Source organism: Musca autumnalis, unplaced genomic scaffold (assembly GCF_047663935.1).
Source record: "Musca autumnalis isolate F117 unplaced genomic scaffold, ASM4766393v1 scaffold_2, whole genome shotgun sequence".
Lineage (NCBI taxonomy): Eukaryota > Metazoa > Arthropoda > Insecta > Diptera > Muscidae > Musca > Musca autumnalis.
In genome coordinates this window covers 62,785,848-63,939,280 of record NW_027411755.1, presented here as the reverse complement: position 1 = coordinate 63,939,280, position 1,153,433 = coordinate 62,785,848, and the positions used below count along the sequence as shown (strand labels likewise).

The 1,153,433-nt window shown below is 34.2% G+C and overlaps 5 protein-coding genes and 16 non-coding genes across 31 annotated transcripts; 10 read left to right on the top strand and 11 right to left on the bottom strand.

The window, feature by feature from the left end:
* Nucleotides 1-187,353: 187,353 nt before the first annotated feature.
* Nucleotides 187,354-885,742, top strand: LOC141394003 (uncharacterized). 7 transcript variants are annotated; one of them, XR_012410231.1, is made up of 9 exons: nucleotides 187,354-188,999; nucleotides 245,236-245,433; nucleotides 386,275-386,381; nucleotides 395,687-395,783; nucleotides 429,832-429,969; nucleotides 433,761-434,400; nucleotides 434,473-435,147; nucleotides 436,555-436,628; nucleotides 885,732-885,742. XR_012410231.1 is itself a non-coding variant. In XM_073967715.1 (8 exons), exons 1-8 carry the CDS (start codon nucleotides 188,553-188,555, stop codon nucleotides 436,857-436,859), a joined length of 2,424 nt encoding a protein of 807 aa, XP_073823816.1. In that variant the 5' UTR covers nucleotides 187,354-188,552; the 3' UTR covers nucleotides 436,860-437,015. The 7 variants fall into 7 exon arrangements, 6 of the variants coding, with proteins under 6 accessions (XP_073823816.1, XP_073823818.1, XP_073823817.1 ...); XM_073967715.1 differs by lacking the exons at nucleotides 436,555-436,628; nucleotides 885,732-885,742 and adding an exon at nucleotides 436,738-437,015; XM_073967717.1 differs by lacking the exon at nucleotides 885,732-885,742 and having other exon boundaries at nucleotides 436,558-437,015.
* Nucleotides 459,062-466,922, top strand: LOC141392800 (uncharacterized). 2 transcript variants are annotated; one of them, XM_073965765.1, is made up of 4 exons: nucleotides 459,062-459,304; nucleotides 459,364-459,483; nucleotides 464,971-465,582; nucleotides 465,637-466,922. In XM_073965765.1, the coding sequence occupies exons 3-4, from the start codon at nucleotides 464,980-464,982 to the stop codon at nucleotides 466,087-466,089; spliced, it is 1,056 nt and encodes a 351-aa protein (XP_073821866.1). In that variant the 5' UTR covers nucleotides 459,062-459,304; nucleotides 459,364-459,483; nucleotides 464,971-464,979; the 3' UTR covers nucleotides 466,090-466,922. The 2 variants fall into 2 exon arrangements, with proteins under 2 accessions (XP_073821866.1, XP_073821865.1); XM_073965764.1 differs by having other exon boundaries at nucleotides 459,062-459,483.
* Nucleotides 489,932-500,061, bottom strand: LOC141392799 (coiled-coil domain-containing protein 43). The gene is made up of 3 exons (XM_073965763.1): nucleotides 499,704-500,061; nucleotides 499,428-499,646; nucleotides 489,932-490,423 (listed from the first exon to the last, which is right to left on the bottom strand). The coding sequence occupies exons 1-3, from the start codon at nucleotides 499,860-499,862 to the stop codon at nucleotides 490,151-490,153; spliced, it is 651 nt and encodes a 216-aa protein (XP_073821864.1). The 5' UTR covers nucleotides 499,863-500,061; the 3' UTR covers nucleotides 489,932-490,150.
* Nucleotides 713,171-1,073,798, top strand: tai (basic helix-loop-helix family member taiman). Of its 4 annotated transcripts, none has more exons than XM_073967714.1 (14): nucleotides 713,171-713,285; nucleotides 714,841-715,514; nucleotides 797,271-797,569; nucleotides 1,030,318-1,031,401; nucleotides 1,034,816-1,034,977; nucleotides 1,061,327-1,062,233; nucleotides 1,062,293-1,063,872; nucleotides 1,063,998-1,064,156; nucleotides 1,064,223-1,065,681; nucleotides 1,065,746-1,065,928; nucleotides 1,065,991-1,066,277; nucleotides 1,066,345-1,066,672; nucleotides 1,071,206-1,071,628; nucleotides 1,073,125-1,073,798. In XM_073967714.1, the coding sequence occupies exons 3-14, from the start codon at nucleotides 797,541-797,543 to the stop codon at nucleotides 1,073,154-1,073,156; spliced, it is 6,633 nt and encodes a 2,210-aa protein (XP_073823815.1). In that variant the 5' UTR covers nucleotides 713,171-713,285; nucleotides 714,841-715,514; nucleotides 797,271-797,540; the 3' UTR covers nucleotides 1,073,157-1,073,798. The 4 variants fall into 4 exon arrangements, with proteins under 4 accessions (XP_073823815.1, XP_073823812.1, XP_073823813.1 ...); XM_073967711.1 differs by having other exon boundaries at nucleotides 1,062,293-1,063,887; XM_073967712.1 differs by having other exon boundaries at nucleotides 713,263-713,739; nucleotides 1,062,293-1,063,887.
* Nucleotides 1,035,958-1,036,031, bottom strand: TRNAT-AGU (transfer RNA threonine (anticodon AGU)). Its single transcript has one exon. It is a non-coding gene; the product is annotated as a tRNA-Thr (tRNA).
* TRNAT-AGU (transfer RNA threonine (anticodon AGU)) lies at nucleotides 1,036,234-1,036,307 on the bottom strand. Its single transcript has one exon. It is a non-coding gene; the product is annotated as a tRNA-Thr (tRNA).
* Nucleotides 1,037,045-1,037,118, top strand: TRNAT-AGU (transfer RNA threonine (anticodon AGU)). Its single transcript has one exon. It is a non-coding gene; the product is annotated as a tRNA-Thr (tRNA).
* On the bottom strand, nucleotides 1,037,847-1,037,920 carry TRNAT-AGU (transfer RNA threonine (anticodon AGU)). The gene has a single exon. It is a non-coding gene; the product is annotated as a tRNA-Thr (tRNA).
* On the top strand, nucleotides 1,038,531-1,038,604 carry TRNAT-AGU (transfer RNA threonine (anticodon AGU)). The gene has a single exon. It is a non-coding gene; the product is annotated as a tRNA-Thr (tRNA).
* On the top strand, nucleotides 1,039,308-1,039,381 carry TRNAT-AGU (transfer RNA threonine (anticodon AGU)). The gene has a single exon. It is a non-coding gene; the product is annotated as a tRNA-Thr (tRNA).
* TRNAT-AGU (transfer RNA threonine (anticodon AGU)) lies at nucleotides 1,040,112-1,040,185 on the bottom strand. Its single transcript has one exon. It is a non-coding gene; the product is annotated as a tRNA-Thr (tRNA).
* TRNAT-AGU (transfer RNA threonine (anticodon AGU)) lies at nucleotides 1,041,387-1,041,460 on the bottom strand. The gene has a single exon. It is a non-coding gene; the product is annotated as a tRNA-Thr (tRNA).
* Nucleotides 1,041,752-1,041,825, bottom strand: TRNAT-AGU (transfer RNA threonine (anticodon AGU)). Its single transcript has one exon. It is a non-coding gene; the product is annotated as a tRNA-Thr (tRNA).
* TRNAT-AGU (transfer RNA threonine (anticodon AGU)) lies at nucleotides 1,042,196-1,042,269 on the bottom strand. Its single transcript has one exon. It is a non-coding gene; the product is annotated as a tRNA-Thr (tRNA).
* TRNAT-AGU (transfer RNA threonine (anticodon AGU)) lies at nucleotides 1,042,494-1,042,567 on the top strand. Its single transcript has one exon. It is a non-coding gene; the product is annotated as a tRNA-Thr (tRNA).
* TRNAT-AGU (transfer RNA threonine (anticodon AGU)) lies at nucleotides 1,043,313-1,043,386 on the bottom strand. Its single transcript has one exon. It is a non-coding gene; the product is annotated as a tRNA-Thr (tRNA).
* On the top strand, nucleotides 1,043,734-1,043,807 carry TRNAT-AGU (transfer RNA threonine (anticodon AGU)). Its single transcript has one exon. It is a non-coding gene; the product is annotated as a tRNA-Thr (tRNA).
* Nucleotides 1,045,211-1,045,284, top strand: TRNAT-AGU (transfer RNA threonine (anticodon AGU)). Its single transcript has one exon. It is a non-coding gene; the product is annotated as a tRNA-Thr (tRNA).
* TRNAT-AGU (transfer RNA threonine (anticodon AGU)) lies at nucleotides 1,046,939-1,047,012 on the bottom strand. Its single transcript has one exon. It is a non-coding gene; the product is annotated as a tRNA-Thr (tRNA).
* On the top strand, nucleotides 1,066,751-1,069,120 carry LOC141394004 (uncharacterized). The gene has a single exon (XM_073967721.1). The coding sequence runs from the start codon at nucleotides 1,068,608-1,068,610 to the stop codon at nucleotides 1,068,962-1,068,964; it is 357 nt and encodes a 118-aa protein (XP_073823822.1). The 5' UTR covers nucleotides 1,066,751-1,068,607; the 3' UTR covers nucleotides 1,068,965-1,069,120.
* A 16,915-nt stretch (nucleotides 1,073,799-1,090,713) lies between the features above and the next one.
* TRNAT-AGU (transfer RNA threonine (anticodon AGU)) lies at nucleotides 1,090,714-1,090,787 on the bottom strand. Its single transcript has one exon. It is a non-coding gene; the product is annotated as a tRNA-Thr (tRNA).
* Between the last annotated feature and the right edge of the window lie 62,646 nt (nucleotides 1,090,788-1,153,433).

Genomic DNA, 1,153,433 nt, shown 5'->3' with positions numbered 1-1,153,433 from the left:
AGCATGTGTTCTTAAGGGAAATTTCATGCAGGAAGCAATGTAATGGTAACTGGCGCTAATGCATGTTTTGAAGTAATAAAAATCAAATATTTCTTAGATGGCGAATAAACTTTACATATTTATAATGTTCACTTAAGTTAGGTGAGTGTATGAAGGTTTTCACATTAAATATTTATTCAAAATTTTAATATAAAACAAGTAAGCTAAGACTATAGTCGGTCGGAGCCGACCATGTGATACCCTACACCACTACCCCAGGGAATTAGCTTTCAGCAAATGGAAATTCTTTTTGGAACAAATAAACTTATTGTAATAAATAACTTTGTGGATTCTGCCACCGGTGCCACCGTGGTGCAATGGTATGCACGCCCGCCTTGCACGCAGAAGGTCGGGGTTTCGATTCCCCGGCCAAGCAACATCAAACATTTTTCAACGGTGACAAAATACCCCTCAGTAATGTTGGCGACATTTCCTGACTTTTTCAGCCTTGAAAAACTTCTCCATAAGTGGTGTCTTAAGACACGCCGTTCGGACTCGGCGATAAACAGTAGGTCCCATATCATTGAGCTAAATATGAGTCGGGGTGCACTCATTGATATGAGAGAAGTCTCCCTTGTCCCGTATGGGATGTTGTGGAACAATGTTTGTTTTGTTGGATTCTGCCACCTTATCACATCAAGCTTAAATAATAATAAAATAATTGCTCTAGAAACATCCCAGAAGGGACAGGGATTGCACCCCGATTCATATTAGCTTAAAGATATGGGACCTACTGTTTATCGGGAAGTCCTAACGGCGTGTCCTAAGACACTACCTGCAAAGAAGTTTTACATGACTAATATATTTATTAACCAACATTGCTGAGGGGTATTTTGCCACCGTTGAAAATTTGATGTGTAGAAAATCCAGGTCAGGCCACATCAAATTTTCAACGGTGGCAAATACCCTCTGATGTCTTGGCGACATTTCCTGAGTATTTCACCCATGTAATTCTTCTCTAAAGGTGGTGTCTTAGGATACGCCGTTCGAATTCGGTGATAAACAATAGGTTGCATGAATCGGGGTGCACTCATTGATATGAGAGAAGTTTTCTTTGAATATCAAGTTTCGAGTACATTTTGAAAAAAAGCGGCGATTCCAATCCAATTGGACAATTAATACGCTAATTTGGATTGTAGAGACAATTTGTAGAATGATAGGAAGTTGTGGTTATCTGCACAAAACCCATTATACATATGTATATTAGACAGTTCACGCAAAGAAAAAATATTTTTTTAACTGGTGGTGGGCAACATTTTATTTTGTCTGGCACCAAATAATTTTTGTGGCGCACATATTATTTTAAAGGAGATAATGTGTATTGCAACAACAAATCACAAAATTTCCAACCACAATTTGCTTAACTTGACATATGAAGAGTCAAAAACTAGGAAGTGTGCCGATGCACCACAGCAGCTGTTCACGGCAAATGTTCTCTCATTAGCCGTTCTGCCGCTGAGCAAAAATGTTGTAAATTTTGTTTAATTTCCATTTAAATGAATGGTATAAAATTAGTAAAAACAGCATTCCAAACAAAGAATGAAATAGTTCGAGTATTTTTGACGGTATTAATGACTACAATTTATTTGTGAATGAAGATATGAAAATTTGTAGAAAGAAAACTGAACAAGTGGAAAAAGCGTTAAGTTCGGTCGGGCCGAACTTTTTATACCCTCCACCACAAATTACAGCCATTTCGGTGGATTAATGTGGCCACAACCTTCAAAATACCGAAAATCGGAACTTACCGTTCTATGGGGGCTATATGATGGCGCGGACCTATACCAACAAATTTCTGGGGGGGGGGAAGTTTTATACCCCCAACGAAGACTAAATAACAAATTTCAGCCATCTCGGTGGGATAATGAGGCCAAAACCTTCAAAATACCGAAAATCGGGAGATATCGTCCTATGGGGCTATATCAAAACGTGGACCTATATAAACATTTTATGGTAGAAATGTTTCTTAGCCTCTGGAAACACAAAATACAAAGTTGCAACCGATTCTGTTGTCAAATGGGACTAATACATTCAAAATATATTAAAATGACGCGTACTTTATATGGGGCGTTATATGGGGGCTATACCAAAACATGGACCTATATAAACCAACTTTGGTAGTAATGTTTTTTGGCCTCTGGAGACACAAAATACCAAATTACAACCAATCCGGTGGTAAAATGGGACAAATATCTTAAAAATTCCTTAAAACGACGACGCGTCACGCGTCATTTTGTATGGGGGCTATACGAAAGCGTGGACCTACATAGCCCGCTTTCAATACCAAAAGTCCTACGTACAAATAATAGATTTTCCCAAAATTTCATCCACCTACTTCAATCCGTTCGGACTCTAGAGTGATTTCCACAGACGGACGGACATGGCTATATCGATGTAGAATTGCACGCCGATCAAGAATATATATAGTTTGTGGGGTCTACAATGATAATTTCGAGTAGTTACAAACGTAGTGACAAACTTAATATACCCCCATCCTATGGTGGAGGGTATAAAAAGTGACAAAAAGATATCAGTGCCTGAGTGGTTTTTCATTTTTTTAAGTAACAAACACTTCTCAAAACAAGTGAGCAAAGGCTATAGTCGGGACGGGGCCGACCATGTGATACCCTACACAACTACCCCTGTGTATAAGGTTTTAACTGGCAAACACTTCTTTTAGGGAACATAATCCGACTACCACCAAACATATGCCTCTTTCTCTCTGGGACCACCATAAGCAACCAACATTTCGTTACCATCCGATCAAAATGTTGACCTGTAGCGTAATTGCAAAAAATGGAGGAATTGGATGCATTACCGACTATTGTGGTATCTCCCTTGTTTGACCACCTTCGGCAACTTACTTTACACCAATGCACAGTGTTCGATTTTCGAAAAAACCTGGCCAAAACTCTAAAAATGCATGGATCTCGGCCAAACCTTGGGTTTTTATGTTTTTCGGCTCGCTGGTTTCATTTTTCATATCATTTAACCCTCAAGTGGTCATTTAAGGGGTCATTTTGGTCCCTCCTCCTATAAAATTTGATCTTATCGGATCAAAATATTCTACAAATTTGTTCGCCATCAATTTTTAGTATAGGTCATAGAATACACCAAAAGTCTATATCTTACCTTTGCTCCAGAAATATGAAAATTAGAAAAACATTTTAGGGTTAATGTCGCACTTCATCAAAGTTTTGGCCAAATTGTCACACAAAACATGAGTATAGCAGAATGGTGTCAAAGACAAAAATTTCTCCCGCTAAATTTCATTATGAGTCATCAATGAAATGAAATTTGTAAGGTACTAAATAATTAAGAAAACAATTTTTTTTTAAAATTTTACAACCAAATTTTCAAATATTTTTTCATATTATTTTGATCATGAATTTTACCCAAAATAGATGAAGAACTCCGACCTATTTTTCCTATATTTTCGTCAACTAACTCAAAAACTAAATTGGAAAATATATTTTTTCTTTTTTTAAATTTGCCCAATACGGTTTTTGTTTTTGCTATAATATGCGAACCGCTAAACAGATTTGAACAATTTTGGTTCCATTTGAATCTTCGCGATTTATAAATTACGCTCATATTTTTTAAATATTTTAAGGATGCATGAACAGGTTGAATTTTATTAAAACAAGTTGCAAACTAAACTTTTTTTATTCTTTCTGATTTTCCGCGAAATTTACAATTTTTTTTACTAAAGTTATGACACCTCAGTAATCATATAGTACGTAGGAAGCCATTAGTTAACACTGTTTCTCAATATACTGAGTAGCGTTCTTTTAAGATTTTTTTCTTATTATCAGAATTGAAACCGCCATAACTTTTGCGCGCAATAACCGAAATTAGTATCTCGAACATATTTGAGAAAGGGAATGTTTTCTCAATCCATGTACCAAATATTTTTCATGTAGCTTAAAAAAAAAATTTAAATTTTTTTTCGATGGAAAACTAAAAAATTTTGTCTTTTCTTCATGTACCTGAAAGACAAAATCTTAAATATTAAAAAAAACAAGTAAGAAAAGTCTATAGTCGGGCGGAGCCGACCCTGGGATACCCTATACCACTATCCCTGGACAATCGCTCTCCGCGGAACTTCTTTTCAATAATTGTGAAAATTAAATTATCAAATATCAGAGATGTAATGTATAATACTGGGGTGCCACCGTGGTGCAATGGTATGCACACCCGCCTTGCATACATAAGGTCGTGGGTTCGATTCCCCGGCCAGGCAACATCAAAACACTTTTCAACGGTGGCAAAATACCCCTCAGTAATGTTGGCGACATTTCCTGAGTATTTCAGCCATGTAAAACTTCTCTACAAAAGTGGTGTCTTAGACACGCCGTTCGGACTCGGCGATAAACTGTAGGTCCCATATCATTGAGCTGATATGAATCGGGGTGCACCCATTGATATGAGAGAAGTCTCCCTTGTCCCTATGGGATGTTGTGGAACAATTATTATATATATAATGTATAATACTTATGACCAAAACCAAAAAGTTATCTAGCATGACAAAGGCATTTTTGTGGCAGGAAAGGAAAATTTAGTTCACACAAACTAAAATGTAATGAAACCCACTTATGTAGTACTACTACTACTTCCGTTGTTCAACCGCTGCGTTATTGAAATTTTTACCACCCAGCAAAATGTTCGATGCCAAAGATGACATTCAATCATGGGTGCAAGTGATCTAGCATGTCATCTTTTTAGCATCTTCATCGATGAATTTTATATGAGCGTGGACCCCAAAAGATGACGTTCTTTTCTGGATCCTAAGCATGTCATTTTAACCAATGCGTTGACATGTCATTTCCACCAATGCTTTGGCATGTCATTTCCACCAATGATTTGACATGTCATTTTCACCAATGCTTTGACACGTCATTTTCACCCATGCTTTGACATGTCATTTTAACCAATGCTTTGGCATGTCATTTTCACCAACCCCTTGGCATGAAATTTTCATGTCTTGTTTGGAAAATGGAAATGCTGTATTGAAATATGGTTTTCATGAAAAACAAAACTCTTTATTAATTCAAACGAATTCATGAAATAACTACAATTAATTTATCAGTTTAGTTTTTCAAAAGTTTACATCCAAAATTGCAATGTAATCACCACCGCTGCAACGCAAAAGATTACTTCCTCCGTTCTCCGCAACTGATATTCTTTCATCTTACAAAAGTTTTTTTCAATTATCTTCCCATCACCAGTTCAGATTTCGACATGGACTCCAAATGCACTCCTTTAAGTATTTTTATTTCGTAAATTACTTTTATTTTATAATTTTGTTATTTTATAACAACATTTTGGTAATTTATACTCTTTTGTTTAGTGACGGAAATATGTAGGGATCTACAACCCGGCTTGCTTTAGGGATCTCTAAGAACAAAATGTAACGAACGGGGAGGAGAGACTTTTTATGGAAAATACCATTTATGCTTAATTAATTTATTTTTAATTGTTTCTTTCCAAAAGTAGTTTCTTCTTTATTTTCAGATTCTTGTCCCTTTTCGTTTCGGACTTTTTTTCAAATTCCAAGAAGCGAGATTTGATTGATTTCATTCTATGTCAGATTTAGAACAGACAAGGGAACTTTTAAAATAGCAATGTGTGCAGTCCGATTCTATTTTTAGCTCGATGGTTGGGACTTCATATAATACCAATTGTTTAGAAGTTTTAGTTGTTTTATATGCAGGAAATGTAAGACAACATCACGACGACAGTTCTAACAACTTTGGTCTGTTCCAGAAACTGCAAGAATCTACTTATTTTTACTACGATAACAATTTTTCCTTTATGTTATCGGAAAAAATAGTAAAAATTAGTACATTTTTGCAGTACTGGAACATACCAAAATGAAAATAAACAGGTGTGTAAATAAAAACACAAACATCATCTCTATTCGATCGATGGAATGGGTACAAATGCTGATGAAAAGATCGGATCTTTCACGACTTCCTTTGAACCAATGCAAAAGATGACATGAAATCACGTCATCGCAAAGAACCCCTTCCGTCAAATTTTGCTGGGCAATTTCACACAAGATTTCAGTCCATTTAACCCGCTAAGTATTTTCTGATCTTCACGTTGGTTTGTACGCTTCTTCTTCATCATAAACTCTACCTTTGTTTAACATTTTGCGGGTTATTATTTTGACCTACAGAGCCGCTACAAAATTGGTTAAAATTTTGTTTTTGGTCCATTTCATCCCCTGAACATTTCACGATCATCTACAAAAACTAATCATTTCTAATATGGCCCGAACCCAACCTCCTTAAAAAAATTGTTACAATCGGTCCGTAATTGCGGCCTTAAGCTTGCTTACAATTTTTAATGGACGGACGCACATCGCTAAATCGCTTTATCTCGTCGAGATATGAATTTAGGCATACCAAATAAGGGGTCTAGGACGAATATTTCGTGGTGTTACATGAACTTTTGGAGAGACAATATGTAGCATGGGATAAAAATGTGGTTCTCTACACAGAACCCATTATATATTAGGCAGTAGGCCCGTTATCTAGCAAACACTTTATTGCAATTTACATCAGAGGAAAGATCAGTATTTTTTTTCCATATGTAGGCTACTTTGCGAAATATATATGTCCTCAAGGAATTAAAATATCGACCAAAAATATAATTTTTATATTTTTCATACAAAAGTAATGTCCCATTTCACCCGCTAAAGAATATCAGATCATCATTCAAAATTGTAGGCATCTTTTTCGACCTATACTCTTACCCGGTGCAAAATTTCGTGACTATTGATGTATAATTGCGACTTCCACCGAGTTTATTATTACACTACAAACAAATAACGGGATATATTAGGCTGTAACTCTGTTATCTGATCATGCACACCAACATAATTGGCATCAATTGAAAGGTCAAGCGTTCCACTTTCAAGTATATCTCACTTGTCCGGAATGTCACTTCCAGGAATTAAGATATAAGCTGTATATTAAAAATTTTCACAATTTTCACACAAAAGTTTTGGTCCATTTAACCCTCTAAATATTATCCGATCGCCATCTCAAATTGCAAGCTTCTCCTTTGTGATATACTCTTACCTTATTTAAAATTACGCGTTGATCGGACTATTATTGAGACCTACACAGCTGCTAGAAAATTGGATAAATATTATGTTTTTGGTCCATTTCACCCGCTAAACATTTCACGATCATCACCAATAAGAATAGGGATCTATTCTGATCTGAACCCGACCTCCATACAAAATTTCGTGACGATCGGTCCATAATTGCGGCCTGGAGCGTGTTTACAATTTATAATGGACAGACGGACGGACTGACGGACGGACACACATCGAGATATGAAGAATGGTATACCACATTGGGGGTCTCCGACGAATATTTCGCGGTGTTACATGAATTTTTACCAAAACAAACTTATAATACCCTTTTCCACATTGTGGTATAGGGTATAAAAATTCCAAATAGGGTCACTTTGACCTGGTTTTATACCCACTTATTAAACAAGAAATGTATATATTTTTTTATAACTACACGCACTGGGATCCTATTAACAATATCTGACCCTTTTTAGTGTAAATTGATAAAAAAATTTTTTCGATTTTTGGCCAGGTTTTTTCGAAAATCGAACACTGGTAATATTTTCTTCTTCCATTGACAGGCTTTGCCGTTGAAATACCGCTACTATATTCACAATGAATAAAACTTTGAATTTGTCTCCATATGAGTTTTTCTCCATTTCCCATACGATTATCACCAACCGATATCTCGGTTGTTTGCTAACTTACGCCAGCAAACTTTGCATCAATATAAAGGAGATCTGTTCTTCTTCCATTGACGTGCTTTCCTTTTGGAATACTCTTACCAAAAGCGGAGATATTCGCATAAGAAAAAAACGTTGAATTTTCTCCACATAAGCATTTTGCTTATTCTGACTCCTGAATATTATCCAACCATCACCAGACTTAATAGGCTTCTTCCTCTGTGGGACCCGCAACAACAAAACAAAAAATCGGAAAATGGGATGCATTACCGACTATTGCGATATCTCTGTTGTTTGATCACCTACGACAGCCTACTTTACATCGTTGTAAAGGCGATATTTTCTACTTTCCTTGCCAGGTTTTGCTTTTGATATACCTCTTAAAGAAACAGAGATGATATTGGCTTTGAAATAAAACGTTGACCTTTTCTCCAAATAAGTTTTTACCCATTCCGATCCCTGAATATTATCCGACCATCATCAAAATCAATAGGCTCCTTCCGCTGTGCGATCCCCATTAACTCCCAAAATTTCGTGACGATCCGATCAAAATTGCGACCTGTAGCGCGATTTTGAAAGAAATTGAAAAATGGTATAGTATATCTCCGTTATTTGGCCAGCAACGCCAAACTACTTTGCAATTGTAAAGGTGGGATATTCTACATACTTTCATAGTCATGCTTTGCTTTTGGAAGGTCCCCAACCAAAGCTGCGATATTCGTCATTATTAATAAAATCGCAAAAATGAAAAGTTGGGTTGTATTAGCGACTATTGCGATATCTTCGTTCTTTGACTACCTACGACATCGTTGTACAGGTGATGTTTTCTACTTTCATTTGCAGGTTTTGCTTTTGATATACCCATTATACATGCGGAGATATTCGCTTTGAAATAAAACGTTGAATTTTTCCCCAAATAAGTTTTTTGCCCATTCCGACTCCTGAATATTATCCGACCATCACCAAAATCAATAGGCTTCTTCCCCTCCGGGACCCTCATCAACACCCAAAATTTGGTGACAATCCGATCAAAATTGCGACCTGTAGCGTGATTACAAGTTTTAGATGAACAGACGGACGGACACACATAGCCAGATCGACTCAGCTCGTCGAGACATTCATTTTGGTATATATAAGTATGGGTCTACGACCATTATTTCGATGCGTTACAAACTTTTTGGCCACAACTAACTTATAATACCCTCCCCACATAGTGGTGTAGGGTATAAAAAAAGAATCTCCGAATATTTCGTGCAAATTTTGCGTATTATTTCGTTTTGTCAATGACCCCACATTTAATAATTAATAGAAATCCTATGCAAGTGATCGAAATAACAAACAAAAGAATGTATGTATGTACATATAACCTAAACATCTGTTGTTGTTTCATAATGTTCTCCAACATAAACATGTGATCGGTTTAGGTATGGACCAAACGAAGAGACAACAGAGAGAACTGAATGGGGTTTATTGTTATAAAGTATAAGTGTATTCTATATTACACATCTTTATTCTATTATATATATTATATGTTCTTAAATAAATAAAAATTTTATTTACAATATATTGAAAAATCTTTTAATGAGCAATTAATCACAAAGGTACAGTATAATTCCAATAAAAATACTAATTATTAGAGACAACCACAACATGTTTCTCCTGCTACCACAACATTTTAAAATATTTCAAAAATTTTATTATTAGAATATGATAGAGGTTACCATATATTTATAATATATATTTTTCTTTTTAAATATAGTGGCATGAATCATATTTTTTCTCTGCGTGTAGGCCCGTTTTCTAGCAGACACATTATTGCTATTTGCATCAGGGGTAAGGTCAGTAGTTCTTTTTCCATATAAAGGCTACTTTGCCGGTATATGCCCTCCAAGAATTAAAATATGGACAAAAAATAAAATGTTTATATTTTTCATACAAAAGTAATAGTCCGTTTCAACCGAATATCATCCAAAATTGTGGGCATCTTCTTCGACCTAAACTATTACCTCGTGCAAAATTTCATGACTATTGAGCTATAATTGCGACCACAAGCGTGCTTATTATTACACTACAAACAAATAACTGGATATTTTAGGCTGTAACTCTGTTATCTGACAATGTAGACCAACACAATTGACATCAATAGGAACGTCAAGAGTTCATTTTCCCAGTATAGCATACTTGCCCGGAATGTATTTTCCAGTAATAAAGATTAACGCTGTATATTAAAAATTTTCACAATTTTCACACAAAAGTGGTCCATTTAACCCTCTAAATATTATCTGATCGCCATCTCAAATTTATCTTCTTTGTCATATAATCTTACCTTATTTAAAATTTCCGGTTGATCGGACTATTTTTGTGTCCTACAAAGCCGCTACAAAATTGAAAAAATATTATGTTTTTGATCCATTTCACCAGCTAAATATTTCACGATCATCACCAATCAAAATAGCGATCTATTCTGGTCTGAACCCGACCACCATAAAACATTTCGTGCCGATCGGGCCATAATTGCGGCCTGGAGTTTGATTACAATTTATAATGGACAGACGGACGAACGGACGGACACACATCTCACAATCGCTTTATCTCGTCGAGATATGAAGATTGGTATACCACATTCGGGATCTCCGACGAATATTTCGTGGTGTTACATGAATTTTTACCAAAACAAACTTGCAATACCCTTTCCACATAATGGTGTAGGGTATACAAATTTTAAATTTTGTGTTATAATTTTTAAACCCTATACTACAATGTGGAAAAGGGTATTATAAGTTTGTTTTGGTAAAAATTCATGTAACGCCGCGAAATATTCGTCGGAGGCCCCCAATGTGGTATACCAATCTTCATATCTTGACGAGATAAAGCGATTTTGAGATGTGTGTCCGCCCGTCCGTCTATCCATTATAAATTGTAAACACGCTCCAGGCCGCAATTATGGACCGATCGGCACGAAATGTTGTATGTAGGTCGGGTTCAGATCAGAACAGATCCCTATTCTTATTGGTGATGATCGTGAAATATTTAGCGGGTGAAATGGACCAAAAACATTATATTTATCCAATTTTCTAGCGGCTCTGTAGGTCTCAATAATAGTCCAATCAACGCGTAATTTTAAATAAGGTAAGAGTATATCACAAAGCAGAAGCTTGCAGTTTGAGATGGCGATCGGATAATATTTAGAGGGTTAAATGGACCAAAACTTTTGTGTGAAAATTGTGAAAATTTTTAATAAACAGCTTATATCTTAATTCCTGGAAGTGACATTCCGGACAAGTGGCATATACTTGAAAGTGGAACGCTTGACCTTTCAATTGATGCCAATTATGTTGGTGTGCATGATCAGATAACAGAGTTACAGCCTAATATATTCCGTTATTTGTTTGTAGTGTAATAATAAATTCGCTAGAAGTCGCAATTATACATCAATAGTCACGAAATTTTGCACCGGGTAAGGTCGAAAAAGATACCTACAATTTTGAATGATGATCTGATATTCTTTAGCGGGTGAAATGGACCATTACTTTTGTATGAAAAATATAAAAATTTTATTTTTGGTCGATATTTTAATTCCTTGAGGACATATATTTTTCGCAAAGTAGCCTACATATGGAAAAAACTACTGACCTTTCCTATGATGTAAATTGCAATAAAGTGTTTGCTAGATAACGGGCCTACTGCCCAATATATAATGGGTTCTGTGTAGAGAACCACATTTTTATCCCATGCTACATATTGTCTCTCCAAAAGTGTATGTAACACCACGACATATTCGTCCTAGACCCGTTATCTGGTATGCCAAAATTCATATCTCGGCGAGATAAAGCGATTTAGCGATGTGTGTCCGTCCATTAAAAATTGTAAACAAGCTTAAGGCCGCAATTATGGACCGATTGTAACGAATTTTTTAAGGAGGTTGGGTTCGGGCCAGAATAGAAATGATTAGTTTTTGGTGATGATCGTGAAATATTCAAGGTATGAAATGGGCCAAAAACAAAATTTTAACCAATTTTGTAGCGGCTCTGTAGGTCAAAATAATAACCAGCAAAATTTTAAACAAAGTATGAGTTTATGATGAAGAAGAAGCGTACAAACCAACGTGAAGATCAGATAATACTTAGCGGGTTAAATGGACTGAAACTTTTGTGTGAAATTGGTAAAAATTTCAATAACGTAGCGGTTAAACAACGGAAGTAGTAGTACTACATAAGTGGGTTTCATTACATTTTAGTTTGTGTGAAGAAATCCACTCATTATCAGGAGTGGTTTTTACAGTTGTAATAGGGACAGTTGAAATAGGGACAAGCTTCTCCATTTTATAGAAAAATGTTGAACTTTTGTGGGGAGGTACCAGAAAGAGTGGACCGATATGGCTACGATGACCAACCGTATTCTATTAAAGAGTAGAGTACTTTATTTTAGGTGTCCGTACTCTGTCTTTTAATGTTCTCTAAGTGTACTCTATTTTCATTGCACGTACTCGATGTTCTCTATTTTTTAATTGTTTTACAAATACATGTAATTACATAGGTAATCCAATGAAATCAGAGAACTCTTAGCAGCTATTAGACCATAAATTGTCTTGGATTAAATGAAATCAATGGTTTGAAATCACTGTTTTTTCTGTTGATTTTAAAACTTTGGAATGTAAATATTTTGTTAAAATTTCCGCCCTCTTTTTAGTCTGCAACTTTTCATCAATTATTACGAAGGCTGCTATATAAGTTTCTGGCCTAATATTTATAATCTTAAATAGTGTTATTGTTTTCTATGTTTTTCTGCAAGCGCTCAAACCAATTGTTGAAGCACTTTTTCCACTACCATTGAAACCATGCTTTGGAGGTGGGTTTTGAACGTTTCTGGCGATTGATGTTTTGTTTCGGACATTTAAAGGTCTTTTGAAGCATCGCGATTTTTTCTGAATTTTCTCTCATCGATCGACACGGAATCCGCCGATAACAAACCTTTTTTATGGCCAGGTGTTCATGCAATATCGAATGTAAGATGGTGGAAGAAATGTCCAATAATGTATCTATCATGGCGATCTTGCATTATCAGTTCCCGTTTCAATGTTTTCTAGCACAAAGGAAGTTGTTCGACGACCTTCAATTCCTTCGTCGTGGAGGAGACTGGATAAATTATTATATTTTTATTTGAGTTATTAATAATAGAACATATTTGCAAAAATGTAGAGGGATATCTGTTGGAATATAATAGTTATAGAGAATTTTATAAAAATATATTTTTTGTCGATTTGTTCCATATCCACACTTATAACACAAATGCAAATTTTGTAAATCACATGGAACAAAATATTTTGCCATTTTTGCCTCAATAAATTCAAAACTTCGAAAATTATTGTTCTGATTTTTGAAATGTGTTTTTAAACTTGCAACCACCTATATCTCAAAGTGTCAAAAATTGGGTATGGAGGACCTAAGCATGACACCGACGATATGTTGATAATTTCGTTTCGTGACTGCAGGGGACCTCACATGGCAAATAACAGTTTGTAGCTAAAATCATCAAAATACCGAAAATCGGGAGGTAGCGTAATATGTGGCGCTATACCAAAACATGGACCTATATTGTTGTTTTTGTTGATGGTTCTCACGATAACAAGTACTGCAACAAAAGCATGCCATTGTGTTGCTGTACAGAAAAAATGTTTGTCTTCTCATGTAAATGGTCAACTGAGAAAATGAGCTGCAGTTCTCAGAACAGGTTTGAATATTTTCCATTGCGTTGCACTTATATTCGGAGACCATACTGGCACGGAATAGCCAACCACAGACCGTCATATCGCGTTATACGTGGTCAATAAGATTTCTTTATGTGTACCCCAAGGGACTCGAGGACGTTCTTTCTACATCGCAGCTTGTCGCAGATAGCTGTGGCATGATCGGACAACATGAATATGCATGTGACCCCTCGAATTTTGTGACGATAGGTGACGATCTCAATGCCGTTTGGAGGGGGCGAAATACCGGAGAGGTAGACGTTAAACAGTTCCGGAGATATTTCCTGCCTTGGGAAACTCCCAATTTCACTCCACGGGGCTTGGACTTCTTATTCCTGAATTACACGTACGACTGTATACATATAATTGATTACACTGTGTGTAATTTTTTGTGTCATGGAAAATTAACCATATTCTGACACCGCAGTGTGATAGAAGACGAAAAATAAGAAGACACGTGTCTCGGCGTTTTTCCCTGTTACTTCGAATTTCGCGGTTATGGGCCCCCAAAGACCTGAGGCCTTGACGTCAAAAAGGACCATTTTGTCAGGCTCATATCTTCTAAACCGCTAAGAATTTTGGTTTACTCGTGGAGGCAAAGTTGTTGCTCTCATCTTAAAGAATAATAATTGTGAAGACATAAAATCCATTCGACCTTATCTTCAAGGTCAAAGTCGTTAAGGTCAAGTTTCCGTTATAATTTTTTCTCAGATTTTGGCCTACAGATATCAAACCGATCAAAATTGAATCAAACAACCAACTACAAAAATGTACCTTAGATATCAATAAACAACTTTCTAGAACATACGAACCCTGTAGAAATGGTTCTTAAAGGTCAAAATAGCAAAACAAATGCAATTTTTATTTTCTTTTTTCGGCTTTTGCTCCATAGAAATTAAACCATTCAAAATTCAAGAAAACATTCAACCACAATAATGTAGCGAATATATCAGTATATAACTTTGTGGAACATCAGAGCTCTCTATGAACTGTTCTTAAAGGTCAAAATAGCAAAAAACTTTAGAAAATATTCGATTTTTATACTTTTTTCTCCGATTCTGGTCCATAGATACCGAACCGTTCAAAATTCAAGAGTACAAGCAACTACAAAAATGTACCTAAGATCTCAGTTAACAACTTTCTAGAACTTACAAACATTTTATGAGCGGCCCTTTAAACTCAAAATTCCATTAGTTTTACCCATTCTTTCCTGATCAGGTCCGTAAATAACAAACCTTTCAAATTTTCTAGAGTGTTGAACAGTTTGTTATTTCCAGACCTGAGCATTAAACATAATATAATTGTTAGTGAATTTTGAACCTGAAGGACCGTTCCTAGAATGTTCATATGTTCTAGGAAGTTGTTAACTGAGATCTTAGGTACATTTTTGTAGTTGCTTGTATTCTTGAATTTTGAACGGTTCGGTATCTATGGACCAGAATCGGAGAAAAAAGTATAAAAATCTAATATTTTCTAAAGTTTTTTGCTATTTGACCTTTAAGAACAGTTCGTGGAGAGCTCTGATGTTCCACAAAGTTATATACTGATATATTCGCTACATTATTGTGGTTGAATGTTTTCTTGAATTTTGAATGGTTTAATTTCTATGGAGCAAAAACCGAAAAAAGAAAATAAAAATTGCATTTGTTTTGCTATTTTGGCCTTTAAGAACGATTTCTACAGGGTTCGTATGTTCTAGAAAGTTGTTTATTGAGATCTAAGGTACATTTTTGTAGTTAGTTGTTTGATTCAATTTTGATCGGTTTTATATCTGTAGGCCAAAATCTGAGAAAAAATTATAACGGAAACTTGACCTTAGCGATTTTGACCTTGAAGATAAGTTCGAATGGATTTTATGTCTTCACAATTATTATTCTTTAAGATGAGAGCTACAACTTTGCCTCCACGAGTAAACCAAATTCTTAGCGGTTTAGAAGATATGAGCCTGACAAAATGGTCCTTTCTGACGTCAAGGCCTCAGGTCTTTGGGGGCCCATAACCGCGAAATTCGAAGTAACAGGGAAAAACGCCGAGACACGTGTCTTTTTATTTTTCGTCTCCTATCACACTGCGGTGTCAGAATGTGGTTAATTTTTTTCGTGTCGCACAGTGTTATCCAACGGTTCAAATTCGCCTGGAAGAGATTTAATGTGATGTAGTACTCTTCTCTTCGCCCTGTCTCTCCCGGGGTGTTTGACAAAATATCGACTGAAATAACATGCGCACCTCCTCAGATCAGTCAACGCAACGTCGCCAAACATGAACGAGGTCCCGTCTTCCTTCTTTCTAGGATTCGAGAGTGCCTTAAACTCTGCAAATCTTCAGATAATATAACTACTTGAATTTTACCCTGGTCAAGAATATATATACTTTACTAGCAAATGCCCGCTACTTCGTTAGCGGAGAATTCACACGAATATAAAGGAGGATAAAAAATAAATTAATTAAAATGCAGAGTATAGTTTCACCCTTCCTATTTACAAATTATTTAACCAGTAAAGTACGACAGTTTAAGGTATTACCACATATTCTTTCGGTAATTACCGAAATTATAAGCATTTAATTTTACCGACACTTGGTGGATAGAATATACGGAATCGGGAGCTATATCCAAATCTCAACCTATTCTCGTCAAAAGCAATGGCTATAGTCCTTTGGTCAAATTGCGACCATCATAACTTTTAACCCGGATAGGATAATAAATGCGACAAAAGTGCATTAACGGATGGACGGGCACGTATAAATGGACTCAGAATGTGATGCTATGTAGATCATCGAAAGGAACCATTGACCTATTTCGTTTCCTTTTGCATGTTACATACAAATTCACAAATTGATAATACCCCTTAAGCTACTTTGCTTCATCAAAAAAGTCATCCCAATGAGCAGTGGGAAAACAAATATGATCGGGAACTTTGTTTCGCAACTATTTCTTAAACTGGGAAAGAAAAGGCAATTCAAAACATATTGCACGATTCATCAGTCTTCGAATCTAAACAAAACCAAATGATAAATTTGCTGATCTCTACAATTTTATCGTAGTTTGCGTTCGATCACCACAAAAAATATTTTAACTGATATTTTTCCTCATAAACCACTGTTTTGTTTTGAAACATTGTGTGCGCAATGTAAAAATAAAGTGGACTTCAATAAGAGCGCTGTTGAAAGATATTGTTTTTTAATTCGTTATAGGGACGTTATTTTGTGTGGGGAATATAACTTGTGCTTAAAAAAACTTCTTTATAGAGAAGTATTCGTTATAGGGAAGTTCGTTATATAGAGGTTAAAATAGGTGAGCATGGACTGAAAAACTGTGTTTTCAATATTTCTTCGTTATAGAGAAAAATTCGTTATTGGGAAGTTCGTTATAGAGAAGTTCGCGCCATACTTTTTGGGTCCCCTCGTAATAATACAACATAATGTTCGTCTCATTAGAAAATATAACGTCATCAAAGTACTTTAAAGGGCTTGAAATCTTCTCTGTAGAAAATTCGTTTCCCTATATTTTACGGTGAGAGCAGTGGTTTTTCCTATCCCTTCGTGATAATGCTTTTCTGACTTTTTCACGTAACGCACATATTCCAAAATCGTTTTCAATTACAAAACCAAAATTTGATTCTGGTTTGTGGTCTATTATTGATTTCCTAAATTATTTAGTGACGAAAAGTTATAGACTCTACATTTCTATATACCAAGAACGCCATAATAATTCTTAATTGCAAACAGAACAACTCAATTAATAACACAATTTTTAAAACATCTTCTTCTAACAAAAACTGTATGGGGTTAGTTTTTGACGGAATCGACATCCTCAGATGTAAAAGAAAATCTTGCAATTTTTCTCAAAAATCGACTTCGAAAAATGTTGAGTATTTTGGTTTGAGTCTGTTGACAGCACTCAACATGAGTAATCCTTTGTCTATACACTTCATTTGTCTATGCCCTTACCATAACTTACAGTTCTCCGAACTTTACAGTATGTATTGCATTTTTATTTTCCAGGGCTGTGAGAGGGTTGCGCCATATTTTTTGGATTCCGTCGTAATAGTGCAACATAATTTTCATGTCATCAGAAAATATAACGTCATCAAAGTACTTTAACGGGCTTGAAATCTTCTTAGTAGCAAATCTGATTCGTTCCTTTATATTTTGCGGGGAGAGAACTTTTTCCTACCAACATTATTTATTGAAAGAATTTTTGTTTTAATTTTAAATTGAAAATCAACATTTTTACAAATGCATCGTTTGTAATCATTTTTTCTAACTGGACTTTAACGAATGAAAATCTGTTGTGCGACACCTGTTATGTGAAAACAAAATCAGGATCAGTTTGTCTTTGTCATTCTATTATTTAGTGGTTTACGATAAAATAAGTGCGCCTAGAAGTAAACTACAAAATTTGAAATTATGTGTGATCGTTTACGGTATCAAGAAGTTATAGCATTGTTAATTTGACACATGTCTTGCAGAGGGCCAACTAAGTGAATAAGTACGTAATAATAATGAAAAATAAGGATTTTTGTTGTTGTTATTTTTTGTGGTTCCTGGACGTATTTTCTAAAACCCGGCCTTATCTCGCACATTTGCATCAACAGTGACCCACTGGTAAAATTTCAAGCTCCTAGCTTTAGCCGTTTTGGCTGGGCGTTGATGATGAGTCAGTCAGTCAATCACTTATCACCAAGCTCATTTATATATATAGATAGGGTCGCAAGTGATTATGTAAATGAGCTGCAATCGAAAAACAACAAGTTGTAAAAACAAGTTGTAAGCACTTTCGCCTTTCACTCAGGTCTGTGGTTCAATCGCTGAAAAGAACATCAACATTTTCCGTGGCAAATCCCCTCTGATTAATGTTGGTTTACATTTCCTAACTATTTCAGCAATGAAAAACTTCTCTTCAGGTGATGTCGCAAGACACGCCTATATCATTGACAAATAAGTAAGAAAGCATCAGTCTGTTGTGCCGACAGAGATATACCCTCAGCCTCGGAACTTAAAGAAAAGAAGTAAACACAATACTTCTGACGTCTACAGGTGTTTTTGGAGTTTGTGGGCAAAATTCTCAGGAAGTAGGGCCTCGAAACAAATTTTACCGTAGTAACTAGGGCCGCAAACACAACATGTTGCCAAAAATTTGTAAACGATCCCAGTCGAGTCCTTAAACTGCACTCTTTCCAAAAGTTGTGAGGGAGGTACCCAATAGAGTGGTCTGATGTAATCTATATTTGGACATAGTCTGAGCCTGTAAGAAATAATACAATATACAACATTTGGACCAAAGCGGTTTCTCTCTTTGAGGGTTATCTTACATACTTCCCAGTTTAGTTGGTGCCGACAGGGTTTTTTAAGCTTTTGGGCCATTATGTCAAGTAAAATTGCGCCGTCGTAGCAGGGCCCGCAAGAAGAAAAAATCAAAACTATATGAGACGACCTGTAAATTTTACTTTTTCCAAATTTTTTGTGGAAGGTACGCGGAGGAGTACACCGATATAGTCCATATTCAAACCTTATTTTTGCCTGGAAGTAATATTAGCATATGCAAAGTTCTGACCAATTGGATTACTCACTTCGAGAGCTATCGTGGGCATCATTTCAGTGAAATGTTTTGAACGTTTGTGGAGATTGTACCGCAAGGAGTGAGCCGATATGGGCTAAATTTCCACAAAATATCGTTGGTGTCTTGCTTAAGTGTTCCATACACAATTTTTGACATATTGCGATATAGGTGGTTTCTTGGGTTTTCGCTTATGCTCTTTCTGAATTTTTGATCGGCTTATTGCTATCTGCTCTAGTTTTCGAGATATCCACGTTTCCGCCCGAAATCCTATGTTATTTTCAGGTATGAAATTAATATTTCAATAACTTACAAATTTAAAAAACACATTTAAAAAATCAAAACTTTATTTTCGATTTAGAAGGTTTGAATTTTTTGAGGCAAAGAGGGAAAACTATTTTGCCACTTTGTTCCATGTGATTTACTAAAGTTTGCATTTGTGTCATAAGTGTGGGTATGGAATAACTCAACAAAAATTCTATTTAAAAAAAAATCCCTAACTTTTATATTGCAACAGATATTCTTCTAACTTTTGGCAAAGATGTTCTATATACTATTACTAATAAACCTAGTCAAAAATATAAATATTTTCTTCAGTCAATTTCAAACAATGTTGACGCAAACATTAAAATGCGATCATCTCAAAGCGGGAAAATGGCGTATGGAGTGTCGATATAACGACACCCAAATTTGAACCAAATCAATTGATCCTTTCGAGAGCTATCGTGCGCAGCCAGGGGGAAGGACATGTCTAAATGAACTTCAAATTGTCTGCAACGGATTTCGTACAAACTTACTTGGATCTAAAACCATTACACACAATTTTGGTCGAATCAAAGTGCTTATGTCCTCTTTAGCCCAAAGGCTGAGGCTATAATCGGCGTGCACTCATTGGTATGGGGGAAGTCTCCCTTGTTCTTTCGGGGATGTTGCGGTAACACATGTATGTAATACAAACAGCACCATATTCACATTACTGTGTCATATATACAATCTTCGGCAAGTCCGGCCACAAAAACGCTGTCAAGCATTTCAAGTTTTGGTATTGGAAAACCCTTTGGTAAATGTTGAGTATATTTTCCACTATGATTGACACGACTTTCTGATTAATTAGTGGAAACACCTTCAAAGATACTTCTGATTTTCTCCCATTCTTATCTATTTATCGTTTTAATTACCAGTTCATCCATATCTGATCCCTTCATTAAAAAAGAACAGAGTTCGCACCTTCATTCTAAAACCATTTTCATTAATTGCATTTGAAATTTTTATTGTAATTTTTTCTAAACTATTCCACCCACAGCCAGAAACTAAATGAACAATAACTATGCATTTTAAGTGTTGTCGGTGTGATTTTAATGGTCAGGACGTGTTTAAGCAGTTGTCTAGACGTGATGAGAGACCAAAACCAACCAACAAAAAACCCAATAGCAAAAGTTAACAAAAATACTCAGCATCACACAAAGGGCTACCACAAAACTACAAATATATTTTACAGAGTCTGATGGTATTGTGGAAATAAGACAGCATTTTATATATTCTCCAATGGCAAATAATATGCATGCAATATAAGTTGAAGCAATAAAAGAAATCCTAAAGCAATTTTCAACATCATTAACTAAGAGAAAGTTTGGAATTTAGAAAAAAACTAAATGTTTTGTAAAAAGTCACGAGTTCCAAAGCGTTAAAAATAGACAAAGAAAAACTTTTTGGGAAAATGTTTTCAAATAAATCAAAAATGTTTCATCCCTGCCACAAACAATAACTTTTAATTATTTGTTAAAGAAACCCTAGGGCATGAACAAGTAAAAAATCAAATCATTATTAGCCATTAAGTTTGAAAGTTCTATTGGAAAACTGAAAAGAAAATAAAGAAAGGAGAAGAGCTAAAGTGATGACATCATCTAAGAACGATATGATGAAAAGGAACTCGGAAGATGTATAGAAGAACTCTTTGAAAGTAAAGTGTTGTATATTGTACAATACGAGTAGTGCGTATTAGTAATAAATAAGTGTTGTCAAATTCGTCTTATACACTCATACCTCTATTTGCGTTAATAATTGGTTCCGACAAACTTCAACGCAATGCGAAACAACGCAAATCGAAACACGTGTTTCCACGTGTTTGTGTGAAGAATTTGTTAATTGGTTCCAAAATTGTTTTTAGAAGAGTAAATTTGGCACTAAAAATTCAATCGAATGTGGTTGTTAACATTTAATGGTACAAATGCTATATCAATTATTATTATTAGTTTGTAAAGAATATCAAAATCAGTCTTTTTACGAAAAACTTAACTAAAATATAAAAAAGCACCCCTATAAAATTATTTATTCAATAAACAATCGTCACATTATGCGAATGATTTATAATATTTTATTTATCTGAGAAAAGCTGTTTTAATTTTGGTCGAATAAATTTTTTGGTAAGAATATTGATTGCATCTCCCATAGCCAATTTTGGATTACAGCTACTATTTTCTGAATTGTTGTCCACAAACATTTCAATTGCTTTGGTTATAATTTGATTAGCTTCTGATATTTGAAAAAATTTCAAAAATATTTTCTGCGGTAGTTAGACGCTAGTGATTGTCCCTCTAATGCATGTTCCGAGGCAATGTAAATTAAAAAATCTTTTCTAATTGTTTTATCGTGTGACGTTAAGAACCCATGAATGTCCACTTCACTATATTCAAAGCCAAATATATTATTTTTTATATAACGCAAATCGAATCTGTAACGCAAATCGAAACAAAATCTATAATTTGTTGGTTAACGCAAATCGAAACAACGCAAATCGAGGCAACGCAAATCGAGGTATTAGTGTATTTATACTTACTCATCCTTCTAAGTTACTGAGAAATACAATTGATAGAGAAAATATATGCAGATCATGAATATGCCGTAAGTAATACTCGTGTAAATAAAACCTAAGTGGCAAGAAATTATTTTAAAATAAAAGAAAAATTTATGTCTTAGGGCTTAAGTTCTTTTTAAACTCACAAAATACCACATATATTAACAATTTTTGTGCCACAAACGCGAAAACAATTTTCGAATAAAAATCTTATATGTATGTGTTTGTTTTAAGCTAGGTCATATTTCGCAAATTTCATCTTAATTTGACAGACTATGTTATTTGATGCATCTTATAAATCGGATAAGTTTGTATTCCAGAAGAAAATCGGCCAATAAATGCGATCTAATGATTGATATACATATGTTCATACAAATGCCAGAGAGAAGCTTTTTTCCTATAAAAACATATTTGTACTTTTTGCATATAACAAAAAAATGCCACAAACATGAGCATAATATGCAATACCGCTGTGTAGAGCCCGCCTTGGACGCCTTCTTTGCGTTGGTTAGAAGTAGTATTTTACTTATCAAAAATCTGTATCTTTGAACGTTTAGAAATATTTTCATAATTTTTGTTGTTCGACAGGTAGCATCTTCAGATTTTCCTACAAATTTCATTTCAACAAGATCGGTGCAAAAGTTGCAGAGGAGAATGAATTTAGCTTCCTAATACCGTTTGTATACCCTCCATCATAATATGGTGGTTATAATTAAATTTGTCATTCCGTTTGTACCACATCGAAATATTAGTCGGAGACCCTATAAAGTATATATATTCTTGATCAGCATAAGATTCTAAGTCGATGTAACCATGTCCGTCCGTCTGTCTGTTGAAATCAATCAAGTTCGTCTGTTGAAATCAATCAAGTTCGTAATATTTAAGATAGAGCTTTATAATTTGGTACAGAAGTTCCGATTGCTCCTAGGATGTATTGAAAATGAGATATATCGGTCCACGTTCTCATATAGCCGTCATAAAACGGCACCTGCCTATCTTCGGTATTTTAAATGTTTTAGCCTCGTTATTCAACAGAAGAAGCTGAAATTTATCCCAAATATAGCCCCACCCGATTTCGGACGGTGCCGTTTTATGGGGACTATAACAAAACGTGGCCCTATGTCTACGATTTTTGGTGGAGAAGTTTGCTGATCATGAGGAATCCTAAATTCCAAATTATAGCTAAAACGGTCTGAACCTGTTCTCAAAAACTTCAAAATATCTGAAATCGGGCGGTGCCGTTATATGGGGGCTATACCAAAACATGGAAGAAACGGCCTCTCTAACATATTTTGCAGCAAATATACATATACTAGCAAAATGCCCGCTCCTTCGTAAGCGGAAAAGGAATAATATACAAATAAACAATATTTAATAATGAGAACACTGAAAATTTTGATGTGCTGATACCTATTTGAATTGATATTTAATTTCTTTCAAGTACTGCTCGTATACGTTTTATTCGAATTTCAAAAAAAGACCTCTACACTTCAACAGCGGCCTACATTTTAATTTCCAGTCCATGTTTTATTAGAACGACCGAATTTTGGAATTTGTGATATCAAAATGTAGAAAACCATTATTCAGAAGATGTTACCCTATATAACAGTTAATTTTTGAGACATTTTATTTTAGGCCTTTTTCCTCAGGATGTAAAAACCTTCTTGTAAAACATTAGCCGCATAGATCTACCTTTTCAAATGAACTTACAATAACGTTTAGAATAGACAATAAAGATAAAAATAATTTTGTTGAAAAGGTACGTTTGACTTTTTGATTTCAGTACATTAGTTAGAAACCGTTAACCTAGAAAAAATAGTACATTTTTCAGTACAATTTTTTAAAATCCAGGACCTTAGCTCAAATGTTACAATTTTAGCTCTACTTGTTCACCCAATGTCAATGGTATTACATGTAGAAACCTTTCCTACACTCCAAAAGTAATTAAATTCCAAATTTCGGGATTCCAGCTCTATTCGTTCACCCAAATCCAATTTGTACCAAATTTAGTACTTTTCGTACCCATAAGTATGAATTTCCAAAACTACCTCAATCCTACACTCCAACAGTAACCTTAATTCGAAATTTCAGGATTCCAACTCTATCCGTTCATCCAAATATAAATTGTACCAAATTTAGTACTTTCCGTACCCATAAGTATGAATTTCCAAAACTACCTCAATCATACACTCCATCAGAAATCTTAATTCTAAATTTTAGGATTCCAACTCTATCCGTTCACCCAAATATAAATTGTACCAAACTTAGTACATGTTGTACTTTCCGTACCCATAAGTATGAATTTCCAAAACTACATCAATCCTACACTCCATCAGTAACCTTAATTCGAAATTTCAGGATTTCAACTCTATCCGTTCAACTAAATTTAAATTGTACCAAATTTAGTACTTTCCGTACCCATAAGTACGAATTTCCAAGACTAACTTAATCCTACACTCCAAAAGTAATTAAATTTAAAATTTCAGGATTCCAGCTCTATCCGTTCACCCAAATCCAATTTGTACCAAATTTAGTACCGTTTATTACTTTTCGTACCCATAAGTAAGAATTTACAAAACAACCTCAATCCTTCACTCCATCAGTAATATTAATTCCAAATTTCAGGTTTCCATGTCTATCTAAATCCAAATTGTACCAAATTTGGTACCATTTAGTACTTTTCGTACGCATAAGTATGAATTTCCAAAACTACCCCCATATCTCAATCGTACACTTCAACGGTAATCTAAATTCCAAATTTCAGGTTTTCAGCTCTATCCGTTCACCCAAATCCAAATTGTACCAAATTTAGTACCATTTAGTACTACTCGTACACATAAGTACGAACTTCCAAATTCATTTCCTTATATCCACACCACTTCCCAACCTTAATTCACATACCAAATATGAAGATTGTAGCTGTATCCACTCAAAATATACAATTGGTACCAAATTTAGTAACATTTCGTAAACTTATAGGTCGAATTTCCAAAAACCCTTTGGTACATCTTTCTAACTCTCCATCAGTTACCCTCATTCCAAACTTCAGAATTCTAGCTCTTCCCGTTTGCCTAATACAAAGGGTACCATATTTAGTACCTTTTAGTACTTTTCGTACCCTTCTAGGTCGAATTTCCAAAAGCCCAGCCTTATCTCACCACTACACACCGACAGCATCCTACAGTCAAAATTTCAGCTTTTTAGCTTCAGCGGTTTCGTCTGGGCGATGATATGTCAGTCAGTCACTCACTCACTCACTGAACTCTTTTATATATATAGATTATTTATTATTATTTATTATTACTTCCTTTTATAAACACCACTTCCCAGCCTTCATTTACAACCCAAATCCAAGTTGTACTAAATATAGTACTTTTCGTTCACATAATTTACGAATTTCCAAACCTATCTCAATTCTACACTCCAACAGTAATCTTAATTTCAAATTTCAGGTGTCGAATTTTATCCGTTCACCCAAATCCAAGTTGTACTAAATTTAGTACTTTTCGTACACATAAGTTCGAATTTCCAAAACTACCCCCATATCTCAATCCTATACTCCGTCAGTAATCTTAATTCCAAATTACAGGTTTCCAGCTATTTCCGTTAACCCAAATCCAAGTTGTACTAAATATCGTACCATTTAGTACTTTTCGTTCACATAATTTACGAATTTCCAAACCTATCTCAATTCTACACTCCAACAGTAATCTTAATTCCAAATTTCAGGTGTCGAACTTTATCCGTTCACCCAAATCCAAGTTGTAGTAATTTTAGTACCATTTAGTACTTTTCGTACACATACATAAGTACGACTTTCCAAAACTACCCCCATATCTCAATCCTATACTCCGTCAGTAATCTTAATTCCAAATTTCAGGTTTCCAGCTCTATCTTTTCACCCAAATCCAAATTGTACTAAATTTAGTACCATTTAGTACTTTTCGTACACATGAGTATGAATGTCCTAAACCATTTCCTTTTACAAACACCACTTCCCAACCTTCATTTACATACCAAATTCAAAGTTTCTAGCTAAATCCGTTCAAAATATACAACTGGTACTAAATTTTGTAACTTTTAGACATTTTCATACACTTAGAGGTCGAATTTCCAAAAACCCTTTGGTACATCTTTCTAACTCTCCATCAGTTACCCTCATTCCAAATTTCAGAATTCTAGCTCTTCCCGTTTGCCTAATACAAAGGGTACCATATTTAGTACCTTTTAGTACTTTTCGTACCCTTCTAGGTCGAATTTCCAAAAACCTAGCCTTATCTCACGCCTACACACCAACAGCAACGCACAGTCAAAATTTCAGCTTTCTAGCTTCAGCGGTTTCGTCTGGACGATGATATGCCAGTCAGTCACTCACTCACTCAGTCATCACTAAGCTCTTTTATATATATAGATAATGATAAATATGTACTCTTAGCTTCAAAAATACAGGAAATACAAATTTTGGACAAAGGTATTAAGGAAAATTGCATTGACAAATTTTAAAAAATTCAGAAAAAATAGTAATCGTCCGAACCCCATTACCGCATAAAACTTAAAATTTTTGTAATTGAACGTAGTTTAATAAAAAAAAAATTAAAGAAAATCGAAGAGGTCGAACATCTTTAAAAATTGATTTTAAATATTAAATAGCGAAAATAGCATCCAAGCCCACTGTGCAGTTTTTTTTTTGCTAGTTTTGTACCCTCCACCATATGGAGGGTATAATTAAATTTGTCATCCCATTTGTAACACATCGAAATATTTGTCGGAGACCCTATAAAGTATATATATTATTGATCAGCATAAAATTCTATGTCGATTTGACCATGTCCGTCTGTCCGTCCGTCCGTCTGTCTGTCTGTCTGTCTGTCTGTTGAAATCAAGATACAGCTCGCAATTTTAAAGATAGAGAGTCAAAATTTGGTACCGAAGTTTTTATTACTTGCAGGATGGTTGGTATTGAAAATGGTATATATCGGTCCACGTTTTGATATAGCCCCCATAGAACGGTACCTCCCGATTTTCGGTATTTTGAAGGTTTTAGCTTCATTATCCTACCAAAATGGCTGAAATTTGGTACGTAATCTTCTTTATGGGTATAAAACTTTCCCCCGGAATTTTGTCGGTATCGGTCTACACCTTCATATAGCCCCCATAGAACGGTACCTCCCGATTTTCGGTATTTTGAAGGTTTTAGCTTCATTATCCTACCAAAATGGCTGAAATTTGGTACGTAGTCTTCTTTAGGGGTATAAAACTTCCCCCATGAATTTTGTCGGTATCGGTCCACACCTTCATATAGCCCCCATAGAACGGTACCTCCCGATGTTCGGTATTTTGAATGTTTTAGCTTCATTATCCTACCAAAATGGCTGAAATTTGGTACGTAATCTTCTTTAGGGGTATAAAACTTTCCCCCAGAATTTTGTCGGTATCGGTCCACACCTTCATATAGCCCCCATAGAACGGTACCTACCAAAATGGCTGAAATTTGGTACGTAGTCTTCTTTAGGGGTATAAAACTTTCCCCCAGAATTTTGTCGGTATCGGTCCACACTTTCATATAGCCCCTATACAACGGTAAACTTCTCCTTTAAATTTGTCGGTATCGGTTCTCACCTTCATATAGCCCCGATACAACGGTACCTCCCGATTTTCGGTATTTTGAAGATTTTAGCTTCATTATCACACCGACATGGCTGAAATTTGGTATTTAGTCTTCAATGTGATATAAAACTGTTCGCCAGAAATATGTCTGTACAGGTCCACGCTTTCATATTGCCCCATTTCTGACTAAAATTCGTCGGTATAGGTCCACGTTTCGATATAGCCCCCATAGAACGGTACCTCCCGATTTTCGTAATACTAAAGATTTTGACTTCACTATCCAACCGAAATGGCTGAAATTCGTTATTTCGTCTTCCAAGAGTTATAAAATATTCCAAAAGAGTATTATCAGTATAGGTCCACGTCTTCCTATATCCCCATAGAAGCGTACTTCTTGATTTTCGGTATTTTTTAAGTTTTAGCCACATTCTCTTACCGAAATATAGGAAATTTGGTATTTAGTCTTCTTTGAGCCTAAAAACTTTCCATCAGAAATTTGTCGGTATAGATCGACGTTTTGAAATAGCTCCCATAGAATGGTGCCTCACATTGTTTTACCGAAATTGCTGAAATCTAGTATTAAGTCTTCTTCATACTAGAAATGAAACTAATTATTCAATTTTACTTCAACACAACTTGTTGTGTAGGGCATAACAAGTTCGGCCCGGCCGAACTTAACGCCATTCTTGCTTGTTTATTTAATAGCTGATAAAACAACAAAACACACAAAAAAGATTTTCTTCAAATTGGACCAATATTAAAGAAGTTATGAGTATTTCTTTGCATGTAGTTTTTACAGAATTTGACTTTTTCAAGGCGCGATATCTCTGGAACCGTTAGTCAAAAAAATCTTAAAGTATACTACAATGTTTTGCTTTTTGCTTTACCACAGCAAAAAATAAAGGAAATCAAAAACCTCATCTTGAAAAAGTCTCCGATTTCACTCAGATATATATCTTCTATATATATATAAAAAAGGATGATGTTAGTTACTACGCTTATAACTCAAGAACGGCTGAACAGTTTTTGACAATTCGCACCAATTCGGAATGGTCTCATGGCAGAAAAGGATAAAACCTAACAAAATCGCGAAAATTTGCGAAAAATTTGCAAAAATATTTTTTCAAGAAAGTCAATTTTCCACAAATTTCTGTCGAGCTTCGCGTTTGGAGTATACTTTGACACTTATTTGGACAGTTTTTGGAGAAAATTGTATACGCACCAACTGTGAGGGTACATTGTACGCCTCTGTTTTGTCAATTTTTGAAAGTTGTACAGAATTTTTTATTCACAATCAAATCAATTTTCAAGCGTCTTTTTGGGAAATTAACAGCGAAAAATGGTTAAAAAGAGAGGGCTTTCTTTTGAGTTTGTAAAGATTAGTGGTGGTTTCGGTCAGATTCCGATTAAAAGGTGAAGATGATAACGCCGAAAGTGGTTTCCATAATTTTGAGGAAAAAGGAAATCGACAAAATTTGTGGGTTATTTGAAAAATCACGAGCTCCGAGGTAATTTCATTGGAAGTGAGGTTGTGGCATATATGTATACGTTTAAACTGTAAGTAAAAACGTCTTCGAAAGATCAACTTCTGATTTATGCGGTATAAAATTTAAGCTGTAACAGATATATATTTATACTGTTCAGATCCTGTCATGATACTAAAAAATCATGTCCCCACTGAAAAGGAGTATGAATTCAATCAGTTTAGTTCCCGCAGAGCTAGAAGACAATTACAAATGGCCACGTACATACAAATGTATACTGGTACTGTCGGTTCACTGCATGTATGTACATCGAAAAAGGATGATATTCAAAATTGGAATGGAGGCACTGGAGATTTTTTTGGTCCAATTATCTGACAAATGTTCTTTATCGGGTGACATAAGTAGGTAAATACTTATTAAACTTTAATTAGTTTGTGATATTAATTTGATTATGTTACTTACGTCGAAATTAAATATAGGGTGACCAAGTAATCTACAACAGTCACGTGTAAGTGTGACAAGACTTCAAGCATCCGAAACACACAAAGAACGGCAACTAATAGAATAGCTCTGCTAACAAGGATCAATATACCAAGTACTGGATTGTACAGTCTCAGTCAAAATTCAATTACCGCATTTGTCCGTGTTACCAGAGCCATTGCATTCTAATTGCAATGCACGTAGAATTCGGGAGATCACGTTAAACAGAGAAGTCAGAAAAAAGGGAGACGAAGGTGGTTACGTGATAACGATCGGATCCCTCTGCTCAAAATAGGCTAATTGATTAAAACTCAAATTTACATAAGCACTATATTCAGCATTAAATTCAAATTCCTACGATCGCATTCCTTTTTCGTATTAAATTGCTGGAGTGAAATGTCGTGTTCAGTGTTGAAAACAAGAATTGCAGAAAATTTTTCGCGGCTATTGTCAGTTTATAGGAGAGACAGTCGAGGAAAATAGAAACACGTCGCCTGTCAGTACCTTCTCTCTTCGTCAAACTGACAATTGTCGAAAGCACAATTGTCTTCAAAGATAGTCCTAAATAGTTAAAAACAAAGAAATATTGGCCATTGAACAGGGTGATAGCAATAATAGTATTATAGGTTTGAACCAAAGCCACCAAGTTCTCTACCTAACAAACTGCGAGACGAAGTTCGCCGGGTCCCCTAGTGTTCTAACATAAAAATATATGTTATAACATAAAATATGTTTGGATCCAAACATATTTTATGTTTGCATCCAAACACATATGTTTGCTGAATTTTTTTCTGAGTGTAGTTCAACTAATCGACCGTTCTCACCCGAAAACATCAACAGCGAAACAGGGCACATAATTCGCCTGTCCTTTTTCACTTCAACGAGAAATTAATTAATATTAATATTAAAATGATCTTTGCCCTAATAGGCATAATTTTCAAATATTAAAATTGGAATAGCTTAGCGCCTTTGCCCTGAATGTCTTCATTAATACAGGTCAATTTTGTTTAAACGCATTTAAGTGCATCGTCAGTACAACTTAAATAAAAAATGGAAAAGTGGGATGTACGCCAACCATCAATAGGCTTCCTTCTCTGTGAGCCCCCATCAACCCCCAAAATTTCGTGAGGATCCGATCAAAATTGCGACCTGCTGTGTGATTGCACAAAAAAAAAGAAAAAGGGATGCATTACCGACTATTGCGATATCTCTGTTGTTTGACCACCTATGACAACCTACTTCATATCGGTGATATTTTTTACTTTCCTTGACAGGTTTTTCTTTCGATATACCTCTTACAGAAGAGAGATATTTGCTTTGAAATAAAACGTTGCCCTTTTCTCCAAATAAGATTTTTTCCCACTCCGACCCCTGAATATTATCCGACCACCACCAAAAGCGATAGGCTTCTACCTCTGTAGGACCCCCATCTTTCTCTGTGATCAAAATTGCGACATGTAGCGTGATTAAAAAAAATTAAAAATGGGATGTATTACCGTCTATTGCGATATCTCCGTTATTTGGCCACGTACGCCAACCTACTTTGCACCATTGTATATATTGGATTTTCTAATTTCATAGCCAGACTTTGTTTTTGGAAGGTCCCCAACCATAGCTGTGATATTCGTCATTATTATTAAAATCGCAAAAATGAAAAGTTGGGTCCTATTAGCGGCTATTGCGATATCTTCGTTGTTTGACCTACGACATTGCAAAGGTGATATTTTCTACTTTCATTAGCAGGTTTTGCTTTTGATATACCCCATATAGAAGCGGAGATATTCGATTTGAAATAAAATGTTGGCTTTTTCTCCAAATAAGTTCTTTGCCCATTCCGACCCCTGAATATTATCCGGTCATCACCAAAATCAATAGGCTTCATCCCCTCCGGGACATTCATCAACACCCAAAATATGGTGACGATCGGATTAAACTTGTAGCGTGATGGTAGGGCGACAGACGGACGGACACACATAGCCAAATCGACTCAGCTCGTAGAGACATTCATTTTGGTATATATGTATATATGGTCGTAGACCCGACCATTATTTCGATGCGTTACAAACTTTTTGTTCAAAACAACCTTATAATACCCTCCCCACATAGTGGTGTAGGGTATAAAAAACAATTTTTTTGAAAAGATTCTTCACATTTGACTATTTGATCTCAGCAAGTTACTGAGAAAACGCATTCGCGTTCACATAAAACCAGTGGTATAATATTTAATACATTTTTTTCAAATCCAGGACCTTATCTCAAATTTTACAGTTTTAGCCCCACTGGTTCACCCAATACATGTGGTATTAAATGAAGAAACATGTCATACATTTTTAGAGTCATTTTCATAGCCATTCTGACCTAATTCCAATAGTGATCCTCATAACAAATTTGGTTTTACCAGTTCATTTAATATCAACGCTTTAGGACGTTTATGTACTTCTAGTACACGTTTTGTTTATTAACCTTTAGAAGTTATATTACACTAATATTAAAATCCCAAATTATATAATTTCAGCTTTATTCCCACACGCAATACCAATATGGTACCAAATTTAGTACATTTCGTACAAAAATACCTTCTTATATCAGCAATATATACCAATCGTCATTTCCAGCTCTCTGTTCCCCTAAAAACAATTATGACACTATTTAGTACTTTTCATATACATAAGTAAGAATTTAAACAGCCTCCTCCTAATATTTCAAAATTCTAGCTCATCCCCTTTGCCCATAACAAATTATATCATATTCTGTACCATTTAGTACAGTTCTAAAACTATATCTTCCCTAATTCCAAATTTCAGTATTCCAGCTCTATCCGTTCTTCCAAATCCAAATTGTACCATTTAATACACATAATTACGAATTTCCAAAACCTCCTCCTTATTCCCACACTGTACACCAACTGTACCAACCGCTTTATCGTGATTCCATAGGTAAGCCACACACCTCCACCACCTATATATATCCAATACCAAATTTTAGAATTCCAGCGCTATTCCTACACCAAATACTAAATTTAGAAGGATTTAGTACTTTTCGTATATTTATGGTACTTACATATTTCCTACACCACCTCCATTTACCAACGCTACACTCCATCTCCACACCCAATAACAATTTGAGTACAATTTAGTACTTTTCATATACTTATGGTACGTGTTTCCACAGCCATACCTCAATCATACACACTAACAAATATCAAATTTAGTACAATTTACTACTTTTTGCGCACATAAGCAATAATTTGCAAGATCTCTCTTTTATCTCTATTCTACACACCAACAATTTTCCATATTTTAGCAAATACCAAACAGTTCCAAATCTAATTCCAACTTTAGTTCCACTTGTCACTTTTCGTACACATAAGTACGAATTTCCGAAACTACCTCCATATCTCAACCATATCTCAAATTCCAGCTCTATCCGTTAACACATATCCAAAATGTACCATATTTAGTACCATTTAGTGCACCATTTAGTACTTTTCGTACCCATGACTACGAATTTCCAAAACTACCTCAGTGCTTCACTCCAATAGTAATATTTATTCCAAATTTCAGTATTCCAGCTGTCTATTGTATCAAATTTAGTAATATCTAGTACTTTTCGTACACAGAAGTAGGAATTCTCAAAACTTTATCCATATATCAATTCTACACTTCAACAGTAACCTTAATTCAAAATTGCAGGTTTCCAGCTTTATCCGTTCACCCAAATCAAAATTGTATCAAAATTAGTACCATTTGTACCATTTAGTACTTTTCGAATAAGTACGAATTTTTAAAACTACCTCAATCCTATACTCGAACAGTAATCCTAAATTTCAAATTTCAGGATTCCGGATCTATTCGTTCTTCCACATCCAAATAGTACCAAATTCAGTATTGTTTAGTACTTTTTGTACACTAAGTATGAATTTCCAAAACTACCTTCACATGTCAATCCAACACTCCAACAGTAACCTTAATTGCAAATTTCAGTATTTCACCTCTATCCATTCACCCAAATCCAAATTTGATACAAAATTTAGTCCCATTTTGAACTTTTCATACACATAAACACGATTTTCCTAAACTATCTCAATCTTATAATCCAACTGTAATCAATATTCCAAATTTACGGTTTCCTGTTCTATCCGTTCACCTAAATCCAAATAGTACCAAATTTAGTACATTTTGTACACATCCGATTATTGAAACTACCTCAATCCTATACTCCAACAGTAATCTGTCTGTACTAAATTCATTTGCAAAACTACATCCATATCTCAATTCGACACTTCATCAGTAGCCTTAAGTCCAAATTTCAGGATAGTCAATTTCAATACAATATTGAGGTTGAAATAGTTTTGGACATAAAATTCGGATTTGGGACCATAGTGGAATACCATGAATATTCATACAAAACATTGTCTTCATCTTTCTAGTTGTGTCAAGCATAACAACCCCTTTTGCTTACTGACAGGAAAACCAGACATAAGTCTGACATAGTGTCTACATTACTTTTAAGTAAAAAAAAACAAAAATAGAAGAAAGTTAAAGCAATATGCAGTCATCATCTGGTTTGAAAGTTGTAACGTCTACATAAAATGGCATATTTTAGGACTTGTCGGTATGCCAAAGCTAGATAGCAATGTGATGAAGGACTTTTACTAGATTATGGTGGAATGTGTATAAAAATATTTATTTTGCATTGCAAATCATCTGGTTCATCATTGTCTACTACTTCGCACTTTTTGTCTGTAAGAGTAACTAGTGTGAGTGAAACCGAAAAACTAGGCAAAAGCGGCTCATCTTCTTTTTTGGACACATCAGTGATGACAGGCTATTAACCCTTCGTTGGACACATACGAGTATATTATTTGTCGCATTTGTTACACATGAGTCTGGCCAGACTCACATAATAATTTATATTTTTGTAGTAAATTTTAATAATAGCCTAGACAGACGCAGACTTAATTTGCATTAACAACCTTAATTCACATTAATTTGAACATTATCATATCAAATCAAAATAAATTTGTACTGCATTTAGCAATTTCAATATGACAATGCTGTTGAAAATCAATTGTCTTTTGTTTATGAAAATAAAAAAGTAACAAACAGCAATTTTCACGTTTCTTTAAAGGCTAGCCAACCATTCTTTCTACCACCATTTAGTACATTTATTACGTCACTATCAGATAATATATTTGTGTTGAAATTGTGATATCGGATGTTGTTATAAATAGGGCACCTTCATATAAAATGCTGCTTGTTTTCCAATTCTCGAAGATTGCATATGGAACAGAGACCAAGTTGTTCCGATCTATAGCTGTTAGAATTTAATCCAAGCAGTCCAGATATCGTTTTCATTATACTCGTTATTTGTGATTGGTTATATTTGTTGTTGCAATCTGTTGCTCCAATCCTTGGATTGAGGTATTTGTAAATTCCATGTTCGCTTTCTTGTGCCAGTTGCATGTTACGATAATAGTTATTATTCTTAATTTCAAATATTAATTGTTGGCAAGTATTAAAACATTGTTCTTTGGACATAGAAACATTTTGATTATCAATATTGTAGTAATTCAATTGATCTACATAATCTTTGTACCACGATCTATTGTTTTCAACTATTTTCTTTGCAAGGATATGAGGAAGTCTGTTAGATCAACAAAAGTGCTTTTGAAACATATTTCAAATGGAGTGTATAAGTGTACCCTGGTTAATAACCAGTCTCTAAAGTTAAGATGTAGTTGGGAGTGTTACTTGTCAACTTCAGAATACGCTTGATAAAGTATCTGTATAACTTTTCAACATCCTCAAAATAGTAATTCCCCCACACTTGTGATCCATAACTTTGTATAGAGCGACATAACGCCATAAACATTTTCCACTTAGCGTCCAAAGAGATGTTTGGTTTTCGTATAAAATTCTTCCATGCAGCATTTATGCAAGCCTTTGTTGCTTCATTTTTCTTTGCTATGTGCTTTGCAAATGACAGTTTAGGAGTTAATAAGATGCCAAGGTATTTATATTCATTTACAATTCTTAGATATTCTCCATTATACATCCATTTTTCTTCTGATTTGATTCTGCCTTCTTTGCGAAAAATCATTATTTCACATTTTAATTGATTAACTTCCATTCCCCATTTGTCACAATACACAGCCAGATTGTCGATCATTTTTTGTAATACAAGTGCATTATCGGCAAGAATAACTACATATGTATGTCATCTGCATATATTAATACCCTGATGTTCCTTTCATCTATATACAGACCACCATCTAGTGCATCATGCAGGTCATTGAGATATAAAGCAAATAATGTAGGGGATAATAAACCAATACGCAGGGGGGAAGGGGGGGCCCAGGGGGCCGGGCCCCCCCCGAAATGGTTTGGTCGACTAAAATTTGTTGAGCTGCAGTAACAAATTACTACCTTTTTTCTCATTTTCTGATATCTCTTTTGAAAATTTTAAATGAAATCTTATATTTTTCTGAAGTATTTGGACTAAAAAATGTACTTCATTAACACGTTTTGTAAGAAATATTTTAAAATTTTTTGCTTGAATACCTTTTTGAGAGAGACTGCCAGTAAAATCTGAATTACTTTTTTATGTCATTATATTCCATTTCCAAATAATAAAGGAACGCGGAATTCTCCATATTTGATACGCTATTTCGATCTGTATAGAGGTCTCGAGTCTTTATACTTATCTTTCATCCAAAAGAATACTAGTTTAGTATTGTGTGAGTGGAAGTGCATAAAACGAAATGTCTATTGGACAAAATGTACCATATATCGTTTTTTCGTGGAGTATATATCGAAAATTAATTAGAAATTTGTTTCACTGCCTTCGCCAAAATATTAAACTGTAGGAGAATTCCGTTTCAGACAATTTGGTGTAATTAAGCCTTATACACCCTTCTATCTATCTGATCTGAGCGAATTAACCGATTTGGTAAAAATATTGGATTTCGAAATATTATGTCCAATTTTCTTTTAAATCGATATTCTATTTTTCCAAGTGAAGTCCATGCTTCCTGACATAATGGTAAAAAATATACGGTGACCAACTACATAAAATGGCTGGTGGACGTTATAACTATTGAAAGGAAAGGCTCTTAAAATAAAATCCATTTACAAAATGGATATGTCGGTCCCTTCATTCAGGTACCTTCTCCCAAAAGTCAAATCAAATTGTTTAACAAAACGTAAGTATTTATTCGGAACGTTCACAATCACAAATATAAATTCCCAAAAAGTTTGGGAAGTTGGGAATTCTGAAAACTCCTTAAATGCATAATTTTTGAGGATCTGTCATAGATAAAAGTACCATTTCATACACAGGCTGAGAGTATATTTGTCGGCAAAGCCGACTGATATTTTTTTTACTCGTTTTCTAGAAAATAAAAGTCATGAATTTTCATGAGTTTGCTTTCAAGCGTATACAAGTTATGACAAATTAAAAAAGCTTTTGGGCTAAACTGATTAATCCGTGTGGGCAGAGTCTTTGTCGAAATATTTGTTTATTGACATACATATGTATATCAAAACTATCTAACTTTTATTTTTAACAAGTAAAAAGCGTTAAGGCGGTCCTATTAATACCCTACACCATGAAATATTCTAAAAAAATTAGTTTTCTGAATTAATTCTCCTTTGAGTTGAGCTGTGGTTAAGTCCGATGATCATCAGGCATATTAGAATGTTATTTTATTTGGGGAACGAACCTTGGAAACTAGCATTATACGTACATCATTCGAAAATTTAATATACGAAATAATGTCAGTTATTTAATTCCAAACTTCTCCAATAGTTCGAATTGGCTGGATACCCTATCTTTCAATGTTTTATTACAAATACTATGGCAGCTTGGTCTTCTGTATTATAAGATTTGATAACCAGAATTTGTCATCGAAAGCTTTGGCAAGTTGATAGTGGCTTAGAAAGCTGAGACGACTGTAACCGTCCGGTTGTCGGAGACCCAGGCCACATCCTTGCTTATGCTGATTATTTTGTTTTGCTTTATTAAGGTGACGGCCATTTCATAGTGAAATTTTAAATAATTACCGGGGAACCCCAAATACCTAATTTTAGCTAATTGGGTCAGCAAAAAAACTTGAAAACACCTGAAATCGGGCGATATCGTTAATTGGTGGATATTGCAAAACGTGGACCTATCTCCATAATTTTGGGTGGTGATGTTTCTTGTCTATCGGAACCCAAATGCAATATTATAGCTAGTTAAAAACGTCAAACTACCAGAAATCGTGCGGTACTGTTACATGGAATATATATGAAAACGAGGACCGATACAGCCCATCTTCAAATTGCGGAGTCATTTCTCAATTTTTGTGGATGCTAGAGTGATTACCTCACACGGAGGAACGCACGGACATGCATGGATCGACTCAGAAATTTATCCTGATCAAGAATATATATACTTTATATTGTCGCAAATGATTATTTCAATGCGTTACAAACGGAAGAACAATCTTAATTTACCCTCCACACTCTGATGGAGGGTAGAAAATTGTGCGAATTGTTTTTGGAATAAATAGCAAAAACGGTGCCCTCCAAAGTTTTTAATGTCTTTGAGTCCAAAAACTCGTAGAATTAAGAAAATAATACAACTTCTTCTGTAACATTATACCAAAATTAGTGAATGATGACTGAACAAAAATCATGGAGTTTTTTAACATGTAGAATTTTGTCGGGACTTAGAAAAAAAGTATCTGAAAGTTGGTTTCTGACATTATTTTCTGAGATGTTTGAGATGTTTCTGGTAAAATAGCAATGCTTTTATACTGTGAAGACATAAAATAGTATTATTGTCATATATTTTAGACACAAAATCTGGATTAGAAATATTCGACAAACAGTCCAATCTGCATTCGCGGATTAGAACTATTCATCTTTTTGGAGGTATCTAATTCAAAGAAGTCGTTTTGGTTGCACTCAGGAGTTAACGAAAACCATGCAGATTCTATTCAGATAAATATTATAAAAGTAGTTTATAGAGGAAACATTCTGAGTTAAAAAATATCATGTCAGATTACTGTATACCAAATACCATTAAAATGTTTATAAGATGGTAATATGGGTTAAATGTGATAGATTTGTGATAACGGGATATGAACTTTAAAGAAGAAAAACAAATGTTATGTTCGGATCGCACTTTTTATAGCCTCAACGACTTTAAACCCCTTCGTAACTCTATTCGACATATTCGCGAATGAAATTATCTGGGATTGAGATTCTGCAAACCAAAATGAATCCCAGAATCCATATCATAGCCCCGGTCCACACTAGTGTGAATTTCATTAAAAAATTGCATGAGATTAGGCGTTTCTAGATCGAATTTCCCACTACAACAATTTCGTGATTTTTCTCTAGTATTGAACTCGATCTAGAAACGCCTAATTTCATGCAATTGTTTAATGAAATTCACGCTAGTATGGACCTAGACATAGCCGATGTTCTTATAAAATATGTTAAGGTCTTCGAAATACTCAAGATCTTGCGATATCGAAAACAATGTCAGTTAGCTGCGGAGATTAGAACATACAAGTAAAAAGTCGTTAAGTTCGGCCGGGCCGAACTTTTTATACCCTCCACCATAAAATAGTCTTAATTAAAATGGAATAATTAGGGTCCTTTCACAATTTTAGGTGGAACAACTTTTCGACAATGGATAAATTCCTACTGCCTCCCACTATTGCTTAATTTACACTGTGAACACAAATGTTGGGGCAGGGATAATTCCTTTTGGAAATGAAAGCCCTTGGTGTGTGTACAGTAAAAACCCGTGATAAAATTTTTGATAGAGACCCTGTGGGCCATCAGGAATTAGCGTTATATCTTTGTTCACTGTTGCTTAAGTGCTCTACAAAAACAACAAACAAAGATATAATGCTAATTCATGATGGCTTACAGGGTCTCTTGCAAAAATTTCATCACGCCATAACGCGGAAGTTCGACTCACGGCGCATCTGTCCTTCGCGGTTCATAACATACTCACCAAGGCCTTTCTTCCCCAAGAGGAATTTTCCGTGCCCCAGACTTTTACCTCCATTTTGTTGCACAGTGTTATCTAATCTAAAAAATGTGTTCAGCTAGGTGAAAGGTACCACCATTGGGGCTATATCAAAGAGTCAACCTATCTTTAAATTTTTTGGCGGAAAAGTTGCATAGCTGCAGGGAACTTCAAGAGTCAAATTGAGGGTAGTTTCATCAAAACAATGTAGACCCTCAAAAATGGACCCATATTGACGAATTTTAGTGAAGAAATTTCGTGACCACTGAAAATTCCCGAAAATCGGGAGGTACAGTTATATGGGGGGATATACCAAAACATGGACCTATATTGACGATTATTTTTGAATAGAATTGACGATTATTTTTGAATACCGATCATTACAGCTAGTTCGGTTAAAAATTGTAGCTAAAATTCTCAAAATACCGAAAATCGGGAGATACCGATATATGGGGGCTATACCAAAACATGCACCTATGTTGACGATGTTTCGTTGGAGATGTTTTATGACCACTGAGAACTTCAAATGTCAAATTACAACTATTTCGATTTAAAATTTTAGCTAAAATTCTCAAAATACCGAAAATCGGGAGGTACCGATATATGGGGGCTATACCAAAACATGGACCTATGTTGACGATGTTTCGTGGAGATGTTTCATGACCACTGAGAACCTCAAATGTCAAATTACAGCTAGTTCGGTTAAAAATTGTAACTAAAATGCTCAAAATACCGAAAATCGGGAGGTACGGTTATAAGGGGGCCATACCAAAACATTGACCTATGTTGACGATGTTTAGTGGAGATGTTTCATGACCACTGAGTACCTGAAATGACAAATTACAGCTAGTTCGGTTAAAAATTGTAGCTAAAATTTTCAAAATACCGAAAATCGGGAGGTACCGTTATATGGGGACTATACCAAAACATGGACCTAAGCCCATATCCTTTGGGGTATAAGTTTGTTGATCACTAGGAATCCCAAGTGCCAAATTAAAGCTAATTCGGTCTGCAAATGTGGCGAAGAACGTCAAAATACCTCAAATCCGGAGGTACCGTTATATGGGGGCTATACCAAATAGTGGACCGATATAGCCCATCTTCGAACTTGACCTGCCTATGGAAAAAAGACTCTTGGGTGCAAAATTTCAGCACTCTATCTCAATTATTGCGGATGCTAGAGTGATTACAACAGACGGACAGACAGACGGACAGACGGACATGGCTAGATCGTCTTAGAATTTTATCCTGATCAAGAATATATATATACTTTATAGGGTCGCAAATGATTAGTTCGATGTGTTACAAACGGAATGACAAACTTAATATACCCTCCATACTATGGTGGAGGGTATAAAAATGCCTATTAAGAGCAAATGTGATCAATAATTTTTGGGATATATGTTTCAAACCGAGAACATATGTGGTTAATAGTTTCATGGTTAATAGTTTCAAATGTTCGGTATCATTTTCTGTTGAATTTATATACATTGTGTCAATAATTCATAAAAAATCAACTAACTACACCTTAAAGTTGCTTTACGTAACGCTACACAACATTTTTAAATTTCATGATTTTTGGTCAAGTTGGGCCCCCCCCGAAATGAAATCATGCGTACGTCCCTGTAATAAACATCCTTGTTTTACTCCAGATTTTGTCTCAAAAAAACTCGGAAGGTTTTCTCCGGACAATACTGCTGATTTTGTATTTGTGTAGACTAGAGAAAGTCTAAAGTTCAATACTTTATTTGATAGTCCACTATTATATAACTTATATATAAATAGTCCACAAAAAAATGCGTACACCATTTTATTTATATATAGTCTTTCTCATGGTGGAATCTCTCAAATAAAATGCTTTTAAAAACATTGTTGCGTGTTTTTTTTTTCAATTTTGTTTTTTCAAAATAGTCTGGCTTAATCCCATTGTTGTTGTTTTAATATTTTAAAACAACTAGTTTAGTTTAGTTTAGTTTAGTTTGGCATTGTTCGCCAAGGGGTAAGGCAGGTAATACTATAGTTTCGATTCTCGCCACAGAATCTCATCAGCTCCCTTGTTTTTGGTTTGTGGATATTCTCCGCCGAAAGTGTCTGCGAAAACAATTCAAACCTTTTCCACTAGTATGTGTCGTCGAATTTCGACGAATCTACACACCAAAATTTGGTTGGTCTGCTTTACAGCAAAAACAACACATGTCGTGCCAGTGTCTTCAATTATACTTCGAGCTGACGATTGATGTTTAGGTATAACAAGTTTTTTGTTGAAAAAGTTATTGAAAAAAATAACTTCGGTGGAGAATTTCCACAAACAAAAAACAAGGGAACTGATGAGATTCTGTGGCGAGAATCGAAACTATAGTATTGGCGAACAATGCCAAATCTTTTCCACTAATAAACTAGTTGTTTTAAAATATTAAAACAACAACAATGGGATTAAGCCAGACTATTTTGAAAAAACAAAATTAAAATGCTTGTATTTAAATTATAAATGGTGTCGAAATTAAACGACAAGCGTTTTATTTGAGAGATTCCATCATGAAAAAGAATATACTTATTGATGCTAAGCGACAAATTATTGTCTAGTTTAAAGTGCATTTATAAATAAAACACTGCAACTTAATTTTTTTAAAATAATTTTTTTATATGATAACGATATATTTTAGCCGTCGGGTCATACATACATAAGTTTACACGACCACATACCAGAGATATAAGATGTTTTTTTTTTCTTATTTTATAATGGACAGACAGTTTTGGCTAAAGAGACATACGTTTACCTTCAAATAATAACAAAGTAACCTTAGAAATAGCGTTCGGTGATTTTTACCGAATGGACCAATGAAAAAGGGCAATATTTAGAGATATTACATTACGGTTGACCAAACAAGCCACAAACAACCTTGTAATTTGCATCAAATCAAAAAACTCGGAATTTTTCTATCATGATTTGAAAACTTCTCGTGGAAAATTTTGTCAGTATTGAACTATAACTACTACCTCTAGCGTGGTTATGGTTACTTTACACACAATTAAAACTGTGGGATTCTTGTATATACTAGGATGCGACTCCGTTATCTAAACACGTACATTAACAAGATGAGCATCAACGGAAAGGTCTAGAGTTCTTTTCCCAAACATATCTTATGTTGGTGGAATGTGGTTTCAGGAATAAAGATATAGTCATTATATTAACAATTTTCACACAAAAGTTTTGGTCCATTTGACAAGCTAAATATTATCTGATCTTTATCTTAAATTGCAACCATATTCCTTATCGTAACCCCCAACCTTATTCAAAATTTCACGCCGATCAGACTATATTTGCGACCTACAGATCCGCTACAAAATCGGATAAAAATTTTGTGTTTGGTCCATTTCATCCCCTGAAACTCAAAAACTTATTCGAACCCGACCTCCAGATAAAATATCGTGACGATTGTTCCACAATTGTGGCCTGTAGTTTGATTTTTTTGGACGGGCAGACGGACGGACGAACTCATCTGAAAATCGGTTTATATCGTCGAGATATTAATTTTGGTATACCATGAGGGATATTTCGCGGTGTTACATGAATTTTCAGAAAAACTAACTTACAATACCCATTCTACATGGTGTAGGGTATACAAATTAGAAAGTTAAAATTTTATTATCCATTCTTCGGGATTATTCTAACATGTCCGTAATATTACGTGATAATAAAAATATGGGAATACTCAAAAATATATACAAATAAGAAGTAAATCGGCTTTAAGTTTCGCCGGACCGAACTTTTTACACTCTTCACCACAAAATAAATTTAAAATAGATTTCAACAATTTCAGTTGAATAGTGTGGCTGAAAATACCGAAAATCGACCGGTACTGTTCTATGGATGAGATCTGAAAACTTAGCACTTACCAACAATTCTCTGCTGGAATATTTTATACGCCGAATCGAAGATAATGTGGTAAAATTTTCAAAATTCCCAAAATCGGGCGGTACGGTTCCATAAGGGCTATATCAAAACGTGAACCTATACCGAAAATTCTATGTCTCAATACCAAATTTAAGCGATTTCTATTCCGACCATTATCTACGGGAATATTTAATCCCTCGGCGAATACCTAATATCAAATTTCAGCTATTTCCGCTGGATACTGGATACTTCAAATATACCAAAAAATCGGGAGGTACCGTTCCATAGGGGCTATATAAAAACGTGGACCGTTGCCCATTTTCAATACCAAACATCCAAGGAGTAATAGAAACTTCTGTATCAAATTATTAATATTTCAAGAGCTGGACCTATACCGACAAATTTCAGGTAGAAAGTTTTATACCCCCGACGAGTACTAAATACTAAATTTCAGCCATTTCGGTGTGATAATGGGACTTAAACCTTCAAAATACCGAAAATCAGCGGTTACCGTTTTATGGGGACCAAACATCCTAGGAGTAATAGAAACATCTTTAGGAGGCCTTCGAGAATTACGAATAATTGGTCCTGTTTCGCATGCATTGCAGTTTGTTGATCCCAACTAACAACGGAACTCGAGGTATAAGTGTATTATCTTAAATTGGTCTCATCCTAAAAATATGCTATGTAAAAAGAAGTAAGCAAATTCTATAGTCGGACGGAGCCGACCATTTGATACCCTACATTATAACCTCTAGGAATTAGCTATGTGCAACCGCCTAGCACGCTGAATGTCCGAGTTTGTGGAACAATTATATAATTTATACATTTCTAAAAAATATTCGAAAATTGGAAAATTCACATTGATTAGCCTTTCCTGCTACATCCTTAAATTGTCTTTGAACATCAGATTCCGTTTTGGAATAACATTTGAGTAAGTTAACTTCTGATTTTTGAAAAAAGTTTGAGAATTATTTTTGGGATTTGTAATTTTATTTAGAGCCGGCAGGGGTTTTTACCCCGCAAACATTGTACAGCTGCAATAGGGATCGTGAAAAGAACATCCTTCAAAAAAATCAAATAGATCCGATATAGCCCCCAAACTGCCAAATTTTGTGTGGGAGGTACTCGAAGCACGGGACCGATATAGTCCACATTTCAACCTGATACATGACTGGATGAAATAATAGGATGTGCTAAGTTTTTACCAATCAGCAAATCCCCTTGAGAGTTATCTTGCGGATTTGCCATTTTATTTAGGTTTCTTGTTATACCCTACACCACAATGTGGAAAAGGTATTATAAGTTTGTTTTGGTAAAAATTCATGTAACACCTCGAAATATTCGTCGGAGATCCCCAATGTGGTATACCAATCTTCATATCTCGACGACATAAAGCGATTTTGAGATGTGTGTCCGTCCGTCCGTCTGTCCATTATAAATTGTAAACAGGCTCCAGGCCGCAATTATGGACCGATCGTCACGAAATTTTGTATGGAGGTCGGGTTCAGGCCAGAATAGAGCCCTATTTTTGTTGGAGATGATCGTGAAATATTTAGCGGGTGAAATGGACCAAAAACATAATATTTATTCAATTTTCTAACGGCTCTGTAGGTTGCAATAATAGTAATAATAATAGTTCCTGGAAGATACATTCCGGACAAGTAAGCTATCCTTGGAAATGGAACGCTTGACCTTTCAATTGATGCCAGTTGTGTTGGTGTGCATGATCAGATAACAGAGTTACATCCCAATATTTTCAGTTATTCGTATATAGTGTAATCATAAACTCGTTAGAGGTCGCAATTTTACCCCAATAGTCACGAAAATTTTCACCGGGTAAGAATTCATGTAACACCGCGAAATATTCGTCGGAGACCCCCAATGTGGTATACCAATCTTCATATCTCGACGAGATAAAGCGATTTTGAGATGTGTGTCCGTCCGTCCGTTCCTCTGTCCGTCTGTCCATTATAAATTGTAATCAAACTCCAGGCCACAATTATCGACCGATCGTCACCAAATTTTGCATGGAGGTCGGGTTCAGACCAGAATAGATCCCTATTTTTGTTGGAGATGGTCGTGAAATATTTAGCGGGTGAAATGTACCAAAAACATATTATTTATCCAATTTTGTAGCGGCTCTGTAGGTCACAATAAAAGTCCGATCAACGCGAAATTTCAAATATGGTAAGAGTATATGACAAAGAAGTAGCTTGCAATTTGAGATGCCGATCAGATAATACTTAGAGTGTTAAATGGACTAGAACTTTTGTGTGAAAATTGGTAAACAATTTAATATAGAGCTTATATCTTTGTTCCTGAGTTATATTTGGAAGACGGTCTCTTGACCTTTGCACTGATGTCGATTACGTTGGTGTACGTGATCAGATAACAGAGCTACAGCCTAATATATCCAGTTTTTTGTTTGTAGTGTAGTAATTAACACTCTAGAGGTCGCAATTATAGCTCAATAGTCACGAAATTTTGCACGAGGTAAGAGTTTAGGTAGAAGGAAATGCCTTTAATTTTGCATGATCATCTGATATTATTTAGCGGGTGACATAGACCATTACTTTTGTATGAAAAATATACAAATTTTAATTCTTGGAGCGAATATACCGGCAAAGTAGCCTATATATGGAATAATAATTACTGATCTATCTCCTGATGCAAATTGCAATAATGTGTCTGCTAGATAACGGGCTTACTGCCTAATATATAATGGGTTTTGTGTAGAGAACCACAATTTCCTCCCATGCTACAAATTGTCTCTATCATGAGAGAGAAATTTTCAGTTCAGTTGTCTCCTTTGGTGTGAATTTTCCAATTTTCGAATATTTTTTAGAAATGTTTAATTTATATATTTTCCACAAACATCCCAGTAAGGACAATGGAGGCTTTTCTTATATCAATGGATTCATATTAAGTTATTGATATGTGACCTAGTTTTTATCGCCGAGTCCGAACGGCGTGTCCTAAGGTGCCACTTGCAGAGACGTTTTTCATGGCTGAAATACTCAGGAAATATTGAAAACATCACTAAGGGTATTTTGGCACCATAGACAATTTGATGGGAATCAGCGTGCAAGCCGGTTGCACATAGCTAATTCCTACAGGTTGTGGTGTAGGATATCACATAGTCGGCCCCGTCCGACTATAGCCTTTGCTTACTTGTTTGTTTTTCAGGATTTCTTGGAGCTTTTCGGTCATAATCTCTGGAAGTATAGACTTGCTATTGCAATTGTACCGTCGTAAAGGGGACCGCAAGGACAATCTGCTGAACAAAAAAATCAGTTATCGTTCCCACAATTTTTCGAAAAAAATAGTGTTGAACTTTAGTTGGGGAGGTGTGGACCTATATAGCCTATATTCGAACATAAATTAAGTTTGGGCAAAATATTACGAAGTATAAAATTTGGTTTGAATCGGTAGATCCGTTCGTGAGTTATCGTGCGCACCTGCCAGCTAGGCAGTAAGAGAGACAGATGAACGGACAGGGCTAAATCGACTCAAAATTGTCTGAAACGAATTTCCTCCAAACATACTTGGGGTCTAAAACCATTATTTCGATGACTGTAAATCCTGAGGCATAAAATAGCTGGCGAGGCGACCCCATGCTGTAGTATTTGTATCAACATCCAAGTGAACAACTGAACTAAAAATTTCTCTGTCATGATAGAGACAATTTGTAGCATGGGAGGAAATTGTGGTTCTCTACAAAAAACCCATTATATATTAGGCAGTAAGCCCGTTATCTAGCAGACACATTATTGCAATTTGCATCAGGGGAAAGGTCAGTAGTTATTTTTCCATATGTAGGCTACTTTGCCGGTATATGCCCTCCAAGAATTTTAATATGGACCAAAAATAAAATTTATATATCTTTCATACAAAAGTAATGGTCTACTTCACCCGCTAAATAATATTAGATCATCATGCAATGTTATAGGCATTTTCTTTAACCTAAACTCTTACTTCGTGGAAAATTTCGTGACTATTGAGCTATAATCGCGGCCTCTAGCGTGTTCATGAGTACACTACAAGCAAAAAAACTGTATATATTAGGCTGTAACTCTGTTATCTGATCACGTGCATCTACATAATTGACAACAATGGAAAGGTCAAGAGATCGTCTTCCAAATAGAACTTACGAGAGAGGAATGTGACTTTCAGGAACAAAGATACATATAAGCTGTATACTAAAAATTTTCACACAAAAGTTTTGTTCCATTTAATCCTCTAAATATTAACTGATCGCCATCTCAAATTGCTAGCTTCTTATTTGTCACATACTCTCACCGTATTTAAAATTACGCCATGATCGGATTATTATTGCGACCTACAGAGCCGCTATAAAATTGGATAAATAATATGTTTTTGGTCCATTTCCCCCGCTAAATATTTCACCACCGTCAAAAATGAAAATAGGGATCTATTCTGTTCTGATCCCGACATCCATACAAATTTTAACGGTTGAGGGGTTTGTAGAATTTTAATAGAAACCATTTGTTCAAATAAATCTTCTTGAAAATTATGTTTTTATTTTTAGTGTGAGTTGTCAATTAATTTAAGAAATTATACTTTTTTACCAATCTTCTTCATCGAAAAAATATTTTTTCAATCACTCGGAAAGAAATGCACTAAATATGAATCACCACAAATCGGGTTGAATGAATTCTCAGACAAATAGTTAGTATAGTATTTCATAAAGCATTGCATATCTTCAGGCGAATGATGAATTTTTGATCCATTTTCTACCATGGTTGCGTTTTCCCACCACTAATTTTATTAATACCCACCACGGTAGTAAGATCACTAATGAATCGTATAGACAAAGAGATTGTAGTGTGCTTCTTTTCCTGTAGGTGTCGCCCTTACGGAAACTGCTTAATCGTTTCACTCAATTGCACAATGTTTTGGGATAAATTGCAATATTTTGTTGAATTTGTTTATATGAGGATGTATATCTGGCCAACGATTATCCACATGTTGTCTTTTATCAAAATAAATAGTTTACAATCTATAGTAACTATAAATAAAACTACTAACACCATCTACCAATTTTCGAAAATTCGAAAATAAATCTTGAGAGCAAATCTATGTCTATACGATTCATTAGTCCATGGTAAGATGATATGTATAATAATTTTGTTTTTGTTTTTGCTTTAAACCACAAACTCTATAAATAATGAAGTGTATATTTATTTCAGTGGACTATGGCGACGGCTTTGTAAGTAACATCAGCCTTTGACTGTACAAAAAAATATCTCAAAATTTTCTGAACCGGATTTTTGTCAAAGTGAATATGAATAAATGATAAAATGTTTATATCGAAAGTAACGTGAATATCATATTCATAAACGTTTTTTTCCTGTTTGTCCATTTATTCCATTTTTAGCTAATTAAATATATCAGTGATGATAAACATTTACACCATCCCACCCCCATTTTTTGCACAACCAGCACAAAAGTGTAGTATCAAAAACATCAAAACAATCAAAACATTCCTAAAGCATAACAAAAAGTTGTCAAACTTTTTTCCCTTTATTCTTTTGTAGAATTGTTGTTGGCATATTCTTTAACTCCTTAAAGCAACTCCTCCAAAATTGATTCTATTTATCCATCTCCAAGGAATACTTTGGCATAACTAACTATAGACAGGCCAAGAAAGTTTTACATGATGGCATCAGGATAAAAATAAGAAATTGTTATTTCTTCCTTTCATTTCGTTTCGTTTGTTGAAAATTCCATGGAGATTTCTTATCTCTCGAAAAGCTCAACGGATTGTCATGTCAAGTAACTCTGAATGAATGAGTGAGTGACTGACTGCTTGTTTCAAGTTTTGGCACAAATGAGGAAAATGTCATGTAACTGTGAGACAGTAAAATGACAAAAATCGACGAAGGAGTGAGAGCAAGAGCTTAACACGTCCTTATCGTGACAAGGATAATGATTTGCAGAATATGTTAAGGAAGTTAGACAACGTGTAAATGGGGAATACAATAAAAAAGGACGGAAATACATAAAGGAAAGGTCGTGCTACTGAGAAAAAAGTTTGAAAAGCCATTTAGAAACCATTATCTCTTTTTTTGAAATGAAATTGAATTTTTCTTATCCACCATACAGCAGATATGTATATGGAGGTATTTTTGGTAGACGTTACAAAAAAAAAATGAAAGTCATTGATTTAAACGAAGTTAGAAACGCTTTAGAAAATACATTATAGAAAACGTGTAATGTCATTGTAATAAAGGACAGGATATTAATTAGACCGTGGCCTTTACACATTTCTATTTGTCACTGTATTATCCAGGATTTCTGTGTTCAGCAATTAGTCAGTCATTTAAATACTGGCACTCACATTGAGAGAGATTGAAATAAAATATGAGATAATCTATTACAATTCTTTTCGAAATGGACTTATATCAATAAACAAATAATACACATTCTCATTATTTTTCGGATTTTTTCGTTGCTATTTAAATTCCGGATGACTTATGAGGTCATATCATCTTGCATACTCGTAGTTATATACATCATCTTATCGCAAAAGTTATGTTTCAATTCTGATTATTAGAAAAAATCTTATAAAAAGGCTATTCATTATATTGAGAAACTTTGTTAATTTGTGGCTTCCTACATACTATATTTTTACTGAGGTCCCATAAAGTTGAAAAAGTTGTAAATTTTAGCGGAAATTAGGAAATAATTCAAAACAACTTGTTCTAAAAAAAAAATCAAGCTGCTTATGCATCCGAAAAATATATAAAAATATGTACGTAATCTAAACATCGCTGAGATTCAAATGAAAATGAAACTATATCTGTTTAGCGGTTTGCATATTATAGCAAAAACAAAAAATATATTGAGGAAATTTACACAATTTTTGTAAGAGAAAATAATAAATTAGTTGTTTTAAATTAAACACCTGCATGGATACAACTGAATATATCAGTTCCGACATTTTTCAACATTGAGTGAGTATGGATATGTAGAATGTAGTTTCAGTTACAAGTTGATACTGATACTTTTTCAAACAGGTATGATATGAGTTGGTATAGACAGAATAAAAGGAACATATTTGTTTATATCTGGTTTGTACAAACTGATATAAATGGATATTGGTGTGATACAATAGGTATTTATTGAATGTAGCCCAAACAAAATAGGAATTGAAATAGAAAAATTCCCACAGAGCTGAATTTTGGTGGATATGTAGGATTTGTCATTACAAATGAGGTCCTAAAAATCTCTGTTGATCCCATGCGTGCAAAGAAACTTATTCATGGTCATAGGTCATATTTTTGGGTTTTTTATATATCTCAAAAAACTGTGAGCCTTACCAAAAAGTGACTAAAGCAAAAGACAACGACCGTAAAATTCTCTATAAGATATCGCGTTTCTAAAGTCACATAATAATGATGTGCACATATAAAGCACCTATAACTTATTTGACCCGAAAGTCAGGATACAAAATCTGGTTAGACATGGTGCTACTTGACCGAGTACTACAAACCAAATCAAAAATGTGAATTTTGAATTTCTTCAGAATCATTCCATGGACCAATAACAAATTCTGCATTATGAAAACCATTAGGAATAACAAATTCGTTTAATTTGTTATGGAGGGTATATTATGTTTGTCATTCTTTTTGTAACTCCTCGAAATAATAATTTAAGGTCATATAAAATTTATATGTTCTTTATCAGCCTGCTTCTACACCGATATAGCCACATGGCTGTACTTCTGTGGAAATGACTTTCATGTCCGAAGTAAGTAGGTGGATAATACTTCGGTAAATGTATTGAAGGTCTATTCAGCTTGGAACAACCCCTACCTTACAAAATGACGCGTCATTTTAAGGGATTTTGAAGGTATTATTCTCTTAAAGTCAATCCCCGACCAGAACAACAACATTTACTTCGGTAAATGTATTGAAGGTCTATTCAGCTTGGAACAACCCCTACCTTACAAAATGACGCGTCATTTTAAGGGATTTTGAAGGTATTATTCTCTTAAAGTCAATCCCCGACCAGAACAACAACATTTTCGGCGGTGGTGGCCTGAGTATTTCAGCCATGAAAACTTATTTACAAGTTGTGTCGTAAGATACTCCGTTCGGGCTCGGACTTGATATGGAAGAAGTATCCCTTTTCCCTTCCATGAAAACTTATTTACAAGTTGTGTCGTAAGATATGGAAGAAGTATGCCTTCTCCCTACCGGGATGTTGTAGGAACATGTAATATGTAAGTATTTGTTTAAACTAACCATAGGAAAGCAAATATGTTACTCTCTCTATCTCCCTCTCTTTTTAATCAGTACCACACCAACCACACCACATCATAAATATCCATAGTACAATAAATAAAAAAATTATAATAATATTAATAGTTAATTAATAAATACAAAAAAAAAAATAATTCCGAAAAAATTGGTTGTCATTTTTTGTACCTCTCTGATTTTTTTGCGTCCGCGAACGTGTTAAAAAGGTAACAAGCTAACACTTGCCTGCGGAAAATAAATTGGTTTAAAGGTATTTTAAACCTAGTTTTGAAATAACCACAAAAAACGCTTCAATATAACAAAACTATTTGAAATCAATATTTGGAATATAATAAAACTATTTTTGATAAATATTCGCGTTTTCATTATTAGGTCAGAAACTTTTCTAGTAGCCCTCGTACATTCCACTCACTGAACCCAGAAAAACATTCGAATTGATGCGTTCAGTTATAACAGTTCATGTCTTTAATATGGGTGACGTAGGGGATGAATGATACCAAGCAACGGTCTTGACCGGCTTTAACATGGCAAAGCCCAGGATTTATCTTGGTCCCTCTTTCATCTCAAGTGGACACTGACCTCCCCGTGGTGTCACCTGGGGAACTGCCTTTAACACCCGTTAAAGGTAGTGAGCTAACATGTGCCGCGCGTTCACCCATAAGAACGTTAAAAACTTGGGTTTGGGCGTCGGGTTAGTAACCCTCCCCTTGAAAAAACATCCTACTATGAAAAAACGAAAGAAAAGAAAAACAAACCCCTCTAAAGTTGACGAACCCCGCATACGTTTTAAGGACCATGATCTGCGAATCTGCACCTGGAATGTTCGCACTCTTTATAGAGAAGGTGCAGTCTTCGCATTGGCAGACGTACTTGAAAAGTACAAGGCCGATATTACTGCCATACAGGAAATACGATGGATTGGGAAAGGCGTCACAACAACACCTAAAGGTACCGCACTGTATTATAGCTGCCATGACGTAAAGCATGAGTTTGGTTGCGGATTCGTAGTTAGTCGGATACTAAAACATCTGGTATCCAGCTTCACCCCAGTGAATGAAAACTTGCTGTAATTAGAATAAAAGCTAAATTCTTCAACATCAGCTTTATTTGCGCTCATGCTCCCACTGAAGAAAAGGACGAACAGACCAAAGATATATTTTACGAGCGCTTAGAAGAAACATATGACTGTTGCCCTGCCCATGACATTAAAATCATTCTAGGCGATTTTAATGCCAAAATTGGAAAGGAGAATATCTTTGGCCCAAAAGTCGGGAAATTCAGTCTCCACAGTGAAACATCTGACAATGGTATGAGGCTGATAGACTTTGCAGCTGCAAAAAACATGGTAGTTAACAGTACCAGATTTAATCATCTCGATATTCATAAGGGCACCTGGCTGTCTCCAGATCAAAGAACAAGTAATCAAATTGATCATGTTGTAATAGATGGAAGACATTGTTGGATGTACGATCGTTCCGAGGCGCAAACATTGATTCGGACCACTACCTTGTTGCAGCAAAGGTACGTACCCGTCTAAACGTTGCAAATAAAGCACGAACAGACACAACGCGGAAGTTGGACATCGATAGGCTGCAAACACAACAGATAGCCACAGCATATTCCACTCAACTAGCCCAATTGCTTAACGCGAGCACTCTTTGTCCTGATAACATAACAACACAATGGCAACATATTGCCCACTCCATGCAAACAGCCGCAAAATCCATACTTGGATTCCAGAGACCTTCACAAAGGAATTCATGGTATGACCAGGAGTGTCGAAGAGAAAATGCCGCATTTTTTTTTCTAGAGCTACTTTACAATCAGTAGCAACGCGTACGCACGAGAGAGATATCGGGAGAAAAGGAGAGAAGAGAAACGTCTTTTCCGCAAGAAAAAGAGAGAAATGGAAAAGCGGGAGTGTGAAAAAATCGAGATGTACAGGAGCCAGAATGAAGTCCGAAAATTCTACCAAAGAGTGAAACATCAAACAGATGGCTTTGGTACAGGCACATCCTCCTGTAGAGACCAGCAAGGTAATCTGGTAACAGATACAGATAGCGTGCTCAGGATATGGAAGGAACATTTCTCCAATCTGCTGGTATCCAATAGTAGCGAAGACGATGATAACACAGATCCAATCCCAGAAGATAGTACAGAATGTATACCGCCCGGCCAAGATGAGGTAAAAACAGCAATCAACCGGCTGAAGAATAATAAAGCAGCAGGAGCTGATGGCTTACCAGCCGAGCTGTTTAAAACCGGAGGCGACTCGCTGATAAGGTGTATGCATCAGCTAGTTAGCACCATCTGGCAACAAGAACGCATACCCGACGATTGGAACCTGAGCATCCTATGTCCCGTCCACAAGAAAGGAGATTAGACTGTATGCTCCAACTATAGGGGCATAAGTCTTCTCCCTATTGCCTATAAGATAGTGTCAGGGATATTGTGCGAACGACTAAAGCCAATGGTCAACGAAATAATTGGACCATACCAATGTGGCTTTAGACCTGGCAAGTCCACCATTGACCAGATATTTACCCTGCGGCAACTCCTGGAGAAGACCCAAGAGATGCAGATCGACACATTTCACCTTTTTGTCGATTATAAAGCAGCATTCGACAGTCCCCTCCGATCAAAGGTATTCCACGCAATGTCTGAATTTGGTATCCCCGCAAAGCTCATCCGGCTTTGTAAGATGACTTTAACTGATACTAGGTCCTCAGTTAAGATTGGAAAGAACCTCTCCGAAGAATTTTGTACCAAAAGAGGTTTCAGACAAGGAGACAGCCTTTCGTGTGACCTATTCAACATTTAGCTGGAAGAGATGCAAATATCAAAAGAAATGGCACAATTTACACCAATAGCCACATGTTACTTGCCTATGCTGATGACATAGACATCATGGGACGATCAGTAAAGGAAGTAACTGATACCTTTAGGAAGGTCGAAGCAGAATCTGCGAAAGTGGGTCTGGGGGTAAACGGCGAAAAGACCAAATTGATGGTGTCGACGCGCAAAGCGTCCATAGAGCTCGGACCAACTGTGGAAGTTGGTACCTACAATTTTGAGGTAGTTAAAGACTTCGTCTACCTTTGCACTGCCATAAACACAACAAACAACATCAGTTGTGAAATAAGAAGAAGAATTGTATTGACCAACAGATGCTACTATGGTCTAAGTAAGCAATTTAAAAACAAAGCCACATCTCGTCAAACAAAAATAACACTATACAAAACGCTGATATTACCCGTGCTAATGTATGGCTCCGAAGCATGGGTACTTGCGCAAGCAGATAAGGCAGTGCTTGGTGTGTTTGAGAGGAAAATTCTTCGAAAGATCTACGGGCCGATTTGCGTTGACGGTAAATATCGACGTCGTATGAACCACGAGCTATATAAGCTATACAAAGACATGCATATAGTTAAACGTATCGAGATGCAACGATTGCGTTGGCTAGGCCATCATGAGAATGAGCGATGATGAACCCGCTAAAAAGGCGTATGAATACATGCCACATGGCGGTGCACGCAGAATCGGCAGGACTAAGCTTCGATGGAGCATACAAGTGGATGAAGAAATGAAAAGGCGCGGTATTCCAAAAAGTCAAGCGAAAAACAGAGATGAATGGAGATCTTTTCTTAGTTCGGTCTATGGAACAAATGTTCTGTAATGGGCCAACTAAGTAAGTAAGTAAGTCTTTAATATTTATTTATCTCCTAAATAATAAAAATGTTCAAAAATGTTATTTTTTATGAAATTTTCCTTAGAAGTTATTCACACAAGCCTGTTACACCTATAGTATCTGTTGGTATCTGTAGTATTTGAAAAATATCTGTTGTGCAACAGATACTTGAGAACGAAAAAACAAATAAAGTTCTCACTCGTTCATATACAACACAGAACTGTTTCTAACAGTTATGTTATTGTGAGTATACACCACCCAAACAATATCATAACTGTTACACTCATTCCCACATTTATATCATATTTGGTCTGTTCCAGAACTGCAAGATTCTACTAATTTTTAATATTTTTCCCGATAACATAAAGGAAAAAATGTTATCGTAGTAAAAAATAGTAGCTTCTTGCAGGTTCTGGAACAGAGCAATTATATCTGTTATGTATATGATATATCTGTTTTGTTGATATAAACAGTTATACCATTGCACGTGTTTATTTTAAATATTAAAACTTCAACAATGGGACTATTTTGAAAAATCAAAATTAGAAAATATTTATTTCAAATTTATTTTGTGAGTTGGTTGAAGAAATTGTAAGAAAAATAGGTCGGAGTTATTCTTCTATTTTAGTTGAATTTCACGCAAAAAATATTTTATATTAAGTTTGTTTTTCTGTTTGTAACACATCGAACTAATCATTTTCGACCACATAAAGTATATATATTCTTGATCAGTATAAAATTCTAAGACGATCTAGCCATGTCCGTCTGTCCCTCTGTTGTAATCACTCTAGCGTTCGCAATAATTGAGCTAGAGCGCTATATTTTTGCCCGAGTGTCTTTTTTCCATAGGCAGGTCAAGTTCGAAGATGGGCTATATCGGACCACTTTTTGGTATAGCCCCCATATAACGGTACCTCCCGATTTTCGGTATTTTGGGGATTTTAGCTACATTTTTTAACCAAACTACCTGTAATTTCACGTTTGGGGTTCCCAGTGGTCACAAAATATCTCCATTAAACACCGTCAACATAGGATCATGTTTTGGTACAGCCCCCATATAACGGCACCTCCCGATTTTCGGTATTTTGAAGATTTTAGCTACATTTTTTAACCAATCTACCTGTAATTTCACGTTTGGGGTTCCTAGCAATCACAAAACATCTCCACCTAAAACTGTCAACATATGTCCATGTTTTGGTGTAGCCCCCATATAACGGTACCTCTCGATTTTTGGTATTTTGAGGATTTTAGCTAAAAATGTTCACCGAACTACCTGTAATATCACTTTTGGAGTTCACAGTGGTCACAAAATATCTCCACTAAAAACCGTCAACATAGGTCCATGTTTTGGTATAGCCACCATATAACGGTACCTCCCGATTTTCGGTATTTTGAAGATTTTAGCTACATTTTTTAACCAATCTACCTGTAATTTCACGTTTGGGGTTCCTAGCAATCACAAAACATCTCCACCTAAAACTGTCAACATATGCCCATGTTTTGGTGTAGCCCCCATATAACGGTACCTCCCGATTTTCGGTATTTTGAGGAGTTTAGCTAAATTTTTTCACCGAGGTTCCTAGAGCAGAGTTCTACGTGTTGGAATAGCCCCCATATAACGCTACCTCCCGATTTTCGGTATTTTGAGGATTGTAGCTACATTTTGCAACCGAACTACCTGTAATTTGCCGCTTGAGGCCCCCGGTGGTCACAAAACATCTCAACCAAAAACTGTCAATATAGGTCCATGTTTTGGTATAGCCCTCATGGAACGGTACCTCCCAATTTTCGGTTTTTGAAGATTTTAGCAACAAATTTTGACTGAAATTTTTTGTAAGTCGACATTTGAAGTCTCCAGTGGTCACACAACATCTCCACCAAAAACTGTCAGCATAGGTCCATGTTTTGTATAGCCACCCCCTTTTTCAAATTGTCAACCTAGGTCCATGTTTTGGTATAGCCCCCATATAACGGGGCCTCCCCATTTTCGGTATTTTTGACCCAACTATCTGTAATTCAAAAAACTGTCCGCATAGATACATGTGTTGGTACAGCGCCAATATAACGGTATCTGCCTATTTTCGGTTTTTTGGATTTCAGCTACTTTTTTGATCCAAGTATCTGCAATTCGACATTTAACTTTCCCAGTGGTCACAAAACTTCTCCACCAAAAACATTGGTCCATAGTTTGATTTAGCCCCATATAAGGTTCCCGTTCGATTGAATACATTTTTTATGATTTTTTTAACCTTATTTAGGTATAAGTGGTCACGGAATATCTCCTCCTAAAATTGCGGACAGGAAAGAAAATAATTATTCCGTTTTACTTCAGAATATTTTATGGTGGAGGGTATAAAAAGTTCGGCCCGGCCGAACTTAACACGTTGTTACTTGTTTTTTTTTTATTCTAATCACTTCTCGAATACACGCCAACATCTAGCGGAAGATATGTAGAACGTTCAAATATATTTTGGGTTCCTTTAAATGGGGTATAATCTTGAAATAAAACTATATCGAGTAATGTTCATTTTGAAAATCGTGTAAATTGTGAAATCCTCAGAATCACTTGATGCGCATTCGATTTCCCGATTCAACGAATGGTTTTCTTTTCATTTGTAAACATTTGACAAGATTTACTTTGGCGGCTGCGATGTAGCATCGTATACAGTTTAGTGTGCAAAAAACTGTATAACGCTTATAATTTGCACAAAGTGCATATACTTTTTATGCGCATCCGATTTTACTATCAACAATGAAAAAAAACATCGATCTAAACCTAGTTCGATAAAATCCATCAAGAACCGTGAATGTAGCATCACACACTATTTTTGAGATAAATCGCATGCAGCTCCTTTGTCACTTAATTTTTTAAACTGCGATTAAATCCGCGATATTAAAAAAAATCGCACATTTTTCTGTTTTTGCAGTTGCCGTTTCCATCGTTCTAGAGTATGGATTTTCACGATCTATGATTTATATGATCCGTGCCGTGCAACAACTAAAATGTCTTGGGGGCACAGCACAATCAAAAGGATATTGTAAATACTGTACCTAAAAAATAGGTTTATTAGAAAAAATATCGCACAAATTGTTGGCCTTTGGCAGTAGATTACTGTGATGCTGTATAGACTACATAGTCAATCGAGAGCGTAATCGCGAGTTCTTTAATCCTACTATTGGTTTTTTGAAATACCCTAATCCTCGCCGTATTTAGATAAAAAAAACACCTAAAATCTGGCTTTAAAATGTCAGTATCCATAAAAGGTGGATGCAGTGGAGATTTTGAAAAGTGATACATAAGAAGTGTAATCTTCATTTTATTTTCTTCTACTTCTACCTTTGGCAGATATCAGTAATTTAAACGGTTTAACTAGAAATCGAATAGCAACGTAAAAAACTCGTTTGCTTCAACATTTTTTTTTCTATTTTTATTCATTTACGCAAATTAACTCGTTTAGCCACATTTTTGAGCTTAATTTGGTCAAACTATGGTCGTATTTCGTGGTACCCTGTAATATTTCGCGTATAATGATAGTGCAAACTTTGGCTTCATCAATATTAATTTTTGTTTTTATTTTTACTCATATCCATTAAGAAAAAAATATTAAAATACATAACACGCCTTAATATATAATGCTAAGAACATATGCAACTGAAATAAATCCCATGTAAAAATCTTCATTTGTTTTACTGTTTTTGGAAGTTTAAAAGTGAATAAAATTTTAAAATTGATATCAGTTTTAAAGTAAATAAAATCAGGTAAAAAAGAATCAGTGTTTAGAGTGCATTTATATCGTTTACTAGTAAAAGTCAAGTGTTTTTGGGTCTCGAAAAACATATGATCGTAGGGATTGGGCCCTTATAAGAATGGTTAATACTGATATATTGAAATTACAACAGACGTTATCATTGGGAATTCGGGATTATGTACACTTTATATCAGATGATTTTAGGTGGAAAGTTGTATACCCCCAACGAATACTAATGGCCTGTTTCACTAAGACGATTCGAATTCACATTCGTTGGAATTACTAAAAAACTCCAAAAAATTCGTAAAATATTTTTCAAAAAACAGAAGTTTGATAGTAGTTCGAACGAATTTGAATTGAAATCGCCTTAGTGAAACCGGCCATTAATATCAAATTTTAAGCTATTTGGGTGGCTATTGGGCCAAAAACTGAAAATCGGTAGGTACCGTTCTATGGGGCTATATGAAGACGTGGACGGAAAAATTTAAGATGAAAAGTTTTATACCCCCAATAAAAACTAAATACCACAACCTACGAAATGCCGAAAACTGGGGATACAGTTCAATGGGGGCTTTATAAATACCGAAAATCGGGGGTACCCCTGTATGGAGCTATACCGAAAAATGTGAGGTAGAATGTTCAATACCCCAAACGAAGACTAAATACCAAATTTTAGCCAATTCGTTGGAATATTGAGGCCACAACCTTCAAAATGCCGCAAATCGGGGGTACCACTGTATGGAAGTATATGAAGGCGAGGACCTATACCGACAAATTTGAGATAGAATGTTCAATACCCCAAACGAAGACTAAATACCAAATTTTAGCCATTTCGTTGGAATATTGAGGCCACTACCTTCAAAACACCGCAAATCTGGAGGTACCGTTCTATGGGACCTGTGTGAAGGCGTGGACCCATACCGACAAATTTCAGGTGGAGTATTTTATACCACCAACTTAGTCTTCGTTGTTGCTATTTCGGCAACAAAATACCGAAAATCGGGAGGTACAGGTCTATGAGGGCTATATGCAGGTGTGGGTGGGCCTATACTGATAAATTTCAGGTGGAAATTTTAGTACCCCCAACGAAGACTAAATACCAAATTTCAGCCTTCAAAATACCGAAAATAGGGAGGTTACGTTATATACCCAGCAAAATTTGACGGAAGGGGTTCTTTGCGATGACGTGATTTCATTTCATCTTTTGCATTGGTTCAAAGGAAGTCGTGAAAGATCCGATCTTTTCATTAGGATTTGAACCAATGCTAAGGAAGTCGTGAAAGATCCGATCTTTTCATTAGCATTTGTACCCATTCCATCGATCCAATAGAGATGATGTTTGTGTTTTTATTTACACACCTGTTTATTTTCATTTTGGTATGTTCCAGTACTGCAAAAATCTACTAATTTTTACTATTTTTTCCGATAACATAAAGGAAAAATTGTTATCGTAGTAAAAATAAGTAGATTCTTGCAGTTTCTGGAACAGACCAAAGTTGTTAGAACTGTCGTCGTGATGTTGTCTTACATTTCCTGCATATCAAACAACTAAAATTTCTAAACAATTGGTATTATATGAAGTCCCAACCATCGAGCTAAAAATAGAATCGGACTGCACACATTGCTATTTTAAAAGTTCCCTTGTCTGTTCTAAATCTGACATAGAATGAAATCAATCAAATCTCGCTTCTTGGAATTTGAAAAAAAGTCCGAAACGAAAAGGAACAAGAATCTGAAAATAAAGAAGAAACTACTTTTGGAAACATGGTGTAAGAAAGAAGGTGATACAATAATAGCAACCTATGTCTTCATTTGCTGTCAAAACATATTTTTAATCAAAAATAAATAACAAATATTTCGCTTCTATAAAAAATATCTGTGTACAACATCTTTGTTTAAGCTTCGCGAATAGTATTTTAACGTTTTCTTCCAACTTTTGTGGATATTTCGCGCAAAAAAAAATTGACAGCAAATGAAGACTACAACCTAACGTCAACTATTGGATCACCTTGTTAAATTCGCCTTGTTTGGAAAGAAACAATTAAAAATAAATTAATTAAGCATAAATGGTATTTTCCATAAAAAGTCTCTCCTCCCCGTTCGTTACATTTTGTTCTTAGCGATCCCTAAAGCAAGCCGGGTTGTAGATCCCTACATATTTTCGTCACTAAACAAAAGAGTATAAATTACCAAAATGTTGTTATAAAATAACAAAATTATAAAATAAAAGTAATTTACGAAATAAAAATACTTAAAGGAGTGCATTTGGACTCCATGTTGAAATCTGAACTGGTGATGGGAAGATAATTGAAAAAACCTTTTGTAAGATGAAAGAATATCAGTTGCGGAGAACGGAGGAAGTAATCTTTTGCGTTGCAGCGGTGGTGATTTCATTGCAATTTTGGATGTAAACTTTTGAAAAACTAAACTGATAAATTAATTGTAGCTATTTCATGAATTCGTTTGAATTAATAAAGAGTTTTGTTTTTCATGAAAACCATACATATTTCAATACAGCATTTCCATTTTCCAAACAAGACTTGAAAATTTCATGCCAAGGGGTTGGTGAAAATGACATGCCAAAGCATTGGTTAAAATGACATGTCAAAGCATGGGTGAAAATGACGTGTCAAAGCATTGGTGAAAATGACATGTCAAATCATTGGTGGAAATGACATGCCAAAGCATTGGTGGAAATGACATGTCAACGCATTGGTTAAAATGACATGCTTAGGATCCAGAAAAGAACGTCATCTTTTGGGGTCCACGCTCATATAAAATTCATCGATGAAGATGCTAAAAAGATGACATGCTAGATCACTTGCACCCATGATTGAATGTCATCTTTGGCATCGAACATTTTGCTGGGTAGGAGCTATATCAGAACATGGACCGATATAGACTATTTTCAATACCAAACATCCTAGGATGAATAGAAACTTCTATACCAAATTACAAAACTCTATCTTAAAAATTGCGAGCTGTATATTGATTTCAACAGACGGACAGATAGACATGGTTATATCGACTTAGAATTTTATGCTGATCAAGAATATATGTATATACTTTATAGGGTCTCCGAGGAATATTTCGATGTGTTACAAACGGAATGACAATTTTAATTATACCCTCCATATTAGTTTAAAAGTTTTAATAACATAAATTCATACTTATGTACAATGTATCAAAATTCATAACTAAAAGTACCCAAAATCACTAACGATGAAGCAATAACATGAAATAGAACACTTTAAGACGATTAATTCAAAGACTAAATTACGGTAATCATCTTTAATATTATAAAACGACACTTTTATTGCAGACCAACGTCATCAACAGAATAACATTCAGGTGCTTGCTGTGAAGTCTTAAATGCAAACAGAATAAATAAGGGAGACGACCAACCGACAACACCACATAATAAGCCAACGACATTAAAACCTCTTCAAAAATTAAGAACAGGTAAGTTTAAGTTTGGGATATTTGGTATACAACAGGATAATTGTGTCACTCAAAGGAGTTACATTTCCCCAGTAAAATGTTGTTATGGTGGTGCTAAGTATGCGGATAGAGGAATATAAAAAATTCTAAATTAAAACATTTTATGAAGTCTTATCCATTTGGAGAACAAGTGAGAATAGCACTATATTCCATCGTTTTGGTACTACTAAGATTAAGTGCAATTTGTACCTCTAGTACTAAATTCGTTGTAGTTTAAGCAATGGTGTCAACTCCCCTATTTCTGATACTTTGATCTAACAGTAAATTATTCACCTACTACCTACCTGCTAAGTAGGTTGCATATATGAAAATTTTACATAATTGCTGAAATTCTGGTCAGTATCAGCTAAACTATTGGGAGTTGAACCAAGTAGCCTTTTGCAAAAATCTTCCAAATAAAGTTCTCAACAATTCTTTAGAACATTCTGAAACTCTAAAATACTACTTACTTCATGTTGTTTCAGCGGTATTTTGCATCATATCTTTTGCAACACGCATTTCAACACAGTTCACACCAACAGGTTATTCTCGCATTTCGGATTTCTCTACATTATTGACATTTTTATTAAATCGTCGTTGAAAAATGTACTGAAAACAACGGCAGAGAGGCATTTTACAACAATGACATGTTCTGAAGAGTTGTGTACTACATTCCAGGGAATATTTTTTCAAAAGAAAATATTCAGAAAAAATTAACGGTTTTGGAGATAAAAATTGTGGAATTTTTGCATATATTTTGAAATTTGAGGCAATAAATGTAGTTTTTCGAGTTTATTATTTCTCCAAATATTTTATTCTTGTCCTTATCTACAAATTGGCTTCAGAGGCATTGGTTTCAGAGATATAGCCCCGAATTTCTTTAAAAAACTCAATATTTAACCATTTTTAGATGGGGCCATAATAACTGAGCTGGATCTGACACAACAAAACCCAACTAAGGTTTCTTGTCGTTTGGGTCTGTACTTTCAAAAAATCCTCAGTTCGAATTGTTTGCACAAGATCACCTTAAAAATGTTGCACAGTGTTATTCAAACAAAGCAAATTTAAATTTTTAAATGGAAAAAATATTAAACGGGCTTTAGTAATCTCAGTCGGTGCGGAAACTTTTTCACCGAATCGAACTTAAACACGGGTTTTCGTTACCAGGACAATATTCCGCACATGGTAATGGCGTGGTATTTTTTGGTTATAGCCCTTGTACATTAGAGCTAAATTTGTGAAAATTCGAAGTACAAAGGTAAAATATTGATTTTAGATAAGCTTCAGTCCAATTTCCATTTTTGTCATCTACGATGGACTATTTTATTGTTGTTTTTAAGTACTTTTTTCACCCTCAGCCTTTAGGCTATCGACTTTCATACGACTAAAACGTGTCTTATCGAAATAATGGTTTTAAACTCCATGTATTTTTGGACGAAATCCGTTTCAGACAATTTGGAGTCGATTTTTCCCTGTCAATCCGTCTGTCTGTCTGACTCGATTGCACGATACGTATTAAACGATTCGACCCAAAATTTGGTCCTTCTTATACATATTTTGTCCAAAATTAGATCAAGTTTGAAAATGTACCATATCGATCCGCTCCTACGGATTCCTCCCCCACCAAGATAACCTTCAAAGGGAGTAACCAATTACATCATTCTCGAATATGTAATATGTATATCCTCCTTCGAGTACCTTCTCACAAAATTTTATTTGCAAAAGTGTTTTGAAATATTTCGCAATAGTTTACTACGGTACAAGTCCTTTTAATAAGCACATCCATACTTCCTGAAAAAGAGCTCGAAAGCCTAAGGGCCACCATCGCGAGTTCATATTAACTGTGGCCAAAAATAGAATGAGTTATCCTAGGTGGATCAATTTTGGTACATGTACTTATTGTTGGTTTACAATCTCGAGGACAAAAAACTGGGATGTTCGATATAGCCCCCATAGAACCGTACCTCCCGGTTTTCGGTATTTTGAAAGTTTTAGTCACAATACAATCTCGAGGACAAAAAACTGGGATGTTCGATATAGCCCCCATAGAACCGTACCTCCCGGTTTTCGGTATTTTGAAAGTTTTAGTCACAATAACCAACCGAAATGATAAAAATTTGGTGTTTAGTATCGGCAGAGGTACGAAAAATTCCAACAGAGAATTTTGGGTGTAAGTCAACGTTTTAATATAGCCCCCGTATAACGGTACCTCCTGATTTTCGGTATTTTGAAGATTTTAGCCTCATTATCACACCGAAATGGCTGAAAATTGGCATTTAGTCTCCGTTGGGGGTATATAACTCTCCACCTGAAATCTTTCAGTGTAGGTCCTCGCCTTCACATAGCCCCCATGGAACCGTACCTACCTATTTTCGGTAATTTGAGGGTATCCACCCGAAATGTCTGAATATTGGTGTTCAGTCTTCATATTTTTATGGGCTTATTGAATACATATAACTCTTGTCTTCAAAAATTAAAATTTTTCTTTAAAAACGTTTTTTTTTTTGACCGATTAGTAGTGAAAAACGGCCAATTTTTTGTAAAAAATCTAATGTTCACATTGGATGTTCACCATTAAAAAAAAAAAAAAACAAGTAAAAAAGTATCAATCAAGGCTATGCCGACAGTGATATACCCTCAACCTATGTGAATTGAAACTTTTATATACGGTACGATCGAATGTATTTAGGGTCTTTTATGTATATGGATTAGGATTAAAGTTCAAAAGTGTTGCAGAGGAGGCACTTAAAGGAATGAACCGACATAGTCCATTATGGAAGTGGATCTTATTTTGGGAGACATATCTTTTCGATAGATATCGCGCCCACTAGTCATTTCATTGGGTCATCGTATAACTTTTGAACCAGTAGGCCAGGAAGTATGTACATGTCCACGGAAAACATTATATCGCTGTAAACAGGACCACAACGAACAGCATCGGATCTTCGAACAGACCATAAACTGCACTTAGAGAAAAATGTTGAACTTTTTTGGAGGAAGTACCCTAAAGTACCTCCATTTTAGAAGTTAAACTAAATTTGAACAAAATATTAGGAGATCCAAAGTTGGGACCAAATTTATTCAATAGATATTGTGCATACCATTTAAATGACATTTTTTAAATATTTGGGGGAAGACCGGAAGTTGTGGACCGGTTTTGTGTATCTGAACTGAAACTATGACAACTTATGACGAAGGCCAAATTTTGGACCAAATCGGTTGATCAGTTCGAGAGTAATGGTGCTCTCCAACCAACACACTTGGTGTCATAGGGTTTTTTTTGCAACATCTGATTATTTTCTCAGGAAGTATTGGCTTGCCCCTGATGAAACTTGTACTGCCGTAATGGGGGCAGCAAATACAAGTTGTTACAACAAAAATCGAAGAGATCCGAGAGCAGCTCCTAAACTGAATTTTTCTGAAATTTTGTGTGATAGGTACACGAAGGAGTGGGCCGAAGTCTGGTAGGAATTTCACGATGTGCAAAGTATGGACCAAATCGGTTATTCCCTTCAAGAGTTATCGTGCGCACATATTCTCCGAACATTTTCGAACTTTTGTGGGGAGGTACCGGAAGGAGTGGACCGATATAACCCATCTTCGAACTTAAACTAAGTTTGGACAAAATATTTCGAAAGCCAAATTTTGGACCAAATCGGTTCATCAGTTCGAGAGTTATCGTGCGCACCAGCGAGCCAGACAGACGGACGTACATTGCTAAATCGACTCCAAATTGTCTAAAACACATTTCGTCCAAACATAATTGGGGTCTAAAACCATTATTTCGATTAGGCATATTTTGCCCGTATGAAAGTGTATATGGGCAATATTATTGAAAATTTAACATCGTTGAAGCCAAGGTTTACCCCCCGCGAATAGTGGTTGTATATTGTACAATTTAAATGCTTTTGGATAAAATAAAATGTTTTTAGACTTGGCAAAAAATATTGGCCTTCAAAGTTGATTTGCGTGGAAGCTGTGGCTATATTTATGTTAAAAAATGGGTAAAAAAGGGTTGAAGCCAACGTGACTTTTTTTGTTTTCTCTCGATTTGTGATTAAACCACATTTTTCCCGATTTTCCTGTCAAAGTGAAAGTAGAAGCCAACTAAATAAGGATCATCCCACCAATGTATAACTTTTCAAAATTTGATCTGCGTCTACCATTAAATGATGCTGACATTTTGAAGCCAGATTTTAAGTGTTTTTTGAAATTTTCTTATAATTTCGTTCCGCAAACAAGTTTTTCAAAAACTCATATATAGGAATGAAGAACTCACGATTCTCATTTATTTGATATATGTGTCGTGAATGTAGCCTACACTGCTTCAGAGAAATCTGTATCCAAATACGAAAATTTTGTGCGATCAAATTTCTAAAAATCATATATTTCGGGTCTAATTTGTACAATTGGCCTTCGACTTACTCGTGCATGATTGCAAATTTTGGATTTTTACGTTGCGGATCTAATAAATCATTACTCGTTAAAATCCATCTACTAAAACGCGAGATACGAGAAATTCCAAGGTAGGAAAATCACCTAATATTGTTTTTGATAATATCGCGCATTTTATCGCGTATTCTGTCGGCCGCTTGCACTGCTATGAAAAAACTAGTGCAGCATCTTCCTTTTTGCGGAAACAGAGATTTAAAAACTTCACTGATAAGGGAACTACATTCATTTTATCCCAAAAATAGTGTGTGATGCTACATCCACGGTTCTTGACTGATTGCCTTGAAATATGTATATATCGATGCAGATTTTCATGGTGACACTAAAACCGGATGCGGAACGAAATTGTATGAACTTTGCGCAAATTAGCGATGTTTTATAGGTTTTTTAATGCTAAGATGCAGCCGATGCTACATCTTTGTGTCCAAATTATATTTCGAAAAATATATACAAATTAAAAGATATGGTCTTGCTGTACATGAAAATCACATGCGGACGAAATGATTTTGATAATTACGCGATTTACACGTATTTTAAAATACATATAAATTAAAATGGGTTATGTGACCTCTATTTCCATTTTAGAAGCCTTGAGATATATCCTCAGCAATCCAATTATCTTCCTCAATAGGAAATATTTTATATGAATGTCTATAAAGCAAAATCCGTATATTTTAATGGGAGATTTAAGCAAAATAAAGGAAGTATTCCTATACATTTTTCCAAAATTTTGTACTACATAATGAATGTGAAAAATAATTTTTTCAAACAAAGAATTATTTTTTTAACCAAAATATGTGTTTATTTTGGCTGCGACATCGAAACTATAATACTAATCTGTATGATTTTAGTCTCATTTGATTCGCCGTGAAGTTTTGCTTCCATACGATTTTTTCGTAATTTTATAGCGGGTAAATGGACCTTTATTTTGAAAAAAGTTGACTTACATTCAATAATTTATCAATTTATTATATATTCCGCGAATACTGAGTAACATTTACCAAATAATATGCATTCTTAAACTCAAGTCACCTCGAGATACATTTCTAGTGAGATTTGCGCGCGTTAATGTAATTAGCATTTTTATAATAATTTTTTCTTAAAAGCAGAAGTAAAACCGCGATAACTTTTGTCCGCAACAACCAAAAATTTGCTCGCGAGCGGATTTGTACAGGGGAATTTTTTCTTAACCTATGTACCAAAAATCGTTGATGTAGCGCGAAAAGAAAAAAATCAATTTTTTGGAAATGGAATATGAAATAATTGGCAGTTTTGCCCATATACACTATGTGGGGAGCATATTATAAGTTGGTTTTGGCCAAAAAGTTTGTAACGCATCGAAATAATGGTCGTAGACCATTGATTGTCTCGACGAGCTGAGTTGATCTGGCTATGTGTGTCCGTCCGTCTGTCCATCTAAACTTTGTAATCACGCTACAGATCGCAATTATGATCGCCTTTATATTGATACAAAGTACAATATTTATTTTTTTTTTTGTAATCACGCTACATCTAGCAATTTTTATAGGATCGTCACGAAATTTTGGTGCCCTAAGCAAGAGGGTCCCAGAGAGGAAGAAGCATATTGAATTTGGTGATAGTTGCATAATATTACCTAAAATAAGTGTTTAGCAGTGAAAAGCGTATAGTCGGCCCGTCCCGACTATAGCCTTTGCTCACTTGTTTTAGATTACATGGGTTGTTGGTGTTGGTGTTTCACTTTTTTTTAAGCTAAAACATGCAAAATATATTAAAAAAACTCAAAACTTCAACTCTGACCTTGAATTCCTCTACAACTACTGGACCGAATTCGAATGTTTTTAATGCTTCGGAAAGATGATTATGTTATCTGTCGAACAAAATATCTCTATCCGTTCAAAAGTTACAGAGTTTTGACCAGGAAAAAATGATGCTGAACAACTGCGCATCGGTCGTGATGCCCTTTTGGCGTCCCTTTCTTCACACGTTAACAAATTTGAACACATTGTTCGTTTTTTTTTCTCAAAGGACATATCAAACTCAGATATAAGTTATATAACATGTGCTGCCACAGTATCAGCAGTGGTAGGGAAAGAATATTTTCCACTGCCGTCTTGTCGTTCATTTAACTCTGTTATTTACAGTCACATTTATACGAACCATTCTTCAATTCCCCACAAATAAATGATTGTGGGTCAAGTAAGTCATCATCATTTAACTAAATAACAAATGAATGTCTTCAAAAATCTTCAACCTTTATATTAAAATACACAAAACCTCCACCCACTGTCTAGACTAAGGCCGTTGAAAGAGAATTATTCCCCCTGCTCCCCCTTAAAAGACCGAATATAAAAAAGAAAATCAAATATTTACACATGTACCTTATTTTGAGTCTATTTTTCTTCCAAGTCTATTTATTGAATTTGACTTTTTATAAGTATTCAATTTTATATCCTCAAAAAGTTGACAACAAATACTTTGGGTTTTATTAAAGCAATGGAATGTTTATTTTCTCATACCACACCAAACCGACCCCAATGGACAGTTTGTGATAAACCAAGTAAGGACACCAAAGTCATTATCTTGGCTTTTGTGTTTGCAGTCGTAAATAGTTGTGGGGGCTGATAGAGATAAAGTGTCGGATAAAAGAAAGGAAGAAGAATGCCAATCAATATTACAAACCAACAATAAGAATAAATATCTCCAGTTTATTTAACAAAGTCAAGTGGCACAGTTTATGGATATTACTATAGAAAGTAATTTCTTTAAGGCTGGTACTGAAGATTAAGAAAAAAACGGAAGGACATTTGGGTAATTGCGGAGAGAAAACCAACAACAACATTATTACTCACTGTTAGTTAATATCAATGGTATGCTATATTTTCTACCTTTTTCCGTAATCTAACTTTAACAAAACCTCATAAAATACTTAGATTCCATAAGGAAGAAAAGTTAAAGCGAGTAAGGAATGAAGAACAAGAAAAACGAGAAAATAAGAATATATGAGGTCACCATTAGCATAATAAAGCAGTTCTTTGTTGGCCGAGTAAAATATTTGTTTTTGGCTTAATTGTAATTTATATTTGAAACGCTTACGCACACAATTATCCCTATTTAATTATAAATCAGCCCCATTTGCAGACCTCAATAATAAATTTTTCATCTTTTTTAACAAAAATGTTTTCTTAAAGGGAATTGCTTTTGTTGAAAAATCTATGTAGATAAAAACAAAATGCGTTCGCTACCCAGTAAAATCTTCGATGAAAAATCATGAGTTGAATCATGGGTGCAAGTGATCTGGCATGTCATCTTTTTGTCATTTTCACTCATGAATTTTATATGAGCGTGACCCCCAAAAGATGACGTTCTTTTTTGGATCCTAAGCATGTCATTTTAACCAATGCATTGACATGTCATTTTCACCCATGCTTTGACATGTCATTTTAACCAATGCTTTGACATGTCATTTTAACCAATGCTTTGGCATGTCATTTTCACCAACCCCTTGGCATGAAATTTTCATGTCTTGTTTGGAAAATGGAAATGCTGTATTGAAATATGGTTTTCATGAAAAACAAAACTCTTTATTAATTCAAACGAATTCATGAAATAACTACAATTAATTTATCAGCAAAAAGTTTACATCCAAAATTGCAATGTAATCACCACCGCTGCAACGCAAAAGATTACTTCCTCCGTTCTCCGCAACTGATATTCTTTCATCTTACAAAACTTTTTTTCAATTATCTTCCCATCACCAGTTCAGATTTCGACATAGACTCCAAATGCACTCATTTAAGTATTTTTATTTCCTAAATTACTTTTATTTTATAATTTTGTTATTTTATAACAACATTTTGGTAATTTATACTCTTTTGTTTAGTGACGAAAATATGTAGGGATCTACAACCCGGCTTGCTTTAGGGATCTCTAAGAACAAAATGTAACGAACGGGGAGGAGAGACATTTTATGGAAAATACCATTTATGCCTTATTAATTTATTTTTAATTATTTCTTTCCAAAAGTCGTTTCTTCTTTATTTTCAGATTCTTGTCCCTTTTCGTTTCGGACTTTTTTTTCAAAGTCCAAGAAGCGAGATTTGATTGATTTCATTCCATGTCAGATTTAGAACAGACAAGGGAACTTTTAAATTAGCAATGTGTGCTGTCCGATTCTATTTTTAGCTCGATGATTGGGACTTCATTTTTATTGCAGACATTTCGAGCTTCATATAATACCAATTGTTTAGAAGTTTTAGTTGTCTGATATGCAGGAAATGTAAGACAACATCACGACGACAGTTCTAACAACTTTGGTCTGTTCCATAAACTGCAAGAATATACTTATTTTTACTACGATAACAATTTTACCTTTATGTTATCGGAAAAAAATAGTAAAAATTAGTAGATTTTTGCAGTACTGGAACATACCAAAATGAAAATAAACAGATGTGTAAATAAAAACACAAACATCATCTCTATTGGATCGATGGAATGGGTACAAATGCTGATGAAAAGATCGGATCTTTCACGACTTCCTTTGCATTGGTTCAAATCCTAATGAAAAGATCGGATCTTTCACGACTTCCTTTGAACCAATGCAAAAGATGATTGATTTTGGTGATGCTCGGGTAATTTTTAGATATCGGAATGGGTAAACAGCTTATGTGGAGAAAATTGAAAGTTTTATTCATATGCGAATATCTCCTTTTCTAGTTGGGTATTCTAAAAGAAAAGCTCGTCAATGGAAGAAGAAAAATTCTCCTTTACATTGATGCAAACTAGGTTGGCGTAGGTGGAGATATCGCAAAAGATGGAGATATCGCAAAAGTCAATAATAAATGTACAAAAATTCAAAGTTTTTTTTTTAACATTGGTGGCGTCGTTTTTTATTGGGATAGCTTATACAATTTTTTTTTTTCAAAATACACTGGCTTGATCCCATTGTTGTTGTTTTATTATTTTAAAACAGTGTTAATCACCCACCACTGAGCTCGCGAGCCGTGTCTGTGTGAACACACACAATCTCAATTGTGGTGAGTTTGAACGTTACTCTCACCACCGATCATCTTCTTTGTTTTAGCAATGAATCAACGCACACGCTGTTTATCGAGAGACCCTGCAAACATTTCTCAAAATTGTGGAAGATTGTTCGCTCAGATTAATCTTCTGTGATTCCAAACGGCGATCATTGGACGATTGTTTACATTTTTTCTTAGATTTTTCAAATGATCGCCCTAGAGAATCACAGAAGACTCTTCTGGAAGAGCAACAGATGATTGTTACTAACATTTTTGATTTTGTTGCATATAATTCTCATATACACTTTCTACAGAACTTTGTTATAAATAGCACGTATAATATTATGAGTATTGACAAACCACACATGTCCAGGTTTTGCCAAGTTTAACCAAAGGACAACATAGTGACTGAGGAAACAGTTACTGAGTATACACAGTGCCTATAACAAATAACCACCACAACATAAAGGAATAATTAAAAACCATAACAAAGCAGAAAACAAAACAAAAAGAGAAAGCTAAACAACAAATGAAAGAAACAGAAAACAATTGTTCTTTTCTTTTTTAATTTTTCTTTACATGTTGATCTTCTGAAGATCTTCCATATGATGATTAATCTGCGATTCTTCCTGGGGATTCGCTTCCCAGACACAGTTACTTTATGCTGGGGATTCGCAGAAGATTGTTAGGTGCGCTCTTCCGCGATTGAATTGATCATCCCGCGAATCTCACAAGATTATTAAGCGATCAATATTTTGGAAAAATGTTTGCAGGGGAGCGAGAAATAATCTCGTGTGTGTGCCCAATACAAATTCAGTCGCTGCGTTTGTGTTGGGCACACACATGAGATTATTTAAAACAGCCCTGCAAACCATTGGAAGATTTTTGGACGATTTTTCGACCAGATTTTTCTTCAACGCTTCTTTCCGCCGATCTTTTAGCGAATTTTTATATAAAATTCACCAATGCGAGTAATTTGCCATTCGTAGACGATTCTCAAAAATGATTTTTTATAATCAATCGCTACGACAAATTACCTGTTATGCTTCTCGGCGATCTTTCCGCGAAATTGTGTTATGTTCCGCTATTGTTAGAGCAGACGAATAATATATTATTCTTCCGAACCCCGATCACGCGATTGTTACTAAATTTTTTGATTTGGTTGATTATAATTCTCATATACACATTCTGCATAACTTTGGTATAAATGGCACGTATTATATTATGAATATTGACAATCATAGTACATGTCTGGGTTTTGCCAAGGCCCGAGAAGCAGTATAAACCACTATGTCATAAGGAATGATAAAAAATTATAACAAATCAGAAAATAAAACAAAAAGTATAAAAATCAAAGACAGGAAATGTCGGCAACATTCTGAGGGGTATTTTGCCACCGTTGAAAATGTTTGATGTTGCCTGGCCGGGGAATCGAAACCACGATCTTCAGCGTGCAAGGCGGGTGTGCATATCATTGCACCGCGGTGACACCCAAGATTTTTAAGGAAAGAAAAATTGACCACGCCCACTTTTAGGTCCACTTTTTTAATACGTTACATCTACAAAACCACTGAACCGATTTTCTGAAATTTTCAGGGAATGTACAGGATTGACACCCCCTTTTGTATATTTACTATATATATTGTTGAATTTCGGAGGAGGCGGGGTACCTCCCATGCCCCATTTAAAAAAACGCTATATTTGCAAAAGTTTATCGGTTTGAATATTAAGCTTCCAGACAATGGTTGTTGTGCCTCCGGCCTTACGCATTTATTTGGGGCCTAAAGACCCTACCACGCCCACTGTTTAAATATGTTATATCTAAATCTACTAGACCGATTTTCATGAAATATCCAGACAATGTTCAAAGTTCTACCATGGTGAAAATATAAAATATACTTTGATGAATTTCGGAGGGGGAGTGGGGTACTTTCACAGTGCCCTATTTATACCCATCACCACACTGTGATAAGAGGTATTATGTCTTTGCGCATTTTTCGTAACATGCAAAGGGAAACGAGATAGACCCATAGTTATACCCTACACCACTATGTGGAAAGGGTACTATAAGTTTGTTTTGGTAAAAATTCATGTAACACCGCGAAATATTCGTCGGAGACCCCCAATGTGGTATATCAATATTTATATCTCAACGAGATGTGTGTCCGTCCGTAATCAAACTTCAGGCCGCAATTATGGACCGATCGTCACGAAATTTTGTATGGAGGTCGGGTTCATACCAGAATATATCCCTATTTTTATTGGTGATGATCGTGAAATATTTAGCGGGTGAAATGGACCAAAAACATAATATTTATGTTTTTGGAGCGGCACTGTAGGTCGTAATAATATTCCGATCAACGCGAAATTTTAAATAAGGTAAGAGTATATGACAAAGAAAAAGCTTGCAATTTGAGATGGCGACCAGATAATATTTAAATGTTGAAAGAGATGTTACATTTATTCTTGAATATGCTAAGATAAATAAGCTTGTAGTCAATCCAAATAAAACAAAGTTCACTATGTTAACAGCGAGAGAACTTGTAAAATAAACGTTGGTGGTATCGAAATCACTCTGGAATCATATGTAAAATATCTGGGAGTTCATATACAGTTAAATTTAAATTGGAAATATCATATTGATTACCTAAAAGCAAAAATATCGCCGGTCATAGGTATTTTGTATAAAATGAAGAACAAACTCAACATTAGAAGTAAAACCATGATATTTGAATCCCTGATCCAAAGTAATCTTAATTACATGGCAATTATATATGGATACAAGCCGAAACTAGAACTGAAATCCCTACAAATTCTACAAAATAGAGCATTGAAAATAATCCATAATTTACCTTTAAGATTCTCAACTGTTTCATTGTACAGAGACTTTGGAAAACATATTCTGCCGATATACGGCATTTACAAGATGCAGTTACTTCAATATATGTACAAAGTCTTACATAATATCGGCCATCACACCATAATGCTTTGATATTTACAACATTCCTACTATACACGGAACCATGCAAATCTTCTTACAGCAAGATGTCGTTTGGAGCTAACCAAGCAGAGAATAGAACACATTGGTTGTCTTTAGTATAATAATTTACCAATGTCAATAAAAGAAACAAATTCCTTTTCACTCTTTAAAAGAAGACCTAAAGAGTATTTAATACAAAACATCGAAATGCTTCTCGTATAATAAACAGAAAATAATATTTCCTAAATAATATATGAAACTTTTTAATTTAAAATTATTTATAACACTGTGACACAAAATGGAACTTAAAGTCTAGGGGGTGGAATATTTCTTTTGGAGATGAAAGCCCTTGATTAGTATACTAAGAACCCAAAAGGAAATTTTCGCCATAGGTCAAGTTTCTGAGATATCGCGCGATGAAGTTTTTGATTTTTTCCCTATAATACTTGGGAAAATAGCTCCATATCTCTGTTTGGCGTTGTTGTAGCATCGTTTTGAGGTTACATGTCTTCAGTCAAATCGAATGGCAAATCTTTTTGTAGAACTTTTCATTCTTCTAACTCGATGCCTTTCATGTTCTTTTCGTCCTTTATTTCTTGAACCGTAGTGAAAGTACCACAAGATGAGATTTTTCAGCATCCAAATATTCTACAAAAATGTTGCTCAGAAGATTTTATGTACGGTTCTCTTTGACAACTAATCGATTTTGTCCCGTTTTCATTGTCATTTTTGACATTTATTCGGACTTGGTTCAGAATTAAACTATGTTTTGTTTTTCTGTATATTCGTTATTGGTTATGTATAGGTATGTAGACATAACAATTGGTTATTGCTTATGCAGACATCTGGGGTGCTTCTGAAATATTTACCACAAATAGCTCTTGTATTGATGAACATGTAAATAACAAATTTTCTTGGAGGATAGATCCGGTTATCTCAGTTTTTGAACCGGATATTCCGACATTAAAACCGATTTTTAAACCGGTTTTAAGTAACCGATTTAACTTATATGCATACCATTAAAAAGCTTATAGATTTGTCAACCAAATTAAATTATTTCGCTTATGAAAACTTTGCTGGTTGCAGTTCTAGAACAAAAAATCCGTTTTCTTATATCGTTTTAAAGGAAAAATATCAGTACGCGCAAATATGGAGATCAAAGGCTGTGGGGTGAAAAATTCTTTTTGGCGATGAATGTCGATGAAGATGGTGTGATGAACCCGGAAGGACAGTTCCGCCGTAGGTCAAACTTCTGAGTATACTTTCCCAAGTATCATCGCGCGATATCTCAGAAACCTGACCTATGGCGAAAATTTCCTTTTGGGTTCTTAGTATACTCATCAAGGGCTTTCATCTCCATATGAAATTTTCCACCCCCCAAAAATGCTGCTGCACAGTGTAATTAATATTGTTATACATTGTTAATTTTGTTACCAGATAACCTCAATAATGCCCTTGTGGCGCTGAGGTACATATTCTATTGTATAAATTTTGAATTGTATACACAACAAAGATTACAAAAAAAATGAACCACAACTTTTGTGTGAAAATTTGGAAAATTTTTAATATACAGCTTATATCTTTATTCCTGGAACATACATTTTGGGTAAGTAGGCTATACTTGGAAGAGGAACGCTTGACCTTTCTTCCTAATATATAATGGGTTTTGTGTAGAGAACCACATTTTCCCATACCCAGTTTTTGCATTATTGCAAATTACCTGGTGCCCCAGCGTATTAATTGTCTAATTGGATTTGTGTACATACATTGCAGCATGGGTCGCTTTGCCACCTTTTTCAAACCAGGCAACATCAAATTTTCAACGGTGGCAAAATACCCTTCCGTAATTTTGGCGACATTTGCTGAGCATTTCAGGCATGTAAAACTTCTCTATAAGTGGTGTCTTAGGACACGCCGTTCGGACTCGTAGATAAGCTGTGGGTCCCACATCATTGAGCAAATATGAATAGGGGTACTCTCACTCATTGATATGAGAGAAGTCTCCATTGTCCCTTCTGGGATGTTTGTGAAACAATTATTATATTATTATTTAAGCTTGGTGTGATACGGTGCCAGAATCCAGAAAGTTATTTCTTACAATAAGTTAATTTGTTCCATAAAGAAATTTTGATTTATGGAAAGCTAATTCCCAGGGGTAGTGCTGTTGGGTATCACATGGTAGGCCCCGTCCTACTAAATCCATGGCTTACTTGTTCCTTTTAGGAATATCACTATCTGAGTCGATTTACGCATGTCCGTCTGTCTGTCCATGTATTTTTGTAATCATAGTACGGGTCGCGTTTATTGTCCGATTCAAATAAAAATTGAGGAAGATAATTTTTTGGCCAAAGGACGAACGATATTTATTTTCGTAAAAATCGGTTCAGATTTGGTTATAGCTCAGATACATATTTTTGTCCGATTTGAGGTATTTGGCGCACCAAACACGCAAATTTTGTCCGATTTCTATGAAATTTGAATTTGAAAAATACGACGGAATTTGGTCTAGAAATAAGTTTGCCAAATTATAATAAAATCGGTTCAGATTTGGATATAGCTCTCATATATATTTTCACCCGATTTGAGGTTTTTGGTTGACCAAACACGCTAATTATGTCCGATTTTGATGAAATATGGAACATGTGACGGAATATGATCAAGAAATAAGTTTGCCAAATTATATTGATACATAGGATATCATATAGTCGGCCCGTGGTGTAGGGTATCATATAATCATTTGATTCCAGATACCGATTTCCGTTGATGTATGACTTCAATTTTGAGAAGAATGTGTTTTATTTCGCAACTAACGGGAAGCGTTCAAAATAATTCTATATTTTATTATTACAGTCGAAACAACAAAAAACAAGAATGGAGTAACTAAAACGACGAAATGCATAATATGAGACAATTGGAACCAAAAGAATATTTTTAAATAGTACTCATGTAATTAATAATAGGGAGTTATAAATTGCTTTATTTTTTCGGAATATTTTTCTACAGATATAAATTCTTAATTTTATTTCATTTATTTCCTTGTATGTACCTATGCGTCTGTTGTTGCTTTTGTGTTTGGTATTTCGATGCATTTTAATAAAAGAAAAACCACCCCCATTTATAAATGTGTGAGTATATGTATCTTTTTGTGGCTTTTTGTGTTTGTATTTATATTTCATTCAAAGAAATATTTGTTTGCACCCAATCATATATTTGTTTGTACCAAAACAAATACTTGTTTTCTCCCAAACATATATTTGTTTTTAGGACTCAAACTAACATATGTTTTGTTAGGGACCGTTGCAAACATATATGTATATGTTTGCTGCAAAATATGTTTGAGATATATGTTTTTTCCTCCGTGTACCAAATTATAGCCGCATACCTCAATTAGTTGAGTGCACCGATTGCACGTAAGTTCTCCATTAAACGCGGGAGGAAACGATATAAACCCATTGTTCATTTTAGGGATATACATAGAATCACTTTCTGAGTCTATTTATGCATGTCTGTCCATGTATTTTTGTTCGCAAAGTGCAGGTCGCATTTATTGTCAGATTCAGCAGTCAATTGGGGAAGATAATTTTTTAGCCATAGGGAGAACGCTATAGCTTTTGGTGAGAATCAGTTCAGATTTGGATATAGTACCCATATGTATTTGTGGCCAATTATATGTATTTGATGCACCAAGAACGCTATATATGTCCAATTGCAACAAAATTTCGAATATGTGCCTGAATTTGGTCTAGAAAAAGTTTGCCAAATTATAGTAAAATTCGTTCAGATTTCGATATAGCTCTTGTATATATGTACGTTCGTCCGATTTTATGCACCAAACACGAAAATTATGTTCACTTTTGATGAATTTGGAAAATGTCACCGAATTCAGACTAGAAATATGTTTGGCCATTTAACACATTTTGAACATTTTTCCCCGAAATGCGTTCGGGTACACCAAAAAAGTTGCAAAATGTTCACTTCTCTTTGAACAAAAATAGCGCTGAATGGCTCTCTCTTTAGAAACTTTTTACACGACAAATTTGAGCCAGCAAAAATGTGCAACATGTTTGCAGGCTTCCGATTGGCTGACACGCCGACTTTGACATTTGTTCCAGTTTTTTGACGTTTATGCCATTTTTCCGTTCCCGGACATTTTGGAAAAATGTGTGTGTTGGACTCATTTTCAACAGATTGCTCTTTTGGCACTTTTATCATTAAACAAGTACTGGAACTAAGCTTATATTGAAATAGGTTCAGCTCCCATATATAAGCTTCGTTCCAGTACTTTTTTAATGATAAAACTGTCAAAGGAGGAGGAAATGGCAGAAACGTCAAAAAATCTGGAACAAATGTCAAAGTCGGCGTGTCAGCGAATCGGAAGCCGGCAAACATGTTGCACATTTTTGCTCGCTCAAATTTGTCGTGTAAAAAGTTTCTAAAGAGAAAGCCATTCAGCTCCATTTTTGTTCAAAGAGAAGTGAACGTTTTGCAACTTTTTTGGTGTACGGAAACGCATTTCGGGGAAAATTTTTCAAAATGTGTAAAAACTTTTTAGTTCTGGAACGAAGCTATATTTTCATGTGTTTGAATCACAATCCACACAATTGGACAGTCATTTTAATGAAATTTGGAAAATGTGACGCAATTTATTTTAGAAAAAAAATCTGACCGAAATGTTGATACAAAAATTTTATTCGGAAATTTGTTAAGACAGGCAATGTTTATGTAGGATTACCGTGGCGGAGGAGCTTAGTACTTTCATAAATTAAATGAAACTAATTATTCTATTCTGCTTCAATATAAAGCACGTTTGGTGATATCCGTACAATTTTCCACTGTTGGCTATCATATTAGTGTTCCATATATGAGTATGGGTCTAATAACACCATTTTAGTTTTAAGGCAACAACGGCTTCCAAGCATATTGCAAGATGTGTAGTAAGAACGGATTTTTATGGGCATGATATCCCATGTTAGTATTTGTTGTGATCTGATAGGGGTATTTCTTGACCTCGTAATCGTGGTAGATTTCGGATTCCTTATTTGGGGTTTTTAGTAAATAGGCCTATGCCAGTTTTCCTGCGTTCTCCATGTGATCAAGTTTGCTTAGGACTTCGTTAATAGCAAGAAGCTAAAGCAGTGGCGAAAGCACACCACACTGTGGAGTTTCTCGATATACCTTTGCTTTGATAGTATGATATTTCCTAGTGTGGAATTAATGACTCTACTTTGCAGTAGAGTTGGGCAATCTCGTTCAATTGAACGATCCGGATCACTGTCCTTGTTCAAAGACGAATGAGTAACATCATAAAAACCAACGTGTGAAATTAAGTATACGCAGTTTTGTCAAAGAAATTACCGGTGTCCATTGAACGAAATAGTGATCCGGATCGTTCAATTGAACGAGATTGCCCAACTCTACTTTGCAGCATGGTGGTTATCTAGCTAGTAATGAATGGTTCCATTTCGAACTTATACAACGGATGTTCTATTGCTAAGATACTAACTTTGTTTAAGCCGCGTTATATATCCAGGAAGGCGGTTAAAGTGTATTTTTGGTGCTCGAAGGACTTATCAATAGTCCTAGGGTCTAAACTCGTTAGCATAATCGTGACTACGTACGTGTTCGTTCCTTGGGTATGAACACAACATTTACATGTCTCCTACTCATTGCTACGTAGCTAAAGGATATACATCTATTATCGATGTTTACTAGCCAAGAATTAGTATGGATTATTATTATAACAAAATTTAATAAATAAAGCATTTAAGTAAATCCGTTTGTTTAACAGGTCACAAAAGGACATTAAACCCAGTTATTATATTCTCTTTAAATAGCTTATTTTGCGTATCTACTTAAGGGGTTACCCCTGCTTATTATTAGCTTATTTTGAATAAAAGGCAGTATAGAGGATGCCGCAAAAGTTTTCAAGTCGATCGGAGCAAAATTGACTGAGATATGACCACTCGAAATGTGTTTTGCGTGTGGAGCCGCAACATAAAACGCGTTTTTCTCGAAGTGACATTTTTGAAGTCGGTGCCAACGATAGCGGATGGACCGATCTTCATACATTTCGGTCAGCTTATTAAATACATTAAAATCTAGTCTTTAAGCGAGACAGATTTAAAAAAAATTAACCAAGTTTTTGGACCAGAAACGGTAATTTTTTTTGTTAAGATCGAAGTTTTTGACAGTTCACATTTTTTAAATAGATTTTTAAAATTCTGGTTCGCTTAGAGACGAGATTAATACGGTTTTTTTATAACGCCCACAAAAATTTACGTAGATAGGACTATTCGTTTTCGAGCTATCGTTGGCACCGCAAAGAAAAAAAAAACATTGTTCCACAGCATCCCATACATGACAAGGGAGACTTCTCTCATATCAATGAGTGCACCCCGATTCACATTAGCTCAATGATATGGGACCTACAGTTTATCGCCGAGTCCGAACGGCGTGTCATACGACACCACTTGTAGAGAAGTTTTACATGGCTGAAATACTCAGGAAATGTCGCCAACATTACTGAGGGGTATTTTGCCACCGTTGAAAATTTGATGTTGCCTAGTCGGGGAATCGAACCCACGACCTTCTGCGTGCAAGGCGGGTGTGCATACCATTGCACCACGGTGGCACCGCAAAGCGCTTTTACAAAAAAGTATTTAGCAATTAGCCATTTACCACAAAACTATGCAAGATTTTTCAACAACAAAAATTCCTAAAGTAGTAAAAGACGTGCTCTTTCAGATGAAAGAAAGAACTACTCAAAAATATCGGTAGTTTCTTTAAAAACAAAATTATGAAAAATGAGTTTTTGGTTTCCACATCTAGGGATATCCCTTTAGGAATTTTGATAGTATTACTCCCATTTGACCACCGAATTGGTTGCAATTTGTGAAAAAGAATATAGAATGTATAGTTAAAGCCCATCAATATCATCTGTTGTGTTGCTATATTAAGGGGTTTGTCGAAATACGTAGACATTTAAAATTGTTAGAACTTTTTTATTTCTCTTTTTACAGTATTTTTAACAATCAATGTGTAAGAAAACAAGAAATGGAATTTGACGCCAAAGTCAGTTTCCGTAATTAACTGCCCCAATACGTTTGTGTGAAAAATGTATTGACTTTACAGATTATTAAAACAAAAGCAGCAGCATTTCTCATTCTAGCTATAAAACATGGTAAGGGAATAGGTCAGAAATATATTGGGTTATACCTTTGAAATCACAAAACACTTTAGTTCATGTAGAAAACTCAACCGTAGAGCATTGTTGAGTTATGATTTACCTTGGTTACAAAAGGAAATATTTTATGGTTATTTCATTTTGCTCTACTATGGAATGATTAATTTGAACCTTCGGCTGTATCATAAAAGGCAATGCTTGTAAAATTAATCTAGCCAATGACAAATTTATTTGCATAAATATAAAAATTTTAAGTATTTCTTAATTCTTCAATTTGGACATAAATTGCATTTCTATTTAGCAACACGCAGAGAAAAAAATATGTTTGATCCAACAATATTCCAAGAGCAAAATATGTATTGTTAACATATTGTTGGATTCCTCATGTAGTATTGTAAATCCAAAAATAGTTTGTGTCAACTGAACAATATTTCTCTCTTTTCTTCGAAAATTTGTTTCTCTTCTCTCGCTATTCGATGCCGTGTTGAAAAAACAATTTTGGTGAGTTGTGGTGTGTTTGTATGACATGCTGCCTTTACCTTTGTTTTTGTGTGTATGTACTTGTGAGACTCTTGTTTTTATTTGTTTCTGGTTTGTTTCATTCTTCTTTCCTTTTCATGTTTGTTATGGTGTTTAATTATTCCTTATGTTGTGGTGGGTTCTTGTGGCTTTTTGTTTGTCTTTGTTGTCAGCCAATGCAGCAAACCATGTATTGTGTTCATCAATGATTGCAATATTATACGCGACATTTATATCCAAGTTATGCGAAAAGTGTATATGAGAAGTATATGCACTCAAATCAAAAATTTCTGGGCTGGTTTTCTGTATTGACAATACTTTTTGTAAACAAAATTAGATTATGATAGTTCCTACAATCGGTATTGTTAACGATTTTAACAATATTGCGGAAATTCGAAAGTTGTTTTTGTTTTCTATGTTTGGAACAAAAGATGGTATTTTTGGATTTGGATTACAATGTTTGAACAAAACAAATACATTTTTGGAACCAAAACATATATTTTTGTTCCAACAAAAGAGAAAAATATTTTTTCTCTGCGTGAAGCTTAAAGGTGGCAAAGAACATTATGTAAAGTTTTTCGTTGTTTTCTGCAGAATCGAATAGAAATCAGCAGCTAGACAGACCACAACAAATGTTGCCGCTATCATCACTGTGTATGTAAGTCCTTTAGAGCTGAAGAAAAAATGCAAAATTTCAGGGTAAATTACATTTGCATATCAATGCGTATCATTTTCGAAATATTCGTACATACACACACACATATAACATAAACTAGACCAGGGTACGGCATACAACAACACATAATTGAGAAAATGCTGTTATCATTGTGTGAGTGGAGAAAGAAACTTTCTTTGCTTGAAAAATTGCTGAACTGGATATACTCTGATGCTAAACATTGAAATAATGCTAAATATTGAATTAAATACATGAGAGGAATAAACTGTATGATGAGATTTTTTGACATATTGTAGAAAAATGTTGTTCAAAATATTATATGTAGGGTCCTCAAAGGCAATAAGGACCACTCAGTCTAATATTCCTTCTTGAGGATGGGGCATGTGCTGCTCAAGGGGTACGCGTTCCTCCTCCAAGATGGTGCTAAATAGCTAATGCATACGCACTATAAGGGTGTCGCCTCCATTCATGAACTGGTCGGCTAATAAAGCATCGGCTTCTGCGCGCTTATTATTCATAAATCTGTTTTTTCTGGGATTGGATCTGTGACATCTTCATCGTCTTAGTTAGCACGGGATACCAACAGTTTGAAAAAATGCTTTTTTCATAATCTGAATGTATATCCGAATTGCAGCAAGTCTTTCATCCAGCGCACGATGGGGCCAATGACAGGTTTTGAGTTATATTCTTAACACTTTCAAACCTCCAAAACCACAAAAAAACAATCGGGCAACGGCCCACGGCGACATACCAAGGGGGGATATACTTAACTCTGAACTGAATATAACAACAATTGACCGACTCTACTCTTGGCTGATTTCGACCAGAAGTACCGAATTTAATACGGGTTGGACTTATTTTACGAATTTACTGGCAAACTTTTTTATTGTCCGAATTCCGCGACATTTCCCAATTTACATCAAAATTAGACATTATTTGCGTATTTGGTGCACCGAATACCTTACATCGGGCAAATATATATGGGAGCTATATCCACATCTGAACCGATATCAGTATAATTTGGCAAATTTTTTTCTAGTGCAAATTCCGTCACACATTCCAAATTTCATCAAAATTGGACAGACATAGCGTGATTGGTGCACCAAATACCTAAATCGGGCGAATATATATATATATGGGAGCTATATCCAATTGTGAACTGATTTCAATATAACTTGGTAAACTTAGTTATAGTCAGAATTCGGTAGCATTTTCCAAATTTCATCATAATTGGACAAAATTTGCGTGTTTGATCCATCAATTACTTGAAATCAGGCGAAAGAGCTATATCTATATATGAACCGATTTCAACCAAATTTGTCAGATTCCGATTATAAACAGCTGCAAGAAATTTTGAAGATCTAGCTTGCCCCTGTGATTTTTTGCCTCAAAACCCTGACTTTGACCCCACTGTGCAGCAGGGTGAAACTGAAGACCAGATGTTTTGACCTAAGACTAACTACAAATCCGAAACTAAACTGGTTGTCATTGTGAAGTTTTTTTTTAATCCATCGTATTTTATTGGCTTCCACCGTGGTGCAATAGTATGCACACCCGTCTTGCGCCCTGAAGGTCGTGGGCTTAATTTCTCGACCAGGCAACATCAAAAATTTTAATGGTGGTAAAATACCCCTCAGTAATATGGGCCACATTTCCTGAGTATTTACAGCCATGTAAAACGTCTCTACAAGTGGTGTATTAAGACACGCCGCACAGTGGTTCAGAATCGTTTTTTCCTGGTCAAAATTCTGTAACTTTTGAACGGATAGATTTATATTCATAATTCTTTTTTTTTTAGACAGATAACACAATCAGCTTTCAGACGAATTATAAGCGGTCAAGTTCGATCTTATACACGCAGAGAAAAAAATATGTTTGATCCAACAATATTCCAAGAGCAAAATATGTATTGTTAACATATTGTTGGATTCCTCATGTAGTATTGTAAATCCAAAAATAGTTTGTGTCAACTGAACAATATTTCTCTCTTTTCTTCGAAAATTTGTTTCTCTTCTCTCGCTATTCGATGCCGTGTTGAAAAAACAATTTTGGTGAGTTGTGGTGTGTTTGTATGACATGCTGCCTTTACCTTTGTTTTTGTGTGTATGTACTTGTGAGACTCTTGTTTTTATTTGTTTCTGGTTTGTTTCATTCTTCTTTCCTTTTCATGTTTGTTATGGTGTTTAATTATTCCTTATGTTGTGGTGGGTTCTTGTGGCTTTTTGTTTGTCTTTGTTGTCAGCCAATGCAGCAAACCATGTATTGTGTTCATCAATGATTGCAATATTATACGCGACATTTATATCCAAGTTATGCGAAAAGTGTATATGAGAAGTATATGCACTCAAATCAAAAATTTCTGGGCTGGTTTTCTGTATTGACAATACTTTTTGTAAACAAAATTAGATTATGATAGTTCCTACAATCGGTATTGTTAACGATTTTAACAATATTGCGGAAATTCGAAAGTTGTTTTTGTTTTCTATGTTTGGAACAAAAGATGGTATTTTTGGATTTGGATTACAATGTTTGAACAAAACAAATACATTTTTGGAACCAAAACATATATTTTTGTTCCAACAAAAGAGAAAAATATTTTTTCTCTGCGTGTAATTGCAGAGAAATTCAAGGTCAAAGTTAAACTTTTGAGTTTTTTAACTATTTGTCATCAAAATATGAGTGTTTTTGTGGTTTTTATATCTTCCTATGTATTAAAGACGGTCAAACGCCAACAAATAAACAAAATAATTACCAAAAAAAAAAACTAAAAAAATCGAAAAAATTTCGAAAAAAAAATTTTTCAAAAATTTGTAAAAAAATTTTTACAAAAAAAAATTTTTACAAAAAAAATTTTAATTTTTTCAAAAATTAAAAAAATTCTCCTTGGGTTTTAATAAAACTTATATAACTCGTATAAAAACTCATATACTCAAAAAAGTTGTAATTTGTGTCAAAAACTGTAATTCATATGGAAACAGTATAGAAAAACACATATTTTTACACATGTAATTTTAATAAATTGAAAAAAAGTGTTAAACGGACGGAACGGGACGGGTACAAAAGTATATATGGGCAGGAAGAGGAGACTTTCGGGCATCTTTCTGTGAAAAAAGAACTTTGTTCCATGTTGTTCCACAAAAGTTCTAGTCCACTAAATTTAGAATTTCATACAATTTAGTACCCGAGGAAAAATAAAATAGATCATGTTGCGTAAACGCTACGGTAATTTACTAAAACGATTTTTAAAGGCCACAATCCTACCTACCTTACAAAAAACAATGAACACAATATCTGTTATAGTTTCAGAGAAATAGCTTCGTCTTTCTCCAGAAATTTGCAAAACTGACGTATTTCCCAAAAATGGGGAAAATACTCGTCTTTAGGGGCACGCCACGCCCACACCTTCCAATATTTGGGCCTAATTTTTTGGTTTCCTTAGTTTCAATATGTTTACGATCGAATCCCATATAGAAATTAAATATCTTTGACAAAACAAAATTTTGATTTTTGGCCAGGTAAATCGATTCCTGTACCATTGTGCGCCGTTCAAACACGGCGAAAAGTAGGACCCTTATAATTGAACTAATATGAATCGACGTGCACTCATTGATATGAGAGATGTCTCCCCATGTGCCTTCGGGGATGTGTATGGGACCGACCATAAGTATTAAATATTTTGTTCAAACATAGCTAGAGTTCGATGATGGACAAATTCAGTCCACAAAAGATTTTTCATTTATTTTCGCTAAAGAGATTAACTGAGTTGGGTCAAATTTTGACATCGTCGACTAGTACTTGCCTGTACATATTATCATTATCTGTTGTGAACACAAGTCGTAGAAACCAGATCCGCAACAATATTTCAAACAAATCTCCTTGAACCTATGTCGTTATGTGACCATCTACACGACGACTTCCAGGATGCATCAAAAACGATGAATGAATGACTGAACTACCCGTAAATGGACATCTCAGGTTCCCTGCAGTCAAAAAACTTCTCCATTAAAAATTGTCTACATAGGTGTATGTTTACGTATAGGCCCCATAGCGGTACTCCCGATTTTCGGGGTTTTGAGGATTTTAGCTAGTTTTTTTTTTAAACGAACTACCCGTAAATGGACATCTCAGGTTCTCTGCAATCACGAAACTTCTACACCAAAAATTGTTAACATAGGTCCATTTCGGTATTTTCAGGATTTTAACTAAAAATTTTAAACCAACTAGGTACATGTTTTGGTATAGCCCCATATTTTGAAGATTTTAGCTACAGTTTTTTGACTCCCAGTCACTTGACATTTGAGAGTCCCAGTGGTCACAAAACTTCTCCACCAAAAATTGTAAACATTGGTCCAAGTTTCAGTATAGCCCCCATATAACGGTACCTCCCGATTTTCGGTATTTTCAGGATTTTAACTAAAAATTTTATCCGAACTATCTGTAATTCGCCATTTGAGGTTCACTGCAGTCACGAAACTTCAAAACTAAAAATTTTCAACATAGGTACATGTTTTGGTATAACCCCCATATGAAGTGTGTATACGTCAAATAAATCCTCATAAAGAAGGTTATCCCGAAAAAAAACTATAATATAAACAGGCTATTAATTAATCTCTTAAAACTATATTTGTATTAGTTTTGTTTAAAAGTTCACACCTAGTCGTGCAGCTCAAAAAATTTAATTTTTTCCAAGAAAAGTACCAGTCTTTTTTAACGGACACGTTAATCTACCTTCGGTAATTTTTTGTTGAAAAATATTGCATAATTTTTTGTGGAAAATGGCCATCTACGAGACACTGTTTTTAAAAAAGCGTCTTGCGGTGTCCCCTCTATCTCGAAAACGACTGGACGGATCATCAAATATGTATCTATTGGCTTATTAAGTACCTAATAATCTTGTGTTTAGACGACGGAATTTAAGAAATATTAATTTTTAAAAAACTGTGGACTGTCAAATTCGAACATTGTTAAAAAAATTGGGTAGTTTTTGGCCAAAAATGTTAAAAATTAAAAAAAAAACGCATCTTTAAACAAGTGAGCCAAGGCTATAGTCGGGTCGGGGCCGACTATGTGATACCCTACACCACTACCCCTGTTCATAAGCTTTTGACTAATAAAATTCAAAATATTAAAATTGGGATAGCTTAGCACCTTTGCTCTGAATGTCTACATTAACACAGGTCAATTTTTTTGAAACGCATTCAAGTGCATCGACAGTACAACCCAAATAAAAAATGGAAAAGTGGGATGTATGCCAACCATCAATAGGCTTCTTTCTGTGTTAGACCCCCATCAACCCCCAAAATTTCGTGAGAATCCGATCAAAATTTCGTAGTGTGATTGCACAAAAATGGAAAAAGGGATGCATTACCAACTATTGCGATATCTCTGTTGTTTGACCACCTATGACAACCTACTTTACATCGTTGTAAAGGTTATATTTTCTACTTTCCTTGCCAGGTTTTGCTTTCGATATACCTCCTACAGAAGGAAGATATTAACTTTGAAATAAAACGTTGGCCTCTTTTCCAAATATTTTTGTTTGTCACATTCCGACCCCTGAATAATATCCGACCATTATCAAAAATCAAAAGGTTTTTTCCTCTGTGGGACCCCCAATAACACCCAAAATTTCGTGACGATCCAATTAAAATTGCGACCTGTAGCGTGATTTCCAAAAAAATGGTATGTATTACCAACTATTGCGATATCTCCGTTATTTGGATATCTACGCCAACCTGCTTTACATCATTGTAATGATGGGATTTTTTACTTCCATTGCCAGACTTTGCTTTTGGAAGGTCCCGAACCGAATATCGTCATTATTATTAAAATCGCAAAAATGAAAAGTTGTGTTCTATTTGCGGCTTTTGCGATATCTTCGTTGTTTTACCACCTACGACAACCTAAGTAACATCGTTTTCTACTTTCATTAGCAGGTTTTGCTTTTGATATACCCCTTTTAGAAGCGGAGATATTCGCTTTGAAATAAAACGTCGACTTTTTCTCCAAATAAGTTTTTTGCCCATTCCGACCCGTGAATATTATTATATGATCATCACCAAAATCAATAGGCTTCTTTCTCTGTAGGATCCCCATTAGCCCCCAAAATTTCGTGACGATCCGATTAAAATTGCGACCTGTAGCGTGATTACAAAAAAATGAAAAAATGGGATGTATTGCCGACTATTGTGATATCTCCGTTATGTGGCCACCTACGCCAACCTACTTTGCATCACTGTAAAGATGGGATTTTCTACTTTCATAGTCGGACTTTGTTTTTGGAAGATCCCCAACCGAAGCTGTGATATTCGTCATCTATATATATAAAAGAGTAGTGAGGTGAGTGACTGACTGACTGACTGACTGATTGACTGACTGATTCATCAACGCCCAGACGAAACCGCTGAAGCTAGAAAGTTGAAATTTTGGGTGTAGGTTGCTGTTGGTGTGTAGGGGTGAGATAAGGCTGGGTTTTTGGAAATTCGACCTAGAAGTGTACGAAAAGTACTAAAAGGTACTAAATATGGTACCCTTTGTATTAGGCAAACGGTAAGAGCTAGAATTCTGAAATTTGGAATGAGGGTAACTGATGGAGAGCTAGAAAGATGTACCAACGGGTTTTTGGAAATTCGAACAACGAGGGTACGAAAAGTACTAAATGGTACTAAATTTAGTACAATTTGGATTTGTGTGAACGGATAGAGCTGGAATCCTGAAATTTGAAATTAGGGTAACTTGTGGAGAGTAGCAAAGAAAGGTTTTTGGAAATTCGAACTATAAGTGCACGAATAGTACTAAATGGTACTAAATTTAGTACAATTTGGATTTGGGTGAACGGATAGAGCTGGAATACAGGCATTTGGAATGAGGGTCACTGATGAAGAGTAATAATGAAAGGTTTTTGGAAATTCGAATTTTAAGGGTACGAAAAGTACTAAATGGTACTAAATTTAGTACAATTTTGATTAGGGTGAACGGATTGAGCTGGAATACAGACATTTGGAATGAGGGTCACTGATGAAGAGTAACAATGAAAGTTTTTTGTAAATTCGAACTATAAAGGTACGAAAAGTACTAAATGGTACTAAATTTAGTACAATTTGGGTTTGGGTGAACGAATAGAGCTGGAATCCTGAAATTTGGAATGAAGGTCACTGATGGAGAGTAAAAAAGAAAGGTTTTTGGAAATTCGAACCATAAGTGCACGCAAAGTATTAAATGGTACTAAATTTAGTACAATTCGGATTTGGTTGAACGGATAGAGCTAGAATCCTGAAATTTGGAATGAGGATCACTGGTGAAGAGTAAAAATGAAAGATTTTTGAAAATTCGAACTATAAGTGCACGAATAGTACTAAATGGTACTAAATTTAGTACAATTTGGATTTGGGTGAACGGATAGAGCTGGAATACAGGCATTTGGAATGAGGGTCACTGATGAAGAGTAATAATGAAAGGTTTTTGGAAATTCGAACTGTAAGGGTACGAAAAGTACTAAATGGTACTAAATTTAGTACAATTTTGATTTGGGTGAACGGATTGAGCTGGAATACAGACATTTGGAATGAGGGTCACTGATGAAGAGTAACAATGAAAGGTTTTTGGAAATTCGAACTATAAGGGTACGAAAAGTACTAAATGGTACTAAATTTAGTACAATTTGGATTTGGGTGAACGGACGGAGCTAGAATCCTGAAATTTTAAATTAGGGTCACTGGTGGAAAGTAAGAAAGAAAGGTTTTTGGAAATTCGAATTATAAGTGCACGAAAAGTTCTAAATGGTACTAAATTTAGTACAATTTGGATTTCGGTGAACGGATTGAGCTGGAATCCTGAAATTTGTAATGAGGGTCACTGATGGAGAGTAACAAAGAAAGGTATTTAGAAATTAGAAGTAAAAGTGCACGAAAAGTACTAAATGGTAGTAAATTTAGTACAATTTGGATTTGGGTGAACGGATAGAGCTGGAATCCTGAAATTTGGAATGAGGATCACTTATGAAGAGTAAAAATGAAAGGTTTTTGAAATTCGAACTATAAGTGCACGAAAAGTAATAAATGGTAGTAAATTTAGTACAATTTGGGTTTGGGTGAACGGATAGAGCTGGAATCTTGAAATTTGGAATGAAGGTCACTGATGGAGAGTAAAAAAGAAAGGTTTTTTGGAAATTCGAATTAAAATTATACGAAAAATACTAAATGGTACTAAATATAGTACAATTTGGGTATGGGTTAACGAATAGGGCCGGAATCCTGACATTTGGAATGGGGGTCACTGATGAAGAGTAAAAAAAGTTGTACCAAAGGTCGAAAAGTCCTAAATGGTAGTGAGTTTAGTATGATTTGGATTTGAAGAGCTGGAATCCTGAAATTTGGAATTAAGTTTACTGTTGGAATATAGAATTGAGATATGGAGGTAGCTTTGGAAAATCTTACTAATGTGCACGAAGTAGTACTAAATGGTACGAAATTCGCTATAATTTGTATTTGCGTGAACAGATTATTGTTGGAGTGTAGGATTGAGGTAGTTTTGGAAATTCGTACTTATGGAAAAGTGCTAAATTGAACTACATTGGCTATAATTTGGGTTTAGGTGAACGGATAGAGTTGAGATATGAAAGTACATTTTCGTGTACGAAAAGTGCATAAATGGTACAAAATTTGGTACCTTTTGGTATTTGCTATATGGTATATAATTTTGTACAATTTATGATTTTGTAAAGGGTAGAACTGGAATTTTGAAATTCGGTATTAGATTAGCAATTGGTGTTTAGAGTGGAGGTAGGGAGGAGGTTTATACAAAAACTACTAAATAGTCCTCAAATGGGTTTTAGGGGAACTGGTAAAACTGGAAAATTGAATTGGGGTTAGGATATATGTTGAATATAAGGAAGTAATTTTTGAAACGTTTACCTATGTGTAGGAAAAGTTGGGTAACATGTTGATACCAAAACCATTTTAAATAGTTAAGGTACTAAATTTGGTGTTGTGTGATATTAAAAAATCCTAAATTGAAATGCCTTCAAAAAATTTTCCGTTACATACGGTTGTAAAGAAGTTTTCTAACCTTTCATGCCACAAATTCCGAATTTCGGTTAGAAAATGTGCAGAAGATCTTCAAAATACTCTAAATCTTCAAAATATCTCTTCTAATAAACGTGGATTGAAGTGGAGATTTTTTAAATTAAACTTCTATATCCTCTGAGTATTCAAGATCCAAATTTAAAGAAAATTGGACAATATACATTTGTTCTTCTTTAAAAATACACTAAGTCGAGAGGTACCGTTATATGGGGATATACGAAAACGTGGCCGAAAATTTAACGGACCTATTCGGGTTCTGGGCGAAACTGCTAAAGCTAGAACCTTGAAAGCTAGAACCGTGATTGTAGTTGTGAAGGGGTGAGATAAAGTTTAGTGTTTGGAAATTCGTACTGGAAGAGAATGCTGTGTTAGTGAAAGGGTTAAACCAGGAGTCAAATCTGAAATTTGCAATATGATACGTAGTTTTGGAAATTCGAAATAAAAAAATATGGTAGCTGTTTAGGGATGCGATACGGCAATTTTTTTTTAAATTCTGACTTCTTCTTCTTTATTTGCATATCCGTTGTTCGGATGTTAAGCGATCATACATTTTGTTACATTCTTATTGGAAATATTTATTTTATGTGGAAAGCGATAGTTGTCTGTTTTTAGCTGCTGTAAGAAGACTGAGTTCATCACGGTATCCGGTCCAGTCTTGAATATTTTTTAGCCAGGACAGTTCTCTTCGACCTCTACAACGTCTTCCTTCAACTTGGGATTTGAGAATTATCTGCAGTATCTTATATTTATTGTTCCTCATCAAATGTCCCAAATAAGAAATTTTTCGGGTTTTTTTGATTCTGACTACAATCGAAAATAAAATAAAAATAGGTCTTAGTACAACAGAATCTCCAGTATTCACCATTCCCGTATTAAATATTGTTTATATATATTTCGTTTCCTTTCCGCATACGAAGTAGCGGGCATTTGCTAGTTATTATTAAAATCGCAAAAATAAAAAGTTGGGTTCTATTAGCGGCTATTGCGATATATTCGTTGTTTGATCACCTACGAGAACCTACTTTACATCATTAGAAAGGCGATATTTTCTACTTTCATGGCCAGGTTCTGCTTTTGGTATACCCCATATTGAAGCTGAGATATTCGCTTTGGAAAAAAACGTTGTCTTTTTCTCCAAATAAGTTTTTTGCCCATTACGACCCCTAATATTATCCGACCATCACCAAAATCAATCTGTGTGACCCCCATTAACCCTCAAAATTTCGTGGCGATCCGATCAAAATTGAGACCTGTAGCGTGATTTCCAAAAAAGTGGAAAAATGGTATGTATTACCTACTATTGCGATATCTCCGTTATTTAGTCACCTACACGCAGAGAAAAAAATATGTTTGATCCAACAATATTCCAAGAGCAAAATATGTATTGTTAACATATTGTTGGATTCCTCATGTAGTATTGTAAATCCAAAAATAGTTTGTGTCAACTGAACAATATTTCTCTCTTTTCTTCGAAAATTTGTTTCTCTTCTCTCGCTATTCGATGCCGTGTTGAAAAAACAATTTTGGTGAGTTGTGGTGTGTTTGTATGACATGCTGCCTTTACCTTTGTTTTTGTGTGTATGTACTTGTGAAACTCTTGTTTTTATTTGTTTCTGGTTTGTTTCATTCTTCTTTCCTTTTCATGTTTGTTATGGTGTTTAATTATTCCTTATGTTGTGGTGGGTTCTTGTGGCTTTTTGTTTGTCTTTGTTGTCAGCCAATGCAGCAAACCATGTATTGTGTTCATCAATGATTGCAATATTATACGCGACATTTATATCCAAGTTATGCGAAAAGTGTATATGAGAAGTATATGCACTCAAATCAAAAATTTCTGGGCTGGTTTTCTGTATTGACAATACTTTTTGTAAACAAAATTAGATTATGATAGTTCCTACAATCGGTATTGTTAACGATTTTAACAATATTGCGGAAATTCGAAAGTTGTTTTTGTTTTCTATGTTTGGAACAAAAGATGGTATTTTTGGATTTGGATTACAATGTTTGAACAAAACATATACATTTTTGGAACCAAAACATATATTTTTGTTCCAACAAAAGAGAAAAATATTTTTTCTCTGCGTGTACGCCGACCTAGTTTACATCATTGTAAAGATGGGATCTTCTACTTTCACAGCCAGGCTTTGCTTTTGGAAAGTCCCCAACCAAAGCTGTGATATTCGTCATTATAATTAAAATTGCAAAAATGAAAATTTGGGTTTTATTTGCGACTATTGTGATATCCTCGTTGTTTGATCACCTACGAGAACCTACTTTACTTCATTAGAAAGGCGAGATTTTCTACTTTTATTGTCAGGTTTTTCTTTTGGTATACCCCGTATAGAAGCTGAGATATTCGCTTTGGAAAAAAACGTTGTCTTTTTATCCACATAAGTTTTTTGCCCATTCCGACCCCTAAATATTATCCGACCATCACCAAAATCAATAGGCTTCTTCCCCTCCGGGACCCCCATCAACATCGAAAATTTCGTGACGATCCGATTAAAATTGCGACCTGTAGCGTGATTACAAGGTTTAGATGGACAGACGGACAGACGGACGGACGGACACACATAGCCAGATCGACTCAGCTCGTCGAGACATTAATTTTGGTATATATAAGTATGGGTCTACGACCATTATTTCGATGCGTTACAAACTTTTTGGCCAAAACCAACTTATAATATCCTCCCCACATAGTGGTGTAGGGTATAAAAATAGATGTTAATGTACTTAATAATATAGTAGTTCCACAAGCATCCCAGAAGCGGCAAAAATATATGATGATCGGCACAGTCTTCAACGACCTATAGTGAACACCGCTTTTTTATAAAGCATTATTTCGTACACGCAGAGAAAAAAAATATGTTTGATCCAACAATATTCCAAGAGCAAAATATGTATTGTTAACATATTGTTGGATTCCTCATGTAGTATTGTAAATCCAAAAATAGTTTGTGTCAACTGAACAATATTTCTCTCTTTTCTTCGAAAATTTGTTTCTCTTCTCTCGCTATTCGATGCCGTGTTGAAAAAACAATTTTGGTGAGTTGTGGTGTGTTTGTATGACATGCTGCCTTTACCTTTGTTTTTGTGTGTATGTACTTGTGAGACTCTTGTTTTTATTTGTTTCTGGTTTGTTTCATTCTTCTTTCCTTTTCATGTTTGTTATGGTGTTTAATTATTCCTTATGTTGTGGTGGGTTCTTGTGGCATTTTGTTTGTCTTTGTTGTCAGCCAATGCAGCAAACCATGTATTGTGTTCATCAATGATTGCAATATTATACGCGACATTTATATCCAAGTTATGCGAAAAGTGTATATGAGAAGTATATGCACTCAAATCAAAAATTTCTGGGCTGGTTTTCTGTATTGACAATACTTTTTGTAAACAAAATTAGATTATGATAGTTCCTACAATCGGTATTGTTAACGATTTTAACAATATTGCGGAAATTCGAAAGTTGTTTTTGTTTTCTATGTTTGGAACAAAAGATGGTATTTTTGGATTTGGATTACAATGTTTGAACAAAACAAATACATTTTTGGAACCAAAACATATATTTTTGTTCCAACAAAAGAGAAAAATATTTTTTCTCTGCGTGTAGGTGGTCATTTGTAGCCAAACTGTTTTGTTTTATGAATTGGTAATTGTTTTCTGTACTTAACATTATATTTTTTAACTTATATAGTAATAATTTGAACCGAAGTACATGTTATTGTATTTGCCGATATTTTGAAGATTTGAAATACTACTTTGCCGATTTGATTTTGGCTCGATAATTTGATTTTGGCTCCCGAAAATTGACCATTTTCGACCGAACTTATCTGGCATCACTGCTCCATCAAAAGCCAAAGAATGATAAAAAGAAGAAACAAATAAAAACACGAATCTCATGGTGTACATTACGGCGGTCCAAAAAACGACAAAATTGTTTTTTGAAACGCCTACCCCATAGATTTTTTCCATTTGATCGAAAAATCTTATATATGAAGTTTTATGCCGATCGCTTAACGTTAACCAGTGCCACCAGAAGGATCATTGTTTCCATAGTAATTTGTATGGGATTCTAAAGGCCGCATTTATGATCCAACCGATGAAAAAGCTTTACCAGTTCATTATTGCTAAAAAACGATGGCTTCAAAAATTTATGATGATCGGTTAATGATCTTTATATCCTTAATACCTTGCATAGGGACCAAAAGCGAATTTTCAGGAATTTGCTCTACAGACAACAATTATGTATTTTCCAATTGATGACAAAACTTTACCAGTTCATTAAAAAAATTGTGAAAATCAGGTAAAACTCCATAGAAGCTTTAGATTGATTATTGAAGGATTTAAGAAGCAATTCAGGTTTAGATTACAGAAAACACTACCAGTTATACTACTATTCCAAATAAATGCATGCCTCAAGTCATCAATTCTTTAGCGGTATGTTAAAATTGCATATCGACACCAACATTTCTAAAGATTTTTTATTTATAGTCACTTGCAGATTCCGACTAATTAACGATGTAAGAAAAATTTAATTAAATTAAGAAAAGGTAACATAAAACTGTTTCAAGGGCCAGCAATGTAGACCGGGTCGGCTAGTATTAATATAAGTTTAAAATCAAATTTTAACAAAAACCACGATTCAATCCCCCAAAGCTGTTTCCTCTACTCAATTCAACAGAGACATTTTTCTAGCTCCCCAATCGCAATTTTCTTTACCGTTTAGCGAATATTGGAAAGCAACACGCTGTTGTTGATGGTGTTTTTGTTCGTATAGTAGTTCTTTCAACAGAAAGGAGGCGAACCGCACCGACTTCGTGTGCTAACGAAGCAGTGGAAACAAGTATTTATGCGAATAAAATGTGAAAAAAGTAAATGCGAACTATAAGCAATAGAAATAATTGCAATTGTTTTTATGGTTGGTTCCAAACATATACTAGTGCCCTCATTGAAAGTGATTCCACCACAAGTTGTGTGGGGAAATACTTGTGCTTGCATGTATGTATAAAGAGACTCAGTGTGTGGTGATGCATTATTCCATGTGTGCTCGTTTAATGGGTTTAAAAAACGGGGTATGACAGCAATGAAGGGAACTATTAAACAAAATTCCCAGCAAACACAATGTCGGACGTCCGACGCGTCTGCTCAAAGTTGCAAGTTTTTTCCGATGCGTCTGACCGACTTCGGTCCGAACTCTGTCCAGTCTGACGAACTTTTTCCCGTCCTCTCTCTTCCTCTCTGAAGGGAATTTTTCTATTTTCTCTTGTGCTGCTTTTGCATGTTTCGCTCGCACATTGTAAAAGTTTAATTGTTGATGTGCCGACGTTGATGCAGTACGAACGAAAAATTGAGTGCTCGGGTTTTAATTTCTGTATCGGAGAACAAATATGGTTTATTGTTGTTATGTGTGTCGATGCATGATAGTGTTTAAATGTTATGCATAGAGATCGGTTGCATACATTTTTCTTTATTTTTATGAAGTTAATGAAAGTAACGATTTTCTTCGTCAAACTTCAACACTATTCCGTGAAAAGTCATATGTTTTATATATGTATATGGCCAAAGTTAAGTTTCTTAACTTTTATGTGTATCAAAATTTTTCGCATGTGAAGTATGTATTTTTTCATATATTAATAACAATTTTTTACATATTTTACAGATCGTGTTGACGAATTTGTTGTTCTCCACAGTTTGTTTTTCCACCAAGTCGCGCATTTAACAAAGCATAAGATGATATTAAAACCTTTAATATGTTTATAGTAGATAAACGTTTATAGGATTTGGATATTTCATCCGACTTTCGGACCGAATTCTGATGTTTCTTCCGATTTTGGTTTGCTGGGTTGTCATGTGGTGAGTGCATATACAAGAGGGAATGACTGTGTTCGTTTTTAATCAGTGAATGTTTTCATACAGTGGCATATGGAAGAGGAGAAAAATGGTGAATGCTTTAAATTAGGGGTGAGGGGTGCTACCATAAAATAATTATTTTCATCCTAATCGCGTAATAAAAATTACCTACGACAGTTTTGCATGCTTTATGTTTACATCTTGACCTACGGCAGTTCTGAACGCTTTATACATACATATTTACATTTTATTCAAATTTTTTCTATTTTAGAGGATTTTCAAAATGTATTTATGTTTTTTTTTTTTATTAAGTCTATAGATTATATAATCCTTACAGACTAAGTTACAACTAAATATTTACAACAAATATATGTATGTTTCATTAGGTATTTAAATGTAATATAATTTTTCTTTTTACTGTATTGCGATTATCAGAAATATCGAAAAGATCGTATAATTTATTAAAATCAACAAAAATTCGACGTAGCGGGTCGTTATTTGCATAGTTTGATCTAAAATAATTTATTTGCAATAGCTGGTAGCTTCGTGATGGTCTGAAAGGGACATTTATAAAGATTTTGTTTAAGATAAAATCCGAAATTATTTTTCCTTGTAGAATATTTAAAAGGAATGTTACATTCAGCATAACACGGCGACGCTTTAGTGTAGGTATTTTAATTGGAATTGGATTGGTGGATTCCTACCTTGACCTTTGAGGCAAAATAGAAGGAATTGCTTCTGTACTGATTCAATTGCATTTGAATTAATGATATAGGGTGGGTCCCATATAATCGATCCATACTCTAAAGTACAACGTACAAACGATATATATAATTGCTTTGTTACTAAAGGGCCGGCGAATTCCTTGCTATATCGCTTAATAAATCCCAAAATTTTAAAAGCTTTGTTAGTAATTAAAGAGATATGATCTCTAAAATCCAATCGGTGATCTAGATGTATTCCCAAATCGTTAAAAGACTCTACATATTGAACTTTACGATCATGTAGGTAATAAGTTGTGTTTATCTTTTTTAGCCTATAGTATGACATATGTTTGCATTTCAGTAAGTTTAATTCTAATAAATTAGTTTGACACCATTCATAAAATCTGTTTAAGTCAGATTGTAGGAAAATGTGGCTTGTAGAATTATTAAACGAATAATAAATGTTGACATCATCTGCATACATTAAAATATTTGAATGATTTATAACACTTGGTAAATCGTTTATGAATAACGTGAATAAGACAGGCCCTAGATGGCTTCCCTGCGGAACTCCGGATTGTACAGAAATTTTGTGGGAAATAGCATTTCCAAATTTAACCATTTGAACTCTCCCTTATAGGTAAGATTTTATCCACTTCACAAATATATTGGAAAATCCCATGAGATGTATCTTTTGGAGTAATAAATTGTGGTTAACTTTATCGAAAGCCTTACTAAAGTCAGTATATATTAAATCTGTCTGATAGCGACATCTGAAAGCTTCGTTTACAGTGGTAGTAAGTTCCAAAAGGTTTGTGACAGTAGATCGATTCTTTCGGAAACCGTGCTGATAATTTGACAAAATAGATGAAACCTGAAAAGATAGTGAATCTGTTACTATTTTTTTCAAATAATTTTGGAATCGCATTCAACTTGGCTATGCCTCTGTAATTAGATACTTCTGATCTATTTCCTGATTTGAATAATGGAACAATAAAAGATTCCTTCCAGATTGGAGGGAAGTGTCCTGTTGACATAGATTTATTAAATAGTATGTATAATGGAAAAGCAGGATTATCTGCACAGTATTTTAGAATGCATGCAGGGACTCCATCCGGTCCAGGGGTAGTATTATTTTTAAAACTTTCTATGTTTTTTAGTATTGTTTTGACGTTTAATAAAGGAAGGCTTATTGAAGAAGACTCAGGTATTGTATATGGGTATTGGAAATCATAAATATGCGTCTTATCAGAATAAGTTGATTTAAAAAATGATGCAAATGCGTTTGAGATACCAATATCATCATCGGCAGAAACCGAACCGTATTTTAAAATCTGGGGGAACACTTTAGACCGACGCTTGTCGTTAATGAAACTATAAAATGATTTGGGATTAGATATCAATTGATTTTTTTTTATTTATATGCATATTATATAGCTGTCTGTTTAAGGTAGTGTATTTTGATCTTGCAATGGAGTAATTTGCAAAATCTGAAAGATTAACACTTCTTTTGAACTTTTTATATAGTTTGTTCTTTTTGTTTTTTTGCTTTTGATAATGAAGCAGCATTTATTACTATTTTTCTTTTGGGAACAGATTGTGATAAACCACTTTCTAAGGTAGAATACAACTTTTTTAACATTTCGTCTAAGGAATTTAATGATTGTAGTGAAGTCCAGTCGACAGAGCTCAGATATGAATTTAGCTTTTTATAGTCTGTACGGGAGAAGCAGTAGTTATTATTTTTTTTTGTATTAACGGATGTGGATTTATTACAGTGAAACGGCAAGGGAAATTGTAAAGTTAATGTGGGATGATATTTATCTTCGGGGCAGACAAGAGGATTACATTGGAAGAGTAAGATATCGGAGGGATGGCTCACAAATACTAGATCAAGCAATTTACCGTAGTTATTGTAAACATTATTAATTTGTGATAGACCAATGCTGAGTAAAGGGTTAATGCTTTGGTTTATACGTTCGCAAGTTGTATGTGAGAGAAGTTCATTACTACCATAACTTTGAGACCACTTTATTTCAGGCAAATTAAAATCTCCAAGAGTTACAAAAACATCATTTGGTTTGGCTGTTTGAAAAGCATGAATAATAGATGAAGTATGCTTCAAATATACATCAACAAAATGATGGATTAATAATTGTTTCATATACATCCTCAGGAACTATAATTAGGAATGAAGTCTTGCGTCTCCTTTGAGCGTATTTAAATTTAACGACATTAATTTCAATGTTAGCTTTTAGTTTGGCCATAATATAAGCACTTATATCTTCAGTAGTCGTTTCAGCAGAAAATCGAGCAGCGAAAATAGCACATGGATTTGGAAATGGCGTGCTTAAATTGTGTGGAGATTTTGGTGTTGCTTGCGGTGAAAAGAATGCTTTTGAGCCAGAGGGAGTGGACAAGGTTTTATTTTCTGCTGGAAAATGGGAAGATATGCCTTTAGATGGCGTATCATTGATTAAAATCGACGGAATAGATTGTGCGGAAGCTTCATTCTTCGAATTATCATTCGTAATGGAGGAAGGTTTTTTTTTCCTTTTACGGATAGAATCAAGTGGAGATTCAAGAAAGTGGTCTAAGGATGATGCTTTATCGAAAAATTCCTTGTATGTATTTTAAAAACTTGTCCAATAAAGAGTCCAATTCTAGGCTCATTTCATTAAATGCAGTTCGTGTTGTTTTAAAAAATGAATAAAACTCAGCATCATAAATTCGACAGTTAATGCAGCTCCATCGTAAACCCTTATCTTCTCTGAGATTATCGGCAGTTTTTGCAGCTAATTCCACACATTTGATATGATAGGCATCAAGGCAAAGCCAACATGATACCATTATTTGATGTATGTATATCAAATGAGAACATTTTTGGAACGACCCTATTATTCAATATTTATCTTTGACGATTAATGTTCAATAACAACAATGTTGTTTTTGTAAATTTGTTGGTTGTTGTAATTCATTCATATACCCTATATAAATTTACGTTGCACAGTGTCCGATTTTCCGAAAAACCTGGCCAAAACTCTAAAAATGAATAGATTTTGACCTATCCTTTGGTTCTAATGTTTTTCCGGCCGTTGATTACATTTTTGATATTACTTAACCCTTAGGCGGTCATTTAAGAGGTCTTTTTGGTCCCTCCTCCTATAAAATGTGATCTTATCAGATCAAAATATTCTACAAATTTGTTCGCCATCAATTTTTACTATGGGTCCTACAATACACCAAAACTCTATACCTTACGTAAACTCCAGAAATATGCAAAATTATAAACTCATTTTAGGGTTAAGGGCGTACTTCATGTGAGTTTTGGCAAAATTGTCATACAAAGCATCATTTTAGAAGAACGCCGTCAAAGGCAAAAATGTTCTCTGCTAAATTTCACTATAAGTTACCAAAGAAAATAAATCTTTATTTGCATTACATACCAAGAAAATATCGGTATCCATTTTGCCAAAAAAACCAAGAAAATAAAATAGGGTTGCAAGCTTCTACCATTTCTACAGTTTTGGAAATATTTGAGTTAAGATCACTTGGATTCCTTGCACTTTAGGTGGATAATGTCTTTGGTAACTATACTGACAAGAATGCGAGGAATATTTTTCTTAAAAAAATTAACCCTCGTGCGAGTCATAAAAGAGGTCCTTTTGGTCCCTTTTTCCACAAATCTTTAAAATCTCCTATAAAATGTGATCGGATCAGACCAAAATATTCTAGAAATTTGTTCGCCATAAAATGTTACTATAGGTCTTAGAATCAGCGTGACCGCTGGATATTTTCAAAAAGTGTCACAAAAAGTATCATTTCTAGAAAAAAGTGGCACATGTGTTTCGAAAAAGTAGCACAAAAAGTGGCACACATTTTTCTTGTTATTAAAAACGAAAAACAATTGTTCTATTCCAGAACCTGCAAGAAGCTACTATTTTTTACTAAGATAAAATTATTTTCTTTATTTTTGGAAAAAAAAAATAGTAAAACAAAGATTCTTGCAGTTCTGGAACAGACCTTAACAGCAACAATTAGTATATAAATAGTAAGTCCCAATCCACATTAAGCAAGTTTACTTGCGGCAAGTCTCTGTTTGTAGGAGGAGGGGATAGGAAAAGGAAAAAATGACCGTACTGGCAATTATCAGGATATTTTTTTATATTTTTCGTTATTTACATTGTTTGCCGGAACATAATTGCTTGTATAAGAGGCAAGTTTAAAAGGAAACGAGTAAAATGACGCAAGGAAAATTGCCTAATGTAAATCGAGACTAATTAATATACAATATATTAAATACATTTTAAAAACATTCTTTGAACTGCTAAGGACTACTAACCCAAAAATAATATTGAATCACAGTTATTTTTTTTAATTACTTGCAAAATATTGGTTATTTTCCCTCTAATAAGGAATCCACACAACTTTTTTTCTTATTGTACTGAATGAATTATCCGTAGAAATTCCCACAAAATTATTCCACGGAAGGTAATGACACTATAATGTAGATAGGATAACATTGCAAATATCTTCACTTGATAAGAAGTGTCTTGAGTGTACCCGTTATGCTGATCAAACTGCCTGACTACCATTACCAAACATTTTTGTTTGCCGCATGTTGCTTCAACTCCTTAATTCCAAATCGTTTAGTTCGACGCTTTTCCTACACTCCCTTGGGATTAAAGTTGAGATTACATTACAATAGATCTAATTTAAAAAATAGTGGCACAAGGTATGAAAAAGTGTCACCAATTTTCAAAAAGTGGCACATTTGGTATCAACGTAAAAAAGTGGCACAGAAGTATCAATGCCGAAAAAAGTGTCAAAATTGATACTTTAGTGGCACAACGGTCACACTGCTTAGAATATACCAAAACTCCAAATTATAACCAAACGCCAGAAGATACTATATTCTGACATTCTGAATGAAAGAAAATCGGTACATACATGCAAGACAAAATATCACATAAAAACAAAAAGTGCAAATATGTGCAGGATGTTTCGATGGAATTTGGTAAAAAACACTTCCTTTTTTATGAAATGATAAATTACACGGCCCAACTCGATCTTACTCACAACTATTTTCATAATTCATTGTGATAATTGATCTTGAAAAAAATTAACAAGTACGGACATCAATTATTAAAGAACACACAATTCATTGGCGACACTGAACATCTTAAATACGTTTCACATACCTTTCATTACAATTACAAAAAGAAAATATTTAAAAACCGTTGTTTATTTTGCATATTATCATAGATTTATAAACAACTTAAATATTGAAAAGAAAAAAAAAATCCAAATAGGGTAACTTCGACCTGCTTTTATACCCACTTATTAAAAAAGAAATGTATATATTTTTTCATAACTACACGCACTGGGATCCTATAAACAATATCTGACCCTTTTTAGTGTAAATTGATATTTTTTTTTTTGATTTTTGGCCAGGTTTTTTGAAAAATCGAACACTGTGCGTTGGTTGATATTAGAAGTAAAGGGTTGATATTAGAGTGATTTCTCGCTACTCCCGCTTATAATACCAGATGACCCTAGTGGTTGAACTGAAATAAGTAATAGCCCGTTTCCACGGTACGTCGTTCGTTCTCTATTCGTTGTTCGACCCTCAAATACGAATAAATTACTTGATTCCCCATACAAAATTCTGAGAACGAACGACGATTTTTCTACGTAAATTACCAATGGCGAACAACGTACTTCAAACGCTCGTAAATTAACAATGACGAACAACGTACTTCAAACGCTCGTGTGAGCATGACATACATACATAGGTACATACATATATAAAGTATGCAAAGTTCATATCCGTACACGTTATTTATTCAGCATTTTTATGCAAATATGAAACAATTGATGGGAGTTACTATAAAAAGGAAAGATTTAAAAATATAGAAACGTTTTTTTTATATATTTCGTCAATTAGGTATAGATGGCGCCTATGTGTGTGGCAAAGTTCGTATTCGTACACCTAGAAGCACTATATATTTGTGGTATTTAAGGATTCTTTAAGCGAAATTCCACTATTTATTGCTATTTTCGTCTTTTAGAATGCTTGCTCTGTAGAAAAATTTAAAAATCACGATATTTTTATTGCATAAATAAAATTCGGACAAAAATTCGAAATACTTAAGAAAAATGTGATTGATATGATTAACTATGGCAATTTATTCCCGAATTTTTGACGAAAATAGCTACTAGCAGTCCTTCTGCAACAATATTCGAGGTCTTATATGTAAATAAATGACACCAGAGCTTGGAAATGCAACGAATTGTAATCCGGGCTAAGGCAACGTAGATACATTTTTGGTTTCTACGTCGTAAAAATCACAAGTTTCGTTCTATATTTGGTCTAAAATTTATTGTAATTTTAGAATACAGTTTTGAAAATCATTTTATGTCAAGACATATCGAAAATAACGGGGAATAATAGATTATTAAGAACGAACATTTTCTCGAAAATAAAGCTTTCAATAAGTACCAAGTTGATGTCGACAGTAGTCAAATATAAAATTAAGCAATAATTATTTTGGTTCAGTTCGCCTTAAGTCATTTGGTATAAAAGCCAGATAGGTGAAAACTTTATTATCTCCCTAAAATATGTAAATGTTTAGGAGTGAAAAGCTTATACACAGGGGTAGTGGTGCAGGGTATCACATAGTCGGCCCTGCCCCGACTATAGCCTTTGCTCACTTGTTAAATCTTTAAAAGGGACCCAATACACCATCAATCTGCAAAAATATTTGCATTTCGAATCCACAAACTACCTCAGAACTATATAAAATATGAACTAGTCATTCCAGTTGAAAATGTTTTGAACACCACTGTATGTATATATGTTTAGATTTTCATTACTGATGGATTTTCATTACGCTTTGTGCACCGTTGAACCTCACCATGTAAGGCAATTTGTAAATACATCGTTGTTTTTTTAATAGGGGAAATACCGTGTCACCTTCGAAACTCACGCCTACGTATACCACGGCACATTTCAGAAAGTGTCATGAACATCAGTTCGTTAGTTTTCCAAATAAAACATATTTAAAACGTGGTCCGAAGTTCGAGCCCCAGCTAAGAAAAGTTGATCGGGGGCACAACTATCGTTGCCTCATAAATTTATTTGCAAGCCGATACGTTCATAAGTTTAGCAGATATTGCTGTTTTAAAACAATGCGGTGTCCGAAATTCAACAAATATATAGCATATTTTTATCACGGGACATTCCTGAACATTTTCTGAAAATTTTATATATATTAGGTTCAGTAGTTTTAGAGAAATAATGTATTGATATAAGAGATAAAATATACCATATTTAAAAAGTGGGCGTGGTCCAGTATTTTGGCTCCAAATATGTACCTACTGTCGGAGACACAACCCCATTGTTTACCAAAATTTATGCTGAAACCGATATCATACATATAGCGTGGGGAAGGTACCCTTGCAAATTTCATGGAAATCTGTTCAGTAGTTTTGGAGTTATAACATATTTAAAATAGTAGGCCATGTCGGGTCTTTAGGCCCCACAGAAGTACCAAGATTGTAGATTAATTTGCAAATTTTCAAACCGATATATTCGTAATTTTTGAAAATATAGCGTGTTTTAAAATAAGGCATATTGGAGGTACAACGCTCCCTCTGAAATTCAACAAAATATGCAGTCTATTTTCAACGGGGGCCATCCCTGTACATTCCCTGAAAATTTCAAAATCGGTTCAGTAGTTATAAAACATTTTAAAAAGTGGGCGTGGTCAATTTTTCTTTCCATAAAAACCTAAGTAGGGCTATGACGAAAACTACATATCCAAATCGGTCCCACTGTTCTCAACTGATGCAATTACCAACCGACGACCTTTAATTTTTATTATAAAGATTAAAAATTTTTTAATAAAATAAGACCATTATAAAATTACAGTTTTTATTATAAAACAAAATGTTTTCAAAAAGTTCGACTCCATTCTCGTTTTCTTCTACTCAATTCAACAGAGACATTTTTTCTAGCTCCCCAATCGCAATTTTCTTTACTGTTTAGCGAATATGTGGAAAGCAACATTGCTGCTGTTGGTTTGTGCTTTTTATCGTATAGTAGTTCTTTCAACAGAAAGGAGACAAACCGAACCGTCAATGTGTAGTAACCCGGTAGTGGAAACAAGTATTTATTCGAATAAAATGTGAAAAAGTAAATGCGAACTATAAGCAATGAAAATAATGACAATTGTTTTTATGCCAACATTGAAAGTGATTCCACCACAAGTTTTGTGGGGAAATACTTGTGCTTGCATGTATGTATGTATACGACAATGTTAACCACCACTGGGCTCGCGCGAGCCGTGTCTGTGTGAACAGACACAATCACAATTCTGTGTGTGTTCACCACTAGATTTCCACCACCATGGTACTTGGATGTCTTGTTGAAGCAAACTAGAAATGTAGTCTCGTCAGACCAGTCGAGGGGAGGGGTTGTGTTACGCTTTTTTGTTAAATGTTCATGTGCGTACACTCAACGTAATGACTGAACAATACCAAGATAAATTTTGGTTTGACGAAAATTATTTCGGTAATTACGAATGTTTGGTATGCCAGCATACGATGTCATGCTCAAAACTATTTAATATGAAAAGACATTTTCTTACATGTCATAAAGATTATGCAAATCTATGTGACGATGAAAGAATAAAATTAATCGTACAATTAAAAAAATATTTCTATGAAAGGTATATTAAAGATGATGAAGAGAACAAATTAACGCAAAATGTATTAAATGGTCGCAATTTCATTCTGCAGAGAAAAGCATCATATATAGTGGCTGTAGCATTGGCCAAACAATGCCGTCCATTAACTGATGGTGCTTTTTTCAAAAAACTATGTTTAGAGGTTTTGAACACTTTTGGAGAAAAAGCTGCAGAATCAAGCAAGTTAATAGCTTCAGTTCCACTGTCAGCCTCGTCTATAACTAGGAGAACTGAAACTACATATAAGCAATTTTATTTATTTTAATTTATTAGAGAGAATAAGAAAATGTATGTACTTCTCCATCTGTCTAGATGAGACGACTGACATATGCGACATATGTAGCTCAATTATTAATATGTGTTAGATGCGTTAGCGAAGACTTCAGAGCGATGAAGAAATTTTGAAACTGGTTCCCATGCATGGTCATGTCAAGGGTTTAACAATTTTTGAAGCAGTAAAATTTGAGATAAAGACAAGTTTGTTTCAAAATGTACAGACGGATCAAACGTCATGATTGGTCGAACAGAGGGTTTTATGGGACAATTGCTAAAAAATTGATATAATGTTCTCAACTTCCATTTCATCATTCACCAACAAGCATTGTTTGCCAAAAATATTAATGTTTCAAACACTACCCAGCAAAAATTTGGTAGACACATGTCATTACTTTCTGCATTACCAGGTAATGAGTACTCATTACCCTCCGCATTATCAGACAGTGCATATATAACAGTTAACACATAACTAGTTACATCCTTACTTACTACTTACTTACTAAGTAATGTGTATGGTGGCACAGTGTTAGTGTGTCCGACTACAAATTCTAGAGTTGTGTGTTCAAAGCTCAGCGTCGGCATGGGTGTTTTTTGTTTACAAAATTACAAAAACATTTTGATGTACATGGATGAGTTAAACCAACCCTTGTTGTTCGTGCGAGTGGCCTAGTGTGTAGTGTCTTTGGCTACAAATCAGAAGTTCGTGTGTTCAAAACTAGCAAGTATCGAATGAAAAAGAAAAAAACAAAAATGTGTAGTGTTGAATTTGAATATAATTTCACCTCAATTTTTTCTAAAAATAGAACTATTCTTTTTACCTTCTTTTCGACTGTTGGTATGTGGTTAAATATGTACTTAAAAAACATATTTAAGGAAGTACTTCCTTCCTATGACATCCCCATGTAAAAATAATGACTTTTACGGTATATTTGTAAGTAGTTACTACTGCTAAATTTAACAGAATAAAGTCATTACTTAGTAATGACTTTTTTTGCTGGGTATGGATATAGTTGTAAAAATCGTCAATAAAATTCGTGGAGGACATAATGCTTTGAACCACAGAAAATTAAAAGTCTTATTAGATGAGGTGAATGCAGAATATGCCGACTTACTAATGCATAGGGAAATAAGGTGGCTTAGTAAAGGCCGATGTCTACAAAGGCTTTTTAGTTTACGTGAGCATATTCTGTCCTTCTTAGAATTGGATCGTAAGGAAAACCAGTTGGAGTTGAGTTACTTAAAGGACTCCACCTTTAATTTAGACTTTGCGTTTATGACAGATTTAATGGAATACTTAAACAATTTGAACCTTCAACTACAGGGAAAAATAAATTAATTTTTCACTTAGTACAGCATATAAATAATTTTTTACGAACACTAGAATTGCTTTTACGTCAACTGGAGAACAAAGATTTAAGCAGTTTCGTGAGAACGAGAGAAGATTTCAAGGCAGAAATGGGTGCAAAACTTTGTGATTACGCCAATGTAATCAGATTTTTGCTAAACAGCTGCCACGAGCGTTTCGGTGATTTTTTAAAAATAGATAACTTAATTAGTCTTCACAACGATCCTTTTTCTTGTGAAATTTTAAAACAATATTCAGAAATTCACGAAGAGTTGATTAGATTACGATTAGATCCCACGCTGCCATTAAGCTGTGGTTCAGATTTTTGGAAAAATCTGGATTCCGAAAAGTATCCAAAAATGAAGAAGGAAATTGCAAAGTTGTATTCAATGTTTGGATCTACTTACCTCTGTGAGTCGCCATTCTCATACTTAAAAATTATTAAAAGTAAAATTAGAAACTTGCTCACAGATATACACACAGAGAATTTACTAAGAATTAAATGCTGCCCATATGAAATCAACGTAGAAGAAATAATAGATCAATCACAAGTTTATGCAAACGCACCTAACCGAATTTAAAATTTTTTAGGATAATTATATTTTTGAGACTTTTTAAGCATTTTGTAATAAATAAAATTTTTCTCTAAAACGTATAATTTTCCTGCAATCGTGCCTTACAAATCCCTGAATGTAAGAGTGTAACATTTATGATTAATTTTTTATCGTATACATAATTAAATTTTTTCATCTAAAGTCCAAAATTACACAAAAGTCGATTTTTCTTTTTTCTAAGAAAGCCCGATTGCAGGAAAACTATAGGTTTTTCAGGAAAAAGTTTTTTATTAAAAAATGTTTAACAAGTCTCAAAAATATAATTTTCATAAAAATTTTAAGTTTTTACGCAAAAAAAATTATTTAATAATATTCAAATATTTAATTATCTTCCTTTTTGAAATTTAATTTCTAAGATTTTTAAAATCAGAAACAACTAAAATTCGACAGAGCTTTTTCAATTGCATTATGTATAAATCTAATTTTTTAATCTTTTTACATTTCTTTAACTTTTACTAAAGAAAAAAAAAATATCTTTTTATCATCATTTTATCAGTAAATTGCTTTATTTATTTAATTTTCTTCCGTTTTGAAATAAATTTTCCAAGATTTTTAAAATTAATGCAATTAAAAAAGGCATTACGCATTATGTACAAATGTAATTAATTTTTATTTAATTTTTAATTAACTTAAAATGAACAAAACTTATTTTATTTCCATTGGGCAGATATTCATTAACAAACTTGTACCTTATAACGCGTTAAAAAGTAAATAATTTAAGAATATAATATTGTTTTTTTATTACTTTAAAAAATAAAAGCATTTCTTATTAAGATCTTCATCACCAAGCCTATTTTTAAAAGTCTTTTCCATTTTCTAAGTTCTAGTAATCTCAAACACAACGCTACATTACAAAAAAATAAAAAAAAATATATCTCTGTTTTAACTAAACTGGAACGCACAAACAATTTCTCACTGTTTATAACAAGAGCGAAATTATTTCACCACACTCTGTGTCTGTGTCACAGAACAATCAAGACCGTCGGCTCTGTATTTGTTGGTGAACACTGCTTTACACTGATTGACTGACTGATTTTCATCAACGCCCAGACGAAACGGCTGAAGCTAAAATCTTGAAATTTTGGGTGTTGATCGCTCTTGGTCCGAAGGGGTCAGGTAAGGCTGGGTTTTTGGAAATTCAAACTAGAATGGTACGAAAAGTACTAAAAGGTACTAAGTATGGTACCATTTGTATTAGGCAAACGGGAAGAGCTAGAATTCTGAAATTTGGAACGAGAGTCACTAATGGAGTGCAGGATAGACGTACCAGAGGGTTTTAGAAATTCGAACTATTAGTGTACGAAAAGAACTAAAATGTACTAAATTTGGTACCACTTGGTATTAATTAAAGCTACAAGTTTGGAATGGGAATCAAGGTTAAGAGGTAGGGAGGTGTTTTTGAAAATATGTATTCATGTGTACGGAAAGTACTAAATGGTACTAAATTTGGTGCAATTTGTTTGTGGGTGAACCGATAGAGCTGGAATCCTGAAATTTAGAATTAAGATTACTGTTGGAATGTAGGATTGAGATATGGAGGTCGTTTTTGAAACTCGAACGTATGTGTACGAAAAGTACTAAATGGTACAATTTGGTTTTGAGTGAACCGATAGAGCTAGAATACTGAAATTTGTATTTAAGATTACTATTGGAGTGTAGGATTGAGATATGAAGGTAGTTTCAAAAATTCGAACTTATGTGCACAAAACGTACTAAATAGCACTAAATTTGGTACAATTTGGTTTTGGGTGAACCGATAGAGCTGGAATCCTGAAATTTGGATTTAAGATTACTGTTGGCGTGTAAGATTGAGATGTGTAGGCAGTTTTGAAAATTCCAACGCATGTGCACGAAAAGTACTAAGTGGTACTAAATTGGGTACAATTTGGTTTTGAGGAAATTCGAACATATGTGTACGAAAGAAACTTAATGGTACTAAAGTTGGTTTTGAGTGAATTAACAGAGCTGCAATCCTAAATACTAATGCTTGGTTTACATTTACGAAATCCGCTCGATTTCAAATGTCAATTTGAACAGTACTAAATTTTGTACAAGTTTGATATTTGTTAGGAATACAGATAGATATATGTAAATTTGTCTATATTGTACACTCAATACAAAAGGGTATACGGAAAAATATAGAATTTTGGTATTAGGGTCATTGTTGGTGTGTAGGATTGAGATGTTGAAGCTGTTTTGGAAATACATACCGTATGTATACGAAATACAAAAAAAAAAACACACTCTAAACGTACGGAAATAATAAATTGTATAAAATTTCGTATTGAGTCTTTTTGGAATTCCGAAATTGCGTACAAAGGTCTGTTACCTTGATGTGTAGGATTGAGATAAGAAGGTTGCCTTAGAAATGCCTACTATAAGTGTAGCAAAAGTACTTAATGCTACTAAATTTAGAATAATTTTGGTATTGAATGAAGGGATAGAACTGGAATCCTAAAATCTGGTATAATGGTCATTGTTGATGGTGGATTTCATTTGTCCAGAATTGATGTTCTTTATGACAAGAGCTACAACTTTGCCTCCATGAGCAAATTACAATTTTTCGCGGTTTAGGAGATATGCGCCTGCCAAAATGCTAATTTTTGACTTAGTTTTTCAAGGATATTTTTGATGTCCTTTTTATCCTGGAATGCAATAATTTATAATTATTATAGAACCCATTATATATTAGGCAGTAAGCCCGTTATCTAGCAAACACCTTATTGCAATTTACATCAGAGGAAAGGTCAGTAGTTTATTTTTCAATATGTAGGCTACTTTGCGAAATATATATGTCCTCAAGGAATTAAAATATCGACCAAAAATAAAATGTTTATATTTTTTTTGAAGTGAATATTGTTTGCCTTGTTTGAAAGTTTGTGTTTTAGGTATTGTTCGGCTACAGGCTTTTTTTTTTTTTAATAAATAAAACTAGTTGTTTATTTTAATTTTGTTTTATTATCCAATATTTCAATCATCCTCAGGGAACTACAAATAATAATTATGTTAATGGATGTAATTACAATCTTATTGGCAGATAAATTACTTGAAAGAGAGTTTGGTTCAATTGCTTCCAAGGGCTTTCTTCAACTGAAGTTTGTCTCGTTTGTATTTGTTTACCGTGTGTCTATACATTTGAGCACAATTGTCTGTGTCCGCTTTGTAGTTCATTCTAATATCATTTGGAGTGTTTATGATGTGCAACATCTCCAGAGTGTAACGTTTGTTATAATTTGCCTCTTGAGCTAATATTTTAATATTGTTTAAATCAGGTGTGTGGTCTGTTACGGCACAGTGGGCTGCTAATGCAGTTTTTTGTTCCAGGGGTTCCCGATACTCTGGTCTTAAGCTTACTTTTGGTGGTGCCAACATATACTTTCTGGCATACATTGGACTTGTCCCCTTTACAGTTAATTTGGTATACTATATTGGATTTATCCTCGTTCTTAATTTCATCCTTTAATTTACTGAAAACATTATGGAGGGTGTTATGGGATTTAAATGCTAGTTCATATGTAGAATCGTCATATATATTAGATGTTTTTATTCTTTCCGAGAAACCCCTTGTGTATGTCATAGTTTTATAGATTTTTGGCTCCTTCTCTGTGGCTTGCGTTCTGTCTCTTTTTATTGCACGTGAAATCAAGTCGTCAATGGTTTTTATGGGAAAATTGTTTTTCTTTAGAATAGTTTTAATTATTTTGATGTTCTCGATGTGGAAGTCTTTGTCGCTGATATCTAGTACTCTCGTTATAAAATTCGTTGCTGTATTAATAATGGTTTTCCTAGGGTGTTTTGAGGTAAAGTTAATTAATCTACCCGATGCTGTGGGCTTTTGGTACCAGTTCACTTTAAGTTCATCACCATCTCTTATTACTATTGCGTCTAGGTAAGGCAGTCTGTTATCTACCTCAGTTTCCATCGTGAATTGGATTTGCGTGTTGAATGCATTTAGGGTGTCCAGGGTTGCCGTTATGTCATTTTTCTTTATTATAGCGAAGATGTCGTCGACGTATTTTGTCAAAATTCGTGGCTTCGTCTCCATCTTTAGTATTGATGAGTCCAATAACTTTTCCATCACGATGTCTGCCAATACTGGTGAAGCAGGAGAACCCATTGGCATGCCTTTGTTTTGTTTATATACCTTGTCGTCATAGCTGAAGTATCGTGTATCCTTTATACACAGTGTCAATATTTCAATAAAAAGTTCCTTTGGTATCTCTGTGTGAGTCCGTATAATATCCCATTTGTCTTCTATAGCGTTTAAAGCTATATTTATCGGAATACTGGGGAACAAAGATACCACGTCAAATGATATTAGGACTTCGTCCGAGTTGATCTTAATGTTCTTGATTTTGTTCTTAAAGTCCTTTGCATCCTTTACGTTGTATGTTGAATTAATTGTTAGGTGTTTTAAAATATTGACAATATATTTACATAATCCTATTACTGGGGAGTTCACTTTTGAGCATATAGGTCTAAGTGGAATTCCGGCTTTGTGAATCTTGGGCAACCCATACAATCGTGGTGCCACTGCAGTTTTTGTTGTTTATATTTTTCATACAAAAGTAATGGTCCATTTCACCCGCTAAAGAATATCAGACCATCATTCAAAATTGTAGGCATCTTTTTCGACCTATACTCTTACCCGGTGCAAAATTTCGTGACTATTGATGTATAATTGCGACTTCTAGCGAGTTTATTATTACACTACAAACAAATAACGGAATATATTACGCTGTAACTCTGTTATCTGATCATGCACACCAGCATAATTGGCATCAATTGAAAGGTCAAGCGTTCCACTTTCAAGTATATCTCACTTGTCCGGAATGTCACTTCCGGGAATTAAGATATAAACTGTATATTAAAAATTTGCACAATTTTCACACAAAAGTTTTGGTCCATTTAACGCTCTAAATATTATCCGATCGCCATCTCAAATTGCAAGCTTCTCCTTTGTGATATACTCTTACCTTATTTAAAATTACGCGTTGATCGGACTATTATTGAGACCTACAGAGCCGCTAGAAAATTGGATAAATATTAAGTTTTTGGTCCATTTCACTCGCTAAATATTTCACGATCATCACCAATAAGAATAGGGATCTATTCTGATCTGAACCCAACCTCCATACAATTTCGTGACGATCGGTCCATAATTGCGGCCTGGAGCGTGTTTACAATTTATAATGGACAGACGGACGGACAGACACACATCTCAAAATCGCTTTATCTCGTCGAGATATGAAGATTGGTATACCACATTGGGGGTCTCCGACGAATATTTCGCGGTGTTACATGAATTTTTACCAAAACAAACTTATAATACCCTTTTCCACATTGTGGTATAGGGTATAATTAGGTTTCAGTGTTTTATTTATTACTGTACTTAAAACTAGAAAATAATTTGTCGCTTAGCCTCAATAAGTATATTCTTAAATTAAAAATGGTAGCAAAATTAAACGGTTTAGTGACATTTTTTAAATATTGGGGGGAAAGTACCGGAAGTTGTTGCCTATCTTCGAACTGAAACAAAGTTTGGACAAAATATGACGAAGGCCGAATTTTGGATCAAATCGATGATCAGTTCGAGAGTTATCGTGCTATCCACCCACTACATATGGTGATATGGGGGTTTTTTATATCTTTTGGGCTGTTTTCTCAAGAAGTATGGACTTGCCCCAGAATAAAACTTTTACCGTTGTAATTGTGGCAGCGAAGCAACTTGCTTCAACAAACTCAAAGTGAGTCGAAAGCAGGTTTTAATGTGAACTTATCCGAAATGTTGTGTGGGAGGTACCCGAAGGAGAGGACAAATATAGTCCATATTCGAACCTGATCTATATCTGGTAGATATATTAGGATGTGTAAAGTTTGGACCAAATCGGTCACTCCCATTAAGAGTTATCGTGCGCCCAATTTTTCCGAACATTTTCGAACTTTTGTGAGGGAGGTACCTAAAGTAGTGGACCGATATGGCTTATCTTCGAACTTAAACTTAGTTTAGACAAAATATTACGAACTCCACATTTTAGACCGAATCGGCAGATGTCATAGGGTTTTTTGCAACTTTCAGGCTATTTTCTCAGGAAGTATAGACTTGCCTCTGATGAAACTTGTACCGTCGTATGAGGGGCAGTGAATACAAGTTTTTACAACAAAAATCAAAGCGATTCGAATGTCTCCAAATTTTGGATGTGTGAAGGAATTTGGTCTAGAAATAAATTTACCAAATCAAATTGAAATCGGTTCCGATTTGGATATAGGTCCCATATATATTTTCGGCCGATTTCACGTATTTTATGCATTAAACACGCTATATATACCCGATTTTAATGAAAGTTGGAATGTGTGACGAAAATTGGTCTACAAAAAAAATGTGTCAAAATATATTTTACGCGCACCGGGTTCAGCTAGTAATATACATATACATTTGAATGTAATGTATTTTTTTACGAATATATTACACGCAGACTTGGGCTTTTTTCTGAGGCTCATAGTGAGATTTTGTGTCAATTTTTTCTTCTTTTGACACTTTTCATCTAGAACCAAGTTCCATGTATTTACTCGAAAAAAAAACAATAAATAAGTAAGAAAAGCGTTAAGTTCGGTCGGGCCGAACTTTTTATACCGTCCACTACAAATTTCAGCCATTTCGGTGGATTAATGTGGCCACAACCTTCAAAATACCGAAATTCGGAAGGTACCGCTCTATGGAGGCTATATGATGGCGTGGACCTATACCTACAAATTTCTGGGGGAAAGTTTTATACGCCTAAAGGAGACTAAATAACAAATTGCAGCTATCTCGGTGTGATAATGAGGCTAAAACGTTCAAAATATCGAAAATCGGGAGATATTGTATTATGGGGGCTATATAAACATTATATGGTAGAAATGTTTCTTAGCCTCTGGAAACACAAAATACAAAGTTACAACCGATTCTTTGGTCAAATGGGTCTAATACATTCAAAATATATTAAAATGACGCGTAGTTTATAAGGGGCCTTATGTGGGGGCTATACCAAAACGTGGACCTATATAACCCAACTTTGGTAGAAATGTTTTCTGGCCTGTAAAGACACAAAATACCAAATTACAACCAATTCTGTGGTCAAATCGGTCTAATACATTCAAAATATATTAAAACAAGTGAGCCAAGGCTATAGTCGGGTCGGGGCCGACTATGTGATACCCTACACCACTACCCCTGTTCATAAGCTTTTGACTAATAAAATTCAAAATATTAAAATTGGGATAGCTTAGCGCCTTCGCTCTGAATGTCTTCATTAACACAGGTCAATTTTTTGAAACGCATTTAAGTGCATCGACAGTACAATCCAAATAAAAAATGGAAAAGTGGGATGTATGCCAACCATCAATAGGCTTCTTTGATTGCACAAAAATGGAAAAAGGGAAGCATTACCGACTATTGCGATATCTCTGTTCTTTGACCACCTATGACAACCTACTTCACATCGTTGTAAACGTAATATTTTCTACTTTCCTTGCCAGGTTTTGCTTTCGATATACCTCCTACAGAAGGGAGATATTAACTTTGAAATAAAACGTTGGTCTTTTTTCCAAATATTTCGTTTGTCACATTCCGACCCCTGAATAATATCCGACCATTATCAAGAATCAAAAGGTTTTTTCCTCGGTGGGACCCCCAATAACACCCAAAATTTCGCGACGATCCATTTAAAATTGCGACCTGTAGCATGATTTCCAAAAAAGTGGAAAAATGGGATGTATTACTGACTATTGCGATATCTCCGTTATTTGGATATCTACGCCAACCTGCTTTACATCATTGTAATGATGGGGTTTTTTACTTTCATTGTCAGACTTTGCTTTTGGAAGGTCCCGAACCAAAGCTGTGATATTTGTCATTATTATTAAAATCGCAAAAATGAAAAGTTGCGTTCTATTAGCGGGTTTTGCGATATCTTCGTGGTTTTACCACCTACAACAACCTACGTAACATCCTTGCAAAGGTGATATTTTCTACTTTCATTAGCAGGTTTTGCTTTTGATATACCCCTTTTAGAAGTGGAGATATTCGCTTTGAAATAAAACGTTGACTTTTTCTCCAAATAAGTTTTTTGCACATTCCGACCCCTGAATATTATCCGACCATCACCAAAATCAATAGGCTTCTTTCTCTGTAGGATCCCCATTAGCCCCCAAAATTTCGTGACGATCCGATCAAAATTGGGACCTGTAGCGTGATTACAAAAAAATGAAAAAATGGGATGTATTGACGACTATTGTGATATCTCCGTTATGTGGCCACCTACGCCAACCTACTTTGCATCACTGTAAAGATGGGATTTTTTACTTTCACAGTCAGACTTTGTGTTTGGAAGATCCCCAACCGAAGCTGTGATATTCGTCATTATTATTAAAATCGCAAAAATAAAAAGTTGGGTTCTATTAGCGGCTATTGCGATATATTCGTTGTTTCATCACCTACGAGAATCTGCTTTACATCATTAGAAAGGCGATATTTTCTACTTTAATGGCCAGGTTCCGCTTTTAGTATACCCCACATTGAAGCTGAGATATTCGCTTAGGAAAAAAACGTTGTCTTTTTCTCCAAATAAGTTTTTTGACCATTACGGCCCCTAAATATTATCCGACCATCACCAAAATCAATAGACTTCTTCATCTGTGTGACCCCCATTAACCCTCAAAATTTCGTGACGATCCGATCAAAATTGAGACCTGTAGCGTGATTTCCAAAAAAGTGGAAAAATGGGATGTATTACCGACTATTGCGATATCTCCGTTATTTGGTCACCTACGCCGACCTAGTTTACATCATTGTAAAGATGGGATCTTCTACTTTCATAGCCAGGCTTTGCTTTTGGAAAGTCCCCAACCAAAGCTTTGACATTCGTCATTATAATTAAAATCGCAAAAATTAAAATTTGAGTTTTATTTGCGACTATTGTGATATCTTCGTTGTTTAATCACCTACGAGAACCTACTTTACATCGTTAGAAAGGTGATATTTTCTACTTTTATTGTCAGGTTTTGCTTTAGGTATACCCGATATAGAAGCTGAGATATTAGCTTTGGAAAAAAACGTTGTCTTTTTATCCACATAAGTTTTTTGCCCATTCCGACCCCTAAATATTATCCGACCATCACCAAAATCAATAGGCTTCTTCCCCTCCGGGACCCCCATCAACATCCAAAATTTCGTGACGATCCTATCAAAATTGCGACCTGTAGCGTGATTACAAGTTTTAGATGGACAGACGGACAGACGGACTGACGGATGGACACACATAGCCAGATCGACTCAGCTCGTCGAGACATTCATTTTGGTATATATAAGTATGGGTCTTCGACCATTATTTCGATGCGTTACAAACTTTTTGGCCAAAACCAACTTATAATACCCTCCCCACATAGTGGTGTAGGGTATAATGACGCGTACTATATATGGGGCCTTATATGGTGGCCTCTGTAGACACAAAGTACCAAATTACAACCAATTCGGTGGTAAAATGGGCCAAATATCTTAAAAATTCCTTAAAACGACGACGCGTCACGCGTCATTTTGTATGGGGGCTATACGAAAGCGGGGACCTACATAGCCCGCTTTCAATACTAAAAGTCCTACGTAAATGTAACATATTTTCCTAAAATTTCATCAACCTACGTCAATCCGTTGGGACGCTAGAGTGATTTCCACAGACGGACAGACGGACGGACATGGCTATATCGATGTAGAATTGCACGCTGATCAAGAATATATATACTTTGTGGGATCTACAATGATTATTTCGAGTAGTTACAAACGTAGTGACAAACTTAATATACCCCCATCCTATGGTGGAGGGTATAAAAAAATTTCATCAACAAATTGGAAAATATTTTCGTGTTTCTTGTTTTTTTTTTTTGCAAAAAATTCTTCTGATATGATATATTTCTTTGGTGTCATATAGTGAAATTTTACGAAGATTACTTTTGTCTTTGACTTTGTCCCTCTAAAATTAAGTTTTTTAGGACAAGTTTGAATAAAGTAGGATAAGGTACCAATTTAACCATTGCCTATTTGACAAATTTTTTGCATAGTTTTTTATTCTGAGAAAATTAAAAATTTTGTAGAATTTAATGACGAACAATTTTGTAAAATATTTTGAACTAATAGGATTTTAAAAGATTTTGAAAAAAGGGGCCGAACCGCTGAGCATTTATTTTTGTAACAAAAATATTCCCCACATTCTTCTCAGTAAAGTTTCCAAGGACACTTGATACCTACAATGTAAGATTTTCAAGGTGTCTTAACTCAAATATTTCGAAGAAAAAACTAGAAATGGGCCGAATTTGTCCCGCCTACTTAGGTTGCTTCCCGACGTAAGCTTTACAAACACCGATACACGTGCCTTATATTTTAAGCTCTACCTTCATAATATAATCGGTTTTCCCATCATTTTGAAAAACAAAAACTTGAGGTTTATTGCACATTCCAATCTATCTTACAAAAATTCTTTAAAAATTTGCAATTTTATCGCACAATAGAAAACACAATACGTTGGCCAAAAAGGATCATCTAGATCCAATACAGATATAGTCAAAAACAACAAACAATGAAATACTATTTGTACAACTTACGGGAACTTTTCTGAACAGTTCAGAAATATAATATTCCTTGTCAACAAATTCTTATATTTATTTAGCAACAAATTAAATATTATAAATATTAGTTTACGTAGTTTCTTAAAAACTGCGGTTACTATGTAAAGTGTGTATTTAAATAGATATAACCCAATAGTACATTTTAAAAATGTATTTATGAATATCTACGTATTCAACAAAGTAATAGGGCAATGAATATTATTTAGATTTTTAGTTCTACATTAAAATATGTCTTTCATAAATTTGGTAGGGATCAGTGAATATTTAAATTCAAAACCATGCCTTAATTTTTGAAGGAAACAATGATTCTATATTTTCCACAAATGTATGTCTCTGTGAATATGTGTGCTTTCAAAGACTTAGTATCATAACACAACCACTTATAGCTGAACCTTTACATACCTACATACATAAAATGAATCCATTTGCATATATTACCACCGATAGCAATCGAAAATTGCCTGATAATTTATGCATTATTGAAATAACCGAAGGCAAGATAGAGAGAATTTTTCATTTATTTTACTTGTGGTAAACTCTTAAATATTGATTTAACTTTTATCAGATAAATGTTTCCATATAGAAATTCTATGTGTGAGTGCATGAGTATATGTGGTTTTCTTTAAATAAACTTTTGTTTAAAGGACAACAATGCCTTGGAGTTTAAATCCTTCATCGAACACACACAATAGATAGATAATGCCTTCCTTAAGTGTAGTGGTAGTCGTATCTAGGTTATCACATACATAAATCTGTTAAATTGTAGAGTGGTCAGAATTTATGTTGCAATTTCAGGCAACATTTGCCGTTGCAAAATGCAACTAAGTATCAAGGATATAAGATTTTGAGATATGGATTTTCATGTGTGTAGGATGAACGTGGGAGTAAGGATAGCAGTCTACAATGAAAGAATTGTTTGCTTTTGCAACGAATGTGGGAAGAAATTTCTAGCAAAAGGCTATAACTGTCGCAGAGATGGGAAGTTCTCATTGGAAAACTTGTAATAATAGACTGAAAATAACTTTACTTGACAATTAGTGATTTGATACATCAGACTTCTTCAGGTAATTTTTTCAAATTTATCAATTGAAGCAAAATGTAGCGGATTCTATACTGCAATTACCTTAGAAATTGTAAAATCATTTTTATTCAAAATAAATAAATAAAATAACTTCCATACATAGCTTTAACATAACAAAGCCCAGGACTTATCTTGGCCCCTCTATCATGACACTGACCTACCATTGTCTCACCTGCGGAAATGCCTTTAACGGCCGATAAATTTATTGCGCTGACATGTGCCACGCGTTCAAGTATAACAAGTAAAAAATTCGGCCGAGTCGAACTATTTATAACCTCCACCATAAAATATTCTTAATAAATATGGAATAATTAGTTTCCTTTCTTGTCCACAATTTTAGGTGCAAAACTTTTTCGACCACATATGCCCCAAATGCCTAAATTATCTAATGTAATCTAAACAAGTAAAAAAGCGTTAAGTTCGGCCGGGCCGAACTTTTCATACCCTCCACCATAAAATATTCTGAACTAAAATAAAATAATTAGTTTTCATTCCTGTCCCCAACATAAAAATGTCAGATAATGTACATACAATTTTTCATTCGATAGGCCCTTTTTTATGGTGCCTATATCTAACTATGTATGTTGACAATTTTTGGTGGGCTAGAAATTGGGAGGTACCGTTATATAGGGGTTATAATAAAACATGGACCTATGTTGACAGTTTTTGATGGGAGCCTTTAATGTCAAATAGCTCCTAATTCGGTTAAAAACTGTAGCTAGAATCCTCAAAATACCGAAAATCGATACATAACGTGGGAACTTCAAATGTCATTAACAGCTAGTTCGGAGGTATGTGGGCTATACGAAAATATGAACTTAAATGAACAATTTTTGTTGGCTTTTAAATTTCAAATTACAGAAAGTTCGTCCAAAAAATAAAGCTAAGGTACGGAAAATCGGGAAGTTTGTTTTGGGGCTATACCAAAACATGGACCTACGTTCGGTTAAACATTTTATGTAAAATCCTCAAAGTACCGAAAATCGGGAAGTATCGTTATATTGGGGCTATGTTAAAAATTGTTGATGCAGATGTGTGGTGACCACTACAACCTTCAAATGTCAAATTACAGTTAGTTCGGTTAAAATTTTTAGCTAAAATTGCCAATTACTGAAAATTGGGAGGTACCGTTATATGGGAGCTATATCCGAACATGGACCTATGTTGACAATTTTTTATGGAGAGGTGTTGAAGAATTCCAAATGTCAAATTGCTGCTAGTTCGGTTTAATATTGTAGTTAAAATCATCAAATTACTGAAAATCGGGAGGTACTTTTATACGGGAGCTTTATCATTACATCGACTTTTCTTGACAATTTTTGGTGGAGAGGTGTGGTGACCACTAAGAATTTAAAATGTCAAATGTTCAAATTACAGATAATTCGGTTAAAACTTGTAGGTAAAATTCTCAAAATACCGAAAATCCGTTATATGGGGATACCGAAATCCGTTATACCGAGGTACCGTTATATGGGGCTATACCAAAACATGGACCTACGTTTATAATTATTTCGAATATAAGTTTTTTGGTCACTAAGAACCTTAAATATCTAATTATAGCTAATTCGGTCTAGAAATGTGAATTTAAACGTCAAAATACCTGAAATCGGGAGGTAACGTTATATGGGGGCTATTCCAAAACATGGACCTATGTCCACTAGTTATATAAGTTTATTGACATTTAAGAACCCTAAATGTCAATTTATAGCTAAATCGGTCTGTAAATGTAACTAAAAACGTCAAAATGCCATAAATCGGGGGTACCGTTACATGGGGGCTATACCAAAACGGGGACCTATGTCCACAACGTTTGTTATATAAGTTTATTTACACTTAAGAAACCTATATGTCATAATATAGCTTAATCGACCTGAAAATGTAGCTAAAAACTTCAAAATACCGTAAAAAGGGGGGGGGGGGGGGGGTACCGTTATATGGGGGCTATACCAAAACGTGGACCTATGTCCACAAGTTTTGTTGTATAAGTTAAGTGACGCTTAAGAGCCCTAAATGTCAAATTAGAGCTACATGGGTCTGAAAATGTTGCTAAAACGTCAAAATACCGTAAATCGGGGGTACCGTTTTATGGGGGCTATACCAAAACCTAAACCTATGTCCACAACTTTTGTTATATAAGTTTATTTACACTTTAGAACCCTAAATGACAAATTATAGCTAAATCGGTCTGATAATGTAGATAAAAACGTCAAAATGCCGTAAATCGCGGGGGTACCATTATATGGGGGCTATACCAAAACGTGGACCCATGTCCAAAACTTTTGTTATATAAGTTTATTGACAATTAAGAACCCTAAATGTCAAATTATAGCTACATCGGTCTGAAAATGTAGCTAAAAACGTCAAAATATCGTAAATCGGGGGGTTCCGTTATATGGGGGCTACACCACAACGTGGACCTATGTCCACAAGTTTTGTTATATAAGTTTATTGACACTTGAGAACCCTAAATGTCAAATTATAGCTAAATCGGTCTGAAAATGTAGCTAAAAACGTCAAAATACCGTAAATCGGGGGGTACCGTTATATGGGGCCTATACCAAAACATAGACCCATGTCCACAACTTTTGTTATATAAGTTTATTGACACTTAAGAACCCTAAATGTCAAATTATAGCTAAATCGGTCTGAAAATGTAGCTAAAAACGTCAAAATACCGTAAATCGGGGGGTACCGTTATATGGGGGCTATACCAAAACGTAGACCGATATTTCCCATCATCGAACTTGACCTGCCTGCAAACAAAATACGCATTTTCCCAAAAATTCAGCGTCATATCTCTTTTTTTGTGGATGCTAGAGTGATTACCACAGACGGACGGACGGACGGACGTGCACAGATCGACTCACAATTTTACCCTGATCAAGAATATATATACTTTATAGGGTCGCAAATGAGTATTTCAATGCGTTACAAACGGAAAAACAAACTTAATATACACTTCATACTATGGTGGAGGGTATAAAAATGTGTTCAATCAGGTGGTACATTTATATGGGGGCCACATCAAAGTGTGGAAGTATATTGAAAATTTTTGGTGGAAAAGTTTTGTGAATGCAGGGAACATCGAAAGACAAATATGAAGCTAATAACGAAAATGGTAGGTACCGTTGTATGGGGCCTTCACCAAAACATGGAACTATTTTGACGATTTTTGGCGGAAAGGTTTCGCGACCACTGACAACCTCAAATGTCAAATTACAGCTAGTTCGGTTAAACATTTTACATAAAATCCTCAAACTATTGAAATCGGCAGGAATGGTTATATGATGCCTATACCAAAACATTGACCTATTTAAAAAAAATTAAATTGTAGCTAAAATTCTCAAAATACCGAAAATCGGAAGGTCTCGTAATATGGGGGCTATAGCAAAACATTGACCTTACTTACTTAGATGTCTTTTATACTAAACAGAACGTCTTGTTCCATAAACCGAACTAAGAATAGATTTCCAAACGCACCGATCTTTTGCCTTACTTCTCCAATTTTGGACGCCATGTTTTGTGATATCTTCTTCAACTTGGTCTTTCGATCGGAGTTTTGGCCTTCCCTTGGGGCGTATACCGTCGAGTGGCTCGTATTCAAATGCCTTTTTGACGGGGGCATCCTTATCCATCCTGCTGACATGGCCAAGCCAACGCAATCGTTGTAGTTCGATATGTTTTACTATATCGATGTCGGTCGGCGCGTATAGCACGTGGTTCATACGACGTCGGTATTCACCTTCAACGCATATTGGTCCATAAATCTTTCGAAGAATTTTTCTCTCAAACACACCAAGTTCAGCCTCATCTGCTTTCGCAAGCACCCATGCTTCAGATCCATACATAAGAGCGGGTAGTATCAGTGTCCGGTAAAGTGTATGTTTTGTTTGACGAGAGGTGGGTTTGCTTTTAAACTGTTTATTTAGACCAAAGTAGCATCTGTTGGCCAATATTATTCTTCTCTTTATTTCAAGGCTTATATTGTTGGTTTTATTTATGGCGGTGCCGAGGTAGATAAAGTCATTTACTATCTCAAATTTATAATTATCAACATCCACAGTTGGTCCGAGCCTACTGGACGACTTGCGTGCTGATAGCATCAACTTCGTCTTATAGCCGTTGACTGCCAGACCCACTTTGGCAGACTCTTTTTCAATTTTTGCAAAGGTGGCTGTTACGGCTCGCGCTGATCTACCTATTATGTCTATGTCATCTGCTTATGCAAGCAACATTACATCTTTATTGTATATCGTGCTGTTTTTGTCTCTGGCGGTATATATATTCGCATCTCGTATGACCTTTTCCAGTAGGATATTAAATAGGTCACACGATAGACTGTCACCTTGTCTGAAACCTCGTTTTGTGTTGAAAGGCTTGGAGAGGTTCATTCCTATTTTAACCGCTGATCTTGTGTCAGCCAATGTCATCCTGCATAGTCGAATTAGTTTTGCAGGGATGCCAAACTCAGACATGGCTTGAAACACATTTTCTCTAATTGGGCTGTTGAACGCGGCCTTATAGTCAACGAATAGGTGGTATGTGTCGATCTGTCTTTCGTGGGTCTACTCCAATATTTGGCGCAGTGCGAAGATTTGGTCAATTGTCGACTTACCAGGTCTAAAACCGCATTGATATGACCCGATTATTTCATTGACTATGGATTCTAACCGTTCACACAGTATGCTCGACAACACTTCGGTAATTTGCACAAACCGTTTTGTCTCCTTTCTTATGTACGGGACATAGTAGGCTGAGGTTCCAATCGTTGGATATGCTTTCTTCCTGCTAAATTTCGCAAATTAGCTGATGCATACTCCTTACCAGCATTTCGCTACCGGTCTTGAACAATTCGGCGGGAAGTCCATCAGCTCCTGCTGCCTTATTATTTTTCAGCCGATTAATGGCTGTCGTAACCTCGCTTTGGCTAGGTGGTAGACATTCAACATTGCCATTTACGATTGGTTCTGGGGTATCTTCATCGCCATCCATATTCGATACAAAAAGCTTCACAAAGTGCTCCTTCCAGATCCTCAGTACGCTATCTGTATCAGTTACCAGATTCCCTTGGGCATCTTTGCAGGAGAATGTGCCTGCACAATCTCCTTCAGTATGGTGTTTTACACTATGGTAAAATTTTCGGACTTCATTCTGGCTATTGAAAATCTCGAGTTTCTCACGCTCACGATTTTCTTGCTCCTTCTTTTTTTCTCCTGAAAATACGCTTTTCCTCTCTCCTCTTCTGCCGATAAGTTTCTTTCGTTCTTCGTGTTGCTACTGAATGCAGTGTAGCTCTATATGCCGAGTTCTTTTCTTCTGTAGCTTTACGACACTCCTGATCGTACCATAAATTTTTAGGTGGAGGTTTTTGGTACCCAAGTATGGTTTTTGCGGCAGTCTGAAACGAGTGGGCTATTCTTTGCCAACGTGCTTCTACATTATGGGGACAAGGAGTGCTGTTTTCCAGCATGCGAGTCAGTTGAGCGGAGTAGGCTTGTGCTGTCTGTTGTGTTTGCAGCTTCTCGACATCCAGCTTCCGTCCTGTGTTAGATCGCACTTTTGCCGCAACATTAAGACGAGTGCGTACCTTGGCTGCTACAAGGAAATGGTCCGAATCGATCGGACATCTAACACACTGGACGAGTGTCTTCCATCTATCACAACATGATCAATCTGATTGTTTTCCCATCCGGGGATATCCACGTAGCCTTGTGTATGTCGGGGTGTGGGAATCTGTTGCTGCTCACTACCATGTTCTTTGCCGCTTCAAAATCAATCAGCCTCATTCCGTTGTCGGATGTTACCTCATGAAGGCTAAATTTGCCGACCGTGGGACCGAATATATTTTCCCTTCCAATTTTAGCATTAAAATCTCCTAGAACAATCTTAATGTCATGACCGGGGCAGCGATCATATACTCTCTCTAGGCGCTCGTAGTCTTGGTCTGTTCGTCTTTCTCTTCGTTCGGAGCATGGGTGCAGATGAGACTGATGTTAAAAAACGTTGCTTTTATACGGATTGTGGCAATTCTCTCATCAACCGGAGTAAAACTGGATATAAGATTTTTAAGCCTCCGGTTTACCATGAATCCAACACCTAGCTCATGCTTCGTTTCATGGCAGCTATAATACATTGCGTAATCGTTTGTGATTTTTACGTCTGCCCGATTCCATCGCACTTCCTGTAAGGCGATAATATCAGCATTGTACTTGTCAAGTACATCCGCCAATGCGTAAACTGCACCTACTCTGTAAAGAGTCCTGACATTCCAGGTGCAGGGTCGCAGATCATGGTCCCTAATACGCTTGCGGGGGTCGTCAACTTTAGAGGGGTTTGTTTTTCTTCTTTTTCTTTGTTTTTTCATAGTTAGCTGTTTTGACGGGGCGAGTTACTAGCTCAACGCCCAACCCAAGTTTTTATCGTTCTTATGGGTGAACGCGCGGCGCATGTTAGCTCACTACCTTTAACGGGCGTTAAAAGCAGCTCCCCAGGTGACGCCACGGGGAGGTAAGTGTCCACTTGAGATGAATGAGGGAACAAGATAAGTCCTGGGCTTTGCCATGTTAAAGCCGGTCAAGACCGTTCCTTGGTATCATTCATCCAAAACATTGACCTATGTTGACAATTTTTTGGTGGAGAACTTTCGTAGCCACTGATAACCTCAAATGTCAAATTACAGCAAAATCGCTTGAAAGTTGTAGCTAAAATAATCAAAATGACGAAAATCGGGAGGTACCGTTAAATGGCGGCTATATGTAAACATGTATCTATGGTGACAATTTTTGATGGAGAAATGTCAAATTACAGCCAGTTCGGTTAAAAATTGTAGCGAAAATCGGCAGGACCATGATCTGCAAATCTACGCCAAGAATTGTCGGTGCTGTTTTACTACTGACTGATATAATTGCCAAGGTCGATATTACTGCCATAAATAAATACGATGGATTTAGAAAGGCTTCACAATGAGCACGAGTTTAGTTTCGGATTTGTAGTTAGTCGGAGGTCAAAACATCTTGTCTTCAGTTTCACCTCGCTGGATGAAAGACTTGCTACGATTCGGATATTCATTCAGGTTATGCAAAAGGGCATTTTTCCAAACTGTTGTTCTCCCGTACTGGGTGCCGCCGTGGTGCAATGGTATGCACACCCACCTTGCACGCAGATGGTCGTGGGTTCGATTCACCGACTAGGCAACATCGAATTTTCAACGGTAGCAAAATACCCCTCAGTAATGTTGGCGACATTTCCTGAGTATTTCAGCCATGTAAAACTTCTCTACAAGTGATGTCGTAGGATACGCCGTTCGGACACGGCGATAAACTGTAGGTCCCATATCATTGAGCTAATATGAATCGGGGTGCACTCATTGATATGAGAGAAGTCGCCCTTGTCCCGTATGGGATGTTGTGGAACAATGTTGTTTTTTATGTTATCCCGTACTAAGACGATGACTCCCAGCAACAAGCAGACTGAAGAATAGTAAGCCCGAAGCAACCGATGCTTTATTAGCCGACCTGCTCAAGAATGGAGGCGATACCCTTATAATGTGTATGAATTAGCTATTTAGCACCATCTAGCAGGAGGAACGAGCACCCGATGATTGAAACGTGAGCATCATATGTCCCGTCCCCAAGAACAGATATAAGACTGTGTACGCCTTATTACCTCTGAGGACCCTACGTATAATATTTTGAGCAACATTTTTCTAGAATATGCAAATGTCTAAAAATCTCATCAAGAGGTTTACGGTTTAAGATTTTTTTATATTCCATGCATTTATTCCTCTCAAGTTGTTAATTCACTGTTTAAGGGAATGGGTTTCAACGATATTCTACAGCAGGAACAACATTACGCAGAGTACCTATGTCTAGTTCAGCAATCAGCATCCCCTATACTGGCGAGCAAGCAAGGAGAGTTTCTCTCTCCAACTTACACAATTTAACTCATTGAAAAACCATGCACACACACAATGACAACAGTATTTGTTCAAATGTTTGTTGTTGTATGCCGAATCCTATTCTAGTTTATGTTATATGTGTGTGTGTGTGTGTGTTCGAATATTTCGCAAAATGATACGCATTGATATGCAAATGTAATTTACCCTGAAATTTTGCATTTTTCCTTCAGCTCTAAAGGACTTACATAGTGATGATAGCGTCAACATTTGTTGTGGTCTGTCTAGCTGCTGATTGCTATTCGTTTATGCAGAAAAGAACAAAAAAAATATACACAATGATGTCCTTTGCCGCTTTCAAGTTTCTGAAGAGCAATTCAATTTATGTCCAAATCGAAAAATTAAAAAATACTTAATTTTTTATATTTAGGCAAATAAATTTTTCATTGACTAGATTAATATAGTACATGCTTTGCCTTTTATGATACAGCCAAAGGTTCAAATTAATCATTGCATAGTAGAGCAAAATTAAATAACCATAAAATATTTCCTTTTTCTAACCAAGGTAAATCATATCTCAACAATGCTCTAGGGGTTGAGGTTTCTAAATGTACTAAAATGTGTTTTATGTTTCCAAAGGTATAACCTAATATATTTCTAACCCATTCCATTGCCATGTTTTATAACTATGAACAGAAATGTTGTTGCTTTTGTTTTGATGATTTGTAAAGTCAATAGATTTTTCACACAAACGTATTGGGACGGGCTATTACGGAAACTTACCTTGGCGTCAAATTCCATTCCTTGTTTTCTTATTCATTGACTTGTTAAAATATACATTAAAGAAATTCTCACAACTTAACCTGTGTACGTATTCCGACAATGACGGTTTATGCAGAGGCGCAAAGCACATATGGGTTTTATGTCCTTTTATACAAATAACTTTATATAAACACAATATGTTTAAAAGGGATTTGTACAGACAGTTTCTATTAAAATTTTAGGGCAGTTTACCATCCCTACCACAATACATAGACGTCGATTTGAAACGTGTCATCCCTACCACAATACAAGGAAATCGATTTGAAACTTGTTTAGTAATTTAATTCGTTCAATATAATATCTCGGTGGTGCAGCAACAAAATCATTACCAAATAATAATGTTTCAAAGTACTTTTTGGTAGTCGCAACTACTTACAAAACTGAATAAGTTCGCATGATCAAATCCAGCAGGGAACAACATAAAATTGTATTTATTTTTTGTTTTGCTTATTAAGGCGAAGGTAATTTTTGGAGTAATATTTGAATTAATTCTCTTTCGTGTTGCCCTGTTATGACCTAAGAGTTACATTAACAAATTAGGAATGCACCGAAGCCCCACACATTAAACCAGACATGACCAAAAAGAGAACGGAGAAAATGTGAATGTATTCAAAATATTGGCAACTTATAACAGTGTGTTAGTAAGTTTGTATTCACGCAAGCTATAAAACAATAACAAATCAAAACATTTGTTCTCTTTTGTACGCTCTTTCTGTGCATTCGGGTCGTGTGTGTGTTAATTGCCGAAAATCATCGACACCGCCGTGCCAAAGAAGAACACATTTGCATTAAACCATTATGATACGTTTCACGGGTGGTTAGGCCGATCATCAGGCATATTAGAAAGTTATTTTAGTGGGTGGGCGAAGGCTAAGCTTGGAAACTAGTATTTATACTACAAATCATTCGAAAGTTGTATATTCTTATTATTCGGGTATGTTCTGAGACACACTTCACCTATCACTTCACACCTCAAGCATTTTGTAAACGGGGTGATTACGTTTATTTTTCGAGTATTTTATGGACGGACTGGGGTGTACTCTTCTTTTTAAATACCCTAATGCATTTTAGCCCCAAGAAATTCGGAATGAATATAAGTAAATGAGGTGAACAAAATGGCTGATGCGTGAAGTGAGAGGTGAAGTGTGTCTCAGAACCCCATTAATTATTATTTATTTTATTTGATCATGCGAACTTCTGATTTGTATTCGATCACACTACACATTGTTCCACGCGTACGTGTCGCCGAGGATAACTAGGACGCGTTTATGTTGAAACAGTTTATTAAAGACTGTAATTCAGAACAATGAAAGTATTTGACAAGAAGACATACAATATAAATTCAGTTTACTATGATGTTGGACTACTATGATATAAATTATAAAATGAATACAAGTGTAGTTTGGTAAAGTGTAATACAGTTGACTTCAACAGCACGAACATTAAGGGTTGTTTAAACGCTTACATGTGCACCACCAACTGTTTTTTATTTTGTTAACAAAAAAACTCGCGTACCGAAGGTGAGCGTTGAACACAAAGCCTTAGGATTTGTAGTCGGACTCACGCGCTCTGACCCTGTACTCATTATGTACTTAGTAAGTAATGAACTAGAGTAGTGAACGCTCTCTACCTGTACTCGCTATGTTCTTAGTAAGTAGTGAACTAAGTAGTTTTAACTTGTTACATTACTTTGTAATGGGTTACATAATGGCTAACGGATCAAAATTTTTGCTGGGTATCAAAATATGCACTTATAAAGATAAGTTTCTACCCTTTTAAAAACCAACGATATTTTCTAAACTCTGGGGACACCAAATGCCAATTTGCAGCAAATTCGGTTGAAAAGTATGCCTAAAACCTCAATAATAATTTCAACCGGGCAGTACAATCATATTATACTTCAAATGAGCATTTTTGGGGAGTTAAAGTCCCTCAATGATTAATTAATTGTATTATCTTACTTCCCCGTAACCTTACACTTATGCCAAATATCAGTAAGAGTTTTGGATATTTTAGATAATAATCTAAAATTCGGTCACAGACATGTACGTAAGTGGCATTAATAGAAGGTTAATAATTACTCTTCCATATAAAGTCTCTTCATCGAAATGTATAAAAGTTTATATATTTCCCAGAAAAAATACTCATTACAAAACCTCTTAATAACACATTATTTTAACAAGGACATGTCGCACGAAATAAGTGATTATTTTACTTACTTAGATGGCTTTTATACTAAACAAAACGTCTTGTTCCATAAGCCGAAGTAAGAATAGATTTTCAAACGCACCGATCTTCTGCTTTTCTTTTTTAATTTTGAATGCCATGTTTTGCGATATTATTTCAACATGGTATTTCCATCGGAGTTTTGGCATTCCCTAGGGGGAAATATCGTCGAGTGGATAGTATTCATATGCCTTTCTGGCGGGGGCATTTTTATCCGTCCTGCTGACATGGTCCAGCCCACGCAATCGTTCTAACTCGATACGTTTTACTATATCGATGTCGGTCGGGTCGTGGTTCATACGACGTTGGTATTCAGCGTCAACGCGTATTGGTCCATAAATCTGTAGAAGAAATTTTCTCTTAAGCACACCAAGTTCTGCCTCAATTTCTTCCGCAAGAACGCATGCCTCAGATCCATACATAAGAACATCCGAATCGACGTTCGCTCCTCTAATCGAGCGGACATCTAAAAAGCTTGAAGAGTGCCTTCCGAGCTCGTGCACATCGATGTGTTGGAACCTGATGGTTCTCACTACCATGTTTTTGCCATTGCAAAGTCTATCAGCCTCATTCTGTTGATGAATGTTATCTCCTGAAGGCACTAATGTCTTAAAAATTTGCGGTGATTAACTTTATAGAGGTTTGTTGTTCTAATTTTTCTTTGTTTTTATATCCTCCATCATAGTATGGAGGGTATATTAAAATTGTTTTTTTTTCGTTTGTAACGCATTGAAATAATTATTTGCGACTATATAAAGTATATATGTTCTTGATCAGCAAAAAAACTGAGTTCGTCTGCTGTAATCTAGTGTCTGCAATAATTGAGTGTCTTTTCTCCATATGCAGGGCTTTATCGGTCCATATTTTGGTATAGCCCCCATAAAACGGGGCCGTATAGCCTTCAAAACCCGATTTTCGGTATTTTGAGGGTTTTAGCTACATTCTTTGATCAAACTACCTGTAATTTAACATTTGAGGTTCCCAGTGGTCACAAAATATCTCCACCAAAAATTAACTTTATTTTCGGTATTTTGAGGATTTTAGCTATATTTTTGGTATAGCCTCCATATAAATTTCACACCGATTTTCGTTATTTTGAGGATTTTAGCCACATTTTTTAACCAGAATTGCCGTAGTTTGTCATTTGAGGTTCCTGGGGTCACAACAACCCTCCACTGAAATTCGTCCGAATTTGAAATGTGACCGAACTACCTTTTATTTGACATTTATGGACCAAAGTGGTCACAAAATTCCTTCACCAAAAATTGTCAATTGTCAGGAGTTTAGCTACACGTGTTGACTCCCCTATCGGTCAGCTCCCCAGATGACACCAAGATAAGCCCTGGGTTTGCCATGTTGAAGCTGGTCTGAACCCTTGATTGGTATCTAAAAAAATAGTTTCACTTAACGAAGTAGCGGTCATTATTTGTCCACAATAAATATTTTCTTGATCAGGATTAAGTATATAATTCAGAAAGGAGTTTCTAGATGCATTTTCCATGGCTTGATATTTTTTACTTTCATCCATAATTTAATTTATTTAAAATCCCATTTTACGCAATATTGTTTATGTTCCTTATTTGATTTTTTTTTTATTTATATATTTCTACAATTTTTTCTGAGCAATAATAACAATGATAATCGCATTTAAACTTCATTTGTTTTTTGCTTTGCCTTTTGGCTTGACATTGTAAAGTGGTTCTCTAGAGTGTGATTGCAAGTTTAGTATCGCGGGACTGGAATATCGTTGTTGAATTGTTTGGTTGGTCGACGATAAAAAACATAGCATCTCAACCAGAATCTAAATGGAAATTCACAATAATAATAAAAACAAAATACGCTTAAGTCGTGTGGCATGTGATGACAAAGAAATGGGAGCTTGATTCTACTTTTTAGTGATATGAGTTCTTGGGGATAAAATATATGGGACATCACATGGACAATAAGATTTCATGTGGAAGAAAAAATGGTTCAAATTAGGGGCACAAGGTCCCTTGAAGGATCTTTTCAAGTGGACTTTGAGATGGATCGGTCTAAAAATTGTATAAACCGTGCACTGGCAACAGAATTTCATAAATAGGAATATTTTTCTTCCATCCAAATTTTCATCGAGACAATGAAGACCACATTGACAGAAAAAATTAATTAAGCAACATTATTTTTTGCAGTTGTTCCCTCAAGGAAGCAATGGTTAAACATTGAGACAAGAACAACACAATTACTGATCTCAAAAGAATTTGGCAAAATCCATACGATTAAGTGTGGAATGACCCATATATATGTTAGCCAAAGTGAAATAATAAATATTTACATATATGCATAAACTATTGTCATTCTATAGTTTCATATACGAGTATAGCTTGTCATGGAGTTCTTTCCTTTTAAAGGGGATTGCGTATTGTTTTGTTTTTATATCCACTTTTGTTAAACTGCAGTTGAATAATCTGCTCATTCAAAACAAAAAACGAGACCTTTCATTGTATATATGTTTGTACGTTTTGTGTATATTATCAAATATGTCTGGCAGTTCATATGATGCTGACAAAGGCATGCGAAATCTTTTTCGCATTCAATCCGACATTTGTTGTCGTTCTGTCCCCTCAAGTGTCATCTTTGTAGTTTTTGCTGCATCAATTTTGTGCTATAAAAAAGAGATAAGAACACATTTTATTGTTTTAAAATTTTTTTTTATTTTATTTTATTCAATAATAGGAAAAGAAAAAAATAATATAAAGTCGTTTTCCTATTAACTTTTGTCTACAAACGATACTGAAGAATGATGGAAAGGGTGTAAGCCGCTAAAGTGATGGGAAGTTATAAGACAGAAACTGAGAATTAAATTATGTGATTTTTCAGGAAAGCAATCATTCTTAAAGGTAAAGAAGTATTTTTCAATGGAAGAGCTGGGGATCAGTATGCAAATATTACCAAAATTCAGAACAAAATTTAAAATATGCGTATGTACATTAGCAGCATGTTGCAATCGGTAAGTCTAAGCAGCAGTTTTATTCATTAATCAATCGTCTTGAGCCAAGCCAAACCAATAACTCAATCCCCTCTCAAGCTGACCACTTTTTCCTGTTGCATATTTTTCTTTTTGTTGCGCTCCTCCCTCATAAAACGCATTATTTACATACGTTTCATTCTTCCTTTCGCTGCGATTAATCAATTTATGACTGTTGCAAAATGTCAATAGAGTGAATCATATTTTTTATGCATTCGAATCACGCTGCAAATATGCAAATAACCGGCATCACTATTTTTATTCTTGTGCCTAACATTGAAAACCACTCGAAAAGGAAACATAAAAACAAAAAAACGACAAGTTTTTGGAAGACAAAAAAAAAGTTCGCAACTATTTTTGCACAATTTTACGCTAAAAGAAGTAAAAAAGTTTACACATAGTAAAAAATTCAATTCGGATTACAAATGAAATTTTTTCGTCAATAATGTAAATGTTTCATGGTTTTTAGATGTTGTTGAAAACCGAAAAAAATCTTTTCTGACAGCTTCACATACTCGTATGCTAATCCCTAATCCTATGACTGGCTAAAGACAAACAACGAATATCAGGAGTGGTATAGTAGAGTAAAACAGAAGCAGCATTTTAGTAGGTGACAGCAAAGGTTTTAAAGATGACGATTAAGAAAATTATTATTGGGAAAATTATTTTTCTATTATTTTAGATATATTCCCTTTGATACGATCAAAAATGTGCCTAATCGAAATAATGGTTTTGTACCCAATGTGGAAAATGTTTAGCTCTCTCCATTTGTCGGTCTGGCTTAAGCGCACGTTAACTCTCGAAAGGATAATGTATTTTGACGGTTTCAGCGAAGTTTTACAATTGGAAATTGTATACTATTTTTAACCGAATTGTCACTAATTCGGCTATGGATAGGCAATATCCATGTCGAATTTATTGGCAAAAATCTACATTTATTCGGAACGCCCACAATCGTTAAGAAAAACACAACTTTAGTGCGATTCTCTAACTCATTTTTTGAGTTACCGACAAAAATCGGTAAAATTAAAACGCAAAACTATGAATGAAAAGTTTAAATAAAAGTTGACAGTACTCTCGTTATCGGTAGAACTTTACGACTACTTTTTATTGGTTTTCTAACTTACCGAAAATATCGTCAATTACCGCAATTACAAGCAACAAGTAAAAAAGCATCAGTCGGCTTTGCCGACAGAGATATACCCTCTGTCTATGTGAATTGAAACTTTAATCTACGAATATATCGAATGTATTTAGGATTTTTTCAGAATTTTGTGGATTAGGATTAAAGTTCAAAGGTGTTCGGAGGAGTTATTTGAAGGAATGGACCGACATAGTCCATTACGGAAGTGGATCTTATTTTGGGAGTCACATATTTTCTATAGATATCGCACCCACTAGTCATTTCAGTGGGTAATAGTATAACTTTTGATCCAGTATGCCAGAAAGGATGGACTTGTCGACGGAAAAAATAATATCGTTGTAAAAAGGACCACACCAAACAGCATCGGTATACATTTCCAAAGGATTTTCGAACTGACACTAAATTGCACTTAGACACAAATGTTGAACTTTTGTGGGGGAGGTTCCCTAAGGAGAGGACCCACATGGGCTATTTTAGAAGTTAAACTAAATTTGACAAAATATTAAGAGATTCAATGTTTGGACCAAATTGTTTGCTCCGTTCAAGGGATATCTTGCATCCTATTTTAATGAAATTTTTAAATATAGGGGGGGAAGTACCTGAAGTTGCTACATGTCGACAATTTTGTTTTGGTTTTTTCTTAATTTTATTTAATTCTTGCACATATCTGTGGTTTTCCTACATAACGACATAAGTCTAAAAATCAACATTTTCAGGAGAGCGAAAACAAATTTTTTTTGTAATATTTTCTACATGTCGATGATTTTGTTTTAGCTTTTTCTTATGTACGGATAGAGCATGCCAAAAACAATCGTTATGAATAAAAAAATTTAATTTTTTTTATAAATGTACTTTTTATTAATTTTTTTTAAGAACTTATCTTTGCGTGTGCGTCTTATTTTTTTCACAAAATGACATATTTATACTTATGTTGTATTCTATGAAAAAGAGCGGAGGAAAATGGATAACACATGTACAATTGTGTTGTTTTTCCGTGAATATTTTTTTACAAATTATTACCCAATCTTAATACAAATAAAAAACATTTTTTTTTAAAAAAAATTTGAATTAAAAAATTTATTTCAAAGTGACCGAAAAAACTAAAATAAACCCAAAAAATTCTTCATATTTTAGAAATGGATCGTTATTATAAGTTATTAATTATCGACATATAGTACGCTTTTAGCGTTTGGTGATACTTTAAGACTTTTATAGAAATATATACATATAGAAATTATACATCGGGGAGAAGTGGCAGTAAATCCATCAAATCTTTCTTTTTTCAGGCGAAAATGAAATTCTTCATTATTTTTCTGCTCTGGATTGTAATCCATTGCGGTGTTATATGTGATTTTACTATTTTAACAGGTAAATGAATGACCAGTCTAATGAATGACCTTTCTTGCTGTGAGGCTTGCATCTCTGTTTCATTAAAGCTGTGTTCCAGAACTAAAAAGTTTTTACAATTTTTACGACTTTTACACATTTTACTCGAAAAAGCGTTCCCGTACACAGAAAAGTTGTAAAATGTTCACTTCTCTTTAAACAAAAATGGCGCTGAATGCCGCTCTCTTTAAAAACTTTTTACTCGACAAATTTGAGCGTGTAAAAAATAGTAACATGGATGCCGGCGTCTGATTGGCTGGTATGCCGACTTTGACATTTATTCCAGCTTTTTTGGCGTTTTTTCCATTTTTTTTTTGTTACAACAATTTTTTTGTGTTACAACAATTTTTCTCTATTTCTCTCTTTTACGAGTTTTACTATTAAAAAGTATGCGAACAAAGCTTACATCTACGCAAATTATGTTTGAGAGTAAACGACATAAAAAACAGAAAATGAAGATAAAAGAGCATGAAAAAGAGCACATTCAGTTTTACGTGGTTTTCTCTTGAAAGAGAATCAACAAATATTTTAATTTTTTTTTTACATACAAAACGACCTAAGTCACCTTGTGCTCTTTTTATACCCTCCACCATAGGATGGGGGTATATTAAGTTTGTCACTACGTTTGTAACTACTCGAAATAATCATTGTAGACCCCACAAAGTATATATATTCTTGATCAGCGTGCAATTCTACATCGATATAGCCATGTCCGTCCGTCTGTCCGTCTGTGGAAATCACTCTAGCGTCCGAACGGATTGACGTAGGTTGATGAAATTTTGGGAAAATATGTTATATTTACGTAGGACTTTTGGTATTGAAAGCGGGCTATGTGGGTCCACGCTTTCGTATAGCCCCCATACAAAATGACGCGTGACGCGTCGTCGTTTTAAGGAATTTTTAAGATATTTGTCCCATTTTACCACCGAAGTGGTTGTAATTTGGTACTTTGTGTCTCCAGAGGCCAAAAAAGATTCCTACCAAAGTTGGGTTATATAGGTTCACGTTTTGGTATAGCCCCCATATAAGGCCCCATATAAAGTACGCGTCATTTTAATATATTTTGAATGTATTAGACCCATTTGACCACAGAATTGGTTGTAATTTGGTATTTTGTGTCTTCAGAGGCCAGAAAACATTCCTACCAAAGTTGGGTTATATAGGTCCACGTTTGGTATAGCCCCCACATAAGGCCCCTTATAAAGTACGCGTCATTTTAATATATTTTGAATGTATTAGACCCATTTGACCAAAGAATCGGTTGTAACTTTGTATTTTGTGTTTGCAGAGGCTAAGAAACATTTCTACCATAAAATGTTTATATAGGTCCACGTGTTGATATAGCTCCCATAATACAATATCTCCCGATTTTCGATATTTTGAACGTTTTAGCCTCATTATCACACCGAGATGGCTGAAATTTGGTATTTAGTCTTCTTTAGGCGTATAAAACTTTCCCCCAGAAATTTGTAGGTGTAGGTCCACGCCATCATATAGCCCCCATAGAACGGTACCTTCCGAATTTCGGTATTTTGAAGGTTGTGGTCACATTAATCCACCGAAATGGCTGAAATTTGTGGTGGAGGGTATAAAAAGTTCGGCCCGACCGAACTTAACGCTTTTCTTACTTGTTTATGAATATGTTTGCGATATACTGCAGCAAATGTCGATATAACAAGTTTATTATGACAATTATTTTGTAAAAAGGCCCACTTACGTAGTTTTGCTTTCTGAGAGCTTTCATTATCACTACTCCGTATTCGAAAAACATGTACCGTTTCTGATGGTACATGTTTTTCGAATACGGAGTAGTGATAATGAAAGCTCTCAGAAAGTACAACTACGTGGTGCCAATAACTCAAAATTTACATAACTCAACTTATGTCGTTATGTAGGAAAACCACAGATATTTATACTTATGTTGTTTTCTATAAAAAAAGAAGGAGGAAATGGAAAACACATGTACAATTGTGTTGCTTTTCGGTTACAAATTTTACAAATTATTGCTCAATCTACATAGAAATAAAAAAAAACATTTGATAAAAATGTATTTCAAAAATTTTATCAGTTTTTGTAGGCGACTGTCAAATAATGAGCGAATACGAAAATGAACTAAAAGAAAATCAAAATTTTCTTCATAAAAATATTATTTAGAAATAGTCTGCGGTATTATAAACTATTCATTATAGATATCCCAGCAAAATGTTCGATGCAAAAGAAGCTATTCAAGAATGGGTGCAAGTGAAATGGAATGTAATTTTTTTAGCATCTTCACTCATTCTTTTTACAAGAGCGTGGCCCCCAAAAGATGCAATTCCTTTTCAGATCCTAAGCATGTCATCTTCGCTAAATCGGTGGAATGACATCTTCAACAATTCTTTGGCATGGCATCTAAATCGATTCCCTAGAATAGCATTTTCACTAATCTTTGGCATGTCATTTTCACCAACCCTTTGGCATGAAATTTTCACGTCTTGTTCTGAAAATGGAAAATGCTGTATTAAAATATGATTTTAATATTTTTTATTAATTCAAAGGAATTTATGAAATAACTATAATTATCATCAAAAAGTTTACATCCATAATTGCAGTTTGTTGTTGATGTTTATATGTACATATGTTCATTTTCCTGTGATCTGAATTCTGCTACCATCGATCAAGACATTCAACTCTATTGTTCTCAACTCTGCCGCCCAGGCTGATATTTGTATATTCCTCGCGTGGAAAAAGGTGGTTAGATCAGACAAAAAGGAGTTCAGCCTTTCACAAATGTCATCAGGGTACATCGTACAATCATCCGCATTCGTTACAATCACAATGCCGTCTGCAGCTGTTGGAATTCTGGAGAGGTATAGATTAGACAGTACCGGCAATATCACCCCACCTTGGACAACTGATCATAAATTCTACGTAAGACTGGCGTCCACACATATACTTTATTACACTGTGCAACATTTTTAAGGTGATCTTGTGCAAACAATTCGAACTGAGGATTTTTTGAAAGTACAGACCCAAACGACAAGAAACCCTAGTTGGGTTTTGTTGTGTCAGATCCAGCTCGGATTTTATGGCCCCATCTAAACATGGTTAAATATTGAGTTTTTAAAGAAATCCGGGGCTATATCTCTGAAACCAATGCGAATCTTCTTCTGACCTCTGAAGCAAATTTGTAGATAAGGACAATAATAAAATATTTGGAGAAACAATGAACTCGAAAAACTGCATTTATTGCCTCAAATTTCAAAATATATTGTTACGGAATTAGATTTAACTAATGTCCGTGTAGACGTTGTTTTATTCCCCGATACGATTTGTACCAAATAAAACAGGGTTCGTTTTAGATTACGTTTCTACAATGCTTTATTTACTTTATTACACTTCTTCGTAACCGACTTTAATTACTAAGCACGCAGCTTGTCTCTAGTTAGCACGCAGCTATTCTTTAACCGATCTGTTCAGTTCAACGCTTAAAACACAACTACTCCATGTTGCCATTCGTAACTCTATTTATACCCAAAATCTCCTTGGTCTAGAAATATCTAGAACATATGGCAACCTCTCGAATCTGTGCAACACACAGACGCACATTCGCACTAAGCGAACAACCATACTCACATACATACAAGTAGACAAGCACAGTAATGACGTAATTACAACAACAAACAACTACACGAAATACAAGAAGTAGGAACTAAACGATAATTACATTATTATGGCAAAACAAACAAAAGAACATTAACAAAAGGTAATGTAACGACTAGAATGATGAAGAGAGTTCTACATGGTAGTTGTTGTTGCTTAAATAAAGTAACTGCGTAATACAAACTTTACGTTATAATTCAAATTTTTAAATTAACGGAAATTAAACTAAACTAACTTAAACCTATCAGTTACATTCGTAACAATATGCAAAAATTCCACAATTTTATACATTTGCACCGTATCTCCAAAACTGTTTTTCTGAATACTTTCTTTTGGTAAAATATACCCTGGAATGTAATACACAACTCTTCAGAACATGTCAGTGTTGTAAAATGCCTCTATGTCATTGTTTTCTGTAAATTTTTCAATTGAAATACGTGTTGTAAAAGATATGATGCAAAATACCGCTGAAACAACATGAAGTAAGCATTTTAGAGTTTCAGAATGTTCTAAAGAATTGTTGAGAACTTCATTTGGAAGATTTTTGCAAATGGTTACTTGGTTCAACTCCCAATAGTTTAGCCGATACTGACCAGAATTTCAGCAATTATGTAAAATTTTCTATATTTTATAGATTTTGATGCCCTAGATGGAGTTTTTCTTATGTGGTTTTTTCAAAAGATAAGTTCTACTAGTTTAGGGCTACAATATTGCAAGGCCAAATTCCTATTCGTTTCTGAGATAAAGGCCTGATAAATGCAAAAAAGTGTAGATTTAGCCCGGTTTAGATGAGGCCATAAAATCCGAACTGGAACTGACAGGATAAACCCCTACTAGGGTTTTTGTAGTCTAAATATGTACTTTCAAAAAATAGATAGTAAAAGTTGTTTCCATTTTCAGTGTTGCATAGTGTTATCCAACGTTTCAAACTGATCGATGACCTCAAACAGCATGGAGTGCTTGACAGTATCGAAGGGGTTTGATAAATCAAGCGCCACTATCACTGTTCTATCGCAAGGCTTGCTCTGATTGAGTCATCGACTAATATGTGTAGAGATGGCGTGCAGTGCTGTTGTCGTGCTGTGCTGCTTACGGATCTTATGTTATTGATCGGCACCTGGACTGTTAATTCTTATGCTGGAGAGGACTAAAGCCCCAAAGGACTTTTCTACGGGCGATAAAAGCGAAATCGGTCTGAACGATTCACCTTCGCTGGCATCCTTGCCAGGCTTCAGTAGCTGGGATATTTTCCAGACTCCAACTACAAATGACTATTGCGTGTTGCGTGTGTGTTCAAAAATACAAAAACAAAATACATGTATTTCAATTTGAAAAGAGTTATAGGTTTGGCAGAGTTATAGGTTTGGCCTCTACAATATTTTGGAAATGTATACTATTTTGTTTTGTAGGGATCTACAAATCGACTTGTTTTTAAGGTTCTGTAGAGCAGGGTTCTCTAGACCAGGCAAGGAAACTTTTATAATTCCTAAGAGTTCAGTCCGACTCTATTTTTATACCCTCCACCATAGGATGGGGGTATATTAAGTTTGTCACTACGTTTGTAACTACTCGAAATAATCATTGTAGACCCCACAAAGTATATATATTCTTGATCAGCATGCAATTCTACATCGATATAGCCATGTCCGTCCGTCTGTCCGTCTGTCTGTCTGTCCGTCTGTGGAAATCACTCTAGCGTCCGAACGGATTGACGTAGGTTGATGAAATTTTGGGAAAATATGTTATATTTACGTAGGACTTTTGGTATTGAAAGCGGGCAATGTAGGTCCACGCTTTCGTATAGCCCCCATACAAAATGACGCGTGACGCGTCGTCGTTTTAAGGAATTTTTAAGATATTTGGCCCATTTTACCACCGAATTGGTTGTAATTTGGTACTTTGTGTCTCCAGAGGCCAAAAAAATATTCCTACCAAAGTTGGGTTATATAGGTCCACGTTTTGGTATAGGCCCCATATAAGGCCCCATATAAAGTACGCGTCATTTTAATATATTTTGAATGTATTAGACCCATTTGACCAAAGAATCGGTTGTAACTTTGTATTTTGTGTTTCCAGAGGCTAAGAAACATTTTTACCATAAAATGTTTATATAGGTCCACGTGTTGATATAGCCCCCATAATACAATATCTCCCGATTTTCGATATTTTGAACGTTTTAGCCTTCACACCGATATGGCTGAAATTTGGTATTTAGTCTTCTTTAGGCGTATAAAACTTTCCCCCAGAAATTTGTAGGTATAGGTCCACGCCATCATATAGCCCCCATAGAACGGTACCTTCCGAATTTCGGTATTTTGAAGGTTGTGGCCACATTAATCCACCAAAATGGCTGAAATTTGTGGTGGAGGGTATAAAAAGTTCGGCCCGACCGAACTTAACGCTTTTCTTACTTGTTAATTCAATGATTGGAACTTCCTAGCGCAATAAATCTTATATAGCATTGTACGTATTCAGATAAATAAAAGAAAATATATATGTGTATAAATAAAAACACATAATTCGTCTCTATTTGATCGATGGAATGGGTTTAAATGCTAATGAAAAGATCGGATCTATCACGACTTCCTTTGAATGGGTTCAAATGCTGATGAAAAGATCGGATCTATCAGGACTTTCTTTGAATGGGTTCAAATGCTGATTAAAAGATCGGGTTTTTCACGACTTCCTTTGAATGGGTTCAAATGCAGATGAAAAGATCGGATCTTTCACGACTTCATTTGAAGCAATGCAAAAGATCCAGTGAAATCATGGCATCTCATGGAACCACTTCCATAAAATGTTGCTGGGTGCATAACTCGCTTTTATAATATGATGAATTTGTATTTATTTATACATACATACATATATGGTCTGTTCCAGTACTGCAAGAATCTACTAATTTTTATTATTTTTTTCGATAACATAAAGGATAAATTGTTATCGTAGTAAAAAGTAGTAGCTTCTTGCAGGTTCTGGAACACAGCAATAATGTCATATAATGTTCATATAATCTACAAATTTCTGCTACGATAACAATTTTTCCTTTATGTTATCGAAGAAAATAGTAAAAATTAGTAGGTTCTTGTAGTTCTGGAACAGACCAATTGTTGTACTGCGATTACATGACGATTATGTACTTTAGTAGTTCTTGCTTTTTCTGAGCCATTGATTTGTTGTTTCATAAAAATTACGCAACGAGATCTGTGTTAGGGAGTAAACTACATACGACGGCTGAACGATAACTATCTGGCCTAACAATGAAATCGCCAATATTTACCATCAAAAAAGATTTTATTGTTTTCTTAAGTAGTCTCCAGCCTGATGTATATGCTTTTTCATGCGCTCAAACCAATTGTTTAATCCCCTTTTCCACTCCGATTTAGACACCTCCAAAACATGGTTTTAAACACTTTTACAGCACCTTCAGGCTACAAAAGTCATTGGATCCCCAGTCAGGGTTGCACGGCGGATGACCCATCAATTCCACGTTTTGTCCTGCCAAACAGCCGCTGGTTTGAATCGATGTGTGAGAGCTTGCATTGTCTTCTCTTGTTCGTTTTTCGAATTTTTCGGGAGTCGACAAACAAATTGTTGTGTACCACTCAGAATTAACCGCCATACATTTCTGAAGCCGTATAGTAGCCACACGGTCAGTTTTGCCGATGAAGCAACCATTTGCTTCGAAGTACTTCTTACATGAACAAATTTCGTTGGATTTGCCTAGCTTTCGAAGACATAAACGGTCGATTCCTATTTTCGGGCTCCTAAGCATACATATATCCAAGATTCGTCGTCTGTGACGATCTTATAAACGTCACAACTTTCGAACCTATTGTCGGCCACGATTGAATTCATTAAACCAGTTTTTCATTGTGCTATAAGATGGCCCTTCATCAATATACAAAGAATTAATTTGATCAATGCACTCTTGCCGTGATTATCTACGTCGAAAGTTGTGAAAATTTATCGGACGGAAATGTTCACAAGTAAATTCCATTTTTGCAAAGTGATTTTTTCAAGTCACTGTAAACAACACAACACAAGGTCGTATGACAAACTGTCCTGAGTACGTATAGGCTAAAAACTGTCAAACTGTCCAAAATATTGAAATGGCGCCTGGCAACACGCGGTGGCTAGGCTATTTTTTTTTATCCAAAATGACTTAAATTAGATGATAAGTTTATTATGAAAATTATTTTATAAAAAGGCCCACTTACGTAGTTTTGCCAGAACATATATCAGTAGACATCGGATTTTGCATATTTGCATATTTTTTAATAATAAAGATACGAAGATTCTGATTGGACCAAAATTCGTTTCAAAGAAAACTGAATTTAATGACAGGGTCATATTTTGTATATATTTTGCATATGCACAAAATATGCAAAAAATATGCAAAATATGCCAAAAAATATGTAAAATATGCAAAAAAATATGCAAAATATGCAAAAAATATGCAAACAGATTTTGGCCGAAAATCGTCATTAAAGTCGTAAAATTGTCATTTAAAGTTGGAAAACCCATCGAAAAATACTTATAGTGTTCTAAACTAAGACTGTTGATTGTTTAAAGTCGATATTTTCAGCAGATTATTACGTTATTGAGACCGTTTACGACAGGGTGGAGTAGGGTATAAAAATATGGTATCGTAATACCATTTTTTTTATTATTAAACTATGGAAAAATATAAAAATTGATCAAATATGAAACGTTTTTGTAAAATTCAATATTTTCTTTGTCTTAATTTGTAGCATTGGGCTGGTTTTAACTCAAAGGAACAAATCGATCTCGGCTTTTTAAGCCGGGGAACCGCCTAAACCTTTTAGTATTGTTAGATATTACTATTGCCAAAGTTTGAGCACAATTGGTATATGTTAACACGTGCTACGTGGGCCTCGAAGTTATGAAAATCTCGATTTTTTGCTATTTGGAAACTTCGACGACCCATATATGTGCTATTTGTCAGTATTATGCATTCAATTAAAGGCCATTCTGTTCTTAACATTTCTTGCTGAACAATAAAGTACGTAGGTGTTACTGAATTCTAGATAATAAAGCAAATGTCCCGAAAATACCTTAGGGCAAAAATGGAGTCTATTGTAAAACAAGTAAAAAGTCGTTAAGTTCGGCCGGGCCGAACTTTTTATACCCTCCACCATAAAATAGTCTTAATTAAAATGGAATAATTAGGGTCGTTTTACAATTTTAGGTGGAACAACTTTTCGACAATGGTTAGACTCCTACTGCCTCCCACTATTGCTTAAATAACACTGTGAACACAAATGTTGGGGCAGAGATAATTCCTTTTGGAGATGAAAGCCCTTGGTGTGTGTATATTAAAAACCCCGAAGGACAGATGCGCCGTGAATCGAACTTCCGCGTTATGGCGTGAGGAAATTTTTGCAAGAGACCCTGTAAGCCATCATGAATTAGCATTATATCTTTGTTTGTTGTTTTTGTAGAGCACTTAAGCAACAGTGAACAAAGATATAACGCTAATTCCTGATGGCTCACAGGGTCTCTAACAAAAATTTCATCACGCCATAACGCGGAAGTTCGACTCACGGCGGATCTGTCCTTCGGGGTTCATAATATACTCACCAAGGCCTTTCTTCCCCAAGAGGAATTTTCCGTGCCCCAGACTTTCACCTCCATTTTGTTGCACAGTGTTATCTGATCTAATCTAAAAAAATGTGTTCAGCTAGGTGAAAGGTACCACCTACGGGGCTATATCAAAGAGTCAACCTATCTTTAAATTTTTTGGCGGAAAAGTTCTATAGCTGCAGGGAACTTCAAGTGTCAAATTGAGGTTAGTTTCATCAAAACAATGTAGACCCTCAAAAATGGACCCATGTAGACGAATTTTAGTGAAGAAATTTCGTGACCACTGAAAATTCCCGAAAATCGGGAGGTACGGTTATATGGGGGGATATATCAAAACATCGACCTATATTGACGATTATTTTTGAATAGACAAAATTGTAGCTAAAATTCTCAAAATACCGATCATTACAGCTAGTTCGGTTAAAAATTGCAGCAAAAATTCTCAAAATACCGAAAATTGGGAGGTACCGTTATATGGGGGCTATACCAAAACATGGACCTATGTTGACGATGCTTGGTGGAGATATTTCATGACCACTGAGAACCTCAAATGGCAAATTACAGCTAGTTCGGTTAAAAATTGTAGCTAAAATTCTCAAAATACCGAAAATCGGGAGGTACCGTTATATGGGGGCTATACCAAAACATGGACCTATGTTGACGATGTTTTGTGGAGATGTTTCATGACCACTGAGAACCTCAAATGTCAAATTGCAGATAGTTTGGTTAAAAATTGTGGCTAAAATTCTCAAAATACCGAAAATCGGGAGGTACCGTTATATGGGGACTATACCAAAACGTTGACCTATGCCCATATCCTTTGGTATATAAGTTTGTTGATCACTAGGAACCCTAAGTGCCAAATTATAGCTAATTCGGTCTGCAAATGTGGCGAAGAACGTCAAAATACCTTAAATCCGGAGGTACCGTTATATGGGGGCTATACCAAAAAGTGGACCGATATAGCCCATCTTCGAACTTGACCTTCGAACTTCAGCACTCTATCTGAATTATTGCGGACGCTAGAGTGATTACAACAGACGGACATGGCTAGATCGTCTTAGAATTTTATCCTGATCAAGAATATATATACTTTATAGGGTCGCAAATGATTAGTTCGATGTGTTACAAACAGAATGACAAACTTAATATACCCTCCATACTATGGTGGAGGGTATAAAAAACATTTTTCTTCCTATACTCGTATTAACTGTCAAGTGCAAGAAATTTTGATGCATCAGATTTTAACAAATTTGTAGCTAAAACCCTGATTTCATATTTGTTTAATTGTTTAATAAATTCGTAATTCGTAGCTTATTTGGTCGGAAAATATAGACAATATCCTAACAATACCGAATATTGGGGGGTACCGTTATATGAGGACAATATCAAAACGTAGACCTATGTCCACAATTTATGGTGGAGAATGTTTGTGTCTACCCGGAACCTCAAATACCAAATTACACCTAATTTGGCCGAAAAATGTAGCTTTAAACCCCCAAAATACTGAAAATCGGGAGGTACGTTAAAAGTGCCTATACCCAAACGTGGACCTATGTCCACAATTTTTGGTGGCAAGGTTTAGTGATCACTAGAAACCCTAGGTACCAAATTACAACTAATTTCGAATGAAAGGATGGCTTAAATCCTCAAAATACCGAATATCAGGAGGTACCGTTATATGGGGGCTATACCAAAATATTAGCCGATGTTGTTCATATTTAGCACATTATTACCAACGGACACAGACTGAGTTTATGCAAAAATTTCAGAAAGATATCTCCATTCGTTTCCACGTTATTAATTTCGCGCCGCTAGATCAGTGATTTCGACTATTGTGCAACGGTGCAAAACACCGTAAAGAGCCAAAAGGCGACAAAAATTTTAACAAAGCAAAGATGGAAATTTCTTCAGAAATATTCGATCCAAACTTCCAAAATAACAACTGCCGAAATTCCTAGATAAAGGTCTGGCATAATTAAATGTGGGACTTCTTGTTGTTCAAAAGGTTAAACATTAACTCTGAATTTCCAGGAGGCGCAAAAGATTGTAAACATCTTGAAAGTTGCGAACTACATAGCAGAGCGTTCTTTAAGTAGTCCGCTGTACTCAGATAGCTCCAAAACCACATGATGTCTGACGCTTGAATAAATTTAAATTAGAACAAAATGTACAAGACATTTGTTTTAATTCCAAAAATTGATAAAAAGGAAGAAAACGGTTCTTTTAAATGGACTCCATTTTCGCCCTAAGTCGCAAGAAATGTTAAGAACAGAATAGCCTTTAATTTAATGCTTAATATGGACAAAAGCTTTAACCACTACAGAGAAATGGGTTGCCGAAGTCGCTAAAAAGCCAAAAAATCGAGATTTTCATAACTTCGAGGCTCCAGTGGCACGTATTAACTTTGACAGTCTTAAAATCTAACAACCCAAACACTTTATGTGGGTGCCACCTAAAAAAATCAGACAACGATTTGAACAAAAACCAACCCACTGCTACAAATTATGACAAAGAAAATATTGAATTTTACATAGAACGTTTGATATTTTACCAAATTTTATATTATTGCATAGTTTAATAATAAACAAGTAAGAAAAGTCTATAGTCGGACGGAGCCGACCATGGGATACCCTATACCACTATCCCTGGACAATAGTTCTCCACGGAACTTCTTTTCAATGATTGTGAAAATTTAATTATCAAATATCAGAGATATAATGTTTAATACGTATGACTAAAACCAAAAAGTTATCTAGCATGACAAAGACATTTTTGTAGCAGGAAAGGAAAATTTAGTTCACACAAACTAAAATGTAATGAAACCCACTTATGTAGTACTACTTCCGTTGTTTAACCGCTACGTTATTGAACTTTTTACAAATTTCACACAAAAGTTTCAGTCCATTTAACCCGCTTACTCGTAGTATTATCTGATCTTCACGTTGGTTTGTACGCTTCTTCTTCATCATAAATCATTTCTATTCTGGCCCGAACCCAACCTCCTTAAAAAATTCGTTACAATCGGTCCATAATTGCGGCCTTCAGCTTGTTTACAATTTTCAATGGACGAACACACATCGCTAAATCGCTTTATTTCGTCGAGATATGAATTATGGCATACCAAATAAGGGGTCTAGGACGAATATTTCGTGGTGTTACATAAACTTTTGGAGAGACAATATGTAGCATGGGATAAAAATGTGGTTCTCTACACAGAACCCAATATATGTATATTAGGCAGTAGGCCAGTTATCTAGCAAACACTTTATTGCAATTTACATCAGAGGAAAGGTCAGTAGTTTTTTTTTCATATGTAGGCTACTTTGCGAAATATATATGTCCTCAAGGAATTAAAATATCGACCAAAAATAAAATTTTTATATTTTTCATACAAAAGTAATGGTCCATTTCACCCGCTAAAGAATATCAGATCATCATTCAAAAATGGAAGCATCTTTTTCGACCTATACTCTTACCCGGTGCAAAATTTCGTGACTATTGATGTATAATTGCGACTTCTAGCGAGTTTATTATTACACTACAAACAAATAACGGAATATATTAGGCTGTAACTCTGTTATCTGATCATGCACACCAGCATAATTGGCATCAATTGAAAGGTCAAGCGTTCCACTTTCAAGTATATCTCACTTGTCCGGAATGTCACTTCCGGGAATTAAGATATAAACTGTATATTAAAAATTTGCACAATTTTCACACAAAAGTTTTGGTCCATTTAACGCTCTAAATATTATCCGATCGCCATCTCAAATTGCAAGCTTCTCCTTTGTGATATACTCTTACCTTATTTAAAATTACGCGTTGATCGGACTATTATTGAGACCTACAGAGCCGCTAGAAAATTGGATAAATATTAAGTTTTTGGTCCATTTCACTCGCTAAATATTTCACGATCATCACCAATAAGAATAGGGATCTATTCTGATCTGAACCCGACTTCCATACAAAATTTCGTGACGATCGGTCCATAATTGCGGCCTGGAGCGTGTTTACAATTTATAATGGACAGACGGACGGACGGACGGACTGACGGACGGACACACATCTCAAAATCGCTTTATCTCGTCGAGATATGAAGATTGGTATACCACATTGGGGGTCTCCGATGAATAGTTCGCGGTGTTACATGAATTTTTACCAAAACAAACTTATAATACCCTTTTCCACATTGTGGTATAGGGTATAAAAATGATATTACAATACAATTATAACCTACAGCACACTTTCGTAAGAGGTCTCGATAACATAATAATCTGCTGAAAAAATCGACTTTAAACGATCAACAGTCTTAGTTTAGAATACTTTAAGTATTTTTTGATGGTTCTTCCAACTTTAAATGACAATTTTACGACTTTATTGACGATTTTCGGCCAAAATCTGTTTGCATATTTTGCATATTTTTTGCATATTCTGCATATTTTGCATATATTTTTTGCATATTATTTGGCATATTTTTTGCATATATTTTGCATATTTTTGCATGTTTTTGATATGACCCCAAATATCGAAAAATTGACCCTTAAAACGCCTAAATACAAAATTTGAGTCCAATCGGATAAGAAATAAAAAACATGCAAAAATCCGATGTCTATATATCAGTAACGGAACATTTTTTTCAAAAACTGAAAAGTGACTTGGAAAGCTCTCAAAAAGTACAACTACGTGTAGTACTCAAAATTTACTTGAGTTGACTTATGTCGTTTTGTTTGAAACCCACACACAGAGAAGAGATATTGTTGGAACAATCATATTCTAAGAACAAAATAGTGTATTTTAGAAATCTGAAAATATATATTGTTGTTTCAACCATATATTTTTTATTGGGGAACATGAGGACACAAAATATATTGTTGCGCCAACAATACATATTTTAAGAATTTTAAAATACACTATTTTGTTCTTAGAATATGATTGTTCCAACAATATTTTTTCTCTGCGTGCACAGATATAGTTGTCGGCAAGCTCATACTTCCTGAATAAGTTCAAAAAATTCTGAAAATAAGTAATATAATTTAAATAAATAATTTTTGGAGGAAAATGGTTTAGGTTTTGGTGTAGCCGGTATTCGATCTGTCCACTGTGATTTAAGGATCCAATTTCAACGAAATGCAATGATGAATAAGTCTTCATTGAAAAATACTGTCATCACGAAAAGAAAACATATGATCATGTTTTTATATTGTCTGAATGCAATTCCGATATTCATTTTTTAAATAACTTTGTTAAAAATGATACTTGTACCATATGTAACAGGCATCGACGAACAAAAAAAGGTCAGGTTCCAAAGGTTTACGTATATAACATGCAACTATAATTAATACAGTAGCTCCATTCAGAGGCCAAATGTCCCTTGTGCTCATAAGTAGAAGAGAAAAAAGTAGAATGGAGGAATGGTGTACAAGCAAGCTAAAGGGCAAACAGCTTAGATATGATAACATAGGCTTCGAGATGAAGCTGACAGTTAAACTGCAATTAGTTTAAAGCTTAGACTTTTTGACTTCGACTTTTTGAAAAATTCAATGACTTTCTTGGTCCAGCTTGACAGATATGGGACAGACGAGATATGATAGTTACCGAATAGTTCCGTGTATATTGTTATTTAACATTGGACACTGACATAGTAAGTAGTCGATGGTCTTTGTCACCTCCTCGTCCTCACATAGCCTGTAGTAATGGGTATTGTTTTCATCCATAAAAAGTTCTGGATCTTAAATAGACGTGTGTCAAGTGATGACATCTACAGCAATTTTCACCATAAGCCTGGAGACCATGTAACCATTCTCGAACGGCTAGATTTATGCTGAAGTTATTGAGTTTGTTAATGTAGTGACATAGTGGGGGATGTACCGATTCCTCAGTTGTAATATTAGTAGACTTGTTAGATCATCTGCAAACTCGTGGTCGACAATAGCACAGTGTCGTGGTTCCCAATAAACAGAGTGTTCTTTATGTAGCCTTTCTTACAGATCTCTACTTACACATGTTAACATCCTTCGAAATCCTTCAATATATTGTTTATTGCTGAGAGTCAAAGCAGTAGTGAAAGTACTTCCCCTGAGCCGTTCCCCTAGTAACGGATTTTCTAATGTAATTCTCCCCTAACCGCGAATAAATGATTCTGCTATCAAGCGTTCCATCAAGCAACTCAGTGAAGATAGAGGACACACCAAAGTCTTCTAAGGCGTTGGTAATTTAACAGAGCTTTAAGTCATTGTGTTCCCGTGTTGTTTTGTGAACTTTCTGTAAAATTTCTGTAAAATGTAATGCAAATTTCACTTTTAACTGCCAATCCTATAACTGCGAATTGTATTTAACTACCAATAATATTTGGAAAGAATAACCCAATTTCATTGAGAATTTTGTATTTACCAGCCAAAAACTATATCACGTGATACGACAACTGCCAAACACAAACATAGATTTTTTACGAAGCCGAAGAAAGCTGGTTTCGTTACTCGTGATAATTTTTACACAATCGGTAATATTATGAGTCGGAGCTCTTTCTACGAACTTAGCTCGCCTGAATTCCTTGAGTAAATTCCTCATTAGAACAATAACAAGATTTTGAACACATCGTTTAGTTTACTTCTGCAGGTTGCTGCAAAAACACAAAGAAAAGTTAACAATCTTTTCTTTCAAAGAGAAATTGAATTAAAGATGTGGAAGCAAATGTTAATAATTGTAAATTAATTAATTTTTTTATGAATTGATGCAAGACTTTTTTGAGGTAAATCTGATTATCACATTTAAGAGTCAATTCCTTGGTGGGTTAAGAGGATATCTGCCACTTTTTGACAGCTAAAAATACTAAATATAAGTGCGAAATTCGTTTTGCTGCAACAAAGTGTGTGCAAAACTACTGTACTATGCATGTTTCTCCTCTTCCACATCCTACTGTTATACAGAATATCAAGCATTTATTTATTAAGAATGAAAACATTCATTTCCTCTTGTATATTCTCTCACCACTTTGCAGTTTTGTTCGATAGTTCCCTTCATGGCTGTCATACCCCCTTTTACAAACCCATTAAACAAACACACATGATCATGGTATGTCCCTGCAAACATTTGGAAGATTGTTGGACGATTTTTTATCAGTAGTGCGATTCTGTAACTTTTTTTTAACAACGAACCGACATCGCACAGTGTCACGACCGTGGCCAAAAATGGTAAAAACTAAATACTTCGTTGAACAAATTTAATGATGGGGAGTGATAGAAAACATATTAATTAAGAAGAATCTGAATTTTGGTACTAATACGTGAAGTATTTTTTGCTATATGAGGATTTAAATCCGACAATTTTAGTTAATACGTATTTTTGTGTTTTTTTTTCTAAAGTTAATAAATTATATTATGCGTTAATATTTAAAATTTAAAAGTAACGATCGCTGCAAAAATGGTTCCTAAGTTCTTCTGGGATGTAATAAACTTGGCTATACTTTTGTTTGCATGTAAATATTAATCATATGGTGTTTACATTTACCCAAACATTTAGTACTAAGTTTATTAATTTTCTGAAGCAAATTTAAAATTGAGTGGAGTGGGAAAAAAATTGTATAAAAGTGTATATCGATATTTTTTGCTGTATGAGTAGTAAAAAGTGAGTACTTTAAATATATAAAGGTCCCAGCTGCAGAGGTTTGCAGACGAATGTGTCATTTCTCTTTTTCAGCGACCACCTCACTGAGAGGATACCCCCTTTTTAACAAATCGTTTTGCGGTGTTGGGTATAGCGCGAAAACGAATGAACCGACCATCATCTATTTCTGTGGGCTTATTAGGTACCTAATAATCATGCTTTCAAACGAGAGAATTAAAAAAAAAAACAATTTTTTAAAAAATTGTGAGCATCGAATATCAAAATTCGAATTTTTACAAAAAATTTACCGTTTTTTGACCACTAATCGGTCAAAAATTTTTACTAAAGGAAATATCTCATATATAAAGATAAGAGTTTGATATATTCAATATGCTCACAAACAATATGAAGACTAAACACCAAATTTCAGTCATATCGGGTGGATATTGAGGCCAAAACACTCAAAATACCGAAAATGAGGAGGCACGGTTCTATGGGGGCTATTGGAAGACGAGGACCTATACCGACATATTTCTGGTGGAAGGTTATAAGTCCCCCAACGGAGACTTAATACCAATTTTCAGCCATTTCGGTGTGATAATCAGACTAAAACCTCCAAAATACCGAAAATCGGGAGGTACCGTCCTATGGGGGCTATATGAAGGCGTGGACCTATGCAGACAAATTTCAAGGTGAAGGTATAATGCCCACTACGAAGACTAAATACCAAATTTCAACAATTTCGGTGTAATAATGAGGCTAAAATCTTCAAAATACCGATAATCGGGAGGTACCGTTGTATGGGGGCTATATCAAAACGTGGACCTAAGCCCACAATTCTCTGTTGGAATGTTTGATACCTCTGCCGAAGGCTAACCACAAAATTTGAATACTTTCGATTGGTCATTGTGTCTAAAAAATTCAAAATACCGAAAATCGGGAGGTACGGTTCTATGGGGGCTATATCAAAACGTGGACCGACCAACCCAATTTTTTGTCCGGAAGATTGCAAGTCAATAATAGGTACGTGTACCAAAATTGATGCACCTACGACAACTCCTTCTATTTTTGGCCACAGTTAATATGAACTCGCGACATTGTGCATCGGTAGTTAACGAAAATATTCGGTTGAGTTAACGAATGTGCTATTCTGTAACATTATGTTACCGATTGTAGAAATCGTTAACTCATACCGACGAATATCGATGGGAAGGAAATGTCAAATATTATATTTTAATATTAATTAAAATATGTATATTTTGAAGCTGAAAACATTATTTCGTCGCGAGTACAAAACATAAAGCGTTTAAGAAAGAAACAATTCAGATTTTTGAAGGAATGTGGATCAAATGTGTTTCTTTTGGATGACTGCGGATGCCAATAAAGAAGCATTTCTTAAGATGTTTTTATTGTGTGATTTAAAAGTAATAAAAGTGATAAAACCATCATTAATCTTTTTGAAAGCGCAGTTGTATTTTTTTAATTAAAAGTTGGGATCATATTTTGGGTTGTGGCGCTCTGTATGGAAATTCAGCTTTGATATTTGACATGACCTAAGCCCCTTCAGTGATCGTGGATCCCCGTTACCGTCATTTGAGCGTATATATTCACATATTCAATTCACGCCCACATTAACTGAAATTTCTTATGGGGGAGAGTATGAAAAGTTCGAAAATGCAAGCTTATACGCCATTTTTAGCATTCTGATTGTTAGTGATGCTGAGTTTAAATCTATAAGATTATTACAGACCAATGTAGATTATAGTAATAATATTCACGTGTTAGCCTCAATGCTAAATTCCGCCAATAAGGCGGAATTTACCTTGTGTAAATGTTCATATAAAACGGCGTTGTAAAAAAAATCATCGAAATATTGTAATAATGTACTGTCGTTAAGACGTAACGACTACTTTTTTTTTGGTTGTTAACTTAACAATCTTTTTCGGTACTTTACGACAAAATTTACCGACAAAATCGTTAAAATAGGTATACAGAATAGCACTTACCGAAAATTGTCGTTAACTACCGACATTTGTCGTTAATTCTGTCGTTAAGGAGTTACAGAATCGCACTACAGATTATTCTTCTGTGCTCCTTTCTAGCGATATTTTTATGTAATTATCACCCACGCGAGCAATATGGCTTTCTTAGACGATTCTTAAAAATTATTGTTTATAATCAAACGCTACGACGAATTTTCTGCTATGCTGCTCGGCGATCCTTCTGCGACTTTGTATTATGTTTCGCTGTTGTTAGTACAGGCGAATAATAGAATATTCTTCAGAACCCTAATCACGCGATTGTTACTGAAATTTTTGATTTGATTGTATATAATTCTCATATGCACTTTCCACATAACTTTGATATATCGACGCCTCCAAGCAACAGTATGCTAAGTCGACTTAGCATGTTTTCAAGTTCTTTACATTTTTATATTTAACGTCCTTTAACTTAAATTCTGTCAAATTTTGGTAATGATCGGACAATCCGAACAGAAGTTATAAACAAATATTTACTTAGCATAGTACTGAAGGTCAAAGAAATTTCCAAACTTTTAGAGCTTGTCCTGCAAAACTCGCTCTTCAGAATTTGCAAACTATTATTTGGATCTGTCGAACGTCCTTTAACTTAAATTCTGTCTTATTTTGGTAATGATCGGTCAATCCGAACAGAAGTTATAAACAAATATTGACTTAGCATAGTACTGAAGTTCAAAAAAATTTCCAAACTTTGAGAGCTTCTCCTGCAAAACTCACTTTTTAGACTTAGCATACTATTATTTGGAGGTGTCGATATGTAAATATCAAGTATAATATTATGAGTATTGGACAAACACAACACATGCCCAAGTTTTGCCAATTGAAATGAAGAAAATGAATGAAAAACCAGGATACTAACAACTACCCACCATTGAATATGTTCAATACCATATCTTCTAAACCGCTAAGAATTTTGGTTTACTCGTGGAGGCAAAGTTGTAGCTCTCATCTTAAAGAATAATAAATATGAAGGCATAAAATCCATTCAACCTTATCTTCAACGTCAAAATCGTTAAGGTCAAGTTTCCGTTATAATTTTTTCTCAGATTTTGGCCTACAGATATCAAACCGATCAAAATTGAATCAAACAACCAACTACAAAAATGTACCTTAGATCTCAATAAACAACTTTCTAGAACATACGAAATGGTTCTTAAAGGTCAAAATAGCAAAACAAATGCAATTTTTATTTTCTTTTTTCGGTTTCTGCTCCATAGAAATTAAACCATTCAAAATTCAAGAAAACATTCAACCACAATAATGTTGCGAATATATCAGTATATAACTTTGTGGAACATCAGAGCCCACTACGAACTGTTCTTAAAGGTCAAAATAGCAAAAAACTTTAGAAAATATTCGATTTTTATACTTTTTTCTCCGATTCTGGTCCATAGATACCGAACCGTCCAAAATTCAAGAATACAAGCAAAATTTACCTAAGATCTCAGTTAACAACTTTCTAGAACATATGAACATTATAGGAGCGGCCCTTTAAGCTCAAAATTCCATTAGTTTTACCCATTCTTTCCTGGTCAGGTCCGTAAATAACAAACCTTTCAAATTTTCTAGAGTGTTGAACAGTTTGTTATTTCCAGACCTGAGCATTAACCATAATATAATTGTTAGTGAATTTTGAACATGAAGGACCGTTCTTAGAATGTTCGTATGTTCTAGGAAGTTGTTAACTGAGATCTTAGGTATATTTTTGTAGTTCATTTTATTCTTGAATTTTGAACGGTTCGGTATCTATGGACCAGAATCGGAGAAAAAAGTATAAAAATCGAATATTTTCTAAAGTTTTTTTGCTATTTTGACCTTTAAGAACAGTTCATAGAGAGCTCTGTTGTTCCACAAAGTTGTAAAGTGATATATTCACTACATTATTTTGGTTGAATGTTTTCTTGAATTTTGAATGGTTTAATTTCTATGGAGCAGAAACCGAAAGAAGAAAATAAAAATTGCATTTGTTTTGCAATTTTGACCTTTAAGAACCATTTCTACACGGTTCGTATGTTCTAGAAAGTTGTTTATTGAGATCGAAGGTACATTTTTGTAGTTGGTTGTTTGATTCAATTTTGATCGGTTTGATATCTGTAGGCCAAAATCTGAGAAAAAATTATAACGGAAACTTGACCTTAACGATTTTGACCTTGAAGATAAGGTTGAATGGATTTTATGCCTTCACATTTACTATTCTTTAAGATGAGAGCTACAACTTTGCCTCCACGAGTAAACCAAAATTCTTAGCGGTTTAGAAGATATGAGCCTGACAAAATGGTCCTTTTTGACATCAAGGCCTCAGGTCTTTGGGGGCCCATAACCGCGAAATTCGAAGTAACAGGAAAAAACTCCGAGACACGTGTCTTCTTATTTTTCGTCTCCTATCACGCTGCGGTGTCAGAATGTGGTTAATTTTTTTCGTGTCGCACAGTGTAATTAAAAATCATGACAAAATAGAAAATAAAACAAAAGGGGTAAAAAAACTCAACAAAACAAATAAGATCGAAAAATAAATTTCATTTAATTTTTTCTTTAAATTTTCTTCTTCTTGAGATGTTCAATATAATACGTCTGCGACTCTTGGTGGTGATTCGCTTTGAATAAACACTTACTTTGGGTTGGTAATACGCGGAAGATGTTTAGGCGCGCTCTACCGCGATTCAGTTAATCTTCCTGGAGCATCGGGAATTGTCTTTCCGCGATGGAAAATGTTTGCAGGGGTATAATGCATCGCCACAACATTGAGTATTAATACATGCAAGCACATGTATTTCCCCACCAGACTTGTGGTGGAATCACTTTCAATGTGGGCAGTAGTATATCTTTGGAACCAGTCAACCAAACAATTGCAATTATTTTCATTGCTTATAGTTCGCATTTACTTTTTTCACATTTTGTACGCATAAATACTTGTTTCCACTGGCTCGTTAGCACACGAAGTCGGTGCGGTTCGTCTCCTTTCTGTTGAAAGAACTACTATACGAAAAAAGATACCATCAACAGCAGCAGTGTTGCTTTCCAATATTCGCTAAAAAGTAAAGAAAATTGCGATTGGGGAGCTAGAAAAATGTCTCTGTTGAATTGAGTAGAGGAAACAGCCTTGGGGAATTGAATCGTACTTTTTGTTAAAATTTAATTTTATACTTATATTAATACTAGCCGACCCGGTCTACATTGCTGGCCCTTGAAACAGTTTTATGTTACCTTTTCTTAAGTTAATTAAATTTTTCTTACATCGCTAATTAGTTGGAATCTACAAGTGACTATAAATAAAAATCTTTAGAAATGTTGGTGTCGATATGTAATTTTAACATACCGCTAAAGAATTGATGACTTGAGGCATGCATTTATTTCATCTGCTGGAATAGTATAACTGGAAGTGTTTGTCTGAAATCTAAACTAGAGTTGTATAGTTCATGAACGAACTAGTTCAATTGAACGATTCATTGAAAAGAGCGTATGAACTAGATCAGTCGATATAGTTCATTATAGTTCAATAGTTCACTGAACTATAATCAGTCGGTGACCGTACGATCAACGAACGATTCACAATCTAGTTCAACATGTCGTTCACAAATATATAAAGTGACGGCGTCGTCTATGTTAAGGGATGCCTTTGTAATTGGTCTGTTCCTTTACTTTTAAAAATGGTAACAGTGGCAAAAAATGGTAAAAGTGGTAAACTTGTCTCATATAAATTGCATGCTTTTTAAAGTAAAGGAACACGTTGCAGGTTAAAAATGGTAAGAAATGGTAACCTCAGGCACGTAAAGGAACAGAGCAAATGTGATCAGTTTGTTTATGTTTTGGATCAAGGTACATGGAATAGCTGTCCGAAAATGAAGATTTCTACAAAAACATACGAGACATAACATATTACAATATGTCGAATCCAGATTCAATCTGCCTTTTTGGATAGAAAAAAGGGAAAAAATAAAAAGAAACACACACACACAAATCTTTTTTGCAATGACAATTTCTACACACACACAACATAAGATTTTTTGCCAGCCACTTAAATGAAGGATGCTTTTTCTAAAATTAATTAATCTTTCTTAAAGAATGCAATAAAACTATGCAAATGTAATATTTTTGTTATGGAGTAGTTAAATTATAATAGTCTTGTTTGTTTGTATTTGGTGTACGTATGCGTTTTCATCAAACGACCGATTAAGAGCCGGCGAACGAGTTTGATCCGAATGATTGAACTGGACAGTGAACTATGAACTAGATTATTGACCTAGTTCAGTTTAAAGAGCTGAGCTATTGAACTAGATCTTTCAAATGAACTAGATTGTACAACTCTAATCTAAACCTGAATTGCTTCTTAAATCCTTCAATAATCAATCTAAAGCTTCTATGGAATTATACCCGATTTTCACAATTTTTTTTATTGGACTGTTAAAGTTTTTTCATCGATTGGAAAATAATTGTGCCCTGTAGGGTGAATTCCTGAAAATTCGACTTTGGTCCCTATACAAGGTATTATGGATATAAAGATCGGTTATCGGGTTATCATTAACCGATCATCATAAATTTTTGTAGACATCGTTTTTTAGCCACAATAATGAACTGGTAAAGTTTTTTCATCGGTTGTATCGTACAGTGACACAGAAAAGTATACATACACCCTACACAAATGCAGTTTTGGCTAAATCGTTGGGTTTTTTACAGCAACAACTGCACTGTGTGGCTCCTTGGTGACATAATAACCATAATTACACAAATTTATTTCAATCTAATACGTATATTTAATACAATTAAAGAAATTCAATTTTCACAACACAGAAAAGTATACATACACACCAAGTAAATACGAGTATTATCGTACAATTTATGGAATTAGTAGCAAATTTTATACATTTTTTAGTTTTGGCGAATGTCTCTGGGTGTCTGAGATATATTTTAGAGAAAAGAAAATAATTTTTGGGGGTCAAATTCCGTTATTTAGGGTCAAATTTCTTATATACCTCGTTAAAGCTGACCCTTGCTTATTTTTTTGCGTTTTAGGTATTGTACTTTATAAAAAGCACAAAATTCGTATCAGATGGCAAATCTTGAGACCCTAGTCAGTCAATCAGTGAATCACTCACCTCAGTGCTCTTTATACCCTACACCACTATGGGGAAAGGGTATTTATTATAAGTTTGTTTTGTTAAAAATTCATGTAACACCGCGAAATATTCGTCGGAGACCCCTAATGTGGTATACCAATATTCATATCTCGACGAGATAAAGCGGTTTTGCGATGTGTGTCCGTCCGTCCGTCTGTCCATTATAAATGTTAATCAAACTCCAGGCCGCAATTATGAACCGATCGTCACGAAATTTTGCATGGAGGTCGGGTTCAGACCAGAATAGATCCCTATTTTTGTTGGAGATGATCGTGAAATATGTAGCGGGTAAAATGGACCAAAAACATAATTTTTATTCAATTTTGTAGCGGCTCTGTAGGCCGCAATAATAGTCCGATCAACGCGAAATTTTAAATATGGTAAGAGTATATGACAAAGAAGAAGTTGCAATTTGAGATGCCGATCAGATAATATTTAGAAATTTAAATGAGCCAGAACTTTTATGTGAAATTGTGAAAAAATTTAATATACAGCTTATATCTTTGTTCCTGAAAGACACATTCTTCCCTCGTGAGTTATATTTGGAAGACGATCTCTTGACATTTGCACTGATGTCGAGTACGTTGATGTACGTGATCAGATAACAGAGCTACAGCCTAATATATCCAGTTTTTTGTTTGTAGTGTACTAATAAACACTCTAGAGGTCGCAATTATAGCTCAATAGTCACGAAATTTTGCACGAGGTAAGAGTTTAGATTGAAGAAAATGCCTATAATTTTGCATGGTGATCTGATATTATTTAGCGCGTGACATAGACCATTACTTTTGTATGAAAAATATACAAATTTTATTTTTGTTCCATATTGTAATTCCTGGAGGCATATACCGGCAAAGTAGTCTACATATAGAAAATAACTGTGTCTGCTAGATAACGGGCCTACTGCCTAATACATATATAATGGGTTTTGTGTAGAGAACCACAATTTCCTACCTTGCAACAAATTGTCTATCAATTACAAAATTTTTGGACGATAGATTATATTGTATATATCAGGAAAAATTTCTAAAATTGTCTTTTCAATTTCAAAAAAAAAAAGAAAAAATTGTTGATACTACATCAATGATTTTTGGTGCATATATTAAGAAAAAAATCAGCATTCCAAATCTGTTTTCGTTACTAACTTTGATCGTTGCGCGCAAAAGATATGACCGTTTTAATTGTGATAAATAGAAAAAATTCTAAAAAAATCGCGGCTTAATATAGTTAGCTGTTATATCCTATTATCGTAAACTGAATTCGTAACCTTTGCGATGATGCAAAAAATAATCGCAACGTCTCAATGGATTCGCGAAAAATCAAATTTGTTAAATAATTTCACGTATTTACAAACATATTTTTGAAACAATAGCGCTCATACTTACGAAAAATATATAAAAAAAATCATAACAGCATCCAGACATTTTGAGGAATAAAATGAAACCTAAGTTGTGAAGGTTGGAGCTGTAGTATTCATGTTATTTGCAAAAATACGAAGAAAATATTACGAAAAAATTAAAATCATATTATTCTAATTTTATTTTTTCATGGTTTTATAGGAAAAGTTGGAGAAAAAATGTTTGAGTTCTTCGGCATTTTCGTAAAAATTTTACGCAATAATGATGATATTCCGTTGTAAAAAATGTTTCGCTTATAGTTTTCCTATTGGATAATATTATTAGAACCTTATATTAAATCACAAGGAATTCCAATTGTGGCATAACGTTAAAATAATGTTATATTGAATATTACAACATTTGAGACGCATACAAACCGCGTAATTATAAAAATGACATGATGCGCATCCGATTTTCCAACACAGCGAATCAATCCCATTTATTTGATGTACAGTTTGTCAAATTGTATTTGGCGGCCACGATGTAGCATCTGCTGCATTTTAAGGTGCAAAATACAGTAAAATGGTCATAATTTCCGCGAAGTTCATTTACATTTTATGCGCATCCGATTTCCATAATCACCATTAAAAAATACATCATTCTATGCCGTTTCAATGCGATCCATCAAGAACCGTGGATGTAGCATCGCACTCAATTTTTAGAAAAAATCTAGTATATCTCTGGATTTACGAGTTTTTAAATATCTGTTTTCGCGCAGTTTAAACACGCGTATCGATCTATTTATTTAAGTAGAACTGACACATCCAAAACGCGTTTTAATATGCGATATTTTCAAAATAATTTTTTGCAAATTTTCGAAATTTGAGGGGTATCATATCCGCCGATCTAGTGGGTGGATTTTTACGCGCCGTGGCTTGTTAGATTCAGAACGTAAAAAAAATAAATTTACGCGGGTTTCCACGGAAATCGAATTACGTTTGTAAATTTTTAACCAAAAAAATAGGATTTTGAGAAAAATTTACGCACAAAAATTTTGTGTTTGGGCGCAGATTACTGTGATCCTGTGAGGGCTACACCCTCATGTTATACATTAAAAATTGCGAAATCGCGAGTACTACAATCAAGTAATAAGCTTTTAGGGAAATCCAACTGCGCGTCCCGATTAGAGCAAAAATTCAAAAAACCCCATTTTTCTGGTTTCAAAATGTCAGCATCCGTTTGAGGTAGATACAGTGGATATATTAAAAAATCATACATTGCAAACTTCAACTCTGAAGTGTACTCTTTAACTTCTCCTTTGAACATTAAGCTCTACATTGTGTTGTAAAACCACTAATTGGAAAATAACATAATGAAACTCGTTTCTTTCAACGATTTTTATACCCTTAGCATTTATGCTAACGAGGGTATATACACTTTCATACGGGCAAAATGTGCCTCATCGAAATAATGGTTTTAGACCCCAAGTATGTTTGGACGAAATGTGTTTCAGACAATTGGGAGTCGTTTGAGCAATGTCCGTCCGTCTGTCTGCCTGTCTGGCTGGCTGGAGCGCACGATAACTCTCGAACGGATAAACCTATTCGGTCCAAAGTTTGGCCTTCGTAATATTTTGTCCAAACTTAGTTTAAGTTCGAAGATGGGTTATATCGGTCCACTCCTTCGGGTACCTCCCCCACAAAAGTTCGAAAATGTTCGGATATTTTGTACGTACGATAACTCTTGAAGAAAGTAACCGATTTGGTCCATAATTTGCAACTCGTGAAATGTCTACGAGACTTAGATGAGGTTCCAATATGGACTCAATCGTTCCACTCCTTCGGGTACCTCCCACACAAAATTTCGGATAAGTTCAGTTTAGGACCTGTTCTCGAATCGCTTTGATTTTTGTTTTAGCAACTTGTATTCACTGTCCCCCATACGACGGTACAAGTTTCATCAGGGGCAAGTCCATACTTCCTGAGAAAATAGCCTGAATGTTGCACAAAACCCCTATGACACTGTGTGAGGTGGTTGGAGCGCAACGGATCTGCCGATTCGGTCCAAAATTTGGCCTTAGTAATATTTTGTCCAAACATAGGTCCACTCCTTCAGGTACCTCCCCCACAAAATTTCAAAAATGTTCGGAAAAATTTTTCGTACGGTAACTTTTGAAGGGTGTGGCCGAATTGGTCCATACTTTACACATCCTAATATATCTACCAGATATAGATCAGGTTCAAATATGTACTATATTTGTCCACTTCATCCAGTACCTCCCAAACAAAATTTAGGATAAGTTTACTTTAAGACCTGCTATCGAATCACTTTGATTTTCGTTGAAGCAACTTGCATTCGCTGCCTCAATTACGATGGTAAAAGTTTCTTCAGGGGCAAATCCACACTTCTTGGACAACCAGCCCGAAGGGTGTAAAAATCCCCTATGGCACCATATGTAGTGGCTGGAGATCCACTTCCATAATGGTCAATGTCGATCTATTCCTTTAAGTATTTCCTCCGCAAAACTTTTGCTCTTTAAACCTAATCAACATTTTTGTTGTTTCATACGCCCAAAATTTTTAAAACCCTCTAAATACATAAGTTTTTTGGGAAAAAATTGTTTCAATATACACAGGCTGAGGGTATATCTCTGTCGGCCAAGCCGACTGATACTTTTTTACTTGTTTCCGATTTTTTTACATTAGTACGACCACAGCTTCAGCTCAAATTATTATTTTAAGAAACCCATCGGTGAATCTGGCTAAAACAGTTTATTTTACCAAAATGCGGTTATGGTATAGTAAAACTGATCGCGAGTTACAATACCCTGTACCTCAGTTTCAACATAAGTTAATTTTCTACAAAAAGCTTGATATATTTATTAATTTTAGGTTATTCCAAAAAGGAACCTGATATTCAAAGAGAATTTGAAGATGTAGCAGGAGGGGCTAATCAATGTGAATTTTCCAATTTTCGAATATCTTTAGAAATGTGTAATTTATGTAATTGTTCCACAAATATCCCAGTAGGGACAAGGGAGGCTTCTCTTATATAAATGGATTCATATTAAATTACTGATATGAGACCTAGTTATTATCGCCGAGTCCGAACGGCGTGTCCTAAGTTTCCACTTGTAGAGAAGTTTTTTTGACTGAAATACTCGGGGAAATATCGCCAACATTACTAAAGGGCATTTTGCCACCTTTGAAAATTTGATGTGACCAGGCCTGGGAATCGAACCCGGACATTCAGCGTGCAAGGCGGTTGCACATAGCTAATTCCTAGAGATTGTGGTGTAGGGTATCACATGGTCAGCCCCGTCCGACTATAGCCTTTGCTTACTTGTTTTTTGTTTTCCTTGTGTCTCAGAACATGAATATGCTCTCTCCCTCATATGAATATGGGCTCTCTTCCACGGTACAATGCCGACATTACTGCCATACGGGAAATACGATGGAAGGAGAAAGCCTTCACAACAACACCTAAAGGTGACGCGCTGTATTACAGCTGCCATGACATAATGAATGATATTGGTTGCGGATTTGTAGTTGTTTGGAGGTTAAAACATCTGGTCACCAGCTTCACCCCAATGACAATTCGATTAAAAGCTAAATTCTTGAACATCAGCTTTATTTGCGCTCATGCTCCCACTAAAGACCAGGACGAACAGAACAAAGATATATTTTACGAGCGCTTAGAAGAAACTTATGACCGTTGCCTTGCTCATGACATTAACATTATACTAGGCGATTTTAATGCCAGGTCAGGCAATGTGCGCTTGCTGAGAGTAAGTGAGCATACATTTCAATGCATTTTACATTGAAGTTTTCGCTCACTTGCTCTCAGCAAGCGCACATTGCCTGACCTGTTTTTAATACCAAAATTGGAAATTTAATGAAAAATTGGAAAGGAGAATATCTTTGGCCCAACAGTCGGGAAATTCAGTCTCCACAATGAAACATCTGACAATGGTATGAGGCTGACGAAGTCGACGAAGATACCACAGATCCAATCCCAGAAGATGGTATTGCATGTATACCACCCAGCCAAGATGAGGTAAAGACAGCAATAAACCGGCTGAAGAATGATAAGGCAGCAGGAGCTGATGGCCTACCAGCCGATCTGTTTCAAACCGGAGGCGACACGCTGATAAGGTGTATGCATCAGCTAGTTAGCTCCATCTGGCAGGAAGAACGTGTACCCGACGATTGGAACCTGAGCATCCTGTGCCCCGGCCATAAGAAAGGAGATAAGACTTTATGCTCCAACTATAGGGGTATAAGTCATCTCCCTATCGCCTACAAGATGGTGTCAGGGATATTGTGCAAACGACTAAAGCCCATGGTCATCGAAATAATTGGACCATACCAATGCGGCTTTAGACCTGGCAAGTTGACCATTGACCAGATATTTACCCTGCGGCAAATCCTGGAGAAGACCCAAGAGATGCAGATCGACACATACCACCTTTTTGTCGATTATAAAGCAGCCTTCGACAGCCCGCTACGTTCAAAGGTATTCCAAGCAATGTCTGAATTTGGTATCCCCGCAAAGCTCATTCGGCTTTGTAAAATGACTCTAACTGACACAAGATCTTCAGCTAAAATAGGAAAGAACCTCTCCGAAGAGTTTTGTACCAAAAGAGGTTTCAGGCAAGGAGACAGCCGTTCGTGTGATCTTTTCAACATCCTGCTAGAAAAGGTTATACGAGAGACAAACGTCAAAAGAAGTGGCACAATCTACACCAATAGCCACATGTTACTTGTTTATGCTGATGATATAGACATCATGGGACGATCAGTAAAAGAAGTAACCGATACCTTTATGAAGGTCGAAGGAGAATCTGCTAAAGTAGGTCTGGCGGTAAACGGCGAGAAGACCAATATGATGGTGTCGATGCGCACACAACAACAACATCAGTTGTGAAATAAAAAGATGAATTGTATTGGCCAACAGATGCTACTTTGGCTTAAGTAAGCACTTTAAAAACAAAGCCACAACTCGTCAAACAAAAATAACGCTTTACAAAACACTGATACTACACGTGCTGATGTATGGTTCCGAAGCCTGGGTACTTGCGCAAGCAGATAAGGCAGTGCTTGGCGTGTTTGAGAGAAAAATTCTTCGAAAGATCTACGGACCGATCTGCGTTGACGGTGAATATCTACGTCGTATGAACCACGACCTATATCTGCTATAGAACGACATCAATATAATTAAACGATTGCGTTGGCTAAGCCATATAATAAGAATGAGCGATGATGAAGCCGCTAAAAAGGCGTATAAATTCGAGCCACATGGCGGTGCACGCAGAATTGGCAGGCCAAAGAGTTGATGGCGCAAACAAGTGGATGAAGAGATGACAAGGCGCGGTATTCCAAAAAGCGAAGCACGAAACAGAAAGAATTGGAGATATTTTCTTAGTTCGGTCTATGGAACAAATGTTCTGTAATGGGTCAGCTAAGTAAGTAAGTAAGTAACTACCCAGCAAAATTTGAAGGAAGGAGTTCCATGCGATGACGTGATTTCATGGCATCTTTTGCATTGGTTCCAACGAAGTCGTGAAAGACCCGATCTTTTCATTAGGATTTGAACCAATGCAAAGGAAGTCGTGAAAGGTCGGATCTTTTCATCAGCAATTGAACCCATGCAAAGGAAGTCGTGACAGATCCGATCTTTTCATCCGCATTTGAACCCATTCCATCGATCCAATAGAGATGAATTTTGTGTTTTTATTTATAAACATTTTTCTAAATATATAAGATTAATTATTTACAATAGGCTTTATGTTGTCGGCGACTCGATAAATCACAACCAACGTTGTTAAAACTCTCGCCGTAATGATAATGTCATTGCCAAGGGTTGGTGAAAATGACATGCCAAAGCATTGGTGAAAATGACATGTCAGAGCATTGGTGTAAATGACATGCTTTGGATCCAAAAATGAATAGCATCTTTTGGGGTCCACGTTCATATAAAATTCATCGATGAAGATGCTAAAAAGATGACATGCCAGATCACTTGCACCCATGATTGAATGTCATCTTTGGCATCGAACATTTTGCTGGGTACATTATTAGATAACTTATACCTTATTCTTACACAAGTCTAACTAATCGTCGTCCGCTACAGATTTCAATAGAAAGTGAAAATGACTAATTCACATTTCTCCTTACGTTTCGTTTCGTTTTATTTTTTGCAATATCGTGTCAAACTTATCGTCTGTGCTAAGTGTTAACTTCCCCTATTGCTCTAACGATCAGCGGCTATCATCACCATAACAGCCGTTTATATAGTTTCCCAAGTAGCCGCCATTTAGTCTGGTCAAACAATAGCGGCATTTCGATCGGCATTTCTGGATTCGTCATTGTGCGACTAATGGCTCGCTCTGGCAGTTTTTTAAACGTTGATATTAAATGCAAAAAACAACAACAAGTATTGTTGTTGTTGCTATTATCACTCAACAATGCTTTGAGTAGATTTATTTATTTATATTGTTTTGTTTATACAAATGGGAGCGGAAGTCTAATGCTTAGATAAGACTTGTTGCCTGACTTTCAATAGACAATCACAGACACGGGTAACTGACTGACTGGCCGTCATGAAAACGATTGGCAATCTTCAATTGCATGGACAAAAAGGAAAATAAATTAAAATAAATTTTGATTTGAAATTAAGTGGGATTTCTTATAAAGTAATTAAAGAAGATATAAAGTTATCAAAAAATAGAGAGAAAACTTTACTTGAAATTATCTAACAAGCCATTAAACTTTCTACAGAAACTGGTGGTGTTTGGTTAATTATTTAATTACATCATTAAGACCTAACTAATAAACCACTCCGATTTTTATTCTCTAGCTTAAACTAACTACATTAAAATCTTTTTCCAAATAACGAACATTGTTTCTGTTTTTTTTGGTTCATTTCCAAAATTTACCTGAGGACATTAACCTTGACGCACCATCTAGCTCATCGTGGATATGTTTGTTTGTTGTTGATGAATGGCATTGCCGGTAAGAAACCAAAATTGCATAACATCCATAAGAAAACGAAAACAATGACTACATAAGAATGTACATAATTGGTGTGTACATACATACATATAAGCAGACAAAATAAATCTCCTGGCTGAACCACCACTCATCCCCAAGCATCTCCAATTTCTTACGAAAACAAGCACAGAGCAAGTGACCAGAATGTGTGAAAGAACAAAAACTGACCCAAAATGAAATATTTTCTTCTTTGAATATTCAAGAACACAAATTGTAGCATCTCTCCCAAGCATAATCAACAATAACCGGTGTAGACAACAACAATTGATGTAATAGCCATTGGAACAACAACAACATGTGTGAATGTTGCATGTATGTTTGTCCGTATAAAAAATTGCCGGCATATCGGTCATTTATCAAGAGTGAATTGTAATGGAGAGGGAAATTAAACATTTATAACAGTGGTCTCGGCTTTATTCTTGGAATGTTTTTCCAAAATTTATGGCTACAGCCATATATTAAATAGGCATAAAATTGAAAAAAAACCTTAACTTCGACTGGACCAAAAAAGTTCGACCAACAAAATAACCAAAATCGGGTTCTAGAGTTTCATGAGGTCCATCATATAAATATCTTCGTAAACAACTCTATACTTTCTAACATAATGACCAGAGAGCTCTTAAAATCGTATGGTAACTAAATAAAATCGCTGGTGAAAAGAAGTGATTGACATTGGTCCAAACTTTGCACTATTTGATGTCAAACTTAAATTAAGTTCGATACTGGAATATTTCAGACAGTACCATCGATTCCAAACTTTCACATAAGTGCAGTGGATATTCGTGGATCGATTTGAAATTTTTACCGAAGATTGTTTTTGTGTTTCTATTTACAACAATATATCGGCTTTCCTGACATTAAATCCCGAATGCTCTAAACAATTACGGGGCCCAAACATTCGTACATATGTAGATCAAATTCTAACATAGGCTATAGATAGATACATCCTCAGCAAAAGTTCAAAACTTTTTATAATTTAATAGCAGACCTGAGTCTGCATTGCTGGCACGTCGTTTTGTTTTTTAATGGGAACTTTTGTGGGCTTTTTCGGGTCCATTATCAAACCGAGTTATTCATTGAGTGTTTTAAATTTATCAACCGATTTTATCTCAAATTTTTATACCCTCCACCATAGGATGGGGGTATATTAAGTTTGTCACTACGTTTGTAACTACTCGAAATAATCATTGATCAGCGTGAAATTCTACATCGATATAGCCATGTCCGTCCGTCTGTGGAAATCACTCTAGCGTCCGAACGGATTGACGTAGGTTGATGACATTTTGGGAAAATATGTTATATTTACGTAGGACTTTTGGTATTGGAAGCGGGCTATGTAGGTCCACGCTTTCGTATAGCCCCCATACAAAATGACGCGTGACAGTGTTGCCTCGTGGACAAAAATCAAAAATTGTGATGTTAACTTTTACATATGTTCATGATTTTTTCTTACAGTAAACACGTCCCATACAACGAATCTGAAAGAATTTGGTCGCTATGTGCATCCATAATGAAGTTATAGCCCTTGAAATATGAAAAATATTTCCCAGGTAATCTAAAGCGGCAATCATATGAAAATTAGACAATTTTTAAAATAACATTTTCTGAACGAGGAAAGGAAAAAAAAATTTGATAAAATTAAAAGTTTTGGATGGGGATTTGATGGGTGGGCTATAAATATAAAATTTTAGTAAAAAAGTTGACATCAACTGCATGTGGGCAATGAACCGTTATCAAGAAATCAAAATTTAAATTTGATAAAAAAAATTCAAATTCTTATTATTTAGTAGAGCAGATCTTTTGATTGCCACATATTGCCACCTCGGTTCTTGTTTTCCGTTAATTGGACATTTCTTCCAAATAAAAATGTGCAAAAACTTTCTGCCCATCCCTGCAACCTTCTGAGATATATCGGTCCAGATTTTATATAACCCCCATATATATCTGTTCCCGATTTAGCTACAACTTGTTCAATTTTGATAGGATAGCCTTCAAATTTAGTACGTGTTATTTTCTTAGGCCCCTGAATAGCTATACCGATTTTCACAAAAATCGGTTCAGATTTGGATATAGCCCCCATATATATCTATCACCGATTTTGCTATAACTCGGTCAATTTTAATCGAATAGACTTCAAATTTTATGTGCGATATTTTCTTAGGCCCCTGAATAGATCGGTTCGTAAAAATCGGTTCAGATTTGCATATAGCTCCCATATATATCTTCCCACGATTTTGCTATAATTCGCTCAATTTTTGATGAATAGCCTTCAAATGTAATCATGGGATGTTCCTCAGGCCCCTGTTCAGTTTTACCTTTGACCTAGGTTGATAAATGTTTGCACAAGTACTTATGAGGGCACAGGAAAGGAAAAAAAATTTGGTCCATAGCGGTTTCGGTTTGAACATGGCTTCGATATATAATTTCGCCCGATGTCACTCAAATACGGATAATTACGTCATATTTTCTTATTTAACCAATATCTCACATACATTGCGTGTTTAGTGAAAATATATATGAGAGCTATATCCAAATCTAAACCGATTTTTGTCAAAATCGGTGAAACTGAAAAAGGCCTTAAGAAAACATCCCATGTTAAATTTGAAGGCTATATTTCAAAAATTGATCGGTTTATAGCAAAATCGGTGAAAGATATATATAGAACCTATATCCTACTCTGTACCGGTTTTTGGGAAATCAAATCAAAATCGGTAAAACTGAACAGTGGCCTGAGGAAACATACCATGTTAAATTTGAAGGCTATTCATCAAAAATTGAGGGATTTATAGCAAAATCGGGGAAAAATATATATGAACCGATTTTTACGAAAATCGGTGAAACTACTCAGGGACATAAGAAAATATCACATTGATATTGAAGGCTATCCGATTAAAATTGACCGAGTTATAGCAAAATCGGGGAAAGATATATATGGGGACTATATCCAAATCTGATGCGATTTTTGTGAGAATTTGTAGAGCTACTCATGGGAATGAAAATATTACATATTAAATTTGAAGGCAATTCGATCAAAATTGACCGAGTTATAGCAAAATCGGGGAAAGATATATATGGGGGCTATATCCAAATCTGAACCGATATGGACCAAAATTGAAAATTCTCATTCCTATGCCCTTATAAGTGCTTGTGCAAAAATTCATCAACCTAGGTCAACTCCTTTTATTTTTGTTCACTTTTGTATGGAAGCGGCAACACTGTGCGTCGTCGTTTTAAGGAATTTTTAAGATATTTGGCCCATTTTACCACCGAATTGGTTGTAATTCGGTACTTTGTGTCTCCAGAGGCCAAAAAATATTCCTACCAAAGTTGGGTTATATAGGTCCACGTTTTGGTATAGCCCCCATATAAGGCCCCATATAAAGTACGCGTCATTTTAATATATTTTGAATGTATTAGACCCATTTGACCACAGAATTGGTTATAATTTGGTATTTTGTGTCTTCAGAGGCCAGAAAACATTCCTACCAAAGTTGGGTTATATAGGTCCACGTTTTGGTATAGCCCCACATAAGGCCCCTTATAAAGTACGCGTCATTTTAATATATTTTGAATGTATTAGACCCATTTGACCAAAGAATCGGTTGTAACTTTGTATTTTGTGTTTCCAGAGGCTAAGAAACATTTCTACCATAAAATGTTTATATAGGTCCACGTGTTGATATAGCCGCCATACCGAGATGGCTGAAATTTGGTATTTAGTCTTCGTTGGGGATATAAAACTCCCCCCCCCCAGAAATTTGTAGGTATAGGTCCGCGCCATCATATAGCCCCCATAGAACGGTAACTTCCGATTTTCGGTATTTTGAATGTTGTGGCCACATTAGTCCACCGAAATGGCTGAAATTTGTGGTGGAGGGTATAAAAAGTTCGGCCCGACCGAACTTAACGCTTTTCCCACTTGTTTTAACTTACTTTTCAACTTCTAGTGGCCACAGAATAACTAGTTATTCTAGTGGTCATAAAATAACTACAAACTGAGTGTGACATACCCTTGTAAAATAATGGGGAAGAAATGGGGTTTGCGAGTAGTTACGGCTGCCAAAAATCCCTTACAAACCCATGATTTTGGGAGGACTATTTTTGCTGGGAAGCGTACTCTGGACGGTTTGACCATTTGTTGTGTTGTTTATAGTGACTTGAACAAATCACTGCAAAAATGGAATTTACTTGTGAACATTTTCGTTGTATAATTGTTCACAAATTTCGACATGGATAATCAGGGCGAGAGTCCATCAATCAAATTAAATCTGTGTATGTCGATTAAGAGCTATCCTATATCACTATGAAAAACTGGTTTAATTAATTCAATCGTGGTCGGAACTCGCAAAAAACGAAAGTCGTGAGGGCAGCCCAAAATCGGTCGTTGTGCCAGAAAAAAATTAAGCCGTGCGTGAACGGATGTTATATGCCGTGTTATATGCCGTGAGATAGAGGCATCCTTGGTCATTTCTTCCACCAATTAAGATTTGATATTGCATGAACACCTGGCCGCAAAATGGAGTTTTCTCGCTAGATCTAGCAAAATTGGTCAATCGTACAAAAAGGCTCTTGTGGATTTGTGCAAAAAATTGTGTATAAAAACGACCGCGGTGCTTCAAACGACATTTATAAAATCGTCACAGACGACGGATCTATGCTTAGGAGCCCAAAACAGGAATGGACCATTTGGGTCCTCGAAAGCAAGCCCAATCCAACGAAAGTTGTTCATGTTCAAAGAAAATGGTCCCCTGTTTCTTCGGCAAAACTGACCGTATAGCGACTATACGGCTTAGGAAATGTAAGACGGTTTATTCTGAGTGTTACACGACAATTTCTTTGCCTGAATTCTTCTGAGAAATCCGAAAAACGAACAAGAGAAATCGATTAGTTCTGTATCATGACAATGCGAGCTCTCACACATCGATTCAAACCAGTGCCTGTTTGACCGGAAAAAACTTGGAATTGATGGGTCTTGTGCCTTACAGCCCTGACTGGGAATCCAATTACTTCATTTGATTGCAGCACATCAAGAAAAAGGCGTATCAACGATTTTCCCTAGCAAAAATTGAAGGAAGGGGTTCCATGCGATGACGTGATTTCATGGCATCTTTTGCTTTGGTTCAAACGAAGTCGTGAAAGATCCGATCTGTTCATTAGCATTTGAACCAATGCAAAGGAAGTCGTGAAAGATCCGATCTTTTCATAAGCATTTGAACCCATGCAAAGGAAGTCGTGAAAGATCCGATCTTTTCATCAGCATTCCATCGATCCAATAGAGATGAATTTTGTGTTTTTATTTATACACATTTTTCTAAATATATAAGACTAATTATTTACAAATGCTTTGATTTTGTCGGATACTCGAAATCACAATCAACGTTGTAATGATAATGTCATTGCAAAGGGCTGGTGAAAATGACATCCCAAAGCATTGATGGAAATGTCATGCCAAAGCATTGGTAAAAATGACATGTCAAAGCATTGGTGTAAATGACATGCTTTGGATCCAAAAATGAATAGCATCTTTTGGGGTCCACGCTCATATAAAATTCATCGATGAAGATGCTAAAAAGATGACATGCCAGATTACTTGCACCCATGATTGAATGGCATCTTTGGCAGCTAACACTTTGCTGGCTCGTAGCCAGAAGATGCTGTAAAAGCGTCCAAAACCCATGTTTTGGAAGTGTCTCAATCAAGCCACTGAAAACACCCCAACACATGGTCGCATGTTAAACTGTCCTACGAAAGCTTAGGCTAAATACTGTCAAACTTTCCAAAAAAGTCATGTCATGCCTGGCGACACTGCGTGTTGCCGAGGTCAGAAGGTATTCTAGTACCCCTCGTATGCCCTTCATGAATTAAAATATAGTCCAAATTAAATTTTTATATCTTTCATACAAAAGTAATGGTCCATTCCACGCGCTAAATAATATCAGATAATCGTCCAAAATGTAGGCAGTTTCTTCGGCCTAAACTCTTAGCTCCTGCAAAATTTCGTGACTATAGCGCGACCTCTACCGTGTTTATGATTACACTACAAACAGATAACTGGATATATTAGGCCGTAACTCTATTATCTAACCTCGTACATCAACATAATTGGCATCAATGGAAAGGTCGGGAGATCGTCTTCGAATTATAACTCTCGCGGGCGGAATGTGCCTTGCAGAAATAAAGATTTAAGCTGTATATTAAAAATGTTCACACAAAATTGTGGTCCATTTTGCCCTCTAAATATTATATGATCATCGTCTCAATTTGCAAGCTTCTTCATTGTATATACTCTTACCTTATTTAAAATTTCGAGGCAATCGGACTATTATTGTGACCTACAGAGCCGCTACAAAATTGGATAAAAATTAAGTTTTTGGTCCATTTTACACGCTAAAATAACAATAACAATAGGTGTATATTCCGGTCTGAACCCGACCTCCATGTAAAATTCGTGACAATCGGTCTATAATTGCGGCGTGGAGTTTGATTACAATTCATAATGGACAGACGGACGGACGAACGGACACATACATATCTCAAAATCGCTTTACCTCGTCAAGATATTTTTGCCAAAATAAACTTATAATACCCTTTCCACATATCCACTTATCCAAGTCGATCCAGTCGTTCTGAACTGATGCAATTACTAACGAACGACATTTTCAATTTCAATTTATTTATTAAAAACACAGTACCTAGCACACAGGTCCAAAATGTTCCAAATACAACAAAAGAAGATTTGAGTTTGAATACAAAAATGACCGACTATTGGTACTGGTTGGCTAGTAGAGGCCTTTACCCTACTTCGTCTTCGGACTTGATGTAAATTTGAAAGAACTATTAAGATGTGCAAACTTTGGATCAAATAGCGAACTTCCTTCGAGAGTTATCTTGCGCAGTAGCCATTAGATAATTGCTTCAGGAAGTGCGGACTTGACCTCGAAAAAATATAACGTCGTAATACGGAACGTGACACTGCGGTGGCATTTACATGGGATGGTGTGATGAAAATACTTCTAGATAACACTGGTCAACAGGACTTTTGTTTCAACCGAAGTTGCAGTTGTTTCTAGATGAAATCGGCGAGTTATTTTCAAATCCGGTCCCGGGTTTTCTCCATCAGCTCTTGTTTTTAAGTTATAGCTCAAAATCGGTTTTTACGAGTTTAACCCAGACTTTCGTTATTTTCGGATACAAACAAATATTTTTTGTGGGTTTTTCGACATTAATATATTATGGAGATGTTGTACGCTCGATACAAATCGTTTTTGAAATAGTTATGGTGAGTATATATCACAAAAATATAGAAAATATACGAAGGACCTTGTAAAAATTGCATATTGTGAGTACTTTAAGCTGTAATTACGTCATCGGGGGAAGTCATAGGATCTTCATATGGTACTCCAGATATGCTTAGGGTGTCTACTATATAATCCAGTATTCAAATGTATAATATAAAGTTCATAGCCCCCATGATTCGGCCATAACCTAAAAATCGCCATGAAGACTGCTAAAGGGAAATAATTTACCAGTGATATCATGACCACATAAGCCATTTACTTTTCAATGGCAGTCTTCATGATGAATTTAGGGTATGGACAAATCATGGGGGCTATGAACTTTATATTATATATTTGAATACTGGACTATATAGTAGACACCCTAAGCATATCCGCATTGCCATATGAAGATTCTATGACTTCCCCCGATGACGTAATTACAGCTTAAAGTACTCAAAATAAGCAATTTTTACAAGGTCCGTCGTACATTTTCTATATTTTTTGATATATACTCACCATAACTATTTCAAAAACGATTTGTATCGAGCGTACAACATCTCCTTAATATATTAATGTCGAAAAACCCACAAAAAAATATTTGTTTGTATCCGAAAATAACGAAAGTCTGGGTTAAACTCGTAATAACCGATTTTGAGCTATATCTGAAAAACAAGAGCTGATGGAGAAAAACCGGGACCGGATTTGAAAATACCTCGCCGATTTCATCTAGAAACAACTGCAACGTCGTCTGAAACATTCAACTTTTTCAATTTTGTTGAGCAGTGTAATATATCGAACTAAAACTTTTATCAATGGGTCCTAGTGGCCTAAAACCACTCTTCCAACAATAGTGCAGTCCTAGGTCCAAGTTTCCGCGTGGTTTCCTTATAACGAATCATGTATACTGCCTAATGATTTATAGTTCGATTTAATTCGTGGATGTTAACCAAATATTCATACCGAATAGGTTTAATAATTAACTCAGTTCAGAACAGTTCAGAACACCACCTTTTAAAGAAATGTAATATCGTTCCACGTTTGGCCACAGCCTCCACGTTTATAAGATTAAATCACCTTTTCTGCAGAATTACCAGTAATAATGTATTTTTGGTACTCAGTGCGGGAAAAATGCTCCAAGATTAGAGTGCCCAAATTTTTTCCAGTAAAAGTGGATACCCCAAAACTTTTTCTATCACAAGTTTTCACAGCGGATCCATGTTAACATGAAAATAAAAATCGTTAATAGCACCAAAGATAGTATACATATTGAACATACATAGAGGAAAGGATAATAAAATTACTTAAAATATTCCAAAAAATATAAATAAATTCAGGACCTAAAAACCGAGTTAAAATTTGGATAGCTGTCCAAACCGTAGCTGTCCACAAAAAGTGTAAATAAATTATGTAAATATAAATTGTGTACATTCATGACCATGATCATTCTAAGTCGATTTAATCATGTCCGTCTGATACAGCTCGCAAATTTTAGACAGAGCTTTGTAGTTTGGTATAGAAGTTTCTACTACTCCTAGGATTTATTGTGGATATAAGAATATAAAATGTTACACGAAGTATAATGGTTCGCCGTCCACGGGTTATTAGATGGGCTCACTGGATTCGGGATACGAGACCTGGATAAGTACTCGTGGTAGTGCAATGGGGAAGCCGGGGGGTTGATTTAACAGAGACCTGGATAAGTACTCTTGGTGGTGGAATGGGAAAGCCGGGGGTTGATTTAACAGAGACCTGAATGAGTACTCTACGGTTCTCCGGGGATTCTGGGATGGCTCTTTCGGGTACCTAATGAGATTTCGCTACTAATAGGGCGGAGGTGCGATACTCAAACACTACTACAAGCATGTAAATCAGGTTAAGGATTGCGAGATACCTTAATAAGTACTCAAGCACTACTGGGCTATGGGTTGCAAGAGACCTTAATAAGTATTCAAGCACTACTTAAATGACATGCAAGGTTAGAGATTGCGGGAGCCCTTAATAAGTACTCAGGCACTACTGGATTATGGGTTGCAAGAGACCTTAATAAGTACTCAAGCACTACTTTGAGGATAATCAAGGATAATCACAGGGCGGGAAGGACTTACCAAGGATGTTCGAGGATTCTTCAACGAAGTATAACGGATACTCAAGGATGTCGGCAGGATACTCAGGAATGTCGGCAGGATACTCAAGGATGTCGGCAGGATACTCAAGGATGTCGGTAGGATACTCAAGGATGGCGGCAGGATCCTAAAGGATGCCGGCAGGATATTCCAGGCTGCCCAAGGATTTTATCGGAGATTCTATTACTTACCGAGGTCGATGTTGCTGCTTCGCTGGTCTGTTGCTGACTGCCCTCGTTCTAAGTTAGGTCGCCTTTTACATACACTCAGGTTCATCTGAATAGAACCAGCCAATATTTGTCTACAGATACCGTTATATCAGACGAAAGGAGAGGAATTGTAAATTATAATTTTGTGGACATGTAGAGTATACAGTAGCCGATATTTTCAATACCTAACATGTTTCACATATGCGTCATAACGGTACTTTTTACTCGTTTTATGAAAAAAATGTCAAAATATTAGCATTTTTAATGGTTCACCAGGATAGAACCACCCTAAGAATTTACACAAATCCTTTGTTAGATGTGGTAAACTTTAACAAAAAACTTTTTATAATTATAAATAAATGCCGTGAGTGTTAATTGCTATGAAATATGGTGCAAACATTTATATTAGGGTCTTGAAATTTGATGAAATCGGTAGAAACAATTTATAAAGACAAAATTTTATACTGAATTATGTTCAAAATGTTCTATACTACAATGGAATTACAAAAAAGTCACATTTGATAGGTTTAAGAGTCCGAAACAGAGGAAATATGGTAAAGATAACTCAAATTTCTACCTTTCCAATCCAAAATTTGATATCTTATCTCAGGAAAGTGAATGCAAATCGATGGGTTCCACCCAGTTGCGTTGGCTGTGGACATCTACAGGTCCAAAAATAAAGAAAATTCCATCGCCGAACGCTCCATGTTAACATCTAGGGCTTTGATTTAGAAGATATCGCATGACATGGAAAGCACAGAAACATAGGCGCTCTTTTTTTATAATAACGGATCAGAAATATTTTTTCGGTACTTATACTATGAGGAAAAGATGTGTGAACATCATAACCACCAACATTAAACTCTTTCCTTTCGAAAAAATTAACGTCTGCCTTCCCCTATCGCTAAGCTCTTTCTTCACATCAAATGTCTTAGAACCTTTTGAAATTCCAAGGACTTGATGGTGACATGGAGCGTTCGACGGTGGAATTTTTATTTATTTTTTGGACCTGTAGATGTCCACAGCCAACGAAACTGGGTGGATCCCATCGATTTGCATTCACTTTCCTGAGATAAAATATCAAATTTTGGATTGGAAAGGTAGAAATTTGAGCTGTCTTTACCATATTTCCTCTGTTTCGGACTCTTAAACCACTCAAATGTGACTTTTTTTGTAATTTCATTGTAGTATATAACATTTTGAACATAATTCAGTACAAAATTTTGTCTTTATAAATTGTTTCTACCGATTTCTTCATAAAAATATTTTTTGGAGCTCTAAGCATCGATTTTCATCAAATTTCAAGACCCTAATACAAATTTTTGCACAATATTTGATATCAATTAACACTCACGGCATTTATTTATAATTATAAATCGTTTTTTTGTTAAAGTTTACCACATTAAACAAAGGATTTGTGTAAATTCTTAGGGTGGTTCTATCCTGGTGAACCATTAAAAATGCTAATATTTTGACATTTTTTCATAAAGCGAGTAAAAAGTACCGTTATGACGCATATGTGAAACATGTTAGGTATTGAAAATATTGGCTACTATATACTTTACATGTCCACAAAATTATAATTTACAATTCCTCTCCATTCGTCAGATATAACGGTATTTGTAGACAAATATTGGATGGTTCTATTCAGATGAACCCGAGTGTATATTGGGATCCAACCACGTGTTCTGTGGTGGATTAACGGGACCTTATTTACCACTCCACAAAGTGTTTGTAATGGAGCAATGGGACCTTGTTTACCATAATTGAACATCCCAACAACACAGCCAGTGATCATCACCAGGTAGTAGTGATGACTGCTGCCTCGTTGTTTTTGGGAGATAACGGCGGATCTCTCTCTTAATCTGTAATGTGGCCTCAGAACACAAAAGTCGCTCACATAGGTTAAGATTAAATTGACTTATTTAGTATATCCCATGGTTTAATAAGAAAGGTTAGCCAAAGCTTTATGTCAATTTAATTTTTTTCATTCGAGTATGCCTGAAACTTCAAAACAATATAAACAAACTGTGTATGTGTGTGTGGTGTTTGAATAATATGCCAAACAATTTTAAAAACAATCGAATTCAATGATTTTTAAAATTGTTTTTAGACCATTTGTATGGAAGGAATTGGTGAGATTTGCATTGAAACAATCAGTTTATCATATTCACAACTCGATTATGTGGAGAAAACTTAACTCTTCATTCATTTTTCGCGTTTTTTATAAAATGCTCAAAAAATGCATTATAAACAAACTCACTTGTTGCTTTTATTTTGAAGTTTTAGGAATTCAAGAAAAACAAGGGTTCTATAGATTTTTTTCATTTAAATCTACCTCTTTACTTATACCATGGTATATCCAAAAAAAAAAAAAAAAAATTCAATATGAAAACTTCACTGGGTGTGGGCAAAAATGAACCCAGGTGATTTTTGGTCGTCACAATTGTGACGGTTGTGGCCACAATAATCCACCGATATGGCTGAAATTTGTTATTTAGTCTTCGTTGGGGGTACGAAACATTCCCTCAGAATTTTTTTGGTACAGGCCCACGCCTTCATATAGCACCCATAAAACGGTACCTCCCGATTTTCGGTATTTTTAAGGTTGTTGCCACAACAACCCACCGAAATGGCTGATATTTGGCATTTAGTCGACGTTGGAAGTAAATCCCTTTCCGACTGAATTTCGTCGGTATAGGTCTACGTTTTCGGTATTTTTAAGATTTGAGCTTCATTATCACATCGAAATGGCTGAAATTTTGGTACTTAGTCTTCCTTCGGGATATAAAACTTTCCCCCAGTATTCTGCTGGTATGGATCCACGCCTTTATATAGCCCCCAACGAACGGTAACTCCCGATTTCCGCTATTTTGAAGGTTGTGACCTCAATATTCCTTCGAAATTGCTGAAATTCGGTATTTAGTCCTCATTTGAGGTATAAAACTTTCCATATGAAATTCGTCGGTATATGTGCACGCCTTCATATAGCCCCCATAAAACGGTACCTCCCGATTTTCGGTATTTTGAAGGTTCTGGCCACAACAACCCACCGAAATGGCTGATATTTGGCATTTAGTCTGCGTTGGAAGTAAAACCCTTTCCGACTGAATTTCGTCGGTATAGGTCTACGTTTCGATATAGCCCCCATAGAACGGTACCTTCCGATTTTCATAATTGAGGAAGATGTGACGTCAATATCCCACCGCCATGACTGAAATTTGTTATTGAGTCTTTCATTGGGTTATAAAATGTTCCAGAAAAGAATTATCAGTATAGAAGCGTACCTCTTGATTTTAGGTTTTAACCACATTATCTACTGAAATATCGAAATTTGGTATTTAGTCTTCTTTGAATCTAAAAATTTTACGCCAGAAATTTGTCGGTATAGATTGACGTTTTGATATAGCCCCCATAGAACGGTACCTCCCAAATTTCGGTATTTTGAAGGCGACATTGTATTACCGAATTTGCTGAAATTTGGTATTAAATCTTCTTCATAACACTGTGCGACACCAAAAAAATGACATGAAAAATCGAGTAGATTATGAAAGTAGAGCTAAAAATATGAGACATGTGTATCGGCGTTTTTAAAGTTTACGTCGGAAAGTAACCAAAGTAGGAGGGGCAAGTTCCGCCCATTTTTAAATTTTTCCAAATATTCGAGTTTAGATATCTTGGAATCCTGGCATTTCAGGTATATAGTGTCTTTGGCAACTTTACTTCATCATAGGGGTCTTTTTTGTCCTTTTTTCGAAAATCTTTCAAAAACTCATTAAAAATGTGATCATATCAAATCCGAATATTCTACAAAATTGTTCGCCATAAAATTTTACTATATGTCTCAGAATACACCAAATCTGTAACTCTTGTCTAATCGCCAGGAATCTCTAAAACTAAAAACACGTTTTAGGGTTAAAGTCGGACTTCATCTGAGTTTATTCAAAATTGTCCCACAAAACATAATTTTAGAGAGATAATGTCAGAGACAAAAATATTCTTCGTCAAATTTCACCATAGGTCACCAAAGAAATGAAATGTCTGTTTACATTCTATAGCATGAAAATATCAGTATCAATTTTACTGAAAAAACATTAAAGGATTTCCCAATTTTTTTGTTGAAAATTTTTTCCTTCTTTTTTCTAGTTGATACATAAGTAATATAAAACTTGGTTATAGGTGAAAAGTGTCAAAGGATAAAAAAATTCTGCACAAAATTTCACTATGAGTTTCAAAATAAACCATAAATCTATGTACACTGTTTCCTTAAAAAATTAGATTACAAATTTATATATATTAGGATGAAATTATATGTTTTAATTTTGGACTGTTAATTTTACATAATTCCATACTGGATCAAAATGTAGCAAAATCCTTTACTTTTTGGGAATATTGTTAAAGAAAGAAATGTTCGAAATGAAATTTCATTATGAGTCTCTGAAAAAAATAAATCTATAACCATAACATATAACATTCTTAGCAACACTTGTTTTTGATATATAGGTTTTGGAACCATATCTTCCAATTTTCATACAGATTGTCGGTGTGTTTAAAAAATATAAATATCTTATTGATGGTTTTTAGTTATATATTCATACAGAAGATGTTGTGCGTTCAATTTAAACAGCTTTAAAAACATTTGTGGTGAGTATATTTTTTGAAAATATAAAAAAAACTCAGATCGGACCTGCCAAAATTGCGTATTTTTAATACTTTCAACTTAAATTCCGTAGTTAGGATAAGCCATTGGTTACTTATATCGCATGCGAAAATACACTAGAGGTCTACGGCTATGGTCCAGAGAAAATATAGGTGTCATATAGGCTCTCGCATGTACAATTTCGTGTGGTCCAAAAAAACTACAATGATGGGACTCACTTCTACTTTGGTGGCATTTACGGAATTAACCCTAGCAATTGACATAAATAGCTGTATCATGAATGACCATAACGAACCCAGTTAGCATGAGGGTTAAAATTTTTAACAAAAATATTGCCCACGTACTCCTCTGTAAAGTTGCCAAAGACATTATATACCTGAAATGCAAGGATTCAAAGATATCTTAACTCGAATATTTCGAAAAATTTTAAAATGGGCGGAACTTGCCCCCCTAATTTGGTTACTTTCCGACGTAAACTTTAAAAACGCCGATACGCGTGTCTCATATTTTTAGCTCTACTTCATAATCTAATCGGGTTTTCCCATCATTTTGAAAAAAATTTAATTTTGTTGCATAGTGTAATCGAAAGGAAACTCATTGTTCCATTTTACTTAAATACCACTCGTGGTCGAAATTAAAGCCGTTCTTACTTGTTTTAGATACTTTTTGTATACATATCGTCGGTGTCATGCTTAAGTGTTCCATACGCCATTTGCCCGTTTTGAGATAATCGCATTTTAATGTTTTGCGTCACAACTGTGTGGAGCTGGCTAAAGCAAATATATATAATTTTTACTTGAAATATTAATAATAGTATATAGAACATATTTGTAAAAATTTAGAGGAATATGTATTGGAATATAAAAGTTATAGGGATTTTTTTAAAAAAAGAATTTTTGTCGATTTGTTCCATATCCGCACTTATGACACAAATGTGAAATATTGTAAATCACATGGAACAAATTGACAAAAAAATTTTCTGTCTTTGCCTCAATAAATTAAATACTTCTATACTTAAATACTGTGTTTTTAAACTTGTAAGTTTTTAAAATATTAATTTCATAACTGAAAAAAAGTTTATGCTTTCCCGTCGAGGTGTGGATATCTCGGAAACTAGAGCAGATAGGAGAAAGCCGACTAGAAATTCAGAAAGAGCATACCGGAAAACCCTACAAACTACCTGTATCTCAAAAAGTAAAAAATGGCGTATGTAACACTTAAGCATGACACCGACGATATGTTATTTGCAAAAATTCAAATTTTATCCAGGTTGTTGTAGGTTTGGATCCACGTTTTAATATAGCCTCCATTGAACAGTATTTCCCGATTTTGGAATTTTTAAATTCCAAAAACTGACATTTGGTATTAAGTCTTCGTTGGGAAAGTAAAACATTCCCGCAGAGAATGGTCGGAACAGGGCCACTATTTGAACGGTAACGTCACATTTTCGATATTTTTCGGTTTTAGCTACAATATTTAACCAAAATGGGCTAACATTTTGTATTTAGTCTCCATGGGACCTATCAAATATTTCTGCACCGAATTGTCTGCCTAAGTCTGCGTTTTGATATGGTTCCTATATAACGGTTTCGCCCCAATAGAAATTGGATGAAATCTGTTTTCATTATAGGTAATTTATGGCGAAGATTTTATAGTTCGGCCCGCCCGAACTTAACGCTCTATTCACTTGTTTTATTTATTATCATATGTTGGGGCATATAAGTGACGACTATACCGACTAGTTCTTATTTACTTGTTTAATTTTATTTATTTCTATTTTTATATATTTTTTTTTTTTGAAAATATAACAATAATTATCTAAACACTTCATTATATTGGCCACCTTACTGTAATTACTTTACAACGTGTTTATTATCTCCGCAAACTGATACCTGCTAACCACTTGCATTTCAAACTTTTGGTAGCAAAACAAAAACAACCATCCTCCACTTATACAAAAATCCCATAACAATGGAAATATGGGGAAATATCCAACAACGACATTCAATCAAATGAGACCAATAAGACCAATCAACCAACCAACATGTTTGATTGCAACACGTTCGGGTAAAATAATGGGAACTTTTCTCTGCCATAAAACGTGTTTGTTTACTTTTGGTTTGAGAGAGAGCGGCGGGTTGGCTACATGTGCGTGTGTTTTGTATCTCAAAGATTGTTTTGTTGTTTGGCGTTCTCTTCACTTACATTCCGATACACAATCTTTTGGATTGTTTTTCTGTGGGTGTATCTGTGTTTTAGTTGTTGTTGTTGCGGTATTTCATTGGGGTTTGAGTTGTGTGCATTGTGTTGCTGCGGCTGTTCCAAACAGAAACCTGTTTTCGCAAAATGTACGCTCCAACTAGCGGCCTCTGGCAACTGCTTTAGTTTACTACGGACAGCACGCGAAAACGGTCGTTATAATACGAATTTTTTCAATCCAATTGGGAGGAGAGTAGACTTGTGTTTTTTATTGGGATTTTTCAATAAGACCACAAATTAAAAGTTTATTTGCCCCTCTTGTATGTGCGTTTGAGTGTGTGTATTTGTGTGTGCGATTCAAACATGTTCTTCTGCAATATGAAATATACAATGATGTGATGAAAAACTGAGAAAAAATCCATCAACGGACTTTGGAATTTTCAATCGGAAAATTTAATTGAATGCGAAAGCACGTTTTAAAGCGTGAATGCGTAAGCGGCGACGACGACGAAGACGGCGACAAATTCGTCTTTTATTGGGCATTGGAAAATAAATCCAAAATACCGAAACTGAATTTGGATTATTGTGCTTAGTTTTATTAAAAATAATTAAACATAAAATTCTAATTGAAAAAATCTTATGGGGATTTTTATGATATGAAAATAATTATATGGAAATTCAAAGAAAAGCTTAAAAATAATTGAAAAAACAGTGCTTAGTGTTGAAAAATTTCTTAAACTAAAATAAAAATATTTAAAAATATTGAAAAAAAAAATCCAACAAATCCCCAAATTGTCTTTTCTTACACCAAAAGCTAAACCACGTTTGGAATTTTTACCAGCTTCATCATAAAAACTTCAAGCTGCCTGCTTTTTTTCATCCGGCAACGAACGAAATACCAAAATAAAAAGCCCAAAAATACAAAATAATTACAAAGAAAGGCTCGATAAGAAGTGGCCCTGAAATAGCCAGACCAGTGTTTAAATATAATTTTTGAAAAAAAATTTGAAACCCCCTTTTTAAAAAATCAAGCAAATTGCAGTGCTTCTAAACCGGCAAACTATAATTTTGAAACAAAGCTTAAACCGATAACAACAACAACAATAAACCGGAATTAAAAAAAAAACAAAAAAATACCTTTCAATCCAAACTCGTATTGAGAGTGAGTTGAAAAATACGGCCTTAAATGCCAAAACAAAAGAGGCTGTATTGTAAGCTAAGGAGGGCCGACGAAATACATAAAAAACAAAGTGATTTATTATAGGCTGCAACAACCACAACAATAACCAAGCAAGCGATCGCCTAACTAAAAGAAGAAAACTAAAAAAAAACAAAAAATCTAATTTCCAAACAAAATTTGTCTTAATTTGTCTTTCAATCAAAATGTTGGTCAATTCCACTACAACCGCATCAACACCCACCCCGGGTTCTAGTTCTTCAACCAACAATACTTTGGAACCCCAACACAGTATATCAACAAATTCTTCATCATCACAGCTGCATCAACATTTGCAACAAAGTCAACAGCACCATCAACAACAACATTACCGGGAAAGTCATGCATCCTCATCATCGGTTTCGGCTTCCTCGTCGTCACAATCCTATACACAAGTTCAGCAACAACACTTGTCCGCTAATTTAAATTCACGTCCACCCTCACGTGCTCCTTCAATTTTGGATAGTCCAACATTGGCACGTGTAGAACGTGCCCGTCTTCGTTTGGAAGCATCCGCTCAACAGCAGTCAGGAAATTTAAATGGCAGTTGTGGCAGCAACATAAACACACTGAATCGCGAGGATAGTTTGGAGAGATCAATATTGGATCCAAAGGTAAAGAAGAAGTGATTTTTTGAAACCAAACTATATATAAGATGTAAAATATTAGATATTAAGGAAAGTGTCCCAGCAAAATGTTCGATGCCAAAGATGACATTCAATCATGGGTGCAAGTGATCTAGCATGTCATCTTTTTAGCTCTTCATCGATGAATTTTATATGAGCGTGGACCCCAAAAGATGACGTTCTTTTCTGGATCCTAAGCATGTCATTTTAACCAATGCGTTGACATGTCATTTCCACCAATGCTTTGGCATGTCATTTCCACCAATGATTTGACATGTCATTTTCACCAATGCTTTGACACGTCATTTTCACCCATGCTTTGACATGTCATTTTCACCAACCCCTTGACATGAAATTTTCATGTCTTGTTTGGAAAATGGAAATGCTGTATTGAAATATGGTTTTCATGAAAAACAAAACTCTTTATTAATTTAAACGAATTTATGAAATAGCTACAATTAATTTATCAGTTTAGTTTTTCAAAAGTTTACATCCAAAATTGCAATGTAATCACCACCGCTGCAACGCAAAAGATTACTTCCTCCGTTCTCCGCAACTCATATTCTTTATCTTACAAAAGGTTTTTTCAATTATCTTTCCATCACCAGTTCAGATTTCAACATGGACTCCAAATGCACTCCTTTAAGTATTTTTATTTCGTAAATTACTTTTATTTTATAATTTTGTTATTTTATAACAACATTTTGGTAATTTATACTCTTTTGTTTAGTGACGGAAATATGTAGGGATCTACAACCCGGCTTGCTTTAGGGATCTCTAAGAACAAAATGTAACGAACGGGGAGGAGAGACTTTTTATGGAAAATACCATTTATGCTTAATTAATTTATTTTTATATGTTTCTTTCCAAAAGTAGTTTCTTCTTTATTTTCAGATTGTTGTTCCTTTTCGTTTCGGACTTTTTTTTCAAATTCCAAGAAGCGAGATTTGATTGATTTCATTCTATGTCAGATTTAGAACAGACAAGGGAACTTTTAAAATAGCAATGTGTGCAGTCCGATTCTATTTTTAGCTCGATGGTTGGGACTTCATATAATACCAATTGTTTAGAAGTTTTAGTTGTTTGATATGCAGGAAATGTAATGCCTGATTTAGACTATGCTGGATTTAGCAAATCCAGTGGATTTAAGTTGCCATTTTCATACAACATGTGTCAAATAAAGCCAGATAATTGCTAAATCCAGCGTAGTCTAAATGAACATTAAGACAACATCACGACGACAGTTCTAACAACTTTGGTCTGTTCCAGAAACTGCAAGAATCTACTTATTTTTACTACGATAACAATTTTTCCTTTATGTTATCGGAAAAAATAGTAAAAATTAGTAGATTTTTGCAGGTGTGTAAATAAAAACACAAACATCATCTCTATTGGATCGATGGAATGGGTACAAATGCTGATGAAAAGATCGGATCTTTCACGACTTCCTTTGCATTGGTTCAAATCCTAATGAAAAGATCGGATCTTTCACGACTTCCTTTGGACCAATGCAAAAGATGACATGAAATCACGTCATCGCAAAGAACCCCTTCCGTCAAATTTTGCTGGGGTAGGTTGGAATTCGTGTTACAGTGTAATCGAATGTTATCAAGTGTTGAGAAACCGAGGAAGGAAATTCATAAATATCTGCTCTCTTCCAGAACCTGAAAGAAGCTACTATTTTTACTACGATAACATTTTTTCCTTTATGTTATGGAAAAAAATAGTAAAAATTAGTAGATTCTTGCAGTACTGGAACAAACCAAATGTGAACTAAAAATACTGAAAAAGTTCTTTAATTTAAGGGAATTGTGCATAACCCTCTTATACTTTTATGCAAAATAATGGAAGCTGAAGGTAGAACTGACAAAGTATCCAAAGCCAGACTATCATTTTGATCGCTGGCATAAATCTCGGCTTACATGTATATGTCTTCAAATCTATTATTATTTAAATAATTCGTGACAGACAACCCAAGAAACATGTTTTGGTGTTCGGCGTAAACTTTGTTTTCCGATAATAATCAAAACGATAGTCAAACTATCGAAAGTTTGCCAGCTCTAGCTGAGGGCATATGAAATAAATCTGACAAACTATCGTTAGTACAACTATCATTTCAATAGTTGTCGAGAAACCAAGTTTATGTCGGCCACCAAAACATGTTTTTTCAGTCGCGAATTATTTAAAAAACAAGTGAGAAAAGGTTATAGTCGGTACGGGGCCGACTATGTGATACCCTACACCACTACCCCTGTGCATAATCTTTTCACTCGAAAATATTTCTTTTACGGAGATACGAAAGTTTTCACCTATCTGGTTTTTTTCACCAAATGACTTCAGGCGAACTGAACCAAAATAATTTATCAATAGGCTTCTATCTCTGTGAGAAAATTTCGTGATTATCCGATCAAAATTCCGACCTGTAGTGTGAGGGGTGTATTACCGACTATTGCGATATCTCTATTATTTGACCACCTACGCCAACCTAATTTGCATAATGTTAAAGGTGGGATTTTCTACTTTCTTAGTCAGGTTTTGCTTTTAAAAGGTCCCCAACCAAAGGTGTGATATCCGTCATTATTATTAAAATCGCAAAAATTAAAAGTTGGGTTCTATTAGCGACTATTGTGATATCTTCGTTGTGTGACCACATAGGACAACCTACGTTACATCGTTTCAAAGGTGATATTTTCTACTTTCATTGCCAAGTTTTGCTTTTTATATACCCCTTATAGACGCTGAGATATTTGCTTTGGAATAAAATGTAGACTTTTTCTCCAAATAACTTTTTTGCTCATTCCGACCCCTAATTATTATCCGACCATCACCAAAATCAATAAGCTTCTTCCCCTCCGGGACCCCCATCAACACCCAAAATTTCGTGACGATCCGATCAAAATTGCGACCTGTAGCGTGATTTCCAAAAAAATTGAAAAATGGGATGTTTTACCGGCTATTGCGATATCTCCGTTAGTTTGTCACCTACGCCGACTTGGTTGCATCATTGTAAAGATGTGATCTTCTACTTTCATAGTCAGGCTTTGCTTTTGGAAAGTCCCCAACCAAAGCTGTGATATTCGTCATTATAATTAAATTGGAAGAATAAAAATTTGGGTTTTATTTGCGACTATTGTAATATCTTCTTTGTATGATCACCTACGAGAACTTACTTTACACCATTAGAAAGGTGATATTTTTTACTTTTATTGTCAGGCCTTGCTTTTGGTATACCCCATATAGAATGACGGATATCACATACGTTTTTTGCACATTCCGACCCCTGAATGTTATCCGATCATCACCAAAATTAATAGGCTTCTTCCCCTCCGGTACCCTCATCAACACCCACAATTTCGTGACGATCCGATCAAAATTGCGACCTGTAGCGTGATTACAAGGTTTAGATGGACAGACGGACGGACACACATAGCCAGATCGACTCAGCTCGTCGAGACATTCATTTCGGTATATATAAGTATGGGTCTACGACCATTATTTCGATGTGTTACAAACTTTTTGGGCAAAACCAACTTATAATACCCTCCCCACATACTCGTAGTGGTGTAGGGTATAAAAATATTGTTTTAAGGTTCGATCGATATAAGAAAGCTAATTATCGATAATTTCTCAGATATAATAAAAAAAATTAACATCAAGAAGACTGTGACAGAAGATTTGTTCTTAAAGGAAATAAACTCCCGAGCATTATATCAACTGACACCATTTTTTAAGGTGATCTCCTTTGGGAATCTTTTATCAAAGGCAAAAGTCGACTTTTATATTTTTGATTTTTCATGTTAAAATCAAATTCGCGATAAATTGTGAATTGTTTAAAAGCAAAATCCAATTTTTTATAGAATATATGCTCTTAAAGCCAACTTAGGAAAAACTCCCAAGCGTTATTTCAACTGAAACTAATTTCGAAGGTGATCTACAAGGTGGCGCAAAAGTAAACTTCCCATGTTTTTTGGCTGTAATTAAAAAAAAAAAGAAAAACTTTGATTCTTCTTGTGGATTATTTGTATTTGGTCTTTTAAGTCGAGAATATGATGTCAGATAAATGGCCGCCGCCAAAGTTTATTGTCATTTGAGCCCTTTTTATGGCATTTTCCATCACTTTGGCCAAAACTTTCGGCGATAGGTCCTCACATTTTTGACGGATATTGTCTTTAAGAGCTGAAAGAGTCTGAGGCTTCTTCACATAAACCCGCGACTTCAAAAAGTCCCACAAAAAGAAGTCTGGAGCGGTCAAATCAGGCGATCAGCGACGAAATTTACGTTGTGCCAAAGTCACTGACCGATTATTGGTCACCAATATTCCGCGTTCTGGAATATTAACGTGTATTTAGCATGTGTTTACTACACAAATGTCAAAACAGAACTGACATTAGGGGCCAATCGCAAAATTTATAGCATTTTCTGATAGGGGGATTACTTTTGCGCCACCTTGTACTTTAAGAATCTGTTATCGAAGACAAAACCCGTATTTTCTATGACAAATAAACTCTCATTTTATATATTTGTTTTCATACTAAAATCAACTCCGTGAGCTACAGCAGAACATCATAGTACTTTTAGGAGAAAATTCCTCCATATAATCGAATATTTGCTCCTGAAAATGTCCACCTTTAGGAATATGTAATCGTAGGCAAAACCCCGACGTTTGTACTTTCGATTATGACAAATAAACAGCTACTCAATCCATTTCATATGCTAAAATCAAATACGTTATCGATTTTGGAGCATCATAGCTTTTTAAAGAGGAAATATATAATTATATATTTTTTCTTAAAGCCGACTTAATATAAACCCCAGAAAGATACTTCAGCTTCAAAGCCAAAGTCGAATTTTGTGCTTTCGATTTTTTCATATAAACTGACAATCGGTCGATTTTGTTCGTGCTAAAATCAACGTCGTGATCGATTATAGAGTTTTTTTGCTATACTCTGTTGTCGAAAGATGACGCTATTTCAAATAATTTCACATTAGAAATCGCCAGTAAGTAAAAGTCGACATTTGGAGCCTTTTCCATAATTAAACAAGTAAGCCAAGGCTACCCTACACCACTATCCCTGGGAATTAGGTTTTCACAAATCAAAATTTCTTTATTGAACAAATAAACTTATTGTAAGAAATAACTTTGTGGATTCTTGCACAGTATCACACCAAGCTTAACTCATAATATAATAATTATTTCAAAAACATTCCAAAAGGGGCAAGGGTGAATTTTCTCTTATCAATGAGTGAGTGTACCACGATTTATATTTGCTCAATGATGTGGAATCCACAGCTTATCTCCGCGTCCGAACAGCGTGTCCTAAGACACCACTTGTAGAGAAGTTTTACATGGCTGCAATACACAGAAAATTTCGCCAACATTACTGAAGGGTATTTTGCCACCGTTGACAATTTTATGTTGCCTGTCTGGGGAATCATTTTGAAAAAAGTTGACATAGCGATCCATGCAATGTATGTATAAAAATCTAATTGAACAATTAGTACGCTACGGCACCATTTAATTTGCAATAATGCAAAAACTGGGAAACACAAAACCCATTACATATTAGGGAGTAGGCCCGTTATCTAATAGACACGTTATTGCAATTTGCATCAGGGGGAAAGGTCAGTAGTTGTTTTTCCATATGGAAATAAAATACAGACCAAAAATATTTTTTTATTTTTCGTACAAAAGTAATGGTCCATTTCATTCGCTAAATAATATCAGATCATCTTACAAAATTGTAGGCATCTTCTTCTGCCTAAACTCTTACCTCGTTCAAAATTTAGTGATCTATAATTGCGACCTTTAGCGTGTTTATGATTACACTACAAACAAATAACTGGGTGTATTAGGCTGTAACTCTGTTATCGTGTACACCAACACAATTGACATCAATAGAAAGGTCAAGCGTTCATTTTCCAAGTATACCTAACTTGCACGAAATGTCTCTTCCAGGAATAGAGATATATGCTGTATATTAAAAATTTTCAAATTTTTCACACAAAAGTTGTCGTCTATTTAACCCTCTAAATATTATCTGATCGCCATCTCCAATTGCAAGCATTTTCGTTGTCATATACTCTTACCTTATTTAAAATTTCGCGTTTATCGGACTATTATTGCGACCTACAGAGCCGCTAAAAATTGAATAAATATTATGTTTTTGGTCCATTTCACCCGCTAAATATTTCACGATCATCACCAATAAAGATAGATCCCTATATTCTGGTCTGAACTCGACCTCCATACAAAATTTCGTGACGATCCGTAAATAATTGCAGGCTGCAGTTTGATTACAATTTACAATGGACAGACGGACGGACGGAAACACATCTCAAAATCGCTTAATCACGTCGAGATATGAAGATTGGGATACCACATTGGGGGTCTCCGACGAATATTTCGCGGTGTTACATGAATTTTTACCAAAACAGATACCCTTTCCATTCTAGAATTTTCAGTAAAACATCGACTAAGCTATAGTCGATTTGCATTCTTCTTCACTTAATTTTTCCTTTGAAGTTATAGCCTTCCATTTTTACGCGAAGCACGTTCGGATTGTTACAGGTCTCCTATGGCGCCCAGTGATCCTTATCGGTTATTAGAGGCTAAATTTTTTTCTGTCTGAACATATATGTATATTTTAATAAGAAATATCCTCAGTCATTAGTTTTGCGAAAACCACCCCTAATCAAAGTGTATTTTTTTGGCAAATCTATAAGGAAAAATTTGTTAAAATTTCAAAAATAGTAATCCATTGCTGTTTTTGGAACAGATCATATTACTTTAGTCAGGAGCGGTACGTATTATTTTTTTAGTTTTTCGACAGTCAAAATGTCGTAAACATTTTAAGATTGTCATATTCAAAAGAGAGCGTCTCAAGTTGGCGGAAACGTCGAAAAGACATTAAATGAAAAACTCTACGCACCGAGAAGGGAGTCTTCTTGGTATAGAGCCTTTAGGTGGCCTCGTTAGGAGGTGTTTACCTATACGAAAAATATGAACCGCCAAATGATGCGGCATTTATGTTTTTGGATGTGAGATTCCTGGGAGTACTCGTATTATACTACCAGATTCCAAATAAACACCGTTTTCCGGGTTACTGAGTAATCAGCACTGTCGAGCACCCACATAATATTCAGTTTCCCCAATACTTCGGACCTTAAAGATGTAGTCATGAACACACCTTTTTAGGCGATTGCTCTGAAAACATTGGTGTATTAGATAAACGAAAGCCGCCAACATGTTGGTTTTGTATTGTTAGAGATCTTCCCGACCTTAAACGAACCCTGGGGCTCACGGCTTTCATATTTCTTTTGTCCAAAACATATTAGTATTGGATAGGTTTGCATCGGAAAGTATGTTATATTCGTCACACTTTCTAATATCAATTTGACTTTGATACCACCAAAACCCAGCCACATCGAAATAATGGTTTGACGCAAATCAGTTTCATGAAATTTTGAGTTGATTTATCCCTGTCAGTCCGTCCATTCATATCTCTGCCTGACAGGTGAGCACGATAACTCTGAAACGGATTTTGTCCATACTTTCCACCTCGTAATACATATTTAGTGCAAATTTTGATCAAGTACGGAGATGGGCCATATCCGAGCACTCCATCGGATACCTCCACCACAAAAGTTAAATTTTGAATGGAGTAACCGTTTTGGTCCATACATTGCATATCGTTATATTTCCTCGAGACATCCGGTTCGAATGTGGTCGACACCTTGGGTGGGTACCTCCCACACAAAATCTTAGATTTATAGCAAAAGTGCAGTTTATTACCGGCTCTCCGATTGTTTTGAATTTTTTAAAACCTTACGGTTACCAACTGAAAAAGCTAGTGCTTAAGATAACTCCCGAAAGGATCAACCTATTTGGTCCAGAATTCTTCGAATATGGTCTATATCGTTCCACTACCTCGGATACCTTCCATTACGACGGTACAATATATGTATGTAGCTGTAAATACCCCTACCGCCACCAACTAAAATGTTTGATGAGCACGATAACTTAAGAATTGTGTATCCGATTTTGCCAAAACATTGCAGAACATTCCAAAAAGGTCTTATCGACAACACCATCAGGTACCTCTCGATATAATAACGGTATATTTTTTTCGTAGGAAGTCAATGCCTCCTGGCATAATGACCCAAAAAAAATCCTACGGTGCCCAACTAAAATGACCGATTGGTACGAAATGTACCGAGAGAAATAACTTCTAGAATTAGATCTGGTTCCAAGTTGGGGTGCAGCCCCTTACAACGGTACATCCTGATTTCAAGTATTTCGAAGGTATTTGTGTCACTTACAAATAAGTCAGTTGTAATTTAGCATTTATCGTTCGCAGCAAAAATTCCCATCTCGTCAAACAAATGGTTCGGAAGAGGTGCAAAAGAATTAATGGGCTGAAGGAGGACATTCTCAAAATGTAAAAATCGCCTTGGCCTCTGGGAATTCTGAATTTTAATTTTAAAATGGGAGAAAAGACTTGTAAACAACGTTGGAATAAATTATCTAAGAAAACACTTGTAAATAACGTTGCAATAAATGATGTGGTTTCCTCAAAAGAACTATTCTACCTAACCAACAACTAAAAATGTACCCGATGTCCACAATACCTTCCGAGATATAAGTATACCATAATGCATTGTTTTCTAAAATAATAAAAAATGATTGCTTTCAGGACCACGCCAAGTTAAAATATTTGGACCTATTTTTATACCCTCCACCGTAGTATGGAGGGTAATTAAGTTTGTTCCTGACCCTCCATATTTTCAGTAATTTGAGGATTTTAACTACAATTTTCAACCGACATTTAAAGTTCCCCGCAGCAATGAAACTTCACAAAAAATTATAATCTTAAGTCAGATAACAGTCCCTTTTGATTTTCGCTGCTTTGAGGATTTTAGCTACAATTTTTAACCGAACCGAAATTCCCTGCAGTCACGATATTTGTCCAGCAAAAATTGTTAACGTAGGTCAACGTTTTGGTACATTTTACTGAATAATCGTGGATATTTTAAGAAATATTTTCTGAGGATTAGTTTAGGTTAGGAATACTTTTTCAGGGATAATCGATGAGAATTTTTTGAGGGATAATCGTGGATATTTTGAGGGATAGCCGTAGATATTTTAACGAATATTTTTTTGGGGAGTAATGGTGGATATTTAATGAAATATTTTTTGTGGGATAATCGTGGATATTTTAGGGAATATTTTTGGATGGAGTGAATATTTTAGATATTTAAGAGAATCAATTTGTCTAAATTTCCGTTAACAAATATTGACGATAAAATCTTCTGATACAGAAGGACAATTACAAAAAAGAACGAAAAAAACTGCCATTGTATTTGTGATAAGCATTGAAAAATATGGTTACCAGCCAAATCGGACTATAAGAAAGTTTTAGAATTAAATAACTGACATTAATTCGTATATACAATTTTCTATGAGTTCGTAGATATCCCCCGTGTAATTTCAATCCATAGGTAACGTTACCAGGTCGAAAACGGCCGTGTTACTTACACCAAGGATTTTCCTGGTTGATCGTTGCCAATGTGTTAAAAATTGTTGTTTTCAAAATTTACACGCCTCGGTAAATGGCACGTAGAAATGACCAAACGCGTAGGTAAAGATAACTAATAGGTAGCTACCTACCTGGTTACCTAGGGCTAGAAATTACGGGCATAATATGCCTGATGATCGGACTTAACCACTTGTGATACGTAGCATAATGATTGAATGTGTGGGACTTCGGTGGTTTCATAGCTTTTCAATGGACCTTATAGGTCATAACAGCTCAACTCGGAAGAGAATTAATTCAAATATCATCATTAAATGACCTTCGCCTTAATAAGATAAAAATAGAATAATCGTGGAAATTTATGGGATTTTTTGATGTATAATCGGGTTTATTTTAGGGTTTTTTGATAATATAATGGATATTTTAAATTTTTCTAAGGATAATCAAGCAAGGTTTTTTAAAACATACCTCTACCCATCCCTTACGTTTGTGTTTAAGTTTTTCCTCGACTTAATAAAATTGAAACTTCTAGCACCCACGTTTATCTGCCTCACTTTAATCATACTTGCATTTCACGGTGCTCTTGAAACAATTTTAAATGGAAGGTGCTTACACCTCGGAAGTTTTTGCGGATTCTGAAACTACAATGTTTATAGATGAAAAAAATCAAAAAACAAAAAAAATCGCCGGAGCGCTTTTTGCATAAATCGCGATTTAATTTGACATTTTTAGGGCTTGTTTAGGTTTTCACGATTTTTCTAACAAACCGCAATTCCTATCAAAATGGGACTAAAGAAAATGTTGTAGCTACGAAAATTCTCTACAAAACTGACCTTTATGGTGTTCTCGTCGGTTTTACCGTTTTTGAGATATAGAAGTTCAAATTGGGACAATTCAAATTCAATTTAATTCTGTATCGCCCCCTTATAAAACAATGTCATGGCTGCAAATTCCCTACTTAAACTTATATATCTAAAAAAATTTTACAACTTAGGATAAGTTACTTAAGCCAGTCTTGTAGAGAATTTTCACAGCTTTAAGATTTTCTCAGGTCCCATATCGATAAGACTTACCGTGTTCAAGCAAAATCGCGAAACCCTAACAAAAAAGCCTAAAAATGTAAACTGAGCTTCTTTATCTCAAAAATGGTACAGACTGGGAACAAATGATAAACGTCAATCCTCTAGAGAATTTTCACAGCTACAACATTTTCTTTAGCCCCATTTCGATTGGACTTGCGGTTTCCAAGCAAAATCGTGAAAACCAAAAAAACGCCTAAAAATGTGTATTTTGACCGCGATTTATTTAAAAATCCCTACAGCGATTTTTTCTTGTTTTTGGATTTTTCTCATCTATAAAAACTGCTGTTTCAGAATTCACAAAAACTTTCCCTGTGTAAGCGGTTTTCATCAAAAGTTAGTTAAGGCGCACCCTTCATGACATTGTTTTATAAGGGGGCGATACAGAATTGAATTGAATTTGAATTGTCCCAATTTGAACTTCTATATCTCAAAAACGGTAAAACCGACGAGAACACCATAAAGATCAGTTTTGTAGAGAATTTTCGTAGCTACAACATTTTCTTTAGTCCCATTTTGATAGGAATTGCGGTTTGTTAGAAAAATCGTGAAAACCTAAACAAGCCCTAAAAATGTCAAATTAAATCGCGATTTACGTAAAAAGCGCTCCGGCGATTTTTTTTGTTTTTTGATTTTTTTCATCTATAAACATTGTAGTTTCAGAATCCGAAAAAACTTCCGAGGTGTAGGCACCTTCCATTTAAAATTGTTTCAAGAGCACCGTGATTTTTCTTTCTCTCCCACAAAAAAATATTCTAAATTTTTGAACACTTGTGTCAGAAAAAAATTGTGCAATAACAATGATGACACTATAAACTTTATGCCATCATATATGATTCACATACATATGTGGCAATGCGAACGTGTAGGAAATGACATTGAAAAAAAAAACTTCTGAATCAAATTCTAAAAAATGTTCACAATTCAACTGTGGCATTTCGTTATTGCAAAAGTGTGACCATAAATTCTTGGGTGACTTTGGTTGGTGGTCGGTCGCTCGTTGGTCATCTGGACAACACATTTTGCAATGGTATTTAGGGGGCAAAAGAGTTGTTGAAATGGAATTGTGTTTTTTGCCTTGACTTACATGGGCTGTCCTCTGCGGTTTCAGCAGAAGCCTGGCAGTTAGGTCAATATGATTGTTTGGCCACCATTCCATTTGAGAAAGCGGAAATGATATATAGTTTTGTTGTTGCCCTTCTTAACTTCTGCTATAGGGCACTAGCAACAAAACATCAGTAGATAGTCAGTCCACTAGCCTAAACCTTTTGCTTTAATATGACTTCATTTTAGAGCTTTATATTTCTTTCTACATCACCACGGCTGTTGGTATTTCTGCTCTAAATATTTGCCATAAAAATGCCGCAATATATCTCATTTTGTTGTTGGTGTTGGTGTTGCTGTTGTTATTATTTTTCTAGAAACGTGCATTCACTTTTTGTTTGTTTTGTATCTGTTTCTTTGGTGTTTGTAGTATATTTTGCTGTTGTTATTTTCTTTCTTGGTGTCTTAGTTTTCTTGTGAAATTTCTTACTGGGCTTCAGTTTTTTGTGGAGCATTTCTTTGCTGGATGGCGTATTTTGTACTTTCGGAATTTCTTACGTTACGTTTCTTCTGCTTCTTCTTTTTTTACAAGGTGCCAAAATGAATGGTATAAAGCTTTACATAGCTATGCTGGGCTTGGCCTGGCTCAAAGAGAGTGTTTTTTATGCCTTAACTGTGCAACCATGCTGAACAATTGTAACATCAGCGGAATGGAAGTGTGGACTTTATGGACAGTGGAACTAAAAGAGAGGTTTGGCATTAATCAGGGATATTTTGACCATATTTTTGAGGGGAAATGGTAACTGGGCTGAATATCACATATAACCATGGATCACAATTTAATGTAATTTACCCACTTCTTTGAACCAACACGTCTCTTGAGGTTTATTTTTTAAGTCCCACTGTCATTGCTCTCTCAAAAGCAAAGTACCGCATTTGCCTCATTAAATTAAAACAAAACGTGGAATTAAAAGAAATTATTTTTTTTTGTAAACAAAAAACTGAGAAAAAAACTCAAACAACAACACACACCTAGCCAACAAAAACTACAACAATTTAACACCGAAAGACATACTCTAAAAAGAAACACAATGACGACAAAAAGAATTGTTACAAATTGTTTATGGGTTAAATCGAGTTTAGACCATAGTGAGTAGTAAAATGATACCTACCGGCAAAGATACCAGTCAAAGATAGTGAGCTTAACAATAACAGCAGTAAATACAACAGAAACTACTACCACTACAACAATAATAATAACACTAAGAAATGCAATTAAAAGCACTTGGTTGTTGTCGTCTCAACCTAATAACCATCATAAGTCCGAAGTACCGTAGAGAAAATATTAAAAATTACGGAACATTACCTAAATTTTTGAGACACTTTTTATGTGTCATTTCTTTATTAGTTTTGTTGTTTGTTTCTCTTTTGACATTATTTTTTGGTAATAATAAACAGCTTTAGCTATACATAAATAGTTAAAAGAAATTGTTAGTAGTTAAATTAAATTGATTGTGATTATGATAAAATGTTTAGGTTAATTTGAAGAAAATAGTGATTATTCCGCAACATGCCATTGAATATTATAAGGTCTGTACGATAACCCAAAATTGTTTACAAATTTCTACTGAATGCTGTTCGATAAAAAAAATTGTCCAGCAAAAGATAGCGAGTTGAGAGAGACTTTATGATACTTCTTGCAAATTTTTACTGGGAAAATTGCTTCCGTAAAAATTTGTAGGTTTGGCCAGCTGACGTTTGATCAGCTGTTCAATGTAAACAACTTGAAATGTTTACATTTTTGACCAAGAAAATTTCACAATTTCACATTGTTTTTAGATTCTAAAGCGCTTTGAATAGGATTATTGTGGAAAATGTTTCTAAAGGTGTTTTCAATTTTTAAATTAAAGATCAGGTGGTATTTAATAGCCATGTTAATCTATTGACTTAAACCACGTCAAACAGTTGCATCGTGAATTTTTTAAGGAATATTTTGAGTAATAATCATGAAACATATTTTGAGGGCAAGACAATAATAGCAATAATGGTGAATTGTATTAAGAATATTTTTAAGGGTCAAACCGGGCAATAATCTTAGAATTTTTTAAGAATATTTTGAGAGATATTCATGGCAAAAATCATGGATTTATTAAGAAATATTTTGAAGGACAATAATGGAATATTTTTTAGGGTCCACCAGGGCAATAAGAGTGAACTTTCGAGGGTCCTTTTTGGGGATGAAATTATTTCATGCTTAAATTTAAAAAAAGAAGTAAAAATTTCATCGAAAATTGAGAGATATTTTCATGTTTTTTTCGGCAAAATTGATACTGATAATTTTGTGATATAAAAATGATCCGGAGCATGTCATTGAACTGCGCTTGTCAGAACATTTTAGAACATTTTTTGAAAACTAAAAGATGGACTTCTTCTGGAAGAAATTGCCATTTTCTAGTTTGTTTCGTCTTAGTTCTTGCGTTATAGATCATCGCCAGGTTTTTCTTGATTGACCTCGATGTCGTGATCCTTGAGGATTACATTTAAGAGTCGCATGTTTATGTTAAGAGTATGTGCGGTCAGTACAATCTTACATTTAATTTGCTTTTGTATGGTTTTTTGGCTCGTTAAATTCCATAGCTCTATATTACTTATAGTGCTAGGCCAGAATATCCTGAGGCATTTGTTTGTGAATATTTGTAGCTTTTTTGTAATGGTGTTAGATACAAGCCAAGGCAGATTTCACTGCCGTACAGGGTTAAATCAACTACAAATTGTCTGAAACGGCTTTCATCCAAACTACTACTACTATTATAACCCCGTTAGCATAAAGGCGAAGTACAAAGCGTGGACTAAATGAAAGGCATTGCATCCAAACATACTTCCGTTATAATACCCTCGTTAGTCTTAAATCTGAAGGTATAATTAACAAGTAGGAAAAGCGTTAAGTTCGGTCGGGCCAAACTTTTTATACCCTCCACCACAAATTTCAGCCATTTCGGTGGATTTATGTGGCCACAACCTTAAAAATACCGAAAATCGGAAGGTACCGTTCTATAGGGACTATGTGATGGCGTGGACCTATACCTACAAATTTCTGGGGGAAAATTTTATACCCCAACGAAGACTAAATACCAAGTGTCAGCCATCTCAGTGTGATAATGAGGTTAAAACCTTCAAAATACCGAAAATCGTGAGATCTCGTCCTATGGGGGCTATATCAAAACGTGGACCTATATAAAAATATTATGGTAGATATTTTTTTTAGCCTCTGGAAACACAAAATACAAAGTTTCAGCCGATTTTGTTGTCAAATGGGACTAATACATTCAAAATATATTAAAATGACGCGTACTTTATATGGGGCGTTATATGGGGGCTATACCAAAACGTGGACCTATATAAACCAACTTTGGTAGGAATGTTTTTTGGCCTCTGGAAACACAAAATACCAAATTACAACCAATTCGGTGTTAAAATGGGACAAATATCTTAAAAATTCCTTAAAACGACGACGCGTCACGAGTCATTTCGTATGGGGACTATACGAAGGCGTGGACCTACATAGCCCGCTTTCAATACCAAAAGTCCTACGTGCAAATAATAGATTTTCCCAAAATCTCATTCACCTACGTCAATCCGTTCGGACGCTAGAGTGATTTTCACAGACGGACAGACGGACGGACATGGCTATGTATATCGATGTAGAATTGCACGCTGATCAAGAATATATATAGTTTGTGGGGTCTACAATGATTATTTCGAGTAGTTACAAACGTAGTGACAAACTTAATATACCCCCATCCTATGGTGGAAAAATACCCCTCAGTAATGTTGGTAACATTTCCTGAGCATTTCAGCCATGTAAAACTTCTCTACAAGTGAGAAACCGTTCGGACTCGGCGATAAACAGTTGGGACCTATCTCATGGAGCTAATATGAATCGGGGTGCACCCACAGATATGAGAGAAGTCTTCCTTGTCCCCTCTGGGATGTTTGTGGAACAATTAGACTTATAAATCGGGAAGAACCGTTATAAGGGAGGGAATGTGCCCAAAATGTTTCTTTCAGAATTTTCTTTGCTCCCTAAAAAGCCGTGTTCGAAGGACCAATTTTTGTTGAATTTGAAGCGGATCTCAACATGTTACCAGGTAAAAAAATAATTATTAAAAATTAAGCACTTTTGGCCAGTAAGAAATTATTTTGAATCACCGAGCTTATCTACTGTTCGTTTTTTGGAACTATTAGACAAATACGATTGCATTGCAAATGTTCGTATCAATGGGCATTTCCAAAATCGGCAGTTTTTAATTTCGCATCCATCCATCCGGGTGGACATAGAGCCTCCCAAAAAAATATTAAATAATACAATGTATGAATCTGCCAGTAAACAGTGGTGGCACTTACATGGGAATGTGTGACAATAATACTTCTAGATAATATATCGAACTGAATTTGTTGTCAATGGGTCCTAGTGGCCTAAAAACACTCAAAAATATTATAGTCCTAGGTCCAAGTTTTTAAGTGGTTCCCTTGTAACGAATAATCCTGAATTGAAGTATTTTACTGTTACCAACACATTGTTCAATGGAATTTGCTGTAATCCGGTAAAAGTTGTCAGTATTGGTCCATGATTTGGTTGGTATACTCCCATATGATTTATATCTCCATTTATTTCGGCAGATGTTAACCAAATATTGAAACCCAATGGGTTTTAACGATGAACTCAGAGTTCAGAAAAACCACCGCAGGGATTGATGCCACAGTGGCAGGTGTTAACATATTCCCATTGACAATCTTGAAATTCAACAAAACTAATAATGTTAGGTGGGTGCCGCCTAAAAAATCCGACATTGATTTTTCCCTTTGAGTTAAGACTATGTATGTCAACTTATGTATGTATGGCCGAACGCAAAGATATGTCACAGTCATATAAAAAATTCAGGGTTAGTGGTGTAGGGTATCACATGGCCTATAGCCCTCTTTTACTTGTTTTTCTTTCAATTATAGCTGTGTCGAGATAGATGAAGTCATTAACGCCCTCATAGTTGTAGTTGGTCTGAGTTCTGTGGACGCATTGCTCGTCGATACCATCAACTTGCTTTTGTTTGCTTAAGTCGATTCCCCTTCGACCTTCTTAAAGCTATCGGTAACATCTTTTCTATTTTAACTGAGCACCGGGTATCAGTTAATGTCATCTTACAAAGCCGAATGAGCTTTTCAGGAATACCAAATTCAGACATTAGGCTTAGAATAACTTTTCTGTATATCGGTCTGTTGGCGGCTGCTTATAATCGACAAAAAGATGCTAAGTGCCGATCTGTATTTCTAGGGCCTTTTGTAGGATTTGCCGCAAGGTCAATATCCGATCTGTAGTAGATTTAGTTGGACTTTAGACTTTAGTCGATCAATAACCCTGACAGTGTCTTATTAGCAATAGGGATCAGACTTTTTCCCATATAGATAGTTAGAGCAAACAGTCTTATTTCCTCTCTTAGCCGATAGCCTTAGATGCTGGTGCTATTTTTTATATAAATTTATTGTAATTTTTTATTATAATAAAAATTTTCAATAAATATAATGTCCTCTCATTAAAATTACCTAGAGTGCTACCTTGGTGCAATGGTATTCACACCCGCCTTGGACGCAGAAGGTCGTGGGTTCGATTCCCCGGCTAGGCAACATCAAACTTTCAACGGTGGCAAAATACCCCTCAGTAATGTTGGCGATATTTCTCTGAGTATTTCAGCGATAAACTGTATATGATGATATTAGAAAATGTTGCTTTTTTCCGAATTGTAGGAAGTCTTTAATTCACCGGGGTAAAGCTAGAGACCAGATGTTTTACCCACCGACTAACTACATATTCGAAACCAAACTCAAGCTTTATGCAATGGCAGCTATAATACAGTTTTTAGGTGTTGTTGTGACGTCTTTCCCAATCCATCGTATTTTCTGTGTCGGCCTTACATCTGTCAGTCATCTGTCATCTGTCAGTACGTAAAGGTCCGATTCTCTATAGAGAGTCCGTGGACCCTTAAACCCTTGCGGGGGTCGTCAACTTTAACGGGGTTTGTTTTTTATTATTTTTTAATAGTACGATGCTTACTAGACCAACGTCCAACCCAAGTTTTATCGTTCTTATGGCTCAACCGCGGCACATGTTACCTCATTACCTTTAAGAGGTGCTAAAGGCAGATCCCTAGGTGACACCACGGGGAAGTCAGTGTCCTCTTGTGATGAAAGAGGAACCAAGATAGATCCTGGGCTTCATCTCATCCCCTACGCCACCCTGAAACAGTTTATTTATCCGAAATCTGTAAAATGTGAAGATTATTTCAAAATTCTATGTGAAAAATGTTTAGCACTTAATGAAACGCACCCACTTACTGGCAGGTGCTTTTGGATATTGATTAATGCGAAAGACGCACCCACGCAGTTTTTCAGATTTGTGATGCTAGAAGTGAGAAACTTTTAGAAAAAGAATTATGAAAGTCATTCCTCTCTTCCTCCACTTATCCACTTATCATTATCATAAAAATTGAAAGCTGAAGTCTTTGAATTTTCCATAGAAGTGTTGTCCAGTTGCAATTGGCTTTTTTAATGACGTGGTGGCCATTATAGACATTTAAAGGATTTTTATAATAAAATTTAGAGAAGTTATTTTTAATTTTTGTTCTACGGAGAAGAAATACCAAGGAGAAGATTTCTAATCTTTTCGATGTGTTTGGCCAGTTTTCACGCATATGTTTTGCAATAGAACTCCGGACCTTTAAAAAGTTTTGATAACAATATTTCATGTATGACCTTTGGTATATTTCCTTCTCCGAAGAAAAAATGCCCTGAAGGTTTTTTGGATGTTTTTACAAATTTTATGCAAAAATTTCTGTGGAATATTTTTGTGCTCAAATTTCTTTGCAGCCACTGTTAAATGTGTTTCTTCTTCCTCACCTCTGTGACATGTATTGACTTCCGTTTTGTAAACATTTATCATGCCCCTTTAGCAGTTTACCCTTTTTTCATATGAGAGGAACAAAATTATATGCTGTTGTACCAGCTGGTGCGGGGTTACCATGTTGATGATGTTGATGACCATTAAGACCTGTTTTGCCTATGTAGTGTCTGCCTGCCTGCCGAATATTGTGGTGAACTTTGAACATGCCAAAGATATGACACAATTTGTTGTGTGTATGTGCAATTTTTCGGTGTATGTACTTATAGCTTCTTTTTCTTGTTGTTCCTTTTTTTCATTGCTACTTTGTAAAGCGCAATAATTTTAATATTTTGTGGCAACCATTAAAAGTAGCAGTAGTAGTAGCTGGTGCTGGTTTCATGTTACAGCATTTTGGTTTGGTTGCTACTTGTGGGAAGTTGCATTGTTGACGCGTATGATGACTATCTGTGAAGGGGGTGTATTGTGTTTGCTTTTCGGGACAGACCATGTTAAGTTTTTTGTGCATTGCATACTTAGCTCCTCAATGCAATTTACGGCACATGGGGCATTTGCGAATGGGGTTGGTTACTGGAATCATGATGATGTGAGTGCCACTACGGTGTTACTACTGATGATGACGACGAAGAAGATGATGATGGTGTGTTTTTCTTTTTTTTATTATTGTATTTATGGACAGACATGTAGCATGAGTGTACGTGGCTGATCTGTTTTGCGGAATATATGATATCTTCATTAACCAAATGACACTTTGACCTATTTCATTTTGTGTTCCATCATCATGATGTGTCGGAATATGGATAGAGAGATGGAGAGTTAAGCAAGTCAGCCAGCCAGCGAGTCACTCACTCACTGTTTGCCAGCATTCAACTGGCTTAGATTCGTTAGTTTTATTGTTATTTTTACATCGAGGTTGTCGCCATGGTCATGTACACAGAGCATTCCATAAGCGTTATGGGTTTTGTGGATGATTTTCTAAATTAAATTTCCTTTTTAATTAACCTCAAAGTTTTTTTGTTGTTTTACGTTTAAAACAAATTTTCAATATTTTCCATTAGTCAACAGTTCATGAAAGTCCATTAGGAATTTTTAGCAGCAAATTTTAAAGCTATTGCAAAAAATGTAATTTTTAGAAACTAAGAAAGAAATAAAAAAATAGATATCGCATTAAATTAATAAAAATTGAATTTACTAAAAAAATATTTCAAATTATATTCCTGAACTTTGTCTTAGTTCTGAGCCAAAGAATTTTTCTATATTTTCTAAATAAAAGTTTCTTTTGCCAAACTCCTTAAAAACTTCACAAATATAAGAGATTGCTACTCCAATAACCAAAAAAATCTTAGATTCTCTACGAATACCCTCTCCAGGAAACACTTTTCCTTCCCCAAATAACAAAAGAAAATCTCCAAGAAACCCCTTCCCAACTAAAAACTTATTATTTCGCCATTATTTTGTTGTCAATAATTTAGAAATTCTATCGATTTCCTGTCGTCTGTCGTATTGCAGATTTTCTACAATTTGTCTGTTTCCTATCCTTCCCCTTACTCATTTTTACTCCTTTTGTCCCCAACAAAACAGAAAGGAGCAGAAAAATGTTTTGCAAAGAAAGACAAATCCGTGAACAAGTTGTTATATAACTGGTGCAAACAAGAAGGTTACAACACACCTTCATGGTATCACATTTAGACAGGCAGACAGACAGATAGACAACGACAGTCTGACAACATTGCCAGACATGGAATGTCCTTGCGCTGCAGAAGTTTTCATATATATTTTCTTCTTGTGTTCCTTTAGTTATTCCTTAATTTTAAAAATATTTGTCCTTGCTGCTGTTGTTGGTATATCGATTATGCAGCAAAATGTCAGGATAAAGAGAGATTTATAAGAATTCATAGATGAGGGAAGGATGAAAATGAAAGAAAAGTTCGTGTTTTTATACCCTCAGCATCCAGGCTAACGAGGGTAAATACAAATATATGGCTCGACGAAAAAATGGTTTTAGATTTCAAGTATGTTTGGACGAAATCCTGTAGATGTTTAGAAACATGATGTATTTGGCTATAGATGATCGATGATGATTGTTTACTATACATGTATATGGAACAGTAGTCTGAAGTCCCTTTAGAACAGAAACACGAAGTCCCTGTGGAACAGCGACACGATATTCCCGTGGGACAGTGATATCGAGCCCTTGTCATACTGCTAACCCAAAGACCCAGTGAAACAGTGACACACAGTCCCAGAGGAACTGGTGACCTGAAGCTCCAGTTTATGTATCGACCACCACAACTCAATGGGTAGCCCTTAAAAAGATTTCCCTACGTAATGACACCGATGTGTACATTGGTGCATTTAGATCAACTTTTGTCCCAATCCGTGTAGCTAACACAGCATCCATTACTTAAGACATAAAGTGAATGAGAATCGTTTGTCATAAGTAGTAACTGTTGTAAATTACACTGAAATGCAATATTCCTTTGTCCAAAATGCTATCTCAATGAATGCTTTATTGAAAGGCTGTTCCCGTATGACTGTAAACGTCGTCGCGCATCTTAAAATTTCTTCAAAACATACATAAACTTCTAAGCTGGGCCATATCCAACAACTCCACCCGGTACCTCCACCACAAAACTTCTCAATTTTCTCTTAAGTTCCGATTAAGGGCTGCTCGAGTACTGACTTGATATGTTCATTAAATGTACACCTTGTAGTCTAGCTTACAGCAATATAGTGTTTTATGCTAACGAGGGTATATACACTTTCATACGGGCAAAATGTGCCTCATCGAAATAATGGTTTTAGACCCCAAGTATGTTTGGACGAAATGTGTTTCAGACAATTTGGAGTCGATTGAGCAATGTCCGTCCGTCTGTCTGTCTGGCTGCAGCGCACGATAACTCTCGAACGGATAAACCGATTCGGTTCAAATTTTGGCTTTCGTAATATTTTGCCCAAACTTAGTTTAAGTTCGAAGATGGGCTATATCGCTTCACTCCTTCCGGTACCTCCCACACAAAAGTTTGAAAATGTTCGGAAAATTTGTGCGCACGATAACTATTGAAGCCGATTTGGTCCATACTTTTCACATCTTGAAATGTGTACCAGACTCAGATAAGGTTTCAATATGGACTCAATCGGTTTAATCCTTCGGGTACCTCCCACACAACATTTCGGAAAAGTTCACTTTAGGGCCATGGCTCGAATCGCTTTGATTTTTGTTTTAGCAACTTGTATTCACTGCCCCCCATACGACCGTACAAGTTTCATTAGGGGCAATAGCATGAAAGTTTCAAAAAACCCCTATGACACCGCGTGAGGTGGTTGGAGCGCAAGATAACTCTAGAACGGATCTGCCGATTCTGTCCAACATTTCGCCTTAGTAATATTTTGTACAAACATAGTTTAAATTCGAAGATATGCCATATATGCCCACTCCTTCAGGTACCTCACCCACAAAAGTTCAAAAATGTACGGAAAAATTGTTCGTACGGTAACTCTTGAAGGGAGTGGCCGAATTGGTCCATACTTTACACATCGTAATATATCTACCAGATGTAGATCAGGTTCAAATATGGACTATATTTGTCCACTCCATCCCGTACCTCCCACACAAAATTTCGGATAAGTTCACTTTAAGACCTGATATCGAATCACTTTGATTTTTGTTGAAGCAACTTGCATTCGCTGCCTCAATTACGATGGTAAAAGTTTTTTTCAGGGGCAAGTCCATACTTCTTAAGCAAACAGCCCGAAGGGTGTAAAAACCCATAGGCACCATATGTAGTCGCTGGAGATCCACTTCTATATGGTCAATGTCGATCCATTCCTTTTGTATCTTCTCTGCAAAACTTTTTATCTTTAATTTTAATCAACATTTTTGTCGGTTCAAGCGCCCAAAATTTTTAAAACCCGTTAATACATTTTTTTGGGGAAAAATTTGTTTCAATATACACAGGCTGAGGGTATATCTCTGTCGGCAAAGCCGACTGATACTTTTTTACTTGTTCATGGTGATGTTAATGTTTCTTGAATTGATGGTCCAAAAGATCTGAAAATCTTACGATGACCAACCAACGAATATCAAAAGGAGTGAATTACATTGATCCAACATTAATATTTCTCTCAAATTTAAACAAGTTATATGATGGACTATAAAGGACAACTCCTTTCAGTTTTCTTTTGTATAGAAGGCTCCTGCGGAGATCTTTAATTCTATAGGGGCCTGCTGCGACTGCTTTTTATATTATAGTAGCCTCCTGCGGAGGTATTTAATTCTATAGAGGTCTTATATTCTATAGAAGACTTCAACGAAGGTTTTCTATAGGAGCCTCCAACGGAGGTCTACTTTTCTATAGGAGCCTCCAACGAAGGTCTGCTATTCTACAGAAGCCTCCAACGGAGGTCTTCTATTCTATAGAAGCCTCCAATGGAGGTCTTCTATTCTATAGAAGCCTCCAACGGAGGTCTTCTATTCTATAGAAGCCTCCAACGGAGGTCTTCTATTCTATAGAAGCCTCCAACGGAGGTCTTCTATTCTATAGAAGCCTTCAACGGAGGTCTTCTATTCTATAGAAGCCTCCAACGGAGGTCTTCTATTCTATAGAAGCCTCCAACGGAGGTCTTCTATTCTATAGAAGCCTCCAACGGAGGTCTTCTATTCTATAGAAGCCTCCAACGGAGGTCTTCTATTCTATAGAAGCCTCCAACGGAGGTCTTCTATTCTATAGAAGCCTCCAACGGAGGTCTTCTATTCTATAGAAGCCTCCAACGGAGGTCTTCTATTCTATAGAAGCCTCCAACGGAGGTCTTCTATTCTATAGAAGCCTCCAACGGAGGTCTTCTATTCTATAGAAGCCTCCAACGGAGGTCTTCTATTCTATAGAAGCCTCCAACGGAGGTCTTCTATTCTATAGAAACCTCCAACGGAGGTCTTCTATTCTATAGAAACCTCCAACGGAGGTCTTCTATTCTATAGAAACCTCCAACGGAGGTCTTCTATTCTATAGAAACCTCCTACGGAGGTATTCTATTCTATAGAAACCTCCTACGGAGGTATTCTATTCTATAGAAACCTCCTACGGAGGTATTCTATTCTATAGAAACCTCCTACGGAGGTATTCTATTCTATAGAAACCTCCTACGGAGGTATTCTATTCTATAGAAACCTCCTACGGAGGTATTCTATTCTATAGAAACCTCCTACGGAGGTATTCTATTCTATAGAAACCTCCTACGGAGGTATTCTATTCTATAGAAACCTCCTACGGAGGTCTTCTATTCTATAGAAACCTCCTACGGAGGTCTTCTATTCTATAGAAACCTCCTACGGAGGTCTTCTATTCTATAGAAACCTCCTACGGAGGTCTTCTATTCTATAGAAACCTCCTACGGAGGTCTTCTATTCTATAGAAACCTCCTACGGAGGTCTTCTATTCTATAGAAACCTCCTACGGAGGTCTTCTATTCTATAGAAACCTCCTACGGAGGTCTTCTATTCTATAGAAACCTCCTACGGAGGTCTTCTATTCTATAGAAACCTCCTACGGAGGTCTTCTATTCTATAGAAACCTCCTACGGAGGTCTTCTATTCTATAGAAACCTCCTACGGAGGTCTTCTATTCTATAGGAACCTCCTACGGAGGTCTTCTATTCTATAGGAACCTCCTACGGAGGTCTTCTATTCTATAGAAACCTCCTTCGGAGGTCTTCTATTCTATAGAAACCTCCTTCGGAGGTCTTCTATTCTATAGAAACCTCCTACGGAGGTTTGTCTCTGTAACATAGATAAATAATCCACGTTGTCTCTGTAACATAGTTAAATTATCCACATTGTCTCTGTAAGATAAATTATCAACGTTTTATCTGTCCCATAGATAAATTATCTCTCTAAAATAGATAAATCTGTAAATGTCTCTGCAACATAGATAAATTATCTACATTGTTTCTGTGCCATAGATAAATTATTAAATTAAATTATCTCTCTATTATAGATTAATCGGATAAATACCTCTATAACATATATACATTATTCACACTATCTTCGTATAAAATATAACTTATCCACGCTGTCTTTGTAACGGAGATAAATTTTCCACATTGTCTCTGTAACATAAGGGAATTTTCCACGTTGTCTCTATTATGCAGATAAATTTTCCACTCTGTCTCTGTAACATAGATACATTATCCATGGCGTTTCTCTACATAGATAAATTATCCAATTTGTCTCTGTGATATATATATTATCTCTGTGCGATATATAAATTATTCGCGTTATCTCGGCAACATCAATCAATTATCCACGTTATCTTTGTAACATATGGTCTGTTCCAGAACTGCAAGAATCTACTAATTTTTACTATTTTTTCCGATAACATAAAGGAAAAAATGTTATCGTAGTAAAAAATAGTAGCTTCTTGCAGGTTCTGGAACAGAGCAATAGATAAATTATCCACATTGCCTTTGTAACATAGATAAATTATCCACATTGTCTCTGCAACATTGAAAAATTGATTGTTCTTCCCGAAATTTCATCTCTTCCCTCTTCCCTTCCGTCCTTTGATTTGAAAAGGGTTCGTTTTAATATCTTTAATATTCTGAAATATTTGTATATTTCGTGAGGGTCATCAATATTAGGCAGATTAGTTTGTGTTCATCTTTTTTTAAGTATGATTTCATTCCAAGGATGGGTTAATATTTGGACGATTTAGCCTAAGTTTTTGTCATTATTATGGGACGACACGAAACATGTGAGATCACTGCTTTTTACGGGTAGTAGATTCATAGGTGTTGTCACGAGGATATAAGTGTCCACCATAGAGCATAAATCCTGAGCTTTCTCACGTTAAAGTCATTTTTGTTGTTGTTTGACACCGATCACCCTCTACATACTTCAAATGCTTTCTTGTCACCTGCTGCAGGTGGGTGGGTGGCTGATTTTTTTTTGTTCTTTTGAAACACTTAAAATAAAAGCATCCTCCTCAGATATATTACCTTGTAACCCAAATATATTTTCCACATTCTCTCGAATTTCCACATAGCAAACAAAAATTTGGAATCATACTTTATGATCTCATTTCATTCCTAAAATATTACAAATTTTTCTTAGCATTTATCAAAATTAAAGTTCCTGTGGCCTTAATAAAGAAACATTTTTCCCTCCAAACAACTTAACACTTATGTTGAGACATATGACATTTATGTTCACACATGTACTTATGCCATAATATCACTCTAACATAGAATAGCTGGAGCGAATGAAGAATGGTCTCTCTCCATTCCCTCAGTTGCCACAATCAATTTGCGTTAATGCCTTTTAATAAGACACAGGCAGGCAGGCAGTCGGTGGGGCAGTGTCAAGTCAGCCCCTAGTATTGTGGTTGTGGTATCTTATCAAACATGTGCGTGCGTCTCAAGATAGCCAGAGCTATGTATGCATGAAGTTATTGAAGTCTTTTTCGGTGTAAACGACCACCAGCTAAAAGAAATCTAAACGAATGAATATGACCCGTTTAATGCGTTTCTTTTGTGGGGGACCTTAATGGTCTGTTTTTGTTGTTGTTTTACATGTAGTTTTGTTGTTGGGGTTAGTTGTGTGGGCTATTTTTTTGTCGAATATTCCTCCTAAGTAGCCAGTCACACTTTTATTTTTAGCAAATGTGGTTTTTCTTTTGTTATTTATGTAGGCTTTCTGTGTTTTGTGTGTTACTTGGAAAATACGATTGTCTGTCACTCACCGATTGACTGACTGCAAGCTGCTGAACAATATAACCTTTTATCACGCACAAAAGACGTTATATCTATCAAGTTCTCCAGCAATGATTAGTAGTTCTTTCTTGTCTATTCTCTTTTTTTTATTTAATTTTGTGTTGATGATAAACCTAATAGCCTATTTTTAGGATTATACCGCCTTAATTTCCAAGAGGTTTATGCGGCATTAAATACTTGACCAAAAGAAAAAACAATAAATATCTTAGAGATTTGTCATAAAGATTAAGGTGGAGTTAAAGGAGGTCACCAATATAAATAAGAAAGAAAATATGATAGACGAAGTAATATCTACCTACTTAACTAAGAAACGTATTTCTATAACAAAGCAAGGAAAACTGTGATAAGCTATTAAAGCCGAGTCAGAACAACAAAAGTTCAACTAATAGATTTTTTTTTATAGTTTTTCTTAGTTCGGCTGGTAACATTCTAAAGTTCTCTATAGACGCCTACTATGGAGGCCTGTAAAAGCTTCCTAAGGAAGCATTCGATTCTATGGAAGCTGCCTACGTAGATCTTCTTTTCTATAGAAGCCTCTAACGGAAGTTTTCTTCCTATAGGAACCTCCTACGGAGGTCTTAAATTCAATAAGTGCTTCTTACGTAGGTCTTCTATTATATAGAAAACTCCTACGGAGGTCTTCTATTATATAGAAAACTCCTACGGAGGTCTTCTATTCTATAGAAGCATCCTACGGAGGTATTCTATTCTGTAGAAGCCTGCTACGGAGGTCTTCTATTCTATAGAAGCCTCCTACGGAGGTCTTCTATTCTATAGAAACCCCCTACGGAGGTCTTCTATTCTATAGAAACCCCCTACGGAGGTCTTTTATTCTATAGAAGCCCCCTACGGAGGTCTTCTATTCCATAGAAGCCTCCTACGGAGGTCTTCTATTCTATAGAAGCCTCCTACGGAGATCTGCTATTCTATAGAAGCCTCCTACGGAGATCTGCTATTCTATAGAAGCCTCCTACGGAGGTCTTCTATTCTATAGAAGCCTCCTACGGAGATCTTCTATTCTATGGAAGCCTCCTACGGAAGTCTTCTATCCTATAAAAGCCTCCTACGGAGGTCTTCTATCCTATAGAAGCCTTCTACGGAGGTCTTCTTTCCTATAGAAGCCTCCTACGGAGGTTTATATACTATACTATTCTATTCCGTAGAAGCCTTCTACGGAGGTCTTCTATTCTATAGAAGCCTGCTACGGAGGTCTTCTATTCTATAGAAGCCTGCTACGGAGGTCTTCTATTCTATAGAAGCCTGCTACGGAGGTCTTCTATCCTATAGAAGCCTTCTACGGAGGTCTTCTTTCCTATGGAAGCCTCCTACGGAGGTTTATATACTATAAAAGCCTCCTACGGAGGCCGTCTATTCCGTAGAACCCTTCTACGGAGGTCTTCTATTCTATAGAAGCCTGCTACGGAGGTCTTCTATTCTATAGAAGCCTGCTACGGAGGTCTTCTATTCTATAGAAGCCTGCTACGGAGGTCTTCTATTCTATAGAAGCCTCCTACGAAGGTCTTCTGTTCTATAGAAGCCTCCTACTAAGGTCTTCTATTCTATAGAAGCCTCCTACGAAGGTCTTCTGTTCTATAGAATCCTCCTACTAAGGTCTTCTATTCTATAGAAGCCTCCTACGGAGATCTTCTATTCTATAGAAGCCTACAACGGAGGTCTTCTATTCTATAGAAGCCTCCTACGGAGCTCTTCTATCCTATAGAAGCCTCCTACGGAGCTCTTCTATCCTATAGAAGCCTCCTACGGAGCTCTTCTATCCTATAGAAGCCTCCTACGGAGCTCTTCTATCCTATAGAAGCCTCCTACGGAGCTCTTCTATCCTATAGAAGCCTCCTACGGAGCTCTTCTATCCTATAGAAGCCTCATACGGAGGTCTTCTATTCTATAGAAGCCTCCTAAGGAGGTTTTCTATTCGACAGAAGCCTCCTACGGAGGTCTTCAATTCTATAGAAGCCTCCTACGGAGATCTTCTATTCTATAGAAGCCCACAACGGAGGTCTTCTATTCTATAGAAGCCTCCTACGGAGCTCTTCTATTCTATAGAAGCCTCCTACGGAGGTCTTCTATTCTATAGAAGCCTCCTACGGAGGTCTTCTATTCTATAGAAGCCTCATACGGAGGTCTTCTATTCTATAGAAGCCTCATACGGAGGTCTTCTATTCTATAGAAGCCTCATACGGAGGTCTTCTATTCTATAGAAGCCTCATACGGAGGTCTTCTATTCTATAGAAGCATCCTAAGGAGGTTTTCTATTCGACAGAAGCCTCCTACGGAGGTCTTCAATTCTATAGAAGCCTCCTACGGAGGTCTTCTATTCTATAGAAGCCTACAACGGAGGTCTTCTATTCTATAGAAGCCTCCTACGGAGGTCTTCTATTCTATAGAAGCCTCATACGGAGGTCTTCTATTCTATAGAAGCCTCATACGGAGGTCTTCTATTCTATAGAAGCCTCCTACGGAGGTCTTCTATTCTATAGAAGCCTGCTACGGAGGTCTTCTATTCTATAGAAGCCTGCTACGGAGGTCTTCTATTCTATAGAAGCCTGCTACGGAGGTCTTCTATTCTATAGAAGCCTCCGACGAAGATCTTATATTCTGCAGAAGCCTCAGACGGATGTCTTCTAATCTATAGAAGCCTCCTTCGGAGGTCTTCCATTCTATAGAAGCCTCCTACGAAGGTCTTCTATTCTATAGAAGCCTCCGACGAAGATCTTATATTCTATAGAAGCCTCCGACGAAGATCTTATATTCTACAGAAGCCTCAGACGGATGTCTTCTAATCTATAGAAGCCTCCTACGGAGGTCTTCTATTCTATAGAAGCCTCCTACGGAAGTCTTCAATTCCATAGAAGCCTCCGACGAAGATCTTATATTCTATAGAAGCCTCAGACGGATGTCTTCTAATCTATAGAATCCTACGACGGAGGTCTTATATTATATAGAAGCCCCCGACAGATGTCGTCTATTCTTTAGAAGCCTCCTACGGAGGTCTTCTATTCTATAGACGACTCCAATGGAGTCCTTTAAATGCATAGAATCCTCCAAGGCCTCCCTATAAAAACCTTCTGTGGAACCATTCTATTCTACAGGAGAGTCCAATGGAGGTCTCCTTTCTATTAGAGCCTCCCACGGGGTTCTTTTATTCTATAGAAGCCACCAACGGAGTTCTTCTATTCTGTAGAGCTTCCTCCTATGGAGGCTTTCTATTTTAAATAAATTATCTGTGTTGCTTCTGTAACAGAGATAAATTATCTACGTTGTCTCTGTAGCATAGATGAATTATCCTCCTACGGAGGTCTTCTATTACATAGAAGACTCCTACGGAGGTCTTTTATTCTATAGAAGCCTCCTACGGAGGTCTTCTATTCTATAGAAGCCTCCTACGGAGGTCTTCTATTCTATAGAAGCCTCCTACGGAGGTCTTCTATTCTATAGAAGCCTCCTACGGAGGTCTTCTATTCTATAGAAGCCTCCTACGGAGGTCTTCTATTCTATAGAAGCCTCCTACGGAGGTCTTCTATTCTATTCTATAGAAGCCTCCTACGGAAGTCTTCAATTTTATAGAAGCCTATGTCTCTGTATCATAGATAATTTATCCAGATTGTCCCTGTAACATAGATAAGCTATCCACGTTGTCTCTGTAACATAGATAAGTTTTCCACATTGTCTCTGTAACAAAAATGCATTATCCTCGTTGTCTCGGTAACATAGATAAATTATCCACGTTGTCTCTGTAACATAGATAAGTGTATCAAAGACAAATTATTCAGGTTGTCCCTGTAACATAGATAAGTTATCCGTGTTGTCTCTGTAACATAGATAAATTATACACATTGTCTCTGTATCTTAGATAAATTATCCACGTTGTATCTGTAACATAGATCATTTATTCACATTGTCTCTGTAAGATGGATAATTCATCAACTTTGTCTCGGCAACATAGATAAATCATCCACATTTCTGTGTAATATAGATAAATTATCTACGTTGTCTCTATAGCAATGAAAAATATCCACATTGTCTCAGTAACGTAGCTAAGATATCCACGTTCTGTCTGTAACATAGATTATTCATCCACTTTGTCTCTATAACATAGATAAATTTTACACGCTCTGTCTGTAACATAGATAATTTATCCACTTTGTCTCTGTAACATAGATAAATCATCCACCTTGCCTGTGTAACATAGATAAATTATCCACGTTGTCTCTATGACAATGACAAATTATGCACATTGTCTCAGAAACATAGCTAAATTATCCACATTGTATCTATAACATAGATAATTCATCCACTTTGTCTCTGTAACATAGATAAATTATCCACATTGTCTCATTATCATAGCTAAATTATCCACTTTGTCTCTGTAACATAAATAAATTACCACGTTATATCTGTAACATAGATAATTTATCCACTTTGTCTCTGTAACATAGATAATTTATCCACTTTGTCTCTGTAACATAGATAAATTATCCAAGTTGTCTCTGTAGCATAGATAAATTATCCAAGTTGTCCCTGTAGCAAAGATACGTTATACACGTTGTATCTGTAACATAGATAAATTATCCACCTTGTCTCTCTAACATAGATAAATTATCTACTTTGCCTCTATAGCAGTGTTCACCAGCAACAACAAATTCAACCGCTGCGTTTGTGTTGGGCACACACACGAGATTATCTATCCCTCTCTAGATAAACATCGTGTGCGTTAATTCATTGCTAAAACAAAGAAGATGATCGGTGGTGAGAGTAACGTTCAAACTCACCACAATTGAGATTGTGTGTGTTCACACAGACACGGCTCGCGAGCCCAGTGGTGATTAACACTGCTCTATAGCATAGATAAATTACCCACGTTGTCTCTCTATCGTAGATCAATTGTCCTCCTTGTTTCGGTAACATAGATAAATTATCCAAGATGTCCCAATAACATAGATAAATTACCCCCTATAGAAGTAATGTAGCCAACATTACCCTGTGTGGTGTTACCACATCTGAATTCATGCTCCCTGTCTCTGACAGGGTTTCTAACCCCCGACCTTTTGAGGGTGGAAATGTTTAATCACTGCACCATGGTAGCAAATCTTATACACGAAAAGTGCCCCTGATCACAGAAAAATTTTGAATATTCTTTAACACAATGTTTTCCCCCGCTCTCTTTTTCCCCTCAAGGAGAGTAGAAACATGAAACCAACATTTTCCCAAATATAACACATTTCATGGAAATTTGTGTTTATCTTGCATTTCGCCTTGCCCTAACAAACTTCTTAGAACATTTTTATCAAAAGAATAACATTGGGACCCCTACAGCTTTCCATCTTCCCCATTCTCAAGTATCGTTTCTCTTAATGATGATAATGCCTTGAACTGCCGCTAGCAAACAACACAGCATGTAATGTAAATGGCATTTGCTTTGCAAAAATAAACTGCATTGCTCATCTTGGATAAGTAGTTGCATTTCTAGAGGAGGGCATCAAGAGGACTAGAAGCTTAATCTTCTCTAACATAGAAACACAACATGAATTTAAGAAATCTTCCAGCACAGTCTATTGGAGATGAAGAGGCATATCATGCAAAAAAAAAAACTACTCTAAACTACTACGTATAACAACAACAATAACAGCAATTTATGCATGTAAAAAAGAACAACAAATAAATTTTGTTGTTAGTGCTTGTATGCCCGAGTCAGACGGTCTGACTGACTGTCTGTTTGCAGCTTGTTGTTTGCTTTTTTTTGCCAGAAAAAAGGGCATTGAGCCATAAGATATTCATATTCATAAAACTTCTAAGCTGGAAAAGGGAGAGGGGAAGAGTGTGAGCCACAATAGTTAGTGGTACTATGTGGAAAACTGCAAAAATCCATGGTAACTATCTGTGTAACAGTTATAATTTTTTTTCTACACATTATTACAGGGAAAATATGGAAACAAATATTCACTGCACTCATAAGCGCTTGAGTGGTAAGCAACAAAAAAAAAAAAACTTTCATTTGAAACTAACCAGAAAGTGGATGGAGGGGTCTAAGAGATAGAAGAAGAATTTCAAGCATTTATGTTTTTGCTACAATATTCAGCTGCACACAGAAATGTGTGAAAAAAATGTACAAAACTATGTTGTGAATGTAACTGACCTCAGGCAAAAAGATACAAAGATGATGATGGGTCTTAATTTGGCGATGTGGGAATTACGAGCATGCTGATAGGAAATGTGGGAAATTTAAAGAAAACATTTCAAGCATGTCATGAAAACAGATAAACGGGTCACAGAATGGTGGAAGTAAAATCCAAATGCTTGGGGTTTAATCCAAGTAAATCAAGAACTCAACAGGGTCTTTTTCCCCGCTAATTATTTCAAGTCCGTTACCTAGTTTGTGGTTTCGATAGATAGATAGTAGATAAGGACAGTAGGAATCTCGTTAATTCTTGATTGCAAGGCAAAGGCATTACATACATAAATTTACAATTTAAATTGACGTGATTTTTAAGATTGTTCAGGATCAATAGACTTTTCTGATGTAAAACCATCCAACCATATCATCGGTCCATTTTTACAATCATGGCTTCTACTGCATTGGAGGTGAATTTTAAGATTCTGCCACTATAAGTTCTATCCGTACTATTCTATCAAGAAAATCTTACAATCCCAGAGAGAGGCAACTATCTATCAGCCACTTCACTTTCATGAATCATAAACCCGTTTATTGAAACAACTTTTTGCGGGTGTGTTACACTATTGTTTGCTATGATGGATTATTTTCTCCAACTCCCTGCCTTCCACCCCTGCTCCCTCGCTCCCCTCACTTGTCTTCATACACAAATTCAACAGTGTTTAATTGTTATTTCCGTTTAATGAGTTGTGTTTACAGTTGGATTATTGTTGAACAAAAAAAAAACTTCATTCAACATTTTTTATGATTGTTTGTTGTTGTTTTTGCTAGTGTTATTGTTGTTTTTGGTTTATGCATGGGTCGGTTTTTTATCATACAATTCTTTTGTGTGCTCATTTCAATGGTGTGCTCTATGGTGGGTAACTGCAGCAGTTATTGTTGTTGCCATGACTGCTGCTGTTGCAGCTCAAACACACATGAAAACTGCAGCAAGTGCTATTTGTTGTTATTGGTGTTTTTTTCGGTGGGGTAAATGTGTCGATATGTATTTGATTTTGCCTCAACAAATCCATCATTTAGTTCCAATATTGTTGTTGTTGTTTTCTTATTGTGGAATAGTTTGTTGGTTGCAGACGACTGTCACAAAAACAGTAACCACAAGAGCCACAAGAAAAATATTACTTGTGTTTGTTACAATTGACAGTGGCGCAAACTGAGGCAAACGAAACAACAAACACTACATAAGAAACCACTAAAGGCTTTTTTCGGTTGTCGCCGTTAATGACGACGCCAGACAGACAAAATTGCATCAAGAATAGCCCAAGATATGGACTATTCTCCGAGCAATAACAACAACGGCAAATAGAGTTGCCGTTTCGAATTTCACTTCCTTTCCGTGAATATGTACTTGAAAAACTAGCTCTATTCACCACAAAACCTATTCTTTATTCAGGAAAATTCTTTAAAAAAAAACCCGATCGTTATTTACCAGTTCTTATATGAAAAAAAGGCTATTAATCCTTAAAAGAATTCAAAAAAAATCCACGATTACTTTATGGATGATTATAAAAATTGCAGGAAGCATGGGCTTGGCCACGAAAACAATATACAATAAATCGCAAGGACTACTTTTGATGAAGATTTCAGAAAAAATATCAAACAGCGCTTAAAATCCACATAAGCGAAAATTTGGAACTTTTGTGAGGCAGGTGTCGGTAGAAGTTGTCTGTCGCACATAAGGTCCATCTTTGAACTTGATTAATTTTTGAGAGAAATATTACGATGGGCAAAGGTTGTACTAATAATGCCAGTCATTTCTGTCAATTATTATCGTGTCCAATAGCCATTTAAGTAGGTCACCGTTGGATTTTTTAGAACTTTTGAACCACTAATGTCAGGAAACACTTGCACACGAGAAATGTTGTGTGGGAGGGACCCGAAGGAGTGTACCGATATGCAACATCTTCTAAAATATATGCTTCTTGGGCGTTCAAAAAATAGTTGTTTCATACAGGGCTGCGGAGTCGGAGTCTGGAGTCGGAGTCTAGCAAATTTTGCTGGAGTCGGAGTCTGGAGTCGTGAAAAAAGCTCGACTCCGACTCCGGGCAAAATGGTTTTTTCTACATTTATCAAAAGAGTTTTTATTTTTGTATGATAGTGAGATTAACTTTATTAACATTTTGATAAATCGTTTATTCATTTTATAGGAAATCTATGAGTAAACTTGTAAGCAAAGGATTTATTATATTTAGTAATGTTCCATGACAAAAGAATTATAATTGCATCTTTCAATATGAATCGATTTCTTAATATACCATCACATTTATGACAAAACTTATATACACTCTGGAATACTAGTTTTAGATCTCACATATTTATACTTCACAATATAATGTGGAAAAATTATTATAAGTTTATTTTGTCCACAATTAAGGGGTTATGGTCACTAATTGTGCACGAAAAATGAAATTTTTCATGAATTTTTACAAGTAATCTACCAATTTTTTCCAAAAGATATTGTTTTCATCTGATTTATAATACCTTGAGCTACTTTCAAATTTATTTATTTTTTTTTTTTTGAAAAATATTGCACAGTTTTCTGACAAATGGCCACCCACGAAACACTGTTTTTACTAAAGCAGTTTGCGGTGACCACAGAAGCTCGAAAACGAATAAACCGATCAGCATATGTTTTTGTGGGATCATTAAGAACATAATAATCGTGTATTTAAGCGAAACGAATTAAAAAATATGCATTTAAAAAAGGGTAACTGTAGAAGTCAAAATTTCGCTTTCGTAAATTCTTTAAGTAACAAATTACTGTTGGCATACCCATCTTCATATTTCGACAAAATAAAACGAAAAAGATATGTGACCCTCCCACAGAGGGGAAATTTGTGTTAAAAGTTGATCAAAAGTCCTAGAAAGCTCATTTATACTTCGATTGATATAATATTTTGCACAAAGCATATCTTCTGCACAAGGATTAATCCTATAGAAAATAATGAAAATCGCTCCAGATTTGGATGCAGCTTCCATATATATTCGCATCTGATGTGAGATAAAAATGCACCAAAATCACTGAAATTTGACACATGCAACCTGAACTAGCCTTAAAAAACATTGAGCTAATTTTCAAACAAATCAGTACAGATGTATATATAGTCCCATATACATATATTTCATTCCAAATCTTATTTTTTGAAATTTACTTAAATAAAATTTTTCTCAATTCACATGAGAAAAGCCGTGAATGTTTCTGAATAATGCAAACATATTTGATAGGTGTTGGTTTAGTTTGATAAATTAGAGCCCCTATTATAACGCGGAGCAAAATTTAGTGTGAGTAAACCTTTCAATTCCATATACAAATATTTCATATTTTAGTTGAGAAAAATTAGATTTTTTCGGAATGGCGCAAATATGCGCAATTTTTTATGATTGAATCTGATATTTGAGGCTCAATCGCATAAAACATTAGAAGAAACTATGGTCGGAAAAGGACGGGGAAATAGACTTTTTCACTATTGAAATTGTAGTAATCTTAAAAATGATCATAAACAATTTTCATAAAGAGGATATGTATTACCATTATTAAAGAGCAAAGATGTAAAATCAATCTGAAAATTTTAAATTCTAATCTTGTTCGGAGACTATACAAAAACAATAAATCTTGAAAAATATTAGTTTTCGCGAAAATAATGTCATTTTAATGTTCACCTAATTTAGTTAGTTTTCGAAAATTTACTTTTTGTTTTCAGTAAGGCTGAGTTCAATCGACTGCTGCATTGGATTGGTTAATCTGACAAAGTCGAGGATGGTTATAGCAAATGTAGAAAAGAGTCTGGTTGCCGTTTATCAACATTTTTTCATAAAAAAACGATTTTCATATTTTGAGTTTTGAGCAACTTTAGGCCTATGTTTACCCTCTGTGCGTCCGTACAAAAAAATTTAATCAAACTCGTCAGTTCTACTTGTTTTTGTTTTAAATTGATAATCGGAGGGTATACTCGTACATATATTTCGGCAAAATCTACTGAAACTTTCTAAATTCTTTCTGTTGTTGTTCTTCTTTTTGATATAAGATACAGCAGATTCAATACGGAACATCAATTTTACATCGCATTGCATTACAAATTGTCTTAGAGAAAAGAACACATAAGCATATAGGGTCCTAGTATAGGAAAAGTTGAAAAATTTAGCAAATTTTATTAATTTTTAGTGGTATAGGAAATTACCCTCGGAGTCGACTCCGGAGTCGGAGTCGTGACAAAAAACTGGCCTGGAGTCGGAGTCGGAGTCGAAGGAAAAATGGCTCGACTCCGAAACCCTGGTTTCATAAAACCCACTCTTTTTGGTCCTTCAAAAAATTTTGTATCTTAGAAACCACGTTTTTTGGTCCTTCAAAAATATTTGTTTCTTAAGAACACACGCTTTTTTTCTTAAAATGCACGCTTAACATTGTTTCTCAAATCAACGCTTTTTTAGCCTTCAGAAAATTTTGTACATTAGAATCCACGCTGTTTGGTCCTTCAAAAAATATTTGTTTCTTAAAATCCATGCGTTTTGGGCCTCCAATAAATATTTGTTTCCAAAATCATTGCTTTTTGTTTCATAAAATCCACGTTTTTTGGAACTTCGAAAAATATATTTTGAAAAAACACACGTGTTTTTTACCTTCGAAAAATATTTAAAAAACGAGCTTTTTGCCATTAAACGTTTTTTTAACAAATCCAAACTTCAAAACATATTTTTTTAAATTTAATAGCATTAAATTTTTTAAATGTTTAAACATCGCTTTTTGGTATTTTTAATAATCCACGCTTTTAAACATTAAAAAAACATTAAATCCACGCATTTAAACATTTCAAAGAATATTGTTTTATGCTCCTTCAAAAAATATTTTTTTCTTAAATCCAAACTTTTTGTCCTTTCAAAAATATATTTTTTAAACCCTTTAAAAAATCCATGTTTTTCACTTCAAAATGTAAGTCCTTCAAATATTTTCTTTAACCCACGTACTCCAAAAAAAATATTTTGTTTGAAATTCACTTCGATAAAAACAAATATTTTTTTTAATCCACGTTCTCTCAAAAATATTTTTTTTAAATCCACGTCTTAAAAAAAAATATTTTTTTAGAATTTTCAAGTGTACCAAAAAATATTTTTTTTAAATTTCACGTCTTAAAAAATAATTTTTAAAAATTTCACGTCTTCCAAAAAATATTTTGGTTAAATCCACGTCCTCCAGATTTTTTTAAATACAGTCCTCCAGAAAATCCAGTCCTTCAAAAATTTTATTCTATTAAGCTCCAGAAAATATTTTTTTTTTAAATCCACTTCCTCCAGAAAAATATTATTTTTAAATCCACGTCTTCCAAAACAATATTTGTTTAAACCCACGTCCTCCAGAAAAATATTTTTTTTAAATTCACGTCTTTCAAAATATTTTTTTTTTAATTCACGTCTTTCAAAAATGACATGAATAAGTCTTCCAAAAATATTTTTTTAAGTCCAAATTCACCCCCTCCAGAAAAATACTTTTTAAATACACGTATTCGAAAGCAATATTTTGTTAAAAAATATTTTTTTAAATCCAAGTCTTTCAAAATATTTTTTTTTTTAAATTCACGTCTTTCAAATATTAATTTTTTAATCCACGTCTTTCAAAATTTGTTTTTTTTTTAATCCACATCCTCCAAATTATTTTTTTAATCCACGACTTTAAAAAAATATTTTTTTTTAAATCAAAGTCTTTCAAAAAACACTTTTTTTAAATCTACGTCTTTCAAAAAATCCACATTCTCCAGAAAAATATATATTTTTTAATCCACGTCCTACAAAAAATTTCTTTTTTAAATCCACTTCCTTCAAAATATTTATTTTTAAATCCACGTCCTTCAAAATATTTTTTTAACTCATGTCTTTCAAAATATTTTTTAAGAAATCCACGTCTGTCAAATATTACTTTTTTAATTCACGCCTTTCAAAAACTATTTTTTAATCCACGTCCTTCAAAATATTTTTTAAATAATCCATGTCTTTCAAATATTATCATTATTTTTAATCCACGACCTTCAAAAATATTTTTTAAATCAAAGTCCTTCAAAAAATATTTTTTAAAAAATCCTCGTATTTGTTAAAATATTCATTCAGTCATTTACGGTGCCATCGTGGTGCAATGGTACGCACACCCGCTTTGCACACATAAGGCGTGGGTTCGATTCCCCGGCCAGGAAACATCAAAACACTTTTCAACGGTGGCAAAATACCCCTCAGTAATGTTGGCGACATTTCCTGAGTATTTCAGCCATGTAAAACTTCTCTACAAAAGTGGTGTCTTAGACACGCCGTTCGGACTCGGCAATAAACTGTAGGTCCCATATCATATTTTTTTGATAATTTTTTTAATTTCAATTATTTCGGTCAAAAAATATTATTTCTTACAAATCTACGTCCTTTAAAAAATTTTAGCTTAAATCTACGACCATCAAAAATATTTTTGTCCACGTCCTTCAAAAAATGTATTTTTTTTAAAAACATGTCCTACCGTCCGTCTTTTAAAAAATTTTTAATAAAATCCAAGTTCTTCAAGAAATGTCTTCTAAAAAAAATTCACGTCTTTTAAAAAATACAAACTCAACATTCTTCAAGATTTTTTTTTAAATACACGTACTTAAAGAAATTTTTACAAAGTTCCGTTTTTAAAAAAATATTTTTTTAAAAATTCAAGTTTTTTAAGAAATGTTTTTTTTAAATTCACGTTTTTCAAAAACCATTTTTAAATCAGTGTTCTTCAATAAATATTTTTGTAAAAAAAAATTCAAGTCCATAAAGATTTTTTTGAAATTCCACTTTCTTCAAGAAATAGTTTTTAAAAAATCCATAAGAACTTGAAAAAAACAGGTTTATTGGACCTTCAAAAATGTCACGACTATAGTTTGGTGGATGGTCCTTAAAAAAGATTCTTTAACAATTCTACGACTGCCTGAATTAAAAGAATCCACGATTAACAAACTTTAAAACGATTACTGCAAAGAATATCGCTAGAAATGTAATTAAAAAATTACGTTTATGAAAAATTACGCTGTAATTGACCCTCATCACGATTGTTGACTCACATTAAATATACATTAAATATATGTATATAATATAAATATTATATATTCTATATAATTTAAATTTTTAATACCCATATTAGGCTTTAAAATATTCCATAAAATATTGATAGCAATGGTCACAATTAGCCCTTGAAAAAATATTTAGAATATTCTTTAAGAAATCTACAATTATTTGTGCTAACAAATGTTCATAAAAATCCACTATTTTAGGCGAGTTAAGCCTTTTCAAAGATTCTTTGAAATATGCACAATAATTGTCCCATCTTGGAAAAATCCAGGATTATTGCCCCGATTACCTGTTGAAACATTCTTTTAAAATCCAAATCCCTGATGGACCCTTCATTTTTATTTTAAAAATCCATGAATGTTGCTCTGATTGCCTCTTTTATACACATTAAGAAATCTGCGATTATTGCCCTGATTGAACCTTACAAATATTCTTTAAAAATCCATGGTTATATTAGAAAAATCTACGACTATTGCGCTATTTGGCCCTTTAAAATATTCTGTCACATTTATTGTCTCTAGTGACCCTTAAAAATTTGCTTTGTTGGCTATTAACAATATTCATGAAAAATCCACGACTACTGGCCGGTTCTTCCGATTGGTCTTTAGATAAAATCACCATTATTAGTCTAATAGTATCCACAATCATTGATCTACTTTTCCCTTAGAAAATGTTTTCCATTTTTACTGCCCTTCCAAAAACATTATTACTGGCAACCCTTGGAAATGGTAACCCTGTCCGCAAATAGATAAATCTCTGCTTAAACACCCATTCTGTGTCATATTGGTGTTTATTTGCTCAAAATATTATTACTGCTTCTATGAATATTGTTGTAATATTATGCACTTCCGTTCGTTCCGACGCCATCGCCAGCCACTGTAGCCAGTGAGTGCAGGCAATAGTGCCTTATAAAACGGTCGGTCGCCGTCTACCCTATTTCCCGCACCCACAAACACCAAAAAAGCAACACCAAACATAAAAGAAAAACCTTTGAATTGCACATGGTAAGGGGACACTGACTGACTGTGAGCCCCATATGTCTATGCCTATCTATGCGTGTGTTTGTGGTTTATGCATTTTCGTTGTTGTTTTGATTACTTTTTGTTGTTGTTTATTTATTTGAAGTCTACCATGGGTGTGAGTCAAGTGTTCGTTATAAATAATGAGAGTGAGTGCATGTGCCGTTCTTTTGAAAACAAAAAACACGAGAGGGGTTTTTGGTTGCCTTTTTTTGTGGAAAAACGGCCTTTTATGTTGCCACACTCAATTTGCATTTACACACATACACATGCATACATATTCTCTTTGTATACAATCACAGCTAGTATACGGCACAAGTCTATAACGGATTTGCATAACTTCACGTGTTTTTCTATGTCCGTCTGTCCGTTTGTCTGCATGTCGGTCTCTCGTTTTTCGGTGGTTTACTTAATTAATGAATGAATGAAAAGGCCATTTAATTTGTCCATACTTCCTTCCTTTCCTCTCCAAATTATCAACCCGGCGTGAATGCATTCATTATTTGCCCCCTTTTTAAAAAGGGGGAACAGCATGTGTGGTATTGTGGCCACCATCATCAACAGATATTTCAGGGTTATTGCCAATGATAATTGTGGTTAAATAAGTAATATTTTGTATTCAGTTTGATATAATGAACGGAAGAGAAGAGATTATTGACCTTATGCCATGCCCTTTCAAAAATTCTATGCAAAACAAGTGGTTGAATTCGATGAAAAAAGAGAACACAAAAGAAACGGATGTTAATTTGGAAGGGAATTCCGATTTTTTGCCACATATCATGCGCTTGGTAGAGATTGTGGGAACAGTATTAAAGGAAATGGAAAAAAATTGCGAATATTTTTTTTAAGGAAATATTTCAATTCGCAGCATTTCTTCTAAAAAATGTATTGGTGGAAAAATAAATAAAATATTTCGCCAGTAATATTTTCTCATGTAAAGCATTTCTTCGGCATATTTTCTCATAGAAAATATTTCTTCGTCAATATTTTCTTATAGAAAATATTTACCCAGCAATATTTTATCATCGAAAATATTTCCCCAACAATATTTGCTCATAGATAATATTTTGCCAGCAATATTTTCTCATAGAAAAAATTTCCCAACAATATGTTCATAGAAAAATGTTCCCAACAATATCAAAGACATAAATACAACAAGATAAGACATTTCTTTTGCTATCATTCTTCAGTGAATGGCTTTTGAATTTAACATAATGTTATGTTACGATATGGTGATATAACATTTTTTTCTTTTATACATTTTTACGTATTTAACCGAATTTACCGATCCAATTGACATGGAATTATTCTTGAATAGATCCTTGAATATATAAATTTCGTTTCTGATACCATTACATGAAATGTTCCTCCTTGGTTGCGATTTTGAATTAACTGCAACCTGTTAAGGGTAATGTTTCTATACAAAGTATCGAAAACATTTTTTTGTTGCATGCATTTTGTCAGGTCTTTATTACTTTATGTCTTTGACAATATTTTACAAGCATAGAAAATATTTCCAGCCATATTTTTTCATAGAAAATATTTCCCCAGCAATATTTTCTCATAGATTTTTCCCCAGCATAGAAAATATTTCCCCAGCATAGAAAATATTTCCCAGCAATATTTTCTCATGAAAATATGTTTATATAAAATATTTCCCTAGTATAGAAAATATTTCCCAGCTATATTTTCTCGTGAAAAATATTTCCCCAGCAATAATTTCTCATAGAAAATATTTTCCAGCAATATTTTCTCATAGAAAACATTTTCCAACAATATTTTCTCATAGAAAACTTTTCCCCCGCAATATTTTCTCATAGAAAATATTTTCCAGCAATATTTTCTTATAGAAAATCTTTGCCAGCAATATTTTCTCATAGAAAATATTCCCCGAAAATTTTTGTCATAGAAAATATTTCCCCAGCAAGTTTTTCTCATAGTAAATTATTCCCCAGCAATGATTTCTCACAGAAATTACTTCCACGGCAAATTTTACAACAGAAAATATTTTTAACGTCAATATTTTGTCTTAGAAAATATTTTTATCGTCAATATTTTGTCTTACAAAATATTTTTAATGTCAATATTTTCTCATAGAACATATTTCAACGGCAAGATTTTCTCATAGAAAATGTTTTATCGGCAATATTTTCTGATAAAAAATATTTCCCCAGCAATATTATCTCACAGAAAATATTTTTAACGTCAATATTTGCTCATAGAAAGGTTTTCCCCGGCAATATTTTCTCATAGAAAATATTTCGCCAGCAATATTTTCTCACAGAAAATATTCCCCAGCAATATTTTGTCTTAGAAGGTATTTCCCCAGCAACCTGTTTCCTCAGATTTTTTTTTCTCATAGAAAATATTTCCTATGCCGTATTTTCTCATAGAAAATATTTCCCCGACAATATTTTCTCATAGGAAATATTTCCCTAAAAATATATTTTTATAGAAAATATTTCACCCGCAACATTTCCTCACAGAAAATATTTCACTCGCAACATTTTACCATAGAAAATATTTTACCCGCAACATTTCCTCATAGAAAATATTTCTCCCGCAACATTTCCTCATAGAAAAAAATTCACCTACAACATTTTCGCATAAAAAATATGTTATTCGCAACATTTTCTCATGAAAAATATGTCATTCGCAACATAGTGCATTATGTATCAGCAACATTGTTGTATCCGCAAAATTTTTCAGGTATGTATGTCCTATCCACAACAGAGTCTCTTAGGGCATGTTGTATCAGAAGCATTGTCTCATAGAGTGTATGGAAGTCGCAACATTTCCTCATAGAAAACTTGGTATCCACAAAACAACATATCGTCACCATAAATGCCCGAAGTCGTATCTCCAAAAAAGTCAAAATCAGTTTTTTGATTGAATCTAATACATAAGACTTAAATACATGCACTTGCAAAATTTCAAGCTTCTACGTTGAAAGATAATCTATCCTATTCAAGAAAAGGCATTTAGAAAAAATGGTATAACATTGCAGATTTTGTTGTAATGACGGATCCCAAAACCAAGCGTTTCCGCTGTTTTGGTTTCATTACTTACTCCCATTCGTATATGATTGATAATATCCCATACACTCGCCTACATAAGATTAATATTCCATAAAACAGTTTTTATACCCTCCACCATAGTATGGAGGGTATATTAAGTTTGTCATTCCGTTTGTAACACATCGAACTAATCATTGGCGACCCTATAAAGTATATATATATTCTTGATCAGGATAAAATTCTAAGACGATCTAGCCCGTCTGTCCGTCTGTTGTAATCACTCTAGCGTCCGCAATAATTGAGATAGAGTGCTGAAATTTTGCACCCGAGGGTCTTTTTCCATAGGCAGGTCAAGTTCCAAGATGGGCTATATCGGTCCACTCTTTGGTATAGCCCCCATATAACGGTACCTCCGGATTTGAGGTATTTTGACGTTATTCGCCACATTTGCAGACCGAACTAGCTATAATTTGGCACTTAGGGTTCCTAGTGATCAACAAACTTATATCCCAAAGGATATGGGCATAGGTCCATGTTTTGGTATAGTCCCCATATAACGGTACCTCCCGATTTTCGGTATTTTGAGAATTTTAGCCACAATTTTTAACCGAACTATCTGCAATTTGACATTTGAGGTTCTCAGTGGTCATGAAATATCTCCATCGTCAACATAGGTCCATGTTTTGGTATAGCCCCCATATATCGGTACCTCCCGATTTTCGGTGTTTTGAGAATTTTAGCTACAATTTTTAACCGAGCTAGCCGTAATTAGCCATTTGAGGTTCTCAGTGGTCATGAAATATCTCCACCAAACATCGTCAACATAGGTCCATGTTTTGGTATAGCCCCCATATATCGGTACCTTCCGATTTTCAGTATTTTGAGAATTATAGCCACAATTTGTAACCGAACTATCTGCAAGTTGACATTTGAGGTTCTCAGTGGTCATGAAACATCTCTACCAAACATCGTCAACATAGGTCCATGTTTTGGTATGGGCCTCCTTATAACCGTACCTCCCGATTTTCGGTATTTTGAGCATTGTAGTTACAATTTTTAACCGAACTAGCTGTAATTTGACATTTGAGGTTCTCAGTGGTCATGAAACATCTCCACGAAACATCGTCAACATAGGTCCAAGTTTTGGTATAGCCCCCATATAGCGATACCTCCCGATTTTCGGTATTTTGAGAATTTTAGCTACAGTTTTTTAGCGAAATAGCTGTAATTTGACATTTGAAGTTCTCAGTGGTCATAAAACATCTCCAACGAAACATCGTCAATATAGGTCCATGTTTTGGTATAGCATTTGAGAATTTTAGCTGTAATTTTTAACCGAACTAGCTGTAATGATCGGTATTTTGAGAATTTTAGCTACAATTTTGTCCATGTTTTTGGTATATCCCCCCATATAACTGTACCTCCCGATTTTCGGGAATTTTCAGTGGTCACGAAATTTCTTCACTAAAATTCGTCAACATGGGTCCATTTTTGAGGGTCTACATTGTTTTGATGAAACTACCCTCAATTTGACTCTTGAAGTTCCCTGCAGCTATAAAACTTTTCCGCCAATAAATTCAAAGATCGTAGGTGGTACCTTTCACCTAGCTGAACCCATTTTTTTAGATTAGATAACACTGTGCAGCAAAATTGAGGTGAAAGTCTGGGGCACGGAAAATTCCTCTTGGGGAACAAAGGCCTTGGTGAGTATATTATAAACCCCGAAGGACAGATGCGCCGTGAGTCGAACTTCCGCGTTATGGCGTGATGAAATTTTTGTTAGAGACCCTGTGGGCCATCAGGAATTAGCGTTATATGTTTTTTCAGTGTTGCTTAAGTGCTCTACAAAAACAACAAACAAAGATATAATGCTAATTCATGATGGCTTACTGGGTCTCTTGCAAAAACTTCATCACGCCATAACGCGGAAGTTCGACTCACGGCGCATCTGTCCTTCGGGGTTTTATCTCTGCCCCAACATTTGTGTTCACAGTGTTATTTAAGCAATATTGGGAGGCAGTAGGAGTCTATCCAATGTCGAAAAGTTGTTCCACATAAAATTGTGAAAGGACCCTAATTATTCCATTTTAATTAAGACTATTTTATGGTGTAGGGTATAAAAAGTTCGGCCCAGCCGAACTTAACGACTTTTTGCTTGTTCATTTTATAACGTTTTTTTGCTTCTCCTGTAAAATTATTATTTTGTTAGTTACGACTTTTGGCATTTATGGTGACGATATTCTTTATAAAAATGTTTTATTAAAACTATTTCTCTCCAACAATTTTTATCCGCTATATACACAAATATTCTGTATTTCTAGAATAATGACAACTCTTAAAACTATTATATAATATATTTGTATATATCATTGTGAACAAAAGACTCAACAATATCAGCTCTATCACCCTCTCTCTGATGTATGAAAAACTATGTCTTACATAAAATTTCCCAGGATTCCCTGGCAACTCAGTTTTACTTACATCTGTATCTCAAATGAGCAAAAACTCATCACCGTCATTATCATTAAAATGGATGTTTTCTTATAAAATCTCCTCCTCTGCCTCCTTGTTTATGATTCCCAACATTGGATCTTTTGGGTGAAAAAAAAACAAAACAGCTGATAAAAAAACTCACATTATGGATTTTCTTTTGTATTGTCCTTATCTCGACGCTCAACAATGTGTTTATTGTTACTGTTGTGTACTTATGGCCAATGTTAAGCGCAGTGGAAAGGGTGAGATAGTGGAGGAAGAAAAAAATGAATCGAAATATCTATCATGTAAAAAAAAACATTACATTTAACAGCCAGCATCCACGACAACTACATGCACAATGTAAACGCTGCTGCACTGATATCACATAAATGACCTCGTTTTAACGCTTCTGTGGTTGTTGCACCAGCAGCAGCAGACTATGTATGGTTGGTTTTAGGGTGCAAGTGTGTTTATGTGCTAGTTTGTGGCATGGTTCATAAAATCCAATCTCAAATAACGAACGGATGCCATTTCATAGTTTTTCTTTAGCATCCTCCAATTCACATCTGTGTGTATATTCCGGCCGGGCCTTTTGTAATTTCCTGTTGCAGTTTTACTATAGTTTTTGCAAAGGTGCAGGAAAAGGGCAGCTGTGTAGCAATGGCCTGAATTGTATACATTTAATTTTTTTGACAAATATGTTGGCAGGTGTAAATACATGAAAAAATGTATATAAATTAAATTTCTAGATTTAAAATTGCACATTTAATTACAATTTCCCAGAGAGATTAGGGAGAGAATACACAAATGGAATATTTTCTGAGTTAGGTACGTTATACTCGTATATATACAGTCCCTGGTATAATTTTTTAACAAAATCTACATTTGTCTTAAAATACATATAATTATTGTCAGTATTTATTAAACGGGATATTATCAGCTTAATTATTTTCTTTGTCAGTATTTATTAAACGGGATATTAACAGCTTAAGTATTTTCTTTGACCTCTCATCTGAATAAAAATTAATAGGCCAAAGAAATTCCATCTTCATTTCTGATTACATAAATTTGTTTTTTTTTTAAGGCGAAATTAGAATAAGCTTTCAAATGTCTCTGTCTGATTAAAGTCCGGATTTACATTAGAAAATATTCTTTGCCGTAATTATTATCTTGATGCCAAGAGAGATAAAGCGTATGGCAATCCTTTGCCTATCAACATCCTTACTCTCACCGTCAAACTGAAGTTGCCGTAAAGGAAATTACCTATCCTAAATATGGGTAAAGTCAATTTATATCGTGTTTAAGTATCTCTAATCATAAAACGTAACACTTTCAACGAAAAAACTTGTCATATATCTGACATCATCAGCTAAGTTTTATAACTGAAACTGTTTCACTACTAATCACTTTAGTTACCAGCCCCACCAAACATCTGTCATAAAATTTCAAGCGAACTTGATTCATAAATTTTATAAAATTCTTATCAGTTGTCTGATAAGAAACATTTAAATTTTTCATTGAGTATTTCACGTGCGAAAATAAAAATACACATTTTTGCCTCATTTTAAATGTTAAAATTTTCTTATCACTATTAATTTTTCACATGGCACAACACAGTGTTACGGGTTTAACAAATTAAGCATTTTTTTCAATGTGGTCTTTTTTCCGAATTCTTGGTGCTCTTCTATAAAAAGATCTGTTGGCCATCCGTGAGCGTAGCAATTCATGTCCTCCTTAAGATTTTTAAAAAATCAAATTTGCTGTTGTATCTGTTTGAGACACTTTCTCATGGAATATATTTTTTCAGCAACATTTTCCGCACCATTTCCTCTAGAAAAATGTTTTTGCAACATTTTCTCATAAAAATTATGTTTCCGCAACATTGTAGCCAAAAATATTTTCCACATCATTTTATCATCGAACATTTTTCTGCAACATTTTCACATAGAAAAAATATTAGGCAAAATTTTTACATATAAATTATTTTTCTACACAACATATTCCCATAGAAAATATTTTCCGCAGCATTTTCTTTCACAAAATATTTTTTCAGCATTGAAAATATTATCTTAAAATTTTTTAAGAGAAACAGTTTCACCTGCAACATTCATTCATATAAAATTTATTTCCAAAACATTTTGTCATAGCAAATATTTTTCGGCAACATTTTGCCACATACAGTTTTTCTGACAATGTTTATTTTTTCTCAACATATACTCAGAGCAAATATATATCCCGGAACAGTTTACCATATAATTTTTATTTCAGAAACATTTCTAATAGAAAAAAAAATACAATCGAAAACAGTTTTCCGCCACATTTTGCAATAGAAATTGTTTTTTGCAACATATCTCATAGAAAATGTATTTTTCACAAAATTTACGCATATAAAATAGTTTGTCAGCAATATTAAATCACATTTTCTCCCAGAAATAATTTTTCCGAAAATTAGAATAAGCTTTCAAATGTCTCTGTCTGATTAAAGTCCGGATTTACATTAGAAAATATTCTTTGCCGTAATTATTATCTTGATGCCAAGAGAGATAAAGCGTATGGCAATCCTTTGCCTATCAACATCCTTACTCTCACCGTCAAACTGAAGTTGCCGTAAAGGAAATTACCTATCCTAAATATGGGTAAAGTCAATTTATATCGTGTTTAAGTATCTCTAATCATAAAACGTAACACTTTCAACGAAAAAAGTTGTCATATATCTGACATCATCAGCTAAGTTTTACAACTGAAACTGTTTCACTACTAATCACTTTAGTTACCAGCCCCACCAAACATCTGTCATAAAATTTCAAACGAACTTGATTCATAAATTTTATAAAATTCTTATCAGTTGTCTGATAAGAAACATTTTAATTTTTTATTGAATATTTCACGTGCGAAAATAAAAATACACATTTTTGCCTCATTTTAAATGTTAAAATTTTCTTATCACTATTAATTTTTCACATGGCACAACACAGTGTTACGGGTTTAACGAATTAATCATTTTTATACCCTCCAACATATGGAGGGTATAATTAAATTTGTCATTCCGTTTGTAACACATCGAAATATTTGTCGGAGACCCTATAAAGTATATATATTATTGATCAGCATAAGTCGAACTAACCATGTTCGTCTGTCCGTCCGTCCGTCTACCCGTCTGTTGAAATCAGGATACAGCTCGCAATTTTTAAGATAGAGTGTCAAAATTTGGTACTGAAGTTTTTATTACTTCCAGGATGGTTGGTATTGAAAATGGGATATATCGGTCCACGTTTTGATATAGCCCTCATAGAAGGATACCTCCCGATTTTCGGTATTTTTGATATTTTAGCTCCACCAAAATGGCTAAAATTTGGTATTTAGTCATCGTTGGATGTATAAAACTTTCCACCTGAAATTTGTTGGTATAGATCCACGCCTTCACATAGCCCCCATAGAACGGTACCTCCCGATTTTCGGTATTTTGAAGGTAGTGGCCACAATGATCCACCGAAATGGCGGAAATTTGGTACTTAGTCTTGGTTGCGGGTATAGAACTTTCCCCAAGAAATTTGCGGGTATACGTCCACGCCTTCATATAGCCCCCATAGAACGGTACCTCCCGATTTTCGGTATTTTAAAGGTTGTGGCCACAATAATCCACCGATATGGCTAAAATTTGGTGCTTAGACTTCATTGGTGGTATTAAACTTTCCTCCAGAAATTTGTCGGTACAGGTTCATGTCTTAGTATAGCCTCCATAGGGCGGTACTTCCCGAATGTGGTTATTGTGAAAATTAGCCACATTTTTTACCGAAATTTCTGAAATTTGGAATTTTGTCTTCTTCATACACGAAGGGAAATTGTTCCATTTTACTTAAATACAAATCGTGGTGGAGGGTATAACAAATTCGGCCCGACCGAACTTAACGCCGTTCTTACTTGTTTTTAATGTGATCTATTTCCGAATTCTTGGTGCTCTTCTATAAAAAGATCTGTTGGCCATCCGTGAGAGTAGCAATTCATGTCCTCCTTAAGATTTTAAAAAATCAAATTTGCTGTTGTGTCTGTTTGCGACACTTTCTCATAGAAAATATGTTTTCAGCAACATTTACTCAGAAACTATTTTTTCCACACCATTTTCTCTAAAAAAATATTTTTCGCAACATTTTCTCATAAAAAATATTGTTTACGCAACATTGTAGCCCAAAAATATTTTCTACAACATTTTATCATCGAAAATATTATTCTGCAACATTTTCACATAGAAAAATATTAGGCAAATTTTTCAAATATAAATTATTTTTCTACACAACATATTCCCATAGAAAATATTTTTCCGCAACATTTTCTTTCACAAAATATTTTTTCAGGATTGAAAATATTATCTTAACATTTTCTAAGAGAAAATGTTTCACCAGCAGCATTCATTCATATAAAATTTATTTTCAAAATCTTTTGTCATATCAAATATTTTTCCGCAACAATGTTTTATCCTCACAATGTTTATTTTTTTGCAACATATATGTACTCAGAGCAAATATATATGCCGGAACAGTTTCTTATATAAACTATATTTCAGAAAAATTTTCTAATGGAAAAAAATACAACAGAAAATAGTTTCCCGCCACATTTTCCAATAGAAATTATTTTTGCAACATATAACATGGCAAATGTCTTTTCCACAACAGTTACGCACATAAAATAGTTTGTCCGCAGTATTAACTCTCATTTTCTCTGAGAAATTATTTTTCCGAAATATTTTTAATTTTTCCACAAAATATTCGAATTGAAAATATTTTTTGCAACATTTTCTCAAAGAGAATTTTTTTTGCGCCACAACATCATCTAATAAAAAATAGGTATGTCTTTTTACTTACTAAATGTTTCTGAAACATATTTTTCAGCAAATTTTCCTTTATACAACTGTCAAAATTTGAAGCATTTGTAATAATTATTACAAATTATCGAGTACGCAGACCCACTTAATAATTAACCCGCAACATGTTTCCACTGAAAATATTTTTTTGTGACATTTTCTCATAGAAAATATTAGACACATAAAATTTTCTTATATAAAATCTTTTGTTATAGAAAATATTTGACCCGCAATATATTCTAATAGAAAATATTTGACCTACAACATTTTCTAATAGAAAATATTTGAACAGAAACATTTTCTAATAGAAAATCTTTGAACAGCAACATTTCCTGATTTCCTGAAAATCATTGAATCGCAAGATTTTGCAAAATAAAATATTTTACTCGAAGCATTTTACCATAGAAGATATTTGTTCCTCAATATATTCCTATAGAAAATATTTGACCCGTAAAATTTCCTCAAAGAATTTTTTTTCCTGGACATATTTCCGTTTTTGCATAGAAAATATTTTGCCACAACATTTTTGGGTAGAAAAAATTTAACCTGAAACAGTTTCTCATAAAAAATTTTTGACCTGCAACATTTTTTATAAAAACACTATGCAACACTGAAAATGCAAACAACTTCTAATATTAATTTTTTGAAAGTACATATTTAGACTACAAAAATCCTAGTTGGGTTTTGTCCTGTCAGATCCAGTTCGGATTTTATGGCCTCATCTAAACCGGGCTAAATCTACACTTTTTTGCATTTATCAGGCCTATATCTCAGGAACGAATAGGAATTTGGCCTTGCTGTCTTTAGCAATATTGTAGCCATAAACTAGTAGAACTTATCTTTTGAAAAAACCACATAAGAAAAACTCCATCTAGGGCATCCAAATCTATAAAATATAGAAAATTTTACATAATTGCTGAAATTCTGGTCAGTATCGGCTAAACTATTGGTAGTTGAACCAAGTAACCTCTTGCAAAAATCTTCCAAATAAAGTTCTCAACAATTCTTCAGAACATTCTGAAACTCTAAAATGCTTACTTCGTGTTGTTTCAGCGGTATTTTGCATCATATCTTTTACAACAAGTATTTTAAACACAGTTCACACCAACAGTTTATTCTCGCATTTCGGATTTCACTACATTATTGACATTTTTATTAAATCGTCGTTGAGAAATGTACTGAAAACAACGGGACAGAGGCATTTTACAACAATGACATGTTCTGAAGAGTTGTGTATTACATTCCATGGAATATTTTTCCAAAAGAAAATATTCAGAAAAAATTAACGGTTTTGGAGATGCGGTGCGAAATGTATAAAAATTGTGGTATTTTTGCATATATTTTGAAATTTGAGGCAATAAATGTAGTTTTTCGAGTTCATTATTTCTCCAAATATTGTTTTTTTTGTCCTTATCTACAAATTTGCTTCAGAAGTCAGAAGAAGATTCGCATTGGTTTCAGAGATATAGCCCCGAATTTCTGTAAAAACTCAATATTTTACCATGTTTACATGGGGCCATAAAATCCGAGCTGGATCTGACACAACAAAACCCAACTAGGGTTTCTTGGCGTATGGTCTGTACTTTCAAAAAATCTTCAGTTCGAATTGTTTGCACAAGATCACCTTAAAAATTTTGCACAGTGAAATTGATCCGCAACATTTTCTCATAACAATATGTAACCGCAACATTTTCTAATAGAAAATATTTTCTCCTCACCATAGTCCCATAGAAAATATTTTTCCACAACATTTCTCATTGAAAACACTTTTCTGCAAATTTGCTCATTAAAAATATACGTTGCGCAACAGTTTGTCATAGAAAACATTTGACCCGAAACAGTTTCTAATAGATAACAATTGACGCCGCATTGACACACATTATCTTCACATTAAAAATTTCACCCGCAGCATTTTGTAATAGAAAATATTATTTTCACAACATATTCCCTTAGAAAATATTTTTTCAAGAACATATCTTCCGCAATTATTTTTTACAACATTGTTTTTAAAAAATAATTTCTACAACATTCTATTTTTTCTGCAACATATATGACCAACAACATTTTCTCATAGAAAATACTTGACCCACAACATGTTTCCTTAGAAAAATATTGGACGGCACATATTTTCCTAGAAAATATTTTTCCGTAAAACTTTCTGATAGGAAATATTTTTTTGGCAACATATTTTATTTAAACCTATTTTTTCAGCAACATTTTCTCGCAGGAAATAGTTCTTTCGCAACATATTGAATCGAGAATATTTTCCCCAACATTTTCTCATAGAATACATTTTTCTTCAAAAATTTTTGCATTCATTTTTCAGCAACATTATCTCTGAAAAATATTTTCCGCAACATTTATTTACTGAAAATATTTTTTTATTTCTTCATAAAAAATATTCTTCTACAAGAAGACCTAATGGTCTTCTACGAGAGTACCTATTGGGCCCTCCATAAAATTCTTAAAAAAAAAAACAGGTATATTCTTGCAAAATTTTTTAAAAAAAAATCCTTATTTATTGTTGTTTTTAATTTCTGCTGAAGTTCTTTAAAAAAATATGCGTTTATTGTTGCAAAAAATCCAACTTTATTGTTGCCTTTAATTTCTGCTGAAATTCTTTAAAAATTCCATGTTTATTGTTGCCTTTAATTTCTGCTGAAATTCTTTAAAAAATCCATGTTTATTGTTGCCATTAATTTCTGCTGAAATTCTTTAAAAAATCCATGTTTATTGTTGCCTTTAATTTCCGCTGAATTTCCTTAAAAATCCATGTTTATTGTTACCTTTAATTTCTGCTGAAATTCTTTAAAAAATCCATGTTCATTGTTGCCTTTAATTTCTGCTGAAATTCTTTAAAAGATCCATGATTATTGTTGCCTTTAATTTCTGCTGAAATTCTTTAAAAAATCCATGTTTATTGTTGCCTTTAATTTCTGCTGAAATTCTTTAAAAATTCCATGTTTATTGTTGCCATTAATTTCTGCTGAAATTCTTTAAAAATCCATGTTTATTGTTGCCTTTAATTTCTGCTGAATTTCCTTAAAAATCCATGTTTATTGTTACCTTTAATTTCTGCTGAAATTCCTTAAAAAATCCATGTTTATTGTTGCCTTTAATTTCTGCTGAAATTCCTTAAAAAATCCAACTTTATTGTTGCCTTTAATTTTTGCTGAAATTCTTTTAAAATTCCATGTTTATTGTTGCCTTTAATTTCTGCTGAATTTCCTTAAAAAATCCATGTTTATTGTTGCCTTTAATTTCTGCTGAATTTCCTTAAAAAATCCATGTTTATTGTTGCCTTTAATTTCTGCTGAAATTCTTTAAAAAATCCATGTTTATTGTTGCCTTTAATTTCTGCTGAAATTCTTTAAAAAATCCATGTTTATTGTTGCCTTTTATTGCTGTAAAAATTCTTTAAAAATTCCACGTTTATTGTTGTCTTTTATTGGCTGCAAAAATTCTTTAAAAAATCCATGTTTATTGTTGCCTTTAATTTCTGCTGAAATTCTTTAACAAATCCATGTTTATTGTTGCCTTCAATTTCTGCTGAAATTCTTTAAAAAATCCATGTTTATTGATGCCTTTAATTTCTGCTGAAATTCTTTACAAAAATCCATATTTATTGTTGCCTTTAATTTCTGCTGAAATTCTTTAAAAAATCCATGTTTATTGTTGCCTTCAATTTCTGCTGAAATTCTTTAAAAAATCCATGTTTATTGTTACCTTTAATTTCTGCTGAAATTCTTTAAAAAATCCATGATTATTGTTGCCTTTAATTTCTGCTGAAATTCTTTAAAAGATCCATGATTATTGTTGCCTTTAATTTCTGCTGAAATTCTTTAAAAAATCCATGTTTATTGTTGCCTTTAATTTCTGCTGAAATTCTTTAACAAATCCATGTTCATTGTTGCCTTTAATTTCTGCTGAAATTCTTTAAAAGATCCATGATTATTGTTGCCTTTAATTTCTGCTGAAATTCTTTAAAAAATCCATGTTTATTGTTGCCTTTAATTTCTGCTGAAATTCTTTAAAAAATCCATGTTTATTGTTGCCTTTAATTTCTGCTGAAATTCTTTAAAAAATCCATGTTTATTGTTGCCTTTTATTGCTGTAAAAATTCTTTAAAAATTCCACGTTTATTGTTGTCTTTTATTGGCTGCAAAAATTCTTTAAAAAATCCATGTTTATTGTTGCCTTTAAATTCTGCTGAAATTCTTTAACAAATCCATGTTTATTGTTGCCTTTAATTTCTGCTGAAATTCTTTAAAAAAATCCATATTTATTGTTGCCTTTAATTTCTGCTGAAATTCTTTAAAAAATCCATGTTTATTGTTGCCTTCAATTTCTGCTGAAATTCTTTAAAAAATCCATGTTTATTGATGCCTTTAATTTCTGCTGAAATTCTTTTAAAAAATCCACGTTTATTGTTGCCTTTTATTGCTGTAAAAATTCTTTAAAAAATCCACGTTTATTGTTGTCTTTTATTGGCTGCAAAAATTCTTTAAAAAAATCCACGTTTATTGTTGTCTTTTATTGCTGCAAAAATTATTAAAAAACGTGTTTATTGTTGCATTTCATTGCTCCTAAAATTCTTTAAAAAATTCACATTTATCGTTACCTTTGGGCCTTTAGAATTTAAAATTGTTTTCAAACTCTTTCCACTGTATTTCAATTAATAAACGTAATTTTCCAAAAATAATTCAATTACTTAATACCAATGAACTGTCAAGTGTAATAAATTAGAGGATTTCGACGACAACAACAACGATAACAATTTAATGAAAGCACAAGTCCGGCAAACAACATATTGTTTGACAAATTCATTTAAACATAAAAATAAACAGTATTTAGGTTAATGACATCATTAAAATACCATGGAATGGAGGAAGGAATTCCATTCAACAGAAATTGTTATTAGCGATAAGAACAATAAGTGAGTGAGTGGTCTACAAAAAACACATACCCACCTTTATCTCTAAATTGTTAAGGCTTATTAATTTTTAAGTTTCCAAAAATTGTTAAATAAAAAAACTATCTACCTAAACCAAAATAAAATTGGCTATTATTATTAAATTGTTTTCCATTTTAATAAAAATTTATTTTTATTATTTTTATTTTTCTCTCTCTTTTTACCCCCTAAAAACACAACATCAATGACAACCAACCATCCTACCACCGACCGTTATATGTAATTCTGAACGTTTCTCCAATAATACTCTAAACAGCAAAAAGATGTACCCTGGCATCAGGTATGGACACATATGAAACGTTTGTCTCACGCCTCCAAAGTTAATTCGACAACAACGTTGTGTGCCCAGAAAACTGATATCACATCGACGGGCAAATCCATAATTTTTCCCGATAGAACAGCCTCCCTTAAAGATTCGTTGTGTGCGCAGCAGGTGTTTTCACGGCCAGATATGGTAGGCACAACAACAACTACTATTATCCTACTCTAGTATTCGATTATCCTATTTTGTTGGTCTTGTGGAAAATTGGACGAAATTTTTTATTTAAATTGGAATGGTTCTTCTTTTTTTGGTTTGTTTTGATTATCATATTGTAGATTAGTATGTACGCTATTCCACCTTTTGCTTCCTTGATTTTTTTTGGATTATTGAATTGGAAATTTAAAATTTTTGTAGTTATGGTTATGGTAATGGCTTCATTTTCATTTCTTTGGTTTTGGTTTTTATATTAAATTTTGTTTTTAATTTATTCAAGGTTAAGTGAATGAATTTTATTAAGAAGATTTTTTGAGATTTGATTTTTTGTAACGATTTTTATTTGATAATGTTTTTGGAATGCAATTCACTTGTTTGACATCAACTGCACATTCAATAATGAGAAAAGAATGACTGGTCTGCAAGGAATAAAGAAGTCTTGTCAGAAACCCATTAGAATCATATATAAAAAATATTTTTATTTTTTGTATATATTTTTATATTCTATGAGAATTTGTCTTCTTTGAAAAGACCTATTGGTCTTCTATGAGAAGACCACTTGATTTTCATTGAGAGAACCTAATGATCTTCTATGTGAAGACCACATAGTCTCATTGAAAGTATTTTACCCGGCAACATAAAATACTTCCTTCGCAACATTTTTTATGGAAAATATTTTACCCGCTATATATTCTAATGGAATATAATATTTCGGCAACATTTTCTAAACGAAAATATTTAATAGAAAATATTTGACCCACAACATTTTCTCATAGAATATATTTGACCCGCAACATTTACTCATCGAAAATATTTGACTCGCAATATTTTCTTATAGAAAATACTTCACCTGCAATATTTTCTAATAGAATATATCCTTTCTGAAACATTTTCGGATAGCAAATATTTAACCCCCATCACTATCTAATAGAAAATATGTGACCCGCAACATGGAATATAATGTTTCCGCAACATTTTCTCAAAAGAAAATATTTAATAGAAAATCTTTGAACCACAACATTTTCTCATAGAATATATTTGACCCGCAACATTTCCTCATCGAAAATATTTGACTCGCAATATTCTCTTATAGAAAATACTTCACCTGCAATATTTTCTAGTAGAATATATCTTTTCTGAAACATTTACTGAAAGCAAATATTTAACACCCATCACTTTCTAATAGAAAATATGTGACCCGCAACATTTTCTAATAGACAATATTTTACCCGCAACATTTTCTAATAGAAAATATGTGACCCGAAACATTTTCTAATAGAAACTATTTGACCTGCAACATTTCTACTATTCTTTGAGAAGACCCCTTGGTATTCTGTGAGAAGTCTTTTGGACCTCTATGGAAATAACTTTTGGTCTTCTATGCGAAGACTTTTGGTATTATATTAAAAGAACTTTTGGTCTTCTATTAGAAGACGTTTTGGTCTTCTGTAAGAAGACGTTTTGGTCTTCTGTAAGAAGACCTTTCGATCCTCTATGAGAAGAATTGTGGTCTTCTGTAAGAAGACCTTTTAGTGTTCTGTGAGAAGATTTATTGCTCTTCTGTGTGAAGACTTTTTGGTCTTCTATGTGACGACCTTTTGGTTTTCTATTAAAATACCTCTAGTCTTCTTTGAGTGGACTTTTTGGTTTTCTCTGAGAAGATTTGTTGGTCCTCTGTGAGATGGCTTTATTTGTCTTTTTACCCTTTTGGGCATGTATGAGAAGACATTTGACCCGCAAACATTTTCCAATAGAAAGTATTCGACCCTCAACATTAGAAAATAGTTTACCTGCAACATTTTCTCACAGAAACTATTTGACCTGCAACATTTTCTATGAGACGACCTATTGCTCTACTATTAGAACTTTTTTGGTATTCTATGAGCTGACCTTTCGGCCTTCTATTTGGAGACCTTTTGTTCTTACATTAGAAGGCCCTTAGTTCTTCCATAAGAAGACCTTTTAGTCTTCTTTAAGAGGACCCTTCGGTCTTCAGTGAGAAGATTTTTGGTTCTATATGAAAAGAATTTTTGGTCTTCTATGAGAAGACTTTTTGGTCTTCTATAAGAAGATATTTTGTTCTTCTATAAGCAGACCTTTTAGTTTACATGAGAAGATGTTTTGATCCTCTATGAGAAGATGTTTGGTCTTCTATAAGACTAAATTTTGGTCTTCTATAAGAAGACCCTTTGGTCTTTTATGAGAAAACTTTTTCCTCTTCCATGAGAAGACCTCTTGATCTTCTACGATAATTTTTTTTCTTCTTCTATGTGAAGAGCTTTTGGTCTTCTCTGAGAACACCTTTTGTTATCTATGAGGAGACATTTTTCTTCTCTACGAGAAGACCTGTTTCTATATGAGAAGACCATTTGGTCTTCCATGATAAGACCTTTTGGTCCTCTATGAGAAGACCATTTGGTCTTCAATTAAACTACTTTTCGGTCTCCTATGAGAAGATTTTCTTGTCTTCTATGAGAAGATCTTTTGGTCTTCAACGAGAAGGCCTTTTGGTTTTTTATGAGAAGGCCTATTGGTCTTCTACGAGAAGACCTTTTGGTTTTCTTTGAGAAGATCTTCTGGCCTTCCGTGAGGGACCTAATAGTCTTCTTTGAGAAGACCTAATGGTCTTCTATAAGAAGGAATATTGGTCTTCTATACTTTCTGGTCTTCTAATAGAAGACTTTTTGTCGCCTGTGAGACCCCCTTTGATCTTTTATAAAAAAATCTTTAGATCTTCTTTGAGAATAAATTTTGGTCTTCTATGAGAAGGCCTTTTGGATCTCTATGTGAAACCCTTTCGGTTATCTATGAGAAGTCCTTTGTTGTTGTAGCAACGCAAATATGTTCCTTCGAGGGGAGGAGCAGTGCCTCTAGTATCTTTGCTACTGGCGACAGGATGGAAATCGGCCCATACGATTCACCTCTGCTGGCATCGTTGCTTGTCTTCAGTAGCAGGCCACCCTGCCAAGTTTCCAGACATCTGGTACACTATGGGTGGCTAACGATATATTGAGGACACTTGTTATATACTTAACTCCGGGTTTATATTATTGCCTAATTTTTGCCATTGACATTCCGTGTGAATCCAACGCTTTGGATGATTTCGCGTTTCGGATGACGTCTGCAACTTCGGCCATCGTAAATTGTGGTGGTACCTCCTCGGCTGGGAGTGCTTTTCGTAGACGGCTTAGCGTAGCTCCCTTCGCCCTATCACTCTCAGGGTGCTTTATAAACTGACGGTTAATATAACAGGCGCACCTATACGAGTCAGTTACTGTAACGTTTTTGGAAGTAACAGCCGTTATATCATCCTATTTTCCCCGATTCGAGAGTGATTTAAGCAACAAATTTATTTAATCATGTACCAATGTTGCAGTGCTTGAGGTGGTCTTGTCAGTATTTCCGCTACAGTTCGCCTAATAGCCTGTTGACTTAAAGAGTAAGTTCTCCAACTCTTGGGTCTTCAGGGTTCATACGAAGAAGCTCATAACGCTCATTTGCCACACCTGAGAAATTTGGTCTGATTTCGGGTATTCGACCAGCAGATATGTAGCGAACGGTTGCTGCAGTGATGATGTTCCAAAAAGTTCCCTCAGTTACCCGAGAATCTGATGGAATGGATAGCTCTCTGAAGCGGTGATTGGTAAATTCTCTGAACTCTTGCCAATCAGCTTACCCATCGTTTAGGCAAGTAAGGCTTTTAGAGGTTATGAACCAGGGTGGTCAATTTGCGGAGACGATGATAGAAAGGTGGTCTGGGCCAAGGGAAATGGTGGGTTGCCAGGATACATCATTTATCAATTGGATTGCAGGAACGTAGGTGTCTCGTATTCCGACGACGACGAAGTTGGCAAAATGCTGGGATATGTTATTGCACAGCTAGCAGCAACATAACAGCCATCGCCGTAATCCTGGAGGCGAACAGCCTTAGAACAGCCTCGGAAGTGCCCCCATTCCCTACATACATTACATATGTACATCTCACCGATATTGATATGTGGTGGATTGCAAACGGAACAGATCCATGACTCGGGGTTTATCTCTAGCCCAACACAGATCGAAACAAGCTCGGAGCAGGCATTCCGGGATATATTGCCATCTCCATGTTAAAAACACACTAATTGTTAAGGTAACGACCCCAGATCGAAGATTCCTCCGAGTCCATCCGGTAAATAGAACCATCAGCCGTGGGATTGTATGATAAGCCTTAGTGGTTCATGTTGTCATCCACTTTACATGTTACCATGATATTTAAGTAACCACGTGCGCCCCTGTTAAAAAAAATAATGCAAAGCCCTCCTATATGACGTTCAAGAAATAAAATTAATTTCAAAGAATATTCTCTTAGCATTTTCCATAACCCTGATCTAGATTTTCCCTCGTTTCTTTAGCAGTACGTTCATATTTACTGCTATTTAAGTTTTGTTGTTATTTTTTACAGTCTTTTTCTTTTGAGTTATACTTTTTCAAGCCCATTAATAATTACTTATATAACATGGTTATTTACATGCCCATACACATAATTTATAACTTGATATGTGGAATAAAACCTACCTGTCTACCTACTCAGGCTCTCAAGTAAAACAAAAAAAAAAACTTTAACACACAAACTCGAAAAGGGAGGGAAACCGTAACAAACATTTACTCTCTTGGCAAACTGTAAAGAAAACCTCCTCACAGAATGAATACTCATATTTGCTGAATGCCAAGATAGTCGTTTTTTTTTTGTAGAAGTGAAATCCGTTTTCCGTTCTTCTTCCTCTATGGTTCCACACTACACTTAGTTGAAGAATAACATTTGTCTAAATTACAATTACATCTATTATTTCTCTTGAGCATTTTTCTTTTATTCCTTCGTTTTTTTTGCAACCATTAGCTGTTGATTTTCTTTTGAATTTAAATGTAGGTTTTTCGTTCTTTGTAAGTGATGTTCCATTTCTTTTCCGTTTTCAGTTTCTTTGTGTTATTCATGAATGGATAGAAGAGATTTTCCGAGGTGGGGTAAAATCTGGACTAGATGGATGGTAGGAAAGAGACTAATAAAGTTAGAGTTTTTGAGTTACAAAGACAATAAGAAGACAGTTACATAAGTAAAGATGAGATAGGGATTTTATAATGTTTACAAATGTCCTTATTTTGTTGTAGTAAGGAGGGCGTCTAGTTTAAATTGTGTGGCCACTCCATGCCATTTAGAGTACAAAGACAAAATAATCCCAGGACAGCATGTAACTCAAGAAGTCATCAAAACTTATTGCCAATGGGACTGGGAACCCCTGTCCCCCAAATGTACAATATTATTTCCCCACCCCCCGTTCTTATCTCTGCAAAACCATAGTTGAAACTATTTTTCCCCACGAGAATGTGCACCAACGCTTTGTGAAAAATTTCTTTTGTTCCCATTCATGTTTATTTAGAATCCAAATGTTCATTCAGTTGGTTTTTTGTTGTTGTACTGGCGCTATTTGATAATTACCGCTAACGTCAGTTATTCTTTTTCTCTTCAAAGCTTAATTCGCCAACTTGCCACTAGCACACATTAGCTAAGTTTGTTTGCTACTGTTTTGTTGCTGCAAAACAATGGCAAAATCCCTTACATACCATTTTCGCTTTGTTTTTTTTTTGTGGGCACTTTTTGTGAGTGAGTTTTTAAAATATTTTAATTGTATTCTTAAAACAAACATTGTATTTTTTGTGTTTGTTAATGGTTTCAATTCGTAAAATACAATAGAAATGGAAGTTTTTATTTGTAATGTTACGTAGGGAGTCAGTCATTAAATATTATTCTTTCCTTAATTGCCTTGAACTAAGCAAATGGGAAAATAGAATGGATGACGGAAGCAAAGCTTGGAGCTTTGCAAATCTCCCATAATTATCAGGTTTTCAGTTACAATAATTCAGGGTTAAATTTCTTAAAAATAAAAGAATACACGATTTTTAGACGACCATGATGTTTTCACACGGAAAACCATTATATATTTTCAAAGATGTCACTGAAGTTCATGAAGTCGTATCAGAATGTGTCCCTCTTATATAAGAAGCCATAAGTTTTTCTTCTCTAGCATAAGCGGTCTATGTGGTTAAAACATTCCAAGTACTCCTCAATCAACTACAAACAGCAATGGTCGTCTGTACAATCTGGCGGACACGCACACATTGTGTCTCGGTAACTTATTATTGTGTAATGTGTTATATAATTGGTTTTGCCTTGCAAATTAAAAACAGTACTTCCTTATTATATTTTAAATACTGGAATGTTGCTTATTTGCATCACATTGTAATGAGAATATTGATGATTGAATGGTCTAAACCTAAAAAGGAAACTACCGGAACGAAGCATTGAGCGTTGAAAATTGTTATGCAAATTTCTGGCACCATGGACTGATATCAGCTACATTAGGGGCGAGTTTTCGTCAAGTTCATATTCATAAAATTCCACGAAAGAGGGAACGAAGGTACATGCTTAGCTCTTAAAGGACACTGTACCAGATAAATGGTATGAGGGCTGAACGATAACTATCTGGCCTGACAATGAAAACGCGAATATTTACCATCAAGAACGGTTTTATTGTTTTCTTAAGTAGTTTCCAGCTTGATTTATACACTTTTTTGTGTTCTCAAACCTGAAGTACTTTTTCCACTCCGATTGAGACACCTCCAAAACATGGTTTTTGAACGCTTTTACAGCATCTTTAGGTAACAAAAATCGTTGACCCCGCCTTTTTTCTTGATGTTGTGGAATGAAATGAAGTCATTGGATCCCCAGTCAGGGCTGCACGGCGGATGACCCATCAATTCCACGTTATGTCTGGTCAAACAGGCGCTGGTTTGAATTGATGTGTGAGAGCCCACATTGTCATGATGCAGAATGATTTGTCTTTTCCTGTTCGTTTTTCTAAGTTCTCAGGAGACTTCAGGCAAACAAATTATAGTGTACCACTCAGAATTAAACGTCCTATATTTCAGTTTTTCTGAAGAAACAGGCAACCTTTTTCTTCGAAGTGCTTCTTACATAAACAACTTTCGTTTGATTTGGTTCACTTTCGAAGACCCAAACGGCCGATTCCTGCTTTGTTTCAGATTCGTCGTCTGTGACACAATTTCTTTGAACCAATTCACAGGTGCCCTTTTTTGACCGATTGTCCAATTTTGCTGAATCTAACGAGAAAAATAAATTTTTGCGGACAGGTGTTTATGCAATATAAAATGTTAATTGGTGGAAGAAATTACCAAGGATGCCTCTATCTCACGGTATTAAGCCTGGCGATCTCGCATTATCCGTTCATGCCCGGCATATTTTTTCCTAGCACAACGATCGATTTTGGGTGACCCTCATGACCTTCGTTTTTGGCGAGTGCCGACCCCGGTTGAATTCACTAAAGCAGTTTTTCATAGTCCTATAGGATGGTCCTTTATCGACATACAAAGATTTGATTTGATCGATTCACTCTTGCGGTGATTAACTACGTAAAATTTTTGAAAAATTGTTGGACGAAAATGGTCACAAGTAACATGGTCGTACGACAAACTGTCTCGAGTGAGCATAGGCTAAAAACTGTCAAACCATCAAAAAAATTCAAATATGAATCGAGGTGCAATAAATATTGTGAGAGAAGTATCCCTTGCCCCTTTGGAAATGTTTGCGAGAACATTGTGAATGATTTGAAAGAGTCTCAATCAGCATTTTCTATTTGTTTTTTTTATGGGCCCCTAAAAACTTGAGACCTTGGTGTCAAAAAGGATAATTTTGTTAGGCTATGACTCAAAAAAATTACACACAGTGATACAGACAGCCAGACAACCTTACAATTATTCAGCTGATACTTACGTGTTCCTATTGGTAAACTGGTCACTTAAGCTTAAATAAAATACAGATTTATTAAGCGGCAGCAAAAGCAAGGTCTTCAAAGATTTACAGATGATTGAATAGATATAGGTTGGATTACTTCAATCAATTAGCTTTTTGACACATAAATAGACACCGATTAATTAGGTGGTCGATAAAAGCTTGCGATTGTCTCCAAAACTCGATACACTTAGAGGTGAATAATTGAATTTACTCGCCTGCAAAACCGGTTTAAGATCAATGAGTACAACACTTAGACGAACACAATCATCTGGGTACGCAAATATCTCAATCCCTTCAGTATCCCTTCACCCCTCATTGGGGAAATCCTTGCTTTAGTCGATTTGTTAGTTATTTTTGAATTCCACATATATCACCTCTATGATTCACTCTATCGGATTTGGACTTTTTATTTCTGAATTTCACGTATGACTGGACATATATTTGATGACCCAACGTTTCAAACAACATGGGAGGGTACTTATTTCTATGTCCTCTTATAGTGTGGCACGGTCGAACGTATCAAATGCTTTTGATAGGCTCAAGTCTAATATAACTGTTGTTTAAAATGGTCTGTTCTGGTTGAGATCTCGACTAATATGTGTGAAAATTACGGCCTGGACTGTTGTGGTTTTGTTTGCATTGCTTCCGGAACCCATGTTGACAATGCGCAACTGGATCACACTCTCTAATGCTTAGAAGGAAGAAAGGTGAGATCGGCCTGTATGACCCATCCTTGCTGGCATCTTTACCTGGTGTCAATAGAGGGATCACACTGCCTATATTCCTAGGATTCAGGGCTTATTAGGGGGGCTAACGACAAGTTGAAGAATTTGGAAGATTGTGCGCTTCGATTACATCCACAACATCGGTGTAACTCCTCCTCATAAAGATATTGCATACGCCTTAATATCCTTATCTTTGCACTGTGGATATTGGTGTGCACAATAAATTGTCGAGAAAAATAACCTGCGCGCTTCTTTGGATCTGTCACGTCCAAGCCCCTAAACGTAACAGAAGTCCGAGTTCAGAGTTCTATAGCGCCTTAGCCGTTGTCCACAGTTTATAACCATCGGTTTTATTGTTTCTGCACTTCAAATGCATTACACATTGTTTCGATGTGTACACCAACCAGCGTATTATCTAATCTTGTCAGCTCTCTTGGGAAATTAGTTATTTTGTCAGTAATCGGTACAGTTACGTGGTTCAGAGGTTATGAAGTCGTGTGGTTAGAAAATTCAGGAAAAAATCAGAATAAAAAATCTTTAAGAAAATATTCAACTTCCCTTCGCACAACTCCTACCAACTTTCTGACCAAACATTATATGGTTGAAATATTTTCTGTGTAAATGTTTTATAAAGCTTCATATTTTTGCGAGCTTCGGGCTGAATTCTGCCCGAAGTCTGAATGAAATTCAGTAGAAAATTCTTACTTTCCCTTCCCATTGAAAATACTGAAATTTGGTCTTTATTTGTCTAGGATATATAACGTTTTTTCCAGAAAATGCCCTCATAGAACGGTAGCACCCGTTGTTTGTATTTCAAAGGCTTTAACCGAACTTGCTGAAATTATACCCTGACCAACAGAAATAATTGGTGGCCGCGATTTCTATGGAAAGGAATGACACTCAAACATGATTTACTTCCAAAATGGACTATGTCGGTCCATTCCTTCTGGTACCGCAACGCTTTAATCAAAATCCAATTTTTAGGGAAAAGGATATTGGTTTTGTAGACGGCTAAGGGCATATCTCTGTCTGCAAAGCCTACTGATACCTTTTTACTTTCTCTAAAAACCCCTACGGTGACCAACACTTTAGCGCCTTTTTATGGCATTTCTCGGATCGTGGTGTTTGTGTTCATGACTACAACATTATATTTTTTTGCTAGGGAAGCAAATGCATTCCTCTGTATGGACCCGAAATATCCCAATGTGTTTGAAGACCTCTCACATTACAATTTTTTTATGGGAACCCAAGACTTTTCACACTAAAGTGTAAAAAAAACTAATCTACCAAAAAGTGTAGACATAGGCCCATGTTTTGGTATAGCCCCGTATAACGGCACCGTCCGATTTCGATTAATGCTACCCTGACTTTGCAAAAACATTATACACTGTGCTATAGATAAACATGTTGTCATTGCATAAAAATACTTTACACGACCACAGCAAAAAGGAGAAGGGGAGAATTCTCCCTCATCAATGAGACAATCCCAATTCTACATTTTTTTTGGGCATGCTAACCATTTCATATAGCCCCATATAATTGTACTGCCCGAATTTAAGTGAATTTAAAGTTTTGGTCCAATGTTTATTAGGACGCTTTTCTATATGTTTTTCTCCTTTCCACCATATATAATCATATTTTATCTTCTTTTATTCAAAACATTTTCCAACCAAAGTTGTCATTTGTTATTATTATTTTTTGGTGTTTGTCATGTTTCTGAGCTGTCTGTCATATTGAGTTTTTGTCTCGCCACATTTTATGTACCATCGTGGCTGATGTTGTAATACTGACATATTATTGACAAATGCTAATAAACTGTCACTGAGTGGTGTCTACAACACAATTTTGATGTGAATTTTATGTGACAGCTTTAAAGTACTGTTTTGCGATGATAAATTTAAATATTTAACAAGTAAAAAGTCGTTAAGTTCGGCCGGGCCGAACTTTTTATACCCTCCACCATAAAATAGTCTTAATTAAAATGGAATAATTAGGGTCCTTTTACAATTTTAGTTGGAACAACTTTTCGACAATGGTTAGACATCTACTGCATCCCACTATTGCTTAAATTACACTGTGAACACAAATGTTGGGGCAGAGATAATTCCTTTTGGAGATGAAAGCCCTTCGGGGTTCATATTATACTCACCAAGGCCTTTCTTCCCCAAGAGGAATTTTCCGTGCCTCAGACTTTCACCTCCATTTTGTTGCACAGTGTTATCTAATCTAATCTAAAAAATGTGTTCAGCTAGGTGAAAGGTACCACCTACGGGACTATATCAAAGAGTCAACCTATCTTTAAATTTTTTGGCGGAAAAGTTTTATAGCTGCAGGGAACTTCAAGAGTCAAATTGAGGGTAGTTTCATCAATACAATGTAGACCCTCAAAAATGGACCCATGTTGACGAATTTTAGTGAAGAAATTTCGTGACCACTGAAAATTCCCGAAAATCGGGAGGTACAGTTGTATGGGGGGATATAGCAAAACATAAACCTATATTGACGATTATTTTTGAATAGACAAAATTGTAGCTAAAATTCTCAAAATACCGATCATTACAGCTAGTTCGGTTAAAAATTTCAGCTATAATTCTTAAAATACCGAAAATCGGGGCTATACCAAAACATGGACCTATGTTGACGATGTTTCGTTAGAGATGTTTTATGACCACTGAGAACTTCAAATGTCAAATTATAGCTATTTCGGTTAAAAACTGTAGCTAAAATTCTGAAAATACCGAAAATTGGGAGGTACCGTTATATGGGGGCTATACCAAAACATGGACCTATGTTGACGATGTTTGGTGGGGATGTTTCATGACCACTGACAACCTCAAACGTCAAATTGCAGAAAGTTCGGTTACAAATTGTGGCTAAAATTCTCAAAATACCGAAAATCGGGAGGTACCTCAAATGGCAAATTACAGCTAGTTCGGTTAAAAATTGTAACTAAAATGCTCAAAATACCGAAAATCGGGAGGTACCGTTATATGGGGGCTATACCAAAACATGGACCTATGTTGGAGATGTTTGGTCGAGATGTTTCACGACCACTGACAACCTCAAATGTCAAATTGCAGAAAGTTCGGTTACAAATTGTGGCTAAAATTCTCAAAATACCGAAAATCGGGAGGTACCGTTATGTGGGGGCTATACCAAAACATGGACCTATGTTGAGGATGCTTGGTGGAGATATTTCATGACCACTGAGAACCTCAAATGGCAGATTACAGCTAGTTCGGTTAAAAATTGTAGCTAAAATTCTCAAAACACCGAAAATCGGGAGGTACCGTTATATGGGGGCTATACCAAAACATGGACCTATGTTGACGATGTTTCGTGGAAATATTTCATGACCACTGAGAACCTCAAATGCAAAATTGCAGATAGTTCGGTTAAAAATTGTGGCTAAAATTCTCAAAATACCGAAAATCGGGAGGTACCGTTATATGGGGACTATACCAAAACATGGACCTGTGTTGACGATGTTTCTGTGGAGATGTTTTATGACCACTGAGAACTTCAAATGTCAAATTACAGCTATTTCGGTTAAAAACTGTAGCTAAAATTCTCAAAATACCGAAAATTGGGAGGTACCGTTATGTAGGGTCTATACCAAAACATGGACCTATGTTGACGATGTTTGGTGAGGATGTTTCGTGACCACTTAGAACCTCAAATGGCAAATTACAGCTAGTTCGGTTAAAAATTGTAACTAAAATGCTCAAAATACCGAAAATCGGGAGGTACCGTTATATGGGGGCTATACCAAAACATGGACCTATGTTGACGATGTTTGGTGGATATGTTTCATGAGCACTGAGAACCTCAAATGTCAAATTGCAGATAGTTCGGTTACAAATTGTGGCTAAAATTCTCAAAATACCGAAAATCAGGAGGTACCGTTATATGGGGACTATACCAAAACATGGACCTATGCACATATCCTTTGGGATATAGGTTTGTTGATCACTAGGAACCCTATGTGCCAAATTATAGCTAATTCGGTCGGCAAATGTGGAGAAGAACGTCAAAATACCTCAAATCCGGATGTACCGTAATATGGGGGCTATACCAAAAAGTGGACCGATATAGCCCATCTTCGAACTTGACCTGCCTATGGAAAAAATACCCTCGGGTGCAAAATTTCAGCACTCTATCTCAATTATTGCGGACGCTAGAGTGATTACAACAGACGGACAGACGGACATGGCTAGATCGTCTTAGAATTTTATCCTGATCAAGAATATATATACTTTATAGGGTCGCAAATGATTAGTTCGATGTGTTATAAACAGAATGACAAACTTAATATACCCTCCATACTATGGTGGAGGGTATAAAAACAAGCTGTCATTATTAGTTAAATTGGAATTTTACAAAAAAAAAAAAAAAAAAAGAAATAAATAAAATTCAATCGCCAATCAATTAAAGAATTAAGTGAGTGTGGAAAAAGATTGTGTTAAAATAGCGACAGAAATGATTGAGATGAATAGAACTTTGAATATAAATATTTTATGTATGTATGGAACAAGGGCATTGATTAGAGGGTCTAATTTGTCTTTATTAGGGGTGATGATTTTCTCGAAGAACAACATCGTCATTGAGGCCTACTCTTACCTGTCTAAATCATTCATCCAAAGAGATTATTAATTTACACCAATCCATTCAACCGTAGATTAAACTATAAATTTGTTCCAGAAATTACAACACGAAACGGTTGAATTTATTATAATTTGTGTCCCATTTTGTTTCTTTTTTTTTCAATACAATTTCCAAACAAATGTTGCTCCCATTTAATAAAAATGTCAGCAGCTGACATTTAAGCAACCCAAATTTTCATTCTAAACTAATGAGATAGGCTGTGGTAGCACCTTTTTGTATAAAACTGTTACAAAGTTTGGCATGGGGACATTTACAAAAACTCATTTAAACTTTGTTTAGAACCACAAGAAACAAAGATTCATTGATTAACTTTTAATGATGAAAAATTTACAAAAACGAGAAAAAACTCCATTGATTGCCTATAAAGGTGATTTGCATAAAAAACGACTTCTTTCTTCCTCCAAAGAATTGGCGGGCATAGGAAGTTGTTATTTTTGTAATATAATAGCAGCATCCAAAAAGAGACAACAATGGCCATCATTTAAGAATGATAATGGCTTAAGGCCTCATTTTTTATTCTTTTTTTGTTTTTGGTAAAGAAACTAGTTTTCGTGCCTACCATATACTCGAGCAACCTTTAAAGGTTTTTTTTTGTTTTTATGAGCGCGGCACACGTTGTGGTTGTTTACAAAAAAATATCAATGGCCAAGAAAATACATTTTTAACCGGTTTCCACAAAAAAAACATGCAAACAAACGGCCCAGCTATTGTAAAGATCTTAACTTCAAACTGGAAAATTAAAAGAAACAAAAAACGTTCTCAGTTTCAGTTGAACAGAACTCCCGCTCTTTTTCCATGAATGCATGCTATGTAGCTTAAAGCACTCAGCAGCTAAAAACCTCATGCAACTTTGGTTTTTTTCTTCATCTTTTAACGATTCTAGAATTTTGTTTCTCACAAGAATCTCAACTCATAGACATGCATACCTGCATACATTTATCTTTGTGCCAAGAAGTTTTATGCTGTAATTAATTTGTTGCCATAACAAATTTTTTTCCTCCGTGTAACACCAACATGAGATAATTGCCTCCAACACAAAAAAATTATATTCATCTGCTTGCAACATAAACTTGTTGGTTAGAATATCTCGTCGTCGTAATATCTGCCTCACACTTTAAAATACCTGCCTCACATTTTGTTGCCAACGATTTACAAGCCTGGTTTTACATATGTTTTTGCCGCTTTGTCCCGCAGACATGCTAAAGTGTCATTAATTAACATGCAATGCGACTTGTTCACGACGCAGCCGAACACTTGAACGAACAACAAGAACAGCAGAATTTAGTCATTTCATGTTTTGTGTTTGCATTCTATAGATAAATTAAAAATTAAATGAAGCGGAAATTTTAAATTAAAAAAAAAACATGAAAAATTGCAATAGCTGGCCCGAGCGACCAGTTGATGCCCTATCAGAAATTAAATTATTTATAGAATAAATAATGAAAAAATGTTAGGTTGAAGGTGGTGTAACTGGGTCTAATCAGTTACACCACGGAACGGAATAACTGATTCGACTCAAATGTTGCACAGCCTATATATATTTTGAATGTTTAAGCCACATTTTCCAGGCGAATTACCTGTAATTTCCAACCGAATTGGTAGAAATTCGAATTCTCGATTTATCTGTGGTTCACATTTACTCAGAATGTCCAGAATTGTCAAGTAAAAGACCTCAATTACCATGGGAACGGCCCGCTTTTGATCATAATTCAAGAAAATATTCCCAAGCCCACAAAATTATTAATTAAGAAAAATTGGATTTCGATTTTGTAGTCGGTATTTGATATGTCCATACCCAGCAAACCAATCGTACCGACATCGTAACGAAATCGGAACAAAATTCGGACGATACATCCGAAATCTGATCCGAAATCGTAACGATATCTTAACGAAAGTTGTATGCAGTGGTTGACATAATTTCGGAACGAAATGTCGGAGCGACATCGGATCGATTTCGGTCCGATTTCGTAACGAAATCTGAAGAAAATCCTTGGGAAATTCGGAAAGGAAATTTCTTTCCGACATTCGTTCCGAAATCGGAACGAAATCTGTACAAAATCTGAACTATTTCCTGTCCGAAAAATCGTTTAGAAATCGTAACGAAATCTGAACGACTTTGCTTCCGAAATTGTTCAGACTTGTCGGACATCAGACATTTGGTTTGCTGGGTAGATAAAAGTCTCAATTTCTGGCCGAAGGTTTGCGAAACTGAGATTTCAGGGTTAAACTTCGGCTTTACTATGGCTTTGCTAGGATTTATATATTAATATCTCCTTAGTCCGTTCATAAAAAGGTAGTTGGTTCAGATGGGCTGCAGTGAGATTGTCTTAGATGTCTATTGGTCAAATATAAAGACGTTTTCAGATCGCCTATAAAGACCCCTTACTGATCTCCTATAAAACTCCAAACGCCCTCTAAAAGCTACCTTCTAGAAGTCCAAAAATACCCCCTTCAGGTGTTTATAAAGGCTTACTTCTGGTAATCTATAAAGACTCCCTGTTGGTTGTCTATAAAGATTTCATTCAGGTCGTTTGTAAATACTTTCTTCTGATCGTCTATAAAGACCACCTTCTGGTCGTTTACAGAGATTCCCTTTTGGTTGTTTATAAATACTCCGTTCCTGTAGTCCATTAAGCTTCATTCTGGTCGTCTACAAATAAAGATGCTCTCTTTGACGCTTATGTATAAGACTACCTTATAGGTATCTATAAAGGCTCCCTTATGGTCAAGTACTAAACCTCCTTCTGGTCGTCAAAAAAGGCACAGTTTTGGTTATCTATAAAAGCTACCGTTTCGAAGTCTAAAAATACTCCCATATCGCTATGGCAGTCCGTCAAGACTCCATTTGGTCGCTTATAAAAACTTCATTGTGGTCGAATATAAAAATTCCCCTTTGGTCATTTATAAAAACTCCGTTCCGGCATACTACAAGACTCCCTTCGGGTCAACTATAAAGTCTCCCTTTTGGTCGTTCATAAAGGTTTCCTTCTGGTCGCTTATAAATAATCCTTCTGGTCGTTTATAAGGACTGCTTTCTGGTAAATACCATAAAGGCTACTTTATGTAGGTCGTTTATAAAAGCTCTCTCTGGTAGTCTATAAAGGCTACCTTCTGGTCCCTTATAAAGATTTCGTCTAGCCATCTATATTATCTCCCTATTCGTAGTCTATAAATGCTCCCTTCAGGTCAAATACTAAGACCTCCTTCTGGTCGCCAATAAAGGTACCGCTCTGGTTATCTATAAAAACAGCCTTTTCGAAGTCCTTAAATACTCCCTTATCGCTTATAAAAGAATCCCTTCTGGTCGTCTATAATGAATTCTTTCTTTTTTGCTTATAATACTCCCCTTCGGACGACCTATAAAGACTCCCTTCAGGAAATCTAGAAATACACCCTCCGGTAGTCGATCAAGACTCTATTCTGGCTCCATATAAAGACTTCAATCTGGTCGTCTATGAAGACTCCCTTCTGGCAGTCTACAAAGAAACCCTTCTATAGTTGTCTATAAAGACTCCCATGTGGTCGTCTATAAAAACTCCCTTCTTTTCGCTTATAAAGACTACCTTTGGTATCTATGGCAGTCTATTAAGACTCCATTTGGCTGCTTCTGGACGCCTACAAAGACTTCATGTATGTAGGTGATTTATAAAAGCTCTTTTTGGTAGTCTATAAAAACTTCCATGTGGACGACTATAAAAATTCCCTTTTGGTCGTTTATGAAAACTCCATTCCGCCCTACTACAAGACTCCCTTCGGGTCAATTATAAAGTCTACCTTTGGGAATTTATAAAGGTTTCCTTCTGGTCGCTTATAAAGAATCCTTCTGGTCGTTTATAAGGACTGATTTCTGGTCGTTCGTAAAGACTCTCTCGTCTTCCATAAAGGCTGCTTCTGGACGCTTACAAAGAAAAAAAGCTCTTTTTGGTAGTCTATAAAGGCTACCGTCCTTTGCCATTAAACAAAAAAATATTCTTTCTGTGGCAGCGGTGCTAACTGGAATACCATCAAAACTAAAACATATCGCTCATGTACTCAAAGAATGGCATAACTCAAAAATGCGTTTTCTCAGATGGCAATTTCTTTTGTATACCTTCAGCATTTATGCTAACGAGGGTATATACACTTTCATACGGGCAAAAGTACCTCATCGATATAATGGTTTTATTAGACCCCAAGTATGTTTGGACGAAATCCGTTTCAGACAATTTGGAGTTGATTTAGCAATGTCCGTCCGGCAGTCTGACTGGCTGGAGCGCACGATAACTCTCGAATGTATCAACCGATTCGGTCCAAAATTTGGCTTTCTTAATATTTTGCCCAAACTTAGTTTATTCCGGTCCACTCCTTCCGGTACCTCCCCCACAAAAAGTTCGAAAATGTTCGGAAAATTTGTGCGCACGATAACTCTTAAAGGAAGTAACCGATTTGATCCATACTTTCCAATATGGTTAATCAATAGGTCCACTCCTTCGGGTACCTCCCACACAAAATTTCGGATAAGTTCAGATTAGGACCTGCTCTCGAATCGCTTTGATTTTTGCAACAACTTGTATTCACTGCCCCCCATACGATGGTACTAATTTCATCAGGGGCAAGTCCATACTTCTTGAGAAAATAGCCTAAAATGTGCAAAAACCCCTTTGACAACGTGTGTAGTGGTTGGAGCGCAAGATAACTCTGGAACGCATCTGCCGATTCGGTCCAAAATTTGGCCTTCGTAATATTTTGTCCAAACATAGTTTTAATTCGAAGATAAGCCATATCGGTTCACTCCTTCAGGTACCTCCCCCACAAAAGTTCAAAGATGTTCGGAAAAATTGTGCTCACGATAACTCTTGAAGGGAGTGACTGATGTAATCCATACTTTGCACATCCTAAAATATCTACCAGATATAGAAAAGGATAGTCTATATTTGTCTACTTATTCTGGTATCTCTCACTCAAAATTTCGGATAAATTCACTTTAAGACCTGCTCTCGAATCACTTTGATTTTTGTTGAAGCGATTTGCATTCGCTACCTCCATTACGACGGTAAAAGTTTTTTAAGGGCAAGTCCATATTTCTTAGGAAAACAGCCCGAAAGGTGTAAAAAAAACCCCTATATGTGGCGGTCAGAGAGCACGATAACTCTCGAACTGTTTAACCGATTTGGTCCAACATTAGGTCTTCGTGATATTATATCCAAACTTAGTCTTATGGGGCAATACCGGTCCACAACATCCGGTACTTCTCCCCAATATTTAAAAAAATGTCACTAAAATTTGGTCCAAACTTTGGATCTCCTTATATTTTGTCATTTGTGTCTTAGTGCAGTTAATTCCTAATCCAGATTTTTGTCGGCAAGTTCAAATGTCCAAAAAGGGCTGCAAAATTCTGATGAGACCTTAAATACATTCGATCTGTCCGTAGGTGAAAGTTTCACTTCACATTGGCTGAGGGTATAACTACATATATCGGGCGACATGCCCTTCTTAAAATAATGGGTTTATAGGGGTTTTGTAATGAGTATTTTTGTGTGAGAGAGAAAAGCAAATGATCCAACAGCACTCAGTGGACATTAAAAAAAAAAACACACACTTACCTGCTCTGAAGTTTGGGCCAGTCTTCCTTCCTTACAGTTGTCGACGTACTGTGAGTTTGTAGCATTACCTTCGACTGCAAGTGCCAAGTATACCTGGTATCCATACCCGTAGAAAGCTGTTGCTCACGATCGCTGGATGACAATAAAGTGCTATTCGCCAGTAGCTCTCGCCGCAAAGTGGTTCAGAAATCAATTTTCCTGGCCAAAACCCCCATTTTTTGTTGTCACCGATTGTTAATTTCTTTATGGGATTCGATAGAAAACATATTGCTCCTAAAGACGAAAAATGTTTTCCAATTTTGGAAAATACGCAATTTTTGAAAATTTCTGGAGAAAGAAACAGATACTTTTCAGAAACTATAACAGATATTCTGTTTTTTTTTTTTTGTTAATTAGGTAGGATTGTTGCCTTTAAGACAGTAGCGTTTACACGAAGTAAGCTGTTTTATTTTTCCTCAGGTACTAAATTTTAGTGAAATTTCAAGTTCAGTGGGCTACAACTTTTAGGGAATAGCTTGGAACAGCGTCCTGTATTTACCGATGATGTCTTAGAGTGTCCTCTTTCAGCGCATATATACTTTTGTACACTTTCAGTTCCGTCCGTTTAACACTTTTTGGTTTTCTTTTAAATTACATGGGTAAAAATGTGCTTTTTTTATACCGTTTCCCGCATATGCTCATTGTTTTTATACCCTACACCACTATGTGGGGAGGGTATTATAAGTTGGTTTTGGCCAAAAAGTTTGTAACGCATCGAAATAATGGTCGTAGACCCATACTTATATATATCAAAATGAATGTCTCGACGAGCTGAGTCGATCTGGCTATGTGTGTCCGTCCGTCAGTCCGTCCGTCCGTCCGTCCGTCCGTCTGTCCGTCTGTCCATCTAAACCTTGTAATCACGCTACAGGCCGCAATTTTGATCGGATCGTCACGAAATTATGGATGTTGATGAGGGTCCCGGAGGGGAAGAAGCCTATTGATTTTGGTCATGGTCGGATAATTTTTAGGGGTCGGAAAGGGCAAAAAACTTAAGTGGATAAAAAGACAACGTTTTTTTCCAAAGCCAATATCTCAGCTTCTATATGGGGTATACCAAAAGCAAAACCTGACAATGAAAGCAGAAAATATCACCTTTCTAATGATGTAAAGTAGGTGCTCGTAGGTGATCAAACAACGAAGATATCGCAATAGTAGCAATTAAAACCCCAATTTTCATTTTTGCGATTTTAATTATATTGACGAATATCACAGCTTTGGTTGAAAATTTTCCAAAAGCAAAGCCTGACTATGAAAGTAGAAGATCCCGTCTTTACAATGATGCAAACTAGGTGGGCGTAGGTAACCAAATAACGGAGATATCGCAATAGTCGGTAATACATCCCATTTTTCTATTTTTTTAGAAATCACGCTACAGGTCACAATATTGATCGGATCGTCACGAAAATTTCAGGGTTAATGGGGGTCCCACAGAGGAAGAAGCCTACTGATTTTAATGATGGTCGAATAATATTCAAGGGTCGGAATGGGCAAAAACTTATTTGGAGAAAAGGTCTACGTTTTATTTCAAAGCCAAAATCTCTGTTTCTTTAAGAGGTATATCAAAAGCAAAACCTGGCAAGGAAAGTAGAAAATATCACCTTTACAACGATGTAAAGTAGGTTGTCGTAGCTGCTCAAACAACAGAGATATCGCAATAGTCGGTAATGCATCCCATTTTCCGATTTGTTTGTAATCACGCTACAGGTCGCAATTTTAATCGGATCGTCACGAATTTTTTGGGAGTTGATGCGGGTCCCACATAGGAAGAAGCCTATTGATTTTGGTGATAGCCGGATAATATTTAGGGGTCGGAATGGGGAAAAACTCATTTGGAGACAAATTCAAAGTTTTATTCTTTGTGAATATATTGGCTTCTAGTAGGGGTATTCCAACGACAAAGCCTGTCAATGGAAGAAGAAAATATTACCTTTACATTGGTGTAAAGCAGTTGGCGAAGGTGGTCAAACAAGGGAGATACCACAATAGTCGGTAATGCATCCAATTCTTCCATTTTTTTGCAATCAAGCTACAGGTCGTAATTTTGATCGGATGGTCACGAAATGTTGGTTGCTTATGGGGGTCCCAGAGACAAAGAGGCATATTATTTTTGGTGGTAGTCGGTTTATATTTCCTAAAAGAAATGTTTACCAGTGAAAAGCTTATGCACAGGGGTAGTGGTGTAGGGTATCACATGGTCGGCCCCGTCCCGACTATAGCCTTTGCTCACTTGTTTAATATATGAGTTTTTATAAGAGTTATAAAAGTTTTATGAAAAACCGAAAAAAATTTAAATTGTTTAAAAATTTTTTTTAAAAATATTTTTCCAATTTTTTTGTATTTTTATGGCTTGTTTATTGAGGTTTGACCTTTTTTAAATAGTGAGAACATATGAAAAACTCAAAAACACTCATATTTTGATGCAAAATATGAAAAATACTAAAATTTTTAATTTTCACCTTGAATTCCTCTTCAACCACTGGACTGAATTTAGTGACTTTTGATGTGTCGGAAAGCAGAAAGCATTATCTGTCGAACAAAAAAAAAAAAAAAAAAAAAAATATGAAAATATCTCTATCTGTTCAAAAGTTACAGAGCTTGACCAGGAAAAAAAGATTCTGAACCACTGTGCGTCGGTAGTGGGTTATTTAGGTCATGTACCTTAAGTATGTTCATGGCTTTATGTCGACAATTGACCTTTGAGGGATGTTTTTTGGAAAAAGTTTTTACTTTCAAGTTAACATTATGTAATAGCTTCCTCCTTTTCAAGCGGATTTTGTTTAAGGGAATACATGCATATAATAGACGATAAAAAGAAGGTCCCATATCATTGGGCTAAATGTAGAATTGGACTGCACTCATTGATATAAAAAAGTCGCCATTTTCCCTAATGTTATATTCCGGAGAAATGGGTTTTTAACCGTCTTTTTGTTATTTTTTCGTTTTTAAGAATGTGTGGCTGTTTGATCTTGAGAAGCATTGAAGTTTTATCTTTCAAACTGACCATTGTGATTTCCAAAAGTAATGAAAAATCTCTTTGTGGAAATTCTGTATTGTTGAAGCATATCCCTTAGCTGTATTTTCTATGATTTCCAATAATCCAATTAATCTCTACAGGAAATCCAATTCCACAATTCAAACTATCCATCCTATTGAGTGTTAATTAACCACAATTTCTTAGACTATTGGTTTTTGTCAATGGGAGATAGGGGAAATATTTATTCTCCTCATTCCCTTTGGGAATGATGGTGACTGCCCATCACGTCGAGAGACAGAGAGAAAAAAAGAAATCATACCATAATTTGATGGCCTTCATGATCTTGTAATTCTAAAGAACAACGTTTATGTCTATCTTCCGCCATGTCATATCATAAACAATTCATTTTATAAAATTTACAATTCTTTGTTTTATCATCGGAATTTTACTATAAACAAAAAATCGAAAGAAAGAAAAATAACAATCACAAAAAAAGAAATTCAAAAATAAAACAGAAAAAATAATTAACCACCCGGACAACAAAGACTTTGATTTATAATTAAACGCATGATATAAAATGCGTTATATGGGTGAGTATAGCACGTAATAGTGTCGAGGAAGAGGGAGAAGGGCAATTGCTTGGTGTTGATCATTTCATCATAACATGCAGTAGCTGCTGATAAACTGCTTTCATTTTGGTGATGCTGTCTGTCCGTCCGTTGTTGTTACATGTTTTTATTCAACTCAAATAAACTAGAAGAAATAAGACTTTGAGGGTCATCGACAAAAAGAAAAGTCACACAGCTCAAGACCACTGTTGAAAGTTCTTTCATCTTCAAAAAAAGAAGAAAAAAACGTTATGTTGCTTTTAATATTATTGATTATAAAAAATTATATTTAATTGCCTTACTATCACAATTAAATAGCATTTTTGTAAAAAAAACCGAAATAGAAATCCACTTGAATTTTTTTATTTGTTCGATATTTATTTATTTCAAATGCATTTTGTTTTTAATTTTTTTCTTTCAAAAAGATAATAACATTTGTCATGCAATCACCAAATTAGATATGGAGCAGAAAGAAAAATCAAAAGTTGAATTTTTTGGTGGAGAAAAAGTGGTAACTAAAAGCGGAATAAAAAATAAGAACGGAAATTTAAAATTGTTTAATTTTAAGATATTGAATGGCATTGATAGAAAGAGAACATAAATTTGATATTAATTACCCACAACAATGGGTTTATTATATATGAACAAATATTGAGTGTATTTCAGATTATCATTCGGAAGATGACCTGGTTATTTTCTCTACAATAAATCCATTGTTAATATGCACATTGATATCAATCAGTGCAGCATGTTCGGATTTTTAAATCAATGATTTGGGATTTCTTCTTAACCCACAATTGGAATGACGTACAGGACATTGTTATAGAGCATTTTAATACAGACAAAGTACCATGGCTATTGGCACAATGCGTCCATGATTTGGTGTAAAAGTAGTAAATAATTACTAAATGTCAAAGTGGCAAATATACTTACCAAAAGTCAAATTTCACCAAATGTTATATTGTCTTATCACGTTTTTAAGTTGCGAGTAACACAATGAGGCAAGCAAAACTGAATTTTCATTGGGCATAAACAATTATACCGTTACATGACAACCTATTAAATGAGCATTATTGAAGAGTATCATCAACGAAATATATTTACGTGTAAACGTTCAAATTTCAAACTTTAAAATCGAATTATAAATAAACGTAACGAATTTATAAGCCGTCGATATTTTGTTATCGAAAAAATGGCCTACATAATTTCCTGTAAATATTTAATGGTTATTACTTACAATTGACCACTGAAAATTCATTTTTTATTATATAAGTTTTTGAGAGATGACAACAACGCTTGCTAAATGAATTGAAATGAAAATTGAACAATTGCTGATAAATTGTGCCGAATGAAAAAATGTAGGTCTCTTCGCGGTTTCATGTTTCATGTGCAGACATATTTTCCAAAATATTGATTTATTATCCATACAATTCATATAGATGACTATCCAGTCTTTCAAGTAGGCCACCAGTAGAGAATATTTGTAGACAACTAAAGAAGAGGCTTAATAGACGATCTAGATCAGATGGAAGTCTTTAAAGTCGACCTGAAAGAAGTATTTTAGTTGACCTGAAAAAAAGCCTTCATAAGCGACTGGAAGGTAATTGTACTGGAAGGAGTCTCTATACACGACCAGAAGGCAGTCTTTATAGGCGGCCAGAAGGGAATATTTATAGACGACTAGAAGGAAATTTTTATAGACGATCAGAACGAGTGCTCATAGACGACCAGAAAGAAGGCCATATTTATATTAGGCAATTTTCCTTGCGACAATTGTCAGTTTGAAGGAGAGAGAGGTGAGGCATATGGTAAGCCTTTGCCTTTCTCATCGACGAACTGACAATTGCCGCAAGGAAAATTGCCCAATATAATTATGGACGAAGTTTTTATAGACGACAAGTTAGGAGTATTTATAAGCAATCAGAAGGCGATATTTATACACGACTTTAAAGGATTCTTTATATACAGCCATGCACGTCTTTACCTAAAAGTTAACTACAACTCTCTTTCTCATACAAAAACCCAAAATAGCATTCTCTTCTTGTGCACCATTGTTTATAGATAATCGGAATGAAATTTGTATAGGCGACCCGAAGAGAGTCGTTATGGACGACTAGAAGGGTGTCTCTTAGACGACCAGAATGAGTCTTTATAGACCCTAAATGGAGTCTTTATGGACTACCTAAATAGAGTATTTATAGACCACCTAATAAGAGTTTTTAGAGACTACCTTTATAGGTGATCAGAAGGAAGTCGTTATAAGTAACCAAAATGGAATCTTTATAAACGACATTTGGATAACCTTTACAGACGACCAAAATGGAGCCTTTATAAATGATCACATGGGAGTCTTTCCATATGACCAAGTAAGTCTTTCTAAAAGACAAAAAGGGAATATTTACAGGCGACTACGATGACTTTTTAGAAGCAACCAGAGGTTTGTAATGAGGATTTTTGCTGGGTATAGACGACCATAAGGGAGTCCTTATAGACGACCAAAAGGGAGTCGTTATGGACGACCAGAAGGGAGTCCTAATGGACGACCAGAAGGGAGTCCTTATGGACGACCAGAAAGGAGTCTTTATAGGCCACCAGTAGAGAATATTTATAGGCGACCAGAAAAGATGCTTTATCGATGACCAGGCGGCTATAAGGAGATATTTATAGACCACCAAAAGAGAGTCTTTATAAACGACCAGAAGGAAATCTATATTAGAGCTGGCAAACCATCGATGGGAATATCGATATTATCGATACTAAATTTTTTACGCCAATATGAATAGTTTTTTATATCGATACTATCGAAAATTTTGTCATCACTATAGCTCTATTCCTTTAGCTTCAAGAATCTTCAAGTTTTACGACTTTTTACTCCAAAAGCGTTCCTTTACTTCAGACACAAAACAATTCATATAGGAGCGTTTTACAAATTTTACTACTTTTACCAGTTTTATAATTTTCAGTATACCATAAATAGGAAATAGTATACCATAAATAAGAACCGTAGAAGCAATAGCCACAATTTTTTAAGCAAATTGTTAGGTCCCCGTCCGCACTGGAGTGCACTTGAGTGATTTAATAGAAAATAATTCATCAAATTATGCGTCCCTAGATCAAGTTCCATGGTCCCGGTCCACACTAGAGTGATTTAATTGAAAAAACTCATGAAATTATGCGTTTCTAGATCGAGTTCCATAGTACATAGAGTAAAATCATGAAATTGCTGCAGTGAGGAATTCGGTCTAAGAACGCCTAATTTCATAAAATTGTTGGACCGTGGACCGGGACTAACAGATGCGATTGATTCTACAAGCTTTTTGAGTAAACGAATAAAACGATTTCATGAAGATTTGTAGAAGTTTAAGGAGAATGGCGTGGATGGAATGGTGGGATAGGAACGAACTTGACCACCACCACCAACATCAGCCAAAACACCAGGAGGTTGATGAAGAAGTTAGCTTGGAATTTAGCGGCCATCATTTCTGCAGCATGATAGGAATGTTCGAGGTGTAGGCCAACTTGATAACGGGCAGATCAAACTCGGATACCTAGGAAGTAGATGACAATGGCAAAGGCGACTAACAAGTTCATCGAGTTGGCCGCATTTTGACTGAAGATGGGTTCACGCAAAGCACGAACTTTATAGTACTTTCTGCGTTAGGGTTTGGCTATTTCTGGCAGTATACTGCAAAATGACGTTATGACTTCGAGGAATTTAATTGGCATCATTAACTTTTGTTTTGTATTAAAATCGGAAACTCGTCGATTCTCTAGTTACACTTTAGACCCATCACAGTGCAATCAACTGTAAACATTTACAAGGCGATGTCTGCGAAAGAAACCAATTGACTCTCTATGCATTACCCGTAGATGGTACTGTACTAGTTCCAAGTTTTCAGTTTCCAGTTTATATACCACAACTCCCTTCTGTTTTTTAAAAAATTGTGGACTTAATTTGAGAGTAAATAGTCGTTTACTTGATGATATAAAGGTTTCAGTTAGTACCCTTTGCATTTTAGGGGTCATTAGTGTACTAGTATCGCTTAGAACTAGAACTGGACTAATTAAATTGCGACAATTGAAATTTTCACTGCTAGCGGGTAACAATAGAAAGAAATAATATTATTCTCCAAAATGATTTCTTGAAATTGGTCTGGAACAAATCTTTTCAAAGTCCACTTCGAGGGCAGGAAAACTTAACGTACCGACGATTTAAATTTGAATTTTACAACGGTATTTTAAAGACATACGAAATGTAAACAAAACACGTTTGTTGGTCATTTTGGACATTTCGGATCCGTTAGTCATTAGGTAACCCAATACAAAGTAATGTAAACAAGTTTCTTTTCGCATTACAAGTAATCTGAAAAGTAATGGGCTACTTCTTAGAAAATGTACAAGGCAAACCTACTTACTTTACTCCTCACTAAGTAATGAGGACGATGGTACAGTGTGTGTGTCCGACTATAAATCCTAGGGTTGTGTGTTCAACGCTCGCCGTTGGCACGCGAGTTTTTGTTAATTAAAAAATAACAGTTCGTGGTGCACATGTGCACTGCACATTTAAGTTCTTAAGCATTCCTTAATATTCGTGTGCGTGGCACAGTGTGTAGTGTCTTTGGCTAGAAATCAGAGGGTTCGTGGGTTCAATTCGGGCAGACAGCGAAATAAAATAAAGTAAAATAAAAGTAAGAAGTGTGATGAACTGTTCTAAAAATAGAATTTTTTCACCTTACTTTTCAACTTCTAGTGGCCACAGAATAACTAGTTATTCTAGTGGTCATAAAATCACTAGAAACTGAGTGCGACATGCCCTTGTAAAAATAATGGGGAAGAAAGGGGGTTCGTGAGTAGTTACGGCTGCCAAAAATCCCTTATAAAACCCATGATCTTGGGTGGATTTTTTTACTGGGATATAATTATAGACTACCGGGCGGAAATTTCTATAGACGACTTACAAGAAGTCTTAATAAACGATCTGAAAAAAGTTCTTAGAGGGGACTAAAAGGCAGTCGTTCAGAATGAAGTTTTTACAGAAGGCGATGCATCAAAGTTTGCCGGATGGGATAGAAACAAGGCTAGACACATGCATGCTCCTATGTCGTCAAAGATGTTCCAAGCCATGACCATGTTTCCATTTTCAATTGAACAGATACAGCTTGACAAAAAAATCCCCATTGCTGTTGTAAAAAACAAAACAAAATGCATTTGAAAGAAGAAAATTTCGAGGAAAAGCCGCTTCACATCCTATATGTCTGAAGAGCCTCTACTGAAGGCGAAACATGCATGTCACATAGTGGTGGGTGTGTGGGTTCGAATCGTCGGCTTTCCTTTTTCAGATGCATTATTGATCATAAAGCTCGATTCCCAAGAGAAATTAATTTAAAAAAATCATATTATCGTGAAATATTATCCGGTCAGGAGGTGAAGTGGAAACGAACGACAACATTTTCTACTTGCTTCGAAAGGACGAAAGGTCGAGTCGCAGTCTAGTTATAACCTCAGCTTTTCGGGTATATAATCTTTAATACAATTAAAGTTGTGTCCCTCCGAAATAATGGTTGTAGACTCCCGCAATTGTTTGTCCGAAATTAAATCAATTCGAAGATCGATCATATCGTACCACTCTCTAGGTACCTCTCCCACAAAAGTTAAACATTTTGCGCCAAAATGGGTCGCACAGTTACTCTAGAAGGGGTTAATATTTCTTACAGTTATATTTCAGGTTTGCATATGGATTATATATATATATATATATATAAATATATCCCCTGCCACACAAATTTTAAAAATTTTTCGCAATAATGCAGTTTAAGGCCATGTTTCGCACAGGTTGGCATCGCGGGCCGTTTGAAGATGCTATTTTTTAGGGACACGCTCTAAAATCCCTGCAGATTCCATTAAAAAGTTTGTGAATTGAATATCCGATTTGGCCGCAATTTTGAACATCTTCTAAACGTACATAATGTTCCAAGAAGGTCTATATATATGGTACCTCCCTTACTAAATTTCTAAATTTTCGTTTAAGTGCAGTTTGAAGGGTGTATCGTTTTCCAAAAGCTCTAGAAACCTACAGGCAACAATTGAAGTGATTGATTAGCATGATAGCTCGCGAATTAAGTATCTGATTGCACATTATAAAATTTCTTCATGTTCCAAGAAGGTCTATATTGGACAGTACCTTTTGGTACATACCTCCAAAGGATACAAATTTTCGCTTTAGTGCAGTTTTTGTTCTTTTCGAGATCGTTTTTTTACCGACGCCTTGTGATACGGTTTAAAACGGTTTAATGTTTCCGTAGGCAAGACCATGTATCCTGACATAAGGGTGCGAAAGCCCTAAAAATCCTACGGTGGCGAACTAAAATGCCTTGTGGGCACGACATTGATTCAACCTTTGCACATGGTAATATTTCTCTCATATACAAATCAAGTTCCAAGATGGACTATATCGTAAAACTTCCTCCTGTAATATCTTTAAAAAATTTCGTTCAAGTGCATCTTAATAGATGTTCGAGGATTGTTTTGAAATTTCCATCGAAAGTAGTTCTTGTGATTCTTATTTCAACGGCATATTTTCTAACATTATTTATTGACACTATAACTATCGAAGGAAGTGATTCCCAAAATTAAAAGAAGTCCCAACATGGTCTATGTAGATAAATTCCTTCTGTTACCTCCTCCGCAAACTTTTCGTTTTAACCCAGTTTAAGTCCACTTCTTGGATCTTGTTGTAATTTAAATAGTCGGTAGAGGAATACAATTAATCCGTAGGTATAGAACCACAAATTTCCCAATATTTAGGGCCACTCCCTCATACACTTAAAGTTTTTGGAATTCTGTTCTTAATCTCTCTCTTGTACACAAACACCACAATTCATAAATAAATTTTTGAAGAAATAAATCTTTTGCGGTTCGGTATTCCCATCGTTTTTATAGTAATGTATTACACTATGCAACACTGAAAATGCAAACAACTTCTAGTACGCATTTTTTGAAAGTACATATTTAGACTACAAAAACCCTAGTAGGGTTATATCCTGTCAGATCCAGTTCGAATTTTATAGCCTCATCTAAACCGGGCTAAATCTACACTTTTTTGTATTTATCAGGCCTTTATCTCAGAAACGAATAGGAATTTGGCCTTGCTGTCTTCAGCAATATTATAGCCCTAAACTAGTAGAACTTATCTATTGAAAAAATCACATAAGAAAAACTCAATCTAGGGCATCAAAATCTATAAAATATAGAAAATTTTACATAATTGCTGAAATTCTGGTCAGTATCAGCTAAATTGTTGGGAGTTGAACCAAGTAACCTTTTGCAAAAATCTTCCAAATAAAGTTCTCAACAATTCTTTAGAACATTCTGAAACTCTAAAATGCTTACTTCATGTTGTTTCAGTGGTATTTTGCATCATATCTTTTACAACACGCATTTCAAACACAGTTCACACCAACAGTTTATTCTCGCATTTCGGATTTCACTACATTATTGACATTTTTATTAAATCGTAGTTTAAAAATGTACTGAAAACAACGGGATTGAGGCATTTTACAACATTACATTCCAGGGAATATTTTTCCAAAAGAAAATATTCGGAAAAAATTAACGGTTTTGGAGATACGGTGCGAAAATATATAAAAATTGTGTTATTTTTTAATATATTTTGAAATTTGAGGCAATAAATGTAGTTTTTCGAGTTCATTATTTCTCCAAATATTCTATTCTTGTCCTTATTTACAAATTTGCTTCAGAGGTCAGAAGAAGATTCGCCTTGGTTTCAGAGATATAGCCCCGAATTTCTTTAAAAACTCAACATTTAAACATGTTTAGATGGGGCCATAAAATCCGAGCTGGATCTGACACAACTAAACCCAACTAGGGTTTCTTGTCGTTTGGGTCTGTACTTTCAAAAAATACTCAGTTCGAATTGTTTGCACAAGATCACCTTACAAATGTTGCACAGTGTTATTCATTCATTGCTTTCTTGCTCAACTTCATGTCCACATGCTAATGACTCTAATGAAGTTCCTAATGTAAATTTTCAAAATCTATTGTTTGTCTTTCGGTTGTAGACATTAACAATAACAACATTACCACAACCAATCACTGTCAATCATTTTTGGAAAACATGTCTATAATTGTTCTAAATGTTCGTTCCTGGGTTAACAAGTTTTTGTTTCCTTCTGTGATTTCTTCTTCTTCTTTATTCTTAATTATGATTGCAGGTCAATGATCTTTGATAGTTGAAATATAACATTTGAAAGGAAATTCATTTATATATTTATGTATATGAATATGCATATGAATGATATCGTATGCCACACATCAATGGCAATGGTCAACAATGGTCAACCATCGTCATCATCATCACCATTGTCGTCATGGAATAATGCACTTGAAGTTGTTACAAATTGTCGGGGCGAAAGATGTAAGAAGGAATTGAAAGCAAAAACAAAAAAACGACAATTTCTGTCATTTATTTATCGTTTATATTCACAACGCCGCCGCCGCCACTGTAGTGTCATTTATAATGTGATAATTATACAATTTATCAAGTGTTTTATCAGATCAGAAAATTCAAGAGAATATTGGAATATGCGTCTTTTTGAATGAAATGAAATACATATAATAAAATAGAGAATGGATTTTTGAAAAAGATTGAAGTCAAGTGTTAAATGGAAATATTGTGTTTGAATAGCAATATAGCTTAATATTTATAAACAAAAGATGCTGAAGATGGAAAGAGTAGGAAAAAGTTGTCAGCAATCATTTGATTTTTTCCGCCTTTTATGATAATTTCAAATATAAACTATTAAGAAGGAAAAATGATTTTAAATACAAATATTATTCCATTTTTTTTTTAATTTAAATATGAAATAATAATTTTTTTTTTTAAATTAAATATAAAATTTAAATTTTTTGTATAATCTTAATATAAAATTTTAAATATAAAATTATTCAAATTTTTAATTTTTTAATATTTAGAATTTAAATTAAAGTTTTTTGTTCTCAAAATTAATCAAATGTGTTCAATCAACTCCACCATATTTTCATTGAACAAATCAATATCAAAAATTCTATCAAAATAATTTTCAAAATGAAAATCACCAAACCGGAATAATGCAAACACATTTTGCCCTCAAATCGGAAAATCCCCTCTCTAATTTAATTAAAAAACAACAACGAAACAATGTAAATATGGTTCAAGAACACTCACATGAGATCACGTTAAACTAAATAATAATAAAAATTTTAAAATGAAAAAAATCCATACGAAAAATAATAAATAATTGTTTAGTTTATATGGAAAATTTGAATATGATGGTGGTTGGCATGCATGTGTGGCGGCAGTAAAAGCGCTTTAAAATTATTGTTATTTCTGTAAATTTAGGTGTGTGTCTGTGTTTTCAATTTTGTAAACAAATTAAAAAGCGCAAACATAAATAACGCCAGTAAGTCCGTTTGGGCTTGGGCTGCGCAAAATATAATAAATCGTAAAAATATTAAACAGCGAAAAATGAATTTTACGCTTTGGTGTTGTTTACAAAATATTTTTGCTGGCTCTGCAAAACACCAACGCCATGGCACCACACCATCGTCATCATCATCATCCAACATTTAGACACAGAACACCATTACACCCGGTGATGGTGTCATGGTACCATGGAAAATGAATGATGGATTTCATTTAATTAATTTACCTTTTGTTGTTGTTGGTCTTGTTGTCATTCCATTAATGTGTAGTTTGTTTTTATGTGTGTGGCTTGACATTGAAATGTAAAAAGTTTAAACAATAAAATAACAGCATTGCGACGGACGACCCATGTAGATAGATATATTTGCTGTTTTTTTTTGTTTAAGATATCAAACAACCTAAAGCAAATAATCAACCTACAAAAAACTGAAATAATGACGCCTCTTATATGGCCAAACCCATGTCATTCTTTTTATTAGCCCAAATTACAACATGTTGAAAAAGTACACACACTCACACATCTACAAAACAATGCACAATGAAACACATTATTTTTTATCACCCTAATATTGGCCACAATCTTATCATAACTTTTTTCCTTTCTAACTAACAAGAAGTCTGAAGTAATTTTATTTTCTTTCTTTTTGTGTGTAACCAACAATAAAATTAAATTTTTAATTATTTTTAAAATTTTTTTATCTTTGCAGGTGAGTTTTTTGGAACAAAAAATCAATTAGAAATTTCTGAAGAATTGGGTAAGAATGGGTAAATTTTAAAAGAATATTGGAAATTTTACTTGGGTTAGGACTGTTACTAAATTAGCTGGAAATAGGTGATAATCTGGGCAACATTCTACAGTCTTCTAAAACTGTTGATTACCCAGATTACGAAATATAGAGGTTTAAGAAGACCTTACTAAGTATAAAGTAGATGCTACACATCGGTGACCTAACAGTTTCATCAATTGGTAAATCAATCGACATAGATCCAACCGAGCCTGTACATCAGGAAAATCGTTTCCCATTAACGTACTATGTTCTGGAACGCAGCAAAGTTTAACGATATATCCTATATTATACAGAACCTTTTTCTACAATCAAGGATAGCATGAGAGCCTTGGGTTTTCGCAGTAGACACCGGCAGTCCTTGATCTAGACCATTCGAGAGGTCATCAGTCATTCCATGTGGTTCCGGCAGGGTTTTTTTAGAGCTTTTGAACCATTGTTTCAGGATGTATGGAATTTCCCCCGAAATACAGACAAACGGCTCCAAATTGTAGTTAGCTTAAATGCTGAGGGTATAATAATAAGTAAAAAATGAAATTGGAAATTTGTGGGTCCTGGAAAAATTCTTTAAAAAATCCAAAAACGGTTTAAAAAAATCCAGTTTTTGGGTCCGAAAAATTCTTTAGCTTTTGAATCATTGTTTCAGGATGTATGGAATTTTCCCCGAAATACAGACAGACGAATGGACAGGACTAAATCGACTCCAAATTGTAGTTAGCTTAAATGCTGAGGGTATAAAAATGAGTAAAAAATGAAATTGGAAATTTGTGGGTATTTGAAAAATTCTTTAAAAAATCCAGCCTTTTTGTGTCCCAAACAATTGTTTAAAAAAATCCAGGTTTATGGGTCCCAAAAAATCTTTAAAAATTCCTGTCTCCCAATTTTTTTATAAACTACGCGATTTTAGGGTCCTAAAAATTGTAAAAAGCAACGGTTTCAAAAAATCAAAAATGCCACAAAACGTTAATTCCTATAAAGATCTCAAAAATGCCTCAAATCATGAATTTTAAACATGAAGTTTTTAAAGAAATTTTGGAAAGATTCAAAATGCCAACGTCGTATTTTTAAAGCAATTTTGAAGGACTCAAAAATGCCACAAAATATGGATTTTTAAACGTTTTAAAACCCATAAATAGAGAGTTTAAAAAAATATTGGGAACCAAAACACATGGCTTTTTTTAAATACTTTTTGGGGCCCAAAAATTTTAATTTTTTATAGAAAGTTTGGGACGCAAAAACGTGTTTTATTAAGGATTTTTTGGTACGTGGAATTCTCAAATAAATAAAAAGTGTGACCCATAAAAAACGTGGACTTTTTAAATAATTTAGGACAAAAATGTGGATTTAACAATATATTTGTGACCCAAAAAAGTGTATTTTTTGGAAAACTCAAAAATGACACAAAACTATTTTTAATGAACTTTTCAAGACACAAATAATGTCACAAAACTTGGATTTTTTAAAGAAATTTTGGAGAACACAAAAACCCACATAACGCTTATTTTTTAAAGAATTTTTGGAGGAATCAAAAATGCCACAAAACGTGGATCTTTAAATAATTTTTGAAGACTCGAAAATATCACAATAGTGTCCCAAAACGTGGATTTAAAAAAAATTGTAGATGACTCGAAAATATCACAATAGTGTCCCAAAACGTGGATTTAAAAAAAATTGTAGATGACTCAAAAAGGCTACAAAACGTGGATTTTTAAGCAATTTTAGAGAACTCAAAAATGTCCCAAAACTTGGATTTTTAAAAAATGTTGAACGACTCAAAAATGCCCAAAACGGCGATTTTTAAAGAAATTTTGGAGGACTCGAAACTGTCCCAAAACCTGGATTTAAAAAAGACTCAAAAATGCCACAAGTCGTGGATTTTTAAAGAAATTTTGGAGGACTCAAAAATGCAACATAACTCAGATTTTTAAGAAATTTTTTAGGGCTCAAGAATGTCCCCAAAATGAATTTTTAAAGAAATTTTGGAGCACTCAAAAATGCCACATAACGAGGATTTTTAAGCAATTGTTTAGGGCTCAAGAATGTCCCAAAATGTGGATTTTTGAAGAAATTTTGGAGGACTCAAAAATGCCACATAATGTGAATTTTTAAGAATTTTTTAGGGCTCAAAAATGCCACAAAACTTAGATTTCTAAGAATTTTTTAAGGGCTTAAAAATGCCATAAAACGTGGATTTTTTTAAAGAAATTTTAGGAGGCAACTCAATAATGCATTTCTGAAGACTCAAAAATGCAATAGAGTCCTCCAAAACTTCGTAAAAAAATCACGTTTTGTGGCATTTTTGAGTCATCCAAAAAATTCTTTAAAAAATCAACGTTTGGTGGCGTTTTTGAGTCATTCAAAAATTCTTTAAAAAATCAACGTTTGGTGACAGTTTTTAGACTTCAAAAAATTCTTTCAAAGGTCAAGATTTGTGGCGTTTTTGAGACTTTAAACAATTCTTCAAAAATACTAAGCACTGTGGCACTTCTAAGTCTTAAAAAAAATTTAAAAAGTCCAAGCTCTTTGGCTTTTTAAGTTTTCAACAAATTTCTTAAAAAACCCATGCTTTGTGACATTTTTGAATCCTCCAAAAATTCTTTGAAAAATCCACATTTGTGAAATTTTTGAGTACTCCAAAAATTCTTTAAAAATCTACGCATGGTGGCATTTTTAATTAATTCTTAAAACTTAATTCTTTAAAAATCAAAGGTTAGTGAATTTATTAGTCTTCAAAAATTTTTTTAAAAAAATTAAGATTTGTGACGTTTTTAAGTCTTTAAAAAATAATACGCTGTGTGGGACTTCTAAGTCTTAAAGAATTCTTTAAAAAATCAATGCTCTTTGGCTTCTTGAGTCTTCAAAAAAATTCTTAAAAAATCCATGCTTTGTGGCATTTTTGAGCCCTCCAAAAGTTCTTTACAAAATTCAAATTTTGTGACATTTTTGAGCAGTCCAAAAATTCTTTAAAAATCTACGCTTGGTAGCATTTTTAATTAATTCTTAAAAATTAAGTCTTTAAAAAGTCAACATTTGGTGGCATTTTTGAGTCATCCAAAAAATTCTTTAAAAACCAACGTTTAGTGGCATTTTTTAGTCTTCAAAAAATTCTTTAAAAAATAAAAGACTTGTGGTGTTTTTGAGTCTTTAAAAAATTCTTCAAAAATTCTACGCTCTTAAAAAATCCACGCTTTGTGGCATTTTTGAGTCCTCCAAAAATTCTTTAAAAAAAATCCGAGTTTTGTGACATTTTTGAGTAGTCCAAAAATTGTTTAAAAATCTTCGCTTGTTGGCATTTTTTAGTATCCCAGAAAAAATCTTTAAAAACTCATGTTTTGTCTTCCAAAAAATTTCTTAAAAAAATCCAAGTTTAGTGGCATTCTTGTGTCTTTCAAAAAATTCTTTAAAAATCCTCGCTTTGTGACATTTTTGAGTCCTGCAAAAAATCTTTAAAAAATCCAAGTTTTGTGACATTTTTCAGTAGCCCAAAAATTTTTTATAAATCCAAGTTTTGTGGCATTTTGAGTCTTTCAAAAAATTCTTTAAAAAATCCACGCTTTGTGGCTTTTTTGAGTTTACCAAAAATTCTTTAAAAATTTAATAATTTCCTCTTGTATAGAAATGTCTTACTGGCCAATGAAAAGTTGTTTTTGAATACCTATTTCATCATATTATAAATCACCCTACCATTTGCCACATATTTTCTGGAAAATTTGTGAATAGTACATGTAACTTCAATGATGATAACCATCATCTTCATGAATTTCTTTCCTATCAATAGCACACTATGTTTTTTTTTTCTCTTGCGGGTAATTCCACAATACGCAGAATTTATTCATTCATTTTGTTTTACAAAAAAAAAAATAAGACAGAAAAGTTCAACGTCTTAAGCTTGTTACTTGGCTGTCATAAATTAAATACATTTGTCATGTTGTTGTTGTTTTTACATTACACCTTTCAGGCTTTCTTTCTTTTGCGGTGTTGTTGCTGTTTTGTGTTGTTGTTTTTTTAGTTCATTTTTAACAAGCCAAGACCTCAATTGAATGACAACAAAACAAAGCAATAAATACCCGCTCAAGCCGGCATTGCAAAAGTTTACTGACCATTCATTACTAACTGACACCGCTACTTTTTACCGGTTCTTCTTTATTCGAAACTTTTTTGTATACGTCATTTAATTTCCACGTTACATTACATTAATAATGACGATGACGTTCTTGGATATGGGAATACGCCCTTTTTGTGCTTCGCGCTATGATGTGACAATGCTTGACTTGGTTGTGTGTGTTTCTTTAGGCGCTTCTTCTTGAGTCGTTGTTGCCTCATTGCTTGTCTTCAGAATGCCAAAGTTTCGAATTACCAAAGTTTTGCATTTAAATGCAAAGCACAATAGACGAAGAAGAAGAAGGAAAACATAACTATATGCATTGGCAAACATATTTAATAATGTAGAATTACAATAAGCGGCTACGTAATATTGCCAATGATTCAGAATCAGTTTGCCATACAATGATGACATAGTAGTTGAGTTGTCATTGTGTTGTTGGATTTTCCTACTTCCAACTTCTTTTGTTAAAATAAAGTCATTGAATTTCTAGTGGAGAATAGAAATAGAACTGTGTTGGATGATTGGATGATGACAGGGATGGGAAGATATTTTTTAAGAACGAAAAAATGCCGCAAAACGTGGATTTTTTAATGAATTTTTGGAAGACCCAAAATGCATTAAAACGTGGATTTTTTAATGAATTTTTGGAAGACCCAAAATGCATTAAAACGTGGATTTTTTAAAGAATTTTTGTCATAAAACGTGAATTTTCGAAAGAATTTTTGGAAGACCCAAAATGTCATAAAACATGGATTTTTTGAAGAATTTTTGGATGACCTAAAGCTGCTACAGAACGTTAAGTTTTTAAAGAATTTTTGGAGGACTCAAAAATCCCACAAAACGTGGACTTTTTAAAGAATTTTTCGGAAGACTCAAAAATCCCACAAAACGTGGACTTTTTAAAGAATTTTTCGGAAGACTCAAAAATGCCTCAAAACGTGGATTTTTTAAAGAATTTTTCGGAAGACTCAAAAATCCCTCAAAACGTGGACTTTTTAAAGAATTTTTGTAAGATTCGCTAATACCACAAAACGTGGATTTTTTAAAGAATTTTTGTAAGATTCGCTTATACCACAAAACGTGGATTTTTTTAAGAATTTTTGTAAGATTCGCTAATACCAAAAAATGTGGATTTTTTAAAGAATTTTTGTAAGATTCGCTAATACCTCAAAACGTGGATTTTTTAAAGAATTTTTGTAAGATTCGCTAATAACTCAAAACGTGGATTTTTTAAAGAATTTTTGTAAGATTCGCTAATACCTCAAAACGTGGATTTTTTAAAGAATTTTTGTAAGATTCGCTAATACCTCAAAACGTGGATTTTTTAAAGAATTTTTGTAAGATTCGCTAATACCTCAAAACGTGGATTTTTTAAAGAATTTTTGTAAGATTCGCTAATACCTCAAAACGTGGATTTTTTAAAGAATTTTTGTAAGATTCGCTAATACCTCAAAACGTGGATTTTTTTAACAAAACGTTGGAGGACTCAAAAAATGCCACAAACGTGGATTTTTAAAGAAATTTTGGAGGACTCGCAAATGCCACAAAACGTGGATTTTTTAAAGAAATTTTGGAGGACTCGCAAATGCCACAAAACGTGGATTTTTTAAAGAAATTTTGGAGGACTCGCAAATGCCACAAAACGTGGATTTTTTAAAGAAATTTTGGAGGACTCGCAAATGCCACAAAACGTGGATTTTTTAAAGAAATTTTGGAGGACTCGCAAATGCCACAAAACGTGGATTTTTTAAGAAATTTTGGAGGAATCGTAAAAAATAAAATTTTTAAAGAAAACATGGACTTTTTAAAGAATTTTTTGGAAGACTCAAAAATACCACAAGACCTGGATTTTTAAAGAATTTTTTTGGAAGACTAAAAATGACACAAAAGATAAAGATTTTTAAGATTTTTTGGAAGACTGAAAAATTACTCAAAACTTGAATTTTTTAAAGAAAAAAATCTTTTAAAAATCTACGTTTGGTGGCTTTTTTTGAGCTCTCTAAAAATTCTTTTAAAAATCTACGTTTGGTGGCTTTTTTTTAACTCTCTAAAAATTCTTTTAAAAATCTACGTTTGGTGGCTTTTTTTGAGCTCTCTAAAAATTCTCTTAAAAATCCACGTTTGGTACATTTTTGGGTTCTCTAAAAATTCTTTTAAAAATACACGTTTGGTACATTTTTGGGTTATCTAAAAATTCTTTTAAAAATCCACGTTTGGTGGCATTTTTGGGTTCTCTAAAAATTCTTTTATAAATCCAGGTTTTTGGGCACTTTTGGGTTATCTAAAAATTCTTTTAAAAATCCACGTTTGGTAGCATTTTTGGGTTCTCTAAAAATTCTTTTAAAAATCCACGTTTGGTAGCATTTTTGGGTTCTCTAAAAATTCTTTTAAAAATCCACGTTTTTGGGCACTTTCGGGTTATCTAAAGATTCTTTTAAAAATCCACGTTTTATGGCCTTTGTGAATCCTCCAATTTTCTTTGAAAAATCCACGCTTTGTGGCATTTATGAGTCCTCCAAAATTTCTATAAAAAATCCACGTTTTGTGCCATTTATGAGTTCTCCAAAATTTCTTTAAAAATTCACGTTTTTGGCATTTGCGAGTCCTCAAAAATATCTTTAGAAAATCCAAGTTTTGTGGCATTTATGAGTCCTCCAAAATGTTTTTAAAAAATCCACGTTTTGTGGCATTTGCGAGTCTCCCAAAATTTCTTTAAAAAATCTACGTCTTGTGGCATTTGTGAGCCTTTCAAAAATTCTTTAAAAAATCCACGTTTTGTGGCAAAAATTTCATTCAAGAATCCACGTGAATCCTCCAAAATTTCTTTAAAAAATCCAAGTTTTGTGGCATTTGTGTGTCCTCGAACAATTTCTTTTAAAAAGTCCACGTTTTGTAGGATTTTTGAGTCTTCCAAATACTTCTTTAAAAAAGTCCACGTTTTGTAGGATTTTTGAGTCTTCCAAAAACTTCTTTAAAAAATCCACGTTTTGTGGCATTTGTGAGTCCTCCAAAATTTCTTTATAATATCCGCGATTTGTGGCATTTGTGAGTCCTCCAAAAATTTCTTTAAAAAATCCACGTTTTGTGGCATTTCTTTAAAAAATCCACGTTTTGTGACATTTTAGGTTCCTACAGAAATTCTTTACGTAATCCTCGTTTGGTGGAATTTTCGGGTCATCCAATTTTTTTTTTACAAATTTCCACCCCTGCAACACACTTTATGCCAATAAGTACATCTGCTATAATAGTTGCCACTCTTTTTATTTGTGTTTCAGTGTTTGCAACTTCGTCATGTACTTTGCGTAATTTATCGTCAATTGTGTTTGCCTACAATACTCAATGAATTGGCAGTTGTTGTTGCTTTTGAAACTCGGGTTAACTTGAAGTGTATTTGCTTGCGAATCTAAAATTGAGTGCAAATATTACCACTCATTGGCAATAGTAGGTAGCGGCAATTTTCACTATTGTGTGGTTAAATTTGAAGCTGTAGTATTATTATTTGACTAACGAACTAAACAAACACACTCGCTCAGCTGCTTGCTATTGATGATATTGCTGCTGCTGATGATGGTTGTTGTTGTGGTAATAATGTTCATGATGATGTTGATTGAAGTTGATGTGTAAAGTACTTGTGCAAACATTAGACATTATTGCCATTCTATATATAACCAACGCCGTCATCAACATGAACATGCATACATACCAATCATGCAAGCAATAATTTTTCTCTTGACCAAATTAACTGGCAAATATTCTTCACTGGTTTTGCTGGCCTCTCTACCAAGTAGTTTATAGCTCCCTCCACCCACAACAAATGATTGTTCATTTAATCCAAGTTGATTTGAAATTCATAATGAAACATAGTATGCGGGTTTCTCATTAGAATTTTTATATTTCAACAGCAATTCATTGTGTTGCGAAGCCGTCCTCAGTATTGACACAACTTGATTGGCTAATTGAAAACAATGAACTTCTGTTTATTACACGGAATTAAGAAAATTTTGAATGCAGGCAACTTGTGATTGCAACATGATTGAAAAAGGGGTTAATTTTCAAATTAATAAAGAAGTTGTCAAATTTAGGTTTATGAAGATTGTGAGGGTGTTTTAATATGTTAATGTTTTATAGTTTAATGTTCAAGATTGATTAACGAACACTATGGGTACATGATTTGTTTACTTTAATTTTAAATCCAAGTTTTTTTAAGTTCAAGTTTTGTGTCATCTAAAAAATCCACTCTTTGTGCTAATTTTGATATCCTCAAAAAAACAAATCTTTAAAATTTAAGTTTTGTGACATTTTTGGGTGCTCCAATTTTTTTTTAAATCCACGTTTTGTATCAGTTTTGTGTGCTCCAAAAAAATTCTTTAAATTTCAAGATTTGTGGCATTTTTGGGAGCTCCAAAAAATTCCTCAAAAATCCACGTTTTGTGACATTTTTGAATGCTTCAACAATTATTTTAAAAATCCACATTTTGTGGCATTTATGGGTGTTCCAAAAAGTCTTTTAAAAATCCACTTTTTGTGGCATTCATGGGTGTTCCAAAAAGTCTTTTAAAAATCCACGATTTGTAGCATTTTGGGGTGCTCAAAAAACTCTCTTAAAAATCCACGTTTGGTGGAATTTTTGATGCCTCAAAAATTCTTTAAAATCCACATTTTGTGGCATTTTTGGGTGCTCCAAAAATTCCTTAAGAAAACCGCATTTTGTGCCATTTTTAGATGCTCAAAAAATTCTTTTAAAAATCCACGTTTTGTGGCATTTTTGAGTGCTCCAACAATTCTTTTAAAAATCCACGTTTTGATGCATTTTTGGGTGCTCCAAAAAATCTTTTAAAAAGCCACGTTTTGTGGCATTTTGATGCTCCAAAAATTCTTTTAAAAATCCACGTTCTGTGGCATTTTGATGCTCCAAAAATTCTTTTAAAAATCCACGTTCTGTGGCATTTTGATGCTCCAAAAATTCTTTTAAAAATCCACGTTTTGTGGCATTTTATGGGGCTCCAAAAATTCTTTTAAAAATCCACGTTTTGTGGCATTTTATGGGGCTCCAAAAATTCTTTTAAAAATCCACGTTTTGTGGCATTTTATGGGGCTCCAAAAATTCTTTTAAAAATCCACGTTTTGTGGCATATATGGGTGCTCCAAAAATTCTTTTAAAAATCCACGTTTTGTGGCATATATGGGTGCTCCAAAAATTCTTTTAAAAATCCACGTTTTGTGGCATATATGGGTGCTCCAAAAATTCTTTTAAAAATCCACGTTTTGTGGCATATATGGGTGCTCCAAAAATTCTTTTAAAAATCCACGTTTTGTGGCATATATGGGTGCTCCAAAAATTCTTTTAAAAATCCACGTTTTGTGGCATATATGGGTGCTCCAAAAATTCTTTTAAAAATCCACGTTTTGTGGCATATATGGGTGCTCCAAAAATTCTTTTAAAAATCCACGTTTTGTGGCATATATGGGTGCTCCAAAAATTCTTTTAAAAATCCACGTTTTGTGGCATATATGGGTGCTCCAAAAATTCTTTTAAAAATCCACGTTTTGTGGCATATATGGGTGCTCCAAAAATTCTTTTAAAAATCCACGTTTTGTGGCATATATGGGTGCTCCAAAAATTCTTTTAAAAATCCACGTTTTGTGGCATATATGGGTGCTCCAAAAATTCTTTTAAAAATCCACGTTTTGTGGCATATATGGGTGCTCCAAAAATTCTTTTAAAAATCCACGTTTTGTGGCATATATGGGTGCTCCAAAAATTCTTTTAAAAATCCACGTTTTGTGGCATATATGGGTGCTCCAAAAATTCTTTTAAAAATCCACGTTTTGTGGCATATATGGGTGCTCCAAAAATTCTTTTAAAAATCCACGTTTTGTGGCATATATGGGTGCTCCAAAAATTCTTTTAAAAATCCACGTTTTGTGGCATATATGGGTGCTCCAAAAATTCTTTTAAAAATCCACGTTTTGTGGCATATATGGGTGCTCCAAAAATTCTTTTAAAAATCCACGTTTTGTGGCATATATGGGTGCTCCAAAAATTCTTTTAAAAATCCACGTTTTGTGGCATATATGGGTGCAACAAAAATTCTTTTAAAAATCCACGTTTATGGCATTTTTGAATGCTCCAAAAATTCTTTAAAAAATCCACGTTTATGGCATTTTTGAATGCTCCAAAAATTCTTAAAAAATCCACGTTTATGGCATTTTTGGGAGCTCCAAAAACTCTTTTAAAAATCCACGTTTTGTGGCATTTTTGGGTGCTCCAAAAATTCCTTTAAAAATCCACGTTTTGTGGCACTTTTGGTGCTCCAAAATTTCTTTTAAAAATCCACGTTTCTGGCATTTTTGGGCGCTCCAAAAATTCTTTTAAAAGTCCACGTTTTTGGCATTTTTGGTGCTCCAAAAATTCTTTTGAAAATCCACGTTTTGTGGCATTTTGGGTACTCCAAAAATTCCTTAAGAAAACCACATTTTATGCCATTTTTGGATGTTTTTTTTTTAAATCCACGTTTTGTGGCATTTTGGGGGTTCCAAAAATTCTTTTAAAAATCGACATTTTGTGGCATTTTTTGGTGCTCCAAAAATTCTTTTAAAAATGCAAGTTTTGTGGCATTTTTGGGTCCTCCAAAAATTCTTTTGAAAATCCACGTTTTGTGGCATTTTTGGTGCTCCAAAATTTTTTTTAAAAATCCAAGTTTTGTGGCATTTTTGGGTGTTCCAAAAATTCATTTAAAAATCCACGTTTTGTGGCATTTTTGGGGCTCCAAAAAATTCTTTAAAAATCAACGTTTAGAGGCATTTTTGGGTGCTCCCAAAAATTCTTTAAAAATTCAGGATTTCTGGTACTTTTGGGTGCTCCAAAAAATTCTTTAAAACTCCACGTTTTGTGGCATTTTTTGGTGCTCCAAAAAATCTTTATATCCTCACGTTTTGTGGCATTTTTGGGTACTCCAAAAATTCCTTAAGAAAATCATGTTTTGTGCCATTTTTGGATGCTTCAAAAATTCTTTTAAAAATCCACGTTTGGTGGCATTTTTGAGTGCTCCAAAAATTTTTTTAAAAATTTAAGTTTTGTGACATTTTTGGGTTCTCCAAAAAATTGTTTAAAAAATCCACGTTTTGTGGCATTTTTTGGTGCATCAAAAAATTCTTTAAAAATCCACGTTTTGTGACATTTTTGAAAGCTCCATAAATTCTTTTAAAAATCGAAGATTTGAGGCACTTTTTGTGCTCAAAAAACTCTTTTAAAAATCCACGTTTTGTGGAATTTTTGATGCTCCAAAAATTCTTTTAAAAATCAACGTTTTGTGGAATTTTTGGTGTTCCAAAAATTCTTTTGAAAATCCACGTTTTGTGGCATTTTTGGGTGCTCCAATTTTTTTTTAAATCGAGGTTTGGTGCATTTTTGAGTGCTCCAAAAATTCTTTTAAAAAGCCATGTTTTGTGGAATTTTTGGGTGCTCCAAAAATTCCTTAAGAAATCCACGTTTTGTGGCATTTACAGTGCTCCAAAAATTCTTTTAAAAATACACGTTTAGTGCTCCAAAAATTCTTTTACAAATCCATGTTTTGTGGCATTTTTTGGGTGCTCCAAAAATTCTTTTAAAAATCCACGTTTTGTGGCATTTTGTGGGGCTCCAAAAAATTATTTAAAAATCTACGTTTTGTGGCATTTTTGGGTGCTCCAAAAATTATTTTAAAAATCGAAGTTTTGTGGCATTTTTGATGCTCCAAAAATTCTTTTTAAAATCCACATTTTGTGGCATTTTGGGGGGCTCCAAAAATTCTTTTAAAAATCGACGTTTTGTGTCTTTTTTGGGTGCTCCAAAAATTCTTTTAAAAATCGAGGTTTTGTGGCATTTTTGGGGCTCCCAAAAATTCTTTAAAAATCCACGTTTTGTGGCATTATGGGTGCTCCCAAAAATTCTTTAAAAATTCACGTTTTCTGGCACTTTTGGGTGCTCCAAAAATTCTTTTAAAAATACAAGTTTTGTGGGAGTTTTGGTTCCTTTAAAAATTTAAAATTTTGTGGTATATTTGGATCAGCTAAGAATTTCTTAAAAATTCATGTTGTGTGGCATTTTTGTATCCCTTCAAAATTTTCCTAAAGGTGGGAGTAAAGTTCGAGTTAGCAATATTATTGACACCTATGACAACCACATTATTTGACATTTTTCTTTACATTTCTAAACATGTCCTCAATGAACCCTTGATAAACATCAAAAGTTAATTTAAAACTTTACCCTTTTTTCCAAACTTATAACAGACCACCACACATAACCATTAACAATCCTAAAATCTGACATAGCAGCACATGAGTATATATGTAACTTCAAATACAGTTGCTGTTGCAAAGTAAAGTTCAATGGCTGTTAAAAGACATAAGGGATAACAAGAAAGAAATACTCTATTTGATGATTGGCTATGTGTCATAAGCGGATAAAGTTCTGATGAAAGACCACAAGAACCACATCTTTATCAAGTTACCAGCAGCATCAACACTAACTAACTAAACCGGCTAGAAGCAAAAACAGCAAAAGAAAGAAAATCTTCATCATCATCGTCATCACTTGTTCAAAGAAGACAAAAGAGTCACAGGTGAATTTTGAGGTTATGCCCCCCACCCTATATTGAATGTGTCACATATGATGTTATTATGTGGTGCTAGAAATGGGTGGCCAAATGGAATGTTTTATCAGCAATTTATCACACAGTGGTATAATAGGGTGATGGCTCTTCTCTTTAATGACATATGTACAAATGTGTATGTATTATTGTGTTGCCTGATGAAGTCGTGGAGTTGGAGTTGGGGCAACAGCACATCAAAACCCTCACTTACACACATGACTTGTCAAATGTCATTCCCAATTTTTCCGGTTCATCTCTTCCATTTGTTGTTTACTCTAAATATGATAGATTACGCATAATTTGCTTTTCTGTGCTCTACGAATTTGATGATGTTGTGGAAGATTTACAAAGAACGATAGCTCCATCATCATCATTTATATATCTGACTCTGTGTTAAATTCTTTTTTCGAGTTTTACATTGTGATGATAATTGACACTTACAGAGCAGCAGAGACTGTGTCCAAACCGATCCAATTCAATGTCTATTAAAAATATGACAAATTAGATGTCATTCAGTGGTGTTATTGTTGTGAAGAAACTGATTGGATTAAAGATTAAATGGAAAAGATAAGCGGAGGATATTAAGGGCTAAGGGTTGTGGTTAAATGAATGTTGTGGTTTTATGAAAAACAAACACTTGAAGTTTTAACAAAATATCTTAGAAGAAATTGGGTTTGAAATAATAAAATTTTCTTGGTGAAAAAATTTTACAAAATATTTTGAAAAAAAAAACTTAAAAAACTTCCTATTGCATTATATAACACTAGGTTATACTACCTCCTAAAACAATGGAATATTAATTTTTTAGGTTTTATTTCAAAAAGTTCCGGTTGGATCTTAATAGTCAGTTTGATTTTTTTGAACATGTGGGTTAGGCCTTTCTGGCGCTGAGCGCCTCATTTACAAGGAAGTTTGTCAGGATTGAAAATTTAAAAAAATTTAGGATTTTAACAACCGCTGAAATTTTTATATTTTGTGGCCGCAGATTTGAGCCCTACAATCTGAAATTGTTTACAATTGAAAAATGTTTTCACTTACAAAATTTGTTTGCCCATTTCAAAATTCCTTTGAATTATTGTGTGCCCTGATAAAAATAATTCAAAGAAACTCTTTGTCTTGTTTTCCAAATGTTTACAAAGTTGTTGCTCCATCTTTCACTTAATTACCACAAAGATAAACAAAACAACATTTCTCTCTACGATTGCTACTGAAATTTCTTTAATTTTTTTTTTTGTTTTCAAGTGTTACTTTGACCCGCAGCAGTGGCTCAAGTCATCATGCCACGACCGACACCACCACCACCACCATTATTATTAGCATCCCAACTAACACCAAACTAACAGCTTTCAACCATGCCACTGATTTAGCACCTAACTGCTTGTCGTTGCCTGCCATCCCATCCACCAGCATATCAGATTTGCCATAACTAACTGACACCGACTGAGTGAATAAAAGCGTGTTAATTACTGTTACTCTTACTTTTCTCTTGTCTTGTTTTCATTTAGTTTTCTCTCGCTTTTAACATGGAAATTGCTATTTCTGTAGCAAACAAATTTAAGCCATAAAACGCGTTATTTTGTTTTACCAAATCCCGCTGTGTTGGGTGGGGAAGTTTTAATCTCATTGCTGGAGATTTTTCTTATTATAACGGAAGGGGGTTATCAAGAAAGACAGCTTTTAAGATTTCTAATTTTTAAGTTGCAATGAAAGTTTGAACTAAGTGTTCTACGAAAAGAGGTTGTTAATATGGGGGATTTTTATACAGAACAGTTAGTTTTGTTATGGCCAAATGTAATTAAACAAATATATTGTTAGTTACTGAGTTAGCTATAGCATTACTACAGTTTTTAACATCAAGATTTCCATCGAAATTCTGGGTGAACAGTTATCAATTTCGTTTTGAAATTACGTTTTCCCACCATTATCATTATTCTCCATTAATTTTGATCCCATAGATCTTTCAATCTATTAATATTATCTATCACAAAGATATTATCAGTATTCTCTGTTTGGATCTAGGGTTCAACCAAATCTTTCAATCATTAATATTCAGAATTTAAGATTTCAATGTTTGGTCAAACTCTTCTGACACTCATAGTTCATTGAATTAATATGTATATTAAAGCCAAATCTATTTCAGACCACTGGGTGTCGATTGAGTCATATCCGTCCGTATGTCTGGCTGGTACGCAGATAACTCTTAAAGGTTGCATTTGATTCGGTTCAAGGTTTACATTGCATTTTATTTCTTCCTCCGACAAAATGTGTTCTTAAGTAATATTAAAGATACTTCTGGGATAATTTTGAAATATATTGAGGGAATAATAGTCAAGTGCCACCGTGGTGCAATGGTATGCACACCCGCCTTGCACGCTGAAGGTCGTGGGTTCCATTCCCCGGCCTGTCAACATCAAACATTTCTCAACGGTGGCAAAATACCACTCAATAATGTTGGCGACATTTCCTGAGTATTTCAGCCTTGTAAGACTTCTCTACAAGTGGCGTCTTGGTGTCGGACTCGGCGATAAACAGTAGGTCCCATATCATTGAGCTAATATGAATCGGGGTGCTTTCATTGATATGAGAGAAGTCTCCCCTGTCCCTTCTGGGATATTTGTGGAACAATTATATATATGAAAAAAAAACAATAGTCACCAAGTGAAATAGCCAATAAAGGGACTGCTCTGTCCTTAATAATCTCTTTCCGAACATAGGTGAAGCTCATAAATGGAAAATATCGGGTACCTCACCCACAAACTTAAACGTTTTAATTCCTAGTACAGTTTAAAAGTATCTCTTCGATAAATTTGCAATTTCTAACAGCTGATAGTACTTGGACGCTTATTGCAACGAAGTATGATGGTTCACTTTAGTTAACGAATGCTAATAATAAGCGAACGAACAAAAATTTTTTTAGGCTGCCTTCATTGTAATTCTACGACAACAGTAGAGAGGGCTTGTCTTGTGTTGTAAACACTTCCTTTTGAGGTTATATCGCTCATATACTCAAAGAGTGACTTAACTCAACTCTACGACTTCTACTTTATCTTGTGGCAAACTTTCATGCTGATATCTCTAAAACTCGACGATCTACAGCTCATTTACTACCAGTTTCGCATAATTCAACACAAAAGTTTTTTGAGTTTATGAAGCACTGAAACACTTCAATCATGCTTGATCATGCACAGAAATTTAGCGCTGATATCTGGCTATCTGGTTGCAAAATATTGTCCAAGTAGTTATTTTAGTTTTAGTGTAATAATCTTTTTAAGTTGGGAAGTTAAATTTCAATCGCCAACTTAAAACGCGTTTTTCTCGAAACTTGATTTTTCGAGATGTGTCATTCTTTGAGTAAATGAGCGATATGAGGTTGACTAAGAAAAACTTCCCATTGACGTTTTTTTCTTTGGTCACTCTTATATTTCGAGCCGACGATTGATGTTTGGGTGTAAACAGTTTTTTGTTGAAGAAGTTATTGAAAAAAAACTTCGGTGGAGAATATCCACAAACAAGAAACAACTGAACTGACGAGATCCTGTGGCGAGGATCGAAACTAGTCTTCCCAGCCTTACCCCTTTCTCTACTAATAAATTAGTAGTTTTAAAATATTTAACTATTTTAAAAAACAAAATTGCAATAGCTATCCTAAAAAACAACGCCACCAATGTACGAAATCTAATTTAATCCAAAACGTAAATGGAAATAACTCCAAAATGTATTGTGTCTACAGTATTTTGAAGAAGACCTCATATTAAGTCATACAGTTTGTGGAAGGCCTCGTTTTACATCTCATCACTGTTCCCAAAACTTAAAACACATTGCATTTTTTTTTTAATTTTCGACTACGGCTCCCTAGTTTTTGCTTACTGGGTATCAAATTCAGTCTTATAGTTGATAAAAACGTATGAGTCTTCCACATTATTTGACGTAAGATAAATGTCTTGGCAATGTTGGTTTGGTAATTTGCCAGGTCAAATTCCGCAATCCATTAATTAAATGGACATTGACTTTAATCGATTGATATGATTTTCTAAGCGATCGGGGAGGAGGGGAGATTTGTTGTAAATGGTACATATGACAGTTCCACTCCTCGAGTAAACTTTTATTTAGCAGATGTGCACACTTTATGGGCCTACAGCTTTCTACAACTATTCGGCTGATAAACGACCAGCTTCAATTGCCTTTTTATACACTCCACCATAATATTGAGGGTATAATTAAAACAAGAAACAAATGAACTGACGAGATCCTGTGGCGAGGATCGAAACTAGTCTTCCCTGCCTTACCCCTTTCTCCACTAATAAATTAGTTGTTTTAAAATATTTAACTATTTCGAAAAACAAAATTGCAATAGCTATCCTAAAAAAACAACGCCACGTTTTTATAGCATCTTTTTGGCGATGGCTGATATTTTTCGGGCTCATGCGCATAGTTCCATGATTCGTGTCCATGGAATATCAAATGTTAGTTGGTGGAATAAATACCCAAGGATGCCTCTATCTCGCTATATATAACATGGCAATCTTGCATTATCCGTTCATACACGGCTTAATCGTTGTCTGGCGCAACGGCCGTTTTTGAACGACCCATACGATCTTCGCTTCTTTAGCGAGTGTCTGCCACGATTGAATTCACTAAACCAGTTCTTCATAGAGCTATAGGATGGTCCTTTATCGACATACAAATATTTAATTTTTCGACATACAAATTTAAAAAACTTTCAACATGAAATTTGTCGCTATAGCTCCACGATTCCGATCTTCCCAATTTTCGGTATTTTGCACTTTGTGGCCTCAATATGCCTCCGATATGGCTAAAATTTGGTATTTAGTCTTCGTTGGGGGTATAAAACTTACCATCTGAAATGTCTTTATGTTAGCCCCGATTTTCGATATTTTGAAAGTTTCAGCCACATTATTCAACCGTGAAATCCGAAATTTCGTATTTAGTTTTCATTTTGAAGATTGGCGATTTTAACCATATTTTTGTACCAAATTGGTTGTTAATTGGAATTTTGTGTTTCCAGAAACGTACTCGCGAAAAAACTGTCTATATACATACATATCCAAGTCTATTACCCAATTATACGTATTTTGAGGTTTGTCCTTGACAAATTTACGAACCAACGTTACTGAAATTTAATATTGTATGTTGTCCGAGGATACAAAACCTCAATTAAGAAAATTTCGTTCTAAAATATATAAATTTGTAATCTAATTTTCTTAAGGAAATAGTATACCTAGATATATGGTTTATTCTGAAACTCATAGTAAAATTAGACCCCTATAGTATTTGGCGATGATCGTGAAATATTTAGGGTGTGAAATGGACCAAAATAAAATGATTGTCCATTTCTTGTACCGGCTATGTAGGCCGCAATGGTAGTCTGATCGGCCCGAAATTTTATGTAAGGTTTGGGTTTACGACAGAAAGTAGCTTGCAATTTAACGTGATGATCAGATAATATTTAGCGGGTTAAATTGACCAGAACTTTTGTGTGAAAGTTGGTAATATTGTTAGTGAAATGACTTATCACGTATATATGTAAGTTATAATAAGAAGTGGAACGCTAATTATGTTGATGGATAAAATTGACAGAATTAACCCTAGAAACTGACATACATGCGTGTATCATGAATTATCTTAACAAATTTAGTTAGGATTCAAGGGTTAATTCAGTCAATTTTATCAGAGCAGGAGTAGCTGCCATCATTAGAGTATTTAGGACCATGCCAAAACCATGGATGTTAGGACTCGTATGTCAGATATATATTCACTGGGCAATAGCGACTATCCCATCATTTTCACATACAATATACAATATCAGGAACCTGTAACTTGTCGTAATGACGTTATTTTAGTTATAGTACTAAAATACGTAATATCACAAAGTCCGATCTGGGTTATCAATATTTTCCCTATATATATTCACCATATATATTTCAAAAACAGTTTGGATCGAGCACACATAATCTTCTGAAAGAATTTGTTATGAAAAACATTAATCTATATATATAAAAATGGTGTAAAAAATGTATAGTAATTCATAAAATGAGAACGGCTGGGCCGATTTCTGTAAAATTTGTTGTCAGTTATTCGTATTTTCGAGGAGAAGGTCTTTACGGAAGAAAATTTTGGAAAATCTCTCTGGAAAAGTCGGAAAATTGGAAAAATCGAAAATTGAGTTTTTGTATGAAATTTTATTCCTTAACATCGAGACGAAGTTCGCCGGGTCCGCTAGTAAAATATATTTTGTGACTGCAGATAACGAAAATGTGAATAAAAACAGATGTTAAATATTATAGCTACAAATTTCTTTTGTTCACAGACTCATAATGAAATTTGATTTGGAACAATTCTTCTTTTGATAGAATCCCCAAAAAGTGATGTATTTTAGGAGATTTTGGCTCAGTATGGAATAAATTTTAATTAAGAGTCTAAAAGTTTAACAAATAATTTCTACCTATAATATCTAATTTTGTAACGTCATTTCCTTAACAAAGTATTTTACTTAGATACCTAGTGTGTTCTTGGTCTTACAGTGAAATTTTGTGTAGAATATTTCTTCTTTTAACACCTTTCGTCTAAAACTAAATTTCATGTTACTTTCATTCATCAACTCGAAAAAAGAACAAAACAAATTTATTCAAAAAGTAGTTGGGTGTGTTGTTGGCAAATTTGATGTATATATTTTCTTGATATATATTGTAAATACACATTTCACTTATTCGGCGACTTATATTGAAATTTGATGGAGAATATTTTTGTCTTTGACGTCTTCTATCTAGAATGAATTTTTGTGGGACAAAACTTAATAAACTCAGATAAAGTACAACATTAACCCTAAAATGTGATTTAACTTTTGTCAGATTCCTGGCGTTTAGGTACAATTTAGAGTTTTGGGGTATTCAGGGACCTATAGTAAAATTTTATGACAAATAATTTTGTAGAATATTTTGATCTGATACGATCATATTTTAAAGGAGTTTTTACTACGCATTTCTGTCAGTAATATTGCCGAAGACACTTTATACCTAAATGCAAGGATTCCAAGGAATCTGATGTCGAATATTTCAGAACCTGGCCGAATTATCTTGTAATTATTTCTTGTGTTGTACAGTGTAATTGTTGATAATGATAATGATAGCTTGTAAAATTTACCATAACTTTTGCGGGAAAAATATCCAAATTTAATTTTTAATAAGTTATTTAAATTCTGGGAACATATTCGGGCAACTTACGAAAACTAAACTTGAAAACCAACTCTTGACTTCTCACTTGATGCAAATTATATCAATGTAGCAGTTAGATAAAGGAACTACGGTGCGCCTGAAACAATTTTAAATGGAAGATGCTTACACTGGGAAGTTTTTGCGGATTGTGAAACTATAATGTTCATAGATGAGAAAAAACCAAAAAAAAAATCGCCGAAGCGGTTGTTGAATTAATAGCGATCAAAGTTCACATTTTTAGGGTTTTTAGATTTTTCCGATTTTGCTTGGAAACCTAAAGTTCTATTAGAGAAAATGTTTTAGCTGTGAACATTTTCTACAAGATTGACCTTTATAATATTTTCGTAGGTTTTACCATTTTTGAGATATAGATCGAACGATTTCCGTCTACACAGAAAAAACAAAAGTATGAATTTTTTACTAATTCCGTTCGTAATTTTTTGTCGATAATTTGAACGCACCTCTTTTAAAGTGAATTGAAAAATTTGTGTATTCATGTACACAATACTATTTTAGCAAAAGTATGAATGCTTTTCTAAAATACAAAAATAAATTGTCTTGTTTCCCTTACATTCACCATTATTTTTTTTTTTCTGGAAAAAATGGGTTTTGTGCTTTGCCTATAAAGTTGTTGTGATTTTGCTTTTATTCCTCCCCTCCATCGTATCTACATGCACATTGTCAACAAAGCACAACAGCCTAAACAACCACCACTACCACACTAACAAACCAAACATTTATAGATTTCGTTTGTTGTCAGAAATCACTCACTATATCAATAACATTATTTCGCATGTACAATTTTTTCGTTTGTTTTGTTTTAGTCGAAAAGTGAGCATCATTCTCATTAACATGAGAATACTCGATGCTTAAAGAGTTCAGGTTTTCACTAAAAAATCATCATTTAAAAAACTGAAAAGCCAATTGATAATTCCCTTCTCTGGGATGAAATCATGATATTGGTAGCGATCAGTAAATTTTGCAGGCTGTCAGTGCGTTTTGTAAACATTACTCTCAGAGGTAATGATGAAGTTAAGCCAATGGGGGGATACTCCAGACTTAAGCAATCATTTTTAAATTTTCTTTAATATAAATGCAACATCTAATAACTCAAGCTAGTGCTGACGGACTCAATATGTATGTACATATAATTCACATTGTTCTGATTTTCAAGATACATCAATCAATTAGAAGAGAAACGTTTAAAGAACAATAACCACAAAATTAAATAAAAAACTAATTTCAAAATAAAACAAAAAAATTAATTTCAAAATAAATTAAAAACAAAATTTGTATAGAAAAAATAAATTTATAAAAAATATAAACACAGTTTTGAATATAAGTAACTTTTTCTTGCTTTAAAGAAGATTATATTGAAATGAATGAATAGGTTCATATTTTGCAAAAACAAAAAAAAAATAAAAATAGACATATATTCAATGTTTATGTTTCATTCTAAAAAGAAACCAGTATTTATTGCTTTATGAACTAGGTTTATACAATGTAAAAATCTGGAAACAATTTTTGAACACAATTCATTAATTGAATTAATTTTTTTTTCTGTGTACTTACAGAGAATTCGACGTTAAAGTTGATTATATGGTCAAGTAGACAACCTGGCATTTGAGTGAAAATCTTACTTACTTTTATAAACCCCAAAAAATTGGGCATTATGTCCTATTTAATTTGGGTTTTATGACCATCATAGGGGGCTCAAAGTGAAATTGGGTCTCATTACTGCGATCTGAATAGTCAAAATGATTTTAGGGCCTTATGTCAGGTCGCCTCAGGGTGATGTCAATCCTTAACATACATAGTATTCACTTAACTCTCCCATTTTTCCCCTTATATTATTTCCTTAAAATTAAAATGTTTCGAGGAATAAAAAACTTACGGTTTTCCAAGAAAAAAACTTTCTTCACTAATGACTGATTTCACGGAAACAGTTGAAATACTTTTTCCGTTTAAATTATATTATTTTTATATCCGAATGTTTAATCAGTTGTTGTCATAACACATGTTCATCATTCTATATATTTCGCACTTTTCCTTATAGAAGTGACTCATAGCATTTTATTTTAAATTATTCAAGAGTAAATATGCAAAAAATAATAATAAAAAAACAAAAGCAAAAACGGCATCAACAACATTTGATTACCATGCAAAGAAGAATTTTACGAACGCAACAATTTGTTATTGGGCGGGCAATGGATGGATGGATTGTTCGCAATAAAATGACTCATCCTCCTACTACTATATTGAAATGGAATCAATCTAAGGAATGACATAATAGGAGATGGGTGCAAGTTTGTGACAAATTGTCTATTAAATCTAATGTTAATTTTTGTATATTTGTTTAAATTATTATTCTAAAATGTAGAAAAATATTTCCATTGTTTTGCCACCATTGGAAGATGATAGATATGTATATAAAAGTTCTGTTGTTGTAATTAAAATTTTTTATTTAAATAGAATATGTATTGAATATCTGCTAGCTGTTTTTCTACTTGTTTGTCACCCATATTAGGTTTTTATTTTTTCTATATTTTTCTAATAAATTAACCTAGAGGAGAGGGTAGTCGTCAGCCACCGGTTTAAGAGTAGGCGTTCTAAACACAAGTGAATAAGTGTGGCGTATGAATGAAATTTGTGGTGAGCGGTTTTCGATTTGTTGTTTTTTTTCATCTAAGGTCAACAAGACCACAATTCAAATTAACATTTCAAAAAATGACAATAAAAACGACAGTATTCACAACAACAACTAGCAACAAAAATAACAACATTAGAGGCAATAAAAATTATTTGTAACCTAAGAAGTTCCATATCTAAAACCAGTCTGGTAATGGGATTTTTTCTAAAACTTTTCTATTTTTTTAGAAATTCAGATCAGTCATGTTAAGAGTGTAAGCTTTTTAGTTATATATTTTTGTTGAACATTTTTTGTGGCTGTTTTTTATTTTATTTGTTTAAATTAAAATTAATTGCTCTATAACAAAAAAAAAAACGGAATGGAAATCAGCAAGTAGAGTAAATACATATGAAAGTCATCCACTGATGGACCACTCACTTTATTGGTAAAACAAAATATGATGACAGTATCATCTTCAATAATAATAACAACAACATCTTTATCATCATCTCCATCACGATTGTAGCTGTTGTTGAACAAATGTCTTGTTTTAGTTAATGACAGACGTTGGCGGGCTATCACGAAGCCGCAAATTGTGTGTGCGTTTCACAGTGATCGGAATCGTGTTTTACTTGCCAAAAAGTCTGTTACTTTTGAACGGAAAAACATATTTTATTATTAGCTTTGTTCCTTTACTTTTTAATGGCAAAAGTGGTAAAAGAGAAAACTATCAAAATTGCTCACTCATGACCAGTTTTATCAGAAAATTAAAGGAACGAAAAATGGTAGATCGGGTATCAAAGTCAAAAAGAAACTCAAAAATTCACTATTCTTCCTTTTTCACAGTTTTAAATTTTGTTTTGTCAGCGTTCGCTTTTTTCTTCTGTTTTTGTTAATTTTTTTCTTTTTTGTCAAATAATCGTCAAACAAATGTCGAAAAATCAGATCTACCATTTTTTCCCCGAAGAAATTTGTCTGGTAGCCTGTGGTAGAAGAGAAAGGCATTCCTGAACACTCTTCCCTCCCTCTCTCTTAAAAATTTCTTCCAGTTTTACCCCTTTTTGGGGTTAAGGAACGCTTTGGTTAAAAATTGTAACAAATGGTAATCTCACGTAAGTAAAGGAACACAACTATTGTTATTAAAATGTCATAAAATTGTTGTTGTTGTTGTTGCAACGAAAATATGTTCGATCGTGTATCATTTCAGTTATCAGGTTCTGATTCCTCTGTATCCAGACTCAAAAATTCTGCAACTTAGACAGGTCGCGTCTATAAAGACAGGTGATTGGGGTTAGCTGGGCTTCTTTAGCTGCAGCATGTCGTGTGGTCCCAATCCACATGTCGGGCCCGATACGAATTGAGGCGGCTGCATCGTTCGGATCTTATCTGCGCCAAAACCACTCCTGTTTGCCTTGGCAGCTGGAGTTCTTCAGCTACGATGAATGGGGTGGTCCCCAAGTATGGCATTCACAATGTATCTCTTTACTGTCTGCTCAACCGTGTCAGTGTGAATGCTATACAAGTCTGCCTGATAGACCTCTCTATCAAGATCATGAAGTGCTCTCCTCACGTGTCTGGGCTCCGGAAGCCTGTCCATAAAAACCTGATAGGGATGCTCACTGCGATAACACCCAAGCAGGTACTGCATCGACATCATCTTGTTGTGTAGGTGAGTGTTGGAGTTCCTCAGCTGCGATGGATGGGGTGGTCCCCAATTATGGCATTCACAATGTATCTTTTTACTGTCTGCTCAACCGTGTCACTGTGGATGCTATACAAGTCTGCCTGATAGTCCTCTCTATCAAGATCATGAAGACCTCTCCTGACGTGTCTGGGTTTGGGAAGCCTGTCCATAAAATCCTGACAGGGATGCTCTCTGCTATAATACCCAAGCAGGTACTGCATCGACAACATGTGGTTGTGTTGGTGCACCGATAAAACCTCCGTCTCCTCATGATGACGTCCACTGCTGTCATGCGAAAGCACCCTGATGCCGGCCTCAAAGCGGCATTCCAGCAGGTTTGAATATTCTTCCACAGCGTAGCGCTAACATTTGAAACCACGTTGGCGCCGCAAAGCTTACCACAGACCGGCCTATTTAGCCGCGGATATTTTCATATTCCTCAGATGGGAAAACTGCACTAGGTCAGCTATGTAGACATTTAACCTATAACTTATGTTATCGACGATAGAACGCGACGCCAAGACCGTAAAATCATTCGCGTAAATTTAGAGATCGTAATGTCGTCTGGAGAGTGTGGGATTTCAGAAAGGTAGAGGTTAAACAGTTCCAGGGATATCACCCTGCCTTGGGAAACTCCCTGTTTCACTCTGCGAGTTGTGGACTTCGACAAACGACTTTCCCATGGTACAGAAAAGTACGGCGTTCAGAGGTTATGAAGTCGGATGGTCTATTTACGAAAACGATGATAGGTGGTAGTCTGAGCCAAGGGAAATGACGGGTTGCCATGGTACGTCATTTATCAGACCTGGTTGCACAATGGTGATATCTGGCGAACTGTGGCAATCTCCTCTAATCCTCGTAGGAGCGTCTTCATTCACGGTGCAAAATGTGGAACTATCAATTTGCTCGACCATCGCTGTACCCCTCCGTTCATTACCTAGGACGGAAAACCAAAGCTCATGATGGGCATTAAAGTCCCCCAACACCAAACGCTTATTGTCCTCTAAAAGCGAACAAATATCGGGCATATAACGCAGGGCACATCTATTCATCGTCACATTACTCAGCTCACATTAATCAGCTCTACCTCTGCAGTACCACACAATTTATGTATGGGTCACTAGAGTCAAGCTCCAGCGGGATATGTCTTTACAGGACAGACTGGTGTATTAGGAAGGCAAATCCTCCTCCAGCGCTTCTTGTGCGATCCTTTCGCAGAACGTTGTAACCATCGCATTGTTATGAGCTATAGGTGGCGGTGAGCTTTGTTGCCTTGATCACGGCGACCATGATGTTTTTTTCGACTCATAAAGTCCACAATTTCGCTGAACTTATTGTGGAGACCGCAGCAATTGATTTGCACAAATGATGCATTTCCGGGTCCTTGAACAACAACTTTTGGTGTTAGATGCTGCGTTTGTTGTTAGGGAGACTGCAGGGGCGTCTCACCTTCCGTCAACGACGAAGAATCGGACGAAGAAGTGGGAGACACACTGGGATATGTTCTGGCGCAACAAGTATCAACATACCTATTGCAGTAATCCTGGGTGCGACTAAAGCCAGAACTAACTCGGAATTGCACCCATGCCCTACATCCGTTACATCTCACCATTGTTGACATGTGGTGGATGCGGAACTGGCAGACGGAACATATCCATATTGACCATATTGGCCAGGATTTTATCTCTATCTCGGCAAGGGCCACAATAGCTCGGAGCAGATTTTCCATGATACGAACACAACACACATAATTGTTGAGATGGCTGCCCCTGGTAGAAGATGCCTTCAAATCAATGCCTGACGCCGTGGGATCATTGCATTCATCGGATACATCAAATTATATGTAGTTGTTGCGATGTTGTATGGAATTTGATTATAATTAAACTGCGGAACTTGCATATTTTGTTTTTAAAATTCAAATATAAAAACTCTGATATTCTTACATGATTCACACTTTATGCGGAGATATGACAAACAATATTCAAAATTATCCAGCAACATTATTTATTTTTATTTTTCCACTTCTGGCAATGCAAAAGGCTGCACCTTTACATAACTTTGTAATGCGTTATTCAGCTCCAGTGGCTCCCAAATTTTCGCTGAATTTTTACGCTTGGAAACACCGTGACAAATTGTCGTTGTTGATTACTCCGTTAAGAGATGAGTAATTAAAATAGCCGCGTGTGTATGTATGTATTTAATAATGTAGCGTGTATGCCGTTGCTTTATTTTTTAACTACAATAATTTGAAATTAATTTAAATAAAGATGCCATTTACACATTAACAATGTTGTCTCCAGAAACATTTGTCTACTCAGCTTTTATTGCTGCTGATTAATCAGACTGGCTAGACGACAAGTATAATGGCGCTTACAAAATTTGCCGTTACAGGAAGTGTAATGAATGTTGGCTGCTCCATTATGCTAAAATATGCGGAAAATATTAACAACAGACCTCCAATTGAAACGCATTTCCCTCTCCCAAAATTTCTAAAAATAGCCCCCAAATAATATCAGCCTAATTATCATTTATGTGGTAACAAGTTTTAACCACAACACATCGAAACAGGTCAGCGTCAATGTTAGCTAATAGAATATCTAAACAATTTTCGAAATAAACAATATAACAAGATGTTAAAATATTTAAATTCACACACTCACGCGAACAAGTGTTGCTTGGTTGACATTACCAAAAACCACCAGTGGATGGTCTGCCACAATTTTGGTGAGAATTTTTTGTTTCGCTGTGGAATTCATTCTGACAGTCGGAGACTTGCACAAAAAATTTATATTTTTAAATATGTTCTGTTTCATTTATTTTGTATATTTTATTCTAGGTAGACAAACAAGATTTTGTCTATGACAAATATTTTTTAAACAAACAGAAAAACAAACAAAATACTGACCATGAGTTGTGTGGTATTTGACATAATTTTTTTTTCTCATGTCCATACCATAAATGAAGACTATAGCTTTTTTTCTGCTAGTTTTGGTCATAGATTAACCAAATATGAACAAAATTGATACGCCCACCACAAACATTAGTTATCATTTTATGGCAATACATTTCGGAACAGTTACAAAAAGCAAAGATAATAAAAAATATGTTTATTTTTATACTTTTTGGTGAATGGCATTTAAATGACAAGTTTTAAATTTGGAACTTTGAATAAAAACAGTTAAAAATAGTAATAATGTGATGGATATTTGTTTATATTGGAAAGAGATAATAACAAGTGAAACAGCACTACTCGGCTTTGACGAAGGTTATAAAAATTCAGCCTATGGCGTTAAAACGAATAAATACCAATAGAAGGGAAGCTGCTAGTTTTATTAACAGATCCTACATTGGGGATGCGAATAAAATACTCTTTTTTTCCTTTCAAAGGATTGCTAATTTTCAAATTTAATTTTGAATTTAAAGTTGATTATAATGACTCAAGGAGATTCCATTCAACTGTCCAAGAGTAAAAGTCTCAAATTTTGGTTGAAGGCAGGCAAAGTGAAATTGCGCCTTATGACAGCGGTCTGATCGGACATAACGCCAATGCATATTTTGGGGCCTTAAGACTGTTGAGTTACAGCATGGTATGCACACCGACTTGCCCGCTAAATGTCCGGTCACCAGGCCAAACAACATCTCATATAAGACTGGGAAGGCTTCTCATAAAAGACTTGAAAGTCTTCTCTTAGAAGACGTTAAAATCTTCTAATAGAACCCATCGAAGAATTTTTAAAAAAGAATTAATGGTCTTTTGACAGAAGATTTGTTGATCTTCTCATAGAAAACTTTTTATAGAAGACCTGAAGCTTTTCTCAGAGAGTACTTGAAAGACTTCTCCTCATTCACATTGAAGACTTGAAGGTCTTCTCACAGAAGACTTAAAAGCCTTCTCATAGAAGGCTTTGAAGTCTCCTCATAGACGGCTTTACGGTGTTTCTATTGAAGACTTTACGGTCTTCTTAAAGAAGACTGCAAGGTCTAATAGACGACTTCAAGGCCTTCTACTTAAATGTCCTCTCTAGAAGATTTGAAGGTCTTCTAATAGATGATTAGAAGTTTGAAGAATTGAAAGACATAAATTCATCTCAGAGAAGACTTAAAAGTCTCCTCAAAGTCGACTTGAAAGTCTTGTCACAGAAGGCTTGAAAGAAACTCTTTTCACAAAAAAATTTTAGTTCTTCTCCCAGAACATTGAAGATTCTTTTATAGATGACTTGAAAGTCGTCTAATAGAAGATTTGCAGGTATTTCAGTAGACGTATTGAAGTCTACTTTAAAGTCCTCACTAGAAGACTTGAAGGTCTTCTCTAGAAGACTTTAAGTTGTTCTCATAGAAGATTTTAAGGTATTCTCATAGAAGACTACAGGTAATTCTCATACGACTCGATCATTTGAGATCCCATGATATTAGCAATTTCACGCACTTTTATTCGTCGATCATTTAATACCATATCATGTACTTTGGCTACAATTTCTGTTGTTGTTGCTGTTCTTGGACGTCCACTACGTGGTTCATCTTCAATGCTTGTACGACCACGTTTAAATTCAGCAACCCAATTTTTTACTGTTGCATATGAAGGAGCACTTTCATCATATCATTATGAATTTCTTGTCCCGATAAACCTTTTTTATGCACGCATTTCTAATTTTTCCATTGTAAAAAAATTGCGGATGCGTCTTTTTTGAACACCTGTTTCTATATGAAGAAGTTGCCAGATCAAAACAAAATTTAACATGTGTTCATAACAGAGATGGAAGTTTCCAAAACACTTAACTTTTTTCTGTTTATACCGCGCTTTTTGTGCTAGGCTAAGAAGTTTCCGAGCTGCCCTCGTAGACGTCTTGACGGTCTTCTCATTGAAGACTTCAAGACTTCTCATAGAAAATTTAAAGGTCTTTTTATATAAGAGTTGAGGATTTTTTTCATAGAAAAACGTAGGTAGTCTGATAAAATATATTAAAACCCCTAAGAAGTCTCAAAGACTTCTGATGAAAATATTTTCATAGAATTGAAAATATTCTCAACAAGTAAAAAAGTATCAGTCGGCTTGGCCAACAGAGATATACACTCAGCCTCGGACCTAAAGAATAGAAGTAATACACAATACTTCTGACGTCTATATAATACGATTTAAAACGTTTGGACCAAATCGGTTTCTCCCTTCGAGGGTTATCTTACGTACTACCCAGTTTAGTTGGTGCCGGCAGGCTTTTTGAAGCTTTTGGACCATTACCTCAAGAAATAAGGACATGCCCCTGAAAAACATGTACCGTCTTAATGGGGAAAGCGAATACAAGTCGTTACAACAAAAACCAAAGGGATACGAAGTCCAAATTTTGGACCTATTCGGCAGATCCCTTCGAGAGTTATCGTGCGCTCCAGCCACTACACATGGTGCCATAGTGGTACTTTAAACCTTACAGACTATTTTCTAAGGAAGTATGGACTTTCCCCTGAAAAAAACGTGCACTGTCGTAATGGAGGCAGCGAATAAAAGTAGTGTGGCCTTAAACTGCACTCCCTACAAATTTTGTGTGGGAAATATTTTAAGGAGTCGACCTATGTAGTCCATATTCGAATCTGATATATGTCCCGTAGAGATATTACGATACGAAAAGTATGGACCAAATCGGTTACTGCCTTCAAGAATTATTGTGCGCACAATTTTTACGAACATTTTCAAACTTTTGTGGGAGAGGTACATGAAGTAGTGAACCGATATGATCTATCTTCGAACTTCTACTAAGTTTGGACAAAATATTAGGAACGCCAAATTTTAGACCTAATCGGCTGATCCGTTGGAGAGCTTTCGTGCGCTCCAACCACTACACGTGGTGCCATAGGGGTTTTTAATGATTTCGGACAATTTCCTCAGGAAGTATGAACATGTCCCTGATAAAACTTGTACCGTCGTAATGGGGGCAGCGAATACAAGTTGTTACAACAAAAATCTAAGCGATTAGTGAGCAGGTCCTAAATTGAACTTTTCCGAAATTTTGTGTGGGAGGTACCCAAAGGAGTGGACCGATAGAGTCCATATTAGAATCTCATCTGTGTCTTCTAGAAATTTTACGATGTGCAAAGTATGGACCAAATCGGTTACTTGCTTCAAGAGTTATCGTACGCACAATTTTATCGAACATTTTCGATCTTTTGTGGGGGAGGTATCTGAAGGAGTGGACCGATATGGTTCATTTTCGAACTTAAACTAAGTTTGAATAAAATATTCCTAAGGCCAAATTTTGGACCAAATCGGTTCATCCGTTCGATAGTTACCGGACAGACATGGTTAAATCGACTCCAAATTGTCTGAAACGTATTTCGCCCAAACATATTAAAGGTCTAAAACCATTATTCTGATGAGGCACATTTTGCCTCGTTAGCATAAATGCTGAGGATATAAAGAGGACTCGCTTTGAAAATTTTATCATCATAGGAGGAACTTTCATGAAGATCTGAAGGTCCCCTTATAGAAGATTTGAAGTTCATCCATATATTTTTTCCAAATTTAGGTCAAGTTCGAAGATGGGAGATAACCGTAACTTGTTTCGGGTACCTCCCCCACAAAACGTCACTTTTCTCTAAAGTAGTGCGCACGAAACCTATCGAAGGGATTAAAGGAATTTTTACACACTTTGCACATGGTAATATTTCTTGCAGGCATATATAAGGTTCAAATATGAAATCTCGGCCCACTGCTTCTGGTAAAATTCAAAAGTTGTCGCCCAAACGGAGTTTGGACACATGTGTCAGATAGTTTTGATTTTTTTTTTTTTGCCTATCCTTATACTGGACTTGTGCGAAAAAATCGTTTTACCGAAGATACTTCTTGTTATACTGCCATGTGTTGGGTATTTTATGGGCAAGTCCATAATGGCACAAAACGGTGACCAACCAAATATTACGATGTTCCACTAGGGTCTATTTCAAACAAAACCATCGGGTAACTCCCTCATAAAATTTAAAACTGTTCGCTTAGGTGAAGTGTAAGGGCTATTCGAAAATAGTTTTGCAATTGTTACCGAGTATTTTTCGTGCACAAGTCCATGATACCTGACATAATGGTACAAAGCCTCTAAAAATCCTAAAATGGCTGGTACGCACGTTAAGTATCGAAAGGAATGGATCCCAAAAAGTAGATCCAGTTCCAAAATGGATTATGTCGGTCTATACCTTCAGCAGCTTAAGAAAATTTCTCAGCTCGTTTTATTTTTCTTTTTTGTTCTGAAGAGCTCTAAAAAATCTTGCGGTGACCAACTAAAATTAGCAAGACAGGAATGTGAACCGTATATATTCCTTCAGGTACCTCCTCCATAAAAGTTCAAAATTTTTACGCCTTACTCCAGTTGCGGGCAGCCAGTTGAATAGATGCTGGTTGTCATGCAGTTTTTGTGGCAGGAGTAGTACTTAAATATATAACAGGAAACTATATGTTCACTGTAGAAGAAAAATACTGTAGCGGGATCTTTGGTGCGCCAGTACAGAACGACTATACTTTGGAAGAAGCCGTTGACTATACGAAATTGATGGAGGATGTCGATTTAGGATTTTGATGCACGGCGTTCCGGGATGTCGGTATCAACAGACGGTTGGCGTCCGAAGACTTCTTGGATGTTCTTACGATAGCACCTCAAGTCTGTCATAATGGATGCATTTAGGTCAATCACAAGGTGAGGGTTAGGGTGATTCGGCTGATAACACGCAAGCAGGAACTTTATAGTCACCAATAAATTATGTTGCCTGACTAACGGTATCCTGGTCTCCTCTTGAAGGTGATACACATTTGTCATCTGAATACAACCCGCAGTAAATCGGAGGGCATTATTTTGGTACGTTTGCAGGATTCTCCACGGGATGTCGCCCTTGGAGGTGCCAGCTTATAATTTTGACTTTATAATAGTAGGGATCCGCCTGCCATTTTAATATTATCAAACCGTTTGTCGAGTTCTCTTGTCCATGAAGAGCGTAGGGATGAAGTAGACTTTGCCGGAGATAACTTTATATAACGTTCTCGGAAAAAAGTTGTAATGGTGGCTAAATAGTTTGCAATTTAACGTGGTCTGTGAAGTTATTGTGCACTCATCTGCATACGAGACCATCGAAATATCTGCTTGTGGAGGATGGAGAAATGCACGAAAGATGCTAGATAAAATTAGACTTTTAGCCTCGCATATCTTCCATTTAGGTAGAAAGTTTATCATGATTAGGAAGAAAGGAGTTCAAGATGTCATAACGGATGGTCGATCGTATCAAGACAGATCAAGTCCTGCCACAAGAGTCTGTTCTGGTGGTCATTGTGATGTAGACCATTCGCAATATTTGTAGTTAACTCTTGCACATCTGTGGTGGTGCTAAGAGTTTCCCTTAATGTAAAGTAAAGTGGTGGAAATCATGTTTTAGTAATGTAAGCAATAGAGCTTTTAAAACTTTTGCCACCTTTGTCCTAGGTAGCTGTCATCTTATATAGTGTTGTTTCTTTGTTGGTGTGAGTCTCTTTTGAAATGCGAGTAGCTTGTCGAACCTATAATTATCCTTAAAAAGCCACTTTGTATGCCCCCAATCCTACATAATGTCAATATCATTATTACATTAAATTCTCTAACTTAATTAGGAACTTACATGTTTTTCTATACATATACAGTTTTCCTATTTTTGCTCTTAAATAAACACGTTTTGACAATTTACAAAAAACACGAAAAGTAGAAACAAAAAAGGCAAAATGTTAGCCTTCATACATTGGCAGCCAATTTCGTTCTTTTTTTGTAATAGGGAGCTGACAGAAAAGTCTCTTTCTCTTAAGAAGGCGTATTTCATTCACAACACAGAACCGAATTACCTATGAAGTGCGTGCGTGAGTGGTGTACGTGTAGACCGTACTTTATAATGTTTACTAGTCGTACAAAATGACAACTTTCATTCCTGCTGTTTTATTCTGAAACGAGAAAGTTGATGGCGATAGTGCGGCGGCGACTGATGCCAATGATGGTGGGGGACTAAGTAGGGGGCATGCTGTTTAATGGGAAAGTGCGTGACTTTTTAGGTTCTTTTGAAGAAACATGCCAAAAAAATATATTTTCATGGAGAGTGGGGCCCCATTCATCCAAACCATTGTGTAAGAGTGTTCACTTTTAGAACTACAATCCAATGACGATGATGGTGATGATGATGATGTTGATGACGACGATGGCAATGAAGTCGTTGTTTATAATAATGACAACATCATACCAACAGCAACAACAACATTTGTGAATGACACGTAATATTAAAGTGTTCTTTTAGTTGGTTATTGTGTTCTAAACTACAAATGGAAAACTTTCTAAAATTTTTATTTTTCTTATTATTTATGTAAGCAAGTGTACGTGAATTTTTGCCAAAAATTCCTTGAAACAACAAACAAAACTTTGTCATATAACAACAATCTTCAATTTGCTGCAAAACTTAGTTGGCACTTTTCTGGTTATGACATTCAATACAAAAAGGAGTAAAAGGATTGTTACCATTCAGTATTCTAAAGGATTAAATGTTTCTTATCTGGAAGAAACATTTCAAAACTGTTCAAGTATTACCTTTTAATTTTGCAGGTTGTTAAGATAAACATGTTTTGTGAAGAAGCTGCATTTCTTACATCACACACCTGTACCTTAAAAATCAAACTTTTTCACAAAGACCGAAGAAAGTTAGTTTTCCTGAAAATTACCAAGTAAAAGGAAATCAGCCAGCGTTTGACTGTGCAAAGAACATGGTAACAGGAGAGGTGTACATAAATGTCTTATAAGCATATCCCTAATTTAAAAGGGAAATACAATTTTCTTAGGTGACAAACGAAGTTTTAAAAGATGCTGCGTTCATTGTAAGGCGTGGATAGGCATCATGAACAGACCCAATCTACACAGTCTACACCAAAAAATAAATAAATTCATATTGCAAAAAATACCACTGGGACTACTAAAAACTTAAAGCGAAAGATGTGTGAAGGAGTAGCCTTAAATATTGGTACATTTAGGGCCAATAGTTCGGGAAGTAAGACTGAAAAGTCTTCTCCAAGAACACGTAAAAGACTTCTCATAGAAGACATGGAGCGCCTAAACTAACTTTAAATGAGAGATGCTTATAGTAGAGCTAGTAAACTATCGATAGTCGGACTATCGGTTTGATAGCTATCGTGAGGCTTTGTTTATATCGGACTCAGAAGCAATTGTGTTTTAAATAATTCGGGACAGATAATCCAAATATCTTGTTTTGGTGGCCGACGTAACCTTTGATTAACGACAGCAACTAAAATGATAGTTGGACTTTCGATAGTTTGCCAGCTCTAGCTTATACCTGGGAATTTTTGCGGATTCTAAAACTACAATATTCAAAGATGAGAAAAAACAAAAAATCGCCGGAGGGGTGTTTAAATAAATCGCAGTCCAAAGTTCGAATTTTTAGGGTTTTTTTTTTTTTGGTTTTCACTATTTTACTTATAAACCGCAAATCCTATGGAAATTGGACTAAGGAAAATATTGTAGCAGTGAAAATTCTGTAAAAAGTTCGACCCTTATGATATTTTCGTAGGTTCTACCACTTTTATACCCTCAGCACTTATGCTAATGAGGGTATATACACTTTCATATGGGCAAAATGTGCCTCATCGAAATAATGGTTTTAGACCCCAAGAATGTTTGGATAAAATCCATTTCAGACAATTCGGTGTTGATTTAACCATATCCGTTTGGCTGGCTGGAGGGCACGATAACTCTCGAACGGATCAACAGATTCGGTCCGAAATTTGCCTTTCGTAATATTTTGTCCAAACTTAGTTTAAGTTCGAAGATGGTTTATATCGATACACTCCTTCCGGTATATCCCCCAAAAATTCGAAAATGTTTGGAAAATTTGTGCGCACGATAACTCTTGGATAGAGTAACAGATTTGGTTCATACTTGCACATTGTGAAATTTCTACCAGTCTTAGATAAGCTTCTAATATAGACTCTATCGGTTCACTCCCACAGAAAATTTTGGAAGAGTTCAGCTAAGGGCCTGCTCTCGAGTCGCTTTTATTTTTGTTGAAGCAACTAGAATTCACAGCCCGAAAGGTGTAAAAACGCATATGGCACCTTATGTTGTGGCTGGAGGGCACGATAACTCTCGAACGGATCAACCGATTTGGTCTAAAATTTGGCATTAGGCATATTCTGTCCAAACTTAGATTCAGTTCGAAGATGGGCAATACCGATCCACAACTTCCGGTGCAACCTACTTGGTCCAAATTTTGGATTTTCTAATATTTAGTCCAACTTTAGTTCAACTTCTAAAGTGGCTCATATCGGTCCTCTCCGACTTCCCCCACAAATGTTTAACATTTGTGTCTTAGTGCAGTTTAGGGTCTGTTCGAAATGTATACCGATGCTGTTCGTTGTGGTTCTGTTATGGTTGTGTTTTCCGTGGACAAGTCCATGCTTCCTGGCATACTGGTCCAAAAGTTATACGATGATCCACTGAAATGACTATCGAAAATATATGACTCCCAAAATAAGATCCACTTCCTTAATGGACCAAGACGGAACCTCCGCCGCAACACTTTAATCTTAATCCACAATTTTGTCGGCAAGTTCAAATGTCCAAAAAGGGCCACAATATTCTGAAAAGCCCCTAAATACATTCGATCTGTCCGTAGATGATATATTTTGATATATTTTTACTTGTTGAGATATAGAAGTTCAAATTGGGACATTGCACTAACTCCCTCACCTGCTTATAAAAACTAACTTTAAATGAAAAGTAATTACACCTGGGAAGTTTTTGCGGATTGTGAAACAACAATGTACATAGATGAGAAAAATCTAAAAAAAAATATCGCCGGATAATGTCAAAGTTCACATTTTTAGGGTTTTTTAGGTTTTCACGATTTTTGCTTGAAAACGGCAGGTCCTGTTGAAATGGTGCTTTAGAAAACTTTGCAGATGTGAAAATTCTCCACACCATTTTTTTGTTCCTGGTTTTACCATTTTTGAGATATAGAAGTTCAGGTCACATTTTGAGAGTTTTTTTTTTTTGTTTTCACGATTTTGTTTGAAAACAGCAATTCCTATCGAAATGATACTAGAGAAAATCATATAGCTGTGAAAATTCTCCACAAGATTGGCTTTAATGGTTTCTTCCTATTTTTGAGACACATAAGTTTAAATTGGGTCATTGCACTGACTGTCATTGTTTTATGGGCGGACGATGAAGTTAGTTCAATGTCCCAGTTTCAAAAATGGTCTCAAAAATGGTACAACCTAGGAAAAAATATAAATGCCAACCTTGTAGAGAGTTTTCGCAGATATAAGATTTTGTCCAGTTCCATTTCAATAAGACTTGCCGTTTTCAAACAAAATACTGAAAACCTAAAAAACCCCTACACGTGTCAACATGCGATTTTTTATACCCTCCACCATAGTATGGAGGGTATATTAAGTTTGTTTTTCCGTTTGTAACGCATTGAAATACTCATTTGCGACCCTATAAAGTATATATATTCTTGATCAGGGTAAAATTCTAAGTCGATCTGAGCACGTCCGTCCGTCCGTCCGTCCGTCTGTGGTAATCACTCTAGCATCCACAAAAATAGAGATAGGACGCTGAAATTTTGGGAAAATGCGTCTTTTGTTTGCAGGCAGTTCATGTTCGATGATGGGCTATATCGGTCCACGTTTTGGTATAGCCCCCATATAACGGTACCCCCGATTTACGGTATTTTGACGTTTTTAGCTACATTTTCAGACCGATTTGGCTATAATTTGACATTTAGGGTTCTTAAGTGTCAACAAACATATATAACAAAACTTGTGGACATAGGTCCACGTTTTGGTATAGCCCCCATATAACGGTACCCCCTGATTTGCGGTATTTTGACGTTTTTAGCTACATTTTTAGACCGATTTAGCTATAATTTGAAATTTAGGGTTCTTAAGTATCAATAAACTTATATAACAAAAGTTGTGGACATAGGTCCACGTTTTTGTATAGCCCCCATATAACGGTACCCCCGATATACGGTATTTTGACGTTTTTAGCTACATTATCAGACCGATGTAGCTATAATTTGACATTTAGGGTTCTTAAGTGTTAATAAACTTATAAATTAGAAGTTGTGGAGATAGGTCCACGTTTTGGTATAGCCCCCATATAACGGTACCCCCCGATTTACGGTATTTTGACGTTTTTAGCTGCATTTTCAGACCGATTTGGCTATAATTTGACATTTAGGGTTCTTAAGTGTCAACAAACATATATAGCAAAACTTGTGGACATAGGTCCACGTTTTGGTATAGCCCCCATATAACGGTACCCCCGATTTGCGGTATTTTGACGTTTTTAGCTACATTTTTAGACCGATTTAGCTATAATTTGAAATTTAGGGTTCTTAAGTATCAATAAACTTATATAACAAAAGTTGTGGACATAGGTCCACGTTTTGGTATAGCCCCCATATAACGGTACCCCCCGATTTACGGTATTTTGACGGGTTTAGCTACATTTTCAGACCGATTTAGCTATAATTTGACATTTAGGGTTCTTAAAAGTCAGTAAACTTATATAACAAAAGTTGTGGACATAGGTCCACGTTTTGGTATAGCCCCCATATAACGGTACCCCCCGATTTACGGTATTTTGACGGGTTTAGCTACATTTTCAGACCGATTTAGCTATAATTTGACATTTGAAGTTCTTAAATGTCAATAAACTTATGTGACAAAACTTGTGGACAAAGGTCCACGTTTTGGTATAGTCCCCATAGAACTGTACCCCCCGATTTACGGGATTTTGACGTTTTTAGCTACATTTTCAGACCGATATAGCTATAATTTGACATTTAGGGTTCTTAAGTGTAACTAAACTTATATAACAAAAGTTGTGGACCTAGGTCCAAGTTTTGGTATAGCCCCCTTATAACGGTACCCCCGATTTACGGCATTTTGACGTTTTTATCTACATTTTCCGACCGATTTAGCTATCAATTAGGGTTCTTAAATGTCAATAAACTTATATAACTAGTGGACATAGGTCCATGTTTTGGAATAGCCCCCATATAACGTTACCGCCCGATTTCAGGTATTTTGAGAATTTTACCAACAAGTTTTAACCGAATTATCTGTAATTTGAACATTTGACATTTGAAATTCTTAGTGGTCACCACACCTCTCCACCAAAAATTGTCAAGAAAGCCCCCATATAACGTTACCTTCCGTCAGTAATTTGATGATTTTAGCTATAATATTAAACCGAACAAGCAGTAATTTGACATTTGAAGTTCTTAGTGGTCACAACATCTCTCCATCAAAAATTGTCAACATAGGTCCATGTTCGGATATAGCTCTCATGTAACGGTACCTCCCAATTTTCAGTAATTTGGCAATTTTAGCTACAATTTTTAACAGAACTAACTGTAATTTGACATTTGAAGGTTGTAGTGGTCACCACACATCTGCATCAACAATTTTCAACGTAGCCCCAACATAATGATACTTCCCTATTTTCGGTACTTTGAGGATTTTACTTAAAATGTTTAACCGAACGTAGGTCCATGTTTTTGTATAGCCCCAAAACAAACCTCCCGATTTTCCGTACCTTAGCTTTATTTTTTGGACGAACTTTCTGTAATTTGAAATTTAAAAGCCAACAAAAATTGTTCATTTAAGTTCATATTTTCGTATAGCCCAGATACCTCCGAACTAGCTGTTAATGACATTTGAAGTTCCCACGTTATGTACCGATTTTCGAAATTTTGAGGATTCTAGCTAAATTTTTTAACCGAATTAGGAGTTATTTGACATTAAAGGCTCCCATCAAAAACTGTCAACATAGGCCCATGTTTTATTATAACCCCTATATAACAGTACCTCCCAATTTCTAGCCCACCAAAAATTGTCAACAGTTAGATATAGGCACCATAAAAAAGGGCCTCCCGAATGAAGCATTTTATGTACATTATCTGACATTTTAACGTACTCACTTAAATTTGGGGACAGGAATGAATATTTTATGGTGGAGGGTATGAAAAGTTCGGCCCGGCCGAACTTAATGCTTTTTTACTTGTTGTTGTTGTTTTTATTTTTCTCATCTATGAACTAGGGTTATGACTTTTGACATTTTTTCTCAAAAATGATTTCCTGTAGCAGGGATGAATAAACTTTTGCCTAATAATCACTACGCTATCGTTTATTCCATTGAAATATAAAAAAAAAGTTCACGCACAAATCGATTTTAAAAATATAATTTTTTGAAAAAATTTATGAAATGAAAAATTTTTTTTTTCAAGAATTATTTTTTTTTGCACGAATAAATAAATATAAGCTTACTAATAACTATAATAATGTTTATTTCATTCAAATATTGAAAAAGGCCATGCACAAGCCACTTTGAGAACATTTTAATTTTTTTGTTTTTTGTTAAAAAATTATATCTTTAAATAAAAGCGTTTACGACATTTTTACGATTCTCAGAATTGAAGAAAATTAGTGAGAAATAAATGTTATGTCAGTTTAATTATCTTATGTGACTCTAAAGTTTATTTTCAATTGTATATCTGCTTACAGTGAATTCCAAAAATTGTCCATAATTTTGATAAATTCAAATTTTAAAATCATTTTGTGCATGTGGGTTTTTCACCGAATCACCTTATAATTATGATTTAATGTAATCTTATGGCAAAACTCATCACGCTATGATACAGGGATATGAGGTTGTAAAAAAGTCATAACCCTAATGAACATTGTAGTTTCAGAATCGGCAAAAACTTCCCAGGCGTAAGCATCTTTCATTTAAAGTTAGTTCAGGTGTACCGTGAACTTTTATTTGCTTTGACTGCAACCTTACTTTCATTAAGGTTGTTAACGGTAGCTGGTATCGAGTTAGCATTAAGATAGTTCAGACACTATGTAGACGCCCAGATCAAGGCAAACGAAGAGATTTCTCTCTTTGGTCTCTGTCCCTTTCTCCCCGTTTTTGTAACGTCAGTTTCCCGTTGGCATTTGTGGCAGAGTCCCGTCGAACCACGAGTCTCTGTCAGGAATGTTTCACATGAGGCACGTACAATTTTTTTCTCCCGTAGTTACCCGCAATATTTCTTGACGATATCACTTATCCGTCGAAATAAACAATAGCCTATACTGTCCTAGTTGGCATCTCTGTAAAATTTTAATATTGAATTTTTTAACCACAGTTACCCACCAGGCTATTGATGCGACTCTTAGAATGGGTCTAATTACGCTTTTGAATAGCCAGTATGTCATCTTAAAAATGAAAACCCAATTTTGTTTCAGTTTTGTTCAGGAAAACTGTGCCACTGGGGGCTCAATGTTTCCATAGTAATTTGTATGGGGCCAAAGGCGAATTTTCACAAAATCGCTCTACAGACCACATTTATTGTCCAATCGATGAACACATTTTACCAGTTCATTTCTGTGGGTAAACAAGTAATCTTACAAACAATTTTGAAAATCGGACCAGATTTTTATTTTAGCTATATATAGGGCCCATGGAAACTTTGAGGCCCCAGTGGCACGTCTTAACATATTCCGATTGTACCCAAACCTTGACAATCTTAAAATCTAACAAAACCAATCACATAAAAAATCTACATCGATTTTTTAAAACCACCCTAGTGTATACATTAGGGTTATGACTTTTTGACCTTTTTTCTCAAAAATGATTTCATGTTGCGAGAATGAATGAACTTTTGCCTATAAATGCCAAAAACAACGTTCATTCCATTTAATTATTAAAAAAGGTCACATGGAATAAAGTTATATATGATATAAAATGGTGTTTATGTCGTGTGGCTTTAAAGCTTGTTTTGAATTATATATGTGCTTAAAGTGACTCCAAAAAAATTCAAAAAAAGTTCATATATAAAAACTTTAAATGCTTTTTGTGTGTGAGCTTTCTTTGTTGAATCACCTGATAATGAAGATTTTATCTAATCTTAGGTAAAAGCTCATCTAAATATGATACAGAGATACGAGGTTGTAAACACATCTTCATACATCTTCTTATCGATAGAACCCTTGATCTGGTGTACCACCGCATGTAATGCAGTTTACACTTATCTGACTTTGACATGTTTCTTGGAATGATTACTGGCTTTAAAGTAGAAATGATGTTTAAATATATTTGGGTAAATACCCCTATATTCCTCATTCACTTCCCGCGAAGAAACTGTAAAACTTGGTTCCCTTAATTGTCTTCAATCAAGCATATCGACAAATTAAATCATTGTTATGCTTAATTATATGGCATCATAAAGCCAGCCAGCCAGCCAACTAACCCATCCACCCGCTTTCTTTTCTTCCACTTTGCACTACGATCGTTTATTGTGTGTACGAGCTAGCAATTCTATTTAAATTGTTAATGCCTGGGAAGGAAAGCAGGTGTTTGCCCCTTTTTCAAGTTCTTTTATTTTTGTTGTACTATTTGCACAAGAAGGCAATCAACCAGCCAGGCAGGCATTCAAGCAGCCAGCCAGCCTGGCAGTCAAAATGTCTTGCTCTTGCTCTCTGTGTCTGGTAGTATTGAAGAACCCTCACAAATGTAATGTTTAATGTTCAAAAGAATTTCTGTGTTCATGTTTTCCGTACGTTTATTTGCTTGTTTCGTTTTCTTTTTCTTCTACTTTTCGCAAACTACTTCTTGTTTGCAATTATATTGTAATCAAGTTAAAAGCAATGAGAATTTGTACAGGCTACAGGCGGGTGGTTTCTTTCGGTGCGGCTCGGTTGGTCCCTTAACATTAACAACGCTAGCGATTGCTTGGTCGATTAACAAACAAGCGGCATTTGCTCAGGTATTTGGCAAATAAAAGCAGTTCAACTTGAGTGTGTACAAGCAAATCGACAAAAATAACAAAAACTACAACAAGAATTCAGGTCTATGGAAAAATGCAGGCACAGATTTCCTACCTACCAACCATTTGCTAAGTACTTGAATTTCCCAAGAAAATTTCTTTCTTCCTCCTTGAAAAGTACACAGAAGAAGATATTAACAGGCATTTGCAAATTTGTTTATACACGAGTACATGTAGTAGTGTGTGTATATCCATCTCTTCTTCTTCCATTTTTAGTTCGTTGTCCTGACGATGAAATCATTAATGAAATTTGCTTCTGCTGCAACTGCTTCCTTGTTAAATATGTAGAGTAAAGAAAAGCAAGACAAGATTTTGTAGCAGGTAAAAGGAATAATATACACCTGACCAAATGCCAAGTTATGCAGGTAGACACACACCAAAGTTGTAATCCCGATTTGAATAGCTTGACACTTGAGCGAAAAGAACCACCAAAGAACTGGTGTGCAAATTCTTAATGATAATTGTCATGTTGTAAATTGCGAGAGAGAACGGGAGATCATGGGCAAGATAATTAAGGAAAATCTAGCCTGCATCGTAAAAAGATTAAACAAATGAGTTTACATGTTGCAGTGGATAAACAGAGGAAGTAAGGATCAGGTGTGGTGTAATATACACTTTTTAAGGAAATCACCTGCATAATGACAAACATAAAACCAAAATGTAATATGAGATCATTTGTAAATAATCAGTGATAAATAAATACAGGTGATTTATATTTTAGACAAATATATTTAGACACGTGGAAATACAGGGTTTATAACATGAGAGATTGCTGGCAGTTATCATAAATGTATTTAATAAGAAGATCTTCAAATACGCTCAATGAGATTATTACCATATAGCCATCTATGAGAAATCATTAATTTCTTCTATGAGAAAAACCTTCATTTCTGCTGTGAATTTATCTTCATATCTTCTATGTGAAGACCTTCAAGTCATGCAGTGATAAGATTAAGTAGTTCACACTGTAAGTTCCATCGTGTCATTAGTGAAATAGAAAGAGAGGCTTACATCTCTCCGGTATGAACACATTTTCTTGAATACTTGTTTCTGTAAGCTACCTAGAATGCTTTACTGCTTGAATATCCAGGTGGTACCGCGCTTAAGGAATTTTTGTAAATCGACACCTCCAAATAATAGTATGCTAAGTCTAAAAAGTGAGTTTTGCAGGAGAAGCTCTCAAAGTTTGGAAATTTTTTTGAACTTCAGTACTATGCTAAGTCAATATTTGTTTATAACTTCTGTTCGGATTGACCGATCATTACCAAAATTAGACAGAATTTAAGTTAAAGGACGTTCGACACCTTCAAATAATAGTTTGCTAATTCTGAAAAGCGAGTTTTGCAGGGCAAGCTCTAAAAGTTTGGAAATTTCTTTGACCTTCAGTACTATGCTAACTAAATATTTCTTTATAACTTCTGTTCGGATTGTCCGATCATTACCAAAATTTGACAGAATTTAAGTTAAAGGACGTTAAATATAAAAATGCAAAGAACTTGAAAACATGCTAAGTCGACTTAGCATACTATTGTTTGGAGGCGTCGAAATGTGCATGGGATGTTTTCCTCATGCAATTAGATATTCTGCTGAGGTATGTTGTGTTTACACACGCAGAAAAATATATATTAGAAATATGTTTGGATCCAAACAAATATTTGTTTGGTACTGGTTGCAAACAAATATATGTTTGCATCCAAACATAATTAGTTTGCGTCCAAACAAATATATGTTTGCAACATTTTGCAACATATCTCAATTTTATTAATTTGGGTACCAACATATTTTTTATGTTAGAACATATTTTTTGTGGGTGGGGAGAGGATTTTTGTCAAAGAGAGTAACAACAGGGCTCTAGCGGCTTCGGCTTGCTGTTTTATAATAAAGAGCTGTGTGTATCGTGTAATAGGAGTCGCAGAAGCTTTGGTGGTGTGTATGTGGCCAAACACGTGTGTTTCGTGCTTTGTTGTTGCTAACTAACGTAGCAAGCGAATAGGAACAGAAAAAATTAATTTAATTATGTTGTTCTTTTTTCTTCAGTTTTCTAAATACAATCGTTGCGTAAAGACGATAAAGTGAGTGAATAAATCACACAGTGTGCCTTAACCAACTTTAAATGGAAGGTGCTTACACCTGGGAAGTTTTTGCAGATTCTGAAACTACAATGCTCATAGATGAGAAATATCAAGAAACAAAAAAATCGCCGGAGGGATTTTCAAATAAATCGCGATTTAAGTTCACATTTTTAGGGGTTGTTTAGGTTTCCACGAAACCGCGAGTCCTATGTAAATGGGCCTAAAGAAAATGTTGTAGCTGTGAAAATTCTCCACAACATTGACCTTTATGATATTTTCGTAGGTTTTACCGTTTTTGAGATATAGAAGTTCAAATTGAGATAATGCACTGACTGTATCGCCTCCTTATAAAACAATATCATGCTCAGTGCGCCTTAACTAACTTTTGATGAAAACCGCTTACACATGGGAAGATTTCGCGGATTCTGAAACAGCAATGTTCATAGATAAGAAAAATAAAATAAACAGAAAAAATCGCCGGAGGGTTTTTAAATAAATCGCGATCAAAATTCACAATTTTAGGGTTTTTTTAGGTTTTCACTATTTTGTTTGGAAACCGCAAGCCGTATCGAAATGAGTCTAAAGAAAATGTTGTAGCTGTGAAAATTTTCTACAAGACTGACCTTCAGGTTTTTACCATTTTTGAGATATAGAGGTTCAGTTCAAATTTTTAGGTTTTTATCTTAAGTCTTCAAGATTTTGCTTGGAAACCGCAAGTCCTATGTAAATGGGCCTAAAGAAATTGTTGAAGCTGTGAAAAATCTCCACAAGATTGGATGATTTATCTTTTCCTAGGTTGTACCATTTTCAAGATATATAAGTTTAATTTGGGAAATTGCAGTAATGACATTCTTTTATAATGAGGCGATACAGTCAGTGCATTGTCTCAATTTGAACTCCTATATCTCAAAATCGGTAAAACCTACGAAAATATCATAATGGTCAACTTGTGAAGAATTTTCACAGCTACAACATTTTCTTTAGGCCCATTTACATAGGACTCGCGGCTTCCAAGCAAAATCGTGAAAACCTACAGAACCCCTAAAAATGTGAACTTAAATCGCGATTTATTTGAAAATCCCTCCGGCGATTTTTTTTCTTTCGTGATATTTCTCATCTATGAGCATTGTGGTTTCAGAGTTTGCAAAAACTTCCCAGGTGTAAGCACCTTCCATTTAAAATTATTTAAAGCGCACCGTGATCAGTGTTTTGTCTTTTCTTAAAGAAATTGTGATTTTTATTACAGTGTTTTATTTAACTTGCTTTGGTGTGTGTTTAGTTCAAATCTGGTAACTCATTTTTAACACAGTTGCAGTTTACCAATCGAACTAAAACTTTGCACACTTTTCAGATGTGAATGACAATACATGAATATGAAATCAAAACCAATATTGGTCCATTTTTACACTGTTTTACAGTGTTTTATCTAATTTGCTTTTCAAATCTGGTAACTCATCTTGCACATAGTTGCGGTTGACCAATCGAACTTAAAATTTGCACACTTTTTAGATTTGGATGACAATACATGAATGTGAAATCAAAACTAATATTGGTCCATTCTTACAGTGTTTTTACAGTGTCTAACTTGACCCCCTTTTCAAATCTGGTAACTGATTTTTAACACGGTTTCAGTTGACCAATCGAACTAAAACTTTGCACACTTTTCAGATTTAGATGACAATACATGAATATAAAACCAAAACCAATATGGGTCCATTGTTTCCTATAGCCCCCATATAACGGTACCACCCGATTTCCGGTATTTTGCTTTTCAAATCTGGTAACTCATTTTTCACATAGTTGCGGTTGACCAATCGTACTTAAACATTGCACACTTTTCATATTTGGATGACAATACATGAATGTGAAATCAAAACTAATATTGTTTCATTCTTACAGTGTTTTTACGGTGTCTAACTTGACCCCCTTTTAAAATCTGGTAACTGATTTTTAGCACGGTTGCAGTTGACCAATCGAACTAAAACTTTGCACATTTTTCAGATTTAGATGACAATACATGAATATGAAACCAAATCCAATATGGGTCCATTTTTTTCCTATAGCCCCCATATAACGGTACCACCGACTTCTAGTGTTTTGAGGATTTTGTCTTCATTTTTAGCCCGAATTTGCTGTAACTTGGCATTTGGGATTCTCAATAGTCCAGGAAATTCTCCAATAAAAATTGTGGACGTAGGTCAATGTTTAATATAGCCTCCATATAACGTTATCACCCAATTTCAAGCATTTTAATCTACATTTTCTGCTCAAATGGACTGTAATTCGGCATTTGGGGTTCTCAGTGGTCAAAAAATGTATTTACTAAAAAGTTAAAAATAAAAAATAATTTAAAAAAAAAATAAGTTTCAGTGTTTTATTTAGAAATGCACTTAAAACTAGAAAATAATTTGTCGCTTAGCCTCAATAAATATATTCTTTCTCATGATGGAATCTCTCAAATAAAACGCTTGCCGTTTAATTTTGCCACTATTCATAATTTAAATGCAAGCGTTTTATTTGAGAGATTCCATCATGAGAAAGAATATATTTATTGAGGCTAAGCGACAAATTATTTTCTAGTTTTAAGTGCATTTCTAAATAAAACACTGAAACTTATTTTTTTTAAATTATTTTTTATTAGTAAATTAAATGCCCAATACATTTTATAAAAGGCATTTAATATTGGTAATTACATCAATACATTTTTCATACACATACATACATATGTATGTATATTTGAAATATGGATGTACCTATTTATTACATTATATAATCATCTAGAATGCCGATTTCCGCTGATGATTTCAACGTTGAGGAAAATGTAGTTTATTTCACAACTAAGGAGAAGCGTTCAACGATGTTTCTATATAATTTTTTTCTTTTTAAAAGTGTGACTTTTTATAGATTATTTCATTCAGTTTTTCTTTTATTAAAGTCTGTTATGTATTTCTTTGTTTTTTTTTTATGTACCTATGTGTCTGTTGTTGCTTTTGTGTTTGGTATGTCTGCACCCACTCAATGAAAACCCAGTTATTCCCGGTGCTGCCAACGAACATTCTTATTGGCCCTGAAGTCCATCAGATACATTCCGTTAATGGGTGTTTCATGGTGGAGACGAAATTTGGCAAAATATATTCATTTCCAATTTCCGAGATGGTGTATGGAACTTAGTTGGTCTTGCTTCAGGAAAGCAATAATGTGTGTGTTCAGTTTCTGTTGTAACACATTCCCCGTTACCTCGCATTTAAAACGACACAAACTCCGCCTTCTCAATTCAAATTCCGGTCATTATGGGTGCAGATTTGCAGATATTGGTCCTATAAACGTTTGCGGAGATTTTCAACATTAAGAGCTTTCCTTCGTCCTGTTATTAGAAGTTGATTATACCCTCCACCATAATATGGAGGGTGTAATTAAATTTGTCATTCTGTTTGTAACACATCCAAATATTCATCGGAGACCCTATAAAGTATTTATATATATTAAATATATTAAAATTCGATATAACCATGCCCGTCTGTCCGTCCGTCTGTTGAAATCAAGATACAGCTCGCAATTTTTAAGATAGAGCTTTGTAATTTGGTATAGAAGTTTCTATTACCCCTAGGATGTTGGGTATTGCAAACGGGCTATATCCGTCCACGTTTTGATATAGCCCCTATAGAACGGTACCACTCGATTTTCAGTATTTTGAAGGTTTTAGCTTCATTATTACAACGAAATGGCTGAAATTTGGTACTTACTCTTCTTTGGGGTATACAACTTACCCTCAGAATTTTGTCGGTATAGGTCCACGCCTTCATATATCCCCCATAGAACGGTACCTCCCGATTTTCGGTATTTTGAAGGTTGTGGCCACAATAATCCACTGAAATGGCTGAAATTTGGTATTTAGTCTTCATTTGGGGTATAAAATATTCCATACGAAATTTGTCGGTATAGGTTCACGCGCTCATATAGCCTCCATAGGACGGCACCTCCCGATTTCCGGTATTTTCAAGGTTGTGGCCTCAATATTCCACCGAAATGGCTGAAATTTGATATTTAGTCTTCATTTGTGGTATAAAATGTCCATATGAAATTTGTCGGTATATGTCCACGCCTTCATATATCCTCCATAGAACGGTACCTCCCGATTTTCGGTATTTTGAAGGTTGTAGCCTCAATAATCCATCGAAATGGCTGAAATGGCTGAAAGAAAAGTCCTATGGTTCTTCTAAGAGGAGACCTTAGGGTATTCAAAGAGAAGACCTTAGAGTTCTGAAAGAGAAGACTTCTATATATTCCTTAAGAGATGACTTTAGGATCTTTCAAGAGTAGGCAATAGGGTATACTCAGAGAAGACCTTTAGCCTTCCCAGAAGAGACCTAGGGGTCTTCTTAGAGAAGACCTTAAGGTCATTTAGTATACGACCTTAGGATCATCCAAAGATGATCTTAGGATCTTGTAAGGAGAGACCTATGGATCTTTTTAGAGAAGACCTTAGAGTCTCCTAACTTAGGTTTCTTCTAAGAGAAGATCTTAGGGTCTTTAAAGTAATGCTTTTCTAAGAGACGATCTAGGGGTCTTCTATCAGAAAACTTTAGAGTCCTGTAAGAGATGATCTCTGGGTCTTCTATGACAGACCTTAGAATATTAGGACGACCTTAGGATCTTCCAGGAAAAAACTATAGGATCTTTTAAGATAGGACCTTACCGGTCTTCTAAGAGAAGACGTTAGGGTCTTCTGACAAAAGACGTTAGTAGCCTTCTGACAAAAGTCCTAAGGGTCTTTTTGAAATAGTCGCTGGGGTTTATAAGAAAAGATGTTAAGAACTTCTATGAGAACACCTAAGAGTCTTCTAAGAAAAGACATTAGGATTAGGATGTAGACTTTTTAAGAGAAGACCTTAGGGGCTTCTAAGTGAAGACCTTGGGGGATTCTAGGAGAAGACCCTAAGGACTCCTTTGAGAATACCTTAGGATAATTTTGCAGTAGTCCCTGGGTTCTTATAAGAGAAAATCTTACGGACTTCTATGAGAACAACTTAGGGCCCTTTTAGAGAAGATCAATGGTCTTCTATGTGAAGTCTTTAGGGCATGCCTGTTCAACACGGTGTTTTTTTTTTTCACGCGAAAAAGCATAAAATGCCATTTAATAGAAATTGGGAAAGAACGATTTTTTGAAGATTCTGTTGACGTTTCATCCATTTTTCCCACTTCAGTATCCTCAAAAACGAAGACCTTAGGGTCTTCTATGATAAGATCTTAGAGTCTTCTATGTGAAGGCTTTAAGGCCTTCTATGTAAAGACTTTAAAGTCTTCTATGAGAAGACTTTAGAGTCCTCCATGTGAAGACTTTAGAGTCTTCCATGTGAAGACCTTAGGGTCTACTATGTGAAGACCTTAGGGTCTTCTATGCAGAGACCTTAGGGTTTTCTATGTGAGAACCTTAGGGTCTTCTATGTGAAGACTTTTGGGTCTTCTATGTTAAGGAATTATGTCTTCTATGTGAAGACTTAAGGGTTTCTATTTAAAGACTTTCGGGTATTCGATTCGTAGACCTTAGGATCTTTCAAGTGAAGGCCTTAGAGTATTATAAGTGAAGACCTATGTGTCTTTTTGAACTGGACCCTGGGGTCTTATAAGTGAAGATATTTGGGTCTTCTGAAATGAGACCGTAGGGCTTTTTTGGAGTAGTACCTGAGGTCTTATATGCCTTCTGTGTGAAGACCTAACGAAAAAGTGCTATTCTGTAAGAAGTACTATTGGTCTTTTTTAGAAGACTTTAGCGTGAGTATGTGCTTAAAATAAATATTTTAATGGTATTCTGTGGGAGACCTTCTATAAAAAGTTCTAAAGGTCTTCATTGATGAATAGATTTATTGGTCCGAAAACCAGACTGTCGAGTATAAGAAGACCTGGAGTTGCACTACTGTTTTCCATGAGGCGACTTGATGGTTTTCGGTGAAAATACGATCTTAAGAGTTTTATGGCACGGAACCATGGTATTTGACACCTATATTTCTTTATTGATCGGCAATTGCTATTGTATTCATGAAGATATAGGATTATATCTTTCGTTTCTTAAAATATTACTCAAGATTGTTATCGCCTTCAGGTTTTTAACTTCTACCCAAAACATTTCCACATTTAAAGGATTTTCATTTAAATATTTATTGGTTTTCTCAAAAGAAAGTCGCATCAATTTGACATTTTTCATATCACTTTCGTATGCTACCAGTCACTCAGTAATCACGTATGCAGATGTTACATGTTTTATTTGAAATATTTGAAAATGTTTCCATCATCTTCGCAGCAAAAATATGTTCTCATATTTCCCGCATTTTCCATAATAAATCAAAGTAGAGCCAGTCAGTCAGTCAGTGGCAATAGCACGCAAATCCTATACAGGATATGACAACGGCAACAGCAATGAAGCCGACGATGATAATGATGATTATGGTGCTAAGTCTCTGTAGGTTTGTTTTTTACACAGTGACACATATGTGGAGTGACAAGGCGGACGAACGAATACTTGTTGTCTTGACTGACATAACCATAGATGTACATGACTGACTTTCTGAAAACGCCTAAACGAGAAGGCTGGTCTGTCTGTCTATATTTCAAATGCAATTTCAAACGCAGTGATGGAAAGAGAGAAACATTTTACAACCTGGGTGGTAGTGAGGATTCCTTAAATGGCATCGAGGAAGGCAAAGATGCTGTAGAAGACGACGATAAAAATGATGCTGCTGATGATGATGAAACAGATGGGTGTTTATAACACAACACTGAAATGAGAGCCATAAATACCAACCAAGCAACACCTTAAAGGAAAAACTTGTTTTTTGAAATCAAGTAAAAAAAAACGAATAGAAAATTGCGCTTTAAATTGTCACTTCAAATGACACGATGACGATGAATCGTGGCGTGTTAAGACAGTTTCTTTGGAGAGCTTATTTCCACAGATTTCTAATAATGATGATTTAGCAGGTCTTGTGAAAACAAACAGCAGACACAAAACACGCACTCTTCACCAATGTGGTTAACAACAAAAAGGCCTCAGCTGAAAACCTGACTTTTCTTTGCCAGGAGTTGCTTTAAGCCTATCATCCTCTCCAATGAATAAAGTGGCGGCGGCGGTCTCTCCACTTTCAATTGGAGTTGAATTTCAAAATGTAATTACTTGTGGCTGGCAGGCTGGTTGTTTGGTTTGTGGCAAACTGTCAGTCAGTAAGCCACCACGTTGAACTTGTTTACAAGGTATGACAAAAAAAAACAAAACGAGAAAAAAGCCAGTAAAGCGCAATTTTTACTTTCTACGCATGAAGCGCCGCACTGTAAAAGATAGCAAGACCGACAACATTTCTATGATCCATGTTTATGGCGACCATAAATTGTATGTTAGTTTGTTTGTTGTTGGTGTCATTATTGCCATGCACTAACGTCTTATGTCCACACACATTATATGCGTATGAATGGATGTTGTCTGTTTGTGATGGCATTTAAAACATCATTAAATTGAAATGAAAAGTTGCATTTGTTGGACGAAAGTTGATAATACTCGCTCTAACACTGTGGAGCAAATGTTAAGAAAGGCTGAATAGAAGTTTTCCTATGGAAACCCCTATTCAGCCTGGCTGAATAGAAGTTTTCCTATGGAAACCCCTATTCAGCCTGGCTGAATAGAAGTTTTCCTATGGAAACTCCTATTCAGCCAGGCTGAATAGAAGTTTTCCTATGGAAACTCCTATTCAGCCAGGCTGAATAGAAGTTTTCCTATGGAAACTCCTATTCAGCCAGGCTGAATAGAAGTTTTCCTATGGAAACTCCTATTCAGCCAGGCTGAATAGAAGTTTTCCTATGGAAACTCCTATTCAGCCAGGCTGAATAGAAGTTTTCCTATGGAAACTCCTATTCAGCCAGGCTGAATAGAAGTTTTCCTATGGAAACTCCTATTCAGCCAGGCTGAATAGAAGTTTTCCTATGGAAACTCCTATTCAGCCAGGCTGAATAGAAGTTTTCCTATGGAAACTCCTATTCAGCCAGGCTGAATAGAAGTTTTCCTATGGAAACTCCTATTCAGCCAGGCTGAATAGAAGTTTTCCTATGGAAACTCCTATTCAGCCAGGCTGAATAGAAGTTTTCCTATGGAAACTCCTATTCAGCCAGGCTGAATAGAAGTTTTCCTATGGAAACTCCTATTCAGCCAGGCTGAATAGAAGTTTTCCTATGGAAACTCCTATTCAGCCAGGCTGAATAGAAGTTTTCCTATGGAAATTCCTATTCAGCCAGGCTGAATAGAAGTTTTCCTATGGAAACTCCTATTCAGCCAGGCTGAATAGAAGTTTTCCTATGGAAACTCCTATTCAGCCAGGCTGAATAGAAGTTTTCCTATGGAAACTCCTATTCAGCCAGGCTGAATAGAAGTTTTCCTATGGAAACTCCTATTCAGCCAGGCTGAATAGAAGTTTTCCTATGGAAACTCCTATTCAGCCAGGCTGAATAGAAGTTTTCCTATGGAAACTCCTATTCAGCCAGGCTGAATAGAAGTTTTCCTATGGAAACTCCTATTCAGCCAGGCTGAATAGAAGTTTTCCTATGGAAACTCCTATTCAGCCAGGCTGAATAGAAGTTTTCCTATGGAAACTCCTATTCAGCCAGGCTGAATAGAAGTTTTCCTATGGAAACTCCTATTCAGCCAGGCTGAATAGAAGTTTTCCTATGGAAACTCCTATTCAGCCAGGCTGAATAGAAGTTTTCCTATGGAAACTCCTATTCAGCCAGGCTGAATAGAAGTTTTCCTATGGAAACTCCTATTCAGCCAGGCTGAATAGAAGTTTTCCTATGGAAACTCCTATTCAACCAGGCTGAATAGAAGTTTTCCTATGGAAACTCCTATTCAGCCAGGCTGAATAGAAGTTTTCCTATGGAAACTCCTATTCAGCCAGGCTGAATAGAAGTTTTCCTATGGAAACTCCTATTCAGCCAGACTGAATAGAAGTTTTCCTATGGAAACTCCTATTCAGCCAGGCTGAATAGAAGTTTTCCTATGGAAACTCCTATTCAGCCAGGCTGAATAGAAGTTTTCCTATGGAAACTCCTATTCAGCCAGGCTGAATAGAAGTTTTCCTATGGAAACTCCTATTCAGCCAGGCTGAATAGAAGTTTTCCTATGGAAACTCCTATTCAGCCAGGCTGAATAGAAGTTTTCCTATGGAAAATCCTATTCAGCCAGGCTGAATAGAAGTTTTCCTATGGAAACTCCTATTCAGCCAGGCTGAATAGAAGTTTTCCTATGGAAACTCCTATTCAGCCAGGCTGAATAGAAGTTTTCCTATGGAAACTCCTATTCAGCCAGGCTGAATAGAAGTTTTCCTATGGAAACTCCTATTCAGCCAGGCTGAATAGAAGTTTTCCTATGGAAACTCCTATTCAGCCAGGCTGAATAGAAGTTTTCCTATGGAAACTCCTATTCAGCCAGGCTGAATAGAAGTTTTCCTATGGAAACTCCTATTCAGCCAGGCTGAATAGAAGTTTTCCTATGGAAACTCCTATTCAGCCAGGCTGAATAGAAGTTTTCCTATGGAAACTCCTATTCAGCCAGGCTGAATAGAAGTTTTCCTATGGAAACTCCTATTCAGCCAGGCTGAATAGAAGTTTTCCTATGGAAACTCCTATTCAGCCAGGCTGAATAGAAGTTTTCCTATGGAAACTCCTATTCAGCCAGGCTGAATAGAAGTTTTCCTATGGAAACTCCTATTCAGCCAGGCTGAATAGAAGTTTTCCTATGGAAACTCCTATTCAGCCAGGCTGAATAGAAGTTTTCCTATGGAAACTCCTATTCAGCCAGGTTGAATAGAAGTTTTCCTTTTCTTATGGAAAACCATATTCGTACAGGTTGAATAAAAGTCCCATTGTCCCACTGTTTGCAATCCATCCTCAAATCATCCCATACATATATAGTATTTTTTTGCAATTAAAAATCTAACAATTACACACAGAGATATAACGGCTTACATAGGTGGCTTAATGAAAAATGCCAAGAAACTAACAAATAAAATTGTTTAATGATTTTGTATTACTTTACGCGTTGTTTTAATGAATATTTTTCTACAAAAAAACTAATGAGGCGCCTCAATTAACGCAAAGCAGCATAATAGGCCAGCCAAGCAACCAACAAGCCAACCGGCATGGACATAGGAAACAAATGTAAGCCATCGTAATATGGCGATTTTCCTTCACAAATCAATGTTATACAACATAACATCTTGAAGTTGGCTGGCTGGCGGGCTACCTAGTGGTTGATTTTCCATCTCCTTATTTTACATTAACATTTCTTTTGAAATTTCGTTTTCATTTTCATCTAAATACTCATATGAAGAAATTATATAAAACACTTGAAAAAGGAAAACAGAAACGTAAATGTAATAAATGTTGCAACTCCCCTAGTTAACACCTTCCGAACAGACAACAAAAAAAGGAACGCAAATGCATAACAAGTAGTTGAGAAAATACATTTATCTTCGTTTTTCCTTTTAGGCGTATTTAAGTACCGGACGGGCAACATATGCTGCGGACTCTTATCTTAGAGGATATACGTCTTCAGAAATAGTTTTTGTTGTTACATGATTTTGTATTGTTTAACATTTTCTTGTGGCTGCTTCTTATGTGGGTGTTTACATTTTGTGATAATCATTTAGTTTTAAAACACAGTTATAATGGGTTTCAAATTTCCATGGATAAGATCATAATCCTAATCTTTAATTAGGAAAAACGATGACATTGTTTTTCTTTTCTTCCCAACCACAACGCACCGCTAATGAGTTAAATAAACATCTTGAAGACAGGCCACTGTGTGCGCTTGAAAGAAATCTGTGGGAATTAAATTAAAAAATTTTGTATGGATTGTCAACAAATACCGTGCGTAATAACGGTGTGTTTATTTGAAATGTATTCTCACAGTAATGGGTTGAATATTGGAAATTTGTTAACAAAAATTTTGTTTATAAATAATCTCTAAGTTTTTTTAATAATTCAAATTTTAATAATAAAAATTTATAATTTAAGCTTTAATAATAAAATTATTAATTACGAATCTCTTTTCTTTTTTAGGTATGTTTTCAATATTCCTTAATAAGACAAATTGTTCTACATATATCAATATCTAAGTAAGTAGTTGGTAAGATAATCCAAATAAATAGACTGGCAATTTTTAATACCAAAATTTTATCATTTCTGGAGTTCCATACATAAAAATCTGGTTCGGCAATTTGGTGGATGTTATTCATTGTTTTGTAAAGGTCCGTTTCCAGGTCTCGCTGTCGCAGAAAACGATCAACAAATTCACCCACTAGCACAACACAATTAACTACCTTGCAAAAACGAATAACTACCTAGAAAAAACTCCCATAACGCTCTTAAATAGTACGTTTCGGTAGCCGTAACTACACCACACGTCAGTAGAATAGAACACCTAAGTTTTTGTCAATGTTAGCTTATTTATCCCAAAAGGAATGAATCTACGTTTTTAGTCTTGAAGGGATTTAAAGTCTATGGTGTTCCGTATCTAACACATAAAAAAATGATGTTTCTAGCTCTTCGCATAATGATTTTCTGATCAATTTTCCGATAGTACTATGAAAAATAGGCATTTATTTTTGGTCATCAAGATAGAACAGTCAATTTATTTTCGCGAAATTTTGAGATATTAACGCCGAATTTTCTTTCAGTCGATGAGGCAAGGCTTTCTTATCATTTTACTAAAGAAAACCTATAAATTATTCCGCGGACATGGAAAAAACAGCGTAAAAGGGTTTAAATTGACAAATAATTGATACATCTCGGAATATGTCGCGGTTATGTCATATTTCTTCACAATAAGACAGAATATGACACAGACAACCTCGACGGATACAATCGATTGCTTCGGATGCTGGTAACATGGAACATTTTCAAAATAATTATGAAAAACCTCAGAATTTCTTATAAAAACCTAGATGTTTTGTTAAATTTTTCCGCGAACAAGTCGACCGTTTAAAGTTTGGAAATATGCTCCGCATTTAAAAGAATATAATCTGAAATGAAAACATTCGATATTTTAACAAGGGCATGTCACCCGAAATAAGCAATTATTTTATGGCCACTAAAACTCGACAAAAAAGCTTAAAGATATATGATCTATTTTTAGAACTGTTGATTTGAATTTGTGTTCACACTCCACATTTTTATTTTGTCGGGATTGAACATGCGAACTTCTTATTTGTTGCTAAACACAGTACAGTCTGTGCCACGCTTACGGACACCAACTTTTCGTATTTTTTTTATCAAACTTGAATTTGCATACTGAAAATATAGTTCTCTTCATTAGAAAAAAGTCAAGTTCACGAGAAAGGCACTACCCGCATGCACCTAGACGCATATTGGACAAAATCTTTAAAAATGTAGCATTACACGAAGACGACAAGCAAAAAAGTGGAGATCAGGAAATCTGCTGCTCAGAGTAATGTGGTGAAATCTAATGTCAGAAGTTTTTGTAATGCTTTCGAAGATGAGAGCTTCGAAATTCGGAAGGCAGCAGATTTGATAAAATGTATGCATGCAAAGATCTTTGAACCGGTGGCGATCTTTGTTGATAGTATGGGAACTCTTTAAGCAATTAAATTTATTAATATCAAGTCTGAAGTAGTCCTGAGGCTCAATTCTTGTTCATTGAAAATTTAAAATGAAAACTTTTATAAAGGAAATAAATGTCAAATGAAATAAATCTTATTATATAAAAGAGCTTAGTGATAAGTGAGTGAGAGACTGACTGACATATCATCATCCAGACGAAACCGCTGGACCTAGAAAGTTCAAATTTTGTCTGTGGACTGGGTTTTTAGAAATTCGTCCTAGAAGGGTACGGAAAGTACTAAATATGGTACCCTTTGTATTCGGCAAACGGGAAGAGCTAGAATTCTGAAATTTGGAATGAGGGTCACTGATGGAGAGTTAGAAAGATGTACCAAAGGATTCTTGGAAATTCGACCTACAAGTGTACGAAAAGTACCAAAAGTTACTAAATTTGGTACCAATTACATATCTTGAAATTTGACATGACAATCAAGGTTGGGAGGTGGTGTTGACATATGGAAATGGTTTTGAAAATTTGTACTATGTGTATGAAAAGTACTAAATGATACTAAATTTAGTACAACTTGGATTTGGGTGAACGGATAGAGGAAAAAACCTGAAATTTGAAATTAAGATTACGTAGGGTTGAGATATGGGGTAGTTTTTGGAAATTCGTACTTATGGTACTAAATTAAATGGAACTAAATTCTGTACAACTTGGATTTGGGTGAACGGAGCTTGAGACCTGAAATTTGGAATTAAAATTACTTTTGGAGTGTAGGATTCAGATATGAGGGTAGTTTTGGAAATGAGTACATATCGCTCATTTACTCAAAGAATGACACATTCCAAAAAAAAAAAAAAAACAGTTTCGAGAAAAACGCGTTTTAAGTTGGCGATTGAAATTTGACTTCCCAACTTAAAAAGATTATTACGCAAAAACTAAAATAACAACTTGGGCCATATTTTGCAAACAGCTAGCCAGATATCAGTGCTAAATTTCTATGCAAGGTCAAACATGACTCAAAAAACGTTTGTATTGAATTATGCGAAACTCGTAGTAAACGAGCTATAACTCGTCGAGTTTTAGAGATATCAGCATGAAAATTTGACACAAGATAAAGCAGAAGTCGTAGAAAAAATAGAAATTGCTAACTCAGAAAACGCATTTTTTGAGTTATGCCACTCTTTGAGTAAATGAGCGATATGTGTACGAAAAGGACTTAATGGTACTAAATTTGATACAATTTGGATTTGGGTGAACGGCTAGAGTTGGAATCCAAAAATTTGAAATTAAAATTACAGTTGAAGTGTTGGATTGAGATATGGGGGTAGTTTTTGAAATTCGTACTTATGTTTACGAAAAGTACTAAATGGTACTAAATTTTGTACAACTGGCATTTGGGTAAACGGATGGAGCTGGAAACCTGAAATTTGGAATTAAGATTACTGTTGGTGTGTAGGCTTGAGATATGGGGGTAGTTTTGGAAATTCGTACTTATGTGTACGAAAAGTACTAAATGGCCCTACATTTGGGTTTGGGTGAATACATCTGGAAACATAAAATTTGGAATTAAGATCACTGTTGGAGTGTAGGATTAAGATATGGGGTTAGTTTTGGAAATTCGTTCTTATGGGTACGGAAAGTAAGCTTTGGAAATGCATACTATGATAAGTCCTAAATCTACAGACTTTTGTACAATTTCTTATTGTGTAAAGGGGTTAGCAGGAATGATATATTGGGAGGAGGTTTCAGAAATTCGTACTTATGTGTTTATATGTAAAGTACTATTATTGGTTTTGGGGGAACTGATAGAGTTGGAAATAAGAATCGCGGTTTGTATATTGCGTTGATATAACAAGGTAAGTTCTTGACGGTTATACCCAGGTGTATGAAAAGTACTAAATTTGGTATAATTTTGGTATTGCATAAACGACAATACAAGAAGTTTTTTGTTGAAATGCGTACAAATTCTGAGATATTTTATGAGGGTCGCTGATAAAGCTACGAAAATGTGCCAATTGGTACTAAAATTGGTCCTGGGTGTATTTTTTAGAAGAATGTTTTACCTTCTGAAGACATAAATCCCTTAATAAAAATAAGATACGGCTGATTTTTTAAAAAATCGGACTAAATAAATATAAATATTAATTAAAATTGGTATTAGTACAACAAAATTTTCAGTGTACCATTTACACATTAAGTATTGTTTACATGTCTTTTATATCCTTTCCGCATAACAATGTTAACGCTATGAGCAAGCGTGTTACCTTTTATTTTCCAATTTAAAAAATTGTCTATCGTATCACTAAAAATACGAGTTGAATCTCCTCTACCGTTGTTAAAACAATACGCTATAGTTTTAAGTACGTCCAATAATGTTTGTATTTTGCTTTAATGACTCGTAAAAAGACTCAATAAATTCCAACTTCAAATTCCTTTCCGCATAAGAAGTAGCGGGCACTTTGCTAGTTACATACATATAAAGAAAACATTTTTCATTTCAAATTTTCATAGAACAAGAATCCGGCCCCTGGTGTATTGAACAGCCTTTGAAAATATTCTTCTTCTTGCCTGAGATCTCTTTTGATATTAAACGATTCGAGAGCATCTTAGACATTTGTTACTGTTCCTCACAAAAGTTTATAGTTCGGTGCATTCGAACTTAAGACCTTTTATCTATCTACAATATTTCTTCCTGAAAATTGTATATGATTTTTACAAATTTGTTGTTTATTGTTGCGTTGGAATATACAAATGTCTCTGAGCCTTTTGGAGAATAAAGACTTTTTTAAAAAAGAATTCCGAAATGTTAGTTTTATATCACCAAACTATATTAAAGACAACCAAGACAGCTCATAAAACAAAAGTTTCATGTAAATCACAACAAATAATTTATCCAAAAATGAGATACTTATTTGCCAAATATGGTTTAAACATCCCAAACTGGCTTTCTGATCCACACGTCCGGACGTCTAGTTAACTTTATTTATAATTTATTAGTATTTTTTATATCATTTTGAACAAAATGTTGATATTATGTTGGCAGATCAGGTATTGTTGGAAAAATATCATCTCGTTGTTGAATTTCATGTCAAGTTACAACAAGTCATTGGCCATTTATGGTTAAAACAACTTTACAGTATTACACCCAACTATTTAATGAATGTTATTAAAAAACAAAAAACAAAAGAATGAAAAAAAAATAAAACTAATCTGAAAGTAAATTGTTTTACAACAGAGAATATTTTCTGTTAATAAAAAGATACATGGAAAGACAAAGACGACTATGGGATACCCTTTAATAAAAATAAGCAGGTTTGAGTAACGAGGAAACTTGGACATACATACATATGTATTTATGCCCTGCGGTGGAAACTTAGATGGCAAGGTTCAACAGAATACTTTCAGGCAGGATGTCGTAATGACATCTTTAGGAATTAATCCAATGAACAGTAGTAAAATTATATTAAATAATAATTTAAAGATCACTACCATACTGGCATAGGGAGGTACACTCAATGGCATAAAATTAAGTAGATCATATATGGTTGTAATCAAGACCACAAGTACTACCTTTAGCAAGAATTTCAAAAATTGAGTGAATATTTGGAACTTTTGTTTAAAATATATTTTTCTCCAAAATATGTAAGTCGGTGACGATAATAACCTTTAGTTTTACTTTTGGCGACATTTCCTGAGTCAGCCAGGCACAAAACAATTTCTTATGATACACCTTTCGGCCTTGGCGATAAAAAGTGTGTCCCACATCATTGAGCTAATATGAATAAGCTTGCACTAATTGATATGACTAACCCAGGCCCTATGTTCCACAGGGAGTGGAGGATAACAGAAGAAGAATTGATATGAGAGAAATCTACCTTGTCCCTTTTGAGCATAGATGAACAAGATGAGCACTCGCCTTTACGTTTTCGTACGATTCACCATACAAATGCTCTCTTTGTGTTTGTTTATCGTTGTTCTGAGATACCCATAAAATATGTGCGGCCTGGTGTAGCCATGTTGTGCCTAGCCTTCAAGGTGTTACAAACTTTTCGATCAATCTCAACATCCACTAATCTTAATGTAGACTAAAATCATGAATTTAACCTGAGCACAAAACAAAGAATCACAACTGGATATTCGTGCACCTACCTCCTCTACTAAATATGATAAATAAATTGCATATAAAGGCTGCTGGTTATGCCGGTGTTCTTGGCTAGCTGCAAGTCGCCTAGTAGTTGACATTTTACTTTTAAATATCATTGAATTTTGTTTTCAACATTAATCGTTTGCTTTACATACACCGACAATTGACAATGTAAGCCAGTGCAAAAGCTTAACAGAAAATTGCTTCATAACCCGCACCATGCACATGCTGATGAGGTAATTCTATAGAATATTAAGCTACACCTCCAGTAGCCAGCCAGCCATGTTATAATTACAATAACAGCAAACATACCAACACCCAGTTGGCAAACCACAACCAGAGTCAAGTAGCCACCAGAGGTCCGCAAAATGCCACTCGCTTTTAATGCATATTCGCGATTTCGTGCTTTTTTCATTGCTTGCTATTGCCATCTCTGTTTAATGCTATTGCTTGCTTTGCCTTTACTTTCATGAGTGCGTGCCAATTGCACACACACAACACACTACAAGAGCTCGTTGCCTTTTTTTTGCACGCTGCCTTCGAAAAAGCACGTTGCATTACAAAAAGCAGTAGATATTTCTGGTCAAATTTACATGTTAATAAACATAAAAAATTAATGTTGAGACAATAAAAACAATTACTAGTTTAGTTTATCCTATTATTAAAGAAACTCAAAGAAAAAGCGAAATTTGGCAAATGTATTCATTTATTCAAACAGAAGATGGTACGATACTGTGTGGTGGTATGCAGTATTGTGCATACTGCATTTGCGAATCGTGTGAATACAAATGTAAAAGCAAGCAAGCATGCACTAAAGCAGTGAATCATTTTTTGGGGTGAATCTGCTTTTTGCACATTCATATTTTTTATATGCAAGGCACTGCACTATTCGCTTTTGGGAAAAGGCAATAGAGTGTGCCTTTTATATGCATTTTGCGGACCTCTGGTAGCCACTAAATACCAAGACAGCAGCATCTCAACGCCAGTCTGTCTCCTCTACAAAGTCTACATAGTATTTCAAATTACCTAATCTCGTAATAATAAAAAAAAACATTTTTAGTTGGCAAAACAAGTTGCATTTTTTCGTTTTGCTTTTCTTCTTATTGTCTATTATTTTTGTTTTTATTGTTCTGGTGTTATTTTAAAAATTTGAAAAATAAAAATTTTATTACCACTTAGTCAGAGTCAGCTAGTCAAATGGACGCCAGTAGACAGACATTGGCTGGATGGTTGCATTACAAAATGCAAAATACATTTGAGACTTTATTTCATTTTCATTTACCACCATAAAAAGTGATATAACTTCCGTTTATGATTGTAATAATTTTGTTTATTTGGTAAATGATGCACGGACCTTTCGGCAGACGACCCTACCATAACGACTGTTATGCTTAGGTAAAATTATCGAAATCTCTCATTTCTTTGCATTGTGCCATGAAGTTAGGAGGGCAAGGCCAGCCAACCAGATCCACACACAATTATTTTTGGTGCAGCTCCCATTGCAATATTTCCCAATTGGCCTACATGTGTTGCATGCCTAATGATTTTACTCGAATTTCCCCACACAAAGTCTTATTGTCGGGAATTTTTTTGAAATAATGAGGATTCTCAGCTAATCCTTTTAGTCATAGTGCGGCGTTAATAAAAGGACGGCAATTCTTATTGCTGTGACGATATGCAAATGAGAAAAGGCATTATCCAGTCCGTCTAGCATCATTATAACGGAAAACATTCTTAGTAAATCCTGGTAATGTCCGTAATTTCAATTTTGAATTTTTAACGACATAGTTAAAACGACATGGATTAGAGAACCTAAAATTATTACTTTATGGTATTAAAAAGGAAACACACAAAAAACCAGCATACAAGCATCTCAAGGGATACATAACAGAGAGTTAAAGTCAACTTAGTTAAGTATACAAAAGTAATGATATTTCGTTCAATACCACCATAGAGGGTTTGTTCTGAGGTTAATTTCCGTTGCCGCTAATGCTGAATACCAATAGCACGCAGAAGACTGCTTCCCTACCCTTAGTATATGGAAGGATTCTTTTTACTCTCTTAGTTTCTTAGTTGGCCCTCCACAGGATATTTCTCATATAAGCAGTAATAAGAATATATTTAAACTCCGCTCTATTTGCTACTTTTCTTTCTTTCTTGGCCTTCCCGTTGTAAGTGTACCGCCATTCGACCACTATTTATACACTGTAACTCGATACGTTTAACTATGCCCATGTCGTTGTATAACCGGTAGAATTGGTGGTTTACACAATGTCGATATTCATCATCTACGTAGAGGAGAGGTTATTTCCTATTTTAACTGAGAACCTGGTATCAGTTAATGTACGCGTTGCGTCTTAACCAATTTTAAATAAATAGAGCTTACAATGTTCATAGATGAGAAAAATCAAAAAAATAAATAAATCGCAGTCAATGTTAACACTTTTGCGTTTTTTTTAGGTTTTCACGATTTTGCTTGGAAACCGCATGTCCTATGGAAATAGGACTAAAGAAAATGTTGTAGCAGTGAAAATTATCTACAGGATTAACTTTTATGATACTTTTTGGTATGTTTTACTGTTTTTGAGATTTAGAGGTTCAAATTGGGACAATACACTGACTGTACAGCCTCCTTATAAAACAATTCCATGACTACAATTTTCAACTTAAACTTATATATCTCAAGAATGGTACAACCTAGGAACAAATTCAATCTAGAATTTTCTTAAGCTACATTTCGTTAAAATTTGGTGTTTTAAAGCCAAATCGTGAAAACCTATCAAAAAAACGTAAAAATGTGACCTAAACTTCTATATCTCAAAAATGGTCAAACCTACGAACAAATCATAAAGGTCGATCCTCTAGAGAATTTTCACAGCTACAATATTTTCTTAAGGCACATTTCGATAGGACTTCCGCTTTTAAGCAAAATACTGAAAACCTAAAAAAGCTTTAAAAATATGAATTTGACCGCGATTTATTTAAAATCCCTTCAGCGATTTTTTCTTGTTTTTTGTATTTTTGTCTTCTAGAAATATCGCTGTTTCAGAATCCTCAAAAACTTTCCAGTTATAAGCGGTTTTCATATAAAGTTAGGCGCACGTTACATGACATTGTCTTATACGGAGGCGATACAGTCAGTACATTGTCCCAATTTGAACTTCTATATCTGAAAAACGGTAAAACCTACGAAAATATCATATGAGTCAATCTTGTAGAGAATTTTCACTGCTACAACATTTTCTTTAGTTCCATTTCCATATGACTTGCGGTTTTCTAGCACTTCACTTCAAATCATGTTTGATCTTGCAAAGAAATTTAGCACTGTTATCTGGCTGGCTGCTTGCAAAATAGGGTCCAAGTAGTTATTAAAATTTTTGTGTAATAATCTTTTCAAATTGGGAAGTCAAATTTTAATCACCAACTTAAAACGAGTTTTTCTCGAAATTTTGCTCTCTGCTGGATTTGAACATGCAAACTTCTGATTTGTAGCCAAACACACTATACACTATGCCACGCGTACGAACATTACTTGTGTTTTTAACGCTTAAATGTGCACTACCAACTCTTCGTAATTTTGTTAACATAAAAATTGTTGAGCGTGAGCGTTGAACACAACTCTCGGTTTTGAAGTCGAACAAACACGCTCTGTGGCACCATACTCATTACTTAGTAAGCAGTAAAGTATATAGTTTTGCCTTGTAACTTTTAAAGCAATAATCCATTATATTTCATCCTACTGGTTGTCCAGAAAGTAGCTTATTTACGTTACTTTGTAATGGGATATTTGGCTCATGTAGCTCTCAAATGTTTGCTGGGTTGGAATACCTTTGAACGTAGGGTTACTTTTTTATCGAAATAATATAAAAAATGTAGAACTGCATCTATTGGATCTCTTCCAGGATTTGTCGTAAGGTTAATATCTGGTCAATGATGGCTTTGCCAGGTCTGAAACCACATGGATATGGCCCAATTCACAGTGGTTCCACTTGTATGGAAAAGAGTGCCAAAAATAGTTCTAATCGAGCTACCTCCTCCAAATTTTAAACGTAGGTTTAATACAAGCCAAAAAGAAAGAAAACCATTTTTAGTGGATTTAGGTCCATATTTGGGTATAGCTCCCATAGAAAGGTACCGCCCGATTTGTGGCATTTTGACGATTTTGGCCAAATTAACCAACCGATTTGGATGTTATTGTGCATTTTGAGTTCTGAGTGAATAACCTACCTCCTTGCAAAAAATATTCAATATAGGTCCACGTTTAGGTATAGCCGCCATATAAATGTACCCTCAGATTTTCGGTATTTTGACAATTTTAGCGAAATTGTCCAACTGATTTAGCTGTAATTTGGCATTTTAAGTTCTGAGTGAACCAAATACCTCCATGCAAAAAATGGTCAATATCGGTCTAGGTTTAGGTATAGCCCCCATATAAACGTACCCCCCGATTTTCGAAATTTTGATGATTTTACCCACATCTTCCAACCGATATGGCTGTAATTTTGCATTTTGAGTTCTGAGTGAGCAATATACCTCCTTGCCAAAAATGTTCAGTATAGGTCCAAGTTTAGGTATAGCTCCCATATAAACGTACCTCCCGATTTTCGGAATTTTAACGATTTTACGGGCGTGGTGTAAGAGGAATAACTTATCGGGTGGCAGATGGGGGCAGCTGGACTTTTTTTAATCGTAAACTAGAGACTTTCCCCTGCATTCTAAAAAAAATTTCGAGACTCACAAATGCTCACAACATTAGTAAAACTCAACATAAATTAATTGTTATTATATTAAAAATAGCAGAAAAAGTCATTTATTAAGAATTTATTTTTAAAGAAGTTAGAAAACGAATTATGAATCTGTTTTTTCGTAAAAACATTGCCAATGCCATCACCTATAAGTTTCATTTTGAAAATTGCACATCCACTTCTCCAATTTTATATAATTTTACTCATAACCTACGAATGCTTTGCGGATGTATTTTTCGTTTTTAAGGCCTCACATACAAATCACAACTTCTTCGACTTAACTTGGTTTATAACCGCTGTAAATTTACAAAAATAAGGCTGGATATTAAAAATATGATATGTTTAGAGAATATTTATTTCAACCGCAATAAAATTTGTCGCCATCAATTTTTCGATTTTTGTCCACGGGCGGAACCACTGTGCAATTGTTTAGTTGACCATAGGACTTTAGTCGTTCGCCAGACTTATGCCCCTATAGTTTGAGCACACAGTCGTATCTCCTTTCTTGTGGACGGATCTTATGATGTTCACTTTCCAATCATCGTTCCTCCTGCCAGATGGTGCTAACTAGCTGAAATTCACCTCATCAGTATATCCTTCTTAGTCTTGAACAGCTCTGCTGTGAAACCATCGGCTCTTGCGGCGTTATTATTATTGCTTGTCTTGACCTCACTATGGCTATGTGGCAAACACTTTATGCCTTCTTTTGGGATTGGTTCTGGGATATCGTCACCGACTGCCATATTCAATACCAAAAGCTTGATTAAATGCTTCTTCTAGATCTTTAGTACGTTATCTGCATCATTTACCAGGTTCCCTTCATCGTCTTTGTAGAAGAATATGCCTGCACTATACCCTTCAGTCTGGTGCTTTACATTCTGCTAAAATGTTCGGACTTCATTCTGACACCTGAACAACTCGAGTTTCTCCCGCTCACGTTTTTTCTACTCTTTCTTTTTCTTCTGAAAAAAACGCGCATCCTTTCTCATTTTCTCATTATATTTTTCTTTTCTACTGTCTGCAGGATTACTCTGTATGCCGCGTTCTTTTCTTCAGTAGCCTTACGGCACTCCTAATAGTAATAGGCATATCTAGGTGGTGGTTTTTTGGACCGAAGTATAGGTTTTAAGGTAGTTTGAAGAGAATGGGCTATTCTTTGCCACTGCGCTTCCACATTATCGGCAAGTTGTACCGTCTGATTCAGTTGAGCTGAATAGGTGTGTTTGCAGCTTCCCGACATCCAGCTTCTGTCCTATGTTAGATTGTACTTTTGCCGCAAAATTAAGACGAGTTCATACTTTGACTGCTAAGAGCAAATGGTCCGAATCAATCGATCGGACATCTAACACACTGGAATAGTGCGTTCCGTCTATCACAACATAATCGATCTGGTTTCTGGCGGCTTTGTTCATTTCGATTTTTGAAACTTTTTGCTGCTAACTACCATCTTTTTTGCTGCAGTAAAATCTATCGTCCTGATTCCGTTGTCGGCTGTTACCTCATGAAAGCTGAACTTGCCGACCTTGTGACCAAAGATATTTTTCGTCAAAATTCTCGCATTTAAATCTCCTAAACAATTTTAATGTCGTGGCCATGGCAATGGTCATATGGTCTTTCTAGGCGCTCGTAGAATATATCCTTGGCCTGTTCATCTTTCCCTTCGGTCGGTGCGTGGGCACAAATGAAACTGATGTTAAAAAATTTTGCGCCAAAGCGGAAACTGCACTTACTCTGTAAGCAGTCCGAGGGGTTTGTGTTTTTCTTTTCTTTGTTTTTTTTTTTTTTTTTCACAGTAAGATGTTTTTTATGGTTTACTAGCCTGACTCCCAACTTAAGTTTTATGCTTCTTATGAGCGACGCGCATACTACATAGGGGAACTACCTTTAATCGGTGTCTAGTGACACCACGTATAAGTCCCGGTCTTTGTCATTTAAAAACCTGTCAGGACCTTACCTTGGTATCTTTTGTCCCCTACGTCTTTTTTGCTGAGAATTCAAAATGTAAAATTCAGCCACGTAAGTTCGCAAATATGGACAAAGCGCTTAAGGCCTCGGTACATAAGAAGCCTCGCAGCCTGGCTTCCTTACTCTGCTTCATTTCTGACATAATAAAAATATTAGAATTAAAAAACAAATGAAAAAGTATCAGTCGGCTTTGCCGATAGAGATATAGCCTCAGCCTATGTGAATTGAAACTTTCATCTAGATACAGTTCGAATGTATTGAAGGTATTTTCAGAATTTTGTGGCCCTTTTTGGACATTTGAACTTGCCGACAAAAATGTGGATTACGGTTAAAGTTTAAAAGTGTTGCGGAGGAGGTACTTGAAGGAATTGGCCGACAAAGTCCATTATGGGATTGGATCTTATTTTGGGAGTCATAACTTTTCGATAAATATCGCGCCCATTAGTCATTTCAGTGGGTCATCGTATAACTTTTAGACCGATACACAATGAAGCATGGATTTGTGCACGGAAAACATAATGCCGATTTAAACAGGACAACAACGAACAGCATCGGTCTACATTTCCAAAGGATCTTGAACTTTTGTGGTGGAGGTACCCTAAGAAGAGGACCGATATGGGCAATTTTAGAAGTTAAACTAAATTTGGACAACATATTAGAGGCAAATCGTGCATACCATTTTAGTAACTTTTTTTACATATTCGGGCGAAGTGCCGGAGTTTGTGGACCGTTATTGCCTATCTTCGAACTGATACTAAGTATGGACATAATATGACAATGGCCAAATTTTGGACCAAATCGGTTGATCATTTCGAGAGTTATTGTGCTCTCCAGCAATACATATGGTGCCATATGGGTTTTTAAACCATTCGGGCTGTTTTCTCAAGAAGTATGGACTTGTCGCTGATGCTTCAACCAAAATCAAAGTGATTCGAGAGCAGGTCTTAAAGTGAATTTATCAGAAATTTTGTGTGGGAGGTACCCGAAGGAGTGACAAATATAGTCAATATTCGAACCTGATCTATATCTGGTATTTATATTAGGATGTGTAAAGCAGGGACCAAATCGATCACTCACTTCAAGAGTAATAGTGCGCACAATTTTTCCGAACATTTTTGAACTTTTGTGGGGGGAGGTAACTAAAGTAGTGTACCTATATGGCTTATTTTCTAACAAAAAATTTGGACAAAATATTAGGAAGCCTAAATTTTTGATCGAATCGGCAGATCCGTTCGAGAGTTATCTTGCGCTCCAAACACTACATTCGGTGTCATAGGGGATTTTTGCACCTTTTGGGAAGTATGGACTTGCCCCTGCTGACACATGCACGGTCGTATAGGGGACAGTAAACACAATTGGTTACAACAAAAATTAAATCGATTCCAGAGCAGATCCTAAACTGAACTTTTCCAAAATTTTGTGTGGGAGGTACCCGAAGGAGTAGACCGATTGAGTCCATACTGGAACCTCATCTAAGTATTGACGAAATCGGTTACTCCCTTCAAGAGTTATCGTGCGCACAAATTTTCCGAACACTTTCGACCTTTTGTGGGGGAGGTACCGGAAGGAATGGACCAATATTGCCCATCTTCGAACTTAAACTAAGTTTGAACAAAATATTATTAAAGCCAAATTTTGGACCAAATCTGTTGATCCGTTCGAGAGTTATCGTGCGCTCCAGCCAGACAGACAGACGGACGGACATGGTTAAGTCAACTACAAATTGTCTGAAACGGATTTCGTCCAAACATACTTGGGTCTAAAACCATTATTTCGATGAGGCACATTTTGCCCGTATGAAAGTGTATATACCCCCGTTACCATAAATGCTGAAGGTATAAAAATGGACAACATTTGCTAAAAGAATTTGACACCGACCTAAAATGTGTTCTTCTGGAATGACTGCTACACATAGACTCGCGGTATCGTACTATTCGGACTTGATAATAATAACAGACATCAAGTTTGAAGATTGTCTACATCCGTCCACTCCTTCTGGTACCTCCCACACAAAAGTTTGAAAATTTAGCATTTTTAAACTTCTTGGGTAGTATTATGTGTGTCCTCGGCAAGACCCCTGCGCCCGTGTCTGCTTCACAAATCACAAACTGACAAATCCCATTTCTAGCTGTCCAATATGGTGGCAACTACAAAGTCTTATTTTCAATTTGAGTTTGAAATCTATAAGCCTGTTTCCCTTATTCCTGGTAATTAAAATGTTGTCCTAGAACATTCCTTCAGTAATACATACATATGTATGTATATAGGAAGCCTGGGGAATATATGTATAACCTAAAATGTGTTCTTCTGGAATGACTGCTACACATAGACTCGCGGTATCGTACTATTCGGACTTGATAATAATAACAGACATCAAGTTTGAAGATTGTCTACATCCGTCCACTCCTTCTGGTACCTCCCACACAAAAGTTTGAAAATTTAGCATTTTTAAACTTCTTGGGTAGTATTATGTGTGTCCTCGGCAAGACCCCTGCGCCCTTGTCTGCTTCACAAATCACAAACTGACAAATCCCATTTCTAGCTGTCCAATATGGTGGCAACTACAAAGTCTTATTTTCAATTTGAGTTTGAAATCTATAAGCCTGTTTCCCTTATTCCTGGTAATTAAAATGTTGTCCTAGAACATTCCTTCAGTAATACATACATATGTATGTATATAGGAAGCCTGGGGAATATATGTATAACCTACCATTAGTTAGTACATGAATTGGATGGGAAAATATAGATTTCAGATACTGGTCTGCTAAAGCCCACGGTCAAGCGCAGCAAATGAAAAAATAAAGGGCATGGGAAAATATAGAGAATGCAAGAATTATTCAATCTGTTTCGGTCAATTAAAAAATTAATTTAATTTTGCCTTCTTATTCTTTTCTCTGGTCTCCTTCATCAAACCCTTCTCGCATTTGACAACAATTGCTATTATAATTACCAACATCAATTTCGAAAATAAAACCAACACCAGCATTTTGGACATCATCATCTATCCCATTACTTTTGTTAGAACCGACCGACAATTTGGACATTTTCAAAACATTTTTGATTGAATACTATTTTTCCATATTTTGTTGTTATTCCTCCAGCTGAAATATAATCTTTCCTCTCTATCACTCTCTCATTATGGAGTTTTCATACTCACTGAGATTTTAGCCACACAATTGTATGTGTAGGGGTATATCTGTCCGTCCATCGATCGGCTGCTATTCGATCGGTTGTTGTTGTTATTTCTTTATAAGGTGTCACGCTTTTGATTTCAAATATTCTAAACATTTTGTTTCTTTAAATGCTTGTTTCATTGAATAGAATTTTTGTGTGGATTTTTGGTTTTTGGTAAGAAAAACAAAGATTCTCAAAGCGCACACATACACGCTCACGCATTTTTAGTATCAAACCAAACTAAAAATGTACAATAATTCTATTGATCTGTTGTGTCGGATCGGAGCATTGATTTGCCTACCCGCGCTCACCAGTTGTTTGGTGTACTTCTTTTATGATTATGATGATGTAGTTGTTGTTGCTGCTCGTTAGAGGCGAGCCTTTTTTATGTTTTAGGTGCTGGTGGCTGTCTGCGTGCCTGCCTGCCTGCCTGCTCGGCCGCCTTAACATTTAGCTGGTGTATTGTTATGGATGGATGGCATGTTTCAATATTCTTTTTCCAAAAAAAGACAGATTTCAACTTCAGTTCTATTGGTTAACTGCAAACGAAAACATGTAGCACGACGTGATTACGGAAAAAAAGAAACGAGTTTTGAAAAACAAAAATGATTTAAAGATATAGAAATGGAATTTATTTGAAAACGAAATAGAATCAAAAAAGAAGAAAATGTGAAAAGAAAAGTGATTTTTGAAAAAGGTTAAGATTGTGATAAAAATTTATAAAAAATATTTTAAAATAAAATTTAAACGAATTGAAGAAATGAAAGTGAATGAATGTGTGGTGTATAGTTAAAAAAATAAAGAAAATATCACAAAGATAAAATTCTAAATAAAATGTGACCAATTGAAGGAGAACAAATGTGAATTATTGCCACAATGAAACAAAATTGAATGTGAATGTGCCTACAACAACAACACATGTTCCAACGGATTATTGTCCCAAATAAAAAACGAACTCCTCAAAGATTTTTACTTTCCACGTGTATGGACTGAATAAATTTGTGATGCCTAAACAATTACATACATAAAATTTGATATTGGATATGGTGCAACAACTATGTGGATTATATAGCCTCCTTTGGGAATCTGAGGACCAAAGATGAATAAATAAAAAAAATAAATAAAATGTGCCATAACTTGCAGTTTGTACCATGAGGATTACAATAAAATAAATATCAGTTCTCTAGCTTGCTACAGGGCCAGGGCTGAAAAGTTCCGGATTTGGGACTTTAAGGGCGAAGACTGAAAAGTTCCGGCCCTCAAAAATACAAAAAAGCGTCATAAATTGGCATTACAATGAAGATTATAGTGAAATAAATTTCAGCTCTCTAGCTTTCAAAAAGGCCAGGGTTGAAAAGTCCCGGTGAAAACAAAATTGATATTAAATGGATAAATTTATCAACTATAGCTATTTCAGTTTTGATATAGATAAAGAGCTATGGATAAAGAATATCAATTATGGGGACTTTATAGCATTTTAAGGACATTTGCAATAAATATTTGCAAACTTTGCTATGAAGGGCTGAAAAGTGCCTAATTTGCCAGAACTTTTCGATGTTTGTGACAATGTGGCAAAAATCGAAATTCATCAAAATAATATATGCTACAGTCATCTGCGGGAAATGAAAAAGTGAATTTAATATCTATATGAAGCTTCAACTTTGTGGATTATGCTGCAGTCTTTTTGGATATTAACGCCGAAGGCTGCAAAGTTTCGGACCACAAAAATATTCAAACAATGTCTAATAAATTCACTGCTCAAGCTATAACGAACATTGTGAAACAAATCTCAGGTCTCTAGGTTAGATCAATGTCAGGGTTGAAAAGTTCCGGACCAAAAAAAGAAATAAAATAAAAAAATTGCAATTTCAATTTCCTTGCAAATAAAAAATCACCAGTTTTTGTTTGACTTTTAGGTCATTAAAGCTCCGGGATTTGTCAGCACTTTCCACAATTTTACATGGAAAATAAAGTCAATATTTTAAATGGATATGGAGCTCCAATTTTGTGGATTATGAAATAGACGCATCCTATCCAATCCTACCATAGGTATACCCTGGTACCTTGATCACAACGATATATAGTTTTTCTGGGCTAAAATCCATTATTCTCGAGGTATTTGTATTGACTTTTCGAAAATAACTTACTTTAACGCCATTTCATATCGGATTGCAATTTTTAGCAAAGGTATTCCTTCACTACAATATTAAGTTTTCCACATTAACTTCATACTTCCCGAGATATACATAGGTCCTAACTTTTCGGAATTGTCTTACTCTAACATTCTTATGTTGCTTAGGGGCACATCGACACTAAGGTGGGCACAACGCCCTTCGTTTTAAAGCTTTTGGAGTGTACTACACCTATCCATAGGAGAAAGTGTTAAATCTCCTGCGGAAGACCTACTACTTAAAGAAAACTTACTTAGCCGTATATTGAAACAAACACTCCACGGCTGAACGGTGCGGGACCAAACAAATCTTTATATAATTTTCGTTCACTAAGGGTTCAGAACTTTTTAGCTAAGGCGTAGATTTTTTTAAAAATTATTTTTTTTTATCCCAGCCGCAAGGCGTAGATTTTTTAAAAAATATTTTTTTCTCCCAGCCGCAAGACGTAGATTTTTTAAAAAATATTTTTTTCTCTTAACCAGAAAGGGTAGATTTTTTAAAAAATATTTTTCTCCTAGCCAGAAGGCGTAGATTTTTTAAAAAATATTTTTTTTCTCCTAGCCAGAAGGCGTAGATTTTTTAAAAAAATATTTTTTCTCCTAGCCAGAAGGCGTCGATTTTGTAAAAAATATTTTTTTTCTCCTAGCCAGAAGGCGTAGATTTTTTAAAAAATATTTTTTTTCTCCTAGCCAGAAGGCGTAGATTTTTTAAAAAATATTTTTTTTTTGCGCCTAGCAAGAAGGCTTAGATTTTTTAAAAAATATTTTTTTTTGCTCCTAGCCAGAAGACGTAGATTTTTTTTTAATATTTTTTTCTCCTAGCCAGAAGGCGTAAATTTTTTAAAAAATATTTTTTTCTCATAGCCGCAAGTCGTTGATCTTTTAAAAATTATTTTTTTATCCCAGCCGCAATCCGTAGATTTTTTAAAAAATATTTTTTTTCTCTTAGCCGCAAGGCGTAGTTTTTTTTTAAAAAATTATATTTTTATCCCATCCGCAAGGCGTAGATTTTTTATAAAATATTTTTTTTCTCCTAGCCAGAAGGCTTAGATTTTTCAAAAAAATATTTTTTGTTCTACTAGCCAGAAGGCGTAGATTTTTTAAAAAATATTTTTTTCTCCTAGCCAGAAGGCTTAGATTTTTTAAAAAATATTTTTTGTTCTACTAGCCAGAAGGCGTAGATTTTTTAAAAAAAATGTTTTTCCCCAGCCGCATGCCGTAGATTTTAAATAAAAAATGTTTTCCCCCAGCCGCAAGGCGCAGATTTTCTATATTTTTTTCTCCTAGCCAGAAGGCGTAGATTTTTTAAAAAATATTTTTTTTTTGTCCTAGCCAGAAGGCGTAGATTTTTTAAAAAATATTTTTTTTCTCCTAGCCAGAAGGCTTAGATTTTTTAAAAAATATTTTTTGTTCTACTAGCCAGAAGGCGTAGATTTTTTAAAAAATATTTTTTTTTCTCCTAGCCAGAAGGCTTAGATTTTTTAAAAAATATTTTTTGTTCTACTAGCCAGAAGGCGTAGATTTTTTAAAAAATATTTTTTTCTCCTAGCCAGAAGGTGTAGATTTTTTAGATATTTTAAGAAATATTTTTTTTCTCCTAGCCAGAAGGCGTAGATTTTGTAAAAAATATTTTTTTTCTCCTAGCCAGAAGGCGTAGATTTTTTAAAAAATATTTTTTTTTTTGCGCCTAGCAAGAAGGCTTAGATTTTTTAAAAAGTATTTTTTTTTGCTCCTAGCCAGAAGGCGTAGATTTTTTTTTAAATATTTTTTTCTCCTAGCCAGAAGGCGTAAATTTTTTAAAAAATATTTTTTTCTCATAGCCGCAAGTCGTTGATCTTTTAAAAATTATTTTTTTATCCCAGCCGCAATCCGTAGATTTTTTAAAAAATATTTTTTTCTCTTAGCCGCAAGGCGTAGTTTTTTTTTAAAATTATATTTTTATCCCATCCGCAAGGCGTAGATTTTTTATAAAATATTTTTTTTCTCCTAGCCAGAAGGCTTAGATTTTTCAAAAAAATATTTTTTGTTCTACTAGCCAGAAGGCGTAGATTTTTTAAAAAATATTTTTTTCTCCTAGCCAGAAGGCTTAGATTTTTTAAAAAATATTTTTTGTTCTACTAGCCAGAAGGCGTAGATTTTTTAAAAAAAATGTTTTTCCCCAGCCGCATGCCGTAGATTTTAAATAAAAAATGTTTTCCCCCAGCCGCAAGGCGCAGATTTTCTATATTTTTTTCTCCTAGCCAGAAGGCGTAGATTTTTTAAAAAATATTTTTTTTTCCTAGCCAGAAGGCGTAGATTTTTTAAAAAATATTTTTTTTCTCCTAGCCAGAAGGCTTAGATTTTTTAAAAAATATTTTTTGTTCTACTAGCCAGAAGGCGTAGATTTTTTAAAAAATATTTTTTTTTCTCCTAGCCAGAAGGCTTAGATTTTTTAAAAAATATTTTTTGTTCTACTAGCCAGAAGGCGTAGATTTTTTAAAAAATATTTTTTTCTCCTAGCCAGAAGGTGTAGATTTTTTAGATTTTTTAAGAAATATTTTTTTTCTCCTAGCCAGAAGGCGTAGATTTTTTTAAAAAAAAATATTTTTTTCTCCTAGCCAGAAGGCGCAGTTTTTTTAAAAATATTTTTTTTCTCCTAGCAAGAAGGCGTAGATTTCTTAAAATTTTTTTTTTTCTCCTAAATTAAAAAACCAGGACTGTTCAGTCACTGTAACTATGTATGCAAATTTGAGAGTTTGAAATCTGTATTGATATTCTATATACATTTTAGAAAGTTAAAATTGTTGTTATTTTTTGTAAGGTTCCCCTGAATTTGAAGGTTTGTTGCAAAAACACCAACGCTGAAAATTCCCTAAACAAAAATTCATAAACACGTATAATTGACTAAAAAGAGACTTAAAAACCCCGGACTTTTCGGTATCTGTATTGAATTTCAATTTTAACTTTGTATTGATTTGTTACATTCATTTTGGAAATATGAAAACTTTTCACCGGTTTCTTCTTCACTTTTCCCACAGAACATTGATTTTTTGAATATTTTCCCTAGAATTCCCCTGAATTCAAAGATTTGAGATTTCTATAAAGGGAAAAAACTATTTCCCAAGGTCACCCAAATTCCATAGTTAATGGAAAGTCAAACACCCCTCTTGAATATCTTCTTCTTTTCCATTTTCTGTTCAGTTTCTACCTGTTATCAGCCATCTCTCTTTTCGAAAATCCCATCTACCTAGTACAAAAACAACAATAAGAAAATGTTACCCTAGATTGGGTTTCTTTTCATAATTGACATTGTCGATTTTATCTGCAACATTTTGTAACACCTGTCACCGTAACCGATTGTGCACTTATTTGTGGGATTTTCCCAAATGTTTCGTTAACACAATTTTTTGTTCATTTCCAAGAAATACATCCTTAATGTGAATGTTGAGGTTAGAAGAAAGATTTTTTGTCCATGGGTAATGTATTTCGGAAAATCTTTTTATATTACCACTCAAAGAAAAGTCAATCATTGATTTTGTAAGTCCGGCAAATGTAGTGCGCAATATTGTTAGGTACTCAGGTTTCTGGCTTAAATGCTAACAGAATATTTACCAGATGTACAGATGCGTTTTAACCTGGACGCAGAAAAAATTGAAGTTTTAAAAACAATGAACACAAATGTTAGTTGATACCTCTCTAAAACCTCTACTTCGAAAGGCATTTAAAATACCTACGAAATATTTTGGAATCCTCAAATCATCTACACATCAAGTCTGTGGAAGCCAAGACGGCTCAAGTCTTATTCTCATAACACTGTAGAAAACTACTGGGATATGAGTATAAGACTTGAGCCCTGGGCCCCTCTTCCTTGTACCTGTTGGGATGTTCGTGAGAAATAGTAAAAATATTAATGACTGCTAGACTGACTACCTTTCCTTGTCACCATAGATGTTCGTAAAAATAGCAGAGTAAATTTTTACAATGTTTGCCTTTCAGCTCCACCTTAGCATGACTTCACGAATCAATCGTGTTTCAAACACCTACCACCTGTTACTCTGCTGCATACAAAAACTAAAAATATGGAATATAAATATGTAAAAAAAACCAATAACATTGAAAGTGCTTACCTCAGACAATCCAATCAAATATCTGTATGTGTTTTTGTTCCGAAACAAATCAAATTATTCAGATTTAAACCTTACCAATGTATTTATGTGTGTCTCAAATTTTAGTTAACAAATAAATACTACACCAACAAAAATTCCATTTGGAATCTAAGAATAAGCATTTTTATGGAAATATGACTAAAAATTGCATAAATTCTTAAAGAAATAACCCAAAAACAACAACTACAACAATAAAGAGATTGTGGTTAGCAATAAGAAAAAGTGTAAAAAAATCAACACAACAAAAATTGGAGACGTGCAAACAACAAAAATTGTGATTATTTTGCAATGGGCAAAAAACTTCAACAATTATTCTCCAATCGTACAACCACCGAGGAGACCGGCTGGACAATGCAACAATTGCCAGAACAACACCATCACGATGTAAGTTGAGAATTGTTATTTGTTTTGTTTGGATTTATTTTTAAGTAGATAAAAAGTGATAATTTTAACAGCGAATTTAAAAAAGTATTTTATTTTTTTAATGTACTTGGATAAAAAAAAATATTTTTCGAATATGTTGATATTTAACAGAAAATTTTTTTTAAATACATGGATTTTTTGGAAAATAATTTTTTGAAATATTTGGATTTTTTTATTTATTATTGTCTTTTTAGGACGAAGATCATTATTTATGAAGTTTTTAATTAATTAATTGGATTAATCGAGCTAACATGGCCTAAGGAGTTTTGTATTGACAAATGAATTTTTTATAAATAATTTTTTGAAATATTTGTATTTCTTGAAAAATATTTTTTTGAAATACGTATATTTAAAATAACTGGATTTTGAAATAAGTGTTTCGATTAAAAAAATGAAATATTTTTAATATACAGTTTGTCGAGTAACTGTTTCACACTAAGAAAACAAACATTTTTATGTATTAATGAGTGTAAAATAACGAATAGATGTGATATGTGTTTAAGACCAGATTAAATTTATAAATAAAACAATAATAACCAAAACTAATAATTTACGTGTAATTCAAGTTGTCATATAAAAGTTTTCATAATGTAATTAAGTTTCAAAAACTCTATGTTTTCGGTAAATACTTAAAAATCATGACATTTTATGAATTTTTATACTAACAAGTTTCATCAATATTATTTATGGAATGCCCATAAAGTTGCTGATTTTTTGATATTTTTTAAGTTCCCCTGAATTTTAAGGTTTGTTGAAAAAACAAAAACGCTGAAAATCCCTAAACAAAAATTCTATAACACGTATAATTGACTAATAGGAGATTAAAAACCTGGAATTTTCAGTCTCTGTTTTGAGTTTCAATTTTAACTTTGTATTGATTTTTTACATTCTTTTTGGACCAAGGGGGTACAAGATCATATTACCTGTTATCAATGTCCTATAGGTCTCGGGAATATCATGAATACATGAATTTTAAGAAGAATAGTTTTTGAAATACATGAATTTTTAACAAAAAAAATTAAATTAGAGGATTTGTAAAAAATGAAAATACGTGGGTTTTCATAAGAAAATATTTTTTGATATTTTTTTTTAGTAGTCAAATAATTGTTCGAAACATTTTTCAATTGTCAAATAATTTAATATAATAATTTTATTTGTAAATGTGTTATTTAATTAGTATAGTTTTTCATATATTTTTACAATAGTCAGTAGGGTTTTGGGTAGGGAAATCCCGCACCGGGAATTCCCGGGAATTCTCCGTTTTTTGCTTACAGGATTTTCCCCGGAAACAAAATCATATTTCCCGGGAAATCGGGAAATATCTTTTTACATTTATCACAACTAATATTGAATTAATGAATAAACTATGCCCGTCAATTTTATACCATAGAATCAGAAATTGATTAGATTTTACAGAATCAATAAATTACAAAATATTTGGAAATAACTTTAATCTACAAAAGTGTTTTCAGGGAAAAAGTTATAAGAGCCACACCAAAGTGCGAAAGAATATTTTTTATTTTAAAGCCCCATTTTTATACCCTGAGACATTGGGCTAAAGAGGGCTGTTTGGAGCGCACGATAACTTTCGAACGAAGCCACCGATCAGGTCAAAAAATTGGCATTCGAGATTTTTTCAAACTTAGTTTTAAGTTCGAAGATGGGCCATATCGGTGGTCCACTACTTCCGGTACCTTCCCCACAAAAGTTCAACAATTATCGCTATAATGGTGCGCACGATAACTCTTGAAGGGAATAACCGAATCGGTCATAATTTTGGGTATGGTAATATTAGTTCTAGGCGTAGAACGGGCTCCACACAAAATTCGGAAAAAGTGAAGTTTTAGAGCTTTTCTCGGGTCGATTTGAAAATTTTCAGCATTTTGTCTTTACGGCCCTCTTTACGACAGTACAAATTTTGTCGGGAGCAAGTCCATACTTCCTGAGATAATGTCTTAAAAGCTCCAAGAAACCTTGACAGGAAGTTTCTGATTGGTCAAAACTTTGCATATCGTATTATTTCATCTAGCCATGTATTAGGTTGGAATATGGACTATATCGGTCCAGCCCTTCGGGTACCTCCAACACAAAATTTAGGAAAAGTGCAGTTTAACAGTTCATCTCGAATCGTTTTGAAATTCTTTCCAAAAAGTTCTACTTGAAGGCTCTGTTACGACTGCGCAACTTTTGTTGCGCTTCCTGAGGTAAAAAAAAAATCTGCCGATACAAACAACATTGCGTAGTACGTAAAATAGCCGTCGAAGGGAGAAATCTCCCACACTCACCCCTTTAAATGTTTGGCAACATGTTTTGTGGGCGACCCTAGTTAAAACGGTAACATTTTTTAGGGGCAAATCCATACTTCCTAAGAAATTGGTTCAAAAACTCAAAAAGTCCCTAGAAACGTCAGAAGTATTGTGTTTGATTCTTTTCTTTAGGTCCTAGGCTGGGGGTATCTCAGTCGGCACAGCTGACAGCTGAAGCAATCTTAAGCTTAAAAAAATAAGATTTTCGAGGTCCATAAAATTGGAATTTCTCATCAATAACTTCATTGTTTGAGCGAAATCACTTTTCCTAGAGCAATTTCATTTGCTGTAAATAATGGAAATGGCCAGTGTGGGCAAAATCCGGGCAACATGGTGCATTTTTCCATATTTTTCCGTTTTTAATCGATAGAGCGAAAACGTGTCATCCATGTTTGAGCCCGCAACTCTTTGAAAATATTGTATTTCATATAAGTTACTATGAGAAGATAAAAAATCAGGGAAATATTGATCCACACTATTATTTTAAAATTTCCCGGAAAATCTCGGATTCCCGGGAATGGCGTTTTTTTGATTCTCGTTTCCCGGGAATGATAAAAACCGAGAAAACCCAAAATCCTAATAGTCAGTCATATAAATTTTTGAATTTTTTTTCAATGGCCAAATAATTTTTTTAAATATTTTTTGAAAGCCATAGTCACTAAATTTTTAAAATATTTTTTAATAGTCAAATAACTTATTGAAATATATTTTTGCGATAGTAATATAATGTTTTGAAATATTTTTTAATAGTCAATAATAATTGAAATATTTTTCCAATAGTCAAATCATTTTTTTGAAATATTTTTTGCGATAGTCATAGTCATTGTCAAATTATTTTTCGAAAAAATTGTCCAATAGTTAAATAATTTTTTTTAAATATTTTCAGTAGTCAAAGAATTTTTTGAAATGTTTTCTCAACTAAATTTTTTAAATATTTGTCAATAGTCAAAGTTGTTTTAAATATTTTTTCTATAGTAAAATAATTGTTTGAAATGTGTTTTAACAGTTTACACAAAATAATATACTTATAAATAAAATTCTAATGTTCTTCTTTAATTTTCTCAAATTTTCTTTATTTATTTTAAATTTATTTAATGGTCAACAATTTTTTAAATATTATTTAATAGTCAAACCGCAGGTCCTATGTAAATGGGCCTAAAGAAAATGTTGTAGCTCCACAAGATTGACCTTTATGATATTTTCGCAGGTTTTACCGTTTTTGAGATATAGAAGTTCAAATTGAGACAATGTACGGACTGTATCGCCTCCTTATAAAACAATGCCATTACTGCAATTTCCCAAATTAAACTTATATATCTTGAAAATGGTACAACTAGGAAAAGATAGGAAAAAATAAATCATCCAATCTTGTAGAGAATTTTCACAGCTTCAACATTTTCTTTAGTCCCATTTTGATATGACTTGCGGTTTCCAAGCAAAATCTTGACGACTTAAGATAAAAACCTAAAAATTTGAATTGAACCTCTATATCTCAGAAATGTTAAAACCTACGAAAAAACTAAAGGTTAGTCTTATAGAGAATTTTCACAGCTATAACATTTTCTTTAGACTCATTGAGTGGATATTTTAGCAAATATTTTTTCATCGTGGACTTAATAACAAATATTTTTTCACCTAGCCACAATGCGTGGATTTTTTAGCAAATATTTTTTCACCGTGGACTTTATAACACATATTTTGTCACCTAGCCACAATGCGCTGATTTTGTAACAAATATCCTTTCACCTAACCACAACCTAAACACAATGCATGGATTTTTAACAAATACTTTTTACCTAGCTACAATGAGTGGATTTTTTAACAAATATGTTTTAACCTAAACTTAATGCGTGGATTTTTAATAAACATTTTTTACCTTGCCACAATGCGTGGATTTTTTAACAAATATTTTTTTACCTAGCCACAATGCGTGGATTTTAACAAATATTTTTTACCTAGCCACAATGCGTGGATTTTAACAAATATTTTTTACCTAGCCACGTTGATTTTTCACCTATTTTTTCACTTAACCACAATGCGTGGATTTTTTCACATAACCACAATGCGTGGATTTAAAAAAAATATTTTTACAGATTACCACAATTTGTGAATTTTTTAAAACTCGTGGATTTGTTTAAAAATTATTTTTTAAAACTCTGCCCTCTTTATAAAACACTCCCCACGTCACTCCTTTTCAAGATTTTTGCTTTCATCTTCACATGATATATGGAGGAATAAATTTTCTAATTTATTGATTTTTTTTTGTTCCAAAAAATTCGATTCCAATAGCACATTCCTTTTCGTTAAAGTTATTATACACGTTTTCGAGTGACACATGCCATAATTTATAGCAATGAAATCATCACTTTAAACCCTCATTATTATCATCAATGTAATTAACATGAAAAAATAATAATAATGTTGATTATGATGTCTTCAAATCACGTTCCGAAATCTTTGCTGGAATGTTGTCAAACTTATTTATTCCCTTTTACGGATTCTAGGCATGTAAAAATTACCAAATTAATAAATCTTTTCAATCTAAATTGGGGGCAATAAATTTGTGAACCACACTTTTTTTGTTCGAGTTGATGGTGGAGTGGCAGAGAGGGAATTCTTTAGTTAGCATGGTGAAGAGATTTTGTGTGGACATATTTTGACAATTTATAATATTAACTGTATTTTAGGGATCTCACTTAATTGGGGGATTAGAATATTTGAAGCCATTTTTTTTATTTTTGTCAATAATTCTTAAGGAATTTTATTCTTAAGGAATTTTTTAAAATTATTTTTATAATTTTTGTTGTATATTCAAATTTCTTTTGCATAATTTGCTTGAAATCAACGTGACAAAATTTCTTAATTACTTTAAAGTGGCTGAAATGTTTTTTTCCTTTATAGTTTCTAAATATATGACCATTCTCCTCTCCGCTTGTCGCTTCCATAGGCATGGTTTTGACTATTTTTGGATTTATAAAGATAAATTAAATATGTTATCAGCAACTTCATTTGGTTACGCTGTCCATAATCCCAACACCCAACATCGTTAACAATGCCCTCTCTTTTTAATTGAATATTTTTCTTTCTCTCTCTCCTTCTCTATAAAGGGCAAGTTTGTTTGGCTGAATGACTTACTGACTAACCAACCGGCTCCGCACCATTACCATATTGCCGGTATTAAAATTGGAAGTTGTATCGTTAACTACAACAACAAGCGTCAATTCTAATTTAAAGTATATTGAACTTTTGCATAAAATGTTTTGTTGACATTATGTAAATTAAATACCTTAAAAGGTGTTTACACTGTGTGTGAACAGGAAATACTGGTCTGGGTTTCTGTGCCATGGGAAATCGGTTTTGTTGAATGTGGTCGTGGCGGATTAATTAATCGATAAGTCAGGGATTTTGTGGGTTAATCCCTCTTTTACAATGGGGAAGTGAATTTTTGCATAAAACATTTACATATGGAATAGAAAATGTATTAAAATGCTAATCAAGATTTAATTAATCTTTATAAATGGTTTGAGTTGTAAAAACGTTTGACATTTAGAGTAAGTTGTAACTGGCATTGTAACAGGAAGGAAATCATTAGTCATATGTCTTTCGAATCATTTTGTTCTTTTATATTTATCTCAATATTCCACTTGTCATTAAGGTACCGACGTTGGGCGCCACTTTATAAAATTTTCATCAAGAATGTCTATACTGATTGCCAAAGTTGGGAGCCACTTTGTCAAAGTCACTTAACAGAACACGAAATAATTCATATCTAAAAATATTCACCAATATAATTCTTTATTGTCCATTTCTTTTTTTTTTTTGTAATTTTTATTTTAATGATATCCTGGAGACAACAAAGTTGGGCGCCACTTTTATATGTTTTAGCCGTCCCTTAAGACAACATTCGCAAAAATACTCATGCCTACTTTCATAACCCATTTCACTTCCTTGTCAGAATTGAGTATTGGTCAAGTAACTTCCTCGACATTCTGTGCCATAGTTGGGCGCCACTTTGTCAAAGTCGCCTAACAGAACACGAAATAACTCATATTTAAAAATATCCACCAAAATAATTCATTATTGTCTATTTCTTTTTGTTTTTTTTTTTTTTTTTTTTGTCTTGTCGTTTATTTTAACGATATCCTTGAGATAAAAAAGTTGGGCGCCACTTTCTTCGAAACCACCTAACAATGCATGAAATAATTAAAACAATAACAGTTTTTTATCAAGTATTTCATATTTCCTGCCATTTCAACTTTCTTATGTCTCTCGAATTATTTGCTTATTGATTTAACTTTTAATATTTTGCTTTTGTCGGTCATAGGTAGGTACATCCAACGTTGGGCGCCACTTTAAAACATTGAATTTTCCTTAACATTTTAATTTCTTTTCCCACTTTTATTAAACTTTTACCATTTTGTTCTTTTTTATTTATTTCAATGTTCCACTTGTCATTAAGGTACCGACGTTGGGCGCCACTTTATAAAGTTTTCATCAAGAATGTCAATAATGATTGTTTTAACCTCTGACAAACCATTAACCCTAGTCTTATTTCCGCAATGTTATTGCTGATCTTTAACACACGGGGGCTAATAGGGAGACGATATGTTTTAGCCTTCCCTTTGGACAACATTCGCAAAAAAACTCATGTCTACTTTCATAACCCATTTCACTTCCTTGTCAGAATTGAGTATTGGTGAAGTAATTTCCTCGACATTTTGATATATTTCCGAACATTATGTTTGCAGATTATATTGTGCCAAAGTTGGGCGCCACTTTGTCAAAGTCACCTAACAGAACACGAAATAGTTCCTATCTAAATATATCCACCTAAATAATTCCTTATTGTCCATTTCTTTTTTGTCCTTACTTACTTACTTAGCTGGCCTTTTACAGAACATTTGTTCCATAAGCCGAACTAAGAAAAAATCTTTTTTGTCCTGGTCGTTTATTTTAACGATATCCTTGAGTTCCTTGAGATAACAAAGTTGGGCGCCACTTTCTTAAAAATCACCTAACAAAGCATGAAATAATTAAAACAATAACAGTTTTTATCAAGTTTTTCATATTTCCTGCCATTCCATCTTTCACTGGACTTTAGCAAATTGTTTTTTTTATCCAACCATTGAACTGTAGCACCACCTTGTAATTCAAAAGGTTGGGCGCCACTTTATAAAAAAGGTCAACGCTGCAATTTATTTGTCACATTATGATTTGTTCGTTGATGTTCATATTTCCGCCATTCTACTTTTAATGACCTTTTAGCTACATTAATCTAAAGATGGCCAAGTGTTTGGTTCGCTGGCTCTTTCTTTCAGTCGCAGTCTAGAATTTTGCTAAAACGAAATTTATTACATAGCGTTTTAACTTTGTTTTTGTGTAATTTTTCTTATCTTTGAGTCTTTATCTCTCTTTGTGATGATTTTTTTTTTGTTTTTATGGTAAATATTTAAACTTCACTAATTAGTAAAAGAATGAATGAATGAATGAATGAAAAGAGAAAACAACAAAGCAACTTAAGGAAATGTACTTCAAGATAACACAACTAACAATATGGGTGGATGGCAACAAGAAGAAAAAGAAAATATGTTCTTTCTTTTTACAAAATGGACGGAATGAAGAGAAAAAAATCATAAAAAAATATAAAACAAAAAGACACACTGCAACAAAACAAAACTTATATTACATGTCAACATTAACCCGCCACCATCTCGCCGTATAACTCTTATGGGATATGATCTCTACAAATGACAGGCCATCTAGCTGTTTGCTTGAGGAAAAAAGCAGACCCTGAAAGTTTTGAACAAAGCAAAGAAATAATAAACATTGAAAACATTAAGTAAACAATTTGTAAATAAAAATAAAAATTCATAAAACAAAATGGAGACTGGAAATAAAGTTTTCTTTTTAATTTTCCAACGCAGACACACACGGGAGATATTTTCAAATGTGACGGCGGAGACCAACGGACAGAAGTGTTAAATTAAATCCAACAAAGGGCTGGTGAGGAGGAACTGGACAAGGACGGAAATTTAGTTTAGTGAACCATGTGTTGGACCATTTGTCACTTGACCGAGGTGTTGTTATATCCGAAATATGTTCTTGAAATCTTATTTCGGAGAGTCCATGCCTCTTTTCTTTGGCTTTTTTCATAATAGTGTGTAACCCAACACCCATTAATCCACTATTTCTAACTTCCGCCGCAGTATTGAATGCTATAGGGGTCAAAAGATTTGCTCCGTTAACCCCAGCATCATATACACTATGATACTTACTCCGATAATCTCCCCCCCCCCCCAGATCCGTCGGATTGTCACCAACTGTTTACTTAATTCGCAACCACCCACAATTTGAAAATTGTAGACACATCTGCTGGTATTCAGCTAAAAATCGCCAATGACCGTAGCCCTTAAATGTCCATCAGACATTATTGGATTGTCAATAGTTACAATACAATACTTACATATTTATATGTGTGTATGTTATGTATGGAGGTATGTTTCTTGTTGTCTTTGCTGTCATAATTTGATAAAAATTTTAATTGCAATGTCACATTGTGTGCAACAGATTTTTATCACATAATTACATGTATGCAATTATTGGCACGATGAGTATATAAAACAGATTAAAATCTTATTTTAATTTATGTGACTTCAAAACCAAATAAGCTCATATTGACACAATAACCACACAACATTATCGGCAAATAAACAAACGCCAAAAAGGATGACACATAACAACGCTGGGCAAATATAAAGAAGGATAATTTCTAGATTCATAATAGAAGGATAATTTCTAAATTTAAATAAATGCTCGTAGAAAACTTTTCGGCACATAACGACTGCCGCAGAAGCTCAATCCTGATAGAATAACGCAGATATTCTACATATTGACATGTGGGGTTTATATACAGACCTGTGGACTTCTATATTAAGAACTGTGGTCTTCTAGATGAAAACGTGATTTCTTCGATGTGCTTCACCCTATGATGACCCGTAGTCTTCTATATTATGACTTGTGGCCTTCTATATGAAGACTAAAGGCATTCTATATGAAGACCAAAAATCTTCTATATGAAGGCCAAATGTCTTCTATATGAAGTCCAAAGAAATTCTATATGAAGGCCTCGGGTCTTCTGTATGAAGACCATAGGTCTTCTATATGAATACCAAAGGTCTTCTTTTAAAAGACCAAAGGTCTTCTTTATAAAGACCAAAGGACTTCTTTATAAAGACCAAAGGTCTTCAATATGAAAAGACAAAGGTCTTCTATATGACGACCAAAGGTCTTCCATATGAAGATCAAATTTATTCTATATGAAGACCAAAACTCTTCTATATGAAGACCAAAGGTTTTCTATATATAGTCGAAAAGTCGTCTATATGAAGACTAAAAGTCTTCTATATGAAGACCAAAGGTATTCTCTATGAAGACCAACAGTCTTCCGTATGGAGACCAAAGTTATTCTAAATGAAGACCAACGGTCTTCTATATGAATACCAACAGACCGCAGGTCTTCATATAGAAGATCACAGTTCTTCATATAGACGACCACAGGTCTTCATATAGAAGACCACAGGTCTTCATATAGAAGATCACAGGTCTTCATATAGAAGACCACAGGTCTTCATATAGAAGACCACAGGTCTTCATATAGAAGACCACAGGTCTTCATATAGAAGACCACAGGTCTTCATATAGAATACCACAGGTCTTCATATAGAATACCACAGGTCTTCATATAGAAGGCCACAGGTCTTCATATAGAAGACCACAGGTCTTCATATAGACGACCACAGGTCTTCATGTAGACGACCACAGGTCTTCATGTAGACGACCGCAGGTCTTCGTTTAGAAGACCACAGGTCTTCATGTAGACGACCACAGGTCTTCATGTAGAAGACCACAGGTCTTCATATAGAAGACCACAGGTCTTCATATAGACGACCACAGGTTTTCATATAGAAGACATCATGTCTTCATATAGAAGACACCATGTCTTCATATAGAAGACATCATGTCTTCATATAGAAGACCACAGGTCTTCATATAGAAGACCACAGGTCTTCTATAGAAGACCACAGGTCTTCATATAGAAGACCACAGGTCTTCATATAGAAGGCCACAGGTCTTCATATAGAAGGCCACAGGTCTTCATATAGAAGACCACGGGTCTTCATATAGAAGACCCTGACCATATAGATTCATATAGAAGACCACAGGTCTTCATATAGAAGACAACAGGTCACAGGTCTTCATATAGAAGACCACAGGTCACAGGTCTTCATATAGAAGACCACGGGTCTTCATATAGAAGACCACAGGTCTTCATATAGAAGACCACAGGTCTTCATATAGAAGACCACAGGTCTTCATATAGAAGACCACAGGTCTTCATATAGAAGACCACAGGTCTTCATATAGAAGACCATAGGTCTTCACATAGAAGACCACAGGTCTTCATATAGAAGACCACAGGTCTTCATATAGAAGACCACAGGTCTTCATATAGAAGACCACAGGTCTTCATATAGAAGACCACAGGTCTTCATATAGAAGATCACAGGTCTTCATATAGAAGATCACAGGTCTTCATATAGAAGACCACAGGTCTTCATATAGAAGACCACAGGTCTTCATATAGAAGACCACAGGTCTTCAAATAGAAGACCACAGGTCTTCATATAGAAGACCACAGGTCTTCATATAGAAGACCACAGGTCTTCATATAGAAGACCACAGGTCTTCATATAGAAGACCACAGGTCTTCATATAGACGACCACAGGTCTTCATGTAGACGACCACAGGTCTTCATGTAGACGACCACAGGTCTTCATGTAGACGACCGCAGGTCTTCATTTAGAAGACCACAGGTCTTCATTTAGAAGACCACAGGTCTTCATGTAGACGACCACAGGTCTTCATGTAGAAGACCACAGGTCTTCATATAGAAGACCACAGGTCTTCATATAGACGACCACAGGTCTTCATATAGAAGACATCATGTCTTCATATAGAAGACACCATGTCTTCATATAGAAAACAGGTCTTCATATAGAAGACCACAGGTCTTCATATAGAAGACCACAGGTCTTCATATAGAAGACCACAGGTCTTCATATAGAAGACCACAGGTCTTCATATAGAAGACAACAGGTCTTCATATAGAAGACCACAGGTCTTCATATAGAAGACCACAGTTCTTCATATAGAAGACCACAGGTCTTCATATAGAAGGCCACAGGTCTTCATATAGAAGACCACGGGTCTTCATATAGAAAAGACCACAGGTCTTCATATAGAAGACCACAGGTCTTCATATAGAAGACCACAGATCTTCATATAGAAGACCACAGTTCTTCATATAGAAGACCACAGGTCTTCATATAGAAGACCACAGGTCTTCATATAGAAGGCCACAGGTCTTCATATAGAAGACCACGGGTCTTCATATAGAAAAGACCACAGGTCTGCATATAGAAGACCACAGGTCTTCATATAGAAGACCACAGGTCTTCATATAGAGGACCACAGGTCTTCATATAGAAGACCACAGGACTTCATATAGAAGACCACAGGTCTTTATATAGAAGACCATAGGTATTCATGTAAAAGAATTGAGATTCTAAAGTATAAGATCAGAAGCCTTCGTATTACAACGTTATAATGAGGACGGCCCCTAAACTTCACTTAACCGACATTTTTTCCACTTTTGTGGGAGAAATGACTGAATTGGTGACCGATATAACTCATCTTCGAATTTTACTATGTTCAGAAGAAATATTACGATGTGCAAGCTTTAAAAAAATCGCTATTGTGGGCAGCAGGAAGTGTGGACTTGCCCACGGACTAGCTTCTGTGAAAATTTCAAAACAGGACTTATACTACATATATGGGAAAATTTTGAACTTTTTTGGGTGATAGTACCTAAGGGCGGGCCGCTAATCCATCTTCCGAAGATATATGATTTTATGTTTTAAACAATGAACCCCAATAGACTTTAATTCGCTTTGCCCAAACGTGCAATTAATTACGAGTAATAATTTTCCCATTATGGCGCCCAACGTAACGTAAATAATTTCATAAAAATTTCTTTGAAACTCTAAAAAATCTTGTAATTTTTTCTGTTAATTATTTCTTATAATATTAATAACAAAATACCAGTAATTTTTTCTGTTTATTAACCATAAATATAAAAAAAATATTTTTTCTCATGAAATTAAATTCCTGGCATTTCTGGCCAACGGCAAAAAATAGCCAGGCAGCTAGCCAAGTTTGTTTTTGCAATAATAAAGCGCTAAATTTTATTGCGAAGAATAACAAATTCGTTATGAATACCGCTATTCAACTTCACAAAACAAATCTGAGGAAAAAATGTTGTTTAGCCTGTTTTAAGTTATATTTGTGCAACAACAAAATAAATTGAAATCAACAGAGGCAGTTAAGAGTCTGGGCACCAGTTAGACAAATGTGATCTTTGGTTTTGGTCTTTGTTGACTTTTTGTTTTAGCACATTGCTGGTGTTGTTTATACTTCATTATTGATCAGTTTTTTTTTGTTTTGTTTTATTATTTACTTTTGTTTTTTTTCTGTCTCTCTTAACTTAAGTGAAGGTATGGCGTTCACAGAAAATTCCCATTGAACCATAAGACAAATGATAACAGAGAGAAAAAATTTTTAAAGGAAACAACGACAAGTGGTCGTTGATGATGGGAAAAAATGTCATGATAGTATTGCTCTGTTGCCATATTTGTGTGAATTTTGTAAATGAAATGTTAATTTGCCAATACTTTTTGCAAAAAATACTTATTACTAAACTCTATTGCTTTTAATTTGTGCCATATTTAGGTGAAGTAATTTCAAAATACAGTGAAATGGTTTGTTTGGAAAACCATCCATCATTTTTTGCTGCTGGCTGTCACTTTTAAATGCCTAGTTTTACTATAAATAAACATTATGGTTATTAATGGTGTTGAGCTTTTTATTTATTTCTGTTAATAGTATCAAGATTTTGAAAGTATGTTTGTTTTTCAAATTTGAAATGTGGTATTAAAAAGCGAGGAGATAATGCCAATCGTTGACGGATATTTCAGTCATAATTAGTTAATTTTTCACATATTTACTATTTATGTAGTATAATGAGGAAATACATATCATCTTAACGTTGGGCGCCACTTTGTAATGCTTTTGAACGAAATACAAAATTCAAAAATAATGGAAAAATAGATCTTTGGATCAAGATGAAGAGGTTCAATTTTTGTAAAGGATATAAATAAGATAAAATAAGAGATGAAATACGGAATATCTTAAAGTTGGGCGCCATTTTTGAAGATTTTCGAGCGACATTCAAGCTTTGTATACTATCGGTTTAGGATATTTCTGTCATAATCCGTTTATTTTTCACCTATTTACTATTTATGTCGTATAAGATTTACCTTAACGTTGGGCGCCACTTTTGAAAGCTTTCCAGCGAAATACAAAAAAAATCGAAATAACGAAAAATTCCATCTGTTGGATAAATCTGACAGTTCAATTTTGGTAAAGGATATAAATAAGATAAAATAAGAGATGAAATACGGTATATCTCAACGTTGGGCGCCACTTTTGAAGATTTTCGAGCGACATTCAAGCTTTGTAACTATCGGTTTAGGATATTTCTGTCATAATCCGTTTATTTTTCACCTATTTCTATTTATGTAGCATAAGGAGAAAATACAGATTATCTTATCGTTGGGCGCCACTTTTGAAGGCTGAATACAAAAATATCGAAATGACGAAAATTTTCGTATTTTGATTCAAACGGACAATTCAATTTTGGCAGAGAGTATAAAAAAGAGATGAACTACTGATTATTTTAACATTGGGCGCCACTTTTGAAGGTTTTCGATCGTTATACAAATTTTTTATACAATCGTTTGAGGATATCTCTGTCATAATCAGTTAATTTCCACCTATTAACTATTCAGGTAGTGTAAGGAGGAAATACAGATTATCTTAACGTTGGGCGCCAATTTTTGAAGGCTTTCGACCGAATTAAAAATATCAGAATAACGAGAAATTCCATCTGTTGGATCAATCTGACAGTTCAATTTAGGTAAGGGGCATAAAAAAGATAAAATAAGAGAGTAACTACTGATTATATTATCGTTATGATGGCTGTCGTAAAACAAATTTTACGTCGGCTACCAAAACAAGCTATTTGGGTTATCTGTCGCAAACTATTTAAAAAAAATTTATTCTGAGTCCGATATAAACAACGCTTTACGACAGTGATCAAAACGATAGTCCGGCTATCGATAGCTTACCAGCTCTATTTTAAAGGCTTTCGAGGGAAATACAAAAATGTCGAAATAACGAAAAATTACATCAAACTGACAATTCAATAAAAAATATCAAAAAGAGAGTAATGCAGATTATTTTAACGTTGGGCGCCACTTTAAAAGGTTTTCGAACGATATTCAAACATTGTATCCAAATTTCGGGAATTTACATCTTCTGGATCAAGCCGACAGGCAGTTCGAGTTTTATAAGAAATAAATAAGAGATACAAGAAGGATGCAAATTCAGATTATCTTTACGTTGGGCGCCACTTTAGAAGGTTTTCGACCGATATGTAAATGTTCTATCCAAATGTCGGGAAATCACATCTTTTGGGTCTCGCTGGAAATAAAAATTAGATACATGGCATCTTTACTTTTAGGACTGTCTTTACCCAGGCCAATATCGAACTTATTTATAATTTCAGTTGACTTTTTAATACAGAAAAATTGAGACTCATATCAGAATCGTTCTAATTATATGTACAAACATCCGTATTTCCTCTTTTCCCACGGCATTTCTCTTCTCGTCCAAATTCCAAATCACTTAGACAAATGAATTGATTTCATTGAAAATTATATGACACACAGGAGAGTAGTAATTTTCTAAACTAGAAACACCAAAAACGGAAAAGGTGGTGAAGATGGTTTAATGGCAAGTCAACCAAATGCATGCTGATTACTGCTGCCGATGTCGATGACGATAGCAATGAGGAGGAGTTGACACCAGTTAGACAGACATTCAATCAATCCGACACTCACTCACATGATGATAATTTGTTAAACCAACATTACCGCTCAAGCAGAATATTATCAACCTCAACAAAATTTTGCGCCAGCAGTCATATCATCATCATCACCATCATCCCAGACATTACCATACAACACAGTTTTGCCCATTATTTTGTATGAATGTGGAAATTGTTTGGCTAAAACGAGACGCATACACGTCAATGGATGGATCACTGAGTATGTGTGTGCAAGTGATTTTAAGCCATCCAAACATTCACTACTGATGATTATAAAGGCTGAGGGGCCAAATTGTCAGCTAGGCTTACTTATAAGGTTGGTGATGAATCTGCTGGCGTTGTGTGGCAGGCGGTTTTAAACAATTTTGCATTTACCACTTAATAATGACTCACACACTTGTATCAGACCTACCAGCCATACAGCCCACCCTCACACACAGACCATAAACGTTGCAGTGGTTTTACTGGCAATAGCGTTTTGAAAATATGAATTTTTTTCGTGTTGGGCCATGCAAATTCAAATGCCGATGATGGAAAACCAATGACGCAGATATGATGTGAATATTTTATTATGCGTAAATTGCACAAAAATATCATCATACGAAAATTGCATTCGCCAGGCGACTGGGGGAGAATCATAAAAATTAAGTTGTGTAATGTAATTCAATTTTGCATATCGTTATCATCATCACCAGCCAGCATCACCATTAACATTTCAATCAATCTTCAAAATCACTGCATTGGAAAAATATATGTATTTGTATATGTAAATATTTTTTTGCCAAATGCCTAAGCAGCCAAGAGATTTGAAAGTACTTTAGATATCGTTGTAATGAAATTAAATTGAAAATATTTTCACAAATTACTAAAATCCATTAGATGAGGTGATGAGGAGAGGAGAGAGGGGGATTTAGATTGGCTGGGGAATATTATTCAGAGCAAAGTAAATTGTTTTGTGGTATTTATCGATTAGTTGGGAATTTGTGACAGACTAATGGAAATATTTGTGGATTTTTCTTTGATGATTTTAAATGATTACATTTTGTTGAAAACTAGTAGAAGAAAAATATGGCGCCCAATGCGGGGTAAAATAAGATAATGGAAAATTTTATGGATCAACAAATTCTAAAAAGCCCAAAAAGAGTTTTTAAAGATGATCGCATATTTGATACTATAATTAATTTATGCATAGCAAAATATAAAATGTGGCGCCCAACGTGGGAAATAATTTGAAAAAATGAATTTTAAAGGATTTAGTATTTACTATGTAGCCGAAGGTTGATTTTAAAGAGGATCGCTAATTTGATTATAAAATGTATTAACATAAGATAGAATTTCACTAAAATGTAACCTGAGCATAAATAAAAAACACACTTTGTGTAAACGCTACGGTAATTTATTAAAACGTGTCTCGCAGACAACAACTCTACCTACCTAACAAAACACAATATCTGTTATTCTTTGCAAGAAATACCAATTTTTACAGAAATTTTCAAAAAATTACGTATTTTTCAAAATGGGGAAAATTCATTTTTCTGGTAATAACTGCGTTCTGCTAGCAATCCAATTAATTAATTACATACTTATTTTTTCTATTAATATAAAACTATTCATATACGATTTACCATATAACAACAATAAGTTTGAGGGTACTTTCCGATTGCTAACTTCAAGTTGATGCTTTACATCTTACTCAACTATGTCCATGCGCTTTGTAGCACTCGAATCAAAGTAATCCCCTTTAAAGGGCTTAAGAGGAAAATTCAATTAAGCTCATTACTTAGTTTTCCACATCCCCTACTAAACACTTACCGTTGTTACCAGTTTTCCTGTTTTATTTGCTTTGAAATCCAAGTGATTTCCATGCAAGTACAAAAAATAGTCCAGTGGAAAATAAAATCTGCATTAACAGCAGTTATTGTGGAGTACAAACCAAACTACTAGTCCTATAACATTTTTTTACATAATGGCATAATGTTCCCTTACTCAAAAAAAAAATACAAATTGCTAACTCCCTAACATCTAGCAATTCCCGCCTCCATTCCCCATCATCGTGTAAACAATCAAAGTTGTTACAATCTTCTTGGTTTTTTTTTCTGTATTTCCCAAGTTCCATGCTTGGTTGCTTTTTGGCAATTTCATCAACGTAATCATAATGCCAACAAGATGTTTGCTCCAGAATAACCATGTTGATGATGTGAATCTAAGTACTTACCACTCATACTCTAGCGCCCCTCCTACTGCTATATCACATCGTAGTATTAAGTATTATAGGGCTACTAAAGTTGGCAGCTTTCCCGCCATGGATTTCCTCATAGAATTATTATTCTTTGCCAGGCATATTATTATTGCCATTATGACTAGAGGAGCTCAGTACGGGTTTTTTTTCAAGCGACTTTTTAATATAAGTCTAAATGTATATAACCACTTGCAGCCTGTATGTATGAAACATGAAATAAGAAAATAAAATATGAAAAAAAACTCTGGGAACTCTGTTGTCTGCTGCTTTTAGATATTATTTTATCCATTTATTACCATGTTGCAATATAGGCCTATACTTTTTTGTTCCTACAATGGGAATGAGTTTTAGACTAAAGTAGACAACAACCAATAACAACAACAAAAATAGCAAAAACAGCAAACAACAACATGGTAGTCAACAAAATCATAAAACTCAACTCTGATCATTCTCCTCTTCATATGAATGGGATTTTTATGGCTTTTGTGTTAAGTCCAGATGATGTGTAGAGCCGCAAATACCAACATGTAGCATAAAACCGATGTTGAGGGAAAAATATACATATGTGTGTGAGCAACTTGATAAACAAACGAAAAAAAAGAAACATTAAAAGCAAGGTATGAATGAATGATACATTGCATATTAATTAATAAACACTTAACAAGAATGTAGCTGGGAAGAGACAGTGTAAAAAATGGTCGATTGCCATAAATCATATATGTATATTTAAAAAATAATAAAAAAGATAAAAAACCCGAAGTGAATGACTTCATTCAACTTCTGTTAGTTAAATATATTCATACACACATATCTGCGGGTTTAGATAGGAATAGCAAGAATTTTATTATCCACCTTCTCAATATCCCCACATGACTCTAACTGGAAAATTATTCACATTCATCCTTTTAAATGGCTCAAATCGTCCACTTAAGCTTCTTGAAAATCCAAAATTGTTCTCATCTATTAATTATATTTATTATTTTATAATTCGGAATGACAATTTTCCGAAAAATACTGACCTGACAGAAGTTTTTCTGTATGGCCTGGATCATTAATTCGCATCCAGTAAATGGAGGCTTCTTGTAAGCCTCTGCGCCAATCCCTTTCCTAAGCAATTGGAACCCATCGCTATCATCTTAGCCTGCGCATATTTTTATCTATTCAAGTTTTAAACAAGACGGCTTACGAGACCTTTCCCCAATGCTTTTAATGATCAGACCATTGAGAAATTCTGTCTGGTCTAACCACAAAATGAGAAATTCACAAATTAGTTCAATTGGATGATTCACTGAAAAGAGCTAATGAACTCGGCCTTTGTCTTGATTTTCTAGATTCGAGAAATATATCACTTAAGCCATAGTATATCGGATTCTTATTTTTTTCCTAGCACTGGCCGTGGAGAAATTATCTAGACACAACAGATTACCAGAGTTTATTAATTTGTAATTCCAGAACTAATCAGTTCAATTGCACGATTCACTGAAATGAGCGACTGAACTTGTGCATTTGACCCAAAAGATATATTGCTCTTAATCTATGTCAGCATAGCCACGAAGAGATTGTCTTGGTCAATCACGAATCTTCCAGTAGTCTATGCTTCACAAAAGAGTAGGTCAAAAGCACGACTCACTAACTTTTATTTGCTCGCAATCTATTGTCGTTGTCTTTTAACATTTTTTTATCGCGAATGTAATCTTTTTCACAATTGCAAAGGCAAACCTTTGAGAAATGTCGTCTAAACCAGCGTCGTCCATAATATTTCCATCAATATTACAGCATATGTGTATGCATGGGTGAAAAAAACAACAACCACATGATGTTCATCGTTTGTTTATGTACACGTACACTGTACGTGAGAGAGAGAGAGAAGCAAATGCAAAAACAACTCAGTGGACGCCCTCACTATACTTCTTTGCAAAGACAGCGCGTTCCTGGTCTAGACTAACCTCAAACTGAGATGTTCACAAATTAGTTCAATTGGAAGATTCACTGAAAGGAGCGAATGGGTTGAAACTTTTACTTGCTTGTCTTGGTTGATCTGTGGTTTTCAACTTTGTGAAATATTTAATTAAAGCTATAAAATATCACAAACTTAGATTTTGCTTCGCTCTGCACATAGAAAAATCGTTTAGTGTAGTTCCAAAACTAATCAGTTCAATTCTACGGTTCATTGAAAAGAGACATTGAACCCAGATTTTATTTAGAATTCAACATGTGAGCTATAAGATATCATGCTCCTAGTCTTTATCAGCATAACCATGCATGGGAGATTTCCAAAGAGAGAGAGGCCAATCACGAATATTCCAGTAGCGTGTACTTCACAAAAGAGCTAGTTCAACTGAACGATCCACTTAAAAAAATGATTGAACTATTTCTTTATATTTTAATTTTTCCAAATGGCTCATTTGAAGAATAGAATGCAAAAACCAAAATTGTTGTCGCGTTAAACAGAGGCAATATCCTCAGTGCTAATTATGAGTTTAATTTAATGAATCACTCAAAGGAGCGACTGAAAAAGGCGTTTGAAGTTAGTTTTTTACCCGAATTTTATGACCTGACCCGGCGTTTACAAATGCCAGTATTGGCAAGACAATAGCAAAAATACAAACCTTTTTCACAAATATATTTATAATTTTTTTAAATATGTATAGAGAAAAGTATGAATGTATTGGTGAAAATGGTTTGCAACTTTGTTATTGTCTTGCTAATACTGCCTGTGTGTAAACGCCTAGTTAGTCGTTGCCAGACTCACCATAGAAATTAGTGTGTAGGTCACAAGCAAGCTAGTTCAATTAAACGATTCAATAAAAAGAGCGACTTAACTATGTTTTTATTTGATCGACATTGTCTGTCGTTGTCTTTCAACTTTGGAAAAGACATCATTTGAGGAAATTTCGGTAACACTGGCCTGTTGGAAGATGGTCTAGACCAACTAGACGTAGATAAAAATGCTCTTGTTCGATTAGATACTTCACGAACCAATTTACGAGTGAGCTAGTTAAATTTATAAATTTACGGAAAACATTGACTGACTAGCTCTATTATCACGGCATCGGTTGGCACTGCCTTTCAACTTCATAAAAACATCAGCCGAGGCATAGAATAGAGATGGCCTAGGCCAACTACAAGCAGAGAATAATGTCCTAGAGTTTATTAGATAGTTCACCAATCAGTTACTTCAATTAAATGATTCATTGAAAAGAGCAACAAAACTTACAACCTTGAAAAGGACATCATCAATCGCTAAGAATTCAAAAAACAAAATTATTGCCACACTGGATCGTTGAGAGATCGTTGAGAGATCGTCTAGGCCATTTAGAAGCAGGGCATAATTCTTTAGTGCTCTTGGATTTTGTCAAACTAACCATGGAATGTGAGTGTAGTTTACGGACAAGCTAGTTCATCTTAGGGATTTTCTCATACGGGCGACTGAGCAAGTCTTTCAATTTAAAAAAAAGACATAACACAAGGAATGGGATATAAGAATGTAGATTCTAGTCACATTGGACTGTTGAGAGAATCTAGGAGAAAGAAATTATCTATAGTTGATCATGTAGTTCACGAGTGAGCTAGTTCAATTTAACGATGTACCGAAAAGAACCAATGAAAATTTCTTTTCAATATTCTGGTTATCGAAAATCGTTGCAGATGTATTAAAAAATTTAATCTAGTTCAATCATAGTAGTGTAGAGTTCACGAAAGAACTCGTTTAATAGAATGGTTCACCAAAAACAATATACGAATGTCTTCGGTTTCATAACCTCTCTTTCCCTTTGCAATTGTAAAAAAGGTTACATTCTCGATTTAGAAAACAATTTTAATGGAGTGACAAATAATATATCTTCAAAGCCAATTATTATTGTCTCGTATAGTGTAGTTCCTATACGAATTAGTTCATTTGCACGATTCACTGAACAGAACAACTGTAGATCTGTAAAAGTCAATACTTTTAGTCCTGTAAAACAGTTTTATTATGAACTGAAGGAGAACATTTTTGATTTACTGGCAAAGAATAGAACCAATCACAATTCGAGTATCATCATCTTGTATAGTGTAGTTCACATACGGATTAGTTCAACTGAACGATTCACCGAACAGAACAACGGAACTAGATCTGTAAAAGTCGTTATTTTTAGTCCCACAAAAAAGTTTTACTATTTCAACTGAACGATTCACCGAACAGAACAACGGAACTAGATCTGTAAAAGTCGTTATTTTTAGTCCCACAAAAAAGTTTTACTATTTCAACTGAACGATTCACCGAACAGAACAACGGAACTAGATCTGTAAAAGTCGTTATTTTTAGTCCCACAAAAAAGTTTTACTATGAACTCTAGAGTTGGGAAATATAGTTCCTGGAGCGGATCGATCTTTCTAGTTCCTTTTGCCAAAGAAGTCTTCTATAGCACAATTAGTTCGTTCCGGAACTACACAACTCTAATGAACTCAAGGAGTGAACAAAGGACCAATGGATACACAATTTATTGAGTCATACTGAAACATGAACGATTGAACTGAAACATCAAACTATTTCATTCAAATGAACTAAACCAAAATGAGCACTTTGCAAAATGAACTAAGATGTGTTAGGATGACTTCTTCTATGCTATAATATACTTCTTAACGTGTATTCTATGCTATAAAAAACCTCTTAAGGCGTCTTAAATGCTATAGAAGACCTCTTACGGATTTTTCAATGCTACAGAAGACATTGTAAGACATCAACTGGGCTATTGGAGACTTGTTAAGGCTTTTCCGATGGTATAGAACACATTTTAAGGCGCATTTTGTGCTATAGAAGACTTCTTAAAGCATCTTCTTTGTTATAGAACGCCTCTTAAGGCATCGTCTATGCTACAGAGTAAAAACTTCGTAAGCCGTATTCTGACAACGAGTCAGTAGGCCGTCTTCTACTGGGCTATTGGAGACTTGTTAAGGCTTTTCCGATGGTATAGAACACATTTTAAGGCGCATTTTGTGCTATAGAAGACTTCTTAAAGCATCTTCTTTGTTATAGAACGCCTCTTAAGGCATCGTCTATGCTACAGAAGGCCATACAAGACGACTTCTATTCTGTAAAAACTTCGTAAGCCGTATTCTGACAACGAGTCAGTAGGCCGTATTCTACAGGAAACCTCAACGTCTTTCAAATTACAGAATACACCTTAAATATCTTCTATCCTTAGAAATGACCACTTATTCTGAAGAAGTTATTTAAGGTGCTTTCTTTGCTATAAAATACCACTAAAGACATCTTCTATGTTACATAATAAGTCTTAAGGCTTATTCTATGTTATAGAAGACCCCTTAAGGGATATTTTATGCTACATAAGACATGGTAAACTTATTCTATCCTACATAATATTTCCTAAGGCAATTTCTGTACTACAGAAGACGTCTTAAAGCGTCTTCTTTGCTATAGAAAAACTCTTAAGGCGTCTGCTATGCTACAAAAAGCCACAATTTTCCACAAAAGCAAAATCCATTGGTACTGCAGGAGATTCAGCTGCTGAACTTCATTTAGCTTGCTCACAATAGGTTCATCGGTTAATGATACATAATTTACGTGAGAGAGGGAATAATTCGGGAGCGAAGTTTTCTTTTTTATTCTCGTTACTCAGGATTTTCAGGACGGCTGTAATTGTTTTTCCATCGGATTCTATCTATGAATGCTGGATCAATTGTATTGTGATGGTCAATATGTTGTTTCCCAAAATACCCCACCGGGAGTTTTTTGAGAATTACCAAACTTCACATAAGGTCGGGCTCACCTTATTAATTTTTGATCATTCGTCATTCCCTCCCGCAAGACTTGTCTTTGGTTTCTTTAAAAAATCCACTTTTATTGTTGACACCTGTTTGCCTAACGGGGTTCCACTCTATGCAGTATAACTTGACTGTTACCGACGTTGCATTAATTAATTACTTATTTAACGTCATAGCCACCCATGTTAGGCAAACACTCCAAGTTTAATATAAATGAAAAAAAAAACAAATAAAAAACTTTTTATGAATTCATAAATTTTATTAGTAAACGTAAATTCCACAACATTCTGTTCAACTTGAATTGAATTGCAGTAGCAGCAGCAGTTACTTTTTATTTTAGTTTATTTTTAATTTTTTTAAATTTTTTTCTCTACACTGGTCATAAGAGGATATCATCGTATGAGTGTTGCTCTTTAATACCCCAAACTAGCCTGGTTAATAAAATAATTGTTATTACAGCAATATCATTCAAGTGTTTTTTATATATATCACTTGAAATTAAATATATCGGTACATATAACTGTATTTTGCTGCAATTGTTTTTAATTAAAATATCATTGAATGTAATGTGAAAAAACGTAACTTTTGCAATGGTCACTGACATGAAAATGTTTTAATCAACAACAGCATTGCAACAAAAGTGTTATTAAATTACTGCAACATGATTCGTTAAAGTTGGTGTTCGGATTTTTTTTTTTTTTTTTTTGGGAATAAGAGAGAGATTGAGCTCTTGGGAAATGTTTCAACACAAATTGTTAAATGTTATTAAATTTATTGGGATAAAAATGGTAAATGAAAATATGGCATTTGTAGATTGGGTTGCAAGGGAGACTTCTCTCATATCAATAAGTGCACCCCGATTCATATTGCCTCAATAACATGGGACCTACTGTTTATCGCCGAGTCCGAACGGCGGTCTTACTACACCACTTCCAGAGATGTTTTACACTGCTGAAATACACAGGAAATGTCGCCAACATCACTGGTTGCATATTTTTCATTGAAAATAATAGATTGGAATATTTTCAATATTCGTAAACTTAAAAATTTGTGCCAATGAAACATAGTGGAATTGAAACATTTGCTGTAGTTTTTATATTTTTATGTCATTCTGCAAACTATTAAAATTAATTTATTTAATCTAAATTAGTTTTCTTATAGTTATTTCTTATGAAACACCATGGAAATGGAACAAGTTTTTTCTAGTAAATAAAAAACCATTTAAATTTGCTAAACATTAATTTGTTATACCTCACTTCACTGCAATTCATTAACAAATGTCTTAAATTAAGTCATACAACAAACCATAAAATTACCAACCCACTTTTCATTTGGTCGCTGTTTCTTCCTTCCTGGCTGGCTGGCACAACAACCATTATTTATAACCATTACATGTTTTGTAACATTTTATTTTGCTTTTTACACACTGTTGTTTCGTTCCTTTCTTTCTTTGTGTGGTGATAGGCTAGTGCTGGCAGGCTGGTAACAAATGCGTAAATGCGTGTTGTTTGTTATACGAACAGATAAAATTATTACCTTATTTAAGTGAAATATTTCTTTAATATTTTTACGTTATATTTTCCATAGGCCACCACAACAGGCATTTTTTCATATTTTACGTTTCCATATCCCATGTGTTATGTTTTATGGAAATATTGCACATATATTTTATTGCTCACTCTCTCTCAACAAAGGTCTTTTAATGAGCTGCTATTATTTAAAAATATTTTTGCGCAAAACAGAACATTGACGTAGGTCGAGTGAAGGGACCAGGGAGACTTCTCTCAATTTACCTCAGAGAATATTTGCTGAAAGCTTGACCTACAAGTGTCCCTTATTCATGGGAGTCTTAGTCTTATACATAGGAACACTACGCCACTATAGGGACTATCAAAGCCTCATTCGTAGCAGTCTTAATTATCCCCTAAAGAACACTATGTATGGCACTAATGGAACTATCACTGTCAAGGCTAGGCTATATGTGTTCTTCATTTCACTGCAACCTTTATGCCTTCGCTATCATGTGCCTTGCGCAATGCCTCCCTACGCCACTGCCATCATTCCCACCACAAGCAAGGATATAAATTCTTCCTTTCTCTCAGCTTTACTTCTATTAAAAAATATTTTTATTAAAGATTTAATGTTTTGGCTTGGTTGAAGTATTTTATTTTCTCCGTAATTAATGTCTTTGGAGAATTGTGGTAACGTTTATTAAAGGGGAGTAATCTTAAACCCAACTGAATACCGCATAATGAGCCTGATGTTGTTTACAAGGCAAATGATTAATGTTTTTGTTGCTCCTCCGAAGGCATGTGGTCGACCGCCTAAGAGAAAAATTATGTTAAGTAAGGAAAGGCGAATGGAGAGCAATATTTAAGTGAGTTAGAATTTTTATAGAAGAAATTTAATATGGAACGTTAACATGTTTATTAATGTTTCATTTTCATTTTGTTACCAAGTAATAGCAGGCAGGATAAACCTTGCAGAAAAATTAATTTCACAACATGCAATTCACAATGTTAATTTGGTCAAAAAAATATCATTTTTATTTTGTTACCAAGTAATAGCAGGCTGGTTAAACCTTGCAGAAAAATTTATTATAACATGAATTGAATCATAAACTGATATTAACACTGTATGTTTCAGTACCATTTCGTTCCAAATTCATTATTGACGTGATAATTTGTTTTTTTTTTTTTTTTGATTTATTTGTCGGTTAATTAATCATAATCGTGGTTCTTCTAAGTGAAATTCAACAAATGTGGTTCGATTCCATTTTACTCCACATCAGTTTTAGGAACAATGATTGCATTTCATAACACATTCTTAGTAAAGAAGTTGTTATCTTTTCAAACGAGACCAATTTTACCATAAATCGTTATAACTAGCATTACAATGTTTATGAATGACAAACAGCACGTTTCATTACCATGTCGTTCCAAGTTAATTTTTGAACAGTTAATTGCATTTTTGATAAAAACGCACACATAGATGAATATGGGCTTTCAAAGTGAACTTAAAAAATAGTGTTTCAATTCCATTTTATTCCACATACATTTTTGGAACAATAATTGCATTTCATAATAAATTCGTATCAAAAAAGTTTTTTTATTGTGTATAAATTAAATTACGTAAATCATAAACTGGCAAGTTTCGACATATTATGTTTCATTCCCATTTCGTTCCAAGTTCATTATTGAACAGATAATCAACATTTTTAATTAATATCAACATATAAATATGATTTCTCTAGTGAAATTAAACGAAATGTGTTTCAATTCCAATTCACTCCACACGAGTTTTTGAAACAATAGTTGCATTTCATAATAAATTCGTATTAAAAAATGTATATAGATGATATAAGTGCAAAGTTGTAAATTTGTACCAATTCCATTTCATTCTATTCGGAAAAAAATAAATCGATTGGAAGATAAACAAATTTGAACATAAATTACTACAAATAACATTACAATTTTTAGTGGATAAAACTAATTTTACAATAAAATTCAAATCCATTTGTTCCAAAATTAATTCATACCACAGAAATATTTTTTTATTAATTTGAATATAGTTTACTGTGACTGAAATAAATGAAGTTTCTAATTAAACAAATCAATTTCCTTATTAAGGCAAAAAATTATGTTAAAAACAATTCACATAAAAATTTTTTGATATGAATCAAATAAATGAAATTTAATACATTTTTATACCCTCACCATAGGATGGGGGTATATTAAGATCGTCACTACGATTGTAACTACTCGAAATAATCATTGTAGACCCCACAAACTATATATATTCTTGATCAGCGTGCAATTCTACATCGATATAGCCATGTCCGTCCGTCTGTCCGTCTGTGGAAATCACTCTACCTTCCGAACGGAATGACGTAGGTGGATGACATTTTGGGAAAATCTATTATTTGTACGTAGGAATTATGGTATTGAAAGCGGGCAATGTAGGTCCACGCTTTCGTATAGCCCCCATACAGAATGACGAGTGACGCGTCGTCTTTTTAAGGAATTTTTAAGATATTTGTACCCTTTTTACCACCGAATTGGTTGTAATTTGGTATTTTGTGTCTCCAGAGGCCAAAAAACATTCCTACTGAAGTTGGTTTATATAGGTCCACGTTTTGGTATAGCCCCCATATAAGGTCCCATATAAAGTACGCGTCATTTTAATATATTTTGAATGTATTAGTCCCATTTGACAACAGAATCGGTTGCAACTTTGTATTTTGTGTTTCCAGAGGCGTAGAAACATTTCTACCATAAAATGTTTATATAGGTCCACGTTTTGATATAGCCCCCATAGGACGATATCTCCCGATTTTCGGTATTTTGAAGGTTTTGGCCTCATTATCACACCGACATGTCCGAAATTTGGTATTTAGTCTTCGTTGGGGGTATAAAACTTCCCCCCAGAAATTTGTAGGTATAGGTCCGCGCCATCATGTAGCCCCCATAGAACGGTAACTTCCGATTTTCGGTATTTTGAAGGTTGTGGCCACATTAAGCCACCGAAATGGCGGAAATTTGTGGTGGAGGGTATAAAAAGTTCGGCCCGACCGAACTTAACGCTTTTCCCACTTGTTTCTAATTTGATTTTATTTCTAAATCCGTAAGTTGTTGGGATTGTATTATTTTGTCCTTATGCTTGCAAGAACTCAAAGTATGCGATTTTAATTCATCATAGAATATTCGTAAAATTTTTAAAGTCATCGTAAAATATATAGAGACGTACATAATAATTTGAAATTGTTTCAATTCCATTCCGTTCCAAACTGATTCTTAATTCATTAGTAATTTTGTTAAATTAATTTCATAAAAATTAATGCTTCTTGGCTGACATGAATAAACTACAAATTCCAATTTCTGTTCATTCCAAATTCATTTTTAAAGGAAGAAGAATGATGTTAAGATCAATTCACGTAAAGACTAATAATTAAAAAAATAATATTAATAAATATTTTCCCAATTTCATTTCATTTCAAATTGTTGAAGATGAAGAGTCAATCTTTTTCATGACCTCGAAATATTTATAAAGTTTTTAAATTCCACAAAAAAATACTTCAATTCCACTTCCTTTCAAAACTAATTTTGTGAAAATAACTGAAATTTCAGATTCCATAAGATGGAGGGTGCATTAATTGTGACATTCTAGAAATAATATATATATATTTTTTAATATCCATACACAATTTCAATATTCAACTAAAAACTGTTAGAATTCCACTTCGTTCAACAACCAATTCTTAGTATGGTACTATTTTTTAAACAATTTATATAATAATTTTAATTTGAAAATTCCGCTGAAATTTTTTTCAAGTCAAATTAGTTCCAAAACTAGTGCGTAAAAGGGTAATATTAATTTTGAATTTAGTTTCTAATTTTAAAATCATTTCTATTTCACTTTCTTTCAAATTCTTTAATATATAAATTCATATAACAAACTATTTTATAAGGGTAAACCAAGTGAAAGATATAAATGTGTTTCAATTCCATTGCTTTTCGAAAATAATAATGAAATATACTGATGATAATATTTTAAAATTTCTCATAAACAGCTTAATTCCATATCGTTCCAAACTCATTCATAACACAGTGATTGACAGCGGTGCCAAGTTGGTGGTTTTCCCGCAACTTTTGGTGATTTTTGACGTACAAAAAACACTGTTTAAGCAGAAATGTCAACTGTTTTAAAGTAAAAATAGCTACAGACCTATGGTGCGTATGTGGCTGTATCGATCTTTACCTCGGAACAGTTGGCATCCCTGGAGATTGATGTTTATAATATATCACTTTACCATTTAGATCAATGTTCCTAAAATGACTAAAATTTCAACAATCTGTTCCGAATTAAATTAACTCGTAGAGCAATTTTTTTTGTGCTTAAAGTTGTGTTGTTCCCTTGGGGCTTCTTGTAGAGCAACTATTAAAATGTAGAATATGTTCATATAACAAATACGTTAATATGAACACAAAAGTGAAATTTTAAAATTTTTTCCAACTTCTGTTTCTACATTATTCTACATTGTAGTAAATAATAGATTGAGATTTTAAATATTGATTTAATTTAAAAAATTCCTAAATCGTTGATAAGGAAATAATTGATTTTAAAACGAATTCCTAGAACAATTAGGGCCATTATTATATGTGTTCTTTTATTATCTGATGGATTTGAAAACGCAAAATAAACCCATTTGGAGGCATTAAAAACATAATTTTTACATTGAAAGTTAATGCCAAGAAGCTCCTCCTTGAAATTCAATCATCACTTTTAACTTTAAGTTAAGCGGAACGCTCTAAATCTGTTCGGTAAATCCAAAATATATCAAAAGAAAACTTGTTATAATGGGAGTTAATTTTATAAGTAACTTATCTAAAATTTTTTTCAATGTCATTCTGTTCAAATTCATCATTAAGTAAAAAATATTGTAAGTGAATTCCATTTATTTTTAAAGGGGATGCGGAATTGTTTATAATTTGTTCTGATTTATTTGTTCTGATTTATTGTTTATGATTTTGTTCTGAAAATACAATGATTAAATGTATTATAAACACCAGCAACAAATAACTGTATTTAAATTTTATTTCAATATTACTTTGTTCCTATAATTTTACAATAAAACATTACTGATATTAGGACAGATTATTATTTCCTGTAGGTCCTCTAAAATCTTTCAAAAATATTCTCCTTTAAGTTTCTGCATTGGCCTCTGGCTAAAACAAAGATGATAATCAAACTCTTGCCTAGTTCTAAGAAATAATGCATTTGGTAAAGCAACCCAGGGGGCACTCGTTTATAGTCAATCAAGACTATTGCTTGTTACACTTTTAACCCCACGAAATTGACATTACAGCGAAAAAACTTCCCCACTATTATTTCATTTATTACTTAAAACTATAAATTCGCATTTTAAGTTCTACTTAAACTCCATTATCATAGCAACCAACCAACGAACCATTCGTTGAATATTTTATGAATAAAAAATTAATTTGCCATTTTGCTAGCCTTTTAGGCCGACCCGAACGACCGGCCATGTTATTCATAACATAAAATTGCCCTCAATTTAAGTATATTTATAATCAAATTTATTCATTTTTCTCTCCCCTTTTGTTTCTATTTACAGCAATCACTGTTGGCAGGACGTATACCGGTAGCCTCAATGACGGGTCCAATTAAACGCGGCCTTTTATGGCAGCAACGTGATCGTTTGTTTTCACGTTGGAAAGAAAGGTAAGTCCATGATGGCATTGTAAATAATTATAATCGGACAACAGAGTGAATAAAATTTTTTTAAAATAAAAATGTAAGGTAGTGGCGAATGGAAAGATGACTTTATACACCCACAAGCAGGGAAGTCAGTAGGCTGAATGCAAAAATCCATGGGAGGACCAATGCGTGCTGCAGTGTTTATTTGCCATACTAGCTGGCCGGTATTTTTTCATTTTTCCATGCATTCTAAGGGGAAAGTAGAGGGGGTGGGGTTGTGTTGTTGGTAGGTTTTTTTTCATTTACTCTACCTGAGTATGTCCTGAATATATTGTGTATTTTTTCAAACTTTAGTATTTTAATTGGTGACAAATAATTGACAGGTCAACTACATGGCTTTAGTCTGTATAGCCACACATACAAACATATCCTTGCATGGATGTGTATATGTCTCTCTATGCATGTCCTCAATGGCCCCGTACATTTGACCTCGTATCAGCCAAATGTTGAGAGACACGTGTGTTCAAGGATTCTTTTTTGTTTTCGTGTGTGCCTATGTGTGTGTTGGATATGTGAATCCATTTCACTACAGGACATTTCCATTGTCTGACTTCATTGTTGCCGTGTCTCGCATTCTCTCGTTGGTTTTTTTACTCTTTGTCGAGTTTTAAGTGAATTATTTTAAATAATTAATGAATACATGCTAAAAATTGTTTCATCCACATCATGTCCTCTTCTCCGCTCGTTGCTGACACTTGCCGCCATCACACTAAATTGTTTTTTTTTTTTTTTGGTAAACTGAACACAAAAAGTTCATTTGCAAAATTGATATAAATGGAAATTGTAATTGATTTGCCTGTCTTCGTTTGTTTTGAGTTGCATCGTCATCAAACAAATGGGGTTAATGGTTTTTGGTGTTGATTTTGTTGCGAAAAATTGTTTCAAACTTGTGGGAATTCACAACAATAGTTAATAATGTTATTTTGCAAATTAAAATATTGGATGATGCCTAATTGTGAAACTGAGAGAGATTGTTGAAAGATTGAAATGTTCGAAAAAGTTGTTAAAACGTCGATGATGAATGGTATGCAAATTAATGTCAATGCAATGTGTTGGTTTGGCGCCTAAATGTAGGCAATACACATTGAAGATCCCTAAATATTTGAATATATTACTAAATAAAATATAAAACATCTAACAATAAAAAAATTAAATATATTTAATAAATTAAAAAATAAATAAATAGGAAAATAAATAAACAGATAAATAAATAAATAAATAAATAAATAAATAAATAAATAAATAAATAACATAAAATAAAATAAAATAAAATAAAATAAAATAAAATAAAATAAAATAAAAAATAAAAAAATAAGATAAAATAAAATAAAAATTAATAAAATAAAATAAAATAATATAAAAAATAAAAAATAAGATAAAATAAAATAAAATAAAAATTAATAAAATAAACAAATTAGTAAATAAATAAATTAACAAATAAATAAATATTATGTATGTATACATGCCTAAAGTGTGTGCAATAGTGTGCTCAGCCGCCTTGTATGCTGAATGTCCGACTTCGACTAGGCCAAACAACATCACAGTTTTAATGGTAGCTAAATTAACCATTAGCCTAATATAGGCGACGACGTATCAGCCATGAAAAACTTCTCTATAAGAGTCGTCTTAAGACCCGTCTTAAAACCCGTCATTCTGACTCTGATCCCAAAAATTTGTTAGGTAGATAAGCTGAACAAAAACAATCTCTCACACAAGATCACTTGACAGGTAAGAGAGGCAACCTTGCGATTTAACCCATACCCTTACGAAAAAATTCAATAAAATTTGATTTCCGCCGTAATAATTTCGATGATGTTGCAATACCCTGCACCACCTTAAATTCCATTCGCCTGACCAATTACACAATACGCACCTCTTCTTCGGTTTTGAGGTTCACTGACATTGTAAAGTCATATTTCATACATTTGCAATGATGATATGTTGTCTGAGCGCCATAGCTTCCATGTGCCGGAATCTCCCCAACATAAATGACAAACAACACTTGGCTCTTTGTAAAGATATTTTTTATAGTTGTCGCCTTTAGACATGTTTCATTTCCATTGCATCCCAAAACTCATTGTAGTTTTCAGACTGCCCCAACTGTCTGTTTGTCTGTCTGCCTCCCTTTGTTGACTAAGTGTTTTTAGCCATTTTAGAATCATTGACTTTTGAAAGAGTTTGGCATGTCATTTATTCTTTGGAAAACAAAAAAACAGAAATGAAGCAGATTAAAAAACACAATACAGACAGAGAGACAGGCAGAAATGGCCTGAAGGCACTTAACCAAACATGGTAGAGAAGGGAAACAGCAGACCAAATAAATTTGGTTTAAACTTTAATGAAAACCACAATGGAACGAAGATTTGGGCAGTTTAACAGTCTAACACATGGCGAATAACATAAAAATGTGTGTTAACACCCCCAAAAAATATGGCAAGATTAATTATTTTGGCCAAGAACAGGGCCCGTTGAAAAGATTAAACGAAACATGGTTTTCGTGACTTAAGAAGCTACTGTTTAAATTTTAAAGGAATTTTTAAATAATAACTTATGCATCGAAAAACTGCTTCATAATTGCCTACAAAACTCTTGAAGGGATACATTAATTTGAAATTCTTGTAGAACAAAAAAAAGGAAACTGACCACAAAAACTTGACAGGTCAAGGAAATACAAAAAATAAAATCACATTGTCTGGACTATTTTTTTAGCTTTTAGTCCAGCTCCTTGTTTTTTCTCTCTGTTTCCCCTTTGTATTCCAATTTTCAAGGATAAATTCCTTGCCTGCCACATTGCCACATGATGTGGAAGACGAACGATGTTAACATTTCAGTAGCACATAATAGAATAGAATATTAAAAAAACGAACGAAAAGCAGCAAGCAGATAATGAAGCATAATTGAAAGTAACAATCAACGAGACCACAAAGAGGCTATTAAATGAATGCCAATGATATCAAAAAAGGAAATAATAAGAGATTGCCTCAAAGGACTGGAATGAATGTATGGAAAAGTGAAAAAAAGAATATAACCAAATTTAATGAATTTAAAACAGGCGAGGACTCTATAATTTTCTTTGCATACTTTAGGGAGCTATAAATGCCTGAGTGCATGGTTTTTCAATTATATGAGTTGTGTGTTTCTCTGAGAGCTCGGGTGCGTCCTTTTGCTTATCGCTGGTTTAAAGCTAGAAGTGCTATTTGGGAACTATAACATTGCCTACATTTAGGAGCTTTTCTTTAATATTTCAATATGTGATTATGAATTATAGTTTATCCAACATTTTGGACACAAGGCGTATGTTATATTTTAAGTAATAAAATATGACAGTCTTTAAAATCAATTCTGCTTAAAGTTATAGTATACATTTAGGTGTTTTACGATAACATCTGCTTGTGAGTGCATGGTTCTTCAATTATTTAAATTGTGTGGGTGTGGAGAGAGAAAGGAGAGAACACGTGTGTAAAATTTGTCGATATCAGCACTAAATCGAAATTAAATTCCTTCTAAATTTTAGTAAGTTAGGCATTAGTATCTACTATTAATAATATTAATATTCTTGCTTAAATTTAGGCGCTTATATAAAAACACTGGATTTAAATTTGGTAGAAAATGGACAACATACATATATATATTTTAAAGAATAGATGTAAGAATTGAATTACATATTTTAAAATTTGAAGCCTCTGTAAAGATTTAGCAATTGAAATTTATTAGTCCTGACGCCTATAAAATGTATATAATATAAATCATGGGGTTTCTGATAATTCCATTATTTTTGCGAGGTTTTCGGAAGTTAGTTGAGCTAAAGTAAATTTAGTTTAGGTAAAGTAAATTTAAGTAAATTTAGTTGAATTTGCGTTAATTTAAACATTTGAATTTTAAAGCGAATTTATATTAAGCATTTACTTTATTTGAATCAATTTTACAACAACAACTATCGCATAAAATTCTCTCAATACTTTACATGTTTATTTTGCCATTGTTTTTGTTGTACTCTACTCTCTCATATTTGTTTTGATAATTCAGTTTTAGTTTAATTATTTTTCTACATTGGTACGTCATTCATTATAACCTCTTCTTCTCTCTCGTGGTTATTACCCAGCAAACCATTCGTACCGACATCGTAACGAAATCGGAACAAAATTCGGACGATACGTCCGATGTCTGATCCGAATTCGTAACGATATCTTAACGAAAGTTGTATGAAGTGGTTGACATAATTTCGGAACGAAATGTCGGAGCGACATCGTATCGATTTCGATCCGATTTCTTAACGAAATCTGAAGAAAATCCTTGGGAAATTCGGAAAGGAAATTTCTTTCCGACATTCGTTCCGAAATCGGAACGAAATCGGTACAAAATCTGAACTATTTCCGCTCCGAAAAATCGTTTAGAAATCGGAACGAAAACTGAACGACGTTGCTTCCGAAATTGTTCAGACGTGTCGGACATCCGACATTTGGTTTGCTGGGTACCTATGCCCGATTTTCTTGTTTACATCCACCCGTCTGTTTGTATGTGTGTTTGCGAATCGATTGATATTTCGCTTGATCATTTTAGAACATCCTAGATTGAGGTTCCTAGCATAGCGAGGTTCCTCGAGCGAGTATAAATGCGGAAGAATAGTAGTTAGTTGAATTAATTGTAAATCAGACCGCGGAATAACAACGTCAGTTGATAAAGAAGTGCAACGTAACCTAAGTTCCGTAATGCGTTGTACTTAGTGGTGTTAAGCTGAATGCTTAGTAAAGTCTTGTGTGAATATGTGAAGTAACATTAATAAAATATTATACAATCGTAATCTAAAGAATCCTAGTGTTATTTGGTACAAATTGTGCCGGGAAGTGTTATTGGAGTTATACACCAAAATTGATATTTCAATTATTCGAATTGGAATTATTACATCAGGGAGGATATTTCAACCAAGGAACTTTTTAGGTGTCTTTCTGCACTTCTTGTGTCTTCCTGAAACCCCCTTGTGGCATCATGAAATATTCATATAAATACGGGAAATTTTCAGAGATCTTGCAGACAGTATTCTTCGATTCGCCTTGTCGAAAATATTCTTAAAAAGCCCTCGAACTTTTTCTGACAAATATTCTTGAAAATCCACGAACGTTGTGGTTAAAATTTTTAAATCTTATTTTGTTCTTTTGTATATCTACGAGACTTTGTAGGAACTAATTTGGAAAATATTGTTACAAATCCACGAGACTTTTTGTTGAATATACTTAAAAATCGTCGAAACATATCAGCAGTGAGATTCTCTAACACATTTTTTGAGTTACCGAGAAAAATCGGTAAAATTAATATGCTTATAATTGCAGTAATTAACGATATTTGTCGGTAAGTTTGCGACGAATAAACAGTAGTCGTAAAGTTCTACCGATAGCAAGAGTGCTGTCAACATTTATTTGACTTTTTCATTCATGATTTTGCGTTTTAATGTTAATGATTTTTGTCGGTAACTCCAAAAATTGGTTAGAGAATCGCACTACAGGACTATCTCTGATTTTGTTTTGAAAAATCTTGTTTTTTCAAAATCTTCTTTCAGCTTTGTGAGGAATCTCTCAGAAACTTCTTTTAGAAAATATTCTTAAAAATCCACGAGCCTTGTTGGGAATATTTAGGAATCTTTTTCTGGAAAATATTACTAAAAATCAATGGTACTTGTGTGATACGAGAGCTTTTGCAGAAATATTTCTGAATATTCTTCCGGAAAATATTCTTAAAAATCCACGAGCCCTCCTAAAAATCAACGAGCCTTTCTGAACGTTCTTCTGGAAATATTCTTAAAAATCCACAAACCTTGTGAGAAAAATTCCTGTATCTTCTTCTGGAAAATATTACTAAAAATCCAAGAACCTTTGTAGGAATATTTCTGCATCTTGGTCAGTAAATTATTCCTAGAATCCAAGACTATTGGACTATTTTTGAATCTCGTTTGAAAAATATTCTTTAGGAGGCACTCAAAACCCGCCTGTTGTAGATATTCTAAAAAATCCAATTCACATCGCGCATAATCTTCTTCTAACTAGGTTTAAAAAATCACACGTTACGATTTGTGAACCCTTCAGATAGATTTCTTTCCTTTCCGGGGATACCAAGTTCAGACATGACTTAGAGCACCGTTCAAACTGATGGTAAGAATCAATCTGTTCCCCTTGGGCCTTCTCTACGAGATTGTCAATGATAGACCTCTCAATCCCAAACCAAATATCCCTGTTTTCATTGAACATAGGCTTCAGTTATTTACTCATCACCGCTGGTAATCCATCGACATAAAATGCATTTTCCAATCTTATTCTTTTACACTGGCATATCTATTCCATAATTTACAAGCAACCTTATTTTTTCTTTCACATTAAAACGACTGCCTGAAAATATGCTACATAAAATACATGAATTCTAAGAATAAAATACTTTTTCTTAGACCAAAAACCAACAGTTCTCATGTCAATTGTGAATTATAGATGACGCGCCTTATTTGAAGCAGCGTCAGGCACCATACTTTTTTATTGCATACTTTACGGGGTGTCATTGTGTAAGTACATGCTTTTTCAATGGGTTGAATTGTGTGTGTGGAGAGGGCAACGTTAAATGAGCGCACGTGGACCCTCTCTCGCCTGACGCGGATTTAAAGACATGACAGGCCATCTCGAAGAAGACATTTTGATACAGTCCACCATAGCTTGAAGGGTATATTAAGGTTACTATAATTTGTTTATGTAAATACTTCTTACAATTTTAAATTATAATAAAATTATAGGTAGAAATAGTTTGTTTTCTCGTTTGTTACATATCGCAATAATCATAAAATTTTTTTTTTACAAAATATTATGGACTTAGGCCCACGTTTTATTATAGCTATAAAGGTGCCTCCCGATTTTTTGTATTTTGAAGGTGTTATGTACATTTGTCTACCGAATTAGCCGTAATATAACATTCCCAAGAATCCTAATAGTACACTATTTTTTCTCAGACAACTACCCACACTGCTTTAGGTCAAAAATATACAATGGTAAAGATTGGACATCATGCACAATCGAGTTAATTTTAATATTCAAATATAGAGGGCGTTTATGTATAACAGACAATTAACAGAAACAAAAGCGTACACCAATGTGAACTATGTTAAATGTAACATAATTCATGTCACCATATTGTAACATCACATTATGTTAGACCACCAGCGCCATCTGCCGATATATACTAGCAATGGAAATGTCCATTCTTCTTGTATTATATATCTTTGTTTAGGTTAATTATGAATTATAGATGGCGCACTTTATAAAAGACATTGTGAGTTATCTGATTGCTAATATTTTGATTTTTTCCACCATAGCATTATGGGTATATTAAATTTGTTTTTCCGTCGGATAAAATTCATAACCATAGGATAAAATCCTGAGTCATTCTAGCCATGTTCATTCGCCCGTCTTTAATGAATATACATACAAAATTCCCCGAAGGTACGGATTACTTTTCTATCATATCAATTATTATGCAGCAGAGTTACAATTATCTTGACCTCCTACGAACTAAGTCCTCCTTCGACAACCAGGATGATGCTGCATATCATGATCCTATTTTGTAGAATGTTCGACCTTCATTCTCTATTTTTCACACTTTTGTTGTTTCATACTTCTCTTTTTCTCAAAAAGGGGTATAACCATCCTTCTGCTCTTCTATGCTTCACCAAAGGAAGTTTTAGTACTGCCATAGAAAAATTCTCCTATTACATATTATTTAATACCAAACTTGGCACAGCTTATTGCTCTGGGTCATTTCAAAACCTAAACAAACTACAAACAAAATGAATTCGTCATCATTAGGAACATTTCTCAAAAGCAAAAATCCAATGGTTGCCTACATGACTAAAATTGCAAACTGAATTATATTTCGGTTATTTGTTTAGTATGACAGCAATATGATACCCGCCATCTCCTTCTACATATGAACACAAATACAAAATGTTATAATTGCTTCCTGTTTGCCAAAAACAGAACTGAAAATAAATTATTCAGAAAATTTGTTACAAACGAACACATGTTTCGCTTTGTTCGTAGCCCATCATCCATGTAGTTGGTCATCACATATATGTACATATATTGTAGATTTTGGCTACCAGCAAAACCCCATCGCAATCTTTATAGTATTTATAAGATTGACATTAATAGCAGGCGATACAAAATATTGTTTAACAATTCATAAAACGATTTGAAAGAAATAAAAAAAAAACGAGCAAAAGAAGAATTATTGCTTTGGGCTGAAAAAATTATTACTACGTCTTTATTATGATGGCGTTTTTTGGCACACATATTTGATGTGGTTTATGATACATATCTACATACATATGTACATATGTGTGTTTTATGGCCTTATGGGTGGGTGGTTATGGATGGGTGATGTGATTTTGATTTATAAAAATAATTAATATTTTTTAATATAATATAAAACATCTTTATTAATATTTTGTTTTAAATGTTTTATTAATATATTTTTTATTTCAAGTCACCCACGGTAAGGCTTCAAAATGCCAAAACTTGTATTAAAATTGTAATCTTAGTTTCCCCTACCGTGCTTCTATGCTGTAACATTTACAATAAATTGTTCACATGGGGTATATTGCCCTAATTGCCTTTGTTCTGTAATTCAAAATAAAGCCTACATTTAGGTGCATATAAGAAATGTGTGGGTTTCTGGTGACTATATGTAGGCATTCAACTTTTTTTATTTCCTAAATCAATGAAACAAATTCAATTAATAACAAACAATATTAAACATATAAAATTAAATTATTACAGAAAAATACAGTAAAATTTTAATTCCCTAAATCTCCAAAACTTTTTCGACGTTAAAAAAATCCTCAAATATTGTAAAACAATATTAAAAGTATAATTGAATCCTGTGCTGCAAAACTGGATTTTCCCACCGTATTTCTGTGTTGTAACATTCAAAATAAAGCCTACTTTTAGGTGTAAAAAATTGTGTGGGCTTATGGTGTATACATTTAGGCACAGTAAATTTTGTATTTCTTATCTCAAATAAACAAAATTCAATTATTGTAAAATATTATTAATTTGAACAACCAATTCCTTAACAGGCAAATAAAAAGTTTTGAATTCCCCAAACCTGCAAAAATTCTTCTAAATTTGATTACAGCTTTCTTTGGCATAATCTCATAAATATTTTCACACGAAACAAACTTTACCTTTATCCTAGTTATTCATGCGTTGTTTTCTCTTTCTTCTACCTTTTTTTTGCAGATATTTTGTTTTGACACGTGACTATCTGCATTGTTTTAAAAGAGCATCAGGTTCAGCCAATGAACGTGCCTCTGACATGGGACAATTTATATTTAAGGTAAGTTTATGTTTTTAACTTTTTTCTTTAAGCTCGCATACCATATTCAAAGTGAAAATTCTTAAGGGAACATTGACTTTTGCAAACATGAAGAAGTTTTTTTTTTTTGTGAAAAGAAACCAAGAAGAAAATAAAACCTATACTGCAAAAAAGTTAACTAGAAAACCTTAAAAGATGATTATCACTTCAGTATAACGTGATTAATCTCGAAATGAAAAAGAAATGCATCGAAATACAGTTAAACTCGTTAAATCTCTAGGGGTTGGCGTTGAAAACGAAGAACGTCATGGAAAATAAAAATTACATCAACGGCATGTCTTCCCACCAAAGAAGTAAAGAAACTCAATTCTCTGTTCGTTGGAAATCATTGAAATCAGCAATGTGCATTGAAATGATTTACGATTGTGTAACATTTACTTACTACTGACTTCTGCGTGTTTTAGTGCAACATTTTTTCTGCCACAAGATTTTCATCATCACCAGCATAGCATCATCGATGGCTGGCTGGCTGTCTGTCCAACCATTCTCATCGCCATATAAAGCTCCATAATCTGGGAAATAACAACACCGCCACCACCATTAAATTACAATTCATTCACCTTTTGACTCTTTCTTAAGCTGATTTTTTGTTCATTCCCTCTGGTGATCTGTATTTCTTCGTATCTGTCTGGTGTTTTAATTCTGCCGCTTTTTTTTCTCCTTAGTTTTTGCTTTTCGGTATTAAAGTCAGTAAGTCACTGACAGGTTTAATATAAGGCAAATGTAGCAGTGGAAAACTGTTGGCATTTGTAAGTTTTTTTTCATTCATTCGTTCATTTGTTATGAATATTGTTTTTTGAATATATTTTTTGTGAACAAGAATTCGGTTTTTTGGCACTTCACATTTGCGTGTTTCTTGTGTACGATGATGATGATGAAGGTGATTACAATGAAATCAACACCTTTTTCTAAGTAAAAAATCATGTCGGATTTATTAAATTACGAATCATTTTTTTGCACAATTCCAAGTTGATTTCTTTGTTTAGTTTCACATGGATTAGTTAATTTATACTTTGTGGATATGAGGAAATTGAAAGGAATTCACAATTGGGTAATGTTAAGTAATTTACCATTTTTTATTAAAACCGTCTATAGACCATTACTACATGCATTCAATGGTAAATGTTGGATAATATCAGGTATGTAGGACAATTTTCGTTCAAATTCTTCTACTTGAAGCAAATTTTTTTAATACAATTTGACAATTCTGGGAAATAACTGGACATCCCAGAATTATCAAATTGTGTTAAAATTGTAATTGTTGCCTGAAAATATGCTACAGAAAATACAAGAATCCCAGTAGTCAAATATTTTTCTCAGGAAACTACCCATCACTTCCTACGACAATTTTGAATTACAGATGGCACGAACCTAAAAGACATAAAAAGCCATCTGGATGTAAATATGTGTTACCCCAAAGACATATAATACAATAAGATGGGACATTTCCATTGCTACTATACATCGGTAGATGGGGCTGGTGGTCTAACATAATGTGATGTTACAATATTGTGACATGAATTATTTTATATTTAACATAGTTCACATTGGTGTACGCTTTTGTTTCTGTTAATTGTCTGTTATTCACAAATACCATCTATGGTTTAATAGTAAAATTGAACTGCATTATGCACTATGTTCAATCTTTACAGTTTTATGTCTTTGGTTCTCTCCACAATAGCATAGGGGATTTATTACATGTCCTTCTCCTAACAAATCATAATCATAGGATAAAATCTGGAGTCGTTTGCACAGACGTAACATTTGTTTGATGACAGGTCAACTGAATATTCATCTTAGCGGTGCACTTTTGATTATAGCCTAATTGCCTACAAAATATGATGGACTTAGTCACACGTTTTAGTATGCCTTCCAATTTTATACATGTTGAAGATTTTATCAAGTAGCTGTAACATAACGAAGTAGCTGTAATATAACATTCCTAAGAATAGTAAAATATTGTTTCCCAGATAACTACCATCACTATACATGTCAATTACGAATTATAGATGGCGCGCATTATGAAAAAACATTGAAAAAATCTAATCATAATCCTGAGTTGATCTAGCCACGTCTATCCTTCCGTCTTTTTATATTTTTGATTGTTTTATCCACTATTGTTTTCCGAATTACCTGTATTTTACAATTTCCTAAGAATCCTAATGGTCACATACTTTTTCTCAGACAACAACCCATAACTAGTATGGCTTTTGTGAATTATATATATTATAATGGCGAGCCTTATAAAAGTCATAGCTGGCCATCTGGAGGCAAATATTTTGATATCCGCCGCCATAGCAGGGATGGTAAATTAAGATTAAATTAATACATTATGTAGAAAAAAAATCCCTCAAAATTTTATGGACTTAGGCCCACCACGTTTTATTATACGAGTAGCTTTAAAAGTGCCGTCCAAATAGAATTAGCTGGAATATAACATATCAAAGAATCCTAATACTAAAATACTTGTTCCCAGACAAAACCCCATAATTATTATGGCAATTGTGAATTATAGATGGCGCACGTTATAAAAATATGTTTTCCGTTTGTAACGCTTCGGAAAAACCATTGACAATGAATAAAACCCTGAGTTAATCAATCAATGTCCATCGATTCGTCTTTGTAATCACTTTACATTTCTTTTAGACATAGATCAGGTTCGAATATGGACTATGCTCAACACTTTCGGAAACCTCTCATACAAAACTAGATTTGCCCAATCCTAATACGAACCATTTGACTTGTACGCCCCAAGCAAAGGCCAAAACTCCTATTGAAAGTCTTCAAGGTGGCATTCAAAATGGGGGAAGTGAAGAAAAGCATCGGTGCATGTGGAAATATATTTGCCAGTTCGGTCTATGAAACAAAACGTTGCGAAATACTGAAAGCCATCCAATTAAAGTACGATTTTTCTCGGAAGAGCAAGTTCATACCACCTGGGATAATGGGTTAAAAGCCTTATAACGGACATATTCGGGTACCACCATTAAAAATGTTCAAAAAAATCTATCAAAATTCGGCCTATGTATTGACATACGGATACTGCTCTTAACCCTGTATGTGAAAGTTTCATTAAGAAACTTAACATACAGATGGCCTAAAAAGCGAAATGAAATTAGGTTTCAGATCATAAAGTGGAGCCACAGGGTCAATCATCAAAATCATTGATTTCTCACAACGCCATCTACATATAATATTTTATAATATCAAAGATATATAATACAATAAGATGGGACATTTCCATTGCTACTATACATCGGCAGATGGCGGCGGTGGTGATGTTGCCATATTGTGACATGGAATTATGTTATATTTAACATTGTTCACATTGGTGTACGCTTTCGTTTGTGTTGTCTATTATACATAAGCGCCCTCTATGCTTGAATATTAAAATTTAACTCCATTATGCATGATGTCCAATCTTTACCATTGTATGTCTTTGATAATATTTGGCTTCATTTGAATATATGTATGTATACAGACAAATCATGAATAAGAATTCCGTGCGGAACTTGTTCCCTTTCCCCAATTTCACAATTTTTTATTTCCCTATTTATACCCAAAAAGGGGAATATTTTTGTTGATCAGGCGACAATATTCCATAACTAGGTGATCCTAGTGATTTTCCACGTTTTAAAATATAGATTCTTAAAGAATTTCAACCCTTTAAATTATTTCCTGTGCAAACAAATTCCGAAGGCAATATTCATGATTGCCCTGATAGAAGATGCGAGATAAGGTAGTTGATTTGAAAGTTTGTGGATGTCAGAAATGTTGTATTATTAATATTAACTCAATACCACTGTTCCAGAATTGAGTATTTTTTACCCACAAATTTTAACAAATTTTTAAGTCTTAGGATCAGGAAATGAGACAGAAGGGTAACTTTTGAAAATAAGAGCAATAGATCCGAATTTTCTTTGTAGAAGGATTCGAAATGTCGAACAAAATCCGTGATATCTTATTAGGTACTAAGTATAGAATCACAAAGTATCAGCAAGCGAATTGAAGCTTCGTTTAGACATATGGAATAGGCGAGTTAAGGTAGTTTATTAGAAAGTCAGTGGATTTTAGAATGGTTTAATAGTCGACGGACTGATCATGATCAGCTTTCTATGTGGAATATTTGTTACTTTGAGGCCATACTCATAAAATTAAATACTGTTAGAGATTTTGACATTATTCTGAAATAACCGCTCATTTTTTACAGAACCAACATAGATTCTAGCTTCAGTTTAAGTACTAATATTTAAAATATAAATTTCCTAGACAAGCACCAGTCCCTGTACCACAATTGCGACGTACAGATGGCGCTCGTCATAATACAAAACGAGAGCATTGGAATTTTTGGAATCTTGTAACTTGATGATTTTATCGCAAGGTTTTTTAAATTTACTCTAGTGTCAACTTGGATATAGATTCAAGTCCCGATTTACATTAGGGGAGTTTACTTGCGGCAATTTTTCTCGTTCCTTTTTAAACTTGTCTCTTGCGCTTATAAAAGGCAATTCCGTTCCGACAAGTTTTGTTTTCAAAACAATGAAAATAATGTCAAATACGAAAAATATAAAAGGAATTGCCTGAAAATTGCCGGTATGAGAAATTTGTTTCCATATCCATTCCCCTTACGTATCTCTCCTACAAACAGGGACTTGCCGCAAGTAAACTTCCCTAATCTAAATTGGGACTAATTTCAGTCTATACACTCATAATATTTATAGTATACATTTCCCAGACACGCACCCATTATCTATTTGATAAGTATGAATTATAGATGGAGACATAATACGGAACGCGATAACTAGAATCATTTGTAAAGTTTCGTACCCATTCGGGTCGAATTTGTTGATAACAATAAACATTGTTGCAATTTTAGGATAGGAGATGACCACAGCCCGCAATTTTTTTCTAATTTCTGTATATTATTTATTAGTTTTCTTTGTTTATATTGGACACCATCGCCTGCGAAATGCTAAAACTAATTCGTTCACTTAAAATTTGATTTCAACTAGCCTATCGCCTTCTAACGTAAATAAATTTCAGCTTCATAATTAAATCTGATCATCCTTAACCTCTTTAAAGACTTCCTTTTTCCAGCAATAATATCATCTACATATTTCAGTCATTATTTATTTGCAATAAATATTTTAATGCATTATTGGCTACAGACATAACACCCAACATCCGGCTAGTCAACCGGCCAAACCTCTTGTCTCTCCATCATCAGCATCCACATGATCTTCAATATATCTTAAAATTCATCAAATCAAATTCTCACAATATATACAATTGGCATTTAGCCAATATAAATCTTTTGAATGAATGAAATGCTTAATGCCAATATGGGTGGGGTGTTGTGGTGTGGTGGTACCCAATTCTGGTTTAACAACAAAAAAACAAAATAAGAACTACGAAAACTTGGCAAAATATAACATTTTTTGTTTTGTTCATAATAAATCTCAAATTGCTCAGAAACAAGAAATTGCTAACAAAATTCAAAACATTTTAACATAAAATTGAGTGAATCAAAAACAAATGTGTTAAATTTCTTGCAAAACCACCCAAAATAATCACTTTGTGATCTCGAAAACAAATTTGTTGAAATCTTTTTTTTAAACCATTTTTATTTGAAAAGAGGACAAAATATTTAAAACATTGTTGATAGAAGACAAATTTGATAGATGACACTGTGGTTGGAGGTGTGGTCTGCATATAATAAAAAGTGGTTAATTGTTGTCATGTTATCGTGGCCAATAAAACATTATTATAGAATATTTGATAATGTATATGATATAATATTTATTCTAGTTATTATGAGTGACTGAATCTAGTTATGATAAGTAGACATCGGATTTTTGCATGTTTTTTATTTCTCATTCGATTGGACTCAAATCTTGGATCTAGGCGTTTTAAGGGTAAATTTTTCGATATTTGGGGTCATATCAAAAACATGCAAAAAATATGCAAAAAATATGCAAAATATATGCAAAAAATATGCAAAAAATATGCCAAAAAATATGCAAAATATGCAAAAAATATGCAAAATATGCAAAAAATATGCAAAATATGCAAAAAATTTGCAGAATATGCAAAAAATATGCAAAATATGCAAACAGATTTTGGCCGAAAATCGTCATAAAAGTCGTAAAATTTTCATTTAATGTTGGAAAAACCATCAAAAATACATAACAGTGTTCTAAATTAAGACAACACCCGCATAAAGTTTTTAGTTTGGTCAGATTTTAAGACTGTCAAAGTTTGAGCACAATTGGAATATGTTAACACGTGCCACTGGGCCTCGAAGTTATGAAAATCTCGATTTTTTGGCTAGTTTCGGCGAGCCATTTCTCTGGAATGGTTAAAACTTTAAGTCCCTATTAAGCATTAAATAAAAGGCCATTCTGTTCTTAACATTTCTTGCTGAACAACAAACTAGTTAAGTATTACTGAATTCGAGATAATAAAGCCAATGCACAGTGGATCCACCCATTGGCCAAAACTAAAAAAATTAATGTCAAATTTTGGTATAACATCTGGCAACTCCGACATCTATTACATGGACCTTTTTAAAAATATTTTAGTTTTTGCTTCATTTGAACGCGATCTTCTTAAGAATAGCTTCAAACGTCGGAACATTTGACTAATATTTTTTGTTGTGAGTGCAACCAATATTTTAAGTGCAAGTAAATATGTATATTAAAAATATCACGAAACTAATGTATTGCAAAATATTACAGTGGATTTTGAAGGAGGAGGTAATAGCTTAATTTTCATTAAAAATAGTGTTTTAGCGTTTTGTGGAATTCTAGTTAGCTGCATATTTTCTTAGTGTATTTTGTAGTGCCAATTCGATCATATACTTAAATTTGGCCTAAGGTTTTAGTCATGATTCCCACCAGTGCCCACCTCGGGAATAATTTTCCAAAGTAGGTCATGGGTTTAAGATTATTCTGCCATCTAGTGCCAGACTATAAATGGTGGGTCGCTGACTAAAGCTGCCTTAGAATAAGGTTTCAATAGATATATTAGCGTATAACTCTGTTATCTGATAACGTACATAAACGTAATTGGCATCAGTGACAAGATGAAGAAATCTTCTTCCGAATAGTCTTGCGTTGGCGGTACGTGCCTTCCAGGAAGAACGCTACAAGATCTATATTAAAAATTTTAGCAATTTTCAGACAAAAATATTGATTTTTTTTTAATCCGCTAAATTGGTTGGATCTTATGTTGTTGGGGAGATTGTTTTGTTTCCCCAAGCCTATTGTTGCATCATAAGATAATCTGGACCTTTCTTCTTGTCATTTTGTATTAATAGCATAAAACAATTCTTACCGTATACCCCCTCCAGAGGGGAAAGGGGGAGAATGCCACGCTCGTGGTTTCTTAAAACACTCTTCGCAGCAGCACAAAGCTGTAACCGGCACAATGGCTTGATTTTTACACTCTAAATATTTTCGGCCATTTTCTTCATGCAAGTGGATCCACTGTGCAATGTCCCGAAAAACGTGACTATGTACGCCTTGTGTGAAAATGGAGTCTATTAAAATTTTCTTCCTTTTTATCAATTTTTGGAATGAAAACATTACATTTTGTTTTAATTTAAATTTATTCAAGAGTCAGACATCATGTGGTTTTGGAGCTATCTGGGTACAGCTGACTACTTGAAGAACGCTCTGCTATGTAGTTCGCAATTTTCAATTTGTTTACCATCCTTTGCGCCTCCTGGAAATTCGGAGTTAATGTTTAATCTCTTGAACAACAAGAATTATGGCACACTTTTTTCTAGGAAATTTGGCAGTAGCTCTTTTGGAAGTTTGGATCGAATATTTCTGAAGAAATTGGAATCTTTGTTTTGTTAAGATTTTGTCGCCTTTTGGCTCTTTATGGCGTTTTGCACCGTTGGATCAAACAATGCCAGCTCAGCAAGTTCAGGACTAAGATACCACAGACTATTAATCATGTTGTTATTTCCTTTTTCTGAAATTTGTGTGTCAATGTTTTCATATTTCAATACATTTTCAATGAGGTCTAGGTCTTGTTTTGATGCTAAACGTATCGTAGAGTCTGAAGAACCATTTGTTATTGGTGCTGAACCCCTGTAAGGTGTACAGGAACGTTACTAGTATCATTTTGGCAACAGTAGAAGCTATCGGAGAGGATCCTACAAATATAAGATCTCTATAAGCTTCATCCGTGAACAGCGGAGAATAAACCGTGAAAAATACATTCAACAACTTCAAGGAACGAGGCTATTTGCGTGCACTGGCATGGAAAACTATTTCCAGATATTCTCAAAACAGAGAAGAAAAAACCGGTTGCTGTTCTGGTATCACATGGAGGTAAAGAACAACTCCTAGGCGTTCCTGAAACTGACAGTAGCTCATGGGAGAAACAAGAACTAGCAGTGTACAGATGTCTAGAATAATGGGGTCTCAACTGCTCAAGCAGATATTAGGTCGAGAACTTCTGTACCACTGTACAAACTTGTTAGAAAAATTGTTGAGAGGGAAGCACATTGCGTTTAAATCGTTCGAGACTGGTTTAATGTCCCTATCATGTTATTTCTATTTTATTTATTTATTTGGTATCCCACACGACAACAACTGAGTGCTATAAGTGAGAGTTTGGGTTATTGATTTTACTAAACGTATAATGAACAAGATAATGTTTATATAGATATAATATAGGTTATATTGGGTAAACATTATCAATAGGTTGAAATGAAATAGAGACAATAGATTGAGTTTAATACAAAAAATAATAAAAACAATATTCAGTATATTCAAACCGCATTGAAGATTTACTTAATACGAAAGGCATTCACAAACAAATATCAGAAAAAGAAATAATAAATGATAAATCATATGTGGTACCTTAGTCCTGAACTTATTGGCCTGGCATTGTTTGATCTGCAAAACACCGTAAAGATCCAAAAGATGACAAAAATTTTAACAAAGCAAAGATAGAAATTTCTCCAGAAATATTTGAACCAAACTTACAAAAATCAACTGCCGAAAATCCATAATTACAAGTGAGACATAATTGTTGTTTAAGAGATTAAACTTTAAGTCCAAATTTCTTGAAAAAGATACTGCAACTTGACCACAGAACATCAATTACCAGGAGGGGTAAAAGATGGTAAACAACTTGAAAATTGTGAGCGACATAGCAAGGAGTCGAGTTCATCACCAAGTTGTCATCTGTACCCAGATGGCTCCAAACCCACATTATGTCAGTCCCTTATGTAATTTTAAATATGTATGAAAAAAATGTAAGCGTTTGTCATTGAGGCCATACAATGAATGTACAAATGTCCATCTTTGTAAAAACAAAATTGCATTTGAAAAAGGAAATGTTTGATGGAGAGCGAAGCCATTCCACGGCCAATATGTCTGATGAGTCTCTACAAAAGGCGAAACATGGTGGTTGTGTGGGTTCGAATCTTCGGCTTTCCTTTTTCACTTGCAAACATCACCGGTCATTAAGCTCGACTCCAACGTGAAATAAATTAAAATTAAAATAGATCTTCGCCCAACATTTTCAAATTAAGTAAAATATATTCGTTTTCATTTCCAAAAATTGATAATATAGGAAGAATTTTTTTTAATAGACTCCATTTTTGCCCTAAGGCCTTTTTCGGGACATTGGCTTTATTATCTCGAATTCAGAACACTTACGTACTTTGTTGTTCAGCAAGAAATGTTAAGAACAGAATGACCTTTAATTGAACGCATAATACGGGCAAATAGCTTTAACCGTTCCACATATATGGGTCGTCGAAGTCGCCAAATAGCAAAATAATTGGATTTTCATAACTTCGAGGCCCCAGTAGCACGTTTTAACATATTCCAATTGTGCTCAAAATTAGACAATCTTAAAATCTAACAATACTAAAGGTTAAGGCGGCTCCCCGGCTAAAAAATCCGAGATCGATTTGATCCTTTGAGTTAAAACCAGCCCAATGCTACAAATGAAGACAAAGAAAATATTGAATTTTACATAAAACGTTTGATATTTTATCAAATTTTATGTTTTTACATGGTATTACGATACCATATTTTTATACCCTACTCCACACTGTCGTAAATGGTCTCAATAACATAATAATCTGCTGAAAAAATCGACGTTAAACGGTTAACAGTCTTAGTTTAGAACACTGTTATGTATTTTTTGATGGTTTTTCCAACTTTAAATGACAATTTTACAACTTTTATGACGATTTCCGATCAAAATCTGTTTGCATATTTTGCATATTTTTTGCATATTCTGCATATTTTTTGCATATTTTGCATATTTTTTGCATATTTTGCATATTTTTTGCATATTTTGCATATTTTGTGCATATGCAAAATATGCAAATATGCAAAATAAATACGAAATATGACCCTGCCATTGAATTTAGATTTCTTTGAAACGAATTTTGGTCCAACCAGAATCTTCGTATCTTTAATATTAAAAAATATGCAAATATGCAAAATCCGATGTCTAATGATAAGTTATGCCATCTATATATCAAAATTATGAATAACAAAGATATATAACATAACAAGATAGGACATTTCCATTGGTATTATACATCGGCAGATAGCGTTGGAGGTCTAACATAATGTTATGTTACAATATTGTGACATAAAATTATGTCATATTTAAGGTTTCGTTTCTGTTGTGCTCTGTTAATTGTCTGTTATACACAGACTGATTGCCAGATCATTAAACCTTTGACAGATGGCTGAGGCTAGGCTGAAGCTATATTGCATTATTACACGAAAATGCAAAATAAGTCTTACATTTTGGGCAAAAATCTCCTTAGAAAAGTAAAAATTTTCCATAAAGATCCTTGATATCTTATGACGCCATCTATACATCAAATTTGATATTAATGAGGCAGCTATAATAGATAGACATGCAAGCGTGTAAATATATTTTTAGGCGGGATTTTTAGGCATTGTAAGCAATCGAACTTCATCTTGGTTTAGAAACAGCTAAAACATAATCATATAGATCAAAAGGTACAAAAAGACGCACTAGATTAATAATTTTGTTACCAGAACAAAATCCGTGATATCTTATAATGCCATCTATACATCAAATATAATATTATTGTAATAAACACTATAAGCGTATAAGTACATGAGCCTATTTTGGGGCGAATCTTTTGTATATTAAAAATAAAATTGACAATTTTCTTCCAATCGGGTCTAGATAATATTACTTTTTTCAGGTCAAATAGACTTAAACTCACACAACACAAACAAACCAACTAATTTTTGTTTCTTTTTTATTACTTTTTTTAATATTTGTAAAAAAATCTACACAAAATGTCAGCATTACCATAAACTTTTTGTTCAATAAAAAACGAAGACCTTTACTGAGACCCCCATCCAAACGCAACAACACAAAAACAGTTAATTATTACGGCACACAATTAACCTTTTTCACACTTTAAACAATACAAAAACAACCATCATCCCACAATAATTTCATATTGCTGCTCTCTCACCCTCTGTCATTTCATTTAAAACGCTTTGACTTCGACGTGGCTTACTAAAATACGCCACTACATAGAAATAATAAAGAAAATAATTTAACATTGAAACGTTTTTAGTGTTTTTTTAACAAAATGTTACCATTTAACAAAAAGAAAAATTTTTTAAATTAAAACTCATCGGAAACAACAACAAAAACATCAACGCCAATAAATACAAACATAAGCTTCAAATCATATTCCATGAGCAAAATAAGAAAGATGCTGCAAATCCCCCTAGTCATATTCCGCAATGACAATCATTAAAATATCATTACAACAATAGCTAAGAAAACGTTACAAATGATTACGAAGACGGACTGACCTTAGCCAAGCTGCTGTTGTCGATACAGCAGCTCAGATTGTTGGTATTAAGTTTCAATGAAGATGCTTGAAATGATTCATTTGATTGGTTTGAGCGGGGAGAATTTAGCTTTAGGGGATTTTATGTTTGTGATTACAGAGAGCATCAATATTGATTTATGTTTTTATTTTATGTTTGTCTTTTGTCATTGTAAGCAAAGGGATTTTAGGAGCAGTAACGTAGATAAGCCTTTCTATGGTGGGGAGGTTAAATGGAAAAAAACACATAAAAGAATCATTGTCTTGTCGTTGTTTTTCCTGAAATGTAAGCCAATAAAGGGTTATACTTCCATTACGACATATTAATAAATTTTGAAGAATAATAAATTATTGATTACTTTGACAAGCAGGTCCCATGCCATTGAGCTTTTCAGGGATATTTATGTGGATGTTCCCTTTTACTACTCCAATAAAATTAATGCCACATTTTAGGAGTACTTAAGCCATTTGAAACATCTCTTCACAATAAATCATCATTAGAACTCTGTAATAAAAAAGAGGTTTCATATCAAGGAATAAAAATAAAATCGGGTTTCACTCATTGATATGAAAAATTTCTACAAATAGTATTTCTGCGATATCCGGGATCTTATTTCGTCTCTTATAAGCCTAGTTTTGTGTAATTGTTTCTGCAATTCCTCCGCATTCTCCCAAAAATCGCCTAAAAGTATGCAAACTAATTTTCTTTTTCAGACAACTAAGCAAAAAATAATTTTTAATTTGAAATATAGATAGCCTTAGCTCACCAATAAGGTCATGTTTAATACTTTCTTTCGTATGTTTTGTGGAGGAATTTTCCAAAACCGCATTCAGTCTGATTGTAATCCTTCAGTAATTTGAACTCTAAGAGAATGCCCAGTATTTATCTTTCTCAGACAATTACGCCAATAAAAATGTTAAATTTGAATATATATGGTTAGATGTATTAGCAATTTGCATATGTTTGTGGAGGGAATTAAAAACAATCATGTATCCATTTCCCAACAGGTATGCTTGATTGTTGGTGAACAGTCAATAGACCGGTCTCTCATCAACTAATTCTTTTATCTATATTCGAGATAGAACTCGCCTAAGGATACTTAAAACAGACAATTACGCCAGTAATAATAATATAATCGTACTAATTTTACCCCGAAGAAACGAAAACCTTAATAGCTTGTAATAACTTGCCTCCTCCAGAACTCGCCTAAAAGTATGCACATCTGACAACTATTGCAATAATAGTTTTTAATTTGGCATGTAGTTGGCTTTAACACACCATGAAGGCTACGTTTGCATTTTTCCAATTTCTAAAAAACACCAGTCACAATTTCTAGGATTATAACCCCAGTTTTTACGCCTGATTGATAATGATTAGTCAATGGAGTAATCATTTTTTATATGTTCCCAAACACTTCACCGAAGGAACTCGGAAGACTTATAATAATTTTCACCTCGAAAAATATGAATATCTCGACAATTTTTACTTAACTGTCTATCCCCAGATTCGGCCTCCATTGCATTTTAACCCCGATAATTCGAAAAAACGGTCCCTTGTGTAATGAATTATGGATTATAAATTAGTGATACTAATAAGTGTTGACGTATAGATGGTGTTTGAATAATAATTCGAATACATGGTCCCTTAGATAATGAATTATGGATTATAAATGTGTGATACTAATAAGTTTTGACGTATAGACGGCGTTTGAATAACAAACAAAAAAATATTTTTACACCTCGAGTACGAAATATGAACAGTCCAGAACACTCTCCCAAAATTGCACATATTAAAATTGTTAATTTCTTAGACAAGCCCCCATTCTCTGTGCGACAAATTTGACTTTTAAATGTTATATCAGGTCATCTGTGTGTGAATATTTTTTCAATACCAGTGAGTAAAGCCTGACCACCTGGTCTATTAGACCAAGGCGGCTTCCATTAATTTATTATTTATATTAATTTATTCAATCCCGAAAAAGTGTGATGTGTTGTAAATTTATTAATTTAATATTCCTCCAAGAAGATATGCTCATCAATTTGTCTATCTCTGGCAATTTGTCGCACAAATAAAACATTTAAGGTATAGGTGGCGTTAGTTCGAAATTCATTGAAGTTTTCGTATCATTCTAAAACAAATTTCTTCCTGTGAGCAAAATAATAACCACTGGATCGTAGTGATTCACATTTTACATAAATTTATTTAATATTTTTGACATACCAATCAATTCTCAGGTTATTCCTACAAAAAAAGGAATAAGATTAATTTTCAAATAAAGGTGGTGTTAGTATGAAAATGGATTTTTTTGTATAAAGAATTTGCAAAAACTCAGACATGTTTGCACAACAAAATTCCAACGTTCATACTCTTAACCAGTTGATAACTCTAACTCCCATCTGTAACTAGAAGAGCATGCCAACCTTTGGACAAAGATGAATCCCATTGTAAATTAATTAATTTAATATTCCGCCTTGCAAATATGCTCACAATTTGTCTATTTCTGGCAATACATCGCAAAATAATAATATAAAATTTAAGTATAGATGGTGTTTGTAAGAAACGAATCAAACTAATTTCCATACACGGTGTCGTATCTTGAGTATTTGAGCAATTCATGACTCAAAAAGTATATATGTCATTTGATATGACAAGTAGATGGCGTTACAGTACCAATACTGGTTTGAATCGCAAACAGATGGAGTTATAATACCAATACTGACTTGTTGTGACACAGTAACCCAGCTGATGTTTTTTCTTGCTGTAAAACAATACCAAATATTTCCTTAATGACAATAATAAAAGTTTATAAAGGTTTAATTTAAAATTTGGAAACATATTTGATCGTTTTCTTTTTGTTGATGGATTTCATGCAGCAAAACACCAAGAGAAGATTACGATAATAAATTCGTGATAAGTTCGTTTTCTTCAGATCATTTCAATGGATGGCAATTATTTTATACACATTTCAAAAAGTGATGGTGATCAATGCAAAGACATACAATAGTAAAGATTCGACATAATGTCTTATGCAGTTTAATTTCACTTTTAAACCATAGACGGCGTTTGTGTATTACAGACAATTAACAGAACACAACAGAGGCAAAAACTTATATAAACATTTGAACTAAGATAAATATAACGATAAGTTCATGTCACAATATTGTAACGTAACGTTATGTTAGAATCTAGTGCTATCTGCCTATGTATAACAGCAATGTCAAAGATGTATAACATAACAATATAGGACATAGACATTGCTACTATGCATCGGCAGATGGCGCCGATGGTCTAACATAATGTGATGTTACAATATTGTGACATGAATTATGTTATATTTAACATAGTTCACATTGGTGTACGCTTTTGTTTCTGTTAATTGTCTGTTATACATAAACGCACTCTATGCTTGAATATTTAAATTGAACTCCATTGTGAATGATGTCCAATCTTTACCAATTTATGTCTTTGGCAATGGCAAAGATATATAACATAACAAGATGGGACATTTCCATTGCTACTATACATCGGCAGATGGCATTGGGGGTCTAACATAATCTTAATTTGCAATATGGTGACATGAAGTTATGTTATACTTGTTTTTGTTGCCGTCGTGTTCTGTTAGTTGTCTGTTATACACAAACACCCTCTATGGTTTAATAGTAAAATTGAACTGCATATGCAATATGTCCAATCTTTACCATTGTATGTCTTTGGCAATGGAAATGTCCCATCTTATTGTATTATAGGTTTTTGATCAATGGCGATATGACGGCAGACGACAGACAATTAACAGAACACAACGGTAACAAAAACAAATATAACATAATTTCACAATATTGTAACATAACATAAACCAGCACCATATGCCAATGTATAGTTGCAATGTAAATGCCCAATCTTATTATTTTATATACATTTGCCTTAGTTGTCTGTGAGAAATAGATGGCGTTATGTCTGAAGACCATTCAGGTATCCAGATCTTCCTGACGGAAGGTACAGATCGAAGGTATATAATCCATTTCGAATCTTATCGAAAAGAAATTTTTAAAATTCCTAAGGATCAAACCTTTAAACATCTCATCAACTAAAACTAAAGATTTTAGCTACGTCTTCACAAGTTGTGTGTGTCAAAACCTCTCTAGAAAAAAACAGACCCTAAATGTCTAAAGACCATTTATTTTTTCTAGCGATCTTTTAATTTCTCCCATTGAAAGTTGTTGTCATCCTCTTGAAAAAATAGCTACGTTTATGTCCATGCCTCAAGGTTGCTTCGAACCACGTTTGTCATCATTACATTAATGATGCCTTAACGTTAGTTGTTTTGTTTGTTTGTTATTAACAATGTTTTTTGTTGTTGCCAATTGAACAAACAACAATAACTACGAAAAAATAATGAAGCAAATCGTTTTTCCATCATTGGTTTCTAAATCTGGGTGGTATTGAGACATAAAAAAATATAATTTGTTCTCGAAATCTTTTGTCATTAAGGAAATGACAAGAAATAAAAAAGAAAGAAAAAATTAGTTTTGGAGAAGGAGTTAGTTATCCTTGGAATAGTTGTGAAATAAAGTGGAATAAGTACGAAAATGGAATACATAAACCAATGGCATAATTATTTTCTTTCATCACAAGAAAACATTGAAAAGAAGGAGAGAAACGAATACGACGGCAGGAAATCTATTTGTTCTTTTATTGTCAGAAAATTGGACTACAGAAAAACTCGTAGTTAGAACGACATTCAGTCAGATCATAGACTAATTAATGTATAGACGAAGAAATCCTCTCAGTCAAATTATCTTACTCATGAGAATTGAGTAAATTTTTACAATGCCAATAACTATACATTTTTAAATTATTTATGATGGCCGGATCTATACCCTCATATAAAAAAATCAACAAAATCTTGCAATTTACCCCAAAACAAAATGCAATTGAGTGAACACACAGCATATTGAGTGTAAGGGCAATCCCTAAAAAAACAAACACATTACAATTTCTCTGTATATACATTCATTAGTTTATGGTCAGATATTTTGTCTAAAGATGACTCAGTTTCACAATATAGAAGGGTTGTCGCCTGAGAGAAGAATCCTACTATAAAATGCTGCAAGAGTAGCCTATAGGCAGAGAATTTATTCTTTAAACAGAAGAAAGTATATACGGGATACAACGTATACTTGCCACGGGTCATCCAATTAATTATCATAACTCTCATATTCGTCAATAAGGGAAAATAGCATAGGGCGCATAACTGTTGTCGTTACTTATACGTCGTATAAAAAAAGACACATAAAATGGGACGGATTTTAAAATAAAAGGTGAAGTGGATATAGTGCGTAGAATCAAAGTGAAACTAATTGCTATACTAATTCTCCATGTAATATTTAATTTTCTAATTATTCTAAAAACATTCCCCTATGACCTTTTCATTCTCGTCATTATCATTATAGTTTTGAATTCTTTCTTCTTATTTATTTGTTTATTCTTTTTTTTGCAATCAAAATCCCATATTTTTTGGCCAACAGCCAATAATTTTGGGCCAAGTTCCGAGTGTAGTAACTATGAAATATGTTCATATGTATGTTTTATTGTTATTATCATTGTTGTTGTTGCTGTTTTTGTAAACACAATTTGGCAAGATTACAAATCGCGTGTCAGCTAAACTTGACATCATTTGAGGTGGGCAAATATTACCAAAGCAGCCAAAATGCTTGCTGGCTGGCTGCTAACTCATGTCCACATGCTGTTGGCACAGATTTTGAAATCTAAATATTTATCTAATGTCTTATCATTTATTTTTTATTATTAAAAATTAAGAATTCTTAAAATATTGCTTGTGTTTTATTTTCTCTAGGTCATAAAGCAAAAGACAAGATTACAATGAAAAAAGAACAGCCATAAAACTATGTCAACAAATTAAATTATCTAAAAGTGATAAGCTAATTGCTTTATAAGCAAAAAAATTCAACAAAAAAAAATATAGAAAAACATTATATTCTAAGTGGGTTTTGCAGGCATGGTGCCATAGTAACATAATAATGTTTTTTTTTTCATACACATCCATATGTATGTGGCCAGTTAATGCTTTGTGGGCTAAAGAATAAGCCCACTTAATGGTCTTCCAAACAAAAGTTTTACAAACTTTTTTCTGTTGTTTTTGGTCAAACTATAGTTTGGTATATTGTTTCTTTTTTGGCCTGGGAACTTTTTTTTCTAGTTGCATGGCAAAAAAAAACAAACCTAATGGCCTAATGATTATTACTTTATTTCAACTTCTTTTCCAAAGAGTCATTATTTCCAAACCCTAAATGCCATTGGTAAACAATCTTCATTTCTTTTTTTGTTCGCACAAGTTTAACTATCTCAGCTTTTTTGTTGGTCAAGAAAAGTTTGTTGTATGCTTTGAAAGTTGGTAAAGGTCAATTGCCTGGCCGATTATTTTGTGGTCATTATGAGAAAGATGCTGAAACAAAAAATTCTCTTGAGGTAAAAGAAAATTACCATAAAGTCTTTAAAGGCACAGAAAATAACCTTAAAGAGAGGACAGCTAATAGAAGTTCAAAGGTCATCTTATAGATGACCAAGGGGTCGTCTTATATATGTGAGGAAGGCTTCTCATTGAACACTAGATGGTCTTTTAAGGAAGTCCAAAGGTCTTCTAGTGCAATACAAAAGGTCTTCTTATGGAAGACCATAGGTCATTTATAGAAGCACAAATGTCTTCATAAAGAAGGCCAGACGTATTTCTTATAGAAGACCAAAGGTTCATGTTATCGAATACCAGAGGTCTTCTTATAGATGAACAGATTATAAAAACTCCAGAGGTCTTCTTATTGAAGATCAGAGGTCTTCTAATAGATGATCAGATGTCATCTTATAGAAGACCAGATATCTTTAATAGAAGACCAGATATATTTTATATAAGGTCAGAGGTCTTCTTATAAAATGTTAGAGGTCTTTTTATAGAAGACCACATGTCCTCTTATAAAGAAGAAGAGGTCTTCTTATAGAAGACCAGCGGCCTTCTTATAGAAAACCACAGTTCTTCATATAGTAGAACACAGGTCTTCTTATAGAAGAACACATGTCTTCTTATAGAAGAGAAGTGGTCTTCTTATAAAAAACCAGAGGTAGCAGTTAAAAGTCTTTTTATGGATGATCAAAGGTCTTCTCGTAAAATATCCGCGGCTGTCTCACAGGAGATCTTCTAAGACCACCGGTAATCTTAGAAGAGAAGACCAGAGATCTTGTAATGGAAGGCAAAATGATTTCTTATAGAAGATCAGACCTATTATTATAGAATATCAGAGGTCTTCTAAAAGAAGATCAAAGGTCTTCTAAAAGAAGATCAGAGGTAATCTAAAAGAAGGTCAGAGGTCTTCTAAAAGAAGATCAGAGGTCTTCTGTAGAAGACCAGAGGACTTTTTATATAAGATCAGTGGTCTTCCAGTAGAAGACCAGTGGCATTTTTATAGAAGACCAAAGGTCTTTCTTGTAGAAGATCAAATGTCTTCCTAAAGAAGATCAGAGGTATTTTTGAGGATGATCAGATATCTACTTATAGAAGACAAGACATCTTTTATAGAAAAGCCGAGGTCTTCTTATAAAAAACCAGAGATCTTCTTATAGAAGATCAGAGCTTTTCTTATAGAAGATCAGAGGTCTTCATAAAGAAGATCAGAGGTCTTCATAAAGAAGATCAGAGGTCTTCTAAAAGAAGATCAGAGGTCTTCATAAAGAAGATCAGAGGTTTTCATAAAGAAGATCAGAGGTTTTCATAAAGAAGATCAGAGGTCTTCTTAAAGAAGATCAGAGGTCTTCTAAAAGAAGATCAAAGGTCTTCTAAAAGAAGATCAGGGGTAATCTAAAAGAAGATCAGAGGTCTTCTAAAAGAAGATCAGAGATCTTCTGTACAAGACCAGAGGACTTTTTATTTAAGGTCAGTGGTCTTCCAGTAGAAGACCAGTGGCATTTTTTTAGAAGACCAAAGGTCTTTCTTGTAGAAGATCAAAGGTTTTCCTAAAGAAGATCAGAGGTCTTCCTAAAGATCAGAGGTCTTCCTAAAGAAGATCAGAGGTATTTTTGAAGAAGATCAGACATCTACTTATAGAAGACCGGACATCTTTTATAGAAGAGCCGAGGTCTTCTTATAAAAAACCAGAGATCTTCTTATAGAAGATCAGAGATTTTCTTATAGAAGATCAGAGGTCTTCATAAAGAAGATCAGAGGTCTTCTAAAAGAAGATCAGAGGTCTTCTAAATAAAGATCAATAAAGATCAGAGGTCTTCTTAAAGACGATCAGAGGTCTTCTAAAAGAAGATCAAAGGACTTCTAAAAGAAGATCAGGGGTAATCTAAAAGAAGATCAGAGGTCTTCTAAAAGAAGATCAGAGGTCTTCTGTAGAAGACCAGAGGACTTTTTATATAAGATCAGTGGTCTTCCAGTAGAAGACCAGAGGACTTTTTATATAAGATCAGTGGTCTTCCAGTAGAAGACCAGTGGCATTTTTATAGAAGACCAAAGGTCTTTCTTGTAGAAGATCAAATGTCTTCCTAAAGAAGATCAGAGGTCTTCCTAAAGAAGATCAGAGGTATTTTTAAAGAAGATCAGACATCTACTTTTAGAAGACCAGACATCTTTTATAGAAGAGCCGAGGTCTTCTTATAAAAAATCAGAGATCTTCTTATAGAAGATCAGAGCTTTTCTTATAGAAGATCAGAGGTCTTCATAAAGAAGATCAGAGGTCTTCTAAAAGTAGATCAGAGGTCCTCTAAAAGAAGATCAGAGGTCTTCTACATAAAGATCAGAGGTCTTCTAAAAGAAGATCAGAGGTCTTCTAAAAGAAGATCAGAGGTAATCTAAAAGAAGATCAGAATGCCTTTTTATATAAGAACAAAGCAGTTCTTATAGAAGACCAAAATACCAAAGCCCTTCGTATCGAAGACCAAAGGTCTTATTATAGGAAACCAAAGTTCTTCTTATGGAAGACCAAAGGCCTTCAAATGGAAGAGCATTGGTCATCCGTAAGAAAAGTTTGGTCTTTATATGGAAGACCAAAGTCCTCTTACGGATGATCAAAGTCTTCTTACGGATGAGCAATGGTATTCTTATGGAAGTCCAAAGGTCTTCTTACGGATGACCAAAGTTCTTCTTACAGATGGCCAATGCTCTTCTTATGGAAGACGAAAGATCTTCTTTGGGAAGGCCAAAAGTCTTCTTATATAAGACTAGAGGTCTTATAGAAGACCACACGGACTTCCTGTGGAAAACCGCTTCATAGTCTTCTTATTGAAGACCATTAGGCCTTCATATACAAGACCGTCAAGTCTTCTTATAGAAAACCCCGAAAATTTTATTCTAGATCTTCTGTTAGAAGACTACAACTTATTCTGGAAGATTGCAAGGACTTCTTATCAAAGACCAGAAGGTATTCTCGGAGAACAGCACAAAAAAGACTACCTGGCTTCTTATTGGAGACCGCAACGTCTGCATATAGAAGACCACATCATCTCTTTATAGAAGACCTCTTGTTCTTCTTATAGAAGAATTCTAGGCCTTCTTGTAGAAGACTTCTAGGCCTGTTTATAGAAGGCTTCCAGGTCTTCGTATAGAAGACCTGTAGGTCTTCTTATAGAAGACCTGTATGTCTTCTTATAGAAGACCTGTATGTCTTCTTATAGAAGACCTGTAGGTCTTCTTATAGAAGACCTGTATGTCTTCTTATAGAAGACCTGTATGTCTTCTTATAGAAGACCTGTATGTCTTCTTATAGAAGACCTCTAGGTCTTCTTATAGAAGACCTCTAGGTCTTCTTATAGAAGACCTCTAGGTCTTCTATAAGAAGACATACAGGTCTTCTTGTAGAAGACCTCTAGGCCTTCTTGTAGAAGACTTCTAGGCCTGTTTATAGAAGGCTTCCAGGTCTTCTTATAGAAGACCTCTAGGCCCTCTTATAGAAGACCTCTAGGCCTTCTTATAGAAGGCCTCTAGGTATTTTTGTAGAAGACCTCTAGGTCTTTTTATGGAAGACATCTTGTTCTTCTTATAGCAGACCTCTTGCTCTTCCTTTAGAATAACTCTTGGTCTTCTTATAGAAGACTTCTAGGTCTTCTTATAGAAGACCTCTTCTTGTAGAGGACCTCTAGGCCTTCTTATTGAAGACCTCTAGGTCTTCTTATTGAAGACCTCTAGATCTTCTTATAGAGGACCTCTAGGCCATCTTATAGAAGACCTCTATGTCTTCTTAGAGAAGACATCTATGTCTTCTTAGAGAAGACCTCTAGGTCTACTTATAGAAGACCTCCAGGTCTTCTTATAGACGAACTCTAGGTCTTGTTATAGAAGACCTCTAGGTCTTCTTATAGAAGACCTCTAGGTCTGCTTATAGAAGGCCTCTAGGTCTTCTTATAGTATAGCTCTAGGTCTTCCTTTAGAAGACCTCTGTATCTTACTATAGAAGACCTCTAGGTCTTCTTATAAAAGACCTCTAGGTCTTATAGATATTCTTATCTGACCTTCTTCTTGCATAAGACCACAAGTACTTCTTGAACATCATTTATTTCTTCTTATAGAAGAGCACCAGGTCTTCTCATAGAAGGCCATCATATCTTCCTGAATGAATTTCTTTTAATTTCTTCTCTCACTTCCTCCCACAAATTTCATGAATCACATGAAAAATACCTTAACGGGTTATTTTTTGTTTATTTGAAAACAATTAACAAAACACAAAATTTCAAATAAATAAATACAACAATTAGAAGTTAACAACCTGGGGGCAGAAAGAAGACGAAGAAGCAGACCACATACATGCATGCCGCAAAAATGTGCTTCCGTTTTTGTGGGGATACAGAACACATGCTGCTTAACGAATGACTGTTATAGACGTTGAGTGAAATGTTTGGCAATTTTCACAAAATGAATGAAATCATAGCAAAAGCCAAAGTCAAGGGTATTCAGCAGTGGCAGCAACAACGGCAGTAGTCAGCAATTACAATCAGCAGCATCATGCGGAGCCATGAACATGAACAACAATGAATCTAAATTGTAGTTGTGAGTACACACATCACGTCGTCAACATTTCCTTTGCCAACATTGGTCATTCATTGTTAGTTGGGGCGATAAAGAAGATATTTAAAGTCACTCATGTGTTATGACTTGGCTTTAAGATAAAAATAATACTTTTGTTTATACAGTCAAAACTCAATGCAAGAAATTTGAAAAGATAATTTTGTTGGACCTTAATTTTAATATTTAATTTTTTATTTAATTTAAATTGTTTCCAAGATTTTTCGCTTGAAAATTTTTATTTAATTAATTTTTTAAATTGTAGGACCTTAATTTTAAAATTTAATTTAAATTCTTGGAAATAATTTAATTGCCATGAATTAATTTAATTTTTTTTTTTTTTTTTTTTGAAAAATTTTTAATTATTTTTTTTCTTATTTTATTCCCAAGTTCCTAATACCCCTGTTCACCTGTATTATGTGCGTGAAAGCCACCACAAAAAAAGAACACTTAAGGCAACACTGCCGCCACCATCAAACCATATTGACATCAATTGTTTGTTAAATGATTATTTTGATGGTGATGATGATGATGATGGCGATGGTGTCTCATTGTTCATAATCAGTATACCTCTGGGTATTATTATTGTTGTCGCTTATTTTTGATTTGATTTCGAAATGGATGGCTCATTTTCAAAAAGCAAAAAATATTTATAAGACATGAAGAAAAGAAGAAACCCATAATAATAATTGCCAGTCCAAGATTTCACAAAGTTTAAGCACGTACAAAATGATTCACAGTGACAGCCAGCAAAAGAGTACTTGAAAAAATACATGTTTTGTAGTATTTTGAATATTGTGACGGAAAGATGAATGGATTTTGTGCGATTTGAGCTTATGGATTTTAAGAAGGAAACAAAAAATGCTCGAAGAAAGTTTGTGAAATTGCATGCTTTTGAAGTGAAATAATTAACCGTTAATGTTGTGTTATTAATCAAAAATTTTCTGCAAAATTAAAGGTGAATCATGAGATGATGAGGGTGTTTTCTGTAAAATCTGTCATAATGTAGCTAAAGCTAAGGGTATACTTAAAGAAATTGTTTCTTAGAGCAGATGAAAAATTTTTTTCATTTAGAGGAGCAGAAGATCTTCTTTGAAAGGAGGAAAAGTTTCGCTCAAAGAGTATTAGAAATTCAGGTTATAAAATATTCAAGATATTCTAATATTAATCTTCTAATATTCTTAATTTGAGCTTTTTAAAAACATAACAACATAACAACGGGGGTCAAATGCCACATACTTACTGCAGATAACATTATATGCTGCATTTATATTTCGATATGGAAATATCAACTTAACTAAGGTAATATAAATGCGTCCAATTATTGTGAATGTTCCAAATATCGTGTGAGTAGTATCATTAGTTATACGCAATGAAGTATTTCATTCATAATGAAAGCTTAGAACGTTTTACTAATTTTAAAGAGTGGCGAACAGCAAAAAAATCAAAGTTTTCCTTAAGAATACATTTTTGCAAACTTTTAATTTAAACAAGGAACAGCACACTACTCCTCAAACAAAAAATCTTCCTCATAGGCAGAGATTTATTTCTGAAAAAAACCCATAATAGAGCGAATATCAAAAATTAATATCTCAAGAAGTATACAGCGGCCTCCAATATTTATTATATTTTTAATAATAGGCCGCGAGGACTTCTGCTGTAAAAATATATGGACCACATTTGTGGTCTAAACACAAAAGTTATGATACTCGGTTTACGATAACCCGTGCCGCCTAGTGTATATATCTTGATTAAGCTGAGGATATAAATAAAAATGCATTGCTGATTGAAAATATTCTCAAAAATCCAACCTCAGACCTTGAAGCAATATTCTTAGAAGCCCATGAATTGTATTTAAAACATACACTTTCAAAAATAGTCTTGAAGTTTATAAACAGTATTCATATTCGTATTAAATATTTATATTCTCAAAAGTCTTTCTTAGACCCTTAAAAATATTTTCCAAAAACCACAAATTTTTCTTGAAAAAAATTCTTAAAATCGTAATTTTAAAACTCAAAAAGAATATACATATACTATTGAAATTATTTTATTATTTTTTAATTAAAAACACAAAAAAACATAGGCCTTAAAAATGCTCTTAGATGGCCATAAATACCTTCAATAATATTCCTAGAAGTTTGTAATAAGGGCATAATAAGGGCACATGATTGGAGCTTGAAACATATTCTGAAATGGATCTACTTAAGACCCACAATTGGTCCTCCAGAACGTTTTAAGGTCCCATGAAAAATATTTTTCGTTCAATAATTAAATTTAAAAAGCCTATGGTTGGCAATGCAGAAAAATATTCTTGAACTTTTTATTTGCCTCCAGGCTTAGCCATTCAAAGTACAGTCGAAATCGCTTATAACGTCGGTCAAGGGACCGACGAAATTCGTCGCTATAACCGATATGTCGTTATAAGCGATAGGGCTATAAAGGGCCCCAGAGATTTGGGACTTTTGGATATGGTCGTTATAACTGATATGACGTTATAAACGACGACGTTATAAGCGATTTCGACTGTATTCTTAAAAATCCATGATATTTTTTTTTTCAAAATAATAGTTAATATCATTTAATCATCTGGCTTAGAAATGTTTAATATTATGAAAAAAAATCTACGAGTGGCCATTTTAAATATCTCTTTAAATTCAGGCTTAGACCGACGATTAGTCCCACGAAAATATTTTAAATTGATTGAGAATTTGAAGAAATATTAAAAAACACTAATATTTTTTAGGAGTATATTAAAAAATCTGCCCGATATATCGCTTCAGAATTATCCTTAAAGCTGCAGACTTCAGTAAAAATTATACTATTAGTCGGACATTTCTAATATTCTGAAAAGTCTGTGAGTGACACACGATTACTCTTACGAAAATATTCTAAACCAAAAAAAAAACATTTTTAAAATCTGAAGAAAATCTATTCGAAATATCCTTTGGATAGGAATATATTAAAACCCGCACGATAAACCGCTAAAAAATAATGTTCAAGGGTACAGACTTCAACAAAAACATAAGATATCTATTGGGATCGGTGGTGTATACATACCGACGCCAGTTATACGATTTTTTTATTGCATACATTATCGCAGAAGTCTTGAGTACTTAAAAAATCCTAAATTAATCCTGCTAATACTGCTCAAAAACTATATTCCTAAAATTTCCCAATCAATATCTCTTAAGGTACCTGGAATAAAATTTTGAAAATAGGCCGATAAATCGCTCCACAATAATTAAATTTTTCGTTTGTATCGCCTATAAAACAATATTGTCGTAATTGTCTAGCTCAAGATTATAGCTCAGGGGATAAATCAATAATATCTAGTTATCAATTATTGAAGAAATCTTCGAAAACAAATCAAGTTCAGTATTTTTATACCCTCAGCCTTTAGGCTAAAGAGGGTATTTACACTTTGATACGACCAAAAATGTGCCTCATCGAAATAATGGTTTTAGACCCAAGTATGTTTGTACGATATCCGTTTCAGACAATTTTGAGTAGATCTAGCAATGTCCGTCCGTCTGTCCGTCTGTCTGTCTGTCTGTCCGTCTGTCTGGCTGGTGCGCACGATAACTCTCGAGCGGATCAATCGATTCGGTTCAAATTTTGGGTATCGAAATATTTTGTCCAGATTTGGTTTAAGTTCGAAGATGGGTTATATCGGTCCACTCCTTCCGGTACCCCCCCCCCCCCCCCCCCCCCCCCACAAAAGTTCGAAAATGTTCGGAAAAATTGTTCGTACGGTAACTCTTGAAGGGAGTGGCCGAATTGGTGCATACTTTACACATCCTAATATATCTACCAGACATAGATCAGTTTCAAATACGAACTATATTTGTCCTCTCCATCCGGTACCTCCCACACAAAATTTCGGATAAGTTTACTTTAAGACCTGATATCGAATCACTGAAGTGAAATAATTAACCGTTAATGTTGTGTTATTAATCAAAAATTTTCTGCAAAATTAAAGGTGAATCATGAGATGATGAGGGTGTTTTCTGTAAAATCTGTCATAATGTAGCTAAAGCTAAGGGTATACTTAAAGAAATTGTTTCTTAGAGCAGATGAAAAATTTTTTTCATTTAGAGGAGCAGAAGATCTTCTTTGAAAGGAGGAAAAGTTTCGCTCAAAGAGTATTAGAAATTCAGGTTATAAAATATTCAAGTTATTCTAATATTAATCTTCTAATATTCTTAATTTGAGCTTTTTAAAAACATAACAACATAACAACGGGGGTCAAATGCCACATACTTACTGCAGATAACATTATATGCTGCATTTATATTTCGATATGGAAATATCAACTTAACTAAGGTAATATAAATGCGTCCAATTATTGTGAATGTTCCAAATATCGTGTGAGTAGTATCATTAGTTATACGCAATGAAGTATTTCATTCATAATGAAAGCTTAGAACGTTTTACTAATTTTAAAGAGTGGCGAACAGCAAAAAAATCAAAGTTTTCCTTAAGAATACATTTTTGCAAACTTTTAATTTAAACAAGGAACAGCACACTACTCCTCAAACAAAAAATCTTCCTCATAGGCAGAGATTTATTTCTGAAAAAAACCCATAATAGAGCGAATATCAAAAATTAATATCTCAAGAAGTATACAGCGGCCTCCAATATTTATTATATTTTTAATAATAGGCCGCGAGGACTTCTGCTGTAAAAATATATGGACCACATTTGTGGTCTAAACACAAAAGTTATGATACTCGGTTTACGATAACCCGTGCCGCCTAGTGTATATATCTTGATTAAGCTGAGGATATAAATAAAAATGCATTGCTGATTGAAAATATTCTCAAAAATCCAACCTCAGACCTTGAAGCAATATTCTTAGAAGCCCATGAATTGTATTTAAAACATACACTTTCAAAAATAGTCTTGAAGTTTATAAACAGTATTCATATTCGTATTAAATATTTATATTCTCAAAAGTCTTTCTTAGACCCTTAAAAATATTTTCCAAAAACCACAAATTTTTCTTGAAAAAAATTCTTAAAATCGTAATTTTAAAACTCAAAAAGAATATACATATACTATTGAAATTATTTTATTATTTTTTAATTAAAAACACAAAAAAACATAGGCCTTAAAAATGCTCTTAGATGGCCATAAATACCTTCAATAATATTCCTAGAAGTTTGTAATAAGGGCATAATAAGGGCACATGATTGGAGCTTGAAACATATTCTGAAATGGATCTACTTAAGACCCACAATTGGTCCTCCAGAACGTTTTAAGGTCCCATGAAAAATATTTTTCGTTCAATAATTAAATTTAAAAAGCCTATGGTTGGCAATGCAGAAAAATATTCTTGAACTTTTTATTTGCCTCCAGGCTTAGCCATTCAAAGTACAGTCGAAATCGCTTATAACGTCGGTCAAGGGACCGACGAAATTCGTCGCTATAACCGATATGTCGTTATAAGCGATAGGGCTATAAAGGGCCCCAGAGATTTGGGACTTTTGGATATGGTCGTTATAACTGATATGACGTTATAAACGACGACGTTATAAGCGATTTCGACTGTATTCTTAAAAATCCATGATATTTTTTTTTTTCAAAATAATAGTTAATATCATTTAATCATCTGGCTTAGAAATGTTTAATATTATGAAAAAAAATCTACGAGTGGCCATTTTAAATATCTCTTTAAATTCAGGCTTAGACCGACGATTAGTCCCACGAAAATATTTTAAATTGATTGAGAATTTGAAGAAATATTAAAAAACACTAATATTTTTTAGGAGTATATTAAAAAATCTGCCCGATATATCGCTTCAGAATTATCCTTAAAGCTGCAGACTTCAGTAAAAATTATACTATTAGTCGGACATTTCTAATATTCTGAAAAGTCTGTGAGTGACACACGATTACTCTTACGAAAATATTCTAAACCAAAAAAAAAACATTTTTAAAATCTGAAGAAAATCTATTCGAAATATCCTTTGGATAGGAATATATTAAAACCCGCACGATAAACCGCTAAAAAATAATGTTCAAGGGTACAGACTTCAACAAAAACATAAGATATCTATTGGGATCGGTGGTGTATACATACCGACGCCAGTTATACGATTTTTTATTGCATACATTATCGCAGAAGTCTTGAGTACTTAAAAAATCCTAAATTAATCCTGCTAATACTGCTCAAAAACTATATTCCTAAAATTTCCCAATCAATATCTCTTAAGGTACCTGGAATAAAATTTTGAAAATAGGCCGATAAATCGCTCCACAATAATTAAATTTTTCGTTTGTATCGCCTATAAAACAATATTGTCGTAATTGTCTAGCTCAAGATTATAGCTCAGGGGATAAATCAATAATATCTAGTTATCAATTATTGAAGAAATCTTCGAAAACAAATCAAGTTCAGTATTTTTATACCCTCAGCCTTTAGGCTAAAGAGGGTATTTACACTTTGATACGACCAAAAATGTGCCTCATCGAAATAATGGTTTTAGACCCAAGTATGTTTGTACGATATCCGTTTCAGACAATTTTGAGTAGATCTAGCAATGTCCGTCCGTCTGTCCGTCTGTCTGTCTGTCTGTCTGTCCGTCTGTCTGGCTGGTGCGCACGATAACTCTCGAGCGGATCAATCGATTCGGTTCAAATTTTGGGTATCGAAATATTTTGTCCAGATTTGGTTTAAGTTCGAAGATGGGTTATATCGGTCCACTCCTTCCGGTACCCCCCCCCCCCCCCCCCACAAAAGTTCGAAAATGTTCGGAAAAATTGTTCGTACGGTAACTCTTGAAGGGAGTGGCCGAATTGGTGCATACTTTACACATCCTAATATATCTACCAGACATAGATCAGTTTCAAATATGAACTATATTTGTCCTCTCCATCCGGTACCTCCCACACAAAATTTCGGATAAGTTTACTTTAAGACCTGATATCGAATCACTTTGATTTTTGTTGAAGCAACTTGCATTCGCTGCCTCAATTACGATGGTAAACGTTTTTTTAAGGGGCAATTCCATACTTCTTGAGCAAACTGCCTGAATGGTGTAAAAACCCCATATGCACCATATGTAGTGCCTGGAGATCCACTTCCATAATGGTCAATGTCGATCAATTCCTTTTAGTATCTCCTCCGCAAAACTTTTGTTCTTTAATCCTATCAACATTTTTGTCGCTTCAAACACCCAAAATTTTTAAATCCCCCTAAATACATACATTTTTTGGAAAATAATTGTTTCAATATACACAGGCTGAGGGTATATCTCTGTCGGCAAAGCCGTCTGATACTTTTTTACTTGTTAAATGACGTATAAATAACGACACTAGTTATACGCCCCCTAGTTATTGAGGTAATTATTATAGATTGCGTAGTTTACAGTTTATTGATAATTTACATCAATCAACAAGATCAACTTCAAGGTGATTTTGAATCCTTCAAAAATATTCCTAAACCCCCAAGATTTTGTCTTGGGAACTTAAAAACCATGTTTCTCCTGCTATTATCGCTCAAAAAAAAAAAACACAGTTCACACCAACAGTTTATTCTCACATTTCGGATTTCACTACATTATTGACATTTTTATTAAATGGTTGTCGAAAAATGTACTGAAAATAGAGGCATAGAGGCATTTTACAACAATGACATGTTCTGAAGAGTTGTGTATTACATTCCAGGGAATATTTTTGCAAAAGAAAAAATTCAGAAAAAATTAACGGTTTTGGAGATACGGTGTGAAATGTATACAAAGTGTGGAATTTTTGCATATATTTTGAAATTTGAGGCAATAAATGTAGTTTTTCGAGTTCATTATTTCTCCAAACCTTTTATTCTTGCTCTTATCTACAAATTTGCTTCAGAGGTCAGAAGAAGATTCGCATTGGTTTCAGAGATATAGCCCTGAATTTTTTTCAAAACTCAATATTTAACCAGGTTTAGATTGGGCCATAAAATCCGAGCTGGATCTGACACAGCAAAACCCAACTAGGGTTTCTTGTCGTTTGGGTCTGTACTTTCAAAAAATCCTCAGTTCGAATTGTTTGCACAAGATCACCTTAAAAATGTTGCACAGTGTTATTGGCGTTTAAGTATCGACATTAGTTATACGGTCCGTCGTCATTTCAATAATTAGGAAAAATAATTAATTAAAGATGAAAATAGTCAGCAAAGCTTTCTTTAACCATCAATATACTAATTTCAGTTAATTTGCATTACCTCACAACACTATAAATAAATTTAAAAATATTAAGAGTAATTCCCACGTTTACAGCAATTTTACTTCTTTTATTTTTTTATTTCTTAAATAAATAAAAAATATAGCAACTCTTATTCCCTAATCAACCAAACAGTGATCATGGGCGTATAAGTAACGACGTCAATTATCCGCTCTGTGGCCATTACATTAATTAGGAAAGAAAAGAAATAATATAACTGGTTGCAAATGAAAACTTTAGCTTCCAGAAATAGCTTATTGCCGTTAATTTTGATTGCTAAACAACATTATATTACACTATAATTAAATTAATAATATATTTAAAATAATTCTCACGCTTCCAGTAATTTTGTATTTCTCCTATCTCCCTACCTTTCTCGTCTTCTTTCCCCTCTAATCATTTGTGCTAATAGCTTTTCAATTATCAATTAAGTTGGCCGCCAAACCAAACGACCAATCAACCATTCAAGCAAACTAATTAAAAAGCTCCCAATGGTAGGTTTACAACGCACACACACAAGCACTAAGCATTGTAATTATGAAAGGGTAAAACATCAAACCAAACCCTTTCCCTCCTACCACACGTCAATTGATGGAATTTGATAACAAAATTCCAATGAATTTGAAATCAAATTGCAATACAATCAACTTTCATTGATTTTGAAATTTAGCAAAAAATCCCTAAACACCCAGAAATCAATTTAAATAATTGTGCAAACAAGGACGAAGGCATAGTTATGGTGCTCTCTTCCTTCTATCTTACCCAGCTGGCAATGGGTTTGACTTTGTGTGTGTGTGTGTGTGAAAATTACTAAACAGCATAATAATTATGTTAATGATAATCAATGATAACTATTATCAAAGGCAACGGCATTCGGCCAACTAGACAAATTACCAGCAAACAGTTGCCAAGCATAACAAACCGTCGGGGATTTGTGCACACCAGAAAGGGTTATGGTTAGAGTGTGCAAAGGAGAGGCAGGAGGAAAATTAATATTGAGCTTAGCACACTCGCACACATAACGTTAAGTGAATAATTATAAAATGTCTCCAAGGAGAATTTTCTAAATAGTGCTCTTAATGAGATACAATTTTTCACAAACGAAATTACACTTGTTTTGCCTTTAAGGCAACAGCTTTGAATTTAAAGCGTTAGAATTGAGAGTAGAAGCATGTGGTGCGTATGATTTATATTAAGTAATGGAGGCATATGGAAAATTCTATATAATTTAGATATTAAATAAAATATGGGAAAGTAATTTCGGGGAATTATAATCAAAGGATTTAAGGCCTTAAATTAAAATAACATTTTTGCCTATATAAAATTATTTAATGCCTGTTATTTATAGACTTCTTTTGAAAGGACAGAAATGAAAGCAGATAAATTGGGATTACTTCATGGCATATGATTAATATTTATTTCAATAATGACTTCGAACCCTCTCTGTGTTATAACTTCTTTAAAACTGCGGTTTATTTTCGCCAAAGAAAACTGATTTAAAAGGATTTTGAATACATGACCTAGGATGCGTATAATTTATATACATTATTGGGTATTGATGGAAATTGCAGCATAACTACGGCATTAATCAGGATATGTAAGGGTATCTTAAGTGTATTATTTTCAAAACACTTCTATCTATAAGGCCTAACAATGTGTTTTTTATAGAAACATTGCTGATTAACATTTATTGTCAAAAACAATAAATCTAAGGATGCCATCCTATAAAATCTTTACATAAATCTGAATTAAAGAGATATATAAAATAAATTTCTATTGCCTTTTAAAAAAATCGACTTTCTTTCTTTTAGAGAAAATTGATTTAAATGGGGGTTTTAAATAAACAGCCTAGGTTGCGTATAATTTATATTAATTAATGGGTATTGAGGGAAATATCAACATAACAAAGACATTAATCAGGCTATAGCAGGATATTTTAAACAAATTATGTTCACAACACTTCTATCTACAAGACTTAATATTATTTTTTTCATAGAAACATAGCTGATAAATATATTTCATATACTTCTTTGTTGAAAACAATATATCTATGGATGCTATCTACGGAACATATAATTTAAAATTGTTTTTACAATACCAACAACCAAATCCTTTAGAATCTTTACATAAATCTGAATTTAAATTTGCCATAAGCCTTCTTTATAAAATATACGGCTTATTTTCCGCAAAGAAACATGATTTAAATGGATTTTGAATAAATAACCTAGGGTGCGTATAATTTATATTAATTATTGGATTCTGAGAGAAATCTCAACACAACTAAGACATTCATCAGGCCATAAAAGGATATTTTAAGTGAATTATGTTCAAAAGACTTCTATCTACAAGGCCTAATATCTTTTCTTCAAATAAACATAGCTGATGACTATATTTTACACACTCCTTTGCCGAAAACAATAAATCTAAGAATGAAATTTTTTAATTAAAATTAATTTGTTTTACAATACCACCAACAAAATCCTTTAGAATCTTTACATAAATCTGAATTAAAGCGAAATTTAAAATTAATTTCTATTGCCAATACAAATTAAGCTCTTTGTATAAGGAAAATCTTTAAACAAACTCAAGCTGTGAAGCATGACAAAGGCAAAGTTTCTAGCACACATCAACAATAGCATTGTCTGATGTGATTAGCCGCCACCAGCCAAGCATCTAGCTAGTCAGCCAGTCATCCAAGCAGCAGCAGCAGCCGCCACCAATCCAGTCAAGCAGACATTTCCAAACCAAACTTGATGGACAAACTCTTTTGCTTTTTCATTTCATTTTTTGTACAATACTTTTTTTTGCTTTGTTTAACTAAAACCCATTTTCATTTTATTTTCTTCTTCCTCTTCTTTTGTTCCAGGTCAAATTGGTAGATGTTGAAAAAGTGGAATGGTTAAATCGTCGCTCCTACAGTGCTATTGGTTTACTTTTGGGACGTGAGGGTAGAGTTTTATTACGATGTGATGAAGGCCTCGAAGATTGGTTCGAACTGTTGGAGGTAAGTGAACAAAAAAAAACCAACACAAATTCCCAGTGAAAGAGATACCCTCCTACCATCATTATGGCCCCTACCATTGTGGGGTTTCTTCTACATACATACAAATATGTGTTTGTGCAACATTTTAGGCCTTTTGTTTGAGTATGAGATAGTCAGTCAGTCAGTCAGTCTTTTGTTTCGCACACGCCTTTTGGGGCTTGCTTCAATGGTTCTCGATTGTGGGACAATGAACTTGTTAAAACTTGAAGGCTTACTGTTAAAGCCACCATGAAAAGCCATTAAATTGCATCGCCACAGCGGCAGCAGCATAGGGTGGCTATAATGAAAATTTGTGGTCTATTCCAAGTAGTCTGTCTAACAGAACCGTTTTCGCCAAGAAAACGTTAGAAGATAATAACATTAAAACGTGGGAAGTTCAATGAAAAACTTAAAATTGCAAACTGGCAATTGTCAACATTGTCTGTGGGGAGTCTAAAAACGGTTTCGTAAAAAACATTATATTGTTTGTGGCTGTATTAAATTCTAACTAAAAGTTAAGTGAAATGGCGGAACAAAGAAACAGTTCTTTAAAAACAAATTCTCATTAAGATTGCAATTGTAATATATGGCGTATACATAGCGTCAACAATTATACATAGCGGAGTACCCAGCTATTATTTTTACAGGAAGCCTTCGAGCAGTCTTCTCCAAATGCCGGATTAAGGCACTATTAATCCTTTAAATGGTGCCACCGTGGTGCAATGGTACGCACACCCGCCTTGCACACATATGGTCGTGGGTTCGATTCCCCGGCCAGGCAACATCAAAACACTTCTCAACGGTGGCAAAATACCCCCCAGTAATGTTGGCGACATTTCCTGAGTATTTCAGCCATGTAAAACTTCTCTACAAAAGTGGTGTCTTAGACACGCCGTTCGGACTCGGCGATAAACTGTAGGTCCCATATCATTGAGCTAGTATGAATCGGGGAGCACTCATTGATATGAGAGAATTCTCCCTTGTCCCTATGGGATGTTGTGGAACAATTATATATATAATCCTTTAAATATTCAAAATAAGTCCTTAATAAATATTCATAAATACAAATTCTCATTAAGAATGCAATTGTGACTTATGGCGTATACATAGCGTCAACAATTATACGTAGCGGCGTACACAACTATTGGTTTCTTATGAAGCCTTCAAGAAGTCTTCTTTAAAATCGGAACTAAGGTACCATAATCTTTAACTTTTGTTATATGTCAAAAATCAGTCCTTGAAAAATATCCTTAAAAAACAATTTTCATTAAGAGGGAAATTGTGAATTATGGCTTATATATAGCGTCAACAATTATTATTTTCTTATGAAGTCTTCGAGGAATCCCAGCAAAAATACTCATTAAAAATTGGCCTACTTTCTGATTATTTTAACAAGGGCATGTCATAGGAAATCATTACTTATGTTTGGCCACTAAAAAGTAGATAAATAGGGAGGTCAATAAGTAGTTACAACTTGAAGTAACCAGAGAGTAACTACTTATTTGTCCACTTATTTGTATTTTTGCTAGGATCTTCCTCAAAGTCAGAATTAAAGTAGCATTGATCCTTTAATAAGTGTTCTTATATGTCCAAAATAAGCCCTTGAAGAATATTCGTACATACAAATTAGCCTTTAAATTCTCCATATCCCACCCAAAATATTCTTAAAGATCCGCATATGCTATTTATTACCTCACAAATATTCTTAAAAAAATCAACGTTTGTTATCCTGTTAGTCTCTCCAAAAATATTCTTAAAAAGACTGCAATATTTTCAAAACTCCTATGCAAAAGAGCTGAAGTGAAATAAATAGGGCGACGAATACGTAGAGTCAGTGATTATACGTTCTGGAGCACTTACAAAAACTTGGCTTTTGTTTTCAATTGAAATCATATTGAGATGAACGTTTGAAACGCCTTCAAAAATAAGTAAATCGAAATAAATAGGGTGACGTATACGTAGTGTCAGTAATTATATGATAGGGCGAACTCACAAAAATTCGCTTTCATTTCAAGTAAACTCGTAAATTGAAAACAGGCGAAATGAACTAATGAAGCTTATGGTATAAGCCTTAAAAATGCCATTGATAAGTTCGTGATTAAGAATTTAAAATATTTGTCTTGAAGCCAGAACAAGACCTTTGAAAATACAGTGGCGGAGGCCCAAGCAATATTCTTTAAAAGTCCACATTTGCTTCGCAAAAATATTCAGAACACGTCAAATCCTGTTGAGCAGATTATTCCTCAAAAAAATGAATAAAGTCCACGTTTTGTGTATTTTCAGCCCTTCAAAAATATTTATAAAAAAGTCCATATTTTTGTGCCGATAGTGGCTCAAAATATTTCTGAAAAATCCACTATTAAGCTCCAGGCAGTTTAAACTCAGATTGTGCTGTAAATTGGAATCAGTAGGGTTGCGTATACGTAGCGACAGTACTTATACGCACTGGTGAACTCAAACACTTAAAAGGGTGATTTTCAAGATCATTCGCAGCGAATATTTACAACTCTTTCAGCAAACCTTTTAAATTATATTTTAAGAACTATTGTGGCATATGAAATCGACAAGACCAATAATTTTTGTTTCTCAGTCCCTCAAATATATTTATTAAAGTTCACACTAATGTTCCGAAGGTCGCTCAAAAATATTTTGAAAATTCCACTATTGTGCCCTTGACAAAAATATTCTTCCAAACTACCCGATTAAAACTAATATATTACTGTAAAGTGAAATGAGTAGGGTGACACATACGTAGCGTCAGTAATTATACCCTCCTCTAAACTCATACCTTTAAAAGGTCAACTTTCAGAATCGTTCAGAGCTAATCTTTAAAACAATCCCTCAAAAATATATATTTTACAGGCGAAATAAGGCTTATGAAACTAGCATGATCGAGGGTCCCAACACATTCTAAAAAGTACAATATTTTCGCCCCATCATTCCCTTCGAGAATATTCATACAAGAATCCAGGACTTTTGTACCTGTTCTGATAAATCTTCAAAAAATCGTCTGTCCTTACAGTTCCTAAAAATTATTTTCTAAAATCCACGCTAGTTATTTTCAAAACCAAAAAAATAAAAATTAATAAAAAACTTGTTGTCCTTACAGCCCTCAATATTGTTCTCAAAAACCCACCTTTAGTATTCATATAGGACCTCACAAATATTCCTAAAAAATCCAAAATTTTCCCTCGAAATTCCTCAAAAAATATTCTTGAAAGTTCACACACACATGGGAGTAGCGTGTCGTAACGAACAGTAAACTGTGGGGCAGCACTTATACGCTTCGAAACCCGTTTTTACATAAAAGGGGAAACTGTTGCGAAACTTTTGAAGAATGTATATTTTTACAGGCCTGCTTCTAACATATTCACAAATATTCTTACAGGACACTGCGTTCATACATGTTTTCCTCACAGATCCTAAAAAATATTTTCGGAAATATACGCCAGTTTAGCTGATTTTAAAAAATAATAATAAACAAATTGTTGTGCTTACAATATTCAGATAGACCCACAAACATATTCCTAAAAAATCCACATTTTTGTCCTGGAAATTTTTTCAAAAAATATTCTCGAAAGTCCACAATTATACCTCAGACTATACTCAAATGAAAGTGAAATGAGTTGGGTGGCGTATACGTGGTAACAGCACTTATACGCTCCGAAACCCTTTTAAACACAAAAAGGTAGTTTTAATTGTGAAACTTATTTAATACAGCCTTCTATGAAACCAAATATTTAGCTCCATACTAAATCCTTTATTTTTTCCAGGAATGCACCATTACCTCCAAGGAACGTCGCCGTGCCTTGAAAATTGCCCAAGGTCCACGGTCGAGAGCCTCATTGGCTGCCCCCGTTTCACATGCTTCGCTGCAATCGAATCACTTCGGTTTGGGTGGTACCTATTCGAGTGCCCTAGACGATTGGCTGATGACCAATGGCAGTGGTATGGGTATTGGTCGAGGTCAAAAGCTAGTTACCAACAGTATGTGCGGCTATGGTGGTAACAATCCATTTTTATTCTCTGATTCTGTACCCGATTTAAGTGCGTTAAATAATGAAAATCATAATCACATTAGTGGTATGTCGACAAATCATTCGACACCACAAAAAATACCCTATTCGGCAGCGGCTGCCGCGAGTGCCAATAACAGTCGCTATTCGAATGGTTATTCATCGCAGAATTCTTCGTTTTCTAATGGCTGTAATGGGTTGTATGGTTCACCTAGGCGCATCTTCATCAATAGCAGTTTTGGATCGACCCACATTGTCGACGAAGAGGCTGAGGATGGTGAAGTTGAGCTAAGACGTCCACGCATTTTCCGCCATTTGAGTACGGAAAATGGTAACGAATTGGATCGTGATTGGTTGTATCGCAAGCCAAGGGCACCCACAGATATGAGACATTCAGGTAAGTTTTTATTTTTGAGGGAGTAATATTTAAATTGATGATTCATTTTATGATTTTGTTTTTGTTTTGCAGTCCAACCCATGTTGCCTACCCACAATAATTCGACCACCAATAGCAGTAAATTGATTACCACAGATTTGGATTATTCCGCCCATGATAGTGGCCTTGATACCCCACCCTCTACCCATCGTCCGTCCAGTTATCGTGAAGCCCCCAACAACCAACAACAGCAACAACAACACCAGCCCTCTCCACGTGACTCCACAGAGACCTCGGTGAGTTCTTCACGTGGCACCATGCTTAACTCACCCGGTGGCAGTTTTCGTGCCAAACATTTACAGCAGGTCAGCAATTTGAATCAGGTCAACGCATTGCACGGCTCACGTTACAGTGTCCAGGAACGTATCCTGAAAATCCGCAACGAAGAAGATCGTTGTGCCTCCATCAAGTCAGGTGGTAATCGTGCTAATTTGACTAATGAAATGTATGATCCAAATCAAAATCGTTATTACAAAAATGGTAACCAGTCACCGGTGACTTCATTGACACCCCAGCATACGCCAGTTAAGATGCAACATCTGCATGCCCAAATGAATTGTAATGGCAACAGCCATGGCGGCAGCAGCAGCAATAATAATGGAACTTTGAATGGTAATATGCCAAATGGTTCGGCCATTTTCCGTGAACGTTATCAACATCCAGCTTTGGCGGCCATTATAAATGAGGCTCAGGGTATGAAGTTCAGAGGTAGGTTGAATGCAAATTAATATTAATTTGGTGATTAATGGTTTATGAAAATTATTTTCGATTTTATGTTTGGTTTGGGAATGTTTGCATGAAAATGTTTCGTTTTCTGTTTTTTTATGAGACTTAAGGGGTTGTGGAAGAAGGATGGGCATATAAATAGTAAATAATACATTTCAAAGAAATTGCATGAAAATAAAATAGAATATAAAAAACCTTAGGGCGTGGCGGTAATGGCAATACTCGTACGCTCTACAATGCATCAAAAGTAATAAAAGTAAGGGAAAAGGGACCAGGTAGTGTATATTTGTCGTCAGCACTTATACGCCTCCGACTAGACCTCAATAAAAAATCAATTAACAATTTATAGATGTCCTAAGGAAGGGGATAATTAACAAACATGGAAAGCCACCGTGGTGCAGTGGTAAACATTCCCGCCTTGCACTCAGAAGATCTGCGATTTAATCCCCTAAAAGAACATTAATATTTTCGGTGTAATGTTGGCGACATTTCCCGAGTATTTCTGACATGAAACACTTCTCTACAAGTGGTGTCTTATGACACCACTCGGCATCCGTTAGAACTCGGCAATAAAAAGTAGGTCCCATATTGAGCCAATAGGTATCGGAGTGCACTCATTGATATGAGAGAAGTCTCCCTTGTCCCTTCACGGATGTTGTGGGAAGGGATAACAAAAGAGTTTGTTATAGTGCTTTAAAAGCTCATATCAGTGTTTTTAAATAATTAAATAGGTTGTACCTTTTGGCGTATAAGTGCTGTCGCTACTCATACGCCATGTAGCATCATACAAAACTTTATGTATGAAATTAATATAAGAACGATTGCTGGCCTTCTTATCAGGACAATTGATGACTAGGTTTCGAATTTTATTATGGCGTTTTTTAAAAAATCATAACAGATTTTTTAAAATAATTTAGCCAGGTAATACCTCTTGGCGTATGAGTATTGTCGCCACTCAATCGCCTTCTGGTCACATACAAAATCCCCTTTAGGAAAATATGCAACATAGTTTTTTTATTAACCATTGACTGATAATTTTTTATTCCGACTTATATCCAAAACCCTGTTGACCCTTTTATCAGGACAGTGATTGACTAAATAATTAATATTTTTTTAAAAAGACTCTTCTTGAAGTCTCTTACAAAATTGTAACTAATAAAATATTTTTTCTTTTTTTTTTACTTTTTTCCTTATATATTTTATGATTGAATAAACAAATTAACCGCATGCCTGCACATCACAAAATCTAAAATGACAATAAATCTTTAAAAAAATGTCAAAAAAATCCACACCCATAATCCAAAACAACCAACAAAATTTGCACTTTACACTACTCCTGCATCCACAAACAACAACAACAAATAAAACAATCAAATTCACAATGCATAGCAGAAGCATGAATCATGAAAATGGAAACCCAAGAGAATGATTAAAACTTAACAACAACAATGTACACCAAAAAACCTACAAGCAACCACAACAACAATTACTAAAAAACTGGCGAAAAAATACTAAATGAAATCCAACATTTTTTTCATTTCAATCCACCCCCCAACTCTTCTTCATCTACAGATCGTTCATATTCCGATTGCCAACAAATGCCACCAAGGCGCAATGTCAACAATAATCCATCACCACTGACCACCAGACGTAATCATGTTAATCCAATATTTGGTACACCAACTCGGGTATAGCGCCTAAAGATCTAAAAGTAAAAGGCAGGTGGGAGAAAGCAAGTGGACGACGAGTGGATGAACTGCCTACATGGAGAGAGATGTGAGAATTTGAATGATGAAACACGATTTGTTAAAAACAGAAATAAAGGAAATAAATTTAATTTAAACAAAAAATGGGAATAAAACAGGTTTAGTAAAATATTCGAAAAAAAACTATACTTTATAACATAATTTACAAACAATTAAAAAAAATTAATTAAACAAACACTTATGCTGCTGATATTGATAAAAAAAACATGAACTTAACTATAACTGTAACATTTTAGTATACATCTATGAACAATATACGTAAATAACCTGCTTTTTGATACATACATACTTAGAACAACTCAAAATTTATAGCAAAAACAAAAAAAAACTAAAAATGCAAAGTGCTACAAACAAAAAAAAAATTAAAAATTTTAATTGAGAAAGTCCACAATGTAGGCAATTATTCAGTTCGAAAATTGAAACTAAATCCAATAGTCGCACGTCCACTAAGTCATGTGAAAGAATTTAAAGCGCAAAATTATGTGAACCATGTAAAATTTGAGTATTTAAAACCTCATTTAGGACACAAAATGGTTTTGGAAAATTTTCTTATAATTTTTCTTTTTTGTGGAGAAAGAAGAAAAATACAGATCTGTCTCCCGGAGTATGAAGTTAAATTTTGAATTAAAAAAATAATAAAAAATTGGTTTTTTATAATAAAATGTTGCATCGAAAAATTCTAAAAAAAAATATGTTAACGTATAAGTGGTGCCAATACTCAGACGTCACCAATACAAATAATTAAAAAAGTGGCTTTTAGTCTCATACTTTGGCTAATGCAAGCAATGTTGGGGTCACTCAAAAGTATGGACTTAAAAGTAGTCAAGAAATAAGGCAAAAGCCAAGAGAAAAAGTGGCCCTTATTAAATCGACATCAGTGATCAGTCCCTCCGAGTGAAAATACTTTAACGTATAAGTGATGACAATGATCATACGTCACCATTAACAACCTGTTTCTGTATGTCGAAAGAAAAATGTGTGCGAAAGAAACACGTCTAAAATCTTGTGTTTCTTGTGTTTCTTCTTTCGACATACAGAAACTGGCTGTAAAATATCATTAAAATATGTCTTTGAGGCTCATAGTCAGTCTAATTTGGTAAATTATGGAATCATTTAAAATGAAAATTTTCAATTTCCAATTCAAAAACTTATAAAACCTATAAAAATTGAACTTTTAGTGAAAAATATTAAACAATTTGTCAACGAATAAGTAATGACAATACTTATACGCTACCAATACAAATCTTGAAAAAATTGTCCTTGAGGCTCCTACTCAGCCTTATTAAGCAGATATGTGGTCATTTAAAAGCAAAGATTTCAAAAAGACATGTTTTACAAATAAATAACCTATTGAAAATCCATTTCTAGGGCTAAACTCTCAGAAATATAGATAATACGATTATAAAAATCAATTTTACGAAATCAGGATTTCAAGAGTCTTTCTGGAAGATTCTACGAAATCATGAACAGAAAGCCATACTGAGAATAAGTTCCAGCTAACAAAAAAAAATAGTAAGTTGGCAGTCATTTAATTGAAAAACACATACCCCCATTATTACAAGACTTCTTTTGTTATAGTTTGGATTTACCGAACAGATTTATAGTGTTCCGGTTAACTAAAACTTAAAAGTGATGACTGAATTTCAAGGAGGAGCTTCTTAACATTAACTTTCAATGTAAAAATTATATTTTTAATGCCTCCAAATTGGTTTATTTTGCGTTTTGAAATCCATCAGATAGTAAAAGAACACATGTAATAATGGCCCATAGGCGTATAAGTAACGACAATGCTTATACCACCCCTATTCAAATGTTATACCAAAGTGCTTTTGATGGACATATTTAGGTATCTTTGTGGGTCTATACAAATTGAAATATTTTGGTATGACCCCGATCACGGAGTTTGTTGCTGAAATTTCATACTGGGACTTCTTTTCGAGGAAAATAATATTAAAGAAAATCAATTAATATTGACTGAAATGATAATTTAAACAAACGGAAATAAAAGTAAGACCCAAAACGAAGTAAGGTAAAGAATTCTTGGAAATTTCTAAAAAGTTCAACTCAACTGCCTTATTCGGAATTTTGAAAATAAAAATTACCCCTCTTTAAGTTGAAACCAAAAACCCATAGACGTATATGTAATGACAATACTTATACGATCGGGCTTCTAATTGGATACACAAGTGTTTTTTGATGGACAATTGTGAAATCTTCTCGTTCATACTTAGATTTTTATTCGGCAAACGAGGAAAAAAACTACAAAGAAAATTAGTCAACTACAAAGTAAAAGATAATTCAAAACAGAAAAATAAAAATGAGACCTAGAATGAATTATCAGGGGTAAAGTTCAATTCACATTCAATTAATATGTTTAATTGGAAGGTAAATAATCAAAAATAGATAATCTTAAAATATAAGTCTAAAAACCCTTAAGGGGTTACCCCTAGTTGTGCAGGCCAAAAAAATTTTTTCAAAGAAACTACCAATAATTTTATGTAGATATTTTTTGCACCTGAAAGAGCACATCTTGAACTACTTCTGGAATTTTTGTTATTGAAAAATATTGCTTAGTCAAATGGTAAATGGCTTCCTGCGAAACCCTTTTTTATAAAAGCGTTTTGCGGCGCCAACGATAGCTCGAAAACGGTTGGACCGATCTTCGTATATTTTTGTGGGCTTTTTAAGAACCTAATAATCTTGTCTTTAATAAAAAAAATTTAAAAAATCGATTAAAAAAAATTTGTGAGCTGTCAAAGTCAAAATTTCGAATTTTAACGAAAAAAATTTACAGTTTTTTGTCCACAATTCGGGCAAAAATATTTTATAAAAAAAATCTGCCTCGCTTAAAGACAAGCTTTTTATGTATATAATAAGCTCACCAAACCATATGAAGATCGGTCAATTCGTTTTCGAGCTATCGTTGGCACCGGCTTCAAAAATGCCATTTCGAGAAACACGCGTTTAAAGTTTCCACGCTACATACAAATCGCAATAATTTGTTCCCTTTCAATTCTCATATCTCAGGCAATTTTGCTCCGATCGTGTTGAAATTTTTTGCGACATACTCTATACTACCTGTACTTCAAAATAAGCCCATAATATTTTTTTCGATTTTTTGAAAGTGACAAGTAGAGGTAACCCCTTAAGCGTATAAGTGATGAAAGTACTCATACGATCCTTGTTCAAATTTCAATTTCAGATGTTTATTTCGATCCTCCATGAAAATAATTTCGAATTAAAATATATTTTCTTTTAGGGGTGACGTTTTTATTCTTCTTAAGACCCTTTGTCTACTACAAGAACACACTTTGTCTTGTAAAAGCTAAAATTGTGGAGGAGGAATGGAACACCAAGGGGAGGGAAATAAAAAAGAGACCCAGAATTAATTCTCCTAAATAATTTTTGTAAATTCAAAAAATATCAATTCCCTCTGTGTTTTATAGGAAAATTGTTAAGACAACTTCTTCGCAAAAAAAAGTTGAAAAACTGTCCATAGGAAGGGAAGTACAAATAAGTCCCACATCCAATTCTACTGAATAAAGAATTCCTGAAAGATTAAAAAAATACATTTTGCATTATTAAAAAGTTGACGTATAAGTTATGACAGTATGTATACGCTCCCTTTGCAAATGTAAGATAAAGTTTTTGAAGGCTCTCTTTAAACAATTTCTTATAATCGTTCTACAAACATCCCAGATGGGACAAGGGAGACTTCTCTCATATCAATGAGTGCATCCCGATTCATATTAGCTCAACGATATGGGACCTACTGTTTATTGCCGAGTCCGAGCGGCGTGTCCTAAGACACCCCTTGTAGAAAAGTTTTACATGGCTGATATACTCAGGAAATGTCGCCAACACCACTGATGGGTATTTTGCCACCGTTGAATATTTGATGTTGCCTGGCTTGGGAATAGAACCCACGACCTTTAGCGTGCAAGGCAGGTGTGCATACAATTGCACCACGATGGCACCCAATTTCTTACTTACTCAAATTAGTTTTGTCTGTCCATGAGGATGACACCCACACTTTCCAATATTTTGACCTAAACTTTCTGCTTCCCTAGTTTCAATATGTTTACTATTCAATGCCATATATAAATTAGAAATCAGTGATGACAAAACATTGGGATTTTGGAAAATCAAATTCTGCATCACTGTGCGGAGCATATGTATTGAGAAAATGTATACATCCTTTACCTTAATTTCTCGCAAGTAAGATTTTGGACAAATTTCTTTTGGAAATTCAAAATTTATTTTGCACTAACTCATAGACTTCTGCCGCAACTAATACTACAGCTCTTCAGTGGGAATCAATTTTGTCTTCATTTATAAGCTATCAAAATTGATGCACAATAATGTCGTTAAGGGTACTGAAGACGTATACTTGTTGTCAACACTTATACGGTCTATTTGATCTGAATCGCTAGCGCTTCCAGATCTAAAGTAATTAAGTCGTAGACTTCTGCGGCAACTAATACTATAGCTTTTCACTGGGAATCAATTGGGTCTTCATTTAGAAGCTATCAGAATTGGTGCGCAATTATGTTGTTTAGGTCAATGAAGGCGTATACTTGTTGTCAACACTTATACGGCCTATTTGATCTGAATCGCTAGCGTTTCCAGATCTGAAGTAATTAAGTAGTAGACTTCTGCCGCAACTAACACTACAGCTCTTCAGTGGGAATCAATTTTGTTTTCATTTAGAAGCTATCAAAATTGATGCACAATAATGTTCTTAAGAGTATTGAAGACGTATACTTCTTGTCAACACTTATACGTCCTATTTGATCTGAATCTCTAGCGTTTCCAGATCTGAAGTATTTAAGTCGTAGACTTCTGCCGCAACTAATACTACAGCTCTTCAGAGGGAATCAATTGGGTCTTCATTTAGAAGCTATCAAAATTAATGCACAACAATGTTGTTAAGGCTAATGAAGACGTATACTTGTTGTCAACACTTATACGGCCTATTTGATCTGAATCTCTAGCGTTTCCAGATCTGAAGTATTTAAATCGTAGACTTCTGCCGCAACTAATATGTACTACAGCTTTTCAGTGGGAATCAATTGGGTCTTCATTTAGATGCTACCAAAATTGATGCACAATAATGTTGTTAAGGGTAACGTGGCCGTATAATTGTTGTCAACACTTATACGGCCTATTGGATCTGAATCTAGCGTTTCCAGATCTGAAGTATTTAAGCTTTATTGACATACTGAGCAAAGTGTTAAAATGGGTCCAGTGAGAATCAATGGAATATGTAGGGACAGTATTATATTTTATGCAGCGAGCCTTCGCAGAATGTTATGGAAAATATCGACGTATTCGTATTGTCAACTCTCGCAAGACCCCTTTACAAGAATCTCTAGTATTGGCAGATCTCAAATATATATGGCACAACTGGCTACAGAACAAAGTTCTATAGAAATGTTACATGGAAAGCTCCAAATCTATTAAGAGGATTATAGGAACCATCAGATCTTACGGTATGGAGAATGTGGCCGTATACGTATTGTCAACACTTATACGACCACTTTACAAGAATCTCTATCTGAAATAGCCAAGGTCCACGGGACAAAAGCTATATAGGACTGTTATAACAAATCATTTTAGCAACAAACTATTTTCAAAATCAATTATTATAATGTTGCCAAAGATTATCGCTATATTGGGACTTATTCCTCTTGGAAGTACATTATTGAATTATTTTTTGTTAGCGGTAATGAAGACGTATACGTTTTGTCAGCACTTATACGACCTGAATGGGTGCCATCGTGGTGCAATGGTATGCACACCCGCCTTGCACACATAAGGTCGTGGGTTCGATTCCCCGGCCAGGCAACATCAAAACACTTTTCAACGGTGGCAAAATTCCCCTCAGTAATGTTGGCGTAATTTTCTGAGTATTTCAGCCTTGAAAAGCTTCTCTACAAAAGTGGTGTCTTAGACACGCCGTTCGGACTCGGCGATAAACTGTAGGCCCCATATCAGTGAGCTAATATGAATCGGGGTGCACTCATTGATATCAGAGAAGTCTCCCTTGTCCTTTATGGAATGTTTGTGGAACAATTAAAATTAATTAATTATATACGACCTGAATATTGAAATATATTTAACGAAAATGTATTTGAATTATATGGGACATTACTAACTGAAAGATGCAGAATTAAAGGAATGACAGCACTTATAAGTCCCTATTTACACCAAAATGAATTACTATAATTCTGCCATGCTTCCTCTTGAAAGTACAATTTTCTCAGTTTTAAGAACTACATTTTGGACCAAATTTCTTGAGGAACAAAAACAATATTTATTTTGATTTGTAGCACTGCCCCTTTGGCACCCATACCACTACTATGCCTATCACACACTACTATAAGCATCACCACAATTTACTAAAAATCTAGCAACTATATAACGAAATGTAGTAGTCATATGAACAAAAAAAAATTAAAACAAAAAACAACAACAACGCAAACAAACAACTGTGAACTTTCTATAGGAGATATTCTACTTAGGCATTATTATTTTCATATTAATATTAATTACTATTTTGTTTAAATTAGAAAAAAATAATTTCAAATTTAAATATATAGATAAAATAACTATTATGCAAAAGTTAAAAGAAAAAAACTAAAATAAATCTATTTGTTTTTATCTAAAGAAAATTAAATTAGATATTTTTTCGAGTAAAATAAAATTATTATACTTTCATTTAATTAACAAGAAAAAATACTCCAATTTCTTTGAAATAAAAAAAACTCTATTAAAAATTACAACACCAATAATTTAGTAAATTAAAAAACACAAATATTAAGAAACACCAAATATTATTGTTTAAATATGAATAGAAAAACCAACAACAACTAAAACTCTATTATATAACAATACAAAAAAAAACAACATTAACTAACAAATCTAAAACTTACAAAACCAACTTAAGTTCTTTATTTTTTGTAACCTTAGAGCTTCCCCAAACAATTGTTTTCCCATATATATTTTTATAAAAAATATTATTATTATTTTTATTATTTTGTTTCTTTATCAAAATACTTTTGAAAAATAATTTCCGAAAACATTGTAGTTTTGTTACTTTATTTTTGTGGTCTACCACATTTTACAACCACCATTGTCAGCTGTTATTTTATTCTATGTTTTTATTATTATTTTTTTTTTTATTATTACAATGACATCTACATGCATACATATGTTGTGGTTTAGTGGTTAACAACAACAAAATAACAAAAAAAAACAAAATATTAACTAAATATGTAGTTGAACAATAAAACAACAACACTTAGTATTCTTTAGTAATAATCACATAATAATAATTATAATTATTATTAAGATAATGAATAAAGAAAATTGGAGCATTTGATGTATTTGATAATGAAGTCAACAAATAAAGTGAAATCGCAAATATAACAAAAATGTATTTTATTTTTTGGAAAATATATGGAAATTGTTTAAAGGTAAGTACTAACAACCTAATGAAAACAAGTAAAAAAGTATCAGTCGCCTTTGCCGACAGAGATATACCCTCAGCCTGTGCAAATTGAAACACTTTTTCACAAAAAACTTATGTATTTAGGGGGTTTCAAAATTTTAGTCGTATGAACCGACAAAAATGTAGACTAGGATTAAAGTTCAAAAATTTTGCGGAAAACGTACTTAAAGGAATGGACGGTCATATACCATGAGGGTGCCATAGGGGGTTTTTACACCATTCGGGCTGTTTTCTGAAGAAGTATGGACTTGCCCCTGAAACAATTTTTACCATCGTAATTGAGGCAGCGAATGTAAGTTGCTTCAACAAAAATCAAAGTGATTCAATAGCAGGTCTTAAAGTGAACATATCCAAAATTTTGTGTGGGAGGTACGGGATGGAGTGGACAAATATAGTCCATATTCGAACCTTATCTATATCTGGTAGATGTTATGACAATGTGTAAAGTATGGACCAAATCGGTCACTCCCATCAAGAGTTATCGTGCGCACAATTTTTCCGAATATTTTTGAACTTTTGTGGGGTAGGTACCTGAAGGAGTGGACCGATATGGCTTATCTTCGAACTCAAAGTAACTTAGGAAACAATATTACGAAGGCCAAATGTTGGCCGGAATCGGCATTTCCGTTCGAGAATTATATTGCGCTTCCACCCATAAACATGGTGTCATAGGGTTTGTTTTTCAACTTTCAGACTATTTTTTCAGGAAGTATGGACTTGCCCTTGAGGAAACTTGTACCTTCGTATAGGGGACAGTGAATACAAGATGTTACAACAAAAACCAATGCGATTCGAGAGCAGGTCCTAAACTGAACTCTTCCGAAATTTTGTGTGGGAGGTACTCGAAGGAGTTTACCGATTGAGTCCATATTGGAATCTCATCTAAGTCTGGTAGAAGTTTCATAATGTGCAAAGTATGGACCAAATCGGTTACTTCCTTCAAGAGTTATCGTTCGCACAAATTTTCCGAACATTTTCGAACTTTTGTGGGGGAGGTACCGGAAGTAGTGGACCGATATAATCCATCTTTGAACTTGAACTAAGTTTGGACAAAATATTACGAAAGCCAAATTTTGGACCGAATCGGCAGATCCGTTCGAGAGTTATCTTGCGCTCCAACCACTACACACGGTGTCATAGGGTTTTTTTGTAACTTTCAGGCGATTTTCTCAGGAAGTATGGACTTGCCCCTAATGAAACTTACAGCGTCGTATAGAGGACAGCGAATACAACTTGCGTAAACAAAAATCAAAGAGATTCGAGACCAGGTCCTAAACCGAACTTTTCCGAAATTTTGTGTGGGAGGTACCCGAAGGAGTGGAACGATTGAGTCCATATTGGAACCTCATCTAAGTTTGCTAGAAATTACACGATGTGCAAAGTATGGACCAAATCGGTTATTCCCTACAAGAGTTATCGTGCGCACAAGTTTTGCGACAATTTTTGAACATTTGTGGGGGAGGTACCTGAAGGAGTGGACCTATATGGCCCATCTTCGAACTTAAATCGAATCTGGACAAAATATTTCGATGCCAAAATTTGAACCGAATCCATTGATCCGTTCGAGAGTTATCGTGCGCACGAGCCAGCCAGACAGACAGACGGACAGACAGACAGACAGACGGACGGACATTGCTAGATCTACTCAAAATTGTCTGAAACGGATATCGTACAAACATACTTGGGGTCTAAAACTATTATTTCGATGAGGCACATTTTTGGTCGTATCAAAGTGTAAATACCCTCTTTAGCCTAAAGGCTGAGGGTATAACAAGTAAAATGTCGTTAAGTTCAGCCGGGCCGAACTTTTTATACCCTCCACCATAAAATAGTCTTAATTAAAATGGAATAATTAGGGTTCTTTCACAATTTTAGGTGGAACAACTTTTCGACAATGCCTCCCACTATTGCTAATTTAAGCAACACAAATGTGTACCACCGTGGTGCAATGGTATGCACACCCGCCTTGTACGCAGAAGGTCGTTGGTTCGATTACCCGGCCAGGCAACATCAAAATTTTCAACGGTGGCAAAATACCCCTCAGTAATGTTGGCGACATTTCGTGAGTATTTCAGCCATGTAAAACTTCTCTATAAAGTAGTGTCGTAAGACACGCCGTTCGGACTCGGCAATAAACAGTAGGTCCCATATCATTGAGCTAATATGAATCGGGGTGCACTCATTGATATGAGAGAAGTCTCCCCTGTCCCGTCTGGGATGTTTGTGGAACAATTATATATATACACAAATGTTGGGGCAGAGATAATTCCTTTTGGAGATGAAAGCCTTTGGTGTGTGTATGTTAAAACCCCCGAAGGACAGATGCGCCGTGAGTCGAACTTCCGCGTTATGGCGTGATGAAGTTTTTTCAAGAGACCCTGTAAGCCATCATGAATTAGCATTATATCTTTGTTTGTTGTTTTTGTAGAGCACTTAAGCAACAGTGAACAAAGATACAACGCTAATTCTCACGCCATAACGCGGAAGTTCGACTCACGACGGATCTGTCCTTCGGGGTTCATAATATACTCACCAAGGCCTTTCTTCCCCAAGAGGAATTTTCCGGGCCCCAGACTTTCACCTCCATTTTGTTGAACAATGTTATCTAATCTAATCTAAAAAATGTGTTCAGCTAGGTGAAAGGTACCACCTACGGGGCTATATCAAAGAGTCAACTTATCTTTAAATTTTTAAGCGGAAAAGCTGCAGGGAACTTCAAGAGTCAAATTGAGGGTAGTTTCATCAAAACAATGTAGACCCTCAAAAATGGACCCATGTTGAAGAATTTTAGTGAAGAAATTTCGTGACCACTGAAAATTCCCGAAAATCGGGGGGATATACCAAAACATGGACCTATATTGACGATGTTTCGTTGGAGATGTTTTATGGCCACTGAGAACTTCAAATGTCAAATTACAGCTATTTCGGTTAAAAAATGTAGATAAAATTCTCAAAATACCGAAAATTGGGAGGTACGGTTATAAGGGGGCCATACCAAAGCATGGACCTATGTTGACGATGTTTGGTGGAGATGTTTCATGACCACTGAGAGCCTCAAATGTCAAATTGCAGATAGTTCGGTTACAAATTGTTAAAGTTCGGTTAAAAACTGTAGCTAAAATTCTCAAAATACCGAAAATCGGGAGATACCGTTATATGGGGGCTATACCAAAACATGGACCTATGTTGACGATGTTTGGTGGAGATGTTTCATGACCACTGAGAACCTCAAATGGCAAATTACAGCTAGTTCGGTTAAATATTGTAACCAAAATGCTCAAAATACCGAAAATCGGGAGGCACGGTTATAAGGGGGCCATACCAAAGCATGGACCTATGTTGACGATGTTTGGTGGAGATGTTTCATGACCACTGAGAACCTCAAATGTCAAATTGCAGATAGTTCGGTTACAAACTGTAGCTAAAATTCTCAAAATACCGAAAATCGGGAGATACCGTTATATGGGGGCTATACCAAAACATGGACCTATGTTGACGATGTTTGGTGGAGATGTTTCATGACCACTGAGAACCTCAAATGGCAAATTACAGCTAGTTCGGTTAAATATTGTAACCAAAATGCTCAAAATACCGAAAATCGGGAGGCACGGTTATAAGGGGGGCCATACCAAAACATGGACCTATGTTGACGATATTTGGTGGAGATGTTTCATGACCACTGAGAACCTCAAATGTCAAATTGCAGATAGTTCGGTTACAAATTGTGGCTAAAATTCTTAAAATACCGAAAATCGGGAGGTACCGTTATATGGGGGCTATACCAAAACATGGACCTATGTTTATGATGTTTGGTGGAGATATTTCATGATCACTGAGAACCTCAAATGGCAAATTACAGCTAGTTCGGTTAAAAGTTGTAGCTAAAATTCTCAAAATACCGAAAATCGGGAGGTACCGATATATGGGAGCTATACCAAAACATGGACCTATGTTGACGATGTTTCGTGGAGATGTTTCATGACCACTGAGAACCTCAAATGTCAAATTGCAGGTATTTCGGTTTAAAATTGTGTCTAAAATTCTCAAAATACCGAAAATCGGGAGGTACCGTTATATGGGGACTATACCAAAACATGGACCTATGCCTATATCCTTCGGGATATAAGTTTGTTGATCACTAGGAACCCTAAGTGCCAAATTATAGCTAATTCGGTCTGCAAATGTGGCGAAGAACGTCAAAATACCTCAAATCCGGAGGTACCGTTATATGGGGGCTATACCACAGAGTGGACCGATATAGCCCATCTCCGAACTTGACCTGCCTATGGAAAAAAGACTCTCCGGTGCAAAATTTCAGCACTCTATCTCAATTATTGCGGACGCTAGAGTGATTACAACAGACGGACAGACGGACAGACGGACATGGCTAGATCGTCTTAGAATTTTATCCTGATCAAGAATATATATACTTTATAGGGTCGCAAATGATTAATTCGATGTGTTACAAACGGAATGACAAACTTAATATACCCTCCATACTATGGTGGAGGGTATAAAAATTGTCTATCAGTAAACTCGGCGTGTACGTGTTGTCAACACTCATACGTTCATACGGGTATTTTTTCAGTTGTACCGCGAATCCAGAACAACTTCATAGTCGACAAAATAATGGTTAGAACATATCTGATAGTCTTGAATCTTCTTCAATCTCTCATCAAAGGTGATGATTTAATCGTGCTCAATTACTGACCATAGGCATCAGGGATGGAAAATTAAAAACTGCAAAAAGTACTAAAATAGTATTTTTTCAACAAAAAGGTACTTTTTACGCCCTCCACCATAGTATGGGGGCATATAAACGTTGTTTTCCGTTTGTAATGCATTAGAATAATCATTGGCGATCCTACAAAGTATGTAATCTTGATCAGCGTAAAATTCTGAGTTGATATATGCATTTCCATCCGTCTGTGCTAATCATTGAAGCATCTAGACAAAATGAGCTATATCGGCCAACTTTTTTTTTTTTTGTAATAGTCCTCATAAGCGGTACCACTCGATTTCGATGGTCGCCAACAAAACCGATTCAGGGTTTTCTATGTTTTATATACATTTCGGAAAAAATTGATGCCTTTTGGCGTTAATGGTTCCCAGTGGTTATAAACTTCTCCATTAAAAACAGGTAAGAGAGTGTTATTGTCGGACAGGACCGACCATGTGATACCCTACTCCACTACACCTGGGCACTATTTTCCAAGGAATTTCTTTTATAAAATTGCGACATATCTTAGCCGTCCGTCATACATACATAAGTTGATATACATACATGGTAACATACCAGAGATATAGAACATAAACACATATATATGTATAGGCCATCATTACTGGAAACGTATGGTATTATTTTCCGTAGTTTATAATGACCAATCGGGGCTTTTTCGTTACATATTATTAAAGCAATTTAGAAAGTATCAGTCAGCTGTGCCGATACAGATACACCCTCAGCCTCGGACACAAAGAACATAAGTAAACTCAGTACTTATAAAGTCTCTATGTTTTTATACCCTCTACCATAGTATGGAGGGTATATTAAGTTTATATTAAGTTTGTCATTCCATTTGTAACACATCGAACTAATCATTTGCGACCCTATAAAGTATAAATATTCTTGATCAGGATAAAATTCTAAGACGATCTAGCCATGTCCGTCTGTCCGTCTGTTGTAATCACTCTAGCGTCCGCAATAATTGAGATAGAGTGCTGAAATTTTGCACTCGAGGGTCTTTTTTCCATAGGCAGGTCAAGTTCGAAGATGGGCTATATCGGTCCACTCCCCCATATGACGGTACCTCCGGATTTGAGGTATTTTGATGTTATTCGCCACATTTACAGACCGAATTAGCTATAATTTGGCACTTAGGGTTCCTAGTGATCAAGAAACTTATATCCCAAAGGATATGGGCATAGGTCCATGTTTTGGTATAGTCCCCATATAACGGTACCTCCGGATTTTCGGTATTTTGAGAATTTTAGCCACAATTTTTAACCGAACTATCTACAATTTGACATTTGAGGTTCTCAGTGGTCATGAAACATCTCCACGAAACATCGTCAAAACAGGTCCATGTTTTGGTATAGGCCCCATATATCGGTACCTCCCGATTTTCGGTATTTTGAGAATTTTAGCCACAATTTTTAACCGAACTATCTACAATTTGACATTTGAGGTTCTCAGTGGTCATAAAACATCTCCACGAAACATCGTCAACATAGGTCCATGTTTTGGTATAGTCCCCATATATCGGTACCTCCCGATTTTCGGTATTTTGAGAATTTTAGCTACAATTTTTAACCGAACTAGATGTAACTTGCCATTTGAGGTTCTCAGTTGTCATGATATATCTCCACCAAACATCGTCAACATAGGTCCATGTTTTGGTATAGCCCCCATATAACGGTACCTCCCGATTTTCGGTATTTTAAGAATTATAGCCACAATTTGTAACCGAACTAGCTGTAATTTGACATTTGAGGTTCTCAGTGGTCATGAAACATCTCCACGAAACATCTCCACCGAACATCGTGAACATAGATCCATGTTTTGGTATAGCCCCCATATAACGGTACCTCCCAATTTTCGGTATTTTGAGAATTTTAGCTACTGTTTTTAACCGAAATAGCTGTAATTTTAAATTTAAGTTCTCAGTGGTCATACAACATCTCCAACGAAACATCGTCTACATAGGTCCATGTTTTGGTATAGCCCCCATATAACGGTATCTCCCGATTTTCGGTATTTTGAGAATTTTAGCTGCAATTTTTAACCGAACTAGCTGTAATGATCGGTATTTTGAGAATTTTAGCTACGATTTTGTCTAATCAAAAATAATCGTCAATATAGGTCCATGTTTTGGTATATCCCCCCATATAACTGTACCTCCCGATTTTCGGGAATTTTCAGTGGTCACGAAATTTCTTCACTAAAATTCGTCAACATGGGTCCATTTTTGAGGGTCTACATTGTTTTGATGATGATAAAACTTTTCCGCCAAAAAATTTAAAGATAGGTTGACTCTTTGATATAGCCCCGTAGGTGGTACCTTTCACCTAGCTGAACACATTTTTTTAGATTAGATAACACTGTGCAACATGGAGGTGAAAGTCTGGGGCACGGAAAATTCCTCTTGAGGAAGAAAGACCTTGGTGAGTATATTATGAACCCCGAAGGACAGATCCGCCGTGAGTGAAATTTTTGTTAGAGACCTTGTGGACCATCAGGAATTAGCGTTATATCTTTCTTCACTTTTGCTTAAGTGCTCTACAAAAACAACAAACAAAGATATAATGCTAATTCATGATGGCTTACAGGGTCTTTTGCAAAAACTTCATCACGCCATAACGCGGAAGTTCGACTCACGGCGCATCTGTCCTTCGGGGATTTTAATACACACACCAAGGGCTTTCATCTCCAAAAGGAATTATCTCTGCCCCAACGTTTGTGTTCACAGTGTATCGTAATTTTAGCAATAGTGGGAGGCAGTAGGAGTCTATCCACTCTCGAAAAGTTGTTCCACCTAAAATTGTGAAAGGACCCTAATTATTCCATTTTAATTAAGGCTATTTTATGGTGGAGGGTATAAAAAGTTCGGCCCGGCCGAACTTAACGACTTTTTACTTGTTTTTTTTAATTTGGGCCAATTTCCCAAAAATAATGGACTTTGACCCCAAAAAAATTGTGTCATCGTAACAGGGGCCACAAAGACAAAAAAATGCAAAAAAAAATGAAACAATCCGAGGGCACTTTCCAATATTTGTGTGGGAGGCACCCGAATGAGTGTTCCGATGTAGTATATATTCGAACGTATTCCAAGTCCCTTCGAGGGTTATTTTAGGTACTAGTCACTTTAGTTGGCATGGTCTTAGGAAGTATGGACTTACCCCAAAAAATTGCATCGTGGTAAAACGGGCCGCAAGGCGACCAAGTTTCAAACAAATTCAAAACGGTTCGAGAAGATTTGTTATTCTATACTTTTTCTAAAGGAGTGGGCCGATGGAACTAATATTTCATCCCTGGGCTGGAACAATTCTGTTAGTCCCTTTTGGAACGAACTATCGTGCGAATAATCTTAGCGACAAATTTTGAACTTTTGTGGGGGTAATTAACGGAAGGGGTAGACCGATATGGTCCATCTTCAAACTTAAAGTTTAGACCAAATTTAAGAGACCTAACATTTTAACTAAATAGGATTATCGTACGCACCAGCCAGCAAGACAGACGGACGGACATGGGTAAATAGACTTCAAATTGTCTTAAATGGATTTCGTCTAAAGATACTTGGGGTTTAAAATCATTATTTCGATAATCTCGTTGACCTAAATGTTCAGAGTATAAAAGAATATTAAAAGAATTTTTGAAATAGTTTTCAGTGATTTTTATCGTACCGATCAAAGACCAATATTTCGAGGTACTATTACAAGTAAGAACGGCGTTAAGTTCGGCCGGGCCGAACTTGTTATACCCTCCACCACAAGTTGTATTGAAGTAAAATGTAATAATTAGTTTCCTTTCGTGTATGAAGAAGACTTAATACTAAATTTCAGCAATTTCGGTAAAACAATGTGAGCCACCATTCTATGGGGGCTATTTCAAAACGTCGATCTATACCGACAAATTTCTGACGAAAAGTTTTTAGGCTCAAAGAAGACTAAATACCGAATTTCCTATATTTCGGTAAGAGAATGTGGCTAAAACTAAAAAATACCGAAAATCAAGAAGTAAGCTTCTATGGGGATATAGGAAGACGTGTACCTATACTGATAATACTCTTCTGGAATATTTAATAACTCTTGGAAGACGAAATAACGAATTTCAGCCATTTCGGTTGGATATTGACGTCACAATCTTCAGTATTACGAAAATCCGGAGGTATCGTTCTATGGGGGCTATATCGAAACGTGGAGCTATAACGACGAATTTTAGTCAGAAATGGGGCAATATGAAAGTGTGGACCTGTACAGACATATTTCTGGCGAACAGTTTCACATTGAAGACTAAATACCAAACTTCAGACATTTTGGTGGAATATTGGAGACACAACCAAAATACGAAAAATCAGGAGGTACCTTTCCATGGGGGCTATATGAAGGCGTGGACCTATACGGACAAATTTAAAGGGGAAGTTTAAGTACCCCCAACGAAGTCTTAATACCAAATTTCAGACATTTCGGTGGAATATTGAGGCCACAACGCTCAAAATACCGAAAATCGGGAGGTACCGTTCTATGGGGGCTATATGAAGGTATGGACAGATACCGACAAAGTTCTGGGGGAAAGTTTTATACCACCAACGTAGACTAAGTACCAAATTTCAGCCATTTCGGTGTGATAATGAAGCTAAAACCTTTAAAATACCGAAAATCGGGAGGTACCGTTCTATGGGGGCTATATGAAGGTGTGGACCGATCCCGACAAAATTCTGGGGGAAAGTTTTATACCCCTAAAGAAGACTACGTACCAAATTTCAGCCATTTTGGTAGGATAATTAAGCTAAAACCTTCAAAATACCGAATATCGGTAGGTACCGTTATATAGGGGTTATATGAAGGTGTGAACCGATACCGACAAAATTCTGGGAGAAAGTTTTATATCCCTTAAAAAGACTACGTACCAAATTTCAGCCATTTTGGTAGGATAATGAAGCTAAAACCTTAAAAATACCGAAAATCGGGAGGTACCGTTCTATGGGGGCTATATGAAGGTGTGGACCGATACCGACAAAATTCTGGGGGAAAATTGTGTACCCCTAAAGAAGACTACGTACCAAATTTCAGCCATTTTGGTAGGATAATGAAGCTAAAACCTCAAAAATACCGAAAATCGGGAGGTACCGTTCTATGGGGGCTATATCAAGACGTGGACCGATATATCCCATTTTCAATACTAACCATCTTGCAAGTAATAAAAACTTCTGTACCATTTTGACTCTCTATCTTTAAAATTGCGAGCTGTATCTTGATTTCAACAGACAGACGGACAGACAGACGAACATGGTCAAATCGACATAGAATTTTATGCTGATCAATAATATATATATTTTATAGGGTCTCCGACGAATATTTCGATGTGTTACAAACGGAATGACAAATTTAATTATACCCTCCAAGGTCGAGAGTCAAAAATAAATCACGTGGGCGGAATGTGTCTACCAGGAATAAAGATATAAGATATACATTATATTTTTTGTCAAATTTTCACACAAAAGTTTCGGTCCATTTCACCCGCTAAAGACTATCTTATCATCATGTAAAATTGAGAACTTATTTTCTGTCCTAAGCTCACACCTTATTCGCTCTGATTGGACTATGATTGCGACCTACAGAGTAGATACAAATTCGGAAAAAAATTTTGTTATTGGTCCATTTCACCCCCTAAATATTTCACGATCATCACCAATAACAATAGCGATCTATTCTGATGTGTCCATAATTGCGGCCTGGAGTTTGATTACAATTTATAATGGACAGACGGACGGACGGACGGACGGACACACATCACTATATCGCTTTATCTCGTCGAGATATGAAAAATGGTATATAACATTGGGGGTCTACGAATATTTCGCGGAGTTACATGAGTTTTTAGCAAAAAAACTAATAATACCCTTCCCACATTGTAGAGTAGGGTATAATTATGGCTGGCCATAGGGTCACGCCCTATTGCAAGCATTTTCAAGTTTTTACTTTGAGTATACAGTCTGGACGGGCTCCAGAATTGGTTTCTACAAATCTTATATCCTCATGCTAAGTGTTGCCAACAAGCTGCCCCTTCGACTCCTCCTGCCTTCATATTTTTTAAGGGAATTCACACTACTTGTTCTTGGAATCGACACACGATTTCAAATATTTCCATAAGGCAATTTTTATACCCACCATAATATCGATGCCTTACTTCCTCAACCTCTTATCTTAAAAATAACATTTTTGAAGAGAGATAAAAAATGATAATGTTTTGATACATCGGGATTTTAGAAAAAGTTTAATTGCAATTATTAATGAATTAGATTTACCCAACATTCTAATAATTGTGTTAAAACTTTTTCTTATCTCTCCTCAAAATTTCATTTTTAAGATATAAGGTTGAGGAAGTAAGGCACCGATATAGAACGTAAAATTAAATTTGTCATTCCGTTTCTCATCGAAATATTCGTCGGAGACCCTATAAAGTACATATATATTCTTGATCAGCATAAAGTTCTAAGTCGAAATAGTCATGTCCGTCTATTCGTCCGTCTGTTGATTTCGCAATTTTTAAGATAAGGCTTTATAATTTGGTATTGAAGTCTATATTACTCCTAGAATATTTGGTATTGCAAATGAACTATATCGGACCACGTTTTGATATAGCCCTCATAGAACAGTACCTCCCTATTTTCGGTATTTTGAAGTTTCTAGCCTCATTATCCCACCGAAATGGCTGAAATTTGGTGCTTAGACTTCGTTTGGGGGTATACTTTCCACCTGAAATTTGTCGGTACAGATCCACATCTTCATATAGCCCCCACCTGAAATTTGTCGGTACAGATCCACGTCTTCATATAGGCCCCATAGAACGGTACCTCCCGATTTTCGTTATTTCAAAGGTTTGAGCCTCATTTTACCACAGAAATGGATAAAAGTTAGTATTTAGCCTTCGTTGGTGATATAAAACTTCCAACCTGAGTTTTGTCGGTATAGTTCCACGTCTTCATATATCCCCGATATAACGGTACCTCCTACTTTTCGGTTTTTGAAGGTTGTGACCTCAACATCCCACCGAAACGACTGGCATTTGGTATTCGGTCTTCGTTGGGGTATACAACTTTCCACCTGAATTTTGTCGGTATCGGTCCACACCTTCATATAGCCCCCATTGAACGTTATCTCCCGATTTTTAGTATTTTCAAGGTTTTAGCTTCAATATACCACCGATAGGCTGAAATTGGTGTTTAGTTTTCGTTGGGGGTATAAAACTTTCCACCTGGAATTTTTCGGTACATGTCAACGTCTTCATATAGCCCCCATAGAACGGTACCTGCCAATTTTCGCTATATGGAAGATGGTGACCTCAATATCCCCCCGAAATGCCTGAAATTTGGTATTTGGTCTTCGTTGGGGGGTATACAACTTCCCACCTGAAATTTGTCTGTATAGGTCCACGTCTTCAATTTTCGGTCTTTTAAGGGTGTGACCTCAACATCCCACCGAAATGGCTGAAATTTGGTGCTTACACTTCGTTGGGGGTATACAACTTCCCACCTGGAATTTGTCGGTATAGGTCTACGCCCTCATAGAGCGGTACCTCCCGGTTTTCGGAATTTTTAAGGTTGTGACCTCAACGTCCCGAACTCTGTTATGCTCAAAGCTGCTCGAGTTAGTTGAATAGGTTTGACAGGACAGGTGAAAGGATACAGTGTATGGTGCGGGCTTGTCTCGCTTGCTGGTAGATGTTTTGCACGGTGTCATCAATCCTTGTTCTATAGGAGTTTCGACGGCTACATCATCCCGAACGTAATTGAGCCAAAACTAGTTTGGTCTGTCAAACAATAGTTGTTTATGGCAGCTGCGGCTGCCTCTGGAAGAATGCTATTCGAACTAAACACCTGCACAGATACAACTGAATATATCAGTTCCGACATTTTCTAACATTGAGTGAGTATAGATATGTTGAATGTAGTTTCAGTTACAAGCTGTTATTGATAATTTTTCAAACAGGTATGATATGAGTTGGTATAGACAAAAAAGGCGCATATTTGTTTACATCTGGTTTGCACAAACTGATATAAAGGGATATTGGAGTCCATACAATAAGTACTTATCGTATGTAGCCCAAATCAAAAAGACATTGACATTCGCACAGAGCTGAATTTTGGTGGAGTGTAGGATTACAAATAAGGTCCTAAAATTCTCGGTCGATCCCATGCGTGCAAAGAAACTTATTCATGGTCAAAGGTCATATTTTTATTTTTGTTTTGTGATATATCTCAAAAACGGTGAGCCTTACATAAAAGTGACTAAGGCAAAAACAAAGACCATAAAATTCTCTATAAGATATCGCATTCCTAAAAGTCACATAAAAATGATATGCACATATGAAGCACATATAACATATTTGACCCAAAAGTCAGGATACAAAATCTGGTTAGACTTGGTTCTACTGGACCGATTTCTGCAAATCAAATCAAAAATGCGAATTTCGAATTTCTTCAGAATCATTCCATGGAACAATAACAAATTTTGCATGATGACAACCATTAGGAATAACAAAATCGTTAAATTTGTAATGGAGGGTATATTAAGTTTGTCATTCTGATTGTAACTCCTCGAAATAATAATTTAAGATCGTATAAAGTGTATATATCTGATTTCACAGAAAGAAAAAAATAATACGTTGAATTTATTAACATTTGTTTTTATACCCACAGCCATAATATGGATGGTATAATTAAATTTGTCATTCCGTTTGTAACACGTCGAACTATTTATCGGAGACCCTATGAAGTACATATATTCTTGATCAGGGTAAAATTCAAATTCGATATAACCGTCCGTTCGTCTGTTGAAATCAAGATGCAGCCCGCAATTTTTAAGATAGAGCTTTGTAATTTTGTTTAGAAAAAAGATTTTTTTCAAATTGGATCAATATTAAAGAAGGTATGAGTATTTCATTGCATATAGTTGTTACAGAATTTGACTTTTTCAAGGTGCAATATCTCTGGAACCGTTAGTCAAAAAAAAAAATCTAAAAATATACTAAAATGTGTTGCCGATGAGCAGCATCACCACAGCAAAAAATAAAGAAAATGAAAAACCTCATTCTGAAAAAGTGTCCGATTTCACTCGAAATCCTCATATCCATTTTTTTTTTCTCTAAATGCCCTTTTTGATTTTTCGATTTCGTTACTTTTGTGTTTTGTTGGAGACTTTATAAAAGCTTTAAAATACAATGTGGCAACGCCAATGATAACAACACGTTAGGTTTGGGTCTAAAATAAGTTTTTCGTTAAAGCTTTTAGCAAAATACACCGCAAATACCCATGGAATAAGATAACCACACAACGACACATTCACATTGGAAAATGCTTGGAAAAGCCGGTCAAAAGAAAATCACAAAACAAATAAGAAGAAGCAAGGAAAACAGGAAACACATTAAAAGCCAAAATTGTAAACAAATCTCCAAAGAAGGAAACATATCCCAGTCATAGCCACACTGCACAGGGAGGATACACAGCTTTGCGCCTTTTCTTCGGTAATGTTTACGCATCATCCCCCACAACGGGGCATCCATCCACCGCACAAATCAAATTGCAGGCAAATAATGAAAAAAACATAGAACTCAAATTCAAAAATGGGATACAGACACAGAGTGTACCTCAGCCGAATAGTGATGGTATGCAACAGAATTCCTATAAAGCCAACAAACAGCAGGCGAATGGGGTCGGGAAAAGAGTGCCGCTGAGCAAAAGAGAATGGAAAATTGTTGCCAAACAAATTTTCGGCTATTTCAAATATAACGTAGAAGGGGATGTATTCGCATAAGCTGTGCATCCTGCCACCAAAAGATGAAGTGAATAAGGAAGAAACACGAAATGTCAAGTACATTCTAGGGGGTAGTGAGTGTGTGTACATAAATCGAAAAAGAAGCAAAGAAGCATATTGATGGTAGGATGTCAGTGCAGAAAAAACCAGCAGCGGTACCACATCAAATGGGACGAGACATAAAAGCATTAAGACACCCCTCACACAACACATAATCACACACATACGCAAAGTTGTAACTGCACCAGCCCAATAGACAGATATCAAATTCACAGGATACAAAACTGATGAGCCACAGTAGTACTACTTCTCAGAGAAAAACAGAGACGTAAAGTGAAAATAAGTGGAAAATTTAAGAATAAATCTAAGAAAATTTATTTTCACCAGTAACAAATTCGCTAAGGTTGTCAAAGGAAAGAAAAAGTGAAGCAAACAAAGTGAAATTGTAGACAAAACAATCAAATAATACATAAATTTTAAATAGAAACCAGCAACAAACTGGAAAAAGTAAGAAAAAATGAAAAACTAAAAACAGCATTGATGCCGATTGCAATTAAAGACTTTTTGGGAAAACACCCAGCAATAAATTTATTAATTATTAAAACAATAAAATGGAATAAAATTAGAATATGTATAAACTAATGCATATTGCAAAATTAAGCTTTTTAAGTATTAAGAATTTCCATAGACAATTTTTGGATTTACAAAAATTTAATGGGTGTGTGTGTGTGTGAAGCGAGCACTTATTGTGATTTCAAGGAAATGATTTTCGTTTTATACCTGCGGACATATATTACTTTATATTTTATCAAAAGAGTAAAACAATAATTTTTGGTAAGGCCTTATATTTCTAATACATTGGAATATAAACTGGCCCAGATGCACTTAACACAGATCTGAATCGGAATGTTGCCTCTGCTGACATCGTATAGTCCCTGGTTAAAGGAATGTTCCCGCTGAAATAGATTTGGTGGCATAAAATTTAATTATTCTACTATGTTCAGAGGACTTGTCGTAGCAGATTTGAGAAAGAAATCGAAATACACAAGTTCGTTGGTTACATGCTTAGAAATTTATCGTGGGAATGGACAGAATTAAGTCACATCAGTTGGCTTTAACTACAAATTTGTATGCTTCAGATTCATGGGGATGGGTGGAAAGTTACATAGATGCTGGATAAGGCGAGGGCTTCGGTGATGTGGAGGACATGAAGCACCAGGAGTAATAATTTTTCTCTGGGAGTTGAAAATATAACTGTAACCGTGTGGAACTATGTTGCATCTATAGTCATTAAGATATCGGAAGTCATGACTAGACAGCGGAATCCTATGCAAATTCATATATGGTTGGGATGGTCGTAGAGAAAATCTGATTAAACAGAAACTCGTTTTATTACAAAATAAAACGAATTAGGCCCAGGAATTTTTGCATATTCAGCATATCGTGCATATTTTGACATATTCTTACTTATCTGCATAAAATTAGCATATGCAAAAATATTTTCAAGGATTTGTAGTCTAAATATCCCACCGAAATTTGGCTGACATTTGGTATTAAGTCTTCGTTAGGGGTATGCAACTTTACAACTGAAGTCTGTCCGCATAGGTCCACGTCTTCATATAGCCCCCATAGAACGGTACCTAGCGATATTCGGTATTTTGAAAGTTGAAGCCTCCCACCGAAATTACTGAAAATTGGTATTTAGTCTTCGTTGGGGGTTTTATACCCTGAATACCACCTGAAATTTGTCGGCATAGGTCCACGTCTTCATATAGCCGCCGTAGAATGGGACCTTCGAATTTCTGGTATTTTGAAGGTTCTGGCCTCAATATCCCACAGAAATGACTGAAATTTGGCATTTTGTCTTCGTTGTGGGTATACAATTTTCCACCTTAAATTTGTCGGCATAGGTCCACGTCTTCATATAGCCGCCGTAGAATGGGACCTTCGAATTTCTGGTATTTTGAAGGTTCTGGCCTCAATATCCCACAGAAATGACTGAAATTTGGCATTTTATCTTCGTTGTGGGTATACAATTTTCCACCTTAAATTTGTCGGTATAGGTCAACGTCTTCATATAGCCCCCATAGAACGGTACCTTCGGATTTCTGGTATTTTGAAGGTTGTGCCCTCAATATCCCTCCGAAATGGCTGAAATTTGGCATTAAGTCTTCGTTGTGGGTATAAAACTATCCACCTGAAATTTATCGGTATAAGAATTGTACCTCCCGATTTTCGGTATTTTGAAGGTTGTGGCCTCAATATCCCACCGAAAGGACTGAAATTTGGCATTTTGTCTTCGCTGTGGGTATAAAACTTTCCACCTTAAATTTGTCGGTATAGGTCCACGTCTTCATATAGCCCACATAGAACGGTACCTGCGGATTTCTGGTATTTTGAAGGTTGTGCCCTCAATATCCCTCCGAAATGGCTGAAATTTGGTATTAAGTCTTCCTTGGGGGTAAAAAACTTTCCACCTAAAATTACATTTTCCATATGCAAAAACTTATGCATTTTGCATATGTCAAAATATGTCCAGTTCCAAAATTTGACATGAATCGGACCAAAAATAGGGGTTGCATAAAATTCCGCTGTCTATTGATAACTTAGTTAGTTGAGAAATTCGGCCTTTCTTCGCCAAGACCAAAGACGGCAATGTTTGTTTGCATGCTGGGCAAATTGGAACACCATCCTGTCCTCTTTTAATTGAATAAATTCCCTGCATTAGATGATACAAAATGTTGTTGTTTCCTTAATGACTGGAATATGGTCTTTGGGTAGCTTGCCGCGGAACCTCTACACCTCTTTCAGATGTAATTCGAAACATTTTAGTTGTAATTCGTAACATTTCATTTGTAATTCGAGAATTCCATTCGAATTATTCTATTTACAAATTACAACTGGAATAATTCGAATTACAAATAGAATAATTCGAATTAGAAATGTAATAATTTGAATTACAAATGGAACAATTCGAATTACAAATGAAAAGTTACGAATTACAAATAAAATTCTCGAATACATACATACGTTCCCACAACATTCCCGAAGGGACAAGGGAGACTTCTCTCATATCAATGAGTGCACGCCGATTCATATTGGCTCAATGATATGGGACCTACTTTTTATTGCCGAGTCAGAACGGCGTGTCTTACGACACCACTTGTAGGGAAGTTTTTCATGGCTTAAATACTCAGGAAATGTCGCCAGCATTACTAAGGGGGAATTTTGCCACCGTTGAAAATTTGATGTTGCTTGGCCTGGGATTCGAACCGCAGACCTTCTGAGTGCAAGGCGGACGTGCTAACCATTGCACCACGGTGGCCCCCAAAAAAATTCTCGAATTACAATAAAAATAATTCGAATTACATCTAAACAAGTAAAAAAGTATCAGTCGGCTTTGCCGAAAGAGATATACCCTCAGCCTATGTGAATTTCATCTTTCATCTAGGAACAGATCGAATGTATTTAGGGTCTTTCAGAATTTTGTTGCCCTTTTTGTGCATTTTAGCTTGCCGACAAAAATGTGGATTAGGATTAAAGTTCAAAGGTGTTGCGGAGCAGGCACTTAAAAGAATGGACCGACTGGGTCCATTATGGAAGTGGATATCGATAGTCATTTCAGTGGGTCATCGTATAACTTTTGGACCAGTATGCCAGGAAGCATGGACTTGTCCCTGAAAAAACATTATATCGCTTTAAGAAGGACCGCACCGAACACCATCTGTATACATTTCCAAAGGATCTTCGAACAGATCCTAAACTGAACTTTTTTATGGGAGATACCCTAAGAAGAGAACCGATATGGGCCATTTTAGAAGTTATAGTTTGGACCAAATCTGTTGCCCCGTTCAAGGGATATCGTTCTTACAATTTTAGGGAAATTTTTTTTAAATATTGGGGGTAAGTACATGAAGTTGTAAACCGGTATTGCCCATCTTCGAACTGAAACCAAGTTTGTATAAAATATGACGAAGGCAAATCGGTTGATAATATAGTGCCATGGCGGTTTTTTACACCTTTTCTTGTTTTCTCAGGATGATGGACTTGCCCCCGAAAAAACTTTTACCGTCGTAATTGAGGCAGCGAACTCAAGTTGCTTCAACAAAATCAAAGTGATTCGAGAGCAGGTCTTAAAGTGAACTTATCCGAAATTTTGTGTGATAGGTACCCGAAGGAGTGGATAAACATAGACCATACTCGAACCTGATCTATATCTGGTAGATATATTAGGATGTGTAAAGTATGGACCAAAACGGTCACTCCCTTCAAGAGTTATGTGCAAACAATTTTTCCGGACATTTTTAAACTTTTGTGGGGGAGGTACCTGAAGGAGTGGACCGATATGGCTTATGTTCGAACTTAATCTATGTTTGGACAAAATATTACGAAGACTTAATTTTGGACCGAATCGCCAGATCCGTTCGAGAGTTATCTTGCGCTCCAACCACTTCACACGGTGTCATAGGGGTTTTTTGCAACTTTCAGGTTATTTTCTCAGGAAGTATGGATTTGCCCCTGATAGAACTTGTACCATCGTATAGGGGACAGTCAATACAAGTTGTTACAACAAAAATCAAAGCGATTCGAAAGCAGGTCTTAAACTGAACTTTTCCAAAATTTTGTGTGTGAGGTACCCGAAGGAGTGGACCGATTGAATCCATATTGGAACCTCGTCTAAGTCTGGTAGAAATTTTATGATTTGCAAAGTATGGACGAAATAGGTTAGCTCCATAGAGAGTTATCGTGCGCACAAATTTTCCGAACATTTTCGAACTTTTGTGGGGGAGGCACCGGAAGGAGTGGACCGATATAACCCATCTTCGAACTTAAACTAAGTTTGGACAAAATATTACGAAAGTCAAATTTTGGACCGAATCGTTTGATCAGTTCGAGAGTTATCGTGCGCTCCAGCCAGCCAGATAGGACCGAATCGGTTGATCCGTTCGAGAGTTATCATGCGCTCCAGCCAGTCAGATAGACAGACCGAGGGTTAAACAAGGGAAACCTAAGAGTTACGAACATTACTTAGGGTTAAACGAAATGGTTATGTGGTCACCCCAAGGTTAATGAAGGTAAACCTAAAAGCTACGGACACCCTAGGGTTGCCGAAGGGAAACCTAAATGTTACGGATACTATTTAGGGTTAGACGAAATGGTCTTGTGGTCTCCCGAGGGTAAACAAGGGCAACCTAAGACTTACGGACCCTACATAGGGTTAACGTGACGGTAATATAATCTCCCGAGGGTTAAGCAAGTGCAAACTGAGAGTAACGGACACTACTTAGTATTAACGTGACGATAGGAAAATCTAAGAGTTACAGACACAACATAGGATTAAACGAGTCTAATGGTCTCCCGTATTTGAACCCTATCTATGTCTTGAAGAAATATTAAGGTTTTGGAAGTATTAATGTTCGTGCGAACATTTACCAGGAGGTACCAGAAGGAGTGGACCGATGTGGCACATCTTCCAACTTGACCTATTTTTGGACAAAATAATATTATTTAACCAAAGCTGATGGAGCACATCAGCCATCCAGACAGACGTAGAGGCAGGGCTAAATCGACTCTAACTAGTCTGAAACGAATTTCGTCCAACATACTTGGGGTCTAAAACCATTATTTAGATGATTCAGGTATTTTTTTTAATTTTTATCTACGTTTTTGGTCTAAATTGGTAGCATATATCCACGTCTTAATATAGCCCCCATAACCAATACCGCCCGTTGTTAGTTATATTGAAGTTTTTATCTACGTATTCGGTCTAAATTGGCTGTAATTTAGCATTAAGTTTTCAAAAAACTTCTGCACAAAAATTGTGAACATACATAGGTCCACATTTTGGTATAGCCCCCATATAGCAGTGCCGCCAGATTTCAGGTGTAACTAATGATGGTGGAGGGTATAAACTTAACGCTATTTACATGTTAAATTTAAAAACTCAGTTTACAATTTTTAATTAATTTCTTTCTTCCACTTTCTTTCGAATAGTCCGATAAAATGCGCAGTCGTACCGAAATGGTTACAACGACTTTTGTCGATTCCGAAGAGGATTACAGTGATGACGATGACTCCGAGGAGGATTGGCGTCCATCGGCGTCAAATAAAAATGGCAAGAAACAAAGGCAACAAAAATCAACTGGCGGGGGATCGAAAAAGGGGAGAAAACGTAAAGGTGGTCCGGCAGGTGCAGGGGCAAATGCCAAGGGAGCTAACAAACGTAAAACCGCCAATTATGCTGAAAGTGATGATGATGAAGAAGATGATGTGGATAACAGTGATGAAGATTATGATGATGAAGATCTAGAACCAGCAGCAGCCGTAGCAACAACAGCTTCAACAACCAAAACAAAACCAGCCACAAGTTTACCGCCCAAGAAACAATTTTCGGAAAAGAATAACAGCTCTTCATCGGGTAATGGTACCGGCAATAGCAGTGAAGAGGAAGCTATTAAATTGCTGGTCTATATAAAGGATCTTGTGGGGGATTATGGTAAAAATAATCGCTTGTGTTTGTGGCGCAAGGATAGTAATAATTTATTGCAAAAATACATCAGAGTAAAGACCACACCGGAGGAGTTTTTGTTTACATCCAGTTCGGTGGTAAGTTGTGGGAGGTTTGATGTGTAAGAAAGGTGACTAATTGTGGGTTTTTAGTATTCCAGTTTTGATGACAAACGTATTAGCGATTTTTATGAGATCAATGTCAAGTCCTTGGATTCCAGCAATCGCCGTGTAAAAATTTCCAACACTTCGGATTTAAAGAAAATCATCATCGAGGCGGGTAAAAAGAAAAGGGAACAGGCTAAACTGGCTGCCGCCGATGATGAGGAGGATGATGGTGATTTAAGTGATGATGACATCAGCGAATCGGAATTGGAGAAGAGTGAAAAGGCCAGTGAAAATAAGGAAAATGTCAAGAAAAAGAATTTGAAAATGAAGTTACTGCAAAAGCGTAAAAAAGCTGGAGAGGATGATGATGATGACGACGATGAGGAAGAGGTTGAGGAAGAAAATGATGAAGAAGAAGATGAGGGTGATTTAGAGGAAGATGATGACGATGACCCTGAAGAAGATATTGAAGAAGATGATGAAGGGGATGATGATTAAGTTGTGAGTGAGGAGAGATCTCTTATTTTCTGAAGGGAGAAGAGGTTTTTTTCATAAAAAATAGAACCCAAGAAAAAGAGTGATTTAATCAAAATAATTTTAAAATCAACGAAAGATAAAGTGAATTAAAATAAAATTGAATGCCAAAGTTTAGATTGTGGAGAAATTAAATTAATTAAAGTTTTTAGAAGTTGATCGAGTCTTTGACTGTGTCAAAATTAAAGAGAGAAAAAAGATAAAGGATTTTTTAAGAAAGCGACTTGAAAGGGAAACTTAACGACTTCACTCGGACTTCAATGGATCTGTGTAGACGACTTGTCCACTCTTTTGTGTAGAGGACTTGTCCAGTAGTGTGTTTATGAAGACTTGAAAAGGAGTATATGTAGACGATTTGACTTGGAGTCTGAATGGACGAGCCAGGTGTTCCAGAGACGTTAGACAAAAGAAGCCTGTTTATAGATCTCTGTAGAGCCTGAAATGCCTCTCTACACTATTATTTACTTTTTCCTACAGTCAAACTTTGGCAATTCATATAAAGTAACCATATGAGTTTAAACATAAATCAATGTACTGATTATAAACTATTTTAAATTTTTATTAGAATTTTTGATAAAAATCTGAATATTTTCTCAAAAAAATATTCTCATACATAAATAAATCATTAAAAAAATATATCAAGCAACTCAATGTATATTCCGAAGAGCAAAAAATATTAAAAATTAAAATTTTTGGCAGAAAAAAAAAATATTTACAAAATTTATTAAAATGTTTTGAAAAAAAAAATAATGAAAAAAAAAACTGGTTGCACATATAAAACAATTAAGAAACAAAAATAGATTTAGCTGAAATCTCAGATAAATGCCAAATTATTTATAAAATTTAAACTTTTTAACAAACACAAAAACAATTGCTCTAAAAACACACACATAAGAATATCATTAATTTTGAATCGTAACATTTAACTATTAAACTTAAGATGATCATAGAATACAACAATAAATTTTAATTGAAATAAACGTCTTCTGAAAAAAAATCATAAGAAATAAATATGCAGTTTATAAAAATGTCCAAAATAAAAAAATGTAAAATTGTTCTTTAAATCGTACATAATTCACACGATCAAATATGTCCCCATCGAAATAATGGATTTCATAAATAATGGTCCATACCTGACATAATGGCCCATAAACTCTAGAATGTCGCAAATCTTGACAGAAGTCTATCTTTCTTCTTTCCAGGCTGCGAGAGTGACTTAACCGTTGCCCACAATTTCCTCATTCCGGCTATCAATCTGCTCAGCCAGCACTATACCCCTTTGATCATTTCCGAGGACCGACTTCATGCCTTACCTGCTCCAAACAAATTATCCGAATATATGTTCGCTCCTCAAATAGATCTAGATGCCCGATCTATTTGAGGAGCGAACATACTGGAAGAGTGTCTTCCGTCTATTCCGTCCATTTGGGGACATCCAATTAGCCTTGTGTATGGCGAGGTGTTGTAACATTGTCCAGTAGGAAGGTGCTTACACCTGGGATTTGCGGATTCTGAAACTGCAATGCTCATAAATGAGAAAGATAAAAAAACAAGAAAAAAATTGCCGGAGCGCTTTTTAAATAAATTGCGATTCAAGTTGACATTTTAAGGTGTTTTTTAGGTTTTTACGATTTTGCTTGGAAACCGCAAGTCGTATCGAAATGGAATTAAAGAAAATGTCGTAGCTATGAAAATTGTCTACATGATTGACTTTTATGATATCTTCATAGTATTTACGGTTATTGAGATATAGAAGTTAAAATTAGGACAGTGGATTGACTGTATCGCCTCCTTACATTACAAAGTTATGCACAGTTCACCTTAACTAACTTTAAATGGAAACAGCTTACACCAGGGAGGTTTTTTGCGGATTCTGAAACAGCAATGCTTATAGATGAGAAAAATCCAAAAACAAGAAAAAATCGCTGGATGAATTTTTTAATAAATCGCGATAAAAGTTCTCATTTTTAGGTTTTCCCGATTTTGCTTGAAAACTGCAAATCCTACCTCAATGGGACTAAAGAAAATGTTGTGGCAGTGAAAATTCTGTACATGATTGGCTGATTGATATTTTCCCAGGTTTTACCATTTTGAGATATAGAGGTTCAGATGAAACTTTCAGATTTTTATCTTAGGTCTTACGCCTTTTCAGCGGTTTCATCATCGCTCATTCTTATGATATGGCCTAGCCAACGCAATCGTTGCATCTCGATACGTTTATCTATACTGATGTCGTTGTATAGCAGATACAGCTCGTGGTTCATACGACGTCGATATTCACCGCCAACGTAGATTGGTCCATAGATCTTTCGAAGAATTTCTCTCTCAAACACACCAAGCACCGCCTTGTCTGCTTGCGCAAGTACCCATGTTTGTAAAGCGTTGTTTTTGTTTGACGAGATGTGTCTTTATTCCTAAACTGCTTACTCAGACCGAAGTAGTATCTGTTGGCCAACACTATCCTTCTTCGTATTTCACAACAGATGTTGTTGGTTATGTTTATGAGGAAGTCCTTTACTACCTTAAAATTATAGGAGCCAACGTCAATAGTTGGCTCGATCTCTATGGACGAATTGCGCGTCGACACCATCAACTTGGTCTTCTCGCAGTTTACCGCCAGACCCACCCACAATGTCGTCGGCATAAGCAAGTAACATATGGCTGTTCATGTATATTGTTCCACTTCTTCTGACCTTCGCGTCTCGTATGACCCTCTCCAGCAGGATGTTGAAAAGATCACACGACAGGCCGTCTCTCACACAATATGCCAGATATTGGATGGAAGGTGTCAATCTGCATTTCTTGGGTCTTTTCCAGGGTTTGTCTCAAGGTAAATATCTGGTCAATGGTGGATTTGCCCGGTCTAAATCCGCACTGACAGAGTCCAATAATTTCATTGACCATATGCTTTAGTCTCTGACACAATACGCCAGATATTATCTTATATGCAATAGGGAACAGACTTATGCCCCTGTAATTGGAGCACACAGTCTTATCTCCTTTCTTGTGGACTGGACATAGGATGCTCACGTTCTAATCGTCGGGTACGCGTTCTTCCTGCCAGATGGTGCTAACTAGCTGATGCATACACCTTATCAGCGTGTCGCCTCCGGTTTTGAACATCTCGGCTGGCAAGCCATCGGCTCCTGCTGCCTTATTATTCTTCAGCCGGTTTATTGCTGTTTTTACCTCATCCTGGCTGAGCGGTATACATTCAATACCATCTTCTGGGATTGGAACTGTGGTATCTTCGCTTCTATCGGATACCAATAGCTTGGAAAAATATTCTTCCATAACCTGAGCACACTATCTATATCAGTTACCAAATTACCTTGCTGGTCTCTACAGGAGGATGCGCCTATACCAAAGCCATCAGTTTGATGTTTTACTCTTTGGTAGAACTTTTGGACTTCATTCTGGCATCATCTCGATTTTTTCACACTCCCGCCTTTCCATTTCTCTCTTTTTCCTGCGGAAAAGACGTTTCTCCTCCCCCCTTTTCTCCCGATGCATCTCTCGTGCGCTACGCGTTGCTACTGATTGTAGAGTAGCCCTAGCTACTCTTCGATAGCAGCACGACACTCCTGGTCATACCATGGATTCCTTGGTGGAGGTCTCTGCTATCCAAGTATGGATTTTGCGGCTGTTTGCATGGAGTGGGCAATATTTTGCCATTGTGCTGATATGTTATCGGGACGAGGAGTGCTTTCACTCTTTGAATATCGTGATGCTTAAATCTGGTACTGCTAACTACCATGTTTTTTGCAGCTGCAAAGTCTATCAGCCTCATACCATTGTCAGATGTTTCACAGTGGAGACTGAATTTCCCCACTGTTGGGCCAGGGCAACGGTCATAAGTTTCTTTTAAGCTCTCGTTAATATATATCGTTGGTCTGTTCGTCCTTGTCTTCAGTGGAAGCATGAGCGCAAATAAAGTTGATGTTGAAGAATTTTGCTTTTAAACCAATTGCAGCAAGTCTTTCATTCACTAGGTTGAAGCTGGAGAGCAGATGTTTTAATCTCCGACCAACTACAAATCCGCAACCAAACTCACGCTTTGTGCAATGACAGTGCGTTACCTGAAGTGTTGTAGTGACGCCTTTCCCAATCCATCTTATTTCCTGTATGGCAGTAATGTCGGCCTTGTACTTTTCAAGTACATCTTCCAATGCGTAAACTGCACCTTCTCTATAAAGAGTGAGAACATTCCAGGTGCAGATTTGCTGATCATGGTCCTTAAAACGTTTGTGGGGTTCGTCAACTTTAGATGTGTTTGTTTTTCTTTTCTTTAGTTTTTTCATAGTAGGCTGCTTTTTCTAGGAGAGGGTTACTAACCCCAAACCAAAGTTTTTAACGTTATAGGTGAACGCGCGTGGCTTGGTATTTCCATCCCCTACGTCACCCAAACACTTTAGATAATTTCCAATTTACTTCTATCGATTTATTTTCAGTTTTTGTTTAAAGTAAGACCCATAAAATGAATGAATTCTGTCTATGATGGCAGAATGTTAAAAGGTCAGGTGAGTTTCATCATCTCTGAAACATCTTTTGGCACATAAAGCCTCAAAAATATTTTTTTTTCTATTTAACTATTGATATTGTACCATTTAATTTTGGAGTTTGGCCTTAAACCTTTGTTTGATCTTTTTTGGCTGTAGAAGGTGACGGGATATAAAAGGCAGACATTTCAATCCAAATTTTACCGATCAGCTAATTCATGCCTTATCAGGATTTCACCATAAATCTTATAGAGTTTGTCTGATATGACATTAGCTTCTGTTGCTTTATTATAATACCTCAGCCGATTAATTTCTTACTTGACCTCATGGCTATATTATCTTAAAATGGTTCTGAAAGCTGCTATTTTTTTTTTTTTTGTACAAAAACGTATTAAATGATCCTTGACTTGAAAATAGGGTTGTTTGTGGAAAATAATTTTTTGCAGGTCATTCCAAATGCAAAAATGCGCTAACTATTGCAAAATTTTTTGATGTTTTTTAATGGAATAATTTTTCTATTTTTATTACAAATTATTGCCAATTTTTAACAATCTACAGGTTGACCTTCACCTTCAAAACAATTAACTTTTCATCGAAAATCGTACATCTGTGGTGACATTGCACAACAACTGCTGGTAATTGTATTGTTTGTCATTTTTCAGTACCCAACATGTTATATTTGATAAGAGCTGCGAATTAAATTTTTGTGACTTTCACCTGTTCACACAGTGCGGATATTAACCTTAGTTTTGTTCAACATGAAAATTGGCAGTATTGTGTTATTTTTATGTCTCTTTCGCGAAATATCCCTAGAACGGCCATATAAAATAGACGATGCGCAACTATATCAACCGGTATGTTCAAAGTTGCAAAAAAGAAAAAAAAAGAAAATAATACAATTTTTATTAAAAAGTTATATTTTTTATAGAAAAGGAGTAACTGTTTTAACCTGGGCTCTTCGTGCTTTGTTGCTCACTCTTGCTGTTCTCAACGTTGTAATATTTATACTCATAAATGTGTAATATAAAAAATGACGAAGAATGTTTATAATGGATTTAAACTGTTTCTACATGATCAACTAAACTTTTATAAAAAATATATACCGAATTTTTTTTATACTTAAGGTCATACGAGTGGCACCTAATCATTGGGCCATGGTGGCCCTGTCGACAGAATATATTCAAAGACCATGTCACACCACATTGGTTGGATCTATACGAAACTTCGCTATATTCAAAGAAATATTTTGAATCCCTATGAGAGACATACCATGACATTTACATTTACATAATCAATTACAATAATTTTACCAACAGAATAACTGAATCCGAATGGTAGTCAGATGGAATAAAAAGTATCACTAGTGCGATGCTCTAGCTCATTTTTGAAGTTACCGACAAAAACCGGTAAAATAAAAATGCTTATACTTTCGGTAATTAACGATATTATTCGTTTATATAGCAACCAAAAAATAAGTCATAAAGTTATACAAATAGCAACAGTGCACATAGGTTTCAATCAGGAAATTTTTGGCCAAAACCCTATTTTTGAAGTTTCGAAATTTTAATTTGTTTTTGCACAGAATAATAAAAAACACATCAAGTCATCTGAAAAGAATTAGTTTTTGTAAATATCGTTAGTATTCGTTGATTGGCGCAGTACCAAAGTTGACACTTTTTTACGTAAAAATAAAACAGACTTTGTCCTGTAAAATATACAATTTTTGTTGTAATGCGTCGCTGCATAAATATACAGAAGTGAGACCAAAGTTATTATGAATCGGGAAGCTGTTAATGAGTACTTTCATAATATTTACAAAAAGAACGATGAAATTTGTAAAATTAGCGTAATAAAATCAATGTTTTTATATATATTGAAAATTATTTTTTACAAATATTTTTTAAATATATTTAAACTTTTAAAAAAATGTCCAAATTTGTCCACCTCCAAATCGAATTTGGAAGATAGCAAGGGGTCTGTACTAATAAATTCAGAAGTAAAATCGTGCTCAAATTTGCCACAGTTAAAACAAAGTGGATTTTTCTATTTTAAGATGGGAGAATTTTTTGTAAATACCTGTTGTGACTGTACGTAGTATCCAATTGAAATAGAACTGTAATACGCACATCTATCAACCGAGTTCCCTTAAAATTCATATTTAAGGGTTTCAGAGTGTAGAAAACAAGTATGTATAATTTTTTTGAAAATAGGTCAATTTTTTGTCGTAGCCCCCACATAAAATTACTGTCCGATTTTAGAAATTTGTGGATTTTGGCGACACTTTATGACCGATTCGGCTGAAAATTGTGACTTTGACCTCTTGGAAGATATGAATCCTTCGTACCAAAAATTATTAACATAGGTCAATGTTTTGGTTTAGACCCCACACAACGGGACCACCCTGTTCAAAACATTTTGGCAGTTTTTGGTCATTTTGGTCGTTAAAACGTAAGAATTGCTGTTTGTGCACATTTATTATAAATAATAATTAATTTCAATACAAAATGGACGTTGAAATAGTTTTGGCCAGAAAATTTGGATTTGGGACCATTGTGCAGTGTAGTCAACTTTTATTTAAACTTTTCATTCATAAATTTGCGTTTTAATATTACAAATTTTTTTCGTTAACCCAAAAAATGAGTTAGAGAATCGCACTACAGGTCATTTTAATAGTAAGCAAGGCCACCAGGCTACCGAAGCTTTTTTTTGAAGCATTGTGGCGTTTTTATACCCTACACCACTATGTGGGGAGGGTATTATAAGTTGGTTTTGGCCAAAAAGTTTGTAACGCATCGAAATAATGGTCGTAGACCCATACTTCTACATACCAAAATGAGTGTCTCGACGAGCTGAGTCGATCTGGCTATGTGTGTCCGTCCGTCAGTCCGTCCGTCCGTCCGTCTGTCCATCTAAACCTTGTAATCACGCTACAGGTCGCAATTTTGATCGGATCGTCAGGAAATTTTGGATGTTGATGGGGGTCCCGGAGGGGAAGAAGCCTATTGATTTTGGTAATGGTCGGATAATATTTAGGGGTCGAAAAGGGTAAAAAACTTAGGTGGATAAAAAGACAACGTTTTTTTCCAAAGCGAATATGTCAGCTTCTATATGGGGTATACCAAAACCAAAACCTGACAATGAAAGCAGAAAATATCACCTTTCGAATGATGTAAAGTAGGTGCTCGTAGGTGATCAAACAACGAAGATATCACAATAGTAGCAAATAAAACCCCAATTTTAATTTTTGCGATTTTAATTATATTGACGAATATCACAGCGTTGGTTAAAAATTTGCCAAAATCAAAGCCTGACTATATAAGTAGAAGATCCCGTCTTTACAATAATGCAAACTAGGTTGGCGTAGGTAACCAAATAACGGAGATATCGCAATAGTCGGCAATACATCCCATTTTTCTATTTTTTGGAAATCACGCTACAGGTCGCAATTTTGGTCGGATCGTCACGAAATTTTGGGGGTTAATGGGGGTCCCAAAGGGAAAGAAGCCTATAGATTTTGATGATGGTCGGATAATATTCAAGGGTCGGAATGGGCAAACACTTATTTGGAGAAAGGTCAACGTTTTATTTCAAAACCCAAAATATATCTGTTTCTTTAAGAGGTATATCAAAAGCAAAACCTGGCAAGGAAAGTAGAAAATATCACCTTTCCAGCGATGTAAATTAGTTTGTCGTAGGTGGTCAAATAGCAGAGATATGGCAATAGTCGATAATGCATTACATTCCGATTATTTTGTAATCACGCCACAGGTTGCAATTTTGATCGGATCGTCACGAAATTTTAGGGGTTAATGGGGTCCCACAGAGGAAGAAGCCTACTGATTTTAATGATGGTCGGATAATATTTAGGGGTCGGAATGGGCAAAAACTCATTTGGAGACAAATTCAAAGTTTTATTCTTTGTCAATATATTGGCTTTTAGTAGGAGTATTCCAACGGCAAAACCTGTCAATGGAAGAAGAAAATATTACCTTTACATTGGCGTAAAGCAGTTTGGCAAAGGTGGTCAAACAAGGGAGATACCACAATAGTCGGTAATGCATCCAATTCTTCCATTTTTTGCAATCAAGCTACAGGTCGTAATTTTGATCGGATGGTCACGAAAGTTTGGTTGCTTATGGGGGTCCCAGACAGAAAGAGGCATATTATTTTTGGTGGTAGTCGGATTATATTCCCTAAAAGAAATGTTTACCAGTGAAAACCTTATGCACAGGGGTAGTGGTGTAGGTTATCACATGGTCGGCCCCGTCGCGACTATAACCTTTGCTCACTTGTTTTATTTGCATTTTTGTTTTTTCAAAATAGTCTGGCTTAATCCCATTGTTGTTGTTTTAATATTTTAAAACAACTATTTTATTAGTGGAAAAGATTTGGCATTGTTCGCCAAGGGGTAAGGCAGGGAATACTATAGTTTCGATCCACGCCACTGGATCTCATCAGTCTCCTACTGACTCCGAAACATAAACAATTACAAATCCGAAGAAAAGAAAAGTAAGACAAACTGATTTTTTGATGACGAACCCTGCATGCCCACGGATAAGATTCGCAACATGGAACGTAAACTCTTTATTCCAAACAGGCAAAGTTGCACTGTTAACGGCAGAATGTAACAGACTAAATATCCCCATAGTCGGAATTAGCGAAATGCGCTGGAATGGCAGCGGCGACTTTACAAGTTCACAAGGAGACCGGTTCCTATACTCCGGATGCAATGAAGGAGAGCCTCATACACACGGCGTTGGTATTTTCATTAATAGAAATTGAAAGACTCCGTACTATCTTGGTCAGCTATCTCAGAACGGATAATAACGATTCAGCTGAATATCAACATCGGCAAAATTACTATAATTCAATGCTACGCCCCGACGGAAATCTCAGATCTCCAAATGAAAGAAAATTTTACGATGATCTAAATCGAACTTTAAGCAAATTCGATCAAAAAGATATACTTATTTTGATGTGAAACCTAAACGCACCTATTGGAAATAACAATTCCGGATTCACGAACATAATGGGAAGGCACAGCCCTAGCGAAAAAAATGCCAATGGAGAATTGTTTCTTGAAATATTCTCAAAATACGACCTCGACCTCCTACCTTCTCCACAAAACTTGTCACAAAATAACATGGCGATCACGAAATATACGTATCCCTGCAGAGAGTCAAATAAATCATTTTTGCATTGTCAAAAAGAGTTTTAGAATGCTTCAAGACGTAAGAGTGCTAAGTAGTGCCGACATCGCCTCAGGTCGCTTTCTCCTAATAGAAGAAACAAGCCAGAAACGATAAAACGCAGTTTTATAAATTGTATGGCTGCCGAAGCTGAGGCAGCAGCAAGTCGAGGATAGGGATACGTAAAATCGATTTCGGTTAATCGATTAATCGGTTATTAGCCGTAATATTTCCAAAAGTCGTAGTCGACTATTGAATGTGCGAAAACCGGATAATCGATTATTCTTAATCGACTTTCGGAAGACGGAGTCAACTATTATTCGTAGTCAACCATTAGTCGTAGTCTATTATTATTCGTAGTCGACTATTAATCGTGGTCGACTATTAGTCGTAGTTGACTATTGGGCGTGCTAAAACCGCGTAATCAATGGTACTTTTTAATACATACATATGTCACGGATCCCATCAACGAAAGTGGTCGATTATATTCGATTATAATCGGTTTTCGGCGGTTAACGATTAATCGAAAGTCGACTTTTTGAACACTCTCAAATAATCGACTAACCGAAAATCGAGTTTTAAGTTTTTCACAAAAACCGAATGATCGAAAAACCGATTATAGCATTTCACTGCGTATCCCTAGTCGAGGAGTGTTAAAAACATTACGAGAAAACTCTCGGGGAAAAGGCAAAATTCAAATATACCGATTAAAGGCAAACACGAAATTATTCTCACAGACTCAGACGCCCAACTCAAAAGATGGAAGGAACACACTAGGGAAGTGATGCTGATATAAGAAAGTCGATGGTCAGACTAGCACGATTTCAACATGGCGACGTCAAGTTTATAGGCGAGGGGTATGAAGTAGTGAAACCCATGTACATGGTTTTCTGTGTTTGTTGTGTTGCCTCTTCTTGTTGTTCGTTGCAAGATTTTTTCTTCCATTTTCTTTCATTGTTATTTTCTCAAGCAAACGTTAAGACCAAAGCAAGCATAAAAAGATTTAATAAAAACATTAAATTAATGAAATAGTGAAAATTTAACTATGTATTAATATTAATTTAATTATAAATGTTAATTATTTTGTGCTGTTTTTAGTTTATTTATGTTTGTTTTGTTTTTATTGGTATGAGAAACACAACAAACGCGAATGGTAAAATAAAGAGGACACGAAAAAATCTTAAATTTCACGTTAACGTGTGTGGACACTAACGAAACTTGAAAAGAAATTTTAACGAAATTGGTTTCAAGAAACCTTGCTAGTCTGACCATCGACAAAATGGTTTTGGAAATTCGTACTTATGTGTGCGAAAAGTGCTAATTAGTACTAAATTTGGTACAATGAAAGCAGAAAATATCACCTTTCGAATGATGTAAAGTAGGTGCTCGTAGGTGATCAAACAACGAAGATATCACAATAGTAGCAAATAAAACCCCAATTTTAATTTTTGCGATTTTAATTATATTGACGAATATCACAGCGTTGGTTAAAAATTTGCCAAAATCAAAGCCTGACTATATAAGTAGAAGATCCCGTCTTTACAATAATGCAAACTAGGTTGGCGTAGGTAACCAAATAACGGAGATATCGCAATAGTCGGCAATACATCCCATTTTTCTATTTTTTGGAAATCACGCTACAGGTCGCAATTTTGGTCGGATCGTCACGAAATTTTGGGGGTTAATGGGGGTCCCAAAGGGAAAGAAGCCTATAGATTTTGATGATGGTCGGATAATATTCAAGGGTCGGAATGGGCAAACACTTATTTGGAGAAAGGTCAACGTTTTATTTCAAAACCCAAAATATATCTGTTTCTTTAAGAGGTATATCAAAAGCAAAACCTGGCAAGGAAAGTAGAAAATATCACCTTTCCAGCGATGTAAATTAGTTTGTCGTAGGTGGTCAAATAGCAGAGATATGGCAATAGTCGATAATGCATTACATTCCGATTATTTTGTAATCACGCCACAGGTTGCAATTTTGATCGGATCGTCACGAAATTTTAGGGGTTAATGGGGTCCCACAGAGGAAGAAGCCTACTGATTTTAATGATGGTCGGATAATATTTAGGGGTCGGAATGGGCAAAAACTCATTTGGAGACAAATTCAAAGTTTTATTCTTTGTCAATATATTGGCTTTTAGTAGGAGTATTCCAACGGCAAAACCTGTCAATGGAAGAAGAAAATATTACCTTTACATTGGCGTAAAGCAGTTTGGCAAAGGTGGTCAAACAAGGGAGATACCACAATAGTCGGTAATGCATCCAATTCTTCCATTTTTTGCAATCAAGCTACAGGTCGTAATTTTGATCGGATGGTCACGAAAGTTTGGTTGCTTATGGGGGTCCCAGACAGAAAGAGGCATATTATTTTTGGTGGTAGTCGGATTATATTCCCTAAAAGAAATGTTTACCAGTGAAAACCTTATGCACAGGGGTAGTGGTGTAGGTTATCACATGGTCGGCCCCGTCGCGACTATAACCTTTGCTCACTTGTTTTATTTGCATTTTTGTTTTTTTCAAAATAGTCTGGCTTAATCCCATTGTTGTTGTTTTAATATTTTAAAACAACTATTTTATTAGTGGAAAAGATTTGGCATTGTTCGCCAAGGGGTAAGGCAGGGAATACTATAGTTTCGATCCACGCCACTGGATCTCATCAGTCTCCTACTGACTCCGAAACATAAACAATTACAAATCCGAAGAAAAGAAAAGTAAGACAAACTGATTTTTTGATGACGAACCCTGCATGCCCACGGATAAGATTCGCAACATGGAACGTAAACTCTTTATTCCAAACAGGCAAAGTTGCACTGTTAACGGCAGAATGTAACAGACTAAATATCCCCATAGTCGGAATTAGCGAAATGCGCTGGAATGGCAGCGGCGACTTTACAAGTTCACAAGGAGACCGGTTCCTATACTCCGGATGCAATGAAGGAGAGCCTCATACACACGGCGTTGGTATTTTCATTAATAGAAATTGAAAGACTCCGTACTATCTTGGTCAGCTATCTCAGAACGGATAATAACGATTCAGCTGAATATCAACATCGGCAAAATTACTATAATTCAATGCTACGCCCCGACGGAAATCTCAGATCTCCAAATGAAAGAAAATTTTACGATGATCTAAATCGAACTTTAAGCAAATTCGATCAAAAAGATATACTTATTTTGATGTGAAACCTAAACGCACCTATTGGAAATAACAATTCCGGATTCACGAACATAATGGGAAGGCACAGCCCTAGCGAAAAAAATGCCAATGGAGAATTGTTTCTTGAAATATTCTCAAAATACGACCTCGACCTCCTACCTTCTCCACAAAACTTGTCACAAAATAACATGGCGATCACGAAATATACGTATCCCTGCAGAGAGTCAAATAAATCATTTTTGCATTGTCAAAAAGAGTTTTAGAATGCTTCAAGACGTAAGAGTGCTAAGTAGTGCCGACATCGCCTCAGGTCGCTTTCTCCTAATAGAAGAAACAAGCCAGAAACGATAAAACGCAGTTTTATAAATTGTATGGCTGCCGAAGCTGAGGCAGCAGCAAGTCGAGGAGTGTTAAAAACATTACGAGAAAACTCTCGGGGAAAAGGCAAAATTCAAATATACCGATTAAAGGCAAACACGAAATTATTCTCACAGACTCAGACGCCCAACTCAAAAGATGGAAGGAACACACTAGGGAAGTGATGCTGATATAAGAAAGTCGATGGTCAGACTAGCACGATTTCAACATGGCGACGTCAAGTTTATAGGCGAGGGGTATGAAGTAGTGAAACCCATGTACATGGTTTTCTGTGTTTGTTGTGTTGCCTCTTCTTGTTGTTCGTTGCAAGATTTTTTCTTCCATTTTCTTTCATTGTTATTTTCTCAAGCAAACGTTAAGACCAAAGCAAGCATAAAAAGATTTAATAAAAACATTAAATTAATGAAATAGTGAAAATTTAACTATGTATTAATATTAATTTAATTATAAATGTTAATTATTTTGTGCTGTTTTTAGTTTATTTATGTTTGTTTTGTTTTTATTGGTATGAGAAACACAACAAACGCGAATGGTAAAATAAAGAGGACACGAAAAAATCTTAAATTTCACGTTAACGTGTGTGGACACTAACGAAACTTGAAAAGAAATTTTAACGAAATTGGTTTCAAGAAACCTTGCTAGTCTGACCATCGACAAAATGGTTTTGGAAATTCGTACTTATGTGTGCGAAAAGTGCTAATTAGTACTAAATTTGGTACAATTTTGATTCGGATGAACGGATAGAGCTATAAACCTGAAATTTGAATCTAAGATTACTGTTGGAGTGTAAGATTGAGACATGAAGGCATTTTTGAAAATTCGTACACATGTGTACGAAAAGTACTAAGTAGTACAAAATTTGGTACAATGTGGATTTGGGTGAACGGATAGAGCTGGGAAACTGAAATTTGAATTTAAGATTACTGTTGGAGTGTAGGATTGAGATATGGACGTAGTTTTGAAAATTCGTACTTATATGTACAGAAGTACTTATTTGTACTACATTTGGTATTACTTCAACTGATACAGCTAAACGCTTGACATTTGGAATGAAAATCAAGCTTGAGGAGTTAACACAAGGAGGAGGACTTATGTGTACGAAAAGTACTAAATGGTACTAAATTTGGTACAATTAGGATTTGGGATAACCGGTAGAGTTGGGATCCTGAAATTTGGACATAAGATTACTATTAGAGTGTCGGTTCGAGATATGGAAGCAGTTTTGGGAATTTGTACATATGGATAAGAAAAGTGCTAAATGGTACAAAATTTGGTACAATTTGGATTTGTGTGAACGAAGAGAGCTGGAATCCTGAGATTTGGAATTACTATTACTGTTGGAGTGTAGAACTGAGGTAGTTATGGAAATTCGTACTTATGGGTACAAAAAGTACTAAATGGTACCATATTTGGTACAAATTGGATTTGCGTAAAGGAATAGAGCTGGAAACCATGGGATTTTGTATTAGAATACTGTTGGAGTGTGGGATAGAAGTAGTTTTAGAAATTCATTCTTTTGGGTACAAAGTGTACTAAATGGCACTACATTTGGTACAATTTGAAACCCTAAAATTTGGAACTAAGACTGCTGTTGGAGTGGAGGATTAAGATAGTTTTGGAAATTCGTACTTATGGGTACGGTAGTAAATGGCAGGAAATTCGGTACAACATGTATTTGTGTGAACGGATGCAGCTGGAATCCTGACATTCGGAATTAAGATTACTGTTAGAGTGTATGATTAAGGTACTTTGGGGAAATTCGTACTTATGTGGACTAAATGATACTAAATTTGGTGCAATATGTATTAGGGTGAACGGAAAGAACTGGAATCCTGAGATTTAGAATTAGGACTACTGTTGGATTGAGGTAGTTTCAAAATTCGTACTTATTTGTACGAATTGAGATAACTGTTGGAGGGTAGGATTGGGGAAGTTTTGGAAATTCATACTTATGTGTATGAAAAGCACTAAATGGTACTAAATTTGGTACAATGGGGATTTGGGTGAACATATAGAGTTGGAATCTCGAAATATGAAATTACTGGTGGAGTGTAGGATTGAGGTAGTTTTGGAAATTCGAACTTATGGGTACGAAAAGTACTAAATGGTACAAAAATTGGTTCGATGGGGATTTGGGTGAACTGATAGAGCCGGGATTCTGAATTCGTAATTGAGATTACAGTTGAAGTGTAGGATTGGGGTAGTTTTGGAGCCGGGATCCTGAATTCGTAACTGAGATTACTGTAGAGGTATACTTATGTGTACGAAAAGTACTAAATGGTACTAAATTTAGTACAATTTGGAATTGGGTGACCGGATAGAGCTGGAATCCTGAAATTGAGAATTGACATTACTGTTGGTGAGTAGGACTAAGGTAGTTTGAATTAAGGTTTTGGAATTAAGGTTAATGTTGAAGTGACGGATTGAGGTAGTTTTGGAAAATCGTATTTATGGGTACGAAGAGTACATAATGGCACTCAATTTGTTGTTGTGTGTATGGACAGTGCTGGAATCTGTATTTTTTTTTAATTTAAGGTGAGTATTGGTGTGCAACGTTGGTCTCGCTGTTAATATAACGGTGAGATACGGCTGATCTTTTTGAAAAGCAAGCTAAAATAACAATAAACATTGATTAAAATTGTTATTAGTGCAATAACATTTTCAGTGATCGCCAATTTCATATTATATATTGTTTATTTGTTTTTTTTTTATCCTTTCCGCATACGAAGCAGCGGGCACTTTGCTAGTCACAAAATAAAACGAATTAGGCCCAGGAATTTTTCCATATTTTGCATATCGTGCATTTTTTGACATATTTGCATAAAATGAGCATATGCAAAAATATATACAAGAAATGTGCCCAAAGGTTCGAGACACAGGATCACATTCAGAGCAGCATGAGGAATGCTTTTGATTGCTCTTGTCCAAGGCTACACTACAGATCACTCGAGACCAATCGTCGCGCAGTGGTTCAGAATCGTTTTTTTTTCCTGGTCAAAATTCTGTAACTTTTGAACGGATACAGATATTTTCATAATTCTTCTTTTGTTAGACAGATGACACAATCAGCTTTCATATTAATTATAAGCGGTTAAGTTCGGCCAGGTAGTTGCAGAGAAATTCAAGGTCAATGTAAAACTTTTGACTTTTTTAATTATTTTTCATCAAAATATGAGCGTTTTTTATATCTTCCTATATATTAAAGAAGGTCAAACACCAATAAATAAACTAAAAACTTAACAAAAAACTAAAAAAAAATCGAAAATATTTTTTTTCAAAAATTTTTAAAAAAATAATATTACAAAAAATTAATTTTTTTCAAAAGTTAAAAAATACCCTTGGGTTTTCATAAAACTTATATAAATCGTATAAAAACTCATATACTCAAAAAATGGCAATTTGTTTAAAAAAGCTGTAATTCATATGGGAAACGGTATGGAAAAATGCACATTTTTACCCATGTAATTTCAATAAATTTAAAAAAAGTGTTAAACGGACGGAAGGGGACGGGTACAAAAGTATATATGGGCTGAAAGAGGAGACTCTCGGGCATCTTTCTGTGAAAACAGATCATTGTTCCATGTTGTTCCACAAAAGTTTTAGTCCACTGAATTTGGAATTCCATAAAATTTAGTACCTGAGGAAAAGAAAATAGCTCATGTTGTGTAAACGCTACTGTAATTTATTAAAACGATTTTTACACAATCCTACCTACCTTACAAAATAACAGTGAACCCAATATCTGTTATAGTTTCCGAGAAATAGGTACTTCTTTCTCCAGAAATTGGCAAAAATTACGTATTTCTAAAAAATGTGGAAAATGTTCGTCTTTAGGGGCCCCCTTCCAACCTTCCAATATTTTGACCTAATTTTTTGGTTTCCTTAGTTTCAATATGTTTACTATCGAATCCCATATAGAAACTGAATATCTTTGACAAAACAATATTTTGATTTTTGGCTAGGAAAATCCATTTCTGAACCACCGTGCGTCGCAATGTTTTTCATCATCGTTGGGATTAGACAAAAAAGTTTCTGTGAAGAGATTAACTTTCCACCAACATTTCTTGCTTTCGCAGACATATGTACAAGGTTGCTACGACGATGTACTAACATAAGGTATTTTAAATTTAAATTATCCCAAAAGTTGTCCGGGAAGGACTAAGATAAACCGTGTCATAGCTCCCTTAACACGTCGGGACATAACAGCTAAGCCTGCTTCTCGTTGAGGCGACCAGGTATCAACTAGGGTGTCCAAAACCGAAACCGGTTAACCGGTTACCCGGTTTTGAGTTACAAAACCGAAACCGGTTTTCGCCAAAAACTTCATTTTCGGTTAACCGAAAAAACCGGTTATTTGTGTCGGTTAACCGGTTTTAAAAAAATAGTAATATTTTTAATATTTCATTACAATTGTATTCTTGAAGGTAAACTAAACTTAACTAACACAAGGTACGGCAAATTATTAAATATCAGATACCTTTAAATTTGAAAAATATTTTGTGTAAAATTTAGAGTTGTGCCAATTTAGTTCACTACGCAGTTCCAATGGTACACACCATTTGTATGAAAAATCTGCGTATACGTGATATCACACATTAGTTTGTATGAAGTTCTCATATATTTTGGAACTAATACACTGAACTAGAAACTAAAGCTATATTAGCTACAATTTAAAACGAATGTTTGGTACAACTTAATCATTATTCAAGTGACCGCCTAATTGTCAGGCATTTCACGATAATTTGAGGTTGGCAAAGCAACACGAATAATCCGAACTTAATAAAATGTAAACTTAATTCTTTTGGTACTCAATTTTATATTTGTAAGGACTTTTACTATTCTTAGGACAGAATTTCGGTCTTAATTTTGCTGTCGCCACTTCGAGGTTGAATGTCAAATAACAAGGTTATTACGAGATAATTATATAATAACGAAGTCGTTATACTTAATTTACCCCTTCCCGCACATTTTTAATCAAATATATATCAATTATGAGCAAATTTGTAGCTATTTAACAAAACCGGTTTAAACCGGTTAACCGGTTTTGAAAATTTTTGAAAACCGAAAACCGGTTTTTGAAAAAATTAAGAATTTCGGTTAACCGAAAACCGTTTTGTTTGGAAAAACCGGTTTTTTGGACACCCTAGTATCAACAAGACACCCTTCAAACACATTTGTAGCCAACTGCAAACCATGAAAAACACCGATAGATACACGAACCCTTAAATACCCAGCGTTTAGGGATCCCTTTTTAGGTAGGAGGTCCATTACCTGGGTAACCTTTGTTTCATTCAAGACAATGCATTTGAAATACATTGCATTGAATAAAGCAAATTGCGACTTTACGCCGTCACATCGCCTCAAGATTTTTATCCCTGGCGAGGGACCGTCGAAGGTTTATTGTTTGTTTTTATACCCTCAGCATTTATGCTAACGAGGGTATATACACTTTCATACGGTCAAAATGTGCCTCATCGAAATAATGGTTTTAGACCACAAGTATGTTTGGACGAAATGTGTTTCAGACAATTTGGAGTCGATTTAGCAATGTCCGTCCATCTGTCTGTCTGGCTGGCTGGTGCGCACGATAACTCTCGAACGGATGAACCGATTTGGTCCATAATTTGGCTTTCACAATATTTCGTCCAAACTAAGTTTAAGTTCGAAGATGGGTTATATCGATCCACTCCTTCCGGTACCTCCTCCACAAAAGTTCGAAAATGGTCGAAAAATTTGTGCGCACGATAACTCATGAAGGGAGTAACCGATTTGGTCCAAAGTTTGCACATCGTGACATTTCTACCAAACTTAGATGAAGTTCTAATATGGACTCCATCGTTCCACGCCTTCGGGTACCTCCCATACAAAATTTCGGATAAGTTCAGAATAGGACCTGCTCTCGAATCGCTTCGATTTTTGTTGCAACAACTTGTATTCACTTCCCTCCTTACGACGGTACAAATTTCATCAGGGGCAAGTCCATACTTCCTGAGAAAATAGCCTGAAAGATGCAAAAAGCCCCTATGACACCGTGTGTAGTGGTTGGAGCGTAAGATAATTCTCGAAGGTATCTGCCGTTTCGGTCCAACATTTGGCCTTCATAATGGTTTGTCAAAACATAGTTTAAATTCGAAGATATGCCATATCGGTCCACTCCTTCAGGTACCTCCCCCACAAAAGTTCAAAAAAGTTCGGAAAACTTGTGCGCACGATAACTCTTGAAGGGAGTGACCGATGTAATCCATACTTTGCACATCCTAATATATCTGCCAGATATAGATTAGGTTCGAATATGGACAACATTTGTCACCTCCTTCTGGTACCTCTCACACAAAATTACGGATAAGTTCACTTTAGGACCTGCTCTCGAATCACTTTGATTTTTGTTGAAGTGATTTGCATTCGCTACCTCCAATACGGCGGTAAAAGTTTTCCATATTTCTTGGGAAAACAGCCCGAAAGGATTAAAAAAAACCCCTATGTCATTATATGTGGCGGTCGGAAAGCACGATAACTCTCGAACTGTTCAACCAATTTGGTCCAACATTGGATCTTCGTCTTATTACATCCAAACTTAGTTTCATGGGACAATACCGGTCCACAACTTTCCATACGACGGTACAAGTTTCATTAGGGACAAGTCCATACTTCCTGAGAAAATAACCTGAAAGTTGCAAAAACCACCTATGACACCCTGTGAGGTGGTTGGAGCGCAAGATAACTCTAGAACGGATCTGCCGATTCGGTCCAATATATGGCCTTAGTAAAATTTTTCCCAAACATAGTCTAAGTTTGAAGATAAGCCATACAGGTCCACTCCTTCAGGTACCTTCCCCCAAAAGTTCAAACTTGTTCGGAAAATTTGTTCATACGGTAACTCTTGAAGGGAGTGGCCGAATTGGTCCATACTTTACACATCCTAATATATCTACCAGATATAGATCAGGTTTAAATATGGACTATATTTGTAAAATCCATCCGGTAACTCTCACACAAAATTTCGGATAAGTTCACTTTAAGACCTGCTATCGAATCACTTTAATTTTTGTTGAAGCAATTACGACAGTAAAATTTTTTCAGGGGCAAGTCCATACTTCTTGAGCAAACATGGTCAATGTCGATCCATTCCTTTAAGTATTTCCTCCGCAAATCTTTTGCTCTTCAAAATATTTAAAAACTCCTAAATACATACGTTTTTTTGGGAAAAATTGTTTCAATATATACAGGCTGAGGGTATATCTCTGTCGGCAAAGCCAACAGATACTTTTTTACTTGTTAATAAAAGTTTGTATACCCATGAGAAACAGATTATATGGATTCTAAGATTTTACGTATTCTCACCACCTTTGGTCATTACCCAACTCCACTATCAGTCCCTTGGGGATTTGCGGGGTTACTTTGAACATAGTTAAAAAAACAAATCCCCTTTTCCAACTATAATACTTCAATATTTGAATTAATTTAAAATTTGAATTAATAAAAAATTAATTTAAAATCAACAATTTATTTCTACAATATGAAGATTTTATTTTATGTCACACATTTCTTAGCATAAAAATGGCAGCGTTTGGTACAGCAAACATCGTGGGAATAACATTTGTTACCATTGGCTAGGCATTCGGGTAGAACTTCATTGTCGGTAACTGATAGTATGGGCGATTTTTCCTCCACAAGTGCTAATTCTATTGGCAAAGGATCTTCTTTCTCTTCAATGAGAGGTTGTGCCTGACTAAATTGCTGGAAACTGCAAATTATCAAGGCAATCAAAGCGAAAATGTAGAAAAATTTCATGATGATCGATTGGTGCTTTTAAAGTTGTTAACTCTTTTACGATTGCAAGCTCACTGTTGCTGCAGTTACATTTTTGCCAACTATTTATATATAAATTGGGTATTTTCTTCCAACATTCTGTACCTCAGTTGAGCTGGTTTGTCGGTGTCGTTCTGAGATAAATATGTATATAAATATTAAAATAAATATATAAATATAAATATTAAAAATAATTATGGAATTGTATTTTATTAACCCAGAATAAATTGTCAACTGTTGATATATGGTTAAAGACTTTTGATGACATTGGTTATTTGCAAAAGCCTTGGAATGTTTTCGCTTAATGTTTGCTAATGGAATTTAAAATGAGAATATTTATTGTGGATCGAAAATAACGCATCGGAGGATGCGTCTAAAATAAACTGAAAGGTATCGGAGAGTGTTCCTTCTCAGACCACAGGACGATTACATTTTCAAGTTTCGTATGAATGTAAAAAGCAACCGCCTCATAGTAACCATAGAAGAACCACCTAGAAGAAATTCAACTCATTAGCTTCACAACGGCTGGGTCAAATCCATAAAATTCACACAGCTAGGGAAATTGATAAGCAGATGAATAACCTCACTAGTGTTCTCAGGTTGCTATGAGATCTCTTATCCATTAACATATCCTGTTGGAGAGCTCAGTTAGTGTAGTGTGACCTAAAACTAGCAAACCCAGGAAGGTTAGCACGAGGGTGTGTAAGAAATTCAGAAGGACTAAACATTGGGAATTTTATAAGGATAATTTCAGTAAGTATAAGACTGCTTCTTCCTTAAAAAGCCGCAAAAATCTGACATGGCGAACCTAGATGCAAGGTATCGAAGTCAATTTGGTCGGTAATCTCAGAACGCAGAACAGCGCTCTACTCTCACTTACAAAGTCAGAGATCAAAATTGTTGTAGGGGTCATCACTGGGCACTGTCGCACAAAATCTATGACCAGCAAGGGAAATGAAAGGATAACAATATTGGGTACTGTGAAGTCGAGGAAGAAAACGAAACGGTCGAACACCCTCCCTTGGTCCCATTGTCTTATAAACAAAAGGCACAGGATTTTTAGTGACCATGAGATTTGGAAATTTATCAAACTTTAAAAAAATACAGTCAAATGTGTTTTAATACTATAAATTCGCATATTATTCAAATGCTTTTTCTGATTATTTACAACAAATTTGAACTCTTTTAGATACGTCTCAAAGATTCCCACTTAAACTCCCATTAGCCAACATTAAAAAGAAACATTCCAAGGCCTTTGCAAACAATCAATGTCATCAAAAGTCTTTAACCCTATATCAACAGTTGACAATTCATTCTGGGTTAGTAAAATACATTTCCATAATTATTTTTGTTTAATATTTATGTATCTGACATACATTTCTTATCTCAAAAACGACACCGACAAACAAGCTGAGTTGAGGGAGGGAAAATAGCCTATTTACTGCCTATTGCAGAGGTTGTTATGATTGTCTGCAAATATCTGTCATGGCTTTTACTATTTAAATAGCTGGCAAAAATATATTTGCAACAACATTGAGTTTGCAATTGTCAAAGAGTTAACAACTTTAAAAGTATCAACCAGCAACCATTATGAAATTTTTCTACATTTTCGCTTTGATTGCCTTGCTAGTTTGCAGTTTCCAGCAATACAGCCAGGCACAACCTCTCATTGAGGAGAAAGAAGATCCATTGTCAAGTGAACTAGAACTTGTAGAGGAGATATCACCGTTAGCGCCAGTTACCGATAATGAAGTTTTACCACAATGCCTAGCCAATGGTAGTAAATGTTATTCCCATGATGTTTGCTGCACCAAACGCTGTCATAATTATGCCAAGAAATGTGTAACATAAAACAATAAAATCTAACTGTTGAAATAAATTATTGATTTTTAATTACTTATTCTTGAAATTAATTTAGGTCTTAAATATTTAAGTCTAAAGTTAGCATTGGATGTTGGATTCGTTTTTTTTTTTTTTTTTTTTTTTTTGTTTTATTCAAAGAAACCCCGTCACCCCACTGGATTCATAGTGAACCAAATGTGTTGGAAATACGAAAATGGAGCGAGTAAAATATAGGAAATTTATTGTTTACATAATTCCTGCGCATTAGCCGTTCGCTGATTTTGATATATAGCAATTAAGCTAAAGATCCAGTTTGGACACACAGCAGAACGTGAATAAAAAGTTGGTGGAATAAACTGCACCAAGTAATAAATTGCATCATAGTTTTGAGGTCACGTCACTATACTTTCGTAGTCTTTCCACTCGGAGGTTATAAGTCCTTTGTGCTAGAGTCGGAGGAGAAAAGAGGACTTAAAAAAGAAGTCGGTGATGACTTTCAGAAAGTTAGATTTGAAGGCTCTCTGAGAGCTATTTTAGCCTTTTTGGAAAATATTTAAAATAATAACTTCAGTTGAAGTTCTCCCCTCGGTCTTCCGATGAGCAATTTGCTTTGTGCAAATAAATTAGCATCACTGCAAAGCAGCAGCAGCAGAACTTCTACTTGCCCTCTCGTCCTCAGATGTCCAGGAATTTAACTATAAAATTTAAGGCGACAAACTTACGTTAACGGGCAAATAGTGTTCCAACGCTGACAGGAATAACAAATCTCACTTTACACGTCATAGATGATGCAATGTCCAGTCATAACAAGGACATCATAACACTCATGACGGATTATTGGTATCATTGGTAGTTTTAGTAACAATTTATTGAGTTCAAAAAATGATTGCTTTCCTTTCCACTTCGTGTTTCAGTTGAATGCATGCTTATAGTTCTTGCATATTGCTTCACTTAATGTAACACATCAATAATTTATTAAAAATATTAGTTTTTTTTTTTTGTTTCTTGAAGAAAGAGTTTAGTTTTTATCATAATTGTTTTTTCTTTTCTTGTTTTACATAAATTCTTAATACAATCTACCAAATGTGAATGGAGAATAGAGTTGGTATAAAAGAAGCGTTGTTTCAAATACCTTATGCGCCCACATGCTACCGTCTACGTTCACCTTTAACAGTTTTTCTTTTCTCCTTTTTCTCTTCACGCATTTGTTTTTGTTTTTCACGATCTTCTTTATCTTTTTGTTTCTTTGCCGCTGCCTCTAGCCGGGATTGTTCACGTTTCTCTTTGATGAGATTTTGTACATCCTGGGCATTTGTATTGCGTTCGATGCCAGTTAAGCCGCCGCCACCACCTCCGCCGCCATGTTTATCGCCCTCTTCATCGGATTGAGCAGGTTCATAGTCATCATCGGAGACTTCAGTCTATGGAGAAGAAATAAATAGAAAACGTTTATACTAAATAAGAAACAATGTATAAGGGTATCCTGCAAGTAGTGTTCAATAATTTTTAATTGTATGTCAATTTTGTCAAGTTGACTTAAAACGACTTTTAAATAGGGATAGGAGGTATGATTTAAGACCAACGAAATTAATTTTCTTCACTGGGGACTTTGGTATGGAGGTCACCATATTGCTATTTCGCAATTTCGAATAGTACAATTCCTCCACCAGAAGTTCATTATTATTAGGCATGTAAGGATTCTTTGTCATCGATGGTATTAGAAAATGGATAAAGATTTGTGTTCTTATTTCCTCTTTTAGCATAGAAAGCGAATTTTTTCTTGGTATCGAAGTAAGACGTAAAGTGGAATTCGAATTAGCAATTTCGACTTCGGTCCTATCTATTCACCTTGATCTACAAACACATCTATTGGCAGTAGGCGTGACGATATCAAGATTTAGTTAAACCAGATGACATTAAAAATGTGCATATAAGTTTTGTCTCAACTCCGATTTATTATATCTGGGTATCTAAATAGCCATCTCTCCCTTCTTAAACGTGATTTTTCAGATGTATTTGTTAAGTATGGTCCGATAATGCATCGGAGATATTGATCCCATATCTGGAAAAAAATTTATCACTCATTTCGGTTCTATGTACGTCACAGAGACGTACATCACCAAAGCGATGTATTCAAAACCTTATAAAGGCGGCTGGACCTTGGAATTAGGACCAGGCTTTCAAATACTGTTAAAAGCGCGACCCAACATGCCTACATCAAATCTGTGGTAACTGCACTGAATGCGGTCATAGGTTTTATCGAGAGGAATATGGAAGGCCTGAACTATACGCTATCAGCCTTTCGTTGTTGTTATTGTAACAGTGTTTATTATTAGACATCGGATTTTTGCATTTTTTTTTAACTTTCAACCAATAGTGACTACGTAATTATATAGAATATCGTTCCAATGATAGAAGTTCGATGTCATATTGAAAATAATCAATAATACGTACAAAGCTCCAGCTTCTATTGTTTAATAAAAGAATTATTTGCATTACAATTTTCAAAAATATGAAAAAAATCCGATGTCTAATTATTATGTTTGTATTTTGATTCTTCTGTTCAATCTGGTAAATATTTCTGTTCGATATATTATCCAAAAGTATTCTTGTCATACCTTTCCTTGTAAGGGCCACCACTGTGAAAAGGGAAAAGAGATGATATTGCTGACAACTGCAGGTTATGTGAAGATGAAGAAGAAACAGAGGCAATCGAGCTTTTATTATGTCACTGTGCAGTTCTCACGACCCGGAGACTGCAAGTCAGTTTCTCCATGCCAAGGTTCTGAAATGGCTGCAGAGAGAATGAACTACTGCACCATAAAACATGGCAAACTCTCTTAACGCTTTAACTCTCCAATGTCTTTTTAAAATGTCTGTTATACATTCTCTTTTCCAAAATGTATATTTTTCTATAACTACTAGCTGTTTACTTCGACAGCTACGCTTTCTTTAACCTAACCACATAACCTAAAGGGTGGTCAATCATCGAACATTAATCCTATTCGCTTTTTGTCTGCTAACCCAACAGATCTCGCACCTGAATCTCTCGCTCTAACTGGATTGGACAGCAAACATTTCTGTAAATATTTACAGATAAATCCAAGATGTTCGATATTGATATTCGACATCAAGAAAAAAAAACAAACCAAGACGTTTCTACAATAACAAAAGCAGAATACTGTGTATAGTTCGATGACCGGATTGACCTGAGAACAAGGTTTTTTTTTAATTTTTGTTTTTTTTTTTTTTTTTAATTTGAGAGGAAGTCGTCCATATTTCAATAAACTACAACAATAGTGCATTGGAATGCTTAGATGATACCACATCCGCGTTCCACATACAGTCGACCTCCCGACTTTATTCATTGCCTTTGATCGCCGAACTATTGTCAACTTTAAGAAAGCCAACTGGCAAGAATTCCATTCCATGGCTAAGAGGCTACGCTTGCTGGGAAGCATTTTCGAGGTATATGTATTTGGCCGCAGTAATCACAATGGAGAGACCTAACTTTCTCCGCACCAACCCTGGTGGTCCCAGAGTCAGCCAACTAGTGTTTGAAACGATGAGGTTGATAGGAGAACAATCGCGAAAAAATGGATATGACAGAAATCCAAAGAGGCGCATTTTTAAACATTGGAGTCAAAAACCCGTAAGTTGAAACCAAAAGTTCACCAAGATGAGGTGATATATACGAACTTTTCAATCTCCATATATCTCGACTTCCAGAAGGAAAAAATTTATATAGACAATCCTAGAAATAATATAAACTTTTGTATCAAATTGTATATAACAAATTTCAGATATTTTAACATTTTGAAAATCGGGTGTTCTGAAAAAATATTTTTTTATAACCATAAGCCGTCTTATTACCAAATTATAGCTATTAAGGTTGGATAATGGGGCTAGAATCTTCAAAATAGCGAAAATCGGGAGTTACAGTTTTATGGGGGCTATATCAAAACGTGAACCTGAACCTCTGCTCGAATATTTAATACCCCCATCGAAATCAAATTTTAGTCACATCGCACAAATTAATAGCGGTGGACTTATGGGCTTTTTATACATTTTTAATCTTATACGAGTATATAAAAGGCAATGTTTGTTTGTATGTTCCATATAGACTCTAAAACGGCTGAACCGATATTCTGAAAATTTCAGAGAACGTACAGATATCACCCGTGGTGAAAATAGGCTATATATTTTGTTTAATTTTGGAGTGGGAGGAATAACTTCCCGTATGCCCTATTTTTTAAAAACGCAATTTTAGCACGCCCTCTTTTTTAAATAAATTTTAGAGAACGTACAGGGAAGACTTGTGGTGAAAATAGGCTATATATTTTGTTGAATTTCGGAGGGGGCGGGGTACCTTCCCAATGCCCTATTTTTTTAAAAACGCTATTTTAGCCAAACTAACGAACAATAGTTGAGCAGTAGTTGTTATATCTCCGACCCTAGGTACTCATTTTGGGCCCGACCACTTTTTTAAAATGTTATATCTTTGAAACTACTGAGCCGATTTTCATAAAAATTTCAGAGAATGTACTGGGATAATCCTGGTGAAAAAGGCTGCATTCATATCCCCTGATTAAAACAAACGATATATTTTGTGGAATTTCGGCGGAGCGGAGTTTTAAAATTAATTCGATAGACAGTGGTGGTTGTGTCCAGAGGCACTTATTTTGGGGTTAAGACACACGACCATGACCACTTTTTTTAAATATTTTATATCTCCAAAAATACTAAACCGATTTCCATGTAATTTTCAGATGATGTACTGGGATGGCATGATTAAATTAGAAGGCAACATATCGATAGATATAGTTTCATCACTGAACATTCATCTGAATGAACGGCACACATGCAATATTAAATAGAAGTTATCATCTGAAACGAATGTACGATGGCACAAAAAATTTCCTAGAAGCTTTAGATCGATTCTTGAAGGATTTAAGAAGCAAATCACGTTTATATTTCAGACAAACACTTCCAGTTATACTATTGCAGCAGATGAAATAAATGTATCCCTCAAGTCATCAGTTTTTGGCGGTGTGTTAAAACTGCATATCGGCAACAACATTTCTAAAGATTTTTTATTTATAGTCACTAATTTCCTATGCAAGAAAAATATAATTGATGATTTAATAAAAGGTAACATAAAACAAGGGCCAGCAACGCGGACCGGGTCGGCTAGTGCTTTATATGCAAAACTAAGCTAAAACGAAGAATTACACAGTAGAATTCGAATCTAGTGAAAATCGGTTATAAGAAACTAAGCTTATAAGGAACAAAGTTTTTTTGTTCCCAAAGATTTTTTCTTAATATTTGTTCACACATTCAACTTCTTAAAATGACCACGATTATACCGAACAACAATTGTCACCCCGCGAGTGGAATTTCTTATAATTTGTTAGGATTTACAGGCCCGATTTTAAGCAAAAGCGGATAGCGGCGACGAATTTAAGCACTGTTTCAAAAATTTTAATATATAATGTTTACATGTAAGCTTTAATAAGAATATTACAGACAAACACGGTTTTAACGAACTGCGGATATTCCTACCTATTTTATTCATTCCAACACAATGAACGCGGTCAAAACAAAAAGGTTATAATGAACTAAAACATGGGTCCGCCAAAAGAGTTTTACATGTTGATATGGTTAATATATTGATTCGCGAGGAGATCTTTATAAACATTATGATCCCTAGGTAGAATCCTGATCCCTAGTTAGAACGTATTACAGATATAATTAACAAAAATGTTGACCACGACACACAATGTTGCCTCAGTGGACAAAAATTGATAAATGTGTTGTCGACTTTTTATAATTTTTTGGTTATATTGTATTCAGAATACTTCAAATAGGACAATCGTGAAAGATCGACATATAGTGTTACTATAAAGTTATAGCTTCTCAAACATAGACATTTTTTTGTAGGAAGCTTATATTGAAATTTATATAAAAAAGGACCACATGTTCAAGAAACTGAATTTAAACAATTTATTAAAAATATTAAAACTTTTGAATTGGGAATTAAAGAGTGACCAATAGACTTCCTTTTTGTGAACAAAAATTTATACACAAAATGTTTATACATAAAGTACCGTTATGTTGATTGAAGCAATAGCATGTTATACATTACTCACGAATTTCGCTTTCGCTGGTACATGAAACAGACATCCCTTTCGAATAGAATTATGCAAAAATTATACCCGACAAAATCCGATTCTTTGAGACACACCTACATCTTCATAAACAGTGTGTACAAAAAATGCAAGTTTCCTGATTATGCTTCAGTTTATCAATTCACTTTATTTGACTGCTTCCTGTTATTTTTGTTACAGTTAAAAAATCAAGAATCTGAAATAATTTTGCCGATAGTTAATGCCACTTTTTTGATAGGAGTGGGATATTGTTGTTATATGTATGATAAATTCAACCTTTTGAGTTGGGAATTAAAGAGTGGCCATTGGCCTTTAAAAAAGTTTACATTGTAATAATAATGACTCTATCTTGATTTAGTTTGCATTTGTTTTCAGAAATTTCACGTTAAAAGCATCGTTACCAGCATCGTACGACGAGTACAAGTATTTTAAATATTTTTTTGAAAAATTTGTTTGACCTCTAAAAGGTCCAAACGATGAGAAAACGAAAAATTAAAAATACCATTATACTCCATTTTTCCTATACTTTCAAACGTATATAGTCCGGTTCAAGTGTAACAAAATTTTTTGAAAATTGTCGGACGGTGATATCATATCAATGTATTTGATTATTGCCTTCGAAATTTTGACTTTGACTTCGAATTATACCGCGAATTTTGAACATTTTTGAAAACAAATTGTATATCCCTATAATTTGACATGTTCTTCAAATCTCGCGTTATTACAAGTGCAAAAATCGACTTTTTGCCTAAGAACCTGTCCAAATTACCTATAGTGTATCGATAGGATAATGCGAATAAAATCTGGAAAATACCGAAAATCGGTAACGAAAATCCGGGGGTACAGAAAATGTTTGAAGTTTTAAATTTGAGAAAAATCTTACAATGTTCAAAATTTGGACCAATTTCGATAGTTGTCGTTTCAAACAACACTTTTAGTTGGTCATTGAAGGACTTTTAGAGCATTTGGGTCATTTTGTCAGGAATCCTGGACTTTCTTACGAAAATCAATATAAACAGGAACACAAGGAATATATGGTAAAGCAAAAAGTAGACTTAAGAAACAGAAACATTTGCACTTTTGTCAAGAAGGTATGAAAGTGTTGTCTAACATAATAGACCTTCTTGGAATTTGATGTACGTTTAGAAGAAATAGTATGATGTGCAAAGTTTAGGCCAATTCGGATACTTAATTCGTAAGCTGCTTGGTGCCGACAGGCAATTTTAGGGCTAATGTGCCATGATCTCAACAAGGGCGGTCTTGTCCCGAATAAAATTGTGCTGCCGTAATAGATGCTGTGAGAATTCGATGCAAAAATGTTCAAAATATCCGGCAAATTTAGTGCGTGAGATGCCCGAAGGAGTGAACCAATATAGTTAATATACCACCAAACTGATATAAGCCTGGAAAAATATCATGACGTACAAAGTTTTGATCGAATTGCTTTTCGAGAGTCTTAGTGCACACCTTCTCAATGGATCGATATGGCCCATCTTCGAACTTGATCTATGTTTGTACAAAATACTACTAGACGAAAAGTTCAGAACGAATCGCTTAATTCGTTCGAGAGTTATCGCTCGTACCAGGCAGACAGATGGATAGGCTAAATCGACACTGATAGTAAGTTCGTCCAAACATATTTGAGGTCCAAAACCATTGCTTCCATATATTAATGTCGTACTACTTTTACCTCAGCCTGATTACAGTACTCAGTACTGAATCCAGCGATATACTTTTTTTCTGGGAAATATATACTTCCCGAGATATGGATCTTAAGAGTTCCGCAAATACCCATAATTACCTTCAAACTAATAAATATTTTCAACATATGCGGACTTTGGCCGCTTTTTTATGACATTATCCTTTGGACATCGGGTACATTTTCATTTAAATTGTAAATCTTTCTCTAAAAAGCAGGCATCCGTTACTCGTTATCTGACATCCAAGTGTTCAACACAGCCATTACCAAATCAATCTTTGACTGAAGAACTGATAAATATTTGACCTCACCAACAAAAAGCAAATTTATATCGTCCGCATACGCAAACGATACAAATCCCTGAGCTTGGATAGCAATAACGCATGATCGACACGGTCAAAAGCTTTCTCCAGATCAAGAGCAACCAAGACAGAGAGTTTCGGACCTCCGAAATTGGCCCGTACACGGTCCGTTAAACCAAGCAGGAGAGACGCTGAAAATCTATTTTTACGAAAGCCACATTGTGCATCGTGAAGGGAAGAATTAGTATCCAAGAAGGCAGATATCTGAAATTTGAAACAGTATTCCACAATTTTGGAGAAACTGGCAATATAGAGATAGGTCGAAAATTGTTAAGGTCATGAACAGCTCCCTTCTTTACAATAGGAACAATCTTAGATACTTTCCATGCCCTTAGGAAAGTTGAAGTCGTTAGAATGGCATTAATAAAATGAAGCAAATGCCCCGAGATCGCAGTATAAATACGCTTCCAAAACTTCAATGATAAACCATCAAGGCCAGCCGCATTAGACTTAATAGACATAAAAGCTTTATGCATTTCTAAAGAGTCAATTCAACGAAATGAGAATAAACCATAGTCCGGATGAGGGTTATATTGAAAAGTCGAGTTAATATTAATTTGTTTACCAATGAAGATACCATTAAGTTCATCAGGGCTCACATCGCAATCATAACATTTATCAGCAGCTACGCCATTAGACTTCAGTAATCTCCAAAATTCTTTACTACTTCTTGCTCCATCAAATAGCATGGAATGAGCTTTTCTTTTTCCTTACGGACAACTGATTTTGCCTTGTTGAGGGCCTTACAAAAAATTTTCCAATTTGCACTACTTTTGTTTCTCGCATACTCCCAAAAAGCAATATCACACATGGAGTTGAAATAATCAATCACCCTTGATTTTTACCAGTCATTATTCCGTCGAAATTTAGGTATCCTTTTAACAGGAAAAATACTGTGAATCTCACTAATACAAGATTCAAAACTACTCCATAGCATATCGACATCAAGAAAATTATATAGTGCAGAAAAATCGACAGAAGAAATATTATCATATAGTATGTCCTGGTTTACTGCACCATAACCAACATATTCCTGAGCGGAGTTTACTATTCTATTAAAAGATACAAAAATAAAAGAGTAGTCAGATATGCCAGGACATATAAATTGATCAGATGCCAAAACAGCCTCGGGGTTACTAACAAGAAAGAAATCTAAAAGCGAATCAAACAAGCATTTCGAACAATTGTTGACGTATCGATGTCAAAAAGATTATTATTGAAATCGCCCATTATTACATAATCAGAATAGCCCACTAAACAATCAGAGATCTCAAGCTCAAAATCAGAAAAATTGTCATGAGGCAAATAAACTACTCCAACTTATTGCAAATTTGAAGTTGTGAAGCATTTTTGAAGCCTTTTTACTATCAAGTCAGCCTAGTGTCTGTGGTTTTCCTAGTATCCTTCTTAATTTCACACACATATACAATCGAAGATTTTTTTTCTTCATGAATTGTAATGCCTTCCAGTTCAGAAGTTTGATAGAGTGGGAGTGGTTTAGAACGCTAAGACCTCGACAACAATTAAATAAAAATTTATAGCATGAGCGATATATTATTTTCTTGTGGGAAATGTATACTTCCCTAGATATGGTTCTTAAGAGTTCCATAAATACCCACAATTGTCTTCAAAATATGTTTTTCAACACAGGCGGACTTTGGCTGCTTTTTTAATACTCTATCCAGTGGACAGGTACAAGTGTCGGTTACGGGAACAAAATTTTCATTTAAATTGTAAATCTTTCTCTAAATAGCAGGCCATCGGCCGGGGATGGAAGACTTTCTCCAATGTACCGGCGCAAATCTCGTAAACAAATTATCTTTTAAATTGTAAATTTTTAATAGCATCGTCGAAATAAGTACAAAAAAACGCAACTTGTGGAAAAACGTTCAAATTTTTCTGAGGTGTGAACAAAGGAAAGATAAGCTTATCTTACTTCAGAAGTCTTTGAAGTTGGCAGACCTACAGCCAGGAATGTATAACTTTTGCCTCTGAACACCGGTTATGCTATATTGTCTTCTAAAAAATTAGATGAAATCAAGAGCACTTACGAAAATGTGAAAACCTATATTTCGAAAAACGATGGATTTTCCTAATATGCAACTGCTTATCGGCTAATTTAGGTAAAACATTTGTTATCAACCTTTCTTAGAAGAACGCTATCATAGTTTTTAACCTGTTTTTTATATCGTCTTACCTGTGAATATTGTGCCAATATTTGTTCACGTATTCTTTTCTCTTCTTCAGTGTATTGTCTCTCCTTAACAACAGCTTGAACTTTTGTTGATTCCAGCAGCTTAACCAGTTGTTCATCAACATCTATTTTCGGTGCTTTGTTTTTCTCCTCATCTTGGGCATTTGTGCAAGCTTTCCATTTGTCCAGGATTGTATCGATTAGCTCTGCTATGTTATCAGTCTAAATGAAGAGACCACATTATAATTGCTTTTTTTTAACAATATTCCACTTTCTTACCAATATTTCACTTAAAATACCCTCCAAAGCTTCCTTTTTCTCATCCAGACTATCATCATCTTCCAAAATACCTGTTATATAGCTACCAAATACATTTTCATCTGTATTCAATTCCCGTAGTTTTTTATTTAGCCATGTGGCAAATTCCTTCGTGGCCATTTATTGAAGATGTTTGGACAATTGTTGTTGTGATTAAGCAACAAATTGTTTATTTTTGTTTAATTATATTTAGAAATAATTTATTTAATCTGTATCACTTCGTTGTGTGTGCGTTTTCTATTTTCCAATTCTTTTCAACAAAATGATTCTATTTTTGGTATTTTTTGTGACACTTCAGAATTGTTTTGACATTTCAGAATTGTTTTGACATTTCAGAAATGTCAAAAGATTGTAAACAGCTGTTTTGCTACGTTTCTCAGTTCTCTTTCTTACATAGCTAATTGTTAGAAGGTTTATATAGATGGCGCCTAAATGAAATATGTGTTGTTGAGTCCAGTGTTGGTAAACGAGGAAATAATTTTCACAAATTGCCTTTTAACCCTTAAACATGTAAAGGAAAACAAGTAAAAAAGCATTAAGTTCGGCCGGGCCGAACTTTTCATACCCTCCACCATAAAATATTCATTCCTGTCCCCAACTTTAAGTGAGTACGTTAAAATGTCAGATAATGTACATAAAATGCTTCATTCGGGAGGCCCTTTTTTATGGTGCCTATATCTAACTGTTGACAATTTTTGGTGGGCTAGAAATTGGGAGGTACTGTTATATAGGGGTTATAATAAAACATGGGCCTATGTTGACAGTTTTTGATGAGGCCTTTAATGTCAAATAACTCCTAATTCGGTTAAAAAATTTAGCTAGAATCCTCAAAATATCGAAAATCGGTACATAACGTGGGAACTTCAAATGTCATTAACAGCTAGTTCGGAGGTATCTGGACTATACGAAAATATGAACTTAAATGAACAATTTTTGTTGCAGAATTTTTGTTGACTTTTGAATTTCAAATTACAGAAAGTTCGTCCAAAAAATAAAGCTAAGGTACGGAAAATCGGGAGGTTTGTTTTGGGGCTATACAAAAACATGGACCTACGTTCGGTTAAACATTTTAAGTAAAATCCTCAAAGTACCGAAAATAGGGAAGTATCGTTATATTGGGGCTATGTTGAAAATTGTTGATGCAGATGTGTGGTGACCACTACAACCTTCAAATGTCAAATTACAGTTAGTTCTGTTAAAAATTGTAGCTAAAATTGCCAATTTACTGAAAATTGGGAGGTACCGTTACATGGGAGCTATATCCGAACATGGACCTATGTTGACAATTTTTGATGGAGAGGTGTTGTGACCACTAAGAACTTCAAATGTTAAATTACTGCTTGTTCGGTTTAATATTGTAGCTAAAATCATCAAATTACTGAAAATCGGGAGGTACCGTTATATGGGGGCTTTCTTGACAATTTTTGGTGGAGAGGTGTGGTGACCACTAAGAATTTCAAATGTCAAATCTTCAAATTACAGATAATTCGGTTAATACTTGTTGGTAAAATTCTCAAAATACCTGAAATCGGGCGGTAACGTTATATGGCGCTATTCCAAAACATGGACCTACGTCCACTAGTTATATAAGTTTGTTGACACTTAAGAACCCTAAATGTCAAATTATAGCCAAATCGGACTGAAAATGTAGCTAAAATACAAAATACCGTAAATCGGGGGGTACCGTTATATGGGGGCTATACCAAAACGTGGACCTATGTCCACAAGTTTTGTCACATAAGTTTATTGACATTTAAGAACCCTAAATGTCAAATTATAACTAAATCGGTCTGAAAATGTAACTAAACCCGTAAAAATACCGTAAATCGGGGGGTACCGTTATATGGGGGCTATACCAATACGTGGACCTATGTCCACAACTTTTGTTATATAAGTTTATTGACTTTTAAAAACCCCAAATGTCAAATTATAGCTACATCGGTCTGAAAAGGTAGCTAAAAACGTCAAAATACCGCCAATCGGGGGGTACCGTTATATGGGGGCTATACCAAAACGTGGACCTATGTCCACAACTTCTAATTTATAAGTTTATTAACACTTAAGAACCCTAAATGTCAAATTATAGCTACATCGGTCTGATAATGTAGCTAAAAACGTCAAAATACCGTATATCGGGGGGTACCGTTATATGGGGGCTATACCAAAACGTGGACCTATGTCCACAACTTTTGTTATATAAGTTTAAGAACCCTAAATTTCAAATTATAGCTAAATCGGTCTTAAAGTGTAGCTAAAAACGTCAAAATACCGCAAATCGGGGGGTACCGTTATATGGGGGCTATACCAAAACGTGGACCTATGTCCACAAGTTTTGTTATATATGTTTGTTGACACTTAAGAACCCTAAATGTCAAATTATAGCCAAATCGGTCTGAAAACGTAGCTAAAAACGTCAAAATACCGTAAATCGGGGGGTACCGTTATATGGGGGCTATACCAAAACGTGGACCGATATAGCCCATCATCGAACTTGACCTGCCTGCAAACAAAAGACGCATTTTCCCAAAATTTCAGCGTCCTATCTCTATTTTTGTGGATGCTAGAGTGATTACCACAGACGGACGGACGGACGGACGGACGTGCTCAGATCGACTTAGAATTTTACCCTGATCAAGAATATATATACTTTATAGGGTCGCAAATGAGTATTTCAATGCGTTACAAACGGAAAAACAAACTTAATATACCCTCCATACTATGGTGGAGGGTATAATAATATACCCTCCATACTATGGTGGAGGGTATAAAAATAGTTCTTATATTTCGATTGAAATCGAGATTTCTTTTCTGAAGTAATGCCTGATTTAGACTATGCTGGAGATTCCATCAGGGCCCAACGCTTTGGATGATTTAGCGTTCCTTATGACATTCGCAACATGAAACATTGTAAATTGTGGTGGTTCATCCTCGGCAGGAAGAGATCAAATGCAACGTAGGTTAGGTTAGGGGATGTGCAGCCACTAACTTGTGACTGCGTCACTCGAAGACCTTCCGGTCCATTGTGATCATCCAGTAGAAAAAAGAAGTGCAAGAAAAGAGGAGATAAAAAAAGAGAGGATAGGGGGAAAATATAAAAAGAGGAAGTTGTTAGAAAAATAAAGAACGAATAAATTACAAGAAAGTTTAAGAGGGGAGGAATAGTTTATTTTTAATGGTAGGCAGAATAGTTGAATTAGTTTACGCGTTCAGGTTGCGCTATCCCAGCCACTTCAGATTTTTTATGATGTTGTAGATCACAGCAGGTTCCACAGTTGAGTAGAAAGTTAGACACGGTGGAAAGTGGGCACCTACTAACCTACTATGCCGTCTACGAGCCAGGGCTGCACAACGACACAGGATGTGCTCGATCGTCTCTAACTCCTCCTCATCCTCACAGAGTCTGCAGTATTCAGTAACATCCTCATCCCATTTGATGATATGGGCCCTGATATAGCAGTGTCCAGTAATGACTCCCGTCGTTACTCTAACTTCCTCTTTACTCAGGTTCAACAGAGAATTCGTTCTTTTGACTGACAGAGACGGCCATATGGATCTTGCCACAATGCACCTAGGTTCATTATGCCACAATTCACTGGCTCTTTCGTCAGAGAACGTTTCAATTTTTTGAAAGAAATGACAAATGGGTGGTTTGATAGAGTCAGCGATAGCTAGATCTGTAGACTGCGATCCTCGTCTAGCTAATTCGTTTGCTCTTTCATTACCCATATAGTCGCGGTGTCCTGGTACCCAGCGTAGCCGGAAGCCGTTAGTTAGCGTTTCCAAGGCTGATCTACACTTAAGGACGGCATCGGATTTGATGGCTTTAAGAGACGCTTGACTATCCACAAAGATAGTCACCGGTTCAAAGATTTCTGCATCCAAACTTTTTATCAATTCCCCTGCCTTCCAAATCGCGAAGATTTCAGCATGGAAGACACTACAGTTGCTGTCTAGCCTGTAGGTGTACTCAAGAGATAGCCTTTCACAGTAGACGCCAGCCCCGGTACCTTCCTCCATCTTGGAACCATCTGAATAAAAATCTAGACCTTCCAGAGGGGGGTTACGGCGGTTCCAGTCGTCTCTACTAGGTATAACGACGTCTATATCGTCAAATCTCAGGACTGGTGATATATAGTCGCTCAGTTTTCCGCGTTGGTTCACATTTATGCCTGATTCGTTCGGGATACATCCATGGCCATAGGTACAACCGCGCCAGAGATCCTGTTCATGCAGCCGTAGGGCACTGAGAGCTGCCTGACACTTAATGCTGAGACTCAGTGGTTTTAAGTTCAGCATTGCGTTCAGAGCAGCCTGTGGTGTGCTTCTGGTGGCTCCAGTCATGAGAATCGAGGCAGCTCTTTGTACCTTGTCAAGTCTACCGGATGTCGATTTTTGGCGCAATGAGTGCCACCAAACAAGAGAACCATAGGATAAGATGGGTCTTACCACGGTGTTATACAACCAGTGTATAATCGATGGGTTTAGAACCCAACTTTTCCCAATAGAATTCTTACATGAATAAAGTGCAATCAATCCTCTCTTCGCCCTTTCCTCAGCATTCCTGTTCCATCGCAATTGACAGTCCAGGATTGTGCCAAGGTACTTTGCCTCGGGCGAGAGCTGAAGCTGCACTCCATCCAGTGTTGGTGGTACAAATACGCCGAGCTTACGCTTTCTCGTGAACATTACCAGTTCTGTCTTGGTTGGGTTTACTCCAAGGCCATTGGCCTTAGCCCAGCGCGACAGCGTCGATAATGCTCCTTGCATAAGCTCCGAAATGGTTGACGGAAACTTACCGGAAATCAGTAGTACAACGTCGTCCGCATAGGCAACAACTTTTATACCTTGATTATCCAGATCAGTCAAAATATTGTTTATAACAAGTAGCCACAGTAACGGTGAGAGCACCCCTCCTTGGGGGGTGCCTCTAGTTACTGTTTTCCTAATTTTTGTCTCCCCAATGCTGGAGTTTATAATTCTGCTTTCTAGCATATTATTTATCCAGCAAGTTAGAGGTTCAGGTGTGTTAACTTTCTTAAGTGAGAGTTTTATGGACTCAAGTTCTACGTTGTTAAAAGCTCCTTCTATGTCCAGAAAGGCAGGAAAGGTAAAGTTTGAGTTCTCCATATTCCTCTCAGTGAAGCCAACCACCTCATGCAAGGCACACTCCACAGATTTGCCTTTAATATAGGCGTGTTGTGAGTTGCTTATAGAGGCGGTATCTACATGGCTCCTTATCTCCAGATCGATCAGTCTTTCGAGAGTCTTAAGGAGAAAGGATGATAAACTGATGGGTCTGTAGTCCTTTGGTACAGAGTGACTAGGTTTTCCCGCTTTGGGAATGTAAGTAACCTTTACCTCTCTCCACAGACCCGGTACATATGAGAGAGTCAAACATGCCCTATAGATCTCCTCCAGGATTTGATATAAACGTGGCGGTGCAAATTTAAGCATCGCCGGCGTTATACCATCCGGTCCAGGTGACTTATATAGCTTGAAAGTGTTGACAGCCCATCTTATCTTATTTATGTTAACCACCTTATCAATGAGATCCGAATCCATAGGCTTTTGAATTTGGAGGTCGTCACATTCATTATTGACAGTGTCCGCATCCTTACAGCCTGGGAAGTGGGTCTCTGCCAAGAGGTTAAGAGTCTCGGTAGCAGAGTCTATCCACGCACCATCTTGCTTCTTGATACTTCCGATGGATTTAGGGTCCTTGGAAAGTAGATTTCGAAACCTAGCTGCATCATTGACTCCTTCTACTGACTCACAGAAATTAACCCAGGATTTTTTCTTAGCTCGCTTGATCTCACTCTTGTATTTATTGAAACTCACCTTGTAGGAGTCCCAATCAATGTCGAGTTTAGTCTCGTGCGGCCTGTTATACAGTCGCCTGGTGGTTTTTCTAAGCTCGCCAAGTTCCTTGTTCCACCACACAGGCTGAGATTTCTTCCCAGGATAGGTTAGTGGACAGGATTCCTTATGGCAACGGAGAAGAACGTCTGTAAGATTTTTTACGGTCCCATTAAGATCCTCAACTGTTTCTACATTAATATTAAGAGCCAGTTGAGAACTCGTTAGTTCCGTGTACTTATCCCAGTTTGTTCTTCGCGGGTTCCTATAAGGAATTTGGCGACCTCCGCCCAAAAAGACATCAAAGGATATCTTCATATGATCCGAGAAGGAACATTCTTTAGATACCCTCCAATTCCTTAGGACGGAGTCATCTAGATTAGAGAGGGTTAGGTCGATGACCTCCTCCCTATCCCTAATTTTGAAGGTTGGATCATTATCCCTGTTACATATTCGTAAATTATATGATAAAATAAAATCGAATATCGACTCACCCCTTTTGTTGGTGTCCTTGCTGCCCCATTGGAAATGGTGAGCGTTTGCGTCGCATCCCAGGATCACGTTGCCGTTACCCATCATATCACCGAGCAACCGTCGGACATCCAGGTTTGGTGGGTCTGGGGCCTCAAAAGGCATGTATACTGATGAGCAGTAGGAGGGGGAATCCATGCTGAAAGAATCTTCCTGGACGGAATATCGGATAGGAAGACCGCCGCAAGATCAGCTCCTTCCCACAGAGTGCCAAAGCCCTCAACTGTCCGAACAAGAAAATCTCGTGACTTCTTGTTCAGACAGTTAATAACTTTGACACCCTTTCGCAAGAAGGCGCTGCCAAATTGTCGGTCTTCCTGATCTTCCGGTACAGAAACTATGGCTGACCGAAGACCAGTTTCAAAAAGCAACCAGTGATGTCGCTGATTCTACCATTTGGGTCAGCTCTGTCGATGATTGCCAAATGAAGGTCTTTATCATCTGCCACTGCGACCGGTCTGCTGTATGGCTTCTTGCGTCCTTGACCGTGCGCCTTGGGGTTAACTTTTCCAGAGGAGGTGGATGCCTTCTCTGTACTCAGTTGCTTCCCCTTGGTTGTACGCTCAACAGCCGCCGCATACGAGGTTGATGGTTCAGCTGAGAAGTCATTGTCTTCTTTGGTGAAGACTGTGGACCCTCGGAGGAGCGAACGCGCTTCACAGATTTATGCTGCGGGGCATTGTTCGTTCCTCCAGAAGACAATGTTTCCTCAGCTGACCTAACCATCTTCCTATTGAGACCAGCATTTCCAGCCGCTTCACCCTTGCCTTTCGGAGCAGAATAAGGCATTGAGGCAGAGTCCTTTACCGGTCGGCCATCACTAGGGGTGCCTGTAGGTTTGGGGGTGCACTCATTAGCCTTTTCCTTTACCTGTCGGTTCGGGTTAAGCTTCTGAATAGGCTTCGGCACAGCACATTTGCCAGAGGCAGTAGGCTTAGCCGGCTCCACTACTTTATCCGGGAGGAAGATCCTTTCCACCTGGAGCTCGCGATGAAATTCACGCGGGTAAGTTCTCCCGAACTTCTTTATGAACTTCAGCTTACCCCTGATGAGGTGGACCTCCCTCGCCGAATGCAAGTTCGCATCTCTCCCTACGAACTTGCGGAGATAGGATACAGCACGTTTGTAGTGCTTTGTATCCGATGCTTCTCGTGCAGATGCAACTTTCGAGTCGTTGCCCATTGTCGGGGTCTCGTTAGATTCCCCGTCGTCGGACATCGTTTCAGTTGCAGTCTGCCTTTGAAGCCTATTGTCGGCAAGTGCCGACACAGGACCAGTCGGAATCAGACTTGCATCCGGTTGGGTATCAGGGTTCGCACTCCCTTTGTTAGTGTCACAGCAAACTTCCTGTGTAGACTTGGCCGGGATCACCGTGGTGTCCAGCTCATCGTCAGTCAGGGTCAGATTGTGTAACAATTCCTCCGGGAGTGTGTCCTCACAATGCTCATCCGGTACAAGCCTATCCAGCTGGTCGAGGAGTTCCCTACTTTGTCTCTCTAAACTGTCATGTATAGTTCTGAGGGTCCCGTGAAGGTCGTCCCCGCCCACAACTGCTGTCCTGTCTGCCGTAGACTGGCTTTCACCAGCATTGGCCAAATCATGTTCCGTTTGAATTGCCGGGTCGTCATCTATTCTGGGGGTTGGAATTGATGCACTTGTAACAGGTACAGCTGTAGGTGCCAAGGCATCCACACCTAACAAAGCCGGATCACAATCTCTTGATTTCGACGACACATGGCTTGTGGTCACACCAACGCTTGCCGCCGGTACTGGGTTATTAACTCCCTGCACCGCACAGAGGGGAAACATAGGCCTAAAGTTGCTCAAAACTCAAAATATGAAAATCGTTTTTTATGAAAAAAAATGTAAGCGGCAACCAGACTCTTTTCTACATTTGCTATAACCATCCTCGACTTTGTAAGGTTAACTAAACCAATGCAGCAGTTGATTGAACTCAGCCATACTGAAAACAAAAAATAAATTTTCGAAAACTAAGAAATTAGGTGAACATTAAAATGACATTATTTTCGCGAAAATTTATATTTTTCAAGATTTATTGTTTTTGTACAGTCTCCGAACAAGATTAGCATTTAAAATGTTCAGATTAAGTTTACATCTTTGATCTTTAATAATGGTGCTACATATCCTCTTTATGAAAATTTTTTATGATAATTTTTAAGATTACTACAATTTCAATAGTGAAAAAGTCTATTTCCCCGTCGTTTCCCGACCATAGTTTCTTCTAATGTTTTATGCGCTTGAGTCTCAAAAATCAGATTCAATCATAAAAAATTGCGCATATTTGCGCCATTCCGAAAAAATCTAATTTTTCTCAACTAAAATATATATTTTTATATGGAATTGCAAGGTTTACTCACACTAAATTTTGTTCCGCCGTATAAGCGGGACTCTTATTTATCAGACTAAACCAACACCTATCAAATATGTTTGCATTAATCAGAAACATTCACGGCTTTTCTCATGTGAATTGAAAAAAATTTACTTTAAGTAAGTTTCAAAAAATAAAATTTGGACTATGTATACATCTGTACCGATTTGTTTGAAAATTGGCTCAATGTTTTTTTAGGGTAGTTCAGGTTGCATGTGTCAAATTTCAGTGATTTTGGTGCATTTTTATCTCACATCAGATGCGAATATATATGGAAGCTGCATCCAAATCTGGACCGATTTTCATTATTTTCTATAGGATTAATCCTTGTACAGAAGATATGCTTTGTGCAAAATTTTATATCAATTCGACTATAAATGAGCTTTCTAGGGCTTTTGATCAAATTTTATCACAAATTTCCCCTCTGTGCACCGTAACTTTATTTCTCCTGTTCTTTCTACCCATTTTAGTTAATTTATTTAAGGGAACTACCCCGAACCAATTTTTGGTCCACGAGGCGTCGGAAGGCCCCCAGGGTCTCCACGATGTGCGGGGTCGGGTCCGGCTTTGGTTGCCCAAGGACGGCTCCGACTCCACACATTGCAGTGACCCCCTTCCCATCCGCCACCCGAGAAGACGCGCCTGGTAGGAGAATGGCAAACTCCCCCAGGAAATTCAACGTATAACCCGTATTACTGTCGGCTGAAATAACTTGAGCAACTCTTCGGTTCAGTCAGCGTAACGTCGCTAAACGTGACTGAAGTCCTATCTTTCTTCTTTCCAGGGTTGGAGAGTGACTTAACCGTTGCCCGCTTGCGACGAAAATTCCAATTGTCACAATTTAAGTAGTCCAGAACTAGTTCTAATCAGTACTAGTACAAATATTGACCCCAAGTAAACGACGAAGCGTCAGTTGTGACTATTTCCCACCACTTTTTTATAAATAAACTGGTATATGACTGTAAACCTGGAACTAGTACAATACCACCTACAGGTAATGAATAGAGTGTCAATTGGTTACCTCTTATGACATCCCCATGTTAAAGTTTACAGTTGATTGCACTGTGAGGGGTCAGAAGTGGAACTAGTTACTGTAACGCTGAGAATTGACGAGTTTCCGATGCCGAACTAGCCCATCGCGAACTCGGCTAGAGCGTGGTGGCAATATTTTCCTCAAGCATGACGGCTGACCGCATCGGATGTGTGGTTATGGCGTGAAGGTTATACTGTGCTTTTTCCGGAGACATGCTGGTGGTCGGCAATTGGTTAACTTCCTTCAATGTTTGGGAGAGAAAGGTCCCGAGTGTCTTAGTTTCTGGCGATAGATGAGAGATCAGCCTGTAAGATTTTCCTTAACTCACATCTTCCCAGGTTTCAAGCTGGAACACCCTGCCCTGCAAACGCAAATTATCATATGGCCCAATTTGCCTCCATGGGACAGATTTTAATTCATCCAATGATGCGTTTTCTACCATCCGTACTTGTCGTTTTATGAGAATTTTCTACCAGCTGGACAGTCCCTCTCTTGGGATCATTCAACAATCCTTGATCGTCACCGAAGCGTAGAAAACTGGTGGATGTGATAGTGCTGACTTATTTGCAGCTGGCTGCCGTCTTTCAGATGATCTCTTCCCTATCACTGGTTGTGAATGAGGTTTGATCGACTTTCGACAGATATTCTTAGAGGATGTCAGGGAAACAGATGGTTTGAACGGTTTTTATAGTGTCGGCTTCTTTTCATAAGGGTGCTGTTTCTCCGAATACTAATGAGATTTCATGCACATTGGACCCATAGGTTTCCACATACGCATTAATTGTTTCACTAGCTTTACAAGCGAGTCTACATTAACATTTTTTGGCCAAGTTTCTCACTTCACAGTTCGTGAGCCATGAACTTGACCTTAAAACTGGCAGACTTAGTCCATATTTACATTAGGCAATTTTCCTTGCGGCAATTGTCAGTTTGTAGGAGTGGATATTTGGAGCGACCTGAATTCGCCTCTTGGATCACCTTGCTAAATTCGTCTTGGTACTATGTAACGATGATTATCTAAACGTGAATACGAAGATATGATGCGTATTAAGGTATGTTTCAATTTTCTTTTATATTAAGTTAAACGTGTCAACCTGATTCTGGAGAGAATTAATTAATCTTAGCTAATGTTTCATTGACCATTGCCAGTAGTAACAATCAACATTCTATATTTTGGTTTTGTCTCGGGTATGTTGTTGCAAAAAAGTTCTTTTGAGGTTAAATACACATTCCTCAAGGAAAAAAGGTGTTCAGTGTAGGGGACAATAACATTGCAATGTTATGTCTAACTAATGCATTGGTTAGACATAGTAAGTGAAGTCGTTCTCCTGTCGAACGATTAATCACGTTTTATTAACACGTGTATATGCAGCATGTGAATACTGCTGCCGGGCGATACTCATTAGAAGTTCAATGACTTATTAACTTTTATTTTTGGTAATTAAAAAATTAGAATTATATAAAAAAATCCATTAAGATATTTAATTGATTTTAGCAACTTTATTGATGAGGGACATTCAATTGGAAAACTCACCTACTCACTTTCTCAATGCCCTCGTCGCAAAAATAAATTCCATAAGTTTAGTATGTATATGTTTTTTTATTTGTATTTTACTCCTACACAACAAGATTAGAATTTTATACAGTGTAGGATTAAAATGTGAAAAACATATCCATCTTAAATTTAAAATATTACATGTATATGTGATCAATAAAAGAATTATAAATAAGTAAAAAAGCATTAAGTTCGGCCGGGCCGAACTTTTCATACCCTCCACCATAAAATATTCTGAACTAAAATGGAATAATTACTTTTCATTCCTGTCCCCAACTTTAAGTGGGTACGTTAAAATGTCAGATAATGTTTATGTACATTTATGCTTCATTCGGGAGGCCCTTTTTTATGGTGCCTATATCTAACTATGTATGTTGACAATTTTTGGTGGGCTAGAAATTGGGAGGTACTGTTATATAGGGGTTATAATAAAGCGTGGGCCTATGTTGACAGTTTTTGATGGGAGCCTTTAATGTCAAATAACTCCTAATTCGGTTAAAAAATTTAGCTAGAATCTTCAAAATATCGAAAATCGGTACATAACGTGGGAACTTCAAATGTCATTAACAGCTAGTTCGGAGGTATCTGGGCTATACGAAAATATGAACTTAAATGAACCGTTATATGGGGGCTATACCAAAATGTGGACCTATGTCCACAAGTTTTGTCATATAAGTTTATTGACATTTAAGAACTTTAAATGTCAAATTATAGCTACATCGGTCTGAAAATGTAGCTACAAACGTCAAAACACCGCAAATCGGGGGTACCGTTATATGGGGGCTATACCAAAACGTGGACCTATGTCCACAAGTTTTGTTATATAAATTTATTGACACTTAAGAACCCTAAGTGTCAAAATATAGCTAAATCGGTCTGAAAATGTAGCTAAAACTGTCAAAATACCGTAAATCGGGGGGTACCGTTCATTCGGGAGGCCCTTTTTTATGGTGCCTATATCTAACTATGTATGTCGACAATTTTTGGTGGGCTAGAAATTGGGAGGTACTGTTATATAGGGGTTATAATAAAACATGGGCCTGTGTTGACAGTTTTTGATGGGAGCCTTTAATGTCAAATAACTCCTAATTCGGTTAAAAAATTTAGCTAGAATCTTCAAAATATCGAAAATCGGTACATAATGTGGGAACTTCAAATGTCATTAACAGCTAGTTCGGAGGTATCTGGGCTATACGAAAATATGAACTTATGAATGAACCGTTATATGGGGGCTATACCAAAACGTGGACCTATGTCCACAAGTTTTGTCATATAAGTTTATTGACATTTAAGAACTTTAAATGTCAAATTATAGCTACATCGGTCTGAAAATTTAGCTACAAACGTCAAAACACCGCAAATCGGGGGTACCGTTATATGGGGGCTATACCAAAACGTGGACCTATGTCCACAAGTTTTGTTATATAAGTTTATTGACACTTAAGAACCCTAAGTGTCAAAATATAGCTAAATCGGTCTGAAAATGTAGCTAAAACTGTCAAAGTACCGTAAATCGGGGGGTACCGTTATATGGGGGCTATACCGAAACGTGGACCTATGTCCACAACTTTTGTTATATAAGTTTATTGACACTTAATAACCCTAAACGTCAAATTATAGCTATATCGGTCTGAAAATGTAGCTAAAAACATCAAAACACCGTAAATCGGGGGGCACCGTTATATGGGGGCTATACCGAAACGGGGACCTATGTCCACAACTTTTGTTATATAAGTTTACTAGCAAAGTGCCCGCTACTTCGTATGCGTTAAATATGCAAAACAAATAAACAATATATAATATAGAATGGTGGAAACATTTTGTCACGCCTACACAAGAGCAAACCACATTTTTTGAGACATTTGAATTGAGGTTCTCAGCGCAAATATGGCTTAACCCAACAACCGCCATCCTCATTTCCAGCTCTATCTGTTCCCTCAAAACCAATTATAGAACTATTTAGTACTTTACATGCAAATACATAAACACGAACCTCCTCCAATTATTTCAAAATTCCCTTTACACAATAACAAATTGTACCAAATCCTGTGCCATTTACAACTTTTCGTATATTTATGGCACATATTTCTTAAATCGAATCCAGATCTATCCGTTCATCCAATACAAAATTGTACTATACCTGGAACCATTTTGTACCCCTAAGTGTACCTAATTCCACATTTTAGGATTCGAGCGCTATAATTTCATCCAAATCCTAATTGTACAAAATGTAGTACTTTTGGTAAGCATAAGCACGCATTTCCCCAACAGTAATATTAACTCCAAAATTCAAGATTCCAGCTCTAACCGTTCGCTCAAATCCAAGTTGTACCAAATTTAGTACCGTTTAGTACCTTTCATACATATAAGTACGAATTTCCAAAACTTCCTCAATCCTACACCCCAACAGTAATCTTAATTCCAAACTTCAAGATTCCAGCTCTAGCCGTTCGCTCAAATCCAAATTGTACCAAATTTAGTACTTTTCGTACTCATAAGTACGAATGTCAAAAACTACTTCCATATCTCAATCCTACACTCCAAAAGTAATCTTAATTCCAAATTTCTTGATTCCAACTCTATCCGTTCGCTCAAATCCAAATTGTACCAAATTTAGTACTATTTAGTACTTTTCCTACCCATAACTAAAAATTTCCAACATTTTATCAATCCTACAATTCAACAGGTATTTTAATTCCAAACTTGAGGATGGCAGCTACATCAGATCACCGAAATCCAAATTGTACCAAATTTAGTACTTTTCGTACCCATAAGTACACATTTTCAAACAATAAGCTTAATTCCGAATTTCAGGATTCCAGATATATCCGATAACTCAAATCCAAATTTGGAACCATTTAGAACTATTCGTATCCATAGTACGAATTTCTAAACCTACCTCTATCAACACTCCAACATCAATTTTAATTCCGAATTTCACGATTCCAAATGTATCCTATCACTGAAATCCAAATTGTTCCAAATTTAGTACTATTTAGTACTTTTCCTACCCATAAGTACAAATTTCCAAAACTTTATCAATCTTACACTCCAACAGTACTCCTTATTCCAAATCTCGGGTTTCCAGCTATATCGATTCACCCAATTGCAAACTGTACCAAATTTGGTACCATTTAGTACTTTCGTACCCATGAGTACGAATTTCTACAACTACCTCAATCTTACACGCCAACAGTAATCTTAATTCCAAATTTCAGAATTACAGCTGCATCAGATCACCGTAATCCAAATTGTACCAAATTTAGTACCATTTAGTACTTTTTGTTCCCATAGGTCCGAATTTCCATACCTACCTCTATCCAACACTCCAAAACTAATCTTAATTTCGAATTTCAGGATTCCAAATGTATCTGATCATACAAATTGTACCAAATTTGGTACCATTTAGTACTCTTCGTTGCCATAAGTACGAATTTCCAAAAGTATCCCAATCCCACACTCCAATAGTAATCTTAATTCCAAATTTCACTATTCCAGCTCTATCCGATCACTTAAATTCATATTGTACCAAATTTGGTACCATTTAGTACTTTTCGTACCCAAAAGTACGAATTTCCAAAAACCGAGCCTTATCTCACGCCAACATACCAACACCAACCTACACTCAAAATTTCAAGCTTATAGCTTCATCCGTTTCGTCTGGGCATTGATTATAAGGCGGTCAGCCACACAAATGAGACAATTTTTAGTTCATTTTAGTGCTTTTCGCATCCTTCTAGGACGAATTTCCAAAAACCCAGCCTTATCGAGCACCTTCGGCTCAAGATTAAACCTCACACAAAATTTCAAGATTCTAGTTTCAGACGTTTCGTCTGAGCGTTGATTATTAATCAGTCAGCCATACAAAAAGCACCATTCTTAGTACATTTTAGTACTTTTCGCACCCTTCTAGGACGAATTTCAAAAAACCCAGCCTTATCGAGCACCTTCGCCCCAAAACTAACCCTCACACAAAATGTCAGGTTTCCAGCTTCAGCCGTTTCGTCTGGGCGTTGATTCTTAGTCGGCCCCCCACACAAATTTGACCTTTTTTAGTACATTTTAGTGCTTTTCGCACCCTTGTAGGACAAGTTTCCAAAAACCCAGCCTTATCGAGCACCTTCGCCCCAAGATTAATCCTCACCCGAAATTTGGGAATTCTAGCTTCAGCCGTTTCGTCTGGGCGTTGATTCTAAGTCGCCCCACACAAATTTGACCACTTTTAGTACATTTTAGTTCTTTTCGCACCCTTGTAGGACGAATTTCCAAAAACCCAGCCTTATCGAGCACCTTCGCTCCAAGACTAATCTTCACCCAAAATTTGGAAATTCTAGCTTCAGCCGTTTCGTATGGGCGTTGATTCTTAGTCGGCCCCCCACACAAAATTGACCATTTTTAGTACATTTTAGTGCTTTTCGCACCCTTGTAGGACGAATTTCCAAAAACCCAGCCTTATCGAGCACCTTCGCCCCAAGACTAATCCTCACCAAAAATTTGGGAATTCTAGCTTCAGCCGTTTCGTCTGGGCGTTGATTCCTAGTCGGCCCCCCACACAAATTTGACCATTTTTAGTACATTTTAGTGCTTTTCGCACCCTTGTAGGACGAATTTCCAAAAACCCAGCCTTATCGAGCACCTTCGCCCCAAGACTAATCCTCACCCAAAATATGGGAATTCTAGCTTCAGCCGTTTCGCCTGGGCGTTGATTCTTAGTCGGTCCCACACAAATTTGACAATTTTTAGTACATTTTAGTGCTTTTCGCACCCTTGTAGGACGAATTTCCAAAAACCCAGCCTTATCGAGCACCTTCGCCCCAAGACTAACCCTCACCCAAAATTTGGGAATTCTAGCTTCAGCCGTTTCGCCTGGGCGTTGATTCTTAGTCGGCCCCCACACAAATTTGACCATTTTTAGTACATTTTAGTGCTTTTCGCACCCTTGTAGGACGAATTTCCAAAAACCCAGCCTTATCGAGCACCTTCGTCCCAAGACTAATCCTCACCCAAAATTTGGGAATTCTAGCTTCAGCCGTTTCGTCTGGGCGTTGATTCCTAGTCGGCCCCCCACACAAATTTGACCATTTTTAGTACATTTTAGTGCTTTTCGCACCCTTGTAGGACGAATTTCCAAAAACCCAGCCTTATCGAGCACCTTCGCCCCAAGACTAATCCTCACCCAAAATATGGGAATTCTAGCTTCAGCCGTTTCGCCTGGGCGTTGATTCTTAGTCGGTCCCACACAAATTTGACCATTTTTAGTACATTTTAGTGCTTTTCGCACCCTTGTAGGACGAATTTCCAAAAACCCAGCCTTATCGAGCACCTTCGCCCCAAGACTAATCCTCACCCAAAATATGGGAATTCTAGCTTCAGCCGTTTCGCCTGGGCGTTGAGTCTTAGTCGGTCCCACACAAATTTGACCATTTTTAGTACATTTTAGTGCTTTTCGCACCCTTGTAGGACGAATTTCCAAAAACCCAGCCTTATCGAGCACCTTCGTCCCAAGACTAATCCTCACCCAAAATTTGGGAATTCTAGCTTCAGCCGTTTCGTCTGGGCGTTGATTCCTAGTCGGCCCCCCACACAAATTTGACCATTTTTAGTACATTTTAGTGCTTTTCGCACCCTTGTAGGACGAATTTCCAAAAACCCAGCCTTATCGAGCACCTTCGCCCCAAGACTAATCTTCACCCAAAATTTGGGAATTCTAGCTTAAGCAGTTTCGTCTGGGCGTTGATTTTTAGTCGGCCCCCCACACAAATTTGACCATTTTTAGTACATTTTAGTGCTTTTCGCACCCTTGTAGGACGAATTTCCAAAAACCCAGCCTTATCGAGCACCTTTGCCCCAAGACTAATCCTCACACAAAATTTGGGGATTCTAGCTTCAGCCGTTTCGTCTGGGCGTTGTAGATCACATCATCACTTTACTCTTTTATATATGGGCAAAACTGCCAATTATTTCATATTCCATTTCCAAAAAATTGATTTTTTTCTTTTCGCGCTACATCAACGATTTTTGGTACATAGGATAAGAAAAAATTCCCCTGTACAAATCCGCTCGCGAGCAAATTTTTGGTTGTTGCGGACAAAAGTTATCGCGGTTTTACTTCTGCTTTTAACAAAAAAATTATTATAAAAATGGTAATTACATTAACGCGCGCAAATCTCACTAGAAATGTATCTCGAGGTGACTTGAGTTTTAAGAATGAATAATATTTGGTAAATGTTACTCAGTATTCGCGGAATGTATAATAAATTGATAAATTATTGAATGTAAGTCAACTTTTTTTCAAAATAAAGGTCAATTTACCCGCTATAAAATTACGAAAAAATTGTATGGAAGCAAAACTTCACGGCGAATCAAATGAGACTAAAATCATACAGATTAGTATTATAGTTTCGATTTCGCAGCCAAAATAAACACATATTTTGGTTAAAAAAATAATTCTTTGTTTGAAAAAATTATTTTTCACATTCATTATGTAGTATAAGATGTTGGAAAAATGTATAGGAATACTTCCTTTATTTTGCTTAAATCTCCCATTAAAATATACGGATTTTGCTTTATAGACATTCATATAAAATATTTCCTATTGAGGAAGATAATTGGATTGCTGAGGATATATCTCAAGGCTTCTAAAATGGAAATAGAGGTCACATAACCCATTTTAATTTATATGTATTTTAAAATACGTGTAAATCGCGTAATTATCAAAATCATTTTGTCCGCATGTGATTTTCATGTACAGCAAGACCATATCTTTTAATTTGTATATATTTTTCGAAATATAATTTGAACACAAAGATGTAGCATCGGCTGCATCTTAGCATTAAAAAACCTATAAAACATCGCTAATTTGCGCAAAGTTCATACAATTTCGTTCCGCATCCGGTTTTAGTGTCACCATGAAAATCTGCATCGATATATACCTATTTCAAGGCAATCAGTCAAGAACCGTGGATGTAGCATCACACACTATTTTTGGGATAAAATGAATGTAGTTCCCTTATCAGTGAAGTTTTTAAATCTCTGTTTCCGCAAAAAGGAAGATGCTGCACTAGTTTTTTCATAGCAGTGCAAGCGGCCGACAGAATACGCGATAAAATGCGCGATATTTTCAAAAACAATATTAGGTGATTTTCCTACCTTGGAATTTCTCGTATCTCGCGTTTTAGAAGATGGATTTTAACGAGTAATGATTTATTAGATCCGTAACGTAAAAATCCAAAATTTGCAATCATGCACGAGTAAGTCGAAGGCCAATTATACAAATTAGACCCGAAATATATGATTTTTAGAAATTTGTTCGCACAAAATTTTTGTATTTGGATGCAGATTTCTCTGAAGCTGTGTAGGCTACATTCACGACACATATATGAAATAAATCAGAATCGTGAGGTCTTCATTCCTATATATGATTTTTTGAAAAACCTGTTTGCGGAACGAAATTATAAGAAAATTTCAAAAAACACTTAAAATCTGGCTTCAAAATGTCAGCATCATTTAATGGTAGACGCAGATCAAATTTTGAAAAGTTATACATTGGTGGGATGATCCTTATTTAGTTGGCTTCTAGTTTCACTTTGACAGGAAAATCGGGAAAAATGTGGTTTAATCACAAATCGAAAGAAAACAAAAAAAGGCACGTTGGCTTCAACCCACTTTTACCCATTTTTTAACATAAATATAGCCACAGCTTCCACGCAAATCAACTTTGAAGGCCAATATTTTTTGCCAAGACTAAAAACATTTCATTTAAACCAAAAGCATTTAAATTGTAAAATATACAACCACTATTCGCGAGTTATAAAAGGGTAAACCTTGGCTTCAACGATGTTAAATTTTCAATAATATTGCCCATATATAGATTGACACTTAAGAACCCTAAATGTTAAATTATAGCTACATCGGTCTGAAAATGTAGCTAAAAACGTCAAAATACCGCAAATCGGAGGGTACCGTTATATGGGGGCTATACCAAAACGTGGACCTATGTCCACAAGTTTTGTCATATAAGTTTATTGACATTTAAGAACTTTAAATGTCAAATTATAGCTACATCGGTCTGAAAATGTAGCTAAAACCATCAAAACACCGTAAATCGGGGGGCACCGTTATATGGGGGCTATACCAAAACGGGGACCTATGTCCACAACTTTTGTTATATAAGTTTATTGACACTTAAGAACCCTAAATGTTAAATTATAACTACATCGGTCTGAAAATGTAGCTAAAAACGTCAAAATACCGCAAATCGGAGGGTACCGTTATATGGGGGCTATACCAAAACGTGGACCTATGTCCACAACTTTTGTTATATAAGTTTATTGACACTTAAGAACCCTAAATGTCAAATTATAGCTATATCGGTCTGAAAATGTAGCTAAAAACATCAAAACACCGTAAATCGGGGGCACCGTTATATGGGGGCTATACCAAAACGGGGACCTATGTCCACAACTTTTGTTATATAAGTTTATTGACACTTAAGAACCCTAAATGTTAAATTATAGCTACATCGGTCTGAAGATGTAGCTAAAAACGTCAAAATACCGTAAATTGGGGGGTACCGTTATATGGGGGCTATACCAAAACGTGGACCTATGTCCACAACTTTTGTTATATAAGTTTATTGATACTTAAGAACTCTAAATGTCAAGTTATAGCTAAATCGGTCTGAAAATGTAGCTAAAAACGTCAAAATACCGCAAATCGGGGGGTACCGTTATATGGGGGCTATACCAAAACGTGGACCTATGTCCACAAGTTTTGCTATATATGCTTATTGACACTTAAGAACCCTAAATGTCAATTTATAGCCAAATCGGTCTGAAAATGTAGCTGAAAACGTCAAAATACCGTAAATCGGGGGTACCGTTATATGAGGGCTATACCAAAACGTGGACCGATATATCCCATCTTCGAACTTGATCTTCCGACGGCTAAAAAAATGGTATTCCCCAATTTTCAGCGAAATCGGTCAACAAATGCGACCTGTATGTTGCGAACGGACGGACGGACGGACGGACATGCATAAATCGACTCAGAAAGTGATTCTATGTATATCCCCAGAAGGAACTATGGGTCTATCTCGCTTCCTTTTGTATGTTACATACAAATGCACTAACACATAATAAACACGTGCAATGGTATAACTATTTGTATCAACAAAACAGATATATCATATACATAACAGATATAATATGATATAAATGTGGGAATGAGTGTAACAGTTATGATATTGTTTGGGTTGTGTATACTCACAATAACATAACTGATAGAAACAGTTCTGTGTTGTATATGAACGAGTTAGAACTTTATTTGTTTTTTCGTTCTCAAGTATCTGTTGTACAACAGATATTTTTCAAATACTACAGATACCAACAGATACTATAGGTGTAAAAGGCTTGTGTGAATAACTTCTAAGCAAAATTTCATAAAAACAACATTTTTCCACAGTTTTTTTATTTAGGGGATAAATATGTTAAAGACATGAACACACAGTTTATACAGTTGGCCATTCAGCCCAAACTAGTTAGCCCTGACTATTAAGTTTGCTGTCAAATACATAAAATACAAAGGAAATCAAATCACAATAATGAACAATCTATTATGTTTATTGTCAAATGTTGTTAACAGAACTCTGAATGGCCAACTGTATAAACTGTGCATGAACAGTTACAACTGAACGCACCAATTTGAATGTTTTTCTGGTTTCAGCGAGTGGAATGTACGAGGGCTACTATAAAAGTTTTCGGCCTAATAATGAAAACGCGGATATTATAAAAAAATAGTTTTATTGTATTCCAAAGAATTTTCCAGCTTGATTTACACAAAGCAATTGTTGAAGGGTTTTCGTGGTTATTTTATAACTAGATTTAAAATACAATACAAATACAATTCTCACCATAACATATATGGCTATGGTATATTTGTTTTGTTAGCACTTTCATATTTGGTGGAGAAGTTTTTAACCACTGAGAATCCTTAATGCCAAATTATGACCAATTATTTTGAAAATATTGATAAAACGTGAAAAAACGTGAAACATGGTGGTACCGTTATATGCGGCGTGGACCTATATAAACAGTTTTTGTACAATTGCTTTTATCCTTTGGAAACACAAAATAACAGAATTGGTGGTCAAATAGGAATAACACCATCAACGTTTCTTAAAGTGGCGCTTCGATTTGTATGGGGCTATACAAAACGTTGACATATATAAAACATTTTTGGTGGAGAAGTTTTTGGTCACAAAACACAAAATTGCAACCTGTTCGGTTGTAAAATGTGAATAATACATTCAAAAGGCCTTAAAACGACGGGTTACTTTGTAAGGTAGATGTTGGTCCTAGCTGAATGGACCTACAAAACATTTACCAAAGTACTATCCACCTACATACTTCGGACATTAAAGTGATTTCCACAGAACCAGGCCTAACCAGATTTTGTATTCTGAGTTTCGGGTCAAAGATGTTATAGGTGCTTTATATGTGCAGATGTGTTATTTGTAATGACAAATCCTACATCTCCTCCAAAATTCAGCTCTGTGGGAATTTTTCTGTTTCAATTCCTATTTTGTTTGGGCTACATACAATAAGTACTTATTGTATCACACCAATATCCATTTATATCAGTTTGTACAAACCAGATATAAACAGATTTGTTCCTTTTTTTCTGTATATACCAACTCATATCATACCTGTTTGAAAAAATATCAGTATCAACTTGTAACTGAAACTACATTCTACATATCCATACTCACTCAATGTTGAAAAATGTCGGAACTGATATATTCAGATGTATCCACAGTTTATACAGTTGGCCATTCAGAGTTCTGTTAACAACATTTGACAATAAACATAATAGATTGTTCATTATTGTGATTTGATTTCCTTTGTATTTTATGTATTTGACAGCAAACTTAATAGTCAGGGCTAACTAGTTTGGGCTGAATGGCCAACTGTATAAACTGTGGATGTATCCATGCAGGTGTTTAACACATAATACCCCTTACCACATAGTGGTGTAGGGTATAAAAATGGTGATATGTAACGATGATTATCTAAACGTGAATATGAAGATTAGGGTTATGACTTTTTTGACATTTTTTCCCAAAAATGATTTCCTGTAGCAGGGATGAATGAACTTTTGCCTAATAATCACTACGCTATCGTTTATTCCATTAAAATATAAAAAAAGTTCACGCACAAATCGATTTTAAAAATATAATTTTTTGGAAAAATGTATGAAGTGAAAATAATTTTTTTTTTTTCAAAAATTATTTTTTGTTGCACGAATGAATAAATATAAGCCTACTTATAACTATAATAATGTTTACTTCATTCAAATATTGAAAAAGGTCATACACAAACCACTTTGAAAAAAATTTAAATTTTTTGTTTTTTGTTAAAAAATTATATATTTAAATAAAAGCGTTTACGACATTTTTACGATTCTCAGAATTGAAGAAAATGAGTGAGAAATAAATTTTATGTCAGTTTAATTATCTCATGTGACTCTAAAGTTCATTTTCAATTGTATATCTGCTTACAGTGATTTCAAAAAATTGTCCATAATTTTGATAAATTCAAATTTTAAAATCATTTTGTGCGTGAGGTTTTTTCACAGAATCACCTTATAATTATGATTTTATGTAATCTTATGACAAAACTCATCACGCTATGATACAGGGATATGAGGTTGTAAAAAAGTCATAACCCTAATGAAGATATGATGCGTATTAAGGTATGTTTCAATTTTCTTTTATTTTAAGTTAAACGTGTAAACTTGATTATGGAGAGAATTAATTAATCTTAGCTAATGTTTCATTGACCATTGCCAGTAGTAAAAATCAACATTCTATATTTCAATGTTTTCTATGGTGAAATTTGTCCTTTTGTGAATAGTATGTTTAGCTATTCACAAAAGGAAAAATTTCACCATAGAAAACATTGAAATATAGATAGGCATATGTAGATTTTTAGGATTTAAGGCAAGACCGTTTGCGTTGGCCCATTTGCAGACTCTGTTGAGGTCGTCGTTTAGGTTATTAATGCACTGACTGATATCGTCGACAGAACTGCTCAGGTATATCTGAACATCATTAGCGTAAATGTGTATTCGACTTTGCATTAGCTGAAGGGGTAGGTCATTAGCATAAAAAGAGAATAAGAGTGGACCAATAATAGACCCTTGTGGGACTCCTTTCTTAACTGTCAGACGCATTGACATAGAGTGGCCGTAGTACACAGACTGTGACCGATCGGATAAATACCTCTCAATAAGATGTTTGGAGGACTGAGAAAAGTTAAAAAATTTACGCAGTTTAAGCCAGAGGTTGCTATGGTCGACTGTGTCTAATGCCTTCAAATGGTCTAATACAAGCAGAAAACATACCTTGTTATCATCGATGTCGCTCCTTATTGATTCAGAAGCATCTATTAGTGCTGACACGCAACTGTGACCGGAGCGGAATCCTGATTGCACTTTTATCAGTAAAGATTTACGTTCAAGGAATTCCGACATCTGTATATGAATTAATTTTTCAAAGACTTTGGAGAGATAAGGAAGTATTGCAATGGGTCGAAACTCTGAATTACGTTTTGGTACTGGTATGATCTTTGCGTGTTTCCAAATGGTGGGGAAGACACTGGTGATTAAAATGGTATTAAAAAGGAGAGTGAAGTGAGGTAGTAAACGTGGGATTAGGATTCGAATAAACTTAGGATCAATTTCATTTGGACCGATTTGACACTGGAGAAACACCTCAGAACTTCTAGATGTGTGACACATCGAAAAAAGAGAAAATTTGGAGAAGAAAAAACAGGAAAACATAAGACAACTTTGCCTCCGAGAGCAAATTACAATTCTTGGCGGTTTAGAAAATATGAGCCTGGCAAAATGATCCTTTTTGACAAAAGGCCGTAAACTTTGCGGGCCCATAACCGCAAAAGTGGAAGTGATGGGAATAAACGACGGGACACGTGTATTCTTATTTTTGGTCTTCTATCATGCTGTTTGTTTTTTTTTTTTTAATTTTGTTCGTGTCGCACAATATAGAATAAAATGTTTTGTTTTCTTTGAAGAATTTATGTAAATTTTAAAAAAATAACTTACAAAGCTAGGATATTGAAATTTCGGGAAGGGTTGCACTACATAAAGGAAATTAACATACATTTTTTTGAAATAAATTGCAGGATGTTTTCAAAGGATTTTTTAGTATTTAGTTTTTCAATGACATTTTGGATGTCCTTGTTATTCTTGAATGCAATAAATGAAAATTATAAAGCCAACATTCATTCTCCTCTTTAATATGACACCATCAAGTATTTAAAAATATTTAAAATAATTTTTTGAAAAACGAAAAATCTTAAGTGTTATTTTACTCCATTTTTCCTGTAGTTTAAGACGTATATAGTCCGCATCATGTATATTTTTGGCTGTCGGACGGTGTAATGAAAGGAATGTGGAAACTGATACGTATAGCGTACGGAGGATCTGGAAGGATCGAAAATACCACACTACCACCTGGCCAAAGTGGCGTCATAACAGCAATTAATCGACTGAAGAAAAAGAAGAAGCTCGATGTACACCACATGTTCATCAAATATAAACCCGCCTTCGACAGTCCATTAATATACAAGGTGTTCCAAGGTGAGTTTGGCATTCCTGAAAAACTGATACAATAAACAAATATTGTTACTTCCCAAGTGCTGCCGGCTAGTCACTTGAGGACCTTGTTCCTACTTCTCAAATAGATGTCGAACAGCTATCGAATGTGACCCCCAAGACTTAGGGGTAATTAGTGGTCGAAGTTATTGACCGCCTATCGACCTGCACCTTCTGTGGCATCTCCGTTGTCCATGCGGAGAACAGTGTACTGGTGACTTAGTGGCGGATATTTTCGTATTCCTCTCTTGGAAGAACCCAACAAGATCGCACATATAGTCACTTAGCCTGACACAAAATTTATCAGTCGTAGAACATGACGTCACAATAAACCGAGTACGTAATTATCTCAATGTCATCGGGAAGACGTGAAATTGCAGAAGAGTGGAGGTTTAGCAGTTCCTGAAATATTAATCCTCTTTGGGGAACTCACTGTTTCACTCAACGGCGTTTGGACATCTTGTTTCTTAATTCCGCATATGACTGGTGGCCGCATACATATATACTTGGTGACTAGAGAGGATCGCGTGTCGTGCCGTGAGCAGTGCGTGTTCGCGTCTATTATTTTAGGCACACACCCATATCTATTGATGATCCAATGTTTCAGAAAAGGCTTAGCATATCTTAGTCAGGTCCAATGCTACCATCAATATTCTGTGGCACGAATTGTTCTGATTGAGACCTCGGCTATATGTGTGGAATTGGCTGCAGTGCTGTTGTGGTATTATGATGTTTCTGAAACACGGGTTTATGATCCACAATTCACGATAGATAAGTCAGGCGAATCCTGATGGGAGCGTCCTCGTTCACAATGCAAAATGTGGAACCAACTATATACTCAGACAGCGCCTTGTCTCTCTGGTTATTTTCTGGGGTTGCGGATTAAAATCTCGTAAGACCTGGTCGGTTATTGCCTTTCAGCAGTGACCAGATGTGAGGAGAATAATGCGGGACACAGCTGTTATACAAATCCACAATTTTATATCGGCTATTTCACAATTGACCCCTATCCCCACTCACTAAAGGGTCGTTAGGGTCAAGCTCAAGTGAGATAGACTAGTGCAATATTATTGCAAGTCAACCAACTCCGCTTCGCGCTCGAACCAAGCCCAACTACTTGTATCAACAAACCACAACACAACAACCTGACTGAAATAAAGGTAAACGTGGTTTTTCCTCACCACCATCCTCTTATCTTCACATTGAGACTATATCAACAAACCTCAACAACACACAACCTGACTGAAATACAACTAAACGCCTTACGCTAAACTACCACCGTCGTAACAACTAACATATCAAACAACTACAGTGCGTTTGGTGTCGAAAGAACAAAGTGATTGGCTGTACGATATAGTTCGCATCTACATATTTTTAATTTCTTTAATATAAAGGCAACATCTGATATCTCAACCTAGTGCTGATAGACTCAACATGTATGGTTCATATTGTTCTGCTATGCTCAGAAGACGATAGCAACTACAGTGAAAATCATTAGAAGAAACGGTAAATAACAATAATACAAAATAAAAGCATTAATAAAAAGCAGCAGAATTTGTCTCTGGTTTGGTTGGTGGTGTGTTGTGGTTGTAAAGTCAATAAAAACAAAACAACAACTCGCCAAAATTGTTTTTTTTTTTTCAATCTTTCAGAAGAAACTAGTATTTGTTTGCTTTATGAAAGGCGTTCATGAAATGCAGAAATTTTAACCTTGGCAAGACTTTATGAACACTATTCCTATAACACCGTATTTTTTTCTGTGTAAATAAGTAATACAGCTGTTATACTATTTATTTCACAGTAAATATTACTCAGTAACTTATTTTTAGAGAGTTATACCCCGTTTATATATAACCGGATTTAACAAACCGACTGGGTTTTTAATGTCAATTCCATTGCTTATATTTCAAATAAATCCTCATAAAGAAGGTTAACCCTGCAAAAGTCTATAATATAAACGCCGTGTAAGGCATTTTAAACTCTTTCAAAGGAAAAAATTAAAAGAAAGTAAAAAGACAACATTCAGTACAAATTTTCAATTTGATTAACTTTATTGATTTTAAAAAACTGAAGAATTTGGAAGAAAAAAGTTGTATCTATATTGAGATGTGACCTATATTAACATTGTGAAATAGGGGGCATAAGATAAGTATAGTGGCTGGATCAGTGTTTGAAAATAAACTGTGGAAAAAATTCAATATTTTCTGAATAGAGCCACTATACTCATCTTGTTCTTCCATCGTGAAAAAAATGAAAGTAATGCAAAACAAACGTTCTAAATTGGCAAATATGATATTTGAATAGTTTTTTTTTCCAACAAATTAATATTTTTGACAACTGATAAATCTACAAAATTTTACTGAACAAAATTCCTTCAGTAAAAATTATAAGTTTTCAGTAACATAAATTTCAAAACAAGTCTCTCAATTCATTCTCTTCTACTGAACATTTGTGTAAAAAACAACATTCAGTAATAATTTGTAATTATTAGCATACCCAGCTACGCAGACACACTTATTATGTCACTAATTTCGTTATTATATTCATAATTATGTCACTAATGGATTCGACGCAACTCTGAATCAATTAGTGACATAATAATGAATATTTCCACATCGGTAGTTATTACATAAAAGCTGCATTCATTATTTGATAAGGTGTTCTTAGATCAAAAGAAGTCCTTGAGAAGTTGATCCAGCTTAAGTTACAAGCGGTAATTAATTATCCATAGGCAGTGTAGTATGCCAAAGGGGTGAGGAATTTGAAATTTGTACTAACCCATTCCACTATAAAGCGGTATCAGTAATGTGTTTCATAGAAACGCCACACCTCGGAAATGGTAACTCTTAGGAATAAATCATACTTACATAATTAGTTGGCTTTATATTCTAAACAGAACGTTTTGTTAAACGTCTGCTTTTGACATCGGCATTTGGTTAAAAAAAACAAGCACCATGTGAAGAAAGCGAAAGCGTTGGCGAACTCTTTAAATCCATTGTCTTGTGATTGTTGTTTTTTGGAAACTCAAAACCCCCAAATCCGTACCAAGCTTTTATTGTGTGTTCGGCCTATGAATAAGTTTTTACACGCGCTGATCATCTACTTTACTTCTCCATTGTTTTTTAGATGTCATCTTCAATTTGGTGTTTCCATAGAAGCCTTGCCCTTCCCTTGGGTTGTATACCGTCATATGGCTATTATTCGTATGCCTTGCTGGCGGGAATGTCTTCATCTATTTCCCAACTAACGTTGTGTCTCAAAACGTTTTACTATATCGATGTTGGTCGGCTGGTACAACGTCGGAGGATTACGCATGACACACTTTTTAAAAATTCTCATTTTCTCCAATATGCATATGGCAAAAAACAAAAATCCTTTGCAATTCCATTTGAAAAAAATTAAAAATTTTTTTGACGAGCACATCTACAATTTTTGGCATAGAGGTTAAGAATAAAATTCTGGTTTCAAATCTGTTCGCGTTCACAAAATTGAAAGATGCGCGCAAAAGTTATAGCGGTTGTTATTCTCATATGGTAACATGGGGCGCCTTCGCACATAGGAGTAATGTATGTTAAAAATTGATTAAAACTCCTAAAAACCTCATTTATAATCCGATTGATATAATATTTTGCACAAATCATATCTTTGGCCCAAGGACTATTTTTGTAGAAAATAATGAAAATCGCTCCAGATTTGGATATAGCTCCCATATATATTAGCATCGGATATGAGGTAAATAATGCACTAAAAGCGTAGTATACGTCCGATCAAGCTGAAAATTGGTACAAACCTACCTACCTTATTTCTACACGGCTATGTGGTGGTATTTTTGATATTTGCAAAAAAAGTGCAAAAAGTTATAACCCTATTGCGCACTTGTTGTCTTACCCATATTTTACTTCAGAAAAACCAGTGATTTTTCCGAATGGCGCAAACATTTATCAAAAGTTTTGATTTAGTCTGATAAATAAGAGCCCCGGCTATAAGACAGATCAAAAATTAGTGTTGGCAAACGTTGCCAAAATATTTTTGTAATTTTTTTAAAATTGTTTTACATAAATTATTTAAATTTTACTTCAGAAAAACCAGTGATTTTTCCGAATGGCGCAACATTTATCAAAAGTTTTGATTTAGTCTGATAAATAAGAGCCCCGGCTATAAGACAGATCAAAAATTAGTGTTGGCAAACGTTGCCAAAATATTTTTTTTTATTTTTTTTTAAATTGTTTTACATAAATTTTTCCAGTTTATCTGCAGAAACAAATTTAAAGGTTTTCATGATTGCAGTGGAGAAAAATATGATTATTTCAGATTGGCGCAACTATGCGTAGCGTATTATCTTTGAATCAGCATAATCTGCAGAATCTTGCATAAAACATCAAAAGTAACTATGGTCCGCAAACGTTAGCATCATGTAGTATTTCACCATTGAAATTTGAGTATCATAAAAGATATCTATGAATGACGGGATGTATCACAACAAACTAATAGTGAAGATGCAAAAACAATTATCTTTGGCGATTTTTATGAGCTGTAATACACATGAATACAAATAAAATAAGTAGATTTGGCGAACGCTGGAACCAAAACATATTTCTATTTTGTAAATGTTTTTCTTAAATACTTCCATATTTAAATAATTCAATGGTTTTAGTTGATAAAAATGAGATTTTTTCAGAATGGCTCAAAAATGCGCAATATATTATGATTGGATCTAATGTAGGAGACTTCAGTGCATACATCACCAAAAGTAATTATGGTCCGCAAACGTTCGCGTCATGCACTTTTTCGCTTTTGAAATTTGAGGTATCTTAAAAATTTTCATAAAAAATATGCAATATTAAAGAGTGAAGCTGCAAAAACAAATTGGAACTTTTATAAGCTTATCTTGTACGGAGAATATACAAAAACAAAAAACCTTGAAAATTATAAATTTTCGCGAAAATATTTTTATTTCAATGTTCACTTCATTTTATAATATTTGAGAATGTAATTTTTTGCTTTCATTATAGCTGAGTTCAATCGGCTGCTGCTTTGGATTGGTTAACCGCAGATAGTTGCGGATGGTCATAGCGAATGGGGAAAAGGGTCAGGTGACTGTTTACCAATAGTTTGTTTTTAAAAACGCGATTTTTATATGTTGAGTTTTGATCAACTTTTGGCCTATATTACTCGTATGTGCTTCGTTACGTTTTTGTTCAATATGTTCTCATATCGACACCGTTAAAGTTTTTCAAATATTATTTTTGGTACAAATATCAGCATATCTTGACTATAAGTTTTGATATATGTATAAATGGTTATGATTTTGTTTTTAAAATTATATTTTTGAAAATTTACAAAATGTCTAAAAAGTGGCGAAGCCTCCCACCCATGGGGCAGCTTCGCCATCCATATGGAACATTCTCCAATGGACTCTAAACCTGTAATTTACCATACTTCTTCCTTAAATATCAACATTATGCAGAAAAGGGACATGTTTTCTATTGAATAATCAAAAATCATTTTAAAATTCACAAAAAGAACCAGATTCTAGTACTTAATTGAACTAGTTACCTTGAATTTAGATACAAAAATCATAATATTACTTACATACGATTTTGATGCGCATCCGGTTTCAGTAGCACCCATCAAAAATACGTCGATATACACATATTTCAAATAGATTCTTCAAGAACCGCGGATGTGCCTTCACATTCTATTTTCGGTAAAAACCCATATTATTCGCGAATCTCTGTAATTTATGCCCCCCTTTTTAGCACATATTATAATCGCGTATAGAGGATTCCATTTATGTAAAAAACGTTTAAGAAAATCGCGGTTTAATACGCCGATTTGTCAATATACATTTTTGCCAAGGTATCTATATCCGCGGTTTTAGTGGATGGATTCGATCGCGGAAGGTCTTATTAGATCCTTGGCGTAAAAAACTAAATTCACGCGGGGTACAAAGGAAATTGAATGGCACTTGTAAATTTTAAAAGCAAAAAATAGGTTTTTTTTTAAAAAATTCACGCATCAAATATTGGCCTTTAGACTCCAATTACTAGGATGCTGTAAGGAGCACACTCATGAGATAGGCATTAAACGATGTAAAATCACGAGTTCTGTAATCCTATTATGAGTTTTGAATATTATCTTGTTGCGCGTCCGAATTATTAAAAAAGTTCAAAAAACCCCGAAATTCCGGCTTCAAAATGTCAGCATCAATTTTAGGTGGATGTAGTGGATATATCGAAAAATGATGCGCCAGTATCATATTGCCCATGAAGCATTCTTTGAGTCTTTCTTTGGGCATATGTCTATAAAATGTAAGGTTAAGCCAGAAATCGGAAGGGAGCATAAAAAACTTGTTGGCTTCAACTCATTTTTAAATGTAAAGTTTAAGCCAGAAATCGGAAGGGAGCATAGAAAACTTGTTGGCTTCAACTCATTTTTACCTATTTTTCTACATTGATGCCAACACAGCTTCCACGTAAATTAATTTGAATTGTCGAACTAATGGGATTCCTCCTAAAACACTTCATTTTTAAGAATTTCAATCATACTATATAGAATATGTTAACAGTTCGCGAATTCCGAATGGGTGAAACTCGGATTCATCGATTGTAAAACATTTTTGGTTTTCGCCATATATACTTTCTTTGACATGTTACGACAAATGAAATAAAACCCAATTTTTAATATAAACCATACCGTATCATTTTTTTTTTTGGATATTGGGGGTAGTGAAGCGATTATATAGCCTCTCCTACGCAACTGTCAACCTTCACCTGCACGTGGTATACCCTGCTTTTAACAGAGAAGGCAATGGCGACCGATCATGAGCGGTATAACTCTAACCAGCGTGACAGAGGAAATGATGTCACAATCAGCCAACCTGTTGGCGAAGATGGCAGCCCCATCAAGCAGGTTAGGATGCGATGGGTTGATTCCCCGTTGTATCTGAAACAATCATCAATTCCCAGAATGTCTATAAATGAAAATCGATCCCGAATACCCATGACGACTCTATGCATTGATAAAGGACTACGATTTGGAACATGGAACGTCAAAACACTATACCAAGCCGGTAAACTATCACAAGCCTGTAGGATCTTAATGCAGTATAAGCTATCCTTTATGGGAATGAGCGAAGTTCTGTGGAACAAAAGCGGTCAACTGAAAACAAATGGAGGACATGTCATGTATTAGTCTGGCATGCCACGCGAAAATGATACACATCAATATGGAGTAGGAATGCTGGTTAATGCCAAACATAGTAACTCCGTCATTGATTATAAATATTGTTACGGAATTAGATTTAACTAATCTCCGTGTAGACGTTGTTTTATTCCCCAGTACGATTTGTACCAAATAAAACAGGGTTCGTTTCAGATTACGTTTCTACAATGCTTTATTTACTTTATTACACTTATTCAGAACCGACTTTAATTACTAAGCACACAGCAAGTCTCTAGTTAGCACGCAGCTATTCTTTAACCGATCTGTTCAGTTCAACGCTTAAAACACAACTCACTCGTCATTGCCAGTTCCCCTGTATTTATATCCCAAAGTCTCCCTGTTCGAGAGTCCTCTAGAAAATGTCTGGCAACTCCTCGAATATGTACAACGAACACACAGACGCACATTCGCACTAAGCGAACAACCAGACTCACATACATGGGGGATGATCAATGACGTAATTACAACAACAAATAAATGCAAGAAAAGAAGTAACAAACTAAACGATAATTACATGATTTTGGCAAAACAAACAAAAGAACATTAACAAAAGGTAATGTAACGACTAGAATGATGAAGAGAGTTCTACATGGTAGTTGTTGTTGCTTAAATAAAATAACTGCGTAATAAAACGTTACGTTACAATTCAAATTTTTAAATTAACGGAAATTAAACTAAATTAACTTAAACCTATCAGTTACATTCGTAACAATATATTAACGAACGGACAATGTCTGTGAGATTCAAAGGCCATAAGAAAAATCTGACCGTAATACAGTGTTATGCCCCAACAGAGGATGCCTCGGATGAAACCAAAACTGAATTCTACGATATTCTGCACAACACAATACGGAACTCACAAAAAAAAAAAGATTTGATGTTGGTTATGGGAGACTTTAACTCTAAAATAGGAGCGGAAAACTCAAATTTGGAACATATCATGGGCAAACACTGTATAGGAGTAAGGAACGACAATGGTGAACGTCTAATTGAGTTATGTGGGATGAACGAGCTCAAAATTGGCGGAAGCCTATTTCTTCATAGGACCGTCCATAAAGTAACCTGGGTATCACCGGATAACAACACCGAACATCAAATTGATCACATATGTGTCTCAGCAAGATGGAGCAATAGACTTTGTGATGTCCGAAGGAAAAGAGGCGCTGATATTGCATCAGATCACCATCTCGTGGTTGGAAAAATAAAATTCTCTATAAAGAGTAAGTCACACAAATCGAATTACAGCAGAATAAAATACAACACTAATAAGCTTAATATCCCTGAGCAACAGCATACATTCTCCGAACTTCTGCATTCCACTATAAAAGTTACCGATTCTTCCAACAATGTTGACCAAACCTGGAATAAATTCAAAACCGAAGTTACGAAGGCCTGCGAGGATGGTCTAGGTCGCGAAAAGAAAAAAAGGGAAGAATTCATATCAGCTCAGTCATGGTCATTGATTAATAACAGAGTTTTATTAAAAATGAAATAAACTCCCTGAGAAATCCAGAAGAAAGAAGGAGAAAACAAGCTGAATATCGCCAACTTGATAAACAAGTAAAACAGTCAATACGGGACGACAAGAAGGCAAGTTTGTCCAAGATGATTTCGGAGGCAGAGGCGGGAACATGAAGGACCTTTATAAAATTAAAAGGAAAATCGCAGGAGCACAAATAAAACAGACGCTACCGGTGAAAGGCATAGAAGGGAAGCTTTTACAACAAGTTGACGAGCAACTAAATAGATGGAGACAACACTTTATGGGAGTACTAAGTGTGTACAGAGAGGATACCGTAGTAACCAACAGCGACACTACACCAGTTCTTCCCATCGAAACCCAACCGCCGTCTAAAGAAGAAATTGTCGATGCCATTAAATCGTTAAAAAATGGAAAGTCTGCGGGAATTGACAACATTTCTGCTGAAATTTTAAAATGTGACTCCGTATTCTTCGGAAACTTTCTACATCCACTTTTTCAACAGATTTGGAATACCGAAGTTTTCCCAAAAGATTGGTTAAAGGGTATAATTATTAAATCCCAAAGAAAGGTGACGTCACAAACTGCAATAACTGGAGAGGTATTACTATACTGTGTATAATAATGAAAGTTTTCATGCAAATACTGCTGGAGCGAATCGTCAAACAAGTTGACGACAAAATGCGACCAGAACAAGCTGGATTTAGAAGCGGACGCTCATGTGTCGATTAAATCAACACCCTACGGATCATTATCGAACAATCAATTGAAATGAGTTCCCCTTTATACATTCTTTTTGTCGATTATGAGAAGGCTTTTGATTCTATACATCGAGAATGCATTTGGGCAGAACTAAAAAAAACTGGGGATGCCACAAAAAATAATTTCGATTATACGTAGCACCTACGACAATTTCGAATGTACAGTTATGCACGAGGGTAAAATGTCAGAACCCTTTAATACAATCTCGGGTGTTAGGCAAGGATGGCTTCTGTCACCTTTGCTCTTCTTGGTTGTGATCGATGCCGTAGCGAGACGTGCCTACCATGAAAAACCTAGAGGTATCGTGTGGGATCCACTAAAACCTAACGAAAGGTTGGAAACTCTGGATTACGCTGACGACAAATGCGAACTCTCGCATAGGCTTTGCGATATGCAGCAAAAACTAAATGATCTTGCGAGAGAATCCAGCAATGTGGGTCTTAAAGTCAACACGGCAAAGACTAAAGAAATGAGAATAAACCCCACATCCACGGAACAACTAAACCTCTTTGATGCATGTGTAGAACGAGTACAGGAGTTCACGTACCTTGGAAACTGCATATCCGAAAACGGCGGTGCCAAAAAAGACATTGAAACCCGTATTGGGAAAGCCCTCGGATCATTTACACAATTGCGGAATGTGTGGAATGCGAGTAGTTATAGCACCAGGACGAAAATTAAAATTTTTAAGGCTTGTGTTCTCTCTGTGTTATTATATGGCTGCGAAACATGGTTTGTGACAGAAAACATACAGAGGAAACTGCGTGCGTTCGTTAACAGGTGCCTACGTAGAATTTTACGTATATTTTGGCCAAACAGAATATCTAACGAACATCTGTGGAGGAAAGCAAATATGGTTGACATTAACACGAACGAAATCCGTAGAAGAAAATTTGGCTGGATTGGCCACACACTGCGGAAAACACCAGAAGAAGTTTGCAACCGTGCATTAGTCTACAACCCTCAAGGAAGCCGAAAAAGGGGTAGACCGAAAACCCCATGGAGAAGGTCAACGATATCAGAAATTAACTCTATGTCCCACAGTCTTGGAAGACTACAATAGCATTGCAGAACTGAGTGAATTAGCTACAAACCGGCAGAGATGGAGACAATTTATAGACAGCCAATGCCCAGTATAGAGGCAGCTCGTAATCAGAAGACGACGAGCAAGGCGTTATATACATACCGTATCATTCATAACACAGTGCAACACGAAAATTATTAACCATATTCTGACACCGCAGTGTGATAGAACACCAAAAATGAGAAGACACGTGTCTCGCCGTTTTTCCCTATCTCATAAACTTTCGCGGTTATAGGCTTCCAAAAGTTTGAGGCTTTGATGTAGAAAGGGTAATTTAGTCAGGACTATATCTTCCAAACCGTTAGGAAATTTGAATTTATCTCGGAGGCAAAGTTGTAGCTCTTGTCTTAAAGAACAAAAATTGTGAACACATATAACCCATCAAACTTCATCTGCACGGTCAAAATCGCCATGGTGAAATTTCTTTTAAAAAATCTTCTCAAGTTTTGTTATACAGCTATCAAACCGATCAAATTTGAAGCAAACAACCAACTACAAAAATATACCTCAGATCTCAATAAACATCTTTCTAGAATATACGAACCCTGAAGGAACAGCTCTTAATGGTCAAAATAGCAAAACAATTGCGATTTTTATCCTCTTTTCTCGGCTTCTGCTCCATAGATATTAAACCGTTCAAAATTCAAGAAAACAATCAACCACAATATTGTAGCAAAGGCTTCAATAAACAACATTCTGGAATATGCGAAATGTCTGTGAACGGTTCTTAATGGTAAAAATAGCAAAAATCTTTTGAAAATATCCAATTTTTATACTTTTTTCTCCGACTCTGGTCCAAAGATACGCAACTGCCCAAAAATTAAGGTTACCGTCAACCACAAAAATGTACCTAAGATTTCAATAAACAACTGTTTAGAACATATGAAGATTCTTAGGGCTGAAATTCACGAACAATTAAATTTTTTTAACATTCCCCCTGCTTAGGTTTGGAAATAACAAACTGTTAAAAACTCAAGGAAATTTGAAAGGTTTGTTACTTACGGACCTGAACAGGAAAGAATGATCTAAAATAATCGAATTTTGAGCTTGAAGAATCGTTCCTAGGATCTTCACTTGTTCTAGAAACTTGTTTGTTGAAATCTAACCTACATTTTTGTGGTTGACGGCATCCTTAATTTTGGGCGGCTGCGTATCTTTGGACCAGAGTCGGACAAAAAAGTATAAAAATTGGATATTTTCAAAAGATTTTTGCTATTTTTACCATTAAGAACCGTTCATAGACATTTCGCGTATTCCAGAAAGTTGTTTATTGAAGCATTTGCTACAATATTGTGGTTGATTGTTTTCTTGAATATGGAAAGGTTTAATATCTATGGAGCAGAAGCCGAGAAAAGAGGATAAAAATCGCAATTGTTTTGCTATTTTGACCATTAAGACCTGTTCCTTCAGAGTTCGTATAATCTAGAAAGATGTTTATTGAGATCTGAGGTATATTTTTGTAGTTGGTTGTTTGCTTCAAATTTGATCGGTTTGATAGCTGTATAACAAAACTTGAGAAAAATTTTAAAAGAAATTTGACCATGGTGATTTTGACCTTGCAGATGAAGTTTGATGGGTTATATGTGTTCACAATTTTTGTTCTTTAAGACAAGAGCTACAACTTTGCCTCCGAGATAAATTCAAATTTCCTAACAGTTTGGAAAATATAGTCCTGACTAAATGACCCTTTCCACATCAAAGCCTCAAACCTTTGGAGTCCTATAACCGCGAAAGTTGATGAGAGAGGGAAAAACGGCGAGACAAGTGTCTTCTCATTTTTGGTGTTCTATCACACTGTGGAGTCAGAATATGGTTAATAAAACATGACTCAAAAAATTACACACAGTGTAATATAACAGTAGTAAAAAGTTTTGTTTTCCCTTCAAAATTTCCTTACTAGGCGTTTCTCTATACACATTTAAAAATTTATAAATGTATTTGTGAAAAAGTTTGTATTTTTGCTATTGTCTTGCCAATACTGGCATTTGTAAACGCAGGGTTACTAAGAGTTTTTTTACACAAATGAACATTTTTTATACCCTCCACCATAGGATGGGGGTATATTAAGTTTGTCACTACGTTTGTAACTACTCGAAATAATCATCGTATACCCCACAAAGTATATATATTTTTGATCAGCGTGCAATTCTACATCGATATAGCCATGTCCGTCCGTCTGTCTGTCTGTCCGTCTGTCCGTCTGTGGAAATCACTCTAGCGTCCGAACGGATTGACGTAGGTTGATGAAATTTTGGGAAAATATGTTATATTTACGTAGGACTTTTGGTATTGAAAGCGGGCTATGTAGGTCCACGCTTTCGTATAGCCCCCATACAAAATGACGCGTGACGCGTCGTCGTTTTAAGGAATTTTTAAGATATTTGGCCCATTTTACCACCGAATTGGTTGTAATTTGGTACTTTGTGTCTCCAGAGGCCAAAAAATATTTCTACCAAAGTTGGGTTATATAGGTCCACGTTTTGGTATAGCCCCCATATAAGGCCCCATATAAAGTACGCGTCATTTTAACATATTTTGAATGTATTAGACCCATTTGACCACAGAATTGGTTGTAATTTGGTATTTTGTGTCTTCAGAGGCCAGAAAACATTCTTACCAAAGTTGGGTTATATAGGTCCACGTTTTGGTATAGTCCCCACATAAGACCCCTTATAAAGTACGCGTCATTTTAATATATTTTGAATGTATTAGACCCATTTGACCAAAGAATCGGTTGCAACTTTGTATTTTGTGTTTCCAGAGGCTAAGAAACATTTCTACCATAAAATGTTTATATAGGTCCACGTGTTGATATAGCCCCCATAATACAAATCTCCCGATTTTCGATATTTTGAACGTTTTAGCCTCATTATCACACCGATATGGCTGAAATTTGGTATTTAGTCTTCTTTAGGCGTATAAAACTTTACCCCAGAAATTTGTAGGTATAGGTCCACGCCATCATATAGCCCCCATAGAACGGTACCTTCCGAATTTCGGTATTTTGAAGGTAGTGGCCACATTAATCCACCGAAACGGCTGAAATTTGTGGTGGAGAGTATAAAAAGTTCGGCCCGACCGAACTTAACGCTTTTCTTACTTGTTAAAATATATGAGGGTTTATATAAAAATTATATTTTAATTTAAAAAAATAAAGTTTTTGTTTAAACAAATAATAAATGTGTAGAAGTACATAATACATATGAATACATAAAAAACACTCAAAACCAAATTTGTTGGACGGGGTAAGTGGGGTTCTTGTATTGACTCAGGGGTAAGTAAGGTTGTTCACTAGGCTAAGTTCATGCAAAATCCATCCATCCGTCCCAATGAAAAAAATGTGTAAAGGACAATTTTTCAAGTGTTAGTTTCAAACTATTTATCAAATAACCCCTATAAGAAATCAGTTTTATTTAGTTAATGTTAATTTTATAAAAATAAAAGTTCATTGCTTTATAGGTATTGAAAAAACGCCCCTCTTAATTGTAAAATAAAACTCTTAAAAATTTTATTTTCTTGGGAAATTTTTTTTGGGTTTTTCTTGTATTCAAGAGAATGCATCTAAAGTTTGACGTATCGTTTGTTTATTTTTGAATTCACATATCGTTTTCAATATTTGTTTGTTTTTAAATAGATTTTTTGTACCGCCACTTTACGTACAAAATGATGATAATTACCCTCCACTAAGGCCTTGGGTGATATGTACATATCCTCTTCGGGGTCATATTGGGCACGACCCAACCTTTTCAAGAACTCATTGCGTTCGCATAGACGAAATTCTCGAGAAGTGAATGCCTCTGGTTCTTGTAGCAACATTTGATGGGATAATTTCATTTCGTTGTGGGCGTAGGCAAAACGTTATATTAGGCCATCGGGTTGTGCAATTAAAATAACACAAAATTATTAAATTCTTCCTGGCCATCAGTTTAACCCTCCTGCTGGCTCTGGCCAGGTCTTTTTGATAATATTTAAAAGCGTCTGGCCAGACCCAGGGTTAAATTGCTGGTGCGCAGAATAATCCCAGAAGGATGGACCCCTTTGGTACATTGCCCATATTTTCTTAGAACTAGAATTGTGTTTGGAGATGGACAATGTGGATCCACGAACACGATTCGAATGTTTTGGTATCTTAACTCTTAGCTCTAGTGGACTCTATTACAACGATATTAGTTTTGCATGAGGAAGCTAATACTTCCCGAAATAATGACTTGAAAGTTATAACAAGTAAAAAAGTATAAAAATATGGATTTGGAAGGAAAATCTCCGACGGAAAGACCAAAATGAAGACGACATCTCAAAAATGGAGAAGTAAAGAAGTAGATCGGCGCGGTTGGAAATCTATTCATATGGCGATAAATCCCCCTAATTATGTAAGTATGGACTACTGATTTCTTCCTAAGAGTAACCATGGTTAGTACAAATTTTAATTTCCTCGCCACTTTGGCATATCACACTACCTATGGATAATTAATTACCGCTTGTAACTTTAACTGGAACAACTGCTCAAGGACTTCTTTTGATCAAGTAACATCTTAGTAAACAAAGAATATAGCTGTTATATAATGAATGCCCTGGTGGAAAATAGTCATTATTATGTCACAACGTAATTCAGTGTTGTAGCGAATTTATTAGTGACATAATTGTAAAGATAATAATGAAATTAGTGACATAATATAACAGCTCTACTAACTATTGGCTAAGGTGTTATTATATCATTAAAAAAATTGGAAAATATTTCATGTAATCTTATGACACCCAATAGCGTCAGCCAAGGACATATGGTAATTTGGCAAGTAATTGCCAAAAAACAAAATTGATTTTCTTAAAACTATCGTCATAACTCCCGTTGGCATTGTCATAATCTATTCCCCCTATTTAATAACTTTCTTTTGTTTTTGTTCCATCTACTTATCCTTGAAAATATCCTTTTATTCTTTTTTTTCATAAGCGACATAAATTATGTTTATGATTTCCTTTATTCGTTTGTGTTGTAAATATTTCATAATTTAATATTATCACGAAAGGGCACTTCACCAACATAAAGGCCATAAATGTCTATTGTTTTATTAAAAACAATGCTCCTGTGGCTCCTAACAAACGTTGACCAAAACATGGAGATGTTCAAAGTTCATGTTGTCGTCAAGGTCTTTCTGTACTCAATAACATTACATTGCTCTACACAAGCGTTATCCATCATAATTCAGAATATTATAAACCTGTGACAGTACTAAGAAAGAAGTCCTTACAAAATTGTAAAAATGTTTTATTTGGACAGTCCACGTTTATATGTGGAAATGGGTCTAAAGAATAGTCGCAAAAAATACAGAACAAAGTAGGCAATTAAGTGGCCACAAAAATAAGTACTTACTTCTGGCAACATGCCCTTGTTAAAATAATTGGATAGTAGGCCGATTTGTAATGAGTTTTAGTTTTGTAGCTGTTGTTCTGCTTTACATTCTTTAAAAAATCCACGTTTATGGCTGTTATAACCCTCCAAAAAATATTCTTTAAAAATCCACATTTATGTCTGCGTTATTGCTTCAAAAAATATTTTTCAAAAATCCAGTTTTAAGTCTGTGATATAGCTTGAAAATATATTATTTAGAAATCCTTGGTTATGTCTGTGATATTGCTTGAAAAACTCTTCTTTTAAAATCCATGTTTATGTCTGTGATATTGCCTGAAAAATAGTCTTTAAAACTCCACGTTTATGTCAGTGAAATTGCTTCAAAATATTCTTTAAAAAATCCAAGTTTATGGCTTGATAATCAAAAAATATTCTTTAAAAATCCACGTTTATGTCTGTGATATTGCTTGAAAAAATATTCTTTAAAAAATCCAAGTTTATAGCTTGATAATCATTCAAAAATATTCTTTAAACGATCACCGTTTGTAATAATCCTTCAAAAAATATTCTTTAAAAATCCACGTTTATGTCTGTGATATTGCTTGAAAAAATATTCTTTAAAAAATCCAAGTTTATAGCTTGATAATCATTCAAAAATATTCTTTAAACGATCACAGTTTGTAATAATCCTTCAAAAAATATTCTTTAAAAATCCACGTTTATGGCTGTGATAATTTTTCAAAAAATATTCTTTAAAAATCCACGTTTATGGCTGTGATAATTTTTCAAAAAATATTCTTTAAAAATCCACGTTTATGGCTGTGATAATTTTTCAAAAAATATTCTTTAAAAATCCACGTTTATGGCTGTGATAATTTTTCAAAAAATATTCTTTAAAAATCCACGTTTATGGCTGTGATAATTTTTCAAAAAATATTCTTTAAAAATCCACGTTTATGGCTGTGATAATTTTTCAAAAAATATTCTTTAAAAATCCACGTTTATGGCTGTGATAATTTTTCAAAAAATATTCTTTAAAAATCCACGTTTATGGCTGTGATAATTTTTCAAAAAATATTCTTTAAAAATCCACGTTTATGGCTGTGATAATTTTTCAAAAAATATTCTTTAAAAATCCACGTTTATGGCTGTGATAATTTTTCAAAAAATATTCTTTAAAAATCCACGTTTATGGCTGTGATAATTTTTCAAAAAATATTCTTTAAAAATCCACGTTTATGGCTGTGATAATTTTTCAAAAAATATTCTTTAAAAATCCACGTTTATGGCTGTGATAATTTTTCAAAAAATATTCTTTAAAAATCCACGTTTATGGCTGTGATAATTTTTCAAAAAATATTCTTTAAAAATCCACGTTTATGGCTGTGATAATTTTTCAAAAAATATTCTTTAAAAATCCACGTTTATGGCTGTGATAATTTTTCAAAAAATATTCTTTAAAAATCCACGTTTATGGCTGTGATAATTTTTCAAAAAATATTCTTTAAAAATCCACGTTTATGGCTGTGATAATTTTTCAAAAAATATTCTTTAAAAATCCACGTTTATGGCTGTGATAATTTTTCAAAAAATATTCTTTAAAAATCCACGTTTATGGCTGTGATAATTTTTCAAAAAATATTCTTTAAAAATCCACGTTTATGGCTGTGATAATTTTTCAAAAAATATTCTTTAAAAATCCACGTTTATGGCTGTGATAATTTTTCAAAAAATATTCTTTAAAAATTCACGTTTATGGCTGTGATAATTTTTCAAAAAATATTCTTTAAAAATCCACGTTTATGGCTGTGATAATTTTTCAAAAAATATTCTTTAAAAATCCACGTTTATGGCTGTGATAATTTTTCAAAAAATATTCTTTAAAAATCCACGTTTATGGCTGTGATAATTTTTCAAAAAATATTCTTTAAAAATCCACGTTTATGGCTGTGATAATTTTTCAAAAAATATTCTTTAAAAATCCACGTTTATGGCTGTGATAATTTTTCAAAAAATATTCTTTAAAAATCCACGTTTATGGCTGTGATAATTTTTCAAAAAATATTCTTTAAAAATCCACGTTTATGGCTGTGATAATTTTTCAAAAAATATTCTTTAAAAATCCACGTTTATGGCTGTGATAATTTTTCAAAAAATATTCTTTAAAAATCCACGTTTATGGCTGTGATAATTTTTCAAAAAATATTCTTTAAAAATCCACGTTTATGGCTGTGATAATTTTTCAAAAAATATTCATTAAAAATCCACGTTTATGGCTGTGATAATTTTTCAAAAAATATTCTTTAAAAATCCACGTTTATGGCTGTGATAATTTTTCAAAAAATATTCTTTAAAAATCCACGTTTATGGCTGTGATAATTTTTCAAAAAATATTCTTTAAAAATCCACGTTTATGGCTGTGATAATTTTTCAAAAAATATTCTTTAAAAATCCACGTTTATGGCTGTGATAATTTTTCAAAAAATATTCTTTAAAAATCCACGTTTATGGCTGTGATAATTTTTCAAAAAATATTCTTTAAAAATCCACGTTTATGGCTGTGATAATTTTTCAAAAAATATTCTTTAAAAATCCACGTTTATGGCTGTGATAATTTTTCAAAAAATATTCTTGTAGCAGGTTTTGGTGTGATTATTTTAAAATAGTTTCGTTGTCCAATATTCCAAATAAAACACCAAGATTTCTACACAAACGTTATAATATTAATTTATTGATAAAATATCTTACATGGTTTTGACAATAATTCCATATGCCTCAAACATGAATACAAGTGACTGCCATCGCTTTCGCCAAGTATTCTATGTTATTAGCTTTGGAAGAAAAAGTCAACCGGCCACACTATCGTGTTTCCAAGAAGACTTAGTTCTTACCGTATGGATTGTCTATAAGAGAATCAAGGTTCTTCGTATGAACGCATCGTCCTTTTATAGCGATCCAAACAAAGCTTTAAACTAATAATCTCTCAATACATTACATTAATACTCAATATTGTAATAATCAAAACGAAAGCTCTTTACGTTAACACAATAAAGAAAAAAGAGACAACAAACAAAAGCTCAAGCATAACACTCAATCAGTGATCGAACAAAACTCATTAACTGTTACATTGTAACTCTTCGTTTGGTTAACCACTCAATGTGTTTCGAATTTACTTTACAAGCATTAGAAATATCGTTGATGCAGGTGTTCATAAAACTAAACAAAACAATGCACAGTGAATCAAAACGTTGTAGCAAGCATTAACGATAGTTTAACAATGAAACAATAATGATCATAATTGAGCTTATGATAATTAACGAAATGACAGTTAAGAAATAATGATAATTTGAATAAAATAATATAACGTCTTGCTACAATCTCCCCCTTTGGAGTGCGGCTTCGGCCCGAAAGCACGACAACATGTTTAGGACTTCCTTGGTCTTCCTCTCTTACGGATTGGATGCACAGGTTTTGGAATAATGTTGCTGTTGTCATCAGTATAAAGCGTTAAAGCGGACGCATGGTATGTTCCCAGTGGAGTATTGATATTTTCAGGAGAAGCTACTTCATACGACGTCGAACCAATCTTCTTCGTTATAATATAGGAACCATCTCTTTTTGGAACAAACTTGGAAGTAACACCTTTTGACGCATGGCTTAGGACGTGTGTGGTAACCATTACAGTGGCTCCAACATTAAAATTCGGCTGCGACCTCCTGTGGGAGTCATATAAATTCTTGTTTGCATCTTGTCTTCCTTGTTCACACTCCTTTGAATCCTTAAGAATGCTTGATAGATTTCTTAAATATGTCGAGATTTGGGGAACAAAGTTTTCTCTCTCAACTATTGACCTCAAGTCGTTCTGGACATCATCTAATGTCCTCAATTCTCTCCCAAAAGTCAGAAATGCGGCAGAATAACCCGTAGATTGACATTTGGCTGTATTCATGGCAAATCTAATGGCACTGATGTGGGTGGACCAAGTGTTGTGATGACCTGGTACAAGAATAGCCAGTTGCGCTTTCATGTCACGATTCTTGCGCTCAACTGGGTTGGCTTGTGGGTGGTACACAGGCGTAAATTGTTGTTGTATGTTGAAGCAGAAAGTTACTTGTTGCATTATGGCAGAAATAAACTGAACTCCATTGTCAGTTTTAAGTCGTCGTGGAATTCCATAACGAAGGAATACGTCTTCAATGAGAACTTTCGCGCATACTTCGGCAGTGGCTTCTTTAAGGGCAAACAACTCAATCCAGCGTGAAGCAACATCTTCTGCGATAAGTATCCATTGACAACCATCAGCAGTTGGAGGCAGTGGACCGAAAAGATCAACGGCTAATACCTCAAAACGTCTTCATAAGTCCAACTGGCTTCATGTTGGTTGCTTTAAATCTTTGACATTCTATACATGACTTGACATATTTAGTTATTTCGGCTCTCATACCTGGCCAGAAATATCGTTTAGAAATTCTTTGAATGGTTCTCTCTACACCATAATGTCCAGCAGTACTATCATCGTGATACGTTTTTAAAATATGGGCTCGCTCGTGCTCTGGAACCACAAGCTGTGCCTCATCGGTTTCATCGTCATTGTAACGATAGAGAACACCTTCATTCATAATGTATCCACGATTAGTCCAATGACTCAAATCTTTATCTTCGGATTCCAAGGAAATGATAATGCGTTTTATGGATTCATCTTTCATTTGCTCTGTTCGTACATCCTCAGGAGTTCTAGTGGGAAAATCAATTTGAAACGATAGAAGAGGAGCAGTATTTGATCCATCATCAAAACCGCTTGGACGAGACAACATATCTGCTACAGAGTTAGATTTTCCTGGGGTGTATTCCACTCGAAAGTTGTACTGTTGTATCTGCAATGCCCATCTTGCTATACGACCTACGGGACACTTGACAGTTAACAACCATTTCAAGGGTTGATGGTCAGTCATAAGGATAATCTCTGCTCCTTCAATATATCCTCTGAATTTGGAACATGCCCACACAATTGCAAGAGCTTCTCTCTCCGTAGTAGAGTAATTTCTTTCAGCATTAGAGAGCAACCTGCTTATATACTCTATGGGGTGTTCATCACCTTCCTCCCCCTGGATCAAAACTGCTCCGAGTGCAAAAGAACTTGCATCCGTTTTCAGAATAAACGGCAAACCATCTCGAGCTTGTTTTAGTATTGGTGGGGATATTAGCTTTTGCTTCAATTCATTGAAAGCTACTTTCTGGCGATCTCCCCAAATCCAAGTTGCAGTTTTCTTTGTCAAATCTGTAAGGGGTTTTGCAATTTGGGCATAATTATCGATAAACTTTCGATACCATGAGCAAGTCTGTATGAAAGATATCAGCTCTTTCACATTTCTGGGTTCCCTTTTTCCTGAAATTGCCTCTGTTTTCGCAGGATCTACAGCTATACCATCTGGGGTTAAAATATGTCCCAGATATTTTACTTCTCTGCAACAAAAACGACATTTTGAATTGTTGACACGTAATTTATAATGTCCTAGACGGGAAAACACCAACTTCAAATCTCGCAAATGGTCTTTAAAACTTCCTGAACATATAATCAGATCATCCAAGTAGGCAAATAAAAGCATGTCATTCAAGCCAGATTTAAAACGGTCTATAAGGCGTTGAAATGTTGCAGGAGCATTTCGAAGTCCGAATGGCATCCTGGTAAATCGAAATAATCCAAAAGGCGTAATGAAACATGTTTTATCGCGATCTTTTTCCGCTACTGCCACTTGGTAGTAACCGCTCTGAAGGTCAAGCGTGGTCATAAATTTTGTACTTTTAGCAGCTTGGAGTAGGTCATCCATCCTGGGCAAAGGATAACGATCGGGCTCAGTAAAACTATTAAACTTTCGGTAGTCCACACACACGCGTATGCCTCCATCTCGTTTCGGAACCATTACAACAGGTGATGCCCAAGCAGATTCACATTCTTCGACTATACCAAGCTCTAGCATTTGATCAACTTCTGCCCTCAATTCCTTAGTCTTCACGAAGGATAGTCGATAAGCAGGTGAAAATATTGGGGATTTATTCCCTGTATTAATTGTGTGTTCCATAAATGGTGTTGGTTCACCAATTTCTCCAAAAATCTCCCAATGACTTTGTAGAAGCTTATCCAATTCTGACTTTTCCTCAATGGTCAGACAAACTCCGTCCGAAGGCTTCAAAATCTTATAGTCCACCATAAATAAGAGAGTAAAAACTGAGTCTAGATACTCTTCGTCTTGTGATTTAACTCCAAAAAGTTCCGATTTCTTACTACGCTCTGGAGTATCCTGCTCATGCAGAGGTAGAGAATCTTTAAAGATGGCTTGAATTGAGTGTGGGGAATAATCGTTTCCTGTCACTTCTGGACCAAAACTCTCAAATTCAGACATGTAGACTTCACGGTGGTACTTTTTCTCCACATGTTCTTCGTCTGCACATTTTCTTTTGACTGGTTCTGATGCTGCTACGGATGCCACTTTTGGGATTGGCTTTGTAATCCGACCAACCACTTTAACAGTTTCGAGTAGATTCAGATCTAATGGCAAACAATCCGGAAATTCAAAATGACTATTTGGATCGTCCTCAAAACACCAATATCCTTGACCCATATTCATAACAATAGCCGCTTGTTCTAGAAAATCTGCTCCCAATAATGTTCGATTATTTGGGGCGTTTGGCAAAATGACGAACTGAATATTTAATGATCTGCCTCCAATAAATATTTTGCAAATAGTGGACAAACATTCTTGCACCGATCTGCTTCCATCTGCTAAGGATATTTCCATTCTGACCTTGTTATAAATACAGCCATGAAAATCCATAACCTTCTTCAGGTTAGCACTAGCGATACTGGTACGAGCTCCTGTGTCCATATATGCTTGTCCTGGTACACCAAACATCTGTATGTTAGCTAATGGAATTTCTCTTCCAACTAACCGCATCGACATATTGTTAAAACCGACATGTCCTTCAGCATGTCCTTTATTTCTATTTCCACTGCAATTGGGACAATTTGCGCGAACAAATCCAGGGGCATTGCAACCATAGCATGCTAATTTCGGCTTTTCCGTACTGGTTTGAGCAATGTAGTTAGCTTGTTGCCTAGCCTCAGATTCAACTTTCTCCTTCTTAAAACAATTGTCTCTCGTAAGACCCTTTTTGCGACAATACGTGCATCGAACTGGACCACCTGCACCTATGTTCTCGGTGTTCACAGATTTTCCACGCTCACTTAAGGAATCTTCTGCCTCTCGTGCATCTTTGAGCAATTCGTCGAAATTTGACACCTTATGCCGAAGAACTCGATCACGATTCTGGACATGAAGCATTCCATACAGGATGTCGATTTGGTCACTTTCCAAAACTGTTCTTGGAAGTTTAGCAAATAACGCCCTCTTCTTTCTAATAAAAACATCCGTGGCTTCGTTTTTCTGCTGCTTTCCTTCAAAAATCTCAGCATATATACGCCAAGCAGGCTTCGCTGGACAGAAGGAATCACGAAGCATTTTCACCACGTCATCAAACTTCTTTGCTTTTGATTTCACGCCACTCCACCACTCAGAAGCGTCACCCAACAACAACATCGGCATGCTATTGATAGCATCAACATCACCAATATTCTCCACCGTTTTAAACGTGGTTATCGCCGAGATGAACTCCTCGAGCTTAGTCGGATCCTTTTCTCCATTATAACGTGCCGTACAATGACTAAAGGTGCCAACTTTAACATTAGCCGCAGCTACAGCCTTCACCAACTTCTCAAACTGCTCGGTTGTTAACGATGTACTAGTCATTGTTTGTAATCGTGGGCTTCTTCTTGGAGTTTCAGGGATTTCCATACAATTTTCAAAACAGGTAAAACACGCTGGGCGCCAATTATGTAGCAGGTTTTGGTGTGATTATTTTAAAATAGTTTCGTTGTCCAATATTCCAAATAAAACACCAAGATTTCTACACAAACGTTATAATATTAATTTATTGATAAAATATCTTACATGGTTTTGACAATAATTCCATATGCCTCAAACATGAATACAAGTGACTGCCATCGCTTTCGCCAAATATTCTATGTTATTAGCTTTGGAAGAAAAAGTCAACCGGCCACACTATCGTGTTTCCAAGAAGACTTAGTTCTTACCGTATGGATTGTCTATAAGAGAATCAAGGTTCTTCGTATGAACGCATCGTCCTTTTATAGCGATCCAAACAAAGCTTTAAACTAATAATCTCTCAATACATTACATTAATACTCAATATTGTAATAATCAAAACGAAAGCTCTTTACGTTAACACAATAAAGAAAAAAGAGACAACAAACAAAAGCTCAAGCATAACACTCAATCAGTGATCGAACAAAACTCATTAACTGTTACATTGTAACTCTTCGTTTGGTTAACCACTCAATGTGTTTCGAATTTACTTTACAAGCATTAGAAATATCGTTGATGCAGGTGTTCATAAAACTAAACAAAACAATGCACAGTGAATCAAAACGTTGTAGCAAGCATTAACGATAGTTTAACAATGAAACAATAATGATCATAATTGAGCTTATGATAATTAACGAAATGACAGTTAAGAAATAATGATAATTTGAATAAAATAATATAACGTCTTGCTACATTCTTTAAAAATCCACGTTTATGGCTGTGATAATTTTTCAAAAAATATTCTTTAAAAATCCACGTTTATGGCTGTGATAATTTTTCAAAAAATATTCTTTAAAAATCCACGTTTATGGCTGTGATAATTTTTCAAAAAATATTCTTTAAAAATCCACGTTTATGGCTGTGATAATTTTTCAAAAAATATTCTTTAAAAATCCACGTTTATGGCTGTGATAATTTTTCAAAAAATATTCTTTAAAAATCCACGTTTATGGCTGTGATAATTTTTCAAAAAATATTCTTTAAAAATCCACGTTTATGGCTGTGATAATTTTTCAAAAAATATTCTTTAAAAATCCACGTTTATGGCTGTGATAATTTTTCAAAAAATATTCTTTAAAAATCCACGTTTATGGCTGTGATAATTTTTCAAAAAATATTCTTTAAAAATCCACGTTTATGGCTGTGATAATTTTTCAAAAAATATTCTTTAAAAATCCACGTTTATGGCTGTGATAATTTTTAAAAAAATATTCTTCAAAAACCCACGTTTATGGCTGTGATAATTTTTCAAAAAATATTCTTTAAAAATCCACGTTTATGGCTGTGATAATTTTTCAAAAAATATTCATTAAAAATCCACGTTTATGGCTGTGATAATTTTTCAAAAAATTTTCTTTAAAAATCCACGTTTATGGCTGCGATAATTTTTCAAAAAATATTCTTTAAAAATCCAAGTTTATGGCTGTGAAAATTTTTAAAAAAAATATTCTTTAAAAATCCACGTTTATGGCTGTGATAATTTTTAAAAAAATATTCTTTAAAAACCCACGTTTATGGCTGTGATAATTTTTCAAAAAATATTCTTTAAAAATCCACGTTTATGGCTGTGATAATTTTTAAAAAAAATATTCTTTAAAAATCCACGTTTATGGCTGTGATAATTTTTTAAAAAATATTCTTTAAAAACCCACGTTTATGGCTGTGATATTTTTCAAAAAATATTCTTTAAAAATCCACGTTTATGGCTGTGATAATTTTTCAAAAAATATTCATTAAAAATCCACGTTTATGGCTGTGATAATTTTTCAAAAAATATTCATTAAAAATCCACGTTTATGGCTGTGATAATTTTTCAAAAAATATTCTTTAAAAGTCCACGTTTATGGCTGTGATAATTTTTCAAAAAATATTCTTTAAAAATCCACGTTTATGGCTGTGATAATTTTTAAAAAAATATTCTTTAAAAATCCACGTTTATGGCTGTGATAATTTTTAAAAAAATATTCTTTAAAAATCCACGTTTATGGCTGTGATAATTTTTCAAAAAATATTCTTTAAAAATCCACGTTTATGGCTGTGATAATTTTTCAAAAAATATTCTTTAAAAATCCACGTTTATGGCTGTGATAATTTTTCAAAAAATATTCTTTAAAAATCCACGTTTATGGCTGTGATAATTTTTAAAAAAATATTCTTTAAAAATCCACGTTTATGGCTGTGATAATTTTTCAAAAAATATTCTTTAAAAATCCACGTTTATGGCTGTGATAATTTTTCAAAAAATATTCTTTAAAAATCCACGTTTATGGCTGTGATAATTTTTCAAAAAATATTCTTTAAAAATCCACGTTTATGGCTGTGATAATTTTTAAAAAAATATTCTTTAAAAACCCACGTTTATGGCTGTGATAATTTTTAAAAAAATTTTCTTTAAAAATCCACGTTTATGGCTGTGATAATTTTTAAAAAAATATTCTTTAAAAATCCACGTTTATGGCTGTGATAATTTTTAAAAAAATATTCTTTAAAAACCCACGTTTATGGCTGTGATAATTTTTCAAAAAATATTCTTTAAAAATCCACGTTTATGGCTGTGATAATTTTTCAAAAAATATTCATTAAAAATCCACGTTTATGGCTGTGATAATTTTTCAAAAAATATTCATTAAAAATCCACGTTTATGGCTGTGATAATTTTTCAAAAAATATTCTTTAAAAGTCCACGTTTATGGCTGTGATCATTTTTCAAAAAATATTCTTTAAAAATCCACGTTTATGGCTGTGATAATTTTTCAAAAAATATTCTTTAAAAATCCACGTTTATGGCTGTGATAATTTTTCAAAAAATATTCTTTAAAAATCCACGTTTATGGCTGTGATAATTTTTCAAAAAATATTCTTTAAAAATCCACGTTTATGGCTGTGATAATTTTTCAAAAAATATTCTTTAAAAATCCACGTTTATGGCTGTGATAATTTTTCAAAAAATATTCTTTAAAAATCCACGTTTATGGCTGTGATAATTTTTCAAAAAATATTCTTTAAAAATCCACGTTTATGGCTGTGATAATTTTTCAAAAAATATTCTTTAAAAATCCACGTTTATGGCTGTGATAATTTTTCAAAAAATATTCTTTAAAAATCCACGTTTATGGCTGTGATAATTTTTCAAAAAATATTCTTTAAAAATCCACGTTTATGGCTGTGATAATTTTTCAAAAAATATTCTTTAAAAATCCACGTTTATGGCTGTGATAATTTTTCAAAAAATATTCTTTAAAAATCCACGTTTATGGCTGTGATAATTTTTCAAAAAATATTCTTTAAAAATCCACGTTTATGGCTGTGATAATTTTTCAAAAAATATTCTTTAAAAATCCACGTTTATGGCTGTGATAATTTTTCAAAAAATATTCTTTAAAAATCCACGTTTATGGCTGTGATAATTTTTAAAAAATATTCTTTAAAAATCCACGTTTATGGCTGTGATAATTTTTCGAAAAATATTCTTTAAAAATCCACGTTTATGGCTGTGATAATTTTTAAAAAAATATTCTTTAAAAATCCACGTTTATGGCTGTGATAATTTTTCAAAAAATATTCCTTAAAAATCCACGTTTACGGCTGTGATAATTTTTCAAAAAATATTCTTTAAAAATCCACGTTTATGGCTGTGATAATTTTTCAAAAAATATTCTTTAAAAATCCACGTTTATGGCTGTGATAATTTTTCAAAAAATATTCTTTAAAAATCCACGTTTATGGCTGTGATAATTTTTCAAAAAATATTCTTTAAAAATCCACGTTTATGGCTGTGATAATTTTTCAAAAAATATTCTTTAAAAATCCACGTTTATGGCTGTGATAATTTTTCAAAAAATATTCTTTAAAAATCCACGTTTATGGCTGTGATAATTTTTAAAAAAATATTCTTTAAAAATCAACGTTTATGGCTGTGATAATTTTTAAAAAAATATTCTTTAAAAATCCACGTTTATGGCTGTGATAATTTTTCAAAAAATATTCGTTAAAAATCCACGTTTATGGCTGTGATAATTTTTAAAAAAATATTCTTTAAAAATCCACGTTTATGGCTGTGATAATTTTTAAAAAAATATTCTTTAAAAATCCACGTTTATGGCTGTGATAATTTTTAAAAAAATATTCTTTAAAAATCCACGTTTATGGCTGTGATAATTTTTAAAAAAATATTCTTTAAAAACCCACGTTTATGGCAGTGATAATTTTTCAAAAAATATTCTTTAAAAATCCAAGTTTATGGCTGTGATAATTTTTCAAAAAATATTCATTAAAAATCCACGTTTATGGCTGTGATAATTTTTCAAAAAATATTCATTAAAAATCCACGTTTATGGCTGTGATAATTTTTCAAAAAATATTCTTTAAAAGTCCACGTTTATGGCTGTGATAATTTTTCAAAAAATATTCTTTAAAAATCCACGTTTATGGCTGTGATCATTTTTCAAAAAATATTCTTTAAAAATCCACGTTTATGGCTGTGATAATTTTTCAAAAAATATTCTTTAAAAATCCACGTTTATGGCTGTGATAATTTTTCAAAAAATATTCTTTAAAAATCCACGTTTATGGCTGTGATAATTTTTAAAAAAATATTCTTTAAAAATCCACGTTTATGGCTGTGATAATTTTTCAAAAAATATTCTTTAAAAATCCACGTTTATGGCTGTGATAATTTTTCAAAAAATATTCTTTAAAAATCCACGTTTATGGCTGTGATAATTTTTCAAAAAATATTCTTTAAAAATCCACGTTTATGGCTGTGATAATTTTTCAAAAAATATTCTTTAAAAATCCACGTTTATGGCTGTGATAATTTTTCAAAAAATATTCTTTAAAAATCCACGTTTATGGCTGTGATAATTTTTCAAAAAATATTCTTTAAAAATCCACGTTTATGGCTGTGATAATTTTTCAAAAAATATTCTTTAAAAATCCACGTTTATGGCTGTGATAATTTTTCAAAAAATATTCTTTAAAAATCCACGTTTATGGCTGTGATAATTTTTCAAAAAATATTCTTTAAAAATCCACGTTTAGGGCTGTGATAATTTTTAAAAAATATTCTTTAAAAATCCACGTTTATGGCTGTGATAATTTTTCAAAAAATATTCTTTAAAAATCCACGTTTATGGCTGTGATAATTTTTCGAAAAATATTCTTTAAAAATCCACGTTTATGGCTGTGATAATTTTTAAAAAAATATTCTTTAAAAATCCACGTTTATGGCTGTGATAATTTTTCAAAAAATATTCTTTAAAAATCCACGTTTACGGCTGTGATAATTTTTCAAAAAATATTCTTTAAAAATCCACGTTTATGGCTGTGATAATTTTTAAAAAAATATTCTTTAAAAATCCACGTTTATGGCTGTGATAATTTTTCAAAAAATATTCTTTAAAAATCCACGTTTATGGCTGTGATAATTTTTCAAAAAATATTCTTTAAAAATCCACGTTTATGGCTGTGATAATTTTTCAAAAAATATTCTTTAAAAATCCACGTTTATGGCTGTGATAATTTTTCAAAAAATATTCTTTAAAAATCCACGTTTATGGCTGTGATAATTTTTCAAAAAATATTCTTTAAAAATCCACGTTTATGGCTGTGATAATTTTTCAAAAAATATTCTTTAAAAATCCACGTTTATGGCTGTGATAATTTTTAAAAAAATATTCTTTAAAAATCCACGTTTATGGCTGTGATAATTTTTCAAAAAATATTCTTTAAAAATCCACGTTTATGGTTGTGATAAGTTTTCAAAAAATATTCTTTAAAAATCCACGTTTATGGCTGTGATAATTTTTCAAAAAATATTCTTTAAAAATCCACGTTTATGGCTGTGATAATTTTTCAAAAAATATTCTTTAAAAATCCACGTTTATGGCTGTGATAATTTTTCAAAAAATATTCTTTAAAAATCCACGTTTATGTCTGTGATATAGCTTGAAAAAATATTCTTTAAAAATCCACGTTTATGTCTGTGATATAGCTTGAAAAAATATTCTTTAAAAATCCGCGTTTATGTCTGTGATATAGCTTGAAAAAATATTCTTTAAAAATCCACGTTTATGTCTGTGATATAGCTTGAAAAAATATTCTTTAAAAATCCACGTTTACGTCTGTGATATTGCTTGAAAAAATATTCGTTAAAAATCCACGTTTATGTCTGTGATATTGCTTGAAAAAATATTCTTTAAAAATCCACGTTTATGTCTGTGATATTGCTTGAAAAAATATTCTTTAAAAATCCACGTTTATGTCTGTGATATTGCTTGAAAAAATATTCTTTAAAAATCCACGTTTATGTGTGTGATATTGCTTGAAAAAATATTCTTTAAAAATCCACGTTTATGTCTGTGAAATTGCTTGGTAAAGTATTCTTAAAAAGTCAACGTTTATGTCGGTAATATTGTTTGTAAAAATATTCTTTAAAAATCCACGTTTATGTCTGTGAGATTGTTTGTAAAAATATTCTTTAAAAATCCACGTTTATGTCTGTGAGATTGTTTCAAAAAATATTCTTTAAAAATCCACCTTTATGGCTGTGATAATTTTTCAAAAAATATTCTTTAAAAATCCACGTTTATGGCTGTGATAATTTTTCAAAAAATATTCTTTAAAAATCCACCTTTATGGCTGTGATAATTTTTCAAAAAATATTCTTTAAAAATCCACGTTTATGGCTGTGATAATTTTTCAAAAAATATTCTTTAAAAATCCACGTTTATGGCTGTGATAATTTTTCAAAAAATATTCTTTAAAAATCCACGTTTATGGCTGTGATAATTTTTCAAAAAATATTCTTTAAAAATCCACGTTTATGGCTGTGATAATTTTTCAAAAAATATTCTTTAAAAATCCACGTTTATGGCTGTGATAATTTTTCAAAAAATATTCTTTAAAAATCCACGTTTATGGCTGTGATAATTTTTCAAAAAATATTCTTTAAAAATCCACGTTTATGTGTGTGATATTGCTTGAAAAAATATTCTTTAAAAATCCACGTTTATGTCTGTGATATTGCTTGAAAAAATATTCTTTAAAAATCTACGTTTATGTCTGTGATATTGCTTGAAAAAATATTCTTTAAAAATCCACGTTTATGTGTGTGATATTGCTTGAAAAAATATTCTTTAAAAATCCACGTTTATGTGTGTGTTATTGATTGAAAAAATATTCTTTAAAAATATTGATTGAAAAAATATTCTTTAAAAATCCACGTTTATGTGTGTGATATTGCTTGAAAAAATATTCTTTAAAAATCCACGTTTATGTGTGTGATATTGCTTGAAAAAATATTCTTTAAAAATCCACGTTTATGTGTGTGATATTGCTTGAAAAAATATTCTTTAAAAATCCACGTTTATGTGTGTGATATTGCTTGAAAAAATATTCTTTAAAAATCCACGTTTATGTGTGTGATATTGCTTGAAAAAATATTCTTTAAAAATCCACGTTTATGTGTGTGATATTGCTTGAAAAAATATTCTTTAAAAATCCACGTTTATGTGTGTGATATTGCTTGAAAAAATATTCTTTAAAAATCCACGTTTATGTGTGTGATATTGCTTGAAAAAATATTCTTTAAAAATCCACGTTTATGTGTGTGATATTGCTTGAAAAAATATTCTTTAAAAATCCACGTTTATGTGTGTGATATTGCTTGAAAAAATATTCTTTAAAAATCCACGTTTATGTGTGTGATATTGCTTGAAAAAATATTCTTTAAAAATCCACGTTTATGTGTGTGATATTGCTTGAAAAAATATTCTTTAAAAATCCACGTTTATGTGTGTGATATTGCTTGAAAAAATATTCTTTAAAAATCCACGTTTATGTGTGTGATATTGCTTGAAAAAATATTCTTTAAAAATCCACGTTTATGTGTGTGATATTGCTTGAAAGAATATTCTTTAAAATCCACGTTTATGTGTGTGATATTGCTTGAAAAAATATTCTTTAAAAATCCACGTTTATGTCTGTGATATTGCTTGAAAAAATATTCTTTAAAAATCCACGTTTATGTCAGTGATATTGCTTGAAAAAATATTCTTTAAAAATCCACGTTTATGTCAGTGATATTGCTTGAAAAAATATTCTTTAAAAATCCACGTTTATGTCTGTGATATTGCTTGAAAAAATATTCTTTAAAAATCCACGTTTATGTCTGTGATATTGCTTGAAAAAATTTTCTTTAAAAATCCACGTTTATGTCTGTGATATTGCTTGAAAAAATAGTCTTTAAAAATCCACGTTTATGTCTGTGATATTGCTTGAAAAAATATTCTTTAAAAATCCACGTTTATGTCAGTGATATTGCTTGAAAAAATATTCTTTAAAAATCCACGTTTATGTGTGTGATATTGCTTGAAAAAATATTCTTTAAAAATCCACGTTTATGTCAGTGATATTGCTTGAAAAAATATTCTTTAAAAATCCACGTTTATGTGTGTGATATTGCTTGAAAAAATATTCTTTAAAAATCCACGTTTATGTGTGTGATATTGCTTGAAAAAATATTCTTTAAAAATCCACGTTTATGTCTGTGATATTGCTTGAAAAAATATTCTTTCAAAATCCACGTTTATGTCTGTGATATTGCTTGAAAAAATATTCTTTAAAAATCCACGTTTATGTCTGTGATATTGCTTGAAAAAATATTCTTTAAAAATCCACGTTTATGTCTGTGATATTGCTTGAAAAAATATTCTTTAAAAATCCACGTTTATGTCTGTGATATTGCTTGAAAAAATATTCTTTAAAAATCCACGTTTATGTCTGTGATATTGCTTGAAAAAATATTCTTTAAAAATCCACGTTTATGTCTGTGATATTGCTTGAAAAAATATTCTTTAAAAATCCACGTTTATGTCTGTGATATTGCTTGAAAAAATATTCTTTAAAAATCCACGTTTATGTCTGTGATATTGCTTGAAAAAATATTCTTTAAAAATCCACGTTTATGTCTGTGATATTGCTTGAAAAAATATTCTTTAAAAATCCACGTTTATGTCTGTGATATTGCTTGAAAAAATATTCTTTAAAAATCCACGTTTATGTCTGTGATATTGCTTGAAAAAATATTCTTTAAAAATCCACGTTTATGTCTGTGATATTGCTTGAAAAAATATTCTTTAAAAATCCACGTTTATGTCTGTGATATTGCTTGAAAAAATATTCTTTAAAAATCCACGTTTATGTCTGTGATATTGCTTGAAAAAATATTCTTTAAAAATCCACGTTTATGTCTGTGATATTGCTTGAAAAAATATTCTTTAAAAATCCACGTTTATGTCTGTGATATTGCTTGAAAAAATATTCTTTAAAAATCCACGTTTATGTCTGTGATATTGCTTGAAAAAATATTCTTTAAAAATCCACGTTTATGTCTGTGATATTGCTTGAAAAAATATTCTTTAAAAATCCACGTTTATGTCTGTGATATTGCTTGAAAAAATATTCTTTAAAAATCCACGTTTATGTCTGTGATATTGCTTGAAAAAATATTCTTTAAAAATCCACGTTTATGTCTGTGATATTGCTTGAAAAAATATTCTTTAAAAATCCACGTTTATGTCTGTGATATTGCTTGAAAAAATATTCTTTAAAAATCCACGTTTATGTCTGTGATATTGCTTGAAAAAATATTCTTTAAAAATCCACGTTTATGTCTGTGATATTGCTTGAAAAAATATTCTTTAAAAATCCACGTTTATGTCTGTGATATTGCTTGAAAAAATATTCTTTAAAAATCCATGTTTATGTCTGTGATATTGCTTCAAAAAATATTCTTTAAAAATCAACATTTATGTCTGTCAAATAATAACAAAAATACGCTATTACTTTCCATTTTGTCGTCCAAATAATTTTCGGCTTAGTATTCTATTATTTACAGCTAAGTACGTGTGGGTGAGATGTGGGGGACATTATGTTATTGTTATATTTTTTCTGTTTACTGCAAATGGTGTGAAGTCCTTTTTTTCTTTTTACTCTTCCAAAGTACACACTCATAAATTCTCAACAACTGGTGTTCGTTCATTTCGTAACTGCTCTCTTCCACTTGTTGTACTTGTTGTTGCTGTTTAGTAGGTTCGCTCGCCCAAAATGTTTGACAACAATAAGCCCAAATCCTCGAATTTTCCTTTTGTCGTTCCAAGCCTAAACTTTTTTTTTGTCAACCACACAAAAGAGCGAGAGTGAACATTCTTTTAATGTGAGTGAGTGTTTACTTTGCGGCATTATTATTTTGTTTTTGTTGTTCTGTTATTTTTACAATTTTCGGTGTTAAGGACCTATGACAAGGTCAATGTTCATCGATTTTATTCTTGGGAGGTCTGTTTTGAACGCTGCTGTTGCTGCTACTGCGTCACAAAGCTTTTATAATTCTAATTGTATCTGTGTGAGAGTGTTTAGAGACTGGTGACTTGTTATTTACCTCTACTTGCCAACACCCCAAATTTTGTGTGTGGGCAGCAGCACTTTAAATGGGTAAAGAGGAGTTCGAGTCAAATAGGTTTATTTTGAAATTTAAAAATCTTCAAATACCAACAAAACGGGGGTACATAATTACCCACTTTTTCTTAGCTCCAGTGTGGTGGTGTGTCGTTTCTAATGACAACGATTAAGTAATGTTATTGGGCTAATATCAGTTGCTAAAGTAGATTTTTATTGACATCGCTCATTAAACACAGGCGTCTGGCAGTTTATTGACTCCCAACTGTTGCTCCTGGCAATGTATAAAGAAATTTAAAATGCTCACCAATGTGAATGCTTTTGCAAAAATTTAAATATTCAATGGCTGAAAGTATGCGGTGTTTAATGCGCCTAAAACCAGGCAATACTAATTTGAGATTTCATACCATATAATTAAAAATGTGCATTTTTAAAATATTTTTGAAGGATTATCAGACCAAAATTAGTGGATTAAAAATATTTCTATGGATTGTTGACATTGATGGCATACAACACTGATTCCAACGAACATCCCAGCATAGCAAAGAAGACAGCCGGATTTTATATTAGTTCAATAAGATGATATCTAAAAGTGGTTTAATAACTGCCGAACTTTTGGTATCACTATTGGAATTTTAACCTTTTTAGCACAATGGCCACATATTAGTAACCAAACACATTGTTCAGGAGGTGTCAATTCTAATGAAAATTGTTTTTGTTTTTACATCACAGTTGTTCAGAGCAATAAAATAGCTGTTCTGTTTTTATGTGCTCTTTTGGTCGACACGTGGACAATTTCGTTGTGAAAAACAACATTTAATTGAATACATAAATCCTGCAATTAATTTGAAAACATTGTTGCCGATACGACGAATCCTTATGACGGGTGTCAAAAGATATTTAACCAACAATACACGTGGCCTAATGCGTGTTTTATGTCATTGGAAATATGTCTAAGTTTGTCGACATCAAATTCTCGTGGAAAGAATGATGTAAAGGAAATGTGGCAGTATAATTAAAGGACAATGTTAGTGAGGAAAATATTTATATCCTTGGCTACAGAGGGCATATATGCTATGACCTGATAAGAAATGTGCCTCATTAAAATAATGATTTTAGACCCCACTTATGTTAATATTAAATTTATTTGAGAACATTTCGAGTCGAATTGCCATGTCCGTGCAACCGTCTGTATGTCTGTTCGGCTGCTTAAGACGATTACTTTCGAAGGGCCTATGCGATTGGTCAAAGCATTGCATTTTGAAATATCACTTCGAAACTTAAATTAAATTCGGAGATGGACAATATTGGTTTCCATCCGAGGGGGATATCTCTCCCACAAAAGTTAACAATGTTTAAGGGATGTTCGAGAATCGTTTTGGAATTTTTCCAAAGTCCTTGTGGTGCTGATTACAATATTGCAATTCTTTTTGTGTTCAACCTTTTTGAGGCAATGGTCCAAAAAAATTAAATTACTGATGAGCACGATAACTTACGAATTGAGTATCTGATAGTAACCCCCTGTTTTTGCCAAAAAAATGTTATTCTTTTCACACGAATTGTAGAGCGCTGCTTTTTAAATGTGGAATTCTTTACTAAATATGGAACGAGTCTACGAAAAATTAGGTATGTATGTCATATGAGGACATACCTATGAATGCTCAAATTATTACGAATATAGACGAACGAACAAAAAATTAGTTGCAAAAGCAGGGGGTAAATCGAAATATTTCTTCCAAACGTAAAAAAATTTCTCCCCAACTAAAGCCCTGGAATTTCGCTCAAGTTCTGTTTAAGGACTGTTCGAGAATTGTTTCGAATTCGAATATACCATAACATTTTTTTTGTGAGCAAGTCCCTACTTCCCAACATTTTGGTCCAAAAGCTCTAAAATATCCTACGGTGACTAAAAACTAAAATGACAAATAGACACGACAATGGTCCAACTTAAATCTAATTCGAAGATGAACTATATCGGGCAACTTCTTATAGTAGATCACACTTTTTGTGCTCATATATCTGATGAACTGTTTAGTGCACAATTAGCACAATTTCTGGGAACACGGGAACCTGGGAAGTTTTTGCGGATTCTGAAACTACAATGTTCATAGATGAGAAAAATCAAAAAGCAAAAAAAAAAAAAATCGCCGGAGCGCTTTTTAAATAAATCACCATTCAAGTTGACATTTTTAGGGGTTGTTTGGGTTTTCACGATTTTGCTTAGAAACCGCAAGTCCTATCAAAATCAGATTGAAGAAAATGTTGTAGCTATGAAAATTCTCTACAAGATTGACCTTTACGGTATTTTCGTAGGTTTTACAATTTTTGAGATATTGAAGTTCCAATTGGGACAATGCACTGACTGTATCGCCCCCTTATAAAACAATGTCATGAAGGGTGAGTCTTAACTAACTTTTAATGAAAACCGCATACACAGGGGAAGTTTTTGTGAATTCTGAAACAGCAATGTTCATAGATGAGAAAAATCCAAAAACAAGAAAAAATCCCTGTAGGGATTTTTAAATAAATCGCGGTCAATATTCACATTTTTAGGTGTTTTTTAGGTTTTCACGATTTTGCTCGGAAACCGCAAGTCCAATCGAAATGAAGCTAAAAAAGATGTTGTAGCTGTGAAAATTCTCTACAGGATTGACGTTTATGATTTGTTCTCAGGCTGTACCATTTTTGAGATAAAGAAGCTCAGTTTATATTTTTAGGTTTTTTTGTTAGGGTTTCGCGATTTTGCTTATCGGCATGGGACCTGCGAAAATTTTATAGCTGTGAAAATTCTCTACAAGTCTGGCTTATGTAGTTTTTCCTACGTTGTACCATTTTTTTAGATATATAAGTTTATGTCGGAAAATTGCAGTCATGACATTGTTTTATAAGGAGACTATACAGAATTTAATTGTCCCAATTTAAACTCAAAAGTTGTTAAGCCTATGAAAATACCGTAAAGGTCAATCTTGTAGAAAATTTTGATAGCTACAACATTTTCTTTATTCCTATTTTGATAGGACTTGCGGTTTCCAAGCAAAATTGCAAAAACCTAAACAACCCTTAAAAATGTCAACTTGAATCGCGATTTGTTTAAAAAGCGCTCCGCCGATTTTTTTTGTTTTTTGATTTTTATCATCTATGAACATTGCAGTTTCAAAATCCGCAAAAACTTCCCAGGTGTAAGCACCTTCCATTTAAATTTGATTCAAGAGCACCGTGGGAAGTGTACATGCGGTGCAGACAAATTTTTGACTTAGTTAAGGAACTGTTTGACATCAGCAAGGTAGAAGGCGAATTTATACGAAAATAATAAAATAACTCCAGCGCAAACCTACATACATACGTACACTGAAAGAAAAATACTTCGTTGTATCAATGAACGGGTTTCATTGATTATTTTTCATTGATGCTATGAATGATTGATGCATTGAAGCAATGAAACTTTACGTTATTTAAAATTCAATAATTTTTGGTTTCATTGTATAAACGAAACGGATTTCGTTGATGCAATGAAACTTTAAATTTCTATAAATTTAAGAAAAATATGTATGTTCTGAATTCAAACTAAATAGAATGGGCTAAAAACACTAGTACGCAAACATCTTTATAAAAAATGGCGAAAATTTCATATAGTCGATGTGTTTGGTTTGCTTTAAAAATGAATGAAACAGTTTCATTAAATAAATGAAAGAGTTTCATTAGATAAATGAAAGAGTTTCATTACATAAATGAAATTCTTTGTAAATCTGTTAAGTTATAAAATTTGTCTTCTAATTATTTTCTTGATTGCAAAAAATGGAAGAATTGGATGCATTACCGACTATTGTGATATCTCCCTTGTTTGACCACATTCGCCAACCTGCTCTACACCAATGTAAAGGTAATCTTTTCTTCTTCCATTGGCGTTAGAATAACCCTACTAGAAGCCGATATATTTACAAAGAATAAAACTTTGAATTTGTCTCCAAATGAGTTTTTCCCCATTTCCCCTAAATATTGACCGACTATCACCAAAATCAATAGGCTTCTTCCTCTGTGGGGCCCCCATCTACCCCCAAAATGTCGTCACTATCCGGTCAAAATTCCAACTTGTAGCGTGATTACAAAAAATTGAAAAATTGGGTATATTACTGAATTTTGCAATATCTCGGTTTGCTCACTTACGCCAACACACTTTGCATCAATATAAACGAGATGTTTTCTTCTTCCATTGACGGGTATTCCTTTTGGAACACTCCAACCAGAAGCGGAGATATTCGCATATGAAAAAAACCTTGACTTTTATCCACATAAGCTTTTCGGTTATTCCGACTCCTGAATATTATCCGACCATCACCAAACTAAATAGGCTTCTTCCTCTGTGGGACCCGCATCCACTCCCAAAAAAATCGTGACGATCCGATCAAAATTGCGACCTGTAGCGTTATTACAAACAAATCAGAAAATGGAATACATTACCGACTATTGCGATATCTCTGTTGTTTGAGCAGCTACGACAACCTACTTTACATCGTTGTAAAGTTGATATTTTCTTCTTTCCTTGGTTTTGCTTTTGATATACCTCTTAAAGAAACGGAGATATTGGCTTTGCAATAAAACGTAGACCTTTTCTACAAATAAGTTTTTGCCCATTCCGAGCCCTGAATATTATCCGACCATCATTATAATCAGTAGGCTTCTTACTCTGTGGGGCCCCCATTAACCCCTAAAATTTCGTGACGATCCAATCAAAATTGTGACCTGTGGCTTGATTACCAAAAAATCGGAAAATGGGATGCATTATCGACTATTGCCATATCTCTGCTATTTGACCACCTAGTACAACTTACTTTACATCGTTGTAAAGGTGGTATTTTCTACTTTCCTTGCCAGGTTTTGCTTTAGATATACCTCTTAAAGAAACAGAGATATTGGCTTTGAAATAAAATGTTGACTTTTCTCCTAATAAGTGTTTGCCCATTCCGACCCCTAAATATTATCCGACCATCAGACAGACTTATCAATAGGCTTCTTAATCTGTGAGACCCCCATTAACCCTCAAATTTCCGTGACGATCCGATCAAAATTGCGACCTGTAGCGTGATTTCCAAAAAATGGATAAATGGGATGTCTTACCGACTATTGCGATATCTCCGTTATTTGGTCACCTACGCCGACCTAGTTTGCATTATTGTTAAGATGGAATCTTCTACTTTCATGTTGGTGGTTTTTTGGTTTTGCTTTTGGAAAGTCCCCAACCAAAGCTGTGATATTCGTCTTTTTAATTAAAATCGCAAAACTGAAAACTTGGGTTTTATTTACGACTATTGTCATATCTTCGTAGTTTGATCACCTACGAGAACCTAGTTTACATCATTAGAAAGGTGATATTTTCTACTTTCATTGCCAGGTTGTACTTTTGGTATACCCCATACAGAAGTTGAGATATTCGCTTTGGAAGAAAACGTTGTCTTTTTATCCACATAAGTTTTTTGCCCATTCCGACCCCTAAACATTATCCGACCATCACCAAAATCAATAGGCTTCTTCCTTCTTCTCCGGGACCCCCATCAACATCCCAAATTTCGTGACGATCCGATCAAAATTGCGACCTGTAGCGTGATTGCAAGGTTTAGATGGACAGACGGACGGACGGACTGACGGACGGACACACATAGCCAGATCGACTCAGCTCGTCGAGACATTAATTTTGGTATATATAAGTATGGGTCTACGACCATTATTTCGATGCGTTACAAACTTTTTGGCCAAAACCAACTTATAATACCCTCCCCACATAGTGGTGTAGGGTATAATAAACAATATTACATACAACAAAAGTATATTCCATAACAAAAGTATATTCCGAGATTTATAGGGTGTAAGTAGACTTTTTTGGTTGACTGTACATATTTATAGAACCACATACATAAATAGGTATGAATGAATAAGTCTGTCTGGTTACTTTCCCAGCAAGAATTGTCCAGCAAGAACTTTCTCAGAGAGTATGGGGTTTTATTCTTTTTTGCTAGAGCGGTTTTATTAAAAATAAAAAAGAAAATAAAACAAAAAAATATTTTTCCACTTTACAAATTTTTTCTCCATAAAACAATACAATTAGACTATGTTATTTTCACAATAAAATTGTTTTTAATTTTCACAAACATAAATCAACAGCAAATTAAAAACAGATGATTGATTGTTTTCAGGAAGAAGAAGAATTGCTAGTGCTTGCTAGAAGAAATTTGTCCAGCAAGAATTTACAAACTCTCAGAGAAAGAACTGTCAAAATGTCTCTCTCGAATCGCTATCTTTTGGTTTTTGTGTTAACAGACGACTTCCAGCCACAATTGGTACAAATTGTTACAAATTTTAGGGTAACCAGACCTAATATTTGCCAAAACTAGCAGAAACATCATCAACTGTACAAAAATTCGCTACTGTCGCCGATTGGCGTTGGTATACATAATAGTGCTGTTTTACATTTAAGCGATTTCTCTTACGATTTTTTGTCTCCTCTTTGTGGTGGTTATTCTTGTTAGGCAGAGTTTTGCAATGAATTTTGTGCATAAAAAATCATTTAAAACATAAAATGATTATTTGTTATAAGCATTTTAAAATTTGTATAACATATTTTTATTTTATAAAATACCTTCTTTTTACATTAAGTACTTTTAATAAAATGTACACTTGGTACCATGTTGCAAAAAAATACAACCCTGTATGTGAAATTTACGAAGATGACTAAGAGGAGACAAAAAATCGTAAGACAAATCGCTTAAATGTAAAACAGCACATACTCATCCACATTAAAAAGAATGCTCTTCTTAGTTCTTTGTTATTGTTTGTATTGTCGTTCATTGAATCAGGGATGCCAAAAAACAATTTTTAGGAGCTGTAGCGATTTTTTATTTTAAATCGCCACAGTAGTGATTTTGGCGATTGCAGCGATTTTTGCGAAACATTGTTTACTGTCATCACTTCTAAAGCGAACGAAAACCAGTAAGGAAAGGATCAAAGTCGGGCGGGGCGGACTATATAATACTCTACACCACTGTGAATATGTAAAATATATATGGGAGCTAAGTCCAAATCAGAACAGATTTTGATATAATTTTTACATTTATTTGTAGACCAAATTCTGTCACATAGTCCAAATTTCATCAAAATTGGGCATATATAGCGTGTTTCGTGCATCAAATACCTCAAATCGGTCGAAAATATATATGGGAGCTATATCCAAATCTGAACCGATTTCGATATGATTTGCCACAGCTATTTGTAGACCAACCACCGTCACACATTCCAAATTTCATTGAAATCGGACAAATATAGCGTGTTTCGTGCATCAAATACATCAAATCTGCCTAAAATATATATGAGAGCTATATCCAAATCTGAACGGATTTCGATATAATTTGGCACACTTATTTCTAGGCCAAATCCCGGCAAACATTCCAAATTTTATTGAAATCGTACATATACAGCGCGTTTCGTGCATCAAATACCTAAAATCGGCCGATAATATATACAGGAGCTATAGCCAAATTTGAACCGATTTCTATATAATGTGGCACACTTATTTCTAGACTAAATACCGTCGCACATTCCAAATTTAATTTAAATCGGACATATATAGCGTGTTTCGTACACCGAATCCCTTAAACCGGGCGAAGATATGTGTAGGGGCTATATCCAAATTTGAACCGTTTTTTACCAAAATAGCGTTCGTCCTTTGGCCAAAAAAACTATATTCCCCAATTTTCATGCGAATCGGACAATAAATGCGACATGTACTTTGTTTTCAAAAAAAAAAAAATGGACAGGCAGACGGACATGCGCAAATCGACTCAGAAAGTGATTCTATGTATATCCCTAAAAGGAACTATGGGTCTATCTCGTTTCCTTATGCATGTTACAAACTAATGCACAAAGGCATAACACCCCTTACCACAAGGTGGTGTAGGGTATAAATAGTATATTGTGCAGCGAGTGAAATATTCATACATTTAGAGGCCAGACAGTGTTCAAAAATACAGAAAAGCATGGGAATTGAGATATTTTATTGAAGAAATGGATATAAACATGTATGTGCAATTTTTTTAAACTTGTCTCTTTCTGTGTAACAGTTGATAATTTCTGCCGTTTTTACACATTTTCGTAGTGCTTTTTGGTCTTAGTCAGTGGAGATTTGTGGTGGTTATTAACACAACTTTTCTGTAGCAATTTGTGCGTCGGAACAGTTGGCATCCCTGCATTGAATTCCATTTGTGGTTGTGCGTGAGTATTTAACAAGCAGAAAAAACACGTGTTGGCAAAACAACCACCGCTTTCTTAGCTACATCAAACGATGTTCAACAACATTGTTTTAGTTTGCGATAAACCACAGTCAAGTGTGGATTAAAACAGAAAGTTATTTTACGTCTGGTGTTTTCTACTTTAAAAACTGTGATGTGTTTAACATGAAAAGAAAACGTACAATTTTTTAGGTGTTCAGTTGTTCTTTTAAGTGAATTTTCATTTATATTTTTCTTGTAATGGAAGCATTCAATAGAAAATCTAAACACATATGAGTGGAATGGCGGAGAAACTGTTACCATTGGCCAACGAAGCATCTCTCACTTAGAAAAAGAAAATGTTGTATTGTTCTATAGTTTTTTATTATTTTTTGTAGTTTTTATGTGTTCGTTTATTTACTTTTTTAATTTTCATTTACACTTGCAATGGAGATAAAAATAGAAACTCCAATGATCCGTGGCCAATGAAGCACTTCTCCCTTAAGAAAAAAAATGCTGTATCCTAACATCATGAACGTACACAGGGGATGACTCAGCGGCAAAAGTTGGAGGTAAGTTATTGTTTAGAAAACCAGTCAATTTGTTAACAATTTGTTTATTGTTTCAATTTTACTTACAGATGTCAACTACCAATACTATCATTAATGTCCTTAATACCTGAGATATTAAATATGACTTGTTGTATTAATGGTCAAAACTAATGGCAATAAAATAAACATATTTAGCATTGACTTCATTTTGTTCAATACGTGAGTATGAAATAACTTCATAACATGAATGAAATCCTACGTTGTAACAATGAAATTTGTCATTGGTTTTGAAGGTTTCATTGCATAAATGAAAACGTGTCATAACAACAATGAAAATATTTCGTTGCATTAATGAAAAAGTTTCATTGCATCAATGAAGGAGTTTCATTGCATTAATGAAAAAGTTTCATTGCATTGACGAAAAAGTTGCATTGCATAAATGAAGAAGTTTCGTTGCATTAATGAACAATTTCATCAATTTTACTTCAATCAAACTCAATGAAACTTTTTTCATTTATTCAATGAAGCTCTACGTTGGCTCAAAATCAATGACAAATTTCATTGATACAACGTAGGATTTCATTCATATTACGTAGCTTATTCTTTCAGTGTATGTTCCCACAACATTCCCGAAGGGGCAAGGGGGCTTCTCTCATATCAATGAAAACTCGGACCTACTTTTTATAGCCGAGCCCGAACGGCGTGTCTTACGACATCGCTTGTAGGGACTTTTTCATGGCTGAAATATTCAGGAAATGCAAGCCAAGATTACTCTGACGAGATTTGCCGCCGACGAACATTTTTATGTTCTGGTCAGGCATTGAACCGCAGACCTTCTGAGTGCAAGGCAAACGTGCTTATCACTGAACCACGGTTCAGCGGCAAACCTACTGTTGCCAATGTCATCCACCCATCCAAGCGATAGATGACAATGGAAGCGACGGTGTCCGCGTTTACCGATTAGGATGCATTTGTGCTCCGAAAGTAGCACGGACTCATCAGACAGCGGTACAAATAGTCTTTGGGAGGATGGCAATGTAGCATTAATGAGCAAAAGGAAGCATATCCCATATGGCAAACAAGACGCCTTGTTATAAGTTCAAAGCTGGCATTCTATAAATCACCTTTCCGCTAAGGAAATCGCAGCCTATAAAACAATGTCATGCAAGGTGCACCTTAACTATCTTTGAATGAAAACCGCTTACACCTGGGAAGTTTTCGCGGATTCTGAAACAGCAATGTTCATAGATGAGAAAAATCCAAAAAGAAGAAAAAATCGCTGGAGGGATTTTTAAATAAGTCGGGGCCAAAGTTAACATTTTTAGCTAAATTTTGGGTTTTTGCGATTTTGGTTGGAAACCGCAAGTCCTATCGAAATGGGACTAATGAAAATGTTGTAGCTGTGAGAGACCAAATAAAAATATCTTGCGAAATAACCGTCGAAAGGAACTAGAGAAAGGAATGACCCTGAAAATAAGCGTCATTTACGCTATCAAACTGTTTACGAATAAGTTTCCAGGAATTGTGCTTTGCAGTTCTTGTTAGTTTGTTGTTATTATAGTTTTGTTTTTGTATCTCTATTACGAAGCCTACGGACCTCCTTCGTTGCTGACGATTGCAAATGGTCCACGCCCTTGTAGGTCCAGTAGTTTATCGTTGACCATTTTTTTGATGGTTTTCTGATATTCATCTTTCTCTTCTGAAAGGTACTGGATTTCCTTTAGAGATACCCAGTCTTTTCAGAAGATTCAGTGGTCGGGCTCAGCTTATTCATGCTCAAGCTCATTTTGTTGCCTCTTCCAATGGATTCTTAGAATAGTCTTGTCTGTGTGGGTCTTGAAGACGTTTGCTCTGGTATTTCGCAGTGTTTTGCTCTTCAGAGGATCTAATCGCAGCTTGTTAGGAAGTTGAAAGAGATGTTTTTTTTTTGTTAATCCGCGTCGTTGAGCCCTGACAGTTCCTCTATATATTTTGTGAGCTTTGCGATGCTTTTGCTCACTTCTTCCACCATTCTTTTAACATATTCCGTCGTAAGGATTTCCACAAAGGTTGTGTTTGTGCAACTGTCATAAACAATTATCATTCTGATTGTGCTCATTTCTATTATTTCCACAATTACATAATTATAATGGGATTTCCAATTAAATTGATTTTATACAGAAACAAAATCTAATTTTACGCATCTCCCACAACCGGTAAATTCTATTTCCGTCTAAGCCATTTTGCATTGTTTGCTGTCTAAATTTGAAATATGCCTCTAAACATTTGCTAAGCTTTTCTCAATCACATTTCACAAATAATATACTTTTAATATTTGCTTTTTATTATAAATAATTCGATTAATATTAAAAGACTATTTTGGTGATTACTGTACCTGCTGTTTTTCTTCGTTCTTATTTCACAAATAAGAACGGTGTATCTATCTGTGTGAGTGTTTGTATTTGTGTGATTATCGTACGAGATATCCTATTACCGAAAAAACAGTAACCAAGACCGCCATTAGCAGCACCCAACATAAAATTTGTGCGGCCCGTGTACTGACTGACGACGGGCATAGAGGTAAATGACAATGGCATTACGACGTTCTTTGCCACCATCATCACCACCACCACAATGGATCGGATCTAACGACGACTAAATGGCAACGCAACAAACTGACTGACAACTGAAGGTTTTAGCTGTGATTTCTTAGCTCGTTGTTGTCTCTCATTGGGGAGTTTCATTTTTAGCCAATGTCAAAATTCTAGGAATTTATATAAACAACAAATGACGATTAGGTTACCACGTAAATTAACCATTGGAAGATTGCTTTTGGGCCAGCAACTAGTAATGGCCAAAAGGTATGGACGGAGAACAACAACAACCAACAACACCAGCAAACGGATCAATAACCAAAGACAATCTAATGAAAAGTGAATAAACGTTATGAAAGTAACAATAATTCGACGGACAATCCAAGGTCAGAGATTAACCAAACATTTTGGAAAAACAACCAAAATGGAATTCGCCAAGAACCATAAACGTGGATTTTTTAAACAATATTTTTTCATGGACTACCATAAACCAGGATTTTTTAAACAATATTTTTTCATGGCCTACCATAAACGTGGAATTTTTAAACAATATTTTTTCATGGCCTACCATAAACGTCGATTTTTTAAAGAATATTTTTTCATGGCCTACCATAAACGTGGATTTTTTTAAAGAATATTTTTTCATGGCCTACCATAAACGTGGATTTTTTAAACAACATTTTTTCATGGCCTACCATAAACGTGGATTTTTTTAAGAATATTTTTTCATGGCCTACCATAAACGTGGATTTTTTAAACAATATTTTTTCATGGCCTACCATAAACGTGGATTTTTTAAACAATATTTTTTCATGGCCTACCATAAACGTGGATTTTTTAAACAATATTTTTTCATGGCCTACCATAAACGTGGATTTTTTAAACAATATTTTTTCATGGCCTACCATAAACGTGGATTTTTTAAACAATATTTTTTCATGGCCTAACATAAACGTGGATTTTTTAAACAATATTTTTTCATGGCCTACCATAAACGTGGATTTTTTGTAACAATATTTTTTCATTTCGTGGATATAAATTTTTAACTATAAAATCAATTCGAATATTTGTGGGTGGTTTCTTATTTCAATTTTCATTTCGAACATGACTTATATTCTAATTAAAAATCATAATAAAATGTATCTTAAGACATCACACTTCATGATTTGATATTCCCCAAAAAAAAAAAACGAAGAGCAGAGTAATTTCGTTTGCTGTCACATTCAAGAATTTGAAATTTTCTTGGAATGAAAATGAGATCTGACAACGTACCAACAACCATCAACTAATTTCCATTATGAACAAAATACATATCCACGGTATATTTTTTGTTGTCAACATTCAGACGTTGTCTTGCCCATGGAGTCAATCACCTACTGGAATCAGCAAAATTTTGTTTGCATTTTGTCATTGAACACATTTGAGGTGTTTTTGGGTTTTTGCATAACTGCTCCCAATGCTGAATTTAATGCAAACGTCCGTCAACTTCAATTGTAGTTTTATGCTCTAAGAGAGGACAAGGAATGAGGCATTGCCTTTTATTTAAAACTTAATAATGTTTTGCAAAACATATCAGAATTGTAAATTGAAACGCAACACAAGTTAATGTTTTCTGTTTCGTTTTTTTTTGTTTTTGTCCACAGAAAAGGTTAACAAGTTGTGTGGGAAATATTTTCAATTTCATCAAAACAATATTGGACAATTGTTTTTGCTTACTCAGGTTTAAGGGTAATAACAAAACGGATTTGAATTATTATTATTAATAATAATAGTATACAGTGACTTAAATCTTGCCATTTTTTGACATATCACCCAGAATTGTTCTCATACAACATCAATTGATTCTTGAAGCTCAAATTGTCACATTGACTACACAGTATCTATTTAGTTTACTAGTTATAAATAAATTTCCCAAGATTTATGTCCTTTCAATAGATTCTTCATGGCTTCGTGTTTACCCTTTATTGATTGGAAAAACAATAAGGGACATCTTACTTCATTTAACTACTTGCAATTTCATTTACCACAAGTAGTAAATTTTATCCTTTCTTATTTTAAAATCTATCTACGTACATATGTATGTATATGTGCATGCATCCACGCCAACCACCAATCATCAGCAATTCATCAGTGCAGAATGCCATCACCACTACTTTAGTAAAATGGGTCATGTCGTTGTAGAAAAACTAAATCATTTGTTTTCACAAATAGCCCGTGGCTTAAAGATACTCGAACTCAAAAAGGATACCCTCCCATGAATCTGTAGTCGTTTTTTTCCTATCGCTCCACACGACCCAAACAACGACAATAACGGACGTACAAAAAAAGCATTCCAAAAAACAAAAGATAAATGCTCTAGCATAACAACAAATAATCCTTCTTCTTTTCAGATTCAAGAAGCAGAACTTATTAAAGACCATTAGATAGTAACAAATCTTCATTTGAACAGCAGCAGCATCAGCAGCAAAAACCCACACAACAAATTAAAAACCTCACATAAATTTTGCGTTAAATCTAAAGCTAAAAATCTCTAGAAAAATAACCACAGCAGCAACAACAATAACAACACCAGCCACAAGCGAGACACATCAACAACAAATGCATTAAGCGCAGAAATATTCGTTAACTTCGAGTAAAAAAAACAAGAAGAAATCTCACAAGCGTTTCAAGAGTAAGGCTGCTGGAGCAGCGCATAGACAGACGTTTAGAATCTTGCAGTAAAATGGTCCGTTAAGTTGGCACAGATTTGAAATATTTGGTCTTAGATAAAATGATAAGGGGATAAATAACATTTTTTGAAGGACGATCATCAACTAAACGTATATTTTAAGGAATATTTTTTCCTAAGAATTTCAGACCCAAAAACGTGGATTTTTAAAGAATATTTTTGAGGGACTATCTGAGCAATAAACGTGGATTTTTAAAGAATATTTTTGGAAGGACTATCTGACCAATAAACGTGGATTTTTTAAAGAATATTTTTTGAGGGACTATCTGAACAATAAACGTGACTTTTTTAAAGAACATTTTTTAAGGTAGGGTAGTCTTACCAATAAACGTGGATTTTTTAAAGAATATTTTTTAAAGGACTATCTGACCAATAAACGTGGATTTTTTAAAGAATATTTTTTAAAGGACTATCTGACCAATAAACGTGGATTTTTTAAAGAATATTTTTTGAGGGACTATCTGAACAATAAACGTGGATTTTTTAAAGAATATTTTTTGAGGGACTATCTGAACAATAAACGTGGATTTTTTAAAGAATATTTTTTGAGGGACTATCTTAACAATAAACGTGGATTTTTTAAAGAATACTTTTAGGGACTATCTTAACAATAAACGTGGATTTTTGAAAGAATATTTTTTGAGGGACTGTCTGACCAATAAACGTGGATTTTTCAAAGAATATTTTTTGAGGGACTATCTGAACAATAAACGTGGATTTTTTAAAGAATATTTTTTGAGGGACTATCTGAACAATAAACGTGGATTTTTTTAAGAATATTTTTTGAGGGACTATCTGAACAATAAACGTGGATTTTTTAAAGAATATTTTTTGAGGGACTATCTGAACAATAAACGTGGATTTTTTAAAGAATATTTTTTGAGGGACTATCTGAACAATAAACGTGGATTTTTTAAAGAATATTTTTTGAGGGACTATCTGAACAATAAACGTGGATTTTTTAAAGAATATTTTTTGAGGGACTATCTGAACAATAAACGTGACTTTTTTAAAGAACATTTTTTAAGGTAGGGTAGTCTTACCAATAAACGTGGATTTTTTAAAGAATATTTTTTAAAGGACTATCTGACCAATAAACGTGGATTTTTTTAAAGAATATTTTTTGAGGGACTATCTGAACAATAAACGTGGATTTTTTAAAGAATATTTTTTGAGGGACTATCTGAACAATAAACGTGGATTTTTTAAAGAATATTTTTTAAAGGACTATCTGACCAATAAACGTGGATTTTTTAAAGAATATTTTTTAAAGGACTATCTGACCAATAAACGTGGATTTTTTTAAAGAATATTTTTTGAGGGACTATCTGAACAATAAACGTGGATTTTTTAAAGAATATTTTTTGAGGGACTATCTGAACAATAAACGTGGATTTTTTAAAGAATATTTTTTGAGGGACTATCTTAACAATAAACGTGGATTTTTTAAAGAATACTTTTAGGGACTATCTGAACAATAAACGTGGATTTTTTAAAGAATATTTTTTGAGGGACTATCTGAACAATAAACGTGGATTTTTTAAAGAATATTTTTTGAGGGACTATCTGAACAATAAAAGTGGATTTTTTAAAGAATATTTTTTGAGGGACTATCTGAACAATAAACGTGGATTTTTTAAAGAATATTTTTTGAGGGACTATCTGAACCATAAACGTGGAGTTTTTAAAGAATGTTTTTTGAGGAACTATCTGAACAATAAACGTGGATTTTTAAAGAATATTTTTTGAGGGACTATCTGAACAATAAACGTGGATTTTTAAAGAATATTTTTTGAGGGACTATCTGAACCAAAAAACGTTGTTTTTTAAAGAATATTTTTTGAGGGACTATCTGAACAATAAACGTGGATTTTTAAAGAACATTTTTTGAGGGACTATCTTAACAATAAACGTGGTTTTTTAAAGAATATTTTTTGAGGTACTATCTGAGCAATAAATGTGGATTTTTTAAAGAATATTTTTTGAGGGACTATCTGAACAATAAACGTGGATTTTTTAAAGAATATTTTTTGAGGGACTATCTGAACAATAAACGTGGATTTTTTAAAGAATATTTTTTAAGGGACTATCTGAACAATAAACGTGGATTTTTTAAAGAATATTTTTTGAGGGACTATCTGAACAATAAACGTGGATTTTTTAAAGAATATTTTTTGAGGGACTATCTGAACAATAAACGTGGATTTTTTAAAGAATATTTTTTGAGAAACTATCTGAACAATAAACGTGGATTTTTAAAGAATATTTTTTGAGGGACTATCTGAACAATAAACGTGGATTTTTTAAAGAATATTTTTTAAGGGACTATCTGAACAATAAACGTGGATTTTTTAAAGAATATTTTTTAAGGGACTATCTGAACAATAAACGTGGATTTTTTAAAGAATATTTCTTGAGGGACTATCTGAACAATAAACGTGGATTTTTTAAAGAATATTTTTTGAGGGACTATCTGAACAATAAACGTGGATTTTTTAAAGAATATTTTTTAAGGGACTATCTGAACAATAAACGTGGATTTTTTAAAGAATATTTCTTGAGGGACTATCTGAACAATAAACGTGGATTTTTTAAAGAATATTTTTTAAGGGACTATCTGAACAATAAACGTGGATTTTTTAAAGAATATTTTTTGAGGGACTATCTGAACAATAAACGTGGATTTTTTAAAGAATATTTTTTGAGGGACTATCTGAACAATAAACGTGGATTTTTTAAAGAATATTTTTTGAGGGACTATCTGAACAATAAACGTGGATTTTTTAAAGAATATTTTTTGAGGGACTATCTGAACAATAAACGTGGATTTTTTAAAGAATATTTTTTGAGGGACTATCTGAACAATAAACGTGGATTTTTTAAAGAATATTTTTTGAGGGACTATCTGAACAATAAACGTGGATTTTTTAAAGAATATTTTTTGAGGGACTATCTGAACAATAAACGTGGATTTTTTAAAGAATATTTTTTGAGGGACTATCTGAACAATAAACGTGGATTTTTTAAAGAATATTTTTTGAGGGACTATCTGAACAATAAACGTGGATTTTTTAAAGAATATTTTTTGAGGGACTATCTGAACAATAAACGTGGATTTTTTAAAGAATATTTTTTGAGGGACTATCTGAACAATAAACGTGGATTTTTTAAAGAATATTTTTTGAGGGACTATCTGAACAATAAACGTGGATTTTTTAAAGAATATTTTTTTGAGGGACTATCTGAACAATAAACGTGGATTTTTTAAAGAATATTTTTTGAGGGACTATCTGAACAATAATCGTGGATTTTTTAAAGAATATTTTTTGAGGGACTATCTGAACAATAAACGTGGATTTTTTAAAGAATATTTTTTGAGGGACTATCTGAACAATAAACGTGGATTTTTTAAAGAATATTTTTTGAGGGACTATCTGAACAATAAACGTGGATTTTTTAAAGAATATTTTTTTGAGGGACTATCTGAACAATAATCGTGGATTTTTTAAAGAATATTTTTTGAGGGACTATCTGAACAATAAACGTGGATTTTTTAAAGAATATTTTTTGAGGGACTATCTGAACAATAAACGTGGATTTTTTAAAGAATATTTTTTGAGGGACTATCTGAACAATAAACGTGGATTTTTTAAAGAATATTTTTTGAGGGACTATCTGAACAATAAACGTGGATTTTTTAAAGAATATTTTTTGAGGGACTATCTGAACAATAAACGTGGATTTTTTAAAGAATATTTTTTGAGGGACTATCTGAACAATAATCGTGGATTTTTTAAAGAATATTTTTTGAGGGACTATCTGAACAATAAACGTGGATTTTTTAAAGAATATTTTTTGAGGGACTATCTGAACAATAAACGTGGATTTTTTAAAGAATATTTTTTGAGGGACTATCTGAACAATAAACGTGGATTTTTTAAAGAATATTTTTTGAGGGACTATCTGAACAATAAACGTGGATTTTTTAAAGAATATTTTTTGAGGGACTATCTGAACAATAAACGTGGATTTTTTAAAGAATATTTTTTGAGGGACTATCTGAACAATAAACGTGGATTTTTTAAAGAATATTTTTTGAGGGACTATCTGAACAATAAACGTGGATTTTTTAAAGAATACTTTTTGAGGGACTATCTGAACAATAAACGTGGATTTTTTAAAGAATATTTTTTGAGGGACTATCTGAACAATAATCGTGGATTTTTAAAGAATATTTTTTGAGGGACTATCTGAACAATAAACGTGGATTTTTTAAAGAATATTTTTTGAGGGACTATCTGAACAATAAACGTGGATTTTTTAAAGAATATTTTTTGAGGGACTATCTGAACAATAAACGTGGATTTTTTGAAGAATATTTTTTGAGGGACTATCTGAACAATAAACGTGGATTTTTTAAAGAATATTTTTTGAGGGACTATCTGAACAATAAACGTGGATTTTTTAAAGAATATTTTTTGAGGGACTATCTGAACAATAAACGTGGATTTTTTAAAGAATATTTTTTGAGGGACTATCTGAACAATAAACGTGGATTTTTTAAAGAATATTTTTTGAGGGACTATCTGAACAATAAACGTGGATTTTTTAAAGAATATTTTTTGAGGGACTATCTGAACAATAAACGTGGATTTTTTAAAGAATATTTTTTTGAGGGACTATCTGAACAATAAACGTGGATTTTTTAAAGAATATTTTTTGAGGGACTATCTGAACAATAATCGTGGATTTTTTAAAGAATATTTTTTGAGGGACTATCTGAACAATAAACGTGGATTTTTTAAAGAATATTTTTTGAGGTACTATCTGAACAATAAACGTGGATTTTTTAAAGAATATTTTTTGAGGGACTATCTGAGCAATAAACGTGGATTTTCACAGAATATTTTTTGAGGGACTATCTGAACAATAAACGTGGATTTTCACAGAATATTTTTTGAAAAAATATCTGACCGATAAACGTGAATTTTAAAAGAATATTTTTGAGGGATAATCTGACCAATAAACGTCAAGTTTTTAAAGAATATTTTTAGAGACTATCTGACCAATAAACGTCGAGTTTTTATAGAATATTTTATGGATATTTTGAAACTTACGTCATTTTGCGTTTCATCTGCATTAAAACTATGCATTTTCCAAAGATTTATAGCAAACAAATAACATACAAATCTCAGATGTTTGTATTTACTATATTAAGAAAGACTACATATTCTCTGATTCAATTTTGTTTTATTTTCCATTCTGATTGTTCTTCATTTTCTTCGTAGTTTGTCGTCATTGTTTGGATATTTGCGATGTTTTGTTTTCTGTTTTTATTTACTTTAAGCTTAATGGAGTTGGCAGTATTTGATGGCGTTATCGTTGATAGTTTAATAAACATTAGCGTGGAGGCAAATCTAATGCTAAATAGTTAACCGCAACAGTGGGTACATTGCAGGAAATAAAATATAATTAAAACTAATTCCATCTTCTTTGTAGAGAAGATTGAATGAACTTTTGGCGGGTTTAGTAATTACGAAATAAATTATTAGTTAGTTCGAAGTTTAGATAAGCTACAGAATAAATTGCAGAACTTGTCATTCAGATAGTCATGGAGGCATTTGTGTATGAATTGCAACACACGGTTTCGAACGGTCAATAACTTCTAAAAGTACAGTGCCTGGCATAATTATTTTGACACTATGAAAAAATATTCTGGCTAATCCTTTACTAAAGTACTTAAAATTAGTAATACATTTTATTAATTCAAATGTGCATGCGTACATTTTATGTTCTAGAAAGTTGTTTATTTAAATCTTAGGTACATTTTTGTAGTTAACTGTATCCTTAATTTTTGGGCGGTTCGGTATCTGTGGACCAGAATAGGAGAAAAAAAGTACAAAAATCTAATATTTTCAAAAGTTTTTGGCTATTATCGCATTTAAGAACTGATTAATGACATTTCGAATGTTTCAGAAAGTTTTTTGCTGATATCTTTGCTATATTATAGTCGTAGTCGAACGGTTTAGAATCTATGGAGTGGACACCAAGAAAAGAGGATAAAATTCGTATTTGTTTAGCTTATTCGTATTTGTTTATTTGTAGAAATGGTTCTCTACAGAGTTCGTATGTTCTAGAAAGTTGTTTATTGACATCTAATGAATATTTTATTTGTTGGTTGTTTGCTTATCTATAGACTAAAATCCAAGAAAAAAAACCATAATGGAAATTGGACCTTGACGATTTTGACATAGAAGATGAGGTCGAATGGATTTTATGTGTTCACAATTTTTTAGGACGAGAGTTACAACTTTGCCTCTACGAGTAATCCCAAATTCCAAGCGGTTTGGAAGATATGTACCTGACAAATGACATCAAGGCCTCAGGTCTCCATGGGCCCATAACCGCGAAAGTTGAAGTGATAGGGAAAAACGCCGGGCACGTGTCTTCTTATTTGTGGTCTTCACGCTGTGGTATCAGAATGTTGTTTATAAACCATGACTCAAAAAATGACACACAGTGTTATTAAACAACATTTTTGATGGTGAATGGAAGAGTTATCTCGGAATATTTTACGGATTTCGAATTTTTATGAGAGTAAGAAATTTTTTTCTGTTACAAATGTGATATTTGAAGAAAATTACTTTAAGTTTGAACCCGAAAGACTCTCCAAACGTGCTTCACAAAATTCAGCCTGGCTATAGGTGCAGTGTTCTGTAAATGAATGCATAACACTTCGATCAGTTTACTACCATGTTGTTATGAAAGGTCATGCAAAGTGCCAATATATTCATTAAAATTCACAGCATTAATGATAAAAATTAAATATCGCAGTATTGTAAATGGTGGATCAGACTATTCTGATGGCAAAGACATAGCATCACAAGGACATTTATTTCACAAAGATACCCAACTTTATGGAGGTTTTTTGACTCAAGCTTACCGAAAATTGTATTTTAAGATGAATTATCTTCAAATATATTTTTGACAGTTTCTTTTATCAATTTGCTCTGCCATAATGATTGTGGGGAACTCGTTAAAGGTAGTGAGCTAACATGTGCCACGCGTTCACCCATAAGAACGTTAAAAACTTGGGTTGGGCGTCGGGTTAGTAACCCTCCCCTAGAAAAAACAGCCTACTATGAAAAAACGAAAGAAAAGAAAAACAAACCCCTCTAAAGTTGACGAACCCCGCAAACGTTTTAAGGACCATGATCTGCGAATCTGCACCTGGAATGTTCGCACTCTTTATAGAGAAGGTGCATTGGCAGACGTACTTGAAACGTACAAGGCCGATATTACTGCCATACAGGAAATACGATTGATTGGGAAAGGCGTCACAACAACACCTAAAGGTGACGCACTGTATTATAGCTGCCATGACGTAAAGCATGAGTTTGGTTGTGGATTCGTAGTTAGTCGGAGACTAAAACATCTGGTATCCAGCTACACCCCAGTGAATGAAAGACTTGCTGCAATTCGAATAAAAGCTAAATTCTTCAACATCAGCTTTATTTGCGCTCATGCTCCCACTGAAGAAAAGGACGAACAGACCAAAGATATATTTTACGAGCGCTTAGAAGAAACATATGACCGTTGCACTGCCCATGACATTAAAATCATTCTAGGCGATTTTAATGCCAAAATTGGAAAGGAGCAAATCTTTGGCCCAACAGTCGGGAAATTCAGTCTCCACAGTGAAACATCTGACAATGGTATGAGGCTGATAGACTTTGCAGCTGCAAAAAACATGGTAGTTAGCAGTACCAGATTAATTTATCTCGACATTCATAAGGGCACCTGGCTGTCTCCAGATCAGAAAACAAGAAATCAAATTGATCATGTTGTGAAAGATGTAAGACATTCATCGAGCGTGTTGGATGTACGATCCTTCCGAGGCGCAAACATTGATTCGGACCACTACCTTGTTGCAGCAAAGGTACGTACCAGATTAAACGTAGCAAACAAAGAGCGAACAGACACAACACGAAAGTTAGACATCGGTAAGCTCCAATCACAACAGATAGCCACAGCATATTCGACTCAACTAGCCCAATTGCTTAATCAAAGCACTCCTCATCCCGATAACATATCAGCGCAATGGCAAAGAATTGCCCACTCCATGCAAACAGCGGCAAAATCCATACGTGGATACCAGAGACCTCCACCAAGAAATCAATGGTATGATCAGGAGTGTCGTGCTGTCACCGAAGAGAAAAATGCGGCATATAGGGATACTTTACAATCCGTAGCAACGCGTAGCGCACGAGAGAGATACAGGGAGAAAAGGAGAGAGGTGAAACGTCTTTTCCGCAGAAAAAAGAGAGAGAGATGGAAAAGCGGGAGTGTGAAAAAATCGAGATGTACAGGAGCCAGAATGAAGTACGAAAATTATACCAAAGAGTCAAACATCAAACTGATGGCTTTGGTACAGGCACATCCTCCTGTAGAGACCAGCAAGGTAATTTGGTAACTGATACAGATAGTGTACTCAGGATATGGAAAGAACATTTTTCAAATCTGTTGGTATCCAATAGCAACGAAGACGACGAAGATACCACAGTCCCAATCCCAGAAGATGGTATTGAATGTATACCGCCCAGCCAAGATGAGGTAAGGACAGCAATAAATCGGCTGAAGAATAATAAGGCAGCAGGGGCCGATGGCTTACCAGCCGAGCTGTTCAAAAACGGAGGCGACACGCTGATAGGTGAATTCATCAGCTAGTTAGCACCATCTGGCAGGAAGAACGAGTACCCGACGATTGGAACCTGAGTATCCTGTGCCCCGTCCACAAGAAGGGAGAGAAGACTGTATGCTCTAACTAAAGGGACAAAAGTCTACTCCCTATTGCCTACAAGATCGTGTCAGGGATATTGTGCGAACGACTAAAGCCTATGGTCAACGAGATAATTGGACCATACCAATGCGGCTTTAGACCTGGCAAGTCCACCATTGACCAGATATTTACCCTGCGGCAAATCCTGGAGAAGATCCAAGAGATGCAGATAGATACCTGCCACCTTTTTGTCGATTATAAAGCAGCCTTCGACAGCCCGCTGCGTTCAAAGGTATTCCAAGCCATGTCTGAATTTGGTATCCCCGCAAAGCTCATCCGGCTTTGTAAAATGACTTTAACTGACACGAGGTCCTTAGTTAAAATAGGAAAGAAACTCTCCGAAGAGTTTGGTACCAAAAGAGGTTTCAGACAAGGAGACAGCCTTTCGTGTGATCTCTTCAACATCCTGCTAGAAAAGGTTATACGAGGTTGTAAAAGACTTCGTCTACCTCGGCACCTCCGTAAACACAACAAACGATATCAGTTGTGAAATAAAAAGAAGAATTGTATTGGCCAACAGATGCTACTTTGGTTTAAGTAAGCAGTTTAAAAACAATGCCACATCTTGTCAAACAAAAATAACGCTCTACAAAACACTGATACTACCCGTGCTGATGTATGGCTCCGAAGCCTGGGTACTTGCGCAAGCAGACATGGCAGTGCTTGGTGTGTTTGAGAGAAAAATTCTTCGAAAGATCTACGAACCAATCTGCGTTGACGGTGAATATCGACGTCGCATGAACCACGAGCTGTATCTGCTATACAACGACATCAATATTGTTAAACGTATCGAGATGCAGCGATTGCGTTGGCTCGGCCATATCATAAGAATGAGAGATGATGAACCCGCAAAAAAGGCGTATAAATACGGACCGCTTGGCGGTGCACGCAGAATTGGCAGGCCAAGGAATAGATGGCGCAAACAAGTGGATGATGAGATGAAAAGTCGCGGTATTCCAGAGTGCGAAGCAACAAATAGAGAGGAATGGAGATCTCTTCTTTGTTCGGCCTATAGAACAAATGTTCTGTAGTGGGCCAGCTAAGTAAGTAAGTAAACGTGGATTTTCACAGAATATTTTTGGAGCGACTATCTGAACAATAAACGTGGATTTTTTAAAGAATATTTCTTGAAGCACTATCTGCCCAATAAACGTGGATTTTTACAGAATATTTTTTGGGAGACTATCTGACCAATAAACGTAGATTTTAAAAGAATATTTTTTGAGGGACTATCGGACCAATAAACGTCGAGTTTTTATAGAATATTTTTGCATATTTTGAAACTTACGTCATTTTGCATTTCATCTGCACTATAACTATGCATTTTCCAAAGATTAATAGCAAACAAATAACATACAAATCTCAGATGTGTTTATTTACTATATTAAGAAAGACTACATATTCTCACATTCTTCGTAGTTTGTCGTCATAGTTTGGATATTTGTGATGTTTTGTTTTCTGTTTTTATTTACTTTAAGCATAATGGAGTTTGCAGTATTTGATGGCGTTATCGTTGTTAGTTTAATAAACATTAGCGTGGAGGTAAATCTAATACTAAATAGTTAACCGCAACAATGGGTACATTGCAGGAAATAAAATATAATCAAAACTTAATCCAGAAGAATGAATGCATTTTTGGCGGGTTTAGTAATTACGAAATAATTTATTAGTTCGAAGTTTAGATAACCTACAGAATAAATTGCAGAATTTGTCATTCAGATAGTCATGGAGGCATTTGTGTATGAATTGCAACACACGGTTTCGAACGGCCAATAACTTCTAAAAGTACAGTGCCTGGCATAATTATTTTGACACTATGAAAAAATATTCTGGCTAATCCTTTACAAAAGTACTTAAAATTAGTAATACATTTTATCAATTCAAATGTGCAAGCGTACATTTTATGTTCTAGAAAGTGGTTTATTTAAATCTTAGGTACATTTTTGTAGTTAACTGTATCCCTAATTTTTGGGCGGTTCGGTATCTGTGGACCAGAATAGGAGAAAAAAGTATAAAAATTGGCTATTATCGCATTTAAGAACTGATTAAAGACATTTCGAATGTTTCAGAAAGTTTTTTGCTGATATCTTTGCTACATTACTGTCGTTAATTGTTTTCCTGAATTTTGAACGGTTTAGTATCTATGAAAAGAGGATGAAATTCGCATTTGTATAGTTCGAATGTTCTAGAAAGTTGTTTATTGAGATCTAATGAACATTTTATTAGTTGGTTGTTTGCTTATCTATAGACTAAAATCCGAGAAAAAACCATAATGGAAATTGGACCTTGACGATTTTGACCTAGAAGATGAGGTTGAATGGATTTTATGTGTTCACAATTTTTTAGGACGAGAGTTACAACTTTGCCTCTACGAGTAATCCCAAATTCCAAGCGGTTTGGAAGATATGTACCTGACAAAATGATCCCTTTTGATATCAAAGCCTCAGGTCTCCATGGGCCCATAACCGCGAAAGTTGAAGTGATACGGAAAAACGCCGGGGCAAGTGTCTTCTTATTTTTAATGAAAAAAAATTAAATATCGCAGTATTTTAAATGGTGGATCAGACTATTCTGATGCCAAAGACATAGCATCAGAAGGACATTTATTTCACAAAGATACCCAACTATATGAAGGTTTAATGACTCAAGCTTACCGAAAAGTGTATTTTCAGATGAATTATCTTCAAATATATTTTTATCACTCCACAATTTGCTCTGCCGCAATGATTGCGATAAATGATTTTTATTGAAAATTTAATTGACAATTTTTGTAGCTTTGCCTTATCAACCGAGTGGAATAGCAAAATATGACTTCAAATTAATTTTTAATGTAATTTTTATTTTTTTTTTTTGTAATACCTAGAGGTTTTAGTCTTAATATAGAACTAGTTTTGACATCGAAATTGCTCAGAAGATGAGGATTTGTGTGCATAAGTAAGATTAGATCTATTTATCGGAGAGCGTCTGTAAGTTCACATTTTCTGCCCAGATCGTGCATATCTACAGTATTTTCAGTATGTTGATATTTATTTGTTGCAAAATAAACAGATAACTGCAGCAATATCTAATCATTAGCTACATTTATCATCGAAAGTGTCATTTGAAATTTCGTTACAACTTTCGACACTAACATTCCCTATTTTAATTTAAAATCTATGACTGTCAAGTACATTTTGACTTTAATGCTAATAACACTGTGCGACAAAAAAAAAAAAAAAAAAAAAAAAAAATATGACGAGGAAAATCGAGTAGATTATGAAAGTAGAGCTAAAAATATGAGACATGTGTATCGGCGTTTTAAAAGTTTACGTCGGAAAGTAACCAAAATAGGCGGGGCAAGTTCCGCCCATTTTTAATTTTTTCGAAATATTCGAGTTAAGATATCTTTGAATCCTTGCATTTCAGGTATATAGTGCCTTTGGCAACTTTACAGAAGAGTATGTGGGCAATATTTTTGTTAAAAATTTTAACCCTCATGCGGTTCATCAAAGGGGTCTTTTTGTCCTTTTTTCAAAAATCTTTCAAAACTCCTTAAATATGTGATTGTATCAAATCCAAATATTCTACAAAATTGTTCGCCATAAAATTTTACTATAGGTCTCAGAATACACCGAATATGTTACTCTTGTCTAATCGCCAGGAATCTCTTAATATGACAAACACGTTTATGGGTTAAAGTCGGACTTCATCTGAGATTATTCAAAATTGTCCCTCAAAACATAGTTTTAGAGAGATGATGTCTGAGACAAATACACCAAATATGTTACTCTTGTCTAATCGCCAGGAATCTCTACAGATGAAAAACACGTTTTAGGGTTAAAGTCGGACTTCTTCTGAGTTTATTCAAAATTGTCCCACAAAACAAAATTTTAGAGAGATGATGTCAGAGACAAAAATGTTCTACGTCAAATTTCACTATGGGTCGCTAAAGAAATGAAATGTCTATTTACATTTTATAGCATGAAAATATCAGTATCAATTTTGCTGAAAAACATGAAAATATTTCCCAATTTTTTAATGAAAAATTTTTTCTTCCTTTTTCGAGTTGGTACATGGAAGTAATATGAAACTTGGTTATGGGTGAAAAGTGTCAAAGGATGAAAAATGCAACACAAAATTTCACTATGAGTTTCAAAATAAACCATATATCTATGTATACTATTTCCTTAAAAAATTAGATTACAAATTTATATATATTAGGATGAAATTATATGTTTTAATTTTGGACTGTTAATTTTACATAATTCCATACTGGATCAAAATCTAGCAAAATCCTTTACTTTTTGGAAATATTTTCATGTTTTTTCAGCAAAATTGATACTGATATTTTCATGCTATAAAATGCAAATAGACATTTCATTTCTTTGGCGACCCATAGTGAAATTTGACGTAGAACATTTTTGTCTCTGACATCATCTCTCTAAAATTTTGTTTTGTGGGACAATTTTGAATAAACTCAGAAGAAGTCCGACTTTAACCCTAAAACGTGTTTTTCATCTGTAGAGATTCCTGGCGATTAGACAAGAGTAACATATTTGGTGTATTCCGAGACCTATAGTAAAATTTTATGGCGAACAATTTTTTAGAATATTTGGATTTTATACAATCACATTTTTAAGGAGTTTTTGGAAGATTTTTGAAAAAAGGACAAAAAAGACCCATTTGATGAACCGCATGAGGGTTAAAAGTTTTAACAAAAATATTGCCCACATACTCCTCTGTAAAGTAGCAAAGGGACTATATACGTGAAATGCGAGGATTCAAAGATATCATAACTCGAATATTTCGAACAAATTAAAAACGGGCGAAACTTGCCCCGCCTATTTTGGTTATTTTCCGACGTAAACTTTTAAAACGCCGATACACGTGTCTCATATTTTTACCGCTACTTTCATAATATATTCGATTTTTCCCATCATTTTGAAAAAAAAATAATTTTGTTGCACAGTGTAATATAACTAAAGCAATAAATCTTGGACCAAGATTCTTGGTACTAAAATTAAGTACCAAAAGTAACATAATTATGACGTGCCAAAATATTTATGCCGTTTTGCTTTTGCCTCCCTATTTAAACATCTGCCTACCTAATCAGAAATTAAGCTGGAATTTATATTTTTCATCAACTTTTATTTAGCTAAGAGGTCAAACAAAAACCCTAAGCTGTTAATATCCCGTTTTCTGAATGCTGACAACAGTTATATGCATTTTAAGACAAATGTAGATTTTGTCAAAATAATTATGCCAGGGACTGTACATGCCAAAGACAATAGTAAATCGGAGGTTCGTCTTCAGCCATGTCCTACTTTTATTACGTCAAATCACTGTTCATATACAAGAGATTTATGTAAACCACATTGATAACATTGACTTCTTATCCACTCGACAGCATCGAGATATGTACATACTGCGATGCTTTAATAAAAATAGTATTACTACATGTCTGTATGTCCTTTTTGTCTTTCATTTTTTTAATTGAAAATAGTTCTGGGATCTTTGTCATTATAAATTTATGAATTTCCATTACTGTTGTTGACTTCACAATTTATTTTAAAGAGAAACAAATTTTTGACTACCCAACCCATATCAACTGCATGTGACAGAATGTGAATGCGAGAGAAGTGAAAGCAGAATTATATTCTTATGTATGTATGTATGTACATATGTATGTATATCTAGTTATACAGTTACACGTTTATTTGTCTAGTGGAAAATTATTCTTTTATTTGTCTTATAGTCTTTCAAAAATATTCCTTAAAAAATCCACGTTTATTTGTCCAAAGGTCCTTCAAAAATATTTTTTTAAAAAATCCATGTTTATTTGTGTGATAGTTCTTCAAAAAATATTCTTTAAAAATCTAAGTTTATTTGACTGGTAGTCCTTGAAAAAAAAAATCTTTAAAAAAATCCACTTTTATTTGTGTAATAGTCCTTCAAAAAATATTGATTAAAAAAATCCACGTTTATTTGTGTAATAGTCCTTCAAAAAATATTCACTAAAAAAATCCACGTTTATTTGTATGATAGTCCCTCAAAAAATATTCTTTAAAAAATCCACGTTTATTTGTCTAATAGTTGTAACGCCCAAAAGTCAACAAGTTCGTTTTTGCGGTTAATTATCTAATTACTTATCTTTGATCTCATTAACTATCTCTTATCTAATTAATTATCTTTACTTATTATTTACTAATTTAATTGCCCAAAATATGAATTTGTTATGTTTCCTTATATTATTTTATGTTAAAAATGAATTAAATGTTACTTTACAATTTAAATTAATCTTTTATTAACGGTCGAGCAGTTCACCTAGCGGGTAGAAGAATCATTAACCTAAATGTAGTAACAAGGAAACCCCAAGCGGCTAATATTGGTACCACAGCGACATTTCATCGTACCACTGACAACACAAACGCTGGTAAACACTGCTGTTGCGAGCAACGGAGTGCTGGAGTGACAAGCCGAAATGGTATAAAAGGAGGTGTTGTTCACTCAATCGTGGCAGTCGTCTGTTGATGGCTGATGAGTGAATGTCGATTGTGAAGAAGAAAAGGTGCGCAACTTCGGTTGGTCGGAGCCTTAGTAAGCTGAACAATTATCATTTACTCTTTGTGGTGACGCCTACTGACCGCAGGGCCAAGTGAGGGCTGTAGCAATACACCCTATTCTTCGGGCTGCGTTGACGCATACTGACTGCAGGGCCAAGTGAGGGCTGTAGCAACACACCCTATTCTTCGGGCTGCGCTGATACTGACCGCAGGGCCAAGTGAGGGCTGTAGCAATACACCCTATTCTTCGGGCTGCGCTGACGCATACTGACTGCAGGGCCAAGTGAGGGCTGTAGCAATACACCCTATTCTTCGGGCTGCGCTGACGCATACTGACCGCAGGGCCAAGTGAGGGCTGTAGCAATACATCCTATTGTTCGGGCTGTGCTGACGCATACTGACTGCAGGACCAAGTGAGGGCTGTAGCAATACACCCTATTCTTCGGGCTGCGCTGACGCATACTGACTGCAGGGCCAAGTGAGGGCTTTAGCAATACACCCTATTCTTCGGGCTGCGCTGACGCATACTGACCGCAGGGCCAAGCGAGCGTTATACCAATACATCCTATTTTCGGGCTGCGCTGACGCATACTGACCGCAGGGCCAAGTGAGGGCTGTAGCAATACATCCTATTCTTCGGGCAGCGCCGACGCAACGACTGTCCCATACAGAGACTGTACGCGTCGTCATTCTTCGCTACGGGCCGCTATTGTGCCAAAGTCGCCCACATAGTTCATCGCGCCTCTGCTGTGCCCAAAGCCGCTAACATAACGCATCGGGTCGCTGCCGTGCCGACCTAAGTCATCGTTATTTTCATCGGGCCGCTGAATTGCCAAAACTGCCACTATCATCGCTTCGCGTTTACTCACCAAGCTGCTTCGGTGCCAAGGTCGCTGCCAACATAACTCGCCGAAATCCGACTATAGCTGCATCCAACTACTATCTCAACAATCTATCTCGCGTTTCTGTATCGTCATTGCCTCATATTATCGATTAAATGTTTGTGCGTTATTGTTGTCGTGCAAGCAAAGTGTTAATTGTAGTGTTTTAAGTAAATAAAGACATTTATAACGTTTTATTAAGAAAATTAACTGTGTGTTCCTCTCCCTAAAAAAAATAAATAAATTCTTGTGACGACCCTGGTCCCAGCTTCACAGGGAGAGAGAAATAATAATAATGAAAATATATAACTACACTCAAAATAAATGAAAAAAATAATATTAGCCAAATGTGAACATTAAGTAAAAAACTCTATGAAAAACGACAACATAAAACAGACACAGAAGAAATATAAACCTTGTTATTAATACATAGTGAAGTGAAAAAAATATTAACATGCAAAAAGAGAACTCATCGCTAAAAGTGTCCTGGGCCTATGCGCTGAAACAGGAAGATTTAGTCGCTTATTTATCCGAATTTAAGCTCGATACCACGGCAAAGGTGGAGGAATTGCGGAAGAGATGGGCAAAATTTCTGCCCGGTGAACACCAGGATAACGTCTACACAAGACTCTTGGAATTACAAAGTAGGCATGAATGTGGCAGTCCTATAATGACACCAAACCAGTTACCCCTTATCACCGTAACACCTGATGTAAGAACAATAGGGCTATCACCTATCAAACCGGAGAACATTATGCCACACTCGTCATCAAAGCCGGTTAATGCTGATACGGCACACATCGTCACCGGTGTACAAGGGGAGAACCACACAACCAAATTATCATCTGTAAGTCGTAGGAGTACTGTACCAGAGTCAACCAATAACCCAAACCGGTACTTGCATCTAATTCTAGAGCAAATTCATAAATGGAACGTGACATTTGACACCGGGAAGGATCCCATAGGATTTGTGGAACGGGTAGAGGAATTGGCCAATATATACTGTGTGGAGTTGAATCAGTTAACCAAAATAATGCCAGAATTCTTGCGAGGTAAGTCGTTAATCTGGTTAAGGAATAATAATGGGCACTGGTCTACATGGCGGGAATTCAAAAAGGATTTCCTAAATTTCTTCCTCCCGCCAAGATACTTCGAGAAACTAGAAGATGAGATTCGGAAAAGAACACAACGACACAGAGAGCCGTTTAAAGAATATGTGCTGCCTATACAGAACCTCATGCAACACATCGACATGACTGAGGAACAACAATTGGAGCGTATTTTTAGAAATTCGCAATCCGAATACCAGTGGTATATTCGGCGAAAAGACTTCACTACGCTACCTGAATTAATCACGTTGGCCGATGAATTAGAAAGCATCCCGAATCATGTACGTCCCGAGCCTCAGGGTTATCAACCACAACCGAATCGACCAGCGGGTAACCACAGAAGAAACCTTTACAGAACTGACCAAGCGGACCAGCGGAAAAGAAGAAAGCCAGAAACCCCCGCTCCACAACAAGAGGAACCACCGGCTAAGAAGAACGATAATAAAGGAACAGCATTCGTATGTGAAGAACATCGTCTCACGGCGACAGTGTTAATAGAGGGACGATTAGTTACAGCCACCGTCGACACGGGAGCTACCAGCTGTTTCATCAAGAAAGAATTTGCGGAGACTCTTAGGAAAAATTTAACATATACACGACAACAATCTAATGTCACCCTAGCAGACGGCACCACGGTAAACATCAAAAAATCTACGTCACTTAATGTCACCTTTGGAAACCAAACGTCAAACTGCCCTTTCTTCATCATGCCGCAGTTCAAGGAAAACATAATATTAGGATTGGAGTTCCTAAAGCTATTCCCCACCACTATTCAGTGTGCAGGACTAAAATTCACCCTGCGGAAGCTAACTACTCCGACCGAGCGCTGTACTATGGTTCTTGGGAATGATGATACGCCTAGAGAGGTAAGCATGTCCGAATCGGTCGCAGAAAAAGTCACAGCAGAACCGAGTGTGGAATGGTGGGAACATTGGGAGACAGAAGTGGGTGATTCACCACCACCTCCTCTCCGTATACCCGTCGATGAAAGCATGCTACGAAACAGAACCTTCGGAGGGCCAACCACAACAAGTGAGGACTCTTGTTGGTCTAACCCGGGGCCAAAGTCGGAGGATACTGGCAGGAGAATTCAAGGTAGCCCATCCTCTCCTAGCACATCTTCAGAGTCATCTAGGGACAGTTCGACATCAACCAGTAGTTCATCGTCATCATCAACCAATCCATCAGTTCCCCCAAAGAAAGCATGTAACAACCAAAACTACCTCGATGAAATATTCACTCCAATCGATGCGCCCACACACTCTCCCATCCCGACGAAGCCCCAACTGCCTGAAAACCCAACAGGGGTAATACCCCACAAGAGCGACCAAGACCCGTATTCCGAGGTGGCGGAATATCCAGCAGCTCTCCTCGCCCGCATAAATAAGGTAAGAGATACCAGTAAGAAGGGATACAAGGTGAAGCGTATGATTAAATTCGAGGGCCGGGATTATCGGCTCGTGATAACAGCTGCTGGAGTGGTTAAAGTGTCCCTCCGAACCTCTGCAGCCACCGCCAACAGGTCTTAGAATTCGACATATCCGATGCCGAACGAAGTACATATGTTGAAGGAAGAAAATATCAAGAACAATCTACCGGGCTTCCCTGCGATTAACAACTAACCGCAGCAAGAAAGCAATACACGGGGAAAAAATGAAAAAATCAGAGGAAAGTCAACAAGCTCGTTTTTGGGGTAAATTATCTAATTACTTATCTTTGATCTCATTAACTATCTTTTATCTAATTAATTATCGTTACTTATTATTTACTGATTTAATTGCCCAAAATTGGAATTTGTTATGTTTCCTTATATTATTTTATGTTAAAAATGAATTAAATGTTACTTTGCAATTTAAATTAATCTTTTATTAACGGTCGAGCAGTTCACCTAGCGGGTAGAAGAATCATAAACCTAAATGTAGTAACAAGGAACCCCCAAGCGACTAATATTGGTACCACAGCGACAGTTCATCGTACCACTGACAACTCAAACGCCGATAAAAACTGCTGTTGAGAGCAACGGAGTGCTGGAGTGACAAGCCGAAATGGTATAAAAGGTGTTGTTATTCACTCAATCGTGGGAGTCGTCTGTTGATGGCTGATGAGTGAAGGTCGATTGTGAAGAAGAAAAGGTGCGCAACTTCGGTTGGTCGGAGCCTTAGTAAGCTGAACAATTATCATTTACTCTCTGTGGTGACGCCTACTGACCGCAGGGCCAAGTGAGGGCTGTAGCAATACACCCTATTCATCGGGCTGCGCTGACGCATACTGACTGCAGGGCCAAGTGAGGGCTGTAGCAATACACCCTATTCTTCGGGCTGCGCTGACGCATACTGACTGCAGGGCCAAGTGAGGGCTGTGGCAATACACCCTATTCTTCGGGCTGCGCTGACGCATACTGACTGCAGGGCCAAGTGAGAGCTGTAGCAATATACCCTATTCTTCGGGCTGCGCTGACGAACTACTGTCCCATACAAAGACTGTACGCGTCGTCATTCTTCGCTACGGGCCGCTATTGTGCCAAAGTCGCCCACATAGTTCATCGCGCCTCTGCTGTGACCAAAGCCCCTAACATAACGCATCGGGTCGCTGCCGTGCCGACCTAAGTCATCGTTATTTTCATCGGGCCCCTGAATTGCCAAAACTGCCACTATCATCGCTTCGCGTTTACTCGTCAAGCTGCTTCGGTGCCAACGTCGCTGCCAACATAACTCGCCGAAATCCGACTATAGCTGCATCCAACTACTATCTCAACAACATATGCCGTTGCTGCATCGTCATTACCTCATATCATCGATTAAATGTTTGTGTGTTATTGTTGTCGTGCAAGCAAAGTTTTAAGTAAATAAAGAAATTTATAACGTTTTATTAAGAAAATTAACTGTGTGTTTCTCTCCCTAATGTCCAAAATAAAAATAAATAAACAAGTAAAAAAGCGTTAAGTTCGGCCGGGCCGAACTTTTCATACCCTCCACTATAAAATATTCTTAATTAAAATTGAATAATTAGCTTTCATCCCTGTCCTCAACTTTAGATGGGTACGTTAAAATGTCAGATAATGTACATACATATATGGTGTCTATATCAAACTATGTATGTTGAAAATTTTTGGTGGGCTAAAAAGTGGGAGGTACCGTTCAGAGATCTGCAAAATGCATATAAAAGGCACACTCTCATGCTTTTTCCAAATAGCGAATAGTGCAGTGCCTTGCCTATAAAAATATGATTGTGCCAAAAAGCAGATTCACCCCTAAAAAAGATTCACTGCTTTAGTGCGTGCAGTGCTTGCTTTTACATTTGCATTCGCTTGATTCGCTAATGCAGTATGCACAGTTCTGCTTTCCAAATTATCGTCACCCAAAAAAACCAAAACCACCACCACATACGCGCGAGCAGCACAGATGACTGGCCGCTCTGCTGGCCATCATAAAATGATAAATTAAACAAATTGAAAACATATCAAAATATGTTGTCACGGCGTGTTAGCTTTCAAAGCCAAAACTCATAACTTCAAAGGCATCGGAAAAAGCGTTTGTCGTGAAGAAAATACATTTCTGTGGCCAAGTATCCGCGTTAATGTACAAAACACATTTGCATTTGAAAAACGATAAGTTCTAGGACAGATAAGCCATTACATAGTCGATACGTCCGAAGATTTGCTTTACCACCAGTGAAACCAGGTAACGTAATTTGGTGACTATGTGGGTTCGAGTCCATGGCTTTCCTTTTTCACTTGCAAATAATTTCAGATCATTAAGCTTAACTCTAAAACGAGAAAATTAATAAAATAAACAAATTAACGTTGACACATGTTTATACCCTCAGCCTTTAGGCTAAAGAGGGTATTTACACTTTGATACGGCCAAAAATGTGCCTCATCGAAATAATGGTTTTAGACCCCAAGTATGTTTGTACGATATCCGTTTCAGACAATTTTGAGTCGATCTAGCAATGTCCGTCCGTCTGTCTGTCTGTCTGGCTGGTGCGCACGATAACTCTCGAACGGATCAATCGATTCGGTTCAAATTTTGGGTATCGAAATATTTTGTCCAGATTTGATTTAAGTTCGAAGATGGGCCATATCGGTCCACTCCTTCAGGTACCTCCCCCACAAAAGTTCAAAAATGTTCGGAAAAATTGTCCGCACGATAACTCGTGAAGGGTGTAACCGAATTAGTCTATACTTTGCACATCGTGACATTTCTACCAGACATAGATGAGGTTCCAATATGGACCCTATTGGTTCACTCTTTCGGGTACCTCCCACACAAAATTTTGCTTAAATGCAGTTTAAGGCCTGCTCTCGAATCGCTTTGATTTTTGTTGCAGCCACTTGTATTCACTACTTCCATTACGACGATATAATTTTTTTCAGGAGCAAGTCCATATATCCTCAGAAATCAGCACGAAAACTGCAAACAACCCATATAATACCATGTGTCGTAGTTGGAGTGCACGATAACTCTCGAACGGATCAACATATTTGGTTAAAATTTTGGGTCTTCCAATATTTTGTCCAAACTTAGTTTAAATTCGAAGATAGACCATATCGGTCCACTCCTTCCGGTACCTCCCCCACAAAGGTTCAAAATTTTTCGCCAAGATTGTGGGCATGATAACTCTAGGAGGAAATAACCGAATTGAGCCCAACTTTGCTATTGGTAATATTACTTTCAGGCATAGATCGAGTTCTAATATGGACTATATCGGTCCACTCATTTGAGTACCTCCCACACAAAATTTGGAAAAAGTATAGTTTAACAACTCCTCTCTGATCTTATTAATTTGTGACGCAGCAGGTTGCACTTTCGGCCCCTGTTACGACGTTGTAATTTTTTTTCGTGGGAAAGTCCATACTTCCTGAGATAATGACCCAAAAAGGTCCAGAAAATCCTACCGGCACCACCTAAACTGGCTAATGTGTAAAATAACCCTTTAAGAGTGAAATCGATTTAGCTCAAACTTTGTAAATTGAAAAGTAAAATTGTAATATATTTAAATTCAGAAAATTAAGTACAACATATTTAATTATATAGTCTGTAAGGAAAATATCCATAGACTAATAAAGAAAAAAAATATTTCCTACAGATTTGTATTAGGTCCGAATATGTACTACATCGGATCACATCTATGGGTACACCCTACCCAAAGTTTGGAAAAAATGCACTCGTCTTGGATCATTCTGAATTTTGTTGCAACATGTAGTTTTTTGCGGCCCTTTAAATCCTGGAACATTTTCTCAACAGCTAAAAAACCTACAGAAGTATTGTGTTAACTTTTTTTCTTCGGGTACGTTGCTGAGGGTATATCTCTGTCGGCTCAGCTGACTGATACTTTCTTACTTGCTTTGATTCATTTTTTAATTAGTTAATACATCAAATCAAATAAATTGTACCAAGGAAAACATTGCGAACATGCCACCAAGAATTTTTCTTTTTCTTCTACCGACTTTTAAAGGAGTATTTCGTCGTTGTCGAACGTAGCATTTGTGGCGAACTAGGTTTGATGTCTGCCTGCCATTATATTTTAAAATACGTTTACATTGTACACAAATAACAACATTTTCAATTATTTTATCATTTTCTGTTTGAATAAATGAATATACATGGTGCGCCTTAACCAAATTTAAATGGAAGGTGCTTACACCTGGGAAGTTTTTGCAGATTCTGAAACTACAATACTCATTGATGAGAAATATCAAGAAACAAAAAAAATCGCCGGAGGGATTTTCAAATAAATCGCGATTTAAGTTCACATTTTTAGGAGTTCTTCAGTTTTTCAATGGGCCTAAAGAAAATATTGTAGCTGTGAAATTTCGCCACAAGATTTGCCTTTATGACATTTTCGTAGGTTTTACCTTTTTAAGATATAGAAGTTCAAATTGAGACAATGCACTGACTCAGTGCGCCTTAACTAGCTTTTGATGAAAACCGCTTACACATGGGAAGATTTCGCGGGATCTGAAACAGCAATGTTCATAGATAAGAAAAATAAAGAAAACAGAAAAAATCGCCGGAGGGATTTTTAAATAAATCGCGATCAAAATTCAAAATTTTAGGGTTTTTTTAGGTTTTCAAGATTTTGCTTGGAAACCGCAAGTCGTATCAAAATGAGTCTAAAGAAAATGTTGTAGATGTGGAAATTCTCTACACGACTGACCCTAAGGTTTTTTCGTAGGTTTTACAATTTTTGAGATATAGAGGTTCTGTTCAATTTTTTAGGTTTTTATCTTAAGTCTTCAAGATTTTGCTTGGAAACCGCAAGTCATATCAAAATTGAATTAAAGAAAATGTTGAAGCTGTGAAAATTCTACGAAAGTATCATAAAGGCTAATCTTGTGGAGAATTTTCACAGCTACAACACTTTCATTAGGCTCATTTACATAGGACTAGCGGTTTCCAAGCAAAATCGTGAAAACCTAAAGAACACATAAAAATGTGAACTTAAATCGCGATTTATTTGAAAATCCCTCCGGCGATTTTTTTGTTTCTCGATATTTCTCATCAATGAGTATTGTAGTTTCAGAATCTGCAAAAACTAAAATAAGGTTAAGGCGCACCGTGAATATTTTCCAAATTTAGCTTCTTTTTTATACCCTCAGCCTTTAGGCTAAAGAGGGTATTTGCACTTTGATACGACCAAAAATGTGCCTCATCGAAATAATGGTTTTAGACCCCAAGTATGTTTGTACGATATCCGTTTCAGACAATTTTGAGTAGATTAAGCAATGTCCGTCCGTCTGTCAGTCTGTCTGGCTGGGTGGTGCGCACGATAACTCTCGAACGGATCAATCGATTCGGTTCAAATTCTGGGTATCGAAATATTTTGTCCAGATTTGATTTAAGTTCGAAGATGGGCCATATAGGTCCACTCCTTCAGGTACCTCCCCCACAAAAGTTCGAAAATGTTCGGAAATTTTGTGCGTACGATAACTCTTGAAGGGAGTAACCGATTTGGTAAATACTTTGCAAATCGTGAAAAGTTTACCAGACTTAGATGGGGTTCCAATATGGACTAAATCAGTCCACTCCTTCGGGTACCTCCCATACAAAATTTGGGATAAGTTCAGTTTAGGACCTGCTCTCGAATCGCTTTGATTTTTGTTTCAGCAACTTGTATTCACTGCCCCCCATACGACGGTACAAGTTTCATCAGGGGCAAGTCCACACTTCCTGAGAAAATAGCCTGAAAGTTGCAAAAAACCCCTATGACGCCGTGTGTAGTAGTTGGCGCGCACGACAAATCTCGAATGGATCTGCCGATTCGGTCCAAAATTTGGCCTTAGTAATATTTTGTCTAAACATAGTTTAAGTTCGAATATGAGCCGTGTCGGTCCACTTCTTCAGGTACCTCCCCCACAAAAGTTCAAAAATGTTCGGAGAAGTTGTTCGTACCGTAACTCTTGAAGGGAGTGGCCGAATTTGTCCATACTTTACACATCCTAATATATCTACCAGATATAGATCAGGTTTAAATATGGACAATATTTGTCCACTCCATCCGGTTCTCCCCACACAAAATTTCGGATAAGTTCACTTTAAGACTTGCTATCGAATCACTTTGATTTTTGTTGAAGCAACTTGCATTCGCTGCATCAATTACGATGGTAAAATTTGTTCAGGGGCAAGTCCATACTTCTTGAGCAAACAGCCCGAAGGGTGCAAAAACCCCCTATGGCACCATATGTAATGGCTGGAGATCCACTTCAATAGTGGTCAATGACGATCCATTCCTTTAAGTATCTCCTCCGCAAAACTTTTGATCTTTAATCCTAATGAACATTTTTTTATGTTCATACATCCAACATTTTTAAAACCCCATAAATACATACGTTTTTGGGAAAACATTTTTTCAATATACACAGGCTGAGGGTATATCTATGTATGTCGGCAAAGCTGACTGATACTTTTTTACTTGTTTAGTTTGTTTAACAATACGATAAACACCATCGTTAATATTTGTTTTTATTGTCTCAATATTAATTTCTATTTCTATATATTAACATCTAAATCCTACTAGAGATAATTACTGCTTATTTTACTGCAGCATGCTTCTGCGATTGCATTATCAAAACAAAAAAGTCAATGAGCTCTTTTAGTGTGGTGACTGCCACTGCTATCATTTCGAGTGAATGTGCCAATTGCACACTCTCACGAAAGAAACGACACAACAAGCAATAGCAATAAAGTGTGATGTCAATAGCAAGCAATAAAAAAGGCACGAAAACGCGAATATGCATAAAAAGCGAGTGGCATTTTGCGGACCTCTGGTACCGTTATATAGGGGTTATAATAAAATATGGAAGTATGTTGATGGAGCCTCTAATGTCAAATAACTCCTAATTCGGTTAAAAATTATAGCTAAAATCCTCAAAATACCGAAAATCGGTACATAACGTTATTTGGAGGCTGTACCAAAACATCGACCTATGTTGAATATTTCTAGTGGATTGTGATCAGTGGGAACTTCAAATGTCATTAACAGCTAGTTAGGAGGTACAACTAATGTGAGCTATACGAAAATATGAACTTAAATGAACAATTTTTGTTGCAGAATTTTTGTTGGCTCTTAAATTTCAAATTACAGAAAGTTCGGCCAACAAATAAAGCTAACGTACGGAAAATCGGGAGGTTTGTTTTGGGGCTATACCAAAACATGGACCTACGCTCGGTTAAGCATTTTAAGTAAAATCCTCAAAGTACCGAAAATCGGGAGATACCGTTATATAGGTGACCACTACAACCTTCAAATGTCAAATTACAGCTAGTTCGGTTAAAAATTGAAACTAAAATTGCCAAATTACTGAAAATCGGGAGGTACCGTTATATGAAAGCTATATCCAAACATGGACCTATGTTGACAATTTTTAATGGAGAGGTTTTAAGAACACTAAGAACTTCAAATGAGAAATTACTGCTAGTTCGGTTTAAAATTGTAGCTAAAATCAAATTACTGAAAATCGGGAGGTACCGTTATATGGGGGCTTTATCCATACATGGAGCTTTCTTGACAATTTCTGGTGGAGAGGTGTGGTGACCACTAAGAACTTCAAATGTCAAATGTTCAAATTACAGTTAATTCGGTTAAAAATTGTAGGTAAAATTCTCAAAATACCGAAAATCGAGAGATACCGTTATAGGGGGGCTATACCAAAACATGGACCTAAGTTCATAATTTTTCGAATAGAAGCTTTTTGGTCACTAAGAACCCCAAAACGTGGACCTATGTCCACAAGTTTTGTTATATAAGTTTATTGACACTTAAAACCCCTAAATGTCAAATTATAGCTAAATCGGTCTGAAAATGTAGCTAAAAACGTCAAAATACCGTAAATCGGGGGGTACCGTTATATGGGGGCTATACCAAAACGTGGACCTATGTCCACAAGTTTTGTTATATAAGTTTATTGATACTTAAGAACCCTAAATGTAAAATTATAGCTAAATCGGTCCGAAAATGTCGCTAAAAACGTCAAAATACCGTAAATCGGGGGGTACCGTTATATGGGGGCTATATCAAAACGTGGACCTATGTCCACAACTTTTGTTACATAAGTTTATTGACACTTAAGAACACTAAATGTCAAATTATAGCTAAATCGGTCAGAAAATGTAGCTAAAAACGTCAAAATACCGTAAATCGGGGGGTACCGTTATATGGGGTCTATACCAAAACGTGGACCTATGTCCACAAGTTTTGTTATATATGTTTATTGACACTTAAGAACCCTAAATGTAAAATTATAGCTAAATCGGTCAGAAAATGTAGCTAAAAACGTCAAAATACCGTAAATCGGAGGGTACCGTTATATAGGGGCTATACCAAAACGTGGACCGATATAGCCCATCCACCACAGACGGACGGACGGACATGCACAGATCGACTCAGAATTTTACCCTGATCAAGAATATATATACTTTATAGGGTCGCAAATGAGTATTTCATTGCGTTACAAACGGAAAAACAAACTTAATATACCCTCCATACTATGGTGGAGGGTATAATAAATAAATCCACGTTTATTTGTCTAATAGTCTTTGAAAAATATTCTGTGATAGTAATAATTGTTCCACAAACATCCCTGAAGGGACAAGGGAGACTTCTCTCATATCAATGAGTGCACCCCGATTCATATTAGCTCAATGATATGAGACCTACTGTTTATCGCCGAGTCCGAACGGCGTGTCTTAAGACACCACTTTGTATAGAAGTTTTACATGGCTGAAATACTCAGGAAATGTCGCCAACATTACTGAGGGTTATTTTTTTCTGTGATTTTTTCTGTGATAGTACTTCCTTTAAAAAATTCACGTTTTTTTGTCTAATAGTTCTTGAAAAATATTCTTTAAAAAATCCAAATTTATTTGTGCGATAGTCCTTCAAAAAATATTCTTTAAAAAATCCAAATTTATTTGTGCGATAGTCCTTCAAAAAATATTCTTTAAAAAATCCAAATTTATTTGTGAGATAGTTCTTCAAAAAATATTCTTTAAAAAATCTACGTTTATTAGTGTGATAGTCCTTCAAAAAATATTCTTTAAAAAAATCCACGTTTATTTGTGTGATAGTCCTTCAAAATATATTCTTTAAAAAATCCACGTTTATTTGTGTGAAAGTCCTTCAAAAACTATTCTTTAAAAAATCCACGTTTATTTGTGTGAAAGTCCTTCAAAAACTATTCTTTAAAAATTCACGTTTATTTGTTTGAAAGTCCTTTAAAAATTATTCTTTAAAAATCCACGTTTGTTTGTGTGATAGTCTTTCAAAAAATATTATTTGAAAATCCACGTTTATTTGTGTGAAAGTCCTTCAAAAAACATTCTTTAAAAAATCCACGTTTATTTGTGTGATAGTCCTTCAAAAAATATTCTTTAAAAAATCCACGTTTATTTGTGTGATAGTCCTTCAAAAAAAAAAAAAACATTATTTAAAAAATCCAATCTTATTTGTGTGATAGTCCTTCAAAAAACATTCTTTAAAAAATCCACGTTTATTTGTCTAATAGTCCTTCAAAAAATATTCTTTAAAAAATCCACGTTTATTTGTGTGATAGTCCTTCAAAAAATATTCTTTAAAAAATCCACGTTTATTTGTGTGATAGTCCTTCAAAAAATATTCTTTAAAAAATCCACGTTTATTTGTGTGATAGTCCTTCAAAAAATATTCTTTAAAAAATCCACGTTTATTTGTGTGATAGTCCTTCAAAAAATATTCTTTAAAAAATCCACGTTTATTTGTGTGATAGTCCTTCAAAAAATATTCTTTAAAAAATCCACGTTTATTTGTGTGATAGTCCTTCAAAAAATATTCTTTAAAAAATCCACGTTTATTTGTGTGATAGTCCTTCAAAAAATATTCTTTAAAAAATCCACGTTTATTTGTGTGATAGTCCTTCAAAAAATATTCTTTAAAAAATCCACGTTTATTTGTGTGATAGTCCTTCAAAAAATATTCTTTAAAAAATCCACGTTTATTTGTGTGATAGTCCTTCAAAAAATATTCTTTAAAAAATCCACGTTTATTTGTGTGATAGTCCTTCAAAAAATATTCTTTAAAAAATCCACGTTTATTTGTGTGATAGTCCTTCAAAAAATATTCTTTAAAAAATCCACGTTTATTTGTGTGATAGTCCTTCAAAAAATATTCTTTAAAAAATCCACGTTTATTTGTGAGATAGTCCTTCAAAAAATATTCTTTAAAAAATCCACGTTTATTTGTGTGATAGTCCTTCAAAAAATATTCTTTAAAAAATCCACGTTTATTTGTGTGATAGTCGTTCAAAAAATATTCTTTAAAAAATCCACGTTTATTTGTGTGATAGTCGTTCAAAAAATATTCTTTAAAAAATCCACGTTTATTTGTGTGATAGTCGTTCAAAAAATATTCTTTAAAAAATCCACGTTTATTTGTGTGATAGTCGTTCAAAAAATATTCTTTAAAAAATCCACGTTTATTTGTGTGATAGTCCTTCAAAAAATATTCTTTAAAAAATCCACGTTTATTTGTGTGATAGTCGTTCAAAAAATATTCTTTAAAAAATCCACGTTTATTTGTGTGATAGTCCTTCAAAAAATATTCTTCAAAAAATCCACGTTTATTTGTGTGATAGTCCTTCAAAAAATATTCTTTAAAAAATCCACGTTTATTTGTGTGATAGTCCTTCAAAAAATATTCTTTAAAAAATCCACGTTTATTTGTGTGATAGTCCTTCAAAAAATATTCTTTAAAAAATCCACGTTTTTTTGTGTGATAGTCCTTCAAAAAATATTCTTTAAAAAATCCACGTTTATTTGTGTGATAGTCCTTGAAAAAATATTCTTTAAAAAATCCACGTTTATTTGTGTGATAGTCCTTGAAAAAATATTCTTTAAAAATCCACGTTTATTTGTGTGATAGTCCTTCAAAAAATATTCTTTAAAAAATCCACGTTTATTTGTGTGATAGTCCTTCAAAAAATATTCTTTAAAAAATCCACGTTTTTTGTGTGATAGTCCTTCAAAAAATATTCTTTAAAAAATCCACGTTTATTTGTGTGATAGTCCTTGAAAAAATATTCTTTAAGAAATCCACGTTTATTTGTGTCATAGTCCTTCAAAAAATATTCTTTAAAAAATCCACGTTTATTTGTGTGATAGTCCTTCAAAAAATATTCTTTAAAAAATCCACGTTTTTTGTGTGATAGTCCTTCAAAAAATATTCTTTAAAAAATCCACGTTTTTTGTGTGATAGTCCTTCAAAAAATATTCTTTAAGAAATCCACGTTTATTTGTGTCATAGTCCTTCAAAAAATATTCTTTAAGAAATCCACGTTTATTTGTGTCATAGTCCTTCAAAAAATATTCTTTAAAAAATCCACGTTTATTTGTGTGATAGTCCTTCAAAAAATATTCTTTAAAAAATCCACGTTTATTTGTGTGATAGTCCTTCAAAAAATATTCTTTAAAAAATCCACGTTTATTTGTGTGATAGTCCTTGAAAAAATATTCTTTAAGAAATCCACGTTTATTTGTGTCATAGTCCTTCAAAAAATATTCTTTAAAAAATCCACGTTTATTTGTGTGATAGTCCTTCAAAAAATATTCTTTAAAAAATCCACGTTTATTTGTGTGATAGTCCTTCAAAAAATATTCTTTAAAAAATCCACGTTTATTTGTGTGATAGTCCTTCAAAAAATATGCTTTAAAAAATCCACGTTTATTTGTGTGATAGTCCTTTAAAAAATCCACGTTTATTTGTGTTATAGTCCTTCAAAAAATATTCATTAAAAAATCCACGTTTATTTGTGTTATAGTCCTTCAAAAAATATTCATTAAAAAATCCACGTTTATTTGTGTGATAGTCCTTCAAAAAATGTTCTTTAAAAAATCCACGTTTATTTGTGTGATAGTCCTTCAAAAAATATTCTTTAAAAATCCACGTTTATTTGTGTGATAGTCCTTCAAAAAATATTCTTTAAAAATCCACGTTTATTTGTGTGATAGTCCTTCAAAAAATATTCTTTAAAAATCCACGTTTATTTGTGTGATAGTCCTTCAAAAAATATTCTTTAAAAATCCACGTTTATTTGTGTGATAGTCCTTCAAAAAATATTCTTTAAAAATCCACGTTTATTTGTGTGATAGTCCTCAAAAAATATTCTTTAAAAAATCCACGTTTATTTGTGTGATAGTCCTTCAAAAAATATTCTTTAAAAATCCACGTTTATTTGTGTGATAGTCCTTCAACCAAACATTCTTTAAAAAATCCACGTTTATTTGTGTGATAGTCTTTGAAAAATATTCTTTAAAAAATCTACATTTATTTGTCTAATAGTACTTTGCAAAATATTCTTTAAAAATGCACGTTTATAGAGCTTATAGTCCTTGAAGAATATTATGTAAAAATCGTTTTGTTGTTCTTTAATAAATTCTATGTTGAAATTATACTTGCTACGTATGTTGGCAAACGAAAAAAACTTATCACAACATCATCACATCTCTATCACCACAGGATTTTTTTTTTCAAATCTTAAAATGATTGACGAGAATGACAAAAAGAAAAAAGCCAGTAGCATCTACATCACGACACAAACAATGGAACAATAACACAGTTAAATCACAAACAAACAATGTCATTAATAAATGTTGGGATGAGATGGATGGAGGAAAAGAAGTTAGAAAAAAAAAAACAAATAAAATGTCAAATCAAAAACTATTTGCTTCTCTTATCCTCCCACACACACACACACTCTGAACGCAAGCTATGAAATGCCTTAAAGATTTCCAAGTTAAAAATAAAAGCGGTGCGGATTACACAGTAACTGTGGCAATCTTGACTACTGGGGCGAAAACAAGCTCGCAAAAGGAAAAGTAACTGTGATTACTATACCACCAACCACCCCATACATCACCACCAGAGACTGGCTTTGAGTGCGATTGTGTATGATCGAACACTCATAACAAAAAACTAATTCAATTCAATCAGACCGTCGGCTGTAAATTGTTTATTCGAGTCGCTCACACAAACACAAAAAATGTTGTGACCTAACTTGAATTGAATGAAGTTGGATGTTCACGTTCAAGTGGCTCGCTTGATTGCTTTGTTTACGAACTCAAATTTGATTGCTACTAACGGGACGATCAGCCACAGCGAATGTTATTATTTTGATTTTTCCTTGTGAAGTGAGTGATTTGATCGCACTCAAACTCAGAATATTTATTCTGATTGAAATCACAACAGACGAAAATAGTATGTGCGTGTGTTAAAAAATGAGTTGCAGTGAATAATTGTATGAATGGTGGATATTTTCGATTTACAATATTTAAAATGTGTATGTAGGAAACAAAAAATTAATAAATTAGTACAAATTAAATATATATAAAAAACAAAAAATTGTTTGTTTCATTTGGATTTGAGACAACAGTGGTTCTTATAAAAGTACAACAAACATTAATTTCAATAAGTCCCGGTCCACACTAGAGTGATTTCATTGAAAAAATTGCATGAAATTATGTGTCTCTAGATCGACCTTCATAGTATAGTAAAATCATAAAATTGCTGTAGTGGGGAATTCGATTTAAGAACACCTAATTTCATGAAACTTTTTAATGAAATTCACGTTAGTGTGGACCGGGACTAAAGTATGTACCTAAATGATTTAATAAATTAATTAATTCAAAATTAATTTCTTATGTTTCATATAAGTATATGATACTATATACATACTACAGCAAATGCTATTTAAAGTAAATATTTTATAAATATTATAAAAATATCAGTAAATTCATTTGATAGGTTCAAATTTCCTATTAATTTTGCATTTCATGCAATGAGAATTCATAAACAAAAAACTAACTGCTATTTACCGAAATGTTAAAAAAAAAACACTGAGTTGAGCGAACACGTGAACAATCATTGAGCCAGAGCAAACTCGATTGAAAACGAAAATCAGATTTATGAACGTTTACCAACGAGTCATATGTTCGATCATCCCTTGTTACTGAACAAAACACACAACCACAAACGCTCACTTTGTGTGTGCGGATAAAACTCATCAAACCTGATCGTTTTGTTCGAGCCTATTTAAAAACAATCATTCTATGCAGATCAAACACAACAACGTTATAAACAAAAATCGAGTAAATGGACGAGTGTGATGAAATTTTTTGTGATCGAAGTCATTCTCTGATCACCACCCATAGCGTTTAAACAAGTAATTTCAATCATATGCAACAATTACAAACATATGACGAGTAATGAGGAGGGCAACATATAATAGGAAAACGTGGATAAGGGGATGGTAAAATTGAAAATACAATACAAAACAAAAATTAAAGTAAGGTTTAGCTATCTTAATTGCAATTAACAGGGGGCTTAAAATAAGTCAACCATCTCAGAAAATAATGCGATGAGATAAAAGAATTCACGATTTAGACGTTCGCACAATATTAACGTCACTATCTTATAGACAATAGGGAACAGACGTACATATGTATAAATACCCCTATAATTTGAGTACCCAATCTTATTTCCCTTTTTGTGTACGGAATATAAGTTAGGCTTACGGATGCGCAGCTACTAATAACAGCGACCACTTCACTTTTGTCCTTTATGTTCATCCTGCATAGATTTGGATGATGATGATGAGAAGATTTTATCGATAAGATTTTATTGTTATAGCTAAAATAATATTATAACTCGAAGGTTAATAATGGATCAGAACGTGAGTGAGTAAGAGAGAAGTCTCCCTTGTCCCGTGTGGGATGTTTGTGGAACAATTAAATGGTATCTAGGTATGATAAGAAGGGGAGAGATTCTCTCTGCGTAAAGTGTGTACTGCAAAGGACATGCGCAAAATAAAAACTCCACCGCCTCTATCATCTGGACATCTTCACATAATCTACAGTGCTCTACGTCACTGTCATCCCATCTTGATGTTAGAGATTTATACCTACAGTGAACCGTGATGAGTCCCACAGAGATTTTCATGCCTAATTTATCGAGTGAGATGACTGATCAGATTGTTTTGGGTATTCTGCATCCAGTACTTCTAACATCATACGAACTTTGCCCATGTAGCAGCTCATGCAAAATACTCCTCAGTTGGTAAATCCATCGACTTAAAGCCACTCAGAGCTAATTCATCTGCTATTTCATTTCGCATTATGTTACTCTATGTCCTGGAACCCAGCAAAGTTTAACGATACTGCATTTGTCCAGAGCCCTTCTGTAATCAAGTATAGCTCGTGAGTTTATGGTCCATCACTTGAGACATTGGGTCCAAGTCTGCTGCTTTCCTGATATCATTAAGTTTATATGATTAGTTTGATTAGTGGACTTTTCGCAGTAGACGCCTGCGCTATTTATTGCCTTCGTCCATCTGAATATATTGCCAGACCGTCCGGAGGGAAATCAGCTTCAGCCAAATGTCTCTTTGAATAATTAAAGAAGGTGAGTCCAGTCTGGCGGGGTGGGCATATAATCGCTTGTGCGATTACGATGGCTGAACGATAACTATCTGGCCTAACAATGAAAAAGCGAATATTTACCATCAAAAACAGTTTTATTGTTTTCTTAAGTAGTCTCCAACATGATTTATACGTTTTTTCATGCGCTTCAGTCAATTGTTGAATCCCTTTTCCCACTTCGATATATACGCCTCCAAAACATAGTTTTTGAACGCTTTTACAGCATCTTCTGGCTACGAAAATCGTTGACCACGCATTTTTTCTTGATATGTTGGAATCAGATGAATATATTGGATCCCCAGTCAGGGCTGTACGGCGGATGACGCATCAATTCCACGTTTTGTCCGGTCAAACAGGCGCTAGTTAGAATCGATGTGTGAGAGCTGGGATTGTTATGATGCTGAATGATTCGCCTTCTCTTGTTCGTTTTTCGTATTTCTCGGGAGGCTTCTGGCAAACAAATTGTAGTGTACCACCCGAATTAACCGTCCTACATTTCTGAAGCCATATAGTAGCTACACGGTCAGTTTTTCCGAAGAAACAGGCGACGAGGGTATATATACACTTTCATACGGGCAAAATGTGCTTCATCGAAATAATGGTTTTAGACCCCAAGTCTGTTTGGACGAAATGTTTTTCAGACAATTTAGAGTCGATTTAGCAATGTCCTTCCGTCTGTCTGGCTGGTGCGTACCATAACTCTCGAACGGATGAACCGATTCGGTTAAAATTTTGGCTTTCGTAATATTTTGTTCACACTCAGTTTAAGTTCGAAGATGAGCTATATCGATCCACTCTTTCCGGTACCTCCCCCACAAAAGTTCGAAAATGTTTGGAAAATTTGTGCTGTTGAAGGGAATAACCGATTTGGTCCATTATTTGCCCATCGTGAAATGTGTACCAGACTTAGATAAGGTTTTAGTATGGACTCAATCGGTCCACTCCTTCGGGTACCTCCCACACAAAATTTCGGAAAAGTTCAGTTTAGGGCCTGCACTCGAATCGCTTTGATTTTTGTTTTAGCAACTTGTATTCACTGCTCCCCATACGACGGTACAAGTTTCATCAGGAGCAAGTCCATATTTGAGAAATTAGCCTGAAAGGTGCAAAAAATCCCTATGTCACCGTGTGTAGTGATTGGAGCGCAAGATAACTCTCGAACGGATCTGCCGATTCGGTCCAAAATGTGGCCTTCCTAATATTTTGTGCAACTTTAGTTTAAGTTCGCAGATAAGCCATATCGGTCCGCTCCTTCAGGTACCTCCCCCACAAAAGTGTAAAAATGTTCGTAAAAATTGTGCGCACGATAACTCTTGATGGGAGACACCGATTTGGTCCATACTTTACACATGCTAATATATCTACCAGATATAGGTCAGGTTCGAATATGTTCGGGTACCTCCCACACAAATTTTTGGAGCAACTTGCATTCGCAGCCTCAATTACGACAGTAAAAGTTTTTTCAGAGGCAAGTCCATACTTTTTGAGAAAACATCCCGAAAGTTGAAAAAGCCCAAATGGGGCCATATGTAGTGACTGGAGAGCTCGAACAAAATACTACGTTCGTCCATACTTTGGATAGCGTAATATTTCTTAGATGAAATTCGAAGGTGGTGCTTATAGGTCCACTCCTTCCGGTGACGACTATACGGCTTGAGAAATGTAGGACGGTTAATGCTGGGTGGTACACTACAATTTGTTTACCAGAAGTCTCCTGAGAAATTCGAAAAACGAACAAGAAAAGACGAATCATTCTGCATCATGACAATGTGAACTCTCACACATCGATTCAAAGCAGCGCCTGTTTGACCGCACAACACGTGAAATTGATTATTTTATTCCAGCATAACAAGAAAAAAAGGCGTGTTCAGCGATTTTCGTTGCCAGAAGATGCTGTTGAAGCGTTCAAAAACCATGTCTTGGAGATGTCTCAATCGGAGTAGAAAAACTGCTTCAACAATTGTTTTGAGCGGATGAAAAAGTATATAAATCATGCTGGAGACTATTTCTTCTTCTTTATTTGCGCATCCGTGTTTCGGATATATGCGATCATATAATAATTACTGATTATTTGTTGATTTACAATTTTTCTTATGTTTAACAAAAATGGATTTTTATAAATATAGATATCTGTTTATGGCTGCATTCAATAAACTTCTTTCATTTTGATGTCCGGTCCATGTCAGAATATTTTTCAGCCAAGAAACTTCTTTCCTTCCTCTGCATGGTCTTCCATCAACTGATCCTTTGATAATTTTTTGCAGAAGAATATATTTATCATTTCTCATGATATGTCCCAGGTATGACACTTTTCTTGTTTTAACTGTTTTAAGGAGTTGGCGATCTTGATTCATTCTTCTTAGTACCTCGTCATTTCTTATGCGATCTGTCCACGGTATTTTAAGTATTTTTCGGTATATCCAAATTTCAAATGATACCAGTTTTCTTTCATCTATCGCCTTTATTGTCCATGTTTCTGATGCATATAATAAAACAGACCAGATGTAGCATTTGATGAATCTGGTTTTAGTTTGTATACAGATGTCATGACTTGTCAGTATCTTGTTGTATCTGTAAAATGCATCCCTTGCCATTTCTATACGACAAGTTATTTCATTCGAAACATCCCATTGTTCATTTATGGTAACTCCTAAATATTTATAGTTTTTTACTTTTTCTATTACGGTGTTTTGTATTTTCAACGTACTGTTGTTATATGTATTTTTTCGGCTGATGGTCATGTATTTTGTTTTCTTTTTCTTGATGTTCAATCCATACGATTCACTTATATCTGTGAGTTTGTCAATAAGTTTTTGTAGACCGGATATGGTGCTAGCGAATATTGTTGTATCGTCCGCGTATCTGATATTGTTGATAATCATACCATGTATTTGTACCCCTATTCTTTGGTGCTCTATAGCCTCCATAAATATTCGCTGGGAGTATATATTAAATAACAACGGCGAAAGGATACATCCTTGTCATATCCCCTTTGAAATCGTTACTTCTTCCGTCATTTCTCCGTTTATATCGATGTATGCCGCCTGTTTCCAATATAAATTCGTATATATCGTATTTTCTTCTCGGTTATGTTAATCGATTTCAGAATTTCTATTAGTTTATCGTGACGAACTGTGTCGAAAGCTTTTTCGTAGTCAACGAAACATATAAATATATCCTTTTGTACTTCTCGGCATTTCTGAACTAGCACCTGTAAGCTAAGCAGTGCTTCTCGAGTCCCCATTCCTTGTTTAAATCCGAACTGTGATGTGCCCATATACTTTTCACATTGTGGATATATTCGGCTATGGATTACTCTTAGAAAAAGTTTTAATGCATGACTCATGATACTAATCAGTCTATATTCTTCACATTTTTTTGCGTTGTTCTTCTTTGGTATCGGTATGAATTTTGAAATGAGCCTGTCTGGTGGATATTTCCCCGTGTCATATACGTGGTTAAAGAGTATTACGAGTAGTTCGACATTTTCATCCTCTATAAGTTTTAATACTTCAGCTGGTATATCGTCAGGCCCTGTTGCTTTCATATCTTTGAGTGTTTTTATTGCCTGCTCTACTTCGCACCTTGTTATTGGGTTTCCAGTCAGATTGTCTTCTGTTTCTTCGTAAGGGGTTCTTTCGGCATCAGTGAATAACTTTGCTACATATTCTTTCCATATTCGTTTTTTCTCCGCTAATTCAAATATAGCTTTGTTATTTTCATCTAACAGAGTGGCTGGCGCGGTTTTTATATACTCCTGCTGCTTCCTTTAACTTCTTATGAAGGTTGAAGTCATCGTGTAGGTTCTGTAAAGTTTCAATTTCTTGACATTTTCTATTAAGTAAATTATTTTTTGCTGCTCTTGTCAAGGTTCTGATTTCTTTATTTATCTGCATAGAATTCCTCGATTTCGTCATTACTTGAGTCCGATGTGGGAGCGTAAACTTGGATAATGTTTATATTAATAGGTTTTTTATTAATTTTTATCATCATTGTTCTGTCAGAATGTGGGATGAATCCTGTTACATATTCTGCAATATAACTCTTTACTATTATTGCCAAACCCTTTCTGTGCTTTCCTTCTTGATTTCCTGAGTGAAATACTCGAGTACTTTCCGATCTAAAATCTCCGCTTTCAGTCCACCATGTTTCACTTTTTCCGAGAATGTCTATATTTAGTCTGTTCATTTCGCTTATAGTGTTATTGAGCTTTCCAGCTTCGTATAAGCTTCTAACATTCCACGTTTCTATTTTTAGTACCTTTTTTTGTTTTACCTCCGGGGATTCTAAGCACCCTCTTATAGCCGGAGACTGAGGGCCGTGTTTCTTCTGTTGTTTCCATATTAATTATTATATGATTTGCAAGGGATTTTACTTCAGTGGTTTCCCGCTCCCTTCTGAAGGGTTTGTAGTTTTCCATCTATGGTTGCAGCCGCTCCACGGGAGTTCAGACGCTGTTCACAGCCGCCCAATATGGGAACAGACGCTGTGGTAGTATTCGTTCGCTGTTCGGAAGCCGTTTTAAACTTTGTTACGCCTACCGATTTCCAATGGTGGCCATTCTAGCTGGTTCAGCTTCCGCCCACCAAGGGTACTAAGGGACCAGCTGCCGCCCCTTAGGCTAGTTTTTGGTCACCCCCGAGTATTTTATTTCCTCGGTACCCCACTTGTCAGAAAGACAAGTTGAGCTTCCCCAATTCGCTAATGGAAGACTATTTAAGAAAACAATAAAACTGTTTTTGATGGTAAATAGTCGCGTTTTCATTGTTAGGCCAGATAGTTATCGTGCAGCCCTCGTACAAATAAATGAGTGTTCAAAAAATTAAAATCAAAATTTTTCTTTGTAAAAATGTTCAAAAGGCATTTAAAAATCTTAGTCGGTGCGCAAACTTTTTTCACCTAATCGAACAAAAACACTAGTTTTCGTCATCAGGACAAGAGTCCGCAGTTTTGCCGCTTCCTTATAAACATGGAGAAAAATAGATGGAGTTGACCTAGGATTAGGAATTTTTGTACAAGTACTTATGACGGCATAGGAATGAAAAATAGCAACTTTGGTCCATATCGGTTCAGATTTAGATATAACCCCCATATATATATTTCCCCGATTTTGCTATTACTCGGTCAATTTTAAAAGAATAGCCTTCAAATTAAACATCTGATATTTTCATAGGCCCCCAATCAGTTTCACCGATTTTTGCAAAAATCGGTTCAGATTTGGATATAGCCCCCTTATATATCTTCCCGATTTTGCAATAAATCGGTCAATTTGAATTGAATATCGATAAAATTTAATATGCGTTGTTTTCTTAGGTCGTTGATCAGTTTTATCGATTTTTGACAAAAATCGGTTCAGATTTGTATATAGTCGCTATATATCATTCTCCGATTTTGCTATAATTCAGCCAATATTAATTAAATAGCCTTCAAATTTAATATGCTACATGTTTCCAGTTCAACATGTGGTCCTTCTTTATATAAATTTCAATATAAGCTACTTACGAACAATTTGAGTTCCTATAACTTTATACACACAGAAAAAAGGCCTCTCTACATATACCCCAAATATACTTTGCAGCAAACATATAATTGTTTGCAAGCAGTCCCAAACATAATATATGTTTGGGTCCTGCAAACAAATTATATGTTTGGATGCAAACAAATTATATGTTTGGGCGCAAACAAATTATATGTTTGGGTGCAAACAAATTATATGTTTGGGTGCAAACAAATTATATGTTTGGATGCAAACAAATACAAACCCAAAAGCCATAAAAAACAAACACATGCACCAGTGGGCGCTTTCTGAGAGCAAGGGAGCGTAAATGTCAATGTGAATCGTATGCTCACTTGCTCTTAGCAAGCACATACTGGCTATCTCTAACATATACACACATTTATAAATGGTGGTGTTTTATTGAAAGGCATAGTAAAAAAGCAAAAGCACAACAGACACATAGGTACATAAAAAATCCAAAGAAAGACAAAACAGACTTTAGTAAAAGAAAAAAGTGAATGAAAAAGCTTATAAAAAGTCGCACTTTTAAAAAGAAAAAATTATATAGAAACAGCGTTGAACGCTTCGTCTTAGTTGTGAAATAAAACACAGTTCAAATCATCAGCGGGAAATCGGCATCTGGAATCAAATGATTATATAATGTAATAAATAGGTACATCCATATTTCAAATGTATGTACTTACGAGTACTTACTTACTTACATAGCTGGCCCATTACAGAACATTTGTTCTATAGGCCGAACTAAGAAAAGATCTCCAATTCTCTCTATTTGTTGCTTCGCTTTCTGGAATACCGCGCCTTTTCATCTCATCATCCACTTGTTTGCGCCATCTATTCCTTGGCTTGCCAATTCTGCGTGCACCGCCAAACGGTCCGTGTTTATACACCTTTTTAGCGGGGTCATCATCGCTCATTCTTATGATATTACCTAGCCAACGCAATCGCTGCATCTCGATACGTTTAATAATATTGATGTCGTTGTACAGCAGATACAGCTCGTGGTTCATGCGACGTCGATATTCACCGTCAACGCAGATTGGTCCGTAGAACTTTCGAAGAATTTTTCTCTCAAACACACCAAGCACTGCCATGTCTGCTTGCGCAAGTACCCAGGCTTCGGAGCCATACATCAGCAAGGGTAGTATCAGTGTTTTGTAGAGCGTTATTTTTGTTTGACGAGATGTGGCTTTGTTTTTAAACTGTTTACTTAAACCAAAGTTGCATCTGTTGGCCAATACAATTCTTTTTATTTCACAACTGATGTCGTTTGTTGTGTTTACGGAGGTGCCGAGGTAGACGAAGTCTTTTACTACCTCAATATTATAGGAACTAACTTCCACAGTCGGTCCGAGATCAATAGACGCATTGCGCGTCGACACCATCAACTTGGTCTTCTCATTGTTTACCGCCAGACCCACTTTAGCAGATTCTCCTTCGACCTTCATAAAGGTATCAGTTCCTTCTTTTACTGATCGGACTATGATGTCTATATCATCAGCATAAGCAAGTAACATGTGACTATTGGTGTAGACTGTGCCACTTCTTTTGACGTTTGCCTCTCGTATAACTTTTTCCAGCAGGATGTTAAAGAGATCACTCGAAAGGCTGTCTCCTTGTCTGAAACCTCTTTTGGTACCAAACTCTTTGGAGAGGTTCTTTCCTATTTTAACTGAGGACCTCGTGTCAGTTAAAGTCATTTTGCAAAGCCGGATGAGCTTTGCGGGGATACCAAATTCAGACATGGCTTGGAATACCTTTGAACGCAGCGGGCTGTCGAAGGCTGCTTTATACGCACAATATCCCTGACACGATCTTGTAGGCAATAGGGAGTAGACTTATGCCCCTATAGTTAGAGCATACAGTCTTATCTCCCTTCTTGTGGACGGGGCACAGGATACTCAGGTTCCAATCGTCGGGTACTCGTTCTTCCTGCCAGATGGTGCTAACTAGCTGATGAATACACCTTATCAGCGTGTCGCCTCCGGTTTTGAACAGCTCGGCTGGTAAGCCATCGGCTCCTGCTGCCTTATTATTCTTCAGCCGATTTATTGCTGTCTTTACCTCATCTTGGCTGGGCGGTATACATTCAATGCCATCTTCTGGCATTGGGACTGTGGTATCTTTGTCGTCTTCGCTGCTATTGGTTTGAAAAATGTTCTTTCCATATCCTGAGTACACTATCTGTATCAGTAACCAAAATACCTTGCTGGTCTCTACAGGAGGATGTGCCTGTACCAAAGCCATCCGTTTGATGCTTGACTCTTTGGTAGAATTTTCGGACTTCATTCTGGTTCCGGTACATCTCGATTTTTTCACACTCCCGCTTTTCCATCTCTCTCTTTTTCCTGCGGAAAAGACGTTTCTCCTCTCTCCTTTTCTCCCTGTATCTCTCTCGTGCGCTACGCGTTGCTACGGATTGTAAAGTAGCCCTATATGCCGCATTTTTCTCTTCGGTGGCAGCACGACACTCCTGATCATACCATGGATTCCTTGATGGAGGCCTCTGATATCCAAGTATGGATTTTGCGGCTGTTTGCATGGAGTGGACAATGCTTTGCCATTGCGCTGATATGTTATCGGGATGAGGAGTGCTTTGATTAAGCAATTGGGCTAGTTGAGCGGAATATGCTGTGGCTATCTGTTGTGATTGCAGCTTACCGATGTCGAACTTTCTTGTTGTGTCTGTTCGTACTCTGTTTGCTACGTTTAAGCGGGTGCGTACCTTTGCTGCAACAAGGTAGTGGTCCGAATCAATGTTTGCGCCTCGGAACGATCGTACATCCAACACGCTCGATGAATGTCTTCCATCTATCACAACATGATCAATTTGATTTCTTGTTTTCTGATCTGGAGACAGCCAAGTGCCCTTATGAATATCGAGATGATTAAATCTGGTACTGCTAACTACCATGTTTTTTGCAGCTGCAAAGTCTATCAGCCTCATACCATTGTCAGGTGTTTTACTGTGGGGGCTGAGTTTCCCGACTTTTGGGCCAAAGATATTCTCCTTTCCAATTTTGGCATTAAAATCGCCTAGAATGATTTTAATTTCATGGGCAGGGCAACTGTCATATGTTTCTTCTAAGAGCTCGTAAAATATATCTTTGGTCTGTTCGTCCTTTTCTTCAGTGGGAGCATGAGCGCAAATAAAGCTGATGTTGAAGAATTTAGCTTTTATTCGAATTGCAGCAAGTCTTTCATTCACTGGAGTGAAGCTGGATACCAGATGTTTTAGTCTCCGACTAACTACAAATCCGCAACCAAACTCATGCTTTACTTCATGGCAGCTATAATACAGGAGTTATTGTGACGCCTTTCCCAATCCATCGTATTTCCTGTATGGCAGTAATATCGGCCTTGTACTTTTCAAGTACGTCTGCCAATGCGAAGACTGCACCTTCTCTATAAAGAGTGCGAACATTCCAGGTGCAGATTCGCAGATCATGGTCCTTAAAACGTTTGCGGGGTTCGTCAACTTTAGAGGGGGTTGTTTTTCTTTTCTTTCGTTTTTTCATAGTATGCTGTTTTTTTCTAGGGGAGGGTTACTAACCCTACGCCCAAACCCAAGTTTTTAACGTTCTTATGGGAGAACGCGCTTCACATGTTAGCTCACTACCTTTAACGGGTGTTAAGGGCAGTTCCCCAGGCGACACCACGGGGAGGTCAGTGTCCACTTGAGATGAAAGAGGGACCAAGATAAATCCTGGGCTTTGCCATGTTAAAACCGGTCAGGACCGTTGCTTGGTATCTTCCATCCCCTACGTCACCCTTCAAATGTATGTATGTATATGAAAAATGTATTGATGTAATTACCAATATTAAATGCGATTTCTTCCTTATCCAATAAAATATTTCAATTCACCTCTTTGATTAAATTATAAAATGTATTGAACATTTAATTTACTAAAAACCACAATTTCTTTAAGAAAACACAAAACACTGATTTATTCACTCACATTACCGTCTTTACTCAACGAATGTATTTAGACACCTGAAAAAAAGGAACAACATAATTAATTTTTATCTTTTCCTCTTTGATTGCTACGTTGGTTAACAACAACAAAGCATGAAACACACGTGTTTGGCCCAAGCTATTGTCCTATTTATTTGTTTAGTATTTTTTTTTTTGATATAGCCCTAATGTAGTATTTACCCTCTTAAGCATAAATGCTAGTTCCCCAGGTTTGGTTGTGCTGAATTTTCTGAAATAATTCCATATTAGCAAAACTGATTACTCTCTTCTATATTCTTAAGATAAAAAAATATTACTTATTTTTTCAAATCTCTTCTCAAATATACAGTTCCTCTGGAAAATCTTGCATAAGCCCTTGAAACTCGTTTTCATGACATAAATAATGATTCCTTAGTACCCATTCAACTCTCTGTTTCTTCGTACGGATGCCATTTGTTTGTTATCATGGTTACAGTGCATAGTTAAGAGCAGGGTTTCGGAGTCGGAGTCGGAGTCGGAGTCTACGAGTCGGAGTCGAGCAATTTTGCTGGAGTCGGAGTCGGAGTCTGAGTCGAAAAAAATAACTCGACTCCGACTCCGGGCAAAATTTTTTCCACGTTATAGAAATATAACATTAAATTTGGAACATTAACATTTTTTTTTAAGTTATTATATTATATTATTTTTTTTTAAAGTAAGGTATAAGAAAACATATATGCAAACGGTATATTATACTAAGTTAAAGGAAAATTCACAGGATATTTACCATCCTCTGAAGTGTAGTCTATGTTGATCCAATTGATTTTTTACATTTTTGCAAACAAAAGTAAAGTTCTATGACAATCGAATTAAGATTGGACCTTTAACTTCTTTCGCCAGAAGTCTTACTGGTATTCTCACAAAGTTCTATTGGTATTCTCATCTTGTTTTTATGACATTGTGGTCTCTATGGGAAATCTTACTGAATACCCTGTGACACAAAATGGAAGTCAAGATCTGGGGGTGGAAAAATTTCTTTTCGATTTCTGAGTTATGACATAATGAATTTTTTGATTGCCCCCATTAATCATTGAGAAAATAGCTTTTTATCTCTCTTTCGAGATATTGTTTGATCATTGTTAGATGTCATGTTTTCAGTTAAATAGAATGAGGAACCTTTCTGTCTAATGTGCTGTCCTTCTACCTCAGTTTTTTCGATGTCCTTTTTGGTCTTGAACTCAAAAAGTAAAACAAAATGAAATTTTGACAAAAATGTTCCATCGAAAATTATATGTAGGTTTCCCATATCCAAGAAATCCATATTGTCACATTTTCATTGTTCTTTATCAGTATTACCCATTACTTTTTCAAAAAAAATCGTATGTTTATGTATTTCGGTAAAATTCGCATAATCTATTAACTATATATGAAATTCGGAGGATTACGCTTCTGAATCAGGGCATCATAAAATCGTTGTTGGTCCACGATAGATTCATCCCGCCATAACTCAGATGTCTGACAAACGGCGAATCTTTCTTCTAGGATTCATTAGTTACTCAATGGGGGCTTTAGATGTAGACATTCAATTAACCGGATCCGTCCGCCTGGAACAGATATAGTTCATGTGTATCCGAGTTTTCTACACAATCAATAGCTTATACGAAATTCAATAAAATACAATATAATATAGATTTTCATGAAAAAGGATCGGGTAAAAGTGATAAAGGACAATGGAAATATGACAATATCGATTACTTGCCCTAGTGGACCGACCATACATAAAATTTTCCTAGCAACATTTTTATAGAATATTTTCATGCACGAAATCTCAGTGTGCTAATTTTTCAGTTCCAAAGTTCAAAATGTGAGCGCTGAACTTTAGTTTAAGGGGTGATCCCTACTTATAAATTTCAGAAAAAAGTAGAAAGTATAAATAGCATAGAATATGTGGTCAAATTTTTAAGTCGATCGGACCAATATTGCCTTAGTGTGAGAGTTGGATGGGAACAATTTATTTTATTTTTTATGCAGCATATAAACTGTGTTTTTCTCGAAATCGGCCACAAAAATATATGACAATTGGTTTATTAGTTTTCAAGCTAGAGTTGGCACCGCAAAATTCTTTAATAAAAGCTGGGTTTCGTAGACTGCCTCAAAACTTCGTAATATCGGAAAAAATCATAAAAAATTTCTTTTATTGAGCTTTACAACTGGGGTTCTCCTTTAAGGACTAAGCACACTACAATGTTAGTTTACATCCAGTTTGAAACTTGGTCATGAATTGCTTATAATGTTTGTTGCATGTACACAGTCCTTATGATTTGTATTCATTTTCACATATTTTGAAAGCTTTAAGATTCTCTCACGCGGAAGAATTCCGTCCAGAATATACTCGTCCGACATTAGCCTATATAGGGCAAAATATAGGAAAAAGTTAAAAAATTTTGCACATTTCATTCATTTTTAGTGGTATAGGATTTCACTCTCGGAGTCGACCCGGAGTCGGAGTCGGAGCCGGAGTCGTGAAAAAAATTCGTTTGGAGTCGGAGTCGGAGTCGAGCCAAAAATACCTCGACTCCGAAACCCTGGTTAAGAGCCCTTTTGATGTAATGGGTATGATAGTTACTTTTGTTTTCCCCCTTGCCTTGTAAGAAGTCTCCCTGGCGTAATGGGTGGTGGTATCCTGCAGTTATCACAGAGAAATAAAATTGAAATTTATTAATGAGGTTGTCTTGGTTGCCACATTATTTCCCAACATTGTTTTCCAATCAACGTGTGTTGTATTAAAAACATTGTAAGTAAAAACAATGATTACAAAGAAGGCGGCACAGAGGGGGAGGGAGGAATGCAATTAAAAGGGATTTTTTCTTCTTTACAAAACATTTGTAACACAACTCAGGATAAAGTGGTTATAAATCAAAAGAAATCCAAATGAAGAATTATGACATTAAAAGGGAAAACCTCATTTGGAAATTTCTATAATATTCCCGTTAGAACAGATTGAATATAGTTGAAAACCTTTCTCATTTTAATAAACTAATTTTATTATTCACTTTTAAGAATTAACACTTTTCTTGCTCCGGCTACATCCATAGAAACTCACAGAAAATGTTTAAAACATGTTTTGTTTATTTTGAAAATTTACACATTTATGGTAAATAGAATTAGCACTTTCCCTACCGTTACGTCTCTTTCGCTCCCTCTCGCTGCTCAGGCTGAGTGAAATGTATTAACTTAATGGAAATGAATATTGTGGTCGTTGTTGTTGTTGCTGCTGTTTTAAAATTTGTTTACTTTTTGCCATTGTGTTACATTTTAAATAAATAAATTAAACAAAAGCCAAAATGGCTTTGCAGCGCAATAGAGCGTAGCGTGGTCGGTAGACGTTTGTCTAGCGTGATTCAAAGTGCCTGTCTTACTTTGTTTTATTTGGTTTCCTTAAAAAAATGAAACAAACTGAAACGAAACGCATAATATCAATGACTTAGACAAATCAATTACCAAGAATAATAAAAAGTATAACAACAATAACAACGAAGAGAAATGTCACACGTCAACGTGTTTGTATTGACTGTCTGCAGCATGTCTATGAAAGATGATGGATTTTGAATTTATTTATTTTTTTATTTTAATTTTGTTTTCAATGTCAATGAGCTTTGAAATTATTTCATTTAAATTAAGATTTAAAGCAAACAGACGTCGGAATGTGTCCACCCAATGTGGACAAAGCAAGATTATTAATTCGTCCGATATTCATTCATGGGAATGATTGATCCCAAGAAATGGTTCTGGTTAACTTTTACCAAAAAAGCAATCTCTTCTAGGTATCTCTCTCTGTCTTTCAGTTGAAGATTAAGCAATGGGGAGGTCAGTCCCAGATGCCACAGAACTCCGCCAAATACGGTCCCAAGTCCGGTTGGAAAAGTAGTAGCCATAGCCGCGAGCCGACGACGTGAATTGATTTATTCTACAATGCATCTCTGGGCGCGCGACATAGAATCAGGTAGTAATCTCCTACCCTAAATGTGATCCACTAACACTTGTGTTAGGCGATGTTTAATGATTTGCAGTTAGAGTACCAACTGTATTTGAACGGAGGTTCGTTGATACCAGGGCGACTCAACGAGGATATATTGACAATTAAGCCGTCAAGTTTTTTTACGTGGTAAGTCCCTCCATCAATAAAAAAACTCCAACAAATAAATCTTCGACTGTTGTAAATGTGGATGCCTTGGCATCCTCAGTCTTCATTCCGGCAAGTGAATCAACCTCGTTATCCCTGACCATAGACAACGAACCCCTCAATACTATCGCAGGAGCTCAATCTCTGGTGTTGAAAAAAACAGACATTAGCTAACGGCGAGGACGACGCTCCGGAACTGCACCATATAAATGGCAATCTAAACAGATAGATTATGTTAGTCCTCAACCTAATTGAGGAAAGTATCCCCTAACTCTCAAAGGATATGGCATCCTGGATGATATTTGAGAGAATTTATCGCTGACTGAAGAGGAGGAAGCCATGGTCACGTGGACATGATACTTATGCCCTATCCGGAAGCAAAACTGCTGGAGAAGGAGAGCGGCAGGAGCGAAATATCCATCGATTAGACGGATGATTTATTGACCAAAATGTGAAATCCAAAAATGTCAAAGCCAAAAAAGCTAAGGATAAGAAATCTTATCTAAGGGCAGTCAATTACTGCAATCGGTATTTAAATAAAGATCCCAACACCATCAGATTATGAGAATTTCATCTGATACGATTTAACCTCAAGTTCGTGAGGAAGTTCGAATGGAAGTATTCTCACGTAACTAAGAAGGAGCTGCGTGTCAGCGAAATTCCTACGTCAAGGGTTGGAGAAACCCCCAACGACACCCCTAAAGAGGCGGGAGTAAGCTTCAGCTCGAAAAAGGAAACTCCTTTGTTCAAACTGGCAACGTCGCAGCCTTCAAAAAAGACTGAGAAAAATCCAAAAACGGAAAATGGAAAAGAATGTATCCAAGTCCTCTGATAAGCTTACAATTGACTCCTCAACGTTCTTAATTCCTAAACCCCGCAAAAGCAATGATGGGTCTGTGGCAGCGTCAACAGATTCAATGGTCGTCAGTCGTCGGTCAACAAATCCAAAATCACGACCAGTGGTTGTGAAGAGGATGAGGTCGTCCGAGGAACAGCCTGTCCATTCATCTGCATCATACCCTTTAACGTAAAGAGGAAGGCTAGTGAGAAGATTACTTCTGGTCTTTGAGTGAACCAGAAAGCGCAAACTTCCCTATTGCGATGAGATTATATGACTAAAACATTTAAAATACCGAAAATCGGGAGGTACCGTTATATGTGCGCTATATCAAAACGTGGACCTATACTGATAAACTTCCGGAGGAAAGTTTGTTTAACCCCAAAGAAGACTAAATACCAAATTTTACCCATTTCAATAAGAACAAGTAAAAAAGTGTCAGTCGGCTTTGCCGACAGATATATACCCTCAGCCAATGTGAAGTGAAGCTTTCATCACGGACCGATCGAATGTATTTAAGGTCTCTTCAGAATTTTGTGGCCCTTTTTGGACATTTAAAGTTGCCGACAAAAATGCGGATTAGGAATTAACTGCACTAAGACACAAATGTTGAACCTATTTGGAGGAGGTACCCTTAGGGAAGACCTATATGGGCCATTTTAGAAGTTAAACTAAATTTTGACAAAATATTTTGAGATTCAAAGTTTGGACCAAATTGGTTGCCCCATTCAAGTGATATCGTCCTAGCATTTTAGTGACATTTTTTAAATATTGTGGAGAAGTACCGGAAGTTGTGGACCGGTATTGCCCAATGAAACTAAGTTTGGATATAATATGACGAAGACCCAATGTTGGACCAAATCGGTTGGACAGTTCGAGAGTTATCGTGCTCTCCGACAGACACATATGGTGACATAGGGATTTTTTACACCTTTCGGGCTGTTTTCCTAGGAAATATGAAAAAAACTGTTACCGTCGTAATGGAGGTATCGAATGCAAATCGCTTCAACAAAAATCAAAGTGATTCGAGAGCAGGTCTTAAAGTGAAATATATAGTGAAATATAGTCCATATTCGAACCTCATCTATATCTGGTAGATATATTAGGATGTGCAAAGTATGGATTACATCGGTCACTCCCTTCAAGAGTTATCGTGCGCACAAGTTTTCCGAACATTTTTGAACTTTTGTAGGGGAGGTACCTGAAGTAGTGGACCGATATGGCTTATCTTCGAACTTAAACTATGTTTGGACAAAATATTACGAAGGCCAAATTTTGGACCGAACTTGCAGATCCGTTCGAGAGTTATTTTGCGCTCCATCCACTACACACGGTGTCATAGGGGCTTTTTGCACCTTTCAGGCTATTTTCTCAGGAAGTATGGACTTGCCCCTGATGAAACTTGTACCGTCGTATGGGGGGGCAATGAATACAAGTTGTTCCAACAAAAGCGATTCGAGAGCAGGTCCTTATCTGAACTTATCCGAAATTTTGTGTGGGAGGTACCCGAAGGAGTTGACCGATTGATTCTATATTGGAACCTCATCTAAGTCTGGTAGAAATTTCACGATGTGCAAAGTATGGACCAAATCGGTTACTTCCTTCAAGAGTTATCGTGCGCACAAATTTCCGGAAGGAGTGGACCGATATAACCCATCTTCGAACTTAAACTAAGTTTGGACAAAATATTAAGAAAGCCAAATTTTGGACCGAATCGGTTGATCCGTTCGACAGTTATCGTGCGCATCAGCCAGCCAGACAGACGGACGGACATGGCTAAATCAACTCCAAATTGTCTGAAACACATTTCGTCCAAACATACTTGGGGTCTAAAACCATTATTTCGATGAGGCACATTTTGCCCGTATGAAAATGTATATACCCTCGTTAGCATAAATGCTGAGGGTATAAAAAGTGGTTGCAACCTTCAAAATACCGAAACTTACTTTAAGTTCGAAGATGGGTTATATCTGTCCACTCCTTCCGGTACCTCCCCCACAAAAGTTCGGAAATGTTCGGAAAATTTATGCGCACGATAACTCTTGAAGGAAGTAACTGATTTGGTCCATACTTTGCACATCGTGAAATTTCTACCAAACTTAGATGAGGTTCCCATATGGACTCAATCGGTCCACTCCTTCGGGTACATCCCACACAAAATTTCGGAAAAGTTCAGTTTAGGACCTGTTCACGAATCGCTTTGATTTTTGTTGAAGCAACTTGTAATCACTGCTCCCCACATAACGGTATAAGTTTCATCAAGGGCAGGTCCATACTTCCTGAGAAAATAGCCTGAAAGCTACAAAAAACCCCTATGACACCGTGTGTAGTGATTGAAGCGCAAGATAACTCTCGAACGGATCTGCCGATTCGGTCCACAATGTGGTCTTCGTAATATTTTGTGCAAACTTAGTTTAAGTGCGGAGATAAGGCATATCGGTCCACTCCTACAGGTACCTCCCCCACAAAAGTTCAAAAATGTTCGGAAAATATGGACTATATTTGTCAACTGCGTCTGGTACCTCCCACACACATTTTTGTATAAATTCATTTTAAGACCTGCTCTTGGATCACTTTGATTTTTGTTGAAGCAACTTGCATTCGCTGCCTCAATTACGACAGTAAAAGTTTTTTCAAGCGCAAGTCCATACTTCTTGAAAAAAGCCCGAAAGTTGCAAAAACCCCCTATGGCACCATATGTAGTGACTGGAGAGCTCGAACCGAATACTGAATTCGTCCACACTTTGGATATCGTAATATTTCTTCGAATATTAGATGAAATTCGAGGGTGGAAGGAATGGACCTTCCGATACCTCCCCCACAAATTTCGAAAATATTCGCTAAAATGGTAGTCTAAATATTGTCGAAAGTCAGTTTAAAAAAAGCCCTATCTATGAATATCCCCGCAAATTTTTGCACTTTAATCCTATCCACATTGTTTTGAAAACCCCCTAATTACGTAACTTTGTCGATTTTCCGCGAAAATAAAAATAAATTTTGTAAATATGGGATGTAAGATACCAAGGAACGGTCCTGACCGGTTTTAACATGGCAAAGCCCTGAATTTATTTTGGTCCCTGGGGAACTGCCTTTAACACCCGTTAAAGGTAGTGAGCTAACATGTGCCGCGCGTGCACCCATAAGAACGTTAAAAACTTGGGTTTGGGCGTCGGGTTAGTAAGCCTCCCCTAGAAAAAACGGCCTACTATGAAAAAACGAAAGAAAAGAAAAACGAATCCCTCTAAAGTTGACGAACCCCGCAAACCTTTTAAGGACCATAATCTGTGAATCTGCACCTGGAAAGTTCGCACTCTTTATAGAGAAGGTGCAGTCTTCGCATTGGCAGACGTACTTGAAAAGTACAAGGCCGATATTTCTGCCATACAGGAAATACGATGGATTGGGAAAGGCGTCACAACAACACCTAAAGGTGACGCACTGTATTATAGCTGCCATGAAGTAAAGCATGAGTTTGGTTGCGGATTTGTAGTTAGTCGGAGACTAAAACATCTGGTATCCAGCTTCACTCCAGTGAATGAAAGACTTGCTGCAATTCGAATAAAAGCTAAATTCTTGAACATCAGCTTTATTTGCGCTCACGCTCCCGCTGAAGAAAAGGACGAACAGACCAAAGATATATTTTACGAGCGCTTAGAAGAAACATATGACCGTTGCCCTGTCCATGACACTAAAATCATTCTAGGCGATTTTAATGCCAAAATTGGAAAGGAAAATATCTTTGGCCCAACAGTCGGGAAATTCAGTCTCCACAGTGAAACATCTGACAATGGTATGAGGCTGATAGACTTTGCAGCTGCAAAAAACATGGTAGTTAGCAGTACCAGATTTAATCATCTCGATATTCATAAGGGCACCTGGATGTACGATCGTTCCGAGGCGCAAACAAACCCGTCTAAACGTTGCAAATAAAGCACGAACAGACACAACGTGGAAGTTGGACTTCGATAGGCTGCAAACACAACAGATAGCCACTCAACTAACCCAATTGCTTAATGAGAGTACTCCTTGTCTCGATAACATAACAACACAATGGCAAAATATTGCCCACTCCATGCAAACAGCCGCAAAATCCATACTTGGATACCAGAGACCATTACAAAGGAATTCATGGTATGACCAGGAGTGTCGTGCTGCTACCGAAGAGAAAAATGCGGCATATAGAGAAACTTTACAATCAGTAGCAACGCGTAGCGCACGAGAGAGATATCGGGAGAAAAGGAGAGAAGAGAAACGTCTTTTCCGCAAGAAAAAGAGAGAAATAGAAAGGCGGGAGTGTGAAAAAATCGAGATGTACAGGAGCCAGAATGAAGTCCGAAAACTCTACCAAAGAGTGAAACATCAAACAGATGGCTTTGGTACAGGCCCATCCTCCTGTAAAGACCAACAAGGTAATCTGGTAACAGATACAGATAGCGTGCTCAGGATATGGAAGGAACATTTATCCAATCTGCTGGTATCCAATAGTAACGAAGACGATGATACCACAGATCCAATCCCAGAAGATGATATAGAATGTACACCGCCGTAGCGCACGAGAGAGATATCGGGAGAAAAGGAGAGAAGAGAAACGTCTTTTCCGCAAGAAAAAGAGAGAAATGGAAAAGCGGGAGTGTGAAAAAATCGAGATGTACAGGAGCCAGAATGAAGTCCGAAAATTCTACCAAAGAGTGAAACATCAAAAAGATGGCTTTGGAACTGACACATCCTCCTGTAGAGACCAGCAAGGTAGTCTGGTAAATGATACAGATAGTGTGCTAAGGATATGCAAAGAGCATTTTTCCAAACTGTTGGTATGCAATGGTAGCGAAGTCGACGAAGATACCAAAGATCCAATCCCAGAAGATGGTATTGAATGTATACCACCCGACCAAGATGAGGTAAAGACAGCAATAAACCGACTGAAGAATAATAAGGCAGCAGGAGCTGATGGCCTACCATCCGAGCTTTTTAAAACCGGAGGAGAAACGCTGACAAGGTGTATGCATCAGCTAGTTAGCACCATCTGCCAGGAAGAACGCGTACCCGACGATTGGAACCTGAGCATCCTGTGTCCCATCCACAAGAAAGGAGATAAGACTGTATGCTCCAACTATAGGGGCATAAGTCTTCTCCCTATTGCCTATAATATAGTGTCAGGGATATTGTGCGAACGACTAAAGCCAATGGTCAACGAAATAATTGGACCATACCAATGTGGCTTTAGACTTGGCAAGTCCACCACTGACGAGATATTTACTCTGAGGCAAATCCTGGAGAAGACCCAAGAGATGCAGATCGACACATATCACCTTTTTGTCGATTAAAAAGCAGCATTCGACAGTCCCCTCCGATCAAAGGTATTCCATGCAATGTCTGAATTTGGTATCCCCGCAAAGCTCATCCGGCTTTGTAAGATGACTTTAACTGATACTAGGACCTCAGTTAAAATTGGAAAGAACCTCTACGAACAGTTCAGTACCAAAAGAGGTTTCAGACAAGGAGACAGCCTTTCTTCTGACCTATAGAACATTTTGCTGGAAAAGGTAATACGAGATGCAAATGTCAAAAGAAATGGCACAATTTACACCAATAGCCACATGTTACTTGCTTATGCTGGTACCTATAATTTTGAGGTAGTTAAAGACTTCGTCTACCTCGGCACTGCCATAAACACAACAAACAACATCAGTTGTGAAATAAGAAGAAGAATTGTATTGGCCAACAGATGCTACTATGGCTTAGGTAAGCAATTTAAAAACAAAGCCACATCTCGTCAAACAAAAATAACACTATACAAAACGCTGATACTACCCGTGCTAATGTATGGCTCCGAAGCATGGGTACTTGCGCAAGCAGATATGGCAGTGCTTAGAGTGTTTGAGAAGAAAATTCTTCGAAAGATCTACGGGCCGATTTGCTTTGACGGTGAATATCGACGTCGTATGAACCACGAGCTGTATCTGCTATACAAAGACATAAATATAGTTAAACGTATCGAGATGTAACGATTGCGTTGGCTAGGCCATATCATAAGAATGAGCGATGATGAACCCGCTAAAAAGGCGTATGCATACATGCCACATGGCGGTGCACGCAGAATTGACAGGCCTAAGAATAGATGGTGCAAACAAGTTGATGAAGAGATGACAAGGCGCGGTATTCCAGAAAGCGAAGCGAAAAACAGAGAGAATTGGAGATCTTTTCATAGTTCGGTCTATGGAAATAAGACATTTTCAAATATTTTTTCTTCATATAAGAATAAAAGCCGCTATAACTTTTGCGCGCATCGGCCGATTTTGTGAACGCGAACGAATTTGAAACCAAAATTTTTCCTTACCTCTATACCAAAAATGGTAGTTGTGATCGCAAAAAATATTTTTTTAAACTTTTTCAAATGGAATTTTGTTTTTTACTATATATTTTTTGTATTAAATATCAAAGAGTTGAATTTTATTTTCCGCAACAATATTTCCAATTTGCAATTAATCCAAGTGTTTTAAACAAACCAAAACCAAATTATTTGGTTATTACTTTAATTATTACTTTTCCGCCAACTTTTAACGTTTTGCGGTTTACCGTACCCCAAAAAATAATTATTTTTAAAATTGAAAAGACTTCAAGATCAAGCGTTTTTATGTCGGTAGTAGACATATTTTTGGGATATCAAAGTGAAATGTCTTTTAATTGCTAGCAGTAGCGGTGTATAAAACAGAGGTTGTGGGAGGTGGGCAATGGCATGAGATTGTCTGTTTGCTAAGCTTCCTTCATTCGTTCGTTGCTGACGTTAAGAGGCTGTAAATGACACTTGAAACAACATTTTTGATTGGATGCAATTAAAGTTGATTTTTTAAGGTTCTCTTTCCAAACAGCCGTTAATGTGTTCGATGCTCACTTTTTGAGGTTGATTGTTAGTGATTAAAATACGGATTAAATTTCGAGAGGCTTAGAGAAGAACTTTTTTGTTTGTTACTTAAGGGGCTGTTTTGGGTGATAGTGACAGTGAAACTGATGGTTGATAATTTTAGTGTGCTATAGGAATTAATGAATTAAACTTTCTCTCTAACATGCTTTCGATTTGTATACCACAGTGCACCTTGCAACAATGTTGCAAACTTTTTTGTGTGAGTGGCCTCACAGGCTTTTTTTCTTCATTTAGGCTAAACTCCGTTTAAACATTGACATTGATTATTTCATGAAAATATTTTGCCACACGGGCTAGCCGGTATTAATTTACTTAAGTTGCTTAGTTCCTGTCTTCCTCCCTCCGTTACCCCCACCCATACTTGGCATTTTAATTGATAATTCTAAGAAAACTTCCCAAGCCATACAGCAAAAAACAAAACCGAAAAGAGTTTCTATAAAGTTTTTATTCGCAGAATTTTTGACTTCTTGTACATGTTTTTGGCATGAACAAAAGTATCAAATTTATACATTTTCTGATGACCATAACAAAAACATAAGCCATGAAATGGAATCTTCGACACAAACAGCAGTTAAAACTAAAAAAATAACAAAACTACGAAGTGAAACAAAAAAAGAAAAATATTTTCATCGGTATGAAGGTGGCGGAGGAGATAGGCATATTTGGTTCTTTTCGAATTTGTGTTTAGAACACATCGCAAAAATCCTGTTATTGGAATTAGAAATAAAAAATGAAGAACCTTTAGCGCCTGTATCGTAAAGGTTGTTGAGATTTTTGTGTGTCTGAACACACATTTCGCCGAAAACTAAATCAAAGGAAGGAAAACATGCCACCAAATGTGAATAAACCCATTAGAGACGCCACTTAAAACGGCCAATGCTGTTGTCTTTTGACAAACCAACTTTCAAAAAAAGGGAATCAAATTCCTAATTAAGGTTAAAGGAACACGTGAAATACGTTGACGGATTTTCAATAATTTATTGGGTAAACTGTTGGATCAATATTATATGTTCTTTTATTCGAAATTTAATAAAGGGTTTTGGATGACAGTCAGACCATAAATATTTTTTCTTAGGACAAACAATCATGGGTTTTCAGGTCATTACCGGGGGAAGTAATAATTAAATTGTTCCATAAACATCCCAGAAGGAACAAGGGAGACTTCTCTCATATAAATGAGTGCACCCCGATTCATATTAGCTCAATGGTACTCAAGACAGTTTGACATACGATCTTGTGTTGTGTTGTTTACAGTGACTTAAAAAACAACACTTTGCAAAAAAATTAAATTTACTTGTGAAACTTTTCGTCCGATCAGAGTGTATCGATCAAATTAAATCTATGTATGTCGATAAAGGACCATATTATAGCACTATGAAAAACTGTTTGAATGAATTCAATCGTGGTCGACACTCGCTAAAAATCGAAGGTCGTGAAGGTCTTGGATATATGCGTATGAGTCCGAAACAAAACAGCAATCGACCGTGTGGGTCTTTAAAGGTGAGCCAAATCCAGCGAAAGTTGTTTATGGAAGAAGCACTTCTAAGCAAAAGGTCAAAAAACTAACAAGATAAGACGAATCATTGTGCACCATGACAATGCGAGACAAAACGTTTGGGTGTGCCAAATCTAACGAAAATTGTTTATGGAGGAAACACTTCTAAGCAAATAGTCAAAAAAAGAACAAGATAAGACGAATCATTGTGCACCAACCATGACAATGCGAGACAAAACGTTTGGGCCCCTTAACATAGCTAATATTAAAATACGAGCATATTTTTGATTCGTTTTTAAGCCACAACAATAAACTGGCAAAGTTTTTTCATTGATTGGAAAATAATTGTTGCCTGTAGAGCGATTTCCTTAAAATTCGCCTTTGATGCCCGCACAAAGTACTATGGAAATAAAGATCCCTCTGGTGGCACGGGTTAACGTTAACCGATCGCCATAAATTTTTGTAGAAATAGTTTTTTAGCCACAACAATGAACTGGTAAAGTTTTTTTTCATCGATTGGACCATAAATACGGCCTTTAGAGCATTTTCGTGAAAATTTACCTTTGGTCCCATACGGATTACTATTGAAACAAAGATCCCTCTGGTGGCACAGGTTAACGTTAACCGATCGCCATAAAATTTCATATATAAGGTTTTTGGATCAAATGGAAAAATTTAGGGGGTAGGCGTTTCAAAAAAAAAAAAAAAAAAAAAAAAAAAAATTGTCATGTCTTGTTAGTAATATTTGTCATTCAGTTTGTAAAACATCGAAATCGAGATCATCGAGACCCTATAAAGTATATATATTAGGGTTATGACTTTTTTTACCACCTCGTATACCTGTATCATATGTTGATGAGTTAGTACCTAAAATTAGATAAAACCTTAATAAATGTGATTCGTTAAGAAAGCTCACGCACGGTCATTTGAAATTTCAGAGAATGTGCAGAGAGTACCCGTGGTGAAAATAGGCTAACACGCTCACTTTTTAAATATGTTACATATCCAAAACTACTGAACGGATTTTCCTGAAAATGTCAGAGTGTACAGGGATGACCCGTGGTTAAAATAGGCTATAAATTTTGTTGAGTTTTGGAGGGTTGGGGTACCTCCTGTATGTCTAATATAATAAAAAACGCTATTTGAGCTAAACTTAAATGAACGATTGAATTAATTCCACCGTGCTCCAAACTTCCACCCTCCGATTCACCCCGCTCAGAACTTCTACCCTCCGAACCACTCTGCCCCAAACCACCTTGCTCTGAACTTCCACCCACCTATTTCAAAACTTTCACACTGCACCGAACCACCCTGCTCCGAACTTCCACCCTCCGATCCACCGTGCTCCAAACCTCCACCCTCCGATTCTCCCCGCTCCGAACTTCTACTCTCCGAACCACTCTGCCCCGAACCACCATGCTCTGAACTTCCACCCACCTATTCACCCTATTTCAAAACTTTCGCTCTCATTGTGTGTAATTTTTTGAGTCATGTTTTATTAACCATATTCTGACTCCATAGTGTGATAGAACACCAAAAAAGAGAAGACACGTGTCTCGCCGTTTTTCCCTATCTCATCAACTTTCGCGGTTATAGGTCTCCAAAGGTTTGAGGCTTTGATGTAAAAAGGGTCATTTAGTCAGGACTATATCTTCCAAACCGTTAGGAAATTTGAAGTTATCTCGGAGGCAAAGTTGTAGCTCTTGTCTTAAAGAACAAAAATTGTGAACACATATAAACCATCAAACTTCATCTGAAATGTCAAAATCGCTATGGTCAAATTTCTTTTAAAATGTTTCTCAAGTTTTGTTATACAGCTATCAAACCGATGAAATTTGAAGCAAACAACCAACTACAAAAATGTACCTCAAATCTCAATAAACATCTTTCCAGAATATACGAACTCTGTAGAAACGGATCTTAATGGTCAAAATAGCAAAACAATTCCGATTTTTATCCTCGTTTTTCGGCTTCTGCTCCATAGATATTAAACCGTCCAAAATTCAAGAAAACAATCAATCACAATAGTGTAGCAAAGGCTTCAATAAACAACTTTCTGGAATATGCGAAATGTCTATGAACGGTTCTTAATGGTAAAAATAGCAAAAATCTTTTGAAAATATCAAATTTTTATACTTTTTTCTCCGACTCGCAACCGCCCAAAAATTAAGGATACAGTCAACTACAAAAATGTGCCTTAGATTTCAACAAGCAAGTTTCTAGAACAAATGAAGTTCTGGGAACGATTCTTCAAGCTCAAAATTCGATTATTTTGAATAATTCTTTCCTGTTCAGGTCCGTAAATAACAAACCTTTCAAATTTCCTTGAGTTTTTAACAGTTTGTTATTTCCAAACCTGAGCACTGGGAATGTTAAAAAATTTAATTGTTCGTGAATTTCAGCCCTAAGAATCTTCATATGTTCTAAAAAGTTGTTTACTGAAATCTTAGGTACATTTTTGTGATTGACGGTGTCCTTAATTTTTGGGACCAGAGTCGGAGAAAAAATTATAAAAATTTTGCTATTTTTACCATTAAGAACCGTTCATAGACATTTCGCATATTCCAGAAAGTTGTTTATTGAAGCCTTTGCTACACTAGTGTGATTGATTGTTTTCTTGAATTTTGAACGGTTTAATATCTATGGAGCAGAATCGTAGAAAAGAGGATAAAAATCGCAATTGTTTTGCTATTTTGACCATTAAGACCCGCTTCTACAGAGTTCGTATATTCTAGAAAGATGTTTATTGAGATCTGAGGTAAATTTTTGTTTTTGGTTGTTTGCTTCAAATTTGATCGGTTTGAAAGCTGTATAACAAAACACGAGAAAAATTTTAAAAGAAATTTGACCATGGCGATTTTGACCTTGCAGATGAAGCTTGATGGATTATATGTGTTCACAATTTCTGTTCTTTAAGACAAGAGCTACAACTTTGCCTCCGAGATAACTTCAAATTTCCTAACGGTTTGGAAGATATAGTCCTGACTAAATGACCCTTTCTACATAAAAGCCTTAAACCTTTGGAGGCCTATAACCGCGAAAGTTGATGAGATAGGGAAAAACGGCGAGACACGTGTCTTCTCATTTTTGGTGTTCTATCACACTGCGGTGTCAGAATGTGGTTAATAATTTTCGTGTTGCACAGTGTCTCCGAACCACCCTGCTCCGAACTTCCACCCTCCGATCCAGTGTCAGGGGAGTGTCTCGTAACTTCTGAGCCGATTTTCCTACAAATTTCAGGGAATGTACCGCGATAATCCTGGTGAAAATAGGCTGCATATATGTCCCCTAGTGCCTGGTGAAAATAAACTATATATCTTGTGGAATTTCGGCGGAGCGGGGTTTGAAAATTAATTCGATAGACAATGGTGGCCGACCACGCCCACATTTTTAAATATGTTATGTACTCAAAACTTCTAAACCGATTTCCATGTAATTTTCAGATGATATACAGGGATGACCCTTGGATTCTTAAAGGCTATAAATGTTGTTAAATTTCGGAGGTGCGGGTTATACCCTGCGTCCTATTTTTTAAATGCGCTATATATGTAAAGTTTACAAACCATTAGACCCGCCCACGCCCACTTTCTTAAATATGTTACAAATCAATGGAAATACCAGGTGTTATGAATAGCGAAGCTTTGGTCTTATTGAAAAGCAAGTATTTAAATTAGAAGGCAACATAGATATAGCTATATATATATATATAGCTATAGCTTTATCAGATATATACGATATACATTATAAGAAGGTGGATGGACGACGCAGCTGTCCTTAAGTTGCCACTGGACATTCATGTGAATGAAGGGCTCGTATGCAATATTAAATATAAGTTATCACCTGGAACGAATTTACGATAACACATAGTAATTTAAGAAGCAATTCACCTTTAGATTTCAGACAAACACTTTCAATTATACTATTCCAGCAGATGAAATAAATGCATGCCTCAAGTCATCAGCTTTTTGGCGGTATGTTAAAATTGCATATCGACACAAACAAATCTGAAGATTTTTTATATATAGTCACGACTAATTAGCGATGCCAGAAAACTACAAATGCTGACTTAAGGTAACATAAAAATGTTTCAAGGGCCAGCAACGTGGACCGGGTCCGCTAGTATAAAATAGAAAAATGTTTGTTTGTACCTTATAGACTCTAAAACCGCTGAACAGATCTTCCTGAAAATTTCAGACTATATTAAAGCAACGCCTGAAATGAAAATAGGCTATATTAATTTTTGAAATTCCGCGTTGATCTGGAGATATAGCATCAGAATCGGAAGTACCTCCAAAAAATGAAAATTATTTTTGCAAATATCTATAGATTGTTGACAGATATAGTCTCCAAATTTTTTGAAACTAAGTGGGAAGTAAGTACACGTCTTATTTTACAAAATAAGCGGGGTGGGGTCAAGGGGACAGTTTTCCCCTTTGAGCTACTAATATCAACTAATATCAAATATCATCTATATTAATTTTATATGCGAATATCTGTAGAATGGTAATATATATATTCTGCAAATTTGGTGGCACTAATGGGGAAGTAAGTATACGTCATCTCTTTGAACTGCTAAATCCCTTTGAGCTGCTAAAACCAAATGTCATCAATTTAACCACTATACGCTCGAGCAAAAACTGCGGGTAGGCATTGCCGGAGGAAGTAATCCCAAATAATGAAACTACAAAAATTAATATTTTGCTTTATTATCGTATTGAGAATTGTGGCATGTAAGAGTCATCACCATGTTACAGCCTGTAATGTCATTATATGAACAATAAGCGGGTAGTCCAATGTGGAAGGTACCCCATAATGTATATAAATAATAAATATATTTTATCACACTCATTATAAGTGTGAGAACTATCAACATATCAACCTAAATCTTATAGCAATCTAAGTCGCAACAAATCAGATGGACAGGCTCAGGGGAAGAAACATAGGACCGAAATATCAAATTTAGTATTTCCGATTCAACATTGTATACGGTGTTGTAATTGAGTAGAGTTGTGTCATTCATGAACCAACCGGTTCAAAGGAACGATTCCGTGAAAAGAATGAACGGATCCGTTCCAGCATATTCGTTTATGTCGTTCATTTAGATCTCTGGTGCCCAAGACATTGCTGCTTACAAAATTAGCAGCAGAACCACCATAATTAGTTTTACTCACAAAAACTACTTACACAAGCTGCGTTAGCGCAAGCAACACAAATTTGCACACACAAAACAATCAATGATTCAGTTAGCTCATATCGTTCAGTAAATCATATCGTTCATCTCGTTCTTTTAGCTTCTTTCGTTCATATTTAAAACCACCACCACGCTCAGAAAACCAACACCATTTTTATGCACACAAACAAACTCACACACGCTGCGTTAGCAGAAGCATCACAAATTATCACACACAAAACAATCAATGATTCAGTTATCTGATATCGTTCAATATGTCATATCGTTCAGTAGATCATATCGTTCATCTCGTTCTTTTAGCTTCTCTGGTTATTTTTGCTTCTTTCGTTTATAATCAAAATCACCACCACCACGTTCAGAAAAGCACCACCATTTTTTGCACACAAAAAAACTCACACAAGCTGCGTTAACGCAAGCATCACAAAACAATCACACGAAACAATCAATGTAGAGAAGAGGAACTATGAACGATATTAAAAAAAAAAAAATGATGGACTAATATTGAGTAGTGGTGGGGAAAGGTACCGCAAAGGAACACAAATTGATAAAATTGTATTTTTTACCACTGTTTCCATGGAATCATTCAATGTTGCTAGGGATTGTTCGTTCACCAATTATAGTGTTAAAAAATACAATAATGGAGAGGTATCCCAAATAGGAACAGTCCTCTCTTGATATGCTAATATCGAATGTCTTTTTGATTCATTGTAAGATCGAGAGTCTTTAAAATATTTTGAAGAAATGCAAAAAGCAAACATATGTGTCACGATAAAAAGAGTAGGGTAGACAAAGGAAGGGAAGTAACCCCAATGGAATTCAGCTATAAAATTTAATATTTCCAATTTATTATTGGTTTGAAAATTGTTAGGAAACAAGTAAAAAAGTATCAGTCGGTTTTGTCGACAGAGATATACCCTCAACCTATATGAATCGAAACTTTCATCTACGTACAGAATTTTGTGGCTCTTTTTTGGACAATTGAACTTGGCGACAAAAATGTGGATTAGGATTAAAGTTCTAAGACCAAATCGGTTGATCCGTTAGAGAGTTATGTTGCGCTCCAACCACCGCACACGGTGTCATAGGGATTTTTTGCACCTTTCAGGCTATTTTCTCAAGAAGTATGATTTTTTGACTTTTACCCACGTAAAGGAGGCAGCGTACTCAAGTTGCTTCAACAGAAATCAAAGTGATTCGAGAGCGGGCCTTAACGTGAATTTATCCGAAATTTTGTGTGGGAGGTAGCCGAAGGAGTGGACAAATATATTCTATATTCGAACCTGATCTGTATCTGGTAGACATATTAGGATGTGTAAAGTATGGACCAAATCGGTCACTCAATTCCGAATATTTTTGAACTTTTGTAGGTGAGGTACATGAAAGAGTGGACCGATATGGCTTATCTTCGAACATGAACTAAGTTCGGAAAATGTTACGAAGGCCAAATTTTGGACCCAATCGGCAGATCCGTTCGAGAGCAATCTTGCACTCCAGCCACTACACACGGTGTCATGGGAGTTTTTTGCACCTTTCAGGCTATTTATCAGAAAGTATGGACTTGCCCCTGATGAAACTTGTACCGTCGTTAAGGGGGCAGGGAATACAAGTTGCAACAGCAAAAATCAAAGCGATTCGAGAGCAGATCCTAAACTGCACTTTTCCAAAATTTTGTGTGGGAGGTACCCGAAGGAGTGGACCGATTGAGTCCATATTAGAACCTCATCTAAGTCTGGTAGAAATTTCACGATGAGCAAAGTATAGACCATATCGGTAACTCCCTTTAAGAATTATCGTACGTACAAATGTTCCGCACATTTTTGAACTTTTGTGGGGAAGGTACCGGAAGGTGTGGACCGATATAACCCATCTTCGAAATTAAACTAAGTTTGGACAAAATATTACGAAAGCCAAATTTTTGACCTAATCGGTTGATCCGGTCGACAGTTATCATGTGCTCTAGCCAGACAAACAGACGGACGGACATGGCTAAATCAACTCCAAATTGTCTTGGTTTTAGTTAATTAAAATGTGGGATCCAACTACTACGATAGCTAGTAACTGCTATCATAAATTTTCCTAATACAAATTTCTTAAAATTCCCATTTTTAGTTGTAAATATTTTTTTGAAGTTTTTAATCGTCTATTTCTATTTACGCTTTATTATAATAGTGCAGCTACTCAACTATTAACTACAGCTGTCGTTGCTTCTGGTCTTCGCATTGCCTTCATTGTCATTTTGTTTGTTATTGTTATATGGATTTTTTATTGTTATTATTTTATTTTTTCATTTGTTTGTTGTTTTTTTCGTTTTTATAGAGAGAAGAAATTAAAGTTGTCAAACAAGTAATTGAGGATGTCTCTTTTTTCAGCGTTTGTTTGAAGTGAATGAAGCTTCTTTCTTTATTCTTCTCCATTGTAGACAGATATTTGAAAAGTCGAAGGCGGCAGCAGCTAACACAAGCGTGGATACATACACACATGTGAACATGGAGGTCTTAGTTAAGACCTCGTCACATCAGCTGTGACCAAAAGACTATACTCGCATATGCGATGGAGACATGAAGAAATAAAAGCTTAGTTGCTTCTTTTTTCTCGTTAAAATAGAAATATTCATCCACAATGGAAGCCAATAAAAATAGTAAAGAGAATTTTTATGTTTCTAAGAAGATTGCTACTGTTTACCATAGTCAGCTATTATCAACTCTAATATTTATTGTTCGTTTTGGCCATAGGAATTATAAAAATATTTAATGTCTAATAAAATGTTAGAGGCAACAGCAGTTCGATGGAAAAAATATTTGAGGATTATGATAAATATAAGTGAACTTGATGATGATACATTTCTTAATAAATACAAATGATTTTGACATATTTGAGATGACAATACGATACCTCACAACTCAGGTGTAAAAGAGATGTTTATAATACAGACAAAATGTTTTCGAAATTAATACAACATTTTCATTTAGAGAATTTACCTGTCATATGTTATATAAACTACACGCTACTATACACCAACGCCATAATACATACCAATGTTTACCTGGTTTTAGTTGACTTTGTTGCAACTAAAATTCTGATTAACCAATATCGTTCTCATTAACTCTTTATTACTAATTGGTCACATTAATATTTGGGGTGATGTTTCTTTTTTCTAAATATTGAATATTGTGGCGGTCATATCAATACATTGCCACGGAAACTTTTGTTTACTGTTCACGCAAAACAAAACTATCCTGTCCCACACAGAAGCTTCGACTTTCTGTCCCACATAGGGACTTTGTTATTCTGTCAATTTCAGAAGCGTCGCACAGTGCTGCCGCATGGGCAAAAATCAAAAAAGGTGATGTTTATGTTTTTTTTTCTTACAGTAAACACATCCGATACAACGAATCTGAAAGAATTTTGTCGATATGTGCGCCCATAATGAAATTATAGCTCTTTAAATATGAAAAATATTTCCCAGGTAATCTAAAGCGATAATGATATGAAAATTAGACGACATTTAAAGTAACATTTTCTGAAAAGTTTTTTGATAACATTAATAGTTTTGGATGGGGATTTGATGTGTGGGCTATAAATATAAAATTTTAGAACAACAAGTTGACATCAACTGTACATGGGCAAAGTAGCGTTATCAAGAATTAAAAATTTCAATTTGTTAAAAAAATATAAATTGTTAATATTTGGTAGAGTATATCTTTTGATTGCCACCTATTGCCACCTTGGCTCTTGATTTCCGTTAATTGGACATCTCTTCCGAAGCGAAATGTGTAAAAACATTCTGCCCATCCCTACAACCTTCTGAGATATATCGGTTCAGATTTTATATAGCCCTCATATATATATTTTCCCGATTTTGCTACAACTTGTTCAATTTTGATCGGATAGCCATCAATATGAATAGCTACACCGATTTTCACAAAAATCGGTTCAGATTTGGATATAGCCCCCATATATATCTATCCCCGATTTTGCTATAACCCGGCCAATTTTTATCGAATAGTCTTCAAACTTTATGTGTTATATTTTCTTAGGCTCCTGAATAGATTAACCGATTTTCGTAAAAATCGGTTCAGATTTGGATATAGCCCCCATATATATCTATCCCCGATTTTGCTATAACCCGGTCAATTTTAATCGAATAGTCTTCAAACTTTATGTGTGATATTTTCTTAGGCCCCTGAATAGATTAACCGATTTTCGTAAAAATCGGTTTAGATTTGGATATAGCCATCATATATGTATATCTTCCCCCGATTTTGCTACAAGTCGCTCAATTTTTGATAAATAGCCTTCAAATTGAACATGAGATGTTCCTCAGACCCCTGTTCAGTTTTACCGTTGACCTCGGTTTATGAATGTTTGCACAAGTACTTATGAGGGCACAGGAATGAAAAATATCAACATTGGTCCTTATCGGTTCAGGTTTGAATATGGCTTCCATAAATAATTTCGCCCGATGTCGCTCAATTAAGGATAATTACGTCATATTTACCTAATTTAATCAATATCTCACATACATTGAGCTGTAACAAATCTGAAAAGGCCTTAAGAAAACATCCCATGTTAAATTTGAAGGCTATGTTCCAAAAATTGCTCGATTTAAAGCGAAATCGGTGAAAGATATATATGGAGGCTATATCCAAATCTGTACCGATTTTTGTGAAATCAAATAAAAATCGGTAAAACTGAACAGTGGCTTGAGGAAACATCCCATGTTAAATTTAAAGGCTATTCATCAAAAATTGAGCGATTTATAGCAAGATATATATGGGAGCTATATCCAAATCTGAACCGATTTGTACGAAAATCTACTACTTGGGGGCATAAGAAAATATCACATATAAAATTTGAAGCCTATTCTATTAAAATTGACCGAGTTATAGCAAAATCGGGGAAAACTATATATGGGGGCTATATCCAAATCTGAACCGATATGGACCAAAATTGAAATTTTTCATTCCTATGCCCTTATAAGTACTTGTGCAAATCAACCTAGGTCAACTCCTATTTTTGACCACTTTTGTATGGAAGCGGCAACACTGTGCGTCGTTTCTCTGTTCGTAGATGCACGAGATCGTACCCAGTAATTATGATAGTAAGAGCAAGTCGATAAAATCATCGTTCCCAATAATCATCAGCCGATTTTCCGAAGCCTGTCATATCGTCGTCAGCTCAATCATCATCCGAACAACCAATTAGCTTCATCGCTCCTGATCATTGTAAAACCTAATCATCGACGCATATTGTCACTAACGAACATCACCATTATCGATCATTGCCATCAATCATCACCGTCGATCCCAATAAACCACAGCAGAGTATAATTATTGGTGCAGAAATTTATTGGCCATTGGAAATTCCACATTTGGGCCGAAAAATTCGATAAAATTTCAAAATAACTGAAATCGGGTGACATGAAAGACTTCAAGAAAGCCTTCGATACCAGCAGACAATGCAATATGGGAAGCAATGAACCAGAAGGGCGGACCCCAGAAAATAATCCGTGCGAGGATGCAATGGGAAAATAAGACGAACATTTAACACCAACGCACACTGGTCCACTGATCTAGCGGCGCGAACGTAAAAAAATCCAACTATAAAACTGAGAAATGTTTTCCATTGTACCCATTACAGACCCTCTGATGACTAATATTTTGTTTTCACGTTGTTGTTGTTGTAAATATTCTCCCAGCTATTCACTATCCATTGCAAGAAACCTTGCTGCATCAGATTTTAAGAAAATTGTTGCAAATCATTTTACTAACATTTGTTATACCCTACACCACACGGTGGTAAGGGTTATTTGTATGTAACACACAAAAAGAAACGAAATAGACCCATAGTTTTTTTGAGTAATGGTGTCCAAAATAAATGAGAGAGAATTGCAGACATAGCTCTCATTTGAATTCGTTATTCTCTGTTGTTACGACAACGTGCAGGCGTAGACATCAACGCTTTTGAGGATATACACTGCCGCTCACTTGAATAGAACCCTGCAAAATTTTATTCAACCTTAATTTTTCCCTGAATTATACAAGATAGGATGTTTTTAACTTTTATTATATTTTGCGTCATGTGTTTGGAGTAAACTTAGTCATTCATTTGCATTCAAATCCAATTTCTATAAGAATTATACAAGAAAAACTAAATAAAGTCAAAAATTGGAGTAAACAAATTGGCTCATTTGAATAGAACCCCTCTTTAAAACTTGGGAATGCAGAAAGATTGTGTTAGAATAGCGATGCATATTCACTCTGTATTGAAAACGAAATACTTTCAGTACTATTCAGTAAAAGGATATCCCACCTGATTAAGGATACATCCGTATATCCTGCTTTGGCAAGGATTCTTTAAATAATCAGGTGTAATGCCTAACAAAGCTTGCTTATTTCGGTCAACCGGTTTATTTTTGGAAGCGTACTATCTCCTAGAGTCGTATATTTTACGCATAAGTCATTCCCATACAGTTTAGAGAATATTTACCACTGTAGAATATGGTGGCTCCTCCAGGATATCCGCATTTATATTCAAACCTTTAAGTTTTGATGACACGAAGTGTACAAAAGTTTATAAAATCGTAATGAAATTGCCACTCGGGATATCCGAAAATGTTCCTCAATACTGGAAATGTCTGTTTTAGAACTCCTTTATAAGTTGTCGTGCGCATTTAGGGTGAACTAAATTGACGCCTAAGTCCTTGATAATTAGTAATGCGTTCCAGCACAATAAAAACACCTTCATCGCTACAGAAACAATTTAGAAGATGGTCTTCCATTCAATAGACGCAAAAATAATAGTTAAAGTTTTGCAATTGTTAACTTAATGAGGAGAGTCCTTAATAATTATGAAGGACTTGGGCGTTAATTTCTTTCACCCTAAATGCGCGAGGCAATTTACAAAGTAGTTCTAAAACAGGCATTTCCAGTATTGAGAAACATTTTCGGATATTCCGAGTGGCAATTTCATCACGATTTAATAAACTTTTGTACAATTCGAGTCATCAAAACTTAAAGATTTGAATATAAATGCGAATATCCTGGAGGAGCCACCATATTCTACAGTGGTAAATATTCTCTAAACTGTATGGGGATGATTTATGCGTAAAATATACGACTCTAGGAGACAGTACGCTTCCAAAAATAAACTTGTTGACAAAAATAAGCAAGCTTTGTTAGGCATTATACCTGATTATTTAAAGAATCCTTGCCAAAACAGGATATACGGATGTATCCTTAATCAGGAGGGATATCCTTTTACTGAATAGTACTGAGAGTATTTCGTTTTCAAAATAGAGTGAATATGCATCGCTATTCTAACACAATCTTTCTGAATTCCCAAATTTTAAAGGGGGGTTCTATTCAAATGAGCCAATTTTTTTACTCCAATTTTTGACATTATTTCGTTTTTCTTGTATAATTCTTATATAATTTGGATTTGAATGCAAATGAATGACTAAGTTTACTCCAAACACATGACGCAAAATATAATAAAAGTTAAAAACTTCATATCTTGTATAATTCGGAAAAAATGGAGGAAAGGAGAAAAGGGGGGTTCTATTCAAGTGAGCGGCAGTGTACATATAATCACTTTCTGAGTCAATGTATGCGTGTCCGTCCGTCTGTCCATGTATTTTTGTTCGCAACGTACAGGTCGCAATTTTTGTCTGATTCAGCTGAACATTGGGAATATAATTTTTTTAGCCATAGGAAGAACGCTATTGCTTTTGGTGAAAATCGGTTCAGATTTGGATATAGCTCTCATATATATTCGGCTGATTTGACGTATTTGCTGCACCAAACACGCTATATACGCCCGATTATTATAAAATTTGGAATGTGTGACTGAATTCGGTCAGATTTGGATGTAGCTCCCATATATATTTTCAGCTGTTTTGACGTATTTGCCCGGATTTTGATGAAATTTGGAATATGTGACTGAATTCGGTCTGAAAATTAATGTGAAATTACATCGAAATCGGTCCAGATTTGGATATAGCTCCCATACATATTTTCGGCCGATTTGTCGTATTTGCTGCACCAAACACGCTATATACGTCTGATTTTGATGAAATTTCCAATGTGTCACCAGTGTTCGAAAAGAAACAGTACACTAAAATAACGTACCGAACCAGGTACGGTATCACTAAAAAATATTTTAGTGTACCGTACCGGTACGCAACCACTAAAAAATATTTTAGCGTACCGTACCGGAGCACAACGAAAATCGTAGTGAACCGCAGTCGGTACACTAAAAATCGTTGTGTACCGCAGTCGGTACAGTAAGATTTTCGTTGTGCTCCGGTACAGTATCACTAAAATATTTTTTAGTGTTTGTGTACCGGTACGGTACATTATCGTAGCGTACCTATCCACCTTGGTACGGTACAGAACGGTACGGTACGATTCCATAGTGTTTATTTTCGAACACTGTGTGTCACTGAACTCGGTCTAGAAATAAGTGTGCCAAATTATATCGAAATCGGTTCAGATTTGGATATAGCTCCCATATATATTTTCAGCTGTTTTGACGTATTTGCCCGGATTTTGATGAAATTTGGAATATGTGACTGAATTCGGTCTGAAAATTAATGTGAAATTACATCGAAATCGGTCCAGATTTGGATATAGCTCCCATACATATTTTCGGCCGATTTGTCGTATTTGCTGCACCAAACACGCTATATACGTCTGATTTTGATGAAATTTCCAATGTGTCACCAGTGTTCGAAAAGAAACAGTACACTAAAATAACGTACCGAACCAGGTACGGTATCACTAAAAAATATTTTAGTGTACCGTACCGGTACGCAACCACTAAAAAATATTTTAGCGTACCGTACCGGAGCACAACGAAAATCGTAGTGAACCGCAGTCGGTACACTAAAAATCGTTGTGTACCGCAGTCGGTACAGTAAGATTTTCGTTGTGCTCCGGTACAGTATCACTAAAATATTTTTTAGTGTTTGTGTACCGGTACGGTACATTATCGTAGCGTACCTATCCACCTTGGTACGGTACAGAACGGTACGGTACGATTCCATAGTGTTTATTTTCGAACACTGTGTGTCACTGAACTCGGTCTAGAAATAAGTGTGCCAAATTATATCGAAATCGGTTCAGATTTGGATATAGCTCCCATATATATTTTCAGCTGTTTTGACGTATTTGCTGCACCAAACAAGCTATATACGTCCGATTTTGATGAAATTTGGAATGTGTCAAATTATATAGAAATCGGTTCAGCTTTGGATATAGCTCCCATATATATTTTCGGCCGATTTCACGTATTTTCTGTACCAAACACGCTATATATTTCCGATTTCGCACAACGATAAACGTAGTGTACCGCAGTCGGAACACTAAAAATCGTAGTGTTCCGCAGTCGGAGCACTAAAAAGTCGTAGTGTACCACATGTCTTTTAATTACAGTGTTTTATTTAACTTGCCTAGGTGTGTGTTTAGTTCAAATCTGGTAACTCATTTTTAACACGGTTGCAGTTGACAAATCGAACTAAAACTTTGCACACTTTTCAGATTTGGATGACAATACACGAATATGAAATCAAAACCAATATTGATCCATTTTTACACAGTTTTACAGTGTTTTATCTAATTTGCTTTTCAAATCTGGTAACTAATTTTTCACACAGTTGCAGTTGACCAATCGAACTTAAAATTTGCACACATTTCAGATTTGGATGACAATACATGAATGTGAAATCAAAACCAATATTGGTCCATTCTTACAGTGTTTTTACGGTGTCTAACTTAACCCCCTTTTCAAATCTGGTAACTGATTTTTAAAACGGTTGCAGTTGACCAATCGCAGTAAAACTTTGCACACTTTTCAGATTTAGATGACAATACGTGAATATGAAACCAAAATCAATATGGGTCCATTTTTTCCTATAGCCCTCATATAACGGTACCACCCGATTTCCGGTATTTTGCTTTTCAAATCTGGTAACTCATTTTTCACACAGTTGCAGTTGACCAATCGAACTAAAACTTTGCAAACTTTTCAGATTTGGATGACAATACATGAATATGAAATCAAAACCAATATTGGTCCATTTTTACAGTGTTGTACAGTGTTCAATTTTACATGCTTTTCAAATCTGGTAACTCATTTTTAACACAGTTGTAATTGACCAAGCGAACTAAAACTTTGCATACTTTTCAGATATGGATGACAATACATAAATATGAAATCAAAACCAATATAGGTCCATTTTTTCCTGTAGCTCCCATCCAGCGGTACCACTCGATTTAAGGTATTTTATCGTCATTTTAAGCCCGTTTTGGCTTTTTTTGACAGCTAGGGTTTCCAATGGTACAGAAACATACCCATTAAAAATTGTGGACAAGGCCCAGGTTCTGGTATAGCCCCCATATAGCGGTACCGCCCGATTTCAAGAGTTTTAAGTATTTTATTTTTATTTTTATACCGAATTGCGTGTAACTTGGCATTTGGAGATCTCCACCAAAAATTGTGAAATAGGTCCAGGTGTTGGTATAGCCCCCATATAACGGCTCCACCCGTAATATGCGGGCTATACCTGAGAGATTACACCCGACAACACAGCTGTGCTGCAATGGTTCAAAAATCGAAATGTTAACAGAGATTTGGATGAAGTCATCTCTAGTGACATCAATAAGACCGCCGGATTACCAAAAACTTGGCAAATTTTTGTTGGAGCTAAAGTGATGTTACGATCTAACATTGATCAAACAAAGGGATTAGTTAATGGAGCAATAGGATTTATAACGAACATAATATGGCCTCACTACCGCAGAGAACAAATGTACGAAACAGATATACCGTCAGTAAGGGTTGACTTTGATAGAATTGGTATGCATGTGATTCAGCCAAAAACAATACAATTTTCTGCTAAGTGTAGTTACGGAACTGCTGAAAGAAGAATGCTTCCACTGATACTATAATGGGCCTCAACTGTTCATAAATTACAAGGGTCAACTGTGGACTACGCAGTGGTGTATCTAGGATCCAAGCTTTTCGAAGAAGGGCAAGCATATGTGGCACTGAGTCGTGTAAGATCGCTGGATGGATTAAGAATAGAAGAACTGGATTGCTCGAAACTAACAGGAAAGAAGCCATGCCATAACGAAGCGTTAACTGAAATCAACAGGATGAGAAACTACCAACCTAAATCAATTTTTACTAACATTATACATTTAATTAATAAATGTAAGCCCATCATTAAATATCATTTATAATCTCAAGTATATACAAATAAAATTGAAAATCTTAAAAATGTTTTAACAAAAAAAAAAAAAAAAAAAAATTAAAAATAATTATAAAATTAATAAGTGTCAGTGTTCTGTTTTTAAATGCACTAAAAACTAAAAAATAAATATATAATTAAAAAAATTAAGTAACAGTGTTTTATTTATAAATGCATTTTTCATGATGGAACCTCTCAAATAAAACGCTTGCATTTGAATTAAAAATTGTGACAATATTGAACGGCAAGCGTTTTATTTGAGAGATTCCATCATGAAAAATTATTTTCTACTTTTAAGTGCATTTATAAATAAAACACTGTTACTTAATTTTTTTAATTATATATTTATTTTTATTTATTAAAAAAAATATATATAAAATATTTAATTTCCTCAGAAATCATAATAAATTCATGTATGGTGGATTACCTTATAGTTTCAAAACGTGGTACAAAACGATTTTTAGTGATCCGGCAGTCGGAACACCAAAATTTTTAGTGCTCCGCAGTCGGAACACTACGATTTTTAGTGCTTCGGTATGCGGTACACTACGATTATCGTTGTATTCCGGTGCACTATCACTAAAATATTTTTTAGTGTGTGTGTTCCGGAGCGGTACACTATCGTAGTGTACCTATTCACCTTGGTACGCTACAGAACGATACGGTACGATACCTTAGTGTTTATTTCAGTGTTCGAAAATAAACACTATGGAATCGTACCGTACCGTTCTGTACCGTACCAAGGTGGATAGGTACGCTACGATAATGTACCGTACCGGTACACAAACACTAAAAAATATTTTAGTGATACTGTACCGGAGCACAACGAAAATCTTACTGTACCGACTGCGGTACACAACGATTTTTAGTGTACCGGCTGCGGTACGCTACGATTTTTTAGTGAACCGACTGCGGTACAGTACGATTATCGTAGTGTACCACTGGTCGGTTCACTAAAACATAACGTACCGGTAATGTACCGCACGTGTGTTTTTTTTGTAAATTGTGATGTAAAATTATATGTTTGATGTTTTTGAGAATAAGGGCAAGAATAGTAACTAAAATTCAAGATTATATAAATTAAATGCACGAATGTGGTAAATTCGGTCGGTATACGAATTTTGAGAAAATTAGTGTAAAATATGAAATTAGCTAAAATTTCCAACCAATACATATTTTAATAAATTCTATAAGAAGTTTTAGTGAACCACCCTCTATTATAGTATTAGGTTTAAAACCCATATTATTAATGTATGTATTTCTATTTACACGCTTTGAGAAAATTTTATTATGGGCTCATTAGGGTCCTTGTAATCAATGTACATATTTGGTTTGTTCCAGTACTGCAAGAATCTACTAATTTTTACTATTTTTTCCGATAACATAAAGGAAAAAATGTTATAGTAGTAAAAAATAGTAGCTTCTTGCAGGTTCTGGAACAGAGCAATTAAAACACTGCTTTTTAAATATTATTTGTTCCTGCTTTTAAATTATTATTAGTTAAATAATTAGACAGTTTTTACAAGTAAAAAGGGGTGATAATGCATGTATCATAAAACCATTTCTATGAATGGAAAAGAATAACGTTAATATGTTGGTGTCAAGGATGTTTATTTGCGGCAAAAGTCAATTCATAGAAAATGGTAAGAATCATGGCACAATTACACAGGTAGTGGCATCGTAAAAAATTGAATATGTTATGTCAAAACTTTCTTATGTTGTTGGGGAAATTACAACAAAAATATTTTTTTTATAAAGTGATTTTACTTTTCATATTCGATCAGCTGGTGTGATACCACTACCTGGTAGTTCTGCCATGGTAAGAATATGAGAATAATGCCTCAAAAACTCAAACTTTCTGCTGGTAGAATACGTTTACGTTTGTCAATAATTTAGATAAGAACAGCTATAGATTGACAAGTGTACTTCATTTATTAATATATTTAGTAAATTTCTACTTTTACCCATATAACGGTACCTGCCGATTTTCGGTATTTTAAAGATTTCTACCACATTATCCAACCGAAATGGCTTAGATTTGGTATCTAGTGTCCGTTGGGGTTATACATGCATTCCTATAAGAATTCGGTACAGGTCCACGTTTTTATATAGCCCCCATAGAACGGTTCCGCCGATATTGATTATTTTGAAGGTTGTAGCCACGTTATCCAACCGAATTAGTTGAAACTTGGCATTTAGTCTACGTTGGGAGTATAAAATATTCCGACGGAGAATTGTCTGCACAGGTTCATGTTTTGATATGACCCCCATAGAAATGTACCGCCCGAATTTTGTTAATTTTAGATAGAAAATAATAATAAAAACAATTATAAAATATTTTGTTGCACTTTGTTGCAGCTACAACTTTACAAATTTGGTAAGAACTATATGTACTAAAAATAAAATAAAAAATCCCTACTAAATAGCTTTAACAAAGTACAGAATTTGAAAGAAAAGCGGATGTCACGTGATTTACATATGTGTAAAATCCGAGTTACAATAAATAACATATTATATAATATATTTTTTACTCACCTGTCTTCACGAAAAGCTTTAAAATTACTTTTTAGGAAGACTGCATACGACGATCGCAAATTTACTACTAAAATATATTATAAAAACCAGTCCATAAATTGTGAACAAAAAATTAAACGTTATTCCGCTTTGGCTGTAGTTAGATTCTGTGGACACCTTAGATCAATACTGCACCAATAATTTTTACATAGGCGTATGTGACTTTCTTTCAGTTTTGGCGCGCTATATCTGTATTTTTTCCACTGTTCGTTTGGCCCAAAAAACATCAATGTGACACCAAAACGTGCCTTATTACTTTATACAAATATTTTGGATATACATATGTATATAACACAATTATGGGGTCAATTTATATAGTCTTCCATAATAAAACAAAAAACCATTAAAAATTTTACATTTTCTCATAATTCATAAAAACACATGTAAGTTACATTACAGATATGTATATTATTTTCATTGTTCCAACAATAGGAACTACGAATTTTTACTGCTTCGTCCTTTTCAGTAGTACCACAAAGTAACAGGCAAAATTCTCGTTGATCGTCCACATTACCTTGCTATGAAAAGATTTTCTGTTATTGGTGCCGCCAATAATAATGATTTTGCACGAGGGGATTTTTAAACATCCTTATGACGTCAATTAGTAACCTCATACTGGTGTTATGATAAATACATTCCATATTGAAAAAATCATATTAAAATTTGTAATTTGGCTACAAATACTTTTAAATGTGTAAATAAACATAGCTTGGAAAAAACCTTAGTGATGAACAGTACTGTTCGCTACAAACAAAATAGATGGGTATTTTTTGTTGGTACTGGTAATATTAATGTGGATTGTATAGCAAATCGTCACCATAAATGCCCGAAGACGTAATCCACAAATCCAAAATTTTACAGGAGAAGCTAAAAACCTTATAAAATGAAAACCTGTTTTATAGAATATCAATCATATAAGGACGAGTATTTGGAGTATTACCAATCCTGTACGAATGGGAATAAGTAGTGAAACCAAAACCGCTGAAGCACTTGGTTTTGGAATCCTCCATTACAACAAAATCTGCAAAGTTATCCCATTTTCCGAAAGGCCACTTCTTGAATAGGATCGCTATTTTTGAAAGTAGAAGCTTGAAATTTTGCCAGAGCATGCATTTTAACTTTATGTATCCGATTCCTTCAAAAAACGAATTTCAACTTTCACGTGGGTTACGTCTTCGGGCATTTATGGTGACGAAATATTAAATTTTTCTGAATAATCTTTTTCCAAAAAATGCTAATGACATCAAAATAGTAAAATTATTCTTCACTCATTCATGTAAATGATTTTATAATTCACGATTTTTTTAAACAACATTATATTTTCTAGTAATTTTCTCAATATTTATAAACGATTAAAATGTAATTAATTTATACAATATTGAATATTATTTATTATACTTGCCTTCTTTCCCAAGAAAGCATATAACAATTCATATTTCGTCATAATTAAAAAAAAAACACATGTGTGGTACATTACCGGTACGTTATTTTTTTAGTGAACCGACCAGTGGTACACTACGATATTTTAGTGTACCGACTGCGGTACGCTACGATTTTTTAGTGTACCGACTGCGGTTCACTACGATTTTCGTTGTGCTCCGGTACGGTACGCTAAAATATTTTTTAGTGGTTGCGTACCGGTACGGTACACTAAAATATTTTTTAGTGATACCGTACCTGGTTCGGTACGTTATTTTAGTGTACTGTTTCTTTTCGAACACTGGTTTATTTTCGCACACTGTACAGTGGTCCCACTTGTACGGGAAGGTCCGACAAAAATATTTATAATCGTCGGATCAATCTGAATTTTTCAGTATATGCTAAAAATACGTAAAAAATACTTTAGCCAAAAAATCATCAATATGGGTCCAGTTTTTCCTATAGCCCCCATGTAGCGGTGAAACCTGATTTCAGGTATTTTGAAGCTTTTATCTACATTTTCGGTCCTAATTGCCTGTACTTTGCTATTTGGGGTGATAAAACACCTTCAGCGCCAAAAATTGTGGTCTTAGGACCAGGTTTCGGTATAGCGCTCATATTACGGTACCTCCCTATTTCAGTTATTTTGAGGTTTTTATCTACATTTTCGGTTCGAATTGGTTGTAATTTGCTATTTGGAGTTCTTAGTGGTCAAAAAACGTCTCCGACTGGTATCGTGGATAGGAAAGGAAACAAATTATTCCATTTGAGGTCAGAATATTTCATGGTAGGGGATATAATAAAGTTCTGTGCGACCGAACTTTACATTTTTACTTGTTTTTCAAATTATATGTAACATCATACATATCAAGCTTTTTGTAGAAAATTAACTTATGTTGAAACTGAGGTATGGGGTATTGTAACTCGCGGTCAGTTTTACTATACCATAACTTTTGACCGCATTTCGGTAAAATAAACTGTTTTAGCCCGATTCACCGAGGGGTTTCTTAAAATAATAATTTAAGCGGAAGCTGTGGTCGTACTAATTTAAAAAATCGAAAAAATCGTTGGAGAAAACGAGTTTCATTCATTATATTATTTTCCAATTAGAGGTTTTACAACACAATTTAGAGCTTAATGCTCAAAGGAGAAGTTAAAGAGTACACTTCAGAGTTGAAGTTTCTAATGTATGATTTTTTAATATATCCACTGTATCTACCTCAAACGGATGCTGACATTTTGAAACCAGAAAAATGGGGTTTTTTGAATTTTTGCTCTAATCCGGACGCGCAGCTGGATTTCCCTAAAAGCTTATTATTCGATTATAGTACTCGCGATTTCGTATTTTTTAATGTATAACATGAGGGTGTAGCCCTCACAGGATCACAGTAATCTGCGCCCAAACACGAAATTTTTGTGCGTAAATTTTTCTCAAAAACCTATTTTTTTTGATTTAAAATTTACAAACGTCAATCGATTTCCGTGGAAACCCGCGTAAATTTAGTTTTTTTTTACGTTCTGAATCTAACAAGCCACGACGAGTAAAAATCCACTAGATCGGCGGATATAATACCCCTCAAATTTGCAAAAAATTATTTTGAAAATATCGCGTAATAAAACGCGTTTTGGATGTGTCAGTTCTACTTAAATAAATAGATCGATACACGTGTTTAAACTGCGCGAAAACAGATATTTAAAAACTCTCGTAAATCCGATGCGATGCTACATCCACGGTTCTTGATGGATCGCATTGAAACGACATAGAATGATGTATTTTTTAATGGTGATTATTGAAATCAGATGTGCATAAAATGTAAATGAACTTCGCGGAAATTATGACCATTTTACTGTATTTTGCACCCTAATATGCAGCAGATGCTACATCGTGGTCGCCAAATAGAATTTGACAAACTGTACATCAAATAAGAGGGATTGATTCGCTGTGTTGGAAAATCGGATGCGCATCATGTCATTTTCATAATTAAGCGGTTTATATGCATCTCAAATGTTGTAATATTCAATATAACATTATTTTAACGTTATGCCACCATTGGAATTCCTTGTGATTCAATATAAGGTTCTGAAAATATTCGCCAATAGGAAAACTATAAGCGAAAAATTTGTTACAACGGAAAATGCCGAAGAACTCAAACATTTTTTCTCCAACTTTTCCTATAAAACCATAAAAAATAAAATTAGAATAATATGATTTTAATTTTTTCGTAATATTTTCTTCGTATTTTTGCAAATAACAAGAATACTATAGCTCCAACCTTCACAACTTAGGTTTCAATTTACTCCTCAACATGTCTGGATGCCGTTATAATTTTTTTATATATTTTTCGTAAGTATGTGCGCTATTGTTTCAAAAATATGTTTGTAAATACGTGAAATTATTTAACAAATTTGATTTTTCGCGAATCCATTGAGACTTTGCGATTATTTTTTGCATCATCGCAAAGGTTACGAATTCAGTTCAAGATAATAGGATATAGCAGCAAACTATATTAAGCCGCGGTTTTTTAGAATTTTTCTAATTATCATAATTAAAACAGTCATATCTTTTGCGCGCAACGATCAAAGTTAGTAACGAAAACATATTTGGAATGCTGATTTTTTTCTTAATCTATGTACCAAAAATCATTGATGTAGTATCAAATTTTTTTTTTGATTTTTTTTGAAATGAAAAAGACAATTTTAAACGAACAAAAAATAAAAACACTGAACAAAGAAGAAACTGAGAATTAAGTAATACGGCTTATTCACTAAAACGACCAGAGGCATCGTCAGTATTTTTAATGTCACACACGGAAATACAAATATATGCAGCTGGAACCAAATTTCCTGCAAACTTGGCACTATTTCGAACATTCTTCAATAAATTTGGAGAGTGGCGAAGATGGAGGTCGAAGTTAGTAAAACTCAACTTCAATTTTTAGGACTTGGAAAAAACATCCACAAAAAAGTATTATAAAAAGTGTGATTTCCAGCACATTCTATGCGAATAATGTGTACAAGTTTCAAGATAAAAGTAATTAGAAAACCTGTACTAAAACTTCCATTTCGAAAAAAATAATTTTATCCTTTCAATGTTGAGTTACTTGCCTTGTAAGAAGTCACAACCTTACTGATGTTTTTAAAGTTTTTAAGAGATCATACGTAAATGTCAACTTCTACTGTTTTGTTAAATTATAAATTTTAAATTATAAATTTCAAAAACAGTGCTGGAATATTAAAATATGACATGTTTAGAGACAATTTGCTGAATTGTCGCAGAGATATTCTGATATCGATTTTCAGATTTTTGTCGCAGGTTGGGACCAGTGTGCACTGGTCCAAGTGTCAAGAATCTAGCTCCGTTACTACTTTATTCAAATATATGACTTGAAAAATAGACTTTTTGCCTCAGAAACTTTGCCATTGGGCCTATAGTGCATTGCCAAAATTTACTTTGATTAACTAATTAGCTGAAACTTACCACTCAAAAATATTTATAACTATTCATTCCTTACCGCTTCAATGACAAAAACAAAACCCTATCTAAGCTATCGTTACTCTTCAGCATTGAATTAAAAAAAAAAAACGCAAAATAAAAGAAATGTTTGCTTAAGCACCGGCAAAAATAAATGAAGAGAAATACACAACAGCAATATTAACAATTTTAATTATTATGCATTAGTTAGTTAATGGTGTTGATAGTAATTATAGATGTGCATAATTATACTCTTGCAAAAACGAACGAAGAAGCAAAAAAGGAATATACAATCAAAAAAAGGAAAACTAAAACCAACAAATTACATGGAAAATGGAAATTACTTTCAGGGGATGGATGGGTAAGAAACTGAAGTAGAGTGTGTGCGCGAGGAGTTGATATGAGGAGCAATGAAGTGCAAGTAGTTTGGCAAAATGACACTATGGTAACGTCGTTAGCATACCGAGAACAACAACAGCATACCATTAGAAATGATAACAACGCTCTTAAGTAAAGACATAGACAGACATCGAACAAAGGGAAGTATTTGGGCAAAGACACCCTGGGGGAACTGCGATGACGAACAATACCCACAATTGAACAAAACTAAATACAGAAATCATTCATTAACGTATTTTGTCATTCATCTACGCAAAACGACGAATGACGAATCCGACAACATGGACAGACAAACAAAAAACAACAAATTGATGGACGTAGTTCATTGTCTGTTGATGTGTATGTTCTCCCATTGCTAGCTAGCTAGCCGACCAGCTCAACTACAATTTCCAAGATTGCAAATACTTTCGTTGGTTCCGTTCCTCGTTCTTCGACCATAATGAAATGACAAAAGTGATTAAGGAACAAGCCATCAAAAAACGACCAAAAAATAAAAACACGAAACCCAAAATCAACGAAAATGACAGAAAATTCTATGGAACGGATGTGTGCGTTCCAGAGTTTGAGTGTGTGTTGAGGAAACAAACACAAAACTTCATAGTAAAACTTACTAAGTGACTATTTAAGGCACCGTTGTTGAGTGACTAAGAATTCTAAGACTTTCTAAGCAACTATACTCCATAAAGACAAAAGTGAATTTTCCTAATGCACATCATCATTACATGGCCACAATCACCGTTAAATGTTCGCTGAAGTTGCAAAGCGGTCTTGTGTGGCAAGTTTCTAAGGAAATAATGATGACGTGCACCATGTTGTTTTGTTGTAATGTGGCGACAATGTTAATGATATGAAATTATGAATATTTACTAGACACACGCACACACATGGATATAAATGTTTGTATTACTCAAACAAGTAAAAATTAATCATTCCAAATCATTTAGTCTTGGTCGGATATATTTATGAGTTATTCACCATTATGTTTAGTCAAAATTTAAACCTGCAATCAGAGTTTCTGTAAAAAAACAAGTCTTATGCTAGAAATTGAAACTTTCGTCTGTGGACTGATCGAATAGAGGCTACTCAACCGAAATCCTTTTTGTTCAAAATTGTTTATTTGTGGTGAATGGAGCGAAATAGTCCATTATGGAAGCGGATCTTACCTTGAAAGCCATTCCTTTCAGTCATTATGTAAGAAATCAGGGCTTGCTCACGGAAAAATTATATCGTTGTAATCAAAACGATGAAAATTTTAAATTTATAAATGAACAGCACTTAAAACTGCACTTAAGGTAAAATTTTGAACTTATGTGATAAATGGTACGGGAAGGAATTGTCAGATATAGTCCATATTTGAACTTAATTTAAGTTTAAGAGAAATATTACGTTTCGACTTGAGTTATTATAACCAAGAGGTATATTTAAAAATTAGGAGTCAATTTAAAACCATCCTCGGTTTGACAATGGACCGAAGAAGTGAGGTAGAAAATACCTATTTTCGAATTTTCAAGCATAAGGTCCTTAAAAAGTTATCATTAAAACTGATTACGACGGGCCAGCAACGCGGACCGGGGTGTGCTAGTATATATTCTAGAGAGAAGAAATGTCTTTTCCGCAGGAGAGAAATGGTAAAGCGAGAGTGTTACAAAAATCTAGATGTAAATTTGTTTCAAATTGATGGTATCCCATACTAGAAAAAACGACGAAGATACTACGGATTCACTTTCAAAAGTTGTTATTGAGTGTCTACCGGTCAAGATGAGGAACAGACAGCAGCAATAAACCGATTAATAATAACGCAGGAGCAGATTGCTTATCAGCCGAGCTATTCAAGACCGGAGCCGACACGCTCCTAAGGTATTAGCATCAGCCAGTTAACACAATCTGGCAGGAAGAACCCGTTCACAAGGAAGAAGATAAGACTATTTGCTCAAATTATAAAGGCATGATTCTGCTCTCTTTTGACCATAGCAGTGCGGCTTTAGACCTGTCAAATTCACCACAGGCAAAATATTTGCCTTACGGAAAATTCTTGAAAATACAGAATATTCAGATGGACACCTAACATCTTTTTATCACCTAGACCTAAATTCAAAAATTCCCGGGGAAAGTTTTATAGACCCAACGAAGACTAATAATCAAATTACAGCGATTTCGATGCAATAATGAAAATACCTATATATTATGTGGATTCATATAACCCATTTTAAACATCCTAGGGTTAATAGAAACTTCTGTACCAAATTATTAATCTTAAATATTGCCAACAGTATCTTAATTTCATTATGATCGTGGGTATAAAAATGGAAATTTTGGATGAATTACCGACTATTGCGATATCTCCGTTGTTTTACCACCTACGCCAAGCTACTTTGCATCATTTTAAAGGTGATATTTTCTTCTTCCAATGACAGGCCCGACCCCTGAATATTATCCAAACATCACCAAAAGGCTTCTTCCTCTCTGGCACCCACATCAAGGTTTAGATAAGCAGACGGACTCACATAGCCAGATCGACGCGACATTTATTTTGGTAAACTTTTGAGCCAAAACCAGCTCCCACCACATATGGTGATTTCTGAGCGAAATCTGACACTTTTTCAAAATGAGGTTTTTGATTTCCTTTATGTTGTGATGCTGCTTATCAGTAAACCATTTTAGTATATTTTTAGATTTTTTTGACTAACAGTTCGAGAGATATCGCGCCTTGAAAAAGTTGAGTTCTGTAAAAACTATATGCAAAGAAATACTCAACTTCTTTAAGGGGTGACCCCCACTTGTAAATTTCAGAAAATCAAAAAAAAAAAAGAAAGAAAAACAAGTAAAAAGTCGTTAAGTTCGGCCGGGCCGAACTTTTTATACCCTCCACGATAAAATAGTCTTAATTAAAATGGAATAATTAGGGTCCTTTCACAATTTTAGGTGGAACAACTTTTCGACAATGGTTAAGGTAAGGTCACATTAGGCAAATATTTGCTCCAGCGACCGGCATTGTGCGCTTACTGAGATCAAGTGAGTGTTAATAATACATTAAATGTATGCTAACTTGCTCTCAGTAAGCGCACACTGCCGGTCGCTGGAGCAAATATTTGCCTAATGTAACTCTACCTTTAGACTCCTACTGCCTCCCACTATTGCTTAAATTACACTGTGAACACACATTGGGCAGAGATAATTGCTTTTGGAGATGAAAGCCCTTGGTGTGTGTATATTAAAAACCCCGAAGGACAGATGCGCCGTGAGTCGAACTTCCGCGTTATGGCGTGATGAAGTTTTTGCAAGAGACCCTGTAAGCCATCATGAATTAGCATTATATCTTTGTTTGTTGTTTTTGTAGAGCACTTAAGCAACAGTGAACAAAGATATAACGCTAATTCCTGATGGTCCAAAGGGTCTCTAACAAAAATTTCATCACGCCATAACGCGGAAGTTCGACTCACGGCGGATCTCTCCTTCGGGGTTCATAATATACTCACCAGGGCCTTTCTTCCTCAAGAGGAATTTTCCGTGCTCCAGACTTTCACCTCCATTTTGTTGCACAGTGTTATCTAATCTAATCTAAAGGTACCACCTACGGGGCTATATCAAGGAGTCAACCTATCTTTAAATTTTTTGGCGGAAAAGTTTTATAGCTGCAGGGAACTTCAAGAGTCAGATTGAGGGTAGTTTCATCCAAACAATGTGGACCCTCAAAAATGGACCCATGTTGACGAATTTTAGTGAAGAAATTTCGTGACCACTGAAAATTCCCGAAAATCGGGAGGTACAGTTATATGGGGGGATATACCAAAACATGGACCTATATTGAAGATTATTTTTGAATAGACGAAATTGTAGCTAAAATTCTTAAAATACCGATCATTACAGCTAGTTCGGTTAAAAATAGTAACTAAAATGCTCGAAATACCGAAAATCGGGAGGTACGGTTATAAGGGGGCCATACCAAAACATGGACCTATGTTGACGATGTTTGATGGAGATGTTTCATGACCACTGAGAACCTCAAATGTCAAATTGCAGATAGTTCTGTTAAAAATTGTGGCTAAAATTCTCAAAATACCGAAAATCGGGATGTACCGATATATGGGGCTATACCAAAACATGGACCTATGTTGACGATGTTTGGTGGAGATGTTTCATGACCACTGAGAACCTCAAATGTCAAATTACAGCTAGTTCGGTTAAAAATAGTAACTAAAATGCACGAAATACCGAAAATCGGGAGGTACGGTTATAAGGGGGCCATACCAAAACATGGACCTATGTTGACGATGTTTGATGGAGATGTTTCATGACCACTGAGAATCTCAAATGTCAAATTGCAGATAGTTCGGTTAAAAATTGTGGCTAAAATTCTCAAAATACCGAAAATCGGGATGTACCGATATACGGGGCTATACCAAAACATGGACCTATGTTGACGATGTTTGGTGGAGATGTTTCATGACCACTGAGAACCTCAAATGTCAAATTACAGCTAGTTCGGTTAAAATTTGTAACTAAAATGCTCGAAATACCGAAAATCGGGAGGTACGGTTATAAGGGGGCCATACCAAAACATGGACCTATGTTGACGATGTGTGGTGGAGATATTTCATGACCACTGAGAACCTCAAATGGAAAATTACAGCTAGTTCGGTTAAAAATTGTAGCTAAAATTCTCAAAATACCAAAAATCGGTAGGTACCGATATATGGGGGCTATACCAAAACATGGACCTATGTTGACGATGTTTCGTGGAGATGATTCATGACCACTGAGAACCTCAAATATCAAATTGCAGATAGTTCGGTTAAAAATTGTGGCTAAAATTCTCAAAATACCGAAAATCGGGAGGTACCGTTATATGGGGACTTTACCAAAACATGGACCTGTGCCCATATCCTTTGGGATATAAGTTTGTTGATCACTAGGAACCCTAAATGCCAAATTATAGCTAATTCGGTCTGCAAATGTGGCGAAGAACGTCAAAATACCTCAAATCCGGAGGTACCGTTATATGGGGGCTATACCAAAGAGTGGACCGATATAGCCCATCTTCGAACTTGACCTGCCTATGGAAAAAAGACCCACGGGTGCAAAATTTCAGTGCTCTATCTCAATTATTGCGGACGCTACAGTGATTACAACAGACGGACAGACGGACATGGCTATATCGTCTTAGAATTTTATCCTGATCAAGAATATATATACTTTATAGGGTCGCAAATGATTAGTTCGATGTGTTACAAACGGAATGACAAACTTAATATACCCTCCATACTATGGTGGAGGGTATAAAAATACAGGTCTATTTTAAAGTATAAGTATCATAGAATGTGTGGTAAATCTTTCAAGTCGATCGGAATAAAATTGTCTGAGATATGACCCAGCAAAAAAAGTCCTCCCAAAATCATGGGTTTTGTAAGGGATTTTTGGCAGCCGTAACTACTCGCAAACCCCATTTCTTCCCCATTATTTTTGCAAGGGCATGTCGCACTCAGTTTGTAGTTATTTTATGACCACTAGAATAACTAGTTATTCTGTGGCCACTAGAAGTTGAAAAGTAAGTTGAAAAAAATTATATTTCTAGAACAGTTGATGTAGAGATTTTTTTTAATTTCATCACACTTCTCACTTTTATTTTACTTTATTTTATTTCGCTTGCTGTGCGAGTTGAACACACGAACCCTCTGATTGCTAGCCAAAGACACTACATACTATGCCACGCACACGAACATTAAGGGTTTCTTAAGAACTTAAATGTGCAGTGCACATGTGAACCACGAACTGTTATTTTTTAATTAAAAACAAACTCGCTTGCCGACAGTGAGCGTTGAACACACAACCCTAGGATTTATAGTCGGACACGCACTCACTGTGCCACCGTCCTCATTACTTAGTGAGGGGCAAAATAAGTAGGTATGCCTTGTAATTTTTTTTAAGAAGTATCCCATTACTTTTCAGATTACTTGTAATGGGAAAAGAAGCTTGTTTACATTACTTTGTAATGGGTTACGTAATGACTAATTGATCCGAATTTTTGCTGGGGAGTGTTGGAAAGGAAAAAATTATTGTGATTTGTATGTAACGTGGAAATTAAAAACGTGTTTTTCTCGAAATTACATTTTGAAAACGGTGCCTACTTTAGCTCAAAAACTAATAAACCAATTGTCATATAATATTGTGTGTGCTTATCAAAAACTAGTACTTCATCGATCGATTTTTTTCAATTTTTTTTCTAAAGGCCGCAATTATGGTCCATTCGATGAAAAAACTTTTGCACTTCATTATTGTGGCTAAAAAATGATCTCTACACAAATTTATGACGATCGGTTAACGATAACTCTTGCTCTCTGGCCGCTCTTTATTTTTCGTAGAACTTTGTATGGCGACCAAAAACGAATTTTCCGAAAATCGCTCTACAGGCCACAATTATTTTCCAATCGATGGAAAAAAGTTTACCAGTTCATTATTATAGCTGAAAAATGAATCCTACACAAATTTATGAAAATCTATTCTCTTTTGACATACATTTGATGTAAATTAAATTTCATGTTAAATAGTGAAAAAATACCTGATGTACGAATTAATAGTGGTTAGGGCTCGTATATGGTATACATTTTTCAAAAAACAAAAAAAAAATTCAGAAAGTAGATAAAGATGTGCTCTTTCAGATGGAAAAAACATCTACTAAAAACTTTTCATATTTTTCTTGGAAAAAATTCATGAAAATTTTTAATATTTGTCCAATTTGAAAAAAAACATCTTTTGTGCTATTTAATAAAAAATAAAAAATGTACAGTGGGCTTAAACGCAATTTTGGCGATTTATTATTTAATATCTCTTTTTAAGAACGATTATACTCTTCGAGTTTCTCGATTTTTTTTGTAATAAATTGCGAGCAATTACAGAACTTCTAAGTCCTTTTTTCTGAATATTTTAAACAGAAATTTTGGTTTATACCAGTGTGAAGCATTTGTTATTTTACAAAAAAAAAAAAAAAACAAAAAAAAAACATTTGTTTTGTTGTTAAATTCAGCATTTTTTACTTTGGAAGTTTTTTTGTTTTGAAAAATTCAAATAATAGCTGTGTCTTTTTACGTGATAATTATTAATAATTATTGCAAATGTTTCAGTTGTATAAAGGAAAAGTTGCTTCAATTCATTCTCGTGTGTCGTTCTCGAATAAAATGTCCGCAAAACTATTGAGAAACATTCGAAAACGATATCGTTTTCGATAACAATGGTTTAGTGGGTTATGTAAATAGAGATTTCATTTCCTTGGTAAAAGTAAAAGTGCGACTTTAACTCTAAAACGTGTTCTTATTGTTTTGCATACTCCAGTCGTTTACATACGATTTACAGATTTGGTGCATTGGGAGACCTATAGTTAAATTTTATAACGAATAATTTGTAGAATATTTTGAACTTATACGGTCACATTTTGAAGGAGGTTGTAAATAGTTTTGGAAAAAGGGACCAAAAATACTATTTTAATGAACGGCATTATCAAAACATTCTTCGAATATTTCGAAATAAACTATAATGAGCGAAAATTGTCCTCCCAATTGGGTTACTTAGTTCCCGATGTAAACATTAACAAGTAAAAAAGCTTTAAGTTCCGCCTTTTTATTCAAAACTTTTTATACCCTCCACTATAAAATACTCTGAACTAAAACAGAATAATTATTTTCTTCCCTGTCCACAATTTTAGGCGGAGATATTTTGCGACCACTGATACCTAAATAAGGTAAAAAAGCATACAAAAATGTATTCAATCGGTCGGGACCCTTATATAGGGCTATATCAAGTTGTGGACCTATGTTTTTGATGGAGAAGTTTTGTGACCACTGGGAACCTCAAATGTCGAATTGCAGATATTTGGGTCAAAAATAAAAAAAAACTCCGAAAGTGCCGTTGTATGGGGCTCTACCAAAACATGGACCTATGTGGACAGTGTTTCGAATTATAGATAGTTCGGTCGAAAAAAGTGTCAGTTTTTAGTGGAGATGTTTTGAGATTACTAGGACCCTCAACTGTCAAATTACAGGTAATAGCTAAAATTCTTAAAATACCAAAAATCGGGAGGTACCGCTATATGGGGGGCTATACCAAAACATGGACCTATGTTGACGGTTTTTGGTGGAGATGTTTTGTGACCACTGGGAACCTCAAATGTTCAATTGCATTTAGTTGGGTCAAAAAATTTAGTTAAAATCCACAAAATACCGAAAATCAGGAGGTACGTTAAATGGGGGCTATACCAAAACATGGATCTATGTTGACAGTTTTTGGTGGAGATTATTTGTGATTAGTAGGAGCCTCAACTGTGAAATTACAGGTAGTTCGGTCAAAATGTTTAGCTAAAATCCTCAAAATACCGAAAATCGGCAGTTACCGTTATATGGGGGCTATACCAATACATGGACCTATGACGACAGGTTATAGTGGAGATATTTTGTGACCACTGGGAACTCTAAACGTAAAATTACAGGTAGTTCGGTCAAAAAATGTAGCTAAAATCCCCAAAATACCGATAATCGGGAGGTACCGTTATATGGGGGCTATGCCAAAAAGTGGTCCGATATAGCCCATCTTAAAGTTATCTTGCACAATAGCCATTTTAGTATGTGCTGGTAGGGTTTTGGAGATTTTGGGCCATTATCTTAGGAAGTATTGACTTACTCAAAAAAATGTACCGTTGTAAATGAGGCCTCTAGAACAACTTACTGAAAAAAGAATCAAAACGATGCGAGACGAGATCTTAAACTTCACTTTTTCCTAGGGAGATATCCGAAGGAGTGGACCAATATAGTCCTTATTCCAAACTCACGCATGACTGGATGAAATAATACGATGTGCAAAGTCTGGCCCAATCAGAAACTCCGTGCAAGCATTATCTTGCGGTGTTGACGTTTTGGTTGGTGCCGTCAGCTGTTCTTGGAGCTTTTAGGCCAATCATCGAAATAATGGTTTTAGACCCCAAGTATGTTTGGACGAAATCCGTTTCAGACAATTTGGAGTTGAGTTAGCCATGTCCGTTTATCTGGCTGGCTGGAGCGCACGATAACTCTCGAACGGATCAACCGATTCGGTCGAAAATTTGGCTTTCGCAATATTTTGTCCAAACTTAGTTTAAGTTCTAAGATGGGTTATATCGGTCTACTCCTTCCTGTACCTCCCCCACAAAAGTTCGAAAATGTTCGGAAAATTTGTGCGCACTACAACTCTTGAAGGGAGTAACTAATTTGGTCCATACTTTGCACATCCTAATATATTTACCAGATATAGATCAGGTTTGGATATGGACTATATATGTCCACTCCTTCGGGTACCTCCCACACAAAATTTCGGCAAAGTTCAGTTTAAGAGCTGCTCTCGAATAGCTTTGATTTTTATACCCTCCACCATATGGAGGATATAATTAAATTTGTCATTCCGTTTGTAACACATCGAAATGTTCGTCGGAGACCCTATAAAGTATATATATTATTGATCAGAATAAAATTCTATGTCGATTTAACCATGTCCGTCTGTCCGTCCGTCCGTCAGTCCGTCCGTCTGTCTGTTGAAATCAAAATACAGCTCGCAATTTTAAAGATAGAGAGTCAATATTTAGTACAGAAGTTTTTATTACTTGCAGGATGGTTGATATTGAAAATGGGATATATCGGTCCACGTTTTGATATAGCCCCCATAGAACGGTACCTCCCGATTTTCGGTATTTTTAAGGTTTTAGCTTCATTATCTTACTAAAATGGCTTAAATTTGGTACGTAGTCTTTTTTAGAGGTATAAAACTTTCCCCCAGAATTTTGTCGGTATCGGTCCATGCCTTCATACAGCCCCCATAGAATGGTAACTCCCGATTTTCGGTATTTTGATGGTTTTAGCTTCATTATCACACCGAAATGGCTGAAATTTGGTACTTAGTCTAGGTTGGTGGTATAAAACTTTCCCCCAGAACTTTGTCGGTATTGGTGAATGCCTTCATATAGCCTCCATAGAACGGTACCTCCCGATTTTCGGTATTTTGAAGGTTTTAGCTTCATTATCACACCGAAATGGCTGAAATTTGGTACTTAGTCTACGTTGGTGGTATAAAACTTTCCCCCAGAACTTTGTCGATATCGATCAATGCCTTCATATAGCCCCCATAGAATGGTACCTCCCGATTTTCGGTATTTTGAAGGTTTTAGCTTCATTATCACACCGAAATGGCTGAAATTTGGTACTTTGTCTACGTTGGTGGTATAAAACTTTCCCCCAGAACTTTGTCGGTATCGGTCCATGCCTCCATATAGCCCCCATAGAACGGTAACTCCAGATTTTCGATATTTTGAACGTTGTGGTTTTCCAAGAGTTATAAAATAAAAAATACTTTCCGTCAGAAATTTGTCGGTATAGTTCGACGCTTTGAAATAGCCCCCATAGAAAGGTGCCTCATATTGTTTTACCGAAATTGCTGAAATTTAGTATTAAGTCTTCTTCATAAACGAAAGGAAACTAATTATTCCATTTTACTTCAATACAACTTGTGGTGGAGGGTATAACAAGTTCGGCCCGGCCGAACTTAACGCCGTTCTTACTTGTTGCTGTAACAACTTGTATTCACTTCCCCCTATACGATGGTACAAGTTTCGTCAGGGGCAAGTCCACACTTCTTTAGACAACAGCCCGAAAGGTGTAAAAAACCCCTATGGAATCATATGTAGTGACCCATAAAGGTCCTCTTCTTAGGGTACCTCTCCCATAAAAGTTCAACGTTTGTGCCTAAGTGCAGTTAAGGTTCCGCTCGAAGATCCTTTGTAAACGTATACCGATGGTGTTCGTTGTGGTCATGTTTAGAACGATATTATGTTTTTCGTGGACAAGTCCATGCTTCCTGGCATACGATGACCCACTAAAATGACTAGTGGGCTCGATATCTGTCGAAAATATATGACTCCCTAAATAAGACCCACTTCCATAATGGACTATATCGGTCCATTCCTTCAAGTGCCTCCTCTGCAACACTTTTTAACTTTAATCCTAATCATCATTTTTGTCCGCAAGTTTAAATGTCCAAAAAGAGCCACAAAATTCTGAAATGACCCAGACATAGGCTGTCGGCAAAGCCGAATATTACTTTTTTACTTGTTGTGTAGCACAGTGCTATCAACAAGACGCTCTTTTATGGAAAAGAAATTCCGGACCGAAGAGGTGATCCCAATCATCATTCCGTACTATGATGAAAGCTATGAACAAAAACCCGTAATCATTACGCAAAATTCAAATATTTTCAAAAGTTCGTCGTTGGTCATAAATTCCTCGAAAACACCTGGATCGATTTGATGGAATTTGTTTTTTTATATTACAGGGCAAAATTCTGTAATGTCAGAACAAAAATACAAATTCCATCAAATCAATCCAGGTGTTTTCGAGGAATTTATGATCAACGTCGAATCGAATTCGAATTCCCTATAGAGTCTCATTTTCGGCAATTTTAATGTCATTTATACAGATTCTGTCTAGTCTTTCATCCACCGGGTTGATTCTAACGAGGTGTTTTAGCCTGTGGCTTTCCATATATCGACAGTCAGAATCATACCTAGTTTCGTGGTCAGGGTTTGGACAGTGAATTCAAAAATGATTCTTCAGAAACATTTCTTTGTAATGCACTCGTCATTTTATAAGTTGGTTGGTATAACTAACACCTCCTCCTTCCTTTTATCACCAGACAAGTTTTCTATTGTTTCTAATGGTTGGTGTTTGCTGTTGGGTAATTAATAGTTCTTTGTCTAATAGGTTTTTGTCTCTCAAAAAATTTTTTTCCAAAACACTTTGTCGTCAACTAGAAGACAGTAAAGCAGGCATAATAAGAAAATATAGAAATAAAAGAACAACAAACAAAAAAAAATACAAAAACACAATAATTTGTTTAAACATTCAAGAAACCACTAGGTTGGAAGTAAAAAAGACAAATTGTGAACGACAATTTAGTTTGTAGTTTTTGTTGGTGTCTTGTTAATTGTTTAAATAGTTTTTTTTTTGGGTTGACTGTACAAACTGTTGTACAACAAAAAGTTTGTTGTTATTGTTGTCGTTGTTTTTTTTTTTGTTTTTTAATAAAAGTTCAAACATTTTGTTTTATTTTTTCGCTATTTGTCTTATGTTTTTCCTTCCTTCATTCTCTTACGTTTACACGCTCATTCTATGTTGGGAAGCGTAGACTATGACTTGATAATTTGGCGCGCTTTGTACTTTGGCCAAGTTAACAAAACGACAAACTAGTTGAACAAAGTTTTGGTGTTGTTTGAAGTTTTTTGATGTAGGACTTTGGAGAGCAGGTAAAATAGTAGATATGAGGAAATTATAGTTTTTGGTGTGAATAATGAACAAAAACAATTCAGAGGTTTGTGCAACAAATTCTTTATGTCGTATAAACCAGTAAACATGCAATTTGTCGTCGGTTTAGCCCTGTCCGCCCGTCTGGCTGTGTAGCTAGCTGCCCGTCCGTCTGTCCGTCTATTTCCAGATCATCATTGAATACTATCCAACATATACGAAAAATTAACACTCATTAAATGTTTCTGCAATCCGTCCGAACTTAACACATTTGTACTTCTTAAATATCTAATAAATCTATTATTTCTTTAGATTACAAAATCGAAGCCTCCCTTCAAGCGAAGTGCAATATTTTCTTAAAAAAAAACAGTTTTCATTATTAGTTTGAATTCTCAAACTATTGCACTTATTGAAACTATAGCTTAACTGCTCTTGTCAGCAGCACTGACCACTCACCAAATTTCCCGCCGTTTTTGTTATATTTACCATTATAAGTATAATTCAAAACCCATACTCTCAATCTTTCTCTGTCTCTATATATGTAAATATTTCTAAAAATATCTTACTAATAAGTCTCCATGCTAAAAATACACACTAGTGAAGCCATATTCTCTAACTCTTCTCATATTTAGACCGTTCTTATATTTTATTGTCTATAAAAGCTGCTCAATTATACTCTCAAATCTCAGCGAACCAATTTAATGGCGACTGACTTAAACTTGGAACTAATGAAAAAAAGGCTTTCGCTTTTCAAACTAAGCCACACTCATTTGTCTATGAGACATTGAATTGTGTGTGTTTGAAAGTATTTGGAATGTGTCGTATTTGAAAACATACTCAAAATGAAGCACAGTGTTTGTATTTGTAAAAAGTAGAAATACAATTTAAGAAAAGAGCGTGTCTATTTTTTGATTTGTATACCCTCCACCATAATATGGAGGGTATAATTAAATTTGTCATTCCGTTTGTAACACATCAAAATATTAATCGGAGACCCTATAAAGTATTTATATTCTTGATCAGGGTCAAATCCGTACGTCTGTTGAAATCAATATAACTCGCAATTTTTAGTATAGAGCTTTGTAAATCGGTATAGAAGTTTCTATTACTCCTGGGATGTTTGGCTATAGCCCCCATAGAACAGAACCACCCGATTTTCGGTATTTTGAAGGTTTTAACATCACATTTGGTACTTAGTCTTCGTTGGGGGTATACAACTTTCCCCCAGAAATTTGCCGGTATAGGTCCACTTCTTCATATATCCTCCATAGAACGGTACACCCAGATTTTCGGTATTTTGAAGGTTGTGGTCTCAATAATCCACCGAAATGGCTAAAATTTTGTATTTAGTCTTCGTTGGGGGTACCAAACCTTCACCCAGAAATTTGTCGGTAGAGGTTTACGTCTCCATATAGCCCCATAGAACGGTACCTCCCGATTTTCGGTATTTTGAAGGTTGTGGCCACAATAATCCACCGAAATGGCTGAAATTTGGTATTTGGTCTTCTTTTGGGGTATTAAACGTTCCATACGAAATTTGTCGGTATAGAAATTTGTTGGTATAGATCGACGTTTTGATATAGCCCCCATGGAACGGTACCTCCCGAATTTCGGTATTTTGAAGGTTAGCCACAATGCTTTACCGAACTTGCTGAAATTTGGTATTTAGTCTTCTTCAAACATCAAGGTTGTTCAAACGCTTACATGTGTTTTTTTTAACAAAAAGTACCCGGCCGACAGCGAGCTGAAGGCAAAACCCTCGATTTGTAGTCGGACACACACGCCCTGTGTCACCGTACTCATAACTTAGTAAAGAGTAATATATGTAGTTATGTTTGTTTACATTTCTTTGTAATGGGTTACATAATGACTAACGGATCCGAATTTTTGCTGGGCGGTTATACAATCAAAATCATTTTCAGATTTTGTGGCCCGTTTTGGACGTCCGAACTTGCCAACAAAATTGTGTATAGTATAGTATTTATGTATTTGGAATAAAATATTATCTCGCCTTATCCAAGAGTTATCGTACGCTCCAGCTACTACACATGGTGTCATACGTGCTGTGTTTACAACTTTCGGGCCATTTTCTCAGGAAGTATAGACTTGCTCAGGGAAGTACGCAAGATGATCCAATTGATCCAGCAGCTCAAAAAATCCAACGTTCAACACTTTTGCGCTCTAATCTAGTTTAAGGCCACTTCTCTGACCATCTTCAAAATGTAATAGTGGATAGTCGTTGTGATCATGACTACAACATACTATATATTGTTTTTGCTATTGGAATACTTCCTGAGATATGGGCCACAAAATCTTACAATATTTAGGTCCACTCCTTCATACACCTCTTCCACTAAAGTTTTTAGTAGTCTTTGTTAAAACACTAATACTATTTTATTGTCTATACACTCTCAATAATGGTCCGAATTTTCCTAAGTACCAGCCAAGTCTTATTCCTGTAGTATAACAGGGATTATATTTTTATACCCTCTACTATAAGATTGAGCGTATAATTAACTTTGTCATTCCGCTTTTATAACGCATCGAAATATTCCTCGGAGACCCTATAAAGATAATATATTCGTTGAAATTCGTCGGAGTTGTATGAGGTTGCCAAGGAAAAACTTCTCATTGAACTTTTTCTTTGCTTACCTTTATACTTCGAGCTGACGATTGATGTTTGGGTATAAAAAGTTTCTTGTTGAAGAAGTTATTGAAAAATAACTTCGGTGGAGAATATCCACAAACAAGAAACAAGGGAACTGATGAGATCCAGTGGCGTGGATCGAAACTATAGTATTCCCTGCCTTACCCCTTGGCGAACAATGCCAAATCTATTCCACTAATAAAAAAGTTGTTTTAAAATATTAAAACAACAACAATGGGATTAAGCCAGACTATTTTGAAAAAACTATATTTTAAAAGTTTTTTTTTGTTTAATTTTGTCTCATCGAAGTGGCTTAAATTTGGTATGAGGTCTTCGTTGGAGCTGCAAGACTTGTCTTCAGAAATTTGTCGGTACAGGTCAACGTTTGTTAGGTGTTAGCCACATTATCCAACCGAAATAGCAGAAATTTTGTACTTACTCTTTGGGGTATTAAAATACTCCCCCAGAGATTGATCGGTGCAGGTCCACGTTTTGATATAGTCTACATAGAATAGAATCTCACGATTATCGCTATTTTCAAAAATTTATCTGCATTATCCAACCGAAATAGCTGATATTTGCTATTTACGCGGTACTCTTGAACCAACTATAAATGGAAGGTGCTTACACCTTGGAAGTTTTTGCGGATTCTGAAACTACAATGTTCATAGATGAGAAAAATTAATAAACCAAAAATAAATCGCTTTGAAACAGCAAGTCCTATCGAAATGGGATTAGAGAAAATCTTATAGCTGTGAAAATTCTCTATAAGATTGGTTTTCGTAATTTTTCCTAGGTTGTACCATTTTCGAGATATATAAGTTTAAGTTGGGAAATTGCAGTCATGACCTTGTTTTATAAGGAGACGATACAGTCAGTAAATTTTCAAAATTTTTACTCCTATATCTCAAAAATGGCAAAAGCTACGAAAACAACATAAAGGGCTATCTTGTAGAGAATTTTCAGAATTTTAGTTCCATTTTGATAGGGCTTGCGGTTTCCCTGCAAAATCGTGAAAACCTTAAAAAAACCTAAAAATGTGAAATTTGACCGCGAATTATTTAAAAAGCGCTCCGGCGATTTTTTTGTTTTTTGATTTTTTTCATGTATGAACATTGAAGTTTCAGAATCCGCAAAAACTTCCCAGGTGTAAGCTCCTTCCATTTAAAGTTGGTTCAAGAGCGCCATGTTTAATCTTCGTTGTGGTTAAACACATTCCTGCAAATAATTGTAGGTATACATAGGTCCACGTTTTGATATAGCTCTCAAGCAGGTATCGTTGGATTTGGGAATTTTCATGGTTTTAGCCACATTATCCAACCAAAGTAGCTGAATTTGGTATTAAGCCCTCGTTGGAGGATTAAAACATTCCCACAGAGGATTGTCGGTACAAGTCAACTTTTTATATACACCCTAAAACGGTACTTCCCGATTAGCTGTAGTTTGAAGGTTTTAGTCACATTATTCAAACGAAATTGCTAAAATTTGGTAGTTAGCCCTTGTTGGATCTATAGCATATTTCGGCATAGAATTGTTGTATAGGTCCACCTTTTAGTATAGCTGTGAAGAACGATACGTCCTGGAATTTTAAAAGTTTTAGCTACATTGTACAAACGTAAAGCTGAAATCTGAAATCTGGTTTCAATGCAATTTATGGTGGAGTGTATAGAAAATGCGGCCCGGCGTAAAAGCCGTTATCACTTGTAATTTTACTGTTTTTGATAGGATCTGTCGGTGGACTAATTACGCTTAAAAGTTTACCTTAGAAACTTCCAAAATTTCTTTTGTCAGGGACCTGTACAGTATATTTAAATCCACCACTCCAGTCGTAGACTCATACTTATATATACCATGATTGTCTCGACGAGCTGAGTCGATCTGGCTATGTGTGTCCGTCTGTCCATCTAAACCTTGTAATCACGCTACAGGTCGCAATTCTGATCGGATCGTCACCAAATTCTGGGTGTTAATGAGGGTCGCGGAGGGGAATTTGGTGATCGGATAATATTTAGGGGTCGGAATGGTGGTGTGGGGGATTTCATAGTCGGCCCCGTCCCGACTATAGGCCTTGCTTACTTGGGCGGTACCTCCCGATTTATGTAATTTTAATGATTTTAGCCGCATTATCCAACTGAAATGGCAGAAATTTGGCATTTAGTTTTCCTTGGGGGTATAGAATATTCCGACAGAGAATTGTCGGTACAGGGGCTAATAGGAGTTCAAAACCGCCCCATTCTTCACTTTTTAGTAATAAAAGCTTGTACTTAAAAGTTTGTTTGGACACGCATCACTGCATTCATTTTCCTACTTCCACCCATATAGTGGGAACCGTAGGACGGACTTTTTCATTTTGCAATTTCTTATCTGCTATGCCGTTATCAATTCCAAGTAATATCTGCGCATATTTATCAAAATATATCCCATAATCGTAGTTTTATTTCAACCAAACTTAAAAAAAGCTTCCTTCCCGAATTGGCATATTTCCTAAAAATTGCTATAAACCAAAAGTCGCAGGAAGTCGCAGGTAAAAACTTAAGACACTTTTATAGACAAGACACGTAAAAAATTAAAAAAATAGAGCTTAAGGCGTTATTCCTAGTTGCGCGGCCAAAAAAAACTCAATTTTCATAATTTTTCTGAGAAAACTACCAATATTTTTAGGTAAATCTTTCATTCCTATGAAAGAGCACATCTTGAACTAACTTTGGAATTTTTGTTGTTGAAATATTTTGCACAGTTTTGTGGTAAATGGCTACCTGCGAAACCCATTTTTTGTAAAAGCGTTTTGCGCCAACGCTCGAAAACGAATGGGCCGATCTTCATATATTTTGGTGCGCGCTTTGAGAACCTAATAATCTTGTCTTTAAGCGAGACAGAATTTTCAAAAATCTATTTTAACAAAAATAGTGACCTGTAAAATTAAAAATTTCGATTTTAAAGAAAACAAGTAAAAAAGTATCAGTCAGCTTTGCCGACAGAGATATACCCTCAGCCTGTGTATATTGAAACAATTTTTTTTGGGCGTATGAACCGTCAAAAATGTTGATTAGGATTAAAGATCAAAAATTTTTCGGAGGAAATACTTAAAGGAATGGATCGACATTGGAAGTGGATCTCCAGCCCCTACATATGGAGTCATAGGGGATTTTACAACCTTCGAGCTGTCTGCTCAAGAAGTGTGCACTTGCCCATGAAAAAAATTTTCCATCGTATTGATGCAGCGAATGCAAGTTGCTTCAACAAAAATCAAAGTGATTCGATAGCAGGTCTTAAAGTGAACTTATCCGAAATTTTGTGTGGGAGGTACTGGATGGAGTGGACAAATATAGTCCATATTTGAACCTGACCTATATCTGGTAGATATATTAGGATGTGTAAAGTATGGACCAATTCGGCCACTCCCTTCAAGAGTTACCAATCGAACAATTTTTGCGAACATTTTTGAACTTTTGTGGGGGAGGTAACTGAAGGAGTAGACCGATATAGCTTATCTTCGAACTTAAACTATGTTTGGACAAAATATTACTAAGGTCAAATTTTGGACCGAATCGGCAGATCCGTTCTAGAGTTATCTTGCGCTCCAACCACCTCACACGCTGTCATGGGTTTTTTTTGCAACTTTCAGGCTATTAACTCAGGAAGTGTGGACTTGCCCCTGATGAAACTTGTACCGTCGTGTGGAGGACAGTGAATACTAGTTTCTAAAACAGAAATCAAAGCGATTCGAGAGCAGGTCCCAAACTGAACTTATCCCAAATTTTGTGTGGGAGGTACCCGAAGGAGTGGACAAATATAGTCCATATTCGAACCTGACCTATATCTGGTAGATATATTAAGATGTGTAAAATATGAACCAAATCGGTCACTTCCATTAAGGGTTATCGTGTGCACAATTTTTCGAACATTTTTGAACTCTTGGGGGAGGTACCTGAAGGAGTGGACCGATTTGGCTTATCTTCGAACTTAAACTAAGTTTGCACAAAATATTACAAAGATCAAATTGTGGACCGAATCGGCACATCCGTTCGAGAGTTATCGTGCGCACCACCCAGCCAGACAGACGGACGGACATTGCTAGATCGACTCAAAATTGTCTGAAACACATTTCGTCCAAACATACTTGGGGGTCTAAAACCATTATTTCGATGAGGCACATTTTGCCCGTATGAAAGTGTATATACCCTCGTTAGCATAAATGCTGAGGATATAAAAAGGTCACTCTAGTTCAATACTGTACTAGCGTTTCATAGTTTCCTTCAAGTCCGTTTTTTTATTTTCTGCACGCTAGGTCGGTATTTTTCCCACTGTGCGATGGGGCGGACATTAGGGTTATGACTTTTTTACAACCTCTATCCCTGTATCATAGCGTGATGAGTTTTGCCATAAGATTACATAAAATCTTAATTATAAGGTGATTCGGTGAAAAAACCTCACGCACAAAATGATTTTAAAATTTGAATTTATCAAAATTATGGTCAATTTTTTGAAGTCACTGAAAACAGATATATAATTGAAAATAAACTTTAGAGCCACATGAGATAATTAAAATGACATAAAATTTATTTCTCACTATTTTTCTGCAATTTTGAGAATCGTAAAAATGTCGTAACAAAAAACAAAAACTTTAAAATTTTTTCAAAGTGACTTTTTTCGCGACTTTTTTAATATTTGAATGAAATAAACGTTATTATAGTTATTAGTAGGCTTATATTTATTCATTCGGGCAACAAAAAATATTTTTTTGAAAAAAAAAATTTTTCATTTCATATATTTTTTTAAAATCGATTTGTGCGTGAACTTTTTTTATATTTCGTTGGAATAAACGATAGCATAGTGATTAATAGGCAAAAGTTCATTCATCATGTCATAACCCTAGCGGACATATTTCGCTAGGTCGACAAACATATAACTTATTTCGCGTCCACTCTTTGTGGAGTGTATTAACAAATGTTTAACTACGAAACCTTTGTCCTTTGAACTATCGCCGAAAGAGTATCCACTTCATAGTCTATTTATGCCCGGTTTAATCAACACTTGCACTGTTATATCCACCTTAGTAAGTAATTAACAATTTTAGCATTTCGTGACACTGTGCCATCAAATGCGATTGTTTTTCGTCATGCCTAAATCGTCGTAGACGAATTTTTCAAAGTAAGCCTAAACATTAATGTAAAATTGTCAAGTATATCACCAGTTACGAACATAACTAACAAAGCCGAATAACAAAAGTAGCAGTCATCGCACACCTGATGATCGAAAAAATAACAACAATATTAATACCTACATACTAACAATAACAATAATAACGGTAACAGTTAAGTTTTGTTTTAAATGACGCTGTAACCATGTTAAGTTTTTGGGGAAGGTAGAGAGAATAACTAGCTGGCTGGCCACAATTCTCAATGGGAAAAAGTGAAAGTACCAACGACAACGACTAGCTGAAAGAAAGAATTTTTGTTTTGTAGAGGTTGTTTTTCTAGGCATAAAAAATGCCTGCGATTGCTGTGTTTTTGTTAACTGCTAAGTTTGATGTTGATGTTGTTGTTAGTGTTCTTATGTTTATTGATTTGTGTATAGGGTAAGTGTTCCTAAGTCCGGCATGTACCAGTAGTCGGCATCTTTTGTATTTGAACACAAATAACTAAAAATTACTAAAACAAAATATGAAAATGATTTTAAAAATATTTCAATAATATTGTCATCTAACTTTGTGTAAAATTTCATTGAGCTTAGACCATTTATTATAACGGAATTTAACTTTTTGTTAGTGAGTGTTTTGCACCGGAACCGAAAATGCATGTCGCTTAAGAAAAAAATTACGGAGGACGTCACCATAATAATGTCTGTAATTATATTAAAATTAACAAATTTTCAATAACATTTTTGTTGTGATGGTAGATACTATTCAAAAGGAACACATTGAAAATGAAATTTTTAAAAAATTATTATAATTCTGTCATTCAAGCTGATGCCGTCTTTAGGGACATCAAAATGTAATGTTTGCCAGAAGTCGGCATGGTGTGAAAAAATTGAGCTTTGTCAATTATTTTTAGCTCGAAATTGTAAAAATATGTTAAATAAATACTTCAAAGTCTAATTAATAAAAGATAAGTTTTTATGCGAATTTAGGCCTAGTTTGAAGTGAGTGCGTTTGTGGCATGCCGACAATTAGGTTATAGTTACCGACTACAGACAATGAATAATCTATTTAAGCAACATATTTACATTTTCTTACTTTTTGATATAAAATTAATTGGAATGCGAATGAAAAATGCAAAAAAAACTATTGACTTTTCAAATAATTAAGTTTATGTTATAAACACCTAAAAAAAGAAATTTATACTGAATTCCAAATGTTAACAAAATCTTAAAATTATTTAATTTTTAAAAGCAATATGAATTAAAATATGAATTATTTGTGTAAAAGTGCATTTTTTGTTGTTTAAAATAAAATAAACCATCAACTTATAACATTTCTTTACTAAGATACGGCATGCCGACTACTGGAACATATCATATGTACCGTACCTTTCACTCCAGGGTGAGATAGTCCATGAAGAGTATGAAAAACCAACTTTTGAAATGACAGTGTTACGTAAGGTCTTATAGTAGAGCCGGATACATCACAGTAAATCTCATATCCTTAATTTTTCATATACTTAAGTTGTAGGTCAGAATTTTTGTCGGATAAAATTGATTGCAATTCTTCATCAGATTTCTGTTCCTTTGCTAGTTCTCTAAAATCTATGCATTGGTGTGTTTTTATTGCTTCTATACGTGACATGGTATCAGCAATAACATTATTTTTGCCGCTAATATGTTGTATATCTGTTGTGAACTGCGCAATGTAATGCAGATGTCGAAGTTGTCTTGGAGATGCCTTCTCCGAACGCTGCTTAAAAGCAGTGTTATAGGTTTGTGGTCTGTAAAAATGCAGAACGGACGACCTTCTAAGAAATACTGGAAATGCTTCAGTGTAGAATATATAGCCAACAGTTCACGATCATATGCACTATAATTTGTCTGAGTAGGCGACAATTTCTTAGAAAAAAATCCAAGCGGTTTCCACTCACCGTAGACATATTGCTGTAGGACACCACCCATGGCATAATCCGGTGCATCGACACAAATGAATGTTGCAGCATTTTCACGCGGATAGGACAATAAAGTAGCACTTGCTAGCTCTTGTTTGCACTGCTCAAACGCCTGTTTTTGTTCCTCAGTCCAATTTATAACGCTTTTATCGTTCTTCACATTACCGTTGTACATGCTGTGTAAAATTGCTTGTGAATTTGCAGCACCTGGCAGAAATCTTCTGTAGAAGTTGATCATACCCAGGAAACGGCGAAGATCCTCGATAGTGCTGGGAAGCTTATATGTTTGTATTACCTGAACGCTGCTAGGATGGGGTTTCAATCCATCCTTGGTCACAAGATAAGCAAGAAATTCTAATTCAGTAGCTCCAAAAACACTTTTATCGATGTTGATAGTGAGACCGTACTCGCGAAGTTTTTCAAATAATTTTCTAAGATGCTGTTTATGTTCTTCTGGACTCTTTGATGCAATGAGAATGTCGTCTAAATAAACGTAAACGAAATCCAAGCCTCAATATACCTCGTGCATAAATCGCTGGAACGTTTGTGCAGCGTTGCAAAAAACCAATTGTCATCCTGGGAAATTCGAAATTCTAAATGGGTGTTCATATTGCTGTCTTCTTTACATCTCCTTCGGCCACCGGTATATTGTGGTAAGCTTTCACTAAATCAATCTTGCTAAAAACCATCTTACCATCAAGCAATGAACCAAAATCATGAATATGTGGAACTGCGTATCGGTCTGGAATTGTACGAGCTCGGTAGTCTCCACACGGGCGCCACTCTCCATTGGGTTTCTTCACCATATGTAGCGGACTAGCCCAACTGCTATTTGATGGGCGACATGTTCCAAGACGAATCATTTTCTCGAATTCTTTTTTCACAACTTGCAATTTTTCAGGTGGAAGACGTCAAGGTTTGCAGAAAACGGGTGGACCTTTGGTTGTAACAATGTTATGCTGAACTGAATGCTTTGCCTTCGATTTGAAATTGATGTTTGTTAAATCATCGAATTCTCGAAGTAATGAGGTATACCCAGATGCGCTTGATATGCATTTAATTGAGGAATCCTCCACACTTGCTATGGATCTCCGATTAGTATTAGACCCCCATAAGACTATTATTTTTAATATCAATAAGTAGTCCATATTTACCCAAAAAAAGTTGATCCAATAATAGGTTTCTGTACATCAGCAATTACGAAATTCCATTTAAACAATCTATTCAGCCCCAAGTCTATGGAAAGCGTTTTTGTGCCATACGTCCTGATCTGTGTCTGGTTAGCGGCATACAAAATCAATTGACTGGGAGGTTGGCTGCGCATGGATTTTGAGACAGGATATACCGTTAAATCCGCTCCTGTACCTACTTAGAGCCTGATTTTCGATTTAGTGTTTCGAACAAACAGGCGACATACTTTTGGGGTACACTTGTCCGTCACCAAAAATAGCGCACCATTCAGTTTTCCGATGTTAGTGTTCTGTAATTGCATGATGCAACACATTTTCTGGCTTTCTCGCCAAATTTGAAATGATACCAGCAATACGGGTTTGATTTGCTTCCGGAATTCGAACGTCGATGTTTTGAGGGTGACTTGCCAAGGCTTCTTGACACCCGGAATGAATCCATCTGCGTGCAAAGGGCTTCTATAATATGACCTAATTTCGGATAACAGTTCTGAAGGCTTTTTGTCTCCGAGCTCAATGTTCGTCAAAAGCTTATTGAGACGCTTCTCCTCTGAATCCGAATCCACGTTATACATATTTTCAGAAGGAGGATTGATGATTATATCTGCAATCTTCTCCAAAATATTGATTCCAATCGATGCAACAATGGTGTGGAATTTTGTAGAATCTTGCGTAATGCCGGCCATGATAAATTGTGATTCTATTTGCTTGAACAAAAGCCGCGGATCGGAACGTCAAAATGGAGGTGCTTTTACAGCTACTCGTGAAACTTCCATTGTTGATGATCTATTTGTTGAGTTTGATGGGCTTGTTGATTCTTTTATAGCGTCCGTTTTCATTAGAAGTTCTTTATTTGAGTTCTTTTGTCGGAGGTCACCAATTTGTTGGGTAAAAATGAACAAATCCACAACAATTTAATTTTATAAAAAATTTAATGTTTATTTTAAAAAAGACAAATTAGAACTAACTAGAAAAATTAAAATTATTTTGATTGTCACAAAATTTTGAAAATCAATGCTAAGTTGATAATAGAAAATTACAAAGCCAAAGGCAACTTGATGAAATAAAAACAATATTTGTAAAGTAAATAATAATTGAGTATTTTCAAGCCGCCACAATGTCATGCCGACTATTGTTAAATGGTGCCGACTACTAGCAAAAAACACTGTTTCACTAAATTCGAATTTTTCTCAACATTTATAAGAAATAATTCAAAATGTTTTTATTTCATGGAAAAGTAAACATAACGAAAAGTAAAACAAATAAGCTTTAGTTTATAGCAATTCGAAAAATTTACACGAAATGCTGAATGATTGAAGTTAGGCAAATCCTTAAAGTGCCGACAATAAAATTTGTTTTCATTTGAAGCAGAATGTCTGTTTGAGGGTAAAAATCGAGAGCCATTCTCATCTGGTTTTTCTTCTCCTATTATATTGCTTGTAATGAATATGAGCTTTTCCAAAACTTAATTGTTTGTTTGCAAATTCCCTTTTTGTGAAATAGTTAGAATTTTGAATACAGCTAAACAAAACTTTAGTTTTTCGGCAAAATAACGAATGCGTTCTGTTTGGTTTTTGTAGAACTTTCCTTAACACAACAGACCCAATCTGACCAATAAAATAGAGAGCGGTTGTCTCTGTTTTGTTTTTGTCTTAATGTCTTTGACAAGCAACACTACAAATACACGAAACAGCTGTTTTCTATGCTTTTATTGTCTAATACAGCGATTTTGGCAGCCCACTGAGAAACCTTATATCCCTTTGTATTTGATTGCAGGAGGAATTCTATGAAATGTGAAACATGAACCAGACCACATCCTTTTATTGTTTGTTACTATTTCAATAAAACTTTTTTGTTTCAAGGGAGTAAAGGAATTTTAACTCTCATTTATTACACACAATCTTTAACTATTTTTCCCCAAAAAAATATACATACGTATCCCCCCATTTTTTGTAAAACAACAAACAGTATCAATACAAAGAGAACGGCTTCCACAAATAAATGTTTTGTGGCTCCTCGGCAATCTCTTTTAGGCCACAAAATGTGGACTCTTTTTTGTATTGTTTTTCTCTTTTGTTTCATAGAGTGATTTATGTATAGTTTTGTAAACATTTTTATTTGAAGAGATAACAGCGGCTTTTCTTTTTTTTTTCCTTTATTTTATGTATGAGTGTATGTCTGTAGTTCTTCTTCTTCTTGGTTTGTTTCATCCATCAGCCATTATTGTTTGTTTTTGTTTTTTTTTAGTTGGAGCCACAGCAAGACTGTATCATGAATATGATTTAAAGGTGACCATAATTCACTGCGGAAGATAGTAAATTTCTTGTGGCGACAGGGGTTCCAAATAATATAAAAACCTAAGAGCTCCAAAAAATCGGCAAACGCCAACTGAAATGATTTGCACGATTACTTACGAATTGAGTATCCGATTGGGCCGAAACTCGTACATCCTAACTTGTCTTCCAAACGTACATCAAATTAAATAGAAGTCTATATCGAAGAACATGTTCGATTACCTCATTCACAAAAGTTCAAAATGTTCGCAAAATGTAGTTTGAGGGGATTTAGAGGATAGTTTTGAAATTTCCTGTTTACCACGATATAATATTTTTTGAGGGCACGTTCATGATTCCGAACAAAATGGTCCAAAAGCTTTAAAGAAATCCTAAAGAAACTATTGAAATGCCTGAAGACATCGGAGAAATGTTTCCAAATCGTGATATTTCTCTCATACTAAATTTATGTTCTAAGATGTACTATATCGGACTGCTTCCGTTATGGTACATCACTCACAAAAGTTCAAAATTGTTCGCAAAATTTCATCGAAGGTAGTAGGTGTAGTGATTCTTGTAATCGGAATATAACTTATAACATTTTTGGCAAGTCCTCGCTTTACCACATAATGACACAAAAGCTCTATAAAGTCATACGGTCAACAACTAATATTACTGCTTACTACGATAACTATGGAAAAAAATTAATTGGAATTAGATCTAGCTCCAATTCCATGATTAAAATTTTTTATACCCTCACCCTCGGTTAACGAGTGTTATGGTTATGACTTTTTAGAACCTTATATCCCTGTATCATAGCGCGATGAGTTTCTACATAAGATTACATAAAATCTTAAATTTTAAGGCGATTCGGTGAAAAACCTCACGCACAAAATGATTTTAAAATGTAAATTTATCAGAATTATGGGCAATTTTTTGAAGTCACTATAAGCAGATATATAATTGAAAATAAACTTTAGAGCCATATGAGATAACCAATCTGACATAACATTTGTTTCAAACTAATTTGCATTTATTCTGTGAATCATAAAAATGTCGTAAACGCTTTTTTTTTCAAAGATATAATTGTTTAACAAACAAAAAAATTAAATTCTTTTTCAAAGTGATGCATGACCTTCTAAAATATTTGAATGGAATAAACGTTATTTTAGATATTAGTTGGCTTTAGTTTATTCATTCGTGCAACAAGAAATCATTTTTCAGATTTTTTTTCATTTCATACATTTTTTTTCAAAAAAAAAAAAAATATTTTTTTAAATCGATTTGTGCGTCGCACAGTGGTTCAGAATTGTTTTTCCTGGTCAAAATTCTGTAACTTTGAACGGATAGAAATATTTTCAAAATTCGTTATATAACTCAATCAGCTTTCAGATGAATTATAAACGGTAAAATTCGGTCTAATAGTTGCAGAGAAATTCAAGGTTAAAGTTAAACTTTTGAGTTTTTTTCTACTATTTTTCATCAAAATATGACTGTTTTTCGGTTTTGTTTTTTGTATCGCATATATAACGATGGTCAAACGCCAATAAATCAACCATTTAAATATCAAAATACTTAAAAAAAATTTCAAAAAAATTTTAAAAAAATTTCCTAAAAATTTAATTTTTTTCAAAAATTAAAAAATATACTCCTTGGGTTTTCATAAAATTTATATAACTCGTATAAAAACTCATATACTCAAAAAAACTCCCATTTATGTAAAAAGCTGTAATTCATTTGGAAAACGGGAAGGAAAAAACACACATTTTTACCCATGTAATTTCAATAAATTGAAAAAAGTGTAAACGGACGGAACGGGTCAGGTACAAAAGTATACATGGGCTGAAAGAGAAACGTTCTAGTCCACTAAATTTGGAATTTCATAAAATTTAGTACCTAAGGAAAAGTAAAATAGCTCATGTTGTGTAAACGCTTCGGTAATTTGTTAAAAAGATTTTTAAAGTTCACAATCGTATCTACCTTACCAAAAAAAAAAAAAAAAAACAAAAACAACAAGAACAACAATAAAATATCTGTTATAGTTTCCGAGAAATAGCTACTTCTTTCTCCAGATATTTGCAAAAATTACGTATTTCCCAAAAATGGGGAAAATGTTCGTCTTTAGGGGCATCGCACGCCCATCCCTTCCAATATTTTGACCGAGTTTTTTTGGTTTCCTTACTTTAAATATGTTTACTATTGAATCCCATATAGAAATTAAATATCTTTGACAAAACAAAATTATGATTTTTGGCCAGGAAAATCTATTTCTGAACCACCGTGCGTCGATTAAATCGATCCGTGCTACAGGAAATCATTTTTGAGAAAAATGTCGAAAAGTCATAACCCTAGTTTATATATAATTTCATGCGGTCAAAATGTGCCTCATCGAAATATTGATTTTATGTTTGGACAAAATATGTTTCAAACAATTTGGAGTCGATTTAGCAATGCCCGTTTGTCTATCTGTCGGGTTGGCGCAATTCGTTGCAAAATTTAGCCTTCGTAATATTTTGTCCGAACCTAATTAAGTTCGAAGATGGGCCATATCGGTACACACCTTCGGATACCTCTCCCCCATAAAACTCTCGCAGTCAGTAACCGATTTGGTCCGAACTTTGCACATCGTAATATTTCTGGGAATCTTAAGTTAATTCCGAACATGGACTATATAAGACCGTCCATACAAAATTTCCGTAAATTGCAGTTTAAGAGCTGCTCTGGATTTTCTTTTATTTTTGTAGTAACAACTTGTATTCGCCGAATCCCATTACCACGGTACAACTTCTTTTCAGGACAAGTCCATACTTCCAAAGAAAATAGCGCGAAAGGTGTAAAAGACCCTATGGCACCATTTTAAGCGGCTGGAGCGCACGTTAACGCTCGAACTGATAAAACGGTACAAAATTGTTGTTAATATAGGTATAATTTACAATTTAAAGTTTCTAGTTGTAATATAATATAATAATATATCGTACAGCCACTTCTCAGATAAACGTTACTGTTCGATGTGAAGTCTTTAAAACGATGGCTGTAACTACACGGAAGAAAATAAAATCCTCTCTAACATATGTCCCAAACATACAATTTTGCAGCAAACATATATTTGTTGGCAATCAGTCCCAAACATAACATATGTTTGGGTCCTGCAAACAAATTATATGCTTGGGTGCAAACAAATATTTGTTTGGGTGCAAACAAATATAAACCCAAAAGCCACAAAAAACAAACACATGCAGCAGTGGGCGCTTTCAGAGAGCAAGGGAGCGTAAATTTCAATGTAAAACACAATGAATATGATCACTTGCTCTCAGTAAGCTCTCAGTGCTATCTCAAACAATTATATAGAAACAATGATTGAACGATTCTCCTTTGTGAAATAAAAACATTTTCTTCAAAGTTGAAAACATCAGCGGGAAATTGGCATCTGGAATCAAATGATTATATAATGTAATAAATAGGTACATCCATATTTCAAATATACATCTGTATGTATGTATGTATGTATATAAAAAATGTATTTATGTAACTACCAATATTAAATGCGATTTCTTCCTTGTCCAATAAAATATTTCCATTCACATTCTTGATTCAATTATAAAATGTTTTCGGCATTTAGTTTACTAAAAATCCCTATGTATTTAAGAAAAGACAAAACACTGATTTATTCACTCAATTTACCGTCTTTACTCAACGATTGTATTTAGATAACTGAGGAAAAAAGAACAACATAATTAATACCATTTTTTTCTTTTCCTCCTCCAAATATTAGCCATTTACATTGAATTCTGTGGGCAAGACCTTCAAAATACCAGAAGTCCGGGTTTAACGTTCTCTGGGGGCTATAGACACATAGTGTGATGTCCAAGTTCTGGATATAATTTTCAAAAAATTAATTTTTAAGATGTTTTCTTGTTCTTTAAATAAAAACCTCCACATTGGAAAATTTATTTTAGAAAAAAAAATTCGTACATATTTCCAAAACAAACTGGACCAAGTTCGACATTAAATTAAGGTACAGATTAGGGCAAGGAGAAGATGAGGAACGCCTAAGTAAAGAGGACATTGACAGTAAAGTCAACAAATTAGCCGAAGCCCTGGTAAGGTCTTTCGAGGATAGTTGTCCCCTACGAGAAAGGAAGTCTGCCTACGAAAAACCCTGGATGACAGGGGAAATTCGTAACAAAGGCAAAGAGGTCCGTAGACTTTACAATAGGGCAAAACGAAAAAAATTAGCTGTATTCTGGGACAACTACAAATCAAAACTAAAAGAATACAACAAACTGACAAGGAATGCCAAACGCAACTCCTGGAAACTTTTCTGCGAACAGGTAGATAGCGTAAATGACGTATCAAAAATTAAAAGGTTTCTATCCAAAACCCATATACAAGCCGAGCTAATGGTTGATGAAATGATGAAACCTTAGGCCTTCTGATGAGAACACACTTCCCTTCAAGCACTGCGGCCCAAACAGTGCTTTTGACGGAAAATGTCCACACATCAGAAGAAGTACCAAAAATAGAAAGCTCTATGGTTAAGCAAGCCATAATGAGCTTCTCACCAAACAAAGCAGCAGGACCTGACCAGATCTTCCCGGCCTTACTTCAAAGGGAAGTGGACTACATTTCGTCCAAGCTGGTCAATATTTTCAACGCTTGCTTAAAATTTGCGTATACTCCCATAGCCTGGCAGGAGGCACGGGTGGTTTTTATACCCAAACCAGGTAAGGCAAGTTACGCAGCCCCAAAATCTTATCGCCCGATAAGTTTAACATTTTTTTTTTACTCAAGACAATGGAACGGACAGTCGATACCATGATCAAGAGCAAAATCCCCAACGACATGTTGGAATATAAACAACATGCATACGTGAAAGGTAGATCAGTGGAAACCGCATTACATGAGGTAGTACACCACATAGAGAGGACCTTCGAAATGAAGATGTACACACTCGCAGTTTGCATCGACATAGAAGGTGCTTTCAACAACGTCACCACGGAAACGCTGATCCACTCCTTAGACGAATTTCGTGTAGACAGAACGCTGAGGAACTGGATAGACGACATGCTAAGGAACAGATGGATAAGCTGCGCGCTACATGACGTAACAAGAAGAGACAAAGTAGGGCAGGGAACGCCACAGGGGGGGATTTTATCGCCGCTTCTGTGGGTCACTACCATAAATAGTCTACTAAGGTCCTTAACCAAGGAAGGATTTGAACCAGTCTGTTATGCAGACGACGTTATAATACTTCTAAGGGGAAAGAATCCAAATCTACTTTGCAGGAGAGCCGAAGAGGCTCTAAATATAGCTTTCAACTGGGCTAGACCAAGAGGTCTTAATGTTAACCCGGAAAAAACAGAGTTATGTCTTTCCACTAGGAAAACGAAATTGGGCTCCGTCGAGGAACCAGTTTTCCTGAATAAGACGTTAACTATATCTCCAACAGTTAAATATCTGGGGGCAATCCTAGATAGGAAACTCAAATGGAAAACCATATTCAGGAAAGGGCTGCCAAAGCACACAGATGTTGGTCAACTTGTAGAAGGGCTATAGGCTCAAAATGGGGTTTTAATCCTAGAATAATACACTGGCTATACAGAAGCGTAATAAGACCGATTCTTACTTACGCATCTGTTGTATGGTGGACAGCTATGGACAAAAAGTACAATGTGGAAACATTGCAAAGAGTCCAAAGAATGTGTTGCCTAGGCATTAGCGGGGCGATGAGGACTACACCAACTAGGGCTTTAGAGAAAATTCTATTTGTCCACACAGATAGAAATACAGGTAAGGTATGAAGCAGCCATCGCGGCTATAAGACTGAAAGCGATGAGCGAGTGGATCGAAATAGACCACCATCATTCCCATTATGGCTCGGTAAATATTATATGGTACCAGGATCGAACGAAAACTTGGACATCGGGTTCACCGATGTAGCCAGGGGGGGCCCGGGGGGCCCGGGCCCCCCCCGAAATGTTTTTCGTTCCCATAGGATATTAGCTTATGTTACACAATTTTTTAATTTTTGAGTAAAATTTTAAACTGCTTTAAATTTTTCAAGAAATATGTAAAGTACTTGGAGGAATTATTAGAGAGAATTATTTAACTACATTGGTATACTTATTGTCCAACATGTTTGAAAATATAAAAATAATGAACCTAACTTTTTGAGCAATTTTATGCATAGTTCTTGTTAAGTTTTAAGGTGGTGTTTAAGCGTTTAATCGGAATTTTAGGCTGACTGTAAGTGTTACTGAGTTCAGAACAATACGTTTATTTGTATTTATTGAACGTTTGTAACATATTATGTCCAATACTTTGGCTTACAAACAACATCCAGAAAAAAATTTGTGCGATATTTTGTTTTTGAATTTTTTTAGAAGAGCTATTCAACAATAAAATGTAAAAGCGTTGCTTAATCTTTGTGGTTTTAAGTGTTTGTTTTTTTTTTTCTCTAACACGTGTTTATAATGAACTATTTTGAAATTCATAACAATTACAAATTCTTTATTATGTTTGAAATTTGCAATTAAAAACTATGTATATCAACCAATTTTTATTATATAATTTCTGTTCCACCGCAGTGTCGTAAATGTCTATTGGACAAAAGGATTTTTCTGTCGAATTTTTATGTTTTGTTCGACCTTTCGAATGTTAATAAAACCAAGATTATTGAGCTTGAGGTCAATGTTTATATTTTACTAGCTGAACCCGGTGCGCTTCGCTACACCGAATAAGGTAAAATATATATTGACAAATTTATTTTTAGGGTATATAAAGCGTGTTTGGTGCATCAAATACATGAAATCGGACGAAAATATATATAGGCGCTATATCCAAATCTGAACAGATTTCAATATAATTTGAAAAATTTATTTCTAGATCCAATTCCGTCACACATTCCAAATTTCATTGAAATTGGACATACATAGCGCGTTTAATGCATAAAATACATGAAATCGGCCGAAAATATATATAGGCGCTATATCCAAATCTGAACCGATTTCAATTCTAGACCATTTTAGACCGATTTATTTCTAGCCCAAATTCCTGCATACATCCAAAATTTTTAGACATTATCTGTTACCATTCTATAGATATTTGCATACAAATCTAAATGTTTTGGAGGTACCTCCGATTCTGATGCTATATCTCCGGATCAAAGCGGAATTTCAGAAATTGTTATAGCCTATGTTACCTTCAGGCCATGTAGTGATATACTCTGAAAATTTCAGGAAGATCGGTTCAGCGGTTTTTAGTCCATAAACTTCAAACAAACAAACGTACAAAGATTTTTCTATTTTATATATGAGGAAAAGTCAAAATTTTTTAGTTTCCATGAAGCCAAGGTTTGCACTATTATAATACGCGAACTATTGTAGTTTACCAGTAACTATGGCTATTGCTGGATTAATTTAGATGTTTTTGTACAAAGCTCAAAAATTTAGCAAAAAAATTTAAATTACGTGGTAGTTACGACCGCGTAAAGGAAAAAACATAGGTAAATACACGTTGAAGCCAAACTGGTTTTTTACATTGCTATTCGATTTCTGATTAAACCGTTCAAATGACGGACATCTGTCCAAAGTAAAAGTAGGAGAATACAAAATGAAGATTACACTTCTAATGTATCACTTTTCAAAATTTCCACTGCATCCACCTTTTATGCATGCTGACATTTTGAAGCCGGATTTCAGGTGTTTTTTGTATTTTTTATGTAACTGGGACGCGCATTCGGATATTTCGAAAAACCAATTATAGGATTAAAGAACTCGCGATTTCGCATAATCTGATATGTATATTAAGTATGTAGCCCACACAGCAGCAGAGTAATCTACTGCGAAAGGCCAAAATTTAGTGCGATATTTTTTCTAAAAAACCTATTTTTTGGGTACAGTATTTACAATCTCGTTTTGAGTGTGCTGGTACCCCGCGATATTTTAGTTTTTCGACGATCCGGATCATATGAATCACAGATCGTAAAAATCCATCTACTAGAACGGCGGAAGTGGCTACTGCAAAAATTGAAAATTTGAAAAAAAATGTTTTTCAAAATATCGCTGACTAATTCGCGTTTTATGTGGATCGTTTCCATTTCAATGAAGAAACTGAATCATCACTCGCGTTTGTGCGAAAACATCGGTTTAAAAAATTTAGTGGCATGGGAGCTGTATCCGATTTATCCAAAAAATACTGTGTGATGCTACATCCACGGTTCTTGATGGATTTTATTGAAATATGTTTAGATCGATGTATTTTTTCACGGTTGATAGTGAAATCGGATGCGCATAAAAAGTGTATGCACTTTGTGCAAATTATGAGCATTATACAGTTTTTGGCACACTAAACTGTAGACGATGCTACATCGCAGCCGCCAAAGTAAATCTTGTTAAAAGTATACAAACGAAAAGAAAACAATTCCTTGTATCGGGAAGCCGCATGCGCATCAACTGATTTTGAGGATTTTGCTATTTTCACGCATTTCAAAATGTATATTACCTGATACAGTTTTCCTTCAAAATTATTCCCTATTAAAGGGAACCCATCATTTATTTGAAGGTCTTCCATATCTTCCGCAAGGTGTTAGCGTGTGTACTGAAGTGATTACAATAATAAATGTGCCTTTTCGCGTGAATTTTACCTAAAATAGATAAAGAACTCCAACCTATTTTTCCTATATTTTCTTCAACTATTTCATAATATAAACTTGAAAAATAATTTTTTCTTTTTTGAATTTGCTCATATAATTTTTGTTTTTGCTATAATATGCGAACCGCTAAATATATTTGTAAAGTTTTGGTTTCATTTGAATACTCGTGATGTTTACATTACGCACATATTTTTAAAATATTTTTAGGATGCATAAACAGCTTGAATTCTATTAAAACATATTGCAAACTACACTTTTTTTTAATTCTTTCTTATTTTCCGCGAAAATTTACAAAATTTTTACTAATGTTATAGCACCTCAGTAATCATATAGTACGTAGGAAGCCATTAGTTAACAGTTTCTCTCAATAAAATGAGTAGTGATTTTTAAAGATTTTTTTCTTATTATCAGAATTGAAACCGCCATATCTTTTGCGCGCAATAACCGAAATTAGTATCTCGAACAGATTTGAGAATGGGAATTTTTTCTCAAGCCGTGTACCAAAAATCATTCATGTAGCTTTAAAAAAATTTTTTAATTTTTTTTCGATGGAAAACTAAAAAATTTTGTCTTTTCTTCATATATTGATTTATTACATATTTTTTTCCAATATTTCAAAATTACAATGAATTTCATCTTCAGAGATTTTTCTGTCGATTACTCTTTGAATAAAACCAGAAGAAAACGTCATAGAAACCCACAGCAATTGTATGTTGGGAAGTACTTTCAATGGATGCACATTTCTAGAAATGTTAATTTTTCCTGCTTCGGTAAATATGGACTTGCCCACGAAAAACTTAATACCGCTCTAAACTGCACAACTATTTTGAAGGTTTGTGAGGGAGGTACCCCAGTATGGCCCATTTTCGAGCAAAAACTAAGTTTGGAAAAATATTACTAAATCCAAAGTTTGGACCAAATCTGTTGCTCCGTTCAAGAAAACTCGCGCATACCACTTTAGATAAAATTCTTGAAATCTGGGGGAAAATACCAGAAGAAGTAGACCGAAAAGCACCATCTTCGAATTTTGTATAAGGCTCACTGAAATATTGCGATAAACAAAGCTTGGTCCAACGCAGTATCCGGTTCGAAAGTTATCGTGTGCACTAGCCACTACACATGATTGCCTTAAGTGTTATTTACAGCTTTCGGGCCATTTTCTCTGGAAGTATAGACTTGCCTCTGAAAAACTTGTACGGTAGTAATAGGAGCCCTTGTTGCAAAAAAGCAAAGCCTTTCCAGAGAGTTTTTTATTTATTTATTTATTTCATATTTTTTACTTATAACTAATTATTAGCATAAAGGAAGTGAAGCTAAGACCATTGAGGTCTTAAGCTTACACAGCTTATCCAGAGAGGTCTTAAACTGCACTTCGCTGAAATTTTTTGAAATACTCTGCGGAAGTTTGCCGAAAGAGTAGATAGATCAAAATATCACGAAGGCCAAATTTTGCTCCCCAGGCGGCTACCCAGACGAACGGTCATAGCTAAGTCGACTCCAAGTTTTCTGAATCAGATTTCTTCCAAACACACTTCGGCCCTTAAGCCATTATTTCGATGAGGCATATTTTGGCTAAAGGCTGAGAGTATAAAAAATGTAGATTGGGAAAAAATGTGTTTATTGATTTTTGCTAAAAGAATGTATACATGTATAGACCTTGGATTGGGCGACATAATTTCATTTTAAACGAAGTTAAGACTGGATTCCAGATATTCCCTTGTTCCTGATAAATTTATGAGAAGATCCAGAATTTCTATAAGTGAAGTCCGACGATTGGACGCCAAAATTAGTCTATTGACAGATGCACGATTTGGCGACAGATTTTGTCATTTACATAACCACTAACTATTGCTCAGCATTAGTTCTCGGCCTTCAAAAATTCTTTGCGATATGTGGACATCGGATTTTTCCATATTTTTAAAAATTATGATGCTAAGATATTTGAAAATTAAATTTTATGATATTTCTAAGGTTTTCCATTGTATTCGCTTTCTTTTGGCCTTACCGAAGTGATGTCACTGAATTTCATAACATTAACTGTAGTTGTGAATTATTTGATAAATGATACGCCCAAAAATATATGGCATTATAATTATATTCATTGTGTGTGACATATTCATTAACTGTGACATATTGTCAAAAAAGTTCTAAAAACAAGATAAAACTGGCCAAGAAGTCTTGCGCCATATGAACTAAAAAATAGTATTGAAACTTATTTCATCAGTAGAATAAGTCTAAAATAAGGTTTACATCTTTGCTAAATAAGACATTTTCGCTAACATGAACTTTCAAAATTTTGGTCAGGTGGGCCCCCCCCGAAATGAAATCCTGGCTACGTCCCTGATCGGGTTCAAAAACTTGAGGGACTACGCCAATGGGACGGAACTCCTAAGCTAGCAACAACTTCCAAACACATAAAATTAGAGCGCACAACAGGCCTCTTCTGGCTTAAGTGTATGCCCTTTCTTTTTTAAGGACATGTGGTGATCTTGAATCACCCCTCTTCTCAACCTAACCTAACCTAACCTACTTCCTTTGAAACAATAACAATACAAATTGAAGCACTTGTTGTATTGTTCAGGTAGTCAGTCCTTTGTTGCTGCACACGAAAATCAACCCTTTCTTGAATGGTCGCTTAAATCCTTTACATCATTAACAACACGGTGTGAATTTAAGGGTTGGTGTAAGACCGACTGTCTTCAATGTCATAAAATTAGTGTGATTTCACATTTTTACAAAATATCCTTAATATTACAAACATACATCTATAAAGAAAGTAAGAACTTCAAAACAATGTGAAATTCAGAATACCTCCCTACTTTGGTTTTTGTTTATACAACAGGTGTGTACATACAATAGTAAAGAGTAAACGCTCCTATTGTTGGAAGGTACCTATAGTCGGAACTTTTCAATTCAAACTGAAATAACTACAAATTACTCTAACAAAATATTAAAATTAAATACCCATATACATTATCCAAGATTTTTCATGTTGTTTTGTAATAACCCTACCATAGTGCCATACAGGTGATGCCAAGGCGAGGAACTTTATATGTGTATATATGATATGGAAGAGAAACCAAAATAAATCCGGGATTTAGCTTTGTTAAAATCAAATTGGTCTGTTTGATTGTATGACTCTTTTAATCCCACAAAAATACATTGAAAGAAGTACAAAAAAAAATCAGTCGGCTATGCTAAACATCCTCAGCCGACGAATGTACTAAAAACAATAAAAGGAGTAGTGGATTTAAAAATTCTTTGGTGCAGATCCCTAATTTAAAAGAAAATAGAATTTTCGTAGTTGACAAAAAAAGTTTTGTAAGTTACTATCGTAAACTTTTAAGGCTTTGGCCCTTCGGGTCCCATATCTTAAGAAGTATTGGGTTCTTCTAGAAAAAAAATTATACTTTTGTAGTCATGATCACATGAACATCCAGCTCGAAAAATGTTGTAAAAATACTGATCCTGAAACAGTCTTTAAACTTCACTTAAGCGAAACTTTGAAATAGTTGTTTTGGAGGTACCGGAAGGTGTTGTTCAATATACACCTTCTTGGAACGTGATGTATGTTTAAAGAAATTTTACAATGTGCAAAGTTTCGGCCAAACTGGGTAAACAATTTTTAACTTATCGTGATCATACAGACTATCAATCACCACTTCAGAGAGTTGTCTAGTCCTTCAGATTCTCGGGTAGCTGAGAGGAATTTCCGGGACATAGCCACACTGCAGCTGCTCGATATATACCTGTAGTTAAAATATCTGAACTTAAAACAAATTTCCCAGCAGAGGCGACGGCACTAGCAAATGAGCGTGTTGAGCTTCTTCATACTTTCAACGGCGTGATAGTGACATAACTGAAGAGGTACTCGCGTTATTTTAACCGGCAGTATATAGAGTACCCGATAGTGACACGGTGAGAAGGAGTGTGCCACACCGTTTCAAAGCCTTCTCAGCCGAGGTGGTGCCATCCGAAACGCGAAATCATACAAGACGTTGGGCCCACACGCTATCTCAATTTTATTATTTAAGCAACTGAATGAAACCAGAGTTGAGTGTTTGATAAATCGTCGATGTCATGCTTAAGTGTTCCATACACCATTTGTATCTTTTTGAGATATAGGTGGTTTCGAAGGTTTTCCCGTATGCTCTTCAGAAATTGGAATTCAGAAATAAGAAGCCGAAGATCAGCAGAGCGAAACAGGTGGCGTAATATCTCTGGAGCTGTTGAACATCCACATTTCTGAAATATATATGTATCTTATCATATATGTATCTTAGTGTCGGATCCTATCATCGATGGCATATATGATAGGCTTCCATCTGAGGAATGTGAATACATCCTCTACTAAATATACTGCTAAATTGTTCACGATTTGGACGGCGGAAAAAGGGTCGCCCTATATAAGTCGTCCGTGCAAGCCTCTGCTGTTTGGTCGTTGGCCGGTGCTGACGAAAAAACGTTATTGACGTCTTAAAAAGCAATACACCGGTTTATTTGCCGGCTATGCGGCAAATGACAAAATGTTGTGCAAAAGTTAGCGCTTGGCCGTTAAAGAATATTTAAACCTGCCAGAAACTGCCGCCTTCAGGGTTGGAACAAGATGCCTCCTCATGACACCAGTGGATAATTTTCTTGAGGAGGCGAAGATTGTTGTCCATGTAGCTGTACCTACTATATAAACCCATTATTTGCTAATGGGAGTTTTTGTTACAAAATACGATGCTTCTTTTTAACTGACCAGCTAAGCCCACTCACATGTCTCCTGTTTTTGTGGACGCAGCCAGTCCAGAAGTTTTAAATCTGGAAACAGAACAACCGAAAACAGTTCAATAAGGAAATATTTGCGTTGTCCTTTCTGGGATTTCTATGGAGAGATAGTTTTTTTATATCCTCATCCATTGGATATATACTCTTTGATACGATCAAAAATGTGTCTCACTTAAATATGAGGGCTACTATTTATATTTCTGACCCAATAATTAAAAAGGCGAATATTTATTTATCACCAAAAATGGTTTTATTGATTTTCAAAGTATTCCCCAGCATGATTTACATACTTTCACATGCAGTCAAACCAATTGTCGAAACACTGTCTCTCTCCACTCCGATTAAGTCACCTCAAAAACATGGTTTTTAAACGCTTCAACAGCATTTTCTAGCCACAAAAATCGTTGACCATTAATTTTTTCTCGATATGTGGAAATAATAAAGTCATTGGGTGCCAAGTCAGGTCTGTACAGCAGATGACCCATCAATTCCACATTTTGGCCCATCAAAAATAGGCTGGTTTGAGGCGATTGTAATGGTGCACAAAGATTCGCCTTTTCTTGTTCGATTGTTTTCGAATTTTTTCGAAAACTTCAGGCAAACAAACAGTCGTCACATGCAACGTGAGAAGCACCGCTATCGTATTTTTCAAAATTTCTTTGCACCAATCGACACGAGCCTTTTCTTTTAATCGGTTGTCAAATTGTGCGGGATCCAACGAGAACAAACTTTTTGATGGCCAGATGTTCATACAATATCGAATGTATGACACAAGGATGCGTCAGGTACCTTACCTGATGTCATTTGTGGAAGGCAGTACTCCCATTTGACTTATTTTACCATCGTCTTCCAAGCGGGGAAGAAACATCTGCCACTAAATCTGCGGCCACTCTGTTACCACATGGCCGCAGAGGTGAGAACAGAGTTGAATGTCATGGTCGATGATAGCAAAATTCCGACCACAAATTATCCAAAATACTAGGGGTTACATTCGACAGCATGTTTATGTCAACCGCTATCTGCGAAAAGCTGAGATGTAGGAACAAGGTCCTCAAGACCCTAGCCGGCAGCGAATAGAAGTGCAACGCGACGAATACATATTCAAACCTGTCAGAATGCCACCTTGAGAAAAGCTTTCTTATGTCTTTAGTGGACCATATACATGAGGAGACAGAGAATCTTCCAGTACAGCAACACAATGACATGCTTTCGTTGCAGTACTTGCTCGGGTGCTACCGTTAGAGCCATTATAACCACAATATGGTAGACACGATCCCCAACCCAGACATATCCGGGGAGATGTTTATGATCTAGAAAGAGAGCTCCAACGTTACAAGAGAGTTAACCTAAATTAACAGCAGATTTAAATAGCATTCACACGAATGCAGTCGCAGATGTCATAAAGAACTATCGTGTGAATGCGGTCCGCAAAGAACATCCCCCATATATCGCACCTAAGGAACGTCTGCTGTCGCTATAAACCAGAGTAGTTTTGTCTCAACTACGCTCGGGATGGTGCAACTATCCGAATGCCTATAGGCCAAGGATCGGTGACAATGCACTATGTCGCGAGTTCATATTAACTGTGGCCAAAAATAGAAGGAGTTGTTGTAGGTGCATCAATTTTGGTAGACGTACTGGAATGGTCGTTTTGATATAGCCCCCATAGAACCGCACCTCCCTATTTTCAGTATTTTGAAATTACTGAAATTTGGTGGTTTTTCTTCAGCAGAGGTATGAAACATTCCAAGTGAGAATTTTGGGTGTAGGTCCACGTTTTGATATAGCCCCCATAGAAAGGTACCTGCCGATTATCGGTATTTTGATATTATTATTACAGTGGAATTGCTAAAATTTGGTATTTAGTCTTCGTTGGAGGCATAAAACTTTCACCTTGGCATTTGTCTGCATAGTTCCACGCCTTCATATAGCCCCCATAGAACGGTACCTACCGATGTGCAGTATTTTGGAGGTTTTAGCTTGATTATCACACCGAAATCGCTGAAAATTGGTACTAAGTCTTGGTTAGGGGCTTATAACTTTCCACCAGAAATCTGTCAGTATAGGTCCTCGTCTTCCTATATCCCCCATAGAATCGTACCTCCCCATTTTCGGTATTTTGAATGTTGTGGCCTCAATATCCACCAGAAATGGCTGAAATTTGTTCAGTACAGTCTTCATGTGAGCTTATTAAATACATCAAACCCTTGTCTTTATATATGAGAATTTTCATTTAAAAACGTTTTTTGGCCGATTAATGGTGAAAAACGGTCCATTTTTTGTAAAAAATCGAATTTTGACTTTCGCTATTCACTATTTTTTTAAATTGATATTTTTAAAAATCTCTCGTTTTAAAGCAAGGTTATTACTTACTTAATAAGCCGACAAAAATACATGATGATCGGTTCATTCGTTTTCGCGCTATAGCCAACACCGCAAAGCGCTTTGTTAAAATAGGGGCTAACCCCTGAGTGAGGTAGTCGCTGAAAAAGAGAAATAACATGTTCGTCTGCCAACATCTGCAGCTAGAACCTTTATACGTTTAAAGTACTCACTTTTCACAACTCAAACAATAAATAATAGCTTCGTTCCAGAATTAAAAAGTTTTTACACATTTTGAACATTTTTCCCCCAAATGCGTTCCCGTACACCAAAAAAGTTGCAAAATGTTCACTTCTCTTTGAAGAAGAAGAAGTTTCCGAACTGCCCTCGTAAGTACCACAGACTTGGGTATTATCACTACCAGGGTTTCGGAGTCGAACCATTTTTAGTTCGACTCCGACTCTGGAGTCGACTTTTTTCACGACTCCAGACTCCGGAGTCGACCCCGAGGGTAATTTTCAATACCACACAAAAATATGAAATATGAACAAGTTTAAAATTTCTTCCTATATGTTGGTTTTTCATTAGATATTCCTTGAGAGAACATTCGTTATAATATAATACTCAACTACAAAACTTGCATATAAATCCTGAACTTATCCCATTAAAATGAAAACTCAATAAAACGGAAGTTATGCTCCACTGGCACCCTTCCCTATGAGAAAATCTTTAAGCTTTGAACATTGCCAACTTGAAGAGGTTATAAAAACGTTGAGCTATATAAGGAACAATATGTGAAATTAAAACAATTCGGCTTGATAAAAATTCTGTGATAATTTAAAATCTTTAACTTAAAACTCTGTACTGAATTCAACAGACATACTGCCATAGCAAAATAGACATAGAAATTGATTATGGTGGAGCTCAAATGATAGTAAATATCATCTCCCTCGTCGTCTAACTGAGTATAATATAATCTTTGCCTACATGTTTTCATTGTTTTCTTTAATATGAATAAACTGACCAACAAAATTATTTGTTTACATATTTTTTCATATAAGAATAAAATAAACCGAAAATGTAGGAAAAATTTTTGCCCGGAGTCGGAGTCGAGTTATTTTTTTCGACTCCGACTCCGACTCCTGCAAAATTGCTCGACTCCGACTCGTAGACTCCGACTCCGAAACCCTGATCACTACTACTTCCAAACAAAATTAAATCCATGTTTATTACATCCAAAGCAACTTTAAACATTTATTTTAGAAAGATAAATTACTTTTATTATTAAAACTTTGGAGAATAATAGAAGTTATTAATTTTAGTAAAATAAGGACAAAAATACATTATTATCGGATTTGAACCTTCCCATGAACAAAACTACTTGACAAATCAACCATAATTCAAATTCCTTCAAATTGAAATGTTTACTATAAATTCTCATCAATTAATTTGTATTCCGAAGTACTTGATTTTGACCATTTTTGGCCCCGGTCGTGACACTGTGCAACGTGCTAAATATCTGGCCAGCATGTGCCACAGACCGGCACGGCACACTGCACCCTTTCAACTGCCCTGCCAAACCTACTCAAGTGACTCCAGTAGATCTGTGGTTACACCCCATTTAAATGTCCAAATTGTACATCGTAAAATGTCTTCCACATCTATGTATATTAACAACACCTTCGAGTACCTCCCTTACAAAAGTTCAAAAATTTCACATAATGGCAGTATGAGGGTCGTTTTGAAAATTTTAACGAAATTATTTCATGTGGTCTTCTGCTTTGTGGAAAAGTGCATGCATAGAAAATCCTGCGGTGACCAATTAAAATCGTGTACATAACCGAAAAGAGTGACTCACATGGGTCTAACCTGTGCACATCGCAATATTTGTCTAAAACGTCATCAAGTTCCATGAAGGTCTATATTGGACAACACCTGCGGTTACCCCTCACAAAAATCCAAATCTTTGCTTAATGGGTTATCCCTACTTGTCAATTTCAAAAAATCGAAAAAATTATTGGCTTATTTTTAAGTACAGGTTATATAGAGTGTGGAGCAAAATTGGCTGAGATATGGTTTGTGTGTTTAGGCGTACTTTATTGGTTTATTATACCACTTCATTTTGCATAATTTTAATATACCTCACAATGGCTACCTGTTGGGAATTCCCTGAAAAGAATTCTATTAAATTATAATCCATATGGCGAAGAAGAAGTCATAAAGAAGGAATGTATCGGGCACGTCCAAAAGCGTATGGGGTCCCGCCTTCGAAGTTTAGTAAAAAGTAAGAAAAAGCTTGGAGGCAAAGGAATGTTGACAGGAAAATTGATTGACAAGCTCACTGTCTACTATGGACTTGCAATTCGATGCCATTCGAATTCAGTTCACGATATGCATGAGGCAATATGGGCGACATTTGATAATTACAGTTCAAGCGATTCAAATCCACGTCACGAGAGATGTCCAACCGGTGAAGACTCGTGGTGTTCATATCAACGGGCTCGGCCAAGAAAAGAGGCTTTCATACACGATTACAGACCACTTCCATCAAATGTTTTGGATGCTATTAGACCTATATACAAGGATTTGTATTTTTAGCGAAGGTACAAAATCATTGTTATTTTATTTGAGCTCGATCGGAGTGAGCTGTGGACAAAACGCATACGAATATGCTATAAAATCGACCAAGCACGAATTGCACTGGCAGAGAGACGTGCGGCCGAGTGCACTCGTGAAGGAAGAATGTTGCGAAGGCAACACCAAATTTCCATTTTACAATCTGCATCGTCGTTGGAAGAGCTCCTGTATGGACCACGAATAGATTACTCCTTGTAATTTTACCAAAAATACATTTTTTATTCATGTAAACCGAAATAAAAACATAAAACGCGTTTTTCTCGAAATGTCATTTTTGAAGTCGGTGCCAATGACAGCTCAATGTTCGTATATTTTGGTGAGCTTATTAAATGCATAAAAACCTTGTCTTTAAGCGAGACAATTTTTTTAAATTTTTTGGCCGATTTTGGGGCAAAAATTGGTCCATTTTTTTCGTTAAAATCGAAATTTTGACTTTTACAGGTCACTATTTTTGTTAAAATAGATTTTTGAAAATTCTGTCTCGCTTAAAGGCAAGATTATTAGGTTCTTAAAATGCGCACCATAATATATGAAGATCGGACCCATTCGTTTTCGAGCAAGCGTTGGCACTGCAAAACGCTTTTACAAAAAATGGGGTTCGGAGGTAGCCATTTGCCACAAAGCTGTGCAATATTTTTCAACAAAGAAAATTCCAAAGGCAGTTTAAGATGTGCTCTTTCTTAGGAATAAAATATTTACCTAAAAATATTGGTCGTTTCTTCAGAAAAAAAAAACTTATAAGAATTGAGTTTTTTTTTGCCAGCACAACTAGGGATAACCCCTTAAGTGCAGTTTAAGAGTTTTTCAACGATTTTTCCGAAATTTTCGTCGATAGTTGTTATTGCGGACTAGGACCACAACATTACATTTTTTGCTATACCTACTTCCAGATAATATTGGCCCCGACCCAATATTTAGCGCAACGCTATCTACTATGAAAACTGTACAATAAGGGATAAGGCAGACTTCTCTCTGAGTGCACCCCGATTCATATTACCTCTATGATATGGGACCTACTGTTTATCGTCGTGCCCAAACGGCGTGTTTTAAGACACTACTTTTAGAGACGTTGAAAAATTTAAGTAAAATCAAAGGTTTAAAGAATATTGCTTGGCAGAAGTAGTATGCCAAGCAATATTCTTAAAAAAATACAATTATTGAATTATTATTAGAAAAAACTATAAAAGTAGTTGTCCATGGTTTTTTAATATTTTGTTGCACACAACAAATACTATTATTATTTAATAAATATTTATAAATATAAGAAAAAAATCCTCAGTTGTATTTATTATTTTTTTTTTTATTTTCGGTCATAGGTCACAATTCAAATTCAATCTTATCAATGGAAGAATATGCGATGGGGTCACCCTAACCCATAATAATAATACACACAACATGTGTTTCGTCATCAAAAACGACATATACACAGCTCTCTTGAGATTTGCGTGACAATTTTTAATGAAGACAAGAAAGGAAAGAAATAAAACAAATCTACGAAGAAGAAAAAACAAAAACAACTAAAATTAATTTTAATATGAGAAAACAAAAAACAATTAAAAGAGATTTAATCCAAGAGTAAAGCATTTGCAACACTCATTGAAAAAATAAACTCATAATAGGTAAATAACCATTAATTATGATCTTTAAATATAATTTAATTAAATGCAAATTATAGTATTTTATTTATAAAAATTTAATTAAAATCACCTCCATCAACATCATCGTCTTTTTATTTTCTTGTGGTCTCTTTGGTTTTTGTGGTTGTCGCTGCCGTTGTTGCTGTGGCGAATATGTGTGTGGTTTGTTTTTGTTGCTACTCTTTGCGTACCTTTTTTCGTTATGTGTGTGTGTGTGTGTGTGGTATCTATGAGATACTTTTTTCCTTGCCTTCGTTGTAGGTATTGCCTAGAATACAAAGGTATTTTTATTGGATTTGCTCTCTAGTTGGAATTTATTTTATGTGTATCTCTCGCAGTCTTTTTGTACGTTTATCCTCTCTCTCGTTTAATGGTTTGTTTGTGGGTCGTTGGGGGCTTTGTAAATCGGTTTTTGCCGAAAAAATAGAGAGTGGCGATTTTTCTTTCGTATATGAAATGCCGGTTCAAATGTTTGTTACTCATTTCTATGCAAAACCATGCCATCTGATTTATGTATGACATAGAAACACAAAATGTTGCCATATTTTCAGAGAGTAAAAGCAAATAGACAATTTTTGTTTGAATGAATTGCTCTTAAAATGGTGATAATTTCTTTCGCGTTTGTTTTCTTTTATTTTTCAAGAGGTTATACGAGAATTGTTTGGGTGTTAAAAAATAGGGAGAGTATGAAAAATATGAGAACAAGGGAGAATGGTTGTTTTTAAAATGAGATTTTCTATTTTTTAACCCTCTAGCTACTATATGTATAATTCCTTATCAAGAGTCCATATTTCAATGGATGGATTTGTAAGGGTCCATGAGACTATAAAAATATTTATAAAAAAATAATTTAGATAGACTTGTATCCCTATAACCGCAATATTTTATCAGATTTGATATAATGGGGTTTCTTATAAAAAGGAAAGCATTTTTCTGGAGTCAGCACAATGATTGTCTCGATCTGGTTATGTGCGTGTCAATATTCAGTGGGAAATTAAACTATGAAAAGACATATCTTAAGAGTGATAGGAGCAAATATGAAACCCAAATAAGAAAACTAGCGCTTATATGTACATACGCTAGATTGGGGCGAACTGAACATCTTAAGGCGCTATTGAACATCTTAAGGGGTCGAAACTCCGAACAACCTTCGCCTAACTTCCGAACAACCTCCTACGAACTTCCGAACCTCCGAACAACCTCATCAGAATCTCTGAACAACCTTTTACGAACTTCCGAACCTCCGAACAACTTCCTCTGAATCTCCAAACAACCTCCACCGAACCTCCGAACAACTTCCTCAGAATCTCCGAACAACCTCCTCAGAATCTCCGAAGAACCTCCTAAGAACTTCCGAACCTCCGAACAACCTCTTCAGAATCTCCGAACAACCTCATCCGAACCTCCGAGAACCCCCTACGAACTTCCGAACCTCCGAACAACCTCATCCGAACCTCCGAACTTCCCGCTCGTAACTTGCTCTTTCCACCTTCAGTCCACAGCAACATCAAACCCTCTTCGCTAATACACACACCCAGTGAGCCACTTGGCAAACTATCTACGATTATATAGCATTTGCGAGTTTGCAAGTGCAAAATACGATGTACACTTATTTTACTCTTTACGCGCAAGCAACAGTCTTGATGCGACTGTCAATTTCTATATGGGATTCAATAGTAAACATATTGAAAGTAAGGAAACCAAAAAATTAGGACAAAATATTAACAGGTGTAGACGTGCCGTGCTCCTAAAGACGACCATTTTTCGCAATTTTGGAAAACAGTTTGTGCAAATTTCTGGCGAAAGAAATAGCTGTTTCTCGGAAACTATAACAAATATTGTATTCATTGTTTTTTTGTTAGGTATGTAGGATTGTTGCCTTTAGAAGTCGTTTTAATAAATTACCGTGGAGTTTACACGAAGTGAGCTATTTTTTTAAGTACTAAATTTTAGTGAAATTCCAAGTTTAGTGGACTAGAACTTTTAGGGAACAGCATGGAACAAAGTTCCGTTTTCACAGAATGATGCCAAGGAGTGTCTTCTTTCAGCCCACATATACTTTTATACCGTTCTGGTCCGTCCGTTGAACACTTTTTTACATTTTTTTGAAACTACATGAGTAAAAATGTGTGTTTTTCCATACCGTTTCCCATATAAATTATAGCTTTTTCACACAAATGGACATTTTTTCTAATATATGAGTTTTTATAAGAGTTTTATGAAATCCCAAGGAATATTTTTTGTCAATTTTGGAAAAAATTTAATTTTTTGAAAAATTTTTTTAAATATTTTTTAATTTTTTGTATTTTTTTGGTTTGTTTATTGAGATTTGATCTTTTTTATATAGCTAGAACATATGAAAAACTCAAAAAAACTCAAATTTTTAACTTCGACTTTGAATTCGTAGTAGCTCGAGGATAGGTCATATCGGTTCCCTCTTTCGGGGACCACAAAAGTTCAAAACTTTTCTCTAAAATTGTGCGCAGGATAACTCACGAAGGCTGTTACCGTGTAGGTCTACCACATATAGATGCGGTTAAAATATTTAGCCTTCGTAATATTTTGTCTAAACGTAGTTTAAATTCAAAGATAGACCATATCGGTCAACTCCTTCCCCCAACAAATTTCACTAAAATTGTACGCACCATTATCTTGAAAGGAGAAACCAGTTTGGTCCAAACTTTGGATTTCATAATTTTTTGTCTAAATTTAGTTTAACTTTGAAAATGGTAAATATCGGTCTTCTACTTAGGATACCTCCCCAACAAAAGTTAATTTTTTTTAAGGGTGACCTCAACTTGGGAACCCCAAAAAAGTTAATATTTCATGAGTTTTTTTCCAAGAAAACTACCAAATTTTTTGGTTATTTTATCTAAAACAACACATCTTAACCTAGTGTCTGATTTTTTTTTGAAAAATAATATGTGGTTTTGTGGCAAATGGCCGTCTGCGAAACCCTTTTTTTGAAAAAGCGTTTTGCGGTGCCAACTCTAGCTCGAAAACTAATTAAGCGATCTCATATATTTTTGTGGGGTTATGAAGAACATAAAGATCTAGTCTTTCATCGATCGTTTTTTTTTTTAAATATTAGATTTTACTGAAATGGTGGACCAAAAAATTCAAAATTTCAATTTTTGGCCCAAAAAACTGAAGTTTTCTGACCACAAAACGGGAATTTTTTAATATAATCGATCGATGAATGTCTAGATTTTAATATTTGATAACCTCATAAAATGGCAGAACAATCGATTCATTAGATTTGGAATGAGAGTTGGCACCGATTTCAAAATGGCATTTCGAGAAAAACGCGTTTTTAATTTATATGCTAAATACAAAACACAATAAATGTTTACTTTTTAACGCTCATATCTCCGGCAAAAATGTTCCGATCGACTTGAAAATTACCACATATTCTACGCTATTTATACTTTAAAATAAAATAAACCAATATTTTTTCGATTTTCTAAAATTTACAAGTTGGGGTCACAAGTTGGGGAAGCAACAAATAGAGAGAATTTGAGATATTTTTTAAGTTCGGCCTATGGAACAAATGTTCTGTAATGGGCCAGCTAAGTAAGTAAGTATACCCTCCACCATAGTATGGAGGGTATATTAAGTTTGTTTTTTCTGTTTATAACACATCGAAATAATAATTTGCGGTCATATAAAGTATATGGGGAATTCTGAGAGAAACCGAGCACTTTTTCAAAGTGATTTTTGATTTTCTTTATTATATCCTACACCTCTATGTGGGGAGGGCATTATAAGTTGGTTTATTGCGAAACAATGACCGTAGATCTATATATACAAAAATTCATGTCCGTCCCTCCGACCGTCTGTCCGGCTGTTCACCTAAACCTTTAAATCACGCTAAAGGTCGGATTGAATTGATTTGATCGGATTGAAACGAAATTTTGCTGCTTGATGGGGGTCATGGGGCGGAAAAAGCCTATTGATTTTGGTGATATTCGAATCATACTCAGGGGTGGGAATGGACAAAAAACTTATTTTGAAAATAGGTCAAAGTTTTATTCTAATGCGAATATCTCCCCCTTCTATTAAGAGTATTCCAAAAGAGCCTGATAATGAAAGTGGAAAACTTAACCTTTACAACAAGGCAAAGTAGGTTGGCGTAGGTGCTGACACCACGGAGATATCGCAGTTTTGGGGAAAAATAATGTTTCATTCTCATGTGAATGTCTCCGATTCTAATAGGAGGGGTATTCCAACAGTAAATCCTGTCAATGGAAAAAAAGTAAGCAAAGGTTATAATCGGACGGGGCCGACCATTTGATACCCTACACCACTGCCCCTTGGAATTAGCTTTAAGCAAATCAAAATTCCCTTATGGAACAAATAAGCTTACTTTGTCAATTCTTCCACTTTATCGCATTAAGCTTGGGATCTACAGTTTATCGCCGAGTCTGAACGGCGTGTCCTAAGACACCACTTTTAGAGAAGTTTTATATGGCTGGAATACCCAGAAAATTTCGCCAACATTACTGAGGTGTATTTTGCCACCGTTGAAAGTTTGATGTTACCATTGATGTTACAATGCAATTTGGCATATCTGACCGTGAACTTTTCGATAATTTTATTGAACACTTCAAAAGCTATATAAAAATTTTTAAAGGGAACATTGTGAGTTTATTGAAGATCTATCGTCCAAAAAAGTGCGCTTTTACCATTCACATGCTTGAAATGCACGCGATTTTGTGCTTTTTAGGGTATTTCGAAAATAGTTCATTGTGGATATATTGTGATATCAAAAATATATTTTAACCTGTAAAAACAACTAATAATGAGTAGAAATTCAAATAATTTTCATGTAAATAACGGAAAACAACGTTTTGAAAAAGGTGGCAAAGCGACCCCATGATTCAATTTACATATGTATAAAAAATTCAATCGGACAATTAATATACTAGGGCTCCACGTAATTTGCAATAATGCTTGGAATTTCTCTATCATGATAGAGACATTGTAGCATGGGAGGAAAATGTTGTATTCTACACAAAATCTATTATATATTAGGCAGTAGGCCCGTTAGTTACCCAGGAGACACATTATTGCAATTTGAATCAGGGGAAAGGTCAGTAGTTCATTTTCCATATGTAGGCTACTTTACTGGTATATGCCATCCAGGAAGTAAAATATGGAACAAATTTTAAATTTTTATATATTTTTGCATACAGAAGTAATGCTTTATTTAACCCACTAGATAATATGAGGTCATCATCCAAAATTGTAGGTATGTTCTTCGACCTAAACTCTTACATCGTGCAAAATCTCGTGACTATTGAACTATAATTGCGACCTCTAGCGTGTTTATTATTACACTATAAATAACTGGATATATTAGGCTGTAACTCTCTTATCTGAGCACGTAAATCAACATAATTAGCATCAATGGAAAAGTCAAGAAATGACCTTACAAATGTTATTTACGTGGGCGGAAAAATGTATCTTCCAGGAATACATATATCAGCTGCATATTAAAAATTTTCACAATTTTCACACAAAAGTTGTTGTCCATTTAACCCTTTAAATATTATCTGACCACTATCTCTTAAAAAAAAACATTGTTCCACAACATCCCAGGAGGGACAAGGGAGACTTCTCTCATATCAATGAGTGCACCCCGATTCATATTAGCTCAATGATATGGGACCTACAGTTTATCGCCGAATCCGAACGGCGTGTCCTACGACACCACTTGTAGAGAAGTTTTACATGGCTGAAATACTCAGGAAATGTCGCCAACATTACTGAGGGGTATTTTGCCACCGTTGAAAATTTGATGTTGCCTAGTCTGGGAATCGAACCCACGACCGTGCAAGGCGGGCGTGCATACCATTGCACCAAGGTGGCACCCAACTCTATCTCTTACCTTAGTTAAAATTTCTATGCGATCGGACTATTATTGCGACCTGCAGAGCAGCTACAAAATCGGATAAAAATTATGTTTTTGGTCCATTTCACCCGCTAAATATTTCACGATCATCACCAATGTGTTTATTCTGGTCTGAACCCGACCTCCATGCAAAATTTCGTGATGATCGTTCCATAATTGCGACCTGGGCCCTATTCCTCGAAACAACTTATCGCTTTTCATTTTGCATTTATCAAAAAGTAGTTATTTTGAAAAGTGATAACCTTTTTTTGTTCCACAAAATTACTTTTCAATTTCCCTTGCACTTAGCAAATTTGTCTATCAATGTTCTTTTAGCACAGTTGTTGTGCTCTCTTGCTCAATTTTTCCGCCATATTGGTAAGTCTCTCAGTTCTCTTGCAAAGTGTGAATGATATTTGTTCCACAGAACGTTTTATCATCTTTGCATTATTTTTTACTTGGCAATAACAAATAAGACATGTAAAATTGAGACGAGCGAAAAAATGAAATGAAACTGATATTATTAAAAGTAAATAAAATAAAATAAAATTAAATAAATTAAATTAAACTGAAATAAAATGAAACAAACTAAAATAAAATAATATAATATAAAATAAAAACAAAATAATATAAAATAAAATTAAACGAAATAAATGAAATTAAATTAAAATAAAGTAAAATAAGATCAAATAAAATAAAATAAAGTAAAATAAAATAAAAAATAAAATAGAATAAAATAAAACAAAATAAAATAAAGTGAAATAAAATAAAATAAAATTAAGTGAAATAAAGTAAAATAAAATGAAATAAAGTAAAATAAAATAAAATGAAATAAAATTAAATAAAATTAAAAAAATAAAATAAAACAAAATAAATTAATATGAAATAAAAATAAAATAAAATAATTTTAATAAAGATTAAATAATTAAACGAAATAAATTAAAATAAGATCAAAATAAATCAAATGAAGTAAAATAAAATAAAAAATAAAATGAAATAAAATAAAATAAAAAAATAAAACAATATAAATCGAAGGCAAATAAAATAAAATTAAAGTTAAAAAATAAATAAAATAAAGTAAAATAAAATTAAGTGAAATAAAATAATCTAAAATAAAATGAAGGAAAAAACAAATAAAATAATATACAATAAACTTAAGCGAAATCAAACAAGTAAAAAGCGTTATGTTCGGCATAGAGTAATTAGTTTTCTTTCTCCACAAAGTAGAGAAGTTACTTGTCAAATTATAACTAATTCGTTCTAGAAATGCATCTAAAAACCTTAAAATAGCTGAAATCGGACGGTACTGCTATATGGAGGCTATAAAAAAACGTAGACCTATATCCATAATTTTTTTGTGGAGACGTTTCTTGGTGATTGACTGAATTATACCTAATTCGGCCTGGAAATGTAGCTAATAACCACAAATTAGCTGAAATAGGGCGGTATATGGGGGCTATAATAAAAGATGGGCCTATGTCGGTAAGTTTTGGAAGCGTATTAAAACTAATTCGTTCTGAAAATGTAGCTAAAAGCCTTAAAATAGCTGAAATCGACGGCACTGCTATATGGGGGCTATAACAAAGCTCAACTTCCAACTTGATTTAAGACACGTGTGAACAGCATTTCATCCCTCTATCTCAACTCGAGGATAGCGTGATTACAACAGACGGACGGATGTGGTTAAATCAACTTAGAATTTTACGCTGATCAAAAATATATGTATATACCTTATAGGGTCGCAAATGATTATTTGGATGAGTTACAATGAAATATTATGGTGGAGGGTATAGTAATAAATGAAAATAGTCTCTCAAATATAGTTTCGTCTAAATGTAAAATCGAGAAACTTCGATTTGTGAGGTTGTTCGCAGGGTGGGTGAGAGTTCGAAGTAGGATGGTTGATTCAGAGGGTAGAAGTTCGGAACAATCTTTACAATTTCTTGTCATAACCGTGTTTTAAGTATTTCCGAACAAAATCTCGCTTTAACAATGTACATTGGCAAAGAGAACGTTTACCTCGCAAATTTAAGGCAAACTTATCAAAATTTGATCTGCAAAATCAAAATGCAGAGTTTTCTGTGGAACGAAAGAGCAAATGTTTTTGCAAAATCTTAGCAAAATACGCTTTGCCGTTACAACTTTTCACTTAGCAGAAATGACGTTTGTGGAATAGAAATCAAAAAAAGAGCTACATTATTTTGAAAAGTAAGGAAACTCACTTTATAATTAACAACTTATCACTTATCAAAAAATAATGGTTCTGTGGAACACTTAACTTTGAGCATTGTCAAAAATATTGATAAGTGCAAAATGAAAAGTTGATAAGTTGTTTCGTGGAATAGGGCCCTGGAGTTTGATTACAATTTATAATGGACAGACGGACGGACACACATCTTAAAATCGCGTTATCTCGTCGAGATATGAAGATTGGTAACAAACTTATATAAACTCTTGAAAAGTACAAAGCCGACATTAATTTCATACAGGAAACTCGATGGATTGGGAAAGGCGTCACAACAACACCTAAAGGTGACGCACTGTATTATAGCTGCCATGACACAAATCATGAGTTTGGGTGCAGATTTGTAGTTGGTCGGAGGTTAAAACACCCGGTCTCCGGCTTCACCCCAGTGAATAAAAGACTTGCTATAATACGGATAAGAGCAAAATTCTTCAATATGAGCTTTATCTGCGCTCATGCTCCAACCGAAGACAAGGACGAACAGACTAAACATATGTATATTCTACGAGCACTTAGAAGAAACATATGACCGTTGTCTTGCCCATGACGTTAAAATTATTCTAGGCGATTTTAATGCCAAAATTGGAAAGGAGAATATCTTTGGACCAACAGTCTCCATAGTGAAACGTCGAACAATGGAATGAGGCTGATAGACTTCGCAGCGGCAAAAAACATGGTAGTTAGCAGTACCAAATATAAGCATCTCGATCCCCAGATCAAAGAACAAGAAATCAAAGTGATCACGTTGTGATAGATGGAAGAGATTCATCGAGCGTGTTGGATGTGCGATCGTTCCGAGGAGACAACATAGACTCAAACCATCACCTTGTTGAGGCAAAGGTGCGTACCAGATGAAACGTAGCAAATAATGTACTTGAAAATTGGACATCTGTAAGCTGCAATCACAACACATAGCCACAGCATATTCCACCCAACTGGTATATCGGCCAGATTCGATTTTTTCGATATTTCCTTTTCAAAATACCGATAAAATCGATACTATCGTAGATTTCCTACTCCTATTTATTTAGAATCCAAAATGGCCGACAAATGTGTTTTGTTAACATTTCGCATGTCAGTAAAATACGAAGCGGATTAGAAAAGTTTGCGGTCTAAGCAACTGGCAGTGTCGCCAGCCGTCATTTGATATTTTTTTGGAAAGTGTGACAATTTTTAGACTAAGCGTACTCAGGACAGTTTGATATACGACCATGTGGTGTCTACAGTTAATTGAAAAAATCACTTTGCAAAAAAAAATGGAATTTACTTGTGAACATTTTCGTCCGATAATTTTTCACAATTTTCGACGTGGATAATCGCGGCAAGAGTGCATCGATCAAATTAGTTCTTTGTATGTCAATAAAGGACCATCCTATAGCACTATGAAAAATTGGTTTAATGAATTCAATCGTGGCCGACATTCGCAAAAAAGAAGTTCTTGAGGGTCGCCCAAAAACGGTCGTTGTGCCAGAAAAAATTAAGCCGTGCGTGAACGGATAATGCAAGATCGCCATGTTATGTACGGTGAGATAAAGGCATCCTTGGGTATTTGTTCCACCAATTTTTCCAATTGACATTCATGAACACTTGGCGCAAAAAATGGGGTTTTTCTCGTCGGATCCCGGGTTTTCGGAAATTTCAAAAATCAACGATCGCGGTGATTTTAAAGACGTTTATAAGAAAATTCAGGAAATAATTTCGACACGATCCGAGAGGAGCTCTTAAACTTCACTCGTCTTGAATTTTCTGTGGGAGCTACCCGAAAGTAAGCCGTGATAATCTATATTCGAAGCCAATCTATATCTGGAAGGAATAATACGATGTGCAAAGTTTGGAACAAACCGATTGATCTCTTCGATAGTTATCGTTCACACCACAGAAAAAATTTGAACTTTTGTGGGGTAGGTACTCGAAAAATTGAACCGATATGGTTCATATTCGAACTTAAAGTAATTTTGGGCAAAATATTACGAAATACAAAATTTGGTTTGAATCGCTTGATCCATTCGAGAGTTATCGTGATCACCAGCCATCCGATGACAGTCCGACAGACAGACGGACGGACTCTAAATGCTAAATCGACTCCAAATAGTCTGAAACGAATTTCGTCCAAAAATACTCGAGGTCTAAAACCTGTATTTCAAAGAGGCACATTTTTGGTCGTATCAAAGTTTATATGTCCTCGTCAGCCTAAAGGCTGAGGGTATACAAATTTCTGGCTATTGCTTCTTTTGTGATGTCAAAATGGCCAATAGAATCGATATAAAAAACTATTCGTCGATATTGGCGTAAAAAATTAAGTATCGATAATATCGATATCTCCATCGATGGTTTGCCACCTCTACCAACTGGCCCAATTGCTCAATTGCACCCGGCCAAGATGAGGTATAGACAGCAATAAACCGGATGAAGAATAAAAAGGCAGCAGGAGCCGATGGCCTACCAGGCGAGCTGTTCCAAACCCGAGGCGACACGCTAGTAAATTTGTATGCATCAGCTAGTTAGCACTATTTGTCAGGAAGAACGCGTACCCGACGATTGGAACCTGAGCATCATGTGTCCCGTCCGCAAGAAAGGAGATGAGACTGTATGCTCTAACTATAGGGGCATAAGGCTTCTTCCTATTGCCTATAAGATAGTGTCAGGGATATTGTGCGAACGACTAAAGTCAACGAAATAAATGGACCGTACCAATGCGGCTTTAGACCTGGCAACTCCACCACTGACCAGATATTTACCATGCGGCAAATTCTAGAGAAGACCCAAGAAATGCAGATCGACACCTACCACTTTTTTGTCGATTATAAAACAGTCTTCGACAGCCCCCTGCGTTCAAAGTTGGAATACCTGCGTTCAAAGTTGCCATGCCCGAATTTAGTATCTTCAGTTAAAATAGCAAATAACCTCACCGAACAGTTTTATGCCAAAAGAGGTTTTAGACAAGAAGACAGCCTTTCGTGTGATATCTTCAACATACTGCTGGATCATGTCATACGAGAAGAAAACGTTAAAAGAAATGGCACTATCTACACCAATAGCCACATATTAGTTGCTTATGCCGACGATATAGACATAATAGGACGATCAGTTAAAGAAGTAACTGATACATTTGCGAAGATCGAAGGAGAATCTGCCAAAGTGGGTCTGGCGGTAAACGGCGAGAAGACCAAGTTGATGGTATCGACTGTTAAAGTTGGCTGAAAAAGACTTCAAACAAACAGCATCAGTTGTGAAATATAAAGAAGAATTAGTTTGACCAACAGATGCTACTTTGGCTTAAGTAAGCAGTTTAAAAACAAAGCCACATCTCGACAAACAAAAGTAACACTTTATAAATCACTGATATTACCCGTGCTGATATATGGTCCCGAAACAGGCAGTGCTTGTTGTGTTTGAGAGAAAAAATTCTTCGAAAGATCTAAGTACCAATCTGCGTTGATGGTGAATATCGACGTCGTATAAACCATGAGCTGTATCTGCTATACAACGACATCAATATAGGTAAACGTATCGAGATACAACGATTGCGTTGGCTAGGCCATGTCATAAGAATGGACGATGATGATCCCGCTAAAAAGGCGTATAAATACGGGTCACATGGCGGTACACGCAGAACTGGCAGGCCTAGAAATCGATGGAGCAAACAAGTGGTAGAAGAGATGAAAAGGCGCGGTATTCCAGAGAGCGAAGCAACAAATAGAGAGAATTGGAGATTTTTTCTTAGTTCGGTTTATAGAACAAATTTTCTGTAATGGGCCAGCTAAGTAAGTAAGGATGAATTACTTAGAAGTATCAACAATATTATGTTTACAATATTCCTACTAAGAGGGTTGCCATATGGACCAAAGGGGTTCTAGATCATATTACATGTAAACAATGTCCGATAGGTCTCACACCGTTTTCTTAGTATGAAAACAATTACTTGACAAACTGAATATACTTAAGAGAATAACACATTTTTCAGATGTAATTCGAATTATTTTAATTGTATTATTTAATTTGTAATTCGTAACATATCATTTGTAATTTGAATTATTCCACTTGTAAATCGAATTATTCTATTTGTAATTCGAATTATTCCATTTGTAATTTGAATTATTCCATTTGTAATTTGAATTATTCCATTTGTAATTCGAATTATTCCATTAGTCATTCGAATTATTCCATTTGTAATTCGAATTATTTAATTTGAAATTCGAATTATTCCATTTGTAATTCGAATCATTTTATTTGTAATTTCAAATAAAATAATTCGAATTACAAATGGAATAATTCGAATTACATATAGAGTAATTCATGTTTCAAATAGAATAATTCGAATTACAAATGTAATAATTTGAATATCAAATGGAATAATTCGAACTACAAATGGAATAATTCGAATTACAAATGAAATAATTCTAATTACAAATAGAATAATTCAAACTACAAATCGAATTCTCGAACAACAAATGAAATGTTACGAATTACAACTAAAATGATTCGAATTACATATAGAATAATTCAAATTACAAATGAAATAATTCGAATTACAACTAAAATGATTCGAATTACATCTGAAAAAGGTGTATGTGTATTTTTTAGTTAATTCAATTTTTGTGTAATTTTACCTCAGTGAACCCCTGGGTCCAAAAGGGGTTAATGTTAAAAACAAGAGACTTAATACTATCCCCACAATTTGCTGTTGCATGTTTTCCTTTTATTTTGGTTGTAAAGAGCACATTCACCACTCACTGTGTATTTTCTCTCCATGTATGTCAAATGCACGCCACTGTCTCTCGCTCTTTTCAAATTTTAGTATTCCCTGACAGTGTGTGTTTGTTGCTATGTGCGTTGTATCTGTTGGATACATTTTGAAGGAGTATCTCGCCAATTGAGATTCTTACTTGGCCTAATGAGTATTTAGTTCGAGTTTGTATTTCGTTTGGTACGGATGGGAGGCAGTTAAAGTGTCGCGCCTTCGCGACTTTTATAATAATAATTATCTTATATATTACTACAACCACAACAACAACAACAAAAGAAGAAGAAAAAAATTGTTTCAACAAAAATAAAATTAAGAAAAAATATTCTCTCTCTATAACACACACAAAAATATATAGATAAATATTTATATATAAAAAAGAAAAAAAGAAGAAATATATTTTAAATGTGTGAAAATTTTCAACAACAAAATACAAAAATATCGAAAAAAATAAATAAAGAAATGGAAGAAATTTTTTGAAGAAGAATTAAAGTGTTTGTTGCTTTCGGCCGATTTCCGATAATTTTACAATAATTCAGTTTTTTTGCAAAATGCCGTCGTCGTCGTAAATGAAAGAAAGAAGAATGAAAAAAGCAAAGTGAAGGAAAAAATTGTTAAAAAAATGGAATGCACCAGAGTATGAGCGAGCAGAAGAAGTAGAAAGTTTCTTTAAAACGCAAATAAAAAATAAATAATTTTCAACATTTAGTTTTTTCGTTTCTTTATAATAAAAAATTAATTTTTTATGAGTTTTTCGTAATTAATTTTTGATTATCGTCTTTTTTTTGTTGAACATCGTTGTCGTCGTGGTATTCTCGTCGTAGTCTCGTTGTCGTAGTCATAGTCGCAAATCTCCGTCTCCGTCATTTTGTGATGAATGTGAGTGAGTGAGTGTGAGTGTGTGCGTGTTTGCAAGTGTGAGTGCAAGTGTATTAATGAGTGTGTGTTCGTGCGTACGTACATTTGTTTCTTACGGAATTTCAGAGTGTTTCATATCCCACAATGTTTCGTTCATCATCGTTACGCCTTTAAGTCTTCAAAGGTTATCTTCTCGCTTAGTTGTCGTTTTTTCTGGTCGTCGTTGTCGTAGCCGTTGTTGTTATTGTTGTTATTATTGTGTGTGACGTTTTCATCACACACAGATACAATACTACAAAAACAAGACCCAATAAGTAAAAACAAGCGGCAACAGAAATTGAGAAAACAAAAAACAAGAACATCAACCAACTTATGAGTGCGTGTGTGTCTGCCTGAGAGTATCTATGTTGGTATCGGCCTCCTCCCACTCTCTCGCCCCTGTTTGAATTAATTCGTGCTGTGTTTATTTGAAAATATGGACCTTTGGAATTAGTTTTTTTACTTTCTTTTATATAAAACCGGGAAAATTTGTTGAAAATTAAAACCTTAAAAAAACAACATTTCAAAATGGAAATTTTCAATTTTCTACCCAAACGAAAAAAATCAATAATCTTTAACAATCCAATTGGAGGAGAACCTTTTCTCCTAGAAACTCTCGCGTTTTGCTTTTTCTCCACAATATTGCCTTAAATTTTGTTGTTTCTCTCTTTTTTCGACTCTTCTTTTTAATGATTTGTTTTTGTTGTTTCATTTTTTATTATTTCTTATATTTTTACAGACTTATTTTATTTTCAAAAAAATTAAAAAAACGCAATTCTCCTTTTAAAAAAACGCATACTAATGAAATTTCATTCCGTTTTCTTTAATATTTTCAACGCAGTTTTTAGCTGACTCGTTGAATTCTTCTATACAAAACAAAAACCGAGAGATTTACTTTATTTCTTTGGCCAACAAAAAACAAAAAAGTGATGGAAATTAACAACAAAGCAAATGTTATGAAAATCTAACCATGTTTATGGAAAATAAATAATTTAATAAAAACCCCAACACATATTCTCAAATACTTAAATTACAATTACAAAAGAAAAAAAATCAATATTTACAAATGTTAAAATATTCTTATAACAATACAAAATATTAATAAATAAAAGTTACATATTACAAAAGAGTGTAAAGAAATATAATTGTTAAAAAATAAAAGTGTTTACTTATAAAACAAAAAATAAAATATTTAAAAAGAATTTTTGCTATGACGGTTTCAATACAAACAAATTAATTATTATAATTGCACACATAGTAAAAAAATATTAAACAAAATATTTATCAAGAAAAAATATATTTATTTTGCACATCCATAAAAAAGATTATTTGTGCTACTTGTTGCAAGGATTATTGTCATCTTTAAAGCTGCTAGACATCGTCTGAATACCAGCAACAACTGAAAACTTTTTTCTACGGTAACTGGATTAATATTTTTTCTCTGCGGTGCAAAATATGGCGTATTTGTTTGTAACGTAATAAATGTGGATAAGGAGAAATCAACTTTATTAAAAGGTAAATATAAAAAATACGTAAAGAAGAATTATAAAAGTTAATATTATAATTATAAAAATTACAAAATTAAGAAAAAAGTGCATAAATTGCTTATGAAAAGTTTTATTGAGAGGCCATCAGTCTTATGTGATTTAAAAGGCCTTAAGTCTTGTTTAGGGGCAACATATGGACTTCCCCGGGAAATCTTTGTGATCAGGGTCTAGGTAGGACTATCTATAGTTATAGTTAAGTTAATAGTGTTAAATTAATAAATTTCAAGACCCATATCTGGAGAAGTATGGACTTCCTCCGGAAAAACTATATAGCGTTGCTACCATGGTTCCAAGGACAACCTATGGTAATAATTTAAGCCCGATCCGAGAGGTGACCCTAAACGAGACTTGTTCTTGATAGCAGTTTTATAGCGGGCTTTAAGGCCGAAAAATCCGAATTTTGAAAAAGAAAGTGTTCTTCCCAGAGCTAATACTGGAGATTTGTGCTAAAACTAGGTCTGTGATCTTGCGTTTGAGAAAATATAGGCTTTTTACAGAACGATCTTTTAATTTGTTTGTATGCGGAATTTCTTTGTACGGAAACAAATAAGGGGGCAGAAAAAATGATTTGATATAAGAAATCAGGAAGAATCCGTTGTTTAGTTTAAAAAGTAATTTATATTTCCTCGCTGGCTAATCCTTCGCAAAAATCTCGACCAATATTTCTTAATGTTTTAAACCAGAATTCCCTGGTCCGGACAGTGCCTATGAAAGTGCTTCTATGGAGTGAGTAGTGGAAGTTTTAAACAAAAAAAAAACATATTCTTTTATTAATTCTCTTTCGAGTTCAGCTGCAAATTGAAAAATTGGGAATCCACCGAAGCTACGTTTCACGGGTGGTTAGACCGATCATCAGGCATATTTTTTATTTTGTTGTTTTTTTTTCTATTTTTTATCTTTTTGACCTTTTTGTCACTAGACCACACTACTCAATTAGTAAATGACTACAAAACACTATTATCCCATTGACAATTAAAATAAAAAAAATTGTGGTGCGGAATTTTGAACAAGGCCTAATAGTCGAGCACACTTCCATCGAAAAAATTAATATTATAATTATATTTCTTAATGTTTTAAACCAGAATTCCCTGGTCCGGACAGTGCCTATGAAAGTGCTTCTATGGAGTGAGTAGTGGAAGTGTTAAACATAAAAACATATTCTATTATAAATTCTCTTTCGAGTTGAGCTGTAAATTGAAAAATTGGGAATCCGCCGAAGCTACGTTTCACGGGTAGTTAGACCGATCATCAGGGATATTTTTATTTTGTTGTTGTTTTTTCATTTTCTATCTTTTTGACCTTTTTGTCACTAGACCACACTACTCAGTTAGTAATAGACTACAAAACTCTATCATCCCATTGACAATTAAAATAAAAAAATTGTGGTGCGGAATTTTGAACAAGTCCTAATAGTCGAGCACACTTCCATCGAAAAAATCCTGTTGTCGGGATTTGAACTGAGAAAGCAATGTTTCGTAGTCTTTACATAGGAAAATTGTGCACTTAATCGCGATTCCCAAATAGGGAGGAGCAGAAAGCGTCCTGGCAGGTATGAACATATTTACAGCCCCCAAATTCCATATAATTTTTCCTGGGAAGCTATAGAAATAAAACAAGTGAGCAATGGCTATAGGTATGTACTTAAAAAAAATCGCGGTAAAAGTTCACATTTTTAGGGTTTTTTAGGTATTCAGAATTTTGCATGGAATCTGTAAGCTCTATTGAAATGGGACTAAAAAAGTAAAAAGTATCAGTCGGCTTTGCCGACAGAGATATACCCTGTCTGGATTGCAAAATTTTCAAAATTTTGGGCGTGAAAATCGACAAAAGTATGAATTGGATTAAAGCTCAAAAATTTGCGGGGATATCGATAGATAGGGCTTTTTATTACACTAATCTACGGAAAACATAATATCGCTGTAAACAAGGCCACTAGGAAAACCTTCGTTAAAATGTCGAAAGGATCGTCGAACCACACAAAAATGTTGGATTGGACAGATAGGCCCAAATTTGAACATAAACTAAGTATCGACAATATTTAGAGATCCAAACTTTGGACCAAATCGGTTTCTACGTCTATAAGAAATCGCGCGTACAATTTTAGCGAATATTTTCGGACTTTTGTGGGGGAGGTACCGGAAGGAGTGGACCTATAAGCAGCACCTTCGAATTTCATCTAATATTCGAAGAAATATTACAATATCCAAAGTGTGGACGAACGCAGTATTCGGTTCGAGCTCTCCAGACACTACATATGGCGCAATAGGGGGTTTTTTTTGCAACTTTCGGGCTGTTTTATCAAGAAATGTAGACTTGCCCCTGAAAAAACTTTTATTCGAGAGCAGGTCCCAAACTGAACTTTTCCGAAATTTTGTGTGGGAGGTACCCGAAGGAGTGGACCGATTGAGTCCCTATTGGAACCTTATCTAAGTCTGGTAGAAATTTCACGATATGCAAAGTAGGGACCAAATCGGTTACTTCCTTCAAGAGTTTTCCGAACATTTCCGAACTTTTGTGGGGGAGGTACCGGAAGGAGTGGACCGATATAACCCATCTTCGAACTTAAACTAATTTTGGACAAAATATTACGAAAGCCAAACTTTGGACCGAATCGGTTGATCCGTTCGAGAGTTATCGTGCGCTCCAACCAGACGGACGGACATTGCTAAATCAACTCCAAATTGTCTGAAACACATTTCGTCCAAAAATACTTGGCGTCTAAAACCATTATTTCGATGAGGCACATTTTGCCCGTATGAAAGTGTATATACCCTCGTTAGCATAAATGCTGTGGGTATAAAAATGTTGTAGAGAATTTTCACTGCTACTTAATTTTCTTTAGTCCCATTTCGATAGGACTTGTGGTTTCCAAGCAAAATCCTAAAAACCTAATAAAATTTGACCTTTGACCTCGATTTCTTTCAAAATTCCTCCGTCGATTTTTTGTTTTTTTCTGATTTTTCTCATCTGTGAATATATCTACAATGTTCAGAATCTGCAAAAACTTCCCAGGTGTAAGTACCTTCCATTTTATGTTAGTTAAGGCGCATCGTGCATGACATTGTATTGTAGGGAGGCGATACAGTCAGTTTATTGTCCCAATTTCAACTTCTACATCTCAAAACTGGTAAAACCTACGGAAAAAGTCATCTTGTATAGAATTTTCACAGCTACAAAATTTGCTATAATCCCATCTCAATAAGACTTTCGCTTTCCAAGCAAAATCGTGAAAATTTAAAAAATCCTATAAATGTGAATTTTGATCGCGGTTAATTTAAAAAGCTCTCCGGCGATTTTTTTTTGATTTTTTTTGGACATTGTAGTTTCAGAATCCGCAAAAACTTCTTAGGTGTAAGCACATTCCATTTAAAGATGGTTCAAGAGCACCGTGCACCTTTATATGGGGCTATATCATAGTGTGGACCTGTGTTGGCAATTATTGTTGGAGGAGTTTTGTGACTACTGTGACCAAATGTCGAATTACAGATATTTCGGTGGAAAATTGTAGATAAACTCCTTAAAATACCGAACATCGGGAGGTAACGTTATGGGGGCTGTACAAAAAAGTGGACCTATGTACACTGTTTTTCGTGCAGGAACATCAACTGTCAAATTACAGGTTGTTCGGTTAAAAATTGTAGCTAAAAACCTCTAAATACCGAAAATCGGGAATATGTAGGCTATACCAAAATATGGACCTATGTTGATAATTTTTTGTGGAGAAATTTTGTGACCACCAGAAATTTCAAACGGCAAATTGCAGGTAGTACGGTCATAAAATTTAGCTGAAATCCTCAAAATACCGAAAATTGGGAGGTACCTTTATATGGGGGCTATTCTGTTTTGTGATCACTAGGAACATCAACTGTCAAATTACAGGTAGTTCGGTTAAAAATTGTAGCTGAAAACTTTAAAATATCGAAAATCCGGAGGTACCGTTATATGGCGGCTATACTAAAACATGGACCTATGTTGACGGTTTTTTTGTGGAGATGTTTTGTGACCAGTGGGAACCCCAAAAGTCAAAGTACGGCTAGTTCCGTCTAAAATCCTCAAAATACTGAAAATCGGGAGGTACCGTTATGTGGGGACTATATCAAAACGTGGGCCCATATAGCCCATCTTCGAACTTGAACTGCCTATGGAAAAAAGACAATCGGGTTCAAAAATATAGTGCTCTAGCTCAATTATTGTGGACTCTAGAGTGATTACAACAGACGGACATGCCTAGATCGTCGTAGAATTTTATCCTGATCAAGAATATATATACGTCATATGGTCGCAGATGATTAGTTCGATGTGTTACAAACAGAAAAACAAAATTAGTATACCCTCCATACTATGGTGGAGGGTATAAAAACAAAAACAAGTTTTTCGAAAAATGTAAAAATTTTTTTAAAATTAAAAAAAGAAAATCGTTGGTTTTTTATAAATCATATGTATATTTATATGTTTAACAAAGCTATAATTAATATGGGAAACGGTAAGAGAAAACACAAATTTTTACTGATTGGGAAGTATATATATTATTGATCAGCATAAAATTCTATGTCGTTTTAACCATGTCCGTCTGTCCGTGTGTCCGTCCGTCCGTCTGTCTGTCTGTCTGTCTGTCTGTTGAAATCAAGATACAGCTCGCAATTTTAAAGATAGAGAGTCAATATTTGGTACAGAAGTTTTTATTACTTGCTGGATGGTTGGTATTGAATATGCGATGTATCGGTCCACGTAGAACGGTACCTCCCGATTTTCGGTATTTTTAAGGTTTTAGCTTCATTATCACACTGAAATGGCTGAAATTTGGTACTTAGTCTACGTTGGTGGTATAAAACTTTCCCCCAGAACTTTGTCGGTATCTGTCCATGCCTTCATATAGCCCCCATGGAAATGTACCTCCCGATTTTCCGTATTTTGAATGTTGTGGCTTCAACATTCCACAAAAATGGCTGAAATTTGGTATTTAGACTTCCATGTGATATAAATCTGTTCGCCAGAAATTTGTCTGTACAGGTCTACGCTTTCCTATTGCCCCATTTCCGACAAAAAATTCGTCGGTATAGGTCCACGTTTCGATATAGCCCCCTTAGAACGGTACCTCCCGATTTTCGTAATACTGAATATTGTGACATCAATATCCCACCGAAATGGCTGAAATTCGTTATTTAGTCTTCCAAGAGTTATAAAATATTCCGGAAGAGTATTACCAGTATAGGTTCACGTCTTCCTATATCCATATAGAAACGTACTTCTTGTTTTTCGGTATTTTTTAAGTTTTAGCCACATTTTCTTACCGAAATATAGGAAATTTGGTATTTAGTCTTCTTTGAGTCTAAAATCTTTCCGTCAGAAATTTGTCGGTATAGATCGACGTTTTGAAATAGCCCCCATAGAACGGTGCCTCACATTGTTTTACCGAAATTGCTGAAATTTAGTATTAAGTCTTCTTCATACACGAAAGGAAACTCATTATTCCATTTTACTTCAATACAACTTGTGGTGGAGGGTATAACAAGTTCGGCCCGGCCAAACTTAACGCCGTTCTTACTTGTTTTGTTTTCCTTAGTTTTAATATGTTTACTATTGAATCCCATATAGAAATTAATCGGTGGCGAAAAATAGCGGGTTTGGCCAGGAAAATCAATTTCTGAACGATTATGCGTCAGTCTATATTCGAAAATTTTGGTAAGGAGGTTTCCTCTACCCGGAATATGGGAAATGCCAAATTATAGTCAATTCTTATAATTTATTTAAATGATTTTAAATATCAAAAGTGTTCTGAGAAGTTCCAATTAAATGAGAAAAGTGTTAAACAGACAGGTGAGGGCAGGTACAAAAGCATTTATATTAGCTGCAAGAGGACACAATCAGCTATCATTCTGTGATAATATCACCGAATATCGTTTTTATCTATTATAGTTTGATTTTGACTGTACCTTAGAAAAAATAGTGTATTGTATCTCGTGTAAAAGCTACTATAATTTGCAAACAGAATTTTTAACTTAATTTTTTATCTCGACAAAGAACACACAATAACTAGTTACCTTTATTTTTGTCACTTATTTTGTGCATTTTATGAGCAGACATACATATCAACTCATCCCTCCTCATGTAGCTGGGGTCATTACTCTGAGCACTTTTATTATTCACACAATTCATATGAAATCGAAAATCCGATCAAAAACTAACCACCACCATTTGTTGCAATAATAATATCCAAATACATACTAAATAATATTTCTTTTATTAGAAGATTTTCAAGAAATGCTATTGCCAGGCATTTCATACATAACAAGATATTGAACTGTCTGCATTTGTCTGTCTGACAGTCTATCATGTTACAGCCAATGGCAAATATTTTTATGAATTCTACTAAAATATAAGTTTAGATATTGTTAGAGCTACGAAATTAATAACAAATTATGAAATCATTTGAGTATATGAAGAAAGGAGATGGTGATGCTTCAACGTTTCATATTTCATGCTTATTGCTTTTTATACCCTCAGCCTTTAGGCTATGAAGGGTATATGGTAATATTCAAAAATGTTTTACAATCGTTGAAGTTGAGGTTCACCATTTAATAAGTCGCGAACTGTCAATATATTTTATACAATATGAATATATTTATATTAATTGAAGTGTTTTAGCCGGGGTCGCTTAAAATGAAACATAACAAATAATTGATGTGGAAGCTGTGTTGGTGGTAATATTAAAAAATGGGTAAAAATGTGTTGAAGTTTACAAGTTTTTTTGTGTTCTTTCTTGATTTCTGGTCAAACCACGGAAAATTCAGACCTGAGCTCAAAGAAAGAATTGAATAATACCCGTTGGGCAACATGGTTCTAATGTATGACTTTTCGATATATATACTGCTACCCCCTAAAATCGATGCTGACATTTTGAATTTTTGAAATCTGGGTTTTTTGAATTTTTCTTATAATTGGAGGGCGCAACCAGATAATTACCCAAACTATTTATTGGATTGTAGAACTCGTGATTCCTCGTCGTTTGATGTACATCTCATGAGTGTGCTTCATACAGCTCCCTAGTAATAGGAGTCCAAAGTCGAAATTTTGCTGCGTAAATTTTCTTTAAAAACCTATTTTTTGGCTTCAAAATTTACAACTGTGACTCAGGTACCCTTGTACCCCGCGTGATTTTAGTTTTTTTACGCGCCGGATCTAATGAACCCTTCCGAATTCAAATTCATCCACTAAAACGGCGGTTATAGATACCTTGAAAGTAGGAAATTCTGCAAAATTATATTTTGATGATTCCGCGAATTGAACCGCGATTTTCTTTGGTTATTTTTATATAAATGGAATCCTTCATGCGTGATTATATTATTTTCCAAAACCGTGTGGCATAAATTACCGAGATTCTGGTGTAATATTCGTATTTCATATAAAATAGAATTTGGTAGCACATCCGCGGTTCTTGACGAATTTGTTTAACATTTGTTATTATGACGTATTTTTTATAGGCGGTCACTGAAATCGGATGCGCCTTATAATCTTATGTACATCGCGCAATTTTTACCCACATAAAGGTTTTTTGAACAGTAAGATGCAGCTGACGGCACACTTTGGCCGCTGAATGAAAAGTGGAAAAATCGCTACATATTGATAGAGATGCACTTGCTGTATCTGAAAAGCGCATGCGCCTTAACTGGTTTTAACGAATTCGCGAATTATACGTTTTTTAACTTGTATGTTTTTTCTTAGGTTGTAATTTCCATAATACGTTATATTTCATAATCCTATTGTTTACCAAAGTAAGCAAATACACTTTCGGGTTTGTCATCGCATTTTCCCTGAAGAAGTTTCAGCGAAGTCCGTCAGTCCTTGCATCGAAATTTAGCGAAATAGTAGAATAACTCCCAAAAATGTTTTTTCTATTTTTCGTATTAAACAAAAATATATATTTTTGAAATAATTTCCAACAATAAGTTTTCGTCGTTTGTTGTTGCTGTAATATGGCAGTTATGAATCCTATCGTTAAAATTTTGTTCTCATGTTTTTCTACGCGTTGTCTAGAATCTGTACGTATTTTTAATTAATTTTTTTTTCGAGTTTTATTTGGACTCTAAATTAGAATAAATTAAATTTACTCCAAGATTTTTTCAGTATTTCTTGATTTTCCGCGAAAATAGAAATACATTTAGTAAATATTTAGGCATCTACGGATAGATATTAAATGCTGTTAACACTTTACATATACATTTTCTTATTACAGCAAAAATGGAATTTTTAAATATTTGTTCTTTATAAGGGAATAAAAACCCCATAACTTTGGAGCGCAGCATCTAATTTTGTGAACGCGAACAGATTTGAAACCACGACTTTTTTCTTAATCTATGTTCCAAAAATTGCGGATGTGCTCGCAAAAATTTTTTTAATATTTCTTCCAATGGAATTGCAAAAGAAATTTGAAATTTACCATATACACTTTCATACGGGCAAAATGTGCCTCATCGAAATAATGGTTTTAGACCCCAAGTATGTTTGGACGAAATGTGTTTCAGACAATTTGGAGTCGATTGAGCAATGTCCGTCCGTCTGTCTGTCTGGCTGGCTGGAGCGCACGATAACTCTCGAACGGATGAACCGATTCGGTTCAAATTTTGGCTTTCGTAATATTTTGCCCAAACTTAGTTTAAGTTCGAAGATGAGCTATATCGGTCCACTCCTTCCGGTACATCCCCCACAAAAGTTCGGAAATGTTCGGAAAATTTGTGCAGACGATAACTCTTGAAGGGAGTAACCGATTTGGTCCATACTTTGCCCATCGTGGAGCGTGTACCAGACTTAGATCAGGTTTTAATATGGACTCAATCGGTCCACTCCGTCGGGTACCTCCCACACAAAAATTTGGAAAAGTTCAGTTTAGGACCATCTCTCGAATCGCTTTGATTTTTGCTTCAGCTACTTGTATTCACTGCCCTCTATACGACGGTATAAGTTTCATGAGGGGCAAGTCCATACTTCCTGAGAAAATAGCCTGAAAGTTGCAAAAAACCCCTATGACACCGTGTGAGGAGGTTGGAGGGCAAAATAACTCTCGAACAGGTCTGCCGATTCGGTCCAAAGTTTGGCCTTAGTAATATTTTGTCCAAACATAGTTTAAGTTCGAAGATAAGCCATATCGGTCCACTCCTTCTGGTACCTCACCACAAAAGTTCAAAAATGTTCGGAAAAATTGTGCGTACGATAACTCTTGAAGAGAGTAGCCGAATTGGACCATACTTTAGACATCCTAATATATCTACCAGATATAGATCAGGTTCAAATATGGACTAGATTTGTCCACTCCATCCGGTACCTCCCGCACAAAATTTCGGATACATGTTCACTTTAAGACCTGCTTTCGAATCACTTTGATTTTTGTTGAAGCAACTTGCATTCGCTGCCTCAATTGCGATGGTAAAAGTTGTTTCAGGGGCAAGTCCATACTTCTTGAGCAAACAGCCCGAAGGGTGTAAAAACCCCCTATGGCACCATATGTAGTGGCTGGAGATCCACTTCCATAATGGTCAATGTCGATCCATTCCTTTTTGTATCTCCTCCGCAAAACGTTTGATCTTTAATCATAATCAACATTTTTGTCGGTTCAAACGCCCAACATTTTTAAAACCCCCTAAATACATACGTTTTTTGGGAAAAAAAGTTTCAATATATTCAGGCTGAGGGTATATCTCTGTCGGCAAAGCCGACTGATACTTTTTTACTTGTTGATATTAACTATGCTAAATAAAATGTTAATTTTGGAGATGCAGTATCAATGTAATTTAACGGAAAGAAACCTATTTAGGCGCACCATGAATTGTTTTTATTTCAATTAAAATTGATTTCTAAAGTAATTTGACAAAATCGCAAGACCGAAAAGTCAGCCATTTCGTTGCATGTAGAAATTGAACATGACTAAAATCGATCGATGACTTTTATAGAGACCTTATAAATGTCATCGATCGATTTAAGTCTTCTTCGATTTCTACATGCAACGAAATGGCTCATGGTGCGCCTGAACTAACTTTAAATGAAGGGTGCTTACACCTTGGAAGTTTTTACGGATTCTGAAACTACAATGTTCATAGATGAGACTAATCCAAAAACAAGAAAAAATCGCTGGAGGGATATTTAAATAAATTGCGGTCAAAATTCACATTTTCAGGGTTATTTTAGATTTTTTTTTTACTATTTGTTGTAGTCAAGCTTAATCTCATATTTGTTGTTTTCAAATTTAAAAAAACAACAAGTTTAAAGTGGGGTGTAGTTAAAATTGATTACTTTTGGGGATGGCAGAGAATACTTTTTATTATTAGATTTTTACGATTTTGCTTGAAAACGGCAAGTCTATCAAAATGGGGCTAAAGAAAATGCGGTAGCTGTGAAAGTTCTGTAGAGTATTGACCCTAATGATTAGTTTCTAGGTTTTACCATTTTTGAGATATAGAAGTTAAGGTCACGTTTTTAGTTGTTATACCCTCAGCATTTATGCTAACGAGGGTATATACACTTTTATACGGGCAAAATGTGCCTCATCGAAATAATGGTTTTAGACCCTAAGTATGTTTGGACGAAATGTGTGTCAGACAATTTGGAGTCGATTGAGCAATTTCCGTCCGTCTGTCTGTCTGGCTGGCTGGAGCGCACTATAACTCTCGAACGGATGAACCGATTCGGTCCAAAATTTGGCTTTCGTAATATTTTGTCCAAACTTAGTTTAAGTTCGAAAATGGGTTATATCGGTCCACTGCTTCCGGTACCTCCCCACAAAAGTTCGGAAAATTTGTGCGCACGATAACTCTTGAAGGGAGTAACCGATTTGGTCCATACTTTGCCCATCGTGAAATGTGTACCGGACTTAGATAAGGTTTCAATATAGACTCAATTGGTCCACTCCTCCGGGTACCTCCCACACAAAAGTTCAGTTTAGGGCCATCTCTCGAATCTCTTTGATTTTTGTTTAAGCAACTTGTTTTCACTGCCCCATATACGACGGTACAAGTTTCATCAGGGGCAAGTCCATACTTCCTGAGAAAATAGCCTGAAAGTTGCAAAAAAAACCCCTATGACACCGTGTGAGGTGGTTGGAGCGCAAGACAACTCTCGAACGGATCTGTCGATTCGATCCAAGATTTGGCCTTAGTAATATTTTGTCCAAACATAGTTTAGTTCGAAGATAAGCCATATCGGTCCACTCCTTCAGGTACCTCCTCCACAAAAGTTCAAATATGTTAGGACAAATTGTTCGTAGGGTAACTCTTGAAGGGAGAGGCCGAATTGGTCCATACTTTACACATCCTAATATGTCTACCAGATATAGATCAGTTTCAAATATGGACTATATGTGTCCACTCCATCCAGTACCTCCCACACAAAATTTCGGATAAGTTCACTTTAAGACCTGATATGGAATCACTTTGATGTTTGTTGAAGCAACTGGCATTCGCTGCTTCAATTACGATGGTAATAGTTATTTCAGCGGCAAGTCCATACTTCTTGAGCAAAAAGCCAGAAGGGTGTAAAAACACCCTATGGCACTATATGTAGTGGCTGGAGATCCATTCTTTTAAGTATCTCCTCGGCAAAATTTTGATCGTCTATCATAATCAACATTTTTGTCGAAACGACCAAAATTTTTAAAACCCCTAAATACATACGTTTTTTGGGAAAAAATTGTTTCAATATACACAGGCTGAGGGTATACCTCTGTCGGCAAAGCTGACTGATACTTTTTTACTTGTTTTTCTTAGGTTTTCACGATTTTGCTTGAAAACGGCAAGTCTTATCGAAATGGGACTACAGAAAATCTTAAAATTCTCTACAAGACGTGCCTTTTTGACCTAGGCTGTACCATTTTTGAGATATATAAGCTTAAGTTGGGAAATTGCTGACATGACATTGTTTTATAACGAGGCGATACACTCAGTGCAATGTCCAAATTTGAACCACCATATCTTAAAAATAGTAAAACCTAGAAAAAAAAAACATAAGGGTCAATCTTGTAGAGAATATTTACAGCTACAACCTTATCTCAAATTCGATTTCGCAATGACTTGCCGATTTCTAAGCAAAATCGTGAAAACCTACAAAAACCCTAAAAATGTGAACTTTGACCGCGATTTATTTAAAAACCCCTCCGGCGATTTTTTGTTGTTGTTTGATTTTTCTCATCTATGGACATTGTAGTTTCAGAATCAGCAAACAAAATCCCAGGTCTAAGCTCCTTTCATTTAAAGTTGGTTCAGGCGCACCGTGAGTTGTGTTGAAATATCGTCTACGTGAGGAGGTCCTGATATTGGCAGCAGTTACAATTTGATGTTTGGGGACCTTTGTTACTCTCTTTGAAGAAAATGTGTACATATATAGCCTGCGTCTTCATATTTTTTATTTTTGTTTTGTTATGTAAAAATGTAACAACTCTGCTACATAGCACTTGTAAATTAATCCCCTACAACAAACAGTTGTTTGGAGGAGCAGTCATTTCGTCTGTAAAAATGTGGTGTTGTTTGTTTTGTGTTATTTGTTTGTTTTTGTTATTTAACTTCAAGAATTGTAACTCTCATTTCTCTTTTGAATCCCGATTGAAATATTTTTCGTCTGTTTTCTGTTCCAATATAAAACAGAAATCCATATCTTTACAAATAAATGGTAATGGTATATTTGTTCAACGCCAGTGTTGATAATAGTACTGGCACCCAAATGACGAAAACAAAAAAGAAACACACAAAAACAACAAATTGTAAGAAAAAATAACCAAAAAAATGTGTGGGACGTGACAGATGTTGCCCTGAAACAACAAGGATGGATGACGACTGGCTGGTAGGTTGGATTGGAATGAATGATGAATTACACATCAACAATGACAGTCAACCAAGCAGCCAGCCATCCATCCAGTGAGTCAAGTGACAGCATAGCACACAGCACACGCTTTTATCACTCACTCACTACAATGTTGTCTAAGGTTGTCTATAAAGAAAGAACGGAAAAAATACTTGGAAAAAAGAGCAAACAAGAAAAACAAAAATCAAGTGCAAATATACAAATAAATGAATGTTATTAAGATTTATTTGTAACTAACAAATTTATTAGTCAGTGACAGTGGAACCCTGATAAGAAATGCTAGTGTGGTTTAATATGCACAAATTAATTAAATTATTTCAAGTCACATTTTTATTTGATTGATGTATTACTAAAATCAAGGTTCCACTGTCTTATTTCCCCTTGTTTGGTAATTTATTATATAATAAAATTTCATTAACGTCATTAAAAGGACAAACCATGAGTCCTTGCTCCTACTTCAAACAATTTTAATTATCACACAATTTCAAGTATTCGTTTGCACCCCGCCCATCACCACAATGTAGGTGTAAATGAAATTATTTACATACTTTCCTGAAGGGTTACATCAGAAAATTGATTAGTTACGATCTCCTACGCACCAACACGCAAATTATTTAGAAAATATATTTTAAGAACATATACTCAGACCTTAAAAAGACCGACGGCAAATACGGTTTGGAGAGTTTATGTTCACTGTTGCTATCGATATTAAAACGATTCCCCTCAATACTTCTATTTCCACTTTCTCTATTTTCGGTACGTCAATCTAATTGATTTCAAGGGCAATAGTGTTGGGCAATCTCGCTCATTAAGCAGATCGACCTTTACATTCCGTTCACCAAGAGGAACCAGGTCTTTCATTTCGTTCGTTGGCCCATTTTTATTCAATACTAGCAAAGTGCCCGCTTCTTCGTATGCGGAAAACAAATTAAAAATATATAATACGGAAATGGTGAACACTGAACATTTTGTTGTGCTAAATACTAAGCACTGTTCGTATCACTTTAGTCGGATTTTCTAAAAAACAGGCCGCATCTCACCTCAAAACATCAACAGTGTGCCAAATTTTTTGGGGCATTTTAATAAAGGTGTCCTCAGAAGGTAAAGCATTTTTGTAAACGTTTTTGTAGCATAGGTCTACGTTTCCGAATAAAATTACTAAACCGTTCAGAATAATGTCATGTTCACACGAGCGTTTCAATTACGTTGTTCGCCTGTCGAACGACGTACACGAATTAACCCGTTTCCACGACACCATTCGTAATTAACAGAAACATAAACAAAATTTCCTTCATTTTTGTTTCCTTGTTTTCACGAAAATTTAAACCGAAAACACATAAAATATACATTAAATTAATAGGAAAATCAATAGACTTTCCTTAAAATACATCTTCAATATTTAACTACACACATTTCATTAATTTTTTCCATAAATTCTGAATAATTTTGTATTTTCAATATATTTTTATATGTTTCTATTTTCAAAATTAAAGAGAGGGAGGCATGTCAAAACAATGTTTGTGTATACAGACTTTCAGTTTTTTGTTTCTGATTTTTTACGCGATTTTCAACTAATGGACAAGAAATGCGTGTGGAATAAAGAAGGAAACGCAACCATCTTCCTTCTGCATCTATATAACATGTTTACTTCATTAAATTTCATTTATATTTTTCCTTTTTTCTAAAAAATTTTGTGTTTTCAACAAATTTTTCAATTTTGAATTTAGACATGTCATAATTAATTTTTTCGATAAATTCTCTCATTTGTTAGGGATGGGACATACTTACTCGTCGTTCAGAGAGTATTTCTAATCGAACAACGTAGAAAAATCGTCGTTCGTTCATAGAATTTTGTGTGGGGAAATAAGTAATTAATTCGTAGTTATGGGTCGAACAACGAATAGAGAACGAACGACGTACCGTGGAAACGGGCTATAAAGAAACAATTTTGTTGAAAAGATAGAAACCGAAGACGGTTCCCATAAAAACAATGGTAGAATACCAGACCAAAACCCAGTACCTTATCTCAAATTTTGCAGCTTCAGCCTTACTTATTCACCCACTACCTATGGATATTGCATGTATAAGCATAGCATAAATTTTAACCCAGATATGCCCAGCGTCCTATATATAGGACACACAAAATTCTTGCTAATTTTATATGTTATGTTTATCAAAGTACCGTTTATTTTGGTGATATACTCAGTACACATCTGTAGCTCTTGGGATATTATGTGATTCCATTATTTTGAGCTACTATTTTTGAGTTTTGAGGTCTAGTTCATCGAAGTTTCCACTGATCGCTTAGTTTTTACAATGATTTGCGTTATGACCGATTAATTATTGGGTAATTTTATAACGAAAACATACACGATGTGGAGCCTACTACGAAAAAACGTTAACTAGATGCCGAAAAGGTGTCTTTGGACTATATGTCAAATGTTTTGTGTCCCATAACTCCCAGTTATATGATAAAACCCTGTGTCCAAAAGTGGCCTCAAAAACCACTTTTTTCAAAAAATTTTTAAAAAACATATAAACATACTGTTATTATTTCACATTTGCTTCTAAAATAATATAAAAATACTTTTAAAATGATCACGATCAAGCAATGGGCATATCTGGGTTAAGTGGGAATTTTCATAACCATTCAGATCTAGTCCCAACAGTGATCCTCATAACAAATTTCAGTAGTGGAATTCTGTAATTAATTTTTCGAGTTACCGACCAAAATCTGTAAAATTAAAATGCTTATTTTTTTTATTAATTTTCTCGTTTAGAGCTAAGCTTGATGATCGGAACTTATTTGCAAGTGAAAAAGGAAAGCCAAGGACTCGAACCCACATAGTCACCAAATTACGTTACCTGGTTTCATTGGTGGTAAAGCAAATCTTCGGACGTATCGACTATGTAAGGGCTTCTCTGTCCTAGAACTTATCGTTTTTCAAATGCAAATGTGTTTTGTACATTTACGTGGATACTTGGCCACAGAAATGTATTTTCTTCACGACAAACGCTTTTTTTGCGCTGCCTTTGAAGTTATGAGTTTTGGCTTTGAACGCTAACACGCCGTGACAACATTTTTTTTATATGTTTTCAAGGACGTGTGTTCAAATCCCAGCCGGGCTCAGCCTGTTTTTTATTTTTTGAAATTGTTGCCTGTGAGGGCGAAGATAATTTTTAATGATTTTTTTTATTAATTTTCTCGTTTAGAGTTAAGCTCGATGATCGGAAATTATTTGCAAGTGAAAAAGGAAAGCCAAGGACTCGAACCCACATAGTCACCAAATTACGTTACCTGGTTTCATTGGCGGTAAAGCAAATCTTCGGACGTATCGACTATGTCCTATATGTTATTATTTCTCTGTCCTATATGTTATTATTTCAGAGCGCTGGATTTACCTGTTCATTCAATATCAGTGCTCCAATGTTTAGTATTCTTTAGTACATCTAGCGTACATTTCAAATAATATATAATTCTAGTTTATGCCTACACCCAAGAACAATTTTAGAACCATTTAGTACTTTTCGTTGCCTTACAGTAGTTATTTCCAATACCTTTTAAGCCCTCGACGACCTCCATACCAAATTTCAGAATTTCAAAAAAAAAAAACTCCTTACGAGGGCAGTTCGGAAACTTCTTAGCCTAGCACAAAAAGCGCGGTATAAACAGAAACAAGTTAAGTGTTTTGGAAACTTCCATCTCTGTTATGAACACATGTTAAATTTTGCTTCGATCTGGCAACTCCTTCATATAGAAACAGGTGTTCAAAAAAGACGCATCCGCAATTTTTTTACAATGGAAAAATTAGAAATGCGTGCTGTCATTAAATATTTACATAAAAAAGGTTTATCGGGACAAGAAATTCATAATGGTGAATGTGTTAGGTGAAAGTGCTCCTTCATATGCAACAGTAAAAAATTGGGTTGTTGAATTTAAACGTGGTCGTACAAGCATTGAAGATGAACCACGTAGTGGACGTCCAAAAACAGCAACACCAACAGAAATTGTAGCCAAAGTGCATGATATGGTATTAAATGATCGACGAATAAAAGTGAGTGAAATTGCTAATATCATGGGCATCTCAAATGATCGAGTCCATTTAATTTTGCATGAAGAACTACAGAGGAAAAAGCTTTCTGCAAGATGGGTGCCGCATTTGTTAACAGTCGATCAAAAACGCACAAGAATGAACATTTCTCAAGCTTGTTTGGATCGTTTTAAGCGAAATAAAATGGATTTTAAGCGTCGTTTCATAACTGTTGATGAGACATGGATCCACCACTATACTCCAGAGACAAAAGAACAATCCAAACAATGCTCTGAAGCTGGAGGAAGCGCCCCATAGAAGGCAAAAACGATTCAATCGGCTGGTAAGGTTATGGCAACGGGTTTTTTGGGACTTCAAAGGTATTTTATTGATTGACTATCTGCAAAAGGGTAAAACAATAAATTCAGAGTACTATTGCAAGCTTTTGGATCAATAAATGTACAAATTCGAGAAAAACGTCCTGGCTTACAACACAAAAAAAAAAAATTTTTTCATCAAGACAACGCACCAGCGCCCAAGAGTGTTTTAACAATGGCTAAAATCAACGAATTAAAGTGCGAGTTCACTGTGGTTTAGCTTGTATGGGGGAGAGCGACAAACATATTTCTAATCAAGATATCGATCTGAAAATTATACCGTAAACTCGTTGTGACTAGAAGATAATTTTCCCCAAAAATCGTCAGGATTGGTCCACTTTTTGTTATAGACCCCCCATAACGGTAGATGTTGGCTATATTTTCAAAGTGAATACGCTGTAATTTGACTTTTTGTGTTCTTTGATGGTATTAAAAATTTTACGTAGGTCCATGGTCGATAGAGGTACATGTTTTGGTATATCCCCCATATAGACGTACCTCCCGTTTTTTATAATTTCGTGATTTTGGCCATATTTTCCAACTGAATGTGCTGCAATTTGACATTTCGAGTTTATTATCTGTATTATCTGCAAAAGTTCATCAATATATGTCCACATTTTGGTATAGACCTAAATCATGTTAACTCCCGATATTTGGCATATTTAAATATTCGGCCTAAATTTTCTACAAAAACATTATTAATAAAAATCATGGCATTTTATGAATTTTATTCTTGAGAAGGATTAACTGATAACAAGTATTAACAATATAAGGCACCGAATATTCTTACTAGGAGGGTTAACATATGGACCAAGGGCGTACAAGATTATATTAGATGTAAACAATGTCCTATACGTCTCAAACAGGGAATATCTGGAAATTAAGATGTTTTATGAGATTTTTTAGTTTTAAATTATTTTTTTAATTACAATAAATACTAGCTAGTGGATATCTCGATTAGGAGAGTTCGCAGATCGACTAAAAATTTACCAGTATATATAAACAGTAAACAAGACCACACATGTGGTCCTGCTTGCCAATTTAACCATTCTACGTTGTTTAGTTTTCTGTGTGGAGCTTAAATCGACGGCAGGCCTTCCGCATTGTTACTTTCAACGGCAGATAATTCTTGAAGCGGCACGTATCTTTCAAAAATAATGGTGACCTTTATAGCAAGCCAATTTGCGTGATATTTATAATTTTTTGTTCTCTTGTTCTGTATCCAGATTTTTGAAATTCCTTTGCAGAGATAGTGTATATGATCTGACAATTTAGAGAAATCATACCCCGCAACATCCACCTGAAGGTTTGCTATAATTTCTTCGAATACCGTCCGACCCATGCAGGCATTGACAAAGTTTTTTGAACACCATATTTCAAAAACATACAAGTGTGAAAACACACATTCATTCTGTTATCCTAAAACCATCATTTTTTATAAAATAAGATCGAAACAAAATGCAAAACAACAACACCGATTCACAGTGGTGCCGCTTCTTTGTAAACGTGGACAAAAATAGAGGGAGTTGATCTAGATTGATGAATTTTTGTACAATTACTTTTGACGGCATAGGAATGAAAAATTCCAACTTTGGTCCATATCGGTTCAGATTTGGATATAGCCCCCATATATATCTTTTTCCGATCTTGCTGTAACTCGGTCAGTTTTTATTGAATGGCCTTCAAATTTAATATGCAATATTTTCATATACCACTAATTAGTTTTAACGATCTAAAAAAAATCGGTTCAGATTTGGATATAGCCGCCACATATATCTTTCCCCGATTTTGCTGTAACTCAAACTTTTTATTGAATAGCCTTTAAAAAATTGTCAACATAGATCCACGTTTCGGTATAGCTCCCATATAACGGTTTTGGGGATTTTAGAAACATTTTGTGACCGAACTATCTGTAATTTAAGGCTATAGGTTCCCAGAGGTCCCAAAATATCTCCACCAAAATTGTCAGCATAGATCCATGTTTCGGTATAGCTCCCATATAACGGTACCTCCCGATTTTCGTTATGTTGAGGGTTTTAGCAGAACTACTTGTAATTTAAGTCTATAGGTTCCCAGAGGTCACAAAATATCTCTACCAAATAACGGCACCTCCGGATTTTCGTTATTTTGAGGATTTTAGCAACATTTTGTAAATTTTTTATGCTTATGCAAATATCTCCGCCCCTATTAAGAAAACTCCCAAACAAAATATTGTGAATTGAAGTAGAACTCCTCAACTTAAGATTTATGCAAAAATGGTTGGAGTAGGATAAAGCACGGCATCAGTGCATGCTAAACAACCAGCACATGTTTATACCTTATTTACTATGGTGGTTTGATTACAATGTTTTGATTGACCTACGGTAGGACGGATGCAGATAGTCAGATTGATTCAACTACTACCATACATTAATTTTGGTATAAAAAGATATGTTGTTATATTTGGCAAAATATGTGTTAGCCAATGTATTTATAAAGGAACTAATATAATAAACTTAATTAAATCACCAAAAGACGCAGGGCATATTCAATGCGCTGCTATTCTCATTTCCATATATTGGGAGCAGCAAATCTGACACGACAGATTTAGTTTTCAATTCCTCTAAGTAAAATATTATTTGCGATCTAAAAATTTAATTCACTTTACTTGTGATTTCAATCTGAACTTTAACTTCATTGATACTCACTCTCAGTCGTCCCTAACCTTCCAAAAAAAAAAAAAAAAACAACAACAACATTTTTGTTGAAAAAAACCTATCTGTAACATGTGAACGCTGTCTAGTTAGGCTGACTATTATCTGTAACGAGTTTTTTACAAACCACCAACAGCAAAAAGTATCTTGAAAATCTTGAAATAAACTCATAAATTTGTAGAATTGTATCTGTATCTGATGGATTTCAATTTGTGGTGTGTTGTGTGGTGCTGTGTGTGTGTGTATTAGTGTGGGTCAGTGTGTAAAAGTATAAGTTGCGTAGCACCCATTGCTTGACTTGGCTTGACTACATACTGCAATTGGATTTTAGTAAAATTCTCTGACTCTCTCGGTTTTGTTCAACTGAGAGTTGAGTAAAACTGAATTGAGAGAAACCCGAACAATATAATTTATATATGAATGTATTTGTGAGTTATTATGCGTTTTCTTTTTTGTTTAATATTCTTATTGTTGTCGTTATTATTATTGTTGTTGGTTGCTGTTTGTTTGTTTGTTTTTGTTGTTGTACTTTTTAGTCGCACGTCACCCATTAATTATGTCTTGTTTAATTTTACTTAGTTTTGGTTTTTTATTCATCCATCTATCATATGTACGTCCGTTTCCTTTATAAGTTGCAGGGGATTTGTGTGTGTGCACGCTAATGCCTCTGGCCAGTTTTTTCCTACCTTTACCTGCCTTCTATTTGAGAGTGATTTTTAATTGTTAGTTTTTTTTCAAACTGTTGCTTTGCTATTTTGGGTTTGTTATAGATTTCAGTCACCGTTTTTTTCTCGCCTAATTTTGTTTGAATGTAAACTCTACAATTGTTGCTACCCCAATGTCATTAAGGTTGGACGTAGGCAACCACCAATTTTTTATTTTTGCATTTTTTTAGTTTGCCATAATTGTTGTATTTATGGCATTTGTTTCAGTTTCCATGCTCTTTAAGTTGTTTTTGTCAAAACCCATATGAATTTTGCAAAGACACCAAAGCAGACATGGCTTGGGAACAAGAATATTTTTGAAGGGCCATAAGGAAAATAAGCGTGGATTTTTTAAAGAATATTTTTCAAGGGCCATAGGACAAATAAACGTGGATTTTTAACAATTTTTTCAAGGACCAGAAGACAAATTAACTTCAATTTTTTAAAGAATATTTTTCAAGGGTCATAAGACAAATAAACGTGGATTTTTTAAAGAATATTTTTCAAGGGCCATAAGACAAATAAACGTGGATTTTTTAAAGAATATTTTTCAAGGGCCATATGACAAATAAACGAGAATTTTTAATTAATATTTTTCAAGGGCCTTAAGACAAATAAACGTGGATTTTTTAAAGAATATTTTTCAAGGGTCATAAGACAAATAAACGAGGATTTTTAAAGAATATTTTTCAAGGGCCTTAAGACAAATAAACGAGAATTTTTAATTAATATTTTTCAAGGGCCTTAAGACAAATAAACGTGGATTTTTTAAAGAATATTTTTCAAGGGCCATAAGACAAATAAACGAGGATTTTTAAAGAATATTTTTCAAGGGCCTTAAGACAAATAAACGTGGTTTTTATAAAGAATATTTTTCAAGGGCCTTAAGACAAATAAACGTGGATTTTTTAAAGAATATTTTTCAAGGGCCATAAGACAAATAAACTTGGATTTTTTAAAGAATATTTTTCAAGTACCCAAAGACAAATAAACGTGGATTTTTTAAAGAATATTTTTCAAGTACCCAAAGACAAATAAACGTGGATTTTTTAAAGAATATTTTTCAAGTACCCAAAGACAAATAAACGTGGATTTTTTAAAGAATATTTTTCAAGTTCCCAAAGACAAATAAACGTGGTTTTTTTTAAAGAATATTTTTCAAGTACCCAAAGACAAATAAACGTGGATTTTTTAAAGAATATTTTTCAAGTACCCAAAGACAAATAAACGTGGATTTTTTAAAGAATATTTTTCAAGTACCCAAAGACAAATAAACGTGGATTTTTTAAAGAATATTTTTCAAGTACCCAAAGACAAATAAACGTGGATTTTTTAAAGAATATTTTTCAAGTACCCAAAGACAAATAAACGTGGATTTTTTTAAAGAATATTTTTCAAGTACCCAAAGACAAATAAACGTTGATTTTTTAAAGAATATTTTTCAAGTACCCAAAGACAAATAAACGTGGATTTTTTAAAGAATATTTTTCAAGTACCCAAAGACAAATAAACGTGGATTTTTTAAAGAATATTTTTCAAGTACCCAAAGACAAATAAACGTGGATTTTTAAGGAATATTTTTCAAGTACCCAAAGACAAATAAACGTGGATTTTTTAAAGAATATTTTTCAAGTACCCAAAGACAAATAAACGTGGATTTTTTTAAAGAATATTTTTCAAGTACCCAAAGACAAATAAACGTGGATTTTTTAAAGAATATTTTTCAAGTACCCAAAGACAAATAAACGTGGATTTTTTAAAGAATATTTTTCAAGTACCCAAAGACAAATAAACGTGGATTTTTTAAAGAATATTTTTCAAGTACCCAAAGACAAATAAACGTGGATTTTTTAAAGAATATTTTTCAAGTACCCAAAGACAAATAAACGTGGATTTTTTAAAGAATATTTTTCAAGTACCCAAAGACAAATAAACGTGGATTTTTTAAAGAATATTTTTCAAGTACCCAAAGACAAATAAACGTGGATTTTTTAAAGAATATTTTTCAAGTACCCAAAGACAAATAAACGTGGATTTTTTAAAGAATATTTTTCAAGTACCCAAAGACAAATAAACGTGGATTTTTTAAAGAATATTTTTCAAGTACCCAAAGACAAATAAACGTGGATTTTTTAAAAAATATTTTTCAAGTACCCAAAGACAAATAAACGTGGATTTTTTAAAGAATATTTTTCAAGTACCCAAAGACAAATAAACGTGGATTTTTTAAAGAATATTTTTCAAGTACCCAAAGACAAATAAACGTGGATTTTTTAAAGAATATTTTTCAAGTACCCAAAGACAAATAAACGTGGATTTTTTAAAGAATATTTTTCAAGTACCCAAAGACAAATAAACGTGGATTTTTTAAAGAATATTTTTCAAGTACCCAAAGACAAATAAACGTGGATTTTTTAAAGAATATTTTTCAAGTACCCAAAGACAAATAAACGTGGATTTTTTAAAGAATATTTTTCAAGGGCCTTCAGACAAATAAACGTGGATTTTTTAAAGAATATTTTTCAAGGGCCATATGACAAATAAACTTGGATTTTTTAAAGAACATTTTTCAAGGGCCATAAGACAAATAAACGTGGATTTTTTAAAGAATATTTTTCAAGGGCCATAAGACAAATAAACTTGGATTTTTTAAAGAATATTTTTCAATGGCCATAAGACAAATAAACCTGGAGATTTTAAAAAATATTTTTCAAGGGCCATAAGACAAACGTGGATTTTTTTAAAGATTTTTTTTCAAAGGCCATTAGACAAATAAACGTGGATGTTTTTAAAGAATATTTTTCAAGGGCCATAAAACAAATTAAAGTGGATTTTTTTAAGAATTTTTTTCAAGGGCCATAAGACAAACAAACTTGGATTTTTTAAAGAATATTTTTCAAGGCCATAAGACGAATAAACGTTGATTTTTTAATGAATTTTTTGAAGTGCCATAGGACAAATAAACGTGGATTTTTTAAAGAATATTTTTCAAGGCCATAAGACGAATAAAAGTGGATATTTTAAAGAATATTTTTCAAGGGCCATAAAACAAATAAAAGTGGATTTTTTAAAGAATATTTTTCAATGTGGATTTGGAAAAAATAGTAATTTTATTTTTTTTAATTCTGCTCCAAGTCCTCTTCACTTATTGCAATTTGCATTCTTTTTTTTCTTTCCTAAATTGCTCTATTTCTTTTCCATCATTTATGTATGTATGTGACGACTGACTGCTTTATGTTATCAGTTGACAGTCATTCTGTGCTTCTTGTCAGCAACAGAGACCGAAATTTGTCGCTGGTTTTGTCGTCATAGCTGATTTTCTAGTTTCTGTATTTTATATTTTAATTATATCTGCAAAGAAAAAAAAAACTACAACAACACGGCATACAGTAGCAGCAGTGACATACAAAACGAATAGAAGAAATTCATGAAAAAATAAATTCAACCAACTATAAAATATCTCGTGATATGGTTATCTTATTTGTAGTTTTTTTTTTTGCTTTTTTATCAGTACGAAAAAAGCGAAAGAACGTGATATCAGAAAAAACGCAAGTTTCTGAAAGCGGGGGTGTTAAGAAGACAGAAGACATATTACGTACATGCATATAGATGACGCCAGTTTGATAGTTTCTATTTTAAATTGACAAAGTTTATAAATAGCCTGGCAAAAAAGAATATAATGGTTCCGTTGTGTGTTTTCCTCCAAATTGATTTGTTTGTATATTTATGTCTATTTTGTTGTTGTTTTTGTGTTTGTTGTTAAGAAAATAGACTTCAATCGGATTACCTTTCGTGAAACTAGAATGTTTGTAAATAATTTATTGACTAAAGGAAAGCAAAACTTTCGTAGGGAATGTTCGGAAAAAGAAGAAGATAAGTGGTCAAGAGATTGCTGGTTATATTTAGGGTAAAGGATTTCTTTATTATTGGCCCCAGGGCCCTTCAAAACAAATTTTTAACGATTATTGATCCGATAGCCCTTGAAAAATATTCTTTAAAAATGATTAGTGATCCGAAATCCCTTGAAATATATTCTTTAAAAACTTCATAATTATTGATCCGATAGCCCTTAAAAATATTCATTATATATTCATGATTTTTGTTGATCCAATAGTCCTTGAAAAATATTATTTAAAAAATCCATAATTATTGACCCGATAGCTCTAGAAAAATATTCTCCAAAAATCCATGATCATTGACACGATAGCCCTTTAAAAATATTCTTTAAAAATCGATGATTATTGGCCCATAGCCCTTGAAATGTGTTCTTTAAAGAATTTATGATTATTGATCGGATAGCCCATGACAAAGATTCTTTAAAAAATCCAAGATTTTTGTTGATCCGATGCCCTTGAAAAATATTCTTTAAAAAATCCATGATTATTAATCCGATAGCCCTTGAAAATATTTTTTAAAAAATCCATGATTTTTCATCAGTTAGCTTTAGAAAAGTATTCTTAAAAAAATCCAGGATTATTAATCCGATAGCCCTTGAAAATATTTTTTAAAAAATCCATGATTTTTGATCCGTTAGCTCTAGAAAAGTATTCTTTAAAAAATCCATGATTATTAATCCGATAGCCCTTGAAAAGTATTCTTTAAAAAATCCATGATTATTAATCCGATATGAAAAATATTTTTCCATGATTATCCGATAGCACCTGAAAAATCCAAGATTACTGGTCCGATGGCGCTTGAAAAATATTCGTTACAAAATCCAAGATTATCAGTCCGATGGTCCTTGAAAAATATTCGTTAAAAAATCCAAGATTATCAGTCAGATGGTCCTTGAAAAATATTCTTTAAAAAATCCAAGATTATCAGTCCGATGGTCCTTGAAAAATATTCGTTAAAAAATCCAAGATTATCAGTCAGATAATCCTTGAAAAATATTCTTTAAAAAATCCAAGATTATCAGTCCGATGGTCCGTGAAAAATATTCTTTAAAAATCCAAGGTTCTTTGTCTTATGGCCCCTGAAAATATTCTTTAAAAAATCCACGTTTATTTGTCTTATGGCCCTTGAAAATATTCTTTAAAAAAATCCACGTTTATTTGTCTTATGGCTCTTGAAATATTCTTTAAAAAAATCCACGTTTATTTGTCTTATGGCTCTTGAAATATTCTTTAAAAAAATCCACGTTTATTTGTCTTATGGCCCTTGAAAGACATTCTTTAAACAAATCCACGTTTATTTGCCATATGGCCCTTGAAAAATATTCTTTAAAAAAATCCACGTTTATTTGTCTTATGGCCCTTGAAAAATATTCTTTAAAAAATCTACGTTTATTTGTCTTATGGCCCTTGAAAAATATTCTTTAAAAAATCCACGTTTATTTGTCTTATGGCCCTTGAAAAATATTCTTTAAAAAATCTACGTTTATTTGTCTTATGGCCCTTGAAAAATATTCTTTAAAAAATCCACGTTTATTTGTCTTATGGCCCTTGAAAAATATTCTTTAAAAATTCTACGTTTATTTGTCTTATGGCCCTTGAAAAATATTCTTTAAAAAATCCACGTTTATTTAAAAAAATCCACGTTTATTTGCCTTATGGCCCTTGAAAGACATTCTTTAAACAAATCCACGTTTATTTGCCATATGGCCCTTGAAAAATATTCTTTAAAAAAATCCACGTTTATTTGTCTTATGGCCCTTGAAAAATATTCTTTAAAAAATCTACGTTTATTTGTCTTATGGCCCTTGAAAAATATTCTTTAAAAAATCCACGTTTATTTGTCTTATGGCCCTTGAAAAATATTCTTTAAAAAATCTACGTTTATTTGTCTTATGGCCCTTGAAAAATATTCTTTAAAAAATCCACGTTTATTTGTCTTATGGCCCTTGAAAAATATTCTTTAAAAAATCTACGTTTATTTGTCTTATGGCCCTTGAAAAATATTCTTTAAAAAATCCACGTTTATTTGTCTTATGGCCCTTGAAAAATATTCTTTAAAAAATCCACGTTTATTTGTCTTATGGCCCTTGAAAAATATTCTTTAAAAAACCCCCGTTTATTTGTCTAATGCCAATGAAAAACATTCTTTAAAAAACTCAAGTTTATTTGTTTTATGGCCCTTGAAAAATATTCGTTAAAAAATCCAAGATTATCATTCCGATGGTCCTTGAAAAATATTCTTTAAAAATCCAAGGTTCTTTGTCTTATGGCCCCTGAAAATATTCTTTAAAAAAATCCACGTTTATTTGTCTTATGGCCCTTGAAAAATATTCTTTAAACAATCCACGTTTATTTGTCTTATGGCCCTTGAAAAATATTCTTAAAAAAATCTACGCTTATTTGTCTTATGGCCCTTGAAAAATATTCTTTAAAAAATCCACGTTTATTTGTCTTATGGCCCTTGAAAAATATTCTTTAAAAAATCTACGTTTATTTGTCTTATGGCCCTTGATAAATATTCTTTAAAAAAACCCCGTTTATTTGTCTAATGCCAATGAAAAATATTCTTTAAAAAATCCACGTTTATTTGTCTTATGGCCCTTGAAAAATATTCGTTAAAAAATCCAAGATTATCATTCCGATGGTCCTTGAAAAATATTCTTTAAAAATCCGAGGTTCTTTGTCTTATGGCCCCTGAAAATATTCTTTAAAAAAATCCACGTTTATTTGTCTTATGGCCCTTGAAAATATTCTTTAAAAAAATCCACGTTTATTTGTCTTATGGCCCTTGAAAAATATTCTTAAAAAAATCTACGCTTATTTGTCTTATGGCCCTTGAAAATATTCTTTAAAAAATCCACGTTTATTTGTCTTATGGCCCTTGAAAAATATTCTTAAAAAAATCTACGCTTATTTGTCTTATGGCCCTTGAAAAATATTCTTTAAAAAATCCACGTTTATTTGTCTTATGGCCCTTGAAAAATATACTTTAAAAAATCTACGTTTATTTGTCTTATGGCCCTTGAAAAATATTCTTTAAAAAACCCCCGTTTATTTGTCTAATGCCAATGAAAAATATTCTTTAAAAAACTCAAGTTTATTTGTTTTATGGCCCTTGAAAAATATTCGTTAAAAAATCCAAGATTATCATTCCGATGGTCCTTGAAAAATATTCTTTAAAAATCCGAGGTTCTTTGTCTTATGGCCCCTGAAAATATTCTTTAAAAAAATCCACGTTTATTTGTCTTATGGCCCTTGAAAATATTCTTTAAAAAATCCACGTTTATTTGTCTTATGGCCCTTGAAAAATATTCTTAAAAAAATCTACGCTTATTTGTCTTATGGCCCTTGAAAATATTCTTTAAAAAATCCACGTTTATTTGTCTTATGGCCCTTTAAAAATATTATTTTTAAAAAAAATCTACGCTTATTTGTCTTATGGCCCTTGAAAAATATTCTTTAAAAAATCCACGTTTATTTGTCTTATGGCCCTTGAAAAATATACTTTAAAAAATCTACGTTTATTTGTCTTATGGCCCTTGAAAAATATTCTTTAAAAAACCCCCGTTTATTTGTCTAATGCCAATGAAAAATATTCTTTAAAAAACTCAAGTTTATTTGTTTTATGGCCCTTGAAAAATATTCGTTAAAAAATCCAAGATTATCATTCCGATGGTCCTTGAAAAATATTCTTTAAAAATCCGAGGTTCTTTGTCTTATGGCCCCTGAAAATATTCTTTAAAAAAATCCACGTTTATTTGTCTTATGGCCCTTGAAAATATTCTTTAAAAAAATCCACGTTTATTTGTCTTATGGCCCTTGAAAAAATATTCTTTAAAAAATCTACGTTTATTTGTCTTATGACCCTTGAAAAATATTCTTTAAAAAATCCACGTTTATTTGTCTAATGCCAATGAAAAATATTTTTTACAAAAATCCACGTTTATTTGTATTATGGCCCTTGAAAAAAATATTCTTTAAAAAATCTACGTTTATTTGTCTAATGGCCATTGAAAAATATTCTTTAAAATAATCAACTATTATTTGTTTTATGACCCTTGAAAAATGTTTTTTAAAAAATCCACGATTGTTTGTTTTATGGCCCTTGAAAAACATTCTTTAAAAATCCACGTTTATTTGTTTTATGGCCCTTGAAAAATATTCTTTAAAAATCCACGTTTATTTGTCATATGGCTCTTGAAAATTATTCTTTAAAAAATCCACCTTTATTTGTCCTATGGCCTTTGAAAAATATTCTTTAAAAAACACACGTTTATTTGTTTTATGGCCCTTGAAAAATATTCTTTAAAAAATCCACGAAATCCTAGAAAAAACCATTCTTTAAAACATCCACGTTTATTTCTCTTACGGCCCTTGCAAAAATATTCTTTAAAAAATCCGCGTTTATTTCTCTTACGGCCCTTGCAAAAATATTCTTTAAAAAATCCGCGTTTATTTGTCCTATGGCCCTTGAAAAATATTCTTAAAAAATCCACGTTTATTTATCTTATGACCCTTGAAAAATATTCTTTAAAAAATCCAAGTTTATTTGTCTTACGGCCCTTGAAAAAATATTCTTTAAAAATCCCCGTTTATTGGTCTTATGGCGCTTGAAAATTGTTCTTTAAAAAATCCACGTTTATTTGTCTTATGGCCCTTTAAAAATATTATTTTTCTGATGACCCTTTAAAAATATTCTTTGAAAATTGTCTTTGGCCCTTTTCGTTTTTTTTTTTTATTTTCTTTTTGTCAGCATTTATTTTCTATTTTGTTTGCTATTTTTATGCTCTGGCAATATTTGGTCTAATAACACCGAAAAAATATAGGTGGTGGTGCTGGTGATTTGCTTTGGGTTTTGTTGTTGTTGTTTTTGTTGCTATTGCTCCCGTTGTTGTTTTATAATAATATAATAATAACGCGCGGAAAAAAGTTGATTGTACTCAAATTTTAGATAAAGCTTTTTCAAGGTCACCACCAAAAAAATTCACCGCATCACACACACACACTCAGACACTCGCCGCCACAAATGTGAAACCATATTTATACCCCGCAAAAACATCAAAGTGAGTGAGTGAATCGTATTTTGAATCAAAAATTCTAACACAAAATTTTGTTTTTATTTTTTTTATTGTGTGTTGGTATTTGTATGGGAATAAAATGGTGATGATGTTGTTGCTGTTTTTTTAGGTAATTCAAACGTTTAATTTTTCGTTTGTTTGGTTATTTCGGGGAATCGGGAATAACAGTGGATTGCAAAATGATTTTGGTTTGTTAGAGACTATGAATGATGGTTGATGACGTCCTTAATGTTGTTATTGTTGTTGCTGTTTTTATGGTTTCTATTTGTTTGTTGTTTATATAATAAACAATAACAAAACTTGATCATTCTTTTTGCAACCGCATTAAAACAATTAAATTTCGGTATTATTTGAGATGTTGCTTTCTCTTTTTTAAAAACAAAATCGAAATTTAAAATAGAATGAATTCAGAATAAAAACAATTAAATTTTCTTGACCACTAAGCGTTGTTTACACCAGCAGATGTGTGTTTTTATTTATTATTGTCAATAAATGACGACAATTTGTGGTGACGACAATTCGTGTGAGCTTTATGTCTGATAAACCTTTACAAATATTCTTTAGAAAACCCACGATTATTGGTCGGCAAGGCCTTCACAAATATTCTTTAACAAATTCACGATTATTGGTCGGCAAGGCCTTCACAAATATTCTTTAAAAAATTCACGATTATTGGTCGGCAAGGCCTTCACAAATATTCTTTAAAAAATTCACGATTATTGGTCGACAAGGCCTGCACAAGTATTCTTTAAAAAGCCCACGAATATTGGTCGGCAAGGCCTTCACAAACATTCTTTAAAAACCCACGATTGTTGGTCTGAAAGGCCTTCACAAATATTCTTTAAAAAATCCACGATTGTTGGTCTGAAAGGCCTTCACAAATATTCTTTAAAAAATCCACGATTGTTGGTCTGAAAGGCCTTCACAAATATTCTTTAAAAAATCCACGATTGTTGGTCTGAAAGGCCTTCACAAATATTCTTTAAAAAATCCACGATTGTTGGTCTGAAAGGCCTTCACAAATATTCTTTAAAAAATCCACGATTGTTGGTCTGAAAGGCCTTCACAAATATCCTTAAAAAATCCACGATTGTTGGTCTGAAAGGCCTTCACAAATATTCTTTAAAAAATCCACGATTGTTGGTCTGAAAGGCCTTCACAAATATTCTTTAAAAAATCCACGATTGTTGGTCTGAAAGGCCTTCACAAATATTCTTTAAAAAAATCCACGATTGTTGGTCTGAAAGGCCTTCACAAATATTCTTTAAAAAATCCACGATTACTGATGTGAAAGGCCTTCACAAATATTCTTTAAAAAATCCACGATTGTTGGTCGGCAAGGCCTTCACAAAAATTCTTTGAAAAAAACCCACGATTATTGGTCTGAAAGGCCTTCACAAATATTCTTTAAAAATCCACGATTATTGTTCTGAAAGGCCTTCACAAATATTCTTTAAAAAATCCACGGTTATTGGTCGGCAAGGCCTTCACAAATATTCTTTAATAAATTCATGATTATTGGTCGGCTAGGCCTTCACAAATATTCTTTAAAAAACCCACGATTATTGGTCTGAAAGACCTTCGCAAGGATTCTTTAAAAAACCCACGATTATTGGTCTGAAAGACCTTCGCAAGGATTCTTTAAAAAATCCACGATTATTGTTCTTCACAAATATTCTTTAAAAAATCCACGGTTATTGTTCTTCACAAATATTCTTTAAAAAATCCACGATTACTGATGTGAAAGGCCTTGACAAATATTCTTTAAAAAATCCACAATTATTGGTCTGAAAGGCCTTCACAAATATTCTTTAAAATATCCGCGGTTATTGGTCTGAATGTCCTTGACAAATATTCTTTAAAAAAATCCACGATTATTGGTCTGAAAGGCCTTCACAAATATTCTTTAAAAAATCCAAGATTATTGGTTTGAAAGGCCTTCACAAATATTCTATAAAAAATCTACGATTATTGGTCTGAAAGGCCTTGACATATATTCTTTAAAAATCCACGATCATTGGTCTGAATGACCTTTACAAATATTCTTTAAAAAAATCCGCGATTATTGGTCTGAAAGGCCTTCACAAATATTCTTTAAAAATCCACGATTATTGGGGAATAAGGGTATAAATCAGTTTCCTTTCTATACTTGGGGGCATTCTTGTGGGCCTTGATAACATAGCCTCATGGTTGACTGTTGTTTCTTTCGTTACTTGCTGCTCGATTCATGCTGATTTCTATTTTTAGTTCATTTCCTAATTTTGTTTCTTTTTCTACAAATCATTTAAAATAATTGTGAAATATTTTTTTGTTTATTCCCTTTTTTTGTCGTTGGCCAAAAACGAAACTTTAAAAAACCAAAGAACAAAATAAACTACGTTTAAACTCATATCTAATCTCAGCAGCGTGTAGGTATTTTCAGTGTATGAGTGATTGTTGTCGTTTATTATAAGCGATTATAATATGGTGCCCAAAGCAACAGCAATACGGCAGCGGTATCATGGCGCTTTGACAAGCACCCATCAAGCATATACGAATATGAAAAAAAAACAACAACAACAAAACACGGTGATGACTGTACTCGCTGCCTCTGGTTCAAGTTAGCTATGGCCAGAGATATTGCAGGTGACTCTAAATTAACACTTGACCACACATAAATGTAGATTTTCCTAGTGCAGGTTGCTGTTGTGGTGTTGTTGCTGTTTGTAAGTTGTCACAAATGGACTTTAAGCTGTTCGCTTTTTTATTCATAAAGGGCGGAAGTGGCTAGTTGGTTGTGAGATTCATTTGTCTTGTAGGTAACAATAATTATATGTTCAGTCCACACTGGAGGGAATAACTTCAAAAATCTGTGATTCTTACAAAATCCACATTTATTGGTCTGCAGGTGATCTTAACAAATTCTTTAAAAAGTTCACGTTAAATGCTTTTAAGGTGGTATTTAAAAATTCTTTAAAAAATCCACGTACCATGGTCTTAAAGTGGTGTTTAAAACATTCTTTAAAAAAGTCCATGTTAAATGGTCTTAAGGTGGTACTAAAAAATTCTTTAAAAAAACGACGTTCATCGGTCTGGAGGTGGTTTTTAAAAATTATTTAAAAAATCCACGTTAAATGCTGTTAAGGTGGTCTTTAAAAAATCCACGTTAAATGCTCTTAAGCTGGTCTTTAAAAATTCTTTAAAAAATCCACGTTAAATGTTCTTAAGATGGTCCTTAAAAATTCTTTAAAAAATCCACGTTAAATGCTCTTAAGGTGGTCCTTAAAAATTATTGTTATAGAGGTGGTTTTAAAAATGCTTTAAAAAATTCACATTTATTGTTATAGAGGTGGTTTTAAAAATGCTTTAAAAATTCACGTTTATTGGTCTGGAGGTGATCTTTAAAATTTCTTTAAAAAATCCACGTATATTTGTCTGAAGGTGATCTTTAAAAAATCCACGTTTATTTGTCTGGTGGTGATCTTTAAAAAATCCACGTTTATTTGTCTGGTGGTGATCTTTAAAAAATCCACGTTTATTAATCTGGAAGTCGTGTTTAACAATTCTTTAAAAATCCAATTTTATTGGTCTGGACGTGTGGTCTTTAAAATTTCTTTAAAAATCCAATTTCATTGGTCTGGACGTGTGGTCTTTAAAATTTCTTTAAAAAATCCACGTTTATTAGTCTGGAGGTGGTCTTTAAAATTTCTTTTAAAAATCCACGTTTATTGGTCTGGAGGGGGTCTAAATTTTTTTTAAAAAATACAAGTTTATTGGTCTGTAGGTGGTCTTAAAAAATTCTTTAAAAAATCCAAGTTTATTGCTCTGCAGGTGGTCTTTAAAAAATATTTAAAAAATCCACGTTTATTGCTCTGCAGGTGGTCTTTAAAAAATATTTAAAAAATCCAAGTTTATTGCTCTGCAGGTGGTCTTTAAAAAATATTTAAAAAATCCACGTTTATTGCTCTGCAGGTGGTCTTTAAAAAATATTTAAAAAATCCACGTTAATTGCCCTGGAGGTGGTCATTAAAAATTCTTTAAAAAATCCACGTTTATTGGCCTGGGAGTGGTCTTTAAAAATTCTTTAAAAAATCAACGTTTATTGCTTTGGAGGTGGTCTTTAAAAATTATTTAAAAAATCCACTGGAGGTGGTCTTTAAAAATTATTTAAAAAATCCACTGGAGGTGGTCTTTAAAAATTATTTAAAAAATCCACGTTTATTGCTTTGGAGGTGGTCTTTAAAAATTATTTAAAAAATCCACTGGAGGTGGTCTTTAAAAATTATTTAAAAAATCCACTGGAGGTGGTCTTTAAAAATTATTTAAAAAATCCACTGGAGGTGGTCTTTAAAAATTATTTAAAAAATCCACTGGAGGTGGTCTTTAAAAATTATTTAAAAAATCCACGTTTATTGCTTTGGAGGTGGTCTTTAAAAATTATTTAAAAAATCCACGTTTATTGCTTTGGAGGTGGTCTTTAAAAATTATTTAAAAATCCACGTTTATTGGTTAAGAGGTGGTCTTTAAAAATTATTTAAAAATCCACGTTTATTGGTTAAGAGGTGGTCTTTAAAATTTCTTTAAAAAATCCACGTTTATTGGTTGGGAGGTGGTCTTTAAAATTTCTTTAAAAAATCCACGTTTATTGGTTGGGAGGTGGTCTTTAAAATTTCTTTAAAAAATCCACGTTTATTGGTTGGGAGGTGGTCTTTAAAATTTCTTTAAAAAATCCACGTTTATTGGTTGGGAGGTGGTCTTTAAAATTTCTTTAAAAAATCCACGTTTATTGGTTGGGAGGTGGTCTTTAAAATTTCTTTAAAAAATCCACGTTTATTGGTTGGGAGGTGGTCTTTAAAATTTCTTTAAAAAATCCACGTTTATTGGTTGGGAGGTGGTCTTTAAAATTTCTTTAAAAAATCCACGTTTATTGGTTGGGAGGTGGTCTTTAAAATTTCTTTAAAAAATCCACGTTTATTGGTTGGGAGGTGGTCTTTAAAATTTCTTTAAAAAATCCACGTTTATTGGTTGGGAGGTGGTCTTTAAAATTTCTTTAAAAAATCCACGTTTATTGGTTGGGAGGTGGTCTTTAAAATTTCTTTAAAAAATCCACGTTTATTGGTTGGGAGGTGGTCTTTAAAATTTCTTTAAAAAATCCACGTTTATTGGTTGGGAGGTGGTCTTTAAAATTTCTTTAAAAAATCCACGTTTATTGGTTGGGAGGTGGTCTTTAAAATTTCTTTAAAAAATCCACGTTTATTGGTTGGGAGGTGGTCTTTAAAATTTCTTTAAAAAATCCACGTTTATTGGTTGGGAGGTGGTCTTTAAAATTTCTTTAAAAAATCCACGTTTATTGGTTAAGAGGTGGTCTTTAAAATTTCTTTAAAAAATCCACGTTTATTGGTTGGGAGGTGGTCTTTAAAATTTCTTTAAAAAATCCACGTTTATTGGTTGGGAGGTGGTCTTTAAAATTTCTTTAAAAAATCCACGTTTATTGGTTAAGAGGTGGTCTTTAAAATTTCTTTAAAAAATCCACGTTTATTGGTTGGGAGGTGGTCTTTAAAATTTCTTTAAAAAATCCACGTTTATTGGTTGGGAGGTGGTCTTTAAAATTTCTTTAAAAAATCCACGTTTATTGGTTGGGAGGTGGTCTTTAAAATTTCTTTAAAAAATCCACGTTTATTGGTTGGGAGGTGGTCTTTAAAATTTCTTTAAAAAATCCACGTTTATTGGTTGGGAGGTGGTCTTTAAAATTTCTTTAAAAAATCCACGTTTATTGGTTGGGAGGTGGTCTTTAAAATTTCTTTAAAAAATCCACGTTTATTGGTTGGGAGGTGGTCTTTAAAATTTCTTTAAAAAATCCACGTTTATTGGTTGGGAGGTGGCCTTTAAAATTTCTTTACAAAATCCACGTTTATTGGTTGGGAGGTGGTCTTTAAAATTTCTTTAAAAAATCCACGTTAATTGGTTGGGAGGTGGTCTTTAAAATTTCTTTAAAAAATCCACGTTTATTGGTTGGGAGGTGGTCTTTAAAATTTCTTTAAAAAAATCCACGTTTATTGGCCTGGAGGTGGTCTTTAAAAATTCTTTAAAAAAATCCACGTTTATTGGCCTGGAGGTGGCCTTTAAAAATTCTTTAAAAAATCCACGTTTATTGGCCAGGAGGTGGCATTTAAAAATTCTTTAAAAAATCCACGTTTATTGGTGTGGAGGTGGTCTTTATAAATTCTTTAAAAAATCCACGTTTATTGGTGTGGAGGTGGTCTTTAAAAATTTTTTAAAAATCCACGTTTATTGGTGTGTAGGTGGTCTTTAAAAATTCTTTAAAAAAATCCACGTTTATTGGCGTGGAGGTGGTCTTTAAAAATTCTTTAAAAAAATCCACGTTTATTGGCATGGAGGTGGCCTTTAAAAATTCTTTAAAAAAATCCACGTTTATTGGCCTGGAGGAGGCCTTTAAAAATTCTTAAAAAAAATCCACGTTTATTGTTCTGTAGTTGATCTTTAAAAATTATTTAAAAAATCCAGATTTATTGCTCTGTAAGTGGTCTTTAAAATTTCTTTAAAAAAATCGACGTTTATTGGTCTGGAGGTGATCTTTAAAATTTCTTTAAAAAATCCACGTTTATTGGTCTGGAGGTGATCTTTAAAATTTCTTTAAAAAATCCACGTTTGTTGCTGTAGATGTGGTCTTTAAAAATTATTTCAAAAATCCATGTTTATTGCTCAGTAGGAGTTATTGAGAAATTATTTAAAAAATCAACCTTTATTGGTGTGTTGCTTACACATATGTATGTATGTATATTGTGTTTGACATACGTACACATGTTTCCTTGTATTCCAAAAAATAATTTGCAATCAATTCATCACAATTCATCCCACTTGTCTTCATTATTTCACATTATATGTAATTAATTTGTCTGCTCCAAAATTTTGACAACAGCGCATAAATATTTTGGTTGGCTCATTTCAGTATTCATTTTTCAACCATTAGTTGTGAAAATATATATTATTTACAAAAGCAAAAAATTTTTTAAATTTTCCAAAAAAAAAAAAAAAAAACGAAAAATTCCTCCATTTGCCTCCTCTTGGTGGTGGTTGAGCCCATTTTGCTTTATTGTCATTGCTCATCATTATTTGCCTGGATTTAGCTACAAATGATGCTGATGCGGCTGCTGGTTGCTGATGATGAGACAATAATGATGATGCCACCATCAACTATCTGGCGGTAATGGTTGCTCAGGATGGATTTGTTGTTGTTGTTGTTGTTCAAAAAAATATATCTTTTTTCCTACATGTTTTTTGTATGATTGCTTCGCCACTAAAAAAACTTGTACTTCTTTTCGCCGCCGTTTTTTTTCTTCTACAGTTTTTGTGGCGTTGCTGTTTTTTCCTGTCTCTGTTTCCACATCGCAATGGAATTTTATTTAAATTTTTAATTTTCAACTTTTTGCAAGTGTAAATGCAGCAGTCTTGCTAGTTTCAGTTTGGTATTGGAATTTTTTTATTTTGTTTTTGTTGTTTTGACCTTAAAGTGGGTTAAAACAATACTTCAGCTATGTACATGATGATGGCGACAATGTCCTTTAAAAACCTTGAAAGTTTAAGAAAATGTTGAAGAATTGTAAAACAATTTCTTAAAAAAATTTCTGTGGATTTTGAGAGAAAAAAAATAAAATTTTGTGGAGTGTGATGTGGAAGCAGACTAAGCGGGACCCTTTAATATACCAGTTATATTACGCTTAGAATTTTTTTCAAAATGGTTACAAATTGCTTCCAAATACAAATTTATTCAAAGAGATCAGCAAGGAAAAAATTGAGAAAAATCCAAAACTTTGGCAGAAATATTAAAATCCAAGTTGAGTTGGAAATCTACTCATAGTAAGGCTTATGGGCCACAGTTTTGCATCGGGTCAATTAAATATATTTGTGAATAAACTGCGTATTAACGTTAAAAAAGCCTATTTGACCTTAAATAAATTTAAACAAACACCCTTAAGATAATAAATCATTAACCAAACAATAAAAATAATAACAATAAGTCAACATTATTTACATAACAGCCCGAAACAGAAAAAAACCTTAAACTGAAACCCTCAGAGAGATCACTAAATTACCAGCTACGAATGACATCATTTGTGGTGTTAGCGCTCAACAGTGACCATGAAAAAAGAAATATAATTTAAAAGCCAAAAAAGCCTACAATTTGTTTAAAACAGAAAAATTGCGGGTTAAGGAAACTGAAAAATTTTCAGTTTTTTCATCATATTTACGTGGCATTTAAAATAACAGCACACACAAAAAAGCGAAACAACCGCGGTGATGATGATGGTATTTGCAAAAAATTATGGCGGAAATAAATATTGTGGTTTATTCAACACAACATTATTTTTAGCCAGCAAAAAAAGCTTGCTAACCTACTGAAATTAGATTAACACACAAAAAATAACCTATTTTATGGCTTGTACTTAGAAGACACAAAGACGGGCAGACCACTCATTGTTACACCCCAAAAAATGTAAATTGCTAATATTAAATTTTAATAACTCGAGTTAGTTGGAAAAAAATCGAGAGTTAAATGCGCAAAACAGCGAAAGCGTAACCTGAAATAGTGATTTCCTTTTTTTTTGGTAAATTGTTTTGGAATTTCAACGAATTTATATGGCAGCGGAAACTAATTTCCACAAAATATGCAACAAATTTATCCATAACCCTTGAATTATGTTGAAATTCGGTTAAATTTTGAGTACGGGGAATTTTCTGTTTTAAAAAATATATCAATTATAGAATGGGAACTAATTTTTCTTACTAAATGAAATATGGAATTTATTGCAATATAATTTTTTTATCGATGAGGGAAAGATGAAGTTGCAGAGAGAGAACGCATAACGAACCACGCATACTTCCCTACTAAGGTGACTATAACCATGGAGGTCACAATTACTCTTAAATATAAATTAAGGGAAATTAAAACCACGTTTTAGTTAGTATTTTTACTTGTTGAATATTTTTAAAACACAGATGGCATCTAAGCAAGTACAAAAACAATTTCATTAAACAATTTATTTTCTGGGAATTCTTCATTAATTATATTAAGATTATAGTTTGTGTTTTTATTTATTTTGTTGTAATTTATATATTTCTAGATCTAGTGCTCTCTTACGTTTATTTTTACATATTTCTCAAAAATAAAATTAATTCAAAATACTTATTTTCCTTTTTTATTCTTGTATCATTGCAGGTAAACACACATACTAAAACCGACGAATAGGTAAAAGGAAATAAGTACACCCAAATCCATAATTCATACATATTATGAATATCGTTTAAAAAGTATTACCAATGTTCATATTCATGCATATTGTTCCGTTCTATTCTTCTGGGAGAGAGAGAGATACAAAAGGCAATGTTATAACTTTTGTAAAATATAAATAAAGATCAATAAAAAAAGAGAGTACCATTCAACGTTTTCGATTTCCCTCTATTATTGTTGGTGTCTTTGTTTAAATTTTAGATATAGATCAGGGTCAAATCTGAAAAATATCGGTCAACTTCATCGATACTCCCCCACCTATTAGAAAGGTACAACTTTTTTGGGAAAGTTTTGGGGCAGCTATGGGTAGGGTCAATGTGTGACTTGAGATATCTAGCTCACGATACAAAAGAATTCGAAATACTCCGCCAACGCACCGTATTTTATAGACTAACTGAGTCTTTAAAAACCAAGTATGGATATGTGTATCTGTGTGTATATACATATGTAACGAGCTTTCACGACTAACTAAAGCCGGGAGTCTTCCGCAGAGCGGGAGCAGTGAGTCTGAGAAAAACAAGTAAAAGGGTTAGGAAGTTTTCAGATTTTGTGGCCCTTTTTGGGCGTATGAACTACAAAAAAAGGAATGGTCCTATTTGGAAGTGGATCACCGTATAACTTAGAGCTTTGGACCTTTATGTTAGAAAAGCACGAAAAAGTAGCATCCGTATAAATTTCCCAAGGATCTTCGAAAAACCCTAAACTGCTCTTTAACAAAAATATTGATCTTTAGTGGGGGAAGTACCCTAAGAAGAAGACCGATGTGACCAAGTACCATTTTAAGGGGTTCGACAGCAGACTTTGAACTGAGCTTTTGTGTGGAAAAACCCGAAGGCATGGACCGATAGAGCCCATATTGGGACCTTATCTATGTCTGGTAGAAATTTGCGCACAATTTTGAGAAAAACAAGTAAAAAAGCTTTAAGTTCCGCCAGGTCGAACTTCTTATACCCTCCACCATAAAATATTCTGAACTAAAACGGAATAATTATTTTCTTTCCTGCCCACAACCTAGGAACCTCAACAGTCAAATTGTAGGTAATTTGGTCAAAAAATGCAGTTAAAATCCACAAAATACCGAAAATCGGGAGGTACTTTTATATGGGGAGTATACCAAAATGGAGATGTTTTGTGACCACTGGGAACCCCAAACGTGGAATTACAGGTAGTTCGGTCAAAAAATGTAGCTAAAATCCCCAAAATACCGAAAATCGGGAGGTACCGTTATATGGGCGCTATGCCAAAAAATGGTCCGATAGAGCCCATCTTCGAACTTGACCTGCCTATGGAAAAACGACATCCGCGTGCAAAAATATAGCGCTCTAGCACAATTATTGCGAACGCTAGAGTGACCAGACCAACATGGCTGCATACTACGGTGGAGGGTGTAAAAATTGAACTTTTGTGAGGTTCATACACAAGGAAACGAAATAGCCCCATACTTCCTTTTGGGGATATACATATAATCACTTTCTGAGTCGATTTAGAAATAAGTGTTCCAAATTATATCGAAATCGCTTCAGATTTGGATATAGCTCCCATATATTTTCGTCCGATTTGACATATTTGCTGCACCAAACCTATATAGCGGTCCGATTTTGATGAAATTTAGGATGTGTGACTGCATTCGATCTTGAAATAAGTGTACCGAATTATATAGAAATCGGTTCAGATTTGGATATAGCTCCCATATATATTTTCGCCCGATTCCAGGTATTTGTTGCACCAAACACGCTATATATGTTTGATTTCGATGAAATATGGAATGTGTGACTGAATTCGGTCTAAAAATAAATGTGCAAAATTACATCGAAATCGGTTCAGATTTGGATATAGTAGCTCCCATATATATTTTCGGCGATTTGACGTATTTGCTGCACAAAACACGCTATATACGTCCGATTTTGATGAAATTTGGATTGTGTGACTGAACTCGGTCTAGAAATAAATTTGCCAAATTACATCGAAATCTTTTCAGATTTGGATATAGTAGCTCCCATATATATTTTCGCCCGATTTCACCTATTTGGTGCAAAAAGCTCCCCATATCTATCCAATTTTGCTGAAATTTGGAATGTGTGACGGAATTTTATATAGTAATAAATGTACCATATTATATAGAAATCAGTTCAATTTGATATATATCTCCTATATATATTTTACATATTCACAGTGGTGTAGGGTGTATGATCCGCCCGACTATGATCCTTTCCTTACTGGTTTTCTTTGGTTTTTCATTATTTAAATTGTGTGTGCAGGTCAACAAACGTTCTCTGAGAGCACGAAGGCTTATTGCTGACTTAGAGTGTTGACAATTTGACGCCTTCAGACCAATAACTAAATACTATCGTTAGATTTCGACCCTATAAAGTACATATTTTTTATCAGTTTAAAAATCGGAGTCGATATAGCCATGTCGCCTGTTATAATCACTCTAACGTCCACAATAGTTTACCTAGAACGCTATATTTTTGCACCCAAATTCTCTTATTGACATAGGCAGGTCACGTTCGAAGATAGCACATCTTCGACCTACGTTTTGGTATAGCCCCTATATAACGGTAACTCCCAATTTTTGGTATTTTAAAGGTTTTACCTAAACTTATTGACCGAACTACATATTATTTGACATTTGAGGTTTCCTGTTGTTATGAAACTTATCCATGAAAAATGCTGATGATTGGTTTGGATGTTTGGTAGAGCCACGATTTTAGGTATATTGAGGATTTTAGCTAATGTTTTTTATCGAACTACCTGTTATTTGACATTTGGAGTTCACAGCGGTCCCAAAACTTCTCAATCACCATTGAAGACATTTGTAGACACATTTTCTGACCTAAGTCAGGCATTTGGGGTATCCGTGGTCGAAAAACGTCTCCACCTAAAATTGTGGATAGGAAGGAAATTTTGAAAAGTGAAACTAATTTATCCATTTTAGTTCAAACCGGTCGAACTTAACGATATTTTATTTATTATTGTCTTATTAGAACGAAGGTCATTATTTATGAAAGTTTTTAATTAATTTAATTAATTGAGCTATCATGGCCTATGGAGTTTGTATTGGAAAAGTGAATCCTAGCAAAGTCACACTGAAAATGCCAAAATGAGGATTTTCCTTGAAATTGCTGGGATGGTTAGGTGTTGCAGACTGTGGAAAAACTTTCTTTGGATTAGAAAGGATTTCCACTAGAACTCGCATGAAAAAAAAGAAAGGAGAAAAAACACGATTTTTTCAGCGAAGGAAGTGAACAAGTTTGGATTTTATTGAAACAAATTTGAATGTTTTTCTTATTTCGGCTCGAAGGACCAAATGAAAGTGCCAAGATGAGGATTATCCTAGAAATTGCTGGGATGGTTAGGTGTTGCAGACAGCGGAAAAACTTTCTTGGATTAGAAAGGATGTCCACTCAAATTCGCATGGGAAAAAAGAAGGAAAGAAAACACAAGATATTTACAGCGAAGGAAGTGAACAATTTGAGGATTTTATTGTTGAGATTCGTGCTTCGCCACGAACAATGCGTTTGCAGGTTAAACAAGAAGTGAGTTTATTTACAATAAAGGAAAAAGGAAAGACCAATAGGAAAAAAGAATTATGCTTTTTAGGACAATGAGAGAGATGCAATTTCAGGAGTAAAAAAGCTGCAAATTAGAAATTGGAAATAGGGTGACCAGAGCAGTTAACTTTGACGTTAACACCCACATTTTTTACTTGTTACTTTTTCAAAGGTGATGACGGTCGTTGTGCCAGAAAAAAAATATGCCGTGCATGAACCGATAATGCGAGATTGCCATGTTAAATACCGCGAGATAGAGGCATCTATGAGCATTTCTTCCACCAACTAACATTTGATATTGCATAAACACCTGGTCGCAAAAATGGATTTTTCTCGTTAGATCCAGCAAAATTGGACAATCGCTCGACCGTTTGGGTCTTTGAAAGCGAGCCAAATCAAACGAAAGTTGTTCATGTAAGAAGCACTTCGAAGCAAAATGTTGCCTGTTTCTTCAGAAAAACTGACCGTGTGGCGACTATACGGCTTGAGAAATATAGAACGGTTACTTCTCCTAAGAAGTTCGAAAAACGAACAAGAGAAGGCAAATCATTCCGCATCATGACAATGTGGGCTCTCACACATCGATTAAAACCAGCGCCTGTTTGACCGGACAAAACGTTAAATTGATGGGTCATTCGTCGAACAGCCCTGCCTGGGGATCCAATGAATTCATTTTATTCCAGCACATCAAGAAAAAAGGGTGTGGTCAACGATTTTTGTTGCCTGAAGATGCTGTGAAAGCGTTCAAAACCCACGTTTTGGATGTGTCTCAATCGGAGTGGAAAAAGTGCTTCGCCAATAGGTTTGAGCGCACGAAAATGTGCATAAATGAACTTAAGAAAACAATAAAACGATGATAAATATTCGCGTTTTCATTGTTAGGCCAGGTAGTTATCGTTCAGCCCCCGTATCTCACTTCAATTCCGTCAATTTTTGACACCATGCATAAGATGTCACCCATCACTTGTACCCCTCGTCACGGCTCCGACATACTCATACTACTTACACCGCCAACAGGCTCGCATTCATATGCATTTCCAGTGGTTGAAATTTTTTATAATTCTCATGGCATGACAAAGACATGACTATATTGATGTCAGCATATACATAGCAAGTCGTGCCTGTGGTTCATACGAGACCGATTTCAAAGAAATTTCCTATCAAATAGACGAATAACTGCTAAATCAAGTACTAATGTTTTGAATAGTTTTTGATTTTGTTGGCGAGAGGGACTTTTTAATGAACTGCTTACTCAGATCAAATCAGCTTCTGTTAACATCGGTCCATCTTATTATTTCAAAGCTGATGTTGTTCATTGGGTTACCGATGCTGCCGTCGTTATTAACTACTAAATGTATTTTAATAAATTAGTAATATAAAATATGTTAATTTTAGTATTTATTTCTCGTATTTTGTTGATTACATTTTATTGGTGTTTTCGAAATAGTGTTAAGTATATTTCAAATTCAATTTAACTTTATTAATTTTTTTCAATTCTAATATTGGTTGTCGCCACTGTCATCTTTAACACAATCACCCGACACTCTTAGTATTGCCCCGGCACGAAAACAACGACATTTTTGTTTTTGGAAACGAAAACAATTTTAATTTTATTCAAATGCAATTCTGTAACAATTGCATAAGTGTGGCAGAGGTATTGGAATTTTAGACAACAAAATAAGCATAAAATACGTTTATTACTCGAAATGTTAGTATTTTTGGGATGAAGCTAACTTCAAAATTCAATACGAAAGATAAACTGCTAGATTCATTAGTGTTTTCAAATTTATTTTTCGAAAGCCAAAGTTGAGGGGTGTTTATCTTTCGATGTCAGTTTGATCAGTAATATATAATTATAATACAAATATACATATGTAGCTACAAATAATGGTTTACAGGACTCACATTTTTATCTGCGAGGATATTTTTCTATGGATTTCTTTCTTTCTTTATATTCTGCCCTTATTGATACCTCTTCAATTATTTTCTATGATTAATATCCCCTCATGATTACCAACCTAAAACACAAATTCACTTCTTCAATTGTCATTCACAATATTATCTTTAATTTTGATCAATTTATGTTTTATTCAATTCATTATCAGCTATTCACAACGAACGGAGTCGACAACAGAATATTTCCCAATCAGATGATTTTTCTATGTATACAATCTGATGTTTCTATGTATGTCTAAACAAAAGTCTTAACTATAGGCACATCTTTGTTGAATTCATGCAGGGTAAATATGCGGATGATGTCAAGTAACATCATTAATCATTGACATGTGCAAAATATTCGAATCATACAGCATCGTATAGCGCCATGCCATGCCATCACATTGGAAACGTCATACGTTTTATGACGATTTATTAAAAAAACAATAGTTATAGACATAAATTATGTATTTCCGAATAAAATAAAACAAAAACGAAACAATAAAACAAAATGGCTACAACAATACCGGCACACAATCAATGCGGATAAAACAATATAAATAAATATACAACAATGGAATGGTAATTAATCAATCGCATTGAAAGGGGTGTGGGGATTTAGGTTGATGATGGGGTGGACCAAATAAGAAATTTTGAAGGCAACATTCCGATTCAAAAGTGTGGATTTTTATAGAATTTTTTAAAGACCAACTTCCCATTCAAAAGCTTGGATTGTTAAAGAATTTTTTAAAAACTAACTTTCGATTCAAAAGCTTGAATTTTTTAAACACCACCTTCAGATTCAAAAGGGTGTATTTTTAAATAATTTTTTAAACAACACCTTCCGATGTATTTTAAACGCCGGCTTCAGCTCTATAATCGTGGATTTTTAAAGGTCAACTTTAGCACTATAAGCGTAGATTTTTAAAGGTCAGGTTTAGCACTATAAGCGTAAATCGTTAAAGGTCAGCTTTAGCACTATAAGCGTAGATTTTTAAAGGTCAGGTTTAGCACTATAAGCGTAAATTTTTAAAGGTCAGCTTCAGCACTATAGCGTAGATTTTTAAAGGTCAGGTTTAGCACTATAAGCGTAGATTTTTAAAGGTCAGCTTCAGCACTATAAGCGTAGATTTTTAAATAATTTTTTAAAGGGGAGTTTCAGCTCTATAAGCATGGATTTTTAAAGAATTGTTAAAAGGCAGTTTCAGGTCTATAAGCGTAGATTTTTAAAGAATTTTTCTAAAGGTCAGCTTTAGCACTATAAGCGTAGATTTCTAAAGGTCAACTTTAGCACTTTAAGCGTAGATTTTTAAAGGTCAGCTTTAGTACTATAAGCGTAGATTTTTAAATAGTTTGTTAAACACCAGCGTCAGCTCTATAAGCGTGGATTTTTAAAGAATTTTTTAAAGGTCAGTTTCAGCTCTATATTTTTAAAGAATTTTTTAAGAGGCAGTTTCAGGTCTATTAGCGTGGATTTTTAAAGAATTTTTTAAAGGTTAGTTTCAGCTCTATAAGCATGGATTTTTAAAGAATTTTTTAAAATGCAGTTTCAGGTCTATGAGCGTGGATTTTTAAAGAATTTTTTTAAAAACCAAAAAAGATCAGCTTTAGCACTATAAGCGTTGATTTTTAAAGGTCAGGTTTAGCACTATAAGCGTAGATTTTTAAAGGTCAGCTTCAGCACTATAAGCGTAGATTTTTAAATAATTTGTTAAACACCAGCTTCAGCTCTATAAGCGTGGATTTTTAAAGAATTTTTTAAAGGTCAGTTTCAGCTCTATAAGCATGGATTTTTAAAGAATTTTTTAAAAGGCAGTTTCAGGTCTATAAGCGTGGATTTTTAAAGAATTTTTCTAAAGGTCAGCTTTAGCACTATAAGCGTAGATTTCTAAAGGTCAACTTTAGCACTTTAAGCGTAGATTTTTAAAGGTCAGCTTCAGCACTATAAGCGTAGATTTTTAAATAATTTGTTAAACACCAGCTTCAGCTCTATAAGCGTGGATTTTTAAAGAATTTTTTAAAGGTCAGTTTAAGCTCTATATTTTTAAAGAATTTTTTAAAAGGCAGTTTCAGGTCTATAAGCGTGGATTTTTAAAGAATTTTTTAAAGGTTAGTTTCAGCTCTATAAGCATGGATTTTTAAAGAATTTTTTAAAAGGCAGTTTCAGGTCTATAAGCGTGTATTTTTAAAGAATTTTTTAAAGGTTAGTTTCAGCTCTATAAGCATGGATTTTTAAAGAATTTTTTAAAAGGCAGTTTCAGGTCTATAAGCGTGGATTTTTAAAGATTTTTTTTTTAAAAACCAAAAAAGGTCAGCTTTAGCACTATAAGCGTTGATTTTTAAAGGTCAGGTTTAGCACTATAAGCGTAGATTTTAAAAGGTCAGCTTCAGCACTATAAGCGTAGATTTTTAAATAATTTGTTAAACACCAGCTTCAGCTCTATAAGCGTGGATTTTTAAAGAATTTTTTAAAGGTCAGTTTCAGCTCTATATTTTTAAGGAATTTTTTAAAAGGCAGTTTCAGGTCTATAAGCTTGGATTTTTAAAGAATTTTTTAAAGGTCAGTTTCAGCTCTATAAGCATGGATTTTTAAAGAATTTTTTAAAAGGCAATTTCAGGTCTATAAGCGTGGATTTTTAAAGATTTTTTTTAAAAACCAAAAAAGGTCAGCTTTAGCACTATAAGCGTTGATTTTTAAAGGTTAGGTTTAGCACTATAAGCGTAGATTTTTAAATGTCAGCTTCAGCACTATAAGCGTAGATTTTTAAATAATTTTTTAAACACCAGCTTCAGCTCTATAAGCATGGATTTTTAAAGAATTTTTTAAAAGGCAGTTTCAGGTCTATAAGCGTGGATTTTTAAAGAATTTTTTAAAAGGCAGTTGCAGGTCTATAAGCTTGGATTTTTAAAGAATTTTTCTTAAGGTCAGCTTTAGCACTATAAGCGTAGATTTCTAAAGGTCAACTTTAGCACTTTAAGCATAGATTTGTAAAGGTCAGCTTTAGTACTACAAGCGTAGATTTTTAAATAATTTGTTAAACACCAGCTTCAGCTCTTTAAGCGTGGATTTTTAAAGAATTTTTTAAAGGTCAGTTTCAGCTCTATAAGCGTGGATTTTTAAAGAATTTTTTAAAGGTCAGTTTCAGCTCTATAAGCATGGATTTTTAAAGAATTTTTTAAAGGTCAGTTTCAGCTCTATAAGCATGGATTTTTAAAGAAATTTTTAAAAGGCAGTTTCAGGTCTATAAGCGTGGATTTTAAAAGAATTTTTTAAAGGTCAGTTTCAGTTCTATAAGCATGGATTTTTAAAGAATTTTTTAAAAGGCAGTTTCAGGTCTATAAGCGTGGATTTTTAAAAAAATTTTTAAAGACGACCATATGGTGCGTAACCGTGGATTTTTATAAAAATTTTTAAAGACCAGCTTCAGCTCTGTAAGTGTGGATTTTTGAAGAATTTTTTTAAAAGGCAGTTTCAGGTCTATAAGCGTGGATTTTTAAAAAAATTTTTAAAGACGACCATATGGTGCGTAACCGTGGATTTTTATAAAAATTTTTAAAGACCAGCTTCAGCTCTGTAAGTGTGGATTTTTGAAGAATTTTTTTAAAGGGCAGCATCAGTTTTATAAGCTTGGAATTCTAAATTATTTTTTAAAGACCAGCATCAGCTTTATAAGCGTGGAATTTTAAAGTATTTTTTAAAGACCAGCATCAGCCTTATAAGCGTGGAATTTTAAAGTATTTTTTAAAAACCAGCTTTATTCAGCGTAGATTTTTAAAGAATTGTTTAACGACCCCTTTAGCGATATAATCATTCGCTGATACCCATCCCTCATTTTTAAATTGAAATATGTACACACAGCTGCCTAATGCATTATCTCACGTTGTCAATCAATTCTTGTCATTGTTCTTAAGATAAATAAAAGAAAAAGCCAACAAAAAATCCGTTAATTACAAACAAAACATTTAAAATTAATACACCCCAAAAGAGCAGACAACAATAAATATTTTGTTAAAACAATTTAACATGGCAAACACGTTTCACATTTAACAGAATGGAACACAAAAATAACAGCAACAATAATAATATTAATATGTGTTCCTGCTACTTCTATCACAAAAAAAAGACATTGAAGAATTTCTAAAGAAATTTCGAAATTTTCTTCTAGCACAAGTCATATCATAAATATTTTTTATATATTAACTTTTAGTTTTTTTTTTAAATAATAAAAAATAATGCATGAAGAAAGAGAACATATTATTTAATGTGTTTTGTTAAACAATTATGTATGTTGCTCGTCGATGATATATGAACCACTACAAAACCCAGCCCAAAAATATATAGCCAGCTTTTGCTGTTTTCCGTAATAATTTCTTCTTGTATTCTGTGTGCACTATGCGATAAAGCACGTTTTTATACTCAGCCCCAACCATATAAGTCAATGAAGAAGAAGACAACACGAAGACTAGTACGAGCTGAAAAGTAAAATAAAATCAATATGCAAAACATATTTTTTTTTATTATACGACGACTGATGATTACTGTTGTTGTTGTTGTTTATATTTTGTTGTGAATCCAAAAGAGAAGACGAAGACGAGTTGGGCTGAGCTTAAAAGCAAACAACTGAAACCATATATACACAGCCATACGATGAAAAACGAGTAGAAAATCGGAATAAATGTACGACAGAGAATAACTGGTAATATTGTCAAAATTGACAAATAGGCAAAGTGATTGGGCAAACACGCAAGAGAACCAAGAAAATTTTATCCTATATTTAAAGATTTTTTAAGACCTGCTTCTGATCCATAATGGTGGATTTTTAAAGCATTTTTTAAGACCACCTCCAGAGCAAAAAACGTTGATTTTTTATAATATTTAAAGACCACTTCCATAGCAGTGAAAGTGGATTTTTAAATAATTTTTTAAGATCACCTTCAGAGCAATAAATGTGGATTTTTTAAATAATTTTTAAAGACAACCTCCAAAGCAATAAACTTGGATTTTTTAGATAATTTTTAAAGACCACCTCCAAAGCAATAAACGTGGATTTTTTAAATAATTTTTAAAGACCACCTCCAAAGCAATAAACGTGGATTTTTTAAATAATTTTTAAAGACCACCTCCAAAGCAATAAACGTGGATTTTTTAAATAATTTTTAAGGACCACCTTCAGAACAATAAACGGGGATTTTTAAACAATTTTTAAACACCACCTTCAGAACAATAAACGGGGATTTTTAAAATATTTTTAAAGACCACCTCCAGAGTAATAAACGTGGATTTTTTAAATAATTTTCAAATACCGAATCCAAAGCAATAAAGTTGTTTTTTAAAAATAATTTTTAAAGACCACCACCAGACCAGTGCACCTTGATTTTTAAAATATTTTTAACGACCACCTCCAAAGCAATAAACGTGGATTTTTTAAATAATTTTTAAAGACCACCTCCAAAGCAATAAACGTGGATTTTTTAAATAATTTTTAAAGACCACCTCCAAAGCAATAAACGTGGATTTTTTAAATAATTTTTAAAGACCACCTCCACCTGGATTTTTTAAATAATTTTTAAAGGCCACCTCCAAAGCAATAAACGTGGATTTTTTAAATCATTTTTAAAGACCACCTCCACCTGGATTTTTTAAATAATTTTTAAAGGCCACCTCCAAAGCAATAAACGTGGATTTTTTAAATAATTTTTAAAGACCACCTCCAGAGTAATAAACATGGATTTTTTAAATAATTTTTAAAGACCACCTCCAGAGTAATAAACGTGGATTTTTTAAATAATTTTTAAAGACCACCTCCAAAGTAATAAACGTGGATTTTTAAAATAATTTTTAAAGACCACCTCCAGAGTAATAAACGTGGATTTTTTAAATAATTTTTAAAGACCACCTCCAGAGTAATAAACGTGGATTTTTTAAATAATTTTTAAAGACCACCTCCAGAGTAATAAACGTGGATTTTTTAAATAATTTTTAAAGACAACCTCCAAAGCAATAAACGTGGATTTTTTAAATAATTTTTAAAGACCACCTTCAGAACAATAAACGGGGATTTTTCAAATAATTTTTAAGGATCACCTTCAGAAGAATAAACGGCGATTTTTAAAAAATTTTTAAAGACCAACTTCAGAACAATGAACGGGAATTTTTAAAAAAAATGTTAAAGACCAACTCCAAAGCAATAAACGTGGATTTTTTAAAAAATTTTTAAAGACCAACTTCAGAACAATGAACGGGAATTTTTAAAAAAATTTTTAAAGACCAACTCCAAAGCAATAAACGTGGATTTTTTAAATAATTTTTAAAGACCACCTCCAAAGCAATAAACGGGGATTTTTCAAATAATTTTTAAGGATCACCTCCACCTGGATTTTTTAAATAATTTTTAAAGACCACCTCCAAAGCAATAAACGTGGATTTTTTAAATAATTTTTAAAGACCACCTCCAAAGCAATAAACGTGGATTTTTTAAATAATTTTTAAAGACCACCTCCAAAGCAATAAACGTGGATTTTTTAAATAATTTTTAAAGACCACCTCCAAAGCAATAAACGTGGATTTTTTAAATAATTTTTAAAGACCACCTCCAAAGCAATAAACGTGGATTTTTTAAATAATTTTTAAAGACCACCTCCAGAGTAATAAACGTGGATTTTTTAAATAATTTTTAAAGACCACCTCCAAAGTAATAAACGTGGATTTTTTAAATAATTTTTAAAGACCACCTCCAGAGTAATAAACGTGGATTTTTTAAATAATTTTAAAGACCACCTCCAGAGTAATAAACGTGGATTTTTTAAATAATTTTTAAAGACCACCTCCAAAGCAATAAACGTGGATTTTTTAAATAATTTTTAAAGACAACCTCCAAAGCAATAAACGTGGATTTTTTAAAGACCACCTTCAGAGCAATAAACTTGGATTTTTTAAATAATTTTTAAAGGCCACCTTCAATGCAATAAACTTGGATTTTTGAAATAATTTTTAAAGGCCACCTTCAATGCAATAAACTTGGATTTTTGAAATAATTTTTAAAGACCACCTTCAGAGCAATAAGCGAACGTTTTTCAAACAATTTTGTAAGACCAACTCCAGAGAATTTTTTAAATAATTTTTAAAGACCACCTGCAGACAAATAAACGGTGATTTTTAAAATAATTTTTAATGACCACCTCCAGACAAATAAACGTGAATTTTAAAATATTTTTTTAAATACCAGCTCCAGAGCAATGAACGTGGATTTTTTAAATAATTTTTAAAGACCACCTCCAGACCAATAAACGTGAATTTTAAAATATTTTTTAAATACCAACTCCAGAGCAATAAACGTGCATTTTTTAAATAATTTTTAAAGAATACCTTCAAAGCAATAAACGTGGATTTTTTAAATAATAAGACCACCTGCAAAGCAATAAACGTGGATTTTTTAAATAATAAGACCACCTGCAAAGCAATAAACGTGGATTTTTTAAATAATAAGACCACCTGCAAAGCAATAAACGTGGATTTTTTAAATAATTTTTAAGTACCAACTCCAGAGCAATAAACGTGGATTTCTTAAATAATTTTTAAAGACCACCGTCAATGCAATAAACGTGGATTTTTAAATAATTTTTAAAGACCACCTCCAAAGCAATAAACGTGTATTTTTTAAATAATTTTTAAAGACAACCTCCAAAGCAATAAACGTGGATTTTTTAAATAATTTTTAAAGACAACCTCCAAAGCAATAAACGTGGATTTTTTAAATAATTTTTAAAGACCACCTCCGAAGCAATAAACGTGGATTTTTTAAATAATTTTTAAAGACAACCTCCACCTTGATTTTTTAAATAATTTTTAAAGACCACCTCCAGAGCAATAAACGTATATTATTTAAATAATTTTTAATGACCACCTCCGAAGCAATAAACGTTTTTTAAATAATTTTTAAGGACCACCTTCAGAACAATAAACGGGGATTTTTAAACAATTTTTAAAGACCACCTTCAGAACAATAAACGGGGATTTTTAAAATATTTTTAAAGGCCACCTCCAGAGTAATAAACGTGGATTTTTTAAATAAATTCAAATACCACCTCCAGGACAATAAACGTGGATTTTAAATAATTTTTAAATACCGAATTCAAAGCAATAAAGTTGTTTTTTTAAGAATAATTTTTAAAGACCACCACCAGACTAGTACACGTTGATTTTTAAAATATTTTTAGAGACCACCTCCAGAGTAATAAACGTGGATTTTTTAGATACCACCTCCAGGAGAATAAAAGTGGATTTTAAATAATTTTAAAGACCACCTCCAGTGCAATATACGGGGATTTTTCAAATAATGTTTAAGGACACCCTTCAGAGAAATAAACGTCGGTTTTTTAAAATAATTTTTAAAGACCACCTTCAATGGAATAAACTTGGATTTTATAAATAATTTTTAAAGACCACCTCTAGAGCAATAAAGGCGGATTTTTTAAATAAATTTTAAAGACCACCTCCACAGCAAAAAACTTTGATTTTTTAATAATTTTTAAAGACCATCCTTATATTTCTTCCTTGTAATTTTTTCCATTCTGAGTACTCTCTCGTGTTACCACTTTCCCATCACACCGTTTTTTAGCGTTTGGTCTTTGCCGATAAGAAAAACATGATAATAACGATGAGGTGAAAATGACTTCCTTGTACTAGCTAGCATTTATGCGGGACACAAGTTCCATTTGATGATGATTGCTATAAACGACAAATTGTTGTAGTTTAATACGTTATGCGTTTTTCGTATTTCCTTTGGCGTGTACTACCAACAAACCATCATGGACTTATGACGACAATATTGTATAATTAAACTTTTAGTTGTTCGTATTTTTTTATAGCTTGTTGTCATAGTTAGCGGCAGCAATAGGTTCTTTGTCGCGCTTCTTAACCCATCATACCGGTCGGTGTTAGGCCATCATAGCTTATTTTATTATTCTAAAAATGTTATCTTCTTCGTTATGTCATTAATATGCCACAAACGTTTTTGTTTCTTTTCAACCATTCCGGGGGCTCATTAAAAAAGCAGGAACACAAGAAGTCAATACGAGGATAGAGGTACATTGAAAGAGGCGTGTAAAACAAACATGACATTATGATGGCGGGCGGCGGGCGGCACAACCATTCCATTAGTAATGTTATGACATTTTCACTCTTTAGGTTTGGGGCAAAAACACACACACACTTTACAATGACGAACGTGATGGTTGGCTTAAGCCACCTTCTTCCACATTTCCCCCGGTAAACGATTGAGCCTGATTACTATGTATTATGTTAATTCTATGGCCCTGCCAGGTTTGTTGTTTTGTTAACCCACAACAAATTTATGGTTTTTTGTTTTTTTTTTATTATTTATTTATGGAATAAATTTTCTATAATTCATGCATTTTTATATGCTGTGTTCCCTTACAGATTTTTTTTTTCGTAATTTATATTCTTAAAAACATAATATTTTCATTGTAATTATGCTTGTTGTTTGAACATAACAAAATTTAATAATTTTCCATATTTTTGTTTTCTTTTTTCATTGCAGGTAAATATACAACAACAATGGAAAAGAAAAATAAAACATATATTAGATATTGTAAGTTAATATAATAAGAGAATAGATTGAGATTCAGATTCGCAAACATTTTTTAAAGAATTTTTAAAGATCAACTTCAGGGCAACGAGCGCGGATTTGTAAATAATTTTTTAAGACCAACTTAAGAGCAAAAAACTTGAAATTTCTAAAAACATTCAATGCAATAAACGTCGATTTTTTAAAGATCACATCCACAGCAATAAATGTGGATTTTTTTAAAGAATTTTTAAAGACCAACTTCACAGCAATAAATGTGGATTTTTTAGAGAATTTTTAACCAAGCAACCAAAAAAGCTTGGATTTATTAAAGAATTTTTAAAGACAACATCCTCAGTAATATACGCGGATTTTTTAAAGAATTTTTAAAGACCACTTCCAAAGCAATAAACGTGGATTTTTTAAAAAAAAATTAAAAACCGCCTCCACAGCAATAAACCTGTATTTTTTAAAGAATTTTTAAAAACAATCTCCACAGCACTAAACGTAGTTTTTTAAAGATTTTTTAAAAACCACGTGGTTTTTTTAAAGACTTGTTAAAGACCACCTCCACCGCAATAAATGTGGATTTTTTTAAGAATTTTTAAAGACCACTTAAACAGCAATAAACTTGGATTTTTTAAAGAAATTTTAAAGACCACCTTCTCAGCAATAAACGTGGATTTTTTAAAGAATTTTGAAAGACCACCTCCACTGCAATAGACCTGGATTTTTTAAAGACATTTTTAAGACCTCCTCCACAGCTATAGACGTGGATTTTTTAAAGAATTTTGAAAGACCACCTCCACAGCAATAAACCTGGATTTTTTAAAGAATTTTTAGAGACCACCTCCACAGCAATAAACGTGGATTTCTTGAAGAATTTCTAAAGACCACCTCCACAGCAATAAACGTAGATTTTTTAAAGAATTTTTAAAGACCACCTCCACAGCAATAAACGTAGATTTTATAAAGAATTTTTAAAGACCACCTCCACAGCAATAAACGTATATTTTTTAAAGAATTTTTAAAGACAGCCTTCAATGGAATAGACGTGGATTTTTAAAGAATTTTTAAAGACCACCTCCAGACCAAATACTTGGATTTTTTAAAGAATTTTTAAAGACCACCTCCAGACGAAAAACATGGATTTTTTAAAGAATTTTTAAAGACCACCTGCACAGCAATAAACGTGGATTTTTAAAGAATTCTTAAAGACAGCCTTCAATGGAAAAAACGTGGATTTTTTAAAGAATTTTTAAAGACCACCTCCAGACCAAAAAAGAATTTTTAAAGACCACCTCCAGACCAAAAATCGTGGATTTTTTAAAGAATTTTTAAAGACCACCTCCAGACCAAAAATCGAGGATTTTTTAAAGAATTTTTAAAGACCACCTCCAGACCAAAAATCGTGGATTTTTTAAAGAATTTTTAAAGACCACCTCCAGACCAAAAATCGTGGATTTTTTAAAGAATTTTTAAGGACCACCTCCAGACCAAAAATCGTGGATTTTTTAAAGACCACATCCAGACCAAAAATCGTGGATTTTTTAAAGAATTTTTAAAAACCACATCCAGGCCAATAAACGTGGATTTAAAAAAAAAAATTTAAAAACCACATCCAGGCCAATAAACGTAAATTTTTTAAAGAATTTTTAAAGACCACCTACAGACCAAAAATCGTGGATTTTTTAAAGAATTTTTAAAGACCACCTCCAGACCAAAAACGTGAATTTTTTGAAAGGCCAGCTCCAAACCGAAAATCATGGATTTTTTAAAGAATTTTTAAAGACCACCTCCAGACCAAAAATCGAGGATTTTTTAAAGAATTTTTAAAGACCACCTCCAGACCAAAAATCGTGGATTTTTTAAAGAATTTTTAAAGACCACCTCCAGACCAAAAATCGTGGATTTTTTAAAGAATTTTTAAAGACCACCTCCAGACAAAAAGTCTTGGATTTTTTAAAGAATTTTTAAAGGTCATCTCCAGACCAAAAATTGTGGATTTTTTAAAGAATTTTTAAAGGTCATCTCCAGACCAAAAATTGTGGATTTTTTAAAGAATTTTTAAAGACCACCTCCAGACCACAAATCGTGGAGTTTTTAAAGAATTTTTAAAGACCACCTCCAGACCAAAAATCGTGGATTTTTTAAGGAATTTTTAAAGACCACCTCCAGACCAAAAATCGTGGATTTTTTTAAAGAATTTTTAAAACCCACATCCAGGCCAAGAAACGTGGATTTTTTAAAGAAATTTTAAAAACCACATCCAGGCCAATGAACGTGGATTTTTTAAAGAAATTTTAAAAACCACATCCAGGCCAATGAACGTGGATTTTTTAAAGAAATTTTAAAAACCACATCCAGGCCAATGAACGTGGATTTTTTAAAGAATTTTTAAAGACCACCTCCAGACCAAAAATCGTGGATTTTTTTAAGAATTTTTCAACACCACCTCCAGACCAAAAATCGTGGATTTTTTAAAGAATTTTTAAAGACCACCTCCAGACCAAAAGTCGTGGATTTTTTAAAAATTTTTTAAAGACCACCTCCAGACCAAAAATCGTGGATTTTTTAAAGAATTTCTAAAGACCATCTTCAATGCAATAAACGCAGACTTCTTAAAGAATTGTTAAAACCCATCTCCAAAACAATTTATTTTATATTTTCTACTCATTGACGTTGACGACGACAACACTTAAGACGGCGAGTTTTTTTATTTTTTTATTTAACTGACCTCAATTCTCTTCAACAATTATTTAAAAATATAATTTACAGTGATAAATGAAAAAGAAGAAGAGAAGTGAGAGCAATATAAAAATAAAAAGGGAAGTTATCTGAAGACAATAATACAAAGCAGTATGTCGTCAACAAAATGCGAAGGAGAAGAAGAAATCATGATGAAACGTTTCTTCGGGAATCGATATAAAAGATTGTGTTAATGTCAATTCTGATTAAACAACAAAAAGATGGAAAGATCAGATCTTAAGCAGAAGTTAAGCAGGAAGTTTAAAGAATTTTTAAAGACCACTTTCTGGCTTATAAATGTGGATTTTTCAAAGACCTCTTTCTGACTTGTTACCGAGGATTTTTTAAAGACTCCTTTCTGACTTATTATCGTAGATTTTTCAAAGAATTGTTAAAGGGGTCTTTAAAAATGACTGACTTATTAACGTGGATTTTTCAAAGAAGACTCCTTACGGACTTATTAACGAGAATTTTTCAAAGAATTTTTAAAGACCCGTTTCTGACTTATTAAGGTGGATCTTATAAAGAATTTTTTAAGAGCCCTTTCTGACTTAATAACATGGATTTTCAATGCATTTTTAAAGACCCCTTTCTGACTTATTTACGTGGATTTTTAAAAATTTTTTAAAGTACCCTTTCTGACTTATTAACCTGAATTTTTCAAAGAAATTTTTAAGACCCGTTTCTAACTTATTAACATGGATTTTCAAAGAATTTTTAAAGACCCCTTTCTGACTTATTAACCTGGTTGTTTCAAAGTATTTTTAATGACCCCTTTCTGACATATTAAAGTGGATTTTTAAAGAAAAATGTAAGACCCCTTTCTGACTTATTAACATGGATTTTTCAGAGAATTTTTAAAGACACATTTGTGACTTATTGAAGTAGATTTATCAAAGAATTTTTAAAGACCTCTTTCTGACTTATTTAGGTAGATTTTTCAAAAAATTGGATTTTTCAAAAAATTTTTAAAACCCCATTCTGACTTATAATCGCGGATTTTTTGTTATCAATAATGTAGATACGTAAGTGATGTAACTACTGTATTTAGTATTATGGTTTGACCTCCACTAAAAGATAATAAATATCTATGAACATGTGTAATAAATCATTGTAAATAACTGTTAATATGTAATGACAAATTGTATTAACAGGAATTAGTTACTACAAATTTTCGATGTCCAAAAAACGTCCCCTCTTTCCCAACATGGCTTATCAATCACTATTTCTATTACACTTAGCAACAACACCAACAGAAGGAACAGTCAAACATCAAATAAAAAATAAACATAAATATATGATTCAATATTTATTCCATAGACTTTCATAATTTAGCCATTTCATTTTCAATTATCGGCTTTACGATTCAATAGATTTCATCATTTGATGAAGAACATCATCTAACAGGCAGCCAACCTAAGGGCTGTGTTGATGATGGTAATGTTCGTGTAAACGAACCAAATAAATGATCAACCTACCAACCTATATTTTTGTTTGCCTCCAACCCCCAAGTGCCACCGTACCGTACAACAAACCACTTGTTGATAACACACGCACAATGGGTGAGTGAATGAAAAAAGAAAAACACCCTCAGTTTATAATTTCCTGTGGTGGAGTAGTGGGGCGAGGGTCTGTAGAGATGTGTTGTTTCAATTATTGCCATTTAATATTTGAACGACGACATATCAGCTGAATCATAAATTGTTTAGACAAATGTTTATGCTATCACAACAACAACAACAGCCACAATAACATTTTCTTTTTTGTTTTATCGCAAGCAATTCAAACAGACAACCTAAAACATAAATAAACATAAGAATTTTTGTTTGGAGATATTGACAAACAAATGTATCGTAATTTATTTCGTTAAGATAAAAACGGGAAATAAAACAAAACCAAAAAACATTATTAAATTATAAAATACAATAGGAACTTTACAAAAAAAAAAAAAAAAAAAACATTATTAAATTTTAAAATACAATAGGAACTTTAGGGCGATAACTAGGGAGGAATTTAAAGTGCCCAATGCAGGCTTATAGATTTGTTTTTTATACAAACTGTAACCGTAAATGTCGAAGCTCGTATTTTAATTTTTTCAACAATTCTCTGAAAAATCCAAGTTCATAAGACAGAAAGCAGTGTTAAAAATTTCCTTGAAAAATTAAAGTCCATAAGACAGGCCTTTAAACATTTTTAAAAAATCCACCTTCATAAGTCAGATAGGGCCTTTGAAAAAAATTCGGAAAGGGGTCTTAAAAATGCTTTGCAAAATCCATGCTTATAAAGAAGAAACGGGTCTTTGAAAATTCTTCGTTTATAAGTCTGAAAAGGGTCTTCAAAAATTCTTTGAAAAATCCACGTCTATAAGTCGGAAAGGGGTCTTAAAAATGCTTTGCAAAATCCAGGCTTATAAAGAAAAAAATCTCTGAAAAATCCACGGCAGAAAGGGGTCTTTAACATTTCTTTGAAAAATCCACACCAGAAAGGGGCCTTTAAAAATCCATGCCAGAAAAGGGTCTATAAAAAATCCAAGTTTATAAGTCAGAAAGGGATCTTAAAAAATTCTTTGAAAAATCCAACTTGAAAAGTCAAAAAGGAGTCTTAAAACATTCCTTGAAAAATCCATTTTATACGTCAGAAAGGAGTCTTTAAAAATTCTTTAAAAAATCCACGTTTGAAAGTCAGAATGTGGTTTTTAAAAATTCTTTGAAAACTCAAAGTTCATAAGTTAAAAGCGGTCTTTAAAAATTCACTAAGTACTTATTTGATTACGCAATATCCTGGTTTAGGGAATTCCGCAGATCATTCTGGAAAATCTTTTTTAGGTTTCTATTGGGAGATATTTGATTTGAAAGTGTCCTAATACCAATGCTGTCTTCCATGAACGTCAGGGGAGTTGCCATTCATCTAGTGGGCGCATCTTCCGGGTAAGAGAATTTTTGTGACGTGTTGAGCCAGAATTTTCTGGGGGCATCCGACCGACCAGACCTGACTCAACATGTCGCTTAATCCTTCTGAACTTTCGGATTATCGGCATGCTCAGGCTGGGCGAGTGCATTTCAACAGAGAAAACTATCCAAGAACCTTGATAGGTCCACGGAAAGCTATCAGTTAAACAATTAACAACGATGGGTAAGAAAAAGAAGAGGAATAAAGTTACGGTGCAGGGCCTAAATAACCCTGTACCAGCGACAAGCGTTCTTCTACTGGGCGCATTTTCCGGAAATGGGATGGGAAAAAGATGTTTGTGACGTGTTAAGCCAGAAATTTCTGAGGGCAACCGACCAACCAGACCTGACTCAACATGTCCCTTAAACCTTCTTGACTCTCGGATCATCGGTATGCTTAGGCTGGGGCGAGTGGATTTCGACAGAGAAAACTATCCAAGAACCTTGATAGGTCCACTGGAAACTACCAGTTAAACAACTAACAACGATGGGTAAGAAAAACAAGAGTAATAATGTTACGGTGCGGGGCCTAAGTAACCCAGTAGCGGCGGCAAGCGTAGTTGTCGTCGAGATCAAGTGATTGTGATGCGGCTGTCTTAGTTGTAAATGCCTTGGCACATACAGCTGTGCCTGTTAAAAGTGCATCAAGTTTAATTTAAAAAAAGATTATCACCCGCCAATTTCTAAGAAACACGATTTTGCCAGGATTGGCGAAAATCGATCTACGACTAACTGGACCGCAGTTATGGACGGAGGCGACCTACACAATCAAAACTAGAAGTCTAGAAAACAAAGTAGGGAACTCCTCGACCAGCTGGATAGGCTTGTTCTTGACGAGCACAGTCAGGACATATCCTGGGAGGATTTATTACACACTACGATAATCCCGGCCAAGTCTACTAGAGAGGATAAGTGTGGCATACACGAATAGAGTATGGACCTTGACGCTCAACTGATAACAAGTTCGATTTCAACTAGTCCTATGTCGGCACATGCCGATAAGGGGCTTCAAAGGCAGAATGCCACGGAAATATGGATGGAGAATCCAAGGAGACTCCAACAACGGTCAATAACTCTAAGGAGGGACCTGCCCGAGAAACTTCATATACGAAACACTATAAACGTGGAAGTTAGCAAGTTCGTGGGACGAGACGTGAACCTGCATTCTGAGAGAGAGAGAGGTCCTCGCCATAAAAGTAAGCTGACGTTCATAAGGACATTCGAAAGAATTTATACTTATGCGCCGCGATGCGAACTTCAGGTGGACAGGATCGTCCTATAGTTGCTCAAGGCTGAGTCTCTAAGGAGACTCCTCAGGCAAAGGGGCGGAGTATGTGGTAAGCTATGCGTCGCCAGTTTGGTCCCCGAATTTATGTGATACACAGTGGGATAAGATTCAAATTTGTCAGAACGCCGTCCTGAGAACAGCAACAGGGTGCCTCCTCAAATCTACAGTGGACCATCTACATGTTACCGTGTTACCGTGAGAGCCATCCCAATCACCATCTGCTGGCCACCGATACACCCAGGCATATCAAGAAGGATATTCATGATCTAGAGACGGAGGTCCAACAATATATGAGGGAACCTCTAGATCAACAGGCATATCAGGCAGGTTTGAACAGCATTCACACTGACACAGTTGCTAAGGCCATAAGCAATTACTGTGTGAATGCAGTCATCGGGGTACATCCCCCATCTACCGCAGCTGAAGAGCGTCAGCTGCCACGACAAACCAGAGTAGTTTTGGCTCAATTACGCTCGGGATATTGCAGTCGCCTAAATTCCTATTGGGTGGGAATCGATCGCACAGTGCAAGACATCTTCCCAGTATGCGGCATGGGCCCGCACGACATACTCATCTAACTCCAGTGGATCTGAGGTTACATCCCATCGAAGTAGCCACTTTCATGGAACTGGAGATAGACCCAGAGCTAGATTGAACATGAGAACAAACATAGAAACATAATAATAAAATACTGTTACAACAACAACAAGGGGCGGAGTCGAAATCTGTTCCGAAGTCGAATCCGAGCCAGAAGGACAAAGGAGAAGCAGAGGGACATTGGGTTTCTGGTAGCCCCACAGTCTGTCGGGAAGACAAGGTGGATAGGCCGACCGAGAAAACATTATCTTCTGGAAAGACGAACAATGCTCCATAGCAAAATTCTGTGAAACGCTGAACGTCGGAGGAACGAACTTCCGATTTCCTATGCACATCATAAAGCTAAAGGGCCTATGTCGACAGACCTTTGACTAAGGAGACTCCGACGACAAGCAAAAAAGTGTAGACGGCGAAAGTAACTGCCTCAGACAAAGGGCCGGAAAGCCTGAAAGACAAAGGAGAAGCAGAGGGACATGGGGTTTCTGGTAGCCCCACAGTCTGTCGGGAAGACAAGGTGGTTAGGCCGACTGAGAAAATATTATCTTCTGGAAAGACGAACAATGCTCCATAGCAAAAGCTAAAGGACCTTCTCTGGAAGAGCGAACTCCAAGCGCAAGGTCAAGGGCGCAAAAAAAAAATCTACACCAGACCGGCCCAATGGCAACTGATGTCGAATTTTTCGACTTTCGGCAATCATCGACTGAGCACAAGAAATCGAGCGATTCCCTTGTTCAGCCTGTAATGGCTTTGGTAAATTTTGGGAAGGGGCTAAACTTGCTGAGATACCTTTCAGAAGGTAGAGATACCTTTCTGGGTTGCCATACCCACCGTGGAATAATTCTTGCTGAAAATTGTCAGGTTTTAGTAATGAGACTAACCGAAATGTGTGAAATTTGGTATTAAGCCTTCGTTGGGGTTATAAAACTTTCCACCTGAAATTTGTTCGTATAGGTCCACGCCTTCATATAGCCTGTAATGGCCTTGGTGAATTTTGGGAAGGGACTAACCTTGCTGAGATAACTATCAGAAGAGTGTTTCTGGGTTCCCTTACTCACCGTGGACAAAGAACTCTTGCTCTTTTATACACCGTTGGGGTATAAAACGTTGCTTCGATTTTCGGTATTTTGAAGGTATAAGTCTCTTTATAAACCCAAAATGGCTGAAATTTTGTATTAAGTCGTTCTTAGGGCTACAAAACTTTATCCCAGAAATGTTTCGCCATAGGTTCACTTTACTATATAGGTCCCATAAAACGGTACCGCCAGATTTTCCGTATTTTGGAGGTTTTATTCTCATTATCACACATAAAAGGCTGAAGTTTGGTTTTTGGTCTTTTTTGGGGTTCCAAAACTTTTCCGCAGGTATTTGCCCCTCCACGCTTCGACATAGCCCCTTAGAATGGCACCGCCGATTTTCGGTATTTTAAAGTTTTTAGAAACATTATCTTACCCAAATGGCTAAAATTGGCATTTAGTCTTCTTTGGGCCTAGCAATCTTTCCCCCAGAAATTCGTCAGTACAGGTCCACGTTTTCATATAGCCCTCATAGAAGGGTACCTCCAGATTTTCTGCATTCTAAAGGTTTCAGCGACATCATCTTACCAAAATAGCTGGTATGTAGTCTTCATTGGGGCTACAAAACGTTTCCAAGAAATTTTGTCAGTATAGGTCCACATTCTGATATAGCCCTCATAGAAGGGTATCTCTCGATTTTCTGTATTTTGAAGGTTTTAGCCACTATATCTTACCGAAATGGCTGGTTGAACTTAAAGCCGTTCTTACTTCTTCCATCTTAATTCCGCTGTATATGGTATCAGAACTTCTAAAAACTTCTGCCTCGTCATTTTTTAAGATTCGTTGCAATATTTCCTTCAAATTGCTCAACATATTCAAAAAATTTTTCTTCACACGCCCTGGCAAGTTCTTAAATTACCTAACCATTACCTGATTCCTCTATCCCCTTTCTCATATAGTCTTAGATTTATCTCTGGAGAGATTCTGTCAGAAAATGCATTTAACTCATAAGTATGTATATATGTATGTTAATGTGTGTGTTTGTCAGTAATTGTCGTGCCTAAATGGCCACAGCTAGGCAGGCTTTCAATGTGAATTTACCTTTTAGCAGAAACTGTTGATTTAGCCATTATGTTAACGGTATTAGCAAAAAAAAAACACACACAACCCGAAGAAGATAACGTATCTGCAGCTATGCATGATGATGACGACGATGTGTGCGACGGACGACCACAGGTAGGTATAATGGTGTATGGCATAACGTTTTTGTTTTCTGCAATTTTTGTTGTTGTTGCTATTTTCTTTCATACAAAAAAGTGGGCTTTTGCAGTATTACTGGCACTTCTAAGTGTTGCTTAGAAACACCTAACACACGCACGCATACATTTAATGATCTTGGCCGTTTTGTTTCTTTTACCACTTCCTCATCGTATGGCACTGAAGCAGTTAGTAGAGTAGTACTACGGCTACACTGAAGCTTTCTGTCTCAACAGTGCACTAGGTTGGTATTAATGTTGTATACCTTCGTCATTTTCTTCTTCATTGCCTTCTCAGCAGTTTTTGTGTTTATGGTTCCTCCTCCTCCCCTCGTTTGCCATTGTGCCGTGGCTTTCAAGAAGTTCTATTACAAAACATGAATTTTGAGTTGATTTTAAACAAAATACAAGCAACCAACTAACCGGTTTCATGGCTTAAAACCGAACTTGGCGGATTCATTATCGTGATTTGTGTTTTTTTTTCAGACGACTTGCCTTATTCTTCTTCTTGGTCTGCACTTAGCTTCTTCGAATCACGTTTTCTTTCCAGTATTTTTTTCTTCTCTCTTCATAACTCCGTTTTTGTTTTCTTTGTAAGCTGTTTATTTTTTTTGCTTCTTTTGCCCAACAGTGAAATAAAAGTTGCGTAATTTTCTATAGAATTATGCTGGAGTTTCATTTGTGCGCTTTTGTATTTGCGAAGTTGTTTGCTTTGCCGCTTTTTCTTTCGTGTCATGCCAAGAAATGAGCATTGGAACGTGTTTTTGGTAGATGTGATTTATTCGGTGATATTGTTTTTTTTTAGTTTTTTTTTCCAAAAAAATATATAATTAAGATTTTTGTAAAATAGATAAAGAAACATGTCTTAATGACATTATTTTTTTAAGAGGGGTTCGCTTAACGATTATTCAAACACCTGGAAGTAAAGGCATGGAGATTGAGGAAATAATTAGTCATTATTGAATCTCACTGAAAATTGGGCAGTTTGTGTTAGTTGTGTGCATTTAATTGGTTTTGAGCAAAAATATTGAAAGGTAGCGGATTTTTTTAAATTTGTTGAAGATCGCCTTGAGTTCCATAATAGTGATTTAAAAAAAATCACAATTTTGGGTCCATTTTCATAACCTTGGCTTTAAGGCCAAAGAAAGTCAGCAAAAAACACTCATTACAAACATCGTTACTAATCCATTACTTTAACAAGGGCGTGTCGTGAAGAATAAGTGGTTATTTTTAGGGAACCAAAATAATTAGTTAAATATGTAGTTAGTAAAGGTCGCATTTAATTACTTATATCAGTGAATTTTTTTATAAATTTTTAACCGTTTTTTTCAAAGAATTTTTGTTCAAGGATTTTTTAATGAATTTTTAATCGTGGATTTTTTACAGAATTTTTAATCGTGGATTTGTAAAGAATTTTTAATCGTGGAATTTGTTAAAGAATTTTTAATCTAGGATTTTTTAAGAATTTTAAATCGTGGATTTTTTAAAGAATTTTTAATCTGGGATTTTTAAAGAGTTTTAAAGCGTGGTTTTCTAAAGAATTTTTAATCGTGCATTTTTTAAAGAATTTTTAATCGTGGATTTTTTAAAGAATTTTTAATCGTGGATTTTTTAAAGAATTTTTAATCGTGGATTTTTTAAAGAATTTTTAATCGTGGGCTTCTAAAGAATTTTTAATCGAGGATTGTTTAATGCATTTTCAATCGAGGATTGTTTAATGCATTTTCAATCGAGAATTTTTTAAAGAATCTTTAATCGTGACTTTTAAAGAATTTTTAATCGTGAATTTTTTAAAAGAAATTTTAATCGTGGATTTTTTAAAGAATTTTTAATCGTGGATTTTTTTGAAAGAATTTTTAATCGTGGATTTTTTTGAAAGAATTAATAATGGTGGATTTTTTAAAGAATTTTTAATCGTGATTTTTTTTTGAAGAATTAATAATGGTGGATTACACTGTGCAACATTTTTAAGGTGATCTTGTGCAAGCAATTCGAACTGAGGATTTTTTGAAAGTACATACCAAAACGACAAGGAACCCTAGTTGGGTTTTGTTGTGTCAGATCCAGCTCGGATTTTATGACCCCATCTAAACATGGTTAAATATTCAGGTTTTAAAGAAATTCGGGGATACATCGCTGAAACCAATGCGAATCTTCTTCTTCTAACCTCTGAAGCAAATTTGTAGATAAGGACAAGAATACAATATTTGGAGAAATAATGAACTCGAAAAACTACATTTATTGCCTCAAATTACCAAATACATGCAAAAATTTTACAATTTTTATACATTTCGCACCGTATCTCCAAAACCGTTAATTTTTTCTGAATATTTTATTTTGGAAAAATATTCTCTGGAATGTAATACACAACTCTTCACAACATGTCATGGTTGTAAAATGCCTCTATGCCGTTGTTTTCGGTTCATTTTTCAACGACGATTTAATAAAAATGTAAACAATGTAGCGAAATCCGAAATGCGAGAATAAACTGTTGGTGTGAACTGTATTTGAAATACGTCTTGTAAAAGATATGATGCAAACTACCGCTGAAACAACATGAAGTAAGCATTTTAGAGTTTCGAATGTTCTAAAGAATTGTTGAGAACTTTATTTGGAAGATTTTTCCAAAAGGTTACTTGGTTCAACTCCCAATAGTTTAGCCGTTACTGACCAGAATATCAGCAATTATGTAAAATTTTCTATATTTTATAGATTTTGATGCCCTAGATGGAGTTTTTCTTACGTAGTTTTTTCAAGAGATAAGTTCTCTTAGTTTAGGGCTACAATATTGCTAAAGACGGCAAAGCCAAATTTCTATTCGTTTCTGAGATAAAGGCCTGATAAATGCAAAAAAGTGTAGATTTAGCCCGGTTTAGATGGGGCCATAAAATCCGAATTGGATCTGACAGGACAAAACCCTACTAGGGTTTTGGTAGTCTAAATATGTACTTTAAAAAAATGCATACTAGAAGTTGTTTGCATTTTCAGTGTTGCATAGTGTTATTAAAGAATTTTTAACCATGAATATATAAAGAAATTGTAATCGTTGATTTTTTAAGAATAAATATTTAAAGAAATTTTAATCGTCTTTTCTTTTAATTTTAACCTTAATTTTTTTTTAAATTTTGATCGTAAATGTTTCTTCTAAAATTTTTAACCGTGATTTTTTTAAATTTTTGATCGTGAATTGTTATTTTATAAATTTTTAATCGTGGATTTTCTTAAATTTTTAATCGTTAATTTTTTATACCCTACGCCACTTTGGTAGGGGTATTATGTCTTTGGGCATTTGTTTGTAACAAGCATAAGGAAACGAAAGGGGCCCGTAGTTCCTTTTGGGGAGTCGATTTATTGCATGTCCGTCCATCCGTTCGCAGTTCGTACAGGTCGCATTTATTGTTCGATTCAGCTGAAAATTGGATAATATTATTTTTATAGCCATAGAAAGAACGAAATCGGTTCAGATTTAGATATAGCTGCCATATATGTACAGTTTCGGCTGATTTCAATTATTTGCTGCACCAAACACGATATACAACTCCGTACCCTTCTTATACGAATTTTCACAAAACTAGACTAATCGCGCACCTACACCTTAATAGGAACCCTCACCCAATTTCAAGATTCTAGATTAAGCCGTTCCTCCTCGTCGTTGATTACCAGTTGGTCACTCAAATTGTACAATTTTAAGTACTTTTTGAACCCTTCTAGTACTAATTTCCAAAAACCCATCCTTATCAGACACCTTATCGTCAATAGGAAACCTCACTCAAAATTGCAGTATCCTAGCTTCCGCCGTTTCGCTTTGGAATTAAGATACGGGTTTGATGCAGTTACGAAAATAGGAGTAAATGAGATACGAGAACATATTTTTTACTGAATAGCGACAACATATTGAGATAATAAGTTGTTGCAGTAATAAAACGCAAAAATTGCAATCGTTTGATATTAAAAACTCAAAATCGCATTTTTCTAAAATACGAGGTTGAGAAAGTAAAGCATCGATATGAAATTTTTGAAAAACAAACAATGAGCGACGTTGTTAAAAAGTTACATAATAGGTCCTATGGGTGTTACCGCAAACTTTTTAATAATTTTTTTATATACCATGTTCGGGACTATACCGTGGTTTTAAAACTTGTCTTTCCCCATGGCTTCCGTTATCGATTAATTATAATGGAACACTTTGTTGGGAAACTCTTACACAAATTACCAAGCAAGTAATATCCTATCCTCCAACCCTCCCATTAGTTTGAAGTATCTAGCACCTATCATTAAGGCACGCATTATCTACAACTATCAATAGATGTAAGGAGAGAGAGAGGGAGACTACATGTTTACATTGCATTGACAACAGCAGTAGCGACAACAACAGCAGTAATAATAATGATAAAGATATAATCAAACATACATACATCAATACATAATAAATATAGATACATACCTAGACATGAATATAAATATGTAACTACACAACAAGTCACTGATAAAGGAAAATACTAAAAAAATAGAAAAATATATAGACACAAAAATTATCTATGGCCCATCTTGAGTAAACGTTACACCCAACGATTCATTACATACATATATTAGAAACATATTAACAACAACTAAAGTTACATTACTAAGAGGTGAAGAGATGTTATGATTTTGTTTTAAAGAAATATTTATTGTTGCTGCTATCAATCTATAGTGACGTTGAAGAGCCACAGAACCTAAGCCAGAGCATTGTATTGATTTTTAATGAACTTTTTAAAGACCAGCTTCAGCTCTATGTGCGTGGATTTTAAAAATTTTTTTTAGTCCAACTTCATCTCTCTATAGACCAGCTTCAGCTTTCTAAGTGTGGATTTTTAAAGAATTTCTTAAAGACCAGCTTCCGATTCAAGGCCTTGTATTTTAAAAGAATTTTTTAAAGAACAACTTCAGCTCTATAAGCTTAGATTTTAAAAAAAATTTTAAAGAAAAGCTTCTTTTCCATAGGGTTTGATTTAAAAAACATTTAAAAACCAACATCTGTTCCATAAGCTTTGATTTTTAAAGAATTTTTAAAGAAAAACTTTATCATTATAAAGACAACTTCAGCTCTATAAGTGTTTATTTTTAAAGAATTTTTTTAAAGCTAGCTTTAGTTCTATTAACGTGTATTTTATAAGAATTTTTTAAAGACCAGCTTACCTCTATTAGCTTGTATTTTTAAAGTTTTTTTACTGTTCATTAGGCGTGGATTTTTAAACAATTTTTTAAAGACCAGCTACTGTTCATTTGGCGTGGATTTTTAAAGAATTTTTTTAAAGACCAGCTACTGTTCATTAGGCGTGGATTTTTAAAGAATTTTTTAAAGACCAGCTACTGTTTATTAGTCGTGGATTTTTAAAGAATTTTTAAAGACCAGCTACTGTTCATTAGGCGTGGATTTTTAAAGAATTTTTAAAGACCAGCTACTGTTCATTAGGCGTGGATTTTTAAAGAATTTTTTAAAGACCAGCTACGGTTCATTAGGCGTGGATTTTTAAAGAATTTTTTAAAGACCAGCTACTGTTCATTAGGCGTGGATTTTTAAAGAATTTTTTAAAAACCAGCTACTGTTCATTAGGCGTGGATTTTTAAAGAATTTTTTAAAGACCAGCTACTGTTCATTAGGCGTGGATTTTTAAAGAATTTTTTAAAGACCAGCTATTGTTCATTAGGCGTGGATTTTTAAAGATTTTTTCAATAGTGGATTTTTAAAGAATTTGTTAAAGACCAGCTACTGTTCATTAGGCATGGATTTTTAAAGAATTTTTTAAAAGCCCAGCTACTGTTCATTAGTCGTGGATTATTAAAGATTTTTTCAATAGTGGATTTTTAAAGAATTTTTTAAAGACCAGCTACTGTTCATTAGGCGTGGATTTTTAAAGATTTTTTCAATAGTGGATTTTTATATTTTATGGACCACCTGCAGGTCTAAAATCATCCGTTTTCTAACACTGCAGCCCAGATTATTCTGAATACTTCAGCGAGGTGCATAAAATCTTATCTTTGTAAGGAGATTTTTCGCAGTTTATACTATAACCAATTCCTCCCCAATGTAGCACCCCTTAACTGTTTTCAATTTAAAAAAAAAAAAAAGATCTGATTTAATGTTTATTCCATAAAGATATTTCTTTTCAATAATAAGCTGTTTATAACTTATCAAACAACAGTCAAAATGCCACATAAAATTTATATCAAATGAGATGTGATATGTGGAGGAGGTGGAGATGGCGAAGGAGATGCATGCCTATGCTACTTATGTATGCGTGTGTGTATGTTTACATGTGGCAAGCAATGAATATTATCTGCTGGATGGTTGACTGTATCTCTGTCAGTCTGACTGACTGACTGACTGACTGACGGTCTTTCTGTCTACATCATATCATAGAAATAAATTGAGTGAAAAATGAAACTCAGTCGTTTTGGCATTCATGCATGAGATAAATAAATCTTCATCATTATGAACGAACAACATCTTTATTGTTGTTGGTGTTTATGTTATGTATGGTGTTGTTGTTGTTGTTGCTGCTGATGATGATATTTTAATATGAAATTGTAAGCATTTTTTATAGCTGTTACTGTGGTTGTTGTTGTTAATATTTTTGCCATCATCACACACAATGGCAAAACATCTAAAACAAGTTACAATGCAATTGCTTGTTTTAAGAGCTACGTACGTATTATTTTTGCTATTTTCAATATCTCTCCAAGACCATGAAAATAAATAGTAGAAAACCCGCATTTGAAGTTGTTTGTTGTTGGTTTTTTCAAATTTGATATTGTTTTTCTTTTTTTATTCGTTTTGTTACGGAACATGATATGGCTAATATTGTAAAGACATGAAATTGCTGGTATTGTTGATTTTCAAGATTGAGCCGAACTGAGCTGGCTGTGATGCTACTCCCTGCCATTGACGAATGCCAACAAATGCTAGTGCGAATGCGCGTGCGCTGCACACCAAAAATTTATTGTAACCGGCCTCCTTCAAGCCAACTTTTTATGCCATTTCAAGCATTTTAGTCAGTCACTAAGTCAAACTTGAAGCAAACTTGAAGTCTGTTTTAGAGAATAACAAAAACAACAAATTATTTGATTTCCATGAACATTGAGACGTTAGTTGTATGGTGGTATGTATGTTTGTATGTATCTAGAGGCAAGAGGGTGGTAATTTTTTCACATCAATTTCAGTAATTTGAGGCATTATTTTGTAGTTTTTTTTTTGGTTCGTCATTCACAAGCTAGCTTTAGTTAGTAAGCAATGTAGCTATGTTAAACTTGTAGCTTGTATCAAGTTGAACATGTTTTTGGTTGATGTTTGGTTGGTTGGTGTGCCTAGATGGCATGACTGGGTTGGCTGATGGATTCCATTAGAAAACACAGTGGGACCAGGTTAGAATGAAAGAATGTAGTTAAATCAGGTATCGTGTGTTTTATTAATTCCACTCTTAAGTCTATAAAAGCAGAATTTTATAGAATTTGTTAAAAATCAGCTTAAGCTCTATAAGCTTGGATTTTAAAATAACTTCCAAAGGCAAGCTTTAGGTCTATTTGCATGGATTTAAAAAACTGCCTTTAGGTCTATAAGAGTGGATTTTTAAACAATTACCAATTCTATAAGCGTGGATTTTTAAACAATTACCAATTCTATAAGCGTGGATTTTTAAATAATTTTGAAAAGACCACATTTAGGTCTATTAGCGCTAATTTTTAAAGAACTTTTTAAGACCAGCTTTAGCTCTATGTGCTTGGATTTTTAAAGAATTTTTTTTTAAAAACCACCTTCACCAACAATTACCAATTCTATAAGCGTGGAATTTAAAAAAAAAACTTTTAAAAGCCAGCTTTAGGTTATATTCGTGAATTTTTAAAGAGTTTTTAAAGACCAGCTTTAGCCCTATAAGCGTGGATTTTAAAGAATTTTTTAAAGACCAGCTTTAGCCCTATAAGCGTGGATTTTTAAAATTTTTTTTAATGAACAACTTTATTTCTGTTCGCAACCTTTAGGTCTATATGCGTGGATTTAAAAAAAAAATTAATGACCAACTTTAGTTCTAAACGCAACCTTTAGCTATATAAGCTTAGATTTTTAAAGAATTTTTAAAGACCAGCTGTAGCTATATAAGCGTGGATTTTTAAAGAATTTTTTAAAGACCAGCTTAAGCTATAAGCGTGGATTTTTAAAGATTTTTCAAAGACCAGCTTAAGCTCTATAAGCGTGGATTTTTAAAGATTTTTTAAAGACCAGCTTTAGCTCTATGAGCGTGGATTTTTAAAGAATTTTTTAAAGACCGGCTTTAGCTCTATGAGCGTGGATTTTTAAAGAATTTTTTAAAGACCAGCTTTAGCTCTATGAGCGTGGATTTTTAAAGAATTTTTTAAAGACCAGCTTTAGCTCTATGAGCGTGGATTTTTAAAGAATTTTTTAGAGACCAGATTTAGCTCTATATTTTTCAAAGACCACCTTTAGGTCTATATTCGTGGAATTTTAAAGACCAGCTTAAGGTCTATATGTATGCGTGGATTTTTAGAGACCAGTTTAAGGTCTATATGTATGCGTGGATTTTTAGAGACAAGCTTAAGCTCCATTAGTGCGGATTTTTAAAGATTTTTTAAAGAGCAGCTTTAGCTCCTCTATAAAGACCAGGTCTATATTCGTGTATAGTTTAAGACCAGCTTTAGCTTTATAAGCGTGAATTTTTAAAGAATTTGTAAATACCAGCTTTAGCTCTATAAGCGTGGATCTTTAAAGATTTTTTAAAGAAAAAAATTTAAGAATTTTTTGAAGCCCAGCTTCAGCTCTATAAGCCTGTATTTTTAAAAAATTTTGTATAGGTCACCTTCTGGTCTATAAGCGTGGATTTAAAAAAATTAAAGAAAAAACAAGTAAAAAAGTATCAGTCGGCTTTGCCGACAGAGATATACCCTCAGCCTGTGCAAATTGAAACACTTTTTTCACAAAAAACGTATGTATTTAGGGGGTTTCAAGAATTTTGGTAGTATGAACCGACAAAAATGTTGATTAGGATTAAAATTCAAAAATTTTGAGGAAAAGGTACTTAAAGGAATGGACCGACATAGACCATGGGGGTGCCATAGGGGGGTTTTACACCCTTCGGGCTGTTTTCTCAAGAAGTATGGACTTGCCGCTGAAACAACTTTTACCATCGTAATTGAGGAAGCGAATGTAAGTTGCTTCAACAAAAATCAAAGTGATTCAATAGCGGGTCTTAAAGTGAACTTATCCAAAATTTTGTGTGGGAGGAACGGGATGGAGTGGACAAATATAGTCAACTTTCAGGCTATTTTTTCAGGAAGTATGGACTTGCCCCTGAGGAAACTTGTACCTTCGTATAGGGGATAGTGAATACATAATGTTACAACAAAAACCAAGGCGATTCGAGAGCAGGTCCTAAACTGAACTTTTCCGAAAATTTGTGTGGGAGGTACTCGAAGGAGTTTACCGATTGAGTCCATATTGGAACCTTATCTAAGTCTGGTAGAAACTTCATAATGTGCAAAGTATGGACCAAATCGGTTACTCCCTTCAGGAGTTATCGTACGCACAAATTTTCCGGACATTTTCGAACTTTTGTGGGGGAGGTACCGGAAGGAGTGGACCGATATAATCCATCTTTGAACTTGAACTAAGTTTGGAAAAAATATTACGAAAGCCAAATTTTGGACTGAATCGGCAGATCCGTTCGAGAGTTATCTTGCGCTCCAACCACTACACACGGTGTCATAGGGTTTTTTGTAACTTTCAGGCTATTTTCTCAGGAAGTATTTACTTGCCCCTAATGAAACTTACAGCGTCGTATAGAGGACAGCGAACTCAACTTGCGTAAACAAAAATCAAAGCGATTCGAGACCAGGTCCGAAACTGAACTTTTCCGAAATTTTGTGTGGGAGGTACCCGAAGGAGTGGAGCGATTGAATCCATATTGGAACCTCATCTAAGTTTGGTAGAAATTACACGATGTTCAAAGTATGGACCAAATCGGTTATTGCCTACAAGAGTTATCGTGCGCACCAGTTTCGCGACAATTTTTGAACATTTGTGGGGGAGGTACCTGAAGGAGTGGACCTATATGGCCCATATTTGAACTTAAATCGAATCTGGACAAAATATTTTGATACCCAAAATTTGAACCGCATCGATTGATCCGTTCGAGAGTTATCGTGCGCACCAGCCAGCCAGACAGATCTACTCAAAATTGTCTGAAACGGATATCGTACAAACATACTTGGGGTCCAAAACCATTATTTCGATGAGGCACATTTTGGTCGTATCAAAGTGTAAATACCCTCTTTAGCCTAAAGGCTGAGGGTATAAATATTAAAGAAATTTTTGAAGCCCAGCTTTAGCTCTATAATCGCGGATTTTTAAAGAATTTTTAAACACCACTTTTAGGTCTGTTAGCGTAGATTTTTAAAGATTTTTTTAATGTCCAGCTTTAGCTCTATAAGCGCGGATTATTAAAGAATTTTTTAATGACCAGCTTAGCTCTATAAGCGCGGATTTTTAAATAACTTTCAAATGCCAGCTTTAGTTCTATATGTGTGGATTTTTAAAGAATTTTTAATGACCAGCTTTAGCACTATAAGCGTGGATTTTTAAAGATTTTTTAAACACCACCTTTAGGTGTATAAGCGTGGATTTTTGAAGAATTTTTAATGATGGATTTTTTAACAATTTTTTAAACACCACCTTTAGGTCTATAAGCGAGGATTTTTAAAGACCACCTTTAGGTCTATAAGCGAGGATTTTTAAAGAATTTTTTAAAGACCACCTTTAGGTCTATAGCGCGGATTTTTAAAGAATTTTTTAAAGACCAACTTCAGCTTTATTAGCGTGGATTTTAAAGAATTTTTTAAATACCACCTTTAGGTCTATAAGCGCGGATTTAAAAAAAATTAAATTATTTTAAAGAAAAAATTTTAAGGATTTTTGTGATGCCCAGCTTCAGCTCTATAAGCATGGACTTTTAACGAATTTTTTATAGGTCATCTTCAGGTCTACCATCGTGGTTTTTTAAAGAATTTTTATATTTCATTTTCGGGTCTACAATCGTGGATTTTGGAGATTTTTTACACGTCATCTTCAGGTCTATAATCGTGAATTTTTAGAGGTTTTTTATAGGTCATCTTCAGGTCTAAAATCGTGAATTTAAAAAAAAAAATTTCATTGGTTATTTTCAAGTCTAAAATCTCAAATTTTTAAAGAATTTTTTAAAGGCCACCTTTTTTTTAAAGATTACAACTAAAAGTTGCCACTGTAAAAAATTAGAAATCAAATGATTAGTGCTCAGGCATTTCAATTAGTTTTGAAAAATCATAGTAATTTTGTTTAGCTAAAAATCAACAGACGACACGAACACACAGAAACACATACCCGTACACTCTCAGAGACATGTGGGCTGGCTGTTCGGTAGTTAAATTAAATTGTTTGTGTCTAGGATGGGAAGCTATTTTATTTGACATGGTGGATGAATTAGATTTTGTTGTTGTTTTTGGAAACAAAATCAATTGTCGTTGTCTGTCAAATTAATTAGAGGGAGGATCAGTTGATATCACAAATAGGTTTCCTGTTACCTATTAGTTAACAGTAGGATTTATGAGAGGAAAGAGAAGGCACCGAATGAAAAGGCCTATTGGCCTTCCATTGTTGTTTTATAGGAAGACGAAATGGTCTTTTATAAGAAGATCTTTTGGTATTCTATAAGGGGAACTTTTGATCGTTTATTATATTGGTAATCAATACGAAGGCCTAATAGTCTTCTCATAAGGTCCATATTCCATAGAAAACACCCAAAATAACCTTTTCACTGAGTGTACACAAAAGTACAATATAAACCCTCATCTTTCTCCCACCACGAGGTCTATGGTGATAACATTCTCCATCGCCCTTTCCAACCTGTTACTATGTTCAAATGTTTTTGTGACCCAGTCGTGATAATGAAAGTAATTTTCTCAACTCATTTGAATATGAACATATTTTTCATATCCAAATAATTTGTATGAGAAAAACAACAGCAGCAACAACCCCTCCCTCTAACGCCTTTCAATAGCAGAGAATCAACAACAGCAGGGTGAAAAACGAATTTATAGAAAAACTGAAAAACAACAACGATCCATACAGGGCACACACTCAGGCGGTTAGTTACTCAGTTAACAGTGTTGTTAAGTTGTCGTCATTTCCGAGTAGATATTTTCCCTGATATTCAAATCAGTGATATGTTGTTGTTTTTCTTGTTGTTTGGCGTCGTTATTTTCATTTTATTCATTCATGATTTGAAATCAAAATTCTAGTGTTGTTGCTGCTGTTGCTATTCATTTAAATTTTCATTTCAACCATTTGCCAGAGAACATGCCACGCGTACAGGAAATTATGTTACATGTAACAACAACAACAAAAAAATAATAACAATAATAATGATGCATATTCTACTTATACTGACGACACACATTCATATTGGTCATAATTGTGTGTAGCTGATACGCATATATGTGCATATATTAATACAGTCAAACAGGGCTATAAGGAATTAAGATCACTATGAACAACTTGCCGTTGAGAGAAGTCTTCCTAGTCCCTTCTGGGATGTTTGTAGGAGCATATGTATGTATGCTTATAAAAATATATGTATATTAAGTACTGAATCATAAGTTCGCTTTCGAGTTTATTATAAGCGTGTTCTCCTGTAGTTTAGTTATGTGTATCTATTTACATATACATATATGTATGTTTATATGGGCGTATATTTAAAATATATTTACATCAATATTAAAAAGAAAATAGCAACAAGCGATAGCATGCATGCAATTACAATAAATGCAACAACAATAATGGCAACAAAACTTCAGTTTGTCATTTTTTGTACTTTTTATTCGACGTATATACATACGCATATGCATGCAGGTCGCTCTATGGATATAGAGTTATAATTGTGGATTTTTAAAACCAACCAAAAAGGCCCAAAAACGTGGATTTTCTTTAAAGAATTTTAAAATTAATAAAAACTTCCACAAAGCGTAGATTTTTTAAAGAATTTTAAAATTAATCAAAAATTCCACAAAACGTTGATTTTTTAAAAAATTTTAAAATCAATCACAAATTCCACAAAACGTGGATTTTTTAAAGACTTTTAAAATCAATCACAATTTCCACAAAACGTGGATTTTTAAAGAATTTTAAAATTAATAAAAAATTCTACAAAACGTGGATTTTTTAATGAATTTTAAAATTAATAAAAAATTCCACAAAACGTGGATTTTTTAAAGAATTTTAAAATTAATAAAAAATTCCACAAAACGTGGATTTTTTAAAGAATTTTAAAATTAATAAAAAATTCCACAAAACGTGGATTTTTTAAAGAATTTTAAAATTAATAAAAAATTCCACAAAACGTGGATTTTTTAAAGAATTTTAAAATTAATAAAAAATTCCACAAAACGTGGATTTTTTAAAGAATTTTAAAATTAATAAAAAATTCCACAAAACGTGGATTTTTTAAAGAATTTTAAAATTAATAAAAAATTCCACAAAACGTGGATTTTTTAAAGAATTTTAAAATTAATAAAAAATTCCACAAAACGTGGATTTTTTAAAGAATTTTAAAATTAATAAAAAATTCCACAAAACGTGGATTTTTTAAAGAATTTTAAAATTAATAAAACGTGGTTTTTTTAAAGAATTTTAAAATTAATAAAACGTGGTTTTTTTAAAGAATTTTAAAATTAATAAAACGTGGTTTTTTTAAAGAATTTTAAAATTAATAAAACGTGGTTTTTTTAAAGAATTTTAAAATTAATAAAACGTGGATTTTTTAAAGAATTTTAAAATTAATAAAAAATTCCACAAAACGTGGATTTTTTAAAGAATTTTAAAATTAATAAAAAATTCCACAAAACGTGGATTTTTTAAAGAATTTTAAAATTAATAAAAAATTCCACAAAACGTGGATTTTTTAAAGAATTTTAAAATTAATAAAAAATTCCACAAAACGTGGATTTTTTAAAGAATTTTAAAATTAATAAAAAATTCCACAAAACGTGGATTTTTTAAAGAATTTTAAAATTAATAAAACGTGGTTTTTTTAAAGAATTTTAAAATTAATAAAACGTGGTTTTTTTAAAGAATTTTAAAATTAATAAAACGTGGTTTTTTTAAAGAATTTTAAAATTTATAAAAAATTCCACAAAACGTGGATTTTCTTAAGAATTTTAAAATAATAAAACGTGGATTTTTTAAAAAATTTTAAAATTAATAAAACGTGGATTTTTTAAAGAATTTTAAAATTAATAAAACGTGGATTTTTTAAAGAATTTTAAAATTAATAAAACGTGTATTTTTTAAAGAATTTTAAAATTAATAAAACGTGGATTTTTTAAAGAATTTTAAAATTAATAAAACGTGGATTTTTTAAAGAATTTTAAAATTAATAAAACGTGGATTTTTTAAAGAATTTTAAAATTAATAAAACGTGGATTTTTTAAAGAATTTTAAAATTAATAAAACGTGAATTTTTTAAAGAATTTTAAAATTAATAAAACGTGGATTTTTTAAAGAATTTTAAAATTAATAAAACGTGGATTTTTTAAAGAATTTTAAAATTAATAAAACGTGGATTTTTTAAAGAATTTTAAAATTAATAAAACGTGGATTTTTTAAAGAATTTTAAAATTAATAAAACGTGGATTTTTTAAAGAATTTTAAAATTAATAAAACGTGGATTTTTTAAAGAATTTTAAAATTAATAAAACGTGGATTTTTTAAAGAATTTTAAAATTAATAAAACGTGGATTTTTTAAAGAATTTTAAAATTAATAAAACGTGGATTTTTTAAAGAATTTTAAAATTAATAAAACGTGGATTTTTTAAAGAATTTTAAAATTAATAAAACGTGGTTTTTTAAAGAATTTTAAAATTAATAAAACGTGGATTTTTTAAAGAATTTTAAAATTAATAAAACGTGGATTTTTTAAAGAATTTTAAAATTAATAAAACGTGGATTTTTTAAAGAATTTTAAAATTAATAAAACGTGGATTTTTTAAAGAATTTTAAAATTAATAAAACGTGGATTTTTTAAAGAATTTTAAAATTAATAAAACGTGGATTTTTTAAAGAATTTTAAAATTTATAAAAAATTCCACAAAACGTGGATTTTTTTAAGAATTTTTAAAATTAATAAAACGTCGATTTTTTAAAGAATTTTAAAATTAATAAAACGTCGATTTTTTAAAGAATTTTAAAATTAATAAAACGTCGATTTTTTAAAGAATTTTAAAATTAATAAAACGTGGATTTTTTAAAGAATTTTAAAATTTATAAAAAATTCCACAAAACGTGGATTTTTTTTAAGAATTTTTAAAATTAATAAAACGTCGATTTTTTAAAGAATTTTAAAATTAATAAAACGTGGATTTTTTAAAGAATTTTAAAATTAATAAAACGTCGATTTTTTAAAGAATTTTAAAATTAATAAAAAATTCCACAAAAAGTGGATTTTTTAAAGAATGTTAAAATTAATAAAAAATTCCACAAAACGTGGATTTTTTAAAGAATTTTAAAATTAATAAAAAATACCACAAAACGTGGATTTTTTAAAGAATTTTAAAATTAATAAAAAATTCCACAAAACGTGGATTTTTTAAAGAATTTTAAAATTAATAAAAAATTTTAAAATTAATAAAAAATTCCACAAAACGTGGATTTTTTAAAGAATTTTAAAATTAATAAAGAATTCCACAAAACGTGGATTTTTAAAGAATTTTAAAATTAATAAAAAAATTTAAAATTAATAAAAAATTCCACAAAATTGGATTTTTTAAAGAATTTTAAAATTAATAAAAAAATTTAAAATTAATAAAAAATTCCACAAAATTGGATTTTTTAAAGAATTTTAAAATTAATAAAGAATTCCACAAAACGTGGATTTTTTAAAGAATTTTAAAATTAATAAAAAATTCCACAAAACGTGGATTTTTTAAAGATTTTTAAAATTAATAAAAAATTGTACAAAAAGTGGATTTTTTAAAGAATTTTAAAATTAATAAAAAATTGCACAAAAAGTGGATTTTTTAAAGAATTTTGAAATCAATCAAAAATTCCACAATACGTGGATTTTTTAAAGAATTTTAAAATCAATCAAAAATTCCACAAAACGTGGATTTTTTAAAGAATTTTAAAATCAATCAAAAATTCCACAAAACATGGATTTTTTAAAGAATTTTAAAATCAAACAAAAATTCCACAAGACGTGGATTTTTTAAAGAATTTTAAAATCAATCAAAGAGGCCACAAAACGTGGATTTTTTAAACAATTTTAAAATCCATCAAACAAACCACAAAACGTGGATTTTTGAAAGAATTTTAAAATCCATCAAAGAAACCACTAAACGTGGATTTTTAAAGAATTTTAAAATCCATCAAAGAAACCAAAAAACGTGGATTTTTTAAAAAATTTTAAAATCCATCAAAGAAACCACAAAACGTGGATTTTTTAAAGAATTTTAAAATCCATCAAAGAAACCACAAAACGTGGGTTTTTTAAAGAATTTTAAAATCCATCAAAGAAACCACAAAACGTGGGTTTTTTAAAAAATTTTAAAATTAATCAAAGAATCCCTGCCTCAAGGTGTCTATGAAGACTTCCTGCTTTCAGCTCGCCTATGAAACCTTCCTTAAGCTCATCCAAAAAGAATCCCTTCTTCCTCGTCCATTAAAACATTTTAATAAGATTTCCATGTTTTTCATCTATTTTTAGAAATAAAAATTATTTTGCTGAAATTTGGTTCTCTAGCGTTTTGTCTATTAACAACATTCTCCTAAAGTGGCGAGCCAACACTTGTAAAATTTCTCATAGCCCAAAAACAACAGCAAAAACACCAAAAACAAGTGAATTACTTTGATATTTACACAACTCTTAAAAAGTAAGTGTGTGTGTTTGTGAGACAAGAACATATTTTTTGGTTGTTACTGGAAAGACATAAAAAGCGTTGATTTGTTTTTGCCGTTTTTGCTTTATTTGCGCCCACTTTTGGTTTTAGTTTCGTAGACTTCGTCGCCGTTGTTGTTTACGCAGCAGTATAAAATGAATATTGTGGGCTTGAATGAGCAAAGCAACAGCAGTAAGTTGCAATGACGACATTTGGTGTTTTTGTGGAGCCTAGATACAGTGGGCCGGAGGGAATAATGGGGTTACAAATTAAGGGGTATAAGGGAGCTAAATAATGATAAATCCATTTTATTCATCAGCAAGCTAGACCTCCATTTGATGTGCAATAGTTGCATTTTTGTCAAGAGAAAACTGTGGTCGAGGACTTTGAAATAATCTGAAGGGAAGGATGCTTATCACCATGGAATATTTCTATCATGACCTTCTTCATAATATTTTTTTTCCATTGGCTAATTTTCCAGATTACATTTCTACGGTGCCCAACAAAACCGTTAGTCTTTTCTTTCTTATTTGACAAAACAACCGCATTTTTCTTCTTGTACTTGTCTCTTGGCAACTTTCTCGTGAACAGTACTAGGGTCTTCTTCAGATGTATGAAGTACACTGAAAACCAAAAACATCTACTCAATGCTTTGTAAATGTCTACGTCAATGGAGCGATAACAACATCTTTCTTACATCTCGGTTTCTCTACTAAGAAACTTTAAGTGTTTCTTGTAACTTGAGATCTTAAGTGTGTTGTTGTAAAAGTGCGAAAAAAGCAGCAATAACAACAACAAAAGAAGTAGAAAAAAACATGCAAAACTTAGTAGTAATATTAGATTTCCATAGATATATACATACATATAATAAAGAACAACAACAATTCTCTGATTATTTTATCTAATTTATTTATTTTTTCTATTTCTTTGCAGTTAAAACAAATGTTGGAATTATAAAAACAAATATTATTCTGGAAAAATAATCAACAAAATTAACGCGTTATTTTCTCGTTCGTTAATTTATTTCGGTTCGTTCGTGATTTTATTAACCATATCTTCTTCGTTTGAAGTCGGTAATCCTGGAATTATTCGGAAAAGTGAAATTAGTGACAACGGAATATTTGAATCTATCTCCAGCAGTGACCGGCAAAGGACACTAGGGCTTATCTAACGCTGCTGCTAACAGATGAGCCCCAACAACACATGTCAATTGTTGCAGCCGAAAATGCAGGGTAAGTTGATGAAGGAATTAAAATAATAAAACAATACAAAACAAAAAAAATCCACGTTTTGTGGCATTCTTTATTAATTTTAAAATTCTTTAAAAAATCCACGTTTTGTGGCATTTTTTATTAATTTTAAAATTCTTTAAAAAGCCACGTTTTGTGGCATTTTTATTAATTTTAAAATTCTTTAAAAAAATCCACGTTTTGTGGCATTTTTTATTAATTTTAAAATTCTTTAAAAAATCCACGTTTTGTGGCATTTTTTATTAATTTTAAAATTCTTTAAAAAGCCACGTTTTGTGGCATTTTTAATAATTTTAAAATTCATTAAAAATCCACGTTTTGTGGAATTTTGGATTGATTTTAAAACTCTTTAAAAAATCCACGTTTTGTGGCAATTTTTTTTTTTAATTTTAAATTTTTTCAAAATATCCAATATTTTAAAATTTTTTTTTATATTTAAAACTTTTTAAAGCATCCACATTTTGTGGCATTTTTTATTAATTTTAAAATTCTTTAAAAAATCCACGTTTTGTGGCATTTTTTATTAATTTTAAAATTCTTTAAAAAATCCACGTTTTGTGGCATTTTTTATTAATTTTAAAATTCTTTAAAAAATCCACGATTTGTGGCATTTTTTACTAATTTTAAAATTCTTGAAAAAATCCACGTTTTGTGGCATTTTTTATTAATTTTAAAATTCTTTAAAAAATCCACGTTTTGTGGCATTTTTTATTAATTTTAAAATTCTTTAAAAAATCCACGTTTTGTGGCATTTTTTATTAATTGTTGTGTATTTATTTCAGCTAAAGTCCATACTTTGTTGCTTCAAAATTTGAAGAAACAAAATGTTTAACAGTGGGTATTGAAATTGATTACTACGAGCGGAGGCAGAGAATACTATAGTTTCGGAAGCAGCCAAACTTCCTCATCAGTTCTCTTAACCGCTGACTCTGTATCAATAAACAGGTCAATAAGAGTGACCAGAAAATTAAACAGAACGAGAAATTTTCTGTATCCTCCTAAATCTGTTTACCGCACAATTGAGTCAGAATAATCAAAATCATATACCCACTACTGTTTTTATGCTGTCTTTGCATCGCAAAGAAGACAAGCATAAGTAGTGTTGTTTGCAGTAAGCAGAGATCACAACAAAATGTTGTTTTTGCTTTATGCGTAGTCAACAAGTAAGGCCGTGCTGATTGCCTGTTATTGTTGTTGGCTTTGTATTGTTGGACTGCAAAATAATACTTGTTGTGTATTTATTTCAGCTAAAGTCCATACTTTGTTGCTTCAAAATTTGAAGAAACAAAATGTTTAACAGTGGGTATTGAAATTGATTACTACGAGCGGAGGCAGAGAATACTATAGTTTCGGAAGCAGCCAAACTTCCTCATCAGTTCTCTTAACCGCTGACTCTGTATCAATAAACAGGTCAATAAGAGTGACCAGAAAATTAAACAGAACGAGAAATTTTCTGTATCCTCCTAAATCTGTTTACCGCACAATTGAGTCAGAATAATCAAAATCAAGTATTATTTTGCAGTCCAACAATACAAAGCCAACAACAATAACAGGCAATCAGCACGGCCTTACTTGTTGACTACGCATAAAGCAAAAACAACATTTTGTTGTGATCTCTGCTTACTGCAAACAACACTACTTATGCTTGTCTTCTTTGCGATGCAAAGACAGCATAAAAACAGTAGTGGGTATATGATTTTGATTATTCTGACTCAATTGTGCGGTAAACAGATTTAGGAGGATACAGAAAATTTCTCGTTCTGTTTAATTTTCTGGTCACTCTTATTGACCTGTTTATTGATACAGAGTCAGCGGTTAAGAGAACTGATGAGGAAGTTTGGCTGCTTCCGAAACTATAGTATTCTCTGCCTCCGCTCGTAGTAATCAATTTCAATACCCACTGTTAAACATTTTGTTTCTTCAAATTTTGAAGCAACAAAGTATGGACTTTAGCTGAAATAAATACACAACAAGTATTATTTTGCAGTCCAACAATACAAAGCCAACAATTTTTTATTAATTTTAAAATTCTTTAAAAAATCCACGTTTTGTGGAATTTTTTTATTAATTTTAAAATTCTTTAAAAAATCCACGTTTTGTGGAATTTTTTTATTAATTTTAAAATTCTTTAAAAAATCCACGTTTTGTGGAATTTTTTTATTAATTTTAAAATTCTTTAAAAAATCCACGTTTTGTGGAATTTTTTTATTAATTTTAAAATTCTTTAAAAAATCCACGTTTTGTGGAATTTTTTTATTAATTTTAAAATTCTTTAAAAAATCCACGTTTTGTGGAATTTTTTTATTAATTTTAAAATTCTTTAAAAAATCCACGTTTTGTGGAATTTTTTTATTAATTTTAAAATTCTTTAAAAAATCCACGTTTTGTGGCATTTTTTATTAATTTTAAAATTCTTTAAAAAATCCACGTTTTGTGGAATTTTTTTATTAATTTTAAAATTCTTTAAAAAATCCACGTTTTGTGGCATTTTTTATTAATTTTAAAATTCTTTAAAAAATCCACGTTTTGTGGAATTTTTTTATTAATTTTAAAATTCTTTAAAAAATCCACGTTTTGTGGCATTTTTTATTAATTTTAAAATTCTTTAAAAAATCCACGTTTTGTGTCATTTTTTATTAATTTTAAAATTCTTTAAAAAATCCACGTTTTGTGGCATTTTTTATTAATTTTAAAATTCTTTAAAAATCCACGTTTTGTGGCATTTTTTATTAATTTTAAAATTCTTTAAAAAATCCACGTTTTGTGGCATTTTTTATTAATTTTAAAATTCTTTAAAAAATCCACGTTTTGTGGCATTTTTTATTAATTTTAAAATTCTTTAAAAAATCCACGTTTTGTGGCATTTTTTATTAATTTTAAAATTCTTTAAAAAATCCACGTTTTGTGGCATTTTTTATTAATTTTAAAATTCTTTAAAAAATCCACGTTTTGTGGCATTTTTTATTAATTTTAAAATTATTTAAGAAATCCACGTTTTGTGGCATTTTTTATTAATTTTAAAATTCTTTAAAAATCCACGTTTTGTGGCATTTTTTATTAATTTTAAAATTCTTTAAAAAATCCACGTTTTGTGGCATTTTTTAATAATTTTAAAATTCTTTAAAAAATCCACGTTTTGTGGCATTTTTTATTAATTTTAAAATTCTTTAAAAAATCCACGTTTTGTGGCATTTTTTATTAATTTTAAAATTCTTTAAAAAATCCACGTTTTGTGGCATTTTTTATTAATTTTAAAATTCTTTAAAAAATCCACGTTTTGTGGCATTTTTTATTAATTTTAAAATTCTTTAAAAAATCCACGTTTTGTGGCATTTTTTATTAATTTTAAAATTATTTAAGAAATCCACGTTTTGTGGCATTTTTTATTAATTTTAAAATTCTTTAAAAAATCCACGTTTTGTGGCATTTTTTATTAATTTTAAAATTCTTTAAAAAATCCACGTTTTGTGGCATTTTTTATTAATTTTAAAATTCTTTAAAAAATCCACGTTTTGTGGAATTTTTTTATTAATTTTAAAATTCTTTAAAAAATCCACGTTTTGTGGCATTTTTTATTAATTTTAAAATTCTTTAAAAAATCCACGTTTTGTGGAATTTTTTTATTAATTTTAAAATTCTTTAAAAAATCCACGTTTTGTGGCATTTTTTATTAATTTTAAAATTCTTTAAAAAATCCACGTTTTGTGTCATTTTTTATTAATTTTAAAATTCTTTAAAAAATCCACGTTTTGTGGCATTTTTTATTAATTTTAAAATTCTTTAAAAATCCACGTTTTGTGGCATTTTTTATTAATTTTAAAATTCTTTAAAAAATCCACGTTTTGTGGCATTTTTTATTAATTTTAAAATTCTTTAAAAAATCCACGTTTTGTGGCATTTTTTATTAATTTTAAAATTCTTTAAAAAATCCACGTTTTGTGGCATTTTTTATTAATTTTAAAATTCTTTAAAAAATCCACGTTTTGTGGCATTTTTTATTAATTTTAAAATTCTTTAAAAAATCCACGTTTTGTGGCATTTTTTATTAATTTTAAAATTATTTAAGAAATCCACGTTTTGTGGCATTTTTTATTAATTTTAAAATTCTTTAAAAATCCACGTTTTGTGGCATTTTTTATTAATTTTAAAATTCTTTAAAAAATCCACGTTTTGTGGCATTTTTTAATAATTTTAAAATTCTTTAAAAAATCCACGTTTTGTGGCATTTTTTATTAATTTTAAAATTCTTTAAAAAATCCACGTTTTGTGGCATTTTTTATTAATTTTAAAATTCTTTAAAAAATCCACGTTTTGTGGCATTTTTTATTAATTTTAAAATTCTTTAAAAAATCCACGTTTTGTGGCATTTTTTATTAATTTTAAAATTCTTTAAAAAATCCACGTTTTGTGGCATTTTTTATTAATTTTAAAATTATTTAAGAAATCCACGTTTTGTGGCATTTTTTATTAATTTTAAAATTCTTTAAAAATCCACGTTTTGTGGCATTTTTTATTAATTTTAAAATTCTTTAAAAAATCCACGTTTTGTGGCATTTTTTAATAATTTTAAAATTCTTTAAAAAATCCACGTTTTGTGGCATTTTTTATTAATTTTAAAATTCTTTAAAAAATCCACGTTTTGTGGCATTTTTTATTAATTTTAAAATTCTTTAAAAAATCCACGTTTTGTGGCATTTTTTATTAATTTTAAAATTCTTTAAAAAATCCACGTTTTGTGGCATTTCTTATTAATTTTAAAATTCTTTAAAAATCGACGTTTTGTTGCATTTTTTATTAATTTTAAAATTCTTTAAAAAATCCACGTTTTGTGGCATTTCTTATTAATTTTAAAATTCTTTAAAAAATCCACGTTTTGTGGCATTTTTTATTAATTTTAAAATTCTTTAAAAAATCCACGTTTTGTGGCATTTTTTATTAATTTTAAAATTCTTTAAAAAATCCACGTTTTGTGGCATTTTTTATTAATTTTAAATTTCTTTAAAAAATCCACGTTTTGTGGCATTTTTTATTAATTTTAAATTTCTTTAAAAAATCCACGTTTTGTGCCATTTTTTATTAATTTTAAAATTCTTTAAAAAATCAACGTTTTGTGGCATTTTTTATTAATTTTAAAATTCTTTAAAAAATCCACGTTTTGCGGCATTTTTTATTAATTTTAAAATTCTTTAAAAAATCCACGTTTTGTGGCATTTTTTATTAATTTTAAAATTTTTTAAAAAAATCCACGTTTTTTGGCATTTTTTTTATTAATTTTAAAATTCTTTAAAAAATCCACGTTTTGTGGCATTTTTCATTAATTTTAAAATTCTTTAAAAAATCCACGTTTTGTGGCATTTTTTATTAATTTTAAAATTCTTTAAAAAAAAATCCACGTTTTTTGGCATTTTTTATTAATTTTAAAATTCTTTAAAAAAATCCACGTTTTTTGGCATTTTTTATTAATTTTAAAGTTTTTTAAAAAATCCACGTTTTGTGGCATTTTTTATTAATTTTAAAATTCTTAAAAAATTCGCTTCTTGTGGGATCTTTGATTATTTAAAAATTACTTAAAAAATTCATGTTTTGTGTCCTTTTTGATTGATTTTACAAGTCCTTAAAAAATCCACGTTTTGTGGCCTCCTTGGATGTTTTAACATTTCTCGCTATATAAGATTGCCAGAATCTTTTCTCCACCTGTTGCCTGCCACTTTGTTATCTGTAATTTTTTACATTTCTCATTAAAACTAATTAAGTTCATGGTTCTTCCTCAATTTGCGTCGTTTGTTTGTGACTTTCCGAAAACACCAAAAATTTCTCCTCCCAAAAATGTTAAGTATGTCAAGTTTATATATGAAATGAAATCATTAAAATTTGCCAGCTCATTAGTAGTGTATTTGTTTTTTGGCCACAAAAAAAAAAACAAAAACAAACAAACAGCATCTACTTATAACTTTTTTTTTTTTGTAGGCCAAAATAATTTGAAGAAAAATATAAAGAAACAAATATTTTGTTATTATAACTTGCTCTCTAATGATTCAGTTTTTCGTTTCATGAGTGATCTGAACTTCAGTCTCTGCAATACCTCATCATCCGCACGTAAATATTTCTATATTACACTTAGAGACATATTCAGTCAGTCATTCATTCGTATCTTATTGGGTATTACAATCGAAATAATGATGAGGATGAAAAAAAAAGTTTCATTTTTTTTTTCGCTGCTGAACTTACTTTGCTAGCTTTGTCTCGCTTTGATACGCTGAAAGAAAAAGTAAAATACAAAAAAAAAACGCTGACAAACGGCCTACTTTCACTTTCTATTTTATCATCAAAAACAAACCACGTTTGTTTCATAGCGTTGCACGTTTGCTGTTGTTATGGGACCGACCAACCAACCAACTAACAAGCAACCACTTTGAGAAAAAGCGTAACTAAAACTAATCGAAAAGAAAATTGGCGAATAACTATCTAACTAACTAGCAAGCTAGCTTGTGGAGGGAGGGAGGGAGGTAGGGAGAATGGAAATGTAATGAGAGAAATAATGAACGAAAAAAACGAAAGTATTTTTTCTTAACGCTAAGCCAAGTTTGCCGCAATTAAACAATTAACAATTGTTAAGTTGTCTCCCCATTCATTCATAGTTTGGTTTTTTTTTCGAGCTTAACAGAAAACTGAAAATTCATAACAGTTATTTGTCGTACAACAAAATAAAATTGAATTTTTTTTGTTTCATTCAATCTACATTTAATACCAATTTCACATATTTCTTTTTTAATTGTTTGCTTTCTGTCATTGCTTTTGCCACCGTTTATTGATACAGTTGGCAGGCAGTTTGGATCTGTCATATTTACCTAAGGAGGCATATGTTCAAGCAATTTCGATACCAAATATCAATTTCTTGGATAAACAGTGGAAATAAAATTTCATTTTACAAAATTTGTATTTGAGTTGTTTTATTTTAATTCGGCCTACTCTCTCTCTCGCTCATCTTGTGATTGGCTGTTTGTTTTTGGTAAAGTAGGTCAAGCCACTTTATGGAAGTAGGCCATTGTGGGGGAAGATAATTCAAAACCGTAAAGAAACAATCATCTATTAAATCTTTAAACTGTTGGGCATAAGATTTATGATCATCTTGATGAGTTCCATCATAAGGAACTGCCCTCAAGAAGATTCTATACTGGAATATGGGAAATATCTAAAATATCTTGATCAACGTTTTGTGGCCTTTCTGATTGCTTTAAAAATCTTTAAAAAATCCACGTTTTGTGGGATCTTTAAAAAATCAACAAATTGTGGGATCTTTTGTTGATTTAAAAATCCTTAACAAATCCACGGTTTGTGGGATCTTTGGTTGATTTTAAAAATCTTTAAAAATCCACGTTTTGTGGGATCTTTGGTTGATTTTAAAAATCTTTAAAAATCCACGTTTTGTGGGATCTTTGGTTGATTTTAAAAATGTTTAAAAATCCACGTTTTGTGGGATCTTTGGTTGATTTTAAAAATCTTTAAAAATCCACGTTTTGTGGGATCTTTGGTTGATTTTAAAAATCGTTAAAAATCCACGTTTTGTGGGATCTTTGGTTGATTTCAAAAATCCACGTTTTGTGGGATCTTTGGTTGATTTTAAAAATCTTTGAAAAACCCACGTTTTGTGGGATCATTGGTTGATTTTAAAAATCTTTAAAAAGTCCACGTTTTGTGGGATCTTTGGTTGATTTAAAAAAGCTTTAAAAAATCCAATTTTTTGGGATCATTGGTTGATTTTAAAAATCTTTAAAAAATCCACGTTTTGTGGGATCTTTGGTTGATTTTAAAAATCTTTAAAAAAAAATCCACGTTTTGTGGGATCTTTGGTTGATTTTAAAATCTTTAAAAAAATCCACGTTTGATTTAAAAAAGCTTTAAAAAATCCACGTTTTTGGGATCATTGGTTGATTTTAAAAATCATTAAAAAATCCACGTTTTTGGGATCATTGGTTGATTTTAAAAATCTTTAAAAAATCCACGTTTTGTGGGATCTTTGGTTGATTTTAAAAATCTTTAAAAAGTCCACGTTTTGTGCAAACTTTGGCTGATTTTAAAAATCATCAAAAAATCCAAGTTTTGCGGGATCTTTGATTGATTTTAAAAATCTTGAAAGAACCCACGTGTTGTGTGGACTTTGGTTGATTTTAAAAATCATTAAAAAATCCACGGTTTGTGGGATCTTAGGTTGATTTTAAAAAAATATAAAAAAACCTCGTTTTGTGAGAACTTTGGTTGATTTTAAAAATCTTTAAAAAATTCACGTTTTAAAGATCTTGATTTTAAAAATCTTTAAAAATTCACATTTTGTGGGATCTTTATTTGCTTTAAAATCTTTAATCAATCCACATTTTGTGGCCTCCTTGGTTGCTTTAAAAATCTTTAAAAAATCCACGTCTTGTGGCCTCCTTGGTTCTTTTAAAAATCTTTAAAAAATATTTTAAAACAATATATTAAAATATTTTTATATATGAGGCGCTCAGCGCCAAAACGGCCTAACCCACATAGAGATGGTTTTGAGAAAAACGAAGTTCAAAGAAAACAAGTTTTTAAAATATTTTTATAATTTTTTTATTAATCATAAATACATTTTAGTTGTAATATTTGTTTTAGGTTAATCATTAGGTATTAGTTTACATAGATAAAGACTGTTTTAATCAGTTAATAAAAAAAATTAAAGTGGCTTAGGCCGTTTTGGCATCCATTTAAAAAATATATATTGATAGGAACTGAGGGTTAGGCCATTTGGTCTCCATTTATTAAATTCCAATTCCAAATTTACGTACTTGAAATATTAACTTCTTGAAATAAAACATTTATGTTATTTGAATATTTGTATTGAATTATAAATGGCTTCGCATTTTGGAATCGAAGGCACTGAATCCTAAGCCATTCAACTTTTGAAGTCTTGTCTTCGGAGATTTTTCTGTTTGATACTAGTTTCTCAATTGAGGATATGCTTTTTATTTCATCTGTCGTCATTTTTACCAAGTGACATGGTTCCCTTTTTGCCGAGACGATTACACGATCCCAATCATCAGGCGTAAAAATGCCCTTATAATATTTTTTTCCTTTTCAATGAGATCAAAATCTTGATCGCATGGTAGGCATGAATGGCCAGACACTAAAAATTTGTGGTCTATCCGTTCCACTGAGAAGGTCGAATTATTGACTATGAATGTGCAAATAGTGTTCATTCTTATGTTACGGTTTTGGCCACCACATTGATCGCGATACATTATTAACTTCTTACATTCTACATTGTACATTCGTACATTGGCGTAAGTCAACTTTATTACATATTATAATTATATATTATTTTTCAAATATACTCCTGACTAAAACGTAACATGCCTAACCCACACGTATTTTTTTCCAGTATTCGATTTTGCCTATGTGGCTTAGGCCATTTTGGCGTCCACATTTTTTCAAACTTTCAGTAAAGGAAAAACGGTTTTCGGCATGTAGAATAACATAGGGTTAATCTATGCAATTGGGGATTTTTTTAGTATGTATTACAAAGGGTTCCGGTTCGTCCAGCATAGTCAGTTTGATTTTTTTGAAAATGTGGGTTAGGCCGTTTTGGCGCTGAGCGCCTCATATATTAAATATATATAAAAATCTAAGTTTTGTGGCTCTCTTAAAGCTCTTAAGAAACCTATATTACCGAGGATCATGATGATTACTTTTGTCTAAATGAATATACTCATATCTCATGTCCTACTATGGAGTCGTACTAAACTTATGAATATAGCCTATTTTCTAAGCATTCTGAAACTAATTTACTTTTCTAAAATAACCCAGCCGTTCAGAAGTTATGGAGATTTTTATAAAACAACCCAGTAATAAATAGCAATCATACGCACTACGGTACTCAATTAAAAATCCCCATAATTTCTCCACTACGGCATCGATTTAAAATATAATAACGCTTTTAAAAAGCTATTGATGAATCACATGTATTGTCACGTGTCTTAGGGTGGTTGAAAAATATATTTCAACAATATAGATAATTTCCACCTAGTTGTATAACTGTTATATAGACGTCGCCTTGTGAGAAATTTGCTGTATGTTCTAGGATTATTAGCAATCATACGCACCGTGTGACCAAATTAAAAATCCTCATAATTCCTAAATTCGTTTGAGACAAAAATCTACAATTACTGATTTAAGGTTCCTTGAAACAATTTTAAAAAATAAATGCTTACATACAGTTACACCTATGTGGGCCGGATGGTCCTTCAGTTCAACTGAACCCCGGTTGAAAAAATTATTATAAATAACATAGTTATTTGTTTTATATATATTTAAAAGTTATTTGTTTCCCAAAGATATTAAATGTTTATGATTTAAATTTTTTATAACCCCCTGACATTTGAGGTTATTATCTCTCCAATGACAGACATAAATATATCCATAAAACAATTATCCTTTATAGAGTTTTTGTCTTTACAAATATCTTAAAACCAAAACGAAAACAGTAATTCCCATTGTTTACTGCAAAATTGTTTATTGTTAAAATGTCATAAAAAGTTCAGCAGTAAATTTTTGTAAAATATAAATAAATACGACCTTCGGCAGTACATCAACACAGAAATATTTACAATTTTAAGAATTAACATTTGTTTTTATTTAATATATACCAATACTTTGCTAAGATGCCTCTATATACTTATATTTATAAAACCTTGGTCATTTCTATAAAATATAAATGTCATTTACAAGGGTGACAATGAAAGTCAGCGAAATTGAAAAAAAAAACAAAATAAAGAAAAAACAATTCTCAAGAATATAAAATGTGCAACAATTATGGAGACAGAAAAAAATAAGTAAATATTGGAAAGGAAACCCTTACATTGTGATTGTCTACATAAAATAATTAAATATGGAACAATAAATTAACTTGGTATTTTGGTATAATAGATTTATTTGTTTCCTCTTCTTGTCATTTTAAATTTTCTTTTTTGAACGAAAATAAAAAAAAAACAAATTACATAGTCAATTGCTATGACCTTTTAAGAAAATAATACTTATAATGAGATTGTTTGTTAATGAAGCAAACGGTAATAATGTTGAAAATGTCATTACAAACTTAAATGAGAAATATTTTTATTTCATGTACTAGACCAAACATTGCATTGCATCATTAAAATGATAGGCAACGCTTATACTTATGAACTTCGTCTTATTTTCTATAAGTAGTACGAAATGTTTCCTTTCAAACATAATTTAAATTTTGTTTCTATGTCTGGTAGTTTCAAAGTTATCGTTAATTCTTTAAAGTAACTAATAATTAATAATAGTCATACGCCACCATGTCCAGGCAAAATAAAATTGTGTTTATTTGATTTATTAATAAAGTCAGCAAAATTGAAAAAAGGAACAAAATAATTCCAAAGAATATAAAATGGTGGATACATAAAATATATATATATTAGAAATGGAGAACATGCATTGTAATTGTCAGCATTAAGTAATTAAATAAGGAACAACAAATTAACATGGTACTTTGTAATAGTCAATTTTGTTGTATTTTATTTGAAATGAAATCGAAAAACACATTACATGGTCAATTGCTATTTATGGTCAATTAAGAAAAGAATACTTCAAATTACATTGTTTGTTAATGAAGCAAAAGTTTATAATGTTTAAAATCTCATTACCAACGTAATTAAGAAATATTTTTATTTCTTGTTTTACACCAAACACCATTGAAATTGTAGGCAACATACTGAGGAATTTCTTTTTTATTTTTGAAAAGTGGTATGAAATGTTTTCTTTAAAACATAATTTAAATTTTCTTTCTATGTCTGATAATTCTTATAATATCGTTAATTCTTTAAAGTAACTCATAATTAATAATAGTCATACGCAACAATGGTCTTATGATGACATCTGTATATTTTTCTAAAGGGCCACTATGTAAAGATGAACTATGTGTTGCAGCCAGTGAATTTTAATAGTTTTACGGAAAAGGTTACTAAATTTAAGCCATAAAGTCCGTTAAAGATATATTATTTATATTGTAACACGGTGGCGTATGACTATTATTAATTATGAGTTACTTGAAAGAATTGCAAATATCTCGAAAAATAGAAACAAAATATATAAAAAAATATTTCAAAGTGTCTCCTAAAAAAGTGCCTTCTTCATCAAATATATAATGAGTGATAGCAATGATGTAAAATGAAGTCGTCGATAGCTTTTTTATGTCCTTCGGTGTTCTGATTTTCCAAAAGCTTCATGATATCAAGTTGAATTATATGTTGCAGTCTCTAGTTCTTAATAGTTTTACGAAAAAAATTTACTAAATTAACTCATAAAGCCTGCTTAAAATAATGTTATTTATTTAGAACACTGTGGCGTATGACTATTATTAATTATGGGTAACTTTAAAGAATTCAAATATCTCGATAATCAAAGCTCACAAACACAAAATTAAAACTGTGTATGAAAGAAAACGTTTCACGGCTTCCACAAAATATTAAATTGCCTCTCTTATTGAAAACATTTCCTATGAGATTGATAATTTAAAATAAATTTTCTAAAACAAATGCTGTCATGTTTGAGTCGGGTAAAATTAAGTCGTCGATAGCTTTTTTCTATGTCTTGGGGTATTCTGATTTTCCAAAAGCCTCATGATGTCAAGTTGAGTTATATATTGCAGGCTTTAGTTCTTAATCGTTTTACGAAAAAAGTTATTAAATTAACTCATAGAAAGCTCGCTTAAAATAATGTTATTTATTTGGAACACTGTGGCGTATGACTATTATTAATTATAGGTAAGTTTAAATAATTGCAAATATTTCGATAACCAAAAGTCACAAAAACAAAATTAAAACTGTGTATGAAGGAAAACATTTCACTGTTTCTACTAAAAATGAAATTGCCTCATTAAAAATATTTCCTATGGGATTGATGATTTAAAATCAACTTTCTATTATAAATGCTGTCATGTTTGAGGGGGGTAAAATAAAGTAGTCGATAGCTTTTTTATGTCCTGGGGTGTTCTGATTTTCCAAAAGCCTCATGATGTCAAGTTGAATTATATGTTGCAGGCTTTAGTTCTTAATCGTTTTACAAAAAAAGTTACTAAATTAACTCATAAAGCCCACTAAAGTAATGTTATTTATTTAGAACACTGTGGCGTATGACTATTATTAATTATAGGTTACTTTAAAGAATTGCAAATATCTCGATAACCAAAAGCCACAAAAACAAAATTAAAACTGTGTATGAAGGGAAACATTTCACTGCTTCTACTAGAAACTAAATTGCCTCTCTTATTAAAAACATTTCTTATGAGATTGATGATTTAGAATAAACTTTCTAATACAAATGCTGATATGGTTGAGTCGTGTAAAATGAAGTCGTCGATAGCTTTCTTTCTATGTCCTGGGGTGTTCTGATTTTCCAAAAGCCTCATGATGTCAAGTTGAATTATATGTTTCAGGCTTTAGTTCTTAATTGTTTTACGAAAACGTTACTAAATTAACTCATAAAGCCCGCTTAACATATTGTTATTTATTTGGAACACTGTTGCGTATGACTATTTTTAATTATGGGTTACTTTAAAGAATTGGAAATATCTCGATAACCCAAAGTCACAAAAACAAAATTAAAACTGTGTATGAAGGAAAACATTTCACTGCTTCATTGATATTTCAAAGTGTCTTCTAAAAAAGTGCATTCTTCATCAAATATATAATGAGTGATAGTAATGATGTAAAATTAAGTCGTGGATTGATTTTTTTCTATGTCCTGGGGTGTTCTGATTTGCCAAAAGCCTCATGATGTCAAGTTGAATTATATGTTGCAGGCTTTAGTTCCTAATCGTTTTACGAAAAAAGTCGCTAAATTAACTCATAAAGCCCGCTAAATTAATGTTATTTATTTAGAACACTGTGGCGTATGACTATTATTAATTATGGATTACTTTAAAGAATTGCAAATATCTCGATAACCAAAAGTCACAAAAACAAAATTAAAACTGGGTATGAAGGAAAACTTTTCACTGCTTCTAGTAAAAATTAAATTGCCTTTCTTATTAAAATCATTTCCTATGAGATTGATGATAAAAATAAACTTTAATACAATGGCTGCCATGTTTGAGTCGGGTTAACACCTAAATTTTATTGTTGGCTATTTTAGGTCCACCTTTTTTACTTTATTGTATTTATTCATTTCACGGTTCAATAGATTCCAGCTTTTAAAAATTTCCTAAGGGAATCCTGATGGAAATAGTCGTATAAATGAAGCCAAGGTCTCAGTCCAGTATACTTTTTGGGTAGATTTCTTAGAAGCATTAAAAAATTGAAAGTACTCTTAGAGCTTTCTGAAAGTGTGGACTATGCTTGCAAGCATCTTTAGTTCTTATACGGAACCCTAACTACCGTCGAAAACTGTGTATCAGAAATATTCCGTGTAAGGTTATTTGTGTGTTTCTAAAGAACATATAGGGTTTTCTGGTATTATCTTCTGCTTATGTGTTGCCGAGGGCCCCAGTTAGATGATCCAGAATCGTAAGAAGATTCTTCGGATGGGCTAGCTTTTGTCAAGTTTGATATCGAATAAATAAACTCCTCTTCGGCGCATTGCAGATGATATTTGTCAATTAGGTTTTTAAATTACAAAACCATTATGTTGCCACTCGCCTCTCCCATGTTCTTTTTTACCTTTTCGAAAAATTTTATTGCCATTTAGGGTTGGCTGTTTTCACTAGAACTGAAATGGAGTGTCGAATGAATGTTGGGAAAAATGTTTCCACTGAAAAGGACTAGTTTCGACAATATTTTGAGATTATATTCTTCGTTTCTCATTATAAACTTACATACTTAAGAAATATTTTTATTTCTTATTTTACACCAAACACCATTAAAATTATAGGCAACATCTATACTTAGGAACTTCTTTTTATCTTTGAAAAGTAGTATGAAATGTCTTCTTTCAAACATAATTTAAATATTGTTTCTATGTCTGATAATTTTTAAAATATCGTTAAAACTTTAAAGTAACACGTAATTAATATTAGTCATACGCCACAATGGTCTCATAAAATAAAATCATGTATTATTGATTAGATATAGTTTTAAAGCCTTTTGCAGTCTGCAATTTTTTAGGAAAGTCAGGTAGGTGCCCCTATGTTTTCGATTGCGAAAGGGGTTTATTGCACTCCAACTTATGCAATAAAATTCAAATAGAAAATTCTAATATTTTCGTGTGATTTTGATTTGAGTAAGGAGCTACCATAAGCTACTGCAACCACTGGCTCGACAAACCCAGACTTTCATCCCATGTTGAACGGTTTTTAATTGAATTAAAATCCATCTAAATAAATATAACAATCAATATTTAATTAATAACAATCATACGCAGCATGGGTTTTGAATTAAAAACAATCAATCATTAATATCAGTTATACGCCCTTATGATATTCCGAATAAAATTATTTTTTTGCAATTTTGTAAGATTTTTCATTGAAATTTTGAACTGAAAAAACATTAAGACGCCAAAGAGTGGCCCATCAGCTAAATTAAAACAAAATCAAACATGAGAGAGGGATAGTGAAAAAGAGAATGAAATAAAACTGGCAAATAATGCATCAAAAGCAATAAAAGAAAATGAAAACAACAACGAATAATTTTATTTTTCCTTAATAGAGCAATAATATATTTTTTATTTTTTACTTTTTTTATTTTTTTGGAAAACTTTTCTCCATTAACTGTAAGCTAAAATTTTCCTTGGCTAACTTTATATTCCACACGAAGTCCAAGATGCAGAAAAACAACAACAAAAAATACAGTAATAAATATTATTATGGTCCTCCTTCACTTGCTCGTTATTTGTCTGCATAAATTTTGTTTTAAGCTATAAATTTCTATAAAATACGCATATGCATATTTTATGGGGATTTTTTTCGACAATTTAAAGTCGAGTCAGCCAGCCAACCAACAAGGGAATTTTTCGTTTCTTGGACAGACATTTATTTAAAGATGTTGTTCTTGTTGCGAATGGTGAGGATGCGGAGAAGCTGCATATCTGTGTGCCTGGAATGACACATTGAATGCATTTCACACACACACACACACACGCACACACTCAGTGGGAGAAGTTAGTCGTTCTGTTGCTTTGTCCATACCATAAACACAGCTGACAGCGACCTACCCCAAGGCAATATATGTTATTATCTCTTATGATGTGGAAGATGGTGGTTGTGGTGTTGGTAATGGTGGTTGATGCAGTTTTATTTTCGTTTTTTATTGCTATATTGCTGTCCTGTTGTTGGTGGTTGCTTAAACCGTTCTGTGCTTCTGCTTATTCCCCAAGCTATTTATAATGGTCTCTGTCGCTCGCTCTCTCATTGCTGATGATGTGTTACTCAGTTACGATGTATTTTGTCTGCATAATTTTATTTTATATTCCCCAGAACGAAATGAAATTGCTTACATCAGTTTTTTTGTCCGTTCGTTTTTTTTTTGTAGTTTATCTTTGCTGATTTTGTAGGTCCAGTAAAATGGACAAAGATGAACGATAATGTAGTTTTCCTGTTCATTGGAAAATGATGATGATAAAATAGAGCTGTGTGTGTATGTTTTTTGGAACTATGCAAAAAAGAGACATTGACAAAAATACAAAGATGGAAAACATTTCGATTACAGTGTTGCGAAATCATTTGAAGAAAGAAATTTCAGCAAAAGTACTCTAAGAAAAATCATGTACTGGAATTGATAGTCATTGTCAAAAATATCTTTAACTATTAATGACGATAAGAAGAGCTTGAAGGTACTTATAACAATTTTGTTTTTTACAGTGTTTTTTATAACATTTTTTCAAAAATCTACAATAGTGGAGCTGGTGATTCCCCAAAAATATTTTTAAAAGTCTACCATCATGACTCCATATATCATTTAAAAATATCTTGAAAATTAAAAGTATTTTTAAAATTCAATATAATAGTTTCTCACAAAAATAAAATTAAATGGGTCTGTAGTGCGATTCTCTAACTCAGTTTTTTGAGTTAACGACAAATGTCGGTAAAATTAAAACACAAAATTATGAATGAAAAGTTCAAATAAAAGTTGACAACACTGTTGCTATCGGAAGAACTTTACGACTACTTTCTCTTGGTCGCTAACTTACCGAAAAATATCATTAATTACCGAATTTATAAGCATTTTAATTTTACCGATTTTTGTCGGTAACTCAAAAAATTTGTTAGAGAATCGCACTGCTGATGGTCTTTCAGAAAAATTTAAAAAAAAAACCCAAGTTAATGAGCCTTTAGGTCTTCACAAAAAATTCCTAAACAATCCATATAAATTTGGCTGATGGTCGCTCACAAAATTATCATTAAAACGTTAATGAGGTTAAGGTCCATGACAAAATATTTTAAAATAATGCTTTAAATAACGGTATTTTCAAAAATATCTTAAAAAACCATGTTAATTGGTCTGATGTTCTCTCAAAAACAATCATATTAAAATTAAATTTAAAATAATTTTTAAATCTTGTCCTAAATGAGGCTAAAACTCCTTCCCAAAATTCCTTAAATATGCACCTTAATGGGACTGATGATCGCTTAGAAAAGTTATCTGAAAATCCACCTTTTGAAACAGCAGTGTTCATAGATGAGAAATATTCAAAAACAAGAAAAAATTCGCTGAAGCGATTTTTAAATAAATCGCGTTAAAAGTTCACACTTTTAGTAGGCTTTCACGATTTTGCTTCGAAACGGCAAGTCCTATTGAAGTGGGACTAAAGAAAATATTGTAGGGAATTTTCACCGCAACAACATTTTCATTAGCCAAATCGTGAAAACAAGCGCAATCGTGAAAGCTTAAAAAACCTAAAAATGTGAACTTTGACCACGACTTGTTTGAAAATCCCTTCAGCGATTTTTTTCTTGTTTTTGAATTTTTCTCACCTATGAATATTACTGTTTCAAAACCCGCAAAAACTTCCAAGGTGTAAGCGGTTTTCATTTAAAGCTGGTTTAGGCGGACCGTGCAAGACATTGTTTTATAAGGAGGCGATACAGTCAGTGCTTTGTCCCAATTTTAACTTCTATATCTCAAAAATGGTAACACCTACGAAAATATCATAAAGGTCAGTCTTATAGAGAATTTTCACAGCTACATTATTTCTTCTAATACCATTTCGATACGTCCTGCAGTTTCCAAGCAAAATCGTGAAAACCTAAAAAAACCTAAAAATATACACAAAGATTGCGATTATTTAAAATGCGCTCCGGCGATTTTTTTGTTTTTCGATTTTTCCCATCTATGAGCATTGCAGTTTCAGAATCCGCAAAAAGTTTCCAGGTGTAAGCACCTTGCATTTAATCCTACCAAATCCTACCATAAATACAAAACTATTTTCTATTGTGGCTTTTAAAAAAATATACAAGATTTGCATTTTCTGAGTCCTTCAAAAAAATTATGGTTGTCCTTCCAAAAATCCAAAAATATTTTCTGTTTTCACTTCAAGAAATATTCTAATAGATACCCACGATTTGTCCTTTTTCAGTTTTTCAAAAAATGGTCTGGTTGTCCTACCAAAAATCCAAAATTCTTATCTGTTGTGGCTTAAAGGAATACAAATTACCAATGACTTGTACTTCTTTAGCCCTTTAAAAAATTGTCTTAAAAAAATCTGGTTGTTGCTTCAAGAAATATTCTAAAAAATATCCAAGATTTGTACTCTTTTTGTCCTTTAAAATGTTTTCAAAAAGGGTCTGATTGTCCTCAAAAATATTCTATATTTGTAATATATATGTCCTTCAAAAATATTATAAAAAATTTTTTCAAGAAATGGTTTGGCTGTTTTACCGAATATAAAGAAATATTTTCTGTTGTTGCTTCTAGAAATATTATAAAAATATGCACGATTTGTACTTTTTTGGTACCTTAAAAATATTTTAAAAATTGTCTGGTTGTCCTACCAAAAATCCTATCCTAAAATATATCCAATATTTGTAATCTGGTTTTGTAACAAATTTATTCTTTTCACACTAATTGTCAAATTTTGACTATCGATTTACTCGCTTTATCGCAAATGTATATCGGTGATTTTTAAATGAGGAATTCTTAACGATATATGGAACGGGTATATGAAAAATTAGGTATGTGTGTATTCTGGGGTCTGGGCTATGGAGGCCTAAATTATTACGAATATTAACGAACGGCGAATTAGTTACAAAAAAATATTTAAAAATAAATACCGAAAATCCAGAAATATTTTCTTTTGTCACTTCAAAGAATATTCTAAAAATATCCAATATTACATCTTTGTGTTTATTTCAGCTTTAGTCCATATTTTGTTGTAATTCAATTGTTTGAATAACAACAAAATATTTTAAAGTGGATATGAAATTGATAAGTTGCGGGCGAAGGGTAGGGAATACTGTAGTTTCAGTTGTCACCAAACAACTTCATCAGTTCCCTTTTTCGCCGACTCTGTATCGATAAACAGGTCAATAAAGCCATCTAGCAAATTAAATAAAATGAGAAATTTGCCCGCAACTAATCAATTTCATATCCACTTTAAAATATTTTGTTGTTATTCAAACAATTGAATTACAACAAAATATGGACTAAAGCTGAAATAAACACAAAAATGTAAAATTCTGCAGTCCAACAATAAAAAACGCCAACAACAATAATAGGCATCAGCACGGCCTTGTTGACCAATGCGTAATGCAAAAACAACGTTCTTGTTGTTTTTACCCCCGCTTATTGAAGCAACACTCCTATGTTCGTATTCTTTGCGAAGCAAAGACGACATAAAAACAGTGGTGGATATGAAATTCTTTAGTTCGACTCAAATTGTAGGGTAAACAGCTTTAGGGCCATGCAGCAAATTTCTCATTTTATTTAATTTGCTAGATGGCTTTATTGACCTGTTTATCGATACAGAGACGGCGAAAAAGGGAACTGATGAAGTTGTTTGGTGACAACTGAAACTATAGTATTCCCTACCCTTCGCCCGCAACTTATCAATTTCATATCCACTTTAAAATATTTTGTTGTTATTCAAACAATTGAATTACAACAAAATATGGACTAAAGCTGAAATAAACACAAAGATGTAATATTGGATATTTTTAGAATATTCTTTGAAGTGACAAAAATATTTTAAAAATTGTCTGGTTGTCCTACCAAAAATCCAAAAATATGTTTAGATATCGCTTCAAAAATTATTTTAAAAAATATCTAATATTTGTAATCTTTTAGTCCTTCAAAAAGCCTTTTAAAAATATCCACGATTTGTACCTTTTAGTCTTTTTAAAATATCCGCGATATGCACTCTTTTAGTGCTTCAAAAAATATTTAAAAACTAGTCTGGCTGTCCTACCGAAAATCCAAAAATATTTTCTTTTGTCACTTTAAAGAATATTCTAAAAATATCCAATATTTGTAATCTGTGAGCAATTAAAAAACCTATTCTAAATAAAACTTCGTTGTCCTATCAAAAATCCAAAAATATTTTCTTTTGTCGCTTCAGAAATATTCTAAAAATATGCACGATGTGCACTTTTTTAGTACCTCAAAAATATTTTAAAAATGGTGTGGTTATGCTACTAAAAATTCAAAAATAATTTCTGATACCGCTTCAAAAAATATTCTAGAAGATATACGATTTGTACTTTTTAGGTCCCTTAAAAATATCACAAAAAATATCAACGATTTGCATTCTTTTCGTCTTTCGAAAAATAATCTATTTCTTCTATATCTATTTATACTCTCCTAGTTCTTCAAATAATATTTTATAAAATATATACGACTTACAATCTAAGTAAATAAAATAAAAGTTTAATGCACTTAATAGGAGTTCTGTACGTATGAGTATTGACAGTAGTCATACGCACCATAATTTCAATTAATATAAACTATATGCCAACTTAAACCTATCGTAATTTAATTAATTTATGCAATTCTGATTTAAATTCCACCTCTAAACACTGTCCCTGTTTTAATATATCTTGTTTCGCGTCAGACATTCTTTTTGTTCGTACATCAACCATCCATCTCATTATCATTACGACAGCCGAAAAACGAAAAGAAACACTGCTAAACTGTGACATATATATGTGTATATGATGTATACGTATTAAAAGTTTTTAATGGAATTTTGTCAAATAATTTTTTTTTCTTTTGTAGGAATAGGATTTGCGTGCTCCCCAACACAAAGTGTAGGCATTGCAAAATAATTTTATATCTTAAACAAAAAATAAATAAAATAATAATAATAATAAATAATACTATGGAAGGTTAGTTGTGAAAGCTAGAACACTATATAATTTAAAAAAAAAGTGTCATATAACAAATTTTTTCATAGGGCAAGCATAGCAAAGGGATTTTTTCATCTTCAAAAAAAAAAAAAATAAATAAATAAATAAAAATCCTATGGATGTTTAGTTGTGGAAGCTAGAAGAAATCATTAAGTCCTCTGAGAATATCCTACTAAACAAACAGAGGATATTATTATTATTATTTTTTCTATTATTTATCCGTCGAATTAAGTAACGTCCTAATATAAGATAGACAAAAATGTCCCAAAATATGGTCTAACAAGTAGGAAGAGCGTTAAGTTCGGTCGGGCCGAACTTTTTATACCCTCCACCACAAATTTCAGCCATTTCGGTGACTTAATGTGGCCCCAACCTTCAAAATACCGAAAATCGGAAGGTACCGTTCTATAGGGGCTATATGATGGCGTGGACCTGTACCTACAAATTTCTGGGGGAAAGTTCTATACCCCCAACGAAGACTAAATACCAAATTTCAGCCATCTCGGTTTGATAATGAGGCCAAAACCTTCAAAATACCGAAAATCGGGAGTTATCGTCCTATGGGGGCTATATCAAAACGTCGACCTATATGAACATTTTATGGAAGAAATATTTCTTAGCCTCTGGAAACACAAAATAGTAAGTTACAACCGATTCTGCTGTCAAATGGGACTTATACATTCAAAATATATTAAAACAAGTGAGCAAAGGCTACAGTCGGGACGGGGCCGACCATGTGATACCCTACACCACTACCCCTATGCATAAGCTTTTCACTGGTAAACATTTCTTTTAGGGAATATAATCCGGCTACAACCATAAATAATATACCTCTTTCTCTCTGGGACCCCCATAAGCAACCAAAATTTCGTGACCATCCGATCAAAATTACGACCTGTATCTTGATTGCAAAAAATGAATGAATTGGATGCATTACCGACTATTGTGGTATCTCCCTTGTTTGACCACCTTCGCCAACCTGCTTTACACCAATGTAAAGATAATATTTTCTTCTTCCATTGACAAGCTTTGCCGTTGGAATACCCCTACTAAAATCCGATATATTCACAAAGAATAAAACTTAGAATTTGTCTCCAAATGAGTTTTCCCCATTCCGACCCCTAAATATTATCCGACTATCACCAAAATCAATAGGCTTCTCCCTCTGTGGGGCCCCCATCTACCCCCAAAATTTCGTCACTATCCGATCAAAATTCCAACCTGTAGCGTGATTACAAAAAATGGAAAAAATGGGTATATTACTGAATTTTGCAATATCTCGGTTTGCTCACTTACGCCAACATACTTTGCATCAATATAAACGAGATCTTTTCTTCTTCCATTGACGGGTATTCCTTTTGGAATACTCCAACCAGAAGCGGAGATATTCGCATAAGAAAAAAACGTTGACTTTCCTCCACATAAGCTTTTCGCTTATTCCGACTCCTGAATATTATCCGACCATCACCAAACTAAATTGGCTTCTTCCTCTGTGGGACCCGCATCCACTCCCAAAAAATTCGTGACGATCCGATCAAAATTGCGACCTGTAGCGTGATTACAAACAAATCAGAAAATGGGATGCATTACCGACTATTGCGATATCTCCGTTGTTTGAACATCTACGACAACCTACTTTACATCGTTGTAAAGGCGATATTTTCTACATTCCTTGCCAGGTTTTGCTTTTGATATACCTCTTAAAGAAACTGAGATATTGGCTTTGAAATAAAACGTAGACCTTTTCTCCAAATAAGTTTTTGCCCATTCCGACCCCTGAATATTATCCAACCATCATTAAAATCAGTAGGCTTCTTCCTCTGTGGGACCCCCATTAACCCCCAAAATTTCGTGACGATCCGATCAAAATTGCGACCTGTAGCGTGATTACAAAAAAATCGGAAAATGGGATGCATTATCGACTATTGCCATATCTCTGCTATTTGACTACCTACGACAACCTACTTTACATCGTTGTAAAGGTGATATTTTCTACTTTCCTTGCCTAGGTTTGCTTTTGATATACCTCTTAAAGAAACAGAGATATTGGCTTCGAAATAAAATGTTGACTTTTCTCCAAATAAGTGTTTGCCCATTCCGACTCCTAAATATTATTGGACCATCACCAAAATCAATAGGCTTCTTCATCTGTGAGACCACTATTAACCCTCAAATTTTCGTGACGATCCGATCAAAATTGCGACCTGTAGCGTGATTTCCAAAAAAATAGAAAAATGGGATGTATTACAGACTATTGCGATATCTCCCTTATTTGGTTACCTACGCCGACCTAGTTTGCATCATTGTTAAGGCGGGATCTTCTACTTTCATAGTCAGGCTTTGCTTTTGGAAAGTTTACAACTTAAGCTGTGATATTCGTTAATATAATTAAAATCGCAAAAATGAAAATTGGTGTTTTATTTGCTAGTATTGTGATATCTTCGTTGTTTGATCACCTACGAGCACCTACTTTACATCATTAGAAAGGTGATATCTTCTACTTTAATTGTCAGATTTTGCTTTTGGTATACCCCATATAGAAGCTGATATATTCGCCTTGGAAAAAAACGTTGTCTTTTTATCCACCTAAGTTTTTTGCCCTTTTCGACCCCTAAATATTATCCGACCATCACCAAAATCAATAGGCTTCTTCCCCTCCGGGACCCCCATCAACATGCAAAATTTCGTGACGATCCGATCAAAATTGCGACCTGTAGCGTGATTACAAGGTTTAGATGGACAGACGGACAGACGGACAGACGGACGGACTGACGGACGGACACACATAGCCAGATCGACTCAGCTCGTCGAGACAATCATTTTGGTATATATAAGTATGGGTCTACGACCATTATTTCGATGCGTTACAAACTTTTTGGGCAAAACCAACTTATAATACCCTCCCCACATAGTGGGGTAGGGTATAATGACGCGTACTTTATATGGGGCGTTATATGGGGGCTGCACCAAAACGTGGACCTATATAAACCAACTTTGGTAGGAATGTTTTTTGGCCTCTGGAGACACAAAATACCAAATTACAGCCAAGTCGGTGGTAAAGTGGGACAAACATCTTAAAAACCTTCAAAATACCGAAAATCGGGAGATATCGTCCTATGGGGGCTATATCAAAACGTCGACCTATATGAACATTTTATGGAAGAAATATTTCTTAGCCTCTGAAAACACAAAATACTAAGTTACAACCGATTCTGTTGTCAAATGGGACTTATACATTCACAATATATTTAAAATGACGCGTACTTTATATGGGGCGTTATATGGGGGCTGCACCAAAACGTGGACCTATATAAACCACCTTTGGTAGGAATGTTTTTTGGCCTCTGGAGACACAAAATACCAAATTACAGCCAAGTCGGTGGTAAAATGGGACAAATTTCTTAAAAGTTCCTTAAAATGACGACGCGTCACGCGTCATTTTGTATGGGGGCTGGACCTACGTAGCCCGCTTTCAATACCAAAAATCCTACGTAGAAATAATAGACTTTCCCAAAATTTCATCCACCTACGTCAATCCGTTCGGACGCTACAGTGATTTCCACAGACGGACGGACATGGCTATATCGATTTAGAATTGCACGCTGATCAAGAATATATATAGTTTGTGGGGTCTACAATGATTATTTCGAGTAGTTACAAACGTAGTGACAAACTTAATATACCCCCATCCTATGGTGGAGGGTATAAAAATGTTCTTAATTTATAAAGCAATGTATTTATATACCAAAATCTATTTCCACTTCCTTCAACTCATACCATTATATTTTAATACTTCTCTAGCTCAAAGCCTTGGCTTTCATTTGCGGTCAAATTCAAGTCTCTAGTTCGTAAACTTTCCGAGATATATGATATTTTGTAAAATAAATCACAATTAATAATAGTCATACGCTCTATGGGACAATTTAAAAAAAAATCGCTCTTATGGCATGCCGCATTGCATGCCAGATGCCGTGAAATCGAAGATATAATTTATTTTGGGGACTGGCATTTAAGCATAGCACTGAGCTAGATGCAAGAAAGAATTAGATATAAACCATAATTTAAAATTTTTTCGAATTTATATATTAATTTCTTTGAAATTTCGAACGTAGGTTTTTTGCTTTTTTCGAAAATTATCGCTACGGTGGCCATATTTTATTGGATGCCCAAGATTTAGTTTTAAAGCAGAGCCAAATATTTTTTTATTAATTCCTCTTTATTTGTTTTTGCCTTTGAAACAGAGTTTTTATATATTTTCGTTTGTTTTCCTTCAATACATACTATTATTTTTTAATATTTCTTTAACTCAAAGTCTTGGCTTTCATTTGAGATCATATTCAATTCTCTAGATCATATAGTTTCCGAGATATATTGTATTTTGTAAAATAAGCCACAATTAATAATAGTCATACGCTCTATGGTACATCCAATTAAAAATATGGCACTTGAATGTCCGATAATTTTCTTTTTTTTTGGAAATAATTAGAAAAATAGGTTTAACCTGATACGGCATATGACGTATAATTAATATTAATTAAATTGCCTAGTTTATGGGTTCGCATTATTAATATTAATTTGTACCAAACCATGTATGATTGTTAATAATTTTAAATACACAGTTAAATAAAAAAACTTTATTCATTTTTGTCTTCTCCACATTTCCAATATTCTTTCCTCATTCTCATTATTTCCCTTCATTTCGAAACGACTTCGTTAAACAATCAATCACATTAATGTAATTAAATTTTATATATTTTCTTTCTCTTCCCCATTCTTCACCACTACCAACAACAACAAATCATGACATGAGAATTTTATTTGAAATGTAATGCAATATTATTGATTTAAAATGTATCAATAATAAATGGCATAATGTCATAATAGCCCGGAGAAGAAAAAACTCGCACACACCTACAAAAACTGAAAATGCACCTGTCAATTGGCATTTTATAAAATATTTAAAGTGTGGACATTCTAATTTTTTTCCCATGCTTTTAATACCACTCTAATATACATACATATATTTTTCTAATTAAAAATTTTTCTATTTTTTTCTTTGAAAGTGAAAGTTAGTAGTTTGATGATATAAAGTCGTCAATAAAAATTGATTATTTCATTGTAATTTGCAAAAGTGACAAGTCTATAACGAAATAATGAAAGAAATGAATCAAATAAAATTGGGGAAGGAATGCGGAGTAATTGTTCAATAATAATTAACTCAATTAAAGAAAATAATATTTTTTTATTTCTTCGGAATATTGTGTAAATTATTAGATTGATTGTTAGTAGGTGACAGCTAGACAATGAACAAATTTTTGGAAAGTTGTAGACAAAATGTCATGGGACTAGTGGAGCAGGTCTACAGCACAAAAAAATGCATTAAAGATGAACAATAGTTATGAAAATAAAGATCACGATCAGAGAAAAGTTATTTACTACAAAAAAGTATAAAAAAAGTCTATGGATGCTTAGTTGTGGAAGCTAGAACTTTATAATAAATAGAACTTCCAATTGAAACAAGCGTCATCTGAAATTTTTTACATATTTTTGAAGTCTCAGTCCTAATATAAGTTGGACAAAAATGTCCCAATATAAGTTATTTACTTAATTAAATGGCGAAAATTGTCTAGCAACAACAACATCTAATATGCATGAGGATGTTAGCCTGACCAGATAACGAAACGATCGTCGCATAGCGGTTGATGTGTGTGCAGGACTTCGCTAGATATCAATATTTCAATGTAATCTCCTTAGGTCATAAAAAGCTCGATTAATTAAATTAATTAAAATCTCACAAATAATGGCCATCGCCCCTAAAAAGGCAAAAACATAAAAATAAGTTATTTACTTTTCGCCAAAAGCATCCGAGTAAAAATGGCCTATGCGAAAGGTATTCTTGACTGAATAAATCTGGAAATTTCCTCAAGATTTCAAGTAAACCTGAAATTGTTATGATAAACATTTATGGCCTGTTTCACTAAGATGATTCGAATACAAATTCGTTCGAACTACTACCAAACTTATGTTTTTTGAAAAGTTGTTCTTTCAATTTTTTTAATCAAACAAACATTTTCTTCAACTACAGGAGTTTGGTAGGATTTCGAATGGATTCGAATAGGCCATTAATATTTTTAATATATTCTACATTATGTGGTAGAAATTAGGTAAATTACATTACTATTTCTTTAACATTTCCAATGATGCTAATTGGTCAAAAAGTTTTATTTATTTTTGAAATAAGATTTACATATACACAAATTTCGTATATCTGTGGAAGGATGATAGCATTATTTTTGAATGCTCCCCTTGCTCAAAGTCTTAGCTTTCATTTGCGGCCACATTCAATTCTATAGGTCATATATTTTCAGAGATATTGGATATTTTGTAAAATAAATCAGAATTAATAATAGTCATACGCCCAATGGTACAATTTTTAAAAAATTCCTCTTTAAGATATTTATAGCGGAAATTTTATTATTTCATGTCAAAAGTTTCTGGTTTCAAACTAACAGGCAACATAACATTTTTAAACGATGACTAAAACCCCAACTAACTCCTCCTTAAAATTTGCAGAATTTTTAGATTGAAAGCTTTCCTAGTCCAAGCGCAATATGGTACAATTTGTAAAATTTTTTTTAAGGCATTTATATTGACAGTTTTATTGGTTTTGTGGAAAAATAAGCATGCCCTGCACTCACACAAAATTTCGCGAGCATGAAACTCCAACCAGAAAACAAATATTTTTTCAGCACCTTTCAGGATTATTTAAAATGAATAAGACTCCATAATTATAGTCTCTATAATAATTATAAATTCTATATACAGATATCTTGTATATCTTACTTCCAGGCCTTCTATTTTACGTTAATATTCCCCTAGGTGAAAGTCTTGGCTTTCATTTGCGGTCCCATGCAATTCTCCAAGTCATATACTTTCCGAGATATATGATATTTTGTAAAATAAGTCACAATTAATAAGAACAATTAATATATGGTATAATTTTATAAAATCGCTTTTTAGTGTATTTATTGTTGCGTAATGGATATTTTGGTGCACAAATAAGCATGCCCACCTTCCATACAGAACGTCGTGAGTTCAAGCTACCCACCAGACAACCTTGCATTTGTTGATGGTAGTTAAACCCCTCTATTAAATAAGTCAACATTTAGTAGAGGGGTTTAACTTTCCAAAGATGTTACTGTGTAAGGTTAAACACCATTTAATAAAAATTTATATTTCATGTGGTCGGCATGAAGCTAATTGAAGACTATTCCATTTCCATTTTTGTTTTGCGTAAGATATTATGTCTCCAAATATAGGCTGAATTTTTTCTTCATTTTTTCAATAAAATGTTTATATACAAAAAATTGCTATATATTCCTTCCACGTGTACTGCAATTTTATAATATTTCTCTTGCTGAACGTCTGGACTTTCATTTGTAGTCAAAATCAATTCTCTTGGCCTTATACTTTCCGACATATCCGATATTTCGTAAAATAAACCAATAATTAATAATAGTTATAAGCTCCATGGTGCAATTTTGTTAAATTTTCGTTTTAAGGTATTGATGGCTACAATATTGTTTTTTGTTTTCTTCCTTTTGGTGCGCAAGTAAGCATCTTCTTCCACATTTCAAACTTCCCCATATTTCTCTGTCGAAGATGTTATGGTGTAAAGTATTGGTTGAAGTTTCGAATACAAATTCGTTCGAACTACTACCATACTTATGTTTTTGAAAAGTATTTCTTTCAATTTTGTTTTTAATCAAACAAACATTTTCTACAACAGAAGTTTGGTAGTATTTCGAACGTATTCGAATAGACCATTAATATTTTTAAAATATCCTACCTTATGTGGTCGAAATTAGTTAAATTACATTACTATTTCTTTAACATTTCCAATGATGCTAATTGGTCAAAAAGTTTTATTTATTTTTAAAATAAGATTTACATATACAAAAATTTCGTATATCTTTGGATGGATGATAGCATTATTTTTGAATGTTCCCCTTGCTCAAAGTCTTGGCTTTCATTTGCGGTCACATTCAATTCTATAGATCATATATTTTCAGATATATAGAATATTTTGTAAAATAAATCAGAATTAATAATAGTTATACGCCCAGTGGTACCATTTTTATAAAATTCCTTTTTAACCGTGGTGAATGTTATGCACACTCGCCTTGCACGCAGAAGGTCGTGGGTTCGATTCCCCGGCCAGGCAACATCAAAAATTTCAACGGTGGCAAAATACCCCTCAGTAATGTTGGCGACATTTCCTGAGTATTTCAGCCATGTAAAACATCTCCATAAAGTGGTGTCGTAAGGCACGCCGTTCGGACTCGGCGATAAACAGTAGGTCCCATATCATTGAGCTAATATGAATCGGGGTGCACTCATTGATATGAGAGAAGTCTCCCCTGTCCCGTCTGGGATGTTTGTGGAACAATTATTATTATTAGCGGAAATTTTATTATTTCATATCAAAAGTTGTGACTTTGAAACCAGACAAAATAACATTTTTCAATGATTACTAACTTCTCCTTAAAATTTGCAGAATTTTTAGATTGAAAGCTTTTCGAATCCAAGCGCAACTTTCAGGACTTTTTAAAAAGAATAAGACTCTCTATAATAATTACAAATTTTATATACAAATGTCTTGTATATTTTACCTCCAGGCCTACTATTTAAGTTAATATTCCTCTAGGTCAAAGTCTTGGCTTTCATTTGCGGTCCTATGCAATTCTCCAAGTCATATACTTTCCGAGATATATGATATTTTGTAAAATAAGCCACAATTATTAATAATAACAATTAAATTATGGTACGATTTTATAAAAAACCTTTTTAGTTTATTTATTGTTGTAATATGGATACTTTGGTGCACAAATAAGCATTCCCACACTCCATACAGAACGTCGTGAGTTCGAGCTAACCACCAGACAACCTTACATTTGTTGATGGTAGTTAAACCCCTCTACTAAAAGTTCACTTACATATCTGGAGTACTTTCGAAGTTGTTACTGTGTAAGGATAAACACCATTTAATTAAAATTTATATTTCATGGGGTCGGCATGAAGCTAATTGAAAAATATTCCTCCAACATTTCAATTTTTGTTTTGCGTAAGATATTATGTCTCCAAATATAGGATGAATTTTTTCTTTATTTTTTAATACAATTTTTATATACAAAAAATTGATATATATTCCTTTCACGCGTACTGTTATTTTATAATATTTCTCTTGCTGAAAATCTGGGCTTTCATTTGCGGCCAAAATCAATTTTATTGGCCTTATACTTTCCAACATATCCGATATTTAGTAAAATAAACCAATAATTAATAATAGTTATACGCTCTATGGTTCAATTTTATTAAATTTCCGTCTTAAGGTATTTATGGCTACAATATTGTTTTCTTCTTCTTTTTGGTGCGCAAGTAAGCATCTTCTTCAACATTTCAAATTTTCCAATTATTCTCTGTGGAAGATGTTATGTTCTAAAATATTGGTTGAACTTTTTTCTTTATTCATAAAACTAAGATTTATATATAAAAAAATCTTTTGTATCTTCCTTTCAGGCATAGTATTATATTTTGATACTTATGTAGCCCAAATTCTTGGCTTTCAAATTAAGCCCGACCCACATCTCTAGGTTATATACTTTCCCAGATATATTGTATTTTGTAAAATAAACCAGAATTAATAATAATCATACGCTCCATGGTACAATTTTATAAAATTCATTTTTAAGGTATTTTTATGGGTAATTTCAAAATCCTCTAGAATAAACAGTTTTATTCAATAAGAAAAATATATTGTAGAATCTTTGCAATATCCAAAACGGATATTGATTACTTATAGGAATATACATTTGACATTATTTTATATAACAAGACCAAAATTGAATAAATTTCAAAGAAACTGAGTTCTGCTTTTCATCATATTATATAATTGTTTCACAAACATCCTAAGCGGGACAGGGGAGACTACTCTCATCATCACATTGTAGGTAATATTTCATTATTATCGGTAAAATTTACCCAAAATTATTGCTAGAGTTCATATCGTGTAATTTATTATTATAAAACGTTTTCCATATTCAAATTATTCTATATCTTCCTTCTATGACCACTCTTTTTTTAAAATTCATGCAGCTGAAAGTCTTGGCTTTCGTTCGAGTCCTCATTTGCTTCGCAATGTTGTATACTTCTGGAAATATTTTATATTTCCTAAAATAACCAAAAAAATAATAATAGTCATACGCCCTATGGTACAAACAAAAAGGTGGTCTTTTAAATACCTTCGAGAAGAAATCACACCAATTTTAATATATCTAAATTCAATGAACTTATCATTGTTACTTGTTTTAATTTAATAATAATCGCCGTCATATTTGCGCAAGTGACTAAAATATTCCTATGACATTTACCAAAATTGCGGGAGATCTCCTCATTTTTTCTTGTTTTTAATCAAACGTGCATAAAATTTTAATTTAATACAAAATGCTAAATATTTTCGTGGTTAACACAAACAAAATAATTAAATGATCATGAACCAAATAAACGTTAACACTTTTGTTAGTAGCTGTTGTCAATTCAAAAAAAAAAAAATTGGCAAAAGTATTGGATCATTTTCAGAATTTTGTTTTCAATTTAATTTATGACACATACTAAAGATTTGCCAAAGCAGATAAGAAAGTAATGTTTATGTTTTGTTCTTCACAAAAAAAAAAAAATAAATAAATAGAAACTCTCATAAAACGTAGAAGTAAAAGCGGTGAGTTGAATTTAAATTGTTACTAAAATAGCCATACCCACAAAAAAAAACAACATAAATCATCATATGATTTGAATTAGTTTATTTTCTGTTTTTATCTATGTATGTACATATATTTTTCAAGTTTAAATTCTCTGTATTTTATGGTGTTTTGGTTAAGGTTGGTTTCAATTCAAACAACGTAATTTAAACTCGCAAGTCTTGGCTTTTATTGTATTTTCTCTTTTGTTAGACTATGGTAATTTAATATAACAACCAAAGAAAAAGCCACACACTAGCAAAAGCCTCATGCAAAAACATATTTTCTATGCTACTGCTTACTCTTCGTTTTAATTTTTTTTCCATTGTAAAAAAATCATTACTGAACAAAAAATGCGAAACTATATCATTTCTATATAATTTGAAGCCAGTAAAAATAATACAAAAAATATTTTGTGTAATATATCTTTAACAACAACATGAAAATACAAGCGTTGCATTGTCACACCTATAACAGCAACATGCATTAATTGTAGCCACTCGTAAAGGTCTAATATTAGTTATGGTCTGTTTAGTTCTCATAAATACCGAAATATGCAATAACAGAAGGCATACCATGTTCCAAAAATTGTAAAACTATAACAAATACTGGCTATAGGAGGATTGTTAAATCAAAAGAAGTCAGAATCCCCTCACACAAAAATAGTGACAATTGATTTTTAATATTTTGATCAGCCTTTACAAACCATATAACTCTACACATTTCCTACAATCCATTTTATATTTTGGTTGTTGTAACAGTGTTTTTATTATGTTTATATGTTCGTTCCTCTGTTCAATCTGGCTCTGGGTCTATCTCCAGTTCCAGAAAAATGGCTGCTTCGATGGGATGTAGCCACAGATCCACTGGAGTTAGATGGGTAGGATTGGCGGGGCAGTTAAAAAGGTGTTGTGTGTCGTGCGTGCATACTGGTCATATGTCTTGCACGGCGCGATCGATTTCCGCCCAATACGAATTTAGGCGACTGCAATATCCCGAGCGTAGTTGAGCCAAAACTACTCTGGTTTGTCGTGGCAGCTGATGCTCCTCAGCTGCGATAGATGGAGGATGTACTCCGAGTACTTTATTCACACTATAGTTGCTTAAGGCCTTGGCAACTGCGTCCGTGTGAATGCTATTCAATCCTGCTTGATATGCTTGTTGATCTACCGGTTCTCTCCTGTATCGTTGGACCTCTCCCTCTAGAGCATGGATATCCTTCCTGATCTCCCTAAATGGGCCGGGCCTACCCACAAGATGGTGATTGGAATGGCTCACACGATAACATCCAAGCAGGTACTGCAACGAAAGCATCTCATTGTGTTGCTTTACAGGAAGAATTGTTGCCTTCTCATGTAGATGGTCCACTGAAGATTTGAGGAGGCACCCTGTCGCTGTTCTCAGGGCGGCATTCTGGCAAGTTTGAATCTTTTTCCAGTTCGTATCACACAATCTCGGGGAACAGACTGGAGCCGCATAGCTTACCACAGACCGACCTATCGCGTTATACGTGGCCAACAAGGTTTCTTTATCTGCACCCCAAGTGCTGCCGGCAAGGGACTTGAGGACCTTGTTCCTACTTTTCAACTTGTCGCAGATAGCTGTGGCGTGTGCGCACGACGACGAATGTAGTGTCGAATGTGACCCCTAAAATTTTAGGGCAGTTTGTGGTCGGAATTCTGCTACCGTCGACCACGACATTCAACTCACGTCCAAACTGCGCTGTCCATGTGGTGAACAGAGTGGCTGTAGATTTTGTGGCGGAAATCTGCATATTCCTCGAATGGAAAATGTGGTAAGATCGGTTAAATAATTGTTCAGTCTCTCACAGATCTCATCAGGATAGGTACCCGACGCCAGGATCGTGCAATCATCCGCATACGTCACGATCTCAATGCCGTCTGGAGGGGGTGGAATACAGGAGAGGTAGAGGTTAAACAGTTCCGGAGATATCACCCCACCTTGGGGAACTCCCTGTTTCACTCTACGGGGTTAGGACTTCTTATTCCTGAATTCCACGTACGACTGGCGTCCACACAAATAGTTGACTATCCAACGTTTCAAGCTTGGCCGGAGGGTTGTCTTCTCAATGTCCTCAAACAGCGTGGAGTGCCTGACTGTATCAAAGGCTTTTGATAAGTCAAGCGCCACCATCACTGTTCTATCGCACGGCCGTCTCTGATTGAGTCCTTTACAGATATATGTGGTAATGGCGTGCAGCCCTGTTGTCGTGCTGTGCTGCTTAGGGAATCCATGCTGATGATCAGCAACTTGATAGCTATTTCTGATACTGGGGAGGAGCAAGGCCTCAAGTGTCTTTGCTACGGGCGACAAAAGCGAAATCGGTCTGTACGATTCACTTTTGCTGGCATCCTTGCCTGGCTTCCGTAGTGGGACCACCCTGCCCATTTTCCAGACTTCGGGAACAACGAGGGTGGCTAGCGACAAGTTGAAGACTTTGGTGAGATACTCGACTCCCGGCTCATCCAGCTGCTTAAACATTACCATGGAGATTCCATCAGGGCCCAACGCTTTGGATGATTTAGCGTTCCTGATGGCATTGGCAACATCATCCATTGTAAATTGTGGTGGTTCATCCTCAGCAGGAAGACATCTGATGCGACGTAATACTCTTCTCTTCGCCCTGTCACTCTCGGGATGCTCGACAAACTGTCGATTGAAATTATTTGCGCACCTCTTCGGGTCAGTCAACGTAACGTCGCCAAACGTGACTGAGGTCCTATCTTCCCTTCTTCCAGGGCTCGAGAGTGACTTAACCGTTGCCCACAATTCACCTATACTGGCTCCAATGTTGCAGCTCTTCAGATGATTTAACCATTTGTTCCGCTTATGCTCGCCGACCAGCCTGTTAACTTCCAGTGTCAGCTCCCTGACTCTGGGGTCATTGGGGTTGATACGACGAAGCTCATCACGCTCATTTGCTAATCCCGTCGCCTCTGCTGGGAAATTTGGTCTTACTTCGGGTATTCGACCAGCAGGGATATGGCGAGCGGCTGCAGCAGTGATGATGTCCCGGAACGTCCTTTCCGCTACCCGAACATCAGAAGGATTGGGCAATTCTCTGAAGCGGTGATTGGTGAACTCTCTGAAATTCGGCCAATCAGCTTTTTTATGATTGACGAACGTGCGGCGTTCAGAAGTGATGAAGTCGGGTGGTCTGCTAATGAAGACAATTATGGGGAGATGATCTGATCCAAGGGAAATGACGGGTTGCCAGGTAACGTCATTTGTCAGACCAGGTGACACGATGGTTAAGTCAGGCGAACTGTGACACTCTCCTCTAATTCTGGTAGGGGCGTCCTCATTGACCGTGCAAAATGTAGAGCTATCAATCTGCTCAGCCAGCGCTGTACCTCTCTGGTCGTTTCCGAGGGCCGAATGCCACATCTCATGATGCGCATTAAAATCCCCCAGGACCAGACGATTATGACCTTGCAAGAGCGGGCTAATGTCAGGCCTATAATTAGGGATACAGCTATTTCTCGGCGGGATGTATACATTCAGCAACTCTATCTCGGCAGCTCCACACCTGACTGCTACCCCCATACATTCCATGTACGGGTCATTAGAGACAGGCTTAAGCGAGATAGGTCTGTATTGGACAGACTGGTGCAATAGGAAAGCCAATCCCCCACCTCCACTTCTGGTGCGATCTTTCCTCAGAACATTGTAACCATCACAATGCTCCAAGCTGTGGTTGTTGTTCAGCTTGGTTTCCTTACCGCCGCGACTTTGATGTTCTTCTACTATCTCCTCGATCTTACCTCGGAGTCCATTGCAATTCAATTGAAAAAAGGCTGCATTTTCGGGGATTGGGACAACAACGGCTGGTGTTAAAGGCTGCATGTGCAGTTGTTGTCGAGGGGACTGCGGGAGAGTTTCGTAATCAGACGACGAGGGAGTCTCGTAATCCGACGACGACTCACTGGGGACTGCGTTCACATAGCATGCAGCAACATAGTCCCTGTCGTAGTCCCTCACGTGGACGAGTCCAGAGCAACCCCTTAGATGCACCCACTCCTAACATCTATTGCATCTCACCGAAGGTTGGATGTGGGTGAAGATGCGGATGTTACAAACTGAGCACAGATATATTGGTCCTGGATATACGCACCCTGATACAAGTGACTTTTAGTCTTAAATCCCTACATGGGAAAGGGAATGTTGATTACATTTGTTGGCCCTTGAGTATCAAATACATGTAAATAATATCCCTTTTAACAACTCCCTGTAACATGCAGGAAATCAATTATAGCAAAAAATGGAGCTCACAAAAACTGCGCCACTCTTTGTGGCTTTGTGAATCACTTAGTTGAAATGTATTTTGTCTGTTTCTGTTCTTTCCGTTTTTTTTTTTGCATATTTATTCCATTTGCCTTTTTTATCTTCAATGTAATTATTATCAACGAATTATCTATCTATCCCTATATCGTTCTTGGTATCTTGGTCTCATGTTAAATGTCCATAAATTATTTAAGCTTACAAAGCATAGCAAAAGAAGAGAAAAAGAAGAAGACGAAAACCTCCCATCGACAGCTTCGCAAATTTTGGATTTCGTTTTATATTTTGGTATAATGCAGTTTTAATGAGTCGCTTGAATGGTGATTACGAGAAAACCACCACAAGCCCGAGCTACTGCAAATTGTTATGACTGACCGCAAAGTTTTCAATTTCGGTGAACAAAGACTTATCGTTGTCGTTTTTTGCCACTTTCACATTTCACACTTGGCCAAAGAGAGTTGCTTTTGTTTCTTTGCTTGGGTTTGTTGTTGATTATTGTTACATTCTTTTTAATTTAATTAATTACTTTGTTTTTGTTCTCCATCTCCTTTTTTCACCCCCCACACCTTTCCTCTTTCAATCTCTCCAGTGGTTGATAGTGTACTTTTACACACCATTTATTTTTCAATTGTTAATTAACAAGCTATTATTGTTAGCTACCACTACTGCCAATTACTGTTACAAAATCGTCGTTATAATAATAAAAAATATTTAATTAAAATGCATTATTTGTTATGGTTTTCATTACGTGAACCAATTTGTCAAATTATATGGTTTCGAAAAATGCGGAAATAATTTTGTTGGAAGGGTTCGTTTAGCATCAGCAATTATGGTGAGTTTTAAAATTCAATAATATTGTAATTATTAATAATTATACGCATGACAGACCCCCAAAATTAATAACAATTATACGCCGCATGGTAGTTATAATTTCATTTTAATGCAATAAAATTCATAATTCTGAGAAATTATTTGAACATGCATAATTTTTTCATTTATCAGAGAAATTTAGGAATCAACAAATTTAAAGATTTTGTGGAGTCAATAAATCTTATTTTTTTCAATTAATATTTAGTTAATAATTAAATTTAATATAATATTTTTCAAACAGAAAATATGCTGTTTGGCCATAATAACTCAATTTTAAAATAAATGTACCACAGTGCGTATGACTATTATTAATTATGGGTTATTTTACAAATATCCCGATATCTTATTAACTTCTCAACACTTTGGTGTCAATAAGGGGTTAAATTACAGCAGAGACTATGAACTATTCGCTGATAAGACTAAATAGAAGATTCGCTTCATAGAAACATGAAAATATTAAGCACAAAAATATGTTTAGTATTTTTGTACAATTTAAAAGAAAAAATAATAATATATTTGTGTAAATATTTTTTAATATTTTCTATATTTGTATAAATTAAATAACAAAACTTTAATTACAGCAGAGACTATGAGCTATGCGCAGGTTACACTAAATAGAAGATTCGTTTCATAGAAACATGAAAGTATTTAGCACAAAAATTATGTTTAGTATTTTTGTAAAATTTAGAAGAAAAATATGTGTGAATATCTTTCAATATTTTCTATATGCGTATAAATTAAATAATAGAACAAAATTAAAAGAATATAACAATTATTTTAAATTTGTTTAACCCTAACTAATATATATTTTTTAATTGCAAGAAATTGAAAGGTAAATGTGGGAAATTTAAAATTAATTTAATTTTTTGTAATTTAATTTAATTTTTAATTATATATTAAATCAAAAATAAAATGTAAATATAATATATATATATATATATATATATATATATATATATATATATATATATATATATATATATATATATATATATATATATATATATATATATATATTTCATACAGAAAATATGCTCCGTGTCCATAATAACTCAATTTGAAAATATCTTTACCATAGTGCGTATAACTATTATTAATGATGGGTTATTTTACAAAAATCCAGATATCTTATTAACTCCTCAACACTTCGCCATCAATAAGGGCTTAAATTAAAGCACAAACTATAAGCTATGTGCAGATTAGTCTAAATAGAATCCTTGTTTCACAGAAAAATGAAAAAAGTTAGCTAAAAAATTATACTTAATATGTTTTTGAAAAATGTAAGAGTCAAAAAATTTCAAGACTTTTCTGTAAATAATTTCCAATATTTTTATTAATCAATTTATAAAGAAATGCAAATTATTTTAGAACTAAATATCCATTTTTGTCCCTTATTTTTAAATGTTAAGAAATTTGGATCATAGAACAACAACAATTATAGGGTACTGCCATCCCTAAATTAATATCAATTATACGACGTGTAGTCCTAATTTCAGTTTAATGCAATAAAAATAATAATTTTTGAGAAATTTTTTTAACAAGCCTTATTTTTAATTTGTTAGGGCTGTTTTCAAATGAATAAATTGTGTAAACAAGAAGAAAGATAATGAGTTTTGAATCATAACCCCAGTATGGCATTTTATACCACATAACTATTTTATATTTCGAAAGATTTCATATAGCCCCATCCAAGTAGTGGCACACATTCTGTATGAAAATAATGTTGAATCTCAGCAAACGAAAATAGAATCTTTTTATTAACATATACGCAAATTGAAATGTTTAGGAATTTTTTGTTAAATTGTCCTGGGGTGCGTATGACTATTATTAATTTTGGGTTATTTTGCAAAATTCCAAATATCTCCATAACTACTTAACTTAAATACAACAGCAATGAATAAAATGAAAGCTTAGACTTTCAGTGCCAAAAATAATTTCTGCCCATGTAAAAACATTGCTAAATATCGAATATATTCGACAAATGGATTGGAAGGGTTAAAATATTACTTACTTACTTAGCTGGCCCATTACAGAACATTTGTTCCATAAACCGAACTAAGAAAAGATCTCCAATTCTCTCTGTTTCGTGCTTCGCTTTTTGGAATACCGCGCCATGTCATCTCTTCATCCACTTGTTTGCGCCATCTGTTCTTTGGACTGCCAATTCTGCGTGCACCTGCCATGTGGCTCGAATTTATACGCCTTTTTAGCGGGTTCATCATCGCTCATTCTTATGATATGGCCTAGCCAACGCAATCGCTGCATCTCTCTACGTTTAACTATATTAATGTCGTTGTATAGCAGATACAGCTCGTGGTTCATACGACGTCGATATTCACCGTCAACGCAGATCGGTCCGTAGATCTTTCGAAGAATTTTTCTCTCAAACACGCCAAGCACTGCCTTATCTGCTTGCGCAAGTACCTACGCTTCAGAACCATACATCAGAACGGGTAGTATCAGTGTTTTGTAAAGCGTTATTTTTGTTTGACGAATTGTGGCTTTGTTTTTAAAGTGCTTACTTAAGCCAAAGTAGCATCTGTTGGTCAATACAATTTTTCTTATTATTTCACAACTGATGTCGTTTGTTGTGTTTACGGCGGTGCCGAGGTATAGGAAGTCTTTTACTACCTCAAAATTATAGAAAGCAACTTCAACAGTTGTTCCGATCTCAATGGACGCATTGCGCGTCGACACCATCAGCTTGGTCTTCTCGCCGTTTACCGCCAGACCCACTTTAGCAGATTCTCCTTCGACCTTCATAAAGGTATCGGTTACTTTTTTTCTGATCGTCCCATGATGTCTATATCATCAGCATTAGCAAGTAACATGTGGCTATTGGTGTAGATTGTGCCACTTCTTTTGACGGTGGCCTCTTGTATAACCTTTTCCAGCAGGATGTTCAAAAAAGATCACACGAAAGGCTGTCTTCTTGCCTGAAACCTCTTTTGGTACAAAACTCTTCGGAGAGGTTCTCTCCTATTTTAACTGAGGATCTCGTGTCAGTTAAAGTCATTTTACAAGCCGAATGAGCTTTGCGGGGATACCAAATTCAGACATTGCTTGGAATACCTTTGAACGTAGCGGGCTGTCGAAGGCTGCTTTATAATCGACAAAAAGGTGGTAGATGTCGATCAGCATCTCTTGGATCTTCTCCAGGATTTGCTGCAGGGTAAATATCTGGTCAATGGTGGACTTGCCAGGTCTAAAGCCGCATTGGTATGGTCCAATTATTTCGTTGACCATGGGCTTTAGTCGTTCGCATAATATCCCTGACACTATCTTTTGGCGATAGGGAGAAGACTTATGCCCCTAAAGTTGGAGCATAAAGTCTTATCTCCTTTCTTATGGACGGGACACAGGACGCTCAGGTTCCAATCGTCGGGTACGCGTTCTTCCTGCTGGAGGAAGCTAACTAGCTGATGCATACATCTTATCAGCGTGTCGCCTCCGGTTTTAAACAGCTCGGCTGGTAGGCCATCAGCTCCTGCTGTCTTATTATTCTTCAGCCGGTTTATTGCTGTCTTTAACTCATCTTGGCCGGGTGGTATACATACAATACCATCTTCTGGTATTGGATGTGTAGTATCTTCGTCGATTTCGCTACTATTGGATACCAACAGTTTGGAAAAATGCTCTTTCCATATCCTTAGCACACTATCTGTATCAGTCACCAGATTACCTTGCTGGTCTCTACAGGAGGATGTGCCAGTTCCAAAGCCATCAGTGTGACGTTTCACTCTTTGGTAGAATTTTCGGACTTCATTCTGTCTCCTGTACATCTCGATTTGTTCACACTCCGGCTTTTCCATCTCTCTTTTTTTCCTGCGGAAAAGACGTTTCTCCTCTCTCCTTTTCTCCCGATACCTCTCTCGTGCGCTACGCGTTGCTACTGATTGTAAAGTAGCCCTATATGCCGCATTTTTCTCTTCTGTAGCAGCACGACACTCCTGGTCATACCATGGATTCCTTGGTTGAAGTCTTTGGTATCCAAGTACTGATTTTGTGGCTGTTTGCATGGAGTGGGCAATGTTTTCCCATTGTCCTGATATGTTATCGGGACGAGGAGTGCTTTGATTAAGCAGTTGGGCCAGTTGAGTGGAATATGTTGTGGCCATCTGTTGTGAATGCAGCTTACCGATTTCCAAATTCCGTGTTGTGTCTGTTTGCACTTTGTTTCCGAGTCCGAGTCTATATTTGCACCTCGGAACGATCGTACATCCAATACGCTTGATGCATGTCTTCCATCTATCACAACGTGATCAATTTGATTTCTTGTTCTTTGATCTGGCGACAGCCAGGTGCCTTTATGAATATCGAGATGCTTAAATCGGGTACTGCTAACTACCATGTTTCTTGCAGCTGCAAAGTCTATCAGCCTCATACCATTGTCAGATGTTTCACTGTGGAGACTGAATTTCCCGACTGTTGGGCCATAGATATTCTCCTTTCCAATTTTGGCATTAAAATCGCCTAGTATAATTGTAATGTCATGGCCAGGACAACGGTCATAAGTTTCTTCTAAGCGCTCGTAAAATATATCTTTGGTCTGTTCGTCCTTGTCTTCAGTGGGAGCATGAGCGCAAATAAATCTGATGTTGAAGAATTTTGTTTTTAATCGAATTGCAGCGAGTCTTTCATTCACTGAGGTGAAGCTGGAGACCAGATATTTTAACGTCGACCAACTACAAAGCAGCTACCAAACTCATGCTCTGTGTCATGGCAGCTATAATACAGTACGTCACCAGGTCAGTGTCCACTTGAGATGAAAGAGGGGCCAAGGTAAATCCTGGGCTTTGCCATGTTAAAGCCGGTCAGGACCGTTCCTTGGTATCTTCCATCCCATACTAAAACAAAAGCCAGCTAAATAAAGTGAAACTATTAAAAATTTCCACTTAAAATTTTGGTTTTACATTTTCACAGAAATTTTCTCTGAAATCGATACAATTATTTATTTTTAAAATCATTTAATTTTTTTTAAACAGCTGTTTCCTATCTTTCATGCTTGCATTCTAAATATATTTTTGAAGGCAGCAATACTAAACAATAAGCAAATAATGTTGCACTAAACAAACCAAACGAAATGAGGGTGGGGGGAACAATTTATGCAACTTCACAAAACCAAAACAAAAAACAAAAACACTGTAAATGTTTACAAACAGCGAAAACTCTTCTTCGTCATGGCTTGCTGAGGTTAGTTGGTTGTAATATGTACAGAATATACAGAATTTGGCAACAACGTTAAACAAAATAATAAAAAGTGTGAGTTTTATTTTGAAATTTAATTGCAATTTAACATGCAAACGTAAATAATATATTTTTGCGTTGAGTGTTGGGGCATGAATGGTTTTGGGCATATGAGTGTCTGGCAATGGCTATTTTTTAGATGTTTCCTTTTTGCTGAAGCGGCTTGGTCCATTGTGGGCAGTTGGCCATATTGTTGCTGGTTTGTACGTCATTCACTTGTTTCGTTTTAATATATGTATATATTATCGTTAATATTTTTGTTTCTTTTTTCACTTTCATTTCGACCAAGTACATACAATTAGACTATCTTTACTGCCTAAATACATTGTATTTAAGTATATTAATGATTATATTTTGTGCAGTTTGGTGTAGTTTGCCGGTTTCGCTGTTTTTTGTATTTTGGGTTTGCCCACAGTTTACAGAGGAAAGCACATAAAGCCAACCACTGACTTGCTACATGGCTGGCTGGGCAACTCACTGCCTTGCTTGCTGGCTGCTTGACCAACACCCTCACCTCATCACACAAACCGTGCCCAGATTAACATCAGCAAATGTGCAGCACAAACTAAAGAAAAAAACTTTGCAATTCATTAAATTTACGAAACGATGCTTGCCACCAAATGAATGCATCATCACTGGCCCCACAAAAACAGAAAAAAAAAACACAGAACCGGGCGTTTCCTATATGCAACGTTTTTTTTTTTCGCTCATTTCCATCCACATTCGTTGGTGGCCAATTTACATTTGAATGAATTTGCGAACAGTAACAAAATGAGAAATATACGTAAACAACCGTTTATATTTCTATATCAGTTTATTCCGACTGTCAGTCGGTGTTCTAGTAAAATAGGTGGGCCGGTTTGAAGTTGCTACTTTTTAAAATGTGTGTGAGCGGCAGCTACAGGTAATTAGTAACTATTTAGTGTCTAGTTAATTAGTTTTGTTGATTGTTTTTTTTTCTGGATACATTTTTCATATATTAGTGATAGGGAGAAAATTGCAATTGCGGAAAATTTGTTGGTAAAAATTAGGTAAATGTGGATTCATCAAATTTAAATATTTTGTGGCGTCAAAAAATCCAAGTTTCCTACTAATATTTAGTTAATAATTATATTAAAAAATGTTAAATAAAACAGAAAGAAAATATGATCTGTCTCCATAATAACCATGGCGGAATAAGAAGGTGTTACATTGATAACAAATACGGGCCATTTATCACACCAAACGTCAACATTTGTTCATCAATTTTGACGTTTGGTCTCTTAGATGTTCCGATTATTGTTATCGATGTAACGCCTTCTTATTCCACCATGATAATAACTCAATTTTAAGATATATGTACCACAGTGCGTATGACTATTATTAATTATGGGTTATTTTACATAATTCCCGATATCTTATTAACTCCTCAACCCAAAGGTATCAATAAGGACTTGAATTGAAGCAGATACTATGAACTATTCGCTGATGAGCCTAAATAGAATATTGAATTCGTAGAAACATGAAAATAGATAGCACAAAAATTATATTTAATATTTTTTGAAATATGCGAATGTAGAAGTAACAAAAATGCCAATTTTTTCTGTAAATAATTTCCATTATTTTCTGTATTTGTGTTTAAATAATAAAGAAATTTAAAGGAAATGTAACAATTATTTTAAAACTAAATATCACATGTGTATCCTTAATTAATAAATATATATTTTTGAATTTATTATAAAATAGGTAAATTTGGTAATTTTAAAATTTATTTAATTTTTTCGTTGTGTAAATAAAAAATTTTTTGTCAAAAATAAATTAAACTAAAAATAAAATTTTAATATAATATTTGTTCAAACTGAAATGCTCCCTGTCCACAATAGCTCGATTTTAAGATACGTACGTACCATAGTGCGTATGAATGTTATTAATTATGGGTTATTTTACAAAATTCCCGATATATTATTAACTACTTAACCATTAGGTATCAACAAGGGCTTAAATAAAAGCAGAGACAATGAGCCATTCGCAGATTAGTGTAAAGAGAATGTTTGTTTAATAGAAACATGAAAGTAGTTACCACAAAAATTATATTTAATATGTTTTGACATGCAGGTTTCAAAAATTGGAAGACTTTTCCGAAAATATTTTCCAATATTTGTATTTACAAAAATTATAAAGAAATTATCTTAAAAGTGCTAAAAATCATGTTGTTGTCCTTAATTAATAAATTTTATGAAATCTGGGACAAAAATTTCCTATATCCTAATTTGCCAAACACCATAGGTATCCCATTCACCACCAAAAGCCACCGTAAAGGAAGGGACTTTTCCTCGTGGGGTGGTCCTGTGGAAAGTAATGAGAACAGTGTTCGATTATTAAATACGTTAAACTCAGGGACTCAAAACTATAAGAATACATAAACATTTTCTTTTAAATATTGTCCTGGGTTGCATATGACTATAATTAATTTTGGTATATTTTACAAAATCTCTAATATCCCAGGGTCTACTCAACATATAGTAATATTTAGTAAATTAAATTAAAGCTTAGATTCTGGTATACGACTTACTACAACAATAAGCGAGATATGCTAAGCAGAAGTATGTAACATTTCCCATTAATTTAAACAATAGATGAAATTTTAAAATTGTCGTATGGTGCGTATGATTCATATAAGTATTTTATTAAATTGTCCTGTAGTGCGTATGACTATTATTAATTTTGGGTAATTTTAAAAAATTCCACATTTCTCAGTGTCTATTGAACGTAAAGAGACAGCTAATGAATCAAATGAAAGCTGAGGCTTTGGGCTTCAATTTCTTAAAGAGAAAAACCTGTTATTATACCCTCAGCCTTTAGGCTAAGGAGGGTATATACACTTTGATACGATGAAAATGTGCCTCATCGAAATAATGGTTTTAGACCCCAAGTATGTTTGGACGAAATATGTTACAGACAATTTGGAGTCGATCTAGCCATGTCCGTCCGTCTGTCTGTCTGTCCTGCTGGCTGGAGCGCACGATAACTCTCGAACGGACGAACCGATTCGGTTAAAATTTTGGCTTTCGTAATATTTTGCCCAAACTTAGTTTAAGTTCGAAGATGACCTACATCGGTCCACTCCTTCCGGTAGCTCCCCCACAAAAGTTCGAAAATGTTCGGAAAGTTTGTGCGCACGATAACTCTTGAAGGGAGTGACCGATTTGGTCCATACTTTGTCTAGCGTAAACTTTCTACAAGTGTAATATGAGGTTCCAATATGGTCTCAATAGGTCCACTCATTCGGGTACCTCCCACACAAAATTTCGGAAAGGTTCAGTTTAGGGCCATCTCTCGAATCGCTTTAATTTTAATTTGCCCTCCATACGACGGTACAAGTTTCATCAGGGGCAAGTCTATATTTCCTGAGAAAATAGCATGAAACTTGCAAAAAACCCCTGTGACACCGTGTGAGGTGGTTGGAGCGAAAGATAACCCTCGAACGGATCTGCCGATTCGGTCCAAAGTATGTCCTTAGTAATATTTTGTCCAAACATAGTTTAAGTTTGAACATAACTCATATCGGTCCACTCCTTCAGGTACCTCCCCCACAAAATTTCAAACGTGTTCGGAAAAATTGTTCGTACGGTAACTCTTGAAGGGAGTGGTCGAATTGGTCTATACTTTACACGTCCAAATATATCTACCAGATATAGATCAGGTTGAAATATGGGCTATATTTGTCCACTCCATCCGTTACCTCCCACACAAAATTTCGGATAAGTTCACTTTAAGACCTGATATCGAATCACTTTGATTTTTGTTCAAGCAACTTGCATTCGCTGCCTCAATTACGATGGCAAAATTTTTTTAGTGGTAAGTCCATACTTCTTGAGCAAACAGCCCGTAGAGTGTAAAAACCCCCTATGGTACCAAATGTTGTGGCTGGATATCCACTTCCATAACGGTCAATGTCGATCCATTCCTTTTAGTATCTCCTCCGCAAAACTTTTGATCTTTAATCCTAATCAACATTTTCGTCGGTTCAAACGCCCAACATTTTTAAAACACGCTAAATACATACGTATTTTGGGAAAAATTTGTTTCAATATACACAGGCTGAGGGTATATCTCTGTCGGCAAAGCCGACTGATACTTTTTTACTTGTTTTAAATATTAATTGAGAAATTTAATTTTAATTTTTAAATAATTATGCTCTTTTGAAGTTTTTGGCATGTTTCAGAACCTACAGGAAGCAACTATTATTGATATTTTTACAATTTTTTACACAATTTACCACGTTTTTTAATCTTGAAAAAATTTCTTTTAAGAAATCCACGTCTTGTTGGTCTTTGAAAAAATTTCTTTTAAGAAATCCACGTCTTGTTGGTCTTTGAAAAAATTTCTTTTAAGAAATCCACGTCTTGTTGGTCTTTGAAAAAATTTCTTTTAAGAAATCCATGTCTTGTTGGTCTTTGAAAAAATTTCTTTTAAGAAATCCACGTCTTGTTGGTCTTTGAAAAAATTTCTTTTAAGAAATCCACGTCTTGTTGGCCTTTGAAAAAATATTTTTTAAAAAATCCACGTCTTGTTGGCCTTTGAAAAAATATTTTTTAAAAAATCCACGTCTTGTTGGCCTTTGAAAAAATATTTTTTAAAAAATCCACGTCTTGTTGGCCTTTAAAAAAATCCACGTCTTGTTGGCCTCTGAAAAAATATTTTTTAAAAAATCCACGTCTTGTTGGCCTCTGAAAAAATATTTTTTAAAAAATCCACGTCTCGTTGGCCTTTGAAAAAATATTTTTTTAAAAATCCACGTCTCGTTGGCCTTTGAAAAAATATTTTTTTAAAAAATCCACGTCTCGTTGGCCTTTGAAAAAATATTTTTTAAAAAATCCACGTCTTGTTGGCCTTTGAAAAAATATTTTTTAAAAAATACACGTTTTGTTGGCCTTTGAAAAAAAATTTTTTAAAAAATCCACGTCTTGTTGGCCTTTGAAAAAATATTTTTTAAAAAATCCACGTCTTGTTGGCCTTTGAAAAAATATTTTTTAAAAAATCCACGTCTCGTTGGCCTTTGAAAAAATATTTTTTAAAAAATCCACGTCTTGTTGGCCTTTGAAAAAATATTTTTTAAAAAATACACGTCTTGTTGGCCTTTGAAAAAATATTTTTTAAAAAATACACGTCTTGTTGGCCTTTGAAAAAATATTTTTTAAAAAATCCACGTCTTGTTGGCCTTTGAAAAAATATTTTTTAAAAAATACACGTCTTGTTGGCCTTTGAAAAAATATTTTTTAAAAAATACACGTCTTGTTGGCCTTTGAAAAAATATTTTTTAAAAAATCCACGTCTTGTTGGCCTTTGAAAAAATATTTTTTAAAAAATCCACGTCTTGTTGGCCTTTGAAAAAATATTTTTTAAAAAATCCACGTCTTGCTGGCCTTTGAAAAAATATTTTTTAAAAAATCAACGTCACGCTGGCCTTTGAAAAAATATGTTTTTAAAAATCCACGTCTTGTTGGCCTTTGAAAAAATATTTTTAAAAAATCCACGTCTTGTTGGCCTTTGAAAAAATATTTTTTAAAAAATCCACGTCTTGTTAGTCTTTAAAAAATATTTTGTTAAAAAAATCCACGTCTTGTTGGTCTTTAAAAAATATTTTGTTAAAAAAATTCACGTCTTGTTGGCCTCTGAAAAAATATTTTTTAAAAAATCCACGTCTTGTTGGCCTCTGAAAAAATATTTTTTAAAAAATCCTCGTCTTGTTGGTCTTTGAAAAAATATTTTTTAAAAAATCCACGACTTGTTGGTTTTTGAAATAATATGTTTTTAAAAAATCCACGTCTTGATGGTCTTTGAAAAATATGTTTTAAAAAATCCACGTCCTGTTGGCCTTTGAAAAAATATTTTTTAAAAAATCCACGTCTTGTTGGCCTTTGAAAAAATATTTTTTAAAAAATCCACGTCTTGTTGGCCTTTGAAAAAATTTCTTTTAAGAAATCCACGTCTTGTTGGTCTTTGAAAAAATTTCTTTTAAGAAATCCACGTCTTGTTGGTCTTTGAAAAAATTTCTTTTAAGAAATCCACATCTTTATGGTTTTTGAAAAAATATTTTTTAAAAAATCCACGTCTTGTTGGCCTTTGAAAAAATAGTTTTTAAAAAATCCACGTCTTGTTGGCCTTTGAAAACATATTTTTTAAAAAATTCACGTCTTGTTGGTCCTTGAAAAAATATTTTTTTAAAAAATTCACGACTTTTTGGCCTTTGAAATAATATTTTTTAAAAAATCCACGTCTTGTTGGTCTTTGAAAAAATATTTTTTAAAAAATCCACGTCTTGTTGGTCTTTGAAAAAATATTTATTAAGAAAGCCATGCTTTTGAAAAAATATTTTTTAAAAAAATTTCCGTCTTTGAAAAAATATTTTTTAAAAAATTCGCGGCTTGTTGGTCTTTGAAAAATATTTTTTAAAAAATCCAAACCTTTGAAAAAATATTTTTTAAACAATCCACGTCTTGGTGAAAAATATTTTTTAAAAAAAATATACCCCTGTTAAAAAATATTTTTTTAAAATATTTGAAAAAAAATATTTTTTAAAAAATCAAGGACTTGTTGGTCTTTGAAAAAAAAATATTTTTTTAAAATTCCACAAGAAGTCGGTCCTTAAAAAAAATTTTTTTAAAAAATCCACGTCCTGTTGGTTTTTGAAAAAATGTTTTTTTAAAAAATCCATGTCTTGTTGGTCTTTGAAAAAAATACTTTTTAAACAATTTAAGACTTGTTGGTCTTTGAAAAAATATTTTTTAAGAAATCCACGTCATATTGGTCTTTGACAAAAATAAATTTTTAATAAAAAACATTGTGTTGTTGGTCTTTGAACAAATATGTTTTAAAAAAGCAACGATTTGTTGGTATTTTCAAAAATACGTTTTTAAAAAACAAGGACTTGTTGGTCTTTGAAAAATATATTTTTAAAAAATCCACGTCTTGTTGGTCTTTGAAAAAATGCATGCTTCTTCCACTTTATAGAAGTCAGATTGTCTGCAAACCGTGACTGATTACGTGTTAAGTTCATTGAACTTTAAACGTTTTTGGATAACAGTTCACACACATTTTTTCTGTTTAACTAATCTCAATCTCTCCCTGTTGTGTTCGTGGATATCCTTTAAGCACTTTTTAGTAATACTTTATCACAAACAAATCATATTTAATATCCGGTGAGCTTTTCCGCTTTTTTATGTGGCGTAACCGATTGTTTCGAAAAAGATTTTTTGTGTTTTTTTAATCAACAAATGTTCTCAAACCATGATGGCATATGATGGATAAATACTCTATGGAAGTATTGAGGGCAAGCAGAGTGAGACGCAAGCTCACAGCTAAAAACAAACAACATTGGAACAATGGTGTGCAACACCATATGGTACTTCAAATGTGATTCCTTGTTTGCCCAACATGCGTTGCATGTCACTAATATTTCATATCATTTAATTTTTCTGATTCCAACAAAAGGAAGCAAATAAAAAACGAGAAAAGCAAAAAAACAAATAATAATCACATCATACCATTAACTTTTTTGAACGACCCAGGGGAGTTGGGGGAGGTATTTAACAAAAAAGGTAGGTGGAGCTGCATTTTGTCTACTTAAGCGAAATTATCAGACGCTTCAATGCCAATGCACGAAAGACATTCGCAGCCAAAGGTAATCATTAGTGGACAAAATGGATTTTTTCGGTTGATATATACATTGAGTCACTCGCTTACTTAGCCAGTTGGTTATTGGTCAGTCAGTCAGTCAGTGAGACACACAAAATTTCATATGCCACAAAAAAACAAAAAAAAAGATTGGTTGGTGGTTATTGCCTGTAAAACGTAAAGCACCACAACTCAAAATAACCAAAACAAGCTATTTGTTTAATTAAGTGCATTAAACCTACCAGTAAGCCAGCCACTCTCTCACTCACACACACTCGCCACAAGGAGACAATGACCTTTTTGGTTTATAAAATGACCAACCAAAAAAACCAAAAAAATTGTAAGAAGGAGGTGACAGAAAATGAGATGGCCAGTGAAGCCCAAGAGTGGAACTATTTATATTTTTTGGAGGATTTGCTTAAAACATGAGAGGGTCACAACAACCACAAAGTAAACAAAAAATGGACTGATAAAAAATGCATGGAAACGGAATCCCCCACACTGCCCACGACGCTGATGACGACGACTTTTTGGATGACTCCTTCAAATGTGTTTATAATGAATTATTTTTTTCACTCTTCGTTTTTTTGTTAATTATTGAGGGGTAGCTTTGAAGTGGCTCCTGTCTTTTTATTCTTGTGGTTCGTGTTGGTTTTTTAATGAAAGAAAAAAATCTCGCTCTCAGTTATGCTTTGCAGTCTTGCTTTGAAGGTGTTGATAATGTGTTGATGGCCTTTTTGTCAGTTTGGCGCGTTGACTTTTTTATGACTTTCAGCCACTTTAAGGCATGGTCGGCCGCCTAAGAAAAAAAAACAGAGAGAATATTTAGCCATTAACGTTTGTTCAGTAGGATGAGGGCAAGGCGAGGGTGGACCTCAAACACAAATGTTCGTGTTTCAGTTTAATGAACTTATTATTTGTGTTATATTTGTTTCAAAATGCAAGCTTTTTCAAAAAAACAGAAAAAGGTCATAAAATATCATATTGTTTTGCGGAAGTGTTGTTGCAGAGAGAATATTGCGAAATATTCTTTAGTCACAAATTATGGCCATTAATCATTTAAATGATGGGATTTAATTTTTTTCGGCCTGTTTGTTCTTTGAAAAGCAAAGATATGTTTCCTTGTTTATATTCATTGACTAATATATATATACAAATATTGTGACTTGGTACTTCGTTATGGAAATGGAGAGGAACATGTCATTCGAATATATGATTATTAAAAGGTTCCGTGTAAGATGCCCTGAAATATCAGTTAATCCCAATTCTCCTGGATTTCTTGAAAATATTCCATACAAAAATATTGATAAACTAGTCACACTTACACTGCCCCTTGTTTAAAAATAGCTTCGATTCATGGTCTGAGAGTCCTTCAAAAATATTATAAATCCACACATAATTGTCTTAGAGTTATCCTATACAAAAGTTCACGGGAGATGACTTTTCCTATACAAAAGTTCACCGGAGATGACTATACAAAAGTTCACCGGAGATGACGTTTCCTATACAAAAGTTCACCGGAGATGATTTTTCCTATACAAAAGTTCGCCGGAGATGACTTTTCCTATACAAAAGTTCACCGGAGATGACTTTTCCTATACAAAAGTTCACCGGAGATGACTTTTCCAAACAAAAGTTCACCGGATATGACTTTTCCTATACCAAAGTTCACCGTAGATGACTTTTCCTATACAAAAGTTCACCGCAGATGACTTTTCCTATACAAAAGTTCACGGGAGATGACTTTTCCTATACAAAAGTTCACCGGAGATGACTTTTCCTGTACAAAAGTTCACCGGAGATGAACTTCCCTATACAAAAGTTCACCGGAGATGACTTTTTCTATAGAAAAGTTCACCGGAGATGACTTTACCTATACAAAAGTTCACCGGAGATGACTTTTCCTATAAAAACGTTCACCGGAGTTGACTTTTCCTGTACAAAAGTTCACCGGATATGGCTTTTCGTATACAAAAGTTCACCGGAGATGACTTTTCCTATACAAAATTTCACCGGAGATAACTTTTCCTATGCAAAAGTTCACCGGAGATGACTTTTCCTATACAAAAGCTCACCGGAGATGACTTTTTCTATACAAAATTTGACCGGAGATGACTTTTCCTATAAAAACGTTCACCGGAGATGACTTTTCCTATAAAAACGTTCACCGGAGTTGACTTTTCCTGTACAAAAGTTCACCGGATATGACTTTTCCTATACAAAATTTCACCGGAGATGACTTTTCCTATGCAAAAGTTCACCGGAGATGACTTTTCCTATACAAAAGCTCACCGGAGATGACTTTTTCTATATAAAATTTGACCGGAGATGACTTTTCCTATACAAAAGTTCACCGGAGATGACTTTTCCTATAAAAACGTTCACCGGAGTTGACTTTTCCTGTACAAAAGTTCACCGGATATGGCTTTTCGTATACAAAAGTTCACCGGAGATGACTTTTCCTATACAAAATTTTACCGGAGATGACTTTTCCTATACAAAAGTTCAGTGGAGATGACTTTTCCTATACAAAAGTTCACCGGAGATGACTTTTCCCATACAAAAGTTCATCGGAGATGACTTTTCCTATAGAAAAGATCACCTGAGATGACTTTTCTTATACAAAAGTTCACCGGAGATGACTTTTCCTATACAAAAGTTCACCGGAGATGACTTTTCCTATACAAAAGTTCACCGGGGATGACTTTTCCTATACCAAAGTTCAACGTAGATGACTTTTCCTATACAAAAGTTCACCGCAGATGACTTTTCCTATACAAAAGTTCACCGGAGATGACTTTTTCTATACAAAAGTTCACCGGAGATGACTTTTGCTATACAAAAGTTCACCAGAGAAGACTCTTCCTATACAAAAGTTCACCGGAGATGACTTTTTCTATAAAAAAGTTCACCGGAGATGACTTTTCCTATACAAAAGTTCACCGGAGATGATTTTTCCTATACAAAAGTTCGCCGGAGATGACTTTTCCTATACAAAAGTTCACCGGAGATGACTTTTTCTATACAAAAGTTCACCGGAGATGACTTCTCCTATACAAAAGTTCACCGTAGATGACCTTTCCTATACAAAAGTTCACCGGAGATGACTTTTTCTATACAAAAGTTCACCGGAGAAGACTTTTCCTATACAAAAGTTCACCGGAGATGACTTTTTCTATACAAAAGTTCACCGGAGATGACTTTTCCTATACAAAAGTTCGCCGGAGATGACTTTTCCTGTACAAAAGTTCACCGGAGATGACTTTTTCTATACAAAAGTTCACCGGAGATGGCTTTTCCTATACAAAAGTTCACCGGAGATGACTTTTTTTATACAAAAGTTCACCGGAGATGACTTTTCCTATACAAAAGTTCACCGGAGATGACTTTACCTATACAAAAGTTCACCGGAGCTGACTTTTCCTATGCAAAAGTTCACCGGAGATGACTTTTCCTATACAAAAGTTCACCGGAGATGACTTTTCCTATAGAAAAGTTCACCGGAGAGGACTTTTCCTATACAAAAGTTCACCAGAGATGACTTTTCCTACACAAAAGTTCACCGGAGATGACTTCTCCTATACAAAAGTTCACCGTAGATGACCTTTCCTATACAAAAGTTCACCGGAGATGACTTTTCCTATAGAAAAGTTCAACGGAGATGACTTTTCGTATACAAAACTTCACCGGAGATGACTTTTCCTATACAAAAGTTCACCGGAGATGACTTTTCCTATACAAAAGTTTACCGGAGATTACTTTTCCTATACAAAAGTTCACCTGAGATGGCTTTTCCTATACAAAAGTTCACCGGAGATGACTTTTCCTATACAAAAGTTCACCGGAGATGACTTTTCCTATACAGAAGTTCACCGGAGATGACTTTTCCTATACAAAAGTTAACCGGAGATGACTTTTCCTATAGAAAAGATCACCTGAGATGACTTTTCTTATACAAAAGTTCACCGGAGATGACTTTTCCTATAGAAAAGTTCACCGGAGATTAAAAAAATCAAGTTTATGACGCCAAGACTTTGCAAAAAAAATTAAAAAAATCCATGTTTATGAAGCTGAGATTCTAAAAAAAAAAAAATAAAAAATCACGTTTATGAAGCTGAGATTCTGCGAAAAAAATTTAAATTCACGTTTCTGCAAACATTTTTTTAAAAATCCATGTTTATGAGGCTAAGAGTGCGCAAAAAAAAAAATATTTGAAAAATGTACGTTTACGAGGATGAGATTATGCGAAAAAAAAATTAAAAAAGTTTACATTTATGATGCTGATGACTGCGAAAAAGTATGAAAAAATATGAGACTAAAAAAATATTTAAAAAATCTTATGAGACTAGAAAAAAATATTTAAATATCCACGTTTATGAGGCTGACAGTCCGTAGAAAATCCATGTTTATGAGGATGAGATTTTGCAAAAAAAAAAAAATTAAAAAATCCACGTTTATGAGGCTCAGGATTTTTGAAAAATATATTTAAAAAATCCAAATTTATGAGACTGAGAATGCATTAATAATAAAATCAAGTTTTATTGTTCAGAGAATTTTAAAAAAATATGTTTAAAAAATTCACTTTTATGGGGCTAACGGAAATTTAAAAAAATATTCTTTGAAAATCGACGTCTTTGGAGATAAAATATCCCTTGAAAATTATTCTTTAAATAAATCCACATTTGTGGAGATAACAGACCTTTGAAAAATAGTCTTTACTGTGTATATCAATACAACGAACCTTTAAATTGATATCGCTCTCCACAATGGAATCAAAAGACTGGGATCTTGCTCATCAGCAATCTTAATTCCCCCTAATATTAATTATATTATACTTTATTATAACATAATAAAATCCCAATTAGAAAAATTTTTATATTTTTTTGATATAAACTTAAGGTAAGGTCACATTAGGCAAATATTTGCTCTAAATTTGTTTCCTCATATTTGCCCAAACAAATGTGAATTTCATGCAAATTTTTGTTTGCGTTCACATTAGAGGCAAATATTTGGCCTATTTTGTTTGCTCAAACAGTGACAAATAACGCAACGGGCAAACATGTTTGCCATGTGTTCACATTGGAAAAAATATTTTCACCCAAAAACTGTTTGAGCAAACTGTCGACAAACATAAATTTATTTGGACTAGAAAAACAAAAAGAGAGAAATAAAAAATATGGCGTTTAGTTTATTGTTTGTTGTGGAGAATGGGAATAAAATACCATCTGTTTGGCAATGAGTGCCTTGTCGGAATGTTGCGAATGTATGTACATACATACATATGTATATGATGGCACATTGACATTTTGCTTTGGAATATTATTTTTATTAACAGCTTTTAATTTTTAGTTTGCAATGTAATGTTTTCAAAACCAAAAAAGGATTTTTTGTGTTAATTTATTAAAATTGAAAGATAACACGGTGCGCCTGAATCAATTTGGAATGGAAAGTTCTTACACATGGGAAGTTTTTTCGGATTTTGAAACTACAATGTTCAATGAAGAATCAAAAAACAAAAAATCGCCTAAGCGATATTTAAATATGTCGCGGTCAAAGTTCACATTTTTCGGGTCTTTATAGGCGTTCAAGATTTGGCTTGGAAACCGCAAGTGAAAATGTAGCATTGAAAAATCTATACACGATTGACCATTATGACGTTTTCCTATTGTTTCCAATGTTTGAGATATAGAAGTTCAAATTGGGACAATGCACTGACTCCATCGACTATAACTGCATGTGACTGCAATGTCACAATTTAAAGTTATATATATCAAGAAATATTACAATCTAGGAAAAAAATTACAAAAGTTGTAGAGAATATTCACAGCTATAAGATTATCTCTAGTCCAATTTCTATAAGACTTCAAGCAAAATCCTTGAAGAGAATTTCCATTCAACGCCTTCTTTAGTCCCATTTCGATAGGACTTGCTGTTTCCAAGCAAAATGAAAAACCTAAAAAACCAAAAAAAATAATTACCTTTAAACGGGTGTAAGCACCTACCATTTAAATTTGGGCGTCGGGTTAGTATCCCTCCCCTAGAAAAAAAAAACAGCCTACTATGAAAAAACGAAAGAAAAGAAAAACAAACCCCTCTAAAGTTGACGAACCCCGCAAACGTTTTAAGGACCATGATCTGCGAATCTGCACCTGGAATGTTCGCACTCTTTATAGAGAAGGTGCAGTCTTCGCATTGGCAGACGTACTTGGAAAGTACAAAGCCGATATTACTGCCATACAGGAAATACGATGGACTGGGAAAGATGTCACAACAACACCTAAAGGTGACGCACTGTATTATAGCTGCCATGACACAAAGCATGAGTTTGGTTGCGGTTTTGTAGTTGGTCGGAGGTTAAAACATCTGGTCTCCAGCTTCACCCCAGTGAATGAAAGACTTGCTACAATTCGATTTAAAGCAAAATTCTTCAACATCAGCTTTATCTGCGCTCATGCCCTAACCGAAGACAAGGACGAACAGACCAAAGATATATTCTACGAGAGCTTAGAAGAAACATATGACCGTTGTCCTGCCCATGACATTAAAATTGTTCTAGGCGATTTTAATGCCAAATTTGGAAAGGAGAATATCTTTGGACAAACAGTTGGGAAATTCAGTCTACATAGTGAAACATCAGACAATGGAATGAGGCTGATAGACTTCGCAGCGGCAAAAAACATGGTAGTTAGCAGTACCAGATTTAAGCATCTCGATATTCATAAGGGCACTTGGCTGTCTCCAGACCAAAGAACAATAAATCAAATTGATCACGTTGTGATAGATGGAAGATATTCATCGAGCGTGTTGGATGTACGATCGTTCCGAGGAGCAAACATAGATTCGGACCATTACCTCGTTGCAGCAAAGGTACGTACCCGTCTAAACGTTGCAAATAAAGCACGGACAGACACAACACGAAAGTTGGACATCGCCAAGCTGCAAACACAACAGATAGCCACAGCATATTCCACTCAACTGACCCAATTGCTTAATGATAGCGCTTCTCGTCCCGATAACATATCAGCACAATGGCAAAATATTGCCCACTCCATGCAAACAGCCGCAAAATCAGTACTTGGATACCAGAGACCTCCACCAAAGAATCCGTGGTATGACCAGGAGTGTCGTGCTGCTACCGAAGAAAAAAATGCGGCATATAGGGCTACTTTACAATCAGTAGCAACGCGTAGCGCACGAGAGAGGTATCGGGAGAAAAGGAGAGAGGAGAAACGTCTTTTCCGCAGGAAAAAGAGAGAAATGGAAAAGAGGGAGTGTGAACAAATGGAGATGTACAGGAGACAGAACGAAGTCCGAAAATTCTACCAAAGAGTGAAGCATCAAACTGATGGCTTTGGTACAGGAATATCCTCCTGTAGAGATCAACAAGGTAATTTGGTAACTGATACAGATAGTGTGCTCAGGATATGGAAAGAACATTTTTCCAAACTGTTGGTATCCGATAGCAGTGAAGACACAACAGATCCAATCCCAGATGATGGTATTGAATGTATACCGCCCAGCCAAGATGAGGTAAGGACAGCAATAAACCGGCTGAAGAATAATAAGGCGGCAGGAGCAGATGGCCTATCAGCCGAGCTGTTCAAAACCGGAGGCGACACGCTGATAAGGTGTATGCATCAGCTAGTTAGCACCATCTGGCAGGAAGAACGCGTACCCGACGATTGGAACGTGAGCATCCTATGTCCAGTCCACAAGAAGGGTGATAAGACTGTGTGCTCCAATTATAGGGGCATAAGTCTGCTCCCTATTGCATATAAGATAGTATCTGGCATATTGTGTGAGAGACTAAAGCCTATGGTCAATGAAATTATTGGACCCTATCAGTGCGGCTTTAGACCTGGCAAATCCACCATTGACCAGATATTTAGCTTGAGACAAATCCTGGAAAAGACCCAAGAAGACACCTTCCATCTTTTCGTCGATTATAAAGCAGCATTCGACAGCTCTATACGTTCAAAGGTGTTCCAAGCCATGTCTGATTTTGGTATTCCTGCAAAGCTCATTCGACTTTGTAGAATGACATTAACTGAGACGAGATCCTCAGTTAAAATTGGAAAGAACCTCTCCGAAGAGTTTGCTACCAAAAGAGGTTTCAGACAAGGAGACGGCCTGTCGTGTGATCTATTCAACATCCTGCTGGAAAAGGTCATACGAGACGCGAAGGTCAAAAGAAATGGAACGATATACACGAACAGCCATATGTTACTGGCTTATGCCGACGACATTGACATCATGGGTCGATCGGTAAAGGAAGTAACTGACACCTTTGCAAAAGTCGAAAGAGAATCTGCTAAAGTTGGTCTGGCAGTAAACGGCGTAAAAACCAAGTTGATGGTATCGACGCGTAATATGTCCATAAACACCGCACCATCTGTGAATGTTGGTACCTATAATTTTGAGGTAGTAAAGGACTTCGTCTACCTCGGCACCGCCATAAACACAACAAATAACATCAGTTGTGAAATACGAAGAAGAATAGTGTTGGCTAACAGATGCTACTTTGGGCTGAGTAAGCAGTTTAGGAATAAAGCCACCTCTCGTCAAACAAAAATAACACTGTACAAAACACTGATACTACCCGTGCTAATGTATGGTTCCGAAGCATGGGTACTTGCTCAAGCAGATAAGGCAGTGCTTTGTGTGTTTGAGAGAAAATTTCTTCGAAAGATCTACGGGCCAATCTGTGTTGACGGCGAATATCGGCGTCGTATGAACATCGAGCAGTATCAACTATACAATGACATCAATATAGTTGAACGAATCGAGATACAACGATTGCGATGGCTAGGCCATGTTATAAGAATGAGTGATGATGAACCCGCTAAAAAGGCGTATAAATACGGGCCGCATGGAGGTTCTCGCAGATCTGGAAGGCCAAAGCTTCGTTGGAGCGAACAAGTGAAACGAGATATCACAAAGCTACATATCCCAGATTGGGAAAATACAGCAGCAAACAGAGAGGATTGGAGATTTTTTCGTAGTTCGGCTTATGGAACAAATGTTCTGTAAAAGGCCAGCTAAGTAAGTTAACTTTTTTATATGCATAATATCCTTTTTTAATCGGTGACAACAATGTGTTTCAGCAGATATTTGCCCTTGTTTGCTCTTACAAAACTTTTGTAAGACCAAATAAATATTTGCTCAAAAGAGTGATAAATATTTGCTCAAGAGTGTTCACATTATGGGCAAACTGGAAAATTTTTTGTTTGCTGGCAAATGGTTTTGTGACCCTACCTTTACTAACTTTTTTCTTTCTTCCTTTCAGGTATGTATGCCGTACATTATCTAAGGAATATAAATTAGTTTTCCATATAGAGTAAGTAATGAAAACAATAGCTAAAACAAACACATAACATGATCTACCAAAAACTTTAGTGCGAGAGATGTATGAAGAAGTGGCCCCAGCTATTCGGAAATTTAAGAGATTTTGGGTTACTATCTCGCGATGCATGGATCTGTCCAAGAAAAAAAATGATATCGTTGTAATAACCCAGCAAACCAATCGTACCGACTTCGTAACGAAATCGGAACAAAATGCCGGACGTATCGTCCGAAATCGTAACGATATCTTAACGAAAGTTGTATGAAGTGGTTGACATAATTTCGGAACAAAATGTCGCAGCGACATCGGATCGATTTCGGTCCGATTTCGTAACGAAATCTGAAGAAAATCCTTAAGAAATTCGGAAAGGAAATTTCTATCCGACATTCGTTCCGAAATCTGAATGAAATCGGTACAAAATCTGAACTATTTCCTCTCCGAAAAATCGTTTAGAAATCGGAACGAAATCTGAACGACTTTGCTTCCGAAATTGTTCAGACGTGTCGGACATCAGACATTTGGTTTGCTGGGAAGGGCCGCAAAGACTACCTTCGGTGAAAATTTCGAACCAATCCTCGAAGATCCCTTAGCCTGCATTTTAGCGAATATTTCTAACTACTGTAAGGGAGGTGAAATTTCAAACCAATCCTCGAAAATTCCTTAAACTGATTTAAACCTCCTTAAATGGCTTGCCTTGCCAATAGAAGGTCCTTAAAGGTTTTATATTACCAATAGAAGGCTCTTAAATAACTTTTTTCTCAACAGAAGACTCTTAAAGGGCTTCTATACCCAATAGAAGCCTCAAAATGGGCTTCTATGCCCAATAGAAGGCTCTAAACGGGCTTCTTTTCATAATAGAGTGACCTTAAAGTGCTCATATTTCCAATATAAGACCCTTGAAGGGCTTCTATTCCCCACAGAAAAAGTTAGAGCTCTATTCCCAATAAAAGGTATATAAAGGGCTTTTATTCCCAGTACAAGATCCTTAAAGGCCTTCTATTCCCAACAGAGGAGCCCTAAAGGGCTTCTATTCCATATAGAAGGCCGCTGAAGGGCTTCTGTTATCAATAGAAGGCTCTTGAAGCGCATTTATTCTCAAAAGTAGGCCCTTAAAGGGCTTCTATTCCCAATAGAAGGCCCTTGAAGTGATTCTGTTCCCAATAGGAGGCCCTTGAAAGACTTATATTCCCAATGGAAGGCCCTTAAAGGGCCTTCTTTTAGAAATGGCTTCTACTATCCAATATATGGATCTTAAAAGCTTATTTTCTCCATACAAGGACCTTAAACGTTTCTTTCCCTAAATTTCCTTGAAACCCAAGTCATTTTCATATTTTTCTTTCGCTGTCTCCCTTCCCAACTTTCAATTCATTGCCAAGACACCAACAAAATAACAACAAGACAAAATGAAATTGCTAAAAAAAACAATAACTGATGATTCAACAATGAAAATAAACAAATAAAAAACGGAGCAAAAGAATAGTACCCAAAGCTTTTATCAAACAACTTTTTAAGGCTTCAATATTAGCAAAACATCATGTTCCAGTGAAAATAACACGTAGCACGTTCAATGTGATTCGATTATTTTGATGATGGTGTCGATGATGATGATGCTGATGGTTGCGCTTGACATTTGCATTGTTGTTGGTGTTGGCGTTGCTGTTGTTATTATTGTTGTTATTGAACTTATTGCCAATCAAATGAGCTGGTTGTTTGATTGGTTACCACCATGTTCAATAACAGTCGTCGCGTCTAGCATCTCGATGTTTCAGCACAAACAATTCATCATCATCATTTGTATGTAGCAATGCTCTGTGGAGGAGAATGACAAAAGGATAAAGGGAGGTATCCTTGTGAAACTTGTCTTTTTTTGCTTTTGTTATGGTTGTTGTTTGGTTGCATTGGAGATGGATTGTTTAGTGTGATCCAAATAAATGGAGTGGGGCAAAGGGAGGTATGTATGAGGGTTTTGGGATAAATTAAATAGTCAGATGCTGCTGCTGCTAAGCAACGTACAAAGCTTTCGGAGTAGCTAAGTGTCAATTCAAGCAATAAAATGAACATCATAAGCAAGCAATATTGTATGTGAAAACATGCTTTGCGCTTAGCAACGCCATCAAAAAATCATGCAATACCATCGGTTGATAACGCTCATGGAGCTATTTGTAAGTGAATTCCAATTATCATTCATTAAGGTGTTCGTCATTTAGAAATTGTAGCTAATAAGGCAAGGTACAAAAATTTAACCCTTGTAAAAATATTATTAAAAAAATCCACGTTTATGGGGCTTAAAATCCTTAAAAATATTTGTTAAAAAAATTAATGTTTATGGGGTTTAGAATCTTTCAAATTTTGTTTTTTTAAATCCACGTTTACATGGCTTAGAATCCTTGAAAGTACGTAGAATCCTTGAAAGTATATTTTACAAAAATCCACGTTTGCGATTTAAAATGCTTGAAAGTATATTTAAAAAAATCCGCCTTTAATGGAAAAAACATTTTTTTCAAAAACAACTTTAAGGAAAACTATTTTTAAAAAATTCACTTTGGTATAAAAACATTTTTAACATATCCACGTTAATGAAATAATATTCTTAAAAATAGCCACGTTTATGAAAAAACATTAAGGAAAAAATATTTGTAAAAATATCCACGTTTATGGAAAACGTATTTTTGTGATAAAAATATTTTTAAAAAATCAAACCATAAGAAATTTGTTTTTAATATCCATGTTTATGGAAAAATTAATTTAATGGAAAGATATTTTTAAAAAATCCACATTAATGAACAAATATTTTTAAAAATATCCACGTTTATTTTTATGGAAAGATATTTAAAAAAAAATCAACTTTAAGGAAAAAAATATTTTTATAAAATCCACGTTAATGGAGAAACATTTGTAACATATCCACGTTAATAAAATAATATTCATAAAAAAAGCCATGTTTATGAAAAAAGTATTTGTAAAAAATCCAAAATTAAGGAAAAATATTTGTAAAATTGTCCACGTTTATGGAAAAAAGAGTTAAAAAAAAAATCCTACTTTAAGGAAAACTATTTTTAAAAAATCCACATTAATGGAAAAACATTTGTAACATATCGACGTTAATGAAATAATAATTTTAAAAATAGCCACGTTTATGAAAAAAGTATTTTTAAGAAATCCAACATTAAGGAAAAAATATTTGTAAAATTGGCCACGTTTATAGAAAAAATATTTTTATGAAAAAATATTTTTGAAAAATCTAACCTTAAGGATAAAATATTTTTAAAAATATCCATGTTAATGGAAAAATATTTTGATGGATAGATATTTTTAAAAAAAATCCATATTAATGAAAAATATTTTTAAAAATATCCACGGTATTTTTAAAAAATCCAACTTTAAGGTAAAAAATATTTTTATAAAATCATTTAAGAAAAAAAGATTTTTAAAAAACCTAACTTTAAGGAAACTATTTTTAAAAAATCCACGTTAATGGAAAAACATTTGTAACATATTCACCGTAATGAAATAATATTCTTAAAAAAAAGCCACGTTTATGAAAAAAATATTTTTAAAAATTTCAAACATTAAGGAAATAATATTTGTAAAAATATCCACGTTTATAGAAAAAATATTTTTATGAAAAAAATAGTTTTAACAAATCCAACCTTAAGGAAAAATTATTTTTAAAAATATCCACGTTTATGGACAAACTATTTTTATTGAGAGATATTTTTAAAAAATCCAACTTTAAGGAAATAAATTTTTTTATAAAATCCTTTAAGAAAAAAAGATTTTTAAAAAATCCAACTTTATGGAAAACTATTTTTAAAAAATAAAGTTAATGGAAAAACATTTTTAAAATATCCATGTTAATGAAATAATATTTTTAAAAATATCCACGTTTATGAAAAAAAGTATTTTTATGTAAAAAATATTTTTAATAATATCCACGTTTATGAAAAAAAGTATTTTTATGTAAAGAATATTTTTAAAAATATCAACGTTTATGGACAAAATATTTTTATGGAAAGATATTTTTAAAAAAATCCAACATTAAGGAAAAATATTTTTAAAAATATCCACATTTATGGAAAAAAGATTTGTAAAAAATTTAACTTTAAGAAAAAAAAATTTTTCAAAATATCCATGTTCATGGAAAAATATTTTGATGAAAAGATATTTTTAAAAAATCCACATTAGTGAAGAAAACAAAATATTTTTATGGAAAGATATTTTTAAAAAAAATCCGACTTTAAGAGAAAAGTATTTTTGTAAAATCAAACTTAAAAAAAAGATTTTTAAAAAAATCCACATTAATATATTTTTTTTAAATCCACGTTCATAGAAAAAAATTTTTATGGAAAGATATTATTAAAAAATACAACTTAAAAACGATTTTTAAAAAATCCAAATTAATAAAAAATATTTTTAAAAATCCACATTAATGAAAAAATATTTTTGAAAATCCACATTAATGAAAAATTATCTTAAAAAATCCACATTAATGAAAAAATATGTTTAAAAATCGAACTTTAAACAACTGTGTTAAAAAAATATTTAAACAAATCCACGTTTCTGAAAAAAATATTTTTAAAAAATCCAACTGTGTAAAAAAATATTTTTAGATTTTTACGCTTGCGGAAAAAATATTTTTAAAAAATCTACGTTTGCGGAAAAAAATATTTTTAAAAAATCTACATTTGCGGAAAAAAATATTTTTAAAAAATCTACGTTTGCGGAAAAAAATATTTTTAAAAATCCAATTTTGTGAAAAAAATTATTTTTTAAAAACCACGTTTGTTAAAAACTATTTTTTAAAAAATCCAATTTTGTGAAAAAAATTATTTTTTAAAAACAACGTTTGTTAAAAACTATTTTTAAAAACAACGTTTGTTAAAAACTATTTTTAAAAAGTATTCGTTTGTGAAAAAATATTTTTAAAAAATCCACGTTTGGGGGAAAAATATTTTTAAAAAATCCACGTTTGCATAAAAAATATTTTTAAAAAATCCACGTTTGCATAAAAAAATTTTTAAAAAATCCACGTTTGTGAAAAAAATATTTTTAAAAAATCCACGTTTGTGAAAAAAATATTTTTAAAAAATCCACGTTTGTGAAAAAAAATATTTTTAAAAAACCCACGTTTGCGGAAAAAATATTTTTAAAAAGTACACGTTTGCGGAAAAAATATTTTTAAAAAATCCAGTTTTGTGAAAAAAAATTATTTTCAAAAATCCACATTGGTGGAAAAAATATTTTTAAAAAATACACGTTGTGGAAAAATATTTTTAAAAAATCCACGTTGTTTGGAAAAAAATTTAAAAAAATTTTAAAAAAATCCACGTTTGTGGAAAAATTGTTTATAGAAAACTGCGTTTATGGGAAAAATTCTTAAAAAATCCACGTTTATGGAAAAATATGTTTAAAAAATCCACGTTTATGGAAAAATATGTTTAAAAATCCACGTTTGTGGAACAAATATTTTTAAAAAAACAACGTTTATGAGAAAAAAAGTTTTTAAAAATCCACGTTTATGGAAATAATATTTTTAGAAAATCCGCGTTTATGGAAAAAGTAAAAGCATTCTTAGAACAAATATTTGCAAAAAAACGTTTACGGCGCATAGAAAGCCCTACAAAATATTAAAAAAATACGATTACCGACGATATATTAAAAGATGGAGCATAGAATGCAAAATTGTTGGGCTACTACTTCCCATGGAAGATCAACAAAGGGTTTATTAACATTACCAACAGAATGCGATTTTTACGAACTCTTAGGGGGCCTCTATTGAACGCACAGTTTTTTAAGGGACTTCTTTAAAAAAAGGTGGCATTAAAGGCTCTGACCTTATTCTGTTGGTGGTAAGCACTTCAATTTTTATATTTTTATAGCCAGGTTCATGCCTGACTCTCCAGTCTAGCCCCTAGTTGGACAACAGCATATTTATAAAATATAAAGCTGTCTGTCTTCTTCTCAAAATTGGCCACCAGCAGAAAGGCTTGTCCAGTCTCTGTATAGTTCGACTAGGGTCAAATGAATATCTAAATTTTTTAGCCGGATTCTTGTCAGACTCACCAGATTTAATAACCTATAAAACGTTGTTGGTCCAAAGTTGGGCGTTACTTGTTAATTCTCGGTGAAGTTTGCCTTAAGTCAAATGAATAACCCTATTTTCATAACCGGATTCATGTCAGACTCTGCAGGCCACCGCCAAGTTGTACGCCAACAACTTCATAACCTATTAAAAATTGTTTTCCCAAAGTTGGGCACCACCAATAAGGCTCACCGATTCTAGGAAACAAATGTAGACATTTTCACATAATGGATAAATGGCCCCACTACGTTTCAAAAATTAACAAATATAAAAAGTAAATAAATATATTCCATACAAAGAAACCTGGCGGCTATTTCAAAGTTAGCCATGTGATGGCGACGGTGTAACCCAAAATATGCAAACTTTTTTTCCTGTTTGTTTAACAAACAGAAGTTAAAAAAAATGCATTATTTGCACGTTCCAAAAACGACAATAACTTTATCCTAACGAAAATGAAAAAAAAAAAAAAACTCAAACGCGTGGAGAATAAATCAACGAAAGAACAAATACCATTAACAAAAGAGCCACAAAAAACTTCTCTATACACAAAAACCGAATTTAACGTTTTGTTTGATATGATTTATGTTTTTAGTCCCCAAAAAACAAAAACACACACACACACACGCCCGAACAACAACAAAGATTATCATTATATTAAACCGAAAGAAGAATTCAAGAACTCCTTCATGATGCATCTTTGTGGCAATATTCAAGATACCGTCATACAATAAAATGCAACAACCTATGCTTCCCGAAACAGTAGCTAAAACTTGAGCATGTTGAACAACAAACAGCAAGCAAACGAACAGAAAACTAAATGGAAAAATATTGCTATTGCAAGCTCATAAAACAAACAAATGTTGCTAATATGGCGACAGCTGCAATTTAGATATTAAATTTACCATGCAACATTAAAAGCCTCGGTATGAGTATGTATGAGTGTGTTTGTGTGCATAATTCCAAAACTGTTTCTTATCTTTTCAAATAAATGTCATGTTCGGTTCGCTTGGTATAATGGCTGGTGGAGTTAAAAGTTCTGTGTTTTTCCAGGGTAATGACGGTTTGGTTTCTTTTACTTTTTTGGAGAATACATCGCGACATCACAGCAACAAACCTGTGATATTGTTGTTAATTAGAAATAAGATCAAGACCTCAAATGACGCCCATAACTATGGGAAGATTATAAAGGAATTCTCCAATAGATGGGCTTTGAACAAGCTTTGAAGAAAACAGCTTAAGTCATAGAATGACTGGCTAAGCAACGCCACTGCATGAAAAATATCGTCCGATTCGTCCTGCTTGTAAAAAACGTTTATCTCCATGATGGTAAATTTTAAGATAAGTGGGTCTCAAAAGTCTTTATAGGTACAGGAAGGTCAAAATCGTATTCTTCAAAAGTACCTCTTAGGGAAAAGGTCCTTAGAGAACCAAGTCCTTCTTAAAAACAACAAGTGAGAAAAGGCTATAGTCGGTACGGGGCCGACTATGTGATACCCTACACCACTACCCCTGTGCATAATCTTTTCACTCGAAAATATTTCTTTTAGAGAGATACGAAAGTTTGCATCTATCTGGCTTTTATACCAAATGACTTAAGGCGAACTGAACCAAAATAATTAATATTTAGTTTTATATTTGACTACTCTCGACATCACCAACATCAATAGGCTTCTATCTCGGTGAGGATGATGATGATCCGATCAAAATTCCGACTCGTAGTGTGATTGCAGAAAAAGTGGAAAAAAGGGATGCATTAACGACTATTGCGATATCTCTATTATTTGACCACCTACGCCAACCTAATTTGCATAATTTTAAAGATGGGATTTTCTATTTTCTTAGTCAGGCTTTGCTTTTAGAAGGTCCCAACCAAAGGTGTGACATCCGTCATTATTATTAAAATTGCAAAAATGAAAAGTTGGGTTCTATTAGCGACTATTGCGTTGTGTGACCACCTAGGACAACCCACGTTACATCGCTTCAAAGGTGATATTTTCTACTTTCATTGCCAAGTTTTGCTTTTTATATACCCCTTATAGACGCTGAGATATTTGCTTTGGAATAAAATGTAGAATTTTTCTCCAAATAAGTTTTTTGCTTATTCCGACCCCTAATTATTATCCGACCATCACCAAAATCAATAGGCTTCTTCCCCCCGTGACCCCCATCAACACCCGAAACTTCGTGACGATCCGATCAAAATTGCGACCTGTAGCGTGATTTCCAAAAAAATGGAAAAATTGGATGTATTACCGACTATTGCGATATCTCCATTAGTTGGTCACCTACGCCGACTTGGTAGCAACATTGTAAAGACGGGATCTTGTACTTTCATATTCAGGCTTTGCTTTTGGAAAGTCCCCAACCAAAGCTGTGATATTCGTCATTGTAATTAAAATCGCAAGAATGAACATTTGGGTTTTATTTGCGACTATTGCAATATCTTTTTCGTTTGATCACCTACGAGAACTTACTTTACATCATTAGAAAGGTGATATCTTCTACTTTTATTGTCAGGTCTTGCTTTTGGTATACCCCATATAGAAGCTGAGATATTCGCTTTTAAAAAAAACGTTGTCTTTATATCCACATTAGTTTTTTGCCCATTCCGACCCCGAATATTGTCCGACCATCACCAAAATCAATAGGCTTCTTCCCCTCCGGGACCCTCACCAACACCCAAAATTTCGTGACGATCCGATCAAAATTGCGACCTGTAGCGTGATTACAAGGTTTAATCGACTCCGCTCGTCGAGACATTCATTTTGATATATATAAGTATGGGTCTACGACCATTATTTCGATGCGTTACAAACTTTTTGGGCAAAACCAACTTATAATACCCTCCCCACATAGTGGTGTAGGGTATAACAAGGTAAAGTTATAGAATGTCATGCTCCTGGCTGGTTTGAATTTTCAAGGAAGGATGACAAAATTTTCCTAGCAGTAATTTTGTCACTGAGCGCCATAAGCGAAGACTTTGAATATCTTAGTGAAAGATAATTTCAGATTTTTTGAAAATATGCCAAAATATTTTTTCAATATGCTTTCAAAGGCAATCATGGTGCTCTTGAACCAACTTTAAATGAAAAGAGCTTACACCTGGGAAGTTTTTGCGGATTCTGAAACTACAATGTTCATAGATGAGAAAAATCTGTCAAAGTTCACATTTTTAGGGCTTTTTAGGCTTTCACGACTTTTCTGGTAAACCGCAAGTCCTATCGAAATGAGATTAGAAAAAATATTTTAGCTGTGAACATTCTCTACAAGATTGGCCTTTATGATATTTTCGTACGATTTACCATTTTTGAGATATAGAAGTTCAAATCGCTCCGGCGATTTTTTTTTTTATTTTTCTCATCTATGAACATTGTAGTTTCAGAATCCGCAAAAACTTCCCAGGTGTAAGCTCCTTTCATTTAATGTTGGTTCAGGAGCACCGTGCAAAAGAAGGTCTTCAAAATGCAATGAAGGGTGTTTAGAGGGGTCCAGTGGCATAACCAACGTTTTTGTTGGTTTCAATATGTTTACCCTAAGCCAAAATGTGCCAGATCGAAATAATGGTTCTGGACCCCAAGTATGTTAGAACGAAATCAATTTCAGACAAGTTGAAATCGATGTAACAATGTCCGTCCGCCTGTCTGCTTGGCTAGAGCACACGATTACTCTCGAACGGATCAGACGATTCGGTCTAAAATTTGGCCTTCGTAATTTGTCCAAACTAAAATGGTGGGCACGATAACTCTCGAAGGCAGTAATCGGTTTGGTCAGTACTATTCACATCGTAAAATTTCTGCCAAACATAGTTGAGGTTCTAATATGAACCCTATCGGTCCACTTCATCCGGTACCTTTCAGACAAAATTTCGGAAAAGTGCAGTATAAGGCCTGCTCTTGAATCCCTTTGACGATTTCTGCAACAACTTTTTTTCGCTGCATACCTTACGGCAAGTCTATATTTCCTGAGCAAATGGCCTGAAAGCTTTAAAAAACCCTTATGGCACCATGTGTCGGATCAGCCGATTCGATCCAAAATTTAGCTTCGAAACATTTTGTCCAAACTGATTTTAAGTTCGAAGATCGACAATATCGGCACACTTCCTCCCATTAAAAGCCCAAAAAATGTCACTAAATGTCACTAAATTTTGAACGGAGCAACTGATTTGGTCCAAACTTTAGCTCTCCCAATATTTTCTCCAAATGTAGATTAACTTCGTAAATGGTCCATATCGGGCTTCTCCTTAGGTTACCTAACCCACAAAAGTTCAAAATGTATGTTTAAATGCAGTTTAGGATCTGTTTGAAGATCCTTTGGAAAAAATAATAACGTTGCATCTCCTTGTGGTCCTGTTTACAGCGACACTAGGTTTTTCGTGGGCAAGTAATTGCTTCCTGACGACTAGCCAACTGAAATGACTGAAGGCGCGTTAGCACCCAGCAAAATGTTCGATGCCAAAGATGTCATTCAATCATAGGTGCAAGTGATCTGGCATGTCATCTTTTTAGCATCCTCATCGATGAATTTTATATGATGCTATTCATTTTTGGACCCAAAGCGTTTCTTTTACACCAATGCTTTGACATGTCATTATCACCAATGCTTTGGCATGTCATTTTCACCAATGCTTTGGCATGTCATTTTCACCAACCCTTTGCAATGACATTATCATTACGACGAGAGTTTTAACAAAGTTATTTGTGATTTCGAGTCTCCGACAACATCATACCTATTGTAAATAATTAATCTTATATATTTAGAAAAATTTGTATAAATAAAAACACAAAATTCGTCTCTATTGGATCGATGGAATGGGTTCAAATGCTAATGAAAAGATTGGATCTTTCACGATTTCCTTTGCATAGGTTCAAATGCTGATGAAAAAATCGGATCTTTCACGACTTCCTTTGCATTGGTTCAAAGGCTAATGAAAAGATCGGATCTTTCACGACTTCGTTTGAACCAATGCAAAAGATGCCATGAAATAACGTCATCGCATGGAACCCATTCCTTCAAATTTTGCTGGGCATCGATAAGAAGTGACTCCCAAAATAAGATCCACTTCAAAAAGGACTAAGCTAAGGTACCTCCTCAGCAACACTTTTGAGCTTTATTCCAAATGTATTTTTTGTCGGCAACGTCCAAAAAAGGACCACAAAATCTGAAAAACTTCCTAAATACAAAATTAATGAGGAAAAGAAATTTGGTTGCCGGCAAAAAAATTTCAAAACTATCCGCTACATGTCCTTAAATTCACTTTTGCGAACATTATTATTATATGTGAGAAGTACTCGAAGAGGTATACCGATCCCTTCGAGCGTTATCGTGCTCACCATTATGCAAAAAAATATTTTAACTTTTGTGGTGGAGGTTCCCGAAGAATGCACTGATGTGACCTTGATTCCTTGAATTTGGACAACATATTTTGAGGTGTAAAAAAAAACTTTGGTCCAAATCGGTTGATCTTGCGATCAAAAACATTATTTCAATGAGGCACATTTTTGACCTGTTCTTGGCCGTACTGCTTATTGATAGATTAAAGGAAATGATCGGCTTTTTGACTTCCATTCCCATGTTTACAAGATAATTCATCGAAAATCTGCTATAACTTGAGGAAAATCAGAAAGTTATCATTCAAAAGATCTTATTGGCATATTAGAAGGACTTCTGTGTGCCATAGAGTATTCAAAAACATTCCTTGGCTTTCCAGTTTTTAAGAAGTCAGGATTTGAGACAGAGATTACCACGCTCTTGGTCAACTGTGGTAGATCGCCTCTGATTTTCATATCCCAGTCCGAACGGTGTGTGTGAAGACACCCATTGTGTACGTGGGAAATGTCGCCTAAATAACGCTAAAGGGTATTTTCACCAGCATTGTGACTTTTAGTGAAAGGAGGCGGGTCTGCTTACCATTGCTTCACGGGGGTTCTCTTCTGAATAAATCACTTCATCTCTGCCTAGTCAAGTGTGAAGAAGATATCATTTAAGACATAATACCGTGCTTTTAACCCCAGTGGCTGTGAATTGCATCTGCAAGGCGAGCCTAGTCCTCTTGCACATTCTACGAGCTTCGCGCATGAATTCCGTCACTAATCCTTTTGCTTTTCATTGCAAAACACCCAGCCAACATCTTTTCCGAAATCGTTTCGAATCCGGACAGAATTTCTGAAAAAATTTCTATACGAAAGTTGTATGGACGTAGTCATCGAATTCGGAAAGAATATTCTAAGGAAATTCTGAAAAAAATTTAGAGTTTCGCGACGAATTCGGTCCGAACTCGGAGGTAAATTCTTGGAAAATTCGGAGAAAAAATCAGATTTTCTGACAGAATTCGGTACGAATTTGGAAAAAAATTTGGGAAATTCGCTGGAAAATTTAGATTTTGTGAAGAAAATTGGTCCGAATTCGGAAAGAAATTCTGGAAAAATTCGGAGAAAAGTTTAAATTTTCTGAAAAAAACGGAAAATATTTTTAGGCACCGACGCCAAACAAAACAAACCCCACTTAGAGACAATTTTCTTTTAATGTACTATTTATGGAAGATTCTAAATTGCCATTACATACGTCTTACTTGTCGTCAAACTGATTAATTTGAGGTTTTCTAATTCTTCGAAGAGGCTTCTTATGGCATTGGAAGGGCCTGTCGAAAGGTTTTACTGATCAATAAAGGTCTTTAAGAACGAACGCATATCTTGTCAACTTTGAAGAGCATTCAGAGTGACATGAGTAAAACGAAGAATTCCAGCTTTCATCGTCAATGTCTGGTTTTAAAAATGGCGCCCAATTTCTCGCCGGGTCAAAGGAACACAACTAACTAAATATCAGAGTCAGTCACTTAGCTTTTCATTCTGGTAAAATAATTTTTTGTAAAAACTATGAAAGAAAGTTTGTTTATCATTAATAATAATTGGTTCCCAATGTGAGAATGTTTCTACTAATTTATATCACTTAACTAAAACTGAAAAAACTCACACTTCGTCTTTATAGTGGCGCCCAATGTGTGGCCGCAGGCCTATAACAGAAATTTCATACAAACGAAGACAAATTTCGTATAAGGTACACCCTATATTAAATATTATAATCACATAACGAGATTTTGATCTGTAATTTTCTGTAAAAAATTTATCTATATTTTTTTGGAATAGTGGATGGCCTCTGTAGCCAATGCTACCTTCTTTTTGTATTTACCACTAGTTAAGGTAATAAATAAATAAGTATTTTTTTTGGGGAAATTTATTGGTGCTCAATATCGGAATTTAATTGTTGATATATTAATTAGCGTCACAAATTGCATAATCGATTTTTCACTTCAAGTTTTCGTTGCTATGAAGCTATGACAAAACTACAACACACATCCTTTCTTTCCATCTCAATGTGGGTCTTTTTGCAGCAATTAAATATGTAATTATTATTACTATTAAAAATGCTCACCTTATATCATTTTTTTATGTTTTTACGGCGTTTTTATTTAAAAAATTAATATCTTTGTGTTTATTTCAGCTTGAGTCCATATTTTGTTGTAATTCAATTGTTTGAATAACAACAAAATATTTTAAAGTGGATATGAAATTGATTAGTTGCGGGCGAAGGGTAGGGAATACTATAGTTTCAGTTGTCACCAAACAACTTCATCAGTTCCCTTTTTCGCCGACTCTGTATCGATAAACAGGTCAATAAAGCCATCTAGCAAATTAAATAAAAACACAAAGATGTAAAATTCTGCAGTCCAACAATAAAAAACGTTAAAAAATTAATTTTCATTTGTAATATCGTGCTCAATGTGGGGCAGAAATAAAATAATATGCTTTACTGTATTGGTAGCATACACGCCCTTCATTAAATATAAGAGTAAGCTGAAAACTTTTTTTTAGCAATTAGAATTCAATTTCAATAACAAAGAAAGAAAATGTTATTTTTATATTATAATTGGCGCCCGATATGGGGCTGATGGTACTAATACATATTACTTAGCATTTTCCAATTGATTGTTTACTCCTATTTTTGTTGTTGATTGACAATGAAACATAAAATACACAACTTGTTCTTATAATGGCGCCCAACGTGGGTTTCATTTTGAAATTGCATATTTGAATATTACCTTGGTTCACCCAATATCATATCCGTTAATATTTTTTAATGTTTGTGAGGTATCATTAATAAAAAATTACATTTTTGTTGCACTATGGCGCCCAAGGTGCGGCTACAGTCAAATGATAATTATTTAAAAATATTGGTTGTAGGCATAGGTCTCTTAAAATAAGAGTTAGCTGAAATTATTTCCTTTGTGTTCTAATTGGCGCCCAAAGTAGGTCTGATTATACTAAAATCTATAACATAGCATTTTCTAATTGATATTTTTTCCTCCATGTCTTTGATGCTGGGTGATAATAAAACATAAAATTCACATTTTGTGCTTACCGTGGCGCCCAATATGAGTTTCTGTTTGCAATTTCATATTTGACTATTACTTATGATCACTCAATATCATAACCATTAACATTTGTAAGGTATCATAAATTAAAAACTCCATTTTTAGTTGCACAATGGCGCCCAACGTGGTTGAAGGCATACCGACTATTAAATGTGAGAGTCTGCTGAGATATTTTCCTTAAGAACTCAATAAGTTTTTTTTTAATAGAAAAGAAACCACTATTTATGTTTTAATTGGCGCCCAATGTGGAACAGATTATGCTTATATCCATTACTTACCATTTCCTAACTGATAATTGACTTATTTGCAATATTTCTTTGTTGCTATGTAAAAAAGAAAACATAAAATTCGCATCTTGCCATTACAATGGCGCCCAACATGGGTCTCTTTATAACAATTACACATATTTGCCTATTACTTATGCTCACCTAACAGACATGTTGTCATAGTTATTGACATCGTCAACAGTTTATTTTTAATTTTTGTGTCATATTACATACATTTTACATGCTGCTGCCTTATCATTCTTAGCGATTCGATACGACAAGAAGATGAGTAGCATCAACTTCATCTTCATCAACGTTGCCGTCGTAACGTACCATGTAACAGCATAAAATAACAGCAAAAATGTGTACGGAAAATTCCATTTCAAGCATAGCCTACATCCCAACCAACCGAATGAACCATGCCAACACATCAAACGCACCTGAGTGTCGAGGCAAAAATACTCAGAAAAAAAGAACAAACAGAAAAAAAAATAATAAAATTAAATGACGCCATAACGGATTTTACATACGACACTGAATAAAGATGACGATAATGATAATGGTGATGTTAATAATACAAACGGAGAAGAAAAAAATATCATTAGCATTTTACGGGACCAATATCGTGGTATTATGTGGAGTGCCTACAACACATTGATTGTTGACAAAATGTTATGGGGTTTTATTAGTGTTTTCCCCATCTTTTGTTAAACAAAAGAAAAAAATCTTGGCACCTTAAACCTCCTCCGCAGCATTGATTTCATTGGCCGCCATTGTTTAAGAAGAATCCCCCGCAATGAATGGCATACACCATGGAAAAAAGGTATCAACGACACAACACTTGTTGTCATTGTTGTTGTTTTGTTTCCATGATGACAGAGAAGAAAACCCTGGCTGCCTGCCTAGCGTTTTGGGTAAACAACTTCTTAGGACTTTAACAACCTTCTTGGCCAAGCGCGCAAGCGAGCGACCAACCAACTATTGCTACAACATTTTTCCATTGACATTCGTGTTTTTTCTTTTCTTTCATATTCAAACACAGAAAAAAAAACAATCTATACTTATTTTGTAAACAAGTAACAGCACGGTTTCCTTCGCTCTCCTACCTTTTGTCATTTATTGCGTCAATCACTTCAGAGGATTTATCTACTAAGTATTGCAGGGTGAGTGAAAAGGTATTCAATTCCTTTTTTCATAAAATCTTTTCAAAGGGATTTATTTGAAATCAATAGAAGTGTTTTACACATATTTATAGATTTTTTTAATATGTGGTGTGAAGGTTTAGTTTACTTTCAGCTTCACAGGTTCGAAGGACCAAATATATTTTTTTTCTTTGATAAAAATAAATTTGTGTAATTTTTAACAAAATAAATATTTTTGTGTAGATTAAATACATGATTGAATTTATTTAATCAATTTCGGAAGATATTTTAAGTTTAATATTTGGTCGAAGCACCAAAATTTTTTTTGAAACTCTACTTTGGGCGCCATTATAAGGTAGGATGGGTATATTATGTTACTTTGAAAAGACAAAGATAAATTTCTGTAATTTGTAACAAAATAAATGTTTTTGTGTAGATTAAATACATAAATGCATTTATTTAACCAATTTTTGAAGATATTTTAAATATAATATTTGGTCGAAGGACCAACATTTTTTTTTTTTTTGAAAGCCTTCTTTGGGCGCCATTGTAAGGTAGGATGTGTATATTATATTGCGTTGAAAAAACTTGAGTAAAACATGAATTCTCAATTGCAAAATGCTAAGTAATAGATACATATTAGTATAATGTGCCCCATGTTGGGCGCCAATTAGAATATAAATCATGAACAATTTGTATTTGAAAAAAATCTATTTGGTTTCCGAAGGTAATTATTTCAGCTTACTCCTATATTTAATAAAGACCTGCGCAAAATATAATATAATAGCATATAATTCATACACAGCCCCCCGTTGGGAGCCACAATAAAAATAAAAGTTGATATCTTAGTCATGATACCGTACTAAGTTTGTTGTTGTAATAGCCTTTTCACAAAAAAATGAAGTAAAATAAAAAAAAAAACGCCTAAGAAGTATCTTTTGTCACCTTCAAAAATGATATTTATTTTAAAATATATGGATCTGGTCATAGGACATCCAAGCCCCAAACCTGCTTTTTACACTCATGTTTGTGCGAATATATTTTCTTAACCCAGTCATGAGACATATTTTTTATTTCTGTGATTGGTCGAAGGACCAACATTTTTAAATAATACATTTTTTAATGATTTATTATTTTCTTCTTTTTCTTTCAGGTAAGAACGATTAAATGACTTAAAAACTGTGTGAAGGTACATTTTGAAATAATTTTCCTGAGATGTATTTCCTTACTTAGGAGGTCCAAGGCAGAACTTTGTTCCATAACAGGACTTGGAATATATGTAAAACACGACAATATTTCATGCTTATTTTCCCATGTGACTTAGACAGTTTGGACATATTATATTTCCTATATCTTCAAATTCGTTTGAGACAATTTGGAAATTTTCGATTAAGACACGTCTGGCGAACCAGTCAACGCGCGTTAATACTCGGAGAGATCAACCGATTCGGATCAATCTTTGCATTTCGCCCAATCTTACATCAAAGTTGAAAATTCAAAAATTATTTCAAGCAAAGGTGGAATTTTTAAAAGAAAATTGTTTCAATCCAACTTGGTTTTTTAAAAGAAAATTATTTTAATCAATTTCGGATTTTTTATAGAAAATTATTTCAATCCAACGTCGATCTTTTAAAAGAAAATTATTTCAATCCAACGTGGATTTTTTAAAAGAAAATTATTTTAATCAATTTCGGATTTTTTATAGAAAATTATTTCTATCCAACGTGGATTTTATAAAGAAAATTATTTCAATCCAACGTGGATTTTTAAAAGAAAATTATTTCAAAAAAAATTAAATCCAACGTAGATTTTTTAAAGATTTTTTTTTTTCAATCCAACGTTTTTTTTTTAAAGAAAATTATTCAAATCCAACGTGGACTTTTTAAAAGAAAATTATTTCAATCCAACGTGGATTTTTTAAAAGAAAATTATTTCAATCCAACGTGGATTAAAAAAAAAAAATTATTTCAATCCAACGTGGATTTTTTAAAAGAAAATTATTTCAATCCAACGTGGATTTTTTAAAAGAAAATTATTTCAATCCAACGTGGATTTTTTAAAAGAAAATTATTTCAATTCAAATTGGATTTTTAAAGAAAATTATTTCAATCCAACGTGGATTTTTTAAAAGAAAATTATTTCAATCCAACGTGTTTTTTTAAAAGAAAATTATTCAAATCCAACGTGGACTTTTTAAAAGAAAATTATTCAAATCCAACGTGGACTTTTTAAAAGAAAATTATTTCAATCCAAAGTGGATTTTTTAAAAGAAAATTATTTCAATCCAACGTGGATTTTTAAAAAGAAAATTATTTCAATCCAACGTGGATTTTTAAAAAGAAAATTATTTCAATCCAACTTGGATTTTTTCAAAGAAAATTATTTCAATCCAACGTGGATTTTTTCAAAGAAATTTTTTTTAATCCAACGTGGATTTTTTGAATGAAAGTTATTTCAATCCAACGTGGATTTTTTAAATGAAAGTTATTTCAATCCAACGTGGATTTTTTAAATGAAAGTTATTTCAATCCAACGTGGATTTTTTAAATGAAAGTTATTTCAATCCAACGTGGATTTTTTAAATGAAAGTTATTTCAATCCATTTCGGATTTTCTAAAGAAAACTATTTCTATCCAACGTGGATTTTTAAAGAAAATTATTTCTATCCAACGTGAATTTTTTAAAAGAAAATTGTTTCAAACCCAAGGTGGATTTTTTAAAAGAAAATTATTTTAATCCAAAGTTGATTTTTTAAACGAAATTTGTTTTCAATCCTTTGTGAATTTTTTGGAAAGAAAATTTGTTCAATCCTTTGTGAATTTTTTAAAGAAAATCTTTTCAATTCTATGTGGATATTTTAAAGCAAATTTTTTCAATCCTATGTGGATTTTTAAAGAATTTTTTTCAATCCAACGTGGATTTTTTAAAGAATTTTTTTCAATCCAAGGTGAATTTCTTATTAAAAAATTTTTTCAATCCAAAGTGGACTTTTTTATGAAAAATGTTTCAATTAAACCTGAATTTTTTAAAAGAATTTTTTTTTTTCAATCCATCGTCGATTTTATGAAGATTTTTTTTTTCAATCCAATGTTTTTTAAATAAATCTAAAGGTAGTTTGAATCGAACTAAAGTTGGTGTGAATCTAACTAAATCTACCCCATTTTCACATGTAATTCGAATAATTTCAGTTGTAATTCGAAACATTTCACTAGTAATTTGAGAATTCCAATTTAATTTCGAATTATTTCATTTGCAATTTGAGAATTTCATTTGGAATTCGAATTATTTAATTTGTAATTTGAGAATTACATTTAAAATTTGAATTATTTTATTTGTAATTTGAATTTTTTCATTTGTAATTCGAAGTATTTCTTATTAATTTGCTAGTTTAGAGTTAAGCTTGATGATCGGAAATTATTTGCAAGTGAAAAAGGAAAGCCAAGGACTCGAACTCACATAGTCACCAAATTACGTTACCTGGTTTCACTGGTGGCAGATCTTCGGACGTATCGACTATGTAGTGGCTTCTCTGTCCTAGAACTTTTCGTTTTTCAAATGCAAATGTGTTTTATACATTTACGCGGATATTTGGCCGCTGAAATGTATTTTCTTCACGACAAACGTTTTTTGCGCTGCCTTTGAAGTTATGAGTTTTGGCTTTGAACGCAAACACGTAGTGACAACATTTTTTTTGATATGTTTTCAAGGACGTGGGTTCAAATCCCAGCCGGGCTCAGCCTGTTTTTTATTTTTGAAATTTTGCCTTTTAGGGCGAAGATCATTTCTAATGATTTTTGTTATTAATTTTCTCGTTTTGAGTTAAGCTTGATGATCGAAGTATTTCATTTGTAATTCGAATTGTTCCATTTGTAATTTGAATTTTTTCATTTGAAATTCCAAATGAAAAACTTCGATTTACAAACAAAAAAATTCAAATTACAAATAGAAAAATTCGATTACAAATGAAATAATTCGAATTACAAATGAAAAAATTCAAATTACAAATGAAATAATTCGAATTTCAAATGGAATTCTCAAATTACAAATTAAATAATTCGACATTCAATTGGAATTCTCAAATTACAAGTGAAATGTGTCGAATTTCAAATGAAATAATCAAATTACAACTTAAATTCTTTGAATTACATGTGAAAATGGTGTATTTTAAATCGAACTAAAGTTGGTTTGAATCAAACTAAAAGTGGTTTGAATTAAACTAAATGTAGTTTGAATCGAACTGAAGTTGGTTTGAATCAAACTAAATTTGGTTTTAATCAAACTAAATTTGGTTTGAATCAAACTAAAAGTGGTTTGAATCAAACGAAAGGTGCTTTGAATCAAACTAAATGTGGTTTGAATCAAAATAAATGTTGTTTGAATCAAACGTAAGTTGATTTGAATCAAACTAAAGGTAGTTTGAATCAAACTAAAAGTGGTTTGAATCAAACTAAATGTGGTTTGAATCAAACTAAAAGTGGTCTGAATCAAACTAAAGGTAGCTTGAATCAAACTAAAGGTACTTTGGATCTAACTATAGGTGGTTTGAAACCAACCTATCAAAAGTATTGCCTCATCTAATTGCGAAATATTTTAGTGCATCTAACGGATTCTTACAATGGCGGCCAACGTGAGACTCATACAATATAATAACCCCTTCGGGATATTATTCGCAGGCTCCTCCTTTATATAACCTACCCAGTTTTAATATCTCCTTCAACTACTCATTGCGGTATATTAATTTTTTTGTTTTAACTCAACTATTACCTCAGCGGATGTTACATGTTAATATTCCATTTTTTTTGTCTATTTCCCCCCAACATTGTATTTGTATTTTCCATACCTTTTCATTTATCATTTCTCTTTCAATTATTAACATTAATAGAAAGAAAAAATCGGAAGGCAATGGCGGGTCTTACATTGCATATTTTTTCTATTTTCTATAATTTATTTTTATGTTCTTTAGCTCATTAGAAATTCTAAGCAAATTCATCGAGTTTGTAGCTAGCAATGGCCGTTGACAGTGACTATGTACATGGTACCAAACAGTAGCGAGTACAGGAAAGGGAAATGACAACTAAGCAGACAAGCAAATTCGAAAAAAAAAATCCACAAACAACAGCTGTTATTGTTCGAATAGCAAAAAAACCAAACCGAAACATGAAATGAAAAGATATGAACTATGAAAGAAAACAAATCGGGACATTGTACGCACTTTCACAATCGATTAGAAAAGACATTTCTTGAGTTAAATTTTTGTCTTGCATGTGTTTTGTGTGCGCGTTCTGTGGCAGCAACTTAGTTTTTATGCACATAAATTTAAATACAATTATTTTGTACTATAGGAAAAAACTGTTTTATTGAGATACGGGTTGAAGTTTTGGGAAAGTGGGGGCGTTGCATAAAGAACCTTCACTTAGAACTTTCACCCTTGGACAGACGCAGTACCCAGATTCGTAGCCAATTGAAGTTTAAGGAGAGCTTATAGCCGATCTTTCCGGTTTTTTTCGGAGGCCATTTTATGTGTAAATAGGTTGGCCAGCTTTAGAGCGGAAAAGGTGAATTGCCCTCGCTACAAGCAGTGAGAAAGTTATTTCCATATATTAGACTGATCCATTATTGTAACACTTGTTTTACATTCTTCCTATTCACTGATCGTTCCTAACTTATTACGAACTGGGCGACCAGTCCCGAATGGTATGGAACCAAAACTGGTAGTAGGCCGACTACGAAGATTGGTTGGAGACTTTTTTCTAGTGATAGATATACCTCACTTTAATTAATCCCACTCTCTTTAATTGATTCCGAACGCACGTTGGTAGACGCATGGCATCGCTGCTGCCGCCCAATGGTGCACCATTGATAGACCCGTCAAGTATAGAAGGGCGGCAGCAATACAAATTTTTCGCCCTTAGGGGCTTTAAGATTAAAGCCAGTATGATCTCAATTATGACATATTGGAATACATAACTTTATATTTATTGATCCCCTGGCCTCACAGTCTTCTGGAACCTAAGTAAGGTGAGGGAAATCTTAATAAAATGGCTTCTAATCCAATACTGCACTTAGCCTCGTCCTATTTGATCCTAGGAAGTCTTGAAGAACGGTCTCAGTTGTGTCGCCACCATGGTGGATGTGAAAGTCTAGGCTTGATCTAGTTTAAACGGGTCTGGCTCTGAAGTTTCTCCATGCGACCACAAAACGTAACTTCATATAGTATTTTACTGAGATAACGGCTTCAAAGTTGAGGGAGAGACCCATGAAACCCTGTTTTCATCTACTGAAGGGTAGATGTACCATAAAGTAGATGCCCTTTGCTGATATCTACTATAGAGTAGATACCCCCTGAGTTAATCTACTATAGAGTAGATGCTCCCTGAAGTTATATACTATAGAGTAGATGTCCCCTATAGTCAACTACTATAGAGTAGATGTCTTCTGTGGCCTCCACTATAAAGCAGATGCCTCTTTTGGTAATCTTCTGTCAAATACTATAGAGTGGATACCCCCTGAGGTAATCTGCTATAGAGTAGATGCCCCCTGAGGTAATTTACTATAGAGTAGAAACCCCCTGAGGTCATCTACTGTACAGTAGATGTCCCCTATGGTCATCTATTATAGTGTAGATGCCCTTTGTGGTCATCTACTGTAGAGTAGATGCCCGTGAGGTCATATACTATAAGTAGATGCCCCCTGAGGTCATCTACTATAAGTAGATGCCACCTGAGGTCATCTACTATAAGTAGATGCCCCCTGAGGTCATCTACTGTAGAGTAGATGGCCCCTGAGGTCATTTACTATAGAGTAGATGCCCCCTGAGGTCATCTACTATAGAGTAGATGCCCCTGAGGTCATCTACTGTAGAGTAGATACTCCTGTAGAGTAGATACTCCTGTAGAGTAGATACTGTAGAGTAGATACTCCTGTAGAGTAGATACTGTAGAGTAGATACTAGATGCCCCCTGAGGTCAAATACTATAAAGTGGATACACCCTGAGGTAATATATTATAGAGTAGATGCCCCCTGAGGTCATCTGCTATAGAAGCCCCCTGAGGTCATCCACTATAGAGTAGATGCCCCCTGAGGTCATCCACTATAGAGTAGATGGCCCCTGAGGTCATCTACTATAGAGTAGATGGCCCCTGAGGTCATCTACTGTAGAGTAGATACTCCCTGAGGTCATCTACTATAGAGTAGATGCCCACTGCAGTCATCTACTATGGAGTATATGCGCACTGAGGTCATCTACTATGGAGTATATGCCACCTGAGGTCATCTACTATGGAGTATATGCCACCTGAGGTCATCATCAATAAAGAAATTGAATTGAAAAAAAAATCTACTATAGAGTAGATGCCCCCTGAGGTCACCTACTGTAGAGTAGATGTCCCCTATGGTCATCTATTATAGTGTAGATGCCCTTTGTGGTCATCTACTGTAGAGTAGATGCCGGTGAGGTCATATACTATAAGTAGATGCCCCCTGAGGTCATCTACTATAAGTAGATGCCCCTGAGGTCATCTACAATAGTCCCCTGAGGTCATATACTATAGAGTAGATGCCCCCTGAAGTCATCTACTATGGAGTAAGTGCCCTCTGAGGTCATCAACTATAGAGTAGATGTCCCCTGAGGTCACCTACTATAGATTAGCTGCTCCCTGAAGTCATCTACTATAGAGTAGATGCCCCCTGAGGTCATCTACAATAGAGCAGATGCCCCCTGAGGTCATCTACTATAGAGTAGATGTCCCCTGAAGTCATCTACTATAGAGTAGATGCCCCCTGATGAAAATATGCCCCCTGAGTAGATGCCCCCTGAGGTCATTTACTATAGAGTAGATGCCCCCTGACGGTTGTTGTTGTTGTGGAAACGCAAATGTTTTCGTTCGTGTATTACTTCAGTTATCAGGTTCTGGTTCCTCTGTATTCAGACTCAAAAATTCGACAACATGGACCGGTTGCGTCCATAAAGAATCAGGAGATAGGTGAGTGGGGTTAGCTGGGCAGCTAAACAAATGCAGCGTATCGTGTGGTCCCAATCCATATGCCGGGCAAATGTTAGGTATGGTGGCATCAATTCGTGCCAAATACGAATTTATGCAGCTGCCCCAATCCGTCCAGATTTTAACTGGGCTAAAACCACCCGTGTTTGTCTTAGCAGCTGGCGTTTTTCTGCTGCGACGGATGTATCTCTGTAAGCAAGCCTGCCTGAAAGGATCGTTGGTCTAGACGTTCTCGTCTATACCTTTGGACATCGCTCTCTAAATCATGAAGATCTCTCCTGACTTGCCTGGGTGAGGGAAGTCTGTCCATTAAATCGTGACAGGAATGCTCACGGCGGTATTGCATCTGCAACATCCTGTTATGCTGATGCAACGGTGAAACCTTCTTCTTCTGATGAAGATGGTCCGCTGGTGTCATGAGAAGGCACCCTGTCCTGTTGCGTAGCGCAACATTTCCATACCACGCTGGCGCCCCATAGCTTACCACAGTCCGGTCTATTGCTTTGTAAGAGGTCAACAAGGGAGCCAGTGACTTGAGAACCCTGTTCCCACTTCTGATCTTATCATAAATAGCTGTGGCTTGCGCGGACGACTTTGACATGCTATCGAACTTTACACCCAACATTTTGGGGTATTTAGTTAATGGTCGGAATCACTACACCATCAACCAATATGTTCAGTGGGAGCCTCATTTCAGTCATCCAAGTGGTGAAGAGTGTGACAGTGGATTTAGCCGTAGATATTTGCATATTCTTCTCATGAAAAAATGTGGTAAGATCGCTCAAATTGGAGTTCAGTTCAGGGAGGGTACCTGACGCCAAGATCGTACAATCGTCCGCATACGTTACGATCTCAATGCCGTCTGGAGGGTGCGGAATACAATAGATGTAAAACAGTTCCGCAGATATCACCCACCTTAGGAAACTCCCTCTTTCACACTACGTGGCTTGGACTTCTTGTTCCTAAATTCCAAGTACGACTGGCTCCCACACATACAATTGATTATCCAACGTTTCTTGCTTGTCCGGAGGGCTGTCTGCTCAATACCCTCAAACAAAGTGGAGTGTTTGAGGGTATCAAAGACTTTTGATAAGTCAATCTGCACCATTACAGTTCTGTCGTACGGCTTGCTCTGGTTGAGTCCTCTACTAATACTAGTGGGGGTGGTGGGCAGCGATGTTGTTGTTGAAACTGTCGATTGAAGTAACGTGCGCGCCTCTTCGGATCAGTCAGCGTAATGTAGCCAAACGTGACTGAGGTCCTTCCTTCCTTCTTTCCATGGTTCGAGAGTGACTAAACCATTGCCCACAATTCACTTCCAACTCCAATGTTGCAATTCTTCAGATAATTTAACCATTCGTTCCGTTTATACCCACCGACCAACCTGTTAACTTCCAGTGTCAGATCATTGCCTCTGGGGTCACTGCGATTGGCACGACGAAGCTCATGGCGCTCATTTGCTAGTCCCGACGCCTCTGCTTGGAAGTTTGGTCTCACTTAGGGTATTCGACCATAAGGTATAGGGCGGGCAGCTGCATCAGTGATGATGTCTCGGAAGAAGGATTGGGCAGATCTCTGAAGCGGTGATTACTGAACTCTCCGAAACTCGGCCAATTAGCTTCCCATGGTTGACGAAAGTGAGGCATTCAGATGGTTATGTCTGACGAACTGTGACACTCTCCGCCAATTCCGTGCAAAACGAAGAGCTATCAATCTGCTTAGACAGCATTGTACCGCTCTGATCGTTCCCGATGAGCCTATAACCTGGAGTACAGCTATTTTTTCGCAAGATGTATACATTCAGCAACTCTACCTCGACAATTCCACACCTGAATGCTACCCCCATACATTCCATATACGGGTCATTAAAGCCAGGCTCAAGTGAGATAGGTCTGCATTGAACAGACTGGTGCAATAGGAAAACAAATCCCCCAACGTGACTGAGATGGAGACAATTATGGGGAAATGGTCTGATCCAAAAGAAACGACGGGTTGCCAGGTGACGTCATTTGCTAGACCAGGTGACACGATGGTTATGTCTGGCGAGCTGTGAAACTCTCCGCTAATTCTGGTAGGGGCATCCTCATTGACGGTGCAAAACGTAGAGCTATCAATCTGCTCAGCCAGCACTGTACCGCTCTGATCGTTCCCGAGGAACGAATACCACAACTCTTGATAAGCATTAAAGTCCCCCAAGACCTGAGGTATAGCTAGTTATCAGCGACATGTATACGTTCAGCAACTCTACCTAGGAATTTCCACACCTGACTACCCGCATACATTCAATGTACGGGTCATTAGAGCCAGGCTCAAGCGAGATACGTCAGTATTAAACAGCCCGGTACAATAGAAAAGCTAACCCCCCGCCTCCACTTCTGATGCGATCCTTCCTCAGTACGTTGTAACCATCAGAACGCTGTAAGTTGCAGTTGTTGTTGAGCTTAGTTTCCTGCACCGCCGCGACCCTGATATTCTTGCGACTCATGAAATCCACTATTTTCCCGATCTTACCTTGGAGTCCATTGCAATTAAATTTCAAAAAGATGCGCTTTCAGGGATTGGAACAACAATGGCTGGTGTGTGGTTGCTGTTTGGGAGACTGCGGGGGAGTCTCATAATGTGAAGACGATCACTTACAGGGGGCTGTGTTCACGCAGCATGCAGTAACATACTCCGTGTCGTAGTCCCTCGCATGGACAAGTCCAGAACAACGCCTTAGATGCCCTCACTCCCGACATCTATTGCATCTCACCGAATATTGGATTTGGGTTAAGATGCTTGTTGTGACAAACCGAGCACAAATATATTGGGTTTTGCTCCATCCCAGCAAGGGCCAAAATAATCTGGAGCAGGCTTTTCGGCATATGCTGCTCCCAACACAGAAAAACGACAAAAATACAAACGTGTTTACACTGAGGTGGCAACCGCTACCTGTAACACGGATGTTGTGTGTTTCCGGATCAATCCGGTACGAGAGAACCCGCTGCTGTGAGATTGTAACTACATTGGAAACTCCCCCTGTGGTCACCTACTGTGGAGTAGATGCCCGCCGTGGGCATCTGCTAGAGAGCAGCTGAGCCTTGTGATCATTAACTATATAGTAGATGTCCGCTCTGGTCATCTACTGTAAAAATAGATGCCCCCATACCAGCCGGGACTGATCAACCAAGACATGAGAAATTAGGGCCAACTATGGAATAATAAGAATGTATTATGATAACGTTAAGGTGGATGTACATAGCTTTCTCATTGAAAGTACCTCATCCTCTTCCTCTGGATGAATCCTCCAATCGAGTTATTTCAAGTTTCAGTACCATGTATTGTGGTTATCCCTACTAATATGTATTCCTGGGAGTCGTCGAGTCCCTCACCGCCTCAGGAAAATACAATTGTATTGGCTTTAATCGTCTACGGTAGAGCCAGATAGCCCCAACTTTGAAGTAAAGGATCCCCGTCACACATTCCAGGTTTCATCAAAATTGATAGATATAGGGTGTTTGGTGTAGCAAATACGTGAAATAGGGCGAAAATATCTATGGGAGCTATATCCAAATCTGCACCGATTTCGATATAACTTGGCACATTTATTTTTAGACCGAACTCTGTCACACATTGTTTGGTGCAGCAAATATGTGAAATCGGCCGAAAATATAAATGGGAGCTATATTCAAATCTGAAAGGATTTCGATATAATTTGGCGCATTTATTTTTAGACCGAATTCAGTAACACATTCCAAGTTTTATCGAAATTTGATATATGTAGCGTGTTTGATACACCAAATACGTGAAATCGGCCGATAATATATGTATATGGGAGCTATATCCAACTCTGAACCGATTTTCACCAAAAGCAAAAGCGTTCTTTCTATGGCTAAAAAAATTATATTCCCCAATTTTCAGCTGAGTCGGACAATAAATGCAAATATCACGTTGCGATCGGACGGACATGAATTGATTTATGCGTCGATTTACTCAGAAAGTGATTCTATGTACTATATGCCTAGAAGGAATTATAAGTATATCTCGTTTCCTTTTGTATGTTACATACATACCCCACAGTGTGGATATACATTTGTTAAACATAAAAAATAAGAATTGTATTTTATTAAATTATTAAATTTTGTTTCAAATTTTTTTTTTACATTTCATACTTCTTTTTGATATGGAATTTCATTAAAACAATGCAGCTGTTTGTGTTGCTGTCATACGTAGTAGCTAACAGCCTCAGCCGCAGTAGTAGCAGCAGCAGCAGTTGGAAACCCATAAAAAAGCTCTCATACCACCAACACCAGAAAGACATGAAAAATGTATAAAAATTCTCTTGTTTAGAAAATAATATGTTTCAATTCCATTTCGGTTCACTAAAATATCTTGCAAAAACAAAAGTAAAATGTGTACTATATATTCAATAAAAACAACAACGGCAGCAACAACAAATGCAAGAAAATTTGTATTGTATTTTATTATATAGCTGTCGGATATATTCGCAAACGACAAACGAATTCAGTTATTGAAACGTTAAAAAACGAACGAACGAACAACAACAAAAAACCAAAACAACAACAATGAAATACAAACTTGCGACGCAGTACTTGTACTGCAAAACAGCCGCAGTAGTCACAGAGTTGTGGAGTAGAACACAGAAACAGAAGAAGAAGAAAAATGCAAAACAACAACGAGAAATTAAAACGAAATGAAACAACCAACAAGCAGAATATTCATTCTAGATTTTTTTTTCTTGTTGAATTCAAGCACAAAAACCAGAAGAGAGAAAGAAAACAAGGCAAAGTAATGGCAACAACGGCAATTCTCAACATAAGTATGAGGATGTGTGTGTGTGTGTGCATGGACTTAAGTGTTCTTTCAGACACTCTACACTCTCATGCACTCAGAATGGCAAAATTGAACTACAAAACAAAAACCCCCATAGAACAACAAATACACTTGGTTTGGAGTGTGGATGCAAGCTCTCTGCCTCCACTTAACAGTAAAAATCTACTCTCATGTGGGGCTCCACTGCAATATATCCCTCTATCTTCAGCAAGAGTACATCTATGCGTATGGTTATTGTAATCAACTCTCTGCCTTGCATTGAGTGCACTCTTTGTTTATTGTTCTGAGCCAGAAAAAATATGGCAAATTCATTCTCTCCAAGTTACTCTCTCGTGGGTTATATGCATGGTATGGCATGGTGTGCATTGTACTGAGAGGTCGGTAGGTAGGAAAACCGGGCAGCACATTAAGCCCAACAAGCGGCATAGAATTATTGTCAGTGAGTCGCGAGGACATTGACATTTTGCATTTTTGTTTCGTTCAACATTTTCGTTTCATTTCCACAATGTATCCATCCATCGTGTTGTTTTTTTGTTGTTCTTAAACATCCATCTTTCGCTCGTCAGAAGACGTAGTCGAATTGACTCGTCATAGTCCGGGTCCCCCCAAACAAACCTACATACCTCGCTCCCTCCTCTACCTATAAACAACGTTACAAATGTGAAATACAAAACAAATACTTAACTTTATTTTTGTTTTGTCTTGTTCTGCTATTTACCTATCTTATTTATTGTTGCTTGCAGAAAACATTTTAGTTGTTGCTTTTGTTTTTGCTGGTTATTTGATAGAACTTGTTTTCAGTTACATACCTATAGTTTGTTCTTAGCAGAGAACTAAGGCTTCGTTGCAAAAAAATGTTTAAATAATTGTTTAAACAAAATTAAGATACCTATCAGAATTTATTGGCGAATATAAAGGGTATTCCCAGGTGAGAAATAAGGTCCAAACTACCAATGAGCGACTTACAGAATGACACCAACGTGTCTTATCCATTTTTAAGGGCATGAACCTTATAGTATTCTGGAACCTGAGTAATTGAAGCGAAATTTTACCGAACTGACCTGTATGCAAATTGTAGACCTATTCCAATCCTTTTAAATCTTGATAAGTCTGATTCGCCTCATTTAGCTTTGTTGTGGCCCAAAGGGCATTAGCATCCAGATCCAGATTCCATTACCGAACGTTGTAGTATTCTGGAACTTGAGTAAATGAAACGTTCCATTGTCTGAACGTTGCCTGACCGGAGGCTATATTCAGGTACGGCGGGTACTAGGAGCCCATAGGTTGGTTAGATCTAGCCTGGCAGTTTGGTAAAGGTCCCTGTGGGGAGCATAGCGGTGGTTGTGGTTTAAACCCAAAGCATGGGTTTCGGCTCGAATGTGGAGTTGCATTATCAACCGGGTGCCTGATCCACAGAAAGGCAGGAGTGTTAGATAAGCTTCGCCCCAAACCAAGGGGATGAATACGACCAAATGCGTAGGAACAAATTGGTACTCACACTTCGGTGTTGATGGCGCTGATGAACGCATTGTCTCCGTTTGGAGTTGACCGGCAAGTAGGTACCCACCTTAATACCGAAATATCTGTCCGAACGTTGTAGTATTCTGGAACCTGATTAATTGAAGCGTAATCTAAACGACCTAACATATAGCTAATCGTACACCTGCTCCATTCATATTAAAGCTTAGAATGTCTTGCACTTTTCCCTCAGATTCGTCACATGTAGGTTGGTCGTTGCTCACATTGGTTGAAAGTTGGAACCTGCATAAAGGAACTGACCTACATAATAATCCTATGTATATCTTTCCCAATTCTATTGAAGCTTGGAATGTTTTAACGTATCTCTCAGATTCATCACATTGTCCGAACGTTGTAGCATTCTGGAACTTGAGTAAATAAAACGGAATCTTACCTTGCTGACCTCTAGGCCAACGGTACACCCGTCCCAACTCAATTAAAGCTTGACAAGTCTTACAATTCCCTCTCAGATCCATTGCATTTAGGTTGGTCATTGTTTAAAAATAATACTAATAAAGGTATGAGATTATAGTAGGTATTCTCAGAAGAAAACCGAAGTCCAAATTATCCATGAGCCACGAATGGCTCCGGGACGCGTGGCAGCAACGAGTCTTATCCATCTTTTAAGGGCATTATATACCAGAGTAGTCGGATAACATTCTCCGAGCGTTGTAGTAATCTGGAACCTGATTAAATGAAGCGGAATCTTAACGAAGTGGCCTCTAGGCTAACGGTACCCAATCCTATTAAAGCTTGACAAGTCTTGAAATTTTCACTCAGATTTCTCGCATATAAATTGGTCGTCGCTCGAAGGCCAATGAGACCCAGACCTGTTATATCCCATTGTCCGGAGTTTGCAGTATTCTGGAACCTGAGTAAGTTGTAGTAATCTGGAACCTGCAAGACTTGTCAAGTTTAAAGAGGATTGGGACAGGTGTACCATTAGCCTAGAGGTCAGTTCGGTAAGATTAAATGAAGCGGAATCTTACCTAACTGACCTCTAGGCTAATGGTACACCTGTCCCAATCATCTTAAAACTTGACAAGCCTTGTAATTTTCTCTCAGATTTCTCGCATATAAATTGGTCGTCGCTCGAAGGCCAATGAGACCCAGACCAGCAATATCCCATTGTCCGAAGGTTGTAGTATTCTGGAACCTGAGTAAGTGAAACGTAATTCAAATGAACTATAGAAATGTATACGGCTGCACCATCCTGAGCGGTGTTGAGCCAAAACTACTCTGGTTTGTTGTGACAGCTGACTCTCCTCAGCTGCGATAGATGGAGGATGTTCTCTGAGTACCGCATTCACACCATTGTTCTTTAAGGCATCTGCGTCTGCATCTGGGCCTGCTGATCCAGGGTTTCTCTTTTAATGTTGGAACTCTCTTTTATGAAGATCCCTCCTGCAATGCCAGGGGTCATATCCAACAGATGGTGATTAGTATGGCTCTGACGGTAACACCCGTGCAAGTACTGCAACGCAACGCAAAGCATGCCATTGGGTTGCTGTACTGGAAGAATCTTTGTCTTCTCCTGTAGATGGTTCACTGATGACATGAGGGGTCACCCTGTTACAGTTCTCAGGGTGGCATTCTGACAAGTTTGAATGTTTTTCCATCGCGTTGCTCTTATATTCGCGGACCACACTGGCTCCGCATACCTTACCAACTACCGACCCATCACGTTATATATGGTAACGAAAGCATGCCATTGGGTTTCTGTACTGGAAGAATCTTTGTCTTCTCCTGTAGATGGTTCACTGATGACATGAGGAGACATCCTGATGCAGGTCTCAGGGTGGCATTCTGATAAGTTTGAACGTTTTCCCATCGCGTTGCTCTTATATTCGCGGGCCACACTGACTCCGCATAGCTTACCAAAGCATGCCATTGGGTTGCTGTACTGGAAGAATCTTTATCTTCTCATGTAGATGGTCAACTGATGACATGAGGAGATACCCTGTTGTAGTTCTCAGGGTGGCATTCTGACAAGTTTGAATGTTTTTCCATCGCGTTGGCTCCGGATAGCTTACCACACTGGCTCCGCATAGCTTACCAACGACCTATCTTGTTATATATGGTCAAAAAGGATTCTTTATATGCACCCCAAATGCCGCCAGATAGGAACTTGAGGACCTTGTTCCTACATCTCAGCCTATCGCAGATATCTGCGGAATGCGCGGGCAGCTTGAACATGTTGACGAATGTGACCCCTAGAATGTACACCTCAGCTTGTCGCAAACAGCAGTGGCACACGCGGACGACATTTACATGCTCTCGAATGTGACCCCAAAAATCTTACAGTAGCTAGTGGTTGAAATTCTGCTACCATCGACCTTGACATTCAACTGAATTCAACTCAGATGAAGTCCATGGCCGTAGGTTAAGTGGCAGAGATTTACCCTGTGTAGGGGGTGGAATACAGGAAAGGTAAAGGTTAAACACTATCAGAAATATCACCCCACCCTCAGGTTTCATTATACGGGGCTTGGACTTATTTTTCTTGAATTCCGCGTACGGCTAAATTCCACACATATAATTGATTATCCATCATTTCAAACTTGGCTGGAGGGTAGTGCTTGACAGTATCAAGGGCTTTTACTCTGGTTGAGTCCTCGACGAATATGTGTGAAGATGGCGTGCCGTACTGCTTACGAACCCCATGCTAATCAGTCGATCGGCCTCAAGCCTCAAGGGTTTTGATACAGACGATAAACGCGATATCGGTCTGTACGATTCAACTTTGCTGGCATCCTTGCCTGGCTTCAGTAGCGGTTCGTCATCGGGAGCGATGTGGGTAGTTAGCGACAGGTTGTGAACTTTGCAGAGATACTCGATTCGCGGCTAATCAAGCTATTTCAGCATTACCATGGAGATACCATCAGTACCCAACGCATTGGGAGATTTAGCGTTTCTGAGGGCATTCGCAACATAATTCATTATAAATTGTGAGGGTTCCTCCTCGACAGGAAGAGATCTAATGCGACGTAGTATTCTTTACTTCGCCCCGCCACTCCGGGGGGCTCCACAAACTGTCGATTAATATAACTTGATAATCGGTCATGTCAGTGTAACGTCGCCAAACGTAACTAAGGACCTACCTTCCATATTTGCAGGGTTGACCTGCTTCAATGCTGCAACTTTTCATATGATTTAGCCACTTGTTCCGCATGTGTTCACCGACCAACCTGTTAACTTCCAGTATCAGCATCCTGACTCTGGGGTCATATGCTCATATAGTAATCCCGTCGCCTCTGCTTGGAAATGTGGTCTCAATTTGGATCGGCTGCAGCAATGATGATGTCTCGGAACGTTCTTTTGCTACCCAAGCGTGAGAAGGCCTGGACAGATCTCTGAAGCGGTGACTATTGAACTGTCGGAAACTAGGTCAATTATCTTTTAAATAATATATGAAAGTGCGACTTCCAGAGGTGATAAAATACCTTTGAACTGTTCTATGAGTATATGGCCTACGATCCTACATATACTGCATAGTAAATGGCATACGAACCCATCTACTGTATACAAATATACTAATTTATAGTAGATGGCCTATGAGCCCGTTTACTTCATAGTATATGGTCTATGAGCCCATCCACTTCATAGTAGATGACCTATGAGCCCATCTACTTCATAGTAGATGGAATACTTCATAGTAGATGGCCTATGAGCCCATCTACTTCATAGTAGATGGCCTATGAGCCCATCAACTTCATAGTAGATGGCCTATGAGCCCATCAACTTCATAGTAGATGGCCTATGAGCCCATCAACTTCATAGTAGATGGCCTATGAGCCCATCAACATCATAGTAGATGGCCTATGAGCCCATCAACTTCATAGTAGATGGCCTATGAGCCCATCAACTTCATAGTAGATGGCCTATGAGCCAATCTACTTCATAGTAGATGGCTTATGAGCCCATCTAATTCATAGTAGATGGCCTACGAGCCCATCTACTTCAAAGTAAATTGCCTACGAGCCCATCTAATTCAAAGTAGATAGCCTACGAGTCCATCTACTACATATTATATAGCATACGAGCCCTTCTACTGCATAGAAGATGACATACGAGCCCATCAACTGCATAGTAGATATGAGCCCATCTATTTCATAGTAGATGGCCTATGAGCCTATCTACTTCATAGTAGATGGCTTATGAGCCCATCTACTTCATAGTATATGGCCACCGAGCCCATCAACTGCATAGTAGATAGCCTACGAGCCCATCTACTGCATATTATATGGTCTATGAGTCCATCCACTTCATAGTAGATGGTATATAACCCATTTACTGTGTAGTAGATATTCTATGAATCCATCTACTGCATAGAAGTTGTTCTATGAGCCCATCTACTGCATAGTAGATGATCAATGAGCCCATCTACTTTATAGTAGATGACCTATGAGCCCATCTACTTTATAGTAGATGGCCTATGAGCCCATCTACTTCATAGTAGATGGCCTATGAGCCCATCTACTTCATAGTAGGTGACCTATGAGCCCATGTACTTCATAGTAGATGGCCTACGAGCCCATCTACTTCGTAGTGGATGGCCTACGAGCCCATCTACTTCATAGTAGATGGCCTATGAGCCCATGTACTTCATAGTAGATGGCCTACGAGCCCATCTACTTCATAGTAGATGGCCTGTGGAGCCCATGTACTTCATAGTAGATGGCCTACGAGCCCATCTACTTCGTAGTGGATGGCCTACGAGCCCATCTACTTCATAGTAGATGGCCTATGAGCCCATGTACTTCATAGTAGATGGCCTACGAGCCCATCTACTTCATAGTAGATGGCCTGTGGGGCCATCTACTGCATAGTATAGTACCTGCGAGCCTATCTACTCCATAGTAGATGACATTTGAGCCCATCTACTGTATAGTTTTGGCCTACGAAGAGTAGGAGGTCATCGCGTCCACCTTCAGAAAACCGATAACCTATGGAAATTCTTTCTACAAAAAAATATATATAAAATACTTATCTAGAATGACCAACAAAATCAACAATCCGCATCCTGTGTTTCTTTTTGTTTCACTTTGTAATTTTATACCACAACCTCACTTATTTTGCTGATCATAAACAAAAAGCAAACCTCGAAGAATTCTCATAAAAATAGTTTTCGTTTCCTAAATTGCGTCGTATTTTATTAAAAAAAATTCTAGATTTCATTGCTTGCAGTTTTTTGTCGGTCGTTTTTGTTGTTTTTGTTATTCGTCGTCTTCTTCCCATTTATTTTGTCATTTCATTCATCACACACTGTACCCAAAGAAGCAAAATAATAACAACAGCAGCAGCAGCAAAAAACTAGGTGGGTAAATTTCAACATAAAACATAGTAGAGTGATTTTTGTTTTTGGGGATACCTCTGGCACCTATCTTCCCCCTCCTTCCCTATATTCATATAAGAGAATACAACCCTACACCCAAAAGTATATGTATGTATGTACCACACAAATGAGGGTTATTTCACGACCCTATCCCAACCGGCATTATTCTTTTTTTCTGCAACACAAGTCTCTATCTCAGTGCTGTGAGACTCTCTGTGATTGCTTTCGGTGGGGATGTCAAATTGTTTGCCTGTGTTGTGCCGATTTTCATGTCGTATCTTAATTTTTCGTGTCATGTTCATGCTTCGTTTGTGTTTTTGTTATGAAACACATAAAAGAAGAGGAAAGAAAAAGAAAACAAAAGCCACAGCCACACTACTGAAAGACAAAAAGAATTTAGCAAAGCAAGGCAAAAAAAATGCAATGCAGTGCGAATCATATATTCCCACTGAGAGAGAGAGGAGATACCTACCTACATAGTTGGTGATGTGGAGATATAAAACAGAGCTGCTGCTGTTTCTCTGTTATACAAATCGGAATAAAGAATAAGAACAAACAAAAATAACAACAATAACACAATTAAAGGGGGTCGGGAGTCTCTCACATGGCTGCTCAATCATCAGAGCCGCCAACTATAGTCAATGCGAGTCATTCACGTATGTGTTAGTGAATATTTATACTAGGATGAATGATTTTTCTAGAGCGCCAAGCTATTTGGGACCTCCTACCTCTTTCATACCATATTCACTTGTCCCTGTGAACTCGCCAAGTGGTAATGAAATCCCCAAAACATAGAACACTGAAATAAAAGTAGGAAAAGCTTTTTCTTTCGTTTGCAGTACAAATGAGAAAACTCAAGAGAAAAAAACAAGATAACTTTTATTTTATGTTGTGTTAGGGTTCAAGGGAGTAAAGTTGTTTGTTCATTTGGGGTTTTTGCTGCTATGTTGCTCCGTGTAATTCCTATTTCTCGGAGTCAAAAAGGGATGTACGGGAGTTCTTTGTTTTGGTTAAAAAGCTTTTCTTTTTTGCACCAATACCTTCGTCGGCCCTTGTGCTAAATTAAATAAAATTGTGAATTTTTTTTTGGATTTTTGCATTTTTTGGTTGTTTAAGAGGTAGAGGGTGTAGTTTAGACAATCTGAATGAGGGAGTCTTTTTGGTGGAGGACTGAAACAGGATGTCTAATTGAGATGAATTGGACCAAATAGTCTTTTTAATACAAGACGACGCAGAAGTCTTTTTAAGCGAACTGAAAAAAGTTTTTTTAAATGAGCTGAAACATCTACTGCGCAGTATATTACCTAGGTGGCATATGAGCCCATCTACTGCATACCAGATGATCTATGAGCCCATCTACTGGACAGTAGATGTCCTATGAGTTCGTCTACTCGACAGTTTTTGGCCTATGAGCCCATCTACTGGGCAATTGATGTCCTATGAGCCCATCTACTGTCTCTGAAGTCATTTATTGTATAGTAAATAGCCTTAGAGTCCATCTATTAAATTGCAGATGACCTATGGGCCCGTCTCTTAATAGCAGATATGGATGTGGATTTTTAAAGAATATTTTTTAAAGCACTGTTCTGTCCGTAGATGTGGATTTTTAAAGAATATATTTCAAAACATTGTTCCCTCCATGGATTTTTTAAGGATATATTTCAAAGCATTGTTCCCTTAATATTCCTAAAAAATCTTAAAAAAATCCAAAAATATTCTTAAAAAATCCAAGTCGCTTGAAAAATATGCTTAAAAAAATCCATGTCCCTTGAAAAATATTCTTAAAAAATTCCATATCCCTTGAAAAAATGGAAAATATTTTAAAAAATCAAGTGCCTTGAAAAATATTCATAAAAATCCACGTGCCCTGAAAATATTCTCAAAAAAAAACACATGAACAAGATTTAAAAAAAAATCTCCGTGCCTTAAAAATATTCTTAAACAAATCCAAGTGCCTTGAAAAATATTCTTAAAAAAAATCACGTGTCGTAATCTACGCGCCTTGAAAAATATTATTAAAAAATCTACGTTTCTAGAAAAGCTTACTTACTTAGCTGGCCCATTACAGAACATTTGTTCCATAGGCCGAACTAAAAATAGATCTCCAAGTCTCTCTATTTGTTGCTTCGCACTCTGGATTACCGCGCCTTTTTATCTCTTCATCCACTTGTTTGCGCCATCTATTCCTTGTCCTACCAATTCTGCGTGCACCGCCAAGAGGTCCGCATTTATACTTACCCTTTTTAGCGGGTTCATCTTCGCTCATTCTTATGATATGGCCTAGCCAACGCAATCGGTGCATCTTGATACGTTTAACTGTATTGATGTCGTTGTGTAGCAGGTGCAGTTCGTGGTTCATGCGACGTCGATATTCACCGTCAACGCAGATTGGTCCGTAGAACTTTCGAAGAATTTTTCTCTCAAACACACCAAGCACTGTCATGTCTGCTTGCGCAAGTACCCAGGCTTCGGAGCCATACATCAGCACGGGTAGTATCAGTGTTTTGAAGAGCGTTATTTTTGTTTGACGAGATGTGGCTTTGTTTTTAAACTGCTTACTTAAACCAAAGTAGCATCTCTTGGCCAATACAATTCTTCTTTTTATTTCACAACTGATGTCGTTTGTTGTGTTTACGGAGGTGCAGAGGTAGACGAAGTCTTTTACTACCTCAAAATTATAGGGACCAACTTCCACATTAGATCCGAGCTCAATGAGCGCGTCGACACCATCAACTTGGTCTTCTCACCGTTTACCGCCAGACCCACTTTAGCAGATTCTCCTTCGACCTTCATAAAATTCTCAGTTACTTCTTTTACTGATCGTCCCATGATGTCTATATCATCAGCATAAGCAAGTAACATGTGGCTATTGGTGTAGATTGTGCCACTTCTTTTGACGTTTGCATCTCGTAAAACCTTTTCCAGCAGGATGCTGAAGAGATCACACGAAAGGCTGTCTCCATGTCTGAAGCTTCTTTTGGTACAAAACTCTTCGTATAGGTTCTTTCCTATTTTAACTGAGGATCTCGTGTCAGTTAAAGTCATTTTACAAAGCCGGAAGAGCTTTGCCGAGATACTAAATTCAGACATGGTTTGGAATACCTTTGAACGCAGCGGACTGTCGAAGGCTGCTTTATAATCGACAAAAAGCTGGTAGGTGTCGATCTGCATCTCTTGGGTCTTCTCCAGGATTTGCCGCAGGGTAAATATCTGGTCAATGGTGGACTTGCCAAGTCTAAAGCCGCATTGGTATGATCCAATTATCTCGTTGACCATAGGCTTTAGTCGTTCGCACAATATCCCTGACTCGATCTTGTAGGCAATAGGGAGTAGACTTATGCCACTAAAGTAAGCATACAGTCTTATCTCCTTTCTTGTGGACGGGGCACAGGATACTCAGGTTCCAGATGGTGCTAATTAGCTGATGAATACACCTTATCATCGTGTCACCACCGCTTTTGAACAGCTCGGCTGGTAAGCCATCGGCTTGAAAAGCATTCTTAAAAAATCCAATGCCTTGAATAATATTATTCAAAAAATCCACTTCTGTTGAGAAATATTCTTAAAAAATTCACTTTTTTAAAAAATATTCTTTAAAAAATCCACTTCTGTTGAAAAATATATTTAAAAAATCTACGTTGTTTGAAAAAATATTCTTAACAAATCTAGTTTGTTTGAAAAAATAATATAAAAAAATCCAGGTTGTTTGAAAAAATATTCTTAAAAAATCCAGGTTGTTTAAAAAAATATTTAAGAAAAATCCAGGATGTTTCAAAACAATATTTAAGAAAAATCCAGGATGTTTCAAAAAAATTTTAAAAAATCTACGTGCCTTGAAAATATTCTTTAAAAATTTACGTTGTTTGAAACAATATTCTCTAAAAAATCCACGTTTTTTGAAACAATATTCTCTAAAAAAACCACGTTGTTTGAAAAACACATTCTTAAAAAAATCAAGTTGTTTGAAAACATATTCCTAAAAAAATCCACGTTGTCTGAAAACATATTATTTAAAAAAACCACGTTGTTTGAAAAAATATTTTTTAAAAAACCCGCGTTGTATGAAAATATATTCTTTAAAAAATCCACGTTGTATGAAAAAATATTCTTTAAAAAATCCACATTGTATGAAAAAATATTCTTTAAAAAATCCACGTTGTATGAAAAAATATTCTTTAAAAAATCCACGTTGTATGAAAAAATATTCTTTAAAAAATCCACGTTGTACGAAAAAATATTCTGTAAAAAATCCACGTTGTACGAAAAAATATTCTTTAAAAATCCACGTTGTATGAAAAAATATTCTTTAGAAATCCACGTTGTATGAAAAAATATTCTTTAAAAAATCCACGTGCCTTGAAAAATATTCTTTAAAAAATCCACGTGCCTTGAAAAATATTCTTTAAAAAATCCACGTGCCTTGAAAAATATTCTTTAAAAAATCCACGTGCCTTGAAAAATATTCTTTAAAAAATCCACGTGCCTTGAAAAATATTCTTTAAAAAATCCACGTGCCTTGAAAAATATTCTTTAAAAAATCCACGTGCCTTGAAAAATATTCTTTAAAAAATCCACGTGCCTTGAAAAATATTCTTTAAAAAATCCACGTGCCTTGAAAAATATTCTTTAAAAAATCCACGTGCCTTGAAAAATATTCTTTAAAAAATCCACGTGCCTTGAAAAATATTCTTTAAAAAATCCACGTGCCTTGAAAAATATTCTTTAAAAAATCCACGTGCCTTGAAAAATATTCTTTAAAAAATCCACGTGCCTTGAAAAATATTCTTTAAAAAATCCACGTGCCTTGAAAAATATTCTTTAAAAAATCCACGTGCCTTGAAAAATATTCTTTAAAAAATCCACGTGCCTTGAAAAATATTCTTTAAAAAATCCACGTGCCTTGAAAAATATTCTTTAAAAAATCCACGTGCCTTGAAAAATATTCTTTAAAAAATCCACGTGCCTTGAAAAATATTCTTTAAAAAATCCACGTGCCTTGAAAAATATTCTTTAAAAAATCCACGTGCCTTGAAAAATATTCTTTAAAAAATCCACGTGCCTTGAAAAATATTCTTTAAAAAATCCACGTGCCTTGAAAAATATTCTTTAAAAAATCCACGTGCCTTGAAAAATATTCTTTAAAAAATCCACGTGCCTTGAAAAATATTCTTTAAAAAATCCACGTGCCTTGAAAAATATTCTTTAAAAAATCCACGTGCCTTGAAAAATATTCTTTAAAAAATCCACGTGCCTTGAAAAATATTCTTTAAAAAATCCACGTGCCTTGAAAAATATTCTTTAAAAAATCCACGTGCCTTGAAAAATATTCTTTAAAAAATCCACGTGCCTTGAAAAATATTCTTTAAAAATCCACGTGCCTTGAAAAATATTCTTTAAAAAATCCACGTGCCTTGAAAAATATTCTTTAAAAAATCCACGTGCCTTGAAAAATATTCTTTAAAAAATCCACGTGCCTTGAAAAATATTCTTTAAAAAATCCACGTGCCTTGAAAAATATTCTTTAAAAAATCCACGTGCCTTGAAAAATATTCTTTAAAAAATCCACGTGCCTTGAAAAATATTCTTTAAAAAATCCACGTGCCTTGAAAAATATTCTTTAAAAAATCCACGTGCCTTGAAAAATATTCTTTAAAAAATCCACGTGCCTTGAAAAATATTCTTTAAAAAATCCACGTGCCTTGAAAAATATTCTTTAAACAATCCACGTGCCTTGAAAAATATTCTTTAAAAAATCCACGTGCCTTGAAAAATATTCTTTAAAAAATCCACGTGCCTTGAAAAATATTCTTTAAAAAATCCACGTGCCTTGAAAAATATTCTTTAAAAAATCCACGTGCCTTGAAAAATATTCTTTAAAAAATCCACGTGCCTTGAAAAATATTCTTTAAAAAATCCACGTGCCTTGAAAAATATTCTTTAAAAAATCCACGTGCCTTGAAAAATATTCTTTAAAAAATCCACGTGCCTTGAAAAATATTCTTTAAAAAATCCACGTGCCTTGAAAAATATTCTTTAAAAAATCCACGTGCCTTGAAAAATATTCTTTAAAAAATCCACGTGCCTTGAAAAATATTCTTTAAAAAATCCACGTGCCTTGAAAAATATTCTTTAAAAAATCCACGTGCCTTGAAAAATATTCTTTAAAAAATCCACGTGCCTTGAAAAATATTCTTTAAAAAATCCACGTGCCTTGAAAAATATTCTTTAAAAAATCCACGTGCCTTGAAAAATATTCTTTAAAAAATCCACGTGCCTTGAAAAATATTCTTTAAAAAATCCACGTGCCTTGAAAAATATTCTTTAAAAATCCACTTTATTTGAAAAAATATTCTTTAAAAATCCACGATATTTGAAAAAATATTCATTAAAAAATCCGCGTCCTTCGACTATATACTTTAAATATCTACGTAGTTTGAAAAATATTCTCTAAAAATCCACGTTGTTTGAAAACATATTCTTAAAAAAATCCACGATGTCTGAAAAAATATTCTTTAAAAATTCCACGTTGTTTGAAAAAAAATCTTAAAAATCCCCGTTGTTTGAAAAAAAATCTTTGAAAAATCTATGTTGTTTGAAAAATATCCTTAAAAAATCCACGTTGTTTGAAAATACTAATATTCTTAAAAAAATCCACGTTCTTTGAAAAAATATTCTTAAAAAAACCCACTTTGTTTGACAAAATATAAAAAATCCACGCCCTTTGACAAATATTCTTTAAAAATCCAAGTTGCTTGAAACAATATTCTCTAAAAAATCCACGTTGTTTGAAAAATTCTTAAAAAAATCAAGTTCTTTGAAAAAATATTCTTTAAATCCATATTGTCTGAAGACATATTCTTTAAAAAATCCACGTTGTTTGAAAAATTCTTAAGAAAATTCAAGTTCTTTGAAAAATATTTTTTTAAAAAATCCACGTTGTTTGAAAACATATTCTTAAAAAAATCCACGATGTCTGAAAAAATATTCTTTAAAAATTCCACGTAGTTTGAAAAAATATTCTTAAAAAATTCAAGTTGTTTGAAAAAATATTCTTTAAAAATCCACGTTTTTTGAAAAAAAACTTTAAAAAATCAACGTTGTTTGAAAAAATATTCTTTAAAAAATCCACGTTTTTTGAAAAAAAAAACTTTAAAAAATCAAAGTTGTTTAAAAAAAATCCTTAAAAAATCAACGTAGTTTAAAAAAATCTTTAAAAAATCCACGTTGTTTGAAAGAATGTTCTTTTAAAAAGCCACGTCGTTTGAAAAAATATTCATTAAAAACCCACGTTGTTTGAAAAAAATTTTCTTAAAAAATACACGTTGTTTGAAAATATTAATATTCTTAAAAAATCCACGTTGTTTGAAAATATTAAAATTCTTAAAAAAATCCTCGTTCTTTGAAAAAATATTCTTGAAAAAATCAACGTTGTTTGACAAAACATTCTTCAAAAAATCCACGTTGTTTGAAAAAACATTCTTAAAAAAATCCACGTTCTTTGAAAAAAATGTCTTGAAAAAATCCTCGTTGTTTGACAAAATATTCTTTAAAAAATCCACGTTGTTTGAAAAATATTCTTTAAAAACTCCACGTTGTTTGACAAATATTGTTAAAATATCCACGTAGTTTGAAAAAATATTCTTAAAAAAATCCATCGCATCATAATATAACAGACGTCATTTTCGTTTCATCCATGAAAACCAAAACTATGTATTTTAATAGGGAGAATAAAATTTCTCCTCTCTTTTTTCTCCCTCTTTCTCTTTCTGAATGTATTCCCATTTTACAAAGTAGTCAAGTGGATTGTTAAGCTAAATTACTGGTTGTTGACATTCTATTGATTTGTTTATATCATTGAGAAAGCGCTCTTATTTGTTTACGAGAGAGGAATAGGCTGTGTTTTATGCTCTTGAAAAAGCTTTTTATTTTAGGAATGCTAAGAACTCAAAGTGATGATACATCAGTGATTCTCACAGTAAGAGTTTGACAGCTTGTATGCTTCTAGTCACCAAAAGGACCATTCGTACATAGCTGTGATATATCCATTTATGCTCTCCAGAGTGGCAGTATTCTTCATAATTGTTGTTATGCTCTGAGACGTGTGACAAAACTTTACATGGGTCTGTTGCTCCCCATCAGAGATGCTCAAATATTTCTGGCATTAGTAGTGGTAAGTGAGCATTCCCTTTGTTCAACAACGGCAGATGAAAAATGAAGAGATAATACATGTGGCTTGTTTATTATTTTTCTTTCGAGGCTGAGCTCAGGTGCTCCCCAAACATTTTTGTTGGTGGTGCTGCAGCCGTTGTTGTTAATCAATGAGTCTGTCGGATGTCTACAGAGTTTTTTTATTGGTTGTAATAATTTAAATAATATGCTCTCGTTGGATATCTATCTCTCCCAAAAAGAGTTTTTTTTTACATATTTCTCACCCTCTCTTTGTTGTTGGTCCTTAGACAATGATAAATATAATGTCACAGGATATGGCTGACGTACGAAGTAGTCAATGGCCCACAAAAAAACTGGGTACTGTACCCGCTCGCTGGAAAAACAAATTCTATAACTTAAAGAGAGAGAGAGAGAGGAAGAGCGAGATACCATTTGAGCAAAATTTCCATGTGCCATCATTGTTTTGACTAACGAAAATTGCTTATTGCCGATGATAAATTTTATTTTGGGGATTTTCCAAAAAACAACAACTGAAAAACTTTTGTTATTGATTCCAAGTTTCTTTTGGTTTATGTCTGTCATGTTTTCGTTCCCCGTTTTAAGCTGCAAAACAAAAAATATGCAGCACATTTGTGCTTCGTATATGGGTGTATGGCGGGCGGGTTGGTTGGCTGGCTGGTCTGTGTGTCTGTCTACTCACATAGAATGTCTGCGTCTTTTGTAGACGCTTCTCGCATTTTTGATATCTGTGTATCTGCTGGTTTGGCTCCTCTATGTAATGTGGGGTACCTAAATGGTATATTGCGAAAAAATTGTTGCGTCACGTGTTGTTTGGGTATCCCTAATTTTTCTCACACGTACATACACGACTACAGACACACACAAGACGTAACGAATAAAGTTTGATTTTAAATCTCTTTTATGATGGTAATTTGTAATCTTGAATATCTGTCATTTCCCCCAAAATGTTGTAGACAAAGTTTTTCGGTTGTTTATGAGTTGTAACGTGTTTTTCCATTATTTATCTTTATATGGCTTTAATCTATTTGGCGATTTTTTTTTTGGGTTCTTTTTTATTTTAATAGATTTTTTAAAGACATATTCTTTAAAAGGACTCTAGCTGCATGAACGTGGATTTTTTAAACAATATTTTTAAAAGAAATATCAGTCACATAAACGTGGATTTTTGAAACAAAATTTTAAAAGGAATTTAGTCACATAAATGTGAATTTTTTAAAAATTATTTCAAAGGAATATTAGTCACATAAATGTGGGTTTTTTTAAAAATTATTTCAAAGGAAGTATGTGACTAATACCTGTGGATTTATTTAAAAAATATTTCAAAGGTTTATCAGCCTCAAAAATAGCTTTGTTGTTTGAAAAATATTCTTGAAAAAATCCACGTTGTTTGAAAAAATATTCTCGAAAAAAATCCGCTTTGTTTGAAAAATGTTCTTGAAAAAATCCACGTTGTTTGAAAAAATAGTCTTGAAAAAATTCGATTTGTTTAAAAAAAATATACTTGACAAAAAGTCCACGTTGTTTGAAAAAATATTCTTAAAGAAAAACCATTTTCGTCGATTGTTTGCTTGATTTCCTCTCTGTATTGCGGATGATGCACTGCTATCAGTTTCAAATACTTCAGGACGCACTGAGGTTGATGTACAGTGTTCAAATTGCTCAAGAGGAATGAACGAATTTATTGAATTTAGTTCTGTTTAGCTTCTATTATTCAGAAGCGATATTGTCATCTAGTATTGTTTGATAAATTTAGTAGTACATAGTTGCTTATATTAGTATTATTCAATATATTTTACAGAGGTGAATTTTTAGCTGTTAACTTTAAATTTAAAGATCAATCACAATAGGAACTATGAAAAGTTATAAAATCACAATGACAAATGTACAAAGCTTAAAAGTGTTACTAATGAAATATAGATGGAAAAAATCCACGTTGTTTGAAAAAATATTCTTGAAAAAATCTAGGTTGTTTGAAAAAATACTTAATTACTTAGCTGGCCCATTACAGAACATTTGTTCTATAGGCCGAACTAAGAAGAGATCTCCATTCCTCTCTATTTGTTGTTTCGCACTCTGGAATACCGCGCCTTTTCATCTCATCATCCACTTGTTTCCGCCATCTATTCCTTGGCCTGCCAATTCTGCGTGCACCGCCAAGCGGTCCGTATTTATACGCCTTTTTAGCGGGTTCATCATCGCTCATTCTTATGACATGGCCTAGTAAACGCAATCGCTGCATCTCGATACGTTTAACAATATTGATGTCGTTGTATAGCATATACAGCTCGTGGTTCATGCGACGTCGATATTCACCGTCAACGCAGGTTGGTCCGTAGATCTTTCGAAGAATTTTTCTCCCAAACACACCAAGCACTGCCATGTCTGCTTGCGCAAGTACCCAGGCTTCGGAGCCATACATCAGCACGGGTAGTATCAGTGTTTTGTAGAGCGTTATTTTTGTTTGACGAGATGTGGCTTTGTTTTTAAACTGCTTACTTAAACCAAAGTAGCATCTGTTGGCCAATACAATTCTTCTTTTTATTTCACAACTGATGTCGTTTGTTGTGTTTACGGAGGTGCCGAGGTAGACGAAGTCTTTTACTACCTCAATATTATTGGGACCAACTTCCGCAGTCGGTCAGAGCTCAATGGACGCATTGCGCGCCGACACCATCAACTTGGTCTTCTCACCGTTTACCGCCAGACCCACTTTAGCAGATTCTCCTTCTACCTTTATAAAGGTATCAGTTACTTCTTTTACTGATCGTCCCATGACGTCAATGTCATCAGCATAAGCAAGTAACATGTGACTATTGATGTAGATTGTGCCACTTCTTTTGACGTTTGCCTCTCGTATAACTTTTTCTAGCAGGATGTTGAAGAGGTCACACGAAAGGCTGTCTCCTTGTCTGAAACCTCTTTTGGTGGTTCTTTCCTATTTTAACTGAGGACCTCGTGTCAGTTAAAGTCATTTTACAAAACCGGATGAGCTTTGCGGGGATACCAAATTCAGACATGGCTTGGAATACCTTTGAACGCAGCGGGCTGTCGACAAAAAGGTGGTAGGTGTCGATCTGCATCTCTTGGGTCTTCTCCAGGATTTGCCGCAGGGTAAATATCTGGTCAATGGTGGACTTGCCAGGTCTAAAGCCGCATTGGTATTGTCCAATTATCTCGTTGACCATAGGCTTTAGTCGTTCGCACAATATCCCTGACACGATCTTGTAGGCAATAGGGAGTAGACTTATGCCCCTATAGTTAGAGCATACAGTCTTATCTCCCTTCTTGTGGACGGGGCACAGGATACTCAGGTTCCAATCGTCGGGTACTCGTTCTTCCTGCCAGATGGTGCTAACTAGCTGATGAATACACCTTATCAGCGTGTCGCCTCCGGTTTTGAACAGCTCGGCTGGTAAGCCATCGGCCCCTGCTGCCTTATTATTCTTCAGCCGATTTATTGCTGTCTTTACCTCTTGGCTGGGCGGTATACATTCAATACCATCTTCTGGGATTGGGACTGTGGTATCTTCGTCGTCTTCGCTGCTATTGGATACCAACAGATTTGAAAAATGTTCTTTCCATATCCTGAGTACACTATCTGTATCAGTTACCAAATTACCTTGATGGTCTCTACAGGAGGATGTGCCTGTACCAAAGCCATCAGTTTGATGCTTGACTCTTTGGTAGAATTTTCGGACTTCATTCTGGCTACTGTACATCTCGATTATTTCACACTCCCGCTTTTCCATCTCTCTTTTTCCTGCGGAAAAGAAGTTTCTCCTCTCTCCTTTTCCACCTGTATCTCTCTCGTGCGCTACGCGTTGCTACGGATTGTAAAGTAGCCCTATATGCCGCATTTTTCTCTTCGGTGGCAGCACGACACTCCTCATCATACCATGGATTCCTTGGTGGAGGTCTCTGGTATCCAAGTATGGATTTTGCGGCTGTTTGCATGGAGTGGGCAATGCTTTACCATTGCGCTGATATGTTATCGGGATGAGGAGTGCTTTGATTAAGCAATTGGGCTTGTTGAGTGGAATATGCTGTGGCTATCTGTTGTTATTGCAGCTTACCGATGTCTAACTTTCGTGTTGTGTCTGTTCGTACTTTGTTTGCTACGTTTAAGCGGGTGCGTACCTTTGCTGCAACAAGGTAGTGGTCCGAATCAATGTTTGCGCCGCGGAACGATCGTACATCCAACACGCTCGATGAATGTCTTCCATCTATCACAACATGATCAATTTGGTTTCTTGTTTTCTGATCTGGAGACAGCCAGGTGCCCTTATGAATATCGAGATGATTAAATCTGGTACTGCTAACTACCATGTTTTTTGCTGCTGCAAAGTCAGATGTTTCACTGTGGAGACTGAATTCCCCGACTGTTGGGCCAAAGATATTCTCCTTTCCAATTTTGGCATTAAAATCGCCTAGAATGATTTTAATGTCATGGGCAGGGCAACGATCATATGTTTCTTCTAAGCGCTCGTAAAATATACCTTTGGTCTGTTCGTCCTTTTCTTCAGTGGGAGCATGAGCGCAAATAAAGCTGATGTTGAAGAATTTAGCTTTTATTCGAATTGCAGCAAGTCTTTCATTCACTGGGGTGAAGCTGGATACCAGATGTTTTAGTCTCCGACTAACTACGAATCCACAACCAAACTCATGTCACCTTTAGGTGTTGTTGTGACGCCTTTCCCAATCCATCGTGTTTCCTGTATGGCAGTAATATCGGTCTTGTACTTTTCAAGTACGTCTGCCAATGCGAAGACTGCACCTTCTCTATAAAGAGTGCGAACATTCCAGGTGCAGATTCGCAGATCATGGTCCTTAAAACGTTTGCGGGGTTCGTCAACTTTAGAGGGGTTTGTTTTTCTTTTCTTTCGTTTTTTCATATATTCTTGAAAAAAATCCACGTTGTTTAGAAAAATTTTCTTGAAAAAATCCACGTTGTTTGAAAAAATTAGAGTTGTGCCAAAGGAACTATATGGAACTATCTAGCTCACTTCGCAGTTCCAATGACCCACATTTTTTCTTTGAACAGACTGCGTATACTTAATATCACCCGTTAAATTTCATGATGTTACTCATACGTTTTGGAACTAGTACAAGGAACTAGGAACTAGATTACCCAACTCCAGAAAAAATCAGCGTTTCTGTAAAAAAAATCTACGTTGTTTGAAAAAAATATCCTTGAAAAAATCCACGTTATTTGAAAAAATATGCTTGAAAAAAAATACTTTTTTAAAAATCCACGTTTGAAAAAATATTCTTTAAAAATTCACGTTAATTGAAAAAATACTCTAGAAAAAAACCACGTTGTTTAAAAAAAATATTCTTTAAAAAATCCGCTCTGTTTGAAAAAATATTCTTAAAAAGAATCACGTTTTGAGGCAAATAATCCCTAGATAATTTGCCTTGGTTGTCCTCCCTATTCTATCTGCCGTTTATTTTCTCACACCATAAAATTATTTTCCATATTATTTTCCATATTTTAAATGACATTTTCCTCAATTTTTTGCCCAGCATAGACAGAAAATAATTTACGCACTTATAAAAGTGTAATTAACTTAAACAAGTGCACAAAAACCAGCAACAACTACAAAAACTAAAGCGACAACTAAAAGTGCCCAAAGAGTAAATAAAATAAACGTTGCCCTAATAATGTTTAATTATAACTACCGCCTATTTAAATTCAAGCAACAACAAAAAGAGCAACAACATTCAACTTTTTTGTTGCTATTAAATTGAACTACAACAGCCAGCCAAAGGCAACCAACAGTAGCAGCAGCAACAACAACTTTTTTGCCAGCATATTGCAGCGTTCACTTATCGACAGGAAACTTAATTAAAAAAGAACGACATTGACAGCCAACAGCCAAGTCAACAACAACAACAAAAAAGAGTTGCTGCCATGAATAGATGGGAGGTAGGTTGGTTGCTGGCTGTCTGCTGCCTGCATGCCTGCCACAACAGACATGATGTGGCCCCGGTTCGCAAAAATACTTAAATTGGGGAGTTGCCGAATGCAATTTGTGGGGATATACATTTTTTTCGTATTTCATTTTTTTCTTCGTTAGAGACTAGGACAACAGCAACAACATTGTGCAATGTTGTAGACATCTAAATGATTTGGTTTTTCAATTTCCTCTTCTTCTGCCGCTCAAGTCCATGAACACCACCGTTTCACAAAAAAAATATCCGCCAAAAAACGGTCTCTGTAATCTCGGTAATACAATGTTACAGTAAACTTGCAACTTGAGGCATGGCATTTGTGGTTCAAGAAGAAAACAACAACAATGACAACATATCCATTTTGAATAAACTACTTGTGGTAGGTATTAGGAAAACTTGTTTTCAATGTTCAATGTGGAATACTAACATTTTTGTTTGTTGGAGTTGTAGTAACCAAAATAAAGTATGAAAACTGGTTATAACATTATTTTTTTTGGTCGGATGGTCTTCACTGCTAACAAGATTTTTTTCCAAGCGAGTGCCGAGGCATAAGGCATTTACTTGTATTATGATAACATATTACAATGGTTACACTCGAAGAAAAATAATAGGCCTTAGGCGAATTCCTTCAGTCTATTGAAAAATATTCTTTCACGTTTATGGAATCCTTTGAAAAAATATTTTTAAAAAATCCACGTTTATGAAGTTCTTTAAGAAATAAATATTTTTGAAAAACCCACGTTTATAGCATATTCCTTAAAAAATCCACGTTTATAGAAAAATATTCTTAAAAAAATCCACTTCCCTTGTAAAATATTCTTAAAAAAATCCACGTTTATAGAAAAATATTCTTAAAAAAATCTACTTCCCTTGTAAAATATTCTTAAAAAAATCCACGTTTATAGAAAAATATTCTTTAAAAAATCCACGTTTATAGAAAAATATTCTTTAAAAAATCCACGTTTATAGAAAAATATTCTTTAAAAAATCCACGTTTATAGAAAAATATTCTTTAAAAAATCCACGTTTATAGAAAAATATTCTTTAAAAAATCCACGTTTATAGAAAAATATTCTTTAAAAAATCCACGTTTATAGAAAAATATTCTTTAAAAAATCCACGTTTATAGAAAAATATTCTTTAAAAAATCCACGTTTATAGAAAAATATTCTTTAAAAAATCCACGTTTATAGAAAAATATTCTTTAAAAAATCCACGTTTATAGAAAAATATTCTTTAAAAAATCCACGTTTATAGAAAAATATTCTTTAAAAAATCCACGTTTATAGAAAAATATTCTTTAAAAAATCCACGTTTATAGAAAAATATTCTTTAAAAAATCCACGTTTATAGAAAAATATTCTTTAAAAAATCCACGTTTATAGAAAAATATTCTTTAAAAAATCCACGTTTATAGAAAAATATTCTTTAAAAAATCCACGTTTATAGAAAAATATTCTTTAAAAAATCCACGTTTATAGAAAAATATTCTTTAAAAAATCCACGTTTATAGAAAAATATTCTTTAAAAAATCCACGTTTATAGAAAAATATTCCTTAAAAAATCCACGTTTATAGAAAAATATTCTTTAAAAAATCCACGTTTATAGAAAAATATTCTTTAAAAAATCCGCGTTTATAGAAAAATATTCTTTAAAAAATCCGCGTTTATAGAAAAATATTCTTTAAAAAATCCGCGTTTATAGAAAAATATTCTTTAAAAAATCCACGTTTATAGAAAAATATTCTTTAAAAAATCCACGTTTATAGAAAAATATTCTTTAAAAAATCCACGTTTATAGAAAAATATTCTTTAAAAAATCCACGTTTATAGAAAAATATTCTTTAAAAAATCCACGTTTATAGAAAAATATTCTTTAAAAAATCCACGTTTATAGAAAAATATTCTTTAAAAAATCCACGTTTATAGAAAAATATTCTTTAAAAAATCCGCGTTTATAGAAAAATATTCTTTAAAAAATCCGCGTTTATAGAAAAATATTCTTTAAAAAATCCGCGTTTATAGAAAAATATTCTTTAAAAAATCCACGTTTATAGAAAAATATTCTTTAAAAAATCCACGTTTATAGAAAAATATTCTTTAAAAAATCCACGTTTATAGAAAAATATTCTTTAAAAAATCCACGTTTATAGAAAAATATTCTTTAAAAAATCCACGTTTATAGAAAAATATTCTTTAAAAAATCCACGTTTATAGAAAAATATTCCTTAAAAAATCCACGTTTATAGAAAAATATTCTTTAAAAAATCCACGTTTATAGAAAAATATTCTTTAAAAAATCCGCGTTTATAGAAAAATATTCTTTAAAAAATCCGCGTTTATAGAAAAATATTCTTTAAAAAATCCGCGTTTATAGAAAAATATTCTTTAAAAATCCACGTTTATTGAAAAATATTCTTTAAAAATCCGCGTTTATAGAAACAAATTCTTTAAAAATCCACGTTTATAGAAACAAATTCTTTAAAAATCCACGTTTATAGAAAAATATTCTTTAAAAATCCACGTTTATAGAAAAATATTCTTTAAAAAATCCACGTTTATAGAAAAATATTCTTTAAAAAATCCACGTTTATAGAAAAATATTCTTTAAAAAATCCACGTTTATAGAAAAATATTCTTTAAAAAATCCACGTTTATAGAAAAATATTCTTTAAAAAATCCACGTTTATAGAAAAATATTCTTTAAAAAATCCACGTTTATAGAAAAATATTCTTTAAAAAATCCACGTTTATAGAAAAATATTCTTTAAAAAATCCACGTTTATAGAAAAATATTCTTTAAAAAATCCACGTTTATAGAAAAATATTCTTTAAAAAATCCACGTTTATAGAAAAATATTCTTTAAAAAATCCACGTTTATAGAAAAATATTCTTTAAAAAATCCACGTTTATAGAAAAATATTCTTTAAAAAATCCACGTTTATAGAAAAATATTCTTCAAAAAAATCATCGTTTATAGAAAAATAGACTTTAAAAATCCACTTTTAAAGAAAAATAGTCTTTAAAAAATCCACGTTTATAGAAAAATATTCTTTAAAAAATCCACGTTTATAGAAAAATATTCTTTAAAAAATCCACGTTTATAGAAAAATATTCTTTAAAAAATCCACGTTTATAGAAAAATATTCTTTAAAAAATCCACGTTTATAGAAAAATATTCTTCAAAAAAATCATCGTTTATAGAAAAATAGACTTTAAAAATCCACGTTTATAGAAAAATATTCTTTAAAAAATCCACGTTTATAGAAAAATATTCTTTAAAAAATCCACGTTTATAGAAAAATATTCTTTAAAAAATCCACGTTTATAGAAAAATATTTTTTAAAAAATCCACGTTTATAGAAAAATATTCTTTAAAAAATCCACGTTTATAGAAAAATATTCTTTAAAAAATCCACGTTTATAGAAAAATATTCTTTAAAAAATCCACGTTTATAGAAAAATATTCTTTAAAAAATCCACGTTTATAGAAAAATATTCTTTAAAAAATCCACGTTTATAGAAAAATATTCTTTAAAAAATCCACGTTTATAGAAAAATATTCTTTAAAAAATCCACGTTTATAGAAAAATATTCTTTAAAAAATCCACGTTTATAGAAAAATATTCTTTAAAAAATCCACGTTTATAGAAAAATATTCTTTAAAAAATCCACGTTTATAGAAAAATATTCTTTAAAAAATCCACGTTTATAGAAAAATATTCTTTAAAAAATCCACGTTTATAGAAAAATATTCTTTAAAAAATCCACGTTTATAGAAAAATATTCTTTAAAAAATCCACGTTTATAGAAAAATATTCTTTAAAAAATCCACGTTTATAGAAAAATATTCTTTAAAAAATCCACGTTTATAGAAAAATATTCTTTAAAAAATCCACGTTTATAGAGAAATATTCTTTAAAAAATCCACGTTTATAGAAACATATTCTTTAAAAAATCCGCCTTTATAGAAAAAATATTCTTTAAAAAATCCACGTTTATAGAAAAATATTCTTTAAAAAATCCAAGTTTATAGAAAAATATTCTTTAAAAATTCCATGTTTATAGAAAAATATTCTTTAAAAAATCCACGTTATAGCAAAATATTCTTTAAAAAATCCACGTTTATAGAAAAATAAATTTTAAAAAATCCACGTTTACAGAAAAATATTCTTTAACAAATCCACGTGTATAGAAAAATATTCTTTAAAAATCTTCGTTTATAGAGAAATATCCTTAAAAAATCCACGTCGATAGAAAAATATTCTTTAAAAAATTACATTTTACAATCTTAACTAAAAAAAAAATTTCTGTTTATTTTCTTTTTAGGTATGTATGCAATACAAATATGTGGAATATAAATTTTTTGTCCAGCTCTAGTAAGTAGTAAAATATTCGTCTAGTAAGCAATTCCAAATCACCATAGTTTGGGTTCATTGGTACTAGTTTCTTTAAACCAAATTTATTTTGTTTCACACCACCCTTGGATTGGCTGAAACCATTTATAGTCCGATTCAAAGTGCTCGTATTTGGATTAAGACTATTCATAGCTCGATTCAAACAACTCATAGTTCTCTTCAAACTAATCGTAGTTTCATTTGAACTATTTTTAGTTTGATTTGGTTTGATTTCAACTATTATTTTATTAAAACTACCCTAACATAAGTTCAAATTATTTTTAATATTTATTGTTTCCTACCGCATCAGGATAAAATTTTCCCACGTTAAAGTTTAGTTCCATTAAAAACATCCCTTGTTGGATTCAAACATCGTGAGTCTGACTCAAACTACTATTGAGATTGATTCCAACTACTTACATTGGCTTCAAACTAGTTTTTGTTTGATTCAAACTACATATTAGATCAGAACAATGTTCATAGATTTCAACTAAATATTTTCTTCAAGCACATATCCTTAGCACTAAAGAAACACCAACAATTGTTGGGCCTCAAGCATTATTAGCCAGTATGTGCGTGGTTTTCTTCTGCATTCGTCCAACAAAATAAAAAGTGGTGTTCAATACACTTGCTCTTCGATGATGGTAGCAGTTTTAAAAACTTAGTGGTGGAAACATCAACTTCACAAACCCAACAACAACATCAACACACCAAAAAACAAAAAAATACCTTCATATAAATTTGTTGTGTGGCATTGCTATGCTATAAAACGCCTTTGATGTTGTTGTTGTTTTTGCTTTTTGTACACCATCAAAGTTGTTTGTTGTTGAGTAGGTCAGGAATGTTACGACGACTACGTACAAAGACGAAGATAACTAACGGCAACAACAGCGAACATTAATAATGATTACTGCTGGTTGGGGCTGCCTGGCTTAACTTGGCTGGGCAAGTGCCTGCCTATTCTGCAGCAGCGGCAGCATTTGATGGCGTTTTATTGCTCTTGGCTTTTATGTCTCTACAACATGCCATGCAACTTTGTAAAGCTGGAAAAATAACAAAAATACTCAACTTCGGTATGTATGAATGTTCATTACAACTTCAGCAACAACTACAACAACAAACAACCATGGTACAGGGTAAAGTGTGGCAACATAGAGAAGAAGTAGAATAAAAGCACAAGCCTCAGTCATTGCCACACTAACTCACATATTTACAGTTATGTCTACTGATTTTTGTTGTTGTTGCCTGTTTGGTTGCCTGACTGGCTGGATACTTTAACAGCTCTTTTGTTGCCTGACCCCGTTCGAGGCAGCTTAACCAACCGGTTGTTTGATTGTTGTTAGACGGCTAAGAGCAGCTAAGGCAATGTTACAGCAGCGCTATTTGATTGGTTAACAGCAAAGCAACAAAAAAAAACCAAATGCTTGTTTGTTGAATGAGTTTTGGTGGCATGAACTTGCCATCAACGTGCAAAAGAGTAGTGTTTGGGAGGGGGAGTTGAAGGGCACAGAGGCTGTTTCAATGAAGTGCCGAGTGTTTGTTGCAAATGTCTTTATGTTTTTTGTGTTTTCCTCTTAAACTTGATTTTGTGGTAGATTACAAGGCAACTCTTTGCACCGCGCACTTGATTATCCTCGGGCTTAGTTATTTATGTTCATTTATCTACAGAGATTAATTTGATAGATGCCGGTAGAATAGCGGAGTTTCTGAGATTTTATTACAAATGACATGAATATTTTAACATTGGTGGCATCAATAATTTGATCGGAACTACAATTGAATTAAACTGTACACAATTTGATCCAAACTTTCCTTGGTTTGATGCAAACTCCCCACAGTTAAATGCAAACTAACTATAGCTCCACTTTAACCACATTTAGTTTTATTTAAATTATTTGATTCAAACCACCATAGTTTGATTTAAACCACATTTTGTTTGATTCAAAAGCTCTTAAGTTTGATTCAAACAACCTATACTTTGATTCATACCACTTTTACTTTGATTCCAACACTTTTAAGTTGAATCAAACCACCTGTAGTTTGATTCAAACGCCATTTGTTTGATTCAAAATAACTTTTGTTTGATTCAAACATCTTTAAGTTGAATCAAACCATCTTTAGTTTGATTCAGGCCACCTTTAGTTTGATTCAAACGCCTTTAAGTTGAATTATGCCACCTTTAGTTTGATTCAAACACCTTTAGTTTGATTTGAACCAACTTACGTTTGATTCAAAATCCTTAAGATTAAACCAAACAACCTTTAGATTGATCCAAACGCCTTTAATTTGAATCAAACCACCTTTAGTTCGATTCAAAACACATTTAGTTTGATTCTAACGCTTCTAAGTTGAATCAAACGCTTCTACGTTGAATTAAACCACCTTTAGCTTGATTCAAACGCCCTTAAGTTGAATCAAACCGCCTTTAGTTTGATTCAAACACCTTCAGTTTGATTCGATCGACTTTAGTTTGAATCAAACGCATTTAAGTTGGATCAAACTAAACTTTTAGTTTGGAATAAAATAATTTTCTTAAAAAAATCCACGTTATAATGAAATCCTTTTCTTTAAAAAATCCACGTCGGAATTAAATAAGTTGAATCAAACCGCCTTTAGTTTATAAACCACCTTAAGTTTGATTTAAAAGCTTTAAAGTTGAACCAGACCACCTTTAGTTTGATTCAAACGCCTTTAATATGAATCAACCCACCTTTAGTTCGATTCAAAACACCTTCAGTTTGATTCAAACGCTTCTACGTTGAATTAAACCACCTTTGGCTTGATTCAAACGGCTTTAAGTTGAATCAAACCACCTTTAGTTTGATTCAAACACCTTTAGTTTGATTTGAACCAACTTACGTTTGATTCAAAATCCTTAAGATTAAACCAAACAATCTTTAGATTGATCCAAACGCCTTTAATTTGAATCAAACCACCTCTAGTTCGATTCAAAACACATTTAGTTTGATTCTAACGCTTCTAAGTTGAATCAAACGCTTCTAAGTTTAATTAAACCACTTTTAGCTTGATTCAAACATCTTTAAGTTGAATCAAACCATCTTTAGTTTGATTCAAACGCCTTTAGTTTCATTTAAACCTCCTTAAGTTTGATGCAAAGGCCTTAAGGTTGAAACAACCCACCCTTAGTTTGATTCAATCGCCTTAAATTTGAATCAAACCACCTTTAGTTCGATTCAAAATATCTTAAGTTGATTCAAACGCTTTTAAGATGAAATAAACCACCTTTAGCTTGATTCAAACGCCTTTAAGTTAAATCAAACCATCTTTAGTTTGTTTCAAACACATTTAGTTTCATTTGAACCACCTTAAGTTTGATGCAAAAGCCTTAAGGTTGAACCTACCCACCCTTAGTTTGATTCAAACGCATTCAAGTTGTATCAAACCACCCTTACTTTTATTCAAACGCCTTAAATTTGAATCAAACCACCTTCAATTTGATTCAAACACCGTTCAGTCGTATCAAACCACCTTAAGTTTGATTCAAACGCCTTTAAATTGAATCAAACCACCTTCAGTTTGATTCGAACGACTTTAGTTTGAATCAAACTTATTTAAGTTGGATCAAACTCATTTAAGTTGGATCAAACTTATTTATGTTGGATCAAACTCATTTAAGTTGGATCAAACTCATTTAAGTTGGATCAAAATACTTTTAGTTTGGAATGAAATAATCTTCTTAAACAAATCTACGTTGGAATGAAATAATTTTCTTTAAAAAAAATCCACTTTGGATTCAAATAAATCTCTTTAAAAAAATCCACTTTGGATTCAAATAAATCTCTTTAAAAAATCCACGTTGGATTGAAATAATTTTCTTTTAAAAAATCCACGTTGGATTGAAATAATTTTCTTTTAAAAAATCCACGTTGGATTGAAATAATTTTCTTTTAAAAAATCCACGTTGGATTGAAATAATTTTCTTTTAAAAAATCCACGTTGGGTTGAAATAATTTTCTTTTAAAAAATCCACGTTGGATTGAAATAATTTTCTTTTAGAAAATCCACGTTGGATTGAAATAATTTTCTTTTAAAAAATCCACGTTGGATTGAAATAATTTTCTTTTAAAAAATCCACGTTGGATTGAAATAATTTTCTTTAAAAAAATCCACGTTGGAATGAAATAATTTTCTTTAAAAAAATCCACGCTGGAATGAAATAATTTTCTTTAAAAAAATCCACGTTAAAATTAAATAATTTCCTTTAAACAAAATCCACGTTTGAATGAAATAATTTTCTTTAAAAAAATCCACGTTGGAATGAAATAATTTTCTTTAAAAAAATCCACGTTAAAATTAAATAATTTCCTTTAAACAAAATCCACGTTGGAATGAAATAATTTTTTTTAAACAAAATCCACGTTGGAATGAAATAATTTTCTTTAAAAAAATCCACGTTTGAATGAAATAATTTTCTTTTAAAAAATACACGTTGGATTGAAATAATTTTCTTTTAAAAAAATCCACGTTGGATTGAAATAATTTTGTTTTAAAAAATCCACGTTGGATTGAAATAATTTTCTTTTAAAAAATCCACAATGGATTGAAATAATTTTGTGTTAAAAAATAATATTTTTTAACTTTCATATTTCCTGTTAAAATGCACTTCTCTGTCCTTCATTGTATAATGATAATTTAATATTTATTAAAACATATTTCCCCTTTGAATTCTATAGTTTAAGAAGCTCTGACTGCAACAAATCCTACCAACGGACACATTAAGCAGACCTTATTTTAGGAAATAAAAACTTTCATAACGGCTTTTAGTTTTCCTGGTGCGTGTTAAAGTTTTATTAAAACTTTTCTTCTAGCTGCCTTCGGTCTGCCTCTGCATGTCTTGTATTAAAGCCCTTGATTTAGTTTTTCCAACAACCCCTTTTTATATTCTACCCTCAACCGGAAGTAAATCAGCAATAGCAATAACAACAACAGTAACATGATTATTTATAAGGGTGCTTTTGTTGAAAGGAAAGTCTCGCCGTCTTCGTAACCTATAGAACTCGAAGAAAAGTTGTTTGGAAAACTTTAAAATTTATTGTCTTGTTTATCATGTAAATGGGTTAAAGTTTACAAGCAATGGGCGATAGAGAGAGAGATGGAGAAAACATTGAAAAGAAGGCCCCACACTGACTTGTAAAACAAATTAATATTTGCAAAGTTTTCTTCGTTTGAAGGCAATAAAATGGGCGGCTAGTCTAGTTAGGTGAGGCATGCCTATTGGTTACAAGGTTTTGAACTTACATTTGTTTGGCATGGCATGTATTGCAAATTGAGGAAGAACAATGTTTTAATGACAGTTGTTAGTAAGAGGAATTATTACACACAAAATATATAATTAAAGTTTAATTTTTCATAATTACTTTAATTAACAATGATTGATCATAAATTGAAGATAATAAACCAGGTGAAAATGGCTAAGGAGATAATAAGGTGGCGTATAAGTGGAATTACAAGTGATATTACGTGTTCGCTTGGGTGTACTGGCATTAATAGTAATTATACGCAATACCGTACCCATTGTAATTTTTATACAGAATTTCAATAAAATCTGATAATAAAATTACGAATGTTAGCATAAGATTAATTCGATCATGCGGAAGAAAATATACTTACTCTTCTCATATATGATCATTTGGCCCCATTCACATAATTGGTCATTATGTCTACTTTTTATAGAATATCATGCCATGTTCTACTCATATAAGCCGCATATAGTAAGAACAAAAACATTGGGTATTTTTCTCATAAAAGACTGGGTCACCTCTTTCATAGCAGCCTACAAGTTTATTTTTCATAAAAGTCCGTAAAGTGGTATTGGCTTCTAATCCTAGAAGGGCATAATGTAGACCCTTTGTGGTGTACGTCCTCATTCTGTGGTCATATGGCCATTGGAAAAAATTCTTTTAAAAATCCACGTTTTGTGGTCATATGGTCATCGGAAAAAATTCTTTTAAAAATCCACGTTTTGTGGTTTTGTGGCCATCGGAAAAATTCTTTTAAAAATCCACGTTTTGTGGTATTGTGGCCATCCGAAAAATTCTTTTAGAAATCCACGATTTGTGGTCTTGTGGCCATCGGAAAAAATTCTTTTAAAAATCCACGTTTTGTGGTCTTGTGGCCATCGGAAAAAATTCTTTTAAAAATCCACGTTTTGTGGTCTTGTGGCCATCGGAAAAAATTCTTTTAAAAATCCACGTTTTGTGGTCTTGTGGCCATCGGAAAAAATTCTTTTAAAAATCCACGTTTTGTGGTCTTGTGGCCATCGGAAAAAATTCTTTTAAAAATCCACGTTTTGTGGTCTTGTGGCCATCGGAAAAAATTCTTTTAAAAATCCACGTTTCCTGGTTTTAAGGGCATTGGAAAAAATCTTTTAAAAATCCATGTTTTGTGTCAGGACCATTATCTCTATGATTAGGGCCAAATTTTCTTTTAAAAATCCAAGTTTTGTGGTATTATAGCCATCGGAAAAATTAAGAAAAATCTTAAATGATCCACGTTTGTTGAAAAAATATTCCTTAAAAAATCCACGTTGTTTGGAAAAATATTCCTTAAAAAATCCACGTTGTTTGGAAAAATATTCCTTAAAAAATCCACGTTGTTTGGAAAAATATTCCTTAAAAAATCCACGTTGTTTGGAAAAATATTCCTTAAAAAATCCACGTTGTTTGGAAAAATATTCCTTAAAAAATCCACGTTGTTTGGAAAAATATTCCTTAAAAAATCCACGTTGTTTGGAAAAATATTCCTTAAAAAATCCACGTTGTTTGGAAAAATATTCCTTAAAAAATCCACGTTGTTTGGAAAAATATTCCTTAAAAAATCCACGTTGTTTGGAAAAAATATTCCTTAAAAAATCCACGTTGTTTGGAAAAAATATTCCTTAAAAAATCCACGTTGTTTGGAAAAATATTCCTTAAAAAATCCACGTTTGTTGAAAAAATATTCCTTAAAAAATCCACGTTTGTTGAAAAAATATTCCTTAAAAAATCCACGTTTGTTGAAAAAATATTCCTTAAAAAATCCACGTTTGTTGAAAAAATATTCCTTAAAAAATCCACGTTTGTTGAAAAAATATTCCTTGAAAAATCCACGTTTGTTGAAAAAATATTCCTTAAAAAATCCACGTTTGTTGAAAAAATATTCCTTAAAAAATCCACGTTTGTTGAAAAAATATTCCTTAAAAAATCCACGTTTGTTGAAAAAATATTCCTTAAAAAATCCACGTTTATTGAAAAAATATTCCTTAAAAATCCACGTTTGTTGAAAAAATATTCCTTTAAAAATCCACGTTTGTTGAAAAAATATTCCTTAAAAAATCCAAGTTTGTTGAAAAAATATTCCTTAAAAAATCCACGTTTGTTGAAAAAATATTCCTTAAAAAATCCACGTTTGTTGAAAAAATATTCCTTAAAAAATCCACGTTTGTTGAAAAAATATTCCTAAAAAAATCCACGTTTGTTGAAAAAATATTCCTTAAAAAATCCACGTTTGTTGAAAAAATATTCCTTAAAAAATCCACGTTTGTGAAAAAAATATTCATTAAAAAATCCACGTTTGTTGAAAAAATATTCCTTAAAAAATCCACGTTTGTTGAAAAAATATTCTTTAAAAAATCCACGATGTTTGGGAAAAATATTCTTTAAAAAATCCACGTTGTTTGGGAAAATATTCTTTAAAAAATCCACGTTTTTTGAAAAAACATTCCTTAAAAAATCCACGTTGTGGGAAAAACTATTCTTTAAAAAATCACCGTTGATGGGAAAAATATTCTTTAAAAAATCCACTTTGTTCTAAAAATAATCTTTAAAAAAATCACGTTGTTTGAAAAAATATTCGTTAAAAATCCACTTTTTTAAAGATTGGAAACAAAATTTTTTGGAAAATTATCGCATGAATTGTTTAAGCTGACACTGATCTTAAATCCTATTTTGGGGCTTTCTATTTCGTTTTAATATTTTTATTGCATACTTTTAGGAGTTTGAAATTTGAAAATTCATAAATATTGTTGAAAATATTTTGTTTTTTGTTTTCTGTTTAAAATTTCCTAAACTTTCCATTTCATTTTCTTCGCTGCCGGCAGACTACATCTAAAGCCTCACAATAGAGAGTTAAATTTATTTCAAACAATTGCAAAATAATTTAATTTAAGGCTTTCCAAGATGTAAATAAGGATTTCAAACTGTTTGCGTAGCAAATGGAAAAATAATGAAACAAAGAGCAAAGATAGAATGAAGACAGAAAAGGCTTTCAAGAACATTTTCTTCAACTGACAAGCATACTTTTAGGGATTTTCCAACATTTACATGACAAGGCGTATAAATTTTATGAACAAAAATGCTGCAAAACAAATATTTTCCTTGGCATTTCTTATGTTATGTTATGTTTTTAAAAAATAATGGAAAAGTGTATGCATACTTTTAGGATGAGGGGCATATTTTTGGGCTACATAAATTGAAGTGGAATTTCATAGATCCGTTATACCAAGGAAAAAAGCCATATAGGTTCAATTAAATGTTGTTAACTTATTTTAAATAAAATAGTTTTCGTGGCATACATTTCGGCGTTAATATGTCTGCCTTCAAATATTTTGCTATTATACTCCACAATGTGTAGTCATCAATCAATTTCAACGACATAAAGGTTATAGTATATGTATATTTATGTTTGGCCATTCAAATCTACTCCCCTTTTCTGCTACTCTCAACCATATTGGCATTCTTGCCAATATTTATGCTACAGTATTCAATCTTTATGGGAATATTAATGCCCAAAAATATATCATTACAATATTTTACAATAACAATCATGATGATACTTTGGGTTTAGAGCTCATATTTCCTCCTATAGCCACCATCTCTGGAAGTGCTGTTACTAATTCATTGCATATTTGTCACATGGGACTAATTGAAATTAATGCAGTATAATTTTGTGGATATAGTAAACTGGTAAAAGTAATAAATATTGCCAGTGACAAATTCCCATAATAATAAACTAATCATTTTGTAATAAAACACAAATTTTAGTAGTTCAGCATGGAGACAATAGAACAAAATTATAAATATTTATTGCATACTTTTGCGTGTGTATGTTGTAAAGGTGTGTAGTTATAAACTAGAGTATACCTCTGGGAGTTTTCAAAATAGAAATTAAAGTTGAAATATAAATTTTTATAGTAATATAAGGCATATTTGTTTTTCGATGGCTAAGGATATGAAGTGTTGAAATATATAGCATAATTTTAGGATAATTTTTTCTTGCCTCCAGAAGTTATTTTTTGGGCTTACAGCATCATATTAACATTTTTAGTTTTTATGCTACCTCTTTCTACTTTTTATCTATTTTTACCTCTTCAAAAAACGGAAGCCAATAATTAAAATATCATTTCACAACACCTAGTTTGACATTAAACTTCTCATATTCTTTTTTAATTTGCCTCTGTTGTTACTCAGTTCTCAGGTTTAACACCTCTGCTGTTTCCACACCACATGGAGCAAGTGATTGACAGGCCAAGAGGCACAAACAAAAATAAAAATCAACCAAGACAAGTCTAGCCAAGTAAAGCGAAGAGCAGGGCAGAGAAACTTGTTAGCCAACCACGAAAGTAGCTTTCTGTCTATTTACCCGCCTCTATCATAACACAGCATTCACACTCATTGACGTTTCCACTAAAAAAGCGAATATACATAAACATTACACTAAACCATTATGCGAAATAGCATCATAAAAAGCCATAACATTTCAGTGTATAAGCGTAATATGGGTAGTGTTATTTTAAATACCTTGGCCTTAAGCCATGGCGGTTTGGTAATTGTCATAGGGGATAACTTCACTCACACAAGCAGCACGCACACATGCAAACTATGCAATAGCTGTGGGCCATAAAACCAACTTTAATATGTGTTTGTAACAACTGAATAAGCAACATCTATAAGAAGTAATACAAGAGATATACATTGCCATAAAAAAGCAAAAGTTAAAGAAAAAGTCAGAAAATATGCCACTAATTTCTGAAGATATGCCACTACTTATCCCTACTGCTCTAAAGCCTAAGCAACCCAATTGCCTTCAGAGTAAGTCCTTGTGAGTCTAACGTCATAAACACTCTTTTCAATTATAACCCACAACGAATGTAAACAAAAACCTACAAGAAATGGTTGTAACCGAAAATATAATGAGTTTCTTTGGTAGCTGCTATTTATGCCTTAGAGGCTACATGGGATTACCTAGAAGATTTACATTGCCACAATCAATTACATTGGAAATGTATATAAAATGAATTAAATATGGGTTAAAGAAGCTCATTAAACCTTAATAGAAAGTGATAAATAATTTATTGTGAAGGGTGGTGCGTATGATTGATATTTATTAGTGGAACCCTAAAGTAGGCAATGCAATTTGAAAGAATGTAAAATGGTATATTCTAATGTATACTGATATTTTACTAATACGGAATAAGTCTCGTCAAGTCTCGATTTGCATCTGTTCCTAAAACTGAACGTCCTCATTGACTGGAAAATATTTTTAAAAATTCATTTATTTTTACAAAAATCGACGTTCGTTGAAAAGTATTTCAAAAAATGCACATTGATTGAAATAAAAATTTAAAGTTATATTATAAATTCAAAACTTTATTAAAAAATTTCAAAATTTCGAAATTATTTCTTTTTTAAATATTTACTAATATTTAAAAAAATTAGAAATTTAGAAAATAATTTAAGAAAAATCACAATTTTACAAAATTAAAAAAAAAACAACAAATTAATCTTTAAAATATTCAATCAAAATTAAAAATTTAGAAAATATTTTTTAACGACTGAAAAAATTAAAAAACATTTTTTTAAAAATTAGAAATTTAGAAAAAATATTTTAAAAAATTCAAAAATTTAGAAAATATTTTTTAAAAGATTCAAAAATTTAGAAAATATATGTTAAAGAATCAACAATTTAGATTTTATTTAAAAAAAAAAAAAATTGGAAAATATTTTTTAAACCATTTAAACACTTAGAAAATATTTTTGTTTTCAAAAATTAAAAAAATATATTTATGGATTCAATTATTAAGAAAACTGTTTTCAAAAGATCCAAAAATTTAGAAAATATTTTTAGAATATTTAACAATTTATTTAAGAAAAAAAAAAATTAATTAAAAAATTAGAATGTATTTTTAAAAGGATTAAAAAATTCTAAAAAAAAAATTAGAAAATACTTTTGAAGAGTCAAAAATTTATAAAATATTAAACAACTAATTTTTAAAATATTCAAAAATTTAGAAAATATTGAAAACTCACAAATTTAGGAAAATTTAAAAAAAATCAAAAATATAAAAAAATTATTCTTTTAGGAGGGTTGGCATTTTTTATTTGGAATGACGACTTCTATTTTGTTTTTCATTAATAAATTAAAGTTGTTTTAATAAAATATTAAAAGAACGACTATGGGATTAAGCCTGAATATTTTGAAAAACAAAATAGAAGTCGTCATCCCAAATAAAAAATGCCAACCCTCCTAATTTTGAGACCGGGCACCGTCGAAATGTTGTTTATTGCTGTAGTATGCAATACCAAAAAATTAGTTATGTATTTTTTCATTGAGAATCGACGAACGCATAGCAGTGGGAAAGATTTGGTTTTGTTTGCAAGTGAAGTTGCTCGAGTTTAGGTAGTGCCAAAGAAATTCTTGATCAGAGTGTTTCTTTGCGCACGTATCTATTTAAGCGAACAATTGAAACTTGGGTATAAAAAGCTGTTGAAAAACTAGAAACAAGGGAACTGATGAAGATCTTTGGCGAGATCTGAAACTATAGTCTCCCTGCCTTACCCCTTGGTAAACATCGCCAATTTTTTCCCACTAATAAATTAAAGTTGTTTTAATAAAATATTAAAACAACGACTATCTGATTATGCCTGACTATTTTGAAAAACAAAATTATTTTTTTAAGATACAAAATATTAGAAAATGTTAAAAAAGTTACAAAATATTTTTTTAAAAATTGAAAATTTAGAAAATATGTTTTAAAAAATTCAAAAATTTAGAAAATATTTTTTAAAGCATTTAAAAATATACAATTTTTTTCAAAAATTAAAAAAAAAATATATTAGATTCAAATAGTAAAAAATATTTTTTCAAAAGAATAAACAATTTAGAAGTTACTTCTAGAATATTTTACAATTAAGAAAAAAGTTTTTTTTTTTTAAATAATATAATTTAGAATGTATTTTTAAATAGATTCAAATATTCTGAAAATACTTAAAAACAATCCAAAAATTATAAAATACTTTTGAAAGAGTCAAAATTTCTAAAATATTAAAAATTAGGAAATACTTTTTTAATTAGAAAATGGTTTTTAAAAAAAAATTTAAATTTAAAAACTTAAAAATAAAAAATATGTTTTAAAAGATTCAAAATTAACAAAATATTTTTAGAGATTCAAACATTTAAAAAATATGTTTTAAAGATTCAAAAATTTAGAAAATTTGTTTTAAAAGATTCACAAATATATGTAAATATAGTTAAAAAATCCAAAAAGGATATATTTTTAAAAGATTCAAAATTTAAAAAAATAATTTGTTAAATATTCAAAATTTAGAAAATAATAAAGACCCACAAATTACGAAATATGTTTTATAAACTCAAAAATTAAAAAAATATGTTTTTCAAAAATTGAATAACTAGCAAATATTATATAAATAGAAAATATATTTTAAAAAATAGCATTTAATTTTTATAAAACTCTCAAAATTTAGAAAATATATGTTTTTAACGGATTAAAAACAATTGAAAAACAAATGGAAAATATTTTTTAAATTAAAAAGATTTATAAAAACAGAAATATTTAAAACGAAAAATAAAAAAATATTTAAAAACATTAAAATTATAAAATATTTTCAGAAGAATCAAAAATGTAGAAACTATTTTTCAAAAGATTCAAAAATTTACAAAATATTTTATAAAAGATACAAGAATTTGAAAAAATCAGAAATAGATTTAAGAATAATCAGAAAGTTACAAAATATTTCTTAAAGGAGTCAAAAGATTTTAAAATATTTTTTAAAAATTTAGAAAATGTGTTTAATTATTGCAAAATCTAAAAAAAAATTTAAATTTAAAAAAAATATCTTTTAAAAACATAATTTTTTAAAAATTTTATTTAAATTTTTTTAAAATTTAAAATTAGAAAATATTATAAGAAAAAAATTATATTTTAAAAAGTAGAAAATATCTTTTCCAAAAAAACAATCAAACATTTTAAAAATATTTTTTAAGATTAAAAAAAAAAATAGAAAAAATTTAAAACAAAACAAGTAAAAGTCGTTAAGTTCGGCCGGGCCGAACTTTTTATACCCTCCACCATAAAATAGTCTTAATTAAAATGGAATAATAAGGGTCCTTTCACAATATTAGGTGGAACAACTTTTAGACAATGGATAGACTATTACTGCCTCCCACTATTGCTTAAACTACACTGTGAATACAAATGTTGGGGCAGAGATAATTCCTCTTGGAAATGAAAGCCCTTGGTGTGTATATATTAAAAACCCCGAAGGACAGATGCGCCGTGAGTCGAACTTCCGCGTTATGGCGTGATGAAGTTTTTGTAAGAGACCCTGTAAGCCATCATGAATTAGCATTATATCTTTGTTTGTTGTTTTTGTAGAGCACTTAAGCAACAGTGAACAAAGATATAACGCTAATTCCTGATGGCCCACAGGGTCTCTAACAAAAATTTCATCACGCCGTAACGCTGAAGTTCGACTCACGGCGGATCTGTCCTTCGGGGTTCATAATATACTCACCAAGGCCTTTCTTCCCCAAGAGGAATTTTCCGTGCCCCAGACTTTCACCTCCATTTTGTTGCACAGTGTTATCTAATCTAATCTAAAAAAATGTGTTCAGCTAGGTGAAAGGTACCACCTACGGGGCTATATCAAAGAGTCAACCTATCTTTAAATTTTTTGGCGGAAAAGTTTTATAGCTGCAGGGAACTTCAAGAGACAAATTGAGGGTAGTTTCATCAAAACAATGTAGACCCTCAAAAATGGACCCATGTTGACGAATTTTAGTGAAGAAATTTCGTGACCACTGAAAATTCCCGAAAATCGGGAGGTACAGTTATATGGGGGGATATACCAAAACATGGACCTATATTGACGATTATTTTTGAATATACAAAACTAGGACCTGTGTTGACGATGTTTGGTGGGGATGTTTCGTAACCACTGAGAACCTCAAAATGCAAATTACAGCTAGTTCGGTTAAAAATTGTAACTAAAATGCTCAAAATACCGAAAATCGGGAGGTACCTTTATATGGGGGCTATACCAAAACATGGACCTATGTTGACGATGTTTAGTGGAGATGTTTCATGACCACTGAGAACCTCAAATGTCAAATTGCAGATAGTTCGGTTACAAATTGTGGTTAAAATTCTCAAAATACCGAAAATCGGGAGGTACCGTTATATGGGGGCTATACCAAAACTTGGACCTATGTTGACGATGCTTAATGGAGATATTTCATGACCACTGAGAACTTCAAATGGCAAATTGCAGATAGTTCGGTTAAAAATTGTAGCTAAAATTCTCAAAATACCGAAAATCGGAGGTACCGTTATATGGGGGCTATACCAAAACATGGACCTATGTTGACGATGTTTAGTGGAGATGTTTCATGACCACTGAGAACCTCAAATGTCAAATTGCAGATAGTTCGGTTAAAAATTGTGGCTAAAATTCTCTAAATACCGAAAATCGGGAGGTACCGTTATATGGGGACTATACCAAAACATGGACCTATGCCCATATCCTTTGGGATATAAGTTTGTTGATCTCTAGGAACTCTAAGTGCTAAATTATAGCTAATTCGGTCTGCAAATGTGGCGAAGAACGTCAAAATACCTCAAATCCGGAGGTACCGTTATATGGGGCTATACCAAAAAGTGGACCGATATAGCCCATCTTCGAACTTGACCTGCCTATGGAAAAAATACCCTCGGGTGCAAAACTTCAGCACTATATCTCAATTATTGCGGACGCTAGAGTGATTACAACGGACGGACATGGCTAGATCGTCTTAGAATTTTATCCTGATCAAGAATATATATACTTTATAGGGTCGCAGATGATTAGTTCGATGTGTTACAAACAGAATGACAAACTTAATATACCCTCCATACTATGGTGGAGGGTATAAAAAACAAAAAAACAACAAATTTTTTAAAAGATTTAAAAGTATTTTTAGGTAGGAAGTATAAAATAATAAACAAGAAAATATTTTTTAAATGGTTAAAAAATTTCGAAAATGTTTACAAAGTAGAATATATATATTAAATGATTCAAAAAAGTAAAATAATTTTTAAAAGATTCAAAAAAATTAGAAAATAATTGTTTGAAAAAATCCAAAAAAAAAAAAATTATAAAATATTTTTAAATGATTCAATAATTTACAAAATATGTTTTAGATGATTCACAAATTTAGAAAATGTTTTTCTAAAAGATTCAAAAATGTAGAAAATGTATATTTTTTTTTAAAAATTAGAAATTACCTTTTTAAAGATTTAAAAAAATATATAAAATATTTTTTAATGATTCAAAAATTTTGCAAATATTTTTTAACGGACTAAAAATTTAGCAAATAGTTTTTACAAATTCAAAAAAAATTAGAAAAGGTCCAAACATTTAGAAAATGCAAAAATCAAAAACAATTACAAAATATTTCTTAAAAATATCAAAAATTTAGAAAACATTTTTTTAAAATTCAATAATGTAGAAAATATAAAAAAAATTTTTTTTTTAGCAGATTCAAAAATTTAGAAAATATTTTTTAAATGATTCTAAAATTTAGAAAAAAATTTTTAAAGATTCAAAAATTTCGATTGCTTGAGTGGATTACTCCCCCATTGGCTCAACTTCATTTATTACCCTCTATTACAGAGAGTAATGATTTTCAAAACGAAATGAGATTGAATCTTCAACAATAAACAAAACAAACAAATTCAAAAATCTATGTCGGTTTAAAAATATTTCAAAAAATCCATGTTATTAAGAAATATATTTAAAAAATTATTCTTTACAAATCCCAATTACTACGTTGGCTATAAGTATTAAAAAATACGCACAAATATGCTTTAAATTCTAAAACTTTGTTAAAAAGTATTCTAGTAGATTCGAGGTTTTAGCCACCAGTTATGGAATTATGTCTAATCAATCATGGTCATTAAAAATCATTGCCTACCTTAAGGATCATAGTTTTAATAACAAAATATTGCATACATTTAGGCTTTCTATGACTTATTTTCAAAATTTAGTTATTTAACTAAAATCAACATCTTTCCCCAAATGCATAGCTCTATGTGCTACAAAATAATCAATTTCAAGCTGCCTACCAGTAAAAACCCCAAACAGCTACAACATAACAACATTGAATAAACCTCTTTCAGAACAGCACAAAATTAATTCACATTTTATGGTTTACTGTCAAAAGAAAAAAAAAACGAGAGAGTGAAACATAACATAAATATTGCAGGCAACAAGAGAAGAAATCAAAAAAGACGAAGAACCAACAAATGTTTTGCAAACACATTTTGACACTTCATCAATTTTGATGCTCAGCGGCGGCGTCTCGTTGTCATCTTTGGCACGTAGAAATAAAGACGAATGAACGACCAAAGAGGCTAACAAAAATGCAAAGTAATTCTGTTCACAAAACTCAGCCCTATAACAACAAATGTCAATATTTTTCTATGACCTCCCAAACCCCAAAAGTATGCTATAGCAAAATGTGTGGGTGTTTTAGCCATTATTTGAGAGTAGACTTTTAAAAAAAGCACACACACAAACATATACATTTTGATTCGATGTATGTAAGTAACGTCGTCGACCTCAGTAGACGAAAAAAAACCAAGCTCTCATCATCTTCGGCACGAGTCCAAGAAACATTGAGTAAAAGTAAACATTCCCACATCAAATCAACAGACGATTTTGGTGAAGTGGTGAATAAAATTTATGTTACTATCGGGTCATTTACCTTTTTGTTCGCTGAGAGTTTTTGCAATGAAAAGTGAAAAGTAATATTGAAACTGTATACTTTTCTTCGTCTTCTTCGGCTTTGGTGACATTCATATACAGATTTCTTTACTTTTACTTGTGAAACTAAGAATAAATATTAATACAAGTAGATGAATTGGAGCTATGTGTATCATAACAAATATATCTATATACAATGAATAGAGAATCATGTCACAAGCAAAAAAAAAAAATTCATCAAAATGCAAATGAAGCATGTTTTGAAGATTGTTTACTTGCTTTATATTGAGAAGAAGAAAGTTCATTGCAAACAAACAAATTTGTTGACAAAATTAATTTGTTTCAAAAACTTGTAGGAAAATTTTGGAAATATATTTTTTCTATTTTGAATGATTGCTGGCTGACATCTCTCTTAATATTGAATTTATATGATAATTTGTAAAATATTGATATGGAAAAGTGTGCTTTGTATTTATATGCATTTGAGATCCTCAAGGTATGCAATATAAAATACTGTTCTTTGTAATATTCAAAAGGTGTGGTATTTGAATTGAATTTCCATAATGAGTGTAAATGTCACCCTAAAAATATGCTATATTTTTAACTATTCTTAAAAAATCCACGTTGTTTGGGAAAAATATTCTTTAAAAAATCCACGTTGTTTGGGAAAAATATTCTTTAAAAAATCCACGTTGTTTGGGAAAAATATTCTTTAAAAAATCCACGTTGTTTGGGAAAAATATTCTTTAAAAAATCCACGTTGTTTGGGAAAAATATTCTTTAAAAAATCCACGTTGTTTGGGAAAAATATTCTTTAAAAAATCCACGTTGTTTGGGAAAAATATTCTTTAAAAAATCCACGTTGTTTGGGAAAAATATTCTTTAAAAAATCCACGTTGTTTGGGAAAAATATTCTTTAAAAAATCCACGTTGTTTGGGAAAAATATTCTTTAAAAAATCCACGTTGTTTGGGAAAAATATTCTTTAAAAAATCCACGTTGTTTGGGAAAAATATTCTTTAAAAAATCCACGTTGTTTGGGAAAAATATTCTTTAAAAATTCCACGTTGTTTGGGAAAAATATTCTTTAAAAAATCCACGTTGTTTGGAAAAAATATTCTTTAAATAATCCACGTTGTTTGGGAAAAATATTCTTTAAAAAATCCACGTTGTTTGGGAAAAATATTCTTTAAAAAATCCACGTTGTTTGGGAAAAATATTCTTCAAAAAATCCACGTTGTTTGGGAAAAATATTCTTCAAAAAATTCACGTTGTTTGGGAAAAATATTCTTTAAAAAATCCACGTTGTTTGGGAAAAATATTCTTTAAAAAATCCACGTTGTTTGGGAAAAATATTCTTTAAAAAATCCACGTTGTTTGGGAAAAATATTCTTTAAAACATCCACGTTGTTGGGGAAAAATATTCTTTAAAAAATCCACGTTGTTTGGGAAAAATATTCTTTAAAAAATCCACGTTGTTTGGGAAAAATATTCTTTAAAAAATCCACGTTGTTTGGGAAAAATATTCTTTAAAAAATCCACGTTGTTTGGGAAAAATATTCTTTAAAAAATCCACGTTGTTTGGGAAAAATATTCTTTAAAAAATCCACGTTGTTTGGGAAAAATATTCTTTAAAAAATCCACGTTGTTTGGGAAAAATATTCTTTAAAAAATCCACGTTGTTTGGGAAAAATATTCTTTAAAAAATCCACGTTGTTTGGGAAAAATATTCTTTAAAAAATCCACGTTGTTTGAAAAAATATTCTTTACAAAATCCACGTTGTTTGAAAAAATATTCTTTACAAAATCCACGTTGTTTGAAAAAATATTCTTTAAAAAATCCACGTTGTTTGAAAAAATATTCTTTAAAAAATCCAAGTTGTTTGAAAAAATATTCTTTAAAAAATCCACGTTGTTTGAAAAAATATTCTTTAAAAATCCACGTTGTTTGAAAAAATATTCTCTAAAAAATCCACGTTGTTTGAAAAAATATTCTTAAAAAAATCTGTGTTGTTTGGGAAAAAAATATTTTTTTTCAAAAAATCCACGTTGTTCGAAAAATTTCCTTTAAAAAATCCACGTTGTTCGAAAAATTTTCTTTAAAAAATCCACGTTGTTCGAAAAATTTTCTTTAAAAAATCCACGTTGTTCGAAAAATTTTCCTAAAAAAAATCCACGTTGTTCGAAAAATTTTCCTTAAAAAATCCACGTTGTTTGAAAAAATTCCACGTTGTTTAAAAAAATATCCTTTATCCACGTTGTTTGAAAAAATATCCTTTAAAAAATCCACGTTGTTTAAAAAAATATCCTTTAAAAATTCCACGTTGTTTAAAAAATATCCTTTAAAAATTCCACGTTGTTTTAAAAAATATCCTTTAAAAATTCCACGTTGTTTAAAAAATATCCTTTAAAAGTTCCAGGTTGTTTAAAAAATATCCTTTAAAAATTCCACGTTGTTTTAAAAAATATCCTTTAAAAATTCCACGTTGTTTAAAAAAATATCCTTTAAAAATTCCACGTTGTTTAAAAAAATATCCTTTAAAAAATCCACGTTGTTTGAAAAAATATTCTTTAAAAATCCACGTTGTTTGAAAAAATATTCTCTAAAAAATCCACGTTGTTTGAAAAAATATTCTTAAAAAAATCTGTGTTGTTTGGGAAAAAAATATTTTTTGTCAAAAAATCCACGTTGTTCCAAAAATTTTCTTTAAAAAATCCACGTTGTTCGAAAAATTTTCTTTAAAAAATCCACGTTGTTCGAAAAATTTTCCTAAAAAAAATCCACGTTGTTCGAAAAATTTTCCTTAAAAAATCCACGTTGTTTGAAAAAATTCCACGTTGTTTAAAAAAATATCCTTTAAAAGTTCCACGTTGTTTGAAAAAAAATTCTTTAAAAAATCCACGTTGTTTGAAAAAATATTCTTAAAAAATCCACGTTATTTGAAAAAATATTCTTTAAAAAATCCACGTTGTTTGAAAAAATATTCTGAAAAAATCCACGTTGTTTGAAAAAATATTCTGAAAAAATCCACGTTGTTTGAAAAAATATTCTTTAAAAAATCCACGTTGTTTGAAAAAATGTTCTTTAAAAAATCCACGTTGTTTGAAAAAATGTTCTTTAAAAAATCCACGTTGTTTGAAAAAATGTTATTTAAAAAATCCACGTTGTTTGGAAAAATTTTTCTTTAAAAAATCCACGTTGTTTGGAAAAATTGTTCTTTAAAAAATCCACGTTGTTTGGAAAAAATTTTCTTTACAAAATCCACGTTGTTTGGAAAAAATTTTCTTTAAAAAATCCACGTTGTTTGGAAAAAATGTTCTTTAAAAAAACCACGTTGTTTGGAAAAAATGTTCTTTAAAAAATCCACGTTGCTTGAAAAAATATTCTTTAAAAAATCCACGTTGTTTGTGAAAAATATTACTTAAAAAATCCCCGTTGTTCAAAAAAGTTTTCTTTAAAAAATCCAACTTGTTTACAAAATATTCTTAAAAAAATCCACGTTGTTTGAAAAAATATTCTTAAAACATACACGTTATAACGAGGGTTTTGTCTAAGGCTGAGGTGAGTTCAGTCGTAGCCAGGGTCAACTCAAGGACCCACGAAACCTTAAGTGAAAACATGAGTGATGACAATTCAATTCTTTATTATCACCCCTTGGTGCTTAATTTATGATTAACATGTGGATACTTATGTGATAAATGCAATTATATGTGGTGGTTATTCGTTTCAGCTGGGTGGAACCTTACTGTGGGCTCGTACTCAATCGTCTTCGGGCGACACGAGAAAGAGTGATGTTGGTAAACTTGTAGTTGAAGCGGTGTTGGCTTGATCGTACCCGGTGGTAGTGGTCGTTACGTTGATGCTCGGCTGTAGTACTCGCACCCAACGACTCGGCTTGTTATATTCGGGTTGATGTGGTCGTGTTGATGGACTCGGGTTGATGGTATTCGGCTTGGTGTAGTCGTGTTGAAGCGACTCGGGTTGATGTTACTCGGCTTGGTGTAGTCGTGTTGAAGCGACTCTGGTTGATGTTACTCGGCTTGGTGTAGTCGTGTTGAAGCGACTCGGGCTGATGTCTTCGGGTTGATGATACTCGGCTTAGTGCAGTCGACTCGGGCTGATGACTTCGGGTTGACGATACTCGGCTTAGTGTAGTCGTGTTGGAGCGACTCGGGCTGATGTCTCCGGGTTGATGATACTCGGCTGGGTGTAATCGTGTTGGAGCGACTCGGGCTGATGTCTTCGGGTTGATGATACTCGGCTTAGTGTAGTCGTGTGGTGACCCTCGGCTCTGGATTCGGCTGTGGTAGTCGGGTTGGTGGTTCTCGTTGGGGCCCTTTGGTCTAGTCAGCCTGGAACGAGAAGACGATCGTATTTAGAGGGAAGCGAACGAGTCGCAGAAGCGAACGAATCGCGGAAGCGAACGAATCGCGGAAGCGAACGAGTCGCGGAAGCGAACGAATCGCGGAAGCGAACGAATCGCGGAAGCGAACTAATCGCAGGAAGCTTCGGTTGTGTTGGGTACCAAGCGACTGCGGACACTGCCACACGTCAACTTCCACGTTGTTTGAAAAACATTCTTTCTTTCTTTCTTTCTTTCTTTCTTTCTTTCTTTCTTTCTTTCTTTCTTTCTTTCTTTCTTTCTTTATTTCTTTCTTTCCTTCTTTCTTTCTTTAAAAATCCTCGTTTTTTTAAAAAAATATTCTTTAAAAAATCCGTGTTATTTGAAAAAATATTCTTTAAAAAATCCACGTTGTTTGAAATAACATTCTTCAAAAAATTCACGCTGTTTGGAAAATATTCTTTACGAAAAATTGGCTTTATTTGAAAAAATATTCTTCAAAAAATCCACGGTGTTTGAAAAATATTTATTAGAAAATATCAACTTTATTTGATAGTTTATACTTCAAAAAACACCCTTTGCTCGAAAAGAATATTCTTTAAAAATTCTTTAAAAATCTCCGTTGCCTGAAAAAAACATTTTTGAAAAATCCGCTTTGTTTGGGAAAATCATTCTTCAAAAAATCCTCGATGTTAAAAAAAAATCTTCTAAAAGTTCATGCTGTATGAAAAAAATATTCTTTAAAAAATCCAAGTTCTTTATCATAAAATATACATTTATTATAAGATATATTTTATTAAACTGTAATTACATTTTAATTTTATGGAAACTGTTATTGTCAGTTTTAGGCGCTTGACATTCATAGCATATCGATAGGCATATATTACAAAGGACTTTCAACTCGTACAAATTCCTCCACAAGAGTTCTTTGTCTTCCATTTGAAGCTGGGAATTAACTTAATTTGCATACACAATTTCTATGGCTTTAAAAGTAATTTATAGAAGATGTAAGAAATAACAATTAGAGGGGTGGTTGGGGACGAGAAGTACAAATGTATTTTAAATTATAAATTGAAGGATTTCTGCGGCATATTCAGTTAAAATTATTACGGCATTGTTGTAGAATGCGATTACTTATTAAAATATTTGCAAAATGTGTATGAAAAATGTATATTAGAAAAAGAAAAGGACATTTGAACATCTATTAAAAATTGCATATTTTTAGGATCCCCGGATAACGGTGTATACTTTTAGGGGAGACAAACCAATATTTTCTGGAATGAGTGTGGATAGTGTTTCGAGGCTATTAATTTTGAGTTATACAAATATTTTTCAGATTCTAGTTTTTTTAATCTGTTGAAAATTGCATACTTTTAGGACCATTTAACAATGTTATATACTATTAGGTGGAAGCAAATTAATATTGTCTGAAATATTAATTTGTGTAATATTAATTCGTATTTTTATAAATTTTTGTAATTCCAGTGTGATAATAGTTACTTCACCTTCAAAGCTCCATACCTTTACGATAGAACGCAATTGAAGCCTTTCCTTTCAATTACCAATAACTACGTAATAACAAACTAACCATTAGTTTAAACTCCAAATGATAATAAATTACAAATTCCTTCCTTTACATTCCAAAAACATCAGTGGTACTTGTAGAGGTCTATTACAGAATACCTTTACAACCTCAATATTCTGTGTGTGTATTGGGCTTCAATGTTTTTTATGGCTACTAAAGTAGGTACATACCAAAAAAAAAAACTCTGGACTCATTGCTGGGTAACAACCATAATCCAAAGAAAAAAGGTATCCAACCACCTAATGACGTCAACTTCTTTATCATTGTAGGTTTCATTTTGTGTGTAGGCATTTCAAGTTGAAATGGAAAGAAAGAAAACAAAAAATTTGTATATTGAAATTGTTCTTGTATGGTCTTGTTTTTTACATTTTTTTATTTTTATTTCTGTTCTTTCATGGGCCTCAGTTGTTATGGTTACAAGAGCACACAAATGCCCAATTTTTTCACTGTTGTTAATGTTTTCAATTTCAATGGAATGCCATCAATAGAAAATAATGGCTAAACTGGGGTTTGGGCGATCGGCCTAAAGAAAAGGAAAGTGAATATTATGTGAAGTTTAAAGGGAACTACCAATATATAGTGGACACAAGAAGATTTTTACTTGATTAGCAAGACAAGTTGTGGATTAAACTATATTTTTGTAACAATCCAAAAGTCACTTTTTATGAGGATGGAATAAATTTGGCATTTTAATATATCAAACTACATTAATAGTTTCAAAATAATGCATATTTTGTATGTTAGCCTTTACAAATCACATATTTTATAGCCTACTTTTGGGCACTAAGCTGTCCCTCTATGTGTTTCTAGGTCACCAAAGTGCAAATAATGAGACGATGAGGCTAGTGCTAGGTTTACATTTACGAAATCCACTCGATTTCAGCTGTCAATTCCATTGAATAAACGTCAAATGAAACCCAATGGATTTAAGATAAGATTTCATTTGACGTATACACAAAGGAATTGACAGTTGAAATCCACTCGATTTCGTAAATGTAAATGTACTATGGGATTCCCTTCAAAGCAGTTTACATTATTTGCAGTAACATATTGCATGTATTTGCATACATATATTTCTATTGCCTACTTTTAGGCACTGCGTTGTCCCACGGTTATTCTCAGTATCGAATTCCCAATTACACGTCCATAAGGATAAAAATAAGTTTCTAATATTCTGAACATATCATTTGTCCGGATATATCGCATATATTTCTATTGCCTACTTATAGGTCCTTGATTTTCCCATGATGACTCGCCGTAGCCAAATCCCTGCTTTTAAGCCCATGAAGATAAAATCGACCATATAGAATGTTCAATTATGTAATTTGCCCGATTATATTGCATATATTGTATTGCTGTAATATCTCTCATATTCTATTGCCTAATTTTAGGAACTTTTTTTTCTCATTTTTCTAAGCCTTCCATGTTGCTTAACTGCAGATAAATAAAACATTTTTGCATAAATTCTCCATTCTTACTAAATCTGAAATTTTTTCTTAATAACCTGAATAGCTTCAGTGCTTATATATTAATTAAATTGTAACATACATTAAGGGATATTCTGCTTCAGCTCACACACACACACACTCATAAAATGCACGCACGAATTGTTTAATTTTTAATCATGACCTAAATGTTGAAATCTATTTTGAGATATTTAAATTAAAATCGATGGCAAGTGAGAAACGTATTACACTGCAGTTATAACTTGCCCACAGCCTAAATGTAGGCTATTTAATTTTACTCATTTTACCAATTAATATAGATGATGATAGGCAGGCACAGACTGATATAAATTAATCTTGTTGCAGACCATACTTTTAGTTATTTTACGTAATGACTGCTATTATACAATAGAGATTATTGAATGACACCAGGGACGGGAGTTTTTTAGGTTTCTGAGAAAAGTAAAAAACAGAAAAAACAAGTAAAAAAGTATCAGTCGCCTTTGCCGACAGATATATACCCTCAGCCAATGTGAAGTGAAACTTGCACCTACGGACAGATCGAATGTATTTATGGTCTCTTCAGAATTTTGTGGCCCTTTTTGGACAGTTGAACTTGCCGACAAAAATCTGGATTAGGAATGAACTGCTCTAAGACACAAATGTTGAACTTTTGTGGGTGAGTTACCCTTAGGGAGGACCGATATGGTCCATTTTAGAAGTTAAACTAAATTTTGAAAAAATATAAGGAGATCCAAAGTTTGGAACAAATTGGTTGCCCCATTCAAGTTATATCGTCATAGCATTTTGGTCATAGCTCCATAAAACTAAGTTTGGATATAATATGACGAAGACCCAATGTTGGACCAAATCGGTTGAACAGTTCGCGAGTTACCGTGCTCTCCGACCGCCACATATGGTGACATAGGGTTTTTTACACTTTTCGGGCTGTTTTCCCAAGAAATATAGACTTGCCCCTGAAAAAACTTTTACCGTCGTAATGGAGGTAGCGAATGCAAATCGCTTCAACAAAAATCAAAGTGATTCCAGAGCAGGTCTTAAAGTGAGCTTATCCGAAATTTTGTGTGAGAGGTATCAGAAGGAGTAGACATATATAGTCCATATTCGAACCAGGTAGATATATTAGGGAGTTATCGTGCGCACAATTTTTCCGAACATTTTTGAACTTTTGTGGGGGCGGTACCTGAAGGAGTGGACCGATATGGCTTATCTTCGAATTTAAACTATGTTTGGAAAAAATATTACGAAGGGAAAATTTTGGACCGAATCTTCAGATTCCTTCGAGAGTTATCTTGCGCTCCAACCACTACACACGGTGTCATAGGGGCTTTTTGCAACTTTCAGGCTATTTTCTCAGGAAATATGGACTTGCCCCTGATGAAATATGTACCGTCGTATGGAGGGCAGTGAATACAAGTTGTTGCAACAAAAGTCGAAGCGATTCGAAAGCAGGTCCTAATCTGAACTAATTCGAAATTTTGTGTGGGAGGTACCCGAAGAAGTGGACAGACGGACGGACATTGCTAAATTGAATCCAAATTGTCTGAAACACATTTCGTCCAAACATACTTGGGTCTAAAACCATTATTTCGATGAGGCATATTTTGCCCGTATGAAAGTGTATATGAGGAAAAGACAAAATTTTTTAGTTTCCATGAAGCCAAGGTTTGCACTATTATAATACGCGAACTATTGTAGTTTACCAGTAACTATGACTATTGCTGGATTAATTTAGATGTTTTTGTACAAAGCTCAAAAATTTAGCAAAAAAAAATTAATTTACGTGTTAGTTACGACCGCGTAAAGGAAAAAACATAGGTAAAAAACGTTGAAGCTAAACAGGTTTTTTACATTGCTATTCGATTTCTGATTAAACCATTCAAATGACGGACATCTGTCCAAAGTAAAAGTAGGAGAATACAAAATGAAGATTACACTTCTAATGTATCACTTTCCAAAATTTCCACTGCATCCACCTTTTATGGATGCTGACATTTTGAAGCCGGATTTCAGGTGTTTTTTGTATTTTTTATGTAACTGGGACGCGCATTCGGATATATCGAAAACGCAATTATAGGATTAAAGAACTCGCGATTTCGCATAATCTGATATGTATATTGAGTATGTAGCCCTCACAGCAGCAGAGTAATCTACTGCCAAAGGCCAAAATTTAGTGTGATATTTTTTCTAAAAAACCTATTTTTTGGGTACAGTATTTACAATATCGTTTTGAGTGTGCTGGTACCCCGCGATATTTTAGTTTTTCGACGATCTGGATCATATAAATCACAGATCGTAAAAATCCATCTACTAGAACGGCGGAAACGGCTACTGCAAAAAGTGAAAATTTTGGGAAACATGTTTTTGAAAACATCGCTGATTAATTTGCGTTTTCTATGGATCGTTTTCTCTTTAGTTAAAAAACCGACACATCACTCGCGTTTTCGCGGAAACAGAGGTTTACAAAGTTTAACGGTATAGAAGCTGTATCCGATTTATCCCAAAACTACTGTGTGATGCTACATCCACGGTTGTTGATGGATTTTATTGAAATAGGTTTAGATCGATGTATTTTTTCACGGTTGATAATGAAATCGGATGCGCATAAAAAGTGTATGCACTTTGTGCAAATTAGACGCATTATACAGTTTTATGCACACTAAACTGCAGACGACGCTACATCGCTGCCGCCAAAGTAAACCTTGGTAAATGTTTACAAATGAAAAGAAAACAATTCGTTGTATCGGGAAACCGCATGCGCATCAAGTGATTTTGAGGATTTCGCGATTTACACGCATTTCAAAATGTATTTTACCCGATACTGCTTTCTTTCAAATTTATTCCGCATTGAAATGTACCCAAAATTTATATGAACGTCTTCCCTATCTTCCTCAATATGTTAACGTGTATTCGGGAAGCGATAACAATGATAAATGTGCGTTTTTGCGTGAATTTTACCTAAAATAGATGAATAACTCCGACCTAGTTTTTCTACATTTTCTTCAACTAACTCACAAAATAAATTTGAAAAAATATTTTTTTCTTACAAACGTTTTTTAAAGTTGCTCAATATACTTTTTTGTTTTTGCTATAATATGCGAACCGCTAAATAGATTTGTAAAGTTTTGGTTTCATTTGAATCTTCCCGATGTTTAGATTACGTCCATATTTTTTTAAATATTTTTAGGATGCGTAAACAGCTTGAATTTTGTTAAAACAAGTTGCAAAGTACCAATTTTTTTTAACTCTTTCTCAATTTCCGCGAAAATTTAAAACTTTTCCAGTAATGTTATGGGGCCTCAGAAATCATATATTACGTAGGGAGCCCCTAATAAGGAGAGTTTCTCAATATAATGATTAGAGTCTTTTAAAGATTTTTTTCTTTTTATCAGAATTGAAACCGCCATAACTTTTGCGCGCAACAACCAAAATTAGTATCTCGAACAGATTTAAGAATGGGATTTTTTTTCCCAATCTATGTACCAAAAATCTTTCATGTAGCTTAAAAAAAAATTTTTAATTTTTTTTTTATGGAAAACTAAAAAATTTTGTCTTTTCTTCATATACCCTTTCTAGCCTAAAGGCTGAGGGTATAATAACAAGAGTAGTGGACCTACCAGTACTATGAACAGTTCCATAATTGGGTGACAGAAGAACTTTAGGAAGTTTTAAGGCGTTAGTGTGGTAGGTATCGTAAGCAGAGGGCCTAACTGATCGTCTGCCTGATATTTAAAAAAAAAATATTTTGTAACCACGTTTATCTGGCTGATATTCCTTAAAAAATATTGTTAAAAAATCCACGTTTATGTGGCTGACATGCCTTGAAAAAATATCCTTTGTGACTTTGTTAAAAAGCTATCTCGAAAGCGTTCATCTCTTTTCCATTACTTATATAAAAAACATTCATTTCAGATTAAATGATGATAAAGATAGAAACATTACAACAAAAGAACTGGACATCAACGTTAATTACATAATTAATAATAATGGAAATTCTACAGAAAAACGGTTATACAACATTGAAATTGCTATAACAATTATATAAAATAAAACAACAAATAGCGTAAATGGTTGGATGTGGGCATTCGGTAGACTCCTGGTGACCTCTTAGGTCATAATAGCTCAACACGAAATAAATAAAAGTAGAAATAATTAAAGATATCACTAAAAAATTACCTTCTCCTTAATAAGGCAAAAATAAAACAAAAACTCATCTACATTCAGTGATTACCTTCGTCTCTAAGGATCGCCTTTGACCATTCAAATAAACCATTCCACAATCAGAAACTTTTCCACAACGCGTATCCATCCGAACACACGCGTAATGGTAACGATGTGAAACCATTATGAATTATTTTGAAATGGTTTCAACAATTAGTCATATTTGGTCTGCATTTTATTTGAATGAAATAAATAAAGTAAGTAAAAGTTTTGCAAAACTTTATGGGATTGCAAAGTGAAAAAGATCAACAGGAGAAATATTTTAATTAAATATTTCTCTAAGAATATGGTCTCAATAATTTAATGGCCATAATTGGCATAAAATAATGTTTGATTGTAGTCAACAAAAGAAGAAGTAGAAATATTAATTATTTCCCTCAGAAAATGTCATTTCGTTCTGAAGGAATGGTCAAGTGTTCTTTAAATTTTAACCCATCTCTTAGGAAAGCTAAAGTTGCAACAAACATACAAAACTAAACAGAACATTGAGACGGTATTACAAGAAGCTGCATACGAAAATTTTATAAATCCACTCAGTAGAACCACTTTACATAAATAGGTGACTATAACAAAACATTTGTTCTTGAAGCGAAATTTAATAATAAATTTAATTTAAAAATAAATTAATACCTCAACTAACAATGTTACGCATAAAGTCAACTATGTGCTCTCAGCAAATATATCCTTTCAAAATATTCACAGTTTATTGAATTGAGAAACCATGCAATCTATTGCAAAAATGTGTCTCCTTTTTTGTTGCATACTTTAGGGATATAAAATTCAAATTAATTTCATAGCATACATTAGTGATTTTCAATAAGTACATTTGGATTTTTTCTTATTAAAAATTAAAACAGAAAGTTATATTAAATGTTTTTGTAAATGTAGGATTTTAGTAATTTTTTATTGCAGATGAGGTTCAGAATTCCTGAAAATACTTTTATTTATTATTTTTTTCACAATATTTATATTGAATTTAATAGAGAAAAATAAATGTTCTTTATTCAAATATGTCAAAGAAAATTATTCGTTTTTTACCACTGCAGTGCCTGAATTCGAGTCTCTTTGGCAAGACAACACGTTTTCCCAGGTGCTCTTAAATCCCTCAGCGTTATCAAACTATTTTGGACATGTCGCACACGAAAAACATTATATTGCTGTCAACAGGACCACAAGAAGTACCGTTTGGTGAAAATTAAAAAAAAACTATTGTCCAACAGTTCATATTCGAAAACAAATGTTACCCGAAGATGTTGTCCGATGTACTATATCTTCAAACATGATTTAAGTTTGAGAGAAATGTTAATGTCACAATTATGCCAGGAAGCATAGTATAGCCCATGAAAAAATGATAAACATTTAAAACGATCCTAAAGCAGCTCCTAAACCGAACTTCGAAGAAAATTTTTGCCATTTGAGAGGGAGATAGCTTAAGGCGTTGTTCTAAATAGTTCATTTTCGAAGTTGACTTATGTATAGACTGCGGAATCCTATGCAAATGCATATATGGTTAGGATGGTCGTAGAAAAAAATCGTTTTATATCATATCGTGCATATTTTGACATATCTGCATAAAATAAGCATATGCAAAACCATATGCAAAAATATATTCAAAAATTTGTGGTCTACATATCCAACCGAAATGGCTGAAATTTGGTATTAAGTCTACATTAGGGGTATGCAAATTTGCAACTGAAATTTGTCCGCATAGGTCCACGTCTTCATATAGCCCCCATAGAACGGTAAATACTGATATTCGGTATTTTGAAAGTTGTAGCCTCAATATCGAACCGAAATGACTGAAAATTGGTATTTAGTCTTCGTTGGGGGTATAAAACATTCCACCTGAAATTTGTCGGCATAGGTCCACGTCTCCAAATAGCCCCCCTAGAACGGTACCTCCCGATTTTCGGTATGTTGAAGGTTGTGGCCTCAATATCCTACCGAAATGAGGTTGTGACCTCAATATCCCACCGAAGTGACTGTAATTTGGCATTTTGTCTTCGTTGTGGGTATTAAACATTCCACCTGAAATTTGTCGGTATAGGTCCACGTCATCATTAGACATCGGATTTTAGCATGTTTTTTATTTCTTATCCGATTGGACTCAAATTTTGGATCTAGGCGTTTTGAGGGTCAATTTTTCGATATTTGGGGTCATATCAAAAATATGCAAAAAAATATGCAAAAAATATGCAAAATATATGCAAAAAATATGCAAAATATATGCAAAAAATATGCAAAATATGCAAAAAATATGCTAAATATGCAAGTGTTTTTTGCACAAAAATCGTCAATTAAACTTGGAAAATCATCAAAAAAGCATTCTAAATTAAGTTTTTTGACGTTTAACACAGTTTTTTTGCAGATTATTATGTAATTGAGACTCTCCAGATATTCCGCCACAGCAATAAATCTAGACTAACAAGACTTAGATCAGTTTTCACAAGGTGAGAAAATGTCAAATAACCCAGCATTCCTATTACAACATAAATTGCTTCCTATACAGATGTAGATAGATAATGGAAAAATTTCAAAAACTCAATCAGAAATGTCAAAATCAACGTGTCCAAATATGGTGATAGTTTCTAATCGGCCAAAATTGTCTAGCAGAAAAACAAAGGAGCTAGAGTTAGTCATCGCTATTTTTGTTTAGATAAAAGCGCAATTTTTTCTAGTTTTTGGAAAAAGGGTTCGTTTTTTAGCGAAAAATGGGAAAAGGTACTAAAGTATCACTTACGATTCCAGGTTCTGGAATATAACTATAATTAGAAGTATACGTTTTGAATATCCACATATTAGATTTTAATATATTTATAGTGTTTAGTCCTTTATTCAGTTTATACAGACATAAATTGGCAATTTTTGTTCTTTATGGTCAAAAAGCTTCATTGGAAAAATGCTCTAACTGCCGCTTTAATATTGATGACATGGTTTTAGTTTAATGCACTAAAAATACATAATTTTATAATTTCGGTCTATATTGTACGCATAATGCAGAATTGGAAAATGTTCACTCCTCGGCGAAAAGTAATGGATTATTGTTATACCCACCCACGATGAATAATAAGAAAAATGAAGAACGTCCAATGATTAGTGCAATATGACATCACTTAGAAAAACCACACAATAGAGTGGTAGTAGTAAAATAAGTCAAAAACCTTGGAATTGTCTTTAAATGGCAAAACCACTCACATATTTCAGCTAGAAAAGTATTTGGAATGCTAACAAATATAGTTCATTCATTCCGGCTACAGGAAAACAATTTTGATAACACAGTCGAAAAGTCATAACCCTTTTGTATACACAATTGTTTAATTTATACCTGTCCGTGTACTCGATAATTTGTACTAATTATTACCAATGCTTTGAATTTTGACAGTTGTTTAATGGAGAAGTTGGTAAAAAAATTGTTTCATCAACATTTAGTAAAAATTATCGAGTACAAGGACAAACCTTTCATGACACATTAGTCTTGTTGTATAGGATATAAACAAATATATTAGGAAAAATATTCGCGCAATATTGTCATTAAAGTTGCCAAATGCACTATACACCTAAACGGCAAAGATTTTAAGGAATATTAATTTACAAAACGATGAAATTATGCATCTGTCTCTAGGTTTGCTTACATCCTGATGTAAACTTTAAAAACGCCATATTTCTAGCACTACTTTCACAATCTGATTGGCTTTTTCTTTTTCCGGATTTTCGAGTAAAAAAATCTCACTAGTTTTTACACGTAGAGCACTTTCATTTAAGTGTTCGTAATTAGCAGTTACAATTTAAAAAAGTATTATTATATAACTTCCACGAGTGATTTAATCATATAAAATAATTTATTTTCTTTACAATTCGTTAATCCGAACATTTTGATAATTCGGACACCGCCGAAACCTGTGGTGTAGGGATTATCGCGAATCAACTGTATATATGGGAGCAATATCCAAATCTGAATCAATTCTTACCAAAATAGGGATCGCCCTAGGGCCAAAAAATCCCCAATTTTTATGCGAAGTGGTCTATAAATGTGACCTGTGCTTTATTTTCAAAAAGACATGGCGAGATGCGAATCTATGCAGATCATCAAAAGGAACTGTGGGTCTATTTCGTTTCATTTTGCAGGTTGCAAACTCATTCACTAAGACATAATACCCTTAGGGTATTAAAATATAGTTATCAGTGCAATCATGAATAAAAATTCCGTGCAGAATTTGTTTCCTTTCCCCAATTTCACAATTTTTTATTTCCGTATTTATGCTCAAAAAGGGAATATTTTTGTCGATTCGACTAGTATACGCCATAATGAAGCGAATCTTGTACTTTTCAACTTTTAACAAATATTGATTTTTAAAGAATTTCACTTTTAAAAATTATTTTCCGTGTGGAAAATTCAGAGGGAAATATTCATGATGGCACCGTATATATTTGTTATATGTTTTTAATTAAATATGAAAGATTTTATATAATATTCAATATTTCCTTAGTCTTAATTTCTAGCTCATTTGTTATTCTGTCAGACAATTTTAGCCGAGCAGAACCTATCAACATATTTGGATACATACATTTTGACATTTCTTATTGAGTTTTTGAACAAATTTGTATTAGAAAGCAACTTATGTTGTAATAAGAAGGCTGTGTTATAGGAAATTTTCTAAGTCTTTTAGTCCAGATTTATTGCTGTGGCGGAATAATAACTAATAACATGATAATCTGCTAAGAAATCGACGTTTAACGGCAATAAACTTAATATAGAACACTTTTTGATGACTTTCCAAATTTAATTTGATGATTTTTGTCAAAAAAATTACTTGCATATTTTGCATATTTTTTTGCATATTTTGCATATTTTTTGCATATTTTGCATATTTTTGCATATTTTGTGCATATGCAAAATATGCAAATATGCAAAAAAATAAAAAATATGAGCCTGTCATTGCATTCAGTTTTCTTCAAAACGAATTTTGGTCCAATCAGAATTTTCGTATCTTTATTAATAAAAAATATGCAAATATGCAAAATCCGATGTCTAGTCATCATATAGCCCCCATAGAACGGTACCTCCAGATTTCTGGTATTTTGAAGGTTGTGCCCTCAATATACCCCCGAAATGGCTGAAATTTGGTATTAAGTATTCCTTGGGGGTAAAAAAACTTTTCACCTAAAATTTGTTGGATTAGGTTCAGGCCTTCATATAGCCCCCATAGAACGATATCTCCCGATTTTCTGTATTTTGAAGGTGGCTGTGGTTATACATTTCTCTATTTTATTGACATGTCTGAAGAGAATTTTAAACAGAAAAATTGTACGCACAAAAATTTTTTTACCTATTATTGAAATATTTGTTGCATAAGAAAATATGTAAAATGCATGAAATTTATGCATTTTGCATAGTTTTGCATATGCCATATGTTTCGATTGCAATGTAATCAGAAGCCAAAAATTCGCCTAGTCCCAAAATTTGACATGAATCGGACCAACAATAGGGGTTGCATAAAATTCCGCTGTCTACTTATGTATGAGAGTAACATTATGGTGGCAAAGTTAGGACCAATATCAGTCCCTCCTTTGGATTCTTATCGCCATTTTAGTTGGTCGCCGCAGAATTTTTTACCGCTTTTGCTGTAAACAGAAACAAAAGGAGTAGGTTAGGTTAGGTTACGTTTGGGGATGTGCAGCCACTAATTTGTGACAGCGTCACTCGGAGACCTTCCGGTCCATTGTGATCATCCGGGGAAAAAATGAGGGATGTGCTGTAAAGAAAAGATAGAGGAAAGAAGAAAGTGGCAAAAATAAAAAGAGAGCTATGAAAGTATAAAAGAATTAATTAAGTAGAAAATTTTAGAAGGGAAAAATTAGTTTTAAATGACAAAAAGTTTGGGTGGTGTTGGTTGGTAGAATATGTGAAATACTGTTCACGTGTCCAGGTTGCGCTGTCCCAGCCATTTCAGATTTCTGATGATGTTGTAGATTACAGTTTCACAGTTGAATAGAAGGCTACATACGGTGGAAAGTGAACACCCACTAATTTATGCCGCCTACGAGCCAGGGCTGGACATCGACACAGAAGGTTCTCGATCGTCTCCATCTCCTCCTCATCCTCACAGAGTCTGCAATAAATAGTCAGTAACATCCTCATCCCATTTGATGGTAAAGGCCCTGATATAGCAGTGTCCAGTGATAACTCCCGTCATTACTCTAACTTCAGCTTTACTCAGATTCAACAGAGAATTCGTTCTTTTGACTGACAGAGACGGCCAAATGGATCTTGACACAATGCACCTAGGTTCATTATGCCATAATTCACTGGCTCTTTCGTCAGAGAACGTTTCAATTATTTGGAAAAAGTAACAAATGGGTGATTTGATGGAGTCAGCGATTGCTAGATCTGTAGACTGCGATCCTCGTCTAGCTAATTCGTCTGCTCTTTCATTACCCATATAGTCGCTGTGTCCTGGTACACAGCATAGCCGATAGCCGTTAGTTAGCGTTCCCAAGGCTGTTCTACACTTAAGGACGACATCGGACTTGATGTTGCAGGATTTGATGGCTTTAAGAGCCGCTTGACTATCCACAAAGATAGTCACCGGTTCAAAGATTTCTGCATCCAAACTTTTTGGGGTCGATCATCGATAACAATTATCGTTGAGTGGCGTTGCCAGTTGTCAAAATTGATCCACGTATAGCAACTCTCAACTAAAGTTGCGAATCTCAGTTGACGAAGCGGCTGTTTTTCAGCAACCACCAATTTTCAGTTGCAGTGAACATTTTTGAAGAAACAAGAAGTAAAATAGAAGGAAAAATAAACATTTTGTTAACAATTATTGATTCTTTGCATAATTAATTAATTTTGTGTATCAATATGGTGAAAATAAAGCCACAGTGGAAGATGCGTGGAGGTCCATTTCGGACAGTTTAAACAGCCATGAATCTCCAACACGAACACCTGAAGAGTGGCAGAGTCTGGATTCACTTTAAAGCAAAGTTGAAAAAGAAAATACCTCAAAATAAAATAAACTTCAACGACACTGGTGGTGGTCCATCACAATAAGTGAATTTATCGCCTTTGGAGCGGACAGCAGCAAATCTTTTGCAAATGAATTTGGTGACAAATACAGTAGGTTCAGTTTAAATACAAATGACGAACATCCTCCATCTATATAGCCAACTACACCAGGGAATTTCGTTTTTGAATAAAAATGGTTTTTATTTTGCCTTTTTTCCTCCTCTGTCAACTTCGAAACGATCCAATTTTGGCACAATTTGTCCTCTATCAAGTGGACAACTTCCTTCAATACTCTCGACAATGTAGATTGAGCCATGCAATTGTTGAAATCATTGCCATGGGACTTTTGGAAACTTCCGTCCTCCAAGAATCGCAACGCTGCGCACACTTTTAAAAGTGGGGGTATTCCTGTTGATCTGTAACTTTCTTTAAAGTCATCCTTTGACGTTTCCACAACGTAAACTACGGTATCCTTTGGCAATCCAAAATACACCTTAAACCTGAAATAATTTACTGATTATACAGATCTTTCCACATGATCATCAGCTTACAGTGCAGATAGCAATTCCAATGGATTCGACTTGTCCCTCAAATTTCTTCTAATAGATGCAATGTCCTGTACATTTTCTTCATCATCAAAAAATAATTCCACCGAACTTATCATTTTTTGGGACAGGAAATAAAACTTGACGATCCGAAGATTCAATGGGCAGGTTATATTTCAATCTTAGGTTGTTTTCCAAATTTGCTCGAAAACTCAGCCAAAATATTAAAATATTGTCCAGAATACACAAAAGAGTTATCCAAATCGCAATTATTTTTGAAATGTTTTTTTTTTTTTGCGAATAGAGGTCACAAGTTTGAAAAAACACTGATCGATAACATGTTTATCGACCACCCAGTTGAGTTAACATTTATGGTACAACATTTCGTCTCAGTCGCGCAGACAACTGACAACGCAACTCAAGTTTAGTGGCAATACAAGATAGACCCATTTATCAATTCTGCTGCCTTCCAAATCGCGAATATTTCAACCTGGAAGACACTACAGTTGCCATCTAGCCTCTAAGCGTACTCATGAGATAGCCTTTCACAGTAGACGCCAGCCCCCGTACCTTTCTTCATCTTGGAACCGTCTGTATAAAAAGCCAGACCGTCCAGAGGGGGTTACTGCGGTTCCAGTCGTCTCTACTAGGTATAACGACATCTATATCGTCAAATCTCAGGACAGGTAATATATAGTCGCTCAGTTTTCCACGTTGGTTCACATTGATACCTGACTCCACATCATGCTCACATCCATGCCCATAGCCACAACCGCGCCAGATATTCTGTTCATGCAGCCTTAGAGCACTACGAGTTGCCTGACACTTAATGCTGAGGAGTAACTTCGATACAAAATATAAAGCTATGTTCGTACTGACCGCAAATTGACTCGAACAAAATTTAAAAAAAAAAAAACAAAATCAGGAACAAACCCTATTCTGACACCGCAGCATGATAGAAAAGCAAAAATAAGAAGACACATGTCCCGGTTTTTTCCCCATCACTTCCACTTTCGCGGTTATGGGCCCCAAAGGTTTGAGGCCTTGTTGTCAAAAGGGATCAATTTGCCAGGCTCATATCTTCTAAACCGCTAAGCATTTTAATTGACTCTCGGAGGCAAAGTTGTAGCTCTTGTCTTAAAGAACTAATTCGGAACACATAAAATCCACCAAACCTCATCTGCAGGTCAAAATCATGAAGGTCAAATTTCCTTTATAATTTTGGAAAGAGTTGCACTACATAAAGGATATTAACATTTTTTTTTTTTTTTTTTGAAAAAAATTGCATGATTTTTTCGTATTTAATTTAATAACCTTAGCATTTTATACGGGCAAAATGTGCCTCATCGAAATAATGGTTTTAGGCCCCAAGTTTATTCGGACGAAATCCGTTTCAGGCAATTTGGAGTTGATTTAGCCATGTCCGTCCGTCTGTCTGTCTGGCTGGTTGGAGCGCACGATAACTCTCGAACGGATGAACCGATTCGGTTCAAATTTTGGCTTTCGTAATATTTTGTCTAAATTTATTTTAGATTCGAAGATGAGCTATATCGGTCCACTCCTACCGGTACCTCCCCACAAAAGTTCGAAAATGTTCGCAAAATTTGTGCGCACGATAACTCTTGAAGGGAGTAACCAGACTTTGCACATCGTGAAATGTGCACCAGACTTAAATAAAGCTTTAATATGGACTCAATCGGTCCACTCCTTCGAGTAAATCCCACACAAAATTTCGGAAAATTTCAGTTTAGGGCCTGCTCACGAATCGCTTTGATTTTTGTTGTAGCAACTTGTATTCACTGACCCCCATACGACGGTACAAGTTTCATCAGGGGCAAGTCAATACTTCCTGAGAAAATAGCCTGAAAGATGAAAAAAAACCCTATGACACCGTGTGTAGTGGTTGGAGCGCAAGATAACTCTCGAACGGATCTGCCGATTTGGTCCAAAATGTGGCCTTTGTAATATTTTGTGCAAACTTAGTTCAAGTTCGAAGATAAGCCATATCGGTCCACTCCTTCAGGTACCTCCCCCACAAAAGTTGAAAAATATTCGGAAAAATTGTGCGCACGATAACTCTTGATGTGAGTGACAGATTTGATCCATACTTTACACAGGTCAGGTTCGAATATGCACTATATTTGTCCTACACCTCCCACACATATTTTTGGATACATTTACTTTAAGACCAGCTCTCAGATCACTTTGATTTTTGTTAAAGCAACTTGCATTCGCTGCCTCACTTACTACAGTAAAAGTTTTTTCAGGGGCAAGTCCATACTTCTTGAGAAAACAGCCCGAAAGTTGTTAAAACCAGGGTTTCGGAGTCGGAGTCGGAGTCTACGAGTCGGAGTCGAGCAATTTTGCTGGAGTCGGAGTCGGAGTCTGAGTCGAAAAAAATAACTCGACTCCGACTCCGGGCTAAATTTTTTCCACGTAAAAAAAATAACATTAAATTTGGAACAAGAACATTTTGTTAAAAACCATTATTGATTTTAAAAGAAAGGTATAAGAAAACAATTATGCAAACGGTATATTATACTAAGTTAAAGGACAATTCACAGGATATTTACTATCCTCTGAAGTGTAGTATATTCATCCCTATTTTGTTGATCCAATTGATTCTTTACATTTTTGCAAACAAAAGTAAAGTTCTATGACAATCGAATTAAGATTGGATCTTTGATCTCTTTCGTCAGAAGTCTTACTGGTCTTCTCATAAAGGTCTATTGATATTTTTATCTTGTTTTTTATAAGAAGTCATCCTTGTCTTCTACTAAAGACATTGTGGTCTCTATGGGAAATCTTACTGAATACCCTGTGACAAAAAATGGAAGTTAAGATATGGGGGAGGCAAAATTCCTTTTCGGAATGAATGCCCCAATTGAGAACCCCAAAGGATCCCATAGCTGAAATTTCTGAGTCATGACATAATGAATTTTTTGATTTACCGCCTTCGATCATTGAGAAAATAGCTTTATATCTCTGTTTGGAGATATTGTTTAATCATTTTTAGATGACATGTTTTCAGTTAAATAGAATGAGGAACCTTTATGTCGAATATGCTGTCCTTCTAGCTCAGTTCGTTCCATGTCATTTTTGTTCTTGAACTCAAAAAGTAAAACAAAATGAAATTTTCTACAAAAATGTTCCACCGAAAATTATATGTAGGTTTCCCATATCTAAGAAAAAAAACTCAGAAATCTGATAAACGGCGAATCTTTCTACTAGAATTCATGAGGGCTTTAGATGTAGACATTCAAATAACTGGATCTGTCCGCCAGGAGCAGATATAGTTCATGTGAATCCGAGTTTTCTACACAATCACTTGCATATACGAATTCAATGAAGTACATAATCATAGAGTTTTAAAGGACAATGAAAACATGACAATATCGATTTTTTGTCCTAGTGGACCGACCGTACATTAAATTTTCCTAGCAACATTTTTGTAGAATATTTTCATGCACGAAATCTCATAGTGTGCTAATTTTTCAGTTGCAGAAAACATCCATCTGTCTACGTGCTGGGTGGTGTATACAATCAAATATTTCAATAATTTTATTGTTCAAAATGTGAGCGCTGAATTTTAGTTTAAGGGGTGATCCCTACTTATAAGTTTTAGGAAAAAAGTAGAAAGTATAAATAGCATAGTATATGTGGTCAGATTTTTAAGTCGATCAGAACAATATTTCCTTAGTATGAGCGTTGGATGGGAAAAATTTATTTTATTTTGCATGCAGCAAATCGGCCACAAAAATATATAACAATTGGTTTATTAGTTTTCGAGCTAGAGTTGGCACCGCAAAATGCTTTGATAAAAACAGGGTCTCGGTGACGGCCTCAAAACTTCGTAATATTTTTCTCCTTTAGATGAAGAAAAAATCTGTCAAAAAGTTACGTAGTTTTCTCGGAAAAAATCATGAAAAATTATTTTTATTGATTATTATTTTATTGAGCGACAAAACTTTCTAACTTTAATATTTTTCAATGTAAGATTCGGCAGAAACAATATTGATATGTTCGGATGTATTCGAACGAATGCCCTTTCTAATGAATATGTAAGGATAAACTGACACATTAGCCTATATAAGCCAAAATGTAACGAAAAGTTAAAAATTTGTGCACAATTTATTCATTTTTAGTGGTATAGGAATTCACTCTCGGAGTCGACCCGGAGTCGGAGTCGGAGCCGGAGTCGTGAAAAAAACTCGTCTGGAGTCGGAGTCGGAGTCGAGCCAAAAATACCTCGACTCCGAAACCCTGGTTAAAACCCCTATGGCACCATATGTAGTGACTAGAGCTCGAACCGAATACTACGTTCGTCCACACTTTGGATATCGTAATATTTCTTCGAATATTAGATGAAATTCGAGAGCGGTGCTTATAGGTCCACTCCTTCCGGTACCTCCCCCACAAAAGATCGAAAATATTCCTTAAAATGGTAAGTGTGATATCTCATAGACGTAGCAACCGATTTGGTCCATACTTTGGATATCTAAATATTGTCGAAACTTAGTTTATCTTCAAATTTGGGCCGTATCTGTCCAATGTACCCCAAGGATTGGACAGATACCCACACAAATGTTCAACATTTTTGTGTGGTTAAAGGACTGTTCGAAGATCCTTTGGAAATTTTTACCAAAGGTTTTCCTAGTGGACCTCCCTGTTTACAACGATATTATGTTTTTCGTAGGCTAGTATGGTAAAAAAGCCCTATCTATCGATACCTTTTCAAATTTTTCAGCGTAATCCTATCCATATTTTTGTCGGTTCATACGTCAAACATTTTGAAAACACCCCTAAAGACATAATTTTTTTTTTTTTTTTTTTTTGAGGGTATATCTCTGTCGGCAAAGCCGACTGATACTTTTTTGCCTGTTTTTTTCAATTTTTAGATTATTTAAAAAAAAAATATTTTTTAAAGCTGTTCAACCTTTGGAACTGAAAGGGAGATATAAAAAAACACAAAAACACTCATATTTTTATACAAAATTTAAAAAAAAAAAAAAAATTAAGTTTAATTTTGAATTCCTCTGCAACTACTAGACCAAATTTTATCGTTTTTCATCTACAGGATTATATTCACAGCTGATTGGGCTATTTTTCGAATTATTATGAAAATGTCTCAGTTCGTTCAAGTTTCAGAATTTTGACCACTGAACCACTGAGCGAAGTTCCTTGAAGTGAAGAAAAGTCTACCTCAGTACTCCGCTAAGTTTCTTTGAGTCCTCCAATGATTTCTCTTTGTATTTTGCAAAATTAAGCTAAATATAGACTCGTGTTAACCTCTATGTATAATAAAATCGTCACCTTATCCTTTGCGGTATGTTCGTGGAAAATAGTTTATTTTTATTAGCTATCCACAAACGTGTAGTGTCTTGTCTATCCCTTCAAGATTCTTATATAAAATATATTTTGTTTTCTCCTATAATAACTAACACCCACACTACATTCTTTTCATTATTCACAACAATTACATCATTTATTCGCTTTAGAAATTCTCTTTTGTGTGAGGTTTTAACCAATTTAAGGTGATGACTGTCAATGTTCTATGGTCATAATTACACATTTTTGTTATAACAACATGCCTCCACCCATATTTTTCAGCTCTTAATAATTTTTCGGAAGAAAACAAAACATTGTGAATTGCGTTTTTTTTGCTAATCTTTGTTTCTTAACAAAATATTGAGGAATTAACGCCCTCAGTTGTCAGCAGCTGTGTTTTGTTGTCGTTGGTTTTTTGTTGTTGTTGTTTTTTTTTTCAACTTTAAAAAATTATACATATCTATGAATCTGTAGATTATTTGAATTGCCGTCAGTGATTGATATTGACATTGAAATGATATTACGTTTGAGATTTTTTCGAGCAGATTTGAGTGACAGGTTTAAAGTTACACCCAAAAATATTTTTTTTTTATAATTTTTATTATTTTTTGTTTTTTTATTTATTCTTTTATTTTAATTGTTAAATGAAAACATAATATGCTTTTAAAGATAAAAGGGAGCAGTTTTTTGTGGAACTCCCTCATAGAATGGCATTTTGTTGCTGCTCAAAAACTAAAAGAAAAATATGACGTCGGTTTTGAAAGGAATTTGTGGTACGAGGGAGGAACAAATAACTTGCGAAATTTTACTCCAAGCCAAGAGTGGGATTCTAAATTAGAAACCTATTCTTAGTTTATCTTATTAGAAACATTTTCCTAGCCCAAAAAAACTGTTATATTTCTTACATCCTGAAAATAATACTTCTAATCAAGGGTGAAGAGGTGGAGGTGAACCACAATCACTCATACAAATTTCCTAAACACGAAAATCTCATCACGCAATTAAATAATTCCTAACAAATTTATTTACCAGTATTATATATAGACATGTTTTTATTAATAATTAATTAATTTTTCCCTCTTCCATTTCTGTTTCTATCTTTACAGGTATGTACAAGTTGTTTGCATTTCATTTCTGGTGTCATGCTAAGGAATAAACCAAGAAAAATACACAGGCTTTGATAAATTTGTATGCGGCACGTAAGTGTTTCTATTGATTTTGTACATCTACACCAACCCCCCAACCCCAACGAAGTGGTTGGGAAAACTAACCAACTAGAACATAAGTAATTTCTATTGAAAATTCCCTTGGAAACCAAAATGCTCTGCAGACCATTGAAACGACGTCATTTTGTTTAACAATAAAATTTCTATTGATTTATTTATTTCTTTTGATTTCCATACAATTGACAGAGGACAACCGGACAGACATGCCTATAGACAACCTAATGATTACCTTAGCTGGATACTAATGAAAATTTATTGCTTTTATTGAAGTATATGCTTTGGTTTTCCTCCTTTACTTTCTAGAAGTTTTACTCTCTCATCCTCCCAGAGGAGTTGAACATTTACATTAACACTTATGGTAAGGTTGTCGGTAATCATTTATTTATTTATTTTGTTCACTATTTATTTGTTATTGACATAAAATATAATTACAATTTGAATAACTACAAAAGCTCTCCAAAGACTTCCATTGATTGCAAATGTCTGTCCAAGTAGCAAGGCTATAAAACCAAACTTCTTAGGTCATCCGAGCAACTCAACAACTTTTAGATGTGCTTTTAGTTTTTAAAAATACACAAAAAGCAACAAACATTAAAAGAAGGGAATACAGTGGAACACACAATTCGTGAATTTTTTAAATATTTTTAAAATACAAAAAAGGTGGATTTTTATATATTTTTAAAATACACAAAATGTGGATTTTTTTATATATTTTTAAAATACACAAAATGTGGGTTTTTTAAGTATTTTTAAAATACATAAAATGTGGATTTTTTATATATTTTTAAAATACACAAAATGTGGGTTTTTTAAGTATTTTTAAAATACATAAAATGTGGATTTTTTAAATATTTTTAAAATACACAAAACGTGGACTTTTTATATATTTTTAAAATACACAAAATGTGGATTTTTTTAAATATTTTAAAATGCACAAAATGTGAATTTTTAAAATACACAAAACGTGGATTTTTAATCATTTTTTAAATACAAAAAACGTGGATTTTTTAAATATTTTTAAAATCCACAAAACGTGGATTTTTTAAATATTTTTAAAATCCACAAAAGGTGGATTTTTTAAATATTTTTAAAATACACAAAACGTGGATTTTTTAAATATTTTTAAAATACAGAAAATATGGACTTTTTAAATATTTTTAAAATACACAAAATGTGGCTTTTTAAATATTTTTACAATCCACAAAACGTGGATTTTTTAAAATCAACAAAACGTGGATTTTTTAAATATTTTTTAAATCAACAAAACGTGGATTTTTTAAATATTTTTAAAATCAACAAAACGTGGGTTTTTTAAATATTTTTAAAATAAATATTTTAAATATTTTTAAAATAAATATTTTAAAATAAATATTTTAAATATTTTTAAAATAAATATTTTAAAATAAATATTTTTAAAATAAATATTTTAAAATAAATATTTTAAATATTTATTTTAAATATTTTTAAAATAAATATTTTAAATATTTTTAAAATGTTTTTTCAAAATATTCTGGCTTAATCCCATTGTTGTTGTTTTAATATTTTAAAACAACTATTTTATTAGTGGAAAAGACAAGTGGAAGAGGTTTGAATTGTTTTCGCAGACACTTTCGTCGGAGTTGTATAAGGTTGCCAAGGAAAAACTTCTCATTGAACTTTTTTCTTTGCTTACCTTTATACTTCGAGCTGACGATTGATGTTTGGGTATAAAAAGATTCTTGTTGAAGAAGTTATTGAAAAATAACTTCGGTGGAGAATATCCACAAACAAGAAACAAGGGAACTGATGAGATCCAGTGGCGTGGATCGAAACTATAGTATTCCCTGCCTTACCCCTTGGCGAACAATGCCAAATTTTTTCCACTAATAAAATAGTTGTTTCAAAATATTAAAACAACAACAATGGGATTAAGCCAGACTATTTTGAAAAAAACAAAATTGCAAACGCCACAATGCTTCATATTTTTAAAATAAATATTTTAAATATTTTTAAAATAAATATTTTAAATATTTTTAAATTAAATATTTTAAATACTTTTAAAATAAATATTTTAAATATTTTTAAAATAAAGAGAAGAAAGAAAACATTGATCTTTTAAATATTTTTAAAAAATCTTTAAAATAAATATTTTAAATATTTTTAAAACAAATAATTCAAATATTTAAAAAAAAATATTTTAAATATTTTTAAAATAAATATTTTAAATATTTTTGAAATAAATATTTTTAAAATTAATATTTTAAATATTTTTAAAATAAATTTTTTAAATATTTTTAAAATAAAGAGAAGAAAGAAAACGTGGATTTCTTCAATATTTTTAAAAAACACAAAATGTAAATTTTTTAAATATTTTTAAAATCTATATTTTAAATATTTTTTAAAATAAATATTTTAAATATTTAAAAAAAAATATTTTAAAAATTTTTAAAATAAATATTTAAATATTTTTAAAATAAATATTTTAAATATTTTTAAAATAAATTTTTTGAATATTTTTAAAATAAAGAGAAGAAAGAAAACGTGGATTTTTTCAATATTTTTAAAATACACAAAATGTAGATTTTTTTTAAATATTTTTAAAATCCAATTTTTTTTAACGATTTTTAAAATTCGAAAAAATTTCTTAAATCTGTAGGTTTATTCTGTAACATTTATCGATTGAAAATTTGTTAAGACTTCTTTTGTTTTTGTAACAGCTACAAAACAAACAAAGGAAATTGTTTTAAAATAAACAATGAGTAAAAAGTTTTATTTTTTTAAATCCATAAACCGTAAATTTTTTTTATCCCAAAACCGTCGGTTTTTTTAATCAAAAACTGTTGATTTTATTCCACGACCGGTGTATTTTTTCACAAACCGTGGATTTTTTAAATGGTGAGCATTTTAAAGGGTGCCACCGTGGTGCAATGGTATGCACGCTCGCCTTGCACGCAGAAGGTCGGTGGTTCGATTCCCCGGCATGGAAACACCAAACATTATTCAACGGTGGCAAAATACCCCTCAGTAATGTTGGCGACATTTCCTGAGTATTTCAGCCTTGAACAACTTCTCTATAAGTGGTGTCTTAGGACACGCCGTTCGGACTCGGCGATAAACAGTAAGTCCCATATCATTGAGCTAAATATGAATCGGGGTGCACTCATTGATATGAGAGAAGTCTCCCTTGTCCCGTATGGGATGTTGTGGAACAATGTTTTTTGTTTTGTTGAGCATTTTAAATCCCAAAACTGACAGTTTTTTTAATCCAAAAACTGTTGATTTTATTCCACGACCCGTGAATTTTTTATTCCACAAACCGTGGATTTTTTAAATTGTGCGCACTATAACTATCGAAGGCAGATCCACACAATGAATAATAACTCTTCCACACACGGATCGGTTCATCCATTTGGGTACCTCCCACACAAAATTTTACAAAAATTTGGCAAAAGTTTATTTTTAAGACGTGTATCGAGATGACACTGGAAATAAACAGGTTAGTCGTTGAACATAAGCGGAACAAGCGGCTAGATCATATAAAGAGTTGCAACATTGTAGCCAGAATAAGTGAATTATGAGCAACGGTTAAGTCACTGTCAAACCCTGGGAAGAACGAAGATAGTACCAGTTACGTTTGGCAACGTTACGCTAAATGATCCGGCAAGTTATTTTCATCGACAATATGTCGAGCAACCCGGGTGTGACAGACTGAAGAGAATAGTATACGTCGTAATATATTTCTTACTGCTGCACACTGGTCGAAACCACTGATCTAGCGGCGCGAAAGTAAAAAAATCGAACTATAAAATTGCGAAATATTTTCCATTGTATCGAAAACAGACACTTTGCAGACAAAGATTTGGTTTTTTCATTTTTGTTGTTGTAAATATTCATGCAGTTATTCACTATCAAAAGCAAGAGTTTTTGTTACACCAGATTTTAAAAAATTGTTGCAAAAAAATTAACTTCATATTTGTTTAAATGTTAAATAAATTCGTAATGAAACTGGACAAGATTTATTTTTTATTAATAGCAGAGGGTGTGATTTAAATTATAAAAATTAGTTTGGGGTCTGGAGGTACTTAGTTATATAGCAATAAATTTTCAACAAATTCAATTTTTTAGTGTTTTTATGGGTTGTACGCGCTTGTTCCATAGAATGCATCTTGTAAACTTGGCCGAACTTAGGTTCGATTATTTTTTGAAGAATGAAATTGGACTCTCTGGATACGGAATAACCACATTAGGGCTGCAAATATTTGCAAATCTTTTGATGACTGCACTTTTAAAATAAGGGATTTTGCATGAATTTCATAAAAATTTAGCTGTGCATTTGTATGGGACCTAAATCAAAATATGGACCTATCATGAGAAATGTTTGCAAGGAGGAGTTCTACCCCCGGAGACACTATAATACCATATTATTGAGAACACGGAATTCAAAATTACAGCCAAGTTGGTTTAAAAATGTGGTCACGATATTCAAAATTCCTTAAATTGGGAGGTACGGTTACATGGGGCTATATCAAAACGTGCACCTATGTCCATAATTTTTGGTGAAAATATTCTAGGAACCCTAAGTACCAAATTACAGTTAATTTGCTACGAAATTGGGGCTTAAATCCTCAAAATACCAAAAATCTTAAGGTACCGTTATATGGGGGCTATACCAAAACATCAGCCAATATTGTTCATATTTGGCCCATTATTACCCACAGGTACAAGCTGAGTTTGTGCCAAATTTCAGTGACGTATCTCAATTTGTTTGTAAGTTATTAATTTTGCGCCGCTATATCAGTCCTTTCGACCACCGTGTGCTGAGGAGGAGCCACCACAATACCCACTGGATGATGTTGCAAATGTTATTGGGAACGCTAAATCATCCAACGCGATTGGACCTAACAGAATCTCCATGGAAATGCTGAAACAGCTGGATGGATGAGCCGGGAGTTAGCCACTAACATCGTGCCTGTACTCTGGAAAATAAGCAGGGAATTCCCGATACTGAATCCAGGCAAAGCTACCAGTGAATCTTAAATACGCTTTCGCTTTTGTCGCCCGTTTTAAAGACTATCGAGGCTTTATTCTTCCTGAGCGTCACAACTAGCTATCTAGTTACCGATCATCAGTGTGGGTTATATAAGCAGCACATCGCTACAACAGAGCTACACGCCATCTACACACATATTAGTCAACGACTCAATCAAAGCAAGGCGTGCGATAACACGACAGGGTTGGTGCCGAACAGTTTAACCCCTAACTTCCATCCCCTCCAGATGACATTTAGATCGTTACGTATGGGGATGATTATCAATATGTACTATCTTTGCATCAGGTACCTTCCCTAATGTCATCTTAGTGTCGAGTGCCTTCCATAATCTCATTTGTGAAAGGCTGAACTCCTATTTGATAGATCTTACTACCTTTATCCACGCGAGGAATATGAAAATATCAGCCTCTAAGTCTACGGCGAGTTCTATAAGGAAGTCTTTCACCAGAGTCACCCCACAGGTAGGAGTTTTATCACCTTTTTTGTGACTCCAGGTACTGAAGGGGGGTGCTCAAGGAATTTTACAGACTAGAAACTAGGGTAGTTGCCTATGCAGATGACGTAGTTATTCTAATCAGTGGGAAATTTATATCTGCCTTGTATGAACTGATGCATGGTGCATTATTAAAAATCTTTCGCAGGGTTCATCATAACCACTTTGGTGAGAATCCAAGCATTAACAGAGTTGGTGCTATTCACCAGGAGAAGAAATATTGCTGACTTTGTGCAGCCAATTCTACAGAAGCGAAATACTTCGGTGTGGTCCTTGACCATCGGCTAAGATCGTGGTGTAACATTGAAGAGCGCACCAAGAGGGGCTTTATTTCACTTTAATCTTGCAAGAACTCCATAGATTAAAGTTGAAGTCTCACAACAAATTTAATACACTGGCTGTATGGGACAGTGGTGGTATACCCTATCTTGACCTATGGATGCCTCGCCTAGTGGTATGCCCTTAGTAATACTTCGAACTTGTTCAGGTTCGCTTCTGTGCAACTAGCTGCTTCAGTTACTGTATGTTCTGGTTCTGGTTCAGAATCAATAATACCGAGGTGCTTTGATTTTTTCGAAAGCTTTTTAAGGGTAAACAAGGAAAATGTTAAAAAAATCCATGTTTTCGGATATTTTGTTCATTTTATAAAACTGTAGAAAATCTACATATTGCGGTCTATTTGGAAGCCCTAAAGGCCTTGGTACATAGGAAGCCTCACCGTCTGGCTTTCTTGATCTGCTTCAATTCGGACATAAAAATAAAAGAAGAAAAGGACAACCTAGTTCGAAATTGGCTTGGCCTTCTTTATTCTTTTATTTTTACTATATCAGAAATGAAGCGGAACAAGAAAGCCTGTGGCCGAGGCTTCTTATTTACTGAGGCCTATAAGGCTTCCAAATAGGCCGCTATATGTAGATTTTCTAAAGTTTTATAAAATTAGCAAAATATCCGAAAACGTGGATTCTTTCAACATTTTCCTTATTTATCCAGCTTTCAAAGTGGTTACAAAACAAAATTCCAGTTCCTTTATAACATACAAATTTTGATCTCGATACATTTTAAAAGTCTGCAAATATTATGCCACACAAACAAATGTTTGTGTTTACAAAATGCTACGTCCCATTCCATATAACCAACAAATTTGCAAGGCAGAATAAAATAATTTACAAATTATTGCTATTTTCAAGAAAATTGTGCAATACATATTTTTTATTTTTTATTAGCCATATTTGTGCATTTATGGTCAAAACAATAAGGAACTGCACACAAACAGTTTGTAGAATGCAGCAAAGCAAACCAATTTATGGTTATGGTCTTCTTCTTAATATTTTCTTATTGTTGTGGAATTTTTGGTTAAAATGTTTCAATTGAATTTATTTTTTGTTTGCTTAACGTAATCAGGACAAACTTGGAAATTATTTCATCGTCACGTACATACATTTATTTTGGGGCGTAGAGAAAAATAAATAATGTAAACAACAACAACAACGGGGAAAAATCAAATTAAATACCAACAGAAAAAAATAACAATTCAATTAAAATTATTTAATTTTCTCCATGAGTTTTTCTTTGCTGTTGTTGGCCTTTTTTTTGGAGGAGATTAATATTTACAAAAAAACGATATATATATATATTTAAATGTGATTCTGTACATACATATGTCTGTATATTATTTTATATACAGGGTGTCTCTTTATAATCCACTAATATGTTCAATGGCAAAGAAAAAATAAAATGACTTATTCTTTTTACACAAATCTTTAGAATGAAATTTTCACCAATTTCATGGCATGATATTTTTAATTATTTGAAGTCATTCCAAAGTAGCATGGAGTTCAATTTCTTTCCACCCCGTATCAATAATTTCTCTTCAATATATTTTGCTTGGAAATTTTTCCAATTTATTTAGATTTCAGTTTCTTTTTTTTTTTTGCTTCTATATTTTTGGAAGAATTCTTTCTAATTTATTTTTGAACCAATTTATATATTATAATTGATTTTGTTTTTGGAATAGGTTTTCTTATTATTTATTTTTTGTGATTAAGGCACGTCGTCTCTAAGGCTTAATATCAATCACTCAATCAGGCCGTCAGTCATTGGCTGAAAACATATGTTTTTTAGACGATTTGTCTTACAAACTTAATGTACTTTTGGACAAAAAATAAAATACAACAACAACAAAATTATTGATTAATATTTCTTTTGGTATGCCACAAGCCCCAACACCATCGTAAATATGTGCATATATACATATGTACATGTATGTACGTGCATATAAAATGAACCCACAACTCCTAAGAAGGATTATGTCTGTGGATTTGTGGCTTATATGGTAATCCATGTATTTTTTGGTTTGCGAAATGAATTTTGTTTCACATTAAAAAACAATTAAGTTGTTCAATTCGGCCCACATACACAAGACAGCAAAGAGGTTTTGTAAAAAAATTCATTCTTATTCTTGTCTCATTACAATGTAGAATAAAGCAGAATTTACTCATGTCCATACATATGTAAATGTACATGTATGTAAGGCTACTAGAAAGTAAACCAACTACGCAAAGGCTATAGTCGAGATGGTGTCATCATGTGATATACACGTTATTCCTTTGAAAAATATTCTTTAAAATACCCACGTTTAGGTGGTAGATATTCCCTTGAAAATATTCTTTAAAAATCTACGTTTATGAGGTAAATATTCCTCTGAAAATATTCTCTAAAAAATCCACGTTTATGAGGTAAATATTCCTCTGAAATATTTTTTAAAAAATCCACGTTTATGAGGTAAATATTCCTCTGAAAATATTCTCTAAAAAATCCACGTTTATGAGGTAAATATTCCTCTGAAATATTTTTTAAAAAATCCACGTTTATGAGGTAAATATTCCTCTGAAAATATTCTTTAAAAAATCCACGTTTATGAGGTAAATATTCCTCTGAAAATATTCTTTAAAAAATCCAAGTTTATGTGGCTGATATTCCCTTGAAAATATTCTTTAAAAAATCCACGTTTATGTGGCTGATATTCCTTTGAAAATATTCTTAAAAAAATCCACGTTTATGTGGCTGATATTCCCTTGAAAATATTCTTTAAAAAATCCACGTTTATGTGGTTGATATTCCCTTGAAAATATTCTTTAAAAAATCCACGTTTATGAGGTAAATATTCCTCTGAAAATATTCTTTAAAAAATCCACGTTTATGAGGTAAATATTCCTCTGAAAATATTCTTTAAAAAATCCACGTTTATGAGGTAAATATTCCTCTGAAAATATTCTTTAAAAAATCCACGTCTATGAGGTAAATATTCCTCTGAAAATATTCTTTAAAAAATCCACGTTTATGAGGTAAATATTCCTCTGAAAATATTCTTTAAAAAATCCACGTTTATGAGGTAAATATTCCTCTGAAAATATTCTTTAAAAAATCCACGTTTATGAGGTAAATATTCCTCTGAAAATATTCTTTAAAAAATCCACGTTTATGAGGTAAATATTCCTCTGAAAATATTCTTTAAAAAATCCACGTTTATGAGGTAAATATTCCTCTGAAAATATTCTTTAAAAAATCCACGTTTATGAGGTAAATATTCCTCTGAAAATATTCTTTAAAAAATCCACGTTTATGAAGTAAATATTCCTCTGAAAATATTCTTTAAAAAATCCACGTTTATGAAGTAAATATTCCTCTGAAAATATTCTTTAAAAAATCCACGTTTATGAGGTAAATATTCCTCTGAAAATATTCTTTAAAAAATCCACGTTTATGTGGCTGATATTCCCTTGAAAATATTCTTTAAAAAATCCACGTTTATGTGGCTGATATTCCCTTGAAAATATTCTTTAAAAAATCCACGTTTATGTGGCTGATATTCCCTTGAAAATATTCTTTAAAAAATCCACGTTTATGTGGCTGATATTCCCTTGAAAATATTCTTTAAAAAATCCACGTTTATGTGGCTGATATTCCCTTGAAAATATTCTTTAAAAAATCCACGTTTATGTGGCTGATATTCCCTTGAAAATATTCTTTAAAAAATCCACGTTTATGTGGCTGATATTCCATTGAAAATATTCTTTAAAAAATCCACGTTTATGTGGCTGATATTCCCTTGAAAATATTCTTTAAAAAATCCACGTTTATGTGGCTGATATTCCATTGAAAATATTCTTTAAAAAATCCACGTTTATGTGGCTGATATTCCCTTGAAAATATTCTTTAAAAAATCCACGTTTATGTGGCTGATATTCCCTTGAAAATATTCTTTAAAAAATCCACGTTTATGTGGCTGATATTCCCTTGAAAATTTTCTGTAAAAAAAGCCACGTTTATGTGGCTGATATTCCCTTGAAAATATTCTTTAAAAAATCCACGTTTATGTGGCTGATATTCCCTTGAAAATATTCTTTAAAAAATCCACGTTTATGTGGCTGATATTCCCTTGAAAATATTCTTTAAAAAATCCACGTTTATGTGGCTGATATTCCCTTGAAAATATTCTTTAAAAAATCAACGTTTATGTGGCTGATATTCCCTTGAAAATATTCTTTAAAAAATCCACGTTTATGTGGCTGATATTCCCTTGAAAATATTCTTTAAAAAATCCACGTATTCTTTAAAAAATCCACGTTTATGTGGCTGATATTCCCTTGAAAATATTCTTTAAAAAATCCACGTTTATGTGGCTGATATTCCCTTGAAAATCCACGTTTATGTGGTTGATATTCCCTTGAAAATATTCTTTAAAAAATCCACGTTTATGTGGCTGATATTCCCTTGAAAATCCACGTTTATGTGGTTGATATTCCCTTGAAAATATTCTTTAAAAAATCCACGTTTATGTGGCTGATATTCCCTTGAAAATCCACGTTTATGTGGTTGATATTCCCTTGAAAATATTCTTTAAAAAATCCACGTTTATGTGGCTGATATTCCTTTGAAAATATTCTTTAAAAAATCCACTTTTATGTGGCTGATTAATTTGAAAACATTCCTTAGAAAATCCACGTTTATGTGGCTGATATTATTTCGAAAACATTCTTTAAGAAATCCACGTTTATGTGGCTGATATTCATTTGAAAACATACTTTAAAATTCCACGTTTATGGGCCTTGTATTCCTTTAAAAATCCACATTTATGGTGCTATTATTCCTTTTTTAATCACGTTTATTAAGCTAATATTGCTTTAAAAAATCAGGTTTATTAAGCTAATATTCCTTTTAAAAATTATTTTTAAAATATCCACCTTTATGGGTCTTATATTCCTTTAAATAAATAGTCCTCAATAGTCCTAGAATTTGTAATTTTCCCACCAAAAAATCCATACTGCTGCTGCATTGAAATTATTATGCAAAATTCTTTATTTTCTTACATATTTTGTGCTGTTTTGTTTTTTTGAAATTCTACGTACATCCTTTGCCACAAACAATGCTGGCAGTCAATGAACGATGAATACACAAAGAAGACATCTGCATCTGTTGTTCGTTCTTGTTGCATTCAACAAACACATGCTGATGCATCAAACGCCAGCACTACTAACCTACCCCAAAGTAAAGTTGATTGGTACAGCAGGGCATTAACAAAATAAATATTACGACATATAAAGTAAGAGCTTTAAAAACACACGAAACGACAGAACAGAACACATTAAACCCTTAAGCTTCCAGAAAAAAAAACTCTACATATTTCACAAAAAACTGGTGCACGCACACACACTCTGCAGCAACTTCATTTTGGGTTGCATGCAATCAATGCCTGTGTACATGCGACAATTATGAACAATGTGCAGCAGCATAAATACACAGAGTTCTCTGTAAATAAATGTCATTGTGGTAAAAGCTACAACAACAAAGATCTTGAAACTTGCATAACACATTTTCAATTGTTCTCCATATTTTTTGTGCCCAGTGACAGCAGCAACAAAAAACCGACGCAATCTCTACTCCCCTTCCCATCATCTGGCGCTCCAGCAATTTATGCAACCGACCAACCATCCATCCATCCTTCCCGTAGTGCATTTTTTCAATGGAAACATTCAAGACAATGGAGAAACACAACAAATAAGGACATTTCTTTTATGTGTCACTTACACACATACACGCGTGCTCGCTTACCCAGAGAATGTGTGACAAACAATGACTATAATTTTTTTTCTTAGTTCTTCCTCTTTTTTTCTCTGACCCATACAAAGGCAATGCATTCATGTGCAGTTTTTTTCCACACAAGTAAATGTTGCAACTCTGACAACAAAATGTGACTGCTGCTGTTGATGATGACGATGACGACATCAAGTTGCCTTTATAACTTGAGAACATAGGCTTTAAGGCGACAACAACAACCAGCATAAAGTTATTCTCAAAGCAATTCAACAACTGCATAACTGTTGCATGATGCATAAGCTGCAGTTGAATGTGCGTGTTAACACTCTCTAGGAATGGGCGAGTGTGTGTTTTGTTTTTTGGTGTGAGTTTGATTATAAAAAGAAATAGTTAGTTGTTGTTTTTGTTTTGGATATGCAATCTCAAAGCTCTGTTTTAGAAAAAGAAAGAGAATAACATGAAAAAGATTTTAATACGAGGGAGGTATTACTCCCTTCCTCCTCAAAAATCCAATATGACATAAAAATTCATTTGAAAATGTTCTTTAAAAAATCCACGTTTATAAGGTTAATGTTCCTTTGGAAATGTTCCTTAAAAAATCCACGTTTATAAGGTTAATGTTCCTTTGGAAATGTTCCTTAAAAAATCCACCTTTATGAGAATCATGTTCCTCTGAAAATATTCTTTAAAAAATCCACGTTTATAAGGTTAATATTCCTATGGAAATATTCCTTAAAAAATCCACCTTTATGAGGTTCATGTTCCTCTGAAAATATTCTTTAAAAAATCCACGTTTATAAGGTTAATATTCCTATGGAAATATTCCTTAAAAAATCCACCTTTATGAGGTTCATGTTCCTCTGAAAATATTCTTTAGAAAATCCACGTTTATGAGGTTAAAATTCCTCTGAAAATATTCTTTAAAAAATCCACGTTTATGAGGCTAATATTCATAAACAAAATATTCTTTAAAAAATCCACGTTTATGAGGCTAATATTCATAAACAAAATATTCTTTAAAAAATCCACGTTTATGAGGCTAATATTCATAAACAAAATATTCTTTAAAAAATCCACGTTTATGAGGCTAATATTCATAAACAAAATATTCTTTAAAAAATCAACGTTTATGAGGCTAATATTCCTAAACAAAATATTCTTTAAAAAATCAACGTTTATGAGGCTAATATTCATAAACAAAATATTCTTTAAAAAATCCACGTTTATGAGGTTAATATTCCTCTGAAAATATTCTTAAAAAATTCACGTTTATGAGATTAATATTCCTCTGGCAATATTTTTTTAAAAAATCCACTTTTATGTGATTAATATTCCTCTGAAAATATTCTTTAAAAAATCCTCTTTAAAATATTCCTCTGAAAATATTCTTCAAAAATCCTCTTTAAAATATTCCATCTGAAAATATTCTTTAAAAAATCCTCTTCAAAATATTTCTCTTTAAAATATTCTCAAAATATTCTTTAAAAAATCCACGTTTATGAGGCTAATATTCTTAAACAAAATATTCTTTAAAAAATCCACGTTTATGAGGCTAATATTCCTAAACAAAATATTCTTTAAAAAATCCACGTTTATGAGGCTAATATTCCTAAACAAAATATTCTTTAAAAAATCCACGTTTATGAGGTTAATATTCCTCTGAAAATATTCTTTAAAAAATCCACGTTTATGAGGTTAATATTTCTCTGAAAATATTCTTTAAAAAATCCACGTTTATGAGGTTAATATTCCTCTGAAAATATTCTTTAAAAAATCCACGTTTATGAGGTTAATATTTCTCTGAAAATATTCTTTAAAAAATCCACGTTTATGAGGTTAATATTCCTCTGAAAATATTCTTTAAAAAATCCACGTTTATGAGGTAAATATTCCTCTGAAAATATTCTTTAAAAAATCCACGTTTATGAGGTAAAAATTTCTCTGAAAATATTCTTTAAAAAATCCACGTTTATGAGGCTACTATTCTTAAACAAAATATTCTTTAAAAAATCCACGTTTATGAGATTAATATTCTACTGAAAATATTCTTAAAAAAATCCACGTTTATGAGGTTAATGTTGCTCTGAAAATATTCTTTAAAAAGTCCACGTTTATGAGGTTAATATTCCTCTGAAAATATTCTTTAAAAATCCACTTTTATGCGGTTATTATTCCTCTGAAAATATTCTTTAAAAAGTTTACGTTTATGAAGTTGAAATTTCTTTGAAAATATTTTTTAAAAAAATCCACGTTTATGCGGTTAATATTCCTCTGAAATATTCTTTAAAAAAATCTCTTTAAAATATTCCTCTGAAAATATTCTTTAAAAAATCCTCTTTAAAATATTCCTCTGAAAATATTCTTTAAAAAATACTCTTTAAAATATTTCTCTGAAAATATTCTTTAAAAAATACTCTTTAAAATATTTCTCTGAAAATATTCTTTAAACAATCCTCTTTAAAATATTCTTTAAAAAATCCTCTTTAAAATATTCTTTAAAAAATCCACGTTTATGACGTTAATGCTCCTTTGAAAATATTCTTTAAAAAATCCACGTTTATGACGTTAATGCTCCTTTGAAAATATTCTTTAAAAAATCCACGTTTATGACGTTAATGCTCCTTTGAAAATATTCTTTAAAAAATCCACGTTTATGACGTTAATGCTCCTTTGAAAATATTCTTTAAAAAATCCACGTTTATGAAGTTAATATTCCTCTGAAAATATTCTTTAAAAATCCACGTTTATGAGGTTAATATTCCTCTGAAAATATTCTTAAAAAAATCCACGTTTATGAGGTTAATATTCCTCTGAAAATATTCTTTAAAAAATCCACGTTTATGAGGTTAATATTCCTCTGCAAATATTCTTCAAAAAATCCACGTTTATGAGGTTAATATACCTCGGAAAATATTCTTTAAAAAATCCACGTTTATGAGGTTAATATTCCTCTGAAAATATTCTTTAAAAAATCCACGTTTATGAGGTTAATATTCCTCTGAAAATATTCTTTAAAAAATCCACGTTTATGAGGTTAATATTCCTCTGAAAATATTCTTTAAAAAATCCACGTTTATGAGGTTAATATTCCTCTGAAAATATTCTTTAAAAAATCCACGTTTATGAGGTTAATATTCCTCTGAAAATATTCTTTAAAAAATCCACGTTTATGAGGTTAATAAAAAAATATAATAAAAAAATCCACGTTTATGAGGTTAATAAAAAAATATAATAAAAAAATCCACGTTTATGAGGTTAATATTCCTCTGAAAATATTCTTTAAAAAATCCACGTTTATGAGGTTAATATTCCTCTGAAAATATTCTTTAAAAAATCCACGTTTATGAGGTTAATATTCCTCTGAAAATATTCTTTAAAAAATCCACGTTTATGAGGTTAATATTCCTCTGAAAATATTCTTCAAAAAATCCACGTTTATGAGGTTAATATTCCTCTGAAAATATTCTTTAAAAAATCCACGTTTATGAGGTTAATATTCCTCTGAAAATATTCTTCAAAAAATCCACGTTTATGAGGTTAATATTCCTCTGAAAATATTCTTTAAAAAATCCACGTTTATGAGGTTAATATTCCTCTGAAAATATTCTTTAAAAAATCCACGTTTATGAGGTTAATAAAAAAATATAATAAAAAAATCCACGTTTATGAGGTTAATAAAAAAATATAATAAAAAAATCCACGTTTATGAGGTTAATATTCCTCTGAAAATATTCTTTAAAAAATCCACGTTTATGAGGTTAATATTCCTCTGAAAATATTCTTTAAAAAATCCACGTTTATGAGGTTAATATTCCTCTGAAAATATTCTTTAAAAAATCCACGTTTATGAGGTTAATATTCCTCTGAAAATATTCTTCAAAAAATCCACGTTTATGAGGTTAATATTCCTCTGAAAATATTCTTAAAAAAATCCACGTTTATGAGGTTAATATTCCTCTGAAAATATTCTTTAAAAAATCCACGTTTATGAGGTTAATATTCCTCTGAAAATATTCTTCAAAAAATCCACGTTTATGAGGTTAATATTCCTCTGAAAATATTCTTTAAAAAATCCACGTTTATGAGGTTAATATTCCTCTGAAAATATTCTTTAAAAAATCCACGTTTATGAGGTTAATATTCCTCTGAAAATATTCTTTAAAAAATCCACGTTTATGAGGTTAATATTCCTCTGAAAATATTCTTTAAAAAATCCACGTTTATGAGGTTAATATTCCTCTGAAAATATTCTTTAAAAAATCCACGTTTATGAGGTTAATATTCCTCTGAAAATATTCTTCAAAAAATCCACGTTTATGAGGTTAATATTCCTCTGAAAATATTCTTTAAAAAATCCACGTTTATGAGGTTAATATTCCTCTGAAAATATTCTTCAAAAAATCCACGTTTATGAGGTTAATATTCCTCTGAAAATATTCTTTAAAAAATCCACGTTTATGAGGTTAATATTCCTCTGAAAATATTCTTTAAAAAATCCACGTTTATGAGGTTAATATTCCTCTGAAAATATTCTTTAAAAAATCCACGTTTATGAGGTTAATATTCCTCTGAAAATATTCTTTAAAAAATCCACGTTTATGAGGTTAATATTCCTCTGAAAATATTCTTTAAAAAATCCACGTTTATGAGGTTAATATTCCTCTGAAAATATTCTTCAAAAAATCCACGTTTATGAGGTTAATATTCCTCTGAAAATATTCTTTAAAAAATCCACGTTTATGAGGTTAATATTCCTCTGAAAATATTCTTCAAAAAATCCACGTTTATGAGGTTAATATTCCTCTGAAAATATTCTTTAAAAAATCCACGTTTATGAGGTTAATATTCCTCTGAAAATATTCTTTAAAAAATCCACGTTTATGAGGTTAATAAAAAAATATAATAAAAAAATCCACGTTTATGAGGTTAATAAAAAAATATAATAAAAAAATCCACGTTTATGAGGTTAATATTCCTCTGAAAATATTCTTTAAAAAATCCACGTTTATGAGGTTAATATTCCTCTGAAAATATTCTTCAAAAAATCCACGTTTATGAGGTTAATATTCCTCTGAAAATATTCTTTAAAAAATCCACGTTTATGAGGTTAATATTCCTCTGAAAATATTCTTCAAAAAATCCACGTTTATGAGGTTAATATTCCTCTGAAAATATTCTTTAAAAAATCCACGTTTATGAGGTTAATATTCCTCTGAAAATATTCTTTAAAAAATCCACGTTTATGAGGTTAATATTCCTCTGAAAATATTCTTTAAAAAATCCACGTTTATGAGGTTAATAAAAAAATATAATAAAAAAATCCACGTTTATGAGGTTAATATTCCTCTGAAAATATTCTTTAAAAAATCCACGTTTATGAGGTTAATATTCCTCTGAAAATATTCTTCAAAAAATCCACGTTTATGAGGTTAATATTCCTCTGAAAATATTCTTTAAAAAATCCACGTTTATGAGGTTAATATTCCTCTGAAAATATTCTTCAAAAAATCCACGTTTATGAGGTTAATATTCCTCTGAAAATATTCTTTAAAAAATCCACGTTTATGAGGTTAATATTCCTCTGAAAATATTCTTTAAAAAATCCACGTTTATGAGGTTAATATTCCTCTGAAAATATTCTTTAAAAAATCCACGTTTATGAGGTTAATATTCCTCTGAAAATATTCTTCAAAAAATCCACGTTTATGAGGTTAATATTCCTCTGAAAATATTCTTTAAAAAATCCACGTTTATGAGGTTAATATTCCTCTGAAAATATTCTTCAAAAAATCCACGTTTATGAGGTTAATATTCCTCTGAAAATATTCTTTAAAAAATCCACGTTTATGAGGTTAATATTCCTCTGAAAATATTCTTCAAAAAATCCACGTTTATGAGGTTAATATTCCTCTGAAAATATTCTTTAAAAAATCCACGTTTATGAGGTTAATATTCCTCTGAAAATATTCTTTAAAAAATCCACGTTTATGAGGTTAATAAAAAAATATAATAAAAAAATCCACGTTTATGAGGTTAATAAAAAAATATAATAAAAAAATCCACGTTTATGAGGTTAATATTCCTCTGAAAATATTCTTTAAAAAATCCACGTTTATGAGGTTAATATTCCTCTGAAAATATTCTTCAAAAAATCCACGTTTATGAGGTTAATATTCCTCTGAAAATATTCTTTAAAAAATCCACGTTTATGAGGTTAATATTCCTCTGAAAATATTCTTCAAAAAATCCACGTTTATGAGGTTAATATTCCTCTGAAAATATTCTTTAAAAAATCCACGTTTATGAGGTTAATATTCCTCTGAAAATATTCTTTAAAAAATCCACGTTTATGAGGTTAATATTCCTCTGAAAATATTCTTTAAAAAATCCACGTTTATGAGGTTAATATTCCTCTGAAAATATTCTTTAAAAAATCCACGTTTATGAGGTTAATATTCCTCTGAAAATATTCTTTAAAAAATCCACGTTTATGAGGTTAATATTCCTCTGAAAATATTCTTCAAAAAATCCACGTTTATGAGGTTAATATTCCTCTGAAAATATTCTTTAAAAAATCCACGTTTATGAGGTTAATATTCCTCTGAAAATATTCTTCAAAAAATCCACGTTTATGAGGTTAATATTCCTCTGAAAATATTCTTTAAAAAATCCACGTTTATGAGGTTAATATTCCTCTGAAAATATTCTTTAAAAAATCCACGTTTATGAGGTTAATAAAAAAATATAATAAAAAAATCCACGTTTATGAGGTTAATAAAAAAATATAATAAAAAAATCCACGTTTATGAGGTTAATATTCCTCTGAAAATATTCTTTAAAAAATCCACGTTTATGAGGTTAATATTCCTCTGAAAATATTCTTTAAAAAATCCACGTTTATGAGGTTAATATTCCTCTGAAAATATTCTTTAAAAAATCCACGTTTATGAGGTTAATATTCCTCTGAAAATATTCTTCAAAAAATCCACGTTTATGAGGTTAATATTCCTCTGAAAATATTCTTAAAAAAATCCACGTTTATGAGGTTAATATTCCTCTGAAAATATTCTTTAAAAAATCCACGTTTATGAGGTTAATATTCCTCTGAAAATATTCTTCAAAAAATCCACGTTTATGAGGTTAATATTCCTCTGAAAATATTCTTTAAAAAATCCACGTTTATGAGGTTAATATTCCTCTGAAAATATTCTTTAAAAAATCCACGTTTATGAGGTTAATATTCCTCTGAAAATATTCTTTAAAAAATCCACGTTTATGAGGTTAATATTCCTCTGAAAATATTCTTTAAAAAATCCACGTTTATGAGGTTATTATTCCTCTGAAAATATTCTTTAAAAAATCCACGTTTATGAGGTTAATATTCCTCTGAAAATATTCTTCAAAAAATCCACGTTTATGAGGTTAATATTCTTCTGAAAATATTCTTTAAAAAATCCACGTTTATGAGGTTAATATTCCTCTGCAAACATTCTTAAAAAATCCACGTTTATGAAGTTAATATTCATCTGCAAATATTCTTAAAAAATCCACGATTTTGAGCTTAATATTCCTCTGAAAATATTCTTAAAAAATCCACTTTTATGTGGTTAATATTCCTCTGAAAATATTCTTAAAAAATCCACGTTTATGAGTTTAAATTCCTCTGAAAATATTCCTTAAAAAATCCAGGTTTTTGAGTTTAATATTCCTCTGAAAATGTTCTTTAAAAAATCCACGTTTATGAGGTTAATATTCCACTGAAAATATTCTTTAAAAATCCACGTTTATGAGGTTAATATTCCACTGAAAATATTCTTTAAAAAATGCACGCTTATGAGGCTGAATGAACTTCTTAATTTTCCTAACTAATCATACCAATCCCCTTAAGACAGAACCGATTATGCACATGATCCCAGAGAACAGTTTCTTTTCTTATTTTACACAAAAATCCCATTCAAAAATTTACAAAGAAAACTTGAGAGCTTAGAATTCATTGCTAATCGTTTCAACAATAACCCAGCAACAACAACAACAAAAAGACTACAGAATGGTGTTATGCACAGTGTTTCTATGCATTGTGTTGCATTGCTTTGCATGTTGACCGAACAACTGCAAAATAGTGCTCCTCTCTTCTGAAAAAGATTGAAGGGAAGCAAGCAAGGAGAGCAAGTAAATGTGTCACTGGCCATGTTTGTTTATGCAACATGATTTACAATTGCATAGTTGTTGTTGTTGCTTTTCTTTATGTTGGCATCATTTGCATGTGTGTGCATCCATCATGTTCTTCGTTTTTATTTCCTTTTCCTCTTTTATTCCTCCTTCCCCGAGTGCATTGTGTTGTTCTGCACATCACAGATGACAGACAATAAAGAACGACAATTTTTTTTGCAAATCGTAAAACTAACTCTCTATATCTCTCTTCGCCTATGCCTATCTTTATTAAATTCTCTCATTGATGTTGGTCATCTATGTTGCATATTTGTATTTTAAGTGGCTATGAGAGAAACACATATGTATGTACATTTGTATGCATTCGTGAGAGCAAAGTACAGAGTGCAAACGTTAAGTGCATTCGGTACTCTTGGTTGTAAGACAACAGCGCACCGCAATGCTAGTTGTTCTTTCTACTCTTCTTCCTCTTTCGCAATAACACATTTATTTTAGTAGAGGGCATTGTAAGTCCGTGTGTTTGTAGTATGGAAGTTGTTTTGTAGACATCGTCATCATCCATTGTACAATTGCATAGGATTGCAATTGTAATTGCGGTTAGTGAATCTCTTGCTCTCTGCCCATTGCATTGAGTTAGGTTAGGTTCATTAGTTATTATTGTTATGTTCCTTTGTTCCTATTTTATACAGACATATAAATTTTAAAGGAATATTGGCTTCATAAACAATTTTTTAAAGAATATGTTTAGAGGATTATTAGCCTCATAAACGTGGTTTTTTAAAGAATATTTTCAGAGGAATATTAACCTCATAAACGTGGATTTTTTAAATAATATTTTCAGAGGAATATTAACCTCATAAACGTGAATTTTTTAAAGAATATTTTCAGAGGAATATTAGCTTCATAAACGTGGATTTTTTAAAGAATATTTTCAGAGGAATATTAGCTTCATAAACGTCGATTTTTTAAAGAATATTTTCAGAAGAATATTAACCTCAAAAACGTGGATTTCTAAACAATATTTTCAGAGGAATATTAACCGCATAGACGTGGATTTTTAAACAATATTTTCAGGGGAATATTAACCTCATAATCGTGGATTTTTAAACAATATTTTCAGGGGGATATTAACCTCATAATCGTGGATTTTTTAAAGAATATTTTCAGAGGAATATTAAACTAATAAATGTGGATTTTTTCAGAATATTTTCAGAGGAATATTAAACTCATAAACGTGGATTTTTACAGAATATTTTCAGAGGAATATTAAACTCATAAACGTGGATTTTTAAAGAATATATTCAGAGGAATATTTTGTCACGTAAACGTGGATTTTTCAAAGAGGAATATTAGAGGAATATTAACCTCATAAACGTGGATTTTTCAAAGAGGAATATTAGAGGAATATTAACCTCATAAACGTGGATTTTTTAAGAATATTTTTCAAAGGAATATTAACCTCATAAACGTGGATTTTTTTAAGAATATTTTTCAAAGGAATATTAACCTCATAAACGTGGATTTTTTAAAGAATATTTTCAGAGAAATTATTAACCTCATAAACGTGGATTTTTTAAAGAATATTTTCAGAGGAATATTAACCTCATAAACGTGGATTTTTTAAAGAATGTTTTCAGAGGAATATTAACCTCATAAACGTGGATTTTTTAAAGAATATTTTCAGAGGTATATTAACCTCATAAACGTGGATTTTTTAAAGAATATTTTCAGAGGAATATTAACCTCATAAACGTGGATTTTTTAAAGAATATTTTCAGAGGAATATTAACCTCATAAACGTGGATTTTTTAAAGAATATTTTCAGAGGAATATTAACCTCATAAACGTGGATTTTTTAAAGAATATTTTCAGAGGTATATTAACCTCATAAACGTGGATATTTTAAAGAATATTTTCATAGGAATATTAACCTCATAAATGTGGATTTTTCAATGAATATTTTCAGAGGAATATTAACCTCATAAACGTGGATTTTTCAAAGAATATTTTCAGAGGAATATTAACCTCATAAACGCGGATTTTTCAAAGAATATTTTCAGAGGAATATTAACCTAATAAACGTGGATACTTTAAAGAATATTTTCAGAGGAATATTAACCTCATAAACGTGGATTTTTTAAAGAATATTTTCAGAAAAATAATGAACCTCATAAACGTGGATTTTTTAAAGAATATTTTCAGAGAAATAATTAACCTCATAAACGTGAATTTTTTTAAAGAATATTTTCAGAGAAACTATCAACCTCATAAACGTGAATTTTTTAAAGAATATTTTCAGAGAAACTATTAACCTCATAAACGTGGATTTTTTAAAGAATATTTTCAGAGAAACTATTAACCTCATAAACGTGGATTTTTTAAAGAATATTTTCAGAGAAATAATTAACCTCATAAACGTGGGTTTTTTAAAGAATATTTTTAAAGAGATTTTCGGATTTCACGCTCCCCACTTACTGTCTTAGTTCATAAACCACATGGGAATAATTAAAGCGTACAAATATATATTTTCAGCAAATAATATAAAAGCTTTCAAATCGTATTTACTTTGTTGTGAAGAGAGTGAGTTGCAAAGGGTTTTAGTGTAAGTGAGGCTGGAGCTGTGTTCGAAATCGTCACATATATGTATGTATGTGTGCTTTGTATGTTTAAGGCTTTGGAAGCCTTTAACAAACACTGGAAAAATAAAAACAAATTCTTTTAAAGTACTTTATGAATACAACAAGAACAATACATGAACGACAACAACAAAAACACCGGCAACAACCATTAACAAAAAAAGGAGAAGCCTTTAAGCAAACAAAACATAACGAAAGAAAAAAGGCCGATAACCTTTTGTTTGACTGTGTGAGACACAGTTACAACACACATGTGAAAGATGGAACGAATGCCAATCGGATACTATGATTGTGATTCCCTTTGCGATTGTGCGAAATTTTTACGAGATTATTACGTAGATATCAACTACTGATAATTGTATTTAACCTCCCAAGATTGGAACAATCTCTACTTGAAATTCCTTACATGTGACACTTGGAGTGCAAAGTGTCTGGATATTCCAAATTCAGTGTGACAGATCATATCTCTTCCCAACAAAAACATCGGAGCCACAGGAACCGAATAACTCATTAGAAATTAATGTAAATACTCTATCTCCTGCAAAAAAATATGGGTTATTACCTTAGCAAACAAAACTCCTTATTTTACTTATTACTAAATAATGTGCTTTGTTACTAAACTTACCACAAAAGTTTTAAAAATATAATATTTTTTCATTATTTGACGATTTTGAAATTTTCTGCCAGCTTTGTGATGCATGGGCTTCCTATAGAATGCTATCTTTTATGGAAAATTTGACAAATTACTTAAGAAAAAATGCAATATTATATCTCAATTAAATCCTCAATCTCAAAATATTCATTGTGAATTCCAAAACTCAACAAGAACCAGAACAAACTTTACAAAAACAACAGCATTCAGTCATGCAAGATTGCCTGCTTAAGGGTTCTCAAAAGGAAACAACAAAAAATCCAAAAACCTGTATTCCAACCGCTTCAACAAAGAACTATGAAAAACACCTATTTAAAACCTATAACTCAAATTAAAGACTCTACTAAAGCAACCAGAAGCCAAGCTGACCGCATAATTTCAAAAAGGAAGAAACAAAATCGAAAAAAATACAAACTTGTACAAGCACAGTTTGTAACAACGCCCCACAAGAACACACACAGCAACAACAACAACAACGATGGACCAAAGAAGCGAACACCACAATAACAAAAAAAGGATGCCAAATTAACAGACGCAAATAAAGATGAAACGCAAATAGCCAATGGAGAGTTAAGCAAAAAAACAGAAGAAAAACGGAAAACAGAAAAAAATTGGCGGTAAACATTCACCGTAATAGACCTACAAACCCAAAGATGATGCTGCTGATGACGACAACGTTGAGCAACAAAACAAAGCAAAACACAACTATGTTTACAGACAACACAAGGACAGACTGACAGACAACAGCAATCTATGGACCTCTTGCCTTATATACCCGGTATACCCAGTGTGCTGTAGTCCAACAAACCTAATGAACTGCTGGCAATGTTGGTGATTTATAGACACCAAGCTATAAAACTGCACCGGTACCATCACCATAGCCCATGACCACAAAAAAAAAATTGGAAACAAAACAACATCAAACCAGTTAACCAAGCCTGCACAGCACCACCATAGTAAACTTCTCATATTAAGTTTAATGGCTAGGCAAAGGAAAAAAATCTCTGCTGCTCTACTATGTATGTTTGCCTCTGTGGATTAGGACAGGTAATACCCTTTCGTCCAATGTGACTGGCTGGCCATTCTCATCTTTTTTGTTTATTTTTTTCCAATGTTATTTTTTCCTGTGTCTTTGTTCATTTTCGATTATATCTAAGTCCAGTTCAGTCCATTGCAATCTCTAACAGGCTTTTGTTTCCTTTTCATTTCTTCTTTGTTGTTGTTGGTTTTGTGCTAAGGCCAAAGGAGTTTAGTCTATACAACAGACAGTTTGTAGAGCCCGCCGCCAGACACATGTTCTAATCACATATGTGTGTGCTTGCTTGGCCAGTGGTGGTCGGACATGGGAGGGAATTTAATTTCATCCTTAATAACAACAAAAGAAGAAGAAACAGCAAACTTGAAATCGCATTAGAAATATATGTGTGTATGTGTGTGTGCTTCAATAAAAGGTAATATCAAATGTGCAAAGACAGACATTCTAAAAAATAAATAGAGATGCTACCTTTAGGTAAAATACTCGAGCTTATGTAGAAGAGAAATGAAGATTGACCAACAATTCTACAAGAAATTGATAAGCAATGTATGAGGATTTCTTTATGTTTTCAAATTGAATGATATAAATAGAATTTAAACTAATCTTACAAAAATATTTAAAAAAAGAATCAATCGGCAACCCCAAACTTACAAAAAGCATTAACAGTAGTGGGGGACCTAACTGTTCGATGAATATATTCCCAATTTTAAAAGTAAGTTATATGTTCGTAGGTGACAAAAAAAGCTGTGGAAGTTTGGAAGCGTAAATTGTTGGGATTTGTGGGATGGGTATCATACAGTGGGTTTAAATATGACACCGACAGGCCCAATCAATCTATGTACTTTAAGAAAAAAACACGAATCTTTTTATATTGCATGAATACAACTTCGGTGAGGTTTTTGAAACAATTGGGATTGTAACAAAGATGAAATAAAATATATGGACATTTCGGGACCCATATCTTAGGAAATATTTTCTTTCCCTAGCATAATATTAATGTAATCAAAATCACAAGGATTACCTTCGATGAAAATTGCAATCCTCGAACTTCAGCGAAAAAATTGAAGTTTTTTTAGGTAGGTACCTGAATATGTTTGTGACTTAATGTATATTCGGAAAAAATTTCGGCCAAAAGGACACTCAATGCGTAAGTTGTCGTACATCTCAGACATTTTAGTTGGCGCCGGAAGAGTTTTTTAGAGTTTTCGGGGCATTATCGCAGGAAGTATGGACTTGCCCTCGAAAAAAATTATTCCATCTTAATATGGGTTCTGAACACAACATGCTGCAAAATATTTCAAAACAATCCCTGACACTTCTTGAACTTGGTGGTACCCGGAGAAGCTGGCTGTTGGCCGATAAACATTTTTTTTTTTGGCTTGATGTTTATTCGGAAAAATTTTAAAAATGCGCATAGTTTCGGCCAAAAAGGACACTCAATGCGTATGTTATCGTGCATCTCAGACATTTTAGTTGGTGCCGGAAGAGTTTTTTAGAACTTTCGGGGCATTATCGCAGGAAGTATGGACCAAATGTTTGCGTAGCAAATAAATATGAAAAAAAAAAGAAAAAATAAAACACAAAATTTTTGGCAGTAATAATTCAAAATAGATTTGGTTTCATTGATCAAAATTGACTTTAATATTATCGCGAGATTCGAGAACGAAAAGCGCAAAAATTGCTGCAAAAAATGTCAAAACAATCCCAGACACTTCTTCGAACATTCTTGAACTTTTATGAGGGAATTTGACTGATATACCTACTTTATGTAAAAATTTCAAAACAATCCTCGAACATACTTAAAACTACACATAAACGAACGTGATGAACGTTTTGAAGAAATTTTAAAATTTGCAATCTTTCGGTCCATTCATTTTGTTCATTTCGTTTGATGGCGGTAGAGTTTTTTAGAGCTTTTGGGCCATTATCGCAGGAAGTATGGACTGCTCCGAAAAAAATGTACGTCGTAAGCCTGCTGAACAGAATTCCAAACGATCTGACAAACAAACAAAACTGAAGAAATATTACTATGCACGGTGCTCTTGGGCCAAATTTAAATGGAAGGTGCTTACACCTGGGAAATTTTTGCGGATTCTTAAACCACAATGTTCATAGATGAGAAAAAAACAAAGAATTAGCCGGAGCGCTTTTTAAATAAATCGCGATTCAAGTTTAAAATTTTTAGGGTTTTAGGTTTTTACAATTTTGCTTGGAAACTGCAAGTCCTATCGAAATGAGACTAAAGAAAATGTGGTAGCTATGAAAACTCCCTACAAGATTGACTTTTATGATATCTTCGTAGTTTTTACCGTTATTGAGATAGAGAAGTTCAAATTAGGACAATGGATTGACCTTATCGCCTCCTTATATTACAATGTTATGCACAGTGCACCTTAACTAACTTTAAAGGAAAACCGCTTACACCAGGGAAGTTTTTGCGGATTCTGAAACAGCAATGTTTATAGATGAAAAAATCCAAAAACAAGAAAAAATCGATGGATTGATTTTTTAATAAATCGAGATCAAAGTTCACATTTTTAGGTTTTCACGATTTTGCTTGGAAATCGCAAGTCCTATCGAAATGGGACTAAAGAAAATGTTATATCAGTGAAAATTCTGTACGAGATTGGCTGGTTAATATTTTTCTATGTATTACCATTTTTGAGATATAGAGGTTCAGATCAAACTTTCCAATTTTTTCTAAGGTCTTCAGGATTTAGCTTAAAAACTGCAAATCTTTTCAAAATGTTACTAAAGAATATGTTGTAGCTGTGAACATTTTCTACAGGATTGGCTTTCGTAATTTTTTCCTAGGTCGTACTGTTTCTGAGATATATAAGTTTAAGTTGGGAAATTGCAGTCACGACATTGTTTTATAAGGAGACGATACAGTCAATCCATTGTCTTAATTTGAACTTCCATATCTCAATAACGGTAAAAACTACAAAGATATCATAAAAGTCAATATTGTAGAGAATTTACAATCGTGAAACCCTAAAAAACCCTTAAAAATTTCTAATTGAATCGCGATTTATTTAAAAAGTGCTCCGGCGATTTTTTTGTTATGAACATTGTAGTTTTAGAATCCGCAAAAACATTCCAGGTGTAAGCACCTTCCATTTAAACTTGGTTCAAGAGCATTGTGTATGTCAAAAGTTCAGACTAAATCGATTACTCTCTTCGAGATTTATCGTGCGTATCATTTTAAACTTTAGTGCGGGAGGGAGTAGACCGATATAGGTCCGCAAGGACTACTCAATGTAAAGATTACGAAATGATCGATGAGAAATATTTTGGTCGTATCCAAGTACCATCGTAGATGTCTTCCAACTATAGAAGAACATAAAAGGTTTTACCTCTATGGAAGACCACAGGATATTTTATATCTACATTTAAATAAAAACAGAAGACAGAAGATTACAAGGGGTAGTCTAGGTCTTACCATTTTTGTTACTTTGTTTTTTTTTTTTTTTTTTTTTGCTTGTAAACGGCAAATCTTATCGAAATGTGAACATTTTCTCTCAGATTGGCTTTGTGATTTTTTCCTAGGTTGTACCATTTTTGAGATATATAAGTTTAAGTTGGAAAATTGCAGTCATGGCATTGCTTTATAATGAGGCGATACAGCCAGTGCATTGTCCCAATTTCAATTTCTTTATCTCAGAAACGGTAAAACCTGCGCAAATATCCTAAATTGATTTTCAATGATTTCACTGCTACAACACAATTTTCACTCCCATTTCTATAGGACGTGCGGTTTCCAAGCAAAATCGCGAAACCCTAAAATCCCCCTAAAATGTGAAATTTGACCTCGATTTATTTAAAAATCCCTCCGGCGACTTTTTGTAGTTATTTTATTTTCCTCATCTATAAACATTGTAGTTTCAGAATCAGCAAAAAACTTCCCAGGTGTAAGCTCCTTTCATTTAGGGTTGATTAAGGCGCACGGTGTACCACCAAAGGTCTTCTATCTATAAAAGACCACCAACGGTATTCTGTCTACATATAAAAGACCACCGAACGACCTCTATCTATAGAAGATGACCACAAGAAATCTTTAATCTATAGAAGACCACCACATTTCTTTTACTTATAATGTCAGCCAGAGGTCTTCTTTTTATAGAAAATGTCCAGTGGTTATATATGTAAAAGAGGCTTCTACATGAAAAAGACCTCAAAAGGTCTTGAACCCCAGAGCCCTTATATGTATATGTAAAAGATCTTCACAGGTCTTTTATATATAGAAGACCACTAGAGGTTATCTATTTATAGAAGACAACCAGAGATCTCCTATCTATAGAAGACCACAAGAGGTCTTCTACTAATAGATGACCACATGAGGTCTTCTTTTTAGAGAAAACCCCCTAATTATTGAAAACCCACAGATATTCTATGTGTAGAAAAGAGTTCTATATATAGAAGCCCACCAGAGGCCATCTATTTATAGAAGACCACCAGAGATCTATCTATAGAAAACCACTAGAGATCTTCTACATATAGATGACCACCATAGGCCCTCTTTTAATAGAAAACCAGCAGAGGTATTTTTTCTGTGGAAGACAGCCTGAATTCGTCTTACTTTAGAAGACCACCATATGTATTCTACTTATAGAAGACCACCAGAAGTCTTTTATCTATAAAAAAAACCACCAGGGGTCTTCCATCTGTGGAAGGCCACCAAAACTCTTCTATCTCTAGAAGACCACAAGTGGACCTCTTAAAAATCTGTCCAAAAGTGCCACAAATATTTTTAAAAACATGATGTGTGGAGACCTCTTTGGTTTCTCCTCAATTTTTTTACAAAATCCACTTCTTCTCTCCACTTTAGGCCCACCTAAAATCTATAAAAACTATACAGAAATTTGAAAACGGTGTGCCGATTAACCCATTACAAATTAATGTAAACAATCTACATTCCGTATTAATAGTAGGCTGAAATCTAAAGGGCTATTTCTTTAAAATTGTACTCAGGAAACCACTTATTACATGCATTACTAAGTCATGAGTAACAAAAAATTGTCTATGTACATGCAAAACGTTTTAACAACGCCTAATATTCGTGGCGTAGTCTGCAATTCTGCAACCTGAACTGGTTGCGTCCATAAAGAGTCAGGAGATAGGTGAGTGGGGTTAGCTGGGCAGCTAAAAACTGAAGCGTTTCGTGTGCTCCCAATCCACATGTCAGGCATCTGTTGGGTATCGTAGCATCAATTCGGGACCAATACGAACTAAGGCGGCTGCATCGTCTGGATCTGAATTGGGCTAAAATCACTCGTATTTGCCTTGACTTTTTTCTGCTGTGTACTGCCTGAGCGACCGAGACAGTAGTGTTGCCTGGTGGACCCAGCAGGTTAGTAGGCCGTTTTTTTTGTTATGGAAACTGTTGGTGGGTAAAATTCCGTTATTTTAATTTTGTCCCTGGATTCAAAGTTACCTTTAACTTATTGCAGACTTTGTCAACAACTTGTTATATGTTATGTATTTCCTATTTCACAACAACTCTTCTAGAACGCAATGCTGCAGACCATAGCTCCAGTCACCAAGCACACCAAGTAGTTGTGATATAAATCTCTTGTGCAACCAAGTGAAAATTCCTTTGTCGTTTGAAATATATTGTAATCGTGCTGCTGTTTTCTGTTATCGTCTGTCCAGTAATGCTTCTAGTCGAATGTAATGAAATGTTATATCATCTACTCAACAAGTAGAAGAAGACAAAATAATATGTAAATTTCAATTTTGACGTGTTGGAATTTTAATTTGAATTTAATACAGAAGGATAAATTGTTGGGTATTTTTTTATTGAGAGAAATGTGGATATGAGAGAATGTACTGTGCTCTTGAACCAACTTTAAATGAAAGGAGCTTATACCTGGAAAGTTTTTGCGGATTCTGAAACAACAATATTGAGAGATGGGCGGAGCGCTTTTTAAATAAATCGCGAAAACGGTAAGTTTTATCGAAATGAGACCGTGAATGTCGAGTAATGTGAGGTGGGTAAGTTCCAAAAAAAGATTTATTCTATTTCTATGAGGACTGATTTTCTTTAGTAAAGAAAGAGTCTTTCCTTACTGAAGATTGGTTTTTTATGTAAAAAGAATTAAAGAAAATATAATATATAATTTGAAAGTTTTTCTTGTGCCGCTGTAGTTTAACTTTACAGTGTCCTCAACACAGTGTCCGAATAAAAATAAAAAATCAGCCAACCAACTCCGGAATGAGAGTACCAGTTCGTTTAGACATATTTGGACGTCAATAAAACACATTTAGTCTATCGGACTACTCTGAGGCAAGGGTTCAGAAAATTCAGTCACCGCATCTGAGAACAGCCCAGTCCCTCTGGTATTCGAATAGCTGAGGGAACATTCCGGAACATTATAACCGCTACAACCGCATTGCATAGAGCACGATTTGGGCTTTGACCAATAACATGTTTATTATGTTACCCAAAAATAATATTTATTTTTAAATTTAGGGGTCCCTTCATAGGACATCTGGATCCACTGTCCCAGTTATTCTTGTTGTTTTTTGTACAGCCCAAGACTTGCTGTATTTAGCTGTTGGCAAAGCCGTGTGGTTCTGTTTTATTTGTTATTCATTCGAAATTCTTACAACGCATGAAACTCCTCAATCCTCAGAGTAAATATCTATCAAAGAAATTCATTGTGGCTTAGCTGTAAATGGCAATTGTTGCGCATCCATTTCAAATGGTGTCAACATTACACTTTCACTCAACTGCGTTGTGTCACCCTGAGATCCCTTAAGACATTTTGGAAATTTGTCGCCTAATATTTTGTTAGATGACTGTCAAAATAGGTACCTCTTTTCTCTGAAAAAAAGAATTTTATATTTATTTTGAAAGTCTGCATATTTATATTAACAAGAATTTCCATTTTTCTTTCTTTCTTTGCAGGTGAGTTTCCTAGGGAATTGTGTATACATGTGAATGTATAAAGACAAATTGGCTTTCCAAGAAACAAAGTGCAAAGTGAATTGAGTGCATGGCGAAATGATGAGTAAGTTCTCGCAATTTTTTTTCTCAACCAACGAAATACTCATATTCGAATTTGGTGATTAAGGTTTAAACAAATATTACGAATTTAAGGAGTATTTTCTTCGCTGAGTGGCGTATAAGTAATATTAATTGTTTGGCAACATATTATGTTGCTAAACAATGATTACACTGTGCAACATGAAAATTATTAACCATATTCTGACACCACAGTGTGATAGAACACCAAAAATGAGAAGACACGTGTCTCGCCGTTTTTCCCTATCTCATCAACTTTCGCGGTTATAGGCTTCCAAAGGTTTGATGCTTTGATGTACAAAGGGTCATTTAGTCAGGAATATAACTTCCAAACCGTTAGGAAATTTGAATTTATCTCAGAGGCAAAGTTGTAGCTCTTGTCTTAAAGAACAAAAATTGTGAACACAAATAATCCATCAAGCTTCATCTACAAGGTCAAAATAGCCATGGTCAAATTTCTTTTAAAAAATTTCTCAACTTTTGTTATAAAGCTTTCAAACCGATCAAAATTGGAGACGACAACCATCTAGAAAAATGTACCTGAGATCTTAGTAAACAACTTTCTAGAACATACGAACTCTGTAGAAACGGATCTTAATGGTCAAAATAGCAAAACAATTGCGATTTTTATCCTCTTTTCAAGGATTCCGCTCCATAGATATTAAACCGTTCAAAATTCAAGAAAACAATCAACCACAATAGTGTAGCATAGGCATCAATAAACAACTTTCTGAAACATGCGAAATGTCTATGAACGGTTCTTAATTGTAAAAATAGCAAAAATCTTTTGAAAATATCCAATTTTTATAATTTTTTCTCGGAGTCTGGCCCAAAGATACGCAACCGCCAAAAAATTAAGGATACCGTCAACCACAAAAATGTTCCTAAGATTTCAATAAACAACTTGTTAGAACATATGAAGATTATAGGAATGATTCTTAGGGCTGAAATTCACGAACAATTAAATTTTTTAACATTCCCCCTGCTCAGGTTTGGAAATAACAAACTGTTAAAAACTCAAGGAAATTAGAAAGGTTTGTTATTTACGGACCTGAACAGGAAAGAATGATCTAAAATAATTTAATTTTTGAACTTGAAGAATCGTTCCTAGAATCTTCATTTGTTCTAGAAACTTGTTTGTTGAAATCTAAGGTACATTTTTGTAGTTGACGGTATCCTTAATTTTTGGGCGGTTGCGTATCTTTGGACCAAAGTCGGAAAAAAAGTATAAAAATTGGATATTTTCAAAAGATTTTTGCTATTTTTACCATTAAGAACCGTTCATAGACATGTCGCATATTCCAGAAAGTTGTTTATTGAAGCCTTCGCTACACTATTGTGGTTGATTGTTTTCTTGAATTTTGAACAGTTTAATATCTATGGAGCAGAAGCCGAGAAAAGAGGATAAAAATCGCAATTGTTTTGCTATTTTGACCATTAAGATCCGTTTCTACAGAGTTCGTATGTTCTAGAAAGTTGTTTACTAAGATCTCAGGTACATTTTTCTAGATGGTTGTCGTCTCCAATTTTGATCGGTTTGAAAGCTTTATAACAAAAGTTGAGAAATTTTTTAAAAGAAATTTGACCATGGCTATTTTGACCTTGCAGATGAAGCTTGATGGATTATTTGTGTTCACAATTTTTGTTCTTTAAGACAAGAGCTACAACTTTGCCTCTGAGATAAATTCAAATTTCCTAACGGTTTGGAAGTTATATTCCTGACTAAATGACCCTTTGTACCTCAAAGCATCAAACCTTTGGAAGCCTATAACCGCGAAAGTTGATGAGATAGGGAAAAACGGCGAGACACGTGTCTTCTCATTTTTGGTGTTCTATCACACTGTGGTGTCAGAATATGGTTAATAAAACATGACTCAAAAAATTACACACAGTGTTATTATTAATTATACGACACCATTGGGTCTATTCTGCAACTGTTATCGATTGAAAAGTTGTTAAAATTTCTTTTGTTTTTGTAACAACTACCAGAGAAGTGCGCAAGTAGCTGATTTTGACACTCATAAGCCACATGCTGAAAAACAAGCGTATGTGCGGCTTGCTACTCTAAAAAATAAATGCAAGTGTTGCTCTCAAAATATGTACGAGTGTGGCTAGCCACTCAAAAAATAAGTTGTTTAAAAATGGATATTTTTTGACACTTGCGTACGCTTTGCCAAGTAGTTTTAAATACGCAATAACAATTTCTGGCTTGCTTTTTTGCTCATTGCACATCAAGTATTGTTTTCAACCCTTGTAATTCAACCGATTGTCTCGTGCTCTCCGAGAGAATGAGAGCTAAGATCACTGATTTTCAAACGTTAAAAGAACATGCAAAAACACACATAACATTCCAAGCAAATAAAGAAAAGCATACACAAACGAAACAACAACAAATAAAATTACAATTGTTTATTTTTTGTAGTGTTGTGTGTGTGCTTCCACTTGATAAGTCACTTGGCAAACTATCTACGATTGCGAGTTTTGTAACAGTGCAAAATATGATGAATACTTGTTTTACTTATTACGCACAAGCAACGGTCTTGATGCGTCGCAAGTATTTTTGGTGGTGGTGGAAAAAATACCGAGTGCGAGAAAACACATGCGTTAAAATAGCAAAAGGCCCAAAAAACTTGTGCGTGTTCAATTGGCTTACGGGGGCAAGTAACTCATTGATGATCTCTGACAACTACAAAACAAACAAATGAAATTGTTGTAAAAGAAACAATGAGTAAATTTATTTAAAAGTTAAATAGGGGGACATGTCTTTAGTTTGGATTTTTAATAATTTTTTTCAATTTTTTTTTTCAAAGAACGTAATGATGAGAAAATTTTATTTTTGTTTTTTTCACACAAAAAATTAATTTAAAGTTGTTTTTTTTTTGACCAGTATGTTATTTTATCATTTTCAAAAATTTTTGTTACACTTGAACCGGACTATATACGTTTGAAACTATAGACAAAATGGAATGAAATGACATTTTTGATTTTTCGTTTCCTCATCGTTTTGACCTTTTAGAAGACAATTTCAAAGGTCAACATTTTTCAAAAAAAAAAAAAATTTAGATACTTGTACTTGTCGTACGATGCTGGTGTTGGTGTCATATTAAAGAGGAGAGTATTGGTTTTATATAATAATTTTCATTTATTGTATTCAAGGATAACAAGGACATCAAAAAAGTCCTTGAAAATTTAAATATTAAAAATCCTTTGAAAACATCCTGAATTTTCATATTTTCTAAACCGCTAAAAATGTTAATTTGCTCCCGGAGGAAAAGTTGTAGCTCTTGTCTTAAAGAACTAATTCTGAACACATACAATCCACCAAACCACATCTCCACATATAGAATAAAATGTTGTGTTTTCTTCAAAGAAATTCATGTAAATATTTATTAAAAAATAACGAAGAAAGGTAGAATATTGAAACTTCGGGAAGTGTTGCATTACAATAAAGATATCAACATATATTTTTTTGAAAAAAATTGCAGAATTTTTTCAAAGGATTTTTTATGATTTAATTTTTCAAGGACATTTTTGATGTTCTTGTTATCCTGGAATGGAATAATTTATAATTATTATATAAAGCCTATACTATCCCCTTTAATATGACACCAACACCAGCATCGTACGACGAGTACTAGTATTTAAAAATATTTTTTTGAAAAATGTTGACCTTTGAAATTTGATTGTCCTCTAAAAGGTCAAAACGAAGAGAAATCGAAAAACTAAAAATGCCATTTTACTCCAGTTTGAGTATAGTTTCAAACGTATATAGTCCGGTTCAAGTGTAATTTTGGCTGTCGAACGGTGTAATATGTGTATTGGGCTTTTTGGTCATGCTATTAAAAACTAATTATTTTCTCAACGTTTCGACGATTTTCTTGCGACTTCTTCAAGGGGTTTTATTAACATTTCTGGGGGGAAAATTTTATACCACCAACGAAGACTAAATTCCAAATTTCATTTCAGTGGAATATTGAAACAACAACCTTCAAAATACCGAAATATGAAGGCGTGGACCTATATCTACAAACTTAAGGTTGAAAATGTAGTACCCCCAAATGACCTCAATATTCCACCATTTCGGTGGAAATACCGAAAATTGGAATATAATGTTCTGTAGCGGCTTTATGAAGGCGTAGACCCATACCGACGAATTAAGAGGGGAATGTTGAAAACCCCCATCGAAGACTAAATATCTAATTTCAGCCATTTCGATGAATTATTGTGGCCATAACCATCAAACTACCGAAAATCAGGAGGAACCGTTCCATGGGGGCTATTTCTGAGGGAAAGTTTTATACCCCCGAAAAAGACTTAATACCAAATTTCAGCCATTTCGGTTGAATATTGAGGGCACAACCCTCAAAATACCGAAAATCAGGAGTTACGGTTCTATGGGGGCTATATGAAGGCGTGGACCTACACAGACAAATTTCATATGGAAAGTTTCTGGGGGAAGGTTTTATAGCTCCAACGAAGACTAAATACGAAATTACAGTCATTTCCGAGGAATATTGAGGTCACAACTTTCAAAATACCGAAAATCGGGAGCTACCGTTCTATGGGGGCTAAATGAAGGCGTGGTCCTATACCGACAAATTTCATATGGAAAGTTTTATACCCCCAATGAAGACTAAATACCATATTTCAGCCAATCGGTGGAATATTTAGGCCACAACCTTCAAAATACCCCATACCGACAAATTAGGGGGAAAAGTTGGAAACCCCACGAAGACTAAATATCAAATTTCAGCCATTTCGACGGATTATTGTGGCAATAACCTTCAAAATACCGAAAATCGGGAGGTACCGTTCTATGGGGCTATATTAAGGCCTGTACCGAAAATTTCTGAGGGAAAGTTTCATACCCCCGACAACGACTTAATACCAAATTTCAGCCATTTCGGTTAAACATTGAGGGCACAACCCTCAAAATACCGAAAATCGGGAGTTACGACTAAATGCCGACTAAAATTCTTGGGGAACATTTTCTACCCCCAACGAAGACTTACCCCCTGTTTTTGTAACTATTTTTTGTTCGTTCGTCTATATTCGTAATAATTTAGGCATTCAATCTCAGCCCCCAGATGACATACAGAGCTAATTTTTCGTAGACGCGTTCCATATAGTCAAGAATTCCTCATTTAAAAATCAGCGCTCTACATTTGCGCTAAGGCGAGTAAATCGATCTATAAAATTTGACAATTCGTGTGAAAAGAACAAAAAAATTTAAAAAAACAGGGGGTAAGTACCCAATTTCAGCCATTTCGGTGTGATAATGAAGCTAAAACTTTAAAAATACCGAAAATCGGGTGGTACAGTTCTTTGAAGGCGACATTTCCTGAGTATTTCAGCCATGTAAATCTTCTCTACAAGTGGTGTCTTAGGACACGCCGTTCGGACTCGGCAATAAACAGTAGGTCCCATATCATTGAGCTAATATGAATCGGGGTGCACTCATTGATATGAGAGAAGTCTCCCTTGTCCCATCTGGGATGTTTGTGGAACAATTATTATTATCTTAAAGATTGAGAGCTGTATCTTGATTTCAAAAGACGGACATGGTTCTATCGACTTAGAATTTTACCCTGAGGAAGAATATATATGCTTTGTATGATCTCCGATAACCTAGACGACGGAATGACAAATTTAGGGTATAAAACATTCATTATGATTTTAAAAAATCCTAAATTTGAATTTTCATCCCAAATTACTAAGGAACCAATGAACCGATTCTGAAAGGATTTGTTTAAAAGGAATTCGTAACCGTCGAATACAAAATAAATATTCAGCCTTATCATGAATCTTCACTAGTGAAAAATTTCGCTAGTGAAAACATTTTCCCTTTCACTTTTTCGCCTGATCGTAGTCCATGGGGGAAATGCAGCGAAAGGGAAAATAATTTAGAATTTTCGCTTTTAAAGATAAACAAATAAGATAAAAGCATAGATAACAGTTAGGGTTGTTGTGTTGTAATTTGCCGTTGTCTGTTGGGGTTGTTCTTGGGACATACGGTTTTTACGGCTTTCCCATACAAAAAGTAAGTTATAACAATAAGTTTGGCAACTCTGCACAGTAAAATTGTGTTGGTGTTTTCATGTAGTACATTAAAGTTACATTAAATACGAATTGCGCTTTTTAAGAACAAGTGAAACATATTTTTATAATACAAAAAGGGATACATTTGTGTAACAATTAACAAATAAGAGAATAAAATGGCTAATATTGCTTTTTGGATGAAGGCAGAAGCTGCAAACATTGAACAGTGTGAAAGATATAAAAAAGAACAACGAATTATTAGAAGAAATCTTCGAGATGGCAGTAATCCACTTGAGCAGCCGGATTGTTTGTAAGTATATTAATAAAGGAAGATGGAATATTGTATATAAAAATTGTTCCAGATTTGAAAAATATTATAGGGTAAATAAACCAGCATTTAAATACTTGCTGGATACCTTAACTTTAAACACTCGTGGTAAAAAAAAAATCATTTGGTATATCTCCCGTCATTAAGCTAAGTGCGGCGTTGCGCTTCTTTGCGGAGGGAGGCTACCAAAAAGGTGTCGGAAAGGATTCCGACGTATCAATGGCCCAATCTACTTTAATTGCAGTATTGGGAGAAGTAATACATGTTTTCGAACAGCATATTTGTCCCAAATGGATTAAATTCTGCAAAACGGAGGAGGAAAAACGAAACATTGCGGTAAATATCTATCGGAAACATGGCATTCCTGGTGTCATGGGTTGCATCGATGGTACGCATGTGAGGATTATAGCCCCATCTATGAATGGACACTTATATTACAACAGAAAAGGAAATTTCAGCTTGAACGTTATGTTGGTAAGGACATAACTAGAAACTGTCAAAATAATTGTAATGGATAATTGATTACACTTTATAGGTTTGTGATCACGACTTAACAATCCTATATGTTGATGCTTCCCATCCTGGTGCTTGTCACGATGCATTTATTTGGAGATCCAGCGAATTACGAGATTATTTAGAGCAAGAATATTTGAGAAGTGAAAGTAATTTTTGGCTTCTTGGTAAATGAGTTAACTCCAACTTCATAATAAAGAATATAAAACTAAATTTATACAACAACAGGTGATGCTGGATATCCTTTGGAGCCATGGTTGATGACACCTCACAGATGTCCAGAAGAAGGATCTGCTAACATGAAATTTAATGAAGTACATTCCAAGTGCAGAAACGTTATTGAACGCACAAATGGAGTATTAAAAAACCGATGGAGGTGCCTTCTGGGGGCAAGAGAGCTACATTACACCCCAAAAAAAAAAAAACTGCTAAAATCACAAATGTTTGTTGTGCTTTGCACAACATTTGCTTGCATTTTAAATGCAGTACAACAGTGGACAATGTAGTTATTTCGAATGACCCAAGCATTCAAGAGGACAACGTATCCACATTAGCCACATCCCAATATTTATCTGCTGCCCAAAATATAAGGAATAATATAGGAGATGCCCTATAAAAAAAAAATTTAAGTTAATTCATGAGTTCATGTATTATTTAATTTCGTATACATACTAATTTGTTAATGTAATATAACTAAGCCAATATGGTCAATAACTTACATATATAAGGTACTTCTATACTACTGAATATATTAAAATGTATAAAATACTAAAAACAAATCACAGTCTTTTAATTCATTGTATAACACATTAGCCTAATTTTAATTTTGATATTTTAACTCCTCTAATTCCAAAAGTCTTCGATTCTTCTCTATTTTGTCCTCTACATCGCGTATTCGAAGTTGCTCCATTGCCATATTATGGCGCTTCTGCTCCTTTATTTCTTCCTTCTTTAAATCATGGAGGCGTTCTATAGCACGATATATTCTCTTGTGGCTTTGTTGTTGTTCCTCCATAATTTTCAACATTTTTTCTTGAAGGAACAGACCCTGGCTCAGAATGTCTGTGTGATATGTTGATGGCGGTGGGTTTTTGGTGGAAGTTTTTGATTTCTTTGGCGGAGGTTCTTGACGAACTTCCTCCTGATCTACCTCATCGAAATTATCAATATTAACAATATCCGCCAAATCAGGAGGTTCATTTTCTTTTCCACCATTTTGAGAGGAAGAGGTTCCCAATCCGAACCTATTGGCCACACCTTCCACTGACTCCTTCATGGCCGTTAAGTTGTAAATCTCCTCTTCTATTGCGGAAAATCTGTATTCCTGATTGGGACCACCTCCTGTTCCATTCGCCATCTTGTGATTTTGGGCTGCTTTTTGTCTTACATACCTCTTTTGGTCACACCACACCTAAAAAGAGTAATTTTTATCACTACTTTTATTCAATAATAATGAAAATGTTTATATACTTCTTTCCACTCGGCGATATTTTTAGTCGGTGGGCCTGCTGAGTTTAATTCCGCCTCCAAATTACGCCAGATAGTTTACGCCAGGTTTAAATCCTCCTTACTGCCGTTGTACATTCCGGGGACAATACCAGGATGAGCCTGCATTGTTGACAACAGGATTTCCATCTGTTTTTTATTTGTTGTTTTCTTCCTGAAAAGCAAAAATAATAAATACCAATTTTAAAAATAGCCATACAATAGATTTTTATAGAAAGATTTTTCTTACTTACATGTTTTTAGTCTGCTCCCTTTCAAATTACTGGCGAAAAATTTTTCACAAATTGTTATCACATTCCCCTTTCACCTTTCATTCGCGATAGCTACTTTCCACAATTGGTGTATTTTTCCACATTCGAACATCGATTGCGATAAGGCGAAAGGGAAAATGTGAAAAAATTCACTGTGAAATGTTATCCATGATAAGGCGAAAGCGGAATACGAAAAAATTCACGGGGAATTAACATTCATGATAAGGCTGATTAAAATTTTTCTATCCATTGAAAAGTTGCGGAATTGTTTTCAGGAAAACACATTTCCGAATAACTGTGTGACGTATAAATAAATATAATTTTTTAACAACATATGTATATTGCTAAGCATTAGCCTAAGTAATACTAATAGTTTGGCAACATATGTTGCTAAATTATACGACACCAAGGCTTCATTTTGGATTTTTAATAATTTTTTCAAAAATTTGTTTTCCAAGAAACGAAATCATGAGAAAAATTTATTTTCTCACACAAATAAATTAAATTCATTCCAATTAAATGTTGGTTTTAAAATTACGTATTACTAATTCTTTGGCAACATATGTTGCTAAACATTATTAATTATACGACACAATGTCATGCCTACCTTTAAAACAAACTACACGAATTAACAAAAGTGCATTTTAATTTGAAATTTAAAAATTCTTAAATTTTAATTTTCAACCAAAATTCCTCAAAAACCACTGAACCGATTCTGTGGGATATTTATTCGAATAAAAAATAAATATAAACACTTCTCTACCCATTCAAATTTACGGAATTGTTGCAAGGAAAAAAACAATTCTGAATCACTGTGTGACGTATAAATAATATGCCAGTCCGCGTACTCGATAATATGCTTGTACTCGATAATTTGTAATAATTCTTACAAATGTTTCGAATTTTGACAGTTGTACAAAGTTGCTGAAAAAAGTGTTTCAGCAACATTTAGCAAGTACAAACATTTTTTCAGCAACTTTTCCTTTATACAACTGTCAAAATTGGAAACATTTGTAATAATTATTACAAATTATCGAGTACGCATACAGGCATAATAATTATGCAAATGTTTCGAATTTTAACAGTTGTATAATGGAAAAGTTGCTTAAAAAAGTGTTTCTGCAACATTTAGTAAAAATTGTCGAGTACAAGGACAAACTTATTGACTACATAGTTTTGTTTTTCATAATTTGGTCACAACTTTCAATTACAAAAAGAATATTCCTAAGATACGAATGTTTTCAAAATACCCAATATAATTAATGACACCTCACACTTTTCTACATTTCAAATTAAAATTTAATAGACTAAACATAATAAATTCTAAATTTTCTCATTTTGATTTTCCCACATTTATCAAACACCGGGAGATTCATTCTCACAACAAAACTACAAACGTACATATATTTTTGACATTGAAATCAAGAAGCATCAGCCAAACAGAAGAAGAAAACAAATTAAGTAATATTTATCTAACAATCATCAAATGAAAGTGAAATTTATTAGATTATAAAGAAAAAAGCAACAGCAGAGACAGACAGACACAGTCAGAGAGAGAAAACCCCAACTGAAGGAGAAAAAAACACAAATTCACACAAATTAAATCACAAAACAACAAACACGGCAGCATCGTCAACAACAACTAAACGATCAACAGCAAGCAAATAAAATAAACGTCAGACTTAATAGACTGTAATAGAGGGTGAAAGTAATGAAGACAAACAAAAAACATTTATTTAGAAAATAAAAAAAGAAAATGGAAAAAACAACAACAACACACAATCAAGCAATTACTCACGGTTTTGTGTCTAGTTTGTGACTAAACTATTGGTGTTTAAAGGCAAATAAATGTTCAGGGGCGGTGTGGGTAATAACAAAAACAAAAGAGGCTCGTCATGATGAAACCCTGAGATAGTTGAAATGGTAAACAAACTAAGTTCTAAGGGTAGTCAATTTATTTCAAATTTATTGTATTTGTATACACTATTAAAAACAAGAGATAATATTGGCGTGAATAGATGGGACTTCTTTCAGCATCTTGTGGATATGGGTGACGTATAATTGCTATTAATTCTTGGCAACATTTGTTGAGATACAAGAATTTATATTACTTATACGCAACAGGTGATGTATGGTTAAGATGCTAGGCAATTTTATTTGGGACAATTCTCAATCTGTTGGAGAGAGAAAAAGAGAGGGTAGTAAAGCTGTTGGGAACAGGGGTGCCAAGTTGGTGGTTTTCCCGCTACTTGTGGTGATTTTGACGTACAAAAACCACTGTTTAAGCAGGATGTCAACTGTTTTAAGGTAAAAATCGCTACAGACCTATGGCGCGTATGTGGCAGTAGCGATTTTTACCTCGGAACAGTTGACATCCCTGGTTGGGAACCCTTGATTTTGCAACAGCTTCTCTTTCCTACAAATTCTGAACTATTTCAAGTAAAATTGGTAACTTATTCTGCTGATTTCTGGTGTTTCTTGGCTAGTGAATCAATAAAAAAGCAACATGGGCGGTAAAGTGCCAGATGCCAGCACTTACAAGGTGAAAGATGTACCCAAACTTGTCGAAGTGACAGAAGCTTTGGGTCACCAAGGTCTTAGGGATCCTGCTTGCTCAATGAAGCATCCCGCCTAAGAACAGTCATGTTGCGTGGTTTTGTTTTGGGTTTGGCCTTAACTGCGCTACCGTTTCATAGGAAACTGTCTTCGGTGATGATGACCATCATCATTAGTTTTACTAGTAAATTAAAATAATTTCTACAGAATTTAACTTAATTTGTTTTCTGCTTTTAAAGTACTAAAAAAATAAATTGGTAGCCAGAAACGTGCAGGAAATGGAAATTATAACTCACTGTGGACTGCTTCAAAATAAAGTGAATAACTACTTCTATTCATCCTGAACTAGTTTAAATTTCTACTTACCTGGATCATATGTTGACTTATCTGCAAAGTAATTACACTCTAACAACAACTTTCCACCAACAACAACTTTCCTATACCCGCGGGCATACAACACACACGTACACTGTAAACACATTCGTTCGGTTAATGCATTGTTCCACTCACACTAGCGCAAGTTATAATCTGCTAATGTGTGTTTTTGGCCATCACTGCTCTAATCACTACCGAAAATGTCACCTACAGTATCGTATAACTAACATTATTTCATCAAGCCAATGAACGTATACATAATATATTGGTGATGTCACTTATACGCCCCGCAATTAAAGTCGTTAAATTTTGCTGATAAAATATATTTCAAAATTTAATAAATAATTCCAAACATATTTACAACTTTAACATTATTTCTTTCCCATGATTTAAATAGCAAATTCTCTACAACAATAAAAATCCCTTCCCAAAATGTAACAATTCACATTCATTATTTCTATACAAATTACTAGGAAAAAAACTTTTCTCAACCTAAAAATCTGAAAGGTCCATTGTGTGTGCGTCACAAAGCAACGAATCAGACAGTCCAAAAAGTATTCGCTACAGCTGTAGACAATTATTAGACATACAACTTATTATTCAAACTCATCTGTCCAATACAAAGTAAATAAATAACAACAACAATAACACCGTATTCTAATAAGATTTATAGACGACGCCTTGTTGGTTTGTTATTGTTAGCTGTAAGTAACCATAAATTTGTAATAAAAAAAAATAATTAAATACTAAAATACTGAGACGTTTTGAATGAAATTGTCGTTTATTTACAAAGAAAGTGAATCGCAAGGCATCGTTATTTAATGAAGAGTGGATAATAAGAGAAGGATTTTTAAAAAATCTCAACAAAAGAAAACTGGTAATATGGATGGGATTTTCAGAAAAAGTTTTATATGAAATGAAGTTTTCAGAAGAACTGTTTTCCAGCAATTAAGTATATTTTACCATTTAATAACAGCGTTTTGATTAATCGCAAATCAAAATTCCACAAAGTAATAAAAAGTGTTCATGGGATCGTATTATTGACTACAGAAATATATTAATAATACGTACCCTATTGTTGAATTAATAATACTCATACGATAGCCTGTCTCTCTAAGACGATTTGAAATTAAATTCGATTGAATTATTAAATTTTTTATTTTTGAAAAATCAACAATTTGTATAAACAAAATTGTCGACAGTAACACTATTTTTTTAATAATTCAAAGAAATTGGTTCCGAATCTTCTCATAGTAAAAAGTCATAAGTTAAAATTCTGAAATCCATCTGAGCGAAGAGTTCTAAATCTATTAAGTTCAGAGTAAACTATAACAGGACCAAATGATGAAATACGCAATAATTCATTTGAAGTAAACAATTTGTTCTGCTGTGAACATTTGCCCACGAAAAAACATTATATTGCAGTAAACAGGACCACAAGGAGCACATTCGGTCCGATCCGCTAGCAACACTTAACCGTATTTCCCATACCGTTTGAGATATTTATATATACTAAGTGGGTGTCGATAGCTTGATTTCAGAAAAAAAACATCGAGTAATGTCAATGTCAAATGAATTGACAAATTGCAGACAACATTTTTTTGAAAAATCTTACTGAGATGTTGATCTAATAAAATAAAAAACATAAAATTTGCAGTTCCAATCAGTAGCTACAATTTTTTGAAAGTTGCCTGTGGGCAACATTTGGCCATTGTGGCAATAAAGTGGTTACATTGGTGGAAGATGAAAATGCTGGATAGCGGGATAGGGACATTCGTACTTGTAAAAAAATTTAATTTATATCATTATTTGCAGATTTGACTTGAACTAAGAGGATATTGACACATATTTTGTAGAATTAACGTTTTAATTATTAGAGATTAGTAAGATATCAAGCGGATATCTGTTCAAATATCGATAATGATAATTTTGTGTATTGGATGAAGGGCAACGTTATCAGGTTTAGAGTCTGCAAACAAAATAGAAAATATTTTTCAATCGCTACTTCTCTGAAAAAAGTCAATATGAGCATTTCAAATTATATGAACATATAACTTGTGAACTATATATGATAAATATAGACCAATTTTCCATTCCATTTCCTTCAATTTTCCTCGAGAATTTAACAAACACATTTATGATTTTCCGCATCATGAATAATAAAACATATTACGGTAATACAAAGACTTAAGCAACAAACTTTGTTAATTTTTATAACCATAATGGTCCAATGCTGCCCACAGGCAACATTTGGTAACCCCCTAACCACGAGGAATTGATAAGAATTTTTTTCGCAGAGGACTTATTTTTACGACTACTAATCATAATAAATATGAAAAATATTTGTATCTCTACGAAAAAAAATCGGGGTTCAAAGGGTTAACAGAAATTTTTTCAATTTTTTGTGAGGGAAATACCCGAAAGAGCTTATACCCTAGAAGGACGGCAGAGTTAATTTGCATTAAAAATGTCCTAATTTGAATTAATTTTTCACCCTGACAGACGATAGTTTCTGCATTTATGAAACAGCTGTTTGTGTTGTTTGTTTGTACCCAGTAGACCATTTCATAAAGCTTTACAAAAGTTCGCCAAAATATGCGAAACAAATACACATTCTACCATTGAACTTTTCACCACGACGAAGCAAAAATAAATTTAATTTATTCGCAATATTTTTGAGTTTTTTTAATATTATAAAAATATTGCAAGATTTTTAAAAACATTTGAAGAAGAAATAATTTCCGATAGAATTGGTATGGTGGGTAATACCATTTTTTGTGAAAATAAAAATTTTAAAAAGAGATTTGTTAGATGGCGTGAAAAACGATTAACTGCTATTCTACTCGCGAAAGACCACTACTTATTTTGAAGAAACGCGAAAATTGCTGATTTTTTTCCTTTTTTATTTTCTTAAACATGGAAATTTGACGAAAGACAATTGATTTTCAACAGCATTGCCATATTGAAATTGCTAAATTCAGTTTAAATTTCCTTTGATTTTGTGCATTAAGAATGTGGATAATGCACGAATTAATTTGAATTAAGGCAGTTAATGCAAATTAACGCTGCCGTCTGTCTAGGGTATTAATGAAAGTTTGGAAATAAATTACGATGTACATAGTTGCACACGTCAGTCAATTCAGGTAATGACGGTAGAGTTTTATAGAGCTTTCTAGGCAGTATATCAGGAAGTCTGAACTTGTCGTCGAACTTGCACCGACGTAAGAGGGGACAAACGCTGCAAAAAATTCAAAACTGTCAGAAACAAGTCCTCAACCTTTGGGAACAATTTGCATATTTTCTGTACCAAAGGTATCCGAAGGAGTGGACCAAGTATGGACTGTATTTGCAAGGAGTGGACCAATGTCAGTAACTTCTAGAGTTTCTGGTCGGGAATTCCCGACCCGGGATTTCCCGGCAATTCTCGATTTTTTTGGACGGGATTTCCCGGGAAATTTTTTTGAAATTCCCGGGAATACGGGTAGTTGTATTTTTCGTATATAAGTCTTATATTATTTCTCATATAGTTATTTAATGTTGAAAATATAGTGGAATCATGTCCCGATAATTCGTAATTCCCGATCATTTGTAACAAACTTAGGGTCCATAGTAAAAATCGCGATAATTCGTGTAAAGTACATACATTTTGGTCCTCTCAATAATTATTGTTTTTTTCTGGAATTCGAAGTCTCAATAATTCTGAACTTTTTGGAGCCATTTCCTTGTTGTTGTTAATTTGCTAAGATATAAACTCTGTGATCGATCCGAATTGTTGTTTTCTCCAAAATTATTGTATGTAATTATACCCTACACCACTATGTGGGGAGGGTATTATAAGTTGGTTTTGGCCAAAAAGTTTGTAACGCATCGAAATAATGGTCGTAGACCCATACTTATATATACCAAAATGAATGTCTCGACGAGCTGAGTCGATCTGGCTATGTGTGTCCGTCCGTCAGTCCGTCCGTCCGTCCGTCTGTCCGTCTGTCCGTCTGTCCATCTAAACCTTGTAATCACGCTACAGGTCGCAATTTTGATCGGATCGTCACGAAATTTTGGATGTTGATGGGGGTCCCGGAGGGGAAGAAGCCTATTGCTTTTGGTGGTGGTCGGATAATATTTAGGGGTCGGAATGGGCAAAAAACTTATGTGGGTAAAAAGACAACGTTTTTTTCCAAAGCGAATATCTCAGCTTCTATACGGGGTATACCAAAAGCAAAACCTGACAATAAAAGTAGAAAATATCACCTTTCTAATGATGTAAAGTAGGTTCTCGTAGGTGATCAAACAACGAAGATATCACAATAGTCGCAAATAAAACCCAACATTTCATTTTTGCGATTTTAATTATAATGACGATTATCACAGCTTTGGTTGGGGACTTTCCAAAAGCAAAGCCTGGCTATGAAAGTAGAAGATCCCATCTTTACAACGATGTAAACTAGGTCGGCGTAGGTGACCAAATAACGGAGATTTCGCAATAGTCGGTAATACACCCCATTTTTCCACTTTTTTGGAAATCACGCTACAGGTCGCAATTTTGATCGGATCGTCACGAAATTTTGAGGGTTAATGGGGGTCACACAGATGAAGAAGCCTATTGATTTTGGTGATGGTCGGATAATATTTAGGGGTGGTAATGGGCAAAAAGCTTATTTGGAGAAAAAGACAACGTTTTTTTTCTTAAGCGAATATCTCAACTTCAATATGGGGTATACCAAAAGCAGAACCTGGCCATGAAAGTAGAAAATATCGCCTTTCTAATGATGTAAAGTAGGTTCTCGTAGGTGATCAAACAACGAATATATCGCAATAGCAGCTAATAGAACCCAACTTTTTATTTTTGCGATTTTAATAATAATGACGAATATCACAGCTTCGGTTGGGGATCTTCCAAAAACAAAGTCCGACTATGAAAGTATAAAATCCCATCTTTACAGTGATGCAAAGTAGGTTGGCGTAGGTGGCCACATAACGGAGATATCACAATAGTCGGCAATACATCCCATTTTTTCATTTTTTTTTTTTTGTAATCACGCTACAGGTCGCAATTTTGATCGGATCGTCACAAAATTTTGGGGGTTAATGGGGATCCTACAGAGAAAGAAGCCTATTGATTTTGGTGATGGTCGGATAATACTCAGGGGTCGGAATGGGAAAAAACTTATTTGGAGAAAAAGTCAATGTTTTATTTCAAAGCGAATATCTCCGCCTCTAAAAGGGGTATATCAAAAGCAAAACCTGCTAATGAAAGTAGAAAATATCACCTTTGCAACGTAGGTTGTCGTAGGTGGTCAAACAACAAAGATATCGCAATAGCCGCTAATAGAACACAATTTTTCATTTTTGCGATTATAAGAATAATGACGAATATCACAGTTTTGGTTCGGGACCTTCCAAAAGCAAAGACTGACAATGAAAGTAAAAAATCCCATCATTACAATGATGTAAAGCAGGTTGGCGTAGGTATCCAAATAACGGAGATATCGCAATAGTCGGTAATACATCTATTTTTCCACTTTTTTGGAAATCACGCTACAGGTAGCAATTTTAATTGGATCGTCACGAAATTTTGGGTGTTATTGGGGGTCCCATAGAGGAAAAAACCCTTTGATTTTTGATAATGGGCGGATATTATTCAGGGGTCGGAATGTGAAAAAAATATTTGGAAAAAGACCAACGTTTTATTTCAAAGTAAATATCTCCCTTCTGTAGGAGGTATATCGAAAGCAAAACCTTGCAAGGAAAGTAGAAAATATCACCTTTACAACGATGTGAAGTAGGTTGTCACAGGTGGTCAAACAACAGAGATATCGCAATAGTCGGTAATGCATCCCTTTTTCCATTTTTGTGCAATCACACTACGAAATTTTGATCGGATCCTCACGAAGTTTTGGGGGTTGATATGGGTCTAACAGAGAAAGAAGCCTATTGATGGTTGGCATACATCCCACTTTTCCATTTTTTATTTGGGTTGTACCGTCGATGCACTTAAATGCGTTTCAAAAAAATTGACCTGTGTTAATGAAGACATTCAGAGCAAAGGCGCTAAGATATCCCAATTTTAATATTTTGAATTTTATTAGTCAAAAGCTTATGAACGGCAGTAGTGGTGTAGGGTATTACATAGTCGGCCCCGACCCGACTATAGCCTTGGCTCACTTGTATTAACAACTGTATAATGTGCAAGTGGCAAATCGTGTATATTAGGAATGGAAGTCAGTAATAACTATAGTATGTATGTTCATATAAATTCGCCTCTATATCTTTGGTGCCACCGTGGTGCAATTGTAAAGCTTTGTGCACAAAAGGTCAACCTTGTAAAAATCTATTATCAACGAATTTATTCTATGATCGACACGCCCTTCGAACCATTAAAATAACTCCCCATATCATTCACCTAAAAAATAGAGTCGCACAGCACTCTTTGATAAGAAGAAAGCCTTTGCGACGATGGTCGTGGGAAACAGCAAATTTATATAAGCTTTGTTACGTTAAAGTTTCTTCATGTTTTACAATTTTTAACTAGGTAAGCGTTCCTTAACCCCAAAAAGTAGTAAAACTGGAAGCAATTTTAGCAGAGTGAGAGAGAGCCAAAATGGCTTTCTCTTTTACTACTTTCTGCTCGACAAATTTCGTTGTGTAAAAAGTGGAAAATCTGTCAAACTGCTGATTTGACATTTATTTGACAATTAAGGCAAAAGGAAAAAAGAAAACTACGCGCTTTGTCAAAGCAAAATAAAATGAAATAAAATAGAAAATGTAAACCAGTTAAATAAAAAACGGTGAAATTTATTTTGTTTGTTATTTTTTTTAAGCAGTGATGTTTGTTTTTTGACATTGCTGCCAGATCTACTATTTTTCCGTTTCTTTACTTTTGTGCAAAACTTGTTACGTGAGAGCAATTTTCACAGTTCTCTGATAGAGGAGAGAACTTCTCTCTTTTGCTACTTTTATTATTAAACAAGTAAAGGAACAAAGCTATAATCTCCGCAAATTAGTCAGGAAGAATTGGTTGGCTTGAACAGCTGCCATATATGATGTATTGGTACTTTCAAGATTTTGGCGTATCGTCTTAAAATTGTTCCATATTGTTCCAAAGAGATAACTAATGATACAACTATACATATAAGGAGTATTTATTTCCTTTATGTTTGCTCTCTGTCACGTCTATGCCCCACAAATTCGATTTCCCATAGTCCCGGGAATTCCCGGATTCCCGGGAATGAGAAATTTGTATTCCCGATTTCCCGGGAATGAAAAAAGTCGGGAATTCACAAACTCTAGTAACTTCTTTCTTTAGACCATTATGCCAGCAATCATGTAGTTGCTCATGAAAAACATAATCACTCACTGTAAACAGGATAACCATAGCACTTTCGCTGCATTTATGTCAAAATTTGGACTTATGTTTGGAGGTACCAAAGGTTTGTCCGATATAGATCTTCTCGGAACTTTAAGATTGAGAGAAATATTAGGCTGTCAACGGTTGGACCAATGTCATTTACTGTTGCAAAAAAAATCAAAACGATCCGGGACAGGTGCCCCAAAAAGTGGACCCTTATTATATTATTTAGGCCAAACCGGTTACTCCCTTCGAAAGCTGTCTCCCGCACAATTTAAGCAACAAATTTTGAACTTTTGTGTGTTAGGTATCCAAATGAGTTTACCGATATGGCCCATATTCCAACTTAATCTAAGTTTGGTGCAAAGTTTGGATCAAATCGATTAATCCGCTAAAGAGTCAGGATAATCAGGATAAAATTCTAAGTCGATCTATGCATGGTCGTACATCAATCCGTCTGTTGTGTAACCACTCTAGCATCTACAAAAATTGAGAACGTGAAATGTTGCAAAAAAATGCGTCTTTGTCTGCAGGTTCTGTTTTTGGTATAGCAATACCGCCCGATTTCAGGTAGTTTGACATTTTTAGCTACATTTCCTGACCGGATTAGCTACAATTTGGCATTTAGGGTTCGCAGTGAAACAGAAACTTCTTCACCGAAAATTATGGACATAGGTCCACATTTTGGTATAGCCCCCATATAACGCTACCGATCAATTTTAGGTATTTTGAGGTTTTGGCTACATTTTCAGACCGAATCAGCTATAATTTGTCATTTATCTTACCTACCAAAAATTGTGGACATGTTGTGTCCATGTTTTGGAATAGTCTCCATATAACTGTTTCTCCCCATTTTCTGTATTTTGAGGGCCTTAACTACATTTTTTGACTGAACTACACGTAATTTGACATCTAATGCTGCCTGCAGTCACGAAAGTTCTCTCTCCGAAATCTGTCAACATAAGGTCATGTTTAGGTATAAATATAACGCTATCCTCCAGATTTTCGCTATTTTGAGGATTTCAGCTACAATTTTTAACGGAACTAGCTGTAATATGATATTTAAGTCACAAAACTTCTTCACTAAACATTTTCAACCTAGCTCCATGTTCTGGCATAGCTCCCATATAACGGTACATTTTTAAATCAAACTATCTGTCATTTGTCATTCCCGATACGGACGTATCGTTTAGAAAATTAATTTAAAAGGCAACGGTGGTTGAATCGCCGAGCATATTTACTTATTTGGGACATAAAGATCCGACCACGCCCACTTTTTTACAAATGTTCTATCTCTGAAACTACTGAGCCGATTTTCCTAAAAATTTCAGAGAATGTACCGGAATGTCCCCTTCATAATTTTCGGAGGGGCGGGGAACCTTCCCTTAGGCCCCATTTTTTAAAAGGCTATTTTTGAAAAACCTACTAAGGTTTCGGTTAGAAAATGAATTTGCGAGGCAACGGTGGTCGAATCACCGACCCTAGGTACTTTCCTAGATCCGACCACGCCCACTTTTTAAATATGTTACATCTCTGAAACTTCTGAACCGATTTTCCTGAAAATTTCAGAGAATGTACAGGGATGAATATAGGCAATATGTTTTATTGAATTTCGGAGGGGCCGGGGAACCTCCACCAGGCCCCATTTTATAAAAACGCTATTTTTGTAAATCTTCCGAACGTATCGGTTTGAAAATGAATTTGCAATGGTGGTTGTGTCCCCCACCCTAGGTCCTTATTTGGGACCTAAAGGCCCGACCATAATAATATAATATAATTGCTCCACAAACATCCCAGGCGGGACAAGGGAGACTTCTCTCATATCAATGAGTGCACCCTGATTCATATTAGCTCAATGATCTGGGACCTACAGTTTATCGCCGAGACCGAACGGCGTGTCCTAAGACACCACTTGTAGAGAAGTTTTACATGGCTGAAATACTCAGGAAATGTCGCCAACATTACTGAGGGGTATTTTGCCACCGTTAAAAATTTGATGTTGCCTAGCCGGGCAATCGAACCCACGACCTTCTGCGTGCAAGACGAGTGTGCATACCATTGCACCACGGTGGCATCCAGAAGGCCCGACCATGCCTTTTTATACCCTACACCACCTTGTGGTAAGGGGTATTATTAGTTTGTAACATGCAAAAGGAAACGAGATAGACCCATAGTTCCTTTTAGGGATATATGTACATAGAATCACTTTCTGAGTCGATTTGCGCATGTCTGTCTGTCTGTCTGTCCGTCTGTCCGTCTGTCCATGTATTTTTGTAAACAAAGTACAGGTCGCATTTATTGTCCGGTTCGCATGAAAATTGGGGAAGATAGTTTGGCTAAAGGACGAACGCTATTTATTTTGGTAAAAATCGGTTCAGATTTGGATATAGCCCCCATATATATCTTCGCCCGATCTAAGGCATTTGGTGCACGAAACACGCTATATATGTCCGATTTCAATGAAATTTGGAATGAGCGACGGTATTTAGTCTAGAAATAAGTGTGCCAAATTATATAGAAATCGGTTCAGATTTGGATATAGCCCCCTTATATATTTTCGAACGATTTAAGGCATTTGGTGCAGGAAACACGCTATATGTGTGCGATTTCAATTAAATTTGGAATGTGCGACGGTATTTAGTCTAGAAATAAGTGTGTCAAATTATATAGAAATCGGTTCAGATTTGGATATAGCTCCCATATAGATTCTCGGCCGATTTTAGGTATTTGATGCACGAAACGCTATATATGTCCGATTTCAATAAAATTTGGAATGTTTGCCGGGATTTGGCTTAGAAATAAGTGTGCCAAATTATAAATGTGTGACGGTGGTTAATCTAGAAATAACTGTGCCAAATCATATCGAAATCGGTTCAGATTTGGATATAGCTCCCATATATATTTTCGACCGATTTGAGGTATTTGATGCACGAAACACGCTATATACAGTGTTGTGCATATCAAAAGCAACAAATCGAGGATTTTACATTAATTCAATTTTTTGATCCGACAAAATTTTTAAAAATGTAATATTTTGTGCCCAGTTGTTTTTTTATTATGTATTGAGAGCTTTCAACAAGTTGTTTCTGTACTTTGTAGTTGGATGGGATAACAACAACAACAATATTGACTGATCCTCGAGAACGGGGATTGCAAAACAAAAGCAACAATAGAATATTATTAAAAATGATAGTGTCATCGGTGTAAATTAACTGTACTTTTGACTTAAATTTATCTTCTGGGACATGGTAGTGTCATTTTACAAAGAATTTGCATTTGTTATCCTAACAGGGTTGCCACTTTCTACCACTTTTCCCATGGTCTGGGGAAAATATCATAATACCCTCAAATCAAAATTTTTCCCTCATATAAAAATTTAAATTTTAAAATATTCATTCGGAAATTGGATTAATATCAACCGTTCTTTTGTTTGCCGCATAACAAAAGAGTTAAACATCCGAATAGTGGTTAACACAATACATCCTGGTGTAAATCCCTTGAGGCCATCGGCACATTGTGGCTAGAAACGTTTAGGAAACTTTAAAAATAATGCGAATAGGAACCCCCAAGTATGAGTTGGGGCTCTTATTTCCGATATATGACTCAGAGTACTTCGCAGTAGAAGTTTTGAAAACAATTTGAAAAGTTATACACTGGCCAAGAAACCATTGTCATACCCAAAGGAAGACAATTTGTGAAACACCGGTAGAAAATTCAATGTTTTATGTGGTTTAAACGACCCAATACAAAAACCTGAATAATTTAGCCATATGACGATATTTTACCCACTGTTGGTTGAAACAATGGGTTCTTGACCGTTGTCTTGTTTGAGTTGGAAGCTGTATAACTTTTCAAATTGTTTTCAAAACTTGTACTGCGAAGTACTCTGGGCCATATATCGGAAATAAGAGGCCCAACTAAAACTTGGGGGTCCTATTCGCATTATTTTTAAAGTTTCCTTAACGTTTCTAGCCACAATGTGCCGATGGCCTCAAGGGGTTTACACCAGTATGTATTGTGTTTACCACTATTCGGTAGTTTAACTTTTTATTATGCGACAAACAAAAGAACGGTTGATATTAATCCAATTTCCAAATAAATATTTTAAAATTTAAATTTTTATATGAGGGAAAATTTTTTGATTTGAGGGTATTATGATATTTTCCTCAGACCCTGGGAGAAGTGGTAGAAAGTGGCAACCCTGTTGGGATAACAAATGCAAATTCTTTCTAAAATGACACTACCATATCCCATAAGATAAATTTAAGTCAAAAGTACAGTTAATTTACACCGATGACACTATCATTTTTAATAATATTCTATTGTTGCTTTTGTTTTGCAATCCCCGTTCTCGAGGATCAGTCAATATTGTTGTTGTTGTTATCCGATCCAACTACAAAGTACAGAAACAACTTGTTGAAAGCTCTCAATACATAATAAAAAACAAATGCACAACACTGTATGTCCAATTTTGATGAAATTTGGACTATGTGACGGAATTTGGAATGGGCAAACAACTTATTTGTATAAAAAGTCAACGTTTTTTTCCAAACCGAATATCTCAGCGTCTATAAAGGATATACCAAAATCTGTCAATGAAAGAAGAAAATCTCACATTTACAACGATGTAAAGTAGGTTTTCGTAGAAGGTCAAACAACGTAGATATTGCAATAGTCGGTTATGCATCTCATTTTTCCATTTTTTGTAATCACGCTACAGGTCGCAATTCCTCCCAGAGAGGAATGAATATCTTGAGTTTGGTGGTAGTGAGATAATATTCCCTAAAAGAAATGTTTACCAGTGAAATCGTATGCACATGGGTAGTGGTGTAGGGTATCACATAGTCGTCCCTTTCATCAACATATGATGTAGGGATACGAGGATGTAAAAAAGCTATTACCCTAATATGCACTCGTTAGTGTAAAGACTAACGCTATAGAAACACCACAATAAATAACTATTAAACTACATTCTGAATCAATATTTTTATCAATTTAAGTGTTTAATGGCTTTACGAGAATTCCCCTGCCTCTCCAAAATAATGAGTGTTACTTTGTATTATCTAATAATTTCTACAAATTTATTTTCATCATATTTTTCAATCAAACCAATAATTTGTGTATGACAAATGCTATGATTTTCCTTCTACTTAGCTTAGTATTGTTATGCGTCATAAATCTTTCTCACAAAATAAAAACAACAATAATAAAAAAACGCAAACAGACGGCAAATACAAACAAAAAATAAATTACTCAAATTCAAGCAGAGCAGAGAAAAATGTCACACCTACAATTTGAATAACATAACTGGATATATGACGCAAAATATAAATACGAGTATGTGTGTGTTTGTTTTTACGTTTCACTGACAAACTGCGTACGGTTTGCCCTGACTTTGAACAAATGATTAAAATGACAAACTATGAAAATTTTCCAAAGAAACAGCTGCTATTTGATTTATTATAAACAATAAAAGTGTAGCTCTTAATAATGCAAATCATATGAAACTTATTTTCAATATTATAATAAATTTCCTAGCAAAACAATACTGGTGAGGACTGCATGTGTCAGAGTATATGATGACAACTGTGTACATACATATATATAGGGTAGTTCCCCCGTATAATGTTTGCCAACTACGTTTCAGCTGATAATCAAACCGAAGGTGTTTAATATACTCAAGTTTTATTTAGCCAGCCAGAGTTGATGACTAAACCCCCAGTTTAGATTTAAAACACTTGTGAGCACTGTGCAGCCACCACTTAATGGTGACAGGTAAATTTTTTGAGTAATTCCCCACATTTGTTTAATATGTTTATGTTTTTTGCCAAAAATAATTGTTGACTTGTAGAGCAGCGGGTGTTTAGTCTAAACTCTAAGTTATGAACCATAACTTAGATAACAAATGCCAGCTCAATTTTTTCATACCGCTCAGCTATGGTCTCACCTATAACAGCGTTTTTTTCTGAATATTTCTCATGTAATATTGGTTTTTGTTGGCTGGCTGGCTGACTGTTTGATTGTTATTGTTATTATGTTTTTTGTTACTGGCGTCGATGATTGTTGCTGCTCCAACCGACTGTTGCTGTTACCGCCGCCACTACCTACTGCTGTTGTTGTTTTGTTATTTTGTTGTGTTGACTGTGTGCCTCATTGCAAATCTGGGTCATGGATGAAAGAAAAAGCGCTCTAAAGTGGGTCATGAATATTGTTTCACTCACGTTCAAGTGTATTTCGAATTTTTTGCGTGCTGTGCTGTTCAAGCTCTCAGTTTTCGCTTTTAATTTTTTTTTTTTGTATTTTTTTTTTTTGCAAAATACTTAAGGAGACAAAAATATAAATGATTGTTATTGTTTTTATTTTTTGTTTCTACCACATGATTCAATATTTCTGTTGTTGTTTTTTGTGCATTATTTTTATTTTTGTTTTTGTTGTGCTGTGAATTGTTGTCTCACCACAATTCAATTCAAGAGAATTTTTTTTTGCCCACAACAATAACAACAATACAATTACAACAAGTTAATGCTTATTTTCCGATTAATAGTTATCTATTTGGCAGCTATAAGTAAAAAAAAGTCAAGCTGTTCCGATATAAAATGGTTGTTCCTCTCAAGTACTACGAGTATGCATTTTATAGGTTAAGTATTTAACAATTGGAGCATAATTAAGTGATGGGAAGTGGTTAGTGGAAGATAGGAAGCTTTATATAGAAATCGATGTATTCTAAAGATTTTTTAAACAAGTATAGTTATGCAATAGGCCTGGGCGATTTGTGTGGAAGGAAAAAACCTTCTCGTTTCTGATTCCTGGAATTGAACTGAGCAAACAAGTCTATATGTCTACGGTGAAAATCGAACCTCCCGATTTTGACTTGAAGTTTTTTGGATATTTTGGCATATAACAGCCAAACCATTGATATTTGCGATCCACCACAATGACCAAAATTGGAGCCAACACAATAATTAAGAACTCTCTGTAGCGAAAAAAAACGTCAAAATACCTCAAATCGGGCGGTACCGGTTTTAGTCCAGGTTTTCCGTTGTGAAAAAAAGAAGATATGCCCGTTTAAATTTGATAATGTAAAAAACCCAGATTTTCGATACTTTTACCGTTATAAATCAATAAAACGAAGTGACCCAAACGAACAAAACGTATTTTCATTGTCCATGGACCCCAACACGATAGAATTTTGTAACAGAAGCTTGCATATTTTTCTGGTCAACTTTTGTACCACAGTGTCAATTATCGTTATTTGCCGAGAGGTTTGCGCAGTCTCAAGGTCAAAACTGCCTGAAAGAGCATTCCACTACTTTTGGGATGTACTAGACAGTTCTTAATTATTGTGTTGGCTACAATTTTGGTCTTTGTGCTGGATCGCAAATCTCAATGGTTTGGCTGTTATATACCAAATCAAAATATCAAAAACGTCAATAAAACAATTTCAAGTCAAAATCGGGAGGCTCGATTTTCACCGCAGACATATGTTCTAGTGAACTTTTTTGCTCAGTTCAATTTCAGGAATCAGAAACGCGAAGGGCCCATTAAGGTTTTCAAATCGCCCCGGCCTATTATGCAAATACGATAATGGCTCTATGGGTTCTGTTCCACAAAAGATGTCTTCGTGGTCGATATTGGAGCCTCATTGAAACATATTATTGCCAAATCCACAACGAAACATTTGGCAATTAAATGATGCTGATAGATAAAAAACCCTATATAATTAAGCCCAAGTAGCGTCCACCAGAAACCAATTACAAGAGGCCATGACCAGCAAAAAAACAATGGTACTGTATGCAGTGCACACCTACTGGAAATAAGAATGATACACATGTAGGATCACAATTTAGCACAAGCGGGAGTAAAGAATAGAGGAGACGTATTCTTATACCCTTAGCCTTTAGGCTAAAGGGAAGATTAATACATAGGGTAGGATCACATTTTAGTACGAACGGGAGTAAATAATGGAGGAGAGGCGTATTTTTATACCCACAGTCTTTAGGCTAACGAAGGTATATAACCCTTTGCTCGGTGCTCTTGAAGCAACTTTAAATGAAAAAACAAAAAAATCGCCGGAGCGTTTTTTTATTAATAAATCGCGGTCAAAGTTCACATTTTTAGGGTTTTTTTAGGTTTTCAAGAGTATGCTTGGAAACCGCAAGTCCTATCAAAATGGGACCAGAAATCATATTGTTGCTTTGAAAATGTTCTGCACGATTGACCTTTATGATATTTTCGTAACTTTTACCATTTTTGATATATAGAAGCTCAAATTGGGACAATGCGCTGACTGTATCACCTCCTTATAAAACAATGTTATGTACGGTGCGCCTTAATTAAGTTTATATGAAAACCGCATACACATGCGAAGCAGTGTTCATAGATGATAAAAAGTTCAAAAACAAAAAATCGCAGGAGGGATTTTTAAATAAATCGGCCAAAGTTCACATTTTTAGGTTTTCCCGATTTTGCTTGGAAACCGCAAGTCCTATGGAAATGGAGCTAAAGAAAATGTTGTAGCTGTGAAAATTCTCCAGAGGATTTAACATTATGATTTGTTCCTAGGTTTTGCCATTTTTGAGATATAGAAGTTCGGGCGACATTTTTAGGTTTCTTTTGCTAGGTTTTCACGATTTGTTTGAAGTTTTATCGAAATAGGACTAGAGAAAAGCTTATAGCTGTTGAAATTCTCTACAAGATTGGCATTCGCAATTTTTTCCTAGGTTGTATCATTTTTGAGATATATAAGTTAAGTTGGGAAATTGCAATCACGACATTGTTTTATAAGGTGACGATACAGTCTGTTATATTGTCCCAATTTGAACTTAGATATCTCAAAAATTTTAAAACCTACGAAATTATCATAATGGTCAATCTTGTAGAGAATTATCACTGCTACAACATTTTCTTCAGCTCCATTTCCATAGGATTTGCGGTTTCCAAGCAAAATCGTGAAAACATAAAAAACTTAATATTTTGTCCAAACTTGGATCAAGTTTGAAGATCGACCACAAAAGTTTAAAATTATTCGGAAAAGTATAGTTTAAGGGCATGTCCGGATGGTTTTGAAATTTTTTACAAGCTTATACTTTCAGGGACTTGTTCATACAGCCTTAGATAATAGCCAAGAAGCGCTAAAGCGGAGGCCTGTTCTATGCACCGGCTTGACTCTGAAGAATCATCGACCAGTAGTGCGATTCTCTGACTCATTTTTTGAGTTACCGACAAATTCGTCTAATAAAAGTTGACAACACCGATAGTAACAGGTAAAACTTTACGACTACTTTTTATTCGTCTCTAACTTATCGAATAATATCGTTAATTTCCGAAATTATAAACATTTTCATTTTACCGATTTTTGTCGGTAACTCAAAAAATGAGTTAGAGAATCGCACTACAGAGGCCGCCACCTCAATAATTATCTGTTTGTTTATAATTTATTTGTGTTTTGGGCTGATTAGTCATGACCAAACAAAACTACCATTGGTCAAAAAACAACAAATATAATATATATTTGTTTTCGTGTATTGCTCCGAGCTCTTTAGGTCCGTGCCGGCACAAAGATGAGCCATTGTTCTGTTCAGTTTGCCAGATCCGCATTCACCACATTTCCAGGACTACTGTAATATAAGTTATACTGTTGTTTGCTGTTCCAGAACATCTCCCATCGTGTCTCCAACTTCTTCGTCAGACAAAACGAGACAACTCCGCAGTCTCCCCAACGTTGAGATCGGTACAACGTTAGCGGAAGTAAGAAGCGGAGAATGAAGATTTGTCTATCCAGCACAAACCTATCTCGCTTGAGTAGCAGTAAAGTGTGGGACTGTAGAGTTACTTAATGTGTACATGTCGCCGCTTTTAGATGACAATAACCGTATGTTGCTAGTGGACTTCAATGTTCATCATGTGCTTTTGCATTCCATCCTAGACAATGATCAGAGGTGTACGTCGCACGGTGAACGAAGACGCTCCTACTAGGTCTGATAAATGATTGACGTCATTTCCCTTGGCTCCGAGACCACAATTCTATCATCGTCTCCGTAAGTAGACCACCAGACTTTATAACCTCCGCCTATCGTACTTTTCTAAACCATGAAAAAGCTAATTAGCAAGGGTTCAAAGAATTTAACAATCACTACTTCAGAGACTTTCCCCGGGTAGCTAAGAGCATTTTTATACCCTCCACCATATGGAGGGTATAATTAAATTTGTCATTCCGTTTGTAACACATCGAAATATTCGTCGGAGACCCCATAAAGTATATATATTATTGATCAGCATAAAATTCTATTTCGATTTAACCATGTCCGTCTGTCTGTTGAAATCAAGATACAGCTCGCAATTTTAAAGATAGAGAGCCAATATTTGGTACAGAAGTTTTTATTACTTGCATGATGGTTGGTATTGAAAATGGGATATATCGGTCCACGTTTTGATGTAGCCCCCATATAACGGTACCTCCCATTATCGGTATTTTTAAGGTTTTAGCTTCATTATCCTACCAAAATGGCTGAAATTTGGCATTTAGTTATCGTTGGGTGTATAAAACGTTCCACCTAAAATTTGTTGGTATAAGTCCATGCATTCATATAGGCCACACAGAACGGTACCTCCCGATATTCGGTATTTTGGAGGTTTTAGCATAATTATCCCACCAAAATGGCTGAAATTTGGTACTTAGTTATCTTTGGGTGTATAGAACTTTCCACCTGAAATTTGTTGGTAAAGGTTCACGCCTTTATATAGCCCCCATTGAACGGTACTTCCCCGATATTCGGTATTGCGAAGGTTTTAGCTTCATTATCCAATCAAAATGGTTGAAATTTGGTAATTAGTCTTCGTTGGGGATTTAAAACGTTCCACGCCTTAATATAGTCTCCATAGAACGGTACCTCCCGATATTCGCTATTTTGAAGGTTTTGGCTTTATTATCCCACCAAAATGACTGAAATTTGGTATTTAGTTATCGTTGGGTGTATAGAACTTTCCACCTGAAATTTGTTGGTATAGGTTCACGCTTTCACATAGCCCCGATAGAACGGTACCTCCCGATATTCGGTATTTTGAAGGTTTTAACTTCATTATCCCACCAAAATGGCTGAAATTTGTTAATTAGTCTTCGTTGAGATATAAAACGTTCCACCTGAAATTTGTTGGTATAAGTCCACGCCTTTATATAGCCCCATTTCCGACTGAAATTCGTCGGTATAGGTGCACGTTTCGATATAGCCTCTAGAACAATACCTCCTGATTTTCGTTTTTCTGAAGGTTGTGACGTCAATATCCCACAGAAATGACTGAAATTGGTATTTTGTCTTCTTTATAAAAGAAAGGAAACTAATTGTTCCATTTTACTTCAATACAACTCGTGGTGGAGGGTATAACAAGTTCGGCCAGGCCGACCTTAAAGCCGTTCTTACTTGTTGGTACATCATCACTAGCCAGCGGAATTTTATGCACCCCTATTTTTGGTCCAATTCATGTCAAATTTTGGGACTGGGCAAATTTTTGGCTTCTGATTAAATTGCAATCGAAACATATGGATATGCAAAATATTGCATATGCAAAAAAAAACGAGGACATAGAGAAGACTTTCCTACAGTAGCGTTTGAAACGTTGGATAATTAAATATTTATGTGGACACCAGTCATTTATGGAATTCGGAAATAAGAAGTCGAAGGACCGTTGAGTGAAACCGTGAGTTCCAGAAAGCGGGGTGATATCATCGGCAATTTTTAACGTCCACCTTTCTGAAATTCCACACCCTCCAAAACGCCATAGAGATAGTAGTAAGTGATATATGAGGCGCTCAGCGCCCAAACGGCCTAACCCAAATGCCCGTTTTAGCGCTGAGCTCTTCATATGTACATTAAGGTTATGACTTTTTGACATTTTTTCTCAAAAATGATTTCCTGTAGTAAGAATGCACGAAATTTTGCCTATTAATGCCAAAAATAACATTCATTTAATTTTGTTATAAAATATATTATTATATATATATATATATTTGAAAAAAAATCTATAAATAGAAAAAAACTTTTTCTCAAAAATTATTTCCTTTTGTACGAAAGAATGGCCTTTTGTCTATTAATGCCTAAAATAACTTTTATTCCATTTAAATTTTAAAAAAGGCCCCGCACAAACCGCTTTAATTTTTTATGAAATAAAGTTAAACATAATATAAAATTATATATGTTATAATACGATGATAAAATTAGTGAGAAACAAACGGTTATGTCATGTTGGTTGTGTCGTGTGTCCTTATACCTTGTTTTCAGTTAAATATCTGCTTACAGTGACTCCAAAAATTTTTCAAAAGTTCTGAAAAATACAAACTTTAAAAGCTTTTTGTGCGGAAGCTTTTTTCATCGAATCATTTTCTGATTAAGATTTTATCCAATTTTAGTAAAAACTCATCAAAATATTATGCAGGAATACGAGGTTGTAAAAAAAGTCATAACCCTAATGTACATAACTGACTTAGTACTTCTATCTGAGGAATATAAAAAATATCCGCCGACAAATCCACTGTCACACTGTTCACTACTAGGCGCAGCTATTTGCGACAAGATCATAAGTATGAACAAGGTACTTCAGTCTTGGCCGGTTGAATTCGGTCGAACTTGGTCTTTAGTCATTTACCAGAAGTGACTTAAGCAAGAATGCCACGCTTCTTATGTGTCGAGGCTTTTAGATATTTTGCAACAATTTTCTTAAAATCGGATGCAGCAAAGTTCCTTATATTGGATAGTGAATAGCTGAGAGAATATTTACAACAAGAACAAACTAAAAACAAAATTTTAGTTAGCAGAGTATCTGCCCCTCGCCCCCTAAGGCTCCGCACTTTTGCGTTTTAATTTAATTAAAAAACACGCATTTTGGATCGTATAGTTTTTTGCTAGGCGAAGCCAATACTTCCTGAGATATGGGCCCCGAAGTGTTCAAATATTTTAGGTCACTCATTCATACACTTTAGAAGGCTTTTGCGTTTTTTGTTACGACGCTATAATTTCTTTCCCGATATTTCAAATGTCCAGTTCCATCGGTTCTTTTAAATCCAAAATTGGATCCAAAATGTCCAGTCATATCTCACTCTTGCGCCTCTAACCCCAATTTTAAATTTTCTGGCTTTATCTGTTCCGTTTGTACGTTGATAATCAGTCAGTAAGTCACTCAATAATCGTTTTGTTTTTTATATATAATATTTATGTGTACAATTGTATGTTGCGTACTTTTAGGCACATTCTTATTTAAACATATTGCCTAATTAAAATCTTTAGCCATTAAATATTTATTATCTTGTTAAACATGTTGAGCCCAGTTATTAAGAATATTTGATTTAAGTAGTTTCTTCAATAGAATATGAAATTTATGAGTGTGGTGCAGAACAAAACGGCCTATTAAATTCAGTTTTATTGGTTTTGAATTTGTCCAAATCCAGGCACAACATTGTTTTAATAGCTTCGCTTGACGAAGATGGCAGTAATGAATGTTGACGTAGCAGCACAAATCTCGTTCATGATTTAATGCCAATAAAAATTATATTTCTTCAGATTTCTGAACATACGGAGACACCATAACATACATATGTAAAGGATATAAGAGATTTTTGTTCTAATAGCATTTGCTTTGTTCCCATACTTTTTAATGGTAAAACTAGCAATAGAGCAAACTGTCACAATTTTCTTTACCATAAAAATTTATTCAAAATGTACTGGAACGGAAACAAATAGCAAACAACATGCTACTTTCTACTCACCCAAAATTTGTGTGTTAGAAAATAGCTGAAGAGGACGTCATTCAGCGCCATTTTCGTTTAAAGACAAGTTTTGATATTTTTTGGAATATGGGAACGGTTTCTACCACAAAATTTGAAAAAATAGTACTATTTTCAGGTTCTAGAACACAACTATTGTTAGACATCGAAATATTGTTCTAGATCAGCAATAAGCAAACGAGCACCCATTTGCTCTCAGAGTAATTGAAATACGGCGGACTCACATCATGACAACTCCCAAAAGTATGTAAAAGAAAATATGGTGCCTAATTCAACCACGAATGAGATGATTAATCGGATAATGGATTCTGCCAACATTCTTTCATTTTTGTTTCCATTTTTGAAACTGTTCACTTGAAATCACTTTATTCCCATACATAAATATTCTTTGTATCCCAAATGGTTAGAATATTTTACTGATTATGTGAACAAAATTTCTCAGATCGCTCAACTATAGTCCAATTATTCTTATTACATGTACTTTTTTTTTGCACAATAACGTCAAAACCAGCATGATTGAGTATATAACAACAATTGCAAGCAACCGCTGTGCAATCATCACCCGGCAAGTTAACGAAAAACCATGCGAACGAATCGTATCGAATACGTAACAAGAATTGTAAATATCGAAAATGGTGCCAGTAGGTCAACCAGACAAATTCTTAATGACGTTTGCAAAAATATATATTTATGTATATACGATACTGTATGCCCTTACGTACTGTTTAACAAAGAGACTTATGTATATTTTTTGTGATAATAAAAAAGGTGTAAAATTTTTAAAACAAAACAAGAAATTTAAACAAAATAATATGACCAAAAAATTAAAACGTTTTATTACTTATCTGGTTTTTGAGGGAATTTATTATTTTATTTTTAATATTCAAATAAAGGCAAAACATAATAATTAAGAACAATTGTTTGGCTTGCATCGAAATCTAGGTCAAATTTACCGCCAGCCAATTGCTAGCCTACAACAAACTTCCTGTTACAATTTTTCTCTGTTGTTTTGTTTTTTTTTTTTTGCTTTTGTTTTTGTTCCTTCTTGGCTTTAGCTTATATGCATGTTCATTTGAAAAATATCCATTTTTATATATGCTTGAATTCCATTTAATTCATGCATGTCTGGCTGTTTGGCTGGCTAGCTTATGCCTGGCAGTGAAATTGTTGCAGTTCTATACCCTCCTTAATCCCTTTCTCTTTTTTTTTAAATGGCTGCATGAAAAATATAAATGCTTAAGGAAATCATACATGGCTGTGGTTTTAGGGTAAATAAAAAAAAACAATTTTAATTAAATTGGCAAGGATTCTAAGAAGATTAAAATGGAAAATTAGCAAATCGTATATAAGAACGATGGGATGAAGCACTGTAAATGTAAATTAATTAAAGAAAGTTTTGATTTTAAACCAACAAAAACTTTCAAATGATTTCAGAAAAATAAAAAGAGAAAACAATAATTTCGTATATACAAATCAGAAATATGTTAAATAAATCGAGAGCAGCATTCGGACGAGTGTAAGTTGAATGGAGTTGCTCGCAAGTTGAAAACATTCGAAACATTTGAAAAATCATCGATTCATCAGCAAAAAAGATATAGTACCTGATTGGGTGCTATTACTCCTGCCACAAACTTGTGGACAGGATTCCCCCTATCCAGGTATGTGAAGAAAAACATATCTCCACGATCTAATGCGGGAGAGGCACAAAAAAGAGCCTAATCCCCAGATATAAAAATATCAAATGGGTCATATCTCCTTTACATTTATTGAAGTTGGTCCAATTATCTCCAATGCTGAAGAAGCTATGAGCAATAGGTAACCCATAATATTCTAAAATTAAATAAATTTACTAACAACGTAGAATCTTACTGCCGATATATCTTCTTTCACCCGTAGTAAAAACCTTGGAATCCCTTTAGTTTCCATCCATGGAAATGTATTTCTCTTTAACAACCAACATGTTTTTTTGGGGATTGACAGGAAATAACAGTAAATATTGAAAATTACCTCAATCAGCGTCGATCACCCGAGCGAAGAATTCTGACAGACTTACAATTGTCCAAGGTTTTCAATATAGTCAATCATTCACAGAAGACCTTTACATTCTATTCCTCCCTAATAAATTATGTAAGGCTTGCTAATGAATGAACTAAACGGTCGTGTAGGCTTGGGTTGCATTCAAATGTGGATTTCGTTAAAATCCTCTACCGACCTACTATTATTACAGAAAGAATGATGACTCACCTGGCATATGTTATCGTTAATCGACATTGTGAAAATATTTTTCAAAAGTCTACGGCCTTTTAAAAGAATTTTTAAAAATTCCAACATCCTGTGAAATATTTTAAAAATTCCAAGACCTTGTGATTTTTTTTAAATCCACGGCTTTTGAAAATATTTTTTAAAAGTCCACGAAAGTAATTTTAAAAAGTCTACGACATTTTGAAAACATTTTTAAAAAATCCACGGGCTTTGAAATTATTTTTTTAAAAGTCCACAAAAGTATTTAAAATGACTGCGACCTTTTGAAAACATTTTTAAAAAATCCACGAACTTGTGAAATACTATTACAAAATCTTGTGAAAATATTTAAAAAAAAAACACGACCTTCTGAAAATGTTTTCACGAACTTCTTTAAACATTTTTGAAAATATTTCAAAAATTTCACGATCTTTTGAAATGTTTTCAAAACACCCAACGACTGTCGGAAAATATTTTTAAACGACCCGCCACCTTCTTTAAATATGTTTAAAAAATACAAGACGTTCTTTAAATATTTAAAAAAAATCACGACCTTTGGAAAATATTTTAAAAAAGTCAACGACCTTTGGAAATTATTAAAAAAATTTCACGATCTCTGAAATGTTTTCAAAACACCCAACGACTGTCGGAAAATGTTTTAAAAGACCCGCCACCTTCTTTAAGTATTTTTAAAAACTCCTCGACCTTCTTTAAGTATTTTTAAAAACTCCTCGACCTACTTTAAATATTAAAAAAAATCACGACCTTTGGAAACAATTTTAAAAAAATCCACAATCTTTGAAAATTATTTAAAAAATCCACGTCATTTTGAATGGCAAATATTGTATAAAAATGCAAGACTTTGGAAAATATTTAAAAAATCAAAACATTTAAAAAATATTTAAACAAATCGACGACCATTGGAAAAAAATTAAAAATAATCCAGGTCATTTGAAAAATATTGTAAAAATCCACTACCTTTGGAAAACATTAAAAAAAATCACGACCATACTTTTAATATTAAAAAAAATGACGACCTTTAGAAACATTTTTAAAAAAAATCCACGATCTTTGGAAATTATTTAAAAAATCCACGTCATTTGGAATGCATAATATTGTAAAAAATGCAAGACTTTGGAAAATATTTAAAAAATCAAAACATTTAAAAAATATTTAAACAAATCGACGACCATTGGAAAAAAATTAAAAATAATCATATGTTATCGTTAATCGACATTGTGAAAATATTTTTCAAAAGTCTACGGCCTTTTAAAAGAATTTTTAAAAATTCCAACATCCTGTGAAATATTTTAAAAATTCCAAGACCTTGTGATTTTTTTTAAATCCACGGCTTTTGAAAATATTTTTTAAAAGTCCACGAAAGTAATTTTAAAAAGTCTACGACATTTTGAAAACATTTTTAAAAAATCCACGGGCTTTGAAATTATTTTTTTAAAAGTCCACAAAAGTATTTAAAATGACTGCGACCTTTTGAAAACATTTTTAAAAAATCCACGAACTTGTGAAATACTATTACAAAATCTTGTGAAAATATTTAAAAAAAAAACACGACCTTCTGAAAATGTTTTCACGAACTTCTTTAAACATTTTTGAAAATATTTCAAAAATTTCACGATCTTTTGAAATGTTTTCAAAACACCCAACGACTGTCGGAAAATATTTTTAAACGACCCGCCACCTTCTTTAAATATGTTTAAAAAATACAAGACGTTCTTTAAATATTTAAAAAAAATCACGACCTTTGGAAAATATTTTAAAAAAGTCAACGACCTTTGGAAATTATTAAAAAAATTTCACGATCTCTGAAATGTTTTCAAAACACCCAACGACTGTCGGAAAATGTTTTAAAAGACCCGCCACCTTCTTTAAGTATTTTTAAAAACTCCTCGACCTTCTTTAAGTATTTTTAAAAACTCCTCGACCTACTTTAAATATTAAAAAAAATCACGACCTTTGGAAACAATTTTAAAAAAATCCACAATCTTTGAAAATTATTTAAAAAATCCACGTCATTTTGAATGGCAAATATTGTATAAAAATGCAAGACTTTGGAAAATATTTAAAAAATCAAAACATTTAAAAAATATTTAAACAAATCGACGACCATTGGAAAAAAATTAAAAATAATCCAGGTCATTTGAAAAATATTGTAAAAATCCACTACCTTTGGAAAACATTAAAAAAAATCACGACCATACTTTTAATATTAAAAAAAATGACGACCTTTAGAAACATTTTTAAAAAAAATCCACGATCTTTGGAAATTATTTAAAAAATCCACGTCATTTGGAATGCATAATATTGTAAAAAATGCAAGACTTTGGAAAATATTTAAAAAATCACAACATTTTTAAAAAATCCATGACCTTTGGAATTTATTTCTATAAAATCCACGTCCTTGTGAAAATATTTTTGAAAAGCAAAATAGAAGTCGTCATCCCAAATAAAAAAACGCCAACCTTCCTATGTTTAATATTGTAAAAAATTCAAGACCTCTTAAAATATTAAAAAAATACAACCTTTGAAAATATTTAAAAAAATCCACGAGCTACTGAAAATATTTTTAAGCCCGTTCACGATCTTTGGATCTTTTACTTAAATTCCACAACCTTCTGAAAATTGCACGACCTTTTGAATGTATTTTTTATAAAAATTCACGACTTTTTGAATGTATTTTTATAAAAATCCACGACCTTTTGAATGTATTTTTATAAAAATCCACGACCTTTTAAAGATATTTTTAAAATTCGAAGACCTTGGGTAAATATCAAAAAAAAAAAAACAGAAACCATGGATTTTTTCATAAAATTCCATCACCTTTTGAAAATGTTTTAAAAATATTTTCAAATTGATTTTAAAAAATCAACGACTTTATGAAAATATTTTTAAAAAATCTGCGGCATTTTGGATATATATTTTTGGAAAAATCGGCGACCCTTTGAAAATTTGTTTAAAAAAATATTTTTCAAAAATCCACAAACTTTTGAAAATACTTCTAAAAAATGAACGACCTTATGAAAATGTTTTTTGTAAAATCCACGGCCTTTTGAAAATATTTTTAAAAAAGCCGAGACATTTTGAAATTATTTTTAAAAATCAACGGGCCTTTGAAAATATTGTTTAAAAATCCACAACCTTTTCAATTTATTTTTTTTTTTTTTTTTTTTTGAAAAATGCAAGGCCTTTTAAAAATATTTTTAAAAAGTCCACGACTCTGTGAATAAATTTTTAAAAAATCCACGAGCTTCTGAAAATAAATTTAAAAAGTCCACGACCTTTTGAAAGCTTTTTTAAAAAAATCAACGACCTTGTGAATACACTTTTAAAAAATCCAGGACCTTGTGAAAATATTTAAAAAACCATGATCTTGTGAAAATATTTTAAAAAAGTCTACGACCGACGAAAATATTAAAAAAAACGAGACTAAAATAAAAGCCACGACAATGTGAAACATTAAAAAAATCAACGAACATAGTTTAAAAAAATTCCACGACCTTCTGAACATATTTTTAAAAAATCCACTCCTTCTGAACGTATTTATAATGAATTTAGGACCTTGTGAAAATATTTTTGAAAAGTCCACGACGTTGTGAAAATATTTTTAAACAATCCACGGCATTTTGAAAATATTCTAAAAAAATCAACATCTTATCTTATTTTTAAAAAAATCAACGACCTTTTAAAACTTTTTTTAAAAAATGCACGATCATGTGAAATTTGTTTAAACAAATTAATGATAATGTGAATATATTTTTCAAAAATCCACAAAGTTTTAAAACAATTTTTAAAAATCCACGACGTCATAAAAAATGTTTTAAAAAACGCGACGTCCTTTTGAAAAAAAATAAAAATTCACGACCTCATAAAAATGTTTTGCAAAACTCCACGGCCTTTTAAAAATATTTTTAAAATTCCACGACCTTGCGAACATGTTTGTAAAACATCCACAAACATGAAAATATTTAAAAAAATCCATGAACTTGCAAACATATTTTTAGAAATCTACAACCTTTTGAAAATATTTTTAGAAATCCACGACCTTTTGAAAATATTTTTAAAAATCCACCACCTTTTGCAAATATTAAAAAACACACAATATTGTAAAAATGCTTTTAAAGAAACCAAGGTAGTGGAAATATTTAAAAATATTTCCGCGAACTCGTGGAAGTATTTTTAAAAAATCCCCGACCATGTGAAATATTTAAAAATATTCATGACTTCGTCTTTTTTAAAAAATAAGACGTTGTCTTTTTAAAAAAAATCCGCAATCTTGAGATAATATATTTACAAAATCCTCGACATTGTTAAAAGTATTTTTATAAAATGCCCGACGATTTGAAAATAATTAACGATCATGTAAAAATATTTTTAAAATATCCTCCAACTTTGAAATTTGTTTAAAAATTTAATACCTTCTGAACTTGTTTTCAAAAAACCAATGGACTTCTGAAAATATTTTTAAAACAATCAACGGCCCTTTGAAGATATTTTTTAAAAGATCCTTGGGCGTGTGAAGGTTCTTTAAAAAAATACACGATCTTTTGAAAATATTTTTAAAAAATCCACCAACTTGTGAAAATGTTTTAATAAAATATTTAAAACAATACACGATCTTGTGAAAATATTTTTTAAAAATTCATGACCTTTTGAAATTATTAAAAAAGAAATCTACGACTTTTTGAAAGTATTTTAAACTTGTTAAACTTGTTAAAATATTGTTAAACTTGTTAAAATATTTTCAAACTTGTTAAAATATTTTTTAAGATCCGCGACCTAGTGAGAATATTTTTAAAAATCCGCGACCTTGTGAAGAATTTTTTAAAACATCCACGGCCTTTTGAAAATATTTTTAAAAAATCCATGACTTTTTGAAAATAATTTGAAGAAGTTCAAGGCCTTTTGAAAATATTTTTAAAAAAGACTAGGCCTTTTGAAAAAAAAACTCCGAATCTTGTGAAAATATTTTTAAAAAATCCATTACTTTTTGGATTTTTTTTTTAACTCCACAACCTTTTGAATGTATTTTTAAAAAACCCACGACCAATTAAATATTTTTAAAAAACCAAAAACTTGTGAAAGTATTTTGAAAAAGTCGATTACCTTTTGAAAGAATGTTTAAGAAATACACTACCTTTTGAAAGTATTTAAAAATAAACCACGACCTTTTGAAAGTATTTTTTATAAAATTCTCGACCTTGTGAAAATATTTAAAAAAAAAATCCACGAACTTGCGAAAATATTTTCAAATTCATATCTTAAAAAATTGAAAACATGTGAAAATATTTTTTTAAATCCTCGACCATGTTAATATATATTCAAATTCATATCTTAAAAATTCAAGACCTGTGAAAATATTTTTAAAAACTCAACGACGCTGCAAAAATATTTTCAAATTCGTATCTAAAAAAATCAAGACCTGCGAAAATATTTTTAAAAATCCACGACGTTGTGAAAATGTTTTTAAAAAATCCACGAACTTGTGAAATTTTTGTTAATTATACTTTTTTGTTGGGCTTTCCTTGTTCAGATTAATTTGGCGACAATAAAACGAGCTTTATTTCATATCCTGCTCCACGTTTCGCCGGTTTTTTTTCCAGCTCTTTCAAGAGCCTTTTGTTTGAAAAAATACTATTTATTTTTCATAATTATTCATTATTATTAATATTAAAAACTGGACTCCACAACACATAATTAATATAATAATATAAATAATTTAACAAATAAATAATCACAGTAGATTTAAAGCTAAATCACAGATGGCGTTAAGTTATTCACGGTGCTCTTGAAACAATTTTAAATGGAAGGTGCTTACACCTCGGAAGTTTTTGCGGATTCTGAAACTACAATGTTCATAGATGAGAAAAATCAAAAAACAAAAAAAAAACTGCCGGAGCGCTTTTTAAATAAATCTCGACTTATTTTGACATTTTTAGGGGTTGTTTAAGTTTTCACGATTTTGCTTAGAAGCCGCAAGTCCAATCAAAATGGTACTAAAGAAAATGTTGTAGCAAGATTGACCTGTATGGAATTCTTGTCGGTTTTACCGTTTTTGAGATATAGAAGTTCAAATTGGGACAATTCAAATTCAATTCAATTCTGTGTCGCCCCCTTATAAAACAAAGTCATGACTGCAAATTCCCAACTTAAACTTATATATCTAAAAAAATGTTACAACTTAGGATAAGCTACTTAAGCCAGTCTTGTAGAGAATTTTCACAGCTTTAAGATTTTCTCAGGTCCCATATCGATAAGACTTACCGCATTCAAACAAAATCGCGAAACCCTAACAAAAAAACCTAAATGTGTAAACTGAGCTTCTTTATCTCAAAAATGGTACAGGCTGGGAACAAATGTTAAACGTCAATCCTATAGAGAATTTTCACAGCTACAACATTTTCTTTAGCTCCATTTCGATTAGACTTGCGGTTTCCAAGCAAAATCGTGAAACCCTAAAAAACACCTAAAAATGTGAATTTTGACCGCAATTTATTTAAAAATCCCTACAGCGATTTTTTCTTGTTTTTGGATTTTTCTCATCTATGAACACTGCTGTTTCAGAATTCACAAAAACTTTCCCTGTGTAAGCGGTTTTTATCAAAAGTTAGTTAAGGCGCACCCTTCATGACATTGTTTTATAAGGGGGCGATACAGTCAGTACACTGTCCCAATTTGAACTTCTATATCTCAAAAATGGTAAAAACTACAAAAATACCATAAAGGTCGCTATTGTAGAGAATTTTCATAGGTACAACATTTTCTTTAGTCCCATTTTGATAAGACATGCGGTTTCTAAACAAAATCGTGAAAACCTAAACAACCAATAAAAATGTCAACTTAAATCGCGATTTATTTAAAAAGCGCTCCGGCGATTTTTTTTGTTTTTTGATTTTTCTCATCTATGAACATTGTAGTTACAGAATCCGCAAAAACTTCCAAGGTGTAAGCACCTTCCATTTAAAATTGTTTCAAGAGCACCGTGTATTCAAAAAGTCATGGATTTTTTAAAAATATTTTCATACTGAAGTTTTTTTTCAAAAATCCACGACCAAGTAAAAATTATAACAAAAATCCACGATCTTGTGTATATATCTTTGAAAAACCCATGGCCTTTTGAAAATATTTTTAACCTTGTGAAACTATTCTTAAAAAATCCAGGACCTTATGAAAATATTTCAAAAAGTCCACGGACTTTTGAAAAATAAAAACCTCGATATTTTGTAGGGTTAGGAAAAAAAATTTGCATTTTCTGGGATGATTCACAACATATTTAAAATCGGGGAAATATACATAAGAGAGCTATATCGAAATATGATTTCTATAATTTCAATAGGAGTGTTATTCCATGAGTCAATACTAAGAACTCGTAAAAATGTCACATTACCTGTACATTAATATTAAGAAAATCCACTAAGCCCCCAAGATAACTTCCGTGGCATGCACTAACCACTTACCATTCGCCATAATATTTCGTATTTAGAGTTTTGCAATCAAATGCAACAAATTTAATTTAATTTTATGTTAAACGGTATGTATAATATTTATATAGATGATTGTTGGCATTTTGTTATTTTTTTATTTTTTGTTTAATATTGAAGGTATTTCTCTTATTGTGTCTAATATTTGACGGATTGTCTAAAACTTTTCGAAACATTTCTCATTGAATTGTACAAATTTTTAGAAGTGGTTATTTGGTACCACTTCATAATCGTATATCTTTTTAAATTAAAAAAAAAATGTTGGCACTTCATAATCGTATATCTTTTTAATTTGAAGAACAAATGTTGGCATTGAACATATGTTAAATTGTATGTATATGCAACTATTGTATTGAGTGATTAAAATAGCTTTGTCTGAAATTTTTAAAAGAAATTTAATTTTATTGCTGAATTATATGAATCACAAGCAGTGCGGTACAATGCAAATAAAAGAAAACTATTTAATAATCAAAACTAATGTTTTTGATTGAGAGCAGTTTAAGAGTTGTTCATGAATAGTTTTGGAATTTTTACTCAAGGTCTACCCTTGTGATCTTTATGACAATGATGCAATTTTCTTCCCGTATCCAATATTTAGGTTCACTCCTTGATACACCTGCGCAACAACAGTGTAGTTAAGTTCAGGTTTTACTGCAGCTAGTCTTCGTGATCTCTATTACAACACTATGATTTTCTTCGCCATACATCCTTCGATAATGACCCGAAAGTTCCAAAAAAACCCCACCCAAACCCATCCAAAGTACGTTGAAAATCATCACGGCACTGTAAACTGCAGTTGTTGTTGAGCTTTCTTGAGCAGCTGTTAATTGTTGTTGATCGTCATATCTCGGTATCGATATTATGTTGTACTTTTTATTTTTGTTGTTGAGACTGGGTTTGCTTTATATTGAGATGTTCACAGGTGATGTGAAGTAAACAAAACTATATTCCGCCTAAAAGTATGCTCCACACACCTGTTAACTTGCTATAATATGCTCTATTAGTTATTTCTGTAAAAAAAAATAATTAAAATTTTTAAATACTACAAAATTAAACAAAATTTCAACATATGTATTTGAACAAAATGCTCTCTCATCGCTTATCCAATAAAGCACCCACAAAATAGACCATCGACATAGAAAAATCGCTTAATTAAAATGTTAACCACATACTAGAAAATAACCTAATGGAACTTAGACATTATTAGAACTAGAGGAGGATTTTATAATTAAATGAAACAATATAATTGAAAAACAAAAACTACAACAACAAGAGCAACAAACTAAATTATTTATCTGTTAAATAGATATGAAAGAGTTAAACAAAGGAGGATACTGAAAAAAGAAAACAACAACTTTTACCACAGTGTGTGGCGGAACATTTATAGTTTCACTGTCAACAAAAAACGAGTGAATTGATAAAGAACAAACCTGCATGTTTTTTCAAAATAAAATATGGACAAACCATTAGTTGGTGATAACGCATTAGAACACACATTGATGAGGGTCTGAATGAAAGAGGGAGGACATGTGGTTTATTCAAACCCAAAAACTAATGTGGGAACATTTGGTGTGAAGTTTCACACTTAAGTCACACAAAGAAAACTTGACTCAAAATGACATGATCAGATAGGAGAATTTTTTCGGTATTTACCCCCAGTTTTTGTAAAAGTTTTTATTCTTCTCACACGAATTGTCAAATTTTGTAGATCGATTTACTCGCCTCAGCGCAAATGTAGAGCTCTGATTTTTAAAAGAGGAATTCTTAACTATATATGGAACGCGTCTACGAAAAATGAGGTCCCTGTGTCATCTGGGGGCTAAGCTATGGATGCCTAAATTATTACGAAACAAGTAAGAGCAGGCTATAGTCGGACAGGGCCGACCATGTGATACCCTATACCACTATAGATTTGCAATATCTTTCCTCCATGGATAAATATAACCTGTACATTACAAATTTTACCAATTTTCACACAAAAGTTTTGGTCCATTTAACCCGCTAAATATTATCCGATATTCATGTTGCTTTTCACACGCCTTCTCCATCATAAACTTAACTTTTGTGTAAAATTTCGCGGCGATCGAACTATTATTGCGACCTACAGAGCGGCTACAAAATCGACCAAAAATTTTGTTTTTGGTCCATTTCATCCCTTTAATATTTCACGATCATCGCCAAAAACTAATCAGTTCTATTCTGGTACAACCCCGACCTTCATACTAAATTTCGTGACAATCGGTCCATAATTGCGGCCTGTAGCTTGATTACAATTTTTAATGGACGGACAGACGGACGGACGGACGGACGGACACACATAGCTAAATCGCTTTATCTCGTCGAGATATGAAGTTTGGTATACCACATGAGGGGTCTACGACGAATATTTCGCGGCGTTACATGAATTTTTGGGAAAACAAACTTATTATACCCTTTTCCACATTGTGGTATAGGGTATAAAAATAGACGAACGAACAAAAAATAGTTACAAAAACAGGGGGTAAATTTTAAACAATTTTTCAACATAATTTTCTAATTATTAACTTTATAAATATTCCGGTTTACACTTAAGTCACACAAAGAAAACTTGACTAAAAATGACATATCTGATCATGTTTCAAGTATTTTTGTATTAAATTTAAAAAAATTTTTCAACATAATTTTCTAATAATTAACTTTATAAATATTCCTTTTTACGCATGTGTCTAATAAAAATTTGTCTTCATCTTCCTTTTGTTTAGGCTTGGCCCATGTGATTTACCAGACCATTGGGCAACAACATTGTCGTCGTCATCATCATCACCAAACGCCAAAAGTGCAACAACATTTTCTCCAAACAAATTTGCTACAACAGCAAACAACATTGCAAGTGGCAACAAAACCAATAACAACAAAAACCACAACATCAGCATCGGTGGTGGGGGTTATTCTCCCCTTAAAACCTCAGCAAACAACAGCACAACAATTGCTTCAAACGCCTGCAACATTAGCACAGCCTCAACAAGGACACAGTCAACGGCGGCGTCAGCAGCGACGAATACACCATCCATCAAGTCTCCAGCGGCAGAGGGGGGCATTAGCCCTAGTGGTGGTAGACAAACTCCGGGGAACGGGCGTACAAACATTTGCAATCTGCCACGTTCATCGCCGGCGGCAGCAACAGCTGCTGTAACTGTTTCCAATACTGGATCAACTGTGTTAGGACAACTGGCACCGGTCGTACCCACATCAGCCGGTGTTGTACCCCTCCCCACCACTATAGGTAGTCGGGGTAGTGTGGGAGGCGGTGGAGGGGCTGTTAGTTTAAATAATACTTTGAATAGCAGCAACAACAACAATAACACCACCAACAACGGCAATACCTCTTTAAATTCGTCATCGACGTCCACGTCATCATCAACAACAGCAGCAACGGCGCCAATTACAGCCACGGATCGTGTTTCGCCAAATACAGCTGCTGCCGCAAATTTGTTGTTGGCCCGTATATCTGCATTGCAGCAGCAGCAGCAACAACAACAGCACCAATTTAATTTACAACAACAACAACAACACAACTTATTTCTGAATAATCAGAATTCCAATAATTTATTTACCAACAACAACAATAATTTGTTAACACAAAATTTACAGCAGCAGCAACAACAACAGCTGCACAATCATAATCAGTTGACACAAGCGTCACTGCATAAAGCTGCTGCAGCTAATTTTGCTGCCGCTTTACAACGTCCTGCCATTATGAATGCGGTGGCATCACCGATCTCAACCAATTCAACGACGTCGTCGAATCGTAAAATACGCAGGAACAAAGATTCGAAAGCGAATTTGGTAAGTAAACAGAAACAAATTTTAAACAAATATTTTTTAATTAAAAATCAGCAATTTTTAAAATAAAAAAAAAAATAATTTCAAAAATTAAAGAAACATTTTTAAAAATTAAGACAAAATTAATTTTAATTATTTCTTTAATTCAAAAAATTAAATTTTTAATTTTTAAAAACAAATTTTAATTTTTAAAACAAAATTAAAAAAAGAATTTAATATGAAAAAAATAATTTTTAAAACTAAAAATAATAATTTAAAAAATAAGTTATAAATTAAAAAATAGCTTTTAATATGAAAAAATGATTTTTTAAAATAAAAAAAATGTTTTCTAAAAATCCAGAATTGTTGAACAGAATAATTGTTAAAATTAAAAAAAAAAAATAAAAATATAAATGAAAATAAAAACAAATATTTTACAAAAATTATTAAAAAAACTTGAATTAATTTTTTTTTTTTTTTTTTGATTAGAAAATAATTATTTTAAATTAAAAACACAATTATTTAAAAAAAATAACTTTTTAAAATTCACGTTTATTTAGAAAAAAACTTTTTAAAATTCACGTTTATTTAGAAAAAAAACTTTTTAAAATTCACGTTTATTTAGAAAAAAAAACTTTTTAAAATTCACGTTTATTTAGAAAAAAAATAAAAAATACACAAGTATTTTTACATTTTTTAAAAATCCACGATTATTTAAAAAAATAATTTTTTTAAAATCCACGATTATTTAAAAAAATAATTTTTTAAAATCCACGATTATTTAAAAAAATAATTTTTTTAAAATCCACGATTATTTAAAAAAATAATTTTTTAAAATCCACGATTATTTAAAAAAATAATTTTTAAAAATCCACGATTATTTAAAAAAATAATTTTTAAAAATCCACGATTATATAAAAAAATCATTTTTAAAAATCCACGATTATTTTAAAAAAAATATTTTTAAAAATCCACGATTATTTAAAAAAATATTTTTTAAAAATCCACAATCCAAAAATAATTTTTAAAAAATCACGATTATTTAAAAAATAATTTTTTAAAAATCCACGATTATTTTAATAAATCATTTTCAAAAATCCACGATTATTTAAAAAAATAATTTTTAAAAACCCACGATTATTTAAAAAATAATTTTTAAAAACCCACGATTATTAAAAAAATTATTTTTAAAAATCCACGATTATTTAAAAAATAATTTTTAAAAATCCACGATTAATTAAAAAATAGTTTTTAAAAATCCACGATTATTTAAAAAATAATTTTTAAAAATCCACGACTATTTAAAAAAATAATTTTTAAAAATCCACTATTATTTAAATAAATAATTTTTAAAAATCCACGATTATTTAAAAAAAAAATTAAAAATCCACGATTATTTAAGAAAATAATTTTTAAAAATCCACGATTATTTAAGAAAATAATTTTTAAAAATCCACGATTATTTAAAAAAAAAAAATTTAAAATCCACGATTTTTTAAGAAAATAATTTTTAAAAATGCACGATTATTTAAAAAAATTATTTTTAAAATCCACGATTATTTAAAAAAAATAAATTTTAAAAATCCACGATTATTTAAAAAAAATAATTTTTAAAAATCCACGATTATTTAAAAAAAATAATTTTTAAAAATCCACGATAATTTAAAAAACTAATTTTTAAAAATCCACGATTATTTAAAAAAAATATTTTTAAAAGTCCACGATTATTTAAAAAAATATTTTTAAAAAATCCACGATTATTTAAAAAAATAATTTTTAAAAATCCACGATTATTAAAAAAATAATTTTTAAAAATCCACGATTATTTAAAAGAATAATTTTTAAAAATCCACGATTACTTAAAAAAATAATTTTTAAAAATCCACGATTATTAAAAAAATAATTTTTAAAAATCCACGATTATTTAAAAAAAAAATAATTTTTAAAAATCCACGATTATTTAAAAAAAAAATAATTTTTAAAAATCCACGATTATTTAAAAAAATAATTTTTAAAAATCCACGATTATTTAAAAAAATAATTTTTAAAAATCCACGATTATTTAAAAAAATAATTTTTAAAAATCCACGATTATTTAAAAAAATAATTTTTAAAAATCCACGATTATTTAAAAAAATAATTTTTAAAAATCCACGATTATTTAAAAAAATAATTTTTAAAAATCCACGATTATTTAAAAAAATAATTTTTAAAAATCCACGATTATTTAAAAAAATAATTTTTAAAAATCCACGATTATTAAAAAAAATAATTTTTAAAAATCCACGATTATTTAAAAACATTATTTTTAAAAATCCACGATTATTTAAAAAAAAATTAAAAATACACGATTATTTAAAAAAATAATTTTTAAAAATCCACGATTTTAAAAAAAAATGTAAAAATCCACGATTATTTAAAAAAATAATTTTTAAAAATCTACGATTATTTAAAAAAATTAAAAATCTACGATTATCTAAAAACATAATTTTTAAAAATCCACGATTATTTAATAAAATAATTTTTAAAAATCCACGATTATTTTAAAAAATAATTTTTTAAAATCCACGATTACTTAAAAAAATTATTTTTAAAAATCCACGATTATTTAAAAAAATAATTTTTAAAAATCCACGATTATTTAAAAAAAAATTTAATATTTAAAAAAATAATTTTTAAAAGTCCAAGATTATTTAAAAAAAAATAATTTTAAAAAATCCACGATTATTTAAAAAAATAATTTTTAAAATCCACGATTATTTAAAAAAAAATAATTTTTAATTAAAAAACAAAATCTTTAAAATACACGATTATTTAAAGAATAATATTTAAAAATCCACTATTATTTAAAAAAATAATTTTTAAAAATCCACGATTATTTAAAAAAAATAATTTTTAAAAATCCACGATTATTAAAAAAAAATAATTTTTAAAAATCCACGATTATTTAAAAAAAAATAATTTTTAAAAATCCACGATTATTTAAAAAATAATAATTTTTAAAAATCCACGATTATTTAAAAAAAAAAATAATTTTTAAAAATCCACGATTATTTAAAAAAAATAATTTTTACAAATCCACGATTAATTAAAAAAAAATAAAAAATCCCGATTATTATTAAATAAATATATTTTTTAAAATATAATTATAAATATAATTTTTAAAAATCTCCGATTATTAAAAGATAACTTTTAAAATGCACGATAATTAAAAAAAATATTTAAAAAAATATTTTTTTAAAATCTACGATTGTTTAGAAAAATAATTTTTAAAAATCCAAGATTATTATTAAATAGTTTTTAAAAATCTCCGTTTATAAAAATAATTCTTAAAAATGTCCGATTATTAAAATATATTTTTTAAAAACCTATAATTATTTAAAAAATTAATTTTTTATTAATCATCAATTTGTTTTTCTTTTTTCATTTTGTTTTCAGCCCCAATCCCAAATCAACAAATGCAACAATGAAAAACGACGTCGTGAATTGGAAAATAATTATATCGAGCAACTATCCGAATTTTTACAACTTAACAGACGAGGTGATGCAACATCTAGCAAACCGGATAAGGCGGCTATATTAAATCAAGTTGTAAAAACGGTAAGTCATCAAATTATTTTAAAATAAAATACAAACGAATTACAATAAAATAGAGAAAATATACATATATTGCGGAATATTGGCATAATATTACAAGCAAATTTCTATCGTTACTTAGAGAAAGTAAAATTCTAATTACATCCCTTTTCAGTATTTTTCATATCATCATTCACACTTCCTTCCCCTATTTTTCCATTCCTCAATCATTTGGTTTCTTTCACTCCATTTCTAATAACTTCCCACTGGCTTCCATTTTTATATATTGCCATTTTGAATCCCTGAGATCCAACAAAACAAAAACCACGTCAACAAAATTTGATTATCCTTGATTGTGGTGGTCACTCCATTAACTAGATGGAAGCTTTATCCTTATTGTTCCATAAATAATCAACTTAGCAAAGATAAATAACAAAAAAACACAAAACCTCAGTATCAATTATCAGTCATGATGTTGATGATAATACTTGCTGATGACTCTAGAGATTTAACAAAAAATGGCAGAGATAAACTGGTACTTTTTCCTCCCACACGGCTTTTATGTTCATCCTTCTCCGCACACACACACACCAACAAAATCTCAAACGGATGTTCATCATCAATTTCAAAATAAATTGAATTTATAACAACACTAATTTAATTACTTTTGTATTATGGCTTGTTTGTTGTTTTGGGAAAATATGTTTTGTGTTTATGAAAAATCACACTATGAAGCACTCTGGGTAGAGGAACGGAAATAAAGGGAATAGTATCAATATTATTTGTCCACTTCCATTTACGTGGAACTTAACTAAATTTATGGTGGCCATGTTATAAGTGATAGTTGAATTGAATTCAATATTGTGTTTATGTTTTTCATAATTTCATTTTATTTATGTGTTCATCACAACGAGTCTGCTTAATTCAATTGCCTTACAATTATGAAAAATTATTTAGAAAAATTAATTAAAATACAAAAGTACTTTAAAAATTCCCCCTTGGATAGGCCCCGGCGAGATTCGAACTCACGATCTCCTGTTTACTAGACAGGCGCTTTAACCAACTAAGCCACGGCGCCGTTTGGACATTGGCGAAAATAATGCAAAATTTTGGTCTCAGATGTTGGGAAAAATTAATGAGAATTTTAAATTAATTTGTGAAAAATAAATGTAAAATTGATAAGAGCATATCCACAATCAATCTTAAGCTCTTAATTTAATTTACATTATTTTTTGTCTTTTTAATTAAAAACAATTAAAAGAGAACTCATGCTTAGAAGTAGGCCCCGGCGAGATTCGAACTCACGATCTCCTGTTTACTAGACAGGCGCTTTAACCAACTAAGCCACGGCGCCATGTTGTACGGGCGTTATAAATTTACAAAGTGTTATGAGAGTGCATGTGGAAAGAGGCTATGAGAATTATTTCTTATTCTGTGTCATTGAAAACCAAAATATAACCGAAGAGTATATCATGACCCTTACATAATTTTAATAAATTTGAATAACAGTAGTGGGAATTATTAGAGGATATGAACAATGAATCTTAAAAATGTGTCACATTAACATATATTTTCCTCGGCCCTTTTAACTGTAGACAAAACTTGAAGAAGCAGTGCAAATTTTTTCCAAAGATCCCTTATTGCAGCAAAACTGCCTTCATAAAATTTCAGGACTTAAAAGGTGAATTTCAGCGCCGAAAATATGGGCCGTTATTTTGCCTTATATTTCCTATGAATTTAATTTACGAAAATCTTCCGGTGGCAAACTACATTTGTCGCGTCGCTCGAACTTGGTGAAAAAAACATTAGATCTGCTTATCATTGAGGTAAAATAGAATCACTGAGATGAGACAAGCCTCAATCGGTGATCGTTGTAGGTTAACTTTTTTTAAAATTTATCAAAAATGCATTTACGGCATAAATGGTAGAAATAAAATTTATATTTCTCTTGATGACTGTATTTTCTTCTACAAAATAAATTTTTCTTCGGTTTTTCTATTTCCAATGTCATGAAATAAAAAATAATTCACATTACTCTTTTCCATAGGTGATAACATAAGTCTTCGAAACGTCATTGCATGGCCACAACATGGCGCCGTGGCTTAGTTGGTTAAAGCGCCTGTCTAGTAAACAGGAGATCGTGAGTTCGAATCTCGCCGGGGCCTATATCCTCAGTGAATGTGTTAAAATTTTTTTAAATAATTATTACATTTTTTTCGAAATAATTTTTAAAATTTATGGTGTATTTGAATTATGGCTGTCTAGTAAAATTCACAAAAGAAAAAAAACTTTAAGAAATTTGCGGATAATATTTAAAAAATTTGTTATTGGAAAAATTATTTTAAAAAAATTATAGAGAAAGTCTCAAAATATCCACGATTATTGGAATAATAATCTTTAATAATCGTGGATTTTTTAAAGATTACTATTCCAATAATTGTGGATATTATGTTCTATTATTGGATGAATAATCTTAAAAAAATCCACGATTATAGATTTTCATCAAAATTTTGAAATTTTGAACTTTAAAGTATATTTGAACTTTCAACGTATATATTTCAAAAATAATAATTACTTATGGCCTGTTCCCGTACTTTATAAAGTGGTAAAAGTCGTAAAAGTTGTAAAAGTCGTAAACGATTTTCATATAAATTTTGTGTACGGGAAAGCAAAATGTGTAAAAGTGGTAAAAATTTTAAAAAGTTTTTAGTTCTGGAACAGATAGTTAATTTCAGTAGCTAGTCAAGAACGTTTTTTGTGAATTTTCCAAAAAAAACCGTCAACGAATTATTTAGGCTTCTCAATGGCTTTTAGAGATATTTAACGGCCATTAGAGATATTTAAAACGATTTAGAAAAAATAAATGAAAAGGAAATCATCCACTTAGGGATGTAGGCCCCGGCGAGATTCGAACTCACGATCTCCTGTTTACTAGACAGGCGCTTTAACCAACTAAGCCACGGCGCCATGTTGTGCCAGCGCAATAAAATTACAAAGTGTTATGTTATAGCCTGTGGAAAATAACAATGTGAATTATTTCTTTTTCTGTTTCATCGAAAAACGAATTTTAGATGACTTACATCTCTTCATAATAAATGATTCCTATTTGAAAAACTGTAATGGGAATTATAATAGCATAAGAACAATGAATCTTAAAAATTAGTTCATGGCATAATATTTTAAACTATTTAAGATCAATATATTGGGTTTCCTAAGAATTTCATATATGAAAATCTACTACACTCATCACGTCGACTCGTTGCGAAAAGTAGGAGTTCTGCTTCTCATTACAGAAAAATACATATAATCATTAATACGAGACAAGCCTCAATCGATGATCGTTGGAAATAAACTTTTCACAGTTTTTTTTTTTAATATGTATATTTATAATACGTTGAGGGTTATAAAATGGTAGAAATAAAATTAATATTCCCCTTGGTAGTTGTATTTTCCTTTAAGAAAATTATTTTTCTTCGATATTTCTGTTTCCAATTTCATGGTAAAGAAAGAATTCACATTTCTTTTTCCCAGAAGTGATAACATAAATCTTTGAAATTTTATGGCGTAGTCTCAACGTGGCGCCGTGGCTTAGTTGGTTAAAGCGCCTGTCTAGTAAACAGGAGATCGTGAGTTCGAATCTCGCCGGGGCCTATATCCTCATTGAATGTGGTAAAATTTTTTATTAAAAATAATTATATTTTTTCGAAATAATTTTTAAAACTTTAGGGCATTTAAATTATGGAGATATTGTGAAGCTTTGAGAAATTCGCAATGATCTTAAAAAAAATTTGTATTATTGGAAAAAATATTTAAAAAATTATAAAGAAAGTCTCAAAATAGACATAATTTAAAGAAAAGTATTATAAAGAAATATCTTTACAAATTGACTATTATTGGATAAATCATCTTAAAAAATCCACAATTATAGATTTTCATCAAAATTTTGAAATGATGAACTTTAAAGTATATTTTTATAACTTAAACTAAATAACTAATTCAAAAGAATATTAATTTAATTAACAAATTAATAATTATAATAATTAATAATTGTATTAACTATTATAGCTAGTGAACAAAGTTTTTTTTGTATATTTTGCGAAAAAACCTACAAAGAATTATTATTCAATGGCTTGCAACACTCAATTTATTAGAGATCTTTGAAGTGTTTTAAAAAAAAAATATTAAAAGCAAATCTTCCACTTAGGATATAGGCCCCGCAGAGACTCGAACTCACGATCTCCTGTTTAACTGCAATTATGTAGTAGTCATAGAATTACATAAATAATTCGCATTGCATCTTTTCAAAGGTGATAACATACATAAGTCTTTGAAATGTCATTACGTGCTATAACATGGCGCCGTGGCTTAGTTGGTTAAAGCGCCTGTCTAGTAAACAGGAGATCGTGAGTTCGAATCTCGCCGGGGCCTATATCCTCATCGAATGTGTTAAAGTTTTTTTAAAAATTATTATATATTTTCGAAATATTTTTTAGAATTTCTAGGGCATTTGAATTATGGAGGTCAATGTAAAGCCCCAAAAAAATCGAATAATTTATGATAGAAACTAATAAAATTTAGAAAAAGAGCATAGAGAAATTTGCGATAATCTTAAAAAATATCTATTATGTATTGGAAAAATTATTTAAAAAAATATTGAGAAATTCTCAAAATTATTCCATAGTTATTGGAAAAAGTAATCCTTGAAAGAGTCTACAATTATTGACTATTATTGGACAAATGTTCTATTATTAGATTTTCATCAAAATTTTGAAGTTATGAACTTCAAAGTATGCATATTTTTATAATATAAACTAAATAACTACTTGAAAAGAATAATAAGTGTATGAATTAATTAATAATTGTACTAATTAAGTATTTTGTTTTTTCAAAATAGTCTGGCTTAATTTTCATTAGCCTAATTGAGAAGCCTAAATAATTCGTTGCAGGTTTTTGTTCTTAAAATTCACAAAAAAAAACCTTGTTGACCAGGTTCTTTTGTGAATTTTACAAAAAAAAAAAAAAAAAAAAAAAAAAAAAAAAAACACTTCAACGATTTATTTGGGCTTCTGAATGGTTTGCAAAACGCAATTCCATTAGCGAACTTTGCAATGATTTAGAAACAAATAAATTAAAAAGGAATTCCATCCACTTAGGATATAGGCCCCGGCGAGATTCGAACTCACGATCTCCTGTTTACTAGACAGGCGCTTTAACCAACTAAGCCACGGCGCCATGTTGCCGCCAATAAAAATCAGAATCGATTTTCGACATCACGAGAACATTGTTTTCTATATTTAGATTATAGAACAATCCCTGATTGAAATATTCAATATTTTCTAATCTTCTTTAATATTTATGTACAATGACCTTATATCTTATCACTCCCTAAAGAGATAGCATGCAGCAATTCTGACTGTCCAATTCTATATAAAGAAATCAAATATTTTACACTCTCCTCCATAAAGTGAAGATTTTTTAAAAAGAATTTATTCGAGTCTATATTATTGCGGGTTATTCTGAACGAAAATTTCTGTTTGTTTTGTGTTTTCGCCTTTTCGACTTAATGGAGAAAGTAAGAAATCTCACGGGGAATTGTCGTTCAAAATAACCCCCATTAAAAATTATGAACCTAAGTTTTAAACACAATTCTCTGCATCCTCTACAAGAATATTTTTTTGTTAAAACAGTGTTGCTCAGGCTTTGCAAAAGCGCCATATCCAAGGTGCAATTACGAAATTGTATTGCATATTTTGTTGTTGGTTTCTGCAGCGTATATTCTGCTTTTGTTACTTCTGAGCGGCATTGATTTCTATTAAGTCGTTCTATGTGAAATTTTCTTCCTCAAGACGGACAGCTTTAGGAGACTTCAACGTGATTCTTTCATAAATACCTTTAGATAATCCCCTGGTTTAAGTGTTGTACACTTTACGAAGAACTAGTTCAATTGAATGATTAGCCGAAAAAAGCCCCTGAATTAGTTAACGTAGGTCGTCACAAAATTAATGAAAAGAAATCGAATGATCTATCGAAAAATTTAACCAGTGAAAGAATAAACTAAAAGAATGTTCATGAATAGCCAAATAAACATTAAGTGGACTTTAGTGAAATCCTTGCCAGAATGTTTTAGTTCACAAATGAACTAGTTCATATTAAAAATAACACAATTATTACAAAATTATAAGATCCCATGAAGAACTAAATTTCCAAACGTGATATAAGCCGGAAATATCAAAAACAAATAACAAAGTTATGGGGTTCTTTACCAATTCACTGATTTTTTAAGTCCCAAATTAACGGGGGTTCTGGCACCTCTTCTCAAATATACTGCGATATTTTTAGGTTCCTCCTTCCTAATTATGGGGTGTCTTCACAATTCAATGTTAGTCAAATGTTATATTAAATAAAATTTCATATCACCGATTTTTGGTGATGTAGGCCCCGGCGAGATTCGAACTCACGATCTCCTGTTTACTAGACAGGCGCTTTAACCAACTAAGCCACGGCGCCAGTTGGCGTCTTGTCGAATTTTATTTACTTTTAAGAGAGAAATAATCATGAAGAACAAAAATTCAACTTCTGTTTGAGGTTTCACAATATATAATGCCTCGGTCCTGGAAAGTACACTACGAAACCACTTGGCTGCTCAAAACATTCAAAGTCTGGGAGGTTCATCATTACAGATATTTTCATTGTCCCGTTCTTTTAATTCCGGGGTCTACTTAGTTTAACTTCGATATTTTCACAGACAATGTCAAATTTTATTTAATAAAATTTCATATCACCAATTCTTGGTGATGTAGGCTCCGGCGAGATTCGAACTCACGATCTCCTGTTTACTAGACAGGCGCTTTAACCAACTAAGCCACGGCGCCACTTGGCACCATGTTTGATTTTTTTAGTATTAGTAGAGAAATAATCAAGGCAATTTCTTAAAGGGACCCTGAAATACAAAATTTCAACTCCTGCTTGGATCAAAATATAAAGCTTGTCGGTAGTCCTTTACGTATAGCCGGAACTGCTTACGCAAATGTGTGGCTGCTCTAAAGTATTGAAGAACTAGTGATATTGATCGATCATTATACATATTAACCGATTTTGGTTTTTAACAAACTTTCTGATACATATTTTCAGGCCCCACCATTTTTCTAATACTGGGACCTGTCTGCACTATGTAAATTTCATAATTCCACAGGAGTCAAATTTTATTTAATAAAATTTCATATCACCAATTTTTGGTGATGTAGGCCCCGGCGAGATTCGAACTCACGATCTCCTGTTTACTAGACAGGCGCTTTAACCAACTAAGCCACGGCGCCACTTGGCCGGATACTCAAAATTTATTTTCTAATAATAATCTAAAAATATTGTTTGAAAATATTCTGTGACTGAATATATTTTGGATAAAAAAAATTTCCAAACAAAATATTTCTAGAACTATTCGTTTTTCTGATGGAAAATTCTAAAATTTTCTTATTAATTCCATAAATATTCAAATGTGCAATTTATTTATATTTTTGAATATTTGCAACATCATTTGTAAGGCGCCGTGGCTTAGTTGGTTAAAGCGCCTGTCTAGTAAACAGGAGATCGTGAGTTCGAATCTCGCCGGGGCCTGTACGAAAGTTGAGAAATTTTTGTATGGCCAGAGTAGTAAAGGTAAATACAGAAAATATGAATGGATTCCCCTTCGTCCTCTTCCTCCTCATCATCGAAATAATGAATTTCAAAATGAAACAGAGGAATTATTAAATTAGAAAGAAGATTGTGGTGGTAATATCTCTAAAGTGTAACATAGAACTGAGGAAAAGGGTATTTTATAATTTTTTTGTTACAATTCTAAAATACATTCATATAGTATTCCTTATTGACGTATTTGTCAAAATGTTGTTACAATTCAGTTTGTGTCACGGAATATTTACCATTACTAGACCCCGACTTTGATGTGTCTGAAAATTTAATAAATAAAATATATTATTTTTTACAACGGATTTGAATAACGTGTGCTCGTCGGGGTCTTACCATAAAAACGCTATTACTTTTTGTTAAAAATAAATAAAATAATAATTTAATAATTAATGTAAATTCGTTGTACATATTTTATGGCATATTTTGTATGATTTCGATATATACTCAAATGTCTGGCATTAAAGCAATATAGTTTTAAAATCACAAGTTTAATTCCAATCTAATTTAATATACTAATTACGAGAAATGCCTGTTTTCTGCATCTAATGGTACAATGTCTTTTATGTTTTTCAAACAACCAAATATTTGCAATTGAAATTTCTATTTCCACAAAAAATTCTTCTTCCCTCAAAATATACCCAACAACAAAAAAAAAGCAAGTTCCTCAGTAGATAGGCCCCGGCGAGATTCGAACTCACGATCTCCTGTTTACTAGACAGGCGCTTTAACCAACTAAGCCACGGCGCCATTTGCGGCCCCACTTTTATAAAATTCAATACAATTCAAATAAAATTTTCCAAATGTAAAGCAAAATATAAACAATTCAATTTAAACAAATCACAAAACAAACGGTCTGCAATGACATTGAATTTTTCCGTTCCATTCAGTTTTAAACAACAACACCAATAAAAAAACTTGTTTTGTTGATATGTGACAAAAATTTTAAAATTGATAAAATAGTCTCGACCCCGTCAGCTAATAATTGCTGACTTTTAAATAAATACAATTAAAACGTGTTTTGGTATTTTTTCGACAATGCCAGCAAATTCGAAATTCCCGTATCTGGCTGCTTTAGTCACTCGGGTGTGCAACATGGCGCCGTGGCTTAGTTGGTTAAAGCGCCTGTCTAGTAAACAGGAGATCGTGAGTTCGAATCTCGCCGGGGCCTTATAAAGTAAGGGAATCAATCTAGATTCATTTTTTGTTTTTTCTTTTTATAAATACAAACTTCCTCGCAATATTGTATTGAAACTCTGAAAAAAAAATCAGCTACATATTTTAGGAGAGCATTAAATAGACCAATTTTTTATTTACCACAAATTATGTATTTAAAATTTCGGTCGATCTAACTATTGGTCATTTTATCTATCTATTCAAATTTATAATATTTAATTTGGAAAATAAACTTTTCATATTTTTAATAAAAACCTGGCAGACTTTATCCGATAAAAAACTTTAGTAAAATGTTTATTTTTTAAAGACTGGGTCTTCATAACTAATAAAAACTTAACTGAGAAGTGATTAATGAAAAACTAAGATTCAGCATTTAGTTTTCAATATTTTCCTCGTGTTCCGTATAACAAATTACAAATTGGGAGAACTAATTATTTCTGTTTTATCTACTGGCGATATTCTTGCGCTCTGTGGAATTAGTGAACAATAAGTCATGTGTAAGTGAAGAAATCCTATGCAACATTCTCGCTCGTTTTCTTTAAAAGAAACAATATTTTATATATAAAGTAAGGGATTCAATCTAGATTATTTTTTTTAAATACATACAATCTTCCTCGATATAGTTTATTGGAAACTTCATACATAGACTAATATGTTAAAGAGCAAAATAGGCCAAGTTTTTTATTTACCAAAAGAGATGTATTGACAATAGGGGTGTCTTGGGGTGTCTTTTTACTTACTAAATGTTGCTGAAACATTTTTTTCAGCAACTTTTCCTTTATACAACTGTCAAAATCTGCAACATTAGTAATAATTATTACTAATTATCACGTAAAAAGACACAGCTAATTTGAATCAATGAAACTATTTGTCATTCCGTCTCTCCATTAAAATTTATAATATTTAATTTGAAATGCATAGTTTTTTTGTATTAAAAAAAAAAACAGGCAGACTTTCTCCAATGACAGACTGGAGTAAAATGTTTAATTTAATTAAGACTGGGTCTTCATGACTAATAAAAACATAAGTGAGTATGAAAAGTAATTAATGAAAATACTAAGATTTACAAATCAATATTTAGTTTTCAACATTTTCCTCAAGTGCCGTATAACAACTTACAAATGGGGAAAGGAAGGAAGAATTATTGTCTTATTTACCTGCGCTCTTCTTGCGTCCATTGGAGTTAGTGAACACAATAATGGATATATGTAATAGGTGAAGATATGCTATACAACATTCTCGCCCGTTCCCTTCAACAAATAATATTGTTGAACAACTATTTCCAATATAAAACATCAAAGTATTTTTAAAAACTCATCATTTATGTACGGTGTTACCCTTTATGAAAATCAACAGCAAGCCATATGTATTGGTTAAAATGCCACCTAGTCGTCAGTGGGCGCCGTGGCTTAGTTGGTTAAAGCGCCTGTCTAGTAAACAGGAGATCGTGAGTTCGAATCTCGCCGGGGCCTTACCATAAAAAACGCTATTACTTTTTATTTGAGAATATTTTTTATTTACGAATTTAATTAATAAAAATTCGATTCTTTCAATTACTTCTCAAGGTGCATTTATGTAAATTTAGATTATGGAGTTATGGTCACTTGCAAATTTCACAAAATCGAATTTTTTTAGTGACTCATTCTAAAGTATAGGTAGAATAAAATATGTTGCAAACAATTTCGAGTCGATTGGCTGAGATATGAGCGTTAGAAAGAAAATATTAATTGTGATTTGTATGTGATATCGAAGCTTAAAATGCGATTTTCTCGAAATGATGGTGGAAAGATGACCCGAGAAAAAATTTACGGATTTATGTCGAAAATCTATCAATTTTTTTTTTTTTGTTAAAATCGACATTTTGAATTTGATAGTTCACTATTGTTTTAAAAATAGATATTTTTATTCCGTTTCGCTTAAGGACAAAATTATTAGGTTCTTAATTATCCCACCCTTTGGTTTATTATTTTCGAGCCTGCTTTAGTAAAAACGGTGTTTCATAGGCGGACATTTTTCAGAACACTGTGCAAAATTTTTCAAAAACAAAATCCCGAAAATAAATCCAGGTGTGACCTTTGGTAGAAAATGTATGAAATACGGCTATTTTTCGTGCTCAATAAGTGCCCATAACCCCTTTATTGTTATCTCTTTACCATAAAAACGCTATTACCTTTAATTTTGAAAATTAATATTAGAAGCATATGAATAATGATTTTGCAATTCATTCAATACTATTTCTAGCGATTTGTCGTTGTGATATTGACATGTTGGTCAAGACTGATGGAAGTGTTTGGTAGCTTGACAAACTTTCAGAAGTATTCATTGACTTTCCTTAATAAACTGGGAATGTGTGTTAGGCTTAGACAAGCTTTGAAATTTGTCTCTAGCCACTGAATCAGTACTTATGAATCATTTTGCAGTGTTTTGTCTCCTTTCTTCTCAAATTTTGTCAATTTGCATTAATGAAAATTTAGTTTAATAATAAACTATTGACCATAAAAAACTTTACTACATTTAAGTTTGAAAAATAAATCTATTTCTTACGATTTGTCGTTGTGATATAGACATGTTGTTCGGGACTGATGGAACTGTTTGGTAGCTTGAACATTATTTCAAGAACCCCCCCAAGCTTTTAGAACTATTTTCTTAATAAACTCGGAATGTGTGATAAACTTAGACAAAAGAAATATCTCTCCAATCACGGAATCAGTACCTCTTAAGCATATTAACAGTGTTTCGTCTGCTTTCAAATTGGTCCGGATCGTGGAGTGGATCGTTCAGATGTTCTGACACGTGCGTGTAGTTTCCAAAATAATTTTTTTATAATATTTAATGCAATTTTTGTTGATATTTGGACCAGTTTGAAATTAGTTGTGAACATTTGTACCGATAGTTGTAAATAGCAAATGAAAATAAATTCAGTGATGATGAACGTCGATAATGATCGAAATATTGGAAGAATAAAAATAAATACAATAATCTTGTTTTGTTCTGACCTAAAAGTCAATATACGTATGTATATTTTTTATAATGATTAGAATTTTATTTCCGTTTAAAAAAAAACGAAATTTCAATAAAAGTAAATAACCAAACGAAAAAAAAACTAATGATAACCCACCACAAATTAGGCCCCGGCGAGATTCGAACTCACGATCTCCTGTTTACTAGACAGGCGCTTTAACCAACTAAGCCACGGCGCCATGTGCGCCACTAGCAACACACACTCTAGCTATGCTAGTTGGCTCCCCACACACACACAATATGATTTAGAATTTATCTTGAATACACTTCAAATAAAAAAAAGAATAGTGAAAACTATAAATAACTAGGCTCCATCATACATGTTGTGAGTGGGGTCGAGTAGGTTGTAACAAACAAATAAGCATACATAAGTCATTCTACGTCGGTGTTGTTTATTGATTTGATATTTTTAGAAATTATGTTTGGAAAGAATGCGAGCAATATAATGATAAGAAGATGTATTCCCATTTGATTTTGTTTGTGTTTCAAACCTCATAAAAACAGAAATGCCGAGCTAATAGAACTTGCAGCTAGATTCTAGCTACTCAAGGCGGGTTGATTTACTTTTGTTAAAAATAGGGGAACATTTCACCACTTTATAGCTTGAAGTAAATTTCATTGCAAATGAATTGAAAATTCTATCTCTACCAAGTACTCTCTCTCGTTGTGATTGGTTATCTCAATTCCTATATTTTTACTTACCCAAGAGAAGTTGTCTCTGCTGATATTGTTGTTGTACTTGTTATAGCTGTACATGAGTGTGAGCCTTTTCAATTCTGCATTCATTCGCATGTCTTTCGAAGGTCGGTCATTGACCTTTATATTTTAGTAGGTTGCTCTGCATCGGTTCGTTTTACAAATCATCGACACAGACTGCAATTTTGTGACGTCATAACGCAATTTCTTTGACTTTGTTTTGCCTTTTATTTTCTTTTATATTATTTTTGTAGTTGTTGTATAAAAAAAATATTCCTTATTGGCTTTTGTTTTGCTTTGCATTTCGTTATACTGACTGACGACGATGAACTGATGTCGTTATATGTTCTTGTTAATGGACTTTTGTTTTTCTGACGCTGCTACACATTCCTGCAAATGCATTATGTTTATGTCGGCAGAGCAACAGTTGTTTGTCAACGATGATGTGAGAGTAAAGTGCTCAATGTTCGCACATACTTCGTCCCACTTGTTTACATGTCATTGGTTTCATGGCTTCATTGGATCAGATGAGAAATTCTCTTTGAAAGAAATAACCGCTTCTTTTTTGGAGAGTAGTCGTAAAAAATTAGTCTTCACAGAATAGTATTTAATACAGGTATCGGCACCAATACAAATGCATTGTTTGCGGCCTCACGCATACGACTCTCTCCACAAACAGCGTGTGCGTTAATGCATTGCTAAAATTAAAAATCATTGAAAAAACCGACAACAGAACCTTCTTCTTTGACTTCTGAACGAAGACTGAGAGGTGGTTGTTCTGTTGTTATTCTCATCAAGGGCACGTGTGCCCCTTTTTGCCGAACATTGATTTAATACATATATTTTCTTCAATATTAGGTCAAAGATTTGAAATTACATTGAATATTTCAAAATATTATTCATATGTATAATTAACCTATGATTCAGAATAGATTACATATTTCCGCCATCTTTCAGGTTCTTCTTTAAAGATATCACTTTCCATCAAAGCTTAAACGGCGTTTGCATTAGAGCTTTTTGCCGGGTTAACCTTCTTTATGAGGATTTATTTGACGTTTGCGCTATGGAATTAATATTTGAAACCCAGTGGGTTTAATAAAACCGGTTAAGTGCAAACGTGGTATTACTTGAAGTTTCCGAACTCTAGATGTCTGCAAAGGTCATTGTCCTTCTGAAGTCTTATGTCCCCACTATTCGCCTGAATTTTCCGGTAATCTCAAAATAATTTGTTGTTATTGGCTGAGTAAGAATCTGATTGGCGGTTTTTAAACCAAGTATGGGAGAAGGTTACCTATAAAGTTCACACGCAATGATGTTAAACTATACCATAGTGAAGAGTCATCATTCTTTTCCCAGCATTTTTTAAGTTATTAGAGATGGTTGACATATTATGGAGAAAATGAATAATAAGGTTATACTGGATGGATCTTATTGTTGGTTATATGATATACTTAGTTATAGAGTCACCATTATCTTTCCTGAATTTGGCAAGGTACTAGAGAGGATAACATTATTAAAACTTCGAAAATGATAAACCGTAGAGTAAGAAAATTCCGGAAGATGAAGACTTCCATGTTCAGTTCTAAAAAGAAGTCTTGTACCAACCTCGTTACGTTCTCTGGATTCGGTGATATAAATTTGGTCCCATATCATTGAGCTAAAAAGAACATGTTTTCTGCACCCATTGATGTGAGAAAAGTTTTCCCATGTCCTTTGGGGATGTTCGTGGGGTATAGTTTTTTTATTTCAGTTCTAAGAACCTTATCTTACCCATTACTGATCCTATTAAAGTTTCCAAGTTGTGTTGTAGGGTATCACCATGCCTTTGACCACAATCATAAACACATTCTAAATTCCTTGTCTTCTTTTGTAAGCATCGACATGTAGTTTTCTGCCACAATAATTTTGGGTATTCCCTTTTCTTTGGTTGTTGCCTTTTTATTATTCTTTGTTTACACATTTGGAATTCCCAAAATAAAACACCGCTGAAACAATAAAAATTTGGCGGTATTTTAGTTTTCATTGTTAAAATTTGTCCATGTCTTTATAGAGGAGGAAGATTTATTGTATGTATTTTATGCAGATGTTTGAAGCCATATGGAAGTGGGGTGCAGGGGATGATGGGATAAATGGTCAGTTTATTATAGAAAAAAAAACTAGTTGAGAAACACTAGTGCGTAAGTTGAAATCAGGCTTAGTTGGCAATTACTTTTTATCTTTAAATTTCATATTTATGGAAGGAATAGGGGTATCTGTGATGATATCTTCCTGGTCAACTTACTATATCTGATTCTCTATACTCTATGGTTCAGCCAGAATATTACATAGGACTTTATCCTACTTAAAGAGAAGACTTACTTCGTGGTTAAACTACTCCCTCTCATTCTCCATAGTTTTAGATGCCTTTTGTAATTGGCATAAATAAAGCGCTATCAATAGTGATTCTATACAGCAACAACCTCCCGGGACAGCTCCCGTATTACTTCAGTGGAGTTCATAGACTGGACTGAAGCAGCTTTCTTAGTTGCTTTCAGCATTTTCTTAAACATTTCTTCAATGGTTATTTGATTAGGTATTTCATATGGTACTCTCTCATCCCCCAGATATTACACTGAAGAAGTGAGTGTTTCACATTGTCTTCCCCATGGTGGCATAGATCGCATACTTTATTGCCTTTTATGTAGTATATGGAATCTGAAATGTTAGCTACGGAAATGGCCATGTCAGCCGAAGACTTGAATCAACTGGAAAAGCAATGATTTTGTTGGCTACCAGAGGTTTTACGTGTGTAATAATTTTAAAGGTCCATCTACCTTGTACCCCCTTACTCCATGAGAAATGTCATTCTTGGAACAGTCTACTTCGAGCTTTGTTTAACGCATTTAAACTCCCATTTCGTGCGTCAGTTTCAAAGTGACTTTCGTTGGTCATATCTTTAACTCTATTCACATAGTGCTGTTGTTATAACCCCTACAGGCAAAGTTCTAGTGGTGTTTGTATAGAAAATAAAGAACATTTAAAATCATCTTAGAAATCGGGCCGATACGATTGGATGTGTCCATAGTTAGCCCGGTGTCAGGTCTGTCGGATTTGAAGAAAATGCGAAGAGGTGTCGTGTGATGATTGGCCACATTTTCAGCTCGTATCTGACAGATCAGGAGGAAGCTATAGCTATTTAGTTTTCGAGATGCCATAGCGAAGTTGGGATAGTATTGATCTGGTCTCTCTAAGTAGGACATTTTCATCGTCGCTTATGTGAGGGGGTCTCCCGCCGAGCATAACATTGCTCGCGTACGATGTCATCTTCTTGAGGGCAGGGAAGAGGTACAGATTATGAAAGTGACGCCCAATATTATAGGATTTCTGGTCGCCTGTAAAACCTGTCGATTAGGCACGTACGCAAGGGGGTCGGGTGAAAATGGTATGAATCGCGGTGTCGAAGGCTTCGCCAAGTCAGGCGCCACTAATACAGTTCTGTTGTGTGGCCTTTTGATGTTTAGCCCTTCCGTTATCCTTGTGGTAATTGCACTGAGTGCTGTGGTCGTGCTCCTTCTACCTATGAAGCAATGTCGGTGGTCGGCCAGGTGGAAATACTTATTGAAGTACGGCAGGATTATGGACTAAAGGACCTTCACTACTGGTAATAATATTGTTATGGGGCGTTAGGAGCTACCCATGTGGTTTTGGTGCCGGTTTTTTCCGTCTTTCCACATGCAAAGGACCTCAAAGGTGCTGAGGAGGAGTTGGAAAAATAGTTTGCACCATGTTGCCCAATGAGTTTTAGCATCTTTGCTGTGGAGATCTGGGCGGCATTTATACCCCGTCCGCACTTAAACGGATTTAATAAACCCACTGAGTTTCAAATGTCAATTCCATAGCGCAAACGTCAAATAAATCCTCATAAATAAGGTTAACCCGCAAAAATCTCTAATGCAAACGACACTTTATACTGTAAGCACATTATTTGTTATGATGGTAGATGGGTCTGTGTTTGATCTGAGTGCACAGAAAGCTCGTCAAAATCTTCTATTATAACGATCTGGTGTTGTAAATATGCCTGGGGGTTTGAAAGGTTTGTTCCAAAGTCTTTTTGGTACCAAGATCAGATTCCTATAGGTGTTTCCGCCACATACATATCTCTTTTGTGATTAGATACAAACTTGTTTATCTCTTTATTGAGATCTTGTAGTCTGGTGTCCGACGGGTTTTCTTTCCTGATATATTCTCACGTATTGTTAGGTGAATCGGTGAAATACCGACTAGCACAGACACTGCACTCTCTGTCTTTCTCTATATGATTATGCAGTTGTTTGATTTTTGCAATGCTTTCACTGGAGCCGTGAACGGTACTTGCACATAAGCTACTGTAGCTATAAACCTCTTGCTGACTGATTTGGGCCTTTTATTCTTGGCATCAAACTCACATGGTTATTAGCTTTTTCAGATTTAGCAAGGTATGTATCTGTGATGATAGCATTTTGTATTATTCGTGGTAAGCGACTTGGCTTTATCTTACTAACAAATTATTTATAGATGCAACTCTGTCTAGAAAAGTAAACGCCCTGCGCGGCCGAAGTCGATGGCATCACCATTGGCCCTAAATGAACGCAATAATCGAACTCTACCAAACGAATAGCATCTCCATTGGGTTAAATATGTTCTCAATACCGACAGGGAAGGCACATTTAATAAATTGTCAAATTATTTGTTTGTAGTTAAGTATTCTAACCTTAGCCGGAACCCCGTTTGTGTTTATTTTATTCCTTCTTGAAAGTATGGAACTTCATGAAGAAAATGTATTGACAACTTCATATGAGAAAATAATTTCGCCGACAACTATAAGTTCTCTTTTCTATTGACATTTTGTTTTGTTGGCGTTTCTATTTTTCACCTATTGACGATTCTTATCGAATATATGTAGAACCAAGTCTGGATAATGTCTGTGGCATTCTATTGTTCCGATTTTACTTTTTTGCCTTTGCAAAGATCAATGAACTGCATGGGTATCACCTCAACACATGTTACCATAAGGTGCAAATTTTATATGTATTGCTGTTGTGAGTGAGAATCCGGTAAATAATTTTTATTTTAGGGGTATGATTTTGATTTGACTGTGCCTGCATGCAAGATTCTTCTATCGTGTACTGTAATCTCCTGTGGTGTTTGAGTTTGATTGTATTTCTTTCTCTCTTTCTTATGATTCTAATTTGTTGATAAATGCATTCGTGCAGAAAATACTGTTATCTTTTGAAAGTTCATATGAAGTGCTGGGTGTTTATTTTTTGTATTCATTCTTGTTACGACTGGGAGAAATGATTACGTTGTTGGGCTTTCGTATTTTTCTTTGAAACTCTCAACTTGAGAGTCAAGCTCCAACATGCATTTGTGTGTAACCAGCACAGTGGTTTATGTGTTGTGATAAATGGTTTTGAAAAATGGAAAATGTACATTGTCCAACTTGATTGGTGTTGGGGGCTTCTTTTAAATCCTAAACAAATCTAGTGGACTGGCGTAAATTGTGTTTTGGGGATTGTATTCACTCTTGGATTGAATTAATTTTCCAGTTATAATACGGGAGCCACTGTACACATTTATTTTTAAGTTGTATAGTAAAAAAATATGAACAAGTATTGAACACTTTATTCGGGAGCTTTTCTTCGTTATTGTTGTTGGTGTTGTTCATTCACTCTCGGTTACTACGATCTGCCTCATTGTTATTCCAGTGGGGGGCTGATTAGAGAGTGAAATGACAGGAGAGAGTAAATACATATGGTTTCTGCGATAACGATAGAGCCGGAGCTTCAATTTTTGAAATAAGAGTTTGAAAATGTTAAGAGACAGCTTACTACTTCTTATGTGGTGGAGTAATCCCCCCATGATAGCTCTGGTTCTCTTTCCATGTGAGCAATTCGTTTTTTTGCTGGTTGCTTGATTGGAATTCGTCGTCGTTTTGGAGGTATCTATGGTCGTTTTTGATGATGATTATGCGAAATGAATTGTGTGGAAACCCGCATTTGGATTTAAATACTTTGACTGAAATGTGTGATGTGTGTGCGATTGTGGTGTTATTATTTAGCTTGGTGCTGTTGTTGTTGTTGTCATAGTCATAGTGTATTTGTTATTGTTGTTTTGCTTGTATCTTTTACACACAATTTTAAGTTGCTATTGCTGTTCACGATTTCGTCGTAGTCGTCGTCATTCGTTGTTGTTGTTTTCACCGTGAAATGTGATAAGAATTTAATTCAATTCTTATACTTTTTCACCGTTTGTTGACAACGTAGAGTGTTGTTGTCGTTGCTTGCTGCTTGCCTTCGTCGTCCACGTCCATCGCGTATTCGTTGTTTGTTGCTGTTGTATTTGTTTTTTGGTTGTTTAGTTGAAATTTGGCCGCTGCTCTTTAACTTTTTTCGGTGTTTCGGAGACACACTCGCTCGCACACACAACGCTGTATTAACTGTATGTGTGTGTTTTGTTTTATTGTCCGTTGATCGAGGCTTTTCATTTGCGGGCATTCGACGACGAAGAGTTCACAGTTTTTTTGTTTTCTTGCCGTGTTTTTACGGGTTTTTATTATTTTTTTTTCTTTTTCGTTATAACAAATTAAATGTTTGGGTTTGTTTGCAATCCCCAAGCTGTAAAAGAGTTTTAATTTTTTTGATCAAAAGCACCTCTCCCCGAAACGAGAAGAAGAAACAACGTGTAATTGTGATTTTTTTTTGTTTCTAATAAGAGGAGAATATTGAAAAAAATATTTCAAAAAATTACCAAAAATTAAATTTAACAAATAACCAAATAAGCATTCCATACCATAATGGTGTTCCAAAGAATTTAGCATTTTTTTGTAAAAATGTTAGTGCTGCACTGAGTTCCGTGTATAAGTTTTTATTTCTATTTTTTAATTCATTCAACAAAGTGAAAGTGATCGGGCAAAAAGCAGCAATCCAATAACAAAATACCTTCGACAAAAATTGTGTTTTTTTTTCATGTGACGACGTAGTGAACACAAATAAATAAAAAAAATGTTTATACCTATTTATATTAGGGTGGTCCCAAAGAAAAATAACAAACCTTTATACCTAAACTATTCCAACAAAACTGTGATATTGTGATTTAAACTGAAACTAAATTTAAAAATGTGAGTAGTAACATGATCAACAAATTAAATTTGTATTGAAATCTTCACTGTGACAGGCAAAATGTCATTAGCATCAAATCTTATCTTGGCCAACAAACCTGACATAATCTACAAAAGATTTGAACCTTTAGTGTGAGTGTCTATTAGATATAGGCTAGATCGAGTCTTCAAAAAAAGGACTACTGTTCCTTTATGTGAAGAATTACTGGTCTTCTATTGGAAAAACTAGTCGACTATATTGATATTTTTTGGTTTCTGTGTGTTTTACCTACCAACTGTGATACCTAATTTTAAAAACTGCTGTGATATCTTCAGTTAATCGTAATTATTTTCGCATTTATATTTATTCAATTGTTGTGTTGTAAATTTAAACTAGAGATGCACAAAACAGTACTCTAGCGTAAATTTCATTTCGTTTCATATATTGTCACGTATATTGTTTTGTGCATCCCTAATTTAAACTATCAAATCAGTGCTAAGCCCGATCTCAATGAAAATTCACAGGAAAGTCATCTAATCTCAGGACAATAGAAAGAGTTCTGAGAATCGAAATATAGAAAAATCCGAATTTAGGTTTCTCATGAACATGTAAATAGGGACATTTAATTTTGGGATTCTGTTATTTTTTCTGATGAAAACAAATTTAGTATTTAAATCAGATGGCAAATCCCTTTAATTTGCATAGCACTATTAAACACCGTGGTGGCAATGTAATGGTATGGGGCTTGAGTAGTTCTAGTCCAACATATCATAGATTCTCAAATAAGGTATATAATTGAAAACAAGCGGAGAACATTTTGAACATTTATATGGACGCAGAATGAAACAAATCAATTCTTATTATCCCAAAATTATAATTTGAAGCCGAAAAATATTTGGGAAATTCATGGATTCCTGAAACCTTAAATAAGGATATTTCAAATTAGATACCGGTATTACTACCGATGAAAGCAAATTTAATATCTTAAAGTCATTACCACAAAGCTAGCAATTGATGACGAAAAATACTTGTAAAAGTCATGTAACACCGAAACAATAGAAAGAGTTTTGCCAAAGTCATCAATGCAGGACTGCACACAACAAGCCTTTTGTAAATGAACAAGAAAATGTCAAATTGAGTATTCCCTCGAGCATGTAAATAAGAATATTTCATTTTTGGATACCGTTACTTATGTTTATGAAAGCAAATTTATTATTGTCAAGTCAGGTGGCGAATCTCTGTTGTGGAGAAACCCCAATATCATTTACCCCGTTAATTTGTAAAGCACTTTGCTGTATGTCAACTTGAGAGGTCGAGAATTTATTATTTACTGATGGAAATATTGACAAGAAAATGTAATATGGGCTGCAGAAGAACAATTTACTACAAAAGACTGAACAATTTGTCAAAAGGGAGTCATTCCAATTTTATCAAGATAATGATCCGGCGAAATTGTGAAGACTTGGCATGTCTGGAACTATCCACTGTTATACAAACGGTCTATATCTCAAAGTTATAGAGAATCGGTGGTCTTTACTTAAGATAAAAAAGGAATTCACAATATTTCTAATGTATCTGAGAAAATTAGCCCAGGAAGTCGATTCTGGATCAAAAAGTATATCCCAAAAAAGTCCTAAATATGCCTACAAGCTCAAAAGAATATATTACTTAAGTTTATTGAAGACTTGCAATAGAATGCATCATTTAAGCTTTTATAAAATTTATAATTATCTTTTATATGAGGAAACCAGCTCATTTTCTACATTTTCTTCGATGTGAGAATCTAATTATCATCTGTGAGAATTCATACGAATCTCCTCTAAGAATACCTTTTTTAGTCATGGTATATTAAAAGAACTCGATAGATGACTGTGTGATCTCAGGGCTGATCTCAACGGACATTTTAATCGTTTGGAAAAAGACTCTGAAGACACAACTTTTCCGAAATCCGAGATTGAAGACCTTAGACTGCTTGAGCAAGAAAATTCTCATGTCGCATCGGAAATGCAGGTAAATGGTATACCATACCAAAAAGGTATGAACCGGCTCAAACTCTTTAGCATCATCTTCAGATAACTGAACGTCACAATACCCTCATTCATCGCCTACAAAATAGGAATAACACCAAAAAGCAAAACTCGCCAGATGGGGAAATCGTAGTAAATTTATATCGTCGTACATAAATTTTTTTAGATCAAAATCTTAATATTATAGTAATAGAAAGTTGTCTACCACGCATTATCAGTATCTCCAAAATGAAAACCATCAAATGAAAAAAGACTATAAAAATGCTTGCACTTTTCGTCAACTGGTTTATATAAAACACATCGATTTTGAAGACCTACTGGTCTTCTTTGTGAACTCCGAGGCAAAAAATCCAAGTTCCGCAATATTAAAATGGGAGTACCGCAAGGCGGAGTACTGTCCCCCAATTTTATTTTACAACTTTCTTGCAAAATTCGCTTCCACCAACGATATTTCGGTGTTGTTATATGCAAAAGTGTGAACAATAATTTCATCCGGCGTCCACATGGACGACGTATGTAAGTGCTAACATTTCTAGCTCTTTAGCCACCATCACAATAACTTTCCGGGAGCACAATCTTAATATACCCCCGGCGAAGTCTGTAGACGTCTCTTTTCACTTCTTGGATGAGAGACGTCACCACATACATACAGTCAACCAAAAAAGTCTACATACACCCTATAAATCTCGAGTTTTAAGGGTAAGGAAGCATTTTTATGAAAATCCAATAGTACATAGATCTATTTCATATCCCTAATAAGCAATATTACATACAACAAAAATATATTCCATAATACGAATAACGGTAAATTCTATAAAAATTAATAGGGAAAAAGTGTACATACACCCAATGAAATATTAAGATTACCGTAAAATTTAAAATTTAAAAATACAAATTTTGTCTATGATATATTTAAGACGAAATAGGAACATATTTGTGGATTAATTGCCGTTATTTAATGTCAGGTCTGGTACCTTTTTAGTTGGTCTGGCAATCCTCCTGATCTAATTATGCCGGAGACAATATTTATTTTATTCGATGGCAATCCATCCTAGTGAACTATACAAACTCACAAAAAGTCTTAGTTTTCAGATATTTCCGGTTTAAAACCTATAGCACCCTGTTTACGTGTAATATTACCTGGTACACCCTTGGTCCATATTGTAACCCTCCTAGTACGGATATTCGATGCCTAGTATTGTTCATACTTGTTAATAGTTAATCCCTGTTAAGAATAAAATCCATAAAAAGTCATGATTTTCAAGTATTTACCGAAAATATGGGGTATTTTGGAACCTCCATTACTTTTCGAAAACATTTATTTGACAGCTTGCATTACATGTAGTTATAGGACTTCGTTATTTTTTGTTGGACTACGTGGGTTAATTTTTTATTTATACATCCTATCTTGTCTTAAATAAGTCGACTAATTTTAGCAAAAAACCCGACATTTTGATCATAATTATGAGTCATTTTTCATAAATTTATACAGAAAAATTTTAGTTTCCTTGGTTCGAAAACAATTACTTGGCAAACTGTACATACGGTGTACTTACCCAGCCAGCATTTTTTGAAAATTATAATCAAATTCGAATCTTTTTGATCCGACTGCACGATTAAAAAGCTGGAATATGAGCTCATTTTCTGATCATAAATGACTCATTTATCGGGAGGAAAACGTAACCTCAGGCGACTCTTCTAAACAAATCACAAATGAGTCTTCCTCTTCATTAGTTTCGAGTCATTTTTGCCCATTTTCTGATGGTAAATAAACTCTTTTTCGAGTCGCATTTCAATCATTTATTGGTGATTTGTTGATTAATTTGGGACTCTTTTTAGAGCCATGTTTATAATCGTTTACGAGTCTTTAGGGAGGCATTTATGAGTCTTTTTATTAGACGAAATAAATTAAAAGAATTTTCTTTTTATTCTTTTTTTTCCTTTGTTCCGTTGTCTTTTCTGCTTTGTTATTTCTTTTAATTATCCTTTATGTTGCGCGGTGGTTAGTATACTGCTTCTTCACTGCACTTGGCAAAACCTGAACATGTGTTTGTCTATACTCTTAATATTATACGTTACATTTATATCAAAGTTTTGTAGAAAGTGTAAATGAGAATTATTTACAACCAAACGAAAGTAAAACAAAACAATCAGTTTTTAATCACCTAACTGTTCAAAATATGATCAGAAGATACATAATTATAATCACTTTTCAAACACCTGCATGACCCTTTTCTGATTAAGCATTTTTCAATCTTCATGAAGATCAAAATGTGACAATAAATAACGAAAAATGAAGTCACATTTTAAACATCTCAATGATTTATTTGTGATTGCTACGTAATTGTTGTTGTATTTTAAATTGAACTCTTTTTAATCATTACAGGGAATCACTTTCGAGTCCCTTTCTGATCATATAAGCGACTTAATCAGTTTTTGATCACCAAAAGGACTCTAAAAAGACTCCGCAATGTGATTTTAGAAAAAGCAATCTTCCAAATGCTAGCTGTGTACCTTCTTCAAAGATAGTACACCAAGGCCTCGCTTTGCGTCGTTTCACTCTGCGTTGTTTTCGAAGTTGCGTTGTTGCTTTATTAATACAAGTTTTCACTATGTGTCTTTCGATGTTGCGTTTTAGTTGCATTTTAAGTTTGACCATAGTGGATGGTATATTAAGTTTGTTTTGGCGTTTGTAACGAATTGAAATAATCATTTGCGACCCTATAAAGTATACATAATCTTGATCAGAGTAAAATTCTATTAGTACGTTTATATATAAACGGATTTAACAAACCCACTGGGGTTTAAATGTCAATTCCATTACATATAGGTACGTCAAACAAATCCTGATAATGAAGGTTAACCTCCCAAAAAGCTCTAATATAAACAGCATATAAGTTGATTTAGTCATGCCCATCCGTCCGTTTGTTGTAATCACATTATCTTCCGAATGATTTGGGTATGTATATTTGGTGAAAACTTAGTACGAAGATGGGCTACATCGGTTCACGTTTTAATATAGCCCCCATATAACGGTACCACCCGACATTTAGTGTTCCCAGTGAAGTAGAAACTTTTTTCGCCCGATTTCAGGTATTTTGTCTGTTTTAGCCAAATTTTCTGGACAAAATAGCTATAATTTGGATATTAGGGTTCCTAGTTTTTCAAGTAATTTATCCACCTAAAATTGTGGGCATAAGAAAAAAGTGTTCTTACCGTAGAGCCTATCTCCGAACTTAATTAGCTTTGTGTCGTTGCACTTTGAGTCGTGTTTTTTTTTTTTTTTAACTTACCCACCACGCAATGTGAGGCCTTGGTGTATTGCCAATCATAGACACTGTTATTGTACTAAACTGTAGCAAAATTTTATAAGTACATATGTACATATTCATTTAATAATTATCATAGTCCGAGTGACAGTTTGCAGAAAATAAAATTTTTGGCGGTTTTTGCATATTTTTATAATGCTCACCACCTTCTCCACATCTCTGAGACAATGTAAGAGCGCTCTTCTTCTCTTGTTGTTGTTAAAATAAACAATTTTTGATGTTCTCTGTTGCTATTAAACTCGTGCGCTGTTTTTCTTAATAAATTGTGAAATTACCTCATTTTGCCACTTTTGTTTTATGAAATTATCAAAATAAAAATGAAGAAGAAACATACAACGGCGAAACGAGTAACAAACAAGTAACAACAACAATATAAATAACTGACAGTTTTGTAAAGCAGAGCTCACAAAAACACCAACAACTTGTGTTGTATTTTATACATCAAGTTCGGATTCACCCGACCAACAAACAAGTGTAAAACAAAATAACAATATTTCTTGGTATTTGGCGGCGACGGAAGAAGACCAAAAAAATAAAAACAAAAATTATGACGTTTTAATCAATCGCCAATTGTAAGAAAGATTCGAAGTTTATTTTTTTCGTGGTTTATTTCTATGGGGTAAAAGTAGGGATTTCTTTAGGGAATTGTCACCTGTTACAACGTAGAGTACAGAGAAAACGCACTTGACTTTTCGCTGAATATTAAGGTAAGGTCGCATAAAATCCGTTGTAAATAATGTACGCAAGTCTAATACCATTCCTAGGGAGAAACATGTGCATATGAGCTAAGGAAAGGGGAATTATACAAATACTTACCTCCTCCTTCATAAATTGGAATGACCAATTTATGAAGTGCGAGCGACGCAAGTGATACCTCAGAGGGTCTCAAAACAACATTTTATAAAAAGAGTTTTTGCTAATAGTGATATCCAAAGTTCGTTAGTCCCTGTTTACATGAGCATGAATTAATGGTTATTTTTTACCAAAACCTCCATTATTATAAGTTTTCTTTTGTTACAGTTTGGATTTTCCGAAAAGATTTATAGCGTTAAATGTGATCATTAAAATTCATGGAGGACCTTCTCGGCACAAATTTTTATGTTAAAATTATATTTGTAATGCCTCCAAATTGGGGTTTATTTTGCGTTTACATATCCATCCAATAGTAAAAGAAGACGCGTAATAATGGCTCCTAATCTATGATATGCTTTGCATTAGTCCAAATAAGTCTTCTGTTCCTAAAAATCCTTTAATAATAATTTGTAATTATAAATAATTATTTTTACATAAAAAATATAGTAATCATTACTTTATCTCTCTTTTCAGTATCGTGATATTTGTGACAAAGGCCAAAGTCGTGATATATCCTCCTCCTCTTCAGCACCAGCTAACACTACATCAGCCACAACAACATCGTCTTCTACGAACCCAACCAATGCAACTAGTACGAACAACAGCAGCAGTAGTAACAATAACAACAACAACCAAACAACCTCAACACGTTGCAGTCGTTGTGCCACCGATAATTGTTCCATACATCCGGTACAACAGGGTGAAGTTTCATCAACCGAACCACCACTGCCTGAACCATCACTGCTAAACGGACAAGTGCCAGAAATATCGGCCTATTTTGAAGCTTTAGAACATTATATCTCCTCTGTTGGTTGGGTATTGCTTCAGGTTAATGCCGAAGGCATTATTGAGTCCTGTACACAAAATATCAAAGAATTAATTGGTTATGAAAAACACGAATTATATCGTAGACCCTTGTATCAGTACCTGCATGCGGGAGATCATGCCAAATTGGATCCCATTATAAATAATATGTCATCAACCTTTAGTACGAATAATGTAGTAGGAGGTGGTAATACTGGTGGTAGCAGCAGTGGTATTGGTGGTGGGGGTGGTAATGGCCCCAATAGTGTCGGTGGTATGCATGATCTAAACTCTAGTTGGGGGTTAGGTGGTGACACGGATGATCATAATGGTGGCTCAAGTAGTGGAGGCATTATGGCTGGTGGAATTGGAGCCAAACCGAAACGTAGCATTTCGACAAAAGTCCGAATGTTAGTTAAGGATACACGTTCGGCAACCCTAACCTCAGGTTCTTCATCGTCATCAACAAGTACGACAACAACAACCACAACGACCACAAATAATACTGATAGTAGTAATTCTATGGACCAAAAATCTAAATATGAAGAAGTTGTCTTAACAACGGCACCAGTTAAAGGTAGGACAATTTTGTTCATTCGCTAGAATATTACTTTCATTTTCCTATTTTCTTTTTAGATGATGTTGATTCAGCCTCTTCTGTTTTGTGTTTAATTACCCGACCCGAGGATGAATCACCGCTGGAAATGAACATACAACAACATGTCCAACATCCAACCATTGAACAGGTCACCTTTAAACTGGACATGCATGGCAAAATAATGTCCTTGGATGCTTCAACTTTGCGAGAGCCCTATAAAAAGCATTTAAAACAATGGGAGGGACGTTTGTTACAGGACCTGTGTCATCCTCAGGATTTGTCAGCTTTAAAATCACATCTCTGTGATGTGCAAAATTCAGCGGCTGGGGTGAATGCCATTAATGCCTCACAATCGCCAGGCAGCAGTATGGTATCCATTAACCCGCCCATATCAAATTATATTTCGAAACCATTTCGCCTTTGTCTGGGCACACCCGATGTCTATGTGCATGTCAAGGCCAATTCAAGATTGTTCCTCAATCATACGCCTGGTGAAAGTGATTTTATAATGTCCGTACATACTCTGTTGAATGCTGAAAATGATATGAACAGCAATAATACTAGCATGCTAAGCGGCAATGGTGGCGGTCTTCTAACCACCGGTATATCGGCCATGTCTCCCGGTACATCTTTGGTATCGTCTTTGGTGTCCAGTTTATCAATGGATTCGCTAGTGAATACAAATTCGGTATCATCGCCTTTGGTAAATGTCTCAGGTTTGGGTGGCTTAGTGGGCGGCGGTGGAGGTGGTATGCAACCGCAGCAACAGCAACTTTCAACGCAGACAATAAGTGTGGGTGGTCCACTAATGACATCGGCTGTAATTAATGGTAACGGCGGTGGTGTTGGCAACGCGGGAAATAACATTACCGGCAGTTTGGGTCCTACACAAAGATCATCTTCCACAACAGCTACTACCTCGGGCATTGCCTCTAACAACTCATCAATAGTTAACTCGTTTACCGCCTCTCCGGCCGGCCATGAAGGTACATCGTTTTTCGGTAATAACGAATTTGATTTTGACATAATGGAACCTGCGGTACCGCCTTGGAATGATTCGAGACCGAATTCACGGGCCTCAGTAGCAACACCGGTCAGTACACCACGACCACCATCGGCTGGTCACGGTTTTAGTCCGGCCGTTTGTCCATCGCCGTCAACTCCGTATCAATTATCATCTCATTCGGCGGCTAGTTTGCCCTCACCACAATCGAATGCCAGTCAATCGGGTGTTGGTGGTGGCGGAGGTGGTAGTAGTGGGGGAAATCCTTTCGGCAGTTTTGGTTTCCATTCCTTTGATAGTAGTAGTGATAAAATGGATAAAGATCCAATGAATAATAACAATAGTGGTAACAGTAGCGGAGGCAACAATAACATGCCTGGCATGCCAGGAAACTTATCAAATGGTGGTAATGGTATAGCCAATTCATTAATGATGGGAGGTGGAAATGCTGGTGGCATGAGTGGAGGACAACAACAACAGCAGCAACAAAGCCAACAACAACCCCAAAATCTTCCAACGGAGTCGTCAGAACGTTTAAGACATTTACTTACCAATAAAGCGAACCCGTCTTCTTTACATGGCAGCGATGGAGATGACAAAGATAATTTGTTGAAGGTAAGGAAAAAAGAAGTAAGTAATAAAGAGAAGGAATTTGGATGAAAATCTACTCTATCCAAATTCCACATAAAATCGGATCTTTCTGGAACTTTTTCTCAAATGTCTCTCTTATTTTCCTGCAGTTCTATAAACAGGAGGATGACAAGGAGAGTTTGCAAGCCAGTTTAGGTGGCATGTTTAAAATGGGTTCTGCTGCTGGTCCAGGAGTTGGCATGCAACGTATGTTTGGCATGGGCGGCATGCAGAAACAAACAAATTCCAGTAATCCAATGTTGTTGTCGGTAAGTAAAATTTTATGTCTAGCTTTAAAGGCATCGAATTAATTATCTATTTCATAATCTTTACAGCTACTCAAATCAGAGGATGATGAAAACAGCAAAGGCATGTCATCAATGGGTCGCTCCAGTGATTTGGTACGCATTAAAGATGAACCCCACGGTTCTCATCAAAATCCCAATAATTTATCCACCGAAGAATTGCGTCGGATTTTAAAACACCAAGGTGATCCGGCAATGACACGCAAACGCTCCCTCAATGATCCCGATGATGGCCTCTCGGCCAAAAGATCTGATGATCGTCCCTCAAAGTTGTGCGAAAGCAATAAAATGCTTGCCCGTCTGCTAAGTAATCCGCCAAAGAATATTACCATGAATATAACTCCGGTGATAAAGACAATACCCGATAAGGTGCCCTCTAGAGGTCCGGGCAATATTGTCTCATCATTGGGCGGTGGTACCACAATGGGTCTTATGCCCGGTAAAGCTTCAACAATAACAACGATGGCCAATAGCGGCAGTATGATTGGACCAGGTGGTCCGGGACGAGGAAGAGGTTTGGGGCAACAACAAAAACCGCCGCAACAACAACAGCCTTCCGATGTCTACCTCAATCAACAACAACAACAGCAGCGACAGGGTCTGGAATCCTCGGCGGTAGGTTCGAATTTACAACGACTACCACAACAATCTCATCCTCAGCAGCAGGGGAGTCAAATGGACTTCTCTTCGTCATCTACAACGGGAGATCATTCGTTTGCCACTCCACCTCTAAGCACAACAGCTCCTTCAACAACAGCTACCTCAAATTCTAGTGCAACAACGGGTACCTCCTCTTCCACTTCCTCCTCCTCCCTCAGCTCCTCCTCGATATCGGGTGTATTGGGTGATGGCGATCAGGAACTATCCAAAATATTGGACAGTGTTATGGACTATGTTCCGGATGATCAGCCGACAGGCCTAACGCCACAACAAATCAACGATCAGTTGGCCATTAGCGAAATACAAAAATCGCTAATGGTTGAGACATCTGCATTACGGTTGGGTCCTATGTCAATGGCCGCAGCACAGAGTGCACAACAAATGTTGCAGCAACAGCAGCAACAACAACAGCAGCAGCATCAACAAATGCAACAGCAGCAACAACATCATACACAGCTACAACCTCCTGCATATCCTGGTATGGGTGTTGGTGGCGGCAATTTTACGCCTCAGCAGTTAATGCGCATGCAAGCGTTGCAAAATATGAGAGCCAATCAAAGTATGCAAAAGGCACCACCAAATTATCCGGTCAGTGGACGAGCTGGGCATATGAATGCTGTATCAACACAAAGTGGAGTAATGGCGGCATTGTCACAATCCCACTATCGTAACTTGGCCCAACAGCAAATGGGTCAACAACAACAGCAACAGTTGATGGCTCATCAGAAAGATCGTTTGATGGCTCAACAGCAAAAGGAACGCTTGCTGCAGCAGCAGCAAAATCAAATGATGCGAGTACCGGAAAATGCCACAGCCCGTGATCAGTTGTGTAAGTCAATGGGAAACTTACGGGAGTCAAAACGTCATATAGTTATTAATTTTCTTCTTTCTAGGTCTCAATCCTGGTCTCAACAACATAAGTACCTTGCTCAATACCGTGGCACCCAATGTCACACTATCACGCACAAACATGCCACCCGACTCGCAATTAAGTCCGAATTTTGCCCAAAATATGTTGCAACAACAATTAAGTCCGGGTCAGCGTAATGCACCCTTTAGTCCACAATCCAATCCAGGTAAGATTAAAACAAGTTTTAAAGATAAGTGGAATATATTTGTTTTTTGTTTGATTTTGTAGGTTATGGACCCCAATATCCACAAACTGCCGGCCAGCGATTGTCACCCCAACAACAACAGCAACAACAAATGGCCGCCTTTCAGGCCGGTAATCCGACAGCTCAGCTATCACCAAGACAACCTCATTTTGGAGCAGGTGGACCCAATACCCCAGGTAGTGCTGGTATACCCTCACCGGGCCTAGCACCCAATTCATCACCCCAGCAATGGGGCGGAGGACCCAATCCGGGGCCACAAAGAGGGCATTCGCTACAACAACATAATCCAATGTTAAGTGCACAATTACAGGTTAGTCCAGAGGAGTTGTTTTGAAATTTTGAAAATATTTTAACAAAACTTATTTTATTAATTGTAGGGAGTTAGTCCTTATAATGCTAGACAATATCAACAACGAGGACGAGGCTTAAATTCACCCAGCGGCACTGGTGGACCCCAAGGTGCTGTTGGTATTGGTATTGGTGGACCCCAGGGTCCTAATGCTGCAGCTGCCGCTGGTCTCCAGCGTCAAAATTCATTTCAAACGAACGATAGTGGTTTTACGCCAACACCAAATTCCCCATCACCCCAATCACCATTTGCAGCTGGCAATGTATTCCAACAACAACAGCAACAAAACCAGCAGCAACAAATGCAACGTATGCAACGACAAAGTAGCATACCGCAAGCCACACAACATTTGCCAGGTAAGACCCGAGTCCAAAGGAGAGAAACCCTTAAAATTAGGGGGGGTTTGGGGGGACACATTATTTAATCCTGTGGAAAATTAAATACAGATTGAAAGCCGCGGGTACAGAATAAATGTGATTTGTGTTATTTAGCTTCGAAAATTTAAAATTCATGCAAGGTAATAAGACTACATGATCAACCCGGCTACAGATGTCTAAAAATTTTATTCATAAACTCAAAGGCAACATTTCCAATTTTCGGAATATAGTTGTGATTTTTTTAAGAACCATCTTTAAACGGTATACACAACGGTATTACATTATAATTTTATTCGGTTTATATTTTGTGATTATTTAAAACATAACGTCAATTGAAATTAACCACAAATTTACAATCTAGAAAATTTTTGGTGGTACCTTTGGTTTAAAAAGAAAAGTTTTCCCATTTTGTACAAATAATTCGCGGAAAGGAGATCTGAAACATAACCTCACATTTAAAATGTTGAAATTTTTTCCAAATTCGTGATTTAAGGTCTTATTTAAAGTGTTTAAGGTATTGGCAAATCCCCTAGCCACATTTTCTGAGTATTTCGCAATGAGGAATTTATCTTTGAGCGGTGTCTGTACTATGTTCGGAACCCAGTAGGCATATTCTGTAACTTTATAACAACTTTACTCATTGTTTATTTTACAACAATTTCATTTGTTTGTTTTGTAGTTGTTACAAAAACAAAAGAAATTTTAACAATTTTTCAATCGATAAAAGTTACAGAACTCTTATACTATCACAATTTATCGACACTCAAGTTGTTTAAATTTGTTAACCATATTTTTATCGTCTTTGGTATTCTGAAACATTTTAAACAACTTTACTCATTGTTATTTAAAAATTTGTCGATAAATAAACGGCAATAAATTTAGTGTTATTAAATTGTCACCGATTTGTTGTTATTGAATGGTTTAGGATATAAAAAGAGTTATCATATCAGGGAGCCAAAATAGAATTGCGCTGTACTGATAGATATGAGAAAAGTTTTCCGAGGTTTGTTTGCAATTTAAAATAAATCAATTGAACCTAACCTCAAATTAAATTTTTTTCGCTAAAATCTTTGTATAGGAAAGTAAATTCAAGAAAACATAGCATCATGGACCACTTGCTGCGAGCATCATTATTTGCTTTAAAAAAACCTGTGGAACCAAATTTTATCAATTCGCTCATTTTCAAACATAACCTCAGGTTTCTTTTAACCTAAAAGGATATACACGGTTAAAATATTGTTTTCAGAGTAAAGGAGATTCGAAATAGCAAAATTGCAAATCGAAATATTAGAAACTAACCCTTAAATTTAAAAAAGGTACAAAACAGAAATTGCAATCATAACCTCAAATATGAAAACACCATTTTTAACAAATGTTTCTGTGTAGGTGTAGTATTCAATACACTTGTAATAAATTCAATTGGCCAATTTGAAAAATATAAAGCTATTTTAAATTGTAAGTTTCGGTAAGCAATTTAATGGTAGCATATCGTTGTTTGCATAAATAAAGAGGGAGGGAGAGACCGCTGTTTTTCTTCTAATAGTAAAAACATTTTTTTTCTAAATCAGTCCCCAATAATATAATACTTCTACTCCTATGCTTTTTACACCCTACAACACAAATTAACCTCAAAAACCAATGAATATACATAAAACCAAAACCTAAATCAATTTAGGATCACCACGATCATTTGGGAATAATCAACATCACCACAACAGCCATAGTCACAACAGCAACAATGGCAACAATAACCAACAACAATCATCACAACAAACACATCCAACAAACCACCACAACCATCATCAACAGCAGCAGCAACAAACGTCGTCACATCACCACCATTCTCATCAACAGCATCAGCATTCACACCAGCAGCAACAACATCGACATCATCATCACCCACATCATTCACACATGAATTCTAATACCAATCCAAGTACCAATTGTCATGACAATACCTTGGGATCTGCTGTTGTTGGCCTTTTAAATGGTTTGACAGCAACGAGCCATGCCAATATGAATGGCTTTTTAACGGCATCCAATGGTGGTAGTGGCGGTGGCAGTGGCAGCGGAGGAGCAAATTGTGGTAGCAGTTTAATATTTAATAATCATCATTCATCGTCTACTAACAACAATAGCCAAACAATATCACAACATCAACAACAACAACAAAATTCATCATCGACAAATTCTTCTTCATCAGCAACAACAAATGATTTTTATGGTCGCTCCAATTCAACGAGCGGTAAGAGGAGTACAAACAGTGTGTAACATTTTGTAATTACAAAAACAAATACATATCCACAACTATTGCTATTACTACCCTCTCCAAAAACAAAAACCAAAGCATACACCCGTATATCTTTATGTATATGCCATATATCCCTGAAGTTCATTGGAGATGTTCGAAAAAAAATAAATAAATAACAAAAATTATAACTGTAAATATGATAGTGCAACGGGTTGTTGTCCTTAGAATGCCTTTGATAACCTTTTATTTATGGAAGATTTTTAGATAGTCATCTGTATATAGAACGCTTTTTTGACAGTTTCGGTCCTGAAAATAAAGTTTTTCTTTTGTCGATAGAATCCCTTCTAAAGCTTTTCTAAAAGTTCAACAAATTAGGCGAATGTTTTTAATGATTGAGGGACTACTTTCCTCAAATAGCAAGGCTACTACTCCTAATCAAAGACCCGCCTGATATTCCCAATTGATTCCGCAGTTTGTTTTATCAGTAGGGTTTTCACAACCTTGACATCCTTTATTACCTTTGTCGTTGTCATATCTGACACTAAGCTGCTATTTCGGTAATCCAGTGTGCACTTCCTAGTACCCCAGTCATTGATTTTAATGGATATAAAAAATTCGCATCCCTTGTTCAATTTAATGGATCCACTAACAGAATATGTGAAATTTTTCACTGTCAGCGGAACCCCAGATACCGTGATGGAAAGTATAGCTTTTGGTATGCTAGAGGGTCTCCAATGCTATGGGGTCTCCAATGCTATGGGGTCTCCATAGTATCCCATGGCTATAAAACATTCCTGTCCTTTCCTCGATTTACTGGATCCACTAAGAGAAGATGTGAACATTCCCACTGTTAGCGGATGCTTCTGAAGCAGGCCAGATCTCTCTATCTCCATAACTCGAACAAGCAACCTTTATGTTTGAGTAAACTCAGACTTTATAGTTTGATGACCATCATTAAGCATCTGATGCTAGATGAGTTCCTTATTGCCTTTATTGTTTTTATGGCTTCCAATACCAGTCATTGAATTGGTCCCATTCATGCATCATTAGCGGAACATCTCATACCTTAACAGAAAGCTTCCGTGCTGTTTTCTCTACTGACGATAGATAGGGAAGATGGACAACATACAAAGAGCTTAACCCACATTCTTAGATTTTACAGGCGATAAATTCCTCCAGCCGCAGTAGCTGACCACCTACATTTTCATAGGACCTCCTTTTATTCGGTTTCCCTGAAATCTTTGGGTTTATTTTTTGTTCATTCTCGCCTGAATCTGGCGACTTGTCCCGTGTCTATATGACTGAACCAGATAAGATCTACCCATAATCCCCCATTGGTTTTAATATGTCTTGTTAATCCATGCTAATGGCTTTGTCCCTTTTCAGGACTCTTTAATAGAAGAAGTTAACAAAGTCTTCGGGTCCGAAGTTTTCTAGTTCTGTGTTTGACGCCTTTTCCCTCTGGCTTATTTATAGAACTTGAGCAAGGCGAATTATTATTGTATCACCTTCTTTCTTACACCATAGAACTTGAGTTGGTTTCTTCAAAACTTTTTCATAACAATTTTTCTATCTTTCAATTCACTGTTTGGGAGTCAAACGATCGGTCTAGAAGTTACCATTGAAAGACCACATGCGATGCCTCTAGTTTACATTATGAACCGATCATGTCAAAATGGTATTTTATTTCCGGAAAATTTCCGTAGTTCCTCTTAATGAAATACACTACAAGAGATATGATCCTAACTCAGTATTTAATAAGAAAAAATACAAAATTTGGAAAAAGTCGAACTATATGTAGCTTGTACGGAAATCCCCTATAATCCCCTCCATGTATTATAATCCATTTTTATGTATAACACACTTATACACCTACATATGTATGTAATCAAATCAAATACAAAAGCACATAACCAATTAAACAACAACAAAATCTCCATAACATGTAAAGCCGTATTGATACCCCAAAGATTCGAATCCTCAATAAGTGGTAACCAAAGAAATATCCCTACGAAAAAAAAACCAAATTGCCTAGGAACCTATCCAAACAAATCACCTCCAAATAAAAATAATAAAAATAGCAATAATACCTATTTGCTGTTACTGTTGTGTGTTGGTCTTCTGCTCCCCCCTCTATGTGTAAATAATAATTATAGATTGTAGGCAAATCAAAAAAAAAAAATTATAGCGTTCAATATTAAAACCTAACCCCAGAATAAATCTGTTATTAACTTTGAATTTCTTTTCCCGATTTCTTGCAGCTGGTAATCCCGCCTCTTCAGATTATGTTAAGCAAGAATTGCGCGCTGTAGTTAGTGGTCGTGCAGCTGCTGCGGCAAATTCTGGTGGAGGTAATGGTGTACCGGGTGGTGGCAGTGGTAATCCTGGTGGCGGTATACCCGGTGGCCTGCGTGTTGGCACACCCCAAAGTCCTTTGGGAGGACCACAAACACCGCAGGGGGTGCAGCACGGTACGAACAATACAAATCCTATGGCCATGACCCAGCAGCAGCAGCAACAACAACAGCCTCAAACACCAAATAGTAATGTTGGTGTAGGTGGTGGCAACGGAGCAGTAGGCAGCAGCAACAACAACAACAGCAGTACAAGTGGCAGTGGTGGTGGTGTTACATCAATGTTACATTCATCGCCAGATCCAACAATGGGCTTTAGTTTTGATTCACGTAAGTAACAAAAAAATCGAATGTAAAAAAATAAGTAGGAATGAGGTTAGGTATGGGGGTAACCAAATGTAGAACTATATTAAGAAATCGAAATGAGAAAATGTGTATCGGACTTCTATAAGAATAATTTTTGGGAAGACTATTGTTCTCCATCTAGAGATATATTAGATAAAGTGATCTTCTATCAGAAGAACAACTGATTTTCTTTCAGAAGATAAGTTGATCTTCTTTGAGAAGATCAACAGATTTTCTATGAGCAGATCAAACGAATCAAGTGATCTTCTGTGAAAAGATCAATAGATCTTCTAAGTGAACATCAAAAGATCTTCTATGAGAAGATCAAAACGTCTTCTAAGTGAAGATCAACCGTTCTTTTATGAAAAGATCTTTTATTAGAGAATTTACTGATTTTATATCAGAAGATCAAGTGATATTCTATAAGAAGATCAACTGATCTTCTATGAGAATATTAACAGAATTTCAATAAAAATTATATCAGAAGATCAAGTGATATTCTATAAGAAGATCAACTGATCTTCTATGAGAAGATTAACAGAATTTCAATAAAAATATCAACAGATATTCTATAAGAAGATCAACTGATCTTCAATGAGAAGATCAATGATCTTCAATGAGAAGATCAATGATCTTCTATGAGAATATCTACAGACCTTCTATCAGAAGACATACTAATTTTCTCTGAGAGTTGATGTTATGTGAGAAGATCAACAGTTCTTCTATGAAAAGATCAACAGATCTTCTAAGAGAAAATTAAAAATTTTTTAAGAAAAAAATCATCGGATATTCTATGAGAAGATCAAAAGATCTTCTATGAGAAGATCAACAGATTTTCCATGAGAAGATCAACTGATTTTCTACCAGAAGATCAACTGATTTTCTACCAGAAGATCAACTGATCTTCAACCAGAAGATAAACATATATTCTATGAGAAAATCAAAAGATCTTCTAAGAGAAAATCAAAAGATCTTCTTAGAAAAAATCAAAAGATCTTCTAAGAAAAAAATCAAAAGACCTCCAACAGATCTTTTATGAGAAAATCAACTGATCTTCTATAATAAGATCAACTGATGTTCTATGATATTGGACTTCTAGTGTTATATAAAAAGTCTTATTTGATTTCCAATGAGATGACATACCTATTTTTCCTTTGTGAGAATTCCAATTGGTCTACTTCTAAGAAAGCATACTGCCCTTCTATGTGCCTTTTTTCTAAAAGAACGCCAACTGTGTGCCTTTGAATGGACCAATCCTTTTTAGAGAAGACCTGTTGCTCTAATATGTTGTCTTCTTATATTCTCTGAGACCAACTTGTCTTCTATAAGAAATGCTTTTGGTCTTAAATGAGAATACCTATAGACTTTCAATGGGATGGCCAAATTGTCTTCTGTTGGTAATTCCTGTGAGTTTGGATATTCTATAAAAAATACATATTCAAAGAAAATAGTTAATGGTCTCTATTATTTTCCTTTTGCAGAAGACTTTTTCGGTAGCAGCACTGCAAGGTGACCCTAAAATGCGTTTTTAATTTAAAAAGTGTCAACACACACATGAACGTCGACGTCTATGAACCAGCAAAATGAAAACCTAAATGCCGAAAACCAACCACAACACAGCCATTTCCTCTATACAAACAACCAACAACAACAAATAAACTATCCATCCATTCAAGCTCCCAATTATTTTTCCTGGTTGTTCAAAAGCAAAAAAAAAGAAGAGATCTTTTTCCCTGAAACCTAACACTGCAGCAGCATATTATGAAGAAAACTGATGAAATTACAAATACACACATACATACACACGTAACTACGTAACATTTAGGTGCAATAGTCTGTTCTTTTTTACTAAATATATATACAATACATATATACATGCATAATACATATACCTAACTAAGTATATAACAAACAAAAAAAAAAAAAGAAAAGAAAAAACTGCAAACATGAAAATACACACACACACACATATACATACACAGCGTAAGCATTTATTTAAATTTAATTAAGTAACAAAAAATGAAATAAAACAACAAAAAATAATGACGATGTTGATGATAGTATGTTTTGAATTTAAGAACAACTTGAAATAAAAGTGAAAAAAGAAAATTATAAATTTAAAATTGCATTTTTATAAAAACAAACAAAAAACAAATTAAATAAATAATGAATTTTTTATGTTATAAAAAATACTTATACGAAAAATGAAGTAAAACTCCCTTAAAATTAATTTAACTAAAACAAAACAAAACCTAGCATTAGTGCAAAGCAAAACAACAAAACCCCCGGAGCTATCAGAAGCCAAGTCGCGCCAGCCGGAATTTGGAACGAAACCTGAAAATATAGGGAAAATGGCTGCATGTTATTTATATATGAAAAACAAAAAAAAATATTGAAATAAAAAGTAACACAAAAAACCTAAACTTATTAGCAAAGTTGAAAACATGTTTTTGTAATTTAATTCTTTTTTAAATATTAATTAATTAATTATTTTTGTTTTTTTTTCCTGTGTATAGTAGCATTATTATTATGTTTTTGTTTTTATTTTTCATTAAGTTTTAATTATGTGTGTTTTCTATTTTCTAAAACAAAAAAAAAAAAACAAAACTTAAAACTATGAAAATAAAACACACAAAATATTTAATTATAAAAATAAAAAATTTTCTATGATAAAATCAATTTTTTTATTTAAGTTTAAAGAATAAATTAAAAAAAAAAACAAACGAAACAAAATCTTATAATATTTATATAAAAAGTAAATGTAAGGCACTAACAACAACAAAACACCTCCTTTTTCCTAATGTCAAAAAAACCTTACACGAGAAAAAAGAAACATGAAATATATATAAAAAATCAACAAAACATGAAATTGTTATTCCCCCACAAATGCCTCTTTTTCATACTACATACATACATATGTCCCCTTAACTATTTTTCATTCTAATCTTCTCTTGTTATTACATATTTGTATATAATTATGTTTAGGGTGTGTAGGCCTAAAGATGTAATGTTGGGCTAAATTGGGGGATGGATGAGCCCAGTTAACAAAATCATTTTATGAGGAAAAAATATTGAAATTTTCAAAATTTGCATTCAAACAATTTTTTTGATCTCTCCTGTCTCTGTGGTATTCAATAATTTTGTATCGTATTATCCATGGTTTAATGGAATATGACTAAATGGTCAAGGTTTCCCAACGAAGACCATGCCTGTCATGTCTCATACAAGACAAATAAGTCATTTTAAAAGACCTCTGTGTCTTCTTTAAGAAGACCTGTTATTATCTTATTTTTAAGAGAACGTGTCTTAATGAGAATATCAATAGGTTTTCCAATGAAGGCAAGGTACAAAAGAGTGCGAATAGACATTTTCAAGGTAGGCAAATAGTTCATTTGATAGAAGGCAACGTAACTTCTCATAGATTAGTATTCTAGAGATTACCTATTTCCCGCATAGGAGGCTTCAATTAGGAATCCTATTGGTATTCTATGAGAATATTAAGTGGTCTACTATTATGGGAACATGTTTAGAGCTATTTGTCTTCTATGAAAAAAAAACTTATTTGTCTTCTATGAAATGACTTATTTTTCTTCTTTTTAAAGACTTATTTGTCTTCTATGAGAAAACCAATTGATGTTCGATGAGAAGACTAATCGATCTTTCTTCAGAAAACCCACTGGCTTTCTTTGAGAAGATCTGTTGGTCTTCTTTGAGGAGAAATACTGATCTTCCGTGAGAATACTTATTGGTCTCCTATTAAAAGACCTATTGATCTTTTTTAAAAATATCTATGGGTCTTCCATGAAAAGATTGATCTTCTATTAAGATACCGATTGTTATTTTTAAAAATGCCTATGAATGGTCCATGAGAAGACTAGCTAACTAATCTTCTTCTATGAGAGGATCAACTGATATTCTATGAGAAGACCTATTGGCTGTCTATGAGGAGTCTTCTTTGATAAGACCCATTGGTCTTACCAATTGATCTTAAAGAAACCCTATTGGTCGGTCTTCTATGAGAAGACCAGTTAGTCTTCTTTGGTCTTCTTATTCTTCCATGTGGACGTTTATTGCAGTTCTATAAGTAGATGCAAGGGGTCTTGGACTCGTATGAGAAGACGATATGATGTTCCAAGAGCAGATCAAATGAGTCTTACGTGAGCACTTCAAAAATTTCCCAAGATGAGAACCAAATAGAATTCTACGGCAAACTTCTATGAAGTCCAACTGAATTCCTTGTATAATTTCCCCTGCTGTATCTTTCAAGAATGGATCAGATGTCCTACTAATAGAAATTGGTTAAGATTTCTAAGCGACTTTGATTTGTTTGTGCTATTAATTGGCCCTCTAGAAGAAGACGTATTGGCAAAATTCTAACAGAAGCTTTTTAGACTCTTTCTAATAGAAGTTAATAAATTTTGTTAATAGGCATTTGATCTTCCAACGGCTGGTTGTAGTATAAACTAACGTCATCAATTGGTTGGTTGGCCAAATCCAAACAGAAGCGCCTTAAGACTCCTTCTGAAGGAAAAATACACTCGTACGATTCCAGAAGTGGTATTATTTGTGGAGCATAAAATGGACTTGATGGGCGGTTATCATGCCTGCCAATTGTAAATGTTTACTTGGGGAGATTTCTCACTTTTACTATCTCTCCTTATTGGAGGTTATTCTGAACGTAAATTCTCCGTGAGTTTTCTCACTTTCCCCTTTAAGTTTAAACGGCGGAAAGACAAACCTCACGGGGAATTTTCGTTTCGTAAATGAACAGGGAGGAGCCAAACTAACAGAAAATATCGGGCATGGCACAGAAACGAATGCCGATGGAAAGTGGAATTAATACCGTATTTAGCTACTTCAGAAAATGAAAAATTGTTTCGGAATGAAACCACTTACATATGTTTTTGCAAGTGGAATTGTATTTTTTGGAAACATGTCAATTTGAAACACTCCATAAACTTTAAAAATAATAAAAACTATTGTTTTATTAACAAAATCAAAAAAAAAAAAAAAAAATCACATTTAATTCCTTATTTTTTATCATTTTAATTAAAAATTTTGAAAATTTCCATTGTTTCTCAATTAACGAAACCAATTATTAACAAAGTATTACCAACTATTTTTTTCTTGATAACCACTTTTTTCTTTAATTAATTTTCTTTCATTGAAAAAAGTTCATGAAATTAGATCGAGTTCCCCTGTACATTAATTTCTTGATATTACTCTACTATGTCCCGGTCCACATTAGAGTGATTTCATTGAATAATATTCAAGAAATTATGCGTTTCTAAATTGAGTTCCATAGTCCCGGTCCACACTAGCGTGAATTTCATTAAATAATTTCATGAAATTAGGTGTTCTTAAATCGAATTCCCCACTACAGCAATTTTATGATTTTAAGCTACTATGGAGGTCGATCAAGAGACGCATAATTTCATGCAATTTTTTCAATAAATTCACTCTAGTGTGGACCGGGACATTGTAGAGTAAAATCATGAAATTGCTGTAGTGGGGAACCGATCTAAGAACAGCTAATTTCAGGACATTTTTTTAATGAAATTCACTCTATTGTGGATCGGGATTTTGTAAAAACTAAACAATCTGGCATTAGTCCCGGTCTAAACCCAAAGCGATTTCAATGAAATTATTTCATGAAATTAGGCGTTCTTAGATCGAGTTCCATAGTCCCGGTCCACACTAGAGTGATTTCATTGAAACAATTGCATGAAATTATGCGTCTCTAGATCGACCTCCATGGTAGAGTAAAATCATAAAATTGCTGTAGTGGGGAATTCGATTTAAGAACACCTAATTTCATGAAATTTTTTAATGAAATTCACGCTAGTGTGGACCGGGACATACTAAAGTAATTTTATGAAATTGCTGTAGTGCGGAACTCGATCTAAGAACCCCTAATTTCATGAAATAATTTCATTGAAATCGCTTTAGTGTGGACTGGGACTAATGCCAGATTGTTTAAATTTTACAAAATCCCGCTCCACAAGAGAGTGAATTTCATTGAAGCAATTCATGAAATTAGGCGTTCTTAGATAGAATTCCCCACTACAGCAATTTCATGATTTTTAATTAAGGCAAAGATAAAATAAAACCAAAGCAGAAAGAACTCAAACAAGGTATATTTCAATGTTAAGTTGATAACTTTGCAGCTCAATTACAAAAACAATAGAGAAATTGAAAATCCAATAAAAATTAACTTTCTTTTTGCACAAAAAAATACTTTCTTTAAAAAGAATATTTTCAAATTTGTTTTTTTATTTTGAAGCAAAAGCAAAGTCCCAATTTACATTAGGCGAGTTTACTTGCGGCAATCGTCAGTTTGTTGGTGAGAGAGGGTGTTGAGAGGCAAAGGGTTACCATATGCCTCACCTCTCTCTCCATCAAACTGACAATTGCCGCAAGTAAACTCGCCTAATGTAAATTGGGACAAAGCTAAAAATATTTCGAAAACTAAAGTTTGGGCGCGTTTTTTTCGCACACATTTTAGTTTCGACATACAGAAACAGACTGTAAATAACAAGATTTTCGAAATTCACCAAATCGATCGAAATCTGAAGAAGCTAAAACAAACACGATCGAAATGAAATTACGGAATTGAAACCATTCTGATCGGAAACTGTGATATGCCTGTATACTTGATTTTAGAGATGAAAATATCAAATAATTCCATATTTAAATTTCAAAATTTTTCATGTTTCGGCTTCTCCCGCAAGTGAACTTTTATAATAAGACCTGTTATACAGTCTGCTCAAAACCGTGGGTTTTCAGACGAAAAAGAATAAATCATACAGCCTGTTTCACTATGTCGAACGAAAATTAAAACGAAAGAAAAACTACTTAAGTCGTGTATGATTTTCAAATTTTGTAGTTTTTTCGAAGCAAAAACAAAGTCAATATTATTATGAAAAGCAAAGTTTAACAGCCTGTTTCTGTATGTCGAAAGAAGAAAGTGTGCGAAAGAAACACGTCCAAACTCTTGTCTTTTCAAATTTGTTGTTTGTTTTGAAGCAAAGGTAAAATTATTTCGAAAACTAACAGCCAGTTTCTGTATATCGAAAGAAGAATGTGTACGAATGAAACACGCCCGAACTTTAGTTTTCGAAATAGTTTTACCTTTGCTTTTGCTTCAAAACAAAAAAACAAATTTGAAAAACACACAAGAGTTTGGACGTATTTCTTTCGCACACATTCTTCTTTCGACATACTGAAACAGGCCGTAAAGTTTGGGCGTTTTTCATTCGCACACATTCTTCTTTCGACATACAGAAACTGGCTGTGTTTTTTGTTCGCAATCATTTTCTTTCGACATAGTGGAACAGGCCCATAATTTAAGAGAAATTAGGAAAGAACGATTTTTGGAAGTTTCTTTCGACGTTTTATCTACAAATATAGGTATTAACTTATTTTAGTTTCAACAAAAACCGAATAAGGAACAGAACATTTCACCGTTCTGAGCAGGGCTGCTGTATAACTATCACTAACTCGCTCTATTAAAATTTAACAGTTAAAGTCAAAATAGAAAAGAAAGAAATTTCCCGCCAGAGAATATTAAACTATGTACCCATTTTTTCAAAATTTTAATGGAAACATCCTCTCCCCGTTACGCCCGGCATTTCATATTTCTTCCTACATTTTCAATTCACCCTATAACATTTTTTTATATACAAACAAAGAAAAAAAGTATAAAAGAAGATGAATGAAAAAAGTAAAACAAAACAATTTATATATACATATATTATATACTAAAAAACAAAAAAAAAAAACTCTGTTATGTATTTATTAATGAAAAGAAAATAAAAAAGTAAAAAAACAAAAAAGTTATAGCAAAATTGTATGGGAATAAGTGAATCATAAAATTTTTATGATATAAAATAAATTTACATTTAAAAATAAAACGAAAAGAAACAACAAAAAAACACAATTTATAAATTGCTTTAAGTTTAAAAAATTAATAATAATAAATAAAATGAAAATATAAAACAACAATAAATAAATAAATTTTTATTTTTCATTATTAAACATCAACAAAGAAAAGAATATTCATATATTATATACCAAACCTACAAATTGAATAAAAGTAAGAAAGGAAAAAATTGTTTATTAAAAAATAAATTTTTAAATACAAAAAAATCAGAAAATTCCCCCTAAAAATGTGGCCCAAAATATGCAGTCAAATATGCTTATAACAGATAATGTATTATGTATATGGGTTTGAAGTGAACTGAAAACACAGATTGAGCTCATAAATGCAATGTTATTGTCTGATACTTGTAACACAGTGTGCAAATCTTTACATCATGGTTAATTAACCATATTCTGGTACCGTTGGTTGATAGAAGTCCAAAAAAGAGACACGTGCTTCGTCGTTATTTCCAAAGTCATGCACATTCGTTGTCATGGGGCCAAAGATTTGGAGTCACCATGACAAAAGGAACAATTTTGTCAGCCTCAATATTGCAAACCGTTTTGAATTTTGGTTTAGGTACTCTCTCTCTATCTGATGTAAAATTGTAGCTCTTTTCACGTAAAACAAAAACAAGGTCATCCATTTTTATAACTTAAAAAAATAGCTTCATTTTTCTCTGGTTCAGGTCCATTGGTACTAAACTTTTTAAAATTCAAAAAAACTATCAACTACAAAAACTTAACACAGATCTCAGTAAACTTTCTAGAACATACGCACTCTCTAGGTACGATTATTATCCTTTATTCTTTGGGTCAAATGCATCGATAGGTTAGGTTTCAGGATGCGCAACCATCTAATAGGGTACCTTTGGTCCATTATGTTCATCATGGTTAGATTTGATTTGATGATGAGAGAGTTGTTCTTGTTATTGCTTGTGGAATTTGTTTGTGCTGGAAATAAATAGAGATAGAGAGTAAATTGCGATTTCCAAACCATGATAAGGGCTTGATAAATTTATAAAAAATAATGAGATCCATGTCTTATAGAAAGATTATCGGTCTGTTCCTTTACTTTTGAAAAAGGTAAAACCGGCAAAAGTTGTAAAAGTTGTAAAGTGCTCCCATAAAGTGGTAAAAATTGAAGATTCTTGCACGTAAAGGAACAGAGCTTATATATCTCTTATCTACCCAGTAGCTGATGCCTTCCTGTGTCCAACATCTCTATCTCTTCTGAATTCTCAGATAATCTTCAGTGATATTTATCCCTAACTTATTGAGCGAGAGAAGGGAAGCCGTTCTACGATGTGAGAATGCATGTCAGATGACTTTCGATGTCCTGCATCCAGGTTACAAAAGCACATTGGTGGTCGGACATAAACTGGTAGGTCGATAGACTTACACCCTAGACGGAAGTTACCATTTTTAACCTGAAAAGCTCCCTTTACCTCAAAGAGCGTACAATTAATATGATACCATAGACTAATAAAAAGATAGACGAAGGAATACTCAATTTTGCGCCGTAAACCTACTCAAACAAGAAAACTCAAAAAAGTTCGAAGACGTTTTTTGGGGAAAATGACAATATTTTCTTGGATATTTTTGTCTGAGGATATTGTTCCCATCAAAAACTAACCCCAAGTTGTCTTTTGCCAGAACAAAACATTTATTAACTTGTATTTTTTGGCATTTTATTTTGAGTACCTCTGTAAGCATACTCAATTCGAACATACTCGGTGAGAGCATTCCTTCGTCTATCTTTTTATTAGTCTATGATGATACCAGGGGCTGGATTCTTGTTCTATGAAAATTTGAAATGAAAAATATTTTAATTAATTGAATTTTGATCGAGCTAACATGACCTAAGGAGTTTGTATTGAAAAAGTGAATTCTAGCGAAGTCCCACACACCCAACCAATATGCTACGATCGTTTCGCTGGTGGTTTAATTCAGCTCATCAGGCATATCGGATGTGATTGGCTAGAAGACAAAGGCTGATTTTGATAACTTCTATTTATACAACCATTATTACAAATTTGCAGATATGAAGTAGTTTTTGAAGCCTTTCATTTATCAAGTCAACATAGTGTCTTGTCTAGACCCCCCCATACCATTGCTATCGAAAACGATATCGTTTTCGAATGTTTCTCGAGAGTTTTGCGGATATTTTGTTCGAGAACGACACACGAGAATGAATTAAAAACGATTCACTCGTCGCTCAGTTTGTGGCAGGAAATCCTTCGATTTCGAATATCGTTAATGATATTATTAGCGAATGATTGACGATAGTTTTACGATAGTGGCGAAAAACATTTTTTGTGGAGTTTCTTGATGTTTCTGTTATGTACCTTTTCCGTTTTTATTTCTTTATGTTTGCGACGCGATATTTAACTGTTGATAAACATTGTTGTCTTGTGTTTGGCAACCTACCCATATGTTGTCTTTATCAACACTTATTGTCTATATTATACGTAGCATTTATATCGAAATTATTTGAAAAAAGCAAATGGGAATTTTTTACAAACAACGTAAATTTTTTTTTTGAAACTAAAAAATTTTCAAAGTAATAAATGTTTCTCGAAACAATTTTTCTTGTGAAGAAAAAACATTCGCCAAATGTTCGAAAACGATATCGTTTTTAAACTTTTGACGAACAAAAGAACAACGTGCTTGTGTACACCCGAAAAACAATTGCCAATTCTTCGAATGTGATATCGTTTTCGAAAGTTGTGCCGAACATTCGAATAATATCCGCAATTGGTATGAGGGGGAATTATTTCTCAATACATACATATGTATAATCGAATGTGGGTTTTCTTCATGAATTGTAATGTCTTCCTTGCGGCAATTGTCAGTTTGATGAAGAGAGGGGTGAGAAATATGGTATCACTTTGCCTTTCAACAACCCTCTCTCACGGTCAAACTGATGAAGATAAAATCCCCAAATAACTGAAATTGGGAGGCACCGTTATATGGGGGCTATAGGAAAAAAGGACCCATATTGGTTTTGGTTTCATTTCCATGTATTGTCATCCATATCTTAACCAATTTATAGCCAATGTTGCCCTAAAATGTAGATAAAAACTTTAAAATGCCTGAAATCGGGGGGCTACACCAAAACTTATAGCTCATTTAGACTAGCCATAAATCCTCGACTGGATTTAATAAATCCAGTACAAATCTCATTGCATTTAGATATACATTTTCGAGGATTTAAATGGCAGTCAGCTGATTTTTGTTCCTAGCACAATTACCAAGGTACATGCATCAGTTCATCTGAACGAATGTGAGACGTCAAAAGAATTTTTTGTAAATTGAATTCGTCTCAAAAAACATACGTCAAAGTACAAATGTATTGTTTAATACTGAAAATTTAGCACATTAAGCTACTAATGCTAACTAAAGAGCAAATAAAATATTATTTTATCGCAGTTTGCCCATCTAAAATAAATAAACGAATTATTTTATCGTTTAGACATCATAAATATTAGTCTTGGTTGATTAAAATCAACTTTGTACATCAAAACAAATTTAATTTTTCCGCTTTGTTTACCAATTTTTACATTTTAAATTATTTTTAGTGTAGCAATTCACCTATGCATCTACCTTGTTTTTTGTGCCAGCTTGCAACTTTTTGTATTTTCTAGCAACATGTTGCTAAAAACAGAGTTGTATACGAGGATTTATGCCAGATTTAAAACAAATCCACTCAATAGGAGGATTTATTTTTGTATGGGAAATCTGGTCGATTTTGGCTGGATTTAGCAAATAAATCCTGATAATGCGCTAAATCCGGCTAATGGTGTCATATCTAAATGGCATATTAGACCTATGCCCACAATTTTTTTGTGCGAAAAATGCCAAAGTTACCAAATGCTAATTTGATCCAATTCGGGCTTAGAATGAAGATAAAATCCTCAAAATACCTGAAATCGGGTGGTACCGGTATATGGGGCCTATATGAAAAAATGGACCCATATTGGTTTTGGTTTAATTTTCATGTATTTTCATCCAAATCTTACTAGGCGTTTACACCAGACAGTTTGTCTTCAAATACAACTTTGATTTACTAACACATACATACATTTGTCGGTTGTCTCCCAGCTGTCTATCAGTTTTTCACAGACAGCAGGGTTAACAAATTTTTGACATTTTTGTGAAAAAGAAGTGAGATTATAATTTAAATGTGTTGAAAACAAAAGAATATGTACAAAAACCAAATACGAGGGCAGTTCGGAAACTTCTTAGCCTAGCACAAAAAGCGCGGTATAGACAGAAAAAAGTTAAGTTTTTTGGAAACTCCCATCTCTGTTATGAACACATGTTAAATTTTGTATCGATCTGGCAACTCCTTCATATAGAAACAGGTGTTCAAAAAAGACGCATCCGCGAGTTCATTTAATTTTGCATGAAGAACTACGGATGAAAAAGCTTTCTGCAAGATGGGTGCCGCATTTGTTAACAATCGATCAAAAACGCATAAGAATGAACATTTCTCAAGCTTGTTTGGATCGTTTTAAGCGAAATAAAATGGATTTTAAGTTTCATAACTGTTGATTAGACATGGATTCACCACTATACTCCAGAGACAAAAGAACAATCCAAACAATGGACTGAATCTGGAGGAAGTGCCCCAAAGAAGGCAAAAACAATTCAATCGGCTGGTAAGGTTATGGCAACGGTTTTTTGGGACTTCAAAGGTATTTTATTGAATGACTATCTGCAAAAGGGTAAAACAATAAGTTCAGAGTACTATTGCAACCTTTTGGATCAATTAAATGTACAAATTCGAGAAAAACGTACTGGTTTACAACACAAATTTGAATTTTCTTCATTTGAAATTCCAAATGAAACAATTCGATTTACAAAAGAAAAATTCAAATTACAAATGGAAAAATTCGAATGACAAATGAAATAATTCGAATATCAAATGGAATTCTCAAATTGCAAATGCAATAATTCGAAATTCAATTGGAATTCTCAAATTACAAGTGAAATGTTTCGAATTTCAAATGAAATAATGAAATTACAACTGAAATTCTTCGAATTACATGTGAAAATGGTGTAGATTTGAACTAAACAGACGGGAAACAAAGCAAGTTAAATAAAACACTGTAAAAATGAGTTAGAGAATCGCACTACGGGAACCACAAAATCCCAAATTAAGAGGGCTAATGGCAAATCGTGTTACACTGACACAAAAAGTGAGCCTGTAGCCCATTTTCAATAGCAAAAGTTCTACCTACTTCAAATCGTTCGGACGCTAGAGTGATATCCCCAGAAGGCAGACATAGCTACATCGATTCAGAATTTAACACTGATCAAAAATATATACATATGTATGTACTTTGTGAGATGTAAAATGTTTATTTCGAGGAGTTGCAAACAATATGACAAACATAATATAACTTCTATTACATAGTAGGGGTATAAAAAAATCAATTTTTACATCCTAAAAGTATACCACATTTTTAATCATTTAACAAATTTAAAATTGATAAGACCGCATGAAAAAAAGGGAAGTTAGTCCCCGTACACACTAAGGGCTGTTTCACTATGTCGAAAGAAAATTATTGCGAACGAAAAACATACAAACCTTGGTTTTCATGGCAATATTGACTTTGTGTTTGCTTTAAAACAACTACAAAATTTTAAAAATCATACACGAGTTAAGTAGTTTTTCTTTCGTTTTCATTTTAGTTCGACATAGGCCCATTATTACATTTTGGCCGGTATCGGACAGATAACCAGTTTTTTGTTCTTACATGTTTCCCTTAATAATAAGTGTCAGATAAACTAAAAGGAGATTTGTGATGCTTCACCAAAAACAAAAAAATTGAGAGCAAATTTAAATCAACCAATCAGATTTGAGTAAATTTGATGCGCACCGTCTTTATTGCTTAATATTGCCATAGTTTTACAAAATGTAACATTTATTTTAAATGGCAGATGTAATAATAAATCTCTGGTAAAGCTAACATTATTCCCTATTTTTCTTAAAGTAAGATTTAACAAAAATGGACTTTAAAGACAAGATGTAAGAACGGGCCATAGTGAAACAGCCTGTAAACTGGCTGTGGGTTCATACGAATAATGCAACAAAGCAAAATTAACGAAATTTCTTCCAAACTTTGATCAAGTTCGAAGACATGCTATTTCAATCCATCCATTCTAGTAACTTCCACAAATTTTCAATTGAGAGCAGTTTGAGGTCTGTTCCAGGATTGTTTTAAAGTTTTTCCTAAGTTAATTCTTCTGTTCCGGATTATAACGATTTACATTTTTCATGGGAAAAATATTTGTCCTAAATAAAATTAATGCTGAACGCCATGGTAGAACAATACAAAGTAAGAGAAGTAACCAGCTGATTGAACTGGCCTGTAATGTTAGTGTCAAATTCCGTACGACATTTTATATTTTTATACCCTACACCACCCTGTGGTAAGGGTATTATGTGTTAGTGCATTTGTATGTAACATGCCTAAGGAAAAGAGATAGACCCATAGTTTCTTCTAGGGATATGCATAGCATCACTTCCTGAGTCGATTTATGCATGTCCGTCCGTCCGTTCACAACGTACAGGTCGCATTTATTGTTCTATTTGGCTGAACATTGGGGAAGATCATTGTTTTAGCCTAGTGAATAACGCTATTGCTTTTGGTGAAAATCGGTTCAGATTTGGATATAGCTCCCATATAAATTTTCGGCCGATTTGAGGTATTTGATGCACAAAACACGCTGTATCTGTCAAATTTTGATAAAATTTGGAATGTGTTACGGAATTTGGTCTATAGATAAATGTGCCAAATTATATCAAAATCGGCTCAAATCAAATATAGTTCCCATATAAATTTTCGGCCGATTTTTGTTATTTGGTGCACGAAAGACGTTATATATGTCCAATCTCAATGAATTTTGGAATGCGTGACCGAATTTGGTCTAGAAATAAGTGTGCCAAATTATATCAAAATCAGTTCAGATTTGGATATAGCTCCCATATATATTTTTGGACGATTTTTGGAATTTTTGCACGAAACACGTTATATATGTCCGATCTCAATGAAATATGGAATGTGTGACGGAATTTGGTCTAGAAATAAGAGTGCAAAATTTTATGGAAATCGGTTCGGATTTGGATATAGCTCCCATATATATTTTTACCCACCACGTCCCTATCATGGCGTAGGCGCCCCACCCCTAACATATTTCATAATATTAATATATTAACATATGCAATTGCTTTTTTCATGCGAATTATTGGGATTTATATTCTTCAGTAGTGTCTTCTAACGGTATAAAATGTGTTTTTGATATCACAAAAGGTAAAGAAGATATCACAAAATATACCTACCATAATTATTTTTCCCAATACCCTGAAAACACAAAACCGCGTGCGTTCGCTATCATACCTATGACACAACTGCTAACTTTTGGGAGATGATAGATCTTCATTAAACTCACAATTTTGCTTTTAACGGATTTTTTCTAGCACTTGTATTTTGCGAGAAAATCGGCGCTGGCATAGCCGCCCCAGTGGCGAAGGCGCCCCATGTTACCATATATTTTTTTGAGGAAAAAATATGTATATCATTTAGAAAAAAAACTATTTCCCATAAAGACTTCTTCATATCAATGACATGTAACCTCCTTTAAGTCTGAACGACGTTTCAGACACTAAAACAGCGCTTATGGAGGCGGGGAAACATTTGTTAATATGTGTGGTACTCTGCTAAATTTGAAAAAAAACTATGATATTGAAACATGCAAATTGAAAACGAAACGAATTTATATTCATGTTTTTCAAAATATTCAATCAAAAGGAAAAAATATTAGTTTTTTTTAATTCCAATAATTTGTAGACATTGACTTGTTTTGTTTACATCTATCGATGACACTAACATTACAAAAACAAATTTCTATGTATTTTTGTTGTTGAGTTGTATTTGTTGTAGTATTTACTTAACCTTGTTTGTTCTATCATGACTGAACGCCATAACTTTCGAATAAGGTACCCGAAGTGCTTCAAACGACTTTCATACAAACAAAAACACAGCTGCACGACCGAGAGGTGAGACACCCTCTGGCAATTGCCACAACCGCAAACTGCATGCCTGGGTTCTATACCCAGGCCAGAAAACATCGCATTTTGGCACAAAATAACGCTCAGCGTTTTGTAGGGGAAATTTCTCTTTACAAATGGTGTTTGAGACTCGGCGATAAAAAGTGGGTCCCATATAACTTAGCTAATATGAATCGGGGTGCAATCATTAATAGAAGAAACAGTCTACTTTGTCCCTAGGGAATGTTTGTGGAAACATTAGAGTTGGGCAATCTAGTTCCCGGAGCGGATCGATCTTTCTAGTTCCTTTTCCCAAAAGTTCCGAGATCGAAATAGTTCAAAGAATCTTTCTCTTTCGTCGCTCTTATTGTTTCCTTCGTTCCAAATAGTTCCGAGACCGAAATGTTTTCATGCTTTGGTGGATGAATTGACATAAAAATAAATAAATTGCAGCGAACAAACACAACAACATAAGATCGACGAAGGCGTTAAATTGAAGGAACCAGAAAAACGAAAGGAACTATATGAACTAAAGGAACTATATAAACGCAAGAGCTGGATATAGTTCCAATAGTTCCTTGTCCGGAATAGTTCCTTGGAACTAGTTCGTTCCGGAACTACACAACTCAAGGAAACATATGTAGGTGATATTGCCTAAAGTAAATCTGAACCCAGTCTTAGTGATATAGTGTTGTCTGTTCCTTCCTGAGATATTAGCCTAATAGCTCCATGAAACCCTGAAGTCACCAACCAAAATGGCAAATCCGCAAGATTGGTACAGACTTTGCACATTGTATTATTTCATCCAGTCATGTATCACGTTAGAATATGGACTATATCGGTCCACTCCTTCGGGTACCTCCCACACAAAATTCGGAAAAAGTGAAGTTTAAGAGCTCCTCTCGCATCGTTTTGATTTTATACCCTCAGCATTTATGCTAACGAGGGTACATAATGGGGGTCTAACCCCAAGTATGTTTGGACGAAATCCGCTTCAGACAATTTCGAGTTGATCTAGCCATATCCGTCCGTCTGTATGTGTGTCGGTCTGGCTGGCTGGAGCGCACGATAACTCTCGAACGGATCAACCGATTCGGTCCAAAATTTGCCTTTCGTAATATTTTGTCAAAACTTAGTTTATGTTCGAAGATGGGTTATATAGGTCCACTCCTTCCGGTAGCTCCTCCACCAAAGTTCGAAGATGTTCGAAACATTTGTGCGCACGGTAACTCTTATTCCATACTATGCACATCGTAAAATTTCTACCAATCTTAGATCAGGTTCCAATATGGACTGAATCGGTCCACTCCTTAGGGTACCTCCCATACAAAATTTCGGATAAGTTCACTTTAAGACCTGATCTCGAATCACTTTGATTTTTGTTGAAGCAACTTGCATTCGCTGCTCAATTACGACGGTAATCAGACAGAGACAAGTCCATACTTCTTGAGAAAACAGCGCGAAAAGTGTAAAAATAGGTAGTGGCTGGAGAGCACGATTACTCTCGAGCTGATCCACCAATATGGTCCAACATTTGGCCTTCGTCATATTTTGTCCGGACTTAGTTTCGGTTCGAAGATGGGCAATACCAGTCCACAACTTCCTGTATCTCCCGCAATATTTAAAAAAGTCATAAAAATGGTATGCACGATATCCCTTGAAAGGGGAAACCAATTTAGTCCAAGCTTTGGATCTCCTAATATTTCGTTCAAATGTAGTTGAACTTCTAAAATTGCCCATATCGGTCCTCTCCTTTGGGTAACTCTCCCACAAACATTTGTCAACATTTGTAGCTAAGTGCAGTTTAGGGTCTGTTCGAAGATCCTTTGGAAATGAATACCGATGCTGTTCGTTGTGATCCTGTTTACAGCGATATTATGTTTTCCATGGACAAGGTCATGCTTCCCGGCATACTGGTCGAAAAGTTATACGATAACCCACTAATATCTATTAAAAAGATATCACTCCCAAAATAAGGTTCACTTCACTTATGTCGGTCCATTCCTTCAAGTACCTCCTCCGCAACACTTTTGAACTTCAATCCTAATTCACATTTTTGTCGGCAAGTTCAAGTGTCCAAAAAGGGCCACCAAATTATGAAAAGATCCTAAATACATTCGATTTGTCCGTAGATGAAAGTTTCAATTAACATAGGATTAGAGTATATCTCTGTCGACAAAGCCGACTGATACTTTTTTACATGTTTATCGGGATAATGGTTCTATCTTCATTTGCTTGATAGAAATTGTAAAAGTTGTGAGCATCTTTCACATAAATTGTATGCTTTTTGATAAAAGGGAACACTTTTTGAGTAAAACGTGAAGATTTTGGCAAGTAAAGAAAATCTTTTTAACTTTTTATAACATAACCTCAATTTTCTGTAAAAAATTTGCAAATTTAAAAAAAAATTATAGATATTCCTTTATTCTGTCAATTTCTATGATTCTTTTGGACTATGAAAATGCCTTTGTAATTCACATCCTACTGAAACATTATTTGTTATAAGTGGACCATTTTGACTGTATGCTTTGATTACATAAATATTTTATTTAATAATACTTTATGTTAACAAAACAAAAAAAATATTATTTATTTTTTATTTTGCTTGTCTGAAAACATGACTGTCGTTTATAAACACATCTCTGTTTATATTTTATAGCATTATAAGTCTTAATATTTTCTTGTCCTAAATTTTTTATATTTACATAAAAATTCAATAAACAAAACTCTTAAAACCATTTAATGAAATAACGATTTTTAAAAAATTAATTAATTTAAAAATTGATTGATTGAAATAGAAAAATAAACTCGTCGATTTCTATGAGTAATTATTAAGATACATATATGTATTCTTCTTAATCATGAAAATCACAAAATACAAAATTTCGATTGAATCACAGAACAAAAAGTAAGTAAAGAGTTACGAAATTTTGTCATATAAATGTTCTGTTCCAGAACCTATAAAATGTATTACTTTTGAAAGTTTTAAATTTTGTTGCTTTATGAATTTGAAAACAATCCTTTAAAAAAAAAAGAAAAAAAAAACAAAAAACAACATCCTAAAAAGTTATTCACACCAACAGCGTGTGATAGGCCCCGGCGAGATTCGAACTCACGATCTCCTGTTTACTAGACAGGCGCTTTAACCAACTAAGCCACGGCGCCATATGCTTACCAATTAAAGCAATTATCTTATCTTTGGCACCAATAAAATTTTCAACATCAAAATGTTTTATACACCCAGATCAATATTCTAATCTTCTTCTAATTCGATTGTCTTATATTATCTTATCACTCACTAAAATTAATAAATATTATTTCGGATATACAAAATAGCTTGGTATTGATTGGGTTTTAACATAATAATATAAATTTAGAGGAATTGATGTGCGTAATAAATGTTTTCTTTTTTTCTTTAAATTGCTCAGAATTTTAAACGCCAACAAATTATTTTTGTTGAAATCATAGACTAAGAAAGACATAGACGTCGGATTGCTCTCACCGACTATGTTCGAATTGAGCGTGCTGAAAAAGAAACTCAAAAAAAAAATGCCAAAAATACAAGTTAATAAATATTTTGTTCTGGCAAAAGGCTACATGGGGTTAGTTTTTGATGGGAACAATATCCTTAGACAAAAATATCCAAGAAAATATTGTCATTTTCCCCAAAAAACGTCTTCGAACATTTTTGAGTTTTCGGGTTTGAGTGACTTGACCGCGGAGTGATCCGACGTCTATGTCTTCATTAGTCTATGATGCTATGACCATAGACTAATGAAGACATAGACGTGGGATTGCTCTCACCGACTATGTTCGAATTGAGCGTGCTGAAAAAGAAACTCAAAAAAAAAAATGCCAAAAATACAAGTTAATAAATATTTTGTTCTGGCAAAAGGCTACATGGGGTTAGTTTTTGATGGGAACAATATCCTTAGACAAAAATATCCAAGAAAATATTGTCATTTTCCCCAAAAAACGTCTTCGAACTTTTTTGAGTTTTCGGGTTTGAGTGACTTGACCGCGGAGTGATCCGACGTCTATGTCTTCATTAGTCTATGATGCTATGACCATAGACTAATGAAGACATAGACGTGGGATTGCTCTCACCGACTATGTTCGAATTGAGCGTGCTGAAAAAGAAACTCAAAAAAAAATGCCAAAAATACAAGTTAATAAATATTTTGTTCTGGCAAAAGGCTACATGGGGTTAGTTTTTGATGGGAACAATATCCTTAGACAAAAATATCCAAGAAAATATTGTCATTTTCCCCAAAAAACGTCTTCGAACTTTTTTGAGTTTTCGGGTTTGAGTGACTTGACCGCGGAGTGATCCGACGTCTATGTCTTCATTAGTCTATGATGCTATGACGTTATTTAAATTTTGGCCGTGGGCCTATAAATAACCATATCTCTCATTTACTCAAAGAGACTTTGTAACTTAAAAATTGAGTTGTCGAGTTAAAATTTTCTATTGTGCAGAAATCTTCTCCATATTATGTCAAAGTCAAAATTCAATAATCAATTTATATGAGTTTTCTCCAAAATAGATTTTTCTGTATTTATGTCAATCTTTGAGTAAATGAAAGATATGAACAAGAAATAATATTTTTCGAAGAACAGAAAAAGGCTAATATTTATAAATGGTTTTAAGGGTTTCAATATTCTTTTACACAAATCCACTAGTTATTCCCAAACTATTTGAAAAAGATTGCTTAACAGACAAAAAATGTTTAATGAAATATAAAATTTATCAAACAAAAATTTACTGAAATATTCAGTGTGATATTTTTCAATTCAAAAATTAAATAATGGGAAATACAAATTTTAATTTTTTTTCTAAAAAGAAATTAGACATTCAAAAGTTTTCAAAAGAAATTAATTCTTTTATTTCTTCAAAAAATGTGTTTTTTTTATTAAAAAAACCTTCATAAAAAAACGTTTTGTTTTAGTTTAAAAACTTATTTAAAATGCTTTATTAAATTCATTTAAAAACGTGTCAGCTAAAATAATTTTTATTCACATTAATTTTTAAATGATTTTTATTTATAAAATACTTTTCTACATTATAACACGTGGGCTTTAACCTAAACCTATATTCTATATATTCATATAATTTTTTTTGTGTTATTAGTAAAATTTTGTATATACACAAATATTTTGTAATTAAACAAAGAGCTTTGTTGCTTGTTTACTAAAATAAACAATGTGTAAATATTCAAAAAAAAAAAAAAACACAATGTAATTATATACGTTTTTCTATAATATTGTTTTAATTAAATACGTATTTTTCTTAATAATTCGATGAAACTTATTTTTATATAATTAAAACAATATATTAAAATTAAATATGTTACTTGTAAATATGATACATATATCATTTCTTAACAAAGAAGGCTAATTATAATTTTTACTTTACTTTGTTTAAATATTTTTATTAATGTTTTGTTAAGTTGGGTTCATTATAAATATTTTATACGTATATGAGAATCGTTGAAATCTAATATGAAGACCAACAATATTTTAATTATTTTATGTTTTTTTAATATTTTTATTAAATAAAGAAAGAAGAAATAATTATTGCTTAATTATAACAAAACATTGGTTTTCTTTTTTTATGTTTCTCGTACAGTGGAACCTCGAATCTATTAACCGAGAACCTTCATTATCCGGGAAAGACAGAGAATTTTTTGTTTATTTTACATCGACATCTATTGTCCGGGATTATAGTTTATTCCATCGAATTTAAATGGCCAAAGGGCCATGCAAATTGAATTATTTTTGAACAGAGTTTTTATTAATAAATATTACAAAGAACTTATATTTTCTGATTAAAAATACATGAGAAATATTTCTAAATATTGTTACTCCACTCTTCGAGAAAGCCGATTGTCCGTAACTGTCGTCGGTCTCAACCAATACGGATAATTGAGGTTCGACTGTATTTATATCCTCAGCATTTATGCTAACGAGGGTATATACACTTTGCCCGTATACGGGCAAAATGTGCCTCATCGAAATAATGGTTTTAGACCCCAAGTATGTTTGGACGAAATGTGTTTCAGACAATTTGGAGTCGATTGAGCAATGTCCGTCCGTCTGTCTCGCTGGAGCGCACGATAACTCTCGAACGGGTCAACCGATTCGATCCAAAATTTGGCTTTCGTAATATTTTGTCCAAACTTAGTTTAAGTTCGAAGATGGACTATATCGGTCCACTCCTTCTGGTACCTCCCCCACAAAAGTTCAAAAATGTGCGGAAATTTTGTGCGCACGATAACTCTTGAACGAAGTAACCGATTTGATCCATACTTTGTACATCGTGAAATTTCTACTAAACTTAGATGAGGTTCCAAAATGGACTCAATCGGTCCACTCCTTCGGGTACCTCCCACACAAAATTTCGGATAAGTTCAGATTAGGACCTGCTATCGAATCGCTTTGGTTTTTGTTGCAACAACTTGTATTTATTGCCCCCAATACGACGGTACAAGTTTCATCAGGGGCAAGTCCATACTTCCTGAGAAAAAAGCCTGAAAGATGCAAAAAGCCCCTATAACACCGTTTGTAGTGGATGGAGCGCAAGATAACTCTCGAACGGATCTGCCGATTCGGTCCAAAATTTGGCCTTCGCAATATTTTGTCCAAACTTAGTTTAAGCTCGAAGATAAGCCATATCGGTTCACTCCTTCAGGTACTTCTCCCACAAAAGTTCAAAATTTTTCGGAAAAATTGTCCGCACGATAAATCTTGAAGGGAGTGACCGATGTAATCCATACTTTGCACATCCTAATATATCTACCATATAAAGATCAGATTCGAATATGGACTATATTTGTCTACTCCTGGTACCTCTAACACACAATTTCGGATAAGTTCACTTTAAGACCTGCTCTCGAATCACTTTGATTTTTGTTGAAGCGATTTGCATTCGCTACCTCCATTACGACGGTAAAAGTTTATTCCCAATGTAACAATATATGTGGCGGTCGGAGAGCACGATAACCCTCAAACTGTTCAACCGATTTGGTCCAACATTTGGTCTTCGTCATATTATATCCAAACTTAGTTTAATGGGGCTATACCGGTCCACAACTTCCGGTACTTCTCCCCAATATTTAAAAAATGTCAGTAAAATGCTATGACGATATCACTTGAATGGGGCAACCAATTTGGTCCAAACTTTGGACCTCCTAATATTTTGTCAAAATTTAGTTTAACTTCTGAAATGGCCCATATCGGTCCTCCCTAAGGGTCCCCCACAAAGGATTAACATTTGTGTCTTAGTGCAGTTAATTCCTAATCCACATTTTTGTCGGCAAGTTCAAATGTCCAAAAAGGGCCACAAATTCTGAAGAGACCTTAAATACATTCGATCTGTCCGTAGGTGAAAGTTTCACTTCACATTGGCTGAGGATATGTATCTGTCGGCAAAGCCGACTGACACTTTTTTTACTTGTTTTTATTAGTTTCTACTCGTTTCTGTTTCTCGCCCATAAGCGAAAATATGTGATGTCGATTGTGATACCGGTCCATGAAGGTTAAATTAATCCTACATACATTTGAATGGGTAGTTTTTTGCGAGTAAGCTTTGTATATTCTGGGAACACAAAATTCCAATTAACAACCAATTCGATTGGAAAATCTTCAAAAAAATTGTTGGCAAAATTAAGGTGGAAAGTTTTATACCACAAACGAAGACTAGATTGAGGCTAAAACTTTGAAAATACCGAAAATCGGGATGTAGCTTCTGTGGGAGGTATATCAAAACTTGGGCCGGTACCGACAAATTTTCCGGGGGAAGTTTTGTTTCCCGAAGAAGACTAAATACCAAATTTCAGCAACTTCGGTGAGATAATGAGGCTAAAACCTTCAAAATACCAAAAATCAGGATGGACCGTTCTATGGGGGTATATCGAAACGTGGACCGATACCGAAAGATTTCCAATATAAACATTCTTTGGTAAAAATATTTCTTAGCCTCTGGAAACACAAAATACCAAATTGCAACCGATTCGGTGGTCAAATGGGACTAATACATTCAAAATATCTTAAAGTGACGCGTACTATAAATGGGGCGTTATATGGGGCTATACCAAAACGTGGTGGACCTGTATAAACAAATTTTGTTAGAAATGTTTTTTAGCCTCTGGAAACACAAAATACCAAATTACAACCAATTCGGTGGTCAAAATTAAAAATTCCTTAAAACGACGACGCGTCACATTGTATGGGGGCTATACGAAAACGTGGACCTACATAGCCCACTTTCAATACCAAAAGTTATACGTGCATACAATAGATTTTACCAAAATTTCATCAACCTACATCAATCCGTTCGGACGCTAGAGTGATTTCCATAGACGGACGGACATGGCTATATCGATGTAGAATTGCACGCTGATCAAGTTTGTGGGGTCTACAATGATTATTTAGGGTAGTTACAAACCGAATGACAAACTTAATATACCCCCCATCTTATGGTGGAGGGTATAAAAATGTTTCATTGATTTTGAACCTGCGTAGAGTTTCATTGAATAAATAAAAAATTTCATTAAATAACAATAATGAGTTTCTTCATTATTCCAATGAAATGTCCTCAATTATGCAATGAAATTTCTTTATTATTTCAATAAAGTAGTTAGAAGTTACAATTCTATCAATGAAACTTCTTCATTAATACAATGAAATCTTACGTTGGTTCAAAATCAATGACAAATTTCATTGATACAACGTAATTTTCTTTCAGTGTAGTGGACAAATTCTCCATCTGCAAGCGGGACATCTCTATATAATAATACCGAGTTTATAGTTAAAATTCTAACACTCCATTTTTTAAACATTTTTTTATGTGCAAATTATTGTTGTATGTTCATTCACTTAGACATATGTATGTATGTGTTCAAAATTGCTACAATTTATATGTAAAAATCGCATCAACAAAATTGCTTAAAATTGTGCACATTTGTGCCGTATCTTGTTTTTAGAGTGAACTTAGCCAACTAATCTCGAGTATTGATTTCTTCATTTATATCGAAGCTATACAACTTTCAATTTTTTTACTACCACTTTCTAGAGTTGGACAATCTAGTTCCTAAAGCGGAACGATCTTTCTAGTTCCTTTTGGGAAAAGGAATTAGTTCTTTAATATATTTCCAAAAAGTTCCGAGAGCAATATAGTTCAATGAATCTTTCTCTTTCGTCGGTCTTTTTATTTCTTTCGTTCCAAATAGTTCCGAGAGCAGAGCTGAGCAAAATCGAGAGAGACGCAAATTTAAGGGAGAATTAATATTTAATTTTTCTTGATGTTTCATTACTTATTCAAAAATTTTTTAACATTAATGTTGTCTAAAATCGTCCACTAGCACACAGGCGTGCTCACCCCTGTCCGAGAGTGAAGTAGTTTAACGAATATTTCTCTTTCTTTGTGTTTTCATCATTTGGTGCATGAATTGACAAGTCGAGTTTATGCACTAAGCGAACAAAATTTTCTTTAAAAATCTAAATTTTTCTTAAATAGTCGGCCTTCGGCCGGGGATTTAAGACTTTATCCTATGGATAGGAGTTAATTTCGGGCACGAGAACAAAATATTTTTTAAATTGTAAATTTTTCACTAATTTTTCACTAAGCCGACCTTTCAGAAGGGAATTTTCGCAACTTCAGGGGCCCATATCTCGGGAAGTATAGACCTCCACAACAAATTTCATCCTGATTCGAGCTTAGTGGGTAAACTTGTCGTATGCCTGAAAATAAATAAATTGCAGCGATGTAACGAGGATGTGATTTACGTTTTTATACCCTCAGCATTTATGCTAACGAGGGTATATACACTTTCATACGGGCAAAAAGTGCCTCATCGAAATAATGGTTTTAGACCCCAAGTATGTTTGGACGAAATTTGGAGTCGATTTAGCAATGTCCGTCCGTCTGTCTGTCTGGCTGGTGCGCACGATAACTCTCGAACGGATGAACCGATTTGGTCCAAAATTTGGCTTTCACAATATTTTGTCCAGACATATAAGTTCGAAGATGGGTTATATCGCTCCACTCCTTCCGGTACCTCCCCCGCAAAAGTTCGGAAATGTTCGGAAAATTTGTACGCACCTTAACTCTTGAAGGAAGTAACCGATTTGGTCCATACTTTGCACATCGTGAAATTTCTACCAGACTTAGATGAGGTTCCAATATGGACTCAATCGGTCCATTCCTTCGGGTTCCTCCAACCCAAAATTTCGAAGAAGTTCAGTTTAAGACCTGTTCTTGGGGCAGGTCCATACTTCCTGAGAAAATAGACTGAAAGGTACAAAAAAACCCTGTGACGCCATGTGTAGTTGTTGAAGCTCAAGATAACTCTCGAAAGGATCTGCCGATTCGGCCCATAATTTGGCCTTCGTAGTATTTTGTGAAAATATAGTTTGAGTTCAAAGATAAGACATATCGGTCCACTGCATGAGGTACCTCCCCCACAAAAGTGTTTGGAAAAATTGTGTGCACTATAACTCTTGAAGGGGTGACCGATTAGGTCCATACTTTACACATCTACCTGATATAGATCATGTCCGAAAATGGACTGTATTTGTCCACTCCTTCGGGTACCTCCCACACAAAATTTCGGATAACAACTTGCATTCGCTGTCTCCATTACGGCGGTAAAACCTTTATCAGGGGCAAGTCCATACTTCTTGAGAAAACAGCCCGAAAAGTGTAAAAATCCCTATGGCACCATATGTAGTGGCTGGAGCGCATGACAACTCTCGAAGCTTTGAGCTTTTATCCTAGTCCATATTTTTTGTAGGGAAGTTCATACGCTCAAAATTTTGAAACCCCCCTAAATACATACGTTTTTTTTCGAGAAAAAAGTATTTTAATTCACACAGGCTGAGGGTATACCTCTGTCGGCAAAGCCGACTGATACTTTCTTACTTGTTTTATTTTCATTTAGTTACGAAGGGAGATATTGTTCGGAAATATTGAAAACACGGTAATGACAAGAAATTATAAGGATCCACCCACTCTGAACATCGCTCACCCAACTTCCACCCTCAGAACTTCCACCCTGTGAACCACACCCTTCTGAACTTCCACCCTGCGAACAACCCCCTTCCGAATTTCCAACCTCCGAACCACCCCATTCCGTACTTCCACCCTCCGAACTTCGACCCTGCGAACCACCCCTTTCCGAACTTCCAACCTACGAACCGCCCCATTCCGAACTTATAGCCACCGAACAACGCCCTCCGAACCACCCCACAAATCGATGTTTCTCGGTTTTACACTTAAGCTGAAAACACATCCAAAGTATTGTGTCGTTTGGCCGTTTTTACACTGTTCAGCATGATGCCGAAAATTCAAGTTCATTTGAAATATATGACGGCAAACATCAACGCTGGACTTTGGTGTCGGCGTCGCCCTGTTGTTGTTGTTTTTTTCTCAACAGCCAACACAAAACTTTACTGAAACGTTGGATGTGTTTTCAGCTTTAGACTAAACTATCTTTCAGAGTTTTTATACCCTACACCACCCTGTGGTAAGGATATTATGTGTAAGTGCATTTGTATGCAACATGTCTAAGGAAGAAAGATAGACCCATAGTTACTTCTAGGGATATGCATAGAATCACTTTCTGAGTCGATTTATGCATGTCCGCCCGTCCGTTCGCAACGTACAGGTCGCATTTATTGTTCGATTTGGCTGAAAATTGGGGAAGATCATTGTTTTAGACTAATGAAGAACGCTATTGCTTTTGGTGAAAATCGGTTCAGATTTGGATATAACTCCCATATATATTTTCGGCCGATTTGAGATATTTGATGCACCAAACACGCTGTATCTGTCCAATTTTGATGAAATTTGGAATGTGTGATGGAATTAGATCTATAGATAAATGTGCCAAATTATATCAAAATCGGTGCAGATTTGGATATAGCTCCATACAAATTTTCGGCCGATTTTTGGTATTTGGTGCACGAAAGACGGAATGTGTGACGGAATTTGGTCTAAAATAAGTGTGCCAAATTTTATCGAAATCGGTTCAGATTTGGATATAGCTCCAATATATATTTTCGCCCGATTTAAGGTATTTGATGCACCAAAGACGCTATGTATGTCTAATTTTGAGGAAATTTGGAATGTGTGACGGTGTTTGGTCTAAAAATATATGTGCCAAATTATATCGTAATCTGTTGACATTTGGATTTAGCTCCCATATATATTTTACCTATTCGCAGTGGTGTAGGGTGTCATATAGTCGGCCCTCCCGACTTTATTGGTTTTATTTTTATTTTGTTTTATTTTTATTTTATTTTTTATTTTATTTTTGTTTTATTTTTTATTTTATTTTTGTTTTATTTTTATTTTGTTTTTATTTTATATTATTTTATTTTATTTTAATTTTGTTATTTTATTTTTTATTTAATTTTTTTCATTTTGTTCTCGCGTCCCATTTTTACGTCTCTTATTTTTCATTGCCAAGTAGAAAAAAATGCAAAGATGATCAACTGTTCTGTGGAACAAATATCATCTACACGTTGCAAGAGAACGGAGAGACTTATCAAGATGGCGGAAAAATTAAGCAAAAGAGCACAACAACTTTGCAAAATAGAACAGTGATAGTAAAATTTGCTAAGTACAAAGAGAAACTGAAAAGTAATTTTGTGGAACAAAAAAAATATGTCACTTTTCAAAATAATTACTTTTTGATAAGTGTAAAGTCATACGTTTTTTCGTGCAATAGGGCCCAGGTTGCAAGTTATTTCTTTGGACATTTCTGCATTGGCCAACAGCAGCACCGAGATTATTTCGCAATTCCCTGGATGTGGAGTGTTCCTAGACACTACATTTACTTGTTTAAATTTCTTTTAGTAAAAGTTTTAATTTCGGATTTCTTTATATGTTGCTTTATGTTCTTCAGATAAAAAATGTTTTGAAAATAAAGTTCTATTCTTTTCTCATTTAACATCAAAAAATATTACACTGAATATTTAAAAAAAATGTATATATTTAATTGAATTATTTAATTTTGTAACAATAATGCTAATCTAATAAATAATGATATTAACACTTGGGAAAATAGAAATACCTCTCTTTAAGTTCAAATTATAAAATAATGAAATTAATGCATAACATGACACACATAAAACTACATATAATTAAATTAAATGAAGCAACCCCTCATTAGTTACGTATTACAAAAATAATACATTAAACTAGTAATAAATGTATATTAAATTAAATCTTAACAGTGTAGATACATACAAATGTAAATATAAACATACATATATTTGTATTGTTCAGCGTATGTTAGTAAAATTTAATTTTGAATTAATAAATGCTCTTTAATAAAAATAATAATATTTTTAATTTCTTACACATTTAAATTATATTGATTTTTATTTATTTAAATTTTATATTTGCTATTAATTATAATTTATTTATTATTTCAAAATAATAGTAATAATTCATCCAAATAAAACCTCAATTTAAGAAAAAATCTGTATACTGCATAATAACTAAAAGTTATTAAATATTAATAAAACAAATAATATTTAGAACTATTTTCACCAAAAGCCCAAAAATTGTATAAATTTTCGATTTAAGGTCCCAAAATGTTAAATTCATACACATACTTACATACAATATAGGCTTAAATAACAACCATATAGGCATTTGCTAAGCAAAACAAAACAACCTCCCCTAAAGAATAATAAAAATTTATTTATAAATACAAGGACATTTTTAGATAATTAAGCCAACGTATATACATATACATTACATACATACAATATATTAAAAAAAAATAGATAAAAACAACCCATAAAGTACATTTTTAAGTGCATTACACAACAAAAAATAAGAACAAGTAAACATTTTTTGAATTACAAAATGTAAAACAAAATTAAATATTCAAAGCTGAAAAAAATACAAAAAATATATATTTAAGCCTCTAAATTTAAGGTGTTGTTATAAAAGTAATATTCAATAAAAGAAATTCGACAAAAAACCACTGCATATATCTAGCATTTTTACCAAGTTGAATATAAATAAACATCACTCAAAAACCAACAACAATATGTAATTGTTAACACAAATTTATAAAAAAATTAAATAAAAACTAAGAAATTACAGTAAAACAACATATTTTTTCACTTAAATAATAATAATAAAGAAAATAAAAATTAGTAATAAAAAATAGTTATAATTTTTTTATATTATCTTTTTTGTTTTTCATACACAACCTGTTAACCAAGTACCATTAAACAAAATAAGTATATATGAAAAAAAATGCAACAACCACAAAAAAACCACACTTACTTCAAAGGACCCTTCCTTGTACCAATTTGAAAACCAACAAACAAAAATAAATAGTAGCAATTACCAACAAAAAACACAAATACCAAAACCCTGTAACCTGCATAATGAAATAAATTAAGTCAAGTAACCAAGTGCAAAATTATTTAGCAAAACAAAAATATACCTATAAGGAAATAATAACAACAACAACTTTCAAGTGCAATATTATCTTAAAATAAATTTAAACCATACAAATTAAACATTAACAACAAATATTACATTATGAAATATGTAAATATTAATAGGGCACCGATTTTTTTGGATAATTTCATCTAACAGTTAGAAATGCTAAATAATTTATTATTTCATCTTAAAGGAATTTCGAAAACTTCTAAAGTCGAAAAACAATCAATAAATCTATGAATTAGGAGGGTTGTCATTTTTTATTTGGGATGACGACTTCTATTTTCAAAATAATCATACTTAATCCCATAGTGGGAAAAATTGGCTATGTTTACCAAGGGGTACGGCAGGGAAGACTATAGTTTCAGATCTCGCCACAGATCCACATCAGTTCAAGTGCCAATTGCTCTCTCAAATAGAAATGTGTCCAAAGAAACACTCTGATTGAGAATTTCTTTGGCACTACCTATACTCGAGCAACTATGCGAGAACAATGCGTTCGTTGAGTCTCACTAATAAATAAAAGTTGTTTTAATAAAATATTAAAACAATGAGTATGGAATTTAGCCAAAGACATATATACAACAAGATAAGACATTTTTTTTGCTATCATTCTTCAGTGAATGGCTTTTGAATTTAACATAATGTTATGTTACGATATGGTGATATAACATTTTTTTCTCTTATACATTTTTACGTATTTAACCGAATTTACCGATCCAATTGACATGGAATTATTCTTAAATAGATCCTTGAATTCATAAATTTCGTTTCTGATACCATTACATGAAATGTTCCTCCTTGCTTGCGATTTTGAATTAACTGCAACCTGTTAAGGGTAATGTTTCTATACAAAGTTTCGTAAACATTTTTTTGTTGCATGCATTTTGTCTAGTCTTAGTTGTATTTATGTCTTTGATTTAGCCTGACTATTTTGAAAAGAAAAATATAAATCTATGAAACTTAATTACATACACAGAAACAAATAATTCATACATATTATGAATAGATACATGCATATTATGAACATTGATGCGAAAAATACTGGGTTCACCTAAATGAGGTTGATAGATATGGACATTTCTGCCGATTATGGCTAATATAATTTTTAATTAAATTGATATTTTGGTATGTTCCTTTGAAACGATTCGAATTCAAATTCGTCCGAATTACTACTAAACTCCACTTATTGGTAGAAAATTTTTGTTCGAATAAAAATAAAAATTAATCAAATCTTTTTGAAAAAAAAAAAAAACAAGTGAGCAAAGGCTATAGTCGGGACGGGGCCGACCATGTGATACCCTACACCACTACCCCATGGACATAAGCTTTTCACTGGTAAATATTTCGACTACCACCAAAAATAATATGCCTCTTTGTCTCTGGGACCCACATAAGCAACCAAAATTTCGTGACCATCCAATCAAAATTACGACCTGTAGCTTGATTGCAAAAAATGGAAGAATTGGATGCATTACCGACTATTGTGGTATCTCTCTTGTTTGACTACCTTCGCCAACCTGCTTTACAACAACGTAAAGGTAGATAATATTTTCTTCTTCCATTGACAGGCTTTGCCGTTGGAATACCCCTACTAGAAGCCAATATATTCACAAAGAATAAAACTTTGAATTTGTCTCCAAATGAGTTTTCCCCATTTCGGCCCCTAAATATTATCCGACTATCACCAAAATCAATAGGCTTCTTCCTATATGGGACCCGCATCAATTCTAAAAAAATTCGTGACGATCCGATCAAAATTGCGACCTGTAGCGTGATTACAAACAAATCGGGAAATGGGATGCATTACCGACTATTGCCATAACATTGCTATTTGACAACCTACGGCAACCTACTTTACATCGTTGTAAAGGTGATATTTTCTACTTTCCCTTCCAGGTTTTGCTTTTGATATACCTCTTAAAGAAACAGAGATATTGGCTTTGAAATAAAATGTTGACTTTTCTCCAAATAAGTGTTTGCCCATTCCGACCCCTGAATATTATCCGACCATCATTAAAATCAGTAGGCTTCTCCTCTGTGGGACCCCCATCAACCCCTAAAATTTCGTGACGATCCGATCAAAATTGCGACCTGTGGCGTGATTACAAAAAATCGGAAAATGGGATGCATTATCGACTATTGCCATATCTCTGCTATTTGACCACCTATGACAGCCTAATTTACATCGTTGTAAAGGTGATATTTTCTACTTTCCCTTCCAGGTTTTGCTTTTGATATACCTCTTAAAGAAACAGAGATATTGGCTTTGAAATAAAATGTTGACTTTTCTCCAAATAAGTGTTTGCCCATTCCGACCCCTAAATATTATCCGACCATCATTAAAATCAATATGCTTCTTCATCTGCGAGACCCTCATTAACCCTCAAATTTTCGTGACGATCCGATCAAAATTGCGACCTGTAGCGTGATTTCCAAAAAAAATAGAAAAATGGGATGTATTACCGACTATTGCGATATCTCCGTTATTTGGTTACCTACGCCGACATAGTTTGCATCATTGTAAAGACGGGATCTTCTACTTTCATAGTTAGGCTTTGCTTTTGGAAAATTTTCAACCAAAGCTGTGATATTTGTCAGTATAGTTAAAATCGCAAAAATGAAAATTGGGGTTTTATTTGCTACTATTGTGATATCTTCGTTGTTTGATCACCTACGAGTACCTACTTTACATCATTAGAAAGGTGATATTTTCTGCTTTCATTGTCAGGTTCTTTTGGTATACCCCATGTATAAGCTGAGATATTGGCTTTGGAAAAAAACGTTGTCTTTATATCCACCTAAGTTTTTCGCCCTTTCTGACCCCTAAATATTATCCGACCACCACCAAAATCAATAGGCTTCTTCCCCTCCGGGACCCCCATCAATATCCAAAATTTCGTGACGATCCGATCAAAATTGCGACCTGTAGCGTGATTACAAGGTTTAGATGGACAGACGGACAGACGGACGGACGGACTGACGGACGGACGGACTGACGGATGGACACACATAGCCAGATCGACTCAGCTCGTCGAGACATTCATTTTGGTATATATAAGTATGGGTCTACGACCATTATTTCGATGCGTTACAAACTTTTTGGCCAAAACCAACTTATAATACCCTCCCCACATAGTGGTGTAGGGTATAAAAACAAAAGTTTGGTAGTAGTTGGAACGATTTTGAATTCGAATCGTTTTTGTGAAACAAGCCATAAATTTCTCTTTCGAGCAAATATGTTCGTTTGTGTATTATTTCAGTTATCAGATTCTGGTTCCACCGTATGCAGACTCAAAAATTCTGCTACTTAAGCTGGTTACGTCCATAAAGAATTAGGAGACAGGCAAATGGGGTTAGCTGGGCAGTTAAAAAATACAGCGTGTAGTGTAGTCCCAATCCACATGTCGGGCATGTGTTTGGTATAGTGGCATCAATTCAGGCCCAATATGAGGTGGCACTCTGTTGCAGTCTCAGTGCGTCATGCTGACATGTTTGAATATTCTTCCACTAAGTGGCACTAACATTTACATAAGAGGTCAACGAAGATTTTTCTTTAACACTGCTGATCAGCGACCTTTGAACCTTGTTCCTACTTCTGATATTGTCACAAATAGCTATGGCTTACGTGGACGACTTAAACATGATATCGAAAGTTACAACCAATATCTTGGAGTAGTAAGTGGAATGAATCATGACACCATTGACAAATATGTTCAGGGGAAGTCTCATTTCAGGCGTTCAGGAGGTAGGGCGGCAGATATTTTCATATTTCTCAGAACTGTGAAGAACTGTACTAAGTCAGTGATGCCGTTATTTAAACTGTCACATATGCCATCGACAATATGGCCCGACGCCAAGATCATGCAATCATCCGTGTGTACATCACAGCCGACCAAGAAGAGGGCACACAAAATTCTCAATATTTGCAACTTTTGACAGTGTGTTAGTAACGTTGTATGCACGCATGCTGCAAAACAAAAACAAATCAAAACATCTGTGTGCTCTTTCGTTGCGTTCGGGTCGTGTGTGTGTGAATTGCCGAAAAACTTCGTAACTTTAACAATATCAAAGCAATACATTGGTGTACATTAAGATCTCTATGCCGACTGGCGCTCACAGCGCTGGAGGGAAGTTTTCTGTGTTTGACGGTATCGAAACCCTTCGATTTGTCAAGAGCCACGATGAGTGTTCGATCGCACGGCCTGTTCTGGTTCGGTCATCGACAGTACATTCTCAGATACTGTACATTCCTTGGGAGGAATATTGCCTATAGAATTTTCCCTCCGGGCAACTGGAGGGAAATGCTGGCATCCTAGCCTGGCTTCAGTAGCGGGGCCACCCTGGCAACTTTCAAGGTTTCTGATACAATATGGGCGGCTAAGGACAAATTCAGGGCACTTATCAGATGCTCAACTCCGGGTTCATACAGTTTCTTAAGCATTACCATTGATATTCCGCCTGGGCCTAACACTTTGGTTAATTTCGCGTTTCGCATAACATCTACAACATAGCTATTCGTTAATTGTGGTGGTACCTCCTCGGCTGGGAGGGCTCTTCTTATACTGCATAGTACACTCCTCTTCGCCCTATCACTCGCTCTATAAATTGCCGGTTAAAATAACATATTTGTCACAGTCACTCTGTTGAAAGTAACAGTCATCTTATCATCGTCCTTTCCCGGATTCGAGAGCGATTTAATCGTTTCCCACAATTTACTTAATCCCGCTTACGCTCGCGTACTAGCCTGGTGACTTCAAGAATAAGTTCGTTAATTCTTGGGTCTTCAGAGTTCGTGCGACGAAGGTAGAAGGAGATATATACAGGGTCTATGGATTAAAATAAGAGCGAGATACCATATCCTGTACACAAAACAATCTGTGTCTTTTGACTGAGAGTCTAGACTCTTCCACATCTTCACCTAGCCCGCAATACTCATTGTTGTTGTCCTCCCACTTACTTGTCATAGATCTATTGCCGCAGAGACCAGTATTGACTCTTATTTTTGATTTACGTAGTTCTACGCCCTGAAATTGCCGGAAAGATTGACTTCGATACCCTACATCCAGATACGTCTTGCCAAATCCTTACGGTTTTAGTCCCATCGCATCGACTGGGAAATGTGGTCTAATTTCGAGTATTCGACAAGCAGGTGTATAGCAAGCGGCTGCAGCTGTGATCTGAGGACTCTCTGAACGCTTGCCAATCAGTTCAGAAAAGTACGGCGATCAGAGGTTATGAAGTCGGACCACTCGAGATGGATATTAGGTCTGAGTCAGGGAAATTACGGGTTGTCAGGTACCCATATTTATCAGACCGGGTGCCACAATGGTGTTGTCCGGCGAGCTGTGGTAATCTCCTCAGCTGTGATGATGTCCCGGAAAATTTTCTCAACTACCCGAGGATCTGAGGACATGGGCAGCTCTCTGAATCAGTGATTGGTCATTTCTCTGAACTCATCATAATCTGATCTTCCATTGTTCAAAAAAGATAGGAAATCGGAGGTTATGAAATCTAGTGGTCTGCTAACGGAAACGATGATAGGAAGAAGGTCTGAGCCAAGGGAAATGGCGAGTTGTCAGGACACCTCATTTATCAGACCGGGCGCCACTGGCCAGCTGTGGCAATCTTCTATTATCCCTGTGTAAACTGTGCAGCTATCAAATTGCTTAGACAACACTGCACCTCTTGGGTCATTGCTTAGGACGAAATTCCTAAGCTAATGATCAGCTATGAAGTCCTCTAAAAGCAAAGTAGTATCTGGCATATAGGGCAGTCTCTTTTGATAGTCCCATCGTACCTCTTTCAAACGGTGATACGTACATTCTCTGAACCCTTGCCAATCAGTTTCTCCATAGTTCAGACAGGTACGGCAATCAGAGGTTATGAAGTCGTGTGGTCTGTTAATGAAGATGATGATAGGATAGTGGTCTGAGTCTGAGGGAAATTACGGGTTGTCAGGAATCCATATTTATAAGACCGGATGCCACAATGGTGATGTCTGGCGAGCTGTGGCAATCTCCTCAGAGGTGATGTCCCAGATAATTGTCTCAGCTACCCGAGGATCTGAGGACCTGGGCAGATCTCTGATTGGTAATTTCTTTGAACTCATCACCTCTCGGGTCATTGCTTATGACGGAATGCCAAAGCTTATGATCAGCTATGAAGTCCTCCAAAAGCAAAGTAGTATCTGGCATATAGCGCAGGGTATAGTAGCTATTAAGCTGCGATATGTACACATTAAGCAACTCTACCTCGGCAGTTAAGTGTGTCCTGGATGTTGGAACCGAATCGCTTAAAGTCCTTTCGGAAGTGCCGAAGAGTAGTGCACTGATATTATATTTGCCAACTAATGCAGATAACCCAAAACAAGCATCTGGATGCATCCGGTAGGTGACCTTGTATTTAGATAGCTTTGTTCCTTTTCTGGACTTTGGTCGTCAGGATTGCTTCATGTGTGTAGAATGTCAACAGGTTGCCGAAGGTAACTCCAAGTATTTTAGGATTTTGGACAGTTGGAATTGTCCCATCTCCGATTTTGAATCTAAGTCACCTTTTCAACTCATTAGTCCCAGAAGTAAATATGATTGCAGTTGTTTTTGGTGGCGATAACTGTCAATTGCTTACCAAAGTCAACTCCAGAGACGAAGATGGTGTAATTGTCAGCATGCCAGAAATGTTTTAGGCCATCAGAAGAAGCAATTAATTTCGATAACCATCTTTTGGATATGTTATTGAGGTAACGTAATGAATTATCATGGTGTGCAACCCGTAATATATTCATAGCGTTTTTTTGAATTCTCTATACGAGTATTTTAAAATTATTTTTTTACCAAACCTTTTTAAGATGAAATAATAAATATAATTAGCCTTTCAAATTAATAATAAATTTTTCATATCACCATAGAACATTTGCAATCACAAAAGTGCACCCTATCAAAACTGTACACCAAAAAAGTACGATACAAAAAATTGAAAAAAAAAACTTTTGAAACCAAAATTTTCATAGCAGCCAAAAGAAAAAAATATTTTCCCATAATTTTCTTTCAGTATTTTAAACTTCTTTTTACCCCCAGTTTTTGTAACTTATTTTTGTTCGTTCGTCTATATTCGTAATAATTTAGGCATTCATAGCTCAGCCCCCACATGACATACACATCTAATTTTTAGTATACCCGTTCCATATATCGTTAAGGATTCCTCATTTAAAAATCAGCGCTCTACATTTGCGCTAAAGCGAGTAAATCGATCTACAAAATTTGACAATTCGTGTGAGAAGAATAAAAATTTTTACAAAAACTGGGGGTTAATTTCGATCACCACAATGCTAGACTAGAACAACGATAATTTTGTTGGCTCTTCGAATAGAGACGATAAGATTCATTGATTGTGTATTTGAATTTGAGCGATAAGTAAGTAGTATGAAATGGAAATGTTTGTTGAAATGATGATTTTTGTATTGTATTGGATATTGATAAATAAACACCCCAAAAAAGAAAAATATTTATATATTATTAAACGAATATACAAGGTGAATTAAGAAAAATAATGAGATTTAAAAACAAAGTAATTAGCAAATAGGATATAAATGAAAAAAAAGCAAAACAAAATTTTGAAAAATGTCCCCAACTAGTTCCCTTGATTGTAGGTTTGGAGATTTTTCAAAAATTTTGTTTTAATTGTTGATTGGCTGTGGCATAGAATTCAAAATAAAAAAACACACACACTCAGAAAAAGAGAAAAAGTAAACAATGAGTAAATTAGAAAAATACTGATTTATAGAAGAAGAAATTGGATATGATGATATTTTACATTCAAAATTGATTTGGACAAAGGTAAACAAAATGAAAAATAACTGGTATTTAGAATGTACACGACAAGTAGTTAGAATATGAAATGAAGTTATTTTCTTTTTGTATTTCTTACACAAAAAAAAAAACTAAACACTGAACTCTGTTAGCGATTTTTTCGTTTTTGTTTAATTTCTTATATATTTAGAAATGTATTTATATAGAAAAAAAAGTAATTGTGATCTTTAATGAGGTGGAATCTAAGAAAATTATCGAAAAGAAATACAAAGACGTGGTTGTCGCCAAAAAAAATATAATTATTATAACAAATAGAGTCGAATTCTGAACTTGCACCCCAATAATGGCAAAGCATCAATAATTTGTCACAAATTCCTGTCTATCACTGATACCCTCGGATCTTTCTATCTACATGATGAGGAAAATTCCTTTATGCCCTCAAAAAGATACTGGTGTCATAATGATACACCCCGTTGCAGAACTCAGGTTGGCTTTTGTCATCCACTACAATTAGGGTTAGCTTAATTTCAAAAGTGCATGTGGTGAACAGAAAAAAGTTGAGTCCTCGATTGACATGTGTGGTGATAGCGCGCCGCGCTGTTGTAGTGTTGAGTTGCTAACCTACCCTAGATTGATGATCTTCAACTGTTTAGCTATTTCCGATGTTGGAGAGGAATAAAGTCTCTAGATTTTTTTTCTATGGTGACAAAAGCGAAATCAGTCTCTGTGACATCTTTGCTGGTATTCTTTCCTGGACACAATATGGGGACGCACAGCGCTGCCAGCTTTTGTGAGATCGTCGTAGAAAGAAGTCTAATGTGAAGTAGTACTCAACTCTTCACCCTGTCACTCTCGGGTTGCTCTACAAGCTGAAGATTAACAAAAACTGGTGCACCTTTTCGAATAAATCTACGTAACGTCGCCACCGAGGTGCCGCCTTGTCGTGGGTTCGATTCTCCGGTCCAGGCAACATCAAAATTTTCAAAGGTTGCAAAATACACCTCAGTAATGTTGGGGACATTTCCTGAGTATTTCAGCTATATAAAACTTCTCTATAAAGTGGTGCCGTTAGACACGCCGTTCGGATTCGGCGATAAACAGTAGGTCCCATATCATTGAGCTAATATGAATCGGGGTGCACTTATTGATATGAGAGAAGTCTCCCCTCTCCCGTCTCGGATGTTTGTGGAACAATTATAACGTCGCCAAACCATACTGAGGGCATATCTTTCTTCTTCTGCAATGTTACAACTTTCAGATAAGCTAGCCACGTATTCCGTTTGTGATCATCGACCAATCTATTACCTTCAAGTGTCAGTTCCGACGAAGCTTATTCAAGCTACACTGCTAGTCCGTCGCCTTTGCCGGGAATTTTGGTCTAACTTTTGAAATTCCATTAACAGGTATAAAACGATCGGCCGCAGTAATAATGCTAACACTCAAAGGGTTGACAATTTTTCTAAAGCGGTAATTGAGGAACTCCGTGAAACTAGGCCAATTAGCTTGTCCATGCTTGATGAAAGTGCGCCGTTCAGAGGTGATGATGTATACGATTATAGGGGAGAGGGTCGGGCCCAAGAAAAACGACGGGTTGTCAGGTAACACGACGGTTATTTCTCCGCTCCTCATTGACTTAGCCAGCGATTAGGCCTCTGGTCATTAATTAGGTCAGAGTGCCACAACTCCCTTATGTCCCGTCGTAAAGAGCTTCCTGTAAACTGGAGTTCAGATATTTATCGATGGAATTTATACATTAAGCAGCCCCACCTCGGGAGATTCAAACCTGACTGCCACCCGTACGGTTGGGTAGTTCTCTAAAGCGGTGATTGGTGAACTCTCTGAAACTAGGCCAATACGATTCCCATAATTGATGAAACTGCGACGTTCAGAGATGATGATGGAGACGAATATAGGGAGATGATCTGACCAAGAGACCCTCTGGTTGTCGAGAATTATAGTTATATTTGCTGACCAAATTAGCTGTAATTTTTGACCAAGTGACCAGAAAACTTCCCCACGTAAAATGTTTAACATAGATCCACGTTCCGATGTAGCCCCCTATGTTACACGCATATTCCACTCAACTGGCCCAACTGCTTAATCAAAGCACTCCTCGTCCCGATAACATATCAGGACAAATGGCAAAACATTGCCCACTCCATGCAAACAGCCGCAAAATCAGTACTTGGATACCAGAGACCTCCACCAAGGAATTCATGGTATGACCAGGAGTGTCGTGCTGCTACCGAAGAGAAAAATGCGGCATATAGGGCTACTTTACAATCCGTAGCAACGCGTGGCGCACGAAAGAGGTATCGGGAGAAAAAGAGAGAGGAGAAACGTCTTTTCCGTAAGAAAAAGAGAGAGATGGAAAAGCGGGAGTGTGAACAAATCAAGATGTACAGGAGACAGAATGAAGTCCGAAAATTCTACCAAAGAATGAAACATCAAACTAAAGGCTTTGGAACTGGCACATCCTCATGTAGAGACCAGCAAGGTAATCTGGTAACTGATACCGATAGTGTGCTAAGGATATGGAAAGATCATTTTTCAAAACTGTTGGTAACCAATAGTAGCGAAGTCGATGAAGATACCACAGATCCAATCCCAGAAGATAGACAGCAATAAACCGGCTGAAGAATAATAAGGCAGAAGGAGCTGATGGTCTACCAGCCGAGCGGTTTAAAACCGGGGGCGACACGCTGATAAGGTGTATGCATCAGCTAGTTATATTATTGGAACCTAAGCATCCTGTCTCCCATCCATAAGAAAGGAGATAAGACTTTATGATCCAACTATAGGGGCATACGTCTTCTCCCTATCGCCTACAAGATAGTGTCAGGGATATTGTGCGAACGACTAAAGCCCATGGCCAACGAAATAATTGGACCATACCAATACGGCTTTAGACCTGGCAAGTCCACCATTGATCAGATATTTACACTGCGGTAAATCCTGGAGAAGACCCAAGAGATGCAGATCGACACCTACCACCTTTTTGTCGATTATAAAGCAGCCTTCGACAGCCCACTACGTTCAAAGGTATTCCAAGCCATGCCTGAATTTGGTATCCCCGCAAAGCTCATTCGGCTTTGTAAAATGACTTTAACTGACACGAGATCCTCAGTTAAAATAGGAAAGAACCTCTCCGAAGAATTTAGTATCAAAAGAGATTTCAGGCAAGGAGACAGCCTTTCGTGTGAACTTTTCAACATCCTGCTAGAAAAGGTTATACGAGAGGCAAACGCCAAAAGAAGTGGCACAATCTACACCAATAGGCACATGTTACTTGCTTATGCTGATGATATAGACATCATGGGACGATCAGTAAAAGAAGTAGGTTAGGTTGAAAAGAGGGGCGATATAAGAATCGTCACATGCTCGTATAGACATACACTTAAGCCAGTATAGGCCTGTTGTGCGCTCTAATTGCGGAAGCCTAAGGGGAATGAATTTTTTATTGTTTAATTTATTGAAAGAAAATAAAGTTATCAGTTAAGAAATTCTGTGCCATTGACATAATCTCTTAAGTTTTTAAACTCGCTTGCCCTAATTTGGTGGAGTTCTAGTATAGTGTTATTTCCTAGAAATTGGTTTCTTAGCGTGGCGAAGGCTGGGCAATGATAGAGATAGTGTTCCAACGTTTCGTCGTCCTCTCCGCATGCTCTGCATTCGCTGCTTTCTGCACAACCAATTTTGTGCAGGTGTGCTTGTAGCCCTAGGTGTCCTGTAAGGATGCCTGTCAGTCTACTAATGTCCTTTTTACTCATTTGATGGAGTTCCTTTGTTTTATCCTCGTCTGGGTTTCCCTAGAGGAGTTTTGTATTTTACAGTGATTGGCCTTGTGTTAGCTTTAAACCAGTTCAGACACTCTGTGATCGCTCGGATTTCGGCCTGTAGGATCGTATTATGATCCGGCAGTTGAAGGGAGATTCTAGTTTCCTGGCCTTCGATATATAGACCCAAACCCGTTCTCTCCCCCCTAGAATGGCCCCATCTGTGAACCCACAGCTTCCACTTGGCATCCGTTCCAGGGTTCCATCGATCCACATGTCCCTGTCCGGTATTAAAATTTCACACAAGGCGGATTCAATTGTTTCAGGTATACGGTCTGATACAATATGATCTATTGACGCACCCGTTGTAACCTGTAATATGCTTTGGTGGTATGTTTGGTGGTCTCTTACGATCCACTCGCTCATCGACTTAAGTCTTATAGCTGCGTTGGCTGCCTCATACTATACCTGAATTTCTATTGTATATATTCTATATATTACCATTCCCTTACTTCAACACTGTGGCGTCCGAGGTTGACAACTCTGGGGAGAAAAGAAAGCATAAGTTTTTATGGCATATAATACGGGTCCTCAGTCGGTTTCCTGTATTAGCGTAAAAAAGTTGGTAATTAATGTGGTTTAGTCCACAAACCTTGTTCTTTACGGTCCAAGGTTCCTGGATTAAACCGATATGTATATTACCTTTGTTTATTTTATCCATCAGGACTTGAGTTGCAATTTCGCTCTGATGGAGGTTTATCTGGATGACCTCAATCATGAGTCATCCAGTAAGCGGGCTTCTTGGGAGTCGCTGATGGCTTCGACCCCCTCATCGGTTTTGCTCGGTGGTTTGTCCTCCTTGCTGGATTGGTGAGCGTCCTCTTCTTCTTCCCCGACTCGTACCCTTCCAACTTTAAAGGTGACTGCCTTACAGATGTAATACGCCTTGCCCTTTGTCTTTGTAAGACAGGGTAATGAGAAGTCGTCAATTCCAACCACAAGGAGAGTGCCATCGTCTTTCTCCTCCCTGTGGAAGACTTTCCACCTTTTCACTTCCAAGGTCTCATTTTGCTTGCCAAAGACCTCGAGCATGCGTTCTGTCTCGAACTTGCAGCCATACCCTTTGACGTATACCGTCGCTTTAGTCAGGTGAGATATCTCGTCCTTCCTCACCAGCTTCAATTTGCCGCCTTCCCAAGGAGTTGTCACACTGTTGATCACTTCCTCGAGAGCGGCCGGGTTCGCGTGCGGTCCCATGTGGTATACTAAGAGGTCCCCTTTGAGCTCACTGCTAAAATTTTTTATTGGTCCACTCTTTAAAATTCCTGCCTGCTGGTGTTCTTTAGGTAATCTGCCGGACACTCTACTGGTATCGATCACTGCATAGCACCTCTCGTCCCTGTAGTTCTTCCTGGCCACCTTGGCGTAAGTAGATGGCGGATCCGAACCAGTCTCTGCGCCCATCGTCCTCTTGTGGAAGGCCCTGGGCTTCTTATCAAAGCCCTTGGAACTTCCAGAGGATTCCGCGGTCGCGCTCACCTTCTTCGTGCCCAAGCACTTCTTTTCGCCTTCCGTCGAAGGGTTCTTTGGGCAGTCTCCTTCGCGTGGGTTTTGAGAGGAATTGCTTAGGGCATTTGATAGTGGGAAGCTCATTTTCTTCTTACTTGGTTTGGCGGTATTTTCTTCCTCTGGAATCTGATCCTCTTCGCCGCTTCCGAAGAAGTGGAGGGATTGTTGATCTCTTTTGGGGCGGCCCGCTGTTCTTTATTTAGCTGTGCCTGGATCCTCCTGTACCTACGTCTCTGGGCTCCAGTCCACCGAACTTTTTTCTCCGTTGTACGTTTAGATATGCTTTCGCTTACCTCTTCTACCATCTTGTGGACCTCCTCGTTAACGGGCTTCTCCACAACGGTGGTGTTGATTTTGCAGCTGCTCTCTGATTCGGAGTCAGGGTCGCTCCCATCCTCGGATGGCTGGGTCCAGATCAAACTCTCCCTACGCTTCCCCTTCTCCTCATCTTTTTTACCTTTCGGTTGCGTGCTTGTAGCAGTACCGTCGACCACAGATGCCAAAGCACCCACATCTGTGGGAGATGTTTGCTCACGATCGCTTGATGACGAAGAGGTGTGACTCGCAGGCAGATCACTATTCCCCGCCGGTACTGGGTTATTTAGACCCAGCACCGTAACGTTAAAAAAGTAACCGATACCTTTATGAAGGTCGAAGGAGAATCTGCTAAAGTGGGTCTGGCGGTAAACGGCGAGAAGACCAAGCTGATGGTGTCGACGCGCAATGCGTCCATTGAGATCGGACCAACTGTTGTAGTTGGTTCCTATAATTTTGAGGTAGTAAAAGACTTCGTATACCTCGGCACCGCCATAAACACAACAAACGACATCAGTTGTGAAATAAAAAGAAGAATTGTATTGGCCAACAGATGATACTTTGGCTTAAGTAAGCACTTTAAAAACAAAGCCACAACTCGTCAAACAAAAATAACGCTTTTCAAAAGACTTGTTTTGAAATTGGGTTGTTGCGCAAGCTTGTCGTGTTTGAGAGAAAAATTCTTCGAAAAATCTACGGACCGATCTGCGTTGACGGTAAATATCGACGTCGTATGAACCACGAGCTGTATCTTCTATACAACGACATCAATATAGTTAAGCGTATCGAGATGCGCCGAATGCGTTGGCTAGGCCATATAATAAGAATGAGCGATGATGAACCCGATAAAAAGGCGTATAAATTCCAGCCACATGGCGGTGCACGCAGAATTGGCAGGCCAAAGAATAGATTGTGCAAGCAAGTGGTTGTAGAGATGACAAGGCGCGGTATTCCAAAAAGCGAAGCACTAAACAGAGAGAATTGGAGATCTTTTCTTAGTTCGATCTATGGAACAAATGTTCTGTAATGGGCCAGCTAAGTAAGTAAGTGGTTCGCCACGAAATATTGTGAACATAGGTCGGCGATTATATCTGTTTTTTTCTCGTCTATGAACATTGTAGTTTCAGAATCCACAATAACTTTTCAGGTATAAGCACGTTGTATTTAAAGTTAGTTAAGGCTCACGTGCGTATTCACAGGACTCAAGTTTTTGCCAGTGACAATTATATACCAGTGAACATTTTTTGAAAATAAATTATTTAAATATCTAGAATAACAATATCAAAGGCAAGATTTGACAGGGTCATGTCCTTATTAAAGATCACAATTAACATCACCTTAGCTTTCCACACTTAATTGAAAACAAAACCAATGTACAAATAGTAAAAATATAAAGATTCCTTGAGGCTTAATTTGATTGTGTTCCAACCAAACATTTCAAATGTTATTTATTATTATTAATTATATGCAACATATATTATAAATTTCCTTACATATTCAAACATTATTATTAAACTTAAAAAAACGCATCCTTCTACATACACATCTTGCAACATACAGGTACCTTCTTCGTTTTTTGTTTGTTATGTTTTCTTTAAGAAATACAATATGTCTTTTTTCAATTGATATGGGCTAAGTTAATGTTATTAATAATTAATATTAAATACATAAATATATTAAGCAAAAATATTATTTAATGTCATTAAGTGTTATGTGCAACTCTGTAAATGTTTGAATAAAAACAAGAAAAATAAAATAATGTTCTATGTTTTGTTTGTCTTATTAATGTCTAACTATCAATGTCAGTCGGTCGGTTTTTTTGTGTTAAATGTTTAAAAAAAACTATTTGTTTAGTGTCCCTATGAATAAAAGTAAGGAAGCGAAATATTAATCTATAAATATTTGTACAATATACATATATAGTTTTTTATGATTTAAAAATTAATATTCAATATTTGGAAAAATATTTCTTTAAAATTTCTATTTTGGAAAATATTGTTTAAAATAACATTTATAAATATAATGTATATATTTATTAATAACTCTATATACACTCTTTGTGTATGACAAGCTATTAAGTTTTTCTTTGTACAACAAAAAAACATTAAAAAATAATAAACAAATATTGTGTTTTAAGACTTTAATAGATGAATTTTTTCTAAAATGGAAATAAAATATTATGAAAATAAACTAATACAAATACAAAAATTATTTATATTTCTTTAATAATTTTTAAGAAAAACAAAAAAAAAAATAGACGAAATTTATAAAAGAAAATTTTGTACACAAGTAAAAAAAAATAAATAAAAACGAAAAATATTTTTTAAAATATATATTATTTCTTAATTTGTTTAAAAAAATAAAACAAAAAAATGAAACCCAAAACCTGGATGTTTATATAAAATTCTGTACACACCTCCCATTGACGAAAAAAAAAACAAAATAACAAAATCAAACACAAAACAACCATATGGTTTTCAATTAAAACACACAAACAAAAAAAAACAAATTGTTTATATATAAAAAAATTGTATTATCTTTATTATATTATTAATACACTCAGAATAAAAAACAACGTCACAACATTCCGGAAACCAAAAATACATTCACAGTTTCACAAAATAAAATCACAAATTCAAATCCCCATTCCCCTCACTCATTTACAGTGTGACCCACTCTCATGCAGATGTGTTTGAGTGAAAATAAGAAAAAAACTGAAAGATATAAACAGAAATATATTAATAAAAAACCACAAACAAAACCGAACACAATTAATTTAAATTTAATATTAAATAAACATTGATGACGATGAATATTAATTATATATATTTAATAAATTATTATTATTATAAAAAATGACAAAAATGATGATGTCAAAACATACACTCACACACAAAAACAATGTAATAATGATGATGGAAAATAATAAGAAATGAAAAAGACTAATAAAATTATTATTGAAAATAAGTAACAAGAAAATATTAACAAAAAATGTTATGGTGTTTTATTTCAAAATTTTAAGTAGGGGTTGTTGGAGCAGCTATGTGGGGGCAGAGTACAGTAATTGGGGAATTTTGATTTTCAATTCTAGGTTAGGTTAATGGACTCGCAATTGACAGCTACTTCACTCGTAAAGCTTGGAAAGTGTTGAAATAGAAGTGGAAACGAGAAGTTTCCCCTTTCGGTGGGGAAGTTCGTCGGGGTTCAAGGGTTCGTACAGAAGTGTATTTACATATGTGAGAAAGACAAGTGTTTCTTTTTTTTTTTTGCTGTCTTTAGACTGTATGTCTTTCACATCGAAAGATTTTCTGTTTGATATACTTATAGTAGTAGTAAAAAAGGGGTACTGAACTTTGTGGGGGCGGTCCCTGGTGGCAAATAGTTGAACATGAATGCAGGTTACCAACGATAATATCAAAGACACAAACCAAACGATGGATATCAGCTATGTTCAACTATTGGCCAGTAGGTGACCACTAAGATGGTGTTGCCAAATCTGAATTTTAGTATGTTTAAAAACTAATCACCAGGTGGCGCCCACTATATAATATGAAAGGTACAATCAAAAAGGTGTTACCATCGATGTGTGGAATCCAAATTTTAGTATGTTCAAAAACTAATCACCAGGTTGCGCCCCAAAAAATCCTGCACCCTCCATTTTATACTACTTGTATTGTTTTGTATCGCGATATTACCGATTTGTAATTAACTTATTCTAATTCTTTTAGGCTTAGGTCCGCATTGGAACAGTATTCTATGAAATTTACCGGATTCTTTTTCTAGAGACCTGGATATGTACTCGTGCCAAGGGGGCAGGTAATCCGGATGTGGGTAAAGCACTCTAGACCTCAAAAGCATATGCAAGGCTACGTCTGCAAGATACCTTAATAAGCTTAAGCAGGATCTATGAGAATTCCATGGATATTACTGAGATTGCAAAAAGGATACAAGTATTGTGAAGGTTTTTAAGAATTCAAGACTTGGGGACCTTGACAATTGTTGTAAGGTACGATGTTTGAAGTAACTTTTATCAGGTCATTTGCCTTATGTTGATACAATCACGTTTTTTGTCCTGCACTGACTGTCCCAATTCTTATTGCGATCGCTTATTTATACCTGGTTCCACCATGTTGTTGTTGTAGCAGTGTTTTTATTATATGTTTGTTAGTTCATTTTTCTGCTTATTCTGGCTTTGGGTCCATCTCCATTTTTAGGAATGTGGCTGTTTCGATGGAATGTAACCACAGACCCACTGGAGATGTGCGGGCTTGCGCCCGCATGCTGGGCAGATGTTTTGCACGGTGTTATCGATCCTTGCGATATAGGAATTCTGACAACTGCACCATCCCGAGCTTAGCTGAGCCAAAACTACTCTGGTTTGTCGTGGGAGATGACTCTTCTTAGCTACGATAGATGGGAGATGTTCTCCGAGGACCGCATTCAAACGATAACTGTTTATGGCATCTGCGAATGCTACTCATCTGCTGAATGCTATTCAGGCTTGATAGGCTTGTTTATCTAGGGGTTCTCTCTTGCAACGCTGGATCTTTTTCTAGATCATGACGATCCCTCCTAACATGCCTGGGGGTGGCCTATCCACCATATTGTGATTCGGATGGCTTTCACGGTAACACCCGAGCAAGTACTGCAACGAAAGCATGCCATTGTGTTGCTGTACTGGAAGAATCTTTGGCTCATCATGTAGGTGGTCCACTGTAGACATGAGAAGGCACCCTGTTGCAGTTCTCAGGGCTGCATTCTGACAAGTTTGAATTTTTTTCCATCGCGTTGCAATTATATTCGCGGAAACATTGGCGCCGCATAACTTTCAACAGACCGACCTATCGCGTTTTGTGTCGCAGATAGGTGCGGCATGCGCGAAAGACGTGAACATGGTGTCGAATGTGACCCTTAGAAATTTGGGGTAGTTTGTGGTCAGAATTCTGTCACCATCGGGCACGATATTCAACTCTGTTTTCACCTTTGCCGTCCATGTGGTGAACAGATTGGCCGTAGATTTAGTAGCGGATATTTGAATATTCCTCGTGTGGTAAGTTCAGTCTAATAAGAGTTCAGTCTTTCACAAATCACATTAGGGAAGGTACCTGACACCAAGATCGTATAGTCGTCCGCATACGTTACGATCTTAATACCGCCTGCCGTGCGGAATATGGGAGAGGTACAGGTTAAACAGTTCTGGATATCACCCACCTTGGGGAACGCCCTGTTCCACTTACGGGGCTTGGACTTCTTGTTCCACAATTCCACGTACGACTGGCGTCCACACATGTAATTGATTATCCAACGTTTCCAATTTAGCCGCAAGGTTGTCTGATCGATGTCCTCGAACAGCGTGCTTGAAAGTATCAAAGGTTTTTGATAAAAAGCGCTACCATCACTGTTCTGTCACACGGCTTGGGCTGGTTGAGTCCTCGAATAATGTGTGTGGAGATGGTATGCAGCGCTATTGTCGTGCTGTGCTGCTTACGGAATCCATGCTGGATAACTATTTCGACTGCTGGGGAGGACTACAGCCTCAAGGGTCTCAGTTACAGCCGACCAAAGCGAAATCGGCCTGCACGATTCACATTTGCAGGCATCCTAGGCTGGCTTCAATAGCGGAAACACCTTGCCCATTTCCAAACTGAGAACTTTAGTGGGATACTCTACTCCCGGCACATCCAGCTGTTTCAGCATTACCATGGAGATTCCATCAGGGCCCAATGCTATGGATGATTTATCGTTCCTGATGACATTCGAAACATCATCCATTGTAAATTGTGGTGGTTCATGCCACGTTATACTCTTCTCTTCGCCCCGTCACTCCCGGGGTGCTCGACAAACTGTCAGCGTAACATCGCCAAACGTGCCTGAGGTCCTATCTTCCTTCTTTCTAGGTTTCGAGAGGGACTTAACCGTTAAACAACAATTTATTTATTTCGCCTTCAATGTTGCAACTCTTCACATGGTTTTACCACTTGTTCCGTTTGTGCTCACCGACCAACATTTAGTATCAGCTCATTGACTCTGGGGTCACTGGGGTTGGCACGACGAAGCTCATCACGCTCATTTGCTAGTCCCGTTGCCTTTTCTGCGAAGTTTGGTCTCACTTCGGCAATTCGACCAGCAGGTATGTGGCGAGCGGCTGCAGCAGTGATCATGTCTCAAAACGTCTTTTCCGTTACCCGAACATCAGATGGATAGCTTTCTCATGATTCACGAAAGTGCCGCGTTTAGAGGTGATGAAATCGGGCGGTCTGCTGATGGAGACAATTGGTCTGTTCCAGTACTGCAAGAATCTACTAATTTTTACCATTTTTTTCGATAACATAAAGGAAAAAATGTTATCGTAGTAAAAAGTAGTAGCATCTTGCAGGTTCTGGAACAGACATTTTTATGGGAAGATGGTCTGATCCAAGAGAAACGACCGGTTTCCAGGTGACGTAATACCTTAAACCAGCAATGGAATTCTGTAACTATTTCTTGAGTTACCGATAAAAACATTAAATAGCAAAATTACACTGTGCAACATTTTTGAGCCAATCGCGTGCAAACAACTTCTGTCCAGAATTTTATGAAAGTAGAGGACCAATACGCAAAAACCATATTTGGGTTTTGTTTTCATAGATCGGGTTTGGTTTTTATGACCTCATCTAAACATGGTTAAAGATCGAATTTTTAAAACAAATCGAGGCTGTATCTCTGAAACCAATACGAATCTTGTTTTGACATCTGCAGCAAACTTGTAGATAAGAGCAAGAAGAAAATATTTGGAGGAATAGTGAACTAGAAAAACTGCATTTATTGCCTCAAATGTTATAATATATCTAAAAATTCTATTATTTGTGTATATTTCGCAGCGTATCTCTCAAAATTTTAAATTCTTCTTAATGTTACCTTTTGGGAAAATATTCTCTGGAATGTACTACACAACTCTTCAGAACATTATATTGTTGTAAAATGCCTCTATCGCCTTGTTTATAGCAAATTTTTCAACAACAGTTTGGTAAATATTTCAATAATTCATTGAAATCCACAACATGAGCATAAACAGCCTGTGTGAACATTGTTTGAAATAAGTTTTGTAAAAGGTATGTTAAACAAAGTGAAATAACCATTTTAGAGTTTCAGAATGTTCTGAAGAATTGATGGTCACATTATTTGGAAAATTTCTAGAATGGTTATTTGTTTCAACTCCCAACTGTTTAGTTATTACTGACCAGAATTTCAGAAATTATGTAAACTTTTCTATATTTTAACGAGTTTGATACGCTAGATGAAGCTACTTTAGGGCTACAATATTGCTGAAGACTCCGAAGCAAAATTCTTATTAGTTTCGGAGATAAAGGTTCGATCACTGGAAAAAAGGCTCATTTTAGGGCGGTTTAGATGAGGCCACAAAATCTTAACCCGATCTAAGAATACAATACCCAATTAAGGTTTTTGTAGTCTCAGTATGTACTTTCAGAAAGTGTCCATTAGAAGTTGTTTGCATTTCCAGTGTTGCACAGAGTTATGAATGAAAAGTTTTAGTTTTAAAAGTTTAAAGTTGACAGCTCTCTTGATATCGGTAGGACCTTAAAACTACTAGATTTTGGTCGCTATCTTATAGCCTAAACAGACGGCAGTCTTAATTTGCATTAACAGCCTTAATTCAATTTAACTTGAACATTATCCACATTTTGAATGCACAAAATCAAACTGAATATATACTGAATATAGCAATTTCAATATGGCAATGCTGTTGAAAATCAATTGTCAAATGTCCATATTTATGAAAATAAAAAGGAAAACAAATCATTAATTTTCACGTTTCTTTCAAATAAGTAGTGGTCTTTCGCGAATAGCATAGAAGCTAATCGTTTTTCGAGCCTTCTATCAAATCTATTATTAAAATTGGGATTACCAAGGAAAAGTTTGGAGTTTCAGTTAACTGACATAATTTCTCATCCAAGCTTTTCCTTCGTCTGCCACAATAGCAACATCCTAATACGCTTAATTTTTATTTCGATGTGTTACAAACGGAATGACAAATTTAATTATACCCTCCCCGACCGAGGGGACTACCTGCTGCAAAAAGTTTACTTTATTTAAGTTTGGACAAAATATTGCAAGGTGTAAAGTTTCTACTAAGTTGTTTGATCCGGTCGAGAGTCATCGTCCGGAGAAGGCAGACAAAAATACTGTGTACGGACAGACTAAATCGAATCCAAATTGTCCGAAACATATTTTCTCCAAACATGTTGGATTCCAAAAGCATTATTTCGATTAGGCACATTTTTGACGTGTATAAACCTAAAAGCTGAGGGTATAACGACAAGTAAACGAACTTTAAAGCGGGGTACACACGATCAGTTTTGACTGTCAGTTTCGCGGTAATAATCTGTTGCTTGCCAGTGTGGCCGTTCACTTTTGTTAGTCATCAGGCAACCACAAAATATTTTGTGGTTGCTGGACGGTTGGACAGTTATCGATAATTGCGAAAAATCGACAGTCAAAACTGATCGTGTGTACCCCGCTTAAGGCCGAACGAAGGATCTATGTATGTATATTCCACAATTTCCTTGGCAGATGGAAAAGCGCAAACTTATTTATAGATGAACTAATGTGTCACATCGGGACGAGCACTTTTAAGGCCGCGACACATAAGAAGCATGGCATTCTTGCTGAAGTCATATCTGGGGCCTAATTCTCGCATACGTGATCGAGTTATTTCGATCGATATTTTCAGTATTTGGATTACGGCATCCGTTGCCGAATACACTTTCGAGTGGAATCTTGCGAGTTTTTGCCCGCCACAAATCTGCTTCCGAAATGATTATTTTTGTGGTACAAAACGAACTTTAATGAAACATTTTGCAATAAAACTAATCAAAATCACATACTTACTTTTTCCAATAAAATGAGTAAAAACTCTAGACAGAAATTGAATGTTTCTTAAGAATTAAAAATATATTTTCCAATGCCAGAATGCGATTTTTATATTTTTACAAAGTGGAATTTATTTCGGGTCACTATTACTTTTATTATTTTTTCACAATTTTTTTTATTTTTTCACAATTTTCTATTATTTCATACAATTTTCATTTCATTTTACGAAAAACTTGCCGCACAACAACTTGTTTCTTTGTAATATTTTTGGTCTGTTCCAGTACTGCAAGAATCTACAAATTTTTACTATTTTTGTCGATAACATAAAGAAAAGTATGTTATCGTAGTAAAAAGTAGTAGCTCTTGCAGGTTCTGGAACAGAGCATTTGTGTTTACCATATGTTTCATCGTTCGATAACCGTATGTATCGATAACTTTTTTAAATAATTTCGATCGTACAAGGGAATTCAAAAATGTCGATTCTTCGTAATTTGTCTTCGAACAAAAACTCGCTCGATAACGGATGCGAGAATTAGGCCCCTGATAAAAGACTAAAGACCAAGTTCGACCTAATAAAAAGATTTCAGAATCACATTTGAATTAGCTCGAACTTGGTCTTTAGTCATTTTACCTTTACTTCAAACGGGTGCCCCTAGTTAAAAAAGAATACAATTAATATTATTAATTATTATTACTATTAGGAGGGTTGACGTTTTTTATTTGGGATGACGACTTCTATTTTGCTTTTCAAAATAGTCAGGCTTAATAGTCGTTGTCTTAATATTTTATTAATACAACTTCAATTTATCAGTGGGAAAAATTGGCGATGTTTACCAAGGGGTAAGCCAGGGAGGACTATAGTTTCAGATCTCCTCACAGATCCTCATCAGTTCCTATTGCCATTTTAAATAATGGAGCAAGACCACTAATGGCCTAGGCATTTAAAGCTGGGTACACATTGTCAGTTTTGAATGACAGCTTTGTTGTTGCTTGCTAGTGTGGCCGTTCATTTTTGTCATTTATCATGCAACCACAAAATGTTTTGTGGTTGCTGGACGGTTTGACAGTTATCGATAATTGCGAAATATCGTCATTCAAAACTGACAATGTGTACCCAGCTTAAAGTACGTTTATACTACCGCTTTTTATCATATGACAATGACTATAACTTGATTTTTTTTAAGTCTATCATAAATCTAAACGTATAGTATAAACATATGTACTCACCAGGGACGTACGCAGGGGGGGGGGGGGGGGCACAGGTGGCCCGGGCCCCCCCCGAAATGGTTTGGTCGAACAAAATTTGTTAAGCTACTGTAACTAGTTATTATATTTTTTCTCATAAAAATGTTTGTATGTTTAAAGATTTCAAATTAAAACTTACACTTTTCTTAAGTTTCTGAGCAGAAAATGTTCATCATTAACAAGTTTTGTAAAAAAATTTTTAAAAAATTTTTGTTTGTATGCTGTTTTTGAGAGAATGAAATCTGAATTACTTCTTAATGTCATATCATTCCAATATCAAATGCGAATTCCATAATAAATATACTCCAAGTTTATGTCATATTCGAACTATATAGAGCTCTCAAGGCTTAAAACTCATTCTATAACAACATCTGTTTTACTGCCATATTTTGTTATTCTAATTCTAATTTCGCTATAACTCAGAAGTTTGACCTATGGCAAAACTGTCCTTCCGGGTTCATCATATTATCTTAATCGACATTCATCGCCAAAAAAGAATTTTTCACCCCCAGCCTGTGCAACATTTTTAAGGTAATCTTGTGCAAACAATTCGAAGTGTGGATTTTGTGAAAGTACAGACCCAAAATATAACAGACCTAGTTGCGTTTTGTTGAGTCAGATCCAGTTTGGATTTTATGGCCTCATCTAAACATTGTTAAATATTGACTTTTTAAAGAAACTCGGGGCTATATCTCTGGAGAAATAATGAACTGGAAAAACTACATTTACATTTCGCACCATATCTCCAAATCTGTTAAATTCTTCTTAATGTGTTCATTTGGAAACATATCAACGACAACGACAGACGATATTCTTCAAAATTAAGCTAAGATCATCGAAATAATGAAAATCTTGCTATAGAAACGACAACGGCAATTCTTTGTGGTTGTAAAATTCTGCAATAAACCATAACTTTACCAACGTGACTCGATATTGCCTTTTTTCAATTCTAAATATCCTACTCTGCAAATATTTAAAATTGTATCCTAAATATTATGAATTCATTCTATTGCATTTATATACTGTGTACCAATGTTTCATATAAAATTCGAAAAATCTAAATTTTGTTGGCTCATTTTAAAGTACATGTAGACTAGAATATGTGCTAAAATCTCCAGTCCATCGGACAAAAATTAACCGAGATATGAGCTTTCGAGCTTTGTATGTAGCATAGAATCTAAAAACGTCTTTTCCTCGAAGAGGCAGTTTTGAAAGCGGTGCTCGAAAACAGATGCTCCGGTCTTTATTTTTTTTGGGGGGACTGTTATTCACATAAAGCATGTGATTAACCGAGAGAGTTCTTAAATTACTGCTGACGGAGTCCGACAAAAATATAATTTTTGTACAGTTTTTTTTTTTTTTTGTTATAATCGAAATTTTGGTTTTAACTGTTCAAAACGTTTAAAAATATATTTTTTTGTTAATCCGGTTTGGATAATGGACAAGATTATTAAGTTCGTAATGATCCCACAAAAATATATGCTGATCGATTTACTCTTTTTCAAACTACAATGGGTACCGCAAACTGCTTTAGTAAAAACTGTGCTTTATACGTGGGTATTTGTCAGAAAGATTTTTCAAAAAAAAAAAAAAAAAAGAATAATAATAATAATAATAAAAATAGAAGGTAACTCAAGGTTTAATAGATTTCTTATAAAAAAGTGGCTTATAAGTGGCCATAACCCATTAAAATAGCTTTGCGTAATGCTACACAACATTTGAATTTTTCATGATTTTTGGTCAAGTTGGGCCCCCCCCGAAATGAAATCCTGCGTACGTCCCTGGTACTCACTCTTGAGAATTGACTAATCTATAGCAATGAGAAACACAATTACTCACCTCAATCTCTCATTTTTGGCTTCCATTATTTATCCAAAATGTATTTTTGTTTTTAAACACCAAACAATATGATTGGCCTGTTCCCGTACTTTAAAAAGTGGTAAAAGTCGTAAAAGTTGTAAAAGTCGTAAACGATTTTCATATAAATTTTGTGTACGGGAACACAAAATGTGTAAAAGTGGTAAAAATTTTAAAAACTTTTTAGTTATGGAACAGAACAGATATATATGTACATTTCTTTGTACCGTAAATTTAGCTTAGAAACAAACATATGGAATAAAAAAAACAAACCGCTGCCTCCAACCAACAACAACATAAAATCCTACCGAAATGCGTTTTGTGTGTTTTAATTTTGCAAAGTCTAAATACAAACAAAACTTTTTCGAACAGGCAAACAGCAGTAATAGTTGGAAAATACTTCCCCGTATATCTAGAAAAAATAAGAAAATAAATATAAATAAGAATGTCCGAAACGATAACTCAAACACACAGTTAACCACTAGGTTTGTTGAGTGTTTTTTTTGACACGATATCATCAACTTACCATCATAATAACAAATACATAGTATTTGCCAGTACCTACATACAGTTTGTCAAAGAAATGTTTTCACACTAAAAGAAGTAAAAACGGCATTAAGTTCGGCCGGGCCGAACTTTTTATAGCCTCCACCCTGTATTGAAGTAAAATGGAAACATTCATTTCCTATCGTTTATAAAAATACATTAGCACGGCTAGTATTAGTGTTTTGTAAAGTGTTACTTTTGTTTGATGAGATGTGGCTCTGTTTTTAACCCACTTAGCAACGAGAATTTTTTTTGCGAGAAAACTTAAATTTTTTTATGAAATTTGTATTCTGGAGACTTTTTAAGCATTTTTTTAATAAATAACTTTTTTCTCTAAAACGTATAGTTGTCCTGCAATCGGGCCTTCTTTTAAAAGTGCCAAAAACTTTGGAGGGTAATATAGGTGTATCCTTATATGCCAACCCCTTGGTTTTTGATTGAGAAAATACTCTTACTATTTCCTAACAAATCCCTGACTTTATACGATTCTGGCATTGATGATTCAACTTTTATCGCATATTTAAATTTTTCACCAAAAGTCGAAAATTACAAAAAAATCGTTTTTTGAAGAGCTTGGGTTTTAGGCAAATTGCGTGGTAATGCATATGTAGGTCAAATGAAGCTTTATAAGCGTGAAATGACAGATAACAGACAATACTATAGCAAATGCAAAAAAACCCACAAAAATATTCGAAAAAACCAGAGTTCACGTCAATTTTTACAACCATTTTTTGTGGCGTTTAAACAACCAGTGGCTTTATCTGGGTTAAACTGCTTGCTTAAGCCAAAGTAGCATCTGTTTCAAAACGTATGTTATGGCGGTGCCGAGGTAGATGAAATATTTAACTACCTCAAATTATAGGGACAACTTCCACATTTGGTCCGAGTTCTATGAACGCATTGCGCGTCGACACCATCAACTTAGTCTTGTCGCCATTTACCGCCAGAATCACTTTAGCAGTCTCCTTCATCTTTCTTGAAGGCATCAGTTACTTCCCTTACTGATCATCCCATGATGTCTATATCATCAGCATAAGCAAGTAACATGTATCTATTGGTTTAAATTGTGTCATTTCTTGTTCTATTCGATTCTCGTATAAACTTTTCCAGCTGAATGTTGAATATTGTCTGAAACCTCTTTTGGTACTAAACTCTTCGAAGAGGTTCTTTCTAATTTTAACAGAGAATCCTGATACCCGATTCTCTGTTAAAATTAGAAAGAACCTCTTCGAAGAGTTTAGTACCAAAAGAAGTTTCAGACAACATTCAACATTCAGCTGGAAAAGTTTATACGAGTCATCTTACAAAGCCGAATGAGCTTTGTGGAGATACCAAATTCAGATATACCTTTGAGGGGACTATCGAAGGCTGTTTTATAATCGACAAAAAGGCGATAGGTGTCGATCAGTATCTCTTGGGTCTTCTCCAGGATTTGCCGCAGGGTAAATATCTGGTCAATGGTGGATTTGACAGGTCTAAAGCTGCGTTGGTATGGTCCAACTATTTTTGTGACCGTAGGCATTAGTCGTTCGCACAATATTCCTGAGACTATTTTATAAGCTTTAGAGAACAGATTTATTCCTTTATAGTTAGACTAGCAAATGCCCGCTACTTCGTATGCGGAAAGGGAACAAAATATATATAAAAAATTTTTAATACGGGAATGGTCAATACTGGAGACCTATTTTTATAACCAATATTTTTTTCGATTGTAGTCAGAATTTACTAAAAAAAAAACTGCCGTATGGCATCCCTACACAACTACCATATTTTTTATTTCGAGTTTCCAAAACTACGTATCATATTGCAAATTTCAGATTTGGTTTTAACCCTTCACTAACACAGCATTCCCTTCCAGTACGAATTTCCAAACACTAAACTTTATCTCACCCCTTCACAACAACAATCACGCACATTTACAGTGCAAGGTTCTAGCTTCCGTTAAATTTTCGGCATTCAAAATGGCCATAAGAATCCACGTTTTCGTATACAACGGTACCTCTCGACTAAGTGTATTTTAAAAGAAGAACAAATCTATATTGTCCAATTCTCTTTAAATTTGGACCTTGAATACTCAGAGCATATAAAAGTTTAATTTACAAAAATGTTCACTTTAATCCACGTTTATTAGAAGAGATATTTTTAAGATTTAGAGTATTTTGAAGATATTCTGCACATTTTCCAACCGAAATTCGGAATTTGTGGCATGAACGGTTAGAAAAACTTTTTTAAAAAAAAATTGTACTTAATGTGCACGGGTATGTCAACCGTATATAACGGAAAATTAGTTTGGAGGCATTTAAGTTTAGGCTTTTTTATTATCAGGGGGTAAATAACACCTAATTAACAAAATTGTCGCATTGGACCACGTTTTCAAATTAACATACCAAAGCGGTCAGAACAAAAACCATTTTTGAAAAGACACTTCACGTTTGACTACTTAATTTCAGTACATTATTTAGAAACGCCTTGGCGTTAACATCAAACCAATGGAAAAATATTCAGTAAAATTTTTCAAACTCAGAACTTTGTCTCAAATTTTAAAGTAATCTTCATAACAAATATTTTCTGTTTCGTATTTTTTGTACAAATAGCGTATTTCCAAATTATATAATCCCAGCTTCAGGATTCCAGCTCTATCCGTTCACCCAAATCCAAATTGTACTAAATTAAGTACCATTTAGTACTTTTCGTACCCTTATAGTTCGAATTTACAAAAACCTTTCATTGTTACTCTTCATCAGTGATCCTCATTCCAAATGTCTGTATTCCAGCTCTATCCGTTCACCCAAATCCAAATTGTACTATATTTAGTACCATTTAGTACTTTTCCTATACTTTTGATTCGAATTTTCAAAAACCTTTCTTTTTTGCTCTCCATCAGTGACCTTCATTCCAAATTTCAGGATTCCAGCTCTATTCGTTGACGCAAACCCAAATTGTACTAAATTTAGTACCATTTATTACTTTTCGTACTCTTATAGTTCGAATTCCAGAAAAATTTCATTTTTACTCTTCATCAGTGATTCTCATTCTAAATTTCCGGATTCCAGCTCTATCCGTTCACCCAAATCCAAATTGTACTAAATTTAGTACCATTTATTTCTTTCCGTACACTTATTGTTCGAATTCCAAAAACCTTTCATTTTTACTCTTCATCAGTGATTCTCATTCCAAATTTCAGGATTCCAGCTCTATCCGTTCACCCAAACCCAAATTGTACTAAATTTAGTACCATTTATTACTTTTCGTACACTTATAGTTCGAATTCCAAAAACCTTTCATTTTTACTCTTCATCAGTGATTCACATTCCAAATTTCAAGATTCAAGCTCAATCCGTTCACCCAAATCCAAATTGTACTAAATTTAGTACCAGTTAGAACTTTTCGTGCACTTATAGTTTGAATTTCCAAAAACCTTTCTTTGTTACTCTCCATCAGTGACCCTAATTTCAAAATTCAGGATTCCAGCTCTATCCGTTCACCCAAATCCAAATTGTACTAAATTTAGTACCATTTAGTACTTTTCGTACCCTTATAGTTCGAATTTACAAAAACCTTTCATTGTTACTCTTCATCAGTGACCCTCATTCCAAATGCCTGTATTCCAGCTCTATCCGTTCACCCAAATCAAAATTGTACTAAATTTAGTACCATTTAGTACTATTCGTGCACTTATAGTTCGAATTTCCAAAAACCTTTCTTTGTTGCTCTCCTAATTTCAAATTTCAGGATTGCAGCTCTATCCGTTCACACAAATCCAAATTGTACTAAATTTAGTACCATTTAGTACTTTTCGTACCCTTGTAGTTCGAATTTCCAAAAACCCTTTGGTACATCTTTCTAGCTCTCCATCAGTTACCCTCACTCCAAATTTCAGAATTCTAGCTCTTACCGTTTGCCTAATACAAAGGGTACCATATTTAGTACCTTTTAGTACTTTTCGTACACTTCTAGGTCGAATTTCCAAAAACCCAGCCTTATCTCACCCCTACACACCAACAGCAACCTACACCCAAAATTTCAACTTTCTAGCTTCAGCGATTTCGTCTGGGCGCTGATGAATCAGTCAGTCAATCAGTCAGTCACTCACCTCACTACTCTTTTATATATATAGATCAAACAGTCTTATCTCATTTTTTGTGGTCGAACACAGGACGCTCAGGTTCTGATCGTAGCGTAATGATTCTTCCTGCCAGGTGGTGCTAGCTGATGCATACACCTTATCAGCGTGTCGTCTCCGGGTTTGAACAGCTCGGCAGGCTATCGCCTCTTGCTGCCTTATTATTCTTCAGAAGGTTCATTGCCGTCTTTACCTTATCTTGGCTTGGTGGTATACATTCAGTACTATGTTCTGGGATTGGATCTGTGGTATCTTCGTCGTCTTCACTACCATTGAATACCAACAGTTTGGAAAAATGCTCTTTCCATATCCTGAGCACAATATCTATATCAATTACCAAATTACCTTGCTGGTCTCTACAGGAGGATGTGCCTGTACCAAAACCATCAGCTTGATGTTTCGCTTTTTGGTAGAATTTTCGGTTTTCGATTTTTTCGCACTCCTGCTTTCCCCATTTCTCTATTTTTCCTGCGGAAAAGACGTTTCTCCTCTCTTCTTTTTTTCGATAACTCTCTCGTGCGCTATGTGTTGCTACTAATTTCAAAGTAGCCCTACATGACGCATTTTTCTCTTCGGTAGCAGCACGACACTCCTGGACATATCATGGATTCCTTGGTGGAGTCTCCGGTATGGTTAAATCTGATACTGCAAAAAACTACCATGTTTTTTCCGCTGCGAGCTCTATCAGCCTCATTCCATTGTCAGGTGTTTGACTGTGAAGACTAAATTTTCCGACTGTTGGGCCAAAGATATTCCCCTTTCCAATTTTGCCATTAAAATCGCCTAGAATAATTTTAATGTCATGGACAGGACAACAGTCATAAGGTTTCTTCTCAGCGCTCGTAGAAAATATCTGTGGTCTGTTCGTCATTCTCTTCGGTTGGAGCACGAGCGCAAATAAAGCTAATGTTGAAGAACCTTACCTCCATCAGTATAGTAGAAAGACTTTCATTTACTGGGGTGAAACTGGAGACCAGTTGTTTTAACCTCCGACCAACTGCAAATCCGCAACCAAACTCATGCTTTGTGTCATGGCAGCTATCATAGAGTGTGTCACCATTAGGTGTTGTTGTGACGCCTTTCCCGATCCATCGTATTGTAGTTATATGGTAGTTATACCGGACAGGTACTTTTAAAATACACCTGCCAGTGCGTAAACTGCACTTATTCTATAAAGAGTGCGAGCATTCCTGGTGCAGATTCACAGATCGTGGCCCTTAAAATGTTTGCGGGGGTCGTCATCTTTAGAGGGGCTTGCTTTTCTTTTCCTTCGTTTTTTCATAGTATAATGCTTTTTCTACATTGTTTGACCACCTTCGCCAAACTACATCGCATCATTAGGTCTGTTCGATAACCCAAAAGCTTGTACAAATTTGTACAAACTTTTACAAAGTGCTGGACGATAACAAACTTGCAAGAACTTGCAAATATTTTTTACTTGCGAAGTTATCGGACAGGCCTATTGCTATTATGTAGATAATATTGTTCATATTTTTACCACCATTCCCTGTATTTTTTTTTTCCAATTAGCACATGAAAAGGGGTCGTTTTCATAGTTTAAAAACATTTCCTTGACAAACTGTATGTACATATGTATCGAACTCTTCTCCCATTGCATGATAACACTGAACTTGAACCAAATAAAACTAATTTTTGGTAAATAAATACAACGTTTGTTGTTGTATTCCAACCTGTATATAAGCAAATAAAACCAACAACCCAAATAATTAATACTCAAGCGTATTTATTGCCTCATAAACAGCACACATTTATGGTTTCACCAGCACTGCAATGCCGACCTATCTACTAGTTGTTGCTGTACAGACGATAGGCGTCCGACCACTTTCGTTTTCATTTCAATTTTTATAGGAAGTGTTTGTATTATAGAGTTGCTCAACAACTGGGCGAACAGAAAACACTGATAGGTCTTTTCCACTCAGTAACCATTGTCACAGTACCTCAAAAATGAGTAGTGCTGTTGTTGTTGCTGGTTGTTATAAGAAACCATTCCACAGCCATTCATGCACGCATTTGATAAACATATCAATGTGAAAAGACAACAACAACAACACAAAAACAATGAAAACAAAAGAAAAGAAACATTTCGAAGCAAAAAGAATGGCAGACAACCAACCAACCCACCAACAACAACAAGCAAGCCACCCAACAAATTGAATAGTGGATATTTTATTCCATAAAATACAGTCGAAATCGCTTATAACGTCGGTCAAGGGACCGACCAAAATCGGACGCTATAAGCGATAGTCGTTATAAACAATATTTATAAAAGAGGTGAAACTATGTATATTATGGCCCATTATTACATCCTTTCTGTAGTTAAATTTTGGCCGGTATCGGACAGATAACCCGTTTTTTGTTCTTACATGTTTCCTTTAATAACACTGTGAACACAAATTTTGGGGAAGAGATAATTCCTTTTGGAGATGAAAGCCCTTGACCGCCGTGAGTCGAACTTCCACGTTATGGGAATTAGCGTTATATCTTTGTTCACTGTTGTTTTAGCTTATTTTTGAGATGATATTTCTGCAGTCAAATCGTATGAGGATTATTTTCGTAGAGCACTTCGACCTTCTAACTCGCTTCCTTCATTGTCCTTTATTTTAAGAGCCGCTATAAAAATACCACGAGATGAAAATTTTAGGTATGGCTCTCATTGACAACTAATCTATTCTGTCGCGTTTTCGTGTTCGTTTTATGCATTTTCCTTGTTTTTGTTCAGAAAAAAAATAAAAGTACTGCAAGAATCTACTAATTTTTACTATCTTTTCCGATAACATAAAGGGAAAAATCCTATCGTAGTAAAATATAGTAGCTTCTTGCAGGTTCTGGGACAAAGCATATATTTTGTTTTTTGTATATTCGTTACAGAACATACAAAAACACAAAATACAGTTTTTTTCTTTTAAATGTCTCTATGAAAACGCGAAAAAATCGATTAGTTGTCAATGAGAGCCATACCTAAAATGTTCTGAGCGACATTTATCGCTTATACATAAATACATACCAGGGTTTAAAATGCTAACGCCATATTAGTAAAAGCGCCGAATATTTGCAGCTTTGCCTGCTAAAATTTCTTCGAAATATGTTTAGCAACAATGACCAACGGCAACATGTAGCAACAAATTTCACAAAAATATTGCTAGCGATGCTGATGCTATTTGATATTGCCGCTTTAATAAAAAAGCATCGGACACGCATACTCATATTTTGCAGCACACATGATCAACACATATCAGAAAAGAGAATAAGCAACAAAGTTTCAACGGCTTAGCCATGTTTTCAGCAAACAATTGTTTTTGAGATCAGGTTTACCAGTGTAATGCATTAAAAATCACGATATAATTAATTCCACTTTTTCGGTCAAAAGACATGTGAATTTTTGGTGAAGCCGTTCAAAACATATTTTTTTATTTTTAAACAATAATAATTAATATTCTTTAGGTTCTACCATATGATGCATTTTGACATTAAATGACATCTTTTTTATTACTGCGTTGGCAACTCTAATCACAAAAAACACCCTCTCTGGCTAATTCGTTCTTACGAATGGTGAGCCGACTGCTAAATATGTAGCGTGGTTGTCGATTATGCCTAACGCAAAAAAAAATTAGGCGTAAAAAACGAAATAAGCAAAAATGTACAAAAATAAATATGCGTTCGGTTGCTTATTTAGCAGTATTGTGTAGCAGTTGAAGTGTATAGATAATTGCTCTGTTCCAGAACCTGCAAGAAGCTACTACTTTTTACTACGATAAATTTTTTTCCTTTATGTTATCGGAAAAAATAGCAAAAATTAGTAGATTCTTGCAGTACTGGAACAGACCAATTGCTAATGTTTTTAGATGCTGGCTTTTAAACCCTGATACATACATATTTATTTGTATGGAATATAATGAGTAGACAGCGGAATCCTATGCAAATGGTTAGAATGGTGGTAGAGAAAATCTGATTAGACAGAAACTCGTTTTATTACAAAATAAAACGAATTAGGCCCAGAAAATTTTGCATATTTTGCATATCGTGCATATTTTGACATATTTTTACATACCTGCATAAAATGAGCATATGCAAAAATATATTCAAGGATTTGTGGTCTAAATATCCCACCGAAATGACTGAAATTTGGTATTATGTCTTCGTTGTGGGTATAAAACTTTCCACCTGAAATTTGTCGGTATAGGTCCACGTCTTCATATAGCTCCCATAGATCGGTACCTCCCGATTTTCGGTATTTTGAAAGTTGTAGCTCAATATCCCACCGAAATGACTGCAATTTGGTACTAAGTCTTCGTTAGCGGTATAAAACTTTCCACCTGAAATTTATCGGTATAAGTCCACGTCTTCATATAGCCCCCATAGAATGGTACCTCTCGATTTTCGGTATTTTGAATGTTGTGGCCTCAATATCCCACTGAAATGACTAAAATTTGGCATTTTGCCTTCGCTGTGGGTATAAAACTTTCCACCTGAAATTTGTCGGTATATGTCCACGTCTTCATATAGCCCCCATAGAATGGTACCTCTCGATGTTCGGTATTTTGAAGGTTGTGGCCTCAATATCCCACCGAAATGACTGAAATTTGGCATTTTGCTTCGTTGTGGGTATAAAACTTTCCACCTGAAATTTGTCGGTATATGTTCACGTCTTCATATAGCCCCCATAGAATGGTACCTCCCGATTTTCGGTATTTTGAAGGTTGTGGCCTTAATATTCCACCGAAATTTGGCATTTTGTCTTCGTTGTGGGCATAAAACTTTCCACCTGAAATTTGTCAGTATAGGTCCACGTCTTCAGATAGCCCCCATCGAACGATACCTCCGGATTTCTTGTATTTTGAAGGTTGTGCCCTCAATATCCCTTCCAAATGGCTGAAATTTGGTACTAAGTCCTCTTGGGGGTAAAAAACTTTCCATCTAAAATTTTTCGGTTTAGGTTCAGGCCTTCATATAGCCCCAATAGAACGATACCTCCCGATTTTCGGTATTTTGAAGGTTGTGGCTGTGGTTATACATTTCTCTATTTTATTGACTTGTACCAATTATTGAAATATTTGTTGCATAATTTTGCCTATGTCATATGTTTCGATTGCAATGTAATCAGAAGCCAAAAATATACCCAGTACCAAAATTTGACATAAATCGGACGAAAAATTCCGCTGTCTAATAATCAGAAATTCGGGGCTTTTGGATTTCGTCGTTATAAGCTATATGACGTTATAAACGACGACGTTATAAGCGATTTCGACTGTATATACACACACATATGTACATAAATATTCACTAATAAATGCTTTTTAAAATTCCACTGATTTTTTCAATTTGAGGAGGGAATATTTTTGTAGTATTTTATGTACAATACATATACAAAGGCCCGTTCTTACATCTCGTCTTTAATGTCCATTTTTGTTATACTTACTTTAAGAAAAGTAGGGAATAAAGTTAGCATTTCCCGAGATTTATTATTACATCTGTCATTTAAAATAAATGTTACATTTTGTAAAAATATGGCAATATCAAGCAAACAGACTGTACACATCAAATTTACTCAATTCTGAATGGTTGATTTGGATTTGCTCTCAATTTTGTCTTTTGTTTTTTGTGAAGCTTTTGGTGAAGCATACTTTCGGGTGCCTTTTAATTTTTAAAAGCAATGAAAACCTCCCTTTATTTTATCTGACACTTATTATTAAAGGAAACACGTAAGAACAAAAAACGGGTTATCTGTCCGATACCTGCCAAAATGTAACTACAGAATGGATGTAATAATGGGCCATAGGCCTGTTCTTACATCTTGCCTTTAAAGTCAATTTTTGTTATACCCTACTTTACGAAAAGTAGGGAATAAAGTTAGCATTACCAGAGATTTTTTATTACATCTGCCATTTAAAATAAATGTTACATTTTGTAAAGTATGGCAATATCAAGCAAAAAAGACTGTACACATCAAATTTACTCAATTCTAATTGGTTGATTTGGATTTGCTCTCAAATTTGTCTCGTTTTTGGTGAAGCATACTTTCGGGTGCCTTTTAATTTTTAAAAGGAACAAAAACCTCCTTTTAATTTTTCTGTCCGATGCCGGCCAAAATTATATTGGCAAGTCAGCTGATTGCTTGCTGGGAAGGTGTCTGTTTACTTTTTACAATTTTCTAGCAAAAGAGAATAAAAACCCCTTCTCTCTGAGAAAGTTCTTCCTGGACAATTCTTGCTGGAAAAGTAACCAAGACTTAGTGTTATAATAGCAGCACCAGCACCCTTTGAGAAAGACACTTTGCACCTTATCCACCCACCACTGCTAACAAAAGAACGTCCTCGTTTCCAATTACATTATTGTATTTATTTTATTCTTTAAATATTAGTGCTGGTGACATTAGGTGTGTACCATAACTTCGCAAGTACTTGCAAGCACTCAGCAAGTTCTCAGTAACCTCTCTCCACCAATTTTACTCTCTCGAAGCAAAAAATTTGCAGATTGTTATCGAACAGCAATTTGTAAAAACTTGCAAGAAGTCAGCTGATTTGACAAACAAAAAGAAGTTGACGGAAAAGATTAAATTTAACAATTGAAGGTGTCTACCTTTTTTTATACCCTACACTACTATGTGGGGAGGGTATTATAAGTTGGTTTTGGCCAAAAAGTTTGTAACGCATCGAAATAAATGTTACATTTCGTAAAAATATGGCAATATCAAGCAAAAAAGACTGTACACATCAAATTTATTCAATTCTAATTGGTTGATTTGGATTTGCTCTCAATTTTGTCTCGTTTTTTGGTGAAGCATACTTTCGGGTGCCTTTTAATTTTTAAAAGGAACAAAAACCTCCTTTTAATTTTTCTGTCCGATGCTGGCCAATATTATATTGGCAAGTCAGCTGGTTTTTGCTGGGAAGGTGTCTGTTTACTTTTTACAACTTTCTAGCAAAAGAAAATAAAAACCCCTTCTCTCTGAGAAAGTTCTTCCTGGACAATTCTTGCTGGAAAAGTAACCAAGACTTAGTGTTCTTATAGCAGCACCAGCACCCTTTGAGAAAGACACTTTGCACCTTATCCACCCACCACTGCTAACAAAAGAACGTCCTCGTTTCCAATTACTTTATTGTATTTATTTTATTCTTTAAATATTAGTGCTGGTGACATTAGGTGTGTACGATAACTTCGCAAGTACTTGCAAGCACTCAGCAAGTTCTCAGTAACCTCTCTCCACCAATTTTACTCTCTCGAAGCAAAAAATTTGCAGATTGTTATCGAACAGCAATTTGTAAAAACTTGCAAGAAGTCAGCTGATTTGACAAACAAAAAGAAGTTGACGGAAAAGATTAAATTTAACAATTGAAGGTGTCTACCTTTTTTTATACCCTACACTACTATGTGGGGAGGGTATTATAAGTTGGTTTTGGCCAAAAAGTTTGTAACGCATCGAAATAATGGTCGTAGACCCATACTTATATATACCAAAATGAATGTCTCGACGAGCTGAGTCGATCTGGCTATGTGTGTCCGTCCGTCTGTCCATCTAAACCTTGTAATCACGCTACAGGTCGCAATTTTGATCGGATCGTCACGAAATTTTGGATGTTGGTGGGGGTCCCGGAGGGGAAGAAGCCTATTTATTTTGGTGGTGGTCGGATAATATTTAGGGATCGGAAAGGGCAAAAAACTTATGTGGATAAAAAGACAACGTTTTTTTTTCAAAGCGAATATCTCAGCTTCTATATGGGGTATACCAAAAGCAAAACCTGACAATGGAAGCAGAAAATATCGCCTTTCTAATGATGTAAAGTAGGTGCTCGTAGGTGATCAAACAACGAAGATATCACAATAGTAGCAAATAAAACCCCAATTTTAATTTTTGCGATTTTAATTATACTGACGAATATCACAGCTTTGGTTGAAAATTTTCCAAAAGCAAAGCCTGACTATGAAAGTAAAACATACCGTCTTTACAATGATGCAAACTAGGTCGGCGTAGGTAACCAAATAACGGAGATATCGCAATAGTCGGTAATGCATCCCATTTTTCTATTTTTTGGAAATCACGCTACAGGTCGCAATTTTGATCGGATCGTCACGAAAATTTGAGGGTTAATGGGGGTCTCACAGATGAAGAAGCCTATTGATTTTGGTGATGTTCGGATAATATTTAGGGGTCGGAATGGGCAAACATTTATTTGGATAAAAGTCAACATTTTATTCCAAAGCCAATATCTCTGTTTCTTTAAGAGGTATATCAAAAGCAAAACCTGGCCAGGAAAGTAGAAAATATCACCTTTACAACGATGTAAAGTAGGTTGTCGTGGGTGGTCAAATAGCAGAGATATGGCATTTTCCGATTTTTTTGTAATCACGCTACAGGTCGCAATTTTGATCGAATCGTCACGAAATTTTGGGGGTTAATGGGGGTCCCAAAGAGAAAGAAGCCTATTGATTTTGGTGATGGTCGGATAATATTCAGGGGTCGGAATGGCAAACACTTATTTGGAGAAAGGTCAACGTTTTATTTCAAAGCCAATATCTCTGTTTCTTTAAGAGGTATATCAAAAGCAAAACTGGCAAGGAAAGTAGAAAATATCACCCTTCCAGCGATGTAAATTAGGTTGTCGTAGGTGGTCAAATAGCAGAGATATGGCAATAGTCGATAATGCATCCCATTTTCCGATTATTTTGTAATCACGCCACCGGTTGCAATTTTGATCGGATCGTCACGAAAATTTGAGGGTTAATGGGGGTCCCACAGAGGAAGAAACTTACTGATTTTAATGATGGTCGGATAATATTTAGGGGTCGGAATGGGCAAAAACTTATTTGGAGAAAAGGTCTACGTTTTATTTCAAAGCCAATATCTCTGTTTCTTTAAGAGGTATATCAAAAGCAAAACCTGGAAAGGAAAGTAGAAAATATCACCTTTACAACGATGTAAAGTAAGTTGTCGTAGCTGCTCAAACAATAGAGATATCGCAATAGTCGGTAATGCATCCCATTTTCCGATTTGTTTGTAATCACGCTACAGGTCGCAATTTTGATCGGATCGTCACGAATTTTTTGGGAGTTGATGCGGGTCCCACAGAGGAAGAAGCCTATTGATTTTGGTGATAGTCGGATAATATTTAGGGGTCGGAATGGGGAAAAACTCATTTGGAGACAAATTCAAAGTTTTATTCTTTGTGAATATATTGGCTTCTAGTAGGGGTATTCCAGCGGCAAAACCTGTCAATGGAAGAAGAAAATATTACCTTTACATTGGTGTAAAGCAGGTTGGCGAAGGTGGTCAAACAAGGGAGATACCACAATAGTCGGTAATGCATCCAATTCTTCTATTTTTTACAATCAAGCTACAGGTCGTAATTTTGATCGGACGGTCACGAAAGTTTGGTTGCTTATGGGGGTCCCAGAAAGAAAGAGGCATATTATTTTTGGTGGTAGTCGGATTATATTCCCTAAAAGAAATGTTTACCAGTGAAAAGCTTATGCACAGGGGTAGTGGTGTAGGGTATCACATGGTCGGCCCCGTCCCGACTATAGCCTTTGCTCACTTGTTTTATTTTCCATTTTTTATACCCTCAGCCTTTAGGCTAAAGAAGGTATTTACACTTTGACAATTTCGAGTCGATCTAGCAATGTCCGTCCGTCCATCTGTCTGCTGGCTGGTGCGCACAATAACTCTCGAACGGATCAATCGATTCGGTTCAAATTTTGGGTATCGAAATATTTTGTCCAGATTTGATTTAAGTTGGAAGATGGGCCATATCGGTCCACTCCTTCAGGTACCTCCCCCACAAAAGTTCAAAAATATTCGGAAAAATTGTCCGCACGATAACTCTTGAAGGGAGTAACCGAATTAGTCCATACTTTGCACATCGTGACATTTCTACCAGACATAGATGATGTTCCAATATGGACCCTATTGGTCCACTCTTTCGGGTACCTCCCACACAAAATGTTGCTTAAGTGCAGTTAAGGGCCTGCTCTCGAATCGCTTTGATTTTTGTTGCAGCCACTTGTATTCACTACGCCCCTTTTAGGACGATATAATTTTTTTCAGGAGCAAGTCCATACTTCCTCAGAAATCAGCACAAAAACTGCAAACAACGCATATAATACCATGTGTCGCAGTTGGAGCGCACGATAACTCTCGAACGGATCAACATATTTGGTTCAAATTTTGGGTATCGAAATATTTTGTCCAGATTTGATTTAAGTTGGAAGATGGGCCATATCGGTCCACTCCTTCAGGTACCTCCCCCACAAAAGTTCAAAAATATTCGGAAAAATTGTCCGCACGATAACTCTTGAAGGGAGTAACCGAATTAGTCCATACTTTGCACATCGTGACATTTCTACCAGACATAGATTATGTTCCAATATGGACCCTATTGGTCCACTCATTTGGGTACCTCCCACACAAAATTTGAAAAAAGTATAGTTTAACAACTCTCTGATCTTATTAATTTGTGATGCAGCAGGTTGCACTTGCGGCCCCTGTTACGACGTTGTATTTTTTTCGTTTATTTTCCATTTCCTTCAGGTACCTTCCCCAAGTTCAGGTTCGAATATGAACCATATTTGTCCACTCCTTCGGGTACCTCCCACACAAAATTTCGGATAAGTTTACTTTAAGACCTGCTCTCGAATCACTTTGATATTTTTTGAAGCAACTTGCATTCGCTGCCTCAATTACGATGGTAAATTTTTTTCAGTGGCAATTCCATTCTTCTTGAGAAAACAGCCCGAAAGTTGTAAAAACCTCTATGGCACCATACGTAGTGGCTGGAGAGCACGACAACTCTCGAACTGATCAACCGATTTGGTTTAAAATTTGGCCTTCGTCATATTTTGTCCAAATTTAGTTTTTAGTTCGAAGATGGGCAATACCGGTCCACCAATATTTGAAAAATGTCACTAAAATGGTACGCACAATATCTCTTGAACGGGGCAACCAATTTGGTCCACACTTTTGATCTCCTAATATTTTGTCCAAATTTCGTTTAACTTCTAAAAGGGCCCATATCGGTCCATTAGGGTACCTCCGCCACAAAAGCTCAACATTCGGGATCCTTGGGAAATGTATACTGATGCTGTTCGTTGTGGTCCTGGCCTCGGTACATAAGGCTGAAATCATTTGTGCCTCTTATGTGACGATGCCCTTATAATTCCCTTTCCAATGCACAAATATAAAACATACTGGAACGCAGTGCGATGTCTGGCATAAATATTTATTAATATCGTTGGGAATACCTGGTCGATACCTACTCCATGGATGCACCGCTTTTTGCTGGGATTTGATACCTTTAAAATAAAAAAATAGTCACCATAAACTACAAAATAAGTTATTTTACTTACATTATCGTTTTCCACAATTTATTTAATAATTTTTCCCCTTTTTTATATTTATTAAATTTAATAGCCAAACGTTTGTTTATGTTTTTGCCAAGAAGTCCGCCACAAAACTTTCGAATTTAAATCAGCTGATCAAACTTGCAAATTCTTACAAGAAAAATTTTCCTTGCAAAAACTTGTAAACAAAAGTCTCCAAAACTCTCCAATATTCTCTCACAATTGTCTCCATGTTCTCTCTCTTGTACTTTGCAAGTTTGTTATCGAACAGCATTTTGTAAAAGTTTGTGCAGATTTGCACAAACTTTTGGGTTATCGTACAGACCTATTGATTGAAAATTTTGAAGAAAATGTAAAAAAGCAATTTTACAATAAATTCACAAAACTTTTTGGCAATTTCTACCAAAAACCTCTTTAATTGCGTTCACAATAAATTCTACTATAGCATCTAGTAGCAGCTTTTTTGCAACACTTTATTGGCAATTTTTTTCCAGAAGTTCATTTTTGCTGAAAAAATAATAAACATACATATATGAATTAGTAATTTTTTATAACAAAATAAAATTATTATTTAACACATACTTCCTGCTTCAAAGATTTTTCAAAGTAACTAACACTCTATTTTGCGCGTCTGATAGGGGAATACCGAGCAATCGATATCAAGACTTTTTCGATAGTTGCTGGACTGTTTGACAGTTATCGATATTTCCGAAAAATCGACAGTAAAAACTGATCGTGTGTACCTTTATAAAGTGGTAAAAGTCGTAAACGATTTTCATATAAATTTTGTACGGGAAAAATTGGTAAAATTTTTAGTTCTGCAACAGAGATGCTAATAACGGCTAATGGGACTATATTTTGTGTGGGAGAAGTGACAACTCATATGTAAAAAACATACAGGATAAAGTACCCATATACCTTGGCCAAAAAAGTCCTCGTTTCCAATTACATTATTGTATTTATTTTATTCTTAAATATTAGTGCTGGTGACATTGATTGAAAATTTTGAAGAAAATGTAAAAGCAATTTTACAATAAATTCACAAAACTTTTTGGCAATTTCTACCAAAAACTCTTTAATTGCGTTCACAATAAATTCTACTATAGCATCTAGTAGCAGCTTTTTTGCACCTTCCAACACCTTATTGGCAATTTTTTTGTATGCCATTGGCAATTTTTTTCCAGAAGTTCATTTTTGCTGAAAAAATAATAAACATACATATATGAATTAGTAATTTTTTATAACAAAATAAAATTATTTAACACATACTTCCTGCTTCAAAGATTTTTCAAAGTAACTAACACTTTATTTTGCGCGTCTGATAGGGGAATACCGAGCAATCGATATTTCGATATCAAGACTTTTTATACCCTCCACCATAGGATGGGGGTATATTAAGTTTGTCACTACGTTTGTAACTACTCGAAATAATCATTGTAGACCCCACAAAGTATATATATTCTTGATCAGCGTGCAATTCTACATCGATATAGCCATGTCCGTCCGTCTGTCCGTCTGTGGAAATCACTCTAGCGTCCGAACGGATTGACGTAGGTTGATGAAATTTTGGGAAAATATGTTATTTTTACGTAGGACTTTTGGTATTGAAAGCGGGCTATGTAGGTCCACGCTTTCGTATAGCCCTCATACAAAATGACGCGTGACGCGTCGTCGTTTTAAGGAATTTTTAAGATATTTGGCCCATTTTACCACCGAATTGGTTGTAATTTGGTACTTTGTGTCTCCAGAGGCCAAAAAATATTCCTACCAAAGTTGGGTTATATAGGTCCACGTTTTGGTATAGCCCCCATATAAGGCCCCATATAAAGTACGCGTCATTTTAATATATTTTGAATGTATTAGACCCATTTGACCTCAGAATTGGTTGTAATTTGGTATTTTGTGTCTTCAGAGGCCAGAAAACATTCCTACCAAAGTTGGGTTATATAGGTCCACGTTTTGGTATAGCCCCCACATAATACCCCTTATAAAGTACGCGTCATTTGAATATAGTTTGAATGTATTAGACCCATTTGACCGAAGAATCGGTTGTAACTTTGTATTTTGTGTTTCCAGAGGCTAAGAAACATTTCTACCATAAAATGTTTATATAGGTCCACGTGTTGATATAGCCCCCCATAATACAATATCTCCCGATTTTCGATATTTTGAACGTTTTAGCCTCATTATCACACCGAGATGGCTGAAATTTGATATTTAGTCTTCTTTAGGCGTATAAAACTTTCCCCCAGAAATTTTTAGATATAGGTCCACGCCATCATATAGCCCCCATAGAACGGTACCTTCCGCATTTCGGTATTTTGAAGGTTGTGGCCACATTAATCCACCGAAATGGCTGAAATTTGTGGTGGAGGGTATAAAAAGTTCGGCACGACCGAACTTAACGCTTTTCTTACTTGTTCGATTTTCGATAGTTGCTGGACTGTTTGACAGTTATCGATAATTCAATTCTACCCAGGTAGAAGACAAATTTTTCAGCTTAGAGCGGCAATATAAGAGGATGCAAATGAATAATTCTAAAAATGGACGCGTTCGCCTTACTTGCTCATACATACCAAAGGTATATTCCATACGATGCGTTTGTCTAGTCATAATATTATGTGACCAAGTCCAAATTAAGGCCCGGCTGTGTATATTTTCATATTTCTCCCGTCTCTACAGGAGGATGTGTCCGAGCCAATGCCAACAGTTTGGATTTTTCTTCTTGGATAATTTTATGGCTGTTTTACATCTCTATTTTGTCTACTCCCGTTTTCTCAATATTTGCCTTGATTGTGGAATTGTGTAATTAGAGTGAATTACAGTGAATCACAGTCACAAGTATCCAATTCAATTTCTTTCATTCAAACTGCGATTGCTAAGAGTTTGGTAATGATAGCTATTTATATTTATATTTATTATATTATTTATTTTTATATTTTTATGTCTTGATACAATTGTTGTCCTTGTGTTGGATCGAAAAAAACTTCAAGTCAAAATTCGGGAGCTCGATTTTAACCGTAGACATATGGACTAGTTGACTTTTTTGCTCAGTACAATCGCAAGAATCAGAATCTCCAGGCGCCCGTGATGGTGCTCAAATCGCTCCACTCTAACAAATGCCCACAAAAACATCCCTTAAACCGCACTTAATCAATTTTTTTTTTAAACTTTTATTGAGAAAAACCAAAAGTCTGAGTTTACGAAGTTTGAACCGAATCGGTTACACCCCTTGAGGCACTAGCCATTTTATTATATCGCTCCGAAAAAAGTCAACGATTTCTCTACTGACGGCCTCAAAAATGGTTATGCCTTTAATTTTAAAATCTCTTCATAAGATTGAAGTTCTTGTGTACAGTCCTTATGCAGATTAATAATTGAGATATGTCGCTGACATCAATCGTTTCATCTAAGGCTATAATCGATTTTGAGTAAATGAAATCTGCAATAATTTCGGTTCGTTTACAAACTGTTCTTCCCCATAATGGTAATTCTTTAATAAATTTGGTGCTTCTAGATTAAGTTCTTTAAAAAAATCCGTCAGCAAAAGAACGGCATTGTTTTGCTAATGAACCACCACAATATAAGAAGTCTTCTTATGAAGTGCGATATCATTAGCATTAACATTATTTAATAAATTTTCGTCCTCTGAATCCAATATAAATCTTTCATAAAAAGGCTTTTTTAATTCTAATAATAATGATTTTCTCTTATCAACAGTTTGATTTTGTAAATCACTGTGACATGACAGAAAATGCCTTCTCATAAAAAATGATTTTTGGCGTGATATGGTTCGCTGACACACCAAGCATTCATATCTTCCGAAAAATTTTTCGGCAAGCAAAAATGTATCTTCGTATGTATCTTCTTTGGAGGTGTGGACAGTGAAATCTGCCGATATTAAAAAGTTAGAAGCCTTTGAAATATGGATATATCGGCGAATATTAAAAATTCCTTGGACTGCTCATGTTTCAAATGCTGAAGTATTGAGGAAAATGCATTGCGAAAGAGAAAACTAATCACAGCCATATAGAGAAGAAAAACTGCTTATTTGGGACATATTATGAGGAATCAAAAATATAAATTATTACAAAATATAACCCGCATAAAAATTGAAGGAAACCCCATTAGAGGAAGAAAAGAGTTAACATGGCTTGATAACATCACGCAATGGACTGGTATTCGAGATGTCACAAATCTATTAAGCATGGCGAGAGACAGAGAGGGATTTGATAAATAATGTATGAAAACAAATAATGTATATATGATAATTGTAATTAAATTGTATTGGTCGCTAATATTCGGAAAACGAATGTGCAAATAAAGAAGAAGACTCTTTGAGCGAGTATTTCCTTTGCTAAACCATGACAGATGAGAATAAAGAGAAACTATGTTGTTGTTGCAGTCACATTAACGTATATGGGTGATCTTGGCTGGTGTAGGGTATTACTCTCTCAAGCAAGAAAAACCGCAGAAAGTTATCGAACAACAATTTGTAACAACTTGTAAGAATCAGCTGTTTTGAAAAAGGAAAGTTTTTGCATCAATTTGAAGTTTGTTTTAACAGTTTGCATAATTTTGATTACAATTACAAAAAAAAAAAAAAATGCCCGAAAAAAGGAAGCTGGGTGTAGTGTGTTCTCCAGGAACGTTTAAACGAGTTGTAGTTGGTAAGTATTCCTATACTAATTGTTTGTACATTGAAACAAGAGTATTTATTTGTTTACAGATCCCGAATGTAGAAATGTTGTGGCTGGAATTGACGATTTTGATGAAATCGTGTTCTCTCCAAATGAACTGTCGATAGACAGTGAGCATACGGAAAGTAAAGAATCATTTCTTGATGCTGGCTGGCCCTTCTGACTCCAAAAAAACTGTATGGTTAGATTCCTCCGTAAAACTCTCTCTTGCCAAAGGGAAAGAACTACGTCCCTTGGTTGACGAAGTGGCCCATTTAAAGCATGAAAAGCAGATGTGGGCTAAAATCGCGGAAGAACTGTTGGCAAATGGACATGAATTCAATTCTACCCAGGTAGACGACAAATTTTTCAGCTTAGAGCGGCAATATAAGAGGATGCAAATGAATAATTCTAATAAAAATGGACGAGTTCGCCTTACTTGCCCATACCAAAGGTACAGTGAGCGTCAAAATAAACTTTACACCTCTCAACATTTTTGATTGCATTATTACACCGACATAGAGATATTATACGTATAACATAGAAATGCAACTTTTTTAAGTATTTAGTGGTGAATTAAAATCCAGGAAATATTAGGCCCTTCCCACGTTTCATTAGGGAATAAGTGAAGATTGCCAAAATAACCCAAAATTTTACGCGTCAAAATAAAGTTTACACTTTTGCCAAACGCAAGAATTTTCTTATTTCTTTAACAACATGAATGGATATTTTTGCTTTTGCACTTATTTTCATCACTCAAGAGCCTCCAATCAATAAACTAACGAGTGTTTTGGTGTAATCCGGTGATATTCCCCCCCTTGGACCCGTGGTACCACTTTCGTGTAACATTGGCATAAAATAGGCCTCTATTACGGTTTTTGTCGAATTTTTTTCGGCAAGTACTCTATGGATTTGTTGTCTAGAGACTTCAATGGGTGAGCCGATATACATAGGAGTCAAATATAGGAACATGTTATTCATTATTATAGCCGAATGCGTTAGATCCCTGCCCTTATGTTACGTAAACTTTGGTATTAGCCCCATTCCTCCAGACTAGGGTCTTTAATATTGTACCAATGAAGGTGGAAGATATTGTTCTCATATTCCGGAACCTATAAAAGCCATTTATCCGCACTCCGTTACTGTCATGGACCCCCTGAAGAAACAGGAGACTTCACAATGTTTAAGTACAGTGAATCACAGTCAAAAGTATCCACTTCAATTTCTTTCATTAAATCTGCGATTGTTAAGAGTTAATTAATGATAGCGATTTCATTCTTTTTTATATTTTTACATTAGGGACTTAAATATAATAAAATAAAATTAACGAAATTCGGGTAAATTTAGATAAAAAACAAAAATTGTTAAACAACAGTGAAAAGTATCCACTTTAAAAGTTTTATGAAACAAAAAGGAATTCTTAGAGTTTAAGCTCTTGGTATGACATTCTTTGTTATCCTTTATAGCTTTTAGCCTTTTTGGCAAAGATTTAACTAAAAAGATATCTGCATTTTTCCCCATTCCCCTTGCAAGGCATTTTTCAGTGTTCCTATACTTTAGATCTTATGACTTCTTATATTTGTCTCCAAAATACTCCATAATTGCAAATACGGCCTTGGGCCCTAAACACACAATTCCAACCGTAAAGCACAGAGGAGACTCTTTTATGGTATGGGGTTGTATGAGTGCTTCCGGTGTATCGAACCTTGTTTTTATTGAAGGAAATAAGGATAATATACATAGTATATAATTTGAAATTTTTTAAACATTCTGAAGGATAATTTGAAATGTAGGCATATAACTGTCCAAAAGTGATTTAATATGTACCTCCCCGATCCATGGATTTGAATCCTATGGGCAATTTATGGAGTATTTTGGAGACAAATACACAGTCTTACATATGTACATACATACATACCAATTGTTTTCTTAAAGTAGAATTTTCTTGTTTTTTGCTTTTTTCGTCATCTGGCCACTTAATAATTTCGGGACTCAGTGAGCTTATAATTATTAAACCTACTGTAGAGATTGCTAGATCAAAACAGTCAGCTATATCTCGATAGCTGCAAGCCTCGTGACCAGCAAACCACATGTGTATTTGTTCCGAATACCTCTTGTCCACACGAAATTGTTTATACAAATCCCAATTACAGAGCCGCTGACATAAGTTTTCATAGAGGCATCTTGAAATTCTGAAGTGGCTACGAAACTCCTTCTCGTTATATGTGGGCACTACATACTCCACGTAGATTTTTATTGTATTCCGTTGCTTCTTCTCAGTTAAGAAAGGATGAACTTCAAAAAACATGGAATCTTCTTTTCTTAATAAAATGTCTTGGTACATCTCATCATCACTATCATCATCTTTATTATTAATTAGAACAGGAAGGTACCATTAGCATTGAGATCGTTGTAAAAATGGTGGCCTTAATACGATCTGCTGGACTGTTTGACAGTTATCGATAATTCAATTCTACCCAGGTAGAAGACAAATTTTTCAGCTTAGAGCGGCAATATAAGAGGATGCAAATGAATAATTCTAAAAATGGACGCGTTCGCCTTTCTTGCTCATACCAAAGGTATATTCCATACGATGCGTTTGTCTAGTCATAATATTATGTGAACAAGTCCAAATTAAGGCCCGGCTGTGTATATTTTCATATTTCTCCCGTCTCTGCAGGAGGATGTGTCCGAGCCAATGCCAACAGTTTGGATTTTTCTTCTTGGATAATTTTATGGCTGTTTTACATCTCTATTTTGTCTACTCCCGTTTTCTCAATATTTGCTTTGATTGTGGAATTGTGTAATTAGAGTGAATTACAGTGAATCACAGTCACAAGTATCCAATTCAATTTCTTTCATTAAAACTGCGATTGCTAAGAGTTAGTTAATGATAGCTATTTATATTTATATTTATTATATTATTTATTTTTATATTTTTGTGTCTTGATACAATTGTTGTCCTTGTGTTGGATCGAAAAAAAACTTCAAGTCAAAATTCGGGGGCTCGATTTTAACCGTAGACATATGGTCTAGTTGACTTTTTTGCTCAGTACAATCGCAAGAATCAGAATCTCCAGGCGCCCGTGATGGTGCTCAAATCGCTCCACTCTAACAAATGCCCACAAAAACATCCCTTAAACCGCACTTAATCAATTTTTTTTAAACTTTTGTTGAGGAAAAACCAAAAGTCTGAGTTTACGAAGTTTGAACCGAATCGGTTACACCCCTTGAGGCACTAGCCATTTTATTATATCGCTCCGAAAAAAGTCAACGATTTCTCTACTGACGGCCTCAAAAATGGTTATGCCTTTAATTTTAAAATCTCTTCATAAGATTGAAGTTCTTGTGTACAGTCCTTATGCAGATTAATAATTGAGATATGTCGCTGACATCAATCGTTTCATCTAAGGCTATAATCGATTTTGAGTAAATGAAATCTGCAATAATTTCGGTTCGTTTACAAACTGTTCTTCCCCATAATGGTAATTCTTTAATAAATTTGGTGCTTCTAGATTAAGTTCTTTAAAAAAATCCGTCAGCAAAAGAACGGCATTGTTTTGCTAATGAACCACCACAATATAAGAAGTCTTCTTATGAAGTGCGATATCATTAGCATTAACATTATTTAATAAATTTTCGTCCTCTGAATCCAATATAAATCTTTCATAAAAAAGCTTTTTTAATTCTAATAATAATGATTTTCTCTTATCAACAGTTTGATTTTGTAAATCACTGTGACATGACAGAAAATGCCTTCTCATAAAAAATGATTTTTGGCGTGATATGGTTCGCTGACACACCAAGCATTCATATCTTCCGAAAAATTTTTCGGCAAGCAAAACTGTATCTTCGTATGTATCTTCTTTGGAGGTGTGGACAGTGAAATCTGCCGATATTAAAAAGTTAGAAGCCTTTGAAATATGGATATATCGGCGAATATTAAAAATTCCTTGGACTGCTCATGTTTCAAATGCTGAAGTATTGAGGAAAATGCATTGCGAAAGAGAAAACTAATCACAGCCATAAAGAGAAGAAAAACTGCTTATTTGGGACATATTACGAGGAATCAAAAATATAAATTATTACAAAATATAACCCGCATAAAAATTGAAGGAAACCCCATTAGAGGAAGAAAAGAGTTAACATGGCTTGATAACATCACGCAATGGACTGGTATTCGAGATGTCACAAATCTATTAAGCATGGCGAGAGACAGAGAGGGATTTGATAAATAATGTATGAAAACAAATAATGTATATATGATAATTGTAATTAAATTGTATTGGTCGCTAATATTCGGAAAACGAATGTGCAAATAAAGAAGAAGAAGAAGTACATCAAAATAACCGACAACACAACCTACTTCGTTGACTTAGTGAAGACTAAACAGTGGTTGTTTTTTTTTGCTCTCATCAAGGGCACGTGTGCTCCTTTTTGCCGGATGCTGGTGTAGGGCGGTGGTGCTCAAAATATTTTGTGCATTAGTCTCTTTGAGCGAGTCTTTCCTTTGCTAAACCATGACAGATGAGAATAAAGAGAAACTATGTTGTTGTTGCAGTCACATTAACGTATATGGGTGATCTTGGCTGGTGTAGGGTATTACTCTCTCAAGCAAGAAAAACCGCAGAAAGTTATCGAACAACAATTTGTAACAACTTGTAAGAATCAGCTGTTTTGAAAAAGAAAAGTTTTTGCATCAATTTGAAGTTTGTTTTAACAGTTTACATACATAATTTTGATTACAATTACAAAAAAAAAAAAAAAATGCCCGAAAAAAGGAAGCTGGGTGTAGTGTGTTCTCCAGGAACTTTTAAACGAGTTGCAGTTGGTAAGTATTCCTATACTAATTGTTTGTACATTGAAACAAGAGTATTTATTTGTTTACAGATCCCGAATGTAGAAATGTTGTGGCTGGAATTGACGATTTTGATGAAATCGTGTTCTCTCCAAATGAACTGTCGATAGACAGTGAGCATACGGAAAGTAAAGAATCATTTCTTGATGCTGGCTGGCCCTTCTGACTCCAAAAAAACTGTATGGTTAGATTCCTCCGTAAAACTCTCTCTTGCCAAAGGGAAGGAACTACGTCCCTTGGTTGACGAAGTGGCCCATTTAAAGCATGAAAAGCAGATGTGGGCTAAAATCGCGGAAGAACTGTTGGCAAATGGACATGAATTCAATTCTACCCAGGTAGAAG

Excerpts from the sequence above, each read along its gene's own strand:
- LOC141394003 (XM_073967715.1), top strand. The coding sequence starts at position 188,553 with ATGTTGGTCAATTCCACTACAACCGCATCAACACCCACCCCGGGTTCT. Across the intron at positions 386,382-395,686 it reads TTTTCACGTTGGAAAGAAAG|ATATTTTGTTTTGACACGTG; the intron begins GTAAGTCCATGA and ends TTTTTTTTGCAG. Across the intron at positions 429,970-433,760 it reads ATTGGTTCGAACTGTTGGAG|GAATGCACCATTACCTCCAA; the intron begins GTAAGTGAACAA and ends TATTTTTTCCAG.
- LOC141392800 (XM_073965765.1), top strand. The coding sequence starts at position 464,980 with ATGCGCAGTCGTACCGAAATGGTTACAACGACTTTTGTCGATTCCGAA. Across the intron at positions 465,583-465,636 it reads TGTTTACATCCAGTTCGGTG|TATTCCAGTTTTGATGACAA; the intron begins GTAAGTTGTGGG and ends GTGGGTTTTTAG.
- LOC141392799 (XM_073965763.1), bottom strand. The coding sequence starts at position 499,862 with ATGGCCACGAAGGAATTTGCCACATGGCTAAATAAAAAACTACGGGAA. Across the intron at positions 499,647-499,703 it reads GTATTTTAAGTGAAATATTG|ACTGATAACATAGCAGAGCT; the intron begins GTAAGAAAGTGG and ends CTCTTCATTTAG. Across the intron at positions 490,424-499,427 it reads TATTGGCACAATATTCACAG|ACTGAAGTCTCCGATGATGA; the intron begins GTAAGACGATAT and ends TCTTCTCCATAG.
- tai (XM_073967711.1), top strand. The coding sequence starts at position 797,541 with ATGTCAATTGTTGCAGCCGAAAATGCAGG. Across the intron at positions 1,066,278-1,066,344 it reads TGTTAAGTGCACAATTACAG|GGAGTTAGTCCTTATAATGC; the intron begins GTTAGTCCAGAG and ends TATTAATTGTAG. Across the intron at positions 1,071,629-1,073,124 it reads GGGCTTTAGTTTTGATTCAC|AAGACTTTTTCGGTAGCAGC; the intron begins GTAAGTAACAAA and ends TTCCTTTTGCAG.
- LOC141394004 (XM_073967721.1), top strand. The coding sequence starts at position 1,068,608 with ATGAATTCTAATACCAATCCAAGTACCAATTGTCATGACAATACCTTG.